Raw genomic sequence first — 1080833 nt, 5'->3', positions numbered from 1 at the left:
AAGACAGTGTGGCTAGTGCTGTGCAGGCCGCATAGCCGTGCAGATCACTGGTTTCTTAGCGCATTCGCTTGGGTATGAGATCATCAATCCCTGCCAGGACGCGTGGCGCAAACAAGTGGCGCAGCAATTTCCACACGGTGGACTATGAAAGGCAGGAACGTCGCATAGTGATTGCCGATATCCGCAATGTTTTGGATTTTTCTTGACTGCTGAAATCTTGCCCCAGTGAACCGGTGATGATGAGGATGATGCGTTGGCCTGAGCGCGTTGGAGCGACAGCAGGTTTCTTTGAACGAGCAAAGGACCGACCTGGATGGAGGGCTTTGACGTGCGACGTGGCTATGTGCTTTTTCGGGTGTCGGTTTTGCAGCAGTCACTCCTACCTTGTCCGCTACATCGTGAAGGCCCGAACAGACGACGCCAAGTCCTCTCCGCAGCAGCAACGTAATCATCCGCTATCTCGGGAACAGCCGTGAACTTAAAACCAGTCACCGCTCGTTTTGTAAGGCCAGAACAAAGGATATCCTGGACACTGAGTAGTCTCTCCAGTCGTTGTCCTTCAACTAGTGGGCCGTTGTGTAGGGCTGCGCTGGCACCAAGCCACCGAATTACGTAGGGCGTGTGCATCGTCTCTTTAAGAGTCACCGATCTAATAGCCTTCTTACTATGGGACTGAACTGTAAAACCTGTATTTCGGCTATGCTTCACAAAGAAATTCGATGTCCATGTTTTTGTTGAGAACGGATGCTTACTGGCAAGTAGTCACTCGTAGCACCCATTCGAAACTGCGTAACGCAGGAATGCCGTAGATACGCATATGAGGATACGATACCAAATGCAAAGGAGCCTGATGAATATTCTTTGCTAGTCCAAGAGGAAGATTGGTTGCTTGCGATGCTGAACCAGAAGTAGTACCGTGAGACGGATACCTAGGTATTTGGTTAGCATAACTCCCACATCTCTCTATCAAAACGAGTACGTGTTAGCATCGTGCGTTGGTTTATGTGCGAGTTCGTAAGCTGAGTTCTTACAACAGTGATGAGTCTTCCTTCTTCGCTCTTCACTGAACGTCGGTAGAGATTCGTAATCCACATGTGACATCCCAATACAGTAGTTTCCAGGCCCCAAAATAACCCAAATCCGCTCTTCATCTGACTTAAATCTTCCCAAATACCCTTAGATAGGCAAAATGGTTTCAGCTGACATCTATCCCAAAATACATCCGTGCTACTGCAGGTCCAGCCAATGAGCTAGCTCGGCTCGACAGCTACGCGGAAATACCTAATCGGGTGAATGCGCTGACATGACGGCTCAGTCAGCCCTACAAGCGGTTGTCGCGCTTGTTTGAAGAGTGCAGGAGTGCAAGATCGGTATGATTTGAAGTCCTATTTTTGGGGGGCTGTGTAGGTGGAAGCGAATCTGTAAATATTCTTGTATTCAAGAATCACGCCGAGTAAACATGTTGCGAGGTGGGCGCGTAGAGCTTCGTGTCGGCCATGTATGCGTCTTCATGTGAGAGAGGAAGGTCGGCGATATGTGCAATGTTGGTGCGGGTGTGTTGTATAGCCCTCTGTCGCCAATACTGCCAGTGTCGTCCTCCGATGTAACCTCACATGTTTCCGAGGCGTCCGCCAATCGTCTGGCTCGTTAATCGATAGCGATAAAGCACGCGTGCTGTACGATTGAGTATGCCTGCCATTCAGCCTTGTGCTTCGGTAAATCGCATTCATCGGCATCGGTGATCCATTCATCACCGGCACCCATTGCGCTGGGTACCGATCGTAATCGGAATCCATAGATAGTGCCAGGGGTTTGCGCTGCCGCTTTGCATCATACCTTCTTATCCACGTTGCCGGAATGCCGTGACGCATGCTCGCTCGTTTACATCCTTCCTGCTTCCGTCACGCGAGTGTGGCGCTTCTCCCGATGCCGAGTGGAACGGGAAGCCGAAAGAACGTGAGCGTCTATGCAAGTTGTATTGGCCAAGTCTTACATTTGTTGCTTTCAAACGGTATGGAATCTGTCCTGATAGGACGTACCAGTATACGGATAAGGCTGATTGAGGCTTGGTCAAGCTTCTGGACGTCTTCGGGCATGTCGCTGTCCGAATGCTGAGTTGATATGATTTGCAGTGTATACTGTCTGTGCGGGAGAAGAGTGAAGGTTGACGGAAATTCGGATCAGCCAGTCGCGATAACAACCAAGAAGGAACTAGTCGCATGGCCGCCGCTCACTCGTTGCTTCACAGCCCTGCACCAACCCTCGTCTTCAGCCCACGTACCGCATTGCGCGAACTCTGTTCCTGCATCGACGTATACCATCTCGGAGGCGTTTCCGACCAAGTTGGTGTGTGGCAGCGGCAGCTAAACCACTCCAAGGCTCAACAACTGCGTGTTATCGCAACAAGGGCCTTGGAGTGCATCCAGCTGGACCTTGTGCGCTGAAAGTAGGGGTACCGGAAGACTCATACTCTGTCATGATCGGGCTGCACACGTCGGCGACTGCCGCGTACACAATGCTCCAAACCTAGCATCATTTCCAGCTTCCAGGCACCAACGGTCGGGCATGGGTGTAGAGTTCCCCCGCGCGACGTAGCAGGCATATGGGCGGGTAAGGCTCAAACGCACTGCCCTGCACTGTATCCCCCGGTGGGCTCGAAACAGCATCTTGGCCACCTGAGCAGCCCTATTCGCTGCTTCAGACGACCCAAGCCCACGGGGCGGCCTCCAAATGTGGAACAGCAGGTTGCAACGCTGCCCAGAAGGAGTTTGCGCTCGCACATGGCTTGCAGGCATTCGTGTTACACGCCCAGCATTGCCCTCACTGGCGGTCCACGGAAAATGGCCCCGTCCAAGCGAGATGCAGCACAGCAATCGTCGGGGGATCGCGATGGATGAGTAACAGTGTGACGAGCACGATAATTGACTCGAAACTGCAAGTCGCCCGAATGCGCGACCGACGGGAAACGATGAATTGCCTCGAAGAGGTTCTTGCGACCTGGTGTGAGTGCACTGCGTAGGTACGCAGTCTGGCGTAGGGAAAGATGCTTGTCGGTGATGATGTTGTATGACTGTGTCGTGCGTTACAGCAGCAGGCCAATGGCAAAACGACCCGCGCTTGTCGAGAAAGTACCTTGGCGTGTGCTGCAAGCATCCAGATTGTACCTAACGGCGTGGGGTGGTGTTGGTGGTGGTGGTGGTGGTGAAGAAGAAGACACATGTATCCTGATGGAAGGGGTGTATAAGCTAGGCAGACATGCGTCGTCAATGCCGAAACACACCTTCTTCGTCATAGCACGATGCACGAGGACTGAAATTCCCTCTGCTTTGCAATCGCATTCCCATAAAGTCACCAATGAACACTTATGTCGCACAGTTTCCGCATGGTTCCATGTAATCAGCAGCAGGGATGCCATCAGCCGCGCACGCTGCTGCACGCCCATCTTATCCACCTGGCGCGTGCGCTGCATTGCGGCTCCAGTTTCCCACCCGCGAGCACAGGTCCCCCTCTCACTGCCACGCACCCACTCACAGACCCTGAAACTTATTCCTGTCTACCCAAGCAGACGGCTTCGCGTGCTGCGCAGTCGTCCGGCGAGTAAGAGGAAATGATGACTAGATGCCTTGTTCGTGGCTTGAACCAGGGTCCGTCCGCCACCAGTTCCCGCCGTTCTGGTTGGTGGTGTAGGGGGGAACAGGTAGGTGAACTGTGCGGTATAAAGACGGTTTGGATGCCTGGACCATGGGAAAGCAGGCAAGCAGAGCAAGTAACAGTTTCCGATCCGTCCCAGTCACCATACCCGAGCGCCCTTTTCTTCCCTCGTCCTTTCCTAGTCCGCTTTCCTGCATTTTCTGGTGTCTTTGTCGGCCTCTTGTTTCATATAAGTCGAGTCGCTTCTTCCCTTTGAGTCAAAAGTTTCACTCATTCAGCATCCTTCCACACCATCTTCTTCCGTCTTCGACTATTGTTCCATTGTTTCATCCGCGTCTTCCTTCTATATACCCCACGCACAGTGTCTTCGTCAGGAACAGCATTGTTTCACTCCGAGACTACACATCTACCACTACACCATTTTCAAGACACTACCCGATGGGTCGCGGCGGTTACAACTAAGGCCTCTGCATTCATCCCAACACCAAAGACCTGGCTCTTTGTTCATCAAGTCCGCACGTCGACCAACTTCAAAGTCGAACAAACAAACATATCAATCACAATGTCACCACCAAACACTCAGGAAGAATCGGCCAACATGGGTCGCGGAGGCTACAACTAAGCACAACGGCTGCTCCCGCAATCCCGCAATCCGAAACATCCATCAGCACCATTGCGGCGTGGTTCACCATGGCTACGCCTCACACCATCACACTCCACTTCCCGCCACTTCCCGTCACCCGAACACTCCGCAAGAGACGCCTCGAACGATGGAGGCCGTCTCTGACTTCTTAGGCCTCGGCCATCTACTTCTTCCTTCAGCTTCATATCTCTTTCGTCTCTGTATCATCACACATTCTTATCTTGTATCAACATCTCCTCTTTCTTTCCTTTATCTTCATCTTCATCTTCATCCTCATTTTCTTGTTTTGAATCGGCATTAGCGAGCGTTGGAGTCTTTGGACCTGGACACAGGCTATGAACTATGGGTTACGGAATCATGGAAATTGTATGTCACGGCATTTTGAGGCGTTTGGAAAGGCTGGGATAAGCTCTTCATTGAGCGATGGGTAACGGACCTGGGTACTGTTCTAGACACGGAGTTATTCGGCGTTGGGCGTACTGTTTTCGAGTTTGCTTTGGGTTTCTCTGCTTTTCTCCTCAATCAAGATCTCCTTTTCCCCGATACCACTGTTTACGGCGTTTTTGCATTTTAAATGACCAGCAGGTCTGGTAGTAGAGCTTCATCACTTCTGCTTGACTAGAATAGACAATTGATACCTTGACGGTATCCTCTTCCCACATTATAGATCGTCCTTGCAAACTGTGATTTGAAGCACCGCCAGTACCGCGACTTCGTTCGCTATTTTCCAACACAGAATCTGTAAGAAGGTTGACGTCAGCAAACGTTCGTCACGTGTTCTTTCGTGGCCGCAGCTGAGCGTAAGCCGGCAAGCATCATGGGGAAAGAGTTCGGTTATCCAGACGCCCTATGCAGCAATCGATACTGCACAGACACATTCTGCTATTACCATTGTGGCTTTCCCCAGCAACGCCCGCTTGGCCCCCTCTCGGATGCAACCGTCTGACTCAAATGGGGGCCAAAGTGTAGAACGCCTTGCCAAAGATTCCAGAACGTTACACGACATGAGGGCACGAGATACAGGCTAGAGTCACTTACTTTTCGAAAACGACCCCCAACACTTCTTCCACATCGCCGCTGTCACCCCGGCCTGTGATGCGGGCCAATGCGTCGGCGGCGGAGCGAAGGCACTCTGCAGCGACCACAATATCGACCTCGTCGGCCTCGCCTGGTAGTTCCTCACCGGTTCTGGTTGTATCGGCCGAGGGCTCGGTTACGGTTGTGAGGAAGGCGGAAAGGTGGCTGAGACATTCGGAGAGAAGAAGACGTTGACGCTCGGTTGCGCCTAATGACTCCTGCCAAATGCTTGGATCGGGATCCGAGTCAGGAACTAACGCGGCTGTCATAGACTTGAAGGTATCCTGCAAGATGGTGAGAAATTCTGGGATGTTGTCGCTTTTCGGATAAGGTATCGACCCTGTGAGCGGCTTGCAAGTAATGAAGCATAGGCGGTCTTTCGGGATGCCCAGCGCGGAGTGGATCTTTTCTTCCCATTTCTCCCGCGAGATATCGAACGTGTAAAGTTGATCGCGCTTGTTGAGAGCAACGATGACCTCGATGCCGACATCAGCACACTGCTTTGCCGTGGCCATAACCTCAGGATCCATCTCGGCTGTGGCGTCTTGAACGACAATCAGCACGTCTGACTCGAGTGCCCGTTGCTTCGCGCGCTTGATGCCTTCTTGTTCAACAGCCCCAACGACGGTCGCACCTGCGACACCAGCCTGGCGAAGGCCGGCCATGTCTCCAATCTTGACAAGCCACCCGCCCAGATCCAATCCTATCTCAACCACGTCGCGCGTTGTGCCAGCTTCCTCAGAGACGATGGCGGCATCTCTTCCAACAATGCGATTCAGCAGACTGCTCTTGCCTGCGTTGGGTGCACCGAGAAGCGCAACGCTAATGCCATTGCGCAGCATCTCTCCACGAACGGCATTGGCAACGTGCGCCTCCATCTGCACCTGCAAGGCACGGACTTGAGATGCGACGGAGGCACACAGGACAGCCGGTGATTCGTCAAAGTGTTGGTCTTCGGAGAAATCGATCAAGGCCTCCAATTCGCCCCGGGCCTGCAGCAACAGCATACGCCAGTGCTCGTAACGTGTTGCCAGTGAGGAGGTCGTCCCCTTTACTGAAATCTTGCGTTGCTGTTCAGTCGAAGCAGACAGTGTCTCTCCTAGCGACTCGATCTGGGGAAGATCCATGCGGTTGTTGGCGAAAGCGCGCCGTGTGAACTCTCCAGGCTCAGCATAGCGGATCTCCTTGCGCTTCGACTTGCGAATTTCTGGTATGTTCGCGCATTCAGGTATGGCTGACAGTACTGCGCGTACAATAGCTGGACCGCCATGCACGTGCAGTTCGAGCACGTCTTCTCCGGTCACGGTATTGGGCGCGGGAAAGTAGAGTACGAGGGCGCCAGAGTCGAGTATCGTTGCGGGCGAAGGGGGCACATGCGGGGTATATAGCTTGCGTAGGGTTACCTGGCGAGGCTTAGGAAATGCTGTAGAGGGACATAGCCCTTCGTATATCTACAAAACGTAAGGAAGGGAATCGATCATGGGTTGGGGGATACAGACCTGCCTACATGCCGGACCCGAGGCACGAATGACAGCTATTGCTGCCCTTCCACTAGCAGTAGAAAGCGCATATATCGTGGGTTCATTGCTATCTGTATGGTACAGACGCGGCCGGGACGTCGTCAAGGCGCGCTGCACATGGAGCTGGAGGGGTTCATGGTGGAGCGATGCGATTCGAGCGATACGGGTCGGATGGAGTACGGCGCGGATTGGAGAACAAGGCGCTCTCAATTGATTAGAAGGATTGCGACGGAGAGATGAGACGACAGCTCTCATTCCGCTAGTTGAGGTTTACATTGTTGTTGCACCTGGAATTGATGGTGGCTCCGCTGCACCTCCGCAATGGCCCGTGCACGCGCTAAGATAATAATTTCTTGAGATCGTCGCATGTCTACCTTCTCACTACAACACCTGTTCCCTTCGCGCCAGAACGTCGCCACGATAACCCGAAGGACCCTCTGTTCGCCGGTCGCTGCGTTGAAACACCGTCATTAAAGCGCTCCTATCCCCGTATTCACAAGAGTCCGACGAAGGACTTGATTGCCGCCATGGCTTCGGACGATCTTGTATGGTCCGTCATTGGCACCGACTTCTGCAGCTTCAGTGTGTGAACCTCTGTATATATGCATATAAGACAATGCTGACATTATCTACTCAGAACTCAAAACCACAAAAGACCAAACTTTCTGCAGAAACGAACACAACGTATCAGGTTACTGCTCCAAGCAGTCGTGCCCGCTCGCCAACTCACGCTATGCCACGATTCGCTCAGATCCCGCGACCGGCGACTTGTACTTATACATCAAAGCCATCGAACGCGCACATCTTCCGTCGCAATGGTGGGAAAAGATAAAGCTTCCCAAGAACTATGGCCAAGCGCTGGAGATGGTCGACCAGCACCTCGCATACTTTCCCAAGTTTCTCAAGCACAAGAACAAGCAGCGCTTGACTCGTCTTACTCAAGTCAACATAAGGATACGGAAACTGGCCAAGGAAGAAGAGCGCCTAGGAGAGCGCCTAGTTCCTAGACTGGCACCCAAGGTCCGCCGACGAGAGGAAGGCCGTGAGCGTAAAGCTCTCGCAGCCGCCAAGGTCGAGCGCGCCATCGAGCGAGTGCTCATCGACCGTCTGCGCAGTGGCGCATACGGTGATCGACCGTACGTTCATCCCCCTCTCCCTACTGCTGCCATGATTATTCGCTTTTTAACCCTGAGATCCTTCGATGAGGATCAAAAACAACAACAACACTCTAATTTTTTAATGAGCACCGTCACACTGTCAAGCATTTACTCGGTTCGTGTTTGAGTTTGAGGCTAACTGCAAGACAGGATCAACGTTGAGCCAAATGTCTGGAAGCGTGTCATGCGCGGCCTGCAGAAAGAGGGCCAGCTCAAGGGCGACGAAGATCTGGACGAAGGTATCGAGGAGGAAGACGAGAACGAATACGAACACGAGATGGAGAACGGTGTCGGTGAAGTCGAATACGTCAGCGACATTGAGGGTGAATCCGACGATGAGATGGAGGACTTTGAGGACTGGATAGGTGGACAGAGTCCTGATGAAGGCTCAGGTGACGAAGACGACGAGAGCGGTAGCGGTAGCGAAGAAGACGAGGAGGATGAGTCTGCAGATGAGGACACAGAGGCTCTCAAGAAGACGCTGGCAAATCTCAAGCGCAAGCGCCCTGCTGGTCCGCCACCCAAGCCCAAGAAGAAGCCATCGAAGGATTCAAAGGGGCCCAGACGCGAGATCGAATACGAGATGGAGAGAGAGCCCGCGGCGAGAGAAGCCATGCGCGTATGATACCTCTAGCATTGTCACACTATTGGCGTTCAGCGATGGGATGTGGAGTTCACGTCTTAATGACCCAGGAAAAGCATTTCGTCATCGCGCCAGAGGCGCATGCTGCAGCGATGCTCTGTTTGATACCATCTCTTCACACAATGCCTCAATCCTTTATATATTCACTCTGGAACGTCATGAGCTACGACACGTTTAGTATTCACAATGGTCAGCAAAGTGAATGAATATCACAACACCCAAGCAGGCGCTTCCTCCCCGTTTCGAAGAATCGAAACCTCCAATCAATCAACCATATAACCCATACAAATACCATATCGTCAAATCAAGTCGATTCTTCAATGGGCATTTCGCGAAATCTGGACGCGGCGAATGAAGCTGAATCTGTCCAGAACGCCTGGGAAGATGGTTGCGCACTTGCCGGTCCCAGGATAAGTCCGTCTTCTGTTTCAGGGACAGTCCTGCCCCCAACGAATGAATCTCCTCATCGGCCAGGTACTCCCCAGTCCAAGCCGACTAAGCTAAACGACGAAGACTTCGGCGACTTTGTAACAGCGTCCACTGATCCTTTGAAGCGACCCATCTACGATACAACTGAGAATGAGGGCGAAACACAGGGGCTCTTGAACTCTTTCTCCGCGCCTGTATGGGAGGCTGATACTTATATCGGCAAGGGCCTTGTCGAGCCTGTCATCGCTGGCATAGGTATGTTCAAACGAACGGTTTTACCGGCAAGGAATCTGGCTACCTGGAAACTGAACAAAAGCCGAGCGCAGGTGATTATGGAAGAACACAAGAAGAGGCGACTGCAAAAGCCTGTCATCTCTGCGACTCCTACACCTGCTCCATCTCCTACCAAGAAGGGCGCAACGGGGGTCGCTACTAGTTCATTCGGGGCTGAATACAACCAGTATCTAGATACGCACAGTGAAAGTATTTCAGTGTCGGACCTGAACGGGGTGATGCGACCAGTGAGTTTCACAGAGCCGATCGATGCGTTGATGGAGACGGAGCGTAGGGCTTGGGGGCCTTAAGTATGGAAGCACTGGCCAGACCACTTCATAGATATAACAACTAGTCATCCCAGGTAAATAATGGACCTTAAATGACTCTGAACACCTTCGTATCGAAGTATGCATGTGCGTTCGAATCCGGAATTGCTTGCATCATCGCACCAGTTAGACGCGTGTGAAAGGGATGCAGATTGCCATGCTAGCGGCATCTGATAGAAAACGCAACGGGTGTTGAAACAAGATCGAGATGTCGCATGGGTACTCGCGGTGAACATTACTCCAAAAATGCAGTGGGCCACCTGGGCAGCATGGAAAGGACTCACGTGCAAGTTTTAGTACACCCACAGTGCAACTCCAACAGCGCGTTCTCCACAAAGAAGCCTCCCCCAAGCCATCGGCTCCACAGCCTTAATCCGAACCGAAAAAAAACTTGGTGCTGTCGCGTGGTTGACGCACCCTGTCCCTGATGATCGTAAATCCCGCAAGCTGGATACTTCAACCGGCACACCTACCGTAGAACCAAACACCTCCCCGAAGCCTTGGGTTTGACAACACCCGTCCCTTCGAAACGAGGACATTTTTAGGCATTTCCCAGGTTATTCCCACAAGTGCTGACGTGCGGGACTACGCTTTTTGGCAAGCCGCCCAAGCAATTTCTTAGACGAGCCGAAGCATCGGACTAGGCCGGAGCTTTTGGCGCCTTCGCGATGCTTAGCCACCAAGCACCAAAGCGGCGCGAAACACCGTCTTGGTGTGCCCGTGTCGCGAACTTTCACCCTGTTAGCGACATCATAATGCGCCGGGAGTACCTATTGCGGCAATTCCGGTGGGCGACTGCGAGCTGACTGGTGAAGTGCGACGAATCACACAGGGCGACCCTGGCATCCCCGTGCGATCGGGTAGTGTGTCTTTCTCCGCACGCCAAACTCCACGGGGTTGGGATCACCAGCGGCTCCAGACCAAACGTCATCGTCGAGAGCAAACTGTGGGGATGACGCCGGTAGACAGGGCGGTTCGGCGTTATTGCTGGGTTGGCGGCGTGAGGACGGACTCTACTGTTACATTGGTCGCAGAGAGTCGCGGTTGCCCTTTCACATTTTCTTAAGAGAGGGTCGTCGCGCCTGCTGTCGTACCTCATCATCGCACTTCGCACGATCTGGAAGCGAGCTGGCCTCTTGTGTTGTTTTGTTGCGACGCTTTTCTTACTTTGTTGTTTGGCACAACACATATTGATCGTTGGTATTACTAAACAAGATGGGCAAGTTCTATGGCCTCAAGGGCACTAAGCTCAACATTGCTATTGCTGTGATAGCAGGCACGGATTTCGCGCTCTTTGGTTATGGTAAGAACACAAGCCATCATGCAAGACATCGCCTCTAACACTGCATAGATCAAGGTGTAATGGGCGGTTTGCTCACGCTGGGCTCTTTTATCAAATACTTTCCCGAAATCGACAGCAACAACCCACCCCCAGGGAGCTCGAAAAGCCATGCCGCCACTATCCAAGCCATCACAGGTAAGCTCGCTCAGCATCTAAACCCAACGTCGCTAATGTCCGTCTAGTCGGTGCCTACACACTGGGCTGCTTCTTCGGCGCCGTAGCAACCATCTGGCTCGGAAACATGCTCGGACGCAAGAAGACCATCTTCATCGGCAGTGCTATCATGATAGTCGGAGCCATCCTCCAAACAGCATCGTACGGTCTCGCTCAGCTCATCATCGGACGTTGGATCACCGGTTTCGGCAACGGCATGAACACAAGTACAGTCCCAACATGGCAGTCCGAGACGTCGAAACCACATCGCAGAGGGCAGATGGTCATGATTGAAGGCTCAATGATTGTCTTCGGTGTCATGCTTAGCTACTGGCTCGATCTCGGTTTCTCCTTCCTTGAACCCAGCAGCATCGCCTGGCGCTTCCCCATCGCTTTCCAGATCATCTTGGCCCTATTCATTCTCGTTATGATTCCTGGTCTTCCCGAGAGTCCGCGTTGGCTGGTACTTAAGGGGCGCGAGGAAGAGGCTCTGGAAGTTTTGGCCGCGTTGAGCGACCTTCCTATTGACGACAAGAAGGTCGAGGCGGAGTTCCAGGCTGTGAAGGATGTAACTGAGGAGATGTCGCGCGGTGGCTTCCGAGACTGCTTCAAGAGGAACAAGAACCGCAACTTCCACCGCACTGTGTTGGCGTATGTCAACCAGATGTTCCAACAGGTAAGTTTCGCTATCACTACAGGGCAAGAGACAGTAACTAACAATACTCCAGATCTCTGGAATCAACCTTGTTACTTACTATGCTGCCACCATTTTCGAAAACTCCATCGGTCTCTCGCCCTTCCTCAGTCGCCTTCTATCCGCCTGCAACGGCACCGAATACTGGATGGCAAGTTGGATCGCCATCTTCACAATCGAGAAGTTCGGACGCCGCTCTTTGATGATGTTCGGTGCGGCTGGCATGTCCATGTCCATGGCCGTGCTAGCAGGCGCAACCAGCAACATCGGCAATACGAGCCTGGGTCTTCTCGCCACCGTCTTCCTCTTCGTATTCAACTCCTTCTTCGCCATCGGCTGGCTAGGCATGACATGGTTGTACCCCGCAGAAATCACACCACTATCCATCCGCGCGCCCGCCAACGCTATTTCCACCACAGCCAACTGGATCTTCAACTTCCTCGTCGTAATGATCACACCCCCTGCTTTCGCAAACATCGGCTACCAGACCTACATCATCTTCGCCGTTATCAACGCCGCAATGGTACCCTCGGTATATTTCTTCTTCCCCGAAACCGCATACCGGTCTCTCGAGGAAATGGATGAGATCTTCCACGCGGCAAGCGGTCCGTTTGATGTCGTTGGTATTGCGCACAACTTGCCGCATCGCTATGGAAAGAAGGGCGAGCTGCTGGTTGACTATGCGGATACGGAACAGGCGCACGAGGCGGAGCGGAGACGGAGCTCGGTTGTGGCCACGCAGTCGAATGGGGGTGTGTTGGCGAAGGACAATGAGAAGGAGCTTAGGGAGCATGTTGATAATGCGGGGAAGTAGATGGTGGCTGATGGGTTGACGATGATGAATACATTGTATTCTTCGAATGTGACTGTTCTGTCCAGATGTGTGCAGTTGTCTTCTTGACGTGACACTCATATTTGCTAAGTGAATCACCTCCTTTTTTTTGTTCTAGGCATGAACGTATTTGCGTCCTCCATTTCGTGTGCCTAATAGACTGATAGATAACGTTTGGTGTAAGCAAACGTCTCTCGCACCATTTTCTCAACTTCTCATTCCATCCCGATCGTTGGCCTGGCCCTCATCTTTCCCATCATACTTCACCCTTCTCGGCTCCTTCTCCAGCCCATCCCACATTTCCTTACTATAATACCCAAAGCAAACATCGCAGTTCCCACACTTGCCACAGCCTTTGGGCTCCCTACGACCCGTATACACATTGAAGACCCAATTTGCTGGTCTCTCACCCCACGGACCGCTCTTGAGGTCGTACTTATCCGGCGCCTCAGGAAACTGAATCTGATGGCGCGGCTTGGTGCGATTCGTAAGCGTATGCAGATCCCTGCCCCTCTTCCTCGCTACTTCAATCGCGCGACGGAACCAGACCTTGCTCTTTTCGTTCGGTGAGGGTTCTCCTCCGCGCCCAGGACTAAAAGTAGTTATGGGCCCACTGCTTTTCTCCACGTTCTCCAGATACACAGCTTTTGGCGCTACGATTTCTGGCCCTGGGACTCCGAACAGAGACTGTATATTATACTTGCGATTTCTCTCATTCGTGGGAGTATCTTTTCCTCTAGGTCGTCCTCCGATCAGAGAAATGATGGCATCTTCGAAGCCTTGTTCCTCGTTCGGTTCCCATTTGATGTAAGATTCGCTGAGCGATCCCCACAGAACTAGGGCTTCGTAATTCCATACACTCTCCAGGAAGCAGCGTTCCAAATACGCTCCATCGCTCTCCCACTCTTCTGCGCTGTCGTCTCTGTTGTAGTAGGCCTCGAGCTCAATGTCTTGGATGTCCATGCAGAGGTGCTTTAATTTCCCCATGTTGTTGAGTTCTTCTGGGCGGAAGGCTGCGCAGCGATAGCCGTGAATATTATGAGGATTGTCATGATAGTCATAGAACATCAGACTTTCCAGGGTATTCCCTTGGTACGTGCCGAGATTGCGAACGAGTTCGTCCGCGTCTTCGAGTCGAGGAGCATCGCCGGCGCGGAATGAGGCTGTGATGAGTCCTGATGGGACGGCAGTAAGAGCAGTGAGGAACTCTTGCCCAAATTCCCCACAACTGTCCAAGAAGAGATGTTTGACAGGGGAGGTTCCAGCAGGTAGAAGATTCTTCCACGGCGTCTCGTCTTGGAAATCACCTACGCAATTTCTAAAGTAAATCTTTTCGAGGCTTGGGAGGCGGAGGAACTGGACAAGAAATCCCGTGTTGCAAGGCCAAGTATTGGGATGGTAGGCCGAATCCATCCAAGTTCCGGTGGGCAGACCAACAGCGACTGAACGAAGATTTTGGAGGCCGGGTCCCCAAGAAGTTTTCTTGTTGTGAGAGTCGTTGATAAAAATTTGAAGCCAGTCGAGACATGACCTCGATACCGTCCCATCGCGCGCCGTCATGACGAACTTGACGTCTCGAAGCCTAGGACAATTTGCAACGAGGAGAGCCTTCAGGTAAATGTCATAGCCATCGATAATCTGTGTACGTGCCTCCTCAGCGCGTGCACCGGGGATAAGATCACTCTGTGCTTGATCTAATGGCTCCATATAGTCGTCGATTTCACCAGGTATGAACTCCCAGGTTGTTGGCGACCGTGAGCTCTGATCGATCGGAACATCGAAGTCAAGCGTCTTCCATGCATCCCATCCTGTGCGATCATACCAAACCTCCAGACTTCGAACGTGCCAGGCTGGGATTGGGTCACCATATCCGAAAGCGCTTCGGAGGAGTGTGGGAACAGTTGTTGGGTCAATATCAGACGAGACACAATAATTTGTATGAGCGTCGCGATGGCGTTTGAGAACGTCTGCAGAGCATGCGAATAAATGCTTGCAGGTATATGCGAAGTCGATCTGAGATGCGGGAGGTATGTAGTCGATGATATGATGAACGAGTTCAGTCGCAAGATTTGTGATGATGCACGAGCTGTCGGTATTGACTGCAGAAACGTCGCTTAAGTCAGATGGGTGGGAAGGCAAAGAGGCGGTGAAGCTGAAATTGAAAAGGGCTCCTTTCCATTCATCCATGTTGTGTTTTGGGGAACTATGAAGCGGACGCCTGATTGAGAGGATTAACCGACTTTATACTTATCGTGAGAAGCCAATTCAAAGCATGAGACTTTGTCTCGGCGTGGTGCAAGCGGTTTGGTGTTTTAGGCATCCTTCTGCTGCCTTCGGCTAATAGAGTGCCAGTTTTGCCGACGCTTCCATCTCCAATTGTAGCCCGTACACGAGTAGCACAACCAATTATGCGCATTTCTGGAGACAGTCGAGAGTTGTGGTCAATCTGGCTCGGACGTCGACGTGTCAACGTGTAGCGCACGCCACCACAAGATGATATGTCTGGTACGATGGATGGTGGTGATGAGGTATGCGGTGTCGCGTGAGCAAAGGTATCTAGTTTGAGCCTCGTGAGGATGACATGAGCGCGAAGGTAGCTATGCGCTGTAGGAGCTGATAAAGTACTGCTGTGATGTCAGTCTGATGAGCGAGGGTGTGAAGAGTGCAACGTACTGTCAGGACCGACTCGTCGTCGCCATTATCGTTGGGTAGGTAAACATAGAGGATGAGTGCATGCTCATGACAGAAGCCTTGAAGATGTCAGCATGTTGGCAGATTTGAAGTTCGTACGACTTACAAGCGATAACTCGTCCCCCCAGCCTACCCACACTCATGACCTTACCCCAGTCACGCCCATCGATCCTCACTGTAGCCCAGCCTTCTTCACTACGCCCGTCCGCCGTGCCCAGCTGCTTCATACGCGTGCTTGGGTGTTCAGCTACGCCATCCTCTCCACCAGCGACGTGGCCAGGGTCGAGTTCTGGATTGCTAAGATCGGTCCAGATGGAGGATATGTTCATGGCGTCGGATCGGATCCTCATCCTCAGGCAGCCGTGCATGTTGGCGGCAACCTCTAGTCGTGTCCTTGATGCCGTCGTCGCGGTGCTTGCCTTGGTGTCTGCCAGCGCGAGCTTGGTGAACCTGTCGCTGATGCTCTTCAGCTGCATCAGAGGAGGCAGTATGATGTGTACGTCTGGCTCTCTACAGACGGGCTCATGCAGATGCGCTACAGTGTCTGGCGCAAGCACCCGCACGGGTATCTCCTGCGTGACAATGGTCTCGCGGTTTCCTCCACCGAATTCGTTGTCAAAGGCAGCGTCGAAGCCATCATCGTTGTTGGCTGTGGCCGCAGGGAAGGCGCTATACGTATTCGAGGAGGTCGTGGTGACGATGGTGAGGGCAAGCATGGGCAGGTTGTCCTTCTTGGTGAGGCGTATCTGGGCCGACGTGGCATTGAGGGCCGACTTGAGGGCGCGGTTCAGCGACGTGAGCGGAACTTCGAGGTTGATGACGTTGTTCGCTGCTGACTGCACGCTGATGGTCTCGAATATGGAGTCCTGCGCGGCGCATTAACATCGAGCCAGTCACAGATGAGATGGTATGCTTACAATAGAGAGGACACTGCATGCGGTTAGAACGAGAGACACCGAGGTATGAGGCGTCTACTCACGCCCATACTTGAGTGCCCTGCTCTGGTATGATGGTGAAGCATACTTGCTCCTCGCTGAGCTTCACCCACGCGAGCGGGCCGAGCGAATTGAGCGACGCCGTGAGCTCTGGATGAGGTTAGTCGCAGATTGAAGTATCGGCTTATGCACCTACTCGTAAAGGTATTAATGTTCTGTATCGACGCCTTGAAGCGCATCTTGCCGGTGTTGTCGCACGATGCAGGTGGGAAGTCGCGACGCGTCGAGAAATGTGGAGGGGAGGCCAAGCGAACGTCATCGCCTGCGCGTTACTCACCACATCATCACCAGTGGCCTTCACCAACTCTCCCGGTCATCGTCGCGCATTCAATCTGTCTTATTGCACGCGTTTTCCATATGTGAAATTTCGACGATACAGCGAGATAGCCCAAGCTTATCTATTCTCGACTAACTACGACGAGGCAGCGACTTCCCAAATCGTGTTCCGAACATGAGCAACACTATCGCAACCTTCTTTCTACGCCTGTCTCTGCACAGAAATACCAGTGTTCGATACCGTTGTCTTCGAGTACATCTAACCAGATATTAGTAGGGTCGGGTGGTACGCCATGTACAACTAACCTGTCCACTGGTTCCTTGTATCTCATATCGACCTGCGCCGGAGAGCGGGACATTCGCGCCGCTCTTAGTAGTTGCCGAAACTGCAGTAAACGATACTGTTCCAAAATTCGGTGTAGCTACAAGCTGGCCTGGGATCACCTGGTATGCCTGCACGAACCAGTTTGCCGCCAGCGCAGTCAGAGAGGACGGATCCACGCCATTCGGAGCTGCGAGTGTTTGTGTTGTCCTCTTGTTCTGCGTCTTGTTCTCAATCGTCACAGTACCCCCTGCAGTAGCCACGCTGACTGTCACGGTGATAGAATTACCGTTGGCAACAGGAACCGTCGAAGTGGTATCTGTCACCGGACCGGGGAAGTATGCAGAGAAGCTTCTGAGCGTACTGTTGTACACGATGCCACCACCGAGTACGTTCTCCTGTTCAAGTGTGTCCCCTATGCCGACCCAGATCGAGAGTCGGTTGCTACCCGATAAGTTCGGTACTGTGAACTGTATATGCAGTTAGTACTCATATCACATGCAGCACGAGAGTCACTCACAGTGCCTGTTACGCTGGCAAACGAGTCGCCTTGAGGCGCTTTGAGTACTGCACCCCCACGATTCAAGTCGAAGGCGGCAGATGCAGCTGACACCCAGCACGCGAGAATAGTACTGGTTTTCATGGTTGACTTTGATGTAACCAGTAAAGAGAAGAAATGCCGTGCGACAAGACGTCCAATGAGAAGAGATGCAAAAGCTTCCGGGTTTGAAGAGCGGAAGTGGTTGACGTTCCAGAAGGATATTTGAGATTCTGGAGTCTATACCTGACAGCACCACATGGACTATATTGCTTCCATGGGATCGTACCCGGTTGATAAGGGCTCGTTCCTTGCGATCAGATCCCACTCTCTTCAACAGCCTATTCTCTCGGCCCACTGCACGCTTCAACAATCCGATCAGCACGTGACTACAACCCTTTGGCCTCCGTCGCTATCCAGCTGGGCACCTTATGATCGGCCAATGACAAACGCGAAATTCTTTTGTACCATGCCAGCGTATCCGTACGAATGGCACGCGTTGATGAGGAACGGGGTTGGACAATATAAACAAATGGTAAGGATTGGTACCCCACAACTTGGCGCGACGGCAAAGTAGAATAGATTGAGGCTCACGCAACCTTGTCCCAACGTCCGCGAACATCATCCTATCCGAAAATCGGATCAGCCACTCACGGGTCTTTGGTGACCTGAGTTCTCGTTGTACAAGTGGGGCGTTATACGCTCCGCCGCTCACATGCGTGCAACTGCCGACGGCATGACAAGACTTCTAATACTTGTGGAATATGGAAGAGTAGCATCACTGGACTAACTCGGGCTCGAGGAATAGCTTTGCCAATCACAGCGGTGCTTTCGCCGACCGAAGACGGCCAGCTCAGCATCGTCATGAGATGGTGCTAAATGGCCAAGCCGACGATGAAGTATCTGTAACTCGATCAGCAGCACTGTGGATGCCATGAGCGCCCGATACGATAGGTCATGTTAATGTAAGTGGATGAAGAGCGGTTGACATCGTAATCCAGGAGCGTTGATGTGGAGGCTACCCACTCATGCGACGACATCGTGCATCCACGTTCATCTTTCGAGTCCCAAAGCGCATTAGCTATCATCCAGCGCAAGATGCTGCCTGTTGCTATCTTGACCAAGACCGAGTTTTGCCTCTGCGACACGACATACCCGCTCGGCATTACCACCCTTGATCCCGGCGGTGTTGCGTGCATGCTTCACACTGTTGTATAAAACACTGAACATCAAGCATACCTCTCACCGCCTCCATCTTCTCCTTTCAAGCAGGACATCACCAGCCTTGTAAAATGAAGGTTTTCAGTGCTACCGCCCTCGCACTTGTTGCACCCACAACGGCGCTTCTGCGCTTTCCATGCGCTCAGTTAGTCATCGACAGGCTAGACCCTCTGGTGACACCAGGCCAGGCTCCCTCGCCGCATTTACATCAAATTCTTGGAGGTAACTCCTTCAATGTCACCATGGATCCAGAGAAGGACATGCCGGGAGAGTCAACATGCACGTCGTGCCAGTTCAGCGAGGACTTCTCCGTATGTTGAACCAACCACCTGTCAACTGAACGACATTGCTAATGATTCTGCAGAACTACTGGACAGCCGTTCTATACTTCAAAGCCAGAAACGGTACATACAAGCGCGTTCCCCAGATCCCGAACTCGGGCTTCAACGGCGTAAACGGAGGCATGACAGTGTATTACATGCAAGACGGCCTCTACAACTTCCAGCAAACTTCCAAAGTCCAGGCTTTCCAACCCGGCTTCCGCATGTTCATCGGCGACGTCAACGCACGCACCAAAGACGAAGCAGAACGCTTCCGCCAGCTAACATTCACTTGCTTGGACACCATCAACACTCGTGACCCGCAGACTCTCGACTTCCCCACCCAGCCGTGTAAGACGGGTATCATGACTGCTGTTCGCTTTCCTACGTACGTACCCTCCCCCATCTCCTCTCAGGAATGGAGCATGGCAGTCTACTAACATACCCAGCTGCTGGGATGGTGTCAACTTGGACTCTCCAGACCATATGGCACACATGTCCTACCCAGAATACGGGTCTTTCGAATCCGGCGGCCCCTGCCCCGCGAGCCACCCCGTGCGCATGGGCCAGCTCTTCTACGAAGTCATTTGGGATACGAGCAAGTTCAACAACAAGGCTGATTGGCCTGAAGATGGCAGTCAGCCGTTTGTTTGGAGTTTCGGAGATGGGTGAGTCAAGAACTGTTGTACTAGATGGTGTTGTTGCTAATGAGTTTTTTCAGTACGGGTTATGCGAATCATGGCGATTACCTCTTCGGCTGGCAAGGCGACGCACTTCAACGCGCTCTTGACTCGCCTTGTTACCAGAACTGTCCCACGCTCAAGACGCAGGATGCTGCTGCGATGAACAAATGCACTGTTCCCCGTGTTGTCAAGGAAGAGATTGATGCATGGGTGAGTGAGTTGCCTGGTGGCCACCAAGCACAGTATGTCAAGAAGCGGTGGACTGAGTAGAAGTGCACTCATTCATAGTATCAACTCAAGATTAATTCGTATTGAGATAAAGAAATTATGACTACGGACTCTAGTAGCTACTGAGTAGGTAATGCTAAGTGAGATGCATCTTTGCATCTCATCTTGCTAGTAATACATGAGATGTTCTGAAAAGAAACTTTCTAATGATGGTATATGACTCCGGCCGAAATATGGCACTGCGGTTTGCGACGAAATGTTATGCGCAAGGAAAGACCGCTATCGAACAGAAAGGAAAATTTGCGTTGTTGCGCTGTTATCCACGTGCAAGCCACTCGCGGGAGCGTATGCGCGGGAGAGGTTTGTGAAGACTGCACTTCGCTGTCCCACGTATGCGGATCACGGTGATCTCGCTCGAGTCTGCTTCGCTTTGTAGTGCAGAGTCACCTGCATCGCCGTTCCGCACTCGTGGTGCTGGGCATGTGCATAGGACTCCCGCACTGTCGACGGCGTCTTCATCATCTTCCAGGTATATTGTGGGCGCGACGGAACTGCCTCCGTCTTCGCTTTTTTCTTCGAAGAGACCGATCTCTTTGTCCCAGATTTCGTGACTGCTTTGCCTCTTCAATCCTAGGCTCTTGACAATCTCTTCGAGCTCCGCTGCACTAATCCTGGCTCTTCCGCTCATCGCTTTTTCGAATTCGGCATCGGAGTCTTTGGGTGGGGAGTATGTAAAGCCGCTGAGTTGTGACCAGTCGCTCACTCTGCGCGTGCTGACGGTAGATACGGAGAAGCGCGAAGATGGTCCTGGTTTTGTGACCCTACGGGGGCTAGATCGGGTTGAGGGTGCTTCGATGTCGAAGTCAAGATTAGATTCGTCGTCGTGAAAGCGTGTTAGGCTGTTGTTATTATGACCGTGAGAGGGGAAGTATGCTGTGTCAGGGCGATAAATGACTGTTTGGCCAGAATAGCGGGAATTATAGGAGTTGTAGGAGTCATCCATCTCCGGTTCATAAGACTCGGAGTAGCTGGGAACGAGATCGTCGACATCGCCGTGAATGAGGTGAACGGTGCTGCCGGCGATGGGGCCAGAGATGGCGGCCACACGCGGGGCTTTGCGGGGTGTATCGAGGGGATCGCGGATCGCTCTACCAAGAGGCACCAAAGTACTGAGGTTGACGGCTATCATGGCAGCTAGAAATTCGATCATACCCCAGGTAGTGAAATTCAAGTCGAAGTTGTTGCGATGGCCAACCTGACCCCAAGAGGTGTATACCGTTCGGGTTCTGATGATGGCTACAGCGCATACACTGCAAATGTGTTAGCGGCTAATACTATAGGACCACCTTTGTGAACTATGAGAACATACAAGAGACCCAATAATAGAACTGCGAGGATGTGTAGCTTGGCCCCAAGATTAGAAGGAGTACCGATGGCGATGGGCAAAACGAAGACGACCATTAGCACGTTGGACGCTGTGTTGATCGCTAGACGAATGAGTCAGATCTGTTTGTTGGAGCCAAGAGTGTTATACTTACAGTAATTCGCCATGGCCCAAATCTCGGACTCACTTTGCGACATACATAATGCCGTATTATCGCGCGAGAGATCCCAGGCCGCCACGAGCGGCACACACTGAGCAAGAAGCGATGTGAACCATTCAATTGTGTGCCAGAACACGAGTACTAGGTCTGTCAGCTTTTGCTCCTGAAAGCTAGGTTGATTTAGACCTACGGATGAGGCAGATGAGAAGGAAAGTGCGTCCCATTTGTAGATACGACTGGCGTCTAGCACTCGTAAGAGGTAGGAGAGTGAAAGCAGCCGACAGCTTCACAAGACCAAGCCCAAAGATGATGAATGAGTTCAACGCCCACATCCACGGGCCCATTTGGACGGTCTTGCTGGCGGGTAAGACATAGTCGTCTCGTTGCTGTCCCAGACCGAGCTCTACGACTCCAGTGAACGTGATGAAGATTCCTATTGTGCATAACTATTCTGTGTCAGCAAATATGAGCCGTGTCATTGAAATGCACTGAACTTACAGCGGCCAGAACCATTAGTCCATCATCGATGCCGAAGGAGCGAAGGAGCTTTCCACGAGTGAAGGCTCTGAGAGAGTAAACCAACAGCGCGGTCAAGACCAGCGTAACGACAATGGCAAGATGAAGGGGCCCCTTGTCGTGGACTAGCCAGGGCAGCGGAGTTTCTGTTGTTGGGACTGCGCTGGCATCGACACCCATTGTGTGAACTGACGGTAGCAGTGTCCTGTTTGCTCCGTGTATTCATGCAGAGTTGTCGACCAGGCGAAGGTGAGGTGATTGAAACGATTGAATGTCTGATGAGAAGTACACGGGTGAAACGACTGTATGGCAGGAAGAAAGGACTGTGGTCGAGAGGAATAGAGGGGCACGGGATGTTTAGAGGAGAGCGTCTTGTACGACGAATTGGACATGGCGTTTCAGCCCGGGGTACCACCGCAGACACAGGCGCGTGGTTCACGGCTCCTCGCCGACGTCGCTATAGAGATAGCAAAGCTGCGCATGCACAGTGGGGAGCCAATCGAGTTGTCATGGTCTGCAAGGTACGCGAGCGGGGTGTTTTGTTTTCCCGTTGCGCCTTTGGATTAGTCCTCCACTGCAGGGCTTTTAGTGCCTTCCATGGTACAGCCCGGTCGCTCTAGTAATGCTATCGGGCGCCTGGGGGACGGGATTATCAGGTACCGCTTCGGAAGGCTCCAGGACACGACTGCTTTTCTCAAGATTGACCCTCTTTGCTAGGGGCCAGTTCAGGGCTCTGGAGGGTCTTCCTCAGGGTCAATAGGGTGGGCGTCCCCTCCCGCATGCCAGCTTAAGCTACCAAGTTCGCACCAAGCACAGCAGGTAGCATATAAGTCCTCTGAAAACGAGATCTCGTTCCGATGGGAGATTGCATCATCGTGAGAGAGTAGATGCGCCTCTGTCTCCACACCATGCAGCCCGAAACAGCAGTAGTGAAGATTGTGGCTTGGAATCGAAGCAGTAGCAATGCAGCATTGCAGTACAGCCCCAAAAGAACAAACAGGAAAAACGAAGTCCGAAGTCTAATGCCCTCCAAGGATGTATTTGTGAGATGGGTTCGTGTGGATGGGTGGAGAATGGCGCATTCTCTCCTGCATGCGACTGGTGGATCGTCGCGTTGCTTTTGCTCGTGATCTTCAGATTGACGAACGGGTATTGCGAATTCCAGCGCCACAACGATATGCGAGATGCAGGAGACCTTGCAAGCACGAGGTATCATCGATGGAAGGTCTGAGACGGGCTGGACTGCGGAGGTCGCACTGAGCCACGCGAGGAGGCGCATTACAACACCAATGTCTTCAACGGGATAGACTCGTGGCTCACTGGCTACCTAGGCATCGGTGGTGCATCTCACTTCAGATCTGGTGGACATGATGAAACGCGATCCTAGAAAAAGCATCGATGCGTTGGTGTGCGATGGGCTCATAGAGTTGAGGGGGTATTGGAGGTGGTTAGAATGGTAGCGAAGGTGTCGCTCCAGTGGCATCGAGGATGGTGGCTTGCGCTTTGTCGGTTTAGGAGCTGGCGGCGGGGAAGGAAATCTCCACGAGCCGGCCTTGGCACGCTAACTCGACCCAACAACTGGCGTAGACAAGTGACGCCCTGAAGCTATCCATCATTCCTACACTGGCGTATACGCACAGCACAGCGTCTGCCGCAACCCGACCCAAATGTCTCCTTCCGGTCCCGCAGACTATCAACACACAGTCCCGGCAACCCCTCCGAGGGGCCTCGAGCGCTGCGACTAGTTACAGACGAGGATCACTGAGCCTTTCGAGAGACGCATCAAACTTCCATCTACCGCACAGGCGCTCGATCTTCGCCCTACACCTAAAAAGCCCTTGAGGGGGTTCTATTTTGATGCGAGAAGGCCTCGATGGTGTGACTGTGGAGAAACACGCTGGTTGTACGAATCCCGGAAGTCAGTCGCCGCATATACAGAACCGGAGCGATGTGCACGCTGTCTGGTCAAAATCATGTAGACCGGTTGTTTGTATGAGCTTCGGTGAAGTATTTGACGGGCTAAGACTAATGTGGTTCTTCGCACTTGTCCGTTATTCCTTAATTTACTGAATATCAGCCTTTCATCTCAGTACCCTGCGACAACAACTGCGATTGCGACTACCGTTGCCACCTGTCCAGCTATCACCCAAGACCTGCGCGTACCGGTGCTCTCCAGGATATCCCATGGCTCTTCTTCTTCGGGTTCTCGGCTACCCTCAGCCACATGGTCGGGTGTGACGCATACAACGTGTGTCTCTGTCGTGCCGTCGGCAAGGTAAGCCGCAAATACGGATGGTACAGGCCGTTTGACGGAAACGTCATACGATTCGAAGCTGCCGGCGTCACGGTCCCGTTGGTTATATTTAATTCCATAAGTACCCATGAGCCTTGTGTGGTATCGCTCGGGAACATGTTCTCCTGGTGGCGGTTTATCATCACATGTCTGGTTCGAGAAGCCGAGAACTGGGGCTGCGTTGATACATTAGCAATCAGTGCTATCAGAAGGAAAGATGCAAACACTCACACCTCACAATTATCGGGGCCAGGATTTCGATGGGACAAGCACCTGGAATTCGACTGGTATCGATGTCCTCACATTCCATGTCGTCCATGGAGACCCCGGAAGTCACAGGTGGAAAAGAGATTTCGCGCAATACATCCATGCACTCGGCGCTCAGCACACCTTCACAACCGTTGTCGCCTGTTCCCGTAGCTGTAGCATTGATGCCTTTGAACCGATAGAAGCAACCCATAGTTACGCTTGTCAACTCAGGATGGCTGATATAATAAGTAGTAGTCGAACTGTAAGGGATCCCTCGGCGGTCATTCACGGCGAGCGATATATACCAGTCTTCCTCGGATCTGATCTGAAACCCGGTCTGACCGGAGGAGTTGTACGTAGGCGCTGTAACAGGACACCATGGTGTGTTATCGTTGAGCTGGGCGAAACAGGACTGTAAGAGAGTGATTACTATGAGTAAATAGGCGGGTAGGAAGTTTGAAGTAGCCATCGTATTTGGCAAGAGGTCGTAGCTGCGGAAAAGAACGTATCAAAGTAAGCAAGATGGCCATACTATATAGAGGACATGTTAGCCATGATGTACTCCGGAGTGGTTGGCTATGCTGCACAAGAGTCACAGTTGCCCGCCTGAAGTGGTCAGGACTAGGTTGATTGGAAGCAGTATACCCGGCAGCGATTACTGCGCCGTACCCCACGTTCATTGTTTATCGTACACTAGAAGCGAACAGGCAGAGATCCGTGGTTGAAGAATAAGGCAAGCAACACGCCGCGCCGGATGGCTGCCGGCTTGGCGCAGCTGCCCTGAAAACCTGCGGATAAGAGACAGAACAGCGCTTGAACATGTTATCATGGTGGTGGCTGTGCTAGAGTATGGGCTTTAATGACGTCAATCTTGTGGATTCGGTGTGACTGGAGTCGCATACAAATCTACCTCGCTGGGTAACGCGCGCGACTGAGAAGCTCAATTCCACTACATACATACCAAGCCCTTGGAGCTGTTGGATATCCAGATACCACAACATGGATACGACCGCTCTTCTTGCCCCAAATGGATAGCCCGTTAGGTACCTTACGACAGCGAAAAGCACTGGGTGCACATGTCTTCCGCAGAGACCTGACCGCGCTCTTGCTATCGGAAGTCAGTGCGAGCTGCACGACGCGGGCAGCTTGATCTAAATAGTGCCCTGTGCCATCGATGGTCTTCAACTAGTCGCTCTCCGCGCCTTACAGAACTGGCACGGCCGCATCTTGCTCGCCCGGTATCTGAGAGGTTAGACAGATCACTTCGGAGACGTGAAATGTCGGCAAGAGTATGGATTTCAATGCCGCTTCACGCATCTCCTCAAAAGTGTGAATGGAGCGTCGCAAACGCCAATGTTCTCAAATATTGGTGAGAAGCCTGGAAGAATTGCAGATATGAAGCGAAACTTGATACTACAACACCTCACTACCTACGCCTTGAATTCCTTACGATAAGCCACTTATTCGATTGGCATGCCGACGAGAGGGCAAAGAACTGCCCAGAGCTTTTTCATGGGACCAAACAGAATGGTTACCATACCATGGGAGTATTTTGGAATCATTCATGGCCCACGTCCAAGATACTTTGCCTTGCAGGATCAGAGTCTGAAGCTCGGTCGATTTCGGCGTAGTCGTAGGTACCAGCTCCAACGATTGTACGGACACGGGGTTCATTGACGAACGCAAAAGACATCCGAAGCCATGTTGCCAAATCTGTAGTTGCCAACTAAACCACGCAGGTAGAGACAATTGCAGACGTGCTCAGGTAATGAAAATGGTGTTCCTGACAGGGTCAGTCGACATGCCCCACCACCGAATCCCCTCACTAGAGAAAAGTTTGCCGCAACACTGCCCCACCAGACCACCTCTTGCAAACCAACAAACTTCAAGCCTCGTAATATGTCAACGTTTGCCTTCATATACGATCATAAACAAGGTCTTTCCATCATTACTAAGCAACAACTGGCCTAATGGCCCAATGGCAAGGCGCTTGACTACGACTTCGTTCGATATCAAGAGATTCCAGGTTGTAAGTAGCTCTCAGAAGCCTCCTATTCGAATCGCAAATCTGACAACCCCGCTGCGACCCCTGGTTAGGTCACATTCACAGTTCCGCTGTCTTAGCATCCATCTTTTCGCATCGGTGGTTTAGTGGTAAAATTAGCCGTTGCCATCCTTCACAGGACAGTTTCGGCTAGCCCCGGGTTCGATTCCCGGCCGATGCATTCTTTTTGATGTTCTAGCCGTCGTGGTGCTGTGGTGGGAGGATGGTGGTTGTGGTGGAGGAGAAGGAGTTTTTTGAGGTTTGGTCGATCACAACGCCAAACCCGTATAAGACTACAGCACGACATCCGCGCAGAACCTAGAATTCATTTTTAGGTCTATTACCTTGCTGCGCAACAAGTGTACTGCAAATAAGTTATCTTTTGGCTGCCTTAGATGTCGGCTCTGCGACTACGCACACCTCTTCACTAACTCTTGAGCTACGAAGGATATCTGGCCATTCCTTACCATCATACCCGTCGAATCACTCAGAGCATCTCTGTGCAATGCTTTGTACTTCTACAAAACGCACCAGCCACTCTTTGCGAAGTCACTATCTTAAACCTCACTACGCACAACATCACCGCGGCTGCAATGATAAGTGCCACTACTGCAGCTGCAGACAATTTCGAAATGTCGCCGTTGATCAGAGTGCATGGAATATTCACTATTCCTAGCCCACGGTGTTCACAGAGCGGTTGGTGAAGAAGGTAAGAGAGACTTGGGTACACCGCTCCTGCAACCACTCGGCGAGTACTCGGGAAGCTTCAGATATCCTCAGTAAGAGCGCCCCAACGCTTTGCCTTTTCTATATCTTTTACATCGAACCGGCATACGGTTGCCCGCCTAAGTTGTTACCAAAACCACAACTATCGCCCAAGGACTGCGCGTAATCACCATGAACCCGAACAACAATCTGCCATCGCGCCAGCCAGCAACAGCGAAAGGAACAAACCAAGTGAGTGACGACCAACTGCAGGCCCTCGGTATTCTACTGACTATGCTAGGCGCTAAAAGACCTGGGCTTTACAAACCCACTGCGAACAGTCAGCACCAACGCCAAAGATGACGGCGAGCTCATATCATCCAAGACACCGACCGATGCCAATATCGGCCATGCGAAAGGATTTGGAGAAAGCATCGCCGAGGCGATGTCAACCGCCATGCAGCTCCCCATGGCAACTGCCAATTACCAGTTGAAGCAGGAAGTCAAGCGCTCGGCATCCAGTGAGCTCCTGAAGATCGACGATCTCAACATCTACCAAAGCGCATGCGCTGCGTACAAATTGGGATTGGAAAGAGGTTGGAGCAAGGAGAGGCTGCTGGAGTCGGTCGAGGAGTGGAAGGTGTTTGAGGCAAACTCGAAGCGTTCGTAGGACGCGTGCTTGGGAGACATGGCTTGCGAGGCGCTTGAGAAGAGACATTTAGATTTGGGTAATTGATGCAGACCTTTAGCACGCTAATGATAATGGCAATAAAAGTTTCGATTGTCGGGAATGCGTTGTCTCGTACTTTGAGGTCTTACTGCCGTTGTCAAAAAACTAATGCCAGTACTCGAGTGTTTGAAGGAGCCTGTATTGGCTTTGAGTCGGCTTGGAGGTATCATAGCCCTCACGTTCGCACTGCTGGCGCTACGCTGGACCATATGATTTCTAGACGCGTTCTTCAGCATGACCGGCTCGTTTTGGGGCAGGTCTACGAAATTGGGGTTGGCAAGCATGTATCGTAGATCGCATCGGTAATACGAGGATACTGTCTGATCACAGTTGGATTTGAGAGATGGGATGCGACTAGAACTTGTCGTATCTGTCTTCTACATATGCTGGAAAGCTACAGAAGATAGCCTGCCTTCTCCATCCACTCGATACACGAGAAACATAATTTCGGTCGTGTAGCCAGCTTCTCTTCAACGCATCATTGCGTCGTCCTCCACTCATCATCCAGGCTCCAAAGGCAGATAACATGCGATGAATGCATAGCTACTACAAGCCAAGTCGGTATGCATGTTTCCATCCTACAGCTTTGTTCATCTTCGGTAGCCAATCTTTTGATTTGTAAGCCTTATATTCGCCAGCCTTCGCCTGTGCCTTGAAGTGCGCCTTGACCATCTCTCTAACAACATCCATGACACCAGCCATATGTTCGGCCTTGATGGACAATCCGGACGGATGGTTGTAGCGCTCGCCTATGTACTTCAAAGTCGCGTGGATCTTTTCCTTGATGTCAGAGTCAAAGATCTGCTCGCGGTCATAAAGATTCATAGTGTCGTTGAACAACTTGTGGCAGAATTTGGAAGCTTCGATGTCGTCCGTTATCTGATCGAGGGTGGTGGCACCGTTGCGCTCTCCAGATACGAATTGAGGCTCACGTGGGAGGTGGAAGAGGAAGACATCTTTATGGATCGGACAGGTGTTGTTGTCTGCCAAGTAGTCAAGGAGACATTCCTCGCAGTAGACTGCGTGACATGTATGCACCTCGTTCTGTATGCGGCAGGCCGTGTCTTGTGCTAAAATAGTCGTATCAGCAATCGGAGAGCGGGAAGAGGAGCGCTATCTGTCTTTACCTATGAGATCGTTGCATATCTCACACACTAGATACATGTCGATACCCTGGTCGAGGAAAGTATCGCGGTCTTTCAATGGCGTGCCCATCTTGTTGCGCGTGTGAGTTCGGAAGGTGTAAGTGATCAAAATGGCAAGAAGCAGACGTTGTTTGGAGCTGCAAAGTCTTGGCAAACGTGGTCTCATCGGCAAGGAAGGCGCGATGGTTTTGTGGTAAGCGTGGAGTTGACCCAACGCGGTAAGAGCGCGCAGATGGCTCTGCTCGGCGCCAGTCTGCTGAGAAGCGGCAGGAGCAGTATAGTACATTGTTATAAGACTCGGATACAGAAAATTTCGGGAAATAGTAACGCCGCATGTACGACTACAATTATCGGACGTCTTCGACTTGCAAATAAGAAAGAGTACTCGGTTTTGTTACAGAGCGCGCAAAGCAGGTGAAAGAGCTGACCGAAAGTTTCCTGGACGTTTTACTCCGCCGACTCTGCCATCAACATATCATCATCACCACCTTCCTCATCTGACGCTTCTTCATCCGTCGATTCAGAGCCTTCAAGCTGCCATTGTAGCGGGCCCTCCACACTGTACAAATAACCTCTAAGCGGCATTCCTATGAGCGGAACAAAGCTTCCATTTCGATAGTGTTCTTGCACCATGTCTTTAGCCATGTACCCAATTGTGGGCCAATGACCACTGAATATATAGAGACCCTGAATGCTATTGTAGCGCGCGGGGGGGCCAGCCAGCGCGTCGGTGATCGCCTCTTCAATATCAGAGTCGTAGATGATCTGATCGCGTTCGTAGAACTTGTACATGGCACGCCAAATAGTTTTGACGAACTTCTTGGCATCGTCCCAGGTCTGGATCTGGTGGGTCATTGTGAGATCTTGGCGTTCGCGTCGTGCTCCTTCGACAAATTCAGGCTTGTCGATTTCAGAGAATAGCTGTTCTCTGCAGAGAGGGCAGGTGTTGTAGTTGTCCTGGCCGGATTCTATCCATTGTTTCAGACATTCTATCCCAAATGTGTGTTGGCAATTTGTTGTCTTGATGGATGCTGGATGATGTTCCGCATCAAATGGCTCTGTACAGATAGCACATTGATCGTGGACGACGAGGTTGTCCCTGAGAAATCTGCGGCGCGAAGGTATTTTTGTGGTTCGTGGTGTCATCATGTCGCCGTGTGGAGATACACTATCGTTGGGAGCGGATGTAGTGCGATGGAAGTTTTGTGGATTGAGAACAATACACAAGCCGACTCATAGACGGCAGTGCCGACGGGAGCATAAATGTTGAATGAGTGCGGGGGACACTAAGCCGGATGAACGTTGGTGTGGCACTAGTAATGACTTTGCACATTACCCACCAGGTCTCTGTTTTGGGTTGTTCATCTTGTAATTCAATGAGTGTGTAGTGGTAGCGAAGGCAGCTGAACCATGCGTGCGAATCCCGTGATGCATGTTGCCCAAATTACCACCGCTACTTCGTTCAACTGACGTTCACATGACATGGACGACATCATGATAAGCATGGCAGCTGCTGGTTCGAACAGCTGAAGCTCCGGTGAACGAGGGTTTCAGCGGCGAAGGTCATCTTCCGGCGGGAGCTTAGGCGGAAAAGAGAAGACAGTCTTCAGTTCCCTATGTTCAAGAATATCGATCGAAGGGCGTGATGGATGTAAAAGCGACGAGCCTTTCCTTGCCGGCATAGCAGGCCGGAGAGTCGCAGAGTCGACTGAAACATCCCACCCATGTGTCCCTCTGAACACTGGAGCAGCGTGTATGGGAGTAATATCAGCCACAGGCTTGACATCGGGCGATGATGGATGCAACAGCGTCGACTGCTTCCGCGGCTTACGCCTGTCTCCTTGGCTACGAGGTGATATTGATCTGGCGCCGGTAGCCATTGCGCTGCTTCTCCTTCGCACAGAGGTGACTCCACGCTCTGAGTCAAGCCATATCGTGTCTTTCAACGGAGCGATTATAGAGTCGATCGAAGCCCGCCGTAGAAACTCTTGCTTGAGATTCGGATTCCAGCTCGATCTGCGCTTCAGCGACGTGCGATGACGCACATGGCCACGTTTGCGTTCCGCGAGGTGTTTCGTTTGCGCTTTTGGTGGTACTGTCGTTTTGGGCGATAGTGGTGGCGAGGGAGGGTATGCGTCGAGATTGGGTTCTTCATCCTCTCTGTTGAATGTCGCGCCTTGGAAGTACGAGGCTTCGGTGTCTTGCTCGTGGCGGGTAGGTGTTATGGATGGGCTACCTTCTCCGCGCTTGGCTATTCCTCCTCTTCGTCCATTTGGTCTGGACGCGCTAATTTCTCGGGAAAGGGTCTGGTGAACGAGGTCGTCGTTGCACATTTTGGCAACTGTAGAGCTTTATGTCGTAAAAATATGTTGCGCCTGGTTAAATTAGGTAGCAAAGCGTCGGGTGGTTGCGCCAAAGATATTTACGTCTTCAGTGTCTGGTGTAAAGTATGCGTTTGGGGCTGACAAGTACAGGGAGTCCAAGAAGGCGGTGCAGAGGCGGTGACTCGAGTATTCTATATAATGACATGGTTGGAGCACGGTTGTTGTTGTGAAGCGCGGGCTTTCGCCCATGGTTGGTGCACTGTATGTACAACCGTTGGTACAGTCAATTACCGACACGCACGCACTCCAAACTTTGAATACCGAAAAACAAAAACTTGTTCGACTAAGAAGACGACCTTTTTCGTTAAGACGGCTTTAGTAGGATTAATCAAATCTCTTATCCGGTTCAAGAGGGAAATGAAGCCTTCAAAGGTTGCCTGTGTTGCCTGGATGGTATATTTACTCGTGCGCGGGTACGTCAACCGAGTCAAACCCATGGTCGGGGCATGACGTTGCTTCTGTAGGGCTGACCGGTTGGTAGACCCTGCTTGCAATATTGACGCTCTGTGCGGGTCTGGAACGGACCGATAAATGCGCCCGATCATTGTGCCCTGCATGTTTTGTTCTCTCAGCGGTTCTCGTGGTGACAGCCTCTGTAATGAGGCGTTCAAAATACGTCCATCTCCTGAGTGACGCGCTTCCCGAACCAGTCAACCAGTTCGTCCCCGCCAGCTTCATTCTTGCCGCTGAAGAAGTCTGTCATGCGCATGTCGTTGCCGTCATCTTCAGCAGGCCAGTCGATAGCGACATCCGCTTTTTTCCCTTCCAGTAGCTCTTTCGCAGTCCCCCACGAAAAGCGCGTCTCGCTACCCCAACCAAAGAAAGGGTCCATATTCTGCTTCAGCCAGGTCGTTGTCCGCGCGTCTGATGGGTACCCAGAGCCCCAAGCCACCTTGACTTCGGCATCTTCGTTCGCCGCTGTGTTGCGCTTCTGGTAGGGTTCGTAACACACATCTAGGGCCGCGTCACGGGTGACTTTGGCGCATACTGATGCTGCACTGACGACGGGGTATAGGCTATCAGCCTTCTTCGCGACTGTGATCTGTATTGTAGGCCAGATCCTTTCCAACTTCTTCTGGTAGATTTCCGGTCTGCCAATTGTGTCGATGTAGATCTCCTTGACGTTGACGCCTTGTGCCAGCACCCCTTTGATCAAGTCGATGGTCGCATCCATAGCCTGCGCATTGAGATTGTACACATTTGGGGACAGCATGTGCGCTGAGATGTCTTGCGCAGACATTACGCGTGTTGCCCATCCACCAGCTTCGTAGAGATCTGAGCCTTGGGTGCACAGTTTGCGCATCAGGTTCGAGCGAACTTCGGGAGTCAGGACTTTGGAGTCGTCAAAGTGGTGCGTTTCGGCAAGGAGCGAATGGTGAAGTTCAATTGGTAGGTAGAAGAGGGCGTACACCATAGGGCCTGCATGTGTTAGTGACTGAGAAGGCTATCGCAAGGAGACCAGTACCTAAGACGGGACCTCGCCCAGCTTCATCAACACCCAGCACGACTTCTCCAGACATGTCGTCTGCAATCTGCTTGGGAATGGGCGAGAAGTGCGAGTATGACTTCCCGCCAAGAATGCCTGATTTGGATATTGAAGGTGCCATGAAGACATCTGAAGGTGGTGTTTCGAGCTCAATGCCTTGGGTATCCATCTGAACATCTTCTTGTAGTTCTGCCATGTTTGCGATTGTATGTTCCTGTGGCTATGGTCGTATGCGCGATGTTGTGTGTCGTCGTAGTAAAGTGGTTGATTGAGTGAGACGCGACGCGTTTCCTCGGCGGTTTCCACGCGACCCACCGATACGCTAGCGATGTGAATGGCACCGGCGCACCTGCACCACGGCAAAGCCCACACACACCTTATGCGTAGGGCACGGCACAGTGCATGCAGTTTTCTACGCTTTTCTCCCAAACCTACTGTATAGGGTTGGTTCGCACCGGCAAGTCATGTTCGTACCACCACACAAAGCGTTTCGCTGCATGAGTGCCGCCGAGGCCAGCACATTTCTTCCCGGGGGCCGCATGGAGTGTGCCCAGGTGTGATGGGCGGTACTTCGTAGCACAGCACGCTAAAGTTGCGAATTCTCACACACGGTATCACATTGAACCTATTTAACACTACTGTAGATGGTCTTGCTCACGCCGCTTCTGATACTCTCCTGTACCCAATTCGGTAGTCCTCTCAGCATGCTGACCTTGCCTATACCGCTTGGCAAGATGACCTGGCCACCGCTGCAGCTCATTATTTGCCCTACAATCGCATCGGCAACGGCAGTGGGCTCGAGAATAGGAGATCCTCGCCTCTTGAGTTCCTGCTCTACGGGCTCAAGCAGAGGTGTGCGGACCCAATTGGGGTGTACGGAAGTCGTGAGAACGTTTGGGCTGTTGTAGTGGTGCTTGAGTTCCTGGTTGAGCGCTATCGTGGGTCAGCATGCTGCAAGTAAGAAATGGACAAGGAAGTTACCTTCGTGGAAGCTCAGAATAGCTGCCTTCGTCGCTGTATAATCTGCCAGGCCAGCGACACCGATGAAACTGGCGGTGCTTGCGATCGTCACGATATGGCCCTTGTTGTGCCGGAGCATGTCTGGTAGGAAAGCTTTGGTAGTGTACCAGTTGCTGAGGACGTTTACGTCGAAAATCTTTCGGAGGTACGCGTCGGATGTGGTGAGGATGGTATGGGATGCCAGGAGCCCTGCGTTGTTGATGAGGATTGTAGGTGCCCCCATTGTTTCCTTGACTTTCTCGGCGACTGAGTAGACTTCAGAGGAGTCGGTGATGTCGCATTTGAAGAACTTAAGGCCGGCGTCTGTCGTCTTCGTTAGTACCAGGCGGTCTAGCGTAATGAGTATCAGACTGTCTTACAGCCTTGCAGACTTGGGGGCAACTGCTGAATGTCTAGGACAGCCACTCTTATTCCCTTGTTGATCAACCTCTTCACGACCAGCTCTCCAATACCGCTGCAGCCTCCTGTGATGACTGCGACCTCCCGGCTCCAGTTCCATCTCGCCTTTTCACTTCGCAATCTGCCTGCGTTCAGGGCAACATGGTTAAGCTGCTTGTTGACGACTCTTGCTGATCCTGCTATCAGACACCACTTCAAAGCCTTCACGAGCTGCGCATATCGAAACGGGTCCCGAAGAGCTTTGATCCGAGTTGTAAGTTGGCTGCGAAGTTGTGTAGGTCCTTTCGTCAATACCCAAAGCAGAGCGGCTGTGACTAGAGGGTTGAGTGTGATGTGACCAGCAGTTGTTCCAGCGATATTAAATATGTGATGTAGTAATTTCGACATATTTACGTTCGCATCCAAAGTGTAAAGGTCAGAGTGCGCAACCTGAGCATTCCATCGGAAATGTCACTTATGCATGATCTCCAGGTCTATATAGCGCGCTGCGGGTCCGATCGCGTCAAAAGAGGGGACCATACGCCGCCAAATGTGTCTAACTGAGCGGACTTGGAGCCGACGACGTCGCAGCCTCGGCTTCGCATTCTCTTCTGCTTGTGCACGTAGACATTGAAAGAAGGTTTCGACCGAATAGACGGATATCCAGTAAGCTCTAGGGAAAAGATTGCAGAGCCCTGCAGCTGTAGGCAGCCTCAAAGGCACTTGCATGGAAGTGTATACCTAGGTAAGTGCTTCGATATGAAGGCATGCGTACCAGCACAGGCACCAAGATTGCTAAACCAAACTGCGCCCAATCTGTGTGAACATGATATGCCTAGTTCATTATTTTCTTTTCTTCGCAATCTGTACAATCGCTTGAGGAACGCAGCCACTTCGGTGACAATGCACATCCCATTGTGCAATCACTGCCGCCCTGCATCAGTCTCCGAGGCTATTCTGCAGGAATGCTGTGGAGGGTGGCAAATAGGAATGGCAGGCGCAGCTGTGCATTGCTTCTCGGGTGCAGAGGTCCGATGGCGTGGCTACCGGATTGGTCGATAGCACACGTGTTGCTGCTTCCTCCAGGGCTGCTCCAACAAACTTTATGAGGAAGTCGCAAGCAAAAGCCTGCCAACCAGACATGAATTGCGCGATGCCTCTGGATGCGTTACTTCCTCTGGCCATGTTACATACAGGAGCACCGCTTTGGCCTGCTTTTAGCCGGTTCCACGAAGCCCACCCTGACTCCTCTGCTGATTGGCGGCTGCAAGGTGCGTGCGGGGAAATGCCTGGTTCTCTATTCTGAAACGAGAGCGGTCAGGCCCATCTAACCGCATCGGCTGCATGGGAGAACGAGGCGCCTCATTTACAAAGATCGCCATTGTCGCAAAGAGATGGGCATTTGGTGAGATGCAAAGCCAGGGAATCGAAGAAGGGTCGGTTGATGTCGCCTACTGGCAAATAAACCAAACTTTCGGTAGCAGAAAACAGTCAGAGACAGACTCAGTCCTCCTGCACGACATGTCTACCAGAATGGCGCGGCACGCGTAGCGGCATACGTCGGTGTTTGAGACGATCGATGCCCCGCCAGTCCTTCGGCCGTGGAAGCTACACTGCCCCTCCTAGTACTTATTGCGGTACTACTAGATGCTGCAAGCCTGACTGGCTGGGGGACTTTTGGGCGAAGAGCTGCCGGATGACGTGAGGGCATTGCGCACCGCCCGCCGGCATCTCCATCCCACTCCAGGGGCCTGGAACGCGCTGTAGAGAAGCATTCAGAACCACGTTTGCCGCGCATATCGAGTTAGAGTGGGCCGCGTTGGATAGCGGAAGGCTGTGACAGCTGCGCGGAGCTGCACAAAGGCTGGGACGACACGCATAAGTTGAAGCCATGACTACAACGTATGTTTAATCCTGGGGATGCGATGCGCGTTTGCGTGCTAGATAGCCTCTACAGTAGCTGCGCATGTACAGTAGACAGCTGCGGGAGAACAGGAGGGTCCAAAACCTCAATTGGGCAGAGTACGCGACCAGCAGATGGGCAATATGTGCGGAATCCCACCCAGCACTAGTTGGAGCGCCACATCGTCCCCTGATCAGTGATGGACCCTGAGCTTTCGAGTCCAACGCTCCACTCCCGCTCCATCTATAGACTTGGACTTGCTCTTTCGGCGCCTGAAGTTGAACTGTTGGCCAACCCTTCCAGACTTGCTCCGACTGTCCTTACCCACGACTCGTGCTGTGCATAGGCCATCGAGTGCGCGCTGCTGCGACCCGCACCACATCGACTTCCGTTCCTGCCTACGTACCGAGCCTCCAACCACGCTTCCGTCCCGACTCTGTACGACCACGAACAGCGAGCAGCGAGGGCAGCAAGGGCATTTGCCCCGTGTACGAATTATCTGTATGTAAATGCGCCTTCCGTGTCTGCAGTGAAGCGGTCGCGGCTGCCATGTGAACTTCACACCGCCCGCCAATCCCCCACACCAGCTCCCAGGGCAGTCGCGCTGACGTGACGGCAGTGTATTTCTAGTATTCTAGCCAGTATGGCCTACCAAGGCATGGGAGGAGGCAACGGCCTCAGATCCCCGCGCGAAGAGCAGTCGTTCCTTTCCCTGAATCGCGCCGCCCAGAACGGCGATGGCCGCGCGACCCTGCAGCGCCGCTTCACGACCAACAACATTCCGACCATGAGCACGCCTCTGTCGCCAATCGGACAACAACGTAGACAAGCGGCTGAGCCGACCGAGTTTACTACAGCGGTATGTGGCCACTCTCGTACACGTAAGAGGCGGATGTTCAGTGTTGGGGCTCCGCGGCGCTTTGCATGTCGGTACTCAGCAGCTACCGCAGCCATGTCGGATATACTTGAAACGACATAGTATGGCTGCGCTGGTAGAGCTGCTGTCCGTTAGCTATTATACACACGCGGTGACCAAGAGTTTGGGCTAACGACCAATCCCAACAGACGTACCACAAGCTCCAAGTTGTAAGTCTACTTCACTGCGTCTTTCTGCGTGTCTCTCACTTGTCACCCCACAAATCCTACTGGAAGTAAGATTGCAGTCGTTGCCAAGGCTACCTGTCCAGGCGACGCCCATATTGACCAACAATTGTCTTTTGCCTTTGTCTCTCCTACACCACAAAAGTCCCACTCTTCAAAAGCTAGCTTTGCTATCATTACTCCTGTACATTTCTCTGTCTCATTTGAGACTCTATTCCCTATCTATATCCTCATCTCTTCCCATCTGCATCGTCTTACGTCACGAGCGACGCTGTTGCCTCACGACAAACGCGCTCAAACGCACTCGCCGGTCTGTGTGACCAGCTAACAGCTTGCTAGCTTGAGAGAAAACGGATCGAACACGAGTATCTCAAAGAAGCAAAACGGCGATTCGACGCTGAGATGGAGCTCCTCAACTTGCAAGCACAGCACGGCGAGAGTGACATCAACCGATTCTCGGCTGATGCTCACTACGGTGGACCTGCGCATAGCCAGCCCACTACCCCGCCCGAGTACAACGAGAGCAACGGGTTCCCGTCTGCTTTGTCGCGTCCGAACCGTTTCAGCATGTCCAGTATCAACCCGGGTATGACCACACGCGGTAGCCGTGCCAACTCTCAAGTCACTTCCCCTCCCGCCAACTTCCAGGGCAACGGCAACTTGCCTTCGCACTCAATGCCAGGATCTCGTCGCAACTCTGAGGAGGACCACGACGACTTTGAGAACGACGACTTTACTCCTCTGAGTCCGGCGGCGCGCAAGTAAGTTGGCCCATCACAACATCACCTCAAACACTGCTAACCCAAATAGAAACAACCGTATGTCCATGCCCGTTACTAGAACGGACTACGGTGGCCGCGGAAACCTTCCAGATGTGGGCTCGCTTCTTGGTCATATTGATACTGCCGGCTTCTTGTTTGGTGATGACGCATCAGCTGCCACTCAAGACCAGAAGGCTTTCCTCCAGATGGGTAATACCAAGGACGACTTCCCAGTCTTGGTCCGCCGCGATGGTGCTGGTAATGGTACGAACTTCTCTGCCTCTTCCGCTGCACTTGATTTGGCCCTTTCACAGTCCCCTGGCCCGGATGCTCAGTCCACTGGTTGGAACGGACACCGTCATCGTCAGGCTCAACAGTCCCTTCCTGCTAACACTTTCCGTAAAGCTTCTCAGATGGATGACTATGAGTCTGGTCGATCCAACGGCGCCGAGACCACTCCCAAGAACAACCGTCGCTCGGTCGAGTTCAGCTTCAGCCCCAAGAACAACGAGTCCAAGCGCGCTAGCTACGGCGGCCCGACCAACGGCATGCCCAAGTTGACTCAGTCGTACTCCACGAACGATGTTCCGACTCTGAAGAATGGAGCGAACGGCGCCAATAGTATCGGTTTCACGCACTCGCAGCAATTCCACAACCACAACGCTAGCCTTGGTCGCATTCCGTCAAATGTCTTGTCCAACCGCAACAGCCGCGATCTCTCACTCGGTAACCGCGAGGCTGAGTACCGATCTCCACAGTCTGGCTTGCACGCCAGCGCTGCACCTTTCGGTCCTGGTATGACTTCAGCTGCCAACGGCAACGGCGTAGTCTCGTCGACTGTCGGTTCACCAGCCATGTCGCAGTACTCGAGTGTTTCCGCTGCCAACCCAGGATACTATGGATACGGTATGAACATGCTCAACGGTGCTATGAATGGTCTCAACCTTGGAGGTGGGCCCGGTCCTCAGTATGGTGGACCTACTGCTTACGCTCCCAACGGCATGTACGGTAATGGACCGTCGCAGTACAACCCATACGCTACCTATGGCCCAGGTGGTCGCGTACAGGACAGCCAGGCTCGCGTCATCCAGAGCCGTCGTCTGCAGAACGACGCCAACAAGTACATGAACTACGATCTGAAGACCATGCCCCGTCACGAGATCTACAGTTTGTGCAAAGATCAGCATGGTTGTCGGTTCCTGCAGAAGAAGCTTGAGGAGCGCAACGCGGAGAACATCCAGATCATCTTTGATGAGACTGCCCCTCATGTCGTTGAACTCATGACTGATCCTTTCGGCAACTACCTCTGCCAGAAGTTACTGGAGTACTGCAATGATGAGCAGCGCAACACTCTTGTCCGCAACGCTTCCCCTGCGATGGTTCAGATCGCGTTCAACCAGCACGGCACTCGCGCTTTGCAGAAGATGATCGAGTTCATCTCCACCGATGATCAGGTATGTTACGACCCCCGGTATTCTCCCATCTCCGAGCTAATCCGTACCCAGACTCAGATGATCATTCACGCATTGTCTGGACAGGTCGTCGATCTCATCCAGGATCTGAACGGCAACCACGTCATTCAGAAGTGCCTGAACCACCTCAAGTCTGTGGAGGCCCAGTTCATCTTCGATGCTGTAGGCGAGAACTGTATCACTGTTGGTACTCACCGCCATGGTTGCTGTGTTCTTCAGCGTTGCATTGACCACGCCGTCGGTTTCCAGAAGGTCGATTTGATCCGCAAGATCACTGCCCACAGCTTCCACCTTGTGCAGGATCCATTTGGCAACTACGTGGTTCAGTACATCCTCGACCTCAACGATGCGGCCTTCACGACCCCCATGTGCCAGGGTTTCCAGACCAAGATATGTGAGTTGTCCAAGCAGAAGTTCAGCTCCAACGTCATCGAGAAGTGCATCCGCTGCGCCGAACCGCACGTCAAGGGCATGATGATTGAGGAGTTGCTTGACGTCGAGCAGCTTGAGCAGCTCATGCGCGACTCTTACGGCAACTACGTTATCCAGACTGCGCTTGAGTTTGCTCCCGCCGAGCTGTGCGTGCACCTGATCGAGGCGATGCGTCCGATCCTGCCATCCATCCGCCAGACTCCTTACGGTCGTCGCATCATGAGCAAGGTTAGCGAGCGCGAGAGCCGTCTGGCTGCCTACACTGGCCGTACTTCATCTGGTCAAGGCTCGCCCGGTGCTGGCCCAGGTTCTGAGTCGAGCTCGGTCTTCAACCAGGCCCAGCCCCAGTACCAACCTCCCAACGGTTCCTCTGGCTACCAGACACCCATGTACACTGCAACCGCAAACTATGGTCCGAGCATCATTTCACCTCAACCTCACCGCCAGCCGCACCGCCTGAGCAACCCGCACCACATGCACAACCCTGTTCAGGACAACCGTCAGGGCTACGCTGGCTACCAGCAGCAACACCAGTACGGCATCCCTCAGACCAACGGCGGCAACGGCAGCTGGTTCTAGAAGAGCCAAGCGGTCAACGAGGTTATGATTTGACGAGCTACGGATTGTCCAAAAGCACATCAAGACGCAACATGGTTACCAGTAGAGTACACTGGTGTTGGCGTTGTCATTTTGGTGGTTTGATCTTCTTCCATGTATCGGTCCTGTCTGTCTGATTGGGCGGATCGATCTTGTATAGTACGACTACACGAGCATCATCGCGCGGCCTCGGCAGCATTCGGCATATTCGGCGTACGGATCTGGGCTACACGGCGTTCTTCCCTTCCCCCTTCATTGATTGTATTCTATCCCTTCATTTCCCCCAGCGATCACTTGTCTTCACGATACGGCACCTTGGTGCACCAAAAGGAACGTTTCAGCATGAGCACGAAAACGAACAGCACGAGCACTGTCGCCGTATAGGCAGCCTCTTGATTTTCACCTACACCTTGCAATGGCACTTGCCGTGAGCCTGGAGCTAGGTGGCAAGTCTATGTAAATGAATAAAGGATCATATTCCAAACTTGATATGCACTTGCGTGATGTTGTACTATGGTCGAGGTGAATGGAAACAACAAAGACATGGCAGTGACGATGTTGCAATGGATTGTGGCCAAGGTTGCATTGATGTGACGAGGGGTCCAGCGGAGCGACTGCCGTGTGACATGTGAGGCGATGACGCGCTTTGAACTTCGGCTCGGGACCAGCCATTTGAAACATGCACCTGCCCAGTTGCTCCTAGACACTTACAAACCACGCCGAGCACCACCAGTAAACCTCTCGCGACGTCCAAAAGCACTTAAACACGATAAGACAGCCGCCTGACGCTCTCACTCTTCTTAAACGTCTTCCGGCACCGCAACCACAGCTCCGAGACGCCCAAGACATAATGCGCTTCGCCATCTTCTCCTTCCTGGTTGCGCTCCTCGCTGCCTTCGTCATGGCCAGCGCACCCCACCGCTCCGTCATCATCAGCTGGCCCAACGACACACCCGACGACATTGTCGAGCAGAGCAAGGAGGCGATCCGACAGGCCAAGGGTGAGAGACATGCGACATGGACATTTGTGAAGGACTTATGCTAACAAGACTCTAGGTGTCATTACCCACGAGTACAACATCATCAAGGGCTTCGCTGCCACCGCCCCCGCTGCCGCTCTCGACATGGTGTCGACGTTGAGCGACGTGTACAAGTGTGAGATTGAAGAGGATGGCATCGTTACTACACAGAACAACAAGGAGTAGCTGGATGGGGAAGGAAGAGGGCAACAAATTGGAAGGAACGGCCCTTTAATTCAATGTGCTTATGATTATACGTCTGGAGTCTGGAGTCTACTAAGGATCGGACTGGGCGGAGTTGGATGAGAATGTCAACTAGACAATACATTAGGCTTCTGATTTATGTAGAACATACTAAGTCCATCCTCGATATTGACTGTGGGCAACACCAACATATTCCATGGCCATGCGTATCGCTACTGCAGATTGTTGCTACGCCAGAGTGCTGTGATCACCGTAGGGTAAGACGGTGGAACCCTGCAGCGGCTCTTTCCCCGCGGGTGGCTGCCCGTGCACGTCGTCTCAGAACAGCGGCGGCTTTATGCGCGTCATGTTCCGTCTGTCAAAAGGCAATTAGGGAATCTCAGGCTGATGCCCCTCACTCGACGCATATCGCACGACTCTACGCCTCGCTACACACCGATTGACGACGTCGCCGCGGGAATGTGCTGCATTCCGGCTTAGCGTTCGGGCTCCCAACCTCACCGACGCGCGCGACACGTCCTCGAGCAAGGACTCAGCCTGTGCATGGTGGAGCACGTACACTTCACCGCAAAACCACAGACACCGAGATGCATGACTGTTATTCACTCGACTCCGACCGCATAACAGCATTGACAGACCGACACGCGGGTACCAGGCCCCGCGACACTCCACCATGGACGACTTCAAGCCCGAGCTGCTCAAGGCTCTCCTCGACTGGGTACGTCTCCACGTGCCGCCTACTACACGTCCGAGTGGACTAGCTGACATTCGCGTCTAGGTCAACACTTTCGACCTCCCCCACAGAATCACGTCGCTGAGCCAGCTCGAAGACGGCCAGATACTGTGGCAGATCCTCGCCGACATCGACGCCGACTACTTCAACGAGTCCCTCCCAAATTTCGAAGAGAACCACCGCCGCCAATCAGACAATTGGATACCGCGATGGCAGAACCTCAAATATATCGAGCGCACAACCTCGACCTACATACGCGAAGAATGCGAGCAGCTGCCCGTCCTCACCAAGCGCATGATACCAGACCTCAAGGCAGGCGCGAGGGATGGATCAACAATGCTCGTTGCAAAGCTCACCATGGCTGTGCTACTGGCGGCATGCTTCTCGCCGCGCAGCAACCAGCGCATGCTGCAGGTCATGCCCAAGCTGGGCCAGAAGACGGCCGAGACGATTGCCGAAGCCATACAAGAGATGCAGGCCTTGGACCAACGCATGTCGGAACTAGGCGTCGATGCCGAGCTGACCTCAGAGCCAGTTCTCTCAGGGTATAGAACACCCACACGAGCAATATCTGGCCAGCCACCCCCGGCAGGCAACGAGTTGGAGCAGGAGGCACAGCTGTTCGAGGCAAACAAGGACAGGCAAGCACTCAAGGCGCAGGTTGGAAAGCTACTTGAGGAGCTCAAGACTTCACGAGAACGCATATCCAAGCTCGAAGAAGAAGTCGCAGAAGCGACTGCCTATCTCGACGTTCGGGCCGGCCAGGCACAACGCGCCCAATCCGACGATGTCGAAAACCTACGCAACGACTTACTGCGTGACAGACAGTACATCGACCAGCTCGAACAAGACCTCGCGCATACGAGAGAGATTATGGAAAGCCAGAAGCGACGTCTCGATCGGCTAGAGGGCGAGGAAGGATCCAAACAAGACTTGCGAGATCAGCTGCAAGTCGTCAAGGCAGAACGCGACGAGCTGAGCCAGAAGGCCAAGGCAAACGAGAATCTGAAGAAGAAGATCGAGTCTCTCACCAAGGAAACCAAACAACTGGAGACGCTGCGTGAAGACTACCAACAAGCCCGTGAGCGATTAGCTCAGCTTGAAGGCGTCGAGGAGCGTATCGATATCCTGCAGAACATCATCAAGGAGAACGGTCAAACGCTTGCCAACGGAGAGCAGGCTATCTTTGAAGAAAAGGGCAAACGCACCCGAATCGAGCATGAGAACCTCCTCCTTATGAAGCAGTTGGAACAGACTCGCGAACTACAGTACAAAGCAGAAGATGCCAAACAAGAGCTTGAAGAACGGATACGAGAACTAGAATCATCCAATCATGCTGACCGTGGAGGAAGCCTGGAAGACGAGCTTGAACAGGACGAGAACGCGAATCAGGACACCGACACGAAGCCTACATCTGATGGACGAGTGAGCGCAGATGCGATTGCTCTACAGCAACGGGTCGATATCTTGAATGTGCGTTTGAAGTCGCTAGAAAGCGAGACACTCAAGCAGATGCAAGAGAATCTGGGTCTACGGTCTGATATGATGGCGGAGAAGGATGAGAACAGCCAGAAGTAGGTGACAGCTCCATGTGGATTGGACGTTGCTAATTTCCTGTCTGCAGACCATTTCTGGAACAGAACGAAAAGCTACAGACTGCTCAAACCGAGCTGGAAGAACTTCGTCGCCGGTTACGAGAACAAGACCTGCAAATGGCAGAACTTCGCAACGAACTCAACAGGAGTATGTACACCGATTCATCCACGTGATTGTGCTAACTCTGCTAGAATCCGACATCGACGACGATACGCGCACAGCTGCTGTCCAAAAGGAACACGAGCGCCTACTGGTACTGCAAGAGAGGACCAACGACAGACTACGGGAGCTCGAAGTTGCGAATGCGGAGAAGCAGGGTCTCTTACGAGCAGCGCTGCTCGATCGCCAAAACCTACCGCCAGAGCTTCTTGAGCTCAAGAGGGTCGAAACGATACGGGAGATGCGTGAACGGATAGAGTCTGTCATCAAAGCCCCCGCAGAAGTACAACCGCAAGTGCTAGATACCACGAGTTCGGAGATCGCCGAGACTGTGCTATCCTCCGAAGCAGCTCTGGACAAAGCAAAGAAGGTAAGTAACAAACAGATCTCTCATAGCAAGTCGCCTTCCTCCGCGTTCGACGCAGCGGTTTCGGCAATGAAGAAACATCAGCTTGAACCTTCGTTCACTGCGGCTACTCTTGTCTCGCCGGCTTCGCCACATCGGACCCATCTCGGAAAGGATAAGTCGCTATCGGACATGTCTACTTCAACAGCTGGGACGGGGCAAACTACATGGGGCCGCATGGCGCAGCTAGTCTCGCCAAAGCGGAGGACCAAGTCGACCATGTGCGGCACCGAGTACTACACGATGCAATCGTCCAATGACTGTGTGGCAAGTTTGTCCCTGGCCTGGCTGCCAGAGTATACTTATCCAACCGACTTCATCCCCCTTTCATACCCTCCACTCATCTCGCCGCGCCCATGCTAACCCCCAACCGCAGGACCTGCAAGACCAACTCACAACTAACAGCACACTTCGCGAGCAACTCGAGCTCGCAAAGAAGGAGACGTCAGAGAAGGGCTCGGTATGTCGCGTTCCCTCCCTCTCCAGAACAGCGACGTGGCAACCTTGGATATGGTAGTAACAAGTGCTCCAACAAACAGGTGGAACTCCAACAAGAAGTCGAAAACCTGCGCCGCGAAAACGCCCTGGTCAAGTCCATGTGGTACGACATGAACCAGCGCCTCCTCAGCAACACCGTCATCCTGCAAAGACGCAGCGAAGCACCCAAAGGCTGGCTCGGAAAACAAAGAGCCGCTGTCGGCGGCTCCAGCGTCTTAGTACGTTAGCTCCCCTCTTCCTGTAAACACGCTGTTTGTGTATGTATTTCCAAGGGCTGACTGGGTACAGGGCCGGAGGTAGCAGGAGCTGTAACCGCATCGCCTTCTCTGCGGCCGACGCCCTCGTCGGTGGGCAACGGCTACGCTGCTGCTGGCTCGTCGGATGGCGTGCTCGTTTCTTTTCTCTTCATTACGCATTTTGTAGGGCCGCGGAATCGGGTTTGGTTCAGCATAGCGCAGGTTTGGTGGCATTTGTATTGCGTGAGGATGTATAGACGTATTGTCTTTTGTCACTTATACCCCCTTTTATTCCTTTGCAGTAGTTTGTAGAGAATCAAATATACTACATCAAGTGGACAGCAGAGCTTTTGGGTGGTGTTGTTTAGATATCGGGTAGCAAGCGTTTTGTTATGAGGAAATAGATACATGTACATTGGTATTAAGAATGAAAAAGGTTTGAGCAACATGTAAAATGAGTGCACTTGGTGGGTGATGATGTCGAATTAGATTGTGAAGACGTTATCCGACAGAAGTGACATAACTAGGTACACACAACACACAGATAACTGTTAGACTGTAACGTTGCATTAGCTTCCTCCTTCCGCTTCGTCACTACGCTAATCTTCCGTCCACATTCCCCATCCTCACACATCAGATTCTCCGCACCATCATATCCATTCCATCCTCCTACCACCCCAATCCAAAGTCAACTCAGCACACTCAGTACTCAGCCAACCTCAGCCTCCTCCCAATATTCCTGCGTATAACGTCGCGCTCGACGGGTTCGTTCTGCGCTCGATTCGCATTGAGTGCCTGACGAAGCATTCCCGCATCGAAGAAGCCATCTAGAAAGGGGGGAAAGTAAGAATCAGCGATCAATGAAACAGAGGGAAACAAGGTAGTATGCTGGTGGCGGGTGAAGGTGATGATGAAGTCTCGTGTGCGCATGCCGCTTGTGCCGCTCAATCCCATCAATAATGTTGGAAAGCAAAGGGGAAAAAGTCTCTAATGAGGAAAGAGAGAACATGTAAAATACTAAGAAGAGTAAAAAATCGGTTTCCTCGCCGCAACAGGCGCTTTCCTCGCCTTAACCGTCTTAACAACCGGAATGGGTTTACGCGGCGAGCTCTGCAAAACAGGCGTCATGGGTTTGAAAGGCGGAGAATGAGGAGGCGTAGGCGGTAAACCACCCACAGCAGGAAAAGGCTGCGAAGAAGACGGCAAAGAGGAACAAGAAGCATGGCTTGAGACTTCATCGAGGGAAAGAAGGGAAGGAGGGGAAGGGGGAGTCCTACATCCACCGAGACCATCGTCGTCGTCATCATCTACTATACTCTCTGCAGGCGTCTGTTGTTTTCCGCCATCTCCTAGGATGATTCTGCCTCTGCTTTTGAGACGGGTGGCGAGGGGTCTGTCTTCCGCTTCGCGGGCGCGGGTCGCGGTTTTATCGGCGGATGTTCCGCGGCGCTTGATTTGGCGGAGGAGTTTGCGTATCTCCAAGAAGTAGGATTCCAGCGCGTCGATGTAGCGTGAGGTTTGGCGGTGCTTGGAGGACGCGCAGATGGATATGCTGCCGTCTTTTATGATGTAGCCTATGCCGAAGCCGTCGGCGGACGTGGGACCGAAACCGAATTGACGGAGCGAGGGGTTGCCGCAGTTGGAGGTCGAGAGGATGGTTTGGTTGATCTTGTCCCAGCCGCTGTCGGCGAAGAGGGCGGGCATCGAGTGCTGCATTGGTGCTGGGGGTGGCGAGCTCGAGATGGAGTCGTTCTCTGAGAGGACAGAATTGCGGTTCGGTGAGCCGACACCTGATGCGTCGGCGCTGGATGGCCGTGTGGAGTCCCAGCCGTCACTACTGGCTGTGTCATTTGACTCGTCAATGGCTCGCTGCCAGATGCAGTACAAGGCGTAGAGATGGCGGTCAGGGCCTTGGGCTTTGGAGCAGATCTTTGTGTTTTCCGTGTGCTTCTGGCACGCCTTTCGGAGTGCTTCGATCTTCTGCGAGGCTGGGTTCTCGCCCCAGAACGTCGTCAGGAAGTCAACCGACTCTTCTGTTACCGAACGGATGGCTTCCGTACGTCCGTGGTAGTAGATCTTGGTCATAGCGGGTTCGTATACGCATTCTATCCGTCCATATAGACCGTAGTACGCTGCCTGGAAAGCCATTTGAACAAAGGCATCGGGCGAAAATCCCATCGAAGTCATGAAGTTCTTGCCATAGTGAGGAAATTCTAGAGTCGCGAACTCATTCTGCTGAATGAGGTCTGCCAGGCGTGTCTCGGCAAAACGAAGTGCTGTGCTGAGTTCAGGAAGCATGTCCCACTCAAGCTTGTGAGGTGTTGTTTGTACATCGCCGAAGCTGTCTGGGTCGCGCTTGGCAGGGTCGGGACTTGATGAAGCCCAAAGACTCGGCGCACTGCCGTTGATGGTTCTCGCGAATCGGAGAATGGTGTCGGTGTATACGTCGGAAGCGAATCTGAGCACAGTATGGCCATCAACACCAGTGTGCTCAAAGTTGATACCTGCACTTCCGTTCTTGCAAACGATGATTTGCAGCTTGTCGTACCAGCGGTTCGTGCATGTTCCCACCTGGACACCGCGCTCAATCTTGCTTGTACCGCAAAGCATGTTCATGCACAGATCGGCACCTGTCTGCGGTTCGGTGTAGTCCAGGCAGAGGATGAATAATGCTGAGTCAACAATGTTGAGGCAGTCAGAGTTGTTCGAACCCTCTTCCCTGTGCAGCACGTCACGGAGACCAGCCCAGACCTTTCGGTTCTCTGTACTCAGCACACCCAGTGCTCCTTTGGCGGCATCTTGAATCGGTACCTCCTGCGCGTCATCGACAATGACTTGCAGATTGAGAGCAATGTCCTTCTCCGTCATGATCAGATCGTGGTTGTCATCCAGAACGTCGAACCAGTAGAACTGGCCATAGCACATGACGACCACGTGCTTCGAAGTCGGGTCTTGACCGATCTGACATCCATGCTCAGTGGGTATTCTGGCAGTACCGAACAGTCTTGAGTACTGGTACATGCACAGTGGCTGACCACGGATGGTGTCAGGCGGTAGTTCCTCGCGACGGACAGCTCTAACAAACGACAGTGCCGAGACGACTAATGAGGCGGCGCGAGTGACTTGGTTATTGCGAGCCGGGGTGGGATCATCCTCCAGTAAGAAGAATGGATTTAAATTAAGTACCACCGGGTTATCGAAGTTCAGATATGAATCATACCCTAGCGACAGGTCAGCCTATGATACATGAATATGGATCACTTTCCACTGTCGATCTTGAAATGCCTCAAAAATAGCTCATTTTGCCAACTGAGAGGGTACTTACAGAACTGCTCGATGTAGTTGTTCTTCCCACTAGCGTACTTCTTCAGCTTCTCCTGCAGCACAGGTCCATCAGTCTTGAGGAAGTCCTCTACCGAATGGACTGTGTCGCTGTGTTCCTTTGGAGACTGCAAGGGTTTGAGAGCGGCAATGTATTTCTTGCACGAACTGTCGAGCTCTGGGATAGGAAGCTTTGGTAGACTATCCTCGTGTGCGAAGGTAATGCCCGGTCTTGAGTTCGGGTTGGTATGGCTTGCTAACGGTGCTTGTGCCTCTGAGGAGTAGGACTGAGTACTCTGCTTTGCGGACTCCGCCGAGCGGGTCGTGCCGTTGCCTTCTGAGCCAGACATCTTGGATGCCTTATCAAGTGTATCCTCAAGGGACGACGGTTGGGTGAAAGTGCGGACTGCCATGGCAAGGGTGTCAGTTAGGCGTATAGGGGTGAGATGGAGGTGGCAATGTTGAGATGCCGCAGAGCACTGCGATAGAAGTAGTGACAGTCCTGAAGACAGTAGGCCGGCATGGGTACTCAAAGTTCGCAAAGAGCATCAAGGTACTTGGGGAAGGCAAGACTCTTATAAGAGTCAAGACGAACGGGGAAAGTAGAATTAGGGCGGGTCCACATGGCGACTTCGCATGTGAAACGCGCGATAGGCTTCGTAATAAAAGAGACAGGCGATGCAAGATGCCGCTCAGGTAGCCGACCGCTGACCCGGAACGTGACCCGGAGCATGGCAGACCAGAGAGGTGAATGACCCGATGTTCTAAGCCAACGAAACGCCCATGCAAGGAGAATGCAACTTACACAGTAGCGTCGAGCTCTAAATGAGCTGCGGATAAGTCTGGCGGAATTTGTCCAGATCTGGAGAGTAATCGAAACTGCTGTAGTCAAAGTACCTCTGTTGCGCAACGACTTACTGTACTCCAATGGGCCTCTCGCGCTCTCGACGATGCAGCAGGACCAGGGTAAAGGACCGGAAAAGGTGTGCCGCGGATCGAAGCACAGCAAATGTCAGAGAGACTCGGTCGTGAGGATACGGTAGGCGCGTAAGGCTGCCCCGAGGTGTACTAGTGGGCCTGTTAGAAATCAGCTATCTACGTTACGGACGAGTGGAAGCGTCGGCGGTAGCGCGAACTTATAAAGGGCACGCACCGTCGCGTAGGCAGTCCGGTTAATCGGAGAAAATGTACCTGGTCAGCTTTAGAAGAGGTACGGCAATGGGTGCAGGCACAATAGTAGGATGTAACTATGGTCTATGGCTACTTGGATCACACTGCGCTCTACTCTACGTACGGCAACCTGAGGAGTCGATGTCTGGGCTCCGTCTTGGGCGGACTGGGATTGGAGAGTGGCTGAGGTATGCCAACGTGTGGAGAAGCGGGGGATCCAGGTGTGACGTAGGTCACGGACCATAGGAGAAACGGAACCCCCACCACGCTGTCGTGTATGGACTAGTCGGCTAGCGGCCAAGAGCTTCTCGAACCGTCGCGAGCAGCTTTCATCACGCGTCAGTCATCCCGTCCGCCTCCAACGCTCCGCCCGCCGTGACATTTGACCGAAAAGGCGAGTCCGGAACGAGAGTCGCGCGTGCCATCCGCAGAGCCGCGCAAATGCGACACCTCTCTGGCCCATGACGGATCTGCTGCAGGTGCTGCCTGACTTTGACGCGAAACCCTACACCCACCTGCTGCCCTCGCTCGACAAGGCCCTCATCACCGCCAATGACCTGCTCACCCTCGACGCCGCCGATGTTGCTAAACGCGCCCAGCTGCCCGCCGGTGAGCTGAGGAAGCTCGCTGATGCCGTGATAGCTGCTCTGCATCTCCAGCTTGGCTTCGGCGGAGAGGAAGCTGCCGTCGGCAATTCCTTCCTTTCCGCTTCCGGTATCCCGGATGCCTCGAATGATGGTTGGACTTGTATAAGCACCTTGGATGAAGAGTTGGACGCCGCCTTGGGTGGAGGCATACCGCGCGGCTATCTGGTAGAGATTACCGGGGAGAGGTGCGGCAGTCCTGGAAATTGCTCCTGAACAATGTACTGACTACTTTCAGTGGTGCCGGTAAAACACAATTCCTCCTAAGCCTGCTGCTGGCTTCACAATTGCCGCCTCCCAAAGGGCTCGCCAAATCGGCAGTTTACATATCTACCGAGGCAACACTATCTACGAAACGTCTCGCCCAGCTGCTATCCTCCCACCCGACCCTCGCTTCACTACCTGCCGACGAAAAGCCCTCACTGTCGCGTGTGCTGAGCATACAGACCCCAGATCTCGAGTCCCAAGAGCACATACTACGCTACCAGCTACCCGTAGCGATTAGAAAGCATGGCATCGGCCTTGTCATCCTGGACTCCGTCGCTGCAAACTACCGCGCCGAGTTCGAGAAGCAAGGCGCCGGCAATGGAGCTGCGGCCATGGCAAGAAGAGGAACCCAGCTTGTACAGCTAGGCGCCCTACTCCGGGAACTCGCTCGCACAGAAGGTATAACCGTTGTTGTAGCCAACCAAGTCGCCGACCGCTTCACGAAAGCGCCGTCTGCGCCGTCCTCCAACGCAGCATCGCGGACAACATCTACAAACAGCCAAGGCAATCAGAGCGCAAGTCAGGGAACAGACCACGACCATGCCACTAATCCAGCCTCACAGCCAGCCGAAAGCATCGTTCTCTCCGCAGACCCCCTCGCTCTCGACCACCAACAACGCTGGTTCACCGGCTGGGGCGACTCGCAATACGAACAGGCGCACGTCCAAAAGACGCCTTCTTTGGGACTTGTCTGGACGAACCAACTCGCGTGCCGCATTGCCCTGAAGAAGATACCCGTCCTTTCTGGTAGTAGACCACTCATACACACTGTCAACGGCCAAGACCAATGGAATGAGCAAGAGGAGAGCCACATCTCAAAGTGGCGACGCTGGTTCAAGGTCGTATTTGCGCCGTGGGCTCCGCCGTCAGAGGGGAGGGGCGTCGAGTTTGAGATAGCAGAGAGTGGGATAAGACATGTAGTTAAGCCAGAGAAGAAATGAAAAACACAATATACACACACATCATGAGCCTTTTTGAGATGCTATTTAAAGACGTGACAGGGCAGAGTCAGATTACATCATGACATTGATTTTCTTCCAGATAGATTCTAAACTTTATACCGCCCCTAGGAACACCTTCGCTAGCCCGGTCGTGAAGAAACCCCTAATGCATGCGTCCGCCTGGTATCCGTGATCCCTAGATACCCCAAAGTTTATAGAAAGAAGAATGTTGTTACAAAAAGACCCAAACGTCCTTCTGCCCTAACAAAGAAAGTCTCATTGCCGTTGAGCACAAGGAGAGAAGAATCATAGGGTGAAGGAGCTTAGTCGGTGATCCTCCAGCTGTCGAACCACTTGAGGTGTTTCCACTGGCTGCTGGGTCCGACCATGCCGAATGAGATGGCACGGAAGAGTACGTACAGGCCGATGATGATGGCATACAGAACGGCGAAGATGGCCCATTGTACCTGCTTGCTGAGCTTTCTTGTGGTGAAGTCGAGGCAGAAGCCCATGACGATGATGGCGAACCACAACGCGGGGTAGTAGTGGTGCACGTAGGTGACACGACCCATGGCGACGAACGGTGCGTAGTGAAGGGCCCAGCCGATGATGGGGTAGATACCGGCGTAGTGGATCTGGTCGATCTCTGATTGCTTGAGATCGTTGTACCCACGTTGCCAGCGCACCAGGTAGAAGACGACGAGGAGACCGAAGATGCCTAGCGAAGCGGTGCTGCCCCAGTAGACGAAGGGGTTACCGAGGAGGAAGTACTTGACGACTGTGATTTTGTGAGTGGGATTTCTGAAGTGGAACAAGAGAAGTGCTTACTGTCGTCGTTCCAGCCGCACATGCGGAGACCGACGTGCAGGATTGGCCATTGCCAGAAGCTGGATGCGAGGTCGTCTTGCTTGTCAGGGTCGGGAACAAGCGCGTTGTTGGATGTCATCATGGCAACGTTGAGATGAATAAAGTCCTGCAAGAAGGGTGACTTGTAGTCGCCAGGGTTGCCCGGGGGTAGTCTCTCGTTGGTGTGGCTCTCGATGTTCCAGTGCGTGTAGACATCACGAGGATTGTTCTTCTTGACGCAAGTTGTCTCGATCTGCTTGAATCCCCATTGAGGAAGGTTGACATTGCCAGCGCGGAGGTAGCAGCCCAGATCCTTGTGTTTCAGACGGAAGGCGGTAGTGAGTGTCCGGAGCTTGGAGTAATCCCTTGAAGCAGCGTCGCGAACAACTTCAACAACCCAGTGGTCCTTGGTATCACCAACGGTAGTGTTGCCGTAGCAGGAAACTTCCCAATCACTCTTTGTAACGGGGGCGGCGACTTGGTGCGAGTGGAGGTTACGGCCGGTCTGGGCGTGGATGAGACGGATAACGTCACCGTTTCCAGGGTAGCGGAGCTCCTCATCGGGCTTGTAATCGACTTCGTGGCGGTTAGGGTAGAAGAACCAGTCGTTGTTGGCATCCTTGTGGTGGTAGCAAGTGATCTGTTGCTGTTGGGAGCCTTCAGGGTAGGTCTGCACGTGAGAGTGAAGCAGTCCACCTCCGTATCCCATGTTCTTCAGAGTCGTGCGAGAGCCGTATGCGATCTCAAGAGGGCTGTTCTTGCCAACTTCGGTTCCTCGCAGATTGGCCTGGAACAGGGAGCTCATTTGTGCGTCGCCGGGGCCGCTGTTTTCGAGGATTATGAAGTGGAGGTAGAAGGAGAACATGTAGACGGCGAGGGGAATGAGAATCAAGCCGAAGACTCGAAAAGCGACGTGGGTGACTAGCTCAACCTGTATACGTTAGTTTAATTTGCTGTGACAGGGCAATTTCACGTACCTTGGGCATCTTCAGGTCTCCAAACTTGTGCCATAGGTCCTCAATGGTGTACAGTCCAACCAACGCTGTGACGAAGAATCCAACCCACTTGACGCTGCATACGCAACCAATGGAAACTCCGGTGAGCATAAGCCAGAGACCCCACTCAGGAGAGAACGGGTCATGTTGCTGACGATGGAACTTGGACCAGCAGAAGACGGTGGTGAAGGTGAAGCAGAGGAGCATAGAGTCGAGAAGGATGAAACGGCTGATGGTGGTGTACGAGTTCTCGCAGAGGACAGCCAACGTGACGAACCATACAACCGGACGGCGGAAGTTCAGCTCCTTAGCGGTAAAGTATGCCAGCGGAACGCAGACAGCGCCAAAAGCAGAGTTGAAGAGACGCATGAAGGTGTAGTCCAGCTCTGGGGGATATGTCTCCCCAGACTTGAATTCGAACGAACCATTGTATCCAGCGAGGTATCCAGACAGACCAACGAGCATCTTTCCGAGCGGTGGGTGGACATCGAAGTAGAACTCGCGCTTGAGGTAGTGTGAACCGAACTTGCCAAAGCTGCACCAAGTCAGAACTAGCCATGTACGTCTTGGATTTGGTATACTTACTGGGCTTCATCCCAGGTGACGATTGGCGAGAGGCCAATCTTGTACATGCGCGTGAAGAAGGCGAAGAAGGTGAAAATCAGAGGGGCCCAAATGAACTCGTATTCATCGAGGAAGGAGATGATGTTGAAAGGCTGAGGTGTGGTTAGCGAAAGGTCCCTGCAGCCACCAGAATATTGACAGCTCTGATGCCACTTGTGCAAGCCGGCGTACCTTGTCCTTGGATTTCTCCTTCTCTTGTACTTGTGCAGCGACTGGCGCGGAGGCCTGTGATTGTGCGGCTACATTTCTCCTCCGCAGCTCTTCCGCCTGTGCATCGGCGCCCGTGGTGCGCGCAGTTGATGCCATGGTGATGGAAGTCGGCGCTCTGGTCGACCTCAGATGTTGTTCGCGGAGTTGTCCAGAAGGGTGGAAGGGATTCGTGGCTTGAGGCTGGATTTGGTGGTGAACGGGTAGTCGGTACCGCGGAGCTTGCGCGACTACGCGGTGCAGTCGTGTCTAATGCGACTCGAGAGAAAGGTAATCAATTAAAAGTGGCCGTGGGCCGTAGAAGAAAACCCCAAACAAGTGAGAGCATAGGAAGGGAGCTCACGGGGAAGGAGCAATGCAAGAAAGTCGTGCGCTGCGGGATCGAGGAGGTGGGCTACCTGTTCCCGAATTAGACTTACGAGCAAAGGAAGCTAGAGCCCGGCCGCCGCATCAGGGCACGGAGAAGCGACACCTGTTCACATCTATCACGTGAAACCCACAATTCCATTCACCTGGCCCCAATCGTTCCGTCGCACTGGTAATCCGATGTGCAGCCGGCTAGGACGGGGAGGGGCACTAGGTCGATGCACGTCACCAAACCTTCACCACGGTAGCTTTCTGCACAAAAGATAATGGTTCCGTCTTCCTCGGAAGACGTATTTCTCTAGCCTACTCAACACATGTAACAAACGCCTCAAAAAATGCTACGCGCACTCTATCAACCCAAGAATGACGCTCGATAAGCCATTGGCTCGCAATATTGGAACATGCGCATCGCTTGTCGAGATGACGCAGATATATGGAGAAAATGCGGAATTGTCGATGTGTACACCGCGTGTACTCTAGTCCTCGTCCTGTCCAACTTGCTTGTACTTTCCGCTCGTACTGTCACCCTCGCCGTTGCCCTTTGTCCTCTTAACCATGTTGCTGATCCAGCCACCGATGCCTTCGCCGTTCTCAGTGTCAGCCTTGGCCATGTCCTTGTTGCCGCTCTCGATGTCAGGAGGGTCGATGTTGAGTCCGGGAATGGCCTCGTCTTGCCCGCGGCGTCCGCCTCGGATATCGAGCGATGGTACAGGAGAGCCGCGGCCTTCTCCGCTGAAAAGCGATTCGGCTTGCGCCAGGGTCTCCGGAGTGGGCATGACCGAGGTAGCGTCTCCGAACAGGGAGTTCATGTCTTCCAGGCGAACGTTGGCAGTCTCTGGGTAAATGAAATATACTAAGTCTTGTTAGTAGAATGCTCAACCCAAGTGTCAGCCAAAACCTACCGATAACGAAACTGGCAGCGCAGAAGAATGCGTGGATGAGGTACAATCGCCACTGGATGTGCTCCTGCAGTATCGGAGTCATCTCACCAACCAGCCAGTTGAAAGCCCAGTTGGTCGCGGTACTCAGACTGGCACCCTTTGCACGAATGCTGAGGGGCAGAATCTCCGGTGGGTACAACCACGGAATAGGACCCCATGAGTATCCGAATGCGGCGTTGTAAATCATGACGAATATGACGACCATGTTGGGTGTCCAAGAAGCTTGCAGGAACTGGAAGTAGGAAATGGCGGAGAGAGAGATCAGCATCATGAGGGCTCCAGAGAGCAGAATCTTCCGACGACCCAGCGAATCCACAATGTACCATGGTGGAATAGTGGAAAGCAGGTATGTGATGGCGTTGATACCAGTCATGAGAATAGCTTGGCGACCGTACCAGCCAGCCTCTTCGAAGACGAGCGGTGCATAGTACGAGATGACGTTGATGCCGTTGAGTTGCGCGAGGGCTTGGGCGGACATGGCAATGAAGACGCGTTTGGAGTATCGCGTGAACATGTCTTTGTATGATCGTTCACCTTCTTGACGCTGGAGCAGAACGTTCATCTTGATCTCTCGGTATTCATCTCGTGCTTTGGGGTTGTGAATATCGCCCTTTCCGTACAAATTGGCAATAACTACAATACCCTCTTCGTCGTGATCGTTGTCCAAGAGCCATCTGCATGTGTTAGTGAGATGCTTGGATTAGGAGTGTATAGCAAACCTTGGAGATTCGCAGATAAGCAAGCTTCCTGCGGCCAGAAGAAGACCCATGATGCACTGCATGAAGAGCGGAACTCTCCACGACCAGTCGTTCTTGATGTATGTGCAGAAGTAGTCGACCCACACACTGACTGCATAGCCTGTAATGTTGCCAGTGAATTCGATGCAGCCCATCTTTCCTCGGTTGTGGGGCGGCGAGATTTCGGACTGATATACGGGTACGATGGTAGATAGCGATCCGACTCCCAGACCGGCGATGACTCTGCCGAGAAGCATCATGGGGATACCGGTAGCGAAAGTCTGGAGAGCACCGCCGACGACGAAGATGAGGGAGCCGTACAAGATGGTCTTGCGTCTTCCGATCACATCACCGATACGGCCAACGACCAGCGAGGAAATAAAGGCACCAACTTCCAAGATAGCCACCATCGTACCGAGCTCGGCGGCGGAAGGCTGGTTGAAGTAGTCTTTGAAGTAGATACCGCTGTGATGCTATTAGACATGGCCAAGTACAGAGGGTGCGTAAGGGCGTACGTGATGATACCGGACATAACTCCCTGATCATAGCCGAACAGGAACACGCCTAACGAGACAAAGACACTGGTGAAGTAGCTGCTGCTGTTAGCTCTGAGCTTCCTGTCGTGGTATCCGCTCTACTCACATCAGCTTCTTTCCGTGTAACCCGTGAATACGGGAGGGCCCATCGTTGGGTGCCATGATGGAAGCGAGTATCTTCTCAGCCTTTGAGATTGTGCGTGGCCCAGGGTCGGGTATCTCGATGTCTTCGAGCCGGAGTTGGTGGGCGCCCTTTTCGTGGAGGTCTTGGGATGCAAAGCGCGCTCGCTTTTGCTTTTGGCGTGGCCGCGACGGGTTGCCGGCTTCGAGGTTGATGCGGAGGGGATCTTCTCGGTCAGCTAGCTGGTCGACAAGGTCACCAGTATCGCTCCAGACGGAGAGGTCCGAGTCGGACGATGGGGTGTCGAAGGAGGAGCGCGCGCTGTCCTTATCGTGGTCGTCGAGCAGATAAGCAGAGTCGTGGTCTCGGGGACGGGCCGAGCTCGAGAGGTTGTGGAGGGGGATGTTGGCAGGCCTCCTGGTGCTGTTGGAGTGGGACGGAATGGTGAAGGTCACAGGCTGTTGGGAGACAGCCCTCTTCTCCGAGAGATGGTGGTAGGAAGAACGAACGAGGCCACACGCGGCTGCTGGGGCACGTCACAGGGTCAAGCAGCCGAGACGAGGGATCTGGTAAGGCTAGCGCAAAGGCGGTGAGAACTCGGTCGCATTGGGCTACAATGGGGAAAAAGACAGTCACGACGATAGCGCCTGGTTGAGATCAGACGTCCACAGGTGCATGCGAACGTGTGAGCTCCCTGTTCGGGCTGCCTTGCCGTCATTTCTTGGCACCCATGTACACTCCTTCGCTGCTCGGTCCGACCATGTTGCGTATGGAGCCTGCTGGCGAGCGCGGCGTCTTCTGCACGATGATGTACACGCGCAGCAGAGGCTTTGTTTTTATCGCGGCTGCATCGCAATCGAGTGACAGCCATATGTCAGATCGCCATGTTCTCGCTACCACAATCTGGTGCCGTTGACCGGAGGCTTGAGACGGAGGCTTGATACCGGACATTAGATCCCGCGATGCAGCACACGACGTAGCCACGAGCTCTATACTACACCTACACTAGAGGTGCACCACCAACTTTACGCCATGTACGGGGCGGTGGAGGCGGGTCCCGAGGTCACGTTGGGGTCGTGGTGTCGACGATTGGAGCCCCGCGGGGAGACTGACTGCAAAGCGGAAAGATAGCCGCGATCAACTTCGATGTTGCACAACTCATGCGGTGTAGAAAAGAACACCGCCTAGTGGTAAAAACTTCATACAGATCACGAGACTCGATGCTATATAAGGAAAGAGACGCAGGGCCACATGGCAGTTTTCGTGCGGAGAAGCAACGTCGGCGGGCTTAGACGCGTTCTGTTCTTGCATCTTTCGCTTCGCACGTGAACGTGACAGCCCTGAAGTCTGCAGTGACTGGACGAGGTGAACACCAAGCAAAGAAACCGTCATTGCTTTACTGGAGACGCGAGTTAGCCGTATGACAGATCTCGACACGCTCTTATATATACCCAACGCGTTCGAGTGTTTGCAATCTCCCCAAAACGCTGTGGTGAAGCGACTATAATGCTAGCGTTAAACAAACATCAGTCAAATCCATCCTCGACGATACAGTAGACGCCGGAGACCCTCCTGACGTTTGCAAGCTGGGGCCTCGCTTCGAGTGCGAAACACCTAACTTTTACGGCCCCAGGCACATACCGCTGACCGCTGGTAGGCAAAGGAGGTTCGCAGGTCGACCGTGCTGCCGTAGAGTTGAACAACCGCAGGAACGTCCTCGTCGCCAAAGTCAAGCCATCAACTCAATAGATGAGCGCCCTTGTACCACCGGTAGAGTTGGGAGTTCTGCGTCATGCTGGGTATGACACGCCCAAGGCCCATGGCTTGCTCTGCCGCCAGATGCTCCGTGATCTGCGGCCCCTCGCTGCAAGGGGAAAGGCGCCGTGGGACTGATTGGCTGTGCAGACTCCAGTTTTGATTACCTGCCCAGATGTTTGTGTGGCAGCGTTCCTGTTTCTTGCTTCTGACAGAGGCCTAAGAAGGTGTTTAACTCAATTGCCAGGCATCCCTTCGCAGTAATCGACGTCGGATAACTCAATTGAAATTCAGCCTGCAGGGGGTTGGTTTAGCGCAGCACGCCCGCCCTGGTAACCAAACATTGAAAGCTCGCGGTCGGACCTGGCACTCGCTCGGCGCGCCTGATTGGATTTGGCTGAAGACCTGCTTGGCTTCGTGCATTGTTTCGAGGAAGCTTCCCAGCGGCCCCAGCCACAGCGCATCATTACACCTCTCACCACCACGACCACGACTACGACCGCTCCACGATTCGCTTTCACGTCGCTTGCCTATCCGCGCCGAACGCCCTCTCTTATCTGTCGCAGTGCGCACAACCCGATAACGAGCGCTCCACATAAAACCGCAAGGCTGAGGCTCACCTGCAGCTGTTGCTGCCGAAACGAAAAGCATGTCTAGATACGGAAAGGTATGCTGAGGACGACTGCACGCGGCGAGAAGGAAACTGACCATCTAGTTTGACGATTTCTGCCGCGACACAGGCTCAAACTGGAGCACATTACCTGTCTGCTATGTATGTTGCGTCCTACCACCCCTTTGCCCGTCCACCGCCCGCGAACGCGCCGCTAACCCCATGTTGCACAGCTCTTCAACCCAGCTTCGACAATAGACGATAATGGATGGCAAGATGGCTGCACTCTACAGGGCTTTCCCGTTGGTGGTGGTGAAAGACTGCACAATCTGGGTACGAGGCACATGCGCGCTTCAACGACATTCCGCTTACACACCTAGGCTCCATATTAATCTGCGGCATCGCAATCCTCGCCTCGCTGTTCTTGCTATGGAGATCGCAAAGAAAGAAGGCTGCTGTTGGGCGCAGAGAAATGCAGCTCTTCCTCCTCGGATACATCGTCATCTCCATCTGCGAGATCTTCACCATTGGCGGATTCCCCCTCAATTCCACTGTGCGCATTGTACGTACGCGATTCCAAGTATCCACCTGTAGTGTCTAATCTTCGTACAGGTATTTGTCGCTATCCACATCGCCGCAATCACTGCTACATCCTGGATCCTCATGCTCAACGGCGCCGTGGGCTACCAACTCCTTGACGATGGCACGGCAGTATCTATCGGTCTGCTCTTGATTTCGTCGATCGTAATCTTTATCGGTACCGGCTACATTGCTCTCGACACTGGACTCAGCTGGACAGGTTACTGGGACGAGACGCGCTTTTTGCCCAACCAGGCCTATGCGCTATACACCCTCTACCAGCTCGTCCCGTTGGTCTTCATCGTCATCTTCTTCCTCCTGGAAGCTTTCCTGGTGCTGCGCGTACTCGGCGAGCGCAAGCCAATGCGTAAGGAATCGTCAACATTCTGTACAAAGCACCCACTAACTTCCTCTCAGTCTACCTCCTCGCAGCAGGCCTTCTATTCGCCATCGGTCAAATCTTCCAATACGTCATCAGCGTCCACATCTGCAACGGCACCGACGGCAAGATCAACGGAGGTCTATTCTCGACCCTCTTCACCCTCCTATCGGTAGTAATGATTTGGGTGTTCTGGTCGAGCATCACCGAAGATGACTGGCCCATGCCAACTGTCGCTGGCTCGGGCGCATATAATTAGGAACGAAGTGGTAATCTCGGGGGTGTACAGGCAACGGCGTAATGTTCTTATGATGGCTTTTGCCCGGCATAGCGTATACCATTTTGGGGCTCTTTGGACGCATTTGATGCGTCATGCTGATCAGTGCTACGATATACATAATGTTTGCTGAATGGAATTATTTGATGTTCAGAAATTGTCTCCAAATGCGAAAACGTGAGAGCTGGACGAACTGACTGGGTATATTGATAATCTATCGCTCGTCGCAAGATATATACACATCTAAGCATCTACCACAGAACTACTTCATCCAGTCATTTCAGTATCCCCATTGCTCGCGTCAGCCGCCGCAACACCAGGATCTAATCTACCCAAGCAGCCCGGACAATTATGTAGCACCATATGCGCAAAGACATCGCAATCGATACAAAAGTGACTCTCACAAGTCCGACATTCATACCTCCCACTCTCACTAGCCTTTTGCGCTTCACTGTCTTCCTCGTCCCTCTTCGTGCCATTGACCTCGCCGTTTTGTTCAGCCTCAGTCCTCTGTCTGTTACTACTCGGTGGACTGCTAAAAGAGACCAGACAGCCCACACATTGCGTGCTACCCTTCTCTCGGGCGCGCGACCAGGAGACTGTGGACCAGTTGCGGAGAGGAAAAAGGTGGTGGTAAGACCGCGCGAGATGGGTGGACAGAAGGAGAGTGAGCTGGCATGACGGACATGTGATGGGTAAAGAGCAGACTTTTGCGCTGCAGCGAGAACACGTGTAGCCGCCCATGGTGAGATTGCCGTGACAGGCGCACATTGTTAGTTCGTCTTCTATGACTCGCGACGGGAAGCCCATCATCATGAGCGCTGCTGCGGACTCGGGGGCTTGTGGTGCTGCTGCTTCAACGGCGGGTGCCGAAGTACGGATTACGGGTGGTGTTGTGGTGGCGAGGAGGAGCTCTTTAAGCATTTCCTGGTCGGTTGCGATGGTGTATTCGGAGTCGTCGCCGGCGTTTGTCCGTGTTACGATTTCTGTGCAGATTTTAAGACGTGCGCCCATGCCGATGACGCTGACGCGAATTTTGTCTCGTACGCAGGCTTTGACTGTTTGGTGTATGTCTCCAGGGTCTAGACTCAACAAGCTGCCAAAGACGACGATGACCTCTCGTGTACCGTGACTTGGTGTGTGGTATAGCGTCGCTCTTGCCAGCTCCAGCGCATTCTGCAGACTGGGTGCGCCCTTGGGTTCTTTGCCATCGTCTTTACTCCTCAAGCCTTGTATCGCTGCGACGTGTTCGGCCGGGTTGCCTGAGAGCTCCGAGACTCGTATGCAGACGCCGTCGTGCATGCCGAGGACGCTCATCTGCGATATGGGGTTTTGCTCGAAGAATTCGCGGATATAGTCTTGCGTGTAGTTGATCATCGTGATGAAGCGGTTCGGTCGCATATCCTTTTCCATCATTGCCTCCGAGAGGTCAAGCACCAAGACGACATGACGGATGATTCCTCGCTGGAAGGGCTTCGTGTCTTTCCGGAGCCGCTTTCGTTTCCTCTCTTCTTCTCGTTCTTGCACGCTTAGTCCCATTGTATCGTCCTCTGCCAGTTGCGTCGTTTTTGCGACCGTCCGCGAGTCCTCTGTCTCCCATGCTTGCCGCTTTGGTGGTTCCTTTGCAGGCACCTCCGCTTTCCGCCTCTTGCCAGGTGCTGTGGATTGCGCGCGTGTGGTGGAGGGACCGCTCCTTGTGCCAATGTACTCGTCATCGGAGCCCTCCCCCTCGAAATCGTAGTCTGAATCGGCCATCGTATGCGCGTGAAATTGAGGTACGTCGAGGAGCCGTGGTGGGCGATGAATGTATGTGGCTGTATGGATGTGTGGAGTTCAGGTGGATGATGCGCGTGCATAGGCGGAAGCGTGTCTCACCCGTGATAGGCTAAACGCGCTCTCACGTTTTCTTCGCAAGGAAGCCGCGTATGGTTTACCCATATCATCTTGCCTTTTGTGTGGCAATTGTAGCATCTCAAACAAGTGTTCAGTCTCGTGACAGATCACGACCAAGCAGAGTGGTTTAGGGTCTGTTATTGCAGTCTTCACAAAAGATTCCTAGATCGCGCTCCAGGAGACGGATATCTCCACATGGAAATGCCGAAGACGACCCCGCGACCGACGCGAACGTGGGGCAAAGTCCCGACTCCACAATGCGCCATCTTGCATCAACACTCGCTGACGGCTTTATAAGCTTTGCTAGATCCCTGACTCCATGTTCGTACGTTCCTTCATACGCTGCACACGCACCGTTACTACTACCTCCAGGCCAGTTCTTGCTCTCAGACCACAGTCATTGTTACCTCCACTTCTCCGAATCAACTGCTTCAGCACAACAGTAAGGGCGATGTCGGCGTTTGAGCGATTAATCCGATTCGAGGATAAGGAGGGAATGACGCTGTATGGAAACTTAGAGAAAGAGGTGCCCACTAGGGAGCTTGAAGGAAGCAGTGTAGAGGTTTTGTCTGGGGACATCAAGAGTGGATTCAAGAAGACGGGAGAGAAAGCTACAGTGGGAAAGGTATACAATCCGTATTCAGAAGAGGTACACAAAGCAGGAAGAACTGACATCTAATAGCTCCTCAGCCCCGTCCCAACAACAAACATAATCCTCTGCGTGGGCCTGAACTACCGGCGCCATGCCGAAGAATGCAACCTTGCCATCCCCTCCAACCCAGCCATCTTCACCAAGCCCAGCGATGCCCTCGCGGGGCCCTTGGAAACCATTCCCGTTCATCCAGACTGCCAATCGCAACTCGACTATGAAGGCGAACTCACCCTAGTCATCTCAAAGGATTGCAAGAACATCGCCGCAAAAGACTATGCTGACTACCTCCTTGGCTATACCATCTCCAACGACGTTTCCGCCCGAAACTACCAACTCCCTGCTGGCGTATCAGGCGGCCAATTCGGCTACGCGAAATCGTTTGACAAGTTCGCTCCCGTAGGCCCGTGTATCGTGTCACCTAGCTTGATCCCTGATCCTCACAAGCTAAGGTACTGGACCAAGGTCAATGGCGAGAAGAGGCAGGAAACCGGGACGGATGATATGATCTTCAGTGTAGGCCAGATTCTGGAGCATCTGAGTCGCGGGACTACGTTGAGAGCTGGAACGGTGATTCTAACAGGTACACCGAGTGGTGTTGGGCTGTTCATGGATCCGAAGGGATTCTTGAAAGATGGGGATGAAGTTGAGGTGTATGTGGAGGGAATTGGGAGTATCGTCAATAAGATGAAATTTGAGTAACTGGAGAAGACGGAGTAAACGACTGTTCAATACAGGGGCTCATGGGCATAAATTCAAGAAGATTACGGATCTCTAGTTTGATTAAAGCATGCGTAGGCATAGTGTCAATACCCGTCTGCCTAAGATCGCGATCAGGGTCCAACAGACACACGTACCGTACGACTGCGAACTTACTCAGCCTCATCTGAAGCTCCCCACACCCTCCACCTCCTTCTAGACTGGTCAGGCAGCTCCAATTCATACCATGCAGGCGTACCAGGAACGTGTTCCTCCAACTGCCATCCCAGTATCTCTGCCACGCGCCGCAACCATATCTCGCGAATTATTCCGTACCGCGGTCCACCATCCGCTGGCTGCACAAGCTCAGCAGGTGCTGTCCCTACCTGTTCCGTGATCATCTCCTTGGCGAGTTCCCGCAGGCGATTCAGATGATAAGGTTCTATGTGGAAGACACTGAAAGTGTCATCCACAGCATACCAACCAACCTTGTGAATTTGGGCATCGATTTCTGCATCGTAGATAACAGCTTTGTGAATTAGCTCACTCATAGCGTTCCACATAAAATGTACGATAGCTTGCGACCATATTGTGTCTATGAACATGTCGAGCGTAAAATGACGTGGCACGTCTGGGCGCGATCCTGGATGGAAGACTGGCAGGGATGATTCCAAGAACAGGGTGCGTCGACATTTAGGGCACGTATTTGAGTGCGAATGGTTTGTGTCGATCCACTTTTTGAGACAGGTAAGACCGAAGATGTGCTGACAGGGCGTGCGTGTGGCTTTGTGCTCTTCATTGAATGCTTCATGGCAGATATCGCAGGCTTCTATGATGTCGAGATCCCTGAAGAACTTTTTTTTTGTCGGAAGTGGGGATCGTGGTGGGGTTGAGGTCATGATTTGGTGGTTCACTGGAGGTGTGGGCGAGGCCCGGGTTGAAGTTGAGGCGGGCTAGCTGGTGGCAGATGTTCTTAGCTAGCAACTGGTTGCTGTTTTACGTAGTCAAAAATGATAACGTGATATCTCCTGTAAGTTTTCATTCTATCCCTCCACGCATCAGCAGCAGCAGCACATGATTGTGGCGTACTTTAGTTGCTGGGATGGGATTTTATTGAGAACCACGAGTGTACTGAACACGGAACAGCTTCACTGCTCATCTATGATTGATAATGATTCAGGACTGATGTTTGAGTTCAACTGAGAGCTTCTAATGAGCAGCGTACTGCTCAACCTCACAAGTACTCTTATACAGAGCTGACAGCTGTCATCATAAGCATGCTCCCTTACGATGATCTACAGAAGAAGTCGCGTGTCTCCCGCGGATTTCGGAAGTGATTCAGCTATCTGATAGTAAGCTTCGGGATTTGAAGACCTGTGGAAGACGGTAGTGACCTAAAATTTCCCTTTGTGAAGTTGCGATGTCGGCTTGTCTATAGCAGGCAGTCGCTTCCATAATGTGTCCATGGAAACAAAACGGAGAGAGATGTCAGAAGCGTAAATTGAGAGCTCCAGGTAACGGTACCAAAGCTGTGTTCTGTCAACCTCACCTAGATGAGATTTGCGTGGTACTGACAGGTGAGGGGTGCGTCATGGCCACGAGACGCTAGTGCCCACGCTAATTTCGAAGTTACGTTGAGGGCAGGCGACCATGTACCCGAACCATCAACTTTGAAACAGCACAACAAAAGAACGCAAATACATCTCCCATTTCAGAGACGCGACTTACGTGTAGAATTCATCTGAATCATCAACGCAACCAAAACAAATCACAACAATGGCCTCGGAAGTAGTCAACAAGCTGCAGAACCTGGTCACAGGAGAGTCGAAGAGCGCCCGCAAGAAGAAGGGCAAGCAAGAGGGAGCTACCGCATTGCCCGCTGCGCCTGAGAAGACGTCATCCGAGGCTGGCGCAGGTGGATCCAACCCTGCCGGCAAGGCCAATGGAACCGAAAGCGACAACTCGTACCTCCGTGAGGTTCAGAAGTAAGTTGCAACCGCATTGTGGTTCAGGGACCGCATGCACGATTAGCAGGACTCACTTACTAAGACGCGTCTGTGCAGGAACATCCGCAACATCAACAAGAAACTGGTAAGCTAACAATCTCCCTCACCCCTCGAACCCCTGCTTACATGACATCTCCAGAGCGCAACTCAAAAGGTCGACTCCATAATCGCAGCGAATCCCGGCGTATCTCTCGACGACCTCCTCGCCTCCAAGAAGATCAATGCCGACCAGAAAGCTCAAGCTGAGAGGAAACCCGGTCTTCAGGCTCAGCTTGCGCAGTACGAGGAGCAATACACCAACTACAAGAAGTACGGCGATGAGCTCGAGGCCAAGTTCGCAAAGGAGAAGGAGGTCCTGTCCAAGTCACACTCGTCCGAGCTGGAGACATTGAGGGGAACGATCAAGGCCGAGGCAGCGCTGGAGCAGCAGAAGATTGTCAAAGAGAAGTTGTTGACACTGTCTCGCTTCTTGAGGGCCGCGGCTGCTCGTCGTCAACTTGAGGATGACGACTCCGACCTGACAAAGGCTTTTGAGGGCGCTCTGCTTCAGGTCTATGGAGGAGACGCCGGCGCTGTCATGGCTGCAGAGAAGTTGATTGAGGGTGCGGAAGAGGGAGTACCATCCACCGAGGGAGTGGTACTCAGCGTCACCTGTAGGCTCACCATTATATTGAATGCGTCGCCTTAGACTGACTTTCTACAGATTCCCAGGTCAAGCAAGCAGCACTCGACGAAGCCCCGTTCGCCGCTGAAGAAGCTTGGGTTGACGACGTCGCGCAGTCTCAAGCAGCTGCTCCCGAGGCACAGGCTGGCTCCGACCCAACCATCACCAACGCTGGTCTTACTGAGATCGACGCTGGCGCAAAGCCTGTTACCGAAACCACCGAGACCGCATCAGCTGCCCCGGCGGCTTCTGGCATTGGAATGGAGTCAGCAAACGCTGCTGCAGAGGCACAATGGGACAAGCAACCGACCGGCGCTGATGACCCATTGACTGAGTCCTTCGAGATGGTACCGCGAGACCCCGCCGAGACCGAGACACCACACGTCGCTGCTGCCGTAACCAGCACCCAGAGCTGGGCCGACGATACCCCCGAGCCGAGCGCGGCACCCACCGCTCCTGCGTCCGGTAACGATGGCTTCTCCGAGGTTCACCACAACCGTGGCGGCCGGGGACGTGGTGGTCACCCAGGTGGTGAGCGAGGCGGATACCGTGGCAGGGGCCGAGGCGGTCCCAGGGGAGAGTTCCGCGGTCGTGGACGTGGCGGCCGTGGAGACTTCAGGGGTGGGCGTGGCGGTTTCCGCGGCGCTCCTCGTGGAGAATCCTCGTAAAGTCGATGAACCATTCCTGCAAAACGACTCGCACATTTGGGGAAGACTAGTTGCGTGAGCAGCTTTGATACCTTGTTTGGAGCATCTGAGCAGATGAAATAACGAAAGAGCTGGGAAGACAAACGTACAGCCCATTGTGTTTAGTAGCATAGCATCGGTGCATAGGATCAACATTTTCTCGGGTATGGGACGGCTGTACTATATTCTGGGTTATGATCTGGCGCTTAACGAATGGCCTGTACAATATGATTTCTTGCTTCAAGTGACTGTCATCGTCCTTTGTCGATTCTGTGATTTCAAGTTTGTAGTCATGTAGCTGGAGGTTGTTTGTTGGATCTGAACTAGGATAGGGTACTTGATGACACCCCTGATAGTAGCGGCCGCCGATCCGGAGAATTTCCATGGGGGGCGCGCTGGCTCGTCAGGTTTTCCGATTGGCGAGTGTTGGGTAGTACGAAGTGCCGGTGTGGAGTTGCAGCGCTCGCACTATGTGATGCACATCCCGTGCAAAAGTTCAAACATCATCTCATAGCTCGCACCGTCAGATTTGTGCATTGAGGGATGGTTTTCATCACAGCATCTAGATTGTTGCTTCCCCTTCAGAGTTAATACACAGAAGTCTTCAGGACCTGATGGCAGCACCCATCACCTCCTCTATGCAGAAAAGAGCCACCGCATAGTAAATCTAGCATAGTTTCGAGTAGATTCAATTTTAACAAAGTTGTGAAGGCATCCGGAGTTTACTATCGCAGTGAGCTGCCAACAACCGGCACCGCATGGTAAAGTCAGACAACAGTGACAAACTGCACTGCAACTGTGCAGTATATAGGCCTAGAAACAGGATGAGTACACAAGAAAGCTCTTCTCGAACCGCGGCAGCCGTATTGACTTATCGTGTTGTCGGTGAGGCGCGGCTCTATTCTTGCACATGGCGGCGTGATGCACGAACTAGCGGGTCACTGCAGCCGTTGAGACAGGTGCCAGTCAGAAAAGCTTAACCCCACAGATCCAGGAACCACGTTTCACGTCCGATCTAGTTGTAAATGTATCGTGTCTTTTCTGTGGTAGACTGGACGTCGAAGAGAAGCACAATCAGCCTTCCGAGAGGGTTGAAAATCGAGAACAGCCATCAGCATGCCCATGTGAGTTGGGTGAGTGTATCTGGCACTGCGGTGGTGTGTGGCTATCACATGGTGAACAGATGGAAAATATGGGGATCTGATAAGATGAGATCTGTAGATGTGGCCCTTGGATGACGTGCATGCCAGTCACCGCGCACCATACTTGGCGCGCTTTGCGCAGAGCAGTTGAATGACAACAACTTACAGCACACGCGATCCCTTTATGTAGATCAGGCTTTGTGTACCGCTTGAGGTGTCAGAATACATGCAGCTCTTCTGACGCTTTACCGGGGTGCTGTTGTCGCAAACTGCCCATCGTCAGGCGATAAGTGGCAGGGGTTGTTGCGCTTAACGCCTAGCGCAGACCCACGACCTGCAACCTCCTCATTCTCGCCTTCGCACCTCCCTCAGCATCATCCAGCGACTACGCCCCCCAGCACTTGCGATAACGCTTATCAACGACTCTGCAAGCTTCGCACGCCCACTGCGCTTGCTGCAAAATTGTTGCGGTACTAATACATCGACGCGCGCCCGCCCCGGCGGAGAAGCGACGCATGGCAGCAGCTCCACAGCCCCTCTGAGACATTCACGACTCGACAACTACTACCTTCACCATGGAGGCGCCCCCAGATGTCGTGCCTTCCGTTGAGGCGCCGCCCGCGACGCACGATGACTCCACCACGAAGCCAGCGCTGACGCCGCCTACGAGCGAAGACAACGACAAGCGATTCGAGAGGATGTCGTCCGAACTCTCTGAGCTAGACAGCGACGACGGCGAAGACATCGAACCAGACCATTACTTCGAGGGAGGAAAGATACCTGTGTTCAAGCCAGTAAGTAATCAAGTGCAGATAAACAACCCACGTAGGACGAGGAGCACACGCGCGCATGTTGTTATGACTATGACGCGCGGGCATAAACTACACAAGATACTAATTACCATCTGTACAGACAATGGACCAGTTTCGCAATTTCAAGCGCTTCATCGACAAGATCGACAAGCATGGAATGAAGTCGGGTATCGTTAAGGTTATTCCACCAGCGGAATGGTAAGTCTCGATTATGCGCCTGTTGTATGGCCTCCCAACTTAACTCATGACAGGCGCCAATCGCTCCCTGACCTTACCGAAGCCGTCAAGAGCATCAAAGTCAAAAACCCGATCACCCAAGAGTTTGCTGGACAGCACGGCATCTACACACAAGCCAACATCGAGAAACAACGATCGTACAACCTGCCGGAATGGAAAGCCGTGACGGACGAGCCACATCATCAGCCGCCAGCCAAGCGAGGCGAGCGCCGAAAGGCTGCTGCCGAACCCCCGTCTCGTACCCGCTCGTCGCGCGCCGCCCCTACAAATCGCGATGCCTCGCCTGCACCCAAGCGCGGACCTGGTCGCCCTTCTCGAAGGCGTCAGGTGAAGAAGGAGCCAGTCGAAGACGATGAAGACGAAGACAGCTCTCCCGAGGTCCCTCCCACACCCACATCACCCGGAAAGGAAGAGAAGAAGACACCAGCAACGAGGATCAAGAAGGAAGCGCGCGACACACCACCTGCTAGGGCACGCGGTCGGCAAGCCAAGACAGCCGACGAGAAGAAATCCGTCTCTTCTCGGCGTCTGAACAACCGCGGCGCAGTGGCCGATTACATCGACGAGGCTGCGTTTGAGGACTTCGACTACCACCTGGATGGCCTTGATGAGTACACCGTCGAGCGATGCAAAGAGCTAGAGGACAACTACTGGAAGACGATCAACTATGGCTCGCCTATGTATGGAGCCGACATGCCGGGTTCTCTGTTCGACGACTCCACCACCTCCTGGAACGTCGCGAAGCTACCCAACCTTCTGGATGTTCTTGGAACCAAGGTCCCTGGTGTCAACACGGCGTACCTCTACCTAGGCATGTGGAAAGCCACTTTTGCCTGGCACTTGGAGGACGTGGACCTTTACAGCATCAACTATATTCACTTTGGTGCCCCCAAGCAGTGGTACAGTATATCGCAAGAAGATGCTCGCCGCTTCGAAGCTGCCATGAAGACCATCTGGCCAAACGACGCAAAGCATTGCTCGCAATTCCTTCGCCATAAGACCTACCTAATCTCGCCTCAGCGACTGGAGAGGGACTTCAACATCAAGGTCAACCGCCTCGTCCACTATGAGGGCGAATTCGTCATCACATATCCTTATGGCTACCACTCCGGGTACAACATTGGCTACAACTGCGCAGAATCGGTCAACTTCGCAAACGAATCTTGGTTGAGCTATGGTCGGATCGCAAAGAAATGTCTCTGCGAATCTGACAGCGTTTGGGTTGACGTTAACGAGATCGAGCGCAAGCTACGAGGAGAGCCAACACCAGAGTACTATGAGGAGACTGATGACGAAGAAGACGACGATGACGGCGCTGATCGTCTGCCCAGTCCTCCAGCCAGTGTCGCTGGCAAAACCAAAGGAAAGCCAGGCCGTAAGCCAGCCGGCAACAAGAGGAAGCGCGGCAAAGAGGATCCCAAAGAGACGTCTCGACCAAAGAAGCTCAAGCGCATTCGTATCCGTATCAGGATTCCAGGTCGAGGTATGCCCTGCATTCTCTGCCCTAACGATGTGGAGTACGACGATCTGCTGCCGACCGACAATGGCATGAAGGCTCACCGAATCTGCGCGGACTATACGCCTGAGACTTACATTGTCAACAAGGGCGATGTCGAGACCGTGTGCAATGTGGCCAACATCGGCAAGGACCGCTTGGAGCTCAAGTGCAACTACTGCCGATCTAAGCGCGGCGCCGTCTTCCAGTGTTCGCAGAAGAAGTGTACTAGGGCCTTCCATGCTACCTGTGCGGTGGCTGCAGGTGTCCAGGTTGACCTTGGTCCTATGCCTACCTTCGACGAAGAAGGCACAGAATACTTCTACGATGGCTACGACTTCCGATGCCGTTTCCATCGGCCAAAGAAGCGCAACAACAAGACCGTCGATGTTGAAGCACTGGAGAAGGACAAGTTTGTCTTGGCCTATGGCAAGACTCTCAAACCCAAGGATGTCATCCAGTTCCAGTACGTGGGTGGCGAAATGTACCAGATCTACGGTGCACAGGTCGTGGAAAACAGACCTGGTGAGCAGGCTGTCCTGGTAGATGTATTGCCTGATGGTGATAGAGTTGAAGTCGAGTGGAAGTACATACTCAAGCTTCATCCGGACGAATCGCAGCGACTGAAGCCTTCGGCAAATGCTAAGCCACTTCCTGAGCATCTCAAGGAGAGCGATGCATCCCTTGACATCACGAACCGCACTGACGGTGTACCTGAGATGGGCGATCCTTTCCACGACCCCAACTCTGAGCACAAGTGGGCTGAATGGTATACTGCTCCTGAGGTTACTCGGAGAGTGGCTAGAGTCGATCTGAGCAAGGAGGATCGGCTTTGGTACTACCTTGGAAAGCCTTCAACCGAGGCTAGGCCACAGTACACTGAGGACCCTGCAAAGCCTAGGAACAACCCCAGGAGCAACTTCCTCGAAACCGTCAAGCCTCCTCCCCCGCCAGTACCAACCTTCCATCGTACTTCGTACCCAGCCTCCTATCCAATCAAACCGGCACCCATCGCAGTACCTCCGCGCACACCAATGCAATATCAAACACCAGATGGTCGGCCGTACAATTACAAGCCGAAGGAGTTGGCGATGTCGTCTTACAGGTCGCCGGTCTACAACCCTGATACTCGCAAGAATCCCAACTCGCCAGTGGCGCATCAACCCAATGTCAGCTATGATCATCGCTTGCCCGCAGGACAACAAGGACAGCAGCCATACCAAGGCTACCACACTCATCGGTCACCGCACCCTTCACAACAGCAACAGCAGTATCAGCCATATGTGCCACCACAGAGCTACTCTAATGCGTCCTGGAAAACACAGTCGGCAACGCCTTTGCTCAATGGAATTGACAAGTATGCGCAACCGACACAGAATAGCGCCCTACCGCCATACCCATACTCTCAGAGTCCTCGTCAGTTGCCACCTTCACCATACTCACCAGGCGCGGGACATATTGCTGCTTCACCTTATGGCCCACTAAGCCATCAAAGTCAGGCACCACCACACGGTCGCGCGTCGATCTCAAACATGCTGAGCAACCCTACTGGGACTCCCAAACCTCCAATGTACGCCGTCACACCCTCCTCTGAAATCATCTATGCTGCCCAATCCCCCACTGAGTATTTATCTTACGTCATGAATTATCCCTACCTCAGAAATTGTTATTTGCGGAGGACAAAAACTTACATATCACCCTATAGTCTGGACGGTGGAATTGCACCCGAATGGATGCCAAAGCAGGCTACGCCGAGAACCAGTGGTACACCTACTTCCATCGCACCAAGGCCTATCGCGTCACACGGAGCCGCGCCTTCTCCAGGATACTACGGACCGCCACCGCCAACGGGCCTCCCTGCACCAAGGCCATCCGCACAGTTCCAGTCTTCAGATGCTTTTCAACGGGAAATGGCAAGGACGACGCAGACTCCCGAGGCGCCAAAGTGGGAACAGATGCTTAAGCAGCTCGCTACATCGACAGGCCCTACGGGTACGCCATCCATGACTGCGCACTCGCCACAGGCACCTCAACCTCGCTACCCTCCCTCGGGGCCCCGCTCCAGTCTATCGTACGACCTTCCTAGGAGCATGCAAGCTTCGCAAATTCAAACCCCACCAGGACCGCCACCACGCGAGCCACAACGACCGACACCTAGCCCTATCAGTGACGACGGCAAAGGCGGTCTTGTAGCTGTATCAAGGGACCAGAAGCCAGTGCTCCCGCCTCTGCAGCCTACGACGAATGTCCACGGAGCTGAGACATGGCGCTACTCGTCTTAACGGTATGTGGACGATGTATTGGGGCGTTCGGTGGAACTAGTGTATTGTAACGACATGTATGACTAGAGGGTGACTTTCGGCGTTTTCAATGGGTCATAGCATGGATTGCCTGTGCAAACCTTCCATACGGCATTACCATCGGATGAGAATACAGTGATGGTTTTTATCTGTTCAACAGTTTTAATCTTGGATCTCGATGTGTGCAAAAATGTTGTTTAGCAAACGCTGTGCATAGGCGTGTTACATGCTTCACACCTTGACAGATGAACACCGGGTCTCCGGTAGGAAGCGAGCCTTGGCCAGCTGTACCGTCGCTTTAGCCGTTGCTTGTTTTCGGTTGCCGGCTGCTAAAGTTTCTTGGCCCGAAATGAAGGCCCGTGTGGCATGGAAGCGACATTGAAACGCATAGAGAGCAGAGACCCACCCGGACAACATAAAACACCAGTGGAGTTTCTCCGGGCGGCATTGATTGAGGCGCAGAAACAGGTACTGACGTTCAGGCACCTATGGAGGCAGGATTCTGTCGCGAAGTTGGTTGCGATGCAGTGTCATCTGCCAAGGGTGTGTAGGAGGGTTCGGTGGAGTATTCAGGTCTCAGTACCTGGTCTCGATCGAAAGAGCAAATACGGTGCACACCGTAGTTCGTATGAATCAAGACGTTGGTACCAAGCGCCTGGAACTGTCATGCCTAGTGGAGGCGCGCGCTGTCCTTGACCCACTTTCAGGGGGGCATGGCATGAAACGATGAAAGTCGGAAGCGACCATACGGAGATAAGGGCGCTGAGGCTACGATCGGACCTACGGATGTATAGCTCGGTTTGCTGCAGATTAATGAATGTGAGGAGTAGAGCGCGGTCTGCCGGTTTGCCGTGGTTGCGTTTATGCCGCTGGGTGGTGGGAGATTTGGTGACGCGTAGATGTCGTTCCTGAGGCGCTGGGTCTAAGCGAGTCGAGATGGTTCTAGTGTGCAGCGGGCGGGAAGAGTCGTTGATTCTCGGCGCCCAAGCTCTTTGCACCATCATCAAGTACACAACATGGTATCACAACTAAAGAATGAAGAGTTATTGTAAGAGCATAATGCGCGTACGGGAATTCGGCCGCAGAGATTGTACAGCCACTGCATCCAAACACCGGTGCAATGACGTGCTAGCTGTATCTGGCGTCTATTCAATGTTCAACCCCTCTTGCGTTTCGCTTTGACATGTTCCTTGCGTCGATCAGGAACACCTGGCCGGGGACTGCTCAGTATACTCTGTTTACCGCCAGGATCAGAAGCCACACCATGAAACAAGCACCGCCATGACAAGTGACAAGCCCACCTTGCGAACATCGAGCACCCCAGCTCCACAGCCCTGAAGCATTGTACGCGGAAACGGTTCCCTTTCTGTCAGCTCCACTCCTTTCATTTGACACATGCACAGCGATGCGCTATTTCCGACATGGCAGCATCTGAGTATAAGAGTACCTCTCGCCCAGCGTGTAGAGATTCCTCACCACCACAGTCATTCAGTCAGTCGACATTCGCTCTCTTCACCTTCGTTCACTTTTTCACGCTTGAAGCGCCTCACATTCTTTACTATCTTCGTTGATCTCGAAGTACCTTTTTGAACACCAACCCTTTCGTCCAAACCAGACTTTCCAACACCCAACACTACAATGCCTTCCAAGATTCAAGCCGCTGCCATCCTTGGCGCCTTTGCTGCCTCCGTCAGCGCCCACGGTCACCTTTCTGCCATCAAGGTTGACGGCAAGGACTTCACTGCCTACGACCCGTCTTTCCAGTACCAGACCCCCTCCCCCGAAGTCATTGAGTGGTCCTGCCCGGAGTGCCTCGACAACGGTTTCGTCGACCCGTCCATGTACGACGATGCCACCAAGATTGCCTGCCACAAGGACGCCACTGCTGGCGCAAAGGTTGCTACTGTCGCCGCTGGTGGCAAGCTCGACATCTCGTGGACCACCTGGCCCGAGTCCCACGTCGGCCCCGTCATCGACTACCTTGCCAAGGTTGACGATGCCACCAAGGCCAAGTCTACCGACCTTGAGTTCTTCAAGATCGATGCCGCTGGCTTCGAGGACGGCAAGTGGGCTTCTGACAAGCTCATCGCCAACAACAACACCTGGACCGTGACCGTCCCCGACAGCATTGCCCCTGGTCAATACGTCCTCCGTCACGAGATCATTGCTCTCCACTCCGCTGCCCAGGAGAACGGTGCCCAGAACTACCCCAAGTGCATCAACATCGAGGTTACCGGCTCCGGTACCGCTACCCCCAAGGGTACTCCGGCTAACAAGCTCTACACTGCCACCGACCCTGGCATCAAGGTCAGCGTCTACGGCGGTGACATGTCCAGCTACGAGATGCCCGGTCCCGCTCTATTCGACGGTGCCAGCTCCGGCTCCGGCTCTGACAACGCCTCCGCGCCCAAGCCTTCTGCCTCTGCTCCTGCATCGGCTTCTCCTGCTGCCTCGTCTGCCCCTGCTGCTACCAGCTCGGCTGCTGCCGCCGCTGTCTCTACTCCTGCTGCCTCTGCTCCCGCCCCTGCCCAGACCGGCAGCGCCAGCCTCGACAAGGAGTTCACCCTCGACACCTTCATCTCCTGGCTCGAGGAGAAGGCTGGCTCTTCCAGCCAGAAGGTTCGCCGCCACCCCCGCGCTTTCCGCGTCTAAGTTCGTGGTGCGATGACAATTGGAGGAAACGTGATGGAGAAATCCTGGAAGATGGATGATGGAAAGTAACACTTTGGTGTTCTTCACTTCTTGTACCTACTTGCTTTGAATCGCTTTGGTTCATTGCTTCTTTGACTGAATGATATGTGTTGCACATTCGACTACTATTCTCTTTGCGTGCAAATACTTCCAGTGCGTATGGTTTTGAGAGCGTTGGTGATCATCTCGTCCCTGGTACTAATGTTAGCCGACAAGGCGATCTTGATGCTACATTCGCGGAAGCAACAACAACAAAGCGAATTATTGCTTGTATACTGAATGGGAGCGTAAGGGGCACTTGAATGTGTCTGAGATGTGAGCCGGCGTTACCCCGCCTGCTAGCATCTCTTCACTTGAAGCCGCCCCACTTGTACATTTGCAAAACGCCCGTCCGGAGGCGTGCCATGTGACACAAAACACATGAGATCTCAGATTTGAGGATTTGTCATCAAACAGATTATCCGGTATAGTCCATCGGCTAGGATATCTCGCTTTCACCGAGAAGAGCCGGGTTCGGTAAGCTAAACTCACAACACCACAGTTCGAGTCCCTATACTAACAATCGACGAGATTCCCGGTACCGGAATGGGTTAAAGCCTTTATTTTTGCCATATATTCAGTGTAATGCGGCAGGAATAGATGTTTCAGCTGTGTTGAAGCTTTTTTGTTTTTTTAACTTGCAAACTTCAGTCGTGTCTGACTTCCGTATTTTGGAGCATCTACTCGCGCTGCATGCAAAGGTGAATACACTAGGCTTGTTAGTGCATACTCTATTACTCTTCTTCTGCATTCGTTGGTGTGGTACCTGCTCTCTTGTTTGGCTCTTCTTTGTTGCGAGGCGCGAAGTATGGCCTCCGCCCTGATACAGATTGTACGTGCTTCTGACGCTCAGTACAAGTAAGATCAATATTATCTCAGCACTGGAGTGAGGTCGGATTAAGAGCGCATAAATTGCACTCGCAACAAGATATTCTAGTATTGACATCTGTGGGTCTTCTCGTATCGTCAGCCCTTTTTGTCACTGTGTCGCGCGATAGCCTACCACTTCGTGTGGGTCTACTTTAGTAGAGTTATCTGCAGTGCGACAGCAAGAAGACGTGAATCTAGGTCACATTAGACGTCTACAAAGATGAATGTCTTGACCGATCATATTACATAGCCTAGGTTGAGGTATACGTTGACTTTTATGCGGAGAGACTACACATGTGTAGCATTGCGAACACCTCCAGGGTGATTATTTTCTGTCATACTTATCAAAGGCGGGTATACATACACATGCTAAATCCTGCTACTGAACATGAGTATTAAGTGTTCTTCTAGTTCTGCTCGTCTTCCGCTTTCTTCTGATTCTCAGCCTGCTGCAAGTCAAACGCCTTGACCTTGACCTTCTGGGCCTGAGTCCACTTGGCCTGCTGCTCCCTCTGCTTTCTCTTGCTCTCATGGCCGTTGGATCCCCTTGTGCGATCTTCAGATCGCGGAGGGCTCTCGACCGGCGCCCTGACTCTAGGGACTTGCTCGGTGCCTTCTTCGTAGTCGACTTCTTGTTCTTGTCGACCGCATCGTTGGATGGTTTCTTCTCATCCATGGCATCGACCTTCGCCTTCTGTGCGGCGTGCCAATCACGACTTGTCTGGCGTTTCTTCTCTAGCCTCTCTTTGGCCATGTCGTCATCAGTGGCGAGCTTCGTCTGGAACACCTTGTAGATCTGGCGATCGTACCCTTCCTTGGATAGGCCGGCCTTGACGCCCGTCACTTTGGTCCTCTTCCTTGGAGGTCCCTCTTCTTCGTCGTCGTCGTCTTCTTCGATCAGCGCGGTCTTGTCCCACATACGCTCCATCGCCTTTTCAAACGTAGCTGCCCTTGGCCCATACTGCGCAACCATCTCGGCGCTCTGGAAGAATTTCCGACAATATTTACCGGCGACGGTGTGCACCTTGTAGATGAGCGCGATCTTCGAAATCTCTGCAACGGTAGATGACCGACCTTGAAGCCAGTCGCGGAGGCACTCGAAGCCAGATGGAGTTCGTGGCCACGTCAGCGCTGTCCTCAGCTCTGTCTCGTCGCCATCACCGTCGAGGAAGTCGGCAAAGACGCGCAGTGGAACGAGCTGTCCAGTCGAGTGCTGGTGCCATGTCTGCGTGGTGGACAGAAAGGCGGGGAGAGAGACCGGCCGACCAAAGTAGACCATTGTCAGGTCCACAAGGCGCTCTCGGAGGGCTTGCCGATGTTGGGCCTTCGTGGTAACGTGGGCTCGATACCTCTTGAAGCACTCCGGGTGGTTGATGTAGAGGACGATGCGGCTTAGCTTCCCGTGAACGTCGCGTTCTAGCCATGCGATCCGTCATATGCCTACGAGTTTGACCTCGGTCGCATTGATATTGTTGAGCTTGATATATTGGTCGTACAATACTTGTGGGAATCTACCGGACACGAGGACCACTCTCGCTGTAGACAACGATATGGGCCTATGTGGTGACATATGCGCGATACCTCTTCATTAGCTCTGGATGTGGGAGCATAGCATCTCATGAAAGATTTTTTTTGAATGGGTCTGGAGACTACATCGAGATGATAATATGCAAAGTGTGTGACCCAAAGTCGATGTAGGCTCCAGGCTGTTTAGTGTTTTTTCTTGATTGACGTAGTAGCGGAAATGCGATGCGACATAGTTCGCCGTCTGTGTTATTCGCCAGTCATACCATGCGACCTGACACGGCTTAACATGGTTTGCTGCGCGCTGGTCTAACCAGAGGGGCGGGTGTTTTATGTACGGAGCTTGCTCAACGGCATCCGGAAACCAGCGATCCATAGCAGGGTCGGTCCTCGGCCAAGTCTTCGTCTCGCTGTCGTCACAATGCCCATGGATGGTAAAGGGTGTCACGGGCTCCGCCTTGGCCGTCTGAAGCAACTCGGCAATCTCAGGATGGTGAGGAGAGAGGCGAGGCAACAGCTCATCGATGTCGTCAATTACGTTCTGTGTGGTCGCTGCAGTATGAAGTCAGTATACATGTCTCATGCACTTCGCGCAGCCAGAACTTACCGTATGGGTTGAAGAGTCTCGCCTCTGATATCTTGACATCAGTCTTTTCCAGCTTCTTGAGCTCTTGCGCGTGGCGTTTCCCTGCGAATGCCATTGTGATGGCGGGGTGGGGGACGAGGTTCTGATGGCGGAGAGAGGGATGCTGATGGCGGCAGGGTGCTGAGAGCGGCCGCGGTGTTTCGATGGCGGCAATACTGGTGACAAGCAAACTGAAGGGATTGAGCGAGCTACCCAGGTCAGATCTGAAATCCCAGTGTGCGAGACGCGAAGCTTACCACGTTTGGGTTGTTGTTGACTCGCTTCGAGGAAGGGGAAGGAGCAGCCCACCACCACCCCGCGCGACAGACCATCCAGAAGGCCGTATAATGCACATGGAACAGATCATGTATCCCGATCAGAGCGAGTGTGGCATGGAAGTGGTTGTACGTCGTCAACGCCATGAGCAGCGTGTCCTAGTAGGGCATGGCCATCTACTCCAACCTCCTCAAATCGTCCTTCTGCAGAGCCGCCACAATGTCCACCTTCTTCTTGGGGATGGGCCGTGGAAGCCCACGTGAGCGATACTCATCACGAACCATGTCTCGGGACTGACCTGCGTATGCATCTTCTGTCTCTTCATGGCCGCGGCCTTCTTCCTCCATCTCTGTGCGTCGACCGTCTTCCTCAATCTCTGTGCGTCGGCTATCTTCCTCAACATCTGCTGGTCGACCATCTTCCTCAGCCCCCTTCTCTGCCTCTTTCTCTTGCTCTGCGAAATAGCATAGGTGGTACTCGTCGTACGATTGCGATCGCGAAGAAAACATGAAGCCAACAAGACTATGCTACGCAGAGTTAGTGCGTGGCTTGTACAGACGGCGAATACAACATACCTCCAAGTTCTCGCGCAACACATGGTCCAGGGTAGCCATGGTCTTTTCTCGGGCCTTCCACCGGCTGCAATGGTAGTCGCACATGAGCCAGCCACTGCTTGGGGTGTCGTGCTGGATCAGAACAGCTTTGCATCGAGGAAGGGTTGTCAATAGCGCGAGCGCAGACTTGAACTCTTTCGTACCCGACATTGCTGACTGAGAAGGTATCGCCATCGGCTGCGGCTGCGGCGCCTTGATGTACCTGGTAGAAAAAAGCGGTTCTCGGGACCTTGAGGCATAGTGTGGTGATGTGGTCGCTCCACCGCTCGAACTTTGCAAGTGACACTGCGCGCGCAGGAAAGTTGGCGTCAAGCTACGGAAACAGAGTCAGCATATGCTTGTGTCCCCCCTCCATCTGGGACTCACCTGGAGGGAAGCGGTAGTCGGATCGACAACGTTGTAGAAGCTGTCTTTGCATCTGCCCACGAGCTCCTTTTTACACGTCTGCCGGAGTGAGCGAGTGTCGCAGCATGCAAGGTGGCGTAGAATTATGCCGAATGTCTCGACTATAACTCCCGCCAGACATGCACGAGGAGCCGACTGTGCTTTCTTCTGAGGTGGCTGGCGACGGTCGCGGCGGTGGAGGTTACGCGAGATCATTATGTCTAACCTACACATGCGAGCCTGCAGCATGGCAGTGATGCTGCTGGTGCTGTGCTTGTTGATATGCGTTAACATCCCAGTGACCAGCTTGCGCGCCCCGCCGACGAGGCGTTGTAGCAGGAAGTTCAGAATGCCTGCGCTAAGGGCAAAGAGCGTGGGAACGATCTCAAAGACGCGACAGGAGTTGGCGACGCGGAAGCCTGGAAGACCGCGCAGGATTGCAACGAGCCAGTTGCAATATCCCCTGTATATGCAGGCAACGACGAATAGGAGGCGCTTGTTGTTATCGTTCGCGGTCGTGAGGAGGGTCGCGATCTGCTGGTCGTGATCAACGAGAGACGTGATGGAGGTCGTGCGTGAACTTCCATCGTGGCTAAATCTATGTCTCATATGTGGCGCCAGCTTGACGGGAAGCCGTATACAAGCCATCCATTGTTCACGACAAGGCTATACAGGCTCGCTATAGCGTCGGTTCCTCTCGTCTATGGCTTCTTCGCTTCCCGGCAATGGCGGGCTCATAAGAAAGGCAGGCGTGACCGGCGTCGGTAACTCCGTCAAGTATATGTTGGTCATCTTTGTTCCAACGAACGTAGTCCTCGCGGTGCTCGGAGTTACTGGCTCGAAGCCCTTCCACAACTTGGCTTGCCTGTACTGCTTTACTGGTGGTGAACGGCGAAGTCTCCATGCGCGGTGGAGTAAGAGTACTGTAATGAGCACAAGTATGGTGCAGACGATACCAATACCGACGCCAATTCCGATGGCAGCTGGTGTAGAGAGCGAGCGGTCGTTTTCCGAATGGTACATTGCCGATGATGTTGAGGATTCTCGAGCGCTGTCAAGGCTTAGTGAAGGTGTGTAGGCGGCTGGGCTCGTAACGACTTTTCGGATAGTCATAACTGCGTTGATTGTACTCAGTCTGACAGGCGCAGTAAAGGTACACAGGATGAAGTCATTGAAAGAATTACCTAGATAGCCTCACCCAGCGTTTGCAAACAATGAGCGGTTATGATTCTCTCACGTCTCCATTCGGAAGGCTGAGCACTAAGTTCTTTTCATATGCAACTAAGCGCCTCCTAGTGGATCTTAGATGATCACAGCCTTCGTAGCCTACATGTGGACGTCGAATGTGACTTGGTAGAACCACATGAACCTTTGACCCTAGATATGAGATACAGCAAATGCTTTCGAGGGTGCTCGCATACGAACCATCGCACTTGCTTAGAGTTCAGCGATTGTTCCGGAAGGTGTCACATCGGTCCATCACTGTAGCTGCACACATCCTAAGAAAACTGATGGGGTCGAAAGTGCTCTAGAGATGCAAATAAGAGGCGTCGTGCAGGAGTCCTAATGTGGTAGCGTTTAGACGAAAAGGGTAGGGACGAGCGAGAAGAGCACCCATCAAAGACGAGATGTGAGCCTGTTCTGTTCCCAAGGGCGCTTGAGGCGAAACGCGCAATGCCCATTCGATGTCGGTGTGATGCGCTGTCACACGTGCTGTTGGTGTTCAGCCTCAGCGGCTACGAGGACACCATCAGCACTGTCAGGCACTCCACGCATGGAGAGAAGAGCGATTTGGCGATTTTCTAGCTGAACATCATGAAGGGGAGAATACGGCGACTGAACAAAGACGGAAATGGACGTAGTATGGAGCGCGTGGTGTGGTGGTGTGATCATCGGTCAAGTCCAGCCGGGAATATTCTTCGTGGGGTAAAGCCGCCGAATGGGAACGTCGTGCGCTAAGCCGCGATGCGCATAGCCTTCCCATTCGCCGGCAGCACGTCTACATAGTAAGCTTGACGACGAAATGACAGCTGTAGGTCGGTCTAGCATTCTCACGAAGACTGCGGCAGCTGTCAGCTTAGCGGCTGCAACGCTTCAGATCAACCGCGCCTGTAGAAATACAGCAAATGCACATGCATTGATATGTGCCCCGTACTCTGAGTACAATGCAGTAGAGCGTCTCCATGCAAGAGAGCTCCACGTGTTCCCTGGATGCACAATCTCGTGGCATGCAACCTGCTAAGGCATTTCTGATTTCAAGAAGCAAGCCTCGTGGGGGCCAAGAAAGTGCTTTTAATTATGATGCAAAGAGCGGCAGAGGTGTCGACGTCTGGTGGGAAATTGCAGAGTGAGTCGACTCGGGACATGACTGAGACTTGAATCACGATGAACGAACACAAGTGACATCAAGAACGCGCGTCGGGAATAGGAGAGGACGATCAGAGATCAAGATGTTGGTGCAGAATGCCATGGCACGGGAGAGAATCCTGTGGGCTAGACTCACGGCAAAATCGGGCTTGGCGATATCCGCGACAGGGGACCCGAGTAAGGCTGCCAGGTACACCACCAATCTTGGTCAACGTCGCCAGCTAACGTCTGTCGAGCCACAATCCACCCAAGATTGCTCTTCGTCATGGTTCCAAGCTCGGTCTTCTTATTGACGTTCGCCCGGTTTCGGTGGAGCGGTTTGCGTCTCAGAAACTGCTTGCCTCGGCGTCCACGACGAAGCCGAGAATGACGACATGCATGTCTCATCACCTTCTTGGTACACAGAACATGCACCGAACTCCGGCCCCCAAACAACGCGTGGCGGGTTGCCTTGACAGCAGGTGGACCCGCGTGTACACTTACCTTGGTTCAAAATGCTGGAAGACGGGAGTTGGCAGCGTCGAGCTAGAGGAAGCGTGGTGCTGGTTGCTATAGCGGTCGCTGGTCGCACGCCGGTGAGCACCTGCATTTCAGGGTCATCAAGCTCGACGCTTCACTCGCGTCGCTGTAGCAGTAAGAAAGCTTGGCCAGACGACAAGTGCTGACTTGTTTCAGAGTGAATTGAGCACTGTAACGCTGGAAATAGCACCTGGCACGCCTTGCCATAGCCCGAATCGTCCCACGGGCAGCTGCAGAGACATGCATGGCTCCGCTGTCGATGAGACGGGGCGTTGCAGGCTGTGGCTTGGATGCAACGCCTCTGGCCCCAGTTAATCTCGTTACACGGCGGACAAATGTTCGTCAACAGACGTCATAGGCTCAAACACGCAGAGGCGGCCCCGGATCAAGCTTCACTCGAAAAAGCAGGAACGGCTGCCGATGACTGGGATGGGCTGCGATGGCTTTGCCGCATCTGGGCAAGGACACGGACAGTGCGCTCCTGTGTGGCGTCACTTGCCTCACTGGCCAGTTAATTGCGTGCATTACGTGGCTAAAAAAATGTGGAGGAGGCGCAAGCGAGCAAGGGCGGTGGCCGCTGTGTTTGTTGCTGGCTGCTGGGGCTATGGCGACATGCAAGCGCGCTAGTTGTTATGCACTCACCTGGTATAAGAGCTCCCCTCTCGCCCTGCCTTCTACTCCCCATCTACAGCTCAAACAATCTCCACATCAAACCAACTACACTCAACTCTTTACCCACCACCCAACCAACTCATTCACCCAAACCATCAACATGCGTTTCTCCACCATTGCCACCGCTGTCATCGCCGCCGGCGTTGCCAACGCCCAGGTCGACTCCATCATCTCCCAGATCACCTCTGCTGTAGGCGGCGTCCCTTCTGACCTCGCCTCCGTCGGTTCATCCATCGGCTCTGAGATCACTTCCGCCGCTGCCTCCATTACCAGCGCGGGCGGCTCTGCTGCTGCCTCCGGTGCTTCTTCCATCCAGAGCGCTGCCGACTCTGCCATCAGCAGCATCGCCTCCGAAGCCGAGAGCGCTACTGGCTCCGCTGCCAGCGCGGCCTCCTCTATCACCCAGTCGCTCGGATCTGCTGCCAGCTCTGCCGCCAGCGCTGCCGAGAGCGCCACCGGTACCGGTGCTGCCGACTCCAACAACGTCCCTGCTATGGGCGCTGTTGCTGGTGGTCTCCTTGCTCTTGCCGGTCTGTTGTAAGCGGGTCGACACTCAACCGCTTCCTTCCAACATCGTCACAAAACGTCTCCTTTGACAGTTTCTTCGATCGGTTAGCGACATCAGCCATGAGCTGACATCGCTTCGTCTCTCGTGAGACAGGTGTGGGACCAGAATGATTCACAGCGACACTTGGGATTTACCAATCGGTATACTTATAATAAGTCATTTCAATGAAACATTCAGAATACCTCAAAGCTTCTCTCTCTCTTCCATACGCTGCTCATCATTGTCGTGACATTTGTTCTACTGTCAAAATCTCAACCCACTGGTTTTTCTGACTGTCTGTTTTGGGGCTGCTGCTTCGATCGTGTTCTATTGTTAGGTTTCAGCATCGCAGCTGAGTTGATGATGTGAGGTTCTCGCTTATGACGTAAAGCCGCGCGTTCAATTCGGTGGCGTTTTCCGAAACCCAATAACGCGGCTGCGGTTAGCGGCGTCCCGTATGCACTCCGCATTCTCGCATGCGCATTCTTTATTCAACCCCTTCCAGATCACCTTCTCACCGCTGATCAGACAGGAGATGCGACGAATTGGTCGTACACAATCCTTCATCGCGCGCATTAGAAGGCTGACAGCATGATCGAGATGCACCGGCTCATTCGAGAGATTAACAGGTGGGAAATGTACCTGCAACGCGCCGTGCAACTGACACAGTGGCTGGCCGCCTGGCTTGCGGCACAGCCACGGAATGATCCCCGACATGCATTTGGCCGGGTGATCTGCATCGCGACACATGCCTCCCGTTATGTTTTTCGGCGCGCCTCCGGGGACACCTGGTTGATCTTATCAACAAGAACAAACACGGAGAAAGTTCCTGGATATGCGGAACGCACACCACTTCGCTTCAAGGGCGCTGCGATGACGAGCAAGTGCCTGCTTGGCCTTGGCTCAAACAGGAAAGCTGAAGGCTGACGATCAGCGGAATTGCTTTTCCTTGGACCTTTGCAGCATCGAGTACTACGTCTTTTGCAGGCTGCAGGACTAGCTGCATCGCGCCTTGGACATACATGCTGAATCATATTCCACAAGACGTTAGTGCACAAGAGAGCGCATTCCTCAAGGCTGCCATGTACTCTGAGGCATCCCTAAGAAGCAACGAGCTTCTTCGTCCTTGCACAATGTTGATGCTGCGTCCCAAGCGCGGTATGTACAGAAAGCGGATCCACGACATTATTCACCGACATGACTATTCAACTACACAACATAACAGCTACTTCATCCGAAATTACAACAAATCTTCGCAGTCTCTCATCATCTCACCAACCGGACAAGGAAATTAACGCACTCCACGCGGTCTTCTAATCTTCGTACCATCCTGACTAACGCTGCATATGCACCAACCTGTTACGAAGTCCATACGCATAGCGACTATGTCAATCCTATCTGGCTCTACCTGGCTCCAAAACGCCAAGGCCAAGCGTGACTCACCGTCACCAATCCTCATTCCCGACCACCGTCCCCTTATCATCGGTCTGGCTGTCGCCGGCGCAGCGACAAGTATAGTCGTAATCTACACAGTCTTCTTCTTTATTCTCAAATGGCGCAAATCTCGTGCGGCTAAACAAAGCAAGGATATCGAATCTGAAGGTAAGATCGAGCTCCAAGATAATGACCCCTCCCCGTATGTGGGCGACGGCCACCAAGGTGGGGATCTAGGTGATAGTCGCAGTGCGCGCGCATCTTCAGAACTGTCTGTGCATTATAGTGGTGTGAGGAAGGAGGATGGGAAGTTGGATTTTGTGGAGGTTGATTTGGGTGAGGAGAAGAAGAGGGAATGATGTGAGTATGGTGAGTAGGCATGACTTGGAAGGTAAAGTTAAGCGTTGACGAAAGTATTTCGTTGTATCAATTTCATGGCTTGAGCGAGGCGAAGCGATGACTAGCAATGCCTCTGCATGCCGAATTCGTAAGATCCGAACGATGGGCAATACATTTATCTCGCACTACCTATATTGATCAAGGTTGTTCAAGAAGAAAACGTAAGATGGTGAATCTTTCATAAAGCTACATGTATTGGAATAACGCTTACGGAGAGACTAGGTCATTCCGGCTCCCCAAGTTTTCACCCTCTGCGGTCTCCTCATCCTTCTTTCCTGTCCATGTAAGAAACGTGTATCGCCCCTCAACAGGCTCTCTAGCAGTAACTAACGTCTCCAGCTCCTCAACTGTACGAGCCTGTCCAATCAAGCCCCCTTGAACGTCCGGGATGAAGCCAGACTTGATCGCCGTCTGCATCCACTCAAACACACCGTCAAAGAAGCCGGATGCGTTAAGTACAACCACCGGCTTCCCGTGAATGCCTAGCTGGCTCCATGTCGTCATCTCGAGTAACTCCTCGAGCATCCCGAAACCACCAGGCAGCGCCACAAAGGCATCAGCCTCCTCAGCCATCATCCGCTTACGCTCATGCATGTTGTCCACCACCGTTGTACGCCCGAAATTCTCCGGCGCGGGCGGCGGCCCGCCTAGTAGAAGAGCACGTGGAATGATGCCGTGTACCGCGTCGGATCCCTGCGATGCCACTACGTTGCCAGCAAGTATGCCCATCAACCCCATGGTCCCGCCTCCGTACACTAGCGACCACGATCTCTTCGCCATGATGTCCGCTAGCGCTTTGGCGGCATCGCGGAATCTGGGATCTTTACCCTCACTAGACCCTGCCATTCATCAGTTATATTCACTCTTGGGTACTCGTGGGGACGTACCACAGAAGACACACAATGTGAATGGTTTCGACTTCGTTCCATTCAGTGGCTTTGTGGGTACCTGCTTTGCGGCGCCCATGATTGATCAAATGGAGTTTGAGTAATTGCGAGCTGAACAAGAAGAGCAGTGGCTGAGCCGTCAGATAATCAAGTTATGGTATCGTCTATTGGAGCTCATCACCACGATTTATACATCGGAGTCAGCTCAGCATGCTACCGCGAAGCCTGTTGCGCCATACGGTCGTTGTAAGCTTTTCTATTTAGCCTGAACTACACATCGCTAACAGTAGCTTGTATCTTGTTTCAGAGCCACGAGGTAGAGTGTTACTATGTATGTACTCGGGCCAAAAGAATAATGACCCGGTCCCTGGGTAGCCCAGATTCTGGCCAATCAGAGGACTAGTGCTGTGTCCGACACTTGGACCACTCGGGTTATTACCTTTTTAGTCGGGTACCTAGGTACACAACGCTCTTCGCATTCGCTAAGAGGGTTTCACATGCCTTCTGTCCTCTCGGCCTTGTAAGTGACGTAGAATCTATTACCTAGGTACAACTTCAATGACGAGCCTAAACGAAATCCAGGGCGCCCTACTCAGAGTTAACGGCAGATTCTCCGATGTCTTCTTCGTTGAGACGTCGCTAAGAGTTAGCAGTCTATCCACAATCAAGCGACATGAGTTTTAACTTTGTCCTGAATACGAGTCACCGGAAATTTTGTAGGTTACATGAGTCTACAATTCTTTGCTGATGCATCTTCCTGGCCGGATCTGTTACATCATTTTTGCGCCGGCTTGTCGCACCGGCTTATGGGCGAGCAGGAAGAATGAGGTTTCAGGGAATCGACCATGTCATAGCTAAAGTGTATTCTGGAGAAAGTTGGTCGACGAAGGAAGCCTGGACTTTGTGAGCAGCAACTCCTCTGTTCATAAAGCCACGCTGTGGCGCACTGTCTTTCTAACTCACTCACAACTATCACATCTTCTCTCCCTGCGAAGTTTACGACACATATCTCACCTGTTTTCTCTTCGTTCAAATCACTACACAATGGGACGCCAATCTATCATTGCGATCATCGGTCCGACCGGCGTTGGAAAGACCAAGCTTGGTATCGCACTCGCCAAAGCCATCAACGGCGAAGTCATCTCAGTGGACAGTCTCCAGATCTACCAATGTGGAGGCATCATAACAGCGCAGCCTACCACGAAGGAAATGGATGGTGTCAAGCACCATCTGATAGACTATCTGCAGCCCGACCAGGAACCGACCACCTTTGTCGACAACGCTATCTCGAGCATCCAGCAAATACACGACGACGGCAAGACCCCTCTGCTAGTCGGTGGATCCATCTCGTTGACCGAGCCACTCCTCTCGCACCCCTTCGTCCAGCAATGCGACCTGTCCGTCATCTTCCTCGACTCCAAGCTCTCACACCTGAAGCCCCGGCTCGACAAGCGTGTAGACCAAATGATCGACGAAGGCCTCATCGAAGAAGTACGCCTACTCTACGAGCTCGAGCAAAGACTGCTGGGCTGCCCAGACTTCTCCAAGGGCATCTGGAAGGCCATCGGATACCCCGAGCTGCGACCCGCCGTCGAGAGCTGGAGCGAAGGCAGGAAGAACCAACAACACCTAGACGAGGGAATCACAGAGATGAAGAAGAATACAGTCTCGTATGCTGAGGAACAGCTCAATAGGATACGCGGCAAGCTCATCCCGGGAGTGCACCAGTGGGCCAACAACTACATGGTCCTTGTTGTGCAAGACGCTGCGACATTTGAGGAACGCGTTGTTCAGCCTTCCATCTCAGCGTGTCGGGGTTGGCTCTCGGAGGAGATTCGCCAGCGCATGATGGAGACGAAGCGTCGCAGTAGGCCGAACGTGCTAAGGGTGGACAGTTTCTCGAGGCAGACTGTGAAGATGGCGGAGAACTAGCGCATGGTGGATGGGAAAATGTATCTCTCTTGCTGGTCGTGGGAGATTTGGTAGTCTACAAAATTTGCTGTATGTTAATGAAATCAACGATTCCCTTGTCACTTCCGTCGAGCCTATAACAGTAGTTGATAAGCTATCGCCTTTTGAATTATTCTATAATCTTCATCAATATGAGCCGTCTACTCTAAACACCCCGATATCCCTTCTGCAGTCTCCCCGCTGTCCTCTCCTGCAGCGGAAGCGGAACCTGCTGCTGCTGCTGCTGTGGCTGATGACTCACCGGCCGCGCAGGACGATAAGCTCTATAGCCACCTACAGGCTGAAGAGCATCAGGATGTGGATACGTGTCCTCTGACCGGGAAGGTAAGCGCGACGGACCCTTTTCTGCATCATCGTCATCGTCGCGTTTGCCGAAACAGCCACCGAAACAATCGCAAACGTTGATACCGCGATATGCAGCGAACAGTGCGTAGATTGTCAAGCCGAGGAGGATGAAGCCGAATACAGAGCCCACGACTATTCCGGTAATTTTACCTCTGCTTAGCCAGGGGCTGGGGTCGACATCTGGGTGAGGGGTTTGGGTTGGAGATGCGGTGGGAGATGTTGCGGATGTTTCTGTGGACCTTGTTATAGCCCCAGTAGAAGTTGTAGAAGTGCTAGTAGTAGCGATAGTCGTTGTAGACTGGCGTTCGGTACTTGTCGGCGTTTCCGTCGTACTTGGCGGGGCTGGTGGAGGTGGTGGCGGCTCAGAGGAGGTATCTGGACTACGCGATGGCACAATAACCGTATTAGACGGCTCGGCAGTAACGAAAGCTATCGAGGTAAGGAACGTGATGGACGTGACAAAGGGTGGCGGCTTTGTGTCATCTTGACGAGCCACTAGAGCCGTGATAGAGGCTGGCGACGACACGGCGTTTGTTGCGCGGTTTGAAGAACCTGACTGAGAGGCAACGAGAAAGCCTGCTGCGGCGATAGTGGTGGTAATCGGAAGGCGCATTATGGACGAAAAAGGTTTGGTGTTGTAGCAAGAGAAGAAAAACACATACCACTTCTATGGCGTCAAGTCTGATCTTGGCCATTGTGTGTTCACGTATTGCATAGTTACGAACAATCACTTTCGATGAAGAGAATGCTGGCGTGATGGAATGCCACGTATGACAGAGTGAAGCGGTGGCCGTCACCAGATCGCGACACGTTGTCAATTGACAGTGTTAATACTTTGGTGTCTCTAGGTTTGCCCGATCGTCGCTTGCTACAGCTCACCACCACCACCTAGCAGTGCTGTAGGCTCGTTCAAAACGACTGGGCAAACATCGAGCCCCACACCATAGGTCTCAAATGTCATGTTTCCATCCTCGTCGACCTCAATCCACCTGCGATTAAGTAGATCGCCATCCTGCGCCCTGTCGAAGAAGTTTTGCGGAGCGAATACAATACTAGAATAAGCCTCCGTATACAAGGTCACAGGTACATCTTCGCTCCTAGTGTAGTGATGCATGCCAAGGTTGAACCAAATGACAAGATCTTCACCTTCGATGGATTCGCCGTCAAAGAACTTGCTGAAGTCTTGCTGCGGTGTGAAGGGGAGATTGATGTTCTGAACGCTATTGGCAAATGGCTCGTTGTCGTGCTGCCTCGTAACGGCTAGATGTGATTTGGCGAATTCGGAGTTCTTGCGTGACCATGGAGAGTTGAGGGTTGAGAGGTGAATATCGGAACGGCCGGGTACGAGGCGATAGCCGCGTTTCTCACCCCAGGCATTGGTAGCGTTCGGGTTCAATACGACGTACATAGCCTGGTTGTTGGGTGCCCAGTTAAATTGCTGCTCTTCGGCCATGTATGTAATGTTCATCTCCATCTGTTCAAATTCGCCAAGCTCAGGGAACCACGGTTGAGTTTGGTTCACAACTACCAACTCCGAAACTTGAAGCGAGTTGGCCGCACCGACGATGTCGAAGTCTGCCTTGTACGTAACAATGTGATCGTGAAGTGAGCCTTGGGTGGCTTGTTGGATTCTCGGTCCGAATTTTGCTTGCGCCGGATAGTAGAAGCTAGATTGCAGATACCCAGATGCTCGTACAATGACTTCTAGCGAGCCGTCCATGTGAAAGGAGTAGTCAAACATGTAGTCATAGTTGCCAACTGTGGCGATTGCGCGGAGGATTAGTCCAGCGCCCTTGACACTACCGAGGTTGCTGAAGCCGTATTCGTTGGATGCGCCCGTGCGATGACGTGAGAGTGGGAAGTTCATGTCGGTTTCGAAGATGCAGATTGCGTTTTTGTTGACTGCCGTTTTGTTGTAAGATGGGTAGGTAATATTCCAGAAAGTCGATCCCCACGGGCAGTCGAAGCCTTCCACCAAGCTGCCCATCTCTGTACCAAGCTGATAGTAGGTATCGTGGTATACTGTATTGGCGGCCTTCGGTTGGTTACCACCTTGTAGTAATTAGCTCTTGTCCAGTAAGAGACAGAAGAAACACTCACCATATTGCGCAGTAGCCTCTTGCATCGACAACTCGTAGAGAATACGTTCACCTTTGAACTTGATGTCATAGAACATGATGCCAAGCGTCCTCGAGAATGACATGTAAAATGACCAACCCATATACTCAACATACTGGTTCTCTTTGTCAAGCTTGTATCGCTTTCCTCCAATTTCCAGAGTGCTTGGCGCGAGCCGCTCCTCCAGATCCCGCACGCCTAGCTCGGGCTTGTAGTCGACTAGCGCCCAGCTCGCGTCGAGAGTCTGGTCGAACTCCATAGCAAGATCGCCTGACTCGAATGCGCTCCGTAGGTCTGCGATGGTAGGGTAAAACTTTTCATTTGTGACGAATCCTTTCAGTGAGTAGAGAGAAGGATCAGTGCCGCTACAGTCGATTAGGAGATAAAAGTCTAGCGGTGTCATGTAAGTTGCTGGACCTGGAAAGCGGAACATGATGTTACGAAAAGCGCTAGAGCCATCGAAAGAGATAGGCGTGCCAGTCGTCGAGGAGAGATTGGTTCTTTCGTCGGCCGATCCGAAGTAAACACCTCCTTGGAAGAGAGCTGCTGTAATGTCTGAGATGTTCGACATGATGGATGTGATGAGCGGCTCAGTTGCCGTCGTCCTTGGGCCGTCGAAGTATCTAGCGTTGTATGGCACGGAACCACCGGAACCGCCGTTGTAGATGTAATCCAGCTTCTCGATCGTGGTTTCTGCAGATACGGGGAGTGGGCCGATCATGTACTCTTGGGAGTCTGGCTCAGCGTTCCCACCTTGGAAGATGATGGCTCGGGCGTATTTGGCGGGCATTGCTGCACCCTCGTCCATGTACTTCAGGACATCGGTCTTATTGCTGTGCAATGCGTCAAGCCAGAATCTGGTACCTGTCAGCCGCGTAATCTTCTCCTCAAACACCACTTCGAGCATAACGTACACGTAGTTGTCCGTAAGCACAGCTTTCGTGGGATCAGTAAGATTGAGACCGGAGGATGGCGAATGGAGCATTGTCCAGACAGCGAGATTTTCATCCGGTGTCAAAGGAGCCCATGGATTAGTCTTTGGCGCTACTGTTGTGGTAGCAGCCTCAGTCAAGCAAGAGTATGCCGTTCCATTGTCGGTACGTTTGTCAAAGTAGTCTCGCGCTACTCTTCTATCATATCCAAGGAAAGGGATGGTGGAAGAGCTCGCTATACCGAGAAGAACAGTCGAGATCAGAGCCGAGCAACGCATACTGATTGACGGTATTAGCAAGGGATGCTGTGGACAGTTCGCGACGCTTCGAGTCTTCTTTATACATCGTCGCGAGCGCTGCGGTCCCAGATAAGGCTCGTGTGACTTGCGACGATGACAACGAGGAAAGATGGTATCTCAGGCTCGAACAACGATAAGAAGAGGAATCAGAGGTCGTAAGGGCCTGCAAGGAACAGTCTCCACTCAGCCTGACCACTTCCGGGGAAGGGCGCAGCACGGACATCACCGCGTCTTGCAGTCCATATCTTCGTACACTCTGTCTCGAACTTGACCCTATGTCTGGTATCTGTTATCATCTTGTTCGCAACCAACAGAGCATATTTTCTGCTGCTATCCGATGTGTCAGGGTCCTATCCAGTGTTTTTATCAGGCTGAAACATCCAAATCTTGTGGGAAACCGACCGTAACATTATGATTGCTTCGTATCCGCGACGCATGAGACTATTGCTGTATAGGAAGTCGTAGCCTTGATGCCTCGTTAACCCACCTGGAGGGAAGGTGGGGTTACATGCTGTGGTGTATCTTATCGCTGCGAGATAGTGTCTTTGCATGTGCCAAGCCGTCCCCCGCTTCTGTCATTGGGAGCAACGACGGATGCCAAGGTCGAGGCACTAGTACCGCCGAAGGAATGAGTGGTGGTTGAACTATCGGTTAGGTAAAGAGGAGAACTTGTTATGGCACGCCTCGACTTCGGCGTTCGTCCAAAACTCCGAGTGTCTTTCGGCATATCGGGCGCCAGCGATCGGCATAACGTCTTTAGACAGTCAGAAGTGTGAGTCGGCTGTGTGGAGGCACTATCGCATGGTTAAATGTTAAAGATCCGGTAACATGAAAGATACAGCTGCGGCCTTGACATGACGAAGACCCGAAGGATCCATGGATAGATCGATATCCACAATGGGCAGCGCAAGTTGAGCGCTACATGGCCACGAACGAGGCCTCAATTCCCCTACGAGCCAATATGTTGAGACGATTGATATCTCCTAAGGGCGATGTATAATATTGAACAGCGGTTGCCGAATGCGTAGAGCCCGGATGTCGGAAAAATGTGATGATACTCTCTCGAGAAAGGCGACCGAATACGGGCTACGCGACGCGACGGGGATCGGCCGTGAGGTTAAAGTCGGCCGAAATGTTAAGAGTCCGAGATCGGGTTGGAGCTTGCGCATAAGCGATAACAAGACCAGGATATGAGATTGTATGCATAAGGTGCTGGGCTGGAGGACGCGCCGCGACGCGTGAAGCTAATCTTGCCAAGACAGAACGGCGTTGACGTCATCGGGGTGTGCTCTTCCCGGGACCGCCAACCGACCTTAAAACCCCTAAAGCTCAGAACGACGGTTGCGCATCACGATGAGGTTATCGCCGATGGGAGAGAGAATTCTAGCATGGTTCAGAATGGCGATTCACTAATCCCAGCGTCCGTCAATGCTGAAGATGGGTATTTTTTGAAACTCCTGAACATTGCCATGCACTAGCAAGCTTGTTCTTTCTTTGCTTTACCCTAGAAAGTAGGGCATACGATCATAAAGGACATATATTAGAGGAACAGGCTGCTCCGTAGACAGAGAAAGAAAGGGTACGCGGTAAATGCGAGGAGATGAGCAGGGTGATATAGTGTAAAGACATGGCATTGACGAAGACAATGGTTTTGATTGAGTTGTACGCTAGACAAAACAGCTATCTGAAGAATGCATTGTCGCTAGGTTTGAGCTTCTATAAGCAAAAAGCTTCGTGAATACCTCAGAGGTTCGACTCTTGGCGTATAGAGGCTCAAAATTAGCGACGATGTATCCTTGGAGATTCTTCATACAGGTTATTTAATGAAGCTCGAAAATTAGGTCGTCGTCCCTATAGCCTATCTTAGAGACCTTCCATCAAAAGGTCGTGCCTTTACCCTTCTTCCTTTGGTTCTTCGACTTCTTTGCGGCTTTCTGCGCCTTCGAACTTTGCCCATGCTTCTTTTGCTCAAGTGTCTCTTGCTCTAGCAGCAGCTCTATCAAGATTTCCCGTTGCCTTCGACGCTCATCCTCTGCCCGCGCCACAAAATTCCTGTGCTTCGCATCCGAGAAGTCGGCGCATGTAGTCGAGTGAAGACTTTTCTGTATCTTTTTATCCCAGCCACGGTACAAGTTGCTGACATTCATCGGCCCCAGCTGTTTGTAGAAGATGCCTGGATAGTGTACACCTTGTTGAGACGTCTGCCCCATCGTCGAAGCAATACAAAAATCGCCGCCCATGATCTGACCATACATCGTGGAGACCGAAGGCGCTTTTATCGTCTCCTGCAACGTGGAAGCGGCGGTTCGAATGCCGGCCCCGAAGGCCTGCCAGGCGTCCTTAAGCTCCATGTTCTGTGTGGCATTGTATGCTTCCACGGTCTCGAGAAGTATCTGCTCAACAAGTTTCACTCGCGATTCAGGAGTCATCCGATACTTGTCCGGATCAAATGTCAGAGAGCCTTTGTGACTGCTGAGCTTAGAGTACATTCTCAGCCATAGAAGAGCGCATGTGTTGTGCAGAGACAGCCAGTCAAAGTGCAAATCGATAGCATCCGCCTCTAGACACGGGAGCAATCGAGTGAGGATCCCATCTGGTTTGTTGTTCTTGGCTTGCTCCTGTAGTGATCGTAAAGCAGTAGAGTATTCCGATGGATCGACATTTCTTTGCCGAAGGAGACGCTTCATGCCTTCTTCACTCCTCATCAGTGTCGCCCACCTGGATACTACAGAATCGATTTCTTTGTTATCGCTCACTTGATGGTCGAAGCGGTCCATGAACACGTCGGTCAACATACTAGGATCTGTGATGTGTAGCGATGTGAGGGGCATGACAGTCGCCTGTTTGAAGCAGGTGAAGATCGTTCGATAGTCCGTTGGCCTTTCATTGCCATAGAACAGCCGCTGAGGGTCCTGACGCTGAATGAGTAATTCCATGTCAGGCCATGTCGGAGAATCTTTACATAGCAACCGAGTGGCTGCATAGAGGTATATCATAGGTCGGATACAGTCCGTAGCCAACTCAAGCTGAAGACCATACTCATGCAAATCCTCGAACATGTTGTACTGGAGTACCCCGCAACCTAGTGGATGTCGACGTAGTAGTACGTGGTTCTCCTTCTTGAATTTCGACAGATATGGATGTGGGCTTCCTCTCAGACTCAGGGTGAATAGATCCTTTGTAAACCACGCCTCAAGTATAGATTGCTTCCGTTTCAGGTCATCGATAATCTTGAGGTATCCCGTTCGAAACCTGGTATTCTTTTCATACTTTTCCAACTGGGAGTTGCCACTCAGAAAGTTGGCCAGGGTTCGGTTGAAAGTCTGTAGGTATACCTGAAGTTCTTTCAACGGTGTATCTAGACGATCTCCTAGCACATCTTGTATGTCGATATAAGTCTGGGCAGCAAATTGCACCCAAATTGGAATCTCTTTGTGTTTGACCATGTGGCGAACCGCTCTTGAGATCTCGTCTTCGGCAATCGTGTCGAATTTGCCTTGCGATACTTGGAACAACTTCGCCGAGGCTTGCCACTGCATCATGTGGCACATCTCGACAACCCTTGGCAGATGCGGGTGCCACTTCTCACCGGGTTGCTTGAACCATGCAGGGTCTTGTTGATGGAAACCTTCTTGGTGAGTAGGAGCGCAAAGATACCATTTGAGCCCTGTTAAGACCGAAAAGAATGCGAAGTCGCTCTGGTCCTCAGTATCGGTGGGAAACAGCTTGATTGGTGTCAGAGCTGCAATTTCCTCATGTGTAAATTTTTGCAGCGCAGGAGTTCGCTTGTGCAACAACAATGACGGCAGCGTCCATACAGGGAAGATATCAGCAGGAAATCGTTTAGGCCGCTTGACTAGTTGATCCAATTCCTTCTCAGCTAGACGGACGACGTCTATCGCTGTATTCGTAAATAATGAACAAACGTTGTTTTCCAGTGCGGATGCCTTGTATGTAGCCCAAATGTGCTGTACATATTGACGAACGAAGAACAAGTCTTCCAGAAACACGTCGATGGCCAAGAAGAACTCGTCCTCAACTTCTATATCATCAAAGTCGATGTGTACGGGTGTAAGGTTGTTGAAGGACTCTTCACCAATAGTGTCGGCTTCGTCAGTGTCAGATGTCGACAAAGAAGCAAGCCTGTCGCTGAGTGACGGTATGGTATCTGTCTGGAGTCCGAGTGCAGAAGGCTGACCGGTTGGTCGCAGTACGTCTCGAACCTTGCCCAGAATCCTCTCTGTGAAATGGGTATGGGTGCTGTCTTCGAGTTGACTTCGTTTACTTTTAGCGCCAAACGACATAACGTATCGGGTCTCTCTGCGGCGTAGTCTGATAGCTCGGGAAATTGTGGCTAACACATCTTCCGGGATCGTAGGTTGGGGTTTGTGCGCCGCGATGGCCTCAGCCATGGGAATGAACTCAGACGTCTTGATGAGATATTCGGCTTTCTTTCCGTTACAAGATTCTACGCTTGGTGATGCGGTGCTGGCGGCATATCCGCAGTTCAAAGCGGTCTGGCGAAGCCATGCCGCTACGTTCCGGGTGTCTTCCGTATACCGCTTAACCCGGGATCTAAAGGTAGGCGGAGAGGGTGGCCTCGGAGCCGACTCCATGATGGAACAAGGTCCTGTATGACAAGTAACACGTTGAAATGATGGTGAAGCACAGGGGGGTAGGAGATGCGATCGCGCGGGGATAGACGACAGAATCACAAAGCGGCGTGGTTGAACTAAGCTGCTAACATACTAGCGCGAGATACTCGACGCGCACGCGTCTTTGCAGTCACACTGAAGCTCCCCATCTTTCGCTTTCAACAATCCTTGCCAGCTTCGCATCGCAGTCTTTATCGCGTAAAATCCTTCTCATCGAAATCCGGCCCGTGCCATTATTCTACGCTGGCTAGGAATTCCCTCATCATGCCTTTCGCCCAGCGCCTCCAATGATCGACTCGGACCGTTGGACCGCGTTCTCCATCTCTTTCGCCTTTTGCGCGCGGACCGCTGCGTTTATGTTGCCCTGAGAAGACGTGCAGGGCTCGTTAGCTGGAAGCCGCCGGGCAGCTTCGTGACGAGCTGCAGGCTGATTGTTGGCCAGTGCTGGACGAGCATCACCGTCATCATCAGACTCACTCCCGACCAAAGTTTCAGCTTCAGAATCATACTCAACTTCTTCGTGTGCGGGTCGTGCACGAGGTACACCTGTGGCCTTGGAAGCCTGAGCTTCGCGAGCAGTTGAAGCAGCATGAGCAGTCATGTTGAGGGGTATTCGTCGCGCGTTGGTGGGAGAACAGTTAAGGTTGCACTCACACTGGAGGCCTAGACGCGGCAATTATATGTCTAAGATCTTGATTTGACCAACACAGAGAACCGGCCAGATGACGAACGACGAAACGAAAGCGATGTCCAAACGTAATACATACCTGCTACGATAGCACCCACACCCCGATCAGCCGCGCCAAACGGAAACACCACAGCATATACCTCATCCAGTATCGTGTGGCCACCGGTCTCTTTACAACACACTGTATGATGAAATCACACATACGTGTAGGGCTGGGGCGCCTTCATTTGCTTCTAGCTCAAGTTCACTTAGCTTACGGCGCATGCATTCATCTCTCCCGGGCGGACGATGCATTTGCAGCCTCTTACAGGGTAAAACAATATCTCCACCAAACGGAACAATGCAAAATCAGAGTTACACGGGTCGTCTATCCCCGGAGCTTGATATACCAACGGGCCTTTCCTCGCCCCCACCCACGTTGTGCTGCCAGCAGTCACTCAAGAATGACTTCATCAATTCCACCAGCCTCCAGCACGATGCTTCGCTAAGTTCAGCATTTGCTCGGCTTTCTCCACTGGCACAGGAGCGAAGTCAGCGTATGCTTTACATGAATACGTGGTGGTCACTTACCTTTCTTCTCGCATTCCTCGAACTTCTTCTTGGCTTCCTCGTACTTTTCCTTTGCCTTCTCAAACTCGGTCTGGGCCTCAACATGTGATCGCGTCGCCTGTTCGACAGAGCCCGGCACGTCGTAGTATGGAGTATCAAAGCCGGTATCCCACGCTGGATACCCTCCTAGACCACCCATACCACCATGACCGCCAAAACCTCCTAGATCGAAAGCTGGCCATTGGTATCCCCGCATGCCATGTCGTTTATGCCGTTTGAAGGGAGCCATTTCGTACATTGCGTTGATGCTATCGCCACTGGTAGAAACGATGCCTGTTGCAAAACCAAGCGACGAATAAGGGTATAACGATGTGCGGAATTTTGTGAGAAGATGACGGATGAGCATGAGCTGATCTTATACCATGACAGAGCACGCCTGAGGCAGACAGAATGGTCCACGTGTGCCAAAAGCAGGATTAGTTATTACATCGGGAGTTGAGTTGGCTCCAGGGTCACCAGTGCCACTCAAACGTTTCGCATCGTGAGTCTTGGCCTAGGGCGACAATAGACTATGTGGGGTCTACCAATAAGGACCATTGTGTTGTCATTGCGGGAGCGGTCTATCATCGGAAGCTATTCTTCGTTCACTCAAGCTTCCGGACAGAGGCAAAAGCTCAGCCACGTCTTTTCTTCTAGCCGACCGCTAGCAAAGTTGAGCAAACAACGCGACCGCGTCGATCGCACAAGAACGAACGCGCTTCTAGACAGACGACTGTGTCGAGGTGCAGTGAGGCAGCGCCTGGAGAGACTCGAAGTCATATGCTAAATACTAGACGTAATGTGGCCAGCTTTCACCACTGCTTTTGTCGGCTGCGACCTCTTTCATTGCTGGCAGAGATATAGCAAACCCGACATTGACGTGCGCAAACGTTATCGGGATATCCGATCGGTCGTTACCCAAGACGTGGGGTATCATAAAGAAAACCATTGTACGCCCTGTTCGTCTGTCTTACGTAGCCGAGGGTTTCACGATGGGAATCTAAGCGATCTGCATGCTACCAAAGAGGGGCTGGTGTTTGGCATACGGAGGAATTGTCCGCTATTTGTCATCTCACTGCCACCAGAGCATCGCCGATATTCCATGTTGCCGCTTCATTCATCATATCGTTCTATTGCGAATCATCAATGTCGGCCTCTCACCAACGAACGCCGGCCAAGTTACTCCCAGTTACCTCATAGGCATTTCTTACCACCCGGCTTGACCGTTGTTCAGTCGACTGGCTACCACGGGCCGATTCCCGACATTCCTACCTGCGTGGAACAATCGTAGCTTGTACGACCAATGTATGGCCATTCCGGATGTGCTATACTATTCAGCACTGCGCGATTGTCTTGGCGATTGCCGTCTTTATTACTGAACTCATGACTTATACGTCGATCACCGCTTCCTAGGCATGTCCTGACTATCTGCAAGCGCATAGCATATACCTGGCTTGCCATTCCCTATGACACCGCAGCCTATAAGTGACAAAGGACCTCAAATGAAGGCATGTCGATACATGCCGTTATGTAAGCTCCTGGTGCACGCCCACACTGGTCAATACTGCGCGTTCGAGGGGTAGCTAACTTTGCTCAGATCTGTGATACCGAAATCTGACTGGCGGTTGGTCCCGGGTTTTCACATGTATTCCATGCTAAACTCGGCTAGGTATTGAAGACTATCATCCTACCACTGCAACGCTTAGTGGTAGCCCCATATCCATCGCGAAATTGCACAATAAACTATACAACGCATGCACTCTTCCCAACACACGCCTTTTTCATCTCCAGACAACTATTGTTGACATCATTATGGGACGCCTCACGTCATCCTCTCGCTGCATTGGCCCGCACCGCCTCCGTGGATTGTCTCGCGCATCTTCTCTCTCTCTTCTTGCCACTGCTTTCTCCTTGTCCGCATGTCCTCCATCATCGCTCGCATGTCGTTGTGAAGGATGTCGCTCATATACATCCAATCGTAGGGATTGTGCATCGGCGCTCGCGAAGATGGGCTTCGCGCATATCGCTGCTGGTAGGGTTGAGGGTCAAGCGGAAGATAGTAGGGTGATGCGCTGGATCTCTGGTAGGAAGACATGACTGCTATGTAGCGAACTTTTCGCGATGAACGATGAATGGGGATTTAGTAATGGTATTGCTAACAGGCTACAGATAAAGAGTGTTGTGTTGCTACAGCAAGTACACACGTAGATGACAACGCGTCGTCATGGAAAGCGACAAACAAATGAGCGAATGGCTACGCCAGCGATATGACAACCAGAAAATCTACCAAGATCCTTGGAAAAACGAAAGTCACAAGCCAAGTGCGTCCACCTCAACTCTAAGACCTGTAACAGAATTCGTACAGCCGCTGAAGCCTATCCCTGAATGCTGCCATATCCTGCTCGATCCTTCTACTCTCACTAAAGGCATCGGCCCACATCTCAAACAGGAGGTCGCGTTCCATGGGAGGAGTCATGTCCCTATCCAATGGGCGTGGCGGTGCAAACGAGATTCGTTCGTCCTGTCTTCCGTTGGGAGGACGCATGATCGGCACAGACTGACTAGGAAAGAAGTCGCAGGGCATGCCTTCAACAACCCGACTGTATCTTCCTGGTGCCGAGGCCCTTAGATAACGTTCTTCGAAGGGTTCGCCGTGAAAAGGAAGCGCCAATCGACGATGCCTTCGATGATTTTGATCACGTCGTTCAATCGCTTCGAGAACGCCTCTACCAAAGCTACGTGCAGGGCGAGCTTGCGGCACATTTGGGCCGTCCATGAAAGCGGAGTCCGCAGCATTTGGAAAGATGTTAGTTGGAGGTGGAGCTACAGGAACTGCGTTGTGCTGAAGCGGATCTTGTGGACGTTCAGGTGGGTAACTGACGGTACGGTAGTTTACCCGGAATTGCGATGGAGGCTCATTTCCGTTGTTACGCAGATATAGGATCTGGCCGTGAGACTCTTGCTCGTGCTCGTCTGGAGTGGACTGTGAGTCTTCAGAAGAGTCATCGTTTCCATTCTCATTTTCGTCCTCGTTAAGATCTTTGTTATCCAGTGCGTCGTAGGCCGCCCAATACCCCTTGATGAACTCTTGACTGAGCCCTTCGAACGCATCATCACCTTGGGAAGCGGTGTCGTCCTCCGCGAACGGTGCTGGAGGGTGTTGCTCCCCAGCCTTCTTCATGGTTTTGCGAGGGCTCATCGTGCTCAAGAGTTTCGAGGTATCAGCGATTCGAAATGTGGGTGATGGAGCGTCAACCAGATGAGTGTTGTAGATTTCGGATGAGCTGTACTTATGTCAAGAGGCTTCCTCGTTATCAATTGCGTTTGGAACGACAGCTGGTGTAGTAGCGGACGAACGATGAGACGACTGGGTTTGATTGATAAGCAGCGGAAGACCGATCGCAGTTTGTTGTTGCTATCGCGAACACATAGCAGTCGTTGGTGAAGTCTCGCACGTGTGATCAAACAAGCAATATGCGAGCGACTGCACGATCACCTACAGCAATGTCGCATGTACTGGCTATGAGCAAAACCACATAGACTTATTTGCCGATACTGACAACGTTGACAAGCCGCCGCGGTGCTGCATCCATAAATGATGGTATACTTCACAATCTAATTCACACTAGAGATGGAGAACTGCATACACGTGCCAAAGATGTACGGATGATGTTTTATTGGGTACAATACGAAAGCAACAACACTTCTAGTCAGTCTTCTTTCACCCTGGGTCTTCCAGAGCAGTCCGCCGCTGCTGTCGGCCTAGGTACTAAGGGTAGTAATATTGGCTGCGTGTATTCCTCCGCCGCTCCATGTCCAAACCATCCTCTGTCTCTTCCAAGCTTAATTGAAGCACCCTTTTTTCCATCTCGAGCCTGTCAATACGTGTATAAAGCTCATTGAGTACATTCGAGACCTTGTCAATCACAGCTTGTGGCTGAGGATTAGTCGTAGTAGAGTAGATGTACGCTATCACGTTCGAAAATACTCCGAGATTGTCACCTTCATGCGAGTGAATGCGCATGAGATTGAATTGACGCTGTACGAGCGCTGGGGGTGTGCGAATTTTCCCAGCGGGAGTCTCTCCGGGCCAGGTTATAATTTGTTCCTGCGGTACCAATGGTGGCGGGAGCGGAGGGTTGATAACGGCGTCTCGGTTACGATCGAAGTCATAGCAGGATTGATAGAAGCGCAAGTTCTCCTGGACGTGGTAGTTTGTCATGCTTGTACCTAGGTATGGAGTCAGATTGGATCAGAACGGGGGCACTGATGGTTGCAGGAATGATGAACCTGATTCGTAGTTTCGACCCCTACTTATACATTTGCACTTGTACGAAAGAGGGACCATTGCTATTACATGTGTGCTCAGTCACACGGTCACACCCAGCGACTGATGACACCGGACCATGGCGCCATCGAGATGCAAACGGAGAACAGCAAACCAAGGACTAGACCACCTGATCCCATCGTCGTACAGCAGTGAACCTTGCCGTTTGCATCAAGCAAATCCCCTATCGATCTCTTTCTTTATCTCCTCCTGGAGAGATTCGATGCGACGTCTCATTTGCTCGGTGAAATCTCTCAAGACCTTGTATCCGTCCTGCGACATCGGAACGCTCTCCACAGTAACTAGTAAGCTGCTCAATTCCCCCATCTCCTCAAGCCAGTCTATGTGTTTGCGGCGCAATTCGGAGGATTTCAGGTCTTCGCCAGCGGGCTGATCTGCGTTCGCGCTCTGCTGGTGTGGTGATTGCGCTGGATCTTGCTCAGATTGATTGGTTCCGCGTCGACGAAGCAGCTCACGGATACTTGGAGGGGCCATGGGTTGGGGTTGGTGTTCGGTTAGAGCTTGAATATATGTGGCGGAGGTAGCTGACAGGTAGGAGATCTGGTGTGATGACACATGTGAGCGAGGATAAATAACCAAATCTAGCAGGTTTGTCATACACAAACACCTCTGTACCGAAGAGTGTGGAACGAACAAGAACAGATAGGAAAGGAAACGAACAAATTAGAACAGCCTGGCAGATCTGTAGCCATTTGCATATGACCGCAGTGTGTGATGAAGTTTATCTAGCTATCACACCTAGGTAACATCTTACACCCGACCCGATCATCAGTATACTCCCGCCCTGCGGCCAATCCCCTGTCTCAGATCCACCAGTAAGCTTCGCAACCTGACTATTGCAGCCTGTATTTCTGCCGGCTGAAGGCCATTCAATCCGTCGAGAAGACCCTCGGCATCAAAAATACGTGCCTGCCAACTATCAAATACCGACTGATCGATTGTGACAAGAGAGGCGAGTCGCGCATCAGGTTCACTTGCATTATGACTAGCTCTCGTGCGTGGATTTGTACGTGCGGCAAGTGGAGTACGGTTACTTTGGTGACCCACAGGGCCAGTCAGACGACCATGAGGGTCGAATCCGTAGTAACCCCAGGGCTTGTGTTGAGATTTTATACCATACAAGGCATAAAACTCACCGCCAGGCCAGAGACTCATGATGATGTTTGTCTTATGACGGATATGAAGTAGGATTTTGGGATGATAGAAGGAGGGTGTATTGCGACTGAACATGCGGTGATACATATAGAGTAAGTCGACATCGGAATGCTGGCGGTACTAGATGACATGTCAAATAGATACGACAACCAACTGGTTGACAATAATAGAAAATGACACAGGTATGTAGATAGTGGAACTGTTATTGTCAACTGCCAGCATAACTTAAGTGAAGATGATACCACCGTCAATGACGATAGTCTGCCCCGTCATGTAATCGCTGTCCTTACTGCACAGGAAGCTCACCGTGCTGCTCACATCCTCTGGTACACTAGTTCGGCCTAACGCGATCAACTCGTCTGTGTATTTCTTGATCGTGTCGCCCTTCTTTGCTCCTGTCTTCTCACCCAGCTTTTCGTCAATCAGATCCCACATGGCTGTACCGACGATACCAGGCGCATAGGCATTCACAGTGATCTTGTGTTCAGCCATTTCCATGGCAAAGGCTTGGGTAAGGCCGCGGACGGCCCATTTGGATGCGCTGTAGTGGGACAGAAGCGCGAAGGGTTTGAATGCTACGATTGACGCCGCGCCGAGGATTTTGCCGCCGTTGCCTTGCGAGATCATCTGCTTAGCAGCTGTGGAGTAGCAGTTGTAGACGCCGTATACTGTAAACCTATCAGCTAGTTCTCGTTAAGCAGTACGAAAACAGGCTGACCGTTGACTTCGAACATGCGCTTGAGATCCTGTTCGGTAAGATCGAGAAGTGCCTTGACTTGCGCGATACCAGCATTAGCTACCATGGTGTTTAAATGTCCTAGTTCGGAAACCGATGCTTTCACCAAGCCTTGGACCTCGCTCAGATTGGACACGTCGGCGGTATATGCGAAAGACTTTCGCCCTAGACCTTGTATCTCTTTCACGACTTCATCAGCTCCAGATTTGTTAGCTTCGATGTCGTTGATGCAGACATCGTATCCGTCATTAGCTAGTCGGAGAGCAATGGCCTTGCCGCTGTCGCAGATTAGTCGGCTCTGCGTATTGATACAGGGTCTGTGTCTTACATTCCGCGAGCGGAGCCCGTTACGATGGCTGTTCTGTTCTGGTCCGAAGTAACTGCGTAGCTGCGCGCCCATCGTGGTGCTCGGGAAGCCGCTCGAGGTATACTCGTGAGTCTCGGGACAGATTGATACACTGTTCCTGCTGGTAGACGAAACGACATGGTGGTTATTATTCTGTTGTAATGGCAAGATGAGAAGTCGACGTGAAGAAGAGACCGGAATGTACCAAGGACTGCGAAGCAATCGAGCATGCACACCAGCGGCTACATATGCATATACTTTACCCCAGATCTCCTCATCCACAATGCCGGGAAGCTGATATGGGCTACCCGGGCATACGGAACAGGCGTAGCGTGTGCATAACCCCTCTCGTACCATGGGCATGTCGGTTGCATGGCGCAAACCTACGCATCCTCATCGGGTTTAATAGGTCCGGGAATGACGTTGACAAGCTTGTCAGTATAGTGCGCTTGCAGCAAACACACGAGTCGAGCGGTACGGTTCCGCACGCTCGTTTGGGCGACTATGATTCGAGTTTGAGAAAAGCATCGTGACGCGGATGCGTGATGGGGAGAGCTAGGGTTGGGTGAAAGTGCGGGGAACTTCGGGGGTGCCAAGGAATCGCGAGTCTTCGTCACGAACACGACAAAGCGCGTCAGGCACCGACCGCGCATACCATCGCGACACGCGAAATACACCATGTCGCGCATGAGTATGGCGCCGCAGCGCAATCTGTCGCTGACAGAGGAACTGGAGAAGCTGGAGCAGTCCATCACTCTCACACTGCAAGGTAAACACAGCGTCGAGCACCCCACTATCGCGACTGACCCAAGCAGAAATCGACCAAAACTTCAGCCGCGCGCATCGCATCGTCACAACCGGGATTCTGCCGATCGTCGAACAATACGGAAAGCATTCAGAAGCTGTCTGGGAGGGCTCCAAGTTCTGGAAACAGTTCTTCGAGGCGAGCGCCAATGTCTCACTTTCGGGCTACGAAGCCCCCGAGCAAGACGAATCAGCTGTACAAGACGAGACTGAACAGTCACAAACGTACGATGACGAGACGGTCGAGGACGAGGATACCGTGACTGGCACGACCACAACACCACCACGACCCTTGTCTGCCCACGAAGACGCCGAATCGACTCTCGCTTTCGACTCACCCTCGCTCGGTCACAGCACACCGCGAGCTCGACCTTCCACCACAGGAGGCAAACACCATGAGGATGAAGAAGAAAGCGAATATGAGGAGCAGCCTCAGTTCGCTGGCATGTCTTCGCCTTACGAGGCATTGAAGTCCGAATTCAGACCCAACATTGGCGGCACGAAGACGCCGAAGCTGGAACCCGTCACGCCTGGCAAGTCGCAAGCTCTTCCAGACATGAGCGGCTTTGAGTCCTCGCCGTTCATGCAGCCTACAGCCACGAAACAGTCCTACGTCAATAACGACCCGCTACTTCATCGCGTTCTCGACAAGACGTACCGCGTACAAGCTACACCACTTATCAGCCCGAGAAAGTACAAACCAACGGGTGCTTTCACCCCTCGCACCGGCGGCCAGCGCGGAGCACCTACACCACGAAGCGCAGCTACCAAGTTGCTAGACTTCGACTCTTCACCTCCCTCTTCACCAGCCCCACAACTACGCGCCGACATCTTCTCGCCCATGAAGACGCCACGAACACCTGGTATAAGTATACAGACGCCTGCCAAAGGCAAACAACCCATGAGCGTCCACCGGACTGGCGGCACAATCTTCGATGACAGCGACGAAGAGGACGACGATGTCGACTTCAGTCCTCCGAAGACGATACAATTCCACATCCCACAAAGCAAGCTGATGCAGACGCCTGGTAAGACCCCTCCTTCTCATATGTCAGGCATATGCTAACATACGGAACAGCCCGAGAAGCTAGCAAGCGTATTGTGGATGACTTGCTCATGACAGCTGGCGGCGATATTACAGACTCAACGGGTGGTATGGACGAGGACAGTCCGAGTGTGGTAAGACGGCAAGTGGATCTTGACGACAGCTTCTAGATGATGTATCGATGCCGCGAATACTTGCGTAGTTCTTTGATCGTACTGCAGATAGACTTCGATACCCCACAGCATATAGATGTTTGGTCGATCTAGAATCAGATGCATAGTGTGGGCGTCTTGCATGTGATGATCCACAGCGGAACACTAGCGCGTCAGACCCCTGCAGCAGCTGTGTCCGCGGTCGTCATTTCACCATAATCGCAGGCACCAAGTCACGAACAGCAAACTCCGACCGACCTTGATTCCTTCGCTCTCCCAAAACTACAATGCCAAAATCAAAACGACCGCCGACTTCGGGTTATGCCCGAATAGCCCAAGCAGAGGAGGAAGAAGACGACTCCGGCAGCGACTTCGAGGGCGACCACCACCAGAATCCCCTGTCCAACGCGCAATATGCACCAATACAACCGCAGCGGAACTCGAATATGCGTATGAATGGCTCAGGCCCAAGTTCACCGAATCATAAGAAAGGCCCGCCAGGACGACGGCAGCGTGCCAATTCCGGCGTGGACATAAAGGCCATCAATGCGCGATTTGAGCGATGGGCCGACGAGATTGCGCAAAAGTTCAAGATCAAGAAGCAGAAAGACTCGGCAGACGACGAGACGCTCGAGATCCATCACTCAGTCTTCCAGGCGCCAGACTGGGTGCGACCGGCAACGGCAGAGTCGCTCACATTCGACTACGACGTGCCCTCCGACCGCTTGACGAAGCTCGAATTCGACGATATTGTAGAAAGCGTCAGGACGGCCATCGAGATGGATGTACATCCCTTGCTGATTACACAGGGCAGCTCAGGCAGCTACTTTGCGCGCACTACACAGGGCAAGGTAGTGGGTGTGTTTAAGCCTAAAGACGAAGAGCCCTACGCGTCGCGCAACCCCAAATGGACCAAGTGGATCCATCGCAACCTATTCCCATTCTTCTTCGGTCGCGCCTGCCTCATTCCCAATCTCTCCTACATCTCCGAAGCCGCCGCGTACGTCCTCGATACCCAGCTGCGCACCAACCTCGTACCCTACACCGACGTCGTCGGTCTGTCCTCAAAATCTTTCCATTACGACTTCTGGGATCGGCGCGCATACTATAGGAAAAGGAAGCCCTTTCCTGAGAAGCTTGGGAGTTTTCAGGTGTTCCTAAAGGGCTTCAAAGACGCGAACATCTTCCTCAAGGAGAACCCGTGGCCAGATCAGCACAACACAGCCCAAAATGCGGACAGGACGGCACGGAAGAAGAAGCGGAGATGGGCTGAGGACTGCAGGCCGAATGGCTCGCAGTCAGACGGCGAGGACGAGGACGAACAATCTGGTAATGGGGACGCGCACAACCAGCGGAGAGGCTTCTGGACACCTGCGATCCAGCAGTCATTCAGAGAGCAACTGGAGAAATTGGTCATTCTCGACTACATCATGCGGAACACTGACAGAGGCCTGGATAACTGGATGATCAAGATTGACCAGAAGACGCAGCAGGCTTCCATCATCGCAGAACCACCGAAGATGGAACGCGACGACGACGACGACCACCAACCGAGTTCCTACACGAGGCAATCGATGGAGGAATCTGACCCGTACGGGCGAAGGGAACCTATGACCACGACTAGCCGGTCAAACACCCCCATGCAGAGTGGGCCGACACCCACAGTGACCATCGGTGCCATTGACAACAGTTTGTCGTGGCCCTGGAAACACCCTGATGCTGTAAGATCCTTCTTGAACTTCCCCAAGGCTTTACTAACATGACTACAGTGGCGCAGCTATCCCTTCGGGTGGCTTTTCCTACCCGTCTCGCTCATCGGCCAGCCCTTCTCCGAAGCCACCCGCCGCCACTTCCTTCCCCTCCTCACCTCGAAACAATGGTGGAGCGACACGCAATCGGCACTCCGAAAGTGCTTCTCACAAGATGCCGATTTCAAGGAGCGCATGTATGCGAAACAGATCGCGGTCATGAAGGGACAAGCATGGAATGTGGTAGAGACACTGAAGACACCGGATCTTGGGCCGCTTGAGCTCACAAGAAGGGCACGTGTATGTGTGTGGGATGACATTGTCGAGATACCCATCGCTGTGCCGCTGAGGGCTCCGTCTGCGGAGATGCGGAGGAAACAGCCACTAGGCAGACAACCAAGGGTGGAGGAAGAGCATGAAGAGATGGATATTACAGCTGTCTCAACGCCGCCACAGAAGCCTCAGAAAGACCTCCTCATGAACTCGCCACCCCTCGAGTCTGCACACGAGAATCGCTTCAACCTTACGCGCGGCTCTTCTTCTCTCGACGTTCGACGTCCTGATCAAGGCCCAGAATCGCCAGCGACTGTTAGCGACGTGTACTGGGGTTCGCGTAATTTGAACAGTCACTCAAATGGCCGGCCGCCGCATCAGTCGCGCATGAGTTACGATGCGCCTCGCCGAAACACGCGCGACTCACGACACCACAGGCGACACTCCTTGACCCATAGGAGGGACCTTGATGATTATGGCTTTGACGACGATGGCGATCTAGGATACGCTGCAAACGAAGATATGGAAGGGAACAGGAAAAAGGTTATCGTAGAACGTTTGGAGATGGTCAAGGGCCGGAACCCGGTGTTTACCTGGTGCTGAGCAGATCATCGCCCAGTTTGAGGCATTTTTTTTTACATTATGAGATTGTGCGTGAGAGAGTTGTCTTGCATCACAGGCGCAAGGTTACCGTACCATAGCATAGTCATCTGGTTGGGCAGCATGGGAGGCGTTTTGACGTACAGAATCTACGGATAGCAACATGTGTGTAGTAGCGGGACAGCTCCGCTATCCTGCTGGTGCACCCACACCTTCGCGTACGCTGCGCAACCCCCACACCCTTTAATAACCTGAGTGATACATGCGCGTCGTCCGCGAGCTGATGAGACTCTTGCTTGCTTCTCTTGTGCAATCTTTATCGGTTCCCCCCGACAATCGCGGGCAGCGACCCTTTGCCGATGTCCCGTGAATTATCGAGAGGGTCATCTGACACTCCTGCTAGCCCTTCTCAGCCACACGCGATGACTTCCCACGATCAACAGGAAAGGCAACAGCGCCATTTCACCCACGCACCACGGTACAAATGAATGACTCTTTGTTCATCTGAACCCGTAACCGACCGCATTGTTGCCTGGCAAACCTGCAGTCGCTGAACCGCGAAACCATACGTTTACCTTCACTTACCCGACGACCGGGTATACTAAGCGACTAAACGCCATCATCTCAACATTCGAGCCTCGGAACTTCGCGCCCTGCATCGACCGCAACCAGACTTCAGAGGATTCGCAGCATTCCTGGGGGCTCTCTGAGCGCATCGAAACACCCTGAGAACGCGTGATTTGTGGCGATCAAAAAGATCAGGGCTTGGCATTCGGACTATCAGATGCGCTTCGGCATCAACATCGTTGGAAGGGCTGGAAGAGCTTGGAAGCGCTGAGGGATCTGCCAGAATTACCTGAAGCTCTCTCACCTGTAGAGTCCTGGTGACTTTGATTGCAAGCCCATCATGGACAAGTTTAATCCCGCCCTATTACTTGACCCGAGGAGGGCACGTAGAACAGGTATATCTTCAATCTTTCTCTTTCTCCTCACCTTCTTCCACCTCTTTACCCAAAATTGCCTACTCGCCCCGATATCAGTCCTGGTGTTGAGGACTTCCACGCATCTTCGTCATCGCTCCTTCCCTTTGGCCACCACGCCTATCACAGCCAAGCATGGAGACTATGGGAGGCAGTCCAGCATCTGACTCCTCTGCGAGATCGGAGCTGGCCATATACGAGCCTGCTGTATACGAGTCAGCCGGCTATGAACCTGCTGTTCCTGAAACCGAGCCTGCTGCCTACGAACCCATTGTCACACCCTCACCCGTTGATTCGCTGCCGGATGCACCTGCCTTCACAAGTCACCCAGGCGCCGACGTAGAAGCAGAACCACACCCAGAACTAACCACGCACGTGCCAGGCGACCACACGACCCACCACAACCACACCCAGAACAACAGCAACAACGGAACGCCTGCAGCACACATTCCGCAATTCGACCCGCGCGCGCTTCTCAATCCGACCTCGTCGACTCCCAAGCGCCCTGCATCATCCGGTAACGACACTGACCGCGGCCGTACTGACCCCACTATTGCTGGCCAAGTCTCGCTCGTCGAACGCCTACACAACGTTCAAGAGCGTACCTCATCACCTGCCAAGCGCATCAAGACTGAGCGGAAGAACGGCAATCAGCCCAACTTCGCTGGTGGAAGTGCACTTGAGCTTCAAAACGGACAATCACCTGCCCCACCGCCGCAACAGGGACCGGCAATCGACTTGACCATGAGCGACGACGAAGACGAGATCCAGGTCGTTCACGACAACAGCAACGATGATATCTGCATTGGCAAGCTCAAGCAGACCTACATTCAGGCTCACGTGGTCCCTTTCCCCGACCCTAAGAAGTTCTCTGGGAACCATGGTGGCCAAAGCAGAATTAAGGTATCCTTCCGCAGGGGTGGCGGCCACAAGGGAAACCAAATCATCATGGTAAGATTGCAATTCAAGATACATGTGTCACATGAACTAACCAATATCCAGGTGCTTGACGGTATGGGTAAAGAGTTCGGCAGGGTCGACATGAAGACTGCACAAGGTCTCACACCACTGATCGATAGCGCACAAACCAACGGTCTGAAGTGGCTGGCCTGGACTGAACCACGCCGGAAGCTTCCCAACGAAGGACCGCCTGGCAGTCAGATCTCTGCACTTGTCGGTATGACCTTACAGCTGTACTGTCCACGTAAGTCTGCGGATCACCTTGGAAGGTATCTCAGGAGTAAGAATCTTATTCTTGAGAATCCTGTCTTCGAACTCGCGCGCCATGATTACTACAATCCACAGTCCAAGGAGGGGTTCCAGAAAAATCAAGTAGGACAACCCGATTTCCAGCCGTCCACCCAGTACGCCGTTGGCGCTGCCACAAACACCTACGTCCTTCGCAGTGTCGACGAGATCCGCGCTGATGTCGAAGACGTCTTCGATACGGTTGTCAGTGGCTCGGAGGAAGTTCCGCTTCGAGAGCCTTCAACGCTCATCAAAACCGAGCTGTACCCTCATCAAAAGCAGGCGCTTCACTTCATGGTCGACCACGAACAAGAACATCCGCCAGACGTCTACGATAAACGCAAGGACTCCTTATGGGCCCCGAAGTATCGGGATAACGGACGCAAGTACTACATGCATATCATCACGGGCGAACAGACGGAAGATCAGCCTAGACCTAGTCTTGGTGGTATCCTGGCTGACGAGATGGGATTGGGTAAGACGCTCAGCATCCTATCACTCATCTGCGACGATGCCTCGATCGCATCCGCCAAAAACTTCTGCCAGAAGCGGCCACCCCCGAGGCCCTACCAAGCCATGATTCAGCCCACCATTAACAGTCGAGCAACACTTCTTGTTTGTCCTCTCAGTACTATGACGAACTGGAAGGAGCAGATCAAGGAGCACTTTCCACAGGGCAAAAGCACCCTGAAGTGGACGCGGTACCACGGCTCAGAGCGGTTCAGCATGACACCGGAGCTCCTTGCAGATCACGACATAATCTTAACGACGTACCACATCATCGCGAAAGACCTCCAAGACAAGAAGCGAGCTTTGCCATACATCAACTGGTTCCGCATTGTTCTGGACGAAGCACATACTATTCGTAACCCAACCAATCAGTCGAAAGCAGCATGTACGATGATGGGTCAACGCCGTTGGGCTGTGACAGGTACGCCTGTTCAGAATCGACTTGAAGATTTGGGTGCTCTCTTCAACTTCATCAAGTTGAAGCCTTTCGATACTCCCAGTGGCTTCAACCAGTTCATTCTCGGACCTTTCAAAAATGCTGACCCCGAGGTTGTAACGAAGCTTCAGCTGCTTGTCAGCACCGTTACCATTCGTCGTACTAAGGAGATCATCAAGGACGAGGTCCCCAAGAAGCTTGACTACGTTGTCAGATTGCAGTTCTCTAAGGAAGAGCAGCAGTTACATGACTGGTTCGAGAGGGATACTCAACGCAAGGTGAATGCCGTCACCCAGGGCGATAAGATGGGTGGACGATCATATGCCAAGATTTTGACCGCCATCCTCAATCTTCGATTGATCTGCGCTCATGGTCGTGATCTGCTCAGTGAAGAAGCGCTCAAGACCACCGATGGCATGACCTACGAGAAGCCCATGGAGATAGACGAGGAGGAGAGCGATAGGCCACAGCTCGTAAGTATCATCCGCATACAAACTATTGTGAGACATTTACTGACTTGATTCATCGATATTTAGACACGTCAACAAGCCTACGAGATGCTCACTCTCCTCGACTCGACGAGTGCAGCGGACTGCCTGTACTGCCCAGACAAGAAGTCTATATTGGAGGATGATTCCGACGACGACGAAGACGAAGATGGTAACGTTCAGGAGGAGATTGGCTACATGACCACATGCTACCACCTCGTCTGCCCACGTCACATCAAGAAGTTGAAGGATCAGTGGAAGAATAACCTCATGGCGGATGGATTAGTCCGTTGCCACGTTTGTGACGACGTCAACAGGCCCACGGTCCTCAAGCTCGAACGCACGGACTACTACAACTACATCGAGGAGCAGAATCAGATCCGAAAAGACCCAAAACTGGCGAAGAAGATCGGAAGCTACACCGGCCCGCATACAAAGACCCAAGCTCTACTCAACGATCTGCAAGAGTTCCGTGTATGGAGCGAGCAACATCCGGATGAGAGGCCGATCAAAAGGTGAGTTGATACCTACATTACCACACCGAGGTGTGCTTTACTGACTTTCACAGCATTGTATTCTCCTCATGGACCACACACCTCGACCTCATCGAGATTGCTCTCAAGAATGCCGGCCACTCTCTCGTCCGCCTCGATGGCCGCATGTCGCGCGAAAACCGCGACAAGTCTATGCAAGCACTGCGCGAAAACCCTGCAGTCCGCGTCATGCTTGTATCTATTGGCGCAGGAGGTCTGGGTCTTAATCTTACAACAGCCAACAAAGTGTTCATGATGGAGCCGCAGTTCAATCCGGCAGCTGAGGCGCAAGCTGTTGATCGTGTTCATCGGCTTGGTCAAGATAGGGAGGTTACTATTAAGCGCTTTATCATGCAGAACAGCTTTGAAGAGAAGATGCTACTACTTCAGGACAAGAAGAAGGCTCTAGCTAATTTGACGATGGCAAAGGAGCGCAAGGGCAAGGAGGAGGCTACGAAGCAGAGACTGGAGGAGCTCAGGAGTCTTTTTAGGTAGATCACGTGGGTCTTCCATGTATTCGGTGGGGAAAATGGCTTTCGGTGCGGGCTGCTCCAGGAATGGGCAGAAAAGGCGGCATCTTGCATGGAATCTTGTGGTATCCGGACGGATACATCTGCGCGAATAGTGACTTCTGGGGAGTTCTCAGTCTTACGTAGCCTCCAGGCTTCGGCCCAATATTCTTGATACACTGTATCTCATCTCATGCCCTGCAGCCTACGTTGGTATGAAAATGAAAAACTGACAACATCCTAACGCAATGTAGACATCTGGGTCATCTACATCTACAATGTACAAGCAAGAACCTGAGCAGTTTTTAGTGGACTCTGTAGCCTACAACAGCACGAAGTATCAGACTACAGAACATTTGAGAGCAATGTAGACGTCTGGGCGTTTGTATTTACACTAGCCTCACTGCCTCTCCTTCAACTTGACCAACAAATCCTCCATACTAGATGCATACAAATCGAACTCGCCGAAGACATCCGTACACGGATCATGCTCCTCAAAGTCCAAATATGCCGTCTTGAACCCAGCCTTCCTTGCCGCAATCAGATCCCACGCATGTGCCGCAACAAACCACCTCTCCCCGTCTCCCTTCGCCAACCCCCTGTCGGTCAGATGCCTATCCGCATTCTCATACACCCTAACGTCTGGTTTCGCAATCTTGATAGCATCACAACTAAGCAAATGCTCTGCATCCAGCTCAATCCCCGCATTGTGATAATACGCCAAACTCGTCTCCGACCCCCCATTCGTAACACCATAAACATCCCACCCCGCCTCTCTCAACCCATCAAAACACTTCTTCAACCCATCACGCGGCCCCATGGCTTTAAACGCTTTCATAACTTCCTCAACATCCTCGTCGGTGATGGCGTCGAGGGGTAGGTCCACAACAGCGCATGCGCGGCGGAAAGTCGACTTGAGGACTTGCGCAATGGGCACGTAGGAGCCGCTCATGGAGACATATGTGAAGTCGCGCTGCGCGGCGTAGAACCAGCTGAAGAAGAGGGTCTTGGGATCTACGGCTGCGGTGGTGAGTTTGGGGCCGAGGCGCGATTGGATGGTGGTGATGGGGGCGGAGAAGGCGAAGCAGGTGCCTATTACGTCGAAGGAGGCGGATTTCGTCATATTGAATTGTTTGGGGATTGGAAGTGATACTGGGGGAGTAGGGGGTTGCTGCTGGGAATTGAGACGGCGTGGGGTGTGTAAGCCGAGGATGCTGCCGAATTGGCTTGGAGACCCTGTGACGTCAGCCTTCCCGGGGATGAGGCCGAACGGCTCTCCCCAGCGCTACGACTTGCATCTCATACCAGCGATATGCTCTCGGCGAAAGAGGAACTTAGGCTCGGTGGTGTGGTATGCCTGGAGGTCCTTCAACAGCCCACGTGCTCCGCGCGCGCATCGAGGGACGAATTTTTACTGGGGCTGAACAGAGGCGCCTTACCTGTTACGACCCCTGCAAGCCTTGCTCAGCCGTACCTCTAGGTATCAACGTGAGATATAAGCTCAGCCTTTCCTGCATTTTCCATCTATCTTTTCTTCTCGTTTTATTGCGTTTCAGCTTCCGAAATGCCTAGCATAGCGAAGACCGTGTACTGGGCCCTCGTCGTAGCGTGGGGCGCGTCGCTCTACCAGATCTACCTGAAAGACCTTTTTGCGATTACCTTTGGTGTTGGGCGCATGATACAGAGTATCGATGAATTCCCAGAGTTTAGCTGTCGCCGTCTTGTGCATCCTAGGCTGGAGGCGTGCGAGGATATTTGGCTGGACAATGAGGGAAGAAAGCTGTATGCGGCGTGCGCAGGTACGGCACCTAGATTGGCTTGGAATCAAGCGTACGTTATCTCACAGCTTTATCATTAAGAATGAACGCGGTTTCGCGCCCTGGACTACTGACGGGCACAGCATGAACGACCTAAACGTAACTGGACGGCGGCCCGGCGGCTCAGAACTCCTAGCTTTGGACATCGACGAGCCTGGTGAAGACGGTCTCTACAATCTTCGCAGTATCAAGCCAATAGGCAATTACAAGGGAGCGGATGGAAGCTCTGACCTCGATCTTCTGGGCTTCGATGTTCAAGTCTTAGATGATAACACTATTCGCTTCTACTTTGTCAACCAACGACCACCGGTCGATGCGTCCAACAAGATTGTTGATGCTTCTGAAAGCGGCGCGAACTCGACGGTCGAGATCTTTGAGATGAGCAAGGGACAGGAACAAATGCGACATGCGCGCACCGTATTTTCCGAGGAGATTTGGACGCCAAACCGTGTCGCAGCGCTTGGCGATGGCTCTGGTGGGTTTTTGGTTACGAACGACCACTCGGTCAAGGTTGGAATGGTACGTGACATTCAAAACCAAGTTATAGACACAGTAGCTAACACACGTCAGCGTCGTGAACTCGACTACTTCATCGGCGGAGGAAACGTCGCCTACTGCGATGGAGCCGGGAACTGCCACGCGGCCTACGACGGCAGCGAGGAGCGTCAGTTCACCCAATCAAACACAGCCAGTGAGCCAAAGTACAAGGCCTACCTCAACAAGGCGCTCGGCTACCTTCCCAAAACGAAGCTCAAATTCTCCAACGGACTGGCGCTCGGCCGAGACGGCCTCTTCTACGTCCCCAGCACCATCGACGGTAAAATCCGCGTTCTAGCACTTCAGCCCGACAAGACCCTCAGCCTGGTCGATATCATTCACGTCGGCATGCCGCTCGACAACATCTCACCGGATGCGAACGGCGATATGTATGTCGCAGGTTTCCCGAATCTCTACCAAGCTGGTAAAGGCTTTGACGACCCCTACAATGACATTTCACCCGTGACTATCTGGCGTATCAGAAAGACGGTGGATATTGGCAAGACTGGGGTGAGAAGCGTGGACTATAGAGTCGAGAAGGTCATTGAGGATAGGGATGGGAAGGTGTTGAGTGGGAGTACCACGGTGAGGCACGATGTTAAAACCGGCAGGCTGTTTGTTAGCGGTAAGTCGGTGACGATGATGTCGGATGGAGATCGTGCTAACATGTAATAGCTGCGGTGCACCCATTCCTTGTGGTCTGCGAACCTACGAAATGAACAGTGATGCCGAGGGCGCAATCACACCACATCCAAGGAAAGACCAAACACCTACCTAAATCTGCCAGCCTAGAAGTCCACATGAGCTTGGGAATTTGAGTTTGTCCAGTTCGACGCTGATGTAGACTGCAGCGTACCTGTTTAGTTTCTCCTGTGTTTAGGTGCCCTTAGCTTTTTCAAAGTTTTCTGCCCGAAGTTTCATGTTATTTGGCATTTCAATGCATTATTTTCAAGGAGCTTATAAGCGATAGTTTCGAAGTGAATATTAGACTTCTAGTCTGTTTCTGCTGCCACTTTTGCTTTCGGGACAGGATCTTTGGTCAAGCCGTCATCTTTCTGCTTCTTCGGAGAAGACATCGACAAAGCAGAGCGCACTTTTGGTGGGTTGTGCAAGGATACGGCTGCTCAAAAGCATGGGTAGATGACGGAGTACTTTAGGAAAGCAACGGAAGACCGCAGTCATGTACACAATTCTGTTGCGATTTTGATGATCGAACTGTTCAAGATAATTCAAAAGAGAAGCAGAAGAGAAGGAGCTTGTATACGTTTCTCAAGAGTCTGCAAAACCTGCCACTAGCTCTCCAAAAGACGAAAGCATGTGATGCCATGGTAATTAGTTTTGGAAAAGCTGCGACACTTTTCGGTACCGCAGATTTCGTATAAACATTTCTCAACTCATCATTATGAGTGATGAGCTCGCTACTTCGAAAGCGGAACCCAGGACAGACATGCCAGGGAAGCCGTCGAGTTTTAGTGGACTGGGCTCGGGAAACATGGGTAGTTAAGCTATCGCTTTTGGAATTACACTGATCCCGATGGCATGAATAGACAAAGAGAATGAGGCGTGACAGGAGACTTTATACAGCTCGAAAGAAGTGTACGATTATAAGCTGTGAGACCTCAAACCATACTGGTACGGTGTCATGGAATTACACTGGTTCGATTTCGGGGAAGCTTTTCGTAGGAGTGTCCGGTTACATCTGCAGATTTTCCACAGCTTGAGACTTTTGGCAACTCTAGCCATCCGTTTCTAGCTGTATACATCTACGTCAATCAGATCTTTTGGAACAGTCAAAACGTGAGCTGCTGCATACACCATGTTTCTGGAGTTTTGGAATCTCATGTAGCGTGCAGCGAATACTCTCAAGCCAGATCATCGTTGATCTCGGAAGAGGTTTTAGATATAATGTAGGGTCGACACGGAGGAACTCATTTGAACCGCATGTGTTGATTTTGGAGATTCCAGTGAAGGAGTGTTGATGAGAGAAGATACGCGCACGCCCGATACTTATATACCCCTTCTCCTCTACCCTAGCCCCCCATCCGCTCTAGCCTCATTCTCCACCTCAGACCGGAACAACAAGGCCCCTCGCGTCTCTGCGCCACCTCACCAGTGCCACCAGATTCGCACACGGAGCGCACTGCACCCATGCATGTGTCAAGTTGCAGACCACCTCATCTACCATCCTCTTGTCCCCGTCATCGAGCCCATCAGTGAAGTCCTCCCAGTCTTTGGCTGTAATGTTGTCGTTGATTTGAGCTTCGCTGAAAATACGGTAGATCGCCATGGTGACGTCGTTGTCGACTTCTGCGAGGATTTGTTCGCAGCGGTTGTTGGACATTGTTGTCTGTGGCTTGGGTGGGTTTCGCAATAGTTTGGGGTGTTGTGGCTTTGTTGTAGTTGGCAAAAGTAGATGATGTGTTGATTCAGGGTAAGTACCTAGGTAGGATATCGATTTGGGAAAGAAGCGTGGGCGAGGTGCCGGGTTATATACGAAGTGGTAGCCGGCGTACATGCATGGAAGCCCAAACATTGAATGAGGTCTCATCAATTGACCCTTCACATGCTGACCAATTGACAAGGCCCAATATCATCCTGCTCTTGTAACAAACTCAAAAGCAGACGAGGCGCAAACATAGCTTCCTGTGAACGTCGTTTTGGAGACATAGACACTGCTATGGTATGAATAAGACATACAGCTCGAAAGAAGAGATATGTTGAGCTCCACCGTCGTCTTCTGTATTGAATCAGCCGCCAAGGGCGGGTGCGGACATTTTATGGTCCAATCGTACTTTGAACCCGCAAACATGGGCTTGCTGGTACAGGTTTTCGAAATTTTCTATTATTACATGGGGTAAAGATGATATAGAAGAGAAGAGGTCATTTGCTTGAAAACCGACGTATTTGTATGCGAACTGCGAGAGTTGATCCCGCGATCATGGGCCGTCATCCTTGAATTTTTGGACATGAGCAGAGGCGACTCGTCTACTAAGACATGTGCCGTGCCATCGCAGATTTAAATTCATCGTGAGATCGAAAGAAGGCGCTCATTAAGTAAGCCTGGGCGTAATTTTGTAGTTTACTTGCAAGAAAGTTGTCTTGCCGCGACCATGGGTCATATCCCGTCATTCTTTTTAGTCTTCTTTCTTCAAAGAAGATTGTGAAGAGGAGATTGTGCAGTAAAGCCCATGATTCAAATAGAGAAGGAGGGTCGAGGCGCTAATACGACAGCATCAAATAGTAGTTGCTGGTTTTGGAACAGTCCAGACAACCCAGAGGTCAGACATCCGGAGTGTATCCAAATGGTTTTGGAGTAGGTAAACAGCTTCCAGGAAACAGGGACATCGAGTGACCCTCGGGGTTTTTGGTGTAGAAGGAATGCTCCAGGAGGAGAAGACATGCACCAAACGATGACCTTTTTTGGTATCTTCACGGGAAAGATGGGTGAAGAAGAAAGGTAGGCCCCAGGAAGATTTTATACCCGGGCGAGCGGGCGTTCGCTCAAGCTACCAACATATACTCTGATGTACAATCTTTTAATGACGCACTGATCTGATGCCGCAAGCATGAGGCCTCTGGGGTATTGTTTTGTTTTCATGCCTGGCACCGCAGTCGGCAGGCACAGACATGAGAATCCTGTTTCGACGTTTTTTGATTCTGTGCAGTCTTTCTTGCACACCACAAGCATGTCGACGAACATCTCCATTTTCAATTTTCGAAGGAGCTTTCCCAGAGCCGCCAGCCATGGTTGTGAGCTATTGCCTTTTTGAGTTGTCCGATAGTGCAAGACAGGACTTTCATCAGAAGGTCCAAATATGTTTTGGACTAGATAGCGAAAGAAGGTGCAGAAGCGCACATGAACAACAATTTTGCAGGTTTTGGAAAGAGGAGAGCAGCAGCCATGTGTCGGTATCCTAGCCCTTTTGTTAAAGAATACGGGAAGAGACGTATAGAAAGAAAGGACCGGGAGTCGAGCGGACATCTTTATATAGCCATTCAAGAACAGTGTGCACGGGAGTCTGAGTGGAGCGGGCTACCAAAAGGCGCACCTGCGGAACGATGGGATACGAGCGAAACAGGTCGCATACCCCAATGCAGCACAACAGATCAACGCACAACAGCGACTGAGCAGAGAAATGATCAATTCTTCGTACCAAAATTAGTCTACCCCCAAAATACTATATGCACCTCTATATCCCACTAGTCCTCCATCTACCGCTTAACCAACCCGGCAGCAGCAGCCTTCATCTCCGCCTCCTCATTCTTCTTCCTCTGAGCCTCAATCTCAGCCCTTGCTTTCCTCTTCTCCTCCTGTTGCAACTGATCCGGTCTTCGCTCCGCAATATCCTTTGGCTTGTTATCCGAGAAGAAGAACTTCAGACCCTTCTCAATGATGTAGCAGGCAACGAAGTCAAATGCCATGATGCTGGTGATCATGATCTTGAAGTCGGTGGTGAAGGGGACGAGCTTGAGCTTCTCGTTGAGTTCGGGGATGAACTCGGTGGCGCAGGAGAAGGCGACACCGGAGACGGAGACGAGACCCCAGTACATGCCCTTGTTCTCGCGGATGGACTCGCGGAAAGGTCGGCCTTGGTAGTTAATGGCGAAGGTGGAGATTTGTTGGATGAGTTGCAGGAGGTAAATTGCAGAGTTGAGCAGAGATGGCTCAAAGTCCTTCTCTAGATCTGGGTTGGGGTCCTTGGGCTCAACGCGCTGGACGTATTGGCTGACGTAGATGAGGGTAATGATGTGAATCGCAAACTGTCCGAGTACGGAGCCGATGATGTATGTGTTGAAGATGTTGTGCTGAGGACGTTCTTTCGATAACGTCTCGACAGTCTTTGCGCGCGAGATGGACAGGAAGCAAACACTCATCATCATACCGGAGATGGTGACCTGACCGTCGCCGAACTTGATACCATCAAGGTAGAGGACTGACAGACTGTAGGCGGAGATCAAGCAGTTGAGAGCAAGAATCTTGTACATCTGGATTGTAGCGACGAGTGTGCAACGGCCTTGGCGGATAATATTGGGAATGGCAACGACGTTGGCAAGCTTAGAGGTGAAGGGCGCAGCGACGGAGGCGTCACCAAGCTTGATGGTCGGGGGCTCACCGGCCAATTCTTCCATTTCCTGTGCCATCATCTTCTCTTGCATTTGCTGAGCGAAGTTGGCAGCGGCCTGAGGAGGCTGAACTTGGCCAGGCTGCTGTTGAACGAGAGTACCGGTAGATGCCGATCCATTTGCGACGCCGTTGGCTCCGGGGAGTAGACCCTTCCTCTTCGCTTGATTCTCCATGGCTTTCTCGTAGTGAGGGTTGGTCGGACCAGGTGGGTAGAGATGCGCGATCATGATGGGAACAGGTGGCTGAGGCTGGTTGAAGCGTGTCATCAGGTTGCACTGCTTCTCGTATACATTCTTCATCTGGGTGTTGCGGAAGTGCTCGCCGATCTTGTCAAGATCCTCACGGGTACCGTTGAGTAGAGCAACACCAATATGAGCCTGCTTCAGCGCACCAACGTCGTTGGTACCGTCACCAGCCATGAGTGTAGTGTAACCGCAGTCCTTAAGACCGAGAAGGATTTCCTCCTTCTGCTTTGGTGAGACACGAGCGTAGACCCAGGTATATCGCAGAATCTGTTTCCATCCAGGCTGGCCAGCGAACTTCGAAAGGGCGTATCCAGTAAGACAGATATCCTTGGACTTCAAGATCTCGGCGTCCAGAGGCTTGGTAGGGTCGACGGGAATGCTGACCTTGTCGTCAACGCTGCGCCAGACAAGCTTCTCGCCCGATTCGTCATTCTCAGGTGCGTCGAGAATGTAGCAGTCGCGGTCGACGATCTCGACCTGCTTGGCGACATGGACAGCAGTCAACGGGTTGTCACCAGTAATCATGACAACACGATGGCTGGACTCGTTAAGGGAGCGAACAGCCTCGACAGCGTCAGGCTTGAGAGGGCACTGGAGGACGAGGAAACCGGCAAAGTGCAAGTCAGACTCTACTTGCTCACGCTTGAGATCGTTGATGCGGTTCTGACCCCACTCTCCCTCTTCGGAGATGAACTTGTATGCGAGAGCGAGGACACGGCCACCGTTGCGGGTGAAGTGCTTGAACGTCTCCTCGTAGTTTGGCGGGGTGTTGACCAACATCTTGCGAATAGTCTCGGGCGCGCCCTTGACTGCAGCGATTGTGCTCTTGACCTTGCGGCCAGTCTTCGTATTATTGACGATGACGGTAGCGACGGAGCTCTGGCGTTTCAGAGCGGACGAGAATTGGAAGCGGCGGCGGATGTGTACGAGTTCGGCTTGGGATTTGGGGGTAGTCATGGTGGCTTGAAGCGTGTCCTTCGCTCCGAGTTTCCAGCCGAGAGACTGGAGGGTTGCCTTCTCCATAGGCTCTCCAACAGTCTCACCATCGTCGAGTTTGACCAGGGCGTGAGCGGCGGCGAGCACCAGCGTCGTCTCAGTAGCGACGTCCGTAACCTTTGCGAGATCAGTGTGCGCGCCGTCTGCTGCAACCGTAGCTCCATCCTGTCCCAATGATAGTCCAGCAATGCCGTCCACGACCAAGTCTTCACCAGTCAAAGTACCGGTCTTATCGAAGCAGGCAACATCGACCTGCCCAGCGAAGGGAATGCGGAAGGGCTCGGTACAGAAGATGGCGTACTTGCTCAGAGCAGCGAGGGAAGTGTTGACGGCCAAGCTGAGCTCCATGGGAAGCTCGGGAGGGACGACGCTGGTGACGATGAGGACGCAGTCGAGGAGCAGCTTGTTACGCTGGCGGTCGAGCCTGACACCCTCCTGCCAGACGTACCACGAGGCAGCGACGGCGAAGACGGTAAGGAAGAGAATGAAGAAGAGGGCTTCGACGTTGTTGGCGGAGACGCGCTCAGTAGCGAATATCATAGTCCTGACGAGGCTGCCCTGGTTCGTCTCGAAGCCAGTCTTGATAACAACAGCAACAGCGCCCTTGTCCGGTGGCGGGGGGACACCAGACGAAAGCCTGGTGACGTTGCCGCCATCCTCCTCAGCGTCGCTACCGTGCGAGACCTGGAGCACCTTGGTGCCACCCCATAGGAATGAGTTCTTGTCCAGACCCTCAGGCTCAATGCGCGCATCGCCAGGTCGCAGTTGTACGGATTCCTTGAGCACCGGTGTGCTCTCTCCCGAAAGCATAGCCTCGTTGACAATCGCGGAGCCCTCGAGTAGGAGCATGTCGCATGCCACACCAGAGTCCTCCTTGGTCCGGCCTGCGCTGACGACATCGCCGGGGAGCAGCTTGTCGCTCATGATCTCCTGCCACTTCTTCTGCCTGTATACCAGAATCTCGTAGGGCTTGATGCTCATGCCGCGGAATTCGTTCAGAGTCCTCTGCCTCTGCCACACGACGGTGCTCTCAAAAGCGACCAGCATGAACAGCGTGAACAGCGAGTAGTACCAGTATTCGTCCAGCATCCACAGTCCAACGCAGAAGATCTGGAAGACGAAGAAGGGCGCGACGGCGTGTTCCTTGAACAGCTCGGTGAAGGTCGGGACGGGGATATCGAACGCGTTGTCGCCATAGTGCTGGGTGAGGCGCTCAATCTCAGCGGGCGAGGTGAGGCCCTGCGTCTGCTGGAACGTCTTGAGCTGGGGCTTGGGTTCGATATCGAGGGGGTAGGACAGCGGGGCGAAGGAGCCTTTCTCGGCATCGTAGAGGAAACGGCGCTTCTGGAAGAGGAAGGAAAGGTTCGACTTTCCGCCCACGTTATCGCGCACCAATGGCACAATCTCAGCGGCACCCGCGTTCTTGACGGGCTGCACTTTGATAAGCGATGCCGAGCGCACGTCGCTGGCTGAGGTGGTGGTGAAGGCGCTCTTGAGGTTGACGTTCCAGTGCGTCATGAGCCAGAAGAGCGACTGGAAGGTGGTGATGCTGGCGACCCAGACAAAGGTCCATTCCGACGACTGGATGTACTGCTCATAGCGTTGCGGCGAAAAGTAGATGGCGGAGAAGGCTGGCCACACGATTAGGAAGGGCCAGATGTACGTGTGCAGCTGCAGCGGCAGCGGGTTGTGCAGGCTGGCCTGCTTGATCTGGGGGTTGTCGACAAGCGGGGCCATGGTTGTGGTTGTCGTGTCCAGACGAACGTCAGTCCTCGAAGATTATTAAGACCCTTTGCCTTCGCGCCCGCCGCCGTCGGCGCTACTTTGCCCGATGCACGTGGCGGGCCATTCACGAACATGGATTGAAAGCGGATTAGCGTCCGCCGTGATTGGTCCGTCTTCTAAACTTCCCAATCTCAAACATTCTGTTTTCATTGTGAAAGGCCCAGTTCACTCTCTTTGTTATACATCATCTATCGAACAATGAAGGCTCCACAATAGTCGCAAGATAGTACGCCAGCGATCCCCTGCAAAGCGCCTGTCCTCGCAGCCGCATCACCTCTGCCCAGATAGCATCCATCCGATCTTCGAAAAACGTACCCGTCCATGCGACATGCCGCATTTCGTGCTGGAGATGCTGTCTGCTTCTAATCTGCATCGCCCCACACACCTCTGATAGCTGCGCGTTCCACCACCCGCGCTCTTCGCCTGTTGCCACACAACACGCAACGACCAGAACCCAAACCAACATGTTGAGATTTTTCTCTCGTCTCCATGTTCCCAGTAACAGTGCATTCGGTCTATCCAAAGCGCCACGTAACCGAGAAAGAAGGATAGTGAAGATCTTCGTGTTCAGTGGTAGCGCACGAAGTACTGCGTACACGAAGATGAGGGCTGCTGCAAGTAGGGCCTCAACCACACTCGCTGCATCCGCTCTAGCCTTGAGATGATCGTAGTAGTCGCCTTGTTCATCATGATTCCTCTGGTCAAAGTGCAAGAAGTTATGTGAGTGATCAGGTACTGAGAGGATCGTGAACTGCGTTTCGTAGAGGAGATTGCTAAGAGTGAGGCGCTCCACACGATCAGCCCAGTGCGACGATACAGCTAGTGCGAGTCGATGAAGTCGATGGAATGTTTTGAAGCAGTCGACCGCGGCCCAAGAAAGATGGAGCAGTGACGTTGGCGACGTTTGTGCCGCCTCTTCTAGGAGCTCGTCTGGCAAAGGAGGCGTATCCGGGTCCAAATTAATATGTGGGAAAGATGGCTGCGCGCGAGAAACTGCTGCAGCGTGAAAGTCCATCCTGTCAGATGGTTCAGCGATGAAATTGCGCGATGGGTGGCATTCGGCTTACCATATGATGCCACGCAGCAAGCCATCATTGTGTCCAAAGGCAAACAGCCCACCTCGCACTTTCACCATACATTTCAGTGCTGTGATGTGAAGCTGGGCTGCTTCATAGTCTCCAAGAAGGTTCTGGCATAGTTAGCATGGGTCATTTCATGGAAGACGTGCTCATACCTCCAGATTTGCCAAAGTCAACACAGTGCCGACCACCTCATCAGATATATATCCCCCTGATGTCGCAAGCTTGCAGTTGACGGCCTTGATCGCTTCATTTTTGTGCTTGAGTTTGCAAACTCTCAAGCTAGTGAGTTCATTGGCCAGCATGCCGTATAGTGCCCAGCTTGCCAGAGTCGCGTGCAGCAAACCAGCATCATTCGAGATGAGTGACTGCCACGTGTGCTGGGCATCGATGGCGACTGCATTATTCTTGGGTGCACTTTTGTCTGTCTTAGGTGTCAGCTGATGGGCCCTTGGCTTCAGAACTCGCCCTTATATTTGGAAAATGTGAGTCGACTGTACGTACACAATTGGGATGGTGCACCCAGCTCTGGAGTTTCAGGTATGGGTAAAGCTTTGAAAAGATCTATCCGATCATTATCCAGGCCGCACTCCAGCACTGACATTGCTTCTAGTGTTTCAACCGTGTTTTCTGTCTTGTCTTTGCCATCTTCCCCAGCTTTCGAAGATGTCGTTGGTCCCGACCTGCCTCGCAGATCTTTCGGCCTTGCTGCACCCTTCTCTTTTGATCTCTGTACATTCTCCCTCTCTCTGCTATTGGTCTTTTCTTTCTTGATTCGAGGCTCGGATATCCGGAACCGGTTCTTAAGCTTCTTCTTCGCCATGGCTGTGCTGATCGAAGAGTGTTGAGACGGGTTAATCTGCGGTCCAGCAATCTTCATATCGAAGTGATTGCGCATCACCAGCCGCCGGATCATGCATCGTTCCGCACCAGCTGGGTTATATGGCTTATTCGTCGTGACAAAGAATTCGTACTCGCGCTCCATGATTGACGTGAGCCTTGTCGGTAGATCTTAGGGGAGGGGTACGTCCGTAATTCAGAATTACAGCTATACAGACAACAAATAATGGCTTGCGGCAAAATTAAGAGACTATGGCTGGGGCGTTTGATATATCTCCTGTATATCCAATGTGATACTTCGGCCTCCAACTACCACACCTCGTCATGTGCAACGATAAGCCACCTCATCGGCCGAAGCAGCGACCTATGCCCGGAGATCAGCTCGCGTAAGTGCAATCGAGTGTATGGGAAGTCATCTTGGCTGGCTTATATAAGACCTATGCTGATTACGGCAGCGGGGTCGACATGCGAGGCACCGTACCATTGGACAACAGCAACATAAGACGTGCGCCTCCTACACGATAAGCCTCGGGCTTTCCGCCGATGTTTGAGGCGACTGAAAAGGAAGCGCGGGGGGCCAAAACTCGTATCCTGGTAGCGACACGCATGGGCGAATGATTCATGCAGCCCTACAGCGCGTCGGGAATCACGACTGCTGCATTTCGGGAATATCTCTACTCTACACAACAACGCCTCTACAACCCCGAGTTGAATGCCACACCTTCAACGCCAACAGATTACCCGAGAGTCGTTTCCATATCTATTTGCCCTTATCTTCTCTCAGACTAACGATCTGGTTGAGCACAATCTTGTCTTCCGTAGAATCGATATCCACGCAGAAATAAGCAGTGCGCAGGGCCTGGAAGCGCACAAGAGCGTCAGAAGACCCACTCAGATCCAGCGAAGTCTCACTGATGAGGTCCTTGATACCCCGCTCGATGACAGCCTTGTCGTGAATGATTTCTGAGTTGGGGTTGAGATCGTCAGCCCAACCGCCCGTCTTCCAGTCTAGTGTGTTGGGCGATTCGGTCTTGAAGAGCGAGTTGTACAGACGTGCTGTGACGGGAACGGCTGTAGCAACGTCCACCCATTGAATGTAGGCCTTGGGCTTTTCGGCACCTGGCACCTTGACAGCCTTGATCTCAGACACGTTGCCGTTCTCGTCCTTGGAGAAGGACGTCGCGCGAATCGCGAATGGGACGTTGTATAGACCCACGGCCTTGTTTGGCGCAAGACGGAAGTAGTCGGCGCTGTCTTCCTCTCTGAAGTCGCTGCGGTCTATGTAGACCGCGCTACCAATCTTCACCCTGCGCTCACCAGGTATGGTGCCCTTGGGGTCATAAGGGACTGTTATCTCTTGTTCGTCTTCCGTGGCAAAGTCTTCGATGACTACTTTGATAGGGTCGAGCACCATCATCTGGCGTGGTACGGTTCGCTCGAGGTGTTTGCGGATTGAGGATTCGAAACGTGGAGGCTCAATCTCAGAAAGCGCGTCCGTGACGCCGAGCTCGTCCACGAAGTTGAGCATGGCCTTGGCTGGGATGCCGCGACGGCGCAGCGCAACCATGGTGAAAAGTCGGGGATCGTCCCATCCTCGTACTACGCCAGGTATCTTCTTCGTCTCGACTGTGCCGTCCGCGTTCTTCTTCTCGACGGTCGTGCCTTCGACGAGCTGGAGGATGCGCCGCTTCGAGAGGATGGTGCCGCCAACGCTTAGACGTCCGAATCTGCGCAATGTTAGTCTGATGGAGTTCCAGGTGGGAGACCGTCACTTACTCTCGCTGCATCGGGCCCTTCTCCTCCGACTTTGGCACTTTCATGTCCAACTGCTCCAGCAGCCAGTCGTACGAGATACGTGACTGGCGAAACTCGACTGTACATAGCGAATGGCTGATTCCCTCAAGCGCATCGCAAATGCAGTGGGTAAAGTCGTAGGTAGGGTAGATTCTCCACTTGTCGCCAGTCCGGTGGTGGTGGTTCTCTTTGACAACGCGGTAGGCGGGCAGATCCCACATCTGGGGATTGCCCTCATCCGGGTCCGTCAACTTCTGCTTCATGCGCAAGAACGCCTCTCCAGCCTGGTATTTGCCATCGCGCATCGCCCGGAATTCGGTGAGGGACTCTTCGATTGGCCGCGTGCGGTGCGCGCAGCCATAGCGCTTGCCTCTGTTGTCGGGTCCTCCGCGCTGGTTGTTGATCTCCTCGCCTGTGCCAGAGTTAGTATTGCGCAGATGCACATAGCTATGCAGACTTACGTGAGCAGTGGCACACATAGGCGCCATCCTTCTTGATAAGCTGCTCTGCAAGCTCGTACAGCTTGTCAAAGTTGTCGCTGCTGTATGTGATCTTCCACGGCTCGAAGCCTAGCCACTTGACGATATCCAGGATGGCCGTGAAGTAGATCTCGTCCTCCTTCTCCGGGTTGGTGTCGTCGTAACGCAGGTAGCACTTGCCATTGTGATGCTTTGCGAAGCCAAAGTCGACGGCGATGGCCTTGGCGTGACCGATGTGGAGGAAGCCGTTTGGTTCGGGAGGGAATCGGGTTCTGACTTCTGACACGGGCTTCTCTTCGTAGATGCGCTTCAGCCAGCCCTCGGAGAAGATGCTCGTCGGTTCGCTCTTTGTGCTAGGTTTGGCCTGCTCTTTGGGTCGGAGGGCATGCTCGGCCTTCTTGGCCTTTGCTGCGGCTTTCTTCGCGGCCTTCTCGAGCGCACGCTTCGAAGGGCCCTTCTCCTCCTCAGCGGCAGGCGGAGTGGGTGCTGTAGGTTCCGCCATATCTGCGCGACGTCAGTACATGTGATTTGGAAGGTATGTTGTGCAGGATGTACATGTGACTTTGCAGGAGAAAGAAGACGCGTCGAGTTCGTTACTTACCAGGAAAGTGTCGATGTTGCGGAGCTCGTGTGCTGCGGGAGGGGCTCTATCAATAACTTTGGAGGGGCATTGACTCAAACGCGCTACACCAGCCACACCCCTGACGCCACACTACCACGGCATCCCAACTTTCCCCGCCTGCTGCCCTTCCATCACACACGCTGGACCACATAATCCCCAGATCGTGATCGGATGCGCTTCAATCAAATTCCTAGTCTACACGGCTGTCGGCGCCCGCAAAAGCTTTATTTGGCGCGCATCGGGAGCCTGATACCTTCACGACACCGTCTTTACAACCAGGCTTATCAACCATCTAGCAGTCGAGGATGTCAAAAGCACAACGAACGTGATATGATTGTCTCATAATGATACGGTTGCAGTTACGCTACGGCCTTGAATCGTTGAGACATGGAATGCACTGCGAAACCAGACCTTGGAAACAACACAAAGCAGATTCAGAGCTCGGACACGAATCCGGCAACATGATATCCAGGGTTGAAATAAAGATACTCTAGTGGTAACTATGGATTCGATTCGTGTACGACTAACTTCATCTCCGATAGTGTTTCCAGCTTCAACATGCAGTTTCGCCCCTTCCAAAGCATCGTCAACTCTGCAGGTCGGGAATGCCGTCCTTCGGTATTGACACGAGGCATGGAAGGTGCACTTGGAGCTATGTCAACTTCAATCTCAAGACGTGAAACCTGTAAAACAGCAAAGCTCAGCGACCAACATGCCACTCTTGGTGAACACCCTATCCTCAACTATTTCTCACGACAGATGCTCAACGCGCGCCAATCTTTATATCGCTCCTTATTTCGCACACGCTTTCTTACCCAACGAATAACATCAAAATTTCCATCGATGGTGACCACCAGAAACAAAAACTATACCTACGACAACGCTCCCCATGAACGGAGTGGACTGGCGGCAGCAACAGAGTCACTCGATGATCGGCGAGCAAGGCAGGCGCATCTTCTCCTGTCGAAACACTATGAGCCCGTCATCTCTGAGGTACTCAACGAAGAGATACCTAAGTACAAGAATGGCACTACCATCAGTGCAACAGACCGTGTGAAGTATATACGAGAATGCGCACGAATACTCGCTTCAGAACCGCCCATACTGCTAGCGGCAGTCGACGGCGACTTGGTGCGCCGCATGCGGACTGATCCTGATTTGAAGCGAGAATACGACCTCATCTGCAAGAACGCAGCAAAGCAGCCGTCTATATACATACACCAATTCGCAGACCTGAATGGTATTCCGCCTACTCCTAATCAAATGCTTATCATCTGCAATTGGATAGCCGACTACATAGCCAACACCCTGGCAGAAGGCAAAGCTTCCGAGCACTTCTGGCAGATAGACAATGTCTCACCGGGTAGACCGCTGGTTAGCCAACAAAAGTCAGCCAAAGGCCTCCGTAAGTATCTGTACACGACCCATTCCAGTCGATCAAAGAAGCGTGTCGGTACTCTCGAACTTTTCTGCCAAGGTACCCAGAAACGTTGGCAGGAGACGCCAGCATCACTACGCGATACACCCCTTCGATATCCTCTTGGGGAGTGTGGATATTCTGAGAACTCGGTAAATCGTCTGAAAGAGCACCGCCAACGGAAGTCATCCAACTACGTCATGAACCTAGTCGAGGACATATCCACCCACCTCCACAACATCGGCATGTTTGAACAACACTTCACAATGCACCAGTATATTGTCTATCTCATCGACCGACGGGAACAAGTAGAGATCGCGGAGATCTTTTGCTCCGCACTACTTCGAGTGTGGGTAAGTAGTGGCGGTGGTTTCAACTCGTATCCTGCTGGCCTTAGCGTCAACTCTTCGAAGAAGGTCAGCAGTATCGACTGGGCCTCGTACGAGATGAACACCACCTTGCACTCCCCCATTACCGAAAACATGAGGATGCAGCAGCTCAGAGCAGATGAATACCGACAAGCACTGGAGTGGACGAATGACAACACTGTAGACCCGGAGATGAGAGAGTCAGCAAGCCAGGAAGAAGAGTGCATGTAAGTTGAAATATTGAAGGGTCCAGATCAGGTACTGACGTAGCGATTCTAGTGCCCATCTCTCACAGCTGTCGATGTAAATCTACTACCTTGGCCATGACTGCTATATCCTAATATAATTCTCATTACTAAACCTTGCTAAGCTGTGTGAATTTGATTTGATTCTCACTCCAGACATCACGATGCCAATTCTGTTGTGCCGCAAGTGATGTTCCGAGGCCGCCCCCCTTGAGCCCCATAACCACACATCATAGTGCTCTGTATGGCCACCCTTTCCGATCAAACCAGAAAGAGCGGTTCTCGCTACCAAAGATATGAGCAGGTGCAATGCAGGCAAATCTGCAACGTCGCTTCTCGAATGCCACTATTGCAACCTCCTGCATTAACTCGAGTGAATGTCATAGCATCGCCACATTACCGATCATCAACCATGTCTATGTAAGTCACCAAGTTTACCTTTGCGGAAGACAGGAGATTTTTTCGGTCTATCTCGAAGACGTAGGGCACCGCGAAGGTGTTCACGATATCTTAAATAGCAAAATTCGATTTACCAAACTCTAGACGCTACAATCATCCGTTTATCTAGAGCAACTCTGTATCGCGCATCAGATAGTAACTAACAATGAACAGAACATTCGAACACCCCCGCTCCTACCCAGCCGCCCTGCTCAAGAAGCGCCACACCCTCCCCTCCCATCTCCACATCTTCGTTGAGCGACCAAGCCGACACGCAATATGCTCATCGCGAGACTTCAACTACGATGCCCTCAATAAGTCCAGCATCGAAGCCCATTTCCAGCGCAACGTCGCATCGAGCTTTATCTCACTGTACGAGAGCAAAGCCACTGCCTCGAGGAAACGCCCTCATACAGACAAAGTGGGACAAAAGCCACGGTCATTCCATGCCGCTGAAATGACCATCGACACGAGTGGGCTGACAGCGGCATGGGTGACTGTAGACAAAGACGTCCGTCTTCCAGTATGGTTTGACAAGGACAGGCAGGAGTCCGATAACGCAGACGACGAAGAGGTATTGTGGTTTTGCCTTCAAGAGCTGAAAGCAGTACTACAAGTCAACGAGAAGCTTGGAGAGAAGGACGAGTGGCTCGCCTGCGGGTTTATTCCCGAAAGTAGAGTTGTCACTCGTCACGCTTCATCGAATGAAGAATACCCAGATGGGGTAGTCAACGACAAGGAAATAGAAGAGGCTTATAGACAAGCTCGCCGCGACCGCCAACGCATCGAAGGGGAGAGGCTTCAAGTCGACGTGCGGGAATCCGAGCACAGACTCAAGAAGACGCTGTCTTCGGGCTTCTTGAAAGCCCCTCAGATCCCCAGCCGGAAAAGCTCTCTTGCCTCGCTGAATGGCAAGGTTGTGAGCCAGTCTAAGAAGACGGCTACCCGGGCTTCAAAGCTTCGCGTGGAGACGCGCGACGTGTCGGTCTCGCTGACGGGTGCGGATCCACGGCGTGCAGCGTCGCTGATGAAATATGCGTTGTTGCTGGCGCATGAAAAGAGGTTTGAAGCAGAAGAGTCGTGGCTTTCGGAGACGACTCGTTTGGCTGGGGGTGTAGATCGGGGTGACAGTACGAGGACAATCGATGATGTGGGTCGTAGAGAGAGGCGAAGCGGGTTTGTAGAGCGTCATGATGAGGCCTACTTGACGCCGCCGCAATCACCAATTACCTCATCTGGACGAAGGGGCATGCATGAGCGAAGGGGTCGTAATGGTGCTGATAACCCAGTCAAACGATACGAAATCACTCGACAAGATGATGAACAATCAGTCCAGGAAAGAGGAAGACGTATGCGTCGCTCTGCCGCTCCATCGCCCTCGCAGTCTTTGCTAGGACATCATCTTGAAGGAGGCAACGCGTCTTCGCTTCGACCGCGTCTTTCACGCCGTGAGCTCCTCTTGGAGCTGCAATCAGACGAAGACTCTGTTCTACGAGAGTACGCAAGAGTCAGTCTGCAGGACCCCTCTGCCCACCACCATGTCCGCCATGGTACGCCTAACGGCGCAAGGTCAACATCGACGGTCCCTGGAACCCAGCCACCACCCAATCACACCGCCTACGGTGCAGCCAACGATGAATTTAGCCCACCAGATGAATCGGTCTACTCCGTCATGTCGTCTCTCTCCTCCCTGTCCGACTTGGCGCATGCTACCATCGAGGAGGCCACGTTTGCTACCGTCCATCCCGGCTCTGATGTTAGGGAGATCGAGATACGGCGTAGGAATCCGGGGTCGTCGTCTGCGGAGGCGAAGTCAAGCGAGGAGGAGGAGAGGGGAAGGAGTAGGAATGGTTGGCGACGGCGACGACTCTCGGAAGGAAGGGTTTCGGGAGTAGCCGCAGAAGCACCAGCGGAAGAGGATGTAGAGCCTTTTCCTACTTTTGATCCGCAAGTACCGGGTCACGTACAGCTTTCACGATCTGGAAGCACTGTTTCTGCGTTTGCTGATGTTCCTTCGGCATCGACACCGATACCTCCACCAGTGGTCTTGAAACCCGAATCTTTCTTTGCCAGGAGTAAAAAACGGTTTGAGAAGGGCAAAGACGTTTCTGAGCGTTTAGCAGAAGTACGGGAAAGTCCGGCTGCTGCGAAACCGAAGACCGTGAAGGACTTTTTGGAGTTGACGGGGTGGAGGTCTGGCGATAAGAAAGATGGAGCGAGGTGAATAGGGATGAGAAATGACTTGATGGAAAGGTAAGTTCGTGACGAGGCGAGCGGTTTTTGGAGTTCGCTAACAGGTACACAGATCAGCGAAAGATGGAAGTGCAGGTCGAGGAACAGAAGAACGTCTCGCCATCGCCAAACCACAACATCCAAGAAATCATCTATGCACACTTGCCCCTGGAATATCATCTTACCAAAACATCGTGGTGGTGAGGCGCCCTTCCCCAGTTTTCCCGCATATTTCCCCTCGGACAACCCAACCGCCACCAACGAAACCACCACTCTACCCGCCTATCCGGCATTCTACGATCCCCAACCCACATCCCCACCCCACAACAATTCGCACCCTTACCCACCCCTGATCCTACACCCGCGCATCGCCTCTGCATCCGTGCTAGCTTGTCCCCATCCCATTCCCAATACAAACCCCTGCCCTACCCGATTTACCCGGAAGCAGTAAAACGCACGGATCCGCACGACCCAATCGAGCAATGACGTGCCGAAAGCAGTGCTGGCGAAAGTTGGCAGCGAGGCATTGGACGCGCACGTTCGGCGCCGGGGGCAATGCAGAGAAAAGTTGGCACTGTGTTCAATGGTGGACTTGTGAGTTACTGGATTAGGCATCTAGAGAAGATGACGACGGGGATGACGGTGGTTGTGACGTTGGAGGTGTCGTGACGCCGAGGGAAATTATAAATGTGGTGGACAATGCGTGCGAGAGATGGTGCAGGTTGATGAGGGCGGAAGGCTTGCGCGGTTGGCTGATTGGGTGTGGTGCAACATTAAAATACCATCATCGATGTATTTGCAACATCGAGAATGCCATATCGCGATGTTGGTTCATTGTTCGTGAAGTTACAAGTGCACTGGTGATGGATTGCTTATTCACATGTTGCTTCGTGTATTACTATGGATGCGTGAGACGTGGTGCTCACAATAGGCCCGACCTTGCCTGCCTGAATTCCCCAAAGGACCGTCTTCGTGTGAAGACACCCCATCGCTGCTGCCTACGCATGTACTGTACTTGCGCCTCTACGCGCGGCTTTGTAGGCAGCTGTTTAAGCTCTAGCCGCGATCTCTGGTGTGCGACAATGACAGATTCTAGCCCCAGTGAGGTGCATCATGGTGGCTCCTGCGTTTTTGGTTGTCTAGATGATCGGACCGTGGCGGGGGCTTTGAGAAATCGATATTGTGACCATGCCCTATAACGGGACTGGTTATTGTTCGGAAGTATACTCCCTCGGAGCTGCTCATCCAGGTTGTGGGCTAGTCAAGCCACCCTGGTATGCACTGGCGAAGTCTAGTTGTCCCAGTTGGCCATTTATCTGATCAATCTCTTTGTTCAGGTCTTCCACATTCTGCGCCAAACTGGATACTTCGTCGAATCTTCGGTGTTTGGTGGCATCAGCGACCATTTCAGAGACTATGAATTTCTGTTCCTCAAGTACGATCAGTCGTTCTTTGAGTTCTTTCTCTTCTGATTCCATTGCGGACACCTCGCTACTGCTTACGATACTACCAGTGGAGCGGTCGTTATACTTGATAGAGGCGAGGGCGCCGACTCCGTTTGGTCGACCTTGCGGGGCTGCATGCTTGAGAATCTTTGGTAACGCTCTGAGCGGTAGCATGTGTAAGCTCAAGAAGCTGTACGCTTGCTGATATACCGCTCTTTGTAACTTCTGTTGTGTCGGCGAGTCGGTGGGAAGGTCTCGTATCCGTTTCGCGGCTACATCGAACTGTGCAAAACCGTCCATTAATCTCTTGCGCACCTTGGTCGCGTCAGTCAATTGCTGGGGCGTGGGTGACTTGTCTGGGTCTTGCAAGGCCTGCAGCAACTTGTGGAATCGTGGGAGGAGTAATCGGATGCCACGTTCGAATTGCGCAAGGTTCTCGTATGCACGCTGGTCCTTTGGCTTGTCGGCTAGCTCGCGCTCAAAGTCGCCTCTAGCGAACAACGTGTGCTGGCAGTCTTTGCACATGCGCACATCCACACTCATCTGCGCAGCATCTTTCTCGGTGGTCTGTGTGCTAGCGACGTTGAGACCTATCTCCGAGGAGCAGCCAGTCTTTGGGTCGCTGCAGACGACGCGACCGCACATACGACAGTGTGATCTTCTAAATGTGTATGTCGAGAACTCCTGCTGACAGAAAGGGCAGTTGGGGACCTTGGCGTCCTCCTCCCATGTGATGATTGATTGCTCCAGAGCCTTGCGTTGATTCTTGACACCCGGCAGCGAAAACCAGCTTCCTGTAGTCTGCGTTTCTTCTATTGGGGGCGGGTTTGCGAGAAGCTGCGTCAACTTGGTCAGGCGCTTCTCGAGCCGGCTGACTTCCATGCGCTCTCTGTCTACCCGTTTCCGTCTGATCTTGGCGAACTCGTCAAAGTGGTCGCGCTCGAAGCCGTGGTGATCGTTGTACCCGTCTCTCGACTTGTAGCATGTCTCGCACACGCGACACCAGACGCCTCGGACAGGATCGTGCTTAGCTTGCCGCGATAGCTTCATCTGGTACATGGTGTGCTCCTCGCAGAACAGCCTTCCACACTGTCTGCAGTTGACTGCCGGCTGACTTCCGCCTAGCGCCATTTGTGATGCTGTGACGGGCCTCGCGCACATGGGGTCTGAGCAGACATCGCGGTAGCCAGGCCTCTGCCAATGTGATCGCGTGACTTCCTCCTCGGGGTCTCGGCGGACGGGGGCGGGTTCGTGGGCAACGTGGGCGGTTGAACTGCTCGCGGAGTGGGAGATTTGGGGTGGCGTCGGGACATCGTTGGATTCGAAGACGTCGAGTCCCTTCAGCTTCTGGTTGAGCACGGCGAGCGGCTGGAACTTCTTGGCCTTGTGCATCTGGGCCTCGAACCAGTTCTTGACCTCATCCTGCTCCTCCACGACCAGGTTCTGGTGGTTGTCGTCGAGATGTCTACTACTGGTCAGGGCTAACATGCTGGGCGGATATGAGGCGGCGCTACCTGTTGAGTTGTAGTAATGTTACCTGCTACGTCAGACGACTGTTCTTGCTGCAGCAGGTGCTATGAACCCACCATTTCCTCATTGCATATCGGGCACACGAGTCTGCTGGAGGCACTCGCCGCGGCATTCTCGCTCGGGCCCACCAGGACCTTGCTGCCGATGTCCTCGCGCGTCTCTGCGGTGCTGGCGGGGCTGTTGGAAGCCTGCGAGTTGAGCGAGACGGAGCTCTCAGAGGGCGAGAGCAGGCTCGCGTTGCGGCGGTGGGCGGCTGCAGGCTGCGGAGGTGCAGCGGCGGGCGACAGGTTCCTCCCGCTGCCGAGTACGCGGCCGCCGCCCAGAGACCTGCGCGAGGTCATATTCGGGAGTGTCTGCTGGAGTCGTGAAGGTACATGGGCCGGCATGGGTAGGCTAGGGCGTGGGTCTTGGGCGCGCCGTTGCAAGGGCCGCTAGGGATGTGCTGCAGACCCCATGCCGGCATCTTGGAAACGCGTCCCCGTCCCGCAGTCGCACCATCCATGGAGACATGGCTAGTGGCAGCGAGGGAACCATTATTGCGTGATTGCGAGATGCATGCGATAAGAAAACTCTACAGCCCAGCCAGCCCGGCCGACGTCCTCAGCACGGCCTTGGCAATGACGCGGAATCGAGACATGGCTATCTCCGCGCTGCATGCTCCATCTCCGCAACACTCTCCGCACCATGAAAGGCCCCTACCCCGAGATCCAAGGCGGCGGCTCTCTGATTCTCGCATGGCAGATCCGCAATAAGCGCGTCCTGGTCGTCGGCGGCGGCGAGGTACGTCCACACCCCCAGGCCCCTGACAAAGTATTGACGGTTGACAAAAGTCTAGGTCGCCGCTGGTCGCATCGTCAACGTGCTCAATGCCGACGCCAAAATCACCGTCGTCTCCCCGCGCGACGGCCTCAACGAAGAAGTCGCCTACCGGATAGAACAGGGCCAGGTCGACTACGTCGATCGCAAGTTTGAGCCCCAAGACCTCGATGGCGTCGACATGGTCCTGACGGCCGTCGACGATCCCGAGGCCTCGTCGCAGATCTACAAGCTATGCAAGGAGAGGCGGATAGCAGCCAACATCGCCGACGTCCCGCCCGAGTGCGACTTCTACTTTGGCAGCGTGCATCGCGATGGGCCGCTCCAGATCATGGTCAGCACAAACGGCAACGGCCCCAAGCTGGCCAATATCGTTAGGAGGCAGATAGCAGCTGGGCTCCCATACAACATCGGCAACGCCGTGCAAAGAGTCGGCATGCTACGGAGGAAGCTTCGAAAGGTCGCGCCCAATATTGAGGAGGGCCCAAAGCGGATGCAATGGTATGTTCCCGACATCGCACCCTGAAGCCGCCCGCTGACTCAGCCAATCCAGGATGTCCAAGGTGTGCGAACAATACTCGCTCGACGACCTCTGCTCCATGACCGAGGAGGACATGGAGATGCTCCTCGGTTTCTACAGACCGGGAACCGTGCCGACGCTCGAAGAAGTACGACTGCAGGAAGCTGATGGAGCGTACGACGGGCCTTTCTTGATCTAATTGCATATGGATTCGGCGTTGGGTAGACAGCATACAGTAGGTATGAGCGGGAGTTGCGGCGACGCTATCAAATTCTTGTATATCAATTGTACACTCTCCTACGCTCTCACCTACCTCCTGGAGGTTTACATTGCCTTGGGATTTCGTAAAATCTGCTTTTTGTACTCAAGCAGGCGGCAGCGCATCTGTTGGGTTTCCAGCTGGCCCAAGGTGCCCAGTGGCTCCTTCCTCGTCCCATCTCCTCCGGTCCTGTCAGCCAATCAGGATGAGCTGGTCCAAGCGTCAACATCCCGGCACTTGCCTGTTGATAGCCTCCCTCACCACATCGTGCAGACTACATCACATCAACACTGCCGTTTCTGCGCTCCATCACCTAGATGTCGGCGTCAGAGAACAATATGGATCTTGCGCAGCGACCACCTTACGACACCGTCGATTTCAAGGCCCTCACCAAGAGCGACAAGGTATTCAAACAACTATGGCAGCGAACGTCTGGAAAATTGGATTTCCAAGACCCTGAGACTGCCCAGGTCCTATCAAAAGCTATCCTGAGAGTCAACTTTGGCCTCCAACTAGACGTGCCAGATGATCGCTTGTGCCCGCCAATTCCCAATCGCTGGAACTACGTAGCCTGGCTGCATGGCCTGATTGACTCGACATCACCAGACTATTCCGGCAAGTACGACCCAAATCGTCAAGTTCAAGGCCTGGACATTGGTACCGGGGCTTCCGCCATATACACTTTGTTGTGTCTGAGATCACGTCCAAGCTGGTCAATGTGCGCTACGGATATCGACAAGAAGAGCTTCGATTCCGCAGCTCGCAACCTCGCGCTCAACAACTTCATGACACGTACCAAGCTACTCCAAACCACCGAGTTGAACCCAGTGATACCACTGGCAGCCCTTGGCGTAGACCGTCTTGACTTCACCATCTGCAACCCACCCTTCTTCACCGACGTGTCCGACATGCAGTCCAGCTTGAAGGGTGAAGGAAAGAGCTGGAAACCCAACGCCGTATGCACTGGCTCAGAAAACGAAATGGTCTGTCTCGGTGGCGATCTAGGCTTCGTCACGAAGATGGTCAATGAGAGTCTTGTTTTGAAGGACAAGGTACAGTGGTATACCAGCATGTTGGGCAAGATGGACAGCGCCAAGGCTATCATTAATCTTCTGAAGAAGCACGGCATCACCAATTGGGCAGTTGGCGCTATAGAGGTTGGATCAAGCACCAAGCGATGGATCGTTGCGTGGAGCTTCGGCGACCTCAGACCAAGAAACAGCCACGCGCGTATAGAGCGAATGGCCAACGAGTACCTCCCGTTCCCAACATCGTATCCCATCGCTCTGCCACCTGCAGTCGAACCTCAGGCTGCCAAAGATGCTATCAACACCCAACTCGAATCGCTTGACCTAACATGGGCCTGGGATCCTCTTACATCTACCGGTATCGGCGAAGCTAGTCAGAACGTATGGAGTCGCTCCTATCGCCGCGCATACGAACGCAAACAGAAGGAAGGACTCGTCGATATGAAGGAGGACTCCGCACGAAAGATCGAGCTAGCCTTTCGTATTCGGGTTGTAGATCTGGCGCGGGAAGTCGTTGTTGAGTGGCTGAGAGGCACAGACCAAGTGTTGTGGGAGAGTTTGTGCGGCTTGATACACCGTCACTTCAAGAAGTCCTGAGCGCCAGGAGAGACTTTTGCTGCATGCACTATCGAATGTTCACAAATGAGTAGGTTCCGAGTTGATGTAGCTTTAAGAATGCTTTTTGAGAATACGACACAGGGTGTAGCGTTGCAGTTAGGGAACCTTCTTGTCAGACTGCTGCTGTGGCATCGCATCAGCATATGTCAGCTTATCCTTGGCGTCACGGTGCTTCCTACCACTCTGGAACCTTTTCGCTCAAGCCATCCAAACGTATTGATATTACGTACTATAACGCCCGGCCATGCGGTGTCATACGCCTCCAACACACATACTACGCCTTTTCGAAACCCGTGCCTCAATATCAGCACATTTTGCCGGCGTAAGGAACGCCCCTCTCAACTCCCCATCGTCCAGCCTTTATCATCTTGAAGATCTTCTTTCTTTCCTCATTTCCAGACTGCTCATTATCCCTTACCCATTGAACCGCCATCCGAAAGCCTCCTGTGCAATCAAAGCTAATCAGCGAAAATGCACGTTCCTGTCGTAACACTATTTCTCACTGCCCTCATACTCATTACGACAACTTCCGCGGCCGTCATAGTGGAGTGTGGAGCTGTCGCCCCTATGAGCACTTGTTTGCAATCATGCCCTGGAAAGTGCGTCCAGCAGAGCAGTTATGTGTGGTGCAAATGTCCCTGGGCCCAGGGCGGAGGTGGAGGTGGAAGTGCGTAAGTGGTATGTTGATCTTCAATTCAAATAAACGGACCACGTCATCTGATGCGTATGCAGGTTAAATTAAGGCAATTGGAGTGTAATGAGGAGGAAGACAGCGGTGGAGGTTGGGCTTGCCAAAGACGGGGGATGGTAGGTTTCCTAATCGAGCCTGGAAGATGTTAGAACCAGAAGGAGTGTGTTTCCCGCTGGCACGACAAAGGAATTCGTCGCTGCATGCGTGTAAAGATGACAACCTAATGCATACATGTGTCATGAAAACACATCCCTCGCATCACTTTCCCTTTCACCTCCTTACATGTTAACATCCTCCCTCATCAACCTCATAGCTCACCTTCTTAAACCCGAGCACACTAACAGATAAATACTGCATCAGTCCCCTCAGCCTCCGTTGCCTTGCAATCCAACCTTTTTATTCTCACATCGACACTACCAACTACCAACTATGCATCTACACCACCTCTTCATCATCATGCTCCCAACGATCGCCATCGCTATCGCTCTACCTCAAAGCGGTGGAATATACCAAGGTGGTGCATGCGGCGAGGTTGCCATCACCGGTTACTGCCATGCAAACTGTGTGCACGGCCGCTGCGTTGCTTCCGGTACGACTCTGAACTCGGGGTTGTCGATCTGTGTCTGTCGCTAGAAAAGACATTTAGAGGGCAGTGGTTGATACGATTGGGGAAGAGTAGTAAGCCTTCCGATCTTTCGGGCGCATCGGTCGTTAATGCTGTAAACATCAGATGATATGCCGGCGATGCGAATAAAAAGGCGAGATGATCTCAGCGGATATTAGAGGCAGTGTACAGCGAGAAAAATGTTCAGCTCTCGGAGACCACGGCTAATAGGAATATTCTGATGGCGTGATGTATGGGCGGCAGTGGGCAAAACAACTAGAAACAGTAGTATGGTCAGATAGTCAGAAACAATGACGTGAGACGTGAATCAAAGCTCCGACCCTAGCAATCCCTTACATTGCACTCCATAAAGAACACTCTTTTCCATTATTCACCTCTTAAGCCATCTGCAGAAGGAGAACTACCACTCTCAACCATCAACATTAACCACCAAAATCAAGATGCATTTCCAACCCATTCTCCTCGCCCTTTTTACTCCTGCTTTTGGCCTCGCAGCCGCCTCTTCTACCACCGCAGACGTAAAATGCGGTTCCTTAATCTCAGCATCTGCATGCCGGGCTAGCTGTCCTGCGACATGCGTGCAGAAGGGCGAGATGGCGAATACAGTCATGACATGTAAATGCTAGGAGATTGACAACAGAGAAAGAATGGTAGGAATAGAAAGAGGTGAGTTTGGAACAAAAGGAGCTGATGTGAATGTTGCTGACAGGAAAGAAAGTGGAAGCTAGTTTGATGACTGGAGAGAGTGATGAGAGTGAGGAAGTAGTTGAGCGGGACTAGTACTATACTTGGACGAGATGATGTGAGATCAAACCATGTTAGCAAGTTACCGCATCTATCGTCTTACATGCAAGTAAGCTGTGGGACAATCTGGGTATATGCTGTATGTGCTATGGTATCACCACTCGTCAGCTGAGAAAACTCCTTGTTTCAGTTGCGCATGAACGCAGAACACTCGTCGCGTGAATTTTCTAGCTTTAGATGTTTATAATATCTGGTAACTCCTGCTTTTTACTGTACACAACCTCAGTCTATCGTACCCAAAAGCTCTTACTCTGATCATACTCCTGTGGTTCCACCAACATGTATCTTATAGCTATCCTCCTACCGGCTATCGCCCTCTTCATGGGAGTGAAGGCCATCGCTCTCCCATGCGACTCAGGCAATCGAGCTATCTGCAATCAAAGCGTCGCTCTTGCAACTTGCGTAGCTCAATGCCCTGGGCGGTGTGTTGTTGGCAGTTCACCGACGATGGCGACATGCAAATGTACGCCCATCTGCTGAGGTGTTTGTGGAAGTAACACGGGAGGAATGAAAGGTAAGTTGGGTTGCTGAAGAAGGAAGAGAATCTGAAGAGATGCTGACTGCTCATAGGGATAAGAAGCCGAGACGAATGATGTAAGGTTGAGAGCTAGAAAGCTGGTCCAGATGATGACGGGTATCGTCGACACAAGTAGATGCGATTAATGCTTTGTGTGCAGATGGATTGGCTCTAGGTGAGCCGTAGAATGTCTTGATTAGACCATGGTATTCCTCAAATTCCTTTGTAGAGGTACCTACGATATCGTAACGGTCAGAAGCTTAAGAGCCCCCCTCATCAGCGACGCTGAGGCACACGTGAAACCCCACATACCACCATTCCACTCCCTCAGCACATTCCCATCTCCCCTAGACGATCGGTCCATCCCAGAACATACTCTTATCCATCTCCTCCGCCATACCCTTCGCCATGGGCGGGCAATCATAATCCGGCTTCCTACCCGCACACAGACCTTCCATCATCCCATCATCCCTACCACCACGTCCCACACCACCACCTCTACCACCCCTAGGCGCGCCACGACCGCCCCTATCTCCACCTCTACCCGCATAGCCACCTCCAAAGCCTCTCCTACCACCGCCGTTCATACCGCCGCCACCCTGCGCACCTGCAGCCGCCCTGTTCTCGCGATGCAACTGTCCGCCATGCAAATCGCCCTTGAGCTCTTCGCGCTCGTTGACTTCTTCGGTGGTGTATTGGAATGTGTTCCAGGCGTGGACTTGGCTTTCGAGACCGCGGGGTGCTCGGCCGGCGCGTGCGAGGACGGGGCCTTGGGCGTGGAGGGCGAAGTCGCGGTCGCCGACTGCGGCGGTGTCTTGGTCGAAGCGCGTGATGCCTAGGTCGAAGAGCTCGACGGAGTTGTGGTAGAAGGTGGGTTTTTCAGCGGTGCCGTTGCCATTGGCGTTGCTGTTGCTGTTGCCGTGGTTATTACCATTGCTGACAGCGGCGGCGTTGTTGGAGTTGGACATCTTGGGTTGGAGAATCAGGACGTTTTTCTCGGGCTGCTGAGTTTCGGGTGTGGGTGTCGTCGTGGAGTTTGGTGTACTTGTGACGGCCGAAATGATTTCTGGGCTTTGAATATGGTGTCAGTGTGTTACCCGCGGTGAAGCGCAGGTGAGGGAAGACTCACTCAAACCACGAGAGCAGGTATCTCAACGTATTCATTGTGGAACTGGGGCGAAAGATGCATATCGTTTTGTTGCCCGGCAGAGGGCCAGGTAAGCGAGCCAATGGTGAATAATCACTATCTGGTGATGGTGAGGAAGTCGCGTCCAGAGTCGGAGACAGTGACGTTCACCCTCACCACTTGGCTAAGTGCAACACATCCACATGCTACTACAACGACTGTAATATCAAAACAGCGCCTTTGGAATGAGTGCGGTAAATGGTCATAAATGTATTAATTACGATGAGATCCTTGTAGAGCAAGCTTGACTGCACACGACTGCCGGACTGCGCAACGCAGGAAGTAGGCGCTTTGCGCCCAATGCGCATCAAAGGAAAGGTTGTCGATGCAGTGTACTGCGAATGATAGGGCATGAGATCAAGATTGATACGCAGCTTTGATCATTGCAGCCTTCCGCTTTTCGGAAACAAAGACCGTCGGAAATGGAAGGCTAGCAGCGCCGAAGTTCATGTGTACAATTACAGAATACATATAGTGAGCGAGCTACCTTGAACGCGATGAAAACAAGCCTTAGGCGAAACACATCTCGACTAAACCGTCGCCCGGCGCGACCAAATGACCCCTAATAGATTACCCGACCCCCGGGCCAAGACAACGGCGGAAATGTACGAACGGAGGTCTCACGAGAGCCGAAGTACGAGCTGCGTTAGGGGCTCGTACTAACGAAGCGGAGGATAATTACTAACTCTTTTTTTGTTAATTCTACTGCTTTATGCAGTGTGTTGAAGAAGAGAGCTACGCGGGATGGTGTCAAGACAGCCATTCGAGCTGGAAGATTCAATGACGTGGTGGTGCTTGATCTGGCGTGGTAGGCGCTTGTAGACCATGAGTCGGAGTTCTTTGGGGAAACTGAGGAACTGGAAGGGTGCTGGTGTAGCCATGCTCACAAAGTTGACAGCAATAGCGGTTCGGACTTGATTCGGTTGATGGACGTCGATGGTAGAGCTGGTCGTGTAGAGTCGTAGGCTAAGCGCTTGTAACACAGAAAGCGTAGGCCCACGTGTCTGTCGCCCGTGCTTTGGGCGTTAGTGAGCGCAAAAATGGCTCGCGCGGTTTCCAGATTGCTGCCACGACCTCACCCACCGCCTTTCAGAGTACTCGCCGGCAGTAGCGACTGCAGTCACCCGTCAACATGGCGATGGCGTCAAATGCAGCGACTCCGAAACCTTTCCGTTTCCTCGATCTTCCAAAGGATATTCGCTTGATGGTATATGAACGACTCACGCGCTCCACCGATCGGTTGACGGTCGGCGTTGCCTGTTGTGAAGAACGGCTCACACTGATCTCGCACTCCGTGTCAACCGCCATCCTCAGAACATGTCATGAGGTTCACCAGGAAGCGCTTCCTCTTGTCAACAAAGCCATACGTGAATGGGTTCGGAACGGAGGTGTCAAGATCATTTGTCCGTCAGAATATCACGGCTTGGGTGCGCTGCAGGAACTTCTGAAGGTGCTCTGCTATATTTGGGAGACCAGGGTGTGTTGGACGGATCAGATGTTGTCGATATTAACCTTGACTGACAACCTTAGCTTTCCAAGTCGCAGTTGACGCACTCCGCGACAGCCCTAGACGATGATACAAAGTCAGATATTCGGACAAATATCTGTAATCTGGGATATCTGTGGGGAAACGATATGGATCGCCTTTGTGCTTGGGTTGCGAAATCGGCCTTGATTATGGATCGGCAGCAGAGAGCTATGGGTGCTGCACTGCCTTCAGTCGACATTCTACTCAGCCCTAAAGCTCCACACCCCCTGAAACCGATTCGAGACGAGCGACATGCATACATACAGTTCATGAGACTCGTCCAGCGCGACCTTGTGTACTACGATGTAGGCCTCAACATTGTAGGCTTTATCAGTCCTGAACATCTGGAGCTGGACTGCTCAATCCCTTATCTGTGCGACTGGCAGCGAACCTGGTCTGATGACCCTATAATCACTACGGAGGAGTGGTATAGGATTTGGAAGTGAACTGGCTGTTGAGGAGACGCAAAGTTCCAGTACTTGGCGCACGCATCGAAGCAGTGGGGTGAGATTGCGACGGGTTTGTGGTGGTATCAGCCTATCCAGCATGTTCAGATCACCGCGAGGCTGCTATAGGACGGACGATAATGCAAACAAACTCTGAACATCGTGTACAAGACTGTTCCTCTGGCCCGAAGCGTGCATGATGTTGTTGCGATATCACCGCTCCGCACCGATGGAAGTATAAAGTTCTTGAAAGTTGACCCAGCCAGATCAGAAATGGAGACGCGACATGGCAAGAGCTGTGAGAGATCGACAGGGCGCTGAGATCGACAACAAGTACGGGCGATCGGCTGTTCAAATTTAAGAGGCGTTGGGCTTTGTCGCTCTGGAAGCAGACGATCTGCAAGGCCATCTTAGCCATTACATCTGGTTCAAATGGGTAGACAAAGTGAGTCCTCCACATGGATGAATCAATTCGATTATTCCCATACGCGAGACCGTTGGGCACCTCAGGCATAGCATTCAGATCTAGGTTTCACATGCTGCCTAGGTGCTTGGGGCGTTGACCCTCGGATCGAGACACATGGGCGTGGCGCGCTTAAGCGATGTCGTTCGTGCTTTCGGGACTACCCGTTTGCTGGTATTGAATGAAACTCTGCGTACGAAAGCTGTTCAGGTGGTGATGCGGCAGGATGACGATGGTGCAGTCTTCCCAGAAGGCTATCGCATACGAGTAAGCTTAGTTCATGAACAGGATGTGATGCTTTAGAGCTGGCGTGCTTATCGTTTGAAGCTTGAGGGATGGTGGTGAACATGGCGGAATCAAGTGTCGCAGGTGTTTTCGATGCCTAGGCAGAGTTTGAGCGGGTAGAGCACAGGCTAGACGAGATCAACTGCTCCGAGCGTTCTGACTTGTCGGCAATCTGACGGTTGAAGATCCCCACGTTAATCCTGCGTCGAAGAACGATGGCTAACGGACGTCAGCCAACTTTGTTTCCTGCATTCTGATGCGACTGGATGGCAAAGCTGCCCTTTTTCAGCTCGAGTGGGGTGGGACAAAAGACCCCGGATCGGCGTGAGTGATGAGGTAATCACCTAGGACCCTGATCTCACCGTCTGCCCCTGTCTGGGCCTTCACAACAAACTGCGCCTTCGTTGGGCATGTGCGGGTGAGGCTGCTGTACCGTTCGACTAGACTCCTTAATCACACACTACGCTACCTCTTCCCGCAATTACATTGAGGCTAGCGCATTCTGCCGACTTACGATGTTGGAAGCAATCCCCAAGTCGACCATCATACGAGCGCCATGCACGGCGAGATGCGCTCCAGCTTCACGGAGAGTAAGCTTCCATTGCGTTCAGAACCAGTCAGTCCCATGGTCGTCCTACATTTCCATACAATTACCATGTGGCAAAGATGCGAATGGCCGAAAAGCGCCGTCAGATCGGCCGGACCAGCTTGTTCCCTGCTCAGTAGTAAAGAATTAGATTTCCGTGGGCGTTGCGCGATAGACCCAACTGCTACCGAACGAAAAGCCTGGCTCAAATGCCCACGTGCCGTGGGTAATCTCGAGTCAAGCCGCTGCTACGGCGCATTTTACAGCGCCATCACGGCGCTATGGTCCAACGGCCACACCGCTTGATTGGCTTCGACAGCGGGAGTACTACACTAAGCTCAAACACGCTTTGGAAGACGCCGACGATGGGGATTTCCCGAACATAGTTCGAGAGCGTTGGACTATGTCGCAACTCCAAAGTTTCTTTGCCATCTATCTTTGGTGAAATAGTCATCGGGACCGCCGACCCAACTCCAGGGTCAGCCTGTCTCACTACCTTCATCGATTACTATTCACAATATGCATCTTTTTGCGTTGTTGTCGGTCTTTTGTTTGGTCTTCACGCTTGGCCATGCCAGCGCGTCGGGTCAGGAACTGGATGCAAGGGCATTAGGCATTGCTGACATCCCCGCTTGTGGAGTACGTGCTCAGCTACATTGTCCGACATCACTGCTAACAAAACACAGCTTGTCTGCATGATTGCTATTATCCCCAAAAGTGGCTGCACCCTAGATGATACTGCATGTGTCTGCGGGAACGATCGGATTGCGGCAGACGTGCCAGCATGTATGCTTGCGAATTGTACTATGCAAGAAAGTCTGGACACTGCCAGAGTACAAGCCGTTCTTTGCGACATGTCCGATGAATCGAAACGCATCGACATGTTCATGTGGACTGGTGTCATCTACTCCATGGCCGTGGTCTTTGTCGTTCTACGAATCGTCGGCAAATTGGTAAATAAGAGGCTGGCGATGGATGACTACATTGTTGTATTTGCTCTGGTTTTGTGCGCAGTACCTGCAGGATGCACCTTGGCTAGTAAGTGCAAGAACGTACAAGCTACCATCGTCTGTAACTAACACAATCCAGTGACGGAACGTGGCTTCGGTGAGCACTTGTGGAACCTTGAAGACGGGGCCCTCTCGCCTATTCTCCGCTACTGTAAGATGCACTCATACCTTACGACATCGCCATCGGTATTCTAACACGAAGCAGTCTACATTTCTTGGTCGACCTATATCGCCGTGCTTGGCCTCATCAAACTTTCCCTCATCGCCTTCTACCTCGAGATCTTCCAAACCAAAAGCTTTCGGATCACCGCTTACATCTTCGGCGCCGGCATCATCATCAACTCGACCGTCATCGTCTTCCTGACGATATTCATATGCACTCCAGTTGAATCCTTTTGGAACCGAGACATCAAGGGGCAGTGCCTGGACATTCAGGCAGTACCAATGGCAAACTCTGTCAGCGCTATCGTGCAGGACATCCTCCTGCTGATCCTACCTTTGTTCTTCATCCGCAACTTGCAGATGAGGCGCTATAAGAAGGTTGCCGTGTGCGTTATGTTCGCCATTGGAACTTTCGGATGCATTGCGACTATCATCCGCCTTTTCGTCTTACTCACATTCAAGATCTCCGTGGATCCCACCTGGGACTACGTGAAGGTCACTGTCTGGACGGAGTTGGAACTTGCTGCAGGGTTCGCGTGCGTATCGCTACCATCCATTCGCATACTCGTGGTCAAGATGTTGCCTAAGAACGTTATTGAGTTCTTTACTCAAGTCACTCAGTCCTCAAAACAGAAGAACTCGGACCCAAAGAACATGCACGCACATGCGGCCCCAGTAGAGGAATCCGGCAAGAAAGAGTGGCGCAAGCCTCCGGGTTGGGACTGGGTCTCGCTAGGTGCTGAAGAGAGTGATTCCCCATTGGCCACTAGGAAGAGTATGGTCAGTGGTCGCTGGCCTTGGGTTGCTACATCACCCCTCACTTCACGCTTCTCGACACATCCGCGCGGCGGTTCTCGCCTCCTCAGCTCAGCAATGAGCAACCATAGCGACACCGACACTCGGATCCAGGCTTGGTCAGCACGGGAGGCTGAAGCTCAGAAAAACGCCATGGAACTACGCGAGGTACCTCAAAATGAGATTGAATTTGGAGACGTACGTGTGAACATTGCAAACGAAGTCACGGCGTTACCCAAGATTGGATGTCTACCCGAGCGATCGTACTCTCATGAGCATGAACGTACAAGAGGGTCCAAATGGTTGTTTAAGAAGCAGAAGCGGAGTCGGCACGAGCCTGTATGATCAGGACGATAGATGTTCTTCAAATCCAAACATTTTCTTGTTGCATTTGCAACAGAGTTTCACCTTTGCTCAACCCCATCTTCCATCGCCATTGTAACTCGTACGCTAAGCAAGAACCGACATTTCGTCCCTCTACACTATCAAAAGCGTAGTATTGACGGCATCCTCCTGCCTCTGTTTATCCGACCGGATCCACGCGACACCGAGTGCGAACAGGAGATCCATTCCCGGTGCGACATGCACAACGAAGTGGGCATACATATGCGCCCACTTCGCGTGCCGAGAAATGGTCATGACGGGATTGCCGTTAACAACGAGACCCTTCTCCTCTCCGGCGACGTTGCGTTCGAACTCGATTTTCTGGTTTTCGACGTACTTGTCGTGGACGGTGATGTCTAAGAGGGATGTGTGTTAGGCAATGGAATAGGTGGAGCATAGGCGGCCTCGAGGTCCAACAAGGAGAGAATGGAAAAGGAAGAAACTTACTATAGCTAGGCACCCTCCACCCGGCCTTCAACTCCAGATCCCACAACGGCTTCGCATCCGCGCTCCTCACCGCCTTGTACTCCGCACTGGGCCTTGCAAGTGTGTGTCTATGGGTATTAATTCGCATAGCCTCCTGCCCATCCATCGTCATGAACTTGATAATGTTCCTCTCCTCCTCTAATATCTTCAAGAACGGTTCTCCAGCTTTTTCGTCAGGCGTACAGTAGCTGACAAGGCTTTGGGCTTTCTTCGTGGGTACGCCTTCGGTCTTCAGGAGGAAGGATTCGTGTTTCTGAGCTGTCCAGTTGGGCACCATGATGAGGCCTGGAAGGGGCATTGGGGGGAGGGTTGGTGTCATTGTAGGGGGTTGGTGTGGTGAGAAGGCGGGAGATTTATCGAGCAAGTAGTAAGGTCTATGTACAGCTATTACATCTCACTCGTCCTGATACTGCTTCCCCTTATACCACGAAGCTGTCAGCTTGTGACGTCGTTCCGTCAGGCTCAGTGTAACGTAAGTAAACAACTCCCGCGCAGGTAACCGTTGGTCATTCCCGACCAATCAGCAGTCCCCGGGTGTTTTCTAAGCCATACAAGCTCACCGCCAAGGCGTTGTTCATTGTTGTCTGTCGGCCTTAAATCCTCTGATCACGCTGCAGTGCAGTAATATGCAGGTGAGCGGCGCAGCTGTTCGCGGCGTGATGAGGGAATTGGAGATCTTTCCCTGCGCCGGATGGCTGGGGCTCTGACCGCAGGAATGGTCTGGTCCTTCGAAATTTTGTTGTTATGTAAAGGTGCTACTGGGATTTTCACGATCTGCATAAGCGTCGTGTATAGAGGTTCATGCATGCTTATTACGGATCAGTCTATAGACTTCTAGCGAGCTATACGTCGACAAGAATCATGCCGAGTCAGACCATCAAAGCCAACAACATATGTGATGCTACCAAGGCCTACTCATACCGAATGACAGGCATCTTGAACGTCTTATGCCCACTGATGAACCAATGAGCCAAAGCCCCAATCACAACTGCACCAAATATGGGCCCCGCGTAGTTCATATTATCTCTCGTGACGGGCAAGATCTGAGGGAACGGCATCCAAATTACCACGAAGACTAGGTAGCATAGCGCAAACATGTTGACGGGTAGGCCCACGGGGCCCAGCTTGAACGGCCCGTAGGGTGGAGGCGGGCCGCGGAGTTTGCGCAGGAGGATGAAGAGAATCGGAAAAAAGTACGATACGTGCAACGCTAGGGCTTGGAGTGAGATGAGCGCATTGAAGGCAGTCGCGCTGGCGATGTAGATGAGAGATAGGCACGTCACGATTGTTCCAACGAGGAGAAGCGCGTTGACGGGGAGTTTGAGTGTGGGGTGCACCTGAGACCGTCAGCCAATGCATGCAAGAAGTGTAAAGGCGGCCTACGTAAGAGAAGGAGTCGGAGAAAGGCAGACCGTTGTCGCGTGCGAATACCCAAATGAGTCTCGAAACCGAAGCAAAGATGTTGAAGAGGGCAAAGAAGATAATGAGGGCTACAAGTGCGGTGAGAACATTGGCTGCTACTGAGGAACCGGTGATGTTGTAAATGACCCATAGGATTGGAAGCGGGGTGGCGATGATATCGTCGAGAGGACCCATGTAGAAGAGGAGGATGGTAGCGAAAACGATGAGCATCGCTGAGTTCGCGACACATGTGATCATGATACTGCGTGGTACGCGTGTGCGTACCTTCTTCACCTCGTCGCCTACGTATTATGTCAGTAGAGTAACGCAGTGCTAAGAGTAGCAGACTTACACATGTGTAGAACACTGTCTGCTCCAGTAACAGAGAACGTCATGCTCAAAAGCCCAAGACCCCAAGAAACACCCTTGTTGTTCCAACCCGATTCTTCCCATGTCAGTGTCTTGAAGACAAAGTCAGGGTCGCTGCGCGGTCCAAACGCGACGAACACGGCGACTACCACAATGAAGAGGCATACGTGAAGTATACCACCAGTAATTTCGAAAGCATCGAGAAGCTTGCGAAACCAAAGATTGGAGATAAAGGGTACTATCATGAGCGCGACCATGATGAGGCTTGTGTGCCATCGTTCAGGAACGTAGTTCTCGTTATTGAAGATTGCCAATGACGTGATGATGTTGGCGAGTATGGAAGGCGGTCCACTGCAAGCAAAGCACCAGGCACCGACCGTGATCCATCCTATTGGTGATGTGAGTTGTGGTTGCTCTCAGTGAGTACGTCGGCCTACCTTGCAGTAGGCCCCAGAAGCGAGGTGCAGCAGGAGCGAGATTGGCTGACCAGCGGTACTGAGCACCGACTGTTGGGTCTCTGTCGAGGTGTTAAAAAGGTTCCAGGATGGATGCCTGGTACGTACATAGAAGCCAACTCAGCCAGTGAGAAGCCAACGGCACAGGCGCCGATGCCAGCCAGAATAGAGCCATAGAAGATAGATGCGGGACCGCCGTTAGTCAGGGCGAACTGAAACGTCACCGCGAACGACTCCCAAGAAGCAAGAATGATCACAGCGAAGTTAATCACAGCCGAGAGGTTGATATAACGCTGCTCTAGTCAGTACGCTACTTTGCTGGAGCCGCTCAAGTGATGCTCACCTCGAGCTGATATGTTGATCGTCCCCCTCCCGAAGGCCCAGCCGGGGTATTTACCGCCGTCTTCTCGCCTTGACCGGATTCTTGCTCTAGAACATCGAGTTCAGCATCTGCCATATATGTATTGAGTTCCATAATGGCGCAATAGGTCCCAAAGCAGTGGGCGACGGGTGACGTGCGGGACGGCAAAGTGAAGGGAGTTCGTGAGACGCAGCGACCCTACCAGTCCCGTGGAGAAGTACGATACGACCAGGGAGCATCAGACTGCGCTGCGTGAAGAACTCTGGGGTCCGTAGCCCTCCTACCGGGTTGCCTGGCTAAATGAGTAATGGATAGCGCCCGATGCCATATACAGTGCATCTCTCAAGCGCTGCAAAGACCATTTCCGTATGCAAGGCCGTCTTCACAGCAGCCAAGGCTCATGCCACCGGAGTGTTCCACCGCATCCAAGTGGTTGGATCCGACACATCAATCGCCTCATGAGGGTACAAGCCTGTCGTTCATCGCATGGGGGATATTCTGATTTTCGCCCCAGCAAATAAGCTCGCGCTGTCCGGCACCGTCCGCATGGTACCCGGCGCAACTAACGGCAGTTTGTCGTCGTTACGCGTAACGTGAGGCGGGGTTTGAGCTCGAAACTACCGGCTCGGCTTTTTTTGAATAAGCGATCGCAGCAGGATTGAACGAACCATTTCGTTTCCTTGATGTCCGTCGAGGCCATGAGAGTGCGGAACCCACGTTTGTTTCGGCACGGGCCTTCGTTGTTCACCGATCAGGCTACCATCGTCCAACGAGACGACACGTCGCATTTTGGGACATGGTACGAGCTGACTCCAATACAGCAGACGATGCAACGAGATGCAGCTTAAAGAGGTATAGCGGATGAACATGAATATTACGGGAAACGGACTAGCAACCAGGTGTGTGCACAGTAAGCATGCGGCAATCAAGAACGTGAAAACACACGAATGGGATCCTGATATGCTTTGGAGTCCCAAGCTTGGACCACAGTTGGGTTGTTGGCCCCAGATGCGTACCCAAGACGAGACGTATCTGAGGGCATAGGCGAGAGTCGGTGCGATGAGCGTAAGGCCGAGCCGTGCGGATTGATGCTTCAATGTCCAGCATAAGCCGCACGCTTCCTTATCGTCGACCTCACCCGAGTTTCCTTTGTTTCTGTGTACTTTTGCTTATTTCAGTTTTGTACAATGATACCCGCAGGTTCGGATGAAAGTCGTCGCAACGGTGTGCCAACAAGGAGCGGCTTTGCCCTCGTCTCCACTTACTCGTGGGCGATCATAACGGTCGGCGTGCTGGTCGGACGATTTGCGCAGGGTTACAGCCATAAAATCCAACTCGGTCTTGACGATGTAGCGATCGTAGCAGCGACTGTATGTGACCTGCTTACAAAGATGCAAGCGATGCTAATATTTTCATAGGTCGTATATCTGGGTGCGACCGTCGGCTGGCAATACACTATCAGTGGCGGACTGGGGAAGGACGTATATGACCTGAGCGATAACGATCTGGTCCTGTTCTCTAAGGTCAACAGGCTCGTTTCCACTCGGTGGCTAAAGCTAATCGATAGCTACAGGCAATCTACGCTGCCGGAATTGTTAGTATCCTCGCAATGGCGCTGGCAAAACTTTCCTCGGCTTTACTTATTGAGCGCATATTCCCTCAATCTCGAAGGGCGAAGATAGTCTTGTTCGGAAGTATTGCTGTCTTCGCTATCTTCTCAACCTTCGAAGTGGCTTTCCAATGCGGTATCCCGCGGTGGGCGGTCCACGGACTCAAATGTGGAAACGGTGGCCTCATAATCACGGCCATCGCAACCAATATTACTACGGACATTCTCCTGGCTCTTTGGCTGATACCAGCTTTCTGGGAGATGTCTCTGGACAAGGAGAAAAGCATTGCAGCCGCAATGCTCTTCGGTGTTCGAGCAGTGTATGTGCCGCGCCACATTGTCCGTACATCAGGATCCTGACTTTGTAGTGTACCCTTTGTGGCTGGAGGTCAGATATGGGCAACGTTAAAGATGGTTTCCAGTACCAACCCCACACGTAAGGAGCGACCTTGACGGACACCGAGCAGCGGAAGGCTAATGGCGTGCAGGCGATGCAGTTGAGCTTGTCGTTTTCACCCAGTACGTTCGACCAGGTGGATGTATTCCGGAAGCTGACCAGTTTAAGATCTGTATCCAGCTTGTCCTTGATATTAGCAAGCGTTCCACGTATCAAGCGCCTCCTTGGCGTCGGCGGCAGCGGTATCGTTTACCCAGAAATACAAGAGACAGAGCTTTCCGACGCTCGAAGGTCTCTAAGCCGGCAGGAGACAGGCAGTACAGAACCGAAGTTGGTGCCTCCTGACACCGGATATAGCACGGTGACCGTGTCATCGGAAGGAGCGAGGGAGAAGAAGAAGAAGACGTGCCGGCACTCCGACTGGCAGACGTTCACTATGAGGATTCCCACCGACGACCATGCAAGCACGTCGAGCTTAGTTGACGGGAACAAACAAGACGGTGTGATGATGCAACGAGACGTGATCGTGTCCGTGGAGGATCAGAAGTCTCCGAACACGCGAGAATCGATGACGTAGCGCCGCTGCTCGGAACTTGGAGACATGACCGAAGCATGCTGCTGAGAGCACCAAACATGCTAGATCGAGCCGAACAGTTGGATTGACCATGTTGAGGAAGTAGTTGCGCGACTGAGCGCAGGGTGATGTCGCGTTGGTGGTTGGTGGTGTCGTGTAGACAGGACCGCGACTGAGACGCGTACCGGATGGCACATTCCTCTTCACCCTACCGGGACGCCCCACACCCCCACAACGCGATACCGAGATTCTCACCAGCCACACTTCTCAGCATCGCTGTACAATCAAGATGGGTTCGCGTTCGAGTCGCGCAACCCACTATGGAACTACACCGGCTTCTCATCTCAAACACGATCGCTTACTTTCCCCACAAGCAAATCTCCTCTGTCCTCTAAGAAGCGTTATGTCCTAGTATCCGAGAAACAGCCATTCATGGTACATATGGACATGACATGGTCACAAGAATAAACTCCGTACAGAAGTCGACGAGATTTGGAATGTTTGCACGAATCTTTGGACTCAGGGAAAAGATACAGAATGGCGAGCATAGACAGCCGCCGCATCATCTCACAAAGTAAATTCTATCCAAGAATGACCCCGGTCAATACCTCAAGCCAAGCTTTATCTGGTAGCAATCTGGTCCATAAATGTAGCTAGCGGTTATTGATTCCTTCATTCCGCCCACAGGACACGAAGTGGTGCCTCGTGGGGGGTAGAGGGTGAAGGATGTCCTACCACAATCAATGGTTTTCAATGTTGCTTGATTGGGTAACGTCTGGCTGGAGATGAGACGATATAGAATATATTCAGCAGTCCCATCGAAGCGCGTCAATGATGAAGTGCCGGGCGCTCTCTTCTCCCAACCTTGCTTCGCGATGTAGAAGTTGACGAATCACCAGAGGTGAGACTTGGAATTACGTTAATACATATGCAAGGTAGTGACGAACAACCATGTAGAGAAGCGTAAGAGTTGATTTTGGCATGCTAAGGTACAGATCAAAGTTCAAACACCAGAACTAAACCCAGTCCAGTCCAGAATCCGTAGCTCACGTCATTATTGTTGTACACACTCATAAATCTATTGTAGAATTTATGGGTTCTGCTTGACCCACTCAACACCCTTCTTGATGTTCTTGGCGAGGTCAGCGACGCAGGCGTCGAGGAGCTTCTGCTCGTGGTCGGTGATCTTGCCAACGGGGTGGATCTTCTCAACACCGTTGGGGCCGAGCTCGACGTTGGTGGAGAAGTACTCGCAGCCCTGGTCCTTGAAGAGAGGAGAGTCGACGAATGTGGGCTCGATGACGTTCTTCTGGCCCTGAGCGGCCTTGAGGAGCGACTCGGCGAAACGGGCACCGGCCATGGCCATGGAGAGAGTGGCAGAGCCAGCTCCATCCTTGGCCTGGACAACCTCGTCACCACCGAACTGGACGCGCTTGATGTACTCGGCGAGCTGCTCGCCCTCGAGGTTGTAGCCAGACTGGGAGAGGAGGGGAACGATGGTAGCGCCAGAGTGGCCACCGATGACGGTGATGTTCTCGGTGGCGGGGTCGGTGTTCTTGAGCTGGGAGATGAAGCGCGAGGCACGGACAACGTCGAGGGTGGTAACACCGAAGAGGCGCTTGGGGTTGTAGACGCCCTTGGACTTGAAGACCTCGGCGGTGATGGGGACGGTGGAGTTGACCTGAAATGTCAGATTCTGCCTTACTTAATTGTGATTGAGTTAACGTACGGGGTTGGAGATGATCAAGATGTTGGCCTCGGGGGCGTGGTCGGCGCAGGCCTTGGCCAAGTCGCGGACAATGGAGGCGTTGGTGTTGAACAAGTCTGCCGGTGTTAGACGTGTCGGCAGTATCAATGACATGTCTGCTCACCATCACGGGTCATGCCGGGCTTGCGGGGAACACCAGCGGGGATGACGACGATCTCAGCACCCTTGAGGGCGTCGGCGAGACCTGAGGGAGTGGCCTCATGACCGGTAACCTTGTCGAGTATCAGTAGACGGTTCGCGTATGGCTTCGGAGGGTTGGCGTACCTCGCTCTTGGTGTTGATGTGGCCAATGTCGGCAGCGACACCTTTATGAAGTCAGAATCGAATATCGTGTATGCAATGGAGTGAGCTTACCGGGAGCTAGACGGATGTCGTAGAGGGAAAGCTTGCTAACCCTGGGGTTGAGCTTGAGCAGCAGAGACAATGGCTGACCAATACCACCAGCGGCGCCGAGGACGGTGACCTTGGAGTTCTACAGTGCATGCAGTTAGCATCTTGTGCTTGCATTGTCCCAATGGCGTTGCATTGAAGCATTGAAGCGCCCCACCACAAAACATCGCGGGTTCCGGGAATAGGCCTACCTGGCGGGCCGAGGCCGAGAAGCAGCGGCGCTGGGCCTGGAAGAAAGCTTGCCTGGCAGCGAACATGATGTCTGTGAGAGGCGTTGAGGAGATGTCGACTGGAGTGGACTGGTGGAGAGGTGGTGGTGCAGGAATGCTGCGGAGGTTTTGCGAATCTTGACGGTCAGTGCTTCTTCGGCTGGGCGTCGGAGCTACGGCTGACAGCCGCTCGCAGACCTCTCTCCTCCCGCGATGCTTAATCCCAAGTCTACCACAATTGCATTCACATGCGCTAACACGATGTGCATTCTCATTTGTGCTCGTTCACTCGTTTAGACAGACCGACAGCTGCGTCTATGTGCCCGGACCATTTCATCGCCCACAGCCACTTGCCGTATCGCTTCGCTTCAGCTTCACTCCAATCGTAGTACATCGCAGGTCCTCCGGGACACTATACACTGTCGCTGTATGCCTTACCACGCTACCAGACCAATAGCATTCCGTAGCGGTGAGTCGAAGAAGCTAAAAGTGATGTGTCGTAGAGAAGTCCCGAATTAAAGCCACGCCTTGACTCACTGTGGCAGTGCATGTAGTAGGTACACTATATACTGTTTCCTGAGGACCTCGACTTCAAGCACCATCAATCGGCACAGCATTGACACTCACGAGATAAACTGTCGTTACTTTTCCAGTAACCACAAGCACGGATCTACGAGCCATGATTGAAAACGCGATGGCTACCACAGAGCCAGCCGAATCTTCTGTTCCTGAACTTCAAGCAGCATTTGGTTCAATCCTCCTCGCCCGCCCAACACCAGCAGCGCCTACTCCTGCAGAGCCACCCTCCTACATCGTAGGGCGCGGTTGTTCTGGCAGAGGTATCCCCCCATGGTCTCTGGACAGGGTACGACTACCCAAGTGGACCGGCGCATTCAAGCTGTTCGATTTTCCACGCGAACTTCGCGACAGGATCTTCCATTACGTCGTCTACCGCCCTGAAGGCATATACTACAATGCGCACCGCAATCCAGATTTGAAGGATATCGGGCCGTGCGAAGACGCCATCAACCTTTTCCTTGTTTCCAGGCAGGTCTACCACGAGGCCATGCAGGCGTTCGGGCGGTCCAACACTATCGCGCTATCTGCCAAGTACAGCCCACGAGAAGGACTCCATAAGCCACTCAGCGGCTTACTTCGTCTATTCCCTGACCGTGCTGCTGCTACGGCAACGAAGATAAGGCACTTATACCATGATACGGTACCCCGACCGTACGGCAGGTACGGCATAGCGCCGAGCCATAACAGTCTGTTCGATGGCGGGGACGGTACAGGGCACTTCCGCAAGCGTCAGCAACCTGGAGAGACTTTCCTGGAGATTCTGCGGGATGCGCATACCCTCACGCAGCACTTCCCTACGCTCAGCACCTTCGAAGCGGCATGGGAGATCGGCCCCGGTTTCTATGAGTACCCAATACCAGAATGTGACGTGCGTAACATCGCGACATTGTTGTACAACGGCGGCAGTCATCAGCAGGCTGTGAACATGTGGTTGCACCTCATGAGGGGCTGGATGCAGGGGGCCAACGTAGTCCCGCTGGCATGCATCTGGTTTGAGTGTCGAGGATTCGGTGCTGATGGGTTCGGTGAGGACTTGGATTACGCTGCGAATGAAGCTTATCAGAAGGTCGTGAAGGAGCTGCAGAATCGGGAGGATATCGAGGCTAGTGGGGCGCTGTGGCTAGAAGAGATGGAAGAAGCGAGTAGGGGTAGGAGGAAGAAGGGAAAGGGAAAGGGAAAGGGAGCGCGGAAGTAATTACCGTCATTGCAGGCATGACACCGGCTCACTGAAACCAGTTGCTAGAACCCGTAGAGCACAACATATCTGCTATCGATTTCACAGTGACATCAGCAGATTCAGGAAGCAACAAGCGATGTCGTTCGGATCCCTTCATCCAAATCACTTATCAACAACCTCCACTCCTGTAGAGGACATGCTGTTCTCTACTCCACGTACGCTAGGGTAAATCGGCATCGAGCGAGCAGCACAATGAGGGGAAGCGAGCGCTTTTGTACTCTTGCGTGAATTATGCGACTCCTTCAATAGTCGAATCTTAACCCACCGCCACTGATAGGAGTATGACCTCTGGCGAGTGGGACCTTCTGCTTGAGGAAAGCATGTTCCGGTCAGCTGTAGGCGCTATGATGGTCGCACAGCATGCTTGCCCCATCTCTCGCCAATACCGCCTCTTTAGTGGCTGATACCACACTCCTTCATGTACCAAAAGCGGACGCAGGAATAGCGGTGTTCTTGGGGGTGTGAGCTGTTTAGTGCGGAGACGGGCCGGGGAACTTCGAATGTGGCTTCTGGGGGCGCACCTCAATTCAAGTACACAAATCTGGGGATTCAGGAACGCGCAATAAGCCCGAGGAAAGTCCCTTTCCTCCGAAGTCATCGCGAACGATTGCCGTAGACCCCTATTTGCATGGCGCCAGCGGATCGTTTTCCGTCGGGGAGAGCGAAAAAGGGCTTCCGGGAAAGATCGCAGGCTAGCACCTAATATCGCCTAGAGCAGTCTCGTCCGACATCACAGTGCAGCTTCAGGCCCTTCCATTCACGCTTCTCCGCACTACAGAGTCTGACGGATCCGCCAGAACCGACTCACCTCACACACTTCGCACCAGCGGTTTCGCGGGTCCACTTCCCACCCGGCGAACATTCTACCGCCAGCATAAGAACGCTCGTGCTCCCCCGAGATTCCCCAAAGAAAGCCGCGAGTCAATTTTCGACATTCTTAGCCCATGCACGTTTTGAGCTCAGACTACGAAAATTTCCCAGTGGATTGCGATTTCTTGACAACACGAATCAAAGCTATTACCGCTTCTTTTACTCAACGTTTTTCCCCATCATCATATGCGTAAAGTATATATGTAAACCCGACTGGCCTAGCGACATTACTCTTTCCTGAGCGACAAACTTCCACAGCGACACTTTTCTTCTCTTGATCATTGACAAGCTTCATTCCATAGCGACACTTCCTGAGCGACTTCTTTGCCCAGCGACTCTACTTCCTGAGCGACACTCCACTGCGACATACCGACCACTTCCCAAGCAATTCCATCGCCAAACTCAACATTCACCAAGATGTCTTGCACCCAAGCAACCCAACCATTTCGCTTCCTGGACCTGCCCGGAGAAATCAGAAACAACATCTACGACCTACTGCTATGCTCCTGGGAAGATGTACTCGAGCAAGACCCCAGCATGAGCAGCAAGCTGAGCCGCCGCAGCCCAAGCAACCCATCACCATCGCTCCTCCGCGCCAACAAGCAGATCTACGCCGAAGCGTCAGACTACATGATCAAGCGCAACCAATTCGTCCGCATCACATGCCGAGGTCTGGACTCCCGCAACCTGTTCCTCGGCGAAGGCATCCCCGTCATAACAACCGATGCCCGCAAAGTAAGCGTATTCGACGGCCACGTCATGCACATCACGCTATCCAAGCCCGCATTCACGCCATCGCCATTCCAGTTCTCCGAGTTCGAGATCATGATGCTCCGATCAGATCTGCCGAAATTATGCGAGCAGTTGGACATCGAAACCGTAATGGCGGATGCCAACTCAACCACCACAGAACACGCCTCCATCAACGCCACCATCCGGCTCAACTACGCGCAAACCCGTTTCTTCACCCCGAAGATCCAGGAGCGCCTGCTAGAGCCCATTGCCACATGTCTGCGCGGCATCCCCAACATGCGCATCTCCGGATTCGTCGATCCCGCCCTCGCAGACAGCGTGCGCACGCAAGTCGCGCAACCCCGCTGGACAGACCCCGAGTCCACAATCGAAGAAATCGGCACCGGCGTCGACGTCGGGAAGCGCCAATGGCAACAATCCAATTTCTACGCTGCCTCTGAATCCTGGGCCTACGCCATGCGCACTCTTGAGCGCATGCGCCACTCCTCCTCGTGGGCGGGGCTGCAAGCCGCCGGCGGCGAAGATTTCGTTAATAAAACCGCTGATCTATATTTCACGCTCAACCTCTTCCACGCACAATTCTTGCAAGTCGATATGGCAAATGACGCGTCTCAAGGGCCCCTTGTGCAGCGCAATGGCCGTGTTGCGATTGGCCATTTGCGCAAGTGCGAGACGGCTGCTGCGCGGTTTGCGCAGCATGCGGGTGCGACGTGGACGCCGAGTAATGCGCAGAGCGCTAAGATGCTGTACAGGCATGCGAGGTGTTTGAGGTTGATGCGTGATGAGAAGAGCAGTGTCAGGGCGGTTACGTTAATTGAGGAGGCGGCTGCGCTGCAGCCGACGGATTTGGCGATTAGGGATGAAAAGGATGCTGTGCTTACTTGGGAGGCTGAGCTGGAAGAGGCCCGTCGCGTTCTTGCGGAGCAGACCGAACAAGCGCAGCAGCAGATTGAGAGGAGGGGTGTTTGGTCCTCCATCTGGGGCGCAGTTGCAGAGCTGGCCTCATGAGTTTGGTACAGCCTTTTTTGTTTAGTTTTGATACCCAATCTCTATTCGTTCTTTGCTGGGCGGGTTTGCCGCCAGCTGCACATAACTTCACGTATGCCTTCCATTATGCGTGTCTGATCGCCGGTAATCCAAGAGTTGGGATCTGCGTTCGATGTCGTGTGAGTGCTGGTCAGCAGTCGTGGTATCGGACCGCTGTCAGCTGGAAAGCTGGTATATCGCTCATCGGAACATCGAGGTGGAAGACTGGAGTCCAGTCGAACACACGGGGAAAGACGCTACAGGAAGAGCGATGACGTCGACGTCAAACGCATACATAGGCGCGAGCTGACCGGACTTTGAGAACAGGAGTACATTGGCACTAACCGCAGTGGACGACTAGCTTGCGGTCAGAGGACGTATAAATACCTCCTCTGAGTGCTCGGTTTTTGTTTCTCCTCATCCACAACTTGAGCTTTTTGTTTTCAAAAGTGTGAGGCGATCCGCTCCATGAGAAAGAAGAACTCCAAAAACCTAACGATGATGCCGGGATGTCCGCCGCTCTTCCGCCGTTTTGAAAAACTACGATAAACCTTCCATTGATTATCATGGCTGGACTTCGACTCTGCTCTTCCCACCAAAAATCCCAAGAGATCGCGAACATGTCCTGAGAGCAGACCACAAAAGCTTTATGATTGTTGGACTCTTCGCTTTCCTCCTTCTACACACGTCTGAAACGACTGAACCTCACAAAAGTTTCAAAATATACTCAAGATCAACTCATGATTCTACCCATCATGGAACAAGATACACGGGTTCTCCTCTGAAATAATATTATCAAGATGCCATGACGGAGATCTTCTGCGGCTTTCCAGCTACCCAAAAGAGGCATTCCTGCGAGCTATGTTGTCGCGCTGGGTCGGTGTATAAAGCCATCATCTGTTACCCGTGGAGTTGTTCCATTCCGTCCTCAAGCTTCATATGGCCTTATCTTAAAAACTACCAAGGAGACTTCATGTTGTCTCCTGTTGCTGATGGAGCCTGCTCAAACTCAACACATACATCTCTATGTGTCCAGCATCAGAAGATCTTCCAATCGAAGTGTTCCTAATAAAAAGTACAGTTCGTCATGTGGATGTGCGACAAAAATCTGAAGTCAACATTACATGTGCGAGCTGAGCTCCTCGTCGTTCAAAAGATCCAGAGCTCTCTTGCCATGGGAAGATAGCGAGTTCGATTTTGTATATCCCGATATGGCTACGGATCATCCGTGAGGTCTCAAAATCCTCACTGCAGTAGGCATGTGTGGAGAGCACGACTGGCTTCGTCGATGGTCTCTTCTTCTGTTTCAGATCTTTTGCGCGCAACGATCACGAGCTCTTCAGCTACCACCAAACTTTCGCGCTACTGGAATTCTGGAGTATATAATCTCCTGGTTCTCCTTCTTCCTCCAAACAATCTTACCGTCCATTATTTTTACCAAAACAAATCCTCGATCTGCAAATGTTGTGCTGGGACTGAGCGTCTCGAAAACATCCTACTCCACGGCCCATGATTGCTGCCACCTGCTTTGTCGAAAATAAAACTGCATCAGGACTTGTTTATGTGCGAGAAGGTTTTGCCTCTTACACTCTCAAAAATGCCCGTCCAAAGAGTGATGGCTGCGGCATGGAGTCGGTATAAAACCTCGGCTTATCGTACCTTCTTGCTCTTCCACTTCACAATATCTAGGTTTCGGCCTCCAAAATCGTCGATCCGTTTTGGACATGGGAGTGTCCCTGCGGAAAGCGAAGCAAGATGCTACCGGAAACAGAAACGTCTGCGGTCGTCTGGCCGTTCAAAAACTCCACTAGGGTGTTCAATGTGTGCTTCTCGAGAGCACATTGATCTCTACCCCATCGCCCAAAGTGCAAAGACAAAGACGGCATGATTGAGAGTTCCAGCAAAGCTCCTGGCATCCAGCTTCCATTTTCCGAACGGTAGCTCCGTTTTACATGAACGCCTTTTCCGGAAGCACAGCAGAAACAACTGCAGATCCCAATCATGTGTGCGCTGTTCTTTCGGGCTAAGAGCAATTTATAAATTTCTGAGACTTCCTGCGGGTCTTCCTTGATACACTCACTCCGTAAAGTTACACCAAAATCTCTCAATACCTTCAACATGTCTGCTGGTGCGAGTCGAGGAATCCAAAAGTATATTTCGACTGTCCCATGATCGAACGTGGTCCTGCTCTGATCATGTCTTGCTCTGAACTCTTGACCCCTTAGCATTGCGGGATCGCCACTTGGCTGCCGCGGTGTAGTCAGTACAAATACTCCAGCTTCCGTATTTCTCTTGCTCTCTTCCTTGACAACTTCTCCTCGTTGGCTTCCAAAAAAACACTCGTCCTCATCCCATGGTGTTTTCTGGGAGAAGCAAACCAAAATGCGACAAAGATGACTCATGTCTGTGGAGGTCCGGATATGCAACACATCAAATCGACATATCTGCTTCTCGAGAGTAACATGCTCTTTCAAATCTTTTCGTCCAAATTGAAGAAAGTACATGTGATATTCGGGGTCGCTGAGAATTCGCAAAAGTTCAGTATTAAAGAGCTGTTACCTGCTTCACATGGTATTTGGTTATCGGAGGACGACTAGAAAGTGGGCTCGTCAGCTTGCATGAGTGGGACTCCTTTTCGGACTAAGAGCATGTGGATATATAAATCTCTGGGATTTCTTCAATGTGTTCTTCCCTACGCTCGATTTGCGATGTGATACCAAAACTTACATGGAGGCTTGGCTATGTCTGTGGGGACGGGTCGAGAGGAACCAAAACGATGTTCACCAATTGCATGTTGGAAAGTTGTCCTGTTCTGGTGTGTGCGTTGGTCCGATCTGACTGATGTCTGCTTGCCTCGACCTCAAACTGGCGGATCGCAAAGACCTTCAAGATTGTTTGAAGCTGGTGCCATGTCCTCGTATCTGCACTTGTGACCCCTCACCTTCGCGGGGTCGCCACTTTCCTGTGGTGATGATGCTCAGCAGCAGCTGTAGGCGCCAGATGCAGCCACCTCGACGGCGTATCCAAACTGTGGAGCCAATACGGTGATGGCGCAGGATCGTTAGCCTCTCGTGAAGTCGGGTGCTAGCGGGCAGATCCTGATTGCTGGCTCAAGCTTCCGTTACCACGCTATGTCCCACCACGATGCGAGTTGCATAATGTCGTTCATGCGTGCATGTAAATGTTGACGTTGTAGACATGATAGCTACCCAGCGGATTGCATCATGAATGATAGAAAGCAGCTGGTAAGGATTCAATCCATATCGGCTATCCGGCTGTGGCGCGTAAGCGACCGTAGTCTGTCCCGAAGCAGCCAGCAGCAACGTACGACGATGTGGTTTTGCTGTAGCCATAACAACAACAGGAAGATGCAGACAGGACCACTGCATACATGCGGCATTTCCAGGTCTTATCGCACATCCGGATGAGCTAGGATGGCGTGCATCGACGGCGATTTGCAGCGAACCCCGGTAAAGCGTCGTCATTGTTTCGTTGCACTGGCCTCAACCCTGTCGCCAGCCTCGCGACCCGCCAACGCCTCCAAAGATTCTGCATCAACACCAGCATGCCAATGTTCAGATAAGGACGGCGCGTCGTCCTAGTACCCCTCCCATCCTTGGACTACCTGTCTCGCCACTTGAAAGGTTGCCGATCATCCGAGTAAGTCGGATGCGGCGTTGGGTCGCGGTGAGGGCCCTGCGGTGATCCCGTCGCTCGTTACTTCACGATTTACGACTAGACTCGGTTCTCCTTGGCAGCTTGCGACGCCCTTTCCTCAAACACCCAAGCACGCCCGCCGTGCATTTTCTGCACTCAACAAGTCGACGTCGTTTCCATGGGCTCCTACTGCGCTAGCATCGCATTCCAGCGCCATACCTGAGCCCATTGAGCCCCCACTGTCGCTTCAGACGCTTCCGGAAATTTGCCGACTCATATACTCGCCGAGGAAGGTGCGCTCGACGCTGCACTCCTCTAATACCAACACGGCAGGCACGACTCTCGTTGTACTGCGACGTCCACCCATAGATGCGACTGCGCTCCTCCCCAGACCGAAGCCCCGAGCATAACCATCCCGAATCGACTGCCGACAATTCACCCGCACCACTTCCGGAACATGTGGATAGACTCGACGCTCAGACTGAAGGATTGCTAGTGAATGCGCAGGGCGGGGTGAAAGACAACAGGCCTAGGAACCACACAGACGTGCCTTCACAACGAATGGCGGCCGACCCTCTCGCTATATCCGATTCTCTCACCACCGCACGACCACACATGGCGCACCCAAAAGCAGACTCCACCATGGGCGCTTTAGTGAAAGACAGCCCACCGCACACTATGGTCGCGGATCACAACAAGAAACGGCGCCACCGGCTTCGCTCTCCGTGGGCATGTTCGCCCTGCACCCTCTTGACGACATTGGCGGCCTTTGTTGCCATGTTTCTCATGGCCCAGTCATTCCTGACGCGGCAATTAGACGTCAAAGGCTGCGGCATGTCCTACATGCGGCCCAGCTATAAGAGATACAACGATTTCGACACCGAACACACGCGCTTCGCAAGCAAATACTCGCTATACCTATACCGGGAAGGTAGCTTGGATGAGGATACCAGGGCATGTGCTTCGTCTCGCGCGAAGTGAGAAATGCTGACATCATATAGGTCAAGGGCGTGCCAGTACTCTTTGTCCCTGGAAACGCTGGAAGCTACAAACAAGTACGCTCCCTCGCCGCCGAAGCCGCATACCACTACCACAACACCGTCCAACACGATGCCGATGCCGGCAAGGCAGGGAAGAGGCCACTCGACTTCTTCTCGGTCGACTTCAACGAAGATATCACGGCGTTCCACGGCCAAACTTTGCTCGACCAGGCCGAATACCTCAACGATGCCATCACATACATATTATCCCTGTACCACACTCCGGGCAAGTTTTTGCGCGACTCTAGCCTGCCAGATCCCACTTCGGTCATCGTAGTCGGACATTCTATGGGTGGTGTGGTTGCGCGTACCATGCTTACCATGCCCAACTACCAGGCCAACTCGATCAACACCATCATAACGCTCGCCGCGCCGCACGCCCGGCCGCCAGTGTCTTTTGACGGAGACATTGTTCGCACCTACAAAGGCGTCAACGAGTACTGGCGAAACGCATACTCGCAGAAATGGGCCATCGATAATCCGCTTTGGCACGTCACGCTCATCTCCATCGCGGGAGGAAGCTTGGATACCATGATCTCTTCAGATTACGCCAGTATCGAGTCACTGGTACCTGAAACCCACGGATTCACCGTCTTCTCTACATCGATGCCAAATGTTTGGACTGGCATTGATCACCTGGCGATCACCTGGTGTGACCAGCATAGGAAGGCTGTTGTACGCGCTCTGTACGAGGTCATCGATGTGTCACGCGCGACGCAGACTGTACCACGGGCTGAGCGCATGCGCGGGTTCAAGAGGTGGTTCTTGACAGGACTGGAGGACATTGCTGAGAAGACTCTTCCTCAGAAAGAAGCCAAAACACTTCTCACGCTCGAGGAGAACAGCGCCATTATCGCAGAAGGTGAAAAGCTGGTGCTTAGAAGCCTTGGAAAGTCCAAGCAACGGCCGAATGCACACCTCATCCCGGTGCCGCCCCAAGCTGCAGGAAGAAAGTTCACGCTTCTCACCAACGAACAACTCGACCATCCTGGTGATCACGGCTTGCTCGAGGTGCTCTTTTGCAGCGTGTTTCCATCGCAGCCTGGCCAGTCGACAACACTTTTCTCGATGAACATGGATCTCTCGGGCGATAGTGTCGGTGCCACACGACTTGCTTGCAAGAATGCTGCGTCGGATGTGATCGCCCTCCCTGCGTCGACGCGTCACTCCACCTATCCCTTCAAGATGGACGAACGACCATTCTCGTACCTGCAATACGACATCGAAGATCTCGCGGAGCATCAATTTGTGGCCGTGGTTGACAAGGCTGGAGAGCGCAGTACAGGCTGGGTAGTTGCCGAATTCAGCGCTGCCTCTGAATCTCAGATCACCGTTGATATGGGCTTGCAGCACCTTTTGACAACTGGGCTGTCTCTCAGACTTCCAGCACAACGTCCATTGGTGACAGACATCAAGATCCCGGCTCTGCATTCTGCACTTTTAGCCTACAACATCCACATCGGCAAGCAATCGTGCGACGCGGGAGAACTCTTTGCCCCTCTATTGCGACAGTACGTTACCGATATCTACGAGAGCAAGTTCTTTGTCAACGTCAGAGATGCCAGCATCAACCTCCATGGTGTGTCGCCATACATGCCACCTGCTCTTCACGCGAAACAGCCATCCAACGGGCTATCACTGCAGATATGGTCGGACCCGACTTGCGACAGCAGTGTGGAGATCAACCTGAATGTAGACATTCTGGGCAGTTTCGGAAAGCTGTGGATGCGCTACCGCATTGTCTTCGCCGCATTCCCACTACTGGTTGTTGCTTTGGTTCTGCGCCAACAGTTCAGAACGTACGACAACACTGGCGTCTTCATGAGCTTCACGCAGGGACTAAACGAATGTCTGAAGAGCTCGCTGCCATTAGCCCTGTCCGCGCTTACCTTTCTGTCGATTACTCTAGCAGGAGCCCAACACCAATCGAAACAATGGTCCCTGGGTGGTAAGACCACTAACACGACATCACTGCTGCACACTGCAAGCAACGAATTGCTTCTCGGCTCGGACGACACCTTCTTCTGGTTCCTTGTTCCACTGTTCGGTCTGATGTGCATCGGCGTTTGTGTGGCAATCAACTACATTGTACTTTTGTTGGAACTCCTGTTCGCCTTCTTGTACTCTGTTGTCATATCTGCCAGACTTCGAAGAGATGAAGCAAAGAGATCGCCATCAGCCTTTGCCGTGACATCAAATCGACAGCGCGTAGTCACCACGTTGATCCTGCTGTCACTGGTCTCGACAGTGATACCGTATCACTTTGCTTACGTTGTGCTCTGCCTGGTGCAGCTCGCAACTAGCGTCCGCGCTTTCCGACTAGCGACAGAATCCAGTCTCGACTCGAATTACAACTTCTACAACTACACCCACTCCATCTTCATCTTGATGCTCTGGATACTGCCCATCAACCTGCCGGTATTGGTAGTCTGGATACGCAACTTGGCCGTACACTGGATGACACCCTTCTCATCGCACCACAACATCCTCTCAATCATGCCCTTCATCCTGCTCGTCGAAACACTCAGCACCGGCCGCATGGTCCCCCGCGCCGAGTTCCGCGTCTCAATCCTCACAAACATCCTGCTCTTCTCCATCGGCGCATACGCCGCTGTCTATGGCGTCACGTACGCATACGTGCTACACCACCTAGCCAACATACTATGTGCCTGGCTCGTCGCCATCCACTTCGACCCATCAACATGGTCATCAAGAAGAACAAGCACCCCCATAGAAAGCAGGACCCCCGACAGCGAGACGAAGAAACGACCATGACAGTAGCGATAGTCGCAAATTTCAATTCTCCCTCCTAATTCTTTTTCGGCGTTCAATACCCCACTTTTCTTCTTCTTCGTTCTCTCTCTCTCTCACATTGCATGTCCGGGTTGCTACTCCAGCTGGCGTTTTATATCTCACGGCATCAGCATTTTCCGCAAGAAGCGTCAATAGCTCTTGTTTTGGTTTTCTTTCTACTAGATGATTGCGTTGCATATGGGCGGCGCATATTGACTTGTTTCTGAATGGCATTGGGTTGTTTGTCCGATGGTGCCGCATTAGAAGAGGATGTTGGCGGGAAGATGGTCAGCGCAACATAGGGTGGTCGTATAGCATTGTGCACATGTAGGCAGGATAGTTAATCTGGTGAAGCGATGGGGCTTCGGAGACTATATTGTGTAATGGCGGATGCTACAATAAGATGACGTCTCACCAGATTGCACTGTTGACATGACTATATCCATAATACATGAATGCATGCATCAAATAAGATTCCCATCGCATAGAAACGAGCAGACATGAGCGTACGAGCAAAGTAATCTTTTTGAACTACAGTATCAGATCTAAACGCCACGAAAATGCTACACCACCACCATCTTCTCTACCATCCCCCAATCCATCTACCTCCTCCTCTTCCCCCCACCCCCTTCATCCCCCCCAGAATGACTCCTCTTCTTCCCCTCCCTCGCCCAATACTCCTGCTTCTCCCTCTTCTCGCGCTCCGCCCTCTTCTCCGCATTCTCGGCGACCTTCTTCTTATACGGATCCTTGCGCTCCTCCTGCTTCTTGCGCCTCTTCTCCACCTTGTCATTCCTAATCGCAACAACCTGATCCATCAACCTCCTCGCCTTCTTCTCCTCGCCGCCCACCACAACAGCGCGTTTCTGCATGTACGTCTGTTTCTTCTGCGGCTTGACCGTCGCGATCTGCGACTTAAATGGCAGGTCCGCGGCGAGTTTGCGGGGGACGCGCAGGGGGTTGAAGACGCGGGTGGGGCGTTCGATGGGGCGGTAGGCCGAGTTCTTTTCGGACGGCGTTTCGATGCCGTTTTCGTAGCGGACGAGGCCGGTTAGGCGCATGCCGGTCCAGGATGTGGACTCGCCTTCTTGGCCGGGCAGGGCGGGGTTGAGCAGGTTGGTCACGGTGTTGTAGAAGCGGCGGGGCTTGATGGGGTACCACGCCCTGAGGAACACGATGTCGCTCATGAGGATCTTGTCTTCAAACGTAGCGCGGAAATTTCCATCGGGTTTGGAGAGGGCGCGCTTGATCTGCCCGCGGACACCCGACACAGTGCGTATGCTTGCGCCTTCGAACTTTGCGATTTCGAGACTGGATTTGAACATGTCTTTTATGAAAGCGGTGTTTTTGAAGATTTTGTAGGGATGACCTGTGAGTTTGAGTTTCTTGACGATCTCGGTGGATTCGTCGACGTTGAGGACGACGCCCGTGGCTGCGATGCGGAAACCGGGGGTTTTGTTGGAGAGGGATTGGATGCAGACGAAGCCGGTGTTTGGGGCGACGAGGGGGCCGTAGAAGGTGCCGAAACAATGCATGTGCTCGGGTGTGTACTTTAGCATGCGGTTCCTCGTTCGTGAATCGGAGATGCTGTAGATGGGTGTCGTCTGGAATCGCCTCCAGCCTAGCGAGAAGATGAGGGGGTCGTTCGTCTTGAGGATCTTTTTATGCCATCTGTGGCGCTTGATGCGGATCTGGACGAAGCCAAAGCGCTCCTCAGTTGGCGTCAGGCCACCGATGAGAACGGGGAATCGGGGGTTGAAGTGTGCGGAGAACTCGTAGGGTACGTTTTCGAGCACTATGCGAGCGTATGTTCCCGCCTTGTGGCCTTCAACCTGAACACGAGATATCTCATCCAGTTGATCGAATTCGGCGCGGTTGATGTCGAGTTGCTTTTGGATCATGGCCTTTTGTGCGTCGTACCAGTCGTCTTCACCAAACTCATCTTCACCACCACCCTCTTTTCTTGCATCAGCCTTGTCGTTCATGAAACCTTCGCGGTCTTCCTCTTCAAACCGAAGCTTCAGCTCCTCCTTTCGCCGAGCGTTCTTTTCGCGCTCTGCCTCGATGTCGTTTGTTTCGGCTTCAGCCCCAGTGTTCTCAGTCTCACCACCATGTTTCTCGCCAGTCTCCAGATCCTCAAACTCGCCGTCACCCTCGTCGTCTTCGTCGAAGGCTTCAAAGTCGTCATTATCTTCGTCGTCGTCGCCGCCTTTGCCATTCATATGACCAGTAGCAAAGCGACCCATGAGAGCTTCGACGTTGTCTTCGTCTTCCCATTTCTCGGCCAATTCTTCGTAGTTGAATTTCGGAATGTAACGGTCTTCAGCGTTGGCAGCGTCGTCGGCTGTTCTCTTGTTGAAGAAGCCATCGTCCTCGTCACCCTCCTCCTCAATATCTTCTTCCTCTTCATCACATCTCCACTTCTTGAGGACCTCTCCCGGCGCCAAGTCCATATTGTACATCATCTTCGCAAGGTCTGTGACGCGGTACGGTCGTTTCCGTCCATGTAGTTTCGCGGCATTCTCTCGGAGATTCGCCTTCCATCGTGCGCCATCTTCAGCTTCATCAGAGTCCGAGTCTTGAGAATCAAGATCGCCCTCTTCGAGCTCCTCCAGATCATGTTCATCGCCAGATATTGAGCCGAGATCGGAGTCACTGTCTGCGAACGCTACGTCCTCGGCAGTATCCGCCTCCTTCTCTTTGCGCGAGACCTTGAGCTTGCCGTTGGGTGGGCCGTTGGTATCCAAGAATCCAGTATCGTCTTCATCGTCGTCAGCATCGCTGTGGTCCTGCTGCAGTTCCCCGTCGTCGCTGTCGATACCATCTAGATCCTCATCGTCGACCTCTTCAGCGTCTGCTGCCCTAGCCGTGCGCTGAGACCGTCGACCCGTATCCGCAGTATCGTCCTCGAGGGTCTTGTTGTCAACGACGTTGCCATCCTTGAACAGCCTAAAGTTGCCGTCGTCTTCACCAAGCAGCTTCCGTCCACCCTGCAGTCCAATCATCATCTGCTCGCCCAAACCCTTCTCAGAGTAATCCGCCTCGGGATCGAACGTGGCAGTCTTGACGTCGATGTAGACAGCGTCTTTGTCGACGAGCACACCACCAACATCTGACATAGGCGCATACAAAATCTTCTGCTTCTCGCCCAATCTTGTGCGCTTCTTCTTCCCCGAAGCCTTCTCCACTGCCTTCTCCGCAAACGGTGTCGGACACGGGTCGGGTAACGCTTCCGTCGCAGTAACTGTAAGATCTCCAACACCCGGTATGTGTACTCTTGACGATCCAGCAGGGAAGTTGGTGCCGCGCAAATATCCGTATAGCGCAATCGTGCGATCGCATTTGGGGTTCTGCTCGATATCGGTCGGAGGCGTGATATCCAGAAACCTATCCGCCAAGCAGTACGGATGAGAATTCCTCCACACCAACGGTCTGGGATTCTTCATGACACTCAGAAACCTCGACAGGTTCATAATCTCCCTATCTGGGTATCGTCCATTCACCACACCACTGAGGTAGAAGAGTTTGGCGCCCTGGTACAATTCGCTCCAGAACCTGTGCTTGAGCCTCTTCTTCTGCAGCTTGAGCGTTTCCTGTTTCCGGAACAGATCCAAATGTGTGAGGATACCGAAGACGTTTCCGGGCATACCGCTTGCGCTCAGGACGTTCAAGAACTCCATGGTCTCCATCTCGAAGCCGTAGTTGCCGTCGATCATCAGCAGCACTATGTCCACCACCTTTGCGATGTCGATCATGCTGGCGAGCGAGTCGGCGGGACATTCTAGGAACGTGAGGCGGCGGCGCTTCGAGGTGACGACTGTGAGGGGGCCCGTGGGCGTGGAGAGGGTCTGCTTGGTGTACCGTCTGATTAAACTCTTGATGAGAGTGGTTTTGCCGACACCGGGAGGGCCGACGACGCCGACGATGATGGGAGGTGCTTCTTCAGGAAGACGGTCGACGAGCGGGACGTGGAGGCGCTTTTCTTTGACCTGAAAATGTTAGCCAAGGTAGCACACAGCTTCTGATCCTGCGTACTTCAGTAGATCGCGCAGCATTTCTCTTCAATTTGCCAGGCGCTGAGAATGCGAAAGCCTTGGGGTTCTTGTCTCCCGTATGCGGCTTCTTCTCCTTCTTCGGCCGATGCGGCCTATTACTTTGTGCGTCCGCCATATCTGCTGGTATTCGTATCTCACTCTCAGACTCCAGTGGAAGTCGTCCGAGTGGCGTGTTGGGTCTCGACTCGTCGCGCGCAAAGATCAAAGTTCAAGCGGCAAGCAAGTTCGCGATCCCAACTTTTTCGGCGCTAGTCCAGCCGCTAAGGCCGCAGCTGCAGGGATGGGCTTATCGATAAGAGCGCGCGCCTCCCACGTACGGGTGGTGGGGCAGGCTGTCTCACATGGCGCTGAGGGTGGGCATAGTCTGGACAGCGCACGTCATCGTCAGACGCCGCCTATCCAAGGCTCTAGACTGCTTGTTGACAGGGTCCGAGGGAGAGATAGCTGAGGTATATAAGCCACGGACACGCTTTGACCTTGCTGCATCAACACCACAACACTGCAACTTCAATCTTCCAAGTCTCACTGAACTACCCCTCAACCTAAACCAGCAAACCTCACTACCAACTCTCAACATGCCTGCTTTCATGGTGCGTCCTCCCAAACACACTATAGTCTGTATCATGCTAACGAGTCCAAGGTCACCCTCAAGGACTCCGCTCCCAAGGAGGAGCTCGACAAGGCAAAGCAGCACGTCACCGACCAGGGCGGCAAGATCACCAACGAGTTCACTCTGATCAAGGGCTTCAGGTACGCGTCTTAACGCCCAAACTTCCCCGCAGTAATACTGACACACCACAGCGCCGAGATCCCCGACGACGTCGTCACCACCCTCTCATCCAACGAGCACGTCAACGTCGAGGCGGACGGAGAGGTGAAGACACAATAGAGCCACTACACGACTGCCGCTGATGGGTGCACAAAGATCAAGATGTAAGCCGATGGGCGGAAGCATAGGGGCATGATGCGTGAGCATATGATTTCATGGGTATATAACGATAATCAACGGCTTTACCAACAACATGACGTCGTCTCGCTGTGATTCCTTCATCTCTGCCTCCTTGCGTCTTCCCTAGCCTCCTGTACGGTGTCAACTCTGCCCACTCCTCTTAAGCTAAGGTACACGTCAGTACCCCACCCCCAGAGACTCTGTACCGCGATACCACCGCCAAAGTATTCCGCGTAGGCTCTTCCCAACGGCAGTCCATATCCCAGCCCCGCTAGACTGTTCACTCCATCACCTCCTGCCCCCGAGAAGGCGTTCAACGCGTCCATACCAGTGGCCGAATTGCTACCACCAGAGAGGGTGGAGGTTGCCTGCGCGTCGTTGAAGGTTGTGAAGCTATAGTCCCAGATGTGTGAGAGGTTATCGGGGGAAATGCCGCCGCCACGGTCGCGTATTCGTATCGTTACGCCGGGCGTGCTGTGCTTGAGCGGGAGGATGTTCGAGTCGGAGGGTGGAGACGTAGGCGAGCTGTTACCTGTAAAGCGCTGCGAGACCTGATCTACGTTGCCCTGATCCTCATTGTCAACCTTCTTGTTGCGGATGTCTTCTGAGTTCTCGCTGTTTGCGTCTTCAGGCAGGAGTTCTGGAAGCGGGGCAATGGTGACTTCGATGGGTTCGCGTTCCATGCCGCTTTCCACCGTCGCGCGGAACGCGTTCTTGAGCAACTCCGTGATGATGTATTCAAGATGAACGGGTATATGCGCGAATTCGTAGTCGGGTTCGCCGTTGATGACGATGGTCGGTCGGACGCCGTATTTCAGCTCGCAGATCTCGCCCACCACATTCGCGCAGTGGTCTACTATCCTCGCCGGCCTGAGTCTTGTGTCGATGACGCCGATATATCCTGGGCTCTCGTCCACTTCATGCATCATCTCGCAATGCGGCTGACTGGAGAAGTGCAGCGACAGATGCTGCTCCGCAATCAATCTTGTGCCTATCCGCGCGCGCAGATGCTCGTCCAGAAACCGCGTCACATCCTTTGGGCTGATGTACTTTCTAGCCTCCAGAAAGCCTCTCGCCAGTATGCTGATTGTGTTCGCATGTGTTTGTACCAGGTCCGCCATGACCTCTGTGAACTTGACTTCCTCCTCCAGCGTCTTTATCTCCTGCTCAGCCCATGGTAGCAGCGTCGACAGACTGTGCATGTAATTCGAGTGGATCTTCGAGACATGAGGATTGGAAACGACGATGAACGGGAGGTTGCGGAGCGATTGTATGCGGTGCGCGAGGCGGGCGGGGAGGATGGAGAGGGTGAAGTTGGCCGATGTGAGGAGTTGTTGGGTCGTCAGCGGTGGTCTTCCGTGTCTGTTGCGCACGCGACAGCGTTAGTCAGGGTCCTCGGCAGATGCATTGGGAAAGACAGGTCTGACAACACTCACTTGACGAGGTCGGCGAGTGTCAACGGGTGTAACGGTAAGCTCGCCAAATGCGAAATGTCGTTGTCGGTAACCGTCTTGGTGTGCAGCTTTCGGTAGTAACTTCCTCTTGCGAACAGCGCGCTGCTTGTTCTCCTCACTGTGCGCGGGCAGCATAGTCGTATCATCTGCGACTGTATGATGAGCGGTCGCTGAACTTGCGCCATGGTACTGTATGGCAGGACTCTGCTACAGGGTCCGCGCCGGCTGGTGCTGAAATGACTCCTCGATCGTGTGAAGAGCTGAATGTGTGACTGCTAATTGAATAGAGTCATGGACATTTCTAGTGGGAAGGTACGAAGGCTAAAATCGGGTCGGCATTATGGAATGCGGCTGCCGTCTGAAGTAGGCTCGGACGCGCAATATTCCATTGCAGCGGGAGCAATTGAGTTGTGGGGGAAGCTTCACCAAGCTCACCTGGGCGTGCGGGATCCGAGCTAGCGGTGTGAGGCTGATGTCATTCGTGCATATCCCACGCTCGACACATTTCCTTCATAGCAGAATTAGCACAAGACATTTAGTGAAGAAGATGCAATATTGATTGGTATATCAAGAGATCTATATCGACCCTCCTAGAACCCCCATCTCCAACCCCCATCTACAATTTCGCCTTCGCCGCATCAAGAGTAGGCAGCATGATATCCCTCATATCACCCGCCGCCTCATTGAGGTAAAAGCTCATCTTCTCCTGTTCGTTGTTAGCTCCCATCCCCTCATGATTCATCTCAACATGACAACTTACCGAACCAAGCCCCTTGGAGCAAACATTAAACTGAATGCTATTCTCGTTAATCATATACGCAATACCCCACCCATCATCGATAACCTGGCTCCACCCATAGCCATTAAAGTACTCGCTCGACAGCTGAGAACTCGAAATGAACCATGTGGAGCTGTAAGTGTAGGCTGGGTCTTGGTACAGAGCAGGCACCTCCTCACCCTCTTTGAGGCATTTCTTCAGGCCGAAGAGATGGCGGTCTACACCGCGGCCGTCGCTGGCGTCGGAAATGTACTTGACGTGTGCGTCGAGGGCTGCGCGGAGCTTCTTCTGGCACTCGTCGGGTGTAGCGTCAGCGTCGGCCATGGCGTTGCAGAAGGCGACGGATTCGTCGGAGACGGTTCTGCAGGTTTCTGTTCGGCCTTGTTGGAAGCGGCGGGTGGCGGCGGACTCGTAGGTGGGACGGTTCTTGCCGTAGAACTTGTGATAGGCGAGTTGGATGATCATTTGGACGTAGGCGTCGGGGCTGCACTTGAACTTCTTGATCAGGCCCTTGCCGTAGCCTTGGTAGGCTTGCACTCTGAGCTCGTGTGCGCCGATTTGGCGGGAGAAGTGTGCTTGGGCGTCGGCGATGTCTTGCTGGAGCTCCGCGTTGATTTCGAAGCGGAGGGGTTTCGGGTTGGGCAGGTCGGAGCGGACGTTGGGATCGTCGAAGGGGAGGGCGTTGGTGAAGATTTGCTGGTTCGCGTAGTCGTTGAGGCGGTGCGTGGGTGTGCCATCCATCATCGAGTGCTCGCCCATGAAGCCAGATGTACCGTTCTCGTTGACGATGAACTGAAGGGGCTTGTCGAACCAGCGGTTTGCGCCGTCGCCATGCCAGTACTGGTGTGCGCGCTCTTCGAGAGTGACGGGAGATGCGTCGTCGAGGCAAACGACAAAGGAGGCGGCTTCAATGGCTTCAAGGGATGCGGCGTTGTTGGCAGAGGCAGCCTTGAGCTTGGGGTAGACATCTGACCAGACATCACGGTTCTGGGACGTGAGAATGCCGACGGCGGGCGCCTTCTCGGCCTTTTCGTATACGCGCTGGAACTGGAGCTCGAGCTCGCTGGTGTTGAGCTGCTTTCCGTTGATCTCGTGGGGGATCTTCCAGAACTGGTTCTTCCTTATCGCGATGATGTGCGGGTTCTCCTTGTAAGGGTACTTTGTGCTCGTGTCGGATGGCTTCTTGGGTACACGGCAGCAGTTGAACATGTGCTCGTAGGAGCTCATGGCCATGGGGAGCTTCTTCATGTACTCAGGCTCCAGGCTGCACTCATCAACCATCTTCTTGAACTCGAGCACAGCTGTCGAGAGAGCTGCCGCGCGCTTTGCTGGGTTCCGTCTTTTCCTGTCATCGCGGTGCGAGTAGAAGTAGCTGACGTATGGCACGACGGGGTCGCGGTAGGCCATGTACGCAGCATCGTTCCACCACTCGTAGATCCAGTTCCTGTGCTTGGGGTCCTCTCTCCGCTCCACCAAGCGTTTTTGGAGCTTCTCTCCAGGCCCGCCAGGAGCCACAAACTCATTGACAGCCTTTGTAGTCGCGTCGAACTCGTTTTGGGAGAGGAGCGGGTGGACGGACTTGAGGTATCGCTTGGCGGTCTCCTCTAGGGTGGGGACGGGGAGTCGGGGAAGGGAGTCTTCAAAGCGCAGCATGGCGCCTTTGCTGTGATCCTCCTTGTAGCCTGCGCAGACCTCGTGGTTAGTTTTGAACCATCCCAAGCATGTGAAAGAAGCGCTGCACTTACCCGCTGGCAAACTCGACTGTTTCCGTGCTGGAGCCATTGGGACAATCTACACGCGCCAGATGTCAGCATCTCCTCCCCACCAAGACTCTATCCTCCACGCGACAACATACTCTAGGCTTCGCAAAAGCGGGCTGGTTCAAAAGTGGTCTGCGAAGTATCGAGGCGGAGGCGGGTACTCGCGCGCGTGCAGCTCTGCTGAACATCACAAAGAAAGATGGGTGAAGTAACCAGGGAAGAAATTACAGGAGATGATATCAGAAGTCCTAGCTTTCAGTAGATCCGAGGCCAAATGAGCACGCGCTGGCTGCGATGACCGGGGTGGAGCTGTGAATGGAACAAGCCGAGGTTGTCGGACTAAGGTTTCGCTGATGCCGGTGACGTGACCTTGCTTGCTGTCTGACGGCCGCTTGCCCGGATGGATGCAACGAGCGACTATCTTATATGCTCTGCTAATTCGTCCCAAGAACACCAAGACTGCAGCTTCCTTCCTTCTTAGCCTGTTTGCGAAATGCCATGTTTCCGACGTGTACACATCGCGATTCTGGGGTGCCCCGCGGCAATGTCCCCACTAAACACGGACGCGACGAGCCGGCAATTTCACACCCACAGCCCAGGAGCCGAGGAAGGGATTCCTCGACCGAGCTTGCAAGCGCGCAAGGCTATGAAGAGCCTCATTTGGTCATGTGATGGGTGAGGCTCGGTCTAGGCACTGGGCCACGGAGCCACAGTTCGTACGAAGACGTCGGTGTCTCCATCTCGCTCCTTGGCGTTGACGCTGGAGGCGCCTCGGGGTAGTCGTCAGAGGAACGATCATGATTAAGTTGGATAGAAGAACATTCGTCTGAGCCGCATACTGGGGAAAGTCAGTCCTCCGCATGATGAAGCAGCGCAAGGTGCTTCGAGCAGTCCATGAAGGGCACGACATCGTCATCATCTGCACAGCTTACCCTAAGTCGCTGATGACACAGGTACTGTTCAGGCCGATCATGCAGTAAAATGCTGATTCGACCCTTATGTCATATATTGGATAGCCCGAAAGTAAAGCCCCACGGTTCGCCAGACACACGTTTTGGGGGTTACAAAACGATAGTGCAACGGCAAAGGAAACGGCGTCTCCCTACACTTCATCCTGAGCAGCGTGTTGAACAGCCAGTTGAGAATAATGTCGAGCCACGATCGTAAGCGGCACATCAAGGACTGGGCCATGGAATCCGGTATTCTGTATATGAGTCTTTTACAGCATACTTTAATGGATGACATCTTTTTGCTATGCTTGCTCCAACATAGGTAGAGACTTGTTTTGCACGCGCTGTGAAACATGCAGAAAAGGTCTTCGGTGCTGGCAGTGGGTGATCTCCTAGAGGTAATGAGAACCGTAGTGAAGGGATGGGAGACATTTCTACACATTCTATCCGCTTACGTCTGAGTATAGGGCTATGAGATTTGAGGAGGCCTTGACGGTTTTTTGGCAAGATTGGAAGGGGGTGCTGGTGGAGAAGCAGGCGTTTGGCGATGAGGTGCACCCGTTGCTGGAGGATAGAAGGAGCGCAACTGCGATGGGAAGAACATTATTGTGTTATCATGGGAGGGGGTTGGTATTGGGGAGGGAGGCATAGCAGATGAGGGATATGCTCATGGGATGGTTGGGGGGAAGTGAGAGGTGGGCTCAGGATGGATATGATATGATGGTAATGACGTATTTTCATTTTTGTCTTCAAAAGTAACATCTCTTTCTGTCTTTGCCTATCACAAAGATAAGTTGATCTCTCTTCCTAAGAGCGATGCAGAGCAGAACAACCCCAACACCAACGCTTCCCAAATGAAGAAGACCCTGCATTTGCCCGTCTATCCAGACACCGGCATTGCCCCAAGCGAAGAAACCGGAAAGACTCCAGACCGAGAAGTATATGGTAAATATAAACATAAGAAACGTCGCAGTGACGACTGGGTATAAGATTCGACACGTTGTATCGGAAAGATGTTTGGCAATGCGATTAGACTTTCGCATCGCATCGCAGGAAAGTCCGGACATTCGGACACCGACCGGGGGATTGTGTCGCTCGGTGTGTACGCGTCCGGGGTGTCAGATGTTTGACGATTCGGTGGGGTGGTCTTCCGTGCTGTCGCGTTTCATGTCGTGTATCGGTGTCCGATCGGACTTTACACAACACGCCCTCTTGCAGTACAGCATGATGCCATCGAGAATGTCATTGCTTAGTACTCCGACCAATGGCACTGCTCGCCAACCTTCTCAAACTCCAAGCTCCTGTTCACACGACGCCTTGCGCGCTCTTCGCGGCCGAGACAGCAGAATAGGCGTGCGAGACCGCTGCGCTTCCGTGGCTCGAGACCCTCGTAGGGGTTCTCTTTGGAGTGCGAGGCTGTTGTCGATGCTGGGCTGAGAGGGATGGTAGCGTCGGCGAAGATGTCACGAGGTTTGCGCGGATTCTTTTCTGAAGTGCTTGAGTAAGGCGAGTTTGTTTGCGATGAGTTGGTTGAGAAGGATGTGTCGAGTGGAGAAAGCATTTGCATTTGACGGTTTGCTCGGGGGGAGCTGGGGAGGCCGCTAGGCGAGAGTGGTGGATAGGACATTTTGTATGGACGAAGAACGGTTGTTGTAAGGCGTGTGTGTGACGGAGATGGTAGTCTCGATTCAAGAACGAAAGGAAGCGTGTGAATGATTATATGCGATGACGACCGGTGGTTAATAGATATCAGTTAAGAAGCGAATAAAGCCGTTATATGAGAGAAACAATGTTTGTATGACAAGAAGAAGGCACCAAGGGGACGCAGAGGCGTATATGTTTATGCCGATCCATCATCCTGCCGTGACCGCAATCATACGTTACCCAGGGGGGAGGCACTGCAAGGTCTCTCCACGCCAAGGGTCCGACGCCGTAAGATGATGGCCAGGGGCACCACGCGGTCGCAGCGCAGCGCGGGGCACCGAAAGTCCGCCACCAAAAGTATCCCCCGGTCTGTCACTGCCGCAAAACAGGACATTTGCAGCAAAGCGTAAGTTTGTCCGCAGTTTCACAGGGCGACGATTTGTGTTTTCCATGTTGGATTTTCGCGGCTCTTGTCCAACCACAACAATCCGCGTCGCGCAAGACCAACCAACAGCGCGCAGCAAGTGCGGCGTAAGGCGCAGCTCGCTGCATGAAGGTCTGAAACCACGCCGTCTTCATGCGGAAAGGCTAGACCAAACGTTGCCAGAAAGCCTGAGGCCCGCGCTCCCAAAGAGTCAGCGAACCTGTTGTTCCTGCGAAAACGAGCGTAGGCAAGGCTGTTTGTTGGGTCTGGCTGCGTTTGTTTTTGCGATGACGACCCCTGCTGAACTCCTTGAAACGGTCTCAACGTCGCACGTCTGTTGGAAACAAACGATGGATCGCTCGTCACCTCCCGCGCCGCGTATGTTGTTAATAGTTGGCTATTTCCCATGTTCATGCGGAGGATGGGAGGAGCGAGTTTCGTTACATGTCGTCCCGCGATTGCGCCGATGGAGAATCCACCGGGTGAAGTCGTGCTGTCAGCACTTGACTTCGGGCCGCGTGGTGTTGGATGAGCTACCAACGTGGATAGTGGCATACATAGTACGCGTGTTGTCTGCAGTTGGAGCCAACTTTCCCCACTAGTTTCTTCGAGCGACCCGTCAAGTGACGGACAGTTGACGACATGTGGATATATCTACGCGAGCTGGTCGGCTTGTGCATGATAGTTGTTGGTTTATCACCGGCATTGCGTGCGGCACAGCACCGTTAGCACTTCCCCGGGATCCTGCAATCCTCCGTGAAGCTTATCTGGATTGATGCAGTTCATGCGAGAGATGGAGATTCCTTGGCTGACTTGCTGTGGAATGTGACCAGACTCATCGTTCCCAAAGACGAGTATGACTGAGCGCTGTCACAAGTCGTTGGTTGCGGAAGAAGCTACCGTGTTCGTGAGCAAGAGCCGTATGCATGCAACGCGTCAAGACTGCCTCGCCAGATATACGTGCGCATCTTGACGCGAATGCGGCGTGGTTGCTTCGCCGCAGTTAGCGTTGTGCGGCACAGCTACAACATACGCTTATCCAGCTTTTTTGATGAGTATGATGCGTAGAGCCTGCGGGCGGAGGTATAAGGACACTACTGGAAAGTAAAATGAGCGAAAGCCATAAGGCCTTCCATATCAATAGGCTCATGCTATGATGTCAGCGCTACTTGCAGACTGCATTTTCAGGCCATGAGGCAGGAGCGCAATGCCACTACAGTAATGAAATACCATACCTGAACTCATATCAGGAAGAGGATGAGTAGGCATAATGGACTGGAGTGGAGAAGATTGTTTGCAATGCGTTGCCGCGTCATGTTCGCTGTTCCCGAGGTCAGTGAAAGAACGAAGAGAAAGACGCGCTAACCCAAAATGGATGAAGCGACTCCACATTCAACTACCGTGACCACGACCGATCATCCCACTTTCACCACCAGCTTCTATTCTTCTTCGCTCGGGACCTTTTCCGGGCGTACGCACATATCCTGCCGACCACGTTCACTAGTGTCAAAGTAAGCTGACTTCCATACGAGTAGTCCCGAGGTGGTCGCGAGAAGATCGAGATGTCATTTCAAATAAACTTTCCCATTCTGTGCACTAACTACGACCATGACGGGAAAGGGGGTATAGAACGCCGTTGCACATGCTATTGCTGACCACGAGGCTCAGCTCGTTGCTATCCTGAAACCCAAACGCCTTGTGCATGAATACAAACTCAAATGCACCTCCTTTCCTGGACACCAAGATACCAAGTGACGCCTGCAATGCTCTGGACGGCGGCGATGTTGTGACTTCAAAGATACATGTCTTCGGTAAGTCGTACCTTCGGTACCCTCATCTCGCTCCGGAAGAGGTTTGTAGATGTCGGAACGTATGCATCATACCTTGCGAGACTTACGGGGTGGAGGGGGGTGAGCCGTGCGCCACGTGACCTTGAAGTCGTTGCTGGCTTCCACGTCGGCATTCTCAGCGAGGGGTGCAGGTACGGGGAGCCTGCACTGCTGAATGTACTCATCGACCTGGCTTAGCATGACACCCCAATGGTGATTGGCTTCTGCATGCTCGATGGCGATGGTGAGACGACCACGATGCTGACCTTGAGGAGCGCGGCCCTCAGCAAGTTCGTGGCGAAGTCGAAGTAGTTATACATCTGCCATCAGATTTTGTACGCCACCGGTGAAAATACTAGGGGCAGGGACCCAAGAGGAGGCAGACTTATCGGCAACGAGAGGTCCGTAGTCCTCTCGACTCATCTTGGTCAAGGTACTACGGAGCCTGTCGGCTTTCGTCGCAATGTCAGGATCATCGTCAAGGCCTCGGGCCCAAAGCTTAACTAATTAGCATGCTGAATCTGCCTGCTGAAGATTGGATGCCACTTACCATCATTCTCGCAATGACTATGAGGTCTCCGCTAGCGCGAGCGCGAGACATGAAACCATACCATCGATATCCTAACGGAATGTACTACATGATTGAACGTTAGTAAGAGCGGAGCAAGACTTCGGGTGATGACGAAAACTGACAGTAGCCATCTCCATGATAGTGATATGGAAAGAGAGCAGGTTGAAGTTGAGGCTTGGGGGTGGCGCCTTGAGGTACAGAGTCTTGTTGGGACCGTTCAAGGCTCCATTACCATTTCCAAGGTTAGCGTTATCAGATATATCCAGCGGAGTGACGGGGAGGAGGGTTGAGATTCGATGACGATGAGACTTGTGGAACCGCAAGAACAGAGACTGAGAGAACAGGAACCGGAGGTAGTACGGCGACTGATGACGCGATCGCACCGTGTTGGGCCGAATGAGCCGCTCGATTTGTCGCAGCTGTACTGGCCGGTCCAGAAGTAGATGGGCCGCCGGCAGCGTTGTTCGAACGGACCAAGTGTGCGTAGAACGATTGGGCAGACGGCTGATGTAGAACCTGGGCAGTGCGGCGGCGAGGAACGCATCGATAATAAGTACCGCTGCGGCTGAGAGCGACTAGTGCTGCTGCAATGTTCAGATGAAGCAGTTCGGCCTCCAATTCAGCAAGCAAGCCATGTTCGCGGAATTCCTGCTGGATGCGATCAAATTGCGCCGTGTTGTTGTTGCTGAAATGCATTCGCAGCTGACTCTTGAGCTCCTTGTACTTCTTGATGTACGCGTTGTGTGAGTCGGTATCTGGAGTTGCTGCGTTAGAGATCTGTAGCTCTTGGACAATGGACAAGTGTGCTCGGGGTTCTTACTGTGGCTGTCCATGTCGACATCATCGGATTGCTCGCTGTCGCCGTCGCCGCCGCCATCGTTACCCGCCTGACCGTTGTCCTTGACTTGTACATCACTGCCAGCGTTGCCATCGGGGTGGCCGTACTCCTTGTTGATATCTGGAGTGACGCACTTGGTCTGGGCCTTGTTGCTGTCGTCGGCGGCCATCGTACCGGAATGCAGGGGATATGTGAGAGCGAGAAGGTGTAGCCTTGCAGCTTAATTCCAATTGCGACGTTCAGAGAGCGAGAGAGCGGGCGTTGGCGTTGGTGGGGAAGCTGATATAGGCAGGAGGAGTCGGAGCTCTCGCTTGGCCTCAGCGTCCTCTGTCCCTTCACTGACTTCCAAGTCAACGAAAAGAAGCACCAGTACCGCTCGCAAGACGGCTGCGGCTTGATATCGACGACGAGGAGCCTCTGGTATTGCTCATACACCCCTTCAACACGCTCAAGCCAGCCCATCTCACGGCCAAGCGTCCCCTTGCCGGCCTCCTCCAGGTCGCGGTAGTGCACCACCACCTCCGCAAGCCCCGACACGACTGACGTCGACGAGCTCACGCACATCCGATAGCGAACAAAAGCAGGAGCTGCCGGTCATCCCAAGGATGTCGCAGGCGTAGCGACTGCATGCCAGCTCGTCGTTGAGCTGTACAAGGTGAGGATACAGCTCCCATCGGACCCCTGGATGCACACCACTGACGAGGCACCCTAGCAGAGACCAGGCTGCGGAGGCCATCAAGCTACCTCGACAGTCGCTCGCGGCATCGACGACTCGCTAATCCAGCCGATTCGTGATCTCAACTCAATCAGCCTGTCCCGCATAACCGCAGCCCTGCTCGGTCCGGCAAACCCCCAGGACACGACGACCCCGACGAAACAAAAGGTCTAGACGGGCGAAACCCTCGTATTCGAAAATGGTCAAGCGAGCCTCCCATTGCCGCTGAGCAGGGGTTTCGATAGCCTATGTGCGGATCGAATGCGAGACCAAGCTCCAAGGATGCACGGAGGGCATCAAGGAGAAGCATCCTCGCATCGACATTGTCTATGGGCAACCCGCGTTGGGGCTTCCGAATACCCGTCGAAGGGGCGCTTCTTCGGTTGAGTGCAGACACGCTGGTGCGCTCAAGAGGCTTGGCCTCATTCCCTTGCAAACAAGCAAGGCTGGAGATCAAGAGCATATGCAACGAAAGGGCTAGGGCGCTTTCATAAGATCCTGGACCATGCTGGGATTTTGGAAGGATAGTAGACCAGATGCGCGTGCCAAGTGCAAATCGATCATCTCTGACACATGGGACGACGGGTCTCCAGGCGCCGGGAAACGTTCAGCTAGTGCTTAGAGGAGGGCGCCGCCAAGAGCTTGGGTTGGTCATACCGATGCGCAATGCAGTTAGGCTTTCTGAAGCTGCATGGTGTCTTCCTCGAAAGACATGACAATTGCCTCCTTGCTCCCCGCGATTTGGTAGCGGTAACCAAATGGATCAGACGATAACCGTTATGTGCCATACATCACAAACGTCTCTGATCGGTACCACTCGTTGTCGTGAACAAAGACCGACCGCGAAGTTTGTACAGAACTAAGCGGACTGGATTGTGATGACGTCATTGTCTCACCCCTATTGAGCTGAGATCGGATGGCCTCTATGACCGTCTACTGGGAAGCATGCCAGTCGAGATCGTGACCATGTAAATCAGCTGCAACAGAGCAGTCTCTACCGAGTGGCCGTCGGTGGGCGCCTTCGGGGAGCTGAGCAGATGTACCCGTAGGTGATCCGTTTCATGCGATCTTGAGATTTGATGTTACCGTCCAAGAGAACGTCGCTTGCGACAGCGAAGTGGAATATTTCAAAGGTCCGAGAGGATGGCATTGCAGCCTCTTCATACTCTTGACACGATTCGGTAGACGAATCAAGCCGTTCTCAATGTGGATTCGCCAGCGTATATGCGTGGACATCGCGAAGTCTTCGCAAGACAGCTCATGAGGCGAGTGTCAAGGTCTTCCGTAGCGAGTGGGGTGTCCAGAAGGGAGAGAGTCCTGGAGTTTGCAGATTCCCAAGTCATAGCCCTTGGAACAAGGCTATGACGAAGGGTCTCTAGCGATGTCGAGCCACGTGCGAGCATGCGATGCTTCGACCATCGGACTTAAATGCGAAGATGTCAGAGAAGCCCTCCGAACCAGTGTTTACCCCACGGGGCTTTGAAACCCCAGATCCAAGCTCTTTCTATGCCAATGTGGTCTGGTGTTCTGAAAGACATTTTTTGCAACGGTGCGCTTGCGTGGTACTGTAGCGTTTGCCGAGAATTGCTGTGAGATATTGCAAGGCTGCGGGAGTAAGGACGGGTATATGACGCGCCCCAGGGACGCGAGAAGCTAATCGTCAACCATGTTCTATCTGGAAAGCCTGATCTGCTGCCGTGATATGGGAACGCTGGGAAGACGACGTCGCTATGGTTAGAGTCATGTGTGGCTCAGCGAAGACTAGTGCCGTACGCATGCGCGCGAGCGCGTCGCTAGTCCGCTGTGGCAGCCATCACCGTCAGCTCGCTGTATGGAGTCGCCAGAGAAGACAGCGTTTCACGCGCATCACTTTTGTGCATCTCTGTTGATGCGTGTTGCGTAGTCGGCTGAAGGGTAAGGAGGCGTCGAAGAAGGAAGCGTGGCCTGGCGAAGGAAGCGGCCCCGCTGGCCGCCGAGGATGCTTCCGGAGATGGCTCGGGCTCGGCAGCTGCGCCAATGTCATCATCCCCCTTCGCGTCTTTGTTCTTCTTCCATCCTCGCCGTCATCGCGTATCCATTTCTACCCCCGCGTGTGGCATTTGATGACTTGACGACGATATCGAGTCAGCCGTTGAGCTGTAGTGGGGATGAGGTTTACTCGTTGCGGCAGGCTCGCGCGGCTGCGGCTCACGTTCTCGGTGGGCTACGAAGGTCGAGGGACGTGGAATGCGATACGATAGTAAGCTCAAGGCTCGTGGTGCGATGGAGCGATCGTGTTTGCGCATGCGGCAGTTAATATTGACATGCTGAGAAAGAGTTCGCGACGGGAGTCCGTTCGTGGTCCGCCATGAATGTCGACCACGGGGCAGAGGCAGTAAGGGCGACCTATGTGATGTCGAGGGGTCCTCAGATGATCGCATTGATGGTCAGTCCTATCGAGGGTAAGGTGTGTACAGGTTCACGATCTCAGGATTGTCAAAGAAGGTCAGTGCTCCCCGGTGAGTCGTCAGGGGCGGATGTTCACGGCATTTGCCACATCAAACGCGTTAAATGTTTGATGTAAAATCAGATGGGCAGACTTTAGCAGACTTCTCGATTCACAGGTCGTGGCATGCCTCTTTCGGCTCGCAGCAATGTTATCAGCACCCAATCACCTCGAGAGTCACATCATAGCACAGCAATATCTTTGGACGTCGCAAGTGCGCGTAGCAGGCTACGCATCCGATCTCACATACCATCCATGTTAACTAGGATACCTGTGTCTACCACATAAATTTCTGGTACTGTTAATGCTACGTGGATGGGTGCATTATCTTCCCTACCTGAAGCCAAGCTTCAGCGTCAACCACATCCCAACCCGTTGTCCGCACCGCCCTCACAGTTCGTGATTAAGCTACGCGACTATTGGCTCTCCATACTCTCCTGGCTGTCTTCTCTACTTCATGTTCTCCTCCTCTTGATCTTCGGTGTTCTCCAGCCTTCGCCGCGAAGGGGACCCTGTCGATCGTTCCGGGCCCTGTGACCTCGAAGACGGTTGCGCGGGCGATCTTGTAGACTCTTGACCTGGCTGCTGATGGGAAGAAGGTCGGGCTGGGGTTTGGAAATGCGCAGGATGTGGGCCAGCAGGTCTTCGGCGAGGACGAGGGAGATCCGGTTCGGGTAATGCCTCCTGGCGCGCGACTCGCCGCTCGAAAGCTGCCTGGTTCGCTTGCCGGTGAAAAGGAGTCATAGCCGCCATCGAGGACCCAAATTCGTCAGAGCCAGAGTTGTCACCAATCGTCTGCGTCGTCTCAGGAGGCAGTTGCGGAAAGGAGCCGACACCGTAACCGAACGGGTTTGATGGGGGAATGCCCAGCTGCTGAACAGCGTTTCTACGCAGCACTGGTGTGAATAGACCTCGAGGCGGAATTTGGCCACCAGCGCCGAACCTGTTGCCGACTCCAGCTTGAGCCCGAGCGACCGCAGACGACGTCTCTGCATTCTTGTGCGCCGCATGGTCCTCTTGAGCGTCGGAACGGCGCCTGAGATACTCGTTCCTGGTCTGATCTCGCAAGACTTCGCCAGCGCAAGCCAAGTCGCCTTCGAGGCCTCGAGATGTACCGCGTGGTGGTGTTTGCGGATCTTGTGGGCGAGAAGGTGTTTGCACTTGGGGTGCTCGGAGCGGCGTTGGTGGATCGTCCACTCGTCGGCGATACCTGAGTACAGCTTCTGGAGCGGTGGTCATGTCGCTCTCGCTTTCTTCGTCGCCTTCATACCCGCTGGTCGCCTCGCGGTCCTCTTCAAGCATGTCTTCGGGCTCGTGTCTGCTGCTTGAAGGCACGCGCGAAGCACTCGGCGGGCTATCTACGTTCTTGGTATTTTGAGGACGCATCGCAGAGTTTGTTGCAGGTAAAAGCGCAATGAAAATGTCGTCGGGATATTGGGTTGAAGGAATTTGAAGAAGATTGGAGAAAGTGATGCGGTGATCCAGCGCCGTGGTTGAGCGAAGCCTCAACGTGGGGTAATGGAAAGTGAATATATACGCGAGTTTCAAACACGTCGGTCATCTCAAGTCAGGCCAGATTCTCTGTGCTCTGGTGACCCAAGTCTACCGAGTCAGCCCCTTAGCGGTTTTTTAGAGACCTCTACGTGGCGCCAGACCTACGAGAGACGTCAATAACATCCTCGCGACCTCGCGTCGGGGGCTGCCATGCACTTATACCCTCAATCGAGGAGGGAGATGACGGAACGGACTGGAAGATGCTGATATTAAGTACGATCGCTTGATTGTTGGTTTTAACCAGAAGATGCTAACAAACTATCTGGTGTCAAGCAAGAAGCGTGCAGCGCCTGTACATCATCCTTCCCGATACAAACTTCAACGCCACATCTCGGACTTCTGCCAACATCGTGTTGGACACAATGCGACCAAGAACTCAATACTCGTCCTGGCTCCCGAAACCGTGCCCCATACTCTTTATGTTCTCTGGGCCAATAAGACCTCCTCCTACTTGTTCCTGGTGGACCGCCTCGGCTTTCTACGTACCGTCGACGGTTCAGGCTCTTTGTCTCCGTCTGCAGGCTTCGGCATATGCTCGCGGAGATACTCGTTATAGTCCCTTCGCGCCTTCATCGCCTCCTCTAGGCTCACCACCTCCGCTTCTTTGTTGCCAAGTTTCGGTAGCCCTTTGTTATAAAGTGGAAGCGCTGTCTCGTATTCTTCTCTAGTGTCGAAAGAGAAAGAACGCCAAAGACTGTCTCTGGAGTGTTTGATCAGATGCGAGTGGAGCTTTTCGAGGTCTTCGCGATACATCTGTAGTGCAAGGTCTTCGTCAGGCGCTGACATGTCGCTCAGGATGGAGGTGTCTTCGAGATCATGGCTAGGATTGCCTTCGGGGTTAGCCTGGGTAGCGTCTTCGATATCGTCTTCAACATCGCCTTCAGCACTGTCCTGAACACCGTCCTCAGCACCGTGTTCATCGTCATCCTCGAAAATGTCTCGAGGTTCGATGTTAAGATCGTCACTGGCTTCGTCTTCAAGGTCGTCTTCCAGAACATCTCCGAGATGATCTTCGAAATCGTCTCCATCAACATCTACGAGCCCCTCTTCAAACCCTTCAGCAGAATTTTCGTCAACTTGCATCAGCCATGCATCCTCCGCGACTAGTGAGAAGTAGTCGTCTCCAGCGCCCCTTGGCGCTGCGGGGCCCTCGTCAACCCCAGGAAGTTCCGTCTTCGTTTCAGAGCGGTTGCTTGCAGGCCTCTCGACGGATTGATACTGGTGGTCATGCGGGGCCTGAAGACGGTGGACCTTGCGATCGGGGCGTGCAGGAGGCTGAGGACGTTGTGGCCCTGTCGTGTTGGGTGTTCGACTGAGCGTCTCGAGCCAATTACTTCGCGGCTTTGGTGGTCTGGTATACCAGTGTGATGGACCGCCGAGGTCAGCAGTCGGCTCGTCAGGGAGCACTTGCCAGCTGCTAGCCGGCTTGAAGTTTCCGTCGTTGCCTCTCACAAGTGGCGTCACTTCCTTGATATCCACAAACGTCTTCACCCTCGGCTTTCCTGTACCACGCTCGTAATGATTGCGCGTCCGTTCGTCGTCCAACTCGTCGGGGTATCGATCGTAGTAGGCCAGCGCCCACGGCGAAAGCGACCATCCATCGTGGCCGATGCCAGCGCGGTCTAAGTCATGCAGCCAAAGCCCCGGTTTGTCTTCCCGATAGTCGAACTCGGCTACTGTGACTCCCCAGCGCTGAGCGAGACCCTCGTAGTAGCTTTTGGTAAAGAGACCGTCGTCGGAAGGCGGCGGAGAGGGAGCGCGGCGGACATCTGGCGTTTCGCGCGCAGCAGTCGGAGGGGCTGTAGTGTTCTAGATTCGTTGTCAGTGTCTGCAAAAGGTCTCCGGCCATCTACACGATACCTTGATTGAGGGAGCGTCCGGCGTAGGGACTTGGGCTGGGAGATACGATGACTGCCTTGTACCCGCCATTGTTGCGACTGACATGAGATGTTGTTCTTCAGTGCGAGTGGAGGGGTAAGTATGTGGGCAGTATATTTGGGGTCCGTGTGGTCTCTGCTAATCTTCTCGACAGTGAAATACAACGTTTCGGCTGCTGACTGCTCTCCCCTGGAGACGAGTATGAAATTTGGCACATGGCGGAATACCCTCTCAGTCTCCGAGTCCAGCGTCTCGGATCACATGCGTACTGCACGCTACGTGAAGCACGAGGATACGCGAGTTGGACGGTCTTGCGGCCCCACTGTCTGCGAAGTATGCATGTGTATGAGGCTCTCAACTCGTCCATCCATCAACGTCTCGGCCCTTATGGCCATCGCAATGATCTAGATCGCCATTTGGATGTACAGCGCCCACAAGCATCCTGTCTAGCAACCCATGTTCATCAATTCGAGACGATGCATGAATTTCTGGTTTGATTACGACGAGCTCTTAAGAGACAAAGGAAGTACATTGTAGTTTCGGATCATCCTTGTCCCATTAGCAGCTAAAGGAACAGTGACGTTGTGTAGAGGCTGTTGCGGGTAGTCTGCCTCCTGGGAAAGACAAGCGAGTCGCGAAGTTTATAGCACGATTTGGCAAACTTCAGCACGGCACACGTCCTTATCATCACGTTCCTTGTTCACTGGGGGTTGGCTTTGACAGTTCGGCAGCTCGCGTAAGGACTGATAGGATGAGAAACTCTGTCAAAGGCCCAACTATACATCAAATCGCTATGAACTTTTACGCTTTTGCGTTACGCCCATGGACCAAGTTGTTGTTACACAAGCAAAGACGTACAAGTCCCTAGTCATGTATGGAAACCGAGGCGAAAGCTTTGAGCCTCTTCGGTTCTCGCGACTGAGGGCGCCATGACGGTGCGTACACAGTCTCTTCACCACCGTCGAGCTTCCGCTTGGTGCGTGGCCCACGCAAGTTCTCGAGAGCCTCTCGATCGTCCTCGACCAACCCCTCGAACATCTTCCTGCTCTTCTCATCTCCGAGGTTCAGAGAACCTCCAATCGCCGAGCATGCATTGGCAAGGGCTGCGAGATCGTTCATGGAGACGTAGCGGGCAAGGAGTGTCTGAACTGTGGAGAGCCGCATCGCGGAGACAAAGCCGATTTTGCCGTTGGCTAGACCCCGGACTATTGTTGTGTCGAAGCTCGGAGAAGGCTTCACACTGTCCTTCTTCTCGTCTTGTAGGCGTTTGATGCATTCGTCGATGAAGGGGGCATGCTGGAGCTCTTTTGTCTCGGCCGGGCGGGGGGTGTGCAACAGTGGCGATGTTGATGCAGGTGGAGAAGACGCATTAACGCTATGCGCGGCGAGGAAGTCGGGGTGTGTAGCCTTTGGCGAGGACTTGGTGTTGGGGCCCGTCACTTCTGGAGATTGTTAGAAATGTAGGGCGGACAAGTATGAAGGCTTTATGTCATACCGGGTGGACTTGCTGTGCTGCGAGTCGGCGCTTGATCCATGTTGATAATAAGCCTTGAATAGCCGTTGGATGTAGACGTAATGCTTTGCATTTTGGTTGCCGAATTCAAAAAGGCGAGTCGGTTGCGAACACCGTTGTACGAAGTATGAATTGTTACAGTTGGCTTGCCTGTGCAGTCTTTCAGGTGGTAAGGAGAGAAGAGCATATTCGTTACCAACCTTCGGTGGCTTATCAATCGAAGCATGACCCGGTGACGCTGTCTGTGCTCCAAAGCCGCCTCGAGACCAAACAATTGCCTAGCGCACTCTCGGAACGGCTGGAAAAGATAGCCTGTTATGTGAAACGCAAGCGACCAATCGGCGGCCACGTAGGTGCGGAAGATGTCTTCACGTATGCGAAGTTTAGATGCCCAGCCATTGCTGGTCAAGTGAGTACACTGCGTGTGACACTGGAAGGTATGAGATGACGAGCACAGTGGAAATGTACCTCATCAAAATCAGGAGATATAGCTTATTAGTAGTCATGTCCTATATACACCTGCCCCATTCAACGGAGCGAACGATGTGACTAGAACACGGATACCCGAGTTCCATCAAGCACAGGATCTTGACCGCATATGCGAGGAACTTTCCTTATGGTACAGCATCGCTCAGCCAAAGAAGAGACACCCGATAAAGAAGCCTTGGTATCGTGCTCGTGAACACGTTCGAGAGGCTGGACGTGGTGACGACGCATTGGCTCAGCGGGCCTACCTACCGATCTCGGAGGAGGTGCCAAGCATTCTTAGCTACGATGTGTTTCAGTAAAGCGCTGTCTTCGTATAGGCGACCTCTTGTTGAGCTGCATACCGCCTGTACGTATACATTTCACTACGAGGAGGGGTTGTTTGGGGGCACAGACCTCGACTGAGCGTCCAGCCATGTCTTTTACTTTGCAACTCACAACATCCTAACCAGACCCCGCTACGCCCCCTTTGGTTCGTTTCAAGATCTCTACAGCCGCGAACAAATCCTTGCATGAGAATCGCACCGATTATACGAGTGTAGCGCAGTGTCATTGCGACTAACACCGCTCGAACGAACGGCGAACTGCCCAGAGACGGATCTTGATACAACAAGAATTGTATGCGCTACGATTCGCGAGAATAGGAACTCAGAGGCTAACAGTCGCGGCAGACATGGCTCCTATCTCATCGCTGAAACAACTTTAGTGTGATCCGATGGCTTTCCACACAAACGCCTTGACTGGCTTCATCGCCGAGACTCCCACCTCGAGGATGAAGCCGATACTCACGAGAGCCATGATCGAAGCCGACGACTTTTGCATGAACCACCAGAGCATCGCACCGCTCTTAGCATGCATCTGGAAGTACAGCCCCAGTCATGTTTCTTCGACACCCACAGCAGTCGAAATGGCTGCCGGCCACCGTTACTGGCTGCCATGCGGATGCCTAGCGGAGGAATGGATAACCTTCTTCACCTTCGCCGACGGATGGCTCGACTTAGCGCCGCCTGGAGTGAGGTCGGCCTACGAGGACGACCTGGTCGATAACTTTGGGGTTTGGCCGAGCTTCGCGAGGATCATGCAGGATGAGACCAGTCTGTCCACCCATTATGATTGGTTTCTGCCAGGAGAGTTATCTGATCAACTTGCTCCCAGTGGCTCGCATTCTCATCACATGACCCACTCACAGACCCCACGAGTTGCCGAAAAGACCTCATACCCCAAGGTCGCCAGAGACCCTTCAAACGCGACTGCGCTCAAAGATGGATATGGTCAGCCTAACTCGGCGCGCCGTAACATCACAGAAACAACCGGGCTGAGGAGAGGTCTGCTTCTGGGACAACTATCAGGGACCAGTCCTCGTGCGCTCCGCCAGTCGTCTGCGGCTCCGGTAGGCCTGTCGGTTCAACCACTTCCGTTCCCGGCCGTTGTCGCCCCCCAGCGCTTGTCGTCCGCTCATCCTACACAGCATATACCTCAAGCACGCCCACTGTTAGCACCGGCCCAGTCCGCAAAACAGGCGTCTCAGGGAAACATGCAGCCAGCATCGGCTCTAGTTCCAGGCCCTCATCAAGGTCAGCACTCTGTCGCCCAAGTCCCTGTGTTTCCTTTGCGGTCTATACGCAGCGGTGCGGCTGCTTTCGAGCAAAATCCGGCGGCTCCGCCCGTTTTCCACCAGCTGCTTCAAGCAAAGGGGATTACCACTGCGGGCTTCCGACCAGGAAGTGTGCTTCCACCGGGCAACAATAACATCGCCTGGAGCGCTGAGCGCATCCGAGCATTCGTGGAGATCGAGGGTAAAAGCATCCAACGACTACCTTCTCTTGCATTTTCAGTAAATGGCACTGAGATGACCAACTTCCGGACACCAGCATCCGTCGACATGCGCTGCTGTCCTTTTGAGGTGTCGCTCGAGGAGATGTTTACGGCAAGTGCAACATCCGTGTGATTTGAGCACATTAGCAAATCACTAACAACAGGGCAGTTCTTTCCAAACAGCTGTACGTCCACTCGCGAGACATGTGTCCGGGCGATGCAACATTGGACCCCCATGGACATATCCCGCTACATTGTGAGTGTGGCTTCAAATCTTGGATCTTGACAGAAGACTAAGCTAATGCCATTCTTACCAGAACTACGCACATGATACTCAGACACCGGGAATCTGTAGTCGTTCGAAGATCTCGTATCATTTTAAGGCCGCGGAGGAGTGGCAAAAGGAGTATCCAGACTTCGTTCCCACCGCCTCCCTTCGCAACGTCAGCAGAGACAGCCTCTTGAAAGGCGAGAACAGGATACTGCACGACTTCTTCCTCTACAACATGGGTGATGGTGTGGCCCATCCACCTGCTCGACGTCAAGCGCAAATGTTGACGCGTGTCATCGAGCACGTTCGAAGGGTCACCGGGGACCGCCACATTCGTCTGAGTCAAGCTGCGGAGTACGCGAGGCGGTACAACATTACAGTACCGGTTAATGAGCAGATGAACTTCATGAATCTAGCCGTGGAGGACCAGTTGCCGTCGCCCGCGAGGCTTTTGGCGATGAAGGCCGACTACTGGAACAAATTCGGTGACCATCCGTAGTTTGGAGTCGCTGATGAGACAGACGAGCGGGGAGTCGTTGGCGCAAGAGCCGCGCAAACAGGTTTCGATACCCAGGTCCTAGTCGATGCGTCTTTTGTTGGGTGTGCCTTCAGGCGTTCAGTAGAAGGTCGTCAGCGTTGGAAGCGGGGCAGCGAAGTTTGCCACCAAGAATACCCCTGTCCATAATCAGTTTAGTGTGGAATGCGCCTCAAGTGCTTCCAGATGTCCAGCCGAATAGCTGCAACCACCTCATCTTTGCTCATCCAGCATGCGACCACCATCACTCGCAACAATCTTTATCAGACCATGGCGCTCATTACCTCTTGTGAGATATGTTGCGGTGCTCAAGCGATCAAAGCGTAGTAGGTAATCAGGAATCAAGGTTCCAAGGTTTGCGACGGCTCATGGTAGTATGAGCAAGAATCTGTGACTCCATGGTTAACACCCATATCAAGTCTTACCCTCGTCTCAAGCTTGCGTCCATTCATCACGTACCGACTGAAACTTTGAAGCCATTTCTTTCTCCGCACATTCTTTGCTATCGCGTATAGCCTCACTATGCCGGCAAGCACCAAGCCTTCGTGTAGGCTCCACGACACGGTCATGTGTCCATTCAAGTTTCTGTATTTTCGCCACCTGTCGATTGTGCTCGAGCATGCGACTCACAGTCACTTCCCGAAATGGATTAGAGCGTTCTGGCGTTGCGCGGACGACCTCTCTCCCCCACCAAGAGCAGATGGCCTATGGGCTCATGCGAACGCCGAACTCTCGACCAACTCAACCCGGTTGACAAAGCTCTCTACTCATCTCTCCTTTGCATAGCGCTTTTAGCCTCGGCTCAAACATTTCTCATCTTCTTACGAACTTTTGTGTAGCATGGATACACCGGATAGTTTTACGAGGAGTAACGGAGCCCGATGTAAGCTTCCGAATCGCGATTTTTATTCCTACTGACACCCACTCCAGGCCTTCCAGGCAATGACATGATGTCTCACGCATATGGAAATCGACCTGTAGCGTCCATGTCGGCCCCGCGCGGCGTCATGTCGCAGATGGGGAACGAGGTCGACCATGGCGCCCAGCGAGAACAACCACCTTCTCCCGCAGACCTTCCTTGGAATGATCCCGCCGTGACGTACACACCCGCACACTACACGCGTCGAAATCTCCTGCAGGACCGGCTTTTGCAGAGCAACGAATATCATCGCCGGCGAGTCAGGGCAGTCATTGAGTTCTCCAGCGACTTATTGATGCAGCTTGGACAGAACCTGGACGATGACGACCTGATACTATACATGGTGTCCAAAGATCGTCTTCACGACGCATGGATTGATATCTTCCTTACGACGCCTGACTGCTATCTGCAGATGGCACCGGCTGAGATACAAGAAGTATATCATCAGCAGATTACATCAATGTCAAATGGGGTGAAGATCAACGAGGAGCATACCTTGGGTCGATCGAGAAAGCGAAAAGCTTCCGAAACTGAGAACGGGGTCCAAGTACTCCGCACAGCTAATGCAGTCAACAATGCAGAAGGACAAGTGCATGAGTCTGGTAAGCGACCCCACCACGAGATCCCCCCACTAGCAGATAAATCACAGTCTCAGCGTCACTCGTCGCTGCCCTATGAGACTCTACTTTCAGCTTCCTCATCGCAGGAGCTGGACCGCATCTTAGACATGTTCATGCCAACTCTAAGTGCTCAAGTCGCTATCCCCACACATGACCCGATAGCTTCTGCGCCAGAGCCGGTGCTGAACGCGATGGCGGTCGCACCAGCAGTGGTAGTAGCACCTCCAAGTCAGCCCGTGATCCCGGTAGCTACTCCTCCAACAGGCGTGGCCCCCCAGCCTGGCTTAGCGGACCCCATTGCTGCTTACATGGCTGGCAACCCCTCCAGGAACACACAAGATATCGCCGGCCAGGGATGTGCAGGCATCGCAATGTCCCGTGGTCAGATCCGTGCCTTTGTCGAGATCCAAGGCAGACCATTGGCAAGCCTTCCACCCGCGGCCAACTGCAACTCTCGTCATGAGCTGAGGGGTGTGGCTCCACCAAAAACGGTTGATCCTACTTTGATCAACTGTGTCACGACTGCGCAGGAGATCCTCACTGTAAGTCTACTGCTCCGATCTGAAAAGCCCTCACTGATACTTGTTCAGTTTCTTCCATTTCAGACCGTGAACTACGAGCTATGGGATCGCATTCGGACGTCCTGGACCCCGAAGGCGGTCGCTGATTTCATAGTGAGTCGTTGGATCTCTTTTCATAAGTTACATATACAAGCTTATACTTTAACAGGCCTATGTTCGTCAGCTACGCTCAGGCAAGAGCTTCCACCGGACAACCTTCCACCACTATCGCGATCACCGACCGGAAGACATACCCGAGCATACTTTTACCACGAACGTACCTTCAAACATGTCATCGAGAGGGAAAATGGACAAAGAGGCCCGCACCTGGCCTCTTCACGACTACTTCCTTTACCATCTGGGGGACGGAGTAGTGCATTACCCCGCTGGTCGCAACGCACAACTCATGACGCGTTGCGTTTGGCATGTGCGGAACGTATCCCACGATATGGACGTCAAGATGTCGGAGATTGTCCAGTATGCAGCAAAGCACGGCATATCCGTTCCCGCTGCGGATCTGATTCAGCCGGACACAAACGTGGTATTGGAAGACACGCCTTCGCCGGCCTTCCTCGCTATGATTCATAACCATTTTGTGAACAAGTATGGTAAAAGTTCTGGCGGCATCTAGGAGACTCTACCAGATATCGGAGACGCGGTTTCATGGCCAGGACGCAGATGCTTAATTTCCCTCACCCCTGACCTTTCCTTTGGATACAGAGCTATGGAGATGCTACACAGGAGCTGTTTTCGCAAACTGTGACGCGAAGAGTGATGGTTGGACAGCAATATTCGACATATCAAGTAAAACTCATGGTGCATTTTACCTTGCTGCCTGCGTAATCTCGTATGGTGATACAATTACTCTCTTTGACCCTAGCTACTGACAAACGCTGGACCCAAGCGCGTGTGCACGTGCTTCATCTATTCACGTGTGGGTGGGGTTATATACTAGAACCATATGACCGACAGACCCTCTTGACACTACCACAGCTTCAACATCGCCCAAACAAGAGTAAGCGACATTATGAATGAGAATAACGGTAAGTTGCCTCAGCCGAATCTCCATTTAGCTCGCTTGGGGTTTAACGTACTAATTACGGCCATCACAGATCTCGCGAATAGTGCGGCGTCTCCTTCAGGTGGCTCGGGCTACACGCTGAATCATATCGTCAGTCACGGCGGTGATGATAACCCTGCTCAAGTCCAAGACTATCAAGCGTCAGATGAACTGACTCGCAACGGACTGCGCGCTGAGGCAGCGTTCAATACAACCACGGTCCAGCTGATCATCAAGGACTTCTGCGACTTGAGCGAGCGACTTGAGCAGATCGGGGCCATGGCTCCCAAACAGAGTGGCCTACAGTACTGGGTTCGCGACTCCGCCGACGGAAGGGGTATTGTCGTTGCCGAGTGTGTCTGCCTCTTGAGGTATGCGCCCGGATACACCGTGCGCGTTCCGCGGGACGTGCGATTAGCATTCGAAGCCCTCAACACCCTCGAACTCGTAAATCAAGCTATGTATCACAGCCTCTCGGGGTATCTACAACACATCGCAGCCCAACAGCCAGCGCAGGCTCTCCAAGCTTACCAACCACCACCACCGCGTATTCTACTTATACGCCAGAACCAGATCGTTGTACCGCAAGGACCTAGAACATCCGGCGTCCGTTCTAGTGGTTCCGCTGGTATCCATCGGTACGAGTGGCCAGAGTCTCGTAAACTTGCCTGGCTTTGCATCACCCCACGTATGGTTCTACCTGAGAAGGCTTTAGAATCCTCATACTGTTCCTTCAACAGCGTAGCGCTATGGGATCATGTTGATGTCCGACTGATTGGACCCAACATCGAGGTTACTCTTGTGGAGATCGCAGCGGTAGGCTACTCAATTTATCCCCCATGCGCGCAAAATGAACTGACGAAGGATGCAGTTCTTTCCTCGAGCAGCCTCATGTTGGAGGGCTCTCTGGAAGCGCTTCGAGGCGAGCGGATGGAATCTTCATAGGCTTCGCGAGCTCATCGTCAGTACTCACTGCTTCTGTCTTGGAGAACCTTGCTAATGGATCTCAAAGTTCTACTCCCGCCAGCTTAGTGTAGCCGATTTACGGGCCCACTCCGCCGGTAGCATGAAGAAGCATCAACGAGATGCTCGTAAGCACTTGTGCGCCGCCGCCGGTCTTACGCTCTCTGCGATTGATACCGATCGCGTGAACTCCACTACTGAGTTCTGCGATCTTCGCGACTGCTTCCTTGTCAGCTTGGGCGACGGACTAGTATACTGGCCTGGAGGAGCTGATCAGGGGGTGCTGACCCTTGCTGTCTGGCACGCTCGTCGACACGGCCATAATAACGTACGACTATCTCAACTTGAGCGTTACGTCGAACAAGTAGAAGAGGATATGGTTGAACTATATGGTCCCCTTCCGCAGCCCAGTGCCCTTAGTCCCATTCAGACTGACTGGTATGCGCTGGAGCGGATCTTTCCGCAGCAGACTTACGATGCGACTCGGACTCATGATCCAACGTACGATGTCGTCCGGAAGTGGTGGGCAGCGGGACGGTATTTTCACCACGACTAAGGAAGTCATGACCGCAAATGCGCTTCAGGAAGATGTACGTAGCCCATCAACAGATCGTTGTATGCATGGCAAATTGATAGTCATAACTGGCAAAGGGTCATGTTAGATATTCAGAGCTGTGGACGTATCTTACACTGTGTTCTCGGCGCGACATCAACTGTCCTGTATCTTCCTAATAAAGGCCCATCGTATCAGTGTCGCTCATGCTGAGGATGTGCACATTCTTACCCGTTCCAGACAGCATTGACGATGTTGAGATTAAATTGAGACTAACCTCGTTGTATGCAGACCTTCACTACACACCTTATCGAGTTCATTCTCGTACTAGTGTATTTCTTCCAGCGCCTTTTCTGGTCTGTGTGATACCCAAGGCAAGATTTTGGCGTGCATCCCACCTGTTCTCCAACTGTTCAGACTTCTGCAAGGCCCTATACGGCGGAGAGAGATGCGTAAGTTGCCACCCTGTGTCTCAAGGCCATGTACCGCGTCAATCTACACAGCGCCTGCACAATAGTAACAAAGGTCACCACAGACTAACCCAAAATCCACAGGGCCTCCCAGAGACCCTTATGACGGCTCTCTGGACCCCTTTCAGCGCACAATGCTCGGTACACCTAGCACAACAACGCCGGAGGACTGCTACGTGAACGCAATTGCACCTACGGAGGAGCCCATGGGGCATCTGAACGAAAGCACCACAAACCTGGATGTACAAGGACCAATACTACGCCCAGAAAAGTACGATACCCGCTTTGGCGATACGAACACTCTGGGAATTGAAGAAGAGAACGTTGGCTTCGAGAGATGGAAGACAAGGTCCGGCGTCTCCGCCATCGTCAACAGTCCACAGTACGACTCGAAATACAATCTTCGATTCCCGCGCACGACGAACAATCAGGCGAAGATCAGCTCTAGCACTAAAACTGGTGGGTTGATCCAGTCAAGCTATGTGGCCTTGTATCGCTGATACACATTCTAGCCTTTCCAATATATGACTTCGATTATGCCATAGCGTATCCGCATATCGTGCACGAATTCCAAAACGCTACACCGTCCTTCCCATACTCGCAGTCGCTTGCAGAAGACAACACGAACGTCGGCTGTAGAAGCATTCATCAGCAAATACACAGACCTTCGCAGTATGGCTTTGAGGAGAGAAGCTACGGACAGTTCGGATTCAGGTCCTCTTCTCGTCTTCAGAAGCCTCAGAATAACAGTGCACCTACGGGACTCACTATTCCGCAGGATGCAGTCAGTACGTTTCTCTCTTTGGAGCCGCTCCGCAGCGCACAGCCTCCTCTTCTTCCCGACTCGAAGGGCGCAAGGGTACCAGGTACAAATCTACTCAGACTTAGCCACGCCTGCTTTCTGGGGACTATACCTCTTCCAGATATGGCATTTCATGCGCCTGGTGTGGCCATATCTGCAAAGACTGAGGAAGTGCTTCGACGACCTGTACCAGAGTACAAGGCTGTGGCCACTTCGGTGGTGGATGTATCTATGTCATCTGGTATGTTGGCCGTCCAGCCCTCTCTTACTGCTCTTTGGCTTTTGGTCACTGCCAATAGTCCGTATCGATGCATGTCCTCCTCCCATCTAATTAGAATCTGTAGGAGATAATCCTCGGAGTGGACATGATCTCTTTGATGAGGTCTCGTCCCCTATTTAAATAGATCGAGAACTTCACCGCTTCGAGAGAAGAACACTGCGAAGAAGGACTATAGTCGGATAATGGCGAAGGAAACCTGGTTGTCGTTGCGGTGTCATACAAGCATTGAATTCACCGATTCGGTGAGCGCCGCGCACTTTATGTAGCTGAGTATATTGAAGACTGCTTTGTATAGCACCCAACACATTGGATCAATCAGACAAAGTGTATCTGACCCGGAAATTGATCTTTTGAAGTTTGGTAGCAAACCCGGTGTATTGGAAACCGAACACGATCGAGTACATTAAGATGATATCAGAGCTGCGCGAGCATAACACATCGCGTACTCGACGCCTTGCAATATATGGCGACGAAGCTGCGGTGTTTGGAGCTTACCCGTCAAGGCTACTTCTACCGCTCGTATCATTGTCTTTTAAGTGTCTCTTAGCATTGCGATAAGCCTTTTCAGATCTTCCGACCCATCACAATGTTCCGTAAAAGACAGTATATTAGAAAGCAGATGGTGGCTGTGAAGGCATCATAGAGGCTAGCGTAGCCCCTTGGCCGCAACAACCGAACGCGGACGTTGTACCCTCGTCGACCCTTTCTTTCGCCAATCTCAACATCCAATCGCTACTTCGCGCCCTGCTTAACTCGACATACACACAGCAGCCATATGTCACCAAGCTCGCTAGTATACCCATCCAGTGCAACCCTTGACAAAGACATCTGGTAAGGCTCGCATGGCGCGCTGAGCCCATCGTCCACTGACTTGCCCGCCTTGCTACAGATACTATACTCCTCAAACTGATCGATCGTCTTCGAGATCCTTGCCGCAACCATCAGCGCACCGCAAATTACTCCGCTACGCTTACTGCCATCTCTGCCGGAGAAGCCACGAATGTCGCCGCAGCAATACCCCAGTAATCGGGTGCGACACGAAAGCCACTCATCTACGGAGCGAATTCATGACAGCCAAGAGCCCTCTCGTACACCGCAGTCCCATTCTATCGGCGCGATGTGGTCCACCGGCGCAAATGAATTCGTCTTCGGCGCCACCCTCGGCGTGGATGAAGCGCACCAGTCCGCGAATGGCCATCAACAGTTTCCTGGCGCTATATACCATGTATTGGAAGATGAACAGCCAGCGTCGCCGTTTCTGTCGCAGTCTATGCGTAATCTAGAGACTACGTCGCCGGCGAGTGGCCTTTCCGCGCACGCTTTCGCCCCTCATGAGCCTTTCTCTACGCCTAGAGACAACATATACCCCACGATGCGACACTCGCCATATCACGCTCCATCTACAAGCATACCTGCTCTACCTCAGGTCCGTATCGCGTCCAAGAAAGGACCCAAGAAGACTACGATGGGAGCGCCCAGCAAGGCCAACGGAGTGGCCAAGTCTTACCAACATACACCCAGTATAAACGTCAAGGCCATCGCTAATTATGACTTTGGAAATGGGGATCTCCATCGGTCACTGTCTGCTAGCCCGTTGCACAGCGATATATCACCGCAACTCGCCCTTCCACCGTCGAGTTCCCTCGAACCGCGAAGTGACGCGCTGGACCTGGCAGCAGCAAGCTTGGACGCCGAGAAAGATAGTCGTCATGACATTCCAACACCGCATGTTGAAGCCGACGGCGGAATCTCCGCAGCGATACGCCTTCGAACGCCGAGCGAGACTCAAGGAGGCAAGAACCTTGCTCGAGCATTGGGCTTCCTTGGAGGTAGGCCCAGCCCGATCGGCCCCGGTGTCTCAGGCTTTGACTTCATATTCGCCAACCTTGTCGACGCAATGCGAGAACATCCTGGCCAAGTCATCATACATCGAAATGCGCTTCTTGATTCTGAAGACTATAACTCAGCATTCGAAGAAGACGCACGGTTGAGCCGAGACCTCTGCAATCAAGCCATTCTAGCATCCCCTCCTGATGCGTTACCGGCAGACGCCTACCTTCTCGATCTTGGGGGTGGCTTCCAGGTCACAGTCCCGCTTGATCCAATAACTGAAGCTACGTTCAAGCAAGGCGGTCAAGGAATCATACCACCCGAGGGTCTCGTACGTATCGCCACGGAGATGAACATCGACATGAAAGACTACCGTGTCGATGGTAAACCGCACCCTGTATACAGTATGGGCGCCCCAAAGCAGGTCGACATCCGGTACATGGGCTCGATACCTATAACCATAGTGGAGATGGCTATCGTGAGTATATATCGGTCGCTCAAACGAAGACACAGCAGCTGATGTATCGTATAGTGGTTTCCTGCGCATGGCTCACTCTGGCCGGACTGGACACAGCGATTTGCCCGAAGTGGCTGGACGCAAAACAACATCGCTGACTTGATTGTGAGTTCATTCTCCCTTGCCGAACCGTATCTTGCGTGAGCTAATGTGACCAAGAACCGAGCTTACAACACCGACGCCGTCGAAGGTATCGGCCCATCGACAATCAGTCAGCAGACGAATAAACATGGTCGTGAAATTCGTGAACTCTTGGAATCTTCCGGCCAGGAACAACAGCAGGTCACTGAAAGCGCGGTCCTTCCAGTAACGTCCTTTTCATGCGAGAGCTGGACACCGCCTGGCAACGAATACCGGCTAGTCGACTATTACGTCCGCGATCTTGCGAACGGTGTTGATCGCGAAAACTTTCCTTCCGGTTCAGACAGGGGCTTTCTGACTCAATTGATTGAGTATGTCCTCGACAATCTGGACGAGTGGGCTGATCTCAAGCTCAGCGATGTCCAGTTCATCGAAGATTCTGGTGGCTTCTTCCAGACAACAAACCCGGCTTTCGGGCCTGGGATGGAGAATCCAGACGAGGAGGCGTTTCACCGTCACAAGCTACACTTGAAACGGTATCGCAAGACGATGGCAGATTATCGCATCCAACAAAAGAAGGCCAAAGCAAAAGTCGCGATGGAGAGCCAAGAGCAGGCTCAGTGATCAGTGAGGTTGAGCTGTAGACATACCAGTCATTCCAGCTACCGCTAGCTCCCTTCATAACACTTAACGGACATGTGCGATGGATAGACCCGAAAGCTGTCACACGGAGGTCTCGAAGCCATCACCCAACTTTCGGTGCTGCGATATTCTTCACAAGAGACGACCATTTCGCCATCGCGTTCTCATGACACGACTCAACCATATGAGGAAAACGGTCTCAGGTATTCAGCGATATTGGCGAGAATCTCAGCAAAGCGTCTCGATGAGGAGTCGTCGGCGCGTCGTCCTGGAGCAATGGAAGAAGGGCTGTCGGGAAAGTTCGTCAGTGAAAACACAATTGCGGTTGGATGCGAACTAAGCCGAAAACTGTAGCATTGCTCCTCGTGTTTTGTGCGAGGCCGCCTGGTCACAACGTTGATCCATCGAGAAGCTTTCTTTCATCTCGAAAACCAACCAGGTACCACTCCAACACAGTTCCTCACTTCCTGCTCAGTTATGTCCTATCCTGGAGAATTTGCGGATGTGAGCCATATGAGGAAAGATCTTCGATCTTCTGATTAGTTGATCAATGGTCAGTTCCTACTGTCGCGATTCTTGTCAGTTGTCCTTGCAGAATGCGTCACACAAGATCAGCCACGACAAGAGAAGGAACGAGTCAAAGGACTGATGGATTTATTTATCTACACACAACTCAAGAGTCGACCAGAAAGACCGCAAGTACCGAATTCTAGATGTGGTGGCGAACGACCCAGGCCTATACGTGTGTTGAGCAAGGTCTGGTCCGGGAAAGAGGCAGTGTATTGTGTGAGCTTTTTGGGACTCAAGAAAGCTTCATTATCCTACTCTCTCACGCACTCCTTATACATATTTCCGTGTCACTTCATCAAGAGTGATTATGGGCACCAAAGTTTGAATGATGTGATGCTATACTTCAGCGCCTCTGTCGCGTGGATTTCTGAAGTACATGAGAAGAGACAACCAAGCCAGTGGAAGACAACTGTAGGAGTAGCTGGTCAGGGTATTACGAACGTTGCATTGAAATAAGACATATAGGAAGACAAGGAAAGAATTGAATAATAGATCTCGCAATTATCTAAATAACTTAGTATATAATTTTCTGCGTGTTGCTATAACTCTAAGTATTACAATGTCTCTTATTTAATAAAAAGTACTTTTACGTATATAGTAGTTATATAATTTAGAAATTATAAGTAGCTTATTTTACTTTATATTATTATAGTACTATAGATAGAATAGAAAAAAACTAAAATATTAAATTATATATACTATTTATTAGTAAACTAATAATTCTATAGCCTATAAACTAGTTCTAAAAAAGTAAAATCTATTACTAGTATACTAAAGAATATACAACTAAAGGTTTTAGTACTTTAGAAGTAAATAAACTAAAGCTTAGAGCTTTAGCGCTACTACTTCTAAAGTAGTTAAAGCTTCTAAATTTAGGCTAGCTATAAAGCTATTTTAATACTAAAGTACTCTATAAAAGAATTATAATATAATTATACGCGCTTATTAGCTTATAACTAATAGAGTAATATAATTTAAAAGTTTATAGTTAGAATATATATAATAAAATCTTAGTAAAAGTATACTTCTTTTATTCTATAAGTTACTCTTAGAAATCTAAAAATATATTAAAGTAGCTTAAATCTAATACTAAATAGTACTTTAAACTATTTATAAGTCTTCTAGGTAATTATAAGTATAAAAATAATTTTTTACTAGTTATATTACTTTACTTACTAGAGCTCTACTAAGTTACTTTATTATTATTTAATTACTTTTCTCTAAATTATATTACCTTTACTATATTTATAAACTCTCTTAAAATTATTATAAAAGATAGTATTATAGTAAATTTTATAACTTTCTTTATTATTTTTATAACTACTACTATTATACGCGCTATTAAAGCCTACTTTACTAATAATATAGTATCTACTAGAACTATTAATAGTTATTATTTTATAAGCGTTCTATAAAAGTATATAAAATAAGTAGATTTTACTATTATTTTTTACTAGAACTTTACTTTTAATAATCTTATTAATAAGATATAGCGCTTTTTTTATAACCTAGATCTAGATATTATAAATTACTTAGTAGCTAGAGCTTTATATATTACTAAAATTCTAGAGAATTCTATTAATATACTAATAATTAAGTACTTTTTACTAAGTATAAACACTATTTATATACACCTTACTACGTATATAATTAGAATAGAGTTAGAGCTATATTTTAGCTATATAATATAGAGTTATATTTACTTATAATAGTATACTTTAGAGAAGATTCTTAAAAAAAGTAATAAAAAATAAAATAATAAAAATAAAGCGTTTATAAGTTATCTTTAGTAGGTAAATATTATTATATAGATAGTAGTAGTATTAAAGTTTTACTAAAGCTAGTAAAAGTATAACCATAGAATAGTTATTATATTATAGTTATTAGTAGATAGAAATAATATTATAGTTATAGTTAATAGAGAATAAATATAGTAAGTTTTATTAGTAGTATATCTATTACTATATATTATATTATTTCTAGTTATTTCTAGTTATAGTATAAACTAGAAAGTTATATAAGTAAGTGTAGAGTTAGTTTATATAGTAATAACTTTATTACTATAGTAATATCTAAATTAATATTAAAATTATTCTAGTAGTTCTAAAAGAGACTAGCTTAAAGTTTTTTAACACCTTTTAATATCTTTTAATATCTTTTTACTATAAAGATAACTCTAAATTAGGCTTAAAGTACTAATTATATATACTATAGTAAGTTAATAGTTAAAAAATATATAATATATACTTTAGTATTTTTATTACTTTTATAACTTATATAACTATAGCTACTAATATTTTTTTTATTAATATTATAGGCGTTAAATATAGCTTTTAAAAAATACTTATACTTATTAATAATATTTTAGCTACTTATACTTTTTTTAATTTACTTAGTATTAATAAAGTAGCTAGCGTTTTATAAGCTAACTTTTTTACTTTACTTATTAGCTTTAGTATTACTTTACTTATTATTTTTATTATTACTTTACTTACTACTCTACTTATTAGTTAAAATACTACTTATTAGTAAAAAAATAGTATATACTTTTTTTAAGTATAAAATATATAAAAGTACTATTAACTTAAAATTTAGCTAACTATATAAGTAAGACTTATATAGTATAACTATAAGTAAACTTTAAAAAATAAGTAATAAATAATTTACTTTACTATTTTTTATAAGCTAGCTTTATACTAATACTATAAAAGACTAAGTACTTTAATAGTACTTTATTTTAGCTTAATATATAATAAATATATATTAATAATATTATTTATAGCTATAGCTTAAAAGTATAAATAAAAGTAATACTACTACCTACTATAAAACAAGGTGTTTAGGAAATACACTTGCATTATAATTATATACTATGTTACTTAACCGCGTTGTGCCTGCATTTCTGCACTAGCACATTTAACAAAGTAATAAATAAAAGTAAAGTAAAAGTTTAAAAATAGTAGTAGCTATTAAGTAATAGAATCTATATTTAAGTAAATATATATTTTATATGTGTTTTATATAGGCTAAATGTAAAGAAACAACTGCGTGTTGCTACGACTTTAGTTTATGCGATAGGTAATCTCTAACATAGTTAAACAGTCTGCAGATGCGACATTCCCTGAAATGACAAAATTTATCACATGTTGGTAAAGCGCAAAAGGTTCACGTGATGATGGAGACGGGTGTTTAGACACGACGCAGTAGCTTTGAGCAATGTGGTGTTGATCTCAGACAGCATCACGCACGACATCACATCCGCGAACATTCCCAACGAGACCCCTTTTTTCCCGTCAACTGGAACAATTCGCATATTACTCTTATTTATTGGCAAGTCTATGACTGTATCACTGAAAGAGCCTCGCTTCCAAGCTACGAAAGGCAGTCTAGACATCTACAAGCCTCTTTTCCATTTATCTGCCAGTATAACATCCTCACACTTGAACACCACCACGACACATCGCTCAAGCCTCAGTCCTCCCACCTATAGCCGTGAGCCTCAACGTCCTTCCTAACCATAGCCCGATATTCCTCATGCAACGCCACACACCTCTTCAGAAACCCCACATCGCTGTAGCCGGCCTGAAGATTTCGATCGATGAGCCAATACGCAATGAAAGCATCGAGATCAGCCAGCAGAAGCCTCGAGCAATTCATGACCTGCGCTTGGAAGAGGGCTTCAGTGAAGGGACCGCGGTCAAGACCCTGGGGGAAATTGCACGGATGAACACCCTCAGCGCAATCGATAAGCGCGTATGGTGTCTTGGCGATGTCGAAGCCCGTGTGTCGGTTGACACCGGGTGTGAACGTGTAGTGACCGGTCGTGTGGATGATCGACTGCGGTGGCTGCGGTGCAGCTCCTTTGACAGGCTTTGTCACTCCCTTCTTCTTCTTCCAGTCTTTCACCCAGGTGCGTGCGTCCATACCGAAGAGACAGTCCAGACCTTGGAGAAGGTGCTGACGATTCTTCGCGATGAAATGTTAGCCCAGTACAATAACGCGCGTTCGGTAAAGCATAGAAGAAGACTCACAATGATCCAAGCCTGGAATCTGGGGTTGATTCCGCTCTGTGCGAAACGGGCTTGTACTTCGGGAATCTGCGCATGTAAGAGAAAGAACTTTAAGCGGGTTAGCGGTATCTCGAGAGACTGTAACGAGATTCATACCGTAAGAATCTCCAACGCGGTCAGCGGGATAGTGAAGACGGATAGATCGAATTGTGAGGGGGTCACAACACTGTGCAGTGGATGGAAAGGCCTCTGAAGCACATCGCGGGGCGGCATCTGGTTGTACAGTCCGGTATGGATGAGTCGATGCAATACGGACGGCGAGTATAGGTCCGTGAACCCAGGTCCAAAGTAACGCATGCTCTTGTTGCCTTCTTTGAAGTACCCGTTTTCGTCGAAGGTAGTGCGGCCTTTTTTGACTTTGACGTCGTGCTCTGAATCGAAGTCGTCATCATCGTCTTCGTCGGCGAGGGCGGAAGTCGGTCCAGATCTCGAGCGCTTTCGGGTGTGCACCCGTGGGGTAGCGCCGCTAGGCGCACGCGCACGTTGCTGGTTCTCCCTGCGGTTAACGTCGGGGTTGTTGTTAGGTGTCTTCCGGGGCGCTTTGGAGGCAGTACCGCGCTGGCGGCCGGTGGTGGGACTGCTCATGACCGTGATCGAGACGGGAGACGAGAGACGAAGAGGCTTGATACCATTAAAAGATTGGGTGTGTAGAAGAGGCGTGTTTTATTTGCCAATACTCCCTCACTCTAGGAGATAAGCGAGCACCCTAGAACCGGCTTTGACGTCAGATTTTCATATTTGCTTGTCGAATCCTAGTGAAATCTCCATCTCTTCGGGGTATTCCACGTAAGAAAGCGTGCAGCTCCTCAACGCGACAAATCTGGGGGCGGAGGAGAGAGCGTAGCGCTAGTAGACCGGACCACGGAATTCTAGCAAGTGGATCAATTGGCTGCCTAGTAGCAGAGCAGCAATGAATGGGAACAGGCTACGATTTTGACTCGGACTGGGGCTTCGTCTTGGTTCGAGCTAGCCATTAAGAACATACTTCGATAGGCAATATGATTGTGATAGCTTTGAGGAGCAATGAAAGAATTGGGCAGCCTTGAATACCAGTCATCAGAATTGATGAGTACCTTGAATATACCTACACGTGCATCTCGTCCTGATCGGACAAGCTCCAGAAACGCTGCACAACCGCATCAGGAAGCGCAGGCAGGTGGGTCTTCATTGGGCGTACCACCAGCTCCTCACCCTTTCCCAGGCAGAGAAGCACAGCAGACCCGTTGCTTGTCTTCTCTTTAACCGTCGTCTTCAACTCTCCCAACAACCACACAAGCTTACGAAGGGCTCCTTGTCGCTTGCTGTCATCCTCGTAGTTCTTCCTTATGTCCTCTGGGGTGAAGGTCTTCTCGGTGGAAGAGAAGACGCCATCCTTGTTTGTTCCAAGAGACCACCGCGAAGTCCTACCGACCCAGATCTGATCGAGGGGCTTACTCTGGTTGTTGCTCTTCAGTTCCATTGTCTTGCTGTGCGAAATCAACTTTCCTGCCAGTAGCACAACGGTCGAGTCAGAGCTTTCGGGTCGGATGGTAGTGCTCGCAATCTCGGGCTCGGGATGCGATGTCGATTTCGCCAACATTTCCTCGATTTCGTTCCGGGAGGGCTGCTCATCGGGCATGTATGCGTCTGTCTCTGCCCTTACCACGATGTTGAGGCCACCGAAATCGTACTGTATGGTATGGTGATGTCCTTCCGCATCTTGAAGATCTGGTTCTAGTTGCGTCGTCCAGGCAGCCTCGAAGTTACGCCCGTACGATCCGTTGGTAGAGCCAGCCATGCCGGATCGAAGCCGTCGCCCCACAATCAAAGTGTTGCCAACGACGTGGAGAGTCAGTGCGAACGGCTGGCATGATACGTCCTTGACGTATGTAATGAGCGCGGTCATTGATCCGCGAGCGACGAGGACATCAATGTCGTCGAAACGCTTGCTTGGCTTCATAACAGTAAGAGCCTGGAAGAGTGGCTCGAACTGAAACCGCGGTACCTTGGCTACATGTTGGTCGATGTAGTAGCGTCCTGTGTCCGGCTCCAGTTTCAACGGGTTAGGTGGCTTCGTGAACATCGGCGGAGTACCAGGAACGTAGATCGTAGGGGTATCGGTGTACGACTTGAAGCTGTAGCTGCAAAGAAGCTCATAGCCCTTGTCCGACACATGGTTTGGCGACTCGGGTATCGTCTTGGCCAACATGCTGAAGATGATCTCGTTGCTCGTATTGGCGTTCATCCAAGGATCATCCCGTCTGCGCTTCAGATACCTCTTCCACCAAGCCACGACAGACTTCCACGTACTGCCTTCTACGTAGACACGGTCAAGGGCGATGATGGTAACCGAGTAAACAGCTAGTGCAGCCAAACCCTGCCACTTGCTCCATGACTTGGCAATCTCCATATCGGCAGGTACCAGGTCTGACTCGTATAATGCAGTCGAAATTGAGCTCAACAGCGTGAAGCAAGTGAGAAGTCAGAAGTGTCTTGTGCTGCGGTCTTGCTTTGGTAGTTGATCCAGGGGGCGATGACTGTCAGGTTGAGCGATGGTGACCTTCCGGATGGTTGATCAGTCGAACTGGGCGGTGGAATGGTGGAAATCGTATATATCGGTGAGCAATAAGGCGAATATACGGCAGGAGAGGGGCGAGACTACACTCATAGGCTGCAGCCAATAGATGGCAATAATGCAGGGAACGAACAGCATCTGCCATGAGTACGTGCTTCATTGCGCCGACCCCGATAGGGTTCAGTGAATCCACGGCGAGAGAGCCGCAAATCGCGGTCGGTAATCGCTGCCTTCGAGTCTATAACTCGAGATTGGCGAGCCTAGTGATTGCCATCAAAACCAGCAAACCATCGCGCCCACAAGCAGGATGCTGTGGTTTGCTACAGCTTGACCGCTCCTCTGTGACCGCATGTCTTAATTGTAGAAGGCAGAAGGGCGTTTGTCAGGCTCCCATACCGAAAGCGCAGTACAGTCCAATAGGCTCAGTCCAGAGTGGCCGAGCCATCCAAGCGTTTGTCTCGGTGTAAAGCGTGGCGACGATATGGATGAAGATATCGAATCATCGAGTCGTCTCGCTGACGATCGTCGGCGGAGAAAGTGCGACCCTCAAGGTGAGTACACTCTCGATTAGTTTCGCATTATCGCGTTAGTGCGCGAGTGATGAATTAGCATGGCGAGCATGTGCGTAGGGGAACGTTGTCGGGTGAGGTTTAACAGCTCGATGGCCGAAGTTCGAGGGCAAGAGCGCGACGCGTGTGCCATCGTTCGCTGACGTAATGACGCGATCCCCAAAACGCGCTACGTCTGCGCTAACCCGAGCGAGCTAATCACGTGTACCTTGCGAAGCGCATCATCGCCGCAAAGTAGATGTCAAGTAACCACGCGACTTCATTTGCGCTATGCTAACATACAGCCTACTCGACATCCGATCTTACTACCGTGGCGTGGATGTGGGCAAAGTTCCCACCCCTCCCCCGTTCGGCACGACATCGTTCGGATGACCCAGACTCATTTCCGCACTCGAACCCCTATTCCCTTTTATGCCGACAAGCTCCGGCAAAGACGATAGATCGAATGGTATCCGCTTCTTTGTACTAGTGCCAGTATGTTTTCGCTGCTTCCGCCGATGAAGGATCCAAACAGGCGCGCACATGGCCATTAACAAGAGGATAGCGAAGCCGACCGCGATGCCGGCGATGGCGCCTTTTGGTAGTGGCGATTTGCTTGATGAGTCGGGGTCGGAAGGAGTCGTTTCTGGCGCCGGCGATGGAAGAGCTTCGATCGAACATGAAGATGAACCGTCTGGTGCCGTAGAACACTCCGATGTAGGCAAGATGAACTGGATTTGCTTGCCGAGGACATGGTTCTCCCATGTATACTCAGACTCAGATCGAGTCGTAGTAGCACCCACAGAGCCTTTGCCTTCAATGCACAAGATCTCGGCTTGTGTGCTAACGTCATCGTCGGGATAGCTCATGCAGAGGAATTCCTGTGTCGCGCCTTGGTACGATGTGTAAGAACTATTCTGGTAGGTCAATCGACTGAATCAGTCGCGGTATGGATAAATGAGCAAAACTTACGAAGGACAGCACGCGACTTTGGTATAAGTAGAAGGACTGCTGAAGGTACTCCTTCCTACGTCTACCCAGCCTCCTGGACATTGTGCCGCGGGAGAGTACAAGATGGCTAAGTGAGAGGTAAGGTAGGGGCCGATCCAGTGTGTACCCGGCGGAAAACATTCGCTTGCTACAGTAGCTATGCCGTCAGAACCGCATGTTCGATCTCGCATCCACCATGCGCAATTTGTGCTTTCTGAGTTACAATTTCGGACGGCACGAGAACAGTAAGCTGGTGCGGTGAACGGCGTAATTAGCGACCCGTACGGGGCTGTGGAGTCTGGTGTTGTTACGGGCGACGAAGACGTGCGGGAAGTGGTGTCTATGTCGCTGGACAGGGAGGACGATGTTGCTTGTTCGCTAACAGAAGACGACAACGAAGACGTGATGGGAGAGTCAGCCATCTTGCGGATGTGAGAGGATGATTTTGGCTAAGAGAAGACGACGACGAACATACGGGGATCGAAGGCACCCGTGCATTCATATGCAACGCATGGCACCGAGAACATTATAATGCGGCGCATGACATCGTCGGCTAATGAGAGGACGGTCAACGGTGTGACGAGATTCACAAGTGTTGCTTGAGTTCCGCGCCGTATGCTGCGCCGCACATCTGCCCATGCGTCAAAGCGGGTGAGAGATTGACCCTTGGCAACCAACCTTGCCGGAAATCTTATGTTATGTATATGACGATGATTGGCACAAGGGATGATCAAACGGAGCTGCGGATGCGCAGTGAGATCCCGCGCTCGGCATGACCGACCCGCGCACGTCAATGGACTCAAGAGGGCGGAATCGAGCAAAAGCCCGATCGCAAAGGATCCTGAATACGAGAGTGGAAAGGTTTAGTCGGCCTCGAACGACCGAGTGGTAAAAATGCATAGCTCTTTGCTAAACAGTATGGGTATCAATATAGTAACAAACGAAGAAAAGATCCACGCCATCAAAACCCATCAACGCCCTGGTGTGAGCGCTGTTTCCAATCTCGGCGACCTAACCTCCGGCTGTGGATGAAACAAACCATTCGAACTCGCCATCTGTGTAGGCGGAGAAATCATGCCATGGTTTCCCACAAACTCAGGTAACGCGTCGTGCTCTCCACTTGGGCTAGCCTTCGGTATCGGCGCGTGGTGATGCTGATTTTGGCGACGACGCCATAGGAAGAAAAGTCCGCCGGCGAGTGCCAGTGCGGCGACCGCGCCTACGGCGATGCCAACGATGGGGCCAGTACCCAGACGACGTGATTTGGGTTCTGGGGAATCGGCAGGTGGCGGGTTGTACATTGGGGGACCAAAATCTAATGTTGGTTCGCTAAGGGGGGTAAAGGTTGCCTCTGAAGAAGAGGTAGTGGTGAGAATTGCCTCAATTCTTGCGGCCCAAGCGAGTGTACTGTCGGCTGAATATTCGCTGGTAAACCATTCATAAACCGAGCTTCCATCTGTCTGGCAGGCGAAGACAGAAGTCGAGTTGGCAGTCCAGGAGATCGAACTGGTACAACTCGAATAATAATAATGCGCTGAGTAACCGCTGGTAAACAACGTCAGTGACTGCCAAATATGCTGGCCAGAGCCTACTCACGATGGACAGCATACTGCGGTGGTCCGGCTTGACGGATCTATAATCTGACTTTGCGTTGCCCATTCATAAGGACATCCTGTAGCTGGGGAGTATGTCAAGCCCGAGTATGGGTATGGACTGCCTGGAAAGCATTCGCTAGCACGGGTGGGTCGTCCGTTTGAACCGCAGGTCTGATCGCGCTCAACGAACCCACAACTTATGGTAGGTGTGCCAGTTGAAGTTCCACTAGACGGTGTCTCAAGAAAACATGACGACTTGACAACGTTGTTGCAATAAGACGGCGCTGTAAAAGGGGTCATAATCGAATAGGCGGGTATCGTTCGCGTCGAATAGGAACTGAAGGAAGTCGTCATGGAGGCGGTTGGGAAATCGGCCATGGTTGAGGTCGGAGAGGCGATAGAATCGCGTACCACTGCGAACAAGACGAGACCAGCAGCGAGCATTTGTAGTACTCACAAGGGATGGGAAGGATGAGGTCAAAGCGCAGCCCTGCTCCGCCGCCCCCATGCTCCCGTTGTGTGAGACCATGCAAGCCTCGCGAATGGCTTTCCTCTCTCCAATGAGGGTGTGGGTCTATTAACAGGCGCGTGCAGACAGCCTGCATTCCGCGGTGCGCCTTAAGCCACTTTAGGCTCATTGGGTCTTGCTAGGATCTTGAGCGAGATTTCAATAAGGACATGGCGTTGAGTCGCTCGCCTGGTTTGTTTTCGGCGTGTTGAGGACAAAGCATCCAGGCAACCTACGACGGCATCGTGGTTGACGTCTGTAGTACGAACGATGAATTAAGAGTATGACTGTGAAAATACTACGCGACGTATGCAGGGCTGACCACCCTTACCTTTTGACAGCGCGATTTGCGTTTAGACTTGCCTTGTGGGATGCGGTGTGCGGGCAGTGATGGCGTTTGGGGGCCAAATTTCCTTTGACAGCATAACAACTAGGTGGCACAGTTACCAAAAGATTGGGTCTCGATGCTGGCTGTGGAGGCTGTGTCGCTCATGCGCTCCAACCCAGGCGATAACATATCGCCTATCAAGCGATAGCGATAGGAACATTGTGGATGTTATAGGCAACGCGATTTGGAAGACCGGCGTGTTTTCTGCGCGTCGTCATTTTGCCAAGGAATCGTGACGGGACATTCGGGGCAATTGGGCAATGACGCGAAGCATAGGTCGCAAACGCGTGCGCATGTGTGCGAAAGTTCGCCATGACTGGAATGAGATGGGAGAGAGATTGTGTGTCGTTCAGCAGCGGTTGAGTTGAGGTGAGGTTGGGGTTGTGTAGTGCAAGGCTAAAGGCTCAGGCAGCGTGGCGGCGAATTGCGGGGAAGGCGCGATCAATACTGCAGCCCCCGACATCTGTGGATAAGCAAACCTCGATACATCTGATCTTTGGATTCTGGCTTACGAGAACATGGGCTGATTAGTATACTCAACATTTGTTGTTGAGTGAGCAAAAAGGCCCGGCCTGGCATGAGGGCAATTGCCGAGAGAACGTGACCTGGCGATATGTGGCTCCGAGATCCTCGGCCCAGCCGTCGCGACCATTTTGCCCCACAAGTTAAGTTAAGAGCTGTCTCCGCCTCCGCATTCACTCACCATCTCCCCTAAACATCGCCTTCGTCTCTCACAAACCTCAATTGACCACTCCTCTCTACCTTCACAATGACCGACCGCCTCAAGTCCATCGTTTCGCACATGACGCCCTTGGCCAGCGGCATCTCGGCCCTGTAAGCTCCACCCGGACAGATATGACACGTGAAGAACGCGCGGCGGATGATAAGGGAAGAATGCAGCGCTGACAGCCATCAACAGTACCACCAAGAACCCCGACGACGTTGTCATCACCCTCGCCTTCCGCACTCCCCTCACCAAGGCGCACAAGGGCGGCTTCAAGGACACGACCCTTGACGGCATCCTCGTCAAGACGCTCAAGCAAGTCGTCGCAAAGTCGAACCTCGATCCCGCCGTAGTAGAGGACATCTGCGTCGGCAACGTCTCAGATGCCAAGGCTGCCTACTATGTCCGCGCCGCCATGCTCGCCGCTGGCTTCCCCAACACCACATCCGGCTCGTCGCTGAACCGCTTCTGCTCTTCGGGACTGAAGGCCGTACAAGACATTGCCAACCAGATCGCCGTCGGCAGCATCGAGTGCGGTCTCGCCATGGGCGCTGAGAGCATGACAGCAGGCGGTGACAGGCTCGAGAGGCCGTTCGTCGACGAGGTGCTCGAGAACCAGGAGGCGAAAGACTGCATGCAGCCCATGGGCCAGACCTCAGAAAACGTCGGCAAGGACTTCAACATCTCGCGCGAGCGCCAGGACAAGTACGCTGCTGAGTCATACCGGAGAGCCGAGGTTGCGCAGAAGGCGGGCTGGTTCGACGACGAGATTGCGCCCATCACCACCCAAATCAAGGACCCCAAGACAGGCGAGGTCAAGACCGTCACCCTGACTAAGGACGAGGGCATCCGCGCCGGCACCACATTCGAGAGCCTGCAGAAGGTCAAGCCTGCCTTCCTTCCCCACGGCGACAGGTCGCACGCCGGAAACTCGTCGCAACTCACAGATGGTGCCGCTGCTATCCTCATGATGAAGCGCTCCACTGCCGAGAAGCTCGGCCAGCCCATCCTCGCCAAGTACGTTGGTGCCACCGTCGCTGGTCTGCCACCCAGGATCATGGGTATCGGCCCATCCGTCGCCATCCCCAAGCTGCTCTCCAAGTTCAACATCACCCTCGAAGACGTTGACCTTATCGAGCTCAACGAGGCTTTCGCCTCTATGGCTGTATACTGTCTCGAGACACTCAAGATCGACCACCAGAAGCTCAACCCAAGGGGAGGTGCTATTGCGCTGGGTCACCCACTTGGCTGCACTGGTGCGCGTCAAATCGTCACTGGTCTGAGCGAGTGCAGGAGGCAAAAGAAGAAGGTTCTCCTCACCAGTATGTGCATTGGTACTGGTATGGGCATGGCCGGTCTGTTCATCAACGAGCAGAACGTCTAAGATATTTATTTTGGTATATAGCGTTGTATATGAAGCCATTTTCTATCTTCTATATCAGTCTTCACTCATCTTCCCCGGTCCATGCTCAATCAAATTCTTCTTTGGCGTTCTGCCTGCATCACCCCGCCCAAGCCAGGTACACTTACCCATCAAGTCACGGTTCGATCTTTCCGTTGGCTCATACGCGACTTCCTAGCAAGAACAGGAAATGTGTTTTCCTTTCCGAGAAGCGACTACGTGTAAGTCTACACCTCATTTCTCCTGTTTGTTTATAACCACAGGAATCGCGCATCCGCTCCAAAGGCCATCTCGATTTCGGCAAGCCCAGCATCACAGATTATCTTCCGGCACATCAACGTCAAGCCGCAAGTCCCCAGAACCATGGTACGTCAGGAAGCTGGGATTTTAAAACCTGTTTCATCAAGGAGTCCCTCTGCATACCATCATATTAGGCCTACCTGCACCTCACAAAAGCTTCCGATGTATCACCTGCACATCATCTGCGCGCGCACACACATCCCCTCCTCTAAACACACCCAACAAGATCTTGAGAGACACTATCAAGACATGTCGGACAACAGCAAAGACACCGTAAAAAGCCCTAGTGCGACGGCGAGCGTTCCGAGACGCGCGATCCCCGAAACAATGTACGACCGCGTAAAGCACCTCCCCGAGTACAAGGCCTGGGTGGCTGGTGGGGGTTTGGCGCGATTCGCCAACGAACAAAATCTGGAAACAGATTTTGTAGATCACATATTCCGCACCAGCCCCCAGGTCCAGATTGCGTACGATAGAATCCTCCGAACAATGCCCAGCCTATTGCAGGAGATGACCCGGGATATGAGGCCAGAGCCGACGACCTACAGCCAGCAAACCGCACTCCAGGCGATGAACGAGTACGAACAAGGCAGCAGTTCGGCTGTAACTTCGGATGATGAGGATGGCAGTGGCGAGAAGACGAGCAACCCAGAGCACACAAGCGAGAAGGAACACACAAGCAAGCAAGTTAGCAACGCTGTGAGTCGCAAGACGCGGCAGTTCTAGATACACCTTGATACCAAGACTAATACCGGGTATTTCATAGGATGACCACGAGGACTGAAGTTGGAGCGCGTTCATGACAGAAAACCGTCCCAATTCCTCACCCTTCAGTTGCAGGAGAGCGCGCAACCTTCAATGGAGCAGCCCAACAAAGAGGTGTTCCGCCTCGGTGGAGGGTAGCCCCGCGAAGAGACTGAAGCGAGAATGATCGTTACGAGCGACGTTGTGGGTCGAAAGACTCGGTAGCCCTAGATACATCTTGGTACCAACCTTGGAAGACTCAGAAACGATGTACGACCGGGACCGGGTGCAACACCTTCCTGAATACAAGACCTAGGTGGCTAGTGGGAACCTGGGACAATTTGCAGAAGAACATGTGTCTTCATGACCATTACAATCCTCATGTTCGGCAGTCGTTCAATGACGTAACCGTTACCACTTCATACATCACAGCGACATACCTAGGTATACACCAACTCTACAAATACCACACCCAAAACATACCAAAAATCCCGTAAACACATCCCAACCATCCAATCCACCGCCAAAATGCCACACCCAAGCCTCGAATACACCACCGTCCAACCCCCGTTATCCACCTACCCCAACGGCGCCACCCGCAACAACACCAACGGAACCGACGCCTCCGTCCTCGACCGCCTCAAGATCCGCGAAATCTGCGAAGGCTGGGGCATGTACCGCGACGCCGCTGAGTGGCAAAACTACTCTTCCATGTTCCACCCCGGCGCCTACATCACAACATCATGGACGCAAGGCCGCCTCGATGACTTTATCGCGTCCTCTAAAGAGGGGTTTGAGAAACAGACTCCGCATGGCCCGTTCCCGTACATCCTACATAGGATTTGTGGTCAGACAGTCGATGTACAAGGCGACCGGGCGATAAGTAAAATGAAAGTCACGATTACGTGTCGCATCATGCTTGACGACATCGAAATGGACAATGAAGCTGATACCCGCTTCTTCTTCTTCCTATCAAAAAATGAGGCTGGGAAATGGGGTGTCAATTTCATGACTTTGTTGTTCGACAAGGACAAGATGGTGCCTGTGGTGCCGGGCAAGGCGTTCGAAGTACCTGAAGAAGAGATCAAGCAGTATCCGAGTGGGTATCGGTATTTGGCTTGGGCGGAGAGCAAGGCGGGCAGACCGCCGAAGATGGATTTGAATGCGCATGGGCCGGAGAGGGATGTGTTGTACGGGAAGTGTAAGATTTGGTTGGATGGAGGAGATGTTAGGCCGAATCTTACGGGGGAGGATTTGGGGGAGTGGTAGATTGTGGAGTGAAGACGATGGACGGGGTGATGGTCACGAAGTAGTCGATGGCCTTTTGAAGAGCAGAAGGACTATAGATAAAGACTTGTATAGCATGACATCGGTACTTGACAAGCAAAAACAATAGCTGTTAACTCCCATGAGAGTCGAACTCATAACCTTCACGGTTCAAGCGGGCCTTCCATCCCGGAGTGCGTCCACTCTCAAAGATGTAGGCGACGCTTGAATAGAAGCGTGATGCGCTACCATTGCGCCAGAGAGTCTTCCTTTCACTTATGAGATATTCCAAATTCTTATGAGCTATGTATCAGGCGCCTTCCGTCCAGGTCAAACAAGGCCAGTCATGTGCAACGGCGTGGCCTCTACGCGACATCCTCGACCTTCACACCTTTCTGCTTCTTCTCCACCGGCTCTTCCTTGACCACTACCTCCTCTTGGCCAACCGGCTCCTGCGGCGTCTCATCCCGCTTCCTCTTCTTAGGCTTAGGCTTAGGCTTGGGCTTGGGCTTAGGTGTCGGCGTATCAGGCGTTTGCAGTCTATCATTCGGAGCAGCTACAGGCCTCGGTTGAGGCACCTCAGGAATGATGTTGTAATGCTGAAACATAGGTGTCTTGGGCATGAGCCGACGGGTAAGTTTGTCGTGGTATACCGCACCTGCTTCCCCAAAGATGGGAGAGTCGAAGTTATTGGTTTCTATAGCTTCGAAGATTTCATCGATGTCTGCCTGGGGCCGGGGGACGACTTGGACTGGTGGATGATTGACGGGCGTGGCGGTGGGTGTTGGACATTGTGCAGGAGTGCCTGGCGTTGGATGATGAGTTTGGTGCGACTCCTGCGGATGTTGATCACCTGTTGGTGATGCGGCCTCTGGAGAGGCTTGGCTAGCTGGCATTCGCTCCGTAGGTGCCTGCGGTGGAAACAACTGATCATACAGTGGCGGCGGGGAAGGCATACTTAGTGTAATCGTAGGTAGATTTGATAGAACACTAGTCGCACTTGCATCTTCCCCACTGTCCAGACGCGCTTCACCGTCTGCAGATGGTGCAGGCATCTGTGCGTCTGTCTGAGTATCGCGGACCTGAGGCGAAGAGTGAACAGTTTCGGAGACATGTTGCGAAGTCGCTACTGCTTCTTCTGGTGATCGCCTATCGGATTCGCGGGCGGTTTCCATCGGGTGTAAATACCTCTTACTGTAGAGTTGTAAAGTTATGGATTAGGGAAGTGAATCCCGTTGGCAAGCCAATATTTGAACAGGAAGGGAACGCGTTCACTAAGCCGGTGGCTGGGATGTGGACGAGCCTCGAGCCTTCACCAGGGTCAATGGTGATTCAGCGGCCAATTGAGAAAGTACTATTCACTTCCGCGTGAGTTGGAAGCGCTTTGAACGGGTCTTGTTTGCGCGTCTAGAAGGTAATAGGCACATCGAGTGGCCAGGAGAAGCTGCCACGGCTGCCCCATCTGGAAAGAACGGTGAATACGAAGAACGCCATCCCGGCCGACGTCGACTTTACGTGATCAAATACAACTGATCTATACGCACGTCATATATTGAAAATATCTGTTCGAAGACGAAGTTGATGCATGCTGACATGAGGTCGATGGGCGGGAAAAATGCTGCATCTGGTGGTGCGAGCTTTGCGCCATCACGGACCAGCTCAGCCGAAGACTTCCCTACACGACGGCAGGCCATGTAACGGCTTCAAATCATTCACTAAGGGCTGTGCTGCTCGGGAATGAAGATGACGGAGGGCGTTGAAAAGATCTGAAATGGGTTGTGATGAAACGATGTTAAGGTACGTGATTGACGATCGATGATGCGGCTAGATTTTGACCGGCCAATCAGCAGCGACTTGCCTCAAGACGAACTCATCGACGGCTTCGAGGGCCCCTACTTCTATCGCGTCTTCAGTGAGCACAGTGCGACGACTTACAGGCCCAGTTTTTCGGTCGGTGCAAGTTTGTTCCAGTCCAGGTGTGACTTTTCGTATGCTCATCTGAGTCCGGATTGCATAGAAGAACACCTTCGTCTTCGCGACTCACAAGCTAGTCCTTTCATAACGGTCTTTAGCGACTTCGGTAATCTTTGTCGTCTGACTGTATGACTTTCGTGCTAACTGGTAACAGCTGCGGCGTTATGTGAAGCGTTCGACCTCTATGTCCGAGGGCATGAAGCTATCCAGGTAGTTCAGATCCAGGCTTCAGGCCTGGTGACCGATCTCGTAAGCCCAGCCAGCAATCACAGTGCTCTGATACCGTCATGGCAAGGCACAAAAGGTCACAAAGACCGGTGGCTATGCATGGCTGATCTTGGACCAAACCTCGGTGTCAACCCCATATATATTCGCCCTTCAGAATGGCTGGCGTGTGGCTCAATATCCAAAGCTCGGTTCTCAGCGGCCTGGCCGATCATTGGAGAACGACTGTACTTCAACGAAGAAACGAGCGAGGATCTCGTAGATCTTTTCACGCACGTATGTGGACATGTGCCGGAACGTGTCCTAGGCCATGATACGTCCGAGCGATATGAATACGATTGGGATGATGGATGCTTTGTTGGAACTCGGCGTTGGAGCGATGCGAGCGCGTCTATCCAAGAAACGAGCGTGGCTGGCGCGGGACTGGGACTTGGGCTTGCTGTTTCACAATTTGCGCGGCCGACGCCATTCGGGTATGCCGGCTATCTGCGTGGAATGGTTGTGATGGACTGATGTATCACGTATCTTGTAAAAGTATTGTACGATGAGATGAGGTGACCTTGGAAGGAGATCTGCAGGGGGAAGGCAGCAATGGCACTAGGCTCAGATAGGACAAGCGGGCTACGCCGTTCCGTCGTGACATGTGGACCCATGTCAGCAACCCCTCTTCTCTACGACAACATTATCGGTACGGTCAATCGTTGCACACCAAAACTTTCGCGCCCAAGAGATCTCTTTGACAAAATGGACGCTGTGTAAGTAGTCATGATACCTCTCGAATCTGGCTCGAAACAGCACTAACATCAGCGTAGCACATTGCATAACCAGATTGAATCGCCCCTACTACGCCTGCCCGCAGAACTTCGCAATAGGATCTACGAACACGTCTTCCGCGTGGACTGTATCAATTTCTATGACATGCGCCCCTGGGATTACAACGCGAGCAAATATAAGAGGCCTGATTACAACCCCAATCCCGTGCGCGGGACAAAGCCAGCTTCACAATCCCTATCCTCGCTTCTCAAAAATCTACTAGTATGCCGCCAGTACTATGCGGAGACCAGGTTGCTGGTATTCAAGCTGAGTTCTCTCTGTGGACGTCCCGGAGATCTACTTTACGCTGTGGAAAAGATGCCCAGGGACGTGCGAGACGCCATTGCAGTGCTTCGCATCTACGAAAACGAAAACTGGACCAGACTTTACCGAGATTTTTACCTCCCGACAGATCTTCCTAACCTGCGAAAGGCCGAAGTGCATTCTTGGGCTCCTAAGGTCGTGGGAGATCCGCTCTTGTTTGCCCATGAATGGAACAAACGTCATGTTCCAGAGGACAACGAGGTTTTACGTTTGAGAGTTGAGAAATTTTTCAGAGATCTCAAATTTGAGGAAACTGAGGATGCGCTCATTGATGTTCAAAAACATGTCCGCGGTTGGTTTGAGGAGGGACTTGAAATTGCGTCGATCGATGCTGCGACTCCCTGTTATAAACACGTCATGGGGGAAAGGTGGGAGGTTATGTAGGATGAGACGAGGCATGCGGGAATCTTGTAGACCAGTATATTGTACTCACAAGTTCTCTGATTTGTTAGGATATCTTCTCGTCTAGGTCGTCGATGTTGCGGAAGTTGTGTGTGTAGTCCACCAAGGACTTCTACTATGATACCGCACTTTACGCATGTGTATAGTTTTAGAGAGCTCGTAGTCTTTGTATCATTGCAATTGCTATGATATATGCACCTTCGCCATACGCTTCAAATTCACAGCTTCCGTATGATCAAAACGCGCCCACCTCCAGCATCCTTCCGGTACTGGTGCAAGTCCGCCTCTACAATCTCAACCTTCTCCTCCTTCTCCAGTCTCTTCACTTCCTTCTCAAACCCCTTTTCCACCCAGAAGCTATCTAGCACAGTCGCGACGACAACCCCACCGTCCTTGACGATCCTTACGAATTCCTCCAGCGGTTTCGGTCCAAGATGACCATGCGTGAACGTACCACAGCATGTCAGCGCATCGAACTTTCCGTCCTCAAACTCCAACCTCTTCGTCAAATCCGCAGTCGTAAGGTCATCGTACACCGCGGTGTTCTTAGCAACAGCTAGCATGCCCTCGCTGATGTCGAGACCCAGGATATCCGTAGCGCCAAGCTTGGACAGCTCAATTCCGACAAGGCCGGTACCGCATCCTGCGTCCGCAATCTTGAGGCCGGCGAGAGGCTTGTCAGGTGAGATATGGTTCAACTTCAGGCCTCGGGCTACTGCTTCGGCGACAAGGCGTGGCGCGGTGAAGTCGTGCAGGGTCATATCTGAGTCGTAAGTCTTCGCCCATTCGTCGTATAACCCGCGCGACTCTTCGGTGGTTTTGGCGGCGAAGACGCGATCTAGCAGCGACTTCTCGTCTAATGTTGCCATGTTGAGAGTGTAACGTGTGTCGAGCGATACCGGTGTGACTGCGTGCTTTTAAGGCTCTATGAGAAGCAGTGCTAAAACGATTTGATGAAAACGGAGAATGCTTGATGACAATCTGGGTGGTTGTTCGTGATGAAGCGGTACCTAGGTGGAGGTCTACTGACAGGTGTTACGCGTGACGTCATCAGTCGCGATAAATGACACCGCGACAACACCATGATCGCACAACCAAACTACCTTGAAAACGAGCACCGTCCAGGTACTATGGCCTAGAAGCCTCGAACTTCTCCGCGGCACCCGCATATATGGCCATTCTCCTCCTAAGTTCTTGAGTCCTTTCCGACTCTATCTCTCTCTTCAAATTTATCACCAATACCTTCTCCCAGCTCGGAAATTTCCGCAATGCTTCCAGATTTTTGTCAAATTTACTCTCTTTGAGCCGTCTCAGTGATATATCATTGAACACCGACAAATTCTTAAAACATGCGACTACGTTAGCAGGCAACGCATCCGTGATAGATGCAAGTTCTCCAAAGCCAACATGAAGCGGGCTCAGCAAGAATGGCAAGAAGGCAGTTTCATGATGTATCTGTCGACAGACCATGGATGTGGAAAGGAGCCAATCTAAGGTCTCATATGGACGGGACTCGCGACAAGGACGATGAGCGACTCTGATTAGGAGATGATGTCGAGCGATGTGAAGGATGTCAATAAAGTAGCAAGTGAATATGTACCCATAGATCTGGTTACGCAGCTCTGGCGGAAGACGTAGCAAAGGAGAAGCTGCCTGATTCCGTTTTGTACTTCCAAAGTCAGTAGGGTCTTCAACATAATGACAATGTCGGTAGTGTTACCCACATCTCGTCTGCTTCCGATTTTGTCAAATTGCTGATGGAAATATGCTTGTCACGACGCAAGTATTCGCAGAGCGAACAGCTACACGTGGTGTATGCGCCATGAGATTGGTGTGACATGCCTTGGACTGATTGAGCGAAGAAGAATTATTGCTGCTGGTACACCAGATAAGGGAGATGATTGCTTCTACGGAGAGCCAGGGTTTTATACGGATGATGGGCTGTGTGGACACTGGCGCATCATGCGGACAAAGACCAAATTGCATCACAAACAATATGGGTCGCCAGGTGGTTCTCGTAGTATCGGCGTTTTGAACAAGCTGATCGCATGCTTGTCCATTCGATAGTCGATATAGCCACGTGTCGCGCACAGGCTTTGGTTGGGAGGGTAAGTAGCTAGACTTCGGTCGTCCTAGTGACGGCCACTCGGTATAGGCAATGAACAATGTGATGCAGTGATGTATATAGAGAATGTACAGTGTGTATTAGCGAAAAGAGATAACGCATGAGACGAAGACAGCGTATCCATGAACGAAGAATGGCTGGAAAGAGACGACGACGCTATGCTGAACCAACTGAACTTCCATGATATGCTCCAGCAAGCCTTAAACGGAGATTCAATCCGTTCACAACATAGCCAAGATGGCTGCCATCATTGCTACACCACCACTTCCAACCTCCATCTTGCCTGCGCTACCGGTGAAGTTGCTCATTCCTGCCATAGCACTGCCTGTTGGCATGACCATACCATCCGACATGGTCATACCACTCTTCATGACCATACCGTCGGACATGGTCATGCCACTCTCCATCGACATTCCCTTGGACATGGAAGACATCGCGGATTTCATGGCAGAGTTCATCGATGAAGCACCCGAAGAAAGGGCCGCTTCGCCTGTTGGGGCGGGCTTGTTATCCCAGGCCATTGTGACGGGAGGCGCGGAGGGAGACATCATCGGGACCATTGATGTGATGGTGGCGGAGCTTTGTGCGAGCGCGATGGGAGCGAAGGCCGCGACGGCACCGATGATCGTGGAGGAACGCATCGTGGGATATTTGGTTGTGCGAAGAGGTTGTAGAAGTAGAAGGAGGTCGTCGAGTGCGTTCGTGTCGGTTTGTAAGGAGTGTATTAGGTGAGTCCGGCTCGTGAATCTGGGGTATAGTTTTACGAAGGTTTGTAGAGAGCAAGAGCTTTGAACGGCGAATCGCTATGGGGCGCATCGCATCTAAATACCTTTCTACACATCACGCACTTGTTCGAAGAGCTTCCGTTGTTTCGCAACCTAAGAGCTGTCATCGCGTATATCATCTCCTGCGACAGTCAGCGCATCCGGATCTTCAGCCTCCGATCCACTGTGGCGTCTTGCAGCGTCGCGAACCAGACAAACTCTCGTGAAACAAGCGACTACAGGGACGATGGCTGTCGATCTCGGGGTGAGGAAGTTTGGACGGTGTTCGAAGTTGGTTTCGGTCGGAACATCGATCGACGCCAGTCCGTGCATTGCCGAAACGCCAAGGCTGAGGTTTGCAGACCGTCGAACCTCACCTCTTTGCTCCATCATCACTCACAGCTTTACTGACGGCGAATCCATCGAACGGTCATTGCCATTACTTTACATGTGACCTTTCGGATCTCTTCACTTATCAGCTACGGGTGAATGACCCCACTCTCTCGCCTGCGTTCGCTGCTGCCTTTTTGCACAATGCGGATACCGTGACATGACACGCTTATCACCATCCCTCAGCGAACTACCAGAATCAACCAAACCCCAGAATCCAACCACCTCCAGCTTCAAGGCGATCATATCCCTGCCAAACTAATCATCAATCATCGCCGCGAACTCATCCGACATCCAGTACCGATCAATCCGAATCTTCACGATGAGCTCCATGTGCTCTGGGCTTTCGTTCCAAGCGTCAGGGCGGTACGGGTAGCGGTAAAGCGTGTTCTGTTCGAATGCCCACCTCAGGTTCTCTGCCCAACCGCTTGCATCTGATGGGTCTGGTTGGTCGATACGGTACAGCGGTCGGTAAGGCGGCTTGTGACGGGGACCCCCGAAGGCGTATGGGCTGTATGGATCGGTCTCTCCTGCTTGACGTCCGAAGAAGAACGCCATGTTCATCGCGTCCCCATCTTGTGCATTTGCAAGTGCCGTCTCCCATGGCACAACTGAATCTTCTGGAGGCGCGGCATAACCTGTTCTCTCGAGCTCTCTGCTGGCGCTGGCCATGATATCGTCCTCCTCCTCCTCTTCTTCTTCCTCTTCAGCAGATTCCTCAACGGCAGGCTCATCGTCAAACCATACAGACTTTCCCGCCCTTCCTCTCAGCCCTTGCATCTCATGCTCAGTCTCTGACTCTGGCGTTATGCCCTTGGGTGGAGGGACTGTTTCTTTCTGTCTCCTAGATACTGGCAATTCTTCTGTTGTATCACTCTTCCTCTTTCTCTTAGCATCTTTCTTTTTCTTGTCTGGCACGAGCGGAGCGCTGGTTGACGCGTCTTGAGAAAGAGAAGGCTTTATACCAGCCCAACGTTTGGAAGCAGCGCCATCGCTATGTTCTTTTCGAACAGTAGCTGCGCCTCCCACAAGCTGCAATACCTTAGCATAGTCGCGAGGGTAGAACCACGGCTCGTGCGGATTCTGCACGCAGTACTCCACCATGCGAGTCAGATCCAGCGCATCATGGCCCTGTGGCATGCAGCTCAGGTCTATGGCTAGCTTCTTGAAGGGTATGTCTGTCGGAGGGCTTTCGATATTCCCACTAGGTGGTGAGAACCCTGTAACGTCGAGATCGGCATCGTCCCAGGTCGACTTTCTCTCTTCGTGGAAGCTACCATGCGTCTGGAGCCGCCAGTCCTTGTACCCACCTTGATCCATCGTCTTGTAGATGCTCTGCCGGCAGCTGGCCTGGGCCCACTCCTTTGGAAGCTTTCTGTGGGCGTTCACGATGGCGCTCACCGTGTTCGGAACCGCGCCGTTCGTAATCAGGCGGTACACCACGTCAGCGCAGTGTATGCTGTTCGGAAGGAATGCGAGGAGCTCTACGGCGGTAATGCTCGCGGACGCAGGAAACGGGAGGTATCTTGAAGGCGCGTCTGGTCCAAAGCCGTAGCCGAAGTACTCGATACGTGCTCTTGAGTTGGACTCTGATGCGTTCTCAGCCGGTCCTGGGGCTGACGCCGTTGACCTGCCGATAAGTTAGGAAAGTGTGCCTATTGTGAGACAACTGGCAGTCAGTACGGTCGCGGCGGATGATCCATGGTCAGAGGTGCATGTATGGTGTTTGCGGTGGTGATGGGAATCTGCACGTGGTTAGTAGAGTGTGCCTCGCGCTTCTGTTGTGGCTGTCGCTACATCAACGAGAAGGCCACTCTACCCGGTCCGAGCGTCCTTGGAGCAACTTTGCTCGACTCCGCCGTCACCTGCGTCTCCGAAGTGCCAGCTTCAGCCCACGACAAGGCTTGCAGGGTCTGCTTTCGCAGCCATTGGAGACATCACGCATCGATCACTAGAGACAAAGCGCAGCGAGACTTCGTATCGTCTTTGAAGACTCTCACACTTTCACTTTCCAGTAAGCTATCCTCTGCGCATTCGGCCACCCCTCGCAACTTCTGTAAAAGGCGATCTTGCAGGCTCGCCTGCGCATCTGCCGATCTCGTCCTGACCATCAGATCAGTCGATATGGCGGCCATTCCTAAGAACAACGCCTTTGGCTATCACAGCCCAAGCTGGAACCTCCCCTTCCCAAACGGCAATCTGACCGCCGCCGAAATCCTTGCCTACCTCCCGCATTGGCTCAAATCCATCGATGTTATCGACCGTTTCGTGACACACGGCGCGAAAGCTGGCCATCTCGCTGCTATGATCAACGAGTACAGAGACCAGCCGCTGGATCAGGATTTCCCACCGAATTCCGCCATGATCATGATACAGTACGCCATGCGACGCGCCGGCTACGACGATTGGAAATTCGGTATGCATTTGGAATACAACATTGGAATTCCGAGGCCTGAAGACAATCTCAACGTCCACGGTTTCCGTACACCTAACCGGACTCACCCTAAGGACGTGAGGACTGGTACACCTGGACAGGACAAGGTCAACTGGGACTCCTCGCCGTTGGAGTTCAAAGACCTTGCCCTCCATGTGAAAGAGCACCCGTGTGGCGATGACGCGCTGGACCTCACTCGCTGTGTGCAATACGCTATTGAGCACGAGGAAGAATCGTGGCTTTTCCCCACCGACTTTCCACGCCTCATCACTCACCTCGGAGGACCGGCCACAGTCACTCACAATCACTACGATAAGCAGGTGTTTGCCCGTCACAGCAACTACGCCTTTTCACCCGCCAAGTCTACACCCGGTAAAGGCCGCGCTCCTAGAACGCCCAAGACTCCCACATCATCCAAGCTCAACAACAAGGTCAAAGCTTCGCGCGGTAGCAAGAAGAAACTCTTCGACGACATCGAGCTGGTCGCCATGTCACGATCGGCGACACCACAGAAGCGTACAGTTGAGGGCCTGGGAAAGGTGCTGGATGGTAGCAAGAGGAGAAGCGGCAGGCTTGTCGGCAAGCAAATGAACTTTGCTGAAGAGCCTGAAGTTGACACTGAGGTAAGTCTCTCACCCATGTTCGACGACAGTCGATCCTGCGATGTCTCACATGGTAGCACTGCTGACACTGGTCTTAGGACAAAGACTACTTCGATTCACCCTACGCGACCCCCTCCAAGAAGCGCAAACTGTCCCGTCTACCGCCGACCCCCAACTCGTCCGCCGACGATGACGAGTTCGTAGAGGACGAGTCCGAGCCTGACGATGATATTCTAGAAGAAGACACAAGTGAGCCTGAGGAGGCGATTTCGCCAATCCATGCAGCACGCGGCCGGAAAGCGGCGCGCAAAGCTCGCTTGAACATCAAGGCTGCTTTTGTACCTGAGCGTCGCACTTTGAAGCTCAAAGTCCCCGGGTAAGTTAACTCTTCGCCTCTGATGTTATGTCTCGCGCTGACCGATGACAAGAATCGGACCGTCACCTCAGAAAGTTCGACAGCAGACGAAGGTGCCCTCGTACATGATGACCGAGTTCACCCCAGATGTCATGGACGCCGCCCGCGAATACCTCAAGCGCGAGCCCGTCTTCTTCCCCGCTCCCTTCCTCTCAGAAGACCGCCTCCGCATCGACAACTACAGCATCTACCTCTACTCGTCCCCTCCACACACTTCATTCCCCGAGATGTACGCGTCCGCCTACGATTATGCCCGCTTCAACGGTCCTCGCCGCCACGCTCCGTTCCGCGAGCTTCACCTATTGAGTCAGCCTCACCCGAAGGATACTAGTGACTGGGCTGAGAACATTCGTTGGGCTAAGCAGCAGTTCAACTTGTTTGGTAGTGTTTGGACGGAGTATGACTGGCATCTTGAGTGTATCACTGCGCATAGGTATGAGATTGGTTGGGTCAGTGAGGAGGTTGTTAGGGATGGTATGTGAGCTGACTGGGCGTTGGGCTCTGTTCCGGAAATACTTTTGGGTTGCGTTCTGGTCGTATTGATGCCTGCATCTGCCTCTGGATATTCTGGATATCATGGCAGTCTTGCGCTATAACACGAAGATGGTCATCGAATTAGGTACACAGGACTGATAATAATGCATTCTCGCAGTTCACCTTTGTTTCAAACCTTCATATCGTGTTCCTAGTTCTCGCGATCTTGTGAAACAGCACACATGGGGCGCACGTGAGTAGGCACTTTTGTTAATTTTATCATCTTCTATTATGTGACGTGAATTCGCTCAAAGCATACGACTAAATGAAAAGGGTATATCGTGCAGAATGTACAAGACGCCCGATTCCTCTCCAAGAAGTCCTACCAGAAACGCCATGCTACGCTCGCTAACCTTTTCCAATACCGCGCGAAACGCGCTCCAATCCCGATGCATGTTTGTCCAATATGCGCCAACCTCTCGAGAGACCCGATATGTGGTCTTGTTTGACCACACTAAGCTTCACGGGAGGAAGTATCATCAGCGGGGTGTTCGGCACTGCCGCCGTCGACGTCGTGGACCACGATGGAAGGGATGGAAGTCTCCTGGACAAGTCCATCATGGGCATCATCGTCCTGCAAATCGAGGTTGTGGTCTTCTGGGTTGTCCTGTGCGAGCTCCGCATCGTTTTGCTGGTCGACGAAGCCACCTAACTCACGGTTGATGCTGTCCAGAATCTCCGGATCGATGCTCTCCAGGATCTCCGGATCGATCATACTGAGATCGAGAGACGCGAATGAGCTAGTGTCGTCGTCAAGCTGTTCTTCGAACTGATTTGGGACGTGAGACTCGTTGTCGTTAGCGGCCATGTCGTTGTCCCAAGGGCCAGATGGAGATACAGCCCTGGCGTCGTGTGCAGCTGGTTCGATTAGGTCGGGAAGACTACGATGACCTAGAAGGGAGTTGTCTGGAGTGTCCGGGCCAGGTGTATGCTCCGCGCGGCGGTTAATGGGCACGATGCCGTTAGCGGCCAAGACGCTGACATACAACGCGTATAGTTGATCCTCTTGTATCGTAGCTAGGACATGTGACAAGTCGGCGGCAGTGTTGTTCATGATCCGACTAAGGATCAACGAGTTAATAGATGAAAGACCGCTGGCTGCAGCAGGAGCTTGTGCGCGAGAGGGGCCAGCGTGGTTTGTCATCCTCACAGGGCCGCGAGGCGCGGGGACGTGGGGCTGGACAGAAGGAGGCGGTCGGACAAACGTAAACGCCTGGACAACGGGGAACTGCTGAAGATGCTGCACGGTTGCCGTCCGCTGTGCTGCTGTGAATACGTGGTGCGTGAGGTTTGTCGCAGCCTGGACCGCCTCCGGCTCGGGCATCGTCTCCCACGCCACAGTCCTCCAACGATCAAACAGTGCACCATCTCGATGCGCAGGGAGTACCGTCCGGGGACCACCCAAGAGCTGAGTGAGCCAGTTAAAGTCTCGTGGAAACATCAGCGGTAGGTCGATATTGGCAACAGCGGCCTTGACACAGCGGGTTAGATCGAGCTCGTCGTCGCCAGATGGGTATACCCTAACGTCAGCTGCCAGTGACGCGAAATGGACGCTAGCAACGACCGGTTTATCGTGACGGCTGCCCGGGACTTGAATCTCGCAGTGGTTTTGGACGCCGGTAAGAGTCAGATTATCGTGGTTCCAAGCCTGGCCGACCTTTGGGTAAAGACCGGCCTTGTGGCGAGTCATAGTCCATTGATCGTCCTAAAGATAGTGTCGCATCGTCCCCTGGGCCAAGTGAATCACGGCATTGGTGGCGTCTTGCCGAGAATTGTTCTTCACCACGACTCGAAACCATTTGTGAATCCTAACGAGGGGGTAGGCATCGCCACCGTTCTGGACAAATCGAACAAGGACGCCGGGGCTACGAATCAGCGCGGGAAGAAACGTCATCAGTTCCGCACCGGTGATGTTGCCGGTTTGCGGGATGCGGAGATACCGGGTAACAGCGTTTGGACCGAAGATGTCAGTTGGGGAGGCGTGGATCGAGCCGTCCTTGTTCTTCGAACGTGCTTTGCTCATGGCGGCTGGTTTCTCAACCCTAGCCCCTTTGACCGGAGATGAGTTGGTTGAAGGAGTCTTCGGATTGCTCGCCATGATGCCTTTGATACAGGGATTAGTGTTTGGTAGAAGAAACGTTGTAGCAATCGGATGGAGGTTTGAGCGGTGCTTGAATTGCTTGCACTGTTGAGTATGGAACTTACTGGCCGAGAGTCTGCAACTCGGTTGATATAGAGTAAGACGGGTAATTCGACGAAGTTAGGTATGTAGAAGGTGTTGATAGATGCGAGCCTCGTCGACGATATATTGTTGCAATGCTTTGGTAGCTGCAGACGAAGAAATCTTTGTTTACGACTTTAGCAGATGCATGGAGAGGCGCTTTGGCTCAAAGCTAGAACAAGATGCAATCCAATTATCGCTTAAACAATGTGCTAGCGCTTTGGACATAAGGGCCTGCAAAATGTGAGCACGAAAGGCCGCATTGACGGAGCTGGACCAATTTGAACCCCACGATCAAGGATCTTGGAGGTGATTTTGAAACAATCCCCGCGTTCGCCAATCCAGGAGTGACCACATGAAGGGCGAGAACGGCTCATTTAGCCAACTTCGGAAGGCAGGTGACTCAATCTTGCCTGCGTTACTCTGGAAACAATCGTTCAGGGCGATATTGGGGGTTACTATTGCCGATAACTCCATCAAATGACGTCAAAGAGACTGGTTCTTTGCTCCGAGAGCGATGGCGACATCGGTATCGATTGGCAGGTGATAAGGACAGATCGAGTACTCGAACGTCTCTTCGGCCTCTCGTACTCGATGTTGAACATCGCTGATACATCCATACCTGGCGGAGGCTGGTTGCGGACGCACTAGGTTGGCCAGAGCGACTCGGTACGCGGCCGAGGACTAGATAGCACGGAAGGTATATCGACGCATACAAAGTCCTCGACCACGAGGCGCGAGGTCTTGCCGCTGGGTCCTTGTAGTTGCAGGGGATCGAAGACGATATCGCGTACGTAGGAGGTGGAGAGAGCTCGCGCACTTGATGTACTCATGCGCAGTCCGCTTGCTTTCCTCGTACTTACGGTACATTTTTCCATACGCATTGTGACAAGCACCGTAGACAGGTCAAGCGATGCCGCACGACAACATCTCTTTCATAATATTAGCAGTAGTTGTAAGGGATTTGCGCGGCAATCGGTGGAATCCAATACACTATACTTCCATGCTCATTCAACTCTTCTTTCTTGTATGAACGCTACCATGGCCTGGGCAGAGGCCTTGGTACAAGCTTGTAATGGTCTTAATCTTCTTAGTGCATCTGAAGACCTTATACTGAGACTTCGAGGGAACCGTCTGTAGTAGGTACGATGCCATGAGTATTGGTGCTAGACACACTGTAAAGGACACGGTGACACTGTCAAAACGCGTGGATCATAGCTTTACGAAACACATGGATGGTCTTGGATACGCGAATGGGGTCTGTCGGAATGCATCGTGGTTGAGCTTCGTGTGTGAAAGAGACGCGTTGACGCGTTGAAGCTTGCCGTCGGAGATGGGATGGGACAATTCGCCGATGTGGGGCTGCCTTGGTAGCTTGGTGTCACGTGAGCCATCTCTTACATTCCCTGACATACATGTCGATGCATAAGGAGCTTGCGAGTTCTAGGTACGATTTTTGTGCATAGGTTCTTCAACGACCCATAACAAAGATTTTAAATCTGCGAACGTCTAGATCCTGATCGTGACCTCTCCACATATGGCTTAGTGTAAGCGGTAGCAAATTCTGCCGCTTGTGCACCAGTGCCGAGGTCGAAGTAGTCCTCAACAACGCGCGACGCGACAGATACCAGAGGTGAGCAGAGCTCCTCCGACGTTTCTGCTATCATCGTGCGATCAACCAGGGGTAGTCGAAGATCATGGGCCGTGTCCCTTCTTCCATCACCTCATCATCCGTCTTTACCACCACGGTCCGCAACGCCTCAGTGCGCTCGTCAAGATTCTCCATGTAACGCGCGACATTCGCTCTGACTGCATGGCTGATTCTGCAATCCTCGTCATAGCAGCCGTAATCTCGACATTCTCTCCTCTGACGTCGACGTTCCGCTTTTCTTTTCGACTCTTCTGTTCCGATTTCTTGTTCGGCTTCTTCGTCCTCTTCGTCCGCGAAAGCTATCCGTTTCCTATTTGGCTCGACGTCATGCTCATGATTGTATTTGAACAGTTCGAAGTCCAATGCGTCATCTTCCCTTTGTCTTTTCCATTGACTGACCGCCAAACCAAGCCTTTGGTTTTCTTCGGCCTCCTCGTGGAACCTCAGAGTCTCTCGAACCCTTTGTTCACTTATGTCCGTTTCCTCACTGCAGCGCACAGTCACGTCACTCGAGGTTGTAACCGTGATCTGTATATTGGAAGTCTCTTCAGTCGCAGAGACGGTGGCAGTTCCCTCCTGTGGTCCACGGCTTGGAATGGGGTTCATTGGTGGAGAGGGATTGGACGATGATGACTTTGCTGATGCATTTTGGGTATTCAGTGATTTGTCCTTGGGTGGGCGACCGGGGCCTCGTTTCTCGGGCTGTCCTTGGATTTCCGTCGGAGTATCTGCACGCGCTCGTCTTGACGTTTTGGGCTTTTTGGGTACTGATGCTGCCGGCAACCCGTATTTGCGTGGTCGACCACGTGGGTTCTTTGCCGGGATCGGTTGGGTACCGATTTCGATATGTGGTGCTGTCGCTGTACGTGGTGGAGTCATGGTAAGATGGCTTTGATGCACGCTTGGAAAAAAGGTAGGTGGGAAGGAAGGAGAATGTCGTACTGTCCGATAATCGATATGGAGATATATAATCTTTCGTTGTGCTAGTGTTAGCTTGAGTTGGAACTCTGGTTTGTCTTCGTTGGATGAGTCTGTGGAAGTCGCTGAGGCTGATGTCCATCCATGGTACGCGTGTTGTGGCACCATGGCCGACACTACACCAACAAGAAGGACCAATGCCGTCCGTCGCAATGCACATGATCCCAGGGACGCAACCTTCCAGCTTTTACAGTCATCGCTTCTCTTGCAGGCGCGCTGGTCGTTTCCATTTCCCTTGCACCTATGCTGGCATCTGCACTGGCGATCACTAACAGTTGTGTCGCACCTTCTGCATACACACTGCAGAACTTTAACGAATAGATAGTTTTCATGTAGGTTAATCTTCCATGTACAAAAAAATTTCAACAGTATCTTTGTAAAATGCAACACATGTAGCAGCCACCCTTGGTACCTGCACCAATCCTCCTTCAGCGCTAGCCACCGCGAGCCACTCACAATGTCCGTGTTTGAAGGCGAGGAGCCTTCATCGAACAAGAGTCACGACTGCTACCACACAATGAAATACGGCGCAGAAACCGCTGCTACATTCCCAGAACCTCGATTAGATCTATTCGATCCCGGCATCTTTATAACAGCGTTTCCGGTTCAGCGCCGTTGAACGCGTCTAATGTCGACGAATTGAAGTATTGCTCCATAGCGCCATAGTCCACTGGTGCTGCGCTAAAGCCTGAGGGTATGGCATCCAGCCCAGAACCCCATGACACCATTGCATTCAGATCGGTGCGAAACCAGCCCTCTGGGTCGTAGTACTCGCCGTGCATATCTTCAACCCTTGCATTTGCTTCGGATACAAAAGGATGGGGATGTTCTCCTGGAACTTTGGTGTCGTTCCAGTAAGTCGCTGAGTTTGCATCGTAATGCATTTCCTCGCTCTGAATCACGCTCGGGAAAACGGCGTTGGTCAGCTGATCGGGCCACTGTGGGTCTCCGTCGAGGCCGTCCTTGCCCACGCCGAGGGCCTGGTCAAGTTCCAGGCGAGCGTTCTTCAGATGCTCGTTTCCCGTTTCAGGCTTCTCGTGAGAAACCTCATATTTGGGGATCTTTGTCCCGTCTGCATCGCTGATACGCTGTGAAGCCAGTCCTTTGATGGACTGGACGATGCCTTGTAGGGTCTGTGCTTTGAGTGAGGGCTTGCCCTCCTCCGCGTCTAGTAAGACCTGCCATTCTGGCAAGCCGAGACCATTCAGTGGTGGATAGTCCTCCTCGAACATCACGCGATAATAGTCCGTGAAGGCGCGAAAGCAGTCTTCCTCTTCTGTTGGGAAGACGCTTATCGCTGATGGAAGATTCTTGCTGAAGTACTCTATGATAGCTGGCACATCGGCCGCAATGTAGTCCTTCGTGTCCATGCCGAAGGATATATGCGCCAGCCGCGTTGCCATGGCAAGCTCAAACTCATCTGCCGTTGGAGGAGACGAGATGAGCATTTCGCTTCGGCTGACCAGCAGTTCCATTCCGTAGAAGTTGGTGCGCTGGATGATTTCCGCGACATGGGTGGGATGTGCTCGCCAGTTGACGCGTCTTTGCGCGTCGGACTGGGCGAAGCGAACACAACGAGCTAACTCTGAGTCGATGTGGGGTGGTGGTGCTGGCATCTCCCGGAAGAGTTCGGGCGCTTCTGCTCCATTCGGGACTACCCAGTCTAATCGCTGGTTCAGAGTCTCGATCTCCAACAGCTCGGGCATTGGGCGATACTCGCGCTCTCGTGGTCGCGGAACCGCAGGTCGATCGGTGAACTGGGCGAGGTAGTGCTTGAAGTTCTGTGGGTTTCCTGGGTCATAGCCTTCGCTGTAGGCTACGCCCGTTTTGATGATGGCGTGATCGTTCATGTCTATCAGAGAGGGAACTGTGGTCACAATCTTTGGAGCGAGCTGAGGTGCAGCAGCAACGATTTGTGGCGGTGTTTGGTAGATACCAAACCCCTCGCATGCATCTTTATTGACGATGGGGAATTTGTCACATTCTGGTGGCGGTGGTTTGTAGGTACCGAATCCTTTGAATGCGTCTTTCTCGACCGTGGGAGATGCAGCAGCAACAATTTGTGGCGGTGGCTGGCAAGTACCGAACCCTCCGAATGCATTACCCTCGCCGGCGGAGGACTTATCGTCTTGTGGTGGCGGTGTTTTGCAGGTACCGAACCCTTCGAATGCATTTGCTTCATGAGCGCGGGATTCAACCTCTGGTGCCATTCCCATCAAGATGGCATCTAAATCCAGAGATCTTGACTCTAGTTCATCCAGGGCTGGCTCATCGTTCCCCGGTACATGGTCTATGCTAGATGGGTTCAGGATGTAGTATATAGGAGACGACAATACCTCCTTGGATACGGGCTCGGAGCTCGGTGATGGCAGTTGTTGAGCTTCCACCTTTTCGAGCGCTGCATCGATTTCTTTCTGGAATTTATCCGGTTCTGCTGTGTTGACCACATCTTCCACAAGCTCGAAGGGTGGCGACGGTATGGATATAGTAAAGTACTTAGTCGCAAAGTCTTGGACTGGGTCGTGTCGGATCTTGCCATGGACCATCCACGGCAAAGGCTGTTGGCCATTAAGCTTCCTTAGCTTCTCTGCACCACTCTCTCGAAGATCGTCATTGGCTTTCCGCTTCAATGACTGTGTAACCTTTGGCTGAGCATCCTTGCTACTCTGTGTCGCTCCGCCAGTGGGCGCGTCAAGCTCAGCCGCGTCCTTGACAACTTCCTCAGTGGATACAACGACGCCCTGTGGAAAGTGAAAGTCCTTGAGATTAGGATGATAATAGTAATCAGCCTCTTGCGCTCGGAACTGAGGCTTATAGCCCGGTATACGGCGACATTTGTGTCGAGCTCCGGTGTCGGTGATTTCTTGCAGCAACTTTGCGGCGGCGGGTGTTGGATATTTAGGCTGAGACGGCTGCGGCTCGTCTTCCCAGACTTTGAACTTCTTCTTGCGGTCTCGACCTGGTGTCAGGGGGGTCTGCTTTATGGTGTCGATAATGGGCTTGGGTTGAGATAGCGTATCGTCGACGGGGAGGGCGGTGATCTTTTTGTGGGGAGGATCTCCGCCTGAGACGGGATCGATGCTTGATGGGTCCGTGGTTGAAGTGGGCTTTGCTCGCACTTCTTTCGGGTCGGATGGAAGGTGGGAGCCAGGGTTGTGAACGGGATTGAAATCGCCAGCGATACGTTGGCGCTTCACCCCACGGGCTTTCCTGTTCTGCTCATATATAGTGGTGTCTTCTGAGTGGCGCTGTGCGTGTGGAGTAGTTGGCGGATGGTTCTCATCGTTCGATGGGCCGGCGCCAGGACGGAGCGCAGCTTGACCTGGTGGAGTCGATGTCGAGCGGCGTCTCTTGTGGTGACGGTGTAGTGTGGGTGTAACCAAGGCGGCTACCTGGGTGAGCTGGTCGGCCATCGCGGCTGTCGTTGGAGTGTTGTCGGTGAGGATGGTAATGGCGAGAGTCTGCTGGTAATTGAACGGGATGATTCTCGATCGGAAGTGCGTGCGGCGGGTGTGTCGACTGTTGAAATGATGAGTGGTTCCTGTAACGAACGGCGCCTGTGGAGAAAAGGCGCACTCAGTCCCGTGATCTGGCGGCGAAACTAGTCCAAATTATCTGTAGCATTCACGCTGGTCATCGCCGGAATGCAGTCACGAGAAGCTTGCAAGAGGCTAGGTCGTATTTGTGAACTGATCATTGCTGAAGTTGAGTGCACCCTGGCGGCTACATGTCCCTCTCCAAGCTACTTCCATCACTTCACGCTACACCGTATACTTCAAAAGCTTCCGACGCAAGCGTTGTTCCAAGGCCTTCATGCTCGCACGATCAGGTCCAGGACATCGCACACGTTGCCTCACGGTCTCCTAGGCCCGATCCTTGGCCGCCTTTTCCTTCCTATCTCTCTCATAGCCCGCAAAGCGCTCGATATCCTTGGGCCACTGTCCAAAATAGTCCCAGTGATCCTTCGCATACACGATCGCAAGCGCAAGGTCGCAGTCGAGGTCCATGGGCATCACCCGGTTTGCGAGCAAACCCGTCAGATAGCGGTTGGGATACTCATCTTTCTTGGGGTCCAGCGGTGACAGCGCGTATACCTCGAGGATGTGGCGGTAGTTGGCGCTGGGGTCCTTGCGCAGAAACTCCCTTCGCGCATCGTCTTGCTCGCGCTTGAGCGCTGCGGCGGTTGCGGCATTGTAGATCTCCTGAGCGCGGGCTTTCTCGGCGTCGTGAGCTTGTTGCGCCCGAACGCGCTGCTCTGCGAGCTTAGCCTGCTGGATGCGACGGTCTCGGGCGATTTCATCGGGACTCATCCGGTTGACCGGTGCCGCAATCCCGTTGGCTGAGGCAACCGGTCCACCTCTCATGCGGTTGTATGGCCCTGGATTGAGAGGATCGTTGTTGTGGCCGGTGGGAGCGAACGGCGCAGCTGGAGGTGACATCGCATTTTGCATGGTGTTTTGTCTCTTGCCTGCATGCATGTCGCCTTCCGGAGCGTCTGTGGCCTGGCGCTTTTGGTTCATAGTGGCGGAATATGCTGGCCGTGTGGGTGAGGGTGGCAGCTTCATTTGTACATGCGAAGGGCTCTGTCTGGGTGGTGATTTCTGGTAGCGAGCGACGTCGTCCGTGGGTAGCATGCGCGGCTGATTCTGCGTAGAACCGAGAAAAGCGTTGTTCTGTTGATAATGTCGAATTTCGCTAGCGTTCGGTGCCTGCATCGAGCGTGGCACAATAGGAATATTGGAGACAGCACCCGGCGTCGTTATGTATTCGTTTCGCGTAGAGGATGCCGTCGTCGGTGCTCGCACTGCTGGCGCGGTGGTGACCGAGGTGGCTATCTTCGATGGTGCAGACAGTGGGCTTGAGGTATATGGCCTTACTCCGTTTATGCTATCGATAGAAGGGCTCCGGGCCGCATTCTGACCTTGGTGTCGACTGCTCTCACGCGGTACTTGTTGCTGCTGCTGTCCTTGTTGCTGGCTTCGTAACTGCTCGCTTTGCTGTCTAGAACGCTGTATTTCAAGGCGGAGCCATTGTTGCTGGTCTGGTGGCGCCTTGTTGAACCACTGTTGTCGCTGATCAGGGGTCGCCTTGCTGAGCCACTGTGCTCGCAACTGCTGGTCAGAGAGCCTGCTCATCTTGTCTGCGGTAGTAACGATCGACGATATGCGGGTGGGCAAGTTGATGATATGGGGAAGTTGTAATCGGTGGTTGAGAAAGAAAAGCCGTAGAGGATACGAAGGAGAGACCGGAGCGACAGGCAGCTGATCCAAGCTATTGTCTTCGGCTTGCAGAAAAGGAGGTTGGTGAAAGGCACCTTCACCTTCTGTATTTTGCTATTGTGATAGCCACGGTTCGCGTCGCTCAATAGGGTCGCAACGTTCCAAGGTTGAGCTGCCCTCCTCCCGCACCACTATCGGCGTCTTCAAATGCAATAATATCGCTTAATAAGAGAGGATACTCAGGACGGGTCAACTGGAAGATCGAGTACTACTTCTAGTGATGTTGGAAGATCGGGAAGGCGTTGCGTTCACCTTCACTTCCCAACCACCACTTATGACGACACTCTTTGGGACACTGGCAGCTATCACGTTTGCCAATTTTGAAGTCTTCAGGTGGCTGAATTTTCCTAAAAACAAGTGGGAGGAGCTAGGTACCTGGGTCGCGAGCAAGGTCTTGAGAGTGCTTCCGTGGTTTGTCATCTTTCTTGCAAACGTGTAAGTGTCATGAAGAGATCAGGGAGTATATAGCAAAACGGCCAGATAGAATGGTCGACGGCGACGCTGTCTACGCGACTCTGTTGACTTGAAGTTTGCAGTTGAGAAGGAAGCTCGCTTTACCCAGAGGTAAAACACACACAAAGGAAGCAATTGAGAGATCGATCAATCAACAGGAGCAATCCGGCATCTCACAACTTGTTGTCCTTCTTCTGGTCTCTGACCTCTTGCGCCATCCTGACCATCGCATACAAACTCTGCAGGCGCGGCATCTCATAGCCCCTCTCCCGCGCAATCCTCAATGGATTGCCGAGAATGACCTCAATCTCCATCTTCTTGCCCGCTTCCCAATCGATGGCCATGCTCGGCTTGCTACCGCTTGTATTCTTTTGTGTAGACCGAATAATCTGATCGGGAGTCGCGAACTCTTTGGGCATGGGCTCGCCAAGGATCTTGGGTGCGGTTTCGAGGATCTCGGTCATGACGCCTTTAAGATGGCGCTGCAGTTCTGGGTCGAGGGACATGACGTTGTTCGGGAGGCAGAGGGTGAGAACCGAGGTTGGGTTCATGGAGGCGTTGATGGCAATCTTGTGCCAGCGGACGAGTTGGAGTTTGGCATGGCTGTAGGCTTCGGCGTCTTTGATGCCTCCTTGCCTCAGCATCTCGATGAACGCGTCGTTCATCAAGATGACGCGTAAGTCGCTATCTTTTCTGCTCCCGGTATCTAGATGGGGCAGGTACGGTCCGCTGTTTATCCGCGTCCATCTGTTGTGCTTGATCTGGCCATGCTCAGGTTGCGCGCAGGTTGCTATCGTGACCGCCGAACATATCGCAGCCTGTGGGAATCGCTTCGCATACGGTTCTTCTACACCTAGGCCATTCTGTATCAGCACAATGGCTGTCTTATCGCTGACAAGCCCCTCAAGTATCGTCGAGTCATCGCTCACGTCGGGTAACGCTTTCGTGCTGACTACGATGAAGTCCCACTGTGTGCCGCTCGCTCTTGCTTCGTCTGGATTCGCAAAGGTGTTGGCCGGTACGAAGGTGTAATCGCCGTATTGCGGTGAGGTAACTTGGAAGCCATTCGCTTTCACGGCTTTGTAGTTGGAGCGGCAGATGACCGAGACGGAGGTACCGGGGACAAGGGCAAGACGAGAGGCATAGAAAGCTCCAATGGCGCCGGCACCAACGATGAGGACGTTTGCAGACATTGCGAGGATGATGAGTTGAGGGAGAGATGACGATATCGACCCAGAAGCTTCGCAATTGTGCCTTATCGATAAGCGGCGTTCTTGCCGAGGTTGCGATCCGCGTCGGCGCGTCCACGCTCCCTGTCCATGAACACCATCGCTGAGATCCGTCAGGAAAGTCACCCATTTGTAAGAATATTTGTATACCTTCTATTAACTCTAGAAACCTGTTTAACCAACGAGTCTACACCTCTGATCAGGTCTATATAAGCCCTTGAAGACAGACCTTACGATCCAAGCCGTAGCTGTACATCGAAACACGACACGTTGACGCGTCTTTGGCAATCTAAAACTTCGCCCACACGACATGCCGCCTCACAACATTCTTCTCGTATCCCACTCGCTTCATGACTACCGCCTCGTCAACGCGAGCCTTGCCGTTCGACCCATCCCCAATAGCGGCCCTCGCAGCTCCAGCCCTATTGTCGATCGTGAAAAGGAGACAGACGGCAACCATATGTGGATCATCTCCCTTGAAGATATTGATCTTTGAAACATATTTCCCGCCGAGCTGGGCTTTGTGCTGCGCCAGGAAGTACCCAACGGCTTGTCCATTCGGAGATCCTGCATTCACAGTCGAAGTCAATAATCCATGCCCAGAACGTCGAACCGAGATACGACTTACCGAGCAAAGCGAGATATTCCGGCTCATCTGACCCAAACTCGCAGCCCGACCAGCTCATCAGCTCACCCAAGTCGAGGCAGTTGTCTTGTAAGATTTTCGTAATTATCGCGACCGTCTCGTCATTTATAATAGGCGTACTAAGGATATACTTGATACCGCGCAGGTTGTTCGGACTCGCCAAGTTCCACAGTCCCCACATAATGTCGGAGCTCGATTTCAGTGCTGGAAGCTCATCGTTGGGCGGGGGGTTGGTGAGGCCCCAGAGGGTTTGGGCGCTGGTCGCGGGGCTCTGACGATTTGTCATTGCGATGAGGCCTGATGCTGCGTTCACGCCGATTGTGAACTCGGCGTTGGTGACCTACGGAGAGAAAATGTCGTCAGTAAAACATGGATGGACCGTCATCTTCTTTTACCTACACGATAGTATTTGTCGTTGGCTTTATACCACTGCTGCTTGACGGGTGGTAGATCTCCCTGGTTATCGCGCCGTACTGCCGGACCGTCCTTATGGTTGATAAAGTAACACCGATTAGGTCCACCCTGGTAGGTACTACGCGTATCGATCCTGAGGTCATCGAACATGCTCTTGAGCTTGTGGCTGTGCTCGAACTCGCACTCATCCCCATGACTTGCGCGGAATTGGGGGGTGCCATCGTCACTCTCGATTTTGTAGCCCCAAGTCTCAAGCTCCTGTTGGATGGGGTTGGTCCAGGGGCTATCGATCGGGTTGACAAAGGCGGCGGCGGCGTTATGCGGAGAGGTCGTTGCTGACAGCAGCTTTTGGCCCTTGCATGTTGCTTTGTGGTATATAATTTCTATATCGTCGACGCGAGCGACGAGGCTACGGGAGGGGCGGGAAGGAATATCGGGTCCTTGAAGAGGAGAAGCATCGACAGTCAGGCCCTTCACGAGAGCTACACACGTTATAAGACAGACGATCGCCAGGGCCCGCATACTTGATATTCGGTTTGTCCGTATGTGTAGCCAGTCAAGCAGTCAAGAGAAATCTGACCTCTGTTTTAAGTAACTGCACGGCTCGAGTGTTACCCACTTTGAGCGTCTTTCACTTAGCCATTATCTCATAACTCGGCCCCACCCAACCCTTACTTGGCAGAGGAGTCTGTTCGTAGACGGTAGCTCCATCTGTAAGCGCACTGCGAGCGTCGTACGTAGCCAGCACGGCGTTCTCATGTAGAGGGTTGATCGCATGGTGTTGTCGGTATAGCTTTGGAGACACAGAGAGGGTCAATAAGCAATCTTAAATGTCAGCATGATATGAAAGATAGCCATGGAATCTGCTCTAGTCTTTGTCGATATACCTGGTGTCCAAATTGCAGCTCGCAGTTACACCACACCTGCCATCAAGGTGCAGTGCACCATGGAGTTGAGCGCAGTCCGTGCGGTTGACAGTTGATATGGAAAGGGCGAAATAAGCACCAGGCATCTGGTTATGCAACGTTTTGGTGTATCATTGAGCATCTAACATAGCTGTGACGCGCTGGAGGGTTGTTTCGGGAAGGAACCACCAGCCAAATTTGGACTAGTGCCCCAAATGTCGTGACGCGAACTTCCAACGTCAAACCTCCTCGCATCATCACTCTCGCCCAACGGCAACCATCACCAGCTACTTGACGCGCGCTCGCAATAGTTCCACGCCCTCGTCATCAAGCCTGGAGCCTTCGCGACTGCATTCTGGCTGGTCTCGTACAACGCGCCCGTTGATCATAGGCCGGAGCGCACCTGGGCAGTCCAATGCCCGCCGCACGAGACTCGTCGGATTCGGCGGACATTGTACCTTAGGTGAAGACATGCATACATGCTGGCAGATCACAAAAAGAGGTGTCTCGCAGTAAACAGGAGTTTCTAGTCTGTTGTGTCCACCACCCTGTCTTGCAGGTCATTGTGTACCTACGTAGTTCTGTCTAGCATGTTTTCGCTCTTCTTCTTCCGTAATTTCTCTCACCTTCATTGAGATTCCTTATTCGTCTCACCGCTCAATACACCGCGGACGCTTTCAGGCCATTGAGTACCGGTTGCCACGTTTTGAAGCTGGAACCTCGTGAGCGCCTATCATGAAGGCATGACGTGGCTGCTTCCTTTGTGGCTCTATATATTCTGGTCTTTGCATCCTCTTCTCCTCTCTTCCTTCATCCTCATTATATCTCATCACTCGTCACGCAACTTGCTGCATCAAGACTACCATGCCCTTCACTACAACCATGCATGGGCGGTTCACGTTCATCAATACGATGAGAATAAACTCATCTGGTCGCTGCAAGAGCGGACACGCGCCGCACTGATCTCCTCGCGCCTGATCGTGAGTATGTCGTCTTCATGGTGAACTTATGTCGGTGAACTGACTCAATCAGGATGCGCAGCAAGTTTCACGTTCACCAGATCACAGTCCTCGGTGCTGTCTCTTGTTGTCTCATCTGGTGCCTGTAGCAGTGGGTGCGGGCTCTCCGCATCTGTGTGTATGTCGTCTTCACGGTGAAGTGATGAAGTCATATTAGTGAGCTGACTGAATCAGGAAATGCAGCAAATTTCATGTTCACCAGGCGACGGTCGTCGGTGCAGTCTCTTGTTGTTATGCCATATGGTGAGTGTCCGAGCGCCACAGAACAACAAACTCGGCTACAATTTTCTGACTATCCCATCCCAGACCACGCTACTCAGCACCATGGCTGAACACAACGAAAGCCCTCAGACTTTCATGCCGATCAGCCGGACCTCTAGCCGGACCTCTATGTTGCCTGCAGCAACATTTCCAAGCGCTAACATGCCATCCTATCTAGCAGCGTACTTCGAGGACGAGGTCGAGCCGCAGGTTCAGATGCCCAACTTCGCCTACGAACTCCAAGACTACACCAGCAGAGCTTCGAGCGTCAACAGTGCCTACCAAGGCAGCTCGCCACGCAAGTACAGCGTCGGGCGCCAGCTCCCTAGGTATGTTCACACCATGGTCACCGTTGACTTTGATGTTCCCATCACGCCTCCATTGTTTGGAGATCTGCCATGGCAACGGCATGTGGAAGAAAACAATGCTAACACTTCACTTTACAGCGAGTCGATGTTTCCGCCATTCGACCACATGAACCAGCCTCCTTTGGAGACGACTATGCCGCAGCAGGAGTTCGATGCCAGCATGGCGAACCCTTTCTACGACTACAATCCGCCAAGCAGTAAGTCTCCCCTATCCAAATCACCTCATGTATCCGCCAGGCTGACTGATTACCTTAGAATTGGGAGAGCTCCAGGGTCATGTCGACTCCAACATCAGGATCTGTGAAGTGGTCAACAGCCTCACTCTTCGCATGAACAAGGCCGAGTCGGAGGTCTCAGAGTTGCGAGAGACTGTTGTCCAGCTTGGCGTGGCAGCATTGTCAGCTCCACGCACCCCAAAGAAGCCCACTCCTGAACCGTCAAAGACCTTTGTATTCAACAACACTGGTCTTCAGGATGCACAGGTCTTCGAAACCAAGGTTGTCAGCGGCAACAAGGGTAGTGAGAAGAAGAAGACCACCAAGACTCAGGCCCGCAAAGACCTCCAGGTTAAGATCCCTGGCATCCCCACCATCGCCCCGCTGCCCACTGGTCAGCCAGATGTAAGTCCTACAAGTCCATGTCTCCACCATCGTGTACTAATAGCGAACAGTCTGGCTACCTTACCGGCGGCATGATGTCTATGTTCCCCATTACACCAACGTCTGGCGGAGGCTTCCCAAGCTCACCTCTCACCCCCGGTCGCGTCGGCCCGCCTACTCCTAGCAAGCGCGGTAACAGCGGCAATACGTCAATCGCCAAGCGCAAGGCCCACGTCGCACGAGGAAACATGGCGCCAGCGCTCGTCGTCGTTCCCCAAGTCCCTCTGACCGACACCGAGCTCATCGTGTACTTCTTCCAGTCTCTCGGTCGTCCTACCGTCGCGCTCCGCCTCTACTCCCGCAAGTGGGGCCCCGCGCAGATGGTTGAGACGCTGAACGCTCACCGCAACCTCGAGGGTGGTTACCTCCGCAACACCTGTTCGGTCAAGTGCATTACCGCTATCAACAAGGGCAAGGAGAAGTACGGCGTGAACTGGGCTGATCAGTTCCGCGCTGGCATCGAGAACGCTAACGACTTGATCGCCACTGACCTGATCCGTTATCCTCACGATGAACTGGAGGGTGTTCTGGACTACGACATCCGCTTTCTCAATAACGGACTCAAGAAGCACCCTGAGCAGGGCGTTGACGGCGGCATCTTCACCCGATGTGTCAAGTACTGCATCAAGTACAACGCCTCGTACGCCCTATCTAACGTCCATGAACTCGCCTGGGCCCTACAGACCGGTCAGCTGAGTGAGGAGGAGATACCCGAGGTACGCGAGGAAGTTGTCGCTGAGACCTAGCTTCATTGACGAGGCTGCCTAATACATGTTTGAGGCATATATAGGGTTGTTTGGAAGGAGAAGTTGTTTCAGGATGATGGGTTGTATACTCCAAAGTAAGATTCTGAGCGAAGTAATACATGACATGAAATGAAGAACTATAATGGCTACGCTGACTTTATGATTTGCAAACTTGAGTTTTTAAAGTGATGTAGACCTCAGGGCACCTCTCAATTTCCACTCTCATCCTCCTCATCCCCTACCAACCCAACTCAACCCATCAACTTCCTCAGCATATCGCCCTTGCCCTCCGACCCCCCATCTGCAACACCCTTGCCCGCATCCTTATCACCCTTATTCGGACCCACCGGACTCGTCGCGGCGAAGAACAGCACCTTGATCGCAATCGCAAACCCAGCATGTAGCACAAAAACCACAATAAGCAGGATCTTGCTCGTCTTCGCTTCGGTAGTGCTGAGCACAGGGTAAAGGTTGCGGAGGAGGAAAAACGCCGAGGCCGCGAGTCCAAGGGCCACGACCGTGAAGTTGAGGACTGTAGTTTCGTTAGTACGTCGTCTCCTGCTTCATATGAAGAAAGAAGGAAAAGGAAAAAAGGGACAAAACTCACTACCCCAAGGACTCCAAGCCACCAAAGACACGGCAATCCAAACCAAATTCGCATACCCATACAAACAAGCACACTCCATCAAATTCGCACTCTCACTCCCATACCACTTCAACACACCCCACAGCCCCACAGGCACAAAAGCCGTATACCCATACACCAGCCCCGCCGCTCCACTCAGCAACTTGAAGTCATACGCAAAATGCTCCTCGCCCTTCTGCGCCAAGTATTGGTTAATCGTTCCGGTCAAAAACAATATCACGATAACCGTTGTGGCGATCCATACGGGGCCGTATAAGTCTGGGTTTCCCTCGAGCACGTCGAGGAAATTGGCGCGCGGGTACAGGGTGGATGTGCAGCGGCGGAGGACTTCGGCGGTGTCGACGTCGAAGGCTTGGGCGTAGAAGTTTAGGGACCAGAGGTAGTGTTTGCGCGACGTGGGCGATGTGGAAGACGTGGAGGGGCCGGGGAGGAAGGAGCCGCTGGTGGAGTCGGGTTGGATTTTGGGGGCGCCGCGGCCGGTGGGTTGGGTGTCGAAGTCTGAGGGGTGGAGAGTCAGTTAATGCTTGAGTGTATGTGATAGAGAGGGGAAGCTTACTGGAGCTGTGGAATTCGAGGTCTTCTTGCAGGTCGGTATGGCCTAGGTCGCCCTGGGGTTTGGTAAGCTTGCCGTCTTGAGTTGGATGCTGGCGACGTATGCGCTTTTCTGCGCCGCATCCCAGGGGGTGCGTACCTCTTGATCAACGTCTACGACGACATCATAGCCTCGGTTCGCCATGATTGCTTGTTTGTGAGGGCTGTCGATATGTCGCGAGCTGGCGTCGAGCTGGCCAGATTGCGGTTGACGTACGTCGCGCGACGCGACCGTGCGCTAGGTTCATTCGGAGCAGGCGTTTCAGGGTCCAGTTCCGCTCGACCACGGCGATGTCAGAGAGCACATGCATCTTCACAGGACCACTAAGTTCCTCAGTCGTAACGAGTTTCTCATTGTCATCATAAATACAAGTCATCAGATCTAAGGGTCTAGCCTCGCAACCATCTAAGATCTACCACGAAACCACCTCCAGTCACAATCTATGGCGCAGGCTCGCTCTTGACCTGCAGCGGCTCGACGTTCCAGATAGCCTCCGCATACTCGTCGATACATCTGTCACTCGAGAAGAAGCCCATGCGCGCGACTGTGGTGATGGTCTTGGTTGTCCACTCCTCGGTGTTCTTGTAGCTTTCGTCGATAAGCTCCTGTGTCTTGATGTACGATGCGAAATCGTCAGAGACGAGGTAGTAGTCACCATGATCCACGATGCCGTTGATCAGAGCAGAGAACTGGTCCGCATCGCCAAACATGCCATTGTGAATCGCATCGAATACGTTGGCAAGCTGGGGGTCCAGCTGGTACTGAGAGTACATGTGGTTGTGACGGAGGTCCTCGACATCTTCGGCAAGGTTACCGAAGAGGAAGATGTTCTGTTCGCCAATCTCGCGAGTAATCTCGATGTTGGCTCCGTCGCAGGTCCCGATGATGAGACCGCCGTTCAGGCAGAATTTCATGTTGCTGGTACCAGACGCCTCAGTACCAGCGGTGGAGATGTGCTCGCTAATGTCACTAGCAGGGCAGATGATCTCTGCTTTACTGACGTTGTAGTCGGCCAAGTATACGACCTTGAGGGCATCGCCGACATCCTTGTCGTTGTTGACGACATCACCAACCTTGTTGACGAGATGAATGACCGTCTTGGCCATCCAGTAACCTGGTGCAGCCTTACCACCGAAGATGGACACGCGAGGAGCTAGCTTTTTGCGGTCTTCAGGAGACATGGCCTTGATCTGGAGGTAACGGTGGATCACACCGAAGATGTTGAGCTGCTGACGCTTGTACTCGTGAATGCGCTTGACTTGAACATCGAACAGCGCTGCTGGGTTGACCTTGACGCCGTTGTTCTCTAGGATGTATTGTGCGAGTCGCACCTTGTTGGCGTACTTGATGTCGCGGAACTCCTTGCGGAACTCCTTGTCGTCGACAAACGCCTCTAGCTTGTTCAGCAAGGTAAGGTCCTTCAGGAACTCGTGACTACCCAACTTTGACGCAATAAGCGCAGAGAGCTTGGGGTTGGCCTGGTGGAGCCATCTCCTCGGGGTGATACCATTGGTGACATTAGTGAACTTGTCCTGTCCGTAGATCTTGACGAAGTCCTTGAAGATGGTGGTCTTGATCAAGTCGGAATGTAGCTCGGCTACACCGTTGACCTTATGTGAGCCAATCAAAGCAAGGTATGCCATGCGGACCATCTTTGGGTTCGATTCTTCGATGATGGAGACACGACCCAGCATCTCGCGGTCTTTCGGGAAGTTACGCTCGACGAACTGGAGGAAGTGAAGGTTGATTTCGTAGATGATCTTCAAAAGTCAGCAAGGTCTCAAGAAATCAGGCGATTGAACATACCTGGAGGTGGCGCGGGAGGAGGTGCTGCATGAGCGGTACAGACCACTTCTCGAGCGCCTCAGGAAGCACGGTATGGTTAGTGTATCCAAATGTCTTCTGAACGACTGTATGCTGTTAGCATCCAGGACTGGCTATGGGGGGTAGATTCTGCCTACTGGCCCATGCCTCGTCCCACTCCAAGCCCTCGATATCGACCAATATCCTCTGAAGCTCGGGAATGGCCAATGTTGGGTGAGTGTCGTTGAGCTGAATCGCGACTTGGTTGGGGAATTCCTTCCAGGCGCGCTGGCTCTTCTTGAAACGTCGCACGATGTCGTAGAGCGAAGCTGCGCACCAGAAGTACTGTTGCTTCAGGCGAAGCTCTTTACCGCGGTCAAGGCTGTTGCTAGTCAGACACGATATCTCATAACCATAAAGCTACTCACTTGTCGTTGGGGTAGAGCACAGCGGAGATGGTCTCGGCGCGCTGCTGGTCAGCTACAGAGCTCTCGTATTCGCCAGAGTTGAACTTCTGGAAGTCAAACTCGCCGCTGGCTGCCTTGCTTCCCCAAAGGCGGAGGTTGTTGCAAGTGCCAGTCTTGTAGCCAGGAACTGTACTTGTCAGTGGAAAGGCGAGAAGTCATGGAAAGACTGCTTACCGGGAACGTCGAAAGCAACAGCCTGGACAATCTCGCCGCCCTCCCACGAGCACTGTTGCTTGCCCTCGTCGTCCTGCCAGCGATTAACGTTGCCGTAGAACTGGATGTCAACGACGATGTCGTGGCGCTGGAACTCCCATGGGTTGAAGTCCAGCCAGTAGTCTGGAACCTCGACCTGGTATCCATCGACGATCTCCTGCTTAAAGATACCATATCGGTACCGTAAGCCGTAGCCCCAGGCTGGGTAGTTAAGAGACGCCATCGAATCCAGGAAGCAGGCAGCAAGACGTCCGAGACCACCGTTTCCTAGGGCGGCATCATGCTCCTGGGATACAATGTCCTCCATGCGGAAGCCGAGATCGCTGAGACCCTCTGCATGTACATTAGAGAAGCAAACGCGAGGTCCTAGAGGTGGACTTACTGGAAGCGATATCCTTCTGCTCAACGTTGAGCATGGCATTGTCCAGAGCGCGGCCCATCAAGAACTCGAGGGAGAGGTCTAGATTTATTAGAGGTTGTTCTGCCAGCAAATTTCCCACTAGTCTCACAGTATACACGCTTCTGGTCAGCAAAGGTCTGACTCTGCTGCGTCTTGTTCCAGTCCAAGACCAAGCGATCCCTGAAGGCAAGGGCAGTTCCAGCATAGGCAGCAGACTCGTCGCAGTTGAAGAGGGAGCGCGCAAGTGTAGTCTCGATATGGCGAACAGCGTCTTTCGTAAAGTCGTCTGGCGTCGAGAAGGGCTTAGGCATCTATGCGCGTGTTAGTATTGAGGTGCAACTTTGTACTACGATTGAGAAGCCAATTGACATACAAACTTCCTCCATGCCTCGCGCTGAGGCTCTGGAATGCTCGCTTCCACGTTCTTGATCTCACTGGGGCCAAAGCCAGTCACCGTCCTCTTGTGTTTGGGACGGGTGAATGAAGGCCCAACGGGACCCTTGAGGTCACCGAGGGGAGCGCTGGTCGAGGGCTTGCGCTCGCGGGGAGAAGGGTTTGCGGCCATCTTGATAACTTCAATTGCAGAGAAGCGCGAGCTGCTTAGAGAGTGTCGATGAGAGAGAGGAGATGGCGGGGTAGAGGGGCGTATGGCTGCCGCTTGGAGGTAAGAGGCGCAACCGCAGGAGGGTCAGGGCGATGTGATAGGACGGATAAGAGCTGCAGGCTTATGAAGACGCCGCAGAAGTACCTCAGACGTCGTGTTTGCTACGCGCCAGACAGGAAAGAGGAGCGGCAGCAACGGCAATGGCGTGTTTACAGGACGTCCGGGTGGAGTAAGACGGGCGGAGATCAATTGAACATGGCAGCAAGGCCCCCAGGATTATATCAGGAGAGCAGGAGCGACTAGCTAGCGGATCGCGGGGAAGGAGCACTCCTGGCCAGGCTGACAGCGAGCAACAAGCTGTTGAGCTCTCCCACATGCAAGCTGTATGCAGCATCTCGCGAAGCCAGTACAAAGTGGGGTAGCCGACCCCACGATGCCGTCGCGGAGCAGTTAGCGGGGTCGTGATGGACGTGTTGTCCAATAAACTTGTGCATGCTGAGCCTTTAGTGCGTATTTTGCGCGTCGCAGCGTGATCTTCACAATGGCCAGAACCAGACGACGTGACGTCTTCAACCCCTCCTCACGAACAACACCATGCTGGCCTGGCAATCAACATCAACGAACGAAGTGTGCCACAAGCACAAACTTCAAGCTCTGGAATTGATAGACGGAAAGGAAATGTGCACCTTCAAGTTGCAGCCGGCGCGGATCTTGTCGGAACAGGGAAGACTATGCAGAGTTTAGTTGAGGTTGCAGCCCCGCCATCGTACGTTGATCATCTGTAAACAAAACCATCAGGATGTCGTGACATCTACGCACAATCTTCTCACACAATCTTATGAAAATATCACGCGATTGCGACGAGCATCACGTGCATAAGGTGCTCGATACGAAGTGCCAATGTAGATTAGATCCGTCTTTACATACCACGTCGGTAGGGATGAATGTCAAACAAGCTCAGTCCTCCAGCCTCCTAGCTGGTATTACACAAATAGCCTACTCAAACATGAAACGCTGACCATTGGCATCAGGCCACCAAACCCACTCAACTCCACCCTGAAACAAATATATACGAGGTGACAACAAGCCTGTTGTCTACACAGAGGATAGCCTGATCCATGCCGAAGAACGCCGAAAGATGCGCATCGCGAAAGATGCCAAAAGGATGTGGGTATCGTGAATGTACGCAGCAAAACGATTAAAAAGATTCGAATGAACGGAATTCGTTGCTCGTCCATGGAGACCGCCACTCTATGGGCTGGGCTCTGGGGTCTGAACGCCGTAGCTCCAAATGGCAGTACCCTGGAGGCTGATGGACAAGTTCCGTCGTTGCTTCATCACGGTCGTGGTGGGGGTTGATGCGGGTGCAGGAGCTGTGCTGGGTCGCTGCATGTTCTTCAGCCTCCACTGCACCATGTCGTTGGAGATGCGAGCGAGGCCGTAATCCATGTCCTGCAGGATAGCCCTCCTCGTGGCCTCGATCTCCTGCACGGTGAAAGCACCGTCGCTCTCCCTGATGCTCCAGTGCCGTGAGGAGCGCTGTCGGTCGACGAGGAAGCCATGCGCGAGCGAAAGAGCAGCCAAGACAATCACGTCTGGGCTAACATGCACGTTCTGACGCGAGTCTGTCATCATGAAGTTCTTCAGGTCGCGGGCATAGTCGCTCGGCGCAAGAGCATCCCGCCAAGTAGCTGCGAACCGGCTGCTCAACGCATCCAGCACGCATCCCGCAAATGCGACAATCTCATCCGGCAAGCCAGCACGGTCGAGGAATCCTTGAATGACCGATGCATGAGGACGGTGGGTGGAGACGTTGAGCGGAACGAGGTTGGCGAGGTGGGTTGCATATACTATAGATAGCAAGTCAGCGGACCGAAATCAAGGAAGTGGCAACGGCATTGATCTTGGGTGAAGGGGTGCTGGTTGATCGACAGGAACACGTCCGAAATGTGGAGATGCACTGTTGAGTTGGAAAAGGAGCATCTGGGATGAAGCATGACGAGGGCCAAGGCGCTGTATGCAGGGGAACGTCGCTCTGCCGCCCGGACCGACTCATACACACCAGCATCCACAAACCCGTAAACAGAGATTTGGTGTGTGTGAGGTAATAAATAGACTAACCTTTTGGTTGTGGAGGGCTGCTCGTGTCATATGACTGTGTCGATGTTTGGGCGGTTGGCGTTGATACTCGCGTGGGTGTGGGCTCCTTTGCTGGTGGAGGGGTTGGCAGGTTGGACAGCGGGACGCAGCTCGCAAAGTACTTGTCCAGCTCTTCGTCTGTCATGTCGCTGTTGATGGACAGGGCTGGCGAGTAGTCCATTTTGTCGTGTTTTGTTTTTCCAAGTTGAAATGTTGTGTTCTAACGGTAGTACAGCGGTGTCGGCGAAGTGTAAGCGAGAGAAGGTTGGAGAGTTGGTCGTGTGATGTTATAGTCGTGAGTCGAAGAACAATGAAGCGTCGTGAACCAAGCAGGCGAGCTGGAAATGTCGTCAGAGGGGAGAAGAGCCCCAAGAGTGAGGGCATTCACGAGTCTATATACACGCCCATGTTCCGACCAAGAAAACCGAGACGGTGAAAGCGGCGGATGGGTAGCGTAGCTCGCTAGCTGGCCCCCTGCACTTTCCCAAGACTCAGTAGCCGTCTCCCTGCCGTGCCACCTTCACAGGCGCGCACGCTCTCCCGCTCAGGCCAGCGCCAGCTACAACTTGGCCGTATGCGCCATCGCCAGGGCTACCGATGGCGTGTGCGGCTGCCCGAATGATGCCAGTGTGCAGCCGCCTGGTAACAACGCTCAAGGTTGTTCCGCGTGTGCTGTACATGCAATGTCGTGATGTTGAAACTATACGGCTGGGAAATCGAGGCCCAGATATACAGTGTGCCCATGTTGCGTGATCTATATTTCCAATCTAATCTGGTTTCTCCAGATCTTCATCCACTCCATCACGATCATCACTCTAACGACATCATCTGCGTATAGCGGGACAGCAGGGACACCTCATCTGGCAGTTGCAATACCGACACAACATAAACTTTGCCGTATACACAACCAATCTCGCAAACCGCCTTGCCGGAAAAGCTTATGCCCCGATCCCATCCACTCGTCAGATGCTTCCCAGCCCGGCGCCGAGTCGCCTGTGAGCACTACTGCGAGCATTATTGCCTATCCACAAGTTCAATCCACTGCGAAACAAACCATCACACTTTTCACCCGTAGTTCCGACCGCAGAATCTTTTGCACATGTCAAACTCTATCGATCGCATCGCCGCTGTCAATTGCCCTGCATTAGGATCTGTACCCTCGTCACGCCATCACGCCGCTGGAGGGCACCCGAGTACGTAGCCAGCACCTGTTCCCTCACCGCCATGTTCCGCACTCTCGAGCACGCACACTACACGATACGATGCGGGTGCTCGGAACCATCTTATCTCCGTCCCCAAGCTCGCAAAAAGGGGACAACGTAGACGAAAGCGCGCCGCGAACCCCACATCCAAGCTCTGGGGGCGCAGTCCTCCTAACCCGTCTTCAGCACCTCACCCGCTCGCCCTTGCGCACTTGACCCGTCAACACCAAATCTGCTCGCAGCACGAGTCGCCGTATCTGACTCCCCAGGCGAATACGTAGCAGCCCGCCCGGACGCCCTGACTTGCTGGCGGAATTTCGGCTTCGGCGCCTCGTATCAAGCGGTCCATCGCGTCTATTTTCCCCGATGCTATTACGGGGCCGGTGGAGCAAACCAATACTCGCGCACAGAGAAAAAAATCGCACAGTCGACAAATTCCATCTTTAGCATCCGTGGAGTCGTGAAACACCCTTTGCCCGGTAGCTCCAGCATCTTTACGAGCTGCGCCCGACTAATGCTATCGATTGCGCTAGCTTTGTACGAAGCAGCCACCGCCCGCCGCACTCCCAGGAACCCGTTGCTACGAGTCTGCAGACATTGTCGTCATGGCCGTAGCTTGCATCTCCGATCCTTGATGATGGAATCTTCCTCAACACTGTCCGTGGAGGGCCACGTACAGGCAATCAAGAAGCTTCGGAGTCTGGGCCTAGGTCCAAAGGCTCCACTCGCATCCTCTTTTCGCACTCAGCACCATGCACCCTTTTGCTTCTTGCTGCATGGTCGAGACACTTTCACAAGTCCGAGGATTGGCTCACGGACGCTGACAGATGTCATGGCTCACCGATGGACGCTACCGGCCTTCTCCTACGGCCGGCAAGCCACGACCAGTGACCATTTCTTCAAATCATCAACGCCGGAATCTTCTGAAACACAAGGGTTTAGACTATCTCTACACAATTCTTCTAGTCTGTGAACACCCGTTTGGTTCGACAGCGTCATCCTGTGGCGTAGGGTCCTCCCGAAGATTCTAGCTGTTCTCGATCTCCTTAGCTCGCCAGAGGACGACCGCGTCTAGATCCTCCACCACCGTCACACGGACGCGTGTGGGGGTTTTCATGACTATGGCAGCTGGTGCTGTACCTGCATGCTCAACACTATGGGCGCGGATTCCAAATGCTTCGGGTTGCAGTTGTGAGGACCGCTCAGACTGCACCTAGATCCAGCTACAGCAAGCCATGTAGTCATTCATCTGGACTCTATGACAGGCCGATGGACTATGCTCCTGCGCCTAGAATATACGCGAAGTGTTACTGAGAGCCGATCGGATTTCCTTGACTTGACAGCTGTCTTGTACACAGGTCACGCAAGCTTGATGGCCCGCCAGCTCGCGCAGTTCCTCATACTTTTACAACCTCATACCACATATTCGTAGACATGACAAGCGCATCTATCTGCATTACCCGCTGTACGGCATACTAATGACATGAATAGGACTCCGCCAAAACGATAATTCTGCCTGAGCCCATTTCCTGCGCTCGTCGAAGCACCTATAATGAATCCACCACGATGCACGTTTCCCTCCCGTCAACGGGCCGAAATCCGCAAAAAGCAAAAGCGCTTTCCGTTCTTCTCTCTGGGAGATCAGCCCGTATGATCTACGCCGTTAGACCTGCATCTCACACAAAGACTTTTTTCCGTAGCGCTCGTCAACACGCTCAGTAAGCAGACATAGCTCAAAGTAGAACCCGCGTAATCACTGAGGTTGTAAAAGTTCACATAACAATAATCACATCCACGCGCGCAACTACACGTCAACTAACCTATCCAAGCCATGACTCAACAATGCATTTCCTTCCTTCTTCAAAGTCTGGTTCCTTGGCATCGTTACCCTACTCCATCACGCCATATCCTAAAAGCTGGGACATAAGGTACTTCAACAACGGCTATACCGGCAGTCAGGCGGTGATATTTTCTTTTCCGCCCAAGGCTGACAACACATACATACATGTATACCAAGACGCTGGTACTGGATGGTGTCATACAATGACACAACAAGATGTGAGACAATACGGTGTATACTGGTAGATGACGGTGAGCAAATGGACAATATGACGGGTCTGCACGTACATGTGACACTGGGTGCGAGGTAAATCGGCTGGTAGGAGGGAGATCCGAGGACGATGACCGCTTGTAGCCATAGATCTATAGAGGTTGGTAGTTGGTATCGGGTGGACCATGTCGCTGTTTTCTCTTAATCGTATTGGATCTTTGCAAATCCAACCTCGCACTATCATTTACCAAAGGGTTGTCTTTTCCCCTACTCCACCAAACATGAATACCAACATCATCAACAACAACAACAACAACTCTGAATCTTAACTCGCACTGCGTTCTTCTTCTTCTGAGGAGCCCGCCCAACATACCTCCCAACTCAACGCACCACTCTATCCCATTCCTATAAACCGATTATCCCACAGACGCAAACTCCAAGACTGACATGTCTTTAGCATGGCACAGCTCCTGTTAAATGTGATTTTCAAAGGAAAGTAGAATGGAAGGGACGAGAGCATGCAACCCCTGCCTAACTTCTACAGACGACAATGATGGAAGTAGACACTGACTTATAAATCCTGGCTCACCTTTGGGTATCGTCAACATCACGTTTCCGTTAGCATACCAAAGTAGACTGCAGTGCATCTAGTCAATTATTCAATTATACAAAGCGACATTCCGATTGATAGACCTGGGGCGAGTAGAATGACTGTTGACAAGAACCGTATGGCTACAGGATTGATAAAAGATGCTCGAGCATCACAAACGAAGGACACATTAACATTACACCAATACGATGACAATAAATATGCTTCATGATCCCAGCCCGGTCAACACACCACGTCCAGCAAAGTCACATCCATTAACAAACACCAATAACGATAACGAACATTGATTTGTACTGCAATAGCGAACATGGAACCGACCAAAAACACCACGCTTCTCCATGAATACAAGGAGTAGTCAACCCTTCCTACCACTCAATCCACCACGATCACTTAATCTTCCAACTCATACTACTATCCTACTATCCTACCTACACTCCAGACTGAACCAGCCTCGCACATTTGGGATATCGTTAAACGACCAGATTCCACCTCACGCACTTTCCTTTTCTTTCATCGTCCACAAGCGACGCAAACATGTCTATTGTCTTCTTCGTCATGACTGCCTTACTGTCGTCAAGATTCGCACCATGATCCTCCAACACGTGTATTGTCGTGCGCTATTGGAGGCAGGCACATCGTTGCAAACAGAGCGAAACGCTTACTGAGCCTTCTTGGGGGCAGCTCCAGGCTGGCCACCAACGTACCTGCGGATGTCGGTGGCATCAGCAGCCTGGCGAACAATGTTCTTGAAGGTTCCCCAGCCCTGCTTGGCAGCGGGAGGAGTGCTCTGGTTGGCAAGCTGAGCGTCAATGCGGGCAGTGAGCTGGTTGATAGCCTCCTGGACAAAGCTGCTCTGCGCAACGCGAGCGCGGAAGAATACGGTGTAGACAGCGAGGAGGATCCAGGAGCCCTTCTGGAAGAGCATGGCAGAGCCGAGGACGCGGAACCACAGGAAGATCTCGAGCAGGGCGACAAGAGTCATGGAGCCATCGTAGTACTCCTTGACGAACTTGCCAATAGCCTCGGAGGCAGCGGAGCCTTGCGGCTTGGCGCCGGCCGCAGCCGCAGGTGGGGGCTGGATGGTGGGCAGAAGGTTGGAGCGCACGTAGGTAGCGACGTGAAAGACGGAGTATACGGAGAAGGGGAGTATGGCAAGGGGGATCTGGCGGGAGAAGAGCCACACAAGGCCCATGACTACCAGGCGGTTAGCACGTGCTGCGCGGAGACGAGGCGACAGCTCGCAGAAGACTTACTCAAGTATTGGACATTCTCATCGGTAGCGAGAGCGACGACACCACCCTGCTTGCCTGCCCTCATGCGTGCGCGGTAGGCCTTGTAGACGACAATGCCATATGTGACGCATGCCGACAGGAAGGCGGTGCGGTAGGAGAAGGACGCCCATCGCGAGTAGTAGTTGAAGGTGATGTACGACAAGCTGTATCGCAGGGTAGCGAGCAGCAGCGTAACGTGTCCGGCGAACCAAGCAAACTGCAGAGTCTGGGCGAGGGCAGCAAGGCGCTGGCCCAGAGGCATAGAGGCGGGCGGTGGAGGGGCCATTGTGTGTATTTTGGGTACTGTCGTGTGGGCTACGTAATGGGTAGCTTGGGACGTCAGCAAAGGTCGGAAAGATGATGGCAGCTCCCAATGTAGAGAGAGATGAATGACAGCAATGATCTGCTGCCCGTGGAAGGAAGTGGAGGTGCAATGTGTCCACAGCGGTGGCTGGGTGCTGCAACTGCTGGAACTGCCCAGCGTTCGGGCCCGCTCGTGATGTTCGCCGTGCCTGATAGGCGGGGTCGACTTACCGATGCAGATATCGGGTCCGGGACCTCAGTGACGGTGCTCAGTGCTTGCAGAGAGTAAAGACGCAGGGGAGTGAGAGCAGAGTAATGGTGGTTGTGTGTTCCTAGAGAGGTAGGAGTGCGGGCGGCAGTAAACCAGAATTCGGGCGTTTGGGGGGTGACGACATGGCAAGCTGCAATTCTGGGTAGGCACAAGCCCCACTGCACCTCTAGCGCAAACATAACCCTGACGATCTCTCAGCCGCCAGCAAGGCCTCCAGCTGCCGGCCTCTTCATACGCTCGCAAGTGTCTGGCCAGCAAGCACGATGTCGTCACCCGTGTTTCTTCGCAAAGTTTCGTTTGTTTGTTGGGAAACATCACTAGCAGTGCCTCGTTTCGCTTTTAGCCCACAAATGAAATTGCCTTATGATAGTCTGTAGAATACATGAAAAGAACCTGTCCGACACTCCTCGCTCCGAACTACATCTGCCGAATACTAAATAAGAGAAAATGCCGAAGTGAAGCAAGGGAATCAGAAAGGAGCGCAAAGACGTTGGTATCAATCAACAATCCGGACGACGGCACCAACAGGTAACACTGCTGTGCTTCGTCCCCAATGTTCCATCGTGGTGTATTATCCCTTTTACCGATAGCACCCAGTGGTATCGTCGGCCGCATTATATTAAACAAGGTCTGGTAAGAGGGTGTAGAGAACTGAGAAGAGGTAGCTGAGAGGCGCGTGTCGTCCGGAGCGGGAGGGGAAGGACGAGGGTGGCGCCAGGGTGTCGACTTAGCGGAGAGAGAAACCCTTTCTCTTGCCCTTCTCTTCGATCGGCCTGCCAGACTCGATGCGGGCCTTCTTCTCTTCGAGCTCTTGTCGTTGTCGGTCTAGCTGGTCCTTCATCTCCTTGTGACGGGCGTACAGCTCTTCTTCGCTCTGGCGCAGCTTGCTCTCCTTCTCCTGCACCTTTTGCTGGAACACCATCTTCATTTCCATCTCCATCTTCTGGAGCTTGGCCTCGTGCAACGAGCGCTCCTCCTCTTGCTTGACGGCAGGGTTGACCTCCTTGAACACGCTTGAGTCCTGTTGGATACCCATCTGTGCAAGCTTCTCGGAGCGGTAGTTCTCATACAGAGCGTTGTTAGTGTTCTCCTTGAGCTCCTCCATGTGGGTGCGGATGAGCATCTGGCGCAGCTTGACAAAGTCGCAGTGCTCCTCGTTGTCGACCTCGACGACACCCCAGGGCAGCGCACGCCCGCGGACCTTGCGGCCGTCAACAGTCGTGACCTCGGTGTTGGAACCGACAACGGCGAAGGGAACCTTGGCCATGATCTCCTGGTTCTCCGCAATGGTCTCCTCGTCGTCAAGCTCATACCGTGGGCCCTCGAAGATCTGGATCTTGTGGTAGGCGATATCTGCAAGAATCTGTAGTCGTTAGCAGTGTCCAAACGTGTAGATAGAGCGACGTACCCTCTTCTTGTAGTTATCAATTTCATCGTCAGTAACGGTGTCGGCCTTGGCAATGACGGGAATCAGGTTGACCTTGGTGTGGAGCTTCTTCATCACCTCAATGTCGATGGGCTTCAGGGAGTGGCCAGTGGGCTGGATAAAGTAGACAACGGCGTGGATGCGGTTGTCGACAATGTTCATGCGGTTGACCTTGTTCTCAGCATCCAAGTAGGCGTCGAAGCGCTGCTCAATGTTCTTGACAATGGGGTCCCAGGACTCATCGTTGTTGATGAAGTCGCCAAAGCCAGGTGTGTCGACTACTGTTAACCTCAGGCGGACACCGTTCTCCTCGATATCGGCGCTAATCGACTGGATCGATACGGTCTTGGAGATGTCGAGACTGGGGGGCTTGCGCTCCTTGGGCGGGTACAGCGAAGTGTTGAAGAGCGTGTTTACAAGGGTCGACTTTCCGAGTCCAGACTCGCCTGAAACGACACGTTAGCTCGGATAGACAATTCTGGGGCGGGGGTATACATACCGACAACCATGACGTTGAAGTTGAATCCCTTGCGCACACTCTTGCGGTGCCACTGGTTGGGCAGGTTCGCAAAACCAACGTAGCCTGTGAGCTTCCTGCGCACGATGTTCATGTCGTTTGCCATGGCAGCTGCGGCCTTGGGGTTCTTCGCCGTGATGGTGTGCACCGCTGGAGAGGAGCCGTTAGACATCGACATCGTTTGGTCCATGCCGTATCCGCTGGATGACGCTGGGGGCGATGGAGACGCACGGGTAGGCGGCGCGGGAGAAGTAGCACCGTTGGATTCTACAGTTGACTGTTAGCCAGGGGCCAGGGGAGAGAAATGATGGCCGTCGAGCGCGGCAGCAGCGACCAATGCCAAACAAGTTTGACCCTGCTTGGCGTTGTCCAAGGGCCACCGCGTGTGTGCCTGAGGTGCCAATGATGCCGCAGCTGAGGTGTAGTTGTTGATGTCGCGAGACGGGGGTCGGGGAGAGCTCCTTACCCATGGTGTAAATAGTGTAGTAGAAACGGACGATGGGTCGTCAAGTGAGGGACTTCTGCAGATGAGGAAGCGATGTCAGCGGATGTTCTCAATGCGTGCTGGTGCTGGCTGCGTGGCTGCTAAACAAATGTAACAACGCGACCAAGCCCAGATCGGGAGAAATAAAGTGAGACAGGCGTGAGGGAAGGGCGGCGTACCAGTCAGCGGTAGTTATGCTCTCGAGTGAGTGATGCACTCAAAGCAATGAATTGAAGGTGGTGCAGATGGCTGCGAAGGAAAATGGCGTGGTTGTCCGGAGGCTGCGACGTTGGAAAGGGAAGTCGTGGTGCCGTCCGTCGCTGGGTGGAGGAAAGGGGTCCGCACAGGGATGGGCGCGATTGGAGCAACGCCGAAGCAATGGGCACTAGACCAAAAATCCCCGCGTCACCACTAGCAGCAAGCCGGCGTCGAATACCGTTGGAAATAACACACACGAGTGGGAGCAGCGCGGGTGAGGGAGAGTGTAGGAGGGATGCAGTTGACACCTTTCACGTTGTTGAAGATTTTGTGCTCTTGTGCACTGCTGCAAGAGGCAGTCGCGAACCGTGCTTCCCAAAGAGGTAGCGTCACGTGTGGGTAATTAGAAGGCACGAGCAACGCGTTGACTAGACATTAAGCGGTCGTTGCTTCCTCACGACTATCTGCCTCAACCCTGACACCGCTGTCGCACCCCGAGGCTGCCACTCACGCTGCAGCAGCGTGGCACCACAGGACGCGGGATGCGAGACTCGACACCTATCCAATTACATCGCGTCCATCCCGACCATCGGCATACCCATATCCAGTTCATCGTCTTATCTATGCAAATCAAAGGGTATTTTGCGCATGTCCCAAGCAAACAACTCCAATCCAACGCCGCAGCATCTCGCTATGCAAAGCTCGCCAATGCCCTGTTCAACTCGGTCTTGTCGTACTTGACGTACTTGCCCTTCCCCTTGTCGATCTCCCGGTAGCGGTCGTAGAACCGGTTGTACAGGGGCTCGATGATGTTCTGTACCTCCTTGGAAAGCTGGTTCCGCACTTCGGGCTCCATTGCGTATGCCTTGTGTCGTGTGACGAGATCGTCGAAGCTTGTGTTGAAGTTCTTGAACTTCTCCTTGATTGCATCCTTGTCCTTGGAGCTGAGAGACTTTACGATAGCTGCCGAATCTGCACCGCCTGACGTTGGGCGTTCCTTGCTACGGTTCGTGTACTGCACATCCAGTAGGTACCCTGACGGCTCACGCCACGCTTCAAGATACATAGCCGTGCCTTGCTTTCGCCAGTCTGCCAGCTTCTTGGAGTAGCTGTCCATGAGCGGGGCGAGCTCTGAAGAGCGGATAATACGTGTGATGATGGCAATGTTGTTTGCCATGAAGACGCCTTGGAGGTTCTTGCCTTTCAGTAGTGTCTTTGCCTTGCCAATCAGGTTCTGCAGAAGTGTGTCGACAGTATCCGCCGCATATGACCCGAACAGCTTCACGCCGTCCGGGCCAACATCCAAAGTCGTGGATGAATTGTTGGCCGATCCTGAGTTCCACCCGCCCTCTCCCAAAGATGCCAATATCGATGCAAGAGGCTCGAGGTAGTTGGTCATCTCTTGCAAGCGTCGCATCGTCTGTGTTGTGATGTCCACCGGGCCGCCGTCGATAGGAAGCGCAATGAGACCTTGTGTTTTTGACCGTGTGTCTTCGAGCATCTTGCTCAGAGACGTTTTCGACGTCTCCCGAACCGGCTTCACACTGTCGTAGATCTGATCTTTTAGGGCGCCAGTCTGCTTCTGCAGCCGCATCGACAGAGTCCGGACCAACCCGCAAATCTCGTATCCAAGAAAGCAGTCCGTCAGCAGGTTCTTCTGAATATGCCCGTTCAGCTCACGCAGGGTCTTGCTAAAGTCCTGCAGCGGGACCTGGCACGTTGACTCGTAGACATCGCTCCATTCCTCTCTGTCAAAGACGTAGTTCAGGTTGTCGAACTCCGCAACGAAAAGACCCTCTATTGCTTGAACATATGTACCGATACCATTAGTACCCTTCTTGTACAGCGCATCTGCCTGCACCTTCCTGGCTGTGCTGATGGTCGCCTGCATGAGACTCCTCAGTGCACTTTCTAGGTATTCGCCCCGGACGTCTGCGTAAATTCTTCGTGTGGGGGTCTGCGACAGGTCGATCTGCGATAGCTGGGCGAAGGACTTGGAAATGTGCGAGTTGATGCTGCGCAAGCTCTGGAGCTTATCTTGGGGCATGCGAGGGAAGGGGTTTTCTATGCAGTGTCAGTATCTCCCTAGTCGTAGTACATGAGTGACATACGCTTCGCGACATATTCCAATGCCTGGACCTTTTCTCTCGCGCTATCCTGCAATATGCCACGGAACACATCCTCCAATTGCTTGTTGCCCAGCTTCAAGAGCCCGCTAAGCTCTGCGATGGCCTGTTCGTTGGAGCGGAGGTTGGTGCGCTTGAGGTCTGCGAGACTCATGTTGGTGCGGTCGAGCGAAGCAATGTAGCCGTCCAGGTCTCCTCGTCCAGGTCCAGCGCGGATGATCCTCTCTTCCTTTGCACTTTCCTCGCGCGGGGCTCGGAGGCGGTCGATTGCGTCTATTATACGGTCGACGTTGTTGTTTGCTATCTGCAGCTTTTGTGTGTTGCCGTAGATTGGGCCGATTGCTTCCTGGACTGCCTTTCCGCTCGCATCGAGCCTATTGACGGAGCCTTGGATCTTCTTGGTGAGGCTCTTCATCTTCTCCATATTGGCGAAGAGCACTTCAACTTCCGCGCTCTCCTCCAGGAGCGCGGCTTTCCGAGGGGCGACCATGGCGACTGCTGGATAGATGCGCAACTGCCTCGAGGGCTACGTGTACGCGCGTACGGCGGCGAGGACGACCTCGATTATATCAAACGGGTGGGTAATAATGAAGCGAACATGAAGTACAGCATATGTTTGTACAAACGAAAGAATAGAGCCAATTGGGGAATCCGATTCCCGGTGTAGGTTGATGTGGGAGGGGATGCTTGCGGAGAGCTGTCGCGGAGGCAACGCTAAGACGGCCAGGGTCCAGCGTAGATCATCTCGACACCTTTCACTTTGCGATAAGCCGCGCAGTCGAGTTACTCATCGTGGGTTCACGCAATGTATGTTTGTCACATGTAGCACTGCACGGCAGTCAATTTATCTGCGGGCTTTGATACCCCAGAATGACGTTTTTCACAGCGGGTACATGCGCTAATCAGCCTCGCCTGGCACCGGAAACCCGCTGTCTGTGTATCACGTATGTTTCGGCGACGCGTATGCGCCTTGCAGTTGGTACCACTGTGGCGCATTTGAGTCCAGAGTCATGTTTTACAAGGGTATACAATTGAGCATTAATTGAAAAAACTAGATACGCGAAAGCCATGTTGTCTGTCTATCCCGTACAAGTGAAATGCTCGCCAGTGCATTCGGCTGTGCTTCAAAGGATGAAGATGACGTAAAGATGGTTGCTTGTCCAGCTGGCAGACTTTTCAATTCATGAGAACGCGGAAAGAAAATAATATCGAATCAGTAATGGTGAAAGCAGAAAATGAAACCATGTGACGCATCGGATGCAATCCGCAAGTCAAGACAGAAAGCAGTTAACTATCACTGTCCAGGGCGACTGCCACCAAACCACTCGCGGAATTGAGTCCAACCTTCATTCTGCGAGATCGGTACGGAAGGGACCAGCGGATCGAGAGTAGATGGTGCGACCGGTGCCTCATCTTCCGTCTCCTCCCGCTTGATCTTCTTCTCAGTATGCTCCTCTTCTCCTCCGACAAATCGACTCTGAACATCTTCAAGGCTGATATCGAAATCATTAAGCAGCTTTCTCAACTCGCCACGAGCTTGCTTGTGCTCTTCAGTCACATATGCGGAGTTCATGAGAAGCTGTTCAGCAGTGTTTGAGAATCCCTCAACAAAGTCAACAGTGCTGGTGACGAAAGCCTCGCAATCGGTCTTCCACGCATCTCTCTGCTGAGTCTGGATTTTGTCCCCAATTTCCTGGAGAAGCGGACGCAACGCCTCACCGGGAGGACCATAGCCGTAGTTTCCATGGGTTGGGTTGCCGATGATCGAGTTCTGGAGTGCTTGTCGTTGTCTGTTGTAGATTCCTGGGCCAGCGCCAACCATGTTCCGATCCGAGGCTCGGTCGTAGGAGGCCTTCATTGCAGTTGCTATTGGACAGTAGATGTCGATCTCCGTGGTGAATCGCAGATGAGTTTCTCCAAGCGAGACGCGAAGACTAGTGAGCAGCATGTCATAGGCCGCCTGAATGCGTCGTATTACAAGGTCCAACTCTTCAGTAGCTCTTAGCTTCAGATCTGGATGCGCGGATGACTGTGTGATGGCCGATCGAGTGTCCTGCAACAGCTTTTGGAGCACCCTATCCAAACTCATAGCGAATTCCACGGTGCTGGCGTCCAAGTTGTTATACCAATTGTCCAGAAACCTTTTCATGGTACCAAGCAGCTCGTAGTTCATGTTATAGCCCTTGTATTTGCCGGAGACTGGTTTGCCGTTCTCCGCGAGCATCTTCGCAAAGCCCGGGTAGTAGATCAAGGGATGAACCCACGAGTTCTGCACCAGCTGCTGTATGCCACTTATGATACTCTGTTCCTCGTTTTGAGACCAAGGCTTTCCTACCAGAGACTGCAGAGGACTGTCAACGAGATTCTTCAAGTTGTATCGAAGTGGTTGGATCTGAGCCTTCAAGTCGCGTCGCATCTTAGCATAACTTTTGTCTTCTATGTGCTTCTCCAAAGGTCGTTCAGCTTGTCTTCGGAATGAAGGTAGCGTGGCGTAGACATGTTCGTAGAAATTTCCATAGTTCGTGGCTACCGGCAATTTAGCCAGGAAGTGCCTTAACGCGTAGATTCCAGCCGTGGTATCGTCAAGAATCGGAGTGTCTCTCTGAATGCGGCTTCTTGATGAGGTGTGAGCCAGTGCAGATACTGAGAAGACCTTGATTCTTTTGGGCTGCATCTGTCTCTGCACATTTGCTGTCTCATACTTTATGTAAGCAATCGTGGCCTCTCTCAGTAACTCATCTAGCATGTCGGAGATCACATCATCATCGGCATCCCCTTCTTCATAGAGTTTATCAATGGTCTCTAAGCGTGCGTTCAAAGCTGGGAAGGGTTGTTCGTTGATCTGTCGAATTTGTGTACCCATGTTGTCTTCGTTGATGAGTTCCTAGAAGATATGTCAGTCGGGCATTCCGATAGAGAGAAGGCGTCAACTGACATCGGCCTTGTTCATTACTAGTATAGTCTTGTTCGCTCCTTTGAGATGGATCGATCGATCAATATACTCTTCGTGCAAGACACTAGTCTGCAGTCGAGAACATGGCGCGACCACCATCTCGAAGTCAGCCTTCCAGCGAAAATTGTTGATCACGCCTTCACGCAGCTGACTCGTATCACCATAGCCTGTTTTCATTAGCTCAACGTCGTATGATAAGGAACCGGTGGCTTACCTGGTAAATCGAAGAGGCGTAAACCATGCCGCAAAAGTATGTGGCCGGTCGCAATGGTTACGACCTTCACAAATGGCCACAACTCCTTGACTCTGGCTGTTTTTCTGCCCAGTCTGTTGTCGGGAATATTCTTGAAGTGTGCAGTTCGGTTGTGAAGGTCCATTTCACTCATGTCTGTTGCAAGTTGCGCGAATCGATCATTGGCACGTTTGCAACAATCATTGAAGAAGTTTCCCTCTTTGATGTTCGTATGATATAGCATCCTCTCAAGCTCGACACCCGCCTGCTTATCTTTCTGTACGTTGAAGATGATCTCGAAAAATTCCTTAGCGGTGGTGATAGCACGCGACATGGTCTTGGAAGTCGTTTTACTTGGCGGCTGAGTAGCATTGTTGTCGTCAGGATCGTTCTCGTCTTCACCTTGGAGAGTTTGGCGATTCTTGTCGACGCCGGGATAGACCTCGACCCAGCGATCCATTTGTTCTTTGATAGAGTCCTTGATTTCCTTTTCGGTGAAGAACACAACTAGGAGATCGCTCAGAGTAGTGTGGTCGGGAGCGCCGAGCTTATACTCAAGCACCGTTGCGTACGCAGTGCATGCCTTCGAAGAACCCGATCGATCCAGCAGGCCTCGTTCGAATAATGCATTGATAAGAGAGCTCTTACCAATACCTTGCTCTCCAAGTACTGCCACACTGTAATATCTGATGTCAGGTAGTTTCCTTGCGATGTTTGCTGCATCGATCAGATCCTGGAAGCGTTGGTCGACGGACGAATACTTCTGCATCGCACTCGTGAGCTTGTCGCACAATTGTTCGACCAAGACCTTAACTTCCTCGTGCTTCAAGGCATACCAACGATCGTTGGCAAGTTCTTCGTCAATAGTCGCATTGTGCATGGCGGTAAGGTCCCGTTTCTGGGAAGGTGTCTGGCTACGACCAGGCGGTCTTGTCAATGCTCGAGGTGCCATCGTATCTTGGAGGCTATTGCACGATTTGGATCAGGGAGAACTTGCCCGATCGAGCCGAAAGAGTATTGGGTGTATATCAATGATTCAAGAGAAAGTGTGGTCGATGAGAGATGATTGTAGAGGAGAAGAAGAAGAAGAAGGCTTGAGTTGAGAGAACTTAAGTAGCGTCCCGAGGGATGAGATACAGCCCGATCTCAGGATGAGAGGTGAGAGAAGGGACGTGTTCCGACTCATGATACCCTTTACTTGTCATATTCGATATGCTCTGAGGTGCGTACAGGTGAGTGAGGGGATTGGGAATTCTCCGCACTCTCGCCGGAGAGTAAGGTTGGTCATACCAAGCGCGTCAGAATTGGTAGGAAACTGGAGAAAGCTGCAGTCTCAATGACTGTTGCATCGGTCGAAAATAAAAACATCTCTATGCTGGTAGCGAATGGGTGTTGAAGCATGTCTGTTTGCGAGCAGCCGGAGTGCCTGCGATACGAGACTGGAATAGTCCATGGACCTACCGCGTTCAAGGACCAAATTTGTGTAGCTCATGTAAGTCGCGAATAACGCGGGTGTCTTCGCAAGTGGATGGTGGAGTAGTTGGTTGATTGGCGGCAGGTTCAGCGTTCCTGCATGGCTTGGCAGACGTTGAGCGGGCAGTGATTCGGCTGGCGTCATGCCGAAACCAGTTCTGGCGGAATTTTGCGGGCTCAAAGCAGGTTACATGCTCCGTCATGCTTAACGCATTCCCATGGGGCCAGCTGGGCTTTGCGCATTTCCCCATGTGCCAGGCTCGCACGGCACCTCCATCCCACTCTCTTTGCCCTTTTCGACCCAATTGCGTGCATGGCCGGCTATAGGAACACGCGCAACCTGGGCCGCTTCTCGCTGCGGGGGACGCGTCGTGGGTAAGCCAGCACACCACCGATTGTATGCCCCTGCTAATAGGACAAGCCTGCACACGAAGCACCCGCTCTCCCAGCGATCCAAGGCTGCTACGCTCGGCCTGCGGTACGGCCCTCCATGTCTCCTCGCGACTGCTGCGACTGGCTATCTCTCTTCTGCGTCGTCGCCGTACCCACTCTTCCGTCCCATCCATCTGGACGCGCCTTCCCTCAAGCGATACTTCTTCGGCGGCAATGACAAACAAACCGAGACCACTTCGGTCGGAGATGCCGAGAGGCAGGTGAATGAGGAAGGCGAGCACAAGTCAGGTGAGCAGGAGGCACCATCGCAGACGCGTGTTGCCAAGGGCTACAGCGAAGAGGACGAGGAAGCCGGCCAGAGCAAGTCAGCCTGGCAGACCATCACGAGCAAGTTCCCCGCCTCCCCGTCACCTTCCAAGCTCGGCGACACCATCATCGACTACATCGTGCCGAATTGGGTCAAGGTCCTCCCTGGCTTCATCCGCAAACTCCAGGATGAGCTCTCCATGGCACCGGGCTCGCTCGCCGAAGAGATATGGTACGAAGCCAATGATCCCGAAATCAACCCCGAGATAATATGGGATGCCTCTGTGAGGGTCTCGGACGAGCTGTGTGAGGAAGAAAAGGCGTTTCTGAAGCAGAGGGCGCAGTTCACCAAGGCCGCACTTGCGCGATACCTCGACATCCCAGAAGCGCAGATACACCCCGATGACGTGCCCGTCATTGCCATGTGCGGCTCTGGTGGAGGGTTGCGTGCGCTCGTGGCAGGCACATCTTCATACCTCTCCTCGAAAGAACATGGTCTCTTCGACTGCGTCACCTACACGGCTGGTGTCAGTGGTAGCTGCTGGCTACAGACCCTCTACTACTCAGACCTCACGCAGCGCAGTCACGCTCGCATGATCAGACACCTCAAGAACCGCCTCGGTGTGCACATTGCCTTTCCGGCCGATGCGCTTGAACTACTCGTCAGCGCGCCCACCAACAAATACCTCCTGAGCGGACTTGTCGAGAAGGCAAAGGGCATCCCAGATGCCGACTTTGGACTGGTGGACATCTACGGCGCACTGCTCGCAGCCCGCCTGCTCGTACCCAAAGGCGAGCTTTCTGTCAGCGAATACGACTTCAAGGTCTCGAACCAGCGACGCTATACCGACAACGGAGCACATCCACTGCCCATCTACACTGCGGTACGGCACGAAATACCGCTCGCCGAGCAAGGAGACACAACAGATCGCATCGCAGCCGAAGCAAAGGCAAGAAAAGAGGCTTGGTTCCAATGGTTCGAATTCACGCCGTACGAGATGTGGTGCGAGGAGCTCTCTGCTGGCATACCCACCTGGGCAATGGGTCGTCAGTTCAAGAATGGACGCACAGTCTGGCGGGAGAATGGCCTGGCTCTGCCTGAAGTGCGCGTTCCGTTGCTCATGGGTATCTGGGGTTCTGCTTTCTGCGCGACACTCTCACACTACTACCGAGAGATTCGACCCCTCATGCGCAGTATCACAGGTCTCGGCAGCAGTATAGACTCCATGATCGCTGAGCGCGATGATGATCTTGTCAAAGTACATCCGATCGACCCCGCCGCCATGCCCAACTACGCTCTCGGTATGCGCGAGTTCCTTCCCCCATCATGTCCTGAAAGCATCTTCGAACAAAAGAACTTCCAGTTCATGGACGCCGGAATGTCCAACAACCTACCCATCTATCCTCTTCTCCGACCTGGACGCAACGTTGACATTCTCGTCGCGTTCGACGCTTCCGCCGATGTCAAGACTGACAACTGGCTGAAGGTCGCTGATGGCTACGCCCGCCAGCGCGGCATCAAGGGATGGCCCGTCGGCGCCGGCTGGCCACCAGACGATGAACCCATGGAAGACCTCCAAGAAGACCTCGAACGCGCACAAGCCAAGACTGAGCAACAAGCCCAAACTAAATTCGAAGAAGCCAAGGAAAAAGGTGCCGACGAAAACAAGGACAGCAAGAAGAGCAAAGACCTAGGCTACTGCAACATCTGGGTCGGCACCACCGAAGAACGCGAATCAGACACAAAGCACCCGATTTCGAAACAAGTGGACGAGGACTGGGAACTCATGCACCCAGCCTCTGGTATCACGGTCATTTACTTCCCCTTCCTCGCCAACCCAAAGGTTCCTGGTGTCGACCCCAAGGTCAGCGACTTCATGTCGACCTGGAATTTCGTCTACACATCCGAGCAAATCGATAGTGTCGTAAACCTCGCTCGCGCCAACTACAGTGAAGGCGCTGAACGTACAAAACGCACCGTCCGCGCTGTATACGAGCGCAAGAAAGCTCAACGGGAACAGCGGGAGAAGGACGAGCGGGAACGACGGTGGCGGTGGAAGTTGAGCCAAGGAAGGATAGCTGGGCGCCGTGTTGGAGGCGAGAGTGAGCATGGCGATCAGTTTAGCTGATGGGCAGTGTTGACAAGGAGTTCTGGAGGGAGGTTTTTGAAAACGATATAGATGACGGACGCATTATACCCACTTGGATCAAGAATGAAAACATTCACGCTTTAACACACATTTCTATGCACGGCGACGTGAGGTGTACAGAAACACGTCTGAATGCTGATGAATGATGGTATTGATAGCGAGACGTAACAATATGAGTGTTGGGCACCTCTAACAATACGCCTCCTCTTTCTATCCAAAACCCAGTCTAAACAACCGTCTCACATCATGTTACAGCAGCACATACGTCTACCTCCACCTATATTTGCACCGCCCTCTCCTTTCCTTTCTCACGGCCGTCCGCCGTCTTCCCCACCATCGATACACCTCCCTGCTCTTGCTCTTGCGCTGTCGCCGTTTGATCCATAAACGGACACGGTGGTAAGACGGCACCTTCATCAACCGAGGTGGCATCTGTTAATAGCGGCGTTTCCAACTCCATTCCAACATTCTTGCCTACGCTTTCATTCTGAGGCTGAATCTGCACCTGTACCAGTGCTTGGGGTTGGATCTGGACTTGAGCTTGTGCCTGCACCTGTGATGATGCCTGTGCCTGCGCTTCTGCCTGCGCCTTGAGCATATCCGTCACCTCTCTCGAGTGGACCAGACTGACCATACCGCCTCTACCCACCACTCTGCTTATCGGCGAGACGTTAGTCGCTTTGAGGGACTTGTCTTTTGTCTTGTATGGGCCGCGTTTCCTGGGTACGTGGGGTGTTGGTATGTATTGTGCTTGTAAATGATGTACCGGTGCCTGTTGCGTTTGTATATGTTGCGCCGGTATATGTTGCGCTGGTACCTGTTGCGCCAGTCCGTGTTGCTGTGGATGTTGTTGTTGTCCTTGCACAGGCACACCACGCAAACGTTCCGCATTCGGCCAAACAGGCCGGTCTGGTAGTGTATCCATATATTGTGATTGGAGCAGTGGGGACGGTGTGCTATAGCGCTCCCCCACATCTGAGAAACTGCTTTTCGCTGAAGCAGCTTTGGTAAAAGGACTCGGTGGAGGAGTTGGAAGTTGTCCGAAGCAATCTAGTAGGTACAATGGGTCTTTGGGGTCGGTGGACATGTATGGACTATGTTTGGAGGAATTTGCTTGCCGGGCGAGGCATGGATTTGAGTTTGGGTTGGCTTTCAATTGGAGGAAGTATTCGAGAAGTGGGGCGGCGTCCATGGGACCGGCGGCTGCAGTGGGTTAGGAGGGGTGGCTTTTGGTTGTGGGTTCTGGTTGCTCACGTTGATCGAGCGCTGCGTATTCAGCGTTGCCTTGTGCGCGGAGGGTGTCGACTTCTTGTTGGTGTTGCAGGACTTCTTGTCGGCGCGCAGGACACTTTTGATAGGGTCAGCTCAGTTCTCTCGCGAGCTTGACGAGGCTGGGATTACGGATCACTTACTTTATATACTCCCCTCTCGTCGAGTTCCAACAAGGTGTGACCTTTCTCCCCACATTTCTGGCATTGCTCTTGCCGCCGCTTCTCAGCTTTATCCTGTCTTCGTGCGGCTTCTCGAAGCTCTCGTCCTTCAGCACGTCTTAACAGCTTGCGGGTCTGTCTATGCGAAAGGTGGTTTTGGTGTTTACTTTTACGCTTTTGAGAACGACGAATCGGGTCAACTTCATCTATTGATTCTGCTACTTCATTATCTGAAGGTTGATCAAACGCCTAACGATCGTTACTACGTTGTCCCGTGGGAAGGTGAAACATGTGAGGGTGATGAAATACTTCAGGTCCCGGCAGTGCCTGCCACTCGCCGAGCAAACTAACAGGAAGCCTTTGCTGTCTCAAAAACCTGATCGCCCTCACTACTTCGCTCGGGGGAGGCTCGTCTGGGTCGATGATGGCCTGAGGGTATCGCTTTCTGTAGTCTTTGAAGTATTGTGGAATCTCAGCCTCGGTCTCCCATACTGCGGCGTTCTCCGCCATGATCGTATCCAGCTTCGCCTTGGAGAGGTTCAGGATGCAGCATACGGGGTAGAAGCGACTGATATAGGTGCCGGTAATGAAGTCGTCCTTTATCTGCTCGATGATAGTCTGGCGTAGTGATACCCATAGAGATTCGAATGTGACCTTCATTGTATGTTAGCCTTATGAAAACTTGCAGAGCCTACATCAAGATGAAAACTTGTAAAGTAGGCGACCTAACGCCAACGTAGGCTCCAGGGAATTCAATCTCCACGTACCTTAGAATCGACCATCTTAGGGTCCCAGCGACGCCTCAAGGCCGCATACCAGGGATCTTTACCCGCCTCGTATTTAATCTTGAAGTGGTCTTTGATGTGTTCCATGCGTGTCTCGTCCTTGGTCTCGATAGCCGCCATCAGCTCTCTCATACCATGACCCGAGAATTTCGGGTCAAACGGCGGTGATGGTTGAGCGTTGGCTGGTAGCGAAGGGAACGCCGCTGGCTTCTGAGGGACATGTGTGGGCTCAGGTTCGGGGTCGGAAGCTGCTGCGCGCTGAGAGGTCCTGCTAGGGCGCATGGCGAAGTCGCGTACTACTGGCGCTGCTTGGGGTTGCTGTCCGTCACCAGAGCTTTTCTTTACGTACTTGATGTTTGCCATTTTACGACTCTCTTGGGAGTTTGGTGGATTGCTTGCGCTTGTTGGCGGAGGGTGGTGGGGTGCGTTGGACATGAAGAGCGGCGAAAATGGGTGTGGTGTAAGATAAACGTCGTCGTTAGTGAAAGACGAAGAATTAAGTGAGTCTGGGTTCGGGGCCGGCGTATTTGTGCGCGAAGGTCCTTGGGAGCGGGTTTCCTCATCTTGGTCGCTCAGGTCTGTACCTTGGTCGCTAGAAGCTGGTTCTGGGGTAGCGGACTCTTCGTCAGTGGTGGACCTATAGCGTGCAGGCCGTTTCAATTTGGCTACATCTCGGAGGTTGTAAGGCATATCGTGGAATTTAGAATGATGTGAGCGATGATTGGGTATCGATGCGTTCTAGCCCGTTGTGAACGAAGAGGATGCGGGATATTGGTAAGTGGTGACCGTAGAGTTCACCGCATCCACCATATTTGGGCCTGTATGAGGTCGCATCGTGACTGCTATGCGTCTAGCGTGCAATAGCAGCCCCGTCAATTCAAAGTGAAAGTCAGCAGCCATCAGGGGAGCGGTACTGCCAGGGTCAAGCAATATTGCAAGAGCCACTACCAGGTGCGAACACAGTGACTCTTAAAGATAAGGCAGCCACCAGGCGCGGTAATGATTCGGTAACATCTTGGCCTGCGAGTGGAGAAGAGCAGGAACAGCCAATGATTTCTTCGGGAAATGATATTGGAGCGAGATGCTTCACCATGGAAGACATTCGTCTCTGCTGGTGCGTCTATGGTTGTCGCAAATGAACCTGCTTGCCCGAAGATTAACACTGGTTCAACTGGCGAGCCAAGGGAAGGTGCCGTACCTAGCTACCTGTTCGGGGTGTCAAGATGCAGACGCACAACGGACGATTGAACACTGTCTGATGTAGGAGGAGAGTCATGGATTGTGAGAGCGCAAAATGGCGGGAAGGCGCAAGGAACGGTGGGGTCTAAGAGAAATTTGGATCCGTTCGCGGTTGCTACCGAATACTACGGGCAACCTGAATGGAAGGAGCAACCAACCCCTGTGCCCGCTCATCTCATCAGAGCTCCAGAATTAACTACACACGTAACCAACCTTTCAGATGCATCGCCATATAACGCCTTGAGATATGCAGGGTATAATGCTACTGGAACGCCTGAATAACAAATCAATAGAATCGCCGAAGCTGGGGGCCTACACCTAGCGATCCTGGAAGGGAGTGACATCACGCCCTGCAAATCGTAGAGCGTCAGACTCGTCCATACCACTGTCCATGTCCGTGTCTTCATCGTGATCCTGCATATCTTGGACGCTACGCTTGTGTTTGAGTGACGGGACAGAAAGCGAGAGCGAGCCGGGCTGTGCGAAACCGTGGCCGAGACCATTTTGCTGGGTCGCTTGAGCATTTGACGTGGCGATAGAGCGTCGTGCACCGATGATATCCCAGTAAGCGCGCAGGATGTTCTTCAAGACGTCGTCGAAGTTGACGCAGAAGCGCTGCGCTTGGCAGACCTGCATAGCCTTGATGTAGTCAATGTCGTGGAGCGTCTGCATCAGGTAGGCTGCAACGACTGCAGCCGACTTCTCATTTCCCGATTCGCAAAAGACTAGGACTTTGCCCAGAGTGGCTTGCCCTGTGGTCTGCAAGCTATGTTGTCGTACTCGTGCGACATGTGAATTGATGAGCCTCGCTGCTTCCGGGAACTGTGGTGTGAGGCTGTAGAAGCTGGGCGCCTCAATGCTGCCCACCTCCATGCAGACCTGGGAAGCCGCTTGGGTCGCGCCCATCATGCTCTTGGCCTGCGCACGGATAGCCAGCACCATTGTGATGCCCTCGCGCTCGAGGAAGTCCTTATCCCTGGCTGCCACCATGGGTCCGAGATAGACCCAGGGCAAGATCATTTGCGCCTCTCTCCGCCGCTCATAGGCCCATTCCAGCAGTGTGTTCTTTTGTATGATGTCCTCGAGGTCCAGCTCATTCAAGAAGCTCATGTCAGCCTCCCCTCCAGATGCGCCACCGAGTGAGAGGCCGGGCATGTCGGTGGTGAGGGTAGGTGGGGGAACCACGATGCGCGGGGCTGTCGGGAGACGGTACGAGTACTCGTGTTGGCTGCGCAAGAGTCCATTGGGGGTGTCGGACAGGGTTCTTTCTTCACGAGCTGTCGCCATGGTCATCGTGTAGGATGGATCGAGAATCGTTGGTGGGGGTGCGTTGTAATTTTCGACGATGGGGCGGCAGATGTGTCGGTGGATGGAGCGCGACGAGAAGGTTCTGCGCGTCACGAGAATTGCTTCTGACACAGTTGGGCGTGAAAGGTGCCAGGGTACTGTGAGCTTATATCGCGCGTTGAGGCAGGCGCAGGCAGCAACGCGCTTAGCAGAGAAAGAACTTGGGATGAGACCAATGCTGCAATGTCTTACTCTTGACCCAGACGTTGCGGAAAGAGAGAGATGGGCGATTCGAGATTAGAAGAAGTACACTTCATAGCGAGCTGGGTCTGGCCGACTATGTTTCGCCCGTGGTGAGAGCGCGCCACCGCGCCTTCTCGTGCAACCGCGGCAATGCTAGCCAAAAGGAGGTGCACGACGTCGCTGACGTAATCTTCCCCGCTACCTACAGTTTCGTCTCCCAGCACCAAAACCTACAGTAATACACGAGGATGGCTTGAGTCAGATCCCTATGAACGCATTCGACAGCATCTAGTCATCCAGACACACACACATCCACACATCTAAACGAGTACTTGATAATATTACTGTATCATACAACAGCTCTTACTATATACATCTCAAACTGAAGCTCCATATCGCAACACTCTAGTTCCTCTGCGCCCACGCATCAACCAACCCCTCATAAACCGTCACATCACCAAACCTCACCTCCCCACCCTCCACAAAGAAACTAACATCCGTACTGTCCCCATACCAACTCCTCACCCAAGTACTAACCGCAAACCTATCATTCGCATGCACCTCAACAACACCACCGTCAACCACAATCGTCAAATCCAGCGTCTCAACCATGGTCTCATTTCCATGTCCGCCCGCAACATCGAATAGGCGGAACTTGCCAGACTCATTGTCCGTGGGGATACCGTCGGTAGTCTGCGCCGCGGCAGAAGAGTTTGAACGGTCGATGATCATGCTTTCGTTGCTGAATTGGTAGTAGATGTTTGTGGATTCTTGGGGTCCGGAGAGGATGGTGAAACCCGCACGTACGTCGTCAGAGCGAGAGGGGAAGGTGATGGAGGCAGTCATCATCCAGTGCTTTGACTTTGGGCTTTCGGTGAACTTCGTTACGTTTGCCATGGATCCGCCAGATTGGGTTATGACGTTCGTGGCGTTGTCTTTGAATGCGGCGTATGGTTCCCGGGCGATCTTCTGGTGGAGAGTCGCGAGCGTGACGGTGCCGTTGTCGTTTTCGCAATCTATCCTCCATGCACCTTGCTCGCGTGAGAGCTCGTTGTCGATGACGTTTAGGTGGCCGACGCTGAGTTCACGGGGAAGGAGTAAGGATCCTGTCCAGTTTTGCTGGGGAGTTGGGAACTCATCGGTCAAGGTACCGTAGAAGTCGCCTGTGAGCCAGAGGTATGTGATGAATCGATCTGGGGAACCACTGGCCTTGCTGGCTTGAGAGTCCGCAGGAAGGACTTTACCAGCAGCAGCGTACGCAGATCGCCCAGCATCGAGTCGCCCAGCCATCGTAGGTTCGAAAGTCAGTTTACCGTCGACGAGCTCCTGCTTTCCGGCAACCCAGAGCATCTCCCTGTTGTCTGAGACTTGGGGTACAATAGGCTCGTAACTCCATTCCGCACCTATGGTGACAAAGATCTCTCCTTCCGGATTCGCACCTTGCTCGTCCAAAGCAAAGCAGTTGGCGACTTCAAAGTTGTAGCCCCAGCGCCCCGCCCAACCCTCATCCGTCCAGGTCGAATTCGCCGCTTCATGCCACCACTCGCCCAAGTACTCCCAGGTCTGGAACAAATCTCTGTCTTCGTCATCGTATTGGGCATACAGGAAGAGGCTCGGTCCTTTTCCGTGCACACCACCTGAGATGACCGTATACCACGTCCCATCCCGCTTGCCCAACAAGCCATCAACCTGCGAGTTCTGGAACACAAACGGATCGCGGAAACCGGTGACGTTGACAGCAAATGGTGGGTCAGGGATGACAGGACCGAACTCTGATTTTGTGAAGTTGCGTCCACCATCCGTGGCAAAGGCGAGTGATTGCGTCTCGCTTCCTTTGGTATACCGGATCGTCCATTGGATTGGCAGGAAGCTGACACTGGTGTACAGCAATGTTGGTGTACCGTTGACTCCCTTTTCGATTACGCTGCCGTCGAAGACAGCAACGGGGTCGTTGATGCCGCCAGCGCGGATGAACGGCTCGGAGTTGGGGTTCAGGTCGTTGTATGTAACCAAGTCGTTTGTAGTTGCGCCTGATGCACCCAGATGCAGGTATCCCACGTGGAAGAGGCCGGTTTCAGGGTCGGTGTAGTGCATACACGGGTCTCCGATCTGTCCAAACGCTGGGAGAACGTGGGCCTTCGGTCGCCATGTGTCGAAAAGCGAGGCATTAGCTAGAGTGGAGAGGTTCGGTGGAGCAGCATTGTAATCAATGGACTCTTGACGAGGAATGATATGGCTTGCTGTTAGTGCTGCAAGAGACACCAAGACAGGAGATGAGCGCCTCATGGTTGTAGAAAGTTGAGATGACTGAGGTACTTCCGCACAATACCAACACGCGATGCCATTCTTATTGCTGCCGTCAGATCCAAGTTCCTTCGTTCCCCCGATTACCCGCACAATGACGACGATAGTAACAAAGCGCGCAAAAGCTCCCCCGCAAAAGCACCGGGAGATTACTCGGCTTAACTTGGTGGCCTGGTGATTGGTTGAAAACGTTCGGAGTCTCGCTAGCGAGTAATGTAGGAACCTGTCGGACCGAGAATCGGCTTGGTAGCACCGCGACGCGTCGTGACGCAGAGTTTACCACTCCAACAGACGCGTCAAAAGAGACTGGGCGGGATACGGGATACGAGTGTCCATTGATGCTTGGGCAGATTCGCCCTTACGAGGCAGCATGTTCCTGCTTCTGCTTCGGAAACATGAAGAGAATATCTCCACCTTCAACTCCGGCATTCTTGAGCGGGTTGCCCTCTCCTTCTGTGCAGTTTCCGATTATCTCATCATATCCACAGCGTAGGTAGAAGCGCTCGTTCCCTTTGCTAGCCACGACACTTGCATGGACGTCTTCTTCTCTTGCGCGGTCCAGCCCCCAGCTGACCAGTTCTCGCCCGAGCGATTTGCCAGCATAGTCCGGATGAACACCGAGGATGTCGAGATACCAGTTGTTTCTGCGGTCGCCATCCCAGTGGTGCTTGAAGTAGGGCATAGTTTCCTCCAAGATGTTGCGCTTGGTGGGGTCAAGAGCCCGATTCGTTGTTGAGGAGAGAGGTTGAAAAGCATCCGGTCCTGTACATGTGTTAGCAGACTAGTTGATTCAAGAGTCGGAAATACACACCGACATCAACCCACTCGCTCTCCACCCTGCGCTTCCCCTCGTCATCACCCTGTCTATTCCAGATAGCTGCGCCAGCAATCTTTTCTTCTCCATCTACCGTCGTTGTTGCAACAAGAAGCCTCTCGCTGGGTGTCTTCCAGTGCTCCCGCAGGTACTCGGACCAGAAAATCTTGACATCGTCTGGATATTGGCCGCGGTGAGGATGCAGAGTCTGGCCAAAAAGCGATTCATCAAAGAATGCCTTCGCCAGGAGAAATGCCATGGCGGGCTCATCGGCCGGTGTTGCTGGGCGAATGGTCATTGTGTGAGGGGTACTCAGGTATGATTAAGTAGGTACATAAGGGTGATAAAGCATGTAGAGTACTTCTAAACAAGTAAAATTTACAAGAAAATAGGCCCTCTACCTACCTATAGTAATAAATGCTTAGTAATAGTCTTAGGCTAAAAAGCTTAGGTAGAAGCTATAAATAAAAATCTCTTTAAATTTATTAGAAGGTACCTCTATATAATAAGTACTAGTGCCTTATGCCTAATTTTGCAGACTCTGTTTAGTAAAAAGACGTTAAAAGACGCCTAGCTTTTGTTCTAGGACCGCTAGGAGATTTTAAAATTTTAATATATTTAGTGTATATTGCTATTAGTACTAAGGCTTCTAACTAATAATATATTACTTTTAAGGCCTCGCTAAGAAGAGAAACTTTTTAACGCCTTACTATATTTAATCTTTAGCTATTAATATAACACAACTTAAGCTAATAAAGATAACTACTCTCTTAGTTCTTAAGAGCAACTATAATAGTAGAACGCTAATATAGCTGCTATCTATTTAATAGTATTATTACACTAGAAGTAGGCCTTAAACGCTTTATTCTCTTTAGTTTATTTATTACTACTTTAGCTAAGAATTTTAATAAACGCCTTACGCTAGTATATAATAGCTACCTTTATCTCTATAGGTAGAGCTATCTATAGCCTAAGCTTATATATAAAGTTATAGGTATAAATAGTATAAATAATTAATAGATTACTCTAAGTAAAAAAAGTAACGCTAGTAATATAATAACTATCTTATTACTCTTTTTAAAGTAAGTATAGCCTATAAAAAAACTTCTATATATTACTAGTAAGTTGCTTAAAGGCTTAGCTATAATAGAGAACTATAGAAAGTCTTAGTCTATATATTAAAAGTCTTTATAGTAGTAGTATAATAATCTTAATAGTATTAATAGTATTAATAGTAGTAATAGTTTTAGTAGTTTTAAAATATAATATAAAATAAGTAAAGTAGGCTTTAAGAGCTCTAATAATAGCCTCTATAATAGCCTTAATAATAGTTTATATAATAATTACTAGAATAGCCTAACTAAGAGCTTTCTTTTTAGTAGTAGTCTTAGAGTAGTCTATAAAAGCTTTAATAAGCAACGTAGTATAAGAATATAATTAATATAAGTATAAAAAGAGATAATATAACTAGTAATAAGATTAGCTTTAAACTTACTAACGCTAGAAAAACTTATAAAAGAGTAGTAACGTAGTTAAGAGCTTATTTAGTATACGTATTAGTATAGCTTTTAGTATTAGATTTAAGCTACTATTTATATCTTTAATAAGTCTTTAGATCTCTAATTTTACTATAAGCTATAAAATAAGAATAGAGGTAGAGAATAGAGGGTATATATACAGAAGCACAATTTTGTAAGCTAAGATTTTAGTATTTTATTACTTTATAATCTATAGCTTAGTTAGTTATAAGCTATTAAGAATATATAATTATATTATAATTCTCTCTACTATAGTATAGGTAGATATTAGTATTTATAGAATAGTTACCTTACTACTCTAAATTTTAAAAGCTTTAACTACGCTAAAAGTAGTAGCGCTAAGAACCTAAGCTTTAGCCTACCTAACGCCTACACCTCTAAATATAAGATTTTAACCTTTTTAGAAATATATCTTTTTATATACTAGTAATAGACTTTACTCTTTTTAGACTAGTTTACGCTATAGAATTAGTTTACTAATAAAAATATAATAAGTACTATAAAACTCTATAAGCTCTTTTAGGTATAAAGAAATAACTAAAGTTATAAAGTATAGTTATAGTAGTAAAAGAAAGCTTTAGACGCATATAATTCTACTCTAATTCTTCTCTTTTTTCTCTTTTATACTATATTACCTAGAATACTAAGTATATACTATTAGTTATTACTACTACTTTTACTAACTTAAAAGCTTTAAAAATATTTTCTACATTTAGCTACTACGCTTTAGTAGCTCTACTTACTTCTATAAAGCTTAAAAACTCTATACTTATAATACTATAATAAACTAGTATTAACACTTTTACGCTATAGATTATTAAGATAATCTAAATACTACGCAGCTTTCTTAAGCTTAAGCCTAATATTTAAGTAGCTACTTTTACTTTTATATACTTTAGTAGTAAGAAAAAAGTTTAAAATATTAATAGTAAAGCTATAAAGTTACTAATAAAAGAAGAAGTCTATCTAGTTATAAATATAGAATAGTAAGTTTTTCTAGATACTATAAAGGTTAATAAACTTAACTTTATAATAGTAATATACTACTTAGAATACTAAATATAAGCTATAGAGAAGCTAAAGTTAAAGATTAACTTTAATATTATTATAAATAAAAATAAGGCAGCGTTTATAAAGTTATTATTAGATACTAAGAATATTATATAGGTTAGCTTAGTATTAAGGTACCTTAGCGTCTAAGAATGCTTTATAGTAGCGTATAGTATATAGAAAGAATGCTAAAATAGGTATAATTACTAAAATTTAATAAAATTAGAATAAGTAGTTAATTAACAAACTCTAATACTAAAGTACTAACTAAAACGCGACCGGTACTTAGGTATAGTGGGGAAAGCGCGAGCAGCAGATAGAAGGCACCTTCTCAGATGTAGAAACTCACGAAGCACTGCGCCACGAACTTGCGAATAGTGCGGGTTGCCTTGAAAACGTATAAGGAAGAAGAGTGTCTTGTTAGAGAGGTCGCGAAGTGCTCAGCTACGCAGGTCCTAGGATATAGTTTATTAGTCGAGCCCGAAGCAACGGTTCTCAAAGTCATTGGTGGCAGAACGTGGTAACAATCAACCCAGTCTAAGATCAAGTTTTTGCTTGTGATGTGCGGCAACAACGCTGTATTCTCTATTCTATGCATGCAAAAAAGGGAAGAGGTTCAAGCTGAAGTCCATCGCGAACGCAAAAAAAGAAGTGATGGGTCTTACCGCGACTCGAACGCGGGGCCTCTCGCAAGCTGTGCTTGGGTTTACCCCTAGGATTTGTTAGGATTTGAAGGCAGCGAATTATGTCTAGATTGACTTACTAAGCGAGAATCATACCACTAGACTGGTATTTGTTAGCTGGTGTTGATGCTGAATGGATGTGGTGATGTCTGACCCATAAGACCGCGTAACACGTGATTTGATGGCAACTTGAGGAATTGAATACAATATAATGTGATTGAGAAAACAGCTGGGAGAGGGCGGAAGTGCTGGTGAGGTTAGGGCGCTCACGATGGTCCACCATTAGCGAACCCTCGAGAAAATGGGTCCCACTTCGAACTCCGAGAGTGGAGAACACGCCTGGGCTAGTAAGGCTAGATTTGCGCCCTTCAAGAGCAACATCTCGAAGGCAGCCTCGTATTTAAAGTGAGCAGAGACGTGTTGCAATCAAGCTTGGTACCAGTGGACATCCACTACGCCTGCGATCCTCGCGGCATCTTCAAAAGCCTCATTATCCCTCCGCAGCACAAGGACTCACTTACACCGACATGTCCGAGCTTCCAAACATACGAATTCGCGACGCCGAGTTCCCCGTCGACAAGCAGGTGGTGGGGCAGCTGTTCAAGGCGTACGCGGAGTCATTGCCCATCAGCCTCGACTTTCAGAATTTTGACCACGAATTGGCGGAACTACCTGCCAAATACGCAACTGAGAAGGGAGGGGCTGTTTGGCTGCTGGTCTCCTCGGCAGCAGACGGGGAAAGCCACGAAAGTACCGCCGGCTTCAGCACCACAAGAGAGAACGAGCGAGCCATAGGGTGCATAGCCATCCGACCCTTCTTCGCGACGCCCACCACGGCTGAATCTGCAGCACTGCTAGCACAATCGACATCACCACCCACCAAGACATGCGAACTTAAGCGCTTGTTTCTCGCGCCAGAAACGCGGGGAATGCGTCTCAGCAAACCATTGATGGAAATTGCGCTCTCGCATGCGAAGAAGCTAGGTTATAAAGAGATGCTGCTCGACACACTACGCAGCATGAAGACTGCAAGAAAGCTGTATGAGGGATACGGTTTTGAGGAGATTGACAGCTATTACGAGAACCCAGAGGACGCAGTGTTCTATCGATTAAAGCTCTAAGGTCGCGTTGGCTGGACTGTAGTCGCGTCGCGGGACGGGTGGACAAAAGTAATTAAAGTTCAGGCGTGATCGCGCGTCGAGAACATCGTCATCGATTTTCCACTTAGCGCGTCCCCTTCATCGCGACCGCGTTCCACTGCATGCGGTCATCACCACATACCCCTGGCGCTAGATACAATACCATCGTTTCCATTGATCCTGTTTTAAAACAATCTTTCTCATCGCACGCGACATGACCGTTTCCCCTGTTACCAGCGCAATGTCTGGATCGCACTCTACACCCGCTTCATCGCCACCACCAGCCGACATGGATTCAGAGAGTGTACCGCAGTCGATGCAGCAGGAGGAGAAGCGCATGAGAACGCAACGCGAAAAGGATGACGCGAAACGCGAAGCACAACTAGAGAAGGAGAGGCAAGAAGACATCAAGAGTGGCAGGGAGGTACTCGACAAGAAGTTCCAGCAATTGGAGTTCTTGATGAACAAGAGCAAGGTCAGTTCATCTCTGAGACAGTGCGTCTTATTGCTCTGAATGATTGCTAACGTATAGCAGCTGTATGCATCGGTTATGCTTGCGCAGATGCAGCAGCAAGAAGAACAGGAGCACGAGCAAGACGAGAAGACGAACGGACAGACTTCGAAGCGCGAAAAAATTGCCGATACAACAGCAGCAGCATCGCAGCGACGGGCTACGCGCGGATCCACGGCCAACGGCGCGATAACGGCGAAGCAGGAAGAAGAGGATGCGACACCAAAGAAACGCGCGGGCAGACCAAAGAAGACAGACACCAAGGGCCGTGGTAGACCCAAGAAGCAGACTTCGGACATAGCGAGCTACTTCAGCAAGGCTGATTTAGAAAAGAAGGCAGGCAATCAGGACATGGGAGAGGCCTTGAAAGAAGCAGCAGAGGACGACAAGGACCATGTGAAGACGGGTGACATCGGCATGACAGACCTCAAATCTGCGCGGCAGCCGAAATTGGTCACTGGAGGAACCATGCGATCATATCAACTCGAGGGCCTTGAGTGGATGGTGTCACTCTACAACAACGGCATCAATGGCATTCTGGCAGACGAAATGGGCCTCGGCAAGACCATTCAGACAATCGCCATGCTCGCACATCTATGGGAGAACAAGTCGTACGGGCCATTCCTGATCGCCGCGCCGCTCAGCACCACAAGCAATTGGGTCGCAGAGTTTGAGAAATGGACACCAAGCATGCCGGTCATGCTATACCATGGTGATAAGAAGGAACGCGAAAGGCTGCGCAAGACTAGGCTACGGAACCCCGGTACCGCTGACTTCCCTATCATGGTCACCAGCTACGAGATTTGCATGAACGATCGCAAGTACCTTACAAGTTTCGGCTGGCAGTTCATCATCATCGACGAAGGACATCGCATCAAGAACCTTGACTGCCGACTGATTCGCGAATTGCAACAGTTCCAGTCCGCAAACCGTCTCCTCATCACCGGTACGCCATTGCAGAACAATCTTGTGGAGCTGTGGTCACTGTTGCATTTCCTACTGCCAACGGTATTCGACAAGTTATCTACGTTTGAGAGCTGGTTCGACTTCTCTGGGCTGAAGGACAAATCGAGTTTCGAACAGCTGCTATCCGAGGAGCGACAGCAGTATCTGGTGAAGTCACTACATGCTGTTTTAAAGCCATTCTTGCTGCGACGAGTCAAGACAGACGTCGAAAGTTTGATGCCTAAGAAACGCGAGTACGTTTTGTACGCACCGTTGACCTCCATGCAACGCGAGCTGTATCAGGCCATTCTAGATGGCACCAGCCGATCCTACCTGGAAGAAAAGGCCGTTGAACGGTTGAGCATTGGGCTCAGCAGCCGAGCAGGCACACCATTGAGCATCCGCAGCAACAACGGCAGTCTGAAGCGTAAAGCTATGAGCAGCAGAGAAACACCAAGCAAGAGCGCGAAGACATCTCGTGCAGGTACACCCGCGTCCGTCGCCTCAACAAGAAGCCGAGGCCGACCAAAGAAGAACTACGAAGAAGTGAGTGATGATGAGTACTTCGATGGACTGGACAAGCCAGAATCGGAGGAAGAAGAAGAGGACCTGAGTTCTGATGCTGAAGAGGAGAGAACGCGAGCCGCGACTTTCGAAATCGCAAAGCGTCAGCTCATGCAGAAGAAGCTTGGTAACCCCATCATGCAACTCCGGCTGTGCTGTAACTCACCATACAGCTTCTTCAACCCTTTCATAAGAGCGGACACCGACGGAGCCGAAACATTCGCATCAGAGACAGAGCCGGATGAAACCATCGTGTCAACATCTGGCAAGATGCTTCTCCTCGATGCACTTCTCCCCGAACTAATCCGTCGCGGCCACAAGGTCCTCATCTTTTCTCAATTCACCACCACTCTCGACCTACTAGGCCATTACCTCGACCTACGCTCCTGGAACTACGCCCGCATCGATGGATCTGTCGCACAAACAGACCGTCAAGACCAGATCCTAGCCTTCAACAAGCCATCTACCACAAAGGAGGCTGCGGACATCTTCATCCTATCCACCCGCGCCGGTGGCCAAGGCATCAACCTCGCAGCAGCAGATACGGTCATCCTCTTCGACAGCGACTGGAACCCTCAGCAAGATCTCCAAGCCATGGACCGCGCCCATCGCATCGGCCAAACCCGCAACGTCATCGTCTACCGCTTCGCAACACGCAACACAGTCGAGCAGAAACTGCTTGAATCTGCAGAAGCGAAGCGTCGGTTGGAAAAGCTTGTCATTAGGAAAGGTGGCGTACGGAATGACCGGGGCGGCACGCGGGGTAATGAGAAGGAGCAAGAGGTTGAGGAATTACAGAAGCTGCTTAGGAGAAGCGATGGAGAGAAGTTTGATGTCGAGGCTACGGAAAGTGGGAAGGTGTTGGGGAAGAAGGAGTTGGAGATCTTGTTGGATAGGAGTGATGAGGCGTATGAGAGGGCGGAGAAGGGATTGGATATTGGTGGCGAGGGTGCTGTCTTCCAGGCTGTGGGGAAGAGAGAGGAAGGTGCTCTTATGGAGGGACTGAGAGCGTAGTTTAGTTGGTGAGCTTTGGATTTTTTTGAATACCCAGTATGTTTACAACAAATGCCGGCTTATTATCGCGTGGTGCTGTAACTTGGATGGTTGATCGAAAGTGGCTCGACGCCCCATTTGAAGCCTCCTAGGCATATTCGGGCGCGCATCGCCAAGGGCTCAAAGCGGTTATACATTGTCTCATGGACCTAGTGTGCATGTCTCCATGCCACGGGTAGAGATGCCTCCAGATGGGTCTGATGCCCGTATACGACTTCAATGGTGGATCCTCGGGTGGCTGGGTGGCTGCTTCCTCCCTTGCAGGTCAACGCGTCATGGGCGCGTTGCGATTCCCCGCTTTGCAACCCTTCTGTTGTCCTCACACCAAACGTCGGATTGACTACTGAGATCGAACGATGGTTTTTGTGTGCCGTACGCGCGCCATGGATGCCCGATGCATTGCGCCTCATTAAAGCTGATCAACAGACAGCCTCGCGCGACGCGGATTACAGCGGCTAATACATGCTTTCGGAACAGGCCAACTTACCCGGTAACGCAACCCCATCATGGATGGTACCTTGCATCGAACTTACTCTCCAGATGTCAGAAAACCTTCAAATATGACGTTCCGGCATTACCATGTCATCGCTACTATCAAATTTCGGTATCGTCAGCATCTTGCATTTAGCCTTTTTCAACACGCGAACGTTCATAAATCTACGAGGCACACGTGGGCATGTGCCGGGAAAAGTATCAGATGCCCCACAACACCGCTCGGTTGGTTGCATGTAGCATCCACCATGCTTCTTTGCGGCTACGAGTACGACCATACTGGACGACGCGATAACAGCGGATCCATGAATCAGGCTGTGACGCCTGGAAAGCAAGTAGAATACGCTCTTTGATCTCAATGGCCTCTACAACCTCTCAAACCCGTCAAAAGAGCCTTTTCGTATGTCTTCCCACACATGCGCAACCGCAACAGGCCCCACAAAGATACCCATCGGTTGGCCTCTATATTAGCAATAACGTGGATACCCATAAACACTTGCACGACCATCAAAGCTTACAGTTTCAATTTACAAGACGAGTTTGGCACTGTCTTTTCATTGGTCTATGGCTGGTTTTCAGACTTGAAGGAGCCTCACATGCACTTGGCCAAGTACTCAGTAAACACGTTTGCTATATTGTATGAGTAGGTCATTCATTGTCGCCTGGATGTCTCTCCCTAGCTTCCGTGAGGCCATGTGAAAATGCGATTAATACCTGGGTTTGCTCACTGAAAACGTCTGGTTTACCTGGTATCTCAGCAACCTTTCCAGGAAGCCTACCATGTACTGGACATTAATCGGCCTGGCAGGAGCCTTGAGTTTCTCAGGCGTCTCAGCTCTAGTTGACCAATCGATCAAGACTACACTCGTTGTGCATCCACGAGGACCGCTACACGCATCAGAAAGCATCTATTACACCATTTCGCAAAATCTCCAGAAACGCAATACTACGACACCGAACCTCTACTCTCGCTCTCTTCACTACTTGTTCCCTCGACAAGCGGCGGGACGCTGTGGTGCCGATTTCAGTAACCAGAGATGCGGTGGTAACCAGTGCTGCTCAAGTTATGGCTACTGTGGGACTGAGTTCGAGGTATGCACAATCCCAACATCTCGATTTCACGCAAGCTTACGGGGGGTCTCTTTAGTTCTGCGGCGTCATAGTTGGGTGTCAGCCTGACTTCGGAAGGTGTGGTGATGCAGCACCAGAGCCCACCACAACACCTACGCCCATACCGACTCCCACCCCTCTACCGCCTACAAGCTCAGTCCCTGTCCCCTCGAGCTCATCTGCTCTCCCACCACTCCCATCCGGCACGCTCATCCCATCGACGAATGGGCAATGCGGAAACGCGACCACATGTGCCGGCTCCGCCTTCGGAAGCTGCTGCTCGGAGTACTACTATTGTGGTAACTCCGTAGACTTCTGCGGCACTGGATGTCGTCTTGGCTTTGGAACTTGTGGCGTGGCACCACCACCAGGCTCTTCCTCTGTGCCAGCCCCTGCCCCCAGCAGCTCCTCAACCAGACCGTCGCCCATGCCAACTACTACTTCTACACCAGGACCAATACCAACAACCAGTCAGACCTCCTCTGCGGCGCCCGTTCCGACCAACGTTAGCACTGGCGGACGGTGTGGAGCAGATGGGAATGGCCAGACCTGTACGGGTAGTACTTTCGGGAGATGCTGTTCAAGCTATGGGTGGTGTGGCAATGATGAACTTGACTACTGTAGACTGTCGTGGGGTTGTCAGCCGCAGTTCGGAACGTGTACTTAGTCACAGCCTTATCAACGGTGCAGAAAAGTCGGTCAAGCTCTTTGATGAGTGCAGTAACGGCCTTGGTGAGCCACAAGACAGTATACACGGGAGCAAAGAGTTGTCCATAGATTGTGTTAGCATGTTCACCTCATCCATACATAACAGCTGGTATTCGAAGATTATGCGTGGGTCTTTGCGCCCCTATGTGAAGTTTCCTCCCGAACGGTTGAGAGCCACCGGAGAGTGCCGGATATACAAACTTGAGCCTCGTCACATACATTGGCAGCGGAGAATGCCATACTACGTGTGATGGAGAAACAACACTAGCATCAATGAAAAGTGTTACCAAGATCACGAAGTATTGCACTGTTGACAGGGCAGCTCTGATGCCTCCGCCAAACCCAATCGTACATCCTACATTCATCGTGCAAGGCCTAGACACAATTTCTATGTCTTCAAGTGGATACTATGATACCTTGAACCTGTTCAGCATTGGCCTTTACCGGCAGCATGGTGCTCTATTCTGGTAGTCGGCTGTGAGGAACCAACCTGAAGATTGTGATTGGCCATGTCCTTGTGCTTGATCAAAGCGCACGCTACGGTGTGACAACTACCACCTCCTATTCTCATAGTGTGTCCCAGTAATCGCACGTGTACCGGCGATGTTGGTGTTATGACACTCCTGACGGAAAATATCGGCTGCAGTAGACCTAGCGAAAGCGAAAGATTCACCTAGGTACGTAGCGCCAGGGTGAACGACAGGTACTAGTGTGTCTAGATCTTGAGATCGAAAAAGAAAAGTCCGGGGAAAATGCCCTGCGCAAACAAATTTTGGTAGCGGAGATGGGAGCAGTGGTCGAAGGACTCCATGCCGATCTCTGCCGGTAACATCGCGTGCCTCCACACCTAGGCATCTCCTCGGTTTTGTGCAAAATGCTACACTTCACAGCCACATGCGTCCGCAGCAGCGCCTTCATCCACAACCCAAGAAAACTAGTATACAGTTGGCACGCTGCAAGATCGATCAAGTGCGTCTGTGACGTACGATCTTGGCAGCCTAGGAGAGCAGAGAGTTTACCATCAACTTCGCCGTCATTGGCCCAAGGCGCTTTGACCGAGGCAACTTTCCAAACATTTTACTGCCCGTCTTTTGACAAATTTCCTCCAGGGGTGTCTAAGTTGCATCGGAAGTAGCGTTGTGCAGATCTCACGATGCTTTGGTAAACGGGAAGCTGACCGTTCCCCATAATTGGGTACGAGCTTTGATCCTGTTGGTTCGGGCACGCTAACATCCGGAGGGTACCCCTGGTAAGTGCCGCCAACTACCGCATCGTGCATACCAACTTCAGCCAGGTCTTAGACCTTTGAGGACGGCTAGTATCATAACTCTCGCAGGTGCCTCCTGTTCGGCGCGGGTGGCGGTTGCTTGACATTGGCCACAACCCACTTGCGCCCCATCTGACCTTTCTTCCTCGGGCACTACCCCGGATCCATAGGTAATAGTCTGGCGCCTAAGGTTCCGATCGAGAGCAGTTCACGAATCACAGGCGGGTGGTTGTCATCTCCACCTGCTCCCGTGCAGCCCAAAGCGTCTCTGGAGATGGCCGTCGCCCGTTGTGTACTATCGACCAAGAGATCGACAGCGGGGTCTTTGTTGAACGACCAGGTCAACCGCGGCCATACTCACGTCGCCGATGCGCGTCATGCAGACTATGGGTGACAGCAAACGTGATGGCGATGTTGGGTACGTACCTGCAGATTGGTATATAGCATGCCCGACCCATCTGGTCTATATTTCATTGCCAGCATCAAGTCTTCTCATCAATCACAAACATGCACTTCTCTTCTCTTCAATTAGCTTTAATCGCCGCGGCGCCTCTTGCCAGCGCTTGGCCAACCGCCATCTTGGACGCTGCTGGTCATGATCCCGAGCTCCTAAAGCGCGCCGAGGAGGCCGCGAGACTGGTGAAGTTGCAAGGCCGTCAAGGTGGCGCAGGTGCTGCGACAGCAATCTTTGAGCCAGTGCCTAAATTCGACGCAAAGGCCCAGTACATCAACATCTCCAAGGGTAGCGGCCACGAGTACGTTGCTCCAGGAGCGGATGACCTCCGAGGACCTTGCCCTGGTCTTAACGCTTTCGCCAACCACGTAAGTCCTCCACTGTGTCCTACTTAGTTGACGATACTAACACGTTAAAGAACTACCTACCCCACAATGGATACGCCACTGTTGCACAATACATCGAAGCCACCCAAAAGGTGGTAGGCATGGGCCCCGTCCTGTCGACCTTCCTCTCAGTTCTTGGTGGCGCCCTCGACGGTGACCTTCTTAGCTGGTCCATGGGTGGCACGCCATCCATCGCGCAAGCAGGCGTCACAGGTACCCTGGGCAATGGGCTGAGCGGCTCCCACAACAAGTACGAAGCCGATGCTTCGCCAACAAGGCCCGACCTTTACCAGGCTGGCAACAATTACAAGACTGTTGCTAGCCAGTTCCAAGAGCTGATTGACTACTCACCCGGTGGTGTCGTCACCTTGGACAGCTTGACTGAGTTCCGAAGCCACCGCTTCGATGTGCAGAAGCAGACTAACCCCTACTTCTTCAACGGACCATTCTCCGGTGTGTTGGTGCAACCTGCTGCGTACACCTTCATCTTCCGCTTCATGGCCAACCACACTGCTCAAGACCCCACTGGTATCCTCCCATACGACGTCCTCAAGTCGTGGTTCGGTATTGAGGGAAACAACGGTAACTACAGGGCTGTCCAGGGCGGAGAGAAGATCCCAGAGAACTGGTACCGTCGTGCTCTTGAGTACCCTTACGAGACCACCTACTTCCTTGCGGATGCTGTCAACGCTGCTCTTCTCCACCCCAAGTTCCTCGACATTGGCGGGTACGTTCATCCTCCTCTGAAATTGCGTAAAACTCTTACTAACACACTTTCAGAAACACTGGTACTCCCAACTCTTTCGTCGGTGTTGATGTTGCCGACTTGACTGGCGGTGTCTTCAACGGCGCTTCTCTCCTCGAGGGCAACAACCTTGGCTGCTTCGTCTACCAGGCATCAGCCCAAGGCAAGGCCGACATTCTTCTCGGACCCCTCAACGCCCTCACCAGTGCCATCGGAAGCCTGATCGGACCTCTTGGCTGCCCAGAGTTGATGACGCTCGACAAGAACTTGCTCAAGCAGTTCCCCGGCTACACCAAGTCGCCCGTCTACGGTTAGAACAGGTGGAAAAGGAAAGGAATAATGTATATAGTTAGTAAGATGTCAGGTGTAAAGACGTCCTGACAGTAGTATAACGAAATGAACATAATGATACGACTTCACAACCTCTGACCTCTCCTTGCGATGCTTTCAATTGTGTGTTGCCCCTTGCTAAAGCAAAAGTGTTGAGGAGTATTATGGTTCATGACTTTTGCTTTTCGCCGTCAATGAAGTCACGAATGGTCTGTTCGAGCCCAATGTCTTCACTAAACCCTAGATCTCTCGCTCTCGCCGTATCGTACTTCGCCGGCCAGCTCAATACGATCCTCTGCGTAGTCTCATCTCTCTTCTCTTTCACCAAAGCTCTCGTCTCCTTTCCAGCGACCTTTTCCAAAGCGTCCAAGATTTCTCCGCTCGTAGCTGTGTAACCGGGTAACAGCACTTGGCGGAAGTGCCCAAACTTTTCCGCCGGAACTTTAATGGCGTGCACGAGGTTGGTCGCCAGTGCGCGCGGTGAAGTAAGCCATATGCCAATGCTCGGGTCGACCGGTAGCTCTGATTCCTTTCCATGGATCGGCTCGCGTACAATGCCAGAGACGAAAGACGAAGCCGCAGCAGTCGGTGCGCCTGCTCTTACGAAGACAGTTGGCAGGCGCACGACTCGTCCGTCAATAAGCCCACGCCGCGAATAGTCGTTGAGAAGGAACTCAATCATGAGTTTCTGTGTGCCATAGCTCGACTCTGGCATGGGAACAATGTCCGTCTCTGTTGCTACGTTTTCTACTGCCTTCCGGCCAAACACTGCGCAGGAAGACGTGAAGACTACTTTGATCCCTGGTCGCTTGGTCCGGATGGTATCTAGTAACTGGCGTACAGATTCGAAGTTGACTTTAAGACCAAGCTCAAGGTTCGCTTCGCTACCACTCGACATGATGCCATGTAGAATATACACGGCATCCGGCGATTGGGCGATGAGGTCTTCGCATGCGGAAAGCGAGGTGAGATCTGCCGACGTGCATTGCACGTTCTGCGACGATGTTGGATTGGGAGGCGGGTTAACGTCGGCTAAAATGAGTGCATCTGCGGTGTTTGTCTCGATGAGTTTCTTTGCCAGAATCTGGCCGACAAAGCCGCCGGCCCCGGTGATTAAGACCTTCATGTTGATCTCTGAACGACGGATGTGAATTTGAAGTAGGACTTGAAGTAAGGCTTGGAGTCATGTTTCTTAATGCTGCTGAATGATGCCGTACTTAACATTGTCGACGGTTCGGTGACGATACCGATGTACAAAGTGGGGAAGTGTGGGGACGGCGCCTGCCCCGGATCATTGTCGGCCGAGTTTGTTCCTACTGCCTCTTCATAACGAAGGATTCTCAACCATTACGCCATGCATGAGCGTTTCCATACATTCTCATTGAACGCAAATATATCTCAGTGTCGCACATCTCATACTTCCAAGGTTCATCCATTCCAGGTCAATATAACCACGATGTCAGCATCCAAGAGCCTAGTGAAAAACCTGCTCGTAATTTCGTCGGTTAAAGACCCCGATGGGGTGCATGCAGCTATAACATGACTAGTGACGACGTTGATCCGTGATAATCTGGGGTACTAGAAAAGGTACAAATAACCATGATGGGGTAACGCCAATCCCTACCTCCGCAGTCTACGCATTCATCAACCATGGCGCTCGCTGCAGCACTCCTCCTCGGACTCAGTCAACTTCAGCTAGTGACTGCTGTCAGCTCTCTGCATATCGACACATCTTCTGGACCGGTTGAAGGCTTTACAGATGACATCACACCAAACGTCGCACAGTACTTGGGTATACCCTTTGCCGAACAGCCTGTGGGAGCCCGACGCTGGTTGCCACCGGCTCCAAAGTGCAGAGCGAACGAGACGCTCAAAGCAACCAACCTCGGCCCTTCTTGCCCCCAGTTCGAGGGCGATGCACCTAATGTCTGGCTGACGGACGCGCCCGAATTCATCATCTCGCCACGCGACTACCAGTCAGAGGAATGTCTGAACCTCAACGTCTGGGCTCCTTTGTCCACCTGTGAGACCGATAAAGATGAGTCGGAGCCGTTACCGGTCCTGGTCTGGATTCATGGTGGAGGTTTCGTGACGGGCGGACCAACGGTGCCCTACCAGGTTCCAGCCAGATGGGTGGAACGAACAGGAAAGCACATTGTCGTTGGGATCAAGTAAGTCTAGCTCAATTCATATGGACCCATCCCATGTCTTACCAACACCACAGCTACCGTTTGAACATCTTTGGCTTTCCCAATGCCAAAGCCCTTGCCGATGGCGAACAGAATCTGGCCTTCCTAGATCAGCGTCTCGCTCTAGAGTGGATGTAAGTGTGCATACATGAACTTGTAATGGATCAGTTTATCGTACCCATCTCTTCTTCTTGGATCTATAGCTTCTTAAAGTCATGGATCAGAAACTTACTTATCTTGCAGCCGCGACAACATAGCCAACTTCGGTGGTGATCCAGATCGTATTACGCTCTGGGGCCAGTCTGCAGGTGCCATCTCTGTCGATTACTACAACTTCGCTTATCCCGAAGACCCTATCGTCTCGGGCCTGATCATGAACTCTGGATCGTCTTTCCTATCCATCGCAACCGCTGATACCCAGCAAACGAACTTCACCTTCGTCGCTCAACACTTCGGATGTAACGAGACCGACGCCGATGCCGAAATCGACTGCCTGCGCAAGATCGAATCGAGTGACATTGAAAGCTTCTTGAAGGAATACTCTGACAATGGTACTTCGCCGGGTGTGAGATTCGTCCCAGTGATCGACAATGTCACGGTTTTCTCCAACTACACGGAACGCGCTCAGGCCGGAAACTTCACGCTCAAACCGGCGATCATTGGCACAACAGATAACGAGGGTAGCGCCTTCCCCGCATACAACGCGACATACGGGCCACCCCAGGCTGAGGCCGACGCTGCAACTGCTTCAAACTTCCTCTGCCCAATTGTGAAGACGACCTACGATCGCATGGCAGCCAACACGACTACCTTCCGCTACCTGTATGCCGGAAACTTTAGCAACATTGCACCTCGGTTCTGGCAGGGTGCATTCCATTCGTCTGATCTTCCGCTATACTTCGGTACTTACGGTATTGCAAGAGGCAACGGTACCGATTTCGAAAGGCAGGTAAGCGAGCAAGCGCAAGACTACTACCTTGCTTTCGCGGAGGATCCAGTCAACGGGCTACCCAAACTGGGATGGGAAGCCTACAAGTCCAGTGGTGAGGGAGTGTTACTTGGTTATGATGGAGAGGTTACGCAAAGCATCGCGGCAAGCGAACTAGAGAGTGCGTGTGATGGACTGGAGCCGAATGGCAACCCCCTGCCGCCGTTGTGAAAGAACACGACTCGGGCTTCTTGTAGGATTGCGGCGTAGCGAGAGCGTCGTGGAAGACCAAGAGCTTGTTATTCCAGTTATTCCGCATGAATCCCACAATATGATACATTTTCGAGATCTCCTGCGCCGCTTCATTCATTTACATGCAAGAGATCGATCGCACCACGTCGGCTCAAGAACCGTTTCCCCGCCTTCCTTCGCTTATCTCTCATCTTGCGTATCGAGCTCGGTAGAAGGTCCAAATGTAGTCTCAGGCATAAGCCTACAGACATGGATATACGCAACAGATGCTCAGTAACCGTAACGAGATTTGAGAAAGTTCGGCTACAGCACCCCATGCCGACCTCCATATATAGCTCAAGCCACCCGGTATACCAGGCGTTCTCGTAATATAGCACGGCTCCATGAAACCGAAGACCCTGGACCCTTGTCATCTCTGATCTGACAGCGGCCCGTAAAAGCAACTCGGCTTCTCATGCACGTCGTTCACACATGGACAGCCACCAAAAGACGGCTCGGTGTAACCGATATGAGATATTCACAGGGGTTCACGGTTGCTTCTGGGCGATTAGCGACTGCGCCATCGATGTATCTGCGGGACTAGGTGCGTGATGCGACGATCGCCGATTGCGACGTGATAGCTGGGGGAGCGTGCATGGAGGGTGAAAAGCAAAGTGTGGCGTAGTCGTGGCGTATTGGGACATGCGAACAACCCTACACATGCATTTGAGATGCAAACAACCCAAGCACCGGAAACGGTTAGACGTATTCACAGTCAAGTAACGGGAATTGCTGATCTAAGGTATGCATGAAGTTGACAGTGGCTGGTGCGCGAGCGCAAAGCGTGACACGTGTCTGTGGCTTCGACGTGTGGCTTTCACTGCCACTGCGGGGTTCAACCTTTGCACTTGCCGCATAGCGTGTTTGAGAAGTGACGTCAACCTGGAGCTTCCAAGATCAGGTAGCAACAAACAGGAACGACACGTGGTGTAGCGTTCCAATTGACGAGCTTCAAAACTGGTTGACAGTCCTTTAACCAAACTCTCTACTTTACGAATCCCCTAACCCCTTGAACACGCACTGCCCGCTAAGAGCTACTAGACCTACCAGCTCGACAGCTACTAGCAAACCGAATACAAAGACGGATATTCTCATTGCACATCATGGCTAACCAGGCGCCCGCATCTCTCGTGGAAGCGTTGACAGCCTCTGGTGGTGCTGAGCCAGCTGGTAAATGCCACTTCCAAGCCTTCGTCCGCCGAATGTCGATGTGATCAATGATCAATGCCGCGATGGACGCACGCTCGCTCATTGATACCGACTTTGGGCACGAAACATGCTAACTCGCATGTACCAGGCTTCCTCAACGACATTGTCAAGAACCTCTGGCCGAACATCTGCGTCGCAGGCTCCAACATCATTAAAGACACCGTCGAACCTATTCTCGCCTCGACACTACCTGGCCCTCTGAAGAACCTGAAGTTTGTCAAAATCGATTTTGGTCATATCCCCATCGGCTTCTCCAACGTCGATGTCCACAAGACCAAGAATGACGGCATCAAGCTCGATATGGACATGACCTGGGAGGGTGTGTGTGACTTTGAGCTTGATGGTAGCATGGTGCCTAAAGTGGTATGTTTTGGGCGTAATGGAAGAAGTCGCTCAGCTTAGCTAACATGGTATGCAGGGTGTTGAGAAGGTCCACATGAAGGGCCGAATCAGCGTGCTGCTATGCCCTCTAGTAAACATCATCCCACTGGTAAGCCCTTACACCGTCTCGCGTGGCAACGAGTTCTATACTAAAGAAATCTCCAGATCGGCGCAGCACAAGTCGCCTTCCTCAACACCCCAAGCCTCAAGCTCGACTTCACCGACGCCGCCAACATTGCCGACTTCTCTGTTATCGACAGCACCGTCCGCAAGACCATCCTCGGCATCATCGATAGCATGGCCGTGCTCCCCAACCGCTTCCTCGTCAAGATGATGAACGACGTCGATTACTTCAAGTGCCACCAGCCCCACCACGGTATCATCCGCATCACAGTCGCCCGCGCAACTGGGATTAGTGCTCCCAAGAAGGGCGAGAAGAAGAGTACCATGAGGAAGCTTCTTTCCAAGGTCAAGCTCGAGGACGTACCAGATTGCTACGTCAAGGTCAAAGTAGGCGCGGAAGAAGAGTGGAAGACGAGCGTTGTGGATAACAACCACGAGCCAGAGTGGAACGAGACCCATGACTTCTTGGTCTCAGACTTCGAGCAGGATATCACCGTAGACATCCAGGACGATGACTTGGCGGGTGATGACGACATCGGTATTGGCTCCACCAGTGTCAAGGAGATTCTTCTCAAGGGCGGTTCGCAAGATTTGGAGCTCTCGCACAAGGGCGATGCTACTCAAGCGCGTCTCCTGATCCACGCCAAATTCTTCAACTTCGTCAACGACGCACAGGTTCTTTCTTCCGCCAACGCACAGGGCCAGGCTGAAGGCCAAGTCTGCGGTCTAGCCACCGTCCTCATTGCCAGCGCTGGTGGCCTCCAGGGCAACCGCGACGAGCTCAACCCCAGCGTCAAGGTTACCTGGGGCGACAAGACGTTCCAGACCGCAGTCAAGACCTACACTCCCGGCACTGACATCTTCAACCCTTCGTTCGACCAGGCGTTCCGCATTCCACTCACTGCAGCTATGCTTGCGAACCCTGGTGCTTTCAAGATTGCGCTACTGAACAAGGACGTAGAGTTTGGAAGTGCGCAGGTGGGCTTCCAGGATGTTATGGGTGCGGAGGGTATGGCTGTGCACGACACTTTTGATGTCGGAAATGGCGCAACTATTAGGGCTGCGGTTATCTTGAATGGTGCTAAGTTGGCTGAGTAGGGTGCCAGTCGACGATGAGAGAACGGTTTGATGGGGACTATACATAGCATGATGAACCTGCGAGCTGCATATCAATAGCAATGAAGACATGAATAACGGCATCTTTAATGTATGTAAATTGATCGAAACGCCTTGCTGAGATAGTCGCGCTTTGTCGTAATGGCACACACACACACACACACACACACACACACTCACTCACTCACGTCTTACGCGGCGCGCAATCACATCGTCGCCCCCGCCGCCGTCTCCCCATCAACATCCAAAATCGCACATTCCTCATCATCCTTCGGCTTCACCAACTTGATGCTGACTTCAGGATCCTGACTATACACCCTCAAACCCAACACGCAGACTGCATTCCACGGCTTGGGCTGTTGCGTTTGAGGAACGTCTTGTGGAGGTGGAGCTCCGCCGTAAACATGGTTCCCCCGGGGATGGGGATATCTGCGGAAGTCTGGCGGTGGTTGGGAGTGGAAGCGTTGTGGGGGTGGGAATTGTTGGTTGGGGCTGTGGGGTCGCGGGGATTGGGATGGACTGAAGTAGGGGTCGTTGGGGAAGGTTTCGGAGGTGGGTGTGTGGTCTCCGCCGCTGTTGTTGCTTGGGTCGTGTGGTTCGAGTGCGGGCTCTGTCTTGTCTGGGGTGTCTTTTATTTGGATTGTGAGGTTGGCTGGGGCGTTTGGCTTGTCGTCTGTGTCCGATGAGGTGGGTGGATCAATGTCATGGCCAGTATTATCAGGCGCATCCGTCGCAGTAGTTTGCTCCGGGGGCGAATCTTTGTCTTCCGTTGCTTCCTCAGACTTGCCCACCTTCCCAGCGTTTTCTTTTGTCTCGTGCTCGTTCTTCTCTTTCTTCCAGGCCTCGTACTCGGCTTTCTTTTCCTTCTGCCACGCTTCAAATTCCGACTTTTCCTTTCTCCAAGCTTCGAATTCTGCCTTCTCTTTCTCTTTCGCCTCCTTTTTCTTCATCTTCTTCTCAGCCGCCTCTTTCTTTCTCTGTTCCTTCTTCTTCTGCTCTTCCTCGGATAGCTCGAAGATACCTTTGGCATTTGCGATATCGTAGTTGAGACCAATCTGCCTGAGCTTCTGCGGATTGCGTTCCGCCAGCTTAGTGACAACCTCCGGAACGTCTGGAGCATCTTTGTTTCTCGATGCTTCGATCTTTGGCAAGACTTCGTATACTCCGGCTTCAAGGTCAACTTCGGCGGAAATGCTACGATTGCCGAACCAAGCACCCCGAGCACGTATAATGTAGTCGCCTGCTGCAGAACCCTGCTCTTGCAATATGAAGTGCAAGTCGAAGTCGTACTTGCCTTCTAGACCCTTGAAGTAGCGCTCATCCAGCTTTTCAGGGTCAGTATATCTCATTATAAAGGATGCTTTACGACTTACCTGACATAACACGAAGACGGTCGGCCCTGATGTCTTGATCTCGACCGAGAACTTCGTGTTCACATAACCGGTAACCCATGCTACCGGTACGCTCGTCCAGCGCTGCACTACAGTCCAATCCTCATTGAAGAGCCGCGTGCGGTCAAGAAGATCAAACCTTTTCAGCAGATCTTCGTAAGACATCCAGAACAGGCCATCGTCTCCAAATTTGTGGCCCAACTTATCTATCCAATACGCCGTCCATTCCCGAGAGCCGTCAGACCAGGGACCAGTCCACTCGCCCATGCCAGCATGGACTCGTTTGCCCCAAGGATTACGTATCAACACAAGTTGATATTTGGTACCGTCCTCATCCTCAGCATCGACTGCCTTCAATATTGAATAAGCGTGGCTCAGGGCAAGCCCCCTTCGAGCGTCTGAGTCATCCCCATCCATGCCAGGTGAGGAGGCTGAGAAGAGGAATTCCTTGCCAGCTTGAAGCAATTCTGCCCACAGTCGTTTCTTACTCAGGACGCGATCCGTAAGAATCTTCGTTGTGACGCCTCCTGTCAGGTCTTCCACCGCTTCGCCACTGCAACCACCAGCAATAGCATCATAGTCTCCGTGCACTGTAAGCTGGTTAGCAATCTCAAACATACTCCAAACGACCGCGGCTGACAGGAAACGCGCATACCTTTAGCGTAAGCCTTCTCTAACAGCGGTAGCCATGTCTCATTCTCGTCAACACAAGATGCGAAATAAAGCGCTTCGGATCCAGTCTGGTTGTTCTTCTTGTATTTCTTCTCCTTGGCGTTGGCCGGGTCATACTGATCACCAAAAGCGGTGTCAAAATCGCTGCATTCGAGGTACAGGTTGTCGTCAATGACTGTCCAGATCCACTCGCCATCTCTATAGAAGACGAAGCCATAAACGCCACACTCCTCGTCTCTAGCAACACAGATCTTGTTCATTAGAACGGGATTGCTGCATATAGTCGCAACAGCAGCAATGAACCAGCAGTCGCCATTTGAGCCTTGTCTGAGGTCAGAGCTGGAGAAGCCATCGAGTTCGAATTGCGGGTTTTCGAAGATCCAATCGACGCGATGCACAGAATTGGGACCATCTTTACTGCTGTTCGGCCTGTTGGTGAGGAGCTTGGCTGTAGCTGTAAAATCGAACACCGCGCCATCAGACATGACTACCCCACTTTGGACCAGCGTGGAGAGAGCGTTGCCCAGCCGCACGGGGCTAATTTGTGGATTTGTTGATTTTGCTGGCTCCTCTTTGAACCAACTCATAAGGCCTTGTAAACAGTTCTTTGACGACGAATCTTCAATGTCAAAGTCGGCATCGGTAAATTTCTCATTTGTACGATGGCATTCTTTGACGACACGGGCAACGCGAGCGCGACATTGCGCAGCGGCCGCTTCATAGGATTCAGCTGCATTCTTTCCTGTGACGGTCCCCTCTTTACGCTGCGTAGGCAGTAGATGCGCGTACAGACTCGGTGGGAAGATCTTGGTCACCTTCTCGGGTCGCTTCGTGATGAGATTGTCCCAGAATTCGTTGATGACCTCCTGAGGTGCGCCGGTTTGTGTATCCTCGCATCTCTCAGAGGCCATGGTTGCTTTTTCTCTGCGGGGCCCGGGCATCTGTAACGCTGTGGCTGAACTGTTTTGCTCGAAAGCAATTATGACTGTTTAATCAGGGGACGATAGCGGAGACCTGCTTGAAAGCGAATGCGAACACAGAGGGAAAGGGGAGGAGATGAACATGTGTTGAAGGTCCGTCTGCACTGGCACGTCGACTATAATGTGTCTTGTCGGTTTGGGGGCCGTATCGTCAGATCTGCAGTATTGGCTGCTTACGGCTGCCTGCGGCTGAACATAACGTCCATCTGGCTCCAATAGCATCTCTGGCGCATGCCAATGCGTCGTGCGAATGAAAGCTTGTCATCCCATGGCGATTGTGCTGCTGCTGCAAGTTCCGCAACGCACGACAAGGCTGTCGCTCTCTGCGCAAGGCAGCATCGCAGGCAGTGACAGCGGCGACCGAGAACGGGTGGGATGTGAAGCGTGAGGCCTAACGCAGAGTAAGCGGTCCAGTTGTTGGTCAAAGTTTGTATGCAGAGTGTGTTCTAGCGCAGGCCACGAGATGGGCCGGGGCGCTGTGGCTGGAAGGCGCGGGGCAGGCTGGGCAAAAGGGGTGGCAGGAGCGAGTTTCGCGTCCCCCAACCCTTTTGGGCACTTGTCGCAGAACACCAACTTCAGATCTTATGATCCCATCGACGTCCTTATTCCACTGGCCATATATGCACGACATGCGTCCTGCAGGCGCATGATTATATATCGACTGAGTGACAGGTCGCCGCCTGTGATGCGATTGGTAGGGTCGTCTTCCGAGATCTCTCGGTGCGCCTTCGGAACCTTGCGATGTTGCGAAAAGCGATGCTGAAATATGGTCTGATAAGTTAGCTCCCCTGTCGGTACTGGCAGATACGCAACATGCGATGCTCCAAGCTGATGAAGACTTGCGTTGTCCATCTATCTCTTGCCGGCGGCAATCGTGTCGCTCTTCATCAAGCAGGCCCGAATAGGGCAATCGTATCCACCACCTTGTCTTCCAACTTTTCTGCGAGACGAGAAGACGGCTCGCAAGAACTACGGCTCTTGGGCTCTGCGATGCGCGCTGAAACTACAACTGTTGGACCCTTGGACAGCACGTCCATGCCCAGATGTCTTGCGTAGTCGATCGGGAATTGTGGGTCTTTAAAGACAGAGCAATCGGTACCAGGCGTGTTTGGCGACAACATCGCGCTAAGTGTCTAACTCATCGCTTGGCTCACAGCTGTCTGGAAAGTCATGTTTGGTAACAGTATGCTAGTCATATGTCACTTACTAACAAAGGATTGCACTGCGCATACCAACCTTGGAACCCGATGAGATGCGCGGCACCGAGACGAGGCGGAATCCTACGGCGGTGCCGTTAATACGATGAGCTAATTTCAATGTGAGAACACGACGATTGCCGCAGCTCTTGCCGCAAACTGCAGAAGATGGACGGGCCGGTGTATTCGATCTGGTTATGATATGAAGTAGTCTACTAAGCCGCCAAGGCATGCCGCCTCATGGGTATGTGAAACAGCAACCCCACCCATAGGCGTCTAGATGTACATGTAGCTAGAAGAGAGAGACGAGATAACAATCCTGGACTCCCAATAGTACCGAATAGTGTGTGAAGAATTGAGGACATTATGACTTGCTGGTTTGCACCGGTCGTTGTACTGTAAAGCGACAAAAGGGACAAGAAGCCGTGTGTGGATGTCGGCCGTGGTATAGTTGAAGAAAGCCTGGTATCGTAGGATCTGACAGACGGGTCACAACGGCAATCGCCATCGGCCTTGCTGTGCAGGCCCTGGCGAGTCTGAAACCCTTGCAAAGCGGGTACCCCTTTGCTTCTGTCTAGCGAGTCGTAAAATCCATTCCTGCAAGGAAGCCTGCCGTTTCGAGATATAGTCGCCAGCGACGGCGACGTGAAAAGTAGAGATGCCTGAACGCCATGCTGAGGTAATAAGGCTGACGTGAAAAATGATGATGAAAACCGTAGCGGAGATGGGTGGTGTGTGATGATGTGGGAGGGTCGTCAGCCGCCAATGACAGCTCGCGTGCATCTGGGAACCGGGATCTCGGGTGCTTTGGATCGTAGTTGGCGATCTGTGCATTCCATCTGCAGTCAACGAGTCAGCACCTACATACATGTTGCATCTTACGAATGATCCCTCGCAACACCTTGGCACGTGCCGTAAGTCCAAGGTGGCATTCCTAGCGGAGGGAGAACCTGATGGAAGGGATTGTTGGACTTACCTATGCTTTGGCGGCGCAAGGCCGACACGTCTTGAGCTTGCATTGCTCGCACTCATAGATGTGAAATAGTCCAGGCGTGTGACATAGTTGGCAGTTCCAGACGACGAGAGTAGTGTCGGACTTGATCAACTTGAAGTTGTGTGTGCAGGTTGCGGGGCGGGCCATGGTAGTGAAAGAGTATTGGTGGGAAGCGTGGGATCAACGGGAACGACTGTCTGGCTGGTAGTGTGAGATACAGATACTGGGGCACGAAGGCTAGATATAGAGAGCGAGGTGAAGTACTCACCTGTATGCTTGCGGCAGGATACCGGTTGAGGCTAAGGTAGGATCGGACTCGAAAGCGAGGGTGTTCAGGGTAAGTCGATTCGTGGCTGGCAAAAGCAAGCAAGGCTTGGAATGAGACCGACGTCGGGTGAGGGTTGTTTACTGGAGAAGGAACGATTTCAGGGTTTGCTTGTTGCTACTGTGAGGACGCTAATGACGCGGATCTGTAGTCCGTCTTATACTGACTCTCAGAGATGCTGGCCCAATGGAGAATAAACTTTAGCTACAGGAAGAGCTGAGTGCATGTCCACCAGGCGCGGCAGTGTGCAACACGCAGCAGCGTGTAGCCGTCTCGAGGTTCTGCTCTCCTGGACAGAGAGAATCCAAAGCGGATGGCTGCTGCACCGATGGAGCAAAAGACGTACTCGATGGTAGCACAGGCAGGCCGGCTGGGGATCTGCTCCCTCTCCTCCAATATGAGGCCCTCTCAAAGAGACGGGCGTGGTGGGGTTGGTCAAACGCGGGCTGGCCGTTCCGCAGCCGCGGCCATGGTAGCATCTTGACGTCGCGAAGCCCCTGGTGCCGTAGCAGGGAAGGGCGCGATGTGAATGTTCCGAGATGCTTCGAGGATAGCGTTGCCGAATTCTATGTGTCACACCAAACCGTGCCTGCATGCCGCAATTCTCTCATGGCACCTGTGCAGTCTGCTGCATCGAGAGATGCTGGCTGCGGTCCAACTAGGGTCCCTTTTCGGCGTCCAATCCGGCGCCTCTCTGTGCACTGGAATGCGGAAGGAGCTTAGGGCGCATGGCGTCGGCAAATTTAGCTTCGCGCCTGCCATGGCTCAGGCTGCTCCTTCCCCAACGACGTGCCCGGCCTCGTCACGAAGTTTTTGTTTTTCGCCAGCTCCTCGTGAACCCCGGAGAATAGACGCACGCCAATCACATACCTAAGTTCGCTATCCTGTCCGACACCATGAACGATGCGTCCGGCACCATCGTGAGCCGCATGGGCTGTCCAGCGTCCCAGACACCAGCTGCCCAAAACGTCGTCCTGCATGCGCCTCCACCCCGTTTCTTGTCCGCTCCACCTGTCTTCTTTCTTTCACCGTGCCGTCATGACATACAGCCCTCCACTGCAACGTCTTCCTGAGCCAGCGCCTAGTGTCTGCTGCGATACACGAACTTGGACCATCTCCTCTCCGGTATGCGTCCGCTCTCTGCATTGAGAAGTGCCGTCGGCACTGTCGCCGGCCTTGCCCTACGCAGAATACGCGCAGCAACTGATGCAGGTCGGTGCATTTGGTCTTGTCTCTGCCTGCTGCGTCAAGTCGACCTCCAGCCAGGTTCAGCTCGTCCGCACGGCTACATGCAGCCTTACATTGCGTTTCCTGCTGTGGCGCGCAGATCCACTCATGGCCGGCAAATAGGTCTGCGTCGATGTCGAGATTCTGCATGCCATGTCGAGGGCATACTTGGACCAAAGCAGCAAGCACCATACAGGTGGCTTGCGGGAGATCCACTATCAGCTCTATCGACATTGCTTGCTTCTGCGACGCGCACTCATGACGTTCCGTTCTAGCATGTAATCTCGTCCCTCGAGTATCGGAACTTAGAGTCATGTAGCAGTAACATCAGCATTGTAATCACTCGCAATTGTCAGAGACACCCCTGACTGGCTTCCATATCTGAGGCCTTTATATCCGTATCGGATGCCTTGATATGCGTATCGGATGTATCTGTCAGGAGAAGCTCGGTCATGGCTTGCTGGTTTGCGATCCTACCTGTCAGGGGGCATCTGCGCAACGACTTGAACCCCACCAACGCGCTGTTCGTGGTCCTGTTGTTCCTTTTCACATCGACTACAACACCGTCTTCCCTTTGATGACATGACATGATCTGATTCATTGCTGGCAGATCTCATCATTTGCTAAAAGCATTTCCGAGGTCGGGACGTGGCGTTCCAGCGGCCTACCCGGCCACAGGCAGATGATCAGAGCTAGGTCCGGCGCATCACACCCTCCTCTGTGTACCACATAAGCCTTGATGGTACCTGACTGGACATCACGACGGGAACTACGTTTTGGAGGCGGTGGTGGGAGCTCTACACTCGCTTGGACCCATTGGTTACACCGGATCGGAGTGAACCTGGCGCTCGGTGCCACAATGCAAGATCGCGACAACCATCACGTCCGCCTGTGATCATGGCGCCCGTGTGGCGTCCTGCGTGTGGACGAATGCGCGTGAGCTCCAGACGGGGTGACTTCCCCTTCTCGCTAGCTCCATCGCCCACCGCAAGCACGCCAAGCACGCTTGGCTCACACCCACGCGACCTCTCAAATTCTACCACGGCAAGCGCTTGCGGGGGCTTTCGCTAGCTGCTCAAAAAGCCGCGTTCGCAGCGAGCCTCCAGGTTTGTGGCTTGACACCATGCATCATGGCACTCAGACACTCCTGTAACGCGACCTAATTTCTCAACCATGCAGCTTCCTGTGTAGACCCATATGGTCGCCGAGGTCTCATTGTCGGCTTGCCAATGTTTCTCCTAGGTGCCGCTCATTCAGACAAGGATCCGAAGGATATGCTCCTGCGTTGAGTAGTTCGGAATCGGCGATTCAACCGACATCTGGAGATGATACGTGATCACACCACTTTCCACGCTCGAGTACCAACAAATCCGGGCACGCGTCAGACGAAGCACAACGTCTCACCCGCTCTTAAGCTTTATCACGACCTCGAACCAGGCTCTTGGAAACGCGTCTCTCCCGCTGCAGCCTCTATTGGCTGGCCAGCCGCTCTACATTGCTGTTGTGTACGCCGTTTTCTGTCAATGTAAACGCGTCCCACGCACAGCAACATCGAGGGACATGCCAGCCATTGCACCATACCTGAGACCCGGCGTTCGGAGGCGGACCGTGCCAACTAGTGTCCGCATACTGTGTGCTGGACAGCCAATCGGGGTGTTTATTTTCAGCCTTACGGCTCATCACACTATCTGAGGATCACGAAAATAGAGGGGATTGCGATGATCCGGCTCCTCACCAAATGAAGCGCTGGTGTTCTTCTTTGGGTGTACGCCATGGTGGGACAAAAAGGGCTTCCGCTCGATGCAGGCGGATGAGGCGCCGTTTCTCCAGTGTTGCGCACCATCACGCTCTTCCATTTACCACATTTGCACGTAGTTGGCTAATTTCCCTAATACAGACTCATGGTACGTACCTAACATGGTGACACCAGCTCACCGCCTATGTCCGATATTATTCTTATAGCACTATGGAAAGGATGCAGACGCCCAAAGCACCCACTATTTACCTAGAAGGCTTCTACGAACTGCCGCCAAACCGACCCTAGCGGATCGACCTCCACGAATGGCTATGTGGATGCCTCGGGAGGAGCCTTTGTAATCTATGTCTCTCGCATCCGCCTATCTACGCCGCAAATGCGAATATCATGGCTACTGTGGACCAGCGTTGCCAATGGCAACGGTTGTCTGCAGCTCGCGCGATTAGAACAAAGGTCAACGTGCGCCTCCATAGCTACACCGACGCTTCTGAACCGGTTCAAAGGGTATGTATGAAGCCGGGAAGGGAACTATAACGGCTACGATAAAGATGGTCGCGAATCGGTTGAGTTCCGGTGTGGGGATTGATTCAGGTTGAGCAACGTTCAGCACCGGGGCCACAGGAGCACAAAGCAAGCGGTGAGCTTGTACGACCTCTTTTGCTTAAGGGCGAGGCTGTCTAGAATGCATAACTACAGACCATGTGGAGATATAGTTGTTGAGTGGATGCCTGAGGGTACCTAGTAGTATAGCCTTTGAAAGTACGACGTCTTGTTGGGGTCGACTTTGTGCTTGCTTGATCATTCACGTCATTGAAGACACGGTCGTAGCCCCATCCGCGGCAAGCTTGATGGTTGCGATCTCTTCCATGACGCTTTGGAGGCCCGATATACTTGCGCAAAACCTCAACAACGACCAGGCCTATCCAATCGCACACTACAGTGACACAGCATTGTCCTTGATTGAGAGCTCTCCACGTCAGAGGCAGACACTCAATATGAATGCTGCGGCCCAACTCTCGACTTTATATCTCATCACCACGTACTAAAGCCCAACGACATGTTGAGAGGCGGAGTCGAATGCATTGCGTGTACAAAGGCGACTAAGTGCATCGTGCGCGCACCGTTGGCCAGGAAGCAATGTGATGTGGTCGCGTGACAGGGCTGCAGCAACTTGTAAGACGCCTAGTTGATGCACACCTCTGCATAAAGGCAGATAACGATCTTGTTGCTCCTGCCTGGTCTCCCGCTCCCGTAGTTCCCTTGGTCGTTAATAAGTTATCCAGCCGTCTGCTCGTTGCTGTTCGCGAGTCAGGCACACGTAGCTGGTTGGGGTATCTGCATCGGGTCATTAAAGTGGGACCGGGCTAAACCCCTCCCGGGCGGATATCTGAGCTAGCATGTCGAACAATTTTGACAGACACGACCGTTACCGGCGCCCTCACCAGCCCTCACCTCAGTTTGCCCACTACGAGAACGTCACTCTCCTCGGCCCGCCCACCATGAGGGGCGCACTCGTCTTTGGCGGGTCTTCGCACCCCAAGCTCGTTGACGGCATCTGCGACAGGCTGGGCACGAAGCCTGGCTCTGCGACGCTGGGCAAGTTCAAGAACGGAGAGACTTCCGTCACCATTCGTATGTTGGCTAGCACTCTCGCCGCCTTCACGTGCTAAGCGTCTCCAGATACGTCGATCCGGAACAAAGATGTCTTCATCGTCCAGAGTGGAAGCGAGAAGTGAGCAGCCCAGCCTTGGTATGCGTCAACGGCTAATGGGTCAGAATCAACGACTCGATCATGGAGCTGCTGATTATGATCTCGGCCTGCAAAGGCGGCTCAGCCAAGTCGGTCACAGGTACTTGGCCTCTGTAACACTCGCTGCCAGCTGCTGACATCGCCAGCGGTCATGCCCTACTTCCCATACTCGCGCCAGTCCAAGAAGAAGCAGCACCGCGGGGCCATCACCGCCCGCATGGTCGCAAACCTTCTTCACATCGCTGGTGTGAACCACGTTATGACCATCGACCTCCATGCCTCCCAGATGCAGGGCTTCTTCAAGTGCCCTGTCGACAACCTCGTCGCCGAACCCCTCCTCGCCCGCTGGATACGCGTCAACGTGCCGAATTGGAGGGAAGCCGTCGTTGTTAGCAAGAACCCTGGTGGCACCAAGCGCGTCACGTCTCTGGCAGACGCGTTGAAGCTCAGTTTTGGTATTGTCACAACCGACAGGCGGAGGGCAGGCACGGCGGTGCACTGGAACGAGAGCGCCATGTTCGAGCAACTTAGGCTGGATGGCTCATACGAGACTCCCGACGACTTGGTCGAGGCTGCGCTGGATGCCGACGCGGAGATCACACCCATCTCCAAAATGACGGTAGACGCAAAGGCAGAACCAGGCAAGTCAAGTCTGAAGCGCGTACCGTCAAACCCCCTGCAAAGGCGAGCCAACGGATGGTCAGAGCCGACCGGGAGCCACCCGCTGTCTAAGAGTATGCGCGCAGGCTCTATTGTCGAGCCCGAGGTACCGCTGGAGCCCATTCGAACAGATGTCGAGAAGAACAGGGAAGAACCCGAGGAGCAGAGTGCAGATGAGAGCGGCGCCGAGGAATACACTGACGAGGTATGTTCCCTTGAAAGGGTCTGTCGAATACAGCTAACGTCTGCAGCGTGCGAGGAACGTCATCCACGGACGACTAGTACAAGGCCATATCGTCGACGATACGCATCCCTCTCCCTCCATGTCCGCGACATCGACCAACACCTGGCGCAACCGCCCTCCGTCCGAAGGCGAAAACGACGATATACCCTCGCACATGATGTCCTCTTTCATCTCGACTACCTCCTCCACCCGCAACAGGGACACCGAACACTCGCATGCCCTCGGTGGCACATACGACGCCGCAGCATCATCTGAAGACGAGGAAGAGGATCTCAAGAACCCCGAGCTCGAGACCATGGTCACTCTTGTCGGCAACGTCAAGGATCGCCCTGTCTTCATCGTTGACGACATGATGGACAAATCTGCGTCATGGATTGCGGCCGCCGAGACTGTTGTCAAGCGCGGTGGTGCGACAAAGGTCTACTGCTTCGCTACCCATGGTATCTTTGGCGGCGACTGTCTTGAGGAGATGAGCAACTGCGATGTCATCGACAAGATCGTCATCACGAACGCATTTCCGATCCCCGACCACAAGCTTGCGCAGGCGAGCCCTGATAAGCTTGTGGTCATCAACGTCGACAATCTCCTAGCAGAGGCGATTCGAAGGAACCACCATGGAGAGAGCATGAGCCAGCTTTTCCTCCACTACGACTAGCACACGGGCTCATCAAACACGGGAATGGTTGTAGGGTTTGGGAAAACGGTTAGCAAGGCGTATTGGTACCGGCCACATGGCTTTGAAGGTCGACACGGCGTTATGGTCAGGCACCTAAAAGCCCATATTGTGGCATGAATAACGATGAAGAAGATACCTTATCAGGCTTATAGCCACACATGCAGTAAGTTGCAAACATCAAAGACATTATTGATACCAGACTCGTCATTGATGATAATCCTCTTTTTCTTCTTTCTCCTTTCTCACGTAATCTTTGTCCGCGCTTACAGCAGGACAATGTGAAAACCCCGCAGCTATCAATGGTCTACCTGGACCACAAAATACAAACACCAACGATGCAGGCCTTGAGCCTGCAGGAGTCCCGTAATGTGATACGGCGTACTCTTAACGGAACGTTGGAAGAGTAAATACCAGCTAGAGCGCTTCTGGAAATGCCTGGCGCCTCATACCATGGGGGGTCAGGCGCGAGAGGGCTCTTGTACATGAGATTTGTGATATTCTGACTGCCTATGCTGTTGTTTGATGGGGTAGTTAGTATACACGTGCACCCTCTACTGCCTACAAATCCCAGCTTTAAACTTCCATCAACACCCCTTCGTTCTTGTCGAGAATAAAGTGCTATTTCATGTGCCTCGCTCTGCATCCACGATATATACATGAAACCAACGCAACTGTACCCCAGACATATAACCCGTTGGCTATCCTCCATATCTAGCCAGGGAACTACGAAAATACTCCACATCGTTACTTTTTCCGTTCACCGGACACCGGAATCTTCACCCCACACTAAAGGGTGGTGGCAACCCCACTTGGGGTTCTGCAAGTCAAGGACTGGTCTCGTCCTCACCGCTTGTTACACGAGTTGCTTAGTGCGCATCTCCCGCAGCTGCCGCCGCTATCATGGTGTATTCCAGAGTCAAGTGTGGCAAGATCCAGGGTATGGGATGCACTTGTGGAGGGTGGAGTGCGCGACAATGTTGGTTAAGGTGGGTGTGGTTACGTAGGTACGGAGAATTGCCTCGTAGGATGCGATGGATCTTGCTGCTGCATGGGCGAGATGGGTGTGGTTTGCCTTGGCATGAGATCTCTGGGCAGGTACTAGTTTTCTTCAATGGCATCATTCTCTAAGGACGAGTTGTGAGCTGTACTCGTGTAGCTTCTTCTGAACACTTCTGGGCCTGCCACAGTCATCGTCATCCACATCCATTAGCAATAGGACAGACCAGCCCTAGCCAGATCTTGACAGCTATACGCGGACTACAGTTGCGTGTCCTAACAACGGCGTATGCACGACACCATGTCTGAGCGTAGTGCTTGCCGTTCGACTCCGGTTGGCCTGCCGTACACGCCATCAGGGCATAAGTCGAGATAAGGCGACCGTTGGACTCGCAAGCTGGATCTGTGAACCCTCCAATGGCCATCCCTTCTAGTACACCCCAGTCTTTCGCACACTGACGATCATTGTAAGTTGTAGAATATGCTACCAGAGGTGCAGAGGCGCTGCACGTCTCGGCACAAACCCGGTGGAATAAATGGTTAAACTGCCAGGCAAGCAGTGGTTGAATACAGGAGGCGTAGTAGCGTTATCTCCTGCCTGAATCGTGTAGATGTCACATTGAGAAGGTCTGGAGCTTTGGAGGCGTGGTGGTGCAGGCAGATATGGAATACATGCGGGCGACTACATGGACTGTCGCAGGTCGCTTAGTAGGGAAAAACGGAGATAAGGTAGCAGATAGCGTCACCCGAGACCGAAGGAAGCCTCGGAAGATTTTCGACTGTCAGCTCCGCCAGCAGCCCGCGCATCTTTTCTTCATCACACCATGGCGTCAGCGACGACTCCCTCGTTCCTACGCAACCAGGCTATCTTCGGCTTACCCTCACTGAAGACACATACAGGGGCGCGGATCCGCCTGCGGCCTGTCCTCACCCCCGCATGATGCGAGGCACGCGCCTCACCACCGGCTAGATTCCCCAGGAACGTTCATCGAAAAGCAAATTAGTACCACATGGCACTGGCATTGGCGTTGAGTGAGCGCGGCCTTGTTATGCAAGGCCAATTGTGTACTCAGCATGAGCAGAAAAAACTGGCCCTATAGCATAACGTGCTTCTGCGACGTGTAGGGGTCGCGTCATCCCCTTACTCCATGCGGCGTTGGCTTGGTCAGAAACATCCCACGAGATCTAACCAGAGAGCATTCTAGCTACACCAACGTGGTGGGTTTTGCTAACTCTCGCTCCACTCATCTCAGCATCTAGCGCTTGCGCACCGACTGACTTGTGAGGACCCGCATGTCGTCCGGCTTGCAAAGAGCGGGTATGCATGCTGAGATTTCGTATCCCAGTTTTCTACAGCTATGCACGGCTCTAAGAGGTTGAACTTGCTTCACGCGCCTCTTCGCGTCGCTTCTATCTCGGATTACTTATTCCTAGTCGGACTGGTCAGGCCTGCTGAGTGCCCTTGGACCGAGGCGCGTCGTCCTTGCCGAAAGGCTATACCTTCCCTTCTTAAGTCCAAAAGAATTCAGTCTGGCTCCATCTGTTTCTCCTTCCGCTACGAATCGCTGAATTCTCCACCCTGCCGCGTCAAACAGCATAACCTTTTGCCAAGTTATCTTGATAGTCGCCCAAGAGGTCGAAAACGTAGAGACTGCCAAGCCGACTTGACCTGTCTCAACATCCCTAAAACCTTTCTGGAACCAAAACACACAGACCTCTCCATCTACGGAGACCCCAGATCCACGAGCAGCCCGTTCCCACTGGCGGACAAGAATTGCCAAGTACATTTGAACCCACAATCAGCCTCAAATTGCGTCGATCATACACGTACCATTGTACACGCAGCTGGACGCTTACGCACGCGAAACAAGTGTCTACTGCAGTCTTATCAATCCACGGACGAACCGCGCCATCTAAAGCGGAACATCATTAGTGCACCGGACCCATACGATCGCCAGGGTCAATTACAGCTCCACGGCCAAGACCCAGCGCGGAAGCATCTGCAACATCCCGCGCTGCAACCCCAGGCTTCCTCTCGATTTTGGGCTCCAGCTCTTACATGCTAGACGAAGCTAGACACGTTTAAACTACGCACTAGGCAGGATACACCGGAGACTCAAGCGCGTCGGACCTTTACTTTTGGCAGATCATCAAAACGCTCCAGCCAGTTACAGAGGTCACTTGACACACGCGAGCCCCCGGCGGAACTTGCTTGGCAGCGCTACCCACGGTACCCACGCACAACACCGAACTTGAGAACTTTCACAATTGATAATCTCTCGGGCAACATATAAGAAGTGCCGACCGCCTTCTGCCATCCTCCAGAACACCAACATTACCTCTCCATAAATCAACTCTTTCCAACCAACATCATCACCTCTAACCAACGCCTTACCATCCACCTACCACAACCAACACCCAACCTGGCGCAATGTCTTCCACTAGCTCAACCTACCACATTCCCTTCCCGAAAAACTTTCTCACTGTCAACACTCCCGTCAAGAAGGCAGCCGGCCCCGGTATTCAATCTCCCACCGAGCCCGTCGTGCCTGCTCACGGGTTTCTATCCAACCGCCCCGCGCGCCACCAGTCTATCTCCTCCGTCTCCAGCATCACCAGCAGCGTTGCCGCCCCACCCTCCGAGACTAGTACTATCAGCGCGCCATCTTCTCCCGCCACAAAGGCTGCCGATTCACCAGTACTTGGCCCGAAGATTTTCGCTCCTCTGGCGGTTAACGCAAAGCATGCGCTTCCGCCGACCTCTTCCTCGGAGATGAGTGCCGCTGAGAGGCAGAGGCGCATGAGCTTCGAGAAGCACACTTTCTTGTCCAACAAGCACTGAGTTTGTGGACGATTACCTCTATCTGACGGAGTTGCACGGAGCAACACCCTATACGCCTTTGACAGCGATTCAGCATCATGGAACAGCGACAGGAGTTCTGGTTGGGCGTTAACGATGTCATGATTTTCCTTTTTTTTTCCTCATACAAAAGTCGATATACCACAAAAGATCCCTCACGGCCGTTTAGGGTATGGATGGGGGCGGGCATGGGCAGGCGTTTACTTTTTGGGGGGTTGACTAGCCGCCGGGAACAGGCAGGCAGTACAGTACATTGAACAGTACAAGTCACATTACAATGAATCCAAACATCATCACAACTTGCACTTGCTTCCCATGCTATTCTTTCGCAACGTGGTATCGTGGTAATGTCGAAGGCTGGGGATACCTCATACGGTAAAGCGGTTTCACGATAATAGCTGTAAGAACAACCACGACTATTTCCCCACACCTCTTACCCTAAACCTGCGTATTGAATGGCAGCTCACAACTTATATCTCGTAATAACGTCTTCTTCCCCCCACCAACCACTCATGTTTTCGCATGTCATTTCCTGAAGCGGACAATACATCACATGCGCAAACTAGCTTGTCATTTTGAGTTTCCGCCCCGCCCCCTCGCCCGCTGACACGACGGAGCTTGTGTTCGGTGGATGCGATTATTTCTGATGCACCGTAAAAGTACCTAGAGAGCAGAGCGTTGCGGGAAGGAGGAGGGAAGGAAGCACGTGAGCGCTTGATTGGTCGAGAGTGGTTGGCAACGACCACGTTTCATCATTTGTGATGAGTATTCCTAATGCTTGTACAACTCGCTTCCTTCTCTGTGTGAGACGTCGAGCTCTGCATACCTGTGAGAGAGAAAAGCTGTATCAACTTCTCTCAGTTAAACAACGCCATCGAAACATAGAAATATCAAGCCAAACATCTTCCCAGCACCGCCAAACAATCACATGATTCCAAGCAACCTCCCCCATCCCTTCCCCAACCAAACCGCCCACTCACACCCCAGGCTAGACTTCCCACCGTTGCACAACGATCCCACCTACCAGAACCACACCCACTGTCCGACCATTTGACTTTCTTTGTGAAGCTAATTCCACTACTTTACACTTTTGCGCAAATGCGCAGTTACAAAGAGAGTGACGCGCGGTTTTCGGCACGTTGCGGCGCGACTATCTCGGGTTATATTGATTACAATGTGATGATGCGGATTTGACGAACAGGGTGTAAGGTTGGTTTGGGTTGGTTTTGTTGCGCGCGAAGAAAGGAAGGGAGGATAAAGCCACCAATCAACGTTTTTGCGATATCCGAGGTCGGTATCGGGGGTCCTTTTTCAAGGCTGGGATTTGTTGATGTTAGACGTGGAAGATGTGAGTTGGGTGTTGGTAGCAAGTGTTCACGCGCTTGTATTGTTGCTTCAGTTCATGGCGAGTGCGAAGACAGGATAAATTATAGTTTGTCATAGGCAGTTCAATATCATCTGTATTGGTATTCGAAAATGGTGGCGTACATTATATCTGCACGAACGCTATATCAGGGGGAGCCATGAAGAAACCGTACCGTCGCACAAGCGGCCGTCGTAGTTATGAGTCGATAAGTCTGTCGAGAGTTCCTCCTCCGTGATTTGACCATGACGCGAGAGACAGAGAAAAGTATAAAAAGATGTGATCGAATAAGACACAAATAAAAGGCATATCGTAAAAGAGAGACTATATAGCATACAAGTCCTCTCTCCTCGCGGGCGAAACCCCGTTACTGATGGGGAGGGGAATTCGGAATGGGGGTGCGCATTCAACTTTTTTCCTCTCTGGCCTTCTCCTCCGGCTTATCTCTCTCAGTCCATAGTGACATATTGGGAAAAAGGGAAAAAGAACAGCGAGATATCGGGGGAGGTAAAAAGGCAACCAAGGTTCAGCAATCGAAGAAATCCGACCCCGCAGAGAGAAGTTATGTTCCGATGAAAACAGGCCCATTATCCAAGACAAGAAGGAAGGAGCAGGTCCCAGGGAATCTTTAAACGCCAAAAACACCAATGCTGCGCTCTTTGTATGATAGCTAGAGGCAATGATATCTCCCAAAGTTCCCGTTTCGTGACCGAGGATGTGCATCATGAATGGCACGATCGGGAGTAATGATCGTAAAGGGCTCGTGTATTATGTAAATGTATGGGTATGGCGGAAGGAGGAAGCTGAGCATGTCGGAGCACTCATAGTTCGTATGCGTGGCCGTCAAGAGTTGGGGTCGGTGCTGCGTAGACGATCATAGTATGCCGGAGTCCTTTAGCGCGTTCTGCAGTATTGTTTCCTTGACAGCGGCAAAGACGAGCCGGATGTTGGATGTATCGGTGGCTTGCGTTAGGCTAATAAGGTCAGCATGCGTGAGGGGTCCGTGAGGGGAAGGTTCTTACTGAGGGTATAGGTTCAGGTGTGCTCGGTTGACCTGGTTGAACCTCCACAATAGGTACTTGGCGGCGCGATTGACATCATTCCCACCAGAGTAATCTGGAAAGTAATTGCCAAGTGGAGATCGCGCAAGTTTCGCTTTGAACAGATCGACCTTGTTGAGGAACAGGATAATACTGGTTCTCATGAACCACCGGCTATTGACTACCGAGTCGAAGAGCACTAAGCTCTCCATCATTCGGTTCTGCAGGCACGAGTCAGTAGGAGACAAGAAGCTCGACGTAATGACATACCTGTGAGCTTTCTTCTAACAGGACTTGATCGTATTCGCTCAATGCCACGCAGAAGATGATTGATGTGACGTTTTCGAAACAGTGTATCCATTTCTTGCGCTCGCTCCGTTGGCCCCCTACGTCGAACATACTGTTTCATGTTAGCCTGACAAGCACAGCACGGTTTGAAGGGGCGCACATACTGTATGCTGAGCTGGCCCATTGTAAATCGTGTTTCGTATATACCGGTGGTCTTGGTACGCGCTCGTAGGACGTCGGATTCAATGGGTACATAGTTGGGGTCGGATATCCGTTCTACCTCATCAAAGAAGCTGCAAACGTTAGTGACAAACGGGGAGATGATGCGCAAACATACTATGGCGCAGAGTCCATGAGGTAGAACTCGCTCGAGTGCTCCAGGACCTTGCCGACGCATGGGTCGCTCCACATGGATGTGATGGCCTGGCCTACCCGTACATCGAGGGGCTTCTCAGGGTCGGGGTCGACTGTGTAGTCGAGCAGGTAGTCGCATAGTTGCGCGTTGCCTGGCTTCTCGGGGCTAACGTCGAATTGTCGCATGGCGCCAATGAGGGCTTTTGCGCAGTCGATGACGTTTTTGTATATCGTCAGGCGGTACATGGCAAGCTCTTCCTGCGTGTAGCCGTTCTGATGTATGATCTTCATCTGCTTGACGATGGTCGACTTTCCGCTCTCTCCGGAGCCTGTAGGGTGTTAATGATTGCGTTGGCACGCAGGCTGGAGCTACTCACCCAGCAGCAGGATCTTGCATTCCCGCCGTAACCGTCGCGAGTCCTCCTCGAGCTTGCGGTCAATGGCCTGGCTGCGCTTCTTCTGCTCGACATCGTCGTTGTTGGTGCTCATGCAGATGCCCATAATGCCGGCGTGTGGTGCGGCTCGCGGCCGCGGGCGTTGGGGGGGAGTCGGGCGCGGGATAATGATGGAGCACGAGGCTCAGCGCGTCGCAGAACCGTCAGTGTGGAATGTGGGCGGCGATGCGAGCGAGGCTCTGGTCCGGATGGCGGCGTGACGGCTGGCGCGTTGCTGGAGCTGTGGTGACGCTTGGTCGGCTTAATCCGACACGCAGCTCCGTCAAAGGGGGCCTCGCGAGGTGAGCGGGCGCGGCAGCGTCGTCGCCAGCGTGAATGGCGGCAACAATGGGAGCGGGGTCGGGCTGGCGCGCGAGGACGGGCTGGGGTTTGGAATGCGACGGTGGTGGTGGTGTTGTATGGTTGGTAGGGTCGTCTTGGTGAGCTAGATCGGAGACTCCAGGGCTGCCAGTGGCTCGTGCGGAGGTGCCTTCCCCAGTAAGTTGATGAGGAAGGCGCGGGATCTGGAGAAGGTGCAACCAACAACAACGTCGCCCGGCGCCGACGCAAGGCCTGGGGGTATTGATTGCGGGAGGTGCGCGTGGCAAGAGGCGTGATGCAGATGCGTTGGCCCTTCTTCTCGCAGCGCAGAGCGTGAATCACGAATGGGTGATGGATGTGAAGGCAATGATGGCAGCAGGCGCGATGCTGCTAAGCCTCATCCAATCGTGGATGCTAGGGCAGCGATCAGGGTAAATGGCACGAGCCAAGCAGCGGAACAAGACGCGTTGAAGCGAGGCAGAATGTAATAGTGCTGGCAGATACTGGCAGTGGGGATGCGCTGCGCTGCGATGCAAGGCAATGGAGGTGTTGGTGCCCTAACAACGCTCGAGGCCGTGTGCTACCTAGGTCCGCCGTCGTGCCATGGAGCGTGGCTGCCAGATCCGACGTGCCTCTATCATTGGCAGATTGGCCTTGTGCTTCAAGAGCTCGGCTTACGACCCGCGCCTTTCCAACACTGCCTTCACAGCGGCCCCTTGATACAACGGCCCCTGCACTACGCGCTGCAGCTGTGCCTCCAAACGTCTATATACAGTACCTGCAGTCTGCACTCTGCGGTGCTACACCTCTGTTGGCTTCACGATGTCTCCCCCGTCCAATCGACCCACCGCCCCGATCAGCTCAGCCCCCAATCTTGGAGCGTCTCAATCTGGAACGCCTCCACGATAGAGTTTACCTCGTCGCCCAGCCAGCGCCAACTCCACCTGAATGACATGCAACGGCGTTTTCAAGTTAGACATGTCCGTGGGGCTGGTCCCCCCAATGTAAAGGCTTCTAATTTAAGCCGGGTACTTTTATCAAATGCCCTGACTGAAGTTGAATGTGAACCTCCTGCCACACGGTGGCTGCTGGTTACTGGCCAGCTGTGAAGGGCGCTAGCTGAAGCTGACAGATACGAATTTATGCGGACAAAAAATCATTAGCCCCGCAGGGGGTAATGATTTTTTGTCCGATTAGGAATGACAGCCTCGGCACCCCACCCCACCATCACACCCATAACAAACATCAACACCGCAACACATCAACACCGCAACCACCACTGTATCGTCCTATACCCTACAATAACAACTAACTCCTGCAACATGTGCGACAACAGCAAAATACTTCTTTCCCCCCCATCTCGCGCGAGAGATCTACTTCGGCTTCTCCTCAACGCCGCCGCCGCGCTTATCACCGCCATCAACAGCAGCCAAGATTAATTAATCAACATCTACAACCAGAAAAACAAACGTCGCATCCATCCGCGAATTTCTCGCAAAGCAGCTGTTGAAGCAATTTGGATACCTGATACATCTTGCGCCAGGTGTATACACAAGGTGGGCCAATACCGCAACCAAGTAAACTTTGCTGCCGCCGCCGCCGCCGCCGCCCCTCTTATACTCCAATGTCGCGCATCACCCTTCTTTAAGTCCCTCGTTAATAACTGTCAGCCAGTGATACCACAGTCTTATCCTCTTATCCTCCAACCACGCGCTCCTGCCACACCCATCGTATCGCATCTATCTCACGCTTCGCCGAGACCAACAAACCTATGTACATTCAGGCTCAGAGTGCACGAGGGACAACAAGAGAGAAGACAGCAAGGAGCTGTCAGATAAGCAGCGTCAAAGCAGAATTATTGCTTAGGCCACAGCTATAACAGCACATACACAGGCCTTTGTGGACGAGGATAGCAACTGGAGACATGCAAACAGAAACAACCACACAAGCTACCGTAGCCTTAGAATCACCAACCGCCTAGAGGGCAATCGTCTCAACTGCGACTTGGCGTGTCGGCCCATGGTCACAATCACTTCCTAGGTAGACATAGGAAGGAGCCACACTGTCCCGCCGCACCCCGAGAGAAAACGACACGAACGCCTATTCGGCCCATTTTTGGGATCGCTCGCACTTACCACCTCTTGGCAACGAAAGCGGTCTCTTCTCAGTTGTTAGTGCTAGACTTGCTGGCGCTGAGGGTCTTGTGGACAGTATCTCGTATGTAGGTAGTCTGGATTTGGACAAAGAGAGAGTGCGGCACTTGACCAGCGTGTACGACCACGACTTGTTAGTTTTAGGAATTAATACAACATCAACGACAACGTCTTTATAGTAAACTTAGGACTAGCACGTCGCAAACAGTATGCACGTGTAGTGTACTTGAAGTCTCTCATTCGACAAAGTCGTTCTTACTATACATCCAACAGAGCACCAGTACAACTGCTTGCAAAAGGACCCAGACGATGCCAAAGCGCATGTCTCCGCGGACCAGTGCATTGCGCTGCCGCCGCCGCGGCGGGTGATGCCATGCGAGGGGGGGTGAGGGTGTGCCTAGTAGCGTTAGTCTTGCGCCTGCCAGTTGTTGTTTGTTAAGGGTGGTGTTCCTAGGAGTGACGTTGGTGTCGCTGTCCTTGACAGCTTTGGCCTTGCACTTGCGCGGTGTCGCAATCTTTCTAGGTGCCCGGATGTGACCTCAGCGCCCGTTGCCCTCCTTATCCTTAGCCTTGCGCTTGCGCGGTGTTGTGTTGTAGAGGCAAAAAGATAGCCAGGGCTGCATGGTGCGTGTGTGGAAGATAGGATGGAAGGGGGTCGAACTTGTTACGTACACAACGACAATAGCAAAAAAAAGATAGATACGCGTACAGGGCCTCAGAACTAAACCTTATCGTCAGAAGGTAACATAGTTGCCATCAGCAACGCGAGCTAGGAACTCGATGATTCTTTGCAGACTTGCAAAGATTAAATGTTGTCATCTCTGGCCGTTGCACCGTAAGTCCGGACGATAGAAATCAGCGCAGTTGTATAGATTATGTAGCCAAGGTATCCTTTGTCTCTTTCCTTGTGGCGGCGGGCGATTGTGGGTAAGATTCAGGGCCACCAGGAAGGGAAGGCGCGAAGATCCAGGAATTCTACGGCGAGTTTGGGGCCACCAGGGAGGGAAGGCGCTGGGATTAGTATAGCAAGTTTGTACGAGCTAGATTTGTATAAGAGCGGACTCGCATAGCAAACTTAAAGCTCTTGAACGGCAAACTAGAGAGTGTAAGCTAGGAATTATAATTAAATATAGCTAAAAACTTAACAATTTTGTGTATTGTAAGAAGTAAAAGAGCTGTATTGTTAGATAAGTAAGGTGTGTAGAGTAGAGAAAGGGGTTGTGCAGGCTTGTTTGTACACATATTTGTAAGTATACAGGAACGCATATATGTGTTGGAGTAAAGCGTTAAGTAAATAGAAAGAAATGTACAGCTGCTGAAGGTAGGTAGGTTGAGATAGAAGATTTCGACGGGGATTTGAAGTTGAGCTGCCAAGACGTGTCACGTGTACCCACGGACCAGCTATCTTCCAACAAAAGATTTTATGCACCGCACCACCCTGCGTCTCAAACTCTACTGTACGCATAAATTGCAAACATGCCTCCGAAGAGGCCTTCCGAGGACAGCAACAGCAGTAAATATCCTACGAAGCGCGTAAGGGACTGTACCTCCTATGCCAATCCCACGAGTCAGTCTACTGCAGTAGCTGCCGCGGAAGCTAACCCGCATGCCGATCAGCCTTAAGGTCTACAACACAACAAGCGCTAAGTTTACGTCTTAACAACTAACACACGCAGAACACAACGCGCCGCCCTCGCGTTAAGCCTCTACCTCCCCGCGCCCAAACCTATTAACCCCAACTCTATACATACCTACTTCATACTAGCCGCTGCGCGAGCATGCAGCAAGTTTAGACTAGAACGCCTCGCTAACGCCTACGCCTGCGCCTGTACGCTTCTCTTATACTTCTACGCATAGATAAATAGCGCAAGTAGCAGACACGCTACAAACAGCTACCGCCCGTACTGCGTATACTTATTAGTCTGCACACAGCTAACTTGTTGCTCCTACGCCCGCTAATCTGCAGCAGTTAAGGCCTACGTTGCTTTAGGTGCTAGCCTTAGGCCAGAGACGCTTAGACGCCTATACACAACAGCGCAGCACTCGCCTAGCCTTTTGTACTGCTTAGCTTGCTATTTACAGAACTAGAGGCGTTAAGGCCGAGTTTCGCCCAGACCTAGACGATGCTACGTACATCGCCGATCAATCCACAACAACAACAGAAGATAAGCAGAAGGAAGAAGATGAGCAGGAGGAGGAAGATAAGCAGGAGGAAGAAGATAAGCAGGAGGAAGAAGATAAGCAGGAGGAAGAAGACGCAGAACACAATAAACTAGATACCGAAGATGCACGGCTCGCGGTAGATAGCGAATCCTTAAACTAGACATTAGGCATGTAGCTAGAGGCTCGCAACAACTAGCGTGCTGTTAACCTTAAGGCTGACAGCGACCCCGCCTTATTGTTATCTGTAGAGTTTGTAAGTGCGCGTTGTGTGCTTTGGCTGCTGCTGCGGTTAATGCAGACGTCTATGTTTCGATTTATGTGGCTGCTAGGCGATGTGGACTCTAGATCTGATGCAGACCTAGATAGTGCGCAATAGTAGTATACGTGGCCTAAGTACCCTATAATCTGTGCACCCTAAATATAGGCTAGAAGAAATGAAATTTATTATGTCGCTACCGCATCCGAGCATTCTAGGCATCTCGTCCGTTAGTTCCAGCCGTCAGCTCCAGCAGTCAGCTCCAGCAGTCAGCTCCAGCACTAGGCTAACTAGTCGGCTCTCCAAAGAGTCTCTATCCTGTCTTCTAAAGAGACAAAAGATAGCTAACACTCGTAAACAGCCTACGCTCTGGGAATAATAATAGTACTAAAGGTAATGTAATTTAGCAATGATGTAAAATCCTACAAGACTTGTATAGGAAAGAACTAGAGCTACTCTCTACTCCTATATCCCTGCTGCATTAAAGGCTCGCTAACAGAAAGTCTGTCCCTGGTAATTAGATGCTTCGTATGCCTGCCTATTGTACATCTCTCTAATATGCCTGCGACCCTCTTAGCCTTGTTAGCCGGCTCTTAGCTTGTTTTAGTGTCGCTATCGCTTGATAAGTAGCTAAACAAGCTAACTATATTGCAATCTCGCTCGACGTCTTCTTCTAGTATCTCGTACACAACCTAGATATATTAGCTGTAGTTCCTATACGTGTCTCGACGTGTGCGGCAATGCAGCGCTTGCGCTTACCCTTATCTTGAACAACGTCACCCCTTTGTCCTTCATGTCGTGAAGAGCAACCCAGAACTTCATGTCGCTGTTAACTGCGACCCCCTCGCAGCTGTAATGTAATCTTCATAGACTATATTTCACTTTTCTGGTCTGACTCGACGACTTGGAGTAACGGGTAAGTCTCTACTATGCTTCTGCGTCTTTCTTGGTGTAAGTGTCTGTGAAGTTGCCTTTCTCTTCTTGTTTGGTGTATCGCTGCTCTGGCTGTCGGGCAAAGCTGAGGGCATCTTCAACCTGTTAGCAAAGAATTCATCATAGATACAAACACATACGGTTTCTTTTGGGAATGCGTAGAGATTATATCTCCACTCACCCCGGGTGTTCATTGCGATGATGGCTGATTGGAACGTTTCGTCGTCGTATATGACATCAAGTCTATCCTCGTCTTTGATTTCATAGCAGATTCCCAATTCGTCGATGTATGCTGATGCATCTTGGCCTTTGTCGCGGATGGCTTTGAACTTGCCGAGTTTCAGCTTCAGCAACTGGAAAGATATATCTTCCAGGTTCATGTCTGTCGGTGTAGGCTTGGTGTCTGTGTCGTATCCGTTCATTAAGGTTCGGAGACTGAAATCCCTAAGTCGAGTACTGGCGGCAGGATTGGCGTCATCATTTCGGTACCATAGAGTCACAGCCCAGTGTTGGAACTGGTAATATCCATCGAATTTGGGATATGAATAGTCTTTCTCGAGCACAAGTCGAACGTCGGTATAAGCGTTCACAAGAGAGTGATAGTCTGATCCAACAGCCATGTTAGGTTGCTTCAGAAGACTGTCAGTCCACCACTTTTGCGCATATCCAAACAAACCGAGAAGCATTTGCCTGCTCCAAGCGACAGGTATATGCATCTTAGATGCGAGCACATCATGTGTCATCATGTCTTTCATAGCCTGATCCAGGTTAAGGGCTCCTCCATATCCGGTCAGGTCGGTGTGGAGTAGGTCATGTTCGTGGAGAAGCCCAATTGCGCGGTCGCGGAGTTTGTAAAACTCTCCTTGTACTATGTCAAATCCGCGTAGGAAGGTTGCAACTGCGAAAGTTGGGGTGGATGGGACGCCCTTCTTTGTTGCGTTTCGGTAAAAGCTGTTGTCCGGCGGAGCGGCGCCAGAGCGGGGGATCCAGTAGCTGGGGTTGCGCTGGTCGTATGGGGATAGACTTGGTACGGACTTCGCTGGAGGGCTTTGCCTAGGACGCCGTCAGTGGGACATTCAAAATGTCGGTTTGTGCACTTACGGATTCTCAAAGTCAGACATTCTGATGCTGAAAGGTTGACAGGATGTAGCGCTACAGCGTCGTATCTGCCCGTGAATGTTGTCGCCGGTAAAGTTGTAGGGATGCGTTCGAGCTCTAGACGGTGCTGGAATTAGTTTAGTTGCCAGTATATCGGAATGGCGTTTTTTCATACCGGTAGCACTCAGTCTGTAAAGCAATGGTATCAGGATCCGTCTAGTAGTCGAGATGTCGCGTTCAAAGGAGGGTAACGTAAAGAGTTGAAGAGTAGTTTAGGAAGGATGCGGGAAGTGGTATAGGTTGCGTGCGTTGTTGACTTCCAAGTCAAATTTGACCGTCGTAAGATTGTCGCGGTGAGTGGAGGTGAAGGACAGTTTGAGAAATTGTGCAGCGCGTTGTGCAAATTGGATGAGAGGAGAGACGCGAGTTGGAGGTGAAGGGAACAGGACAGAAAGTGGCCGAAGTCGGTGTCTGCTTGGGATTCATCGATCACTTCAGCGATTGGTTTGAAGTTGACGCGCTTGGATAAAATTGCATTGATACCGGGTGGCCGAGCGCTTCTTCGGTGACATCACCTGAGCACAATAATACTCGCGAGCGCAACCATCAATATTATCGTCAGCGGTAATGCAAGTTGGGCGGAACGACACGGATGCCGGCGAGGCGGAGGATGCGGTGGGAGACTGGGGTAAGACGAAGCCGACGGAAAGGTAGTTCTGCTCATGAGCTGATTGAATCAGTGAACAACAGACGGTATAGACTGGTTAGAGACGGCGCCATCCAGCAGCTGCAGCTGTTTATAGCAAGTCTCCTATTAGCGTTTTGCAATCCTGCACTTGAGCGACACTGGATCTCTTCAGAGCCTGGAGAGCCTGCAGCGTATACGTCTCTATCTTTATCTGACAGCCTAAGCCTTGCAGACCTGCTCTGCCCGGAGGACAATTAGTTCTAGCTTCCTCGCGACGAAGCACGTCTTGTCGCCGTTCTTGATTACGCGGCCATTGCAGGAGAAGACAAGGCCGATCGCAAGAACAGGAAGTCTTGTAAGGCTTGTGAAGAAGGCACACAAGACAGGACCAATCTTCTCCACGGCTGCCGTCAGCCGAGAACTCTAGAGCGGCCCCGGGGTCTGTCTAGATGTACCAACTGCGTCCTTAAAGGGCGCCTGTGCAGTCTTACACGCTGTAAGTACCTGTTGTCTACGAGTCCCTTTGTCGCTAACTTGCTAGGATAGGAGCTGCTGTTTGTAGCGCGCTTTCTGACCTAGATAGCAGCTGTGCAGAAGATCTTGGGGGAAGATAGATAGGTCTCGAAAGCCTGGCGAAGTGCGCGTTAGAGCACGCATAGCAAAGTGCAAGATCGTAGTCTCTAGGCTACGGGGCTGAGCGAGCCTTATTAATGTATGTGCAAAGTATTAAGTCGACTACTCTATGCTAACTGTCTTAAAGCGACTACTCTGCCTGCCTGCCGTCTATCCTATGGTCTGCTCTAGGCATCCTCCGATGACGCTGTGACACGCTAGACTTCTGTCTCTTAACTAGACATCCCCCGCGATCCCGTTCCGCATACAAATCCTAGGTCTCCCTGACAAGAAAGTAAAGCGACTATAGCAGACGAGTATTGTGCAGAAGAGGGGGGAGTGGAAATGGCGAATAGTGTTAGCGGTGCCGGCGCGCAGGGACATAACAGCAGCCTTTAAGACCCTGCCCTTTGTATAGAGACAACTACTAGCCTCCTACCTATTGCACTGATAGATAGAGAAGGCGAATTAGGTCTCTTTGCTGCGGCAGCATGTCTGGCTACAGACACGACAACTGGGGTACTAGAAACAGGAAGTTCTAACGAGGCGACGACTGCGCTAGGCTCTAAGAGCTAGCCAAGCATTAGATCTAAGGATGGCGATAGGTGTATAATAGGGGAGCTTGGTGGATGCATGCTGGATGAGATCGCGGCGGCAAGCGGCGATGGCGAGCACTCCCTACAGCTAGGCGATGACGAAGCAATACGCACCGATGCTAGCTTGTCGTATTCTGAGTCTCTAGCATTACCTGAGACTTCTGCTACACGTTAGGTTCTGCGACTAGTTGCGCCGCTAGGTCCTAGTGGCCTTTGGATTGCATGGATTACGGGGGCCTGTGGGCCTATGCTAACAATGCTAATGGCGAATAAGTAAATGCGTCGGTAGGGGTGTGTAAAGCTACAGGTAAAAGAGATGGGGTGGGAGGCTGGCGGGTGAGAGACAACGTTGGGATACTGCGCATCTTACCGCTATGGGCATGCTTAGACGACGTAGGAATATAAGCCTTTCTATCTATTACCCCTCTTCTACCTTGTCTACTGCTGCATTGTCTAGCTCTATTATCACCCAGCGTCTGCTGCTATTACGTTGAATAGATTGAGCATGTAAGAATTGAATGACGAGACACCTGGGCATGTGTAGTTTTACTAACAAGAACAGAGCAGGCGTTAACTATTCGGAACAAACGAAGTATAAACAATACAGCAAGTATCTAGAGCAACAAGGATACACCTATCTATTGTCTTCTACTAGAGATTGCCCTTATAGCCTTTAGGTACCTTGAATCCTCTGATGTGTGTAGCGTAAGATTAGTGTCGCGATAGATGCGAGACAGCGCAAGCCCTGGTTTTAGCGCCCTCTTCTACTACCTGCATATCTTGTTTACCTGCAGTAGGCTTGAGAGGCTAGAGGCTATTTGCGCAGACGAAGATATACGAAAAAGCATCTTGCTTATCTAATTTACGCTACTAACGCCTATACTTACCTACGAGTTTAAAGCTGTGGTTTCTAGTCGCGGTTAGAGCACTGCTGTACGACATGCGCTAGAGAACATTAAAGTGGCAGGAAAGATAGCCGTAGCAGGTGCTGGGCCTATAGAGAGCCTTGTCTCTGAGCTGCATACGTTAATGTCTATCTACGCTATAATGTAGAACGGCGAGGCGGTCTTTATGTTGGTCTTGTGCTTTTAGCGAACTCCCTAGCTGGAGGAGCTGCAGTTGCACAAGGGGGGCACACTCGCTAACTGCATCTATACGGCGAGCACAGCCTACGGCATTAGCTTACTCTTGTCTCTAGCCGCTGCTATCTTTACGGCTTTGGTGCATGCAAGGGTCTAGTTGAAGACATTCCGCATGATCTACGACGGCTACTACGCCTACCCTTACGGTATCTCTCTTTTCGATCTACATCTTTGCATGCCTAAGATGGGAGAGCATCTTCGCCTGCTGGACATTTCTATTACTGCGCCTGTTTCTGGTACGTACACTGGAAGAGCATTTTATTACCTGTAGTCTAACTTAGTGGCAGACATTGTCGCAAGCTTAGTACACCTTATAGCGAAGATTACTGTGCATCTTACGAATATTAGCTATCTTACCCTTCGCTTCGCCTGGCCACAGCTCGGCTCTATCCTACTCAATTTTATATTGCAGGCACCTATCGGCTGTCTTTGATTATTGCATCTGTACAATACCTGGGTAGAGCTACGCTACGTCCTAGATTTTCTGCGCACAAATGCAGGCCTGCACGAGCTAAATCTTGTTAGCATTGAGGTGCATGTCTAGAGAGAGCTGCGCGATCTTTGCTCTTATGTTGCGACATCTAGGCAGATGACGGAGTTTAGGCTGCGGGACGTACGAGTTGAAGGTCTAAGCAGTATACATAGGCTGCCGGTCCGGCATGTTTTGCGCCTGCTTGCCTAGCAGTCTGAGACGCTTGCATTGAACTATAAGGCAGGCTAGGGTGGAGGAGATCTAGCGGTAGCGGGGCTAGGTGTAGGGCTGGCACAGAAACTTGTGGTATTGCTCTAATTGCAGACGAGGATGGCTATGCAGCAGACAATCTACAGGAAGATAGGGAAGGATATATTATTGAGCAATCTAGCGGATCTATAATACTATATAGCTAGCACATATGCACACATATTAATATTAAGATATAAGAATGCATAGAAAGAAGACGTTGTTGGGAAGATCTAAACTGGTATATATAGCTGAGCCTGTGACTACTAGCTCTAGGTACTTGAGCTACTACTCTACAAGAGTATATTAAATGTAACCTGAAGACCTAGGCATATAGTAGTAATAGCAGACACTGCGCAGATCTGTTCTTTGGGCCTAACCTCGCGCATTACAAAGCTTAGCCTCTAGAGATTAGAGAAAGATCGCAACGCCTTAAACGTGTCCGCAGTCTATCCTTAAAAATATCCACTGAACCAGTATACGAGATTAATGTACCGTACCTAGCTAACATCTTCGTTCTGCTTCTGTGAGCGAACCTAATTGTCTATAGACTTAACATCTGTAAACTCTACCTAGCAGTTGACTCTAAATTGCTTCTACCCTTCTACTATGCATTTAGATTGTATGCCTCGCGAGATATAGAGTAGCAGACGTAGTCCGCGCAGGCTATGTCCTGCTTGTAGCGATGTGATAGTAAAGCGGTCTTGCTCGAATTGCGCTACTTCTTTGTAGGGGTGATCTGCGTACTTAATAAAGACATGCTATTGCTTCTACCTGTAGCTGAGGACATATCTTTGGTGCTCTTTGCTAGGGCTGCAGACCTGGCCGTAGATGCATGTTCTAATTTTAGCTGGTAAGCTGTACAATAACCTGAAGCCGCCGATAATGTTGACTAGATTGCCGTTTGACCTCCTGCTAGCAGGGTTGCTGGTAGCCTTGCTTCTGTTGTCTAGAAGTTCTATGCTTGCTTGTCTCCTAGGCGTAGAAGGCGTAGAAGGCGTAGAAGGCGTGGAAGGCGTAGAAGGCGTAGAAGGCGTAGAAGGCGTTGTATATTGATTAGCTTTCTTTTTTTTCTGATGGCGAGCGCGTTGTCGCTTTGCAGATTCATAAGCTGTGATGCGCTAGCGCAGAGACAGATAATGTTAGGGTTGAGAGCTGAACATAACAATATTAGCGGCGCAGGACGGTATTGGATAGAGTTCGCTGCGATAATAGACACTGTTACTGACTGTACAGCCGCATAGGGACTTGGTTGTTGAGTTGATAGGTATTCTAGAGAGTTGTTGTTGTTGTTGAATACAGCCCTGCCTAGGTGACGTTAACAGGTTACGTGCGCCCTACTGTTTAACGCACTAGGGCAACTTTGAGATCGACCTTACTACAACCTTGTTGTCCTTTTTATCTTAATCTCTGCTTATGCTATATCTTTTTAATATATAAGTTAAGAATGTTGTAGGGAGTGTGTTGTAGCGGACGCGCAGTTATTTCTAAGTCTTGCAACCTACTTAGCAGCCTAAACACTACTGTGGTGGCTCTGGTAGCACTACGATGTGCGCGCATCTAATGGCTATAGTATTGGTAGGCGCGACTGCCTGCGCTGTCTTATCTTGCCGCCCGTAGTTGCGTCGCTGCTCTTGCCTGATGGATCTTTGGGCGCGACTTCTACGACTAGCGACTAGGCGGGGCTCTATGGCCGCGATGGTGACACCTTGAACCCTTGAACACACCCTACTAAATAGGTTCTTGACGTCTTTACCTTAGTGATTGTCCTTAAGACATACTGATACAACATGGCGGACATTGATTTAGATGATTAAGACTTTAGATAAGCACCTGCCCTACGATTTGAATATGCTAGCAAGCGAAGCTTACAATTAATGCTCGAAACTGCTACTGACGATTGGATGTTATTGAAGAGGATAGTAAAGCGCCTCTAACTTATATGCAGGAGCGCGGTGACAGAGAGAGCTATACAGATGTGGTATAATTGACTGCTGGCGTTTTGGAGGGACAGCCTAGGAGTAACTAAGTGCGTTGTTTGCGCTTTTAGGAAGGCGCTACGGCCTGCTAACATTATTATTTAGTGCCGACAAGAAGCTACCTATACTATAAGATATAGAAAGATTTATCGCAACTATTGTTAGCTATGTGAAGCTGTGCGGAGGAAAGGCTGTTAGCACGGGAACTGTACAGAAAGCAGTCTGCTGTATTATTAACGCGTTAATCTTTTATTATTAAGACTTTAAGACTACTCTTTACGACAGAAAGAGACTTAATTCTCTAATCTAAACTATGGTGTTGGACGGAAGGTTAACGAACGATCTAAAGCGAGAGAAGCGTTAGGTGGGGACACGAATAGTTGCGAGAATGGTACAGGCTCTCTACTAGGACGCCTTGTTTAACGGAACTAAAAGCTAGGATATTACCCTTGTCTAGGTGCAATCCCTACTGCTACACACGGCCCTAGCCTGTTGTGTTGGCGACATCTTGTCTAGCCCTCTAGACCGCCACGCTCTCCCGTTCCTTACCTACGGCGATATTACGATGAAGCTAAGCGGTGGGCGTAAGGTAGACTATTTAACGATGTCTATTTGAATCCGCAACGCGAAGGGCTGTAAGTAAGTACCTGCTAAGGCTAAAACTACTTAGTTTAGGCCCTCTGATTGCTGACTTTGCTGTTGTTCAGGGACTAACTGTTAAGGAACACAACTAAAGTCTTAAACGCTGTTAACGAGAGTAAGCTCTAACTACTGTGCCCTGTGAAGATTGTGCTAGCAGTAGCACTTCGCCTAGGATTTGTTAAGAGTGCACGCACATTAGAAGAGGCGACAAAACTCGCAGCGGATCGCGGAGACAAGACGATTGAGTGGATGAACTCTGTTTAGCTAGTGCTTCCTGCATTGCGCAAAGGTGGTAGTAGCCTAGACTTGTTAAACAGCGCATCTACAGCACAGTTTGGGAGATTCCTGTTAACGATAGCTGGCCTTACAAAGCTTTCGTTCTATATTAAACCTTATGATATCTGCCGTGGCGCTGCGCAAGACTTTGCGAGGTCGGGACATTGAGGCTTTAACGAAACTGACGGAGCTGTGAGAGGGCTACTAGGGCATTTGTACTGCGCTATGCATACGGGAGTTACGCAGAGATACATGGGCGAGTAGCAGGACAATCTCTTTCGCGCCTGACTGCATCTTAAGCACACTGTTGACAGCGTAGAAGCCCCCCTCCTAGACCTGAACGCACCTATCCTAGTTAAGACGAAACAAGGCACGAAAGACGAGAACCTTAAGTCACTAGTTAACCTCGACTACGAGTCCACCTTTAGGCTTAGCTCCGAAGAGCAGAGGGTAATGGAGGTAGCAAGGCTAGAGAGCGTGGGCATGGCGAGACGAGTGGAAGGTGTTACGCCAACGGGTGCGCATGACAGACCGCCAATTACCGAGGTCGACAAGGAGATAGCACAAGCTAAACATAGTAGGAGCTAGCAGACTCTGGTCGTTGATAAGGAGGAGAGTAACAGAGACGACCTAACAGCAGGCCTCTAAGTGGAGTTAATATTAGTTGCATTCGGCCTCCTAGCTAACGATGGCGACGACGACGGCGATGGAGACGTTAATAAGGAAGAGTACAACGATGCTGTGTTGGAATTATTGTTTGAAGATTTCGCACTGCTGAGTACGACGCCTAACGAGGCATTAACGGCGCCCTCGCAACCTGGCTAGCTAACTATGACGCAACTTACTGAGATAACTCCCGCGTTCTTCCTCTACGAACTTGCGTTGATAAACATTATTAGCAACTAAACTATAGCCTAAAAGAATGAAACAGAGCAGGCAGCACAATTAGAGACCCTTAACAGTAACAGCAGGAATTTAGCAACTATGTTTTAGTATTACTGCCCGCGTTGCAATGAACACTCTTGCATTTACTCCACACTAAATTGAAAGAATCTGGACATCTATTAACGTAGCTGCACAGCACTAGCAGCTACGCTAGTAGACACTCTTAAGACTACTACGACGAAGCAGAACTTCCTGTGTCCGAAATGCAAGAAAGCCTACGCTACTTAGAGCAACCTTATGAGACATCTACGAGCACACGATTGGGAGAACAGCATTTGTCCTTATGGGTGCGATCCAAATCGGGTTTACATTTCTAGAGAATCGTTCCAGAGACACATGCGTGATCAGCACCCAACTTAGAATAAAGTCTACTACATAGAATAAGTACTTCGGAGATCTAGTTAATAAACTATACTAGGTAGCGTATACTAAGTTCTACGGCGCCGCCACTAGCTACTAAGAAAAGCAAGTTTATTGTTCTAGACAAGCGAGAAAGAGTATTATTATAAAAGAGAACTATAAGTGCATAGACGTAAAAGAAAGATATTTTTATAATTCTTAATACTAATAAGTAAATAAGGTTATATAAAATTAATATCTATATGACATGTTTTCATGTCGTGCATTATCATTGTGTCTGTTCGGGAACGTCAAACAGACAGATTCACCAGGGCCACATGTCAGCAATCGCTTGCTGTTTCGTGTGGTAGTGACCCTGTTCCGTGATAGCCGCAGCATACCATTCACACACGGTCGGCGCGAGCCGCAAACGAAGCATTACGCAATGCCATATCAGGGATGCCACGAGGGCTGGCAATCGGCCCTTGTGCCAGGTACCGCCGTGGATAGTGAAAAGTCCAAAGACGTTTGTGTTCTGGCCTGCATCCACGGCATCGCGGCATCACGGCATCGACGTATCAAGACATCCGCGTATTCAACGTGTTGACGTGCACGCGACGTATACCATAGCGGATGTTCAACAAAGCCGTGTCTCTCATTGTGGCCTACCTTCCTCATGATGCGATCAGTAATAGGTAGATATGATATCAGCAGGGAGACCCAGCGCAGGTTCTACACCCAGGGAAGGTCTAGCTGCCCAGACATGGTGTCTGCCCGTACCGTGTCAGAAGCAGCAGGTAAGACAGCTGCATGTCACCGTTCAGGGCATCCAACGTAATGCACGGGCCACCTCCACGTGAAAGGAGGGGTGAATGGCAGTGAACACGGAAAGAGCTTCGAGGTGGTAGTGGGGTACATGGACGAGATAGCAGACGTCGTGGTGATGGCGCGTCGCAATCTTCAGCGTGTCCAGTAGAACCCGGTAAATGCGTGCGCTAGGTGTGAAGCACAGGCTGCAATGGAAAACTCGAAAATCCATCGTGACGTCACCAGAAGAAGCCGAAACCTGTGTGAGCGACACTTGTGCGCGGGCCATGTGCATGTGTCCCTCTATCGCATTTGGTGCCTGCCCCTCGTTGTCTTCTTACCTTCACCTCTTCCTTTCCGCACTGATCTGCATCCTCGCCACGCCCTCGAGCCTCATCCTTGTGTTGCACATAGTCTGAGGTCATCCCGTCGGTGCCTCGATTCTCTCCGCCGACCCGCTTACTGTCAACATTGGTCTCCAAGCGGCACTCAGCAAACCCCAGCGTGTTCCAGCCGTCGACGCTCGCGACATCCCTGGTGCAAACTCTGAAGCCTTCGAAAAGGATTCCTCGGAGCTGTTGTCGCGCAAGCCCTTCATTGCCGGACCCAGCCACCGAGCCCAATAGAACCCGCCCTGATCTAGCAGCGTCAACGTGCAACTAGAGCCCCGACGTATTCGCGACTACCCCACGGCTTCCTACTCGCCCTCTTCCACCACCACCACCCCAATTTTCGACAAAGACCCGTCCTCGCGCCTGTCGCATCAGCATAATCTCCTTCCTTCACCATGGCGGAATTCGTACGCGCCCAGATTTTTGGCACCACTTTCGAGATTACCAGCAGGTGCGGACATACCCCACATTGCGTTTTCTGGCACAACTGACACCGACCAGGTACACCGACCTGCAGCCCGTGGGCATGGGCGCCTTTGGTCTCGTCTGGTACGACATCCACACCACCAGACTCGAATTGATTGTTGACTCCGGCGCAGCTCAGCCAAGGACCAGCTCACTAGCCAGGCGGTGGCCATCAAGAAGATCATGAAGCCCTTCAGCACTCCGGTCCTGTCGAAGCGGACATACCGCGAGCTGAAGCTTCTGAAGCATCTTCGACACGAGAATGTGGGCAATGCAGCGAACAGTCCCCAGCGAAAACTCTAACACCCACCAGATCATCAGCCTGAGCGACATCTTCATCTCTCCCCTCGAGGACATGTAGGCAGCCACATCACCGCCAGCCCAAGCAAGTACTAATCCGCCCAGCTACTTCGTCACCGAGCTCCTCGGAACCGATCTCCACCGCCTGCTCACCTCCAGACCGCTGGAGAAGCAGTTCATCCAATACTTCCTGTACCAGATTTTGGTGTGTGGCAAAATTCCAATCATGCAAGATAATGCGCTGACCTGAAAAGCGTGGTCTGAAATACGTCCACTCCGCTGGTGTCGTGCACCGCGACCTGAAGCCCAGCAACATCCTCGTCAACGAGAACTGCGATCTCAAGATTTGCGACTTCGGTCTCGCCCGTATACAGGACCCTCAGATGACGGGTTACGTCTCTACCCGATACTACCGAGCGCCCGAGATCATGCTCACATGGCAAAAGTACGACGTCGAAGTTGATATCTGGAGTGCAGGCTGCATCTTCGCTGAGATGCTCGAGGGCAAGCCGCTCTTCCCCGGCAAGGACCACGTGAACCAGTTCTCCATCATCACCGAGCTTCTGGGTACACCCCCAGACGACGTGATCCAGACCATTTGCAGTGAAAACGTAAGTCGATGCATGAAACCTTCAAAGCAATTTCGCTGACTTCCCCAGACACTGCGATTCGTCCAGTCACTCCCCAAGCGCGAACGACAACCCCTCTCCAACAAGTTCAAGAACGCCGAGCCTCAAGGTCAGTTTGCATCTCCAATAGAAAGAGCGTGGACTGACATAATCTAGCCGTTGATCTCCTAGAGAACATGTTGGTGTTTGACCCGAAGAAGCGTGTGCGAGCGGAGCAGGCCCTCGCCCACCCATACCTCGCTCCATACCACGACCCGACTGATGAGCCAGTCGCGGAGGAGAAGTTCGACTGGTCGTTCAACGATGCAGACCTACCCGTCGACACCTGGAAAATCATGATGTTTGTGTACCCCAATACGTGACGTAGACGGAGCTAACACAACACAGGTACTCTGAAATTCTGGACTACCACAACGTGGATGCGGCGGCACAGGAGGAGAACAACGGCAGCTAAATACACATAATGTCTACCAATCTCGAGCTACAACAATTTTCAGTCTCCAAGACAACGAAGTATGCAGTTGCCGAGGCTCGACGTATCATCTGCCTGGCGCAGGCGGAGTTGCTGTTCCCAATGATTCCCAAGGTCTCGTCTGTTGGACCTATGTGACATGAAGGTGCGCGGTAGATGGGGCATGGGCTTGTCTTTGTCATTTGGATCACCATGGCTGGTACACGAAAGGAATGTTATGGAGGAATTGAAGGCTATGGTCGACCTAGGTAGGAATGTGAAATCATATTATCAAACATACGTTATTTTTCACTTTGACATCATGAACATGTCTAATTATTATTGCGCTTCAATGCGATGACAGCATTCGTCGCTAACGGGCATAGCATCGCAGGTACTCACGATAAAGACTGCATGATGTACAGGGGAGAACAGAAAGCTCTCCAGATCTGCTCTGGTATCCGTGGCGGAGGATCTCGGGCGTAATCCCCAACCTGGGAACGGGTGGAGATCGCCGAGGCTTTGACTAGCGCCATAAGGCTGTGAGGGACCGCCGATGTTTCGTCACCGCTCTGAGCGCGTCCGCAACGACTCGAGGACGCGAGCCTGGCCCCTATGGCCCTACAACCTTTGTTTGTATTTAAACTGAATGCTATGCGATAGCACTTCCATCGCACGACAATGGCGACTCTCAACCCACTTGTCTGCGTCGTGGACTTCCACCATGCGCGGTAAGCTTCTCCTTTACCAGTAGAGTTGTGAGTACAGAAACAGACGGAGGAAGGATACTGGGCAACTCACGATAAATTACTGGCTATCTGATGCGAATGAATCGCTGACTATTTAACGCAGAGGCCCAGAAGTGGAAACATGGCTCGGGGCAGAAGAGGGAACCGACCCAGCAGTAGACAACGATTGGTCGCTGCTGCCCTTCATGGCCCTCAGCGATGGCGCGCATGCCTCTGCCGAAGATTACTCGTACTTCACCCTCCGCCGCGCCCAGACATCGACCTCACCCGCTACCTCCCTCTTCGGTATATCGTGTACGCGACAACTCGACGCAAGCAAGCTTATCGATCGGCCGGCTGAAGTTACAAGGAGCACGGTGCAAAAGGCTGTCGTTGTCATCAGCGACAGCCCGCAGCACTTTGGGGCCATAAAAGCGCAGCTGGGCGTTGTCACCCAGCTGTGGTTCAATCAGAAGTACGTCGGGCTCTCATAGTGGAAGTCGAGGGCGACGTGAAACTCACACTTCTTCAGAGACTTCACCGATATCGAGATATTGGAGCGCTTCACAGAAAGTCTGCCCCAACTGCTTAAGAATCAGGAGGGGCAGCAGGACCATTACTTCGGCATCTCTCTGCGCGAGTTAATCCACGAGTTCAAATGGCAGACTTTGGTTCTTTTCAAATGCGCGCTGCTTCAGCCGAAGGTACGTTTCATCCTCTTAAAGTTGGAGTATCGTGCCACGAACATGAAGGAATACTGACATAATGCAGGTCCTCTTCTTCGGCTCCCATTGCGAACGATTATGCATGATGCAATTTGCTCTTATTTCACTGATACCCGGCCTGATTCGCCACCTACAAGATGCTGCTGATCCCAAGTTCAATTCGTGTGAGGAAAAGTGTGTCATGCCCACTTCATTAAAGACATCGGAGCGCGCTTCCTGTCAGTGCATGTTCTCACCAGTACAAGCGATATGCTAACAAGATTCAGTGTTGGCATACATGGGTCTCCCGCTCCAACTCTTCGGTACAGGCTCGCTGTTCGGACCATACACACCACTTCAGCAGCTTGATATACTTGCAGACCAAGACACCAAGTCCTACATCGTCGGCTCTACGAACTCACTGCTGCTTCAGCAACGAGATCGATACAGCGACATTCTCATCAACCTCGATGACCACACAGTAAACATCACCTCAGCTGCACTCCGACAAGCATCGATCTTGTCAACGCCGGACCGGAGATGGATGGACTTCTTGACGCAGACGGTAAACGATACCTGGGATGAAGCAGACCCAGCGCGACCCAAGGACCACGGATATGCCGGCAGCGAGGAGTTCATTCGCATGCAATTCGAAGAGTACCTGCTCGCCATGCTCAGCTCCGTCAAGTACAAGCTTTACATGGAAAAGAACGCACACAAGGAGAATTTGATATCTGAAGTAGAAGGAGACCCAGCGAGCGAGTTCTCAAATGAGTGGGTACACGCCTGGATGCAGACTGAGAACTTCCGCATCTGGAACAAATTTACTGATTCTCACCTTTTCGATATCGTTGATCCCAAACACCCCTGCTCTGGCGGTCTCTCAATGGAGGACGTTCAACGCCGACTAGCACAGTACGTTCCCGCATTCTTTCCATATCCCCACCAGCCCGACTAAAGCACTCACTTAGTCTGTTCTCCAACACAACCTTCCAAGCCGTATCTCTTGGCGTATGTGTGCTGATGCTCGCTTGGCGATTAGGCAGGTAGCAGAAATGCATCTCGACGAACGACTAGAAAAGTCTCGGGAAGTCTTGGGTAAACAGCTTGCTGTGGGCCAACAGAAGGTTAGCTCTGCGTATAACCGTCTGTGGGCGGAGATGGAAGCCATGCGCGAGGCGCAGAGGAAGAGAGCCGAGGAAGCGCGATTGCAAGCTGAGAAAGAAGGGAGGCCCATCGATGATGCAAAGAAGTGTAAGTCAGACATTTCGCTTTGCACACACACCAATGCTAATGACCAGATAGGGAAAGCACCTCAAGCCCCCGACCTCACGAACGCAAAAGCCAGCGCGGGCGCCTACTTCTCCAGCTGGGGCACATGGGCGAGCGAGAAGAGGAAAGGATGGGGCACAAAGACACCCGTGTCTTCACCTCCGCCGGGTGATCTCAAGAGAGCGGAAGACTTCAAGAGAGATAAAGAGGCGGTTGTTGGTGATACCCCGGCTAGTCCGCCGCCGCCGGATGTCAAGAGGAGAAGCTTGTTCTTTGATGCCGACGCAGAGAACGGTAAGGAGGGTGTTGGGAAGGAATGAAAGAGTAACGACTATGGCAAGGAATAGAGGATACTAGTGTTTGCACAGTTATGAGAGCGGCAATTTGATGCAGCGATCTATAGCGTTCGTTTCAACGAAGTAAATATATGGTATCTAACTTGTTCTGGTGTGCATCTGAACGGATGGGCTAATTCTTGGACCTTGAGACTCTGTTTACATCGTACACTATATTCAGAGGTACCTGATTTGAAAGAAGACAGATGCATTAGCTGTGTATCTGTTGTACGTGCCCATCGTTGGTGGAGAAGGGCAGTTTAGTCATTAGCGCCTTGGCCATCTCGTGCCTCGTCAGACGTCTGATTGACACCACTCTTTCTTCTCCTCCAACCTGTATTCTGTCGCTGCAATAGTAATCGCCCATCACAATATTTCCAAATCCTTTCTCTTGTCTCGTCAGTCACTTGGCCATTCTCTCCGCACTCGGGAAGGAACTTATGATGCTATTGATCCTTCGGGCACGGAAGTTGTACATGCTGAAGATTAACATGCAGTTTGGCACAGTATGGCGGGCCCTAAAGGTAGGTGCATTCTTCACATATCATTCTTCTCGCGCCTTGGTTATCTTGCATTGCGTCTTCTTTTTCTCCCGTCCTTCTTCATCGAATGTTGTGCTTTGCGGGTTCCGGAGCGGATATTGTTCCATACCAGCAGGATGTGGCCAAGCCTGGCGAAGTAGATTAATCCTTTCGACTGCCCATTTCCAAGCAGGCTATTCATGTGTACCATGTTACTGGCTTGCATCCCGAGGATACGCGTTGAGGACATGCGGTGTGTGCGTTTGTTCTTGCTCCGGCTTCGGTGGCCACTTCGACCATACATGCCGTGGCGGCTACGAAGCAAGATTGCGATGCGCCCAACTGCAAGTGCAGTACTCGATGCAACCTTTTCCTGCCACGGTCGTGTCGCAATTGGCGGAAGCGTTCATACTGCTCACCATCTCACTTCCCTCCAAAACCATGGCAACGCCGCAGTGTGTTTGGGCAACGCCGGCATCGCATCCAAACGTAAACAGCTACCGATACGTTCTGCGACACTTTTGGTGTTCTCGCTTGCCAACATACCCGTCCTCTCGCTCCCGGTGAACCCCGATTCGGCCTCTGGACTGCGTTCACCGCCCGCGCTCCCGCTCCTCACCACGCGTCTCTTGTTTTGATAAACGCCTCTCACGTTCACCTGTGTCAACAAAGCTGCCTGGAGCACGCGAGACGCGTCTTAGGCCCGAGCTTAAGCTGCTGAAATCTCTGCTATATAAAGGCTTGCTCCCCGCGTCTCCCTCTACCTCCTCACCCCACCCCACTCTTGAGTTGACACTTCGTCTACTTTGATCAAAGCTTTGCCTTTGACAGCTTTCATCTTCCTTGCTCCTACCCATACCTTGAGATACCTTGCATCACGATGTCCGGCACATCAACATCTCTGTTCGGGGGTGGTGCGCCATCTGTCCCCGCGAACAACGACGTCGCGTCGTCTGTCAAGATGCCCAGCGGCGCAGATGCTCCCCTTCCCGATGTTGATTCGTTCGCTTCCGAGCTCGGTAACCTAGTATTGGCCGTACAAGCCGTTGCCGATACTGCTAGAGTTGCGCACGACGCAGATCTAGTAGCCGGCAGAGCTGCGCAGGCCGCTAGAGTCGAAGCCATCATCGCTAGGAAGGCCAAAGAGGCTGTAGCAGCGCTCTTCACTAGCCAGCTCAAAGGCAAGTCCGAGTCACATTCAACAGTCTTCATAACATGCTAACAGCTTCAGCTTTCGTTGAGAGTTTCCAGGAGGAACTCAAGAAGCACGGATTGTCCATTGACCGTCAGATCTCATACATATCAGATGCCCCCGACGTATGCTGACATGTACAGACCTCGGCATCAACCCTTGCACTTGGCTCGCTACCATGTCGCTCCCCTCTAATGATGAAAAGGCCGCCAATACCGCTGATGCTGCCGCTGCCATCGAAGTGAGTTCATCAGTTTTTTCTTCATCTTCTTTTCCTTCTCCTACCATCTTCAATTCTCTCTTGTTCATCCATTCGTACCCTCCCTCGTCTATCCGATGAATTTGAATTCACCACAAATTTAGGGTGTCTTGAGCCTCCCCTTTGAGGTGTTTGGCGAGATCGGTATCCATCTCAGCGTCACGGACCTCAACGCGATGCGTCTTGTCAACAAGCGCATGAAGGAGGCTGTGGCATTCCCATACGGTAAGAAAATTCTTGTTACTGAGGACATCGTTATCTTTCCTACATTTGCAAGCGTTTCAGCGTTTTTGATTGGGCTTGGGTTGGATGGTGCGTATCCTGGGACGGTTCGAACAATCACCTTGATTGGCGAGGGACCGGCAGCCCCGGAGTTCGGCTACGACTACTCTTGGAACAATCTCCGCATTCTCAAGTTCCCCGGCATGCCGGAGCCAACCGAAGACGAGTTGTACGAAGATGAACAGATCTTGGACTTCGCCGACGATGAGCACAAACACTGGAGCCGGATCAACGAGTCGTTCTGTCACACTGGCGCATACCGTACCATGCTCAGTAAGTCTCTTCCCATCTAACCTGCTGCAAAGTGTACCAGGACTACGCAAGAACGATACAGCTAAACTCTGAATAGGCCTTGTACTCGCCAAGCTGCCCAACTTGAAGACGATTCAGGTTCGCAAGCTGTACCCCGGCGAGCACATCCCTGGTTGGGCCGGGCCAGAGGCTCTGAAGAAGTTGTCGTCGTACCATCCATGGACTCCAGTCAACGAGATATACTATGGCGATTGGAAGTACGATGAGGTACACAAGCGTGTCACGATGTGGATTGACGAGTACGGTGAAGAGATGGAGGAGGACGATGCGGGCCCTCAGGCGGGTTTCGAGCAGGATCTGTACGCTGCTATGGCGATGTCTGGCACTCAGGCTCAGGTCTTCGAGATGCACAAGGAGTTGGTCTGATTTCAGATGGATATGGATGACTGGTTGTAACGAGTTGAGATGATACGGATATGACTGCTAGATCTACCTAATAGCTGGTCTGGATGGCAAAATATGATGAAATTTGCCCAAAATACCTAACGTTTGAGTGATCTATGATGGCTACATCACATCAACAGAGTTTGTACAGAACCCTGATGAACAGGCCAGGTGTACTTCAGTATCTCGTGACCTCAATGGCCATAACAGCAGATCGGGCTGAATACCTCCCCGCCTGCTCATGGAAATCTATACAACACTGAAAAATGTATTGAAGTACATCAGCCCTCCCCGAAAACAAAAGCCTTCCAATTGCTCCCCAGCCTCTTCACACCCTCCTCCAGCCCCCATCCTTTGATCCCACATATCCTCCGTATGATATCTTCCAACCTTCTATCCATTTCATCCCCCGCAGTATGCAAATCACTCTCAACTAACAACATATGATCCGGTACCATCTTAATAATGTCCTGAAAAGCCTGCGGCGTCTCCTCCTCATCCAACGCATCAGACAGATTAATCGCCGTACTAAACGAAGCAAAGATCTTACAAGGAATCTCCGGACGCAAGTACTGAGCAAAATTCGACGGAGAACCAGAATATGAATGTAGACATATGCGCGGCGGGTACGGTTTAGGACTGTCGTCCTTCGCACCAGCACCGTCACCACCATCGCCATCGCCCGCCTCATCAGCCTCCAACGCCGCCTCGGCACCCGGATGATCCCTCCCCCTCTTCTTCCTCTCCCTCTTACTCAAAACCAACCTCTCGCACCCCTTCCACGTCTCAGCCAGCACCTCCAACACCAGCCCATGAGCCTGCACCCCATGCACACTAACCGCCCTCCCCATCTCCGCCGCAAGATCAAGCTGTTTTCTAAAAATGCTCTTCTGGTGCGCAGGACTACATCTAAAAGGCGTAAGTCGCCTTCCTTCGCGGCCACCAGGCGTGAGACTGCTATTGCGCTTCGCCCACAGATCGGGGTTGCCGGTCCAGGACTCCGGGATGCGGAAGGAGCGGTCGAGGCCGATTTCGCCGATTAGTGCGAAGGGGTGCTGGAGGAGGTGTTGGCGTGTGAGGGCGAGGAAGGAGGAGAAGGGTGTGGGGTCGGGGAGGGAGGCGTAGGTTTGGAGGTCTTCTGGGCTGGGGTGCGGGCGGTGGGGTTGGAGGACGGATTGGTAGTGGGAGATTTTGGCTTGGCCTGTTAGGGGGGCTTGATCTTGCTCTTCTCCTTTGGAGTCGGGCTCGGTGATGTACATCTGGTAGGAGAACCAGGGGTGCCAGCCGAAGCAGGGGACGATGCATTCTTCTTTTGTCCATTGGGATGGGTTGGCCGATCGGATGCTGTGCTTGTTTGCGGCGGATAAGACGAGTTCTTGATCTTCGGCTCTCGTCGCCATGACGGTGAGGATGCGCGCTTTCATGTTTTGGATGGTTTCGATGCTCGACATGGTGTCTGTGGGGTGGCAGTGTGCGTCGTAGACTCCGAGGTGCCAGGGGAAAGGCTCATCTTTGTTGGGTTGTGTTGACATCTTGTATCGGATATCTGTGTGTTCCCAATATAAGATGTATAGAAAATCGGGTTGCGAGTATGTTGTGTTGTCGCGTGAAGCAAATCTACATCATGACGTGCATGTGAGGCTACTCGGATGAACCCTGTCGCGCGACGCGCTTTCCGAATTACCCCACGACGACCCCACCATCCATTCCCGCATCCCAGCTTCCGACAGCTCTACATTCACATGACCGTCGCTAGCACAGCTCATTGCAGCATACAATCTAGGCCTCTGACCTACCCTGAGTCGTATCCTGCCTTGCCTACCCTATTCTAGGACCTCGGCTCACGAGCACTGGCGAAGGGGCCTAAAGCTTGCCATTTGCTACTTGCGGATACATGCGCATGCATATATGCATAGTACAAAGGACCCTTCCTCTGGGTCCATCAGGCAGACGACTATCCACTCTTTACATGAAGATGTCAGCCCAATAGCGACCACCACATTCCGCCCTTCTTCATACGCGACCCTTGCGCGGAGTGCATTGAGGTGTCACTTACGCCCCAGAACACGATGGACGCAGAATCAGGTGCCTTACCTCAATCGAATTCCACTGAGACCCACCGGTGAAGGATTTACAGCAGCATGTCTGCCTGATCTTATTCAATGACCGAGGATATGCTTTCTCCGCATTAGTTAACCCCTCACTAGATACGCCCGTTCGCTTGATACCTAGGTAGTCACTTGGACAGTCTAGTACATGTACTCGTCTTACTGTCACTTCGACTTCACTTCTAGTTGTCACTATCCGTCTAACTCTTCTTCTTCCTATCTAATTCAAGTCTCTTCCTCTTATCACAACACACCGGTCCATCCCACAGCAAACACAGATAACCAAAACTGGCGTCAACTACCAACCTCACCCCAACTTCAAACACATCTACCACAACTCTCTCCACAATGCCACCCCGCCTACACAACAAAATCGCCGTGATAACCGGCTCCTCCTCGGGCATCGGCCGCGCCACAGCCCTAGCCTTCGCCTCAGAAGGCGCCTCCCTAATCTGCTCCGACATCACCGAAACGCCGCGTTCAGAATACGCCACAGACACGTCCCCCAGCAGCACCACCGTCGCCGCCGCCCACGCCCTCGGCGCAAAAGCCCTCTTCGTAAAATGCGACACCACCTCCTCGACCGACATCCAAGCCCTGATCCAGACCGCAGTAAAAGAGTACGGCAGAATCGACATTATGGTGAATAACGCGGGTATCAGCATGGAGACGAGTGAGCATGGCAGTCGGCCTGTGTGGGAATACGAAGAAGCGGCTTTCGAGCGCACGGTCGATGTTAATATCAAGGGTGTTTTCTTGGGGACGAAGTATGCGAGTAAGCAGATGGTGGGGCAGGAACCGGGGGAGAGGGGGGATAGAGGGTGGATTATTAATTTGAGTAGTGTTTATGGGTTGAGGGGGACTTCGGGGATTTGTAAGTTCTTTTGTTCCATTTTTATCCTTTGTTGAACATGCGACGTTGAGGCTATGGGTAGACGGGACGCTGACGTTCTACTAGCGGGCTACGCGACGTCCAAACACGCCGTTATGGGTCTCACAAAGTCTGCTGCGCTGGACTGCGCGCCCTACCGTATCCATGTCAACGCTCTTTGTCCGGGTTATACAGCTACTGCCTTCATCTCCTCGCTACTTACACCCGAAGCAGTGGATATGAAGAAAGAGGTCGAGACGAGACATCCGTTTGGTGGACTGGGTACGCCGCAGGATATCGCAAGGGCGGCGGTCTTCTTGGCTAGTGAGGATGCGGCGTGGGTGACTGGTATTGGGCTGCCGGTTGATGGGGGGTTTAGCTGTATGTGAGGGTGCTGTGGGTAGGAAAATGGAGGGTCTGCTGGACTGGTATATGGCGATTTGATGCGTTCTGCTCAGAATGGCATGGTGGCTGAATTAAACATGGTCCAGAAGGAAGATCTCGGCTGGAGAGCATGATAGCCAGGGGCCTGCAATCTTGTGGGGAACATACGACCTTCCATCACAAGTATGATATCTTCTGCAAATGAGTGTTTGACCTGTTTCATTGATTTTGTGGATTATACTAATCACTCTGTACTATGCTATTGCCTCTAGGCCGTCCCAAGCCCTCAAAACAACACCCTATGTACACCCAGTCAACGTAAAGTGACACACGAAGAAAGCCCCAAAGTGTATAAGAAAAAAGAAAATAACAACTGGTTTGGGGAAATCGTCGATTGAGGGAAAATGCAGGGACAATGAAACCCAAAACGCCGCAGCTATGCATAGCTTTCAAGAGTAAAAGGACCTAACGGAGGGGGTGCGAGAACGGAGTCGGCTAGGAAAACGGAGAGAGTGCGAATGGAGAGGGTATCGCCGCCGGGGGGACAAGGCCGACATGTGTAAGAGGTGGTCGTGCTCCTTGGTACTATGCAAAAGGTGGATCAGTCAAGCTGAAGGGTCGGAATGTAGTGTAGGGATATAGGTGGCGTGGTGGAAGGGCCGAGAGAGTGTGGGAGAATGTATGGAGGTGTTTGAGGCACTACCTCGCTACACGGTGGATCAACCTGTGGTGTGTTAGTAAAGAATGCAGCCATGTCGTTGCTCGAGTAGACTTACCTCAGCGTGCTGATGGAAAAGGTGGCAATCCATGCGAGCAGCGCAATCAACAAAGTCGCTGTCAAGCCCTTCTGCCTCTCACAAATGCTCTGTCGATATGGACAAGCATTCGTCCTGTCCGACTCAACGCATGCCCACTTGTCGTCTGTCAGGGCCTGGAAAGCCAAACTAAGGTTCGCCGACTCGAAGACGATGAAGGCCAGATCGAGAAAGATGAGCGACATTTTGGCATTGGGCGAGCGTAAGCCGAGGGGCTTGGAAGTGTATTCGTCGTAGGTAATGTAGATGGTGTATAGGACGGCTACGATGTCGACGAGTATGGCCATCCAGGTAGACGAGTTGTTGCTGCAGCCGTTGTTGTCCGAGTGGCGGTAGATGGAGCATGCGAGGGAGAGGGCGAGGATGGAGAAGACGAGGACAATGGCGCGGACCAAGGCGGGAACCATGGGGTGGTTCATGATGGTGTTGTGGAAGCGCATCAGGCGGCGCTTTCTCTTCTCCGAAGTGAAGAGCCAGAAGCCCTTGATGTGCTCGTCGCCGAGGCCGTTGTCGATGGGCTCCCACTTCTGCTCGAGATCGGGCATGTTCTCCTTGAGCCAGTCATCGTCGACGATCTGGCCGCGCGAGGAGATGGGGCGGTCGTGGTTGGAGGCCTGGGTGAACTGCTTCCACTTGGGCGCGCTGTCACTGACGGGCGTCGAGAGGGTCACGGGGGCGCCCTCGCGAGCATGGTCGAACTTGCGGCCTGGCACGCTTGACTTGGGCGTCGGGCAGAAGTTGTGGTTGGCATGGCGGACGTTGGTGGGCGTCCGTGGTAGGAGGAGCGAGGAGGCGTCTACATTCTCGTCTTCGTCGTCGGCGGACTGGACCCAGGGCGGGAGTGAGCGGACGGCACGCTGCCTCTCCCTGTTCTCCGCGCTCGCGGTTATGCTCCGGTTAGAGGACGCCAGCGTGCGTGGAGTGCTGGATATCGACTGCGAGTGGCTCTTGCGGACGGGGGGCAGGCCGTCGTGACTGTCCTTGGAGTTGCCGGAGACGGCGCTGACTCGCGACTGGGGGCGCTGGGTCGAGGTGAGGGACGAGGCGGTCGGGGGCGGAATGGGCGAGGGCAGCAGGCGGTTGCTGTTGGAGTGGGACGAGTTCAGCGTCGAGGCCTGCGAGGTCTGGCTGCTCCCCTGGGCGGCGGCGTCGGGGCGGAGGTGCACATTGCTGCTGGTGGTACCATGGCCCGGGTCGCTCTTTCGGGGCTCAACCATGGGCGTGCTGGTCATTCTCGACGGGAGATGTGAGGGGCTTCCTCGTCGCACCACCAAGCACCAGCCGGTGTGTCGCGCCTGCCTGGACGCAGCAAGCTTCGAGGGCTTGGCAGTGAATCAGCACCGGGGGAGATTACGTGGGAGCAAAGTAGACGAGTCGCAGCGACACCATGTCCGGCCTAGGAAGGGACGGGTAAACAAGACAAGGAAACAGCGAACGACGAGAAGGTTAGCAGGTTAGAGTTTGGTGGTGCGCCTGGGGGTGGTGGAGCGTTGGGTGTGTGCGCGTGTTGGCGTCGTAGGGGAGATTGCTTGTTCGTCGATCAGGGAAACAGGGATTGCGCGCTGGCAGCATGCTTAGCCAGCAAGTTGGCCTGGGGTGAGGTCATGGGTCCGCAGTAGCTTGTTGTCAAATTCGGACGACACGATAGCCAGCTAACGATTTCGGTGCCTTGGTCTCTACGCGACTCGACCTGCGTCATGTCTCGCACACCTGCCGCGAGAGTTTGTTAAATCGCGATTAAATACGCGCAGCATTGCGCTTACCTAACCACCAAGACCATCTGCCCCACGACCCACGGTCCTCATCCTACGACCCCAAGATGCGTCTCTTCCTGCTGCCCATATCCACGCGTCGCTCCCTCATCTACTGCGAGAAGCTGCACGAGAAAGCCCCCAAGGACCGCTCCTACTATGACAAGATCACCATAAAAGCCAATGAGACGTGGGTCGCCTGGGAAAAGGACGAGAAGGCCATTTGGGACTGGAAGAAGAAAGTCACCTTCTACGGCAACCACGCCCTGAAGCGCATACCCTACGAGGAATGGGGGCTCAAGACCATACCCGCCCTCACGGCGAAACGGAGGCAGGACATTGTAGACGGCAAGGCAAAATATGAGGTCCTGTTCCCTGGAAAGTACCTGCCGGAAGAGAGAGTGTCGGGGCTGCTGGAGAAGCTGGCAAAAGAGAGGCAGAACATGCACCGGACGAAACTGATCTGGAGCGTCGTCATCATGCCCTTCACCGCGCCCTTCATGCTCGTCCCCGTCATTCCCAATCTGCCCTTCTTCTACGTCCTCTACCGGGCATGGAGCCATTGGAAAGCTTTCAGCGGCTCCAAGCACCTCGAATTCCTCCTCAAGCACAACCTCCCTACCCCCGCTCCATCGGGCACGCTCGACCAAGTCTACACAGCCGGCCTCATGTACCCCACCCGCGCACTCTCGCGTGCCGCTCCCGACCCGACCCCACAACAAGCCCAGCAGGTAGCCAATGTCGTGCACCAGCAGACCAACAACGAGACTGAAGACGTCATGGTCTTGCAACGGTGGAACGGAAAGCTCATCGCCGAGAAGTTTGACCTACCAGACATGGAGGTTGAGATTGAGCGCGCTGTCGAACAGGTCGAGAACGCCATCAAGTCGAAAGAGAAGAGGATAGAGGAGAAGCTAGAGCAGGAGAAGGCTGCTGGAGGTAACGGCACAAGGGCGAAAGACGCATTACCTGAGGATATCCTGGAGAAGATACACGACAAAGCTGAAGATGTCGCGGAAGAGGGCAAGAAGGAGGCGAAACAAGCTGCCAAGTCATGATCCCATTTCACGTCCCAACGAAGTACGATATCATGGTTCAAGATTCATAAACAGCATGGGCGTTGGAGGCTATTTATGTACTATACCACATAGAGTGTCAGCATCTGTATGGTTGGATGCTTATGAAAATAACGATATACGATCAGCGTCTTCGTTAACAGACTAGTGATGCGATAGCCGGGATGTCTTCAGCACACCAACTGCCACGAGAAAGCTCTCAACAATACACTAGGAGTCTCCGGGCTACATCATCATTCGTCGCTCTGGATCCATTGAACGACTCGTCATCGTCCAAGCGCCTTCCAACTCCTCACAGCGCAGTCCATCCATCCCCTTAGTCTCACAACTCCCCCCTCTCCCCCCTACAAAACCTCTCCAGCCTCTCCCTCCCCCACGTAACAGGCCCTCCTTCCCCATACAACGGATCCCTCTCCAACCACGCCACGTCCTTCACCTTCTCCGCCATCCCCTCCTCCCCCTCCTTCCCATAACACATATCCCACCCACACCCCTCGGGATAACTTCCCACCATCATAAACCCACCCTCCTTATCCTCCACCAACCTATGCCCCACCCCCGCCGGCACAACCACCGCGTCTCCAGCTTTCACCTCTGTTTCCACCTTGCCGGGGTTGGATTCGCCGCCGAAGAGGAGGAGAGCGCGGCCGGAGTAGATGCAGAGGATCTCGTGGGTTGTGCTGTGGTAGTGCGTTGTGGTGTACATTGTGTAGCGCCATTGGGGGGTGAGGTTGTTGGCAAGGAGGTGGGATTCGAGGGTTGAGGGTGGAGTAGAGGGCGGGAAGGTGGAGTGGTAGATGTAGAGGGGGTGGTTGTGGGGGGTTGTGTTGGGGATGAGGGAGTGGGTGGGGATGTAGTGGGTTGATAGGCGTAGGGAGATGAGAGGTGTTAGGTTTAGAGATGGCATTTTGGTAGTATATTTGAGCTGCGTGATGCGTATGTTGGATTAGTACGCTGCCCAGGTGATATGGAGTCGGGAGGTGATGAAATAAGCCTGAGAAGATGTTCGAGTGATTTAGACTGATATGTTGAGCTACGCATCAGTATGTGTTTCTTTGAGAATGGGAAAGACTGCGACTCCAGCTTTTGATATAAGATGGTAACTGATGATCCTACCAATACGTCATCGATCAAAAACCCTGAACGAATTGTGAGGAACGTCTATTGCTCTACCGTTCTAGTTTCGGTGTTCCATTCTGAGCATGTACTTGTGTCTTCATAGTCGCAGTCCCAAGTCCGTGGCTGAAGATCCTAGAGTGATTATCACCATTATTTGCCACCAGTATTCCTATGTTTCAAGGCTCCCCACAATGGACGAGCGCAGACAAAATCACATGGGAAGCCAACTAAAAAGTCTTTTGAGGTATCTCCCCATGTGAAATGAAATCTTGCGAGATGTCCACTGAGCCCAAATCAAAAGAAAATGGGGTTGAGCGGTACTGCAGCAGTGTAAGATGCATCGCCATATCCTTATGAAACCGTCACTGCCACAACAGACAGCACGATTCGCTGATCTCATATGAATGAGGAATAGTAAGCCAAAGAACCGTAATGCTGGCATGCTTCGCTGTCAATGATTCTGCTGCCTTCGCGTTGAGCACTGTGGAGGCTAGTGCAAGGCTGCGTGAACGGGACCCTTGTAAAACGCCAAGACCCAAGCTCGGTGCTGCCTGAACTGTATGAACCGACAACGACGTGACTCTAAACGTCGCCGCCTTGCTCGTCCGGCACCTTCACTTTTCTCTCCTCCCTCTTCTCCGTGTGTCGCCTAACTTGACGGCGCATACCCAAATCCGCGGAAATCGACCGCTCGGTACCTCTTAAGCCCTCCCCGCCCGCTACCATTACTCCCCACCACTTCACCGCGCCCTCCACCGAACCCGCCTTTATCACCATCCGCCCTTGTGAAAGGACACCAAACAAGCGCGCTGTCCGGTGTTGCTTGACAATCCGCTTGTCTGTGACACAGCGGTTCCGACAATAAAGTTCCTCACGCGCAAGAAGTCGCCTCAGAAAAGTGCCCAAGAGCACGCGACGACACAACTCACCATGTCTTCCAGTATGCCACCCGTCCCGGCCAAGGACGATGTCAACGCCACGTAAGTTATTCTCTATCACTCCTAGCATCTTCTTCTGTCTAGCGCTGCAACCTGCGGAGTTCTGGATGGGTTGCAGTGACGTCTCGAATGGCGGGTCTGGTGTCCGCCGCGTTCAGCTTCTGAGAAAGCTGCGCCGCTATGGTGAGCGCAGGCGGAGACAGGCAGGCCAGGACAAGCTAAACTAAAGCAACCCCAACCCGAAGATGACGTAGAGCTCGACCAGATGCTAACAGCTCACAGATGGAAGTACCTCGAAGCCGGTGTCGACAAGATCATGACGAACCTGCGCGAAGGTGTCGACATGAAGACGTACATGGGTCTCTACACCGCCATCCACAACTTCTGTACCGCCCAAAAAGCCGTCGCCGGCTCGTCGTTCCACGCCGCCAACAACCGTGGAGGTGCCCATCTCCTCGGAGAGGACCTCTACCAGCACCTGATCGAATACCTGAAGGCGCATCTTTCCGAAGTGCAGGCGGCTTCGCGGCAACATGTCGACGAGGCGCTCCTTCACTTCTACATCAAGGAGTGGAACCGCTACACGACAGCTGGCCAGTACAACAACCATCTCTTCCGGTACTTGAACCGTCATTGGGTCAAGCGTGAGATGGACGAGGGAAAGAAGCACATCTACGACATCTACACACTGCACCTGGTGCGCTGGAAGGAGGACATGTTCACGGGCAGCCAGGAGAGCGTCATGCGCTCGGTCCTGAAGCTAGTGGAGAAGCAGCGAAATGGCGAGACTATTGAGCAGTCGCAGATCAAGTCGGTCGTCGACTCTTTCGTATCGCTGGGTCTGGACGAGGCCGACAGCTCCAAGTCCACCCTGGATGTCTACAAGGAATACTTCGAGAAGCCCTTCCTAGAGGCCACCGCGCAATACTATGACAACGAGTCCAAGCAGTTTCTGGCAGAAAACAGCGTGGTTGAATACATGAAGAAGGCAGAGATTCGTCTGGAAGAGGAGAAGGAGCGCGTCCCACTCTACCTGCTCAACGAGATTATGTCACCTCTGATGCGGACATGCGAACAGTCGCTCATCACAAGCCACTCGCAAGCACTTCGCGAGGAGTTCCAGATCCTTCTCGACCACGACAAGGAGGAGGACCTAGGCCGCATGTACAAGCTGCTTGCCCGCATTCCTGAGGGTCTCGATCCTCTGCGTCTTCGGTTCGAGAACCACGTCCGCAAGGCGGGTTTGGCTGCAGTTGACAAGATCGCGCAAGATGGAGACAGCCTGGAGCCAAAGGTGTACGTCGAGGCCCTTCTTGAGGTCCACACCCAGTACCAGGCGCTCGTCAACAAGGCGTTCAACGGAGAGTCAGAGTTCGTTCGCTCGTTAGATAATGCCTGCCGCGAGTTCGTCAACAGAAACAAGATCTGCAAATCTGGCTCCAACAAGTCGCCTGAGCTCCTCGCAAAGTACACCGATACTCTGCTGAAGCGCTCCAACGCCAAGATGAGCGAAGAGGACGACATGGAGAAGCTTCTGACACAGATCATGACCGTCTTCAAGTACATCGAAGACAAGGACGTGTTCCAGAAGTTCTACTCGCGTATGTTGGCCAAGCGTCTAGTCCAGACTACTTCTGCATCAGACGACGCCGAGACCAGCATGATCTCGAAGCTGAAGGAGGCCTGTGGTTTCGAATACACCAACAAGCTACAACGCATGTTCCAGGATATGCAGATTTCCAAGGATCTCAACACCGCGTTCAAGGAATGGCAGTCAAACAACTTGGACGAGTCAGACATGAAGACCAACGTCGATGCTTCATACCACATTCTCGGTACCGGTTTCTGGCCTCTGAACCCACCCACCACACCGTTTACCCCACCGCAACTTATCGTGCAGACCTACGACCGCTTCTCTCGCTTCTACAACCACAAGCACCAAGGTCGTAAGCTTACCTGGTTATGGCAGCTGTGCAAGGGTGAGGTCAAGGCCAACTACTGCAAGGTTGCGAACCTGAAGACTTCACCAACCTTCCAGGTCTCGACCTACCAGATGGCCATCATGTTGCTGTTCAACGACAGTGACACCGTCACCTACGACGACATTGCTGAGTCCACCAAGCTGAACAAGGAGACTCTCGACCCCAGTTTGGGTGTCTTCATCAAGGCTAAGGTTCTGCTCGCCCAACCCGAGGGCGCAAAGCCTGAGTCCGGTACTTCCTACAAGCTCAACACCGCCTTCAAGACCAAGAAGGTGAAGATGAACTTGAACATCGGTATCAAGTCTGAGCAAAAGGCCGAGGCGGAGGATACGCACAAGACGATCGAGGAGGACCGCAAGCTACTCATTCAGGTATGTATTCATCCCTTCTATGTTCCCACATTACAGCATGCTAACATATCAACAGTCCGCTATCGTGCGTATCATGAAGTCCCGCAAGAAGATGAAGCACCAGCAGCTCGTCTCAGAGACCATCCAGCAGATCAAGACCCGCTTCATGCCCCGCGTCCCCGACATCAAGAAGTGCATAGACATCCTGCTGGAGAAGGAATACCTGGAGCGTCTGGAGGCAGACGAGCTCGGTTACCTGGCCTAGCCGGTTAGTCCCGATTCGATACGTAGCTTCCGGTGGATATCTTGAGTAATGATTAATGGGTTTTCATCATCATGGGTTGGGTTTTCGTCTTACATCATCGTACCCCCATTTCTTCGATGTGTATCGTTTGGGCGTTTTCCTGGCATGGCCAGCTGGAGTTAGGGAAACTACTGTGTGGGAAATGGCGAATGGGATGATGAGACTTTTGGGAAGGGAGATGTTACGCGCTGATGGGGTGCGTTAGGTATCTATCCCTTTTCTTGAATGATAGATGGGAGTATAAAAGCCAGACATGGTTTATTAAAAGGAGATTGTGATCTTGATGTCTACTTGGTGTGTGTGCGTGCTTGGTGACATGTTCGAGGCCGTGTTCAATTTGATTTGGACTACTACCCTTGCCTTGTTGTCTCCTCTACCTCTTATTCTAGACTCTGAAAAGCAACTGTCTGCACATCAGACTGCTTCACTGCCATCTCCGCCATTCCTCCCATGTCTCAATTTACTATACATCCATACACCTAGCACGATTGGACTGTGTATCAACAAAGGTGACCATCCTGATCGCTCAGACTGGCCTGAGTTGTGCGCAGAATGTGTACTGCTTCGAGCGCTGGAAGTTGTTCCGTAGTTTTGGTTTGCATTTGACGATGTAGCTCTTGAAGATGTGGCGATGAGCGGCGACTCGCTGTTTGCCGTACATGGCCGCTGAGAGGCAACAGTAGCTGGGGCGCTTAGCTCTTGCGACTGAGTCATCGTTGCCGAACTGCCATCATTTATCGCAGCTGCGTTCTCGTCCCGCGAAGATGCGGTCGCGGTAGCCGGTAGCGTGGAAGTGCTTGGATCCTGAGTGGTGTTCTCATCAGCATTGCTGTTCGTGGTTGTCGTTGCTGTTGCACCTGTGATAGGGTTGATCTCTGATTTCTTCTTACTGATAATCCAAGACTTGATCGTATACCATGCCTGCGCATATGTCTTTATCTCGATGCTCAAGAGCAACATGAGCGGCCATGCTAACATTAGCCATACAAATGGCAGTATGCGGATATTGACGTAGCCAGATGCTTGGAATTTGAAGAGACCGCACATATTCCCCCTTGCCTCATCAGGGAGTGTATCGGTATACGTTGGGTTGTCATGGTCTTCCGCGCTTGCGATGCTCCAGGCGTCGAATTGAGCTCTTGCGAGCGATGTTTTGAATAGATGCTCGGCTTCCAATTGCCAGTGATTGTCAGCCAGTGGTATGGATCGAGACTGGCCGACGCGCTGTTGTGCTAGCAGACCGCTACCGAGACGAAGTTTTATGGCGTCGTAGGTGTTCGAGCTTTTCAACGCGTACTTCAAGAACCAGTAGGACGATGTATTGAGACTGCCAGCTGGTATCGGGTCGTTGGCATGCCAGCATGGAGATCCCGATGGTGCACAGAAGATGGTCTCGTCTATGCAGGCAAATGCTCGTGCTTTTGGCTGTGAGTTGTAGTAGTAATACCCTTTGTCTCCAGGGTACTGGAAAGCTTTGTCGGCGGGGAAGACGGGGTCGTTACTGCGCTTGGTGTATAGAATGCGCAGAGCTGTAACGAAGATGAGACTCAAAGTCTTGGTTCGATGAGGCAATAGCCCTGGGGCTTGCAGATCTGGTGAAGGCTGGTAGAAATCGCATGTCGGGTCCAGCAGTGAGGTGGCGTAAGTACTAAGAACTCATTAGTCACAGCGGACAGTGGTCTGTGAAATCTTCTGGAAACTCACTTGACCTTGTACACGGGTGCTTGCCAGTCAAATGGGTGGCCCGTTATACGCATAGTGTATTCCGAGAGCACAGTTGGAGGAGCATGCACTTCGTCCGAGCAGTTCCTCGTGTCGTAGAGCGATCCATAAAAGTACTTGTATCCGGATTCGCCCGTCCCGCTGTTAGTGAAGTGTTGGACAAAAGGTCGCTCTGCGCTTAGTGGCGCACATGTTGTTTTTCGTCGGAATTTGTGCATGAATGCCTCGTTGATACCTAGTATTCCTGAATCGACCCAGTTGGTATCAAACGTAATAGCTGAGCCGGACTGATAGCCATCAACGCATATGTCGGTCCTGTCAAAGGGACATTTATCTTCCTGCACTCCATACCCGATGGTTGAGTTATAGAAGAAGTCGCAATTCGTGGCTTTGACGTTCGTATCGGAATCGTGGTTATAGCACTCCTGCGCATAGAATGCTGCACGTCGTTCTCTGCCCACCATGAGCATATCTGCTTTTGAAGCTTCCTCTTCGCCGGCTTTCTCGTTGTCGTATTCGTAAAGGCCACATGTATCCGATTTCAGCAAGGCAGATCTGCTTCTTGCGACGTTGTCGGTCAGAACTATCCCCACAATGGATTGATACAGTACCAGCAAAAACGATGCAAGGAGAAAGGAGCCAAAGAATCGATGTCGAGCTTCCCAGCAAGGGTCTTGGGCGACAAGACTAAACACCCAATACCTCAATCCTCCTGTCTTACCCTTTGTAGTGCTCAAAGTCCTCGGTGGAACAAGGTGGCGGGCGGATTCATCGTCGCGGTCGTTTGGCGTCTTCGCTGGGGCAAGGTAATGCTTGACACATGTGATTGTACTGAGGACGATTCGTAGTACGTAGGGCGAGGCAAGAGTGAGACTGATAGCAATGCCGACTTTGAACCACTGTGCTTCTCGCCAAGAATCGTGTTGCAACGTTTGCAAGCCTAGTAGCTTGTGAATATGCGGTCGTCAAATCGAACGTATACTTACGATGGTTCTCGCTATGATCCCTCCACCGTCCCGTCTGTGGCGTGCTCAGAAGTGACATCAGTGAATACGCAATACAACCGTCGGACTTGTGATGTCAAAACCACTCGACAATGCGCCGAGACTCAGAGGTGTAAGATCTCAGGATAAGAGACGACGAGGAATGGCACGCTTTATCAGAGTAACTGATCCAGTGAACGAAGATGTACCATGGATGATGGATAATCCATGGAATGTTCGCTTCATTCGAGTCGCGTTGTCTCTTAGGTCGCTTCGTGTTGAGCTTGTTGCAGACTATCCTATCCTTGCGAAAGATTGACCTTGACACGCACTGGTAGTGTATGTCTGAAACACGCGAGAAGGTGATGAATGCCTAGGTAGCAGTAAGGCTGAATGCTTACAGCACTACTCGATGTGCATCCTGGCCAGGCCACGCTAATCGCCATGGTTGGCTCAGACGTGCATGAAGAGGCGTTTTTCTACGAATGAGATACGCCCTCTCGTATCGGCAAAACGGGACAGCGCTCTCGTGCCAGGCATTAAGAAGACCGCATGACACATGCGCTTCGAAAGTGCGGCAGCATATTCCAGGTTGACCGGTTTGTGGAATAGGTGGGTAGCTGTGTAAAGTAAGCCAGCCAACTACTCCTCGGGTCGCAACGGATAGACGTACCTCATTTGTATGATGCCGTACACCAGATAAAGCGCGAATCACAATCTCTCAGCCTTGGATCGTTTACAAGCGCGATTGCCTTTCGCCACGTGAGCTGCGACCCCCGCCAGGTGATATAACGGGGCGCACCCCGTGTAACGCTCCGCTACTTTGCGATGGGATCCAAGATGCCCCGGATATCCTGGGAGTGGTCGGATTCAGACAGGCGATTCTATAAGCGCGACGCGTCTGGTCAGCTCGTACGGACCAGAATCAGGAAGGCTGAAGATAGAGGGACCAAACATCCTTCCGGCGAAGGTTGGACATATTCCACATACTATAACCGTTGGTATAAGTACGAGTATGGCACCGACGGCACGGTTCTCGAAACTCTGTGGGGTTATCCGGGTCCACCGCTGGACGTCGATGCGGACATGAGGACATGGACCCGCTGCTCAGAATGGACGCGATCGGACCACTATAATAGCGATTACAGGATAATCTGGGGAATGAACGAAGACGTTGTTTTGAAAACAATCTGGAGAGTGCCTTCAACGAGAGAAGCGGAGATGCTCATCAATAGCGCAAGGAAAGCTGTACACTTCGCATCCCACCTTACTGGATACGCCACAACCAGTCATTACATACCAGTCTCGTGAGTAATTAGTATCGATGCCCGAACGAGATACTGAGACAAAACCCAGGTACCGCATGTCAGACAATGACAGAGACCGACAGCGGGACGATCGGAACGATCGCAACCGACATGAAAGAAGCGGTCACCGCGATGGCTATCCTCCGGGCGATGACCAATATCCTGACAACGGAGATCAACTAGATGACGGCGACGAAACGCAACTGAGTCCCCAGAGGATCCTTCTTCAATGGCCCGCGCATACTTCCAGTCATTACCCTGCACCTGCCTATGCAAATTATCCTACGGATCAATATCCGACGGCCCATTATTCAACAGCTCAGTATCCAGGAGCTCAGTATCCAGCAGCACAGTATCCAGTAGCTCAATCTGCAGCGACTCAGTATCCAGCGGCTCAGTATTCAGTAGCTCAATCTGCGGCGACTCAGTATCCAACGGCACAACATCCAGTGGTTCGGTAGTAACCCAAGAGTGACAGAAAGGCGATTAAATAGTTTTCGAATGCAGGTTCTAGGGAAGATAGCGTCGCGTCCAACATTTTTCCCTGCGCCTGAGGTGCGTTGATCGATGGCTTGCGGGTTCTGTCGCGGTATGATGAGGGTGGAGCGCGGCTTACGGGACCGAGTCCATCGCTTCATCAAGCCCCGAATGATGCTGGTGCTTTTCGTGATTATGGGACGATGGCAGGAGATCGCATTGTGCGCATGCAGGAGGAAGACGGCAGTGGTGCGCACGGTGTGACTTCCACCGATGCCGAACGCTGCTGACGCGCAAACTTCATTACGTCATCATCTTGACGCGTCAACGTGGCCAGCACGAGCAACACGCTCTAACCTTCTCCATTTGTTTATAAACGCGACCTTTTAGAATTGTAATTACCAATTAGCGCGTTTACCAGCTGATTCTATTAGTGTTGATCACGCTTTGAAAACCCCAGAAGCCTCAAAAAACGCGTGTATTGCTCAAAGCCCCTCGCAAGCATATCTTTTGCTCTGGTCAAGCATAAAAGTATATCTTGAAACTTATATGGTCAGGCGCTCAGACGCTCCTCAACACATTGCACACGTCGATTTGATTCATCCGACATCTAAACACATACCCATGGCATAAGGCGATCTGGCAGAGCTTGCGAGCCCCGCAAAGTGCACCATGACGACGAGTACAACCCCAGGAAACCCACCTCGTCAGCACTCTCGGGACCTTGATGATGGGCTGCCGAGGCGATTTTGGTTGCCTGTCAGGCCGCCTGCTGCGCCCTTCTCAAGGTTTACGATTTTCGGCCTAGCGTTCCCCGTTTCGGAAACACAAGACTTCCGCATGCGAGGCTTCGAAGTAGGGCCTTATAGAGGAATTTCTCTTAGATATGGAAAAGCCGACTCATCTGTAATGCTGCTTGCAATTGGTGCTGCGCAATCTGCATTTCGACAACTCCAGGCCTACGCTCTAGAAGATGACTGCCGTGACCACGACCTTGGTCGAAGACGATCGGAGTGTTGCTAGTAAGTACTCCGAGCACTGGATGCTCATACGAGATTGCTAACCATCCCGACACAGACACCTCCTCGCTGGTGCACGTTGAGCCCACCGCTGAGAATGCCGACCTCTACACCATGGACCTCCCGGAGTACACTCAACAAGTTGCGGGAGGAGAAATCTCGGTAGATGCAGAGTCGACGCAAAACGAAAAGCAACGCAATCAAGACCAGTCACCGGCATACGATCCACTTCCAAGCTCAGAACCGCGGAGTCTTCAAGAACAGCACGAGTTTGACATACAACAAGATGATAGCGAACAAGGAAACCCATCGCATAGACATTCATCGGACCCTCCAGCCTTGACACATGACTCCACAGAAGCTGATGCAACGGCTAGCCTTGCTAGCGTACGAGCATGTAGCATCCTTCACGATAGACCGGCAGTATGGCTAGTGAAGCGGAAGAGCCTGGCCCTGTCGCCGCTCGCGGCTGCGGTGCTTACTAAAGAGGGTCTTCTTCAACCCAAAGACTTGCATCTGTAGGTAGTCTTGCCATGCAGCAAGCGTCGCCTACCACTGACACCCACTACAGCATATCTCAATACTCAGACATGAAGCACGACCCCACCGACCCGGTATCTGCTGCATTTCTCACTACCTACGACGTGGTAAGCGGAATCATGCTGGGTCTCATAGCAGGACCCATCGAACTGGGCAAACAAACAACACCAATGCTACTACAGCGCGAGATAAGACGCAAAGAGAAGCGGGACGGGACTGCTACACCGTCACCTCCTCTCGACACCAAAGACTCACCACATGTGGCACGCCAAGTAGCCCTCGGTACCGCAAAAGGATTCGGACGCATCATCACCACCAGTCTGAAGAGTCCGGCGATTGTCATGCATGGTATTACTCGAGGTTTCCATAACCTTCCGAAAGCGTATGGTGAAGAGGTGCGGCAGTATGAGAATGTGACTGGGTTGAGGAGTGGGCTGCTGGTCAGCTTCAAGAGCTTCGGTTATGGACTCAGTGATGGTATAAGGGATCTTATCATCAAACCCATCGATGGCGCCGAGAAGAATGGTGTCCTGGGTTTTGCTGCTGGATGTGCGACTGGCGTTATGAATGCGGCCTTCAAGCCTGCTGCTGGTAAGTGGCCCTTTATCATACATGACGACTGGTTGGCTGACTGAATGTAGGCGCATGCGGGCTTGTGGGGTACTCGTCGGTGGGGGTTTACAAATCGATCCGCAACATCGGTTCGGTAAAGAAGGAGGATCCGATACATATGGTGCAGAGACTGGGCGAAATCGAATATCAACAGGCGAGCGATGCGGATAGGCTGTATGTAGTACGTCTCTGGTGTCAAACGCAGATGCGCGTGCGCATAGGTTAGCTTCTCGAACACACCGTCTCGGTTTGGCGATGCTGTTGATTCATGGGTCAAGTGATGTATTGCGTGAGAACAAGCTTCGCTCGGATCGAAGACACTATCGCTGAACCAATGCGTTGGCTGATGTAGCGCTTCCAGCCTTTAGCTCGATGCGGAGGCCTTGCTTTCCGGTATGCCATACGCCCTCTTCATCAAGTAGTGACTGAGTTGCCATTTCTGGGTTTCGTCAGTAACCCAAAGTTTCACGAAGCCTGATCATCAACCTACCACTACTTGCTGGCTCTCGAAGTAGTCCTTCCATTCCCTGTCTTCCGCGAGATCGACCACCACGTCCCATGGCCACTGCTCAGACTCTAGCTCGACTAGAGTGAAGAATTTGTGTAGCTCTTTCTTGTCTTTGGTCTCGAACTTCCCGCCTTGCATCGTTGTTGCGTTGTCGATCTCGAAGAGGCGGAACCGCAGTACGTCTGGTGAGCTAGAGATTGTGGGGCCGACGACTTCTCTGTAGTATTTCATGACTTCCTCTTCCTTATCGGCTGGCACGCTCCACTCCATTGCCGCCACGCTTGCAACGTATTCGATGTCTATCGACATTAGTCCGTCATCGCCGGCTTTATCCGCACCCGTGTTCTTACCACCACCGTCACCAGACCAGTCGTCTTGTTTCCAACTCTTGATTTCCCGATAGGACCGAAGATCAAGAAGTAGGCCTTTAAGCGAAGCCTGCAAATCGGCATTTGGTGGATGGTATTGTGCGTCGTACATGTCTTTGTTGGCTTGGTCGACACTCTTTATCTCCCATACGGTCATGTAAGGCCATGGCGCGTCCAATCTTCCCACTGGCTCATTTTCCATACCGCTGGCAGTAACTTCGCAATGTAGAGCATGCTTGGCATTGTGCGGATTCAGTGAAGGTAGGTGTTCGTTCTCGTACCACTCTTCGCGTCCCTCTGGGATGTTCGCCCATACGCAAGCTATGCCAGCCATATTGTTCCGATCTCGCAGCGAGATTTGTCGCAAGTTCAGTAGCTAAAATTCCTCTGGTTCCAGGGGTCCAAAGTGTTAAATGCAGGTGTTTGTGCCGAGCTGTCAGTCAACGTTTGCAACGGGGAAAAGATGGAGGGACAGCTAGTCTGCAACGTGACGCGGCTGTCGCCATATTATGGCAGACCCTGAATCACAGCTGTGTATGATAGTCCCTACGAGACGGTCCGACCGCATTTTGCTCGACCAGTCCACCCTGTTTCGGAGGTCGATAAAGCGGTATATACGCCGTCGCTTAACCAATGGACACTGGTGCGAGCGGTCGTGATTGGCTATTGATACCTGAGACGTAAGGCGGTAAATTCTTTCAGGACGTGGGCTAATGTGCATGTGTCGTAGGCGATCGACGTTCCCCACAACCTGCCACGAATGCCTGAAGTCGGAGAATTCGAAGCGCGGGTAGCGCCGAAAGGATCAGTGATGTGCGAGCATCAGCCGATTGATTGATGCCAAATCCACGGCTTCACCGGTTACTCGAGGAGGAATTTCTTATCTGAATATTTGAAGGTATAGGAAGGGCATTGTGCATGTCAGGAGCGACACTAAGGTTGGGCCTTCTTGCGGTCCGCTACGACCCTAGCGCCGGCAGCACAACGGCGTTACCCCCGCTTAGGGGCCTTGGACGCCTGTCCTTACAAGACACATGCCTGTCGACACCTCGTGAGCCAACCTTGGACCAAGTCACGATGCTTCTGTTTCTTTCAAACATTCCGAAATTCTGCGACCTCTTCACGGGCCGAATCGTAAAAGTTGCCCTCGCTCGGCGACTGACGTGTATGTGTTTTTGATCATCTGACCAGATAGATGAATGGCCGGGTATATACCTAGGTAGAGCCGCTTGCAGGCGCACGTGAAAGCGAGCTCGGTTTTTACCAGGACACCTTGGACGGACTACCAGTCGATCGGTCGTAGGCAGATCGACGCGCAAGGAGATCTCGCTGTTCGTGCCCGTGCTTAGGAAGGTGCTTTTTCTCACAGACATGGTTCGCTGGACCCATGGCAGTATAGTAAACTTGGACTTTGCCCCAGGCCCCTGGACGAGTGCGCCATAGTGATCTACTCTCGCCGCACTATGTACCCACATCTGTGCCGTACCTCAAAAGCCACAGCTCTGAAGAAGGCAACATTCGCGATGCCTTCAGCTACAGCCCAAGAAACAGACGCCTCAACAAATCTCTCGGTCTTCAATCTGGTACCACACTTGGGGCCAATGGTAGCCAGCGTTCAATCAAGATCGAAGTCGAAGTCTGGCTCGTGGCTTACCGGCTCTATGGGTGTCGGAGGAAGGGCTGCCCTGTACGGAAGACAGCCCGTACTCTCGCGGTCCAGAAACGATAGTAATCAATCGTGACCGCACGGATGGGGTTAGAATGATCATCAACAGCGTTCTTCCAGGCGTGTAACAAGGGAGCGAGGAGCGACTACACCACAGGTGCACCATGAGCATGCGCAGGAATAGGCCACAACGAACAGAATAACTCGAAGATCCTGAAGTGGCGCTTGTGTATTTGCCGACAGTCGCTAGATCGTATAGCCGTCTGCTTTAGCAAGCCATACCGACAGCTTCTATGAACAGCAGCGCTTCAGCGCTTCTCAACAGACAGCGGAAGAACATCGTCGGTAGATGAGCACCAACATGCTTCCCGTGTGGGCAATCAAGTACCTAGGAATATCAGAGATCTGTTAAGTTCTCCTGCCAGATCGTGCAGATATCGGAAGCAGGGACGCGGTGGATGCCATGGCGTACGGAATTTTAGAGAAAGTCAGACCGGAAGGCATAGTCGACTCCGCGTATATATAAGCTTCACATTCCATCGATCATAAGCTCATCCTCATAGCCTTGTCTCAGGCTGCGTCATACAGTCTTCTTCCTTTACCGTATCATACGTCAAACTTAAGATGCATATCTTCATTCTCTCCGCTGTCACGTCGTCCCTCTTCGCACTTGCCTACGGCGCTAGAAGTGCCGTCCAAGGCACCGGATCGACCACTCGTCAATGGTCTTGCTGCAAGAACTCCTGCTCTTGGCCCGGCAAAGCTCTTGTGGATAAGCCAGTTCTAACTTGCGACGCAAGCGACAATCTGCTCGACAATTACAACAGGCGCGACGGCTGCGAAAGCGGCGGTGGCTCATATGCCTGCTCGGACCTCAGTCCGTGGGCTGCAAGTAACGATCTGGCGTATGGCTTCGCCGCAGTCAATCTCGCTGCTTCAAACGAATCTGCGTGGTGTTGCTCTTGCTACTCGTATGTTCCTTTAATTTGATGCCCGAGCAGTGACTGACCGACTCTAGTCTGACGTTTACTTCCGGCCCAGTCAACGGAAAGAAGATGATCGTCCAGGTCACGAATACCGGATCTGACTTAGGTGAAGATCAGTTCAACATTGCCATCCCTGGTGGTGGCGAAGGTTCCACCCAAGGATGCACGAAGCAATATGGCGGCGCCGACGTCTGGGGTCAAGACTATGGAGGCGTAGCGCATCGCGACGACTGCGACGCCCTCCCTTCTGCGCTGCAAGCCGGCTGCTACTGGCGTTTTGACTGGTTTCGGGGAGCTGATAACCCGTCTGTCAATTGGGAGAAGGTCAAGTGCCCTGAAGCTTTGTCCGGCGTATCTGGATGCCGCCGTAATGATGACCCGATTCCAGGCCAGAATACTCCATCGCCGACGCCTACGACTTCTGCCCCAATATCGTCTGGTACTGTGCAACCGGGTGGTCAATGTGGCGGGAAGTCTTACAAAGGCCCCACCCGATGCGTAGGGGGCACCGTCTGTACCTACGTCGACGAGAATTCGTACTATTGTCTTGCGGACCCAGCTAACACAAGAACAACTCCAACGACTACAACCCCTGCTAGTGCCGCACCTACCATCGGTCTACCGTATGACCAATGCGGCGGGAATGGTTGGACTGGTCCCAGGACATGCAAGGACTCGGTGTGCGTGAGAGTCGATGAATGTGAGTCGCGCTGTTTCGATCATGTCATGCATGCCACACCGAATCTCGTACTGACCTATTGAAGATTACTCGCAATGTCAGCCACCGGTCTCATCTCAAAGATCCACCAGCACGCGAACTCAGACAACTGCTAGACCTACATCCACTACAGCTGCTCAACCAGCACCACCATTCACTCGCACCAGGCGCACGACCACGACCAGACCCGCGCCACCAGCTGCTACGGGCCCAGTACAACTCTATGATCAGTGCGGTGGGCAGACATGGCAAGGCTCGACAATTTGCAACCAGGGGCTGGTCTGTTTCAAGGTCGACGAGTACTATTCGCAGTGTCAGAAACCAACCTAGAGAAGTGGAAGTAAACAACATTAGTGTGATGGATCAAAGGCGTTTGTGTTGTTGCTGATAGAGAAGTATCTTCGATCGTACATGTAAGAATTGGTTGGATGTGGAAGTCATAGCAAGCCGGAATACAATGCGATTTTGTCGGACATCAGAAGCGTATCACCCTCGTCCTCCTTGCTCTTGAACTAACTCATAGCTTCGCCTTAACCCCAAAACTCTTCTGCACAGCCTCAACCCCCCTCTTCGCAACATCCTCATCCTGGCTCGGCAGTCCCGTACTACACCCCACAGCCCCAACAACAACCCCATCCTTCACAATCGGGACACCACCCGCAATCGTCATGAATCTGCCCCCATTGCTGTGGTTGATGCCATACGCCGGCCCACCAGGATACACATTGTCTTTGTAAACAGAGGTAGGCGCGCGATGACCTGCAGCTGTGAAAGCCTTGTCGATGGCGATGTTGATGGATGTGAGTTTTGCGCCTTCCATGCGGGCGAATGCTAAGAGATGGCATGCGTTGTCCATGATGGCGATGTTCATTGGTACGTTGATTTCTTTGGAGCGCTGCTCGGCGGCGGCGAGGGCGATGCGCGCGCCATCGAGGGTTAGCGTTGGGATGGATTTTGTGCTCATGATGAATATTGGTAGAGAGGTTTGATAGTCTGATGGTAGCAACGCGCTGCTGGACGCGATGTTATGGTGCTGATGATGGACCTCGGATATTGCAGGATAATGACGTAGGGGTGCTTTGATTGGCCCGTGTTGCGGAAGCGCTTGCTTTCGCGCGGGTCCGCTTCAGAGAAGACAACATCAGCTCACAATGTTCATTAATCATACCTGCTCTCGCATTTATCCTTTGACAGGCCTCCGATACCTTTGCGACTGATGTCATCAGGTTCTATCGCACAACCTGGACTGGTGTTGAGACCACCGAATTCCACACGACAAGCCTCGGAGAAATGAGCAATGCCGAATTCGGGAGCATGCTATCACGGTGACCTGCGAAGACGATAGCCCCATCAACGAGCTTGCTCGGACTATCTTATTCAGAAAATATTCGTCGATGGGTGAAATTTAAGGCTGCCCGGCCATATCTCGTTGTCCTTTTGTTCTGTCATCTGCTCACATCTCGCGGTTCCCTATATCCAAATACTTCATTCTCGTTTCTTTCAAGGATTTCTGGAAGCAGGAACAGACATCCTTTCATTTTCTCATGTCTTGGCAAAAAAATTGTAGGAGTTCAGGGTAGCATCAGTGTCGCCAATGCGAAATTCAACATTGAACGCGTACCTCTACGGGGCGCCATTGATAGGGTGTATTCTCGCCCTCGAAAATGCGTTGGAAAGTCAACCTGGTAGTTTTCAGACACGGACTACGCATTGCTATGGCTTCCTTTCACTCAATGGCGATGGGCAGCATCGGTCCTAGGCGGCCACTGGGCGACATTCACGTGTCTTTTCCACCTTCACTTATCAAACTGCCTAATACGCGAATATGGGTCCGTGTTTACCAGTGCGTCATGTGATACTCACGACACGATTTGCAGTGCCTTTCTTCTCGACTCACCCAACTCTTGCCTCGTTTCACGGACGTCAATCCAGCGTCACGATACCGCGACAGCAACGGAAAAGTTTGCGACCTACTTCGCTATCACCACCATGAAGGAAGAAGATATCCTCGCGCGCCAATCCCGTCCGCAGAAGCACTCGATCTGGGTCCCCAAAAACCGCGACTGGCGATATGCAACCGGCGTTTTCCAACACGATGACAACGGAAACGCGCCCAACAATCGGTCGGCGTGGGATGAAATGGACTATGACTATCAGGTCGCCGAGCCGGGCAAGAGTAGAAGCCGGAGTGGTAGTGGTCCAAGCGATGGCAACGTCAAAGCAGTCGACGTAAACGCCGCGGTATCGGTTACCCCAAAAAGCGCAAGGAAGAGAGCCCTATCGAACATCCCGAAAGCGACCGTAAAGGTCCGAGCATTCAAGAGGAAGTCAAAAACTGCGAGGAAGAACGTATGGATGTCAGTAGCAAGGCGCCAGCGGATCAACCATGATGATGCAGAGGGCGAAAAGCCAGACTACCAGACCTATAGCTTGACCGTCAGGCTGCGCTTTTCAGGCAGGCTCATCATAGAAGATGCGCTTCCGACTGTATCAACACCAGGCCCACTGCATCTCCAACAGATACCAGACACACCTGCGAACTTCAGCATGCCCTTCGATCCTCATACCCCTGCCACAGCTCGTACCGCAGCCTCGCTCTACACACCGCACATGTCGCATTCGGGCGAATCCGTACACACATATCCTCCCTTCCAGCGTCCATGGGTAGACGAAACGAAAGACTTCAACATGCGGGCAGTCCGTGGCGTTCTACAAAAGCCTGGGTTGGTTGGAAAAGACCTCGGAGTTCACTACACATGGTACAACGACGCAGTCCCCGTAGACGCTTTGCTCCCCCCAGGAGTACCCTTATCCGCGAAAGAAATCATGGCCTACTACCCCCATCACGTGCGCTGGAAAAGCATGATGGTCCGACTAGCGAACAATGACTATCGCGGCGCGGATATCGTTGGTATGCAGGTATGTCTTCGTCTGTCTGATTGCCATGAGATAGTTTATAGCTGACAACGCACAGGCATTTTTCCGTGGCCCCCCAACAACGGACATCACAGCCGCAGTCATGAACCAGTTCCAACGCGACTCAGTCAAGAAGATCATCGAGGGTTTCAAGACGGACACTATCAATGGGAAGCACGATGCCAACCTACATACCGACCAGCTGGAGCCAGGCAGATACATCGCGGACAGACGCAGCGGCTATGTGTTGCCGACTTTCGGTGATCTCCTTGGTGGACTGAACCATCTACCGTCTGGGCTTGATGCACGCAGCCTGACAGAGTGTCTGAGCTGGTATCTCCATGTCCGTGACTCTTTTACACCGAAACTAGAGTTCAACGTATTGCATACCCAAGCTTTGATCCGTGCGCTTCGCATCCCGCTCAAGCGTTATGGACCGCAGAATCTGGACTGTAATGCACTCAAAGAGTGGAAAGAGAAGGGGAGATTTGAGGAGCGGAAGGTGTACTACGAGCCGGCCAGACCTACGTCGAGAGAAACAGGAGATACCGCGCAGAAGAGGTCGCAACTGCACATGAACCTAGACAACCACGAAGTCAAGCTCGAGTATCAACTCCAGATCCGCCACGTCCTCACATCCCCTTTCCTCGCCCTTCACCGCGTCATGGGCGAAGCGCTCAAGCTGGGTATCGAGAAAGCCGAGAACCGGATGACTGAGCGGGTGACCGCAGAGGGGAAGAAGATGTTGGAAGCCAAGTGGGCTGCCAGAGTAGCTGCCGATGCGGATCCGGAAAAACAGTCGGAGAACCTGGAAGTGCAACAACCACTTGTGATGGCGGAGAAGGCCGAACCGATCGTTCGAGGAGAAGAGAGCACTGAAAAGCCACATCGCGTTCCCCGAACGAGCCTTACGGCTGAAGCACTGCGTACTCTCGCTCCGGCACCGAGGAGAACATCTGCTTCGCAGCCACCCAATGGTGGGCCACTTGGTCACCATGCACCAACGGTACCATCAACGCAAGCATTTGGTAGACAGCCTCACGGAACGCCCGGACCCGTATACTTCGACCGGGCTTGGGGTACACCATCACCTTCTTCCGCATATGCGCCTCGCTCAGTGTATGGAAGGAGGGAATATGAGTCGCCCAGGCAGACAGATCAAAGGAATGTGATGCACCGTGGTGGATGGGGAGATAATCGTGGTGGATCATATCATCCGAGAGATCGGTAGGGCAACGCACTTGTAGGCGGGCGGGCGGGGATGGGATGAGGACGTCGTAGTCATATAATGATACCGAAATCCATATTAACATGACTTTCAGCAAATCTGTGCTAGAATTTCGGGTTCAGAAAGCGATTGAAAACTTTGAATAGTTGTCAGGAGAGTATAGAGTGAGGTAGGCGTACCCCGCACGTCTGAACGTAGGCAGCAGCCATTACTGTGCCGCTTTACATCGCGACTAATCATCATCTCCAGCCTTCAGATACGATGCACTTACTCTTCACCCACCGGAGTATCGTTGATTCGATTAATCGGGCGACATGTTCAAAATATTGTCTGTCATCGCTGGTGTAATAGCAATCCGGCTTGCCATCTCTTACGCCCAGGCCATCGCAGTTGAGCTCCGGGAAAAGCCCACGTCAAAGTTGCCAGTAGTCGGTATTTCGCTTACTGCAAATCATGCGACAGCAGCAGTTCGATGGCCGGACGGAAGTTTTGAGAACCTGGGTCGAGTAGAGGCATCGAAGGCATATGTGAAGATGATGCGACGTCTCTCCTTGCCTTCTTCGACGCATCTAACGTGGGTCACGGCGTTCCTGTACTTATGCATACAAGTACTGACCATGTATATAATAGCGAACCATACGGCAGCATGGAAGACTTGTGGAATGACGCCCCACGAAGAGCCTGGCGAAGTGCACGAAAGAAGCTCGGTCTGGCCGCCTCTGCCGACGTAGCAGTATTAGCCAAGATGCTAAAAGCAACGGCGAGAATGGCGGAAAGTGAACTTGGATCTCCCGTATCGGCGATACAGAGCTTCCCTGCTTTGCTTGCTTTATACCAGAAGACATCAAGGATGCCGCGGAGCACGCAGGTTTGCGTATGCTGACGACTGATTCCGGGCTACAATTAAACCAGCTCATCGCTGCGTATGCCGGCCATGGGATGGGCCTCTCTGAGAGCGGTTCCGAATGTCAAACATCAGCCGGATTCCCTGGGTGCCACACAGTCATCGTGGAATATACCGAGGATGCTATCTTACTCGATGGTCGACCGCTGGATCGCGCTCACGATATCGCGAACTACGAAGATGATATACGAACAAGTTTCGATCTTGGCAGCCGAAGCTCGGCAACGGAGGAGCAAGTACGCGATTTCGTTCTAGAGTATCTGCGTAAACTGTACATTGGTTACACGAAGAGGCCCTGGGTCTTTCCTGAAGAAATCACTGTCATAATGACGGGAAGTCGAGATAGCGTCGGTCGTGAAGAGATTCGGATGGCAATCGCAGATGCTTTCAGCTTATTTGGAACGCGGGCCAAGATGCTGTATTCTGACCCTGAATACGTAGCAGCGAGGGGCGCGGCTGAGATCGCATGGCGAGCGTTGCTAGAAGCGGGGAAAAAGAAAGAGAAGATAGAATTGTGAATGGATACGTGCGACGACATGCAATCGTTCTTGTAAACCTACAGCCTCACAGTCAGCGAGTCACGAATTCTCCTTTTCGCACCATGCATGCGAATACGTCTGTGCCACCAAGTTGTCAAGATCGTGCTGACCAGGAAGACCCTCGTAGTACGCAACGCCACTTAGCAGATCACCCGAGACCGGAATCAACAGTTTTGCGAAAGAGTTGCCGGAATGGGTAGGTTGGGATCTGAAACTGCACGTTTTGGCGAGTTGGTGATCTCTTCGCTTGGATGAATCGGAACCAAAAAACTGTGTTGTGGGACCGGAACCTGGCATGTAAGACTGGGAACACGTGGATTAATGATAATCAGTAGTCAATTGGTGAACGGATAAGTGTGTAGAGATCATCTGCTGCGCGGAATGCCTCGAGTCAGAAGAGCTGCGGTTGCTTTTTCTGAGATGTTGTCGAATCGTGGGTTGTCTTGGAGAAGACGCTAAGGCGTGTCGGAAACGTGGAGAGCTTACTTCTTGGTACCCCGCTGGCTCATTCGAAGCCTATCTGGAATACTGGAATGATTATCGCGTGTCTGCGAATACTGTTGTTGGTCTAGCGATGTGAGGAGATCTGTAATAGTGATCTGCACAGGGGGTTCGGGCTGGGCACCTCAACGATGACGAAGGCTAGGATGCCGTCGCCAATTCGGCCCTCGCCCGCGCCTGCTTTCCTAGTCGCACGCCCGCCACGCGCTCGTGGCTGCCTCTCCTTATGCAAAGTAGTCGCGACTCTTACTAGCTTCTTAACTTAATGTATGTTGTTTAGTGGTTTATGTATTTACTCCCACCCGACTGTGACTTGAAGGAGCGCACCTCCGCGGCCAGAACGAGATAGGAGAGGTCCAATGCCCGACCAGCAGCGCCGCTCATGGCACCAGCCTGACGTTACTAATCTGCCCCCCAACTCGTACACTGCCCAGAGACTGGTATGCATGGCTGCAGACTATCGTACGCATGTCGCAAGCTAAGAGGAGTAGGAACATGCCACGCCCGAACATCTGCATCTCACGACGAGACGCTACTTCATCGGTCCTATCCCCACGGCATGGCTGACCAAGCACCGTTCCGATTGGTAAGACATATATCTGCAGGAACTGCCTATGCGACATGTACTGACTTCGTACTTTCAGGTACAAGCACCACCTACGAATCAATTACTCGACGCGTACGGCGACCTTCTCCTCAGACCCGCGTGAGGCGCGCCAACGACGACTGAGCGGCCTCGAAGGCCCCAGCTCCTCTGCCCTCTTCCAGCACAGCTTCCCCCAGCCCGAAGAACTTCAAGCAGAGGATGAGGAAGGAGCGCAAGAGCTCGAGGCTAGCGGGGCCAATGGCGCGGCGGATGCGACTGCAGCGACTCCACCCGCCTTGCAAGTCCCGCGCGCTTCAGACCACAAGAGCGATGTCATGGACGATGACGAAAACGACGAGTTCGTAGATGCGCCCTCGGAGCCGGAAGACGACGACATCGAACGCGTTCCCACCAACGAACGGACAGTCCGCCGATCGAGTACGGACAAGACGTATATTACCGCGTCCTCGATACCCGCAGACGAAGATGATGGCGAAGACAAACAAGGATCGGACGAAAGGCCGCTGCAGGAGCAACAACAGCACGCACAGGCAAGTGGCTTACAAGTTCCTTCAGGCCAAGGGTGGGCAGGATCGACGTCACTAGGCAAACGCCCACTGTCGAATGTAGAGAGCCTTGGGAGTCCTGCATCAGCTACCGGAGCAGCCTCTGTAGATGCAAACTCCACATCGTCTTTGCTGCGTAAGGCTGACATGAACAAGGCACCGGCCTCGGCTGATGTCGATTCGAAACCGCCTGCGAAGGGTATAATGGCAAGAGTCAGGAGAAGATCAGGCATGATGTCTTCTTCCGAGCAGCCCCAAGAGACAGATCCTGCCACGGGAGATTTGACGCGCAAGAAGTCGAATCTGCGGAACCTTGTGAAATTCGACATCCCGGAGGACTCCCGACGTGCCACGATCCAGCTCAAGGCGAAGAAGGCGCAAATGACTGTTCAGCGAGCTGGGACCAAGATAAGACGACAGAAGATCAAAGATGGGCTGGTCGTCAAGATGGAACGCATGCTTGTGCGAGTGGATGCCGCCGCAGAAGTTCCCGAAGACTTTGATGAAAACGTCAACCAAAGGGTCGTCTCCCGCGTTAAGGATAAATGGCGGGAGTACATGGTCGTCTGTCGCCACAGCCATACCAATGACGCAGAATTTCTGCTGCAGCTCTACCAGACCCGGGTACGTTTCTCCCGCGATTTCATGTGCGTCAAGCTACTAACTTCGTTCCCAGGTCATCCCGGAAATTGAGAATGCAGGAGCAAGCAAGAAGGCCGCCTACGAAGTTCCGCTAGGGAGGAAGACCTGCAAGGTCAATCTTTACTCATCGTTGGACAAGTCAATGGTCGTATCCTCACCAGGTTCACGCGAGACACTCATCTTTATCATGCAAGCCAGAACTGCGTCCAATGCAGTAGAGTGGTATACCTTTCTCCGGAACGTCCTTGGATGGCAGCGTGCTTCTGAGCTCCAAATCAGCATACCGGACATGAGCTTGAGCATACGGATCGCCAACCCATTCGAGAAATTAGAGGCATCGCAAAACAAAGTCCAAGATGCAGAGAACACCGAGGAGGCTCTGCTGAGGACTATGCAAGAGGAACAAGCGGTTGCTCAAGATCTGATCAGGCGCTGCTTGGATCAACTGCAGGATGCACCGGAGTGGGCTGACGTGCTGGAATCGTGGATCAAGGACCAGCGCATAGGTCTCGCCTGGAAGCGCTATGATCGACTTGAGTGGATACATGGAGCAAACGAGCGGAAGATGTACGGCACGATAGCTATGCTGAAGTCGCACGAACTGGAACTGAGGCCCAAGACACACTATCCTACAACTGCAGTGACAAGGAAGAAGCACAAGACCTTGACCGAGCCGGTTCCAGTCGAAGGCTTCCTCATCAGACTGACAGGGCAGCGAGGACGAGCAAAGCGACTAGGCCTCATGTACCACAAGCAACTCTACTTCGCCAGCCACGACCAGTATCTCGTCTTTTCACGGCCAACGAAAGTCACCCCACCTCCGCCTCCGAGACTACCTGCGTCCGGGAACGCCAACGTACCGACAGCGCAAGCGGTCAAAGACGCGGTGCCAGAGAGCTGGGCTGTCAACCCTTATGGCCTCCAAGATGGGCAGATTGAGTGGCTGATGGAGGGTCACTCAGGCACGACGGAAGCTAGGCGGTTGCATGATGAAGATGCAGCAGATGAAGCTGCCCGCAAAGAGCAGAACCTGCTCAACTGCGACGGCTACATCAGTCTGGCAGACGTCGTCAAAGTCCGCAAAGCCCAGTTGGGCGCCAGTCCCGCTGATGAAGACCTGGAAGAAGGCTCGGATGTGGACTTTGACGAGGAGGTCGACGACTCTATGCGCAATGACGGAGCGACGACTGATCTCGACATCGATCGCACTCTCGAGCTGGTCATGAAGAATGGCCTCATCATCCGCTTACAGGTTGGTATCCTTCCACGCATGTTTGAACCTTTAACTGACACAACGTCCAGGCCGCAGACAAGGCTCATCGGAAAGAGTGGACACAACACCTCCGCGCTCTCGCCAAGTACTGGAAACATCGCACCGCATCCGATATTGCCCTCTATAAAGCCACACGTAGTCGCAACCTCAGCGCCCTTAAGATTGACGAAGAGGCAGAAGCACACGTTGGGCAGTTTGCGAGGAAATGGGAGGTAACCCAATCATTTGCTTCACCAGAGCTCTATAACATGTGTGGTATCGCTTGTTGTCGCAGCGTTCATATGAGCGGAATGTTGTATCGCAAACCGCGCATACATGCGCCCTTCACACGATGTAGCGTTCTGCTGACTGCCGGTACACTGCTCATCTTCCGCGATGTCTTGCGAAGTAGGGTCGGCAAACAACTGGCGCACATCCACCACGAGCGCATCGCGAATCTCGATCTCAAGGACTGCTATGTCTACTCTGGTCTCCTCACAGAAAACGACCTCCTCTACCAGAACCAAACTTTCGATGCGAACAAACCAGGTCACCACGCCCTCCCACGCATATACCTCGAAGACGGCTGGACATCCACAGATGAGGACGTCATGACTACGTTTGTTATCTGGCATGGCAAAGCAAAGAGCTGGTTCCGCGCTGAGGAGGGTGCAGGCGGCGGGGAACAAGTCCGCAAAGAGGGCAAGCGCACGAAGCTCAAGAGGGTAGCTAAGCTTGGAAGTAAAGGCCGTAGCGTGGTCTTTAGGGCGCGATCGCGTGCAGAGCGGGACCATTGGGTACTCGCAATACAAAACGAGATCGAGCGAATCCAAGGCGATAACGCGGACTTCAGGCTCGAAGAGAGTGCTGAGAATGGGACGGCGAATGGGAACGCTACTCGGAGTAATACTAATACATAAGAGGTGGATGGTCAGCGTGCTTATGGAGGTCTGTGTTATACATTGGCGTATTGCTCGACAGGTGTACTGAGTCTTCAGCATTCAGGACCTAGCACGGCGGTGGAGGGTTTGAGCATGTACATCATCGCATGCTTGCTGTTGACAATTGACGACAGCCTTTGAGCTATATACATAGGTGCTCATAATGTAATACTATCGAAGTGTCCAAACTACCTATTTTGCCACACCCTTCTGACATATGGTGGTTCTTCATTCTTGGTTTGCACTATCTCACCTACACTGACGCCACCACCCGGTCGCGTGGTGTCGCTACGCCAACGCGATGGGTAAGTTCCCACGCGAACGCTTTCACATTCACACCCAAGGACAGCGGACGCGTTGCCTCTGCCTAATCGCCTCACCCGCACTGCAGCCTTGGCGCTATCAAAACACGCTCGGCCCACTCCCCACACAAACAAACGCCCGCCTCCGTAGATAAATAGAGCGATACCCCGCCCTCACCTTCTTCTAACCCATCGCTTCTACTCTACACTCGTTTAAAGCAACTCAATCTCTACTCCACCGCCCTTTCGAAGCTCCTCAAGCACTCTCTTCGATCTTCTTACCCACACTCACTTACGCCAAACACCAAATACCAAAAACTGCAATGGCTATCTTCAAGAACTTTCTCGCGGCCACCGCGCTCTTCAACGTCGCTCTCTCGAGCACCGACTTCTCTTCGAACGTCGGATCTGTCGTCACGTCCATCCAGCTCGTGACGTCAGTCACCTTCGTCGACCCGGTCCCGACTTCGTCTAGCACTCACTGCAACACCTTGACTGTTACTGCGTCTGGCCCTCCTAGCACTGTCACGGTCACTGCGCCTCCTGTTGTCAGCGGTACCGGAGTCAAGACGGCGACCGAGTCTTCTTCTACCAAGGACATGACTATCCAGACGTCTATTCCTTCGTCATTGTCCTCAAAGACCGAGACACCTCTCCCGTCTGAGAGCTGCATCAGCGACGTCCACACTGTCACCCATGGCGGCACTCACACCACGACCATCACTGGCTGCATGACGTCCTCAGGCTTTGCCATTGTAAGTACCCCACTCTCTTGATCTGGCCATCACCCAACAGTCAGCTAACACATGGAAAACAGCCTCCTCCCACTTTGACCAAGAGCATGACTTCCACCAAGTCAGTGATCGAGACCGTCGTCGTGCCCTCATCCAGCGCCGCTACCCCCGAGATCAGTGTGCCCATGATCACCGAATCTTCAGCCAAGCCCTCTGAGCACTCCCGCCACGTTCCGTCTGGCTTCTCCACGCCCTCGCACTCATTCCACTACAACAACACCATGACTGCGACCGCGACCGGAACTGGTCGTCCTAGTGCTTCCATGACCAAGCCCGTCCTTCCTCCCTTCACTGACGCTGCTGATGCTAGCAATGTGGGCGCTGCCCTCCTGGCTGGTGGTGTCTTGATGGCTCTCTTTGGCGCTTAAGCGTTTCATTGTTTCACTGATTGGGGTTTGGAGTTTTCGGACTGGGAATCGGTGGGATTGATGATGGATATGCTTTGAGCTAGGCGCATGGCCTGTGATTGATATACATGTTCCGTCTTTGGAATTTAGATGACCGGGGACTACGTGTTTCTCGTCAATAAAATTCATGACCTGATGCTCTTGTTTCTGCTATGTGATTTGTTTGACTTGTTGTTCTCTTATACTTCAACAAGATTGTAATATACTGGCGCGGACGCCTTTACATGCTTTCTGATTATATGACTTTCTCTAAATGTGTCTACGCATGCTCACATTGTAATTATCATACTTACCTGTTTTGCAGGTTTGCTCCAGCGTGAGATCTTTTCTTCTTTAGTACGACGCAAGAAAGTCGAACTACGTTCTCGTGCTGGGATCGCGGGTGTGTGGATGTGGTGAGGTCGGTCGTGGCAGGCGGAACAGCGATGGCGCGTCGCCGAAAGGGGAATGGCGTGCGTTGCCCCACGGCGGCGGGCGATCTCACACAGTGAGTGGGCAAATCTTTGAGTCACTACGAGCCAAACTACTTTGACGCTTCCACTCGGTCCAAGCCCAGCACACCGACGCTTATCCACTCTGCGCAGCAAGAACTTCTTCTCGCTCACCACTACACTCGACTTCTGGAAACTACACCCCAAAAGGAAAGAACAGTCCCAAACACGACCCCACCTCGCGACAGTCGAGCGACGTTATCCAAAACCACACAGGAGAAGAGCAGGAGCACATATCCAACATGTCTCTAACGAATTGCCGATTCTACGAGGAGAAGTATCCGGAGGTGGAGAGCTTCGTCATGGTCAACGTGAAGCAGATCGCCGAGATGGGCGCATACGTCAAGCTGCTAGAATATGGTGGGTTCAGGATATGTTGAAAGCATAGGCGGTAAGGCTAACGACTCAGACAACATCGACGGCATGATTCTGCTTTCCGAACTCTCGCGAAGACGTATTCGATCCATCCAGAAGCTGATCCGAGTTGGCCGCAACGAAGTCGTCGTCGTACTCCGTGTAGACAAGGACAAGGGTTACATTGATCTGTCGAAGCGCCGAGTGTCGCCTGAGGACATTGTCAAGTGCGAGGAGCGATACAACAAGTCAAAGATGGTCCACAGCATCATGCGCCACGTTGCCGAGAAGACGCAAACACCCATCGAGGAGATCTACCAGACCATCGGCTGGCCGCTGAACAAGAAGTACGGACACTCGATCGATGCCTTCAAGCTCAGCATTACGAACCCCGAGGTCTGGAACGATGTCACATTCCCCAACGACGTTGTCAAGGAGGAGTTGCAGAGCTACATTGGCAAGAGGCTGACACCGCAGCCAACCAAGGTCCGGTCAGACATTGAGGGTATGTTGGAGGAGCACAAGTAATTTGGGCGTCTTTGCTAACGTCTATAGTCACCTGCTTCGGATACGAGGGTATCGACGCCGTCAAGACCGCCCTGCGATGCGCCGAGGCGAAGAACACCCCCGAGAACCAGGTTAAGGTCAAGCTCGTATCGCCGCCTCTTTACGGTATGTGATCGCGCTGCATGCATCCCCGTTCTCAACTAACCCTTGCAGTCCTCACCTCGCAATGTCTCGATAAGAGCGCCGGTATCGCATGCCTCGAACAAGCCATCGTCGACATCAAGGAGAACATTTCAAAGGCCGGAGGCGACTGCCAGGTCAAGATGGCACCCAAGGCCGTCACCGAGAATGACGACGCCGAGCTGGCTGCGCTCATGGAGAAGCGTGAGCGCGAGAACCAGGAAGTCAGCGGTGACGAGGACGAGAGCACGAGCGATGAGGGCGGTGTTGCTGAGGCCGATTAAGCGGTTGGGAGAATTTTTGCATACGAGCAACGATGATAATGAAGACCAAGGGTATCTGCAAAAAGTGGGCATGGGCGTTTGAGGCGTCGATATGGTGGTTCACGAGCATGCATCTAAAGGCGTCTCGACATGTACAGCACCTTGTCTTCAGCCACATGCATATATGCGTTTGCGCATAGAGGGTGTGTTAGAACAAGCGGACTCAACAGCAAATCAACAATGAATATGCACTCAAGTCCTCTTTCTATCAAGGTCTCGGGTGCGACGGCTTGGGATTAATTCGGCAGCAGGAGAGAGCTTGGGCCATTGGCAGGGTGGAGCGGGATGACGCTGGCTGGACTGGTGGAGCGCGCCCAGCGTTGTCAGCCAGGTTTTAGCCAACATTAGCCTCGAGAACCCGGTCTATCGTGGGTCCTGCTGCTTTGTTGTCGCGCTGTCACCGCAGCTTCTTCTCTGCTCAGGTCCTTTGCTGAGTGTGCATCTTGTTGTGTTGCGCAGTTTTGCTTTTCCAAGCCTGACGCTACCTCGGTACTTCGCTGCTGGGCCCTTCCAGAGCTCGACATAGCTCTCGTGAAGCTTGACTGACCTGCACGAGACATAGCGCTTACGCATATACACCGCGATCATGGTGCGGTGGAATGAGCTATTCAATGGGGATGGCGATAGGCGACACAGAGTGCAGGATGAGATGAGCGCGCGTACGTTCTCTTATCGTTCTTATCAATCCCAGTACTAACACCTCCCAGTTCTTCCCACGTCGCGTCGCGAACACCTTCCTCCTCCGCCTATCGATCCCAAAGACGTTACCATTGTTGCTCTGCGATTGAAGCACCAGATCGAGCAAGTCGTACCGTGCGAGCTCGAAGAGGAGCAGATCACCAAGGCGCATAGCAGCATCATCACCGACAAGGTGCTCGAGACGGCTAAGCAAGCAGGAGCTCCTGAACACAATGCCTGTGTAGTCTTCTGCCTGTTGCAGGTAAAGAAGTGGTTTAAGAAACAAGCGACCGCAGAGCTATGGGATGCCGACCTCCATGAAGTCCGCGCCGTGGCGGCAGAGATCATGGCCAAGCGCCTGATCGAGGCCGAAGAGGATACCACATACCTGTTCGAGGAAGTGCTACTCAAGCGCTACTCGACACTCATCGACGGAGAGCCAACCACCCCTGCCAACGCCGTAGAGAAGGCTGTCGATCTCCACGCCGTAACGGTCATCGGATCGTCCGGCTACCAAAAGTGCATCAACTACCTGTGGCGCGGCTGGGTAGTCCAAGACGACGAGGACCCCAGTCGCTTCGTCACATACGAGAACAAGACCAACACTAGCTACTGGGCCCATCTCGACCCCGATCGCATGCGCGTCCCCAAGTACCAAAACTGGGTGCAGATTGCCGTGTCCATCATCTTCTTGGGTCTCTACACCGGTGCTATCAACACCATCAATCCCTCTGGTGACCTGGATGTCGTCGAAGGTCTGCTGTACCTCTTCACTCTGGGATTCATCTGCGACGAGGCGAACAAGTTCTGGAAGGTCGGACGCTTTTACATCTCCTTCTGGAACATGTTTAACAGCACCCTGTACTCGCTTCTCACGGTCAGCTTCGTCTTGCGCATGGTGGCTCTTGGACACCCTATCAGTGACGAGAAGGACACACGACGCGAGTATCTGAACAAGATGAGCTACGACTTCCTCGCTTTCACTGCGCCTATGTTCTGGATGCGTCTGTTGCTGTATCTCGACACCTTCCGCTTTTTCGGTGCGATGCTTGTTGTGCTCAAGGTGATGATGCGCGAGTCGCTCATCTTCTTCATGCTACTACTTGTTGTCATGATTGGTTTCTTCCAGGCCTTCATCGGTCTAGACATCGCGGACGATCAGCTTGCTAACGACACTGTCTTCGTGTTCCAAGCCATGTTGAACGCTGTCATGCAATCGCCTGAGTTTGAAGGCTTCGACAACTTCTCGGTATGTCACATCCTACAGTACTAAACTCAAGCTCGAGCTAACAGATAACAGCCCCCCTTCGGTATTATTCTCTACTACATCTTTACCTTCGTCGTCATGGTCATCCTGCTTAACGTCCTCATCGCTCTCTACAACTCTGCCTACGAAGACATCACACAGAACGCTATCGACGAGTACATGGCTCTCTTCTCGCAGAAGACGATGCAGTTTGTTCGCGCTCCCGACGAGAACGTCTTCATCGCTCCTTTCAACCTCATTGAGATGTTCTTCTTGATCCTTCCATTCGAGTGGTGGATGGATGAGAAGCGCTACGACAAGCTCAACGATATGGTATGTGAATCTCACTCGCACAGGCCCTCCCGCTGTTTATATGATGATTTCTATGTATTTGCTACTTCAGAGCTTCGGCTATGAGACAATTATCACCTAGTACTGATCACAGCACCTTCCACATCGCATTTTCAAGTCGCTCTACATCCGCAGAAAGCTGACACCACACAGGTCATGGCAGTAATCTACTCACCCCTCCTCGTCATCACCGCCATGTTCGAACAACAAGAAGCCTGGGTCGTCCGAGACAACCGCCGCCGCGGCGAAGACGACGAAGACACAACCATGGAGTGGGAACAAGTCCTTGATGGCTGTGACTTTGAAGCCGACGGCTGGGAGAAGAAGGTCCAGGCTTCGCGTCCCAATGTCGAGTTCGACACTGCGGTGTTGGAAGTCAGGCAGCTGAGGAAAGAAGTCAGCGAACTCAAGGACATGATGAAGATGCTTATCGAGGGCAAGAAGGAAGGTTGGGGCGGAGACACACTCGGCGAGAGTGGGCTGGCGAAGCTGGACGCAAGCAAATTGGGTATGCAAGGCGAGAGCAGCGAAAACGGGGGTGGAAGGGATGAGTAAGTGCGATTTGCTTTGTGTCTCGCTGTCACCAGTGCTCTTTCTGTTGCCGCTGTTTCCATTTTGTTCGAGTGCTGGTGTGTTGACTTTTTGGTTGTGTAGGCGCTATAGGAGCGAGTTTGGAGAGAGCCAGGCGAGTGATTGGCACTCTGATTGAGAGTGTAACGTCGCTCTTCTGCTCCTCTTCTTCTTGTTCGAGTACATATTACGGAATGTTACGCGATACGATACGATACGATGAACGACATACGACACTGTGCGACGCGATGCGATACTTTGGTTATATACCCCTCCTTTACAACAAAATGCCATGTCTACTTTATGCACGAATATACTCATTCCTCAATGTTCTTGGATCGTCTTACTACACGCTGTTGAGAAATGATCATTTGCTTGTTGTCTTCTGAAATGAAGTTGCTGGCTTGTGCCATTGTCGGTGCTGACAGGACGCGTGGCTCCACCAATCAGCAACGCCTCGGCATCTCCCCCCTTTCGATCTAGCCCACACATGTGTTATCTGCTACGTAGGTACCCGCTTTCCCGGTTCCAGGTTCTCTCCTGCTCCTTTAAGGGACGCTTGGTGGTTCATTATGCCGTTCCGCCCGGTGCGGTTGCACTGCCACAAGGCTTATGTACCTGTCAAGGGGGTCTGGACGGGCCCGAGCCACAGGGTCCCTTTAAGTACCGTGGGAGCTCGCTGTTTCTGTTTGGGGACTTGACACGATAGCGACTTTGTGGGATTATTTGATTTGACCGAACGACAGGTGTGGACTGAGGTCTTTGCTTTAATTGCGAGCAGACGCAAGAGGTGGACATAAGAGTACAAGGATGCGCATCGCCCTCGTTGACGGTTCCTCATTTACGCCTTTCTTGTCTCCTTTCTCTTTATCTCCTTGATCAACCCGGTGGACTCCAGGAAGAGAACCCCTCCAGCAACATCCTCAGCACCCCCAATCCCCCGCCAAAATGTCAACAACCTACCTAACCCCCCTCACAACAAACACGCCAACCAAACGCTCCGCCTCCGCGCCCCCGCCAAGCCGCACACTCTACACCTTCCAAGAAGTCCACCCTTGGCAACGCGACAACGAGTACCTCAAGAACCATTATCGTTGCACCACCAATTCCTACCGCGAATGTCTGAAGAGCTTGTCGTATCTGCACAACCAGACTGGGAATATCTACACGCATCTCATCGGCGCTGTATTCATCCTCTTTTATGCCATCTACGCCTACAGCAATATTAGCAGCCGTTACGAAACTGCTGATATAAACGATTTACTTGCGTTTGGGGTTTTCGTGGGGAGTGCCGTGGTGTGTTTTGGCGTTAGTGCTACGTTTCACATGTTTGGGAATCACAGCAGTAAAGTGTATCATACATGGTTGCAGTTGGACCTTTACGGCATCTTCGTGTTGATCGTAGGCACGGTGTATTCTGGGACGTATTATGGGTTTTATTGTCAGAAACAATACTGGGTGTTGTATTCGGCTGGGATTACTTCGATCGTCACGGGTGCAGCGACGCTTTGTTCGATTCCTCGGTTCCGCACGCCGAAATGGAGGTGGGCGAGGGCGACGCTGTTTTGTGCGATTGGCTGGTCGGGTGCGGTGCCGATGACGCATGCGGCTCAGGCGTTTGGCAAGGAGCAGGCGGATAGGCAGATGGGGTGGCGGTTGATGATTTTTGAGGGGCTGTTTTATATTACGGGGGCTTTTATCTATGCGGTATGTCTTTCGGGAATACATTCGGGTAGAGTGAACATTACTGACATTTTGCACAGATCCGCTTCCCGGAGAGATTTCGGCCGGGACTTTTCGATATCTGGGGTTGCTCGCATCAGATCTTTCATCTTTGTGCTGTTGGGGGTGCGGCGCTGCATTTGGTGGCGCTGTTGAAGGCGTTTGATTATAATCATGACCCGGCGACGCGGATATGCTGAGGGTAGCCCCTTTGGAGCTATCGAGCAAACGACTACTTTACCCTTGCACACTGCATGTTCAAGACTCCATCTTCTCATCCATTCCCCATGCTCGATCTGAATAACGACTTCTGTCGCCCTCTCAGCTTGTCTGTCGCTCAGGGTCTCTAAGCTACCCATTGTCAGCCCACGTGCACTGATTTCAAGACCCAGGGGCCAGCAGAGTTCATCGACCCCGCCCTTGACCCCACCGGCGGAGACATTCCTGGAAGATCGAGCATCGTCTCAACACCCTCGTTCACCTCCAGCGAGGTGACGATATGTCCGCGGAGAACAAGACCACCGTCATCGTAGGCGCGGGATCCATTGGTCTGTGGACTGCCTATCACCTCGCGCACGCAAATCGTCAAGCCGGTCTCTCGAGCAGCAATACCGTCATCGTCATAGAAGCATCAGCGAGCGCATTCGGAGAGACATCCAAGACCTGTACAGGATGCATTCACTACAAATTCAACGATGAGATCATGGACGAATTTGGGAAGTACAACTTTGCAGCCTGGCGTGATTTGGCAGAGAGCAACGACCTCTGTGATACTGCTGGACTCCGCTTCAATTCCATTTTCGGGTTGACCAAGAATGATGGGGTTAATCAAAAGCTTTTGCCGGATTGGCTTCGAACGAGCGCTGAGTGGGGGGTGGACACCAAGTTCTTGGGGGCGGACAACGCAATGATGTAAGCATGTTTTACATGCATCAACTTTCTATGCTGATCAAGTTCGTTGCAGCAACCCAGTATGCCTCGGCAAATGGCTTGAAAGAGCATGTATTGAAATGAATGTTCGCATTGAGACCTCTACAAGAGTCACTGTCGTCGAGTTAGACGAAGAAAATCGAGCCACTGCAGTAACCGTCATTCGAGAAGACTCATCCAAAGTCAAAATTCAATGCGACAACTTCGTTCTAGCCGGGGGCCCATGGACGCCGGTGGTCTACAAAACGCTCTTCCCCTCGTCCCCAATCCAGATCGACGCAGCAACAGAGGCAGGCGACTGGATCATCTTCCGAAATCAGAATCCTGTCGCGAAGAACTTGGTGGCTTTCGTGGGCCTGAATGACATAGTTGGAGAGAAGTTGGAGTTCGCAGGTCGCAACGACGGCACGATCTGGGTTTGCGGAGCAAAAGATCACAAGGGCACGCTACCTCCATTAGGCTCGAGAGGTCCACCAGATGCGGCAGGAATTGCGGAGCTCACAGGTCGAGCCTATCGTTTTCTTCGCGTTCACAACGCGGATGATTCGGACACGTTCGAGAAGTTGGAGGTCGTTGCGCTTGGAAGGGCATTTCGACCCGTTACGCTTTCGGGGCGCCCGATGATGGCTATGGTCGAGTCTGACAAACTCTCGCATCATAATGGCCTTTATCCAGAGGGCAGAGTTGGTAATGTATTTTTGTGCTGGGGGCATGGGTCTTGGGGGCTGACACTTGGACCGGGCACAGGGAAGTTGATGAGTCAATTGATCCTGGGTGAACCGACTGATCTTGATCTTTCGCCATTTCGGATTCCAGAGACTACGTAAAATACGATTTGCATAAACATATCCCACGTCATTGGTCCCAATAGATCATCCAAGAGCGATAAGCCTCTTCCGTGCCGGTTGTGCGATGCTCGCTGTACTCGTGCGGCACGATGTGTTGGTAACATCGCAGACATGGCATCTTGGGCAGACGATTGGGCGCATTCCATGTTTCAAGTAAAAGTATTACAAAGTAGGGTTTCTGTGCCACGGTATAGCCCCAAGTCGTAGCCCCATTTTCCGCCGAACTTGGCTGACATCTCCATCTTCTCCGAGTTTTGATAGATCTTGACAGCATGATGACCTGGGTGCCTGTAGGTATTCGGCCCCTATATGGCGGCACGTACAGCATCCTTTACTTCAAAGTGCTTCGCCCTTCGCTTTTCGCCCCTTGCTAGCTTGCTGCTTCCTACAAAATGAGACATGCAGACATGGTGGGATGTTGCCAAGTCATTCCGCTTCTACCATCTCGCTAGAATCTGCAGACTGTGTGGCTAAACAGATTTCTCACGATCGTGCCCATACTTGTTGTTTTATATGCAGCTGCATGCAGCACATACAATGTCTCATTGGAATCCGCCAGCATTGCGATCATGCGCTGTGTTTTTGGACCACGCTGTGCACCCATCTCTGCACTGGCACGTTCATCAAATCGATGTATCTTATATATGCCGAAACGTCTGAGTGTGTGTAATCGATTGCACAGTTCATTGAAGTCTACCCCAATCCAAGGGGGAGCGGAATGGCAAGAAGGCCTGCAGCGGCTCTTACAGCGGTGCCTAATCTCACGATTGCAACCCTTCACTGAACTTCAATGCTCGCCATGCTAGCTCAGCTGCGCCTCTTGCAGCTTTGAAGCTAGGGTTCTCTTCTAACATCTCAGCTTTTGCGCCTAGCGCCTCGATGACACGTTTCGTAACCCTCCGAGCTTTCCCATCGCTGAGACTTTCGGGACTACCCGTCATCATCACAGTAATTGAGTCGGGAGGATGAGGCGTCGGGTAGTAATACTGGTGATACAAGAAACTTAGGACAAAATCTTGTATGTCCAGTTCGTCGGGCTCACCACCACTGCCCAAGTCGAATGAGGTTGCAAGATCCATATATAGGTACGATGTCTCGATGGGTTCGCGAAGGATGTTATGGTGTAGAAGAAGCGCGGACTCAGTGTGTTCGACCAGTAGCGTATGGCGAGACGTGAAATTCTTCCCCTCTTCACGGCATTTCTCTTCGTTGTGGTAGTCTTTACAGAGACCTAGACCGTTTCCTGCGTATGCGGCGACGTCCTCGTGCGGATGTGTTGCCTCTAGCCACGGACCCAACTTCGCGAGGCCGACATAGTCCGCTGCGTCCCTGATGTCTTCCTGATAGAGGCCTGGCAGTGCGGGAAAGCTAATTAGGGCCGAAATTGGTGAGTCTACATACGTCTTGACTACCTCAACGATCTCTTCGAGGACCTTCGCGATGACTGCTACTTCTGGTGACGCTGGGAGACCCTTTTCTTTCCGCGCGGTTCGCTTCTCTTGTCGGGGCCAGTCATCGAATAGGTCCTTAAGAGAATGATACGGGGGGCTGGTGAAACTATGAGTGTCTGCTCAAAGAGGTGTTTATGGTGTTCGTCGTACCTTGGGTGTTCAGACGACGGATCAGAGAAGTTTCGCATGAGTTCAACATACTCTTCGCATGCATTCAACTCTACTATATCTTCCGTCAAGAGATCGCTGTAACGAACAGAGACAACAGCGCGGTCTACAGTCAGGGCGAAGCCGACCGTCACTGAATTCGATGCTGTCCTGTCGGGAGATATTACAGTCTGCATGCAGACAGCGATGATCGAGAACAAGACGGGTGCGATGATCAGATGCATCTTCTCTGTGGGATGGTTTCTGTTGCACTTCAAGGGTGACAGCGATGACCGGGTATTAAGGAAGATCTTCTTGCAACGCAGATGCGCCTATGTGGCGCTGTGCTGCCGGATGAGCGCGATATTTGAATAGCGGGGGCGGGCTTATGTTGCGCTGCACGCTCTATCATCGGGGACCCATGGACGGCTGGCAGCTTGGTGATGCAGAGTGTGAGCTGCGCACCGATCTTGTCTTGATCTCTCGATCGCTTTTCGTTTTGCGGCGCGGAACACACCACAGTTGTGTGGGTGCACTGAGACACATTCAGAGCGCGGTTGTGGCGTGGCGGCTGCCTAGAGCTTCCCGCCCCAATGCGAAACCTACCCAGGTACCTGCATCATGATTAGCAGTTGACACCTTGTTTTCGATAGACCCCAGCATTTTTAGAGAATCCTGTACTGACGGCGACCCTTTGAAGGTTGGTACTGTTCCACGGCCACGTACGTCAGTTATCCCGTGGCGTGAACCCAATCCCAGCACCGGATACTCTCACTCTTAGGGGCCCATCCTTCACGACACACCTGGGCAGTCACTTCAGAGAGACCCCGAGAAATAAATGACAGACGCGGTATGTGACATAACGATGAATATACCCATTGGTTCAACGGGCACCCGTATCTACGCGTAATCACGAATCTTTTTGTCCGCGCAGTATCGTGAACGACCACAAGGATTACCCCCAGCATGCTAGTCGCTATGCGGCACTGTAGATATGTTGTAAGACGGAGAGGCTTATGAGTGTGAACCACACCCATGATGACGAATGTGCTGACGCGAAAACCTTCCAGTAGCTCGAGTCTGACCTGCCCCAGATTGAGGCAATTCTCACACAGAACCTGGTGCTTCCTTTTGCACCCCGGCACAGTGAACTACGTCCAGACGACGAAGCGATGAGGATGTACTGGCCCCCCATACGCCACTCTCATACATACCAGCCTGGGGGTCACAAGTTGCTACCTGGTCGGTGACGCTGTGTCCAAATTATGACTAATGCAGTATTATCGCTACATGATGGCTTTTGTGAACGGAGGAGAAATAGCCTTGAGTAAGCATATACGACAGCACTCTTTAGCAAAGTAAACGAATTCACGTTACGAGCGATAGGTTGGGAGGGCAGTTCACTCGACAAAACTCCACTGACGCAATCATATAAGACGCAAGCAGAAGATAATCTGTTTGAAAACTTCTGCACGCCTGATGCCCGCATATCAGGTCGTTTCATTTAACGCGTTCAGACTGTACAACCCGACATACCTCATTGCGCGGCGTGGCGATGTCAGTCTTTGTCAGATGATGCATCACTCAAGCAAGAGGTCGGCCTCTTACTCGAACTACGCCATACTCCTACAGATCTGCTGAGAAGTGAATGTCCTGCGAATGTGTCCTTCTGAGGTACGATGGTGTACTTAAGAATTCGGACTGTCGAGTCTTTCCAATGTACGCACTCTCATTCTCTATCATTCTACTACAAGCATTGCCATAACATCAATCGACATCGCAACATGTTCTTTCAGCTATTGATCGTCACAGCAATGGTGGGCAGAGGTCTTTCTGCAGCCCTGTCATTGTCTAGGGTTATCCCACGGGATACTTTCCGAGTGGACCGGTATGCACATCTCGGAGATTCATTCGCGGCGGGACCAGGAGCTGGTAAGAAGTACTTCGATGACATCTGTCATCGATCTCACCAATCCTGGGGAATACGAGTAGCCGAGGACGTACGACTGAGAGGCGAAAGAGATCATATCGACATATTCCAATTCGAGGCCTGTTCCGGCGCTGTGACGAGAAACATCTACGAAGAAGGGCAGCTCCTCAAAAGAGATGGACCTGATTCATTCCCGCCCAAACCTCATCCGCAAGCACAAGTGCTAGCAGCATCACAACCGAATCTTGTAACCATGTCGATTGGTGGCAACGATGTTGGTTTTAGCGACTTGCTTGATCGTGTGAGTGAAAATTGGAATTACTTTGTCGTATAGATCACTCGCTGACACAGACAGTGCATCTATGGATTTCACACCGCTGGTTGTCAGGGGTGTCGTGGTGGTGATCTTGACTGTTCGATTGACTGCGACGAAGCCATGAGTCAACTTGGTTCCAACATCGACCGGGGTGCCTTCGCAGACAGATACAAGCTGACGATAAATGCCATTTTCCAGAACGCCCCAAACACCAATCTGTTCATAACAGGATATCCTCGGTTCTTCAATGAGCTCACTGATCAATGCGACACCACGAGCTTCAAGTTATTCTGCAACCTTAACGGCGTACTCCCACTGACCAAAGACCGCCGTAGAAAGATGAACGAGCTCACAATCAGACTCAACAACAAGATCAAGGCTTTCGTTAACGACAACGCCCCGCAGTCCGGCTCAATCACTTTCGTAGATACAGACCCGTATTTCGAAGGCCATCGCTTCTGCGAGGAAGGCGTTGTTGAACCAAGTTACCGGAACAAGAATATATGGTTTTTTCCACTGGAATTTACTGCACCCGAGGGAGCCACCTTCAATGTTAGCGATAGTACACCTTCTGGAAATTGCCAAGCTAGCTTGGATGCAAGCGGGGATGCTGGACAGTACTACACATGCCTGATCGCAAACTCTATACCCCAAGGAACAACTATCGATTTGCATGAGCAGCCTAACAGCGTCGCAACCAATGACGAAGACGAACCGGATGTCTTGGACTACCCAGTATGGCTCCTGCGAACATTTCATCCAACGATACAAGGTCACGAGGCATATCGAGAAGCGTTCTTCGCTGCGTACTTGGCGCTCAACAGTCCCGCATTTACATCCGAGCTTTCTTGCAATGACCCAGAGAACAAGTACGTTGCGAAAGACGCGCTCCTCGATCTTATCGACAACACCTACTGTCCCAAGCTGGAAGGCGCTACTGGCTCTATCGGTACAGGGCATTATTTCCCAAGCAGCCCCGAGGCAGTCGAAATCGGCGTCACCAGCAGACTCACCGCCGGGCCTGTACCTACCGTGGAGGAATGTAAGACAAATCTTCACAAGATCTTAGACGAGTGCAACAACGACCGATGGAAAAACCCAGTGGGCTGGCAAGCTGGTGGAGAGTTCGAGATCAACGGCTGGAGATTCACCATCACACCCACGGGCCAGCGGCCTTCCACACCGAAAGCATGGTGTAAGATCGAGAACTGCCAAAACGGAGAGAAGTGCACCGCATCTATCTGGGGTGCGGGATGGCTCAGGAACGACTATGGCGAAAAGCTGCGCAGCGCCTTCGCAGCCCAACAAGCCGTATACAGCGAATTGAGATACGAAAATTCATTGGGCGACAGCAAAGGCATCGATATGAGTCACTGGAATTTCAAGTACGAAGCTTTGGATGAGCACGAGTGGCATGCGAGTCTCTTCTTGGATCTAGGTCTTCGCTTGCCATACAAGAAAACCGTTACGGATGCTTTGCATTCTGCCGCTGGTGACGGTCTTGAGATCGGGAATGGCGGCGAATGCGAGTCAGAGGTTAACTACTAAGTGGATGCTTGCTCTTGAGGGGTTTCTTTGCGCATACAGTATTCTTCTGTCGCTTCCAACGTCATATTTCCTTGGTTACTGGGTCCACGTCACGTGTTTCTCCGGTCGCAGGCGGCCGATGTCTTCACTGAACGCTCCACGAGGCTACGCGCTCACTTCGTGTTTCTTTCATTTCCAAGATTTGACGATGTAACATTTCCATATCTCAGTATTACAAGATATCATCACAACTTGCTCGGTCGATCACTCCGTCCCGTGACTGCAGTATCCTGCCACACCTCCGCATGTTCGAGATCGCCGAAAAGGCTCAACAAGAGCGCCTTCATCTCATCCTTGACACTGCAGGGGCTCAGTAAAGCTTTTCTCAACTGTATGGAAAGTTCTTACAATTCGCGGTACTTGAGCTCACCCGAATATAGTGCCGACGAGCAGAGGTTGAACCTTCTATGGAGAAGTCAGCTGAGCTCGACTGAACATGGTATGCTGCTTCAGTGAGACTTACATGCAATACAAAGCGTTCCTGTCTTCGAAGTCTTCTTTGGGTTCTGAAGCCGGGTAGTGCTTGAGATATTCGGCTATATGGACTCCACTGATCTTGTGGCGCTTGAGTCGCCATGGAGCTAGCTCGTCTAATATGCCGTCACCACAGTCAGTGTCTGCCAAATCGAAAACTCATGATACTTACACTCGTGATGCGCAAACGAAGAGCACGCATCAAAGATCACCGGCTTCCCGGTATTTCTGTCAACTCCGGTATTGCCATCCCAAAGATCTCCATGCACCAAGCATGCTGAAATACTCCTTCCTTTGGTCTCTAGAGGCCTCAGCAACCGCGGTATTGCTTTGTTCACGATCAATGTGCGCAGCTGTACCATGTCTTCGTCATGGCCATGCTGTAATTCTTCGAGGTCGAACATCCGCTGTATGCCACGTGTAAAGCTCTCTTCCCAAGTATCGCAAAAAGTGGTGTCTTGAGGAAGTCTACCCCCGTATGTCGTGACGGGAAAGCCAAATCTTCCTGTTGGGGAAAGCACGGTTTTGTGCAGGCGGGCGATCTGGCCAGTGAAGTCGCTAATGCGTTGAAGCTCTTTACTTGATCTACTGTGAGATTCTTCACTGCGATCGACTGCGGTGGATGCCTCGCCAGGTACTTCTCCAGTCATCTCGCGGAATGCGCATATGAAGAAGTAAGTGTTAGCATCTTTTGCGTAGGTACCCCAACCGATTGGCTGCGGGACGAGATCTGGCATGTTTTCGTAAAGAGCTGACATTGAAGTGAACTCTCCAAGCATCATACCCTTACCAACATCACCACAAGAGACCTGGACGGCTGTTGAGCTTAGCAAAGGTGACTATTCATGAGCTTACTGACCTTCAGGAAGTACGACACTTCTTCGCCGACGTCGTTGAGTGTAAGGATTCGAGCAGTTTGATTCCAATTTGAGAAGCCATGAGGTGTGATTCCTTCAATCTTGGACTCAGTAGGAAGTACTGATACTTGTATTAGCAACGCTAAAGAGGTAAAACGCCAAGTCAACTCACATGCTGCAACGCTTGGATCAACGTGTGAGATCACCGTGCGGGGCACGACGGTCTTGATGCGCACAACCTCTGTATCAGCCATCACCCAAACGACAATGCGCATGCGAAACCCTTGATGGCCAGTAATAAACACAGATGAAAAGAGGCAGTTCAAGTGTACAAGGTGTGGCGAGTTCCAACACGGGAGTCATTGTTGGTGTGGCATCCAACAGCGAGCTTGACCCTTGCTTATCACAGTGCCACGTGAGTGCATGAACCTAGCGATGCGGCACTCTAGCCGACCACACCACCACTTTCCAATCTTGAACGTTAGCATGACGACAACAAAAACACGCGTCAAGATGTCCGAAGCGGATACAGTATCAGCGCCACCGTTCACCGTCTTCACTAGCCGTCAGCGCACTTACTTCACCTTCCTCCTCGGCTACTTGACGCTCGCTTCATCTTTGACAGCTACAATCTACCTACCGCTGATTGAGAGCCTAAGCAAGCAGTACAATGCGTCTGTACTTGCAATCGATTTGACCATCACGGTCTATCTCGTCTTCCAGGCAATTTCGCCAGCTTTTTTCGGCCCATTGTCGGATACACTTGGTCGCCGCCCAGTCTTCTTGATGACCTTTGCGATATACCTCGGGGCAAGTCTGGGCCTGGCTTTCAATGAGAACAGCTACGCCGCACTACTAGTCCTTCGGTCCTTGCAGAGCATTGGAGGTTCGGCAGTGATGTCGCTGGCTTATGCGGTCGTCGCCGATATCTCTTTGCCTGCAGAGCGAGGCAGAATCCTCGGACCCATGCTTGCCGCTACGAACTTTGGACCATGTTTCGGACCTATCATCGGTGGCGGTATCGTCTTAGCTACGGGGCAAACGCAGTGGGCTTTCTGGACGCTGGTCATCTTTGGCGCATCTTCTTTGATGCTGATCGGATGGACTATGCCCGAAACCGGAAGAAACATCGTTGGCAGCGGAGAGGTTTGTCCTCGCGCCTTGTGGGAAACATGGTGGTCTGTCATCAGGTCCAGCGGCAGACGAGAAAGACAGGACGACTACGAGTGCTCCAGTAACGTATACTCCGAGAAGAGTGGTAAAGGAGTTTGGAGCTTCCCAAATCCTTTCTCCTCGGTGCGTCTCATTTTCTACACTGACACGTTCCTCATCCTCTGGTCAGCAGGTTCCCCGTACGCTGTGTGGTACTGTATCCAGGCCTCCATACCACTGATCTACGGTCAACGATACGGTTACAACCCATTAGCCGTCAGTCTATGCTTCTTATCCGGAGGCGCAGGAGTCATCGTAGGCGGCTTCGTTGCTGGTCGTCTCATGGATTTCAACTACAAGAAGACGGCCGAACCATATGGTCTCCCAGTAGACCGTGTATCTGGGGACGATATTCGAAATTTCCCCATTGAGGTCGCTCGTTCCCGTGGCTCGTATACGTTGCATGTACTTTCCGTCGGCACTCTCGTTGGCTATGGCTGGGCTATTGAACGTGGCGTTCATGCTAGCATACCACTTATATTGCAATTCTTCATTGGTGCTAGATGTACCATCGTATTGCAGCTGTACAGCGCTTTGATGGTGTACATCTTTCCTGACAAAGCCGGTACTGCGGCGGCCTCGAACAACATCGTCCGGTGTACCCTGTCGGCCGTCGCAGTCGCGATACTCCAGCCACTCAGAGATACCATAGGAGACGGCTGGATGTTTACCTCGATTGGGCTCGTCGATGGCGCACTCGGCGTGTTTGCAGTCGCAGTGTTGAGGAAATGGGGGTGGAATTGGAGGCGAGCAAGAACAGGTCACGACTGATGTAATTTGTTTGCTGATAGCATGGTACTGTCATTCGGATCATGCGATCGGATGAAAGAGGCGGTTGGTAATTCCGTGACGCGTCTGCACGTGTGCCATGACGCGCTAGAAGCTAGTGGATGAAGAAGGCCCGACTGGCCACGCAGCACCATCTCATGTGGAAGGCATCATCGGGAACTGAACAGCAACACTTGATACACAGAGGTTGAAACTGCGCGATACCGGCTTTTGAACACCTTATCAGCCACTATATATGTACCCAAGTACCAGATTAACGTGTGAGGACCACGAGACGTCTCTTGGACTCCCAAACAGCGTTAATCAAATCAATGCAAACTCCTGGGCTTCATCTTCTTTCCAGTTCACTGCCCCTGTATTCCACGGACCCATCCAGTCTTCCAGATAGCAAATGCTGACAACCTCATAAGCGTCTTTCGTAGGTATGTGTCGAAGGGCTACTGGATGCGAGCAGCCATGCAGAATGCAGATCAAGTCGCCTCTTTGAAGCCCGCTTCCTGTCGCGAGATGTCCATCTTGTGTAATATGCAACTGTCGCCCTTGCATGACAGTCTTGATATATTCAGTTACGGTACGCTTTTCCACGTTGTGATCCTGGACCCAAGATTTGTATTCGGCAGGATATGTCGGATTTTTCACTCTGCTCGTTGCAAACCACCAGTATTTGATCTGGAGTTGGCTGGCAAATACAGCGGTATCCTCCGGCTCGTACGTGCAGGGTCCACAATGCCCTTCCGCAAGAAGCGCCGGTAGTATGGACTCAAGCGCTGGTAAAGGTACGTCTGGATCATAATATCGAGAAGTCGTCCAGGCGGTTCTTATTCGCAGCAGCAAAGGAAGGTACGCTGTGTCGATGTCTTCTTCCGACGTTGAGATTCTGTGGTCAACTTCTACGTCTACAGTAGCAACGACCCGACCATGTACCCACAGAGTACGCTCGTCGCATTTACCGTTCCATGAATACATTTCAGTTTGTGCGTTGGAGCTACGTAGCGCATGTAACGGCAAGAAAGGCACGACGAGACGGTGTGCGGTAAAGTTGGGAACCCAAGAGGGTATAGTCTTCGTTGTGGATGATCGTGGCAGAGTCTCGAAGATATCCAGGCTTTTGGTACCCTCGATGATGGAGCGTGCGGTTGCGACCAGGGCGGCCTGCAAAGAAGTCTCATAGGACGGTTTCAGACAAATCCGGTCATCTTGATTCATTCCAAAGAAAGCATAGAGTTGATCATGAACGCTGGAAGTCTTTGCTTCGGCACTCAACGTAGACAGCACCTGGTCTAATGGAATCGGAGATTTGTTTGATGGCTTATGTCTCTCTGCCCACCGATCATGCATCTCTTTCAATACCCCATAACCGGACGGCGTAGACAGGTTGGGCGTTTCCAACTTCCATGCAGTCTTACACAGTTCCCAGAGAGTGGGGAGTACAACCGTTACCCTATTGAAGGGTGGGGTCATGGAGTCTTGTAGGATGAATGTCGACTTTCGTGGCAGAACCACTTCTTGAAATACCCAAGCTCGAGAGAACCACGGGCTCTTCAGGATATTACCGCACAACCCCAAAAGGTCCTTTTGTTTACGCTTGCAATCGACCATATCACTGATAGTATGGTCGGCGTGCTGTTTACTCCAACTGACCCACATGTAGTAGCTCGAGGGTGCATAGTCGAGAGGAACTGAGACTACACTGTCCAACGACGAGCATTGGGCCGCGATGCCGGATTTCAGTCCTTGAACCAGTCCCAGCCACACTAGAACGCGTGAGCAGTTAGAATATATGCTGCCCATGATTGAGACTTGTTGCGCTCTTTCGGACAAATCGTCTTGATTGATGCATATTTGATCGACCCAAAGGTAGCCTGTGGAGCAGGTCATAGCGATGTACGGCAAGGCTTGCTTTAGGCTTTTTGTGATCCGAAGTAACGTGCCGTCCGACAATTCAAGCGCTTCTTTACGGCTAGGAGTACCCCAGACGTACGACAACGCCTCGTACTCTGGAGCATGCTTGGTATTGGTGTTTGACAGCGAGAACTGCCACTGTATTGTACTGTCATGTACCTTCGATGATACAATTTGTAAGAGCCGTATGCTGTGCGCTGTCTACAAGGACTCGTAACGGTAGGCTTCTTTGTCAGAGTGATGTGGGTGCTTCGGCATAGCTGTGCCTTCGTGACAAATGCCAGCTTTGGATCAGCGACAGTGATGCTGCGAGAGGGTTATGAGCAGATCGAGAAGAGACGAAAGTGATTGGCGATGGGAAGAGCTAATGTTCTCAAGGATACGATGCTTTCAGAAGCTTCGAGAGCGATGGTGACGACCTCGCTGTAGCGAGGCGCGTAGCATGTGCCAAGGCAATGACAACCTTGCACCGCGGCATCGCTTCTGCGAGGCTGAGGTGGGGCAGTGTTCAATGGGCGCGCGACAAGTAGATAGCTGCAAATATCACGTATTTCGAATCAGCGCTGCGCATTTCGAACATCGCGACCATTAGAGGTGTGGCCCTGCGGTCAGTGAACCTAGAGTGAGTATTTGCTTAGAGCCTGCTGGCGAATGTGAGCTATTGTGCTAGTGTCGTGTTCCACAACCAGTGGATGTTATTGCGCGTTTCGTGAATATTTGAATTGCATTACAAGATTCGCTAGTCGTCAAATTATGTGTACGTACAGGGTATCGCTTTTGATCGTAAAAGGACTAAGATGCCGGACTCGGACTGCTGCGAGCTGGCGAAAGGAAATTCGAAGAAAGCGCAATCCGATACTTGGGGATGCGGTCAGGAGTAGGAGTAGAGGTCTTCTTGACGCCAATCACAGGTGGATCAGCGATCTCTGCCTTTGCACTGTCGGGGGTGATCTTCGTCGGTGTGCTCTCCGTCTCGATCGTGGAGTCTTTTCTGCGCTGTTGCGGTGTCGGGGTGTCTGGCGTCAACGGCGGGCTGTCTTTCGAGGCCTGCGGTGTAACGCGCTCGCCATTTGTCCCACCCTCTAGAACAAGATTCAGATTCGCTGGCGTGCTCGCTGTAGATGACGCAGCAACGAGGTCATCAGAAGAGCGTTTCGTCTGCGAGAAGGATGGCGACGTGATGATGTGAGCGTGTGGGAAGCCAAAGCCCTCGAGCTTAGCTACCATTGCTTGGTTGTATTCTTGCAGATTGTTGGTCTCGGTGGCCGTTGTGGAGGGGATGCTGAAATCGTCATGGGTCTCATGAATGGTAGTTATTCGCGAATTGCCATTCGCGACAGCTTCGTGCGACACTGTCGGGCCCTTCCATTCGGGATGGGGTATGCGCCCGATGACATTCAACCTTCCTGTCCCAAGTTTCGCCCATTCCCAGATGCCTCGACGAGTCGGTGATCGCTGTGGTGGCTGCACCGGTCCTCCCTCTAGCTCCCTCAATGCTTGGTCTTCAAGCTGGCTATTCTGGGGTGGGTGAGACGCGTCGTCTGAGCTTCGGCGGCGCTCTTCTAGGACTGGGCGTGACCTCTGTATCTCCGTTCCACTGCTTTGAGCCCGCTCCAGGCGTCTTCTCTCCGGTGGCGTCACTTTGCGCAGCTTTTCCCTGTCCTTCTCCCTCTCGCGAATCGCGTCGAGATTGGGTGCTTGACTGGCGACTGCCATCTCGGTCGATGTGCCAACCGTCGAGCTCGCCGGACTTGTCAGGCGACGGCGGAGAGGACCGGCGCTTCCTTCTTGTGGGCGAGCTTGCAGGGGATGAGGCGGGCGAGGCGTCTTCGGGGGAGGAGGGCGGGGAGGGCGGTTGTGCTGGTCGGAGCTTATGTAGGGGACTGGTTTGGCGGATGACAGGCCGGCTTTCTTCTTTGCTGGTTAATGGACGTTATTACGCGTTTTTGACAGCAGTGATATGGCTGATAGGGTGCTGAGAGTGGGCTTGGGAGAGGGCGGAGTCACACACCTTGCTTCCCTTTGCCCTTGCCCTTTGTGTGGCAGTTCGGGCCAGCTTCGTGGTCATGGTATTCGCACTCATGACCCTCATCCGTTGGATCGTCGAACAACATGCCGCCAGTGCCTGACCTGATTGCCTTGACCAAATCGATGGCGAAGTCGGGGTTGTTTTCGAAGCACTCGCGATAAGTCTCGACGTCGCGCTCACTACCAGGATCCATAATCTGGCGGGCCGCGATGCGCGTCATGAGCGTGCGGAAGGGCGACCCTGTCGGACTCTTGCGATAGATGTCATCAATCTCGTCAGCGTCAGGTACTAGCTCGGCCTCATTTAGGCCTTTCCTGTACTGATCCATCGCGACGTTCTTCAGTTGAAGCATGTCAAAGCGATCGCACAGCAGATAGAGTCTGTGACAGCTCACAGCATACTCATACTTCTGGTTGGCGTCGGCCATATCAGAGACATCGTCGAGGCTGCCCTGGTACAGCCACTTGACCAGCAGCTCGAAGCCAGCCGGGTTGTGATCGGGAAGATCGAGGCGATCTTTCCTAGTGTGGCCGTCGGCATCGCCTAGCAGCTCGTTCTCGAGGGTTTCGGAGTGGTGGCATAGCAGATTGCGATGCAGCGACCAGTGGCGCTTGGACTCGCCTACGTAGATGTCGATCATAGGGCCGGAGAGAAGTCTATCGCGTTGCAGCTTAGCTTTGGCCCGCACATGGAGGCGATGAGAGTAGAGACGGTGGGTGAGAGCCGGGCGCACCGCGATGCATCGCGACGGCGCTTCGGGTCTTTGCGCCAGCGCCAATTGCGGTGCATCGGCAGGCGGCGCATTCTCCATGAAGTCATCCTCCTTTTCCAGCGATGTCTGCGACTGCGATGCACCCGCCTCGTCACCGTGGTCGAAGAAAGGATCGTCTACGTACTCAGCAAAAGTCGCGGCAGGCACGTCGCCAATGCTGCCAGAAGCCATCCGTGACCGTTTGGAACCCGGTATGGCGAAATCACGATGGTATTGTCGCAGAGTCTGCCACATGCAGCGCGGAGATAGCGCTCATGGATGCGCGATGGCTTATATGGGGGATAGTACGTGTCGCGATGCGGTTAGGGCTGTGAGGTGTCGTGGTGAGGTGTACCGTCCGTGTAGACGTGCTGGAGTGGAGACATCAAGGATGGCTGGGTGGCTCCTGCCCTGACGTCGTTGGCCCGCCCGGGGTAGCTTCCGCGCATTGTCTAGGCCCAGATCATCGCCGTCACTTCGGACCTGCATTTAACAATCACCAACCCGAGATCTGGAATCTGCTTCCTCAACACCGCATCATGGTAACATCAAGTCTTGTTATTGCGCACGATGGCTGTGCGGAAGCTCATTTTGCGTACTCTCGACATCGCCGCGCTAAGCACATGTGACGTTGCCTTTTTACCATAGCTCCCTATGCTAAAGCGGGCTCGTTAAACAGGGGATGCCCTCCTTGCCGCAGAACCGCTGTTTCCGGCGACGGCAAAGTTCTGCTAATCTGAGCCTGCAATTTGGCTTTTACATATCGGTAAACAATCCGGAGAGTACATATACAAATCGACCCATTGGTACCCTCGGCACAGACGCCACAGCCCCTCATCTTCTGCAAGACAGACCCGTGGTTCATCGCTCCAAGTTCCAAACATCAACATTATCTATTCCTTAGCAATCCACAGATATCTCAATTTCTAACTCGACTTTTCTGCCCCACCAACGTACACGTCAATCGCATCCTATCACACCATGCCACCCATGATCAGAGACAAAACATCGTTCGACGCGATCGTCGACCCTACCTCTTCTCAGAACACCCTTTCACTCAAGCGAATCTGGAGGAAAGCCATGCCACGCGCAAATCCTTCGGCGAAGCGGTCGCCTGATGGGATTTCCAAAAAGCGAAAGCTTGCATTGTACTTGTTGCCGCGGCCTCCGATCAAGTATCTCGTCACGGACCTTGTCACCGACCCCAGGAACAGGATAGCGAAGTAACTCCAATACTGTTAAGGTCGGCTCGCGATCTTCGAAGGATCATCTGAGCCAATGAGAGACACACTGCACATGCCAAGAACAGCAGCCGAGACTGCTGCCTGTTCATGTCTTCTCACATCACAACCACATGCGCTCTATTCCAACCCGACGACATCGAACTCAATGGCCAGTTTGCAGTCATTAGAGCCCTCGTTTGGCTGGGAACCTTCTGATCATTTCCTTCTAGTACGTCGGATTGCACTATACGCGTTCTAGTCAACACAGCGAGCGCGACCAAGCTCTATCGGATGCGGCTGATCTAGAGCAAAAGGAGAAATGGGATCCAGATTCATCTCTACACCAAGACGAGCAAGAACGGAACCTTATCAAAGCCTGGATCCACCTCGGTGAGCGTGGCCGTTCGGTAGGATCTAGCTATCCCATTTCGTGGTTACGTCGAAGTCCAATCACTGACGCGCGTCTTAATCAGCTTTACCACGAGCGATGCGACGATATAGCTCTTCCTCGACACATCCCTTCAACTCTGTCGGTCTTCGAGAAGCGCCGCAAAGTGACAGATTCAGGCGAGTGGAATCGTGCTGCTGGTGCTATATGGATCCGTACATGGTATGGCAATGAAGCATATCTGGGGGACGGATCAGGCGAAGACATTGTCACTCGTGCAAGTGCCGACGAGGCATATCTTCGACTGTGGCGGAAAGCTCTGCATCCTTATCCGTACCATTACCGATTCGATGCGGATATGTTTGGGCCTTTCATCTTCGACGACAACAATACCGCGTATGGAGTGGCGGCACGAGACGCAGACGATGAAGTGGAGCTGATGGATGATATACCCTCTTTCATCTTAAGCGCCCTAATGCGATGCCCTGACGCAATGGAAGGAAGTAGTGAGCAAAAGATGATGGAAGAGGACGATCACACAGAATTGGCACAAAGCTTACTTGTCGTGGTTGCAGACCGCGAGGCATGCGAAGAGGGATGGGTACTGCTGATTGCCCTGAACCATAGAGGGCAGGCGTTGCACTTGCGTGTACGGTGCAAGGCTTACCTGGTTTGGGAGCAGGTCAATCATTTCAGAGATGGAGGCGAGCCGTTGGATATTACGGAGAGCAAAGAGAATCTCATGGACTACCTGGATGGCAATCGATCAGGTGATGGATGGGATGAGGATGAACCCCAGAATTAGCCAATACACACACCGGAGCTTCGAGCTCGTCTTTTGCGCTTACTGGCCGCCAGATACTATGCACTTTTACTCTATATTGAGATGAAGAAGGAGCGCCCTTGATGAAACTGTGGAGGGCAGACTCAGTGGCTGCGGGGCAGCAGAGGACGGAATGTGGACAGGGAGGATGTTGGTGGCCGTGCTTCAGCTACGTCAGACTTGTTACCCGTGGATATGGATTACTACCCCACTACTACGCTGTCACTGGTGACTGTAGTCTAGTATATCATTATACAGCAGCGCTTTTACGTCCTCGATCAACCTGATCATCAGACTCGGTGCCCTTCTTCTAGCAGGCGGCCTTGGGAAACTGGTGCCACCATGCTCACGCCTCTTTCTAACCAAGCTAAGGAAGCACTACCCACAGATTCCCCAAACAGGACAGAAGTTGTTTGGATACCTAAGCCAACGACACAGACAGCGGGTCAAGCTATCGAAGTGGACGAAGCCGTTCTTGGGGGTGAGCCCGCTCTTGAACGCAGTTTAATGCGGCGTTCAGGCTAACCATTCAAAAGCTCTACCCCACGGATGCAGGGAAATCGCAGCAAGACTACATGGCGCCAGTTTCTGGACACAGACCGCGCGTATTGATGTCCAACTAGCCGATGGGACTCCGCAAGCATATTTTCTCAAGACCGCCAGTGGCGAACTTGGCATGAGCATGCTGAGAGGAGAGTACTATGGATGCAAAACATTGCATGCATATACACCTGGCAAGTATTCTCGCCTACCCGATATCAGAAAGAAGCTGACTTTGTACACCACTTAGAAGAAATACCTCGCCCCATCGATTGGGGAACATACAAGTCAGATCCCAACAAACACTTCTACCTAGCCGAGTTCATGGAGATGACCGCAGACCTCCCTGATATCCGCGCATTCTCTGCCATGCTGGCTAAACTGCATCACGACAGCATGACAGACCCAAAATCGCCCAAGAAATTTGGATACGAGGTTATGACGCACTAAGGCAGCATGTACCAGGACACAACGTGGAGCAAAACATGGGAAGAACTGTACAGCCGGCGCTTTCAGTCATTCGTCGACCAAGAGTTAGCATCGCAGGGCCCGAGCGAAGAGATCGAGAAGCTGATGCTTGGTCTGAAAGACAAGGTCATTCCGCGACTGCTTCGGCCTCTAGGAACGCACGGTCGCAAACTGAGACCGGTTGCGCTCCATGGAGATATCTGGTGCGGTAATATAGGTACCAATGCGGTTACTGGTGAGCCGGTGTACTTTGACCCGGCTGTGTTTTGGGGGCATAATGAGTGTAAGTGACAGTGTAATAGAACACTTGGATCGAGGCTGATGTGGTGATTTCGTTTGTAAAGACGACATCGGTAGCATGGCCACTCCTCGTTACAAGCTCGGTCGAGAGTGGATGCAGGAGTATCACAAGTTCTTCCCTATATCAGCACCAGAGTGCGATTATGAAGACCGAAACGTGCTCTATGCGATGTAAGTTAGGTTTCTGTGGCTCATCTTTTTACTGCTGACTCTGCGAAGAAGCGGACACTTTTGCGCTTCCGCGTTATATCCTGAGAAGAGCGACTTTCGCAGAATGTACGCTAAGGGGTTCCTAGTAATGCAAATTCACTGACGTATACTAGGGCTATTGCGGATATGCAGCGACTCCTGCATAAGTATCCAGATGGGTATCAGGGAGAGTGAGGAATTTGTACCGGAGTATCCAAATTCACCATGTATCTCTTCTACTTCACCGTCAATTCGATTTTGACGAGTACAGACTTTCTTGCGTTTTTAATCACTCTTGGCTTGTACATTGACGTCTTGTTGTGAGCTGGCAAAAAGAATTACGAAAGTGCGCCTGTCTGAACAGGGACTGCTCATGGAGAACGGACGCCGAAATTGAAGTCGCATGATCCAAAGCCCTGCCGCATGCTAAACATCTAGCGAAAGTTCGTCCGCTTACCTATGCTGTGGTGTTGCTTGGCATGTGATTTGAAATCCGAGCCTTGGCCCTCGTCTGTAAGTACCTCGACTGCTGCTCAGCAAGCGTGTGGTTTATGTGTTTTCGCGACTTCCCTTAGACGATAATTAGCGTACATCTTACCTAGATAAGACTTGTACGCTGTACTAGCAGTCGCAACCGCGAACACCTCAACACGGAAAGTTGATCACCACAACTCTAACCTGACTCTTCTCCGGTCCTCTACCCTCGCCATGTCTTCACAAACACCTCACGAGATTGTGATTGTCGGCGGCAACTTTGGCGGCGTCAATGTCGCTCACTATCTTTTGCGCAATACCCTCCCGGCCCTCAAGAAAGCCCAGGCAGAATTCACCTATCACATAACCCTGGTCACACCAAATACGCACTTCTTCTTCAAAGTCGCGTCCCCACGCGCCATCGTGAACCAAACTCAAGCTTCACACGACAAGATTTTCAAGTCGCTCGCCGCAGCATTCGAGCAGTACGAGCATGGCGTCTTCACCCTTGTCCAAGGCAAAGCCACCGCCGTGAGGGAATCCGAGAAAAGCGTGGCGGTGCAGACTGACGACGCAACAAAAGACGTCAAATACGACTCGCTCATCATCGCATCTGGGACAACATCCGCCTCCCCTATCTGGACCCTCCACGATGACCACAAGAAAAGTGAGGCAGCCATCACTGCCCTGCACGCCTCTCTCGCGACCGCGACAACTGTCTTGATCGCCGGTGCAGGCCCCGTGGGCGTCGAGACAGCCGGCGAAATCGCCGTCGCACACCCGAAGACTGAAATCACCATCCTCGCACCCGGCACAAGTCTGCTCCTCAGTCTTCCACCCGCGATGGGCACCAAAGCGCAAAAAGCCCTCGAGAAACTGGGCGTCAACATCCGACCCAACACGCGCCTTGAGACAGAAACGAACGGCGTCGTGAAGCTAAGTGATGGCTCCACTGAATCACCAGACGTCTTCATCAACGCCACCGGCCCGCGCATCATCAACACGTCCTGGCTCCCCGAGACCTGGCTCGACGGCAAATCACACGTCGCGACGCGCGACGCCTACTTCCGCGTCTCGAATGCCTCAAACGTATACGTGATCGGCGACGTCGTGTCCGGGAGCCACAAAACGGCCATTGAACTCGACGCCATGACGCCCACCGTTGCATCTAGCGTTGGCGTCGACATTGCCAAGGGCCTCGGAATTACTGAGCCACAGCCTGGGTTTCTGGGTGCCTTGAATCCGTTCGCGGCGGCCTCGCCTCTAAGCCAGAAGGAATACAAGCCGATGAAAGACACGATTGTCATTCCGGTGGGCCCGGGAGGTGGAGTGGGACAGGTTATGGGCTTTGCGATGCCGAGTTTTGTGGTGAAGAAGGGGAAGGCGGAGAACTTTTTGATGGAGTTGATTGAGCCGAGTGTGAGTGGGGAGAAGTGGAAAGGAAAATGATCTTCTTGACAAGTATCCAGATGGGTACCAAGGGGAGTAGTATTTGATACTCTATTCCTAGTGGCAATTTACAAAATTGTATCTTCAACGGCGTTGACTGCCCCACCGTGACAAGCACGCCCTGAACATTATTTGTATATCTTGGGTTGCGCGTACAGGCCATGAATCCTCAACAGAGGTGAAAGGTCCGGATATCGACACCCCTATACTTCAGAGCCTTGGGAGACAATCGCGGATCAAATTCGGGAAGAGCAGTCTGGTCACGCCACTCAAACTCCGCCGATAATGGTCCTAGACGTGGGTCATCCATAACTGCGTCATCCGAGTCTTTCTTGAAGTTTTGAAACATGATGCCTTGATGGCTGCGATAGGCTTGTGCTCGCCAGCCACATGGAAGTCGCCCAAGGATTGCTTCGCCGTTCATTAGACCATGTACATAAGCCTCTCCAATAATTGCATGGTGGCCATTCGCCTTGGGGCGGAGGACCACTGGTGCGTCAAAGCCTAACAATATCGCAATGATGTCGCCTTTCGCTGTTAGTTGGGTCTTCAAGTGTTTTCCAGTGAACGCATCTTACCTTTTGCTATCGATTGGGAGCCGAATCCGATGTAATCCTGGCTCTTGAAGAAGCGTCGCCCATGGGTGAAGTCCTGTACACTACTCTGAAAAGCGTCGAAGCCAGTTTCCGTTCTTCTCAGTCCTCCCCCATCTGCTGACTCCAGGGTTCTTCTGCACTGCGATACGGTCGGCCAATAGATGTGGGATGGGTACATTTCACGAACGCGGTTTCCGCATAGAGTAGCGACGAAAGCATCAAGCTGGACATTGCTCGACTCGTCAAATTTCTCGTCAAACCGTATCACCTCTTTCGAAATGCGCCTCCAATATTCCCACGTTCCATGCCCTTCTCGTTGTTCTGATTCCTCTACCCATGAGATCGCGCCGCAGTGCACCCCAACGACTTCAAGAATCTTGTCGTCGATGATTCGTGCACCTCCAGCACAGCTTTGACCCGAGGCGAAACGGCTGAAGGTCATTGGTTCTCGCGGCAGTGCTTTCGACCAGTCCGGCACCCACGATGGCCCGTTGCAGCCACCTTTTGGCATATCGCAGAATTCGAGGAAGCTTAGCCTATCATATGCCTCAAGCCAGGTTTGACAGGCTCTCTGGTATGTCGCCGCTGGAGTGATGTTGTAATCCGGGTTCACCAGCATGGAGAAGCGCGGCTCTAAAAGCCCCAGAACGGCATAGATCCTGTCGCGACTGTCAAAGCACTGAGCGCGTCGCGTCGCCCAGAGCATCTTTAGCGAAGGCGTGCTTCTGTTATAGAAGACCAGGTTGCTGACTTTAGCAAGTAACGGTAGAGGTAGAAGGGCGTTGAGGTTCTGTTTAACGTCCAGAGCGAGAACCGCTCGGCGAAAGTGATACCAGGAGATTGAATCGCGCCCGCAATACAGTCGAGCTGATTCATTCGCTAACTGAACCTCTTGTGTAATCCAAAGCCTTGAGAACCATGGTCGCTCGAGTAGAAGCCGAATAGCAGTAGCTTCCTGGTCTGCGAGCGGTATCTCCACATCGGGGCGAAACCATCCCTTCTCTTTGGCGGACGGGGCTTCGAGATAGCTTTGATCCTTAGAATACTCGACCTGAGCTCCAATGTAGCCAAGCATTTCCATAGCTCGCCCGCTGTCCTCCTCTTTTGACTCAGGGCCCAACCAGACGTTCACTTGCTTCGCGAACCGATAAATCTGATCCATGCGCTTCACTTGTCTTCCCCGCTCTTGGAGATTACTTTGGTCGATACAGATTGCGTCTATCCAGAGCACCCTTTCCCTATCGGTGTAGCGGAGGTGTTGCAGCGCCGTTGCAAGGTTCGGACGAACTAGAAGGTCTCCGGTTGTTCCAAGGGCGACATCGACAATGTGTATCGGCGTGGTCTCGGTGTCGTTCCCCCATGTGTAGGACAGTGCTTCGAAGGCATACTCCAGGTTGACGTTGTTCCGGCTGCGAGTGTACGTGCCTCTCGGGACGCTATCATCTGGGTGAGTCCAAGAACAGCAGTCGTGGACAGTATTTTCAAACAGGTAATGGCCCTCTAGAGTTTCGTATACTGTCCAGCCGGGAGGCAAAGTTTCCAGTACTTGTGTCAAAGCGCTTGGCATCGGACCAATCTTCAGGCTGTCGCACAAAGGAACGTGCTGTATGTGAAGTTCGATGCCCTCTCCCCGAGACGCAGGCTGCAGTCTGAGCAGGCGCAGCTCTCCTTTGGTCTCATCGAGTGGCCGATACTGATATGGGCCCATGATAGATGCCTCAATGATGAATCGCGTTGACTTGCGGGGTTGTCGGCATGGGCGAGGGCAAGAGACTGATAAGTACCGCAGTAGCGCAGCCTTGTGAGTACGGTCGGCGCATGGCTGAGTGGCGTTATAAGGCTGCCAATGAGTAGTAGATGTATGTCTCTTCGGATGATGGACTTGACGGCACACTGACCAGTCATACACGATATACATACACCACCGAAGTACCGGCCCCCAACATCAAACGCCTCACCATGCAGGCGAGCCACGTGACGCTGCTGCCTGAAAATACTGCGTTATACGCTATATTCATAGTGAAAAGCGCTCGGAGGTGTGTGGAAAGGCGAATGAAGCAGTCGCGGCAGGGCTTGCTGAATGCGCGGCTTCCGTTCCAAGGCTTCGTGATAGAAGCCAAAGATGAGCACGAGATAAGGCGTGGTATCGGGGGAGCGGAACGATCATTCGAAATAAACTCGCACCTAATAGTTGTTCGTTTGCTATAAGAGCTCTGGGTGAGCGCGTGCAAGTAGGATTTCTGTTGTCGATGGGAAACCTTCAGGCGCGTCGTGGGAGAACGAGGACCTTTCAAGCTTGCAGGTCCGGGATCGAGGTGGAAGCCCCACACGGCCACACCGTCGCTACCCACCCGGGCTTCAGCCTTCTCAATAGCACCACACGACACTTTCTGCGACCTGGTTTTACATGGCGTTGGTGGAGCAGGCCAGATGACAGTGTGATCGCATCGAACAAGCGGCCGACTGACCCATATGATATGCACTCCGCAAGAACATAAGCAGAGTCACCAGAGTACTCTGCTCTCCGGTTCGATCCCCAGCGTGGAAGCCGAGACGGCTAAGATGACAACCTTGGTGGGTTCTGATTTTGTGTTCGCATTGTGCCGTGCGATGGACACTAGATGTAAAACTCGAGTGTCATCGGCATCAGGCCTCCCAACTCCTACTGCCACGCGTAGTGCTCGTTGTTCAGCCACAAGGGCCTCTCGTCACTGACACCACCATCTGCATCGTACCAAATAAGGCTAGCAATACTGTCGTTCTTCCGTTCTACAACCTCGAAATCAAGCCCACTTTGAGCAAGTATGTCTAGAACCAAGGGTGTAGGATCCCAGAGCTTGACGACATCGAGTTTCCATTCTTTGGCTTCGGCCTGGGCTGCCTGCAAAACCGCCCGAAGGTATACTGCCTGCTGCTCGTACATGGTAGGCTCAGGCAGTTTCGCTGCATCGGAAGATAGCCTTGTCGCAGTCTCATCGACCTCGACCACTAGCCGAAGTATGTATAGCACGTTGCGTGACGTGCTTGCGTCAGGATGACTGTAGTATCGATGCGTCCAAACTGCCCAGACTTGGCTGCCGGGCGGGCCAGCTATCGCTCCTTTCGCATTAGGTATCCGGTCAAAGAGGTGTTTCGTCGCAAACACCTCTTTGGATATGTGCCAGAGCATATGGTCAAGATCTGGGATGATCGTAAAACGAGTTTTCGCCTCTTGCGTAGGTATTGCCATGCGAGACCGAGCCAAGTCTTCATCCCGCTTGCACAAATCTCCTATCTCTTCCTCGATAACTGATGTAGCCGGCGAAGGCCACGCGATGGCGCAGGGTTGCAGCTCGATGTGCGAATTGGTGGAGGTTGGGAGCCAGCCTAGTTTCGCATAGAATTCTTTCCCAATGTCGGAGTACAGCGTGCTTCCTACACATGGATATCCTTCTGCTTGCCACGTATGCATGGTCTTCGCCAATTCACGCATCATGTGCGCCGCATACCCTCGGCCGCGGTACTCGCTCGGGGAGAAGACGCTGGCCACGCCATGCACAATGTTCTCGCTGATAGCGCCGCTCATATCGCTCGTGAGTGAGCGTTTGGAGAAACTCTCGCAAGAGCATAGTATCTGACGCTCGCCTGGAGCTTTATCCTGGTGAACCAAGATCCATGTTGTCATGCCTCCATCGCGGGCTAAAGGGACCGTGGCGAGCCATTGACCTTCTTTCAAGTATTGTGCGAGTGAAAGCGAGTCTTTCCACTCGATGGAGGTATTGATCGAGATCGTCGTGCACTCTTCTTCGGTAGGGTGCCGAAGGACGAGGTGGGGGCTATTGGAAGGCGGCAGGTCTTCTCTCGAGAGGTCGGCCATGGTAGTGGCTCGTTCGTGCGCGGTGTGAAATATGCAGTCAGGTAGCTTAGTATGGTATACTGGACATGCGCTTGCGATGCAGGCGGGATGCCTTGAGTGAAGGGGTTCCAGCTACGCCCATGTCCAAGGCCATACTTATGGCTGAGAGCGACAGACCCCGGGATGGCCGAATGATTGAATCGGCTCAAGTCAAGTGTTCCATTCCGAAGCAGCACCTAGTTTCGCAGCATGGAGCGTGACTGTAACATTGGGTGTGCGTATGGAGCTCGTCTCGAGAGCGGACCTCGGGGGGTGTTGAGACGCGTGATTGACGCGCTAAGTAAGCACGTGATCATCGTCACTTCCAGGGTCTTGCACGTGTCTCCTGTCGCGTGCGGCACGGCCACCCACGAGTGCGATCTTCTTCTCAACGACACACTCCCTTCCTAAGCACCACAGCATGCATTTAACATACGCGTTGCCTGTATAGTACTCAGACAGCATTGCTCACGTCAAGACGCCATTACCTAGCACCTTTGTATAGGAAGCACACATCGGCGCGCAAGACTGCGCAACGACAACGTTCGCAGCGACAGAGGTCTTGGGACGATTAGACGCATTAGAGACATGTCCCGCATCATGCATGCTAACGTGTAGCATCTAGTCAACCCTGCCGTCCTCTTCACTTGCGAGTCGGTCCCTCTTATACCTGCACCCCCAACCCACGACCGCAGTATACCCAGTTCAAGGGCTCCTCAACGCAATAGCACGCCACCAGTTACCCACACCAGCAAAACAACCCGGCGCGAGCCAGTACAATATCCTAGACCTTTGCTCTCGTCCACGACCCTTCGTTCTATCGATCTCAGCCTGTTGCAGCGCGGTTAAATACACTTCAAGTGCCCCAACTTGCACATACGACCATAGGATCTTGACCCCAGCGCTTCCCGTTCGCTCAGCGGTACTTAAGCAAGATACCGGCCCGCTAGTAGCTTCGTGGGTGACCAGAAGCGAATCCCGGCTGTTGTATGTTTTTGCCAGCGCCATCTTCTTTTTTGCCCATTTTTTCGTACCCGACACGTTATCGATCCAACGATCGCAGAGTGCGATAGCAGCGATCAAAAGTGTACAAGCCTCTATCACATTGCCAATCGCGCATGCCCAAGATGTATCAGGCAGAAGATGTGAAGACTCTTTTTGATACCGCGATCCACAACCACGAACTAGAGCTATTCGAGCAGGTCAGGATCAACGCCCAAGGCAACGCGAAGAGACGCGACGATGAACGAGTCGTAGCCATTGCGATAAAGAAGAACTCGATACCAGCTCTTCGCTATCTTATCAAACACGGCGTCAGCATCAAGCACATCGACATCTCTGGTAAAGAGGTTGAAATTGCAACTCTGGAAGTCTTGCTTGCTCATGGCTGGGACATCAACTGGGCAGGAGAACCTCGATCTTGGCATCATCCGTTCGTGTGGTCTTGTATCCATGACCGCGAAAAGCTCGTATGGTGCTTAAAGCATGGCGCAAAACTTACTACGCCTGGAGAACTACTGTACAAGAGGCCTATACTGCAAAAGGTCGCGGAGACGGGCGACATCGCAACGTTTGAGTTTTTGCGTGCCAAAAGAGCTCCCTTGGGACCCTGTACACTTCATAGGGCGGTTCTCATGGCAGCGTTGGGTCATGATGGGTCGGATGACCCCGAAAAAGACGAGGAATGGCAACGGCGGAGCAGGGCGCGTTACGTCCAACGTATGGCAATGGTGCGCCATCTAGTTGATACCGTGGGCTTGGATGTGAACAAGCTGGACTTTCCGCGCGATACGAAATGGTTGCAAGGAGAAATGGGGACGCCACTAGAATACATCGTTGGCGTTGGCAGACCAGACACAGATGCACGCGAGCTGACATGGTTTCTACTCGACCGAGGCGCGGATCCGGATGCTGCACTCGCTGAAGCGAGAAAATATGACCATCCAACCTTTATAGAGTGGGTGGAGGGTTGGGAGGCACAAGGAGGTCGTGAGGAGTTGGAGCGATTCAAGGAGAAGAAGAGAAACCAGCACCGGTGCTCTGTTCAATGAGTGTTGTAATCCAGGTAATACCATGAACCGATCTTTGATCGCATCGATTAGCTGCGCATCTACTCTCATCCAGAATACCTTACTATCTTAAAATGAACAAATGCAAGCTGATCTCGCACCAAACATCTATCTCAGTGGCTCGGCTCGACGAAGCGTACGCGCCGTCACCGGCCTGCTGGCCCTAATTCTCTGCACCCTGTTACGCCATCGCACTGCAGTCAGTGCAATGATACTGGCAGCTTTCAACTCCCGAGCCTTCTCTATCTTGATGAAATCAATTTCTGCCTGTTGCACGTTGTACTCTTTGCGTATCCTGTCTACCCAGTCCTTGCGAGGTACGGGCTGCTTGTCCACAATCATCATGTCTGCCGGTGTAGTGCGCCACGCCTCCCAGTCAAAGGGCGGTAATAACAGCATCTTGTGATTCTTGTTACAAATGAGAGGGTGCAGGTCGTCGTCCAGAAGTTTCTTGTAACATCCCTGGCATAGCTGGACGTCGAGACAGTGCTTGCACACCCAGCAGTCGGCTATCATGTCTGTCCATTCCGTCCCGCAGCCTCCGTCGCAACTATTTCCTGTGAGGTACGCCTTCGTCGCAGTCGTAGTTGATGGAGATTCTGCTGGACCGTCTTCCAAGTTCTTGTCAGAAGTCACCGGCACACCGTCCGTGTTGGATAGCTCAGATATTGGCTGCGGAAGCTCTCCAGCACCTGGCCCGTTTGCTTTCGCATTCGTCGTGCTCGACGGTTGGTAGGGTCCGATCGCCTGCCACGCTGCAACGGCATCAGCATCTTTATCGAGGACAGTCAAAGTCTGAGCGAGGTTTGAGAACCTTATGGCGAGTGACGCATCGTCAGTAGCCTCAGGCCACTTGTCAAAGACACTGTAAAGCCGAGCCTGCGCCTGCGCGGAGGCTGATGTATGGTTCTGTTTGACGCAATATAATCGAGCCAAACAGAGACGAGGGTCGAAACAACCTTGACGTAGGTAACAGATTATCTTCGTATTTTGATTGACGAGATTCTCCAATCGGATCGTGAAATCTTCGGAACAGCTCGAAGGAGCTTCTTCGAGTTTCGCAACTGCCACGTCAAGAAGAGCCAGAGCTAGCTTGCGAGCCGCATTCCCTGCTGTCACATACGACGCTGGGTTGTCATCAGATCGTAGGACAATGTCTTCCCAGAATTGTATACTCCGGAGGTGATCGTTGTTGGACCCGCTTCCATGGAATATGAGGTCGGCTTGGAAGTACTGCAGTTGTGTGGTTGCTTCGGCAGAAAGGTCCATCCCTGGCTCGCCATCGACAGCAGGTTTATCCAGCGGGTTGTAATCGATGGCCTGCTGGTACAGAGAGATGATCTCTTCTGCGGCACCAACTTGCTTTGCAGCCACAATGATGTATCTATGAAGGGCATGTTCGCGTGATGCTTTTCGCAGCCAGTAGGTCGGTCCACGACCCTTGGATGTCGCATCTTTCCAGCCGCGAATGAGATCAATGATAGATTGAAAGCTCTTCGTTTTGCTCCAGGTTTCAAAGAGCCCCAAAAGTGCGTGTAAGTGGAGCCTGCTCCCAGCGGATGCTTCACTAACATCCTGGCTCAAAAGTTCCTGGTAAGATTGCACGGCCATGTCGTAGTCATCGCACTCCCGATAGCAGTCTCCTTCCCTCTTGAGCGTATCCCAGTAGGCCTCCTTGTACGAATTGTTCGTCTCAAGGAACATCTTGCTGAGCGATTTGAAGTTCTGTATGTATCCAAGTGCCATGCGGTAGTCCTTTTGGTTCTCATGGGCCCTTGCTAGATTGAAAAACAGTCCCCAATTCGTCGGAGAGTGTTGCTCCGCCTTTTCCAACGCAACAATGGCCTCCTTGTAGTGCTGGAAGACGATGTATGTAGCTCCCACGCGGTAATCCCAGGTGGAGCTATCGATGTCGACATTCTTGTGATCTTTTACCCAGCAGATGTACTCCTCAACGTCGGCATTTGAAGGCGGATTCCATTCTTCAAAAGGTCCGTCCGGTTTGAATATCTGGTTTTTGTCATCAGCCAAGCTTTACCATAGTTCAGAGACACTTGCCTTAGCTACAATTCCCCATGAGATCCAAAGATAATCTTCGTTTGACGTTCCAATTGAGCGGCTAAACCAATGTGTGGCTAGCCGCGCTGCGATGCGCTCGAGAACGGAGTAGTTGCTCGCTGCGTCTGAAGTTACAGACTTGACCCACTCACTCTTCTGCTCATCTTTCGAATAGCCTTTGGCCACTTGCGAATGTTGCAACAGCGTCACCAAGGGGTCGATGAACTCGTCCTTATAGAGGAAATCGTACTTCATCGAGACCAAATTCTTGTTGGTGAACCATGTATCGATCATGTTGGAATCGTAAAGCAAGTCGATCAGCTTGCTTCCAATACTGGTCATGAACTCCCTTCTCGGCTCGAATTCATCGAGCACCTTGACTAGGGTATTGACGTATTCATAGAACCACATCGAAGCATACTCGCGCATTGCTTCGAGATTCTTGTCTTTCCGACCGTCGAGCAAAACATTGACGCACATGTCAATGATGGTGACATTCACGGCATTCTCGTCGTCGAGGTGAATGTGTACCTTTTTTGCCATGGCTTCAAAGAATTCATCAAACCCGAACCTGTCGTAATCCACTGTAGCACAGACATTCTTGATGAACCGGCGACAAAGACCGACTTCGCCTTCACTGATTGTTTCGCCACGTAACTGGAAGAGTGCAGATTCGGCTCCTGAGGAAGCGCTCGTCGATAAGATCTCCCTGAGCCCGTCCTTAAATCTCACTCTATTCTCCTCGTCAATCATGAGCACAGGGGAGTAGGTAGTGGTGATCTGATCGGCGAGGAGAAAATCCTCGCCAATGGTAAAGAAGAGAATGCTCTTGAGCAGCTCGATCGATGGTGGGTAGATGCACCCTGCAACCCACACCAGAAGCTCATTGAGTACCCGAGCCTGACGTGAAGTCAGAAGATCGTCTAGAGTCTTGATCCTGTTTCTTTGGACGGCGTTCATGTCAGCGCCCGTGTTATTGATAACTTCCTGGACATTTCCTTTCGTGTCGCAAGCTTTGATCTCCGTGATCTTGGCCTCCAGGTTCCTGTAATTTCCGCGGATGCCTTCGAGCAGAAGCTCGATGTTCGAGTCATCAAGAACAGCCTTCAGGCCGGGTTTATTCTTGCAAACCTCCTCAATCCTAGCTCTTGTGACAGCTCTCAAATCGCTCGCGTTTGGCAGCAAGTCTGAAGCTATGTCTGTGTCGCTGCCTGCACGTCTCATGGATTCTTCAGGGCCTCCACGTTTCCCAAGAAGGATAACGTCGACACCTTTGCTTGCTGGTGAGACGTCAGATAGCGCATCCTCGTTTCCTGATATGAAGAGACGTAGAGAAACCCCATTTGACTTGGCTGAAGAGGAAGCCTGACCTGCGATAGCGGATATCATCATCTCTGCAGTGTCCAGTTGACCACGGCTATCGAAGCCGTCCATGCATATGAAGTACGTCCCTTTCATGACACGCTGCAATCCCCAAACCAGTTTGTTCCATCGATCTTCAGCTCGCGCAACGCTTGCGAGCTGCGCGCATTCCGCTACTACGGTTTGAGCATATGCAACATCCGCAAATGCAAACTGATAGATGATGGATCCAATGCATCGTTCGAGGGAGTCGTCCTTGTCATCTCCGTAGTAATAGTACGCGAGAAAAGCCTGGTCGGGACCACGTGCAGCCCGGCGGTTCTTTTCGAGATGCGAAACGACATGATTGAAGAGATGTGTCTTGCCGAAGCCGGAGTCAGCCTTCAGGAAGAGAACGGTTTTGTCATGCCTGCCTAGATCAGCCCACTGCACGAATGCGGGTTGTTCTTGACTGAGCCATTCTCCCGTCCCCGGTACATGCGTCTTGCAGAGCTCGCTATGTCGCTTGTTCCAAGTCTCCCACTCTCCAGGCTTCTTCAAACCCAGATACTTTGCGATCTTTTCCAGATTCTTTTCTTGCTGATCCTGGCTAGCCCGACCATCCAAAGTCGTCTTCATCTGCTGAGTAACGGTTAGGATCTGATCGCTGACTTTGTACACCGTCTGAAAATGGTCGTTTATCTCATCATGATAGCGAGCTCTCTCCTCATCCGATGCGACAAGGTGCTTTGCAAGCCCTTTGACGTCAAACAGTATATCATCGACCTCGGCTTTAGTGAACTCCTGGATTTGATCCTCCATCAGTTTGAGCGATTCTGCCATATCGTCGGAGTTGAAAAGAACGATTCCAGCCCATCTGTTCCACCGCTCTTTCTTGCTGGTAGCTAGCTTGTATGAAGAACGAAGCACGCTCAAGAACTGAGAGAGAATGTTGTATGCTGGCCTTCGCAGAACACGTGGTAGGTGGGACCCACCTTCGCCGACCTTCTGCTCCATGAAATTCACCAGGCGACGAATAAAAGCCGATGAGCGTTCCATCAGAATGACGAACCCGTCCATCATACCGCTAATGCTCCGAGCTGCTTGAACGACGAAACTGATAGCATTCCAGCATTGCGCAGCGGGCCCGAAGACCACACCCGCCACTTGTGCGACCATGCAACCAAACTGTTCAAGACAATTCCCGATATTGTTCAAAACGATTCTGGCGTTTTGATGGCTTTTCGTCGAAGACTCTCTTATATCGGCGTCAATCTGTAGCTGGAAGCTGTTGAAGGTCGTGTTTGCATCCAGCTTCCTTTTGGTGGTATCCTCATACTGTCGCACAACTTGTGGCCAAACTTCGCTGAGATCTTCATCTTCATCGAAGACCGGATCTGGAGGGGCCGGCTCGTCTTTCTTGTGCCCGAATTTCATGTTGTAGTATACACAAAATCGGTCGGAAGTCTCAGAATGTTGACGCTAAGTCCTTAGGAGGTGCATCGCAAGGGTTGAGCAGGGCATCCGCCAGTTTTATCGTCGCATAGGCGCTCTCACGGCTGTTACTACCGCGCATATCCTGAGAGCAGGATTACCATGCCGGCCCCAAAAACTCAGCCGTGCCCTGTCACACCTCGTGTGCTTGATTGGCTTGTAAGAGCCATTTTCTCATCCCGATCCATGTATGTTGACCGGTCCGGACAGCTTTGCTCTGCTCGTGATACTACTGGACACGCGCAGCTGCATGATATAGGGTGTTGCATGACTACAGCATTGTGGCTGCTGGTGTTGCCTCCGCGGTTTTTGCAGCTGAATGGCGTCCCATCGCACGGTGTGTCAAGATCGAAGGGTGCACGTAGGATCCAGGGCATCGCAGGTATCGAGCGCGAGATGGAGTTGCGGTGGATATACAATGAGATGCGATGCTAGAATGCTATAAGGATCAGTGGGCGCGACTTTACTCCAGAGGCGCGCAATAGGTAGCGTGAGCCGAGGCGCGCCCGCGGGCGATTGCTGACTCAGCTCTGGCCCCACCCATCACTCCTTAGACCAATTCCTCACCACTGTCAGGCACTTCAACATTGAAACCCTCTCAATGTGCTTACCTTTATGCCGCATATGGTGTCATGCCGCGCAAGACTATCTAATGACACCACTGTGTGTTCATCCTGCCTACCAATCAAGTTCTCTTTCGTTGACACGGGGTCCTCTTGGACAACGCGCTGCGTTGTCATCTAACGCGTCAAGCTCGTCTACCTCACTTTCATGCTGGACTGTTCCTGTTGCAATGAGCGCGCAAGGCTGTGCTACCTTCACTGAATGGCACGCGGCGTAGCGGGGTGCTCACCAGATGTCCAGCTTGGTAACGTAACTGATTTCATTGTATCTGTCGTTCATTTTGTCTCGTCTTCATACCTAACCTAATCCTGCAATCCAGTCAAGCGTGATGATGGTGAGCACTCGTCTGTGTTGGCGATGGAATTGTTGTGAGTGCCATGGTGACAACAGTGTGGATAGTGACATCGGGTGTGCATACTGCAAATGTCGTTGAGGATGCCACGATTGCAGGGTCTGCGATAACAACTGTAGGGCAAGAAATACTACCTAGGTACCGGATGCTTCATGCCGATGGCAGCACAGTTACTATCAACAGTTCCGAGGTCGTCGTCCGCATGGCTGATCAGGTCGTGCCTTCCTCGTCGTAGGCCTACCCCACCCACAAGCTTCCTCTCAACGCCCAGCACACAATCGCAACTGTCTCTCCTCTTTCACTCCTTTGCGCAAGGATACCGCCTGTTTGACCGACCTGCCTCTGGGCCCAGACCGTTCGCTGAACTCCTCCTTCACCTCCAGTATACCCAACTCACTCGTGCGGTTTCGAATCACTTTTCGCCATGGATACCTGTTCTTCTATATTGTTGCCTTATGGCCTTAGCAGTCAGTATCAAGACATATTGAGAGGGAGGAAAGATACGTCGGTGCGATGTGGACTGCCGCAATACCGCACTGCAACGCTGCTAGAAATTTCGAGGCTGAATCCGTTTGATCCGCACCAGTCTCTACCCTCCCTCGGTCGTACACCCAACCCCCGTCAAACCATTCGACAGCGCAAGCCTGAATATTCTAGTCAGAAGGAGGATAATATGGGGTTCCAGCGCAACATTAAGAAAATCAACATGGGCCCGGCAACAGGCAAAGAAAAACGCGGTCGGGCGAAGCGAAAACCTCAAATTTCGGTGCGCAAGCTCCCCAAAGCTGGCTCCAAGTTTAGTCCCGGCTTCCGAGTGGGCGCATCGCAGGACTTGCCAATCACGCTCGATAGCGACGATGACGCGCCGACAAGCACTCCCCAGCGGTAATTCAAGACAAACAGCTCTCAAAATACGCCTGTTCAACGCTAACATCAGTAGTCTTGACCCTCGTCGAACACATGTCTCACTCGCCGAGCCCAACCTACGAGGTTTCCGCTACGATGGCACGAGCGAGAGCACGCGCGCGTTACCGAATACGTCGCATGCACCCATAGGCTTCGTCCTACGACGCTCCTCAACAACATCTATCGGGCCCGCAAAGGATCAATTGCATGCTGTACCCCAAGAAACACTACTACGAGATTCTGATGGCGATGAAGAAGCGGCACCGATCCGTAAGCCTGCCAAACGGACCCGCCAACCTCACGCGCTCAATGGATGCCGGAAAGAGAGAAAGCCTGGGACTATCAACATGAGTCTTATGGATATCGACGACTTCGGTCTGAGAAGTAAGGTCGCTCAGCTAATGGCTGTAGCACCCGCGTTACCCATTGTGGACCTCTATCACCTCATCATGGACAGCGAAGGCGATCTACCATTGGCGAAGAAACAAGCCATCAGGATGAGTGAAGCCCCACTGGCACAGTATCAACCAGGCCTGGATGCAGACGGTGGGGAGGTCATGGTCAAGATAGACCCAAATGATCCCGCTTTTGAGTGGGATGACGATGAACCGCAGCCGGAGTCAGCCGCTACAAACGCATCGCGACCACAATCCAAGCCGAAAATCAAAGCGACAAAGTCAAAGAGTCTACACCATCATGCAAAGCCTTCCAAAAGCGCAAAGTCAGGTGCAAAAAACTGCTCAAACACGAGCGCCAAACGAACGAAGTTCTCTTCAATGAACCCTACACACGCAAGAGAGACCAGCAGCGACCGCGAGTTCATCGTCCCCGATAATACTGTCCATTACGATCTCAATTCTGATATCTCTAATCGCTCCGAAGAGTTTCTTGGTGTTGAGGTACGCAGTAGACGTGCAGACAGCGACGTTGAGATGTTGGATGGCGAGGATCCATTAGATCTGGATATAGACATGCAGCCGCGCTTTGCATACAACGCCAGACTATTGGGGAAATGTGCTAGAAATTAAAACATGTAAAGAGTGGTTGGATCGTATTTAACGACGTGTAGATCGAGCGGTATCAATACCCGGCGTTTGGTGTATGTGGAAGAAATGACGGGTCGATTTTGGTTTGCTACATCATTCAGTCAATGCATGCACGCTTCCGCGCATCGACGTAATTTTATAGCACTGCAGCCATCTGGTAGCTACGTGATATTCAATCATACTTTGTGGGATAAGCGCCCTGTCCTGCGATTGCTCGATATGATGCCTCCCCTGTTCGCTCTTTCTTTTACCTTTCAAACGGGCGCTGAGACATTGAAGTCTTACAGGTAAGACAACGAACAACGAAAGCATCTTTAGCACAAACAACATAGATAAACGCCATGCTCTCTCACCTTTGGCAGCGCGCTCTCAGTCACGTCGGTTTTTGAAGTGAGATTGACAGTATATCATCCTTCCCATCCATCACATCTCCGTCCTCTACCCTATCATCCTTCTCACTTCAAGTTCCCGTCATGGCGGTCGACTGCCCTCGATTTTCGTATACGAAACCGAAACGTCTTCCAAAGCAACGGTGCCGCCCCTCCAATGCCGCTTTCCGGGTTGCAGCAGCGCAACTCGACCTGATCAATAGCAAAGCTGGAGGGATCCGTATACCTGCCATCGTAGATTTGAGTGATGAAGAGCCCACCCCAGAGGTAGAATACGAAATGGTGGAATATGCCGTGCAGTAAGTCGAAGGCGTGGGAATGACTAGTCACAGTGCCTAACGAATACACATAGGAAAGCACTGGCAAAAGAACGTGGTCTCCCGAGTGGCAGCACGTTCGAGCCCAAGACCCCAATATCTACAAGTAGTTCCAAGTCACCAATCTCGCAACGAAAGCGACGCTTCATCGTCGACTCGGATGACGAGGATAGCAGTAAGTTACTATGCTTCATGTTCACGCCCATTTTCTGACCTTGCCTAGCATCTTCAACGTCGTCCCCATCATCTAGCCAGAAACATCACCAGAAAGAGCGATCTATCCGTTCCGTTAGTCGCGACACAAAGCGACGAAGAGACAGCTTTCTATCTGACTCCGACGCTCCCGGCGATCAACCGGTCAGAAAGGCGAAGAAGCCGCGACAAGACTTGGCGGCCGAGCTGGACGATCTGGACATCGAGATGGAAGGATGGAGCGCGGCTGAAGAAAAGCCTAGGAGACAGCGGTGTAGAAGATAGCCGCTGAGGTACACGCCCGGGTATCGAGCGTGAGGTACGCTAACTTGCGTGCGGTCAGGAGAGACACTGCAAGATTCTCAGTCTTCACAAACGAGATACACTTGACGCAAAACCAGCACGAGAGCAGGGAATGATAAAGGCATGCAATAGTCTTCTCATCTATCCAACATCTAATTAGATAGATCTATCCCATCATTTAACAACCAAGAAACACCCATCACATCTACATTCTCATCCCAGCGCCTCCACATGTGACACAACTAACCCACCATCATCCGCACTCAATGATGGCACATCTTCACAACAATAAATCCCAGAATAAGCATACCCACAAGAATACCACCGATAATGCCGACTACAGCGATCGTCGACAAACCGCCTTCAGCTCCAGAGCTACTGGACTTCACTTTGAGGTCAAGAGTGGAAGTAGGCTCAGCAGTGATATCTGCTTTGGAGATCTCGTGGAGGATATCTGAGATACTAGACGGAGAGGCCATGGGTGTGTAGGGCGTCGTCGGGGTGACGATGGTCGCTAGCGTGGAGAGCTGGGTGACAAGCGGCATAGCGGGGATGGAGTAGGCGGATGCGGGCTCCGAGTAAAGGGCGTGAATAATGGAAGGGGCTAATGGGGCCATGGTGTTGCGTCTGTTCGTTGAGATTGGGAGATGTGTTGGAAGTCCGGCTTCGAGACTATCGTGAGATGCGATGATGTAGATGGAGCTTGGTGTTGGAAGGTAGTAAGCAGATATGGAAGGTCTTTTGTAGAACGAGTGGCGATGTGGTGTGAATGATAGTGAGACATGATGCTTTCACAATAGCTGTTTAGAGTTTTCTGGTAGAATGTCGTAAGTTGACAATGTTGCGAATTGTGATAATACTGTGGACTACTTACTGCTGGTCTTTCCGAGCCGAAGCAGATGGATGGCACGTGATCATGCTTGTCATCCTGCGACCATCTCCATGATACTCATGTGGAATCCTTCCAGATGACATTCATATGTATGCAGGGTGCCTCATTGCTCTTGGTGGTGCGCGAATGTTCGCGTTGTTCACGCTCGACCCAATGAACTGCTGCATCTGCGTCTCCACCTCTTTAGCAGCTAAGCGCTCTTGCTCTTGTTGCGCCGCCAGAAGCTTCTTGTTCTTGTACCGCGTCACCGTTTGTTGATAGAATACCCAGCATATGAACGAGAGGAAGAAAGGCGCAAAGACACACATGGGGATGAACCATGGTAAAGGAATGGGACCGATCATGCGCTGTTCGGCGTTGATGGGTTCGGCGCGGTGTGAGAACTTTAGTGCAGGCATGTTGTGCGATGAACAGGGGAAAGACTGTATGTATGTTATTTGGATCGGAAAGTTGCGATCGAAAGAATGTAGGTGAGTTGTTGAATGAGTGTGTAGGTAAAGAACGAATGCGCAGGTAAGAATGGCAGGTGGGGACGGGACCTTCACGATAGTTAAACCACAACGGCGGCACAGCCCCCGCCAAATGAAAGAAGTGAAACCAACCCAAAATAACCCCGAAAACCAACGATGTTGCCGGCGCAGAACCAATCTCACTGTATCAGGTAACGAGTCTCGGAATTAAAAAAGCAAAATTGCAGGATACCTATGCGAAACTCTAAACTCCACTAGCTGGAAACGCGTCTGACAGCTGTACCTGTTTGATCTTCAACAACCACACCACATCTTCGCTGTCAATCGCAACATCTACCTGCGATGCTCGCGATGCATTGTGGGCGAATGTAGCGGTGATACGTCGCTGTAATCTCGCATGCGGTTATAATCGTGAGGTGGGCCGTTTGCACTCAACGGCGAGACTGGCTGACCGGCTGGGTACTCCGGATTACGGGCGAGCGCCGGCAGTTCGGTCACAGGATGGGACTTTGGATGCGACCTGCGCGTTGGTATAAAGCTGGGTAATTGCAGCCGATATTCAGCATTATCACCAGTTCCATGCGTTGCGACTGACTGGAAGTTATCAGCGGATGTCCTTCGATCTACGTGATCTCGTGTCGCATACACACCTTTTTCGTCGAAGCCGTCTTGCCAATTCTGGGCGCGAGCAAGATCTACCGGATCCATACCATATCCCTCCGAAATTGGCATGTCAGCATGCTGAGTGCTTTGAGGTGATCCATCACGGCGGCGTCGTCGTCGTCGTTCATGGACGACTTCTTCATAATGTGGATAGCGACGGCGGCTGTCACCCTTTTCCGGATCATGGATCGTGGGAATTAGACCCCTACAGTACTTGATCGCTAGAAAGCATACAAAGACGGCGCCGAGGACCAGTATGATGACGCCGATGATGTGGCCTGGGTTTTTCGCGAAGCGGGGACTGTCTCGCTTGGCGAAGGCTGATAGGGGATCAGACGATGCATCTGCTATTGGCATTATGGAATCGGCCATCTCGAAGGGTGTGCCGCGATCGAAAGCGACTCCGGTGGCTTTGGGCATCAGGGTGGACACCGTGCCGTAATCGACGTAGGATGGTGACGCATCAATCGGCGGTGCTACATTTGGGTTCCAAGGATTGTTCGAGACTGCTTTTGGGAAGGAAGATGCACTGGTGTAAGCACTGGGGGTCGAGGTCGTCTTCGTACAAGCTGTGCATTGATGGCAGCCGATGCTAGAGACGGGAACGTCCGAAGAGAAATATGTGCCTCCATCGGATGCAGTGGAAGTAGACGTAGGGATAACCGACGAGTAGAAGGTACCAGGATCTACTGCTGTTGTAGTACTTGTAGCGGTAACAGTAGTCGTAGAGACGTCCGAAGAGAAGAACGCTCCTCCGTCTGAAGCAGTAGACGTCGATGCAGCGACATCCGATGAGTAGAACACACCAGAATCGACTACAGTCGAAGTGGTAACAGCAGACGAAGTCATCGTACCCGAAGTAGCAGTTGCTTGTGCAGCGTTAGGCCAAGTAAAGGCAGCCATACCGCCGTCTTGTGACATATTGAAATTGAAACAGAAACAGATAATGCGGGTGGTGTTATTTGTTTCGTCTGGTCGCCTTTTAGCTAGTAGTTGGGATGAACGGGACCTGGGAAGATTGCGGGAGATCACTTGTAAACAGTAGCTCTAATCGCGGTGTCCGCACAGATTCAGCACCATATGGTGACTATCACGGAACATAAGGCCTGTGAGCTCACAGTGCCAAGTTCGATGACGCTGAGCGCTAGTCACATCAACGGCGACATTCTAAAAGGTAAACTCCAACACATTGTAGGCTTTCGAATGCATGAGATCGTGAAGGTTCAGCAAACCTGGCGCACAATGCCCGACGAAGCAGAGTCTAGAGTCTGTTCCTCTCCTACTCCAAGTATCAGCACACTGCTAAAAAAGCACACGAACATAGTAGCAACCTTCTCATACCTCAGCGCAGATCAACTTCAGACATGGCGTCTCCTTACACTGTTCCTTACTCCAGCGGCCTCACCGTTGCGGCTACTAACACCACCGATGGTTCGCCACTACAAAACAACATCACCTCCATTTATCCCAGGCCTCTACACCCACCAAACACTTCAAGCGCAGAATACCGTATCTGGCTCGGCTTCTTCATCTTCGGCGCCGTTTCCGCTGCGATCATGGTCATAATGATGCTCTGGCTGTGTGCGCTATCATCTGGTGTCGGTCGTTTGGTTCGTAGAAAGAGCGAAGAGAAAGATGAGCAGAAAAGCTTAGCAAGTGAATATGAGATGCATGAGAGGGTTCGGGAGCCGGAACGTGTTTTCCGGAGGGGTAGATAAGATGGAGGTAGAGAAATGAGGAATGAAGCAGAACAATTCCATCATGTGGTCATGCTGCTGAGATCGAGTTTAGAATATTGGAGTGCATGGTGTAATTCATGGACGATTGTTTTGCTGTGCCGTGACATGTGACAAGCACTCGGTTCGAGACATTCCGTTGCGCCGAGTGATATCGATCTGAGGATCGAGTGAATGTCGCCTCTTCCCAAGTGAAGGTCAGTCATGAGGTTTTCAGATATATCACCAGTCATTAGTTTAGCGTTAACCGAGGGTGCATGAGAATGCAGGGCAGTTGCGGGTGGGATGGCATGACGGAGGCGGAATGGACCGGTTTGGCGCACGAAGACATCCCGCGGCCGGTGGAGCTTTCTTTTTCTGTATCCGAGCTTTGCGCAACCCTCCCGCCGCGACCACCCACCTCGACGACCTGCTACCACCACCGTGTAGCTCCAATTGGGTCGTGACAACATTGAAATACCCTCAACATGTTGGCTGCTCGCTCCTTCGCCGCCCCTGCGCGGCAATGCATGCGCCAGGCTACCCGCGCACGATGGGCGCCCGCGCTGTCCCAGGTGAGCTTCCCGCGGGACACTCGATTCTTGCGCCTCAAGAAGATGTTCGCAGAGGAAGATAAAAAATAGCCTGGAACTCTACTAACACAAATAGATCTCCGCCCGCACATACGCCTCGGAGGTCGCCAAGTTCCACGGAAAGAAGGGCAGCGACGGCAAGTACTCCGTCACTCTAATCGAGGGTGATGGTATCGGCCCCGAGATTGCGCAGTCCGTCAAGGACATCTACTCGGCCGCCAACGTCCCAATCAAGTGGGAGTCGGTCGACGTCACCCCGCGCCTGAACGAGGACGGCAAGACGGTCATCCCCGACGAGTCCATCGCCAGCGTCAAGAAGAACTTGGTCGCTCTCAAGGGTCCCCTCGCGACGCCCATCGGCAAGGGCCACGTCTCGCTCAACCTTACTCTCCGCCGTACCTTCAACCTCTTCGCCAACGTCCGCCCCTGCAGATCCATCGCCGGCTACAAGACGCCCTACGACGACGTCGACACTGTCCTGATCCGCGAGAACACCGAGGGAGAATACTCTGGCATCGAGCACATTGTCGTAGATGGCGTTGTCCAGAGCATCAAGCTCATCACCCGCGAGGCCTCTGAGCGCGTCCTGCGATACGCCTTCCAGCACGCCCGCGACATTGGCAGGAAGAAGGTCCGCGCTGTGCACAAGGCCACCATCATGAAGATGTCCGACGGTCTCTTCCTCAGCACCGCCCGCGAGATCTCCAAGGAGTTCCCCGACATTGAGTTCGACGCCGAGTTGCTGGACAACACCTGCTTGAAGATGGTTACCGACCCTGTCCCCTACAACGACAAGGTCCTCGTCATGCCCAACTTGTACGGAGACATTCTCTCCGACATGTGCGCTGGTCTCATCGGTGGTCTCGGTCTTACTCCCTCCGGCAACATTGGTGACAACTGCTCCATCTTCGAGGCTGTCCACGGTTCCGCGCCCGACATTGCTGGCAAGCAGCTCGCTAACCCCACCGCGCTTCTTCTCAGCTCCATCATGATGCTGCGACACATGGGTCTCACCCAGGAGGCCGCCAACATTGAGCAGGCCATCTTCAAGGTTCTTGCTGAGGGCAAGGTAAGACACGGACACTTTCTTTGTATATGAATACATACTAACGATATTACAGACCATTACCGGTGACCTTGGTGGCAAGGCCAAGACTTTCGAGTACGCCGACGCCGTCATCAAGGCCCTGAAGTAGATTAGGTTATGGATTGACGAGCATTGAACGACCGAATGGTAGCGATTGCGTACTGTGGATATGCATTAGGCCTTGTACTATAGCTGCCATCTAGCTAGATATACCTCTTGAACTTTGCACGTTATGATCGATTCACTATTGCCGGAACTTACGCAAGTACTGGGAACGGTCATTTTAATACGTTGTTTGATATCAGCGCCGCCTGAGCTCGTAGTGACATTAGATGTGTGCCATAGATGCGGTCTTGCAGAAGCGTGGCAGCACCTCCAACGTCCCACGGCGCAACGCGGGCAAGTATTGCCGAGCAACATCGCGTTACCTTGACCAAGACCCGATCACAACCCTAATCTCCCAATGCCACCCAAACCTCCCATCCGGCTTCCTGCGAAACCTCCTACTGCACCGAAAGCGTTCGCGAAGCCCTCACTACCGGTTCGACCCGCAAATCCAGCCCCGCGCACTCCGCATCCATCAAAGCCCGCCCCAGCAACACCATCTCGCACCGCTCCCCCACCACCACCACCCCGATGGCATGAAACCGCACGCGCTCGCACAGGCGGCCGCTACCTAAAATGGGGCACAAACGGCATCGTAGCCATCTGCGCGCTCCTCTGGATCCGCGACCACTTCATTGAAATCCAGCATGTGCGCGGCTCCTCCATGGCACCCACGCTCAGTCCCGATGCGCACGAGACGGGTCGTGAAGATTATGTCATTGTGCGGCCGTATCAGGAGCGGAGAGATGGCAAGAAACGGGCTGTGAAAGGGAAGAAGGGTGAAGATGGAAAGGACGGCGCTATTTTCTGGGGCCTAAAACGAGGCGACGTAGTAACCTTCTGGAAACCGCATAAACCAGGGGAGATGGGGATAAAACGCGTTGTGGCGGTGGAAGGGGATACCGTATATCCTACACGGGGCTACGCGCTTGACCCGCAGTCCTTCCAAAACAGACTGAAGGGTGTACCAGACGGACTACCCTATCACGACGAGGACAGCGTTGTGGGTAGAGATGGGGAGGAGGTGGGCAAGGTTGTTGTGCCGTATGGACATGTGTGGATTGAAGGGGATAATTGGCGGAAGAGTCTCGACAGCAATGATTTTGGGCCGATTAGCAAGGCGTTGATTCAGGGGAAGGCGGTGAGGGTTTGGAGGGATTGGCTGGGGTTGAGGGAGGTGGGGGATGAGAGGGTGAGGGGGGAGAGGGGGAACAGGAGTAGGGTTGTTGAGGGGAGGAGTGAGATTCCGGGGGTATTTTTGGATGGGTGATCGTGAGAGAGGATGGGATGGACGGATACCCAATGAGGATGGGAAGACTGTTGCGGTGGTGGTAGGTTTGTACATGTATATCTACCCCATTCAGTCCCTCTTGAAAAGCGTCTCAATCTCCTTACAGACCGCATCGGTCACACCCTTCGTATTCTCACTCCCACCCAGATCCTTCGTCTTAACCCCCCTCTCCGTAACATTCTCAATCGCCTTCATCAACCCATCAGCCGCCTTCTCCTCCCCAACCCATCTCACCATCTCCGCCGCACTCCAGAACGCGCCCACAGGATTCGCAATGCCCTTCCCCGCGATATCTGGCGCAGATCCATGAATAGGCTCAAACATACTCGGATTCTTCCTCGTCGGATCGAGATTCGACGACGGCGCAATACCAATCGAGCCACTCAGCGCAGCCGCAAGGTCAGACAAGATATCCGCGTGTAGATTTGTCGCAACGATAGTGTCTAGTGAGGAGGGATGCAGCGTCATGCGCACCGTCATGGCATCAACGAGCATCTTGTCTATCTCCACGTCCTCGTACTCTTTTGCGACTTCGTAGAAGACTTTATCCCAGAGGACCATGCCGTGGCGCTGTGCGTTGCTCTTGGTCACCATGGTGAGCTTCTTGCGTGGTCGTGAGCGCGCGGTCTCGAATGCATACCGCATTACGCGCTCGATGCCGACGCGGGTGAAGATGCTGACTTCAGTGGCGATGGTGTGCGGGCTGTCTTCGTGAGATGTGCCACCTTGGCCGGAGTATTCGCCCTCGCTGTTCTCTCGGATGATCATCCAGTCGAGATCGCTGGGTTTACAATTTGACAATGGTGATGTGGTGCCAGGGAGGATGCGCGTAGGACGGACATTGACGTATTGGTTCAGCGACTTTCGGATTGGCAAGATGAGTGACCAGAGGGATATATGGTCTGGCACGTTGGGCCAGCCGACGGCACCGAAGTAGATTGCATCATAGGCTTTCAGTTGCTCGAGACCGTCCGGTGGCATGTACCATCCTCGCTCGAGATAGTTCTTGCTGCTCCAGTCAAAGGTTGTGAAGTCGAATTCGAAGCCGCCGATGGTTTTTGAGAGGACGTTGAGGACTTGTATGGCGGCTTCTGTTATGTCGACACCGATGCCGTCGCCGGGGATGCAGGCTATGCGGTGTATGTTGGTTACAGAGTGGATATGCGATGGCATCTTAGTGGTTGTAGTTGCGGTAGATTCGGAGATGTGTTCAAGCAAGGATCAGAAGGTCCGATTGACAGAGATCGGGATGGCGATATATTACCCTGCAGGTGGTGGTGTTCTCTCGCGATCTGACGACGATAGCAGGCTCATGATATCTTATATTGCAGGCAGGTCACGACTACCGGAGATTCTTTCTCCGCGCAGGACAAACTACTTCCGGACATAATTCTGCGTCCCGACGTCGCTCCCCAAGACAGATGCAGCGCCCATGTGCGCCGTGAGCTAGCCGCTCGCAGTTCCCCTCTCGAGACCCTGTGCGTCGCGCCTTCCCCGCGCTAGCTCACTGCAGCCGCATGCCCCACCAAAGCCACGCGTGTCGAACGCACCAGAGCTCACCGCTTGGGCCGAGACCACCTTTGCCATAACAAACGTCTTTCTGCCTTTCTCGCATCTGAACCTCAATTGCTTTTTCCAACACTACAACAAAACACACCACATATTACCCCACAATGGCTGCTGCGTACCCTCCCGGCGGAACCTTCTTCGAGACGGTCAAGAAGAGCTTCGTGGACGTGCCTGTCGATGAGTCCAAGGACAATGCTATCTCGACGAACGAGTTCCTAGAGGCGGCTGAGAGCACGACTACCCTGTTCGATGTCTTGGGCTCCGTGGCGTTCAAGCCTGTCAAGAACGACATGAGCGGCAACATCAAGGTGAGGACTTGGAATGATGCTGCAGGAACAGCTGTACTAATGCGAGACAGAAAATCCGCGACAGACAGCTCGCAGCACCCGCCCAGTCAGAATCACTCCAAGAGCTTGCCCTGAACGAGCTCAAGGAGAAGAAGCACACCGCCACCGAGGGTCTCGTATGGCTGAACCGGTAAGTCATGCCCTTAAAAGCCTAACGTCCTGTCACTGACTTCTGTACAGTGGCCTCGACTTCACTGCCCAAGCCCTCCGCCACAACATCTCGAACCCCTCCAAGGAGCTCGCCGACTCCTTCCGCGATGCCTACGGCAACACACTTAAGCCCCACCACTCCTTCATGGTCAAGCCCATCTTCAGTGCTGCCATGAGCGCCACACCCTACCGTAAGGACTTCTACGGAAAGTTGGGCGATGACGAAAGCAAGGTACAGGCTGAGCTTGAGAAGTGGCTCGCGGCCTTGGAGAAGCTTGTTGCTATCCTAAACACATTCTTGGCGAAGAAGGAGGCCAAGTGGTAGATGGGGAAAACTGAGCGAATATAGGTACTGGCATGTCCTACGCTATGAATGATGAATATGATCAGCTACATAATGCTGTATGACACAAGCTCTATACTTGGTAGCTGTGACATCTATGCCTTCCTGTCTCCATGCCACCCTCCTACTTCCTCCTCTCAAACACAAACAGCGCCTCGTCCTTGCCCGCAAAACTCGGCAACGGCATTCTTAGCACCAACTCAAACTGCTTAAGATTCTTCTCCACCCACTCATCAACCACCATATCCTGAAACCCCGTAAACCCATTCCCGTTCTGCGTCCCCGCAACCACAATCCTATCTCCAGCGAACGCCTTAAGCAGCGGGCCCGTGAAACCCCCTGTTGCCTGCGGATAAACAAGCAACAATACGCATCCCTTCCCGCCATCATGCCGTTTGAGATACTCCTTCCCATCCATAATAACCGTATCTTTAATCCACGTCACCCGATACTCACTAACCTGATTATCAATAGCCCGTACATCAAGTCCCTTCTCCGTACCAATATGCGAAACAGGGAAGTTGCGGAGCATATACGTCCAATACCCATTTCCACTCCCTACATCCAGGATAGGCAACACATCTTCCTTTGCCGGCCGCGCCGGCTGAGCCAGTTTAGCCAAAACGTGCAAAGCGGCGTAAGACGGGACGACGCAGCCGAAGTGGTGATAGAAGATTGGGAGAATGTGATGCGATATCCGCGTGTTTGTTGTTGATGGTAGAGGACCCGCCCATTCTAGTTCTTCGCAGGAGTAGGCCCACAGATCGAGGTAGGGGTTTTTGTGTTGGCGGGGTGCTTTTTTGGGGTCTCTTCTCGCTGGGAGCAGGGTTTGGGTCGAGGTGTTGAGGAAGCGGGTTGTTAGGTGGTTTCCTATGCGTTTGCGCAATGTGTCGGCTTTTGCGGATTTGGTGAAGTTGTTTAGGGCTGTGGGGAGGTTGTTTTGGGGTGAGAAGAGGGTGGTGTAGGCTTGGATTTCTTCTGGCGTTGGGTATTGGGGCGGGTCGAAGGCCTTTCCTTCGTCGTCATGATACCATCCATGGAGACCATGGGCTCGCTTCGCTTCGATGGCTCTTTGGGTCGCGTGGAGGGTTGTTTCGGCTTGGGCGCGGTAGATGTATTTGTCGGTTGGGGGGATGCCGAAAGATTCTCCTATACATTGTGCTAATGGCTTGTTGCTGTGGGTTGGAGAGTATTCTTCCTCTGTCCAGGCCTCGAAGAATGCATCGGGATTGAAGTTGGTCAATGCCATGGTTGATTTACGGGTAGATGCCGATCCGCGATTACACTTGCAAACCTGCACAACCACCAGTACAGTTGGTAATCCGCACTTCCAACTCTTCCTCGTGTCGGTACGTTAACTCAGAACGGTAGTAAGTAAACAACGCGCGAATCGCAATAGTTTGGTCGTAGTGCTGTGATCGGACCTGTTCCGCAACGCTTTCGGCAAGCGTCCAATGAGGGCTAGCTGAGAAAGAAGCAGGGGTGATTCCGTCATCCATCGGTAATCCGCCTGGTCAGCAAGCGTCTTCTCTCTTCCCCACAAGACGCTGTTACTAACCTGACCGTGCCTTAGTCACTCATTGCAAATGCGATGCGCGAAGTCAATGAAGCTTCGACATGATGCGCGAACTAACCCTCCCCCTACTAACACCTATAAAGAGGCCTCGACGCTCTCGATGCCAGGATTCTTCCTTTCGTGATGACAGACACACCTGGTGAACATCGCTCTACTACAACAGACACATCGTACTCGACAACCACAAAGACACTTACAGTAGTCATTGGTCTTTTCGCAATCATCCTGGCTTTCTCAAGCACTTTCCGCAGTATCTGGTTCCCTGCTGTTCTTACTAAACCCACCACACGCGCAATGTCGACCGCAGGCCCAACCTCAATGAAGCTCACCAAGCGCGGTTGGTCGCAACGCGGACATGCCGACCACGACTGGCTGTACACATACCACACTTTCTCCTTCGCCTCGTACTATGACCCCAGACACGAGAGCTTCGGCCCGCTGAGGGTCATCAACGAAGACAGAGTAAAGGCCGGCACCGGTTTCGGTACGACACGCCATTCCCTATTCACGTTGTAGTCATTTCTAACACTACCAAACAGGAACGCACAGCCACGCCGAGTTCCTCATCTTCAGCTACATCGTCAACGGCGTCCTCGAACACAAAGACAGCATGGGCAACCTCGAAAACCTCAAGCGCGGCGAAGTCCAATTCACCTCCGCCGGCACGGGCATCCGCCACTCGGAATACAACCGCAACACCGACTCCGAAGTCCACTTCCTCCAGATCTGGGCCAAGCCCAACAAGCGCGGTCTGAAGCCGCATTACGAGACGAAGAAGTTTACCGACGAGGAGAAGACGGATAACTTGGTTAGGATAATGGAGTCTACGGATCGGTTGGAGAAGAGCAAAGGCGCAATTGGGCTGCAGGCTGATCTTAGCATGGATGCGTCGATTTTGAGCCCGGGCAAGAAGGTTGTTCATGAGCTTGTTGCTGAGGGGCCGAGGAAGCTGTTTGCTCATGTTGTTATGGGTGGACGGTCGCAGCCTAAGCAGGGTGGAGCGCAGATCAAGATTGGGGATCAGGTGTTTGGGGAGGGCGATGGCGCGTATATTGAGGGTGTGAGCGGGCCTGGCAAGATTGAGATTGAGAGTGTGGGCGAGAAACCCGCTGAGTTTTTGTTGTTTGATATGGGGCCTCAGGATGCGTAGATAGGTTTGATTTCATTCTAGCGACTGACACTTCTCATAGTAATGCGAATGTACATTCTCAATAAAGTCTTGCATCTCATTCCCATGCCGCTGTCCATCCAAATTACTCCGCATCCGACATTTCGCCTGGCGCTCTGACTTCGACCACAGGGGGTCCACATATCACTATTCTCAACTTCTCCAGGATCGTATCAAGCACACTGCTATTTCGCCAGCCGAAAATCTGTGGTGTATTGAAAGTCGCTAGAGGGACTTCGGATATCGTAGCCACGCTGCAGGTGACGGCGACCATGTATATTCCGATGCTGGTAGCATGCGCTCCAATCGACGGCGGTAACACCAGTGGAATATACATTCCGGCGAGATCCTCGTGTGGCTCGAGTTTCATGGTGCTTTCGTGCATGTTGGCCGTTTCACTTGAGTGAGGGTGGGATGGAGGAGAAGTAATTGTTATATACATGATTTTAATTTATCGTTCGGTAGGATGATGGTCTTCTAGCTAACACTAGTAAAACATTTTGTTTTTTTAGAGACTATGCGATCACTCAGCCTCCTGTTCGATGGCTGATCAAACGCCAGAGACAAGATTTCACACAAACGACACAAACGCATCGGCGTACTCCTCTGATCGCCAGCTCATGACCTGCGCACCACCAACGCCTCCAGACACAAACGCTAGAAATCTCATCATTCCCTTGTTCAGTGCCCAGCATCCGACCACCTCACAGGTGTCGCCGCTTTATAATCCGGCTCGATCAACACACGCTGTGTCGATGAAGCGTCACTGCCAATCGACCCGCTTTCGTCATCAGCGTAATACCCCGATGAGCCTTCCGAAGGCGTTCTCCTGAGACCAGGTGTTCTATCTCGTGCAAGGACGACGCCACAGCCATATATTACACAACACAGTGCTGCGATGAGGATGCCTATCAAGACACCTATCGCGAAGTAGGGAAAGTATGGGGGTAAGGTTGGAGGGTGTTGGTTTGGGTTTTAAATTATACCTGCCATGATTCGTGGTCGGGCGAGTGGATGGATGGTGGTTATTTTGTGACTGACTAGAGTTATTGGAAGGGCTAATGTAGCGTAGTAGCAGGGGATTATATATACTTATTCCAGCTTGCCCAGGATATCATGTGGCTGCGTCAGCTTGCCAGATCCGCATAATACGCGCATCTAAGTCCTCCCCCCAGCGTTTGTTTCCCTTATCAGCTTTGCCTTAACGACCTCAAGGCTTTTTATCCCATAGGTCTTCTAGTACATCTTTCCTTTTCGTCTTATTCACCACGTCGTTCGTAAAAGGATTTCCACAGTCATACCTCAAGTCACTGTGCAATACTCGCGCTTCACTACCCTTACTGACAGCATCTACTTCGTGGCTGGGGCTCGGAGACATGTCGTAATGGGACGACGAATTGCTGATGTCTGATCGGACACTGTATCTAGAGCTCGATGGATACGCTGGCCCTGGTACAGTAAGGCGTTGTGCGTCACGATGCGATGGTGGCTGCACTTCTTCCTGTATAGATGTGGCTTGAGGCACATTAGATATATTGCGCAGACCATGCTCTTCATCTCTTCCATGAGATCGGTGGTGGAGGGATAGAAGTAGCCTAAAGGTGAATATGATTTGGATGATGAGGACGAGGAGAATGACTAGGCAAATTACTGCTATGCTTTCGATCTCCATGTCGCTGTTGTTGAAGGATGAGTGATGGGCATGAGATTCAGACGAAGGAATGAGTGAGAGATGTATCTATCGTGAGCACACGTACGCGCTACGCGTTGTTATGATGATATTGACAGCAGATCAGCCAACGCAGGACGAGACGTCTGGAAAGGAAGTCTATTCCAAATCCAAATGTAAATCACACAATGACGTCTCAAGCGCATAGAGTTGACCAATTCTTCATGTTCCCTAACTCCGCGACTTCCTTCCTTTCTTTCTCTCAGCGCCAACACTTCTCACTGCATACGTCCGTGACACACAGGTCCCAACCACCTCGCTCTTCCTATCAGAAACCACCGAAACCATCAAACCCGTTGCTAACCGTAATACACCACCCCCGGATGCGCATTTTCCGCCGTCTGCGTCGGTCTCGGCCGCGTCGTTCTATAATCGTAGTATAAGTCTGACTGAGGATCTTTTTTCTTAGGTCCAGCGTGGTAGTTGCGCGTCCTGATCTTCATGCGTCGAAGCCACTCTTTGAAGAGAATCCAACGCCATATGAGGGGGGTTGGGGAGTTGGGCATATCCAGTAGGTGAGACTTTACTGCTAGGTTGTGGTACCGCGAGCTTGAAAGGTTTTTGGGTGGTGCACAAGATGTGGGGAAGACGATGTCGCGAGAGATATGCAAAGAGATAGATGGTATAACAGGATTAGTGAAGTCATTAGTAGATGACACTTATCGTCACGACTGGTGGGGTGCATGTGTCACTCATCAGACACTTCACATCGTGAGGACGCCCACGTCCACGTTCATGATCATGAAGTAGAATAGAAGAAGAGAGTGACGAATAGACATTCAGTTCCAGGTACACGACCAACTATCTTTTTCGGTGGCATCATTGATAGCTTGAATGCCCGTGTTACTCGGTACACTTGATCGTCTTGTTCCTTCCAACGAGTTGATTGTATGGCATCTTGTGCACAACCGCGGTATGAAATGGGCACGTGTCCCTTGCACGATGGTTATCCTCAGCTGCGCACTGGCATTGGCTCCTTGACGGTGATAAAGATTAGATAAGATACGAACGGGACGGCGAGGCAAAGGCCGAACAGCATGAGGATTTCGTATAACTGATTCATTGCAGGCGCGGATAATGTTCTGGGTGTGCTTGATCGAGATACGCTTACGCGTTGGGTATTTGGTACAGTGTATGAGGTTTTGCGGAAAGAATAGAAGACTAGGTCAGGTAGTTTCCCATCGTGTAAATACCACAGTCGTCCAACCATCACCACCGCTGCCAGCGCATCGCGCCTTCTGGTACCGCAAAGCGCTAGCCACACCACTCCTCCGCATAGTCTTGTGTCACTCTCCGTCCTACCTCTTCCCAGGCCACCGCTCACCCAAGACATAACTATATCGCCCCCTCTTCTCAATCCGCGCATCCTCGTCACACAATTCCCCTTCATCGAACCGCTCATACCGTGGTAAAGCCGAGACTTCACTGCTTCTTCTCGTCACTGCTCGTGATGGCCTCTGCAACCTTATTGCGCCGCCTTCTAAATCAATTCTTGTTGATCCTTGTATCAAATCGGCGAATTCATGTTCACCATCTCGCTGGACCCGTCGATCATGCATTTTCATGCAGACTTTGTAGATGATGCGAAGGACGATTAGACCCGCACTGATGATGACCATAACCCATAGTGCTTTGGCGTTGGGCCAAGTGAAGTCGGAGGCTGAGGTATCGTAGTTGCTGTCTGGGGTTGTCATGGCTGTGACGATGAAGAAGGTAGTATACAGGAGTTTCTAGAAGACATCGTGAATGACAAAAGGGCACATTGCACTTGAAGAACGGTAGAGATAGTTTGAAGATATCCGAACAGCAAGCTGCTTCGCTGGCGAGGAACCGGAAGCCGTGCTGGCAAACGCGCAAACGCAGTTTAAGCGTGGGGAACGACACCTAGCGACACTTTGTCGTGACAACATCTTCACGTTTCTCGGTTCGAGAAGCAAACACTAATTTCTAACTTTGCCATACATTGCATGTAACCATATCGACGTTACATCTCACTATACTAGATCAACCCTCCTTCTCATCAGCATCCGGCTGATCCTCGTCGTGATAATCATTGACTCTCGGTCCCTCAGGTCCTTCAAGCGATTCGTCTACTTCGCGAAAAGCATCTACAAAATCTATTCGCGCTAGGACGATGTCCAGATAGAGTGAGAGAGCAAGAAAGCCTGCGATGAGCCAGGTAGAGGTTTCTGTCATGGTTAGGTGCAAGACGTTGTATTGAGATGTGTTTTGAGAAATCTTTTTGAGAGCGTAAGAAGTGAGATGATGGGGAATAAAACAGCAGGAGTAGGAATAAAGACATACAACCAGTACAGAGGAGGACGGGGAGTACTAGCCAAACGGCCGTACCAGAAACCGAACTCTGATGAGCAAACACCCGAATCGGGTAAGTGACCAAGGCGTCTACGTGTGTTCCAAACATCCTTCATTGCGAACGGGGTACTAGCTTCATCTATCCTAGTAATGTACAATGTCAAGTGTAGGTACTCAAGACAGTGCTCTACACTAGCGTCATTATCAATGACTAGATAGAACACGTCCACGAAAGTGCAGACTTTGTTGACCTTCATAGACATGTTCTATCCAGTCATTGATAACAACGCTGATATAGAGCAACTCACGTAATGATACCTGTGTCTTATGGTCCTTCTTTATCATGTCATCTCCATTTTCCGTTCCCATCATCTCTTGCTGTCCTTCAGATACGCATTCCAATCAGTCTTCTCGCCCTGGACATCAACTCCCGTCACGCCGTCCCCCTCTGTCCAACCCTGCCACTTCTCCAAGCCAAACAGATGACGCATAGTAGGCCGACCATGGGGGCAAGCCCACGGCTTGTCCATACTGCCCATGTGTCGAACAATCTCCCGCATGCGTGGCGTCTGAAGGGTCTTACCAATCATCGCCGAACTTCTGCACGCGCGGCTTGCGAGTAACTTCCTGACCTTGGAGGGGCGTGGTATATGCGACGATGTGGACATGAACGAAGACTGCGGGCTTTCTATGATGAGCGCCAGTAGTTCCTCTAGATCTGTAGGTGTAAAGGTGACTTCTTTTGACATTGGTAATGAGACCAACTGCGCATGGTTATCTGCGCCAGTTTCGTCCTCGGTGTCTAGATCGACAACAAAGCCGTTTGCGGTGAGTGAGGGTTTGTTCGCGCGGATGACTTCCTTCTCCACGGCAGTCAGCTCGAGAGGGTGTGGGTGGACTAGTCGTTGTGGCACTAGCGTTGTCGTGGCCGCGAGACGCTCAAAATTGTACTTCTCGTCACTCGCATGCTGGTCGATGATGAAGAGGTCCGACGTGGGTGATGTGGATGTAGGCGGCCGTACAGCGATGATGAAGCCAAGATTGAATTGACCAATGATGCGCATTTCATTGAAGTCGGCTTTCGTTACTGTAAGGCTGAGACGTTCTTCCGGGTCTTCCTGATTCAACTGGGTGCTTGTCGGTAGCGCAGTCGCCTCATCGATCTCCGCCACCGACGCCTCGATGGATGCCTGCACATTTTGCAGGTGCCTAGCAATAGCATCTACATCTGTCTCGACGACACGCTCAAGATTAATGGTCCAATACTTCTTCTGGGTGACCTTGAACAGTTTGTTGGCCCGCTTCAGGTTCATTTCAGTGGGCCGGGCTGCAGCTTCTTCAGCGTCAGCAATGAGCTGCGCAATCTTCGCTTCTTCTCTCTCTTTCTTTTCGGAATCTTCTATATACTCATCATCATCCGTGATCTCGGCTTCAGCTTCAGCTTGAGGCTGTGCTTCACCATCAGATGAGGATTCCTCTTCTGGAGCTTCTTCGGTAATAACTGTTGCGCGCGGCGGTGGAGCGCTGGATGAGGCAGCGATATCGTCCGTCCGCGGTTCCTCAAAGCCGCGGGACGGCAGGCGCTTATGCGGAGATGGAGAGCGTACAGGTGCATCAGACATAAGACTGTCTTGCACGACTTCAGTCTCGTCCTCCCTCTCGTCCTCGTCATCCTCCTCCTCCTCACTACTTTCAGCTTGGGTACCCGGTGCTGCAAAGCCGCTTAAACCCTTTTTGAATAGACTCCTCTTTGGCGTCTGATTCAGCGGCTTACCAGAGAGAGAGAACTTGGGTGTGTGTATCCTAGAGCGTTTGGCAGCCATCGATTGACTCCCCGTACCGATTGTGGAAACCGTCGTCGTGTCACCAACAGTTATAGTAGCTTGTTGGATTGGCGTCCGCATTGGACGCATGCGATCAAAGGCGTTTTGGATAGTACTTTGTGACCAGGACTTCTGCGGCGTTTGTACTATGGCCGGGATTGGCTGTTGTCCATCGTCATCGTCATCAGTGGGTTCTATCTGCTTTGACGAAATGAGTGGCTCCCGCGTGTGAGGACTCTGAGATGCTATGCGGGCATTGAAATCTTGTACGATTTTCGAAGGTTGTGAAAGCCTGACCGGAACCCCTGCTGCTTCGTCTTCTGGTACAAACAATGGTGACTGTGACCTTGAGCGCGCTAGCTCGACCTGATCCTTCTTCTCAGGTGGAGGGCTGCGTGGAGGGAAATGTGAATCGGACATGGGCTCTTCGGGTGACCCTCTGTTCTTGGGGGAACTGGCTCTTCTAGGTTTTACCATCGGACGGACCGTTCGTTCTTCGGAATCCCTGCCAGCAAAGCGCTCAATGAGACTTGCCTTTACGAAGCCTGGACGGACATTCATATCGGGCGTGTCTTGAGGAGATGGCAATTCACCTCTTTTTGGAGTCCTTTGGGAAGGCTCAACAGCATCTTCCGATTCATTTCGGTCGCCTGCAAATGTCGAGGTAGTGCTTTCCTGGGGTTGTATTGTTGGCGGCTTGAAGGCGGATGTGGGTGTCTTCTTGCCCAAGAGTTGAGCTTGGGGTACACTCTGATCATGGCCCTCAAATAACTCTAGAAGAGCGTCCTTGAGGTTCTCCAATAGGGTAGTCTGGTCGTGGAGCATGATGGTCCGCTTGTCTGGACTCACATTGACATCGTAGGCATTTGTGTCGAGCTGGATGTCTGCAAACACAAAAGCCGACTGCGTGATGTTATAGGATTTGTAGACCTCATTGATCGCCTTGGCAACTTGCGGCAGAGCACAAGGCCGCGAATTCACAAAGAACATCTGTCGGTCTGATGTCTGGCGACCTTCACCTACAACAGGGCGGGAGATATGGCCCACTATCTTGACTGTTTTTGAACCTGTTTCCTCTTGTGTGCTCCAGTTCTTCGCACTCTGTGTGGCACCCGGCCGGCTCGAAGGGTCCATGACGAATTCGAGACTCAGAGGAATCAGGGCAGCAACCGTCTTTGCGCCGTAGACATTAGAGATGTTGTCTCGCGTACTCGCATTCGCGTTGGTCGAAAAGGCCACCGTCTTCTTTCTTGACAGAGTCAGCACGATGGATGGGTGGAGGGTATTGGATCTGCGCTCACGCTTTCGGTATCTGATTGCTCACAGAGAACTTGACGCCTACGCTTATGCAAGCGTATGCGTTCAGCAGCTGCAGCACTTTGTTGTATTCCCGCTTGATGTTCCTCTCGAGCTCCTTCCGCCGTACAGGTAGGTTGTAGAACAGTGTCTCAACCACGACCGTTGTACCCTGCTTGGCTGCTACCACCGACGTCCCCTTCAGCTTCCCCGACTGCTCGAATTCCAGCTTTGTACCCTTTGGACCATCGGAAGGCCGGGCTGTAATGATGTGAAAGTTGGAGAGCGCGCATAGCGACGACAGTGCCTCACCACGGAAGCCGAATGTCTGGAGGGACGAGAGGTCGTCGTAGGTAGCGAGTTTGGAGGTATAGTGCTTGAGTGCGATGGTTTCGTAGTCGTCTGGCGAAATGCCAGAGCCGTTGTCTTGTACTTCTATGGCATCCAGGCCGTAGTTCTTGAAGCGCACCTCTGCGTTCGTTATCAGTCATCGCACGTCACCCAGAAACCGTGGGGCAAACACATACCAACTGATGTGGCGCCTGCATCGATGCTGTTCTCGACAAGCTCTTTGCAGACAGACTCCAGACCAACAATGACCTGACCTGACTGGATCTGATGCACAGAGCGGCCCTCGATGGCCTTGATGGTGGCCATGTCAACCCATGCCGAGGTGACGTCCTGGAGACGATGGAATGCGGACGGCGTGACTACGCGACGCGTTTCGGGCTAGCCAATGGACGTGACGCGCTAAATGTGGGGGTCAACCGGTCGCACTCCGCACTGATGAGCTTCACCCTGCACGTTTCAGACTTGAAAATAAATCGAGTGCGCCTTTGACACATTTCAAACTTCGGGCTTCAGACTTCAAATTTCCTCCCTCTTCGCATGCAAGATGAATGATCCAAATGAGCTTGAACAGCTCCAAGCGGTTGTCCGTCGGATGGCCGTGCAATCGCAATTCGAACAAGATCTGTGAGTGCCAGAAATAACCGCGTCCGTGCCGTAGGCGTCGCATGTCCTAGCTATGACAGGCTTGCACAACGACTCGCACCATTCATTCGAGTAGCTGACGTTCCCGCAGAATCATTAAAAAGAAGCTCGAGCTTGAACAGACCAACAAGGCAGCACGTGCCAATGATGTTGTGTATCAGAAGTATCTACGCTACTACGCAATGAAGGACTGCCTGCGGCTCATGAATCTGATGCATCAAAAGCTCCCCGTAGAGCTGCGCGACTTGGTGTACGAGTTCCTCTGCGTTGAACCTGACCGTCCGATCCCGGTTGGCCCATACTATCACTTCCGCAAATACGATAAGCCTTTTCACGATCCATTACAGAGAGAACATTACCACGGCCTCGTGGGACCAACAATTTCGTTCGGGGGGCCACCACCAGCTCCTTACCGCGCTATCGCTGGCAACAATTCGAACGCCGATGTGAAGACAGGGAAAGCCCATGATAGCAACGATGTGCAATTGAGCCTGGATCTTACAGAGCGCATCGCGAACTTGGAGTTAATCCATCGGGATTATGAACTGAATTTGGTCGACGACGATAATATTACTGTCCTCCCTGACGGCCGAGTCAGAGAAGAACACACACACAAGCCACCGAGGGATATGCCACTTCCATCCAGCCATTTTCTGGACCCCAGATACGTTGGTGCGGAAGCTGCGTATGAGATACAGAAGACATACTACGCGCTTAATACGTTTTCCATATGCAGCGTTGAGCGAGCTATATTCGGCTTTTCCGAGAACCACTCCGGCCAAAACATTGTGGGATACGTTGACGAAGATGGTACCCCCTGGGATGTACCGGAGGCCGTTCAGACCAAACCACTGTTGTACCCCAGGAACCACATTAGAAATCTCCAGGTTCGCGTCAAATTCGAACAGTTCAACGAAGTTATGCACAGAGATCATTTCACGGAGCTTGATAAATACTCCTACGAACGACGCTTCCTCCGCTTCACTGAGCAAAACTTGCAAGGTCTCAGCCAATTTCTGAGAGAGCGATCCAAGCACGATATCAACATCGAATTTGTTGTTATGACTGAACTCCCAGAATTCACAGATCCCGACTTTGGATTGAGCGCTAAATGCAACTACGTGAATTTCCTGCAATCTATCAGGAACTGGGTTTATATCATGAAGTATGACTGTGACAACATCTCTGTCAAGGTCACGCATGATGACCCAGTCGTGTCGGTTTTTCCGCGTGACATCACAGGGATATTCGGATTGACCCAAAAGCAATGGGAGCAAGTAAGTATAGCAATCGCCAACGTCAGGCTAAGTGTCCAAGATTGAGCTAACGGTAATACAGGAGAAAGCCATTCATCAAGATGAAAACACCTGGGTGGCACAATTTTACCTTGCAATCCCATTTATGGATCCGGACGACGTTTCGTTTGGCTATCCCGCTATTGAGGTAGACCTTATGCTTCGCGAGCGATGGGGCATGGACTCGATTACAGCTACCGAGGCCACACTGCCCATCACAGAAGGCAGATATTGGCCCAGTTCCATCAACGCGGTGCCTCTTGATCGCAGGTGGGACTAGAGGGAATGGAGAAAAGTGAATACCCTATAGCTTACATTAACGTGGGATCTTCTATCCTATATCTTCTGTTCCGGTGTAGTCTTCAGATTTGTTCGGGGTTCCCTTGTATGAGGTGCCATCAATAGTACCGACGCTTTCATGTTCATAGATGACGACTACTACTGTCAAACCAGGTATGGCCTTGTCGCTGTTTGACGTTGCAGCGACACTCCCTACCGCGACCTTGGGAACATTGATGTTGGTAGCATGTAATTGGTTGACCCGAATATTAATACGATAGAATGGGCATACTTCACGGGTGGCGTGCTGGACATGCGATGCGCAGGCTCGAATTGGATGCCGTGCTTGCGGCGCGGACGAAGATGCCGATTGGCCGCGTGCCTGAAAACCAGGGCAAGAACTGTATGGGGCGGTCCCCGTGGTCCCTCGATCTCGAGATCTGAGACCTACAGTGGATTTCTAAGACAACGCACGACTTAGGCTTAGTCTCCGAACAACGTTACTGCATGTGCCGACGACACGCATGCGTCGTATGGTCGTATCCGCCGACCACAGATGCCGCGCTCTATACGGCAGCATCATCCATGGGCGTCCACTCGTCGCGCGCCCGGATGTGCTAAATCCGACTCGCCGGGCAGCGCCAGGCCTATAACGCACTAGAGTCCGAAAGTCGATGTGATTGACATGGCTCCTTTTGCAGTGGCCACCGCTCGCGCCAAGCCCTGCAATTAAACAATCAGAGATCCTCTTTTCGGCTTCGTCCTCGCGCGGGAATATAATACGGCGTCGATTGACTCCCCTTGGGTTCTCTACATCTTCCCCTCCGCGACCCTCGCGCCTGCCCCCGTACACAACACAGCGCGGCGCGATCCTAATCTCTTCGATATGGCGGTCAACGCGAGTTTCGTCTCGCCCACGGCGGATGCAAAAGTTGCGCATGTCCTCCAGCAATTCGATACCAACGGTCTCCTATCCTCCGTCTTCTCCGGCTTCAATGCCTGGAAGCTCGCTCTGACGCTTATCATAACGGCGGTGGCGTACGACCAGTGTAGGCATTACATGTGCTACGTTTGCGCCGGACATTGCTGACACTCGCGCAGTCAAATACATCTGGAACAAGGGCTCAATCGTCGGTCCCTCGTGGAAGATACCCTTCATCGGTCCATTCCTCGAGTCTGTCAACCCCGATTTCAAGAAGTACCACGAAAAATGGATGTCCGGTCCTCTCAGCTGCGTATCCGTCTTCCACAAGTACGCCGCCCTGTCACCTGCCATCAGTCTTTGCCTATACTAACCGCTCTCAGATTCGTCGTCATTGCCTCCACCCGCGACATGGCCCGCAAGATCTTCAACTCCCCCGCCTTCGTTAAGCCCTGCGTCGTCGATGTCGCGCAGAAGCTCCTCCGCCCTGAGAACTGGGTCTTCCTCGACGGCCGTGCCCACGTCGACTACCGCAAGGGTCTCAACAGCTTGTTTACTCGTCAAGCGCTCGAACAGTACCTACCGGGTCAGGAGGAAGTCTACAACACATACTTCAAGCGCTTTGTGGAGCTTTCGCAAGTAGAGAACAAGGGCAAGCACATTCCCTGGATGCAAGAGTTCCGCCTCATGATCACTGCGTTGAGCTGCCGTACCTTCGTCGGTCACTACTGCTCTGACGAGGCCGTCAAGAAGATCGCCGACGACTACTACCTGATCACTGCTGCGCTCGAGCTTGTCAACTTCCCTATCATTATCCCCTTCACCAAGACCTGGTACGGAAAGAAGTGCGCTGACATGGTCCTGGATGAGTTCTCCAAGTGTGCCGCAAAGAGCAAGGTCCGCATGGCTGCTGGTGGCAAGAAGGAGTGCATTCTCGACTTCTGGGTAGACAACATGATCGAGTCTGAGAAGTACCGCAAGAGGGTGGAAGCTGGCGAGAAGGTCGATGACTCCGAGAAGCCCGCGACTGTCATTCGCTGGTTCAGCGACCTTGAGATCTCCATGACCATCTTCACCTTCCTCTTCGCTTCCCAGGACGCTACCTCTTCTGCCGCCACATGGCTATTCCAGATCATGGCTGACCGCCCGGAGTACCTCGACAAGATCCGCGAGGAGAACATCAAGGCCAGAAACGGCGATGTCCACGGTACCCTTTCGCTTGACGCCATCGAGAAGTTGCAATGGACCCGCGCTATTGTCAAGGAGACCCTCCGCTACCGTCCCCCAGTCATCATGGTTCCTTACTTGGCCAAGAAGGACTTCCCTGTAACACCTGAATACACCGTTCCCAAGGGCTCCATGGTCATTCCTACCACATACCCGGCACTCCACGATCCTGAAGCATACCCCAACCCAGACTCGTTCGAGCCTGAGCGATGGATCACCGGTAACGCTGATCAACAAACCAAGAACTGGCTCGTATTCGGCACAGGTCCCCACTACTGCCTGGGCCAGACATACGCGCAAGCCAACCTCATGTTGATGATTGGCAAGGCGAGCATGTTGCTTGACTGGGACCACAAGGTCACCGATCAGAGTGAGGTGATCAAGGTGTTTGCCACCATTTTCCCTATGGTAAGTCCTATTGCGCACCATGCACATCTCTTCAGATCATTAGCTAACCGTCTCCAGGATGACTGCCTTCTTACATTCAAGGACCGAACAGCGGCATAAACAGTCAATGTTCTATTCAGCTACGTGATGCGCACATTGAGCGATCTTTTCTTGCATCTGCGTCCGTAGATTTCTGTGTTGAAAATTTGGTTCGTCCAAGGCAGAGGTACACTTGTACTCTGGTCTTGCATCTTTAGACATTAATGATTACGGCCCTTGGCGCTTCTTGAGAAGTAGCCCGTTGGCTTCATGAGTACAGTGTAAGCTGGGATGAATTAATACTGGGACGAGGAGAGGATAAGCTGGGGAGGAGACGGTCTTCTATAGGACGGCAATAATGGCATGGAGAAAGTATGAAGTCAAGAACAATCTTCGCGTGCTGTTGCAAAACGTGGTGGGTGGATTACAAGTTCAATGGTCCACATGTCTACCGCGGGCAAGGACTAAAGCTATGACCATGACCCTTGGAGTCCACTCCACATGCCGATTGTCTTCGTGTTTCCACCGCCTGCTTGCCCGCAGCCACATCTGCCCAGTCGCAGGATCTTCCCACGAATTGTCGTTTGTCGCTTCAACGCCATCATAACAGCGCGGTAGAGGTGAATGCCTGACCGATTGCGCACAGTCACGCTGCTTTCAACCGACACCCCAATACCAACAGTCGCAACGACGCAAGACGTCCAGCACGGATTCTGAGCAAAAGCGCACGTCATGGCGCCCACCGCCTCTCCCTCGGAGCGCGATCCTGAGCGCGTCGGACCACACCCGTCCTACATCGAGATCGCGAAGCCCTACATCCTGCAGTCGCGCATGCAGAAATGTCTCGCAGAGATCCATATGAGCGATGCCAAGGAAGATGCCGTGCGCTTGCAAGGCGTCGCCTGGATAGATCAAGTCCGGCGCGCGCTGCAGCTGCCTATCCGTACCTTCAACACAGCTGTGATCTACTACCATAAGTTCAGGCTATTACACGCGGACAATGAGTACAACTGGGCAGACGCGGCAGCTGCTGCACTCTTCACAGCCTGCAAGATTGAAGATACGTTAAAGAAGAGTAGGGAGATTCTTTGCGCCCATTGGAACCTCAAGGTTGGGCCTGGTGAGAGCCTAAGCAGCGATGATCCGGTATGCACCTACTGTGAGCGAGAGTAATCGCGAGTCCAAAGTTAACACATCAATAGCGCTTCGATAACCACTCCAAGCTTATCATCGGTCTCGAACGACTCATGCTCGAAAGCGCCGGCTTCGATTTCCGCAACCGATACCCCCAAAAGGTCATGGTCAAACTCGCTAGAGCTCTGCGTTTCGACGCGAAAGACGAGGCCAAGACGACCTGGAACCTGAGCATCGATTCATACAGGACCTTCGCGCCGCTGAAGCAGTCTACGCCGACCTTGGCCATTGCATGCTTAGAGCTTGCCGCACGATTGCACGGGAAGGATACCACCAAGTTCGTGGATGCGGGACCTGTGAGATACCACAAGTGGGCTACCAGCCGGGCAGAGGTTATGGAGACGCTCCTCGATATGCTCGATCTGTACACCCATCACCGCAGCGCCACTTCGGTTGGACCATCCTACACACTAGAACACTTCATCAATATCCGCATTGGGCTCAACCAGGAGGCTTCAGCAGCGCACATTCCACGTTATTCGCAGTACAAATCCGAGCAAGTTGCCGACTCAGAAGGCACAGCCAACGGCGCCAAGCCTCGCAATGGCATCGATCCTACAAGTCCACTTACCCCAGCTACTCCAGTCGCACTCTCGCCTGGCGCGGATCAAGCACCTAAGTCTGCAATCGGCATTCGTGGACAAAACGGCACGGTCAGGTTCATGTTGGACGCTGCCCGTGCGCACGGTGAGCGCGCCGAAGTTGAGAAGTTTCACAAGGTCGAAGAGGAGGAGTATGAGGTGGAGGTGCCGAACGATTCTAGGACAGATGAGCGGGAGAGAGATAGGGCAAGAGTCGGAAGAGTGCGTTGAGTATAAACATGGATTTTTGCGTGTGGATTTTGCTGTTTCTATTCTTTGCGCATCGTATTGCGCACGATAGAGGCGAAGCTAAATAATACTGATAGGACTCTATCGGCAGTCCCGATGACTGGTACAGTATTCCAGCCACAGTTGGTGATGCGAGGGATGGTGCGGGCAGTGAACGCGAAGGAGGGTATTGGGAAAGATTTCGCCAACGCTCGGAAGAGGCATCACTCGCTCAGTCGGCTGCTCACGTGGAAGAGAACGTGCATCCATCGAGAAGGGCCGCCAACTTCGACGACATTGACAGAGGCACCATACAACAAACGACCAATGACGATGCCATGACTGAATTCGACGACAGGAAGTCAGAAGACGGAGCACATAGCAAACGATCACGGAAACGCCCTCATGCACAGAAGCGGAAAAAGCTGGCCAAGCGGGGTGATGTCAGTGGTGATGAAGATACTCATCGGATGGAGACAAGCTACGAGAGTCATCCGCGAAAGCCGTCAGATTTATCCCACGACGAAGCAGATCATGAGCGAGGCTTTGACCAGACCGATCGGTTCACACCTCCGCATGACCCCCGAGATGGTCGCCTAAATTTCAGCCACCGAAGCCGCGATGGCACACGCGGAGGCAAGCGCCGCGAAAAGGGAGAACACTACCATGAGGCAGGTTATGGCAGCCGCAACCGGAAAGATCCGACACCTCCCTTTCAAGACCGATACCAGAAGCGCTCCTACTGGAGTGAAGCGCAAGTCGCTGAAGCACAAGGCAATGACGATACGTCACCGCAGAAAACTGTGATGCGCAACACGTCCGAAGAGCGAAATGAACCAGAACGACTAGCACCATTCATTCATCCGGACCGTATGGCGCAAGTCTCGCCAGAACCAGAGCATAGTCGAATTACGAGGCCCCAAGCACGTCATGAAACGCTTCCTACAGTAGATGCTAAGAAGAAGCAGCCGGCTAGCACGGATATGGCACTCTCCGCGAATGATGGGCATCAGTGGGCAGGTACCGGCAACGAGAACAGCAATGCCAGAGGACGAGGAAGAGTGAGGGGCAGAGGCAGAGGCAGAGGCAGAGGTGGAAGGGGTGGCTATCGTGGAGGTAGAAGCAGAGGCAGAGGCGGCAGCTCGGAGGAATGAGTCCACAGCTTGCTTGCTCCTTGTCTTTGTGGTGAAGAGAGATGTCAGGGGCGACGTCCTTGTTCTGGTTACTGGAGATTCTGGTCATGTAGGATAGGCTTTTGGATAGGAAAGCGAATGTACTTCGGCTTTCCAACTGGAGACAATGGTTTCGCTGTCAACACACCTCGTACTTTACTGGTGTTCCAAAACGTTTTTTTGTAGTTCCCTGAGAAAATGAGACGTGACTATGCAGTGGGCCCAAAGGGCTGCGGAATTACCGGGGATAAGCCCAACGTGGTAGCAGCCTCATGAACGTACGCCTCTCGACTGGATTTCAAAGCGTCATCTTGTGAATCGCCTGATTTGGACCCAGTAGATATTTGGCAAAAAAGAGAGAGTCATGATATTGCAGTTCCCTAAGGGCGGGAGGGCACCGAAATTGCTCGATTAGATTGCTGAGGTCATCTATTTCCGGACGGATTCCAGGCAAGGTGCCTCTGAAACATATGCCATGGCGCTGTTGACAAGGAAATCACGAAAGATGGTAATCAGTGTACCAGTGCGTTATGATTCTGGGCTTTGCAAGGCGTAGACTTGCCACAGATACCCAACTGGGGCACATGCAGCCATGCATTTTTCCGCTGCAAGGCCAAATCTAGTAGGTGAAATTACAAGTGACGATATTTCCCCCCGATCATGACCCACACCAGTCGCGGCGCTACCCAATGGTATGTATTGGGCCGCCGCGTTGTAATCCCCAGACGAGTGACTGGCAGTACCAGGAGAGATCAGTGGAGTCATGGCCTCGATTCTGGGGAAATCACAGAATTCAGCACATCGAGTTGTGCGGTACGAAAGCGAAAGGGCGCCGCAGCATGGCCAGTTTGGGCATTACAGGCTACTTCGCGCCACTGGTGGGCCGTGCTTTAGCGAGGAAAGCGCGACTGACCCCACCACTAGCTCTACTAAAAACCTTCGCTCCCCCTCGCAGAACTCTTCTCACCAGACGCACGCCCGCCTCTACGGCTTATAATCAACTCCCGTCTGTCTGACTCTGGTCGACTGCATCGCCAGAGACATCAGCTCAACCCGCGACCTATACACCGAATCCGCGCGCTCAAAGCGGGGTATTCGTCAACTCCCCTCCACTGAATTTTCGTAAAAGAAGAACAGTACCAACACCGCAAAGATGGTCAAGTAAGTTGCCGACGCCATTCACATCTCCCTTTCAGGCTCGGACTTTTCGTCTCTTGTCTGCGGGAACAATTGGACAATCGCTAACATGACGCCAGCTTCACCGTCGAGGAGGTACGTTCCGCGCACACATCACCCCGCACCACACGTCGATATTGGCAACACCGGAAGGATGAATACTGACTGCGCGGCTAGATCCGTGGTCTCATGGACGACCCTAAGAACATTAGGAACATGTCCGTCATTGCCCACGGTAAGCGCTCTCGTGGCAACCCCGCAGCATCGGGCTGGACAGAAAGCTAACATACCCCACCACAGTCGATCACGGAAAGTCCACCCTCACCGACTCGCTCGTCCAGCGTGCCGGTATTATCTCGGCTGCCAAGGCTGGTGAGGCTCGTTTCACTGACACCCGAGCTGACGAGCAGGAGCGTGGTGTCACTATCAAGTCGACTGCCATCTCCCTGTACGCCACCCTCAAGGACGAGGACGACCTCAAGGACATCCCCGTTCCTACCACCAAGAACGACTTCTTGATCAACTTGATCGACTCGCCCGGTCACGTTGACTTCTCATCTGAAGTCACTGCTGCTCTCCGTGTCACCGATGGTGCGCTCGTTGTCGTCGACACCATCGAGGGTGTCTGCGTCCAGACCGAGACTGTCCTTCGTCAGGCTCTTGGTGAGCGTATCAAGCCTGTCGTCATCATCAACAAGGTCGACCGTGCTCTTCTCGAGCTCCAGCTCAGCAAGGAGGACCTGTACCAGAACTTCTCCCGTGTCATCGAGTCCGTCAACGTCGTCATCGCCACCTACTACGACAAGGCCCTCGGTGATGTCCAGGTCTACCCCGAGAAGGGTACCATCGCCTTCGGTTCCGGTCTCCACGGCTGGGCTTTCACCATCCGCCAGTTCGCTTCCAGGTACGCCAAGAAGTTCGGTGTCGACAAGAACAAGATGATGGAGCGTCTCTGGGGTGACTCCTTCTTCAACCCCAAGACCAAGAAGTGGACCAAGGTTGGCACACACGAGGGTCAGCCCCTCGAGCGTGCTTTCAACCAGTTCATCTTGGACCCCATCTTCCGCATCTTCCAGGCGGTCATGAACTTCAAGACCGACGAGATCCCCACTCTCCTCGAGAAGCTCGAGATCAAGCTCACTTCCGATGAGAAGGATCTCGAGGGCAAGCAGCTCCTCAAGGTTGTCATGAGGAAGTTCCTTCCCGCCGCTGACGCTCTCCTCGAGATGATGATTCTCCATCTTCCTTCTCCCGTCACCGCTCAGAAGTACCGTATGGAGACTCTCTACGAGGGTCCCCACGACGATGTCAACGCCATCGGTATCCGGGACTGTGACCACAACGGCCCTCTCATGCTGTACGTCTCCAAGATGGTGCCCACTTCCGACAAGGGTCGTTTCTACGCTTTCGGTCGTGTCTTCTCCGGTACCGTCCGCTCTGGTCTTAAGGTCCGCATTCAGGGACCCAACTACACCCCCGGAAAGAAGGAGGACCTGTTTATTAAGGCCATTCAGCGTACCATCCTCATGATGGGTCGTTTCATCGAGCCCATTGACAACGTCCCCGCCGGTAACATTCTCGGTCTTGTCGGTGTTGACCAGTTCTTGCTCAAGTCTGGTACCCTCACCACCAACGAGACTGCCCACAACCTCAAGGTTATGAAGTTCTCCGTCTCTCCCGTTGTGCAGCGTTCCGTTGAGGTCAAGAACGCCCAGGATCTGCCTAAGCTCGTCGAGGGTCTTAAGCGTCTCTCCAAGTCCGACCCCTGCGTTTTGACCTACATCTCGCCATCTGGTGAGCACGTTGTCGCCGGTGCCGGTGAGTTGCACTTGGAGATCTGCTTGAAGGATCTCGAGGAGGACCACGCCGGTGTTCCTCTCCGTATCTCCGACCCCGTCGTGCAGTACCGTGAGACCGTCAACGCCACTTCCAGCATCACCGCGCTGTCCAAGTCGCCCAACAAGCACAACCGTCTCTACCTCACTGCTCAGCCTTTGGACGAGGAGGTGTCCCGCGCTATCGAGACGGGTGTCATCGCTCCTCGTGATGATATCAAGTCGCGTGCCCGTATCCTTGCTGACGAGCACGGCTGGGACGTCACCGATGCCCGTAAGATTTGGTGCTTCGGTCCCGACACCACCGGTGCCAACTTGCTCGTTGACCAGACCAAGGCCGTCCAGTACCTGAGTGAAATCAAGGACTCCGTCGTCTCTGGTTTCCAGTGGGCTACCAAGGAAGGTCCCATTGCTGAGGAGCCCATGCGCTCCATCCGCTTCAACATCATGGATGTTACCCTCCACGCTGATGCCATTCACCGTGGTGGTGGTCAGATCATCCCCACTGCGCGCCGTGTCCTCTACGCCGCCACTCTCCTTGCCGAGCCCACTCTTCTCGAGCCCGTCTACCTCTGCGAGATCCAGGTTCCCGAGCAGGCTATGGGTGGTATCTACGGTGTCCTCACCCGCAGGAGAGGTCACGTCTTCGAGGAGGCCCAGCGTGTTGGTACCCCTCTCTTCAACGTCAAGGCGTACCTTCCCGTCAACGAGTCCTTCGGTTTCACCGCCGATCTCCGTGCCGCCACTGGTGGACAGGCCTTCCCACAACAAGTCTTCGACCATTGGCAACATCTCACTGGTGGCTCGGCACTTGACCCCTCCACCCTCACCGGAAAGATCGTCTTCGACATGCGCAAGCGCAAGGGTATCAAGACTGAAGTGCCCGACGTTTCCAACGTAAGTTTCCTCCCGCATGGTATTAAAACAACATATGCTAACAAATCTTGCAGTACTACGACAAGCTATAAGGGAATGCTCGCAAAAGCGTTAGATTTCCTTTATTCGCGATTCTGGGTCATCCGACAGTCATGGGCAAGCTCGTGGCCGCTGGTCGATGTATGACGCAAACAGCTCCCCCATGGGACAACCAGAGCTAGTAAATGTCGGTCCGGGCGGTTTCGCCCTTGATATTAGTCAGGTTTTTTGGGGCTTTGCACGAAAGATACGGATGATGACCCTTTTCCTTACATGTTCTCAGTGTAGTATAGTTGGAGAAAATCAAGCTATATCGCACAAATATCTATGCATTCTTCAAGATGTGATATGCTCAGTGAAGATGGCTTAGCTGTGAGTGAATGCATCCAATGTCCAGGCCCTTGTTGGTGCGATTCCTCTCGTCTTGGAACAAGCATAGTTCGAGATGGTGAATGTAGCGGGGCATTGACGTCACGTGCTCACGGGTAAGAGAGCTATGACATTGCCGTCGCGCTAGTAGCAACGCGAAAGATGTACGCTCGGCGCAATCCAAGTCCCACCAGAAACACCACAGCGCAGTACCAGACTGCAACTCGACATTAACGCGATCGCGCAACCTGGCTATGAACGCAATTTGCTCCTAGAATTCGCCATGTTACTCGAGGAGAGAGATCATGCCGTGTTCAAGAGTTGGTTGCTACCGAATGTGGAGAACATGTAAGTCGGAGCTACACATTGCTCTCACCAAAGCTGTCGCGCAGGCGCATACTGATCTGCTCCCTAGCTCCGGTGTGGAAGGCGGAGTGCTCGCTGACTATGTAGCCGCCCTCGTTACCGTCGACGACACGGATGCAAACGTGCAGCGTACTTTGATCGAGTCACTGCAAGACTTTCTTGGCCCGGAAAGTAAGCGCATGCGAAGTCTACGTAAAACTTCGTCGCTAATGGCCCAAAGACACCGAGCCCTTCGCAAAAGACGTTATTGCAGCACTCAAAGCTAAGAGCTATCTTCCGAAGCCGAAAGCGAATGACGCGAAACCACAAGCATCGTCGCAAGCCTCACAATCCGCACCCATACAGTCCATAGTTGGCAGCACCAACTTCGAATACGAACCGCATCCGTCGAACGTCCCATTTGGGGCCCCAAAAGGTCCTGCTGCGAATAGGAACTCAGCATCACAACACCTCCTACCCGACCGACCGACCGCTCAGGGCTTATATCAGGATGGTTCGAATCAGTCGAGGAAGCGCAAGGTGTTGGAGAGGGACAACAGCCAGTTGCAAGAGGGCCAGGATCCACATTATACCCGCAGCGGCGCAGGAGTTAATAGGCCGTTGAAGCAGACAGCTCGCAGAGGCGGCAGGAGTGCCGGGACTGGAGATGCGCGGACACAGAACGGGTTCACGAGTTTTGGCGGTATGCCGAATTTCGCGAATCTTCCGCCGCCGCCGCCAGGCCCTTTACCGTTCGATACCTCAGATCCCATGGCTTTCTTTGCCATGGCAGCAGCGTTCGGGGCGAATCTGCCGGGCATGCCCCAGCTTCCTTTCTCCAATGCGCAGGACGGTGGCTCAAAGCAAGGACAACCCAAGACAAAGTGTGCTGATTACTACGAAAAGGGCTTTTGCGCGCTGGGTAACCTTTGTCCACACGAGCATAGCGACGCCGCCATAGCTGTTTCGCCCGACGAAATCCCCGAGTACGATCCGGAGCAGTCGTTCCTTGCTGTACAGCCATCTAGAGGATTCAACAAGCAAGGAGCGTCCGGTGGCCAGCCTCGTGCAACTAAGGGTAGAAAGGCGCGCGCATCGTTCTCTTTGCCGGGCTACTCGCGCGACAAGACAAATAGGACACTTGTCGTCGAACAGATCCCAGCGGAGCATTTCAACGAGGACAGCATACGGACCTACTTCTCAGAGTTTGGCGATATCGATGAGCTTGAGCTACACTCTAGGAGGCAGTTGGCAGTGATCAAGTTTGCTGATCGCCAGACCGCTAGGCGTGCTTATCATAGTCCCAAAGCCGTCTTTGAGAACCGATTCGTGAAGGTCTACTGGTACGCACCAGAGACAAAGGAAAAGCTGGCCCAAGAGAAGCAAGAAGACGAAGAAGAGAAGCTCGACCTAGAGGCGATCGCAATTAGGCAGGCTGAAGCACAGAAGGCGTTTGAAGAGCGTCGTCGTAAGGCTGCGGAAGCAGACGCGAGAGCTGCAGACATCGAGAGACAGCTGGAAGAAAAGAACAAAGAGATAGAAGAGATTAAGCGACAACTTGCTGAACTATCAGGGGACCCGAACGATGACTTCGCTCAGACTCTTGCAACGCTACAAGCCGAAGCAGCGGAACTTTTCGATCAACACGGTCCTAGCGAACCAGCGACTCATGGCCGTGGCGCCTTCAATCCAGCTTACCGAGGTCGAGGATACGCTCCCTTTGCACGGGGTAGGGGCTTTGCACCTTATCGGGGCGCGTACAGAGGCCGTGCAGGTGGCTTTGCTGGTCGAAGTGTGGTGAATAAGAAGCTCGACAACCGGCCTAGGCGTCTGGCAGTCACGATGATCAAGCCAGATACACCGAGGGATGAGTCTCTGCGGCAACACCTTCTTGTGAGTAGAACTCAACCGTGTATTCAATCATTTCCGCTAACGATATGTACAGAATATACCCGAATGCACAAATATTGAGCGTCACCCCGAGCAAGCCGACACCCTCATCCTAACCTTCAAAGAGCGCTACCAGGCAGAAACCTTCCTCGACCAATCCCTCAATATACCCGACGTTGGCAAACTCGATCTCGCATGGGTTCCAAACGACGCCTTTGGTGGTCTCAAATCCGTGACGACGACAAATGACGCTCCTACAGCTCCTCACGACGATGATGGCGATGACTCTTCCGCTACTATCGGAGAGCAGGAGATCAAGGTCGAAGAAGAAGAGGATCGGCAGATGGGAGGTGTGGATGCGGATATGGATGTTGCGGATGATGTGGATGAGTGGCTGTAAGTGATACCCTTGGCATGTGATGTGCAGTGACAGACTCTGCAATGTCTTTCTATTCTCCTTTATCACTATCATACATCAGCGTGGCGTCATGCTTTTAGGTCCAGGAGCATGGTGTGTTCTCGAGATAGTCTCTTCGCACGAATGCAATGCATCAATATACTATATCTTAAGTCTCACAGCATCACCTTGGCGCAGACATTCAAAAGGCCTCCACGCCCCATCTCATGTTTAATATTACACTCCAGCTCTCCTATTCAATCATTACCAGTTGAGCCTGCCCATATCCCTCCAACTCCGTACACCAGCTCCAACAACATATTCACTTGCCACGTCGTTCCGTACAACATCCTCCCTTGTTCCCAAACTTCTTCCTCCAGGTCTTACAAACCCCACACACTCTTTACAACATAGCCTGAAACCTCTTGACCTCATCCCCCTTCACACCGTCAAACCAACTCACTCTATCCTTAACAAACAGCTCGCGCGTCGGCTTCAACTTCGTCTCGACCAGATTGAAATCATCCACGGTCCCAAGCCGCAAGATGGAACAATCCGGGAAAGCAGCGCCAACGCGGTACATGAGCGTCCCGCACGTCTTGCAAAAGTAGTTGGTCATAGTATGGCCTGAAGCTATCGTCGAGGCCTGACCGTACGACGACAAGTTTACACGGCCACGGAGGTGGCGCAGGTGTCTATTGCATCTCTTGTCAGTCACTGCACTGCCATCTCCCCCACACCCCTGAAGTTCATGGAGACAGGAACAAGAAAGACTTACGAATCCCTAACCGTAAAATTGCTAGCAAACATGCTTGCTGTAATCTTCCTGCAATCCGCACAATTACACACAAACGTCGATACCAAGCCCGGGCCCTCGACCGGAAAAGCGAGTTGAACCGCGCCGCAGAAACACGTCGCAGTCGCTTCTTCCGTGTTGGAGAATCCGTCTTTGGCCTGCCCCGCGAGCGGGAAGTAAGGCAGGGATTTATCGGATGTGCTGACGGACATGGCCATGGATGAGGCTATTGGCGCGGGGTCCTTTGGTGAGGGTATTGCTGGTATGACGGGCGTGGGGGTCTGGGTGGTTCGAGTTGATGTTCTGGTAGACGTGCGCGTTGAGGGTTGCCTTGAGGTTTGCGTGGAAGGCTGTGTTGTTGTTCGCGAGGAGTTCTGCGTCGACGGTCGCGGTGTTGAAAGCGGGGATGATAGTGCGTAGGCGTTTCCTGGGGCTCGTACTGGCGTTCTTGGTAGCGGCGGGGGAAGACTAGTTGTTGATGTTGTTGCCTCGGTAGGCGTGCCGGTGCTTTGAACTGGTGTGTCTCCCCAGTTTGCGAAATCTTGGATGTTAGACCCGCGGCCTAGGAACATGGAACTTGCTTTCTTGCGCAGCGAGGAGTGCGAGGGCGGCGTGGAGAGTTCTTTCCGTTTCTCCGTTACTAGTAGTGTTGTTGAACTCTTTGACTTGCGCAGCACGGCGGGCGGTGGATTGTCGGTGCCGGGGATGTGTAAGTCGGGGTTCAGGCGCTGGGCGATTTGCTTGATGAACTTCATGGCTGCGACTGGCTTTCCTTCTCTTTTTTATGTTCCTCTCCCCTTGCTTGCCTCGCGATATGTTGTGTACCCCAGGATTTGTAATGGTGAGCACTAAAACCTGCGCGGGAGCTGCTAAGTTGGCTGACAGATCAGATAAAGCAGGTCGTGTTTTCCCTTCCGTTCGTTCAGTGGCTATATCGGCTATTGTTGTGGTTGTTGTTATCGACAGTTGCTCAGTAAGCCAATATATCATTTCGTCATCGATGTATTACACACATGGAAAAACGTCGATTTAACCCCGACTCCGCATTTCCTACACTTCCAGCCCCACAAGGTAAGGATTGCAAGAAACAACGACCCCCGGTTCTGGGATCGAATGGATCGAAACAAACGACGAAAGGGGAGGGTTCGTTGCTACGGACTTGTTTTGGTCTTCCAAGCCAGCAAAAACAATTATGGCACGCGTCGCGTACTTTCCGTTGGGACGGCTTCACGCTTGAGGCCTGATCTGCGGTGTTAGTGGCCGATTGGTGGTTCCTGACGATATGCAGGGATCGGTTGCATGCGATTTGGACGGTTTCGGTGATTTGGTAAGCATGTCCGTTGGGTCGTGTTCATGAAAAATGCATAAGCTTTACTGTTCACCCTCGCTTTTGTTGAGCAGGTGCGACATCAAGCTAGGATACCAATGAACCTTGTGTCTGAGACAGTACTGTAAAGTGAACTTTCCCCATGTTACAGCCATGGTAGTTGTTCATTTTCCCAGTTCTCGTTTTCAATAGCTACTCCATGATCTCACTCTGCCTCGCTCCTTCCACTCCATGGACCCAACTGACCCTGTCCTTGACGTAAACCTCTCGCTTGGGTCTCAGTAAGCCCTCCATCAAATTCAGATCGTCGACGGTGCCTGCTGCATTTAGTACACACTTTGCTTGATCGAAGGACATCACATACCAAGTCTCATTATGCTAAATTCGGGATGCCGCTCACTCAGCCGGTACATGAGCGTCCCACATGTATCGCAGAAGTAGTTCGTCATCGCCTGGCCAGAAGCAGTCGTCTGAGACTGTGAGAACTTCTTCAGATTGTCCTGGCCGCGTATGTGCTTGACAGCTGAAGCCGCGACAATGAAAGCTGAAGTAAAAGCCGACGCTGTGATCTTTCGGCAATCGGTGCAGTGGCAGACGAAGATGTCTACGAGGCCTGGGGCGGTGGTTGGCTGCGTGGAGCATTAGATCTGTGTGATAGAGGAAGACTGGAGCTACTGGACCGCGAACTTACGAATGCTAGTTGTACAGCTCCGCAATAGCATGTAGCTGTCGCCTCGCCTTCTTTGGAGTAACCATCCTGCTTTAGACTGTTATGGGGTATATACGGTTTGTCCTTATCCGAGTCTCGTGTAGACATGGTCGTGATATCCTTGCTTGACTATGACGTGACCGTTACAGAAGAGGAGTGAATCTGGATGAAGCAAGAAGAAGATTTTTGGGGGCTCAAAAGCGATGCTATGTAGTCATGCTTATCTGTGTAACCCAACCTCTAACTCCGATGTATTGCCGGAGGGAGTGCATGTCCGACCCTCCTCTCACTCACTCCGCTCACTCCGTTAGTTTCATACAGGCCCGGACAAAGAAACACGGGCGGTCCATATGCGCTCGTCGGGCGCCAGCATAATCCTCATGGTAGCTTTACTGAGATGTAAAGTGTGGCATTCTCGGACAAAAACTTAGGTATCTGAAGAGAGACGCATCGAAGTAACCGATAGACCCTACAACTTACTCGCCTTACCCTGTCCCAGTGTAACAACCAACTTACCAAACTGACTCGCACTCTTCATATCCTCAAACAGGGTATCAATCTTCTCCACATCCAAACCATGCACACTGCGACTAACCACAGGCTTCATCTTCTTCTCCTTGACAAAGCGCACCATATCAGCAAACTCCTTCCTCGAACCCATGGTGGAGCCGCGGACTTCGATGTTGCGCAGCACGGCGGACATAAGGAAGTCCATCTTGGGAGAGACGGTCATGCCGTATATGGAGATGACGCCGCCGGCCTATATGCACAGGTTAGATCGTTATAGGGAGAAATGGAGAGAGGCAGGAAGAAACGAACCTTGAGTATCTTACTCCCCACTTTAACAACATCACCGCCCGCGCCATCAACAATAGCATCGAGATACTTCCTCTCCTTGGGCAGCATAGCCTGAAGTTTCTTATCCCAATCCTTCTCCTTGTAGATAACACCTCCCTTCGCACCCAACTTGACCGCCTTGTCAATCTTCTCCTGGTTCCCGCTTGTCACGTAGACATTGCAACCTTGAGCGACAGCAAACAGCAACACCATAAGCGCAACACCGCCCCCGATACCCGTGACGAGGATATTCCGTCCTGGCATCGCATTCCCGCTCTTGACCCAGAACGCGCGCCACGCCGTCAGCCCGGTAAGGGGCAGCGCAGCAGCCTCCTCGTCGTTGAGATGGTGGGGACATTCCTCCAGCTCACCGGCGTCAAGCGCGCAGACATCTTGTAGTGTGCCCACGGGATTGCTCTTCGTGCCGCCCATTATCGCATACCCCTTGGGATGTTCGGGGCCGTCCATGCTGTCCTTCCAGCCCGTACCGGGGTTCAGCAAGACGCGCTTGTTGAGCCATGATTGTGCGGAGGGGGATGCGCCGGCGGAGGTGACGATGCCGACGCCGTCTGCGAGGAGGGGCACGCCGAAGGTTGTGCCGGGGTAGAGGTGTTGGCGGATGAAGAGGTCGCGGTGGTTGAGCGCGGCGGCGGTGAGGGTTATGAGGGCCTGGGTCATGGGTTAGATTGTGCGCGAGTATCGGGTGGTGGTAGAGGGAGCTTACTTCATCTTCTTTCGGCTTGGGCTCGGGGACGGTTATCTTTTCGAGCGGGTAGTAGACTTGGCCTGGCTTGCCTTCGACATGTCTGATGACGATGGCTGAAGGCATTGTTGCTGATGGCGATTGAGACGTGATGTGGTGACGCGTAGCAATTCAATCAGGTACAAGTAGGCTAGGGAGGATGCGTGATTAGATATGTGCAGCTCAGATGCGCGGAGCGATGACCCGAATAGCTCATCATGGTTGTCGTGCTCGGATGCATGACGAAAGAGTCCCTGGACCGAGGTCGCGTTCGGGCGGTGGGTATGCTTATCGATCGATGCGGGGAATCCGGATGACGGGCATTACTCGGTCTTTGCGATACAACACACATTGGGATTCATCAGGAGCATCTTGTACTGCAGTTGGTATTTCTTCATACAAGAGTCATGGTATTCGTCTCGTATAATACATTAGTGATGCAGGTCCCTTTAGGGTCTCCACCTGAACGACGGATGCCGCCAATCCAGATCCTCGATTTCACCCTGCGACTTGCCAGCCAGCTCCTGGTCAACATCAATGGCATCACGCTGCTTGTTGCTCCTGTTGATCCAGAGCAACAAAAGGATACTCGATATCAAGATCGTACTGCTGGTCGCCAGGTTGAGCCCATTGCCAATGGGATAATTAGGCGCATCTGTGGGGAGGAAACTCCATGTCGAGATCAGGCCGCCTACGTTACCGAACATAACAACAGTACCTAACATTCAGTCAGACTTTGCTTTGATTATGACGTACAGATTCTGGTACTTACCGATAGCGGATGCGCGCGCCGTGTCAGACACAACGTTGGCGGAGCCTTGCGCGTTGCACAGCGCGCCAAACGAGAATGCTCCCGATGCGATGAGGAAGGTAGCACCATATCGAACTTGCCCATCTGTACTGGTTAAGAACATGATATATCCGATCATCATGAGTGGTGCTCCCAGGATGAAGAAAATCATGCGCCTGTCGAATCTCCAGCTCAGGAATGGTAGGAGAAGTGTAAAGAAGGCGCCCACGATGTATGGTGGCACGGTGTGAAGTTGCTGCGAAACAACAGTATCGTTTGGGTATATCGTCTTGACAATCGTGGGCGCGAAGAAAGCCAGACCCTGCACCGTGATGTTGTCGAGAAGAAAGATGAATGAAGTCGCCAGTACCACAGGATTGAAGATACCGCGAAGCGTCTTCTTCTTGTCTAGCTTATCCAGGACCTCGTTCTGGCCGACACGCTCCGACTGGGTCAAAAGTCAGTAGTTGTACTATACATACCGGGTTGTCTAGCCGAATCCACGCTTTACTGTGCTATCTATTTTCCAGAGGAGATGGTGACATACCTTGACACGAGCAATCGCCAAATCTTTCTCTTCTTGCGTCAACCAGCGCGCAGTCTCCGGGCGATCTGTGAGCGTAATGAAGGAGATAAGGGCTAAGCAGCATGTGACAATGCCCTCTATAGCGAAGATCATCCTCCAGCGTGTGAGCGAGCCGAAGGAATCGAGCGTGAGAATCGCTGAAGCCAACAAACCTCCGAAAGCGCCAGCTAGGGGAGACATGACAATGTACAGCGATAGTCTGAACGCGAGCTCAGAGCGTCTATACCATCGAGACATGTAGTATGCAATACCTGGTAGCATACCAGCTTCAAAGATACCCAGCAGAAAGCGTACGCCACAAATGGCATGAATGTTGTGAACAAAAGCCGTGCCAATCGATACGATACCGAAGCATAGTGAGATGATAGGGATGAACCATCCCGGGCCGAGCCATTTACAGCAGATATTGGACGGGATCTCGAAGACAATGTAGCTGACGTAGAACACGGAGAGAACGGTATTGTAGTCGTAACCACTGAGTCCAAGGTCCTTTTCGAGGCCCGCTAGACGAGCGTTTCCGATGTTGGCACGGTCGATGAAGCAGAACAGATAGAGAAGGGCCACTGTCGGGATGATGTACAAATCGATCTTCAGGCGGAGACGAGATTCCGCCTTTTTGTCAAAGTGCATCAAAGCATGGCCGTAGCTGTCGACATTGTCAGCAAAGAAGATCGAGGAGAGTGGCTAGACTCGCATGTCGGTAGCAGTATGGCCGTGTCCCGCAATCTGGTGCGCGTCCTCTGGCTTGAAGTCTTCATGTTGGCTGCTCGGCGTGTCTTTTTCAGCCGCGCAATCCGTCTGGGCTTGGACCATGGTGAAGCGGCGTCCTGAGCGCGTTCAGGTACAGAGAGAAAGAAGGAAGGAACGACCTTTTTCTTAACAACGGCAGGTCGTAACGTCGCAGCCGCACCTCAGCTTTATTTGTACTCCACACCCCCCGGAAGATTCTCCTTCACGCCGGATCGCAGCTGGGTCTGGCCGGTGTCCTTGTCAGCGCCGTTTTTGATGGAGCGCGCGCGCGCCAAGGTAGCTGGCTGTCATTACTAGCTCTCGAAGTGGTGAAGCGCCTGGGGCACGGTCGCCAGCGGAGCCTTTCGGCGTGGAGGCGGCTCTTCCCCGGACTCCACGATGATCGCCGACCCATCTATCTGAAGGCAAACAGCCGTCGCAGTCCTTTCATGTGCCGTCGGGTGTCAGCGTCGGTATATGGCCGTTCTTCGGTAGTAGATAGGGCGTAGGGCTCACTTGCTTGCATCGTCATGGCAGAGACCTCTTCCCGGGTACCCCGCTACGCCACGACTGTTGCCACGACTCTTGGGAGACTGGGACCGATCAAACATTACCATGTGTCAAGCGGCTGATAGGCTGACGGGCCATTGCATGTCCGAAATCGACGGGAGAGTAAGGGGACGTGTGGGTTTTGCGCAAACGTAAAACGAGTCAACGAATTGCACCTGCACGGCCCTTACTAAGCTTTGGGACGCTTGTGGAAGAGCGTTCAACCACTCCATTAGTACGTTCAACTCCCATCAGGCTTCTGATAGGAACAGATGCTATGCACTTTGTAGAAGGCGATGACCAAACTTTTCGATCTTTTCACCGGTCTACAAGTGCTTGTAGACTCTTGACGTGATGTAAAGCTTATCGCCTAATCTCGATTTTCGGAGAGATAGCGTACCAGGGTACCATGTGGTGGAAATGATTGCTCTTAATTGGACGCAAATACGCCATACGCTGCCGATCCTGATAGATATCATACATATAGCGGCCCTTAGAGTAAGCGGTGTATACTCGAGGTTTTAACTTTCAGTCCACACGCTTCTGTATCAAAGTCACCGCCGCAGCCAGCGCACCGATAATGTTACATCCTTACCCTGACTGAACATGCAACGCACTACTGGCATTGCTCAAACTCTCTGTTCATCTTCAATCTGACCTTCTGCCCCTATTGAACTTCTGATTCTTCTTCCATCCAGGGTAGAGCATATCGCACCTTCCAACGACGCAACAGTAGCTCACGGAAACCTTCCATGTCAGCAAGGGCTGCTACAGGAACACAATGGTACAATGCAGCATGCGGATGCCCGAAGTAGCCTGTCTCCCTGGCTCGCGCTTCAATTTGATCCTTTTCCTTCTACAAGTCAGCCTTGATCCTTATCACTGTCGCGTATGTACGTACAGTGCGCCACTCTTCTGCGTCTAGGACAAAGCGAGATGTAATGTCCCACGTTTGAGGCCCCCGAGCCACTTCGTTATAGTCGAGATTGCTCAAAATGACCGTGACACGGACGCCAGAGTCTATCAGATCGCACACAGTTTGCCGAATGCTCTCCATGATATTGACGAAGTGACGCTCGGATTGTTGCACATCAGGGCCGTGCTTGGCGAACGTGGTATGTATCTCGATCTCGATGTGAAGCTCTTCTCGACCTTTCAATCGAGTGAGAGGATAAACCTGAGCCTCTTGTTTCCACACGGTAGCCTGCGCGAATGTGGAGTCGTCATCGAGACCGTATGCTGGTTTGTAGTAGTCACTCATCTTGTCTAGCCCGTAGCGCGTTTCAGATTCCCAATGTTCGCATGCCAGTTCTATCTTCAGATGACGAATTCTCTGCCACGGGCGTACAAACACCCTCCAAAACGGTTTGTCACTAGGCACTGTTCCGTGCAACAGAAATGTGCCCAAACTGTCATCTCGCATGCCAGTACATAAACCGACTGTGATCACGAAACGGTTCTTCGACCAATATGTCTCGGACAGCTCGGTAGGTACGATCTCCGAATTTGACAGGTAGGACACATCCATTAGTTGGCCACCCGATCCAACAACCGACGGGTCTGTCCGAGAACCAGGCTGTCCAGGAAGAGCAACCTGAATGGTGTCTGGATGGACGCAGACATACTCATAGACAAGGTCACGTAACTCTCGAGGCAGCCGAGTGAGGAAAGGCTCCATGAGAGCCGGCGCTTCTTTCAGGATGATGTGTGTCGACGTAGCATCCATTTCCCTAGTGATGTCACTATTGATCCCGGTTGGTAGTTTCGCGCAAGGTTCCTGGGATTAGGAACAACCTCATCATACCTTTCCAAGTTCCCTACTTCTCTCTTGATGGCGTCTTGCTTTTTCTTTAGCTCTTTCATCTCTTGACTGAGCCTCTGCAAATCATCTGAATGAGTTCTCTACACAAGAAACATATGGGTTTAGCGACTACACAATCCAACGTCTGCATGTTTGCGTGCTTACCAGCTTTGCATGGGTCTGGCGCAGGGTAGACCACATTGCCTCGGTGTCAGACGCGTCGGTAGAGCGGCCATTCTGGCCGCTGGGCGACATCACGGCTTCCGGAGGTCTTTGCGATGGTTTGTTGGGTGTTTGAGCGTGTTGGGGAGTAGATGCGGTTGCCTAAAGGTTACGTGAGGCATTTGGAGCTAAGCCACGCTAGCGCGCATGTTTCATCTCGACATGGGAGGAACGTCCTAGACAAAGGCATCGTGCGGATCGCAAATCCGTCTCGTTTTCATTCTCTTCTTCAAACCTTAGTTATTTATCATAAAGAGAGTCGTGTACTTTGATATTGCCTTTCTGATGAAGGTGGATTACCAGGCTGTTACATTTGATCAGACCGCTGTATCGAACGTTAGCCCAAGCGCATGGAGGAAAAGAGTAAAGAGACGAAGATCTTCATTTTGAGACTTCAAACATGCATGACTGCTATTATTAGGTCAAAAGCGCCCCAATGCCTACTCAGTAACGACCGAAATACCATGGTTCTCCACCGCCATCTCCTCAAGCACCTCGTCAACCCTCTTCTCAGCAGCCAGGACTTCCTTCTTCTCTCCGCCCTCCGCAAGCTCCATCATGGGCTTCGTAAGAGCATGAAACCCTGCTTCTCCATATTCCATCTCCACAAATTTGCCCAACGCGCTATACACTAACTCTCCATGACGCTCTTTATCTGCCATCAACACACCCACAGAACGAGCAACAACATCGGCCGACTGCACGTTGCTATCGCCTAGCGCAGCGATCATGGCACGGGGCACAATCGCTGTATCGGTCCAGGATGGGGCGACGGCGTTGATGCGGATGGGGAGTTTGGGATGAAGTTGGGGCTGTAGAGCGCGTAGAAGACCGAGAACGCCGTGTTTGGCTGTGGCTTTGGGATGTGTCAGCACTCAATCTTGAAATGGGTTGACGAGGCGTACTGTAGTCTTCAGCCGGGAGCCGCGCGAAGCTTGAACCCGATGCTGTCATGACGATGCTGCCACCGCTGGGGTTCTTCTTGAGGTAGTGTATGGCCAGCTTCACGGTATACATTACACCGACTAAGTTGACGTTGATCGTGTTCATCTTCGGCGGTAACAAGTCGCCATTCTCGTCCACGTCTTCTTCTAGGAAGCTTGTTGATTTTCCTATTCCTGCGTTTGCAAAGACATGGTCGATCTTCCCGTACTTCTGTTCTGCTGCTTTGAAGACGTCGAGTTGCTCTTTCCAGGACGTGACGTCGGCTTTCAAGAAGGGGACGGACGATGCTTCGGGCTCGGGAAGGGGAGTGAGGTCGCTAGCAAAGACCTTGCCGCCGTGCTTGATGATCCTTCGGAGTGTCGCAAGTCCTATGCCCGATGATGCTCCTGGTGCGAGTGAGTAGTCGGTAAATGACAGCCGTTTATGTTATCCTACCAATGATGATAGCTACCTGATCCTCCAATCCATCAAGTTGGCCATCCGAGATAGTGAAGCTCGTCATTGTGTTGAGTGGGACAGTGTATTTGTGGTGGAATTCAAAGTACTGAGATTGGAAAGGGCGACTTGAATACAAGTAGACAAGCAAGGTCTTGGCAGATGCAGGATTGCGTGAACAGAACAGTGAAAGAACAGAACAACTTCTTGAGGGACTTGGAAGGAGGCATATCAGGGAGGCGCACGTGTACTATAATTAGCGCAGATGGAGAGTCGCCAAAGCAGACGCCTACGCCGCATTGTAGCTCGGGACCACGGCAGACCCCGCATCAACGTACGACTACGCTAATCACCAAGGTGTTCGGTACCTAGGTAACTTGTGTCACTGGGAGGCACAGAGATAAAACCAACAGTTATGTGCCCATTATAACAAGGGTTCCTTTTGGCTAATTTGCTGGCGCCTATTCGTGTTAGGCGGCTAACTTTGGAAATGTGCCCCAGACAGCGGGCGTTCTGTTGTGCTCACCTCGCAGAGGAGCCTCAGATGCTCAGTATGAACGTACGACCGGTCCGGGAGGGTTGCGCTACTCTTGCGAAGGTCGACACTTGGGTAGGTTATGCCCCGATGCAGCCTTCAAAGAAGCCTGTCCAACGTGACAGTCTGCAGTAGTGCTCTTTCGCTCCTCTGTATTCTTGCTTCATAGTCAACGACCGCACATGAACCCGCCAAGATTTTTACAAGCGACGCGCGCGCTGACTGCCGTTGCATTTGGGTATATGTCCGCCTCTCAAGCACCACCGCCGCCTCCTCCTCTTCCACGACCGCGTCCTCGGCCCCTCATGCCTCTGCCTCCACCACGATCGCCCCGGTGGTCTCCTCGTCCATGCATGCCTCCTCCTCGGCCGCCCCGGTTCGCTTGGTCCTTGGCTTGCTGTTCCTTTACAACGTCGACGATCTCGTCCGGCACCCGAAGGTACTTTATCTGGATACTGGTCAGTAGAGTGTATCGTGAGGGACAAGATGATCGCCTACTGTGCTTCCGCGAACGTAAATCTCTGGTAATCTCATGAACTTGTCACCGTCGGCGCTCGTTTGCACAACCTCCTTCAGTGTAAGGTTCATCCATGTGTCGCAGTTGACGAGCAGTCCGTTTAGGGTTTCGCCGCTCTTCAGTTCGACGAGCATGGGGTGGCCGGTCGCGGCGGTCAGGAGGCCCAATGGCAGCTGTGTCGAGAGTCAGTTGAAAGGCGTGAGCTGCTGGTGAGTGAGGTGACGTACCATATTGGCGACCGGTGGGGGCTCGCAGATAGACTGAGTTCTACGTATCGAATATTGTAGATTCGACGGGAATGTCGCGACGCAGTTGGAGAGGTTCCTAGGATTGCGTGGAATCGAGGGCGGGATATGCAGTCGGGTTAGTGATGATCTCCCTCATTGCATCGCAGGTCGCGAGAGCTCGGACCATCTTGCCTTGGCGAGCCAGCCCTACGAGATGCGACCGAACACCATCCCTCTACTCCGTATATCCACTCCTCTAGGACACAACCAATGTAGTCGACTTACTTCCGAGGCCACCAGTAACAGATGGCCGGTCCGAATGGGTTTGCACCATCTACTCACCGAGACCTCTAACTTGCACGTGCACGTATGGCAGCTGTGCGTAGACTATGCATGTTCTTCAACTGCTTTGATTATCATGATACCAGAGACATGTAATACACTGATAGAGCGAATTCGTAAGGCAAGAGATTGTCATGGGCGCAAGTCAGCAGGTGCGCAGTCGCATGGACGAGAACCGCACCAATGATGCTGCCACATGGCCTCAGCGATCATGGATTTCATCGCAACCACATTTGCATTTACAAAACTACACACTTTTGCATCCTCCCGTATCCCAGTGTTTCATCACACTGCATTATGCATAGTGCTGCCAGCTGAATCGTGAGCCGACGTCTAAGCCACGCTCACGCTGACGGCAGCCACTAGCAGCTCTGCGCCTTTATTATTATACACCGAAACGCCCTTCGACTGGTGCCTGATCGAACCCTGGGAACATCTGTCCCATAACCCGCCAAACCTCGCTCTCTTTGCGGGTCGGTGTTCGTGTGCGCTGTTTGCACACTCGCTCTGCTGTACAACTCGTGTTCTTTTTTGCTTTCAATATGCGTTCCTTCAAGTCCAAACTGCTGTCAGCCTGCGCCTGGGCGGCACCTGTACTCGCCGGCGTCATACCTCACCACGAGCGTCACGCTGCTCGCGCCGACGGAAATCTTTTGCAGCTAGGTACGCGCCCCTCTTATACTATTCCACATTCGCCATTCGTAGGCAGCTGCTGAACTTTTGCTAGACCTTCAACAGAACTACGCGCAAGCTACCTTCAGCGTCCCCTGCACTGGCTGTCTTGGCCGCGATCACACGGACCAGGATGACGAGTCTTTGGTAAGGCCCACCCTCAGGCACCTAAATACCATGCCACCTGCTCACCATCCCTAGACCTTGAGCTTCACCAGTCATGCCCAGGATCAAGCTTGTGGTTCTTCTAACATTACCCTGAACGGACTTCATCTTCCCCAAGAGTGGAACGGCGACTTCGCATCTGGTTCCGGTTCCTACCAAGGCGTTACCGACCTCACACAGAATGAATGGTTTCTGCAGCACGACTTGGATCTCGAATGGCAGACAGCCTGTCTTCGTGATAACTTGGAAACGGAAGAAGCAGCCCAAGTAGTAACGGTCAACATCAAGGCCATCGACGGCAAGCAAGTCACCAAACCTGCCGGTTTTACGATTTCGTTCAAACCGCAGACATCACCGCCTTCTCTACTCAGGCTTGAGTCTGTCCCCAACCCCTCGGCAAGCAACAAAGACGTAGCTGAATCCTGGCGCAAACCTCCTCGGTTATTGCGTCTGGCCTTCCACAACGTCACTGAAACTTCAAAAGCGAAGGGCAGAATCCCGTCTCTCAAGGACGACATCCGCGAGTTGAAAGTTCTTCAGAGGGAACTCAAAGAGCTCGAATCCCTTATCGCCGAGAAGAAGAAGCAGATTCATTCAGTCCTAAGACAAGAAGCGAAGGATCTATCGAAAGAATTGGGTGAATGTGACGGCGTTTCGTGCATCGTACAGACTATCGCCCATGAAGCAAAGTGTGCTTGGGAAATCGTATCCTTCCACTTCAAACCCGACCAACGATCGAAAGAGATGGATAGCCCCGAGCAAGTATTCGCACAGGCACATGGTCATGCTGCACAGGTGGCACAGATGTCTGGAAGTCACCTTAAAACCGTGACTTCAATACCCCAGGTATACGAGGCTCAAGCAGTACGTGTCTATGTTTAACACCGCACCAATGGAGCAAAGACTCTAATGCTGACCTCAAATAGAACGAGCTTCCACCTCGTCCACCTAAACCATCTCCCTACCTTCTCGCACTCGAGATCACACTAGGAGTTCTCTGCTGCGGCTGCCTCGTCGCCGTCATCCGCCACAAGTGCAGCAGCCTGCGAACGAGGACCGAGCGAGCTGCAGCCCGAGAAGAACGACTCAACGCCCGTGCTTATCGCCGAGCAGCCCGTCAACACGCATGGCGCAGCTGGTGGCGCGGTAACTGGGCACGGCGCGACAACCAACGCATCGCCGACTACGAAGAGAAACGGGCGCTGATCTCAGAGCAGGAAGGCGTGCTCGAAGACGCGATGCAAGAAGAGATCAGGCAGCTAAGGGATGCTCATGACGTCGTCAGCGACCTAGTCCGAGACGCCGAGGAAGGCAGAGCAATCAACCACACCCCCTGCGATTGCCAACGTCAACGGCCCCGCGCACCGTACTCGCCTCTCTCTACAGCATCGACCTACCCCCCAACCTCCCTCCCGGAGATCCCCTCAAGGCCGCTTTCCCGAACGGACAGTTTACCAAGTTATCGTTCAGAGCCCACCGAGCCTCCAAGCTATGAATCTGATCTCGAAGCTTCGGAGGTAGTAGCGAACGGCTTCAGGCAATACACCACGGCGTCTACTACGTCTGAACGGAGTTCGCATTGGACGCCCGACAGTAGCGTTGTTGATGTGAGCCCCAGGCCGAGCGCGGAGACGCTCAGGTATCCTGTTAGTATATTGACGCTTGATGAAGAGTCGGATGCAGACTGAGCGCCTGCCTCTTTGTGTCTGAGAAGACACATCATTCCGTCTTTGGCTACTAATACCCGGTACTCACCACGTAAAGGTTTCGATCCTTTACATCCACATACCCCCGTCCGCGCACTTTGGAGATCACATCTGCTACGCCTGCAGTACATCCGGCGCGAGCACATACTGCACAGCCGCCCCAGGCTTCCACACCATCTCTGTTTTCATCGTCGGATCTTCTGCGACTTGTAAACGTATTCTTCGTCCGTTATCCTTCCACGCATGCAGGTTTTCTGTTAGTTTGGAGTAAGGAGCTACACTGAGTTGTCTATACCAGCTTCATTCCTAGCGATGTTGATACATGGCAATGACCTGATCAGCTGGTGGTCAGAGGACACCACCCACTAATACCTCTACGTCCTCATGTATAATAACAAGCATACACAAGCGCGAGACGCGATTCTTGTATTTCGGAGTTATGGTCCGAGACTTGCATTACTAGCAAGCCCATAATACCAATCCAACAAACACATCAAGTCATCATGCTTGCAAAAACGTAAATCATGTTATACAATTGCAATTCTCCGCGTTAAGCGATCCATCTACATAATGTACAAACACATCACCCTCTACCGATTCCGCAGGTACCAGTTAAACGCCAACTGTCCCGTCTCAATATGGAACGGTGTAGGCACCTCTGCCAACCCTTGTCTCGCAACGGGATGCCTTAGATAGACAGCCGCGCAGATATTCTGATTAACCTCCAGGTACCGCGGTATAAACGCAAACGCACTCATATAGTCCCTCGGCCGCCAGGGCGTCGCATACGGCGCCCTCGCATCGCGCCTGTTCCACGCAGACGTATGCTCGGTCTCTAGCCGTAGTTTCTCGAACGCGGACCGCAGACGCGCCTGGTCTTCTTCTGAGATGAGGGGTTCGGCGGCGGAAGCGTCTTTGGGGGAGGAGGGGGTCGTGGCAGCAGCGCGCTCGGCGATTTGCGTCTTGAGGAAGTCGAATTGCGTGTCGAGGGTCGAGATGGTCTCTGGGTTTGCGGTGCGCCAGAGACTTATGGCTTTCTTGACGGATTGGCGGAAGGAGCGGAACTTCTGCTTGTCTTTTGCTTTGACGTCTTCGGCTAGGACGCCGTCGACTTGCTCCATTAGGTCTTGGAGTTGTTTCTTCAGCTCGGTGGGTGTGGGCTCTTCGCGTGTGGATGGGGTGATTACGAAGTCGTCTTGCTTTGGTTGCTTGGGTGTTTGCCCGCCGTTTTGCTCCCGCTCTGCGGCGCGGGCGGCCGCCTTTTCTTTGGCAATGCGACGGGCGGTTGATGAGCGTTCTTTCGGCGCGCCGGTTGCGAACATGACGGATGAGGGGTCGACTTGGAACATGTCGCCTGGGTTGAGTGCGTAGCCGGGGTAGACCATCTGGTTCAGTCAGTGGTGTTCACGTGCAGTATGCATAAATTGACGTACCTTCTTGCCATTGACCTTCACCAGGCCGTGGACAACGAATTGCCTCGCCTGTCGGACACTACTCGCGAATAATGCCCGGAAGATGGCTGTGTCCAGTCTCCTTTCCAACGGGTAGTATGCCATCTGCATGTACGGTGTCATTGGCCCTGTCCGGGCTTTTTCCTGTGTATCTGCACCCTGTCCTCGACCAGCTGCCTGCTCTGACCCATCGTGCTGGGCGAGATATCTATGGTCCATGGCCACTACGGCTGGCAGGTTCCGCCGGAACATGTGCTTCCACTTCTTCTCCCGTATGTGTTCGCCATGGTATGCTCGCGTCGACGCCTTGGCAGTCCATTTCTGCTGGAAGTATGTTCGAGTGGTGACGTTGGGTGCCTTGAGCTGTGATAGGGCGTATAATGACCACCGCGACCAATTCTGGCGGACATTCTGCAGCGTGTCAGCCTACGGCCATTGTCCGCCTATTCAAACAATAGCAAGCATACCAGCTTCTTCAGCGAATGGAACCTCGGCTTCTTCCTCGGCATGGTGAAGGCGGATCAGAATTGGTGATATTGTTACAATAGCGGCCCACGCGGCGAACGTAAATCTGGATAGCGGTCCGTGCCCGCCTGCATCGAAAATTCCCCACTAAGAACCATAGCTATCTCTCACCTTTGAGCCTTTTCTCTTCAACACCCGCCAACCTCTTTGTCGCAGCCTCAAATCCGCCTTTTGCAGCTTCTACACACTTACGCGACTCAAGCTGCACACATATTGACCATGGCAGACTCACAGACCACCGCTGCGCCTGCCGCAAACCCCGCTGAAGTCTCCAAGACTCAGAACTCCGTCGACGCCAACACGACTGAGTCAAAGACTGAGTCTACCCCCTCCAAGTCCGAGGACAAGGCCGCCAAGCCCGACGGCGAGGAGAAGTGGGAAATCAACGGCAAGTCCGACAGCAAGAACGACCGTCGCAACGATCGCGAAGACCGCGGTGACCGTCGCAATGATCGTCGCGATGGCGGTCGCGGAGGTCGAGGCGGTCGTGGTGGCCGCGGAGGAGCTCGAGGCGGATTCCACAACAAGAAGTGCGCTCACATCTTGAAGTTTGCCCTTGTCAGTACTAACTTTGCGCAGGACCAACAACAAGGACACATTCGAGGACCTCCCAGACTCCGACGACCCGAATGAGATCCGCCAACAGGTATGACTCGCACTTTCAGAACCATAGCCCACATTACTAACAGCCCCAAGGTCGAGTTTTACTTCTCTACCCAAAATTTGGCCACCGATGAGCACATGTTTAAGTCTCTTGAGGGCCCCAAGAATACCCCCGTTTCTATTCACCACGTCTGCACTTTCAAGCGCATGCGTCGCTTCAAGCCATACAGCGCCGTTGTAGCAGCACTTCGCGAGAGCAAGGACCTCGACGTCGTCGATGATGGCGAGTACAGCAAGGCCGGCAGCGAAGCTGTCAAGCGCAAGGAGCCCATTACCGTTCCCGCCAAGGAGGGTGACGACAAGAACCCGCCTACCACAGAAGACCTGTTCTACCGCCTGAAAAACAACTCCTCCAACAACATGGACATGAGCGCCTACGTCAAGGGCTTCGGTAACGAGGAGGATGCCGGCCAGATCGCCTTGGAGAAGTTCTTCCGCCCCTACGGCGCAGTCATGATCCGCAAGCGTCGCGAGGATGACGGCGCCTGGAAGGGCAGCGTCTTTGTCGAGTTCGATTCCGAGGACTCCCGCAAGCAGTTCCTCGAGCTTGACCCCGCCCCCAAGTACAACGGCAACGAGCTCACCGTTATGGGCAAGAAGGAGTACATTGAGATGAAGTGCAAGGAGAAGGGTATCAAGCCCGACTGGGAGTTGACCGACCAGGAGAAGTACGAGCAGCGCAAGAGGCTCCGCGGCACCAACGGAGACGGCGGCCGTGGCCGAGGTCGTGGTGGAGGCCGTGGTCAGGGCCGCGGTGGACGTGGCAACGACCGTCGCGACAACCGCCGTGACGGCAACCGTAACCGTTCTCGCTCTCCCCGTGGACGTCGCGACCGCAGCGGCTCTGTCGACAGCAACGACTGGAACAAGCGTCGCGATCGCTTCAGGGACGGCAAAGACGACCGCTCCAGCCGCAAGGAGGAGAAGAAGGAGATTGAGCGCGACGCCCACGGCGTTCCCGTCATCAAGGATTCTAGCAACGACAACGCCTCCAACAAGCGCAAGGCCGACGACGGCGAGCGCACCGAGAGCCCCAAGAAGAACAAGCTTGAGATCAAGCAGGATGAGTAGGGACCTGTCCTCTCATATCTCATATTTTCAGGACATTTTCGTCGCTCACCCGAGTTGACTTAACCACACACCTTACGGAATGTTATTGCATACTATGGCGTTGAAGGATTACCACATTTCTACGGTCATCGCTATGATACCTATCCATGTTCCGGGCTTTATTGGGTTTGCGGGCAAAAGTTTCTCTTCTCATATCTGATGGATGGACAAATGCATCCGCCTGTATATGGTATTCCCGTATACAGTGTCTTCACTGTGCATACATGTAGCTTCACGACGCATGAGTTCGGTAGCATGAACGATGAATGGAGATACTATCACTGAAACGAGTCTCATGCTTGCTGTCTGCTACATAGATAAACATGTTTATTGACTAAACGAGATGACAGCCTAGGTAATATACTCGATCCCTCAATCAAAAAATCTTCAAGCCAGCCCCATAATCTTCCCCCCTCCCCCCGGCAACTTAACCCTCAGAACCGCCCCCGGAAAAACCCTCCCATCAACCCCCTCATTCCAATTCGGCTGCCTTGGCAATTGATTAATATTCACATACAAATACCCATCCTCGCCCACACTCGCTCCATCAGGCCAAATTATCCTTGGGTCCCTCACAAAAGGCTCCGTCATCTTCGTCCGTGGATCATACACGTAAATCGCATTATGCTCAGGCATACACTGATACACCAAACCATTGCTATCGCCCTCGAACCCATTTGCATTTCCGCCGCGCTGACCGAGATTAGTCACGTTGTTCGCGGCTGTGAGTTCGGCGAGGGGGTTCGAGGGAGGAGTTAGGAGGTTCGCGGTGGGGATTGAATACAAGTAGTCAGACGTGAGCGGACTGTAATATATCGTCTCCCCATCCGGAGATATCTGGATCCCATCCAACCCCTCCCTCAGCGTCTGGATCGGCTGGCCGATCGTGCGTTGGTAGAACGGGACGCCTTGGTAGGACGGTACGTCGCGGTCTACACGTAAAGTGGAGGGGTGCTGGGTTAGTCGCCGCCAACTCTCGCCCGTGCCCAGGTCCAGGACGATGAAGCCGGGCCGGCCCTCGTCGCTGCTGTCGACGATGTATGCGACGCCGCCCCCGGAGGAGGTGGTGGTGGGGCGCAGGTCGAACCGGATGTCGTTCATGTAGGAGTCTGGGAAGTGGACGGAGGCGGGGAAGGTGTAGGTTGCGTAGATGGTGTCGTTGGAGAGGTTGATACCGAGGATTTTGGGTCCGCCGGGTTGCGCGTATGGCATACTGGGTGCGCCGCTGTTGTCGGTGATGGTAGGTCGGCCGGTATCTACAACCCAGAGGGTTTCTGGTCTGTGGGCATTTTCAGGTGTGATGTAGAGGGCTTGGACGCTGATTAGACCTGTGCTGTTGTTGCTGCCGAATGGGATTCCGTTCCAGCTTGTGTTTAGTTGGGAGACGGGCAGGTTCAGAGACGCGGATGGGTATGGGATTTCAGCTGTTTTGTTGACGACTTCGCCGAGGGTGTAGGCGTAGGAGCCGCGGGTATAGGTTGCGAAGAAACGGCCTGTGGAGGAAATGGCGAGCCCGATGGGCCATTGTGTGTAGTAGTAGTGGTACTCTTCTATTTCGGGGCCGTAGGTTCCGGGGTCTGTTTGCAGGATCGTGGTGCTGCTGTTTTGGAAGGTGATTTGCGCTGCGGCACCCGCTGTCAACGCGACGGTTGATAGAAGTGAGGACCGCATTTCGATTGTAACGGCCCAAGGGTGGCTTGAATGGTTGTTTCGATGAGTGGACCTAAGGCGTCTTTAATAAACGTTGCAGCTTCCTCCCGCTTCTGCATCGTGATGTCAGTCGTCAACAAACGTCATACCCTTACACGTTCCTTACGTGCATGTTGTGTGGTACATGCTACCAGCAACGGCAGTTAGCTTCCATGACGTTCAGTATTTCCGGGTTTAAGCTTCCCTGGTCGTACCTGCATGAAGCGGCTCTGTCGATCACGTTGATCTCGCGAACTACTATCACTAGTACCAAGACACCATAAAAACGACTCGTAATCTATGTATTCTTCTCTAACCGTCTTGCTCAAAAGGGAAGTCATAGAAAGTATCGATAAGATGATGCAGATTTTGACATCGTACTACTGTACAAAACAACCGAGCTTCGCGCCCACAAACGCCTTCTGGAGACTTCCAGACCTTAGTGGCAATGCTTTAGATCCAAAAGAAGAACAGAAAGGTGCTGAGCTGACAAGTTGACATGGCTTGCCGAATCAGACCTGAAGAAAAAAAATACGAGTCAGCAGGTGCTGAGCCAGGAAACCTTGAATGGAGATGTGGGACAGAGAATCACTCTACCGTCCACCTTTGCTGACTCTCCTTTGGGATGGGCTTCCCACGAAGCTACCCCGTGGACTCCGACTGATGGCCGGCATGAGTGGCACCTTCTCCATGCCCAGCTTCGTCTCAAAGATGCGCCCGACGAGCGCCTGTACGCTTCTCTGCACATCGGGTGCCATCTCCGTGCCGAGAAGTCCAACAACAAGCGGCGCAAAGAGGTCCACGTTCTTTTCGAAATCCGTGGTGGGCAGGCCAGTGTATCCATCCAATACGGTCACGACGACAGGACGCCAAGTAACAATGTTGCGTTGTTGCGTCTCTTCGTCGAGATCGACGTATGAGGCAATAATGTCTTCGCACAGTGGGATCAGGGCAGCTTCGGTATCGGCGCGTGATGCGGCGCGGTCGTTGGATGTGTCGTGGTACATTCGGAATAGGATGCTGACGTACACCGACGCAGATCCGCTTTCCTGCTTCAACAGGTTTGGTGGCTGCTTCATGAAGCCTTCCCTGAATAGGCGTGACCTCAAGTCACGGTTGGCATTGAAGCGCTTGGCGAAGTGGTATGACTTCTTGAGTACAGCCATGAGGCGGAGCAGTTCGCCAGAAGGTATCTTCTCGTAAACGGCTTCGTTTGTGAAGAGCTCTTGAACCGTCTCGATCATGAGGAGTTGTAGAACACACTTGGTGATGATCTGGTTGAAGAAACGACGACGAGCAGCAGTTACGACAACAGGTGGTTGCTGAAGATCCTGATTCTCGGGACGGTAGTCTTCTAGCTCTTGTGTCTGACGCTTTGGTAGCGGGGATGGCATACGCTGTTCGACTCCGCCACTAATGCTAGCGGAGTCCGAGGTCACCAGCGACGGTCGCCTTGCGCCTGAAAGACCATTGATACCGAGCGCATTGTCCAACTTTGGTTCCTCAGCAGGTGTTTGAAGCGACAATTCGCCGGGAGGCCCTTCTCCTGTAGGCGTCGTCAAGTCTGATGAGTTGCCGGTACCGTTCGTCGAAGTACTCTGTGCCGAAGAGCCGCTCGTCGCAGCAGAGAATAGTGCTGTTGCTTCGGTCCTTTGGAAGAGATCGACGAATGCCTTGACAATCTGACTCCAGTGATCTGCCTGAAACTTCTGGACGTTCTGCAGAATCAACTGCTGTAGACAATTACTGCCGATGCGTGCTAGGGTGTCGTTCTCTTGACATATGCAGAGGGCGAGGAGATCTAGGAACCGGTCGAGCATGTACTCTAGCGAATCGAAGAAGTGGGTGAAGAGTTTGATCATGTTCCGCAGAGCCTGGATCATCGTTGTCGATAGCCAAACGGAAAGCTCTTCGTGGTTCAAAACCTTGGTCATCTCAGACTTTGACTTCAAAACCATGAAGATGGGATACAGAAGCTGTCGCCAAAGCATGTCCCAGAAATCCCTCGGGAAATCGCCTCCATAGCTGATCAGGGTATCAAAGAGATAGCTCAAGGCTCTTGATCGAACCTCCAGATCCTCCCCAGTCATGAGGACGTCGTGGAAGGCGAATAGGACTGGGAACCAGAATTGCTCTTCTTGAGTTTGTCGGCTGGGCTGCTTCGGTATCGAAGAGCCCTTTTCGGAATCCTTTAGGTACCCAGCACGGGCGGATAAAGAGCACTCGGGCGTCCGTAACATCTTGGGTACAGATGACTTGAGCAGTTCTATTGCTTGTAGCGACTTCTTTTGGAACTTGAAGTTCTTCGAGAATTCAGTCAGACAGACAATGAGATCTGCAAATGCGCCTTGGGAAATGACTACACCGAAACGGGTATTGTATACTTGGGTGACGTTCTCAAACGCAAGGTTGACGATGCCCTCTGCTGCTTATTAGTAATTGTACAAGTGGACTCCAGAAAAGGCATACCATAGGGCTCTCTGGCGGCCACAGTGAAAACACCAAACATGGTTTTCCAGCCAGACCGAATGTTCTCGCCGCGCGCTTGGATCATCTGAATTAAGCAGCGTAGCACCATGTCCTTGACCGAGACAACATTGGTGTTGTTGATAATGTGCTCAAAGGGTTTGAGGAAGTCCTTCTGGAACTTGAAACCGGGCAGTTCCTCAATCTCCATGAACTTCATAGACAGTTGCCGTAAGGAGTTGAGAGCGAAAAATACGACATTAGTGTTGGTGTGACATCCGACCTCGTTGAAGTGAGCGCCAAGCACCTGCCAGATGTTGGTCCACTCAAAGCGCACACGCGTCATGTTGTAGCCACTGATTTCTACGAGCTTCTGCAGACTGTAGGTACGCGGAGACTCGCTCTGTCCAGAGGACTGAATCTCTTGCCAGCTGACCTGAACAAGGGCTTTGACAAAGTCTACGATGGCTTCACCAGATAGGTTCGCACTGTTGGTAAAGATGCGGTCTACTCCTCGGACAATGTCAGTAGATCGGCTCTCCTCGGCTACTTCGGATTGGAAGCTCATAGTGCTGGACTGTGATGTTGGCCTTCGCCGGTTGGCTGGAATATTCAGATTCTTACGCGACTGCGTAGTGCCTGAACTTGACTTGAGTACATCCGGCACGGCGCGTTCATCGATGCCGGCTGAGATGAGTTGGAAACGATCCAACTGAGAAACACATGTGAGGACCTCGCGCCAGGATTCTCGTAGAAGATTTCCTTCCGTCTGTGCAATCTCGATCAGGGCTTTCAATGCCTCCATGTTCCGAGCCTTCATCTCGCTCACGTTGTAAAGGTTTGTGAAGCGCGAGAGGAAAGCTACGAAAGCCTGTCGCGAGCTGTCTAGATCAAACAAGCACGATATCCGAATTGCTAGTTTGATGCCCTCGATACACAGGCGAACAATCTCAATGTTGTGATCTTGAGCTTGGCCAGAGAGAGCAGTCAGAATTGGCATCCAGCTGACTTCGAACATGGGTCCGACGTGCTTGGATGAGGATGCAGGGATGAACTTGGAAACTGGAAGAGCTGTTGCTGTTCTTCGTTGAGCTCGGAGGAGCTGCTTGTACAATTGCTCGGTCTTATTAGCCATTGCTTCCGACGCTTGTACGATTGCTTCTCGCTGTAGGTCGCGAGCACCACCCGTGAGTACCTGTCCTATACTAGACAGTCCTCCTGTGGGTTGTTGATTGAGCAGACCCTTGTCCGCAGCGGCTTCTTGCTCTGTGTTCAACACGATCTCATTCTGTGAGATCTCATCGTATATACCTTGTAGGTACTCATCCGGCAGATCGGCGTTGTCGTTGATGCCGCGGTTGTTCTTGATGAAGTCTTGTGGCGTCATACGTGGGCCCTTCATCTTTTTGCTATGTTGATCGACGTTCAACATGATGACGGAATATGACAGAACGTATGCAGTGTCGGCGTTGGCGTATGCGTTGGGATTGCCGGTGATGTATCGTTCAGCAAACTTGAGCATGAAACGATCGATCTTCTGCGCCTCACCAGGCAGTCGAAAGCTTTGGAGGAAGCGCCGCAGGGCGTCCGTAAAGCGAGTCTTGGTAAAGTCCATCAAATCCACGAATGCATGCATGATGGCAATGTTCTCGGGATCTCCCTCACCGAGGAACTCTCCCAGTGCCGTCTTGTCGATCTGATCATTGTCGAGAAAGAAGCGAGCGATGTCCTCAGGTTTATTTGAGGGGATGAAGCCTTCTGCGATCAAGGTCTTGAGTCCACGCTTCGGCTTGTAGTTGAACTGACGCAACGCGTTTGTGAGGGCCGTTTTCCTCTGCTTTGCTTTCTCGAGCTGACTGTAATCGTCTTCGGCAAGCGGCGTGACGGTTCCAGAATCTGCTCCGACCATTGGTGACTCTGAAGCAAGCCTAGTGTCGGTTGATACGCGGAGATCGTCGAGCGACGGTCGTAGGTCAGGGTGGTTCGGTTTGTTGTTGTCAGGCAGGGCTTGTTGAGCCCAGTTGACGAGAGATCGGAGGATTTCGACCAAAGCCTCGAGAGACTCCTGCTTCATTGCATATTCTTGAGGGTAGCCATGTTCCGTGTCGTGTGACGAGTTCATGGAGACGGTCGTCAGTGATGGTGGTAATGTGCCTCGACTCTGCCAATCCATCTGTCTTGATTGCTTCTCTCGTTGATCCTGGTACGCTTGCTGCTGCACAGGTGTGATGGTGACGGGGTTGCTGGAGATCTTGGACAGGTGTTCAACGACGCGTTGGAACATGTTGTCAAGTGCGGTGCGATCGCAATCATAGTTGAGATAGATCTCTACTAGTGCTCGGGGGTCTGCAGCCAGCCTTCCGAATATTGTCAAAATGTATTGCTTCTGGAATGCAGGAGCACTCCGCTTGTCTAGAGTTGCAAGGTAGATTTCCTTTAGGAACACCTCGACTTCCTTCTTGAGTGATATGCGCAGGTATTTAAGCATCTGCCAGAAAATCTCGCAGGCGACTTCAAAGACGTGCTTCACGGAACTTGCACCGTTCCGACTCAGGCTCAAACAAAGATACTGCTTGACTGCCTGTATGAAGCTCGTTGGCTCGTCGCTGCCACTGCGGATAGTGGCATATGGCGACACGAATACAGCAATATTATTGAAAAGTATAGTGTGAATCATGTGCAGGGAGAGAAGCTTTGAGCGCATGCCTTGGGACTTCACATCGTGGGCATGGTCCACTGACAGACCTTTTGTGCTCAGACGGCACATGGCTCTGAAGACGAGGTACGCGTCTTTGACAAATATCTCGTCTTCCTCCTCTTCTTCGGTGTTGACATGAGGCGAACCCTCTTGACCGGACACATGTCGTGACCCAGCTTTGCCTTTGATGCGAGTCACCAGCGTTGGTGCGTTGTCGTGTATCCGGTCGTCGTTGAAGCTCATGTTGTTTTCGAAGCTTTGCAGCGTGATCTTGGGGCCAGTGTGTCGGTCGACTGCCTTGTCGCTCGGTTCGGCGTTGTCGGCATCGTGCTCATCCTCTGCATCGTCGCCGTTGGCCTCGGATCCGGTGATATCTTCTGCGCTGCCCTCCTCGGGATGTACACTCTCACTTGATTGCCCCTTGTCATTCAGAGATGACCGCGACAGGTTCATCCGAGCTTCCTTGATAGAAAGTCTTGTCTTGACCCTTTCGAAAACAGTGCCAACCATCTGTGTCAGCGCACCCTGTGCTACTTGCTGGTTTGCGCTTGACTTGGAAAGGAGGAAGATGTTGTACGTGAGTCGCACAGCCTTCAACAATCCTGCTCCGTGTACAACGATCTTGTCGTTCAAGATGGCTGCCAGCAGCGACTTGACGATTTGGAGTTGGACTTCGGGCGCAGTGGCCTCGCCTTGGAAGCAATCGCATATCGTGTCTATGGCTCGTTCGATCAGAGGAGGGGCCTCGCTGTTGTCGGCTCGCGGCTCGGCCGGCACGGAGAAGTAGGAGTAGCTGATGAGCTTGCCGATGCAGTCGAGCGCGGTGATGGACACGGGGACGTTGGGCGCCTCGGAGGCAAGTTGGAGGGGCTCGAAGAGGACCTCGGGGTTGATGCGCGCCGGGTCGCCCTCGTTCTTGATTGCCGACAAGGCGGCATTGGTGCTGTCGCCAAGTTTCTTGTTCTTCCTGGCATCTTTGGAAGCTGCGATTGTCTCGAGCGCGGTGACGACGAAGACGAGGGAGCTTTTTGTGGATGGTCGCGTGGCCGTAGTGGCTGCCGTGGACTGCGAGTCGGTTCGCGGGCGGTTCTCGATAGGCAGGCGATGGTCGAAGATCTGCTCGGATGATCGCGGCGCGTCTCCTCCGTTAGGGACGTGGAGGACTGGTGTTCCGGGCGCAGGTGTCGATGTTTCCGCCTCTTCCCGTGGAGCTTCGGGCGCTGGGGACGACGTATCCTCGGCGTGCTCTGATGCCTGCTCTGACGCCTGCTCCGACTCGGCGTCTGATGAGTCGCTCTCGTCCTCTTCTTCTTGTTCTCGTGTGTCTGCGGCAGGTGCATCTTGTTCCTCCATGTCGGGCTTCTCCATGTCCTCTCGGGGCGCTGGCGGGGGTTCGGTGTCGGCCATAGTTGTTCACGTCCGGGATGTTTGTAGGAATGTCACTTCCTCAGCAACCATGGCGGAGAAGGAGCGATTGAAAAAAGGTGAGGGCGCGGCAGTGGTGACTGGAACTGGCGCAATGCAGTGCAGAGCAGCGGACAGCGGGCGAGTCTGTGCAGGCGTTGAGCGAGTCGTGCTCTGAGATGACACTTTGTGTCTTTGCTCCTGGCTAGTTACGTACCTGGGACCAGCCGCGCGGTAGGCTAGGGTACTGTGGCGCCACACTTGCACCTGCTTCAGCCACAGCCTGTCGCCACACTTTGCGTCCTGCCGGGAAATGTCGCATCCAGCATAGACCCTCATCGGGAGAGAACGCTAGTCGCCGGGTCTCCAACCAGCTGCACTAAACTTTTCGTTGAACAGTCTTCCATCTCCTCCAGCCCTGACCGCTAAGCGCCTGAGCCTCCAGCTCGCTCACCTCTGTCTGCCTGTCGCCCTCGCCCGACAAGCTCGCCTTCCCCCATTTCACGTCGCTTGGAGTAAAATCTCAGCGCCCGGCATCCCAACACAATGCCCGCAACCACAACTCTGCTGTCCCGGGCTGGGAGCCAATTGAGCTCGCGGGGGTCAATTGCCCTGCGCGGCGCCCTGCCCACCTCGAGATGCTCCGCGTACGTTAGCTTCGCTCCTGCCTGGCATTGATTGCCCACAATCCTCCAACGAGCACAGCTGACACGCCGTATACAGACGCACACCAGCCCTGTCCGCGCTCGCACGCTACTATGCCTCCAAGTGTGAGCACTCCACCGCGTCCCTCGCGACGAGATACTCCGCTGGCCATCGCATTGCTAACGCAGCCCGCAGCCTACCCCTCGCACAGCGTTATTAGCATGCCCGCCCTCTCCCCAACCATGACTGCCGGAAACATTGGCGCATGGCAGAAGAAGGTCGGCGACTCAATAGCGCCCGGTGACGTCCTCGTCGAGATCGAGACGGACAAGGCACAGATGGACTTTGAGTTCCAGGAGGAGGGCACCATCGCCAAGATCCTCCGCGACGCTGGCGAGAAGGACGTCGCTGTTGGAAGCGTAAGTCGAGGTACGCAAGCTTTCGAGGATACCATGCTGACTTCCGCAGCCCATCGCTGTTATGGTTGAGGAGGGCGAGGACGTCTCCGCATTCGAGAGCTTCTCCATCGAGGACGCCGGTGGTGACAAGAAGGCCGACACTCCCTCCAAGGAGGGCAACGCCGCCGAAGCCAGCGAGCCCCCGAACACTGGCTCCAAGACCGCTCCCCCCGCCAAGGAGGAGTCTGCGCCCGCCTCCATCGAGTCTGAGTCCACCGGTGACCGCCTAGAGACTGCTCTCCAGCGCCAGCCCGCCGTCTCCCCCGCCGCGAAGAAGCTCGCGCTCGAGAAGGGCGTCCCGATCGGTTCCATCAAGGGCACTGGCAAGGGCGGCCAGGTCACCAAGGAGGACATTGAGAAGTACAAGCCTGCTGCCGGTGCTGCTCCCGCTGCTGGCGCCTCCGCTGCCGCGTACGAGGACGTCGAGGCTACCAGCATGCGCAAGGTCATTGCTACCCGTCTCCGCGAGAGCATGCAGCAGAACCCCCACTACTTCGTCGCCTCCAACATCTCCGTCTCTAAGCTCCTCAAGCTCCGCGAAGCTCTTAACGCCTCAGCTAACGGCGAGTACAAGCTCTCGGTCAACGACTTGCTTGTCAAGGCTCTCGCTGTTGCCGCCCGCAAGGTCCCCGCTGCCAACTCATCCTGGCGCGAGGATGGCGGTAAGGTCATTATCCGCCAGCACAACACTGTCGACGTCTCCGTCGCCGTCTCTACCCCCGTCGGTCTCATGACCCCCATTGTCAAGAACGTCAACGGACTCGGCCTCCAATCCATCTCATCCCAGATCAAGGACCTTGGCAAGCGCGCACGCGACGGCAAGCTTAAGCCCGAGGAATACCAGGGCGGAACCATCACCATCTCCAACATGGGAATGAACCCCGCTGTTGAGCGATTCACCGCCGTCATCAACCCCCCACAAGCTTGCATCGTCGCAATCGGCACAACAAGGAAGGTCGCAGTACCTGGTCAGGCTGAGGATGGCACAGCGAGCGTTGAGTGGGACGACCAGATTGTCATCACCGGCAGCTTCGACCACAAGGTTGTCGACGGTGCCGTCGGTGGCGAGTTCATGCGCGAGCTCAAGAAGGCCATTGAGAGCCCTCTCGAGCTTATGCTATAATCTGATTCTATTTTCGGTGCATTTGGGACGACTGTGTAACTTTACTATTGGGCTAGATGAGATTGGATCTCAGGGACAGACGATCTTATGTACAGCGGATGGCGCGTTTTCTATCCCCCATGACCATTTGTCCAACTGTCGTATTGCATGATAACCCTTGTATGAAAAGATATCTCCCTTCTTTGAGTCGTTCTGCCTCTTTTGTTGCGTAGTTGATCACCCTGCACGCCCGGGCTAATGGTAAATCTAGACCGGGATTCGCGCCTGCAACTCTCTCTGCGAACCGGGACGGTGGTAAGCTATATAGCCGGCAAGTATATGCAGGACAATAGGTGAACACCACAGCTCAGTCATCCCACACCTGCGAAGACCACATGCTCGTATAGCCCCACAGTCGAGGCATTGAAGGGGTGTGTGGGGAGCAAACAGGCTGGCTTTGCGGTGAGTGAGAGCGATAAGGGTATCTGTATATCGTCGTGATGGTGGTGGTTTCCTATATTGAGTCCGTTCGCGCTTGCCTGCAACAACTCTACGTCCTTCCCTCAATACAGTGGCACCCACAACTCCACGAAGATGCTCTATACTACTCTCTTTTTCTTCCTCTTTTCGGCGGCAGCAACTGCTTTCAACTTTGATTGGGAGCGTGATCAGCTCACCGACGAGGATGTAGCTCGCGATGACGCAGTGCGCTTTGGTAGTGCATCACAAGCTGCGGCGTCTGCTAACTGCAAGATCGTTCCGGGTGACGCTGAGTGGCCGGGTGAGGATGTCTGGACCTCTTTTAACGATACGCTCGGTGGTGTGCTACTAAGGCCTAGACCGCTCGCCAGCGTCTGCTATACTGGTGACGGCTACAATGCAGCGAGATGCGAACAGTACAAGAGTAACTGGGCGGGCATGAACCTACAGTGAGCTCACTGGTAACGAAACGACGCTCTTTGTGTGATTCTAACTACGACAGTACCGACGATCCGACTAGCATCATGTCCCAGTGGGCATCCGGGAACGCATGCACACCAACCTCACAGCCAAACTCAAACTGCTCACAAGGAGGTTGGCCAGAGTACGTCGTCAGAGCCACTACGTTGAGGCACATTCAACTCGCAGTCAACTTTGCTAGAAACCAGAACATCCGCCTTGTGATCAAAAACTCGGGTCATGACTTCAACGGGAAATCTATCGGTGGTTACTCCCTCAGTGTGTGGACACACAACCTCAAAGGCATGACATATGATCCGAACTACACCTCACCTACTGGTTCGTATACAGGAAAAGCTGTTGCTTATTCCGCCGGTACCCAAGCTTCTGAGGGGTCTACACTAATGCGGCAGAAGAATATGCTCATGATTGTTGCAGGCGGTTCAACTGTAGGTATCGCAGGCGGCTTTCTTCAAGGTGGTGGACACAGCGCCTATACCAGCTACTATGGTCTGGCGGCAGACCAAGTGCTCGCCATCACTGCTGTTACAGCTGATGGGAGGGTGGTCGAAGCACATGAAGAAGAGAATGCAGACCTGTTCTGGGCTTTCAGAGGAGGAGGTGGAGGTAATTATTCCCAGCGAACAAGGAATCCGACTGTCACTGACCCAAGATCAGGCACATTCGGCATCATCACATCCGTTGTCGTCAAAGCATTCCCAGCCACTTCGATTACGTCAGGCAGTGTTCATTTCTCAACGACACCAGACCGCGGATCAAGTGCGCCTCCAATCTCTGCAGAAACCTTCTGGGCCGGCATGCGCGCGTACTGGGAGTTCTCGATCGCCATCTGTGACGCAGGCGGCTTAGGTTACAGCTTCATCTACCCAAGCAGTAGTAGCACAGGTCTTACCTTTACTGTCAGTATCTCGGTTCCCAACAAAACTACCACCGAATATCGGCGATTTGTCCGCCCATTGCTTCAGAAGCTCAATGATCTCGGTATCCAGCAACCTATGCCGACACTCAAACGCTCTCTCACGCCAGCCTTCTCATACGAAGACGACTCCACAAACGAACCATCGCCTCTTTCCAAAAGAGTAACAGGCGAAACAACAGGCCACACCCTAATAGCATCCCGCTTCTTCCCCCGCACCACCTTCTCCACCCCCTCCACACTAGAAACCTCCCACCTCGCCATCCGCCACGTCGTCGAAAACGGCTCCCTAACCTTCCACGGCATGAACTACGCGCCCACACTCTCCGTCTCCGGAAACCCAAACAACAGCGTAAACCCGGCGTTCCGCACCACAGTCCTCCACGCACAGGCCTATGAGCCCAACGCGCACTGGGACGGCAAAGCACCCATCCTGTCGCACGATGCGCTGACAGAAAGACATCAGAGACTGCAGGCGTATATGCAGGGTTGGCGGGATGTTACGCCCGGGAGTGGAAGTTATATCAATGAAGGGGATGCGCAGGATTGGGAGTGGAAGGATGCGTTTTTTGGGAGTAATTATGAGAGGCTGGCTAGGGTGAAGAGGGAATATGATCCTCAAGGTGTGTTTTGGGCGATTGGAGGCGTGGGGAGTGATGAGTGGGAGGTTAGGGATTTGGATGGGGGGAAGAGGGAGGGGATTGTTATGCAGGATGGGAGGTTGTGTAGGGTGGATTGATGGTCAGGAGGGGAAAGGTCCATGTCTGTGGGAGGGCATGATCTTCAGCTGTCCTATCTCGGTAGATGGTGGTTAGAACTGCCAAAAGCCATTTTATTCAAGACTACCTACAACTCAGTCATCATTAAGCGTCAAGTAAAGCTCATTGTCGCTCCCCGGAGGATGTCGTACCGCTACATCGGAGTCTCGGTGCCTTCGCGCCTCCGCAGTCTTACACCCGGGACGCCTTAACAACGGAAAACACTAGCGAATCATACGCATTATGGGAATGCACAAGAACTCTTTTGGAACCACAAGGGATAAATCGGAAACTCAAGAATAGGAGCAATAGATAAATGGACGGCAATACACCATATGACCCACGCGCCACATCCACCTTCCAACTCTTCGGCCCCAATCCTCCAACTCCTGTTTTTCTACGCTTCCTCCCTTAATCCCCTCTGTTGCCCCTCCAAATCCGCGTAATAATGTCGCCTACCCCATATCTCTCATCAAAAGTCGTCCTCATAACCGGCGCAAACAGCGGCATAGGAAAAGCCACCGCCCTCTCCCTCGCCACCTTGAACCCAGCACAATTCTGGATCGCGGCTCGCAACGTCGCAAGCGGTCATGCTGCTGTTGCTGAAATCAAAGCCGCAGCACCGACCGTCGACGTTCGATTTGTAGAATGCGATTTAGCGAGTTTCGACTCGGTAGCAAGAGCGGCGAGGGAAGTGGTGGAGGGTTGTGGAGGGCGATTGGATGTTTTGATGCTGAATGCGGGGATTGTATGTCCTAACTCTTTCTCCCTGAGGCGTTTCTTAGCTCTTTTTGTTCGGTTTACTTTGTGCACATGTGTCGATGTGTGCGATAACTGACCTTTGTTTTTTGCGACGATAGATGGGCGGCCACCCTGGCACAACACCTCAAGGCCACGAACTGCAATTCGGGACGAACCACGTCGGTCACGCACTCCTGCTTAAACTACTCACACCGACCTTGCTTTCCACTGCGGAGTCCACGGGCTCAACACCCCGCGTCATTTCCGTCAGCTCGCGGGGCCACGCTCACACCGCCGCTCTACCAGCCGGTGGCATCGCGTTCGACACGTTGAAATCTTCACAACCAGACTTGTCAGGCGTGAACAAGTACACGCAGTCCAAACTCGCCAACGTTGTCTACGCGCGCCAGTATGCATTGCACTACCCGCAGATCCTTAGTGTGGCGATCCACCCTGGTGATGTTTTGACGGAGATCTTCAACAAAGGCGCTGAAGGAGGTGATGAGCAGATCAAGTATCTGGCGCGGGAGGTGGCGCCGAAGAGGTGTGGGTCGCTGGAAGAAGGAATCAAGAACGGGGTTTGGGCGGCGACTGCGGACGGCGTGCTGAGTGGACGGTATTATGAACCTGTTGGTGTGTTGGGTATGGGTAGTGAGTTGTCCAAGGATAGAGTATTGGGTGAGAGGTTGTGGGCCTGGACTCAGCGGGAGATGGAAGGGTGGGAGATCTAGCGAGGAAGCAGTGGGTGCGCTGGAATGATGGTTTTGATTTTGCATGCGATGTTCTTGAGCTGTATTGGTCCCCTTCAGGTATAAGAATGTCTTTCTTTGTCGGTGTTGCGTCTGGGTTTGGGATTGGCGTGGAAGGTAATGATCTCTGGACTACCGTCGAGTTGCCGTCTTTTGCATGTGACGACGACTTCGTTCGTGAGGTCTCCTCTTGTCGTTGCTTCCACATTGTGGAACATGTTATGCTCCGGCATCAAACACCAGCTATACGAATCTTCCAAATTGGGTATTTCTGAGAGAGAGAAGCCGTCTCCAGCGTTATCCCCATAGCAAGTATCTTGCTCTTCAAGCTCCATAACCGTTTCCGCGATATTAGCTGCCGTGAAGGAATCCCACGTTCCTTCCTTCAGCGGAATCACCCGCAGGAGCCGAATAGCATGGAGGCGGATGCGATGGTATCGACACTTGATAGCCGTGTAATACAAAGGCGCAATAAAGCCGTATTCACCAATCGAATCGTGGAGGTTGACGTTGTCGGGTATAGACTTTGCCAAAGAGTACTCTTCGAAGATGTGTATGGCATGTACAAGTATCGTGAGAAACGTTTGTGTATACGCTTCGTAGTGCTGCTCAGAGTGTACTTGCAGACAGCCGCACATTATGCCCGCCATGGCATGATACATGAGTAGCAATTTGAGGACTGATGGTTCGCGGCTTTTCGGAAGCTTTGTTGGTGGCGTCTTTCCGCCGAACGCCAATGGTTCATTTGGTTTCTTTCCGGCAGCTGCGGCTAGTTTGTCGACCGAGGCAAGTGTAGCCAGGTACGTTTCGTACCACATCGCAAGATAGTTCGCGATCTCTCCTTGTCCTGCTGTAACCGCAGCGATTTCGTCTTTAGTACCTGGCCCAATCTTTCGATACCGTTGCGTTATGAGAACAATGCCATGCAGCAGCACATCAAGGGCGTCCTTGGCTTCCTCGATAGTCGTAAAAGTAGGGTATGGTATGGTGTTGTCTATCGGCTGAAGAAAAACATCGAGATCTTCTAGACTGGAACCGAACAGATTACTTTGCATATGTAGGGTCGCGAAGCTGCGCACGATGCCTTTGTCGATACTCTTTTCATATGAAGACGGCTTGATTACAAGGACACCATCATGTAAGCAATCCTTCTCCGTGGTCATGTTGATCAGAACCTTTAGACCGTTCCGTAGGTGTGATTCGGCAAGTTGATATTGCCCACGGAGGTACTCAAGCAAGGTGAATAACTGACAGGTGACCAGAATGACAGTAACCGAGGCTTTGTCTCCACGTCGCAACAGCGGCTGTAGCGACTGGATTGCTTTGCCATATTGCTGAAGCATGAACTTCTCCCGCGCATCCGGAGCTTGTGCCGCATCGAAACTGCATCTGTGCGCAGCGCTCAACGCAACAGCAGCATGAAGAACAGCCGGTTCCGACGATGCTGCTGGTAGCACAATCGAGTTCCAGAACTTGGAAGCAAACCAACCGGAAGTCGTGTGAACAATCCGGATCTTGTACAACTGTAGATACCTGAGTTCCTCGACATCCAGGACTTTGGTTGGAGGCTTCTGAATCGACGTTGACACTCGGCCGTATCGTTCAACGTAGGTGTTCCCTCCGCCACCCCACAGTCCGTAGCCGTCGCATGTTCGGCCGGTGGAGCGACAACGAGAGCACACAGGCTTGTTTTCGTCGCACTTGACTCTTCGTGCTCTAGTCGATGTCGGTAAGTGTTCACAGGCATAGATCTCCGAGTACCCCAGATCGCTGCAAAACAAACAGCCAATCGGTTGAGTACGCATCATTGGACAAGGGAGTCCACTTACCTGCAGGTTCCGCACCCTGATTTAGACTTCCTCCGTACAATACATCTTACGGATTGGTACGCAGCTTCTGCAGTCATGTGTTGATTCGGTGTGTTGGCTTCTGGCTGCATACCGAGAGCGATGTCCAACTAGAGTGACGGACATGAAGACGTCGCTCCACTGAGTTTTGCGAAGATCGTTAGCGGCTTAAGACGCATGTTTCAAGAGAGACGACAGAAGACGACGCGAGACAGTCTGAGGATGGACGGACAGCCTGTCAGCCCTAACCTCGCTAAACTTCGGGAAGGTGAGCCGGACCCCTGCACACGTCACGCCCCTCTCATTCGCTCGCTCGGTACAGCTGAATATTGATTGCTCAGCCCCGATGATGGTGGAGAAGGGACGCAACACCTGCACTCGCTTGCCCAGGTGACGGTTGCGGGCTAACACCTATTTTGAACTGCACAGGAGCGCGTTTCAAAACGCGTAATCATTCGGTGTTCGAAATTTGGCGTAAGACCGTGCCAGACGTCGAAGAAGATCACCCCCAGTCACGGTATGGGCGGTTCATGGTCACTACCATCAAAGCCATCACAATCATACCGTAACCCAAAGTACCATCTCAATGCCCAGCCCAAACCAGGCTCAGAGCGCAGTCTGAGTCAAAGGCGCACTCTATTTGTTCATGATCACTACGAACACTTTCGGGAAGATGCGACGATGTTGGAAGCGTGGTGCTGGAGTCGGTCTTCGCAACATCGTTGGACTAGCAACCTTGAAGGAGGCTAGCGTTTTCTCGAAACCACCGACGGAATGCGAAGAGCGTACTCGATCAGATTACATCGTATCTATCTCGAGATACAGATCTGTTTATTACAGTGCGAGTAAGAACAGCCCACAGAAATATCGACCCGACTTCGATAGCGAGCAACACCAACGAAGACTCTCTACGACTCAGCGAGATTCCAAGCAGACTCCCATTGAATATCATTGTAGCGAACAAGCAAAACCAAAGCATGATCCTGACAGCCGGATGCAGGAACTCGAACATGTTGCCCAAGAATACGACGACAGGAGACATCAGCCTCTCGATAATAGTCGCGATAAAAACATAGACAGGGACTAGAGAACCGAACAAGAATCCTAGGCCGTTGGATATGGCGCCTGGAAACCATCGAATAAACTGTGCGGGCAGACGAATGTAGGTATTATCGTGCTGCCACATCGGCGTTCGACTGTTCAAGTTCAGACCGACGAGAGGTCTTTGTTCGTTGTTCTCAACGTTCTCGGGACGGACTGCTGGGACGCCAAAAAATCTACCGTTTGACGAATGGTCGACGTCGTGCGTAGATTTGTCTAGCGACGAAGCGCCTAGGAGCCGTCGAATAAATTGTGCTGGTAGCCGAATGCAGCGGTTGTCGTGCTGCCACATTGGAGTCCGACCGTTTAAATCTATACCAACGAGCGGTTTTTGTTCGTTGTTCTCAACATTGCCAGGGCGAAATACTGGGGAGCGGAGGGAATCCTTGATCGGCAACTGATTTGCGACATGCTGGGAGGGTAGATGTGGCAACGATCGCTGAGATGCAGAGTTGTGAGTAGATTTTTGGGGAGGCATTGATCTAATCCTGATCAGCTTGATCGAAGCGTCTGCTATGTAAAGGCTAACGCACCCGTTGTTTCCAGCTCGTGGACGTTTAATTCTCTTCCCTGTGTCGTGCAGCTTCGCAATATACTAATCAGACAGCTTCACTAGAAGGGCTCGTGATACTGTCTCAGCTATAGCCTTGTAGCCCCGCTGGACGATCCTTCGAAGGATTACTCGGACAACGGTCGAAGCGCATGCAACTTGCACTGCAACCACCTTCTTGATAGATATGTCTGCGATCGATATGGCGACTATTTTGTTACGAATACTGGGAAAGATAGTTCTCGACTCTCATCGAATAGCTTCGAGTAAGTATCCATCTATGCGGTCCCAACGCGCTGTTTCCGCCCCCAAGTACTCCGCCTCGTTAAGCGCTCAACCCTGGCATCATCCAATCAGGATGGCAGCGACTGCAGGCTTGGTGGGGCTATGTTGTCGCTCAGCTTCTTAACAACATCACTCCTCACCAGCTCGCACCCGCAGGAGCTCGAAGCTCCCTCTTAAGTCGATAATGGCCGAGGCGCTCGCTATTCTCGGGCTTGTATCTAACATCTTATCGTTCATCGACTTCGGCATCAGATTCGCCTCTGGGACTCGGAACGTACGCGATTCCCTTCACGGCACCTCTGCAGAAACTCGAGAACTTGAACTCATTGTAGAAGACGTCGTAAGATACCATGGACAAGTTAAGAAACAACAGTCTTCTGGTCAAAAGCTATCCGTGCACGAAAGACGCATCTTGGACATGGTACAACAGTGCCGTGAGATAGCCGAAGAGTTGCATAAGGTTATTGACCGCCTACACATGCGCGAAGGCCGTTCGAAGACCATCGAAAGTAGCCGCGTCTTCTTCCAAGGTTTCTGGAAACAGCGCGACATCGTTTCCCTACGAACAAGGCTTGAAGCGTTAGACAGCCGAATCCGATTGAATGTCGAGTTCATCATCAAAAGGCATGTTGACATAGAGCGTCGGGACCTTCGAGAGCTGACTTCCTTTTCGTTCAGCGATCATCATTCTGCGTTGTCAGCGAAACTCGATGGCCTAAAGAAGACTCAGGATACGTTGGCAATCAACTATGACGCCAAGCTAGACCAGATGCGAACCGATATCCTAAGTCTGGTACGGCAGGATCGTGTCAAAGAAGAAGGCATGCAGATGGCGCAATTAGCCAGTTTGAAGACGAAGCTTGACGCACTTGGGAAGGAGCACATGGCATGCATCAATCAGAACGCTGTCATAAGGAGTCTCTACTTCCCAGTATTACACAGGCGATGGGGTCAAATCCCAAATGCCGACAAAACTTCGAACACGTGGATCTTCGATGCATCTTTGACCTCCTTCACGGCCTGGTTGGCCAGCGCGGATGAAGACGATGGACTATTCTGTATCACAGGTCGGGTAAATAGAACCTCTTTACTAGAATTTGTTGTGTCTAGACTCATGCTGACAAAGCCAATATAGGCAGGCAGTGGTAAATCCACTCTGATGAAATTCGTATCTGAAAACCCTCGCACCCTCGAATATCTTCAAGAGTGGACCGGTACGACCAAGCTCTGCACGGCAAGCTACTACTTCTGGAATCAAGGTTACGAAATGCAAAAGAGCCAAGAAGGGCTCTTCCAATCACTTCTATACGAAATACTCAAATCTGTGCCCAGACTCGTCGAGATAGTGTGTCCAAGTCGTCTGGAGCATGAAGAATGGCGTTTGGAGGAACTGAAAGCTACCTTCGCCCGCATCGCTACGCAGGAGGATTTAGAGGTCAAGTTCTGCTTCTTCATCGATGGTTTGGACGAGTACAACGGAGCTGAGGAGGACGTTGTTAGTGCTTTGAAGTTCCTCTCCGCATCCAAAGACATCAAGATCTGCGCTTCGACGCGGCCTCGCTCGGTATTCGAGAAGTTCTTCAGTAATCGTTCCCGCACATTCGACATCAAGGGCTTTACCAAAGAAGATATGGGACGCCATGTCCAGCGCGAGCTCGCAGAAAATGACAACTTCCAAAATTTGGAGGATGCCGATTCCACCAGCGCATCGATAATGAAGGTGATTGCAGAACGCGCGCAGGGTGTATGGCTATGGGTCTTTCTCATCACTCGTGACCTTGTCTATGCCGTAAATCGGCATGAGGGTGTCGACATGCTGTGGAACATCGTCAATCTTTTCCCAGCAGACCTGGAAGAGTACTTCGAGGTCATTCTCAAGAGAGTTAAACCAGAGTATCTTGAGCAGATGTCGCAGATCTTCTTGATAACTGTGGATGAACTCCAACCTCTCCCATTGTACGCCTTCTCACTGCTGGAAAGCGAACGCAAGAACGCTGCATATGCTATCGACGCACCCATACGACCCCTTCGCGACCGGGATGTGGAAAGCCAATATCCCGAGTTAAAGTGGCGCATCCAGAACAGATGCAGTGACCTACTTGTTGTCAATGACGAAGAGTAAGTGGAGCTCCTGGTTCTGTCAAGCAGATCAACGCTTGTTTGGTACTGTCACTAATCGCATTATCGCTCCAGACATCCCCTCTTCCTGAGTCATCCGGTCGACTTCCTTCATCGAACTGTTCGTGATTTCTTGGAGGATAACTACTACTCACAACTACAAGCCAACCTGAAGGGCAAGTTCAGCTCTACGTCTACCTTATGCAAGATGTGCCTTGTAATGCTCAAATCACTCCCGGACATCGACCTCAAGGCACCACTCTCGATCAACAAAGTCATCGGGCTAACGGACGAGCTACTCTATTACGCGTATGAAACCGAGAGAGCCGATCAAAGTCCTACATCGTCTCTGGTAGAGGTACTTGATGCCGTGGATAGCGTCAATACTCACCACGCACGCGGTGTTCGAAACCACTGGACGCACGCCCGCGACCCTGTTGGGGAACGAGGGCTTGACGTCTATCGAGAGGGCGACAAGTACAATTTCCTAGCCTTGGCTGTGCAAGCTCGTCTCGTGAAATACGTTCGTGCAAAGTTAGACGCCAATTCAAACAACATGCGAAAAGGCGGGCGGCCACTACTCGACTACGCGCTCCGCCCACGTCGCATCACACCTATCAGCATGCGATACCACTCCAAGCGCGATGACCCGAGCGTGAATGTGGACATGGTACGGCTCCTCCTCGATCGCGGAGCGGATCCAAATCAGCAAGTTCATCTGAACGACGGCAAGTCAGTCTGGCTGCTCTTTTTACTTTCGATACATGAGACCGTATTGCGTGCGCACAAGGGTGGCACAAAGCCTTCAGGGAGTCTCACTAGCGCTTGGTACCAATGTTGCCAATTGCTCATCCAACATGGTGCCCAGAGGAATTCGTATCTCCCTAAAACGGAATCGGTGTCAGCCGTTGGTAGTGTCTTGAGGGATCTCTTTGGGTCTGCGAAAACAGATGCTCTAGAAGAGCTTCTAGACAAGAAGGAGCAAGAGGAGCAGCAGTCGAAGGGCTCGTGTATGATCATGTGATATTGTCCTAGCACCCCGTTCAGGAAAGAACGCCTAGATCCAAATGAAGGAAGCAGCGGAACATATCATTGTAGTTCCAAAACTGGATATCGTGTTCGTTCGTCTATGGACTAGTCTATCATAAGCATCGCATTACCATGATCGTCATCACAGAGAAAACAGGAAGAAAAGTCGAACAGAGAAAACTTTCCCCTCGGCGCCAAACGTAGCCCTTTAGTATACCACGCCGACCAAATGCTTTTCACTTTGCCGTTACGCCATCGCAGATGCCTCTCTGCTTAAGAAGCCTCCTCAACGCCGTCAGGCTTTTGTGCTTCGGCGTCTGTCATCTCCGCGTCTTTTGGCTCTTCCGCCGGCGGCGCCTCAGCCTGCTTCTTGGACTCGGCTTCCCGCTTTGCGCGCTCAAGCTCGGCTTGCTTGGCGGCGTGCTCCTTTTGGTGCTTCTCCATGGCCGCTTGTCGCTCGCCCTCGATCTTGTCGTTGTAGCGCTGAATGATGGGGCCGGCGATGGAGCGGATGTCCTCCTTCTTGGAGACGTACTGTGCCTTTGACGCGTCGTCACCCTCGTCGTATAACCATTCCTGTGTAGGTGTCAGCGCGGTTTATACATCGTACTATTGATGGGACTTACCTCGATGGTCTCGAGCTTGGTGTTGAGCTTAGCCTTCTCTTCGTCGCTGGCGAATTCAGCGTAGACGTCGAGAATCTTGTCCTTGAGCTCGTAGATGAAGCTCTCGAGGTTGTTCTTCTCGTTCTCGGTGTCTTGGACGAGCTTGTCCTCCATGATCATGGAGTTCTCCTTCTCGGCCAGGGTCTGCTTGCTCTCTTCGTCAAGCGAAGCAGTGCCTGCGGATAGTGGCAGGTCACCCTTACGCTGCTGCTTCTTGACCTTGCGCATCTTCGGTGGCTCCTTGGCGGCGTCCTTGTCAACGTCCATTGCCTGCGCATAATTTGTTAGCTCATTTGTTGCGTGCGCAGAAGTAGGACGCGCAAGTACAGGATCAGCGTCAGGCTTGTGTCGTTTCGCGGCAGGCTCGGGCGGGCTTTGCCGCCCGTTACTAGGATCAGAAGGAAATTCGGAACGTACATCACCCTCTTTCTTCTCTGCTGACGGAGACTCGGGAATTGGCTCCTCAACTTCAGTTTCCTCAACGTAGTATCCAGACTCGACGTTAAGCACACCGTGCACGTTGAGACGTGCCTTGAGCTTGCAGATCATGAAGTCGCCCTTGGGGTCCTCCTTGACACCCTTGACGGAGAAGCGGCCGATCCAGGGGTTCATCTTTCCTGGTAGTTGCTCGGGCTTGGCGTACCTGGCTTCGAGGTCGAATGGGTGTTTCCGGTAGAATGTGAGGATCTTGGTAGATGGCATAACGTTGCCCTTGTTGAAGACGGTCAGGTTGGTGTCCTCATCCGGGATGTCCTCCGACTTCTCCCAGGTGAATTCAACGGGGTAGTTGACCATGTCGTGAACGGAGAAATCACGGACACGGAATACTGGCGAGAGAATGGCGCAGCAGAAAGCGCAACCACGAGCGACAGCCTCATCCTGGTTGAGAGTGAAGGAGAGAGGCTTGCCGAAGTAGTCCTGGATCTTGGCCTTGAGGACGGGCACACGTGTGCAGCCACCAACCATCTCGATGGCGTCGATGTCGGCAGTGGTGAGCTTGGCCTCGACGAGAGCCTGCTCGATAGGGGCGGTAGCACGGTCGATGAGGGGCTTGATCAGCTCCTCAAGCTCCTCGCGCTTGAGCATACCGCGGACATCGACGTCGTTCATGATGGACTCGACGTTGATGGGGGCCTGGTTGTTTGCGGAAAGGACCTTCTTCAACTTCTCTACACCGGCCGACAGACGGAGGCGGGCCTTGCCGTTCTCCATGACGTCGATCTTGTACTTCTCCTTGAACTCCTTGGCGAAGTGCTCGACAAGGGCCTTGTCGATGTAGCGTCCACCGTAGTGGCGGTCCCAGGCGCTCGACTTGACGGCGAGCTCGCCCTTCTTGAACTCAACGACGGTAGCGGTGTAGTTGCTGTGGCCGATGTTGACGAAGACAACTCTCCGTGGCTTCTCCTCGGGCGCTGGGAGGTCCAGCTTTGTGATTCCCCAGCCGAGAGCGACTGCGGTGTTGTCGTTGATGAGCCTCAGGCACTTGAGGCCAGCGATGTCGGCCGCGTCGAGGATAGCGCGGCGCTGGGAGTCGGTGTACCAGACGGGGCAGCTGAGGACGACGTCGTTGACGGGGAGTTTGAGTTCGGCAGATGCTGTGGCGCGCATCTTGGTGAGGAACATGGCGGTGATCTGGGTGGCAGTGAACTGCTCCTTCTTGCCCAGATATGTCACCTCAGCGCCGACCTGGCCGCCCATGTCGATGAGCGGCGCGGATATGAAGTCTTGCTCGACCTGGACATCGGGGTCTGTGAGGTTGCGGCCGGCGAGGCGGACGAAGGAGGAGACGGTGTTCTTGAGGTTGGAGATTTCCTGGTTCTTGGCCGTCTCGCCGACGTATCTGCTCTTGGGGCCGAAGCCTACTAGCGACCTGCGAAATTGTTAGTATGTGCTGCGTTGTGTGCGCTGGGGATCTACTTACGGTGTCGCGCGGTTGGAAACCTCATTTGCAATCTACTGGCGTCAGTATTTTGGTATACGGTATACGACCGGGGCTACTCACCACATCGACACCGCGATTCCGCGCAACAGCAATGACGCTGTTGAGCGTTCCCAAATCAACACCTACTACAGACATGTTTATCTCTGATGGCGGGGTATGTGTGGGCAAACGTGGAGGGAGTGTGTGCGGTGAAAGTCGTGTTTGGAGGAGTCGTGTAAAAGATAGACAGACACGGGATCGCAAATTTCAAGTGACCGCTGCGTGATGACTTGCTGGCAATACGTCGAAGAAAAGAGAACCTTCTCGACAGGCCCTGTTTTAGCGGGGTCACTAAAGAAAGTGTTGCGGAAGGCACGGACCACGCAAATCGTCCAACAACACGCTGCGTCATATCCGCTCGCACTCGCTCCTGCTGTCTCCGCCGACGCGTCTCGATGCCGCCAGCGTCTTCCAACGCAACGCCCATGGACGCCTGCACGCCCGCCTCTGAGCACCCGCACGCGTCGACCCTCCGCGCGATAAGATAGCTGACATCAGCATGGCCCAAATCCCCCCGTACCCACTCTACAACCGCACGTACAACCTGTACCGCCTGTCCCCGCTCCACTGCCACGACACTCCCCTCCTAGTCGACGCCTCACTCCGCACCCATGCCAAGCGCCTCAAGGAACAGCTCAAGGGCGACAACGTGCGCGGCGTGCAGGTCGACTTTGCCGCTGCCGACGACACTGCGAAACTGGGCCCATTGGACGAGTGCACCTGGGAGCTGATTGGCGACGAGGATGCCTGGATTGACCGACATCGCCAGTCGATGGACCCCGATGCGTCACAGCTATCCGCCGTCTTCCAGCTCACTCCAGAGCGGGCGCGTGGACTAGAAGTGAGCCTCGAGTACGAGAAGCAGTCGTACAATGCGCTCCTGCTGCGCGACCCGGGTGTCACTTCCTCGCAAACGGGCTTCACGTCGCTGCCCCTACTATTCGTGAAGATGCCGGGCCCAATACGCGACATTTTCCTCAACTACCTCCGAACCACCTTCGATACCCACGTTGCGCCCCTGAAGCTGCCCTCGCCTTTCATCACCTCGAGTCTCGAGACCTACTTCAAGCACCTCGCAGCGAGGTACTCGACCCAGTCCATACAAGACATTATAAGGCAGCTACATATTCAATTGGCATTCCCCAATACCACAACTCTCCTCAAACACGTAGAGATCACAGTCGCAGGCGGCGACATCTCCGGTTTCGTCGAAAGAGGCAGGCTGCTCCAAGCTACCCAGGACAAGCCCTTTACAGCTGCCCTGGCCGCATATCTGCAACAGCACCTCGCTCTCGACATATCCCACCCCAAAGTCCAGATATCCCGAATCACTTGTAACAGCTTCCACCTCGGCACCGAACGCCTCAAACTCGTCGCACCCGACCCGCTAGCGGACACGTCCTTCTCCGATGAAGGCAGCGCATCACAAGACGCAAGTGCAAGCGAACTCGCCGTACAAGAGCTCTATACATCTTTAGTGCGAGAGGCTGCTGGCAGTGGGAAATTCCTGACGGAAGATGTGACCAGTGCATCGAGAGAAGAAACGCCGTCCTCCATCGCAAGCGCTAAAGCGGGGCGCAGGAAGAGAGCCATCAGCAGCACTGCTGTCACCGATGGCAACAACAAGAAGACCAAAGGCAGAGGGAAGGAGAATAACCGGAAGCTCAATGGCAATGCCGGCATGGCCGATATCTAGGCACACCCAATCGCGGGAAGCAGTACGTTGTTTTGAAGCGCGTTGAATATTTCTTAAGATACCCATTATCAAGTTCCCAGCAATGAAACCAGCGCATCTCACCCCATCTTCTTTGCGCCTCAAGTTGACACGTGCCACGCTTCCATGCCACGTCTCTCTCACTGCGATGTCGCCACTAGATTATACTCGGCTACCTGAGGGCTTGCACTGTCAAACTTCTGTCGGTCTACTTCCAAGACTCCCAGTTCCCCGCCACGGCAAGATGAAGTCTTTTCCCATGATACTAGTCCGCGAATTCAACGGACGAGAGACCACCTACCGTGTTGCGGCCCGTCGAGCTCGCAACTACTGGGTATGTCGTCCCAGTTACTGATCTAGCATGCGCCGTATCTTACTTCCACATATGCCTTCGACATGGGCACTTGATCAGCGCCATCACATGCTAAAGCTCACAGGAATTCCTCGCGAATGTGCACAACATCTTCGTCAAGCCGTGGGAACGCTACAACGCGCATCTTCATTTCGACGGTCATGCTTGCGACGACCGGATAAGCCCCAGCGAATGGGATGCTGGAGGCTACTTCGATCCCGAATTCGTAGTGGACGGCAAACTGGTACTATATGTACACTTCGAACAGGTGGAACCACCACCAGAATCTAGCATGGACGCACACAATCCTTTTGAAGCGGAGGGAGAGGATAAGCTATGGTACCGGGGAACATATGGCGATCAGGGACTTCGAACGAAGGTAAATTCGCGAGGCGCTTGTTGAGAACTTGGTTGACACGATGCAGAGAAAGTTCACGGAAGACATCGAAGATTACCTCGGAGAATCGAAGAAAGATTCGTCTAAGCCCTTTCCAAAGGGATTGCCACACAAACCTTTCAATACAGAACCGGTCCTCAAGTCAACCTATACACTCAAGAGCACACTCGCGTTACCGGTTGCTGCCAATGAGGTGGTGACCGTAGATGACTCGAGCAGCAGTCATCATCTCGACACTGGCGTCGTGATTGGGCGCGCCCTCCCACAAAGCTGTCTCGATCCTAATGTTCGCCCTGTCGTTCGCGCCGTGATCAGCAAAGTCGGCGCTGTAGTCGCTTACATTCCCGCGAGATACTCAAAACGGAGCGCAATCAAAGGAGACATACAGATCGCGATGACGCACGTGGAATATACACCCGAGCTGGTCAAGTTTACCTTCGGCGAAGAGAGAACGCGAGCCATAAAAGCTATGGTCGAAGAGCGAAATGCACCTCACGACACGAGTACACCTCCAGATTCTGATCTCTCTACCGTGAGTCCGTCACTGCCGATCGTCCCTGAAGCTACCGCATCTGAGGTGTCATTCATCATCATCGATGATACGAAGCACCCAATCCTGCGCAAAGAAGGAGTCGTCATCGGCCATGCGAAGGAACACTGGTGTCTTACACCACACAAACGTCCTGCTGTTCGTGCAATGCTGAATAAGAAGAACAACGTCATTGCGTATATTCCCGCACGACACACTGGACATACGGACAGGAACGGTGAGATACAGATTCCGTTAAAGGACGTAAATCTCTCAAAGTCGCTCGTAGCATTGCCGCTGGGGAAGCTCTCTGACGCGATCAGAGCAATGATCAGGACGAAGAGGGAGACAAACGAGAAGTCTGTGGTGCATGGGTCAGGTGATCAAGAGAGAGACATGATGAAAAGGAGGAGAGCAGCAGAGACCAAGCAAGCTATCGCGACTGCCGCGAACGATGACGAAACAGACTCTTTTTCAGATTCTACAGACGTTCCCGAAGGCGGTGTTCAACACTGAGCGAAAGCCGCTTGACCGCATTTGGCCGCTGGATATATACAAAAGTCCTTCATTGCTAGGTACACAATCAAGTCACGAGCTTCTGATGTCATTCTACCCCCTCTCTTTCCCGTTTGTCGTTGCCTTTGCGTCCGTGTGACTTCCACTAGCAATCGCTACACGCACGCGCACAATATATATCTCTCAAAGAAATTCCAACTGCCTGCGCTATCTCTCCTTCGTAACTCAGCTCCTTATATATCCTCACCCACGTTCAATCACTCACCCCAATACTCACCACCGCGATTCGAGATGTCGGCCACCAGCCCTACCTTGATCGAAGTCAGAGACTTCGCCATTGGTCCAGACTTATACCGCCGACGCGCGTCTGACTTGAGCGACTGGGACAACCTCATTGAGTACACGTTTCACGCCTTCAACCGTGATGAACGCTATTTCAGACTACATTTCCATTTCTCTCGAGAAACACATTGTGTGGAGGACGAACTGTTGACGAAGGAGGACTGGAATGACGGTATCTATTTCGTCGGCGCCAACAGACTATTCTTTGCCCATTTCGTCACGAGGGCTCGACATGAACCTCGAGGTTACTACAAGAGGAAGGAACCTTCACCTTCACCAGTCAGCCCCACATCTGAGCCTGGATCGCCAGTAGTACCTTGGACTATGCCGCCGCTGCCTCCAATGAACGAGCAAGGAGTTTACGAGTACCCTCCGGCGAACGATCCACCCACTACACCTGCTCCCGCGCCTACGCGTCGTCCAGCGATACGTCCTGGAGGTGGACCTCGACGTGGACTTGCACGTGGACGCGGACGTGGACGCGCAACACAACCCGCTCAACGTCCACCACCTCGGCCAGTACCACCGCCGGCTCAACCTGTTCCAGCCGTCCGTCGACCAGCATCTCAGCGACCGAACACCAACTCGACCAATGTATACACCATTGGTCCACCAATACCGGCTGACCGATACCCAAATTCAAGGTACTTCTCCTCACCTTTCACCTTCATTCCCCTGCAGCCTGCTCCACCTCGACCACGAACACATGCTCAACAGTACAGGGCCCCACTTCCAAGTTTAGACATACCGGTACTCAGACCTGCGGCTGCGACATACACTCCGGCAGTACCCGTTCGCGCTCCTGTCGCGCCAATGTTGCCTCCCCGACCAGCTGTTCGCCAACCGGCTGGTAGGTCTCCTGCTCGTCAGCCGACTACAGGCAGCTCAAGCCATCAACCAATCGAGATATCATCTGCAGAGTCATCGTCAAGCTATGAATCTAGCATGGATGTAGACTCTGATGCGCACCTGAATGCTGCTGAACCCATTGCTCCACTACCACCACCGCCGTCGCCGCCGCAGGACGACGATAAAATGGAACTCTCCGACGACCCCATATCCGACTCGGACGCGCAAAACACTCCCCTGCCCCCACCAACATTCGATGAGGACGATGGCCTGCTGTCCCCCGTCGTCTGGCCGTCACCACAACCGCGACATGAAGGGCAAACAGAGGATGAGGAAGAAGACCTCACCCTCCAGTCCCCACTCTACCCAATTCCGGAATTTGAAGAGAGGCCAGATGATGAGCATGAAGATCTCACACTTCAATCTCCCCTATACCCAGGTCCAGAATTCGAAGAGAGGCCAATTAATGAGTACGAAGACCTTACCCTCCAATCTCCACTCTACTCCAACTCAGAGTTCGACCACCCACCAAACGATCAAGTCGAAGACGAGCAAATGTCCGTCGCCCCCACATCACCGGGATCAGGCGGCCTGTTCGTGCGAGACGAGACAGAAGCACAGAACTTTGAGGCGGCGCTGGCGTGGGAGGACGATGGTACGCAGCAGTCCGTCGTTGAGTCTGAGCTTGGGCAAGAGGAAAGGCCGAACAGTGAAGAGGGCGATGCGATGACATTTATAGCATCTCCTTCTGCTGCGCCTTCGTCGGCTGTACCTACTTCGGCGGGTACAGGGCTGTTTGTCTCTGACGGGAGTGAGACGAGGAATTTTGCCGGGGCTTTGGAGTGGGAAGAAGAGGGTGATGATGACGACGATGAGGAGATGACGGATGAAGGAGAGGGTGATGTGGAGGTTAGGAGGCGATAGAGGGTTGAAGAGGTTACGTTTGGTGTTTGAAGAAGTCAGTTGGGGACTACAAAAGATGTTTGCTTGTACAATTGGAATATTACACTGGGCCTTCGGGACTTCATCTACTCGTTATCGTTTCCTGTGTTTTTGTGTATTGAGTTGACGATCTCCGCGGTAATGTGAGTCGGCTACTACGAGTTTGTTGCCACTTGTGTATTCTTCATTGGGGTTTTCTCTTGTCGCCGTGTCATCGCATGTGCTGCACAGGAAAGAAGACATATCGCCGTTCCATAAGAAGAAGAAGCATAAATTCAGGTCATAAAGACGTCGAGGATACGTAATAGGGAATCATAAAGAAAACACAACCGAATCGAACGATACACCGATGCGACTCGTCCAATCGCCCAGCGCCAACAGCCAGCCACCTCTTCCTACCACCTCTTCCCACCACCATGTATCCACCTCAAGTATACACACTCTCAGTAAAAGAGTTAACCTGCAGCCCCCTCTCAGCCATATCCGCATTCTCCAAAAACTTCAACTGCATCCACACCAAATGCCCCTTGACACGGTCCAACTCCGCTCTAATCTCCTTAACAGGCCTAACCATGTCATACAAATGACCCTGCTTATGTTCCTTGTCTCCAGACGGGTTCGGCGTAAACTTGTCGTAGTCCTCAAACGTGAGGATATTGTCATCGGGATCAGCGTGAAACAGCGATCTGAACACCTCAGTGTTGGTAGTCGCGCGCTCGGTCCATTCGTCCCAGAGTTTGGGTGACAGAGGGTCAGAGACAAAGTCTGCTTCGGGGCCGGGCATGGGGTCGTTTGGCGAGTTCTCGCCAGGGGGCTGCGCGTTAGGGTCGTCGGCGGCGTTGAGGGCTTGAGGTGGGAGGAGGCCGAGATGTTCGCGCCATAAACTGCTGCGGAGTTCGTGGGCGAGTTTTGCGGCTTTGTAGGGCTTTCCGTCCATCTCAGTGTCGATTTCTGCGGTGTCTTGTAGGACGATGGAGAGTTCGGAGTCATGGAAGCCCAATTGGGAGCGGTCGTTGATGTTGGAGGATCCGCAGATTACGGTTTTGTCGTCGACGATGCAGATTTTGGCGTGGATGTAAAGCTCCTCTTGGAAGAAGTGCTCTTTCTCCTCTTCTTCTTCGCCCTCCCAAGCTTCCTCACTGGGCTTCTTTTCTGTAAGCATCGCGTCATCGGCAATCGAGTCTGGGTCAATAACACCACCCTGGTCACCCTTGCCCACATCTTCCTCCTCATCCATGTACGCTTTCCTCATCTCAGCGGCTTTGCGTCGTGCCTCGTCACCTCCCTCTTCCGGTGGCGCTTCCAGCTCGTCAATCTCAGCTGCTTCCAGATCCATGTACGACTTCCCGGACTTCTTCTCGCGCTCCTTAAGCGTGGGGGTGACATTAATACGGTCGTATGAACGAAGGTTGAAGAAGAAAATGTACTTTTTTGGATCGACACCAGCCTTTTTGATCTGTCCGAAGATGCTTTCTTCTCCTCGGCAGATACTCTTGAATTGATAGTCCATGATAGCTCGTGTTCCAGCAGCGGCCTGATCTCGCAGATCTCCCGCAAACCCCGGGATCGCTGGAATGACAATGACGATCTTGAAGTTGCGCTGCTCTTTAGCTGCTGAAACGATAGCGTCGACCATTGCAGCTCCGATCTGATTGTGGACAGGGCTCTGGTCGTGTTTACCCGTTGCCGTAATGAAAAACTGATTCTCAATGTAGACGTAGTGTTGCGCGTTACGGATGATCTCGCAGTATGCGTTCTGGATACTCTGCTCATGAGGATCAATGCCCATACTCCAGTCGCCACTACTTCTGACTAATTGCGCGTGTACAGTTCCACGGTTGTCGAGGTTCTTGCTGTTCAGCTGTGTGAGAGGATGGTGTACATATTGGCCAACAGGGAACTTGGGCCGTTGCACTCCGATCAGATCTTCGTCGGCGCCTTCACGTCCTTCCATGGTGAGCCAATCGTATCTTTCATCACGCTTGTATTTTTCTCGCTTCACGAAGTTCCATCGCAAGACGAAATGCTCAGCGATGTCGTAAACCGCTGGGCCAATGACACCCATTGCGACATCGTGCCACGGCATGCGACCGAATTCGAGCTTGTTCAGCTTGTTCGATTTCCAGTCATCAACGCTCTCAAAGTCCATGATACGGTTGTTGTTGTAGTCCTGACCCGGGAAGATTTGGTTTTGAACACCAGACGGGTGGGCATCGGCAAGCGGGTGCTGCTTGTCGTCCCATCGGCCGTAACACAAGTCCAGTCCACCGATAAAGGCCATGGCATAGTCGATGACGATGAACTTCTCGTGATGCGCCCAGTAGAACGTCATATCCGAAGCATTCTCGAAGACATTGTGGTCAGGATGTCTCATCACCTTGATGTTTCCGTACCCAGGTTCGCCTTCTTCAAACAGGCCCATGAGTGCCTTCTTGGTATGCTGACTGTTGCATGTGAGAGCCGCAGAAACCTGAGTAAGTATAAGCTGCTGTTTATTTGACGCAGATTGATGACCTCACCTCCTTGTACACAGAAATATAGATTTTCACACCAGCAGCTGCACGGCGCTTGAGCACTTGATCCAGTCGAAATTGCTGGTTATAGTAGGGAGGTCGCTTTAGGAAGAGCTCAGGGCTGAGCCACCAGTCCGCAATGTAGATGGTCTCTTTCGCCTGCTCCAATGCCTCGGCAACGGCCCAGAAGTAATCCCTACCATCGACATACCACTTCACCAAGTTGTTGTCGCGCTCTGGTGCGAAGCTATGGAAGCGGTGGTTCTCCGCGATCTTGCTCCTCTTGGCGTCCGTCTCCTTCTCATGCTCCTCGTCGTGGCGATGGTTGGCATTGAAGAGGTTGGTGAACTTGCCGATCTTATGCTTGATGTGCACAGCCTTAATATGCGCACCTCGTAACTTGGTGTGCTCGAGCTTTTGCTCAATCTCCTCAATCTTTTCAGAAGCGCGATGGTTGAAGGGGTGAAAGAGCTTCTTGAGGCCCTTTTCTTGGGAGGGCATGTTGACGACCGTGCGCAGCGATCAGCAATCGCGCGGGGTAGCGATGGTAGAGATGCTGAGGCTGGTGATGGAGGCTGAGGAGTGAGGCGTAGGCGACGGAGAGGCGATCGGTCGCGTGCACTGGTCTTGTACTGACCCACAGGGATGGAATAACCTGTATTCACTGTGCTGCACTTGGCAGGTAAATAGGCATGGCGCGATCTCAGCGGCCGGAGGAACCGATTGGTGACGTCATTGGCGGCTAGCCTTTCCGAGCAATAGCCATCATGCACCTCCCTCAAGCGTCCATCGCAGCTGAGGCTACCATCAGCCCGGGGGCTGGGAATAACGACCCGACAGCGATCCAGCACCGGGTTCCTGATGCCACTACCATAGCACTACAAGAAGCTTATCTCCTCGGTAAAACCAATTCATCAGATTCAGCATGCGCGACATCATGACCGTGGAAGTTATTTTTACCCCGCGTAATCGGCCCTCCGGCTGCTTCATCCCACCACTTCCGAAACTAAGCGCGTCCGCGCGGCAGAAAAGACTAGTATGCAGCGCATCAGCTGAGAGAAAAGTCTGATGGACTGGGAGCTTTGACAGGAACCGAAAGAAAAGGTTGTACTACAATACATATTGTCAGAAAGTGTGGGATTCGATGGTACTACATATGAATATCTACGATAAAGAGTCATGGCAACATTCAGAGCCATGATACAGCAGTAATCGCGTCAGTTCGCCGAAAGCCTCCGACAAACCACATCTTACATCAATGCTCATCCAGCATTGCTTCCAGTACAGTCTTAGTCGTGAAGTCGTGAGTCGTAAATCGTGAATCGTGAGCCTCAGGATGGCCATCCCAAAGACCGTTCTCGAGACGCTGCACTCCAAGTAATCAAGAAACCAGAAAGAAATTAGGCGATGGCTGTTGCAGAACGCCCATCACTCAGCAGGAACAACGACCGGCCAACCATCTTGCCAATCAACGTAGTTGTATCCAAAGTAGAAATGCTCAGCGTCATAGCTGATACTCGGGCGAACTGCATCAACGTTAGCTTGATCCAAACACATCATTACCAGGTTTTTACTTACCATAGTGATAGTACATCACAGTCCTCCCGTTCTCAGGGTTGACCATAACACCCTGTCCACCAGGCGCATAGACATCGCCATGGCTAGCGAGAATCGTCGTACCGCCATTCTCCTCGAGACAACTCTTTCCTTCCTGATCATAGAAAGGCCCAGTAGGAACTTCCGAGCGACAGACAACAACGTGATAGACCTGACCCTCAGGAGCAAGACCTCCTGGAGTTTCTGGCGTATTGCAACACATGCCCACGCTGTAGAACATGTAGTAAAAGTCCTTTTCTTTCCACATGATAGCGCCCTCAGCAACCGTAGCCCCGTAAGTACTATTCCGCACCATATTATTGATGCGGTTATTCTGCTCGGCCCACCCGCCAAAAGCCATGAGGTCGTCGTGCGGGTAAAGCTCGACTTGGAAGATGTCGTCCCAGAAGGAGCCGAAGGTGAAGTAGATGGGGTCTTTGGGCGTCTCTTGGAAGACAAAGGGGTCGATGAGGTTGTACTTGTCGGATAGGGGGAGGCCGATATCCCCGTGGTCTTGCCAGCTACCGGGTTCGAGGGACCGCGATGTTGCGACGCCGATGGAGGAGTTTTGGAGGCCGATTCGGGAGACGGAGTAGTGGCAGTAGAAGGTGTCGCCTCGTTTCATTACTGAAGGTGCCTGTTTTCGAAAGTTAGAAAGATCCTTGATAGATCAAGATTCAGTACATGGATAAAGTGGACTTACCCAGATGTCTTGATCCGGATGAACCTGGATGCTGGTACCGTTGTGTAACAACGCGCCTTCATATTGCCAAGGCCCTCCCAGGGATGGTGCACTGGCAATGGCGATGTTGCCGCTAGTCGAGAAGCGCCAGTATTTATCCTTCTCAAATATGACACTAGGGTCGTGAATCCAAGAGCAGTTGCCCTTACATGGCTCGGGGTCGGGATAGTAACCATCAGTTGTAGGACTGCCAGCTTGAGGGTCCTGAGGTTTAGGATTTGGATATGGATTTGGATTTGGTTCAGGGCGCGGTACAGGAACTGGATTTGCGGTTGCGCTCTGTGTGAGGAACGGAATGAATGTAGCGCTGGTGATCAGGAGCGCAGTAAGGAGTGCAGTCGTAAATCTTGCCGGTCCCGAGTCTCGGATGGTGTTTCCAAAGCGCCTCATGATCGAAGATGGATAGTAGTAACAAGTATTGAATGCTCTGGGTGTCGAAGAAATAGAAACTCAATCGCAGACTTTATACGAAAAAGGTGAAGTACGTCAGGGGTCACGAACCGACACTTGGAGTTGAAGGCAGCTTCGTTTGCAACCACAATAGAGGGCTGCTGGAGCTGCCTGTTTCTGACGCTCACGATGTAAACGGCGGTGGGATTGGCTTCGAAAGGTGTAGTTCTCGTGACCAGGGTACATGTAAAGGTTGTATAATGTGAGCGGGGATTGGTCGGCGGAAGTCTGGTGCGAGCCCCCGCGACCACCTTTCATTGTGTGAAGAGCGCATAATTCCATCATGGGACGCATTTTCTCGAACTAGGAAAGTCAGATGTGCTCTTCAAGCCCCCGAGCTTCGGCCTCGTATATACAGCGGTGAGGGAGTGGTGGCAAGCAAAGCCTAGGCCGGTAGCAGTACCCCGTCCGCGATGGAGCGCATGAAGAGAGTCGTGTGACATCGTCGAGTGTGCTTTCTTTCGAGCATCGTGGACCTATGGTCTGTAAGCACGCAATACTTGGAGGTCGTGTACGTATTCGGATGCGTGAAGTGCCGATACTGTCACGATCTCTGCGACACCGTTGGCCGATGTACCGCTTGAGTAGTACAAGTGATGTCAGGGGCTGTTCCCTCTCTTGGTTTTGTGCGCTGGAGATGCGATCTTTGCGGACTAGTTTCGATTCGTTGCCTTATTTGGTACCGGAATTTGAGTGGAACGTTGCTCCACCAGATCCAGTGGCCGCCATTGCAGCCGAACGATCGCCAAACGTTTCATTTGCTCCGCGATGCTGGTATTGCCACATGGAAGTCCTTAGTTCTCGATAATGACACCACTGATCGTCATTAGTATGCTATGTGGTCGTATTGACACGTACCGGACTTGAGTCAAACCTTCTGGTCGGGCGCAACGTGGCAACATCCACAACATCGTCGCCGTGTGACGATACATCTTCTTGCAGCCAATCCTTTCCATCCTGCATTCCGAAGTAAACATATCGAGGTATACTTCTGTTGTTACATATTGTAGCATCGAGGGTATCAGTATTAGTGGAAGGTAGACATCCTTACTGCAGTATCATTGAGCAAGACATATATATCGAAATGCAGATCTGCAAGTGCAGTGTAGTGTTGGAACGAATCCTGTTATTCGGCATTGGTCGTGCAAAGGCTCTACACGAGAACCACACATTTGTCTACTTGCCTCTTTCGGGTTTGCGTTCTTGTTCTACCTGCTCCTTTCCGGTACCTAGTTGGGCGCCTTGTAGCCTTCGACGTCGGTGCTGTTACTCCATTTCTCAAACTTCTTGACACTTTCGTTGTAAGTTTCAAGCTTCTTGTTGAGAAGGCTGTACGCGTCGGTCCCAACAACGCATCGGATAGGCGGGTCGTCCATGACGGCCAAGTCGTAGAACACCTTGGCAGCCTTAGCCGGGTCTATGAGGAGATTGTTAGCAGTCGTCCGGTGTGTAACAGTTTGACCATGACGTACCTCCTGCTTGAGAGCCATGGCGCCCTTCGGCCTGCTTCTTGGGATCGACGTGTGAGTAGGCTGGGTTCGATACTTCGCCGAAGTCCATACTGCGGCCTGACCAGTCGGTTCGGAAACCACCGGGCTCGATGCAGGTGAACTTGATTCCCCACTCGGGCTTCACTTCTTTCGAAATGGCCTCTGTGAATCCTTCAACGGCCCATTTGCTGGCACAGTAGATGGAGAAATTAGGAACACCTAGTGACAATCAGCAGTGAACACAAGAATGGAACACATTCAAGCTCACCAATCTGACCGCCGATTGACGTCACTTGCTGGATGACACCTCCAGACTTCAAGTCTCGCATAGTCTCCATAGCCTTTCTCGTTACGTCAATCAGGCCAAAGAAGTTGATCTCCATCTGTTGTCTGATTTGCTTTTCCGACAAGGTCTCAAAGGGCCCGTTCAGGCCGTATCCGGCATTGTTGCAAACCACGTCGATCTTCTTGAACTTCTTGATAGCCGCATCGAACGCATTGTCGATGGATTCTTTCTTGGTCACGTCAAGATCCACGAGCAGACTGTTGGAATCGTTGGCACCCTCGAAAGATAGCTTGGAAGAGTTGCGTGCGGTAGCGACAACGTAGTCGCCCTTTTGCAAAACAACCTTGACGAATTCCTCGCCAAAGCCAGTGGAGCAGCCGGTGATGAGGAAAACGCGGGGCGCCATAGTGATAGTGCTTAGATGAGACTTTAAGAAGTGGGTGTTCAAAATGATATGAAAACGTTGCGATACGCCTCTCTGTCGTTGCAGTGGCTCTTCATATACCTTAAGGATAGACGACGTCAAGTGCCGCCAGTATCATTACGTCAGAAACCATCAAAGGTAAGCGTACGGTGTTAGCGGAGTTGGACCGGCAGCGACTAAGGACGAGCGAGTCGCTCTAGATCTGCCATATACCATGTTGGCGACATCTGCAGACCCGCGACGGTAGCTTGTTCGGGATCATGGTGGGTGACGTCGGCCTACAGGGCAATGGTATCTCCGGCTAGGACCGTTGTGCATCTGCTCCACATGCCGTATTCATGATGCTTCGAGATAGCATTGCTGGGAGAATGTATTCAAAGCGTTGAGAAGCGCTGAAGATACTTCGCCGAGATGAAGCGTTGAATCGATGTGAAGCTGTTGTTGCCACGACCGCACCTTCTCGTTACGGGGGTTTGGAAGGCTGCTCACAGAAGATGGCAGAACGTGCCCAATCAGTAAAGTGAATGCAATAACAAAGACGCGGAGAAAACAAGCCATGCAGAACTGCAAGCACTTGCGCGTAGAGGGTGGAAACGACTGATTGATGGCAGGCTGAAAGAGGATGGTTAATGGGAAGGAACGCGTGACGGAAAGAGACTAGCGTCGACGCGAATTGGTGTCGCGCGCGAAACTGGTGCCCCTCGAAGCCCTCACCGCAGCAACAGCGCCAAACAATACACCCTTCATATACCCACTTCGAATACCCCCGCTTACGCTGCATAAACGTTCTTTTTGCAGCGATTGGTCACTCTCGGGACAGAGAGTCACATAATATACCATGGCCGAGGTCATCAGAGACGAGGAGGTGCGCAGGCGCGTGCGTCTTGCGCAAGAGTTCCTCGACCCAGGTATGCCAGGCAGACTCTTGAAACGATCCCAATACTAATTATGGTACAGATGATGTCTCCAGACGAAGGTATGCAGCAGCCATCTATCCCATAGAGCGCGCACTGACCGCTCCAGCTACCGCGCAGACATTCTGGTGATGCTCAATCGAGGACTACGAAGACTTACAGTAGGTGTTGTATACTATAAGCGTTTACACATACTTACTGTATCCAGGTCAGTATAGACGAGATACGCTCACATAACCGCGAACTCGCCGATGGCCTCCTCAACTCACCCTTCGAATTCACAGAAGCCTTCGACCGCGCCCTCAAAGACGTCGTCCGCACATTCACCGACCGACCCAAGTCCGAGACAAGCGACGATGTGGTATACTACTGCGCGTATATCGGCAGCTTCGGCGAGTACTCGTGCAACCCGCGTACTCTGGGCTCAAACCAGCTGAACCACATGGTGTCGCTCGAGGGAATCGTCACAAAGACGTCTCTTGTGCGGCCCAAGGTTGTCAAGAGCGTGCACTACAACGAGAACAAGCAAAAGTTCCATTCGCGAGAGTACAGAGATCAGACCATGACCACGGGCGCTGCGAGTACGAGCGTCTACCCGACCGACGACGGCGAGGGCAACCCACTCGTCACCGAGTACGGCTACTGCATCTACCGTGACCACCAGACCATTTCCATCCAAGAAATGCCTGAGCGTGCCCCTGCTGGTCAGCTACCGCGCTCCGTCGATGTCATCTTGGACGATGACTTGGTAGATCGTGTGAAGCCGGGAGACCGCATACAGATGGTCGGCATATACCGCTCACTCGGTAATCGCAACGCTGGTGCTGGGAGCTCGACTTTCCGCACCCTGATCCTAGCGAACAACGTTATCCTCCTCTCTTCCAAGTCCGGCGGTGGCATTGCCCAGGTTTCTATCACCGATACCGATATCCGCAACATCAACAAAATATCAAAGAACAGGCGCGTCTTCGAACTCCTGTCGCAATCACTGGCCCCGTCCATCTACGGACACGACTACATCAAGAAGGCAATTCTGCTGCTTCTTTTGGGAGGACAAGAGAAGAACCTCGAGAACGGTACCCATTTGAGGGGAGACATCAACATTCTCATGGTCGGTGATCCCTCGACGGCCAAGTCGCAACTGTTGCGTTTCGTTCTGAATACCGCCCCACTTGCCATTGCCACGACTGGTCGTGGTTCGTCTGGTGTCGGTCTCACGGCAGCCGTTACATCAGACAAGGAGACGGGCGAGCGGCGTCTCGAGGCTGGTGCCATGGTTCTCGCTGACCGTGGTGTCGTCTGTATCGATGAATTCGACAAGATGTCCGATGTCGATCGTGTAGCTATCCACGAAGTTATGGAGCAACAGACCGTTACTATCGCCAAAGCCGGTATTCACACATCGCTCAATGCTCGTTGCAGTGTCATCGCAGCTGCCAACCCCATCTTCGGCCAATACGATATCCACAAGGACCCGCATCGCAACATCGCTCTTCCAGATTCTCTGCTATCGCGTTTCGATTTGCTGTTCGTTGTAACAGACGACATCGAAGATGCACGCGACCGTCAAATCTCTGAGCATGTCCTACGCATGCACCGTTACCGCCAGCCTGGTACTGAGGAGGGCGCACCGGTCCGTGAGGAGGGATCTCAGCTGCTTGGTGTCGGTCTTGAGACTGACGCTGATGCCAACCGACCCACGGAAGTCTACGAGAAGTTCAACCCCATGTTGCACTCCGGCGTTACAATCACCGTTGGACGTGGCTCAAACCGAAGGACTGAAGTCCTCAGCATACCCTTCATCAAGAAGTACATTCAATATGCTAAGCGCGAGAAGCCAATCCTCACTAAAGGTGCTGCGGATCATATCGTGGCAACATACTCTGCACTACGAAACGACGAGCTAGACGCGGGTACCCGCCGTACTTCCCCCATCACCGCACGTACTCTCGAAACACTCATCCGTCTTTCCACCGCCCACGCAAAGGCTCGTTTGTCGAAGCGGGTAGAGCAGAAGGATGCAGACGTCGCAGAACAGATCCTCCGTTTCGCGCTATTCAAAGAGGTTGTCGAGGACGACCGCCGCAAGCGAAGACGGACGGTCCGCGATCCAGACGCTATGTCTACAGACGGAGAATCGTCCGGTGGCGACGACGAGGACGGTGACGAGCAAGAAGCCACGCAATCTCGCCGCACTGGTGGGCCATCGACCCGTAGCCAACGTACAGAGACCACGCGCACTCCTGCAGCCGAAGAGGAAGGCGGCGAAGAAGAAGACAACGAGGACCTTTACAATGTCACGCCGAGGACCCAACGCACGACTAACCGTACACAATCCTCCCGTGCCGGTCAATCGTCACAAGTCAGCGCTGCCTCTTCACAACCCGAATCGCAACTACCCGCGACACAAACCGAGTCGCAGGAATCGCAAGGCATCACACCGGCACGTCTGCAGGTGTTCCAAACAGCACTTGGCCAGCTCATCGACGGTCCGCTATTTGCCAACGATGCTGCGGATGTGGAGCCGCTTGTTGCCGCTGTGAACGCAAGACTCGGTGGTGGTAACGGACGTGAAGCCTTTGACGAAGACGAGGCTGAGAAGGCACTTGAAGCTCTTAGCGAGAGGAACAAGATCATGTACTCTGGAGGTATTGTGTATAAGATTTAGGAAGCTTGGCTTGAGATTGGATACACGATCGAATGTGGACATGATGCGATGATTATCGATTTTGCGGTCTGCCAGAATTCCCACGGCGTTTTATTAGGACTCAGATTAACAAGCGCGATATAACGATTCTTGACTGCAATCTCTGAGAATCCTTCCATATAAGCCCCATCAAGCGTTGAGATCCGAGTCTCGTCCGTAACCCCTGATCATTTCTCTTCACGACATTTTCCGCCGGTTAGGCAAGACACATTTATGGACTAGAACGCCCGGCGGCCGACAACAACGACAAGGGTTCTAGCAAATAGATGCCGAACGAGAGATGCCGAAATAACATTAGGCATCCCAGCACCAGGCACCCTGGATACAAAGGGAGACTGTATGTCGGTCCTTTAAAGTCTGGCTTGACCTCTGTGCTTGTAGGCTGATGAATTTTGAACAACTCCGCAAATTAACGTATTACCAGCCATGCGCCTCATCATCCCTTTCTTCATTTTGTTCACATCCGTCACCACACACGCCGAACCTGACACACGCGTATGCTACGACTCATCCAACTCAATCGCACCAAACCACCACCCCTGCATCTCACCAACAACACAATCCATCTCGCACTGCTGCTCAACCACCGACACCTGCCTCGGCGACACCCTCTGCCTGAGCCAATTCGGCACTCTCTACGTGGGCAGCTGCACGATCAAAGACTGGAAGGACGGCGCGAACGGAAAAGGGTCGTGTCCTAAATACTGCGCCAATGAGGGAAACGACATCGGTCTGTGCAGTTGGAACAAAGGCTGGGAATTTTGCTGCGGTTTGCTAGGGAAAGGGAGTGAGGAGTGTTGTAAGGGGGAGAGGTTCAAGTTGGATGGGAATACGACGAATGAGTTTGTGGTTCAGAGACCTTGGAGTGTGGATGCTGTGTCTGAGGGAAGCGCTTCTTCATCTTCGACTCCGAATCCGACTGCATCGGAGGTTTCGTCGCAATGCCCTACTCTCCCCGCCAACGCAACCGATCACGGCAGTAGCGAAGATGACAAGATTCCCGTCTCCCAGATTGGTCTTGGTGTTGGCCTCGGCATACCTCTGCTCATTGCGCTTGGTCTGCTGTTTTGGGAGAACAGGAAAAGAGGGCTTGCGGAAGCGAGGTTGGAGATGTCTCGAGGCGATTTGCTGGTCGGGCATGCGGGGTATGCAGCTTCGAATGAAGGCAAGCATGACGAGTATGTGGGTGTTGAGAGCCACGAGGTCGATGGGCTGGGACAAAAGAATGAGCTGTCGTCTGAAAGACCACTGTATGAGTTAGCGCATGGTGGCAGATAGCTTTCATGATACATAATGTATGATGCCTACGGCAAGGGTGGATATGCAACGAAAAGAAGGTTGTCAATGTTTATTTCATTCATTGGTCATATCCTCATCTCTTTGTACATGCCAGCATGCCCTGTTCCTTTATACAGCAGAGTCCTGCTTAGCGAACTGCCTCGCAAGCGCCTCGATGCTATCCACAATCCTCTTGAACTCATCCTTCTGCTCTCCAGCAAGTTCTCCGCCATCCATAGCGGCATCGTCGTCCTGGTTACCCCACTGAATCTCCATTGTGTTGAAGTCGACCTTGGTGTCTAGGCCGTAGACGTCCTTGCTGGGGTGCGAAGGGAAACCGCGGAGTGTAGAGATGAGAGACATGAGCTCCTTGACGTCGTCTCTGCCATGGAGTTAGTAAAGGGACTTTGGTATGAAGGGGGCTGTGAAGAGCGTACTGTGGTACATCGCCCTTCTTCTCTGATGACTTGGAGTTGCCGTTGTAGTTGGACATGCGGATGCTGGCTGGGCGGTTGGGCTCGCCGATGACCTCGATCATGTGTGTGGGTGCACCTGTGCATCATGTCAGTACGAAAGCTGTGTTCATTGCACATCAACAAACTTACCGGAGAAGGGCTTGCTGAGGACAACCTGGAATTCTCCAGAAGGCGGGGGTGCGACCATGCGAGGCATTTTGATATGTAGTTTGTGTAGTCTGGTCTAAGAGGTATCGAGAAATTTGAAGCTTTCGAGTTACAAAGTGCGTAACTTGATAATTGTTTCAATTGGAGGTGGTAGATGAAGTTTCAAGCGGGGTACAAAAGCGTGGTGAGGGGAGGTTTTGTAGCAAATGCCATATGCCATCATCGCATGCAGGTACCCACACTAGTTTCGTTCTTGATGTCATGATGAATCGCGGCTGCCGATGTGGACCGCGAAAGTTTCCCTTTCTTTTCTCCACCTTTTGCGATGAGCCGTCTGAATGGCGATGCAACGGGAATGTTGGTGCTCAGATTCTGCAGGCGGTTTTGCTCGAGATCGTGTGTTGTCGCGTCGTCGCTTGACGCGTGAACACGAGGTATGACATCACCAGCCCTTCGCATGTCTCTACCCAACTTCGACACGCATTGGCTCGTTTCAATGCCTCTTTCTCGGAGGCACCGTCTCGACATCATGCAGGAGCAACTTCCCAAGCCTGTTCTAGCTGCATCAAAGAAGCTCGGTCCGACGAATCTCTACAGCCTCTCCACATTGAACGACTGCTTTACCATCTCGATCAAATATCCCGGGCTCGTTTGGCTGACCTTGACTGGACAGCACAAGCTTCAAGATCATATCAGCCAGCTCTTTCGGAAGTTTCTTACCCACAGCTAGATACACGTTGAGCTTCGTCTCAGTGTACGCATGTCTCTGTAGAAAATCAAGTACCACCGCAGTATTAACACGAACACATCCTCTGCCTCTTCCTATTCGAGCGCTTTCTCTAGACGTGGAAACGTGATCGCAGAGATGATAATGATTGCAGAAGCGGCGAATAGACTGGCAAAGATAGGCCGCGTCGGGCTGTCGTGCTTGCGCGTCACCATTGTCTCTGCGAGGAGCTTTGCGCTGTCGTTTTGTCGACTGCAGAATGTTTCTCAGTATTTTATCGATTTGACGATTCGCGTTCTGGTGGGCCTCATTGGAGAAGAATGGAGAAGATCCATGCAGGCAGTCGAGTTTGGCATAGACGCAAAGGTCCAGTGCTGGTAGCTCGCCGTCCTCAGCGACAGTAATGTGTTCAATCACGGCCAGCATTCGCGGAAAGAAGACGGTTCTGAATACGTGCTGATGTCTCTCCAAGCGCTCATTCTGAGAGTAGATTTTCGAACGATGCAACGCCGTGCGCATTCTGTCTTTAAGATAGCCAGCACATACTTTGGCATTCCGTGGTGGATGTGCCTGAAGTAGCTCTGAGAAATCTTCATGCATGATGTCTGTAATTGAGCGCAAAGAGTAAGCAGAGAATTGTTTGCGCAAAGAAGCATCACACTCACCAACGGAAAATGGATCTTCGTTAGACCGGCCATCGCAAGGCGACAGCAGCAGTTGTTCGAGCGTTGGAGCATCGAGGGAGGCAGTGCCACGTAACTGTCTAAAAGGCTGCCATAGTTTGAGTTTGAAAGCACGATAGGCAACGGTCTTTCGAAAGGTGTAAGGAATTCGCTGCTCGCTGACGTCTAGCTCTTTTTGCGTCGGGCCCCAGGTTGGCGTCATCGTCCCGACTAGCTGTTCGTTTATGGGTATGTAAACACCCATCATTTTCGGGCGCGTGTTACATCGAGACCTTGACCAAAGTGTGTGCAGCCAAGTATGAGTGGTGGTGAGATTTTAGCACGACCCTTGATCGTTGGCGTCGACCGTGCCGCAATGCTGCACAGGGCAACTAAGCTGATTTGAGACTCCTTGATATTTCACCTCGCAAAGTCTTAAGTTTGCTGCAACGTCTTGTTGCAGGCCTGTTAGTGTTATGTTGAGAGCAGTGCCGCGTTGTCGATACAAACAGCGGGGTATGGGCTGTCGTGAAGCGCGCTAGCTTGAATGGCAGCCAGTAAAGTTAACATTACCAGACCATGAATACATGCGCAACTCGGTGTTCCTAGACCAAGCGATAGACTTTGTGACCGCTCCAAGCCACTCAATGTTATGACTAAATTACGGAACTGGTAGTCGTTGACCATTGGGTATATTGAATTTGAACTGGACCTGTCTCACACTCGTGGCTTCCACCTTACCACCAACCTACGGCCAATCATAGTGAGCTTATCTCAAATGATTTTCGCCTTGCCAGTTGACGGTTCATCTTCCTGTGCTATCGCACCTTCATTCCCATCGCCCTCGACCTTTCCTGGCTTCGCAAAGGCAGCACCAAGCAGATGAACCGGGTTGTTCATCCTTGTCATCATAAGGTAGAGCAGAGTAAGTCCTGTGACAACGACTTCGTCTCTCAGAGCCTCCGTAACCTCCTCTTCTGTCTTCTCAAAGTAGAAGTTTCCGACTTGCTTCATCGCCCACAAATTGACACTGAACTTGGCGATAGATTCCTGGGTCGCGGAGTTTATGCACACGAAATCCCAGACTTTCATGGTGGAGTTGGCTGTCCAGGTGATAGGGACGCCATCAAGCGCTTGCGAGAGGTAGTTGTACTTGGTCTTCCAGCGTTTCAGTGGCTTCAGGATGACTTCTTGGCCATGAATGATGCAATCGCCGCTGATAGAGAAACTGTCTAAACGTGGGAGTACTGAGTCAGTGTGCCTCTTAAATCTAATATAGTCAGACTTACGAATGGTGCCTTTGGCGATGATGGCCTGATCTGACGCGCGCTCGAAGCGCAACTGCGGCTTTGCAGGGCGGAAATGCTGCACGTAGAGCGGTGTGAGCTGTTGACCAGCGCCTTTTGAAGCTACTATGTTGCGGAACTTCGACCAGGCAAAGTCGACTTGGAGAGTGAGACCGCTTGGGGAAAGAGGGCTTATGGGCTCAACGGGCTCAACGGGCTCTTGCGCTGCCCTTTCTGACGATGGTGACATGTTGGGAGGGAGTTCAGTATGGGTGAAGATGATGTGCTAGTAGATGCGTACTCGTTCGATGTTGGAATATGGAAGACAAGCCGTAAAACGGAAATTTTCGTTATATGAATCGATAACTATCAAAGCGCGGTAGCCCGGGGGTGGTCAAACGGTGAGGTGAAGGTGAAGACGCGCACTTTCGAAAAGGGAAATGCAAACACGCACTAGATGTGATTTCGACGTGCGTGATATATGTATTCGAGCGTAGTGTCAGAATCGTGCGGTCGTATGCCTTGCTTAGCCACTCTTCTGGCCTTGGACGCCTTACCATGCCTCAATATTTCCTGGGACGGAATAGTGCTTAGCAGCACATGACGAAGTAATACAGCGCAGCACATCTTCAATGCCGACAAGAGTATATGAACATTCTTATAAATGCTCAGCTGAGTCAACGCAGAATGTCTATGGCTGATCTGGTTGTCAATAAAACCTATGTGGATGGACAGCTGGTGGAAAGAGGTTGGGAGTGCAGCTATACAGTGCAAGTGGGCCCCACTTAGGCGAGATGTCGTCATAGCTCACGGCCACCACTCCGTTGACATCCACACCCCACTCAGCATGTCAGCATCTCCACGCTCGCAACAAAAAGAATGATTCTCAGTGTGCTGTATGGCAGGCTGTGAAAGAGTTATGAAGATCTCGGGGTGCCTATCAGCCGTAACACATACGGCCGGTCGAAGCAGCCCAAGCGCGGGATGCACCGCAGACGGGAATTACACTCCCCACTCCCCCAGCATTCTCGGCCGGCTACCAACCAGTACAGCACAATGACCTGCTCGCAGGTATCGCATCGGTTTCAATACACTTCGGGATCCTTCGTAGCAAGAAAGGAGCTTGTCGACCATCCTGCATGACACCGCCTCTTCCAGACTTCGACCGGCGTCATTACTCCACGCGAGGAAGATCTTCAGCAGGTATCGTGAGTAACTTAGTGGGATGTCTTCCCCCGACGGCTCAGACAGCAGTTTCGAGGCGGCTTCGAAGCGGCTCGCTTCTAACGCTGCGCTGTTTGAGTGATTCGGCAATACGGCAACAGATGCCCTCTCGCAGTGCGAACCACAATTCTCGATCACTAAAACACACCAAACGATCGTGGTCTCACAGATTAATCAATGATGTTAGAGTACTTGGCTGTATCGCCGGGCGCACTGAGCCTCCATCCCGCTCGCGTCAAGGCATTGTTACCCGCATGATGTGCAGCGCGGCAACAAAGAGACCCAAGTATCGCCCAGTTCTGCCAACAAAGATGAGTGCTTCTTTTAGCTGGGCCTATCGCGCGTCCAGAGAAAATCAAAATGCTGGGCGATACTCATAATCTCCCACGCCTACAATGGGTGACGATTACTGATGATGCTCGTGCGGACGCGTCCCCAAGCCAAGTGTCGATCGGGATGCCACAGCTGCAGGACAAAGATCTACAAAGGAGGCTCTGCTGTTGCGTTGTCGCAATGCACAACATCACTACTGGATGTCGCTTCATTGCCTAGCCAGGGTTTGTTCTGTATTTGGCACAGCGGACTTGGCGGACTTGGCAGGGAAACTCTGTGCAGGGCCACTCATCTCCGCCAAATCGAGAAGCCCGTCGGCAATGTCATGTTGAGACGCTTGCCGAGCCGCAATGCTCACAGCCGGACAAAAGAACCTGCGCCGTTCTGTGTTCCTCATTTGCGCCAATCACTACGAACAAGGTCAACCTGTCTCAACAGCTCCTGTGTCTCAACCTTGAATGTTTCCCCGACGTCCACAGGTGTAACATGACAGGGTCAAAGGGAGCCTTAAGGCGGAAAGTCCCACACGTCGCGTTCGAAGCTAGCGCTACAGGAGAGCTTGGCACCATCCGCCGTAGTCCATTCACCGCTTGGCTCCGGTCGTAAGCCTCCTAATGGCGGGAGTGGCTGCTAAGCCAAGAATGTCCTGGCGGCTGCTGTTTCAAGTCAACGAAGTGCATTGTGTCCGTGACGCGTGTAAAGATATGAAGTAACAAGGCTCAGCACCCAAGAACTTGGAAATCGAGGCTGGCATTCCCTATCACTGCGCTCGCAATTCTCTCCGACCCAGTCCGGGAAATCCCTCGTTCTCCATCTTTTTGCACTTGCTTATATTGGTTTTAATCGACTTGTAAATACGGCTGGTCTGCTATTTACAGTTACTCGCTCCCGCTGGTCGTCTTCATTCCACACCCTTTTTTTCTCAACCCTTACTGTTGTTCCTTCCGCGCATGAATCCTTGAAAACACTCCTTCCGTCTTTTCCGGTCTTCCCCTACAGGGCTCTTCACCATGCCTTCCCTCGATGTTAGCGAGCTGAACATCGTCATCGCCGTCCTAGGTACGTTCGACAGGCTAAAATCGAAAGGCAGACACTGACGTTTGACTGCAGGCGCGTTCATCGTTCTATACGGCTTCATTTCAGTCAAGATCAAGCAAGTGTGGTATCTTGGTGAAGCTTGTAAGTACATAACCGCCCGACGCAGCGCCGTCATTCCTTGAAACCAGTGAACTCATTCTTCTTAGTACCTGCCGTTCTTATCGGTGTCATCCTAGGACCGATAGCTGCCAGATTCCTAGATGCGGAGAAATGGGGCTCTGCTGCCGAGGGGCAGCAAGAAGCCATCACGCTGGTGAGCGCGAATTCACAAAACTCCAATATTGAACCCTGCTGAGCATCGCATAGGGCATGTGCCGAATCGTCATTGGTGTGCAGCTGGTCATCGCTGGATTCCAACTCCCTGCCAAGTACCAACAAGCCCGGTGGAAGGAGATGGCGATCTGCCTCCTCCCTGTGATGACAATCATGTGGATCTGCACTAGCTTGTGCATTCTCGTCACAGTTCCCAAGCTTACCTTCTTGGCTGCGCTTGTTATCGGATCTTGCGTTACTTGCACTGACCCCATCTTGTCGCAAGCCGTGGCCAAGGGTCCCTTTGCTGACAAGTTCGTTCCTCGCGCGCTGCGAGAAATCATCTCGTCGGAAGCTGGTGCCAACGATGGTTTCGGTTTCCCTTTCCTGCTGTAAGTCCCACAAACGCTTGACACAAGAAGCTTCTCTGACAAGTCGAACAGTTTGGCTACGTACCTCATTCGTCATGCCGAACTCGATGGCGTCGAGTTCAAGACCGGCATAGAAGGTGCCAAGGAAATCGCCCATCGGGCAGTCAACATGCTCTCCAAGCGTAGCGAAGAAGGAGTTGGTCGTCTCGGAGGCGGTGTCCCCATGGCCATGGAACAGTGGATTGTTGAGGGATGGCTATACATCATCCTCATGTCCGTTGTAATCGGCGTGGTTCTCGGCGTCGCCAGCATGTTCGCCATCAAATTCGCCCTGCGCAAGAAGTGGATCGACTCTGAGAGTCTTCTGCTCTGGCCCATGGCCCTCGGCCTGTTCACGATTGGCGTTTGCGGTGCGCTCGGTACGGACGACCTCCTCGCTTGCTTCGTTGCCGGCAACGTCATGAACTGGAACGGAATTTACCTTGAGGAAACCGAGAAGCGCCACGACGAGGTCAACAGCTGTTTCGATGTCATCCTCAACTTCGGAGGTTTCATGTACATTGGAACCATCATCCCATGGGCCGAGTTCCAGATGCCAGACGTCACTGGTATCACCCTTGGAAGGCTCATGATCCTCGGCTTCCTCATCCTCGCTTTCCGTCGTATTCCGGCTATTTTCCTGATGTACAAGATCATGCCCGACGTCGTCAAGGACTGGAAGGAGGCGCTGTTCATGGGATATTTCGGACCCATTGGTAAGTTGCTCAGACTTCTCCAGAGGATGACACAAACTAACGCTTGCCAGGTATCGGAGCTGTCTTCTACGTCGAACACACCCGCCACCTCTTCCCCAAGCCAGGCGAGGCCGAGACTGAGGAAGAAGAAAACCTTGTTGCAGCCATGATCCCAGTCGTCTACTTCCTCGTCATCTTTTCCATTGTCGTTCACGGCCTTTCCATCCCCGCACTCGATGCATTCTACCGTTACAAGAAGATCCCAGCGATTGAAGAGTCTGAGCCCGCGGAGATTCGCGTCCGATCCATCCACGAGGCCCTTCCCAAGAACACCAGAATGGACTCCAAGCGCGGCTCGGTCTACCAGCACAACCGCTTCTCTCGTCCAGTTTCTATGGGTCCTGGTCCAGAGCTGTACAGGTGGAACAACCAAGTCAGGGATAGCGACGCTACGTTCAGGTCAAACTCCCAGGTGGAAGCCGTGGATTACGCACAGAAACTCCAAAGCATCCGCTTCCAGGAAGACTATGCTCATGAGAAAGCAAACTTGGGCCGGTAGATTGGTGTGAGCTGAGGCATTCGACATGTCGCTCTGCCGAGTGGCTAACCCTATCTTTGGTGGAAGGCCTGTCAAGGGGCAATTAGAGAATTCGGTACGCGCCAAGGGTCAAGCAGAGGATGTGCACAGAAGGGAGGGGTGCCATTGGGTTGATGTATTGGATGGACCGCTCATTTTAGGCTTGGATAACAATAAGGGTCGCTCCCTATCATCTGCATTTACCATGCTTTTTGTCACTCGTTTAGACCTGTACAACATAGACTGACGTTAGAATTACGCGTATTTATCCGCACGCCAGTCTGAAAGCTACGTCCCTGTTCACCGACTCCCAAGTGCAGACTTTCAAGTCATCTTTCACCCACGATCTTCGAGATACCATCGCCACAGGAACCCGACGAGAACCTCAACTCCGAAACCCAGAGACCCAGTTCCCCAGACCCCGATGTCATTGTATTCCCCTGTCGTTCACTGCCCAATCCGAAACAAGCCAAGAACGCCGCGGTGGAATCGCCAAGCCGTCATTGCCGTGTTACCCGTGCCGGTTTTCCGCTGTCCCTGTCACTTTCCTCCCCTTAACGCCTGCCGCCCCGGAAAGTCTATTCATACAGTTTGAGTATCAGGACTTCATTCTCAAACGTCTTGGAAGACTCAGTCTTTGTTCCCGATGAAAGAGGAGGTAATAACATGGAGATTATGTATAGTTGCTAGATTGGGTATGGCGTGCGCTGCGCTCTTTTCGGTCCGACTCCACGTTTCCGCTCCGCGACGAGTGTGCGGAGGTGGTGGGTGTGAAGGGGGGGTTAGGGAAGGCTTTCGGAGTGAATTGGGGATGAGTTGGAAGATGGTAGGCCGATGGGACACTTTGTCTCGCCATATTCATTTCTTTCCCATGTCTGGAACCTCGAGCTGCAGGGCTCGCTGATGTTGTGCTTTTCCAGCCAATGGCGACGAATGGCGATCTTTACCGCAATGGTCGGTGTCGCTTTATCATCACTGGGTTTGTCAGCTCTATCACCAACCATCGGATGGACAAGTCCTCTGTGCCAGAGCATGCGAGTATGATGTATGGCGACATATCTCTAGATTCAATTTTGTCAGCTTTCGTCATGTTGGGGAGTTTGTCTCCATTGCAATTGGCACGTTGCATTGGTAAATCATGTAAGGCATCCAAGGTGTATCGGCTATGGTACTATGGCCATCGTACTGAGAGTGTATGGGCAATACGAGATTGATCGTGAAGTCGGCTTCGGCTATATGTGAGAGGTATACAGCACATTGGTGTAGTCCGCGGAAACTCCAACAAAGCCATTCAGTTTGACTCAACATGTCACCAATCCGCATTGCTCTCGCTGGTCTATCTTCATCTGCAAAGGTCACCTGGGCCGCAGACGCTCATCTTCCATACCTCCTCTCTCCTCGTGGCAAGAAGCACTACCAGCTTGTCGCTCTCCTCAACTCCTCTACTCAAGCCGCAGAAGCAGCAAAGAAGACCTTCGCACTTCCCGAAGACGTAAAAGCATATGGCGACCCTCACACTCTCGCAGAAGACCCAGACATCGACCTCCTCGTCGTCTGCACCCGCGTCGATGTACATTTCTCTGTCGCCGGACCGAGCCTCAAAGCAGGGAAAGCAGTGTACATTGAATGGCCAGTGACGCAAGACCTTGCCAGCACAGTCAACCTTGCGGAACTTGTGCACGAACCGCGGAATAGTATCGTCGGCCTCCAAGGACGGGTCGCCCCAATCACCCTTCGACTCAAAGACTTGCTAGCCGCAAATACCATAGGGAAAGTACTCAGCAGCCAAGTCCGCGCTTTCGGCAACTTGTTGCAGCGGGGCGCTCTCCCCGAGTCTCTGGAGTATTTCGCGGATAGGAAGGTGGGAGGACATCCGATCAATATTCATTATGGCCATATGATCGACTATGTACACGAGGTACTTGGTGGATGGGAAAAGGTCCATACAAAGATGCAAATCCAGCGACCGGAGCTGAGACTTCTAGGAGCTGACGGGAGTGTCAACAGGGCCGTAAAGACTGATGTACCCGATCTGATATCTGCACACGGTACCCTCAATACTGAGAAAGGCGTCACAGTACCCGGCGCCACACTTACAGCTTCTTTCCGCCTTGGCCAGCCGTTTAAAGGCGAACCTGGGTTCGTGTGGCACATCGCTGGTGAGACGGGCGAATTGCGTGTCACTGCGCCAGGGCCTTATCTCATGTCTGGTGACTCTTATGATGGCCCTATTTCGATTCAGCACCACGATTACGCGACTGATGAGGTGCGCGATTTGGGCTGGGACTGGCCAGAACGGCAGAAAGAGTTGGGTCTTCGCGCGAGGAGCGTGGCGGAGGTGTACGAAAGGTACGCGCAATGGGTTGAAGGTGGAATGGGGAGTGTGGTCGAAGGGAAAGAGTGGCCAAGCATAATGGATGGAGTGGCGTTGATGAAGGAGTTTGATGAGATTTATAGAGAGTTTGATAGTGTGAGGTAGGGTAGATCTTCAGACTATACCATTGTGATGATTAGAACATGGCGTCAGTTCTTGTATTTAGGTATGTCGCGACATTTTGCAACCAACTTTCATCGTTAGTGTCGGGCCTGTGGGGTTTGGTGCTGTCTGGTACTGCACTGAGCGATCTTGCCTGCACGAGCAACAAAAACGAGACTGGTTGACTGATAGTAATATATCATACAGGTCTGCGTAGGATCGTAGGTTCAAGACAAAATCGTAATATTATATACGCTCCTCCTCTTTTGCGCCCACTAATTCATTTGAAATATGGTTGCTATCTGTTGTATATCGTGCCAGCTGGTAGCTCTACCGGTGCCCTATCGGCAGGCACTTCCGATACAGGACTGACCGCATATCCGTATTTCTCAGTTGCCGGTCCCTGGGTATACGTCTGATTTGAGTCCATCTCACCAGGAGAACCGGCTGGGTACGTAGGCGCGGTATGCGAATTGGCGGGCTCATACGGATTTCGCTTGCCATTCTTCTTTCTGCGCCAGAACAGAAACCCAGCCAGACCGAGTAGAGCGAGTCCACCGACTATTCCACCGACCAGGCCGCCTATCGCGCCACCTGAGAGACCCGACGCGTTGTCCTCTGTCGCGATCGGTGAAGGGGGCGAGGCAGCCGTTGCCTGTGCTCCTCCAGAAGGCGAGGTGGTAGCGATGGGTTGTCCTCCGGATACGCTCGGGGTTGCTGACGACGCAGCCGCGGTGGTCGACGAAAGTGCTTGTAGAGCAGACAAGCTGATCGCGTACGTAGGGGCCGAAGGGCGAGCGGATATGAGAGACTGCGCTGTTTCGTTTACGGCGGTCGCGTTGAGGGAAATGAGGGGGTTGTCCAGTTTACTCCAGCAGATGTTCGTCTGGTCTGCTGTTTCTGTGCACGTCTCGCTAGGCCTTGTCAGCTACATGCGCAACGTTGAGTATTGCGGCGTTGATAGGTTTGCTCACCTTGACTTTAAGCAGCAAAAGGCATTGATACCAGTCGAGCAACCTTGTTGACTGCCCGAGGGCGTTCTCTTGTCTCCTCCATCGCAGTCTGAACTAGGTCCCCAGCATACCGCATCTGGACTCCCTGGTATGCAGCAATAATACTTCTCTGTCCGATCATCGAAGGCGCAGACCGATGGCGCGTCACATCCGAATGAAGACTTAGGACATGCCTTCAAATCGCCAATTCCTCCGTTGCCTGCAAAGAAAAACTCGGTGAAGGCGCCACGCACTGGAAGCGTGGCTGCAAGGAGCAGACAGACTGTCGACAACATCTCCCCGCCTGTTGGATCGAGCAAGTGTTGAGTATGGGAGTGATTTGTGGAGTGCGACCGCAGGCGTGGAAGTGATCGTCTACAGCATTATGGGAGAACGGTGAGCCCTTCGGCGAATTTCCTTCGCTGTGGAGAGGTTAGGCCACCCATCATCACAGTCGTGCCATAGCCACGATATGCCGTGCCCAAGAAGCCGGGGGCTGGCATCCAGACACGAATCACGTTGTGTTGGTGCCTTGGGTCGGCGACGTGAGAGGCAGTGTCGGCGTTATAGCCATAGCGCGACTTTACTGCTTATCGTTGCTGCATGTGGTCCATAGCTAGCTTTGAAGGCCCGGATCGCAAAATTTTACACGTAGAAGGAGAGACAAGGCGCATGCTTGGAGGTCGATGATCGAAAGAAAGTATCAGTGACTGATTGGCAAAGAAGCTCACGTCGAGGATGTGTAGCTCGTGGAAGCCGGCGGTTGCGACGAAAAGGCGTCCAAAGTACGGCGCGTGCGTACCGCGTGGTAATCTCGGCATCTTCCGAGTCATCCCACCTGGGTCGCGAGCGCGCATCCCCCATCTCTTTCCCCACGTACCACTACAAACTTTGCCCACGAGCCACGTTCCGAAGGCCCAAATGTCAGAAAATAATGGGTTAGGCCTTGTACATAAAAAAATTTCTTTACTGTAGGTTTGCAGCCAGAAATCACAAATCTTGGGCTGCCTTGGGAAGTCGCACATGTGCCCACCACCTCTGGTGTCATGTTTAGACCCTCGCATGGTTCATACTAAGTTTCAAAGACCAGAAACTTAAGAGAGTAGAGGTGGAACGCAGCGCCTTGATCATTGAGCACAACCCGCGTGCTTGTCGGTTGGAACAGGTACCTAGGTACTCCAGGGCGGTGCCACATCGCCGATACGTCACTCATGGCATTTCGCAATTTCAATATTCGCATGATGTCAACTTTGGGATTGTAACGCAAACAGAGTGCGCAGCAAAGATAATGCCGTGCTACCTAGGTATCGAGCCACCATTTGTGGGAGGTCTCACAAGCCAGACTCCCGAAGTCTTGTGCGTGAACAGGTGCCGCCTACCCGTACGAATATCTCGCGGTTGTGCCAGCGCTGTGCCCCTATCAAGAAGTATTAAGAGGCGATCATGTAAACACGACAAGGACTTTTCTTCCAGCAGCGTAGCCTGTGTGGAGTAGTCGCTACCAGAATGTACTACAGTTTCGCATTAGTTGGGGAAATAAAGGGCAATATCCGACCAAGCGGACCTCCGCGGAGCGGTTGGCTGAGGTCACCAGAACGAGAATTGCCCAGGTAACTCGATCGTCATACTGTCCCAAAAAGCCAGCATATCTGGATTCTTCTATGGGTAGTCTTTTAATATTGATTTCATGTTGAGCCCTTCTCGTGAGGGCCTATTGACCATCTCAAGTCTGTATATACTGCCATGCGTGACTCAAAAAATATGTGGTCATTAGAGTGGGGAATCGAAAGCCTTGATAGCGAACCGCGCAAGGCACCAAAGACAAAGATTAGCAAAACGTCGGTAGGTAGTGGCGTTGCTTTTGAACGATGTGGTCAGTGTCAAAGTGGTCGAGTGCTGAGCAGGTTGCTCCTAAATTGATTGTCCACACTGCAGTACTTCCAGACCGATACAAAATGGAGATAAGCATCAGTATGTCATTGCTCCGCCTCGCGCCACTGTGGCCTCGAAGAGTAATAAGAAGTCGTCTATCATCGCTGGACTTCTCCCGAGTATGACTGGGGCAAGACCTGCGCCTGTTCGGGGGAAATTCTCCAATATGTTAGTCAGATCAGACGCTACTTTGCGTGTGACGGTCAAGATTTTCTCTTCTTTGTGGTCGTTTGGCCACGCCGCAGGAGAGGATGGAAGGGCTGAGCGTGCAGTATCGATGAGTACGACACATCCATGGATCCAATTCGGACGTCCATGCCGAGGAACGGCGCGACAGTGACCTTTCCTGGCCTTTCGCATCCGTTTTTGGACAGGCCGGTATGATATCCGATGCGAACCAGAAAGCCGATTTAAAGAACAGAGCCGATTGTGTTACCATGCGGCATAGACCCCACTGGGTGCCGGATCAGAATCTCGGCATTGAAGTGAGAATTCTTCTGAACGAGCGCAGTCGCCGCGAAGGCGAGAAACACACTATTGCCATCGTCTAGACACAAGCCGACACTGGGTACTATGGCTGAGGATTGAGATACCTGGTCAGTGTTGGACCTCGGGGCCGGATGCATAGCCGATTCTGCTGGTTGATTGGCAGGTTTCGAAGAGAGCTACTTGCATGATGTGGCTCGAAGACGGAGTGGCTCACCGATATCACGTTACTGATGTATTCAGATGGCGGAATGTTCGATCTCTTGAACAATTTCGATGCCAAAACGCGCTAGCACGCCGACACGTGCTCGCGCTGCAGAGGATCGAAGATCCCAACGCGGCAAATGATTGGCGGGACGGCAATAGCGCCGAAGTGGCGCCACGAAACCTCGATACGAAATTCCCCTTCGAGCCTTCCTCCACCCGTCAGATGCCAACTACTCACGCTTCTTTCTGTGGCACTTTTCTGATACGCGTTTTTCACAGAGTCATGCAGCGGTCTATATAGACCGGAGCCTTGCAGTTGATCTTGCAGTAACAACGCGGCTGACGTCACGGTCTCAAAGGAATGGACCAAGGAGCTTCACGAAGTCCACCACCACTGCGTTCACTCCTACCTGCACCCGCCGGTGGAGTTCGCAGAGAATCTGGGGAGAGGCAAAAGGCTACACGTGTCAACGCTTGCGAGGCTTGCCGAGTTCGTAAGTCAAGAGCAAGTAAACACATGCTACTTTCTGGTACTTTGACTGACCTAGGAACAGTGCGACGGATTGAAGCCTAAGTGCACTGCATGCGTGACGCGAGAGACTGAATGTCGTCATGGCGAGACCGAGTCACGCCAGTTCAAGCGTAGATATCAGCAGCTCAAAGAGAAACGTACTGCCCAAGAAGAACTATTCGACATGCTACAAAACCTCCCGGAGGTGGATGCAGCCAGTGTCTTCCGCCGTATTCGAGCCGGTGCAAACGCAGAGGCCGTCGTGAAGCACATACAAGAAGGGAAGATGGTTGCTGAGGCTTCCAACATTCTCCAAACGTCGTCGCGTTTTCGTTCTCCATATCTGGATGAGATTCCACCAAGCCTTCGAGAGAGCGCTTACTTTCAATCACTGGTATCGGAAGCAATCCAAGCATCCGATAACGACACAGACACTTCCCAGACTCATTTTGCTTTCCAGAAGAGCAATTACGAGAGGCCTTTTTCCTCGGCCAAGTTGGTTGACCCTCAACTTGAGGATGCGCAACCGTCGCACTGGACTAGTGTTAGCTCCAACGATGAATTGCTGCGCAACATTCTTGAGAGTTACTTTGTCAGTCAATATCCAAGACAGTTCTTCTTCGTCAAGAATTGTTTTCTAGAAGACATGGTATCCAGAAGAGCTGAGTTCTGCTCTCCTCTACTCGTCAATGCACTTTTGGCCAAATCTTGTGTGAGTAAGTGTACATCTTTGTCATGGATGGGGGTTCACTAACGTATCATAGGCTAGTTCTCGACTGTTTGCCAACCAGACCAAGTTCTGGAATCCAGATAGTCTGCCATATCGATTCTTGGCTGAAGCAAAACGACTATGGGAACTAGAAGAGGGGCAGCCCAAGCTTACAACGATCCAAGCTGGCTGCCTCATCAACGCCACGATGAATGACTTTGGTCATGATAGGGTCGGGTTCTCTTACATGCTCAAAGCGCTCAGCATGGCACAGCGAATGAGTCTTTTCACGCCTCGGTCATACGACAATAAACTCGAACACGCTAAATCGTTCACTGCTTGGGCCCTTTCCGCGTGGCTATCGTAAGTATACTTGCCTAGTATCATTCCTCAGCTAACTTCTGTCAGATTACAGAGCTACTACTATTTCAAGCCACCGTGTCTCTTGGATATCCCTGCAGATCCGCTTCCTGACGCCGATGGCAGATCGGAGTGGTACGGCCAGATATCGCTGCGTTATTTACCGGACGAGCACACCTACTCAATCGAATTCGCCCGCGGTATGAAAGCGCTTTGCGAGTTGCGGGTCATCCAGAATGAGATCGGTGTCATGTGCTTTAGCCGCTCCAAAGAGTCTAGGAAGATGCCTTGGGGTGCAGCTCTGCATATACAGGCAAAGTTGGAAGCCTGGTCTGGAGGTTTGCCTGTTCAACTGCAGCCTCGCTCGATCGTGTACCCTGCCCATCTGATGCTACAGTAAGTGGCCATGCCAAATATTCAAGATATAAAAGCTAAAAGATCTGCAGCTGCGAATACTATGGGGCTCTGATAACTTTGTTTCGGACGCAGATCTCGTCTGGAGATGATGGCGTCCAGCTGTTGACGCAGCATCAGCGCAACACAGCAGAGCATATCGTTACCCAGGCCAGCGTTCAACTCGAAAGCATCTTGCGCATCTACTACCTGCGTCATAGCTTCGAGGCCTACGACTCTACACTCACGATCTTCCTGGCCCAGCTCGCCAACCTAACCCTGGAGCCTCTTGAACAGCTCGAACAAGACCCAGGGAACGCTCCCCCGGAAGTCAGCAAATCCCTCTTATCTACACTGGTCTTATGCTTCAATGGCCTATATGAGCAATCGAAAAGCGCCTTCATCGCCGGTGTCATGCTCATGGTCATGAAGAAAAGATTGAGTGCCGACATTCGCAACGCTGTCGGGCGTTACGTCGCGATCGAAGAGACGGATATCGATACTGACCCAATGGAGGAAACGGACCTGAAGTTTTCACATCCAATCCTTTCAGAGCTCATACTTCCGGGCACAAGCCTCAGCGACGATCCAAAATCGTGGAGATTGAAGAATTTGGTGGATGATCCTGGGAGGTATTCGGGGTAGCAATAGGATGGGATGCGATTAACGCGATAATATCGATATGCAGATATAATAGACGAGTGAGGAACGAAGCAGGCACTCTTGACGCGTTGTTCGACCTTATAACCACATTGTTCGCAGCAAAGCTTGACCTAAAGGCTGACCTCGGGAGTATCCAGCCCTCTGACCACGTGATGTCTGTCTGGGGGTTCTTCGGTCTTGCACTTCAGGTAGAGCGCGCGATCAATGTTGTTGAAAAGATTCGACGCGTCGAGACTGCAGAGCAGCAAAAGCAAATGCCAGCCACACGGCCAGATCGAAAGGATCGATGACCCTTTCATTTCTCATGCCAGGAGACTACCGTGTCTTCATAGTATATCGATATTGTGGCGCTGCGCTGACTAGAGGTTCAAACTCTCGTTCATGATAAGCAACACTACGGTATGATCTCCGGATGTTAAAGCGCCGTCGCGTCGCAGATGATGCACGCGCCGCCGAAAGAAGGTAAGGGAGGTGCTGACACGGCAACTCCTCGCCTCAACCTTGAGGTAGGCGATTTGAAGAATGCGAGTCGTGTTGTGCAATGCCTGCAAATGTCTCTCTTCGCAAGATTTGTTGGAATCCTTCGCTGTGTACTCCTAGGACTCGATGCAGCCCTGGAGGCGTTCCAGACGCGGGACAGAGAAGGCTGCCAAGCCACTAACTAGTCAAGCGGGCCGCTGACGTGGTGAGACGCTCACGAGAAAACGACAGCTCGTCGACACGGCGATAGCCATACCTACCGGACGAATTGTAAGTTGCCACCACGTCAAAAAACGGAGATCAGATGAAAGCGATGGAGCTACATCCTCGCTCGTGCAGATGTCACAACGAACGGCCCACCACCTCGTTGGTTCGGCAGAGCCCCGCATCCGCGGTTCCATCTGCATCACGCGCACAGACATTCGATAGAACCCAAAATCAGGAGGCGGTGGAGAGTTTCAACGCGCGTCAAAAGCGCGAAGTTCCCGCCCCTCTTCCCGTTGCATTCCCGTTGGACCCACGACTTCCATTCAGGTACCAACGCGCACGAACCGTGAAGAAGACAGCACTTGCAGCTTTGAACCTGTCCAGACAGCATCATGCCAGTAGACGAGTGGACTCCTAGTAGAATCAGGCACGACCCACCCGAGAAAGGTCGCTTGGGGTATTCCGATCCTGTAGAGTGAGCATCTTGCGAGTAGTTACAGGAGGTCTCCAGCTGATCTCTTCCTATAGATACTATGACGTGAACGAACAGCAACAACCACACGTTTCCGCAAAGCGCGCTCGCGACATGGAGGACGACTCACCTCCAATGGCGAAACGACGTGGCGACATCTTCACAAAATTCCTCCGACCTCTCCCAAAATCATCAACCGCGAACAGCACACAGGTGCCGTCGCCCACCACGGGCGCTCGAACAAATAAGAACAAGTCCAAGAACAATCCTCGAAAATCATCCTCCGGTAACTCGAAGCCGCGGTCGGCTTCTACCACCAAGCAGCGAGAGGTCGTAGACCTTACCGGGGATGTAGACATGGAAAGCGTTGACGGTCGTGTACCAGAGAGCGTTGACGGCGGTGTTGCATTAAGCACTGTAAGCGTTGATGGAGGCGTTCCACTTACCCCTCCTGAAGCCGCTGCGGAAATGTCATCTCCTGGATCTTCGCGTGCAGCAATTCAGTCCGGAGCCTCGCATACTGCACCTTCGGAAACACCACTACAATCGAGAGCGGACAAAGGCAAGGCCAAGGCTACTGAGTTGGCTTCAGCTGCACGTTTGCCTACACCAAATCCTGAGTCAAATGAAGAAACACAATTCGGAGATGTACAATCTGAGGTCCACGCTACCGACGAGGATGTCAATCGTTTCATCCGCCAAGGCGAGACGGGGCCAAATGAGGAAGATGAGGAAATTGATCTCAGAAAGTGGAAAATACCTCAGAGATATCGACCCGAAGACAAGCCTCTGCTTTATGCTGGTTGGAAGTTCGGCGATCTCCCTTTGAACTTCCTGAAATATCTTTCGTATGAGCTTTCACAAGGGAGACTGCTTGAGGGAGACTGGGCGCCTCTGGCAAAAGCTTTTAAGCTCTTCTACCCTGACATGCTACCCGGTCCCCAGCTAAGGGCGCGGATGCAAAGAGAACAAGCTGAAGAAGCCGCACAAGCCACACAGTCGGCACAACCAACACAATCGACACAAACCCCACAAGAGCACGCAGGACCTTCTCAACAGCGAGGCTCCCGTGCCGAACGCAATGCTGAACGCAATGCTCGTCTAAGGGAGGCTTTCAGTCTGGACACGAAAAGCTTTTCATTCAAGGAAAACTCTCCTTGGCCGCATAAGAGGATCGACCAGCTACAAGAAGGAGAGCGCAAGAGATTGGTAAGGATGTGGGGGAATGGATCGCTGCGTAGGAGACTGGATCCAGAGGATTTTAGCTGGTGCACAGATGCGATGAGACACTTCAGCTTGATCAATTAGGAAGTTCGTAGTATGAATCGAACCGACGCAAGACATGTGATGGTTTTACCTACCCATCTACTCGCTTAGAGTCATGACGCTATCCAGTCAATGTTCGTAACGTCACCTTCCTCGCCGAGAAACCCTCCTGAACAATCCACATCTGGGACCGATCGAGGATCGGAGACCATCATAAAAAAGCGAAGTCAACTCATCCCGCTTTTGGCTAACCGAGCTTGCGATCACAACTTATATTGTCGACCAAGCGTTATCTATCGGCATCAGGATACCGCTGATCGTCTTTGCAGCATCAGACGCAAGGAATGCAATGCCCTGTGCGATATCGTTCGGGCCCACTGATCCGTATGGAAGATCGTCTCTTTTGAGACCTTGGCATAACATCTGCACGGGGCTGCTAGCTCGTCAGCGATGACAGGGTACCAAGGGCTGTAAACCCTTACTTGTACATTTCCATTGCAGCCTGATCGACGTCCTCTTTCACCACCGACGAGCGGATGTTGGTCGGCACGGCTGAAACTCTTGTTAAAACAACATCTTCTGGGTTCAAGAACGAGACGTGGTACTCACCACCTGGGAGTACGGCATTACACCTGATACCGTCTTTACGAAAGCGCCACGCGACGTTCTTGGTCGCACCGACAAGCCCATGCTTACTGGCTGTGTATGCGATGCCTGCCACTGCACCGGAAAGACTTGCATAACTACCAACATTGACGATGGCACCACTTTTCTGGTCTTTCATGCTGGGCAACACAGCTGCCATCATTCTGACCGGTACTGTGAGGTTGATGGTTAGGACGCGCTCCCACTCCGAGTCCTTGACTGTATCGGCGCTGCCAAAACCGTCCATGATGCCTGCAACATTAGCCAGCACGTCGATCCTCGGTCCGTACTTTGCGATGCAAGCAGCGATGGCCTCTTCTGCTGAGCCGGGCTCGCAAAGGTCGGTTTTGTGGAAGGTGAATAACGCTTTCTGGGTGACATCAAGGGCTTGGTCGAACGGCGACATATCGATGCCGAAGACTCGGGCTTTCTGTGATAGGAAGAGGAGGGTCGTCGCGAGGCCAATGCCGCTGCTGCAACCCGTGATGATGACAGTTTTGTGGTCGAAAGATGTCATGGCGACGAATTATGATCTCCACCTGGAGGTAGGTACCATGTAAACCGCTCATGACTACTCGTCTTTTATACATGCCTAACACTTGTCTTTGTGGCCTTCGCGGATACGTACACACCGTTTGAGTAGCTTGTCTTTATCCACATGTCCCGCAATCTAGATGCACACGATGTCGAATCGGGCTATTTGCGCGACCCAGCTGAACAATTGGCCAACCAGAAGCTTGACCATCCGTGAACGCTGAAAGCAGATAACACCTCCGAACCTGAAGGGTAACCTATGGGGTCTTTCTGATCGGTGTGATTGTTGCGCTCACACAACGACGGTCAAGACACCGAATGGGTACCTGTACCTAGGTATGCTTGAGGAAGAGGACGATGGCCCGTTAGTTTTCGGCTGGAACCGCGAGCGCATCCAAGAGCTCATCTGCATGTACATGATTCGAGAAGATAGAAATGACTCATGAAGTTCTTGAAATCTGCGGTAAAAGCGAGTATGAATTATGCTATGTCGACCGTGGGTGCGTTGACTGCGCCGCTGGGATTGTGGCCAGAAGAAGGGCCGACGCCAAGCTTCCCGAGGTTGCCCCGATGGCTGCGCGTCTGCGCGTGCGAAACCACGTCGCCTCTACAGGGCTACATTCCATCCATCCTGCAACATTTTTCAAAACTATGGGCAACCTAGATAACTATAAATTCACGTTTGAATTCCCAGTGGGCCCATACGTTGACGAAGGACAGCGTTTTCGGGATTGGACGTTGTATGACGTCTTCTCGGAAGGTTTGTGAACACCTCCCAATGTCTGCATCGTACTGACAACCGACCCAAGACATGCCCGAAGAGGTGTTCAAGGCTCTAACAGATCTGCGCCGTCCCGTCGACCCAGAAGTTTTCGAACTCGTAGTCTACGATAGGTTCAGGACCACGTTATCCTTCCTCAAAGTGAGGTGGGATCGCGGTAACACCTGGGACAAGCGGCACCTTAACGGACCCATAGAGAATTATCGAGTGGGAAGATACTTCCGCCGGATTTTTTTACCACGACTGCTCCACATGTTGCAGCACTTGGCCAATGAAGCTGTCGGTTGCTTGGGCATAGCAGTCGACTGGTATACAATCACGAAAACGGAGCTGTTACACAGGGACGAAGCGTTCTTCGGTTGTTCTGCTAATCAGGAGCTCGATAATTTCTTGCTTCGAACATTCTACGGCTGGAAAAAAAGAAAGACCCCCACACATGGCGAGGAATTCTATTGCAAGCCTATACCATTTGTCGAGGCCGCTGAGGCATGTAGAGAGATCCGAGAATGGGCAAGAGATATGCTTGCATGTCCTATACATCATGAGTGGGAGGTCCTCGACGAGAACTACGACGGATGTGATGGGTTCGACAGAGACGGCTGCGTCCAAATGGACTTCGTGGCAGCCTACAACATCTTTGAACGCCAGGCTTATGCCGAAATCAAAAGAAACGTATATCACATCGTAGGACTCAGGTTGCCGAGAGAGCTTACAGACATGGTGTTTGATTATGCGCTTATAGTCGAGGACATACCCAAGGATCTCACGACGTATAGTGAGTTTCAACCTGATTTCGAAGTATGCGGAGGAGATCAGTATATACACATGTCTAGCCGGCAAAACAGCTGCCCTCGCTATCGCCGAACAGACTCATCGAACTAAGAGTTGAACAACCCATAACAGACACCTGGTAGCAGGCAAAGAATGGGACCCCAGAGAGCGAATCCAGTAGAGAGAATCGGCGACGTCATTAGGAGATTCTTCGGCATTAAGTCGTCAAGTAAAGAGGTTATATCTCGATGCTGACTGATGCTTACTCTGGAACAAGATCTGCGCTCCGCCATATCGAATGACAGGCTGCGATGCCTCCTTACCGTCAGTTGATATGCTACACACCTCCAAGCCGCCCGGGCATGCCGAAGGTTCACCAGCGCATGCTCCCGAATAAGATGTCCTGAACAAAAAGAGAAAGGCTGGATCTGACAAAACGTCATCGTCGTCCAGATTCCGCTCGAAACGTAAGCTGCACCGAGATTTGGGCGGGGAGTGGAGCAGTATATCGCACAACAGCTGCCAGAACTGGCAGATCACATGCTGAAGTATTTGTAAGTACCTGGTGCTCGGCGAACAAGAGAAGTGAATTTTCAAGATGACGTCCCTGACGCTAATAGACGGTGCCCTGCGTAATCGGGCCTTTTCCATTGCAGCTACCCCGCATGTCGTCATATTAACAAGGTACTCTCCAGTGGAAAGCTATCGAACTTTTCATAAAAGGTTTAAGGACAACGACTCTACACACCAAATCACCAAATCAAACACATCATACCTTCAAAATGTCCAAGCCAAACATTCTCTTCGTCCTCACCTCGCACAATAAGCTCGGCGACACCGGCAAGCCCACCGGCTGGTACCTCCCCGAGCTCGCCCACCCCTACCACGTCCTCCACAGCAAAGCCAACATCACGGTAGCATCGCCCAAGGGTGGTGAATCACCTCTCGACCCCGCATCCGTCGAAGCCGCGAAAGACGATGTATCCGTCAACTTCCACAAGAACAACGAGCAGGTCTGGAAGACAACCCAGAAGCTGAGCGACTTCAAGGGCAAGGCGAAGGACTTCGACGCCATCTTCTACGTTGGCGGTCACGGACCCATGTTCGATCTCGTCGACGACGCGACCTCGCAACAACTCATCAGGGAATTCTGGGAGGCGGACAAGATCGTTTCGGCTGTGTGCCATGCGCCCGCTGTCTTCTACGATGCTAAGCTAAGCGACGGAAGTCTGCTCGTCGCTGGCAAGGAGGTTACCGCATTCACAAACGCAGAGGAGGAGCAGGTTGGCCTTTCCAAGGTCGTACCCTTCCTGCCCGAGGATGCGCTGAACAAGGCGAGTGGAGGCAAGTTCGTCAAGGCAGCTGAGCCTTGGGGAGAGAAGGTCGCCATCTCTGGTCGCTTGATCACTGGTCAGAACCCTGCCAGTGCCACAGCAGTTGGAGAGGCCATCGCAAAGGCATTGGGCATCTAAGGAGGAATCATCAAATGTAAATAAGGGCCATATAGAACAAATTCTATCATGATTATACGAATGTTTTTCATTTGCGAATGGTAATATATACATCCAATCTAACATATTTCTCGTGATCCTCGCATCAAAGTACTTCTCCTAATTTGAGCCAGTTTATACGTACATGTACGTAACTTCGGTGACAGTCTCGTAGACGGTGGCTGGTGGGCAAGCAGCAGCGGGAGCGGAGTGCTCTGGTGCCATGGTGGTGACGGGAGCGGGAGCGTGCGACACCTCAACAGGCGCGTGCGACGGCTCGACAGGCAGGTATGCAGTCTCGTAGGGCTTCTCAGAGCTCATAGGGGTGCTGGAAGCATGCATGGTAGAGTTGCCGTACGGGACGGTGGTGTTGAGGTGCTTGTGAGGAATGGTGATGGGGTAGGCGGTAGCCGCCTCGGAGGTTGCGGTGGAAGTAGCGTTCGCAGTGGTGGCAGGGATGTATGAAGAGATCATAGTGGACGGCTTCATCATGGTGGTGGTAACAGCTTCCTTGCTGACAGTCAAGGCCTCGGAGGAGGCTGGTGCCACGACTGCGCTTGAGGTCTCAACCGGTGCGACGGTTGAAGAGACCTCAGGGGTAGGGGTTGGGGTAGCCGAACTGACAGGTGCGGCCGATGAGGGCTTGACCAGGAGAGGTGTGAGCTTGCTCACGATCCAGTTTGATGCCTCCTCGGTGTAGAGCTCGAAGTAGTTCAGATGTTGAGCTACATCGTTTCCACCAGCGCAGACTGGGTCACCACCAGCACAGTACGACCTCAAGACGGAGGAGTAAGTGTTCAAACGCTCAAGGTTAGAGCCGGTACGGCCCCAGGCTTGCTTGTCTGCTCCGTCGAGGACGTTGTAGACCTGGTTTGCAGTGTGCTTGACGTCACCCCAGAGAAGGGCTGCCTTGACTGCCTGACCAGCTTGAGAGTTGGCATCGAGGCCGGTAGTCTTGGTGTCAACGTCGCAGGCGTCGGCGCCTCCGCCACTCAGAGTAGCACCGGCAACCATGGCACCTTGCGAGTAACCGTTGACGACGATCAAAGTATCCGGACATTGAGCGTTGTACTCGGTGATTTGCCTGACGCCGTTGACGGCACCGTCCTGGATAGTAGGGCAGAACTCCACGCCGAGAGTGGCATCGAAGACGAGATCCATGTAATCGCAAGAGTTTCCCTGAGCCTCGAATTTTGCGCAGACGGTATCTCTGAAACCTGAGGTGCGGCCATCGCTGTAAGGTGCGTCATTGCCGCGGGCCATGAAGATAGCGACATCGTTACAGGCTGCGGTGAGCTTGGGAGGAGTGGTGCCTTGGGCACGGGCAGCCAAAGGAAGAGATGCAAGAACAGCAGTGGCGAGGCCCTGCTTCATGATGGTCGTGGAAGGCATATCGAAGTTCGTGAATAAGGCGTTGCTTGTTCGCTGTGACTCGCAGACTTTGGTAGGCGAGTGGTATTAGAGATCGATAGATCTAGTAGCGAAGGTCGTGAGAGTGTGGAGTATTAATTATTAGAGAAGATGTTATAGCATTGACTATATCCCTTTGATCTGGTGTGTGGAGCGAGTGTCGATGGCCGAGCGAACGGACAAGTATTACACAAAGAGTAGAGCGTGATGGAGAGCGTGAAGAAAAGGCCTCAATCAACAGGAACATGCGACATGATATGCCGAACTGACTGTGGAGCCCCCCGTATCGAGAACCACCATCAGAGGCTCTGTGTAAGACCTTGGGGCGAACAGCCTCGTCGTGCAGGAGCGCATGCTTGCAAGCGCATTCATTTTGGAGGCTTCAATCGAACTGTCTGCGGCCCTAGCAACTTGGACTATTGTGTATCCACAGATCTCGTGTTCATTCCAGGTTAGCAGGGCGCCGCTAGCACAGGAGAGGCAATACAGTTCGCTCGCTATGACTCGTGCGGCATAGTCGGCATTACAACCACCGGCATTATCTCGTATCAGGTGTGAGAGATAGGATAAGGCTGCAACCGTTGACACCTCGTGTGCTGCAGATGTTATCCGGAGTGGAGAGTATGCAGTCGCTGAAGGTCTCATGTCCAACGCGCCCCTCTCTCGGGATCGTTGTGGCTGAGGAGAGAAAATTTGCATAGCTCAATGTTGAGAAACTATGTCATGTTAGCTTTTGTGGTGGTCAGATCGTTGTCCGTAGTGCGCGAAATCACAGGGTTCAATCGAGACTACAATGATCTGAGACCCTGGCCTCTGCCAGCTGCGCGCTATCATGCTCCTGAACCAGAGAACCGTTCTTCTGCCAACGTGCTGTTTCTGAACCGCCAAACCGGGTAGCCCCGGTTCTTTGGAACGCTGACAGGTGCGTCTACATCTCTCGGGCCTTCCAACAGAACAGAGACGTGTGCTGTCTGTCTGACTGTGCTTGGGCGATGAGACCAAACGTTAAAGATTGAAGGATGACTTTTCTTTTTGCTCGGCGACGGATCGGCTTGAGAATCCGAGCTCTGAGGCCACGAGACGTGTTGGTCATGGTTTACTGTGGGTTGCTGTATCGGTGGCGGAGGTGGAGATATGCCATGTGTATTTTGGGACGCTTGCACCTTCGCCGTGGGTCGAGATTCTCCCGAAAGTCGTGGATCGAGGAACTCGCTACTTGCGTTCGGCCTAGCGCCCGCTATTTTCAGCGATCCCACGCCTTGCAATGACGAAATGCGGCAGGGATGGCCGCGATGCAAGGTTCTGCGGAGCAAAAGTGATTTTCATGGCCGATGTGCCGCCCGTGTCGCGGTATCGTGGTTATCAGTGATGGAGGAGACTGGAGGGGCTCATTCAACGTCACGTGCCCGTCGGCCGAGAGGCTTCTTGGCTTCTTGGACACTTGAGGAACCTTGGCTCTAGCGAGACAGCGAAAGCCGGACACAAGCTGGTAAGTAGCCCTCTACCTCGACTACACCGCTTCTGATTAAGAGTCCAAAAACACAGTTCTACTCGCAGCTTTGCAGAGTCTACTTTGTGTTGTTCTTAGAATTTATTTGCAACGTTGTAGTACAGAAGGGTGGTGTTGCGTCAAACCCCCAGGTATTTCCAGGCTTCCGCTGTCCTCGGGCTGCGAGAGCTTGGAAATATCTCAGTACCCGCAGCTGCCACTTGCGCAATAAAATTACTCATCTTAACAATGGCATTGCTGTCACTCATTTACCCCAGATCGTACACCGGAGTACCGTAGCGCGCCACATAGGGTAGAGGAGAGAGTGCTACCAGCCAATCAAGGACGAGACGGTGTAAGCACGATGTTAAAAGCGTAATGTAGTTTCCAAACAGTGTTGGGTTAGTGTCTGTGCTCTGTTGTAGCTTCCAACACCATCTCGTCCTTGATTACTTAGGCATTTGGTAGCAATTCCTCTTCTACCCTCGTTTGGGCGGTGAGTAAGGGCGTACAGCCCTCAGAAGTACCTAGGTAGCCTGATGACCTTTTAAACAGTGACTTAATTGCATGGCGCGGCCCTCTACGCCTACATTCCACCGTCGCCCATTTCGGGTCGAACCTTATTCTGCTGTCCGCCCATTCCGCCCCGAACTCTATTGTGCTATTAGCTTGGCCGTCCAACGACGTAGGCGTATACCCAAGATCATCCTCGTTGTTGATGATTGCATGGTCATCTTCACTCCGCATGGAAGTATTGGTTTAAGAAAATCATCAGAATCGAGTTGAGGGGGCCAAAATCGCTACAGCCCGCGTAGATGGGTGCACACAGCGACTTGAAACGGGTGATTGGGCACGTCGTGGCTCGCGAACCATATAAATAAGGTCGAAGATGAGCGTGTATGAGCTGGAGAAAGAGTCGGTGAAGTATTGGACGACCTCAGGCCGGTGAGCCCTAGCCACCACTACCTCACCGTCGGCGAAGACCACGAAAGCAAGAAGGCAGTGACACACCGAGTAATCAAAGTGAAGCTGAAAGTAAGTTCAGCGATTTGAGTATATAAATCCCTTCTTCCGCTGGTAATCTTGTATCATCCACCAACTCGAACAGTTCCTTCAACCGCATCTACTATCTTCAAGACTACCTTCTCACTCCGCAAACTTCCACTCTCATCCAAAATGCGTTTCTCCATCGCCTCCACCACTGCCATCATGGCCGCCCTCGCTGCCAGTGGAACCGCCTTCGTCATCGATACCTTCGGTGATCGCAACTGCGGCGGCAATAGTTTCCAGCAAACTGTCAACATCTGGGACGACACCTGTGCAGCCTGGCCACAAGGCTTTGGATCCTTCAGGATCACGACCTGGGGAGGAAACCACCAATTCGCATACTTCTTCGCGCCCGACAGCTGCGGCAACCCTTCCGGAGCCATCGGATCGGGCTACGTAGACTCCACGACGTTCGATTACGCCCAGGGAAGGTGCTACAATTTCAACGGGGCTAGTGCCAATGCGATTGCTTCGTACTACAAGGTCTAGAGAGATGTACACGATAGTAAGTTTCCAAAATATAAGCGCTAAAGTAGGGCTGACTAACTCGCGACAGTATGGAAAGTGATGAGAAATGGTAGAAAGATCAGCTCTCTTGTTCTCAAGCAGATGTTAGACTCTCATCCACTCTTTGAACAAGCTTTTGTGTGTGTGTGTGTGTGTTGAATAGAGTCCATCATGTAATAGCGATGTAATCAATCTCGATCCTATTACCTCTCCAAAATGTGCTCTACACTTTGCATGACATCAGCTACCAACATATCAGCGTTACATCGCATGAACCAGACAAAATACAGTGTACATACCATACCTAATATCCCTCACCACAGTGAAAGTCTCTCTACCCAAACTCGTCGCCCAACAACCCAGAAAACTTACACCTCACTCGCACCCACAGTCGGCACCACAACCGCCGTATTGCAATACTTCTGATCACAGAACAAACTCGTTGGTCCAGCCAAAAGGACTGGAGAGCCACATGATAACCAGAAGGTGCAGTCTGAGCCGGTTGTGCAGCATTGAGCCAAGGTGTGAGAGTTTGAGAAGGTGGCTGAGTATTCGCAGAAGCGGAGGTCAGAGACTGCATTGTAGTTGAGTTAGTGGTGTCGGGTTACTGGATGAGGAAGAGGCGAAGCTTACACTGTCCATCCGTCGCGTCGATCCAACCAACTAGCGCCGGATCACTCCCGGATGATATCTGCTGGGCCGGGAGCTTCGGGTGTGGGGTAATAAGTGGATTCGGCGGGTTCGTAAACGCTGCCACGAGGAAGTTGATGGCCATTGCCGTGATTGTTTTCATGTTGAATGCGTGCATATTGTTGGGCTTGGGCTGGACACTCGATGTTTATGTGATTGAAGGCGCAGCGGCACATGAGGCGAACGCGGTGTTGGATACATCGGCACAGATGAAGCCACTCAATAGGGTCCGCCAAAAGGGTTGTAGACATCCAGGGAGTGAGGTGGCGACACCCGAATTACCCGAATTGGGGTTGAGAAGGGGACAGAAACGGTAAGAACGGTAAGATGGTAAGCGGGTAAATAATGGTATCTCGATTACAGAACAAGAAGCAGAAAGACAAACAACAAGAGCTGGAATATACATGAAGAAAAGAGGACGAGTCTGCAGAGCCGTACCCAATTGCAAAACGTACAGTCGCAGAACGGGCAAGACATTCGGCAAGATCGATGTGTTGCCGAATCACCCGAGCGGTGCAGCACGGCATCATCAGGCGCACTCGCCTCAATCCCGTTTCTCCGTTGCAACAGGCACATCCTGATGACTCTCAGACCCGCTCGCGACTTGCGATGCCGCTCGACCCGGAGTCGTAGGGCCATATCCAGTCAGAACCTCCATATCCCCATCTGCATCGCTGAAATACTTGTAGTCCAAACCCCTCAGCTCATCATCCTCAGTCGCGCGGATATGGCAACCAGGAATCCTGTTGATGATGAATAGCAAAATGATCGAGACGACAAAAGACCATGCGGCGCATGTAGTCGCAGCAGCCAGCTGGTAACCCATCTGTTTCCAGTTCCGGGCCCACCAGCCGCCTTCGTAGGTGTTGCTTACGCCGTCCATGGCGGGTACGTAGGGTGCGGCGAAGAAACCGGTCATGATGTCGCCGACGTAACCGCCGACGCCGTGGATGGCGAAGATGTCGAGACCCTCGTCGATGCCGAGGAGGTATTTGTAGCGGACTGTGAAGAAGGATGCGCAGGAGGTGAGGGCTCCGATCAGGGCTGCGGTCTGCACAGGCACGAATCCACAGGCTGGTGTGATACCGACGAGACCGGAGATGATTCCAGAACAAAATCCGATGATAGAGAATCTGCGCGTAAACATGTATTCAAGGAGTACCCAGGCTATGCCGCCACCGGAGGCTGCGAGGTTGGTGTTGCAGACGATGTAGATGGAGCGTAGGGAGAGGTTGGCCGTCGAGGCGCCTATAAATTGTCAGTACACTGCTTCAATCTCTCGGCATATAGCCTTCACACACCATTGAAAGCAAACCATCCAAACCAGATCAATATCGTGCCAAGTCCAACAAGAAACGGAGAGTGAGGCTTGAAGTGCGGTATCCTAGGGTGATGCGACTCTTTATGCGGATCAACGCGTGGCCCCAGCATGATTGCCCAAGCCAGAGCAGAAAAACCAGACGCAATGTGCACAGGACCAGAGCCGGCGAAGTCAAGAACACCAAGCTGGTAGAGCCAGCCACTAGGGTTCCACTCCGCGTGTGCTAGCACGTAGTATACAAACGTAGTCCAGCAAAGCAGGAAGAGCATCGAAGGAAACAAGCGTCCTCGCTCAAGCATTGCTCCTGCCAAGATCATCGCGGTGCAGGTAACGAAAGTGAACCCAAACGCAGCATAGAGTAAATCAGGAATATCGGCGTTCGCGAGCGACGGTGAAGCGAGTGTGTTGTGTAGACCTGCTTTTGACAAATCTCCCAGGAAAGGGTTGGTCGTATGCGACTGGTAGAGAGAGTAGCCGTATACCCAGAATTGGATGCCGACGGCGCAGGCGCAGAAGAGAGATTGAAAGATCATGGTCAGAGCTGCCTTTCGGCGATGCATGCCTGCGTAGAGGAAGCCGATGGCGGGTGTGATTTGCCTGATTGCAATCAGTATGTTTCGTTTCAAACGAATGTGGAAGTGTTGCATACCAACATAGAACTGTGCTGACCAGCATCCAACACAGATCGCCCTTGTCATAGAGGGCATTGAGATCAGTTGTCATGACATCTCCTCCATTGGGATCGACAGCGTAGTCTGGCCATTCTGTGATGGGTGTCGGGGCTGGAATAGCCGCCATATTGACGATATGTTTGTACAGTAAAGTACCAAAAGTCGTATACTCGGAGCAATTCACAGTACCGAATCCTCGGGGATCTACCACGTTTATATCCAGCGATCTCTTCCCTACACACATCTCGGTTGCACGAGCGCGCCATCTTTTTCCCAGGATAACATGATATGCAACGCGTTCTTTCCAGCCAACCAAAACCCCGCTAGCAGAACCACTGCCATGGGAAGGAATTATTCGCCGTGATTGGTATAGTGAGAGACATTCAGAGTTCCTTATCGTTCCACTTCCCCAGGACACTAGGGAGGAGTGGAGATGGCCAAGGAGGCGGAAAGCGGAAGCCAGCCATGTGTATCGCTTGGCGGGAGATAACGGGACGTGGGGTACCGCGCACGTGGAACCAGTCTCAACTCACCCATCGCAAGTGCCTCGCGACACCATCATCAGAGGCTTTCGGAAACGAGGTCCCAGCACTTGCGCATTCCCGTAGACAAGGTCTCGTTGTCCATGGCTTTGCTGTCTACCCACTTGCGGGTGGGCGGGCCCTTGCATGTAAGCTCGATATCTCCGGTCTTATCGGCGTCGATCCTGTACTGATAGGTATGCATGGTAAGCCTTAAATGGCTGAAGACATGGACCAATGGCGGAAAACTGGCAATATAACGCGCTTTGCTCATGTCAGCGGCGCCGGCATCAAGATCAGAAATGTATTGCTGCGCTGACGTTTTGCGCTGCTGGGGCGTCTTTTGTGATGCAGTCAGCGTGTTCTGCGGGAATTGCCTGTGCCACAGTCAGCGTACGCCCCTGTGCTAGATAAGAAGAGCCGAGCAATGGGCCTATCATGAGACATGATATGATGCTGCACGACAATGCGCGTTGGGCAGTACCCGAGAAGCTATCCAGCAGTGGCGCGATGATAGCTTGCGTTTATTACGTACCACAGTGATGCGAGGAGACCTTCACGCGATCGTCAGCAGTGTCTTAGCATCGTAGTGCAAAGCTTACCTTTAGCGGGCCTCTGCTCGATCAGCCATTTACTGCTGCCGTCTTCCGAGCGCAACTCTACCATACACACCACACAGTCTTCTTCGGCAGCCTTCTTCTTCGCCACTTTCTTCGGGAATAGTGAGCAGTACGTGGATATCGACTTGGACTCTCCAGTAGGTGCCGGTAGCTTCCGCTTCTTGGAATCCTCGACGGGTGGGCTATCCAGATCCTCATCATCGTCTTCCGTTTCTACGTTTGACTTTGGCGTTCCAACGGCGAAGTACTGCGAGATAGTGTTGGTTTGTTTTGTAGCGGCCTTTCTCTTCTTGTTCGCTCGTGGCGGCTCATCGTTCGCTGCGTCTTCAGAAACTGCAACCAAGTCTTCGGTATCCAACGGCGCACAAAGAGAGCAAGCATCCTCAATGTCAGGCACTACAACCGCTGACTGGCGCTTGTCAGATAACGCCTTTCCTTCGCTATAAGCCCTGCATGTCGACTGGATAGGACACTCGTCACACCTGGGTCGCGGTGTACACAAAGTGGATCCGAGTTCCATAAGCGCTTGATTCCACAACCCGGGCACCTCACTCGTCCGTGTTTCCGGAAAGTTTGAAGCGTGTTTGATTAGTCGGTCGGCCATATCCCAAAGAACATCTGTGGCCTTCTTGTCTTTGACATCCATGTACAAACCCAGCTGTCGACTGAGTACGCGCGCCACGTTCCCGTCGAGGACGGGCTCTGCTTCACCGAATGCGATACTGGACACTGCGCCTGCAGTATATCTTCCAATGCCGGGAAATTCCTGTAGCTCCGTAGCACCACTGGGAAGAGCACATGAGGCACCAGCAGATTTGGCAATCATAGCTTTTGCACCTTCATGTAGACGCGTTGCACGCGAGTAGTAACCCAGGCCTTTCCATACGGAAAGCACATCATCATGGTTCGCTTCGGCAAGGTCTTGAACGGTGGGCCACTTCTCGACCCAGTTGTTGAAATACGGTATTACTGTCGACACGCGAGTCTGTTGGAGCACTATTCAATCATCAGCCAACGTTTCCTCGAGCCTCCAGTAGAAGACGCGATTGGGAACAGAGCACGTGACACCGCGTTCACGTGTCTCATCACCAAAACTCCAGGGCTCAACCACAAGGAAGCATATACTCACTAACTTCCGAAACCCAAACCTCATACGCCCTCTTCGACAAAACGCGTCCCAGCTCCTCCTTATCTTCATACTCTTCGGGGTCGATCCATTTCTTCCTCCACGGCATACTACGCGTCTCCGCAACGCCGTGGAACCAACTCAACAACGCGTCGCAACCTGATCGACCGTCCAAAAGAAGCGGGTAATGGTAAGACGCATCATGTGCGCGTGCAGGTGGTAGTGCTGGTGCCAATGGTGATGCAGGAGGTGCAATGACGGATTTGGTGGGTTTGGCGGGTTTGCTACTGGGTTTGGCAGCTGTGGTAGCCTTTTTGCGCGGAGCCATGACGCGTTGAATGTGTGTGCGGATAATGTTTAGAGGTTTGATGGTCCAACGGTAGATCGATGTTGCTGGTAACAATGCTTCGTGATGCAGATTAGGTGTAAGGGGAGGGATTTGTGGAGATGCGATCGCGCTAAGCTTTGCTAGTGCTGCGATCGAGCTTACTGCTTCATCTCCTGAGCGCAACATCACGCATATTTAAGACTTCTCACCCTGCACTCGGAGTCGTTTGCTTGGAAGATAGGTAACTAGATGGCACCATCTTTGTATATGTGCGTAGTGGAGTCCATCATACTTCTAGGGGTGCTGATTCTGTGGTCAGGCGAAAGAAACATCCGTGAGATGCTTGGTGAAATCTGTGTTCAGAACACGTTCAAATTCAGTGTGAATGAACAGGATGGAGACAACAGGTGGATAGTATTCGGCTCCGTCACGGTGCCATGCAAGTCATCCCAACGCCCAAGAAAATGCTGTTCCAGAAAGCGACAGAAGCTATCTACTTCGCGCGCATATGATGAAGGTTGCCAGATAAGCTAGTTAAACATCCATAAATATCCAATCCAAATCAATATGGGGTATAGGAACAAAGAAGAAGAACAACAACAACGAACGTACGTGCTCGCTAAATCCAAGGGTCCCTTGGCGTATGCCGACAGAGTCTAACCCAGATATGTGTAATGCTCGCCGCAAAGAAACAAAGCTATACCGGCGGTCTAAATGAATGATAAAGTTGATCGCTAAGCGCGCGGAGGTGGTTCGTGTTCCAACCAAATGTCGCCGCCTTCTCCCTTCTCCCATTTCCTCCATGCTATCTCATAAGCATCTTCCAAGTCTCTGACCCAGCGTCTGGTGTCGAAAAGCGGGCTTGACCATCGTGATTCGTAAAGCATGCGGCGAAGCTCACTCAAACGGCCTTGCGCTCGGTAGCCGTTATACGTGCAGTTGCGTGCGAGACGGACGGCCATGGATTCGTACTCATCGTCGTTGCCCGCGATAAGCTCCTTCGCAGCTTGAGCACCTGCTGGTGTCTTGGGTAACGCGCCCTTGAGGATTGAAGCTGCCATGCGAGAGCACATCTTGTACTTGTAGCGAGGTAACGTCAGTAATGGTGTTCCAGACCAGAGGACGTCGGCGGCGGTCGTGTGTGCATTGCACTCCGGTGTATCGAGGAACAGATCGCAGACGCGAGCCCTAGAAATGTGCTGATGCTTCTGTGCAACATCGGTGAACATAATGCGGCTTGCTACATCTGCACCTGCCCAGGCAAGAGCTGTCTGCTTGAGGTTGGTCTCGCCGAGATCGGGGAAACGCAAGAGCCAGAGAACGGCATTGGGAACCTTTTCAAGAATGCGTAACCAGGTACGGAATGTCGTGGGCTCGATCTGATGATAGGGTTAGTGATCAAACACATGGAAGAGGCAAATTGAACTTACTTTGTACAGCTGGTTGAAGTTTGCAAGGATGATCGCATTATCCGAAAGATTTGGAAAGATCTCTTTACGCATGGCCCACCTCCGCTGTTGCTCTTCTTCCCAGTTGGGCTGTCGTCCCTGCGAATCTGGAGCACTTTGCCGGTGGTCACAGCAGAAGAAAGTGTCCCGGCAGAAGACAATGTTCTCTCCGTAGATCCATTCTTCGTCTGAACCACCGCTGTTGTCGTCTACAAGTGCGTCTTCCAGGTCAATGTTACGGCGCCATTGTCGGAGTGTATCTGGAGGAACGGCGGTGTCGTCGGCAAGAAGATAGTCGCACCACTCGGCGCCAAGAGTACCTGCGAAACCCATAAACGCCATCTGGATAGGGGCCGGACGGGCAGCGAAGACTTCATTTCGCGCACCTCTAGTGTAGCCGTTCAAGTTGACAAGAACATGGATGCCATCTGAAGTTATCTGGTGAACAAGTCGTTCCGCTGACCAGCTGCTGGCATCGTAGAAGACAGGCGATTCCCTCTCGATCTGCTTGCGGTGCTCTGATCCGTCACTCGCTGTGGTGGCATAACAGTATGCCCTCACTCTGCCTGGATTGTGGAAACCAAATACTGACTGCATTAAATGGGCCAATGGGTGGTTGTTGAAATCCGATGATACATAGCCGACCTTCAAGAATGGTTTCGGTGGCGGAGGAGGCTGGTAGACTGTCGCAGGTAACCAAGGAACTCTTAATGTCGAGGTCGAGATGCGGAGGCCATTGCGTTGCGAGATAAGACGTATCTGTTTAGCCGACATGGGGCAGGTGAATGTATGGAATGGTAGAACAGTAGGCGCCGCAGGTACCGTCAAAGCTGCTGGCAATTGAGGTCTCTTGTACGAGATCGGGGGTCGCTGTGTTCCAGTGACGTAGCGATCCTGGTACCATTGCCAAGTCATCCATCGTATAGCTCGCTCAACAAGTCGTACGATGCGCGCACCCTCCCACTTCTGACCCTTCCATTGCTGTAGCACTGACAGCATGCTGGTTTCCTTCTCTTTCACATTTTGCGCGCCTCCCGTGAGAGCTAGGGGACGGATGACGTCTTGTATGAATTGTTCGTTCATCATGCCTCGACCCCAGTCCTCACCATCGGCAAGCTGTTTCTCGACCAACTTCACGACTTTGTGAATCCAACCTGAGCTCGACGCACCAGGTATCTTGGCGTCTAGAAGCATGCCACTATCATTGACATGCCAGCGGTCTCTTGATCCGCCGTGCTCGGCAATGCCACCTCTGCCAGCCCAGTTGCAAACAGAGTTAAGGGCATTAGCAAGCCCACAGACAGCTTCGGCAAAGTCCGGACTGGACTTTACTGCTTTCCTGTAGTAGTAAATGGCATCGGCTATCCGGCCTTTATCTTTGACGGCGTTGGCGAGGTTAGCGAGAGCAATGTCAAAGTTCGGATCACACTTGACTGCCCGTGTGTACATGTCTATAGCCGAGTCTAGTTGGCCAATATCTTTCAAGAGGCTTCCAAGGTTTGTATAGAGATGCGCATGGGATGAGTCGAGTTGAAGTCCGTAATGGTAGTACGCAAGCGCAAGAGCTACTCCACTACCGGGCATCAGCCCAGGGATGTGGGGTCCGGCAAACGCATGCGACATTGGATTGGCCTTGGAAGGGGCAGATTGCTGTACGCTAGCGAGAAGAATGCCTACGTTGTTGGCTGTCGATGGGCTGGGCTGCAGGGAAAGCGACAGGTAATATAGAGCCAAAATCTCTCGTACACCATAGTTGCTTTGATAAACGGTACTTTTGGGTGAATTGGTTGCCATTCCGTCCTGGAAAATCTTCGCTAACGACAGCAGAGAGTTGCTTGTGGTCGAGATAGCCGCCTTCCTGGAGAGACCTTCGCTAGGAACGTATTTGAGGCCCGGAAGTTGGCCGTGTGGCGTGAAGCAGAGCAAAGCCGTTCTGGTCGCGGCATCTGGCGGTAACAGTATAGGATCAGACGATGGGGGCATACGACGACCTCCTGGAGAGCGTTCCGCTACGTTGTATCCAACCACGCCAAGAATACGCCGGATGAGGCCATCAATGCCATTAGGATGAGGTCCAGATGCGATGAGGACCGCGTTCTCGAAAGCTCTGGCGGCACCGGCATTGTCGCCGAGTGCGTATAGCATGTTGCCCTTAGCATGCACCAGAGCTAGAACACGACCGTTGTCGCAACCAGCGATGGCATATCCGCTTGAACCAAAGCCTGGCTGGTCCGAGCCGGGGAGCTCATCTAGATCCTTGAAGACGGCTTCGTCCTCTCCCTCGAACTCAAACACGGGCCGATCAGATGCTTCCGACAAACTTGACTCGCTTATTTCAGAGGCAGAACGTTCGCTTTCTACTTCGAGGCTCCGAAGAGCATCGGCCCTCTTGGCAAACCTCAAATGGCGTTCAACTTCTTCGATGACCTGGACAGCTTCACGACCTTTGTGATCACTGCAGAGTAAGCCGATTAGGTGCTCGACAGCTTCGAAGTAACTGGGTCGAAGTTTCACTGCGCGTCTCCAGTGGTTTTCGGCTTCACGCTTCTGCTGAAGAGCAAGCATTGTAGCTGCAAGGTTCGAGATAGCTTCGACATGACTAGTGTGCGTTAGTACGACTCGAAGATAGAAAGTGGGGTACTCACTCTTTGTCCAAGGTAAGGATGTGTTTGTACCAGTCCTGAGCTTTTTGATAGTCACCTAGTGCATATGCGAGACAACCACCCAAAAGTATGCCATCTATCCAGCTCCATTTGCTCTCTTCGCAATGCTTCGTGATCGCTTCAAGCGCTGAGGCAGCGGTCATACTCGGAGGCAGGCCCTGACGGAGATTCTGATGGGCGCTGGCGACTGAGCCGGAGGTTCGCCGCAGGGTACGTGGTGGCTCCATGCCTGGCACTGGAGGAAGCATGGATTGTTGCGGTGGCATGCCTTGCCATGATTGGCCATTTGCATCCGAGCTGCCTACTGACCACGCGGACAAGGAGCGCGAGTGCGGCATGGCAGGTCTCCTGGATCCAAAATCTGCTCTTGAGTGAGAAGCATACTGCGCAGGAATAGGATATGAGACACGTCGCTCTAGGGATGGGACGCCGGTATTGGAGGAACTCGACAGATTGAGTCCAGGCTGCCGTGGCGGCTTGGGGTAGATATGCGGTCTGTGATGAGTACGGCCGTGTGCGTTTTGCGAATTTGCTTTACGTGTTGATTGGAGGTACTTGAGTAGGTCGACATATACTGCGTGAGCCCAAGCAAACACCTTTTCTCTACTTTGCCCGTTGGGTGACTCTGGCCCGTACTCGTCGGTCGGCATGGTAGGGGTGTACTCCGCGACTGGCGTCGTCTGACCAGAGTGCAGATAATCTTGAGGACGTTGTGTGAGAGGTGGAGGTAGCGATTGATTCTGATAGTCTAACGCGATATGGTTTTGAGGCTGTGCATAGGGAGATAAGTCTATTGACGGCCTCGCTGGATGATTGTAGGCGCCTTGGGTATAATCCAGGTGGACGGTATTTTGCGGATAATGAGCATAGTTGGGCACGACATTGTAAGGGTGACCGATAAAGGCATTACTATGCGGGTGACTCCAATTGTGACTCGGATGATGTAGGAATCGAGGATCCCGCATGGCAGCAGGCCGATATGGGATGTAAGTGCCGTCGTGCCAATAGGGTCCAAATGGTCCTTGGTCGTTGGAAACAGTCGGATTCAACGGGGCCTGAAAGGGCGGGCCCATAGGTCCGCAGAAGGGATGGCCATACATCTGATATGGAAGAAGAGGTTGTAATGTGGGTATTTGATTCAGCATGGAATCAATCTGGGGTAGGTGCTGGCCGGTAAGACCCGACCCGGTCTCGAAGTAGCGACTGGGACTCCATTCTGGCGTATTCTGTTGACCATGTCCGAAACCACTGTTGACACCTGGCGAGCGAAGAGGGAGATCCTGCTTGACACCGTATGGTGGTTTTGATTCAGCTGTCACGGGGAGCAGAATGTGCTTGGTTGCATGCGGCTCTCCGTTCTTTTCGACAGATGTGCCATCGTACGCAGCTGCCAGAATTCCGTTGGGCGTCTTGCGGCGAAGCATGTGTTCTGCGGGTTTGGGTGTCCGGCCAGACTCGGAGGGCTGGGAGCCGTACGAGTTGTGTCTGGACAGCGGGTGGGCGTACTGCTGCGGCCTCGCTTGCTGGGCGAGACTGTGTCCCTCGAGGTTGGCGGCATTGCGGAGGAAGGGGGCGTGGGCGGGGGCAGGAGCGATGTTGTTGTATGCCACGGAGGAGGGAAGCTGCGACGGCGGCTGCGGGGGGTACTGCCGAACCATAGTCATGGTGAGATATCAGACAAGTCGTGGGACAGGAGTGGTGTTCAGAGGGTCCAGGGTAACGACACAGCCTCACCAGGAGCGACTGGTGCCGATGCCTTCGCGAAATCGTCGCCTGTCTGCTACGACTGACATGTCTCTTGGGGCGTGGCTCGGATTCCTCAGCACCGGGCGTCCCCGTACTGGCACGTCACCAGCAGAGACCCCGGCAGTAGCGGGAGAACAGGTGGTCGCAGATGCTGTCGGCAGCAGGAAGGCGTATATTTACGGCGCCGGTAATGACGGGCGTGTCGCGGGGTTGGATGGGAGCGGAGTGTGGCGGTGGCCCCAGGCGTCAGCGCGCGGTAGATGAGGATATGCGGCGAGGAGCGGTGGCCGGTGGTGTAGGTATGTAAGGGCGGGTCCCTAGACGTGTCTGTCTGGAATGTACCCACTCGCATGCACCAGAGCTGCCAGTCTGGCTGCGCACTCGCGGGCGGATAGTTTGCGCGTTCGTGGGACGCGGTCGGGCGTCGTGTCGCGGAACGGGAGTCGTCTGCGCGGAGGGCGCACAGCAGCAGGCTTGGGGCACAGGATAAGCGTGGTACGGGCGGCGACCTGGGGCGCAGCAGCGGTCCGTCACGTCGTCTCTGCCTGGCTGCGTGTCTGCAGCAGTCCAGCGCCCGAGTCGGAGGGCGAGAATGTCAGCGCTCAGCAGATGCGGCGATGCCTGCTTTTTCTCACTGTCGGCGGATAGGCGGGCGCGAGAGATGACGAGGTGTGGTGCGGCGGAGACCAAGCAGCGGCAGGCCTATCCACTTCCGTATGCACTCAGTCGTTCGAGTGGTGGCTTGGAGCGATCCCTGCTGCAACACGACAGGCCGTCTGGGGGTTTCCGGTGATGATCGATGATCGATGATCGCGCTTTACGCAAGACGTGTCAGGAGGATGACGGGCCTTGTACATGCCAGAAGCTACACGTGAAGACTGAATGCCGCTCGCTGCTACACCGACTCGATGAAAAGAAAAGTCGGTCCTGATGCTCTCCGCATCGCGCGTCGCCAACTCCACCTGGGCGGGCTGCAGAGCCATCAAGCCGCCGTCTCTGGCGGCTTACCAGGGCCCTAGTCCCATCCAACGTTCACGGCGATCTCCAGCGCCAATCAGCCTTCTAATCCACCAGCGCGTCCATCAATGCAGGTGCCGCAATATCCACTGGGCCACCACCATGCATCCATCGTCCAACAGCCCGCCGTGCCCGTTCTTTGTCACCTAGTCAGGCCGGCCCTTTTGCTCGAGCTCTGATGATGTAGGCTGGGGCGCCCGAAACGCCCTTTGTATTTAGGCGAGACTACCGCCGCATATACGGTTGCAGCTGCAGCTGCTTGTCTGACTGAGACGACTGCATATCTGTCTTCACATGTCGAACCACGATTATAGTAACTCATCACTGATGCCATGTTTCATGTGCCAGGTGCATGTCGATCCGCATAGCGTACCAAGAATGCGGCAACGGACGGAGCGGAAGCTGTGTATTTGACAGCACATGATCATGAGCAGGAACTCAATGTGTATGTATGTTGACCTCGAAAAAGGACCACTGGAGCCAAACCAAAAGGCAAGACAACGCGGTGAGTAATGGGTCATTTTCTCTTCTTCACACCAAAATAGGCCTATACAGTAAGGGAAGTAAGGGCCAGAGTGTTGGTGAAGTGAACATCACGAGCATAGTGTCGCTGCCAGAACCATGCCAGCATACATGGTTCGGGGCAAGTCCAGGCAGCGACGTAGTGAGCTGGCTTGATTCTGATATCCAAGTTTGCTTGTCGGGACTATGCGTGGAAGCACTGCATGCGCCCAGGCGACACGAAGCGGCGCTGTTCCAGGCGAGCTTCAACGCCCTGCCGCCATGGCCAGACGTGCGCCTAATAGCCAAAGGCGTAGAGTAGACGCAGGTACTCATGAGGGAGCTGTAGTTAGTATGAGATGTAGTTCGATACGTCCCCGACTGTGTACTGTGCGCCCAGCCACTGCTCGTTGGCAGGTTTGCATGTGAATGCAATAGAGACAGCGACTGCGAGTGGCAGACAGTAGAATGCAGACCAGTGCGTGCAGTCGTAAACGCGACGATAAAATAATGTGGTAGAAAATGGTGTTTGCGGTGTTGTAAAGCAGAGTTGCAGCTCGCAGAGATTTTATTCTATCGGAGGTGGCTTAGTCATGCCGCGCTCGGCCCTACCATTCGCAATGTGGCATCATTACGAATGTTCCACGGTGGTCAGACACTGAGCCTACATTCATTCCACCGGACGCCCTCCACACCAAAGGATTCCCGCACAGGCACTCCTGCACTCACTTCACCGAACGTCACGAGTCTCCCTTTCACTATGGAAGAGCAAGGTCCCCCACCGCAGCAGGGTCCCCCTCAAGGCGGGCCACCACCAGGCTCATTTTCTATTCCCATTCCCCTCGGACCCAATGGCGAAAAGCCTACACCAGAGCAAATACAGCAGATCAAGATGCAATTAGAAGCCGAGGCAGCGAAACACGGTATCACGGTGCAAGAATACGTCGGACGATTGCGCCAGCAGGCCATGGCCCAGCAACAGGCGCAAATGCAGGCGCAACAGCGTGCTCAGCAGCAGCAACAACAGCCCATCCAGCCCGGTCCTCCCAAGCCAGAAGCCATTGCTGTCGCGAACTGGCTGAAGTCGCAGGACTTGAAGCCTAGGACAGTCGTACACGACGAGAAAAGGAAGGACATGTTCAAAGGTAGGCATTGCATACACCTCAGTTATAGACGTCATACTCACACCCAACAGTCAAGCGAGCAATCCGTGCCCTCCAGTCCCCCGCATATCAAAATGCCCGCGCAAAGAACCCTCTCCTCCCCGAAGTCATCGACCGTGCCTCCGCCGAGAACTGCTTCAAGCTGCTACCCCTCTCTCTTCTCGCCCTACGAGTCACAAAGGTCGACGACCATGCGCACGATGGCCACAACCACGCCAAGCCCAAGCGCGTCAAGGGTCTGTGGACAGTCAAGATTGAGCAGCACCAAGATGCGAACGACGACAACTACTACATCTGGCTGTACGAGGGGTCGCAATGGAAGCAGAAGCTGTACGCTGTTGGCGCACTGCTTCTCGTCATTACGATAGTGCTCTTCCCTCTATGGCCGCTTTTCTTGCGACAGGGCGTGTGGTATTTGAGTATGGGCATGCTCGGTCTTATCGGATTGTTCTTCGCCATGGCGATTGTTCGGCTCATTATCTTCATCATCACCGTTTTCGCGATACCACCTGGCTTCTGGCTGTACCCTAATCTGTTTGAGGATGTTGGTTTCTTCGACTCGTTCCGGCCTGTCTACGCATGGCAAGAGGTATGTTTCCTTTGCTGGAGCCTGTAGACTCAAAGCTAACATTTCCAGACTCCCGAAGATATCAAAGCGAAGAAGGCTGCAAAGAAGGAGAAGAAGGCTGCCAAACTCGCCGCAAAGGCCGCCGGGGGAAAGCCCAAGAAGGGTGCCATCGACGCTGCTCCCGCTCAAGCTGCACCAGCGCCCGCTGCTGCCCCCGCCTCAGAACCTGTCAACTCCGCACCACAGCCCACCGGCTCAGAAGCCGCACCAGAGGGCGCCGTCACACAACGGGCGCCGCGCGCAACGGTGGAGGAGGTAGAGGAGGAGTAGGACTCGTCCTTGGAAGAGTACCGCACGTACTCGGAATAGGAAGCAGAGGACGAGTTGGACTCGGACTCGGAAGACTACCGCACGTACTCGGAATAGGAAGAAGAGGACGCACGACTGAGCGGTTTGACACTTTGCATGGGTTAGCTGGACGGAGTAATCGGCGTTTACGAGAACGGTTCACATCCATCCACATCTATGCACGCAGCAGAGATTCTGGAGGCGGGATTTAGGGTTTGGGGTGTCTGTGGATACCATGATTACTGTACAGTTTTATTGTAGCGACCCTTCTTTGCAACATGCTCCAATTCCATCACTCGACATATTTTCAACTTGTATACCTGATACCCACGGGACGTATACCGGGTAACACCATGCTGAATACCTACTCAGCCACTTTTCAACCTGTTACACTTTATTGCCCCGACAACTTTCTAACAACTGTCCACCAACGAACCAGAAAACTCTGCTTGAGCACTGTCCCGTCACCAACAAGCCCTCTATCCAAGCACCCTCTCCCAACCACCAACAAAGCCACGTACACAACGCGGGGTACTTGTCCAATCAATCCGAAGTGGGGTTCCCTGTCATGTCAACTCATTTTTTCTTGACTCTACCCGCTATCGATTGATTGCGCGCGGGCGTAAAGGTAAACGCTTAATGTACATCAAACAAGGTCGATTCATGTCCCGCGAAAAACGAAAAACTCTACAAGTGGGTGATTACGGTATGTTCGCTTACGCCGAGGTGGGGAAGGGCGGGATGAACGGTTGTTGCATGCGGTTCGGGGGTTGGTGCTGGGATGGCCTTGGTGCTGGGATGGGTCTGGTAATGTGGGTGGAGGGGATTCGTACGAGGTACGAGGATGGTGTGGTGGCAGGGTAGTATGGTGGGATCAATCGAATGGTATGAAAATAATCATGCTGGCATGGTGGGTTTCGTGCATTCAAATCGTGGGAGCAAATCGTGGGTAGGTCTGGAGACTAAGCTGAAAAGGACGTGGAATATTGCGGTTTCATGCGTGCAAATGAAGAAACAAGTCAGTTTAATAGGTATTGAACCTCGATTCTGACTACATTCAGCGACTTCGCTGGTAAGGGACTCGTCTTTCTCATATTGGAGAATTATCCTAAACTCCGTTTAACCATGCAGCATAATCATTTTTTCCTGCGCCAGCACGCTTCATCGATGTCGTTAGAGGAGGCGCCCGAACCAAACGCCCTTGAAACACAGTCTAGCGAGAATTCCTACTCTGCCGACGCAGGTGGCTGAGCGCCCTCGCTACCCGGGTCTGTGCTTTCGTGAGTCGAGGTAGGAGCGAGGCCGGAGTGGACGGTGGGGGAGTGGGTGACTTGGCTGGTGGGGTTTTGGTCTGCTAGTTGGCGCTCTAAGGGTTCATGTCAGCACAGCACTTGAAGTTGTATCGGAGATGGCATACCAAGTTCTCTTATCCTCAGCTTCAACATCTGGTTCTCCCGGGTCAGGTTCTGGGTTTCGGCCTGGTAGAAAGCACTCTCGTCTCTCGAAGTCGCTGGACTGGGAAGCATATCGTGTGGGTCGTAGGGTCCTGCTTGGCCTGATATAGGACGCAAAGCTGGAGATCCGGCATGGCTGCTGTGTCGTGAACGGTCGGCAAAGGATGACTGGCGGCTGATGGTACCGAAGCCGAATGGAGAGCGAGATCGAGGGTGAGTTGCAGATGGCAAGGGTGAGACGATAGGTGGAGAGATGTGTGTGGATTGTGTGAGCGAGGGAGGTATAGACATGGAGCGCTCCGAGGTTGGGGTGCTGTCATCGACGGCGGAAGCAGAGGGCTGCTGCTGGTTTGCTTGGAGGGTGTTGATCTGGGCTTGTTGGGAACGAATCATGTTGAGTAGGCGGTTCTAAAGATGTCAGTATAAATATGGTTGCCAAATAGAATAGCAGTTAAAGCGGTAGTTTGCTCTATACTCTCTGCCATCATAATAAAACTCACCACCTGTCCTTCCTGCTCATACTCCAGCTCTTGATGCAGCTCGCCCAAACTAGGCGCACGCTCATGGTGCGGGCTATGCGGCCATGGACCCCTGCTACGGGAGGATGGGCTCTGCTGCATCTCTCCAGGTGCCGGGATAGCTGGGTCGTTCAAGTTGAGGTTCATGCGAATGCTGGACCGGCGACGCGCACGCTCGACATCCCTGCGCATACTACCCGAAGAAGGTCGGCGCGTCTCTTCGTTGTGAATACCTGCATTCATAGCGGCAGTGGCAGCAAGTGAGTGCGGTGAAGTAGCCATGGTGCGTGAGTTTGTGGGTGACTGGTTGCGGGGAGAGGGAGATGCATGGGGAGAGGCGGGCAGGGTGTTCAGATCGGGCGCCATGGTACTTAGGACCTCTTAGGTGGTGGTGTGATGTGCCGTCCTAAGAATGAGGCGCGGGCATAGGATGAAGTCACCAGCGACGCGTGACCTCGTGCTGAGCTACCGTTCGATGAGGTTGGTGGGGTGAGCGGGGCTAAGCGTGACACCTGGGCGGCCCTGGGCACGGCCAGCGCTACTGCAAGGTACACCTGCGCCCACGCCGCATCCTCCCCAGGTCAGCCTCATTTCCTTTTCCTGTCTGTTTCCTCGCTCCAGCCCTGCGAAATCTCGCGCCGCAATAAGATTCGCACTATTCCCACTATGCATGCCACCCTTGTGCACCTGAGGGCATCTTCGCTCGATAATCGATAGGTGCATGCACCTCGCCGTCTGCGTCACACCTGAGACGACCTCACCACTATGCAAAACGCCCCGAGTTGTGTCGCTCTACATAACGCACTCCCCGGGTACTTCTGCCGCAGTGCCAGCGCTGCTTTTTCGCGCCCTCACCACATGTTCTCAGATTCGTGTTTGGCGGGAAGGGGCCATGGGTTCCGCAATAAGGAATATCGAGCTTGCGAACCCCATCCAATATCTCCGAGTATTGACTGTCGGCGATCATTCATGCCGACGTGTCGTAGATCGTGCAGGCCTCGACTCCAGTCACGACGCGGTGCAATCAAATCTCCACGTTGGGCCAGCACGCCAGCAAGCTTCAGCGACGGCCTTGGGCACAGTGGCCCAAGGCTGCCGCTGAAACAGCGTGGCTGCATGTCGACAATCTTCATCGTCGTCGGCGCCTGATGAGATCCCGCTGCGTCCGGGCAACACACCTTCGCCGCAGCTGGCGTCGAGTCTATTATGTAGCTTGCGAGCACTGTCAAAAGACGTTGTGCCGACACTTCACCGGCTAGCCAGGTCAAACACGCCAATTTTGGCCAGGCGAGCGCTAGCGTGCGGCGCCATCGCATCCCTCCCAACTTTCTTCTGAATATGACCGTAAAGGGGCCTTCCTGCAGCCCCTGCGTCCTCGCATCACACACGACGGAACCTGGGAACAGCTCCCCCTGTACGCTACCATGATTAGGGAGCATTCATCTGCGGCAACTAACGCTTGCCACTTTTCCTCTCCACGACTCAACTCAACGTTGACAAGTCGTTTCAGTCCCGTCTGCTTTCCTCTGCTTCCGTCATATCTGCAGCTCGTTCTGCTTCTCTAGGGGCTCATGTCCTGTCCTCTCGTTTGATCTCTCCCTCTCCTAGTATTATAGTCCTGCCACCTATACCACGCTCCTTCAACCCCCAACCTGGCAATCTCCACACTCTCTACCGGCGCACTGATCTCGCCATACTGCAGCCCTACACTATTACTCCCACGACAAACTACTTTCTACTGACTCCATACTTTGACTCGGTCCGACGGTTTGCTTACGCTGAATGCAAGCCTACCCTGTCAGGGTCTCGAGGAACGCTTGGATTGCCCGTGCAACCAATTTGCACGACCTGGATTGCCCGCCCACATCTACCGTTTGAGCCAACGTTGCTCTGGTATCGACCGTACTTCGCCGGCTTCAAAAGCCAAGGTCGCCCACCATGTCCGCTCTGTCTGGCCAAATCTATGCTGCTTCGTCCAATCCTGCCGGCAACATGCGGAACAAGACTCACAACTCGTCGATGTCGTCTCGATGGCGCTTCAATCGATCCACCGCGACTCTGCAGGAAACGGCACGGTCACCATCAGCCGCATCACAAACGCCGTCGATAGCGCCTCCAAAGAAACAGGCCCCGTTGCCAGCACCTCCTAAGAAAGTGGAACGCGTAGCCTCCAAGATGTCGTTGTTCAGCCTTTTCAGTAAACCCAAAGTAGAGAAGGCTCGTGGGCACACCGAAGTTGGCCTCGCGGTACCAATGCGACCGCAGACGCCACCCAAACCCACCCCACCGATCTCCATACCGAAGTCTTCTCTCCGACAGAACCCTTCTCCGCCCGCCCAGCAGACGATTCGCGCACGCTCAAGCCAAATCTTCCGACCCGTTTCGATGCGACCAGCTGTACTACACCACGAGTTCGGCAACTGGGATCCACCTCCGCTGTTCCAGGCTTTCCCGCAATCTTTGAAGCACGCCACCGTACAGGCGTGTGTATTCGCACCGGAACTCCTGATGAGGACACAAAGTCAGAGACGACAGGCTGAATCGCTACGCGAGAAGTTGGACATCCAGCGCGACTTGTCTACCATCGCAGAGAACGGCGCAGAGACTAAGAAACTAGAGAAGAACCACAAGCGCCTCATGTCAAACTCGGTGCTGAACCCACAGCCTCCGGAGCTTGTCAACAAGATCTACATTCTGGTCACGGCCGGCTTTGTGCTACAGTATGCCGGCGATGGCGCGTTCGATCGCTTGCCTGAAAAGGTGCTCAAACTCGGCAAGGAATCAGCGGCTTTTGCGTGCGATCTTATACCTGGCAAGCACTGGGTGCTACAGATATCCAGCCACGCAAGCGACGACGGAACATTCGAATCAGGACCAAAGAACTCTCTTCTCGCTCGGTTGCGAACACAAAATGCCACTATGCGCAAGACGGCCACAAGCTTTCTCCTCGTCCTCGAGAGTGCGGAAGAGATGGACGAATGGATGACCAGTGTGCGCAAGGAGATCGACAACCTCGGCGGCATGAAGGCAAAAGATGACTACGCGCGAGCGTCCTCTTCTATGGATGACTCCGCTGGCAAGAACTCCTCAGAAACGACTAGTCACCGGTACAGGGTCAACCGCGACCCAAATGCCGTCAGCAGGATCGTGTCCACAGAGCCGCAGCTTTCAACGTCACCGAAAATCGTGGCTTCTGAATGGGACGCCAGTGAAAAGGACCAGACCAAGATCAGCATCGACTCTTCTAGTGGACAGTCGGCTCGGTATAACAACAACAATAACAGCCGCGTCTCGATCGAAATGTCATCCGTTGCTTCGACGCCTGTCTCTCAGCATCAAGTACAGCTTGACCAACTTCGCGGACGGTCACGATACTCGTTCATGTCGACAGCAACGTCAGCTTCAGGCGCAGGCACCCGCAACACATCACGGGAGTCGTCCCCAGCACCACACTCCCCTCTCAAAGACGAGTTCACCACTGGAGAGAGTGAGCCCATGCGAAGTGCCATGTCGCTGCGGTCATTCCACATGAACCCCAGTAACTCTATGTCGTCTCGCCGCAGGTCAATGCAGCCCTTGCCAATCACCAACGAGCACTTGATTCAGACCGCGACTGTGCCCTCTACCATCAAGCGACACTCTTTGTACAGCCCGGCCTCTCCGACGGTGCCAGAACTAGGGAGGCCGTTCGTCGCGGGCCCGGTCGTGCCAGTAAAGGAGGAGGTAGCTCCAAGCACGGTCGACAACGCGCCAGCCCGCTCGTCTCCCTCTCAGCCCAAGATCGATACTTCCGTTCAGGCCGCTAGCGATGACGTTGTACCCACTCGTGAGGATAGCCCAGTACGGTTCAACGCGCACATCTACAGCGCTACACCTCGACGGGATACCATTTCACCTCCTCCCAAAGACCCTGCTCCTCTACCCCCGCCACCCGCCCAGCATCAGTCAATGATGGGCCCAGCACCAATGTATGCTTCTACTGCCAGTACTGGTGATAGCAAGACTCGTCGCCGGATCTCGCCAAAGCCCTTCTTACGCCCATTTCCAGTTCGTCCTCAAGCACAGCATGGCGACTCGTCCACGATCCTGCCAAGGCGGCAGTCTTCTCTCACGCCTTCGCCAACACCTTCGCCACTGCCATCTGGTATGGTCATGAACCGATCGGTCACTGCCCCTGTAAGGCCGCCGTCGGCGGCTTCGAACATGACGCCCACCACCAACCCACACAGTCTGCATTCCGCGCAAGCATCGCAACAACTGCGCCGTCCTGCTTCGGTACAAGTACGCTCAGCCGACCACGCACCTTTCCTGTCAAACCGCCCAATCCGCGCCATCGCATCCACACCGTCCTTTGTTCCCGGCCGAAGAATGTCCAACGCACTTGCTCCATCATCAGACACCAGAACTCACAAGCCAACACCTAGTGTCGAAGCACTCCGACAGCAAGCTTTCGCGCAGCAAAAGACCATTACACCCCGACGAAGCCTTGCATCCATGGGCCTACCACCACCCGCCCCACCGCCAACCATGCCACTACCGACACTGCCGACTCCACCACGCAACCTAACTTCACCCACACCACCACCCAACATGCCGCTCCCTCCACCACCACCATCGAGCATGGGTCTCCCCGCTCCACCACCCACCATGCCACTGCCTCCCACACCACCCGAGGCCGCGTTACGTGCTTCGGCAGTCTAAAACAAATCTGTTACAAACCCGATATTGATATTGTCTATACCCGCTGGCGTTTGGATCACAAGCGACCAGGATGCGGTCGTTACGTCGTCATGTCTTTTCTTACGTCCCTGTTATGCCGACCGATACAAAATCTTGTTTTTGCTTGTCGCGCGATACCAGTCTGCTATTTACCGTCGTCGTTGCTATCAACACTTTCCTTGTCCTCTCAATGTTCGCTTCGTTGTGTATCTTTAAAATCTTACGCTTCATGTATTTTGCCCTTACACCACTCCTTCATCTTCTTCGATTCGTTTCCTTCGGGAAGGTGGGCTGTGCCCGTTTTAGTGCTTTGGGCCGCTTTTTTCTTTTCGTGGTAATGAATTAGGGCTTGGGTGGCTGCTCTCTTTTTGGTTTTCTATACCATCTTTGGATTGGGAGGATGTGGGATATAAGGGACACGAACACAGACTGGAAGTTCGTTCATCGGCGCTTTTTTTGCTTGGATGGGGAAAAGCGTTGGTGTGGTTTTATAGTATGGTTAAGACAGAATGATATATTCTACATACTACTATCGTTCCTCTTGCGTGCGTGATGAACGTGTTGAAACTGCTTGACATCAGTGCTGTGCAGGATGCCGAATAAGAGCATTGATCGAGACCTGTAGGACCTGCATCTTGTTCTTTAGAGCCCATTAACGAGAGCAAGTGCTGCATTGCGTTATAATACGACACCATGGCGGCCGTGGTGTATGCTACGCCTAGCAACAAATTACCCAACATTTGGCAAGAAACGTGCCCAAGTATCAATATACAACCTTTGATCCTGCTTCCTGAAAGCCGCAAAGGCTAGAACGAGCAAAACAAGGCGAGCTACAACATAGATCGAACCAGAAAACAACGTGAAAATCGAGGACAGCCTCTCCACCCATTTCTCAATGAACTCCCAGTCATTCTCAAGTCTCTCTGTCGTTCCGTTCAAGTTGTTGATAGTCTCCAGTATGAGCGACATAGTCGTGTCTGATATAGCTGATCTCTGGAGAGATGCTCCGTTGAAGTTGATCAAGCGGACGAAATTTGAATCATCTCGTGGGGCTTCGTCGAGCTTGTAAAGATATTTTGTGTTGCACAGTTGTTTCCAGCAGTAGTGGTTGTTTCTGCACCATGATATTGATGCTCGACCTTTACTCACGCCGGTTTGGAGTTCAAGTAGAGCCTCTATACAGGGAAGAAGGTAGAAGCCTGGCTAGGAAAGCGTTAGTCGTACGTTGGATCTCAGGCTTAAATAAAGAGGAGCTCATGTACTTACTCCGGGTTCGGGAGGCTCCGCAATAGAGAGGGTGTTAGCTATCCAGGAGAGCCTGACGTATCTCGAGTCTCTGCACTGTTCCGGCTCGGGGGTTATTTTGTGAGGCCTGTCAACAAGAGACTTCATGATAAACTCGGTAGTCGATACGGCCTCGTTGGCTTTCTTGCCCAGCACTTTGAATAGAACAGTTATAACAAGTAAGTTGGCGATGGGCAACGTCGACGAAAGCACACTTGCGACTTGCCAGAGAGTTCTCTCAGTCCGACTCGGGAAGTAATTCTGCCAGGCAGCACAATGGATGCCTCCGAAACACATTGTGGACAAGGCCAACGCGTACGTCAATGTGAAATATTGTGCAGATTGCGCCTGGGGTCTGAACATGTCGTTTGTAATGCGCCAGGATGTCGTCGCTCTATAATTCAATTTGGCCAACCTCGGCTGGGACGGACGAAGAGTGCGTTGGAAAAAGGATTCTCCGTGCAATGCCCCCAGCATGCAGTCGCCCTTTTTCGGCGTGACACCTTTCGGCAATTCGATCGGAACCTCAACATCTTTGGGTTTCGCCCAATTGGCAGCGTAGGTAGCTATGGCAATAGTCGCAAAAGCAACGGTGCAGACCTCCAGCAGACTAATTGGCAGGTTGTACATCTTTCGTGTAATGACAGAGACGACCAACCACAGAATTTGAAGCGTCGCAGCAGTCTTGAAGAGACTATCTACTTTTGACTTGTCGAAGATTTCTTCCTTGGTAAGATACTCATCGTCGAAAGGACTGTGCCCGTTCGGCACACAGCATTTGACCAAGGCGTGTGCTGTTACTGGGAAGTGCTCTACCTGGATACCTCGCATGGATATGTTGCCAATAGTTCCACCCATGTTCGCCAGATAACAGTGTGTCAAAGTCCATGTTCTGGAAGGGTTTGTGTTACTGGGTGCCAGGCGTTGGGTGTGCGCAGTGACTGGTAGAGGTCTGGACCACGAGAACTCATGGAATAGCCAATAGAGTAGTTGGCATCCGCGGTCGTACTCGACGTTCCACCCAAAGTTCACTTCTTGCTCTTTAAGTCCATGTAGGTCTTGAATCGCCATTTGTAGTTCGCAAACTGCTTTCGCAAACGCGAACTCCGGAAAGACAACGGTGATTCCCATCCATTTGGTCTTCCGCCAGAATCTCTTCCACTGACTATCGAGAGGGTCGGGAACGTTGAGATGGAGGATAGTCCATGTACATGCAAATACGGTGGTCAGACAGCTCCAAAGTATCGTCATAGTGCCGCGCTCGGCAGGACCGTTATGCCATCCAGTATAACTTGTAGTCTCGTTGGGTGCGATCTCAGCGCCATACGAGATTTCGATCAAAGAGATGAATGAAACGAGTGCGCAAATGATGCGCAGAGCTGGGAAGGATGCGGCCCCCATTTGCATGCGTCGTGAAAAGTAAACAGCTCCACGAGGAAGGAAGTGCTATGCACTACCACGAATACGAAGGTGTCAAGAAGTTTGACGCCAGTAAGCAAGAAAACATTGTAGGGCTATAGGCAGAAATTGTTCGTCATACTGCTGGGGTCCCGGCAGAACTGAAAGATCCATGGATCCCTCTTGGACGAACTCAGCCTCGTCATCCCTTGCTGGGATACCTACCTAGGTAGATAGACGGTGTTCACTATGGTAGTTTCGATAGTATACCGAACCGCGACGGTGTGCGATAAATGTATAGAAGCGCAACTCAGTAGCGAGTCGACTCTCTTTCGCGTTTCGAGATGTACCAGCGAAGCCGATGTTCTGTATCTAAGATGTGTGGGGAGGGACAGAGCGGCTTCCAATACCCCGCTTCATTACTAAAGGCTAACAGAGTTTGTCTTGCTTGCCGCCTCCACAGCTATGTACCCTTGCGAGATGAATCATACGTCGCTGTGAACTCCCCTGAAATGTAGCCTATATGTACATAATATTTTTCAATTTTGGCATAACCAAGCACGACTTCGATCTGAAGTATTCTCCCCGTAGCTCAGTTGGTTTAGAGCGTCTGACTGTAATATCTGCTGTTATCAGAAGGTCCCTTGTTCGACTCATGGTGGGGAGATCAGACATCTTTTTTTTGCTCCTTTGTGGGCATCTTCGCGTTGCGAGTTCTGCCACCTAGTGTCACGAAAGCCCGGCTTACGTCACTAGCTTGACTCGCAAACCTGGGCTTCAATACGGCACACCTCAGATTGCCAGAACGTGAAGCATCATGTGGCCCAAACGCCCTGGGCCATGCATTCGAAATGGCTTCAAAAGCCCCACGCCGAACTACCGCTCGCGAACTTTTTTGTCCCTCCTTGCCAGCTGAGGTGTGGATCAACGTCTTTCGCTATCACACCGACCTCGCGCACCTCTGGAATGTCGTGCGACGCGTCTCTCCCACACTCCGCGCATGCGTCGAGCATGCTTTCGGCGAGCACTTTCTCAAAGACATACACATAGACTTTCAGCTCGAGAAGTACAACCTGGGCGGGAAGAGCAAGAGGCCAGAGGTGTCCACGCGGCTCGCGCGACGCGGCAAAGGCAAAGACAAGCTCACAGCCTGGTTCAAAGATGAGCGACCAGACCCCGGCTCAGACAAAGCATCGGGGAAGAAGGAACGCGAGCACTACCACAAAGTAACGCGCCGCTGGGAAGAAAACGTCAAGAACTGGAAAGCCGAGATGCCCAACTACACAATCAGCATCGGCGACCTCGTAAACGACACCGAACTGCCCGACCTCAGCATCGACGTCGCAGCGCGCGAAATAAACTTCAACTGGAAGAACATGCTCCAACTCTTCTTCCGCGAACAAGAACGCCTCCGCATCCTCAAAGACGAATGGCACATCAAGACCGCCAAGAAGATCCAAGCCAACAACGCGCGCCTGAAAAAGAGCGAGAAGCTCATGCCCTCGGATTACCCGCCGCCGTGGTCGACCGCCGAAGCCGAGATAAGGAAGGATATCAGGCGAGCGAGGTTGAAGGAACATTATCGCGACGACGAGCAGATGGTGTGGGCGATCGACTCGTTGAAGCATTTTGAACAATACGGGGCGGCGGCTGGGAGTGCTAAGGCGCTTAAGCTTAACCCTGACCTGCCGGGTGCTGGGCTGGGTGAGAAGTGGTTTGGTAGTGTCAATCTGGTGCAGGAACTCTATCTCGATGAGTGGAGTTGTATGCATCGGATTGATACCAAGGTCGAACATATCCGGAATGGGACATGAGGGACGGCGATACAGTCTCCTTGTGAGGAGCATCGGTATATCGGGTTGGAACGAGCAACAGCTCGAACACCGTCATCTGAGGCAGCCGAAACTGGCGTCACTGTTACGATACGATTGAGGCACTCGCGAGTCCGCAGGATGTTCGGGGTGTTGTGACATGACTGACGCTATAGTTCTCAATGAATTTGGTCAAATACACGATACTTTCATTGAGAACTATCGCGTCCGTCATGTCACAACACCCCGGACATCCTGCGGATATCTACAAGTTCACGCATGCACCGGCATGGTATACTCGACAAAGATGCAATACTACGTTGGCACAGTGTCTTCGCGACTGAAGACTTCTCTACGCCCGATGTGAATGGCAAGTCCGCCGACTGTTCACACAGCTACTAGAGAGCCGCACCTAGAGGCCCGTACACATACGTGTTTCCACCCACAGTAGCCTTTGTAAACTTTTGGATATAAGCTTTAGAAGTGTCGAAAAAGGTTATCTAGATGATTTACTAAGCCTATAACCTCTTTCAACCTCAAAGCAAATCATCTAAAGAAGGTTCTTTTGATAATCACACGAGCAATTTTTTGACAGGCAAGCGTATTCGTGGTCTACGATTACTGTGACATGAGTTTTATATAACAGATTGAAATCGACAAACGCCAGCCATGGCGCCTTGCCGCTCCTCGACTGCGCCCAGCATTCCAAAATCCCAAAAATACAAGACCGCCACACACTTCAACGCCCACAGCTCAAGGGCACCGCCTTTACAAAGCCGTCACCTCGGAGACTCGCTACGATCTATAATCCGTCAGCAAACACTCGCACCGCATCCCAAGACCAAGCACATACATACCAATCCGCCCATTCTACTTCGCCTCAGCATCCGCATGCGCATCCGCGCCAACACTAGTCACAGAAACAGTAGGAACAACAGTAGCAGTAGCAGTAGCGCTACCCTTAGCCAGCAACGACGCCCTGATACTCTCCATGGCCTGTGCGCGCTTACAAAAAGGAGCGCCACAGTTAGGGTCCGGCGCACCGCCTTCTCCGGCCATGGTGAGGGAGGCGAGGGCGCCTAGGGTGATGAGGAAGGTGGTGGTGATGTGCATTGTTTTGCTTCGTGGGGCTGTGAAGTTCGAGGTAGTGATATGGGTTGGCTGTGAGGTCCGAGGTAGCGGGGATTGGGTAACTGTCTTAGGTTGGTCAGATGGAGTTGATTATAGGGGGTTGGATGTGTTGGGGTTATTCTGCAGGTGTAGAGTTGTGGAAGAGAGAAGAGGCCAGGGGAGGTTTTGTGCATATATATATAACGAGTGCGTGACGATGGGAAGGCGGATTTAGCTGCGTCATTGAGTGAGTTGCGGCCTGTGATGCGTACAGCACCCCATCTATTCGTAGCTATGGGCAGTCGCAGCTGCGGTGGAGGTTCGCTGCGTGGCAAATTGGAAGCATCTGCCCCACGAAGCCATGAACGTGATGTGCCGTGACGCATAACTTGCTCAGCTCCTTTTTGACTAGGTCTCATAGCTCACTATAACTCGCTGACATCGCAATGAAATGCAAAGAGGCATATGACGTGCTTTCGTTCGAGTGGGTGAGAAGGCATGACGAGTATGGGGGTCGGGCGCTTCGACAGGCTGGTCGGAGTGAGCGTTTGCTGCGAGTACGTAGCCCATCACGTTGACAGACTCGACAGTGAGAGACCGAAAGCTCTGATGATTACTGTTATGGCTATTGCTTACGTCGAATGCGACAAACAAAACGCATATGATGTACTACTAATGGATAAAGCTCTCCCAATCCATCTCTTTCGGCTCGTCGTCTGAATCCGGCGCGGGAACTCTAGTGTTGCGAGGCTCAATGGACCGCACAGGCTGGTCCATTTCTATGTCGGTGCTTACTTCGCTCGATCCTACGCTCGGGGTCGGTTTCTTATTGTCTTCAATAGACTGCGCCGGCCGTTGCGACTCCGAATCACTGCTATCACTCGAATCATCGCTTGATTCTGATGTAGGAACTTCCACCCTAGTATCGTCGATGGGGGGTTGAGGTAGACCGTGGTCTTGTGCATTGTCATCACTCGTATCATCGTCTTGGGAGCTCGATTCGCTTGGAGACCCAACGGGCTTTGAGCTTTGACCTTGTAACGCAGCATAGGCATGGGTGCCGCGGGTCTGTAGCTCGACCGTTTGCTGAATGGACGGCTTGCTCTGATGCCTCGGCTTTTGCGTTGGTGCGTCGGTCTCATCGTCGGAGCTAGACTCGGCAGTGTCTGAGCTGTGCCCTTGAAGGATGGGTGGCACATCAAGAGGCTTCTGGTTTGCAAGAAAGGCAGTTTCAGATGGTAGAGTGTCAAATTCCTCCCATTCGGTACGCCAGGGTGTCCAGGAGCGCCAACCGTCGGGAAATGTTGTAACCTTTTCGCCTTCTTCTGAATCTTCCTCATCGCTCTCTCCGCTGATGTTGACTTCTTCAAGTTTGACGGTTGGCTCAAGACCAAGCAAATCCCAAAGGGCGTGCTCCTCCCTTCGACTCGTCTCTCGATCGAACTCACCCAGGGTCAACTTGCGGGGTCCAGGCTTCTCAGGTACCATGTTGGGAGTTGGACTTGTGGGTTGATTCGCAACATCTCTCGACTGAGACGTGCTTCGGGAAGGAGGTTCGCTTTCTCCCACAAGTGATTCTTCATCTGAATCTGACAGGGCGAGTTGATCAAAGGGAAGTGGGGTTCCGCTCCGCTTGGCTCTTGCACCGAAATCGGGAGTCTCATTGCCAGATGTTTCTGCATCTGTCGTTTGAGGCTCAGGCTCCGCTGGGGCCATGATTTGCTCGACCTCATCCCAAGGCACCTCTCGTTTGGTATTGTTGCGTCGATAACGGGACCATTTGCCGTCGTATACTCTCAGCGCACATCGTCGGGCTACCCCCTTCCATCTTTCTTGACCATTCTGCTGCATACCCACGACATCGATGGCGGTCAGAACATCCCTCTTCTTTACTAGAGGAATACCGCCTTTCACACGGTGCCTTTGTGATCGGAGCCGTGAAGTAGCCTGTATGAGAGCGGTCTGAACGAGTCGCTTGGTGACGGAGACAACAAGTGTGTGCAAGTCGTTGAAGGCGGTCCGGTAGATGCTTGGTTCTCGAGCCAGCTCCGAGGTGTATTCGGACCAATGTGGCCAAGGGGATGGTATCGTAGGCGAGCGGTTCATGAAGACGGTCTTGGAGAGAGTGAGCATGACCTGTGGATCTAATAGGGTGGCTTCTGGTATATCCTCGAGGATGCCGCGCTTTCTCTTGGCCGGCTTCTTGTCAGACCGATCGCCTGCCTCTGGTTCGAGAGATTGTTCGGGATATATGCATTCACCCGTATTTCGTCGTACGCAGTTGGCGCATGGTGTTGCTCGATCGCACTTTTGCTTGAACTTTTTGCATGAGACACATGCTCTGTGATACGTCAGCATGCTGTTACTTAATTTGGTAGGCCTTGCATACCCTACGACGACTCTTCCACCTCTCCGTGACGGTTCTGGCTCGCTGGTAGGCGGTGATGTGGTCGCTCGGTCACGGCCAGTGTCGTGCGCGCTCTCGATCTTGTCAGCCACAGCAGGCGTGATCAGCCAGTAGTCGCCGAATTTTTCTCGCTCCTGGCTGGCCTCAAAGACCTCCTGCATCCACGCCAGGGCTTCACCCGCAAGATCCAGCTGCTCGTTGCACTCGTCGCCTACGTCGATGGCAGCAGGGACGTCGCGGAGTGTCACCTTGGCGTCACACTGTCTAGTGGCCGCATCGTGAAGCAATAGTAGCAGCTCCTGCGTCTCTGGTATGCTCTTGGTCCCAATCGCTCTTGCTATGCCAGCCACGTCGTCCCTTCCCAATCGCTCAAGAGCCGCGAAGAAAACAGCCTGTTCCCGTGCTGACCAATGCGAAGCGCCTATTTGTGTGTTGTAGTACTGGAAGCTTTCGGCATCCGTCTCAAAGCGCGCAGCAGCCCGACTCACGTCCTCGTTGAAGAGCACGCGGTAGGCGTCGTTGTACTTTCCCTCGAGGTAGTATTTGCGTACGCGGGCAGGATCGATCGACTCTAGACGACGTCGCTTGCGCGGTGTGTGCGACGTAGGCGACTGGCGGCGCGATGTTGGTCGTGTAGGCGGTCGTGGACTTTCATCGCTGGAATCTTCTGACGGTTCGGAATGCTTGTAGTCGGATGCGGAACTCATGGCGGATGTGAGAGAGCAGGCGCGACCTCAGTATCTCCGTGGAAGATATGCTGGGTCACGTCATGTGGTTGTGCGCGTATGGTGGCCATGGTGGGCGGTGATGGCAGCGTTGTCCCAAGGTTGGTGAAGAGCGCGGAAACATTTTGGTGGGGCCAGGCCTCGGCGTACCGCGTCTTGTGGCATGGACCTGCGTCATGCATCGTGACTTGGCGACATCTTCGCTGCCCTTCCATCCCGGCACGTGTCTTGATGTTCCGCTTCGCCCAGCATGCGTTGAGAAACTGCACGCGAATGGGCTCCCAGCCTGTTCGCGCAACCACGAGATATGCTTCAAGAAGGGCCAAGAGCCCCAAGGCCGTGGTCCCCAGTCCGCCCCCAGCTCCTCCGCCTCCCCCGCCGCTGAAGATCCAGCTGCGCGAGTACCAGGAGGATTGCATACAAGCTGTGCTGTCCTACCTCGATGCCGGCCACAAACGCCTCGGTGTCTCTCTGGCGACGGGTTCCGGCAAGACTGTCATTTTCACCCACCTCATCGACCGCATAGCCGCCACTGGCGACGCTTCCCAGACGCTCATCCTCGCCCATCGCCGCGAACTCGTCGAACAGGCTGCGCGCCACTGCAGCCTTGCGTACCCCGATAAACATGTAGACATCGAGATGGGCAACAATCAGGCCTCTGGTGCTGCCGACATAACCGTCGCCTCCATACAGAGCATCACGTCGGGTGGACGATTGGACAAGTTTGACCCTTCGCGCTATAAGCTCGTACTGGTGGACGAGGCACATCACATCGTCAGCCAGACATATCTCGACGTCTTGGAGCATTTCGGACTAAGACATGCGACCGACTGGACCAAGTCAAACGCTCCTGCCCTCGTCGGCGTCTCGGCCACCTTTTCGCGCTTCGACGGAAGGAAGCTGGGAGCTGTCATTGACCACATCGTCTATCACCGGTATGACATCAGCTTTACCGAGTATAGACCCAGACTGACATACGTAGTGACTATGTAGATATGATCGATGAGAACTGGCTTTCCGATGTCATCTTTACAACAGTCGAGATCAAGGCCGATTTGACCAAAGTGGGCACTGGCGCTGGTGGCGACTTCCAAACCGGCGCCCTCTCTACAGTCATCAACACTGCTGAGACGAACGAGCTCGTCGTCAAGACCTGGCTAGCAAAGGCAAGGGACCGACACTCGACCCTCATATTCTGCGTCGACCTCAGCCATGTCACCGACTTGACCGCTAGGTTCCGCACGTCCGGCATCGATGCCCAATATGTCACCGGTGACACACCTCCAAAGATCCGCAGTGCACGTATAGACGCTTTCAGAAACGGCGATTTCCCGGTGCTGCTGAACTGCGGTGTCTTCACTGAAGGGACCGATATTCCAAATATCGACTGCGTGCTACTAGCTCGCCCCACCAAGTCTCGTAATCTGCTCGTTCAGATGATCGGACGTGGTATGCGGTTACATAAGGACAAGCAGAACTGTCACATCATCGACATGGTCTCGGCACTTAGCACCGGAGTAGTGTCAACGCCTACGTTGTTTGGCCTCGATCCGGGCGAGATCGTCGACCAAGCAGACACTAAAAGCTTGACGAAGCTTAAAGAAAAGAAGCTTTCCGACAAGCAACGCGAAGAGGAAGCTTCCGAGCTTAGGAAGAAAACTGTCGCTAAAAAGTTACCCGGAACCGTCTCCTTCACTGAATACGACTCTGTGCATGATCTAATAGCCGATACTTCCGCCGATCAATACATACGCAATATTAGCCAGAACGCTTGGGTTGGCGTTGGCGACGGAAAGTACGTTCTCAGTGGTAATACTGGCAACTACTTAGTAATCGAACCATCCGGAGATGTCGAAGGTCATTTTATGGCCAAGTACCACTGGAAGTTGCCGGCTGATAAAATCGTCAACAGTCCCTGGGGTAGAGCGCGTGTCATTGCCGAAGGCGACTCATTCGATCATGTTGTTCATGCGGCAGACACATATGCGATTGATGCCTTCCAACACTTCTACATCTCAAAGCATCAATCATGGCGTAAGGGTCGTGCGTCGCAAGCTCAGGTCGACTTTCTGAACAAATTCCGCCCCAAAGAAGATCACTTGAAACCGGAAGATGTGAGCAAGGGCAAGGCGGGTGACATGATCACTCGCCTCAAACATGGAATTAAAAGTCGATATGACAAAGCGGGCGTGAAAGAAAGGACTGAGCAGCGCAAGAAAGCTCGCGCGGAGACCATGGAGCAACGACTCCAAGGACAAGTACGAGTCGGGCCTTTGGAGCAAGGCTCAACACTCAAAGAGAAGCTGCTTGAATAAGGCATCGCGATCTTTGCATATATCTCGCATGAGAATCTCTTCGCAGACACGATCTAGTGTCGCGGAAATAATGTTGGCTTGCAGCTCCCAGCGATAACCTCGCACTACGCTGAGTCGCTAGCCTCGGCAAGTGCGCAGCCGCGGAGAAATACAAATTCGAGCACGAAGACCTACCAGACCATTCATGGTATCTCCGACGCGTGGTTTCCTGCTCGTTTTGTGACTTATCCCTCATAAGCTGGAAAACAAGCAGGAAACCACGCGTCAGAGATACTATGAGTGGTCTGGTGTACTATGGTTGTTGAGTTGAGAAACACTGCAGCCAAGGCTTACTTCGGACGCGTGATTTCCAGCTTAGAGCTATAGTCAGAGTGTGCTGTTGCAAGGCTGAGAAGAAAGATTCAATGATTTAAAAACTAAAATCGTTGAATCTTTCTTCTCAGCCATGCAATAGCGCACTCTAGCTATGGCTCTAAGCCAGAAAACAAGCAGGAATATGTCGCGTCTATTTCGCATGCGACGAAATATCAACCGGGTCTTTTTCGATACATTCGACTCTGCAGAAGAGTGACAAATGTCATGTCTGCAGACCACAATCTGTTCGCAATAGTCCCAATACCAGAATTGTTACACGCGATTTCGCCCTGTGAGCACTAGGAAGTTTCAAAAATTCGCGCAATATTGGCAACTACCGTGCATCAAACAAGATCAAAGAATGCGCCAGTCTAGCATCTCTAGAGCGACCGATCATCCGCTCAAGTATGGCATCTCCGCTGGATGGATGTTGGATCCACATCAAGAGCCGAGCCCCCACACCAAGTTCAGCCTTCTCGGTCCGGCTACGAACAGACTTTAGCGGCATCAAGGCCCGCTAACGCCATCGCGTACACAAATCACGCGCTATCCCCAATCTGAGCGTTAAAGATAAGCTCGCATATCAGAGCGTATCTGGTATGGTAATTCGAGATGACCGAAGCCTGGCGTTCGATGCTAGCTAGGATGATGACGGAATGCTGGATGCGATTGTTCCCCACAGATCGAAGTCGAGTTTCCGCGGTATTGCTGTGCAGCAGCTGACGTTGACCACACCGTTGACGTATCCAACTAGCTGGTTGAAGGGTGCCACTACGTTCTTAGAACACTCCGGGTTTAACATAGTATCACCAACTCCAAACAACTTCGATTGCCCCGTCTGCCTTTTGTCCGGTCTAGTCTGGTCTGGTATCTCAGCATCGTCATCTTGCCTATACGTCGCTTTGCGCATATCCTTTCCGCTCCATCGGCATAATTTCATGAATATTTCCAAACCTGTTTGATCACAGTGGCCGTCACGTATAGCACAAGCCCTATACCGATCCTACTGAATCTTCCCCAAGTCTCGGTACCCCATCTCCTAGTCACGCATCATGAGCGTGGCAACTCAAAACCCGGCGGGAGTGCCCGTCCCTCCTGCCCATGAACATCAGCCACAGCCACATGCCGCATCGAAATCGATACAATTGCCGCCATCACCACCAGAGACCGTGAACGGAGACGACACCAAGTCTACCACTTCGACATCAGAACCAGACTTTCCGCTTCCACCGCCAGCAAATACTCCACCACAAGTTCTGGACGTTGATAAACCCACCCCGGACGCGCATGTACCAAGAGACCCAAGACTAATCCGGCTAACGGGTGTTCATCCTTTCAATACCGAAGCACCGTTGACGGACTTATTCAACGAGGGTTTCTTGACTAGCCCAGAGCTGTTCTATGTGCGAAACCATGGCGCGGTACCTGATGTACAAGATGCAGAGTGTCTTGATTGGGAGTTCTCGGTTGAAGGGTATGTTGCGCTATAAAGAGATGATGTCTAGATGCTAAACATCCATTAGTCTAGTAGCCAACCCCCTCAAAATCACCCTGCGACAGTTGCTTGAGGAATACGAGAATGTTACATATCCCGTAACTCTAGTCTGCGCTGGTAACAGGCGGAAAGAGCAAAATGTCGTGAGGAAGAGCAAGGGATTTTCTTGGGGCCCAGCCGGCGTTTCAACAGCGCTATTCACTGGCGTAGTCATGAAAGACATCATTGAGCGCGCGAAGCCATTACGGAAAGCGAAATACGTGTGCATGGAAGGTGCTGACAAACTGGTAAGTCGCATTTCTGTGGACAATGTACAAGGTCTAATACTATGCGTAGCCCAACGGATACTACGGTACATCGGTGAAACTCAACTGGGTTATGGACCCAAACCGGGGCATCATGTTGGCGCACAAGATGAATGGCGAGATGCTGAGACCTGATCACGGCAAGCCGTTAAGAGCCGTGATACCGGGACAGATTGGTGGCCGAAGCGTGAAGTGGTTGAAGAAGTTGATCGTCACGGCTGAGCCAAGCGACAACTGGTACCACATCTACGACAACCGAGTGCTACCGTATGTGCCTTGGACTCGGAAATGAAATCAAGACTAACATTTTCCAGTACCACTGTCGACCCAGATGAGGCAGCGAAGAACGCGAAATGGTGGATGGACGATCGCTACGCCATCTATGATCTCTCACCCAATTCGGCTATTGCATGCCCCGCCCACGAAGAGAAGCTGGCCTTATCTTCAAGTCCTGAATCGTACAACATTCGGGGTTACGCCTACAGTGGTGGTGGACGACGTGTGACAAGATGCGAACTATCGCTCGACAAAGGAAAGACATGGCGACTTGCGAAGATCGATTACGCAGAAGACAAGTACCGGGCCTTTGAAGACCGACAATTATACGGCGCAAGATTGGACATGGACTGGCGCGAAACGAGCTTCTGCTGGTGCTTCTGGAATCTGGAGATTAGCACTGCCGAGCTGAAAGAGGCCGACGATATCGTGGTGCGGGTGATGGACGAAGCGATGTGCGTTCAGCCAAGAGACATGTACTGGAGTGTGTTGGGCATGATGAACAACCCATGGTTCCGAATAGTTATTCACAAGGAAGACAACATACTCCGATTTGAGCATCCGACGCAACCCGCTTTAATGCCTGGTGGTTGGATGGAGCGCGTCAAAAAGGCCGGTGGGAATCTCACGAACGGATACTGGGGCGAGAAGATTGGAGGTGAAGAGCCAGAACATGCTGCCATCGAGGAGGCGAAAGAGATCAAAACGACGAAAGACGGGGTTGACAAGGTCATCGAGATCGATGAGCTGCGGCAGCACGACAAGGCTGAGAACCCATGGTTCGTGGTCAACGGTGAAGTATACGACGGCACTCCTTTCCTGGATGGCCACCCGGGCGGTGCGCAGAGCATCATAAGCGCAGCGGCCCAGGATGCCACAGATGAGTTCATGGCGATTCGTGAGTTCCACATCACCGAAACAAACGGCACAACCCCGGCTAACAATAAGCAGACAGCGAAACAGCCAAAGCCATGATGCCAGACTACCACATCGGCACCCTCTCAGAAGCCTCCCGCAAACTCCTTTCAGAACCCGAACATATCCCCGAATCCACCACTCCGCGCCCCATCTTCCTCGACCCCCGCAACTGGCGCAAAACCCTCCTCCACTCCAAGACAAAAGTCTCCTGGGACACACGCATTTTCCGCTTCAAGCTCGACCACCCAGACCAAGCGCTCGGCCTACCCACTGGCCAACACCTGATGATCCGTCTCCGCGATCCCGTCACACGCGAAGCCATAATCCGCTCCTACACACCCATAAGCCAAACCACGCAAACCGGCTACTGCGACGTCCTCATCAAAGTCTACGCCGACACACCCCACCGCGCCGGCGGCAAAATGACAAAAGCCCTCGACTCCATCCCCACAGGCCACTGGGTCGATTTCAAAGGCCCCATCGGCAAATTCGAATACCTAGGCCGCGGTCTCTGTGCCGTCAACGGCAAAGAGCGGAAAGTAAAACGTTTCTTCATGATCTGCGGCGGCAGTGGCATCACGCCCATTTTCCAGGTTCTACGCGCTGTCATGCAGGATAAAGAGGATGCTACGCATTGTACTGTTCTCAACGGCAACCGGCTAGTGGAAGATATACTGTGCAGAGAGGATTTGGATGCTTTTGCTAGGGATAACGCGGAGAGGTGTAAGTTGTTGTATACGTTGACGCAAGGGCCGGAGGATTGGCAGGGGCTGAGGGGGCGGATTGGCAAGGAGTTGTTGGGGGAGCATTGTGTTAGGGATGGAGGCGAGAGTTTGGTGTTGATCTGTGGGCCTGAGGCGTTGGAGAAGGCGGCGCATAAGGCGTTAAATGAGCAGGGTTGGAAGGATGAGGAGTTGATGTTCTTCTAGTGTCGATGTTGTTGTTTGAGGAGTTTGGAGGCATTGGAGGGGTTGGGATATATATCATTTCGGTCCATTCACTGTATATAAAGTCGCGTTTCTCGAATTACATGCACTGCATTTGCTTGAAGAGCCAAAGTATGCCATACTACAAGCATGCCTTCAACAATTCTATCACCAAGTCCTTTACTCGCTCCCATCACGTGGAAGGTCAAGACCAGTTTCTCCATGACGTCGCACTTTACCCGCCCATCTCGATCACCCTTCATGCCATCACCCTCCAAGCCAAACCACACATGTACAATGACATCCCCCGGAGACCATCAACCACAAAACCGCATCTCCGTCCTCTGCCCTCCTGATAACGAAGCGAGACACCCCCTGTCGCCAAGCCGCCTAGCTCGCGATAAGGAACACCCAACCACCCGACGCGTCTCCACATCACACATGTCTTGAAATCTCCACGGAGAACGCGTCTCCATCGCCCCCCAGTAACGTTAATGAGCAATGTCAATTGCTTGACTGGACGCGCACACGGTATCCTTGTCGTTCATTACTGCCGCAGGACGGGAGCTAGGATGCTGTACAGACAGTTGCAGGGGGAAGGAGCAACCCCGCTGCGTTACGATGCATTTCCGCGACCACCGCGGGGCATGCGTGATTGGGAGATGGGATGATTGAGCTATCTATCCTTCGTATGTGGCGGAGGGGTTGGCGCGGGAGGGCAAAGCGCGCGTTGGGTCGACGCGCGGGAGATGTTCGTGCCACGGAGTTGTTGGTTGCGGCTATTGAGGTATCTTTGATCTACTGATTCTACTCGTTGAAGTCATCTTTTGCCTTTGCCATCTTTTCTTCTCCCAGACTTCTGTGTTTTACTCTCCTTGGAGTGAGTGTTGCAGTTTGAGCTTACGCATACGCATTGTGGTATCTTGTGCCCTCTTGGCTGAGTGTACTAGTTCGACTACTTGCTTCAGAGGTATATTCACATACCAGGGGCTTTGATAGCCTTTACACACATCATGGCGGAGACGGAGCCAATCGTCACACAAGGCATCGAGCCTTCATCTGGCGAATCACACTCTCCGCCTGGCGACCGCCATATCACAGCGACATGGGGGTCGAAAGACGGCAACATATCGAATGCGGAGTGGAACGATGCGGAAGCTAACAAGCTGCCTGAGAAGGTAGCTGATCTGGAGAAGAAGGGCGAGATCAACGATCAGCATCCACGGAAGAAGATTGTGGTTGTTGGATTGGGTATGGTGGGCATTGCATTTATGTAAGTCGACAAGCCTTTTGAGATGAAAGAGTAACAGCTAACTCGTCCAAGCGAGAAACTCATGAAGTACGATGTGAAGCGGAGAGACTACGACGTGGTTGTCATTGGTGAAGAACCACATCTTGCATACAACCGCGTCGGCTTGACGAGCTTTTTCCAACATCGGAAAGTCGAGAATCTATATCTCAACCCCAAGGAATGGGTAGGTTCAGCATCAAGCAAGGACGAAGTGTGGGCGGCTAACTTCATCCCAGTATGCATCAATGCCGGAAGGCTCGTTGAACTACCATCTCAACACCCTCGTCACCGAAATAAACTCCACCGAGAAGAACGTCAAGACCTCATCCGGCGAAACGGTACCATACGATATCTTGGTCCTGGCAACAGGATCCGATGCGCTCCTCCCACGACATACACCAGGCCATGACGCGAATGGCGTATTCGTATACCGCACAATCGAAGATCTACAAAGACTCATCGAATTTTCTGCGACAAGGAAAGGCACAACAGGCGCTGTAGTCGGTGGTGGTCTGCTAGGTCTGGAAGCCGCACACGCGATGATGGACCTTGAAGATTTCGCGAAAGTGAAGCTCATTGAGCGGAATCGATGGGTGCTATCGAGACAACTGGATGGCGATGCAGGCGGTATGGTCGTCGAACAGGTCCGCGCTTTGGGCTTGGATGTCATGCTAAGCAAGAGGGTGGGCAAGATCTTGACAACCGAGGACAACTTCGTCAAGGGTGTAGTGTTTGAGGATGGTGATGAGATGGAGTGCTCGTGCATTTGCTTCGCGGTGAGTGATGTTGAACTGCGTAACAACGACAAAGACTGACTTTAGCAGATCGGTATCAAATCAAGAGACGAGCTCGCCCGGAAAGCAGGTATCAAATGCGCCGATCGAGGAGGTGGTATCGTGGTCGGCCCTGACCTAGCGACTTCACAACCGGACATCTACGCCGTAGGCGAATGCGCCAGCTGGGAGAACCAAACATTTGGTCTCATCGCTCCTGGTGTCGAGATGGCAGATGTCCTCGCCTTCAACCTCACACAAGCGAAAGCACACGCGCCGCGCAAGTTCAAAGCACCTGATCTAAGCACTAAACTCAAGCTGCTGGGTGTCGAAGTCGCGAGCTTCGGCGACTTTTTCGCGGATCGCGACGGTCCTAAGAACATGCCTGGACGGCCACGAGCTGAGAAGAAAGATGCCACTGGAGCGACGCCGAGAGATCGAGTTAAGAACTTGACTGATGGGCCAGCGCCACCACCGGTCAAGGCCCTGACATACAAGGATCCATTCCAACAAGTGTACAAGAAGTATCTGTTTACCATGGACGGAAAGTACCTGTTGGGTGGCATGATGATCGGCGACACGAAAGACTACATCAAGCTGGTGCCCATGGTGAAGAACCAGAAGCAGTTGGAGATGGCGCCAAGTGAGCTTATCGTTGGTGCGCAGAAGGGCGACGACGATGGTTCAGATCTGTAGGTTGTACTGCGCTCATACAAGAACGTTGTACTAACATCACATAGATCCGGCGACACTCAGATCTGCTCATGTCACAACGTTACGAAGGACGATGTGGTCAATGCCACCAAGGACGGAACATGCAAGAGCATCGGCGACGTCAAGTCTTGCACCAAAGCCGGCACCGGATGCGGAGGCTGCATGCCGCTCGTACAAACCATCTTCAACAAGACCATGGCTTCCATGGGCAACGAAGTCAAGAATCACCTCTGCCCACATTTTGAATACTCGCGCGCCGATCTCTTCAACATCATCTACGTTAAGGGCCTGAAGGACTTTGCTGCCGTCATGAAAGAGGCTGGAAAAGATCCAAACTCTTTGGGTTGCGAAGCCTGCAAGCCGACCATTGGAAACATCGTCGCTTCGCTGTACAACAAGCATCTACTGGAAGTCAACAACAGGGGTCTCCAAGATACTAATGACAGATTTCTGGCCAACATTCAGCGCAACGGCACGTTTTCAGTCGTTCCACGAGTCTCAGGTGGTGAGATTACCCCGGAGAAGCTGATCGTCATCGGTACCGTCGCGAAGAAGTACAACCTCTACACCAAGATCACCGGTGGTCAACGTATCGACATGTTCGGCGCACGGAAACAAGACCTCCCTGACATCTGGCAAGAGCTCATCGATGGCGGTATGGAGTCTGGCCATGCATACGCAAAGTCACTACGAACAGTCAAGTCATGTGTCGGTACTACATGGTGCCGATTCGGCATTGGTGACAGTGTGGGCATGGCGGTGCGTCTGGAAGAGCGCTACAAGTCCATCCGCGGACCCCACAAGATCAAGGGTGGTGTGTCCGGCTGCGTACGCGAGTGCGCTGAAGCACAGAACAAGGACTTTGGTCTCATCGCGACAGAGAAGGGCTTCAACATCTTCGTTGGCGGCAACGGTGGCGCGAAACCACGACACTCGGAGCTACTCGCCAAGGACGTGCCACCAGACGACGTAGTTCCCATCCTCGACCGCTACCTATCCTTCTACATCCGCACTGCCGACAAGCTCCAAAGAACAGCACGCTGGATGGAGAATCTCCCCGGAGGTATCAAATACCTCCAAGAAGTCATCCTCGAAGACAAGCTAGGCATCTGCGCAGATCTCGAGAAGCAGATGGAAGACCTCGTCGGCACTTTCTTCTGCGAATGGACCGAAGTACTCAAAGACCCCAAGAAGCGTTCTTGGTTCTCTCAATTCGCAAACACATCCGAAACCATTGTCGACACCATCGAACCGACCCAAGAGCGCGGTCAAGAACGGCCCTCATACTGGCCCAAAGACTCCATCACAGAAGACTTCCGCGGCACAAAATGGACAGAACTATCCTGGCAGCCCCTCGTCAAAGCCGAAGAGTTCAAAGACGCAGACACAGGCGACAGCAAAGCCATCAAGCGCGGCGACACGCAACTCGCCGTCTTCAAGGTCCGCGGCAAATACTACTGCACCCAGCAAATGTGTCCGCACAAGCGCGCCTTCGTCCTCTCCGACGGCCTCATCGGCGACGACCTCGCCAACAACAAACTCTGGGTCAGCTGCCCGTACCACAAGCGCAACTACGAACTCTCCGGCGACAACGCGGGCAAATGCGCAAACGACGAGAGCGTGAACATTGCTGTTTTCCCTATCGAGGAACGCGGTGATGGGTGGTTGTATGTCAAGCTGCCCAGTGTGGAGGAACTGGATAGTGTGCTTGGTACGAGTAAGTTTAAGATCAAGAAGAGTGAGACGGAAGATCCGTTTGTGGCGCTGGATAAGAAGTTGCAGAGGATGCAGTTGAAGGGGAGGAAAGGCATGCAGGTTTCGCATCTTGAGGGTGGGTTGGGGGAGAAGGCGAAGGCCGCGCAGATACTTGCTGGTGGGGAGAGGGGGGCTGGGGGCTTGGACTGGTAGTGTACGCGTGCGATTTGAGCATATCTAGGATGGCGTCGTGGTGTTTGTTTGTATATATGATTCCCATCATTGGATTTGTACAAGAATAGATACATCACTCTTGCGTTCAATCGTTTCCACCTTCATTGCTGGCTATGAGATTGACTTGTGCAGTCCTGTGATCGCCTCAGCCTCTGCATGCTTGCTCCCAGTTCTTTGGTACAATAGCGCTATGGGTTAGGGATCTCTTGACCCGCCGATGGGTGTTCGATTATGCATCATTATTCAAGCTCGATGCTTCAGCCCTGTTCATAGTGTTGGGTTGTACGTGGCACCTATCGGTGGCTTTCAGTATCGATGTAGCTGCTGGTCCTGAGCTATTTTCCCAGCTGTATGGTTGTTGACATGGTGATATCTTCACTAGAATAGCTCCGCGCGTTGTTGCCGATCGGATGGTGAGCGTTCCACCCGCAGTCATGTGGCACGAGTATGAACGTAGTGGTTGACATGTGATAGTGGTACATGCTCGCAGTCGGTTTCTGAAAACTCACTGCTGTTCGTTCCAAAGTGGTTGCATACCAGTTGCTCCATTCCGCCCGGATTCGAAATCCGAAGTGCACTGGGCGTTTAACATAGTGTTGTATCTTCCCCGCATGGAGTCGCCGTAGCTGTCTACACGTGGAGATGATGAACCTGAATCAACGGTGACGCTGTCGTGATCAGACTAGGCAAGCTGTCATAGCAAGCTGACGGTGTAGTACATGATGCTCATCGGCTGACTAACAAAATGGGGAATGACCATAGGTTCCCCTTTCGAGTATTGTGCATATGTACCTTGCCTAGTCGTGCAGCGCAGCTGTGATGTCCGGAACATTAGTTGCAGGTGTCGTGTTTACGGTCGGGCTGGTACGGTGCGATCCGGTACACAAAGGACTAACCTGAATCTTGACTAGATAGAACGTGGTTGGGAGGATGAGGCTAAAGTCTGACAGGGAGTCTTTGTGAGATCAGTTGATCAAATTCCCATTATGCTCTTCGTCGTACAAAGAGTATCGCATGACTCCCTCAGTGTAGAAGGCCCCGATAATCGCCAGTACCTTTTTACATTTCCCCCATACCACCCAGGCACCCGGTAGCAGTGGCAGCCCCGGAATTGATCATATGGGTACAGTGACCGTTGACTAGTCATATCCTGGCCTCACGTTTGACACAGGTAATCCGTAAGAGTGTCTGCCCATAATCGTATCAAAGTTTGCTCCGATGTAGGCGTCTCTTCGCATGTAGCTCAGCCCACGCTGACCGCCAGGGCTCTCAGCCTTGGATACCGCCTTGACCTAGGAATGCCAACGCGGCATTCAAGTAGCTTGTTTGGGCATAGAGTAGTGGCTGGGGCTGTTGAGAAAACTCCCAAGCGCAGTTAACTGCGTACTTCTCAGTTTTCGCATGTGAACTAAGCTTTTGTTGAGATCCTGCACTCATCCTAGCCGATCAGATTAAATCGATCAACATGAACGGCTTTCTATTAAGTGGACTTAGCTTCGATTTCACAAGTAAAGAAAGAGCCCGATAGAGCCGACAGGCTCACTGTCGGTCCATTACAGTGATATACGGTGTCGCATCAGGGCGTAGCATAATGCACACCGCTGGAGGGATGATGAAGACAGGGCGCACGACATGCTCGATTGGATTTCCGTGGACTGGAACAAACCTCCGGTACCAAACGACTGACGTGTCTCTGTTACCGTTACACTGTACCGAGAAGCAAGGGGCTCGTGTGGTCTTACTGGCTACTTTCGTCGTCATTGGAAGCAAACACCTCCACAGTCTTGTGACACCCAGAAGGTCCGTGAATGTGGTCACTTGGCTTGCGAGGCAATGCCACTCTCACCGGTACTTGATGGGTATATAGAGACTGGCTTCTGTATCAGGTACCGTAAATGGCCCAGTCAACCTTATTCTCAGCCAACAGTCAAAACCTCCTTTTCAGTTCCCCAGCAACATCTCTTTAACACGCATCGGCGTTATCCACATACCAGCATTCAAAACATGAGGATACAATTTAGCAGGCACCGTTCCATCTCCGTGGATCGTCAGACGTTTTCTGCTTGGTTTCCTCAGTTATCGAGCATGCAGAATGTCGACGGAGACGACCTTGTGGACAATCTCGAAGCCCGTTTCACACTTCGCTACGGCATAACGAGGCTGAATATCGAGAATACCCTCACGGAGCTGTTCACGAGACTTGGGCAGCACTCATACATTGACCAAGGGCAAAAGCAAATGCGCCTTGTTCAGGTCCTGGCCACTCAATCGTTCATGGATGCCAAAAGCCGTTATCATTCCAAAGGTCTTCGAAGAGTGCGGCAGATGTTCATTATACTGTCGTATCTAGCAGCTGAACATGGGTCTTTTTTGCTCGCTGAAGCACTCACTTACTTCTGGGTGAATAACGAACCTGTGCTATCGCAAGAGTCGTCGAAATATCATGGAGACTGGTGGAGGGCTTTGGCGAAGGTACAAGAGGCACTGGAAGAACCTACGACGAGGGAACTCGAGCCCTTCGCCATTATGCCATACGCTGGTTTTCACCGTGGTCGCGCTCCCCGAGCCTTGCCGTGGCCCAGTCACAGAGCGCGATCATTGCCTGTCATACGGCGTCGTCACAGTCCCGATATGCGCGTCGCCATCCCAACGTATCCGAGCTCTGGTTGGGCATCGCCAATAATGTCGTCCGTAGGATATCCGAGAGGCGATTACTTTGACGAGCTTCAGAACCTTCAGTGGCAGCAAAGCGAAATGGACATGAAGTTGGACAGTGTTGATGGGAAACTGGATGCCCTGCTTGATGGATATGGTTATGGTTACTACTGAGCAAGAGTCTCGCTTCTCTGGTCTCGACTAGAGGTTGCATTGATCTGCCGTTCTGTGATAGCCCGTATGAAGGACCATCGGGTTGACGAAAAGGCGAACGTTCGACTGTCGACATTGACGATCCGATCTGTACCATACGCGAGAGTTGGGCTGATTCAAGAAGTGTAGCGAAACTGAGATGGAGCATGGAGATGGTTTTTGGCAGGCAGGCTCTACGTGTCGTGGGGTACTCTAGCGAGATGTTGCATTTACGGCCTGTTTTCCAAATTACGTAGCTTTTAGATAGTGAGGTGGAAGCCTTGTCTGGCATCTCAGGCATATTCTGCCATTCTCTCAGCAGCCTGTCAGCCAGAGAGTCCAGGGAGAAAATGGATCACGTATCCCGAAATCATATCAAATGATGCACCATGCGTTTGATGTTGCTTCCCGTATCACAGATGGAACCTGCTTTTCGTAAATGCGTGCACGAAAAGGCGTACATCGATTCGTACTGTCGTAAGGCGATGGTACTGTAAGCCAGATCATAGCGTAAGCAGTAATTGGCTATGATAGTATGAGGCGGCCACGCGCGTTGTCGAAGCAAACTTGTGCGACTGTTCAACGTATTCGTCTGTCTGTCAATCGATCGGAAGGGCTGACGGCAGACCTAGTGCTCAAGGCTGTTGAGCATATAATGAAACCAGCGGCCTGCCGAGCGAAATTTCTTCGGTCTTTTGTACCACCATCCTTTCCTCCCAACACATCATCGATATCGTTCGCGCGATACTGTCTCGTGTCCGAAAAAGAGACTGTAGATCCATGTGGGATACTGTCACGATCAGACTCGCTACCAATGTAGTCCTCCACCCCAGTCTGGACGGATTGCGGAAGTGGCTTCCAGATGTCGCTCACAACCTGGGATTTGCCAGAACATTCGACAGCCGGCGCCTGATATCACAGATGGCTGAGGCTTTCTCCAAGGACCTGCAGTATCCCATCACATCCGACACTATCGTTACAACTCTTGAGCAGTTCATCGGGGTTCTTGCGCCAAAGTCCAATTTTGCTGCTTCAACCCGAACACGCCTATATGAGCATATGAAGGACTGTCTCAAGAAAGACTTGGGCGTCATGGAAATCTCGGGCCTTCGCCGCAGCAGGCACCGCTTTCTGACATTTTGCCTAGTCGCCCAGACCACTCGATCGCATGCATTGGCCGCGTCCATGGCGGGTTTCCTGCAAGGTCACCTACACGAAGTCGTGTACAATGAACAACCTGGAATGCGGAGGGAGTGGTACATGGGCCTCAGTGCATTGGAAGGCTTGGTATCAGAGCGAACCCTGGAGCAGCTGTTACGCTGTTTCCCGAGTACTGTCGGCCGATCATACGAGATCAGGCGGCAACCAGCATACTACGACCCACGCGCTGAGTTCATGGTGAAGCGGCAGCACTATCCGTTTTTCGGCCATCAAGGCGGGAGAATACCACTGATGCTCGAAGACCCAAGAGATAAATGGCTACCTGTTGATGGTCTTCATCGGCACCGAAATCGTCATCACTATCCTCGAGTCGCATACCCATGGATTCAGCGGAATGGACATTGTGATGATGTCGGAAAGCTACAGTATCAGCAGGAAAGGATATACTCTAAGCTCAATCATATTGGTCAAAAGCTCGACGGCTTGTCGTGAAGCTCGGGTAAATTTGTTGCTGTATGCCGCCGCTCGGTGACCTACGGCCGCAGACCGTGATGAGTTTCATGGCCTTTCAAGAGGGTTGCCTGCCTCGTACGACCAACGGCGCTCAGGTGTAGCGTAGCGACTTGCTTTGTATTCCCGGGAAAGACGGGTCGCAGGTGATTCATAGTTGGCAGGGAAGATGGACTTTGACGAGCGATTCGACGTTGTGGCCGAACTGTGCACACATGCTTGATCATTGTTCTGTTATCGGATTGTATCAGATTTACTGATTCGTACCTGGAACGATTAGTTGGCATAGAAGTAGCATGAGGTTCCTCACAAACTTACTGCTACATCCTTATGTTGCGCAGAACATCACACCCACTCTCCTGTGATTATACACTATGCTCCATGCGCCTCGCTAAATCAAATCATGTCCCCTGAACGTCTAGAATACCGTCCTACCCACGATCCCATCACTGGAGCTATGCCATCACCTCAAATAGTGAATGACCAGCCAGCAGAACAGAAAGAAGACGACAACTCCACCCCAAAATATCCACTTGTCTTGCTTCGCTCTCCTCTCAACCATGCGTATCGTGTCGCCACTGATACCCAGGGTGTTCGCAACAGTGTATAGCCGCCTCTGTGTCCCTTTAAGCATTTCCCTCTGCTGTCCCAGATCGCCGAGAACCGTCCGCCCTCTGTCTAGGAACTCATCCAACTGCTCTGACGTCTTGTTGAAAAAGGTGTTTTCCCTCAGCACATGGCCCTCGCGGTCGTAGTCGCCACCCGCTGGAGCGCCAGCAGAATAGGGGTTCGGTCGGTAGGGAGCGTTGGGGTTGTAGGGTTGGGAAGGTGCGAACGCCGAATGTTGGGCAGAGAGATTAGGCTGTGCGTATGGATTTTCGGGGGTGGCTGTGTTGTGTGGGCGACGGCCGAGCAGTTCTGTACGCGCCTCTGTGGTTTGCTGTTCCTAGTCAGCAATTGCGCTCGCAATGCCAAAACGAGAGTCTTAGCGTCAGTTCGAAACGTACGATCTCTTCGTTTACACTTTTTATGCGCTTGAAATTTGTCCGGTACTCTTCGAGCTCAGCCCGGAAGTTCTTTAACCTCTCGTGTGCCTTTTCTGCTTTGGTTTGCACAGGCTCTTGCTTTGCAAGCTTGCCATAGTCGTCGATGGTACGCGCAAATGTGGCTAGAGACGCGTTCAGTTGGGCTTGGAGATGTGGCGATGGCGAGGCTGAGTCGGCAAACTGGTCCAAGTCTTTTCGTATCGATGTCGATTGCCGTAAGGCGTTGTTGAAGAGCGCGTTCTGTTTGCGACGTAAGTTTGTGTTGAGCAATGAGAGTTGATGAGGCGTACCATTGCGGAATATCAGGTTTGCGTCGGTTTTAAGTGATAGTGTTACTTCAGTATAGACTGGATATGTAGTGTGAGGTTTGCTACGGTGAACGTTATACTGCAGCCTTGTAGGCAGACTTTCGCGACTTGACACATTGCATCATCGCGAAGTCCGATTGCTGGACCCTCGAATGCCAAGCTTCTAGCGCGTTAGCGCTAGTGGCATTCGTAGAGCTCCCTCCAGTTCGCTCTCCATCGTTCGACATCTGGGTACTCTACCACAATGCATATAAACTTGTATCTTGACCTCACAGCTCCATGCGAAGCTGCCAGTACTCGTGTCCGATGCAGACAGCGGATCTCGGCCAGAGTATGAAACCCCTGGACCACGGTGCACCCGCCCCTCGATTCCTGGACGACGTCGCGATTACTGGTATCAAATGTGGACTCACAGGGGCTGGAGATCCGACGTCCTTTGGCTTCTACTCTGATAAGTAATCGCAGTTCACTTGTTACCCAGCTGCGCGTGCAGCTGTGATAATACCTCCGCACAAGCCACAGTCGTCAGTCCCGCCTAGTGGTCATTCTCCGTTCTACCCTTAGTCATTGCACTGCGCCCTCCTCCTTATCGGCGTTCATCTGGCCTTGTCAAGCCTTCAATCATCCGTGGTTGACGTCGTTCTTCCTTCTCCACCTGCCTAATTCGGTAATCTCCTACCCTGTCGGCAAGTAGCAGGGCTGGGTATTTACGCTTGCCGAGCCGCGGGACAGGTGCATCTCGAGAAGAGATCGCAGAAGATGATGATGGGCACCCACTGTAGACCCAGTGTGCTAACTGGCATGGGAAGTTCGTTGTAGACCACTTCCGATATGCGGATCCATGCCAAAATGTGCCGTCTTGCACGTTGGGCGACGGCGCATCTCAATTTTCGATATAAGAAGCCATTCTGCGCGCGCTGTGTAGGATGGCCATCTCTTCATCGCAGTCATTATGTTTCTCAGATCAGCACTATTCGGAAGTGCGCTGCTCTCGAGCGCCTACGCGCACGAGGTTCTTTTCGGTCGCGATCTCCCGCTACCCGTGGCAGCCAACGCGGAATCATATACCGACTGTGCCAACGCAGCATGGCCTCCGTCCAACGTCGGCACGGAGCTAATCCCGCAAGCACCAGACGATGAGATGCGAGCTATTGTGAATGAAATCAGTTCAGCAAACATCGAGGCCACGATCACCAAACTGGTATCGTTCGGAACCCGCCATACCCTCGCCACATACAACAGCTCGACGCGAGGAGTGGATGCAGCGAGAGATTGGGTAGCCTCCGAGATGCGAAAATATGCTGCGGACAGCAACGGAACGATGACAGTCGAGGTGCAAAGCTATTTGCAGGGAGTAGCCAGCAGAATCCCCTTTCCCGTGTACATCTCGAATGTGCTCGCGACAGCCAAGGGAAGCGAGAATCCTGACAGAGTATATGTCATGACCGGACATATTGACAGTCGGGTCACTGACGTGCTCAACTACGATGCCGACTCTCCCGGTGCCAACGACGACGCGAGTGGAGTTGCTAGTATGTGTATTCCGAAAGGGTTATTACAGGATCGAAGCTGACTTATACAAGTTGCGATGGAGATTGCGCGTGTTCTTGCCAAGCATCAGCCCAAGTCAACAATAATCCTTGGTGCTGTATCTGGCGAAGAGCAGGGTCTATATGGCTCCACCTATCTGGCACAAACACTCAAGAACTCTAGCACGAATGTCGAAGGCATGCTGAACTGCGACATTGTCGGTTCCTCAACTGGAGATCGCGGTCAGAAAGACCCCTACACCATTCGCGCTTTCGCTCAAGGTGTTCCGCCTCTTTCAGCCGAAAACAACATCACAGCAGCGCGACGACTCCAAATCGGTGGCGAGAACGATAGCCCTGCACGAGAGCTTGCGCGCTTTTCAGCTGAAGTCGCTGCCAACAATGCCACCGGTATGAACGTAGCCATCATCTACCGCCTGGACCGCTTTTTGCGTGGAGGTGACCACACTGGATTCCTTCAAGCGGGTTACCCTGCTATCCGCTACACCGAGCCTAACGAGAACTTCGCTCATCAGCATCAAGACTTGCGCACCGAGAACGGCACCGTCTATGGCGACCTAATTGAGTTCGTCGACTTTGACTTCACAGCACGTGTTGGCAAGGTCAATCTCGCCACGCTTTGGTCCCTCTCACAGGCTCCTGGCATGCCACGCAACGTCACCATCGACACGACAGTTCTGGACAACGACTCGCGCATCAAGTGGATCGTTTCCAATAGCACAGATGTCGCGAGCTACGAAATCGTGTGGCGAGCCACTACAGCGAGCCTGTGGACTCGCATGCTTGATGTCGGCAAAGTTGGATCAGTTGTGCTTCCACTTAGCAAGGATAATGTCATCTTCGGCGTGAGGGCCGTCGGTACGAATGGGTACAAGAGCCCGGCTGTCTATCCTTTCCCTGGATGAAGCATTGTCCCACGGAATGACGCAGGCCCGGGTTCTCTGACGAACCAGAACTGCCAGATTTACAGTATACATAACTTGTTGTACGTATCAATATATGCATCTAGCGAGTCTACGAAGACTTGGGTTCTCTACATATGACGGTATTCCCACACAGGTCCTCGCAAGCATTCCCGCTTTCGGTATGGTAGCGCCAAGCGTGACTGGGCGTTACAATATAGTGGCTGGTTCCGGGTGCAAGACACAGGCGCCGTACGAAAACTATACGAAACTTCTTATATTTGTTCACCGTTCGTCAGAAATCGAACTTCATTGTTCTGCGCGGCTCGTGTTTTGCTCGGTGTTCGTAGCCATGTCGTCTACTCACACCATAACTCAGACAGATACAAGCACCAATCGACTCCCAAGTAATGCGCTACAGGCGAGTATCGAATTTCAACATGTAGCACCAGCGAAGTTACGCGACCAAAGATGTGAACACGATGACCGAAGAAGCAGCGGCATCGAACCAGCCGCATTCCTTCCCCAACCATCAACGACGGTATCAGTAGCTGAGCGTTGGAACCACCCGAAGGCCAATGTATTCCGCACACTCGCTGTTCTCTTTGCGTTCACTATCATGGGCGCAAATGATGCCGCATACGGAGTAAGCAATACAATCCCTTGGTATATATGGTCACTATTGACGGTGACAGGCTATTATTCCTTACCTCGAGGAGTACTACGATCTAACATATGTTATCGTCTCGCTAGTTTTCCTGTCTCCGATGGGTGGATACATCAGTGCTGCACTCCTCAACGACTGGCTGCACATTCACTTTGGTCAACGGGGCATTGCTTTCCTTGGACCTGCTTGCCATCTAGTGGCGTACGTAGGCATTGTCCTTCATCCGTCATACCCCGTTCTGGTGATCTTGTTCATTTTCTCGGGATTTGGAAATGGCATTGAAGACGCAGCCTGGAACGCGTGGGCAGGTAGTTTGGCCAATGCGAACGAGGTTTTGGGGTTTGTGCATGGGATATATGGGCTGGGGGCTTTGCTTAGTCCGCTAGCTGCTACTAGCTTGATTGCGAAGCGTGGATGGCAATGGTATCAGTTTTACTACATCATGGTCAGTCGCCTCGGATGTTCGATGGATTGTTGCTAACCCTGACCAGCTTGGTGGCGCCTGCATTGAGCTTGCGACATCGCTTTGGGCATTCCGATCGTGTTCAGGCCATTTGTATCGCGAACAATCACTCCGCGTGAATGCAGAAGGTGAAAGCCGTCTTAAGCAGGCACTCAAGAGTCGCGTCACCTGGATAGCCGCTATCTTCCTCTTCGGGTATGTCGGAGCCGGCGGAGCGCTTGGAGGTTGGATCGTTACCTTCATGCGTCGGGAACGAGCAGGTGGAGATTTCGAGTCTGGCATTGTTGCGACCGGATTCTGGACTGGCATCGCTGCCGGCCGCCTTGTCTTGAGCTTCATCACACCAAAGCTTGGCGAGAAGCTCGCTGTTCTGGTACGGTCAAGATCGGATTGCAACCTGCACAAGCTAATTTCACGACAGATATACATTGTTGTCGCCACCATGTGTCAACTTATGTTCTGGCTCGTTCCTTCCTTCCACGTATCGGCCGTTTTCGTCGCACTACAAGGCTTCTCCCTCGGTCCGCTCTTTCCCGCTGTCATCGTCGCAGCGACCAAAGCTCTTCCGCCACATCTTCATGTCTCTGCGATAGGCTTTGCTGCTGCGATAGGTGTTGGCGGAGGTGCTGCGCTACCCTTTGCTATCGGATCGCTTGCTCAAGCGAAAGGCCTTGGTGTCCTACAGCCCATCATTCTGGCTGTTCTCGCAGCTCTCTTGGTTCTGTGGCTGTGCTTTCCGAAAATGGAAAAGAGAAAGACGGAAAGAGAGGTGCCACCGCTATCGCCGGAAGAGCGAAGGAAGCGGTGGCTCAACGTTGATATTGATCTTGTCGAGACCGTCAGACGCATCGTGATGAGGGCTTCGGGTGGCCAGATGGTCGCAACTGCCTAGGAACGTTAGCACATGGTGCTCATACCTCAGCCCTGGAGGGCTCTTTCCACTCCCACCCGCGCTAGTTTCATTTAGGTGTCAACAAACCGACCCTCACCCTGCCTTCTCTCACTACCTTCGACTTTCTGTCATCGCAGTCGACATCATGTCCTCAAACCCACCCGAGGCTTCATCATGCTCCATCACAGAGACATTGCGCTCTCTGAGGGCTGAAGTGGATGAGCTCGCTAAGACCCTCGCTTCCGATTCGGACTCGTCCACAGAGACGCTTGTCGGAGATACACCATCAACACAGAGTGCGGACACTTCCCCGGGAGCTGAGACAAAGTCGAGTACGCCATCGACATCAACGAACGACGCCAACCAGAACGAAACTCGCGAAGGACACCCATCCAATTCTGACGACACCGATATCGTGTATCATCCCCATCTTCGCGACGTGAACAGCATCCCCGACCTTGGTTTCACCTTGACGGAACTGGTAGATATACCCAACGACATCATCAAACAGTACTACGGCGATCGCATCCACTTCTCGAAATGGTACGCTGGCCAGCCCTATACAATGGCCTGGTGCATCAAAGCGGATGATGTACTCAATCCTATCGCTATTGTCATTCGATGGCCCAACGACTTAAGTCTTGATATCGTAAAAAAGGACGACGACGGCGACAGCATTGCCCACGTGTCAAGACACCAAGAACGGACTAACACCCTGGCGACGGCAGCCGCCAATATTCGTCTGAAATTCGGATGTGATCGAATTGGCTTCTACGACGGTGTGCGTCTGATTCTGTTCGGATTCACCGAGGATCCCGGGGGTGTCAACCTATTCGTGGGATGGTCGGATGAAATTCGCTCCAAGCTCATTGGGTTCCTAGGAGAGGCGATCAGAAACACAAACGTGCAGATGTTGAAACCGCTTACTGGATACACGCTTGAAGACTCGAATCTGGAGGCCGCAGCTCTGGGGCCTCCGCCGCAACGTTTCCTACATGACAGACATATCGACAATAGCGAGGTAAGTAGCGCGCTACTCACGTTCGGCGCCCAGTACGGTGGCTGTGCATTCAGAATCTACACAACCCCTGATGGCAAGCTCGTCAAAGCGGAAGACAGCCCACTCCCTACAGTCGACGATTCTGCGATCGCCACACCGGAAGGCGTCCTCAAATCCTCACAACACACTTTGGTCGAGTTTCTGGTCATTGCCGGTAAGGATCACTCTCCAGCCCTTAAACACAGCTACGATATTGTTCCCGACGCCATCACCTGGTATGTGCGTAAGACCGGCGAACGCAACGCGAAGGAGCTCGTTGGTATAGTTCAGTTTGCTCCTGCCGGCACAATTGTACCCGGCGATTGGGGTCTCAGGAAGCCGGACCTTACGTTCACAAATGGCGAAGGTATCGTGCGCACGGCGAAGCCCCTTCTGGAAGCCATGTTATCATTTGGACAGAAGCGGGAGTGTTATTGCTTGGCATTGTTCGATTATCACAACGTCGTCTTTGTGACGCGCTGTAAGGGAACGAAGTTGAATGGAAGCATAGCGTTGATTGGTGGGGAGAGGATTCGCAGCGGGTTCCTGCAGTGGCTGATACGAGCAGTGCAAATTGCAGTATATCATTGCGACGCAGTCGAGTGAGTCAGGCTTTTTAACACCGAGATGGATGCGCTGAATAGCTTATATTACGGAATTCTAAACCTGTACGTGTCGCATGAAAAGATTTAAGTTTTAATAAGTGAGTCGTGACTAAGACGAGGTATATTGCAACTTGGATATCATTCGAAGAATGCGACACGAACTCTACCCATCCCAGGCGTCGAGATACGTTCAGGTCTTATTCTAATTCATCGAATTACGTATATTGACCGTTCGTCAAACCTTCGTAAAACCTCCAGGAAGTTCAGCCAACCCTGGATCGAGTGATTAGTCAAACAAGATTTGTGAAGCGATACCTTTTAACTTACAACCATCAACATCCTCATCAACAGTCCGCGGAATAGTACACTTCATCGCTTCTTCAGTTGTCTGCGAGTCCAACACCGAACAAACATCACCCGTACAACGCGCATTCATAGCACGCTGAAGCGAGTCATCCTTCCAGCCAAAGACATAGTCTCCATGCTGCGAGAACCCATTCCTGTATCGGCAATACTGTCAGCTACTCATTGTTTCTCAAGTGAAAAGAGGAGACTTCGACTCACCTATCCCCCGTACTGAGCACAAAAGGTTGACTCCCATCCTCTGGCCACAACTCCGCATCGTTGAACTCCCTTGTATCCCACATAACCTCATACATAACCTGCGGTATAGCCACAGGATGTGACTCAGGACACGTCCCCGTAGGCCCGACATCGTAATCCCCCGCCCCATCCGCATAAGCCACATGACTCTGATGATCCGGGGAATCCAAATTAACGCCATCCCAACACGTGGGGAAAGTAATAACAGAGCGTATACCACCAGGACAGAAACCCGTAGGAAGTGTTTGCGCATCCGGTGCCGCACAGTTAAGGTGCATGTTGTCACCCGTTTCCGGCATACATCTATAACACACTTTCCGTGCCTCCGATTTCGCTGTCGCCGTCGCATCACCAACCAACATGCGAAACCCGGGTCGAAAAGCCGTAACACCAGTCTGGTTCTTTGTATCAGGCGTATAATACACCGTAATCCCCCCTTCTCCTTTCAGCCCCTCACTAACAAACTGCGGCACCCTTTTATACGTGCCATTGCGAGCGCGGAAGTACAAGACGGCGGTCCAGTAGTTTGAGAAGTCTTCTGAGAAAGTGCAGCTGGTGCATGTGGAGGCGGTGACGAGGTCGTGGGACTGCGGCATGGAGGCTGTGAAGGAGTTTCCGCCGACGATCTGGTGGAGGTGGGGGGAGGGAATGAGGGAGGGGAAGACGAGGGGGTCGAGGCGCTCGACGACGAGTTGCGAGCATTGGAAGCGGAGCATTGGGGGGATGGTTATGTTGAAGAAGGGGGGTTGGGCGGAGACATGGTGGGCGAGGAGGAGGATGGGGAGGAAGGTTGGCCGCATGTTTGTGGTTGTGGGAGGTGGTGTTGGAAATGAGGATAAGAATAGTGGGATGTCCAGAATTTAAACGGCGCGAACACTAATAAAATGTCAACTTCAAATACTTGCTGTCCGTCTTTGTCTGCCGTCTCTCACATCTGATCCACGATCACATGTTGTTGAGTAAACAGCCAATATCGGTGTGATGGCTGCGGGGCCCGGGAGTCACTCCCTCGGGTCCTATCCGAACGTCGTACGACTTCATTTTAGCCTTTGAGAACGCTGGCAGTATCATACTCGACGATCACTGCGATAGGCATGTGGGGCGTTGTCCGTATATGAAAAGTAAATTGTTATCGCTGCAAACCCATGTAGCCAGCTGCATGCCAAGGACATCCTCCAAATCCTTTTCGCTGATCTCGAGGTCTGAGAAAGACTCAGGAAAGAGTTGACATGTGAAAGGAGATATGTTATGGTCAGTTTAGAACATACATAGCTACAAAACCTTGAATTAAAAGCTGCTGGATGATAGCAAGGAAGTATTCGGTACCTTCGAGACGGCTAGCTGTTCATCGTCCGCGTCGACGTATACAACACGTGGTATCGTTTCCTCCTCCACAGGCAGCTACTTGTGATCATGTATTCGTTATATCCTCCAAGTCGAACAAGACGCCAAATGAAGTGTGTGACGGGCGTTCTTCGTATCGAGAAAGCGTCACGATGGACTCTTGAGCGAGAGAGGTGGTTAGTTTTGTCGGTTTCGTATGTACGCTCGCGCGAGATGATGCGTTAGTCGCTTTCGGGGTATCTAACGTCGTTATCATATTCAGCGCGGCATGATTTGTAGTCTAGGTGGATCGAAGAATCGAACTCTGGTCTTCTTATAGAGCCGAGATGAAGCGGGCTTCGGGAAAGAAGCGTATGCCGTGGAGTTGATTCATTTGCCAGCCTCCTTCATCGTGATAGCCAGACCGGAAGCAGTACTTGACATGCTGCTACCACTACCACTTTTCCTTCTGTTATGTTGTTTGGCGGATTCAGAGCCGGCGCTACCACGCCGACTATTTGAGGTGGGCTGTACAGGGAAGTAACCAGATTCGTCTTCGAGGGCAAAGCGTACTGGTGTTCTTGCCCTGCTCTGCACCGGGCTCATGCGAAACGCGTCTGATCCAGCACTCCACCTCTGGCCCGGGCTTGCACCTCCTGTCAAACTCCGCGCATGCCTCCGAGTAGGCGTCTCGGCAGGCAATTGGAGCCTTGAGTTGATGCCCATCCACAGCGCCTCCTCGTCATCGTCACCCGGGACTCTCCACCCTCCCACGCCCTCAAAGTCGCGCGTCAATTCGCTTGTACCAATGAGCGCCGTGAGAGAGTTATTTTTATGTTTCAGGAGACGTGACGTATGCGCCGAGTGTAGTCCTGCATCTTGTGAGGATGTCGTGCTAGCCGTGCTTGCGCGACGATGGCGCTGCCCGGTCGGGGAGTGCCGGGCGGACGAAGGTATAGGAGGGGCACGAAGTGGGACTGGCTTCGAAGCTGATGGGGATAGCCATGCGCCTATGATTGCAATGGCGAGACGGCAATATACGGTTAATGCGCGGAAGGAGAGGAGCGATACGGCGATTGAGGTGGTGACGACGGCGAAGAAGGCGAGCGGGATGGAGACGGAGAGCAGGATAAAGGGCGTGACGGCATACACGGGGTTCCACAGACTGAGCTCAAGGCTGGATGAGCCCAGCCGAAGAAACATGATGGCGATCCGTGGTGGAGAAGGAAGGAACGATGACGGGTGTTCGCATGTGAAAGTTGCGGGGAAGCGCCAAGGTCAACCAGACGCGTCCTCTCCACCCGTTCTCTGCGGAGCATCGACAGCGAGCCTCTCCGCTCAATTCCCGCCGAATCGCCTTGCTGTCGTCCGCGCAGGTGTAATACCAATTCCGATGAGCACGGCACTGAGCGATGTACCCTTGAAGATGCTCTCGTACTGCTCGATCTTGAGACGGGTCGAGTAGGGCTGACGCTTGATGCGAAGAAATGTCGCGCCCGTGACGGCCAGCCAGGCGCCGAAGAGGATTTCGTAACGGTACTTCTCCACCGCGGTTTCCGAGGCGTTACCAGACATGATACTGATGCGATCGGTCAAAAGCAAAGGTGGAAGGAGCGATGAAGGTTGCGGGATCGGGCGGCAGAGGCCTTGATAATATGGACGATTTCATGACGTCGTTGGTTGGCTCACCATCACGCGCTCGCCACCGCTACTTGCATCCATCACACCACGCCTCAGACCGCTGCCATACGACGGGAAAACATCGTGAACAGTCTTGTCCACTCGTTCTCCATCATTGTTTTTGCGCATAGGTCTCTACCACCCAACCATTGTAAACTTACTAGCGCCTAGACACTGATTGGATTGCTTTGTCCATGCACGACTTCCTCTTTGTCTCGACCTTATCACGGAATCGCTCACCGCATTTTCATTCTAGATAGTACATCACCCAATATCTCAGCCTCATTCCAGGCTCACAATCTACCGAGACTGAAGCGCGTATCATGTCGACGCGAAATGTTTGGAAGATCGAGCGCAGGTCCTTGATTTATGTTCCGCTTACCGTTGCCGCGATTCTCGTCATTGCATTCCTATGTTCACGAAAGCTAATACGAACCCTTTTCGGTCGTTCCAAGAAATCGATACTTCCGTTAACTAACACACCGCCACGCAAGACAACTTTCCAGCACCATCTCCAGGCTTTGCGCAAGTGGTGGAAGCCTGCAGTCTCTTCTGCCACTAGCTCGCCTCAGCCTCACGACCGCCTCACTCATCAAGGATGGTTCCAGCGTTACAACGCGCAGAAATCCCTCCTCGAGAAAGAGCGCCGCAAGGAGATGCAAAGAGAATGCAGGCCGAGAGTTTTCACTCAAGGTTACAGAGAACACTGGGGACGGATTGCTGAAGAGCAGAAGAACGTCCGACGAACACAGTGGGAAAAACTCAAAGACAAAGTAGGACTTTAAGTATGTATCGATGCAATAAGCCATCACTTCTCATCATGACATCTCGCCATTAGTACTTTCATACATCGTCTTTGTATGCAATGTGATTTGCGGTGGTACAACTGGGCGAAGCACACTGACGGCTTTGTCTTCTGCAATTTCTTTCAACAAAGATGACACTCGGCTGTGCTCTCGGCTGTTATAGAATCCTGCTCTACTCTCGAAAACTATGATCACAATTTTAAATGTCACCTGCTTTACGAAAAGATGGCTACATCAAGTTTCACCTCACGTATCCACAGGGTCGATTTGGCTGATGCATCCGCTGAAGCGTCAGTCGAAGACTTGCAGCCCCAAGGCATCTCCGAACAAACAATCATCATCATCGTTTCCATACTAGGCTCTGCAACGATCTTAGCCATTGTCGTCGGAATCATAAGCTACTTCCGACATCGACGTCGGAGAAAGGCCAACGAAGAACGCCAACAGGAGATCGAACGGAGTTTGCAACGAGCTCGACGGCCCGTCCTCACGTTAGACACAGACTTACCAATCGCAACTCAGTACAGAATTTCGACTGCTCGAGCCGGCTAGCGGACATTCTCCTACCAGGTTCCCTACGAGCTCGCAATGTGACCAAGGTTCAAGCACTGTGCGACTACATGTCCGGACATTTAACACACGGTCGCTCCAGCTTATCAAGATAGTTCCTGTCTCAATACTTCATCTCAGCCCACTAATACCCCTCGAGCTATCAGATCACACGCGCTAGCTGGTCCAGACACTCATGGCATTAACCCACAATCAAATCGGTGCCATAGTGTCCAGCTGCGCAGGCGCTGTCTTGATAACCGTCTTCGTAATTCTTATTTTCGTCCACCCGGTCCGACTTTACACTTTCTCGCGACGCAAGTCTCCTCGTTCCAACCCAGCATTCACTACCGCGGACGAAGAATCCCAACGTCTCTCCATACCCGACACTCGCTTCTCGGTCCTCAGCCATTTCGAAACCATCGGCAACCTCGTCATACCTCCAAACCATCGTCCTCTTCCCTCTGCACTAGACATTATCAACCGTGTAGCCATAGCTATTGCTCTACCTGCGGGGGCAAAGCCGGCGGACTTGAAACGTGTAACGGACGACGGAGTCACAGAAAAGGTGTCATGGACGACTGTTGAGCGGCAGGACTCGCTTGTTATGCGTGAGAGTGCTGCTCAAGAAAGGAAGACGATGTCTGCGAATCATATGGAGCAGTTGGACAAGCTGCAGAATATGTTTGTTATTGGTGATGGAGAAGAGGATGAGGATGAGGAATGGGATCAGGATGATGCTGATTCAGCCGATAGTGTTGTGGATGGGAATTTTGGATCGGGCAAGGGTATGCGTGCGCTGTATCATGCGAGGCAAGATGAGTGATATGACATCAAGTACCAGCTGCTGTTACATTAATGCGAGATCACTCTATTCCATGCCATAAGTCGCAAAAAGATTTCAGGAGTCATTATAGGAAATTATTGTGCGTCTGGTAAGGAGTGTGAGCTCTATAGCACGTTGAGTATAAATCAAACCCCAGCCCATGCTTTGTTATTACGCCCAAGTCCCCCAGCTCCGGACCATGGCGGAGACGCTCTTCTATTATCTTCACCAAGCCGGAGTAGAGCAGGCGAAGTCCTTGATCTCCTTCGTCGCAGTCGTGACCTTTGTTGCTCCGACCTTGGCATCATTACAAGTAGCGGTAGCAGTCGCGTCAGGAGGGGTAGTGCTGCAGTAGACTGTGCTTGTCTCATAGATTGTCTTGACGTAAACAGCCTGTTCGAATGTATTAGCATGTAGCACCTTGCTTGCGAGAGAAGATACGTGCCGAAGTCTTGACTTCCTCGTACTTCGTAACCTGCACACACTGGCACTCGGTCTTGAAGACGAAGTACTTTGCGCAGTTTCCGGAGTTCTTAGGATCGATGCAGTCTCCGTCTGCGTAGCCAGTCTCGCTGGCTGATCCTGTCTTGGGAATGAAGGCGGCATGGATACCGATGTACAGGTCCAAGCCACACGCCCGCCAAGTGTCAAGGATGGGGATGGTGCAGGTGCCAGATTTTGTGCAGTAGCCATTGTCGAGCTTGTATGGCCACTGACCGGGGGCTGTGACTGAGGGCTTGGTTGGCTGAACGATGACGTGGAGATCTCCATAGCTTCCCCCGACCGAGGAAAGGTCAGGGTAGGTAACGGTTAGGGAGTCGCCGGAAAATGATACGCAGACGTCACCCACTGGATCGCGCTTGGCTCCGTAAACAAAAGGTTTACATAGTTTGCCGGATAGATCACGGGCTAGTAGGCCACTTAAGGAGCGAGTGTCGAGCCCGGAGAATGGCGATGCTTGGACAGAGGTGATGGCCACGGCGGCCGTCAGCAGAGTGGAGGTGAAAGTGAAGAGAGACATCTTGCTTCGGAGTTGACTGATCTTGGTGGTTGAAGAGTGTGAGTTGAAGTTGAAGCTGAAGCTGATAGAGATGTATGCCGGTGATCTGAGTCCTTCTTATACAGTTCTGTATTTCAAATGCTGGGGGTAATATCCAATGTCTCTCATGTGCAGCCTGCTAGGGTCTACGAGGTCCGACAGTAGGCTCTCCAGTGAGAAGCAAGACGTGCATACCAACAGTGAAGCCACGATGTTGCGGCTCAGGCCGTGGCGTCGTCCAGACCGATATGCTGCATGGAGCTGAGCCAAGCTTTTCTGGAAAAGATTGTCTTAACTTAAGCCACTCGTTCCATGGCTTGATAGTTACGTTATGGAGCCGAAGGTTTGCGAAGCATTCTGAATACCTTTCCCGACGTGATAGAGAGACTGAAAGACTCAATGAGTACCTGGCTGATCTATGGAGAGGCGACTGAGTCTGCAGACATCGAAGATTTCCTCGGGACTTTCGTTGGACCTATGACGGCATCATGGACGGCATCATTGCCCTTCGACTTATGTTGATTATTTGCATTTCTTCCACGTCATCCGTCCACATTTCACTGCCGCTCTTGGCAAAGTTTTCCCCAGAAGCTGAGCCAAGAATGGTAGCGAACGATGGCCACAAGCGATGCCTCATACCCTGTGAGGAACACCAGCATGGCAAGTACCGTCAGTGCTTGGCCAAAGCTCTGGCCCACTCGGACACCGCACACCGTCCAGCAGTAGACTCCTAGTTTGAAAGTCGACAGTGGCGAGGATGATATGTGGACGAGTGAAGCTTTCAAGAAGTGAGCCACCTCATACAAGAAAAAAACTGAACAGGTCTGCAGGCTACATTAAGCCAAAGCCTTGCAGAGTAGGTGACCCAACGTCAACGTAGGCTCCAGGCTGTTCAGTTTTTTCCTAGGTTGGCGTGGAGCTGAGATGTGAAGTAAGCTTGGCAATAGTCATGGCCCGCGTTGATTTTTGGGAGAGGGCGGGGAAAAGGACCGCTACATTGGGTAGTGCATGCTTGTGTGGCGTTGACAGTTGCGGTAACTGTCGCGCTACAACTCCGCGGCGGGAAGGCAGATCACCCGCACTGAGGACTGTGGCCGTCTGCAGAGTACGAATCACAATCGTGCAGTGACAGATCAGACACAGAAGCGGCCGATGAGTATTGACAGAAAGGAAGTTGGGCCTAGAACAAACAAGCCATCTCTCCGGTTCGTGTACCCGCGCCAGAGACGTACAGTGGGCGGGGCGATCGAGAACGTGCCAAACAGCCAGGATCTTTGTGGAGAAGAGGTTTGTGGCGGATCGCAGGTGTACTGCATCTCTGGGCAATAGAGGTGGCTGTCTATTTACGTATCGTGGGAAAGAAGCAGAACGTGGGAAAGCGCGCAGCGTCGGGGCGAAGATCAGCCGGCATGCGCTTAGTCAGCTGCCGCCCGACGCGTGACGCGTGACGCGTGTGCTCCTTCCATCTTCACACGTTCGGTCGACTTATCCATAACCTCTTTCAACCATCGCGTTTCCTAAATGAGCATCGTGATTGTGTCAGCCCCGTTCACTCTGAGAGTTCGAACGCTATAGACACTGATGATACTCCCAAACCTTACTCAGCCTGAGTAACATGACCGGGGAACTGTCAAGCACCTCCAGGGCTGCGGCTTCAGGAGAGCTGTCTGTACGTGTCACAGAGAACGCGGATTCGTCGCGCGTGCCACGAATGCAAATCTGGTCCTTCACATGCTCCACAGTCGCTAACCCACGAACGCAGCCTCAGCATCGGAGCTCGTGAAGGTATCCTGGACCGCAATGTTCCGTGGCACGCGCTTCTTGTCCTTCGACAACTACCATTCGCCAGCATTACAGGCATTGTTCGCACCTTGACTGGCCGGTTAAAATGTTCGTCACACAGCTTCGATGTTGTCCATGATCATTGGCCGATGTCTCATGTTTCAAGATCGTCGCATTACCGAACGGGCCGGTCGCGGGATGATCATGTCCACTAGGACAGCCCGGCAGAGAGGCAAAGCCCTCTGCAATGCTGTTTTATTGCTCCTTCAGCACCTTGTGCGACGTCGAGAGTTGGTCTCGGCCACAGTTGGGCTCTGCGATCATGCGGGCGGCTAGATGGCTTCGATTTGGAGAAATGTTTCTGACCTGTTCTACAGTGGGACTTCTTCATTGCGAGCAGCTCTCCATCCACAGCAATGCGATCCTCACGCGAGTGTCAGTATTACGGAGTAACAGGCCCCAGCGCATAATGCGTCTCTTCGATATGCTGCACGTACGACATGAAGTGGGCGTGTTTCTGATGTTTCTAGCGTTTCTAGTTCTACGTCTAGGATGTTTCAAGAACGGCACCCCGGACAGCATCACCATGTCCACTCTGCTCGACATATAGTATCGCTGTGGCTCTTGGCCGGGCGCCTACTCTTGGTTCCTGAGTGAGTGTTGTGGCAGGCCACCGCCATTGACACCTTCGCCTTCTGGTTCTTTCTTGCACATGTATTTGAGATACCCCACTACTTCCTTATAATAATGTTTGCGATTGCTTCTGAAAGGCCGGTCTGGCACCTACTGGCATGCTTTACGACCTTCTTTTTGCTTTACTCATCGGCTGCCTTTTGGTTCGGCTCACGGGGATCATTCGCTAGCGAACATTACCCAGACAGTCTCACAGCAATCTTCTCTACACAGACTATCGACGCGCTCAACCAAGATGTGAGGCTGCGTAGTGCGCTACTATCGCTCACAGAAGCTATCGCACAATCATCCAGTGATATTGGTGAGAGACTCCGCTTGGAAAGTCTCCAAAGCTTTGGCACCAATCTCACGGATGGTATCGAGAACGTTCGGTCGAAACAGGAATCCGAACTGAGGAGGCGGGATTTACAAGATGACATCAGTACAACTTTCCGAGATCTGACGGGTGCTGGTGGTATAGGCGGGTTCAATCTGACGGGTGGATTGGCCGGTGTACTGGGCAGCCTAGGAGACTTGATGGTTGGATCCCTTGGTACACCTGCTTTGTTTTTGGGTATAGGTCTAGGGTACGTAAGCGCACATCATGACGAACAGACTAACCATTAGTAGCATGGGTACAACGACTGCTCTCAACTTGACCGACATGGAGGAAGCCAACGCGATAGCTTCGAGTATCGCCACTGCCTACAACGCTTCAGCAAGTGGTGCGAACCTCGCCGCTCAGCAACTTGGAAACGGCATATCGAGGCAAATCACCCCTTCCTTGGATGGCAACAATTTCTCTCTCGCTCCTGCGGCCTTTGCCCTGGCATCTGGCATCGGAAACGCGACTGCAGTAGGGTTCGGTCTGACAGAGCAACGTTTCGCACCTTCATCCGATTCGAGCATTGAGGGTCTAGCTGGAAATTTTGGCCTTGGTGTTGCAATGCCGATTGTGTCCAACATTGATCTTCGAGCCACTATCAAGAGTTTGGGAAACAGCTCCGGTGTCTCGAGCTTCATGCAGAATCTTCCCAAGATCGCAGCAGCAGCAGGGCTGGGCCTAGGAGAAGGCGCAAGAAACGGCTTGGGCTTGACAACATCGCAGCTATCTGGATCTGAGAACCAGAAGCGACAATCGGTGGACCCTACAGCAGACACGATAGACTTTCCGAGAACCGTAAAGCATTTCGCCAGAGGTCTTAGCCAGTCATTCATCCAGGGCAGCAACTTTTCAAACCTAGACATCGGGTCTATGACGGGCTTCCCCAATATGACCGAGCTCCAAGCCATGTTCCGGCCTATGGCTGCGGGAGCTGGTGCGGGTATAGGCATGGGAATTGCTATCGGTTTGAACTTCAAGGCAGTGGACGCTCCGCCAATGATCGCTAGTAATATTGACGACGACAACGAACAAACGGCTTTGGCTGCGGAAGGCTTTACGCAAAACTTGTTCTCCAACCTGCTCATCAATAGTAGCGCCATTCAGCAAGCAAAATCGTTCATCGTGAACAACCCGCCTCAAGCATTACAGGGTCTCGACGGAGCCAAGGCAGCTGAAGGCTTCGCTAGAGGTACCATCGAAGGCGTTGTGAGCGCGATGTATTCTGTCGGAGGGGTCAAGAACTTGATCACTGGCGACCTTCCGGATACTGCATACGACAATGTGCCAGTTTTGGCTCCAACACAATTCAACGATACGTTGAACGGCTCGGCTGTTGGCTTTGCGCGAGGGCTTACAGGCAAAGCGACGATACTGGTTGCGGAGATCGTCAGAAACCTCACTCAGGGCATGTCAAAGTCTGATATGGCTCCTCCGTCACGTCGAAGCATTGTCGGAGAGTTCCACGAGGATTCCAGTGTAGGTAAGGAATTGCTGCTAGCTGAGTTTTTGCATATACTGACCCATCGCAGTAGCATCTAGTCCGATTATCGCCCGTCAATCTCAAGTCGGAACCAGCCAGTTCCCTATAGCTATCGACCCCATCACAGCGCAGAGAGGCGCACAGAAATTAGTCGATACTCTCACATGCCAGGGAATCGGCGGCATCGCGTCAGCAGCTTTCGGTGCCATGGCTGCAGCCAAAGCGAACGCTACTATGATGAACAAAGCGATGGCCCAGCTTGGTCAAACTCTCGATCCAACGGTGTTGCAAGCATTACCTCGAGGACCTATCACAGTATCATCAGAGGGAAACATGTTCGAGATTGTTATCGAAAGCCAGAGTGTGAAGATCAATGGCCTGGCGCTCGTCCCATTCGCAGTCATTACAGGACTACACGTCCTGTTCGCTGGTCTCGCATTTCTTACCTTTCTTCCATTATACCTTGTCCTAGGCGTAGTCTGGCGGTTTTCTGTCCTGACCGGCTTTCCAGTCGATGAAGCCAAGAACAGGAAATGGCGCATGGGCCTGTTGATTACGTTTGCCATTCTAGGCATCACTGGTATCGTCCTCGGCATGGTCGGTATGGGAAGCGCCAGTCATTTCCGCGACACACATGGCATTATGGGTCTCATCTGCCTCATATTCCTCTTCCCAGCAGTGGGATTCTCCATCGTTCGTCTTCGTACAGAGATCCCACATCCCTCACCCGCAGCATTCGCCGGCATCAAAGGTCCTATGGCGGTTGCGAAGACACCACAACGCATCTACCTCATCAGTGGTATCAGTACCCAACTACTATTGGGGCTAGGCCAATTCGCCTTCTTGCAAGGGTTCTCCACACTCCGAGCCATATCGCTTTGCGTCGCCGACGCAGTGCTAACCTCGACCAGTGTTGCTGGTCTCGTTAGCTTAGTCTTGATGATACAAATCAGTGCCACGGCATTAGTTGGTATCCGAGCCTGGTTGGAACAACACATCGCCAAGAAAGAAGCAGCTGGCATAACTCGAACAACGACTGTTGGGTCTAGTGACCTCAAACGAAGCGACACGATGGCCACGTTCGGTTTCGACAGGAAAGACCCGCTATCGGTTTCCAGATTGATCACCACCAAACCCAAACTCACACAACGAAAAACCGAAGAGCTCAAAGGCTCCGAAGACAACGGCATTAGCACTCCATTCAACTTCAGGAAAGAAGGGAGCATCAACGAGCAAGATACCCAAGACGACAACTTCCTCTCACCCGAGGAGCGGATCAACTACCAGGAGCGCGGCATCTACAACCCCAAAACTGGAGGCTACACATACCCTGTGCAGAGTATGGGCTATGGCGACGAGGAGTTCTATAACAGGTCGACTACATATGGAGAACGCCGCCCGTCTTCGGGTGTGTTTGATCCCTTGCTGTCTCCCCGGCCCCCAATGGCGGCCGCTACCGGACCGAGGATGACTGGCGTCACTGTTCAGGATCTATGGCCTCCACCAATGCCGCCAAGTTTGTACATGACGACGAGGACGCAGAAGACTGTTAGTAGTAGGTATAGTAGGCCGATAGATGGGAATGTGCCTGTGAGGGATAGCTTTATGGGGTTTGGGAACCGATAGGGAAGGGTACTTCGGGGGTTAGATAAACTGCATGTATACCACGGTGTATGATAGAGAGATAGAAATATATCCAAATGAAGTAAACTCTGGGAGACCATGCGCGTAGTGACCAAGCTCGGTGGTTATGCGGATGATCGTGGACCATGTGATTGATCACTCAAGGACACAAACGGAGACCCGGTAGTTCCCGCGACGCCGCTGTCGGCCGTCAGCAGAGTGTATAAATCTGTCTTTCGTACTCTGGTCATTCCTCATCATATACAATCTTCTGGGAATCTTCCAAAGTATAATCTCTACAAAATCATGTTTGCGGCCTTCCCGTCTGTTTCCAAAAAAAATCCCCAGAACCAGAGTCTCATGAGACTAAGCTCGGAAACACCTTCAACGATTACTTGTTACGATCGTCTCCCAAATCACAATGTTCTACTCTTTCTCGATACCCCAAAAAGAAGGTTACACCCGGACATGTCGGTCGCTGCCTCCACCTTGCTCCAAAATCAGATTCGTAGTCCATGACGATTCTTCTGAGCTCTGCTCTTCCAAAACTTTTATCAAACCAACGGATGCTTTGCGGCGCTGCCTCTCAAAGCAAACAGATGAGAAGCGCATGTCGGAAACTAAAAACCGTGTATTGTTCCTCTTATGTTCGTGGGCCTCGAGTATCCGACTCGCATCGGCTACATTCTATACTCCAAAAATTCTCCAAGGCATATCCATGCAGCCGGCTGCTGCAAGCGCGTATAAAATCGGCTCGGTCTTGCAAACATCTTCTCCTCTTCAACACACCGCGCGGTCTCAAGAAACTAAAACTCAATAAGAACCGAAAAAATGTCTTTTCCTGAGCTGTGTTTCCAAAAGAGGAGCCTCCATCCATAATGATTTGTGCGGAGGAAACGCAAAACAATGTACGACCAGTATATGAGAAGAGCACCTTGCGACAGCACATCGTCATGCATCTCTCCAGTTTGTGCGCCCTCTACCTCGTTTGTGGGCTGGTCGGCCTATATAAACTTTCAACGATGCCTGGAGAGGACTTCTGCACACCATCCTCTACCACATATTTCTAGAAAGGCGGTCTCAAACAACCCCATGTTGGCCTCTGCTTTTCCAAAATGACCCGGTCATGGACCGATGATTTGTCTCCCCGCCACGTGCACAAAAAGGCAAACATACTGACCGCTCTGAGAATGCATGACCCACGCCGATGTGCTCGATATAGAGGATATGGGCCCGATTCGTCGGCTTACACAGCAAATCAAAGTCGAAATCCATGTGTTCAGGTCATGACTTGATATTATCCAGGTCAAAGAGTCATTTGACTATGTACAACAAGAATGTTCCAAAAGAGTGCCAACTTCGATGGTACTGCGGTGACGCGACGCAGACGAGCGACTCACAACTTCCGAATTCCATATGTACCCATCCAATCAGATCCTCTCGAAAAAGGAGAAGTATCGTCAACACAAGAGCTTGCCAACTTCGTCTTCATGACTGACGTGAGAGGATCACAGAGCGTGTCCACATAGCAAGCATGCCTTTTCCTGGCTTTCTCATAACATGTGTTCATGCATCCAAGACTTTGAGCATCTCCTCCACGCTCTGGAACTTCTCCCTCTCCTTCCCTTTGCTCTTGCCCCTGGCCCGTTCAGCCTCGTCGATCTTCTTCCAGTCTGACCAACTTAGCGGTCTTGTACTAGTAACATCATCTTTGATGCCATCCCAACCAAGCCCCGTGCTCCTGTTGTCACCACTGGTATCGTTCAAAAACGGTACATCGGCCTCCCAGTCCTGCGCAATAATGTCTGCAGATGCGAAGGCGTCTTGCATGGTACTAGCGATGACGCCGGTCGGTCCACGCTTGACCCAGCCTGCACAGTATAATCCATGGACATGGCCAGCTGTCAGGCTGCCAGGCCCTGCCGATGGTGTGATGACACGACCGTGCATGTCATTTGGTATGATGCCGAGCTTCTCGTCAAAGGGTACGCCGATGTCGGAAAGACCAGGTAAACCCGTTGATTTGTATCCTACGGATCTAAACGCTAGCGACGCCTCCAGCGATGTCTCCTCGTTTGTGGGTGTGACGCGGGCTCGTTGGTCGAAGGGATCCGCATCGGCGACAAATTGTTGCTTTGTAAAGGCGATTGAGGATAGGTGACCAGCGTCTGCGTGCATAGACTTGGGCGCTTGCATAAATTCAAGGGCCCATGACCGCGGCGCTTCCTCTTTGGTAGCCTTGCTACCCTTGAGCAAGACTTCAGCTATCCGCTTTTGTACTCGGGGGAGCTTCTTGATCTCGGGTGGGTAGAGGGAGCGGTCGATTGGTTCGAAGGCGACGGAGGGGATGTTCATGAGCTCGCGAGCCTCTTTGACAGTGAAGGCAGCCTGGCTTCTGGTAAGCGAAATCTCGATGCATGCGTCTAGTAAGACGTACCTGTATTGGCCCACGCCGGCCAACGACCCTAACAGACCGCACCCGACTCTCTGATAGCGTCTGGATAGCCTGTTCCGAGATGTCGGTATGCCGTAGACTGTCAACAGGGCTGAGCAATATGCGCGCAACATCCAACGCCACATTTCCCTGCCCTATGACAACTGCCTGTTCACCAGCTTGGAGATTGGGTTCTAGGCTTCGAAACTGCGGCAGCGCGTTGTACCATCCGACGAAAGACCTGGCCGAGTATACTCCCGGCAGGTCTTCTCCTGGGACTCCCAATTGCCTATCTTCACTTGCGCCATATGAGAATAGTATCGCGTCGTAGTGGGGCTTCATCTTGGCCAATTCGATATCGTGGCCAACCCTCACATTGCCAATATAGTTGAAGCGCGGTGATTGCGCGACCTCCTCGAACGTGTCCTGGCAGTTCTTGACCTCTGGATGGTCCGGCGCAACACCGTAGCGGACAAGCCCATATGGCACGGGAAGTTGCTCGTACATGTCCACGACGGCATCTTGGTTCTTGTTCATCAACCGGTATGCCGTGTAGAAGCCTGCCGGTCCCGAACCGATGATTGCGACGCGAAGGCGCCCGCGCGCGCTTGCTGTCGTGCTGTAGGCATTGCGAAGTGGTCTTGGTGTTGCAGATGCGTTGTTGTATGGAGACGGCTTCGTTGTCCGATATCGTATCGTGCTGATCGCCCTCACATGCTTCAAGGTACCATGGTCGCGTATTATCGGAGCCGACGCGCTTGATATGCGTTGAGTGCAGCTAGCGCAGACATAGGGCGTTCTCTGTAGGTGCCGGACAAGGTGCATGGTGTGAAGGTCCTTGCATCTGATAGCGGCGATCGCCGCACGAGGAACTTCGGGATGACTAAGGCCACCAACTTGGAGGCTCCCGAGGTCAATGGCATCAATCCTACGACCTGGTCAACGCCGCGACCATCAGATCTACACTGGAATCGTGATGAGCAACAGGAAGTCCGACTCAATGCTTCATGTTTACTATGATATGACCATGGTGTTGTTGGGCCTCTCCTCCGCCCAACGTGCCGCTCAAACGACCGACAAAGCAAACCTGACCACAATTCCTTGCTGCAACTCATTGGGCCCCCACATGTTCCTGGCTAATACAGGTTTCAGCCGCTCGTGGCTGCGACTAGTCAATGCCTAAACCCGTCCCATCCGTGCTTCCTCACGTCATGAGCCGTTCTGGATCTACATTGGTCGATATTGATTGTTGTCATGACAACCCCATATTTACATACATATCACCCCAGGTCCCCGCGTGGGCCCATGTCAGCTATCAACCAGCATTTGCATCTCTTTGCTAATAAGCGAGAAGACGTCTCTCACCTTCTGTTCTGACGGTCGTGTGCAGCAGAACTTCCTTCCTTCGTTACTTCTCGCTCTACATCGCAACAATGGCAGGCCGCTGGCAGCCCCATATGTACGCAGCATCGAGGGATTCGATGATTGACACCGACCCCACCCGGTCGACGTTCAACCCAAAGGCCGTTACCATGGCTAGTCGCATGCCTCCTCCACCACCGAAGAAGAAGCAGGAAGGTCCTTATATCGACTTCAACAAGCACCCGGACAGCTACCTCATACTTCCGTATGGTAACACACACGCGAAGGAAATGAGCCCGAAGACGAAAGTCTTCATCGACATTGCGCGATGGATCCAGTTCAGTCTGAAGATTCTCACTCTGCTTGGCGCAATTGGCATAATGCTGTGCGGTATCTTCATTCGAGGAGCGCAAGACACAGAGGGCTATATTTTGAGGATACCGGTATGCACAACTCAGTCAATAATGAAGACTTCGCTAACACAAACAGCCCGGTGTGGACCTCATCGTTTGTCTATACGCCATATACCATCTAGTCCGTAATCCCAAGACGCGACCAGCCGGAAGCTCCGCCAGCTACCACTTCTTTGCTCTCGTTACCGACGCCGGCTTTATCCCGTTCTATGTCTTCACCGTCCTCATGGCTCGTCGCAACTCCGATATGGATGCCGGAACACTTGGGCGGTGGCGCACCATGTTCCCTACAGACAATGAGACGAACATAGTCCTGTTGACAACATGGATCACCGCAATTGCTACCGGCGGCCTCCACGTCCTCTCAACCGCCATTGATCTGTACTTGGCTATCCTCTTCAGGAAGATCTCAAAGCTGCCGCCGGACATGAACCCGCTTGAGGACAACCTGACTTCGCGCAGAAAGACCAAGCACAAGCACAAGAACTCATCAATCTCAGCCATTACACCTCTCACGTCAGACCAAGAGAAGAGGTTCAGTGACCAGAGCACCATTGCCGGAGACCGTCGCGATTCGAAGACTCCTTCCTACATTTACAGCGACATCCCAAGTCCCACCAAGAACCAAGTCGCATTCATGCACACGCGAACAGACTCGGAAACCACGTATTCGCCTCACACACCTGCTTCAGCTCGCCAATCCAGGGAGCGCTTCTCCATGTACTCTCAGCCTCCTTCAGCATACCAGTCCCGCAAAGAGCTCAACCACCGTGACGATCTACTCAACGACCAGGAAGACGACCAGACACTGGCCCAACGCAAGTCTATGCTCTCTCAACAAGCGAACATCAAACGACACTCTCGTGGCGGATCCCACGTTACCTCGTCCTCCTCGAAGGAATCCTTCCACACTCCTCCCGGAACCGCACGCTCTTCCAAACAAGAAGCGACCGGTGATCTCTCTCTCCAGCGCAACTCCCAGCAAAGCCTCAAGAATGACAACTGGTTCGTGCATCCTGACGAGGAAGACGAGCACCATGACCACTACCCGGCGCCCAAGCAGACAATGTTCCCCTCAAACGCGAACAACGGCTACAACACAGTCTCACCCTACGACGACGTATCTGACTACGAAGAAGAGTCCGAGGCACCCGAACCTCTACGCATGAACCCCCTCAGCCAGAACCCGCCATCTCCCCCCGCCACGGCGACCTTCTACGACCCTTACAAAGCCGCCTCCCCTCCCCCATCCAGCCTCCAGCGCACCAAGACCACAACCTCCATCTCCACCGAAAAGACATTCGACCGCTCGCACTCCCGCTCCGGCACCCCGAAATCGCGGTACTACGGCAACCTGCAAGCCGCGACCGAAGGCGTGCGCAGCGCCTCCAACTCTCCCTCCCCGACAAAAGGTTCCTTCCGCCAACAACCCAACCACTTCCCCAGCGCCACAAAGCAATATGCCGTCAACACTCCTCCACCCGTCCCCACGCACAACAACGTGACCAACTCGCCGTTCACGCTGCACAAGAAGAGTTACACGAGCATCAAGCGCACGGGCGAGGCGAACTACACACCCAAGCAGGGCCAGTCGCCGCGCGTCGTCAGCCGCTCCGGCGTCGATTACATCAACCCGTATGAGTTTGATGAGTCGGATCTGGGTACCCCGGGACGCAGGAGAGATGTTAGTGGGAAGATCGCTGAGGAGGGGAGAGGCGGTGGGTGGAGTGGGATGACGCAGAGGAAGGTTAGTGGTGTTGCTTATTAGGGTTCCGTGCTTTTCTATTAGGGAAGCGTTTGATGGTATCTAGGTTCAAGGGTTTTTCTTGTGACGATGTTCTATACACATGATGTGGGTTGGCCATTTTTCTTTGGGGGGAAACGATATTGGGTTGGGACTGGGGGGTGGGTTAGCATGACTACATAGCACGTTCTGGATGACTGGAAATGACGACATGGGATCTGTCTGCTGCATGAAAACGGTCTTTGCCCTCTTGGATTATACATTTGTGGTGTTTTGGTGCAACTGTTATGTGAATATGTGCAACTGTGCTAGCTATGCGGCGTCCAGCATGGCCGCTCACGCTGTACTATCAACATCATACTCGACATCCGTTCTAATAACATACTTCGCACCCTCAACAACCCCCGTGCCTTCATGAAGTAGCGCTCCTTGCGCCTCGCCGTGTGGAAATACCGCAACACTGCCCATGATAGGCTTGACCGGATAAGCGTTAATAACGCCCTCCTTAACACTAGGAACGAAGAAGGTCGTCTCACCACCCTTGAACTCATCGTTGAGGTAGATGAGAAAGGTGAAGAGAGAGGACTGGCGCGCGTCGGCTGGCGACGCATCGTACTTGTAAGCATCGGTGACTGGATCAATGCCTGAGGGTGGCCAAGCGCCATCTGCCAGAGTTAGCATAAGAATCATAATGGTTTGTTTAGAATCTACGAACCGATATGCATACGATACTCAGCACCAGGCACGTATCTGTACACTCTGAATCGTCGGTTGATACCGCGGACTTTCTTGCCAGCCACGCTGTCCGGTACGAACTCCTTTACTCTGTCCCAGAGCTTGTCGTGGAATGCTCGGTCGACGATCCAGTAAAAGTTGTGTGCCAGTACACTGGTGTCTTCACCTTGAGGACGCATTGGCGCATCTGGGATGAACTCTATAGTTTCTCCGGCTGCGATGATGGCGGAGCATTCCTCTGGAGAGAGTACGTGCTTGATCAGTCGGAGGTTGGGCACGATTGGGTGCTTGAAGCATTCTGTCTTGGGTCCTTTGCCGAGCAGCACAGCGTCGTCTTGGGAAGCGTAGAGGATTGCGGGATGAAGATTTGGTGGCTTGCGCTGCAGACCGGCAGTAGTTTCGATGATGCGGAAGCGGTCCTTGAGGCCGGGAGAGCATGAGTTGAAGATGCTCTTGTCCTCGACGCTTTTCCGTACTTGACGAGTGGGCTTGCTGGTGCCGCGTAGATCCCAGGTGTCTTGTAATGAGATGCCTGACGCGATATCTGTGCCGTGAGCTGTGGTGTCTGTCGGACCCGTAACTCGCAATATCGAATCCAGCACCCCGATCAGTTCGTCGTTTTGAGCGTTTGTACCGACCACTGTATGACTAGGGACCTGCACGTGGATGGACAGTCCGGAGACTACGTCCAGAGTACGCACCCACCGGCAAAGAGCACCCAGTGTTGGAGTGTCTTTTCTGATGCGCATCTCTGCCAACAGGATGAGGGCTTCTGTGTACTTGGCGTCTGTAAGCGCACCTGATATTCGCGCAGTAAGGTTACTGCCATCTATTCTTACGCTTAGTCTTTGATGTCGAGACCCAAGATATCAGACATACCAGCTGAGTTCAGGCCGGTAGTACATGCTTGACGGAAGTCGTATACAGCAGTCCTTAGGTCTTTGCACGCTTTTGACTTGATCAGTAGTGGATGTGCGGATAGCGTTTGTAATGTCTCAATTGCGACCTCAATCTCTTCAGATGAGATCACCGAATGTACGCTCGCTGGCTCTAGTGGATTCGCATCTTGTGGTGGACTTGGAATGCTGTTTGGATACTGCTTCTTTGCAGCCTGCAGTTGCGCATTCGCGCTGCGTTTCCGCTTGGCCATGTTCGATGATTAATTCTCTGGACCTGCAACTGGAGAGCGGAATAGTATCCACCAAGGATGTGTCAGCAATTACCGTGACGGATGTGAAGTATTCCGTTTTGTACGTGCATGCCGAGGTTTACGGCGGCGAACGTAGAAATTTTGTGGTCTGTGCTCTGGACTAGGCGGGGCAATGTTGTGCAGTACTAGTGCGGAAAGGCCCGCTCTCCGGTCTCACCACCTCAGGACACATGCAGGCGCGTTACACTTACATGTCTGAGCCTCAGACTCGAGGTCCCTTACGTTCAGCATAGACCTCGTTCGCTCGATGTCCGACCCGAGAGTTCTGACCTCATTCACTGCAAAAGGACTATGTATATCTCGATGCCTACTGTATCCACAGTGGTGCAGTAGACTAGAAGCCCTGAGCCCACACACTCGGCAGTTCAACGGCGCTATGCAGTCTACAGGGTCTGAGACACGATTATCGGGACGGGGTTAACGACAAACAATGGGCCGACGTACGTGTTATGCGCGGATCGAGGGGTACATTCCAGAATCCTGAGTACCCAGGTATATAGATAAACTCGGGCGATCGCCCTTTTCTTTTTCTTCAGACATTATACAAATTTTCGCTCATACATTTGTATACACCTTTACTCTAACACACACACCCCACTTCGACATACATACTCACCAACATGGCTTCCACCTCCTTCTACCAGGCCACCGTGCCCACCTTCAAAGGCATCGCCAACAGCGCTGTTGGCTTCCTCACAGTAGCCAAGGAAGAGCAGGCAAAGAACAGCTCACTGCCTTCCGACCAGGACCTTCTCAACGCCCAGCTCGGCGACATGCTTCCCCTCCGCATGCAACCCATCCTCGTCGGCAAGTTCCCGCTCGACGGAGTCACGACCCTGAAGCTCAACGGATCGGTCGCACCCCCTAACCTGGACCCCTCATCCTTCTCGTCCCTCGACGACATCATCAACTTCTTCAAGCAGTTCGCCGCTGTCTTTGACGCCGTTGACGAGAAGACTTACAACGAGAGCGCTGGAAAGAGCTTCGATGTAACTGTTGCGGGCAAGACTATGACTATGTCTAGCTTGGCCGAGTACTACAACGCCTTCGTCATTCCCAACAGTTAGTACTGCCCTTGATAGAACTGCATGTGAGATGTAGGCTGATTACTTACACTGCTATTTAGGCTACTTCCACCTCAACGCCATGTACATGCTATTGAGGAGTAAGGGATTCACTCTTGGCAAGGGCGTCTACGTCAAGCCTTTCTTCACCGAGCAGGCGAAGAAGGACTGGGCTCCATTGATGGGTTAGAGAGCGCCAAATATTGAGCTGCGCTTTGTCTATTTAGCGATAAGACCCGATGATCAAAGAGCACGCATTGGACAGAAATGAAATAAATGATATCACGACGATCTAGTCGATAAAGTATAATCAGGCTTGCTTTCACCTATTGATTTTCTTGCTCGCATGCGGGTGAGTGTCAAGTAGAGAAGTGGGTGTACAGAACGGAAGACATTGCCAGAATGCCCATCAGCCTGCAGTGCTGACGTTCATTGATTCTGTCTCGGCTATCTCATTTATCGAAAGCATCTCTCAGCTTCTCAAAGTGTGCCCTCATCTCCTCCCCAAGCTTTCCCTCAACATCTGCCAAAATCGTACACACCAAGCTATAGTTGTTACACAAGAATCTCTCCCTCTTCCGTGCATCGCTGATACCCTTGCTCAGCTTCGTGAGATAGGCTCCGTACTCGCTCCTCAACCTGCCCACGGATACGCTGACTGGTTCGTCGTCGCCTGCTTCCGAAGAGAGTGCCAGGATGCCTTGGAGGAGGTTTGCAAACTTTTGTGTGAGAGGTGTTGGCGCCGTGGAGGTAGCTGTGGAAGAGCTGGAGCTAAGTAACGCCGCACCGGTCGAAGGCCGGCCGGTTAAAGATGCAGTGACTTTCTGGAGCGAGGTGCAATGCATGTCCAGAACCTGCTGGAACCGTGGCCAGAGTAGCATGTTGGTTGCGTTGATGTAGCCTTCTACTGTTGGAACCTTTCTACGTTGCAGCTCAAATGCGAAGTGTTGGTTAAGTCGTACGCAGAGCAGTATACCGAGCGTGTCTGTTGTCGCTTCTACGAGCGACTTTGTAACCGCTTGGCCGACTGCTAGCGTAGGCTCGAAGATCGAGTTGAAGGTTCGTGAGATGGCGTGGAAGTTCTGTGATGGGGCAAAGTATGTAGAGATAAAGGTGTACTCGAAACATGCGTTGTCAACAAGTGCGAGGTTAAAGCTGCGGAAAGGGACCTCTAGGTAATGCGGCGACTTCTCGTCCTCGGCAACGTTCGCCGGTAAGGCATTGACAGAGGAGCTCTTGAGTGCATCGCGACGTCGTCCGAGTGAGAAAGCGTCGTATGTAACTGGTGCGTTTCGAGACTGACCGAGCAGAGTTCCAGCTCTTCTCGCACTGGGATCTTCGCCCAGAACATCGTACCTGTCCATAGCATGCACTTTAATCTTTTCGAGCGCGGTTCGGTATCGGCTGAAGTGGTTGAGGTAGTACCACCGCATGGTATATATGTATGCCTGCGCTATCTGTTGTGCAAGCTCTGCCTGGTGTTTGGCGAGGAAAGAATACAAGTCTTTGTATTTTAGAAATGCTTGCTGTTGGATGATCTGTGCATTGATGGAAGGTGAGCGGATGGCCTTGATCTGGGCGACTATGTAGTCTCGTATTCGTTCAACGGCGCGATTTATGAGATCGTCTAGCAGGGGCTTGACGTCCTTTATTGCCATCAAGTCTGGATGTTCTTTGGCTTTGTCGCTGACTGTCTTGGACCGTTTCTCGACTTCTGCAAGGGCACGCACGAAGCCGTCGTCGACCGGACCTTCAGCGATCTTGCGCACGACAGCTGGTGATATGCTGATATCTTCGACCGCCGGCCCCAGGAGCTTCTCCACCACTTTTCGATTTTCCAGCTTGGTGTTTAGAGCAATGGACCGGTTCTGGAGTGATTCTATCTCTGCAGACACGGCCTCGAGATCCGACTGGAAGTTTGTCAGGTTTGCTTCCACCGACTTGAGCACCTCATCGCACGCCAATATCGACTTGTGTAGATCCTCGAACTTGTCTTTGTCTTTGTCATCTGCAAGCACAATGAGCAAAGACCTGGGACTCTGAGCATGAAAACATACATTCTTCGACTGACTGCGCGCTATATGTATGTACAGAAGTGGGCTGCTGTTGCTCTGCGGTCTTCGCCGCTGCGAAATCGTGCAAGCTCAGGTCCCCGAAATCAATATCCTCCTCTACCACTTCAGGCTTCTCTGTTATACGCATCGAGTCTTCCCCGTTTGTGGCAGGCGAGTTGCGCGGTGGTCCTCCCATAATCGACTCTAGCACGTGTATGGGATCTGGCACGTTGGGCGGAACACCCCCTGTCTGGCGCCTACGTGGCCCGCCATTTGGTATGCGCGCGGATAGAGGCAGGCTCGCAGTCGAAGCATTGGGCGATATGAGGGGCGTCAGCGAAGACGATCGCGGATTCAGCCCCGGCCTCACGGGTTGCGCAGGCGCTGGATAGCCCCTTCGGGGAGCGGGCGAGTACGAGTCGCGTCGTGGAGGCGGCGTGCCGGTGGGCGTCGAGTACGAAGAAAGCCTATCTAGACCCCACATGATGTCTGCTGGATCGCATTCAGTTCAAGGGTGCATGCTAAGAATCAAACACGGATAGCGAGCTCTGAAGGTAGCTAGAGAACACCCTCGATTCACATGGCAGGCTCGGCGATTGTTTAATCCGCGAGCTAGACAGGGATCCACTAGCGCCACCTTCCCCTCCGCGCCTGCCCAATTTTGCCCACGCAAAAGACTTCTCTCTCCATCTCCATTTAAGGACACTGCCCACCCCACTGCCCTTCGCCCATCAGCCAGAACTCAGCCCTTCCTCCCCGTCGCATACAACTCTCATTCATCACCATGGCGGACAACAACGACGCGCAGGTACGTCCCTCGGAATCCAGCCCCGCATGTGCTCTTACCCCACCCTTCGGAGCACTGTCGCCAGCTGCGCTCCAGCTTCGCACCCTCTTGCGCCGCCCTCTCGCGCCCAGTACTGACGCCGCAAATTATAGCATGAGCACACCTTCGACTCCGCCGATGCGGGTGCCTCTACCACCTACCCCATGCAGTGCTCTGCCTTGAGGAAGAACGGTTTCGTCTGCATCAAGAACCGCCCCTGCAAGATCGTCGAGATGACCACCTCCAAGACCGGAAAGCACGGCCACGCCAAGGTCCATCTGGTCGCCATCGACATCTTCACCAGCAAGAAGCTCGAAGATCTCTGCCCCTCCACCCACAACATGGACGTTCCCAACGTCACCCGTCGCGAGTACCAGCTCGTAAGTCGCCCATGCCGCTCCAATGCGAAGCCTAGACTGACGTGTGAACTAGCTCGACGTTACTGACGACGGTTTCCTCTCCCTCATGTCCGACGACGGCACCACCAAGGACGACGTCAAGGTCCCCGATGGTGAAGTTGGTGACAAGATCAACAAGATGTTCACCGAGGACGGAAAGGACACTAGTAAGTTACACTCGGAATCGGCGATTTTTGGGTCATGCTGACATACCACTAGACGTCATTATCCTTACTGCCATGGGTGAGGAGGCCTGCATCGACGCCAAGGAGGCTCCCGTTTCCAAATAAGCGCATCGCTCAATACGTAGACTGTTTGGCAGGAAGCAAGGCGCGCACTGCAGACAGATTACAAACGGGGCTGCAACACTCTTTGCATATTGCGTGCAAAGTTGTAGCTCCGCGGCAAACGTAGCATTCTCCCGTGCGATTTGCACCAGGCGACCAATGCACGAGGTTCTTCGGACGGTTTTGGGTTCTTTGCATTGCCATGTCTGGGAAACGTATTACGATTCATTTCCCTTCCTAGATATATCCCTTACGCTTCTGGCAATGAATAAAAGGTGATGACTTTACGGCAAATGTCGCGTCCCTCATTGGTAGAAAATTCGTGTGACTGGTTGCCGGATCCGCGCTAGTCGCCCGCGAACTTCGATTTCGTGCATCCTGGACAACAACTATAACATGTGACGCAGCACTCAAACGCACTTGATCTTACTTGCAGCCTCGTTACCTTGAAATATCTGCATCCACCCTTTCCATATTCAAGTATACCGCCAAATCTATTCAAGCCTCGTTCATGTCGACTAAAGGCCCTGTTTGTGGCGTCGAAAACTGCCGGTCTAGACGCTACGAAGAGGGCGAAGACGGCTTCTTGTATTGTCAGAACGGCCACCAACAGGCTGGCTTGGTCCGCGGAGAAGATGACGATGACTACGTAGGGGCTTCCCGAACAGTCACGCGCAAGAAGAAAGAGACGGAAGATGACCCCAAATCCACCGGCAAAATCTACAAAGGCGCCCGAGGTTTTGATTTATACCTGAAGTGTCTACAGCTTGTCTTGCGACATCAACTCTGGTTCCTGGTCAAGGGCCGAGGACTGCCCGTGGAGCTTGAAGCAGTCACGCGCGATCTCTGGTCACTGCGCATTGCTCAGCTGGGAGACCGCATCGCGAGTCAGGATGAAGAGTCCACAGACTCTCAGACTCAACAACTTTTCAGCACCATGGAGAGCGAAGATGATGCCACAGATACTGAAAAGGGTCATCTCAGAGATACCAAGGGAAAGAGGAGCATGAGGCTGTCCGCCGCGCCCAATCTCAATGATTGTCTAGTCTTGTGCTACCTTGGTATCTTGACACTAAGGCTGCCGTTCACACCAGGCGATGTCTATGCGTGGGTCATTGATGGCAAACTAGCATATCGCAGGGCAATCAAGCTACTACCGCTCGCCATGAGAGATCGACTGTCTCCTGCCTACCGTGCTGTTCTCGATCCGAGCACATCGCTTACTTATACACGATTTTACAAGACGCTCATAGACCTACAAATGAGCTACAGCAAAGACCACGGTATCACTTGGCCAGCTCTGAACGTGCCGCTCCTTCTGTTTCGCTATCTGAAAGAGCTTGCCTTGCCACTGGAGCTGTATGATGCAACAAAACGACTGGGCGACTTGCTCGGCTATGACTTTGCTCCTCACTACGACGGTAAGAAGCGTCTGAGTATACGGCATCTCGCTGAGGCGCAACTAGTGAGCTCCCTTGTCATATGCATCAAGCTACTTTATCCTCTTGACGATGAGAAGCGTTACCCGAAATCATCGTCCGAACCAACAGCGGCGACGATGAACTGGGAAGTGTGGCGGGAGCAGATGAAGGCCGCTGAGGAAGCGAGGCGAGGAGGCAGGGGACGCTTCACCACCGAGGAGTTAACAAAGGTGCAGGAGAAGGATGTTCTCACGATGGGTCCTGAAGAGATGGATCAGTACTTGGACTTCTACGCCACCGAGTATCTGGATGATGCCGAAATTCAGCGCACGAGGGATGCTGATGACTTCCGACATGCGCTATACAACATGTTTCCTATCGACAGTACGACACATCATCCCCCACAGGAGGCATCCCATACTTTACCTCTGAACGAAAAATTGGAGGTAATAAAAGTGGTTCAGGGCGCAATGGAGACAGTCCCAGTGGTAACCGAGGAGAACACTGAAGTACTTAGAATAGGGCAGGCATACCCGATTTGGAAGACTGAAGAAAATATTCCTGATGTAGCAAAGGCGCTGTACAGAGAAGCTGCGAGAATTGCAGGGCTGTCGATGAACATGCTCATATTAGCAGTTGATGCCACGGAAGCAAGGGTTGAGCAGTGGAAGAAGGTGCAGAAGAGGCAAGCGTGAGGTCTCCACGTGTATATAACAATATCGAGCTAAAGCTTGAGAATCACGCAATAAAATGCCGTCTTCTTTGAAATTAATGTACGCTTGATGCGCCGGTTTGGAGTGATGCAAGGCGTCACACGTGAGGGGCGCTTGACGCGCGCTAACGCTTGCCGGCCTAGCATGGGTGTCTGTGCGCGCACACAGTGTGGAATTCGTCTACCACTTCCGCCCTCAACCTCGATACTGAGATCACGGAACACCGCAACACCGCCAAAGATGCAGATCTTCGTGAAGACCCTGACGGGCAAGACCATCACGCTCGAAGGTATATCTCGGATGCACGAATTGCAATGGGACCCGCGCTGACTTATTCGCAGTTGAGAGCAGTGACACCATCGGTACGCACACCCCCAATGCCACTCGACGGCAGTACTCCGCACCGCGCCGTATCGCATCGCATCGCCCGCGCTTGCAAAACATGTAGAAGAGGGAGGATAGAAGCTGACAGCGGGCAGACAACGTCAAGTCCAAGATCCAGGACAAGGAGGGCATTCCCCCGGACCAACAGCGCCTGATCTTCGCCGGAAAGCAGCTCGAGGATGGCCGCACTCTGTCCGACTACAACATCCAGAAGGAGTCCACCCTCCACTTGGTCCTCCGTCTCCGTGGTGGTATCATTGAGCCTTCGCTCAAGGCCCTTGCCTCCAAGTACAACTGCGACAAGATGATCTGCCGCAAGTGCTACGCACGCCTACCACCGAGGGCTGTCAACTGCGTACGTCATGACAAATAATTCGTTCCTTGAACTGGGAACGAACAGGACATCGGACTTGACTAACAACATTACAGCGCAAGAAGAAGTGCGGACACACCAACCAGCTCCGCCCCAAGAAGAAGTTGAAGTAAACTACTCGCCTCTATCGGCGTCTGGCGAAGAGAGCAACGGGGTCGGTGGAAACGAATTGCAACGATTGCATGCGATGGATATGAGGGCTAGGTCGCTACTACTTCTTCCACGGCACATGGCATCAATGGCGTGCTTGTCTTGTCTCGCATCTGAGACTTTATGAAGGGAATCAGGCATGTAGAGTGAATCGATCAAATTCAAACACCACCAGCTTCGACTCTATTGCTATCCATATTGCTACGTCGTATTGTGCATGTTCGATAGCCTTGCAACATGTCACGTGAGCTCGCGTCACGAGCGTATTGTATGACGTCATCAACCACACCGCACGGTGTTTAAAGACGGAACGCTTTGGAACGCACTGATGAATTTCAACTCTTGAATTGTGATGCTTCATGTCGTATGAGCCCTGAGATTTGGAACCGTGAGGCCATGGTCGTGTGTCACATATTCACATTAACAAGCGACAGTTTTTGGATTTTCGTTGGAATTGATCGTAGAAAACATCGGATATATAAGTACACAGTTTTTTTCTTGCTCGCATACTAAACACTCGTAGATATGAAATCGAACGTCTTCTCCACCATTGCTGATGATCGTCGCAATAAGTACCGTGATGCCGGGCCGTAGTGCCATTTCGACACGGTTCCACATTCGTCACTCTCACCCTAGACCAAGAGCGCCACCGAGAATATAGAGCAGACGCTGATCCAAGAAATGTCTCGTATCCAGCAGGCAAAAGGAAGTACATATCATCTCTTACTTGGAGAAGAGCGTACGCATAAACAAGAAAAGGGTAAAACTCGAAACTCCGAGATACAACGAGGAGCGTGAACATGGTATCGTAACGCCTCGCTATGCATATAAAAACAGGGTAGAATTCAAGAAGTATAGGTAGTGTACGCGCATTCGACGGAGGGCTCGGTGGCGGAGATGTGCTGTCTGGTGTGGTTGCGGCGGTGGTACAAACGCGGAAAGAAACGGGTATAATCGAAGGGAGTTTGCCATCCGGGGTGGCGTGGGTGATGCTAACAGGGAGATGCTTAGACACGAGGCTTCTTCCAGTAATATTGCTAGAAATGGTTAGCGATTGATCTTGAGGAAGACATTGATAATCAACGGTCATGGGGGTCGTGAGTGTGACGTACCTTGTGTGTCTTCCTTACAGATCGTAGTCCAGTGCTGCGTGTACCGGCGGTGATGGTTTCACGCCTCATCTGGTTGGTATCCATCTCGGGGACATAGTAGAACTCGTTCTCAAGCGGCTGGCCAGCGGCATCCTTGCCGGCACGGGGAATCTCACCAACACAAGGGGTGTCGTCTAGGATCCTCTTCAGTTCTTGTCTGGAGAGCTGAGGAAGGGGCGTCGATGCGCCGTTGCCATCTTCGTCCTTTCCGTCTGTACTCTTAACCGCACAGGCCTTCAACTCGGCGGGAAGGTTGCTGTGAATGGCAGACAGTGGCTGCGAGTGGATACGAGAGAATGCCAGCTGATTGATGACATGGTTCTTGATGGGCGACTCTTTGAATCGGATAGGCTCGGTAACTCGACGCTTGGGAGACGGTGATAGTAGTGGCCCGCGCATACGGGGGGCGTTGGACTGTGTTGGCGTAGCTGTGTTGAAAGAGGCCATGCCGTTGAGCAAGTTCTGACCGAAGGGTCCGAATGAGTGTACGACAGGGTCGTTCTCTTCGTCGTTGTCGGAGAAGTCGTCGGCGGCGAAGTTGATACTCTCCTTGGGGTCGATGACAGGACGAACTTCGTGACTAGACCTGGAGCTTGGGAGGGAGGGGCGGATAAAGGTCTGGTCTGCAGAGCCTGGAGTCTTGACGCTAGGGCTGTCTACACTTGCATCGGCATCTTCGAACACTTGAACAGGACCGGACTGGGCATTTGAGCTGAGGCCCGCGAAGACGGGAGGGCGGATAGGGCTTTGAGAGACAGGCGAGCGTGGAACGACAGGAGGACTAGAAGCCAGGTTCTCCTGGGTACGCGTACGAGTCGGGGTAGGCATGCCTTCCTCCTCGGATTCCCAGGAGAACTTTGATACAGGGATGGTCGGCCAGGCAATCATGACGCGGGTATCCTGTACATCCAGCATGATGGCCGTCTCGGGGTTCTCTGACATGTAGGTGTCTCCCTTGCTCAGCTCGAAGATGCGTCCCTTGCAGTGGATCTTCGCACCGTTCCATCCCAGACATTCAACCTCGATGTAGCCGTGCGGGTATGGCGGGCTTGGCGCGTGGTAGGCAGCTTGGACGTGGACGCGTGAGATGAGGCGGTTGGTGGAGAGCTGGTAGTCCGAGGTATTGGAGCTGCGGCCCATTCTCACGACCTCACCATCTGCGGGGAGGTCGACGGTGGGCACAGCACCGAGTGGGGTCCTCTCTGACAGGGCAGAGAAGGTTCGCTCGAAGCCCGGCCGGGCATGGCGGGGCGACGAGGAGAGAATGTTGGTCGACGACGTGGGCTGGGGAGTCGGGTAGTACTTCAGCTGCTTGGGGAAGGTGGGCGAGTCCTCTTCGAACTTGCGTTTCGAGGATGTTGGGCGCGGAAAGGGCGACGAAGAGAATGGCCCATCTTCGCCGAAGGCCGGAAGAAGCGTTGGGGTGGGCTTCCGAACATGGCCCGACTGCATCTCTGTCGACTCGATGAGGGAGTGCGGCATCGCCTTGCTGGGTGAAAAGTCCATTTCGTGTGGGGAGCTCCTAAGACGCGGTGCTGCTGGCGTGTCGAGGTCTATTGGGTAAGGTGGACGTGTCTCGAAGGAGACAGGCAGGCCGGCGGCTGCAGAAGGAGTGTTGGGAACGCGAAGATTGACACGAGGCGGTATGGGAAAAGAAAGACGTAGGTTAGGAGGAGGAGGCCATGAGGTCAATTGCGAAACTACGGGTCACGAACGCGATCATGGAAGACGTCGCGACACGCGGGTGTGGGTTGGCTAGCGTGATGAAGCTAGGACCGTCGTAAGAACCAGCACCCGAGTTCACCACGCATTCCGCCCTTGCAATACGTCTTTTGTAACATGCTTTCAGATACAAGATGCCCTGCGTGTCTCAGCTAGTCCGGTTGCATTCTTTTCCAGGCTTTTGCAGCGCTTCTTCGCTATACATATCCCGAAGTTCAGTCACGTCGGCCACATCCGTTCACCAGCCTCTGTGCACGAGCACAATTATTACGCCTATGACATACATTCTGCCCTCGGCTGCTACTTTAACTTGGTTTTCTCCGCTCTGCCAGCCCCTCTGCACTGCAGCCAATTCCACATTAATCTGCAATCATTGGTAATATCTACGCGCTGACACGAAATCTTTCACACCTCCTGCTGCCTTAATGGCATACAAGTTGGTTATAGTAAACCTCACAACGACGTGAAGTGAAGTGAATATTCCAAAAGCAATCTACACGCAGGCACTCAACGCGTACCGAGATCTTGATGTACTACGCGTTCTTGGGCAGCGATCGAATGGACCCACAGCCGTACGCCAATATCCAGATACAGGCAAACGTCACGCAGGTGAAAAGAAAAACTTTGTGCAGCAATCGATGCAGCTAACGCGAGAGCAAACACGTTCGTAACCAAAGTGGAGCGGTAGGGCCGACGGACGCGCGACAGTGGTATAGACGCGTCGTGAAAGATGGCCAGGCGAGCGCACGGTGATGGCGTTTCGGCTGGACCGTGTTCGGACTGGCTTCGATCAATCGATAACGAACACTTTTGTCTCGTGTAGGCACTCCAATATAGAGTTGATAACTGCTGCCGCGTCCACGAAACCTTAATTGGTCCAGTCTACGATGGTGTGAATATCTCGCATCCATTTTTCTGTGACGGGCCAAGATGATGGCAGCTTGTATATTGTACCCCTATACCTCATTAACGCGCTGCTCATGAAACAGCTGACGGCATGGGGACAAGGACTGAAATTGAAATCCATCGGCTGGTGACATTGCAAGGGTGAATAGCCTGTCGTGTGCTTGAGGATACTGCGACGCGACGATTGGCTCTGAGGAGCCCCGCATTCGACTTCGGGGCTTCGGAGAAACTGTGGCGCCGGCAAAAAGTTCGAAGGAAAGTTGGGACAAGGGTCTAGCCCAGAATTTCCAGCGACCAGCAACATCGCACCATATCACCGCAACAATGGCCAAATCCAAGACTCTTTCCAAGAAGGTTGAGAAGGCGACCGAGGCGCCGCTCACTACCAAAGCCACGAATGGCACGCCCTACCAGCTCGACCCGTCGCAAGTCGAGCGCGCGGCGAAGGCGCTCGTTGCGCACATGAAGAAACACGTCGAGGACAAGAAGGAGGACGCACCCAAGAAGAGCTTGGCGGCTGATGAGGACGAGGCGGAGGAGGTCGACGAACCCATCTTTCTCAGTCTGGCGACGAAGAAGCAGATTGGTAACACCAAGAGCATGAAGCCTCTGGCAATGTATGTTCGCGCATCGCAGCGCTTGCGCCACATCGCTAATATATATCAGCAAGCTACCCCATCCCATCATTGCAAGCGCTGTACGGATATGCATCTTCACCAAAGACCCGCAAAGAGCGTACAAGGACCTCGTCGCATCCGACGCTTTCCCGGCCACCCTTCGCGGAAAGGTGCAGCGTGTGCTCGGTGTAGACAAGCTAAAGAAGCGATACAAGGCATTCGAGCAGAAGCGCGCGCTTCTTGCCGAGTACGACGTTTTCATGGTCGACGATCGAATCATTAAGATTGTCGCAGAGTGCCTAGGCAAAGTCTTCTACAAGAGCAAGTCAAAGCGCCCAATTCCAATCCGCCTTACTGCTGGCGCATACATCGACAAGAGCGCAAAGAAGGACAAGGATGCGAAGGAGTCCCAGAATGTGGTCGGCACACCGCAAGGTGTAGCAAAGGAGATTGAGTCTGCTCTCAACTCGACCTACCTCAGCATGAGCCCCTCCGCCAACACATCTATCAAGGTCGCCAACCTCTCCATGACCCCTCAACAGATTACGGAGAACACTGCCGCTGTCGTGTCCGAAGTCGTTAATAAGCACGTCGGCCAGGGCTGGCGCAACATCCGCAGTCTGCACGTCAAAGGTCCCGCGACCAAGGCCCTGCCCATCTGGCTCGCAGACGAACTATGGACTGAGTCTGAGCAAATCCTTGAAGGACCGTACCACAAGGCCATCACAGAGGGCACACCAAAGGGCAAGTCTGCAGAGCGCAAGAGGAAGTGGGATGAGTGGGAGGAGGAGATGCTCGACGATGAAGAGCTCGCTGCGAAGCAGGCCAGGAGAGAGGCCAAGAAGGCCAAGAAGACAGAGAAGAAGAGCTCCATCAGCAAGGAGAAGCGGAAAGCAATGAAGCAAGAGGCACTCCAGTCGGTACAGACACCGTTGATTGCTGGCTAAACAATCCATTACAATCATCATTGCATGGCACGGCGCAATGTGTTGGCGTTCCGGCGTTCAAAAGATCTGTTTGACGATATGATAGTATACCACTGGTCGGCACATAGCTATACAGACTCTGTGCAACTGTTAGAATATACGTTTGCTTTCTATGAATCACCACGACATTGCCTTGATCATATTGTTTTTTTGCGTGGAGTAAAAGCTATGGAGAGCTATGACCATGTCCGGCTGTACCTGCCTCGGCTTGATGCCAACGTCATACAACGCCGCGTAGATCAATGCGCGTCTCATATGCTCCCAGCTTGCGCCTCTCGAACTTCCACCTTCTACTTTCATTCCGCCATCGCCAAAATGCTGCACTTACTTCCAATTTCGACGCTCTTACTCGTGACGCAGGTGATCGCGTCACCACTCGCACGCAGCGATATCAAGCCCCTCCCACTGCTCATCTGGCACGGCTTAGGCGACAACTATGCTGCGGACGGTCTGCACAGCGTAGGCGACCTCGCAAACGAGACGAACCCCGACACATACGTATACTACATCCGGCTTGATGAAGATGCTGGAAGCGATCGAACAGCCACATTCTTGGGCAATGTTACCGAGCAGATTGCGCAGGTCTGCGACGACATCGCAGAACACGCGGTTTTGAGCAAGGCCTCAGGCCTCAACGCGCTTGGCTTTTCGCAGGGCGGTCAGTTCCTCCGTGGAATGATAGAGCGCTGTGGCGACAGAATCAAAGTCAAGAACCTGGTCACATTTGGTAGTCAACACAACGGCATCGCAAAGTATCAGCTTTGTAAAGATGGAGACTGGCTTTGCAAGGGCTACATCGGGTTGCTCAAATCCAACACCTGGGGCGCATGGGTGCAGGGGCACCTGGTGCCGGCGCAGTACTTCAAGGCCACGAACGAAACGACTGGAGAACCCACCGAAGAGTATCTCGAATCCTCCAACTTCATTGCCGACATCAACAACGAGAGGGTGCTGAAGAATGTCACCTACGCAAAGAACCTTGCAGCGCTAGACAACTTCGTCATGTACGTGTTCGAGGACGACACCACTGTCATACCGAAGGAGTCTGGCTGGTTCGCGTACACCAACACTACCAGCAACGAGGTTACGGATCTGAGGGATCGCGACATCTACAAAGAGGATTGGATTGGGCTCAAGAAGCTTGACGATAAGGGTGGTCTACACTTCAAGACGACCAAGGGCGGACACATGGATCTTGGTGATAAGGTACTGAAAGATGTCTTCAAGACCTATTTCGCACCAGAGAAGACAGTATGGGATGGTCTGGTGGATGAGGTTCAAGAGATAATGGAGTTGTAGAATGGGAAATCATAGTGCTAGCCCCACTGACGGTAACATGGGCGAGGAGTTGGGTCGAATTTACATGTACGAATACACACGCAGGTACGACGAGCGATCATAATTCCACATTTCTGTCTCAGATCGTTTACTGAGCACCACACGCTGTGTCAACTAAGCATAGGACTAAAGGGCGATCATGTATCTAGCCGTGCCTGGATTGTATTGTTGTTTGGAATATTTATGTATCATATACGGTGGACAGCTCTACGAGGTGTCTTGAGGAAGGTATTTAGGTCGAAAACAACACGAAAAAGTAAGCTATCTCGTAGCCTTCTACAGCGGGTGATCGGGATCGGACATTTTCTACACGGCGTTGGAAACAACCACACAAACCAATAATCCTACGACTAGTCCTCCAATCATGGCGCATTCTTGCACGCACCTCCCCTCCCCCGACCGGGGTTTTGCGGCAGACGTCATGTTTGGGTGGGTCATCATGAGCATCAGCCCACAGCAACACTCCACGCCGACGCCGGTCGAAACGAGTCTAGTCTTGGCCTCTCCATGCTTTAAATACTCCAAGTCTCCCCAGAAACTTCAATTGACACGTCTTGCCCATCGCGGCTCCTCTCCACTCTGAATTCCTTATTCCACGCCTGCGCTGAGCTTGACGCTCCACGAACAGCTACAGGCTTATCGATAAGCTACTAATCCGATCACGATCGTCACGGCGGAAGAGAAGAACGGCAGGAATCAAACATGTCGGTCTCAGCAGCATTGAAGAGCCGGGTCAGGAGGCCAAGTTATCTCAAGAAGATTGCGAAAGCTGAGGATTTGCTTCATCACTTTCCCAATGGAGCATACATCGGCTGGAGTGGCTTCACGGGTGTTGGATATCCAAAGTAAGCATTTTCACTTCTCTCACGCTACTTTATCGGCCAAGCTATGAGGCTCTTCGGGTACTCAAGGTAGCCCTGACTACGGTGTACGATGTCGGACCTACTTGGTAGTTCGATCTTGGATCCCGAGGTGGAACGGAAGTTTGGCAAGTGACGAAAGCCGAGCTATCTCCGGCTCCACAATTCGCGCTGCGCATGGATCAGGTCAAGACGAGTACTCAAGAGCCTTGGCCATGACTCTCGTCACACATGCCTTAATTTGAATGGTCTTGTCTATTGCGTTGGTCACAGTTGTACACTAATGGCATGGCAGGAAGATCCCTACGGCTATGGCCGACCATGTCGAGAAGAACAATCTCCAAGGTCAGCTGAAGTACAATCTCTTCGTCGGTGCATCGTCAGGTGCAGAGACTGAGAACCGATGGGCACGTCTCAACATGATCGAGCGCCGGTCGCCGCATCAAGTCGGTAAGGAGATTGCCAAGGGTATCAACAACGGCAACATCAACTTCTTCGATAAACATCTGAGTATGTTTCCCGTCGACTTGATGTACGGGTATGTACAAACGCGCAGAACTCCACTAAGAGGAAATGATGCTGATGGCGAGTAGTTTCTACACATTGAACAAGCCCCACAACAAGCTTGATGTGACCATCGTGGAAGCGTCGGCCATTACCGAGGATGGTGGAATCATTCCAGGAGCCAGTGTTGGTGCATCACCTGAATTGATCCAAATGGCGGACAAAATCATCATCGAAGTCAACACCGCAGCTCCTTCCTTCGAAGGACTACACGACATCACTATGACTGATCTGCCGCCACGCCGAAAGCCTTACCTCATCATGTCCCCAGAAGATCGCATCGGTACACCGCACATTCCTGTTGACCCGGAGAAGGTTGTGGCTATCGTAGAGAGCGACTACCCCGATCAGACCCAGCCCAACGCCGCCGAGGATGAAACCTCAAGGGCTATCGCTGCGAACTTGATTGAGTTCTTGAAGCACGAGGTCAACCATGGTCGTCTGCCAGAAAACCTCCTACCTATTCAGTCTGGTATTGGAAACATTGCCAACGCAGTTGTTGGTGGACTTGCTGTATGTTCTCCCCTTTTAGAATGATTGATGCTTCATACTGACAGACACAGTCCGGCGGCGCAAACTTCAAGAACCTCAAGGTATGGACTGAAGTCCTCCAAGACTCCTTCCTGGACCTCTTCGACTCTGGCAACCTGGATTTCGCGACGGCAACTTCGATCCGTTTCTCTCCCGACGGCTTCCACCGCTTCTACGAGAACTGGGATCGCTACGCGCCTAAGCTGCTACTCCGCTCCCAGCAAGTCTCCAACTCTCCCGAGATCATTCGACGTCTCGGTGTCATTGGCATGAACACACCTGTTGAGGTCGACATCTACGCCCACGCCAACTCAACCTGTGTCATGGGTAGCCGTATGCTCAACGGTCTCGGTGGATCCGCCGACTTCCTTCGCTCTTCCAAGTATTCCATCATGCACACCCCCTCATCGCGTCCTACGAAGACCGACCCGACTGGTGTGTCTTGCATCGTGCCCATGTGCACGCACATCGACCAGACAGAGCACGATCTCGACGTCATCGTCACGGAGCAAGGTCTCGCTGATGTTCGTGGTCTTTCACCCAAGGAGCGTGCCCGCGTCATCATCAAGAAGTGCGCACACCCCGACTACGTACCTATCTTGGAGGACTACTTCAACAAGGCGGAGTTTGAGTGCCTGAGGAAGGGCTGGGGCCATGAGCCGCATCTGCTGTGGAACAGCTTCGATATGCACAGGCATCTGAATGACCATGGTACTATGAAGCTGCCCAAATGGGACTACAAGAGTTAGAAGAGGGGCGTGTAGAGTTGGAATATAGTTTTTGGATGTAGAGAATGTACGCAATCAAGTCACTCCAGTAGTAGTCCAAATGAAACATCACAACGTGGAAAAGCAGATCAGTCAGCTCATACATGACCAATAACAACTAAAACAGCATAAGTGCTTTTTATGATACTCGACACGTTGTAGACAGAGATGCTCTTTGCTACACTTTCAACCTCACCACTGCGACCATCAACGCTTTCATCGATCCTACACGACACCTCTCTTTCAACAACGACATGTCGCGTGTTTGGCTAGCGCGACCATGTTGCACTCGGCTCGACTATAGGATGGGGCGATGATGCAGGTAGATTGCCTCTTCTGCAAGTGGTACCACGGATGCCACCTCAGACGAGAGCATGACGTGGGCGTGGATGTTTGATGCAGGTGTCGAGCCAGAAAACTCTGCTCAGACCAGGCGTTTCCGTGCATATGGCATGGACGCGCTCTTGCCGCGAAGTCGGAATCGTTCGCTCGTTGGGAAGTGGATTGCCACCGCTAGAGCTACCCGTGGACGCGTCGGCTGGCACCATGTGACTGCGCGGCTCACAAGCGGCTTCAGGCTCTTGCAGACGAGCATGCGCCCGGCTCTGCCCTCTTCCACCACACCGAGACGCGACGAAAGAGCCTCACAGCATCCCTGACATCGCCTGCCATATCCTGCGCGCCCTTTGCGAGCTGTTTCCGCGATACCCAACAAGGAACTGTTCCCGCCCGTTCGCGCGTCTTCCCGCTATCTCGCGTGCTGCGCACGAACACGGTCCACGGTGCTGCTACGACACGTCTCCGACCTAACAACTCCCACCGAGACCCGCCATTGGGACGTTTGCTGCCCTGACATCCTTACCTGCATCGATATTTTTGGCGCAGCTGCTTCCACTTTGACTGTGAATTGCACTCACAGCGCGAGTCGCTAGTTGCCTACTACCCCGCCGCCACGCCCGCGAAACCATGATGCGTAAGTCGCGTTCCCCAAGCCGACTTAATTACCCCGGTACTCACGCTGCCATTGCACCAGCAGAACACGCCCAGGCCACCCATACAGCGTCTATTGCTACTGCAAACAACGCAGAGCCCCAGGGTTCGCAGGAATCAGTCCAGTCTGCTGTGTCTGGTACTTTCTCGGCGCCGGCACTACCCTCCTCGTCGAGCAACCTTTCCACGGCCACCACTACTGAGACCGACCTCACCACCCCGTCCTCGACCAATGCAGCGAGCCAAAGTAAACCTACCGAGGCCCCAATGCCGGAATCGTCAAGTCAGAGTACTGGTGGGCAGGTGCGAGCGGCACCACGCATCGACACCGCTGCTGCCAACGCGCTCCAGACTGGTGACACAGCAGCTGGTCCCACGCCACTAGAGTCTCCAGCAAAGAGCTCCAAGAGGACTGTAGATGGATCTCTCAAGAGCGCCGGGCTAGCGCCTGAAACTCCATCGGCGCCCACCCATTCACACAAGAGGAACAAGAGCATGGACACGCACTCAGGTCGCATTGGAGAGGTGCGTAGTATAGCTCCAGACCAAGCTTACAGTCTGCTGACGCGAACGCAGCTATCCGCACAGCTCAAGACGCGTCTTTCCTACGCCATGGTCAAAGTCCAGAACGGCTGGGAGAAGCAGTCGCTCGACGAGCTGGAAGAAAGCCAGTCACAGCGTGGTTCGCCCAACTCTGCTCCTGGGAGGACTGACCATCTAGCATTCGAATCACCTGCTACCATCGATCGCCAAAGAAGACCGAGCGGCGTCTCTGACATCTCAGACCAGATGATCATGTCCCCGGCTTCTGATCCGACCCGGTCACTTGCAGGGACTCCAGCCTGTTAGTCAACCCCCAAGTTTTGCTCTGATCATGCTAACGTTTGTCAGCCTACTGGCGACCAGGTACCCGCCCTGCCATGAATGCCGCAGCAAACCTCATATCCATCACTGGCGCACAGCACGGCTATGGCCTCGCGCCAGCGCCAACCTTCCAAAGTGGGCGAAGACGACGCTCCAGCGTCTCACATGTGCTCCCTCCGCTTCTCGGCGCCAGTCAAAGGAAACACTACAGCGATGTTGGAGCGGGCCCACGATCACCAGCCACTCCTCGAGCAGGCATCCTTCGCATGCCCAGCCAACAAGCCGAGAAGGACGCCGTCGACACACTCCTCTTCATGAGCAGTCCCAACAACTCGCAGCGCTTCCCAGCCGGTGGCCAACCAGCACCAAGTTCCCTTCGAGCCGAAGCACCTCAACGACGCGTCATGTTCGAAGCATACCCACCACAAGACAAACGCGCCATGTACCAGCCGTCGATGCCCGCACCGCCCCACCACCACCAACACGGACCGTACCCCGCGTATCCAGCGAGATAACGAGAGAAACTCTCAGTGAGAATCCACTCCACACCCTCTCTTCAACACTATTCTTACGGCTCGACGATCGCATTGCATGGCTGGCGTTGAGATACCCACTGCACGGATGCACACATTGTTACTGTCAGCCCACCAATCTCCACACCGAACGCACATGTTGTTCATGCCTCGGATGCTTTGGGAGGTTGTATTGATATCGCTTTGGCTCTTCTTCTTGTATGAGCTTTGCTCGATTACGCTTGTTTACTTTGGCTCTCTGGCTGTGGTTGTTGTGGGCCTTGAGTGACATTTGTATGTTGAGCGGGAGGATATGTTATGAATAGGTATTATGATTGTGTAACGAATAGATGATATATGTATATTTTGATGTGTGGGTTTGTGCGGGTGATGGTGATGGTGATGGTGATATGTTGAGATGGGTCGATGGCACTGTCCTTCCAAGAGAGAGTGGGGTAGTGAGGCGATTGATATGTGGACAACGTGCAATTGTGTGCAGTATATGTATGTATCATGTAATAGAGTCGCAGCAAAGATAACTTGCATGCACATTCCAAGTTATATCTAAGTTGAAGGGCTGGCGGAATTGGTGGGCGAAATATGTCTCATATTCGGTGTGGTCTTCATTTACACATACACTTGGTCCTGCACATTAACTTGTCCCAACCACTGATCTCCACTGCGCCTTAATTACACCACACCTGGGTATCTATACTTTGCCGCTCGCGTTCGCAACCGATAGCTGGATTCCAGTCGCTATACAGCCTAACAGTCCTACCTTTGCGTTGAGCTATTTGGCTTTCATCACTTGTACATTCTTTCATCCGGGAATAGCCAGGTCCACTGTCACTCGCGTCGTTTGTGTTGTGAGTATGTCGTACAAGCAAACTAAAGAGGTGCGCTGCAGACTAAATTAATGAAAGTCCAGCCGATGGCAGAAGCTTAATGCAAGTAGACTTCTGGGAGGCATGTTCTTGACTTATCTCTCGAACAGGATGCAGTAGTCGTACATATCTTATAGGCTGTTGTCCAATTTCAGGCATAGGTACTGCTACGTAACTGTCTTGACAGCGCAAATTGCGTAGACTCTGGCATACTGTTTCGAAAATTACATGCGAATCAAGGTCGCGTTATATCGACACTCCTCTTTGGTGTGGCGTAGGATGTTCGATTAATCCACAGTATCTAATTTACTCTTTGCTATATCTTCTCTTCATGACACTATCCACTTGTGTACTGTCCCTGTTGTTTGACGCGTCGTAGTCTATATGTGCATCACATTGTTCGTGAACTTGAGCCTGTAGCCTGCATTTACTGGTTCCAATTTGCAGACTACGTATTCGTGAATATTGGGGGGCATCAGCGAATTGAAAAGGTTTACCGACGACATGGTCTTTCTCATAACAGGGAGATTGCGCCCTATGACAATGTCATTTCCATAGTCAAACTTACACGACGTCTCACTGAACATTGACGCATTTATCTCCCTAATGTTTATGCAAAAGCCAGTCAGGTTGAACGAGCTTGTGATTAGCATGACTAATTGGGCGTCATGTATTTGAGTAAGAATGGAATCCAGCCGCCCAACGAGCCCAAGGATCATAGGGTACATGTTAGAGAGAAAAAAGTTTTATCTTCTAGTTAATACACACAGAAGAGGGCCTCGTTAGATAATTTTTTTGCCCTGGAAGTTTTAGTTGGGTGGATGATTTATCGTGTTTGGTCAAAAACGTGTTTACCACCATCATCACGTCAATCCCTCTTTTTGAGTATTATATTGGACAAAAAAATTCCAAAATGAAAGCTTGATTTTGAGGTACAGCTTGGTGTGCTGTTGTAGTGTTCCTATTGGGCTCCGTGGCCGTTGTGGGTCGATTAGTGCGGAAGTTCAAAAATGACCTTCACGGCCACCCCTCCAGCACCTGCTATCCAAGACTACTATTGACAACAGGACAGCAAAAAGAAAGCCCGACGTGGGGGTCGAACCCACAACCTTGAGATTTGAACAATCGTGTCTGTTAGGACGTGATAACTAAGAGTCTCACGCTCTACCGATTGAGCTAGCCGGGCTGATGTTGCTTTCGATGGGAATTTGAGCACATACAGCACATCTATAGCCAGAACCAAAACCTTTGAGGTGCCCTCCAGCCTTACAGAGCCCTCTGGTACGAAGTTTGGATCGAGATGGAAAATTTTGTTTGGGCATGCGGGTCGGGACTTATCAGATTTTGCCAATATCCGAAAACCCCGCCTTTGCCAACCAGCCACCCATCCAACCGGCACACGGAGAAGACAAGCTCTTTACTTGCTCACGCTATAGTCCGGGCGCGCTATCGTAGTGTGTGCGTTTCTGTTGAACCTAGCACCACAACTACTGCAATGGTCAGAAACAATATATTTGGCTCCAAAACCTTACAAGTCGTTTGCGCATCACTGTTCTGCCTTGTAAGGCATGTTTTTGCTGCCTAGTCAAAACATGCAAGTAATATGCACGACACCGCTCCAGCGGACACCCTTGTCAATCTCGTACGGCACAGATTCTAGAAGAAGAAGAGGTATGCCTCCCGCGTTACTGCATTGCGACAAGAGACGCGTGCTGACGGTGGCGAAGTACGAAGATGGTCTCATGGAGGCGCATATAAGCTCATCGTGCATGAGCTTGAGGGGTGTACACGAGCTTACTAAAGAACGTTGGACCAGCCTCCCTCGGTTGAGTATCATCCTCGATGCATGTAAGTTTGTGATGCACACACGTTCGGTGCTCAGTGCGTTGTAGTGTACTCAGGGGTCCGATCCGACGGGCAATATTTGAAACGTCGATAATATGCCGCTTAGTGGTCTGGATACGAGGCAGAATGGGAGGCTTTCTGGACCTGCATCGCATGGGCCGAGGATGATACAAGTAGATGGTTCGCTTTGGCCGAGAGACGGTCAGTATCCTCGGGTCGACCAAGGATTCGTTCCGATGTAGTTGCGATTGCGCCGATCGCTCGCGTGCAAGGGGTGAGCACGTGACGTCATCCCAACATCAAGCTCTCCCGCGCAACGCGTCAAGTCGAACCCAAACACTCCAACAACTCTGTGCCCAAAGTCTTATCGGTGAATTCGCTACTTGTGCCATCCTTGATAATTCGATGTTCGACCATGCCACGGACGCGAGGCGACGCAAGCAGTGGCGCTGATGCGGAACGCGATGCCAGTCAAGCTCAGGGGACACAGCCGCGAGACACTGCGTCTGGAGCGCAAACCGCTGAGTCTTCGACACAATCTGCCGGCCAGAAGAGGAAAGTGACATCTGAGAATGAAGCATCTGCGAAGCAACGCCGAACGAGCGAAAGACAGGGAGCAGCTACATCGGTACGGGCCGAAAAGAAGGGAGAGCGACCAAAGGAAGAAGAGCCGGAACAGCGGAAACCCCGCCTCACGACGACAGATCTGGAATATGAATACGATCGATCGAAGCTACGTGACCCGAGACCAACTCCGGGCCGCAGAGCCCGTCCTCGCTGGGACGACATCAGTGCGCCCCAAGAGATCAAAGGTTGGGTCAGCGAAAGCTTCTACATTCCCAAACCTACGAAGCCCCCTGGACGTTTAAACGCTGCTCTCAAGGATGCAATGTTCAGAGACGAATGCCGCTTAAACCCCTTCGAAGGCTTTCATGATCTGTACAAATGCCATGACAAGGGGCGAGAGGGCTCACCCACGTACGATAGAGGCGGCTTTGAGCTCGACTGGGAGAAAGTGGACCGTTGGATGAAGCCGCAAGCGTACAACAAGAACAAGATGGTGCGTGGCATGGAGAAAGCGGTCGAACGGGCAAGGACTGAGGAACAAACGATGTTTGATCTGTTCTTCTTGGCCAAATGGAACGATGACGAGGGTGTTAGCTCCATGGTGAAGGACTATGTCAAAGACCAGGTGTCAAAAGATATCGGCGTGCCGTGGCACCAAATCGGTCCGGAGCAGGTGCAGCAATGGCGTGACAGAGGCTTCCAGCCCGTCAACTTCTACAACTGGTGGCAAGAGCCCAACGAAGAGGAGAAGAAGAGAATGATGAACATGATGTCAGGAGCTAGTTTGAGAAAGGACTTGTAATTACATAACCACATCTGATGATGTTCCAGGCAAACATCACTTTGACAACACGCTAGTTTTTCCTCCGCCCATATGACCCAAGCTAATCTCAACACGTCCCATGCTGCCGCCGGAAGACTTTTACATATTAGGCCCTCCGAAGAACACATCAGGCCGTCCAAAGCGGACCGTCTCACGGTTAAGCGAAAAGCTTAACCTACAGATGCCACGCGTCTCAGCAATCCCGCTGGCTCTTGGTAAGGCAAACAGCGAGGCGGAGTCCCCGAAGTGTGGTCACCTGGGTCCCGCTGTATCATTTCACGTATTGTATTGTAATGTAACAGTGAGATGTAGCTCTCGGTACGTGGTTTTGGGGCATCTGGGGAACGTGCCGCGCAGTCCACCTATTCATAGTAATCTAGCTGCCTGAATTTTCTTCAGGGTATGTGGGGTGTGGGGTGTGGAGTTTCTGATACAGTGCTTGGAGAAGTGACGGAATGTGGAGACTTTCGCTCACTCCGTCTTGACAGCGGGTACGTGAGTGTAAGTCCGTTCTTGCTATCAAAATCGGATTGGCGACACTGTCAGGTGGTCTTCTCCGAAGAGCAAGGGGAGAGATTGTCACAGCAGCGAGCATCAGTCTCGTAGTATCAAGTGACGACCTGTAGACTACACTCGCCTAACGCGGGTATCGCCCTTGACGAGTCACGGAGGTAGACGCCTTTCCTTCGTGTAGAGTCTAGTGCCCTTGCGTCCCCATAGCGTCAACACGGCCACTCCGACCTCATCATGCATGCTAGCCCGGTGCCATCACCCACGCCAACACGTAGTCTTCATTCAAGCATCGCCGAATACTTCGACGGGCGATACCGAATGCAAGTCCGCCACACCAGCGGGTACTTGACATCATAAGTTTGACATCATATCATCCTTCCATCCACAGTGTTCATGTGCCCAAATATACAATCTTTCCATGCAGGAACGCGTACCCCTTCCTACGATACCAGGTCCAAGTATACGGCGGTGACGAGGCCTGCTCAAGGCAGCAACGTAGGAACATACCAATGGAATCCAGACCCAAAGTCCGGTCCGACAATGTGAAGAACAATGTATGCCGTGCATCGACGACACAGATCGACAGGGACGGGACGCCGTTCCACGGAGGTGGTTAACTTCAGGGTTCCATGCTAACGGTACCTACCACTGTGCGGCAAGCCATCATCAGGCGCACGGTGTATCGTGACAAAGCCGTTCAACACCAACAACGCCCAAGCGAAGCAGAATGGCATGACACCATCTGCAGGTGACAAACGCTGCAGGGACTCGCGTGTGTAAATGAGAGAAAGACGCACGCGTCGCGCCACGGATGAGGCAGGTAAAACAGCGGTCCAGGCGACGAGATCGTGCATCGTGCAGCGGACATGGACGCGGATCAGGACACTCTACATTAGCTGACGCTAGCTAGCATGTATGTGATCACTGGTGTATTGATGCGCGTGCTGGCCTGCAACGGCTCAGGCTGTCTTCAAGGCAGAGAAAAAGAAACAGCCCGGGCGTGGCCCGCCGCGCAACAACCCTGATTCGTGATAGTGGGGACGGTGCTATTTTGACTCGAATGGGCAACCGATCCTGTCTTTTTGTTCTTCTTCTTTTTTTCCGTAGATGCGCACTTTACTTGGTTGGGTAACTTTAACGCGATGGGGGTACGAGGCGTCCGACTTGTACTCGGGGTTGAGGCTGTGCTGGGTTTAGGCGGCCAATCAGGGGTCCTCACTTCCGGGTTTGTCACGTGGTTAGGCCCTTTCGCGTCTGGAGAAGCTATAGTAGTTGGCATCAAGGTTCGCAAGATGGTCTTTGAAACGCAATTGACACTCGGTGAAACGAAAGATGGGTCGAGGCTTTGTGGGCGGAGAATTATCTTTATTGCATATGTGTGACGAAACTCTCAGAACTCGACCTATGAAGTACTTGCCAGATCTGACATATTAAGTAACTGCCAAGCTATACCCTCTAACATGTTGCACAGCCTCACGACTGATAGTAAGGATGTTGTGAATGTCTGGGGTCACGGTACATTGCCGATGCGCTTTGATCGTAAACCCGCTGACCTGATGCAGTAGGTGGCGAGTAATTCGGCATCGTGGCATATGCTGCTCGCTCCGTGGAGGCTGTGTAAGCAATGTTGTGGGGCATTATTGGTTGCTGGGCGACCGGATATGGGCTGTAGCCATACACTGACGGGCTCGTGGGTGCACCGGTGTGCAGTGTTGGCGAGGGGTGATGTGCGTAGGGCGACGTTTGATCCCATGTGGGAGGCATGTTGGAGCCCAGTGGTGGCTGAGTGTATAGATACTGAGACGGAGTGACCGATGAATGGTGTGAAATCCGGTCGGCTGTAGCGGTAGGTGTGGCGTATGTTTGTGGAGATGACCATGTTGAGTATGCGTCGTTGTCGAAGCCTGACCAGGAATGGCGACTTGATCCGTGTGATGGTGTGGTCAGGAACGTATCGTACATGTGGGAGTTGGGGGAGAGGTAGTCATCGTCCTCGGCATAGTTCGACAGGGCCGGTGTACCAGAGTCGGATGGAGAACTTGGAGCATTGGGAAGGGTGATGCCCTGGTTCTGGTATCTTCGCACGAGGACCGTATATCTTGACAATATTAGGAAATAGTGCAACAAACAGTAGTGAAGAACGTACCTATTCTTGATATCATTCTTTGATCTTCCTGGAAAATGCTCACGTTGGATGTCTTTCCAGTGTCGTCCGAGTCGCTGGACTGCATCAATAAGTGTTGAGTCCTATACAGCACCTGTCAGCAAGCCGAAAATGGTTTCTGTCCGTGAGACTGCTGTCACTGACATCTAAGTCGCGCCATTCGCTTCGATCAAGATCCGGATCAAGTGACTGCTGCCACCGCTTCGCGCATTCTAAGGGATGGTCAGCAACGAAGTAGTAATACATCGTAGCACTTACGGTCTGCACTGCGACTTCCGACACAGCTTGCTACCACTGTCCATCTGTTGATAGTGGAGTCAGTACCAGTGTATGCTTCCGATTGCTGAGCCGTACTTTTGGCCGTATTGTTGTACCCCTCTTGAGAGCAACTGATCTTCGCTCTTCGACCACTGCCCCTTCTTGAGACCTCCTGCTACTGAGTTGTGCCACCGTTTTCGACAATCTTTGTTCGTTCGACCAGGGAGGCTATCGGCGATTCTGCACCTGCAGGCACTGTTAGTTGTTGACTTGAGTGGAGTCAAAGCAACATACCAATCCTTGACTTCTCCTTCTACGACTGATGATGCTTAGTTAGCTTGCTTAGGAAAGACTGATATGCAGAGACTGCTGCGTAGCTGCGGAGCATAGAATACCACATGGGCTGTGTCTCATGCAACTGGTGTAACTTACGTTGGGCCTCCACTTCTTCGCGGAGTTTCTGATCTTCCGCTAAAGACCACTTCCGAGGTTGGCGAATGGAATTGTCCATAGCGATCGGGAACAGGTGAAGATGCTGTACTCTAGGATATCTGGATATAACCAGAAGTCTATAGACGGCAGATAGGATAGTATGGTCAAGAGAGAGGACAAGAGTTGTTTGGGAATATTGCAATGAACTTGAGTTGTGTCAACCAGGTAGCAGTGACCCAAGGACTTAGTACAAGTAAAGTGTGCAAGACTATCAGCAATGTAGACATCGTGAAGAGACGACCTCGAGCGGAAAGCTAGCATAATAGTGTTCCAGCGCCTTGGCAAACCAGGTCCTTGGATTTTGCGGAGGGAGAGACGGCAAACAAGCTGTATGCCAAGCTGTAATGTTCGACGGTGGTACTCGGTTCGGCTAGTGGACGGCGCAACCTACAGCGTTTTCGAAACAGCCCAGTAACGAACATGTTCCATGCAGCTGGACGAGGCTTTGCAGGCCATGACGCGTGCGTGTATGGTTAGTGCATCGTCTGACGGGCCGTTGACCAGGTGGTGTGTACAGCCCCCAAAGGATTCCCGCACTGGCTAGGTCCCTGTAGGTAAGGCTGCATGGACCATACACCGCTAATCCCAAAGAACTTCAGAACTTAGCAGCCGGTTGGAATAAGCTTATTGCTCCACAGGATATGCCATGTAGTCGCTAGGAGCAGCAAGTTGCATAGCGTGCCCGATGTAACAGCCGCTCGTTGCCCAGAGACCTGCTTGTACCCTTTGTGGGCCTAATCTTCTAATGGTGGAAAGCTCGCTGGACTCGCATGGGTACGAGAATTCGGATATCTATTGTACGTCAAATTTCTGCGAAACATAAGTGTCTCAGACGCCAAAAGAGGAAGTCCACCCATTGATGATTTCGAGGTGGCTTCAAAAAAACGTGACAAGGTGGCTGTGCTCTAGTCCAATATGGGCCAACGCTGATCATCTCGGAAAAGCAGCCGAACAGATCTCTGGAACAGTCTAAGCCATCTGATAGCCGCATATAATCCGCGAAGGGATGGTTGCGACATGCGTGATAGTTGTCGCTGGTGTTGACATCTCGCCACCACTATCGTCTGAAGAGGGAGTTAATACCGCAATATTCTAGTGACAGTCTGCGCCATGCGCTCGAAGATCCGCTAAGTTCTCAGACGGAGAGTGTGTTGCTGTATGGTGTCGTGCCATTGGAACGAGCTCGTTCAGTTGGAGGCGAAGATTACTCCTGGCGGTCAGTCCGCAGTCTTGCTGGTACGACAGGACCAGGGAGGCGATTACAGCGGTGGCGAAGACGGAAATCGGCAGTCAGATCAACTGAACGCATTCCGGTGAAGTGGTGACTATTCGCGTCTTGTGTATGTTCACATAGGAGGTCGTGAGAGGTACATGTTAGGAAGTGAGAGCGAGGCTGGGAAGAGCGTTCACCCCTAGCGCGTGGATCGCGTTCCGTTCGGCAGGTACCGTCAGCCACTTTTGGCAGTCGCCGACTACTCCACGACACATCCAACGCAGCAACTCCGACTCGCATGGCGATCTGGCGTGTACTGATTAAGCAATGCGCTTTTATCGCTCGATCGCTCTAAGCTATCTCCGAGCCTACTGCTCCTCGTCAAAGGGCTGAGGGGTAGGGCTGAACATGTAACATCACACAACCGCATTGGTGCATGGTGACATCGAACGATGTAAGAAAGAATACAATGTACATAATTGATTCGTTGAGTCAATGGTGCTTTCTCGGTGAAGAAGCTGTGCACCTAACCCAGACTATCTGTGGCACCACTGCTTCGTCACAGTCTGGCCTATTGTATCTTGTGTAAATAAGCTGCTACCTTCTCTGAGCAAGCATGTCTGTGACGATGGCTAGATCGTAGCCACTCAGCATGCTTCCCGATTCATTGGCCAGTATAATGTTCGACCTGCGGAAAGTGCAAGATTTGCATTGTAACGAACGGGTCGAAACCGTGTTCGTTATAAAGCGGAGCGGTGTCTCCAGCACTGGAGTGAGTGCGTGGATATTGAGAAGAGCGCGCGCGCGCGTCGGCTAACGCAGACCTACTATCCCTTGGAGCTGAGGATAGTAGCGTCGCTATCGGATGACGATGCTTCAGGTCTTGCCCATGAGCCTCTGCGCTTTCGCAAGCAGGACTGTGCTCTCTCGACCCAGCTTCCTTTGGCCATTGGGTCCCCTAGCTTTGGCCATGGTCTTCCTGAAGCGCTCACGCTCAGCAATCTTCTTTGCGCGCTCCTTCTCCGCTTCCTCCCTGGCTTTCTGCCTCGCCTCTATCTCCTCTCTCTTCTTCCGCGCCACTTCTGTCTCTTTCAAGAATGGCTGTGGTCGAGCTCGCCGCTGTCGCCTCTCCCAAGTCTGTGTGAACTCCGGTTCGGGTGACTTCTCTTCCAGCATTGCGACGCGATCGGGATGTGGCTCCAACGTGGGCTCTTGAACGGGCTCAGCAGGCTCCTCATTCTCGTCTTCGTTGTCGTCGTTGGCAGATTCGCGGTCGTAGACAGACTTGCGCGGTGTTGTCTCTTCGTTCTCTTCGCGGGCTTTGAGTTTTGCGTATTGCTTCTTCAGCTTTGCTTTGGTGATAAGGCCTTTCTTGATCTTTTCGACTGAGTATCCAATTAGCAGTTGAACCATATATGCCATGCCAGCAAACGTCGGTATCGCGTAGCTGCCCAGTACTCGAAACTACTGCGATACGCCTGTCTGAGTCCCTCCTCTGCGAGAAATCTATGCATGGAGAATACGGTGGACAAAACCTACTCTTCCGTCTATGGGTGCCATCCGGTAAGTTTGCGGGACCGATGTCGAAGCGACCCTTCTGCTTCTGCTTCTTCACCGCTGACTTTGCGTCTCCTTCATGCGGTCGTTTGACTGCCATATCGAAGGCTATGGTTGTGTTGAGGAAGTTTTGAGGCACGGTATGGAGATTGTCGCAAGAACGCGAGCCGACTTTCTCAGCCTTGGCAAAGTGGGGCGCGATCTAGAGCCAGTCACATGGCCTTCACCACCGCGGCGGTCCTGAACTCACGCCTCAGCTTTGTGCACCATCGCAACTATGCACCAGGAAAGACGCATCCCGCGGGGACGTGCAGGAACACCCGGATGAGCAGTGTGTTCTTTTTCGTCGTGTGACATGCTGCGTCGGCCAATACCGGTCCGGCGGCATGGGCGACTTTATCAGCAGCGATTAGGAACTTTCCGTCTTGCAACAAAGATCACAGCGCGTCATCTGTCCCGGTCCCTGCGTCTCTCCTCTCCGCACCTTCAACTGGGGCGCTCCACGCTGTTTCGTCCTAAAACTGGGCAGTATGACTGTACAATGAAGCGCCCACTGGAGCCAGCGCACCCCGTTTAAACTGGAAACTCTTACTCATATCATTCGCCGGGCCAGCAGGTGCTCCAACCGCTTGACCTGACGTCTCCGCCATCCTTACGGCCTGCCATCTCAGTGCTCCACGTCTGTTGCGCTCGCAAACCCGCCACTATTCTCTGATACTTTGTCAAATCTTTGTACTCATGCTGTCTATCGCAACAATCTGTTACAACCATGCCCATCTTCCATGATCCCCATGACAGTCCGCCAACATCGTCATTCTTGCCTCAGGCCTTGGCCACCGGCTTTGAAATACCGCATACTCCGGGATTTGCTGTAGAAAGGAACATGGAACCCGACATGCAGCCAGAATCGCCGAAAGTCGACACGCTACAGGCTATGGATCCTGGGTCGCCCAGCCAAATGCGCAAGCCGTCCATGTTCGGACGGAAGGACTGGATGGAAAGGATCAAACGAACGAACAGTCCATCGTGGTTGCAGCGGCAAGGTGTGAGTAGCCGGGGAACTAGGAAACGTCCGCCATGGTGCTTGATAATCAATGTAAGGAATACTGATCATGTATCACAGGGCGATTCCGTAACTGAGCGCGACTCCTCAACCCGACCGACATCGCAAGACCGACCGACTACACCTCAATCTTCATCCGCCGAGCTACAAACCTCCCGAATCTCCACCCCGGAACATCTCCGTGACCCTGCAGCGGTAGGTCTGGATATCGAGCGTCCGCGATCGGCATTACACTCTGGAGATTTTAGAGAGAAGAGAGCGGGCACGGCCTCGGAGAATGACTCCTCATCTTCAGGCTTCCTAGCGACTTCCCCGGTGGTGCCTTGGAATCGCTCGTTCCCGTCTGCAGCTTATACTTCGAACCGCAACGACGTCTCGTACCCGGTACCACATCACCCAGATGCCCGAATACCTGCGCGAGCGCGAGCGATATCGCAGTCATCACAGTCACCGTTTAGTTCATTTGCTTTTCTACCGCCCACAAGCCCGCTTGTCCAGCAAGCAAACAACACAGACTTGGACTTTTCCTCTAGGCCAGGCTCGCGGCAAGGGTCTCGAAGTCCCGACAGAAATAGTCGCCGGCATACCTACTCACCTGCATCCTTTCATGATTACCAGTCCACCCAAATGGCGCGATCCGCCACTGGAACTCCGGCAGCTCGACACATTCGCCACAGTGGTTCAATGCCATACCAGGCGCACCAACCGCGACGATCAATGACGTTCAATCAGTCTGAGCCTCAATCTCAGTCGCAAACACCGTTCCTACACGCTCGGCGCCCATCCTTTTCCTCGGAAGCATCTCCGCTGCAACACGCCCCCATGGTCGGTTCATATGAGGAGTCTATACTTCGCGGGCGTATGTCTACTACGCCTTCGCGGCCTCTTGATTTCGTCGCCAAGATTGGTGTACTCGGCAAAGGGCAATGCAAGTCAAGTCTGAAGTGTCCACCCCACGTCACAGTCCCTTTTCCAGCCGTATTCTACAGCTACAACACCGGTAACGGTAGGATCTCAGATAATGAGCCGAGCCCTTACGTTGGGCACATTGACTTGGAAAATACTTTGCCACCACCAGATGAAAGCAGCGAAGCTAGTAAACGTAAGCGACGACATGTGGTGCCAGCCCCCGAACAAGACGATCTTGACTTCAAGCTTAATCTTGGTGAAGAGGAGAGTGGACAGAGCGTGAAAGGAGACCTTCGTCGTAAAGAAAAGAAAAAGCGACGATCTACGTCTCCCAAGGCACCTCCGGGGGGATGTTACCGGATACCGCCGCAGGGGCAGCTACAGATTGTGCTGAAGAACCCAAACAAAACCGCAGTGAAGCTCTTCCTCGTGCCATATGACATATCGGATATGGAGGCAGGTCAGAAGACCTTTATCAGACAGCGCAGCTACTCTGCTGGACCCATTATCGACATGCCTGCATCTTCACGGAAGAACCTCGGAACTGACCGCCCAGAGGCTGCCCTCAGCAACTCGGACGATCCGAACGACCGACCTATCTTGCGTTACCTCATACACTTGCACATATGCTGTCCTTCAAAGGGTCGGCATTACTTGTACAAAAGCATACGGGTCGTTTTTGCGAATCGTGTACCAGATGGTAAAGAAAAGCTAAGGAATGAAATCCAGCAACCTGAGCCTAGATACAGCACGTACAAGCCGACACGAGATGCATCATCGCTGCAAAAGACGCATCTACCGGGAGCTCAACCCGCTACGGACAAGGCTTTCCGTCGACGCAGCGCTGGATGGCCACTATCTCAATCTCAACAGGCGTACGATCAGCTCGATGGATTGAGGCAGCACACACCATTACCTCCTCCAGCCGTCAAGTTCACTGGTGGCACCACCAACTCCTCAGCATCAAGCGGCTTCAACTCGCCTATGCCGGAATTACAGCCCATACCTTTCACCATCGGTAGGCTCGCTGCAATCGAGTCACGGCCTATGTCTCGCGATCGCATGGACATTGATCCGAAGAGCCCCTTCAGAACACCCGTTACTTCGCCGCGAGCTGGCGTGAGTAGTCCGAAAAGTCAAAGCGATGGTACTTTTGAGAAGCTCAGTAAAGGCGACATTGGTTACGGCGGAAATGCGTTCTCGCCGCTCGGTAGCCCGTCCGCTCCGCCCAATGCCGGTCTATTATCACAGCGGTTGCGCGGCTTGGATGTTCAGCGCGACGAGGAGGAGTAAGCACTCTTCATCTACAGGAGTTCGGACAATCCCTATTGATCTGTTTTGTGTTGAATACCCCAATATCTGTTGTTCTTTTCCTGGCGTTATATACTGGCCCTATTGGATATGGCCCATGAATTATAGCGTCTCCCTTGTAAAATATGCTAGATACTACAAATCATACGAATACATGAATCTAGCCTGCTTCCGGAACCGTGCAGCCGAGGCGTGCGATGACGCCTGCCTAACTTGTTGCGCAGGGCTTAGCGTGGTTGCGCTCAAAGGTTCGCGAAGAGTGACGTCGGCGATAATCTGGCTAGAGCCGAGCTCTCGTCGGCGACTTGAACACTGAGTATTTATCTATCCGAACAACATCTTCGAGACTCTAGAGACGATAGTCGCCTTCTTAGTTCTTTCTGAATCGCAATACAATATCATCGCGACGCCAGTATCAACCATGGCCTCCAAGCGCGCAGCCCAACTGCTCGGCGTCCGTTCCAATGCCTCCGTCATCGGCCGCCAGCCTACACGATTGAGCTTCAACACCGCACGCGCTTTCAGCATCGCACCCAAGTCACAGAACACATATGTCTCGCAGAGCAGGAGATTGATTGTAGGAGGTGCTGCGAGACTACAAGCGTCACCAGCGCAAAAGAGATGGCATTCACAGGCCCCCAACGACTTGAAGCTGAACAAACTCTACCAATTCGACGACGTACGTCTTATCGTTCCTTTCTAACAACCCCTTAGTTCATTCACTATCTGTTCCTCGAGCCATCACGGACTTCCCCAAGCGCATCGCTAACTCATACAGGTTCTACACATCCTCGAAGCGCCCTCAGACTCACGTCTCCTCATCGACGTCCGCGAACCCCATGAATTCGACGCAAACACTATTCCCACCTCTATCAACATTCCCGTCACCTCACAACCCGATGCGCTACTACTAGACGAAGAGGAGTTCGAGGATAGGTTTGGTTTCCAGAAGCCACCCAAGGGAAAGGAAGTCGTCTTCTTTTGCAAGGCCGGAGTGAGGAGTTCAGCCGCTGCAGGAATCGCGAGACAAGCTGGGTAAGTCGGATCCTTCATTGGCACACGTCTAGGATTCGATAAGCGGGCAAAAGACACTTGCTGGAGAACATGAGCTAACCCGCACGGCAGATACACAAACATTGGCGAATACCGCGGCTCATGGCTCGACTGGCAGAAGCGCGGCGGACCGGGCACAAAATCACCACCGAAACCTGATGGCATGGGCGAACCCAAGGCCCCTACCACCGAGACGAAGCCTACAGCTAGGACGGGCGACAGCGGAGAAGAGGACCTCGGGCCTCAGGGACAGCCAAAGTACCCGCCAGGAGGAATTATGGGCCAGCAGTAGATCTGCGATGTTAAGTTCGCAAATGGGGGATGGCCTGCTCATAAACGATACATGGAGGGCGTACATAACAAGATGAGATTAAGATATGATCAATTCGGAACCGATATTGCGTTACTTCCAAGAACACTTAGAAGGGCAATAACACATTTCCATGCGATCGGAGTATAGTATCTAAAGAGGGTGATTGCAGCCAGCTACTCAAAATTACAAGTGTACCAAGAATGAGAAGATACTATTAAAAGAAGGTATTCCGCGAACGTAACGAATGCTGAAGTTAGTATCGTCCAGTACTACCGGTCCAAAGCTTGAGCCTGGCACTGTTTGAAAGTTAGCACATCTTAATTCGGAAAAGTAGATCAGATTCAAACTTACCATCTGCCAGTAAACACCCCGTTTCCTCAACAGCCCCTGGTGATCACCCCTCTCCAACACCATGCCACTACCCAGAACAAAGATGACGTCCGCCTTCTGAATCGTAGCAAGTCGATGCGCGACTGCAATCACAGTTCTTCCGCCCTCGCCAGCAGCACGCTCAATAGCATCCTGCACCAACTTCTCAGATTCAGAATCGAGAGACGACGTCGCCTCGTCCAGTAAGAGCAGTTTTGGTTTCCGCAGTAAGGCGCGAGCAAGACTGAGACGTTGTTTCTGACCACCAGACAGCGACATGCCCTTCGGTCCCAGGCGCTGGGCATATCCGTCGGGCAGGGATGTGATGAAGTCGTGGATCTGGGCGTCACGACATGCTTGTTCGATGTCTTCATCCGTGGCGGTGTCGACGGATAAAGCGGCGTTTTCGCGTATCGTGCCTTCGTACAGCGTGGGCTCTTGGCTGACGAGACTGATCTGCTTGCGGTACTCTGCGGGATCAAGAGTCGTGATGTCTTGTCCGTTGTAGAGAATGCGGCCGGATGTTGCGTCGTAGAAGCGCTCGAGGAGGGATATCGTGGTAGATTTGCCGCAGCCGGAAGCACCGACCAGTGCGGCGAACTGGCCTGGCTTAACTTGGATGTCGAGGTTGGATAGAACGGGCGCTTCGCGGGTTTTGTAGGCGAAAGACACATTCTGGAACTCGATGCCAACGCCTTCTTCTGGTTTGTTCAAAGGCGGGTATGTGGCTGTTGTAGTGGTCTTTGTTGGACGCATACTGAGAATGCGGTTTGCGGCGCCGGTCGCTTGGGCCATATTGGGGGCATACGAGAAGAACTGTCCTGCTGCAATGGCGCCTTGCACAATAGCTTGGTAGATGACGAAAAAGTTGACAGGGCTGTACTCGCGGGAAGCCAGGAGAGTACCACCGTACCAGAAGGTAAGAGCCATGCAAGCCAATTCGATGCTGTCACTTGCCGCAAAAACAAGAGTGCCATACTTGGCGCTTGAAAAGGCTTTTGTGACGTGACCCTTCAGCAAGGTCTCGTAGCGCTGACCGATCATATCTTCCATGATAAGACTCGACACTGTGCGGAAAGCACCGACAGCTTCTGAAGCAAACTGGCTGCTGTCCTCAAAAACCTTTGCGTTGGTCTTTTCAAACTCGAGTTCGAGGCGCACACGTAGATATCCAGCAGCCAAGATGAGTGGTAGCGCGGAAAACAGGGCAACAAGCGACAGTTTCCATCCGTAGATGAAAGAGATGATTACGGAGCCCACTACGTTGACTATAGCAACGAGCGCAATGGACATCTCCGTTGCCATCAGCTGCTGGATCTGTGTCGAGTCTGAGCTCAGCGTTGATGTTAGAGATCCTGGGCTATGTCCTTGATCGTCGAAGAAGGCAATGCGTTTGCGGATGAGGTTGTCCAGGTATTCTTGGCGATAGGTCCTTGTTACGGCGACAGAGATGAGGTGACAGGCCAAGCCCATAAAAAAGTAGGATAGAAAGGTACTCGCAGCTAGAACACCGAACATGCCTGCCCAGAAGTTACCTTGGCTGACGAGTTCGTTCATGGGAAGGGTGAAAACATTGACGACATGTGCGAAAATGTAGGCCTGGAGTGGGAAGACGACACCGGTAGCCAGTATACCCACAATAGCGACACTGTATAAGATCCAATGTCCCCGTTGTTCGTAGAGAAGACGCCCGAAGCTGCCAAAGAGACCCTGCTGTTTGTACTCTGGATCTTCGGCTACTTTGGAGACACCGGTGCTCTGCTTGTAGTCTTCGACTATTGCAGTGTCTGCGCTCTTCACCTTTTCGAGCGGGCTAGCATCAGCGTCCTGTTCCGCTTCCGCTGCGATCTCTTGGGCATGGACCAAGTTGTAGTAGACACCAGCTTCTAGCTTCAACAGCTCATCATGAGTACCTTGTTCCACGAGAGCGCCTTGACGTAAGACTACGATCTTGTCCGCACGCCTGATGGTAGAAAGACGGTGCGCGATGACGATAGTCGTCCGATTCTTCGATACGCGATCGAGAGCCTGTTGAACAATGCGTTCGGTGCGTACATCGATAGCACTCGTAGCCTCGTCGAGAATCAATATAGGTGGTTGTTTGATGATGCTCCGCGCGATCGCAACTCGTTGTCGCTGTCCACCGGAAAGCTTGATACCACTCTCGCCTACCAGAGTCTCGTAACCTTCAGGAAGTTTGGCGATGAACTCTTCGGCATAGGCTTCGCGACATGCCTCATCGATCATTGTCTTCTTCTCTTCTTTGGGCAAGTCTTCGTACTGAGTACCAATAAGACCGAACGCAATGTTGTTGTACAGGGTGTCGTTGAACAGGAAGGGCTCTTGCTGTACTAGACCAATCTGAGAGCGCCACCATTTTAAGTCGACATCTCGTAGGTTGGTATCTCCGATCCGAATAGCACCAGTGCAAGTGTTCGGGCCCAGATCAGGCTCCTCGTCCTTGCTCTTGCCATCTCCAGCTTTCTCTGCAGATGCTTGTTTGTCTCCGTCCTTCGGCACAGCTTTCTTCTTGAACCATCGAGACTTTTGTGGGCTGTCCTTCTCGTTGTCAAGCGCGTCCTCGTGAGGCGATGGGTCGGCCGCGTGATCGTCAGAGGTGGCCGTAGCTATTGTGCCCGAGAGCTCGTACCATCTCTGCAACAACCCCACGATAGTAGACTTTCCTAAAAGTTGAGGCAAGTGGTTAGTAACTAGCACATGAATTGCAGAGTAGAAACTGCTTACCACTCCCAGACGGACCAACAATAGCGGTAACTTTGCCTGCCTCAAACTCGAGGTCAAGACCTCCAAGGATCGGAACATTTGGTCGACTTGGGTATGAGAAGGCGACGTTCTGAAAGCTGATGTTTGCGTTGGCGGTAACATCCGGCTCTTTCAATCCAGTGGTATCGGGAACGGCTGCATCGATCGTGATGAATAATTCGGTAGCGGCAGAAGATGCCTTCGCAATGGCCATGATCGGGGCCACAACCCTACCGACGTTCGTTATTGCCATCATGACAGAGAATAGAACCACCACTATCGTTCCAACGTCGATGTTCCTGCCTTCCGAGTACTGTTTGATGCCGAACCAAAACGCAATCGCAAAGGTGCCATACTGTCCAATCATCATGGGTGACATCACGAGACCCATGAGAGGTGCAGCTCTGGCCTCGTTAGTCGCAGCTTTGTCCAACAAGGCCTCGTGCAACCTCGCCAATTTCGCCTCTGCACCAAATGCGGCGACAATGCGAATAGATGAGAACATCTCAAAAGCCATAGCAGAAGCATCTTCATGATGCTTCTCGGTAACTTTGTGGATTCGGATGAAAGGTGGTACTATGATACCAAACACGACGAGGATGAACGGAAGCGAAGCAGATGCGACTACAGTAAGCAGTGGGCCTTTGATGAAAGCCACCACATACGCTCCGATCACGAACGCAAGAACCTGGAAGAGCATGGCAATGTGCTGTGATATTGCGAGTTGGACCGTGTTGGAAGAGGTGGTAATTCGCGTGGACACCTTGCCGGGACTTATCGTGTCTATGACACTGATTGGCTGTGCGAACAAGGCTCGTAGATATGCTTGACGCAATGCAGCAGAGATCCTCAGGCCGCTGATTCGGATGGTAAGCTATACCAGCATTAGTATAATGGTAGCCTCTTCATGGCATGCGTGCATACCATTGATATATAAGACAACACAAACTTCGCGATGAAGAGGTAGACAAGAAACAGGGTAAGCCTGTTGATTTCGGCTTGAAACTCCCCGGCTGTCATGGTCGTTCCCGGGATGAAGTAATTGGTGAAAGATCCGACTAATTGACCTGGCTGCTGTCAGTATTCGGGGAGGATGCCAACGGATTCTGGAGTATCAGGTCATACCGAAGACGACGTTCATCAGAGGAAACGTAACGCCGGAGGCTATCGAGGTAACACAGCACATGAAAATGAGCCAGTAATCGAGAGTAGTTCCATGGGAGAAGACTCGCTGATCGTTTGTCAGCCAAGAGTAACATCCAAGGCGATTTACTCACGAAGTAATTCTTCATGCCCGCTTCAGGCACTTTCTTGGCTTGCGATGAAATACTTTCATCTTGCTCTGCATGTTCAATGACGCCGTTCTTTTCATCAGATCCTGTCTCTAAAACTTGAGCGGCGATCGCAGCGCTCTCCACCTCAACATCGATTGTTGGCCGAGGTGGCGATTGACCGTCAGTGACCTTGGAGTCCATGGCTGTGCGATGCAAAGGAGCGTAAGAAAGCAACAAAGTACGGCTTCGAGATAAATGGTTATTCGACGATAGAAGAGGCGATCATCTTAACCGAAGGACGAAAGTTGATGCCTGGTGATGTGAATGCCGTATAGATCGTATTCTTGTGTACACCGGACCAAGCCGTATCCGCGTTCCGATTTGACACGCACACCGTCAAAAGTCGGAGTGAGAGTGTAGCTTATAACAAGCTTATAACAATCGCTTGCACCGGGGCCAATGTTCGTCGCGCGCCAAGTGCTGTACGAAGTACGAAACTCAGCCAGGGAAGGCGCTAACCGCGCGACATCTCGCTTCACCATCATCCTTCCCAATCGAGCGACTTCCTGCGAGACGCATGGGTCAACGCGCGTCTGTTGTGACTCGACGTCTGGACCCAAGGCCAGTGCGAATAAGTCATGTCGGCTGCTGGGCACAGCCATGCAAATGCTCTTCGCAACAATAATTGATCGAGCGCGCAAACGTTGAAGTTTCCTAGAATGTTGGTGTTGTCCAGGTTCTCCTGGGTGAGAGAGTGAGTGAACGGACGTCGGTGCCTGAAAGTCCGACCCCACCCATCGACCGGCACTCATCAACCTTGGAAGCCTCTACCTTCCGCACAACCATTGCCCGTTCACAGACAAGCCTGTAGACTTCCCCTGAACTTTTTAGGATGACAGCAGACGCACTCATCGCAATTGCAGGCGACCGGGATGCTCATCGATCTGCTTTTCTGGCGGCCTCGTAGCTGGCATTGATACCTACCTACCTAGGTAGGTATTTATCACCCATCGTGCACGTGATTTTGCGAGCGGACCAGTCAGAATGCGCGAGCATACCGAATTCGGAAATAACCATGGCCAAGACATGTGCTAAGGATGGCTGCAAGGATGACAGGGTGACGAAACGTTGCTGCCTAAGGTCAGGGAGCCCCAGGAAGGTACGATATCCTGAGCTTGGAAGTGCGCTCACGAACGTGACTGCACATGCTTATCGAGCAATTCCTGGGGTTAGTAGAAACTTTGAACAAGCAGACTGATCCGTAGTGCAAGTTCAGACATCGTAGATAGGAAGACGAGCAGATGCGATCTTAAGCCACAGCATGGCTGTAAAAATGCTGGGTGGGTACGTGGAAGGTGGATACGCGGAGCATCATTGCCAGATCGTGAAATTCCCCGCTGGGTGTGTGAAGGAGGCTTTTGAGACGGGGTATGGTAGTAGACTGGAGAGCTTGGACATGCATATTCAATGTGTTCATGGGGAATTCTTCGGTAGGCTTGATCCAGGGGAGGGTTTTTGCTTACAGACGCCTTGATAAAGCCAGGGGAAGTGGTACTCAAGATGATAATAATGAATTAAGTGTACCATACCTACTGACCCCCAATGCTATCCTGCCGACTCCGCACACTCCTCCCACACTCCATCGCCCTCAAAGCCTCAACATCAGACCTCCGCCTCGCACCCTCCTTCCTCTTCTCCAGCCTAACGAGACTCTCAAGCAGCCGTTTCATAAGCCACTCGCTCTCACTAATACCAGACACCATGGGACTATCGTCTCCGATCCAATCCCAATTCACCAATCCCTCTTCGTTCTCATCTTCGGAAACCATGTTATCGTTGTCTACATTGCGGTCCAGACGCTCTGGACTTGTCAGGCGGATGAGCCGTGTAAATTCGACCCATTCTTCGTATGTGTAGCGCTTGTCGTCGGTCTTGAGGTCGAGAGATACTTTTTGGATAGAAAGGGCGAGGCGGCGGGTCAGCGAAGCCTGGGAGGGAGGGCTAGTGATGTCGGCTTCGGCTTCGGCGGCGAGGGCTGGGACGGTGGGGTGGAGAGTCAGTTCTATATCGGTTGCTGCTTCGCGATCTTCCGGGTCGTTAAAATTACTCTCTCTGTCTTGCGGGTCTGAAGGATCTACGATGCCATCGTCAGATCGTGGATCGGAGATGTCGAAACCCCTTGTCAATCGCTTCTTTCTAGCTCGCTGATCTGTCCATCGCTGTAGCCATCGCAGCAGCCAAGGGTGCTTGTCGAGAAAAGAACGCCAGATACCTGCCTTGGGCAGTACCGTGAAGTCCGCAAGCTCGTCACTCCATTTCTTGAAGTTGGCAACGACAGTGTCGCCTAGGTCTGAGACCAGGATTGTCATGGTCGGGACGGCGATCAAGCTCCAAATGACGAAGAAACAACGCCCGGAGTTGGACCTTGGTGCCAGATCACCGTAGCCGATTGTTAGTAGACTAACATAACAGAAGTAAAGCGATTGGAAGTACGTTAAGTGCTGTGTTTCTTGTTCGGTGATCCAGAAGACAACTGCGCCCACACACCAAAGGATCGAGAAAGTAGTGATGGACCAGAAGAGCGCCATCCACTGCTTGAACTTCTTCGAGTCGGCTTGGATCTTGCGCATAGCTTCGAAGCGATCTTTCTCTTCTTTCAACAACATGATCTTGGGCTTAGAGGATCCGATATGTAGGGCATCAGCGACACCCTGCATAGTAGATGTGTGCTGAACTGACTCGCCCATGGGCGTTCTGAAGGGCCGTGGTTGACTAGGTCCTGATATCTTTGGAATGCCAAGTTTGCGTTTCCGAACCAGATGGTGGGCTTCTCGTTCCCGGTGACGGAGGTCAAACGAGTTAGTAACTGTACGTTCTGCGACGCGCTCGCGCATGCGATCGACATGCTTCTGAACAATCTTCTCGTCGCCGAGCTCGCGAACTGCCGTGTAAAGCGAGGAGACGATGAGCGCTAGCGTAATCGTTCCGCCTACAGAGTACGGGAAGACAATACCCCTAGTAACATCGGTCGTAGGCACTAGGTCGCCAAATCCAACGGTTAGGATAGTAACGTCGCAAAAGTACAAGGCATCGGCAAACCTCCAACTATCTTCTCCAGCATCTTGCTCGAGTTTCGCAAAGACAGCGGCGCCACTGCCCAACCAGATGAAAAAGGCCATGGTCTGTAAGATAAGTGTCCTTTGACTGTCGCTCAAAGCGAAATTTTCGGGGTAGTGGCCAAGAAAGAAGCCCAGCATGTTGACCATGAGAAGCATAGAACAGATGGTGTAAAACGCCGCAGCCGCAATCGCGTACCAAAAGCCTTGTGTGTATCCTTGTTCCGGACGGATGGGTGGTTCGTAAGTGTTCATGCATATCGTTATCGCTATGAGGAAAACAGATGAAAGATACCACAAAACCACAGTGACGGGTAGGGCGATTATGTAACGGATCCTTTGCGTAAAGTTCAGGAGAAGGAAAAGATTGCCGAGGAAGCCGCAGATCAGTGATGCTACGTTGATCCAGTAGCACCATCTCGGGTCGCCGAAAGGTACGCCTTTGAAGTCCGAGATTCGTTCGCCGTTGATGATGTTTTGCTGTCTCCAGGGAGTTACGAGTGCGGCTATTGAGCTCACATTGGCTAGTGGGCCGAGAGTTGCGGCGAGTAGCTGGATCAATGTTAGCATCTGATCCATCGAGTAGCTTCGGGATCTGAGAGCCGTCTCAACCTCTCACGCCAACCCAGGAAAAGACTAAACACCCTGGAGCCAACGTTGACGTTGAGCCACCCACTTTGCAAGTCTTGTCTTAATGTAGTCCGCAGGCCTGTTTAGTTTTTCTCTTGTATAAGGTGCTCTTGTAACGACCCAGTGCTCGTCATCACTTACGGGTATCCCAGTGCTCGCGAACCACCAATCGCTATCCTGTCCCTCCCATTTCTTCCAGACATTGCACCATCTCTCCTTCTTACTGTCTTTCCGTGTCAACTGCTCTTTTCTTTGCTCTTCTTCGTCCTGGGCGTCATATCGTTCCGACGTGCTCGGCTGCCCCGGTTCTTCATGTTCACGCGCCATTATCGGAGCGATCCGGCATCAGACATCGTAACCCCAGACAGTGAGATGGGCCTTCGGTAAACCCAGAAATGATAATAATAGTTCAGAACGAGAAGGATCCTCAGGCTCGTTCTCTACTGCAAAACTCGAGAAGGTGCGAAACGGCGATCAATATGTCGGGCACGGATATACGCGTGTGACTAGTTGCTGAGAAACTGGCGCTAGAGCGGAAGCGGTGGCGCTGGGAATGTGAACGCGTCTACAGTTGAGAGGAGACACGGAAGAAAATACAGAACCCGGAACTCAGAGGCCGCCTTCAACAGCGAGTTCATGGCCGCGCGTTTTAGCAGGTCTCTAGCAAGATTGCCAGATTCGATGACTCGGCTATCGCGGCGTAGTGGAGACGAATGGTGGGTGCTGGCGTCGATCAGCCGTTGACGCACGCCAAGCTGCGAATGCCGGGGTTACTTGGAGATCAAAAGGTTAATACTTCACGTGCAGTTAGAGGTTCTTTGAAAAGCACAGGATGTGCTTGTGTGCTTTATGCCGCGATTTTTGATGATCTTGAGAAAGTACCGGGATGTCTCCTGGTAGTTGACTTCGTGGCAGTTGTGTTCCTTGTTTGGTCGATATATTGTTCAAACTATATACAACAGGTATCAATGCGCTCAATGCTTATTGCGACTTGAGCTTCTCGGTCAATTCTGGGACCTTTTCGAATAGATCTCCAACAAGACCAACATCCGCGACCTGGAAGATGGGTGCCTCGGCATCTTTGTTGATGGCTGCAATGACCTTGCTGTCCTTCATACCAGCCAGATGCTGAATAGCACCAGAGATACCAGCACACAGGTATAATTGCGGCGCAACGTTCTTTCCAGTCTGGCCCACTTGCAAGCTGTTGTCGGCAAAGCCACTGTCGACTGCTGCTCTTGATGCACCGATGGCGGCACCGAGCGCGTCTGCTAGCGGTAGCATGAGCTTGTCAAACTCCTCCTTTGATTTCAGACCACGGCCTCCGGAGACGACCTTCTCTGCAGAGCCGAGATCAGGACGGTCGGACTTCTGGAGGTCCTCAGATATCCACTCTGTTGAGCATTCGGCCTTGGGGTCGACACCCTCCTCTACTGTCGCGTTTCCGCCTTCGGTCTCAGGCGCGGGGAATGCGGTGCCTCGAACGGTGATGACTTTGGTGCTGTCGGACGATTGGACGGTCATGATGGCGTTACCGGCGTAGATTGGGCGAACGAATGCTGTAGTCTGGTCAGCAACCCCTCGCATACTTCAGACGGTGCCCACTCACTGTCCTCGCTCTCAATGCCGGTAATGTCTGATATTTGCTGTGTGTCCAGAAGTGCTGAGACACGCGGCATTATGTTCTTTCCGAACGCTGAGTGCCCGGCAACGACATGTGTGTATCCACCCTTCTTGATGTTCTCAACCAGGAGTGGCGCGTAGTTCTCGGGGAGACACTGCAAGATGTTGTCAGCCGCGTGTCGTTCCATATCCCTTTGGACTACTGACCCTGTCGTATGCTCCATTTTCGACGTAGATGACCTTCTCTACGCCCTTTGACTTGGCTGCCTCATCTGCGGCCGACTTGACCCCACTTCCAGCAATGAAGGCTGTTATTGAGCCTCCAAGCTTTGTCCCTGCTGTGATGGCGGCCAATGACTGTGATACGATCTTTCCTTCCTTCTGCTCGAGAATGGCAAACGTCGACGCTAACCGTGCGAAGGCGGAGTATTGGGGTACGGCCGTGGGTTGCGACTGCCGAAGCCGTGTGCGAGCTGTGCGGAGGGCAGAATGACGAGCGGCGGAGAACATGGTGGGCGGGAACAGTGCGATGCCTCTGGGAAATACAGACACGCAAAATTCAACAAGGTGGTGTAGAACGCCTCGTCGAGCAGTAGTGAAAGCAACCCAACGGCGCGGAGAACTATGACCTCGGTTTGGCCAGGTCAGTTATCCGGCACTAGCCTTGCATCTGCATCGCTCGGGGCTGCAGGCTGATCACGTGAGACTACTCCATGCTCCTTAGTGCTCTTTTTGCTTAGGCGTTCGAGAGCATCGCGAACTTCAGACGCGACTCCAACCCACCCATCGCAGCCCCCCATCCCCACCCTCATTCAGCAACGACCACGCGGCAGCACGTTGAAAAAGACACGTTGCGATCGCGCAATCGCTCCGAGTACTCGCGCCCGCGACTTCCCCTTTGCATTGCCGCATAGCGCCTTCCAGCTCCGTCGCATCGCACAACACTCCCCGAGCCATGGCCGACGACGCGACAGCAAGCGCAACTGCGCAGGACACAAGTCTCGCTGGAGAAGGTGCCACAGACACCAATGCGCTTGATCAAGGTAGGTCGCATCCTGATTCCAATCATCACCATACCCACCGCCAGTCGCGTCAACACCATGGACGACCTATTCCATGACGACGAGCTCCTGGGTGCACTGGATCTTGCCGACTTGGATCGCATGTTTCCATCACCAACACGGAAAACCCTCCAAGTCGATAGTCCGCTAAGTTCCGTAGATACCAGCATGCTCGAAGACGCACCCGGCAAGGAGTCTTCCAACGATCCTGCTACTGCCACGCCCACAGCTGCATCAGATAACCCTCTAGACGCACCCGATGGCCCAAGACCAGAAGCGGAAGACGCCGATGGCCAGGATGACGAAGAGATGGGCGGCGTCGACGATGCGAAAAAGGAGAACGGCGAGGGTGGTGAAGCTGCTGACCCAGAGGCGCAAGCAAAAGCCGATTTGCAGTCAGCAGCGCGTTCACACTTTGTTACTCAAACATATGCGACCATCATCCCGAGCTACGCAACCTGGTTCGACATGCGCTACATCGACTACCGCGAGCGCAAAGCCCTACCCGAATTCTTCAACGGTCGCAATCGCAGCAAGACACCGGCCGTCTACCGCGATTATCGCGATTTCATGATCAACACATACCGCCTGAACCCATCCGAGTACCTCACAGTTACCGCATGCCGAAGGAATCTTGCAGGAGATGTCTGTGCTATCATGCGTGTGCATGCTTTCCTCGAGCAGTGGGGATTGATCAACTACCAAGTAAATCTTGCCGCTATATGATTACATTGAGTCGTGATTAACATATCAACCAGGTCGACCCTCAAGAACGCCCATCGAACATTGGTCCTCCATTCACCGGCCATTTCCGTGTCACAGTCGATACCCCCCGCGGACTGCAACCTTTCCAACCAGGACCAGGCTCAAAAGTTACGGACGGAAAGCAGCTCACAGCCACCGACCGTGCTGCGAGCCAGCAACCGACTGCGAAGAGCGAGACCAAATCTTTGGCTGGACGAAACATCTACGAGGCCAATGGCAAAGAAGCATCCGTGGAGCCAAAAGCTGCCAACGGTGAAGGTGCCGCCAACGGCTCGGTAGACGTCAAGGATCTCGAAGCCGCCGCGAAGGAGCCAACCAAGGTCATCAACTGCTTCAGTTGCGGTGTCGAATGTACCCGTGTACATTTCCATGAAACGAAACCTTCCGAGCAGACTGGCCAGATCAAGGCTGCTGGTGGCTTGAAGCGCGACCTTTGCCCCAGATGTTTCGTGGAGGGTAACTTTCCACAAGGCACATCCTCGGCCGACTTCACAAAGATCTCCAACCCGGAGAACTCAGCAGCCGCGGAGACTGAAGAGAAGTGGACGGAAGAGGAGACTCTTTTGCTACTCGAGGGCTTAGAGGAGTTTGACGATGACTGGAACCGTGTCGCCGACCACGTCCAGACGAAGACACGCGAGCAGTGCGTGATGAAGTTCCTGCAGCTCGAGATTGAGGACAAGTACATCGAGGCGGATCTACCAGAGTCACAATCGGCAGCTCCTTCAACCAAGTTCTTGCGTGATCTGGAGTACCTCAGCGAAGGCCGTGTACCCATCCACCACGCCGACAACCCGATTCTCAGCGTCGTCAGCTTCCTTGCTGGTCTTGCTCCTGCAAACGTCACAGAGGCGGCGGTAGCGTCAGGGCGCAGTGTCGGCGAGATGAAGCGCATCCTTCAAGAGAAGATCAACAAAGCCCCGACCGCACCGTCAGAGAAGGGCAAAGAGAAGGAAGGCGAACAGTCCACACCCGCAGCAACCGCCTCAGACATGAAGCCAGAAGGCGGCGACGCTATGGACGTCGACCCCTCTGCCGAGTCCACCGCCGTAGCCACACGGGAATCCGACTCGTCTTCCAACCCCAACCCTCTAGCCACCCTTCCCTTCGCCCTTTCCGCCGCCCGTTCTTCAGCACTAGCCTCGCACGAAGAACGCCACATCACCCGTCTCGTCTCCGGCGCCGTAAACCTCCAACTCCAAAAGCTCCAGCTCAAGCTCGCTCACTTCAACGACTTCGAGAAGCTCCTCTCCGCCGAGCGCCGCGATCTGCAACGCCGCCGCCAGCAGCTCTTTATGGACCGTCTCAACTTCCAGAGGAGAGTCCGCGCACTCGAAGACGCTACCAAGCGCATCAGCAGCTCCATGGGTGGTCAGGGTCTCCCCGGCAGCATGAGCAACGAAGACGCCGTTCAGGCGCTCACAGAAGCTATGCGCATGTTCGGCGTAGGCAAGGGCGAGGACAGCATGGGCGTCAAGCGCGACAGCGTCGATGCTGGTGTCGCCCAGCCCCTTGCCGAGGGCGCAGAGGGCTACAGCAAAGTAGAGATTTAGAGACATCTTAGCGCGCGCGACGTGTTTAAGACGTGGTCCTCCGAATTGAGACCTGGGTGTGCGTATGAGACGCTTCCTTACTATCGCATTGGAACAAAGGAGGAACAGGAAAGTGCCATTGGTAGTGAGGACCTGGGACAGTGTAACTCACGTGTCGATTGTAAGCCTCACAACGGACACGGTGAAGACCACAAACGTCAGGATAGCATGATGCGCTGAATTGGATTAGGGGATACGTGGTTGTTGGTCTCAAAGGGGTGTTTTCTGGCGTACAATGAGTTGGTACCTACGCTATTCGGAACTAAGATTATGCTACAATGGCCCGATGTGTTCAAGTTTTCTTTTCTAGTAGGCTGGAGTGCCTGCTGTACAAGTAGTTTCTATTATTGAGAACGATTGCAATCCCATTTCTTAGAGCCAGAATCTTTGATGTGAACGTCGCCTGATATCTCAGCAGAACGTTCTTAGATGTGAATTTTGCAGGAATGTTTTGTTGAAACTATATATACTGTACATGATTTTCGTCAGTAGCAGAGAAGCGTTGAACACCATTGTCTAAATGCCCCCCTTGGTTCTTCAAACATGCTGTACACGTAACTATATAATACAATACCGTCATATCTCCACACGTCCCGCCTTCATCACACATCTCTCACAACCCCTCTACTTCCTCTCCAGCTTCCCTGTTCCTTTCTCACTAGCATCATGACTAGCCTTGGGCACCATACTCTCGCTCTCGCTAACAGGCTCCTGGCTCTTAACCTGCGCCCGCGCCTTGTTCGCCCTCTCGGTATCGCTGTCGCCCTTTGGCTTCTGCTTGCTCTTCTCCTTCTCCTTCTCGCTATCCAAGCTGCTCATATCTCCCCTTGCGTCGTTGACCGGGTTGTGTTTGGCGTTTGGCTTGTATTCTTCGGGGACTAGGCTGTTTTCTGGTGTGTGAGGTTTCGAGTTGCGTTCACCAGAGAACTTTCCCTTGGCTGAGGCGGCGTGGTCGTTGGTGGAGGGTTGTAATGAGGAGTCTTGTTGCGCGCTGGAGGGGCTGGATGGGGTTTCGGGCGAGGCGGTCATATCGTCTTCGTCATCGGCATCGGAGTCGAGCTCTGAGCCGTAGACTTCGGGGTATTCGCGGAAACAGTTTTGCATGTCCCTGCGTCGAGTTAGCTACTTGCTCAATTGCAAACTTCGCAGGCCTGTTGCGGCTCTACTGTGATGTAAACGTACTTGAACTTGTCGATGCAGTCCATGCCCTTGGGCTCCTCAGTGGAGTACACGAAGCAGCTGAACGCCGCCTTGAACTGCTCACCACAAGGGCCATGGGCCATGCCGCCCAGACATGGGCAATCCCAATTGATCTCGCCTGTTTCCGGGTTGAATGCGCCCTGTTGATCTGCCTCTTCCTCGAGTCCTTCTATGCCGCCCTGGCCATCCTCTGCAGGCTTCGCATTCTGTTGTGCGCGCTCAGCCTCTTTTTGCTTCTGAGCCTCTAGTTGTGCCTGTACTGCTTGTCGTCGCTTGCGCTCTTCGGAGATGGATTCGATGGTCGGGAGGTGCTCGGATTCAACTTCGGTTTCCGGGAGGGGTTGGACAAGTTCTGAGGCAGGATCAGCTACTGTGGTTCAATTCGTCCGTCCATTGGCGTCTGAACATACGTCTTGGCTCCTCTGCGAAAACATCCGTGGTGTTGTAATAGTATATTATTGCTCCGGCAACACCCAGCCTAGCAACCAAGCTCTTGAAACTTCTCGACTTTTGTGATGGTGGTGCGGTGCTCAAGTACCGCCTGGCCGGCGCGACAGACCGTAGTGGCGCGGCTCGCAGCGCTGGACGCGCAATTAACCGTGGGGCTGCACGGAACATGATGCTAAAAGATGTGAAACAGGAAAGAGATGCAAAGAGAGAGACGTGGCGGATGTCAACGGTACACGGAAGTGTCGTCACTACGTAAAAGTTATGGGACCTGCATTTCTAAGCGGAAGGAGCAGGGATCTGCGTGGCTGGAGATCTCGGATCACGTGGTGGAACTTCCGAGAATTCTGGGCATCGTCTCAAGTATATCCGATATGGTAATCAGGACGCCATCGCAAAATCGTTCAAGCATTGCATGCGTAACCTGTTTCACTTTGGTAAAGTCAAGATTGTGTTTGAACGGGTATATTGAACGTTGACCTCATATATACAGAAGTGGACTCATAAAAGCATCTCGCCTCAAGACCGGAACCGAGTAGAGAACCCCTTGCTTGCTATATGGTACCGCGGAAAAGCAAAAGACAACATAGCCAAACCGGCACTGTTCAGATGATCAAGATTTCAGCATGATTCTGTCGTACGAGGTGCTATCGAAGTGGAGTGCAAATTTGAACAAAGCGATTAGACAGCACGTCTATTTCGGGGGGTTGCGCTTGAAGAAGTACCTGTTGCGAATGTTAGCACACGTTCCATCAGAGCACTTCCTGCTGGGACAACATACTGGCTGACGTAGTAGTCGCCAACGCCGAACAGTCCAATGACAGCAGCCCAGGCCGCGACGACCTTGCCGGTCAGCTCGCCGCGGGCATACTGCCTGTATGCGCCAAACCCAACGATGCCACCAACAACGGCAAGACCAACTGCGTTGCTCAGCACGACCGGGTTGTCGGCGTTCTTCTTCATCTTGTCCTTGGCTGCCTCTTTCTTTGCTGCAGCGCGGTCCTTGATGTGCTTGGCCTCTTCCTTGATTTCCTCTTCACGCTCCATGCGCTCGGCTTGCGTGTCGGTCTTGACGGACTGCGACTCGTAGTCCGAGGGGACCGAGGAGATGTGCGGGCTGTCTACGTCGACAAGGGAGTGCACGCTGTCGTCGGAAGCGTGCTCGATCTCAGGTTGGGTGGGGGCGCGACTGCAATGCCACGTCAGAAAAGCTCATACAATTTCATGTCTCAGAGCGCAGTGCTCGTATTTTGATGAAGATGCAGTCGGCGTGCCGCGATACATCGTCAAAGGTGACGTCGGAGGGGTAAACTCCATCCAAACGAACGGGGTGACTTACGCCTGTCCTCAAGTTAGCATTGACACAGATTACAAGCGCTCTTCAATAACTCACCTCCTCGGGGCTCTGCTTGGGGCCCTTGGCGGCCATCTCTGCGTAAGACATGATGTATGAGGGGTAGTGGTGGTTGGATAGAGAAGTGAAAAAAGTGCTGTCGCAAGGGTTGATGTGAGGTTTGCAGATCAGTCGATGGGTACCGGGAAGCTGCGAAGTCAATGGGCGATCGTGTGAGACCGGAAACAGGCTCCCTCACATGCCTGTTCGCTTAGTGGGCGGTGACCGACGTCATCCTGAGCGCGTTAGCGGCGACGTAGCGAAAGCGCCAAGCACAGGAACAGCACATCTATGTGGAGCATCGCAACATGTGAATGATCTGGACCGGATGCATACAAGAACAACAGTCTCAACAATTCATTATATATCGCCGACTTCGCTTAGATGGTCAAGCAGAAAAGCCCCAAGGGTATAAACACAAACTCATCGTAGCCATCGATACATGCCTCACGGACCTCGATACAGATAGGATCCAAAACTGTATGCAGATTCGTATGATACACGAAGACAAGGACAAACAAGCTCTTGGAGATCGGGCCCGCAACGCCCGCTGTAGATACACATGTTGAAAAATGGAAACGATATAACAGAAGTTTTGGGCGCCTTCGATTGCCCTTGTGAGTTTTTGTGAGCGTTGCGCTCACTTTATTCATCACCGAATACTGTTTTGTAGTTTTCCAGAAGCGCTTGCACGGCGACACGCTGCTGTTGTACGTCGGTAAGTTCGCGCTGGATGTCCATAGGCCGCATGATAGTTGGCGCAAAAACGACGGCAACATTGAGTGGTGTCATCTGTTCACATATTAGTCATGGTATACGTTAAACATCTATCGTGTGGACGTACCAAATTGTCACTGGCGTGCTGTATGACCCGCGACAGATGGAACACGAGGAATTGCAAGGTATCACGATGAGCTTTGGGAATTTCGTTCACAGCGGCAGACAAAGCTCTAGACTGAGCAGTCGGCTCTTCCAGTTCTGTACAATCATTAGCACTTGATCTGTCGTCGGATGGTACGAACTTACGGCCAGCTTCAAGGAACTGATCATAGACATCGTATGTGATCAGCGGCACAGGGAGCCTGCGGAAATAGTTCTTCAGCGCAGAAGTGACGGAGTGAATGTCGAGATCTGGATCCGAGATGTCGTGTTCGGTGTCCGTCTCGAAGCCACTGCGCACTTGGTTCACCTGAGAGGTACCGCCGCTTTTACGGTAGATACCTTCCACATCCATGCCGCGAAGCTCAACCTCTTCGATACATCTGCTGACGATGCGTGGAATCATCTGCCGTTCGAATTCGCATCGTGCTGTCAGGTCAGACCCGAAGAGCACTGTACTGGCGTCGGCGGCAGCCAGATTAGTGGTGCTGTTGTTGATGTTCTGCATGGGCCTAAAGCCTTGCGGCGGGCCGCCTGGTCTAACGTTGCCAGGCTTTCCACCGAACCAGCCTCGCGGGGTCCCTTGGTCCATGGTATCCCGGCTTTTGATGGAGCTCGACATGGACATGGCTGCAATGTCAGGCCCGGAGTGCACGGAGCCGTAAGGAGTGCCAATGACCTTGACGTTGTAGTCCTCCTGCTTCTGCTCTGAACCGAATGCTCCCTTGAAGCCCTTGGTGACGTTCTTCGTAATGGCTTGTCCGCCCTTCTTCCAGGTAGAGAATTTGGTGGGTTTACCGGTCTTCCTGATGTTGACGACTTGCGGCTGCGCGACGGTCGCCTCGCCGTCATCGAGATTGGCATAGGAGTGATCATGCGGTATCGCTGGTGCATCCACGGATACTTCGGACTTGCCGCCCTTGTGCTGCGCGTTGTATATGCCAAGACCATTGGCAGCAACATCAAGGTTCTGTCCACTCTTCTTGTTGTTCTTGAGGTTGGTCTGGATGTTATCTACCAGGTCCCTGTTCATGGCGGAAAGTCTAGTGTTAGCGGCCGTGAGCGATTCGTACTCTTGGAAACCCTTGTCTTTCATCTGAATGAGGTTCGAGATCTCCTCCGTCAACTCCGATCTCTTCGTGATCAGGTCCTCTATTTGATTTCCCAAATTGTCTTTGAGCTTCTGCAACGAGTTTGCAAAGTCTTTGAGAATGTCTGACTTGAGTTGACCGATTTCAACGTTGCCCTGACCGCTCTTAGCGTGCTTGAGGTGTTCAGTCATGATTTCAAGCTCGCGAATCACCATCTCACGTTGCGTATCCAAGACAGCCATGGTGTTTCGCTTCTCTCGCAGAACCGTGTTTGCCTGTCTGATGTCGGCCGCACTATGCATCGATTCTTGTAGGCCATTCTTCTCGGCCTCCAGCTCAGCGATCCGCTGCTGGGCGCGGCGCAGCTCGTTGCGCAAGTTGACGCCTTCCTCTTTAGTGTCGGGCGAGGCAACTGTCGGGCTGCTAATGTCGATGGAGCCATTCGTAGGCCATTTCTTGTGACCTCGTGATGTGACTGAACCACGATCACTGAAACTGCGCCCATGCTTGGACACAGCGTTCGAAACTCTCCTGAAAACCCCGTTGTCTTTTTCGTCTCTTCCATCCTGACTTCCAAGCAAACGCGCGAAATCCTCATCCATGGAGAAATCGCCCTGAGCGCTGTATCGAGGAAGGCCACCAGCTCCATATGCATCTCGAGATGCTTCGCTCTGGGCACTGCTGATGGAATCGCTCGTCTTGTGTTGCTGAATGGCAGGTGGTTGCGGGGGTGCGCGTGGAGATGTGAAAGTGTCGGTCGAGGGCGGGGCTGGCCGTCCACCTGAACGTGCGGGGAGAACTGGAGGGTCTGATGGAGTTTTGGAGGCTGGCGAATCCGAAGGACTGAGTATGCCAAGTCCGGCGTTGAGATTCGCGCTGGCTGTGTTGGTGGATGATGTGCGCTCTGGATGGCTTAAAGTCGGTGTGGTGGGTGATGGGGCCCTCTCGTTTCGTGAGATTGGAGCTGAAGGCTTCAGAGTCGAAGCCTTGAGCGAATCACCACGCGCAGGTCGTTCTAGTGGAAGATTGGAGCCGAACGACGATTCTGAGGTTTGAGGTGAATCTTGGGAGCCAAGTGGTGGTGAGCTAGTGAAGGTTGGCTCGATGAGAGGACGACTCAGCCGCGCAGACATGATGTCGTTCTTGGAAGAAGACTGCTGCTGCTGTTGCTGCGGTTGCGGTGATGGCGTCTCGTCGGAGTCCTTGCGTTTGGCCTCCGCCTTCTTGTTCTTGGGTACATCCTGTAACTTGAAGGGTTCTGGACCTGAAGGGGCGGGAGAAGCGTGCTGACTCCTCGACCGAGGCTCAGCGGCAGGAGATTCGCTGGATGTGTCCTTCTTCTTCCTAAGTGTCTCGACCAGTGTGTCCGAAGGCTGCCTTCCTTTCTCCTGGAAGGCAATGTGCGGGCTCTGTGTTTGCGTCTGGCGTCTCTCTTTGGAGGCTTCTCGAGACCCGTTCTCCTTCAGCTTCTCGCGATGGTCGCCAGTGGGCCTACTAAAGTAATCGCGCCCGCTCTTGCTGTCACCGCTTCCGGTCGGTTTGGCTCCCAGTGTTCGGTCATTGAACCTGCTGATGGGTCGGCCGAGCGGTGATGGGCCGGGCGCAGGGTTGGGATCGAGAGCGAAGGGGAGGAGGATGCCGTCGTCGCCGTTGTCTACCAGCTCTGAACGCGCGCTGTCCTTGTTGTATGTTGTTGCTGGAAGTGTGGTATTGTCTGTAGTTGTGGCTAGGTTAGCTATGTGTGAGCATGATGTAGACCATGTGGATTCCATACCCCTTCGTGCAGCATCTCCAATTGGTGAAGCATCGCGCCTGAAGTTTGACGACGAATCACCCCGGCGCGGCTGAGGAGGTCTCGGGGATACGTCGGTCGTGGTGGGCTCCGAGAAGATGTCGGATGGCGTATCCAGGTCTGGGGTGAAGGTGGACTGGGATTGCTCGTGGGGAGGCAGAGCAGGCAGCGATTTGTCCACCTTGGGCGCCACTGAGGGCGGCTTTTTGGATTTCTTGCGCCGTCGAGCCATGAGCGACTCATGACACGACATGCAGAATATACCCTGCGAGGTGCGGGCATAGCGAAGGTTCTCGATCTTGCGCTTGCAATTCCTACACCGGAAGCAGTTGGCACAGAAGGCCTGGTCGCCGGTCAAGATGGCGAGATCCTCGATCTTGTTGCCGCAGTGGTTGCAGCTATATGTACAGTTGTTGCATATCAGGGAGCCGTCGCCGAGCAGCAGCAGGTTCGCATCCGAATCGAGGAGGGTGCCGCACGTGTTGCAGCGGAAGCAGTCGATATGCCATCGGTTTCCGGCTAGGCAATGTTAGCATGTACATCCTCGGCAGGTGGTTGGCATGGGCGGTGGGAGGAAGGCGCGATTGTGGTGGTGGTGCTGGCTCAGCGGGGAAGCATACCGAGCTCGAAGGCCTTGCCTTCCTCGAGGATCTAGACTGCTATGAGCGATTGCAGAGGGGAAGTTGTGGTAGCAGCGGCTCATACCTCTCCGCATCCCTTGCACGGATACACGACCTCGTCGTCGATCGGAGACTCTGGGTAGCCGGTCGGGCTCTCCATGGCGGGCTAGAAATATGCGTGTCGGTGAAGGAGCAGTAGCAATGCTGGCGGGCAGCGCGAGGGCGGGCGTGCAGTCGGCGCCGGAGCCGTGTCGTGCTCGGAGGGACAATTGGCAGCTGGCAGGGCGTGGGCGTGTTCAGTGGTTCGTCGTCTGGGCGATCCCCAAAGTTGCTAGCACCAGACTACAGCGCAGACTACAGTGCAAGGCGAGAGGAGGGCGTGGGTGCCAACGGCGCAAAAGCAAAGGCGACGACCAGCAGCGGCGTCGGTGCACAGGCGAACGGCTTCTGTGCGCGACTCGGGCCCAGGGCAGTTAGGTTGGTCGACGAGACAGGCGCACCTCGCAGCGGCGTCGTGGTGGTGTGGAGGTGCAGAGCCAATGGGCGGGCTAGTGCCTGGTCAGGGTCTGGAAAGATACGCGGCAGACAAATCCATGCGGCGGCCACGGCCAGGGGACCACGGGCGATGGATGTAAAGAGTGAAAGCCTAATCCAGCCTCTGCGCGTGTCCTCTGGCCCCGAGCTGCACTTTTGATAGACCTGCTAAGCGCCTCTACCACGGCTGCCAGCATGTGCCGCACATGGGAACACGACCATGGAATTCCAAACACTCGCACGGCGCAGGCCCAAGGTGGTCAGCTTTCGAGACCGGGCTGCGACTCCAGCTCCACCGCGCTATTACGACGTCTGCAGAGGCCCTGCCAAGCACACGCCATCGCAGATCGTGCGCTCCAGGGCCCCTTCCTCTGACAACGGCCTGTTCACTGCACAACTGACCACCCTAGGGCTATCATTTGCAAACGCCGGCACTCTTGAATCGTCTCTTGATTCAAGTAGTCTCTTTGGTACCAATCCTCAGCCCAGCACACACTGCGCGTGGCGCATATAGCTCTGAACCTCCTGTCTTTCTGACCACCTCCAAGACGCGACGTGGTCATCACCCGCATCACGAGCTCAATTAATAATATCGCTTCTCCCGCACTAATTGGAACTCATCCCTCGATCCTCCCAATCCTCAAAATAGCTGACGCAATCTGAGCCCTTTCCCCTGAAGCGCCTCCATCAGCACATGCCCGTCATCTGCGCTGCACACATGTCTAGCATTAGATCATGCAGGAACGCGGCCGCTTTCTTGACCTGCCAATACATTAACAATCTGTAGCCAGACAAACATTCGCACAGCTTACAATATCATCCGCTTGTTTCAGAGTCCAATGCCGGGTCAGCGCACCATCCTATCGGAAAGTGCGGTCGCCCTCGAGAGATTGAAGGACGCGTTCATTCCCCGCAAAACACCCGTGTCTCTATTTCGAACACTCTCGACGTCCAGCCGCTAGCGAGGCCCTATCATACCGCCTGTGCTCACCAGAACCAATGTTGCACAGGAACCACGCCGTCAACATCCCGTTCGTTGGACTCCTGAGCATTTCTACTCAGCCTTGATCCTCGCGTGCATACATCGCCGAGGTATCCAACTACTTTGCATCATCCTGTACACGTCGGAAAATACTTACCAATCGGCATTTGCTCCCCTCGGAATCCTTCTGCCACGATCCTGAAACAAACGGGAATAACGAGGCGCACACAGACGCGTTTCATCGATCCGAACCACCCTGCTGATCTGCCCGCCTCAAGAGTCAGCGCCCAACCGCGATTTGCGCTCGACCATTAACAACGCCTCTTCTACCCGTACGAGGCATACTTCCAGACAACACCAGGTACCACGTATCACGCATCCGAAGACAGTTGCCGCACATCTGTCTCATCAACGCCTGTCGCAACACCAAAGCTGTTTGACATGTCGTCGTGCCACCCAAACAGCCTTACCTCGGATGCTTGTACCGTCCGCTGCCGTCCGCCACTACGTTTGATCACCACCTGAAAACTCAGGCAATCAGGCTCTGCCTTGTCTCTGTGTTGACTCGAGTTCGGCTGCCGCTGCCCGCCTCAACCTTATCTACATCGCTGAGCGGGTCTCGATCAACCTTATTGAGTCAGTATTATAGTACCTTGCCTTTGGTACACGATTAAGTTTACCAGCCCGTTCGGCAGCATGGGTTACCATATGACTGGTTCCATAGAGAACTTATCGATTTGTTAACTTAGATATCCTGATATACTAAGGTTCGTCGGAAGTCCTATCGGAGCAAGTTGAAGACTGAAATAGATATACTTCCAGATCCCCTGCGGTATCTATTCCTGCTGTGCGATCATCAGACTTTCGCGCGTACGCTGCTTTATTGGCACATGTTCAAGAACTATCACTAGGAACGGTTGTGAAAGTATGATGTCGTGGTGGCGCCTTCCTGACTGAACGTCGTAATGCCAAGCCAGCTCGTCTTGAGCAACACCAACGCTAACAGGCAGGAACGACAACCTTGGAAGTCTCGCAACATTAGCCGGTGCCTTCCTCGAATCACACTCTATCGCGGTGATATTTCAATTACACGAGCATGTGTGGTCCTCAATTTTCCCGTCTGGTGGGTCGGTCCTTCTTGCTAATGATGTATTACTGCGCAGAGCTGCATCCCAATTAGGACTACTAATGCAGGACCCTGTCACCACATGCCGTTCTCACGAATAAAATACTCCGCGGTGCTGAACACATGGGTCCGGACGCGGTACAATACAGTGGGTCCTTCTGTATTCAAGCACTTCATATGCAGACAGCAAGAGCTACCCCGCCCCAACGGATGACTGAGGATATTCGTGGACGAGGTGGCGGGGCACGTTGGAATATTTAAACCTCCCTTTTTACCTGCCCCTCCTCTTTTCTTTTTCCTACAACAGTCTAACTGTCTTTGCAAAGTTCAAGTTATTCAGTATCCGTACTCATCCACTGCTTCAAGGTACTCAAGAACGATGGCTGACCATCATGCAGATACTCGTCCCGACCAAGTATGGCAACCACGATGCAGAACATGTTCCGCACGTGGGCGTTGTCCTCAAGTCACATAGGTACTTTTACAGCTAAGTATACTGCATGAACCGGTGTTCGTTTCCAGCAGTGTCCGTCTTCCATACTGTCGTAGTTCTCCTACTTAAGTGCGGTTGTCGGGCCCTGCTGGATTCGTTCTGAGATTATACGGTTTCGAACTTGATCAGGATAATACCTGCGAAAAGGATCATGCTCTGCTCTGTCTCTCCTGCGTGGAACAGACTTAACAATTCGCAGATTTCGACCCTTGAACCCCTTTCAACATGTCTCCCCCAGCCGCCATTTTCGAGACCCCCGTCGCTAGCAACGACATGGGCATCAAGAAGGACCTCGCTGTCAAGGCTGCCTTCAACGGACAGGCCAAGTCTGTCGCTGAGCTCGAGAACAAGTGGGAGAAATTCACCTTCGCCCCTATCCGCGAGTCGCAGGTGTCTCGTGCCATGACCCGCCGCTACTTCAACGACCTTGACACCTACGCTGAGTCGGACATTGTCATCGTCGGTGCGGGTTCATGCGGTCTGTCTGCCGCTTACACGCTCGCCACCAAGCGTCCCGACCTCAAGATCGCCATCGTCGAAGCTGGCGTTGCTCCTGGTGGCGGTGCCTGGCTCGGTGGTCAGCTCTTCAGCGCCATGGTCATGCGCAAGCCTGCGGAGCTCTTCTTGAACGAGATCGGCGTGCCCTACGAGGACGAAGGTGACTTTGTCGTCGTCAAGCATGCCGCGCTCTTCACATCCACCTTGTTGTCCAAGGTCCTGCAGTTCCCCAATGTCAAGCTGTTCAACGCCACGGCTGTCGAGGACCTCATCACCCGCCCGGCCCCTACCTCCAGCGACCCCAACGCCGTCCGAATCGCTGGTGTTGTCACCAACTGGACTCTTGTCTCTATGCATCACGATGGTACGCTGCAGTCTTGCTTTCTTTTTCTCGGCTCTTACTAATTGTTTACAGACCAGTCTTGCATGGACCCGAACACCATCAATGCACCGCTTGTCATCTCAACCACCGGCCACGACGGCCCATTCGGCGCTTTCTCCGTCAAGCGCCTCGTGTCTATGCAGCAGATTGAGAAGCTTGGTGGCATGCGCGGCCTCGACATGCGCACTGCCGAAGATGCCATCGTCAAGCGCACCCGCGAGGTCGTGCCTGGTCTGATCGTCGGTGGCATGGAACTCAGCGAGGTTGATGGCGCCAACCGCATGGGACCTACCTTTGGTGCGATGGCCCTCAGCGGTGTCAAGGCAGCTGAGGAGGCCGTCGGTGTCTGGGATGAAAGGAACGCTCAGAACAAGGACGCTTAGATGGCATGATCGGCTTCGTCGGACAAAGAGAAGGCTGTCATTACCTAAATCCGTAAAGATCATCTGTACAATGAAATAAATCGCTCGCTCACTATCTGTTGTTGTTTTGACCCGGCTCCTCTCGAAACGTTATTGCTCTTGTCTAGTGCAGCCCGCGCATCCGGCGCAACGGCCTATCACTTTGTCATGGCTGGCCCCGCTTGAGTGATTTACGGTGGTGTTGTCGCGCTTTATGACGTGGCAAAGAAGGAAGTTTCGGGCAGGCCATCTGATGTACAATGTGACGTGAAGATCAAAGCGGCCTTGCCATTCGAATAAGCGACACGTCCTGACCAGCTGTTCGCATTCATCTAGAAGTTTCGAGGGTGGATCGCCGTGCGCCCCTGGGGTAGCGGCAGTGCGGCAATGTAAAGCGCACGGTTGCTCGGACAGTGGTCTAGCGTGAACGGGGATGGCTGCCCGCCGTAAACAACTCTCATAACATATACAAACCACCCCGCCTCAACCGCTGCCGGATTATTTTGCGACAAAGGGCCAATTTGCGCCCACGATGGAGAAAGAGACGTCGGACCTGCTCAAGGCACTCCAGAAGCCGTCGACCGATGTCCAGTCGCGCCTGGCCCTGTTCAGCACGCTCAAGTCGAGCATCAAGCACAATCGGGTCCCTGAAAGTTGTCAGGCTCCTATCTTCGAGTGCATCCGCATCGCCTGCACCGCCGCCACCTCGGCCGCGCTCGTGTCCACGGGCTTCTCGACGCTGAGCCACTTCATCAAGCGCCTGCAACTGCAGAAGGAGACGTCGATTCTTACGTCACAGTCGCCCATACTATGTTCCATCCTCGCCGACAAGTTGGGCGATGGGCGCGAAAGCCACCGCAGCGCCGCCTCGCAGATTCTGGCCGACCTGCACTACCTGTGCTCCATGGAAATTGACGCGCTGATACACGATGCCATCAAGAGCACAAACCCGCGCGCCAAAGAATCCGCCATGTTGTGGGTGGTCAAGGTTGGTCCCCCGTAGCGCATCGGGCAGGCGCGAAAATGTGCTAACGCTTGGGTGACGACAGATGAACAAGAGCGAGGGGCTCCCTTTCAAGAGCTACTCCAACCAGCTCGTGGCAAACTGCGAAGACGCGGATGCCGGCGTGCGCGACACGGCGAAGAAGGCAGTTGTGGAGCTATTTGGGTACGTCCATTGGCGGATATGCTGCACCATGGTAGCAACTGACATCACGACAGACACGCCCCGGAACACGCCAAAGCCAACCTTAAGAAGCAGCTCGTGGCCCTGAATGTCCGGAAAGCCATTGCCACCTACATCACCTCCCACCTCGACGACGACGCCATGGCTAAGAGCGCGGATGTCGCGCCTGCCCAACCACCCGCCCCCGTCGCTCGACCCATCGTATCCAAACGCGCTCAGACGCTGCAACCCGACGTCGGCCTGGCAGAGAGCTTTGCGGATGAGCAGCCACCCCCAGTCGAGGTTGTCGTCATGGACCCCATCCACATCTACACACAGCGCGAGCTCGACGACGTTTTCCGCGACATGGCACCCTGCTACGAAGGCAAAGAGAGCGAGGGCAATTGGCTGGCTAGAGATAAGAACTGCACAAAGTTGAGACGTATACTCAAGGGCAACGCGCCCCATGAGTTTCACGCGACTTTCATCGCCGGCATCAAATCGCTCCTAGACGGTATCCTCAAAGTCGCCAACTCGCTCCGAACAACCATGTCCACCAACGGCTGCCTGCTGGTTCAGGAGCTCGCAAAGACACTCGGCTCTGCGATCGACCCCTGGGTTGAGATTCTCCTGCAATCTTTCATCAAGATGTGTGGTGCTACGAAGAACATCGCAGCGCAGAACGGAGCCGTTACAGTAGACACCATCTTCCAGAGCGTGTCGTACAACAGCCGCGTATTGCAGCACGTAGCCATGGCCTCGCAAGACAAGAACGTGCAGCCCCGAACCCACTCTGCGACCTGGGCAAAGACCCTGATCAAGAGGCACACCTCGCACATCGAACACTCAGGAGGGCTGGAAACATTGGACACCTTGATCCGGAGAGGTGTCACGGACGCTAACCCCAAGGTGCGCGAGGCATACCGAAGTGCCTACTGGACATACGCTTTGGTATGGCCTCAGAGGGCCGAGAAGTAAGTTTGATTATATGGAGGCATCATCAGTCACTAACACAGCTTTCAGGATGTTCGATACGCTCGACAAGCGAGAAAAGACCGCACTCGAAAAGGACCCCAACAACCCGAACGGCTCAGCCCCCTCGTCCACGACAAGCGCAGCTTCGTTTTCGAAATCAATAGGCCCTGGTGCCTCGCGGAGTGCCCTGAAGGAGAAGATTGCTGAACAGAGGAGAGCAAAGCTAGCGGCCGCGAAAGGTGTCCCCGAACGCCCCAACTCTGCTGCTGCTAGTTACACTCCTGTGCCAACATCGCAATCGGCCAAGTCTTTGGGCGCGAGAACAACGTCGAACCTTTCCACGGCTTCTTCGGGACCTGCGCGACCACCCTCGGCCATGTCTGGAGAGTCAACGAAGTCAGCGCTGAAGAACTCGACAGGTACCGGCTCCTTGATGTCGGGAACAGTACGTCGTCCGGTCCGCCGACCAGAGTTGAACCGACCAGCGACTGCGGATCCATATGCTGTTCGACGACCGGGAAAGAGTACGCCCAACATGACCCCAGAGAAGACACCTGCGCCCACGGCGACCAAGAAGCCTGCCGTACCGAAGAGCAGCTCAAGGCCGCGTGCGCAAACGCAGAACAGCCCGCAAGTTAGTCCAGCGCGGCCCAAATCAAGGATTGGCCAACCCATTGCCCATGGCAAGTCTCCTAGTGTGAGCTCTCGTCGCGAGAGTCCGGCTGTGAGCCCAGCAAAAGAGGAGGACCTATCGATGGTGAAGCCTTGGGTTCGATCACAAAGCCAGCATGACGCAGGTACCATACCATTTCGACAAAGGAATGGTCTGGGTGGAAGTGTAGCTGGAGACGATGAGGCTGTGGATGTGGGAGATGAAGACAACTTTACCATGGTCATTCCTAATCTTGCGAAACCAACGACACAATCCACACATGACACGCCACCGAAGCCGAGAAAGTCCATCGGTCGACTGCCAATACCCAGCCCTCGTGCTGCAGCGCTAAGAAGTCCAAAGTCTATGGGGCACCTAGACAGCGCTAGCCTACGGTCTTCGACACGCAGCCCACGCCTAAGGTCACCAGATCGACCAAGCACTCGCGGCACTGACGCCGGAGACGAAGTACAAGTGTTTGAGGATCCATTTGTTGGCGAGGAGCACACACGCGTCGAGAATGGATCAGAAAAGCCGGTCCTCGAGGAGCTTCCCATCAACGAGAAAAGCAACGAGCGCCGCCAAAGTACTGGAAGCATGACAAGCGATGTCATGATGGGTAACGATAACGAAGAGCGCCCTCGCGGCCACCACAAGACGAACAGTACGGGAAGTGTACTGCACACGCAAAGCTACGAGACAAACGATGCTGAAGTGCTGAAGAACCGACAGCTACTCACAAGCGGCATCAAAAAGATTGAAGGACGCACAGTCGAAGCCCACATGTTCCGCCGCATGCAGGATATGGTCAAGTCGAACCAAGAGATCTGGGGACCGAATGACGAGAACTTTGGCAGGCTATTATTGGCATGTCTGGATTTCCTTGAGGCACCCGTCCACGAGTTGAAGGCACCTCAAATGAAGGCTGTCAATCTAAAGGTGCAGGCTCTAGCAACGATTCGCGCGTTGCTATCCCTCTACCGCAAGGAAACCTCGAAGTACTACTCTCGCGTTCTTCGCACTATCTTGCAAACCAAGGCACAGTACGAAAGTACTTCACACATCGCCATCGACCTCGAAGCGACGGCAGATGAAATCGTCAAGTACGGCCAGACTCTGGACTGTCTCAACACCGTCCTTGCGATGATTGAGGACACACCCGCATCCACTCCAACATCGTCGCCAAACTCCAAATCCTCAGTTTCTTCCCAACCGGGCCAAGCGTCGACCCGCTCTACAACTATGGCCTTGACCACTCTCGCATCCCTCGTGCAGATGAGCGGCGCCAAGAACGTAACACTATCACCCGAGCAGACTGCTCGTCTAGGCAGACTAGCTGTACGCTGCATGGACGACCAAGACGCCGACGTACGCAAAGCAGACATCGAGTTCTGCATCGCCCTCCACGAACGCATCAACGGCTCCGACGGCGCAAAAGAAGATGGCGGCTTCTGGAAAGCCGTTGCCGGCGCGAGGGAACAGCACTTGAACCTCTTGACATACTACCTTGCCAAGAAGGCTAAGGCCTAGGTGGCTGTCCTTCCTTTGCGATTGAAGCATCTGGCTTGAATTGAGCCCGCACAGCCAGCTCTCTCTGTATTAGCACTTGGAATGTCTCGTTTGTTGGAATTGGTGGTTAGCGACCGCATCTCCTATGTCACTCATTTGGTCTGGCGTTTGACCTTTTGTGGCTTTTGTTTTCCTTGAAGGCGTTTTGAGAAAAGCGGGATCGCTCCGGTAGTCAGTCACTTTTCATCAACGTCTTGAATTCGTTACTTTCTAGCCTTGTTCTTTGTGGGGCAGTAGGGTCTAGGGCTGGGAATTGGTAGTTGAGATATGTAATTCTATGCAACTTTTTCTTCTTCTTGAATGCATATCTTCCTTGCGTACTGTTTGATGTAGGTATTGTTGAAACTGTAGAGTTTGAAGCCAATAACTTATCTACTGCTGCATTACAGCGAATATAAGGTGTTTAGGAAATACACTTACATTGAGATTACTATATAGAGTTACTCGACCGCGTTTTCTTGCCCTCCAGGGCTGCTCTGCATCAACATTCCACCGTAATAGAAGCCAATAACTCGTGAGATCAAAGGCAAGCGCGAAAGCTAAAAGAATTCGATGACATCGTGTGGGCAGCACCTGCCACCCCGATTTCCCCGGCTAGCGCGTGACGCGTACCCACTCAGAACGCGTCGAGCTCACCTGGGAAGGGACGCATCGTTACCCTCATCACCAGCACTGCACAACCAAATTTCAGCCTCCGCCATCCTGGATATACACAGCCCTGAAGCGTTTCCTATCGCGATAGCTTTTCTCGTCGGTACGGCAATCATCGCGGCGCCTAGGGAACACCGCCGAGACGCAACCGAAGCACAGGCTCCCAAGAGACCGACGTCCGCTCAGGCATGGAGATGACGAGGGAGTATCGATTATCAAGCCCTTACGGCATGATGCAGATGGCTCATCTTCGTGGTCTCGTGCTCGATATAGGCGCCAGTAACGCTAACGTCATTCTCTGGACGGTATGTGCCTAGGCCCTCCAGCGGTGCGTACTTTTCGCATAAATACAACATGTCGTTGTAAGCTCTGGAAATCGTAAGCTCGAGTCTACACTCCTTCAAATGAATACTCACGTAGCTCTCGAAATACTACCCGGATGGCCCGCGGAATCGTTCAAATATATATGGATACTGTAAAGTCGATTGCGGTCGTCCCACTCATCTACAGGCTCGGACGGTTCGATATGGCGCTGATACAATCGCATGTATATCGGAGAATTGAAGTGACAGGCCCAAGACGCTCTCCATGTGCCGAACTCCATCTCATTATGGGCATACACACATCCAGGGTCGAACAGGATTGTATCGCCGGTCTCCATGTCGATGCCAACATTCTGTTCCCACAAATCGCCGTGGATCAACACTGGCTCGATATTCCGGCCATCCGACTGGAGAGCACCTAGGAGTCTTGGAATAACGACGTTGATGACTTGATTGCAGGCAGCATCGAACTCTGGCCAAGGACCGTTGGTCTCGTTGTCATATTTGATCACATCGTTGAGCAAATTGGTAAAGCACGCCACCCAGGTCCTCTCCCATTTCGTCGTGCGTACAAACTTGCCGCACACTGTTGGTACGTGGAATCCGAACATGCCATTTGGAGATTTCCCTTCGATGTGCATTCTGGCAACTCTCTCCACCAGGCTTGCCGGTTCTGGGGCTGGCACCAGGTCCATGTCGTGGTGGTTCCCAAGGAAGAAATAGACCTGGGTGCTACCATCGAGATACTTTCCCCATCCTGTCGCTCGAGGAACCAGACCTGGAACTATCTTGTTGATAGCGCGTGCAGATTCGTACTCGCCTTCGACAAGAGCCTTTGAGCCCTGGCCGGTGGCGCACTGTGTGTTGCAACGATATGTCAGCAAATACAGATACCTTCTAATCTACCACGACATACTTTGAGGAAGTAGGTCTTTGAGCTTTGGTCCGGAAGTGTCACGTCAATCTTTGCTGTCTTCGTCCAGGCAGAAACACCGCAAGGCTCTGCAGATATGATCCTGGTACCGACAGGCATAGCTAATCCGTAGTGCTTAGTGTACGAAACCTGACGTCGGGGTTGTAGGAACGCCTACCTCTGGTCACAGCCCGGTGAATGCAGAACGTCCCTCCTATTTCGGTTTCCCATTCTAATAGATTCATCATGGCGAATATGAAAGACTAGCACGCGACTATGCGTGGGAGACCCGCCCTTATGATATGTCGGCTCTCGAATAGCAGAGGGAACAGCTGATGGAAGCCTTGTATGCGGGTACGTTATCTTCTGCTTACGTTGGATACTAAGATGGTGGCACAAGAACAGCTTCAGTGTTCACCGCACGCAAGATGATTCGCGGGTCGGCAGCCACGAGCGGGACGTCGCTCCCGCCCTTGATCACTATCGATAAATCCGCCTCCCTTCTGGTTCCAAGAGACGCCACATTACAGGCATCCATCAGAAGGACACCAGGACTGCGCCCCCAATTAACAGGGCTGCGCGACTATGATTAGCTGGGTTGAGACTCCCAGACGAACGAACACTACCCCGCATGCAGCCCCCAACTTGAACGGCGACTGAGATGCATGCCACATGCGACCGGTCAGCACTTTGAGGCTTAGATATCGCCACGCAATCAAAGTATCTCTAACCATGAATGTCGCGTGTCCAGAGACGGTCTCTCAGCACGTTCGTGAGAACCTTTCCCTAGTATGGTAAGTGCTACTGAGCAAATACACAGATCGCAGTCTTAATACTCCTTTAGGCTTCGAATACCTTGAATTTCTTAAGAGGTGCGAGCAGAAGAATTCGGCGAAGAGAAACAGGCGATGTCGACCCGTTGCTCCTTCCAGATCAGGGAGACGATGTTCGCTCCTCGAACACTCCTTCGCCATCTCAAACGTCCACATCTCCAACTCACATGGACCCTGGAGCTCTAGGACTAAACGTAGTATATACACCAGACAACGGACATAAAGCCGACATAGTCTTCATACATGGGCTTGGTGGAAGTAGCCGTATGACTTGGTCGAAACACAAAAGCCCTGGACTCTTCTGGCCCTTGACTTTCCTACCACTCGAGCCAGATATCTGCCTCGCGAGGATCCTGAGCTTTGGCTACGATGCAGATTTCACCAACGGCAGCAATGCCACCAACGTGATACTGGACTTCGCCAAAACTCTACTGTACAATCTCAAGTATTACACGGATGACAAGAGCGAAAATCTGAACATGGGTCAAGTGAGGCAATGTTATCGTTGGCTTTTGCGTTTGCTAAACCACATTTCAGGTACCTTTGCTGTTCGTAGTCCACAGCATGGGCGGTCTAATCGTCAAAGAGGTAACACCACTCATCAATTGCAAGTACCTTGCTCACACTTTCCAGGCCTACATGCAGGGTCAAAACGATCCAGAGTACGAAAACATAGTAAAAGCCATTTCAGCAATCATCTTCCTCTCGACCCCACATCGTGGCACTAATTTGGCCAACGTGCTCAACCGAATTTTACAGTCGACTCCCGTGACAAATTCCAAGCCTTTCATTTCTGAGCTGACGCGGAATTCCTCCACGTTACAGAAGCTGAATGAACAGTTTCGTCACATTGCACCAAAGCTAAAGATCGTTTCCTTCTACGAGACACAGCCAACTTCGATCGGGCCAAAGAGTGCACGAGCGCGAGTGGTGGGTGACCTAGTTGCACATGTACAACTTTAGCTTCACTGCTAACATGCAAAGATGGTGCTAGAAAGGGATTCGTCGCTGCTCGGATATCCTGGAGAGACATCCAACCCTCTGAACGCAGACCACCACGGTGTCTGCAAGTATGAGAGCCCTCACGACCCGAACTATATCACAGTGAGGAACGTTCTCAAGTCACTCGTCAGCAAGTCAATATCGAAGAGTCAATCTGGAAGCCAGAGCGCACCGAGAAGGAGACGATCAAGGGATCTCAAAGCCATATTAGCTATCGCCGAGTTCCCTAACACTGACTACATCTTCTTCCGGGACCAATGGGTGCAGGGTACTAACCAATGGATTCATGAAGAACAGCGCTTCGTGGATTGGCTCAATCCACACACATCCTCTCATCAGATACTGTGGCTAAAAGGAGCCACGGCAAGAGGAAAGTCGGTCCTAAGTTCGTTTATCATCAACTGCCTGATCGAGCGCGATCTCTGCTGTCAATACTTTTTCGTGCGGTTCGCAGACAGAAGAAAGCGCACTCTGAGCTTTCTCCTACGTTCCATCGCTTATCAGATTGCGCAACAATTACCTGAATTCCTGCAAAAGGTAGCGGAGATTGAAAGCGAAGCTGTCGACTTTGAGGCTGCAAACCCGAGGACAATCTGGGATCGGATATTCAGATCCATATTGTTCAAGCTCAGTCCTAGCAAAACACTTTACTGGGTCATCGATGGCCTTGACGAAGCCGATAATCCCAAAGCCCTGATAAGCCTGCTCTCTGACATTGCTGGTTCTGCGACACCTATCCGAGTCCTCTTGGTCAGTCGCGACACTACAGAGATAGCTGCTGGTCTGGAGCATACACCAGACACAATCTTCCAAGAGATGATGATCATCGAGGGCCATGTGGATGATTTACGTTGCTACGTTGACCGGGAACTCATCTTGCCAGGTAGCAAGAGCTTCAGGGATGATATTATTCAGCGTATCTTGCATGAAGCGCAGGACAACTTTCTCGTAAGTCAATCATCCAGTACCATGCTATGATGTTGCTAACCTCTCAGTGGGTACGACTCGCTGTAGAAAAGATCAATTCGTGTCATACGCACTCCGCCGTCGAGCAAGCTTTTCACGAGTTTCCCCGTGGAATGGAAGCAATCTACGACCGGATGGCTGTTACCATCGCCGAGCACCAATCAGCTGCCGACACCGCTCTAGCGTCAGTCGTCCTTCAGTGTGTCACATGTGCATTCCGCGCCCTCACAATAGAGGAGCTCTTGCAGGCACTAGAAGGTGACACACATGAGTTTCTAGACATTCAGGAGTCCATCAAGAATGTCTGTAGCGGCTTTGTGGTCATTGACAATGATGGCAACGTTGCAATGATTCATGAGACGGCTCGAGAGTATCTGCTTGGCGCTATCCGCCGGCCTTTCCAGGTAGATCGACGCCAAGCACATGGGCAGCTGTTCCTAAGCTGCATGCGATGTCTCATGTCTAGTGGCCTTCGATCAGAGGTTACTCATGATATACCGGACTTTGCAAGCTACAGCTCGAACTGGTGGTCATCTCATTTGGCAGCAGTGCCAGCCGGTAGTGAAGCCGTGGCTAGTGTCATAAACAAATTCCTGACAGGCGATTGTGTACTAACGTGGATACATATCCTAGCAAGTGAACTTCGGCTTCGCATACTCATTCAGGCGTCGAGAAACCTGCTCGGCTATGTCAGCAAGAGGAAATCCCAGCTTTCAGCCAATATCGGAAGGAGGGACGTAGTGGAGCTGGAGCAGGCCGAAGCCTGGGCAGTGGATTTCGTCAAGATAATTGGCAAGTTCGGCACCATCCTGCGACGCAACCCCCCTACGATACACAAAACTATTGCTCCTTTCTGTCCGCACAACTCAGCTATCTATCAGCAGTTTGGTAGAACAGAACAAAGGAATCTGATGGTTTCCGGAATTTCGACACAGACGTGGGATGACTCTCTCGCAAGATTATCATTCGGGTTTGGTACCTATGCATCCTTTGTAGCGACTGCGGGAAATCATGTCGCTGTACTGGCCGCCTCGGGAAAAGCGTCATTGTTCGACACTTCCCTCTTTGAGGAGACAGCGACGAGTCCCATCAGACACGGTGAACGTACGTACATGATGAAACTGAACTCTTCCGGGACCTTACTCGTCACATACGGCTACAGGACTACGAAGCTCTGGGTAATCTCTACGGGAGACTGTATAGCGACAATGGCGAACCCAGCGACACGACCGCGGCCACTTGTCATCGCCTTTGTGAACAACAACACAACGTTGTTAGTTGGATCAGACGACAAGAAGTTACGTTCGCTTGAGATTAACAAGCCATTGCCGACCTGGAATCTTGTCGCGACATTTGAGGAAGACGAACTCAAAGGCCACTTCTTGAACGCCGCAAGCTACATGGCACTTAGCGATGACGGCAGTTTGGTTGCAATTGCATACCGTGGTCATCCGCTATCCGCGTGGGAAGTAGAAGGCCCTTATCACGTTGGCCACTGCTGGCGTGCCCGGAAAGAAGTTGCAAGAGGCGAAGTCGCTGCAGCAAAGTGGCTCCCGCATTCTCCGCAAGTCCTGGGACTATACAATGACGGGGTAGTCTTTAGGTGGGATCCATATGGAGGCGAGCCCGAAGAGATCTTCACAGGCGCTTCAGTACTCACCGTTAGCGGAGACGGAAACTTATTCGCAACGGGTGATGTGCGGGGCGCGATCAAGATATATACCACCAGCACCTTTCACCTGATCTACCAACTTGCATCTCAAGACGCCATCCTCGGCTTAGCGTTCAGCGCCGATCACAGACGCATCTACGACGTGCGAGGCTACTACGGAAACACCTGGGAGCCTGCAGCATTGGTGCGATATGCGGAGAGTGCAATCAAAGGAACGGATACCGAAGGCGAGTCGGAAAGCTCATCGCAAGAGTCGATAACGCCTGTTCACACATCCCGGAGGATAGATGCCATCACCGTGCTCGCAGCTTCGCCAAACGGTCAGTACTACTGCTACGGGACTGAAAGCGGCCGCGTAATGCTATGCAACACCCAAGAAGTCGAGGCGACAGAATTGCATACCTCCAGAGGCTTTTTGAGCATCGAGCAGGCGGCCTGGAGTGACGATGGCCGTTACATATGTTTTGCCGACTCGGGCAAGAAGGTTTTCGTCATGGCTACGAGCAGGAATCCATCAGGCAGTGACGGTGTTGCGCAGCATCAATTCGAAGTCTCGCTCAAGACCCTTACGGATGGGTCTATACAGCAACTGCTGTTCCAGCCAAACTCGAGCCATTTGTTCGTAGCTACATCAGCCACGCTCTGCACGATCTCACTCGAGTCAGCCTCGGTAGTGCGCTCAATACCCGCGCCCGAACATGACCGCAAGTGGATTGTGCATCCTCAAGATCCAGCGCTGATTCTTGGCTTTGGTCAAAACTCAGTCGTGATGCTATCATGGGACTTGAACGATCGTGGCACGTATCATGTCGAGAGATCACTTGAGCCAGATACCCCAGCCCCACCAGCTCAAGCAGCTACGTCAAGAGCTGTGGAGCGCATACTCGTCACGTCAGACAAGCAACACATTCTCGTTCAGATGTCGCGAAGCAGCGAGTCCAAGTTCAAAGAGTTGCTCTACTTCACGACATCATCCCTATCAACAAGTACGAGCGTCGACACTCAACCAAAGGAAGCTAGCGAGCATCGACAAATTGTCGTTCCCATTTTCCTCCCAGAAGAAATGGCTTCTCAAATCGGTTTAGCGCTGTCTTTCCTCAAACGTGATCGATTACTCTTCTTGTCTCGGACCTTTTCGATCTGCTCCTGGGAGATTCCGTCGGAAGCTAGACTCGCGCAACCATCACAAGCCACGAATCAACAGACCCATGAGAAGAAAGGATTCAGCGAGATATTTGCATTACCAGCAGACTGGGTTAGTAAAGACTGTCTCGAGTTATGTATGATTTGGCTTCAAGAAAGATCTCTTTTGTGCCCGCGGAATGGAGAGGTCGCAGTGGTGAGATGCTCAAGCTTCAGTTGAGCATATAAGATTGATCATGTAAAGAGCACTACGAACTACATAGTTGCTTTTGTCGCCATGCAGTTCCTTTGTGGTAATCAACGAGAAACAAACATTGAGCAAGCAGGCATAATCCGCCCATGAAGGTGAATGTTCCGCCTACGCCCATCGAGTTTATCATTGGTTGCAGAAACGATACTGTGACTGCTGCTAAGGCGCAGCGGACTATATTGCTAGATGCTTGTGCGACTACCGGTGCTCGATTGTTCTTGTCTACGAGTAGCGTGTTATATATCTGCGAGATCTTCAGCTCTCAAACTCCATGTGAAGGATTCTCAGGAAGAAACTGACGCTGAAGTCGAGCTGCATACAGAACCCTGTTACAAACTGCAGGACGAGTGATACAGCCATTGGCTTCAGTGTTTGAGCATCAGTACAAGTAGACTTCGGAGACATGACACACCTGTTGGTAATGCAACACCCACCCATAGGTTACGATCGACGCAACAGTCATGAACATGGGTATCCAGATGACCTGCAGACGAGCCTTCTCGACAGAAAAGCTGTCCAAGTCATCTCCACCAACCTTATCGGTAGATAGACCTTGCGCAGTACGAGCTTTGCGCCATGCTCGATTTAAAAGCCGGCCAGACACGAAAGTAGATACAGCTCCGCCGATACCGAAGGGAAGGTAGATGAGTCCGGCTTGGAGCTGATTCAGGTGATATATGTCGACGAATAAGGTTGACAGTGATGCATTGATACAGGTGTGTACAACGTAAAGCAGTCCGCAAGCTAAGATGATAACCGCGTTGTCTAAACGTCGAAGTATCATGAGCGACTTGAGGGGATTAGGCATACGCCAAACTCGTGCAAGCTCAACATCACTGACATTCCAGTGGCGCATCATGAGCGGAGGTGGTAGCAGAGGCTTCGTCGGCCGAACTGATCCATTGCCCACAATGTTTCGCGACGTCTCCGGTAGGCACAGCAACATAGCTGCAAGGCATGATCCCGATACGATGCACAGGAACCAAAAGATCCAAGGCCAGCCAGCCACCGAGGTGAGGCTTCCGCCGAGAACTGGCCCAATGCTAGGTGCTGTTGTCACACTGGCGACTATGAGCATTTTTGTGTCTTAATAGCGGAAGAATAGACGAACGCGAAGGATACCAGTGCGGCGAAAGAGCCTCTTTCCGCCGGAGACGCAATGTCAACGACAACGCCATACGCTATCGAGAACGTACCTGACAACGTTAAGAGGCAGACTCAACGACTGCAATAATACATACCAGAAATCGCCAAAGCCTGCAACGCGCGAAGAGCAAGAAGCGCCGGATATGTCTTCGACAAAGCGATAGCAAGATTCGCGATGAAATATACTGCTAAAGTAACAGCATACACCGGTCGCCGTCCCAGAATTTCTGCCGCATCAGCCACCAGCATGGGAGAGAAAGTTGCGACCGCCATGTACGTCGTCACGGTCAAGTCGATGTTATTGACAGAAACTCCTAGTTCTCTCGATAACGTCGGAATGGCGGGGAAGTATACAAAACTGCTCAGCGTGGAAAACCAGGCTGCGTAAGATGCTAGCGCGACGATGCACCATTTTTCGGCTTTGGTGAAGACGGAGTAGCGCTCGGTAGATTCCGTGGTGATTTCGCGATTGCTATCGATCGTAACCTTTTCGCTGGACATGTCTTCTTGGTGGAGCGAGATGTTGAGAGGCATCAACTGCGCTTCTGGTATTGGGGCTGGCGCTCAAGATTGGGGTACGAGGCGTTCTGACGTAGCGACAGGCGGCGTGGCACACATGCGTTTACCCCTCGCCTCGATCGCTGCCAATGAGATAGCATTCCAGTACACAGAGTGTGATCTTTGTATCACTGACGTAGTCTGGTAATGTTTTCTGCTAGAGCATTGCTCGTTGCGATTCGAAGCTGGCTATCTGCCGCTAGCACTGTTCACTTCTACTCCACGGTACCCATATCATCTAGTACAACGGCTCTAGACGCATTCGATGTAATCTCACGATCACCTTGCATGCTTTTATCTTGATGTAGGCTGCAGACCTGTTCAGGTTTTTCGGGATACGAGGAGGTGCAGCGACGATCTTGCGCATCCGTATGTAGTGTTCAGTAGTCGTACCTGCCGCTACACAAAGCTACAGTGCTAAAAGTCGCGTAGGGCTTTGAAATCGAAGAAAGAGCAAAACAGGTTGCGCCCATCGTGGAACTGCAGTGGTAGGTGAGAAAACTGCGCGTCATGGCCTAGCCGGCCCCGGACCAGGGTGGCGGGGCAGTGCTAGACAGCCATCACCAAGAAGGAAGCCTGGCACTGCCACACTTGCAAATCATTCACTTTGGGAACATGTTACGCCGATTGCTCCTTCTGGCTTTCATACTGCCAACGCTCATTTACCACACTAATGACTGATCACCAGGCTCTATAGCCGCTCATCTTATCGCACAGCCACTGTGTCTCGCACCATCTGTTGAAGGTTACCTCGATCATAGGCGTAGCCTGATAACACTCGACATGCCTGTCGCGCAAAGCTTCCGAAATTTGACCAAGTGAGCGATGAGTTTGCTATCACGAAACGACGAATAATTGTTTACTAACGCCGGAGTGATTAGCTATGGGCGCGATGCACTGGCTGATTTGATCGATGCCCCAAGGAGACTGACGGCCAAGCGAAAAGGGCGCTGCTCTCCTAGTCCGGAACCCCCCGAATCTCAAGAAGCAACACGAGCCACTCACGACTCCCTTAATACATCACCACCACATCAGCAAAGACACTCTTTCGATAGGATAGATCGCATTCATCAAACTCAAGAGGCAACCAATGCACCCACGCGAACGTACCGATACCGGAAACTCAGCGGAGCTAATTCAATCAGATTACTTCGTTTTCTGCCTGACTCCAGTGATGAAGACATCCGCTGTACAATCAAGGAGTACGACGTTAAGTCAGAAAGTATCCCTTACATAGCGCTCTCCTACGTCTGGGGAGATGCTACGATCAGGCACCCGATTTTTCTGGATGGCAGAATTGCACACGTCACGGCAAATCTCAGAGAAGCTTTGACACATCTAAGAAACGCATTCCCGCATTCTGACTTCTGGATTGATGCAATCTGCATCGATCAAGATAACCCAAAGGAGAGAATTCACCAAGTAGGGCAGATGAGAACTATCTACGGCAATGCAGCTCAGGTGGTAATGTGGCTGGGTCGAGGAAACCGAGACATCGAGAAATTGAGCTTGCTGATAGAGTCTCACTGGGATCACTGTCTCTCTCCGAACAACCTGAAAAATGACTGTTGGATCATTATAGGTTCCAGCATCGTCGACGCAGTGGTATATCTCATGCAGAACCCATACTGGTGTCGGGTGTGGATTATCCAGGAAGTCACCGCTGCCAAGAAACCCACGATCATGTGTGGTACTACATCCCTAGAGTGGGCCCGTTTGGGGCGATTTTTGGAGAGACTACGGTCCAATCACTTTGGTCATCCGGCGGGAATGGAATTCCACCACTTCGACGGTATGTTACCTATGATTCGTCTATACAACTGGAACCACAGTGTCACGCATCTGGCGGCCGCCTTATACTGGTCTTCAACGAGTTTTGCGACCGACGACCGCGACAAGGTGTATGCAATTCTCGGGTTAGTGGACAAAGGGGCTGGCCGGCTCCTCTCAGCCGACTACTCGCTTTCGCCATGCAACGTATATTGTCTTGCCATTCGCGCTATAGCGATGGATTGCAAGACAGGGGCTTGCTATCCCGATTTGTGTTATTATATGAATAGAGTAGCAAAGACATGCTTAGATGACGCCCTTGAACGAGACCGAACGACAGCAGGCAAAGAGGTATGTCAATCCTGCAGCGGTCCGGAGAGTTGCCTGTTAATACCATTCTAGAGTTCAGTTGAGCGCGGAACCATTATCAATACAGGATGTGATGGGAGATTATGTTCAAGTCATTCCAGAATGAAGCAACTTGCAGCTTGGCACAGTCCCCATAGATATGGGTTGAAGGTGAACGATAACAATGCGCCGTTGGTATACCATCCGGATGATGTGGAAGATGCACCTTTGCACGCATTCTTCATAGAGTAAAACACGGCTTAGTTTCTGTCATAACGTGCCAGTGTTGCGAGCAAGAGAGCCCTCTGGGAAACAACTGCTGAGTCCATAATTGTTGCTGAATTGCAGCCTAGTGCAGTTGAATTGTTGCTTTGTAGCTCAGCATTTGTCCCAACTTAGAAGCTTTCCTCTGGAAGCTGCATCACTCCAGCACATCATAAATACCCTCTCCAGCCCACCCATTCAACACCCTTCTTCAACACAACTCCAACAACCCACGACTCAACCACACTCAAACCCCCCACCACAACCGCCGATGCCACCGCTCCCATACCTTCCCAACCCATCTTCCCAAACAAACACTGCAAATCGAGAACCACCGGTGCATGAACCAAGAAAGCCGCATAACTATACTTCGCCACATCCACGCTACCAACCATCCACCGCTTGCTCAGAAACGCCAAACGCGGGTTGTGAAAAGCTTTCAAAAGAAGCGAAGCGAGGGTCAAGCCAGCGAACTCGTTGAAGAAGGCGTAGAGGAAGGCGAGTTGGTTTGGGCCGCCGAAGATGAGAGGGACGACTTCGCGGAAAGACATGCCGGTGTCGAGTAGCGATTTGATGTGGAATAGACTGAGAGAGGCGATGGAGGCGGTCATAGTGCCGACAATTCGTAATGTCGAGGTAGAGATGGCGTTCTGAAGTGAGCGGCCAGAGCGGTGGATGTATATGCCAGCGGTGTAGTAAACGACGTATTGGGACACGTACGCCAGCTGGATGAACAGGGGCCAGAAGGCTCGACCAACGGGGTAGTAGAGGCGGATGAAGAAGGATGATGTCGATATTAGACCCAGGGTAGCCAGCACGTGAGTCGTCCGGAAGGGCTTCGGTTCCTCTGGGGCGTTGGTAACTTCCATTTGGGATGGAGTCTTCGTCGACGGCACGCTGGTCTTAATATCGCTAGAGGCAGAACCGGCGTCCGCTTTCTCGCCCTGCGGCACCGGCTCCTGACGAGCAAAGCACCCCGGCAACACCCCAGCAAACACCGCATCAAAAACCAAAAGCGTAGCACAATACCAGACCGGCCCCCCAACCCCCCTCACACTCTTAACCCCCTCCCAAAATTCCCTCCCCACAACGCCCCATCCTTCCCCCCTCAACCTCCCCGCCAAAATCCCCCTTCCAAATCCCACTTTCATCAGGGAATACAGCAGTGTCGGAACACCCAGCCTCCTCCATTTCTCGCGCAGAAACTGCAATCTCGTCTTCTTCTTCGCAGCGATAGAGGAAAAGTACGCGGAGACAAGGAAGAAGGAGCCCATGAAGAAGGTTTGGTTTGTGACGTTGAAGAGGACAAGAGCGGGGGAGCTATTGGGGTAATAGCGGGGTGATGTATAGGACCAGGAGCCTGCGCCGCCGTAGGGGGTGGAGGCGTGGTGAAGGATTACGAGGGCTGTTAGGCTCGTGCGCAAGTTGTCTAGGGTGTAGGTGCGTGGACTGGCCATTTTGTAATGATAAATGTTGGGGGGTGATGGAATATTGAAGCAAGTCACTCTAGGAGGCGATTGCCGTTTCTTTTATCTTGTTCCGTTCCATGTATGTGGTCCTCGTTTTGGTGATGGGTGTAAGCAGCGGAGTATACACGCGTGAAGAAAAGTGGGGCTGCTGCCTTGTCGTGTAAGACGGAATAAACGACGGAATGGTTATGACACGGAGTGATGACAGGCCCTCGCCCAAGGCTATCTTGGCTCTTATCTTTCTATCATTAAGCGAAGTAGCTGTTCATCTCCATTGCGACAACCAGTCGTTCCATTTGGTTCTCTTCTGCAGTGCCTCTTCCTTTGCCGTAACCCTGTTTGCCTGTCAGGCCTCGGCACACACTTAGGAACACCCGGATTTTTCCTCTGAGCTTTGCGTAAAGACCTTTAACACTTTCTTCAGTTTGTTGCGTGCTCGTATTCTGCATCTTCGCGAAGAGAAGAATGTGGTCGAAGATCTCTTCTACAAGCGCCATGATCTTGCGTTGTCGCTTCCGCAGCAAAAGCGCAAACAAGATGCTGTCCAGGCATCTTTCGTGTGAATCGCGCAAGGATGCAACACCTTCCGTGACACGCACTCCGAGCTCGCCGGCTGCGTCTTCCTCATCCAACCTGGTCTCGACTGTCCGAACCAAGGTGTCAAAGTCGTCCCACGGCTCTGCAATGCCGGTCTGGAAGACGTAGTTGGTGAGCGTTATCACGAAGTGATACGCCTCGGTCCTGAAGTAGCGAGCGTTGCTATCTGCATACTCGCGTGGTAGATGCGAGACGACGAACAGCATGCGCAGAAGCCGCAGCAGGAATTTGAAGATGTAGTCGTACTTGTCTAGAGAGGTACTCGTGATCACAAGATTTAGCGGGGCTGGCGCCACGTATTGTAACCGCAGGAAGTCGAGAGCATGTAACGCATCAGGGTCCATAACCTTCTCCTGTTCCGCTTCGGTGAGGTTGCGAATAGCAAAGTTGAGCTGTCCGGGAAGCTCATCGTTATCCCTGTTGTTGAGAAGCGCGGTAGGCGCAGCTACAACCTCATCGCCCTGTGTTGACTGGTAGAGCGTCGAGGAATAGTAGCTCTCGCTGAGAACGCCTCGCAATGCCAATCGAAGCTCAGAACTCGCTGGTGGCCATGACGTTCGGGACCCTAGTTGCAACCCCATATGTACTCCACTACGCATCTTTCCTTTGTGACGCTCGGCACTCTCACGGTCGGGGTCAAATAGGGCGGTTGCCAGTAAGGATGAGAAGACGCCATCACCTAGAAGGTGGTACTGCCGCTGCAAAGACAAGTGAAGTCGCAGTTGATGTGAACGAAAGAACAAGCGGATCGTGGCTGCGTTGACCAGTTTCGCTTGCGCGGTGATGAGTGGGCGAAACGACAGAGTAGATGCTAAAGACATGGGTGGCGAGAACGTGTTGGAGATGGCCTCGCCATCATCATTTGTCCTCTCTAACGTTTTCTCTATGAGAAGCTGCAGCTCGTCTGGTAGCGCTCGAGACGACCAATTCGGTGTGTCATCCATGCGCCGGATAGAGTCTTCAAAGTATCGATCCAGGTCTTGAGGGTTAGTCGGGACCTCAGTCGCAAACTCTGGTGCTGATTGAGTATATAGAGCTCCTGTCTCGTCATGTGATCCTGTGCTGAAAGCGAGCAATGCTTGTCGGAGCCTCTCTTCGTACGCTTTTGCCTTTGACGCTAATATCTCGATATCTTGCCATTGAAAGCCCCAGTCCATGTCCGGAGGCTGAACTGCTAACCCATCAAGGCGAGCCAGGGGATGATAGGGATGCTGTAACTTCAAGAAGCGAAGACTGTGACCTGTCTCGAATATCGTGTTGCCGTCTTCTGGGGAAATGAACCTTGGCATCATTTCGGACCTGTACGTGAAGTCCAGTGTGAGGGTATCGCCAGTGGTGTCTTCAACAGTCACAAAGCTGTTGCGTTGCCAAATAGGCGCAGACACTTGCTCTTTCCTTATTCCCATCCATTCACCGAGAAGCTCCAAGCTTGGTCTGGACACCTGACTGAGCACCTGGCATGATAGCTGTCGAAGCTGTTCATCCCCCTCTTCCAGTTCAAGCAGGCGGTGGTGTAATATGGACGACAGTTGCTCGTTGGTTTTGGCGTGCTTGACAGCATCTGCCATACGGGCAACGTGGACAAGAATATTGCGAGGCTTGGCGAACTGGTGCTGGAGCTGAATGAGCGAGCGGATCTTGGTAGATTGCTTTCCCAGGGTGTCTTCCAGGCTTGAAAGGACACTCGATATCGATGTGGCCAGAGCGACTCTTGCGGGGATCGATGCGGCCGAGGCAAAGGTGCGCTCTGCGAAAGAGCGTAGATAGAGGAATGTGTTGCCGATGAATGTAAAGTGCACAATCAAGCTCTGCGCTGCTTGTAGGCTCAGTCCCGAAGCTCGTCCATCCGGTATGGCGGGCTGGAACGTCTTCAGCTTCGGGTTGAACTGGAAGAGTATAGAGGACCGGCCTAGACCAAGGTTCCAGAGCGATTGTAACAGCACATCTCCTTTCAGTATCCGACCAGCGTTCTTGCCCTCGTCTCGGACCAGCGTCGCATCGAAGGTCTCGGGACCATGCTCGGTTATATATGGCGTTTGGCTTTCGACGTGCCTTCCCTTTTCGAACGACTCCCAGGTATAGAACAGGACATCCTTATTCGCAGGTCCCAGGTCAAGGGCTATCTTCCAGACGTCTTCTTCGGGCTCTAAGGGCGGTGTCTCGATAGGAATGCTGTCGTCGTCGAAGCTGTCGAGCTCGGGTAGGGGTCCGAATTCGAACGTGTCCAGATCAGGCAGTCGCAATTCGCGTTCGAGGTCATGTTTGGGCGCGTAAGGATGGTCGAATCTGATTGAAGAGACTGTGGCTGGTCAGCAACGCGTTCACATGCTCGGATGAAAAGACGCGACGACCCACTGTCTAGCTCGAGGGGAGCAAAGAGCGACGACTCTTGAGAATCATCGTCAAAAAAGGAAGGCTGCCTCCACAGATGCTCGGTACTGAAGACGTCGTGAATCGAATCACGCGCATCCATGGCGGCGGATGTGGAGTAGTCGAGGGTGAGGGAGGGGTATGACGCGCCATGGTTTTGGCGACTCAGCCCTACGCGGACCCTTGCGCCTTCCGTCACTGTACCTGCAGCTCGCGACTGCGCGTTTCCTTCACTCACTTCCCTTCACTCCCACCCCCAAACATCCACAACATGCCGCCCCGAAAGAAGGCAAAGGCGAGTGCAGCTTCAACGCCCCTGCGCGACACTCAGCCCCAAACACCGCAAGATTCTGGCGTCGTGCAGTCGCAAGATGAGCTGCTCAGCGATCCCTGGGCCGACGAGCAGGAGACACAGCTATTGAAAAGCATGATGAAGTGGAAGCCTACCGGTACGACATAGTGAACTCTATTATCAGACACGTGATTGACATACTCAGGTATGCACAAGCACTTCCGCATGATTTCCATCCACACCGACATGCGCTCGCATGGCTTCGCGAGTGACGACGCTCCTCACACGCGCATTCCCGGTGTCTGGAAGAAGCTGTCGCAGCTATACGACCTGGACGCCCTCGATACGCGCGAGAACGAGTTCGCTTTCTCCGAAGACCCCGACCCGCTAGACCCCGACGACGCCAACAACATGCCCGAGTTCGAGCTGCCAGAAGACGAGTATGGCAAGCTCATGTGGCTCCAGCGCTTCCATCGTGAATCTTCTGCCGCCGGCTCGTCGCCACCCATGACGCCCATCCAAAAATACAAAGATCTTTACGCGCCAGGCATCGGCCTACTGAAAGACCTCCCCGATGGCGTGCACTCGCAAAAGGCTGAGAGTGTAACCGAAGCCACTCCCGTACCCAAGAACGCAAAGAACACAAGGACAGGCAAGGCTGTAAAGAGCGGCAAGGGTACCAAGGCTGGAGCAAATGCTGCAAAGAACAGTAAGGCTCAGAGCACCGTATCTGAATCCGCAGAAGAAGAGGACGAAGATGATGACGATGAAGAATCTAGTGCCGAGTCTGAAGAAGACAGTGCGCCAACTACTCGCCGAACGAATCGCGCGAAACCAAAGCCAGCGCCTAAGAAAACGAGAAGAAGGTAGATGACCAGAATTTGGGCTTGGGCAAGGCGTTTGGATTTATTGATACCCGGGTTTCGTGTGTTCTGTCGCGATAACATTGCAGTATGCGGGGCCGGAGCGTTTGATCGTCCTCGAATGTACACATCACATGTCATTGGTACCACCTCGGGCGATTGATCGGTCGAGTTTCACAGCATTGGGCGGTTGCATATTCACATCAGTACCTTGTCCACAGGCGCCACACTCTCCGTGATGTATGCATCGTTTGCATCGTCACAGGTAGCAGTCTGACGAACGCGCAAATCTTTGCTATAAAACTGTGCGCTCTTCCTCTCCTGGTCCTCTCAATCAATAGAACAGGTTTCTACTACGGCCGACCATGGAGAAATTACCACAAGAAATACTCGACGATGTGTTCGCACATCTCACCCATACAGAATCGGCGCCCCTTATCGAGCGATTTGACGGACTTTGCAAGCTCTCCGTCCGCACAGTACTCAATTGTCGGCTCGTCGCGCGTCGCTGGTTCGAATCGGATGTTTTGATACGCGATTTTGTCGATATAGTTTCCCGGACACCTCTCGTGTGGTACAACCATCGACTCCCAGTACTTGAAGAGATCACTGAAATTCCAAAATACACTCGTTGGTTTAATCAGACAATCACAATCTGTGGCATGGACATGGGCCTCGTTACCCTCGGAGAGTACGACCGCTCGGGTCCTGGGCGTGACGAGCTCGACAAGCAGAATCCAGTGACGCAGTACCTAGTACATCTGTTGCGCAAGATTAGTTCGATGGAGCACTTTCGATACTACCCCATACACCCAAATTGCCTCGATGGAACCTGGCCTAAGTGGAAAGTATCGGAACAGGACCGCGTCTCATTTGAGACTTGCTTCCAAGGAGGACCAGAACGCGCCAGGTACGGATATCCAGCACTGAAAGAAGGCGAATACTCTTGGTGGGGCGTTCAATTGGAGAGCGGATGGATCTTCCCCAAGATAATGGAGGCTTTTCAGGCGTCCCAACTCTGGTTGAAAAGTGTCGAGAGTCCATTACTCGGCAACAAGGCATCGTATTGCGCAATCTCAGGAAGGCGCGATCCTTTTCACAGCAACTTTTTTCGGAACAGCGATCCATTCCAGTGGTTCCCGAAAACGCTGACGCGCGTCGCTATCAATATCACCCGTCCCATGGCTGCGCCATTGCTGAATTTAGGTGGCCTTGAAGAGCTGGTAAATCTAGAATACTTGGAGATAACACTCTCGAAGACTCCTGAGTCATCGATCGGTGACGGCGGACCGTTTGGTGCACCCTTTGAGTTAAGCTCATGGTCCTCAGACCTATGGTATGAACTCGAAAACCTGAAAGAGTTTCGATTGATGTCGGACTACCAGTCCTCGTTCAGTGAATTCGATATCCTAAACCTCCTCAACTTCTTTCCGAACCTCGAGCGCCTTGCATTTGGACATATTCTTCTCACGAGCAGTCATGGGAATTGGTGTGATCTGCTACAGAAGCTAGCGGACCTCAACCTGAAGGAGCTATGGTTGCTAGATCCTTGTCACATCGTCTATGTCGGTCCCCAACACCACCACCAGCCTCATGTGGACAACGATCCTGATCTCGCGATCGAAGGAACCCACAATACAGACTACCACGTGGTCAAGTACGTGTCAGACGAGCACGTGTTGGACGCAGCAGAGGATGTGTGCGTGATCGACACAGGAATGGAATGGCCCGCCGAGGGTTGTGCATATCCACGGTTGAGTAGAGATTTCCAGTATCGCGGCTTTATCTTCTTCGAACAGCTTAGAGATAGCGATCCATCGTGGTGGCATGCTGAGCGTTTCAAGAGGTTCGTTCTCGAGGCGTCGGGAGAACTATCGTCAACAGAAGAGCTCGAGGAGTCGGATTCCTGATACGGACAAGATGGCTTCTGCTGACTTACACCAAACATCGAGATATGTCCTGAATGGTTTCGACATGTTTTTCACGGATTCGTACGTTACAAGGTCGCGACAAAGGGCTTTTCTTTTAGCACTTGCTGCTTGCACGGAGTACCCCAACAGTACGGCAACTATGTAGCCACGCCAACCTAGGTGCAGCATACACAGAGAGAATCTCGGGAGTCGCCTTGGGGTTGTGCATGGTGGTCACGGCTATTGAGTGTACATTGGATACGAATGAACCAATTTAACTGCTAATGCGACTTTTCCATAAGACCTATCTGTCTTTGTAATCGCGAAGACCTAGATGACAGCTCAAAGCTTACCCTTCGGCACAACCCACTCTCCCTTCTCTACCCTCTCACATATCTCCTTGATAGTCTTAGCAGCCCACTCAAAGTCCGCCATTTCCAAGTACACCTGCCCACTCAACCTCGTCCACCAAACACCCGCATACCACTTCATCATAATGAAGGTACCATACTCTTCACTACTCAGCCTCTCCATGAAGTCCCTGATCATGTTGCCGACTTCTTCCTTGTCGATGCCGTTCTTACTCGCGATGTCTTGGGCCAGAGACGGCGATATCGGCAGGCGAACATTAGACAAACAACACTGTCCCAGCGTACCAGTGCTGTTCTCCATGACTTCAGTGCCAAGAACGCTGGCGACGTGTTTTCCGGCTTCACGGGCGAGCGTTTGGCAATAGTCCATGATGACAGTCTCGCCTCCGAGAGTTTCGCGCCACTTCAAGGCCGCGGGCACGCACAAGTAGGGACTATTGTCGATGGTACCCACGAACTCGAAGTTGCTAACGAAGGGCGATTTATTCAGGTCGACGAAAGCCGACTTTGGTAAAGGCGAATCGACCTTTTCGCCCTTTGGTGTGAAGCCGTGGGATGTGGGTAGCGTGCTGCGCATGATGTCTTGGTTTCGGTGGGCGACGTGGAAGATTGCGCAGCCGCGGGGAACGTGGAGCCATCTATGCTAGATGAGTATGCTTGATGTACAATGATGAGAAGAAGGGCTGACTTGTGACAGTTGCTCACGAAGAAATCTGGGTCCAATGCCCCCAAGTCGATGTCCAAGTGGCCCACCCCATGGGCTCCATCGATGCAGCTCATGACACCAAGCTCTTTGCACTTTTGCGTCAAGCGCTCGAATGGCATCCGGACGCCAGGCGCACTAACCACAGTATCGAAGACTGCGATTCGCACTTTCCCACCTTTGCTCTCTACCTCTTTGACCTTCTTTTCGAACTCGGTCAGTAGCCAGTCATCCTCTATGGGATACGTGTACACAATCTTCACACTCTTTGCGGGAGTGGTCTCTGTTATGTATGAGACAGTCTTCTCACAAGCTCCGTATATGGTGCTGAAGATGAGGATGTGCTCGCCAGGTTCGAAGACAATGTTGCGAAGAACAGTGTTGACGCCGGTGCTGGCGTTGGGTACGAACACCAGGGTTGAAGAAGGTGTGTTGAGCAGCTATAGCATCGTCAGTAAGAGCAATTGAAGGCTGCATAGGTAGCTATATGTGTCACAGATCTCCTATACTGATATCACTGTGAGTAACGTACTTTCGCCATGGCTTCCCTAGCTTCATCGAGGATAACAGGGTATTTGTATCTGATGAAGGGGTCTGGACGACCTTCGCATTCGTCCTGGAAATCGCGCATGGTGTCGCGAATAGCACGAGGGATGGTCCCAAAGGAGCCTGATTCCGGTCAGCCTAACGTTTAGAGCACATATCTCGCCAGACATATCTGAGCAAACATGCCCATGAAACTATAGGGTGATGCTGCTGATGTGTGGGAGATAGAAAGACCCATGAACATACCATGATTCAAGTTCAGAAACCCGTTCGAAAAGCAGAACTCCTTCTCCCTTAGCTCCTTTCCAAACTTAACTCCATCTTTCGTCTTGACCTCCAGGGCGGCGTTGCTTGAGCTTGACGTCATGACTCAAACTGTTCGGACAATGTTGTTTGTACCATCAAAAGTTGCATCAGGCACGTATAGTTATATACACATACAAGATGTGACTCAATGTTGTTGTGACTGTTTCCCTGATATCGCTTGGCGAACGAGTCCGTACTGGGCCTCGCAGGGCGCATGTAACAAAGCGTCACCGAGGAGCCATTGACCAATCAGAGTCGCTAGCAGATAGAAGCGGCGGGGATGTGGGGTAAGCACATACGAGGCAGAACATCATGACTGTTGAGTCCCGTGCAGGTCGCGTCCTCTGCATAACTTTCGCCAACAGCGGCTGCGATGTTAAGTATCTCCGTCAGCCGGTACTTGAGGAGGAATTGGATAGCATGCCGCGAGTCATAGTACCAGGCCCAAGGGCGAACAGCTCCGTGCCACGACACCTGATGTTCGAAAGGCAGCATTAGCATGCTGCGTGATGTGCGACCTACATCTCGAGATACAATATACATGCGTGCAAGTAGCCTCTTCGGAGATAGAGCGCTGCTCCTCGGCCATATTTCCGTCCTATGACCGCTCGCGACGACTCAACACGCGGGCCGCGCTCGTTGGCTGCGTAGCCATCCCGCGCCACCTAGATATTCCGGGGCAACATTTATGGATTCCTCATGTCCCAAGTACCAGATCCTGTTGAGACGTTTAATACTAGTCTAACAATCGATATTCTCCGAATTTCGCGGCTATGAGACAACTCACATCATTCCCAACCATCGACGTCCTAGTAATAGGCGGAGGAAATGCGGGCTTCTCCGCAGCAACAGCGGCCGCAGAAGCAGGAGCACGCCGCGTCGTTCTCATCGAAAAGGCACCTGAAGAATGGGCCGGAGGTAACAGCTACTTCACAGCAGGCGCCTTCCGCACCGTGCACAGCGGTACCAGCGACCTCCTACCCATCGTCAACAACGTCGATACCGAAACAGCAAAACTCATAGACATGGAACCATACACCAAAGATGATTTCCAGAAAGACATGGATCGAGTATGTCTAGGTCGTTCAGATCCAGCCCTAAGCAAAGCGCTCATCTCAGAATCCAACGAAGCCGTAAAATGGCTTGCAAGCAACGGCATCAGATACCAACTCTCCTTCAACCGCCAAGCCTACAAAGTAAACGGCCGCTACAAGTTCTGGGGCGGCATGGCCCTCAAGACGCAGGACGGCGGAAAAGGCCTCATGCTAGACCACCAAGCTTGCGCCCGCAGACACGGAATCGAAGTGTACTACTCCACGCCTGCCAAACGCCTTGTATCCTCTCCCTCCGGCGCTATCACCGGCGTTGTTGTAGACCACAAAGGCATCTCCACCCACATCCCCACCAAAGCCGTCATCCTCGCCGCGGGAGGCTTCGAAGCAAACCCACGCATGCGCGCCCAATACCTGGGTCCATCCTGGGATCTCGCCCGCGTCCGCGGCACGCCCTTCAACACCGGCGAAGTCCTCGAGTATGCTATCCGCGACGTGGATGCGAAGCAAGCCGGGAACTGGTCTGGGTGCCATTCTACCTGCTGGGATGCCAATGCACCAGCTAACAGCGGCGACCGGCTTATCTCGAACGAATTTACTAAGTCGGGGTATCCACTCGGCTTGATGGTTAACACGGAGGGAAAAAGGTTTGTAGACGAGGGTATCGATATGCGGAATTACACGTACGCGAAGTTTGGGCGGGCGATACATGGGCAGCCTGATAGGGTGGCGTGGCAGGTTTGGGATCAGAGGGTTTTGGGGTGGTTGAGGGAGGAAGAGTATAGGGATGAGAGGGTGGAGAAGGTTTGGGGGAAGACTGTTGAGGAGTTGGCGGGGAAGTTGGCGAGGGAAGGGGGGTTGAATAAGCCGGAGAGGTTTGTGGAGACGGTGAAGGAGTATAATGAGGCGGTTTATGCGGCGATGGCTGAAAATCCGAAGAGGAAGTGGGATCCGGCGGTGAAGGATGGGCTTACTACGCAGTCATCGAAGAAGAAGCTGGAACTGACGAAGTCGAATTGGGCGTTGCCGCTTGATAAGGGCCCGTTTATGGCTGTCAAAGTATGCTGCGGCGTTACTTTCACGTTCGGGGGCTTGGCTGTCAACCCGGAAACTACAGCTGTTGTATCGAACTCTGGAAAAGAGGTTACGGGGCTGTTTTGTGTTGGCGAGATGTTGGGTGGTTTGTTCTATGGCAATTATCCTGGAGGAAGCGGCTTGACTTCCGGGGCGGTCTTTGGGAGGAGAGCAGGAACGGCAGCGGCGAGATTAGCTGCTATTGGGGATACTTCCATGTCTTCGAAGCGGCCGGCGATTCTGTCACTTTTATAACAGGAAATGAGAAGTACGATTGTGATTGGGATGCTCAGACTGAATGCCAATATAACATTTCTATTGGCTACACCTCATACAAGAAAAAAACTGAACAGGTCTGCAGACTACATTAACCTAAAACCTTGAGAAGTAGGTGACCTAACGTTAATGTAGGCTCTAGGCTGTTCAATCTTTTCCTCATTCTATATCTCACGACTGATCTCGGCGCGGACCAGGAGGGCCAAGGTGTCGTACAACAGTCCGCCACCTAGATGTATCGCGATTTCTCAGGGCACTTGTCGAAATCGCCACCGCAGTCCTTGCACTAATCGCATCAAGTCAGCATCGTTCACTCCACCTCAACTACAGCAAGATGCGAAGACTTACCTCATGGCCCTGGTAGCGGTATACATGGCACACATGCTCAACGCAGGTCTGTTTGCAACCGGTCTGTCCTTCAGTATGGCCATTCTACCACCTCGTCAGTCTGGATTGCACAAAGACTGCCACCATGACCTTTCGCTTACCTTGAGGCAGAATTCGTAGCGCTCCAAGCAGAAGTCGCAGTTGGCGTCGCGTGTGACGAGCGTGGTGCCTTCGTCTGCGGTGGATGTGGCGGAGACGATGGTGGCGGCGAGCGCGAGGAGGATAGCGAAGGTCTTCATGTTGCTCCGATATCTGGATGTATACCGAGGGCTTCCGAGTGGTCCAAATGGGCGTGTATTGAGGGCGTAGTTGAATGAGCGTGAGGTCTGAGAAGAAGAATACTGTCGCGCAACGGGCTAAAGAGTGTAAAGTGCGTGCTAATAGCGACTGTTCGACTTGATCGGTGGGTGTCAGCAATTGAAGAGACAAGTGTTTACTCGTTGGTCCGGTGAAGGCGCTTTGCGCTGGACCCGAGTGGCGGCGCGTGGCAACGATGCAAACGGTACTGTTTCGAGCTCGACGACTTCCGCTTCAATTCCAAGACTTTCTTGAAGATGGATTCAAGGTATGGGTAAGAGAAGATGCCTGCGATAGTCATCCGCATGTATAACAATGCGGCGTAGCAATTGAAGTTGGGTTTTCGTGAATGAATGTCGGCGTGGTGGCTAAGGCCAAGATACAGCCAAAATCACTGCAGCAAATTAGTCTGAATCTAGCTCTATCATGATCTTACAGGGAGAGAATTCTCGCATTCGCCGAGTCTCGTATTGTAGGGCGCTTGCAGTATCGTCAAAAGCCACTGCTGATCCGAGCCACTTACCTCTCAAAGCGGATTGGGACCTACCAAAACCGGAAAACACCTCGATTAGGCTGGGTTGCAAGACCGCGAGACAAAAGAAAGAGGCGACCAAGCCAGCGTTGACTAGAGGCAGTCTCTGATGATCTAGACGGGAGCGCGTGCGTACTGTGTACGACTTAACTAACGGTTACGACCGTGAACTCGATGATAATTGGAGTGAAGGACATGACAGGATACGGGTAACGCGGAAGCAAAGAGATGTTCGACAATACTGAGTTTTCCATTGTTTTACTTGCTTGAATGTGCTTTTCTATCGCGTTGCTGAGAACATGTAGGGACTCATCGCCGGGATGCTGCTGGGAAGATGGTGGGAGGAGCTAGCTCCATCGCCACCAGAATTATGTACAAGGTGTAAAAGGGAAGGGGTATAGCAGCGAACGTAATCTTCATAGTAGCCTAAACTTCCGATACTAGCTCTTAGAAATAGCGAAGCAACGAACAGAGACACCAAGTCGGGTATTAGATGGTGCGGACGCCACGTGCCAACTCGGCGCGTACACGCCTCCTGTATTGGTCACGGTATTGGATGCGACCGTATGTTCCGAATCCAACGGCAAGGAAGAAGAAGAGCGCCCATACGGATGTGACAACCAGACCGATTGGGAAGAAAGCCAAGGCAGTTCCGGGGATGATGAACGGTGCGGCAGAGGAGACGGCAGCGGATGCAGATGCTGCGGCTTGGGGGTCTGCGTTGGTGGGAGCGTTGCCTGCCTTGGAGAAGATACCATTGACGAATGATGCCTCCTGGGAAGAGAGAGTGGTTTCGACGTCCTGGCCGGTTGCAGGGTTTCGCGCAGCGAGGTCGATTTGCGGGATGAGAAGGGGCTGGAGGGATTCTCTGCAGATATGTTAGAGACAGGAGTATAAACGAAGAAGAGGGATACGCACTGGGTCATGGCCGAGCCCATCAGGTTCTCATTAATCCTTCCAACATACATGAGGACCTTCAGTTCCGTCATGGTGTTGATGTCCTGCCTCTCAACCAGCATGCCCTCACTGACTGGCCAGCTGAGGTCTCGCTTGGTAAAGTTGCCTTGCATGTTCTGCACAGTCGCACCGAGGTACGAAAGTGTCATGCTGACATCGGCCGCGGTAACGCCAACCCATGGGTTGATGGGAGCTGATACATTATACATTCGGAGCTCCGCCTGGAAGACACCCGTCTTGTTGTCAAGGAAAGGTAGGTTGTAGCACACGGCGATTCCACTCGGGTTCGACGCTTGGCCGTTGAGATTGCTGAGCGTGCTCATGCATGCTTCCTTTGTCTGTTGCTCCCACTTCGCTTGATCGACACCCGACGCATCACCAGTCGCGGGTGTCAGCGATGCTAGCGGTGCTGTATCGGCAGAGTTGGCATCTTGTCTTTGCGTAAGGGTTGCCATGAGCTCTGCGTCCCTCCGAAGTACCTCCTCCACGTCCTGGCCTGGCTCGAGAAGCGCGTTCACTTGGGGGCCCTTGAAGGCAGTTGCGTGTCCAGCAGCAAGCAGAGTGCCTACGAAAGCGCTCTTGAAAAACATGGTCGAGGTAGTATTAGTCGACGCCGGAAAATTAAAGTCGGTAGTGCGAAGGTGGCCGGGCTGCCCAGCAGCTTACGAGAAAGAAAGTGGCGAGCGAAGAAAGAACGACGAAGCAAAAGCTAATCACTGCTGAAAAGAAACGGGCATTAGAAGTGTCATTAGCAAAAGCGAATTAGAAAAGTCGAACACGCGAGCATGAAGAAACGCGGTGTGCGAATCACGGCAATGGGTGGATCGGACGAGAACGGCTCGCAAATGGCGTGACTCAGGTCGGGCACCAGACTCGAAAAGCAGCACCAAGACTGGCTTGAGGCTCCATAACAGAGTTGAGACGGACTCTGCTTGAGGCTGTGACGGGTGGCACAAGACATATCTATGCGTTGATCCCGAGGCGACTAAGAAGAAGCTTAATTTAGCATAGTAGAGCCGCATTTGGTGGGAGCCAACCAAGCTGTGGCCTGGAGATCGAACCGTTCGGGAGTGGGGGCGCACTGGGCATGACGATGCTGGGCCCCTTGAGACAATTGGTGTTGAGGTCTGGAGTCGGGGAACGATGCTAAAACTAGGGGCGCTTCAGGTGTGCGCTAGCAGGACACGTGATATTGTCCTCCGAGCCAATAGCATCGTCGTGTGCCGCCTCTCCCGGCTTCTCGGTTTCACCCTTGAGCCGTGCAGAAGCCGATGTCCTGAGTTTCCCATCGCACCAGCCTCCGCTGCGCCATCGGTGCATCGCAAAATCTCCTGCGGTGTGGCTTCCGGCGCGTGCTTCCTCAGAAACGGGCAATGTTGACACGGGTAGCGGCCGCTGTCATCTTGGACCTGCGACACTCGCGCTGATACAGGCGGGTCGCCGGGGCGCAACACCTGGACAGCTGTACAACATCGACCGCATCTTCAATACCGCCCAACGGACCCAGCCGCCTTGCTGCTGTCGAAGCACGTCACTCCCGAAGCCACACGGACATTAGTTGTTCCCGGTGCGTGTGCCGAGAAGAGACGGTGAGCTGTGAAACCTCGTGTCCCAACCTCCACACGGCCAATACCCGAACGCGCATATCCGCGGTATCTCCCTTTATGCCAATAGTTATTCACTGTGTACCAGAGCACAGAGGTCCTGCGTCCTGCGTCCGTTGCTCGTCGTGTGGTCTTAGTCCTGCAGCAACTTAGCGGCCTTGTCGCGCAACGCACGCATAGTCAGGCACACTGCCGACCACACTTACTGGGTACGGGACGGATCGCGCGCTCCATATCAGACTGCTCGATGATCTGGCACCATACGGGAAAGTATGGGCTGCGAACATATGCACACGATACGCCTTTGACGATGAAGGCGACTCTGAGGTGGCCACGTTCGCCTGCATACAACTAATCCACATGGGTGCGCTTGTGCCCAGCGTGCATTCGCCCAACACATACACCCACTGCCTATGCCCATATATTGTCATCCTCCACTAATGTGTTGCAAAATGCGGGCACTAACTGCCAGCACATCAAAAGCCTCTAGACCTCTACTTGGAGCAGCCTTATTTGGGCTTGTCACAGTGTAAGCGGTCGACTCTGCCCGAAGGGTCCCGCTGTACTTCATCTGCAGACCAGGGCACCTGGACCCAAGTCGTCCTTCAAGGCTCTCACGTTTCTCGCTCTGTTACGCTCATTCTCTTTGTTTGTTTTTTGCACATCGTCACGAGCCCACACGAGTCAAGTCCACAGTCGCTGCAAACATCTAACATTCCTCGACGACGCTCTTCGTTGGTCACGCGCCGACAACCTGTACGCAATGCAGCACGCCTCGAACTCGCCGTGGCGGACGCCTGCGATGCAATATCCCAAACCCCAATACAGTCTCCAGCACACCATATCCATGGTCAACCTTCGGGACGATGATCAATCGTGGTACAACAACCGCGAGACCGCATCTCCAACAGTCTCATCCGCCTCGTCAGCCACCAGCCGAAGTACAACGCCCACAACAACGAACAACAACCCGTGGTCGAACGTAATGGTCAGCCCAGCTTCGACATATTCCAACAAGTCGTCCGACTCATCGTCGCCCAAGGGCAGCCCAAAACATACCCCGCAATACACCAGCCGATCGACAACGCCCCAGCCCATCGCCCCCCAGCCAATAAGGGTCATTAATCCGGTAGCAGGATTTGCGCCCATGTCACCGCCACCCTCAGCTTCTGGTGAGTCGTTCAGAAATGGCGATTACCCGGGTTCACCCATGAACCCGTACCGACAACCTGCTGCTCCCCTTGTTCCGTTGGTAAACGGATACATCAACACATCAATCTTGTCTTCACAGGGCCAGTCTCTTTCCGGGTGGTTCTACGAGCTCGTGCGAAAGCAGGGATGGGATGCTGGCCTAGTCAAGAAGATATGGCAGTGGACGTTGTCGAACCCTAGGCTCGCAATCCTCTTGTTCGTTTGCGACGATGTTGCCTCGTGGCGTCAAGCATCTTTCTTCGACCTTCGGGACGAAAGCTTGCCATTCCCGGAGGACCGTCTTCAAGGCATCGTGGGAAACGCGCGCAAGGTTGTCGACGAACAATGGCGTGCCACATCCAAGGAATTACCATTGACGGGAGCACATGTCGACTACACCGCACGTGAAACAGTGCCACTACAGCACGTCAGTCTCATCCGATCATCGCGTAATTCTGAAAAGAGTGTCGACTGGGTCAAGATGCAAGGTAGCAGCGAGGATCGTGTGCTCGTGCGAAAGCGCTTTGTCACTGCTCGCTCCGCCCAAAAGGCTGCGCTGTTGGACCAGATCAACAAGTTCAAGCAATATGAGCATAAGAACATTGCGAAGTTGCTTTGCTCTTATGCCCAGCCCAGTCATGTTGGCATCATCACGGAGAAAGCACAATACACTCTGGACGACTTCCTTGCGCTCCCTGGAAGCGACCCAAACCGCTCGAAGTTGCTGGTGGACTGGATGGGTGACTTGTCGTCTGCTCTTGAATATCTCCATTCGCAGTCCATCTGCCATCGAAGCATCCGACCTCGCAAGATCTTGATTGATGGGGCTCGCATTCTACTTGCTCCATTTGATATTGGGCAGAGCATCGACACATTCAGTCCGACGATGGCGAACTCCCAACGCCTGGACCAGCTACACACATACTTCCAAGATCAATCCTACGTCTACGCTGCACCTGAGGCTATTGTCTCACGCGGTAAGAGAATGGCAGACGTTTTCTCGCTGGGCTGCGTTTTCTTGTCGATGATGACAGTCGCACAAGGCCAGTCACTATCAGTGTTTGCACAGTACCGGGCTGCGAACACCCAGGACGCCTCATACCATGCACACCTCGACCGGGTGGCAAGCTGGCGAAACCGGCTCCACGCCGCCACCACCTCGAACCTCCGAAACGGGCTCATCGGATCTGGAAGGAAGCTGAGGCAGCTGAAAGCGGAAGCCGACTGGCTGACTATCATTGAGAAGATGCTTCTACCGGGACCGAAAGAGAGGATCAAGATGCGTTTTGTGCTAGCCAGCCTAAACAGCGGCAAAGCTACCGGCGGAAGACGACGTAGCTTAGACGGCGGCGGATACAGTGGGCAGGCGGCAGCATCGCTCGGCGTCAACGGTGCAACAACCGCGACGCTGGTCGACATTTCGGAGCACCACGCGCCACGCAAACCAGAGCTAAGCGTCTTCGATGGCTATTTCCAGACGCAGACCCGCAGGTTAGAACCAGCGGGTGGTTGGTAATTGGAAACCTCAGACTTCCAACAGCATGTCAAACGTGAAGCTCGCGCTAGGGTGATACTTGGCGAAACATGTTAGACATCGACTCTTGATGGTTGTCGGGTCATTTGGCATGCCGAAGCCGACGTTGAGTGTGAAACTTGACAGCTCGGAACGAGACAGAGCCCTACGACGCCTCAGACACGACATCGACGAGAATACGCGGAGGATGTGTGTATGGTGGCCACAGGCAGGGAGGCCTTTTTTACTTTCTTCATATCTTGTCCGTACTGGGTTTGGGTCGGACCTTTGATACCCCTTCTTGCGACCCTATTTGGATGATTATCTTGGTTCCTTCTTTCTTTTCGTTTGCTTCCCGTTTCGTAGCATCTTTATTAGCGACGCGGCATCCAGCGAGCATTTAGAGCAATGATCATAAGTTACTTCTTAGCTAAGAGGAGGCCATTCACGCAACTGTTGAACGCTAGTAATGCGTCTTTCTCTGACTCTGTCAATCACTCACATGTCCCCAGAATTTCCAATGAAGTTGTGTCCTCGGCTATCAGCTTGGCCCCATATTCAGGCGCAAAACAGATCAGTCGTTTGCGATCGTGATAGACGAACAAGATGCTCAAGAGAGAACCTCTCAATTCTGGAGAGGTGTTCTAGTGTTACATGGCGCTACACCGGTTGCAGTCTAGAGTCATTGTCTCTCACTTTATCAACCGCATCGACACCGACACCGACACAACAATATCAAAATCCAATACCCAAACCAACTCCAACCTCAATCTACTCACGATCGCAATGGCAGACCGCACACCTGCACCCCGAAAGCGCGCCACTCCCAAGTCTACCGGCGCTGAAGACGCACAAGGTCGGCTTCTAGTCAGCATGTTGTTCCAAGTGAGTCTTCCAGGAGCATAAACACATGTGACTAACTTTGATAGGTCTATCTATCTCACGAGGAGGATAGTTTTACAAAGTGGAACGAGTTCATGGACGCAGTGAGGGAGGCCGAAGGCGCCGAGGTCTTGTTTGTTGCGACCACCGAACCATTTTTCAGGTACCAACCACACAAGAATGACGTGGCTTTACGGCTGACAAGTCCATAGCTACAAGGTTGAAGCTGGCTACCCAGATCCGTTGAAGGAGCTTGTCGACTTCGACACCTTTGTCGACTTTGGAGAGTACAAGGAATACAAGGAGACTGCGGAGCCGACCGTACCGGCGCTTGAGTAGAGCTATGATATCATCTAGATAAGACTTGAATGAAGCCTGAGTGAGGCTTGTACCCAGGGCTTGCTCAGGCCCCGCTCGGGTCTTGTTCAGGTCTCACCTAGGCATCCAATCAGGAGATCGAAGCAGGATAAGCAAGGACGGCGGAATTGAGGGACATCGAAGACAGAGAACACATCAATTGAGTGCAACAAAAGGTTTCAACAACTAAACAATGTAACTTGGTGTGAATATTGAAGTAGAGTGCTCGATGGCACTTGCCTCGTCTACATCATCGTCGTCAATTCCTTCCCTCCAGGTCGTGCGAACATCTGACGATCAGGGAAAGAGCAGATGGACGGGCAAAATGCGCTCGGCTCTTAGATGGACGCATATACTCGAACATTCTGACGATGTGGATGTATGCACGGAAGTGCCTTCCAGTGAGCGCGCACTGGAACGCTGTGGTTGACACGGAGAAGATCCTTGTGCGTCGATGGAGGTCAGACCGTGGCTCCTTCCTCAGGATACAGACGCGACATCCGTATAGAACCTGACATCATCGACGCGTCGGTAAACAATGGTCACCCACCAAGGCCGCAGTAAGCACTCGGGTACATCAGAAGTCCCCCGTACCTTTCCTCCTCACTTCCACTCACATCTACCCACACCACAATCAAGAGACGTTCCCGTTTCCACTGCGTCGCTTTACATCCTGCTTCCTTTCAACTTCATTCAATCTCGCTCATCTTTGCTTGGCTTCGCTCGTCTCCGCTCTTCTTTCCAATGTCGTCGTCTCGCCATGCCGTACAATCCAAGGCCAACCTTGCCATCGCTGCCGGCGTCATGACACGGGCAGCAGCTGAGTCACTCGTGCCCCTTCAAGAAGACTTCATCAAACGATTCGTGGACCGCCTGGATAAGCCGCCGATCTTTCACAGCGAAACCACACTCTCGATTGCGGCTCTACGTTACTTCGCAATGTCACTCTTCGAGGACACACACGCTGCGATCTCCAACGTCGCTGAGACTGACCTGACTACGGCGATGGGTTGGTTCGTTGGCAATTGCGTCAAGAATATGCTGAGTACTGGCGCCATCTCTTGCAGCGGTCCTCGGTCTGGAGACATCACAGAAGAGCCTGCCGCTGGTGGTACAATGGTACCGTCGGTGAAGCGGCCAACTGCTCCTGTCCCCGTTGACAACTCACGTTCAACGAAGCGTTCTCGTATCGACCATACCAATGAAGAGAAGCTCGGCACCACTACTGTTACCGTTTCACATAGCCTCAGAGCTTCACACGTCCGTGTCTATGTCACCGAGGAGGAGACACGCATGATCGACGCGAGTACCCAGTCGGCGCCTGCCACCCAAGATGAAGAAGACGACCCACTCATTCTGTCGGATGACTTAGGTGAGTAACAAATGTTCTCTTCTGGTGTATCCTCATTAACATGCTCAGGTGGTAACAAAACAAAGCTATTTGAAGTAGTAGATACGTTTGTCCAGGCGTACGCCCCTTATGCCGCCGAGAACGAACCGGAGCAAGACCTCTCGTCTCATCTGGGCTGCTTCCTGACGAAATGGTGCCGCCACATGGACTTTGACGACGACTGGGAGGACGACAACTACGAGCGACTGAAAATGGTGATCAAAGCCTTATACTCATGATGTCCGCTCGTGCTGGTGTGACAATGTCCTCACCAGTTGGGACTACTGGCGAAGCAATGCCTCCGCTGATCGGAAGAGTTTCGGATTTTGGCCTCGAGTATCTTCATTGACACTGGTGGACAACTTCGCATGACCTGTCGGTGCGGTGGAGTGGGTGTTGATGCAGGTCAGCATGACGCTATCAAGCATGCCATGACATGATCTTATCGTACTTCTCTTCCATGATCATGTTGTACTCGCTATATGTGAATGTGGCTACCAATGAAACTTGCTATTGCCAAAGTCTTTGCCGTAGACATGCCACTGTTGATAATCATATTGTAGAGCTGACGGTACATCCGGAAGGATACAATGCCAAGTACCTGTCCAGACGTTGCCGTGGATAACGTCGACTACCTCCAGGCTGATAGTTCAGGATCTGAAAAGACTGCGAGTATCTCAACACGTGATAATACTAGTGATACTGTAGAAACGATACTCCGAACGAGGAAGACGATCGGTATTCCGCTAATATCTTGACGGCTGGGATTCGAGTTCGTCTGAATCATCTTCCTCCTCTTGCGACTCTTCTTCTGACTCTTCCTCTTCCGAGTCCGACTCGGTCCAATCCTCCTCACCCGTTGACGAGTCCCACGGCTCAGGCGACGCAGAAGAGCGACTTTCTTCCGCATCAGTGGCGCCCTCGCCATCTTCTTCCTCGGTGCTCAGCTCCAGCTCTGAACTGTTAATATCGCCATCTTCGTATTTCCGCCTCAACTTCAGTCGCCTCTGATTCTTCTTTACCCGAAGCCTCTGATCTTCCCTCTCTTGTTCCCGTGCTTTCTCTTCTTCTTTCTCTCGTCTCCTCATTGCTTCCGCTTGTCTGACCCGAAATTCTTCATCCTCCCTCCTCCTACGGGCCATGAACGCTTTCTGTTCACGCTCCTTGTGTTCCTTCGTGTTTTGTATCGCATTCCAAGTCACTCTTTTCGCTTGCCCATTTGCGAGCTCCTCTACAGAACCCATATCGCATTGCATCCTCATGTACCCGTTTCCTGCGAACCACATCTTGATCCACCGACACCGACTCGTTGTTTGTACGACAATGGGCTCGAGCGAAGCCTCCTGTGGCCAGTCAAACGGTTTGAAATCTCCTTTGATTTGTCTGGGTCCAACGATAGTGCCATAAGTTTCCGGGCGCCCACAGTGGCAGTCCATGAAATCCACTTCTGCGTCAGGATCATGAAACTCAATCCATTGATCCACGCAAAATTGTTTGAACTCCATGTTGTCTATATTCCAGAGCAGGAATTCCGTGAAGACTTCGCTTGAGAAAAGACTCCACTTGCCGTGCTTGACGTAAGGGTTGTAGATGCCCGGCGCGGGCTTGCCTTCTTCCAACGTCTTTTTGAGCGACGCGAACGCTGCACTGACTTGGGCGTCGCGCTCCATTACTTCTTTGATATGATGGACGTTTAGTTCGCGAATGATGTTTTCGGGGTCGCCGCGAGGAACACCACCGATTTTCCAATGCACCTCAAGTCGACGGCGGAGTGGCACTCGTTCCATTGCTTCAATGTACCTGGTAATCTCGGCTCTGGCTTCTCTCAAGCCGTCGGGTACGGGATCAGGCGGCGGGTCTTCGGGTTCAATTCTGATCTTCTTGTGCGCTCGTACGGAGGTCTCGGTGGACCTCTCGAGACGAGCAGTTGCCGTGCGCTTTGGTGGCATGTTTGATGGCGGATTTTAATATTGTCAGAGGAGGGTTTCCTACTTCTCCGCAAGCAACGTGGAAGTATTGGGCCTTTTTTGTGCCGCGCGAGAGCAGTTGCAAGGATGCGCGCCTCCACCGACCCAGCAAACCTTGAAGTGCCTGGATAGCCGCTATCTAACAGGACTGAGACTACTCCGGAATGCGAGATATATTGTAGGGAAGCTGGATTGTGGACTCTGTTGCTCTCGTCACGCAGGTCCTGTGACGATGCAATTGCGGCTACATTGAGTTGAACGTCGCCAACGTAGGGTAAGTTGCATACGTCACGGTCGCCACTATGATGTCTCATGATCCGTGCTCCTCCTTCCAAAAAGCATAGTTTGAGCTGAAGTATTCCTGGGCGAAAGTCACAGATCATCACATTCCAGCCCTGAATCACAACCGGCAAATCAAGTAATGGGTATTGTGATGCAACGGTTCGTTTATATTGTACACATTGCGGATCATCATGGTATCCTCATGTCACATATGATACATGCGCAGTGCTCCCCGGGTGCGCAAACTTGAACCCTCGACGTAGCAAAACGTGGGGTAAGTCTTCCCCTCCTCTCCGGCCTTCTTCCGACACAGCCCCTTTTCCTGTTCCCTGCGCTATCATGAATCTGTACAAGCGAAGAGTATGCCGTCCGTCCATGCCATGCATGCCCAAAGTAGATCCCCTACAACTCCAAAAGTGTGGTTGATGCCGCGTATCTTACACAATGACCTCTCCGTGGTCGACGTGGTTTGGCCGCCACTTGCTCGTATCCAACTCGCCCTCCATGCTGCTCGGGACGGTGACCTCGACCGGCTTGTATAGGTACCATGCCTTCAATGCTGCTGCCGCTGCTCTTGTCTTGGCCTCATCTAATGAACTGCCTGATCCCTCTCCTAGCTTGTCCTTTCCGCTGTATACCCCAACCACGAAGACAGGATGTCTGCTCAAGCGACCAGTTTCTGAGATCAATCGGGCAACCGGTGGCTCGAAGCCTTCTCGTGCGCATAACCGTGAGAGATCGCGTGTCGGCATTCGGAAATCGAAAATTGTGCTGATATCGAGATGTCGACTGAGGAAGTGGTCGCGGAAGAAGCGCTTGACGAGTGGGGAGCCAAGGTGGACGTGCAATGCGCCGATGAGGGCCCGGACGAAGGATTGGGCTGCCTCTTCCAGTGGTACTGGCGTGCTTTGTAGCGCGTGCGGGCTGGGTGCGGCATTGTCGGAGCCAAATTCGTCTGTCTTCATGATTTTGTGTGTGGTGGTAATATTCCACTTCCAGGGTGCTTGCCGCCTCAACTCCGCTGGGAGGGCATCGCCCGACTGTATCCTCTTGAATTGTAATAAGCCAGGGTCGACTTCACCACCCGGCTCCGCCGCCGCCTCAATACCCCATTCGCTTGCGATTGTGGTCAACGCTCTCGGTCCGATGTATGCCTCTGTTGCGGCGAAGACGACGTCCATTGGCAGGCGTGGGTAGTTGCATAGAAGCCACTCGGAAGTGTAGTAGCCCAGCAGCTGGCGTCCGAGTATTGATAGCGAGGCATTATTGAAGGCGGGGTTTGGGTCGGCGGAGGGGTGGATGAGGGTTCGTGCGAGAACCGGGAGGGGGAAGCGAGGTGGGAGAGATAATCGACTCCGGAGGGCGTATAATTTTGTCGAACGTTCGGCGGCGCTGGGATGTGGAGATGGGAGGCTCTCGAGCGGGAGCCGCCTTCTTGGTCTGGGTGTTGACGTTGACGGTGTGGCAGAGTTTGCGGCAATCTCGAGTTCCAATTCACCGTCGTCCGGAATTGCTACTGTGCTCTGGAGCCGAGCCTGTATCCGGTGGCTATGAGGTATGATGCTTCTCCGCACGTTCTTTGCCGCTGTGTATGGGCACGAGGGCCGGCGTGGCGAGGGCGCACCCAGCAATTGCGAGGCGCATCTTGATATGGGTATCCGCTTCATTAAGACAAGACGTAAGAGAAGACGGCGGCAGGATCAGGAGCGGCGGAGTCGGCAGCAGCAGCAATTGGCCGGTCGTGTGTTCACACAGGTCATGATCGCGACTGCCAAAGAATTTCCGCCAAGCTTCGGGGTCCGTGCTAGCCCTCCCATGCGACAGCGACCTCAGGGCAGCTCCGCAACAGCAACCCCACGAACCCGCACAACCACCTTTACAATGGGCGGAGGAGGAAAGATCCCGTATGAATTGCCCGCCAATCGCTTGCCAGTGCAGAGTTGACGTCGATTAGATACCCCAAGCACGTCTGGTCGCCGGCCGGTGGTTGGTACGCCCAACCCGCCAACTGGAAAGCCAACACGGCCGTCGTAGGCCTCGCCCTCGGCAGCATCGTCGGCATGGCCTGGATGCTTAGCGCAAACCGCGAATACCGCGACAAGATGCCCGAACGCCACCGATTCTTCCCCAGCCGATAGTACGACATACATGGATATCCTCAGATCAGACTTGGAAGCTAACAACAGACAGCTGGACCAAACAGATTCGGGAACACGAGCGGAAACAAGATCAGAGCATCATCGAGAAGACTCTTGAGGGTTAGATTGGTTATGAGTGGGGAGGAGGAAACAGCGACCGCGACTATGGCTGTACATAACTAGCCAGGCGCTGCTTGAAATCTGAAAGCCTATCTTCGACACGAACCCCGTTCCACGTCTCCCCGTCTGCTGATTCTGAAAGAGTGGGCATACCGACTTGCTCAATGGCGAAGCTCGCCGAAATGGATCCCCAAATCGCAGCCTCCTCGAGATGCCCTGGTACCCGAACCAGGCCGACCGCCAGTCCGCCGAGAAAGCTGTTACCTCCTCCTGTAGGATCTTCCACCTTTTCTGCTGACTGGTGGTACGCAGGCATCCATTTGCGTAGCCCTGCACCCAGCCCTTTGCGCATCACCAGGCAACCGTCTTTTCCACAACGCACGACGACCCCACCATTGCCATTACCCACACCACTGTCTAGCCACTGACCGCATAGCTCTTCGATTGTCCGGAAATCCACGTGATCCGTTCCATCTGTGTTCTTGCCGAAGAAGCCGCCAAGTTCCCCGTGATTTGGACTGACAATGTCGACATGTTTCAGCGCTTTTAGGCAATTATCGTACTCCTCAGTCGTGCACAGGTCAGGAACAGGCTCCCAGATGAATATTGGGCGAGGAATATGAGCCGAGTTAGGGTGTTGCTTGCGCAATGCGATGATGTTCTCAACCAGGTCGATGCAACGCAACGGGGAACAGATCAGATGAAACGACTTGGACCACAAGAGGTCTGTATTCCTCAGATCCTCATGGTTCACCCGCAGCTTCGGCGTCAAGTATCGAAAGGCTTCATCAGAGTGATTAGATATGCCACCACTCACTGATGAATCATATGCACTCACCTCGATGCTCATTCTCACCAGTATATCCGTTCCAACCTCGTGTGGTCAGCCGATTAGGCGTCTCACGTATCAGTGCACCAGTCTTCCATTGTGCGATAAAGTCGCGCAGCTCAGGCGGAAAGTCAGATCCGCAGTCTACAATCCAACCCACCGACTCTGATTGTGGCGGCGGAGAGAAGATGCGTGCGCCTAATGCGGAGTATGATCCAGCTCCACCGACAATGTCTTTGACTGCCGGCTTTGGTGGGGGAAACTCAATCTCATCTTGACAGTTTCAGTGGCTTGAATGTGTTGATTGAGACTTGCTGCATACCGATGATGAACATGCCCAGCGTGCAAAAATCAATCTTGCCATAGTTGTCGTTTTCTGCGCCAGCCATGTTGGATGTTTCCAAGTCGCCTTGTGTAGATCGCAAGGTTGATAGTCTGCCGCTGACGTGCATGTCTCGAACGGACCAGGCTTGGCTGCAGATGGTTAGCGCAACGTGGGCAGCCGTGGCCATGCGCCGGGGAGAGCTGACCCAGTGAGGTTCTGCCTGCAATTGTGCTTTTCAAACTAAATCTCCGACAGTCCTCATATTCATATCATCGAGAGTCTGGGTTGTTGGATCACGGCCTCTCTCTACTCCGAACCAACCAACGCGTCGCACGAGCTGCAGCGTGCCGCGGCCGCCCCTTCCCCGAGCATTCAAGATACCTGTCCTACCTTGCAAACGCTGCGACGTGCCTTCTCCACATGGCGAACAACATGAATAACCTGACGACGCTGATCAAGCGGTAAGTACCTTCCGTCCGTGACTATCACCTACTAGCACCCAAACCTATCATCCTACAACACTCCGCGCATCTCACACACTCTATGAGACGACCCCACGATGGCTTCCAGGCCCGAACAAGCACACATCCTCGGCCGCCAGGGGCAAATCCACCTCGCAGCAGACAATGTACTGACGTCTATGGTCCGTAGGCTCGAAGCTGCCACCTCGCGTCTCGAAGACATCGCGAGCACCTCCCTACCCAGCAGCGGCGATGGAGCTGCCAGCCTCAATGGGGCGTCTACCGAGGCTACTCCAGGCGTCACCGCCGCGAACACAAGTGCCAGCACCCCCAAACTCGTCGCTGAGAGCGCACCACCAGCGATCGAGGCATTCGATGAGCTGGTCAGCTCAGACCTGAAGAACTGGCTGGACCTGAGCGGAAAGCTGGGAAGCGTCATTGAGGGCCAGTCCAAAGCAGTCGAGGGTGCCTTCGCCGCCCAACGCCAGTTCCTCTTCATCGCGAACAAGGCCAAGAAGCCCGATGACCGCACTCTCATGGAGCTGCTCAAGGACCTCCAGGCGAGCATGGAGAAGACGGACGAGTTCCGACAGAGCAACCGCGACCCTGCGCTCAAGGACTCCGTCTCCATGGTCGCCGATGGTGTTGGCTCGCTTGGATGGGTGACAATTGGCCAGGGCGGAGGCATGAAGCCCCATGAGCACATCAACGAGCTGTTCGGCGGAGCTCAGATGTACGGCAACAAAGTGCTTAAGGAGTACCGGGACAAGTAAGACTTTCTGCCATTCTACGCGAGCAAGCACTAACAGATTCAGGCCCGACGGTGAAGTGCATGTCAAGTGGGTGCAAGCCTACTACAAGCTGTTCAAAGCTCTCGCCGAATACGCAAAGAAGCACCACGCGACAGGTGTAGCCTGGAACAGCAACGGCATCGAAGCCAAAGATGCCGCAAAGGAAATCTCAACGGCACCTCTCTCTGGTGCATCCAACATTCCTTCACCACCACCCGCTCCTCCAGCCGGAGGCGTCCCAGCACCACCTGGTCCTCCTCCACCACCAGGCCCACCGCCGCCACCAGGTGCCGCACCAGTGGCCAAGAAGGCCGCGCCCGACATGAATGCTGTCTTTGGCGATCTCAACAAGGGCTCAGATGTCACAAAGGGCCTGAAGAAGGTCGACCCAAGCCAGATGACGCATAAGAACCCATCATTGCGAGCGGGCGCATCCGTCCCTACACGAAGCGACAGCAACAGCAGTCTCAGGAGTAAGAGTCCTGCGCCGCCCAAGGCGAAGAAGCCGGAGAGCATGCGGACGAAGAAGCCACCGAAGAAGGAGCTGGACGGGAACAAGTGGATAATAGTATGTATTCTTGCTGAAGAAGGAAGACTTGTTACTAACACCCGCAGGATAACTTCGACTCCCCAGGCGAGACACTCGAAATCGACGCCGAAATCAACCACTCCATCCTCATTTCGCGCTGCAAAAACACCACCATCCGCATCAACGGCAAAGCCAACGCCCTCTCGCTCGACAACTCCTCCCGCACATCCCTCATCATCGACTCGCTAGTCAGCTCGGTCGATGTGATCAAGTGCCCCAACTTTGCGCTGCAAGTCCTCGGCACCCTCCCCACCATCCTCCTCGACCAAGTCGACGGCGCCACCGTATACCTCTCCAAGGACTCGCTAGCAACGGAGGTCTTCACAAGCAAGTGCAGTAGTATCAACATCAACCTGCCGACCGAAGACGACTACGCTGAGAACCCGTTGCCGGAGCAGATCAGGAGCTACGTCAAGGATGGTAAGCTTGTTAGTGAGATCGTGGAACATGCTGGGTAGATGGTGTCTTCTAGCGTTCTGTGCTTTCGCGAATAGGCATTTTGGATATCCGCTGCGTTGCGTGGATGTGACTGCTACGCGATTTGCATAGCTAGCTTAGCCGGTGCGGACGGAGTGGGTAGCTTCGCATCTGTAGGATAGATCTGTATAGACCGTTATTACTACACACGCAAGTGGCCTTTTCCCACGATGAGCTTGAGTGCAGGAACTTCTTCCCTGGTGATAGTGGTTACCTCGACACAATTTCCTGAAAACATGGCCGTAACACCTGGCACCACATTAGCTTGAACTATCAGCCTGGAGGTAGTCGGTAGCGTCTTCCGTGCCGCTTCTACATATTCGTGGATGGTGCAGTGAGGCGGTGCAGAGTAGGCCATGGTTCGCATACCATGTCTCACTGTCCACTGACCCCTCTGCAGACGGATACAATAATGTGAACAGTACGATTTGTTTTCGAAGTAGATCCGATTTCCGTGTCGAGTTAAGGCACGTACGTGCGGCCATGTGCCCGCTGTTACGCCGCCTTCTCTCACCTTCAGGTAAAGGTAGCAGGCCTGATCGACGGGTATATACTCAACCTCGTTACTGACCTATCTCCGAGTCTTCTCTCCTCCACTTCGGAATCTTTTGCAACTCAACACGAACTCAAAGTACAAGATCAAGATGGTTGGTGTCGATATACCTACCATGATGGAGATCCAGTGCGAGGTCGCTCCGTCTACGCTTTTCGATGATCTAGCTGAACAAGAACAACGTGGTAAGCTTGTCAAGTGTCACCGCTCATGTTACGAATACTGATCGTCTGTTCGCAGTAACCGCAAAGACCCCTGGCAGTGGCATCAACATCGGCATTCCGAGCACGACCGTCACCATGGCTGAAGCGACTAAGGTTGGACGTGTCATGGCCGCCTACTTCGGCACTGTGCCAAGAGGCAGATTGGCGAACGTTGTCGGCCTGCACGCCGCGGTGCCAGCCCAAGAATTGGCAGCCAAAACCTTCCGCGCGGTCATTTACAAGATCCAAAGCGAGAAGTTCGGTCGAGATTCGTTCATCCAGAAGTTTGTTCGCGGTAAGGTGAGCACTTCCAACTTCCATACCCAACAGAACAATCTTGCCATCGACGCGCGCATCTGTGAGTTTCCAGTCGCGAACGAAACTCAAACCGACATCGATCTTCGCGCCACCAATCGTCAAGCATACCTCGCTGCAATGGCAGCGAGTGAACAGCTCTGGATCAATACGTACACTGTCGGATTTGATGAGGCCAAGGTTGCGCATGGTAAAGCGAAGGGTGCGAAGAAGGTTCGTTTGGCACGAACACGCGAGCTCTATCGCGTCATGAAGGAAGCACCACCGCGCTGCAATGTCAACCTTGCGACCCTTCTGAGCAAAGCTCAAGCTGAAAAGGAAAGGATGATTCCGTTATCACTCCGTGCGTTCGACGACCGATTCGAATTCTGGTTCGAAAACGCTCAACGAAAGGACGTTATAGCCTCGCACTTTGAAGCTAGTATACTGGCTGGTGTGGATATCCGGTAAGTACTGTTTTTACCAATCCATGCATACCATTCTTGCAACTCACTGACTTTTTTTTACAGTCGCATGGCCACCGACGCAGCCCCCGTATCTGGAGAAGCTCCCATTCCTCCCTTTTACACAATTGTCGCAAACCTTTTCGGACACGCTTGCGACCTTCTCCACGAGCATATCGTGGGGCCGTTGGAGCTGAAGCGTAATGAGCTCCTGCGGAACAATCGTTCTCGTACCACGGTCTCGTACGACATGCCAGTTGCTAGATACAGTGCTTGCTACTATTCCATCGACCGTCTACAATATGATTTTGGACTCAATGATGTTACGACTGAGTATGGAGGCTGGACCGACATTCCGGTCTTGGTCCCAGAAACTCGAGGCGAGAAGCGCTCGGCGCCCCAAGAAGATGGAAGGGATGTCAGACAGATGGATAAAAGACCCTGTGTCGCTGCCGTATAGAGACGTGGGAGAAATGATGAGAGGCAAGGGGATAGTTAGGAGTTTGGTGGCTTAGCGAGGGATGGATGACGTCACAGGATGGCCACGGATGGCCTGTGCTGCGGTAGATACGCGTGTCGCGTCTCACGAGTTAGGAAACCACGCGCCATCCTGGCGTCTACATCAATACATTATCACAAGAGTTTCAGGTCTTTAGAGCGTTGTAGTCGTCCAGGCTACAGATGTATCTTCGCAGTGCTCTGGTAAACCCTGCTGTAGTAGGCAAAGTTGGGAGTCTGCCGAGAAGAACCCAGCTCTTTCCTTGCTCAGTGTAGCTCCGCTGTCGCTGCTGCTGCTGCTTGCTCACACCACTCACGGCCTCATGGAGAAGCGGGTGAGCTCACTCACTCGACGCCCACAGTATTCGCGATCCTACTGTAATGCGAGGCAACGACACCTCCTCCTGCGAGCGATCGGCCTCGATGCGGAAGGCGAAGGGAACCAAACTGAACGTTGGACGTACGCATTGGCGGTGCTCAAATTACCGGTGAAGATCAGGTCGCCCCGGCTCAATTGTACGCGATGTCAACCGTGAGATTGGTCAAGCTCATGTAGAAGCTGACGAGCAGCTTTGGACAACCGCCTACGATCATATCTTCCCAGGGCCAAGGTTGACCTGCTGCTCCACAAGGAACAGTCTACCTATAACCGATGATCAAGCCAGACATTTCGACACTGTGCCCATAGTATTGGGGTAAGAGAAGCACGTGGCGTCGTGGCTGACCCAATCCGCAACTCCGCTTCCTCCTGTCCTCAGGTAAAGGCAGTGGGCTGGGTGGGGGGTATATACTTCAGTTCTGCTGCTGACTTGACTTCCAGTCTTCTACACTCTCTTCTTTACAGTACCCTATCACAATACTTCCTTGGTATCGACACACTCCGTACCACAAACTCCTTCGCCACCATGGCAACAGTATCCTTGGATGTACCTCCGGCGATCCATGTCGAGATTCCGGCACATACTCTATGGGCTGAGCTCGTTGATCAGCCACAGCGCGGTAAATTTGACCGCATCACTGTGTATCGTACAATGCTGACTATGTATCTTCTGCAGTAACGGCAAGGTCTCCGCAGAGTGGCTTCGACGTGGATGACCCAGTCTGGACCGTCACGCAAGACATCGCAACCGAGAGAGCACGAATCATGGGCGCATATTACGGCACGATCCCCTAACATGTCTCACGCTATCGTTGGTACGCCTGGGGACGGAGCAGGGCTCAAGCTCGCCAAGATCGTCTTCAACAGGGCCCGAGATACTGTGCAGACTGAGCGTTACGGTCCCAGGTCGTTCATACAGAGTGACATCCGCGGGAAGCTCAGTGAAAGTACTGATCACGAACTGGATGCTGGATGCATGTATCTGTCAATTTGAGGTCGAAGGCGAAGGTGAAGCAAGAATTGCTAATCGAGACGCAACCCGCGCGGTGTATGAACAAGGCATCGCAGATCTTCAGCAGTCATGGGAACATGAGTACATTCATGCTTCGGAGTCGGCTGATTCAGCTGCTGCTGGTGCCCGCGGTCTGGACAAGAAGCGGTTGGAGCGCGCTCGCGAACTCTATCGGGTGATGGAAGACGCGCCCCCGGTCTTTGACATTGACCCACCCAATGGTGGCCCGTACTGGGAGTCAGCAGCCGAGTACCAACAGGAGAAGCTGGTCCCGTTCATGAACCGGGCCAAGGTTGATCGTCTGAGGACGTACGAGGGGTACTTCACAAAAGACATGGTCGCATCTCATTACAGCACTGTCATGGACATCGTGGACATTTGGCAAGTGTTCGATGCCGGTTCAGCATGTGGCATTAATCAGTTTAACTAACATCTCTCAGCCGGCTTGCCGAGAACGCCAACATCAACGGCGTCCCCCAATTCTGGTCGATGATCGTCAATCAATGGTCACACACTTGCGATCTTGTACTCAGACACGTAACGGACTCTCAGCTCGGCATTCGTAGGGAATTGTTGATGATAGATCCATCACTCCGCGCGGCCGCCTACCACCACTGGTCAGACCGAAGCCTTGAGTGCTTCCAGCACATCCGCCGACTCTTCAACCGCCTCGGGTACAATGTCGGCTATGGTGAATGGAAAGATATCCCTATTCCGAGCGTGGGTCATCGAGGCAGGAAGCGAGCGAGGACCGACGAGTGAAAGGCACGTCGCAAAGCGCCGTTTAAATTGACAGGTGAGGGTTTAATGTACGGAGTGGGAATGGACTGAGACGACGACATTGTGTCGGGCCAATGCCACGGTATTTTCCTTTATTGCGCGCGAATACTACGACGGAGTTAGCCCCGATGAGACGAGCGAGTGATTTATTTGACTTTGGATGCGACGATCCTTCCCGAGCCATCGGAGTCTTCGCCCATGCACAACCATCAATCCCCATCAATTCGCATCGAATGACCTTCGACCAATCTTTGATGCATATCAACATCGCGCTATCGTTCAGCGAATACATTATATGCGGAGGCGAAACACCTAAGTGCAAACGAGGCCGTTCAGCTTGCGACGAGCCACCAACCATCGACGGCGATATCGCGGCGGGAGTCGTAAGCCGGAACTCACCCCGACGAGACGAAATGATGTCCGAGCTGTGACACGCGCTTCAAGTCACCCACAGGATCGGTCGACCACGTTGCAGTATGAGCTCTGGGTGGTGTGCGTTGCTCCATCTACCTGCTTCTCGCAAATGCACCACCCACGACATCTTCATCCCGGTGGGCTGTGCAGCTCATTATCAGTACCATCATTTCTGCCCACTGGCATATGGCGGCGAGTACGCAGCACTATGCAACCACGACTCCAGAAACTTGTACACACAGCGCAACCTCTAACAGCCACTATGTAGGAGGCCCTGAGATCCACGACGGTCGCTCTTCGTGGACCTTCAAGCAAGTTCGAGTCCTACCATCGCCCGATTCACCACACGGCGCCCACCGGCTCGAGGTTGCATACGACAACTGAACAACGCGCATCAACAGCTGTAGGCCACCGGGGTCTGATCATGTTCACCAAGACAGCAGTCGGAATCGATGGAGATGCTGCGGACATGTTGAGACTATACTTTGCCAACAAGTCTAGTCCTACAGTCACGAAGCAATACATGCGTGGTAGATACTTCATCTTCGTTCGGAGAAACGTATACTAACATATTTCTTTACAGCCATTTGCCCATCTAGCCGATGTAGTAGCTGTCATTGGCGAGGTCTAGCTTTCTACGCTTTGGGACGCTACTGCTCACTTTGCGCGCTCATCGCCTGTACGTGTCCTGCGTGTCATTGGCTGCGTGTCATACTCTGACACCGATAACACGCCTCATGGTCGTACCGTGTAGGTAAGATCAAATCGGCTATAACGTCGTACTCTACCATGTCATATCAGTGCAGCAAGACTGGTATCACTCGACAGTAGCAGACACTGGGAATATATGCACGGGGATTGTAGGTCACGCCACATCAGAAAGAGCGGGGATACATTCAAACAACTATCACTCGACGCACAACTTTCTCAAATCGCTCGAATACCTCCAGGATGGCTCATGACCAATCACACTCATATCACAGAGACCAATGTATACGTCCAGACGCCGGTTTTTTTTGATCACTGATCAGATTGTTTTCATCCGTATCTACATTATGAGGAAAAAGATATACTAAAGGAATCATCCAGGTTACTCGCGCCACCAACTCTTCTACCCTCCCACGTCCCTCGTGGTGCCTCCAAAGGGTGCAAGGTCCGTCTAGTTGTTCTGCTTGTTCTTGCCGCCGGCACCTCCAGCCTTTCCTCCCTTGCCCTTGTGGTGAGGCTCAGGCATAGCCTCACGGTTGTTGAGCTTGACCTTGCCGCCAGCGCCGCCAGCACCTCCGGCCTTGCCTCCCTTGCCTTTGTGATGCGGCTCAGGCTCGCGTCCGAAGAGCTTTGCCAAACCGCCAGCACCGGCACCTCCAGCACCACCAGCGGCACCACCAGCCTTACCTCCCTTGCCCTTGTGATGGGGTTCGGGGACAGCCTCGCGGTTGTTGAGCTTGGCCTTTCCACCAGCACCACCAGCCTTGCCTCCCTTGCCCTTGTGGTGTGGCTCAGGCTCACGTCCGAAGAGCTTGGCCAAACCGCCAGCACCGGCTCCGCCAGCACCTCCAGCCTTGCCTCCCTTACCCTTGTGATGGGGCTCGGGCACGGCTTCGCGGTTATTGACCTTTCGGCCACCAGCTCCACCCGCAGCCTTGCCGCCTTTGCCCTTGTGGTGGGGAGAGCGAGTGTGGAGGTCGGCCCAGTGAGCGTCGTCCTCCTCCTGGGTCAGCTCTTCGGCCTCGCGGTTGTTGAGCTTGCCCCGGCCACCGGCACCACCTGCACCTCCAGCAGCTTTTCCGCCCTTGCCCTTGTGGTGAGGAGAGCGAGTGTGGAGGTCGGCCCAGTGAGCGTCGTCCTCTTCTTGGGTCAACTCTTCAGCGTCACGGCCGAAAAGCTTGGCCAAGCCGCCAGCGCCACCGGCACCGGCACCAGCACCACCAGCCTTTCCACCCTTGCCCTTGTGATGAGGAGAGCGAGTGTGGAGGTCGGCCCAATGAGCATCGTCCTCTTCTTGAGTCAACTCTTCAGCATCACGGCCGAAGAGCTTGGCTAAGCCACCAGCGCCGGCGCCACCGGCACCAGCACCAGCACCGCCAGCCTTTCCGCCTTTGCCCTTGTGGTGACGAGCCTCGACTCCACGGTCTGCAAGGGCAGCAACGAGGTTGGATGTGTGGACAGGTCCGCTTCCCTGGAGAACTGTAAGTAAATGACATGCCAAGGATCGTCGAATAACTTACTGGCATGCGTGCCTTGACAGCGTTGTCAACGGCTTGCTTGTTGTTTGGCACAACGTAGGCAGAGGTTGAGGCACCCAGGGCCAAAAGAGTAAGTGCGGTAAATCTCATATTGAATAAAGTTTAACTGAGTCTGGAATCGGTTGAAAGAATGGATCTGCCAGCAGAGAAGAATAGATGAAACAGAACTGAGCAGGATGTGAGAAGGAATGAGCACGTTCAACGTTGATGCCTTTTACTTCTGGAGCTTCGAGATGCTTTATAAGTCAACTCGACTCCTGGTAGGCACGGCGGTTGCATGCTTGCTCGCTCTCGCCTTCAACTCCTGAGACATGTTGCATTGCCTACGGCACAGAAGCGGAGGTGGCACCCCACCTGCCGCCTGCAGGAAGCCACTGTGCTCGCTTCGATGCGATGGCGATGGAAGGCGTTTGCATGGGAAGCCAAACACAGAAAGTCTTGACGGCCTGGCGTCTCCACCAACGACACCGCCAGCCGTCGACAAGGCCTGTCGGTGTCTCGAGAACACGGTCATGTCCAACCCAGCCGCCAGGCTACGAGGTCCTGCCTCAGGCTCCGCGACAACACCCACCGGGTACCTTTCGCGCATCGCCAATGCGATCTGGAGCTTGCTTTGATAGAGACTGTTGGTCCTCGGGAACTGACCACTCATTTGGTCGAGACTAGTCCCGAAAGGGTTTAACCTCGGAAACCATTGGCGCGCAGCCGCGGTTCTGTTGTTCCAGCCCTGGCAACTTTTGACGTTATTTCCGTTGTTCTGTCATCATGCAGTTGGGACGTTTGTTCCATGTGCGTGTCATGTCAGTGTAAGAATCTCGTTTTGGCTGGCGCGCCAAGCTGAAACGATGGTGCCGAATTATGAACATCCAGTCTTGGCTAAGTGTCCACTTCGAAACCCATGCAACAGTTGAACCAACGAAAAAGCGGCGACGATCCCGCCTTCTGCGTCTCAGAAGGCTTGGTAAAAGCTTGATGCCTTGGAGCAAGGCTATTGTTGCCTGGGCAGATGGAACAAGACGCCTTGGAGAAAGCGGCCTGCACGGCATAGCGGCACCCTTTGAGATGTTCCGTGTTTCGGTGACCTACCCATGGCGATACCGAGAACGTATCGGGGGTCGATGTTGGCAGGTCTACCATAGTCTTCGCGCCAACGTCTCCCACTTACTCGCTCGCTGGTCTTCCATCTCTATTCATCTTCGTCCTATTCAAGCGTTGAGCGCAGCATTCTATTCTCTATCGCAGGTCGACTAATATTTCTCCTTTCAACATCACTTTATTGTGCTTTCATCTCATTCATTGTATTCTTCGCGCAATCGAAAAACATCATGGAAAAGTACACAGATTCCAGCTCATCGCAAGGCGACGCCGAGACTACCGCTTTTATTACAACACCCTACCAAAGCGATGACAGGCAACGGCGGAGAAGCTACATCTATCTCACACTGTTCAACTTGTTCCTTTTCACAGTGTCAATGCTGTCGTTGTTATGCTCGGTCATGTCGCAAAAAGACTACTCGGGCCACTCGGCGGCTAAGCTAATGGATCAGTTCGACATCTTCTGTAAGTACTCAGATCCTAATCGTACCCCTAATGAATACTGGCTGATATGACCTAGCGCCTGCAAAGCACGTTGTCGAGTACAGTCACACAAAATTTGAACTACCCAACCCTTTGAACTCTTCGAAGTATGTCGGCATTACGGATGATGTAGAGAACGCATGGATGGACGTTGCATATCGTAAGTCATCATCTCTACTCCCTTATACCCGCGCCCTCTCCACCCAAACCCCATCACTAACACATCACAGTGCCCGACCAAATGGTCTCCATGGAAGACTTCCCCAAGCTACAAAAGCCCGCCGACGCCCTGCAAGTCACCGACCCCAAGACAGGCGAAACAGGCTACCGAGTCGGACTAGAAGTCTTCCATCAACTGCACTGCCTCAACCTCCTCCGCATGTCAACCTACCCCGACTACTACCCCAAGCTCTGGTGGAGCGACACCAACGACAAGCCTGAAAAGGTCAGGGCGCATCTAGACCACTGCATCGAGATCCTCCGCATGAACCTCATGTGTCTTTCTGACGTCAACGTCTTTACTTTCCACCCACAGGAGGGTAAGGAGGGATACTGGCCTGACTACGAGAGTCACCATGTTTGCAGGAACTTTGACAAGATCAAGGATTGGGCTAACGACAATGCGATGCCGGACCTTGATGTGTAGGCTTAGCTTTCTTGCCGGTTGGAGACGGCGCGTGTAAATAGAATAATAGTATCGACAATGCATCTATAGCGGATGAGCAGCATGATCACGTAACGTATCCGATGCTTATGATGAGTGATCGAACACCCTTTTTGTCATTGTTGCATGTTGCATGCTGTTCACTCAGATTCCTCTTCCCCATATGAAACTTGCTGTTTCAGTTTCGCGTCACAGTCCGTATGTTTCGCCCCGCTTATGCACCTTTGTTATGCAACATCATGCTTTGCTCTTCCAACTGCTTGGGCAGAGGGCACATGAATCGCTGTTGAATTGCTCCAGTTGGTGGCTGCAACGATGACACCCTTGCTCAGGTGGGCAAGGTTACGAGAGCGAATAAGTATGCGGGTGCAAGGCAACCTGCGACGCCGGCTCATGTTTGCACTCATGTCATGGTAGACCGGCTGAGTGAACATTGTGATGTTACAAAATGCAAGCTTTTGTGAGTCTATATTGGTATGTAACGACGCCACCAACCCAGGCAAAATATAAACTCTCTAGCGAAATAGTTGAGTAGGAAACCCCAGTATGAATGCAGATAATGGACATCTAGCAATGTCAAGAGTGGGGTATATGTCAGTGAGAAGCAGAATAGCCGCCGAAGCAGTCCCCCGTCTTCTAAACGCCGGAAACCATGTCTTCCTCCCTGATGACGTCTCTTACAGGTCTAGATCCGGCATTTGTAGATCGTCGCCTGGCTCCATAAGATTCATGAGATAGCGTGAGCCTGAGAACCATTCCTGCATGGGATTGGAATTTCCCTGAGACGCTCCAAAACCGAAGCCTGACGAACCAACGGCCTCCATGTTATTCATCGCCTCGCCTTGCCCAAACGCGGTCGTTGTTGATGCAGTCGAAGCGTTGGGATATGTCGTGGGCCATGCGGTATCAGGCATCAAACCAAGTGCGTTAAGATATGGGTCGAACTGAGCCATGGCGCTGAGGTCCAGCTGTGTGCCATCAACGGTCGTGTAGTATCCTGACTGGTTAGTCTGCATGACACCTCGTGATCTCGACGCAGCGTCCTGCTTCTTAGCCGTGACGTAGAGTCTGGCGACTCGTAGAAAGAGGTGGCACATCTTGTAGAGCTTGTCTGCACCTTCGGAAATCGTGCGGCAAGATTCGAGGCTTGCGACGAAGTCGGCAAGAGAGTTCAGGTCTGGTTCAACGTCCAACGTATCTGCCTTTTGAATGGAGTGGCAGAAAATTACGATGAAACTGTAGGTATGAATTAGCTGCGGTCATGTGCGGGACGGGATGAGGTGACTTACGGGGTGAAGGGTGCCTGGAGCACCGACCAGTGTACGTATCCCGACCACAAGTCCTCTTGGCCCTTCTTGTTGAACTGTGTGCTAGCCCTCATATGCGCTACAAGAGCCGCTCTCGAAGATTCGAGGCACTCCTGATTGAAGCTCATATTGTTTGGGCTGACCGCGCGCTGTATGAGTGCGCATGTTGAGTAGTGCATGACGACATCGGAGTGGAAGAAGATGTCCTGGACTCGTTCGAAAGAACCTTCAACCAAGACGGTCAGTGGGATTCGGATGTCGCAGACGGTAAAACTTACCCTGGACGTATTCATTAACTTCAGATCCTACACCCTTGGACCTGTGAACGTAGCGCTTATATTGAGATGGAAGCGGTGTCTCATTCGGACTGTGGCCTATCTTGTTCGATCGTTGCGCACCGATATGGTACGTATTGCCTTGTTGCGCAAAATCAACGATCGACGCATCCCCACGCTCATACCAGGCTTGGTTTAGGCTGTTGACAAGTTCGATTGCGATTCGAGTTCGCTCTTCCGGTGACTTCTGAAAGGCGGCAGGGCAGAATAGCTTCTCGTATGTCAAGCCCTGGACCCGCGCAACCTTGATCCAGTATGACAAGAAGGCGCTTGATTCGGCGTGCTTGTCGTTAGGGTCGCTGGATACTACAAACGGCAGCGATATGTCCCAGTCCTGGAGGATACTGGAGCGGCCCAAACGTAGGGAAAGCGTCTTGTCAAACATGTAAATCATCCAAAAGATATGGATCTTCGTCTGCCTATCTTCGGGGTTGTCGTCTATCATGGTGTTGATACGATGCTAAGCGTAGGAGGTCAGTGTATGTCTCACACGCAGTTCGTATACGGATGCTTACATAGCCCAAGCTTTGACACAAGCCGGCAGCGCTAGATATCATGATCCAGCACAGAGATGGTTTGCACATCTCAACCGCCTGTGCAGCGCCAAGAACCAAGGCCATGATGTTTTCGTAGCTTGCTGGTAAAAATATAGCCAGCTGCGACAACGCTACCTCTGTTTGCCGCCGACATATGGTGGCGTACGTTTGGTAATTGGTGATATCCATGTTGGCTAGTGGTAAAGTCCGGAATTCATTGAAGACATTCTCCAAAACGCCGAAGGTGAGTACACGGCGAGCGGCGCTACAAGTTTCTGGGTTGTGATAGACATCGTAGAAGATTTCCTTGAGATTGGCCATTCTCAGAAACGGAAACACTACTGCGAAGGCCATCGTCGGATATTCTGGTCGTGTCAGCTCGACGTGAGGGGTACGAAGTCGATAGACCTACCACTAGCTTTCTCCAAAGCATAGCACGCGGTTTCCCAAGGCGGCCGTTCAAGCTTCGATGGATCAATATCGGAAAGTGAGTGGTTGATCAACCAGTTGGAAGACGTTGGGTTTTGACCGTGCTGGGAGACCATCTCCGAGAGTGCAGTAAGTGCTAACTTGACTTCTTCATTTTGCCCGATGGAGGGCGTGCTGCCAATAGCTTGTGCCAGCATTTCGCGAGCATAGTCTGACTGACTGTTGATAGAGCTTTCGCCTTCAAATGGCGCAGGCGTGGGTGCTTCTACCAGGGCACTTCCGGGACTCCTTGTAGGGCCAATTCGACTCGACCGCGACTGGCTGCTGGATTCCTGCGAATCTTTCTGTATGTCCAGAGAGCCAAGTTTCGTTGCGAGACTGGCAAGAACATTCTCAATACCCGCTAGACGGTCTTCAATCCTATCAATCTTCTTCTCGCTAAATGGGGTCAGCTCGAACAAGATTACTCAACGCCAGATCAGCAGAATTCGATTGCTTGGCCGGGTGACCAAAAACACCCGACGGGTAAGGCTGACGCCACAAGCAGCGAGATCCACTTTGGAAGCGGTTTAGACGTACTATTCTTCGGATATGTGAACTCTTTGTCGTTGCGCTTTTTGTTGAGGAGGAGCTGTTTTGCAAGCTGCACGAATCAGCGGCAGCTTCGAAGTCGAGCCAAGCAGAACGTACTCAATTTGCTTGCTTTGCAGTTCGAGCATGGCACGCCTCTGTCGCAACGTATCTTGCGTGTCCGACAGGCATCGCACTAGATGTGGGTCGTCAATTCGGGCGCTGCCCTGAGTGGTTGTCTCATGCGACTTACCGCACGCTTGGACATGGGTCCATCAAGCGACGCATCCATATCGTCGTCTTCCATAGTGCCGGTTACACAATCCGAGCCGCGGAATGCTACGCGTGGTGTGCAAGAGCGGCTTGTGATGTGGACTTTATCGGAGAGCGGGCTTCTCGGGATCCGGAGCTGTGGAAACTATCAACGATGTCATTACTCACGACAGAAATCTCGCACCGACAGGCAGCAGTCCAAGATCTCACCAACCAAATCCTCCAGAGTGTCGAAGTTACAGGGCCTTGAAGTCTAGATGCAGAATCCGGCCTCATCAGGCATCACTGTGAAGAACGCGCGATCTCGTGACTGTGCCAAGGCCCGGCAGTTGCCGATTGGCTCGCATTGCTCGTATCTCGCGCCATGGGGGAAATCTTCAGCCGCTTGCGACGCGCTCTCTGGTCGCCCAGTTCACCGCGGGTCCGGACTTTGCAAAGTCCGGCAACCATGGGCTATACGCTCGACTTCGACGAGATGGCTTTAGATATCAATGCAGTGCGCTGCTGTCCAATCGACAACAGACTGCGATACTCACACCAAATATGTCGACAAGTAAAGAGATGTTCGACACGCCCGAGCAGCGCGCCAGCGATGACGTCAAGACAAGTAAGGCGCCGACAGTCAAGAGCGATGTCGCGTCTGAAGAACCAAAGGGTGGCATGGGCGGCTATGTGGTGAGTATGTTGAATAAACACGAAGAAACACAATGCTAACGATGTTTCAGCGCATCTTCAAGTATGCAGATCGTACAAGCTGGGCGCTCAACATTGTTGCATTCATTGCAGCCATCGCCGCTGGAACGCTACTTCCGTTGATGTAAGAAATCTTCAAAAGCTTTTGTTCCATATAATAAAATATGCACTAACTTACATGTTCTATCACAGGGATCTAGTGTTTGGCAAATTCATCTCGACATTTACCGGATTTGCGACTGGCTCGATCACGCCAGCGCAATATCGTTCTGAGGTCAACAAATATACACTGTACTTCATCTACCTCTTCGTTGCGAAGTTTGCCCTCGTCTACATTCACTCGGTACGTGGCTAACAAGCTAAACCCCTGAAATTATGCTCACGTTCACAGGCATTTGTATCCATCGCAGCGATTCGCACCACCAAGGCTTTGCGACTAGACTTTATCAAAAGCATTCTCCGGCAGAATATCGCATACTTCGACTCGGATGAAGCCGCTTCGGTCACGACACAGGCTACGACGAACGGAAACAATGTCAACAACGGTATATCGGAGAAGCTCACGTTGACCGTCCAAGGTGTATCGACTTTCGTCTCGGCATTTATCATTGCCTTCATCGTCCAATGGAAGCTTACCCTGATCACAATAAGCATTGTTCCAACAATCATGATCGTTGTCGGTGTCTCCATCGGCATTGACACCAAGAACGAGAACCAATTGCTACCAATTTACTCCAAAGCCGGACAGCTGGCGGAAGAAGTGTTTTCCACAGTACGCACAGTCCATGCATTCTGGCTTCATCCATTACTGTCTCGCAAGTATGACAAGCTTCTTGGCGATGCCCAGGAGGTTGGTATGAAGAAGTCTCCGAACTATGCCGTCATGTTCTCAGTCGAGTTCTTCTGCATCTATGCAGGCTATGGCTTGGCCTTCTGGCAAGGTATTCGGATGTGGGCCAGGGGCGAAGTCAAAGAGAGTGGTATGTAAAGCACTTACTTGAATCGGAATAATACTCCGATCTGCCCGTCCAGTAACATTATGTACTAATCAATCGATAGGTGACGTGTTCACTGTCATTCTTGCCGTCATTGTCGCTGCGACAGCCATGACGACAATAGCACCTCAGATTATCTCTCTGACGAAAGCCGCTTCCTCTGCCGACGAGTTGTTCAAAACGATCGATCGGAAGTCCGAAATTGATCCCCTGAGCGATGATGGCAAGGTGCCCAGCGTGTGCGAAGGTGTTGTCGAGATTCGAGACGTCAGCTTTGCCTATCCAGCTAGACCTGACATCACGGTCCTGAAGAGCTTGACGCTATCTGCACCTGCTGGGAAGACCACAGCCCTTGTAGGAGCATCGGGGAGCGGCAAATCGACGATCATCGGCTTGATCGAGCGTTGGTATGATCAGGCCAGCGGTGCCATATACCTCGATGGTACTGACATACGAGAGCTCAACCTCACCTGGCTACGTACGAACATCCGATTGGTACAGCAAGAGCCCGTGTTGTTCTCTGGTACTGTGTACGAGAACGTCGCGTTCGGCTTGTTCGGCACTGACAAGGCCAACTTGCCTGAGAGCGAGCAGCGGGCGCTCGTGGAGAAGGCCTGTAAGAACGCTTATGCTGAAGAGTTCATCGAGCGGCTACCGAAGGTTGGTCATATCGCTTTTCACTGACTCGTCGTGCGGATCGCTAACGTTTGTAGGGTTACGAGACACAGCTGGGTGAGCGTGCTATGAACCTTTCAGGTGGTCAGAAGCAACGATTGGCCATCGCGCGCAGTATCGTCTCTGAGCCGACTGTTCTCTTGTTGGATGAAGCCACTAGTGCTTTGGACCCAAAGGCAGAGAAGATCGTACAACAAGCACTCGAGCGTGTCTCCCAAGGTCGCACAACCATCGTCATCGCTCACAAGCTTTCCACCATTCGCAATGCCGACAACATCGCAGTCATGGCTGCTGGAATTGTCGTTGAACAGGGTTCACACGACGAGCTTCTCGCTGCTGGCGGTGCGTACGCTCGTCTCGTCAGAGCCCAGGATCTCGGCCAGGCAGAGGGTGAAGAGCAGGAAGACCAGGATTTTGCCGCAGAGAAGATCGATCTGGTACGGACGCAGACCCAGGCATCCGCCCTTGGCCAGGAATTGAAGACGTCAGACAAGGGTGGCATTGATTACAACCTGGTGAAGTGTGCCTGGATAGTCCTCAGGGAACAGGGTGCTCTTTGGAGGTGTTTTCTCATCTTGGGAATTGCAACAATAGCTGGAGGTAAGTCGCCGACTCGTTTCTTGTTCGACTATTACTGACCCATTGCAGGAGCGACGTACCCAGCACAAGCCATCCTGTTCTCTCGCGTCGTCGAGGCCTTTCAATTGTCCTCCAAGAGGGCAGTAGAACAGGGCGATTTTTACTCCTTGATGTTCTTCATTGTCGCCATTGGCAACCTTGTTGTCTATGGCGCTGTGGGCTGGGCCAGCAACGTTGTCGCACAGGTTGTCGCCAGGGTATACAGACGGGAGATTTTCGACCTCGTCCTCAGGCAAGACATGGCATTCTTCGACGACCAAGACAATGCGAGCGGCGCGCTCGCCTCGAAACTCGGAGCCTACCCTGACGCCCTTCGGGATCTTATGGGCTTTAACCTGATGCTCATATTCATCAACATCGTCAACATCGTTTCTTCCTCGATTCTTGCCATCGTTGTTGGCTGGAAGCTTGGCCTTGTAGTTGTCTTCGGAGGTTAGTATCACTTCTCAGTTGTTTCCAGTAATCGACACTGACTTGGCGCAGCTATGCCTCCAATCGTGTTTTCTGGGTACCTCAGGATTCGACTTGAGTTCAAGCTAGAGGACCTCACGGGCAAACGTTTCGCCAGCAGCGCTGCTCTCGCATCTGAAGCAGTATCCGCCATTCGCACAGTCTCCAGTCTCGCACTCGAAAGACACATCCTCGCCCGGTACGAAGATCGACTACGAGGTGTCGCAAGAGACGGCATCAAAGCTTTAGTGTGGACCATGTTTTGGTACGCACTGACGCAGTCCATCTCATTCCTGGCAATGGCCCTGGGCTTTTGGTACGGCGGCCGACTGATCAGCACGGGAGAGTACACGACTACCCAATTCTTCACGGTCTTCATCGGTGTCATTTTCTCCGGAGAAGCAGCTGCAGCCTTCTTCTCCTACACTACAAGTCTCACAAAGTCGGCCACTGCGGCTAACTACATCTTTCGGTTGCGGGCAATGAAGCCTGCAGTGCAGGAAAACGCATCAAAGCCGCCATTTGACGACGAGAAGGACAAGAGCCCAGCGCATATTGAGGTGCAGGACCTTGCTTTTGCGTACAAGTCTCGGCCCCATGCCAAGGTGCTGGAAGGTATCGATATCGATGTGCGACCTGGTCAATTCATTGCTCTCGTCGGCGCTTCGGGCTGTGGAAAGTCAACAATGGTTTCGCTCTTGGAGAGGTTCTATGATCCCGTTGCAGGGCGCATCACCTGTGACGACACTCCGTTGATGGACCTCTGTCCACGCAAGTACCGCCGAGATGTGTCTTTGGTCCAGCAAGAGCCAGTCCTATATCAAGGCTCGGTCCGGGACAACATCGCCATGGGTGTTGAAGTCGACGTGACTGATGCTCAGGTCGAAGCCGCAGCCAAGCAGTCGAACATATCCGACTTCGTTGCATCTTTGCCAAACGGCTTTGCGACGATGTGCGGTAGCAGAGGCACGCAGCTATCGGGTGGGCAGCGCCAGCGTATTGCCATCGCCAGGGCACTCATCCGCGAGCCACGACTACTCCTTCTTGACGAAGCTACTTCCGCACTAGATACTGAATCCGAGAGGGTAGTCCAAGCGGCGCTCGAGGAAGCGCAGAGTGGACGTACAACTGTCGCGGTGGCGCATCGTCTCAGTACTATCAAGGATGCGGACATGATCATGGTGTTCGCGAGGGGAAAGATTGTGGAAAGTGGCACACATCAAGAACTGCTTGACAGGAAAGGTGTGTACTATGAGATGTGCTTGGGCCAAAGTATGGATCGGACGGTCCCGACATGAAGCTCGAAGCACGGCTCATTGTTTTCTCGTCGTCTGCACTACGATCGTGAATAGAACCATTGATAGACTGTACGAAAAGTAATATACCCATCTTCATTTCTCGACTCGATAGCTGTCCGCGTCTATCATGAAAACGTGCATCGTGCGGTCGCCTGAGCAGGAAATCCAGTTTGCGGACAGTTCGCCCGACGAAACCATGACGTACCTAGTGAGTGGCTCCGGTTCCACCTGGTGCCACAAGGCAAGTGAGCACACGACAGTAGATGATGCGCGAAATGGCCTGAGGAGACGAACGAGTTGATGCAGAAGTTCAGCGGAGAAGTGGTGGCCCGCGGCCGGATCATGCTAATGCCTCGCTTATCGACCAGGGTCTTGCGCCACTCTCGGGGGCATCGTTCCTTCTTCCTCACCTCCCGAGGTCAGCCGTTGTACGTGCCTCACCACCCCCGAGCATTGCGATACCGACCGCTGAAGTACCTGACGCGACTTTTCTTTGCTGTTCTTCGTTGGTGGGTTTAGATTTATCCCACCGTTGGATGAAAGTCCGATGTACGCGTCTTTAGACAGCTCTGACGCGCGCTGGGCCCACGAAGCGCGTCATGGCTTTACTCTCGAGAACCACCGCCTTAACCCGCAAATTGCACGAAAAGGCCGGCGTGTGGCTCTAACGACCCATATGCCGTCGCCGCGCGTGTGGAGGTGCCTGAAGCACAACGCGATCCATCATCGTCAGGTCAAACCGCCAAGACGTCTCACGAATTCCCCGGGACCAATCGCAACCCGCGCAACCAAAGCTTCCTGCCCAGAGCATGTCTTAGCATCGCTCGTGTCAACAGTTTCATACCATTTTCCTGACGATCGCACACTGTATACTGTGGCAGTAGGTGAGCCTTAGTTTCAAGGACAACAACGTTGGCCCAATAACAGAACAGCCGTTTCAATGGCATACTCCGCACCGCGCTGGGGATCAAGGTAGCTCCGAGCTGACCCACTGATTCGCGCTTTGGAGACGTTATGCGACTGAGGGTAATGACCCTGACGGCAGCCCCCCAAGCCGTCATCCCACATTGATAGCATTGGCGTCTCCATCTCCATTGCTTCACTTTCCTCTTCCACTTCTTGACTGATGCGGATCATCGTTCCTTAGGAAGTCAGGTACTATTTTCATTTCTCCGTCGACCGGATACATTCATTTTCGGTTCTTAGTCCTGGGGACATTGATTACTTTGTTATAGTTTGTTGATATTACTTGCGCAAGCGCAGTTCAGCGTACATTTACTTAATACCCTTCATCATATCTACCATGGCTCGCTATCAACTTCGAAGACCATCGCCGGTCAAGATCTTTCCAAGACGCGTTCGTCGCGACGATCCTATCGCGAGTACGATGCCTGTCCCTGCGGGCGAGGCGGAGGAGGAGGAGGAAGGCCCAGAGAGTCCAGACTCACCATTCAGCAGCCCATCCACAGTCGGCGGTGACATATCGGAGAGCGAGGACTCAGAATCCGAAGACGAGGAGGAGCCAACTTCACCAGTACAGAGTGGTGCTACAGCGACATCTACAGGAAGGCCCGTCCAAACCCTCGGACCCGATCCAACTGCCGCCCCATCGATGCCAACATCATCAGGAGAGAGTGATACTGCGACTACATCTGTACCTTCTTTCACCTTCGGCCCCCCTTCTGGTGGCAACAACGCAGCACAACCTCAGATCACTGGCGAAACCACCTTGTCTACCGCCGTTCGCCCTACGATAACGTCAACAATCGTCAAGGAAGTCATGCCAACGGGGAACCCAGAGCGATCTTCGATGCCTCCGATATCTCTTACCCCGCCGCCTCAAAACACAGCTGAGCCAGAACTTGACGGAAACGCCGGTCCCCAGAGGCTGCCACAACGAGAACAAGAGCCTATCATGACCAAAGAGGCCATGACTGCAGCAATTGTCCTTGGTGTACTTGGTCAGTCATCGTCATTGTCGCTGCTATAGATCGTTGCTAATTGTTGAATAGGTGCATTAGCGCTGTTAGTTGCCGGCTTCGTCTTCATCAAGCGCCGGAAGCGGAGGCACAGTTACATTGACAAGGGTCCGCCGTTCGAGACGTTCAATCCATACGCAAACGATCACGTCCCACCCCCGGAAACTGCACATGTAGGCGACGCGTCTTCGATCTTCGCACGCCTCAATGGCGGGAACGCCGGCGGAGCAACCGCTCATCTCACCCGCTCTACCGATCGCAGCAACACCCTCTTCGGCCCAGGTCCATACTCTCGCCCCGAAACCGTGTCCACAGAACGCTCTACCCGTGTACCACCAACGCCAAATCCCTTCGCCGATCCACCTCTCAACAAAGCGTACGATGTGTTGAACAATAGACCCAGGAGTACAACGCTCACAGATCGGGGAAGCTGGCAACAAAACCCCTTCAAGAACCCGGAGAGCGAGCGATTTGATCCGTTCGGAGAGTTGAAGGAGAAGGCTAGGAGGGAGAGGTTACGGTACGTGGAAGACGCGAGACGAGAAGCCGAGTTGAGGAAGCAGATGGAGCAGAAAGAAGCTATGGGACTTAGGCCGGATGGTATACCGTGGAGCGGTGAGGCTGGGTATAGGTGATCGCTGGGATGAGTGGATTTGCACTTGATCGACTTTGAGATTTAACTTTAGCGAAGGCGAATCGTTTTCGCGACAACAATGGCACCTGTCAGATACCTCCCGCGTATACCTGGACGCCTTTGTACCATAGTCTGTCTTCGATCTAATAGCGTCCGATCGGTAATAATATCAAACAATATATTCAACTCGAAGTCAACTATGTGAAGGGTGGCATGCAGGTGCAAGAGGAAGAAAGCCACATTGGCCTGCCGCTAGAACTAACCTTGAGCAAAGAAGAGGTTGCGTAAGGGCCGCAGGAACGAGATGATCCAAACTAAAACAGCAGATAAACATGATCTACGCATCCTATGCACTTCACGCAAGAAAACAAATCTGATAAGATGTGCAGACTACACAAGGATGAAGTGAGTAAACCAGTAAAGCTTATGATCATGCAGACTCCAAGGTGTTCAGTCCCCTTCTAGGTTGATCATGTATGAGTCTCAAGCCATCAATCCACCACCACTACCATCCATCTACTTCCCACCCGCCACATCAGAAGGGCCATCAAACTTCGGATCCCTCGCATTCAACCCCTCATCATACTCAATCTCGACCTCCCGCTCAATCCCATCTTCATCAACCATCAACGCGCAATTCCTCTTGATCAAATTCCACTCCTTCTCATCATACGTCGTAGGCTCGGACGCGATAATCGTGTGCTTGCCCATCGCACCAGCCTCACCGATTTCGCCCGCCGCATCCGCACTCCCGCCATCCTTACTATCCGGGTCACCAGGGAACTTTGTATTGAGCGTGCGGCCCGCAAACTCAGACCAGTAGAGACTAGGCGGCTGCTGCGAGACGTGGTTGCGGAAGCGGATGGCGAGCATTTTCGTGCCGTCCGTGGTGCAGAAGTTGAGGGAGTTGGGTGTGTTGGCTTCACCCAGTGTGCGTTTTTGCAAAGTGAGGATTTGGACGACGGTTTTCTGCATGGCTTCGAGCATCTTCTTGAGGGGGTAGGGTTTCTCCCAGGCTTCTTTGGTGCCGCTGTTGGTTAGGTTGGTCATGTAGAGGGCGGCGGCGTGCTCGGAGTCTGTGCTGCCGAGGACGTTGCAGTAGGCGTCGAAGGAGAGGAGGGATGTCATGTCGCGCCGGATGGACGAGAAGTTTGAGATGACGCCGTTGTGCATGAAGACGTGGCGGCCGAATACGAAGGGGTGGCTGTTTACTTGCGTTACGACGGACCCGCTTGTGGCGCGGATGTGGGCGAAGACGCATTGCGATTCTGTGTTGTGGCACAGGGATTTGAAGTTGAAGTCGTTGATGGGTGGGGATTGGGACTTGTAGAGCGCGGGGCGGGGGCCTGTGACGTGCTTAACGTAGGATGAGGTCGCAGTGGTGTACCCTGGGTGCATGTGAGCAGTTGTCAACTGACTGGTTGCATCATGTGTTTCGCATTGGAACCCTCGAAGTCCCTGTATCTCATGTATAGGACGGGTGCACTCGAACTAATGGAAAAAGTGAACATGTTCCCGAAGTCTACATTGCCCTAAAAACTTGAGGTTCGTGCATTGCTTAGGCAGCGTGGTCATCTAAGACCTTTTTGAAATGAAACAAAAATGAAAATTATGCTTCACGGAGATAGGAGCTTAGTTCTTCCCTTGAATGGGGTGGGTGGATGACCGCTGTGAACATCGGTGCCGTGCCGCCATGCGGCTGAGAACGTGTACGATGATCTAAGAAGGTATTGTAGTACGTACAAGCAATGCCAAGCCCATCCATATTCAGTAATGAGTTGCGCATACGCATCAGCTCATCTGGGGAGTCATCCAGATCCTTATCCTCGCCATGTGGTAGTAATTTCGGGAGATAGTGCTCAGAGCATTGCTTGCTGATGCTGTTGTCTGGCGTGATGAGGACGTCCGAGAGAAGGCATGGCTCCGTTGGTGATATATATGCGAACCACCGACACATGATATTTAGTGCTCTCTGGTGCGATCAATGTTGGTGTTTGTTGATATCAGAAAGTGGTAGGATCGATGTAGGCTTTATAGGTGCGCAAGACTGGTGTGAAGAACTACCCAAAGTGTTCGTTCTGAGATCGATGCAAGATGGGTCGCACAGCAGTCTTCGAGGCGCAATATAGGTGACGTGGAGCTTTGTTGTAGGTGCGATTTGTAATAAGAGCGCTCGGAGGCTTGTGAGGGCACGTATCACAGCTGTGCGACGCGAGTTGGAGAGGGATCTTGGAGGAAGGAGATGCTCGGTGATAATGAGTACAAGTTGAGTGTGCAGGAATGTGGAGGAAAGTGCGCGTGATACCAGATCCATGCATAAATTAGACTTAGGATACTGTTCAGGCTGCAGGAGGGACCTCGTGGCTGAGCTCGTGAGGCTGAGGTTCGTAAAGTGCAGGCGCAGCCAACGTATCATGGAGGGGCAGGAGGCAGGCGGCAGGAGCGGGGCAGATCGCGACTAAGCACCAGCTCAAGCTGCAACTACTTGTATCGCGAAGCAGCTCTTGACTCATCACGTTGCCCATTGTCGCTTTGAGCACCTGGAAATGAAGGCCAAAGATGATCGAGCTTGGGTATTGGTAACGCGACCGCGTTGCTTGCGAAAAAGACAAGTATCCATACTGCGACAAAATGAGTTTGGGATGTTAGTATGCTAGAGTGAGATGGCCTCTCCCACGGGAACTCTGACAAGATCGTGAAGGCGTTAGTCATAGGCATTGCCTAGTACTTCGCGTGCCAGGACGCATCCATAAGCCTGATTGTAGAGCCCTCTGTTTATAGCAGACGACACACCAGAAGTCAAAAGCTCACTACCGCAAGAATTCCAGGGCCGTAACGTGTAATGAAGAAAGTTCCCGCACTTGATTCGAAAAATGGGTGACCAGGCAGGTCCGCTTACTTCGACAGACAAAGGTCCGAGGATGTTCGATTGATGACTGGGATCATGTAAAAGCCGCACATCCTTCGGTTCCTGCGTTCCATCCCAGGGTCCGTCCAGAAGCATCGCGGAACGGCGGGAGTGAGAGTGGGTCTGGGTCGAGGATGGAGACCTTTTGTCTCCACCAGCGGCAACCCGATAAGAAATGACTACGACCAAGGGGTTTTGTTCCGAAGCGTGACTCGCTCCAAATGGTGTAGGCGCAGAGGATTGAACAGCACAATGATCGAGAAATGTGTGTTATAATGCCGCGGAAAAGCTGTGATCGTCAGGACGGTGTCGCGGCACACCACCTAAAAGCGGCGGTAGTAATCTAGATGTGTGCATCGTAAGGCTTAGCGAAGAAGGAAAATGTACATGCAGCGGCACACAGCCTCGACCTGTCGGCCACAGCGAGCCTGCGATCTGGAAGTGAATCGTCGATGGAGATATCTCTGTAACAGTAAGCAGATCGTGTCGATAAGTTGTATGCTCTAGAGGCCAAGAGATCCGTCGCTAGACAATCCCAGCGTAAGTTCGTACTTCTGATGCGATAGATGCCTTCTTCCAAGGTCGTGTTCTCTGCGCACTAGTCGAGAGACACACGAGAATACGTTGTCCTGCTCAGTGTATGCCTGTGAAGATGTGTTGTGCGCCGTCGCTGCTTCTTTGGAGATCTGGCAGGAAAGGCAGGAGCGACGAACCGACGACGAACCGGCGCCGGAGTCGGAGAGAAGATTACCAAGCTGCTATCGTGACTTCCATTCTTCTCTTCACCTCCTGTTCACCGAAACCACCACAAGATTATTATTTCGCATCTTAAACGACTTGGGCTTCAATACAAACACGACGCGATTGCCGCTCAGCCGACAATGGGGCAATGCCGAGAAGCCATCGCTTTTAGGCAGACAGCGACCGTACGCTGATGCGAGAGGCTGAGCGCTATCACCTTCGAGGCTTGAGCAGTGAGAGTGTTCCACAGAATATCTCCTGGGATTCGCTACTGCTGCGGATCTTCGAAGCTGCGCATGAGGCAACTTATCTGTAGGCAGATTTCACATTCCGACCCCAAGGCGCCGCGCTCTTTGCGACCCCATTCAGACGACCAGCGCAAAATGCCGAAGCAAACCCCCAAGATGGCTATCAGTTTCATGTCGCACACGACTTCCATGGCAGACTGAGAAGGACCGACGTATGCCGCGATGCCGCCTATTGTGCATTCAGAACTGTGTGCCGGCTGCAGTGCCCAGGGCACCCACGAGGGCCACCGGTACTTCTCACGCGCGATGCCGTCATTTGATTTGTACATGGCTCGGCTTCCCGCAATGCCAATCTCTCAACGTATCTAAGGCGGCGAACACGAATCAAGCACCGTGGCGTTCTTTCCTTGTTATCAGCCGAGAGCCGGTCCAGAGGCTTCGTTATGCGGCTCCCATGCTTGGAGCTGGCGGCATCAGACGACCTGTTTCTCACAAAAGATGCGAGCTGTCAGCCGCAAAGCGCCACGCCAGAAGCAATCGCGCCCGACCCCAGAAACCCACGAGCTTGGTGTGACAAATCGTCCGTTGCCTGTTGCTCGCATCTGTATCCTCGCATGCAGCCACTCGCCAGCACCGGAGGCCCGCCACGCTGGATTACGTTCCCTTAACTGTCTTTGAACGGCGGAGGACCTGGGCCCTGGTCGCCCACCCCAGTGCTTAACCCAGGCGCGCTTGCCCATGGGCGAACAAGGTGTTTCCGCTGCGTCGCTGAGCCAGGCTTGGCCAGGCCGGCGCAGTAGGGTGGTGCCGTCGACGCCGCTACTGAGGCAAGGCGCATCCCCATTCGCGTGCGACAAAACGAGCGGGGTCGCTACGCAGCTGTGCAGCCGGGGTGGGTTGAAAACTCTGTACCGTCGAATCCCATGCCCAGAATTGCGGTACATGGACTACGCCCCAGTGCGTTAGTCGTCGCCGGTCGCCTAGCGCCCCACCAAACCTCTTTGGACTCGTAGTGGCATCGCAGCGCTCACCACCGAGAGGATCCACAGACAAGGCACACTGGGTGTGCCGCGCCTGTCCTCCGTATAAGTACCGCGCCCTTCACCCCCAGGGTCCTGGTTCCGACCAAGGGCAATCTCACTTCCTCTACCAAGTTGTAGCCTTCCTTCCGTTCACTGGCCTCCAGTGCAACTCATTTTGTCGTAGCTTTTGCTGCTCCCCCACGCGACTGATAGTCGATCCCTCCCCCAAGCGTCGACTCCAGAGCGACAAACCCCATACCAAAGCGACTTTCCATACGCGACAATACTCCCTTGCGACAATTCCCTTTTTGCCTAAAGCGACAATCCCCCATTGCAACCATGGCCGAAGAGAAGAAGTATTCTGGAGAGTACGTCCGCGAGGCGTATCCTGGTGACGATATCCAACATGGCCAGATGACCGACAACTCCGACGACCTGCAGCGCCACCTTGGTAACCGCCAAATTCAGCTCATCGCTATTGGTGGTTCCATTGGTACTGCTCTGTTTGTGTCAATCGGTGGTGCTCTCAACAAGGGCGGTCCCCTCGGTCTACTCCTCGCATACACTGGATACTCTTGCATCATCGCTCTCGTGAACAACGCCATGGCCGAGATGGCCAGTTTCATGCCTGTATCCGGAGGCTTCATCCGAATGGCTGGAAAATGGGTTGATGAGTCCCTAGGCTTCATGGCTGGCTGGAACTTCTTCTTCTACGAGGCCCTGCTGATCCCTTTTGAGATCACGGCCCTTAACATTGTGCTGCGCTTCTGGAGAGATGACATTCCAGTCGCTGCCGTCTGTGCGGGTGTCATTGTCCTATACGCGTAAGACCCACCAGTTTGCCCTAAGGGTAGTATCCTATGTAAAGAACAAGAACTAATCGCTTTTAGTGCTTGCAACATCTTAGCTGTAAAGGCGTATGGTGAAGCTGAATTCTGGCTCTCTGGAGGCAAGGTTCTGCTGATCCTCATCCTCTACTGCTTCACCTTCATCACCATGGTCGGAGGTAACCCCCAGAAGGATGCTTACGGTTTCCGACACTGGCGCGACCCGGGCCCAATGCCCGGCGGCAGCGACCTCGATCGTTTCGAAGGCTTCCTCGGCTCCCTTTGGGCTGCCTCCTTCTGCATTGTTGGTCCTGAGTACATCTCTATGGTCTCCGGTGAAGCCAAGCGCCCACGTGCCTACATCAAGACTGCATTCAAGACGGTTTACTTCCGATTCGGTGCCTTCTTCATCCTCGGTGCTCTTTGCGTTGGCGTTGTTCTAGCCTACAACGACCCAGAGCTCGTCAGTGTCTTGGAGGCAGGAGAGAGCAGCGCAGCCGCGTCTCCCTACGTCATCGCCATGAAGAACCTCAACATTGGTGGCCTTCCCCATCTCGTCAATGCCCTCTTGATCACGAGTATCTTCTCTGCCGGAAACACGTACACGTACTGTGCGACTCGCAGTCTGTACTCGCTCGCGATCGAGGGCCGCGCTCCTAAGTTCCTGCGCAAGTGCACCAAGAACGGTGTTCCCATCTACTGCTTTGTGGTAGTCATGATCTTCCCGTTCCTGTCCTTCCTCCAGCTGTCTTCCGACTCCGCCAAGGTCCTGACCTGGCTCGTCAACATCATCACCGCCGGAGGTATCATAAACTACATCGTCATGTGCGGCACCTACCTCGCATTCTACAAGGCTTGCAAGGTCCAGGGTCTCGACCGTAAGACCCTCCCTTACTGCGGTTACTTCCAGCCCTACGGTACCTGGTTCGCGCTATGCTTCGAGATCTGCGTTGTATTCGTGTACGGTTACAGCACCTTTGTGGGAGAATTCTCCATCGATTCTTTCTTCACATACTACACCATGGTTGGTGTTGCTCCGATCCTGTTCGTGTTCTGGAAGCTCTTCAAGAGGACGAAGTGGCTGAAGCCGCATGAGGTTGACCTTGTCTGGGATGCTCCTCTCATCGACGCCTACGAGGCCTCCTTCATCACACCGCCTGTCGGCTTCTGGACCGAGATGCTTCAGCTCATCGGACTGAAGCGCAACGTCCCCGTGGACAAGCGTGCTGTTTGAATTGCTTTAAGCGAATCAGCGAAACCTGTATAGCAGAGATGTTCTGCCATGATCTAACGTCATTGGATAGATTTTCTATCGCCAGAAGCCCATGAGCACTGGCTGCGCGTTTACATAAATCAATACCCATTCATTCTGCGAATCTCGAGCAATAGCGACTTGCGAATGATGTCCGACCTCCGCTATACCCATGCGACAAACAGCGAGGCAGAGAAAGATACCCAAGCGACAACATACATTGAGCTTCAACTGTGATGTCTTAATTGTGGCATCCGCTGCAATAGCCTAAGCGACACTGCTAAGACGACTATCCAATGCGACACACCCTTACGAGGCCTCCCACGCGACACTACTATTATTGGCAACGCCGGCGGTACATTCATTGTCACGCGCAGGCTTACCTAGCATCATACGGTCCGAGACGGTAGATGCTTTGTCTCACTAAGGCACGGTCGCAATTACTTCTCAACGTCGATCGACATTTCGCCTGCATGGAGTCAATGGAGCAAGATATCTGCAGCTTGCACTCCATCTACCAGGCTTCGGCAGAGTCGCCCGAATTCATACGCGTGCATCTTCTCCAACATATTAAAGTGCTTGGCAATGCTTTCCGAAAGTTTCTCCGCTATCGTCGCGATGCGCCATGTCTGCCTCGATGCGCCTCGCGTCAGCCCCCGTGTACGCCACTATCAAACCGTATCAGTTCACCCACGCCTATGCATGCAGTTGCCGGCCTTCAATGTTGGTCAAGGTTTACGATTGCACCTGGACGCCCTGCGATCCAAGAACACGGTCGTGAGGTGCGCACGATGTCTTACATGTCTTATCGCCAGGCTTTCGGCGCTGCTGCAGACATCCTTGACAAAGGACCGCGGGAAAACCTGAGTTCTCGAGACAGACAGCCGACCATTCGCTCGGCTCATAGATCCTATGCGCATCTACGCGACCGTGCCTCAAATGCCTCAACACCATTAAGCTTATCTCAGACACTCGACTAAGGGCAGACGACATCTCAGGCCATCGCATGTTTGCGTCGGTGCGCGATATATACCATCGCTCTTTACATCCCAAAACGTTCAACTGATCCCGTCGCCAGCATCCCGGTACCGCTGGTGGCGCACCGCGATCCCGCCTACACCACGCCTCCGGGTCGACGCATTGGAGCCTCCCACTGCCGTGAACACACTATTCATGCTGGTTCACGTCGTTTTGGCTCGATGTCCGTACCTTGCAGGACCTTCTCCGCAATTGATAACGTGTGGATTGTCTAACCGGGATTGCCAGACGGCTCCATCTTTCCCCGCATTGTTCACATCGTGGACTGATCATGTTATTGGAGTTACGGAAAATGGATGGCTGAAGACCAAGCTTCATCTAAGACTGCGGAACCGCGATACAGCTCTTGGGCGCTCTATCTCTTGGTATCAACGTGGGATACAGGATCACATCGCAGAAAGAGGTAATATAGAGCAGTTGTCGCGTACTGACCATCGCAGCTGATAGACTGAACAACGCGGTCCTTCCCCGTCGGAAAACACATTCCTTGTGAAAGCGCAATACCCAGACATGCTTTACTTGGCGGAGAAACGCCCAATATGGAATTGTCACATGTGATCATCGCTAGGCACGCGCTATCCATCATTACCCCCGAGACCGTGGTACGGTACACGTTTTTGACGTTGCGCGGTCGCGAGCCAGACGCCCGTCATGTGGAAGGGTACCACTGGAGTCTTACGGTACGCTACCGCGGGTCGTATGCGGTACGCTTGCGGCTCGAGATATCTCCGTCAGCGATCTGACGTATGATGGTTTGTCTAGATGCACCGGTGCTGTCATCCCCCGCTTGAAGATGGGTGAACAGTAGTAGTAGCGTACCTGTGAGTATAGTGACCCTGTGATCTTTGACCCGGCGTTGGATGCGAAGCATGCCAGATTGTGTAATTCGGGCTGAATCAGATGCTTCTCTATAGATTGATAGCTCGTTCGGTCTCGCCGTATAGCATTGATGAAGCAATGTGCGATCAAGTCCGCAGAAATCTTGCAGACATTCTTCATCGATTCTGGGATGAATGATTGGATTGTCTTCAAAATCAGTTCCGTACATTGCATAAGAATCAGAAATCTAGCTTGATAACAATGTTTCTACCAACCATACGTCTACCATCTTACGCCTTGCCTGGAGCACAGATATCTTTGACTACGAGCAAGTGATGCTACACTCTCGCTTGACATTCCGTGCGATTCCAGTTTCAAAGCCACGCCTCCGACAATTAACATCTCCCAGCCTCGTCAGAAAGACACAAGCATCACACTGCTATCTCTCCGAAGGTCTATCGCTTGCATACCACAACACCATCCCCATTTCCTCAGCCTCACCACGTGCAACCAACCGCGCTAACACCCCATCCGGCCCGTCAGCCCACTCGGCCCTTCATCCAACTTCGCCCCCCGAAAATCGGGCCGAACACCTCCACGCACACCAGCTTCGCTAGTGCCCACGTGCACTCTCGCCAAGAACATTGGCTGGATGCCCAACGAAGCCACGACCTTTCCCACTTGTCGCAATTCCTTGTGCGACGTAAACAATAAGGCCGAGTCTGGGGTAGATGAACGGGACAAGAAAGTCGATTTCGGCATGACATCATGCGGAGAGAAATGTCGTAGGGTATGGGTGAGACTGCTGCTGCTGCGGCGTGGCGTGGGACCGGAGTTGGGCCGAAGTATATCCTGGGGTACGTACTCGTAAGACGAACGAGAGACCGGGCGTTGAGGCGTTTATCTTTCGCCGCGGACTGTATGTAGATTGCTGGTGAAACTCCGGGGTGCTCGTTGCAGTATGGTGTTGACGTCCGGGCTTCGATATGTCCGTTGGTGTTTTCTGGAAGTCGCATGCCCGTACCTCCACTATCTTTCCGTACTAGCCAATCCTACTGTGATGTCTTACTTCGACATACGGCCCATCATCGAAACCCATACAGCTGCCCGATAGCTTCCTGCATGTCCACATTATTCAGCGTAATCCGCGGTCTGGGATCCTTGATGCGCGTGAAGATATCGAAAACGAAGTGCGAACCCAGTGTAAGAAGTAGACAAGGTATGACGAGGCGGCTGAGTATACGACCCCACGATATCCGTTCTTCTTGTGCCTTCTTTTCTTTCAGGTACTCCTTTTCTTCCGTGGTACTAGTTGTTTCTAAAGGTATCGATGTCGCTTCTAGAATGGTTCTGTAACTCAGCCGACCGAGCCAGATGTGCCATCCTAGTAGCATAGTCGCAGCGGCGGCGATGCTCATCCATGAGGTTGTCACATACGGTGACTGCGCTCTTCGTCCTAGTAGTTCGTATATCTCGTCTAGGCCTTGTACCGCGCGGTGCATGGTAAGTGGAACGAAGAGCATAGCTGCTGCGAGCGCGACGACTTCCAGGCCGCGCATGCTGAGGCGTTTGAGGAATGTGGTTTCGGCCTTGCGGACGTGCCAATGCGAAAGTAGAGATAGGAACTCATTTGTGCGCGGGTATGTGGTTGACATTGTTAAGAGCATGGCGATGGGTTTGGTCGTGTCTTTTGGTGAAAGTCTGGCGGGCGCGGTGATGAGGTTTAAAGATAAGAATAATTTTGGGTGGCGGCAGCAATGGCGATATGATGTTGCAGATTCCTAGCCACGAGCAAGTTTCGTGAGAAGCTTCGATATGGTGGATCGACGGTGTCCTGCGGGATTCGCGTCGTTGTCGTCGTTGTTGCTGTCTTTGTCCGGGGCTTCCCTTCCAAGGTTCCTCTTCGTTTGTACGTGCCTTGACGCAGCGCTGTGTCGCAATGGAAGTAACCACTCCTACTTCTTTCCCTTCACGTCTTTTGGATCCCTTCAATCGCTACTTCAATGTCAATTCGAATCGCCTCCGCCCCTTTCTGTCGCGTCCTTCGCCCGAGTATGACGACTTTCCCACGCTCTTGGCTCTGCGATCCGCACACCAGGCGCAGCAAGAATCACAACGATGCGCAACTTCCTCGACTCAATTGAAACTTCCTGCTCAGTCTGTCTGTCGTCGCCAGCGAAGTTCCCTTGCGTTAAACCACAGGACGCGAAAACCACGTTGCGCGATCAACCTCGGCACTTCGCGTCGTATCCTCGTAAACCCGCTGAACGTAAAATCGGTGCCAAGCCCCTTTTTCGCACAGTCCCTTACCGCTCTTCCTTACTGCAAATCTTATGCCGTGCCGTCCGCAACAAAGATTCTCGCACTTGCAAGCGCTCGTACAACAATGACGGTTCCGCGTACAGACGTTGTGTAACAGGGGAAGAAGGAATAGAGTTGGATGATGATGCTTACAACCACGTAGCCGTCCTCGGGAGTCTTACCAAGTCTACGCCTTGTGATCCGCACTGCGCCGCAGCCAGCAGCAAGTAGGCTGCCTTGCTGAGGGGCGAGGTAAGCGTTAAGGGTTGCCCCGCATCTGCAGCCTTGCGTCGCTAGCTTTTTAGCCTTGTGTTGTGATTGGTGCCCGGGCAGAAAGCGTGCCTGTGGCTGGTTTAAAACATGAGATGTGGAGATTGGGGGCACGATGCGAGAGGAAGGTGAGTACCTAATGGAATGAGATGATTCGTGTGGTGCGATGGACAATTTGGGCAATTGAGCTGCTATAATGTAATAGCCATTCCAGAACTATTGCTTCTTCCTAACGCGGAAGTGTGCTGGCTTTGTGAGATACATGACTGCGATGAAATAAAAGATCTAAAAGTAACGGGCGACTACAATCTACGCTTTCTACGAGACAAACGACTATAGGAAGCCACGCTGCGGTATGAGAAGTCGCAAAGCGCTGCAACTAGATCTCCAAGAGTACAGAACACCGACAAAATGCACGCTAAACTATCAATCCATCCACCACATATGCCGTGTCAATAGAGATGATCAAGCGCCAGGCCCATGATCCTCAAAGCTAACAGCCCTTGCACGCATCGGTTGCTGCAACCCAGCATCACCATACCCCCTTCCTTCATAATCATTTTCAGTCATAACGCCCAAGCTCTTCCAAGTAGCCTTTTCTCGCACATCACCGTCCTGGTGATTGTTACCGTACAGGCTGGGTGTACTGGCTCGCTGAACCGTGATACCAATGCCTAGCCCTTGGTTCCTGGGTAAAGCACTGGTGGGCGTGTTTTCGTACGAGAAGTCAGCTGTGTTGGCCCTGCCGCGGCCATGTCCTGCGTGCTGTCCTTCGTCTTGGAGTGTGGCTTCATTGTCAACCGCTGGGCCAGGACTGTGACTTAGCATCCTAGCCTTGCCGTTTGATGGACCTGTGACAAAGTCGCGGGGCTGAGGCGGCGAGTCTGTGAATGGCGTGTACGCGGTTTGAACTCTGTTCAAGGGAGGTGTTGGTGTGTGGCTTCGGCTGCGAGGCGCACGTTTGGGTGTGCCGCTGGGGCTTGGTGCGCGGCTGGGGTATCTTGATATGAGACCACCAGTTTCGTTATCGTCGCTGTCGTTGTTCAGGGTCCTGTTACCCCATGAGATATCGCGATTGTGCGAGTGACGTGGATGGCGGCTGGTGTATTGTGCGACAACAAGTAGGATGTTGTCAAAGAACAGTACTGGCAAAGAAGTCAGCATATGGTCTCAGTCTCCCGATAACAAATGTAGAGGACACTTACCTGCAGCAAAGAACAGCACCACTATGGGAATCATCCAATGACTCCCCTTGAACTTGAAACCACTGGTGGTTTTGTCTGCAATGACGACAGTGATTCCCAGGATAATAAGCGTAAAGCCGACAACAACTCTGTTGATGATCTCGCCAAACTCATACTTCGTCTTGTGGATCTTGTTGAACCAGTACATGATCGCGAGCACCAACAACAGACAGCCTGCGCCGATGAAGAACTGCATGGTAGTGGTGTTGAAGACATCAGAAACGGCGTCAAGCTTGTTTCGCGGACTAGCTGTAGTCGAGGTAACGGCGTTAAGCTTCGCCAGAGAGTCATAATGTGCCTCGTACACGAAGACTTGCGCCCTGTCGAACATATGACGAGTGACGTCACCGGTTCGATTGTTCCATTCGTCTGACTTGAAGCCGTATGTTGCAGTGTAATTCTCGATAGCAGTGAAGTTCGTGTTCCAGTTGTAAGTGGTGTTCCAAAGTTTGCTCTTGAATCTCCCGTTGATAGCGTTCATGCTCTGATTAAGGTAGTCGATATAGCTGTCGGCGTCGGAGTAGCCATTGGCTGAGTCGGAGTAATTCTCAGGCTTGATAGACCATATCCACTTGAGAGCTTGCACGGCTGAGTTCCACACGATGAGAGAGGTGTTGCCTTCGACGCACAGGAGAATTGCTGAATGCAATGGATAGTGTAGTAGAGCCCATACTTGCTGACGCACGGTTCCGAAACGATCATGGGAAAGCTGATCGAAGTACAGCATCCAGAGAAGATACTAAAGGTCCAATTAGCGCTGTCTTTGAGTTTTTAGGTTCTTGTCTGCATACTAAGAGAAGAATGGCCGCGATGACGGTTCCAATTTCACTCATGTTGTTGCTCGTTTGGCCTTTGGTAATACATGCCACGCTCTTGACCATTCCGATGATACCCTCCCCAATAATGATGAGCGTAAGGAGTTGCAGCCGCTCCGCTAGATGAGTGTATTTGAAACTGATGATGCGCCATATCATGGCGATGAGAAAGATGAGAAGACCTTCAATGATTGATATCATGACCCTACGCATTCTGTTAGTCTAGAAACCGAACGCGGAGTGCACTACATACCATGCGAGTTGTTCTTCAAGACCAACACGGCCCTTGGGAAATACAACCATGGTAACGGCATAGCATATCGCAGCAGCAGCATGTACACCTGCACTGAGCCCTAACGGGATCAATGTTTGACGGAACATGCGACCTTGCCACATAACCACAGCGTATTGAACAGCGATTGCGATTCTGCCGATGACGAGCACGATAGCAAAGTTTCGGTACGATTTCTCGACACCACTGGTGCTGTACTTGTCGAAGACCGGTCCAGCATACACAAAGCCCGTGAAAATGCCGAATTGTATGGCTTTGTGAAAGCGGTTCCATACGCAGTCGATGCTGAAGCGCACGTCAAAAAGTGTGACGCTTAGCCAGGTAAACCACATCAGTGTGAAGAGCTTGATGTAGTTGATGAGTGCTAGTAGTCTGTTAGCTAGTGCATCCAAGTTTTTAGAGCTGTACATACACTCTGCGTCGGTATGCTGATGCATAGCTGTAAAGTACGCAAGATTCGCAACGAAGAAGAGATCATAGAAGAGCTCTATCGTACTGGCTTCAGTATGTTGCTTGTAAATGATGATATTTCCGCGACTTGTTCTGCCATTCCCAGCAAACGTAGTGGCGTCATTCGAACCGTCGAGTGTGCTTGTATGGGTGTTGACCTTCTCCAAATCTGAAGAGTTACCCGACACTACTTCGAGGACATCTTCGTTGATGGGACTTGCAAGTAGGGGCAGATAAGTCCTATCCTTTCCATGCGCTGGGTGAGTACTGTTGTGACTGCCGGTAGTCTTCCGTCGTAAACTGAAATAACGTGCAAGATCCATGATGAAACAAATGGAAGAAACTGATGATCGTGGGTGGTGGTATGACTGGATTGATGAGAGAGCTGAGCAACAAGGCAGCTACAATACCTGAACATATATACAAGACGCCAGCTACGAGGATGTTGCTTCGTGACGGTGAAACATCTGGTCAGATCGCGTCGGTCCGTAATCGACGACGGGTAGCAATAAGGCCATCGCTGTATGTGATAAGCCTTCGCCCCATAACATGGCCATTTTAAGAGTAGCATGGCTGTGGTAGAAAGCTTGAGTGAGCCATCTGTACCGAACGATCGTTCAGATCTGTGTATCTGGGGGGCCGTTAGGTCCTAGTGTCACGCTTCTAGAAACAATACCAGTGAGGCGCAGGCAATGAAAACCGCGTTATGTCAACGGAGAGGCTTGCATAAGAGCGACTGCATGCCAGGAGAGGTTGTGTGATCCGAAGTGTATTCTTGAAGCTTGCGCTACGGAGGCGTCGTTAGCTGTTGGCAAGGAAGCGCCGTCTGCCGTGAGCCTTGCAGATCTGCTGCATGGCGGTTGTTACACGATACAATTCTGTGTATCCGAGATCGGTAAAGCCAACCATGGCGTCGGTGTGAGCGGTGCAAGAGCATTGAGCCGTGCCGACCTGCCAGGATGACTGCCAATGTCGGACGTACCAGCATGCGCCGCCAAGCTTTCAAATAAGCTCAGCGTGCACAAGTCTTCGGTCTCGCAAGATGCTGCGGACCAGGCTGAGCATTCGTTCATTCGCCGAACACTGTCCCTACTTCGAGCCTGCTGACGTTTGCCAAGATAGTGCACAGGTTGCTGTAGCATGCCAAGCCCTTCAGCTGGCTGGCGAGGTCTCAATTTGGAAGACTATGCCAGCGCAAGTGCCGGGAAGAGCGAATGAGATGCGAACAGCGAACCACGCCCTTCCAGACTAGTACATGCACACGCGCCTATCGTTCCATGTGGTTACACAGATGGCAGTAAAGGTTGTATAGGTTAATGCTATTCGGTTCGGCGATTATTAGCAAGCCGCGTCTCAAAATGTCTGCATAGTTTCAGCACGTTTGAATCATTGGATTTCTTTTCCCCAAAGATATGCATATTCGCAGCTCAGTGACCGAAAGAGGAGCTTTGCCACTGAGTTGGCTATTTCGAGAAGATGATCGACAGGCGTTCGTGATCGAATTTAAGACGTCGCGAAGCCCTTGCTGGAGATATTTTGGCGTCCACGGTTGCTATCTTCGTGACGATTCAACGTATTCACTGGCTCCCTCCTCAAAGTCCTCATCTGATGAGCTTTCATCGTCGTCTTCGTCTTCGTCTTCGTCTTGGGCGGCCTCGTAATCGTCGTCTAGCTCGTCATCGTCATCATCCGGAATGGGTGCACTTGGAGGTGGTTGCCTGGACCGTAACACCCGACCGGTGCTGTTGGCTGCAGCATCAAGTCTGTTCACTTTGGCTCTCACTCTGCCCTGTCTGCCTTCCCCTTCAAAATCAAGGGTCCATTCCAGCTCGAGAGCCTGCTGCCTGGTGCCAGCATTATCGATAATCCAATTATACGGCTGCTTGAGTACGATCTCGGTACGAATGACAAAGGTTCCCCAGCCTCGAGCTTCGAATTCATAAGGTGGCTTTCGGAAGATGACGTGGGATCGTCGGAATGTTGGATGCTATCATGTGTTAGCTCTGCAGCGATAGGAAGTGGTCGGCGCGCAGGCGTTTCGAATTGCACGCCTCCATGATCTTCTTGGACTCCTATGGGGCTATCATCTGCAGCGAGCGATCGTGTATCGAGCCTCCCTTTGGCAGAGGCGAAGCCGAAACTGAGAACATACCAGATGAATATGCACCTCCTTAATCAAATCAGGCCTCGACGTGCGCACAAAGAACGTCCAGTCATGCTCATTAGCATCTCCAGCATTCCTAATAAGGCTATGCTTATTTCCTATGAGCATCATGACGCCCTCAAAGCCATCACGGCCAATACGCGACCCTCTCTCCTCTTCCTCTTCCACGCGCCTGTCGGCATACGTGATAGGATATTTTAGTTCCAACTGTCTTGCCAGCGCGTTATCCGGAGTCGCACTAGTACGCGTCCTGCACATCGGACAGTTGCACTCGAGGTCGTACGTCGGATCGTAGTTCGCATCGAAATCTGCGAGGTTCACATCCCAGCTGGTATGCTCGATGCGGTTCGTGTTGGAGGCGTCGGACCATTGTGCCATGCAGGACGCGCATAGCAGGTGGTTGCACTGGGTTTTCACAGGCGTGAAGAGGAGGAGCTGACATATCTGGGGTATATTAGTCAAGATACGCGTATTCGCGTGTGATGCTTACGGGACAGAGGTCATCGTCCGCGACTTGTTCCGAGTTCGATGGTGTTGCTGCTTCGGCCATGATGATGCGACGAGGGGAGGAAGAAGAAGAGGAACGTCAAGTGATTCCAGTAGGAGGGCAGACTTTAGCTGCCGTCCCTTGGTGCATTGGCGGCATGGCTCGCGTCGTGGTGTTGTTATCGTTATTGGTTAAGGCGTCCTCCAGGCATCAGTCCGCGCCGCACGAATTAAGGCGGGGAGGTACGTCACGTGATAGCGCGTCAAAACCTCTGCCCTCAGGGACAGCATAAAACCTGCATCTCACGAAACAGATGAAGGACTTCATTAAACGATCCTCGCCGCGATACCCTCCCCCTCTAATGAGATGTACTTTCCCAACATAAACCCCGCTCCGACCCTCCTATACCTCCTCTCGCCCCTCCCCGTCGTCCCCTGCGTCGCTGTGACAAGCAAGACGTAATATCGCCTCAGCAAATTCGAGCTGCCGCCCTTCATTTTCGCGACAATGACACACTGAGTGACTTGGCCATCGCTCGCGCTTGTCCTCTCAGCATCATACGTTATCTTAACCTCCTCTGGCAATCGCCCCGCGACTTTGAAGTCGCGAACCCGAGCTATGATGGCGATCTCGTCCTCCTGTGGACTGGTGTCTGTCGTGGAGTGTTTGCTTCCGCCACGCGTCCAAGGCGGGATTATCTCGGTGCGCTCCCAGTCTGCTTGGTCGAAAGGCGGATCGATGTAGTCTATGCCACCTCGATACGCCATCCAGGACCAACTTGGGACTTTCACCTTGCGCGCTGGTGGAAACTCAATCGTGGGCATGTTCGGAAGATCCCCGTTTTCTTCGCCGCGTTGCCACAAGAGACTCCGATGGAAGAGTCCGCCGTCTTCTTTGTCGCCATCGTCAAAGATGCCAAACGCTCCCCTTGTGTTGAAAGCACTTTGTAGACGCTTCTCGAGACCCGCAATGGCAAAAGGACGGTCGGAGTAGCGGGTGAAGTCGAGACGAGAGTATTGCTTGTAGAGGCCTTGAAAGTAAGCAATCTTCCGTGCGCGGTTGGCTCGCATGGCCTTGTTCGGGAAGTTTGGGTCACCGAGGAAATCGGCCATATTGCTGGGCTTTGGGTCAATGATGATCAAACAAGCAGAGGGTGTCATGACTCACTTGTGCAGTTTAGCCAAGGTTTCGCATCGAACGCCTTGGCCGCACTCGAAGTATGTCTGGTTCTCCGTGAAGTAGATGGTCCGTCGTGCCAGCGCGCGCTCTTGCAACACCCAACCTCTCTGGTTCAAAGACCCCTCGATAACATCTTTACTGAAGTTATCGATAGTCTTGCAGACAAAGAAGGGCTTTTCGTTGTCTCGCTGAATGGTGATGTACTCACGCTGCGGTCTGGGATCAAGGAAGCCATCACGTTGATTGCTCGCTCGGCTTGCAGCAAGTACACAATACGCTCCACTAAAGACTGCCTCCATGTTTTTAGACTCATCGTTGAAGTCTCCGTATTCACCTTGGATGATGCAGAGAGAATCTACCCACAGATAGCGGATGCCAATCTTCCGTGTGCAGTTGACAGCGTCATGAAAGGTTGCTGGAAGATCGCCTTCGGGAATGGCCTGAAGATAGTCTTCTAAATTCTCTGGCAGGGTACAAAACGGTGTGTACTTGGTGGTATCTCCCCAGGGGTGCGACAGCGCGATGTACTGTTTGCTCGGGATCTGCTCTCGCTTCGTCTCGACAAGGCGCAGCATAGGCGTACCGAGAGTACCCACGTCGAGGAGTCTTGTCGGCAGGCTATGGTATAACCCCTCACATCCTGTGTGATTCGTATCGCAATCTTTGAGCCAAAGCTTTACGATGCTGAAGAACGCGTCTGACCCAGCTTCTGGGAGCTCCGGGAAGCCAATTTGGATTGGACACGGAAGGTCCGTTTCTGGACTTCTGATTAGAGAAAGAACAGGATATGAGTCGCCCGTCAAAACAATGTTCGACTGGTCTCGGTGGAATACCGCCGGATCTCCTTTGGGCTCTTCGGCTTGGTTGTGGATTTCGTACAGCATTCTGCACAAATCGCATTCCGGTGCACGGTCTTCCAACGTTGACACCCGCTCTTCGATGCTGAAACCGCCTTGTAGGAAGTCTCGCGCCGAGCATGCGGCACAAAGTCGATGAGCGATGTGTGTTTGCGGGATAAATTCCTGCCCATCGACAGTTGCGACAACTTTATGAGCGAAATCATTATCGATATTGAACTCCCAGTCTTTGAGAGGTGGAAGGGTGTAGTCAGCACCAATAGGTTGGCCGAGAACTCCACTCCTGAGCGGTCCTGGAGGCGGTAGGCTGCTCAGTGGAAGATTAGCACTGTTCGGCGATAGCATTGGGGCCGTGAAGGTTGGCGTTCTGACGTTGGTGCGGTCTTTGCCAGTGAACATGTAAGTGGGCATGTGTCGATTCCTCAATATAATGTCAAGTTCGTCCCGAAACTGCGCAGCCGTAGCTCGATACCTTGTGACAGATTGACCGAGTGCTGGGGGTTGAAGAGGTCGACCACTCAGAGTATCACTCTTCCTGTTGGGAGGAAGATTGACGACTAGTAACATCTCGCGTACGATCTTGAGCAAATCTTTGGTCGCTGAGGTTCGCCCTGGTGAACATTCCGGATCTTTGTTCTGAATGTGCTCCATCCACTTCAAGACCACAGGGTGAACTCTAGCACTTTCCGGTTCGCTCGCGTCCAAGACTTCGTAGTACTGGCAAATCTGTTGTGCATTCCCCTCGATTTGTTTGTAGAAGTTGTTCAATTCGTCATTGCCGTATAAGATCCAGATGATGAACTCGAACGTAATGCATCCCATCGACCAGATGTCATAGAGTCGGGAGCGTGCATTTCGACCAGTAACAGTTTCAGGCGCTTCGTACCGTCGGGTACCGTATCTGGTACTTGTAGGCTTCGGTCTGTACTGCGTAGCCACCACATGCCGTTTAGCCAGGCCCATGTCTGCGATCTTCAGGGTCCCCAGGCCAGACTTAGATCCATTGGTGAGAAATCTGAGGATATTCTCCGGCTTCAAATCACCATGCCTGATGGACTCCGCATTGTCCGCATTCTTGTACTCATCCACTTCGTTGTCAAGCCCGTTATCGCTACCGGCATCACTTCCGCCGCTCGGATACGATTCCGCAGCGTTCGGGTCGCCCACCCGTATCGTCAAGCCATCGGCTCCGCTATGCTGTTCTGGCCGCCCGCTGTTGAAATTATGTAGTTGGTCCAATGCATCAACGATACCTCTAAGTTGAACGATGGTGTGTTCGATGATACAAGCATTTGGGGCCTCTCGTGGCGTGTGGTCCCAAAAATCACGCAAGCTGTCCCCGTCGGCCCAGGGAAACATGAAGTAGCGGCTGTGGCCTCTTCGGATAGCTGCTATACACTTCACGATATGGGTATGGTTGAGCTTCCTGATGGCTTCGAGAGCGGTAGCTTCAAAGTTCCAGGCCCGGTCGGTTCCAGCAGCTTCCTTTTCTCCTTGTGGTACTTTAAGCTCCTTGAGCGCCACCTGTTTAAGAGTTCAGCGATAAAGATCCAATATATACTTCTGCTGACGTACCTGCCGTATCTCTGGATATTCATGATGGTCCTTGTGTATCGTGACCCGATATACCGAACTGAAAGCACCGTCCTTTGGTTGTGCCCCATCTGAAGTGAACGGAAATATGCATTGCGCTTTCAGATCATAGCCATACTTCTGCTGTATGAACACTGGAGCTAAACACTTCCACTGGTTCTCTCGGAAGTTGACGATTTTGAGTTGATTCCAGATCTGTGGAAGAAAGATTTGTTGACTTGGCGGTTTGTCATCGATTGGTAGTTTCTCATCAGTGAACGCCCATTTTTGGAATATAGCCATAGCTAAGAGCAGAAGAGATGGTTCGAAGTCGCATTGGATAGTGATAGCGAATACCTTGGGGGCCTTGGTACGGATCCATGTCGCGAGCTGAGACCGACGTTCACGATCCCACTTAGCGGTCTGCTCTATTGGAGACTTCTCAATCTTAGCCAGCTCCTGCTCAATCGCTGTCTGGACGATCACCTCCTTGATCGCGTTTTCCGGCAGGTAAAGGCGGTTTGGATCGTGGAAAGTTGCTGCTGCTAGACGACCGAGTATAGTCTCGACTAGATTGGAGCATAAGGTCTTGGGCGTAATGAGACCTTCTAATTCTTCATCGCTCAATCCGGGCGCTAGAGTGGGTGCTTCGGAGCGTTCCTCCTTGTTGTTGGCTAGGTTCTCGGGTCGGGTCGGCTGGATCGCGCGCGCTCTGATTCCCCACACCAGGCAGCCAATGACGACGAAGAGTATCAGAGACAGGGCAGTAGGGGCAAACATCGCGCTGGTTAGATCCACGTGTTTCCCTCCAGGTTCGACACGAATATTCGCAAACAGTGTATGCTAAATCTTGAGAAGTTGTTATTCAGGACGAAGTCGCGGTCTCCCTACGGATCGGCAAAGCCAGGTTTCACGGACACATGTAACACCTTATGACATGCGGTTAATCTGCAGAGCCGCTTGCAAGCTGAAGTCCGATTTGTGATGGATGTGCGCCACATCATTATGATGATCGAATCAGAGTAAAAGTCCCGGGATGCTCATGCCGTGGGTAACGCTCAGCCTCGCAAGTGATGCTCAGCTCAGCTGCGAAAGACGGGAACATGACCCAAAGCGTTCAGAGGACGCAGTAAATATTGGACCCCACAGGCTAGGTGCAGGTGGACCCCACCTGTTCCTTGAAGCGCATGAACGCCTACGTGGGAGAGGGCAAAAAAGCAATTATGCACACCGCTCGTAATTACAAACACAGTGATCAGCGGGCTCATCGCCGTCGCGTAGCCTCGCGACAGGGACCGCGCAGATCTGGGGATTCTCAGTACCTGCCAAAGCCTGCATGATGCGCACCCGTCCCAGATCGCTATAGCAAGGAACTTCAAAGCACAGCGCACTTTCAGAATACTCCAAAGCCTCCAGAGCTTGTCCTGAGGGGAAAACGCTCGTTCAGACATGTGGCTCATAGCCTGCTTTTCGCTCATCGACCGGCACAGTACAGCCATCGTCTCAATCACTCCATCCGAGGTTATGCGAGTAAAGGAGACTTGAGTTTGGGTATACGGCTCAAGCGTCTTCTTCTCGATGCGATCGGTTGTACTGCTGGAGCTTCTGAATTTGGACTTGGTGGATCGTCTTGCATGGCCTCCGCCGATGCTGACGTGACGTATTGCTCAACGAATGAAGCAGTACGCCTCATGTTGCACCAAGGGTTGCTCATCGTCGCATAATCCGCATTGCGACGACATCTGTCGTATAGGGCGTCTAGCGAATGCCACACATCCATGCAAGACTTGCGCTCCATCGAGTCGACTACCAGCATGTCAAACTGAATCAAGTTCAGTACCTCGTGCAAGTAAAGAGTACAGTTTGGGTGTCGATGTAGCTCATCGATGAACTATCTCATATTGTTAGCGGTGTGTCATGTCGTTGAAGAATGTAACGTACGGCAGTGACTCTCGGATTGACCTTGGCCCGTATTCCAGGAAGTTCAGGGTCCTTCTCCACTTCATAGAATGTATCAATAGTCGTAAATCGAAGAAAGTAGTCGGTCATTGACCTTGACCGCTTGAATCTTTTCACGAGCTCACGGCCCCCTAGCAACCACGTTACGAACTCAAGGTAAACGCAGCCTAAACACCAGATATCGTAAGACTGTCGCATGTACGCATCAGGCAAATCGCATTCGGGGGGTCGGTATGTCATCGTGTTGGGCCTTTCTCGACGATCAGTCTTGCTCTGCAGTGAATGTATCTCTGCTTGTCCGAAGTCAGTGATTTTAAGCGTCCCCTGCAATGTGCAACCATCGTCATCGCTATCGCCGTCGTCATACCAAAGGATGTTGCTGGGGTTAATGTCCCCATGGCGGCCGTATACTTTCTTTCGTGCATTGCTAAAGTCGTTGAGTTGATGGCTAAGCGACGGCAGGCTGTGGTCGCCAAATTCGTAGTGGGATCTGAGTGGACTCGTCGGACGCTCTTTTACACCATTTGAAAGGATTGACGAGCCTGTGTCGACACGATCAATCATCGGCGCAAACCTCACACTCTTTTCCAACGGAGCTGAAATACTCTCGTTAATGTCTGCAATATGTTAACTCAATAAAGGGCACTGTTAAGTGAAGCAATGCCCACGCAGTGGCAACAAAGTAGTTGCCTTCGGCTCTTCGCTTTAATCGAGGTGACGTACCATATGAGTATTCTACTTGCTCCTCCTCGATTTTAAACTGAGGTTTGGTGAACGATAGTAGTTTGTGAAGTTTCGACAGGCCCTCGACAAGCCCGCTACACTGCTTGGCAAACCAGTTGACATTGCTGTGATGGAGGACCGGGTATGGTTTGAGCTTCTTCCAATAGTCGAATAAATCGCCTTCCGCGCGGTAGAAGATCAGATTAAATCTGTTGAACTGCTCATACGTTGCAAGCAGGGAGACTATGTGTGGATGACTTCGCCCGCCACTGAATTTCATCAGTATCTCAATCTCTCTTTTATAAGCGTCGCGATTCTCGTCGTGAACTTGTTGTTTGACGGCGAAACCGCGCTCGCAGAGCCGCGTATCACTGAAATTATGGTGATCGGAGGGTATCTTCACCATGATTACCTTTCCGTAGCCACCAGTCTTGTCAATAGACTGACTCAAAGCATTTCCTGGGGTGAGGAAAGGAAGGATGTGCTGGTCTTGGAGTTTGTAGTTCTTTACTACTCCGTCGTCATCGGGTGGCGAGAAGTATGTGGCAAGTAGCCACCACTGATAGCGTTGAAAGTTCTCAAGCTTCAAGGGTGACCATTCCTTGAAGCAACCACGAGGAACACAGATTTGACCACCTTTGCGATACAATTCGCCGGCTCCGTCATGCTTCACGAGGGGTAAATCTTGATCCGTGACTCCCTCTCTCACGAAGTCCACGATCGAAGAAACAGCTTCGATTAGCACTAAGAGTGCAAATATTTTGCGGAACGTCGTGATTTTGGTCGTTCCCTTTTGCCTTTCATCCTCCGCTTCTGTGCAAACTATCCTTGCGTAGGACTGGATTTTTTCGGATGAAAGCTGCACTGTGGACTGTGTCGCAGTCCTAGTCAGTTCTCGCGTCACAGAGTCGACCGTTATCACATGACGCAATTTGGCCTTGGAAACGAATGTCTCGACCTGGCCCTCGTTGTCTCGTGTACTCAGACGCGCATCCATGATCTCCTGTTGTAGCTCATACCTGTCGCCTAGGGGTGGCAAAGAGGCCAATGACTGCGCTAGGTCTTCGTCGAACGAGACTTCTGGGGGCCGAAGATTGCGTTCTTCATGCAATTGCTGCTGATCACCAGCGTCTGATATATTTGTGACGCTTAGTTTCGGTGAAATCAAAAGGTTCCGACATGCCGGAGGGCCTAGTGACGACGTGTAGGCGCGCACAGGATCCCATGACTCCTCTGAGAACGAGCGGGAATGGCCGAGTGAGGCAGGCTGAAGGGACTCTGATTAGACAAGCTCAGCTAGAATCTCTCATGATGAAGCATACCTCGTCGCTTTCCCATTGTGTGTCCTCTGCTCCAGCTTCTGTGTCATGGCCAGGCAAGGAACCCCCTGTTGGATGGTGGTCGATCCATGTTATGGATGATGCTGGTGAGCCACGATAATGCGCAGTCGGCCACGCGATTCTGTCTGCGTGCGAGTCGATGGCATCCGAGTCACAATCTGGTGACTGTGACTTACGCAAGGACCGGGGGCTGTCGTCATCATGTACGCTACCGTCCGATGACCTATGGAAAGAGTCACGACGTGGCGCGGTGTATGAGGCTATTGGATGCTGATTTGGTCTAAGACCAGCGTCGCTCAGGCAGTGAGCGCTTGAATCGGGTCGATTGGCAGGTGGTGGCGAGATGTGCTCGGATCTCAGAACGGGAAGCCGCGAACCAGGTACCAACACGTCAGACTGATTTGGTATGGATACTCCCTCTCTTGCTTCATTCGGCGGTTGCGAGTTGTGGGTTTCGGGTTGAGCCGTACGTTGTTCTGTGCCCCGTAGGCTTAGAGGGGCGGGGCCTTTGACCGGACTCCGACGCGCCTTGTTTGGTGGGGCATCTGCCCTGAACACGCGCATGTCGAACGAGGGAGGCATTGTCCACTGCACAAAGACAATTGTCTGAGTTTCGAGACAGCCCCTACGGCGTATCGCATTGTTATATGTGGATGCCTCATGGAGGACCTTGAGCCGCACAAGGCTGAGCGGTCAGTCCTTTGTGGTAATCGCCCGTCCTCGAGTCCAGTGCCTGAGGTTGTAAGATGTGGCTGCTTCACTGCCGACCTAATTTAGACGGATGCATTGGATTGGTTCCACAGTGTCTCAGCCGGTGAGCTGTATGGGGTCACATCCCGAAGTGCATGGCGCAGCACTGGCGAACCGACGTTTGCTGCCTATGAGAGCTCGTTGAAGTTTTTGGGCGCATGCACAGCCGCAGCTGAATTGAGGTAATGCACGCGCCCTTCAGCCTGCTCGCTACCTCACGATATGTGTGTAAATACCCTGGTGACGTCCTGCGCAAGGTGAAGAAGAGAAAGACAACAGCTTTCTTCAAGACTCCTCTCTTACCACTGAAAAGAGTAACAAAGCGACATCAATGTCAACATCCAAACCAATCGCATACGTCAAGGTATCAAGGCCTTCGATAAGAGATTATGACGAGGACGATGATCTGTCGGACTTTGAAGATGCGCAATCGATATCGGGGAGTAACATCGACCCTGCGAAGTTGGCAGCACTTCTGAGGATCAAATTCGGGGCAGGAACCTATGATATACATGTGAGTAGTACCAATCTCGCGGTATTTGGAAACCTTTTAATCAAGAACTGACGAGCATCGTAGATAATGCAGAACTCTTACTGTATCATCGCGCCACGAAAACTTTCAACCGTAAGTCAAAAGTTTGGTCGGAAACACTCGGGTGTCTAACGCGCAACAGGGAGAGATAGCTAGATGCCAAAGAAGAAGATAAGGACGATGAATGGCTGCCCAAGTGTCGCATAGAAGGACATGATGGGATGAACCGCTTGCCTGTTTGGGTAAATGTGAGAGCAAAGCCCGGTAGGACGCACGGAAGGTGCCATGATAACGGAAACACGGGTACTTCGACAATGAGGTATGAAGACTCAGGCTGGCGCTCATGGCGATTCGTATCTTGCAGCTGCATGTCGATGGACGTTTGGGGAGAAGACATCATAGTTTGACGAACACTGTATCGATAGATCCACCGAACCTTTTGACAAAACCGCTAGGACCACCACGATGCCACCTTCCTGATGCCTGACTCATTGATGATCACGTGATCATGTTTCGGCCTGAGAAGAAAACACCCTTTGTCCATAGCTGCATCTGCCACCTTATGTATGCCTTTGAGCCGGATCGACTGCGAGTGCCACGGCGGCATTACGCATCGCGCCGGGAACTCCACATATTTCAACGGTCATCCACGTTGATGATGCGTGTATGTATAGCGATCAGCGGCGCTACCTAAATATAATATTGGCTTTCCTTTCGTCTGAGCTGACACCAAACGGACACGAGAACAAGGCTGAGGCGCTGCATGCACCGCCCACTTCATACGATCACTTCTGAAAGACCCCGGCCGCGAGTCACCCCCAGATCTGTCCAGCGCTTCGGGTATCGAGTTTGCAACGGCGATGGATACAGCACACAACCCCAAGACCTTTAAATTTCCCGTGCCGATCCCTTTCAAATGATGCGCAAACCAGGCGAAACTGTGATAGGTTTTAAAACTGGCGCCAGGTTGCAAGCGCCGATCTCCCGCGCCAGTGTCTCACATAGCAACGTCTGGCGCGTCGCCATTGGCCGGAGCTTGGATTACGCGGATGTGGCTATGCCGGTTTCACTGCGAAGCTTGATACATCACTCCCCTTTCCTGCTGCGCGCCACCAACACCCACCGCAACCGCACCGCCGACCTACTTTTGCCCAGCGTTCCTTCTCACCACCTGCGCTCCCCATACGTCGTTGGGAGATAGCGATAACCGATTCTCACGACCTCACATTCGTTTTGCGCTTGGACCCTGGACGCGCAGCAGTTACGCCCCAACCTGGCCTCCTAACACGGCGACTCCTCCGCGGGAATCCGCCAGCACATTCTAACCCTCCGCGATGTGGTTCCGCAAACGTGAAAGCGACATTGAAATGTCAGGCATGATGGACGAAGCACCAAAGAAAAAGAAGTCGCAAGGCCCGCCAGAAGAAACAGAGTACCAGAAGTTCGACTGGAAAAGGTTCTTCCTCGCCCCCAAATACATCCGTAAGACCACGCCGCCGCCTATGCGACCACGGAACATTTTTGGCTGACTCAGCATATAGCATGGCACATATTGTTCATTGTTATCGGTATTTTGACCGTTATCATCACGATAAAACACGACGCCGTCGTTGAGGTGAGTCTTCGGTGTTTTGCTTTGGGGCCGACGAACACGTGGCTAACGGTGTCTGTGCAGAAATTACGGCCGTGGTCCGAGAAAGTGCGAGACCTACCAGCAGGATGGCTAATCCCCATTGCTATTCTTATCATTATTTCTTTCCCTCCTTTATTCGGTCATGAGATCATTGCGCTGCTGTGTGGTGTCGTCTATGGTCTGTGGATCGGGTTCGCCATTGTTGCAGCAGGCACATTCATTGGCGAAGGTAAGCCTTACCATGTCATTACAAGTCCATGCAAGACATACTAACAACCTAATCAGTCGGCACATGGTACGCTTTCAAATACGCCTTCCGCTCCAAGGCTCTCAAACTGGAGCGCACCAATCTAAACTACGGTGCCATGGCCCGTCTAACGCGTGATGGTGGTTTCACCATCGTGCTCGTCATCCGTCTGTCCGCCATTCCAGCGCATTTTTCCACCGCCGTATTTTCAACCTGCGACGTCAAGTTCTGGCATTTCGTCGTCGCTACTTTCCTTTCTCTGCCCAAGCAAATTTTCCTCGTCTACCTCGGTGTACTGCTCCTACAGGAGAGCAACGACGACGTAATCAAGACGGTCATGTTCGGCGCTATCTTTGTCATCACTATCGCCATGGGTATCTGGATCTACATGAAGATGCGCGTGGTGAAGAAGACACTCTTGGAGGAGCAAGAGCTCAGAAGGGTCAAGAAGGCCGAAGCCGTCGAGCTGGTACCAAATGTTGAACGTGCGTTCGATACGCAATACGACGAGGGGCCCCCGATCTGGTCATCTATGCAACCAACCCAAGTCAACCGACCAACGGAGAGGAGATACGACGAGGACCCTCCGGAGTGGGCCATGCAGCCTACGCAACCCACCAGAATGCTCTGAGCGTAATTGTTGATTGTATCATACATAGACTGTTATATTCTTAATGCCATAATGAAGTTATGACCCGCATGGGTTTAGTATGCACAAGACACTCAAGGTCAGATCTGACAGTCACTGCGGACTACTAACCCAACTTCTAGGTGGTATATCGAAACCACGGCACGTTATCGGCAAGCTCCCGTTCCAGCAGCTTCTGTTCCTCGGTCAACTCATGCGCCCCAGCTTCCAGTGCAATCTTATCGCGTCTCGCGTTCTCCATCCGACACCACGTCGACATGAAGAACGTTAGGAAAAACGCCATGCTACCACATGTTAGCTCCGCATCACCGACACCATGCGGCAGTACGATAACTCACCTTACAAACCCAATCAAAATGCTATGCCCAACAACAAACCTCGGCCCATCACGCGACAAATAGACATAACTTGCGATAATACCTCCACAGTTCCCACCCATCACCTGCATAGCAATACCCGTCCCCCTCTTCAAGCTGCCCCCAATATTCCCACTATTCCACGCCATTCCCAGCGGAATCTGCGGATAAATCCCAATAGCCGCCAGCACCGTACCCGCATACTGTATACTGGGCCTCCCCGTCGCAGCAAGCATAGCAAAGCCCGCAATAGCCACGACCTGAAACCCCATCAAGAAGACACCGCGTTTCTTCACGCGATCCGCATACCAGCTCGCAGCGATAGTGAAGAAGCACGCGCAGACGTATGGCGGGACGGACATGAGTTGCGCGTCATTGGCAGTATAGCCCATGTTCTTGATAATGGTAGGGAGGAATAAGGCGAAAGAGTAAATGGGACAGAAGCCCGCCATGCAGATTAGCATGAAGATGTATATCTTCCAGTCTGTGAGGGCTTGGTAGACGTATTTCATATCGAAGTCGTTGGAGAGGTGGCCGTGGTCTACGTGGAGGCGGCGTTGGACTTCTGTGCGTTCTTTGGGGGTGAGGAAGCGGGCGCTGCGTGCGGGGTTAGATGGGTGGGAAGTGAGGAAAGGGGTGGGAACGGACGTTTCTGGGTAGTCGTATATACACCAGTATGCTATTGTTGAGACGAGGATGCTGAGGAGGCCCTCTAGGATGAATATCCTTTAGTGGTGTTAGGAAGGTGGTTCTTTGATCTTTTTGTAAGTGAGGGTTTACCATGCCCACGCTGCTTTTCCACCAACACCGGACATCTCGGCGATGCCACGGGCTAGAACCCCACCAAAGGCTCCGGCGAGCGTTGCAGCGGAGAAGAAGAGAGCCATGCGGAAGCCGCATTCGTCTCTAACATACCTTTGGCAAGTTAGCATAGGGACAAGACCTCGGCTACTAACTTTCCAGAGTGAGACTCACCATTGCGAGATGTAGTAGTTGACACCTGGAAACAATCCTCCTTCAAACACCCCCAGAAAGACTCGTGTAGCCATTAGCCCCGAATAGTTCTGCACGAAGCCTTGCAGTATCATCGCTAGTGACCAGAAGAACATGATGAATGTCAGCCAGATAGACGGCCGGGTTCGTTTCATCATGATGTTCGATGGTATCTCGGCGGCGATGTAGAAGGGGAATAGGACGGCGAGACAGTCGTTGTACTGTAGGCCGTGTAGCTTGAGATCCTGTTCGAGGTGGTCGAGACGAGCATTGCCGATGTTGGTGCGGTCTAAAAAGCACAAGCTATACAGCGATCAGTGGATGGTACGGCAATGATCTGTCGGAGAAGAAGCCTACAGGTAAATGAGCGACATGAATGGTATGAGATGCCAGTCCAGTTTACGGAGGAGCTTCTTGGTAGCGACTGCATCGAAGCCGTTGGGTTCGACATCTTCGTATGAGGTATCCGATGGTATGGGAGCCACTAAAGAAGCGTCTGTTTTCTTTTCTATCATCTTGTATCGTGTGATGATTTTAAGAACTGCAGATAATGTAGATGTCCCCCGAGCTGCCCTTCATACATGTACTCTCCACATCTCGTGCTGACCATGAATTCGGCGAAGTAGTGAAGCCTCCTACCGTATCGATGCAGCCACGACGTTCCAGACCCCAACGCGCTCTCTGAAAGGTTCCTTTATTGTAGTACGCGCCTCATGCGTCTTCCTGTATTCGTCCTCATGCCCCGAGACCGATAGCATCGTGTAACATTAACCCCCCTCTCAGTGGGTGTGAATTACAGATCAAGCGGTGAGATCCAAGAGAATGGTAGCTTGGCTGCAGTAGCTATGAGCTGTCCCGAAGACTTGTCTCGCCGAGGTTTGGTAGTTGATGTGGGCTCTGCGCGATTTCGGACTCGACTGGCTGGGCAAAGAGGCTTGTGTATGCGGGCTGACATGCATTCAAGAACTTGGCGCGTGCGATAAGAAACCCTGGGTCTGGACTTTTTGGAGTTAACCGGGTCGCTTTTAGGCAACTGGGGCAAGGCACTCGGTGGTCGCATGATGATACCTGGGTAGCCTTGCAATGTCGCGCGGCTTCTTTGAGACCGGGAGGCCGGGGCTTGAAGTGATGCCTCATCCTCTTACCGGATGTGCTGCGCAGAGGACTTGAAAGCTGCCGCCTCACATAAGCACACAAGCTGTGAGCCTGTTCCACCGCGCTGGGTCGTCATATGCACTCTTTTTCCCTCTCTCGTAACGCAATGCCGTGCCTGCTCAGCCTCGCCAGGCACCCAACACAGTGCGGTGACGAAATCTCCTTTTTCCACAGCCTCGGGCATATCCTACTTTCCTTTGGCTCTTCCGGTACTGATATTCGGTTCTCATTGCTTATCAACGGATGGTGATGACAGGGCAGAAGCAGTGTCTCTGATTTGGAGGGATGGCAACGGTATGAATAGTGGAAGAGAAGACACATAGCGAATAAACCTCGTTCTGGAAGCCGGTCTGAGTGTTTATGAGATTCAATCAGGACCTATATTGCAAGATAGTGAGGATAAAAATGGCGTAACTCTGACGAAAAGATACACCGACGGAAACCTATCACTTTATGCATCACGATCGCGAAGCTTTCTCACTGATTCCGCTTCCATGCTTCTTTGTTGCGGCTGAGATGTGATCTCCTCAAGATCTTCACGAGTTCGGGCGCATGGCCTTGGAACGGGGTCACGATGTTCGCCTCCTCCGTTCGTTCATCGTAGCTACCGTGGCCCTGGAACGAGCAGTCGCACAACCGTGAAGGATGCAGACATGTCATTGGTCTCGGACGAAAATCCCATCCACACTGTGAGTGGCATTTCGCGCAATCGATAGTTCCAAACGGGCGTTCATCGTACGTTGCGCAAACACCACCCGTCTTCCACGCTGATAGGGTGCGTTTGCTGCCCGGGAGGCTGGCAAAGCTTCGGGAGACTGCGTTCCGTCCTTCACGGGTCAGTGACACGCGCGTGCAACGATGCTAGTGGTACCAGGCGCGGCTTGTACGACCGTTCGTTTATACGAGCAAACAACGTTGATCTCTGGCTTCGGTGATGGGAAGATCTGGCGACAACGCGGATTAGTAATGAAGTGATCCTTTCAAACGAACCGATAAACTCGCAGAGTAAAGTCCAGTTCGGACATTTGCATTATTTGGCTAAGCGCCCGGCGGTGTGATTCATTCGCTCCAACGCCATCGACCACAGCAGACGCTCTGTTTCTTGAAGATGCTGCGATGCCATTTTTTTCAAACAGCGGTGGACACAGCCTCGCAAAAGCAACTAATATCTGGGCCTTCGGCGATGCACTGGGTAGTAATCTTCGTAATCACTTTCATCGTCTTCGTCGTCCTCATCGTCATATTCTTCATATCGCCTGTTATGACCATGCATCCAGCGGGGTGTATGTCGACTTTGGTAGGGCGAACGCCTGAATTGTCCCAAGCCCCCTCCTCTTCGCCGCCTCGGATAATTGTATGTCGAGGACGTATCATAATCGCTCTCATCGTCATCCTCGTCGTCATCGTAAAAGCTTCTTACGAAAGGGCTGCGACGGGACTGTGGCCATGATGATTGGACGTTCTGGCGATGGCGGTTCGTAAACATTGGGTGTGATTGATGTGAATGGCCTAGTCCGAATGGCGAAGGCTGCCGATAGCCCATCGTTGAACCGCCTAGGAAGTGCGGCCGACCCGGAAACCCCATACTTCCGCCTCTGCCAATTCCCATGCCTCCTCCCATGCCTCCTCCCATTCCCAGCCCCATTCCCGCTCCCATGCCCGTTCCAAAGCCCATGCCACCCATGCGACCTCCACCCATACCCATACCAAGAGGCGAAGGAATGCCGAACTGCGCATAGGGTCCCATCATAGGACTGGCTCTCTCGCGATTCGAAAAAGGCGATTGGAAACCCCCCATGTTCATGGGTGACGATTGCTGGTCCTGGAACCTGTGTAGATATGCTTGTCTTTGGAAGTCTGCAAACCTCCTCCGTTGATCGCGTGGGTCCCGTCTAAAACTGCCGCTGTCGCTACTATATGATTCTTCGTAGGATTGGTTTGGACGGAAACCCCGAGCAGGAAAGCCCATTAATCCAGCCATCTAAACCCAGTCACTGTCCTTCGGCCACGGAAGGCAGCTTTGAGCGCTGTTTCGACGCAGCTTTTGTTGGCAATGATTCGGGCTACTTTGTGTGTACGGTTCTGTTTGGGAGTTTACGGTGTATATCGGTGGCCCTTTGGAAAGGCAGGTGACTGAGGCGCAATGATGTGAGGTGAGTTGTTTGACGACCTTTTGTGTTACATAGAAGGCGAAAGAAATCCCGAAACCTGGCCGGGCTGCATAGCTATCTTTGTAGTAAAGCAAATGTGCCGCTAGCTGGGTCAAGGTACCTGTGACGGTCGCGAGCTGTCCGTCAACTAGTCATCTACGGATGGTTGGAGGCACATAACGCAATGCAGTCACTAGGAATCCAGGTGAGGCCAGCACAAAAGTTGTCGCTGGCAAGGCGATTCTCCGGCCGTAGCAGGCCTGTATGACACAAGGTCAGCAGTGATTGGCGTTTTGGTGTCACTATGGTGTACGAGCAGAGTCCGAGCAAACACCTCGCTTATCGGAAAGAGAGCAAACCATATTCCTCTGGTGATGCGAGTCGACGGAACGGACTCCAGCAATACGGTTGGAAGCCAAATGGAAGCTGCAATGCAGAGGTCCAAATATGTCAGATAAGGACGAAGAGATAGCAGAGAGTCTAAGGATTACGATCTCTCTCATTTGATGAGGAGTACCTTTTGCGTATGTGGTGGTTATGTATTTCGGCAGTCATGAGTGGCTCGTCTCGCTCTGTGTCATCGCAGTACCATGGATGGAATGGAAGAACCGAACTTTGGGATGAGATAGCAGAGAATCTCGTTCCAAAGTTGAAGAGGAGATGCCGACTGCATGGAGGGCGGCAATGATGCGAAACGCTCCTTAGCGAGAAGAACAGCAAACAGTCGGGGAACGAGTCGTTATGGGTAGTTGTCAAGGCTGATGAAGCCGGCCTTGGAGAATGCCGCGGCGAGTGCCAGGCCGATGCGACGGAGCGAGATGACACATCGCACCTTCCCCTTCCTCACAAGGGCATGTCTTGGGTATGTGGATCGAGGCGTGCCTGCCGTGTTTGCAGCAGGTTGATTTGGAGATTTGGAGATCGAAGAACATGAAGGCACTGTGGGAGTAATCACACGTAGACATGGATGCGATATCCGAATAAGACGTCATTAGTCCATTAGATTCGGCAGGCGCGACGCGTGGACGCGTTGTGGCGGGAACGAAGAAGAAAAACCCAGTCCCCATAATACGACGAGGTCACGTGCGCCCATCTCGGCTCCAGCCAACCTCAAATGTTGGCCGATGGTTGAAGCTCTTCTTCTGTCGCCGCAATACGACTACATCTCCCACCCGAACTACGCCACGACGAACTGTGCCAATACTACCCGACGCACCTAGCACCAAACCGCTGCAAGCCTGACATCATCTCGACTGCACCTGCCTCCACCACTCGCCTGCCACAATCCCCACACTAAATCTTTTGGCCTCGACACCACGCTTTCGTCTCATAGCCGCTTCCGCAACCACTACGACACCACCACACAATGGCGCCTACTTCTTTTGCTTCGGCAGCTGCAGGAAACAGTGCGAATCCAGCGCGTCCCGACTCCGGCGCTGACTGGTAAGTCTGCCCTACTGCACCCCATGTGAACACCACTCCCGCGCTACATACGGCACATTGTTACGTCAAATCGCTAGGCACGACATATAATAATTTTTCCTCATTTATTACATCCTTCGTTACCATCATGGCTCCCCCACTAATCCCGAATGCCAGGGCTCGACGTACCAACGGTGCCACGCAAACATTCCGCCGACCTTCACACGCGACAAGCCTCTCCGGCTCAACGAACCACTCATCCTCGCGAGACCCTGCCGCGCCACAGAACTCGTCAACCAGCGCCGGCGTATATGTCCCGCCCCACGCACAGCCTGGCCGCAATGGCAGCTCATTCGAGGGTCGCTACTCGCGGGATCAACTGACGCAGCTGTTCCGGATACAGCAAGCGTCGAGCGACCTCAACGATGGACTGTCTAGTTTGTACATGGGTGGATGGGAGCCTCATGCTACGAATGGTGCTTCGAGTGCTTCCTGGGGCCGCAAAGACGACCATGGCCGGGAGAGGGAGGCGCCGAGCGGGGTCGACCAGTGCTGGGACAGAGATGGTAGTGTATTGCCACTCAGCCTGACCGACATGACCGACGATGAGAGAGAAGTAGGAACCCACCCCAGCGCACCTTCCTGGCATACACTAACGCGCGCTTCTTCGCTTAGATCTTCCATTCGTCTGTCAACTCGCCGCTCAAACCACCCACGCAGAACAAAGACGGCACCCCCAAGGAAGGCCTTTCGCTGCGGAAGACGTCTGTGTCGCAAGGCCCAGGCACGCCCTACGGAATCTCCTCGCCCACGAGCGCGCGCCCAGGCACCCGCCGCCGCGATACCAGCGACGCGTATCCGTTCCCCTCGTCGCCTGCCACCTCACGATTCGCGCGCGAAGAAGGCAGCGCCGTCACACCGCCGCCCGCTCTGGTACGCCGTCGGACAGACTATAAGGAACCTGTAGAAGGTCGCCCCGGTGAGGAGCGTGAAAAAGAAAAAGGTGGGGCCGACGGCGCTGGTGCATTTGGCTCTGCAAAGCGCACAACTACCGCGCCCTTCAGCCCAGGCGGTGGTACCTCGCCCTGGTCCGCGACTCCTGGTGGTGGGTTTGGCGCTTTTGGAAGCTTTGCAGCGCCGCAGTCAGAGAAAAAGCCCGGCTACGGAAGTCTGCGTGGTGAAAGTCGATTTAAGGGATTGATGGGCAAGCCGAGCATTGAGGACTTCGGGAACGGGCCGAAAGAGAAAGCTTCCATGAGCAACTTGGGCAGGCTAAGCGAGGCAGAGTCCTCAAAGGCAGGCGGTTCGTGGATGGAATCTCGCACCAACAGGCCAATGAGTAACGACACAGATCCGTTCCCCGAAGACGACCACCCAACTGGCAGTGCTGCGTTGCGCGGCGAAGACGTTAGCCCGCCCCGGCCACAAGGCTTCGGCAATTTCGCAACGCCCCACCGCCCCGACCACCGCGACGATTCTGGATTATCCGCATTTGGGATGACGACTGCCGACACTGGTCTTCGCGACATGTACAACAGGAATAACTTCACGGATCAGTCGCCCCAACGAGGCAACGAGCCAATGAGCCCGACGGACACGAATCCATACCAGAGCCCACACCACGCACGAGATCAGCACAATGACGACTCGGACGATTCCGGCGACCAAAATGCACACTTCCCCGGTATGAGTAGCTTCCATATCGACCAGTCTGTTCACTCGAGCATTCACAACGCGTTTGGTGGGCTCGGAGGTCTGGGCAAAGTGTCTGCACCATTTGAAACCGCAGCTAGTGACCGCAGTCAAACCTCCAGTGTTGGTCCCGCTCGGGGATTTCCGACTCTGCCCGGGCTCGGTGGCCTGCCCGGTCTAGGAGGGTCTGCAGCCTGGCCTACTGGGCACCACACTATGGGCACTCCGACTCGCGAACGCGGTGGCTTGGGTGGCTTTGACAGCGCTTTCGGAAATGTTGGCGAGGCTCAGTCGCCCTCTCTGGCTGGTCTGGGAAGCAGCTCGCTGTTCGGTCATGCCACAGTCGGCCGTTCCAGTAGACTTGGCTCTCTGTTCCCGCCCTCGATGCAAGAGCAGATGCGATCCAATGACCCGAACAGAGCGCACGCTGACGACAACTCCTCGCATGGTGACCGGCAACATAGCATGACAGGTACCTTTGGCAGGAACGCGTTTGGTGGACAGGCACCAGCGCGTGACACTGAAAGCCCGTTCCGCGCAAACCGCAATTTGTTTGAAGATTTCTCCAATGCCCACCATGACGACCATACCTCGTCCGGACAGCCTCCGAATATGGCTACCACTTCACTCTCTATGGCCGCTCTTAACCCGACTAGGACCGCACAGCCATCGACCCCAGGCGTTGGAAGCCCAGCTTCTAGTCAACCACCTGTGCCTCAGCAGCGGATGATGGTTATGCCCGACAGGATGAGGTGGATCTATCGCGACCCTTCCGGCAACGTTCAAGGACCGTTCTCCGGCCTGGAGATGCACGACTGGTACAAGGCCGGCTTCTTCTCGCCTGAGCTGCTGGTGAAGAAGGCTGAAGAGCCCGATTATGAACCCCTGGCCCAGCTCATCCGGCGAATCGGTAACTCCCGCGAGCCCTTCCTGGTCCCTCAGATCGGTATTCCGCATGGCCCTGCAACGTCTCAGCCAGGCAATTCTTGGGCAGGTGCTGGCCCTAGTACTGCTACCGCTCCAGGCGCTCAGCCTCCTTTCGCGAATAGTTTTCCAAGCTTTGGGACCACCCTTACTGCCGAACAACAGAATGCCCTCGAGCGCAGAAAGCAAGAGGAGCAGTATCTCATGGCTCGCCAGAAAGAGCACCTGGCTCAGCAGCAACAAGCGCTTGCTCGTCAGGTTCAGATGGGAGGAGTCTTGCCCAATCAACTCAACCACCACTCTAGCGCGCAGAGCCTACATAGCCAACCAAGCTTCGGCAGTATCACATCTCCAGGTGGATATCAGCCATCGCCTACCCATGGCACCACGGTAGGAGCGTCTGTTCCAGGGCTTATGGACAACACTTTCAGATCTGGTCCCGGTCCTGTCCCCGGTCTGGGTCCTATCGGCCCCGGTATGGACATGATGAACAACAGGAGAGAGCAAGACATGCCCGGCATGATGGACCGTCTCAACCTCGGACGCAACAACCAGCCTCCATTTGCCTTCGGACAGCAGCAAGATTCTGATGCGCATGCACAATACATGGCTTCTGTGATTGGGGACCGTGCTCGACTCAAGCGTGAGCAAGCTGAGCATGACGCCGCGATTCGCCCCGGTGGCCCTGAAGATATGCAACAGGCCCGCAACTTTGCCGACCGTTTCGCGGAATTCAACGACTTGCGAGTCCAAACGGACATGGAACAATCATCCAAGGCAGCTCCTCCACCAGAAGGTGTTATTGGAAAGCCTTCGGGTTCATCTGCCCAGCAATCGCAGGAACAATCCGAGCCTGCCTCTCCCGAGGAACGCGAAGCACAAGATCATCAAGCCGAGCATCACAACGAGGGACATGCTGCTGGTCAAGAGACCCTGTCACTTACTGAACAGGTTCAGAAAGCTGCTTCCGCGAAGCATTCCCCTCAACCGGCAGCCGCATGGAACAAGGTCGAGCCCGCCATCTTCCCGTTCCCGCCTCCGCCATCGCAGTCTCCACTTCCCGCCCCAGCTGCTCAGAGGAAGCCCATCGTTGCTGAAAACCTCAACACCGAGTCCCGTTCTGGTGCGGCAACTCCCGCTGCCGACACTCCCAGTGTATCCATTGCGCCTTGGGCGAAGGAACCTGTTGACGCATCTCGTGGACCCTCATTGAGGGAGATCCAAGAGATGGAAGCCAAGAAGGCTGCAGAGCGCGAGGCTGCCGCAGCAGCAGCTCGCCGCGAGGCCTTTGAGAAGGAGATGCAAGCTCAGAACCAGTCACCCGCAGTCCAACCTGGCCTGCCTTCAAGCTCGACCTGGGCGAGCGGTGCGTCACCTGTAACGCCCAGTGCGACCAACGCATCTGTTTGGACAAAGCCTGCTGCCACCAAGGTCGCCGCACAGCCAACAGCTAGTTCCAAGAAGACCCTACAGCAGATCCAGAAGGAAGAGGAAGCTCGAAAGCAACGAGCTACTGCACAGGCTGTTGCAGCTGCGAACGCCTTCGGTGCCGCCGCTCCAGCTGCATCGGGTGGTAAGCGATATGCTGACTTGGCAAGCAAGAGCACCCCTGTGCTGGCTGCTGCTATGCCTGCTGGCAGCACTGCATGGACCACTGTTGGTGCAAGTGGTAAGGTGAAGACACCAGGAGGCACTACCACTCCTGTGCCTGCCGCCGTTCGCTCCGCTAGCTCAACCATTGTACCCTCGCTTGCCAAGAAGCCCGCTGTTACGCGTAGTGCCACGATGGGAGGACAATCTGGAAAGCTTAACGCTGAAGAGGAGTTCCGAAAGTGGGCTGTCGACGAGCTCCGTCATGACCTCAATAAGGGTATCAATGGTAAGTACCCGTTATAACAATGCTTCGTACAGCACACTAACTCTCAATAGCCGAGGACTTTGTCTCCTCTCTCCTCAGTTTCCCAGCCGACGCCGAGCTGATCACAGAATCCGTACACTCCGCCTCTAACACGCTCGACTCGCGCCACTTCGCTGAAGAGTTCCTCCGCCGCCGCAAGCTTGCCGACAAGGGCATCATCGACGAACGCAACACTGCTTCTCCTGCCGGGAACAAGGCCGCAGGTAGTGGCTGGTCAGAGGTCGCCAAGAAGGGCGGCGCCAGCACCGTCCAGCAACAACAGGCGCAGCAACCTCTCGACTCGAGCAACTTCAAGGTCGTCGCTGCCAAGAAGAAGACCAAGCGGTAGAATAGTTTTGATCCTCTGAAGGAGCTCAACAAGTAGTGCGTAGTATGACTTGGACGTGTACTATTTTATCTGTTTGTCGGAAATGTACTGTATCACACGATGCTACCTATAGCTCGACGTATGATGGCGGAAACACTACTCAGTGACGGACGAAGACGAGGATAGTTGATAGTTTCACTACAGAAGGCTTTGTACCTTAGATACCATCCAAATCGGTCCAAGTGACCAAGAAAAACACTCAAGAATGTCTGATTGTGTATTGTGCATTGCGCATCGTGTATTATGCCTAATTCTCCTCGAACAGCGGAGAGTTGTCATGTAGTTCATGGGACCCTTACGTCATCAACAGCTATACCACACCATGCTCATATAGCAAATGTGATCATGCGGTTGGAAACATCGCCTCATGAGTCTCTCTCGGCTACTACATCGCTATGATGTTAAAAGTAGCGGGACTGTACCTGGGCTTGCTGGACATCCCATCAGCTTACCTCTGAAACTCGTTGTGCCTGTTTCCTCACATTGAGCCATCTCTCATCGACCTTGCCACCTGTCTTTTCTTCGAAGAATGCGTGGATAGTTTTTTTTTCCAATGTTCATGCGCATGCTCGTTGTTGGGAGAATGAATGTTGATGTTGCATGGGTGAAGCATGCTCACCTCCAGCGGAATATGAATATCACATTACACGAAACGAGGTCAAATATGAAGGGGTGTAAATGTGCCTTTCGTTCATCTATCATGTATCCTCCCATCTCCAGCATGCCCATGTTCTTCAACAAGGAGAGTGGAGAGAAAAGAGAGAGCAAATAGGAGGAAATACGCTCGTTACACTGAGCCAGCACACCTCAACCCCCTGTGTTTTATACCAAAAGACCCAAATGTTCTACCCATACACCATATCGTTAGCCCACCAGTCGTGCCCGTCTCACGACGGCCGGCTGGCAGGCAGTGCCGGCGGCGGGGGGGTATCATCATCCCATCGTATATCCCTTCCTCCTTCTCATCTCACAGCAGTGGTGAGCGCACAAACGAACGAACGAACAAAAACGCAACAAATCCACAAAAGCAGCAAATTGGTATATATTCTTTTTGCGCCGTAATTTGGGGAATCATTCAGCAAAAGCAAAGCAAAAGGGAGAAAACGCCCGTAAACAAGCAAAAAGACAAGCGTAATACAGAAAACGCAAACAGCAACAACAACAACAACCAGCCAGGCTAGGCTTTTGACGTGGGATATTTCGCCGTAGAGTAGGAGGGGGTATAATTCTTTTGTCGTCGCACACGTACAAGAGACAATGAACGCGTAGCGGGGTATTCGTCGTTAAAGGCCGGTTACAGTAGTGGTATCAAATAAATGGTTCGAGATTGGTGTATCACTTAACGAGGAGGCCCAATAGGGGCCGGGTATCCAGATGCAGAATGAGAAGTACTGGGGCGCCCGCTGTCCACGGAGCCCCGCGGGTCGTACCTAGGGGTCACGTCCCCAGGCGCCGCCGAAGAGGAACCAAAAGGAAACTTGGACTCAAAACGAGGTGCTGGCATGGGCCAGCCGTTGTTGTGGTGCTCGTCGTCCGCGAGGTTGATGCCGCTGTCGTTCCACGGGTTGCGGTAGCTACCGGTGGATTCCAGACTGGCAAGGGATGCCTTGGAAGCATTGCTCGAAGCGTGCTTGAAAAGGGATCCTGGTGAGTTGTTGTTTTTACGTCCGTTGAAAATGGACGTGAAGGACGACATGCTGCCTGGCTTGCGGAGGCGGTCGAGCATACCACGAGGCTCATCATCACCAAAGTGAGAGCGGGTAGGTGAGTCGGTACTGTCGACAGCGGGCTCTGCGCGCTGGAGCAGCTTGGACTCAAAGAACGGCAGAGAGTCTTCGAAAGAGTCCGACTTGGGACGTGGAAGAGCCCCACGAACAGTGTTAGTGTCAAGACCATGCATGACTAGGTGGTTAAGCAAGAAATCGATGGCATCCTTGAGTCCACCGGCATTGTTTCTGGTGAAGACAATGTGGAAGGCTTCAATCGTCTCTTCTTTACCGTCGACAGTTTCAGTCTGCGCTTGCTGAAGCTGGGCATCGACCTCGTGCTGAGTCTTGAGCTTGTCAAGTATTTCAGCCTTGAACTCGGCTGAGCGGATGTGCTCGCTGAGTTCCGTGGTAGATGGGAAGGCGAGATCATGGGATTCTGGAACCATGCCCAAGAACTCGTCAACTGCAAAAGGTACCTGATACTCAGGTCCGGACACTGTAACAATGTCGCTGGCTTCCTCGGTGCTAGGGAATGTAATCTTGCAGTTGAACTTCTTCTCTAGCTCATCGATCTTGTCTAGACGAGCAATAAGCTCCCGATGGTACAGACGGTTGATGTTGATGGTCTCGGACACAAATTCGGCGTCGGCCTTCTCAACCATGTCCATGATCTCTTGCTTGACCAAGTCGAGGTTCTGAGCATTACGCGCAGGGGTGCGACAGATGACGTTGTCGACCTTGATGTCATCTTCCTCCTTACCAAAGCCGCCACGGTCCATGGCGTTGGAGAACTTGACGAAGACAGAGTACTTCTTCATGATGCGCTGGATGTGCTGACCACCGATACCGATAATGCGCTTGTGGTACTGATCAGGGACATGGAAGGAGATGGAAGCAGGCATCTCCTGTTCGACAAGGTCTAGACCGTTCTTTGTAGCCTCATACTGGGCACCACGGACTACGATGTAGAAGTTGTACTCGTTGAAGCCATCGAAGACGATCTGCACACTGCTGTGGCTCATGATCTTGTTGATCTTGCCGTTCTTCTTACCACTGACGAACTCTTTGTGCTCATTGGCCAGCTCAATTTTGACGCTCATGTTGTACTGCGACTTCTTCACGAATGGGATGTTGCTGATGACCATTAGTGCAGCTCTGACAGCATCGTCGGATCCATAGATGTGGAAGTTGAGCTTCTCGAAGCTGACTTCAGCGCCAGAGTTGATGCAGATATCGGAGAGCATGGCGCGAACGTCGGCAGGTGTGGGTGGGCGCTGTGTGGGGTCGGGGTGGGTAATGAACCACGAGGCACTGTAGAATTGACCGGCCTGGGGATTGTTAGTATAGATCCAAGATGAAGAATATGCCGAACTTACAAGCTGCATCAGTTCGCGCACAGTTCGCTCGACATGCAAGACGTCAGTGCCCTGAACACGCACAACACCACGCTGAACACCAAGAGGGGGCAGTAGGATGTACGAGCCGTTGTTCTCGATGATCTTGCGCACCTTGTCCAGACGCTCGAGCAAGATGGCATCGAGCTTGGTATCAGTGACCATGACAGGCTTCACAAAGACCTTGGTGGACATGACTAGATCGTGCAGACGCTGCTTGGCGCGCAGTATATTCTCCGAGTTCTCACCCGTAATGTATACTAGGTCATCAGGCCTTCGCTGAGCACCGGCCGGCGTGTATCCGAACAGGCGAGGGAAGGGCGGGGGAAAATAGATGGCGGTGCCCGTGGCAGACTCGATCATCTTGATGTTCTTGCGCCCGCGTCCGCATATCAGCGTATGCATGGTGAGCTCGAGCTTCATGGTATCGACGGTTCGCTTGAGCTGTGACGGCATCGAATTAGCATGGTGCGCTAGCGGGCATCTGTGGGGCGCTGAGAACTCACGATCTGGTCGATCATAATCAGCACACGCGTCTTCGCGTGCTCCATGGTCTCGAGGTCGCCATAGATGGCACAGCGCAGGCGCGGGTCCATGCCCGTGTCGATGTTGCCATGGAAGCTGGCCGTCTCGATGTCGGGCTGCTTGGGCATGAGCAGGAAGATGTCGGCCTTGGTGGCCTTGGAGATGAGGTCGAGCTGGTTGAGCACGGCGCCTCTGACGTTCTGTGTGGGCGGGTCGATGATGAGCTGCGAGTCAATATCGACAAAAGACGATCGCTGTGCCAAGACGTCAGCATGTGGCCTACAGGCGGAGTGCGCAGCATTCGCAGCCTACCAGAGAGATGGGCGTCGAGTTGAGGATGCGGCAGCGCATCGAGTTGACGATCTCGAGCTCGCCCGACAGGCACACGTTGGTGACGAGCGCCCGCAGCGGGCCCCGCTGCAGGCCGGGCAGCGGCTTGGACTCGGCCGACGTCACGTTGGCCGAGACGCGTCCATCGGTCTGCTCGCTCACTTCTCTGCACAGGTTCCGCAGGTTGTCGACGTTCTGGGCGTGGACGGGCAGCTTGTGGGTGGGCGTCTGGTCTGCCGTGCCTTCCGGATGGGTCCAGCGCGCCTTTGCCCCCGGGCTCGCCCACATGATGTCGTCTGGGTCGGGGCCGGCGAGGTTCGAGGAAAAGGGCACGTTGAAGGACATGTTGACCTGGGAGCCGGGCGCGATGACGGGCGGGGCGGACGTGGCCGTCGAGGGACGCTTGATCGGGGCGGAGACGGGCATTTCGTGGTTGGACCGCGAGAAGGAGAAGGCCGTCGACGGGGCCATTTTCTCCCAGCCGTGGCGGGCCTGTGCCGGGAAGTTTGATAGTTTGTGCATGGTGGGTGAGGAGACGCCCTAGGTGTTGGCGGGCGGGAGGTGGTGGGAGGAGAGAAGGTGGACGAGGAACCTTGGAAGACCGGAGAGGGAAGCAGCTGTCGAGCGAGGCGGTGCGCGCCGCTGATTGGCCGAGGGGCTGCCTAGTGGGTCTCTCATGGTGCAACTCGAAAAAGAAGCCATTCACCCCTTCGCACTCACCACACGCCCGCGAGATTGGTCCCTTGAATCTGCACCTGCGCTGCTTTTTGCTTCTGGTCGTGTGTCGTGCGCTGTCGCCTCAGGCAATGCGTGCTGCGCTGTATGCAGCGAGTGTGCTGCGTCGTGTGGTGGTCGCAAGCGCCCACGGGCCTATCGCTAAACGAGCATAGCTGACGCTTCGACAAGGCTGGCTATTACACCATCTGTCATGCCATGTCCGAGTAAGAATAGAAGTCTAGAATACACCTCCCCGTCGTCGCTCATCGCCCTCCACGCAACCCTCCCCACACGCATCAAACAGGCTCCGTTGCGGGAGAAACAGTCCGTGTGACGAAATCGCCCAAACACTTCCTCGAGAGCTTGCCTCTGCACATCTCTTGGTATCAGAGCCCAGAGCGTGGTTACGTCTCCCCTGCAGTGCGATGACGGCTGCCCGCTCGCCAGACTCAATCAGGCAAATCTCACCCTCTAGTCGGCACCACAGCCGAGAGGCGTCCTGCGCGGATGCGGCACTGAGACACCGCTGCATCGAGTCACTGGACTGCACATTTTTGTCGCTTCTGATGTTCTGATACTATCGAATTGCATGAAGTGAATACACTGGGTCAACAGTGCCTAGTCAATGCTACAGACTATTACAACTCTCTACAAGACTAACTCTCTCTTTGTCTCAAACACTAACCAAAGTATCCTACAGCTACACTTCCACCATGCTAATAGCGCATGTACGTGCGACGCGGCTCGCCCACAAACGGCTCCGAAGCAACCTCCATGGGTCCTTCTTCAACATACCGCCTGCTCTGAGGTGCGCCAACATAACGACGCTCATCGAAAGGCTCCTGCATCACACTGACCTCACGGAATCGAGGCTGTGAGGCACGAACAGCGGACGGCTGGATGCTCTCGTGTCGGACGTAGCCTTCCGGCACTTCTCGACGAACGACTTCTGGCCGCATACTGTACGATCGCGCTGAAGCATACTCTCGTGGCGGACCCATCTCCTCGTACTGTGGCGCAGCGCGATATTCCACCTCTACAGGTCGGCGAGAGGGTTCTCTTTGCCTATACGGGCTCTCAATCATTTCAGGTTCAGAGGCCTCAACATAACGTCGAGGAGGCGGGGGCATTCTCTGAACAGCGTCTTCTTCGTACATTTCTGGTCGTGCCGGTGCACGCATCGTGGGCTCCCGCGTCACAGCCCGCTCGTAGTATGGCTCAACCTCCACTCGCCTGCTAGGTGGTGCCATCGACTCTCGCGCATCCACTGGTGCCGCATAGTACTTTTGTCCATACTGATCCACCACAATTCTGCGTGGCGGTGGAGCCATGAGCGGCTGAGAGGGCATGTATTCATGTATAGGTGATCGCGAACGTTCGCGTACGTATCTGGGTGCGGCTGATGGGCGGGCTGAGGCTTCGCGGAAAACGGGCGCTTCGGCGCGTTCGACGAATGCATGCGATGCTGCGCGAATCTGTCGAGGCTCGGGCGCTGCGTACATCTCGTTGACACCACCTGGCGAGTAGGGGCGTCGAGCATATTGCAGGCTTGCGACCCGCCTAAGGTCCTGTTCGTCGCGCAACGATTTCCGCTGCGGCGTGCGTATGACAGTCGGGGACAAGGGCTCGTCGTACTCTCGGTAAGATCGTGCCATGGGTTCCGGATCGCGGTAGTAGACAGGCTGTGTTCTGGGGCTGCCTTGTGCAGAAACAAGCTCTATTTCGTCGGGATGAGGCTGTAGCGCACGACGCTTACTCGGTTGTGAGTCGGGATAAGCTGTGAAAGGGGGTGGTGACTGCGGCTCTTCCTTGATGTACGGTTCTGGCGAGTTGATGACGCGTTTGTTGGCCTGTTGCTGACGCTTTTTCTCGTCGCGCTCGCGTTTCTCTTCCCGTCTCCGCTTGCGAGGGTTGTGAACTGGTGCTGCTGGACCGGTCGGACTTTGACGGCGTGATCTGCGAAACGTTAGCATGATTACAGGAAGGAGAAGAGAAGGAAGACAGGGAAACGGAATAGAGAGATGCAAGGACAGCTATGACTGATCTCAAGGCAGCAGAGATGGTGAGCCATAATACAGCGACGCTCGCTACCAAAGTCAGGGTCATGCCCCAATCTGGATGGACGAAGCTGTCGCAAAGCAGATCTTTGACTCAATGCGCGAGAAGAAAACGGAAGTGAGAAGAAGAGGAATCTTATGGTATCATACCCGTTCGTGCCGCCATGGCGGTTGCGCTGCCGACCTCTCAAGGGCTCGCTTGGACCAATCTCGGCTGGAGGTGGAGAGTAGTCTTCCTCTTCCTCGCCTTCCTCGTGCAGCTGTGCAGGCTCAGGCTCATAGATTTCTATGTCATCGGCCGGCTCATAGGCCTCTTCGTCGAGGTCGATCACAGTGGGCTCGGCTGGGCGAGAGTGGACATTCACTTGCTGAGCTGTAGGCTGCGCCTGTGATGTCAGTGGAGCTGCATCAGCATGCGTGTGGTCAGCGTGATCAACATCCTCTGAGGACCAACTGTTCGCCTTGCTAGAGTAGTACGAGTTTTCGTCAAATGACTCAACGTCGTCGCTGTTGTTAGTCGCAGACGGTAAGCCAGATACAGGCGGGACCAGTTGGTGGGCCTTGATCAAACACTGCTCGACGTCGATGAGAGCTTCTCGCTCGTCTGCATCGTTGCCACGGCCCTTTTTATCGAACTGGTCCTTCAGTGCGCGTTCTATCTGCTGCCGCTTGAGCTGCTGTTCCGCCTTGACCAGGTGTTCGGATTTTGTGAGCAAGATGGGATCGATGCTCGAAGAGGAAGACTTGGCCGAGTAGGGTCGTTGTGTAGGGGGTATAGGAGACGTAGGAGGGCGTGCTGAAGATGCTGGACGCGGAGGAAATAGTTGCGATGAAGATCCGTTGGGTGTGCCGTTGGTGGTGGGTCTGCTAGAGGCAGTCTGCGGAAGACGCGGTGCAACCTGTTCAATTACTTTGGGTGGAAGATGAATACGCGGGTGTTGGCTAGCAAGCACTTGGTCGCGTATCTGCAAAATCTTCTGGAGGAACTCGGCCTCGCGAAGCACCTCTGCAGACACTGCACTGGCACCGTTCAGATGCGACGGCACTGCGGCTGTCGACATGGAAGCGATTGGCGCTGCCATCACAACAGACGCGAACTGACTTTAGTACTGAGCACCAACAAGCGAGCGCAAGACTGGCGATTATACAAATACAGGCGAAACCCGCAGCTGCGCGGGGTGAGAAGATGATGAAGGGGAATGAGTGTATGGAGAGCAACACGCCAGCGAGTGGGCAATGAATGTCGGAGCCACGGCGCGTTTTGGTTTTCAGCAGGTGCACGCGCCAGCGCCAGCACTAGGCCCGAAGGGGATGGTGACTTCTCCATGTACCCATCACGCCTTCTACAACTGTGAATGCAGCAGTCGCATCCATTCGAGAAGAACATTGAAGATTGGCTTTCTTTTGGTCTGTGATACTGCGACAAGGTATGACGCCAACACTATATCATATGCGTCATAACTCGAAACTTACACTAAGCAGACAACCTTTGGAATCTTCCAGCGCCACTTACCCAGACAACCCATATCCCGCCTTTGCGATATCCAAGATCAATCATCATCTCGAGTGTTTGTATAGTACCAAAAGAGCCGAAACCATGTCGTTCAACACAGCAGCACCGCCAGAGACCATGGAGTACCGGTCACAACCTCAGCATGACTCAACAGCAAACAACAGCGCCGAGATCGACGAGAACGAGAAACCAGTCTTCTTCTTCGACATTGACAACTGCCTCTATCCCAAGAGCCTTGACATCCACCGCATGATGGCTGAGCTGATCGATCAATTCTTCCAGAATCACCTCAGCTTGTCACAAGAAGACGCCAATGAACTCCACTACCGCTATTACCGCGAGTATGGTCTCGCGATTGAAGGGCTCGTCCGACACCACAAAGTCAATGCACTGGAGTACAACAGCAAAGTCGACGACGCGTTACCACTGGAAGATGTCATCAAGCCCAACCCCGAACTGCGCAAGCTGATCGAGGACATCGACACCAGCAAGTGCCGCTTGTGGCTCTTCACGAATGCGTATATCACCCATGGCAAGCGCGTCGTCAAGCTTCTGCAGATTGATGATCTGTTCGAGGGTATCACTTTCTGCGACTACAGCTCGGACAAGTTCTACTGCAAACCACATGTGGAGATGTATGACAAGGCGATGGCAGAGGCTGGTATCAAGTCGAATGAGAAGTGCTACTTCGTCGGTGAGTGCTCATAAAATCTCATATTATTGTGGCCTACTAATGTATTGATACAGACGACTCGTACATCAACTGCAAGGCAGCAGAGGCACGTGGGTGGAAGACCGCGCATCTACTTGACGAGAAAGATCCCGCACCCGCTCAGCCGGCCAGCAAGTACCAGATCAGGAGCTTACAGGAGCTACGGAAGATCTTCCCAGAGGTGTTCAAAAGTTCGTGAGAAGATGCATAGACTCATATGATGGGAATAAGCGATAGACTGGAGTCCGCGCGGGCACACCATGCGTACTTGCAGATCTACGACAACGATGACTACGACTAGACGATAGACTAGATTCGAAGAAAGATAGAAGGTCAGGACATCTAGACGAAGTGTTTGGTATCAGAAGAATAAGGCCTTGCCGTTACCATGGCTCGGCATCTTATCGTTCGCCGAGGACCAGTGCTCTTGCGTACCATAGCACCACCTCTAGGCAGCAACAACCCTCCAGCTCTTCCTCTATAAAAATAAACCCCTTCATGTCTTCCACTGCAATAATCAATGAAGACACCAAAGCAATACCAGACCATGTCATCAACCACCCCAACGTCCTCCACCCCGCCCGCCCCGCAATCCTCCGCATTACCCCCAACCCACCCCTTCAACACAACCACTACCAACGCAACCACGCTCGCCGATCCCGCAACCCAACTCCCACTCGTCACCGACGCCGTAACCCCAACGCGAAAACCCTTACTCCGCCTCGAACTGCGCGACCTCTCCTCCAATGGCACCCGCGCCTTCCTGCGCCTCACACACGCGTCGCACGCGCTCGAACACGCCGTCGCAACAGTCCTCACACACCTCTACAGCGGGCTCCCCAAAACATGCATCCCAGGCACGCGTTCCGTAACCCTTGTCCTCCGCGAAATGGACGGAGTCGCATACACAACAGGTCTCGATCTCGACGACGACCACAAGGAAATCCACCTAAACACGTCTTACATCTCGCACGTGCCCGAGTCGCGGCAGAAAGAAGAGATACTGGGTGTACTCGTGCATGAAATGGTGCATTGCTGGCAGCATAGTGGGTTTGGGAGTGCACCGACGGGGTTAACGGAGGGAGTCGCGGATTGGGTGAGGTTGAAGGCGGGGTTTGCGCCGCCGCATTGGAAGAGGCATGGGGATTGTGAGTGGGATGCTGGGTATGAGCGGACGGGCTATTTTCTGGAGTGGTTGGAGAAGGAGCATGGGGAGGATGTTGTTAGGAGGTTGAATGATGGGATGAGGGAGAAGAAGTATGATGGGGAGGTGTTGTGGAAGGGATGTTGTGGGAAGGGGGTTGAGGAGTTGTGGGAGGAGTATAAGAAGAGTTTGGAGGGGTGTGAGTAGCATTGGGGAGTTGTAAGAGTTGGTGGGAGTGTGGCTTAGGCGTGGAGTACTTTACACATGGAGGTTCGGAGGATAGAAAGACGCGCGCTACATCGTGGACGAATTTACATACGACCAATACATCGTCGCTACAGCATCTACCGAACACTCTTGATATACCATCTACCTCCGCTTTCTGGCAGGAGCAGCGTTTCTAGCTGGAGCAGGCTTCCTAGCTGGAGCAGCATTCCCTGGACCTGTAGGCCTGGACGCGGCCGCTGGTTTCGGAGCACTCTTCGCAGCGTTCCTCTTCGCCTCCCACTTTCCATGCTGTTTATCAAGTTTTTCCCTGAATGCGGCGTCATTCACCAACTCTGACTTTGCAGCTTTCTCTTTCCTTTGCTGCTCAGCTTTAGTCCTCTCTTGTTCTGCTTTCCGGCGAGCTGCGTCGGCTGCTGCACGCTTCTCCTTCTCTTTCCTCTCCAGGTTAGCCTTCTCGATTTGTGTCCCTTTGGCTTTTCTATTTTCTTCCTTTCGAAGTGCTGCCTCGAAGTCGTCGTCTTCCTTCTTCTTGCGCTTCTCTTCCTTTTCTTTCTCATTCTTCTGTTCCTTTGCGGCTACACCTTTCGCTTGGTCTGCCAGATGTTGAGCTCTGCTGAACTCATCATCCTCTTTTTTCTGGCGTTTCTCTTCTTCTTCCTTTTGTTTGTGCTGTTTCTTTAAAGCTTCGACCTTCTCGTCCTCCACAGCTTTAAGCTTCTTCTTCTCTTCCTTCTGGATTGCTGCTAGTCTATCCTTCTCTGCCTTTTCAGCTTTGTCTTTCTCTTTCTTCTCGGCTTGAAGCTTCTCTTTTTCTTCTTTAAGCTTCGCCTGCTCTCCTTTCCGACGCTCTGCTTGAGCGCGGGCGTCCTCCTTCTTCTTGCGTTTCTCTTCCTCTTCCTTTGCCTTCCGCTCTTTCTTGGCGGCTTCATCTTGCGCTTTCTTTTCGTATTTGACTAGACTTTGCTCTTGCTTCGGCTGATCATGGCCCTTCTTTCCAAATAAGACGAGACTTTGCTCTTGTTTCGGCTGGTCATGCTCTCTCTTTCCTAACTTGACCAAACTCTGCTCCTGATTCGGCTGCTCAATCATCAGCCGGGCTTCTCTCCTCCGCTTACGTTCCTCTTCCTTTTCTTCCGCTCTTCGTGCGGCGGCTCCTTGTTTAGTGGTGGCCAGCGTTGTGACTATGAGCTTCTGTTCCTTCGCTTCGGCTTGCATTATCAGCTTCTGTCCCTTTGCGGCTTCTTCGGCTGCTGTCTTCAGCCTCCGTTGCTCCGCCTTCTCGGCCGCTTTGGTATCGGTGGCCTCGAGTTTCGCACTCGATCTGAATAAGCCAATGTGTCGATGTTCAGAGCTCTGTGTATGGCTTTCATGCGAACGGAATTCACTCGCGCTGGATTTGTGATCGAACTTCTGCTCCTCCTCATGTGGCCTGTTGTCGATTGCGAGATGCTTAGCTCCGGGCTTCTTGTCTTTGGCCGCTTCTTTGGCTACGAGCTTCAGTCTTTGCTTCTCTGCCTCGGCTGCTTTCTTGGTATCAGAGGACTCATGCTTTACGAGAGACTTCAGTTTCGACTTCTCCTTGTCTTGGGCCTTCTTCTCAGATGCGAGTCGTTTAGCTTCGAGCTTCTCCCGGGCCTCTTCCGCTTTCTGAGCCTCTTTCTTAGCTTTCGCAGCACTTGGGTCCCCAGACTTATCGGCATGCATGTTGGTAAATGGAACAACTTCCTTACCAACCTTCTCACCCCTCTTGTTTTCGCTCTTCTCATCAGCTTTCTCAGCCTTGTGCACTGGTTTCAGTTTCGAGGCTGCTTCCTTCGCTTCGGCTTTCTTCTTTGCATCCGCCTCCTTCTTGTTGGCGGCTTTGGAGTCTGCGTCTGTACTGTCTGACTTCGCTCCACCGTTCTTACTCTCCTTAAGTTCAGCGTCCTCATGTTCAGCATCCTTGCGTTCAGAACCCTTGTTTTCAGAATCCTTGTGTTCAGAATCCTTATGATCAGCGTCCTTCTCTTTCTTAGCCTTTCGTTCGGTCCTCTTCTTTGCGATGATATCTCTCTTCGAGGGTCCTTTGTCGGTCTTGGCGTTCGTAACATGTTCGTTGTTGATCGTTCGGTTGGTAATCGTCTGATTGGTGATTGTCTGGTTGTTGACCGTCTTGTTGGTGATCGTGTGGTTGGCAATCTTCTGATTAGTCTTTGCGCTGTCTTCTGCGCTCTGCTTTCCCTTGGCTGGACCATCTGCGCTCTTCTGATCTTTAGTCGTATCGTCATGTTTGGTACCCGAGGCAGCAGCTTCTTTCTGGGCGTTAGCTTCTTTCTTCGCTGCTTTCTTGACTTGATTCGCTTTCTTCCTCTCCTCCCGCGCTTCCTTTATCTCAGCCTCCGTACGCGCGGGTTGTTTAGCAGCATTTTCTTCTGTGTCGTTTGTGCCTTCCTTAACCGGTTCACCTGCGCTCTCTTGTTGAGAATTGGCGTCATTCCCCGCAGCCTTATTCAACCTCTTTGCCTCTTTCCTGTCCTTTCTTCCCTGCAAGACCAAGTCTCGATTCATCACAGGTTTCTGCTTGGCACCGTTCGCATTCGCGCCGTTTCCGTTGCTGATGCCTTTGCCTTGAGCGTTGGGGCTGGTAGGGCTCTGCGCAGCCTCCAAGTTTGCCTCCTGCGCTTCTCGCCCCGCCTGTGCGTGTTGCCTTGGTCCTGGTACGCCGTGCAGACCCAGGTGTAGTTCATCACCACGTCTATGACTGGCGGGATCCATGTGATTCTCACCTTGGTGATCACGATCTCTAGGATCGCCGCGCTGCATATATGGGTGTCTTTCTTGACGTAGTCCGTTACCATGACCTTCTTCGGCGTGATCCGGATAATTTCCGCCCGGGTAACCATGACCTCTAGAATCGCCATGTCGTGTATCTGGGTATCTTCCCTGTTGGTGGCCATGGTTACCGTCCCAATGGCGACCGTCTTGTTGACCCTGTTGTCCAGGTTGTCTTGCGTGATCTTGATGATTTCCGCCTCGGTGATTAGGACCACTAGGGTCGCCATGCTGCGTATCTGAGTGTCTACCCTGTTGGTGGTCATGATCTTCGTCCGAATGACTGCCACGTTGTTGATCATGATGTCCTTGGGTTTCATCATGCCCTCCAGCTGCCCTGTTTCCATCGGCTTGCGGTCTCCCCGCAGCATTACCAGCCTCCATCCGCCGCTCGTCCTCCTCTTCCTGCATACACTGCCTCTCCTCTTGTTGGTGAGTCTTCTTTTCCTGATCAGCGGTCTTCTTGTGCGCTCGCTCTTCGTCTTCGCTCTCCTTTCTCAATCTTTTCTCCTCAGCTTCAGTGGCTCGTCGAGCCTTCTTATCTTCTAGTTCGGCCTGGCGTCTTTGGACCTCAATTTCCCGCTCGGCACGCTTTGCTTCTTGCTCCATGGCATGCTCTGCCATACTATGGGTAGCTTGAGCAGCCTTTTCTTCCATCGTGCTTTGCTTTTCAGCCAAATGCATCTGCCTCTGGGCTTCTCGCTCCGCCTTTCTGGCCTCTTGTGTCATGGAGCGTTCCTCAATACGTTGAGATGCTTCTTCTGCTCTGAGTTCGGCTTGCTCCTGAGCTCGTTGAGTCTTTTCGGCCGCATCGAGTTCTCTTTGAGTCTTGCGGGCTTCTCTATCGATTTCCTGTTGCTGTTGTCGTTGAACGGCATCCTCGGCCTTACGTTCCCGCATCTCCTCTGCCCGTGCCCTTTTCATCTCTATATCATTCGCCCGCTTAGCCTTCTGGGCTTCACGGTCCATCTCGCGCTGTTCTTTCCGCCGTTCGTCCTCCTCGGCCTTTCGTTCGCGTTTGGCCTCCTGCTCTTCCACTCGACGAGTCTCACGTTCCTCTCGATCAGCCTCTTTCTGTTCATCCTTTCGCTCCTTCTCTTCCGCTTTCTTTTCATCCTTGCGCTCCTTCTCTTGCGCTTTCTTTTCATCTTTTATTGCCTTCTCCTCCGCCTTCTTCGCTTCTTTTTCTTGCTTTGCAAACTGGCGAGCTTCGTCTGCTGCTTGCTTTCGAGCAGCTTTATCTGCAACTTCCTGGGCTTTTTGTTGTTCTCGCAACTGTTGCTGTTGGTGCTGTGCCTGCTGTTGCGCCTGATACTCTTCATCGTCTTGGGCTTTTTGTTGTTCTTGCCACTGTTGCTGCTGTTGGAAGGCCCGCTGCTGTGCCTCGGCCTTTGCAGCTTCCTGATCAGCCCAATCTGCCTCTTCCCTGGCGGCGAGTTCATCATCCGCATGCTTCTGCTGCGCTCGTTGCATCTGAAGTGCTTGTTGACGTTGTTCATATTCGAACTTTCTCTGAGCAGTCTCGTGGGCCGCAGCTTCTGCAGCTTCTTGCTGTGCTGCGAGCTCGTCTTCCTCGTCTTGCTCTTCCTGCGCTTGTTGCTGCGCTAGATGTCTCTGTTGCATGGCAGCTTGCATGTTCTCTTGGCGTTTCCTGTCGATTTCTTGTCTTTGAGCTTGTATCTGGCGTCGCTGTGCTTGATAATGCGCTTCTTCCGCCGCGGCTTTGGCCGCTTCCTGTTCTTGCGTCATTCGCTCGTCTGAAGCCTTCTTTGCCAGTGCAGCTCTGATTTGCTCTTGACGTTGACGCTCCATTACCTGATCTTGAGAAGGCATCTGGATTTGACGTCCTGCTGACTCGTATGACTGTCTTTGAACAATCGGTCCCCGCTCTGGATTGTCATAGTCGTCGGTGCCTTCTACCTCCTCTTCTGCTTCTTCCATATATTCTTCATATCCGTCTTCCGCTTCCTCCTCTTGTATTGAACGCTGGTAGGGCTGCTGCCATAACGGCAGACTTGTTCGGGAGGGTTGCACAGGTTGCGGAGGAAACGGAGCAACGTCTTGGAAGTGCTGGTGTTGGATAGGGATATCCTGGCGCCGATCTGCTTGTCGTAATTCAGAAGGCGTATATGGATGCACTGGAGGCTTTGAACCAGAATCTTGGCGATGCTGCGGAGGCATTACCCGCGAATCATGGCCATTCGGTCCTGGCCTCAGTGCTTCTGGAACCACGGAAGCTTGTTGAGGGTAGCCAACAGGCGGTATCTGAACATTGCTAGCTGACTTATGGTGTGGCAAACCGCCGTCTTCAGGTTCGCTATCGCTCTCAGATGTCCCATCGTCTGAAGCTCGTTCATAGTCACTGCTGTCAACGTCGCTGTCATCCAAGTGCTCATCTTCGTCGACCCCTGTACCTTCCACGTCACTATCGTCTTCTGGTTTGTCTCTAATATCTTCATCGCTGACTTCGCTGCGATACGACTCATCATCAGTATCGTATTCATCAGCAGGAGGTCCTTGGGCGCGTGGATCAACAGCGACACGAATAGCGATGGCCGGATGTGCGACTGCCATGATATCTGATATTGCTGTTATGTAACTCGGTATGTTTAACTGGAAAGTGTGTGAAATCAGGCCTGCCTGTATGATGTGTTAAGTTGGTGTCTATTCTGGGAAATGTAGTCAAGAAAATGGCCTTAGAACATTGGCCACGTCTAGGACTTTATACCTGGCATAGGAGATATTCCAAAACAAGATTGTGAAGCTTTCGTTGAATTTGCGGTATTGATGTCGAACTCGGGTGCGTGAAGAGGCCCAGACCATCACCAGATCAGCACCTGGAGGCCTGCGTTCGTCATACCCTCATGTGTAGTCTTGAAGTCTGAGAACGTTGACTGACCAGTTCTTCTGAATTCTTTTCAAGGGCACTTCAATATCTACATTCTTACTGAATTCCTATTCGAGTAATAAGCATAATGACCCCACGATCAAGCTTTCAAGTAAAGAGCATCGCACGTGCTCGTTGTGATGTAGCAGTTCTTCAACAGTGAGAGAGTGAAGTTTAGCCTGCCAGTGAATTGTTTATTACGAGCACGCTGACCATAAATTTAGCTCTCTGGGAGTATGCAGATATAATCAGACTTAACCACTGCGCCTACACCCATCGCCTAGGATTAAACCAAACAGCCGGGAACTGTACAGAAGCTCTACCAAATCCGAAATTCCCAGCTTTACCGCCAAATAAGCTTCGCAGAAGCCACCTTAACACCGGACCAACAAGCGATCGCCCGCTACTTCATCATACCTCGCCTCTACCAACCATGTGCATCGGCGTCAACAGCGAAGCCTGCCCCGACTGCGGGCAATGCGGCAAAGGCCACGACCCCTACCTCCAAGGCGGTACAAAATGGATCCGATGTCCAGCCTTCATCAACTCAATAACAGAAAAGGAACCCTCAAGGCCTAAATGCGAATCCATCATGCGCGATCAGATTGGAAAGAAAGGGGACTGTGCAGTCTGTAGATCGCGGAAGACATTTGAACAGAGGAAGGCAGAAGGGAAAATGACGCCGAACGAACTGAGACTGGAAAGAATGAGGCTGGCGAAGGAGAGGTTTGACAAGGATGTGAAGACCAAGAGGAAGGAGTTGTGGGGAGATCAGAAGGGCGGGATTGGTGATGGAAATGCCGGTGCTGCTTGACTTGCGGAAGGGCTACATGTGTATTGTGATGTTGCGATTTCATTTAGTAGTTCTTCAAGCATAGGGATGTGAATTCCAGCGTACCTGTAAGATATAAACCGCTCTCGAGTCCCATGAATATCCACTTCCTCATATATACAGAACTACCGATCAAGAAAGCATTATACTAAATTACTCCAACTAAACACATCGATTTGACATCGACCACGTACCTAGCCACCCTACTTCCAACAAGCTCAACACCCCACCTATACCCCAGTTCAGCAGTATCAAAGCCGGGTGTCCACCAAACCCACGAACCAGCACATCTACCCACCATAATCCACACATGTGTACAGGCATCCGCGTCCAAACCTGTCCCGATTGCAGGCAATGTGGGCCAGACCACGCACCGTACCTCCAAGAACATGTACAAATAATTCCATGTGCAGCGTCTAGCGTACCAATATCGGGAATAACTCGCGTCGCCACCAAATGTCCCGGACTAATTTTCAGAGACGATCACACACTGTCGCGGGGGCCTTGTGCAGACTGTTTGTTGAGAGCACACCAGATGGCCGTGAGAGAGGCAGAATATAAGCAGCAGCAGAATAGGAGAAGTGAATCGAAGAAAACTCTCAACGCGGCCGAATACAAGCAGCAGCAGAACCAGAAGAGTGAAGCGAAGAAAAATCTCAAGGCGGCTAAGAGTGCGTGGAAGGCTACTGATCCTACTAAGGCACCTACCAAGAAGGTGGCCAAGGATACTGCTAAGAAGACTCCGAAGAGGACCCGGGGGGCCGTGGATAAGAAGACCCCGAAGAGGACGACTAAGGATATGACTGACCAGGCTGCTGCGGAGGTGTTGATGAACATGTCTAATTATCAGCATCAGAAATAGGCTGCTTGACCTAGTGCTGAGGGCGGAACCGCAGTATGGGAGGCTCGTGATCGGTAGATGCGGAAGTCTACATGTGAATGTGTCTGATTACTTTACATTTGTATTAGTTCAAGGTTGAGAATCGGGGTTAGCGATAAATGAGAAACATTAGTAACACTCTCTGTACGACTTGATGAACAACGATTGCAACCCCATCTGACCATCAACCTCCCACGGATCTACCTCCACACCCGCAATCCGCTCGAACCGTCTCCTCTGTTTACCCTCCATCGTTGTCCAGGTGAACAACAACTACGAGGGCCGCGCCCTGAACTCGAAGGTGCAACCCACTTAGACCTCTTCTGCACCGACCACGGATCTACCTCCACACCCACACCCGCAATCCGCTCGAACCGTCTCCTCTCCTCTATATATACCTCGTTCTTCCAGCTTGTCTCCCAAGCCTTGCGCAAATATGCCCTTGTTTCCTTGATGAATTGCTTCCGGGTCTGACGTCTTGGGAATCTCGCATCCGCATTCACATCCGCATTTTCCAGGACGATGCGTCCAGCCGACGCGAGTAGGTAGTATGACTCCTGGCACGGAAAACAGCAGGGTCGGTACGAGAAGTCGGGAAACCAATGAACTCCGGGTGCTCTGCCGTGTCTGTGGAATTCGCCTTGCACGATGTATTGGAGGATGTGGAACACATCTGCGTAGATGGTAGATAGCTCCTCAAATAGCTCCTCTGAACTCCTTCGACGGGCATTTTCTGAAAGGGAGAGCTGGTTGAGCTGAGTGAGTAGGCAGCGGGCGATGGTGATGTGGAAGTGATAGGAATATTCTTTTACTTCGTCCAAAACGGCGCTGATGTAGGTAGGGAGTCGTCGTTCAACGAAACGCGTATATAGATTGGATAGACGGTCGATTACGCTGATACCTTTTGTGCAGGCGGCTACGCAAGACAGGTCATTCTTGGCATGCTCAGCGTCGTTGGCGCGTTCTCTGTGTATCGAAAGCTCAGTGAGGAGAGCATGAGCATCGGGCCAGTGTGGTTGATTGACGATTTGTATCGTGTCTTGTAGAAGATCCTCATGAGTGCAGCCTTCAATCGTGAGACGGGCGCAGCCACGGATGCCATCTCGTATGGGTTGTAATAGCTGTTCTTGTATACGCCGTGAAGGAACCTCGCAATTTCCTTCCTCATCAGTGTTCGTACCTGCGTTCAGTGTGGCGTGTAACTTTACCCCCCTATCTGGTATTTTCATGTGGCCATGGTACATCCTTTCAGTCTCCAATCTCTTGCAGAACTCGCTCAGGTCCGACAACAGCATCACTATCCTGGTTGTTAAGGAGCGACGCAATCGAAGAAACTGGTCGAGCTGAAAGACGAGGTCCATCTCACAATGCGGGAAGACATTTGGTTCTTCTTCGCTCAAACTGGGGTGTGGCTCTGGTATGCAGCCACCAGTGTGGCTGATGGAAAAGATGTGGATCGGTTGGCAGGGCCCGTGGAACCAGTCTTGTATATTGGCAGTCCGAACCTCGACGCGCACGAAAGGGTTTCGGTTTAACAGGAGAGGCTTTGCTTCGTTATATATCTGCTTGTTTGCGAGGAGTATACTAGTACTAAGGTTGCATTGCATTAGTACTCTAGTATTAGAGTAATGTTGTCTATATTTATTTTAATTTTAATTAAATTTAATAATTTATTTTTTTAGTTTCTTATAGTAATATATAATATAAAATTATGCCTAGTAAAGCTTTTTTTATTATTATTATTTACTACTACTACTATTTTTAATTCTATACACGCTTAACTATTAAGACTAAAGTAATTTTACTTAATACTTTTAATATTTAAGTAAAGTTTTTATTACTAAATAGTATATTTATAAATACTTTTTTACTTACTTATATCTTAATATTAAACTTAACTTTTTTTTATATTTTTATAATTATATTAATTTATTAACTAATATATAGCTTTACTAGTATAATATTACTATTATTAATTTTAATTATATTTTAAAGTTTTATAAGAGCTACTATTAAAAAATAAAAAGCTTTTAAGTAGTTAACTTTAGTCTAGAATATTTTACTATTAGTAAATATAATAGTATTAATTATACTTACTAGTATAACTTCTACTACTAAATTACTATTTAGCTTAACTATATAAAAAAAGCTTAGCTTATAAAGCTTTTTATTAACAAAGTTAGCTAAGTAATTAATACTATTTATTAGTATAGTTTTAAAACTACTAAAAGTATTAGTAAAAAAATAAATTTAGTAAATATTATTAAATATAGTTATTTTAAAGCTTTAAAGTTAGTAAAAGTAGTAAAATAAAAAAAAGTATTAATTTAGAGTTCTAAGTAATAAAGTATAAAAGAAAAAAGTAAAGATTAAAATAGTATTTTAACTTAAAGTATATCTATAAATTTTTTTCTTACTATTATAACTAAATTTTATAGCTTTAGCTATATCTTTAAACTTAAAAAAGCTTATAAAGTTTTATAGTTTTTATTATAGAAGTATCTTCTAATAATTTATTAAAATTTTTTTTATTTATAGCTTATCTTTAAGTCTTTTAGCCTAAAACTATTAGTTAAGCTTTTTATAACTTATAGATAGGTAGAGAGTCTATTTTTTTGTAAATTTATTTATAGAAAAAAGTGTTAAAAGCTAGAATTATTTGTGTATTGCAAAAAATTTATATTAGTGCTAAGACGTCGCTGCTTTACTATGGGTGCCTCCGCATGCAGGTTTGAGTATTCGTGGATAGTATAGGGAGCTGTTTGAAAGCTATCGAAGCCCAGCGCAAATTCGTAGACATTGTCTCGTAGCTCGCGTGGTAGATCAAGAAGGCGGAAAGGCTGTTCGGTGAGGTGAGTGTTCATGATGTCTGGCAGGAATTGTGGTGTAGGAAGGTAGGAGCGTTCAAGGAGCTGACGTTTGCTCGTACACGGCTGGCAGTAGCGGCTCGCTTCCACTGCATGTGTCTAGCGCATCGAGACAGAGTCATTCCACTTAGCTCAGACTGCTGCCTGGGCTTACGCAATCGCCAACAACGATAAGGCGTAAAAGTCGTAAAGTATTATAGTATTGACAAGGGCGTTACGCAAACTCGTGGCATTCGCCTCTCGGACCGAATCCAGATAATACGCCAATAGGATAACCGCACTGAAGCGCTACAATACATGCCTAGGCAAGCAGGTTTATAACCGTCTCATCCTGATACCCCTCAACGCCAGAATGTCCGCTCGCCGGCATGACCATCAGTGTGTGACGCAAATTCCAGATCCATTGTTGGCCAAACCAACGGCATGTGTCAATTGTTGACAATTCTTACTCAACGCCCTCGACTTTCCTCAGAAATTCCCTGACACGGCCAACCTCCACACCCTCGCCTTCTTCGCTGTCCAGAGCCGCCACCAGGCCTTCGAGACACTCTTCAATCCTGTTCTCTTCTACCTTTGTACAAAGACTGACGACCTTGCGGTACATCATCTCAAGCTGCCCGTCCTTCTCTTTCAGCATCTTACTTCGTTTGAGTAGTGCACCGTTCGCGTTCGTGTAGGTGTGAAGTCGTTGTTGGAGGACGGAGGCGGCGGGGAGTTGCTGGACTGCATAGGCCTGATATTGTGGCTGATGCGATACCTGTTTGAGCGTTGCGGGATCCAGTGGAATGGTTGTCGACAGATAGGGGGCTCCATCTGATGCGCGGCAATCCAGATGGTCGCCTGCTTGGCGGAGCTCGTAAGGCAAGTCGTCTTCCTTGATGAGCATGCCTGCACCTTCCGCATCGGCGTATCCTATCCTCTTCTTCTCATGCAAATCGATGTCCCCTGCATTGACGGAGAGCATGTGCCGTTGCGGCTCAAGCCAACGCTTCAGATTCGATATCCGCTTAGCGCGATCTTGTCGTAAACGTAACCTAGCACGTAGTGACTCCAGCCTTTGTTGCTCCTGCTTCTGTTGAGCAGATAGTTGGGTGATCAGCTCATTTGTTTGATCTATGGTGTCTTGTTTCAGACGCGCTTCTTGCGTGAACTGCATTGAAGCTGACTGGAGAATGCCATTCATCACTGTGACCATATTAGCGGATTTCTTGTAATAGATACGAGTGTCAACTTACAGGGTTGTATCTCTCGGCTAGTCTCTTCGACCTTGCTCAAGGGCGCCTTGCCCTTGCTGGGGCTATTTGCCGCAATTATGACTTCGCCGTCGCCGAGATCGCTGCCAACACCAAAGTCGATCGGTCTCGTGCCTTTGTGATTGGGTATGGTCGGGTCCGCCTGAACTTCCATGAGCTGAGAGATGATGTTGCGATTGCCTATCCTCGCTGCGAGGTTGAGAGCTGTATTGCCGGCTTTGTCGCGTGCATTTACCATCTCTTGCATAAACCTCATCAATCCTATTGGTTTCGGGTAGTTGCTGGTGTCGTGGAAAGAAGGCACCTGGTTGGCGCCAATGTTGCTGCGTACGAGATACTCAAGAAGTGCTTCGAGGTAGTACTTGCTGGAGGCCGCGCGCCCTTTTATGGCACAGGTCACCGCGATGTGATGCAGTATCGTCCGTCCCTGCGAGTCGCGGAGCTCGATAAGTGGCGCCAAGATCTCGAGTGTTTCCGGGAAGCAGCTGTGGTCCAGGCTGTTGTTGACAGAGACTGCACTCATGAGTGGTGTTTGACCTGAGGCATTTCCTCTGAACATGTTGGCTCCTTTGGAAACTAACAGCCTCATCAAGGACACTCGTGCCAGTGTCGCGGCCCAATGTAGAGCTGTATTTGAGGTGTTGTCAATTGGCATGTCCAGATCTGCGCCAGAGAGGTGAAGTATGGCTGGATGGTTCGTGAAGTCTGTCCTAGTCTGATCCGCGAATAGATCCGTAAGCATGGCTTGCTTCTCTTCGTTGTGCTTGGTGTCGGGGTGCGGTAGAGGTGGCAGGGCCGAGGGAACCTCGCCGTCGGGAAGTGCAATGCGCTGTCCAGTCTGATGTTGGTAGAAGCTCTCGCTTGGTTCTGTCGGCGAGCCAAGATCGCGCATAGACATGTCTGCGCCGTTGGGTTGTGAGTAGGATTCATCTTGGGACGTTCGCATGCGCTTCCTTGGCGGCTCTTGCGGGTCTTCAAGGCCTGTGCCATATGCTGAGTCGGTGTGTCCGTTCTGCCCGCTGAAACTACGCTCCGATGCTACGCTTTGCTGGCTGCTGGTGCGGAACGATTCTTGGCTGGCGAGGGGTCCTTGTGACGGCCGTGCCATGCTTCTCCGGCCCTGCGAGGAGGAAGCGGGTCGCGGTGCGGGTGAGTTGAGTCGCGCGACCTTGTTCATGGCGGCAAGTGCGCTGGTGGCTGTCGAGGAGATGTTGCTGAAAAAGGTACCGCCGACACTCTGGCTAGTAGTGCGGCCGTCCATGCTCTGGGTGTAGAAGCGCTTCCTGTTTGCTGCCATGGCCTGCTCTTTCGTGGGCGTCTCGATGCCCTGGCCCTGTCCCTGGTTACCATCGACGCTGACATCGTAGTCCAGCAGCGGTCGCAAGACATCCTCGACACCGTACTGGCGACAAAACTCTCTGCCGCGGCGGTAGCAGATCCATGTGCCCTGGTACTTGCCGTAGCCGCCCTGGACCTTTTCGTGTTCGCCGTTGAGTATCTCCTTCTCGAGGACCTTGGTGCGCTTTCCTTTGTCAACGCCAGCCACCTTGAGGATCTGGGTGGCATTGAGCCAGCCGTCAGAGCGTCGGCGCATAACAGCGACCCGATTGACTTCCATTTCGTAGACAGAGACGCCCGAGTAAACAGCCTAGATTGTCAGCGACTTGGTGCGACTGCGCAGATGCGGTGGTGGTGGTGCATACGGTGTATATCTGGGGCTTCTCCATGGCGTGCTGCTGGTAGCCGTTCATGTCGGAAAAGGACCGGTTGAAGCCAGCGGGCGCAGCCATGAGTCCCTGGCTGTGGGGAGAGTTCGCGTACATGGCCGACTGGGGCGGCGAACCTGCGGGAAAGGATAGCGACGTGCGCGCGACTTGCATTATGTCAGCGCAGTGCTGGCGGGCGTGGTGATAGTATGGTGACTGTACGGGTCAAACGATCATGGGGGCAGGCGCGGACAGAGGCTGGGCGCAGCGTGGGCAGGTGCAGTCGGGGTGCGCAGCCGTGGGCCGTAAGCGGAAGCCTCGGTGAAAGGTGCGATATGCGATAGGCGATATGCGCCGTATCAGGACTCGATGTTGATATGCGGGTGGGCGGGGGGTGAATGTGCCGTCGCTCGTCGAGACTCTAGAGGAGTGGAGATTCCAGAGGTCGCGTCTACGCGTCGCGGCCAATCAGCCGCCGCCCGAGTTTCCTCGCCCAGAGCACGGCCACGACTCGTCTGCTACCTTCCGGCTTGTCTCCCGCATGCCTACGCCGTTCCAGCAGAGCGCGTCACGTCTGCGGCCAGTCCATCTGCTGCGCGCCCTGCTGCGTGAGGCTTCGTACCTGCCCGATGCGACAGCCCGCACCTACTTCCGCCGCTACATCGTCAGCCGATTCAAGGCCTATCAGCCCAAGCAAAATGCGACGGCGTCCTTCGACGTCCAGGCCGTCGAGAAGTACAAGCACAGGAGCTTCAAGAGGCGGCAGATAGCGGTTATCAATGAGCGCACACGACCAATGCTCAGGAAAGGGCAGAAGGGTCTGAACTTCCTGCGCCGGGCCAACCTGGGCGAGATACCATGTCTGCAAAAGGTGCTCTTCTTCGCCTATGGGCGCATGGGAAGGAGGAAGTACCTCTTGCTGGAGAGGTTGCTGACGCCAGACCACATCATGGACGGCGGCGCACTCGCAACGCCCGTCGAGCCAGGGCAGGCACCGCTGCAGAAGCTCTATTACAGCAACAAGCGCTATCTGCAGTATTTCGATGCGCCCAAAGCCGCCTCCAAGACCGAGTATACCATCAACATCTCTAGCCGCTACTCCCGATTGCGCGCCGTCCTCAAGTCGCAGTGCCAGAAGGGCATCTCCATACACCGAGGGATCAAGCGTCCAGCCATGAAGACGCCTATCAACAATGTTTGGGAGCGGCCCATGCCGATCAAGCGCGCGGTCAACAATGTCCGACGCTGGTATGCCGAGACTATGACGAGATTACTTCCTCCATTACCGACCGAAGAGTGGGACAATATACATGCCATGGTTGTTGGGGACCGAAAGATCGATTTGGTCAGACGGAGAGGCCGCGCTTCAGTGTTGAGTGCTGAGCCAGCCGCAGAAGACGAGTCCTTCGCCCGCACAATAGAAGAAGGTATCGCTTTAGACAAGCCCAGCAGAGCAGATATGCCTGCAGGCGTGCAGCGACCGCATACCATCAACCCTAGGTTCATGAAACGCATGTATACAAAGCTCCTCATACTCTGCTGCAAGGTCGAGTACGACGACGAGCAGAAGCGATGGAAAGCAGTCTGGGGCGAACCTATGAAGTACATCAAACCCAGCCTCTACAACGTCCCTACAGATGAAACGCTCTTTGCGGGTGTTGATGCTACAGGCAAGATCCCGAAGACGCCCAAGAAGCATCTGCTGGAGAAATCACAGCATGTCCAGCCACGGAATGCCGAGGGCGAATATATGCGTTTTCCCTTCTTTGCCGAACGGCTTCCAGAAGATCACCCAATACGCAGGGAATTGGATGAGTGGAAGAGGAAACGTGCTGCTGCGAGAGGACAAAAGCGGGAAGTGTCGTAGCCTGGAGGCGGGGCACTACCCCACAAACTTGGAACGCGATTTGTAGGGCGCGTCTTACATGTACATAAAGTAGGCAGCACTCAGCACCGTACTTTGACCGTCACAGTGCATCGAGCAACGTTTTGACAAGCACAATGGCATCTTCAAGCGCAACAATTCGCCACGCGACCCGTGAAGGTAGAGTTTCCCCAGCCTACAGTAAAAGCCTACTAACAGCCTGTGCAGATGTTCCTACCATACTAGCCCTTATCAAGGAACTCGCGCTCTACGAAAACGCCAGTGACAAGGTTGACTCAACTGAAGAAATCCTCACGCGCACCCTCGCACACTACGACCCTTCCACCTCGACCTTCTCTGAAGGCTTCGCCCGTACACTCCTCCTCAGCGACCCCGACGGCACAGTAGCAGGCATGGCTCTATATTTCTACAACTACAGCACATGGACAGGCGTGCCAGGCATCTACTTGGAAGACCTGTTCGTCAAGGAGAGCTACAGGAAGAAGGGCTATGGCAAGCGACTTCTCAAGGAACTCGCTGGAGAGGTGCTCAAGGTCGGGGGCAGGAGGCTCGAATGGAGCTGCCTGGACTGGAATGAGCCTAGTCTGAAGTTCTACGAGAGCGAGATCATAGGTGCGCAGAGAAAGACGGCATGGGTGGGCTTGCGCGTAGATGGAGACGCTTTAGAGAAGCTTGCGAAGTCGTAGTCTCGAAGGATAAGGATTCATCTCATGCTTGCTGAGATTTGGCCCTGGTTCTCGTTCACTCTTGCATGATTGAGGAGCCGCCACGTGAACACGCGCAAGTAGGTCCGTGCGCCATAATCGTCATTCCGTCTTACATCTGCGACCGCACCTGCACTCCTGACCTCTCAGGCCTCAATCAAGTCAAATTCTGGCTACGTGGACATTACAATTTGCAACACCGCCATGGCCTACCCGCCTTTCATGGTCAAATCAGCTGAGATCGAAAGCTGCTGGGAGCAGCTGCGCAAGTGAGTATCATGAGTGTAATGCAGTTTGGTAGCAGTACTAACAAAACACAGGTTACTACAGCACGAGTACGAACAAACTGCGCTCGATCAGTGCCAACAATCCGTCAGTCTTCATAAAGGCCTTCAGGATATGCTTCGTCTCACCACCGACGTGGATGGTTTCCCGCCCCCTAGTATCGATTGTATCAAATCAAATCTGGGCGTTGAGCGCGATTTCAGCAAGGATATCGAGGAAGCCACAGAAGCATACAATGTCGCTGTCTGCCGCACTATTGGACCTGCCATGTACGGAAAGTTACCACGGGAATTGCGCGACATGATCTACGAGTATTTGACTACGAGCACACTGCATCTGACTCCTATCGCTGCATACTTTGCCTCGGAGGATTCCGACAAAGACGACCTTTGCCCAGAGCGCTACTGGCGAGCCGGTGTCATCGGTCCTGAAGTAGTGCATGAGCTCAGAGAATCTTGGTACCGGAACACCACGTTCCATGTAGATGGCGATCAGTCCATCAAGACGCTACTCGACAGAGATCGTTTTGATGCAGGATTGCAACCCCGCGAGCTCATCAACAAAGTCACACGTCAAATCGGGGTCGTGACAGGGACGACAGAAGAAGGAAACATGCAGACCGTGCTACATCTCTACGAACTGTTTCTATTGAGAACGCTGACACAACTACAAGTCAATGTATACATGTCCCATGTCAGGACTGGGGAAAGGGACAAGATGTTCAGGTCAATTCTGCGGCTCATACGTTCAACAATCATACGTCTGAGAGAATCAGGATATCAGTGTACAGTCACATTGGACGAACGATGTTCGGACTGTGTTGATCCAGAGACTATCACGGAGTGGGACGACGACATTGCAGCGGAGATTGATAGGCGGACAACCCCGCGCTGAGTGGGGTCTACAGAAGGAAGAAGGTAGACGACTTGTGGCGACAAGAAGAGGGCAGGGTATGTGTCTAATTGCTTCTTGATATCCCCAGGCTTCACGAGACTCTCCACAAGGAGAGTGGGTGCGCTCATTTGGAAAAATATCGCGATTGTACACTAGATGATTATGCCCGATGTGGTGGCGTTCAGCGTGCTGCTTCGTTTCAGCATTGACTTTGACTTCTGACTTTACAACAGCATCCACATCCTCGTTTAGTATACACTTCATCAATATCCAAGAAGCTACACTATTCATCTCGCTTCTTCCTCGCCTGCGCTAAGCCGCCGACTTGCCAAAAATAGCTCAACTTACGTCAACCCCAGGTCTACTTCGTCAGCAACAATCGACAGCAAACTCCCTCATTAACAGTCGTGAACGTCCAACTAAGTTGCTTCGGTTTTCGGAATCGATCATTGACCGGTCCGAGATGAATGGAGGTTTCGGGGGACTCGGAAGTCTTGGGCCGAAGAAGGACCGAGCCGTCAGCATCGATCAAGATGAGTACGCGTGGACCATGACGGCAATCCGAAGGAACAACAGTGTGCGAATGCAATTCTATGAGTCGGAATCTGACGGGCTGGCGAGAAATAAAATGTTTCCCCTAAAAAGGAAGACGCGGGAGTAGATAAAGTACAAGTGCGCGCTAATTTCAACATGACGGACACATTGACTGTTAGAAGGATCTTCATTCTACGACCATATTCACGAGATACCATAGCCAAAGTAGCAGCCACTGCCTATTCATAAACAGCAAGGAACAAGGCAGCGGATATCTGTACCTAGGGTGTTCGGCATGATACCCAATCTACGAGTTCCCTCGTGGTAGCCAGCCGGAATTTGCCCCGCCACCATCGTACGACATGGAGTTGATTACTTTAAGACTTTCCCATTCGAGCCGATGACAAAGGAAGAGGCGGCTTAGAAGGCATGTCGGGTTCCACAAAATTCAGCCACGAGCTGACAACTCCAGAAACCACAAGGATTTGGGGTACACACTCCGCTTCGGAAACATCGCCCGTCCGAAGCCGACGAAATGTAGATTACCATGGAACTTGCCTACCTATCTTGGGCATAGCAGATCGAACGGAATGTAGAAGCTTCGCTATTGAAACAAGTTGGCTATGCTGACCACTTACTTGATTGCGCGGTCCTTGCGAATAACCTATTGCGGACATGCTTCTTGTCAGGCAGGACCTTGTGTGCTAGCAAGGTAACACACGGCGGCTGAGCATGTACTGACAGTCAGAAGGTAACGGCCCTTCTGGTCGGATTCGGACGCTGACATACTTCCACGGCTGGGATTCAGGCCTCATGGATAGTTCTAAGGTCACCTGAACGCGTAGGCATGGAGCAGTCAGTATATATGAGCAAGCTGCTCATCGATGTTAGGCATCATCAGCAAATATCTCGGCTTCTCATCCATCTCCACCACAATCGTTACCGCCAGTATGCATTCTCAGTTCATTTCTTCCCGGATCGGGAAGAGCGCCATGCTCCTCCTGCTCTCCTCTTATCTTTCGAGCTACGCAGTTGCCACAGCGGTCCCCGAATCCGTCGATGTTGCCGTGATAGGTGCTGGACTTTCCGGACTTACCGCAGCGCGAGACCTTCTTCACGGCGGCAAATCGGTTATCGTTCTTGAAGCCAGGGACCGCGTCGGCGGCAAAGTCTACAACCATCCACTGAAGAACGGGGGTGTTACCGAAGTAGGCGCCGAGTTCGTTGGTCCAACGCAAGACAAAGTGCTGGAGATGATTTCCGAGCTGGGACTGCAGACATTCGACACCTACAGCGAAGGGAAGTCCATCTTGTGGAGGAACGGCACTCGAACAGTTTACACTCCTGATCCGGCACTTGGTGGTTCACCACCAGTGGACATGAAGTCTCTCCCTCTGGTTGCCAGTGCGCAGAAGCAACTGGACGACTGGGCAGCTGAAGTCAATACGAGTGCACCCTGGACGCATCCCAAGGCTAAGGAACTCGACAGCATGACGTTCCAGCAGTACATCGATCAGGCAGCACCCCATGCAGACGCCGACCTCGTCTTGACCACAGCCAGCAAGGCCATCTGGGCTGCGGAACCCCGAGAACTCTCTGTACTCTACGTGGTCTCCTACATCGCAGCAGGCGGAAACGAGACCAACGTCGGAACACTGGCTCGACTGATTGGCATCCAAGGCGGAGCTCAAGAGAAGCGAGTCGTAGGCGGGACAGGACTCATCCCAGAGCGACTCGCCGAGAAGGTCGGACACGAACACATCGTCATGAACGCCGCCGTATCAACCATCACCAAGACATCCAACGGCTACAAAGTAGTATCCCGAGCAGGCACTGTCCACGCAAAGCAGGTCGTCCTCGCCATGGCGCCTCCCCTCCTCCGTCAAATCACCTTCTCACCCGCCCTCCCCACCGCCCGCCAACAGCTCAACTCAGCAATGAAGATGCCATCCATCGGCAAAGGCATCCCCATCTACCCCACGCCCTTCTGGCGCAAGACCGAAGGCCTAAACGCCCAAGTCCTCTCCGACAACGGTTCCACACGCGTAACCTTCGACTCCACACCCGAAGACAGCAAATTCGGCGCCCTCCTCGGCTTCCTGCTCGGCGACGAGATGCGCGCGCTCGACGCCCTCAGCCCCGCTGAATGCGAAGAGAAGATCCTGTCAGACTACGTGCGGTATTTCGGCGAGGAAGCAAAGACCAACACGGAGTTTGTGTTGCAGCGCTGGGACTTGGAGGAGTGGTCCAGAGGAGGACCTGTGGCGGTTGCTCCGCCTAATGTGCTCACGAAGTATGGTCAGGCGCTGACGATGAGGGCTGAGGGGTTGCATTTTGCGGGTACGGAGACGAGTCCGTATTGGACTGGGTATATGGACGGAGCTATCCGGAGTGGAGAGCGTGTTGCTAAGGAGATTATGGGAATGGGGTACTGAGACTTGCGAGAATCGGGGTAGTAGTCACGGTGGTGGAAGTGGTAGTGGAGGGGTTACATCGTGATTTCGCTGTTCAAATCTGTAATTAGAAAAACGTACTTCTGTCTCCGGATCATCTTCAGTAAAGTAAATGGGATACTCTTTCCAGCAAGACAAGGTCGTATCATACTTTGGGTCGCCGGAACGCAGGAGTTCTAGGTTCTTAGTTCCCAGCGCCATATCCGGGGAAGGGTGTTCGTGATCGACAGGCCCGCGCGGAATATACTTTCAGTAGCTGGGGTTGCTAACCTGCGAATTGCTTACTTTGACGCCAGATCGACATGTCACGGTGAGCCTCGGCTCCACCGTACACCATGGGGTTTGTGTATAATAGGAAGCTGGAGGATGTGGTATTTGCTTTTTTTTATCATCTCAGCATCATTCTGACTCGTGTTTTGCTCTTACCATCTCATACCCGCTTTAGACCATTGGTTCAATCGCAAGATATTCACCGACATCATGCACTTCTCACTTCCCCTCCTTCTCCTCCCCGCCATCGCTTTCTGTGCGCCTGTTGCGGAAATCTTGCCTACGGCGCAGGATGTGATTCAGTCGGTGTTCAACATCCACAGCGCTGTTCTCGAGCTCGATCAGAAAGTACAAGCCTTTCAGGGTGGCTCCTTCGAGACCGCCTTTGTCGAAGGCAAAGAAGTGCTCGCGGGCGTAGCGAAGATCCACGAAGTCAACCGCGAAGGGTTCCGACGAGCAACCCTGGCTCTGCCGCCATTCTCCATCAAGGATACTACCGATCTGATCAACACGGTCGTAGCGACTGGTGAGTTATCACGGTCCTTCCAGCACAGACAAAATGCTAACACTCGCTGCGAATAGTCAACGTCAGCATCCCGAACGCGACTAAACACCTCCAAGAGAAAGAGCCCGTGTTCAAGGCGAACGGCTTTTCAGCCATCGTTATCGCTAGTCTGGCGCTGTTGGAATTCGACCACGATACGTTCAGCGCGGCAGCAGCGAAGAACTTCAACTTCGCTACCCCGAAGCCGAAGTTGGACGAGGGCATCGCGGCGGCGGCGAACATCCACAAGGTTATCCAGGATACGATTGTGTTCTACACTGTAAACGTGGTCGCTTAAAGGGAAGGACTGTATCCGAATGTGGTTACAGCGGTGTAATGTCCGTTTATGATAGGTGCCACGCGTGCGCCTTCTATAGGAAGTCGCGTCCGTATCAATACAAACACGTGCCCCATGTATCCGCCTGCGTCTGCACCTGCACCTGCACCTGCACCTGCACATGCGGAGAAAAGTAAACATGCCACCGATGACGTATCAGAGTGATCGCCCGCCAACCTTGTTTCTCCTCCACGCTCCACAGTCTAGATGCCGCTAGCTCTCCCGTAGCGCTCCATGCCATCATCCATTGTCAGCCTCAGCCCCAACTTTTCGGGCTTTGTGATCTCCAGACTTCCCTGTTGCACATCACCCCTCTTGTTGTTCCTGCCAAAGTAACAACACCACCACAGTACACTCGCTACACAACAACCCCCGCAGCGAAATTCCTCACAATGGGCATCTGCGGCAGCAAAGAGAAAGGCGGCGAGTCAACCGAAATGGCACGACCCTCGCAATCCCAAAACGCAGCCTCAATCGCGCAAACCCAACAAAACATCCCCGTCGCCAACGAAGGCCCCACCGTAAAACCGCGCCGCTCCCCGGACAACCCCATCGTATACTTCGATATTGCAATCGGCGGCAAGCCAGCCGGCCGCGTGCAAATGGAATTGTTCCTCGACGTTGTACCCGCGACATCAGAGAACTTCCGCCAGTTCTGCACGGGCGAGGCGAAGCGCGGCGGCGGGTACAAGGGGAGTACGTTCCACCGCGTTATTCCCAACTTTATGATTCAGGGAGGCGATTTCATGAATGGGGATGGGACGGGGAGTGCGAGTATCTTTGGGGGCGACTCGTTTGATGATGAGAATTTTGAGTTGAGGCATACGCATCCTGGGCTGTTGAGTATGGCGAACTCTGGGTAGGTTACTTCTCATGTCGACTGTTTAGAGGGGGGTTGCTAATTGTGGAATAGGCCCAACACCAACGGATCGCAGTTCTTCATTCTGACTGCTGCGACACCGCATCTTGATCGCAAGCATGTCGTATTCGGGGAGGTGCTCGATGGTATGGATGTTATAAGGAAGATCGAGGCGACGAGGACTGGTCCGGGTGATAAGCCGTTGAGCGATGTCGTTATCGCTGGATCTGGGCAGCTGTCGGGCGCAAAGCCATTGGCTTGAGAGAAGATGAATGTGTGGAGGTAATAAAAGCAGGTCGATTCGCGGTACATAGGTCTCCAGGTCATGGAACCGTAATGATAATGTAATACATCTTTGCAAGGCAGTGCAACTTCAGTTCACCTAAACTCTACATTGCTTCAGGGTGTTATTATTCGTTCTTATACTAATATAGACTGCAGCGCACCTGTTCAGTTCTTTCCTTGTACACAACACTCCTGCTATTGTACCACTTCGCCCAACTCCGCCATCTGTATCCGCATAACTTCCTCCTCCCAGAACTCTGCCAGCTGCTCAGCTCCCCTCCTACCACCCCACTGTCGCCCGCCTTGGTCCATATCGCCTTCAACTCCGTCCATGAGACGCCGAAAGCAGCTCTTAAACTTGGGATCGTTGAAGTGGTGGTAGGGGTGGTCCGGATTGAGCCATGCTGAACAGATATAGCAGAAATGTGTTTGGCATTGCGCGCAGGTCTGCAGAGTAATTAAGTCAGTATATGTGTCATATGCATGTTATGAGATCAGTACTTACCATGTGGTTGCAGCCGTAACCTTTCTGGCAGGGCACAGAGCAGTACGGGCATGGTGTGGTGTTCTTCATGATGAAGTTGAGCGATGCTTGGTCGTCCTCGGTGAGCTCTGTGACATTGCGTGGCTCGCAGCGTACGAAGTCTCCGTGCCACGATGCTAGGCAGATGACACAGAAAGCGAGAGTACAATCTTCGCAGACTTGTAACCGCTCCATGCCTCGTACGCCCACTCCACGCTTTTCCGGCCCGGGTTCTTTCTCAGTCTCCTGTGGTTGAGCTGGGCCCTCGTCGTCTGCTTCAGAGTCCGAATCGTCCATTTGCGTTACGTCCGTAATCTTAGGGTACTTGTCTGATCGCATAGCGCCTTGACACCATTTGCGCGGACAATATACGATGTTCGGGTCGGATTCGATCTTCTTCTTCCGCTTGATCTTGGCGTATCGCTCAACCTGGTCGCGCGATATAGGGATTTGTAGCAGCTCCTTGGGTGACAGTAATCGGTCCTTCTTCTTCCCGCTACTACCGCACTCCGTAGACATGCATTTGATGTTGTTGACGTTCCCCTCTGTTATACAGCTGTCGTAGTAGTCTTGAAGGCAGTTGATGCAGAAGACATGGCTACAGCGGGCCATGCGATAGCACGCGGATCCCTTCTTCGGCTCGAGACAGACTCCACAATCGAATGTGTCTTTGTCAAACAGTTCCTTCTTCATCCGCCGACTATAGGCAACCAACTCCTCCTGCATGGACGAGGGTAGCGTGAGGTCTTCCAAGCCAAAGGCGTTCTCGGCCTGTTCTTGGAGAGAGCTGATGTACGAGAAGAGTATCGAACCCCCTCCATACTCCTCCCAGAGTGTCTTGGCTTCGGTTGTCAGTCGGGCCTGTAGATCCTCGCGGATCCATGAAGGCGAAGTCGACAGACGAATTACAGGCGGTAGATGTTCGGGATATTCGGCAGGCAGTATGATTTCGAGACGTAGGGGAGGTAGGTATGGGAGTCGCTCGACATCTTGCTGTGGCTCAAAGGTGATGGGTAGAGGCTTGGCGGGTGCGACGAGCAGTTCGAGAGTGGCCGAGTACGGATCGCTATCGTTGATGACCAACTCCGGATAGATGGACTGCAGCGTGCTGAGCTCTTCGGCGCGCTCATCTTCCAGGTTGAACTCGGTCATAGCGGCAGATGGTAGGAATGCCGCGTTTCTATCGGCGAGTGGGTTGTATATGGAAGTAGTGGCGGCGGAGAGAGGGCGGAGATAAGTCGAATGCGGTCGGACAGTGTGAAAAGGGCGTGGCGACTCTCTTTTATCGATAGCGCATAAAGGCGAAAGTCCCTTTGAAGAGGCCCATGGTGAGTCAGGCGCCGATTGCAATCACTGCGATTCCATCGAAGCTTTCCAGAGCCAGGCGGTTGCAGCAGATGCGAGAATGCATGTAGCACGATCCCGTCACCGAGGTATCTCGCATGCCAAGGCCGACAGGGTAACGCCGGGGATGCGCCGTCATGGACACGGCAGGTGCACCCTTCACTCTTGACACGCTTCACCTCCCACGTGAAGTTGCTATGGAGGCCCCTCCGCTTGCGTCGCTATCGCTGACGCATGTCCACTATGTTGGTCTCATCTACTGACAGCCAGAGCTGCTGCTAATCCGCCCAGAATCCCGCCGACCGCGTCTCCTACCTCTGCGCATGGCTTGCGCTGGTGCCCCAGGGACTATGCGTCGTCTATGCGACGCTGATATGGTCAAATCGCGAAATTGAGATATTCCTCATGTTCGCAGGCCAAATGGCGTGTGAAGCGCTCAACTGGGTTCTGAAGAGATACATCAAGGAAGAGCGGCCGCGGGGTAAGGTTGCCAAAGTATATCATGTGAATGTAGTACTGATAATTCTACAGAAATGCATGGAAAGGGCTACGGAATGCCCTCCTCGCATGCCCAGTTCGTCTCCTTCTTCTCCGTCACCCTAGGCCTGTTTCTCCTCTTTCGACACGTCCCACACCCGACCGAAACCCACACCCCCTTCTCTTTCGGCGGCCGCGTCCTCCTTTCGCTTCTAGCAATGGTTTGCGCAGGAGCTGTAGCAGCAAGCAGGATATACTTGAGCTACCATACACCAAAGCAAGTTGTCGTCGGATGTGCCGCCGGCGCCCTCTTCGCACTAGCTTGGTTCGGCTTCACAACCTTCCTGCGGAAGGCCGGTTGGATAAACTGGGCTCTCGAGACATGGGTTTTGAGGTCGTTGCGCGTGCGAGATCTCGTAGTACAAGAAGATCTCGTTGATTCTGGCTGGGCACGCTGGGAAGACCGAAGGAAACGGCAAATCTTCCAAGTCCAGGGTAAGAAAAGCAGGTGAGATCTAAAATCTCTGTATATATTACTACGGTACGAGGCTGTCATGCTCGTATCGGCTTGTCAATACTCAAATAGATGTGTAGCGCAACACAAAACAAGATTGGCGACTAGGCCGGCTTTCAAGCCTCTCGACATTCTTAGCTCCCGTGCGCCGTCGAGAACTCCAGAGCTTCTTTCCGCGGAGTCAATTTCGTTCGTTCAACATCTCAGCCTCCAGACAAGCATGTCCGTAGTACCAATCACAGATCATCGTCATGACATCTGTAACAGCCACCAACGTCAGGCTGTGGTGGCTTCAGCCGTGTGCAACGGCATGTTCTTGCCCTACAAGCACCTCAAATCCTATCATCCTCCGTGCTGCCTTAACAAAATACACATCTCCAGTCAGCTGTGGCTGCAGTTCGCCGTTCACAAGCGATGATCTCCATATTTAGTGGTTCAGACTATATGTGGACCCTTGACGCGCATCTTCCGTCACAATCGTAATCGTCATGCTTCCATCGCTATGCCGTTGGCTATGACAAACCCGTCGACCGGAAATATTGACCGCTATGGTATAACGGCGGCCGTTAATTACTTTTAGGTCGTCTTTTAGTTTGGGCTTCCCCAGCTTGGGCGTCCATCTAGTATCTGCTGTCCCTCATCACCGTGTTGCATACTCTGTTCTGCGAATACCTTTATCGATACACCCATTCACTTTCTCAAATAATCTCTAGTTCAACATCTTGAACCGACAATGCCTCGCATGAACACCTACCGCGAGCCTAAACCCCCACCACACCGTTCCCGAAGCCGCCAGAGCCGCCCGAGCCAAAGCGAAACCAGCAGTCCTCTTCCACGTAATGAATCGGATTACGACGTGCCCGCTCCCCAACCCAAGAAACACCTCAGCAGTTTAGAAGGGCACCTCGTCGCAGCGAGTGGAGAGTTTGTCGGCACATTCATGTTTCTCTACTTTGCTTTTGCCGGTCAGCTCATGATCATCAACCAAGCAAGTGACCGGTCAATTCTGAATGGGTTTGCGAGCAGTCAGCAGAATATCTTCATTGCTTTGGTGTATGGATTCAGTTTGCTGGTCAATGTCTGGGCGTTCTTTCGCATTAGCGGGGGGTTGTTCAATCCAGCGGTATGTACCCTCCTAGTATCCTCCAGGATACGCGTTAGATTGTCGAGCGATACTAACATCACCCCCAGGTTACCGTTGGCATGGTAGTTGCTGGTCAACTCCCCTTCATTCGATCCCTCTTTCTCGTTCCCGCCCAGCTACTCGCATGCATGTGCGCGGGTGGAGTCGTCCAGGCTATGTTTCCGGGAGACATTAGCGCTGTCAATACCTCGCTGTCGCAGGACACGTCTATCGCCCAGGGTGTTTTCATCGAAATGTTCATGACCGCCGAGCTCGTCTTCGTCGTGCTCATGTTGGCTGCGGAGAAGAGCAAATCAACATTTCTTGCACCCATAGGCATCGGACTGGCGCTATTTGTAGCCATGATGGGCGGTACGTTCTCCGTTTCGCTTTTGGTGTACTGAGCTGACAAGTACTAGGTGTATACTTCACTGGCGGATCGCTCAACCCCGCGCGCAGTTTCGGTCCAGCTGTTGCTTCAGCATCGTTCGTCGGATACCACTGGATCTACTGGGTTGGTCCTATGCTTGGTGCGCTCCTTGCTTCGGCGTACTACCGCTTCGTCAAGCACTTCAATTACGAGCAGGCGAACCCGGGACAGGACTCTTCGGGTGGTCACTTCTCAGCATAAGTGTCTAAAGAGCGGGCAGTTTCAGGGATTCTCGGCAAATTCGGACATACAGCGTGGAGTTATAGGAGTATTCCATCGATGTAGTATAGTCACAGAAGCGTTTGAGTATTTTGTTGCTTATGGAAGATCAGTCTGATCGTTGCCCTTTCGTACAACTAGGCAAAGACGTAAGATGGTTTCGGTGCTCACTTATGCAGTGTTGAACTGATCGAAAACGGGTTCACATCTCTGTTAAACTTTTACGTAGTTTACTGTGGTCATTTGTTATCCAACAGCTATAAAGACGGCAACGAGAGAGTGCACAATGTGCACGATATCCGGACACTATAATGACAGCAATGCGGGAGTGCAGGATATGTACGATGGCTCAACCCTGAGCACGATATCCAGAACACTAGACTCCATGTAAATGCAAGCACAAAGACGCAGTGTTGATGCAGACGCAAGGCAACGATATGCAGGGAATCAAACGAAAAGGGGCCAGTTGTTACGGAAAGAAACAAGAGCTGGATACGAACATGAATCAAACAGGGGACTCCTGTAAAGGCTGTCCGCGATCAGGGAAAAGGAATGAAACAGCATAAGCCGCGAAGGAAGTGCAAGGAGGGATGGCGGTAACAAGCCCACCCTGTATCGAAGCCTTCTGCACGAGCGCGACAACGCAGAGACATATCCCGGCGAACACCAACGTGATCAGTATATATCTAGTTGTTGTCAGTATACTCCTTACTAACTCATCAATTGATACCTACAGGCTGTCATGCTTCACTCGACGAGTCTGATAGCGAAGGTACATCATCATTGCGATGGACCAAACGCCAAAGATACTGTCCGACAACATCAGTACGATTCAATGGAGATAGAATGGTAGATACTTACGTCCAAGCGAAGCTAGGTCGGACCGCCGCGTCGTTACGCATGATGAACCATAGTACGCTTGTTACGCCCATCAATGAACCCAACATTTGACTTGCCATGGCCAACAAATACCCAGCAGCGACAAAAGTCGTCGTGCCTATGGTAGCCAAAGGTACTCGCATAGGGAAACGAGGAGGCGGGTTCGCGGCGAAAGCCCCGTAGGCGTTCTGTACCGGGTACGGTGCCAGTGCCATCTGATTGTCCATCGCTGCCACTGGAGCGACCAAGCTCGTGACAAAGAGGAAGATGGCTAAAGGAACAAGTATTGTTTTGATCAATGGTCGGAGTCTTTGGAAAAGCAAAGATGTTGAAGCCTCGCTAAATGGAGTACGAAGTGCGGTCGTTTCGCGCAATTGTTGTATCGCTGCAGCAGCGTCACCGCAAGGCGGATCCGGATAAGACTCCGTGCTAGAAGGAGCCATGGTCGTACGGTTCCGAGTGATGCTAGAGCCTTTGGATTGCATTGCGCCGAAGTCGTTGCTCAATTGCATTTCGATGCTGTTGTTATTAGTATCTAGGAAAGGCCAGCAAATATAGGCAGAGAAAGTAAAGGGCCAACTTACAGACGTCAATCTTGGAGAACGATACCGTCAATCAAGAAGCAACTGCAAGAAAAGTTTTGGGGGGGACAGGTCAAGAAAAGGCCGCGCACATGTTCATTGCGCAAACTAGCACCGGTCACAGAAGACAAGGCGAGAAGTATAGTGGCTGTGTTTTTGAGCTCAGCCCGTGTTTAAGACTCGGCATGCAGACAATGAGGCAGAATCGCGACTGCGTGGCCTTTTGCTGTTCGCTGGACACGGTGGAGGACGCAGAGCAAGCTTACACCGGCATATCGGAGTAGTGTCACGAGAACAAAAGATACACTGTGTGGTAGACTCCGCCACGTATCTGTGACGTCGCAGAAGGAATTTGGTATATGTACTACCGTGGTGCAGCCGCGATTCGCTGATGATGATGGTGAAGGACTCGACCAGCGCACACCGGTGGCTGGCTTGCGCCTCAGCCTGATGCATCAAACTCGTAACAGGGCAACAAAGCCCCGCCTTGTCTGTCAGCCTAGCTGGTTTCTGACGTTTACTCGCATAGGGATCTTATATACCTCCCGCATGCCTTTCCTGCCTTTTTGTTCTTGCAATACCATCAGACTGAATCTACCAATACCTCCAACCTATTTTACTGCTACAACAGTCGACCCGACTCACAACCTCGCGATGGCGGGGCACCCTGTGGTTCATAACTCTCCTACATCGGCAACCCACCTATACGGCCCTATCCTCACTATGAGACTACCACGATGGTCGTACTGCAAATGCGGAGACGCCACAACGCAATGCACCGCATGGCTCCACCAATTCCTACTACATGCCATACTTGTACTGAGCTTCATTGTCGATGCAATAGCAGCGTTTGATCTCGGTCAACACAAATGGCAATGTTTTTCACTGGAGGCAATAAGCCCCTCTAGCGCCAACCACACGACTGTGTCGACCATCGCATTCTTCACCGCATCTACCATCATCTATCGGACCAACGCCCACGATCAATGGCAAGATCATTTCCTCCTCGCAGGGATAACGTCTGGTGCCGCCTCCGGCCTTCTTCTCAAAGGAGGATTACAAGAAGCCATTCTCGAATTCATGCCATGGACCGTTGTGCTGTCTTTATTGTTCAGCACCATACATCACCGAACGGTTCAGTTCGCCCGTTGTAAAAGTCCCGTGTTAGAAGAGAAAGTCCCTTTGCTGCCTTGAAAGCGCTCGCACAGGAGCTCTGAAGGAACAGTGGCAGTGCTCAGAATCCGATGTTCACATCGTCGATCTCTTTCCTATGTCAACTCGCAGGTCAACCCATAACTGGGTTGTGTCGTTTTGGCGTTGGCGATCTTGCTTTGGCGTTATCAATTACTTTTTGTATACAAGTCTGCACAGTATAAGTACTGGAATGGATGTTAAAATTTGGGTATCATACCTTGCGCCTAGCGTCACTCAGTTATCAAGATGTCTCCCAATGCCCAGTGACTGAGTGTCGCGCTCTCCTTATTTGCTCAGTCTGACTCCAACGTAGACACATCCTTGTGACGATTGCTATAGCCAGTGTGTTCATGATCTCATTGCAATGATTCAGAAGTCGTCAGTGCAAGGCGGCCTAGTGACAGCGATATTGACCTGTAGTTCTTCCTCGGATTCGTTGCGCATATCGCTTCCCATACGCATATAGACAAGAGTCATGTTTCACTTGCCTCTCTCCGCAATTCATCATCGTTGGGCATCCGACAATTAGGCTGTCGACGGAGAGGAAGCTCAGTGTACTTCGTATCAGTGAAGTAGCTCAAGTCAAACTGCGGTTCCAGTCGCTGCTTCTCGGTAACCTCTGCAACCTTTTCCTCTGCATCTTTCGTCTTCGTGTGCGCGCTTCGAAAGAGACGATCCGCATCTTCGCGTGGTGAAGATGGCGGCACAGCTTTGCCAAGCCAGGATGTCCCACGGCCGCGCCAGCAGAGTACGGATCGGGCGTTGCCTTGTCCAACAACTTCGAACCCATCTTCGGTCGCATTATCTCCAGTGGCATCAGGCTGCTCCCGCCATATCTCAACGCCGTCGAATATGTCCAGGTTTCGTGCGCGCTGCGCTACGCGAAGCGCTTGCTCCATGTCTGCGACCTCGAATAGGACGACTTTGGCTTCTACGTCTCTGGCGATCTGGAGCAGCCGCGGATAGAAGCGATCGCCTGGCTCTTTATCTGTGTGCTTAATCTTTCGTGGAGGTACCAGCGCGAGCTTTGGCTCGAAACCACGTACCGAACGCGTTGTCGTGTGCCAAAAGGCAGCTGGCGAGATGTACGGTGGGTTGGAGATGAGAATGTCCCAAAAGGACGGTTGTCCCGCCCAATTGAGCGCAGCCGTCAGCGACAGGACGCCTTCGGTCTGGTCGTCAAAGGGATTGATCAAGACGTCCGCCTGTATGAAGTCCAATTTGCCAGTGTCTTGGAGTTGTCGCGTCTTGCGTAGTTTTTGGAGATTGTATCTCGCGAGATCAAGAGCCTTGTCGGAGATGTCGACACCGAGAAGACGCAGGTCTACTTTGTTCGAGGCGGAGGACAATTCGTGGTGGAAGAGGAGGGGTATGCAGCCGGTGCCGGTGCAGAGGTCGAGTACGCGTACTTCAGAGGGGAGTTCTTTCGCATGTCGTAGGAGACCGGCGAGGTGTGTAATTGAAGCGGCTGTGTCTGCTCTGTTCGCGTCGTTAGCCATGAGCCGGAGAGAAGCCATAGTTCTAAATACCTCGGGATTAAGACACCAGGCCTACAGCGTATCTCCAGGTCGCCAAAGTACTCTGTACCTAATAAATACTGCAATGGCTTCCCGGCGGCTCTATCTTTGACTAGTTGTTGCAGCAAAGAAGCCTTAGCTATCGTGTCACCTTTTGCGCGACGCGCTTTCGCGACTTTCTCGACATGTTCGCGGAGCCATCGCAGCTCGTTCTGGGCGGCCTGCAGTTCGCGACAGGGCCCAAGAAGAGCAGGCAGGTAGGGATCGATTGCGCGCGCCTTGCGGATGAGCGACGTTGGTATCCGTGGCATGTTGAAGGTGACGCGGTAGGGTGGAGTTGCGGTCGCCTCACTAGCGTCGGCTTCATGTCGTCTGGCCGCTGCAGCATTGCGGCGTTTTGTCCAAAACTTCGACAGGGCAATGACATATCCTGACGTTGCTTTCCACGAAATGGAAAATATAGGAATTCATCACGATACTTCAGTAGGTGCCTGTTGGTAGAAACCTAGCTAGTATATTAGCAGCACGTGCTCAGTAAACCTCACGACCGCCCCTGCCTCATTGCTTTTTCGGCAGCCTGCAAGTCTGCCCTCACACCAGACTCAAGCTTTTGGGTCTAACCATGAGGACGTCTACATCCAAAGCAATACTGAATTCTGCGCATGGCATCCAACATGCCGTATAGCTAAGCTTTAATTTCCCCGCGCGACGCCCGTTCGACCCACCATCCCCAACATCACGCCCGTACCCCATACTTTCCTAGTTCACATTCATCCAATTGCTCTGCGTAGCGCGCATTACTAAATCAAACGTATCCACCTGCGTAACGGTGCTGTGATACCGAGTCTCATCATCATGAACAGTCGTGGTCTCTTGGCCCAGCCACAGGCGGATGAATATTTCCAGCCCTGGGGCCTTCCAAAATACTCAGTGCTACGTACTGAACAATCCACCACTACAGTATACTCTTCAACGCTTTGAGTACATCCGAGAGCATGCACCCATATCACCAGTAATCTACCACAAGTTACATCCGCCATGCACATCACCAGGCACAGAAACAATCCAGTCCACACAACACCTTCCCCACATCCACCCAAGCGCAAAGTGCCAAGTCTTCTCCGCCATTGGTCCTACAAGAGCGGAGAGGCCATCTGACTTGTGGGGTCAAACAACCGCATGCGTCTCTGCATAGAGAACTTGGCAATAACGTTGACTCGGCAGATGGGTAAAGTCGCTGGATTGGCACTGCATCCGACCCAGTCTGGGCAAGATGATCTTCAAAGTATAAGGTAGGATTCCTAGCCTTTAACTTCAGATCTAGCTTCTCAAACGACTGCAATCCTTCCAGTGGGGTTCTTTTGACATGTCAGACAACAACGGATACACATGGCGCGACCATTCGCGCTTGTTCCTTGCATGCGGTGTTGTTATCTTGAGTCCGTTTCAGTATGGGTTTGATTTTGGTATGATTGGAGGACTGCAGGCTATGGTGGGGTTTTTGAAGGTACGGAACATTTGCGTCGCTCTTTCTCCTTCAAGGTTGATGGCGAACTGACTGTGCATACCAGATCTTTGGCTATCAAACCGACAAGTCACCCTTAGGATGGAACCTCACTACCGAGCGACAGCAGCTCATCTCCTCGCTCATGACGCTGGGCGCTTTCATCAGCTCCGCGACTGCTGGTTTACCATCCACCCGGTTCGGGCGGCGCATGTGTCTGGTCGCGGCATGTGTGACATGCTTCGTGGCCAACATCATGATGATGGCAACAGAGAATATCGGAGCGCTCTACGCCGGCCGCCTGATTATCGGTTTTGCGAACGGCTACTTCATGACCTTCTCGCAACTCTACCTGCAGGAGAGTAGTACGGCAGAGCTTCGTGGCATCTTCCTCACAGGCTTCAACTTTTTCGTTTCCTTCGGAACTTTGATTGGCACGATTGTCGATTGGGCCACTGCGAAACGACCAGACAAGTCTGCCTACCTCATCCCACTGGGACTCATCTACGTGTTTCCTCTCATCATCATCTGCACGATATGGTTCATACCCGAGAGTCCCCGCTGGCTCATCCTCCAAGGCCGTTTCGAAGAAGGCGTAAAAGCACTAGAATGGCTCCGTCCCGCCCGTCACGACTCCCGCGCCGAAGCCACCGCTATCCTCGCAGCCATCGAGAAGGAAAAAGAATCCAGCTCCGGCATAGGCTGGCTAGACATGTTCAGCAACCCCGTCGATCGACGCCGTACTTTCCTCGCCGTCTTCGCTGTCCTACTCCAAGCAGCTTCAGGATCCATGTTCATCATCGGTAAGCCCCCCACCACCTAGAACCCTCAAAACGTCCTCTTAACACCCCCCAAGCATACAAAGCCTACTTCCTCTCCATGGCCAAAGTAACCGACCCCTTCGCCATGTCCAACGTCCTCTCCGCCATAAGCATAATCGCCTTCATCGCAAACTCCTTCATAGTAGTCCGCTACGGCAACCGCCGCGTCCTCCTCATGACCGGCCTCCTCGTCTGCGGCATCCTCCAACTCATCATCGCAACCGTATACCACCAAGCCCCCAACGCAAAGTCGACAGGAAAAGTCACCGTCGGTCTCACTGCTATCTACATGTTCTCTTACAACGGCATGATATCCACATACGCCTGGCTCTCCGGCGGCGAACTCCCCACGCAGAGACTACGCAGCCATACATTTGGCCTTGCGGCCAGTGCGGGGTTTGTAGGCGCGTGGCTGACGACGTTTACGGCGCCGTATTTTATTAATCCGCAGAGTATGAATTGGGGACCGCGGTACGGGTTTATCTGGGCGCCGAGCTGTGCGGTTGCGGCGACGTGGGTGTTCTTCTTTTTGCCGGAGGTTAAGAATAGGACGTTGGAGGAGATTGATGAGATGTTTGAGGCTGGGCTGTCGGCGAGGCAGTTTGGGAGTTACAAGTGTGTGGGGGCGGCGAGGGGGGATGATGAGGGGAAGGTGGGGAGGAGTAGTGTGGAGAAGGAGAAGGAGGTTACGGTGCTGGCGAGTGAGAAGGTGGCGGCTGAGACGAGTGTGTCGAGGGATTAGGAGGTATGGGGAGTGGAATGGTCACTGTGACCCGGGATGTGATAGAGATCTAGGTGGGTAACGGCTTGTGGGGTATCTCATAATATATTGCTATGTTCCCTCGCGGTTCGCTCTATAGGCATAAACATCTTTCTTGCTCAAGGTGTATGCAACGCCTCAAACGACTCTCAACCAAGTATTCGCTCGATAACATATCTTCCGCCAGGCTCTTTCCTTTGTACCACCTTTCTAACTCCAAGACCCCATCCTTGACTACCCTTCTCACCCATGAGGCTCATCTCGACCTCGCACTCCCGCTTATCTTTAGAGAGGTCTACGATCTTGCCCTTTGGCTTACTCGCTTGTAGTAATGGTGTATTGAGCGCAATGTTGATAATCTGCGGCCTCGTAACGGGAGTGAGAGGATGCATGCGCGTCTTCGGCGTTCGGCTTCCAGTGATTGTAGATGATGCGGCCCGCTGGAGGTGCGAGTAGATGATGTATCCCGGCATCTTTGCTGGCGGTGTGCGTGCGAGTATAGAAGAAGGGTGTAGGAAGACGTATTTCGAGTGTGGGTCGTCCGAACGCTCTGATTGTGACGAGAACAGAGTAACGTATGGCACATCGATCGCGGTCTTGGGCTTTCTCGGGAGCTCGGGAGGCACAGGTGCAAGGTCGGCGCGCATGGCAATCTGATCGATGAAGCCTGCAGCACAGATTTGGGTAAGCAGATTGATGTTTCGCTCCGAAGGTGCTGGGAGCTTTGCATTGTATGCTCCGATAGCGGTGGGTCGATGTGCCCGGACAATGTTGGTGAGCTGGTGGCGGAGCTGACTGGCCTCGTTCATGGACTTGGGATTGAGGAACATGTCTTCGCAAAACCGGTGCGAGTCAGGCTCGTACGCGTAGGCACAGATGGCGTTGCTGAGCTTGATGCAATCACTCTGCTTCGCGTTGATGCTCATTTTGGCCTGTGCGGCATTGTAGGCTTTGCGCAGCCGGGAGCGCTCTTCAGCTTCGATGTTGTCCTGCTCGGTGCGGATGGCGTCCGGGTCTTTGATGGGCTCACGTAGTCCGAGATTGTTCTCTGGGACGATGAGTTCCGGTACAGATAGAGCAGCCACCAATGCGATGGTTTCAGCTGCGAGATTTTGTGCGACACCCATCGCAACCATGCGGGCGAATCGCGGATTGAGAGGATATAACGAAAGTTCGTGGCCGAGTTTTGTGACCTTCCCATCCAGAGACAGTGCCCCAAGGTATGAAAGCAAATTCTCGGCCTTCTGCAGACTTTCCCTATCCGGTGATGTAGGGAAGGGGAAGTTGACGACTGGAGCGCCCATACTTTTCAACTGCAGCACCACGCCCTCCAACGGTGTTCGTGAGATCTCCGGAGCTGCATACTCTTCGAAGTCCCGCTCGAAAACGGCCGACGAGTACAGGCGATAACAGTGACCAGGTCCAGTACGACCCGCACGACCGGATCGCTGATTGGCGCTAGCTTTACTGATCCAGCTGACTTCGAAGCTCTGGACTCCAGTAATGAGATCGTATTTCTTCTCCTTGGCTCTTCCGCAGTCGAAAACGTAGCGGATACCGGGTATTGTCAAACTGGTTTCAGCGACGTTCGTCGCAAGGACAATAAGACGAGAACCATCAGGAGGTGGGTCAAACACCCGCAGCTGCTGATTTGTGGGCAGTTGTGAGTAAAGAGGCAGAACATGTACGTTCATGACAGTGTCCTCGGCCTTTTCGTCCTCGATCTCGAATTCTTTGTCGTCTTCGTCATCCAGTCCCATGATCACGGAGCCTTCTGAATCAGAACCATCGTCGTCTAGGTAGTTCTGATCTTCAGCCTCTCCGCCCAGCTCGATATCCTCGGCCTCTAGTGGCGTCTCCGCTGGAGAAACCACGACTTTGCCGTGCTTCACTTCGCGTCCTTGCGTGGAGGGGAAGGCTTCCTTCAGCCGCTTCGCCAGCTGTGAGATCTCGCTCTGTCCAGTGAGGAAGACAAGCATACCACCCTTGGGCAGCTTTCGATGTCCTCTGCACACCTTACGATACATCTCTTCGACATAGTCTCGCTGGGTGCGGCGTGCGAAGTGGTTTACAACGGTGTATTGTCGACCTTCTGCCTTGATCAGTGGCGGAGGCTCACTCCTGAACAAGCGTTTGTTCTCTGTGAAGTCGGATATCCGCAAAGTAGCAGACATGATGATCAGTTTGAGAGGCTTGTTCTTCGGGTCTTCTTTGACCATCTGAGCACGAAGATCCACTATCCTGCTAAGCATGCCAATAAGAATGTCTGTGTTCACACTGCGCTCGTGAGCCTCATCGATGACAATGGCAGAGTACTTTGTCAAGACAAAGTCTTGGGTAATCTCTCGTAACAGCACACCGTCAGTCATGAATTTGATGGCAGTTTTTGGACTCGTTGTCGTGTCAAATCGGATTTGATATGCCACTTTCGTACTTTGGTCGCCGAGTTCATCGCCGACACGTTTCGCCATACTGACAGCGGCTACACGTCGCGGTTGCGTGACGCCAATCATGCCTGGCGTAGGCCCGTCTGGCGCTCCGTATCCAGATTCTAGGAGAAACTGAGGCACCTGCGTGGTCTTACCACTACCAGTGGCACCCCAAACTACTACCACATCGTTATTGTGTATGGCCTCCATGATCTTCTGCTCTTCCGCTACGATAGGAAGCTGCAGTCTTGACTCTTGTATCTCTGGTGACCGTTCGACGTTCACGCTGAAGGCTTTCCGTGTCGCATCGGTCGCCGTTTTCGTCTCAAGTTCTGGGGGCAAAGGATCTTGCTCGGGAGCTCGAGGTTTGAAGTTCGCCGGAATCGGTGCGTAGGAGAGTTGGTTTGTCGGGGTGAAACCCACTTGCTCGTTTCTCTGCTGCGTTGCCCAAGCCTTGAAAGCCGACGTTCTTTCCTTCTTCGCAATCTTGTTCTCTTCGTCAGGACTGGTATCGCTATCCTCGTCGCTGTCATCTTCGGAGTCTCCAGACTCTCCAGACCCGTCTGAGGCTTCGGATCCGGAAGTTGATGCCTCCTCCGAATTCGAACCAGCGTCGTCGGAGTCGGCAACAGATGCTTCAGACTCATCCCCACTGTCCTCATCGTTGTTCTCGCTGCCCGAGCTGAAGCCCTCCCATGCGACCTCTTCTTCAACCACGACAGGTTTATTGGTCTGACCTTTCCGGCGCTTTCGCACTTGTATAACGGGTTTGCCCGACTCGTCCACCTCTAGAGGCCTCTTCAGTCCGCTTCCAAAGAGTCCACCAGTCTGCCGTGGCGCCGCGACGGGTTGCGAGGTTGGCTGCGAGGCTTCGATTTCGGGCTCGGAGGGTGACGGGGATGGCGCTCGTTCTCGTGAGGAGCCGTTGGTTTGCGCTGCTTGCGAGGAAATCTGTCGTGCGTTTGGTTTCGAAGTGGGCATCGGCGCTTCTTCTTCGTCTGAACTTTCGTCTCCGACCTCGCGCTTCTCAAGTATCAGGCCTTCGTTCTTTTCCACATCTATGCCGGCTCTACTCTCAGCCAGTGCGCGCCTCATTGCCTCCCTCTTGGTGTCCGCTCCTCGACCGAGCTTCTTCGAGCTTTGGAACAAGCTAGTGTCGACTTTCTGGGTCGCAAGCTTCTTGAGCAGTTCGAGATTCTCTTCTTTCTTGAGTTTTGTATCCTGCAGATGTTAGCCTTGAAGTTCTTCGCGGTGCAATCCTAGCGCAAATTGACGAAGAAAGGCGTCGGCAGTCTTGTATGCCGTATCTCCACGTACAATGTATTTGTCGAGGCGCTTCTTCTTCTTGCCGCTCATCTTGCCCTGGGACTCTCGGGTGAGCTCATCCTTGAGCGCCGCCTTCTTCTGGGCGCGCTCCTGCTCATCCTGGGGCAAGATCTCGGTCGCATTGGTGTCGGCGGCGGCTTCGTGCGTCTGCGTCTTCTGACGGGCCAGAACCTTGTGTTTTCGCTGTCGCGGCACGAACTTGGGCATTTTGGTGGTTGCGGCGTCGAGGACTGCTCGCAGCGCCCGAAAGTTTTTGGTGGGGATCTGACGCTAGTGGGAACTCCGCAGCACTTCCGCCGGGTGCGAGTCGAGTGGGCTGTTGATCTGGATTCAACACCACGCACCGCCAGACACGAACGCGAAAGTCGCATCAGCACTCTACTGCGCGCCTAACTACTTTCACTATACCAAGATACCGAATCAACTCGCTCGCCTTTCGTCGCATTGCTCGTCGCATATCAGCCACTCCTCAGCAATAGCGATCGCATCGCACGGACAACACCATGGCAGCACCCACAAATTCAGACGGCTACGTCGTGACGCCCGCCCCATATCCAGCGCGTACCAGTACGGCAACTTCGGCGATCAAGAGTATAGAAACTACAGCAACGGCGGTCAACTTTGCGGACAAGATTCTCATCACCGTGACACAGAACGGACGGTTAGCGCACTGGGTGTGTGAATATGTTTGTTTGTATGTAGTATCTTCTGCTAACACCATTAGGTACATGTACCCCTTGATATTTCCGCGACAGATGGCTCAATGACCTCGAATGCCTACCTCGAACGCGACGAAGAAGACCCCAACTCAGACCTCCTTCCTATGCACCATCTCACGGCTACAACTATACTTGGCGGTACCATGGCAGAGCTCGACACTCTGGGCTCAACACTCGCGACACAGATTGCCAGTGTCATCAAGCAACGCGACGACAGGGAAACCAGGATGGTCGTACTAGGTATGGGGCTGGACAAAAGCATGATTGGAAGAGAAGCATTCAGCGAGCTGGTTGGACTTGTGCTGGGAGTCATATGAGATCGAATTCGTATTGCGTTAATCTATGCAATGCTCGACGTTATAACCGTGGGAGTTTGTGCCCGAACGTTACTCCATCGAATCCTGGGTATGTCATCCATCCGTCCTCTAAGGTCAACTTTTGTCCCTCTATGCGCCGTCCCATACTAATCAGTCAAGTACCGTAACGCCGACCCAATGCAATCCATAACCGGTTCCTTTATACGCTCTCACGGAGCTTGTTGATCAGAACATCGACCGACTCCATGTCGTTGGCATCCAGCTTTTGTTCCGGCTTGAACTCGGCGGGCACATGCTCTACAGCGGCATCGAGCGCAGCCTGGAAGTTACGGACGGAGGACGACAGGGCGAAGACTGCCTTCTTGCGGACCTTCTTCTCGGTGTCTGAGGTGGCCATACGGACGAGAGTGGGGATAGCGCCGACTACGAGGAGCTGGGAACTGTTAGTATCGTACATGAGTGTGCGCAAAACCGAGGGTGCTTACCCGTTCCTGTGTCCGGATGTTGTTCTGGACAGCAGTACCGCAACACCATGCAGCGTAATACCGGAGTTCAGACTCTTTGTTCTCTAACTGTTCGACAAGGGGCACCCATAGTCCCAGACTCTCGATGTTGTTTGCGTTGTCGAGGTTCTCGATGAGTTGCTCGAAGTTGTCGAAGGCGGTCGTCCGGTGCTCCAGCTCGGCCTCTTCGTTTTGAATGACCTGCATGCTCTCCTGCATCAATTGCGCATCCGAAGGTCCTGACATTCCCGTCATGAGCTGTTGCAGCGCCGTGGCGTCGATTTGAGGCGGCGGTTGGTTGGCGGCAGCGGCATCAGTGCGCGAGGCCTCGGAGTTCTGGATACCCCATTTGAGGAGATTGTTTAGTCCTGGGTCGTTCATGGTGTTGAATAGGTGTGTGATGTTTGGTGTGTTGTGTGGAGGGTGTGTGTAATCGCGGGGTGTAAAGCCATTGAATAATTTTGGCGGGCCTTATGACGCCGACGCTCGCGAGGGGACCAGCAGCTTCGCGGACCTTCCATGGGAGATCGTGCCCAACACAGCTGTCAACACCATCAACCACATGGCGGGAAACGAACAAACACGACAAACATGGCGCGGTGCAAAAGCTGGTCGATGTCGGCTCTCAATGACATAATCACGACATGTTGGCATCGAGGATAGCATTCTTGCTGCGAATGCTCGTTTGGCTAGGTGCACTGCTGCTGCCCCTCCGCACACGTGACCTTCGTATTCGGAATGGGCGGGGATGGCGAGTTGGCGGTGAGCGAAGCCGCGGATGGCTGGGGGACTGACTTGTGCTCGACGCTGACTTGTGCATTCACAGCGCACCGGCGAGAACACGTAGGTGCTAGTGGAGTGTCGATGATTGCTATACGCCAAGGATCAAACACCGCTGCCTGGCGGTCTGGTAGAGTTGACGTGCGCCGACAGCAGCTTCCTCGATGCTGTGGCGGGGAGCTTGCGTACTCTCCCAGTACGTACCACCGGGATAGATAGAGTCCATTCTAGGCTGCACAATTTGGGCAGCACGTATAAGATGCCCAACACCGTTATCGTCGTGAAGCCAGATCGCCAACGCTGAAATTATACACAATCCCCTTTAGGAGCCGCCCGTTCGTGCAAAGCCTCCTTCGCGCCTGCGCTCCTGCCACCCCGCTAAATCTGGGCAAGGCCGACCCGCTTATTTAGCACACCCAGTTCTTGCCTCTGCGCACAAGAACCTCAACCTCAACACCGCCGCCGAACTTGTAAGCTCCCCGAACACCTCCGTACCCTTTTTACTTTTTCACCGCTAGCTGCATCTCTGAGCCTTCCCACTGACGCTCAATTGCTCCAGCGCTCTTACATCGACACCCATCTACAACTCCACGTCTACTCTAATCTCACCCTAATCAATCAACATGGAGGGTAAGCAGCTCCACCCCGACCGCCCCGTGTCCTGACCATCGCCGTCCACCATGCCCTCTATCTCAATGAGCTCTGCTAACCTCGATTGCCCACTACAGAGGAAGTCGCAGCCCTCGTCATCGACAATGGGTGAGTTGGCACCCCCCGAAGCCCAACACCGCCATCCCTGCCGTGGAGGGGCTGTCCGCGCCTGAGCCTTATCTGAGCCGCGACGACATCCTCCACGGCAGCGCGCCATGTCGGGAGATGAAATGAGCTTGAGCTGACAATCCCCAGTTCGGGTATGTGCAAGGCCGGTTTCGCCGGTGACGATGCGCCCCGAGCAGTCTTCCGTAAGTACCTCCAGATCCGCCTCCCAGCTGCGGCGGGATCGAACGCCATCTCGAGAGCACTTCTGACAGCTTTGCAGCTTCCATCGTTGGCCGACCGCGTCACCATGGGTACGATGAACCCCCCGTAGTCCCCACGCTCCCCGCCGTCTAACAACAAACAGTATCATGATTGGTATGGGCCAGAAGGACTCCTACGTCGGTGATGAGGCACAGTCGAAGCGTGGTATCCTGACCCTGCGATACCCCATTGAGCACGGTGTCGTTACCAACTGGGACGACATGGAGAAGATCTGGCATCACACTTTCTACAACGAGCTGCGTGTTGCCCCCGAGGAGCACCCCGTCCTGCTTACCGAGGCTCCCATCAACCCCAAGTCCAACCGTGAGAAGATGACACAGATTGTCTTCGAGACCTTCAACGCTCCCGCCTTCTACGTCTCCATCCAGGCCGTCCTGTCTCTGTACGCCTCCGGACGTACCACCGGTATCGTGCTCGACTCCGGTGACGGTGTCACTCACGTTGTCCCCATTTACGAGGGTTTCGCTCTTCCCCACGCCATCTCCCGTGTCGACATGGCTGGTCGTGATCTGACTGACTACCTCATGAAGATCTTGGCTGAGCGCGGTTACACCTTCTCCACCACTGCCGAGCGCGAAATCGTCCGTGACATCAAGGAGAAGCTCTGCTACGTCGCTCTCGACTTCGAGCAGGAGATCCAGACTGCCAGCCAGTCCTCCAGCTTGGAGAAGTCCTACGAGCTTCCCGACGGTCAAGTCATCACCATTGGCAACGAGCGTTTCCGTGCTCCTGAGGCTCTCTTCCAGCCTTCCGTCTTGGGTCTTGAGAGCGGTGGTATCCACGTCACCACTTTCAACTCCATCATGAAGTGCGATGTCGACGTCAGGAAAGACCTGTACGGCAACATTGTCATGGTACGTTGAACGCTATAATCTCGCAAACACAGCTAACAGCAGCCAGTCTGGTGGAACCACCATGTACCCCGGTATCTCCGACCGTATGCAGAAGGAAATCACCGCGCTCGCCCCATCCTCGATGAAGGTCAAGATCATCGCTCCCCCGGAGCGCAAGTACTCCGTCTGGATCGGTGGTTCCATTCTCGCCTCGCTCTCCACCTTCCAGCAGATGTGGATCTCAAAGCAGGAGTACGACGAGAGCGGTCCCTCCATCGTCCACCGCAAGTGCTTCTAAGGTACTGGAAGTCATGTGTCTACGCGATCCATCGACTGACGGTTTTCTTCCTAGCGTGTTCTTGCGTACGGTTCTCGAGATCATGACAAGCCTAGTAGCGGGGGCATCCTTGTATTGGTGCCTTGTTATCCCGGGGTTTTACACATGTCGATTGTCCACAAAATAGCACAGCGGGCCAATGGTTGGGTGTTTGAGTTATGGAGGAGCTTGAGCTCACATGGGGGTGTAGGATCTTAAGATTGTAGCTTAGAGCCTATGGACACTTTCATATCCCTTACGATCTTTGGCTGTCTCTGTGTGATGAGTGATGATGTGATAACGCAATCTGCAGCTGCAAGCTTATGTGTATCTCAAAACCTCGACCGGGCACGTATTCACCTGAACGTATGACAGTCAAACACGCGCGACGCGTCACAAACGTGCCTGCCTTTCGATCAAAGTAACGACGTGTAGAACTGGGACGAGTGGTTGGACATCCCTGCTAGCGCGGAAGTGAGTCCTCCGCGGGAAGGCACGAAGCGACGCGTTCCTCTGCAAAATGCTTACTTGCAACCTTCCATCTCACGCATGAATCAGCATGATATGACTCAAATTCTTATCTAGGTCCTCCTCATCATACCTAGCTGTTGCATCGTTCATTCTACTATTTATTGTTGGTACCGCGACGCTGGTCGCACTGGGGCAATTTCCTCCGAACTCACACCGGTCACGCGACTTGCGCATCTACAGTCGCCCGAGCGGCCTCTATCCAGTCAACATGTCTACATCATCTAGCAAACCCGCTGATGAGAACACACCTCTCCTAACCCAAGTAGACCCAACACCGATAACAGAGGATCAATCGATCGACCCTTCATCTCAGCAAGATGAAATCGAAGAAGAAGACCAGGATAAGCCACTGCCCAAAGCTCAGATCTTTCTCCTGTGCTTTACGGTATGCGTGGCGCCGATTTCTTTCTTCTCCATCTTCCCTTATATCAATTTTATGATTGAGAGGGTGGGGAATGTGGATAAGGAGGATGTTGGGTTTTACTCGGGCTTGATTGAGAGCTTGTTTAGTGCGACGCAGATGTGTGTTATGATTCTTTGGGGGAAGGTGAGTAACTTCCAGAGAGTTGGTTACGGGACAGCCGTGTATCAACTCTTTTTATCACGCTACGGAGAAAAGAGCAATGCTGACATGGCAACTAGGCATCCGACAGATACGGGAGAAAACCGGTGCTCGTCATATCCTTGTTGGGATTGACTGTCGCTACGACTCTCTTTGGAATGAGCCAGACCCTGTGGCAGATGGCACTGTTCAGATGTCTGGGTGGTGTCTTTGCTGGAACGGTTGTCACCGTCCGAGCCATGATCTCTGAGAATAGCACCAAGCACACTCAAGCACGAGCTTTCAGCTTCTTTGCTTTCGCCAGCAACATGGGTATCTTCCTCGGTCCCCTCATCGGTACGTATCTTGCAACTGTCATAAGTCGACTGTGAGCTAAGTACAAATCTACAGGTGGCGCACTCGAACGCCCAGCAGACAAGTTCACATCGACATTCGGCAAAGTGCAATTCTGGCATGACTATCCTTATGCGCTTCCTAACATCGTCGTCTCGGCTATCGCCATATCTGCAGCAATCACGACGATGCTTTTCGTCAAAGAAACTCTGCACGTCAAAGGCGACGGCAAGAAGACCGCAAAGTCTACCATGTCTACCTGGGAGCTGATCAACCGTCCCGGCGTCATGCGAGTGCTCGTCGTGTACAACTACGTGATGCTCATGGCATTCACATTCACAGCCGTCTTTCCCGTCGCCCAGTACACACCCGTCAAACTGGGTGGCCTCGGCTTCACTGCAGAGCTTATCGCTGCATGCACAGCGCTGAACGGAGTTTCTCAGGCAGCCTGGCTACTCATTGTATTCCCTGCGCTACACAAACGCGTAGGTACTGGCTATGTGCTCTATCTATGCGCATCGGTCTGGCCACTTCTGTTCATCATCGGTCCGGTATACAATTTCCTACTCCAGCATGGGCATACTACCATCTTCTGGGCTACTGGGCCACCTCTTCTAGTCCTTGCAAGCGGAGTGTCGATGGCCTTTAGTAAGTCTCCAGAGACACCTGTATCTTGCTTCGCTAACGTACATGACAGCCAGCGTCCAGCTCGCGCTCAACGATATATCTCCGTCACACGAAACCCTCGGGACGCTCAACGCTGTCGCACTTGCGGCGCAGAGTGGCATTCGATCCGTAGCACCGGCTCTTGCGACTAGTATATATGCTATTGGCGTCAAGTATCATATTCTGGGTGGTCAGCTCTTCTGGCTTTGCCAGCTCGTTCTGTCATTCGGCTTGTTTGGGCTGTTGAAGCTGCTTCCTGCGAAGGCCAGGGGAGACGTGAAACCGAAGCTGTTCAACGGCAGTGCTTGATGTATGGTTCTGTATAAATGGAAACACTACTCGTAGGCATGTGATGACGCCAACTGATATCGAAATAAAGCAGGGGACTCATCCAAGAATATACTGTTAATTGAGGGGGTGTTTCTAGGGCCGGTGGTAACGTCGCTTGAGTGTACGAAAGCACATTGCCCATAGTGAAGCATCACAGAAAGACTTGAGAAGAGAAGAACATCGTAGGCTTGCAAAGAGGTAGGTACAAGCCTTACTCTAGACAACAGACGGAGGAACTTCGCAAGCGCTGTAAGGATCGCATATTCAGCTCAAGTCAATATCTCACTTGGGGCTAACTACAGTAAGGTTTGCACCTGCCTTTTCTGGAGCCTGCGGGAGCCTTCAACCTCCGATAGGCGAAGATAGTCTGCTGGAGATCTTCATATGGTCTAATATGCGCATATACTCTGACTGTGTCATCTAGATCACAGCCGATGGTTTGGGGGCTCAGTTTAGCTTATGGGGGCGCAGCTGCCAAGCCTGCGTAGGCTGACACTACCTGGGTGTGGCTCATCCCCAACCTCAGCACTCGCTTCCTGCTCTACGAACTCTTCACCACCTTCTCTCAATCATGAAACTCATCGATGTCACAACGCAGAAGCTAGAGGACTTTACAGGTCGTCCAACCCCCAAATACGCTATCCTGTCTCACACATGGGGTGAGGAGGAGATCACCTTCAGTGAGATGAAGTCTCAGCAGCCTGATAAGAACAAGGCTGGTTGGAAAAAGATTGCACGATCCTGCAACCAAGCTCGGATCGACGGATATCGCTACGTTTGGTGCGATACCTGCTGCATCGACAAAAGCAACAGCGCTGAGTTGTCGGAGTCCATTAACTCTATGTTTCGCTGGTACCAGGAAGCCGAAATATGCTACGCTTTCCTCGAAGATATTCAAGAAGTCGACGAAATTGCAAAATCCCGGTGGTTCAGGCGAGGCTGGACTCTTCAAGAACTCATTGCGCCCAAAAGCTTCGTGTTCTTTAATAGCACATGGCAAGACATTGGTACCCGAGAGAAATTGGCAGACGAGATCGCGGAAACGACTAAGATCCATAAGTCTTTTCTAAGCGGTTCTGTCAGCAAAATTCATGAAGCGAGCTTTGCCAAACGAGTCGCTTGGGCAGCGAATCGCAAGACGACAAGGGTTGAAGATATCGCATATTGCCTCATGGGTCTCCTCGATGTCAACATGCCACTGCTTTACGGTGAAGGAGGTATCAAAGCTTTCAGAAGATTACAAGAAGAATACCTCAAAGTCCATCCGGATCAGTCGTTTCTCGCGTGGCTTCTTCCTCCAGGGAATGGAGGGCCAAGGGCTTCAGATGGCGACCTTTTCGCCAGTCATCCCAAGGACTTCAGAGGCTGCAATGGGATATCACTGGCAAGTGACGACGCTGTTCCCTTCACTCTGAACAACAAAGGGCTCCAAATCCGCCTACCACTATTCCAGAACAAGATTGTCGATGTCAGACGAAGCCCAAAGTATTTCGCCATTCTCGCTTGTCATACGGACGCGCAACCTGAGTATCGTATCCGCATTCCCCTGCATGCTGTGGAAAGGTCTGCCAAAACCTTTGCTTTCTTGCCAAGTCACGAGCACCATCCCGTCTCGGCAGACGAATTTGAGGATGCACGTTTGACGGAATGCTTTATACTCAGAACACCACCCCCTTTGACACCCCGCTTACTGTCAGTCAACGACCTACCCAAATTGATCTCGTGGAAACCAAAGATCGTCTATCTCAATCCATCGACCTGGACTTGGGATTGTCTGAGCAAGCCTGGAGATCTGGATCCGAGTATACTGCGCCCCGAACTAAGCTCACGATTTCCGCCGATCCGAGTGCCCGGCCAACGAGAGACTGCCAGCTATGGGGTCCTTCTTCATCCTCCGTCTCTATACACGGACACCACAAGCAGCGGCTGGGAGGACATACCGCGTTTGAAGGTTCTGGTTCGAGTAGACGTTGGATTCCAGAAGCGATATGAAGTCAATGTGCGCATCCAAGTATTCCACGTTGCTAGGAACGAATTCTCGACAAAGTGGGAGAATTTCCCGAGTGCATCGTCCACAGAGATGCCGTCGAATTCGCGCTCTCGAATCGTTCCCATACCCACTCAAACACCAGAAACAATCCATGCATCGGCCTCGTGGAAGCGTAGTTCGAACCAGGATGAACTGTCTTTGAAGATCGATATAGCAGCAGTCGATAGGCATCGTGCGGATGGACTGGATGCGTCTTCGATCGATGCATTCAAGTTACTTCTCAGTAAAGACCCATTGGTGCATGCTCTCTATGCAACGATAGCAATGCTGACCTTCCTTATCTTGGGATTGTGGGATATAAACCCATACGCATTGATCGCGTTGGGAATATCCCAAGTAGTACTATATGGTATGCGTTGGAAAAAGAAGCTATTACGACGAAAAGATATGGAAGTGTATATTTTTCTACTATTCGTTCTGTGTCTTCTGTTTGTCGGGTTTTCAAGATTCTCCGAGTACAAGGATGGATCTATCCCAAGCGAAGATTGGATAGCGGTGAGTATTTCCGCACTGCTTGTGCTATCTGCTTTCACAGGGCACACAGGCTATGAATCTACAAACAAGGAAGAGCTATCAGCGGAGGAATTAGACCCCAGCACTGGACTTGAAAGTCTGTTGTTAGATGACACAATATGATGGGCAACGGAAGGAACTAGGAAATGGTACTGTACTGTGCAGTCGATTAGTTAAAATTTACGCAAACCTTCACAAAAGAGTAGTCTTTGTGGATATGGGATGTAGAAGTCTTGCTTCATCTGGAACGGAGCAGCTTTTGCAAGTGTTCATCTAAACATATGCTGCAGACCCATTCAGTTTCTTCCTGGTATGAGGCGAGAACGCGTAACTTTCCATCACTCGTATCCAGGGCTACCTTCCAGCACCCAAGCCACCAAGACTGTCGCAAATTCCCGAGCCACAATGATGTACAACACCACTGCAACCCTCCACGTCATCCCCAAGAAGCAAAGTAGCACCTCTAACGGCCCGTCTCGGCGTCATCGACCCGCGCCGACAGCAGCACCACAACCACCCGAGCCATGACGTCCTCCAACCCACGGAAGCTGAAACACGTGCAGTCACGATAAGGCTACACAAGCAAGCAAGCATTGCTTTGCACCAAGTCCCAGCCCCCCAGCCATCGCTTATCTGCGCTTCCCCGTCGCAGCTCGTGCAGCCAGAACATCGGCGTGATGACATCGAAGGCGGGATGATCATACAACACCCAACCACCCCCCAGCCAGAAACACGCAATTCTCTGCCCAGCCAGACAGCGTGTCCAAAACCCGCCCGCGGACACACACCCCGTGCGATCGACATTGCGTCCTGCGACGCAAAAAGTTGCGGCTAAACAGCTGTCGTGCACGGCTTGCGATACGTATCGTGAGGAAAAACGTCGACTCCGCACTGCGGCGATCAAACGTCATGCATCGTGATAAGTGAGCATGAGTCGGGGCTGTCGCACAGTCATGCAGTTCGCGATTCAAGTTTCCTTTTTGCACATCCTCCGTGTTCGCGTCGGGAGAACGCTGCGCGGGCGTGTTTTTATTGAAACGTGTATCAATACAAACAGCATCCATGTTAGGAGTAAAAAGGTAAGGCTTGCTAAGATGTGGGCGACGAAACACTCCGCGTCTTGGCCCGGGCAGAAAACGCGTGACAAGCAATTGGCAAGCCTTTTCCTCCATTGTCACAGCGCCTCAGGATCGGGAGACTCGATCAAGGCGCGACGCGTTGTGCAGCCGATGCGAAGAAGATGCGACAAGCGTCACAATGGCATCAGCCATCGTCGTCGTGAACGATCCGATGCGACGCGCTGCAATGGCATGGGGGGCTTGTCCACGGGTATGTCACTTTGCCCAGACAGGCGCACGCGAAAAGGTTTAGCTCCAACCGTCACGGAGGCTCGGCACGCTATTAAGGCCACCCAATATAACCAATACACCACTGGATCGCGACGAAAACGTTGGCTGGAATGCGCATCACCATCTAGCCCCATGCTCTTTTTGAAGTAGTTTCTTCGGGGTTACTATTAGTTCGTAGGCTTTACGTGGCATGCTTGGAATATTGCGATGCGATACGGAAAAGGAGTACAGCGACTGTGTCTCGATCTCTCTCCATCCCATTGGGTGGGTGAGCAAGATAGCTAATGTCGTTCTAAGCAATCAATTGCTTCACCGTGCATGCGTGTCACGTTCGCCTAAGCATTATATGCCTTGCGCGAGCTGCTGCACAAAGTATGTCATGTTCGCGATAGCTTGCATGGGCTTGCCCAGCCGTTGGTTGGTGCATTAGTAGAGGGAGGCGATGGCGTGCAGCTGTCTGCTTTACCCCGCTTGGGAACTGCCAGAGAGGGAGAGCTACCATGAGCTACCTACCCCGCGTGCTGTTATGGTTTGCTCCGCGCAGAAGTCGTAGGTGGCTTGACTTGGGTATGCATGCTGTGTGACCACCAGCTGTCGTTCTTATCGGTGTTGTGTCGACGGAACGTAAGGCGGGTGACTAGCGGCAATTGGAAAGCCGTGAATCTTTCCGATCTACTAGCGACGCGGGACTTCGCGTGAAGTTTATTAGACAGATGTGATTGGGGGAACTCAGTGAAGCTCAAGATGGAATTGGAGACAGTACGTAGAGCAGAAGAATTTGGCTCACGTCAAGCAGAGGGTCACAGTGATGATTGCAATTGGGGTATTAATTTGAGACAATGAAATTATGCTTCTTGGTATACATGAGAAGACTAGCAAGACAGTGATGAAAAATTAACCTTGCTTCAGGTGGGTTCATCAATCCCGTACAAATATCCAAATACACATCGCGTCATGTTTGAGTAGCGACCCTAATTTACTCGTCATCCTCCTCCTCAACAGCGCGGGGAGCAAGGACGTAGCGGGTTGTGCCGTGCTTGTCCTTGCCGTGCTCGAGAGACAGCTTGCTGAGGGCAGCAATCATGTTCTCAATGGCAGGGTTCTTGCGGCTGCGGTCCTTGCGACCGAGGGTGTCGAGCCATGCGATGCGGTTGAGCATGTAGTAGACAATGGCGATGATGATGGTGACACCAATGGAGTAGGCCCAGACGACAACGACGGTGACAATGTCGACCCATCCGTCGTCACGGAACCTGCTGTTGATGGTGGGAGGGTTGGTCTGGTAAGGAGCACCGGACATCCAGCCGAAGAGGGTGAAGATGGTCGCGAGAGCGTCGACACCGAGAATAGCGATAATCAGCTGGAATGAGGGGAAGGTCTTGCCACCACGGGTAACGAAGATCAACCAGTTCTCAGTAAGAGCAACCTCAAGGAAGAGAATGGGCTGGATAGCACCGAAGTTCTGGATGATACCTCCGCTGGGGATGAAGAGAGTACCACGGACGATCCAGGTACCGAGAGCGAGGAGGAGACCGAGAATGACGGAGATGAACCAGATCTTGGGCAGTTGCCATTCGACGGGACGTTGCTCAGAGTGGGCATTGTCGTAGGCGACAGCGACGGTGGCCAAATCAGCGAAGAGGGCAAGGAAGACAATAAGCTCAGCGCGGATGGTCTCGTTGAGGATGATCATGGAGGTGACGAGGTAGACTTCCAAGTGCAGGCAGAGAGCGATACGGTACTGGATGTAGGCCTTCATACGCTGGAAAATTTGGCGAGAAGTCTTGATGGCGAGGACAATGGTGGAGAGACCGGGGGCAAGGAAGACGATATCAGCGGCAGCCTGAGCAGCCTCGGTGGAACCCTCGACGGCAATACCACAGTCAGACTTCTTGAGAGAAGGAGCATCGTTGACACCGTCACCAGTCATGGCGGTCAAGTGACCACGCTGTTGGAGCATCTCGACGACCTGGTACTTGTGCTCAGGGAAGACTTCAGCGAAACCGTCGGCGCGCTCAACGAGGTCGTGCTGGGTAGTACCAGTGAGACCACCGCCGATGAGCTTGGAAGAGTTGTAAACCTTGGTACCGAGAGCAAGCATCTTGCAGGTCTCCTTGGCGATGGCAATAGCGTCACCAGTCAACATCTTGACGGGAACACCGAGCTGCTGAGCCTCAATGATGGTCTGGGCGGTATCCTCACGAGGGGGGTCGAACATGGACAAGAGACCGAGAAGAATCCAGTCACCGTCGTTCTTCTGGTAAGCGACACCGAGAGATCGGAAACCACGGCGAGCGAACTCAGCGGCCTTCTCCTTGTAGAGGGTAGCAGTGACCTCATCGCAGTTGGCAAGGTTGACAATGGCCTTGGGGGCACCCTTGGCGCAGACGTACTTGTCGCCGCCCATGTGGCAGACAGCAGTGATACGCTTGGAGACGGGGTCGAAGGGAGTGAACTTCTCAGTCTTCCAGCCCATGTTGAGGATCTCGCGGGCCTTGGGGTAGCGGCGGATGGTAAGAATGGTAACCTTGTCAATGGGGTCGAGCGACTTGAGGTTGTGGGAAGAGGCAAGAGCAGCGACAGCCATCATCCAGTTGACGTCCTGGCCCTCAGCGACGTAAGGCTCACGGAGAGAGAGCTGGTTGGCGGTGAGAGTACCGGTCTTGTCAGAGCAGAGAACATCGACACCGGCAAGCGACTCGATAGCAGTGAGCTTCTGGACGATAGCCTTCTGCTCAGCGAGGTAGGCAGCACCGACAGCGAGGGTGGTAGTGGTGACGACGGGAAGACCGACGGGGACACCGACGATGAACATGATGAGGGCGTAGTGGAGAAGGGTGACGGACTTGTCGGTTCCCTCACGGGCCTTGGCAATGGGAATGTGACGGAAGAAACCACCAATCCAGGCGAGGAGGATGAAGAACATGACGAGGACGAGAAGCGCCGTTCCGATGGAGTTCATGATAGCCTTGAAGTGACCCTGGTCCTGAGCGCCCTGAACGAGGGTAGCAGTGCGACCGACGAAAGAGTGCTTAGCAGTGGTGATGACGATACCGTAGGCCTTGCCGCGCTTGCAACCAGTGGTGTAGTAGGCAACCTCTCCCATGTACTTGTCGACAGCGAGAGACTCTCCGGTGATGGACGATTGATCGCAAGCAACGAGAGGGTGGCCCTGGGTGATAGGGTTCTCCTCGTCGAACTTCTCCTCATCGACTTCGTCATCCTTCTCGTCCTCGGGGTCAGCGTCGTGGAACTTGTCCTCAGCCTTGAGCTTCATGTACAAGTCGAAGTCCTCAGGGTGGTCGTAGCCGCAGATAAGACGGGCGTCACCGGGGACGGACTGGCCCTCCTCAATAACGACGATGTCACCGGGAACAAGCTCGCGAGCGAGAATGGTCTGTTGCTGGTTGTCACGAACGACGGTGGCCTTCATGGCGATATCACCCTTGAGCGAAGCGACGACATCGGCAGCCTGCTTCTCCTGGTACCAACCGACGATGGCGTTGAGCAACAGGATACCGCAGATGACACCGAAATCGACCCAATCCTGAAGACCAGCGGCGAGAAGAGCAGCGAGCTCCATGACTATCATGGGTTAGTTTTGCGCTAGGCGAAATTGTGCAGGGATGCTTACCGTATAGAATGGGACCAGTGAAGTAACCGATGAATTGCTTGAGAAGGTTGGTCTTCTCGGAAGAGATCTCGTTGAAGCCATAGCGCTTGCGACGCTGCTCGACATCGGCGGATGTCAAACCAGTGCGGAGCTCAGTGTTGAGGTCTGCGATGCGATGTTAGCAAATTTGTTTCCTCATCGTGTTGCTCATCTCGCATGCTGCAGAAGCGGGTAGTTTGGTGGAGCCGGTCTGCATGATTGGCTCCACCAAAGAGGCCGCTATCGCGTCGCTAGCAGGGAGCAGCTTGAGCGCGGACCAGGCCCGCGCCAGCCACCAGATGTCGGCCCTCGAGCTCAACAAAGGATGAATTGGCGAGGCAGGTGACGCGCCGCGGCGCATTGCTGCAAACGGATGCTGTGAGGGAGAGAGTGGTAAAACTTACAGTCGTCAGGGACAGCGCCGGCGTCCTGGATGGGAGTGGCGGCGGTGGGAGAACCCGACTTCCAGAACTGCCACCAGGCCTTCTTCTTCTGGGTCTGCTCGGCGTGCGGGTTGGTTCGGGTGTCGCGGTAGAAGAGGATGTACTTCTGGAGCGCCGTGTACTCGTCCATGCCCTCGAACTCGGTCATGGAGACAATGGACTTTTGCCGCTCAGCGGCGCTGGAGGCGCGGGGGCGCTCAACATCGTCGTTGGGCGCCATCTTGTCGAATTAAGGAATGCTGTTGCTCGTATGTATTATTATATCCGGTAACTCTAGGCACAGAGAAGGCTTTCCGAGGCGACTTGACGGTGAGGTTGAGTGTCAGGTCGAATGTGCTGTGCAAATGGGTAACTGCAAGCAGGGCCTTCTCTGTGAAGAAAGTGCAGTGGGAGCGGGAGAGGCTCTGGTTAAGTAGCGCGGCAGAAACTCACCCACGTATCAACCCAGGGAAAAACTCAGCAAGGACCGACCTTTGGCCGCTATGAGGGATTTATGATTGTCATAAAGCTAACCGCGGATGGAGCTTAGCTCGAGCCGAGAGTCCCGGGGGTGAATTTGTTGTGAGCGGCCCGTGCGCCAGCCGCTACATCATCGGCGCGCGACATGGCGCAGAGATTGGCCGTCGCAGCGCCCGGCCGAGCGTGATGCGCTGATGACGGAGTGCTTACTACGGCTTCGACTGTGGTTGCGGTCTGCGCAGACTCTGGTACCTCGACGGGCACCAGCCGACAGCAATTGGGATGTCAGCAGCCGGCGTCGCGATTCGCAGCGCGGTTCATTGCTTCTCCACCAGCGGCAGCAGAGATTAAGCTGGAGATAGCGCGACAGTCCGCGACAAGCGTGCAGCGCTGCAGGGATCAGCTCCCATGACGTTTGGCAAGAGCGACCGGCAAACAGCTCCTCCACGCACCTTGCTCACTCCGGACGCACCAAGCTTCAGCACTCATACGCAGGAAAGCTTGAGTGCTTGGCGCCATCTCAGCCAGAGTGCGAGGCATTTTCCCCCCGTACGAGAGAGCCGCGTATCCAGACGGCCTCCCCACGCTGGCTGCGCGACTTTCCGACTTTCGCATTTGCACAATTTTCTTCTAGCGGCCTTCCAGACCCACGAACCAAGATATGCCACTTATCCCAACTGCCTCAACTGCAGCCGTCGCGCCATAATATCCGACTCCCCCCATGCAGCGCGCGCGACCAGCATGCCCAGATGAAGCAATTGTTTTCTGCCCCCCGCGTAATCGACCGCCGCCGCTTCTGCACAAAGCACCGCACTCCATGATTAAGCACGTGCCAAGCGGCTAAGGGGCGTCTCGGGGCCTGCCTCGAATCAGCCTTAGCTGTCTGCCACCCGACCATATCGGCCGAATCAGAGGCCCCCAGCCGCCCAGCGTCGCCTGGCCAACGGCTCCCAATTACCACCCATGTTATGGTCATACAATACATGCTATCTGCGACTCCACACGTCCCATGGCGCCGTTGCGATGCTACGCTCACACGACGTTGCGCAGGGTCCTGTCTGTTGAATTTGGATCGCGACCGAGATGACTTGGCTGTCGTGAGGCTGCAGGCATGGATGCGCCAACGCGCCCCAGTTCTTTCCAGACCGAGGAAGGCCTTCCCAACGAGGAAGCCGCGTCGACGCGCCACGTGACGTCCTGCCTGTGGCTCGCTCTCGCCTCCCTTGGCTGCGCGACTGCCGATGCTTCGCCGGTACACCAGTGAGCCTCACCGCATTGCCTCAGCCTCCAGAACGAGTGCGGGAATAATCTTCGCACCCACAAATATCACCCTCCGTCGCCGCTGCCGACACCAACCTCTCCATGTCTGCCCCGAGCCCTGAATCGCCAACCCCCACCGCCAATACCGCTGTCGGTCCGCGACCGTCACGCGCATTGCAACGCCATGGGCGTGTCATGTCGCCTGAAGACTTACCGGTCGAGATATGGCACATTATCATCATGTATATAGACGATCACTGTTTCGCATGGTTCGTGCTGCGCCAGATATCTCCCTTTCTGGCTCATGTCGCGCAAGATGTCTTCGCGCGCATCGTCTCGCGTACCTGCAGTCTTCGCTTCGCTGGACAGACGCTATGGAACTTGCTGTAAGCCGCGTTTCACCCTGCGCTGCTCGGGAAACTTTCACTCACCATGCCAGTCCTCCTGATCTTCGCTGTGATACACAATCCCCATATCACACCTTCCGCGTGCAGTTGCCGTCGTTTCGCTTCCAGCCCTCGTCTTTTGTCCCCGCTAGCTCCAAGGCCAGACTTGTTCTGAAACTATCTTCACCGGCAACTGTGAACGACACGCCATCCTTGCGCCGCCCATATGCAGGGACGGTAGACCTGACGAGCCGCCTCACTCAGGTTTTCTTCCATCCCGGCGCTGTCGCAGACGCCGAACGCAACCGTTTGCTTAACCAAGCCCACTTTGTGCTTTTTAATGACCAATTAAAGAGCGTCCGCCTGCCTTCACCAGCCATCGATGTTACCGCCCAGGAACTATCGCTTGACTGGCGCCAGCTCTGCGAGACCTTGATGCGCGACCAGTTCAAGTGTCGCTTTGGCTCCGGTGCGTCGGTCCCCTGGTGGAGAGAGTTTCCGTGACCGGTCCTGTATCACGTACCAAGAGCTACCTCACCACCGTCACGAGGCCATAACATGTTCTCCCGTCTGGGCAAGCGCACAAGTAATCTATGCTCGTTGCACCCCCAGATGGGTTTGATGGCCCGCCAAGTAGCAGATCAATTTTGCGTCAGCAACGGATCTGTGTAGATCGCCCTTGGCACTGGGAACACACACCTCCGACGATCCAATGTGTCCGCCGTGCGCCTCTCCTCCTTCTCCGCCTGGGCATATTCCTTCATGCCCGGGTCATTATCGTTCACCATCCGCACCTTACTTTAGACAAAGTATGCCCAGCTTCTCCAAGTGTTGCACTTGGGTGCGGCATTTCTGACATTGCCTTGGCTTCCCTCGCGGGACTATCCGAGCCGCGGACGTCCAAATTGGTCTTCCACGATGTGATGCAGCTCAACCTCAATATCGTTCTTGATGAACACATACAACCGTTCGCTCCGGCTACCATCCTTTACAATTTCACTATAATGGCCACGTCGACATCGTCATGGTGTCAGCGCGAGCCATCACCAGCAGATTTCCGTGACTAGCAGTCAGTTACCCCAGAGTATACACAGTCCACCTCCGTGGGGAAGCCAAGCGTTCAGTAGTACATGTGTTCCTTCTCCTCTCCCAACAGTGTGTCAGCAGATTACATGTCTCTGTCCTCCGCTGCCAAGTAGCTCTGTGCGGACACACCAGCCTCGGCGGAGACCGTGTACCACACAGCAGATATCTCCTGTCTGTGCAACCTCTTGGCCACTTTGTCTTGTTACTTTTCTTAATTGGACTACATCATGTGTTACTTTGCGCTACTCTACTTCACATCTCTTTATACTCTTGCGTGCGTTAGGTTTCATTTGCGACTAGTGTATAATCCTTCACTGTAGGATGCTATGTTGTCACTGACGAACTTGGCTCAGCAGCAAATTATCGAGTGCCTGCTGTCTTCAGTAAAGGCGTGCATGGAAAAATGGGGTTTCGACTTGGCTCTGCCATGATTGTGGCTTCTGGGACAAGACCATGTGTCAATCACAAGCATTGTGCCGTCTTATCCGCTATGGATGCCAAGCATATCCGCTGACCTGTTCGATCTCTTAACGGTCGGACTATAGGGAAGTTCACAATGCAATATAATGATGTAACATGTCTCTTCCGTTTCTCGGCTATATCTCGATATGCTGTTCTGTGTTGTGTTGTGCCATGCTATACCATACCTCGCAGGACCCACCCCCACGACAAAGTTAATATCAGTTCTGAAAATTCTGAAAAGGGCATCAAGTGCATGGCGGATTGGAACATCCACATGCGAAACATGCCGGTTCATCCGCGTTGTGTTGGGACATGCTGTTGGGTCAGTTGTGTTGTTGGTAGCTCCGCTATAATCACATTTTACTTTGCATCAGCAAACAGAACATTAATTCACCACACCACCATTATTTGTTTAAAATGCAGCCAAACGTTCGGAAATCATCGAGTAAGCAGTAAAAATGGAATCGCTGCCATTTCCGAGACCACCGATATCGCTGAACCGGGTAAAATTAGGTAGGGCTGAGATACACTTTGGTGTCAGCAGCTACCGGGTGCATCCTTCTTCGGCACAGAAAAGGTTCACAACGGCGTGGCAAAATCACAACGTCAAAATGAAATCCGCCCGAAAGACAGAGGTTATTAATATGGTTCAATGACATGCTGTCAGTCCAAGCAAAATATACGTTACGCCAATTTACCGCATCGCCACCTCTACTACACGACACCCGTCCTCATCGCCGCCATCGCACTCTTCATAGCCGTAACAACATGATTCGCAACAGGCGCATGAGCGTTCTGTCGGAATAGAAAGATATATCGCACCATCACACTCGCCTCATCGGTAATGACATGGATCCCAGTAGTAACGCTGTTTCCCTGCCCAACGACCTCGCACCCAAGGATAACACGCATATTAGCCAGCGCACTGTTCTTCCACGTCGAGTAGACAGGCGCATAACTAAACGACGTCGCGGGGTCTTCCGCCATATAAATTCCCCTTCCATACACAGCGCCCGTGCGTTGGAGTGTCGTACCCGAGCAGACAATAAGTCCTTTAGCGAGGATCGCTGGGAGGCGATCCAGTGATGTACCGTGGAACAGTACTGTAGTCTGCGTAGAAGGCCTCGGGAACTTTGCCATATACGCCGTTTCCAACGCCGGACTCGCATTCGCCAGGACAAACTGATGCGTCCCCGTCGGGAGATTCTTGATCTTACACAGCCCGCTTGCTGTAGCTATGTAGCCGCGATAGTGCGTACATGCCCATGAGATGAGCTTCTCGGCGTCGACGTGGTATTTCGACAGGACGGTGGAGATGTGGACTGCGTCGCGGATGACGGACAGTTTGGGTAGACTATCGAGGATGGTTTTGACGGTGCTGATGGGGTGGATGGGACAGTTGGGGAGGAGCTCGGCTTTGTTGGCCATGGCGGCGCTGTAGACGGAGCTGAGGAGCATGTCGACGGCGAAGATGTCGGTGCGGATTTCGGGGATGCGGACGTCGAGGGGGAGGGCGTACCTGTGTTGGGGGTGGTTAGTGATTGTACTATCAACGCTTTCTGTTCGGTGATGGCTTACCATAGCAGTTGACATGCGACAGTCCAACACGGTGTAGATCTCCGCAGTTGCGTGTTGTTCCTTTTGTGGCGACAGCCGCAGGAGATGCATCTTTGCCCCATTTCTCCGATCATAGTCTGGACGAGGCCGTACAGCCCCTTTAACGATACGTTCCCCGCACGAAGGTACCGATGGATATGCCTGTTCATCTGCCATACGAAGACTGTTTGCTTCGAGAAACACACATTACCGTGTGGTGCATTGGAGGTTGCAACACAGATCCACGGGAAATGTTGGTCAGTCTCTATACCCTTGTCACTGTCGTAGTGCACACAGAACGCGGGTGGCTTGGTCCCATACCGATCAATGGTTAGCCGTAAGAGAAGGTTGTTCGCTGTGCTCGGTACGCCCATTGCGCTTCGTTGTAGCTCAGTGTAGGAAGCGAGTGTGAAGCTCATCTCGATCTCGTCATCATCGATCAATTCGACTAGATCGATGATGCCGGGAGGCAATTCTTGTATTTCATCTTCCAGTAGATTGCTATCGGGTATATTGTACTCTTCGATCAGCAAGGCTGTCTGCAAGGGGTCTTTCGCTTTCAGTGTCCTCTTCAGCCCTTCGAGGCGTTCGGCTTCTCGCATGATCTCTGCTTCGATACCATTCCAGAATTCTGTCGCTTTCGAGAGCTCGCCTTTGGGGATATCCCGCTTGTACACTTCCAAGTTGAGCAGACGAGCTAGGCATTCGATGACGGTCTTCGTCTCTGGTGCTACGTCGTCGTCTTGGATCCAACCAGCAACCATGACCTCAGTGACAGCTAATGGGACGTCATATCTTCGCTTGGCAATTGTTTGGAGAGGTCTCTTCGCCTTTGACGTCAATGGGTCTGGTTGCATCATGATCTTGTACTGTTCAGACGCGTCGTCGTAGTAGACAACATCTCTTGAGACGATCCGAGATAGACCAGCTTGCTCGTGAGTAGGTAGTCCAGGTATGTCCAGAAAACCACATTTCGCATCCCAAATCTCGTTACATGCTTCTATAGCCTCATATGGCGCGTCCAGTAGTTTGGATAAACACTCAATGACCTCGCGCATATCTGATCTTCGACCGGATATCCAAAGGACAATGTTTTGCATGACTGCTTCCGCTGAATTTCCTTCCGCTTTTTTGAGATGCGAAAGTATGGCGAGATTCTCTTTCCTTCGTGGTTCGGTACCATAGAATAACATGTGACGTACTGCGGATGGACTCTCGGATACTTCTTCGAGCTTCGTCAAGGTGGGCCCGAACTTTGCTACTTCTGATACCCAAGTCAAAATCTGGGGCCGCAGTAGAGACGGTAACTCGTGTTTGTTGGTGTTATCGGCAATAGTGTCGGCGAAGATCGTCTCCAGTGATTGCATGAAGGAGAGCCATGTCGCAGGGTCCATGGTTTGGACCAAGTGGTCGATGATGGCAGTGCCCCATCGCGCTTCTTGCTTCTCATTTTGGTTCAGCCATCTTAGTAAGACCCCTCTCCAACATTTTTTGCAACCTTCCCGTGCTGCCAGGGTGTTCGTCAAAGCAATGATGGCTTGCCGTGTGTCCGTCTCCTGCACACGAACGATACGCACCATGTCTCGGACAAAAGAAGAAGATCGCCCCAAGCTAAGATCTACTGCGAGCTCATAGATGCATTCGCACTTGTGCCCAGAAGGATTGTCGATATCTCTTGAAACCAGTATAGCTAGCATGCGCCGGTCGACATCATCCACACCTTCTCCGGTATTCTCCCAGACTTCAAGGATATCACGCAATATCTGCTCGGTAGTGTCGCAAGATACTTCGGCAGTGAGCAGGTGGTCGACACAGTGTTTCTCGATGATCTGTTCAAGTGCGTGTCGTGATTTCTGATCTTTCGTATCGGATGCTAATGAGGGGGACTCGGTCGAGGCATCAGGATCGACCCAGACGAACGAGTGCTTTTTCTGCACTTCGTTTTGATGTAAATTCTGGGCGGCGACGTATATCTCCTTGATCGATGCCATTCGTTTAGCGCTGGGCCATGCGCCGACATCCGCTCGGACAGTAGGCTTCAGTCGCGGGAATACATGTTTAGATGCTTTCACAGCCATGCAAAATGTGTGCAGCTCTACTAGAAGGCGTAACCAAGCCGAAGTCTTCATCTGATTCCTTACGACAAATTGGCACTCTCGAAAGCACTCTCCAACCCCCTCGAATAGCCAATCTTGGAGGAAAAGCTCGCGAAAAGTCGTCGCTTCTGGTGCGTCGAGGAGACAGAGGAGTTGTTGAAGAGCGTGGACATGGAGTCCGCCGATTCGCTCTTTCTCGCACCATAGCTCGCGAATGAAAGCATGATTGTCTTTCTCCGGTGTGCATGCAATCTCTAACGAAGCGTCGAAAAGATCCAGGTTGCTCTTCGTAATCGTTCCGCCGATGGTCAATGCTCGAAACAGATTGAAGAGGCTTTCGCCCTGGGGCAGCGAAGTGGAGACAGCATCCAACCTTATCACGAGTCTTTCTAGGATGGTCGCCAAACATGCTTTTGTGTGCTCAGGGACCTCGATGATCAGGCCCCGGTAGTGTAACCAGTTCCTTTGTTCGCTATAGCCCGCTATCAAACCCTGACGTAAGGTATGCTTAGTACCAGTGATCATATCAGGTCCTTCCAAAGCCATGACGTCGAGGATAGTCGACATATGGATGGTGTTTATTCTAGAGAGACGCGTGATACGATCAACATCCGGTCTCCAAGAGGCCCACATTCTCCAGGCTGGGAAGTGGTGGCGATCGAAGACAGTTTCTATATTGATACAAGGTGGATCCGAAGACGGCGACAAGTCTAGTTCTGTCATCCAGTCTACTGCTTTCTTAGCTGCTACCCAATCACATGTCAATCGGAGGCCATTCAGGTGCTCCGCATAATCTTTTATAGCTCGTCGTAAAAGTACCGCGAAGTTGTGAAGATCGACATCCGGATTATGGGTTTTGTGATTCTGCAAGGCTCGCTTTACGCCCTTCAGATAGTAGCCGGCGGCATTGGCGCCAGTAGTCGCATAGGGTAAGAGCGTGCGTGCCCATTCTGCTTGCAGACGTGTAACTAAGGCAGGATTTCCTTCATGCGCAGCTATCACGCTCTGCAGCCAAGTGTCGAGGCCCCAATAGCTTCCACACATAACGTTCGTTTCAGCTCGCAGTAATTGGCCCAGGCTCTCCGCGGACATAGCATGCGCTACGGAAGCTATGGCGACATCTCTTGCCGGATGTGTCTGAACCAACATCGAAAGCCTCCTATCCGCCTCTTCTTGGCTGATCTTTCCTTTCTTCTTGAGATAGGTATCGGTGTGGTTCCGGATGAAGCCCCATGGAAATCGACGGTGTGAGGGGTGTAGTACCCCAGCAGTGGCCTCCACCTCCGCATGCCATTCTTGACTGTGATCGGTCTTCTTGAAGATAGTTGTGCTTTTCAACGGTATGGCTCTTTTGGCCCATGAAATATGGGAGCGTTTGCTGGTATCCTGTTCGACTGCAGTAGGAGGCATGACGGCGGTGGCCATGCTTGTCACACGTTTGTGAGGAATGACCCTGCGTCAAGGGTGAGATGATTAAATGGATACAGAGAGGACGTCTAGTTCGAGTCGCGCTACGAACGGTCGGTATCAAGAGAATCGTGGCTATCGGTTACCGGCAACAAAGCACGAGACCTTTCGAGCAAATTGTTAGGATTGAATTTGGTACAATGGGGATTCGTACCAGAACCGCGATTCGGATAGTGGGACCCAGAGTAGCATAGGTTTGGTAGTGTCCAAAGAGGTGCGGCCAATGGACCGTCGGCTGATGAGGGAGGAGGAACATCAAATTTTGGAGGCCCATACTGGATATTACGGCAAAGATACATGGCCAGCCTCGTATAGCTTACATGTGATGGGAGGCCTTTTACTGCGAGACTGAGACTTTGGGGCTGCGCGCAAGGCTAAATAGGGTGGCTTGTACCGAAAACACATTGACCGGCCCCCAGAACGGCTAGTGCGATGGCGACCGTGTAGGCTAACCATGGCATTAGACAGCGGTAAGCGAAGCGACGAAGATGGCAGTTCAAAGGAAGGAATGGTCGACGAAAGATGTCTGGCAAAGTTGATCGAGCGATCGGGGTATGAAAATGCCTTGTGTACATGATCCAAGGGTCTGTGACTGCGCCGCCCGGAACCAACCTCATGTAGCCGCAAATGTGCCTTATCGCAGCAAACGTCAGTGCAACGAATTGAACCCGTCAGGAACACTGACAGCTTCGACAACGCAATGAACCGCTACTGCGAAACGCATAAACATTCCCGATTTGAGCTTATGAAGCTACCACAGGCTGTCACATAATCGAACAATTACCTTCGTCGGTGTCAGGAGCGACACCACGGTTCTTCCGCAAATGCGCAGCGGCTTGCTGAATGAAGTCGCCTGTCTTGTGAAAACACACAAGGTTTCCTTTCGCATCCTTCACTGCTTCGCCGATAGACCAGTCATAAGACTGTCCAGTGTGAGAGTCTTTGGCAGGACACTTGAGACCTTCGATCGCTTTTTGCTCAAGATCTGGCACTGCTCAACCGTTAGCTTGCTGGTCGTCATTGTGCCGAATCAAGACCTACGTGTTGCAACGTATAGAAGAAACTCGTCTACTGCTCTGCGGCTAGGAAGTGTATCGCTACTTTGATCTGCTAGCAAGATCGCTGAGAGCTTCTCCATTTGTACGATTGTTTCCGTCCGCACACCCTTCGACATCTCGCGCTGCTCAACTCTTAGAGCTGCGAGAGACTTGCCTGTTGGGTGTAGAAGAATTCCCTTGACATCTTTAGGAGTGAACATTTCCCTACTCAGCGGGTTTCGAAGTACGCCACCGTTTGCCTGTATAGCCTGGACAAGTTCTAAAATTGGTCACAAAGTTAGTAAGGCTCTCATCCGAAAGTTGTGTATGAAAGCCACATACCATCCATCGACCACGCATAGTTGTCCTCGGTCACATAGAAGTCCTCTCTGGCGATGTCTTTAATGGCATCTCCAAGCATGGTCTCGTCATTGACGTAGTTCCTTTCGAGATGCTCATGTTCGACGTGCATGAAGCCAAGCTCGCAATGAAATTTGAGCGCATCAGGGAGCGTCGAATCGATGGCTCTTCGGCGTTTGACCAGAGTATCACGAATGGTGTCGATACTTGCGCCCGAGGGCGTTCCATATGGCGCGCGCACCCATTCGATCATGGCTTCCAGATCTGCGATGACTAGGTTCGTGGCCTCCTTCGGTTTGTCTCGGATGTTTCGCGCCACAGAACGAGCACTTGCTGGTGGGCGCATTCCACTGTACACGGCCCCGTTACTTCCGTCCGCCATAAGATGGATTTTAGCCAGGTTCTTCGATTGGGGCATGTCGGCCTTCTTCTGGAGGGTCTGTAGACGCAGCAGATTCGCGAATACATGTGTTGCTTTGGCACGTATATCACGATACCCAGTAACCAGGTTTCGTTGTTCGTCGTTTAGATCATCTACTGATTCGCCTAAGATGAAGTCCGACCGCTTGGATCCACGTTTCGATATTGGTTTCGCCGTGAATTGATAGTTCTTCAAGGGTTCGCCTCCGGACTGCGTGGAAGATGCGTGTATTGACTTGACTGCCTTCTTCTGAGGCGCTGGAGGCTCTGGCACTTTTTCGAGAATCTTTAAGAACCTAACAACGTCTAGGTCTGTGGGAGCTAAAGCCTGGAGCTTCTTGGCCTCATCTAATGCACCTTCCAGCCATTCATTACCGACTGCGATGTAATGTTCGATAAGCAGCTTCCTGGCTTCTACACCTGGCGGGCTACGAGATATGCTTTCGTAAAGCTCTCCGATATAGATCATGTCAGGACCTCCTACATATGCAGCAGTGCCTGATGTCGCGGCCATGGCTGCTGAAGCACCGGTTGGATGAGGATACCGTGATTCCGGACGTCAATGGTGGGCTGGATGTGAGTGCTGTGGGTGCGAGGCTGAGCCCGGTCGGGCCTGCTTGTCACAAGTCGAAGCAACTTTGGAATGTGTGAAATGCTTGTGATGACCTGTGCCCTGCTGGTCAGTGGACATAGTTAGTCGCATGGAGAGATCAAAAGCTGGAAGCCACAAGGCTGAACCAGAGTGAAATGCGGCCCCCACCGCATGTGGTGACCGGTGATTGTCAAAGGCAGGGCTCGAGGTTGGCTGGCACTGCAGGAACACCAGTGGCTTAGCGCGACGCTAGTGCCCGCTACCCGCGGCACTGCCCAGGTGCCTCGTGAATGCAGGTGAGATAATTACCCCACGAGCGGATATTTCTAAATGTTTGTATTCAAGACAAGACCAGCGATGCAGTAGCCTCGCGGTTCTGAGATCCAAATCTAGGGTATCAAGCTCTCCTAGGCCCAGTCACATCGAACCCAAATCAGTACAGCAAATCCGCGAACTCTCCCAAAACACCCTCCTTGCCGCCATCAAAGAACTCGTGCATACCGTCCATAGCCGCAAAGTGCTCGGCCACCTTCAAGCCCCTTAAGCGCTCTGCCTCTATAACGTCCCAGTTCCAGTCCTTCGCCTCTACAGCCTTGGGCAGGACATCGTCATTCGGCCCTTGTTCTTCGGTTGCAGCCTCTTGGTAGACCCAGCCTTCTGGCTTTGCGGGGACCATATCGGCATCGACCAGTACATGCTCCGGTGGCACTGTAATCCTGCCCCGCTTGACGACATACTTTGCAATCGCAGTGGCATATATCGCGCCCTTGAGCTTTTCTGTATCAACATCCTTGGCTGGCTTAGACTTCTTCCAAGGCTGCAATGTCCAGCTCTCGGGTTGTGCGACGCCAGGCTTGACCATGTGTGTGACGAGATAGAACCACTTCTTGTCCCAACACAGAAGTCTTGTCCACATCTCGTACTTCTTGTACGGGAGTATCTCCTTCTTGAACAGACAGCTTATGCCTCCTAGCGCAATGTAATGCTTTCCCCGTGTGCCCTCAGTTGCCCCTATTGCTCCTGCTACAGCGCTCTTCTTGGCACCACCTAGACGACTGTTCTTTCTTATACCGTTGCGAATGAGCGCGGTAAAGAGGTGTGTACGTGATATGTCCATGTCGCTAAAGTATGTGCTGTTGGACTTGTGCATGTTGTAATCTGTCTCGAGGAACGTGGTACGCGTCGAGGTAATGATCGGTTGGAAGAGCGCATGCGGAGGGATCGGAGTCGGTTGGAAATACAGTTGGTAGAATAAGGCGCGGATGAAGCGTAGCTATGGATATCGTCAGCTCGAAGTCGCGTGTCCTGCCGCTCTGCCTGATACGTACATGCCAGACGAATGGCAGATTCTTGAGGTTCGCCAATGCGAGAAGAATCGTAGCTATCCTCCACAGACCGCCAGGCGCGTTGTAGCCTGTCCATCTGGCCAGCGTAGCCATCAGGTTGCCTCTCATAGTAGGTTGCGACACGAGTGCTGCCATTGACGCGCCCGCAACGACGATGCTAGCCGTCTGCGCCATTGTGACCATACCAGAAGATGGCTATCGATCTAATGAGCGACAGCAAGGGATGGGCACGTTATTATACAATCAGCGTCAGCATACGCCGCCCTGCCCCTTCGCGAAGGTTCAGGTGCCCTTCCTAATCGCGAGCCGAGGCTCGGAATGTTCCGCACTTAGGAACATGTGGATAGCTGCGCAGATCCGCATCCTCGATTCGCAACTTTGACCTACTTGAGGATACTCACCACATCGCCGGTATAGCTCAGCGAGTTAAACTCTGCCTTCTCGGCAGAAGGTGTCTAGCACGTACAGCGCATTTGACCGAGCCCGAACCGCTATGACGCTTTACGACCACGAATTCCATAGACGCACACGTTCAGAAAATTTCCCAGAATACTAGATCCATCCTGCCGACAGCCATCAGCATGAGGGACTTGTGTCTTGGTCTTGGGTAGTAGAGATGCGCGACGTATGTGGCTGCGGCTCAGCCTCGATGCAGCAGCAAGCGCGCTTGTGTCCAGGCTGACAACTCAGCCCTGGACTGTCTCCTGGTCTCCGCTTCTCAACTATCTCCATGGCCGTATCTTTGCTTCAAACACCAATTCATCCCGAAAAGGCAGTTGCTATACGGCCAATTCCCTCCGTCTGTTCAACGATCGATCTTGATCGCGAAACAGACACGTTACGTCAAAGCCGATCTCAGCCTTGTCGGCACATGCGACATCCAAGCCATGCGACTGCTTAACGTCAATACCCGGCAACTGGAAGAGTTCTTCGGTTTTTCGATCCCTCCATACGCCATCCTCTCGCATACCTGGGGAAAAGAAGAGGTCACACTACAAGATCTGTTAAGAGAAGGGCACCAGCAGAAGCAAGGCTACGCCAAGATTGAAGGATGTTGTCAGCAGGCGATCAAGGATGACTTATCATGGGTATGGGTCGACACATGCTGCATCGATAAGACGAGCAGCGCAGAGCTCTCCGAAGCCATAAACTCTATGTTTCGCTGGTACCAGCATTCTAAGGTGTGCTATGCATATTTGCAGGATGTACCGTCGGGAACAGATATTTACGCGCAGGATTCTGCTTTCCGAAAGAGTCGATGGTTTACTAGAGGCTGGACATTACAGGAGCTACTTGCTCCCGGACGAATCGAGTTCTACGACACCAATTGGACGCCCATCCTTTCTTGCGACACCACCGACACCACCTGGAGGAGTTCGTCATTCAATAGTAGGAGGAGCAGTAGTCAGGTTCCAATCGGCCTTCTCAGCGATATTACCTCCATCGACACAAGTATGTTCCGCCACATTTCAATGGCTCCTGCAGCATGCATCTTCTCGTGGATGGCGAGACGGAGCACTACGCGTGTGGAGGACGAGGCATATTGCCTGCTTGGTCTGCTGAACATCAACATGCCGTTGCTGTATGGAGAGGGTAACAAGGCTTTCAGACGACTTCAAGAGGCTGTTTTGAGCAGTTCCGATGATATCAGTCCTCTTGCTTGGGGATACAACTGTCCTGGTATGGGTGAACAGTCATATCTTGCAAGATCACCGGCCGAATTTCTTGGTTATCCGAAAGAGGGTACTAGTTTCAGCCGGCGAATACCGAGGACCCATACTACTGTCACTGGACGTGGCTTGCACATCGAGCTTCTCATGATCCTCATTCATGCACGAAGCAAGGTCTGGTTAGGCATTGTACAAGAAGAAACAAGCGATCGTCCAGGAATTGCCATTGTTCTACAGCAATTGAAAAGAAACCTGTTCACGAGAGTCAGCAGCTGCCCGCCCGTTCGCATTCGAAAGAAGCATCTGTCCCGACGCACGTATTGGACCGTCAGGAGCAAGCAGATATATATATCGCACGAGTCTAACATGCCCATGCATCTCACCAGTATTGCCCCTAGTACAATCCTGGGACGACTCTTGTCTTATGTTCCATCAAGGACGTTTGCTTCTGAAGACATAGACGAAATTGTTGAGTGTGAAGTAGAGATGTTTACCATTATCGACACTGGGTACTCGTTGTCGAGCTCATGGCCACCGGTTTACCACTTCTGGTATTCCGGAAAAATGAGCTTTCTTGATTGTGGGCCATCCAGCAACATGTTCTACATGATCTTTTCCAATGAGAAGACACAGGACAGGTTTGCAATAAGAATCCATTTGGAACGTGGCAAACACCTGGCAAAAGTCACGGAAACGGCATTCTGTGTACTTACCGGTCAACCTGTCCACACAGCTCTGGAGCATTGCTGTGGAACGAAGTTCGGCTTAAAAGTCCCGCAGTTCGCCAAAGATACGCACTGGGGCCCCTACTTCACCACGAAAAACCTGACTACAAATGATATCGGTCACCTGTACGCAAGCAGCGATATGGATTATGAGGGAAGGACGAAGCTCTTTGGTTGTAATGTTATGTGGAAGAAGGGTCCCTACCCAGAAGAAAAGTCATCGGCAGTGACAGAGCGAAGTAGAACACCGGAAGGATGCACACCAACGGAGACCACAGTATAGAAGGTGGAATACAACCTCTTGGATATATCGCAGCAACATCTTCGGTCACATACATGTGCTATAGAGCCTCCACTTACAGCCAGAAATCCAAACATACAACGCGCATAGGAGAGAATGTGTCAACACACGATCACATGCTTCTCAAGACGTCCACATTCAATACTTGTGTAAATTTATGTATACAGTCCTACTACATATGCTGTTGCATATCCATCTCCATAACAAAGAGAAATCGCAAATGGGTATATAAATGAGGGCCGAATCGGCCCAATGCCTGTCAGCATGTACAAAAACGCCTTTTGTTCCAATATGCCGCTCGTCATTAACTCAATCCCGCAATAGCGAGCCCCAGGCTCCTTTCTATCACTACCCCAAACCCGTGGGGCTTCTCGTGGGGCCATGCCTGTCCGCTGTGCACAACCACCCTGGGGTGTGCAAGGATGGCTCGTTGCGTGGGGCGCGAGGCGTGCTCGTGCAGCGCATGGGTAGGGGTATATGTGTCCGTAGATGCGCCGACCGTAGTAACGCCTGCCCGTTCGTGATTACTGATGTGTCGTTCGTTGTTGATCGTGTTGAGTGTGCGAGAATCGCTTGTAGACTCAGCCTGGCGGCGGTGGTCGACGAGGAGACTCGCTCGTTCGTCGGGGAGTTGAGACACTATCTCGCTGCATGTCTCTCATCGCCTCGGCATAGTCCTTCTCCGCAGCCATGTCTCTGCTGTTTCTATTGACCATGTCGTCAATAAACTGATGCTGTTTCTTCTGCACGGGTTGTGCATCTGCTCCTGTAGGGCCATCGCCCAACATGCTGGGTACGATATCTTCTGGATCCAGCCCAGCGTTGGAGTCTCGGTAGTCCGGCTGGTTGGGGAACATGACGGAGTCTTTTTGAGGCCTTCGCGCACGTTTTGGCTTCAACGGGAAGTTGCTGGGATGGATATAGTCGCCGTCTGGGCTGCGCACGTTCTGGAGCGCATTCGCTTCCCTCTCCATCTCTTCCCAGGTGGCGACGAGGTTGTTGTCGTTACGACTCCGGCTGTCGCTTGGGTCGCCCGAGAAGCTGCCTAGTCGGCTGATGCGGAAAGCTCGCAGGCGGTCGAGCGCCACCTTGAAATCGTCGAGAACGACGGAATCTGTCAGGCACTTGAAGACGAATGCAAACTTCCAGAAGGGGTTGATGCCTGTAGCTCCTGGGAGTTTGATAGCCTCGGTGACTGTAGAGATGTCCAAGACGATGAAGATTATGCTGAGCAACATGGACAACAACATGATACCAAAGCGCGGCGAGATGCGTATGATTTCCTTGAGACTCAGTTCGTATTGCGTCTTGATGACCCAGAAAAGGTAGATGGTGGTGAGGATCCACCAGGGATCGCGGCACAGCGCCTCATATGGTCGTGTGTGCAGGAATGTCTTGTTGACGCCATGAAAGTAGGCGAAGTTGGCGTATATTTCCACGATCCAGTACGGTTGAACAAGCACTACACTGCCGATGAAGACATAGCTGACAGGTTTCGAGAGGAACGGCTTGATCTTCATCCATGCAATGACATTATGCAGAGACCACGAGGCGTTTAGGAAGATGGCGGCGACGGAGAGCCACCAGGCGTGGACTGGGCTGGGGAAGAATAACCAAAATCCTTGCCAGATACCAAGGATGAGCTGGACTTGATCAGTATGGATGTAAGCAGAAGCGTAAATGTGGACTCACTTCAAGTAAAATCAACTAGATGGTTGTCAGCGGTGGTCACTGCTTAAAGAGGGTTCTTACTAACCTTGTGCAACAGGACGCCGCGCCTCATGTTTGCCAACGTGATGAAGGCCATAATGATGAGCGAACCCACGAGATAACCTTGCGCCCATGCTTCCAGGATGAGTTCCTCAGGGTTACTGGGCTTCGGTACGACCTCACCCTTTCTCCATGGGCGTTGGGTATCGGGTATGGGACTCATGGTGTTGGCAGAATTTTCGAAGGTCGGTTCCGAAAGCCGGGGCAGATGCCGAGGAAGCGTGCTGTGATGTCACAACGCGAAAAGCTTCAAATTCGATCTCAACACTTTTACCATGGCAGGCGTGAGTGGGAGCGACAACGATGGGTTTATGAGGAGAGACGGGGAATGAGTACAAGAACGAACGGGCGCAGCTGGGCGTTTCTCGTGGCGCGTCAGTTCTCCGCATCTCGCCTTGACATTTACGGACGATGACCATCCTGGAGGCTCCGGGGGCCGAGTCCATGCGTAATGGTGCTTTGCCCAAGGGAGGCATAGTGCGATTGAATCATGGCGGTGGCGCCCAGTCGGCAATTGGAACCACGCGGGCCAAGAGGTGTTTGGTGAAGCTGTGAATAAGCCAGCCGTTGTCGACTTTGCACCGAGGCCTAGAGCCATTGGCCGGGCCGGCATGTCTTTCGCTGACGCGCCGCCGCCACGAACGACTGCAGTGTTTGCACCATGACTGCCGCAATGGAATACTGAGGCATGGATTGGATGCGCACATTTGCGCGAGAACCAGCTGTTGCGCCGATGCGGTCAATGTCAGCACGGAACAGTGTACCGTGCAACGGCCGCATGCGTTCTGGTGCCTGGACGGCTAAAAATTGAAGTTTAGCACGCCTTGACCGGAAGCGGCTACCGTCGTCGTCGATTGCTGCCAGCTGCATGGATGCTGCGGCGGGTGAGCGACATGGGACCCAACAGGCTGGGCCAGTGTCCTGGAATCTGGGATCGAAGTCTATCTACGCTGTTCATCTCCCTGCGGTTTTGGTGTGTGTTTCATGTGCGAGGCTGTCTACCTTTGGTGGCAGCGCGACTAGATGGTAGATGACGGTATGGCAGTATCTCAGAGGTGGTGTTTCAGATGGGACAATGTTTCAGAAGGGGCAATGGACGGCTCTGAGTTGGCCACAGAATCTTGATTCAACTCTCTGTAACGTGACAGTATAACCACCGCAAGAGGGAAAACATTGCGCTTCAGCTTGCGAGAGGGCTATGGAGTCCTCGACGTGAGCTGATATTATCCGGAGGCTGTGAACAGCTTGTTATGGTGCGAAGACGCGTCCCGCCGATGCAGCTGACGCAGTACCAGGCGTAAAGGGGACAATGGTCTGTAAACAATGAGGCATGGCATGTTATCGTCACTGACGCCTTCCGGCTTACCAAGTACAGCAGAAGGTCGATTGCCAGCTAGACAGCCTCTAGATTTCAGGATCGACAGGTGAGGCAGCACGCGCCAGCCGATGTGGTTAATTTCGCAGGTGTCATCAGAAGCCCAACCATGGAAAAAGTAGCTTCGGGTCCCAAATGCTATACTGGCGGCTACAACTGCCTAGCTGGCGACAGAAGTTTAAAGTGACGACCGGGTCTGTGGGCCATCCGTGGACATTGGATGCATGATCAACACAGACTTTCATTTCATGGACCAGGGCGAGAACATGAAGAAACACAGCGGCACATATGACGAAGTCTGTCGCAAAGGTAGTACTGCGTAGTCAGCATGAGGATGTTCGACTCATAGTGATGCTGCCGTTCGAGGCACATGGCAAGGGCATGGCAAGGCTGGGGAAACGCGCTAGCTGCCCCGCTGAAGTCATAGAGAATCGCCGCGTCAAACATTGTTTGCGGCCAGCGCGCAGAGCTCCAGCCTCGTCCACGACATCCAACAGCTGCCGCAGAAGCATTCGCGTTCAACATGTTCAAAAAGAAACCCACTGTAGGTTGCAATCTCGCACATACGCAGCACTGACTAACGCCCCTTAGATCAAGCCCCTCTCCCCCCTCAAGTCGAGCGACCGCCGCAGGACTGCCGACCAGATCATCGCCGACTTTGGCATAGACATTCCCGTAGATGCCGACGCGAACCCGGACGATAAGGCAGCTTCTTCGACCGCCGGCCTCACAGCACTGCGCAAGTCGCTGCTCCCCGAGAATGCCCTGTCCGCGCGCTTCACCACCACCGCGGGGCCAGACCTCAAGCAGGTGTCGGGCACAATATACGTAGGCAGCCATGAGGGCACTAGCGGGGAGCAGAGGGTGTTGTGGGTGAAGGTTGGTGACAAGATGTACCCTACCGTCTATACTCTCTGGCACAACCCACGGATAGTCCCATTGCTGTATACGCCACTCGTCGTGGTCGAGAAGATGCAGGGTGGTGCCGACCTAATGACACCTGGCCTGCAACGAGGCCCGCCTTTCCCCAAGAAAGCGACCAAAGGCGCCATAGTTGCAATTGCAAGCCTCGAGGCGCCGACCGTTCCCATGGCTGTTGGCGAGTGCGTCATCGACGTAAGCGCGTTGGGCAAAGTCCAAGGTACCAAGGGTATGGCTGTGTCAACGTTCCACTGGGCAGGCGATGAACTATGGTCTTGGAGCTCGACAGGTAAGGCAGGCACTGAGCCTCCTGATGTCCTCCAGGGCTGGGATGACGACAATGGCGAAGAGGCGAGTCTCGCTGAACGCACGGCAGCCGTCGATCTAGATGACGAAGAAGGCGGTATCACTCTCGATGCTACCCCTACTGAACGGTCAGAGGCGGAGAAGGCACAGGGCGTACAAGGCGAAGATGCGCCATCCAACAACGACTTCATCGATGTCCTTGAAGACAAAGAGCTTACGACCAAGGGTATGCTTCCTACACTTAACCACACAAACCATCAGCTGACAAACTTAGAAATCGACGAAGCCTTCAAGAATGCGTTCTTGTACGGTGTCCGATACCACATGGACCACAACAAGGGCCATCCCTCCTACGGCCTCGACTTCCCGATCTCTCAGACAAACGTCATGTCCACGCTCGTCCTACCCTTCCTCCCCACCTACACACCCGCGCGGACCGCGTCACTACAAATCAAAAAAACAAGTTGGAAGAACCTGAGAAAGTTTGTCCGGTACCTAGACAAGCAACAGATTCTCAAGTGCAAAGACCGTGATGGGAATGAGGTCGTAGTCCTTGACATCGACTTCAAGGACCGCCAGATCGAATCATTCGTCCCCTACCGGCTACCGAAGAAAGATGCGCCAACCGCAGCGAGTGTAAACGGCAAGCCAGCCGCACCTCTCTCCGCCGAGTCCTCCGTAGGCCAAAAACTGAAGCTCGTCTCCGTACTCCGACCCAAAGAGAAACTCGCACCGATTCTGAGCGCCTCCAAAGCCGACCCCCGCGGCCTCTACACCCCATCAGAGCTAAAACAACTCCTCATCGCCTATATAGAAGCCGAGAACCTGATCGACCCCAAGAACAAGCGCCTCATACGCATAAACCCGCAACTTGCAGACGCCCTCCTAGGGTCCTCGGCCGCCGACAACGCCGCCCTCTCCTCAGGAGCCATGCCACGCGACGCCCTAGCCGAGCGCATGGTCGCCGCCTCCTCCCCCTTCCACGCCATTATCCGCAACGACGCTGACATCTCCGACGCGAAGCCCAAAGCCGGTGCACCGCCTAAAATCCAAATCACGCTTGAGACGCGCAGCGGCAATAAGACTGTGACGAAAGTGCATGGACTGGAACCATATTACATCTCGCCGCAGCCGCTTGCGGATGAGCTGAGGAAGACGTGTGCCGGTAGTACGAGTGTAGATAAACTGCAGGGCTCTAGTCCCAAAGCACCGGTTATGGAGGTTATGGTGCAGGGGCCACAGAAAGACGCTATTATGAAGGCGTTGGAGAAGAGGGGGGTGCAGAGGAATTGGGTCGATGTTGTGGATAAGACGAAGGGGAAGAAGAAGTAGATGTATATATACGATAGGTTTGCAAGCAGTTGAATGATACCCAGCTTGTTTTCTCCAAGTTCTGTCTTTTGATGAGGGGGTAGTGAGTGGAAAATGTCTTTAGGGTGATCCATCGTTTTTATTAAACATGTTGGATGGTTTACTACTATCAGAGGGTATCAAATTACCGGACAAGGCAGTGAAAATGCCATCTTGAGATCGTGTCTGGTATGGAGACGTGACTTGACCTAGTCTCGTCAGACACGCCAGACTTCATACGACTTCCGTGAAAGAATCTGTTGAGCTTTCTCCCACCATTCCTCAATCGTCACTGGAACATGTTTAGCATCGCGCGTAGGTTCCTAGCCCGTGCGCGCCGCGTCACCGTCCTTGTCCGCTCCCTTCTCGCCCACATCCCCGGCCATTACGTCCTCGAAGAAATTGAACATGCTATCCGGCCCACTCTTCTTAAACTCCTTGATACACTGCTCAGGTGTGATGACTTCAGCAATAGTCTGGATCTCCTGCTTCCACTCCTTCACATACGATGCGGTTGGTTCGGTGTGCACGACGTAGAAGTGGCGGTAGTCGCGGCGCATATCGACCTGCAGTCCGGCGTAGTAGCGGATCATGTTCAGATTTGCGGCTTGCTGGCTCCGTTTGAGCGTGTTGAAGTAGTCGACGGGTTCGCATTCTGCGATCGCACGGCGCTCGGAGAGGATGGGGTGTTTATCGACTTTTAGGCTGAGTGGGGCTTCGGGGCTGTCTTGCTCGATGAAGTTGGGGTTTGTGAGGAGAGAGTAGAGCTTTGCGGCACTGTACCAAGGTTAGCGATAAATACAATTGTTCGGCACGCAGTGAACGAACCTTTGTACATCAGGATCTCCTGCTTGGAGCTCTGTTGCTTGGTCTTCACAGTAGGCAAACAGATGTTCCATCAGTTCCGGACGGACACACAGACGCCAGAGCAAGCTGTTCTCGACGATCTCTGGCCACTGAGCTGATGGACCTGCGAGTTCCTTGAGCTTCTTGATTTTCGCCAAGAAGAGCTTGATGATACACAGCGCATATCTTGGCATCGTTTCGAAGACTTCGTCCGTGATGTAGATGAATCCTCCGACTGGAAAGATCTCTATGCGATCATGCCTGAGCACAGGAGTCTCATCTGAAGCATAGTCGTATTCGATACCTGGCTGAAGCCCGACTGACCAGAGACGCACTCCTCTACGGAGAACCTGGCCGAATCCGGGTATACTTGTGAAGTACTCAAAGTCGGGATGTGCCTGGTCTACTTAGTATCCGTTCGTTCCACGGAGTGTATGATACGTACGATGATGATACCCGTGCCTCCTTTCAGGATTTGTTGCTGGAAATCTGCCCATCCGCCTGCATAGCTCGCACTGCTGACTTGGACATGATGCATCAAAAGCCATCGAGTGATGATTTCAAACTCAACAAAGTGATCCTCAGGGTGAAAGAACAAGAAAGCCCTCCTTTCTACCGGATCAATGGTTGTTTCACCATCGTTGGTCGCGAACATGTCTTCGAAATCGAGCTTACTGACTGAGCTTATTCTCTCTTGCAGCTCTGTACATCTGATATCGACAGGAGGCATGGGTGGGGGAGGAGGAGGTGGCGGCTGGAACGGTTGCCGTGGTTGTTCGAGTGCCATGGGAGAAGGGGAGCGTGTTACTTCATCGGCAACGTCCGGCTGAGCAACATCATCGATGTCCATATCGACAGACGCATCAGATTCATCAGACCCATCCGCCGGTCGAACAGGCTTCTGACGAGAATCATGTGGCGCATCGGCGACGATACCAGTATCATAATGTTGGAAGGCACAATCCTGGTCGGAATTACGACATTTAGTGTTTTTCCAGTACCAGCATGTAAGTTGGTTCGGTGCCAACGCCTTCTTGGTGAACTTGTCTCCAGGCTGACTTTCTCCACCATCGAACTCCGGCCGCTTCTCAGGATCGATTCGCACATCAGGGACTTTAGGATCGGCGTGCTTCATCCACCCAGTGTTGTAGTGAGCGTAATTACACTGTTCGGCAGACTTCTTGCAGCCCCGTTCATGGTTCAGCCAAAAGGGACAGGTGAGTGGTGGCCTGCGATATTTACCAGGTATGAACCCTTGCATATCCCCCAAGGGATAGTCACGGCCATTCTCATCCTTATGTCTATGCATGAAGCGACATTCTTTCGGACCTCTTGGGCAATCGTTGCTAAGCCTCCAGGAATAGCACACTAATGGGACCTTGTGGGATTCCCAGTCTTCCAAAGGTAGGTTAACGTCAGTAGATTGTCGTCTTGGAAGAACGTCGCTGTTGGAGTCTTCTGTGGGTCGCCTATGGCTAGGCTCACGACGACCGTATAGATCATCGCGAGGTGCGCGCGGGAGCGAGATAGCGGTACCGGGTGGTGCATTAACAATTTGTAAGGCCGAAGGATCAGGTGTACCCTCCCTGGCAGACTTCTTATTCGCCGCCCCTCGTCGTTGAAGGTTGCGGAAATGGGTCTTGTTCAATTCAGAGATCTGACGAGGTGGAGGTTTCGGTTGGTTCGTGAACTTGATGGCGCCATTCTTTCCTGTATCGGACGTGACATTACTAGGACTGACCTGCGTAGTAAATGAGACTGATCTCTTTGCAGTACCAGGATTTGCGCTGGCCGGAGTTATAGTGGCAGAACCTGTAGCGGCGCTTGCAAGCTCACTGGTGGTACTCGCCCTCCGTTGCGTGGGGACCGGGTCGACATGTCCGGTTCGAGAATGTGGATTTGATCCCGCTGGCGAAGGCTTAGCTGGGCTCGGCTTAGTAGCTGACTTCCGCTTCGGAGTGATTGTAGGACGTTTCAGTGCTGTACTGGGTGACAGAGCTGACAGAGCTGACTTTCGACGTGGTCGGCCCTCAGTACCAGCGCCGTCTGCACCAATTGACTTGGGCTTTGTCTTCTTTGAGGTCGTCGTAATCTCATCCAGTAACGAGTCATCCGTCAACTCTGCTTCTTCAGAAGAAGACAAAGATGAGTCCGACTGCACTACAGGGGCCTTGCGCGCTCTTGGAGGCTGTCTTCTAGGACTTTCCATGAACAAGTTGTTGAGTTGGCTGGAGTCTACAGCTTCTCTTTCTGCCAGTGTAACTTCGAGGGGCGGCACACCCTCATCTGCCGCTGCTCGAACTGCTGCCTCGAATCTGCTTATGTTTTGGTCGCATAGCTTCCGGAATTCAATCCCGCTCATTTTCGATTTCTTCAGGTTCCATAGTTCCAGAGCGGTGGGAGCTGGGGGTCCTGGGGGAAGTTCGGGGTCCGTTGGATCATCATTAACATTTTCAAAATTTGATGCTGGTTCCCAAGTACCTACATAACGTTAGGAAGATGCGATGAATGTTCAACTTTGTGGAACGCTTGGCGAGTATAGGTCGGTGTAGTGTCCCAGGCAATACCAAAGAACTGCAAAAGACAGGATTAAATGCTTACTTCTTCATAGCGGGTTAGCTTGGCTCAACGATCATTCAGCATAGACTTACTCGGAAAGTGGATAGCCCTCCCACTTGGTCAAGTACTTTATGCCCTTCCCGAAGGGCGCGACGTCCCATTCATTTTGCCACTTTTCTGCTATGATACATTCCACGTCAAAAGTACCCGCCACTTCCTCATTATCTTCGACAGGGCGTGATGACATTCTGGCGAAAGCCGTAGAGATGAATGAGGATGCAAGGTCCTGATTGGTTGAGAGCAGCGGGATAATGCTGATACAACGCGCAAGTCGAATTTTCCGATACGCGCCCGATCGCTGTGCTCGCTCAACACGCGATAAGAAGAGACTGAGTGATTGCCGCTATTTGGCGAAAGGCGACTTGTTTGCGGTGGTGCAAGCAACCACGGGCGTGAGGGTGCAGGTGAGGACGCGGAGAGTAGCGTCTCGCTTACCTAATGCGGCATGGGCTCGTTCGCCCTGAGTGCTGGCTGGTGCTTTGTTGGTGGAGCAGCGACTCCTCGAGGCAGCGAGATAGCGCACCTGGACACTACCACCGCCACGACGACCGTACTCTGCCTTTCTGCTTGCCCTGATACCCCAACGCTATCCAGGCCCTGCCCCCGAGACTCTCGCCGAATTAGCGACTGAGACGTGCACCCGCCGCCCACCTGCCACTCTTCCCCACCTGCCTACCGCAACAATGGCGAACGACGAATATGACGTGAGTCCCCGTACGCCAGCAGCTGTGGGCTCTGCATACTGACCATGGTGCCTGTAGTTTCTCTTCAAGGGTACCGCATCTCCCCCCGCCTTACTCGTCCTGGTCTCGTCGCCCGCTAACCCCCGCAGTGGTGCTCATCGGAGACTCAGGTGTCGGTAAATCCAACCTGTTGAGTCGATTCACGCGCAACGAGTTCAACCTCGACTCCAAGTCGACCATCGGCGTCGAATTCGCTACCCGCTCCATCCAAGTCGACGCAAAGACCATCAAGGCCCAGATCTGGGACACCGCAGGCCAGGAGCGGTACCGCGCCATCACCTCCGCATACTACCGTGGCGCAGTCGGCGCTCTGCTTGTCTACGACATCAGCAAGCACCAGACATACGAGAACGTGACGAGGTGGCTGAAGGAGCTGCGCGACCATGCCGACTCCAACATCGTCATCATGCTCGTCGGTAACAAGAGCGATTTGAGGCATCTGCGGGCAGTGCCAACGGAGGAGGCCAAGCAGTTTGCAAGTACGTGCCCTTTTCTATGACACTGGCAGTTGTCCAGACAGTCTCTCAAAGACGACGTAAGCTGACACTCTCCAGGCGACAACAACCTTTCCTTCATCGAGACGTCCGCCTTGGACGCCAGCAACGTCGAGCTTGCTTTCCAGAACATTCTCACAGGTACGCCCGTCTCACCAAATAATACCCCGCAGTAGATACAGTGGTCGGCGCAAAGTTTGGCGTCACAGTCCATAGGCTGCGTAGACGTGTGCTTACACCGCCACTTTTGTCGTGCCCTCAACGCCGAGTCACCAGTACGAACTGCTGCTAACACTACCCAGAAATCTACCGCATCGTCTCAAGCAAAGCCCTCGATCAGGGCGAAGGCAGCGGCCCAGTCCTCGGCAACGACCGCAAGGTGCTCGAGATCAGCAAGTCGGCCGACGCGGAGCAGAAGAAGGGATGCTGCTAGACGACGACGAAATCCACAAATACCCTTCACCTACAAACTGTTTGCGCCGGGTTACAACGCATGTTTTTGGCGGGAGCAGCGAAGGGAGAAAGCTCGGATATAGCGAGCAGGACTACGATACAAATGTGCCTTACGTTTAACGCGCGGGAAACAACATGAGATGATGCAAATGCCCAAACTCGGCGTCCAGGAAGTCGCTCACTTTACGTCTGCTTTGTGTCTGTTCGGCTACAGGTGTCGGGGTCTCTGCTTGGTTTTGCATGCTGCGAGAAGCATCTCTTTTGTTCGGTTCGGGACTGGAGGCGATAATGCGAATAGTGGCTGTATGTATGGCGTGATTGCAATGTCAGCTCATGTTTAGATTATCTCGTGTAGCCACCATGGTCGTTGATTGTACAATCGGAATGCCACGACGGGCTGACGCGTCAGCAGACTCCTGGAGCGGCCATTGTGTCACATGTGACGAAGTAGATCCACGGCTTAGTATCCTCTGTCGGTCGTCTCGGCAAATCGAGATTTGACCAGTGACACTCGACACGTAGATCGGTCCTTTGCGCATCTCCATCACCGTACCGAGCATCTCTTCCGGGCCACTCATCAAGACAATACATCACTCGGATCTTGACCCAAAAGTTCATCTGAAAACAACAAATAGATTCGTGAATGCTCATGAAACGCCTATCCCCCTTCTACCATTCATATCGTTGGGCCGCCAAGTATCCTCCGCCTTCGTCCCAGGAGGCAAGTACTGCGAGCCCTGCTCAGAAGTCCTGCGATAGCTCGAACTGCCCGAATCATCATGTCTCTTCTCATCTCGTGACTCGTGAATACCCGGCATGGAGTACGTCCCTGGATCCTGCATGGACGACGGACTAGCCGTGAAAACAGGTCGTGACTTGACATCTGTCGCCAAGGGAAGCAATGAGCCGCTGTTCTTGGATTGCAGCGCCTTTGCGCGTTTATCAGCTTTGGCGGCGTCGTGCGTGCGGTCGTAGAGATATAGACCCACGAATGTGAGGACGAAGCCGAAGGCTTGCACTTTGGTCATGGGCTTGCCGAACCAGACGACTGCGAAGACGATGACGAAGACGCGCTTGATCAGGCTGGCGACGGAGTAGGTGACGGGTGAGACCATGGATAGTAGCACGAAAGCTACAATGTTCTGCCCGAAATGGAAGGTGCCGTTGAAAAGGAATTCCAGAATCAGCCGCCCGTGGTCCAGAGCTTCAGGGTGGTCTGACAGCTCGATGGAGGCATCGTGCAAAAAGTCGAAGATCAGGGTGAATCCTTCGGACCAGAGCCAGAGTGGGAGCGTGAAGAGGAAGGCTAGACCGGAGGAGTAGCAGAGGAGGTTTAGTTTGTCTGGCTTGGTGAACTTGTTGGGCGGGAGACCGTCTTTCTCAGCGGCTGCGGCATCGTTGAAGATCTGTTTGGAGACAATGTTCTGTACAACGAAAAGGATGGCGCTGGCGAATGCGGACATCAGGCCAATCAAGTTCGCGTTGAAATCTGCCGAGCATGCCAGTATGACTCCGAGAGTGAGTGGTATAAGGGACAGGTATGTCGGTAGCGAGTATTGGATCTTGAAGAAGATGCTGTAGGCCATGACCGTCAGGAGCGGGGAGAGTCCCTTGATGGTGTGCACCAGCGACACGGGTATCCTCGACGTAGCATCGGCGCTGAGAATGTGTCCGCCAATCTGAAAGAGCGTCAGGGGCAGCGTAGCCATGATCAGTTCCCTGGATGGGCTGCGAATGCCGTACTTGAGGAAAGGCATCGTCTGCTTCAACCGCGGAAATTTCCTAGCGAACATGGCCATTATCAAGCACCAGCCAGATACGAAGGCGAATTGAACGGTCGTGAGGGTGATGGGCTTCGGTAGGGCGGTCAGGATGGCTTTGGAGGACATGTTGGTGAAGATGGAGGTCATGTACCACACGCCGCAGAGCACCTGCGTCTGTTAGCCATGGACCATGCAGAGACGTGCATGGCGCGACATACGATGAGCTTGGGCGACAGCGGTGCCTTGAGCGCATCCGCAAGTTCATGCGCATTCTGGCTGACACTGCCCTTTCGCGTCCGTATTGTCCTGAAGGCCTCGGAAAGGCTCTTCTGTCGCCCGTGTCTGTTCGAAGAGCCCGACGAGGAGCCATTCATGCCGCCGAACCTAGCCTCTTTGCGCGGATGCCACCTATCCCCTGGTATCGCACTGCCGTTCGTCTGCGCTGCATGGCTGGGGCTGGCGGACCGCGACGAGCTGAGGCCGTAGATGTTGTCTTCCTCGGGCGTGGGGAGCAGATCGGGCTGGAAGGCGGGAAACTTGAAGGTAGCGTTGGGACTCGGGTCCCGCGCCAACGGAGGCGTCATGGCGACTGCGGGATGGAAGGAGGTTGGGGTGTCGTCGAACTATTCGTTACGCCATGGGGGTGGGAGAAGCGATGTTGCAGGCGACTTGGTACTATATGCGCGGAACAGTGGCGCACTCCTTTGCTACACGCAAGAGCACGAGGGCGGCACAATCAGCGGTAGCGGTGGTGGGGTACCGTGGATCGTCGAGAAGGATTATTCCACGAAGCGTGGTGTTGAAGGCAAGCGTCGCAATAGATCCGTAATTAGCGGAGAATTGTCTGGTTAGTGACATACGCGTTCCGGGCGTCGTGCAGCCGACAGGGATAGCAAATCACCAGCCCTCGTCAGCCAAGGTCCGTTGATGATTTCGGGACCTACCATGTCTTCCGCACCTGCTATGTCGGGCAGAGATCTTCTGCAGCGATAACGACGTTCTTTTCAAAACCACCTCTTTCGCTCTTCATCATGTGTCGAGGCTTCGTGCAACCCCGAGTATGTCTGTTCCGATGAACCGGCCGTCGCTGCCGTATTTATTCTGTACTATCCTCCTCCTGCTGCAATTGGGTCATGCTGCGGAACATGGGCCGGTCGTCGCCCCACTACACCTAGTGAGCCGGCAGGAGAGTGCCTCCTTGATTTCCTTCAACGACACATGGCACGTCTTAGGGCCATTTCAAGTAGGAACAAGAGGTACGTCATTGACCGTGGTGACGCGGAAACAACATGCCAACATCATGTAGAAGCCACGTGGGGTGCCGATCCACTCGAGTACTACGGCGGCTTCAGAAACCTCCAATATGACCACAATGCGACGTTTCGAAGCTCGTTGCCTACCAACGGGACCGCATCATGGAACGTCACCCAGGCCGTACAGACTTTGAACGATGCTACATCGGCCAACGCTTCCTTGAGCGTGGCGTACTCCAACGTTGACTGGGACTTCCTGAAGGTCGTATACGGGTGGGCTGCTGTCCAATACCAGGCCTGGGCTCGCGGCGAACTCATCGTTAGCGGCAATGAGACTCAACATCTAATCTTGCACACGGACGCTATCTTGGAATACTGGGTGGATGACCAGCACTACTTTGGAGGAGACTACTACAGCTACCGGAACGCACCTCCTGTTCTGCATCTTAAGCCTGGCTCACACAGAATCGATCTTCGCCTAGCCCGCGATGTCAGGGCTTTTGGAGGTATTCTGGAGCCCACCATTGATGTGGTCGTTGATGTGCAGAAGGTCACAGGGTCTCTAGAATTGGCAAAACCTGGTATTCTGGTAGCCGATGTCATCGACGGACAGCTTGCCTCGTCAATTGGATCGGTATACTTGAGGAACACTGGGGAAGAGGATATCGAGATCCTGAGCATTCAGCCCTCAGATGTGAGCTCGCACGTCTCTTTCGCCGGGTGGACAACGGGCGCTCAGTCATTGTTACGCGAAGATACTGATATTGCTGACCAGGGCGACTCTGATACGTACGAAGGCTCGCGCATGTCCATCACTATTGTTTCAGGTCAAACGAGGCCCATCGTCTTTGAAGTATCTCTCTCTACCAACAACGCCTCATCCTTGGATTACGACATCACGTACCAGTCCGTTGGTGGAACGTATCAGAACACCCTACGTGTATCCCAAAAGCTGAATCATGTCGATATCTACAGGCCCCACAAGGTCACTTATCTACACCCGGGCGGCATAGCTTCATATGCTATGCTTCGGCCTCCAGCAAGGAACGCAACATGCCCACCGGGACAATCGAAGCTGCCTTTGCTGCTGCAACTGCATGGAGCTGGTCTTGAAGCGGAAAATCCACAAGTTACTGGTGCTCTGGATCCTGTCTCTGATCTGTGTGCATGGGTCCTGTTCCCAACAGGTGTCACGCCATGGTCCGGCGATGACTGGCACAACTGGGGCTTCGCCGACGTTGAAGCCGCAGTAGCTGCGATTCCAACCTGGATCGCGGACAATTACTGGACCGGATACGGTATCGACACAGACCGCTGGATAGTCTCAGGGCACTCCAATGGTGGGCAGGGTACTTGGTATGCCCTCACTCACCGACCAGACAAGGTACTCGCAGCAGCACCGGTTTCAGGCTACGCCAGTATTCAGGTGTACGTGCCATACCATCTATGGCAGCCTGCAGATCCAGGACGTACAGCAGTCGTCAGTGCCTCGTTAAATAATTATCGGCATGAAATGCTCATGCCTAACGCGCATGGAATTCCTGTTCAACAGCAGCACGGTGAGGTTGATGACAACGTTCCCGCTTACAATGGCCGCCTACTTGCGGAGCAGCTGTATCGCACAGGAGTCAGTTCAGGAGTTACAGGAGCCAAAGCTAGTTACAACGAAGTAGCGGGCGCAAACCACTGGTTCGACGGGGTCATGACAACACCGGAATTGGTAGACTTCTACTACACCCAAGCTAAGAACAGAGATGATCTGCCCCGGAAAATGGAGCATTTTCTTATCATGGTCGGCGATCCTGGGGACATGGGGAGTAAGAACGGCATCCAAGTCAAACAACTAGACGACCCGGGACGCTATGGCAAGGTCGGTGTTCGGGGGCACGTCATCAAAACGTCCAACGTACGAGAGCTTGAGTTCAATACTGCCCTCTGGAAGGAGTCTGTGACTATCGATGGGCATCAATTGCAACTAGCAGAGGCAACATCTACGACCGACTCTGTCATTCGTGTTCACAAGATAGACGAAGGCTGGAAGATCGGCTCACGTACTGCAGATTCTGCGCAACATGAGAGAAGTGGCCGACAACTGGGCTCCATGACGGCTATTCTTCGCACCCATGGGCCGTTCACTATCAGGCACCCAGGCTCTGCCAATTCGTCGTACATTGCACTGCAGACTTCACGCAATCTACACCAGTACTTCCAAGCAGATGCCAACATCGTCTCTTCTACAGCAGACTCTGCCAACTCCAAATACACCAATAACATTATCACTCTAGCTGTCGGCGCAAGTCTCAAAGAAAGTGAAAGCAACTTCCCGATTCAGTTTGGCGACTCTGAAATTACCATCCGCGACTATCGTGGGCAAGACCAGACATACGGGGAGGAAGCTAGAGGTGCAGCGTTTCTACGACCACTACCAGACGAGCGCCTCGAGCTCGTCCTGTGGGGTGCTGATGATGAGGGGTTGCGACAGGCATCCCGTATCGTTCCCCTGTTGACAGGCGTCGGTCAACCCGATTTCGTTGTCTTTGGTGAGAGCGCGAAATGGAAGGGTATTGAAGGCGTCTTAGCTATGGGCTTCTTTGATTCTGACTGGGAGGTCACTCCCAGCAGCGTCATAGAAAGTGGGTAAGTGGTGCGCAGGTCCAAGCTCGAAGATGTGGTAGGTAGCTGCGGATACCGAAGGCTCAATATGTCTCATCAACTTTCAGTGCGGGAGTGAGGCTATACGAGCTTTGACATGAATGCAACGAGTGGAGATATAGGGCGGACCGATCTTAGTAACTGTATCCTTGATTTCTCTTTCTACAATAATCTTTCCGTTTGCTGAGGTGAAGACGAGTGCGACGCGTCCCGACGCGACGCGCCTTCCACCTGGGCACCTACTCGCGCTCACCTCGTCTCTTTCGGCAGCTTCTATTGTCATCACCCCGCTTCTCCCGCTTTCTTTACTCACCCTCTCCTCGATCTCTTCCTTCTTCCCACAACTGTCGTCCTTTCCTTGCGACAACGCCCTCTGCGACCTACTGATTTATGTACATTTGAGCTGTTTCCTCGTCGCTTCTGCATCTACATTGGCCATTTACGTCGCCAAACGAGCTGCACCGAGTCTCCGTTCTGCATATTATCTGCCCATTTGCCCAATAACCCCAGATTTGTTTCCAGCCGCCTTCAGAACCGCACTCTTCACCATATAGCCTTGACACGTCGGTCGCCTCTCGGATCTAAGTCATCTACCCACTCTTCCAAGCTCCGCTACTATGAGCTCCAACATAACTTCCGACGGCTCCCCCACACCCCGCAAGGGCCCCAATCGATTCTCCAAGGCCGGCGATCTCAGGATTGACACCTCGCCAGAGGTGCTGGGTCAGGCGGTAGGCAGCATGAGCCTGCACCAATACCCATATGCCTTCCAACGTGCGTTTGGCTCATCGTTGACTTGCAATACACAGGGCATGAAGCGACCACTCGGTTCTTCTACCCTGGGCAATCAAGCGCCTATGCTGCAGCAGCACGACTCATTCGACGGCTATAAGGTCAGTACAATCCAAAGTTTGCTGCAGGCTCACCGCCGCCACCTCTCACATCGACCAAGCTGACCTACCCAGAAGCCCAAGATGGGTGCTCACGAGGAGTCAGCCGTCATGGACTCGCTCTTGCAGCGCCTGAATGGACGCTCCCCTCCGCACGACCCGTATAGCTCCTCCAACGGATCGATCCCCATCACACCGGCCACCGACGACTTCGCATCTACCCCGTCGACGGAGTTGGACGGCTCGATCATCCTCGTCGAGGCGTGCGAGCTGCAAAAGCTTAAGCTAGAACTACAAGAAGCCCGCAACGAAGTCAACCGCGTCAATCAGGAGATGCACAGCCATCATGTGGCCCGGTCGACCATGGAGCACCTGAGCCAATCGTCAGAGGCTGACTACAACTATCCTGGTGATGTCACTGAGCAGACTCTCACCAGCTTGCAGAACAAGTTCAATGCTTCAACTCGAAGCAACTACGGTTGGGGCAATGAGCCTGCTCGCCCAGCCTATACCAGCAACAACAGCTTCGGCAACTCATACCAGCCCCAGGTGCAGCCCCAGCCCCAGCCTCAGGCCCGTCCACAACCTGCTCAGTCAGGCTATCGTCGCAATGGCTTCCTGAACGAGCCTACTCACTTCCCTCTCGACCAGAGCTTCCGCAGTAGCGGGATGTCCAACGGCTTCAACGCCGGTATGGGTAATGGCATGCCTAACCCCATGAACAACAACTTCAACGGTATGAACATGGGCATGGGAAATGGACTGAGTAATCCACCTAGCCGCCCTAGTTCGGCTTTCGATCCGAGTTACAATCAGTACGCTATGCCGCCCATGTATCCGATAGGCCATCCGGCTCCGATTGGTACCATGGCGAGCAGATTGTCGCCAGATGCGAACGAGTTCAACGTAGCAAATGGCATGGGACCGTCCCCATGGAACTCTCAGGTAAGACGCCACTACTGCATGCAGAACCTCGAATCTTACTGACAAGACATAGGCTCCGAGTGAGGCGGGTACTTCTCAGTACGTGCCCCCTGTCGAGCCCATGAACTATCGTCGCCTGTTGGACCGAAACATGAGCTGCAACTGGAAGTACATCGTCGATAAGATCATCTGCAACAACGACCAGCAGGCTTCCATATTCCTTCAGCAGAAGCTCAAGGTAGGCACACCAGAGCAGAAGTATGAGATTGTGGAGGCAATCATCTCCCAAGCTTATGCATTGATGGTCAACCGCTTCGGCAACTTCCTCGTACAGCGTTGCTTCGAGCATGGTACGCACGATCAAGTCATTGCAATCGCACAAGCCATTCGTGGCAATACTCTCGCGTTGAGCATGGATGCATTTGGCTGCCATGTTATCCAGAAGGCCTTCGACTGCGTCCCGGAAGAGTACAAAGCGACTATGGTGCACGAGCTGCTTCGTCGCATCCCAGAGACTGTCATCCACCGCTACGCTTGCCACGTCTGGCAGAAGCTCTTTGAACTTCGTTGGAGCGACTCTCCACCCCAGATCATGCGCTACGTCAACGAAGCTTTACGAGGCATGTGGCACGAAGTCGCATTGGGCGAGACGGGCAGCCTGGTCGTACAGAACATCTTCGAGAACTGCCTTGAGGAAGACAAGGTATGCGGAGACTCCACCGATCAATTCTCAATCCATACTAACTGGCATTAGCGTCCCTGCATCAACGAGGTGCTCGCTAGCATAGATGTCATCGCCCACGGTCAATTCGGCAACTGGTGCATCCAGCATATCTGCGAGCATGGTGCGCCCGCTGATCGTAGCCGCGCTATCGATCACATCCTCCGCTTCAGTACAGAGTACAGCATGGACCAGTATGCTTCCAAGGTCATCGAGAAGTGCCTGAAGATTGGTGGCAACGAGTTCCTAGACCGTTACTTGGACCGCGTATGCGAAGCTCGCCCCGATCGCCCACGCATGCCTCTTATTGATAGTAAGTCCAAAGCATCCCTGATCCGTGGGCTATAGCTAACCTTGTCAAAGTCGCTGGTGATCAGTTCGGCAACTATCTCATCCAGTATGTCTTGACCAACAGTGGTACCCAGCATCGCGAGCTCATTGGCGGCCACATTCGTAAGCACATGGTCTCTCTCCGCGGTTCCAAGTACGGCTCGCGCGTCGCCATGCTCTGCTGCAACCCTGCCCTTGCGACACGCCCAGGACCTCCGGCAGGCATGCTTCCCCGCTATGGCAACCCCGCACCGCGCCCCAGTTTTGGCGCATTCCGTTAAAGACGTATTTGCGCGTGTACATGTCTTTGTCCACATACGTATCGTTGGGTATTATCAGCCAGTGCACCGCTCGCTCGATCTCGAAGAAGGTATCGTGGATATGCCCAAAAGCTAAGATCAATGTCGAACAAATTGTCGAAGACCATTGGCTTAAAACGAAAGTACGCATTTCCTACAGTCAGTTGGAAAAGCATCGATTCCTGGACACGCCTTATCACGGACATGTTCTTTCTTGTTTATCCCAACACTTTCATCGGCCCTGAGATACTTAGTAGGATTATGGAGGCAAAAGCTGGAGAAGACGATATGGTGAACAATGAACTGGATTGTACCTACATACTTATCCTTCTTTCGGAAGCAGACTAATCACGAGGTAATACGGTTACGATAATGCTGTCATCGGATGTATGTATTCTTCGATGGAAATAAGAAACATGATGACCTATTGCATGTATCACTGCTTTTGATGTGTTGGGAAGAGTTCGTGGCTTTACCGCAGTGATGGGAACTGATGAGTGAACATAAGAGACAGACGTTGCTACCCGTCTTGTCGTGGATGTCAACGTGCGGAGCCGCTCGGTGAATCCTGGAGTTTGTACGGGCTTCGGTGGCAACTCGGGCATGGCCGGGAAAGAGCTTGCACATGCCGGGAAGACGACAATCAGGGTTGGTGAAAACTTCAAGCTGTTTCATCGAGAATCACGTTCTGAGGGACTCGCATAGCCTCATGTAGAAGAGAGGGAAGGTTGGCCGCATATCTGCTGAGTCTGAACAGTGCGAGCGGCGAGCGGCAACTAAGAGATGCCGCTTCGGCACAGAATCCGAAGAGCATGCGACACGCGAGAACTTGCCGAGCAGGAACAAACCGGGGATGCATTGCTCACAAGCTTACAGAGCCTTACTTAGCGGCTGCCTGCATGTAGGTGTCAGGGTAGTGAATGCGCATGGGTGATGCATTTCTGATGGAATTGCTGCGAGGCAGAGCATCTTGAGGAGGGAGTCATGGTTCGCTGGGAGCGCATCCCAAAACGTGTTAAATGTTCCTACATCCAACGTAGACTTGCAAGAAATGAACAGCAAAAGAAGTCCTCTCGAGGTATACTCACTCGATCATGCATCGGTGACCTGATCTCTCAGCGCACGATAATCGGCCCAGCCCTGGAGGGACGTAGAGCTAGGCAGGGCCTGCCGAAAGGGCCTTACCTCATCACTGCCCGCACATGTCAACGTGGGTCTAGCGGCGCCGGAAGTTCGGCGACGTCACCATGAGTTTTGAGCATTGCGTTATCTTTTAATAAGTCGCCGCGTGCGCCGTCATATTTTATATACCCATTCAACTCCATACACCTACTCGTCCAAACATCCAACACTAAGCGTATACCTGACGCACAACTCTCGACAACCGCCACACCCCTACGAACATCCACCATACGCCCAAATTCCGAATCGGAGCAGTTTCTACATAAAACAAGATGAAGGTTCTTACCAAAGAAGAGGAGGCAGCGCATTACAAGTGAGTTTCGTCCTCGAATGGCAACAGGAACTTTGTATTGACAGCTTCAAGTGCCACAATCAAGGGCGGTTCAATAGGCGGTGCCATTGGTACGGCGGTAGGTGCTGCAGCTGTCATGGCCGCGAGCAGAAGATACCACTCTTTCCGAGCCCTCACAGTTCCGTTCCGAGCCTTCCTTGTCGCCTCAACAGGAACATTCGTCGGTACGTTCTGGCCCACTGCAAAGGTCCGAAGCTCAACTGCTAACAATGCTACCCCACAGCCGTCATTGCCGCCGACCGAGCCTCCGCAGCATACGACATCGAACACACACCCGAGAAGAAGCGTCAAGTCGAGCGAGAGAAGGAGCGCGAAGCCCTCTACGAACAAAATAAGACCGTCGTCGAGCGCGCCAAAGAATGGGCAACCAACAACCGATACCCGCTTCTCTTTGGTTTCTGGGTCGTCTCCATGGCGGGATCATGGCACATGGTCAACCGCAACCCCTACCTGAGCGGATCACAAAAGCTAGTGCAGGCGCGTATGTACGCACAGGGTGGCACACTGGCAGCGCTGCTAGGCAGTTTTGCGATTGAAGGTGCGGACGCGGCCAAGGGCAAGGGAAGGTGGGAGACAATCCGGGTTATCGACCCGAATGATCCCGAACATAAGCATGTTATCGAGAAGAAGATTCACCACGAGAGATATGCTGGAGAGGACCAGTGGAGAGGTATGTGCAGAACTATCAGTTATGTATGGGGAACAGCTAGCTAACTTATTGATACAGAAATGGTAGAGGCTGAGGAGCAACGCGAGAAGGAGCGCAAGGCTGCTGCTGCGGAAAAGAAGCATGAGGCTAAGCAGCATGCTGATGCTGCTAACAAGAAGGAGAAGAAGGCTGAGAAGGAGGAAGAGCAGAACAAGAACAAGGCTTAAGCGTGGGTTGAGCTGATATTCCCCTACTACGACTTCGAATACCTTCAACCCAACTTCCAACCTCTCGATTCGCGCTCGATACGGCCTCCTCGTTGTCCTTCCACAATCTTCGTCCTCATTTTCCGGCGTTTGGATGCAAAATACTACAACCCTGACCTTGTACCTGTTATATCTGTACGACTAGGTTGTGTTTAGGCAGTTGGATCATAATGCGTTGTATGCACACATGAGCGCGGTTTAGCGCATCTACGAAAATCACATTCTTATACTACATCATTCGTTCACTGCATTGTGCTATTTGATGCTACATTTACATCTCAAAACTATAGCGAATTCCTTTTGCGAACCCTTCAGCCCTGCACGTGTCGGCTGTATGATTCTCAGGGTCCATCATGACGTCTGCGTTCCTGAGTTGGTGCATCAAGCACGTCACATGCTTTCGCGACGAGGCTAGCTGGCGCATACATGTTGTGAGACTTTCTGTTTTATGATGGTGTCTTCGAGTTTGATTACAACCGAGATCACAATATCGTCTCTTCACCATCGCGTCTTGGCCAGACTTGAGAAATCATCTCTTCGCGTGCAACCAACACCAGCAGCTTCGATTCTACTAAGCAAAACGAAGAAATGAGTCAATTCAACGTGTCACGAACTCTGGAAACGATATCACAGAAGCTCATACCCAACACCAATCTCGTCCACCCACCCAAGAAAGCGCAGGACGCACAACTCACGGCGACAATCGCAGACCTACATGTCCACCCGACCATCGAAGCACTGCTACATATCCTCAACCATGACTTGGAGTCTGCGCACTTTCTAGTCCGGCACATGCAGGCCCCACCAGCTGTGGAGGGAATGCTGCTACACGGTATCTTGCACCGCGCGGAGGGCGACTTCAACAACGCAAGAGCCTGGATAAGCGACGTCGCAGACGCATGTGAAGGTTATCAACCCAAACATAAAGAAGATGGTCAGAAACTTGATGATGAAGTTGCAAAACAAGTTGGCAGCAACTCTTCCATCTCTTCCTCGCTGATCGAGTTTGTCTATGGCGATGATGAGCCCAAGAGTCTGATCGATGCTGTTGAGCAATTTCGAAGCAAGAAGAAGAGTGAAAGGACGGATGATGAAGAGGGCATCGAGAAGAGGATAAGAGACGAGGCGGAGAAGGTGCTGGCGTGGTGCAAGAACAAGTTTGGGGACGGAGTGTTCGAGGATGCGACAAAGGCTTGGGTCAAGAATAGCGAGGAAATTAGCAAGATCAGTGGGGATATGGTTAGTGGTGGTAAGGGACATAGGGATTTCTGAGACTAGAGATGGTGTTGGCGGTGTCATAGCACGCGTAGTGGGGGTTGAATTATTCTTGTTGCTAGAACGCCCGCGCTGTTGAGCGAAGACATCTAGAGCGATCCTTACGGCGATCTCCCAGATTTCGGTAGCTTATCGGCACCTGTTCTAAGGACACGTTTATCTTCAGGAACGTCCTGTCAAGCGACCCAGTGATAGTACCGTGAAAGCGATGCCAAGCCGTGATGATTTGTTCCTGCCCACGATCGTAACGTGCATCCCCACTGCCGCGCTCAACCATGGTTCAGATCGCCGTCCTCGGGGCAACAGCACGTGAGAGAGGCAGCAGGAATGAGTGTCTCAAAGCCTGTATACAAACAGAGGGCATGATGCAGGCGACCGTCATCCGTACGGCAGCAACCACCGCCTGGGCTTAAGCGAGGATCAGGGCCAGGGTGCAGCGGCGAATGGGCGTCGACGCTCCAGAAGCGGTCGGCCTGTGACATCAACGGCCAGCTTTCACCCCTAACAACGCCATTATTCTTCCCGCACCACGTGCAGCTCTCGGCTGGACTGTACACCAAGCAACCATGGCCGACGATTCCCTCAAAGTGAATGGCCAGGGCCGTCCCAGCAACGTCAAACACCACACGTCCCCCTCGCTCATGATGAACGCCCACTTTGCCGGCGTCGGCGACAATGTCGACAAAAGTGCCTACGAACATGGCATCCAGGTCATCGACGAGGACAAGATGTTCAAGTATGTCTTCTCCGCGTGCAGGCAATTGGGCAGAGGGGCAGCAGGCTAATGGGTTCTCGCCATGTAGCACAAACGTCTCTACATATCTCAACATCGAGAAGGTTATCCCCGCCGGCTTCAACTACCACCTCATATCCGTCTTTGGCTCGCAGTCTACCGGAAAGTCGACGCTGCTCAACTACCTCTTCGGCACCCAGTTCGGCGTCATGTCCGAGCAGGAGCGCCGCCAGACAACAAAGGGAATCTGGATGAGCAAGAACAAGCGCGAGGAGGGCGGCTCCAACATGGCCGAGAACATCCTCGTAATGGACGTTGAGGGTACCGACGGCAGAGAGCGAGGCGAGGACCAGGACTTTGAGCGCAAGAGCGCCCTGTTCGCGCTTGCCACGAGCGAGGTCCTCATCGTCAACATCTGGGAACACCAGGTTGGATTGTACCAGGGTGCCAATATGGGCCTGCTCAAGACTGTGTTCGAAGTCAACCTACAGCTCTTCGTCAAGGACAGCCAGTAAGTGTTACGACTATCCTGGACCTTCGCATGCTGACAATTCCTTAGATCAACCCCCAGATCCCTCTTATTCTTCGTCATCCGCGACCACCTCGGCACGACACCCCTCAAGAACCTACAGAACACCTTAATACAAGACCTCTCCAAACTATGGTCGACCATCTCAAAACCCAACGGCCTCGAGAACTCGCGGATAGAAGACTACTTCGACTTCGCCTTTGTCGCCCTCCCACACAAGATCCTACAACCAGAGAAGTTTGAGGAGGCAGTCACACAGCTTAGCAGGCGGTTCAAGGAAGGATACAATGACCCGAGGAAAAGCGGACTCATCGACGAGGCATCGGCGCCCATCTTCCTGCCCCAATACCACCGACGGATTCCCGCAGACGGTTTCTCGGCATACGCGGAGGGTGTATGGGATCAAATTGTCAACAACAAGGACTTGGATCTGCCTACGCAGCAAGAGCTGTTGGCCCAGTTCCGCTGTGACGAGATCTCGCGGGAGGTCCTCGTTGCTTTCGACGAGAAGATCACACCACTGGAGGACCAACAAGCCGAGCATGCTCGGACAGGCCAGCTTTCTGTCATTGCCGACCTCGGCCCTGCGATGAGCGCTGCACGAACAAAGGTCTTCAAAGACTTCGACACGAACGCGAGCCGATACCACAAGGGCGTCTACAAGCGGAAGCAGGCAGAACTCGAGGGCAAGGTGGACACTCGGTTGAAGGCACTGTTTCAGAAGCAACTCACGGCTGCTCACAAGTCTGGAGTGGAGTCCTTCAGCGAAGCCGTCAGCGCGGCGGTGAAGAGCGGTCAGAAGAAGGGCACATACGACTTCGCACAGATTGTTGCTTCAGAAAAGAAGCAGGCGCTTGCCAAATTTGAAGAAGATGCGAAGGCCATGGCCATCGAAGGCGCGGCCTGGAGCAGTCACGAGAACGAGTTGAAGATCTACAAGAAGGACCTTGATGACGTCTCTGGCCGTCTGCGCAAGGAGGAGATGAGGCGTCTGGCCACACGAATCGAGCGCTGGGTACGATCAAGACTAGATGAGTCTGTCGGCCTGGAATTCAACAAGCTCGGATCCGGTCGAGGCGGTTCTGGCGCGCCCGAGCATGGCGAGCGACCACCAACAGAGAAAGATCTCTGGGACCGTGTCTGGACTATCTTCACTGAAACTGTCTCGAGCGCCGAGAAGCGATTCACTGACCGCGCATCCAGCTTCGATGCTAGCCCCGAAGAAGTTGAGGTCGGTCTGTGGAGGCTACGACGGAAGTCGTGGGCTGTGCTCCGCGCAAAGATTGACGAGGAGGTCATGGAGGGCAACATTCTGTTGAAACTGAGAGAGAACTTTGAAGACAAGTTCCGCTATGACGAGCATGGCGTTCCAAGAATATGGCGACCTACAGACGACATCGAGGGTATCTACACCAAAGCCCGCGAGTCGACGATCACCGTCATCCCACTCCTTGCCCGTTTCAAGCTGGCGAAAACATCAAGTCCTCCGCCGCTCGACGCCTGGATCGGCGAGGCTCCTGCGTCGGCGACCGCTGCGGATGAAGACGATCTGACACCCATCGGTGGCTTAGACGACGAGGAGGGCAAGACGCTGGAAGAAGAGATGACCATCCTCTCTGACGCCAAGCAAGCCGATCTCCTGATCCGCTTCAAGAAGACCGCAGATGGTGTGTACGTGGAAGCTAAGCGTAGCGCGATTGGCGGTATCACGCAAGTTCCGTTGTACTTCTACGGTCTCCTCCTTGCGCTAGGTTGGAACGAGATCGTAGCCGGTAAGTCTCAAAGTCGTCTCTGCTTTCCGTTACCTATATACTGACCTTTCTCAGTCCTCCGCAACCCAGTATACTTCATCTTCCTCATCCTTCTCGCCGTCGGCGCCTACGTAACCTACACCCTCAACCTATGGGGCCCCATGGCACGCATGGCCAACGCCGCCTCCACACAAGGTCTTGAAGTCGGCAAGGAGCGTCTTCGCGCTTTCCTCGAGAGCTCGGATACTGGCCGCCAAGCCATGGCCATGAGCGGCGGTATGAATGAGACTAGGAGGCACGAGGATGTCAGGATGGACAGGCTGAATGGCGATGGCAAGAAGAGCAGGGCTGAGGAAGAGGACCTCGATGATATTTGAGTGAGTGTCGTTGTGACTCGTTGGCTCCTTTGGGTAGATGCTGGATAGCGTAGGATACGGAAAAGGGATTGTATGGCTTTGATAAGTGTGTTTGAGCACTCTGTTGATAGAATCCTAGTTGTTGGGACGGCTTCGTCGGAATGCGAAGCTGGATAAATGAGTCGAATGGTCCATGTCGATGCGCGCGATTGGGTATGTGAATGCTGCGTTGGTGGTGATGATGATGGTCAGCAGTACAAGCGGTTCCGCGGTTCAAAGCCCGCGCTACTGGTGTATATAAACCAGCTTTCTGGCCATGCTCTCTTGTCCTCATACTCTCTCAAAGTTTCCATCTTTTCTTACCAAAAAATCGCCAGTGGCGCTTATGTGGACTTGAAGACCATCGCTGGTTTTTTTCTCTAAAAACGACGTCAACAATATCTCATGGCTTCTCTTGCCCAACCTTCCGAGCACTCTCCATCACAAAAGAAATCCAGCTTCGAGTGCCTCATGTTCTCGAGCCCGGTCTCAAAGACACTATTATTCAAATATTGCCTGTGGCTACATATGTGTTTGGCCTTCCCTTCTCCAGCGAGAGCGACATGTCTTCCTGAATACACCATCGCCGCTAACTTGTCGACTTTGGCCTGCGCCATCCCAAACATACATTCAAGCCGGAAATTTCGAAGCTACGAAACATCGACACAATGACCCCATGTGTCGGCGTTAGCGTTTGGGTGTTTGAACTCAAAATTTTAAGGCATCGAGACATGAGCGACGAGTAACGGGTCCTACGGTCTTCATCACCCTCCTCTCGCGGACTAGTGCAACGAGTACTTAAACGCTTCCGACGACTGCTGGAGTTAGTTGATTACTCCTCCATCCACTTTCCTGAAACGAAACCTCGGGGTCACAACGATACGTTGGAATCCACGGCCGCGATGTTATCGCATCGGGCCAAATACAAGTCCATGTCTCCATATGGGTGCTGTCGCCTCGCCTCGCCTAGGTCAAATACCAAAACATGTTTAATATGTGGTTGATGGAATCGAGCGAGCGAACGAAAAAAAAACTACTCGAAGGGTGTCATCAGTCACAAAATCTACCAAAAATACTGGCACCAACATGCATGTCGGCGACACGTTAACAACTACGTTACTGATTCAAGATGCAAGACTTTGGCGGCACATCCGGCACTCAGACGATAACTGGTACCAATATAAATACACCTCTTTTATTGACAGAGTTACAAAAAACATTTCCTCTCTTTTCCAACTTAAAAGTGTACATGGAGGTCATGATGGAGAGGTGTTGCCTGGATTCAAACACCCAACAACAACGATCATGGGTCGCTTCAAACGATCCTGATTCATGCGCTATAAATCAAAATCTGATGAAAGCAAAGTCATGTGTTGTCTCTCCGGTCAGCCAAGAAGCAGGTCTTAGAAACGACAGGAGTACTCATGCATGTCGTGGGAGTCTGCTTCTCCCTTCTCCTAGAGTTGCGAGAAAAACGACTGAGCGATCAACTTCGACATCTGCGCAGTATTTCTAAGATCCTAAAGATATTTTTGAGAGCCGTATGCAGTAGTTGGCTAGCTTGTGCTTTTGATGCCTATAAAGTCGTCTCCTATCTTAGTATACTCGTCTTTACGATAACAACAACGTCTATTCTAGAACTCTAAAACGATATTTGTTCGCTCGTATAAGCACGAAAGAGGTGTCTAGAATTAAGATACAGGAGTACTATAGCCCTCGCCTGGGATTTCGGCGAGAATACTTGAAAGATGGACTTGGACGGCAAATGACTTTGCCGTCGTCGAAAAGAATTCGAAGCCTATAACATGAGAGACTTCTCAAAGTACGGGACTCTAAGTGAGCGCCGTTCGAACCAAAATACGCCAAGTGGAAACACATGGTGACACGAACAACATCGAGCATCTATCTATGATTCTCTCCTTTGGACTTCTGCATCTGCTATCCATCTACTCCAGATGACGCAAAAGAAACATATCCAAAACATAGGCCATGATTCTATTGGCCTTATAAAGATACTCTCGCCTTTGAACTTACACCTATTCTTTGCAAATACTTCATCAAACAATTTTACCAAATCAAAAGATGGATGACCTATGGAAGAGGAGAGAAGCACGAAAAGGCGGAAGAGACCCTGCATGATCTTGCGGCCGCGCTGGTCTCACAAAGCAAATTATGTGCGGTTTTGGTCTCATCAGACTACCTAGGTACCTACCCAGCTACGTTGACGTCTTTTCGTAAAGCGACACATAAATGCGGGAAACAAGTAATGGGGTTCTGGATGTTGGCTGCTGGAGATGGACAAAAGAATCATCTAAACACCGAGTTATGCTGAGCTCTGGTTTTCCACAAGTTACGACACGCAAGAGTTACCTGTCCTCTACCGCATGGTCTTTAGCCGATCTTCCGGCCTGGAAATCTACTATATAAAGGCTGCAGACTTTGATACCTTTCACTCATCAGTATCTTTCGCCTGATACCTCTTTCTAAAATCGGACATTAAAGCAATGCATGTTCTGGCTGTCTTACGAAAGCGATATCAGCCTTGTGTATGTTCCTGTCGAGACTTAGTTCCATCAAACGCGTGGTAGATCAGAGCCATACCGCCTCACTCATGGTTTCGACTCAGCACAGTACAACGATACCAGTCTACGTTGTGCAATTACTCCAAAACAGTGGGATCCGCTTCTCATGAGTTTGAGAATTCGCTGCGGGCGTTACTATAAAGTTGTCGATTCTGTTTCTCGACCTACTCTCCATCTTACTCCTCTCTTCCGGAAGTCTACAAAACAGATCATACCACACTACATGGCCTTTCCTCCGACCTCAAAAAGAAAACAATGGAAACTATGACTGAGTGGTTGGGGAAACTATCAGTATCAGTATGTGCAGACTATCCGATTATCCCGATCCTAATCCAAAAGTTTGAGCCGCTCAACCCATGTTTTGGCCAGCCGATTGCGAACCGAAAATGATATTTCGAGGATTGCCTGAGCTTTATCAGCCACTCGTCTCCATCTACAGATCCACTAGTAGACTGTTGGATCTATAAAACCTCTCCTCTGCGCACTTCTCAACATCCAGCACCATACTCCTATGTCCAACCTAAAAACGCTAAAAAGCGAAGTAAACAACAAATGAGATTGTTTCTGCTTCGCCAGTCCTCCTCAAAAGAACAGATAGACCAGACATGGCGTTCGGTTGAAAGAGAGCCCCTGTCGGGTTAAACTCTACATCAACCAAGACATGTTCCACTGTGAGAGCAGTTGCGAAAACAATATTGGCATCAACACATGTTGTTGGGCATCTGAAAATCGAGGTTATTCAACGCATGTGCGAGGTGGCTACCAGGAACACAAACACGCGCTTACTATGTTGTTGATGTGGATAGCCCTGGTCTCTAACGTATAAATATCTGTTCTCCTACATGAACAACTTCTTTTCTAACATATTAAATTGAACGTTCCACTCAAAACTGAAGGAGAGAATGGGCATGGCGTGGGCTGGGGCACAAGAGACTATAATGAAAGAGCCATGGACTGGGTGTGAACGCTACCGGCTACGAAAATTCTCACGAAGAGAACACTATGTCGCGCAGACGACAGGAACCGATGTGTATGCCTAAGCAGAGAGGGTATTCTTGAAAGACGTGAGAGCGTAAAAAGTAGATTCCATCACCAAAACAAGACACCTCCAGTGTCCATGGCGGCTCGGCCGACTGAAGGACATCATCATAGCTTCGATCACTCAAACTAGATCCTACCCAACCCACGCCATCTAAACCCCAAACTTCCTCGGATCCAAACTCCCAATCTGCGCACTCTTCCCCTCCCCCTCAAACACAAACTCACTCAATAGCTTCCCCGTCGCAGGCCCATTCTGAATCCCCCAACAAGTATGCCCGGCCCCCATCAGCAAGCCCTTCACGCTCGTCTTGCCAATAAGCGGTCCACTCCCCCTATTAACATTAGGCAAATAACACGCTTGTCTCGCCGTAACCTCTCCATCCCTCAGCTCCTCAGAAATAGCAGAGACCTGATCGAAAATCTCCTGACACTTACTCTCATCACATTGCACGAGATCTGTAGATGTGGGTAAGGGAACGAGGTGGTCTCCCTCGCCGCAGGCGTAGACTTCTTGGTTGGGCCGGGCGTAGATTTCTGGTGTTACGGTTTCACCGCGTTTGTTGTTGCCGCGGGGCATGTCTATTGAGGTGAAGAGGGCGTAGGCGGAGACGGGGCGCGAGGGGCGGATGGTGACGCTGTGAGCGCGTAGGGCGGAGATGGGTGATGGCTTCCAGACTGTTTTTGTCCAGGGGCCTGCTGTGAGGATGACGGTGTCGGCGGGGAGCTTGTGTTCTTCGCCTGAGTCTTTGCTCTTGTAGGAGACGGATTTAACGGCGCCGGCTTCTTGTTTGATGTTCGTGGCAGAGCCGTAGACGATTTTGACACCCTTTTCTTCGGCGAGCTGCGCCATGCTTGTGGTGAAGTGGTATGGATGTACTTGCGCCGTTGTGAGTGGCGTGCCCATCTCTTCATAAGACTTGATGCCATCCGCTGCCACCCAATCGAGATCTTTCGGTACACCAGCAGCGCGAAGTAGCCCAATCGCTCTCTGAGTGCGCTTCTGCAGACTGACCGAGTCATCTTTGCTCTTGCCGTTCGCACCGTCTTTGCCACCCTTGTTCTTGGCTAGAACACCGTACGTATCGACCTGACCACAGTGCACGGCTCGGTAACCCCAACGCTCAGCGCCACCATGCTTCTCAGCTAGCTCCTGATGCAGTTTGTAACTTAACGGTACGATGCAGTTGGGGTATGCCCATAATGCGAGAAGACCACCTGCTTTCCCTGAAGCACCACCAGCAATCTTAGTAGCCTCTAAAAGCGTGATGCTGTTTCTCTCTTTGTTAAAGCTTGGGTGGTGCGACAGGAAGTATGCTGTAGTTGAGCCAATGATGCCGCCACCTGAAGTTGTTAGTAAGAAAAGTCATTGAAAATAGAAAACTTTCGGCCAGTCTTACCGATAATGACAATGTTACGCTTCTGCTGTTCGGCTGCCATGATGTTTGTTAGGCGCGAAGTTGCTCTTAGCATGAAGGTGTTGTCGGGTTGCGAGAGTGGCGTTGTTGGTGTTGCACTTTTCGGTCAGATTTAAACCGACCACTGAGGTACGTCATAGTTCACATGTGCGCGAATGTTCCCAGAATCATCCTTAGAGGTGTGCACTTGAGCTAAGACGAAGATATTATTCTGCTATCAGAGCAGAGGAAGCGTGACCTTAGTATCTATACAAGTAAGGAAAATCGTGAGACTATTAGGATGAGACTGCGTCGCTTTAAAAGTCGCCGCCCATGTCGCCCATGTCATCACCACCGCCCATATCTCCTCCACCCATATCATCATCACCGTAGTTGTTCTCGACGTAGGTGTCACCACCGTCTCCTGCCATCGCTGATCCGATGAGCCCACCTGCGAGCAGACCTCCTCCGGCTCCAAGGGCCATGCCTCCCATGCCGCCGCCTCCCGGACGCCTGCCGCCACCCATGCCACCTCCCATAGGCATACCGCCGCCCATGGGCCGACCGTAACCTCCTCCTCCATAGCCGCCTCCGTATCCTGCGTGACCGTATGCTGGCTGGCCGTAGCCATGCTGTTGTGGTGGGTAGCCGTGCGATGACGATGAATGTGATGAGCCAGTGGCCTTTCCGAGGATCTTGCCTAGCAGTCCTTTGCCCTTGCTCCCTTTGTCTTGTGTACTCGAGTCGTGATGTTGCTCTTGCGGGTACGAGCTGGTGGTCTGCTGGCCATAGCCGCCGTACTGTGGTGGTTGCGACTGGCCAGGCTGCTGGTAGTAGTCGTTCGCATGTCCGCGCGTGTCGCTCGGGTGTCCGTTGGCGCGCGCTTGTTCTTCTTCTTGCAGCCTCCTGGCAAGCGCCTCATCCTCGCTCGTGTTCGCGTATGGGTTGTTGCTGCCAAAGCCTCCCTTCTCGCTGGGGTAGCCGCCTACCGCGCCACTTGCTGGAGGTGCATATCCGGGGGGTGCGCCGGCGGGCGGGGCTTCGCCGGGGGGATAGACGGCCTCGGTTGGCTTGTCCCATTGCGACTGCTTTGTGTAGGTGTTGACGTAGAACCACTCGTTGTATTGCGGGTTCCAGACGGCCTTCCAGCCTTCGGGTACCTTTGGCGGGGGAGGGCCCTGTGATTACTGTTAGCGACGCCATGCGACACCACAGTTGCGATTGCGATGTACATACTGGTGGTGGTGCGAAGTCTGCCATGATGTGTGATCGGTGTGAAAGGGTTGAGAGTCGAATGTGTAGGTAGGTGAGTAAAGGTAAAGAGATCTAATGTAAATCACGTATAACAGGTAATGTCGCAATGTGAGCTGCGGGGTGGTGGGCTAATAACCCAGGGCATTACGTGCGCGAACGGGAGCTCCAGTTGAGTGCGCGTCATCGTGGCGAACGAATAAAGCGCCACGTGCCTGCTGAGCCACATTGCGCCACGGAATCAGTAGTTCCCTTGGAAGACATGCCGTGGTTCCGTAGATAGTGCGCAACGATTTGGTCACGGATGGTGGATATTGGACGGCGTTCTGTGAGAGTGATGTCATTGGAGATCTGGAATGCGAACAGACTTGAAGCGGGCTAGTCCCAAATTGGTATTGCTTGTGATGCCCAAACACCCTCACGCAACCATCACCTTTCAACGCCGGAATACATAGGACCTTGAAATACCGTAAGCTGTTTGTGTGATCCTCGCCTCTCTTCTCGTAGCTTCTTCATGTGCTTCTTGACTAGCCCACTTTTCACGAGTCCGTTTGTTCTACCACCATGCAGATGCCTGCGTCCTTGTACAGCTTGCCGAAGTCTTTCTGGACCATCTTCTCCATTTCTGGCAGAGTTTCCCACGTAGTACTCGCAGCCAGCCCTCCTACGGGACCACCGAAACTGGCCATGGCCGCGGAGAAATATGACGATGCCACAGCACTGGTAAAGTTGAAGGTTGCTTTGTTGAGGTTCGGCAATACGCCTTGCATCTTCAACACGGCCAGTTGCTCTATGACAGCCTTATCCTGAAGGTAGCCATTCAGATAGCGGAGAGTGATGTGTTTCAGGGTAGCCGGAAGCTGGTCTTTGAGGATATCGTAGATGATCTCAGGGTCTTGCTCGTCGTATGGGATATTCAGGACATCCACAAGAGGTACTTCCAATCTTTCGAGCTTTTCGAAGACTTTGAAGAAGACATTTTCAAGCCTCTCTTGAGAAGGAAAGAGGGTAAGCGCTTCCAGCGAGTATTTGGAGTCTGTGAACAATGCCAGGAGCTGTGGCAGAGAGAGGTCAGACCCTGTGATCTCTTCAACCTGGGCTTGACCTGGACGATAGGCGATAGTCTGTATTCGTTGACCGAGCATGATCTTGCGGAAGAGACGAGCGTTCACTCCACATTCTACAAGGACAACACTTTGGAGCTTGCTTGAAGGGAGCGCTCTAAGCGTAAAACTGTGACCACCGGCGGCAAGAGCGAGCAGGCGAATCTGCAGTAAGTTGGGCGTAATGTCGAGAAACTGTAAACTGTTTTTGACGACTGGCTCTTTCGAGTTGGTATTCGAGCCGATAATATGCAGCCCGGAAAGCTTCCGAAGTGCTGTACTGGAACGAGACAGGAAGTGATGCCTGCATATTGGTGCAACAAGTTAACACACGTCTCAAACCAACATTACGACGGACAGCCTACCAATCAAGGAGCGGAAAGGGGCTCAGTCCATCAATACGGAGGACCTCCATGTTGGGTAGCAGAGCCAGCATCAGCACAAGCTGCGCATCCTCCACACCCCGTCCCAGAAGTCGCAGAAAGTCGCCGTCCTCCTTCAGTGTTGTGTACCATACGATGCTCGCCTTCAGCGCCGATACGGAAAGCGATGTAGGCTCCGAGACTATACCGGCCTTGACTGCAGCTCCGACAAACAACTTGAATCTCGCTGCAGCTGAATCTCGCACACTCTTCTCTGTGCTTGTGAACGATGGGCCACTCTTCTCGATCTGGTCGACGTCCCTGACTTCAGTCACGCCCCGCCATGCAGCTCCTGTCGCAACCTCATACTCGGAACGCCAGCCGCGAATGTCGACGCGCTTCACCTTCGCCGCAAGGTCAGGTCGCTCGCATACCGTGCGGAGGAAGAGATGAAAGGGTGCTTTCGCCGGCGCTGTACGATTGAGGTAAGTCTTGTAGAGGGTGTCGATGGCGGAGACATTCGCCTTCTTTGACGTCAAGGCGAGTGCACGAAGAGCCGATCGAGGAAGGAGGCTGGCAATCTGGTCGAGCAGCTCGGTTGGTAGCTTCAGGAAGCTGGCGGTGCCGGTAGTCTGCGCGCTCGCCATGCTGAATGTGGGTGTTGATGTTGGCAGTGTCGTCATCAGGTATTTGTCTTACTCAGGGAAGAGCGACTGCTCGCTACCCAGAACTCGTGGTAGTGTCAGGAGCTAACTCTTCGCGAGTTGACCTCAATTACAAGCAAATAATGGATGTGTGTGCGGACGACCAGTGTCCGCCAATGGGACTTCTCGCGACAAACGCTCGTGTCGCAGTTATCACGTGGTTCTGTTGCCAGGCCGCCCGACTATACGAGCGCGATGCTACGCAAGTCTATCTTTTTCATTACGATACTGGCTCAATTCGCTGTTGACCTCAAAGACTCAAGATTGGAGTTCCAACTGTCCAATGTTCCTCGCTATCGTCTTGTTCGTTGCGTCGCCCAGGTACACGTGCCCACAGAGCCGCGCTCACCTTCACTTTTGCAGAAACTTCTACCCTTGTCTCAGACCTTCTATTGTGACGCGCTTTTCATATTTTTGCTGCCGCCTACAGCGCACAGGCTCTTGGCTTGGCGCCCACACACGGCGTATATTGAGTTTCTTCCAGCCTTGTTCTCCACCTCCCTCTTCCTCCACCACCACGCAGGTAAGTGCTCGCTCCAGACTCCCGCTTGCTCACTATCCCCGCGAGGGTAGCATTCCCTCCCTACGAACTGGATCCTCTTTAGCCTGTCAGTATCCTCCTGGTCTTTGCCCCCAGTTAACACTGCCAGCGATTTGCTTGAGCTCGTGTCTCTTGGGTACTAACGCTGGGTCCGTGACTCTCTGTTGTAGGGAGGGGCTTAGCCACACTGTCTTGCACCCGCAGTTCGACAGTGCAGCTTCCCCCGCTCATCCCGGTGTTATGGACTGGCCCCGGCGTCAATACCTCTGTGACGGCATGCTATGGACCGCATGAATCCAGAGCGTCGGGTAGAGCGCATACCACCGGGTGAGAAGAGAGCCGCAGATATGGAGTCGCCTTCGGGCTTCCTGACAGACCAAATGGTCCTGGCCTGATCCCCATGATGGCTCTGGCAGCTTAGCACGCCCAAATAGAAGTAAGCGGGGTTTGCCAGACATCATTTGTGCAGAGAGTTATCCCAGCCCTTGGTCCAACAGGTACCCACTGGGGTAGGCACACCCACTTGGGGTAGCACATCACCGAGATGGAGGACGACATACATATGAATACGTATCGACCGGCGACATCCACCGGCGATACCGACCAACGACACCCACCGGCAACATCGACAACCGACGCGGCTATGAATTCACAAGCTTCGGCTTGCTAAACTTTCTTCCCATCATTCGGCACTCATCCAAGTGGTGAGGATCGATAGGAACCTTCTTTTTTTCATTGAGTCTTCGCCCTGGTGGCGTTGCTTGAGGAAGAAAACTTTGCTTTGTGATACTGGAGAGAAGTGATCGGGGCGACATTGCAGCTTGCAGCGCATCGCACCCGCCATTATGACAAGCAATGATAGGGAGAATAGCAGGTGGGTGTTGCGCGAAGCTGAGTGTTTGATAAGAAGAGATGATGGGTAGAATGAATGAACGGTCAAGTGCCAGAACGCAGACACGAAATCAGGGCGAGGATATGGTGAAGACAGTATGCGACAGCGCGATAACGACATGCTCCTGCAATGCGTCAAGTAGCGTAGGTACGAGCTGAGGTTCCTAGTCGTGTCGTTGAGAAAGTGACATCTGAATCTCCAACATTCACAACCGTTGGACAAGACTGAGAGGCATTCTGATCGCACAAGTGAGCTGATCGTTATGCGGACGAGGTTGGTGATCTTTGACAGTCAAGAGCAGTAAGAGAGGGTAGCGAACAGTAAGTGCGAAGCAGTGCAGTTATTGGTGATGGTGTGCGTCGGGGTAAGTCGCGTTACTGCTCCACCGTACTCACACCGATCGCTCATCTCACCCGCGCTTCTACGAACGGCGAGGTAGAGGACGACGTCCATCCATGACCCTCCAGTGAGCGTCTCGGAAGAGCTAAGCCCCGAGGCTATTTTGAGAAGAGCACCGAGCTCTCGAAGTGCCTTTGAAGCGTAGTCACGTATCCGCAGTCTTTCCATAATCTTACCTGTCTAGAAGCCAACACGGCGAGGCTTCCTCTAAGATGGGCCCAAGATCCACTCTCGTATATCCCAGAGCGGTATGCCGGTACCAGTCCCACTACATCATCGTGAGCTTGCGCTTGTTGATTCCTGGTGCAACATCCAGCAGGCGTTTCGTGCACAGTAGTTCTATTGGTACATGTGTCCTACGATTGGACTCTCTCCGGTAGTCGTCGGTGTGCTTCATGTATGGCTTCGTGAACGACGTACCGGCATGGCGAGTGCCGCGCTAAAGAATATTGCGGAGCCCCACGCGCCAGCCTCGAGCAGGTTGCATTGGAATGGAATTCCACGGCCTCGATGCGCCATCCGATCCACAATTGCATTCCTGCAGGATAAGCTGACTCGGGCTTCCATTCGATCATACCAAGCGTGGTGAGGCCGTTACAAGCTCGCCAATCTTCAGGATGTCCGTACGTCATAAGTGGCCATCGTATCAAGCATAGGAGAGCCAGCCAAGAGCAACAAACTCCATGGCATGGTGTACTTGTCAGCCTCATCCAATTGTTGGGACGCGTCCCACCGTGCCGCTCGGAGGGCGATGGACCAGAAGTGGCGCCCGAGATGTTCCGGTGGCAGGCTCGCTTGTATGCATCTCAGCCATACGCCTCGGTAATGGCTACTGGAGACGGGATATCGACATCAATGTGGCATAGCGTTTAGGTAGTAAACAGCGCATTTCGGTGAGTGTGGAGATGCTTGGCAGGACTTCGGTATCTAGACTCAGCGGTCCGACAGGATTGTGTCGTGCTTGGTTTGCTTGGGCTGGATATCGGCTCCATATGTGGTCTTCGGAAGTGCGTAACACTGCGTCTTGTTAGCTTTGAAGCGCGATTTTTGGGTTCTTGTCCGTGCGAGAGTCTATGCAAGACGCGTCCTAGATGGAAGCTTGATGTAATGGCCAAACCTAACGCGTTGCTTATTGTCTGGACATCCGGAATTACGCAAGGTGCGGTGCTAGGCGTCGGCCGGGAGACTCACAGCCAGGAACAAGGAACGGCTGCGGGATATTCGGCGGGCGCGAGGCATTTTGGCAGTATTGGGAAAGTCGAGATATAAGAGTGGAGTAATCGTCCCAACTGAGTGGAGATGGAAGGTGGCTGAGTCGAGATTGCCAGGCGACTAATCGAGTGTCGCGTGACGGCAAGCCGGGAACCTGCTTGGCGCTGAACACCACCAAGGGCTTATCAGCTGGCCAATCCCCATGTCTCGGTGCCATCCACGGCCTTCGATTCCAATGCAGGGCAAACCTTCTCCAAGATGATGATCCAGGACGAAGACTACTTCATCCCGCCCAAGAGCGGCCGGTACCGCTGGTACAATGAACCCCGCCAAACCTCCATCAGGTCGATAAGAATGACTGACGACAACACTGCAATGAACGATTCGAGCCCCTTGCTGCAACTGCCGCGAGAACTGCGCGATGAGATCTGGGAGCTGGCTTTCAACTCGACGAGGCTGACGTTCGGCCTGCGATACACACCCCGCTATGGCGAGAGGTATCTCAAGCCTGCCCCACATTCCCTCGCGCTATTGCGCGTGTCCCGCCAGATACACATCGAAACACGCGACATATGGCTTCAGCGTGTTACGTTCAACTTTGAGGACCCTCAGACTATGCTAAACAGACTCTCCGAATTGCCTGAATCTACCGTGTCCAAAATCCGCCACCTTCGGCTCATCGGCTCCCCAATGATGCGATATCTCAAAGGCTTCGACGACCTCATGTACCGTCACGAATCGATCTTTCAGCTTCTCCCTGCGCTCCGACTGGACTGCTTGACCGTATTTGCAGTAGCTGCTGCTGCACCGGAGTATGACGCTATTACGAACTTGATCAACCGCGGGAACGGTTGGAAGGAGCTTCGATATGTCACTCGAAGCTCGCGCATGCTCGGCTTCAGCCCCTCCAGGAGCCACGGATCTCGCGAGACCGGTGACATATGCCGCCAGCCTCAGCCGAGGTTTTGGAACAAGAGACTGTGGAACAGGGACGGGGAGGGTTCCGGGTCAATCGTCCAGGTCTTCAGATCAACAGAGGAAAATGACTGCACGTCTGTCCTTGACCCAAACAGACGAGAGTCTTTCGAGCAGAACCCAGAAGAGCATGAACTCCAGGGATTCGGCAGGGTGGACGATGAGGACCTTACAAAGGGTGCTGGCGCCCGAAAGGCGCTGCTTGTCTTGGTGAAGCGCGGCGAAAATGTGGATGTCACCCAGAAGTCGCCTGGGTACGGAAAAGAGAGGGACATGAAGGCGAGGTTTCATAAGAGGAGTTGGAGGGTGCGAAAGAAAGTCATCGTTTGGACGCCACTTGATGCGGAGAAAGACGACGATGATGTTGGCAATGGTTGGGCGAGGCCTCAGATCCGGCGTCCACCATACGGCTTTGACGACTACTACGATATCGACGACATATGAGAAGAAGCAGATGAGTCAAGACTGGACTTCTTGGCATGGCATGAGTGCACCACTCATACCATCATTGTGCTACATTCAACATGATGCCCCTAACGTTCATATTTACCGAGAATTATCGATCGCGACTAACAACATGTCGTACATTCTGTCTTCATCATGAAGACAGCAAGGCCATCGAATTACATATCTCGTGTTATTCCTTCTCCTCCAGGACGCTATCGAGACGGCGAGGCGGAGGACTACGAACAGTACATGGCTAATGACTTTCGATGGTCATGATGGGGACAGCTTCTCCAAAACGATGCTGGGGTTGATGAAGCGAGACTTCCGACCTCGACACTGCAAGCTCGGCGCAACCACCACCACAAAAGCAATCGATCGGTGATCATCATAACGGGCTGCCGCATTTACATTTTGGACTTATAGAATAGGGTATTTCTTAGTGACATGAATGTCAATGGCGTGCTAACGGCAAAGGTAGTGATAGTACAACGTTTCGGTACATGTTCAGAAATCTTTGAGCAGGCTCAGGTAGATAGACATCGGAACAACTACTTGTCTCGTAACAAAATGCCTAAACTATGAGCTTCGGGTGTACATGAGCGCTCTTGTCGTGTGTGTGTGTATGAAGTAGATACCTGCCTAGTCAGACATCATAGTCACCATCTATGCCCCCCAGGTCTTGGCACCCACCAACTCCTGCACGACCTCAAGTCACGAATCCAGCCAAGTATGTAAACGATATCCAAACATCCATATCAAGAGGTGACGTTCAAAATCACGTTACTTCCCTCCGAGCGAGTACCGTGATACGCAACCCCGGACAGACTGTCCAACAAGGTACTACCTCACACCAACCAACCCACGCAGAACTTCTGAACCTCGCCAATTCGCGCCACACACAAAACCGAAAATCTCTTGCCCAGAATTTCTACTGCTCTTTCGCAAGTACCTCACCTTATCGAACGAAAGAACGAAACTGCCAACATGTCGCACGAATCGGTTTGGTACTCGCGCCCGCGCAAGTACGGTAAAGCATCTATTGGATGGTATGTCTCCGTCGAAATCCGAGGCCTCGAAATGAGGGAAGAAGGAAGATGGGACATACTGTGCTAATACGAAGACAGTGTCGTTACTGGTGACAAGAAGAAGGCTGGTATCATCCGCAAGTACGGAATCAACATGAGCCGTCAGGCTTTCCGGGAGAAGGCACAGGATATTGGATTCGTCAAGGTATGTGAAGATGCGCTTACGTCAATGCTCTTTAGTGTGACAAGAAGGAAGAGAAAGAAGGAGCGGGAACGATGAGATGATGGCTGACTAGGAGACAGTATCGCTAAGCGCAGCCGCTACGGGCGCAGAAATGTAATGAGAGAGTGTCAAATGAACGATACATGAGAGTACTACATCTGGGCACCAAGACCACGATCACGCGGATAGAGATGGAAAGACGGAAGGACGAGATTATGCATCGGTTTCCTAGTATGTAGCTACCATGCTACTACACTTTTCCCATTTTCCCCAATGAGCGAAACCGATAACTCATTCCACACCCCTCCTTCCGCCCAATCGTGCATACCGCATCAACCAGACCTTGCGCCCTGGCCATCAAATACATCACAAGTCTAGAACTCAGCGATATGATACCCCTCCAACGTCTCCTCAACCTCCGCCACAGACTCAGGCACCAGATACGGCCCCTGCAGATTCATCACCTCAATCCCGCTCCCAAACCCCCCATACACAACCACCACCTCACTCCCCACACCCTCCCCCTCCCCACCTTCCTCCAACTCGCCCACCGACCTAACCGCCCCAAACCCCCCATACACCCCACTATTCTCCTCATACATCTGAAAATACGGGAACCCATGCGCCGCATAAAACTCATGGCTGAGAGGACGCGTAAGCGGCCTCCGCCCCGTAACAGTCTCGTACAGCGCGGCATTCAGGATCTGCGCGTTGAACACGGTGACTTTGGCGACGTCCCAGTTGGGACGCAGGGTGTCGCGGTGGATGACTTGGTGGATGAGGCCGCCGGCTGCGAGGTTCATCTGCGCGATTGGGGGGCCGGCGCCGCGCAGGCGGAGGACCATGTGGATGGTGGATTCTTTGTAGATGCGGTAGTCGGCGAAGTCGCGGGTGTCTGGTGGGAGGGTTAGTGTTTGTTGGAGGTAGGTGGGTATGTGTGGGGAGGGAGGTGGGGGGCTGGCTTACCTTCGAGTTGCTTCCCGGCGTAGATCAGACGCATGTCTTGCGTGGGTATACCTGTAACTTCACGGATACGCAGCTTGAAGTTGGAGATGGGCTCCAAGTGAGTGACGTCGAACGTCTTGGTCGTGCCGTTGAGCTGCTTGAGGAAGATCTGCATGGGCTCACCGGGAAAGGCTCGTGGACCGGGGAGTTTGTAAGGCGTGATTTCGATCTGGATACCGGCTGTGGCTTCTTGTCCTGTGATCTGCGCTTCGACTGAAGCCCCGCTGTTGCTGGGCATAGCGACAAACTGCCGCACTGTGCCGTCTCCATGGGCGATGCCATCGATCCACTTCTGTTGTGGGACGACGATGTAGTCTTGCAGGGGAGATGTAGTTTCGGCGTTTGCAGGAGCCTTTCCTAGGCGGACTTGTCGACGGATTTGGTTGGCCTTGGTCTCGATGGCAGGCTCGGCGGAGATGACGTTCACGCCGCCGACGTATATCTTGATCTTGTAGGGATGCATTTGCTCTTGGACAGGGCTGAAGTTGATCCACATTGCCTCGGATTCTGCACGCTTGTCAGTTGGACGTTCGAGTTTCTAATTAGTTTTGTTGGTACTCACGGTACATGGGGAAGAAAACGCCGCTCTTGACAACCATCGCCTTGGGCAGTTTGGCGCTGTGCCGTGACACCGCATCGAGTGGGAAGGCGCCGAGGTTAGGGGGGAGGTAGTTCGACTCGGACGTGTCTGGCACGCGGACTGTTCGTCGGAATGAGATTTTGAGGTCGTCATTCACGGTGATGGTGTCGTCTCTCAGCGTGCACGACATTCCGTACCCGGGAGCAGACATGACTGCGATTGTTCAGCTAAACAGGTTAGCAGTGCGAGCTGATTATATCTGCGCGCACAAAAACCCAGAGTCTTATGTGAGTGTGAGTGTGAGAGCGGCCGGGTAATAAAGTAAATGATGATCAAGGTAAGTGTAGCAGACCCAAGGTACGGAGTCAGGAGCGCCGAGGTCGCCCTGACTGACGAAATTGAGGGTCTATTTCGTTATTAAATTCGATAAAATTAGGTTCGGTTCGTCGGTTGTGCGATGGCATTACCAGGTTCCCCATTTGACTGTCCCATTACATATTCTTCTGCTCAGTGGCTAACCGAAGTAGGGCTCATACCAGACCCTTCCGGCTCTCCTCAACCACCTGCAAACTCTTTTGACAGTCCCCGCAGTACCCTTTGACCCAGTCCTCTACCTGCTTCTCTTTGCCCTTCTTGGCTGCGCTTTCTAGGAGCTTCCCAACCTTGCTGCATTTATGTGTCTCATCCAGCAGCCAGTTCTCGTATTCCGCTTCCACCACTTCCTTCTCAATGCGATTGACTACGCGTAAAGCAACGAGTAAATCGTGACGGTGCGAGCCGAGGCTTTGTCGGGTGCGGTGGAGGCGCTGGGTACTATGCGTAGAGGGTTTGAAGAAAGACTGGGTGGAGACGGTAGATGAGGGATCGTGGAGGAGGGTTGTGAACGTCTGGTGGCTATATACAGTTAGCTGAGTTGGCATCTCTAGGTGAAGAAGCGTACCATTTGTTATCAGTGCTCGCCGCGACTGGCACTGAAAGCTCAAGACTGGTGTTGTTCCGGTTCAGGAACGACTCCTCGATGTCGCGAATGTAGATCGAGCGGGTCATCGTGGTCGATGGCTTGACACCCAATCGCGACATGTAGTTAGCGGCATTTCGTTCGTGCCACCAGCTCCAACCGTCCCTCGAAGTATAGAAGAAGTTGGCTCCACCGCTGACTAGAAGAAGACCAAAGAGCAATGTATGCGCCGAAATGACTTTGCCGAGACCGGCCACTATCGCCAGGATCCAGCTCATGACTGTTGATACCACACTGATAACAATGTTCCCTATGTATTGCGCGACAAAAGACGCGGTCGTCTGCGGTCGTAATTTGAACTTCCGAGGTCGATTCGGTGGTGGTATGTCCTGCGCGTCGAGCTGTACAGCTTGTGTTTGGGAACCGATCTGGCCAAAGATATTCGTGACCTTGTTCGTGCTTCTGTTGTGGCCGAGCCTGGCGACTTGATCATTTACGACATCAACAAGATCTTGCGCCTCAAGCTCCAGGTCTTGCAGGGCTTGGCGTTCAATGAGTTTCCTCGCAAAACGTGGGTTGCGCTTCCAGTCCACCTTTGTGTGGATAGCAAGCTTACATCGTGCTTTTGATACATGTGTAATGACCGTCTTGCTGAGAAGTACAAACCGATCGTGGCCTGGCAGGTACCAGGGTGTCTTGCGATCTGAGACCACGTAACAAAGATGGTCGTTGAGAACTTCGATGACCTGGTAGTCGTTTATGACAACAGCTCCGTTCTTACCAGGCTGTGCAATTTCGTACTCGAAATCTCGTCGTTGGAGGTTTTTATCGCTCGTGATCCACGGCCCTTGGACGATGCGGGATGCTCTCCGTTCCCGATAAAGTAGCTGGAACACCGCACTCTTGTCACCGAAGAGTATGTGGAATAGGCCTTTTGCGCTGATGTCGTACTCCTTCTCCACAGCAACCTGCGTCATGCCAGCTGGAGCAAAGACTACAGCTTGCGACGGTAGTTTGAACTTGGTTGCGTTCTTTGCGGCACTTGCGCCAGATGGTCCAAACAGATTACCATCAATGCGCAGGCTGGTCTTGATGTTCTTCCCGCCATAGCCTGTATCAACAGGGGTGTCTGGAGAGATTTCCTCCCAACCCTCCTCACCAGGAGCATTGAGGCTTTCATCCGTCTCCATCCTGATCATTCTCTTCATCGTTTCTTCGAGATTGTGCTCTCCAGAGGCAGTATTGCGTACGAGGAAATTCAGTCGACGCAAGAGCAATTTCAGAGGCTCGAGGAATGTCTTCACAGTGAGCCTAGTGGCGCCATCCTCTCTTGCGCCTGACTTGAAATGGAGGAAAAGGAAGTCGCAGTCCTTGCCGGGAGCAGCAGTGACTTCATCAATAGAAGACATGCTTATTCCCGTGATAAGTACAAGACCAAGGTGATTGCTGTAAAAGTAGATGTTCTTAGTTGTGACGTATACACGCCCGGGGAACTCCTGTTGGTCTGTTGGATTCCATACGGCTCGGAACACCAGCACGACTTTCTCCGAGCGTGGCACGGTAGGGAACAATATCCGGAACTGAGCGTCTTGCATCCGGAGAGCAAGGGGGTAGTAATTAGGGAAGTCAACCTCGTCATTGGTGGTCTTGGTGAGTATCGGAATGGGTCCGCCCATACTGCTCGACTTGCGATGAACAGCGCCAGTAGGAACAGGAGGTGTTCCATTCTTCTCATCGCTGGGTCCAAGGACGGGAGACGGGTTGATAGGACTCGGAGGTCCAGATTGACTGCGGTCGCGCGTGTTGGTCTCATCTTCGCGTCCAAGGACATTGACATATCCCCAGTTGACCGAGCCCCAGAGGTTAGCCATGAGCCCACCAGGCATGTTACCTGAGCGACCTGTGCCGAGACCTCGCTCTCCGCTGACGGCGACAGCGGCTTTGCTAAGGTTGGTCGGGGCCGGCGGGCTCGCAAGAGTGGAAGGCGCAAGACTGGTATATGGAAGTGTCTGGCCCATGACAAGCCGAGTATCAGGGAGGCCAGGCGCAGGCGCAGCAATCTGTCCGACCTGTACAATGTTATGACTAGCTGAAGCAAGACTTGCGGAGATAAGACTAGCAATGCCACCGCTGGCGGAAGAGGGGTTGCTTCCACTCAGCTGAGGGCTTACTGTTGATTTCCTTGTCAAGTCGAGCTTCTCCATGATTCTGGCAGTGTGATCACGGCGGCTGCTATCGCCTTCAGTCGTAGTGCCACGTCGAGCCGACACGTCGAAACTACCGCGGGTCGCATTGCTATCAGCACCAGGAACGCCGAGCGTTTCGGTACGGTCCATGCTGACGGTGTCTTCACCAGGCTGGCCGGCTTGTCCCTCGGAGGTCTTTGCAGCGAACTCAGGGGCCACAGGAGGGCTTATAGAGAAAGCGGCGTCGACAGAAGCAGCTCCCGACAGATCCTTTGACGTATCTTCCAGTGCCTTGCGCTTGGCGACCTCAAAAGAAGAGATCCACTCAGTGATATCGTTCTGCGTTTCGGCCTGTAGAAGGATTGTGGTGTCTTTCGTCTTGACTTCGAAACAGAAGCGTCGCTCTTCAGCGAAGGCTGGTCGAATACCGCAGAGCAGGACACCAATCTTCTCTGATTCTTCCACAGCGCCGGACCGCGTGCCCTGTGTCAGCCAGCCAAAGATGCCGTTCTTGACGAAGAACCAGCGTCTGACCCAGTAGGTCCTGGCCGGCTTACCGGTGATTGTGCGCTGGAACAGCCAGCCCTGCTTTTCAGCCTTGTCGCTGCCAAACTCAGGCTTCGCTGGGGATTGTAGGTTCGCGGATGAAGGTGCGGCACCGAGGTATGGGACGGTCGAAGCGGCGTAGGTGTCTAGCTCTCGCGATGGTCTTGCGCTGACTTCGGCTGCACCCTCGATCTGCTGCCGTGCGAGATGGAGCTCCCTCTTGAAGACACGCTCGCCGTTCTCCATCTCCTTGCTCCAGCCCCGCACGCGCTCGACGTCGGAGGTCCACATGTTGAAGCCTTTGTTCGACGCATCTGTGGCCGCCTTCATGTCGCGCCACTGCTCGTTGACCACCTTGACGAGTATCTTGTCCAGTGTCAGGCGCACTTGGGGTGCCATGACACAGAAGTTCATGCTGGCCTGGAGGTATGCCCGTCGCGCCTCGTGCAATTGGAAGGCGTCTTCTCTCAGCGACGACGCCTCCTTTGTCTTGACCTGGCCGGCATATCGCGCAATGGCTCCGTCGAAGGTGCGCTGTGTCGAGTCGAGGTTCTTGCGCGCCTCCTTCAGCATGCGCAGGTCGTTGGACACAAACGCCCGCATGGGTTCGCACATGGTCGCCTCGGCCCTCTTCATGCTGCGCAGCGTGCCGTTCCAGAACTCGCGGGCGCCCTCGCCGAATCGCTTCAGGGCCAGGACGGTGTAGTCATGGTCGACGACGGCTTCGGAGAGCTGCAGCGGCGGGTGCGATGTCTGTATGTACGTGTCCACGAGGCCCTGCATCTTGTTGCACTCTGCGGCAAGCGTCGAGGTTGCGCTGATGAAGGAGTGGAGCCATCGCTCTATCAGTTCGATCTGGTCGCCGTAGTGGACAGCAGTCGCGCGGAAGGTGGGCGAGTCGAGGGCGGCTTCTTTGATGACGACGGGTCTGTATGCAATTGTCAGCGTGCCCGTGTATTCGGTCGTATCGTCTCGGCCTACATCAGATCCAGCGGCCGGGACACGGGCTCTATGCTGAGCTGCGGCGGCTTCTCCTCCGCCATGCTGCCGACTCTCGCAAACAGAGGCTATAGGAATGGGTATCTCAGAAGCAAGCAGAAAGAGACTAGACAGGCAGGCTATTATACATGGTCGGCGGCGTGGGTGGGCGTGTCGCGTGGTGCACCTCCTCGCCCATGCGCCGCTCGATTGGTGTTGCGGCGGGTCCATCGTCACCGCCGCGGCGAACGTCAGTTCACGCGCTAGCGCCTACTCCACCAAAATTTTGTGAAGGCCCGGCGCGAGACGCTCCTGCACAACCTCAACCTCAACATCCACCATGGCAGGCACCAAGGAGAAGAAGCGCAGCAGCGGAGTCAAGCGCGACCTCAACGCTGCCAACGAGCCCCCCGCGAAAAAGGCGAAACTGCTCGACAACACCGACGATGAAGGCTCCGACAGCGACGGCGGCGGAGTCTCGCTCAAGGTCAACGAGGAATACGCCCGCAAGTTCGAGCACAACAAGAAGCGCGCCGAGCAGTTCCGATGTAGGCTTATCCAGGGCATAGTCACGTTTAGTACTAACTTTGTGCAGTAGAGGAAAAGTACGGCAAGGACAAGGCGTTCCAAAACGGCGGCGACGAGTCGGAAGACTCCGAAGAGGGCGTAGAGGAGGACGATGCAGCTGAGCTACTCGACGAGGATCTCGACGAACAGGTCAATGCCACCCTCCAGGCTCTGCGCGCAAAGGACCCTCGCATCTACAACAAGGAAGTCAAGTTCTACCGCGAACTCGAAGAGGGCGAAAACGGCACAGACGAGAAGAAGAAGGAGCCATCCATGACACTGCGAGACTACCACACCAAGAACCTGCTCGAGGGGAAGTACACGGGCGATGACGAGGACGAGGACGAGGATGCGCCGCCCAAGACATATGCGCAAGAACAGGAAGACGCTAGGCAAGATCTCGTCAAGGCGCTCAAGGATGCCGACGAGGAGGAAGACGACGACTTCATCGTCGCAAAGGAGAAGCCGCAGAAGTCCAAGAGCGACAAACCCAAGATCACCGCCGAGGATGTCGAAAAGGCCGACCAGGACCCCGAGACTTTCCTGTCCAACTTCATGGCATCTCGCGCTTGGGTGCCCACACAATCTGCCCGCTTCCAACCCCTCCTCTCCGATGACGAAGAAGAAGATGCTGCCGCAGACGAGTGGGAAAACTCGTACAACCTATACTTCGAGGACACAACTGGCGCAAATGAGAAGATCATGACATACGCGCGTGATGCTGTCGCAAGCACTACAGTCCGAAGAGATGACAAGAGCGGTCGACGCAAGGCCCGTGAAGCCGCGAGACAGAAGAGAGAAGCCGAGCGACGGGAGAAGGAGCAGGAGCTTGCACGTCTCCGAAAGCTCAAGGTGGAAGACATGGAGAACAAGGTCAAGCAGATCCGCAAGATCGGAGGTCTGAGCGGCAGGGACTTCAACATCGACGAGTGGAAAGATGTGTTGGAAGCCGACTGGTCAGACGAGCAATGGGACGCCGAAATGCAGAAGCGCTTCGGTGATGCCTACTACGGAGACACTGTCGAGGACGAGGAAGAAGGGGGCAAGAAGAGCAAGAAGCCTAAGAAGCCAAAGTTCGACGATGATATCGATATCAAGGATCTCGTCCCTGACTTCAAGGACGACTCTGAAGAAGAGCGACCCGACCTCTCATCCGACGAGGAAATGCCCAACGCCGAAGCAGAGGACGATGACGAAGAAGCCGGTGCATCCTCCAAGAAGTCCTCCAAGCAGCGCAAACAAGAACGCGCAGAAGCCAAATCCACCGCACGTCGCGACCGCCGCCTGATAGAAAACCTCGTCAACCAGAACCTCGAATACGAAGCCGCTCTCGCTGCCAAGCCCTCCAAAGCCGCCTCCCGCTTCCGCTACCGCGAAACATCTCCCACAAGTTTCGGTCTGACTGCGCGTGATATCCTGCTGGCAGACGACAAAGCCCTGAACGACTTCGCGGGCCTGAAGAAACTCGCCGCGTTCAGAGATCCCATCAAGAAGAAGAAGGACAAGAAGTTTCTTAGCAAGAAGGCTCGCATCAGGCAGTGGAGGAAAGACACCTTTGGCGATCCTGACGGACCCAAGGGTGGATTCGAGACTCTGCTTGGCGAAGAAGAGGCCGCGCCACCCAGGCGCGACAATCGTAACGACAGCAACAACGACAGCAACATTGTCGAAGGCGAGAAGAAAAAGAAGAAGAGGAGTCGCAAGAGGAAGGCTACTGCCGTCGAAGCGTAATCAGTTCTCCCGTTTACCTGAATACCACTGTTCTGCGGAATTGATACCTTTGCGTCGTTTATCTAGCCATGTCTTCACATCCACCTCTTTACTACTCCGATCCACCACCTGTGATTTTCCAGAACTGTTCCACCACACCACACCTACAACAACCCTCCAACACCCCCCGAATCAAACTCACGATCCCTTCATGCAGCCAGCCAGCCAGCATCACCCATCCCTTCGCCACCACAAGTCGCGTCCACGTCACAGCACATCATCGCATCTCCACGGCCGGCCAAAAGCAACAAAGATAAAAAACCGACCAAGCGGATGTAAACCCTAGATAAGAAAAGCGGAAGCGGGATCCAGAGCGAACGATCAACGCAAGGGAGCGGGCCGTCAGGGGACGGACAACAAAAATAACTACCATGCTACATGCTACACACAACGACCCAACGCCAACAGCTAAAAACAACTCTCGCGACTCGCAGAACCGACGCGGCAGTTTAGGCCGCGGAAGAAAAAGGAGATGTCGTGAACGAGGGGTCTAGGTATGTAGACACAGATGGCATAGTAGGCGACTTTTTTCTTTTTGGCGAAATCCAAGAAACAAAGGGGTGGGTCAGACGAGTGAGGCTGTGCATTTCCTCTTTCGCCCCCTTCACCTTGGTATACCTTTCCGGGACCAGCTTGGAGCCAGGGTTCTCGTGTAGCTTTTTTTTCTTTCTATTTTATCTTTGCGGTTCACCGTTTCGGGGTGCCGGTGCGTTTTTCGGGTAGAACGTGAGTAATGGTAGTAGTGTTGGGGTACGGTAGTCAGTCAGTCAATGGGCATGTCAGTTCGGCGTTATACTACATGTCGTGTTGCAATTCAATAACGTGGAATGGGATGGGTGATTTATTGATGAGCTATTACTTTCGCCCAGCAGGCATACGCCGGTCCATCTACTACCCAGAAACCAGCAGGTCCAGCTTCTACGCGTGCCGCATGCGGAAGGTATCATGTTATCGTCATGGTAAGCAGTGGGACTAGTCGGAATGTTCCTTTCCGTATTCCCAAGTAACTGCACTGAGCCGTGTCATGGGAGTGGACTCGAGATAGTATTCGTCCAATTTCGGGATGGTTGTCGTGCGATTGTAACGGTGATATCAGACGGAGGAGGGTCGACATCGGGTATGGTGAGGTCGCACAGTGATCGCACAGAACTCGAGGTCCCTCTACTGGTCGTCGGCATCGTCGGGTTGGTCGAACAGGAAGTTCGCGGCCAGCTCCTCGTTCTTGTCGCATGCAAAGTATGCTTGGATAACGAGATCGCGCTCGAACCCAAGGCGACACAGGCGCTCGATAGCCTCGCGCTCCTCCTCGGTTACAGAGATGGCCTGAGCACCGGGTGGCAGCGGCGCGTCCTCGTCTGCGTCCTCTGCCAGGAGCTGCAGGAACTGCTCTGGGTTGTTTGCGATCATCTGCGCCAATTGCGGGTTGCCCGCGCCGACCTGCTGTAGGATGGGCTCAAGCATTTGTGGCTGCTGTTGTACAACCTGTCGTAGCTGCTGGAACTGTGGGTTGTTGCGCAGGAACTCGAGAGAGTTGGCATTGAGCGCACCGGCCGCGGCACCACCGCCAGTACCACCGGAGCGGGCACCGCCAGCACCTCCACGATTTTGAGCAGCCTGAGCGGCGGCCTCGAATAGGTTCATCGGCTCGTCACCTCCGGATGGTGCGTTTCCGGCAGGCGCAGGTGTCGCACCTGTGTCGCCGCCAGCAGCGGGCGTGGGAGAGGTCGGGGCACGGGCTTGTGCTTGTTGCTGTTGCTCTTGGAGCGCGCTCTCCGGAATACCCTAGAATGATGTCAGCACGTGTGTCGAGACCAAAGTGATCACTTGTCCTACCGTCAGAAGATACTCAACCGCGCGGTCGGGGTTGAAGTAGGCGGCGCGCATGGCCCGGTCAATATCAGCGCGTGCGAAACCCATGCTCTCCATATTGGCAATGGCGGCCTCGCGCTCTCCACCCATAGTCAGAGCCGAGGGGTCATTGAAGCGCTCGCCGGATGCCTGGGCTGGCGCAGGAGAAGGTGTAGCGGGGGCGTTTTGTGTGTTGGAGGAAGGTGCGGGCGCGGCAGGAGCTGCGGGCGTCTGGGCTGCTGCTGGAGCGGGTGTTGAGGGCGCTGCTTTACTTGACGATGCGGCGGCGGCCTTTGGCTTGGAGACCATGCAGACGATGAAGCCCTTCTCCTCGATGTTGTACGACTCGACTGTGTTGGCATCTTGCAGGATCTTGCCTATTGTCTTGTGTCAGCGACTGTGCTGAGCAGCCATGTCACCTCGCCAGCTTACCGGAGTAGATGAGCTTCTGCTGGGGAACTTCCCAGCCCTTCTCGGCCTGGATCTTCGACTTGAGGGTGCCAATCTAGTGTGTCTGTCAGCAGGGTGGTTGCGATAATTTTCTGGATGTGGCGGGTCTGCGCACCGTTTCCGAAGGCTCGGCCTCGATGACGAACTTGTTTTGCTTGAGGTCCTGCAGAGGTTAGCAGGCTATAATGTGTCTAACAAGGCAGTCGGTGTCTACCTTGAATGTGATCTTCATCTTGGCGGTTGCTGGGTGTGAGGTTGAAGATGGAGCTGGGTGGGCGGGGTGTCGGAGTCGGTGTTGGAGGTGAGGTAGTGGGGATGATGAGGCAGTTCTTGGCGGGGGTTTAGTAGTACCGCGTAGTGAGAAAGAAGGTAAAAGTAAAAGCAAGAGCAATGTGAGTTCGATCGCAGCCTTTATTCTCACAAAGCGAGCGTCGTTTGCTCAGAAGTTCATGGAAACACGGTGCACTAGGTTAGGCTGTCGTCAACCACAGTACACATTACCACACATCACACTGCCACTCACGCTGGAGCTATACGCCACAGTTCTGCCAGGCCGACGCCACATGTGGCGCACCTCCAGGCTTCACTCTTCAGGCGCATCCTGCATCGTTGATCGTGAATCCTGATCGCTAATCCTGGGCGCAAAAGAGACCCCTAGACCTATTCCTCGGTATTGATGTACCCACCACACATACCAGGTGTTACTGGCCACGAGAGTTACTTTTTACGCGGCTGCTGACATCCAGCTCAGGGCTCGAATATCGGTTGCAGGGCCCCAACGGCCAGAACACGGCCAGTGACGCAACAGCAGATCGCCCAGCCGCAGCTTCATCTCCTCCCCGGCTAGTGTGCTGACATCGCATCGACACACGGCACGCTTCCACATGCCGCGCATCGCCAACTCCAAAATCTTGACAAGGTTGCAGGTGCTGTCATCGTGGTCGCCCAGCCGGATGCTGCTCATCGCTCGGCCCTTTGTTTCAATCCCCGCCCTAGAGCCGCCATGAGTCGCTGGCCATGAGGCGACGAGACCGTTTCACCGCCTTGCCAAACTCTGGCTAGGACACGCCGACTGTATGACTGTCGCCTATTGATATGCTGTGCTCTCCGCACTGCAGAAGGGGACTATCGTCGGTCGCACCTCCGTAATGCCTCTCCAGCGCTTACCAGCCGTGGCAGATCGAGCGAGTATCCACAGCTCATCAGGCGTGGAAATTGTCCGATCGCGTTCGCTCCAGGTTGTTTGTTGTGTCTACCGAACGCATAGTCAAAACAACGCGTCAGGAAATGAAGGGCTAAACTTACCGCAGCTCCACACCATAAACTTTGACAGGTAGGCCCTTGAGCTGTTTCCGGCTCTCGACGCCTGACCCGGTCTCGCTCGCGATTGGCCGCTTTGGCTCGTGTTTCGAAAAGACAAACTGTTTTCCTTCTTTTGCATCAGATTCCAGCGCATCCGGCCTACTGCCACCACGCTGAATCGTAGGCTTGCCATCATACTCTCAGCTCTGCGGCCGTGCTACTGCATTCTGCTGTGCCAATGTCGCATCGCCATGCCCTTAGGACTCGGTACCCATGCGCTGAGGTCGTGCAGCGCCATGCTCGAATGATGCTTGCGTGCATCCCAGCAGACTAGTAGGGGTTTCCCCGTTTGTCCTACGTGTATTGCAGGCCAGTCCACGAAACAATGGGCACACATCAGCCTTCTCGACTTCACCCAAATTTATTATTACTACTCGTCCCTCCCCACATGCTCTCCCGTCTTCACGCCGCTGTCCAGTCCCTTTTTCGTTCCTCCGTCGCTCGTCATCCACTCGTCACTCATCGTCGAACAACGCTCGCTTCACAAAACCCATCGTATTCCTTAGTCGTTCCACCGAAGATCAGCCAGCTATACCGTACATACTATAACCGGACTAGACCCGCATCAGCCACGCCCCGTAACGGCTTGCTCGACTATAGTAGCTGCAGCTATACAGCCGCATTATTTCCTGCGACGCGTCCGACTCGCGCCTGTTCGGTCTCGCGCCTCTCCACAGCAACAATACTGGGGCTCCATCTTGCATTTCAACCGATAGTTCACCCACTTCTCTGCAGCATCCTCTTCGGTGTCCTTCAACCAAAACCAATTATCGACAATCCCCCCTGGAACCCCCTGGTACTATAATACGACTATACCTCCCGTCTGTATCGGTACCTCGACGTACTCCAGGCTGACTGTCGCCTTCCACCAAGAGTACTCAGGCCGGGGTTTGAGCTGACCAACAACCTTACGCCTCTCGTCCATCATGTTTCAATCTCGAAAATTCTACCTTTCCCTTGTTGGCGTTGTTGCATGGTCAAGCACAGCCGCCGATACCGTCTTGTCTATCTTGGAAACAGCATCTCTTTCTTCGTCTCAATCCTCCCTCGTCAGCATCGCTGCTGTAGCAAGCACTTTCGACGTCGTTTCGCTCTGCTGTGTCGGGTTCTACATATTTCACAATGTGGGAAACGTCCGCGGAGCCCTAGAGCGATCAGGTCGGGCAAGAAAGACTCTGGTGACCGTCAGCGTCCTCATTTCTGGCGCTGCGTTGGTACTGTCTCTCGTTTCGATCATCATGATCAAGTCAAGATGGGCAGAGGTTACAGCCGACCCTGCTGTTGCGCCGGTCTCGAATTGGGACAGCCATGTTTCGGGACAGATCGCAGCCTGGGTCATATCATGTCTCAGTCAGGCCATCCTGTACACCTCATCGCTATGGAACCGCAAAGCACCAAAAGTTCAAACTGTCATCACATCAGGTCCTCGTGACTCCGTCATGAGTGAACTGCGGACTTCGCGCCCAGCCCACCTCAACTTCGCAGAGCACACCCAGCTTGCGACTCCCATGGCCATTCACCAGCAACCCGAGGTTCTTGGAGCCCTGCCCTCGCCCACCTTCTCTACTCGCTCATCACAGTCGCTCAGATCTTTCCGAGAGTCTCTGCGTCATGTAGTCCGCCCAGTCAACTCGCGCACTACCCTCATCAGCCAGAAGTCCTTCACCAGAGACGCCCCAGCCAGCATCTATTCGAACCGACAGTCGATTGATACTGTCTCTCACTCCGATGGGTTCGATAGCTGGGACACAAGCAGTGTCAGCCTCCCTGCACGCGATGTTGTCCTGCAGCAAGCAGCACCTACAAGAGGCACCACCTTAGAGCCCATCCCTGGCAGCCGCCCTCACTCGCCCGCTCGCGCGTTGGACGGTCCGTTTCTCTCAGAACTTCCAGAAGAAGATGATGAGGATCTGCCCCCGCCCCCAAAGATGATGCCAGACATTTCACGTCCGCCGAGTCCAGCATGCAGCGAGGCTCACATCCACCCCTTGTTCAGGTCAGAGAGCCCATCAGGTCTACCGCCTCCAACAATGACTCCTGGTACGAGCATCATCGCCAGCCCTTACTCCAACCAAGCCATTGCATGCCCACCACGATCATTCAGTCGGATGAGGTCGAACAGCAATCTTAGTCAAACCGCCATGGGCCCTCCCTCTCTCCACCAAGCCAGAAGCTTCACCCGTGAACGCTCAGCAAGCCTTCAATCAAAGTCCAGGAGCCCATCTCCGCCCAGCCGCGAAATGACACCTCCCATCCCCGACTTCGTGCTCAACTCCTCCCCCCGAAGCAGCATGAGCGGCTCCCGCCGCGTCGCCCTTCAGTACTCTCCTGATCGATGATAGATCATCAAGAGGATTACCACCTCTACTCCCTTCATGTCACGCATATAATGTGAAAGATGTAATGTCTCTTACGTTTGTACGATACGATTTCCCTTACACTGTTCATACCTTTTCGGTATACCCATTCATGTTACACATTTCCATTCTGTCACTAGCTCTCGCCCTTACGGGGGTTCGATCGAGCGTTGAGCGTTTTAGCATCGCGCCTCTTTTCCCATCAGGTCTGGGCTCCAGCATACAGGGCTGTTTGAGCGGACAAATCATCATCTCGTTATGTATAGTCGTAGTATCTTATTGTTTCCATATGCAACTATTTGCTGGTCAACTAGTTCAGGCGCACTATCAAGACGGAAAGCTAGAAAAGTCCGGACAAGAACGGACGGGAAGGAAAAGAAGAACATTAGGCCGCAAGGCCGCAAATCACTATACCCAAAATCAATACAACAAAACCACCACCATCCGTAATCTACAAGCATCTTCTTTCCTTGATACTTCTGTCCAGCAAACCATAATCCGCATTCTTGTGAAGAAACTTTCTTTCTCTGCCGGAGCCGGAACCCCTCAGCCTCACCTGTCGTATGCCAACAGTTCCCTTCCCGCAACGACGCTACATGACTGACAACCACTGCCCTTCCCTTACCACACAACATGCATGATGCCAGCATGACCCCCCTCCACAACATGAAGTATCTACCCTGCCCCACTCGAGCCAGTCAGAGTCGACCGTTAGCCGAACTTCCCATTCTACGAGGGAGATCCCCGCTAACCATGGTGCGTATACGGCCGCCTCATTTCATTTAAACCTACCGGCCGAATGTTCTTCGTTGTTGGCGAGCATGCGGGGAGATTGAACCTTAAGTGATGACGAGTTCGGGCGTGATTGCCCTGAATGAGAGGGCGTGCACTCGCGCGGCTTTCCGGAGTTTGCGGATAAGGGTGTGTGGGTGTGGGTGCACGGGCGGACGGGTGGGAGCCCGAGATGGAGCTGGGATGGAGGGACGTGGTGATGAGTAAGAGCGGGAGCGGGAGGTGGTGTTGAGGGGAGTCCATCGTGTGGTTAGGTTCGGGGTGAGATGGCTCGTTTATATGGTTTGTTGGGTTGGGGGACTATTGGATGGGTGCAGTGGTGTTGAAGACATGGGGCGTGGTACTTGGGGTATCTTGTCGGAGAATTATTCTCGTTTGGTGATCTTGTGGAGAGTACGGATTCGTCAAGATCGTCGTTGTATTGGAACTTTACGAAGTCGCTTTGACTTGCATTATGGTGTGCGCAATGGTGTACTGCAATTCCCACGTTGTATTTTGGCTTCGTACTTTGGCGTGTTAGCCTTGCGATGAGACAACATCAACTGATGCGACTTATGTCCATCACAATGTAATCGTTCTCAAAGAGGACAGACAGTTGACCACACCAAACTAAATCAACTACACTAACTCGATGCGTCATTGGTTGTTGTAGCGAAAGCGAAGCGTCGAGAGTTTGGGCGAGACAATTGGCGAACAGTTGGTATTAGTTAAGTTGATGTCGTGGAAGCAAATGAATGAGCATTCGGAGATTTTTCAACAACTTTCAACCCAAGGAAATCACAGGTATCATGAGGAAGACGAGATGTGCCGGCGTGTGAGTTGTAACGCGTTTGATGGTTGCTCATGTGTTGTGGCGCGCTCTACGCTGACCGCCGATCCGCTTGTCCTTTCGGTCACACGCGACATCAACGCCTCTCCAGGGCTGGCTCCTCTCGGTGAAGAGGAGAGTGCGCGATCTAGTGTCTGCATTCGAACAGTACAAACACTGCGTTCGCAGTGCAAGCGTCCAGGACAGGAAACGAAGTCCAGAACAGCCTGTCTTGAAACCCCCTTACCTGTTCAAAGTCCTATTCTCAAGCCATGCATACGACGCAACGGATGCATGCATGCTGCGCCGCACCCTTCACCACAAAGTATCGGCTCCTAGAGACGCTGTTAGAGAACAGTAGCAAGAGGCGAGAGTATACGTCTTTTTGACCTCAAGTACACCTCATGTTCGTTTTTGCGTTGCAAATTTCAAGTGAAGGGGCAGGGGCAATGGTGACGATTCGGGAGGATCGTCCCGTCTAGCGCTGCGGCTAATGACGTGCGACGTGAAACCTGGATGAAGCAACTTGAAAGCTTCCAGAAAGTACGCCGAATGCTTCGTGGAAATCCCATAAGAGCGGCGCTGTGATGGCCGTTGCAACAGGCAGATGCGATGACTTGAAGTGGCGGGACACGGTGGCGGCAGGGACGATGGGTGATGCACGTAATTTGGGTCATTGCCCTCTTCGGCTGGCGTGCTGCATCAGAAGGCTCGAGGCGCAGAACCAACAGCGCCGTCAATAGTGGCCAGCAGCCATGGTAATTACAGTAGAGTAGCACTTGAATCCGAGTCGCATAGCGACTGCGTGAATGTATGCATCTTATTGTACGGTACGCGTTGCGATTGTTGCAGGTGAAGAGCTCGTGGGCGCTGTCATTCGTGGACTCAGATCCCAATCGGGCAAGGCGCCAGGCCTGACCAAGGATCTCACAAGAGCTTCATCTTCATGCGCCGGATCAACACGATTTCCAACACCCTCGCCAACCTCTTGTTGCTGCTTCACACGTGCGCTTTCAGCGCTATCTCCTTATACTGACATTTCTCAGCACCTAGTCATCTCAGCGCTTCCGCTCGACTGTGCCACACGGAGCATTCCTTCTGCAGGGTTATTTCTGTCTTGCGAGCACCCGCAACCTCGACTTCTACAAGCAAATCGCGTGTAAAGACATCGAAACGGCTGTGGACTACCTCAAGATTAACCCATGAGTCTACGGATTCTTGACTCGGACTTCGCGTCACGCTGTCAAGCAAGTCACCGCGCTCACTAAGGCGACTGGTCATAGTAAGTACTTCACACCCAGCACTCACGTCGCGCAAAACCACCGCGTAAATTCCAACGATCTACGGGTTCAGCAGTTCAGGGAGCGAAGGAATCGCCCACTTGCTTTCTGCTATTGACATCGCGACGACCATATGCTGACACGTCTTGCTTACAGCACCACCACCACTCTGCCTACCCCACAAGAAGGTGAAAAGATCATAAACCCACCCAAAACCATATCTTGGACCTGTAAGTACCCAATCGCATACCCGAAGTTCGGTTCGAGTTTCCGCCACCCTCTCATCATGTTATGATTCCAGGCTAACGGCTGCTTCGTCCAGGTCTCTGCTTACGGGTCTCACATAACAACAATGCCGCCGAAACGAAAGTTCAAAGGCACAAAGGTCATCTCTAACAGCCCTCTGAAGGCACCGCGTAAGTCCGCAAGCCTACTACAATTGCCTCTTCATGCTCCCTATAGGGTTATGCTAACCTTGGCATAGCCGCTAGCGCATTGTCTAATAAGCGAAGTAGTCTTCAGGGTTCGAAGACATCTCGCCTTGCTCCTTCAGTACCGTTCCAAATGACAACGCGTCGCGGTGCAAAAGGCACGTCTAACCACACGAGCTCGGCTGGCCCATCTAGCGCAAGCTCTGGCAGCCGTCGTAGTTCTCTGGATGAAAACGCGCAAAACGAGGATGCAACTCCCGAGCATGAGGATGCGCGACCAGCCAAGCGCAGCCGAACATCGTCCGATTCTGGTTCGCCGCAGAGATCCAATGGCTCATTCGACAACAACACACCCATGAATGGCACCCAAACTCCAGAGCTTCAGAAACCTGCATCTAGTGCGACTTCAACGGCACCAAAAACAGCAGGAAAGAAGAGACGCGCATCAGACGATTCATCACAGTCCAGCAAAACACGTCCAAACGGAGTTCTCACCCGAACCCAAAGCGATGTCTCCGAACAACAACCGCGCAAAAAGCGCAAAATAAAAGAATCGCAAACCGACACCGCCGCCGACCAACCTCCTGAGTTAACTGATGCTAGCACCGCACCCAACTCACCTGAGCAGGTTCCAGATGTTGACGGCAGTCAAAGCCTTCAGAACGTTCTGCCGACCAATGGCGATGCCCCTGCAAAGTCCGGCAGGCGTTTGCCCGGTCGTCGGCGCCAACCGCATCCGGACATCAATGTGGAGACTGATTTGCGCCGACAGCTCAATCTTAAGATGAGCTACCGCAGTCTTGCAAAGGTTCAAAAGGCTCTATTAGAAGAGTTGGCAAACCGTACTACGAAGAATCTTGAAGATGACCCCCAGTATCACAAGAAATGTCCGGAGTACGAAGCCGTCATGGCCCAGCTGGACCAACGCCGCGACTCCCGTCTGGACCAGATCAATTCTCTGCGCACATACCGACTCGAGGAATTAGAGCGCGTCCGCATCGCCGAGGAGCATATTCAGCGAGAGCAATACGTCAATCGATTCCGGGAACTTCAGGATGACTTTATGCTCCAGATATTCTTCCGCGCGAAGCAGCTGGAGCGGGAGATGAAGAGCCAACACGCCGATGCCACAGACGACGAAGATAACATCCTCCCGCCAACATTCAGTGACGAGCCACATCATGCCGACGATTATCGCATCGGCTCAAAGTTTGCCTCACGGAGCAGGGCTTACGTTGAGGCGGACAAGGAACTCGAGAACGACTCTGTGCGACGAAAGTTTACTGCAGCACGGGTTGCCTTTGTTGAGAACGATGAAGAGGCTGATGATTCGATTGAGGATGTAGCTGGTGGCTTTGCCAAGTTTGACGGCCCAGATCGTACCGAAGCTGTTGCACATTACAACATTGCGAGCCTCGCTGATGCTGCCATCGAAGTCGAAAGGACGCCAACACCACAACCAGAACCAAAGGCGATCGAGGTCATTCCAAATGAGCATGCTGCTCTGCTCATGATGCTTGCAGATCTATCAGCACATCAGCCGCGTACCACTGCCGCACCAAAACCTCAATACCACTACCCAGATCCGCGTCAACAGCCCCCACCGCCGCCACGAGCGACAACACCTGTTATCAAGCAGGAGTTTGTGCGAGAAAAGTCGCCGGACTTCGCACAGCCAGCTGTACCACTAGGGTTGCCGTCGCAAGCTGCGCATAGCAGTCCTCCCAAGGGTACCCAGGTCGCTGTGGATCTTACTCAAAATGCTTCCCGCTCGGAACCCAATGCTGCACCGTCAACGAAAGAGACTGATGCCCCTGCAAAGACGACACCCAGGTTATCCACACATAGAATCATGGACATTCTCAATGACGATCAAGAAGTCCCAGTCTCCAGGACAAGGGAATCACAGTCCTCAACTCAGCAGCCCAGCACACCATCAATGCGGGAATCTTCCACACATCCCCAGACGCCATCAAGAAGCGACGCGCTCAGAGTAGACGCTGTCATGAATAAGGAAGAGCCACCTATTGATCAGGCACTGATGGACGCATTGAGTGGTCCGCCTCAGAGCAACCCGCCGTCGTCACCGCCATCGAACACTCAATCATGGCAACACCCCAGTGTGCCACCGCAGACACGAGAATCTGACGAGTCATTACGTCGTAGGGATCCTTTGCAAAAGATCAGGGAACTTCTGGATCGGAAGGCACGCGAGCTTGGCCGAGAACCTCCAGACCGTTCTCACTACAGACAGGCTCCTGCTCACTGGAGGAACTCAATGCTTCCAAGCATAAACACCCAAGACCGAGGGGAAGTCGCGGCATATGATCCGACCAGGCCATCTACTGGGCTGTATGATGCATTACCAGGTAATTATCCATCGCGTCGGCAATCCCATGAACAAGCTCCTCAGCCATGGGAACAGCATGGCAGGAGGACGAGTGGCCATCAAGTGTCCCAACAATCGGCAGCATCGCCATATCAGGCCCATGCTCCCCAGCCTCACTACGGGGAACATAAGCAAGGCCCAACTCCACCAACACATCAAAGCCCGTATGCACCGCCGTCAGGATCGTTGCCACTCCCTCCAAAGCCACCTGGTCCACTGCCATCAGCGCCGCCGATCAACTTCCGTTTCGCGCATTATGATCCTGCGCCGCCACGCCAACCGTATCCACCGCAATCACCAAGCTACCCACCCACCTCACATCCGCCACAGGGTCCACCACAACCGTCATACCAACCAGCATACGGCGGTGCTCCATCCTACCAAGGCGGTTACATACCACCCCCAGGATCTTTCCAAGCACCGCCGCCACCGCCCTCCTCCATGGCCCCGTACCAACCACTCAAGATCCACCAGTACGGCGGCCAACCCATACTCCCCGCAAACATGGCACCACCCCCACATAGCGGACCGCCGCCTCTACCCTTCATCGGCCAATCTGGACCACCGCAACAACAAGGGCCTCCTCCTCAGCACCAACAACAGCAGCAGCAGCAACAGGCCTACTCTCCAACGCATCCCCATCCCCCATCGATGCAATACGAGCAACGCGAACCGCACTCTCAAAGCAACGGTGAACGGTCTTCAGATCCACAATCAAGGCCTAGACGGCAGTACAGAAGCTATCACGCCCCCGGCACGCAATTCCGCAGCTACCAAGGTCCCGGAGAACAGCGTAGGAGAGGCGGCTGAATGACCCACCACTAATTGTACATTACGATCCCACATGCCCTTCGCTACTAGTCTCATCTTTCCTTTACCTTCTCCTTCTCCTTTTCTGTCCATCTGTACAGGGAAAAGGGTTGCATAAAGCGGGGAACCTTTTTGTTTCTTGGATAAACGGGTATTTGCATGTTCTTAGCTGCATTGGCGTTGTACTATCTTGTTATACGTGTGTTTTCCTTGTCTTTTTGCATAGCAGCTTCCTTCCTTGTTGTTTTTAGCATCTTTTTCCAATTGGATACCCTGGGCGGTTTGCGCAGGATCTTGCGTGTGGGTGCGTTTGTTGAGGTAGAAATGGTTTATTTAACTGGTTACATGCATGGTTTCGTCGTCTTTGAGTGTGACTTGCACTGTAGAGGGATGTGATGATGCTAACTTAAAGATATTCATCCTTCATTTGAAACAAGGTATACGTAAAAATTGGGTATCACTAATACTACACTACATCCCGCTCACGGTATCTGCACGAGCACTTCGCACAAATCCGGTCCCCCACTCTACGCCCTCCTCTTCACCCTAGGCGTAGGCGTCCACTCCCTCCCCAACCCCGATCCTCTCCCCTCGCCACCAAATCCAGCAGTCCCCCCACCCCTCGGCGTCGCCCCACCCATCCTCTCAAACAGCCGCTGAGCAGCCGGCGTCAAATCGCCCTTCGCCTTCCTCCCTGGCGTCATACCCCCAACAGCAGCCGCCCCGCCCCTCCTTGGCGTCGGCGCACTCAAAAACCTCGGCGTCTCACTCGTAAAGATGCCCAAGCCCGATCCCGTTGGCTTCACCTGAGCGTGTGGATTCGATCGTTTCGCGCCGATTTTGTCGACCATCCTGTGATGCATCTTCTCGCGCGAGGAGGAGTCGTTGATGGTGAAGGGCGTGGCTGTACTAGAGCTGTCTAGACCGTAGCGCTCTAGGAGGTCGGTCGGCGCGTCGTCGTCGTCTGAGGAGGGGGAAGGCGGTTGTGCGTCTACGAAGGCGTAGCCGTTTACTCGCGGTGTTTCGCTGCCTGTGTATCCTCCCTCGCTGGGATTGAGACGCGGACGTCCTGCGACGGCGTCACGGACGGCGGAGAGAGTGGGGCTGGACGGGCGAGGAGGCTCGGCTTCGGGGGCGGGGAGGCGCGTGTTGTTGTAGAGGACTTTCTTTGGGGGCGCGAGGGACGAGTTTTCGGCTTCTTGGGCGCGCGTCGGTGCCCATTGTTCTACGCTGTCCGGGCCGAACATGAAGCTGTTCAAAGCGGTGTGGCGGTGGCCGGTGGGCGCCGCGGGTCGCTCGTCGAGGTTCTGGCTCGGCCTTGTGCTGAGGACGAGTTCCTTGCCTTCGGATGCGGCGGCGCGGGCTTCGAGGACTTTCTGTTGTGCTATGCGCTGTTTGCTTGCGTGCATGTTTCCTTCGCGGAGCCAGACGTTCTTGTCGAATCGCGCCTTGTTCTGCTTGTCGATGATCTGACTGAAACTCTCCTGGTCTTCGCTCGTGTACTTTGCTTGGAACGCGCCTAGGCTCATGTTCAGGTCGACATTGTCCAGTTTGCCTAGACCTTCATCGTCGTCTTCGACTTCCGTTCCAGCGACCGCGACGGGCGTGTCCGCGCCCCATACACTTGGAGTCTTGTCGCCAGCGCCGCCTGCCTTGTCGAACCTCGTTCTCGCTGCCGCCTTTCTTTGCCCGCTCGGCACCGGTGTCATGACCTGTGTGAGCTTCTTGCCAGCCTCTCTAATCCATGACCGATCTTTGCTCTCCACAGCATTCAGATACTCTCGTTGTGCGTCGGCCTCCGCGAGCCCTGGGAAGAAGTCGCGGCGAATGATGTGCGAAACGGCGGAAACATAGGTATCCTCGTCCAGGACTACGGAGGGGCGTTTTATGCGTTTCGGTGCGGGAGGCGGTGGCATAAGCGCATTCGACGCGCTACGCTTTGTGAGCGCTGTTGAGTTGGGGTTGGACATGATGTGGCCGGGGTGGGGTTGGATTTGCAGGGCGAATGGAGGTTTTCTAGTGGAAAGTGGCGGCTATGCAAACGACGACGAGGTTTGGATGCCCCTTAACGATGGAGGGTAGGTTTCTGTAAGTGTTGTGCACCCACGTGGGCTGGTGAAAGAGCGTTGGCGCAAAGCGAGTTTCGTGGACGATGATGTCTTAGCGCGGCAGAAAGTCTCCACCGCCTCCAGCCCTACAAAAGGTTGCGGGTGAAGGTACCTGCATAAGTACCAACAACAGTCACACAGGACACTCAATTAGCCGCATGATTTCAAATCTCCGTTGTTTGAGCAAAGTGAAACCACTCCACTAGGACAAAACGTAGCGTTAATCTTAGCATTGTTTCCCTAGCATATCTGCATTGAATCTACGTGCGGTCGCATCGCGGTACCCTATCATGAGAAACTCCAGGCACTCAGATAGTCTGGTACCAACGAAACGGTACTTTTGCGCCTGTGCTCTTCTGCGATAACATCATATCCAATATCCCGACCCTATACAGGGCGAGTGCCTCGTGACACTTCATAACTCGGGGCCAAATCGTGATTCTTTCAGCAGCGCACTGGGCTTAATGGCGAGTGTAGTACGACATAAAATCCTAACCAAGAACCGTGATCTAGTAGAAGGACTCGACCATGGCGTCCTTGTGTGTAGTGTTGATGTTGGAAGGACCGTTGCCCTCCCCGAGCCTGAAGACTGACTCGACGACGGAGAGCTCGGTCGCTGTGGTGTCCAGACCTAGATATTGAATTAGTCCACGCTGGTCTTGACGTTCTGAAGATTTTGTACGTACCAGTGACGGCCATCCAGTCATTGACGACCATACCCGCACCAACGACAGCGCTACCGCGGTTCACACTACCAGCTACAAGCGGCACCTGGAGCAAACTCGACAGCTCGTCTTGATCCTGAATGCTTGTCTTTGGGTGCACGATACCACCCTGATTGCTCAGAGCCATGTAGCTTCCTGTGAGCACGTTGTCCGCGATGGTTTGCCTGAACACCTCCACACCCAGCACATCGGCTATGATCTCCTCTGTTTCGCGTTCTATATCCGGGTGTACGAGAGCGACGTGGTCGTTGCAACATATTACGTTGCCGAGGGCTGATAGTCGCTCTTCTATCCTCTGGATCTTGACTTCGTCGGGTATGGAATTTCGGAGATGCTGGAGTTCTTGGTCTGTGGTTGTGGTGGGGACGAGGAGGCCTTTCTTGTTACTGTGGACTTGTTAGATGTTTGTCTTGAGGTATGTGTCGCATAGCGCGAGCTGTCGCAATATTGTAAACGTACCCAGCGGTCAGTCTGCCGATAATCCTGGTTCCTGCGATGGTGGCGTGGCAGATGGGAATGACATCTTGGAGTTCGGCTTCGAAAACACTGTTGCGCCACCGTCAGTACTGATTTCTCGCAGTGTTTGCTGGCCACAGTCGCATAGCAAGTCGTCATACTGTAACAACCCGCGAAGAGTTATAGAGCTATGCGCACCTGTAAAAGTTCTCGCTCGCGCCGACTGCGACGATCGCATACGCGTTGGTGAGTGTAGCGAAGACACCGACTTCGTTTGAGTTTTCGAACTGGGCGCGGACAGCCATGATGATTGAGTTGAAAGTCGAGTATGTGTGTGAGGTTCTGTGGGGAGTGGAGAAGAAAAAGAAGGGTCTTTAGTACGTGGATAGTGAGCTTGTGAGTGAAGTCTGCAGAAACTGTGAAGGCGGGACTATTTTGTAAAGAGCGACATCATAAGCCCCGCTACTGGATTGGGCCTAGCGCCTTCGACTCATCTTGAGTGAACCGAACCCTGCATATCTGGCAGGGCCCACCGACCCTTCGCCACTGCATCTGGATCTTGGTGCTGCAACGGCTGTGACTGTGAAAGTCAAGAGTCATCACTTGGCGACTGCGTCAGATGAGATGAAATGAGATGCGATGTTCGTCTCGGCGTGATGCGACTCAGACCCGTCACCGTGCGCGCTTTCGACGTGTCGCTGGGATCGCACGTCCATGATCGTGAAGCAAGCCACATCCCTTCACTTTGCCATATGGCTGTGCACTCGCCCATTCTGTAGCCTCGCCCGACTTGCAGCCTCATGGCAACCGGACGCCGAGCGTAGCAACGTTCACGAAACCTTGTGATAGACTTTCGGAGGTTTACTCAAAGGCGACTCAAGTCCATCGGTGTGGTCGATACTTGATCAGAGCACCGGCTTTGCTCAAGTGCACGGTGCGAAGCTCCACATGACACATGTCATAACGCTCCCGTAGTATTCCGGCTGATCGCAGTGATGCGCCCAACTTCCTCAGGTTCAACCTTGCGATGATCAAAGGAAGAAGCGATAGCATGGAGAAGGTATTCGTTATATTGACGTCTCATCGTACAGTTGACGTAGCACGCATGACTATAATTACAAGATCATATAGTTCGTCAAGCTCGAACCACAGCGAGATTATCCAGGAGCAGCGCACGGTTGGCCGCTATGCTTCAGATCCCCAGCCACCGCGACAGGCACCCTTGCCTCACATCAAACTTCCAAGACGAACTGACAGGTGACAAGCAACAGGTATGGAACATGGAGATAATGGTATTGTAAAGTGGCTGATGGCGCCAAACTGAGCAAAGCAAATGGGTAATACGCTTTCGGTCACACTAGAACAAGCAGCAAAAAGAGAACGCCCGCTAAACTGCAGCATGCCGTGCACAATACGCGTGGAGAATCGAAAAGTGAAAAATGTACAATAGCGGCTGCGCCTAGACAGTAGACCCAAAACGAGATCGAAGTAGATATCGAGGAGAGCGTTCATGTCGTGTGCCGGAGCCAGAAAAACATTAACACTTGCGTGATGGCATGATTATGATCGTAAATGGTTCGTTATGCAAATGCATCGCGTGCAAATGTCGGTTGTAAATTGTGGGATTCGGCCTAGAGAGGACGGTCGGAGAGGTTCGCTGGACTGTAGAGTGGGTGTCACTCATTACATGCGCGATGCAAGAATGGCCAGCGCGACGATGACACCGATCAGAAGCGTGCCAACTCCGGACATGACACGGTTGAGGTTGCGCCACCAAGTTGCTTTCTGGAAGGATTTGTCGTCGGCGGGCCCCATGGCTTGGGCGAATTGCTGTTCCAGGTCGGCCTGGCTGGCAGTTGGGGTACCAACAGCGTTCGGGTCGAGGGGTAGAGGAAGGAACGAGGCAATTATCCAAGCTGGGTTTCTGGTTAGTACATGTCTTCATTCATACGGCGGTATATCGTGGGTTAAGACTTACCAGGTGGGAACAGAAATCCTATACAGAAAAGCAGGATCTGTCTGTTTTGGCGCCCGAAGAGTGTGACATGAACGTCGTCGTCCAGTGATGGTGCGTTCCAAGCGCTGTACAATTGTCCTCTCCGATCGGTCCGGAGGTGCGGTGTTGAGTAACCGCTGAGCGGGTACATGTGAGGTCCGACTGCGTATACTGCTCCGTCAATCGAGTGAACGTCGTCTGCTAGTGAGACAGTATCGGCGTGTGAAGCGCGGTTCCTTGAATTGTTCCTCGGTCGGTTCCGTGGTCGGTAGATGCTGAGTGGGAAGTTGCTCTCTGAAGGTGTGCGCGATCGTCCGCTGTGGGCGGTTCCCAGCCGTACGCTCTCAGAAGACTCGGATTCCGGGGCTCCAACTGAGATGCGTTCTCCCTTTTGGTAGTAAACCCTTGCCCAAGCTGGAATGTTGTCTGCAATGAATCTGGACATATGCGACTGAGAGGATCCAGGTCGCTCGTCGCTCATCGATACTGCATCGGTACTATTGGCTCTGTTGCGCAAGTACCCCGAGTTCTTCATGCGCAGAGGGATCGATGTAGGCAGCGGCGAGATCGTGTCCATGTGTTCACTGTTATCATCGGATGAAGATCTTGTCGTAGGAGAGAAGAGCGGCCGGGGCACTGGCACTGCAGAGAACTCGGTGTGACCTTCCGACGATACATTGTCCGACGACGACTGTGCGCTCCCAATCGTCTGTCCCCTCCGGCGTGGAATCGCTGTTCGACCGTTGCCCGCATAGCTTTCTTGTGAATGTGATCTGGCGCCGAGCGACCGGGAGTTTCGTGCGAGGGATCGCGAATCGCGTTCGGAGACGGAGGCAATTGTTGACAGCTGGGAGCTCCAGTGGTGTACCAACGACGGGTCTTGCATTCGGGATGCGATGTTGGGCGCGTCCTGGGATTCGGCACGCGAGCTATTGCCGGACGGCGCGCGTACGACGGGGTAATTAATTCGGATTCCGCTCGCGAAGGATGCTGTGCTGGCTTCATGAAGAGATGGCGATGGCTGCGACGAGGCTAGTGTATGTGTTGGTTCGATGCTGGTGTAGGAAATATCAGAAAACGTGAACGACTCTGTACTTTGTTGAGGATGCAATACAGGTTGTCGATAGTCAGTGTCACAAGTGAGAACAGGCCCCCTAGCTTGACGTTCGGTTGCCGCTGGGCCTTGGGGAATTTCTGGTAACGGTCGACCGAAACTGACACTTGACGAGTTTCCGGCATTACTATTTGGGTGTGGTGTGGTGGTAGGAGCAGGTGAAGCAAAAGATGCAGCAGAGGCCTTGGGCGTTAATGCACGATCGGAATCTCCACCAGAAGAAGAGGGAGGAACAGCCCGGATAGTTGGCCTTGCAGATTGCGAGGAAACCACCTCCTCAAGTACCTCGAGGCCCTTTGGTTCATCTTCTAATTCCGGTGGGGGTGAGGATGGGGCAGTGCTCCCCTGGGAAAATCTTAAAGACGATGGCGTAAAAGAGGATGCTACGAGGGTATCTTCCTCTGACATGCTAGTGGAGGCCGAATGTCTGAAACCCTTCTTGCGTGACAGGATAGGCTGTGGTGTTCGCGCTCGGCTCGCCTCGAACTTTGCGATGGTACTGGCGACCTGGCTGCTATTTGAAACACGAGATCCCGGCCTTTCAAAGCCATAACCCGGCGCATGACGGGGTGGGGGCAGGATTTGCGAGGGTTCGCTGGGTACGGGATATTTCTGATAGATGTCATGTCCGGGATCTTGAACAATGCGGATGGTTGACCCAGAGTCGCGGTTAGTTTGCGAGTTTGAGCGTTCGTGAAGCGGCTTGCGGACAGGAGACGTGTTTGTTGACTGCGACTGCGGTGGCGAAAATCGAGGACCTTGTGCGAGTGTTTTTTCGAGTGCGTTTTGTGAGTCTGCGCGACTGTTGCGTTGTTGTGAGGACATGCTGTGGTGGTGGTGTGGGCCGAGGATGCCGAAATGTGGATTGGTTGTAAACGCGGGCGGAGAAGTCGAAACCGATCATTAATGACGGGGTGTTGGTAAAAAGACAGTAAGAATAGGACGTAAAGACAGTATGTGAAGGTAGTCAAAGAGTGACAAAAATGCTAAAACATATCAAAAAGAATGGCGGCCCGCAGGCATTAACAGTATGAGGAATGGAGGGAGGGAGGACGAGGAGTGGTGGTGAGGTGAGGACGGCGGGCGTCTGGCAGCAGCTCGGCCTAAAGAGGGTTCGTGGCTGTATGCAGAAGCAGGTTCGCGCTGCAGGAGCGATCCAATTGACAGCTCAGCCCCGGCCAGTCTGGAGCACGACCCGCGACTTATGATGACTTGTACAGAGATGGACCCAATTCGCACAATATGACTTTCCTCTAGCCTATACCGGTCGACAAGATGATATGAGGTGCTGGATGCGCGGTCCACCTGGGAGTGCGATCACTGCGACGCGCCTGGGGAACCCTCGTCGAACAGCCTTCCTAGTCAATCGGGAGAAGCGCGTCGCGGTTGAACGTTTAAAATGAAATTATATTTTGGGACGGGCCAGTGACGACGCGCAGCGTGGCGGACTAGCCGTTGAATGGCAGAGAGGCTGGCCAGTGGGCCTTTGGTTGTGCGTGCTGCAGGGGTAACGCGGGAGGGCGTGCTAAGACGTCGTGGGCGGTGATGGCGCGAGTCGCAGGAGCCGAGACGAGGGAACGGACGATCGGAGCACGTGATCCAGCGTGACCGATGGGGCTTGGCGGGGTATCGAAGGTGAATGGCTGCGCTGCGCCAACAAGATGTACGCGACAACGCGGGGGGATCTCACGCAGCTATAAACAACGCCCATGATTCTTTTCCTGCCTCTCCTGTAGCGCGTTTGACGTGCGGCTGCTTTTTTGCAACACCTCGCTATGCCTCCACCCCTCAACGGCTGGCGCGACAAGCTCAGTGCGCTCGAAGACTTGTACCAGCGACATGTCAAGGGCGGTAAGTTGGCGCTCCTCCACCTCAAACCCTCCTAAACGCCTGCGCGACCCACATCGGACGAACTCTGCTGCGCATTCTCGTCGAAACATCGCCATGAGGTCTAACGTGGTGCCAGTTCCCAAACCGCCTGTTCTTTCGTCGAGAGTTGCGGCGCTTCTGTCGGTACGTTTCAAGTTTGCTCCCCACCACCATTGCCATTGTTCTCACCCAATGGCACCGCACGCGCCAAACATGCTGAAGTAGCTAACACCCACGCCTGCAGGCCGCCTATGTCTTTATCTACGTAATCCCCTTCTACCTGTCGCCCGCCACGCGACCATCTCCGACTCTCACGCGCGATGCGCCGTCGTCGATACGCGCCCGGGTGCGCGCAGTGACCTTTTCCACCGTCCTATGCTCCGTCCTCACCATCGTCGTACTGTACCAACATGACGCATCGGCCATGGAGATCATCCGTTTGCTTGGCATCTGGCCTGTTTCACTTGTAGATACCTTCCGGACCATGCTTCTGGTGACTATCCTCTTCGCGGGTCCCATCTTCGAGCATGGCATTGTAGACGGTGACTGGAAAGACTGGATCAAACTAAAGGGCGTCCACGAGACCCTGAGCAGCTGGATCGGATACAGGAACTACATAGTCGTACGTCATCTACTTCAGTCCACCCAATGCTATGCTAACTGCCCAGGGCCCCGTTAGTGAAGAAGTCGTCTGGCGCTCGTTAATCATCCCCCTCCATGTCCTCGCGCAGTTCTCCGGCAAGCAGATCGTCTTCCTCACGCCACTGTACTTCGGCATCGCGCATCTCCACCACCTCTACGAGTTCCGCATAACCCACTCTGAAGTTCCGTTCTTCGTCGCCGTGCTCCGCTCACTCTTCCAGTTCACATACACGTCGCTCTTCGGTTTCTTCGCTGCCTTTGTCTTCATAAGAACCGGAAATGTCTACACGTGCATGATAGCGCATACCTTTTGCAACTGGATGGGCCTTCCACGGTTCTACGGTCGTGTGGGTGTCGAAGCCGGCAGTCCCATCGGACCACCAGACGTTGACAAGAAGGACGATGAGCAGAAGAGCGTTCCACTGTATCAGGGCAGGGGTGTTGGATGGACCGTGGCCTACTATATTGTGCTTGTAGCAGGCGCTCTGGGCTTCTACTACCAGCTCTTTCCGCTGACCGAAAGCAGTCACGCTCTGCCTGTAGACTTGACGAAGGCGTAAGATCACCATGCACAGTTGGAACACACCAGGCTGCAAGCAGTAGACCATACTGAGATGTGCTGCACGTTCATGTATGAGGTATAGCACAAGTAATTGCCATCGAGATGCTCATCTGAGTCTCGCAATAGCCCACCAATTATCCTTCTCATACCCCGACTCCAATACAACCCCACCAGCCTGCTCAATATCCCCCTCCAGCTCCCCTTTCCGATACAAATGATAGTATCTCAAGAACGTCTTATCACCATCCGGCTTCGGCGCCTCTTCCTCGTCAGCCTTGCTCTCGTCTTTCTTCTTCTTCCGCCCCTTCTCCTTCTCTTTCTTCTGCTTCAAGACCCACGGCACCATGACGTCCTGCTCGTGACCTTCGTCCCAGCCTCTTCTACTGTCTTTTTGTTCAAGTGCCCAGACATATATGAGTGCTCTGCCACCGCCTAGGCCAGCATCTCCGGTCTGACTCGATGGTGATGAAGGGCGCAGTAAATCCAAGACACACTTCACAGCTTCCACCCTCCGTGCCGGTGTCGACAAATGGTGGATGACCGCTATCGAAATAGCGAAATCAAACACTCCGTTTGGATGAGGCAGAGAGAGATTGTCTGCTACAACTACATCGTGCGGTTCATGTTGTTTCGCGATCTTGACAAGGTTTGTAGATCTGTATCGACGTTAACTTTCAGAGACAACAGCCAGCATTAGTCATAGGATAGTCAATTTGATGAACAAACAGTTAGAACATACCGATCACTACCCACAATCCACACTTTCTTGTTAACCGCCAAATACTTCCCATTCCCACACCCGACATCTGCACCTACAGCGCCATCATGTTGTTCTTTTAGGAAACGCTCGACTATGGGCCAGGGCTAGCATTCGCGTTAGTCATGCATGCGATTTTGGAATATTTGTGACGGGCGGACGCACACCTTGTAGCGAGTGGAAGAAAAGTGGGATGCAATCTCTTCATAAACAGAGTGTACGTGTTCGGCTTCGTAGGATGCGCCTTGGGTTTCTGAGGTTGCCATGGTGGTTATTGCACCGATGGGCGAGTGAAGATGTGACTGCAGGGAGGGCTGATGTGCGTGGTGTGGTCCACGGGTGGTGGATGGGGGAAGGGCCAATGGGGGGTGGAGGGGGTGCCAAGACGCTATTGGGGTGTGCGAGTGTGCGTCTGTCGCACTGCGTCTTTCGGGCTCTACACTGACATCCTCTCACGATGTCACGAGAACGTCGTGTGTGAAGACACGGCGTTGAGATAATCCCTAAATACTTGACAGATATCGAAACCTGACCACTACGTCTGGCAAAGTAGCAAACACCTGCCCCAGAACGCGATGATGCTGAAGCTTACATTATATGCATCCCTTTCCTTCTCCGCCCTGATTGAGCCACGACCTCGCTCATCAAACTACGAATCTCTCTGCTCAAGATGTTATAGCCTAAGGCTTTGAGCGTCCTGATGGCTTTGCTTATCATGGATCTTCATGAAGGCTGCGTGTATGCTACTCAAGTTATCGAGATCTGGGCTATGAGCTGTATTCGGTCTTATCTCCATTCTACTGGATGCACAACTTCGAATTGCGGTAGTTACAGGGTATGTCACATCGCATTCACCGTGCCCGCTTCCGCCTTTCTTTGGGTGCATGTCAAACGATGGCAAGAGGACAATGGCGGTTGACATCGCATCCATTGTTCCTTTGTGGCGGTCATCCTGTGGCTTTAAAACTCGCAATTTCCCGTTATCGATGCCAGTACTTTGTGAACACTACCATCTTCTTTTCCAAACATCGGATCAATTTAGCAATTCTTACAGAAAGTCCACGTCCGAGATGGCCACTCCTAGGGTATATAGGGCCCCATCAGGCAGTCGACGAAGCGCCCGTATCCCGGCGGCTATAACCGGTACTCCAGCTAACGCGCGTGTTAGCTTACGTTCGGACTTGCAGGAGAATCGAGACCGCATAGTATGTTCGTTCCCGAGCTATATTGTTCTTACTGATCATCTCTTAGGCAGCACGTATAAGTAAGAGATGGCTTATGCGTGGGCGTGCTAGGCCACAGAGAAGCAAAGGCTTCGCAACTGGTACGAACTGGTGCTACATCAACGCCGCGCTCCAGGCCCTGATGCATCAGCCCCAGTTACTGAACTGGCTTCAAAATCATGATCGCCCGGTCAGACGAGGCACTGGTGGCAGTAACATACGTAATGCCTGTCGTGCAAATCCTCCACCGTATTGGGGAGCAGCTACCAGTAATGCGGTGCCAGATTGTACTGGATGCATGATGAGAGAGCTGGTCAACACTTATTGGGCTAACACTCCCAACGCCACAGTCGCCCCCGACATGCCAAGAATACAAGGAATCGCATTGGCTGGTGATGTCGCGCAGTTGGCCGCCAACGGCCAGGATCTAGTTCAGCTGGACTCCAACGACTTTTATCAGGTGATTCTGCAACGCTTGCAAGTCGCCAGTGCGTGAGTAAACGTCCCTTCGTACTTTGCCAACATACAAACTTACTAGTTCTAGGACACAAGAGTGGGAAGAGGACTTCCGCGCACTATTCCAGCTCGACAGAGAAGAGCACGGCCGTTGTATAAGATGTGGCCACGAAAGACTCATCGCGCGGATTCCGGAAACAGGCATCCTTCTAAATGTGCCCACGGCCACAACAACTTTCAACGCAGCGTTGTCGAGATTCTTCCAAGAGCGTAGAACGTTTCACTGTGCCATATGTGTAGCTGATACTACCCATCTGGTCACAACCAGTATTCAAGCTGGTCCCCAAATCCTGAAGATCAAACTTGCCATCTTCCAAATGAAAAAGTCGGAAAAGAAAGACAAAAACGGCAATCCGCAGCCTGCTACAGAACACAAGATCAACCACCGCATGGCTCACCCCAACATACTCGACCTAACTCAATATCAAGAGAATGCTCATCTTCCCCTCCGCTACCGGCTATCTAGTGTCATCTCTCACTCTGGCGAAGGAACAGAGACCGCAGGCGGACACTACATCGCGAGTGTTCGCGGTCCAGGCGACCGCATCACTTGCCTCTCTGATTCCGTGAGGCAGACTTTTACACAGGCTCAATTCGAGGCAAGCCCACAGGTGGCGGGAATATCCCCCCCAGCAAAGCAGGTTTATGTACTTACCTACCTGAGGGATGAAGGGAGGTTGCAACGGGAGATAAAAAATCTGGAGTCGACGTTGAATTGAATGGGTGTGGTAAGTTTGGATTGGCAGTTTCCCTCTTTGTTAGGTATGCATGTATTGTAGTCACTGCATTTAATCACGTATGCCGTTATATCCTCGCTATTTTGCGAATAATTTAGTAGTCGCGACATCGAGAGCATCATTTCCAGTGCGATTGCTTGCAAAAGTGGCACCTGCGCGCCCCGTGTTGAATGACGTCTTTGATTCCGGAGCTAGAACTGTGAAATTGGTCTCTCATCGTCAGTACCAAAAGCACGGCACATGCAGAAAGTTTGTCACTTCCGACTCTGAGGAAGGCGCGTTCTGGCCAGGAGGTGGATGCTGCAAATGAGATGGCTGGAGCCTTGAGGGGCCAAAGACACGCTAAAATGCGGCATGAGCTCGCGCGACGCGTCAAGCTTCCGACACTGCGCGATGTGCCAGCAACACGTGGAATATGAGTTTATCTCTATTGTGCCTGAAGCTGACAAGAACAACGATGGCAGTGATGAAGTAAGGGCAGCGATTTAGTAAGTATCGAAACGTATCACGACCAGCGAATCCTGTCATCACACTTACCGTGAATGCCGACAAGTGTCAAACGAAACAAGACATCCGCTAGATCCTCGATATTCAGATATTCGCACCTGTATAGACACCCAGAACGGAAGAGCAACGAGAAACCTTCATCGTCCATCGGCGCTGTCGCACTTCCGTTTCCAAATATGGGTGTTTAACCGGCGGCGCATCACTGGACGATGGCACTGCACGATTAGATGGAACTTCATCAACCCATATTGCGCCGCGTACTGAACCGCAGATTCTCGGTAGAAGAAGCCCTCTGCCGCGTGGCGCTCGCGCTTCCTACAAGATTCAGATCGTCTGCAAAGAATCCTAGACGCTTGGCTATCCGCATCTCACAGCACTTCACACCCAAGTTGCTGCAACGCATACCAAAGTTTCACACCGCCCACAATGTACATCTCAACGCTCATCACGACCATACTCTTCGCTACCGCTGCTCTCGCGACTCCATACCCATGGGCTGCACCACAGGCCAGCATTGTCCCTGCACCCAGCGGAACGCGCAAGCACAACCGCACGCATAGACACCACAAAGAACCGACACCGACATTCAAAGAGCCATGCAAATGCGCTATGCCGGTTGTGCCGATGAACCTGCTCAGCACGAATGAGAAGTGCTTGATGAAGCATGCTGCTGAGATGGGCTGCTACATGAGCTCCAATGGTGGATGCCCGTCGCCGGCGCCTGCTGTAAGTATGAAGATAGAGAGGAAGGAGGTTTGCTGACGAGGTGTAGTGTGGACTTGGGCCGCTGCCGGGTATTCCGATGCAGTAGACAGCGATGCAAAGGGATGATCTAAAATTTTGATTGGATACTGTTCGGGAAGCGACTGAGTCGATTGCAATACGTATCACGCCTTGCCGATGATGCACGGAATTTACACATGCATATACTTCCCAAAAGACTTCCATAAGCCCTACCATCCCCAAGTCCTTCGCAGCACATCTTGCTGTCATACGAGGTTCCTGGTGACACTACTCAGCCCTCCTTCTCTTTCCTTGAGTCCCACCAATACTACCATCCAATGCCCTCTTGCTAACACCCGCATCTCTAACCACCCTCAGTCTGTCCTTCTTCAATGCCCCAGCATGTCTACCTGCGACTTCTTTGTCTGGACAGCCATTCTCGCCAGGCTCGATCAGCGGCTCAATGTTTGCCTCCTTCAGCAGCGCAGGAATTTCGCTAAGCATGGCTTTGTACCGACCTTTCTCTCGGCACCAAAGTATGAGTGCGGTCAGCGGACCGGCATCCACACCTGTAGGCAACGACTGCAAGCCATGGGCGAGGGCAAGAAGCGGGTAGTCGATTTTCTCCCATACATCGTAGATCCATCCTTCAGCAGTATAGCTCGAAGTCAAGTCGATGACCGTGGAATCGACGACCGGAGCGGGTGTAGGTGATGGTGTATCCTTCCCGACTTCATCAATGTCCATCTCTTCGACCTTAACGCAATCCCTCTTCTTGGCAAGCTTAGCTGCACAGGCAATACTGTGTCCCATCTTGATCTCGTCGCCCTGAAGCCCTCGTGTCATGATGATGAAATCTCGTATTTGAGTTCCGGTCACGCCCGCCTTTGTCAAACGCTCAGCTGCATGACCCCAGTAGTAGTGCTGTGGAAAGTAGGACAATAACTCCATGATCGTGAACTCGGTGTCGCCAAGGAAGGTTATGTCCGCCGTGACGGATGTTGCAACACTCTTGAATGGACAAAACAAATTCTTATCCTTGACTCCATCATCTTGGTTCTGAAGCAACACAATATGCTTGTTCTCTGATGTAGTCGGGTCAGGCATGGCAAGCATCATCAGCTCGGGGATAGGTAACTTGAGCTTGCGCGTGGAGCGTATTGCGCCGGTTCCTCGCCAGTTCATGCCAGGTGTGGGGATGAAGTCAGCGTCAGGGTTGGTCTCCTTGAATGATAGCCAGCGCCACGCATCGCAGATGTCGAAAACCTTGTCTGGACAGTCGCGGGTTTCACTCCATGGAAAGCTGATGACAGGCGCAAAAGTGTCGGAGGCGACAGGACTGGTAAGCTCATAGCTCCCGAGCTGTTCGTTCGGAGCATTGGAGGGGGCGTGGAAGTCAATCTGCCCCTTCCAGGGCAAGACCCAATCAACACCGTCGAAGTTGAATACGTCGGTATCGCTTCCATCGCTGAGTTTGAGCATCTCGGGTACCAGTCCGTACTCAGGGTGTAGTTCACCACCTGGTACATACTTGTGCAAGCCTTGTTGGTGAAGTTCTTCGCATGTAAGCGGCATGGGCCCAACCGGTGTGAGCTTGAATGCTTGACGATATGGATCGAAGGCGATGGGTAAGAGACCAGACCATGACACATGCTTCCATCCCATAGGAAGGACAAGCTTCTGAACCAAGGTGAAGTCGGGTAAGCCGCCAATGATCGGGACGAAGGCTTGATGGAAAAGAAGGCGTGGGTCCATAGAAGGATATGGGTAGGAAGGGTGTGTGCTTCCTCCGGGCGGATATTGTAACTGCCAAGATAGCGAATGAATAGTGGGTAGTCCATCGAACGGTACGGGATCGGCCTTGATAGGCTCGGTGCTGAAGCTGAACTCCGAGTGCGCTGCAGCCTCCGGTGCTTTCGTTGCCGGAAGTAGTTTACGAAGAGTTCTGGGCGCTGCGACTGGTACTTGGATAGTATCTGTTGAAGAAAATGGTCAGCAAATGCGCTGATAGCATTGAGAGAGGAGGCACTTACATATCGGCTTTGGTTGCTTGCGCAGTCGGGTACTTCGGCGAGTAGACGTTGGACTGAGAGTCTGCTCCAGCTCACGAGCAAGCATCGCGTCATCGTGTGTAGAATCATCCATTGACGGCGAAGATATGGGCTTGGCGTCATCAATACCGCCGCCATCTGTATCGATACGACTCTGCTCCAGGACAGGGGCTTGATCGACAACGAACTTGGCTTGAGAAGGAGAAGTTTGCCAGACTAGCTCGGGCTGCAAAGAGCCTGTTGAAGTTGCAGTGCCTGCATCGCGATGAAAGGTTGGTGTCTCTGGCGAAGGTAGTCCATGCCAAAGGATCGGCAAGGGCTTCTTCTTGGGCGTGCATGGTGCGTCGGGCTGCGCTACTTCTGTTTCGTCATCGTTGTTGGCGATAGCGGTCTGACTGTATGGCATCTGGTCGCCCGAGTCGCTCTTGCCATCAAAGACATTGTAGAGTCGTGACAATGCTGCGTCGCGGCGTCGGCTATACTTTGCAGTCTCTACCGCCGCAATAGCGGAAGCGCGACCGTCAACGCGTTGCTGGTAGCTTGCATGCTCGTAAGGAAGATCGTCGTGAACTTCAGGTACAACCTGCGGCGAGTTCACGTTGCCTGTCTACGTGTTAGTGTTCGACTCGTGCCCGATCCATCTAGCAGATAAACTTACTGGAGCTGATGTAGGCCTCCCTGGTGGGAGAGGGCGTACGCCAAGTATGTCCCATGGCTTTCGGCGATTGCGTACTTGCAGTAGTGAAGTGCGGATCGGTGGAAGAAAGCATGCTGGGCGAGTTGAAGTCAAAAGACCTTGTCTAGCGCTGCAGCGAGGATGAGGAACGGTGATAAGAGCGATGATATCAATATGACAAATGGGGAAGATGAGGATGACGAGAGGTGCTGGCTTCACCTTCACTTCTTGCGCACGGACGCTTCATTGTGAGCGCTAGCCGCGTGGAGTGTAGGTGACGGCGACAAGACATGAGAGGAAAAACGCTCTTCCGGTCGATTGAGAGGATGCATGGAATAGAGTGTGAGATAGTATATCAAGATGTGAGCAGGGGACTTGAATATAAAGAGGAATGTAGACTTGACAGACGACAATGTCATCTTCATTTGCTATTACGAGTCAATGTTGATAGACAGCGGTTTATACCAGCTGGGCTAAACCCTACATGTGTCTACCATGTAGTGCCTAATGCGCCAATCGCTGGGCCTTCGCCATCGAAGAACTCTTCATCCAACAGACTGAGCAATACCTGCTGGCCCACCCACTGTTCCTCAGCTGCAGGCCTGATCCTCTCCGGAGGCAAGACGAAACCAAAGTCACCAGTATCGGGCAGTTCAATGGTCATGGAGAACTTGGCGCGACCGATGGTGTACACATGGTCGATAGACGCGCCTGTTGTCGGATACAGGGTTGCGCCACTAGGGCCGTAGGTGTAGGTAGTCGCATTGGTTGAGTAGTAGGCAATGTTTTCGCTCATCAAGGCAGCGGCCTTGGTCCACATGCCAAGTTCTGGCGCGTAGAGAGTCTCCTTGTGGCCGAATGGGTACAGGATCAACTGAGAGTAGCTGTGCCAGTCAATGTATAGCTTGATGCCTTGCTCATCGCGAATCTTGCGGATCAGGTTGTCCATTCCCTGGTTCTCAGGCGTGTCGCGGGGCGCTTCTCCCCTGTATGTCTGCGAGCATGGGTCTGTTGAGGCTCCGCGTGGGTCAGCATCCCAGTTCCTGAGATTGCATGTCAGTGTATGCCATACGCATAGGGCAGCATATTTGCTCACGTCTCCCAGTTCCGGTTCACATCGCGACCATAGCAAGTCTGGTTGGCAGCGTTCTCTGGCGGTGGCATGCGGTTCTTGCGCCATAGGCGGTCGTTTGTTTGAGAAAAGACGAAACCTATCCTGTATTAGCAACAACCAGTGGATCTATCCTTGGTGATGTGACGTACCATCGGGGTTGACAAAGGGAAACATGTAGATATCGTAGTTATCCAGAATGGCTTGCGTGTAGTTGTTTCCTGCCTTGTACTCGTAGGTGAGCGCCTTCGCGATGTACTCAATGGTCATAGCAGTGATCCATTCACGAGCATGAACAGTTCCGTGGTAGATGACCGCGGGCTTTCCTGGACCGTCTTTTCCGTAGAGGTGAACACCGAACATGTCGCGTCCCTCAAAAGACGTTCCAGTGCTTGTCCAATTCGAATTGTCTGGGAACGATTCCTGTAGATCGCGCCACCATGTAATGTGCTAACGATGATCAATTAGCTCTGGATCGAATAGCCGTGACACATAACCTACGTCTTCATACGGGTGGTAGCTATCAAACCACGCATCTTCTGAACCGTTGGTTTGTCTCTTCCAGTCCCTCTTGACGTGTGACTCTCGGGCGATAGAGTGGGCCAGGTTCTCATGCAAAGTTCGGGACTTGAGCCCCAAAGCATTGAAGGCGTCCAACTGCTCGGGTGCAATAAGGACATCCAGGTTTCCACGGATTTCGTTCAAAGTCTCGTGGGGAACAGCAGCAAGAGCTCGCTTTGCTGCAGCATATTGGGATCCAGTAGCTCGGACGCGATGGACTTGGTAGCCATCGTATGTACGGGGCTGCGGGCTGCGGATAGTCGCACCTGCAACGAGGGATAGCCAGGCAAGGCTGAGTACGAACTTCATGATGTTGTTCCGCCACGGAAACGATCAATTGACGAGCGTGAGGTATTCAAGTTTGTAGAAATTGAGCCTTATATAGCTAACCATCTTCCTCACCTGGGCGCATCTTAGTCTGCTGGCACCATGATAAGCACAAAGCGTGTTCTTCCAAGCCATGACCATGGACATTGGCAGCTCAAAGTGTGCACGGTGACATGATTGATGTTGCCCAAGAGCCCGGTTAATCATGGATGAGGTGTAATCGGGACGTTTCCCCAAGATATGGTGGCCTTGACCTGCCAGTTCTGCACTAGACCTGCCATGGCATTTCTGGGCGAGGGGTAACAACGTCATCTGCGGGCTTACTTTGTTCGTGAGTGAATACGTTATTTCGGTGGAAGTAAGCCGAGCAGATTTTGTCGCGTTGCAATTACATGCATAGGTTGTGGCGTAGCAGGCTGGGCGGAGCCGCTGTCCAGGTGGGCTCCAAGGCTGCTTCCGCAATTGCCTCAGTACGACAACGTGAGGCCCAGGAACAGCATCGTGGAATCGGAGAATATCCAGACCATCATTGTTTACTGAACGACCCTACGAACTGGTTGTAATGCACCGACCCGAGTGCCGCAAGGAAATGAGGGGAAGTCGCGGATAGAGTGGGATGATTTCCGGACGGAAGCGACACTAGTACGCAACCAGATTAGCGGTTTCCCCGACGAATGGGCCTACCGCTGCCGACCCCGACCGTGACCCCATCCATCTCATCACATCATCAGCGACTGCAGCATCGATCAGGATACGAATGCCATGGGAACTGCAACTATTGTTGTTTTAAGGTCGTTCGTTTGCCGACCGATATGGCCACCGCATGCTACATCCAGACCTTGCGAAAACATGTGCCATCCAGCAATCTGAAGTCTTCCGTAGACGTTCAAGTACCGACTTTACTAGCAGATGAGCACGACGCAGTCATGTCTTTCATTGAGTTGTTACATCGGACACACAGCGCGAGAGCCAATACCTCAGGTCAAACCGTCTACATCATTGGCGCTGGAGATTTTGCTCCAAACTACGCGACGATGAGAAGCAATCGACAGGCGGGGATATATACGTTGAGCCTATGCAATGTCGATTTTCGGGTTGCATTCGTTACATCAACAGAATCAGTATGTCTTGAGTCTTCTCACGAGCTTCGAAACAAAGAGTCGAACAATGTTCGACTCGACGTCCTTTGTTTCCTTGTCGCCTCGGCCTCCACATGCTCCTCTAGACGTGCGGTCCTCCTCTTGTATACACAGTGCCTTTAGTACATAGAACGGCGAGTGAAAACAATACTGGCTAGCAATTGCTGAACTTTCACCCTACCACGGTAGACTCCCCTTCTTTCGATTTGATATTGTCTCACGAATCTCGACCTTGGTGAGCACAACTCAACTGTCTCACCCCTGACCAGCCGAACCAACTCTCTCACGCTATACTCACGCTGTATTGAAACCATGTCTTCAATCACATTCACGCGAGACGAAGTCCAGGACATGCTCGACGCAGCACAATTAAATGCCGGCCATCTCTTCGCAAACCTTCCAGACGTGCGCGAACTGCTTCAAACGCAGCATCGAGAGAGCCTGATGGAATGCAACTCCCGGGGTATTGATCAAATGAAGGTGCTTCAGCAATCATTGCGCGAGGAGAGCAAGATCATCGATGGCCACAACAAACACCGCCTTGGGAAGGCGAGAACCGCCTTCAATGATCGCGTTATCGACCCAATGATTGCTGTAGAATACAGGGAAGAAGAAAATATCCCTGCAGACCTCCACTGGTATCCACTACACACTGAGGTTGCAATCCACGATGGGTACGCCACGGCTCATCTCTTTGATCAGCCTGAAAGTGACGAAGAAGACAACCAAAAGTATCCAGATGACCAACCTGCCTTCATTGGAAATGGAAACGAAATCCCAATACCTGTCGCTCATCAAGACATTGCTTCCAGTAAGATTGTCAAAAGGAAACCGATTCCCAAAGGAAGGAAATCCACTGGCCCGGGTACCCCATACTATGATAAACTGAAGAATGCGCCTTCGGCTTGGCTGAGTCTTCCCCATGGCAATCTAACTTTGGCAGAAACACTTGCTTTCATTCCGCATGCCATCAAATCCTTCGACATCATGGACCGTTTTCTCCACAATGGCGCCCTATCGGGGACCTTCGCAGACATGATTAACCATTACCGGGACATGCCGTACGGTCCGATCACAAACAATACGATATATCGGATGATGAAGGGGCCAATGCTACATCGCGCGAAGACTGATCCGACTTACGAGGACTGGACAGTTGCCAGACATACGACTTTACCGAGACCTGCTGGATTTGATCCCACCAGTGTCAGCGTAGCAGGCTTTGCCGCACCCTACAACTTCAACTCCCGTGAAAGGACTGTAGCAGCGAATCAACCCCCTCCTAGCATTCCATTTCGCGATATGGCAAACGGAGTCAAGATCATGCCGTCAGGACAAGATGCACTAGATCTTACACGATGTGTCCAATATTGCGTGAAACACAACGATTCGAGCTGGCTATATCCTCAAGATTTCCAGAACCTGGTCGCTCGACTCGGGGGTGCTTCTACTGTGCACCCATATCATCATGACGATGCTGCAATTCGGAGACACACTTCCGAAAAGAAGCGGAACAATGCGAAGCGAGCCGGTGCACGACAGCGTGATAGGAATGGGCGCCTCATGAAACAGTCGAAGGACTTTGTGGTTGACTCAGATGAAGAAGAGCCACTGGATGAAGAGTCTGGAGAGGAGTCTGAAGCAGATCTAGATAACTTCGATTTTGATGCTTTGGACATTGACGACGACGAGCCAGTCACTACCAACAAGAAGGGTTCGAGGCGTAAGAATGTCGTGGAAGATGACACGTCGGACGAAGATGAGATCACGCCGCGTACCCGTAACTCATCGAAACGGAAGCGTACTTTCATGAAAGACGAAGAAGACACCCCACCTAGGCAAAAGTCCAAGCGCAGCAAGAAGACGTCGCGAGGGACGCCTGCATGGCGCTCACCGAGAACCCGGTCGTCATCACGCCTTAGCAAGGAGGTGCTGCCTGAAGCGGTCGACTCTGACTCTGATTTTGACGCTTATGCCGGACCCAAGAAGCGGACCAAGAAGCCCAAGGTTAGCACTCGATCTTCACCTCGCGGCCAGCGCTTCGGTGGCTCATATAACTTCAAGAACGCCCTAGACGGCGAGGAAGAAGAAGATGACGAAGAGAATGAGAGTGAAATGGAACACGCTCCGGCTTCGAACAGGCGGATCCTCACTCCGGCGGAGATGCGTATGGTGGGCCGCACGGGAAATACGGGTGTAAACAACGTTGTCGAGGATGACGAAAGCGAGATAGGAGAAGGCGCCTCTGAAGATGACGAGGACTTTGGTTTGTGAGCTGAGCGCAATCCATGTCGGCGATCGTTACAATGGGATGTAACGTGTTTTTTCATCGCGACAGTGTATCCTTCTTGGCCTGTCTCCTGTAGTGGCGTCATATGGCCTATATACATAGATTGAATAAGGCTATGTTTATACGAATTGCGCTTGTCTTTGTCGAATGAATGTTGTTCTCCTCATCAACGCACTATTCATAGTGGCTAATCACGGTGAAAGCGTAGTATCGTCTTCGAGCACGAACATATCCTATAACCTCACCGCCTTTCCCGAATGTGCCATTCTGACCACTCCCACTTTCCAAATACGGTAGCGCAGCAACTGATTGCTGGGACGGTGAGAATGCGCGCGCCAAGTCGTTGCCTTGGCGATACTGAGCTCCACGCTCACTTTTGTCCAAACCACAAAGCCGTATTAAGTCCTCACACTACAGTCACACTCAATCCTCTCGGCCACTTCAATCCACCTCTCCTTGCAAGCAGACAACACCATTACGGAAGTACCGGCGACGAGCTGTCGGCATCATGGCTTACGGTTCGGTCGCCACGCTCAGTACCGTCGAGACAAGGACCGGCAGCAACGAACCTGCCGTACCGTCTTCGAGACAGCACAACAGGCTTCATGGCTATGGCCAACTTGTTGGCGTTTCTAGCGTTCCACTCATCGGTTCAGAGAGTCCGAATGCTCCAGGTAAACTCCCCTCGAATCTGAAGCGATCTTGCACTAACTCCGCACAGTTACGACCATGCTTCCTCCCGCTGTCAACGTTCCGCAGTCTCCGCGTCCAGTAACTACACCAGCTGATGAGTATGCCAGACTTACTCGCAGGCAGCGCCGCGACGCCAGAGAAAAGAAGCGTATCCAGAAGGCTGCGCGTGCCGCCAGGGACGAGCTGTACAGGGCCCGACAGGTTGTCAAGGACGCGCAAGAAGTAGCTCGAGCAGCCAGGGAACATGCTTCTCGATACTCTCATATTCCGGCCCCCAAAAACACTAGAGCTATCTCTTCAACTCCGCGTGTCATCAAAACCAAGAAGTCTAAGAGCAAGTCCGCTGACTCAGTTCATTCGGATCCTGTGGATATGGACGAGACTTGGTCGTGGATCAAGGAGAGTTCGTCAGCAGCCTCTCAGAATGGTAGTGCGCGTGATCGTCACTGATCTTCTTGGATACGGCGGAAACTGGATCTCGCCATGGCTACAAGGGTGTTTTCTCTGTGAAGGCTGTGAACCGTTTTAGCTGCACCACATACACCGAGTGAGTCTACAATCGGGAGGTGAGGGTATAAGGATTGGGTAATTTCTGCGAAGTGTCAGTGGCCTGTGGGCTTTGTCTAGCAAGTTACCCATGCGAGGGCACTTCCGCGTCTTTGCCCCCCGAGATGGACAAGCAATTTACAGCCTCGTCTCACATCTTAGAAAAGCAAAAATGTGAAACACACCACTGAACCGAAGATCTTGTGGGGCGAAAATAATACATTGTGAAGGCTAGCCTTGGTTCGTAGCTCGCCTCCCGTCCACTTATGCAGCCGCGATGTGAATTGCGCCTGCTGTCCCCGCGCCCGCGCCCGCCACCCCCGCTTACTAACCCCAACCTGACCCCCAATATCAGCTGCCTTGCGGTTTTCTTCCTGCTTCCTTCCTCTCATGTTGCGCTCTTATAACCGTGTTTCTCGCTTGTGATGCGCGTTTTATTTTGCGGCGGTAGGCACGGCGCTGCCGACGATGCCCGGGCCCGCTTTCGGCGATAGCGCCTATCTGATTGCCCGAAGAGCAAGTCACCACCCACGGCCGCTACTGTGAACCATGGAAACAGTCGATCAACACGCGCGTTTAGAAGGTCCTTACAGGGATACAAACCCTTTCTCCCTGGGTAACATCACACTTTTACTCCTACGTCGTCGCACAATGGGGCAACTCTCTCGTTTGTCTCTCACGCCCACCACTGCCTATTGAGGTCACTCTCACCATGGTGAAAACGGAGGATGTGAGAGGACCATCGTATAGCTCGGCGTACAATAGCTTTGTGGCTTTACATCACCACCCCGAGGGCTCAAGACCTCAATGCGATCCTTGGATTACAACTCAACCAGACAGTCAAAAGCTACACTCCGACAACGCCCACGACACCTACGACACTACACATTGCGCAAAAGAGCCACTATCACCAACCTCCCGGCCGCCTCACTATGGCTCCAGCTCGTTTACACCTACAGCGCGTTGGGAACCCACACAAGTACGGTTTCCGCAAGTCGAAGAGAACAGAAGACGCACACGCAGTGCCCAGCTACCAGCAGAAGACTCACTTCCACGGCTACTTTCACGGCACCCCGCCACCCGATCCACCTCATATAGCGCCGATCATTCCTACACAACAAAGACGAATTCCGCTGGCGCCCTACTTTCATGAGAATGTTGCGACGAGTGCGCAGGCTGCGGCGTACGAAGATGCTATCACCACTAGAGCCTGGCGCAACGAGTGGGACGTCGCGCCAGATGATTTTGGCCCATCTAAACCCCTGCTCCTCCTCAATCGGCCTGCGAACGTCGACCTAATGAATCACACGTGGGAAACCGAATTAGTCCATTTGTGTCACTGGGATCAATACCACGAGCCAGAAGGTGTGCTTTCTCAACGCTTGGCAAAAGAGAGAAGGAGAACGAAAAAGAAGCTGCTCTTGGGAAACAGCAGGTTCGAGCAAGATAAGATACGCAAGAAGGTGAAGCTGGCAGCTGCGACTGCGGAGGTTGTCGACTTGACTCAAGATGAAACTGTTGAAGGTGGAAACTTCCCAAGTTATGCTGGCATCGAGGAAGCTTGGAACTATCCGCCGGGATATTTTCCCATCACAAGGGGGATTTGAGGCTGCTAGTACTCTGAGCCTAGCATTGATACGGCTTTAATCATGGCACATCCAGAAACTCTTGGAGATATTGTGCGAGATCAGCATGCAAGCCAGACAATATTCACTTCGTTCAGAATGCCCTCATTCTTCAATCTTCCCAAGGCGACGACTTTCGGCGCGGAAATGAAAATCCCTTATCGAAAATACTAAGGGATACGAACACATGGTAGAATAGGCTTCACCGCAACGGTCAGTGAAGGCTACTTTACTCTTTTCGAATTCACTCTGCTTGCTGCTGCGTCTCAAGTATATCAACCTCTCTACTCTGTCCTTGGCACAGACCCACCACCTCGCAACTTACCACCACTCTCGCTAGAATCTACTAGAATTGACTGTAACTATCCCGAAGATAGTATGAGTTTCACGGAGCCTAATACAGGCTACACGCCATCACTACACGGAAACACAATGCGAGCGGGTTCAGGAGAATTGCCTGCGCCACATCAACTCCCTGGGAAAAAGGGTGATGACACAGCAGTGCCGAAAGCTCCATCAAGAGGGAAGCCCCGCGCTCAATTCCTGCTTGACATTCCGGCCCACGAGTACAAGCTGCCTTGCGACGGACCAATCAATGCAACTCTCGTAGATCTGATCGTAATACTCCCACAATGGTTCCGCAATCCTGCTGTCGCATATCGCATGTTGAACAACGGTATCAGTGCCGCAGTTCACTTTGCAATCTTGGACAAGCACCGCCACCTCGGCTTGACCAGTTCAGAAGAAGCGGAGCGCGCCCGCGACCATATCTCGGACACGTATCGAAAGAAGATGCGCAACACATGGCCAAACTGGACCAAAGCGAAGCATCCCGTGCCGTGTGATTGGAATAAGACGGCGATGTCCATCGCCAATTTCTTTCCCGAAGCTGCAAACAGAGATGACTATGTCCCACCGCCGTCGATACCATTCAAGAACTTGGCGATCGGTCTGAAGAGTTTACCCCAGGATGACGATGTGGGCGACCTTACTCGCGCATTGGACTTCGCGCTGCGGTACCAGAAGCTTGATGAGCACGACCATCCGACGGACTTCATGTTCCCGGATGATGTCCAGCTCATTCTCAGATGCATTGGTCCCACTGAAATTACCCAAGACCGTTACGATGAGGCTGTCATAAGTCGGTACTCCGAAGCGGTTCGAGTGGCAGAAAGTGAGCGTCGAAAGCAACTAAATGAACAGCGGCGCCAGCAACGGGCTGCCGAGGAGGCAGCTGCTCAGCCTGTTCCCTATTTCTACCCTGATCAGCCTTCGTCGCTTGGAGGCTTTCCGATGGATCTACTGGCTCAGCAGCAAATGCAGCCGGCGGTTGACTTCTCGTATCCGAATCAAGGATACCACGGTATGCCTCCGACGGGGATGGGCGTTTTAATGCCCAATGCTGAACAGCATCCACCAGGAACGGAAGCCAACTCACAAGATTTACTCCAGTGGCCTCCGCAGATGCAGTCACAGCCTCAAGAGTACAACGAATCGAACTTTGCCGAGCACAGCTATAGCCACCCACTCCGACTGCACCCAGTACGATCGAGATCGCAAGAGGCCGCTGCAGCAGTAGCATCAGAGCTCGTATACCAGGCTTCTCAGCCAGCCCCTGTGAACTTGCCCGCCATCCCCGATATCTGCATACCCGAAGGCTATGTACAAGACGACAACGCTTTCCCAGACTCTTGGCTATATCTCAATCCCCAGGAAGCAGCAGGGCAAATGGATGCACTCATGGCAGCAAACCAGACGTTTGACTTCAGCGACGTGGAACGATTGGCGTGGCCGTCGCTGCAACCCCGATTTAATTATAGTCCTGACACGCCTTTGCTGGATTGTCCGGAGGCGCAGGATTCGCATGATTGGGGCGAGCTCGCTCGTGCGGCGCGATGGGCACGGTCCCATACGCATCCTTGTGGCCGTGCATTCACGGTCGGAGATATCGATGCTGTGTTAGCTTTCTTTGAAGGCCCGGGGGCGCAGTTTGAGCAAGACAGGAGTTGATCTGCTTATCGGGATTTGACGTGTCTATGATCTGAGATGACACGTAGTTACCGTATCGTTAAGAATTCATGTAAAGGCGGAGATAGTCGAGATGTAAATTCATCATGGGCTCCCAAAGTTGCGCAAAACGTACCAAAAAAAGTAGAAAAAAGAAGAAAATCTAGATGGTTTCGTAGAAACTGGGTGTCTAGCTAGATGCTACATTCTCAAAATGCTGTACCTCTGTATCAAAAGATAGTGTGCTACTTCTTCCGTTCAATCACCTGCGTACTTTACAGTGATAAGCCCTACTTTGCCGTTTATCTACCGAATGCCGCCAGAAGAGGGTTTGAGGGGTTGAAGAGTTGTCTGACGGTGGAATGTACCAACTGGCTGAAGCATGCATACCGCTATGATGTCGCCCAGAGTTTAAGTGGAGAATGGTTGGCGTTGGGAAGTGCTGATCCAGTCCTCGATACGCGGTGGAGCCTTGAGCAAAACTGTGTCCCGAGATAAAATGCCAATACACGGTTGAAATGAGATCCATCAGTTCTGCAACACAACCTTATTCGGCCTAGTATAATATGCAGTGATTCTGTCGTTGTCTAGCATAGGCGCGTTTTGCGCATGAGTCTCTAGGGCTGACACGCATCTTGCGAGACGTCGGCTAGTACCCCTCCTTTCCTCTCACGTCAGACTCAGTATAAAGCTGCAGGATTAGCATGTACATCCGACTATGAACTTACAATTGCTTTCGTGCAATCCATTCACTTGTCTTTAATCGATACTCAACCACGAGATTGAACCACCTCAGACAGTTTCGTCCAACCCATTCGAACCACCGATATGCGGGCTCTTCGCTACCATGGTGCTGAGGATATGCGTCTGGAACACGACGTTCCAGAGCCGGTATGTGCAGCCCATCAAGTAAAGATTCAACCTTCCTTTTGTGGAATCTGCGGGTCCGACTTGCACTTCTACTGCATACCGGACGCTCTTCCTTTCAAAGACACGCCTCATCCAATCACCGGCGAGACATGGCCTGTAACTCTCGGGCATGAGTTTTCTGGGGACATCGTCGAGGTCGGAGCGCAGGTGCACAAAGGTCTCAAGATTGGAGACAGAGTGGCCGTCCAGCCTACCATTTGCTGCCAGCAATGCGTTTCGTGCAAAGGCGGCTTAACCAATTGTTGCGATTCGTTTGGGTTCGTGGGAATCATGGGTTGGGGAGGTGGGCTATCGGATCGGGTGTGTGTGGATGCGCAGTTCGTATTCAAACTGCCGGAGAAGATAACGTCAGAAATCGGAGGTAAGACAGTCGGAAAGCTCACTTGAGGTAGGGAAGGATACTGACACAGTGGCATAGCTTTGGTCGAACCGCTTGCAGTTGCTTGGCATGCTGTCGAACAGTCGGCCGCCAAAGCAGGAGACAACATCTTGGTTATCGGCGCCGGCCCGATTGGTTTGGCCATTCTCCAATGCCTGAAAGCCTTGGATACTGCCCAGGTGATAGTTGCCGAAGTTGCTCAGAATCGAAGGGACTTGGCTCTACAGTTCGGAGCTACGGCGGCGATCGATCCGACGGACGAAGACATGGTCTCCAGATGCAAGATGCTGTGCAATGGCCAAGGCCCTGACGTTGCCTTCGACTGCGCTGGAGTAGCTGCCAGTATCAAATCAGCGTGTTTATCAGTTCGAAGCAGGGGAACCGTGGTGAATGTTGCCCAGTGGGGCAAGGAGATCCCCTTCAACCCGGACAATCTGTTGGTTGGAGAAAAGAGGCTGATTACAGGTAAGCCATCACGCGAAACCACTGGGATGATTCGGAGCCTTGCTGACTTATTCCGAGCGCTGAGTTACACCAGTGAGGATTTCGAGCGAGTTATTGACGCGCTGGATAAAGGAACGATCAATGCGGAGAAGATGATCACGCGTACAATTTCGATGGACAGAGTGGTGGAAGATGGTATACTCGCGCTGCTACACGAGAAGGATAAACACATCAAGATACTTGTTGATGTCAGAAAGTAGGGGTACTGCTAAGGTTGATGGCATGAAGGCAGGAACGTCCGACGCGTGAATGACGCGCGACAAGAAAGCGGGGACGGGTGGCGAGCACGGGCCACGATAGCGCCAAGATCTTCACACTGGTCGCTTCCTCCCGACGTTATCTACTTTTCCTTGCAAAAGCTGATCTCTTCTGAATCTATGAGAATCTATGTGTATGGCCACTTATTTTAGCCTTGTTCTCAGCATGTTCACATAGGATCTGGGCAACCGACGTCAACCGTTGGATCGACCTTTGCGACTGTCTCCAGACTCAAGTTCGCACTACCTACTGGCAAGAAGGCTTGTGACTTTAGCAAGGGATAGCGGTGGATAACGGGACTCGTTTATAATTATTCCTCAGGTCGTGTGATCATTACTAGGATCTAAGAGAGCCAACAGCTCAAGTAGCTATACCGATGTTTCCCCGATGTCTATGAAGAGACTCCTGATCTCCTTCGCTTGCATCTCCTGTTATAGTTTCCTGCAGATCCGATTCATCAGCGCGATGCTGCAGCCCCATCGGTTTGAGCCACAGGTGACTCGTATCATCGTCTAGCCGCTCGAACCCGTCGTCGCTGACTGCTTTCGGCCCACTGGACTTGGACTCAGCATTCGAGGACTTCTTTTTCCCCGACGCGTGAGGTGTTGCTGCGGAGCGACCAAGAAGTGGATGCATCAGAGGCACGCATGCGAGGACTACGGCGAGGCATGGCTCCAGGCCACTGAAGATATTGGCTTTGGGGATCGTATAGGTGATATCGGTAAAGTCCATGCTGGATAGGACGGAGATGCGGAAGGCGCTGACGATACAGGTACTGCCTTGGTTAGAACAGAGCTGACGACAGGATCTCATTTCGACTCACAATGTACCCAAGCCGAAGACGGCGACGAGAGTCACTCTTTTGTACGTCGCCATCTGCAGTTGATACAACGGACGCATGGGCAGAAGAAGCACCATGACGTCCGTGACCAAGTTGATAACTCCAGTAATCGTGAATGAGGTGACTTGGTCGCCACAGCTTCCTCCAGGAATCGATTTATCCCAATTGTAGGCGAAAGGCCGGCAAATCAGACAGCCAGCGAGGATGGTTGCGATTGTCCAAGCAACGATGATGGACATGGTCACGTAGGAGCTCCAGACCACCCATCGGATCGGAAAGATCAAGATATAGAGAGATAGAATCGAGATCTTGGTACAGCTGAGACTCAGAACCCACAGAAACTGCAGGGGTATAATGAGCTGCGATAGCTTGGTGATAGGTTCGAGGCCGTACGCTACTACAATGTTCTGGACGTGATCGTAGCCAATGCCGGCATGGAAGACTCCGGTGATACTCATAGACTGCAGGCCAATAGCGAAAATCTGCAAACTGTTAGATGTGTTGTCGATATTCGGAGCTTGATTTCTTACACAGGCGGCAATGATGAAGTAGTCGGCAATTGTCCATCTTTTGTGGGCGATCGCGTGAGCGATCAGTCGTAGGGTAACGGCCAGTGCAGCAAGAATTGAGAAGCTGAATGCAACACCCAGTACTGCTCTCTGGTCATGAGTTCGAATAGGAAATGTGGTGGTCATGTTGTGGTGCAGATCCTGATGCGATAGTCTGGTGTGCGACTCACGCGACGACGTCTACCGTCTGTATCGCAAAATCACTCGCAGGCTCGGAGGTGTATAAACAAGCTGGTCCACTGCGGGAAGATCGCTCTTGGGGAGGAGGTGGGCACATGAGCTGCCGACCTCCCCGTGCGAAGCCTCGCATTTCTGTTTGCGCACCCCATGTCTTTTCCCGCGCTGATCAAGATACCCCTTGGCTTAGGATTCCAACAAAGAATCCTTCGCAGGCCTGAAGAGCCGTTCCTCACCCGACGTGCCGGCTCAGGCGTTCACCCCAACTAGTCCCACGGCCCTAAAAGCGTGACAGCGGCCCCATCCGGCTAGGCTTCATGGCATGTTCTGTGCGGTGTCGCATTCTCGTTGCTGATAGGACGCGTAACCTGCCTTTTGTCTTGTACGAGACCTGCGCACGCAGATTCTCCCACCCGAGCCTGTCCACTACGCTTCAGGCCCGGGGGAGGGCGGGCTATCGTGTAAATACCGGATAAAGCGTGTGCCGCGACGCGAAGGGTTTCGTCATGCGTGGCCTGAACAGATCTATATCAGAGCCCACGCGCGCACGCAGAACGTAGCCAATGTGTAATGCGATGCTGTCCGGGAACGTTTCGGGTCTTCCGATTTTGATCACGTCAGTTATGGCTGCACCTGCAATGGGAGTCCAGTCGCGAGAGGAAGAGCCCATCATGCGCAATACGAGGGCATGGCGCCGAGACACTGCCGTCCAGATCCGAGCAAGTTGTTATCACGATTTCGGGGCTTCATGCGCGAAAGGTGGCCGTTGCTGCCAAGTGCCGGCTGGGCTAACCCGTTTTGGGCATGGTTCCAGGAACGATGGCCTCAGTAATGCCGTGCATGCAGGTATCCGCCATTCTGGTCTTCCTACAAGTGGTTGTGTCGCCCACAGCTGTCCTGGGTTGCTCCTCCAGCCATGTCCAGCCTTGTCGTGACCGTCCTTTTGGCCGTGAGTGCCCTGACCGCACTTTACCTTTACACCAACAAGAGCAAAGATGCATCCGAGAAGCCGCTCCTCAAGCTGCCCCTCATTGGTGATCTCCACAGCTCGCCAATCGAGAAACCACTGGTAAACTGGAGCGCCTGGTCGAAACAACACGGCCCGATTACAGTTCCCAAGCTGTTTGGAATTGTGCCCATTGTCGTGCTCAACTCGTACGAGGCCGTTACTGAACTCTTCAGTCGTCGTAGCCAATGGTACAGCAACCGACCAGCCTCAGTAAGCATGGAAATGATTACTGGGGCTGGGCCAGGGCGTTCTCGATTCACGCTGATGCACGACTATGACGATCACCTAAAACTGCACCACCGCATCCTTTCACCAAGTCTCGGTGCGCCGGCGGCAAGCAAGTATCAGCCGCTTATGGAACTCGAAGCTAAGCAACTGCTCTTCGATCTCATCACTGCCTTGGAAAAGTTCAAAGATGGTTCCACAATCACCACGAAGACGATATATCCTCTGCTCGAGCGGACCCAGTCCAGTGTCATCCTTGCCCTCCATTACGGTCTCCGCATACCCAAATTCGAAGAGCCAATCCTGCATGAAGTCATTGCAATCCAAGCGAAGGTCACACATCTGGCCGCGAATCCGCAGCTCCCGGATCTTATGCCAGTCCTTCGTCACTTGCCCACTTTCATCTCCCCATGGCAGCAGTATGCTGACAAGCTTTACGCGTCTCAGGTCAAGCTCTACATGCGCCTCTTTCGCCATGGCAGAGATGCGCCAGGCTGGAACGCGACAAAGCAAGCAATCGCATCCGCACCGAAATATGCTCCCACCGACTCGCCGGTATCCGATCTTGACCTTGCCTTCACACTCGCGACATCTATTCAGGGTGGTATGGAAACGTCCCCTCGTCAAATTCTCTGGCTCTTCGTCGCAGCAATGCACAACCCTGAGATCATGACCCGTGCGCATGAAGTACTAGACAAAGTCGTTGGCAGAGAGCGTCTACCTACATTCTCGGACCGGCACAACCTCGCCTACGTTGACGCTATAGCACATGAATTATTCAGATGGCGGCCTATCTCTCCTGGTTCTATTCCGCGCCGTGCTGATCGCGCGGATGAGTTCGCTGGCGTGAACATCGCCAAGGGTGTGACCATCATGGCGAACGCGTGGGCCATCGGCCGTGACGAGGCAGTCTTCGATCCTTCGCTTGGTGATGCGCAGGATTTTGTGCCTGAGCGCTGGCTCCGTGATGGGAAGGTTCGTGGTGATCTGCCACTCCCTGTGTTTGGCCAAGGTCGAAGAATATGTCAAGGAAAGCGTGTCGCTACTGACGGAACATTCATGAACATCGCACATCTGCTATGGGCGTTTGATGTGGAAGCTGTACCGGGAGAAGAGGTGGATCCATGGCAAATGATAGTCGTTGGCTTTATGACTGAGCCAAGGCCGTTCAAGTTCCGTCTGAAGCCTCGAGGGCCATGGGTGTTGGACGCTGTGAGGAGGGAGTGGGAAAGCACCGAGAAAAGCTTAGAAGGAGTGATGGGCCCCGCGAACGACGTCGAAACATAGCGTCCATGCCTGATTAGTCTGCCTCGTTCATACTTGATCACTATACTGAAGTCGAACGTCGTCGGATCAGAGCAGTCGGAGCTTACAGGGCCGAACACCATGCTTGCAGTGGCTCAGCTTCCCCGATAGACTCGCTATTGAATGCCGGCGAATTAGCGTATCTGCTGGTCCGACATTTCTTGGACCCTGGATCATGGATAGACGTTCGCTTTAGATAGCTCAGTACAGTATATGCAGAGGTTACATCCACTGGAACCACACTTCCCCTTTATCCTGAGACCCATCATAGGCTAGAGTTTGCGCGGCGCCGTACTCTTGTTATTGGATGCAAGGTGTTGCGAAGATTTTCTTCAATATCCGCGCGCCGCTGACCGGTGCCATCCCATGATCGTCTTTGGCCAGAGAGGTCTCGACTGCTGAGTCGTGGTTACGGCCCGATCCCGTTCCTCGCCAATCACGACCTTGCGGTGAGACAAGGAAAGGATAATCAGCCTAGCCATGTCATGCGGGTGGGTGCGCGAGCAAAACTTGCGTGCGGGACACCTTGGCGAATTGAGTGAGGCCTGAAGATATCGGGTTGCAGCAAATGGAGCCCTCGGGTTTGATGGGCATTGCTAGTGTGCGTTGTGGCCGTGCAAACGCACATTACTCATGTGCATGCTGTGACCTACCTCGTGGCAGGGCTTTTGAGTAAGTTACCTAGCATACAATGGCGGCTTCGCAGAGATGTTACCGAGGGCGGCATTGCGCTCTTGCGATATCCACTGTGTATTGAAACGTTATCATATTGATTTGGAAAAGTACCAACGGAGAGAAACCGAGCCGTTCCGTGACGGAAGACCTAGTGAATGGCGTAACGACCTGGTGCGTCGTAGCTGGCTTGCGAAGCACCTAGCAGCTTTAGCAAAACTCAAAGTAATAGGCCTCCATTGATACACGACTATCAGAGGCGGTGAATCTACAGCGATGAATACCTAAGTAGGTGTCCAACCCGCGACAGCTCTGGACGGCCTTTGAACACATTGCATCTCGGCATCTAGTGCAATGTGGTGTTCTGGATTCAATGCAGATCGTACTCGTATGTTGGCCTTGCATGCGAACTCCGTTCTCGGTCTCTTGAGGCTGTGGGAGGAAATTTACTGTAAGCAGCGGCTCCGCTGCGCTGGGCCACAGTAAATTGATCGATGACGACGAGGTCACGTGAGATGACCCTAGCGTGTTCTGCACCTGCCTAGGTACCGTCGCTGCAACATCGACTGTCCAAGTCTGCCCATTGACCCCTCCTGCATCCTTGCTTGCACCATATTGAATGCCTGTTCTATTGTACACGACAATAGTCTAACCTCGCCTCGCACGATCTGGGAGCCTCGGTTGTTATGTTGAGCCCACGTACGCGTTGCTGGGCGTGCAGATCCCGACGCGTCGCAAAGTTTCGTCAAGCGCATTCGTGGTGTCTCGTTGAGGTAACCGAACAACTAGTCGTCGACAACCTTAGAAGTGCAGGGAACGTAGCTCATTTGCAACTCCCTGCTTTCGAAATTGATAGTCATTCTCTATCAGACTGCAACTGTCTATGGTATCGCATATGCCTCTCGTTCGGCATCCCAATTGTCGTGCACATTCTCCACGTAGATGGCACAAACAGGAACATTGTGCGGTCTCGGTTTCGATGATTTCCCATGCTTTTGGAGGACCGTTTGCTCCTCAGACGCCACCCGGTAGCGTTTGTCCTCTTGCCAGTCGATCTACCCTATTATTTCGATGTCAGTGTATCTGCATGCAATATCGTCGCGAAGACGTACCTCGGACTGTATCGCCTCCATTGGCGCCCTCCAGCACGTTTCCGCCTCAGATGAAAAGATTGTCTCCAGCCGTCAGTATTACTCGGGTCTTCTCCGGTATCGCAATAGTTTCCTCGTCCTCTTTTATTCGCTGTCCACCGGGGCCGTTCATAACGGACAGACACTGCTGGATGTGCAGCTCATCCCGGAACACCATCTCTCCTACTGCGTCCCAATCCATATCCTGAGGAGACCCGACAAGTACAACTGGCGCATCTGGATCCGCTTTTGCTCTGCTTGATGTGACAGCGCCCAGTCGGTCTCCGGCCCCAGTCTTGACGCGTACTACGTAGCGCAACTTGTAAGACTGCGGGGGATGCATCTCGAAGACCTCCTTGATCAAAGGCAGATGGGTTTCCTCCATGTACGACTGGAAATGCTCTGGGGTGATTTCTGGGCGACGGGTATAGAAACAAAGGACTGATACTGTCATGGTGTCGTTTTGGAGTGTCGGCAGCAAATCTTTGCTTTTCGATCTAAGGATTATGACAAAAAGAGGGTGAGGTGCGTGTGGTAGTAGAATGCTGTGGACAATAGAAAAGCTGAGGTTTGTGGCAGAGAAGAAGCGGCTTGGGGCTTGTCCGGGTCAACAAATCACACACGGCTTCTCAGGAGCTAGATGAGATCTGCTTATCTTCAATGGACAACGATGCCCTATGGGTGGGACTACAACACACATTGACCGTGTCGAAGCCTTGCACGGATAACAAGACGAATTCGGCGATTGCGACAACGTTGCGCCCTGTTGGGAAGGGTGGGTTGTGGGTCTGTGGACAACGTTTCGCGCCGGAGGCATTTCCGGCAGCAGGGTCCCGTCCTCATTCGCGTTGCGATGTTCCCCTTACTTTCGACTTCCCATGCTGAAGTGTGCCTGTTGATATACGTGCAGCTTTCACACTGTGCCGCGTAGGCAATAGGTATACCAAGGAAGTGCGCGGCATGCCACACTGGTGAAACGCCCTCCCGTCACCTCAGTGGCTGGCTGTTGATGCGGGGCGTCCGACTACCCCTTCACGTGAACTACAACACCCCTTGCAGAAGGTATCGTCGGAACTGTCTTTTTGAGTCTGCACACGAATCAGTAGGGGAAACTATACCGACGCGCACTGTTCATGGGCATGCTCAGGTGATGGTCACGAAAGTGCCGTGTAAGCGCTGCACGACTGCGGCCTCCTGAGTCCTTATAGCTGAAATGGGCAAAAGCTTCATGACCCTTGTATGTTCGAGAATTCGGCTAACAACAGAATCGGTGTTCACTCGGAACCAGTTCTCTGAGGCTATCGCCTTTTGCGAGCGGGATTTTGATTTTCGCATAGCAATGTTGATCATTGCAGCGTCTCGAGCGGTACCCCGCAGCGCAAGGAGCGTCGGGCAATCTGACACCGAAGTGTCCGTCCATACAGTACCGTACGCTCCAAGCAAACGCCCACGGGACGGACCGCATATCCGAACGCCAATATGGTTCTTGGTAGCATGGGACGATTGAGAGAAGAACATCAGACGTCAATCACGACAGCATCGTCGAACTGTCCTATACTTTGTCGTGAGCACCTACATTCGAAGACGACGCGAACATGAAGTTTCGTGATGGTATGAGCCTCGCAGCCTGTGAAATGTTGCCGCTAATGATCGTACAGGCATGTGGCTGGTCAATGACCAGTTCACAGTTCAGCATGCCGAAGAAGTCTATACTGTCACGCCTCGGGAAGACAACAAGGCGGTCACCCTATTATGTCCAAGCAGGAAGATCTTCACTAGAGGCGATACCTTGAATCTAAGCACCATCTCCGTGGAGATCGAAGCCCAGTTCGACGGCGTCATCTCACTCGAAGCTACGCATTTCGCTGGTGCTAGACGAATGGGACCAGACTTTGACTTGTATCCGGCAGGCAAGCCGGAGTGCAAAGGCGAGATCTTGAAGCAGAAGAACGGGACCACAGTAACTTCAGGGGGACTAAGCGCGACCATCAGTTCTGATGAGCATACCTTCGACATCAAATTCCATGCCACTGACGGATCGAAAACATTGACTTCTCTTCTCCACCGGAGCGTCGGACTAGCGTACTCACCCGCCCTCAGCACGCCCAAGAGTGTGGAGGATCTGGCTGCACATAAACATTACATGTTTACCCAGACTGAACTCAGTGTCGGCGAGACTATCCACGGTTTAGGTGAACGTTTTGGTGCATGGAACAAGATTGGTCAGAACGTTGAAGTTTGGAACGAAGATGGTGGCACGTCTAGCGAGCAAGCTTACAAGAACGTATCGTTCTGGCTCAGCTCGAGGGGTTACGGCGTCTTTATCGACACACCAGATAAGATTGATATGGAAATTGGCAGCGAACGATGCTCGAGATTGCAGACTACAGTTGAAGGGCAACGCTTGAAATGGTGAGCATCGCGAGTAACTCGATTGATCTCCAGGCTAACTTCCAAGGTATCTCATCTATGGACCAAGCCCTAAAGAAGTGTTGACCAAGTACTCTATTCTCACTGGCAAGTCGAATAGGGTTCCGGCATGGTCATACGGCCTCTGGCTCAGCACATCATTTACGACTTCCTACGATGAGCAGACCGTCCGCCACTTCGTTGAAAAGATGTCAGATTCCAAGATACCAGTCGAAGTATTCCATTTCGACTGCTTTTGGCTGCGCGCTTTTCACTGGTGCGACTTTATCTGGGATCCAGAGAGCTTCTCCGATCCTGCTGGCCAGATCAAACGCATGAAAGACGATGGGCTCATCAACAAAGTCAGTGTCTGGACGAACCCTTACATCGGCCAAGCAAGCCCTGTGTTCAAGTATGCGGCCGATAGAGGTTACTTGCTCAAGAAAACGAACGGTGATGTATGGCAGTGGGACCTTTGGCAAACTGGCATGGGTATCGTGGACTTTACAAACCCCGAAGCTTGCGACTGGTTCCGCGAGTGCATGGAGAAGCTCTTCGACGTGGGTGTCAACTCCATCAAAACGGACTTTGGTGAACGGATACCAACGAAGAACGTCCAATGGCACGACAAGAGCGTAGACCCAAGCCGCATGCACAACTACTACGCCTTCATCTACAACAAACTTGTCTACGAGGCAGTACAAAAGCGGGAGGGTGAGCATGAAGCCATACTGTTCGCGCGCACAGCATGTGCAGGATCGCAACGCTTTCCACTTCATTGGGGCGGCGACTGCGAGTCAACACCCGCTGCGCTCTCCGAGTCAGTGCGTGGTGGCCTGAGTCTTGGGCTTGCATCCTTCGCGTTCTGGACGAGCGACATTGGTGGCTTCGAGGGCAAACCGCCACCTTGGATCTATAAGCGCTGGGTCGCATTTGGACTGCTCAACTCGCATAGTCGACTTCATGGCTCGAATTCGTATCGCGTGCCATGGTTGGTCGACGATTCATCGGAGGAACCCGAAAACTGCACTGAGGTCCTCCGACACTGGGTGCAGCTCAAGCGCAGCCTCATGCCATATCTGTTCGCGCAGGCGGAAGAGAGCGTCGCTAATGGCTGGCCTACCAGCGTTCGCGCCACGGCTCTCGAGTTTCCAGATGACCCAACATCCTGGTATGTGGACCGCCAATTCTTTGTTGGCAGTCAGATCCTCGCTGCCCCGGTCTTCGAGGAAGACGGTAGCGTTGATTACTACCTACCACCAGGTCGTTGGTTCAGCTTCTGGGACGGTAAAGAAATGCAGGGCGGTCGATGGATCAAAGAGAAGTATAGCTTCCTCCAATTACCGTTGTTTGTTAGGGAAGGCACTGTCTTGGTGCTCGGGCAAGCAGAGGGCGAAGGCGGCTTTGGATATGACTGGCTCGCTACCGGTGGTGAGGTTAGACTTTATGGCGTGAAGGAAGGTGACAAAGCGACTTTGGTGGATACCAAGGGCGTCCAGAAGGGTGTCTTAGAGGTCAGCGCCGATGGTGAGCTCAAAGGTATGGATGTTCTGGGCGGAGAGTGGAAGGTCTCGAAGCTAGGATAGGCTGGCATTCCGGCCATCATGAGGGGTCATGTATCCCGCACTTGTCCTTAGCAAGTCTCAACGGCCATGAGCGTAAAGCAGAGCCGCTGCAACGGTCCTACGTCAGCGAAGCGAGCTAGTGGGGGCGTCATTCATTGGCGGAAATTCAACATGCCTCCCCGCACGCTACTGTACCCCAACATGCTCCCACTTATTCCCCGGGTTTTATGACTGCAAGATCAGCAAATAGTTTTCCGCCAGCAGACATGTTCAAAGTCTATGCAGGATCGCACCGTGGAAACTAGGCGCGAACTTCCGGTTAAATGCTTGTTACGCGAGGCTGGTCTGAAGGTGTAACATGACCAGCATGCGTCGATGGCGCGGGCACCCAGTTGCTCGGGGCAATATATACCTGCAGCGACAGCGCGTTGAAAAGGACTGTCACTCACAAGTTCTAGTCTTCCGTGCGAGCATCGCTGATCTGATCGGCCAAGGTAGCAACCATGGGTCTTATCTTCAACATTGCCCTTGCCGTCTTCGCTGGCACGGGCAGCTTCCTCTTCGGATATGACTCTGGAGTAATGACCATTGTCATCCAATCACCCAACTTCCTCGCCTTCTTTGACACAGAGAAGACATCGCCGATTATAGGAGCCATCAATGCGACGTTTTCGGGTGGAGCGTTTTTCGGTTCGCTGATGTACGTGGATGCCTCTTGAGTAGAGAAGCTGGCATGTACTGACGAATACTAGGGGAGGATTTACGATGGACAGATTCGGTCGCAGGAAGACGATCATGATCGGAGCCCTGATAAACCTGATCGGAGCTATACTCCAATGCGCCGCCCAGGACCTCGCTATGATACTCGTCGGACGAATCTTGGCTGGATGGGCAGTAGGTCTAATGTCCATGTCCGTACCCATCTACCAAACCGAATGCGCCCACCCCAAAACGCGAGGTCAGTACTTCCAAATCAACCCAAACTTCCCATACTAACAAAACCCAGGTCTAATCACCGGACTCACACAGCAAATGATCGGCGTGGGTTTCATCGTTTCCACCTGGGTCGGTTACGGCGCCTCGAAAGTACCCGCAACAAACTCCTTCTCCTGGCGCTTCCCCCTCGCTTTCCAATGCTTACCCTGCTTGATCATCATATGCGGTATGCTCTTCTTCCCTGAATCGCCGCGTTACCTCGTCGAGATCGACCGCGCAGACGACGCGCTGAAGGTGCTTCGCAAGTTGCACTATAACGGCACCAATGACGAGTGGATCCAAACCGAGTTCAACGAGATCAAGTTGACGATTGATGCGGAGAAAGCGATTACTGCGCCTGGATGGAAGGTCATGTTTACGGTTCCGGTGTGGCGGAAGAGACTCATGCATGCTACGCTTGTTCAGGTGTTTACGCAGATGACTGGGTACGTTCTCTGTCAGTTCGGTGATCTGGTCATACTAACGTGATTCCAGTATCAACGTTATCGGCTACTACTCCACCATTCTCTACGAGAACCTCGGTATTGTCGGCGACCGCAACCTCCTCGTTACCAGCATCTACAACATCGTCGGCCCCGTGTTCAACCTCTTCTTCATCGTCTTCCTCCTCGATCGCGTTGGTCGCAAGAAGCCCCTCCTCTTGGGTACGATCGGTATCTCCATTGCCCTCATCTGCGAGGCGATCATCGGATCTCAGGTCGAGGGCGCAACAGGATCCCGGAGAGACTCACTATCTGCCGCTGGTGTATTCTTCTTGTTCCTGGTATCTTGCATCTTCTCCATGTCGTTCGGTCCAATTTCTTGGGTATACGCCAGTGAGATCCTTCCGCTGAGTATCCGTGGACGCGGTTCTGCTTTCGCAACTGGATTCGGTAACTGGCTTGTGGGAACAGTGTGGAGTCAGGTGTCGCCGATCGGGCTGGGTGAGATTACTTACAAGTTTTACTTCATATTTGTGGCTTTCAATCTCTGTGTTACGTTCCCGACTATCTGGTTCGTGTTCAAGGTACGTATTTCCCCAGCAGAATTTGACAGGAGAATTCACGCTGACCAATCTTGTAGGAAACGAAGCAGCTCACACTTGAGGAGATCGACCTGCTGTTCGGCGATCGTGCGCTTGGCACGCTTCCTGACGACTTGGACGACAAGCAGCGGGTAATAGAACTGGAGAGGATTGATGCTGCGAAGAAGAAGCTCGCCGGCAACCAGGTCACGGCTGTGCATTAGATGCAGGCGCCTGGAAAAGTCGGAGTCTCGGGGCTTGCCATGCTGATCGCATGGATGAGCTGAACGCTAACTGGGTTGCTTGAGCTTGCCGAATACAAATATATTATCGTCGTCCATCGGTGACGAATTCCTGCACCCGCGCTACAACATAAAGCTAAAGTCCCCTCATGATATCGTCAATAGTGACAGGTTTTCGTACCGCGTTCGAGAAGCCTTCGTGGAAGGATACCCATATCCTCCCTACATCGCCCTGCATCTCCCCACTGTCTTGTTTCCTCTTCGCTTCCTTCCTACTCTTATCTGTTTCTACGATAACCCTGCCAAAGAAGTCACGTTTCACGGCCTTCTTGCTGGCTTCAGCAGCCTTCTCCTCCGTCGTCTTCTCTTCCTTCTTGCTAGCCTCGACCTCTTCCTCGTTTTCATCCATACCACCGCGACGCTTGCGATTGGCATGTTCACGAAGAGCGGATTCTTTGCGCCATTCTTGTTCCAAGACGCTGCGAACTGCGTAGCGCCCTTTGTCGTCTTTCCTGCCGGCAAGTGTTTCAAAAGTCGCTAGAACGTCCAACGCGGGTTCCATACGCCAAACGAAGCCAGCATTCCTGTTCGCCACGTCTTCAGTCTCGATGCGTGACTTTTCGAATCGGATGCCAGTAGCTGTCATTGCTTCTACAGCCTTCTTGACAAGCTCTTTCTCTGAAGCCTTACGCACAGAAGCGGTAGCGAAAGACTTCGATCCTGATGCGCCAGTATTGACGAGTACGGGTTTCACGTCCGGTGACAGCATACGCAAGACGTATGGTATTAGTTCCATGGCCATCTCCTCTGGACTTCGGAACATACGCGTCAACGGTAGACTTAGAGTTGTTTGCAGCGCCATCAACTGACTCCTGCTCGCCTTCGTCTGCTCCAAAGCCGCAAAGCTTGCACCAGGTCCTGAAAAAGGTGCTAGTTGCGCATCTGGATCTGCTACGGGGTTTGCAGATGATCGGATGGGCGAAGCGAAGAGGTTGTGGAAGGCGAGAACAGAGTTCGAGAGGTATGGTGCCAGTTCCCATTCCTGAGAGCCGTGAACCGCCGAGTTGAGTGTGTCATGGAAGTATAACCATTCGTATGCAGCAGATGGCTTGCTTAGGAGAGTATCGTCTTGAAACGGTTTCTCGGGATAGGCAGTGAAGCAGTCTGTTCAGTGTTAGTATTGGATTACGCCGTAAGATGAGGTGAGATATACCTGTCACGATGCGATCGCAATCCCCGCTCGTATCGACCATCTCCCTAAGACGATCCATAGCTCGCCGTTTGCCTGCTTCAGCAACTCCGATGACACCGCTCTTTGCCCTCGAGGCTGCAGATTTCGCATCGGTCGTTTCAGCTTGCTTCGGGAAGCCAGCACCCTCACGGAATACGCGGTCGACAACGTCCTTCGCACCACCTCTTCCTAAACTTCGAGCGGCTCCGCCACCATGTCGCAAGTCACCGATGAGGTTATCTTCTATCCACTTCCGCGATAGATGGGGCCTCTCCTTGGACTTCACATCGTGTGATGATCGTAACCGAGCTGCTATCCATTCGGCCACTACCATAACCCCACGAATGTCTCCTTCGCCAGTGCCACTACCAGTCCCGCCCTCTTTCTTTGTGCTGACACCCCAGGTAGCTTCGCAGAGACGGCGCACGCCATCCGAATCGCATTGGATGCCTTCCTTGCCAAAGATCTCCTGCATGCGCGAGACGACCATGTTGAGGGCGGGTTTTCGGATGTGCACGATCTCAGCCATCGAGGACTGTCGCAGTGGCCGCAGCGAAGGGTGGTAGAGGTCGTTGCAGATGAGGATGAGTGGGCGCAAGAGTCTGAAGTTGTCACCCTTCTTCTTCTTGGTGCCGGCTGTTGACTGCTGCTGACCGAGTGCCTTTGTGTTTCGCTCGTCCAGATTTATCAAGTCGATAAGTGCCTTGACGAAGCCACCTTCGCCTGAGCCTCCGCTGCCAACGACACCATCTACTTCATCGACCACGACGCATACTGGCTTTCCAGCCTTTCGCACCTTGCCATTCACAGTGCTGGTATTCACACCACGCACGTTCTCAGTCCCAACCATATCGCGAATGCGGCCTTTAACGACAGCACCGCTACGCTCGTCCGAAGCGTTGATTTCCTGCACTTCATAGCCTGCTTGTCGTGCGCAGACATGAGCCAAGGTTGTCTTTCCGAGCCCGGGAGGCCCAGTCAGTAGCAAAATCTTGCGGTGTCTCTGTTCGTCTTCTTGGAACCCGTCCTTTGCTTTCTTGGGCTTCGCTTTGCCAGAGCCAGGGAATACAATAGGGTCCCACGCCTTCAGCCACCGCAACACGGATCGATGTGTGCGTTCGTCTCCCACTAAGTCTGTGAACTTCTTCGCTCGGTACTTCTCAGTCCACATGAGTGTACGGTTGGTCTTTCCATTCTTGGCCACCGGCTGCTCGATCGACGGTTGTGCTGCTAGGTCAAGATTCTTCAGAGACGCATTCATGGCCTTCTCTTGATCAAGCGCCTTGGCCTCGTCCATGAGCTGATGGATGTTGAGACCATAATAGCTCGTCCTCGCCTTCCCTTCCACGGGTTCGGATCGAGCCGCAATGATCTCTTCGTACGTTTGGGTCTCGCGTTGGGCCTTCTTGCCTATGTGAAAGGCCTTCCCCGACGCGTTACGGGCCAGGACACCTGGTATAGACTGTGCTGAAGTTGGCTGATATGACGTTTGCGGTCGCTTTACCGGCGACTGTGATTGTGACTTGAAGCTGTAGTTGTCTAGGTCGTCCACTGGTATCGATTCGGGGTCTGCAAACTCATCCTGGCTCGCAGGGGGTGTGTAGTCTGCTAAGCCTTCCGGAACAGCTGGGAGGTCTTTGATGCTGCTAACAGCCCTCCGCTTCAATGTGTGCTCCTTCAGCGCCGCAATATCCTCTTCATCGTCAGAGTCGTCCAGAAAGCCTCCAATCTTGCGTGTGGCATTGTTGTTTGGCACATCTTTGAGTGGCTCTCGTGCGTCTTCTGGGCGCTTCCTCTTCTTCGGTGAGGGCGGCTGGGGCATTGACGAGCTTGGCGGGTATGCGATGGGCGACGAGATGAGAGGCATTGCGAAAGTCGGAGGCGACGAAGGGAATGTCGTGGTTTCTATCGAAGGTTCAGTCGGCAAGCGCTTGACTGGTGACTGCTTCTGGCGCTTCGCAGGCGTGTCTGGCGGGATTAGTACCAGTTCAGCGCGTGTGCACGCTGGTAGTACCGGTTGGTCCTTCGCCTTCACTCCTGAATATATCGGCCACGTTCCAAGCGCGATGCTGTATGACGATGCCGGCACTGTTCTTCTTTGCCGTGTCTTCGGCGATGCAGTCGTGCAATGCGTCTAATTCGTCGGAATGGGAGGACGGAGCGGGCGCGTTGTCGAGGAATTCGAATTCGGAATGTAGTAGCGCGGGATCAAAAGAGGACGGAATGCCAGGGGAGTAGCTACTCATTGGTTCCGGCAGGTGTCATGGTTGGAGTTGGAGGAGACGCGGGTGACGGGGTGGAGATCTAAAGTGCGTGGGACGCGTCGCGTTGGAGCGCGTTTTGCCGCTAACCACATTCGCTTTCGTCCCATGCAATCGATTGACTTGCCCACCATGCTTCACACATCAATTTTAGCACTCAGCAGCGTGTTAATCGACCACGCCATGCTTTCTTACGGTCAGGCTTTGACGTCTGTCAAGAGCTGAATTCCAATTTCGTTACTTTTTCTGTGTTCGTCTTTTCGCACACCCTGCATCCTCATAAGAGCTTAAATCTGCCCCTTACACAATGCACTACGCTCCACATCCTTAGCGCTTTCTACGCGTACAAGACACCTGAGCAGTTTGGAAGTAAAATTTGTACTCTTCAGTATTCGCAAGGAGTCGAAATCGGAGTCATACCCCGCCCCACCTTTGTCACCTTGCTGAATGGATCAGCCCAACTTTCAACTACCCTTTTTCTTACCAACGTTGAAATATTGTTCCAACAAGAGGTCAGAACGGGCTGTAATAGAAGCAGTAGCAGTCATAGGTCTATTAGTTCACAAAATTCACATCAACCAGCAACCACCAAAAGCTGCTTGGCGCAGCGGAAGCGCGCCGGGCTCATAACCCGGAGGACCTCGGATCGAAACCGAGAGCAGCTACACGTTGTGCATATTTATTTTATTTTTGCTAGACCTTTGCCCAGGTAGTTGATCACCTACGTGTCTAGGCCGGGGTTAAGCAACTCCTTTTTGCTACCCCCTTCGTCCCCAGTCCCAATATAAACTGCTTTCATTACGGTCATGATATTCAGACTTGTGCAGGGGGAAGCGTCTTACTTGTGAGATTATGGGCTGTGTATTATGCAACTGCTACGTCCTATAGCCATTCTATAGCGACCTCGCTTTCTTTCAATGCAACACCTAACCTACTTTGACACGCTGTAGGCATAGGCCACTATCTGAGTCCAGGTAGGACAGGGAACTAGAAAGACAGAAGATCAAAAGGACAAATCACTCTTGACTTCTGATTTTGCTCCGACCAGCTCCATCAGCACTACATCAAGTCCTAACAGTGTCCCAAGTACATCCACCATCCTCCTCCCATCCCCTCCAAACCCTCTCACATTGCACCTTCCACTCCTTCTCCCCAAGCTGCCTTTCCACAAACTCGACAAGGCTCATCCGTTTTTCCATCCACTCCCAATATCCCCCTTCGACCCCTTCCTCCCCACCACAACTCGCCAGCCAGGCTCCAGTCTTTGCACCCTCATCCGTATCCACAGCGACATACCTTTCTGTCGTCTTGAGTACCGCGAAAAGAGGATTGCTGAGCCATGTCTTCCAGGAGACGGCGAACTTGCCGAAGATAGGCGTAGATGTAAAACCAGGACTGAAGGAGTGCGCCGAGCGTTGGTTGTGTGGGGTGGAGTCGAAGCGGCGCTGGAGGAGAGCGGCGAAGAGGACTTGATGTGCTTTCGAGAGCGCGTATGATTGAAGGGTAGTTGTTCCTATACCAAGATAGGCCTTTGTCTTTCCCATAAGCCTTCGCATAACGCCGCCATCATCACCAGTGGTCTTTACTGTCATGCTGTCCAGATTCGGGCGCATCAGAGTTTCCGCCGCAGCATAGTGTCCAGTACTGCTCGTAAAAACGACTCTTGCCTTCTCGCCTAGATACCCTTCGAGCAGATTCGTCATCAAGAAGCTGCCCAGAAAGTTCGTGACAAGAACCACGTCGCGGCCTTTCTCATCCTTAGTCCTCGAGCCTTCAGGAGGCCCCGCTATCCCAGCATTATGGCAAAGCATATCAATCTTCGTGCCATCCTCTTTCCACCTCTCACAGAACGCACGTACACTCTCTAGATCCCCAACATCGAGTTTCCAGCAAAATAACCTTTTGTTAGCCTCGGACCCGAGTTGCGAAACGATGGAAGCCAAGGCTGCATCGCCTTTTTCGAGATTGCGGCAGGCGAGATACACGGTTGCGCCTTGTTTTGCGAGTGAAGTCGCGATCGAGAGACCGATGCCGCTATTTGCACCTGTTACTATGGCAGTTTGGCCTTGCAGGTCGCGACTGGAAGGGCGTTGTGGTGTGTAAAGGCGTGCGAAGATGATTGTAAACATAGCCTTTGCCATGGAGGTGTAGAAGTTGAGGTAGTCGGATAGCGACGCCATGTTGGAGTTTCACGATCCAAAACTATCTCTGTGTCGTCGGAAGCTTGAGCTGATGCGAGGGCGGATCTCAGGAGGTAGACTCTGGCGCATGTTACCTGCTTTGAGCATATGTACAGCCGGAGTGCAGCACCGCCAAGGTCACGTCTCCAGGTTATGACGCGTACATTGGCTACGAGGCAGTCGCAACTTCCTGCCTAAAGCACGTTGGGAAGTATTGTACCAGCACGATGGCTTCGCCTTGGATGGTCGAGGGACGAGACGCATGGTATGACGCATTGTGGATGGATCGTACGAGAGGCACAAGTGGGGTTGCGTTGCTGAAAGCGGCTAGCTTTGCGCACGCTTCCCGTCGCTGCAAGAACGCTGACAGCTTGGAAGACGGCTACACCAAAACAGCGAATATTCTCGCATCATAAGACTGTTCGCAGAAGTTCACATGCAACGTAGTACCGTAGCGTAAAGAGTTGGAAAGCTAGGATGTACCTCGCTCAGCCGTTGGCCAAGCGTGTTGTTTGCTAGGTGAACTGGCTGAAGTCGACTGCGCCTGCGTAGAAGCAACAACGCGACGAACTATGGATATTACACATTTACAGCTGACGATGTGCTGTCAAAATGTGACGCAGAATCGAATGACCGCGTTGGCGCGGCGGAATGTGAGGACACCATTGACGTACGGTGTTTGCGTCTTGAAGAGGGGTGCATCATAGCTCGCTAATTGAAGACGCGGGAATTGAGGTATTGAGGATAAGTAAACAGAATCAGAGTGACGTTGCAAGCAAAAAGGACGCACGATAACACTCCTAACTTTCAGCTCGCCCTGCTCTCCCCTTCTTTTAAATAATCGCTCATATGACCGAGAGCAAGACCCCAGAAACACGCTGCCCAGCGCCGCAAGCAAAGACCACAGAAGCGACGTTGTGCCAAACAAACTCCTCAGCCGCAGTCAGTCCGACGATTTCCTCCAAAGACCTCGATTCAGAGATATCCAAAGCCGCACATCAAGTCCAGCTCATCGAGTTTCTCGGTGCGCATCAACGATCTATCAAATACGCATCATATGCAGTCGAACAGGCCCTTCGTGGAAAGCAATCGAACCGGATGAGCAGCGAAGATGTTGCTAGGAGATGGCTTCATACTGCGAAGGAAGAGATTGAGAATTGGTCAAAGCAGACGAAGCACATGGTGGATGAAGTGGAGGAAGCTGGCAGCACTAGGAGTAGCTAGACCTTGTGGGGCACCTTGATGCATACAAACTACCAAAATCTGAATAACAAGGCCGCTCCCAAGATCATGTAGCTACGTCCTCAGCGTTGACGCGGCAAGGTTCCAGCAAACCAATTTCGTAAAGTCTTCGCGGGAGCGATCTTGAGACGGTAATGAGTGTCTTTATGGTGGAAATTAAGGATGTCTTTCTTCTCGTTGGCTTGTGCGGCTTTTACTGTTCTTCTGGCTTTACTAATTCCTCTGAAGATATCGGAGCACTGAACGTGGTATTCCAATCATATGTGTGTCTCCATATGGACGAGCAGTTGCTACAGCCGAAGCACAACGCAGTTTCGGCGGAGGGGAAAGGCGCCTTTGGCTCAGACTGGAGCTCGGCCATGGTTCGGGCGGGCCAGTGTGGATAGAGTGAGAAAGCGGCTCATTATGTATAAGAACGTAATGCGCGTTCGTAGTCGACAAGACGATGAAGCCACGACTGTGTGAAGACGTCAAGACGGTGCGCGTGGTAGCTGCATCTTTGGGCTTCTGTCGCGGTGGACTGTGCTGGCCAATCAGAGCGACTCTCTCAACGCGACTGCTTACGTCATGATTTCTGCGTTAGTGCGATGAGAGAACGCGTGCTCTCCTAATGTCTCAGTTGCTTTCCAAGATGCCAAATTGCACGATGATGAGGTGCCACACCTTTGATGCTTGGGTTGAAGTGTCGAGAGCAAGTCAAAAGCATAAAAATCTTGGCGCATGGCTCTTGCGCAACAGCCTGTTGCTACCTTCCGACGTCCACGAGAACAGTCCATCGTGACTAGAGCGACGCATGCGCTACATCATGCTGTCTCCTAATTTTCTACACGACGCCAACAATGCTATTTACAAGGTGTGTTGCGGCTGTCATCGAAGTCTAACGTTGTTGCCGAATACCCGTCCGATCCGAACTCCCAAACGAACGGCGCCATCAGTGCGGGTCGGTGGGTATCGTCCTGTTTCAGCGCCTGTAACGGAAACGACACGATTGGACGTTCACTTCGAAGGAACCTGACAGCGGAACCCACATCCTGTCAACGCACGACAAGCCTTGGTTCAATCACGGAGTGGAACCTGCGAAATTGGGTGGCAGTCTCGATTTATTAAATGGACATCCTCCCATGCCGTTGTGCCATATTGTTGTGTGTCTAACTACGATATATCTTTCTTCCTTGTTGTTGTTCCTTTTGCTTTGCAGCTGCGCTGCGTCCTCTCATTACAATGCTTTCCAACTTCACCGACAACGCGCTAGTCGCTCGTCACATTCAAAATGACGCCGATGTCGAATATACCATCGACTATTGGGGTTATGCGGTTCGGAACTTCCCGTGCACCAATGATCCTGGGTCTTGCGAATATCTTGATTCTGTTTACGGCAATCACCAAACATCGATGATCTTTACCTTCATCTTCTGGGCTGTCCTTGGTGCGATCCTACTTGCGATTCTCATATCTCGACTTGTTCGACCACGAAGAAAAGATGGTGCCAGACAGAGCCTGTTGTATCGCCTCGTTAGGCTCACATCTTCCATTGTACGACGACATCTCATGCCTGAATGCTCCAAGGTATTCAGATACACTACGAGGCTGCAAGTCCTGATCCTGGCGCTGCTCTGCGTCTATCTGACAGTCTTTTCGTAAGTCAGAATACCCTCACGGCATGACATAACTGACGTCCAAAGATTCACCGGGATCACCTACAAGACATGGATTACACCAATCAAAGGCACCAACTTACACAACACCCGCAGCGGCATTGGTGGCTTTGCCGATCGCATTGGTGCTTTCGCCTTTGCTTTGACTCCCCTGACCATCGCTCTGTGTAGCCGCGACTCTATGCTCAGCATGGTAACAGGTATCCCATATCAAAGCTTCAACTTCTTGCACCGCTGGACAGGTCGCATCATCCTTGTTCAATCTTTCGTACATGCTATCATGTGGACGATCGTCGAAGCAAAGCTCTACCAACCGCAACCAACAACGTACAGAGAATTCATCAGTCAGAAGTATATGGTCTGGGGCTGTATCGCGCAAGCCTTCATCACCTTCTTGTTTATATTCAGTCTTAGGCCAGTAATCCGCTGGACGGGTTACGAATTCTTCCGCAAGTCGCATCTCATCGTCGCTGGCCTCTATCTAGGAGCCTGCTGGGGCCACTGGGAGAAACTTTCGTGCTGGATGATTGCATCACTAGCCATCATGGGCTTCGATTTGGTCGCCCGCAGCGTTCGCACTTGGCTCATCCACACCGGATACAAGGACGGAAGTCTCGGTCTCGGTTTCCGCTCCATCCCAACAACCATGGAGACGCTCAAAGACCCAACCGGTACCATCATCCGCATGACATTCGCTCACAGCCACAAAGCCTGGGAGATCGGCCAGCATTACTACCTGACCTTCCCTGCTCTCAACATCTGGCAATCACACCCCTTCACTCCGGCTTCCAACCCTACAAGCTCTTCGCCAGTACAGAGTCACACATACATCATCCGCGCCTGCAAGGGCGAGACTGCCAAGCTCGCTGCTCTCGCTGAACAAGCCGCCATGTGCTACCCGCGGCGCGATGCTTCCACGCCAGTCATAATGATGGGACCATACGGCAGCGCCATCACGAACGACGAAGTCTCGAACGTTCTCGCAGTCTCTGGCGGTACTGGCATCACCTACACCCTTCCCGTCATCATGCACGCATTAAGCGACGCCTCCCCTGCGCGCAACATCGAACTTGTCTGGACAGTGCGACATCTGGAAAACCTTGCCTGGATTGCGCCTGAGCTTGCCTATCTGAAGTCTCAACTTGATGGTGCCGGTGCAGGTCGACACTATACCGAGGACAAGCTAGAGAAGGCACCAATAGTATCGGTGGAGGCGAAGAAACGCTTCAGGATCCGCATCTTTGTGACTCGACCCGATACGACGAAGTACCAAAGGCCATCTCACCAACTCCATGATGACAAAGATAAGGACTTTGGTGACGGTGGCTCATTGTCGCAAACCTCTTCCATTGACTCCATGTCTCTCGACCGCAAAGTTGAGGAGCTCAGCCGCCAATACCCTAACTTCACCATTACATGGCTGAACAATGCACGACCGAATATTCCCTCCTTGGTCGACACTTTCATGACCGAGACGGTCGAGAAGGGTAGGACGCAGGTTATCGGCTCCGGTCCGCCTGAGCTAGGTACCCAGCTTAGGGCTGCTGTTGCGGCGAAGAACGTACCTGGGAACGTTTGGCGGGGTGATGAGGCGAGTGATGTTGAGTGCGTCTGGGACGATCGCATGGGATAGGACGATAGATGGACATTCCTTGATTACTTTCGCTGTAGATATTTGAAGCAAAATGTGCATACAAAGAGACATCGGTCTCGCAGTTCATCACACTGGGCTTTACTTCCACGCATGATTATCAACTGTCTGCGCACCACGCCAGCCTAAGAAAAAAACTGAACAGCCTGGAGCCTACATTGGCGCTGGGTCGCCGCCTTTGCAAGGGTTTGGCTTAATGTAGCCTGCAGACCTGTTCAGTGTTTTTCTTGTATGCGGTGGCACGGTCAAGACAGCTCTGCCCTCGGCCTCTCCACTGGCACATCATGCAACTCGCTCATCTGCGCCATATGTCCTCCAGATGCACCGCCATCAGTCTTCAGGGCAGGAACCTTTTCTGCTTCTGCGTGTACAAATTGCGGTTCCGATGCGGCTTTGCTCCGCTTGCGCTTGCGCAGTATGCAACACGTTCCAAGCAGGATGAGAGTTATCCCAACGACCCCACATACAGATCCTATCGCTATCTTTGCGCCTATGGGCAGATCAGAGTTCGTGTTCTGGGGTGGCGAGGGAGAGGCTGTTGCGCTTGGGCTCGTTCCGCTGCTAGTGAGAACTGGAGTTGAGCTGGTAGCAGCGCTAGAGGTTGACGAGGACGTAACGAGGGCGGTACTGTATTGCGACCATGCTGTCAGCGGAATGCATTTCATGGAGGAACTGTAACGGCAACGGGTAGTGGTGTAACTGACCTGCTGATCGTCGAACTCGATGAAGACGACAAGGCTCCCGCATCCTCGATCGCGAATCGCCCATTGAAGGTGTAGGTGCAGTCGTTCACGCCTGCATCACAGATTGCCATGAAATAGTTGTCTTTGCCTACAAGCACACCGGATGGTATCCAAGTGTAGCTTCCGTTGTTAAGCGTTTCACCTAGAGCTATCAGCATTTGTCTCAACACTTCTTGCGTCACTGGAGTCCTGAGATCAGAGGAGGCTTACTTGTTATTAGCACCGCGGTTGTATCAGCGAAGCGAAGATCAATCGACACGGGACCTGGGGTACCATTGGACCATGAAATCAGGTACGGTTCCTCGGCTTCGATGACTTCGCCCGCTGCAGGGCTGCTCATAAAATTGTTTCCATCACTGTACGCGACGGTGAGAAAGTAGAAAACAGCGAACAGCTGTTGAAAGAGTATCATGACTGATGCAATGATGTATCGCTGGGGTAGGAAACTTCTGGTCTACGCGTCGCGCGCCATGCCCCGGTATGTGTACCTACCTACTAGGTGTGCGAAGCCCCCGAAAGGACCCCCATTGCCACAACGGGCAAGTTCGAGTTGGTACGGCTGAGGATCGTCTGTGGGGGTGGTATTAAAATTGTTAGGCGGAACCAATACGCAGTAAGGTTGTGTAGTGCAAAGGCGCAGTGGCTGTACCTAGGCGTTCATCCTGCTGACTCAAATTAGTATCGCGCACGGCTCAATACAGTGACTATTGGAAAGAAGCGGTAGCTGATCTCATAACAAAAAGATGTTCAATTTGATTGGCTCATGTTGCGTATTCAGTACGACAAGCTAGAGGATGGCATTTCGTGGCTGGTTTCAGCCTTGCGGCATGAAGTCAGCTCTCTCTGCGGGAGCACCCGGAAGCCTCGCAAAGCATTTCTGCCTCGCTTTCCCATCACCGTTCACGCGTAACATGATTCTCATGCCACAGTTGTTCTATCCATGTTCAACTCTTCTCTTCGCACGGTCTACAGCCTCTTCGTGTTCGGTGGAATAATCGAGTGAGCGTGTGCATCAACAACGCCAGCACACTGACGAAATTGACATGGAAGAAGTCTTCACCAAAGGCGATTCCACAGCCCAACGGACTACAGGCAGAAAGCTGACATCGCTGGCGCAACATGTTTCCCCGCCGTGGATGGCTCCGCTACCAATAGTGAGGGTCGTTCAGCGCGATGGCCGTGCAATGGCGCCTCTGTCCAGTATGTGTAGCCATTATATTTGTGCTTATGTAGGTGTTCGCTGGGATAGGGAGCACCCTATTCAAAGGAAAACCCGAACACGCTAGAGCCTACATCAAGATGAAATCCTGCGAAGTTGGTGGCCTAACGGCGACGTAGGCTCCTGGGTGTTCAGTTTTTCCCTTGTATGAGGTGGGAGGGCGCGATCGCCAACTTCGAGACGCTGAGACGTGGTATAGGCATGCTTGAGGGGGGCCGTAATGCGAGAATACATGCGAAGGATATCGAACTTAATTGACGTTAGTGGTAGACAACAACGAGTTCAATGGGAAGACGTACCAGAACAACGCGACAACGGATGGTATGTTGATCGAAGCTAACAGAGTTCCACACGTCGCCATTTGTGACTACCTTGTATCATTCTCGAACAAGCCTCTATTGTAAATGCAGCTCAGCAGCAGGTAGTAGCATTGTAAAGTTTAGAGGGTTAGTTGTAATATCGCGTCTAGCGAACTGGATGACGCAGACACTCCTAATGGTCTCTTCTTTCCAAAGTCCGTGTGCGAACACGGCGAAGCGGCTTTGGTTTCTCGAGTGGCAATTACCGTAATGGTCTTATTCGATGAGCGAGAAGACATGTCCGGGATCCAGTTTAACTGAAGCTTGAGTCGGCGATTTCGCACGCGCGGCCCTAGAGGATGCTGACACGCTGTCGTGATATGCGTACAAACGGATTGCGCTCGACATGTTCGATGTTTGCGCAAAGTCAGTGATAGGACAATTGGTAGGCAGGGAGTCAATAGAGCCTGGGCTGGAAGAGTCGATGGTTAACCATGATGCTCGCCCGAGGATCTGGTGTTCAGGGCATGCAGGGCCTTGCCGCTAGCGCACCCGACGCGCCAACGCCCGCGGTCCCCGCCCAAAACACTGACACGTGACTGAGCGCGTTGGGTCTCAACGGTCAGTCAATTCTCTCGGCTTCCTGCTTTAGAAAACGAAATTGAATGAGCGGCTTTTCATGAGACCCTCTGATTCTATCATGCGTGACTACAGTAACTCAGTCTACCTGCGAACAACGAAATGAGCCCAACGAAGCCTCGCGATACCCCCCAGCACCGGCTGCCGCTGCGAAGCCCAGAACACGACCAAACGAATTACATTCCAGGTAGCGCGTGCTACCTCGAGGAAGCGAGAGTACCGAGCAGTTCAAGAGCTAGCTCTCGCCTCCACGTCACCAACCCATCGCTCGCGAACAGTTCTTCATCGTCAAAGCACGTCCACGCCTCGAACCTCGCATCGGTGTCCTCTTCTATCGAATCATCGACATCGATTAAGATTGTGCAGGCGACAGTGCTCTGGTCTTCGGTACCCGTTCTTCCAGGTCCACCACCGTCATCGTGATCTCCAACGACTGAGGCTCATGACGCATGGCTCTCCTTCCCAAGGTTCCCGCTGCGCCTCACGGAAAGGCGATATTTCCTTGCCACGTTCTCATCTGAAGGTGAGAGAACGGATTTGTACACGTCATATGCTTGATCGCGCGATGCAGTCCGTGCGTCCTGGGATGGTCGAAGGTCTACTATATAACAGCACTCTTCCTCATACCTACACCAACAATCAATCCACTCGGTGCCACCGACGCTCTCCACGGCAGGACGATCGCGCCGGCTATGACCTCACTTCATAGTGAGGTCAATATCGATGTGCTTGCGGCGGAGTAGGAGCACTATGATACCAAGCTTCTCGCACAGCGCCGCGACGTGTAGCGGTGCTCGGCCGTGAGCGTCTCTATGATTGACATGCACCATGAGGTGAGTGTGACTCTCGTGCGTTGGATCATCTTCAGGTAAGAGCATTGTTGAACTGAGGCTGCCGTTACGAGCGGCTCGATGCCAGATGTTCTTTTTTCTGGGCTTGAGCAAATGCTAATTCGAGTAGCCCTCTTTCCACGGTATCGGCGCACATTCCGGACGGCTTTGTCGCAACAATCGAGCTTTGACGGGTCGCATACAAGAATACCTTGATCAAGTCCAACAGCATCTGTACCAGACCCCAGTGTCCTTCCGAGAGCCCCTCGAACAGCAGCGAAGTCCAGCTATCCCTCACGTCACCCCGATCGGCCTGGCCATGTTCCAGTGATACGCGCAGCATCTTGAGACTGCCGTCCTGCGCCGCCGCATGCCGCAGCCCATCTTCGAAGGACCGAAGGGTCGATTGACATCGACATCCTGTCGATGTGGCAAGAGCGCTACCGCCTCTGTGTATCCATCAGGAACAGCGGCCTGCAGTGGCATCATCTGGAGGCCAGATAGGTCCGGACATCGACATCGAGTTCTTGGTCGTCGAAGGCTTTGCGCATCAGCGGTATGACATCCACGTACCCTCTAGGGCCTGCAAGATGCAAGGTAAGTGAACTCATGTATCTCACTTGGTGTTCTCTGCTGACGATTACTACAAGATGCTGGATTAGTGTATCCACGACATTGAGATGTTCCTTCGATGTCGCAATCCCCAGAGCCGATATTCGTGGGTGGTGCCTGCCATTCCAGAGGCTTGGCTGAACTCAACAACTACCATCGCACCTGCCCGCCTCAGGTATGTCAGACAAGCATCACGTCATGTCCTTCGTTCTTTCTTCTCCGCTCATCTCACTTCTGAATTTCTTCAACCCTTCTCGAGCGGCATCATGGCTTCTCAAGCCTACTCCACGATTGCTGACCTAGCTTTCGAAGTCCTCTCCTGCGACCGATCCGCCTCTCGACTCGCCCGGAACATGTTCCACAACCGCGCATCTATCTCCGAAGCCTTCGACTATTTTGCGGTTCTGTTTCCGACATCTTTGCTCGCAATTCTGCAAAGTTCCGTGCCGCCTTCTCCAGATTCTCTCTTGGCCTGTTCGCTTCCTCTCGACATTATCTCCTCTTCTACGTGGATTGTCTATCTTCACTTCATGGAGAAGGATGGCGAGCTGTTCATCAACGTCTACTGTGGATCCGGGACCGCTGACTCTGGCGCGATCACACGGATCAAGCAATACGAAAGTTACTTTGCCGGCCGTGCTAATGGTGCTCAAATTCCAACGTGCATCAAAGACCTGGTTGCAGAAGGTTACGTTCTGAAAGGAACGTCATGTCTGGCCGCAAGCACGATTTTCAGTGACGCGGCTGACTTCAACTTCGAGCGAGCACTGATCCTACTCCTGGAATCAACATTCACAACGAAGCTCTGGTTCTTTAAGTCAGCAACCTTTGGCTCAGTCACTCCTTTGTCACTCTGGCCACAAGCAACACTTCCGTATCGCGGTCTGTGTGGCACGTCCGCAGTTCGGGAAATTGCCCCGCCAAAAGTTTTCGACGTGCTTAGTGTTAAAGATGAGAGCACTTACAAAGAGAGGGAGCAGGATAGGAAAGAGAGGCAGAAGGTGTACAGCGCAAAGCGGCGATCGGTTACGTTTTATTGCGAAAACTGCCCAAATGGATTCAAAACAGTCTACAAGAGCAGCATGATATATCACAAGACAATATGTGGACTTCCCAGAAAATCCAGGGGAAGGCGCAGGTCAATGAAGCAGATTGCACTCGACAAGGCTGCAGCAGAAGACAGAGCGGAGGCAGATCGAGTGGAGTTGGCGTCAGCAAGTCATGCGGCTTTGTCCGATGACGAGTGGATAGGAGATTAGGAGGGCCAACAGACAAGGTGTGAGCTTAATTGTAGCGTTTCAAGGTCTCATAATGTTTCGAGGATGAATGTTTTCGATGATATAATACAATAGTCATTACCGAATACTTCATGATCGAGATCCCATTTCCATTGCTATCTTCATCTTTTGCAAGAAAAATACGCAACACCCTGGAGTCTACGTCAGGTATTCGAGCAAAAGGTTGACGAAACGTTGACACAATGTAGGCTTCTGGGATGCCTCAACCACCTGCATCGAAGGTAGAACCTTGAGATACCCTGCTGTCTACATCGATATTAAGATAGTAAGTTGGCAAACCTTGAACGCAATGTAGGCTTCAAAGGACATCATGACCCTGTTCGTTCAGGACAAACCTGAATACAATGTGGAGTCTACATCAACGCCAGATATTCAAATATGCTTTTTTATTTCCAGTATAGTCTTCAAACCTGTGTGGCCATTCACATGCGTTCAGGAGACAACTGCTTTATTATGAAACCAAAAGGCTTCCGTTCTACATGGTCTATCCCCAAACCAAACCAAACCGCCAACCCATCAAAGGAGCTTCTCCAGGGAGAGAGATAGAAAGTAAAATTGCACCCATCTCAGCTACAGAGGCTGAAAGCTTGTCCTATCCTGATGTTCCCGTGATGTGTTCCAGTAAAGTACTGAGCTCGCGCACCAAGCTCATCTCGAACCAGCACAAAACCACCGAACAATTGCCAAGCATCAGAAAGTCAGGAAGGATAGATCGAAGGCAACCCCTAGATGCTGCACAAGAAGGAAGAAACATCATCGTTCATAGTAGAGAACGAGCCGTGAGAGCGGATGTCAGCGACCTCACCACTGGTAGCAATCTCGCCGTTTCCATTGCGGCAACCGGTATCGCTACGAGACAGTGAGCTTATGCAATCCCAGACCCAAATTCTGCGACCACTTACTTGTAGAAGATGCAGTTATGGCCGTTCGCCTTGAGCGAGCTGACCTTGTCGTTCAGCCTTCCGGCACCCTCTGCTGGATGTTAGCTACCAAGTTGTAGAGATTGGAGGTGTTGGGAAGCACTTGCCGCAGATGCCAAAGTGGAAGTTCACATTGAGGCAATCGTTGAAGTCCTTGTTGGAGCAGAGCTGGACGCTGGGGTTGAGCTGCCTCTGCTGGATGGAGGCGGCGAAGGCAGCCGAGGAGGCGAAAAGGGCGAGGATGATGGTTTTGGAGAACATTTTGTTGGGTTGGGATGAGTCGATGGAGGACTGGGAGTGGTGAAGTGTGATGGTTGAGTGTTTGAAAGTGATGATTGTAGATGATGAGAGATATCTGTTTCTGCGGGAGTTGTTCAGTTCTTATAGCTTTTGCAACGCATTCAACCCAACCCTCTTTCATGTCTAACACATCTTCCGGCACTGTCTTCGACCCCCAAAAGTCATAGCCATGAGCAAGTATTGGCGGTCTCTCATCGCTGAGCCCTGAATACGGCCGTGACTGATTCGAGCAAATGAAGCCAAGTACGCTGAGATGTTGTGTAAAGGGCCTACACCTCACCGACAAGTAATCGCTTAATGCAGACCAAGTGTAGCAAATCATCTCTTGAGCATACCATGATGGACGCAAGACGTGAAGTTCGAAGTAACAAGCTTGGCAGCCGTTGATTAGTATACACCGGGGAACTACCAAGACCGTGCTCGGACCGGTCTGAACAGTCGAGCGGATCCAGAAAGACGGACCGATCCAGGTAGTCGCAAGACCCTGAACGACCCTGAATCGTAGGGCTGACATGGTGGAGACGGTCCTAATGCAGGTGATAAGTCTAGATTTGTGCCTGGATTTGGACCGAGTGGGAATAGCGAGGCAATCCTGATGACTGATACTCAGCGGTGAAGAGAGCTAAGATACGTTTTCGGCTAGCGACCCAAGTCCTTGGAACTCACAATGTTACTGCATTTGGCAGTGACTGTACTTCTGGTAATTTCGTATCAGTGCTGGGCGTGCTGCTTCTGTCAGTGAATAGACCCGATGTCAGCGAAAGCGCGAGCAGTCCAAGTCTTTAGGGCTGATTCGAATACGGCCTCAGTAACAATCGTATGCTTGGTAGTTTGTCACCGTCGCGGTACTTTCTGCTTCGGCGCGAATGCAGCGGATGTCGATGAGGATGTGAGCGGAGAGCCAGCAGTCGTTGCATCCGTATCCGACGCCGGATGTAGTGTCTCAGTAATCGGGTATCGAGGCGATGTATGTTGAACGAAGCTGTAGAAGTTATAAGACCCGGAGGAAAGGCTTTCTTTCAGCATCAGCTCAGTACTTCACTATTCTTCCTGCATCCTCACCTCAAATCCTTCACCTTCTCATTCCTATACCACAGCCTTCATCAGCTACCCTACCTTACCATGACTGCCTCATTCATCAAGCTATCCCTCCTTGCTACCGCCAGCATGGCCGCAGCCGCCAGCATCAATGCGACGGCCAACATCGACATCGACGTTTCTTTGGGAGCAATCCCCATCGAGGTCATCGCCGAGAAGGTCCACGTTCCCACGAAGGCCATGGTCGACCTCCTCAACACCGTCGACTATGTCACGATGACCGTGGAAGACTGGTGCCCCCTCCTGCAGCAACCCGTCGAAGCCGTCCAGGCCTGGCCAGACCACGTCAAAGAATACGTCTTCACTGAACTCTCGCTCGAGGTCTCGGCCCTGGTCGCCCCGGAAGCCGCACGCGTCGACGCAGTGTCGGAAGTCAAGAGCAACAAGCTTGCCGCTCGCAACGACTCGGTCCGTCGCATGGAGCGTCAGGCGCTTGCCCTTCACGACGCGCGTATCAAGTCAGGCCGAAGCGGCTGCTTCCAGAACTGGGCGTGTGGCTCTTGCGTCGTTGCTGCTGGGCTCGCAGGCGCTTCCGGTATCGCTGGGTGCACTGGCGCTGCTTTGGCCGCGGTTGAAGGCACCGCTGGCTTTGCTCTCGCCGCAGTTTATGCTGCCTATGTTGAGTGCACTACCAAAGTTGGTGGTGCTACTACCGCCGCCATTGGTGTTTGCCACGCTGGCCTCTAGTTCGACAATTGTCGGGTGATTTGCGGCTGATGTAGCAGGGTAAGTCGTCTGTTTTCTATTCGTGTTTTTGTAGATCTTCAGACTAATCTTATCGCAGAAGTTATATCGAGGCGTCACTTCTGCTAATGTGTTAGGCAATCTCGAGATGGAAGCAAGGGGTTACTGTGGCAAGACTTGGTGGCTCTGCGCCGTAGCCACCATGTCTATTTTTGGTCTATTTTTGATTAATGTAATGTTTGCTACTGTAATGGGAGAAAGTAGTTAATTGTTTGGTGGTATCTAGTCGATGAATCAACAGATTCATTACTCACCCGCGTCCCGTGTTCCGAGTATCACCACGCCTAACGCGCGGTGACATGCATGTGCACGTCTCTTCTCCGCTTAAAGACCTCGACCGCCGCATTCCCGCCTATGGAACCAAACCAACTCCACACCTTGCATGTCAGCGATCAGCGCAAACCCTTGCGGCTCGTCGAAATCGCCATGAGCTGCACGAGTAGCTGCCGTATGCGGCTAGAGGGCCCCGCAAGTCTGGACCCTGAAAAGACGTCACCCGCCAAGATATGATGGCATAGCATCAGCCGCTATTGCTCAAATACATGGCAGTCGCTTAGGACCGATGTGAACGAACAATTACGATTCTTTTTGCTGCACACCTGCATACCAAAGACCCTGAACTTTCGGTGCGGTCCTTCTACGGCCTCTAGGAACTACCCAGCTGACTGATAGACAGGGACCAGTACCCTCCAATCACACTATTCGACACGGCACCGCCTAGGCCCTAATAGTAGTCTACAGACTTCACGTACGTTTACGCTCCAAGGATACCCAAGATGTATGAGGGTCTATGCTAAGACTTCACAGCACACACCCTCTCCACCATGAGTTCACGACCATCTCTCATGCCGCCCACCGAGGGCTCCTTCCTTTCCTCGGGCGCCTTCACTCCTTCCGGCCTCACACCCAACACACGCTCCCAAGCCGAAGCCGCCTTCACCTCCAACAGCACTTCGCAAACCGATGCGGCCGCCCCCGACCCAAACCTTCTGCCCCTAATGGGTGCCGGTGGAGGAAACGAGACAACAACAGACAAAGGCCCAACTGAAGCTGTCCGGGCTTACACTGGCTACCGCCGCCCTGGCATGGCTCGAGCAAGCTCAGCAAACTACGAGAACGCACTGAAGCGAGCGCAGCAAGCATCCGTCTCGTCCGACTTCTCTGCCGACTCTGAAGTACCCGACAACGTCACTACGGGCCAAACAGTCGCGTCGCCTACAGGCTCCACTCCATTCCCTCCTCCCGGCCAAGGTGTAGTGCCCCTCAACTACGGCTCTACTCCCGTTGGCGCCGCTCAAGGCGAAGCAGTCAAGAAGACTCGTTCGCGTGGCTTGAGTCTCAGTGGCCTTGCCCAGCAGCAGGGCTGGAGCGAGCAGGATTACAAGCGCGTATATAGCGCCGATTTGCTTGCCGAAGATCCGAAGAACAGCGCTGGTTATGGCTCAGGCCCGAAATAGGAGGCGAGCATGACATCACGGTGCGTGCCGCCGTTCAGCCAAAGGGATTACAGCGGCCATGATCAGGACCGCCGACTTGCTACAACTGCTATTACACTTTACCATATCATGAGCTACACGCAAGGCGTTGGGTGGAGTTCTGCCAAAACATCGAGGTCGCAGGCCGACGATACTTTTTAATACATCGATTATGATCTAATGCGGAGTCGCCATCATCGTTGACGTGAAATCTCCAATAACATTGCGCATCGTCGAATGAGTATAATGAAGGTCGACATATAGCAACTACTAATAGCGCAGCATCATGTTACCGTCATCCATCATCTTCCTATATTTCTCGCATCTCAGTCTGTTGTTGCACCTGTATGCCTCTCCACCCTCTCTACACTGCTCTGGTCCTACGCAGCATGTCATATCTCTACATTCGGTCCAGCAAGTCCTTCGCCCGCATGTTTCCTCACATCGCTCCCTGAACCCTTCATTTTCACCATGAAGCCTTTCGCACTTCCTTTCGCACTTCAGATGAGCACTACCCATGTCACAGGTCTCCAGACATGTGTCGCGAAAGGCATTGCAAACCCGAGAAGAGGACTCGGATTCAACCGATGCATACTTGAGTAATGGTGAGGTCGAGTTCTGCGTCCCCAAAGAACGAAAGGGTAAGACACAAGAGCCAGTCTGGCAATACGTTGGGGTACTAGCCCGACAAGACTCCACACAATCTCCATCCGGTGCAAGCGAAGCGTTGATCTCCTGCCATGTTTGTTGCTGGCATTGCGTATGGTTCTTGAAGCAATTGGGCCAGCGTAAACTGTCCGCAAGACCATCGAGTGTAGGGGGAATACACCTGTCGTGTATGCATCTAACCCAGGACTTCAAACAGTCTTTGCATTCCATCGTATGAGCCGGTTCGAGAAGGCCAGCACGATCAGCGAGGTCTTTGCAGATCTCGCGCTCGCACGCCCCGTTGACGCCGCAGTGTAAGGGACCGGCTGTGCAGAGCTGGAGCTCGCATTGTAGAGTTCGCTGGTGGTCTGTTGTGTGGAGAGGGTAGGGCGGGGCGAATCCATGCCACGGGGGACTGTATGCCATTTTGCGTTCGTGAGGTCTCTCGCAGTTATTCAGGTATAGCTGACAGTCCGCACACGTTGTCGCTTTCTCCTCGCCTGCGCTCATTCTCGCTTCAGCATTCGCCATCCTATTGAGCTCTACATTTTGCAGAGACAGGATAGGAAAACGACCAGTGAGACTGACGTCGCAAAACGCACACTCGGAGCATTCGTGATCGCTGCAGAGATCGTCGGCGGTGTTTCTATACGATGATGTCATTGCAAGTACGAGGTCTTCGGCAGCGTCGCCCATAAGAGAGCGGTAGTCGGCGTAGCATGAAGGGTCGCATGTTTGCTGTTCCGACCCTCGAACACCGAATAAGGAGGAGAAAGAAAGTGCGCGTACAGTGAACGGAAGAGATAGGATAATGGAGGCTTTTGATAGTAGCATGGCGGCGAATGGGGTGGGTTGGTGTCGGTTGATTGTGACGAAACGAACCTTAAAGCGGGGGCCAGAACTTTGAACATGAGAGGAATATCGTTTTAGGAAGTGCGTCGTGGGAAGTTTCACTAAGAGAAAAAGCTAAGAGTGAACTGACCACCTAGGTATTCCCAGCGAGCTCGCGCGAGTCACGTGACTAGTACTCACCGAGAATGACGGGCTTGTATTCCGTTTTCTGCATTCCCGCATCTCGGCACTCAGACAAACCATGAAATCCGACGTAAATTCTCAATATGATATTATGAAACCTAAAAAGAGCAATAGCCCATCGAAACTGTTGGTCGAGCCTGCCCGATCGAGTCGCTTGAATGAGGGTACAAACACTGAGAGCGGAGAAGGCTTGGCTGGATGCGTTGAGGGCCTAGAATATTGCATTGTATGCTATCTGATAGGCTATTAGTTGACCGACAGCGCAAATGTTCTAGAATGAGTTCAGCTACTCGCTCATTCGGGCGTTCGTCAGTATCGGGGTAGCTCTTTCCCTCACTATCGACCTATCACCTGCTTCAGACCATGAGGCAGCCGTTACCTCTACACCGCTCGTGCTTCTAGCTTGGCCCCCTTTTGTACATCGATGTGCTTTGCAGACCGACTTCCTTCACTCCTTCCTTCCTTCCTGTACCCTCAACTTCAATTCTCTCCTCCTACCACTACATTTCACTACCACCTCATCCTACACGCTCATTGAAGATGCGATTCAATAAGATCTTCATGGCTCTGGCCATGGTACTACCTGCGGTGTTCTCTGCCAGTATTCCATCCTCAAAGCAATTCTGCGAGCCAGGCACTCGAAAGTGCGACTACAACGACGTGGTGATCTGCAATGACCAAGGCACTGAATACTGGCTGGATCAGTCATGTAGCCAGACCGCAATTTGTACCATCGACACCAACAACCCCAATGATCACGGCCATTGTATCGAGACGTGCGAAATCCCCGGTGAAGAGCGCTGCCTCGGCAATGAGTGGCGTGTCGCATGCAACAACGAGCACCGATGGAAAGCCATTGAAGCATGCCCTACACCCGGACTATGTAACACACTCATGAACAAGACTTCCTGCGCGACTGCAAACTTGCCACCAGCGCCTCCCCCTGGCACGCCACCGCAACCTGAGCCTTGCAAAACAGAGACCGAGACGCGATGCTCAAACTGGTCCAACGGTCTTTACCGCGTCGAGATGTGCAACTATGATCAATTCTGGATTGCCTATGAGACCTGCGGACCTGAACAATTCTGCATGCACTGGGTGCCTGGTCAATCCGTCAGGCAAGGCCTTACAAAATGCGTCTACGACCCTGAAATCCTGTCCACTGCTCCTCCTCCCAAATCCCTTGACTCGCGCTCATGGATGTCGCAAGGAACCCCTGATGCTCATGAGTATTGCGACACTGGCACATCTCGCTGCTCGGGCAACAAGCGTCAGGAGTGTGTGGATAACGTCTGGAAATCTACCATGTGTCCTAAGTCTTCCGAATGCGTCAAGCATGACGATGTCGTACAGTGCTGGATGAAGCCGCCGACTCTGCCGACCGTACCAGAGCCATGCACGCCAGGAGATCGAAAGTGCGACTCTGATGCATACGCCCTCATGCTATGCGGAGACAACGAGATGTGGCGTACCGAGAAGAAATGCACCACCTATGGAGACTGCATCATTGACAGCCCAGGCCAAGCGCATTGCGAAACTGGTGGTGTAGGTCCGCTGAGCCTCAAACGTCAAACCAAAAGCACTGAATGCGCCTACGGAGATTGGGCCTGCGACAGCCACCAGCGCTTCATGTACAAATGCAACAAAAACGGTACCTGGTCGGTGCCGTACCAGTGCAGCAGGGCCGGTGGCTGCCAATCCGAGGGACCTACAGATGCCTTTCCCAAGGGAAGGATGACCTGCGCGGGCTTTCCGAAGTACCTGTACCCTTACCCCGACAACAGGGTCTGTGAGACGGTCAAGAGCTGCGAGTACATGCTGTATTTGTACCCTACTGCTGTAAGTATCCACCTCCCCTCTCCGTCTCTTCTAATACGACGATACACCTGGGCTTTGCGAACGATGACTAATGCGCGATAGGGCTCACCTGATGCTGAGACTAAGGAGAAGTACCGCAAGAGCATGTGCGCGGATGAGGCTGTAAGTGAACTATTGTCAAGGTTAGAAGGAATGGGCTGACTTTCTTGCAGTGCATGGACTGCGATCGTTGCACTTACAAGCTTGGACACGGAGAGGTGCTACAACCTGACCTGCGCACCCTTATCCATGGATCGCCGGTGCCTGACAATTTTGACTAGTAGTCATGACAGAGTGGGATGAGGTACCATGTCGGCTTGAGTATAACGAAGGCACTTGGTGATGGGGTTGATGTGTGGTGGAAACTACGCACGGCCTAAGAGGGATGTCAATATGTCTCCGATATGGCGAACATTCTGACCTTGGGTAACCCTATGTATAATCACCTGCAGTCCTCTACCAGAATGAATGGCTTACCAGCTGAATCACAAGCTTGCAAGCCGGTGACACTCCAAGTCGATATGGTTCTCTCTTTCTATTCACTATCCACCTCGATGTCATAACATCTTTCACAACGCCGACGCGACTGATCAATTCTCTCACCCACCTCTTTTACCCAACACTCAGTTACCACTCATCCCTCCCCCAACACACGAACCAGACAACCAACACAACCACCGCGCAAACATGCACCCCACCCTCTTCTTCCTACCCATCCTCTCCATAATGACTCTCGCCTTCGCCGCAACACCAACCACAAACACCCGCACCACAACCTACGCATATATCCCCAAGCCCGCAACCCTACTATCCGAGATCCCCGGATCGGGTGTTTGTGACCGAGAGATTGAGTATTGCATGAAGGTACGTATCCGGCACTGAGCCGAGAGAAAGAAGATTTGAAAGAGAGGAGGAGAAAGAGAGAGCAAGAGAAAAGGATCGGTTGCTGGAGTTGAGCTGACAGGTTTGATAGACCAAGATGGGTTTGACGCGACAGCTGCAGATGCAGCAGTGTAAGCTGTGGGCTTGTGCGTTTCATGATACGGTAAGTTGGGTTGGAGAAGGATGGGGATGTGGGATTGGCTGGCTGGCTAACGTGGTTGTAGTGTCCTGGGACTAGGTATTGCGATGTTGAGTATACTCTCTAGTGACATTGTTCAAGGTCGCCGCGGGGAAAACATAAGCTGGTCGGGAATAGAGAAAGAGACATCGGTGTAGATGGTGGTAGAAGGAAGCAGGTAAAGATGTTGTCACCTGGGATAGACTGGATGATTGACAGGTCATCAATGTGGAATACCTCTATATGAGCCAAACGACTCTTCAAACTTTTGTACCTCTTCCTGCGCCGAGCTATGCTTGAAACCACTTTTGTTGTAACCGCAACTCCTGATGCGCCTTTTATGCTGGGCCCCCGAGAAACCTCATCAGGTACCCTCCCAATGGTCCAAACAGCGGGAATCCCGTGCTGTGACCTCCGTTCCTACCAAGCCACAGGGAATAGGCACCCACTACCATGGCAAGACCAACAGCTCCGTACCGGCGGTGGTACCAAACTCGCAGTTTGATATACTGGATTGTCTTGACGGCCTGTCTCAGAGTCTGCGCGCGGCGGAGGTCCTGCTCCTGCTGCAAAAACAGCATCTCGCCATCTTCCAAAGTAAGATGACGCAGACTGTTGCTTGTCGCAGACGTTTTGAGTACGCTGGAGGACGAGATGCGCCACCACTCCCAGCTGTTGAGCGATGTAGGAGGTAATTTCTCGTACAGCTCAACGGTCCGAGCGATGTGGAACTCGACGTCGAAGGGTTCTGGGAGCTTCCCTAGCATGACGTAGAGTATGTCCTCGTCCTCCTTCTCGTATTCCAGCAGCTCCTCCCTCTTGGATAGCACCACAGCTGCGAAGAGGTATATGGGCATAACAGCATGTCGCGCCAAGAAGAAGTCAAACAGCCTCGTAATATCCTTGTAGTCTTGTATGTTGTGGGCGAACATGGTGATTGTTCCGGCGAGCGCGAACGACGGCTGGCTTTTGGGAAGGTGCTCATACAGGACGGGATCGGCGGCGCGGAGGATCGGTCGCAGCAATTCGAGCTGGGCGAGGGCTGGATCGAGCGACGACAGCATGAAGTCGCGAATGCGGAGCAGGCTTAGTCGGGCAACTGCAGCGGGGGCATGTTCGGGGCCGAGAACGAGTAGGAAGACCTGGACGATATCGTGGTAGCCCTGGAAGTAGCAGAGCGTGGGGTGATGGCGCAGGACGTCGAGAATGACATCGGAGAGCTGCTCTTTTCGACGATTGAGCTGCTTCTCAGATTCTGGTCCTATTAGTATGAAACACAAGGTGGTTCGCTTGTATGCAACAAACCATTCCTGGGGTAGTAGACAAATGCGCGGTTGACATCCAAGCCAACCTGATGCTCATCCTTGTGCTCGGAGAGATGTTTCCATGGCGCCTTCTCTGAATCCTTGTCAGAGCATCCCAGCAAGAGAGGCCCTATAGCTGTCAGCCTAGTGTAGAGATGCGTGCAATGGGAAGCCTACAAGCAGTGCAACGCAAGCTATCGCTGACGAGGCCAGAGGGACTGGTCGCGAGGTCTACCAGGGCTGTGACGTCGCCATTGTCGATTGCGGCGCGCACCAGAGACTCCTTCTCCTTCTCGGCAGGCGTGAGGTGGGGGACGGGGGTGGCGTGTCGCGTGGGCAAGCTGCCAGAGCTCACTGAGCGCGACACGGAGCCAGAGGGAGTGCGTGATGCCATGACAGTGCCCGCATCTCGAGACGTGCCCTCAGTACGCGGCAGCGGCAGGAAGGAGCTGGACCTGGGACGCGATGACGTGGCCAACGTGGGCCCTCGTGTGCGCAGAAGAGCGCAGGGAAAAGATGCAAGAGGGTGGCAAGATGTTTGTTGGAGGAGCTACATGCTGTTGCGCGTAGGCGTTCCAGCTGCCAGGTTGACGTGACGGGTCGCGCCTTCCTCCTTGTCCAACCGAGGCGCTTGGCACCCCACCAAGTTGTGAAGGTCAACTACCGGCACTTGCCGCCTCCTATCCCATCGCCATCATCTTTTATCCGCTGTCTGCGCGGGGGTGACGACCGTGTAACCCGACAACACCACTCGCGCCTACCCTGGGACCTGTTCGCCCGCGGCCACCAAGGCCCGAGACGCTGCCGTGCCGCCAAATCTTCCGTGTCGGCGCACTTGTCTGCATGCTCGACACCTTCACGCCGACCAACCATTGCTGGAAGACCTCCCGCACCCTAGTCAACTACTGCGCCGCACCACCGGACTTGCAACCAACTCACATAGCCATCGCGATCCGACTAAGATCGTACTCCCTGCTGCACGATCATCTGGTGATCTAGATCGGTACCCCATTCCGATACTTGAAGCGCACTCCACGAGCCTTTCCGCGCTCCACACGTGCTGCGTACTAGTAGTAGGTGCAGCCAGTAACTCGATCACTGAAAAGGTGTCCAGGGTGCTACAGTGGCCTGTTAGCTGCCGGCTTGAGTTGGTCAAGGCATCCCGGTTCCAGTTGCCTTAGGTCGCTGCTGCTATTCCACTCACCACCACTAACCGTCCAATCCAGCCCTTGCCACATCCGACAGGCTTTCTGTTGCATCAATTGATCCCAGTACCTATTGCTGAACTTCCTTGCCTCATCAGCGTGTCTGACAAGCCTGTCGCGACAGGCAGCAACATGTCATCCGTTTCAGCTTTGAACAGTGTGCCTTCGTTGCTCTTACCTACACTGGTCTGATCTCATCCTGTGTTGTGCGCCGGGTCTGTCATCATCGATTTCGGTCTTCAAGCTATACTTTGTCTCCAGCCTTCCGAATAGGCCTTAATCAAACATCATGGCCCAAGCCCACGGCCTCAGCCTCGTCGACGGTGAGTGGGTTTCCAGACCGCTCGACCCTTATCAGATCATGGCCAACGCGCCTCAAGATGACGTTGAGATGCGGGATGCAACGCCTAAGCCAACAAGCCAAGTGCCTGAATACGGCATACTGTCGCAGACTGTTTTCGAGACACCGCTCAGCAAACTCATCCTCCCGGCGAGTATACGTCACAAAGATCTGATTGACGTTGTCATGGTCGGCGAGGACTTCATACGTCTCAAAGAGATCCGTGACTATGGCCAGATCCGCCATGTAGCTTCCAAGACTGACTTCAACGGCGGCCGCATCATCACCGCCAAAGTCTTTGGCGATCCTCGTGAAGTTCCCGCAACCACAGGTGGCAGTCCTTCGCTACACCAAAATTACATGAAGCACAGGACTAGAAAGTCGACTACGGAACATGGAGACGACGCCTTACCTCCGGAAGTCATCGTGCTTACTCTATCAAACCGATCGTTGATGTTCTTGTGGGCTCAACACGCTACGGCAGGTACTGCCACATTCATCCAGAAGACCATCAAGCTTCCTGCAGGGAGTTCCCGCTTGGATCGTTTTGGTACCTTCCTCGCTATAGATCCCAAATGCCGAGCAATGGCAGTCGCAGCGCACGAAGGGCGCTTTATCCTCTACAAGACGAAACCGATGGAAAAATGGAAAAGGGATTCTAGGATGAGCAATGAGATTTCTGCGCCTATCGAAGATGAGCGAATCATGTCTGTTGAAGGTCAGATCATGCACATGGATTTCCTATCATCAGGAGGTGGACAGGACGATTACCACGTTGTTTTGCTGTTCGTTGTCGTCCTCCAGGGAAGGACCAGGCTCACCTGTTTCGATTGGGATTGCAGGCAGGATCTCAGTAAAGCAACCCCGCGGACGGAGCGATACCTTGTCCAGCCTGGTAAGTGTGTAGACGTACTAAGCAATATATCAGCGTTACTGACCTGTCCAGAGGATACGATACCTTCTCTACTCATACCCCTCCGCCGGAGTCCGGATTTCCTTCTAGTTTCCGACGACCACATCTCGGTTTACAAGAATATCCTCTCTGGAGATCCAACGCAAACCACAGTGCCGATTGACAAGACAGTACTTCAATCAATACTACCAGGCGATGGCAAGTACACCCCCAAGTGGACCGCTTGGGATAAGGCGCCGCGCAACTCCGATTACCAAAAGGAGGTGTTCTACATTGCAAGAGAGGATGGCCGTATTATGTATGTGGTGCGAGGATCAGCGGGCACTCTAGAGATCGACGAGGCTGGTGATTGGCAACACCGGATCGACACCTCCTTCTCATGCTTGAGTATCGACAACTCCGAAATGTCGCAGCAATACCCAGATCTTCTGATTGCCGGCGGGGCAAGCAACGATGGGTTGCTTTGCAAAGTCGGTGCCTGGCCCGCTGAGTACTCTTATGCGGTGCAATATCCAAGCACAAATCAATTCTCCTTCGTTGACCTCATACCGAACTGGACGCCTCTTACAGACCTTGCAGTAACCAAACTTTCTAGCCCGCGCGCGCCAGACGAACGTCAACGGTCTTCTATCTTCGTCGCAAACAGCAACAGTCCACATGGAGAGATCTCGGAGCTGCGACGTGGCATACAAGCTGTTGTTGACGATAGTTTCAGTGGCATAAACGGCTGCGCTGGGATCTGGGTGGTTGACCATGGAAGTCACATGGCAGACATCGAAGGCACGATGAAAAGACAGCATTATGCCATATTTTCGATAACGCTTCCGCCAGAGACCTTGGTAATTCGTATCGTCCGCACACAACCGGAGAGCCGCGCAGACTTTACTGGAGCATGGGAGGATGGCTTCTGGGATAAGTTCCAGACACCCAGCGACGATGACCCACTCGAAGACGATCTAATGCGAGAAGAAGAGACCATCTCGGCATGTCCCTGGTCTGACACAATATCGATCCAGATCACCAGGCGAGAAGCCCGCACTCTTCTTCGGCCAACATTGAGACAAATCGAGTCTTTGAAGTTTGACTCTCCGTTGCTGTTGGCTGTCGCCCATACTGCATGCCCTTTCATCGCGCTTACGTCTCGACAGAGCGGCTGTGCGCTATTAGAGATCATATCAGTCTCAAAGGGCGGCAACTTCGACCGATCGAATTCATTTCAATACCAGCTAGCTCATGATCCCACATGTGTAGAGACACTGGAAATCAACGGCTTTCCATATGTGTTCGTCAGTACATTCGATTCGAAGGTCTTCCTCTTCCAGTACTCATATGATGAGACCTCGTTGGTGTTGGAAGACTCCTGGAAAGACCAAGATACCCTCAACGGTTCGCAGAAGCTCTGTGAGAGTGTTGCAGTTCTGCGCAAGGACGGCAAGAATGTTCTGGTGTGTGCAATGCGGGATGGTACTCTTCTGAGTTCGCGAATCCACGTAGAGCACGGTGGTAAGTTTGAGCAGACCCTAATACGAAACACTTCTCACATCGTACAGTCATATTGCCCCTATCCTGGAGCTCTACTCATATGGGCGCAGCTTCAGCCAAGATTACCCGCAGCGAAACAGATGTATCTGCAGCATTTGTTTCTTGTGGATCAGATTTCTGCCGAGTGCGCCCCTCTTCAAGTGAATTCTCCTGTCTCGACATTGATTCCATATGGTTTACCGACCGCGGCCACCCCGAGTACAATCAATCGCCAGTATCGGCAATCTATCAACTTCCATTTCTTCCAAAACTGGACGCTGTTGGGAGAAATCTCGGTGGATTCCTATTTGCAGTCGCCGGAGATCGTCTACTCTTCTCGCAGCTCGATGCAGACGTGAAATGGTCAAGTCAGGACATGCCTTCTACGTTTCTGCACGACTCCAAAATCGTTCCCAGGAAACTCAGCACGGGTGCTAAGCCAACCAATATACTGTACATGCAGAAGCTACGCCGAGTACTAGTATCGACTACGGAAGCGAAAGAGCGACGAGGGCCACCATGTGGAGAGAGAATCCTACACTCGTCAATCAAGTTATTGAGAGTGCGCGACGACAGACCGACTGATGAAGTCGAGATCAAACAAGAGGTGGAAGCGCCGGTAGAGCGGCTAGTCGTCGCCCAAGCTCCTTTGATGAACGCCGAGAGGGTCTATTCCATCGTTGAATGGCAATTTTTGAACAAAGACAGCAAGAGATATAATCTCATCATCGTTGGTACCGGAATTCAGACCGGCTCCTCGCAGCATAGCGGAAGGCGACTGATCTTCAACACTGGCAAATCGGGCTCCAAGCTGGATTTGCAGAAACAGTCAACATATAATGATCCAGTCTATGGTATAGCGCTGTGGGATAATCAGACGACAGTCAGCATCGTCGGGAAATCTTTATGCATCGATCGCTTTGACGAGGAAGCCGGCCGGTGGTTTCAGCGTGGTAAAACAGATCTGCACTCTCCAGGTATCCACGTGTCTGTCATTCAGCCATTTGTCTACGTTTCGACGCTCCAGCACTCACATCTTTGCTTCAAAGTTGTGGAATCAGCACGACCCGATACTTTTGAGTTCGTGCGGGAGTTCTCTGATAGTGGTATGCGCAACTGCGCGCGACATCTGGTCATGGATTTGCCAGACAAGGAGGGTAGTAGCAACGATCGATTCGTCTTGCTCACCGATAAGAAGAGCAGCTCGGTAACCGGTCTCTACCAGCCACCTCTTCGGACCCACAGTAACGCTTCACCGACGTTGTTTGAAGCATGTCTCCCCCGATCTGTGATTCGTCTCGACCGCGGCGATATCCGCCCGCCTTGGCGCCGTCCAAATCCTGCAGGAAAGATCACTGGAGTCCTTGTCGACGATATCATCGGCGCTTGTACAGATGGCACGATCTTCTCTTTCTCCATTCTCTCTTCATCCGCCCGTCTACTACTCCGCCTGGTACAAAACCTGATAGAGGTTAAGACCAATCGTTCCGGCGCCCACAAACACGACACGGTCAAACCTCGTAGTGGCGACATCTTCAACGTTCTCATGAACAACGCCCCTGGCAATCAACATGGTGAGATCTTGGTTAGGGATGTAGATCCACGTTATCTGGGGCAGAGTCTTCAGCGAGGTGCCAAGCACAAGCACGTCGAAGGCGACTTCCTAAAGAACTGGCTACATGAGGATGGCGACTTGGAGAGTTTGGTATGGAGTAACGCAGACGAAGAGGTCGGAAAGCTCTTCCAGAAGCTGGCGCTGGATGTCGAGGGAAGATGGGGAACGAAGAATACTGGGGAGGCCAATGGGCAAGAGAGGCAGCAGTTGTGCGAACACGTGAAGAGATGGATGAGCGAGGTACTCATGCCTGTGCTATAAGAACGGAGGCTATACTAGGGCTGTGTACAATGCATATCGCATTCTGAACAAAAGTTCTTCGAGTTTGAAGCATACTTCGCCTTCGAGAGTACTTCCTTCTTCCAAATCAACAGTGTGCGTCCGAACAAGAATGTCCTCCCTCACCCACACCCCTAGTAAGACATCCCATCCCATGTCGCACACTGTTCGTCCACAACCACGCAACTCAATGATGAGACAACACTGTCTTTCAAGCATCGTGTTAACAGAAACGTGATTACCAAGACCAGTACTTAAACTCACCAGACGTAACGTTACGAGCCATCTTGCCATACTGACATACTATACACGGCCATACTGCTATGCCACCATGCCCACAATGAATCTCTTCTGCCTCACCCTCGCCATCAACAAGCCAAAGAAGAAGGAATCGTCTTTCAACTTCATCCGCCTTCATCCTAAACAACATATCGAGCCCCTCGTCACGCCTCCTGCTTCCCCATTAGTCCACGCTCCTGCTGCTACTGATGCTGCCGCTTCTCCGCCGCCACCAAAGCGATGCGAGTCTCCGGCCGAGAAGCTGGAAGCTGGGGCATCGAAGTTTACGGAAAGGCTGGAACTTCCACCAAGCTTTTATGAGACATCGTTTTCGGAGTCGACAAGGGAGTTGGTCCCGCAGCCGTTGGGATCACAGCAGGAGAAGGAGACTTCTCAGGCGCAGGATAGAGATGCAGTGAGTACTTGTCACTAGATGGGTGCTAGTAGGGAGTAACAAGTATAGATACATCCTTATCTAAGGGCTTCAGTTTATTGGGCTGTTGATAGTGCGCAACGCGATCGAAGCGTAGATTGATGGGCAGTCTAATGGAAACATAAGGATTGGGGGCTTTTTGAGGGGTTTGGTGAGGGTGAGATGGGATATGATGGGAAGCAGTAGAGTTAGGTCAAGGTCATGCGAAAACGTTCGCGTTATGCGAATGTGAACAGAGGATAGTTGCAACATTTCACGAGTCGCATCTTGTTCTCCTCTCTAGTCAAGTTGTATCTTGCTCACTGCAGTCCTTAACATAGCTGAAGTATTTTATTTCGTCGACTAAATGAGCAAGGAAAGAGTGAGACAAGCACTTCCTCCAGATGTATTCGCAGGGTCATGTGAAATACACAAAGCTGGTGACAGCATAATGCACCTTGGGCCTGTTTGATTGTCGAGCCTCAAAGTCAGCCTTGCTCTCAGCCTTCTCTTCTCACTGCTAAAGCATCCACGAATAAGCAAGGCTGAGCGTCATCGGTGGCCTAGTGCTTCGGCATAGCCGTGTGACGTGTCGAAGGGCGCAGTATGTTATATTTGCGACTTCTCTAATTTGTGAGAGTATCTTGTCGTCCAGGTTGTCGATGTTGTCGATGTTGCGGAAGCTATGAGTGGCTCGTTTTGCTCTGCGTTATCGCAGTACCAATATCGAAGGGCACAGTGTTGTTTCACATGATGTCAGAGCAAACTTTATTTTGATGGTCGATTGGTCAGATCGTTACTGCTCGCCTGCATATCCAATGTCGTGGTGCATCGAAGGGCACAGTGGCGTTTTGCACTAGCCGGATTGGTGTAAGGTCCTTCACAGCGTCACTATTGCGAAGGAGTGTCTCCCGGTGTTGCCTCCCTCGCGCATCGGGATCACCTCTCGCTCGCGAAGCTCAATCGTCTCCTGAGAACATCATACGAACAAACGATCTTGCGGCACGCCTTTCTTCCATCAACTTCTGAATTCATTGATTTCCCTTCACCTTGTTCATCGGTCCGTTACACCTACCCACAGTTCAATATAAACAGTCTACTGTTTCTGAACCTCTACAACGACCATTCGATATGCCTTCCAATTCGCTCTTCGGGCATACACGTCATGAACGCTTCGATCAGGCTCTTTCGGGTCAACATCCTGTGGCTAGCGAGGCTAGCCCCGGGTAAGTTTTTTTTTAGACCCCGCTGAGTATATAATGCCCTCCAAAGATCCCCCTCGCTTGCCGCCGTTTGGTATAATGGTCACCAGTATCCCTACACTACGGTGGTCAGCCCTACTTTAGCTGAAGATGCCCGAGCCGTGCTGAGCGGTGACGCCGACTGCCTCCTGGGTAATGATGAAGTACTCAGCGACGTCGATGGCCCGTATGATATGGAACAGGGTAATGTCAACGCCGTAGCCCGACAGGCCATCAACATACCCGTCGCTCCACTAGCCAACGTCCATCCCCAAGTCCTTGCCGCATCCGTGGTCCCGCCAGTCAACAACCAGGTCCAGCATCTCGCTGCCACAGGTCCTCTTCTGTGTCCCCATGGATGCACCGGTGCCTTTGGTCGCCGAGAGGAGTTCCGCCGTCATATGAAGAAACATACTGGGCCCTTCTTCTACTGCACTCATCTTCATTGTGGTATGATGTTTTATCGTCGGGATAAGCTGCGCGATCATCTTGCCAAAGGCCATTAGATAGGGTGATCTGTACGTGATCTACACCTTCATCATCGCCGGGGGGAAGCCTGATCAATCCCAATGGCGTGGTCAGACAATGAGGTTATAATGAGTGCTGAGCAGGTCAAATTGGCGGAGGATTTCATTCGTATTTTTGTATTTCTTGTCTTTGAGCTCGCATGTATATCTATCTGCTACACAGCAAATATGAAATCACATTAACGTGTTACGATACTTTATCGCCCCCTTAATATCTGAAACGAAGTGATTGCGCATGTGAAGTATGAGATTTCTGCCGCCAGAACGGCGTGTTAACAGTCTTGAGGGTCGAGGACCAATGGTATCGCGTACGTTCAATGAGAACAATGGGCCACCAAACTCATCATAGACGTTTCCTTGATCCCGTAGGCGAGCCGCAAACATCGAGTCAGCCTCGCCGTTCAACGAGAAGACTTGAGCATCAGCCGGACAGCCCGCCATCGCTACGCTTACCACTGTGGAAGCATCATCTGCGGCCTTTTTAGTCCAAAGTAAGACGCTGAAAAGATTCCGTATCTTCGTCAGATGCCGTTGGAGCGACATAGCCGATGATCTCACAATCTGCACGTCATCCTCTGCAGCCCCTTCGCACATCTCCTGGATCAGAGGCTCGTCGATGAAGCTGAGAAACATGACGCATAGCCAACCCTTACGGGCTTCAGACTTGACGGCATGTAAAGGTTGGAGAGCTCTGCATATATGCCCGAAAGTGGGTTCAAGTAGTAAAGGGTCTACTAAGTCAAGTGAAAGCCTTCGGATGATGTCTGGTACGCGATGACAGTAGGCCAAGCCTTCGGGAAAGTCAAAGTCGCGGGTCTCGCGTAGGTGATTAGAGGCTGACTCCAGGACCTGTGAGAGTGGCAGTACCTCCGTAACGCGCCCGAGTTGTATCGCATCGAGAGCAAGTTCTTTAGACCGTATAACGGCGTTATGCTTCTTGTTGGGCCTCAGACGATCTTCAAGGCGAGTCAGGACAAAAGGGCCCATTTCTCCGTCTCGAAGTTGCATAGGAACTTCAAGAGATGGTGGAACAGCATACAGCCAGCTCATCCGGCCTTCTTGCACCAGCGCATTCATAATCACATCGAGTGCTTCGTTGGCACTATGTGCTGGGTTGGGCTCCACATTCTTGAGCAGCAACATGCCACACAAGGCGTAGTACTTGTCTGAAGGTACCGTCGCGCTAAGCGTGGAAGCTAGCTGCAATACGTTCGCGTCGCATAGCTCATACGTCTGAGTTTCATCGTAGTTCTGCCTGAGATACCACAATCTGCGGCACCAGGACGCAAACTCATCGAGCCATGTCTCTTCCAAATTCCGACGGAACAAGAGCGCGGCAACTACGGCGGTGTCGGCGAGAGAAAGCCAGTTGCCACTATCATCCCAGTTTAGGAGGTAGTTTTGGCTGAGAAGTATCTCTTGCAAAATCCAAGCTCTCTCACGCCACGTAGCGTGGCACAGTATCTTCAGCGCATTGAGGGCTGACGCCTCGAGCTCTGAGTCAATCTCAGGCAGCGATGTGCATGATTGACACAGAAGACAATTGTGCGGAACCATTTGCGCAATGTCTCTGAGCCTCAGTGGGCCAGACAATGGGCAATGCATGCGCCTCTTAACTACCAGCACTGGGCTTAGATCCAGCCCAGGTACCCGCAGGAGCAGGATCGTGCATCGCGCCTCATAGTATATCTCATCCATGCGCGGTATCCAATATGTTTTATCCTCACTCGATTCCTGATCGATGCACATGCAATCAAGCCAACAGCGAGTTGCCTTCCCCGTGATAGCTTTCATGCCGGGAGAGGCACGCTCGCCCAGAAGAGACGTGAGCCGCTTCTGGAGCGCTGCCCAGCTCGGAAGCTTATCCGACGCATTATCTCGCCATTCGCTCCATACGTATGATATCGCGACGTGGGTACGGAAACCGCTGGTGAGGTACGCGTGGCGGTCTATCTGGCGGTGGAATAAGGACGTGCTTGGGTCTATGAGGGCAAAGGCGGATCGGGTCGACGAGAGATGCGATTTCGGGAGTTTCTCCGCCATTCAGACATGGTCATAGTCGGGAAGACGGCGCTTTTGGTGCGGTTGGGATGTGAACGTTGGAAGAGTGAGTAGATGGAATGCGCGTGTGCTAGGGAAGCATCGTCTTCGGGACCAGCTAGAGCGATGAAGCGACTATACCTATCTGGGTTTAGCCACCTACCTCTCTCCAGCGCGTCTTCTGGAACGCGTCGAAACCTACTGAGGAAACGTCAAATACATCTAAAACTCGGTGCTATCTAAAGTCTTAAATTACCATTCAGTCTTATTCGACCTACCATCTTGTCATCATACGTGATGCTATCCCAAGTGTTCCATCGTCCGAACAGTGATGTGACCAATTCCTAGGCACAGCCGCATCGCCCAGTCAATGGTCAATGGCATCTCTGCAGGCGTTTGCCAATGATCTTTAGCTACCTTGAGTCATTCCAAGATATAGCTTCATAATGCCCGACGGCAACGTGACAGACGTGCGATGTAAGGTGTCAGAGATAGGCGAGGCTGGTGGAGGCATCTCAAGATCGCGACCCCCGATGACGATAACGCGATGACGTCGTCTGAAACCGCAACAGCCCAAAACACGTCTGACATGTGAAGGACCGGTAGCACAGACACGCTACACCGACTATCTCCCGTCTCGAGGCCGTTGGAAGGAAAACTTCGCTTTCCATCTGTCCGAGCCAGTAATCGCTCTATCTCGAGCATCAAAAACTTGTCAAGCGTGTCTCAGCTTGCATTCGACCGGTCAACAGAAACCCTTTTCCGAAGCCGGAAAACACACTCTAGCCGATATCGAATGCACGATGGCGAGCCTCTTGCTCGCGGCCCTGAAAATCTCAGCCGCACTAACGGCTAACAGTGGGCCCGCACGCGTTATCATCACTCCACTTAGCGCGTGAGGCGAGCGTGGCGCATCATCTTGATGTCGTTCGACGCAAATTCTCGAAACGGTTCCGGGACAAGTCGGGATGGTGCTTGTTGCGCACGATTTTTGCTCGCCAATTTTTCGCTGGTGACTGGATTCAGGGTCATGTTGGGAAGGCGCGGCGAAGGCGGAGGTGTATAAGAGGGATTGTGGCTCTGGGGTTTTGGCTTCTCGTCCACATCTGCATCTCCTCCATCTCATATTAGACGAAGATAATATACGTCATACCTCAGTAACTCAATCTCAATCAACTTTCCATAAAAAACTAACATCAAAATGCCTTCCTTCAAGGGTATGTTCTCCCATTTACCGATGCTTTATTCCATGCTAACAACGTCTTCAGACTCCGTCTCTTCCACTCCCGCCGGTGCCTCTGGTGCCCCAACCCCGGCCTCCACCAGCGCACCCACATCAACCCGCGAGACTCTCCACGCCGCATCTGCCGCACTTGGTCTGACCTCCCAGGGTCTTGACCTCTGCCCTCACTGCTTCCGTGAGATGTCGCACTGCAACGAGCGTTTCGAGTTCGCTTAAGCGCACTACAACTCAAACTCCACTGTCGACATTCAAACACACTCGGCATTGTACTTTATCAGAACTCTCCTTCAACCGGCAGCAAGAATCGGCATGCTAGGATGCAGGGGCTACGACTTTCACATTTTTTTTTGGCATGGCATTGGGTGTTGGATGGATGGCATAAGCGGCGTTTAATCTGGATTGGTGGAAACTTACAGGAAACGGCATACCCTACTTTGAGCGATTGTGTATCATCACGAGCATAGAATCTTCGTATCGCATCTCAATCGATTTTACACATTATTCTATTATGCTTCAACATCAGTGAATTTCTGTGCCCTAGTTTCCTTTGGTTGTGGAATGACATTGCCCATTGTGATATGCAGGTGGTGCGATCACGTTGCGATACTGCGATATCTGCTTGCACAGTCTGTTGTAATGTGTTTACACAGACGTTATCCATAGCCTTGAAGCAGAGGAATGTACAATGCGAAAAAGATGTTCATAGTGGCAAGAGTGTAGACAGGCTGACGTCATCGCAAGCTTTTGCATCCTGCTGTTCACATCTCACTGCAGCGTCCCAATTCTGCAATTAGCAATTCATGTGGGCTCAATGCGCTCAGCAAAGGTCGACGCGATATAGTCGGTGTGGGTAGTCTGGAGATACGCGCAGACGCTACCCCGCCGATACCCGGACGCAGCTTCCACAGAGCGTTAGTCAACAACCTGCACATCACGATAAGACTTTTCTTCAACACCAAGCTTTTTCCTCTCATCCCCATGCAAGACCTTCAGCATGGCTATCGCCCAAGAATTCCGACGTCCTTCGACCATTCCAGAGGAGGAGACCACACCCCTCCTACCGCGCGATGAGCCGAAACCAAGAGAAGAAAAAGCGGCCGTACCGGTGTTATTCCGCGCTCTAATATGCGCGTTCCTTGTGTCGTTGACATTCAGTATCACACAGGCTCCTATGCTATACGCTTTCCGGATCTTGACCTGCGATGCGTATTACGAACATCATGAGCCGGATCCGAACGCTGCGGATAGATGTGCGAGGCGCGAAATTGACGCTGGAGCGGCCAGGGCTTTTGCGCTTCTTGCATCATCAACGACGATATTCGGTCTTGTCAATTTGCTGGTTGCTGCATGGACTATCAAGCGCCTGGGCGTCAAGTTGGCTTTGATCATCCAGATCTTTTGGCCTGCGGTCCGCCTGTTGATCCAGAACATCGGTATCATGCATGGCGGCAACGTTGGCATCATGATCGTGCAATGCTCGCAAGTCATCACAGTAGTTGGCGGCCCGAATGGCTATGTCTTGTGCCTCAATTCCTTGGTGGCGGACGTCGTCGAGCATGAGAGGCGCACAGGTGCATTGGGCAGACTCCAAGGCTGTATGTACTTCGGAAGCGCCATTGGGTTCTTGATTGGAGGTGTCGTCGGCGACTACTTTGGCATACTTGCGCCCTTCCGCATGACTCTGGTGCTGTTCTTGCTCTGCTGCGTATATGTAGCAATATCGCTACCTGCCATGCCACCGCCGGAGGACGATAAGGATGCGAAACCTCGCGAAACCACTGGCATCGCGCGTTTCTTTGGCCCTCTCCGCATCTTTGCACCGCAAAAGTGGGAACTACCTAATGGACGTACTCGCCTGCAGTTTGGAGCACTCACCCTCGGTATTGGCGTATTCTTGGGTATCCTTGCGACTGGCTACATCCCGATCCTACTCCAGATGTATGCCACCGTTGAGTTCAACTTTGGTCCCAAGGAGAACGGAGCACTCATCTTCTTATACTCAGCATTGAGAGGTGGTTTCCTCTCTCTCGTCTTTCCCATCATCGTCGCTGCAGGGCGAAAGTGGATGGGCGACGGCGTGAAGAGCAACTTGGCGGAGGACGAAGAAAGAGAACCGACAGTGCAGGTTCATATCATACCACCAACTCCGGCAGTAACAGAAACTGTCGACCCTCTGGAGAGCGAAGAGCCGCCCAACCCCGAACCAACGAACGAGCAGGAGACGTTTGCATTCGATCTGTTCTATGCGCGCTTCAGCCTTTTGCTTGATGGCATACTTACTGGTCTTGCCGTATTCGTATCACAAGGTTGGCAAATGTACATCGTTGCTGTGATGCTGCCATTTGCTGCAGGTACCGGCGCCGCGTCCAAGGGATCGATCCTGCAAATGTTACCCAACAGCGAGCGCGTCGATGCGCTAAGCGGCATTACGCTTGTCGAAAACATCGCGCGTCTTTCGACGTCGGCAGTCTTTGGAGTGGTCTTCGCTGCGCTTGCCGAGGCTGGCCAAAGTCATCTCACTTTCATCTGTAACGCCGCTGTTGCATTGCTTGGCTTTTTTGTCTTACTTCTCTCGCGCTTTCCACCCAAAGGTAGTCGTCGGATCGAGATATAATATAGATCTTTTGAAGGAGCGCGCGCGCAAGGTCAACAGACTATGAGATTGTGGTCTGGACCATTGCAGCCCTCACGCGCTGGAAGCCTGGAGGCGCGACAGACACGCGACTCATTCGCTGTTGAGCCTCCGAAGTCGCTTACGCCCGCCAGGCACAAGAACTTGAACAAAGCCATCTCTATCTTGTCCCGCGACTCGTTAGCAAGCTTGTCAAGCTTCTAGTTAGATCCCTTCCTTTACTCATCAAACTGCTTGAAAATGCCTTGGCAGCTGCCTACTGGGCTGCGACCCTGATCTTGGGAATGCAATAAGTTGCGACTCATGCGCCCATTAAATAATGGAAGGGATGAGAAAGAGGTCATGCGCCCATCGTCGTGTCGACGCATCCCAGGCTGCACCCCACATGATCGTACCGCATCGCATCGCATCGCATAGCGGCAGAGTAGTAACTAGGAGCCTTCTGATCGCGTCGCTTTTTGGGAGCGCGATCAACGCGCAATATAAACTCACGTATTCACACTTGATGGATCCAGTGGAACCGACTCTTACCTTCATATCGTCCGACGACACTGCCACTACCTACGAGAAGAAGTGTCCTGAAGCAACGACTCCAACTCCTATACCTTCGTCGACGTACCTATGTATGTCACGTGAAAACGTTCTTTGCTAGAACCACCGCTGACCCCTACTCAACAGCTCCAGCCGAAAGATCGGCACGAGAAGCGTCTCTCGACAGCATGATATCCCGGGCGCTGTCATTCTACAAAACCGCCGTACTAATAGAGACACCAGAAGCAGAAATCGACGGTTGCATTCCTTTCACCATGCTTCAAGGCCCCGAGACATGGGAATACCACATGACCATGCCGAGTGCGATAACCAGGAACGGTGCTTGTTCATGGACGGGTGTGCTAACCGAGGTCCCCGTTACGTGCGACGCCGATTATTACGATGAGAAATATTCTATACTCAGTGGAACACCGACGGTTTTTTTCGCAATCGGGATTGAGAGCGTTGACAGAGCTGAAGTTTGCTATGGCTACTATCGTAGGCGGTACGTCCACACCCACACCGGCAAGCACGGGTGACGCGAGTGGGGCTGAGGAAACTGGGGTAGAGGCTTCGGACAGCGAAGGACAGGCGCCGGGTATGCCGCTGCCGACTGGCGCGATGCTGATGGTCGGTGGAGCAGCAGCGTTTGGTGGAGTGGCTTGGGGATTCTAAGATCGGAGTTGGCCGCGTTTCAAGGCGATAGATTCACACATCGGGAACAGCTGCAGCGCGGCGAACCATAAGCTTCGGACACGTGATACTATAAGCTTCAGCCACATTGTCGCAATGCATCCATCGTCTTTGATGGCCATGCTTTTAGTGTCGGAGAGACTGATGAATGGTCGGCTGTGAAGTCCGTAATAAGATGAATGCATCGCAGCATCGCATCTTGTCGGATCGAAAATCGCGAGTAGAGTTATGCACATCGAATGCGACGTGAGGCTTCCCGTCCCTTCATACCGAGAACCGCATCGTACAGTAGAGTGAAAAGTCTTTCCTGAGAGGTTACATGTGAGTTGACACATAGCGTTGCATACGTTACGATGGATCAAGCATGACCGTGGAGGGACGGCACGGCACGGCTCAAAGAACCGCAGTCACGATCATGCCAGCTCAGCCCCGATCGACAAGATACACCGAAAGTAGAAGCGAGGGGGGTTTGGATAATCGGCATTATAACAGTCAGCCGACTGGGTTGGAAAGGCGTTCAGCAGCTCAGTGGCTGTGTAGGAACTGTTGAACAAATGGTATGTATGATTGGACTTCGGATTGTATATGTGAATAAAAAAGCCAGGTAGGCTTCCAACGTGGCCTGAGAAACAAATACTTTCAAGCGTCATGGGCGAAGAAAGGCAAAACCGGAGAATGGAAGTGCAATGGGCAAGTCTGGCGCAATGGAGGTGATCTTGAGATCAACGCATGAGGGCTGTCATATTTGGGCTGGGCGCTTGGGTAATCGTTGCAATGGGCCGGATCATTCATACGCACATCCACCAGAATCAGATGCCGCTGCATATACCACTCACTTCTTATCCTCCACTTTGTCAGAGTCGTAAGCTGGCGGCACTGACAAGCCGGCTTCGTACTCTTGCCCAGGCGCAACACCACCCACAATGTTTGTGTCGTCCTTTCCGAGTACCGTCTGGGGCGCGTATTGTCTGTTTCCTTCCTCGCGGCGTTCTGGAGGTACGAAGACATTAAGGCTCTTGGGGATGATGAAGCCGACAAGGACGACTAAGACGATCAGATGGGCGACTATGAAACCGAAGATCTGTAGGGGGTCGCCGCGTATGGCGTAGAACGTGGGGTAGGCGAAGCAGAAGATGATCGAGAGCACGGGTGCGGCGAAGTATCGAAGGATGGGTGCCCAGAAGACGGGTAGTCGCCACTGCTTGCCCACACACACGACATAGTTGAGGTCGCGCGCAAGTTGATGTCCCTATATAGTGTAAGTAGCTGCATATGTCATTGAAGGAGGGTGTACTTACTGAGTAGAGGCCGACCCACCAGACGCGGTTCAAGATCTTGTTACGGCCCCAAAATTTGGGAGCTGGAACTGTGGGATCTTTGGCGACGAGAATAGCAAAGATTGTGCCAATGATGTAGAGACCAAAGCCAACACCAGCACCGATCTTGTCGGAAACTGTATGTGCGATGGCATTGCCGATGATCTGCGCACCAATGTACGAGCATTGGTACAGCCAGAAGGATGGTGCGCCAACCTGACCTATGACGTCGACGAAGCGGTAGAACGAAGTAGCGCATACGCACTCAGCCCATACGACGAAGATGAGTGAAATGTTGCTGATCTGTGCGTCAACAGCATTGGTAGCTTCATAACCGAATCCCGTTGAATAGAACAATGATACCAGGGCCGAGATAACGGTGATGATCGTAGCGATGGTCGAGTGCTTGTACTTCCTTCCCCAGTGAGTGTCGCAGATGGTAGTGATCATAGCATCGAGCAGCGCGTACGATGAACTGATACCAAGTAGGAACAGAGTCAGAAAGAACAGAACAGACCAGAATGGAGCACCAGGCATTTCCTGGATGGCGCTGGGGAGGGTGTAGAAGCCGAGCGTATATGTTCCGACCGGATCACCAACACCAGGCTGCAGGCCCAAGTAACCGACAACACCGAAGACAGCAAAGGCCGCGAACGACTCAAACAGCGCATTCGCACTGCAGATCATCATGGCGTCTTGGACAGCATCGGAGAACTTGGAGTTGTACGAGGCATAGGCAGAGTAATAGCCAAAACCGACACCGGTAGAGTAGAAGACCTGACTGGTTGCAGCTTGCCAAATCTTGCCTGCGGCAAGCTGATCGGCGTTGAACTCCCCAAAGTATAGTTTGATACCTCGGCCAGCGTTGGGCAGAGACGCACCACGGCCAACAAGGATGACGGTCATGATAATAGGCAAGACGATGGTAATGTAGACGACGCGAGCGGTAATGGCGATACCTTTGTACAAACAGATCCAAACGATGAACCAAGAAAAGAGTACCCAGCCGACAAGCTCGCCATCGAGGTTCACACCAGGATATGAAGCATACTGAAGGACTCGACTGCCATCATCGCTGTAGACCGCGGGAATGGCGGGGACTTCGTTGACGACATGACTGAAGTACTCCTGTGGGTTGTCTTTCCAGGGGAAGTCGTTTGCGGACCGGAATGAACTGCGGAAGTACACCATGACCCAGGATAGAATGGGAATATAGTAGATGGCCACAGCGTAACCAACGCAGACCATTCCGAATCCAACGCCGGTAAAGCGTCGATCAAGACCGTTGTAACCGATGACACAGCCGCTGCGGTAGGCCTGTCCAATAGCCACTTCCAGGATAAGCACCGGGATCGCGAGGAGGCAGACAGCCATGAGGTAGGGTATGAACCATTGAATGCCGTTGTTGTTGAAGACCTGGGAAGGGAAACGTAATAAATTTCCGAATCCCATCGCTCCGCCCATGGAAGCAAGCACATATGGTGTTCGAGAGGGCCATTCCGCGCGACCGTCAGGCGCCACGCGAGGCGGAGGGAACATCGCCCGCACGGCTTTGCGGATGAAGTTCATAGTGGGCAAATGGTATCGATGCGCTCAGTGAGACGAGGTGGAGGAGTAAAGCGATATGAGAGGCTGCTTGGAAAGGGCAAAGAGACAAGCCCGGCAGAGGTGCAGTGAGAGAACCCAGCCTGGGCACAACTTTCTCTTCTAATGATGTCGTCGCACACCCCTGCGGTCCTGATCTTAGATCAGAGTCGCGGCGCGCGTCACCACGCAGCCACGGCCAGCGACGACTCGACGCCTCAATGATAACATGTCGCGTGCCAGGGTAGCACTACGGGCATGATACCCGTCTGCAGCTACTGATACCAACATTCAGGCCCGTGGGAGGCGTTTGCGCAGGAACTTGGTAGGTGGAGATGTCCCATGGGTGCGGAGGCGCGCCTTGGCAGCCAAGGTATGTTCGGGTGGAACGGCACCTCCACGTCTTGGAAGGGAGTCATGCTCGGCCTGGTTGGGCTCGCAATGTGCATATCAATGTGGGCGTGAGATAAGAGGGGATTGATATGCAAACATGTCTCTTGTGTCGGCCTCCAGCTGGTCCATCGCCGTGGCGTAGGGTTTTGAGGGTGTCGTCGCGCCTCATCTCTCGTGCAGAGCGGCCAAGGGAAATCCAGTTCGAGGTCCTGCACAGCCGAAGCAACGTTGCACCAGAGGTTTAGCGCCATGTGCCGACTGTTCCTCGTCTCCAAGATTCGGACATGCCGTGATAAGAGCGACAGGCCTTCGAAATGGCAAATGCATGACCGACGAAAGTCCGGCAAGAGATCCGTGAGGTCTTCGTAGTCATGGTGCTAGGTAATCGGAACCGATTGCAGTAGTCGAAGTGGGATGTAACGCGTACGTGATTCGGGCTGACAGTAGCAGAGGGAAGAGTGGCTTGGGCGCTGGTTATACATATCACCTCGTTGCACGCCCTATTGTCAAAGTTCAAACGCGCCCTGCCAGCCACCTGCAGCACGCCTACGTCATCCTACGCGCTAAGCTACCTTTGTCCTTAGCGTGCTATCCCGCCAGCACCCGTGGACGCGTCTGCCCTCCAGACCAAAACATCGACATTTCACGCATCCACGTGTTCTTCGTAATGACCGATCATGCACATGTCTCCCCGATGATAGCGACAGAACCATTAACATTAGTGAGCAAAGGGATAAATACGCCAAAGTCAGTCTTTGCGCCGACCACGCGCCATCGCCAATATACCTAGCCCTGCCGATACACGATGCGTTATCTAACACTTCTATGCAGGGGATTAATCCTTCGACAAGACACATCGCAAAACCTCTCAAGACTTATCTAAAGCTACCTGATCCAGCCACTTGGGCCACCCCACAGACCCTTCACGTGATATCGATCATAAACCCAAGGAAAGAAGTCTTTCTTCAGATGGTAGAATGCGCGTCTCGGAACAGCTTGGTCAACACCAAACCATGTATTGAACGTCTCTTTCGGTATACCACCGTATTTGAACTCCGCAAGAAGCACCTTCTTGTCACCGGTCAGAAGCGGGCATGAAGTATAGCCATCGTATTCGGACTCTGGCTCCTTGCCATCCATAGTACGCAACAGATTTTGTGTGAGAATTGGCGCTTGGGATGTGATTGCAGCCACCGTTTTTGACGTCGGCAGACTCGCCGCATCGCCGAGCGACCACACGTTCTTGAACTTCTTGTGCCGGAGAGAGTGCTGATCCACGTCTACGAATCCCGCGTCGTTGCCCAACCCGCTCTCTTTCACAAAAGCGTGCGGTACATTTCGGGGCGCAACATGAAGGAAGTCAAAATGTCGCTGTACGGGCTGTTCGCCGTTCGGTCGTTCGAATGTCGCAGTATTCCCATTGATCTCGATGAGGTTATGTTCGAAGAGGCCTGTGACTCCTCTCTCTTCTCGCATTTCGTTCAGTCTGACGCTGTACTTCGGTACGCCAAACATAGTGGACAGACCAGTCGCGAAAGTCATTTTGATAGTACTTTCCTCGGGATCGTTGCTGTAGAGACCTGCGCGTCTCCAATGATCCATTGCGAGCCACATGATCTTTTGAGGTGCGCCTGCGCATTTCACTACACCGGAAGGCTGGGTGAAGATGGCCGAGCCCTTCTTGAGACGCTGAATGTTTCCAAACACTTTGTCGCAGTGGTCGTAGCTGTATATTGACGCTACAAGGCTATCTGGGTTGGCCATTGCTTCGCTAAGGCCTTTGATGCCGTCGTAATCGACTTTGATGCCTGGGGCGATGACGAGATGGTCATACTGGACTTTGTCACCGTCTCCCAGCGATAGATAGTTGTCTTGCGGGTGAATGGCGGTGACATGGTCATTGTAGAACGTGGTTCCTGACGCGACGAGCTCGCTCATCGGCCTCTTGAACTTTTGTTTATTGCTCAAACCACCGCCCACCAATGTCCAGCCTGGTTGATAATGATGCCAAGTGCTCGGATCGACAACCGCAATATCGTCCTTTTTGAAGCGTCCTACTCGTAACAGTTGATGGCTGACTGCGACACCAGCTGAACCGTTTCCAATGACGACGACCTTGTGGTGTTTTGATGTACTGATCGCAGGTGAGACAGTCGCGAGGCCTCGAACAGCTGGCCGAATTTGTGTGATGAGCGCACTTCTGAGCGACGTCGATGTGAAGCGATGGTACGATGAATACATTCCGGCCAAGTAGACTGCTAATTTTTAGCTGCTGATGGTCGTGTGGAGGTATTGGTTAACGGTAAGTCGAGGAAGCAATATGAAGGACCCTTATTTTCGCTCGTATAACTGTAGGTTTGTCGAAATGTGATTCCTTGCGATTTTTCGGTTTGTGGACGGTGGACGAAATGAATCTTCAAGAGCTTCGAAAACAGTAAGGGAGTAGATTGTTCATCCCAAAGGCCATTGTCGGGTCGGCGATCAAAAGTGTGTCATGTCGGGGATCAAGACGTGTCATGTCGGGGATCAAAAGCGTCGTCGTGGGATAGACGCCGAACCCTGCATGAAGGCGGCACCACCTGGGCACAGTCAGCTTCCCGAGATGGATATATTTAAGACGAAGCGGAGGAGATAATGAAAAAGTGGCCGCTGCTACACGGATAATATTGACTATCCCATCCTAGGGCATGAAGAATTTACGCTCATCTGGACGCATCCAGGCGCTTTGGCGACTGCCGAACTCGTCTCACCACACCCCCAAGGTCCGCATTTGTAGGCAGCAGCAACGATCGATGGCTCAAATGACTCCTACGATACCTCAATGCATCGCACGAGGAACAGTCAGCTTGCCACATTCACCGAACTATGCGAGGCGGGCAGGCCGTATCGTCGCCAACCTGACCAATCCAACTTTACAGATCCCGCGGAAAGCCCGAAACCGATCAAGTTACAGCACTCACACCATAAGGTCCCACGAGCCCGCAATCCACAGCTTGTTTGAAGACAAGACAGGGACATGGCAATACGTGGTAGCAGACGCTTCGTCCAAGAAAGCTGTCATTATCGATCCTGTGCTCGACTATGACGCGCCTACCCAGACGATCAGTACTCAGACAGCTGATAATCTATTGGCCACGGTCTTGGAAAGAGGGTACTACATCGAGAGGATATTGGAGACGCACGCTCATGCTGATCACCTGACAGCAGCTTCTTACCTCCAGCAGCGTCTCTCATCATGGCAAGGTTTCAAATCACCTGTTTGCATCGGAAAACGATTTCAGGAGGTCCAAAAGCGTTTTGCTTTGAGATATGGTATTCCAGCTGTTGAGTACGAAAACGCGTTCGATCATCTTTTCGAAGATGATGAGATGTTCGAGGTTGGAAGTTTAAGAGTGAAGGTTGTTCATCTTCCAGGTCATACCCCAGATCATATTGGTTACCAGGTCGGCAGTAAGTATTCGCTGTAGCGATCTGTACTTGAGCTCAACACTAACACTTTGTAAGGCAACGTGTTCTGCGGCGACTCAATATTTTATGCTGACATCGGCACGGCACGCTGTGACTTCCCAGGCGGTAGTGCAAAAAGCTTGTATGCTTCGGCACAAAAGCTCTTGAGTTTGCCAGGCGAAACCAAGATTTGGACAGGGCACGACTATCCAGCGTGTCCGCAACGATGCGAAGCCGTGCCGTGGATGACTGTACGGGATCACAAGGAGAAGAACAGACATCTCGCGAACCTTGCAGAGGACGAGTTCCGAATCCTGCGAGAAGAACGTGATGCGAGTCTGAACGCGCCGAAGCTGCTGCACCCGTCCTTGCAGATGAACATTCGCGCTGGTAGACTCCCATTACCGACACCAAATGGCGAGCTTTTGATGCATCTTCCGATCAAGGTGAAGGAAGGGTCATGGGAGACGGGGATTGAGCGGCGATGAGCACCTCTAGGCAGGTCTAAGCGCTATGTCGGCGGGGAAGATGCTAGAGAGTATGTACACAGCACAACAATCTTTTCCAATTCGGTTCGCGCAGATGAAACAATTGTTGCGTCCTTGCATTTCGACCGAAGGGTTGAAGCAGACCTTGAAGGCCTAACCGGGCCTATCATATACCTAACGTATTGTTATCAAGGCCCACAAGTCCGTACAAATCCTGGAGATCGAAGTCGGGGAAAGCATCGTTATCGATTGATGTGGCTGGAGGAGCCACTATGCTGGAAGGTGAATCGACAGACGAACTACGGAATACTGCGGATGCTACCTTCTTCAAGGTGCGTAACACAATTCCAGCAGCCGACCATTGACGACTCATTGACTTGAGTACCCCGAGTAACAGCTTGACTCGATCAGCGTGCTGGTCCAAGCAACGCCGAGGGCTTTTGTCGTGCATCGCGCCAATGGAAAGCTGAACGACAGCAGCGAGAGCCAGTGGATACACAAACAACGGTGTGTGCTTTTGAGTGGGAGTACGCAGCGCCGCTAACATAGCTATGGTCTTGGAGGCTTCGATGGCTTTGACGGAGTGGATATGTTGTCGATTGCAGGGACAAAGGAGCTTGGTACAATTGGCTCCAAGTACGTCTTGTGTTAATAGGTCAGAAGATATCAGATCGCCTCTGGGATAATGCACGAGAATGGTGCTCCATTGGATGATAGTATGCGCTTGGAACATGAGTTCGTCCAGATCACCGAAGGTGTTTGAGATCTCCGCTTCGCTTTTGGAGCGTGGTAAGTGATATAGGAATGCAGCAAGCGCATTGTCAACGGCCTGTACCAGATCTCGATCCACTCCATGCTTTCCAGTGATAGTTAAGACTCGTCCGAGAAGACGTACGGCTTCTATGCGGTAGCAGAAGGAAGAAAATACCTTTTCCTCTTCGGCAAAGACGTTGCCGTGAAATTCGGCCATAGTTGCTGGCATAAAGCACATTCCGGCTTCGTAAGTAAAGTCGTCGCATGGTAAAAGCACGTCGGCGTTTACTGTGTTGGTTTTGAATGTCGATTTTCGCTGCAATGCCGCGATGCAGCCGTCGATCACGTACAATTCGTACCAGGTTCTCCGCATGCTTTCTTCCAGCACAGTCAGATCACCAGCATGCGTGGAAGCAAAGCTCCGCTGGTGCATGCCGAGTCGTAAAGCTAGTTCGATCGTGGAATCAAGCATCTTTTGCCCTTGATCCGTAGCGTTCTCCGCGAACAGGGTGATAGTGTTGAGCAGTCCTGCTTGTACCATCTCGACTGTGTTTTCTTCGCTTCGAGCAAACTCTCGTGCCACGTTCTCGCGCAAGTCATCCATCGAGACAGCATGTGAATAGCGACCACCGATGAGATGAATGACCGCTTTCAGATAACGAGGGTATCCTTGCTGCCAATACATGTCCCTTGGTAGAAGGATTGGGTGACTCGCATGGAAATTCAGATAGTAAAGGTTCACCAGTTGCTCATCGTCAGCCCACTCGGCATTCTGATCTAGCGGAGTGGTTGGTGTTCTACGTTGCAGTAGGGCCGAGTTTGGTGGAGCGGCTGCATCGTCGAGAGGGAGCCATTGCGCTGCAGAGGACGTACAGGAGAGCGCCTGTGCACCAGCGGGTTGCGCATCCGGGCCAGAAGAAACGGGTGCGGTGTGAGACAGGGTCGGCTGCTCATCAGTATCTGCGCGCGTTACGCCACGTCGGCGACCTCGTCCAGAGCGCTTGTAGGTGCATGCGAAACCACGAGTCTGGCAACGACCGCAGATGGGTTGCGTTCCGTCGCACTTGAGGTGGGTACGCCGACACTCTAGACATGCGAGTGAGGCGGGTCGAGCATGGTTTCGCAACTCAGAAGAAGGCATCCAATTCGGCGGCAATGTGTTGTGAATTGAGAAGGTGTCCAAGTTGCTGCGTGAAAGCGACGCGTTTGAAGATCCCCGAAGACGCTAAGAACGCGTCACGCGCTAGCCTTTCTTGGTTGGCGCAGGGGCACCTGCCTTCTAATCACCCCTCCAGAGCTCAGTCTCGCTATTACACAGCACCGACGGCCTCGACTGCCAACACGACTTTCGAAACATTGTCTCGCTGCAGCTCCTTGGGTTTCTGACCGATGAGTATGAGCAGCTAGACTCCACACGTGCGACACGGTTGCAGATGCCAGATCACAGCATATTTGCCTACCAATGATCTCTCCGATGGCAGATTGCCTGCATCGTAAGGCCTGGCTATATCTACCTGTCAGCACAAAAGGCATAATTCATATGCTTTCGGCAGTGCGGTATTCACCGTAAGACAAAATGTATCGCTGCTTACTGTACGCCCAGCCGTCTGCCAATGACGAGCGCTGGGTCGCAAGCTGCTTAATCAATACTGCAGCATCGGTACGCGACATCGTCTTTACAGCGAGGCGCAGGTATTGAGTTCATTGAGCTGCCATATACATATGCAGGGCGTAAGTCGACTAGGATACAACCGCATCAACTCACAGGCATAAGAACACGTTTGTTTACGCACGAGATGGGGACTTGCTACTTCCCTCTGCCTCATATCTCCATCAGAGATCTTTAACGTGATGATGTCCAACAAATTCGCAGAGGCACATATCGGAGAGCCTCAAGATGTGTTTAACGATCGAAGCCGGGATTACAACGTCGCCGAGAAGGATACAACCACAGCGGACGCCCATGACATGCATCGCATGGGAAAGACGCAGGAAACCCGGCGAAACTTCCGTTCTATCACCATTCTAGGATTCTGTATAGTTCTTCTTTCGACTTGGGAGACTATCCTTGCCACATCCGTCTTTGCCCTTGCCAATGGCGGAACAGCAGGGCTTATCTGGGGATACTTCATCGTCATGATTGGGTTCGGCTTCGTTGTCGCTTCGCTGGCTGAGATGGCGTCGATGTGGGTACAGCTTAATGACCTCCAATGATACTTACTCACTTTTACAGGGCACCAACGGCTGGCGCACAGTACCACTGGGTATCAGAGTTCGCACCACCAAGCTGCCAGAAGTTTCTCAGCTATCTGGTAGGTTGGCTCGGGATTCTGGGCTGGCAGACCGGTGTAGCAACCGTTTCATATCTTTCCGGCAAACAGATCCAGGGCCTCATCATCTTGAACAATCCGTCGTACATTCCGAAGGCGTGGCACGGAACGCTTCTCATCTGGGCTGTCCTAGCCGTGTGCTTGGTGTTCAACACATACCTCTCTCGACATCTACCATTAATAGAAGGAGGCATCGTCATACTCCATGTGGCTGGGTTCTTCGCTGTCGTAATTCCACTCTGGGTCATGAGCGATAGAAGCCACTCTTCCAGCGATGTCTTCACCGTCTTCGAGGACAATATGATGTGGGGGAATATTCCGCTCGCGGTCATTCTTGGCCTTACGAGCGCTACCAGCTCCTTCGTTGGCGTTGAAGCGGGAGCACACATGGCGGAAGAGGTACGCGATGCTGCCCATGTGATCCCGCGCGCTATGATGTGGACGTGGCTCGGGAACGGGTTGCTCGGCTGGATCATGGCAATCACCTTTTGCTTCTGCGTCACCGATACAGTCTCTGTACTTACGACCCCACTTGGCACACCTTTCATTCAAGTTTTCGTCGACACGACCAGGTCCGTAGGTGGCGCGACTGCGCTGACGGTTTTGATGTTGGTTGTTTCAATTTTCGCTTGTGTTGCTATCATGGCAACAAGTTCACGCCAGGTATTTGCCTTCGCTCGTGATAATGGCGTCCCATTTGCGCATGTCTTCAGCAAGGTTCGTCAAAAGCAGACTTTGCCATGGCTATTACTTCAACCTAGAACTGACAGCGAGTAGGTATCAACGAAGCGCCAAGTACCGATCAACTCGACCTACATAACGGTTGTCTTCGTCGTAATTCTGTCATGTATCAACCTTGGCTCCACCGTCGCGTTCATGCAGGTCATTTCACTTGGTTTAGCTTCGATGCTGACCTCGTACTTGATCACGATCTCGTGCGTTGCTTTGAAGCGCATAAGAGGTGAACCGCTTCTGCCGTCCAAGTTCGACCTGGGAAGATTTGGGTTACCGATCAACATTATCGCTGTACTTTTCCTGCTGTTTGCTTGGGTCTTCTGTTTCTTCCCTGTTGGGCCTCGACCAACCGTTACAGATATGAACTGGGCAGTCCTGGGGTATGGAATCGTCGTTCTCTTTGCTGTACTGTACTACGTTCTTCGTGGCCGACACGCGTACGTTGGGCCGGTCAAATACGTTCGGATGGCATGAACGAAGTTTGTTCTTGCCCCGAAGACATACGCTCAAGTTTATAGTCTCAACATGGTTATCGCAGATCTGTTATGAGGAGCTCTGTAAGGACAAGTATGTGGCGCGTGTACCCACCGACACGCCTTCGGCGTGAGACGAATCCGCACATCACTACTAAATATTTACTATACGAGAAGGTCATACATTAGCGCGAAAGCTCATCTCGTCGAAGCGTATACTTCGTCGATGATGAACCGCCTGCGCCACGACATGCCATCAACTATCTACGTATCACTGCCAGTGCCAACCTCAGCGATGTCATCTCACAACGCACCCTATGCACTGACAACACCATACCCCTACTAACTGAAAAGATTCAAGCGCAGCCCTAGAGCAGATCCTTCAAGGCGCGAAGTAACCATTGCTTTCAGCGAACCACAGGGTGCCGGTCACACAGAACAGCAAACATACGATCAGAATCTTCACAGTTCGCTGGATCGAACGTCACAGTAGTGAGAATCTCGGTAGTAGTTGCAGATAAACCTTTTAGATGTTTGCATCTGCGACAGGTATGTTATTACCCTTTCTCACTTTCGCTCTTATGAGCGTATCGGTTGTCTCCGCAGCGCCTGTTCGCCCTTCTCTGTCCATCATGGAGCCAACGAAAGTTACGGTAATGGCCGCATCCATAATCGCAGGTACAGCATCCGCATCAGATAGCGATAACGACCTTCAGGCACGTCAGTGGGAGTGGACGCCCTCAGCGCCAGCATGGACTGAACCCGCGTGGACCGAACCCGTATGGACCGAACCTGCGTGGACCGAACCCGCATGGACCGAACCTGCCTGGTCCGATCCAGCCATCGCACCCGTACCAACAGCCTCACTTTGGACCCCTTCTCCATCAAATCCGTACATCGAAGCTACCGTGCCTGCATCCACGCCGACGTACTCATATGATGAAACCCATCGCCCCGACCCCAACGACGCTAAGACAAACGGTATAATCGCTGGGTGCGTCATCGGCGCTTTGATCGGCATACCCATCCTCATATGGATTGTTACCACTGTGAGGCAGTGCTGCCACAGGCGTGGTCTCGCGGCATCTGAAAAGGATGGAATTGATGTCGAAGCCGACGCCAACCACCAACGTGCTTCGCAGGCGCTGACTCCTAGTACGCCCCGCACAGCAATTACCAGCGATCATACGCGGAGTAATGACAGTTTTATTCCGGCACCGACTCAAGGTTGTGACATCGTCGATGCGCCGCGTCTAGCTGAATCGCCTGATGATTTGATCTATAAGCCTCGTCGCCCCTCTCCAGTTTATCGAAACAATATTCCTCCTCAGGAAACGCATTGGCCGGTTGAGGAGATGGAGCAGGACTTCACGTCGACGCGCAGAGTCTGGTATCGGGAAGTTTAGTAATTGAGAGTCGGACGTGACGCTTTACCCATTGAGTGCGCTCATGCATGATACCGATGGTGTGGTGTAACAAAGCGCAATGGATGATTAGAAACTCTTTTTAGCATTCGAGACGACTGTTTATAGATCGCAATTTGGAACTCTTGATCTAACACTGGCTCGACCGCGTCGTATGAAAACTCCCTAGAAATACACTGGCTTTGAGTATCGGCCTCAATCTTACAATCGTCGCTGTCGAGTCTTTGCCGCCCTAGCTCTACATCGCCTCTTAGACCAGTCAACAACTATAGCTACCAAAGTCGGCAAAGTCAAGATATTAACCAAAGTGATGACCACCACCACAATACTCCCCACTAACAATACAGGGTCTCGACTAAACTTCTCATCGCCAGTCGAGCGCCAGAAAAGCAACACCATAAGTCCGATATTCCAGGTAATTACAATGAGAACGTTCCGCATTACTAGCGCGATGATATGGAAACTCTGAACGCTGCCGTTGACATACCAGTCAGGATGTTGCATGACGCATTGGATTTCCTCGCGGATAGACAAGCATGGCAAGTCGAGTATGTAACGCTCGAAGATGTGGAACCACACCGAGCCAACACAAGAATCGACCAAAGTGCGAACCATGGAGCTCTCATGGGCAGGGCGATGGGGGAGAAGATGGTTCCAGTATGGGCATCTGTCGGGCTGTCGTTTCATCCACTCATACAAGCACTTGTCTCCCACAATGTGACCACACGGTGTGATCTGGAGGGGCCGACAGTCGTCGATGGAGAAGGGCTCGCGGCAGATGTAGCATACATCGTCTTCTTCGACGGAAACTATGTTGAATTTGTAATCGGGGATCAGTGGGACGGCCATGAGTGGCTGGAGGAAGTGCGGCATGGTTTGTGGAGGGAATGTTATGGTGACTGTGTATTGTAGTGATTGTTTCTGCGGGAGGTCGGTCGTAGTGCGAGTTATAGTAGAGGCGAATTGCTGATGGAAAGAGTCTTGGCTGGCTTCGACTGCAATCTATATCTTCCGCGGAAGTGACTGAGCATCACCCTGTGCAAGCACACACAGCTGAAGTACTCTGAACAAATTTGTCGGTGAATGGCTTGGGGAGAAGTTAGTCAGCGACCAGATCAAGGGACAGCGCGGAATCCAAAGAGCAAGACACGACTGAGCGTGTATGTCATTCAATTGATGAGAATCGATATGGCTAGTTCATGACTCGTATCCAGGGTATAAGCCTCCCATGCCCAACGACCAAACGCCCAGTATGCCCAAATCACAACGTGTACTGACATAAGCCGACAGAAAACCCATAACCTGCGCCGTCATTATCGCATTATTTTGTGATGATCTCATAGCTCAGGCTTCGCCTTGTCCTCCTTGACGTCATCTTTCTCAACCACCACAAAGTCATCATCGGTGTCGGTGGTCTTTTGCTTCTTCGGAGATGGCTGTTGAGCATCGTCGGTATCTTTAGGGTCGGCTGTCGGGGCGTCTGGAAGTTGCGATGCGAGTTCGGAGGGTTCGGTGGACTGTTCGTCTTGCGCCTTGGGGTCGGAGTCGACCGATGGGAAGTAGTCACTAGGTAGTCGTTAGTATATGAAGTGAGACTCATGACAGCTGAGACTTACGGGATATTCTTGAAGTACGCGTCCTCGTCTTTCTGGAGGAAATTGCAGAATATGACGCGGTCAAGCTTGTCCGCCTTGCCCTCTTCTTCGAGGAACTTCCGCACAGTCTCGAGCGCAACTGTGCTGGCCTCACCGCTGGGGTAGCCGTAGACGCCAGTGCTCAACGCTGAGAATGCGATGCTCTTGCAGCCATTCTCGACTGCTAGCTCCAAGCTCGTGCGGTAGCAGCCTGATAGTAGTTCTGCTGAGCGCGAGCCCTCCTTCCAGTATATCGGCCCAACGGCGTGGATAACCTTCTTGCTAGGCAGTTCGTAGCCATCTGTGATCTTGGCACTGCCTGTCTGACAGCCGTCCAGCGTCTCACACTCTTCTAACAAGCCGGGCCCAGCTGCGCGATGGATCGCGCCATCCACGCCTCCACCACCCAGAAGGGAAGTATTCGCGGCGTTGACGATGGCATCGATGGCTAGCGTTGTGATGTCTTGTCGGATGACGCTGATCTTGTCGTTGAGGGTAGCGGACGCGTTGTATGTGGACTGGCCCTTGTCGTCGCTTGGCACGATCTTCTTTAGCTTGTAGAGCAAGGTGAGGGTGGGGATCTCGTCGAGAGATAGTGTGTCGGCCATTTTGGGTGACGCGCTTCGTGATCGGGAGGACAAAGGTCTTGCGAGATAATATGCGCTCGTCATGAGTGGTCGGAGTGGTCGTAACGCGCGTGTGGCAGGTGTTATTAGCATGAAGGGAAGCGCCGTGGGAGAGTACCTGGAGAGCTGGTGGGCGCGGCAGGAGCTTGGGCCCAGGCCCCCTCTCGCAGCTACCCCGCTTACTAACTAGCCTTTCCCTATTAGTGCGAACTATGCAGCCCATGCTCTTCGTGATTTATCACCTTTCACCACAATTTCCTATCATAGCTATCACTTAACGGACTGGTCTTCAAGGCGTAGGGCATTATATCAGAAATCAATTCTAGTTCCTGTCGTGATCTCGTAGATGCGATCCAATGTACGGCCTCAGTCTTGCATCGAATGCCCCTGCATTTAACGACACTCAGATACGGGTCTTTAATACATGCTTCTACCAGAGAATTATCCCAATCGCCCCAGAGGTTGCTAGTAATCTTCTTGCTTTGAAGCTAACGCCCCTAGTGAATCCTCAAGAAGAGGTCAACACTGATGAAGTAGTCGCTGGTACTTCTTTTTTTGCCTCAATTTCGAATTCCTCCTTCCATCTGTCCAGAACCTGGGTGTATGCTGTCTCAGTAGTTACACGATCAAAAGTAACAAGTAAATCATATCCAGCCCGCTTAAGTCGCCATAAACTGGGATGAACGTAATGTAGCCAATGTTGTAGTGCATGTGCTGTTGTCTCTTCTTCCAGAAACCGGCCCGCGTGAGGGAGCCTGAGACGAAGATGAATTTTCGCTCCTTGTTTGAGCAGAGCTAGGTTGTCTAAGCCAGTCAAGATGCTTCCAAAATAATCGTCGGCGGCTGGAAGGTCGAGAACGACAACTATGTTGCGTAATAGTTGCTCGGGCTTGAGGCCAAGCCCAAAGCGATCATACCACAGCATACGAGGGAGGTGATCGAGAACGATCGCGGGACGGCAATACTGACGAAGATTTCTTGGAACGTAGAGATAAGGGGTAGAGTTGTGATCCCACTCACGAGTGCCTCTTGGAAACTCGAGATGGAAGGTAGCGTTGTGATACCAGGACTCGGTCAGTTCCTTCTGTACTTGATATCCGAGCACGCCAATACGCCAGTAATGCGCCCCACATAACCTGTCCTTGAAGGTACAGGGAGAGGGGGAATACCAGCGCTCTGATAAGAAGTGCAGCGGTGACGACATAGACGGGATAGTCGGGTAGGCTGTGGCGGCAAGCGCAGGTTCTGTACAAACGGTAACTTCCTCCGAGGTGATGTGCTCGTACACCATGTCTCTCAGTTCCCTTGGAAACTTGTAGTGCATGGCTGCGCAGACGTTGCGGGAGTGAAATGAGTTATAGGCGTCGCACTCTGACCTGAGACTCCACTGGACTCTAAGGAGCTGGCGGATAATACGTCTTAATGACTTTCGATATGCTCCATGATGGGGGTGAGGACGCTTCGGGGATTGACATCGATTTTTCTCGTCGATGAGCGTTCGCTCCTGGCTAACGAGTCCATATAACCTCATTACGAGATTCGACTCGGGTCGTTCTGTACCGGCGTATCTCCGGATAGATTCCTGAAAGGCCAGAGATCCGTAAGTGTTCGTCAACATAGCGGCTTAGGTAGCTACTTCGTGCAGTCTGCTGGTATTGGGTATGTAGGTGTTGTTTTCGATATGCAAATTCCAGTGGGTCGCGGCTCCAACTTTGTATGCGCATTTTGCGCGCCAGCATTTGGTCGAACCATGGTTCGTTGACAACCTGAGTCACAACTGTTTTCTGGGACTTCCACGCTTTGCACGATTCGCATGGAGGAACCTGTAGTTAGGCTTGATTCTTAATGCTGTAGTTGTGAGTAGTTCATACGATCTAGAACCCTGTTCAACTGAACTTTGGTGGCGCGTAGTTTCACAACTACTGCCTTAGTCGTCTCCGCGAAGCCTAATCCAATACTTCTCCATCTATGGTCTTGACGTGCGCTAGAACTGGCTCAGAGGACGTCGATATCCCCCAGAATGACAAGCTAGACGCGAACGCCGCACTATCACGTCGCCACTCCGTATGCAATGTCGCATGCATCTCATTGGCATAACAAACATCGCCTTTGCGAGACGTCAGTTACGTTGTCGGCCGCGGTCTTACCCTAGCGTAGTCCAAGTCAACATGCCAATACTCTTGTAAGGTGTAGAACATGATATAGCCAGCCAAACACATTGTTGCTGCTGACAGTAGCGAGCTAAGCGACTTGCCGCCGTGCCCAGGTGCGATGGACCGTCCCGCAATTTTATCGTATACGGCGGCTCCGTCATCTTGTGCATGTCAAGAGAGGCTGTGCCAGGGCTTGGTGTCTTGGGGCGGAAATATTCATCCTGCCACGTGCCAGCGGAGCGCGAGCATGCCCAGGTGTGGTCTGATAATCTGCAGCTGTTATGCGGCATTCGGCCGTTGTCCGTAGAGACGGATGTTGCATATCGCGATTCCATGGTTCGATCTTACATGCGGGCCATTTCCAGACAGCAAACATATTTACTGCTAGAGTTGTTCCATGGTAGTTTGGTTGAGGTGAAGGTACTAGGTTACCAGATGCAAGATCGAAAACGGCATGGAGTTCCACCACGGGCATAGATTTTCCCCCGACCCGCTCTTTACCCCGCACACGCTACCGGCGCCCACTGTTCTGTCAAGCTTCACCACCCATACCGTCGATAACGGTCGGCCGCCAAGTGCCTTATGTGCATCCCCCATGCGGCTTTCTACCTATAACATATCGCGACCCCAGATGCCAACCAAAGGGTAAGGCTTGACCTTGTCGGCTGCCAAGTGGACCCTTCCCCAGATTCGCTACGATGATCCGAGAAATAGCTTGGAACAGCAGGTGTTGCGGCAAACATGGGACGATGCTAGTCCTCATGCATTTTCCCCGCGGGGTATGGCTGTAGTGATGGCGAGGTAGCATCATGAAGGATGGCTCGGCAATGAAAGCCTGCAAAGCGAGGCAGCGGGCATAAGAGCACAACGCCCTTCGCTCGGAATGCTCATAATCAGGCTAGAAACCATACTCTATCCATTAATCTTACGATCAATCTCACTCAATCTTAAATCAACATATGGGTTGCTTTAACACTCATGCATCCGGTACTCTGGACCCGCCAGAGGTCCGCAATTGGCGGATCCACCTCATCGCACTCATCGCCTCGATGTCTGCGCTAGCTAGTAAGTATGACGAGAACTGTTGAAGTCTGAAATCTAACGTGGAAACAGTGGGTTACGATACAGCTGTTATTGGCGGGACTATGGCACTCGAATCCTTCATTCGTGACTTTGGCATGAACGACATTGCAAAGAGCAATCGTGACACAATTCAAGGCAACATCGTTTCTACATTCCAGGTAGGTTTCCGGAAACGAGCTGCTGCCAAGTCGTCGCGGACTGACAATGAATAGGCAGGATGCTTCTTCGGAGCGCTTATCGCTTTCCCCTTCGCGGAACGCATTGGGCGAAAAAAGACTATGATTTTTGCGTCCGCGGTATTCCTGCTTGGCGGCACACTCATGACTGCCTCTCAAGGAAGTCTCAACATGATATACGGCGGTCGAGCAGTAGCAGGCCTAGGCATCGGCGCATCAAGTATGGTCGTGCCTGTCTACATCTCTGAAACAGCTCCACCTTCTATTCGTGGCAGATTGGTCGGTATCTTCGAAATCGCTTCTCAAGGTGGAGGTATGCTGGGCTTCTGGATCAACTATGCTTGTGACCAGACCATTAGCGTCGAAGGCCAGACGCAGTGGATCGTCCCTCTTGCGATCCAGCTCATCCCCGGTCTGCTCTTGCTTCTCGGTGTCGCATGGTGCCCTGAGTCGCCTCGATACCTCGCAAAGAAGGACAACTTCGAAGGGGCAGAACGCATCTTGTGTAAGATTCGGTGCCTCGACGAGTCACATGCGTACATCCAGCACGAAATGAGCGAGATCCGCGCGCAAGTCGAACGGCGTAGCGCCAATCGACAGAGCAAGAAGCAACAGTTCATGAAGCTATTCCAGAAGGGTGTGCGCAACCGCATGGCCATTGGTCTTGCACTCATGTTCCTGCAGTCCTTCACTGGTGTAAGTATATACCATCTGCACGGCATGATAGAGGCTAATCTGTCAGGTCAACATCATCACTTACTACGCACCTCGCATCTTCGAAACACTCGGTATCTCGGGAACGTCGCTGAAGCTCTTCTCCACTGGATTTTACGGTATCGCAAAGACACTCGGCATGTTCACCTTTACCTTCATCGTTGTCGAGAAGGTTGGTCGTCGCAAGGGCCTTATCTGGGGAGCTGCACTCGGCTGCATACCCATGTGGTACATCGGCGGCTATGTCATGAAGGCTGATCCAGCTGGTGCTGCTTTGAGAGGCGATGTCACACGCAACGGCTGGGGCTACCTTGCGATGGTCTGCGTCTACGTCAACGCCTTCATCATCTGCGCTACGTGGCAGGGAATCACGTGGACTTACGCTTCCGAGATCTTCCCACTCGACATCCGTATGCTTTGCGTCTCGCTCACTACAGCGGACACTTGGCTGGGTTCCTTCATCATTGCCCGCAGCACCCCGTACATGATCTCAGATCTGGGCTATGGGGCTTACTTCTTCTTCGCTACCATCTTAGTCGCAATGGGTATCTGGAGTTTCTTCTTCGTACCCGAGACGAAAGGTATCAGTCTTGAGGAGATGGACGCCCTCTTCCTAAGGCCGATGCATCAGGCTGTTTGGGCGCAGCTTCGCGGCAGGCCGATTTTGACCGAGGAAGAAGTCATTGCAAGGAATAAGGGTATGGAAAATGAGAAGGATGTTGGTATTGAGACGATTGAAACAGTAAAGAGATAAGACGAATGAAGGCGACGAGGGTGTGCGATCGATGATGGCCGAGAACTCGGCGTCATTCCCCTTGTCGCCAAAGAAGGCGGGCGGACGCGCTTGGACCTCTTCAAGGTTCCTGCGGCATTCAATCAACAACTCCGTCTTCATACTCTTGAATCCTCCTGGCGCTTGTGACAGATGATGAACTGATATTCTGATATTGACTCACATTGCTCATCTTCATCGATGCTGCAATACTAACTCAACGTGCCTAGCCCTACAGCTTTCCGGGTAGGGGGTAGTGGCTTAGGTAATCATGGCTTGGCACAGATCGCGTTCCTCCTCACTGGAAAGCTGGCCTCCTGCATTATCGCTCTGACAACCCAACCTTACGAATTAGAACAGACCGCAGACTTTCTCCGACGACGTATATCGCACGATGGATCACTGCTCGACATGGACACCAGAGCTGCAAGCGGTCCCATCGCCCCGGTAGAACACGACGAGCTCTGGCGCCCGCATTCAATAGCGACTTTCCACGCGACAGCACGACCACCGAAAATCCTGTGAGACGGACGAGATGTGGAGAAGTAATTGCATTTGGTGTCTGACAGCCACGGTCGCGTCAGTACCTCGATGACGGTCGATGCCTGCAAAGATTGCCGAGGTACCCATGTGCGATGATTGGCTGAAAGAGCGGATGATCTACGGCGAAAGGGGAGCTTGCGCAGTGCCGAGGCATCGTCAACGAGCTGATTGGTGGTCGGACTATAAGAGGAACTCACCGGAAGCGATTTGTAGACCGCATCCAGATCTGTTGCAGGGGAAATGGACTCTTGCATCTGGCCGTGCGCGCTATTTGTCGATCACCTGGAGCCACGACTCCGGATGCTGGGGCATAGGCTGTCGTTCTCGCTTTCGCTTGAGCCGTGGACCGCTCTTCCTACCACGATCATAGGCTACATCATGCCCCCGAAGACGCTTAAACCCTGGGGTAGCCTCCACTACCGCTCAGGCTAAACGAAGACCGCCGATGATCTGCACACAACACCGACAAAACTTACACTATCAACATCGTGCTGACAGACTAGCATCTAAATCAAATCGCCCTAGCGTGCTGTCAACTTGACTTATAACAGGCGTTCCCCAACATGGAAGTAAATGATCCGAGAGTCTTGCGTGACTTCCAACTCTATACTCTCAGTCATCCCCTACCTCCACGATGGCATTGCACATCGCTTCGTCCGTGGGCAAAGCGCTTTTGCTATGCTCTTTTGCGTCAACAGTCCTGTCAGCGCCTGTTGAAAACGGGCCAACTGTCACCCTTGCCTCTGGTGTCATCATAGGAACCACGACCAAGCCCTCAAACCAGCCTTCATTGGCAGCCTCAGCGAACGCCTACTTGGGAGTTCCTTTTGCCAAGTCACCTCCGCTTCGATTCGCGCCACCCGAAGCAGCAGTACCTTGGTCTAGTCCTCTTCAGGCCCAAAACGTCAAACCATCATGTATTCAGCAGTTTTCCGGCACTGGCGGTGTCCGCGATAGAACCATAGAGTACTTCAATGACCCTACCTTTCCACCGCCAGAGGAGAGTGAAGACTGCCTGTATCTCAATGTCTACACACCACCGGATGTAACATCTTCAAGCAAGAAGGCTGTCATGTTTTGGCTCTTTGGAGTATGCATCTACTGCCGATTTACTCAGACTCGACAGTATGCTAACACATGCAGGGTAACTTAGCTTTCGGAACTGGGGGACTAAAGTACTACGACGGAAGCTCTCTAGCAATCAACGAAGATGTCGTTGTAGTCACCATCAACTACCGCACAAACAGTGAGTGTCTCTGTCATTCCAAGTCCAGAAGTTCTGTGACTAACATGCCAAACTTAGTCTTTGGCTTCTCGAACTCGCCCGAAATACCCTTCGGCTCCCAGAACGCTGGCTTCTTGGACCAGAGATTCGCATTGCAGTGGGTACAGGATAACATTGCGCAATTCGGAGGCGATCCTTCCCGCGTCATGATCTTCGGCGAATCCGCAGGCGGGGAGTCAGTGAAGCAACTGTTGGCCAACCCACCCAGCCCACTTCCGTTCTCATCGGCCATCCTTGAGTCTCAGAACGCGGTACTTCCCGGAAACGGCCTCGTCAACTACAAGCAAGTGTTGCTGCATTTCGGCTGCACGGACATTGCGTGTCTTCGCAAGGTACCTGCCGTGGACATCAAAGCATACATTGAGCCGAACTCACTCGCATTCCCACCTGTCAACAACGACGGTACATCAGTCCCCGACGTTAGGCTCAGCATCTCCACCGGAAAGTTCGCCAACGTACCAACAATGCTAGGAACGAACCTAAACGAAGCACGTGCTTTTTTGGCAGTAGCCGGTGTAACGGACGGCAAAACGGCCTTGAACAACTTCTTCGACCAGTACAACATCACTTCGCAGGCCGTTCGTGACTCCATAATCGCAGCGTATGCTGCACAGGGTATCACAGACTTTTACGAGCTATCCGATAGGCTCGGCACAGATTTAGTCTTCACATGCACCACCGCCAGACTAGCGAACTACCTCGCCATCTCTGGTCGCACAACCTATCGATACCAGTTCACACCCGTATTCCCTTCGGTCGGGATTTTCCCCAACCCAGGCGCCTACCACACTGCCGAGATTCCTGAGGTGTTTGGCACATATCCACTTTCGAGTCAGTTCGGTACTGCGACGCAGCAGCAGATTGAACTGAGTGCTTTCATGCAGAAGACTTGGGCGAACTTTGCGAAGAACCCCGCTGGTGGCGTTGGATGGCCCAAAGTGGGCAGTGCGCTTGGCAAAGAGTTGGGTGTGTTGGGCAAAGACGGAAGTAGTGGTGTGACTGTTCGGCCGCTGCTGGAGGCAGACTATGCTTGCCCACTATATGCAGGCGTTGAAGATCTTCTGGGCTTGTCTTTCAAGTAGACGAGATTGTTACGCCCCGCAAACAGCTATGTAAAATACTATAAAGAGTTATTCGTGCTTAAGATGTTATGAGCATCTACGCTTGATACACCAAGCTTACAACGAACAAGGTGATTACAACAGTTGCTAATACCCCTGCGAAGATGCTGAACCCAATTGTCCTTCTACTACTTAACCTCCCCGTAGCAAAATCCTCCTTTAAGTCCTTTTTGACTAAAGGTATCGAGAAAAGGAACCCAATACCAGCCAGCCAATAACCAATAGGGATAATGATCGCCAAGCACAATCGTGTCACCCTCCTGTAGCTTTCACTCGTCGTCTCCTCATCCATCAACGACAGGCCAATGATCTGAGGCCCTGAAGAATAAATGAGAACTTGCACACTACCCCAGATAGCAAGACCAAATGTCTTGTAGCGCGGTGGAAGAAGCAGCGCGATGAGCGCGAAGAGACAGCCCAGCCAAAGTTCCGCTGTGACGTAAGCAAGACTCATGACGCCGTAGAGAATCTTGATGCCTTGGTCTTCTGAGCCATTGGCGACGTCGCGAGAGAAGACCATGAGGAGAACGAATAGGGAGCTTATCATGCCTCCGATACCAGTCAGATAAACAGGCGTTAGTTTCGTACGTGGCCATAACACCGAGGTCAGGATGCCACCACTTAGCACCGCGACTGACCCAACGACACCAACGATGATGCCGTAACGCGAGAAGATTTCGGTATGCGAGGGATACGTATCGCCGAGATAGCTGGGCATGTAGTATCCGAAGACGTTGCCGCTCAGTTGACGGAAGCCGGCGGAGAGAACGAGGAGCCAGAAGGAGTTCATGCGGAGGATGTAGGTGAACGTAGCATGCAGATCAGACTTTGCTGCTTTCAACCTCGATGTACCTTGGATGTGCGGTGGTATATCGGCGAAATCCTCGTCTATGCTGTTGCTGTGATGGCGTGCGTGCATTTGAACCAGACTTTCTCTTCTCTTTGGTTCCCACAGGACGAGTCTCAATAGCACTGCTACAACACATCCCGTGATACCGATGGCTCGTAGAGCTATGCGCCAACTCGTGCCGGTTTCCGTGAACGCAGTAGCGATCTGGCCACTGATGGCTTCGCCAATGTATACTCCAACATAGAGCACACTCTCTCCGATGAACACGTTCCTCCATCCCACCAAGTCGCTAATGAGACTGATGGATAGTGCCTCAACACTTGCCTGTCCGATGCCCATCCCAAGTCTTGCACAGAATAACTGTCCGAAGTTGTTTGCTAGAGACTGGAAGATGACGCATAAGCTCCACCATGCCGCTGTAACGCACAGAACCCATACGCGAGCTGAAGTATAGTCCGACAGGAAAGCGATGGGAAGAGCGAGTATGGCGTAGACAATGCCAGTTGCGTAACCAGAGAGAAGGCCATATTGTGTCGAGCTTAGTGAAAGATCTGCTAAGACAGAGGTTTGGAAGTATGATAGGATAAATTTGTCGTACTGTGCAATGAAGTAGTTGACAAATAAAAGTGCAATACAGAGGTATGCGTAGGCGTTGTGAAGAAGCGATTGCTTAGAAGTAGGTGCATGCGTGGTCGGTATCACCTCGTCTTGGTATGGTCGTTTCCTTCCCTCGCCATAGGGACGTTTCATATCCATTCTTGAGCGATCTCGTTTGTAGTGAGATGTGAACCTCGGGGATTCCAGGATAAGCTGTGTCTAGACTCGTTGGATACCAAGCGGTGGCGTAAAGTCGATGACGTAGCGACCACCACACCCCCGCAGCCGAGATACCCGTTGCGGCATGAGGTTAGGCGTTGCTGCGATCTGTAGTTCACAGGCAAATCCATTCTCCACAATGCCTAAGCCAGAACCGCAACTTCCCCTGGGCAGCTCTTCGACACTGCGCGGGTTTGCCGAAAGCTTCTCGTTCCACAACTCGCCAGAGGCATTCATCACATCGCGCATCATCGATTTCCAAAGACAGCACCCGGAGGCTGTAGAAAATAGAGCTATCGTTCGGGCAAAGGTGCTGAATCGCAATGTCGCAATTGTCTCCTCGCATGCGCAAATCCATCAAGTCCTGGCCCAGGATGCGGCAGGTTACGAAGCCAGTGGCGCATATGCTGAACTGATGGCACCGTTCTTTCCATCACCGAACTTGTTACTGACGGATGGTGACGAACATGCATATATGCGTCAAACATGGGAAGCGAGAATGGAGTCTCTCAAGAAAGTGCTAGCTCCTGCAGTATCTGAGCGGGTCAATCAACATTTCTCTGAGCCGTCAACGTCAGAGATAGACATGTATGAGTCTCTGAAAAGGCTTTCATGGAAGATACTGCTCGGAACATTCCTGGGTCTCGACCGCGACAACAGTCTCTTCGATACGTTGGAGAGCCTACAGGAAGACCTGCTTCGAGGCCAATTCTCGCTGTTCCCGGTGACAGTGAACACAGGTTTCTGGCACTCGCCTCGAAAGAAGGGTAAAGAGGCAAACAAGAAGCTGCAAGACAAAATTCTGCGTCATATGAAGGAAGAAATAAAAGCATGTCCATTTGTTGTTGCGGACCAAGGCGAAAGAGAGGACGTTGCAAAGCATTCAGTCCTCTTCACCAGCAGTCTCGCGGTCAAAGCGCTAGCATCTCTTTTGACAGCCTTCCTGTCAAACCTATTCTTGTATCGGACGAAGGACGGTCGATCGCTGGCCGATACTTTGGCCGGTGAAACTGAACCAGGGAGGCTTTCGCTACGCTTACGCGCTATACTATTGGAGACTGAACGACTTAGCCCGCCCATTGTAGGCGTCATGAGACGGTCAACAAGAGATAACGTCATTTCGTCGCCGGGGGAGCAGCCTGACATCAGAATACCAAAGGACTGGGACTGTTGGTTGTACTTCGTGGGCGGTGGCCGTGATCCATCGACTTACGGGTCGACTTGGGATGTGTTCGACCCAGATCGATATCTTGACAAGGGTCTGGCGCCCGGTGTAGCCTACGGAGCGGGTCCGAAGACTTGTTTGGGTCGCGATGCGATTCGCGAGATCGCGCTGGCTGTGGCAGAGACATTTTTGCGCCTCGGAATCCAGATCGATGGCAAGATTAAACCGCGTGGAGTACGCGGTTGGCTGGGGTGGGAACCGAACGATTCGGTGATGCCTGAGGATTGGGCTCGAGATATGAAGCAGTTGCCGACTCAGAGACCGTCAGACCCAATCATGATACGTGTGTCGCGTAGCTATCTATAGCAATATTTCAATGTATTCGTCGTTTGATGTTCCTCTTCGCTATGTTGAAAGCCAGCATGGTCCACCAGATAGCGTTCAGCCCAACCAGCATAGCGGTTCCGATCTGACATCGTTTCCTGAGCATCGCATATGCTTGGTACGGACCAAGGCCATGATGCTGGCCGTATTTCGTCAATATCCAGTAAACGACACCGAATCTTGAAGCGGCGAATATTGCCAAGAAGGCCATATCTAGAGCGGTGTTCGATGCTCCTGTGCGCTGTCGGTTCCACCATCGCACATGCATCAGTGGTGTACTGCCGTTCATCAATAAGAACGCGGTGATCACCCACATCCCCTTTTCTTTGCCGGCTGCAATGTACGCTTGTAACACGAGTAACGCGGATGAGAGCAGCACGTGATGAACGAGAGTGATGGGTGAGTCTCGGGCCACAACGCGTAAGGCAGCGCGAACTGCTGACTGGTCCTTCTCGCGGCGTGCATGAATCATCGCATAACTGTCGTACAGGAGGTAAGCGGTCTCCCATGCAGTCAGCGCGTTAGCCAACTTATTGTGACCGTTGATCGTAGGATTCCGCGAATCGTCTAGGTGGTGCCTCTGCTCGTGAGTGTCTTGAGGGGCTGATCCTGGTGACGGGTGAATCGGCCATGACGAGTATCGCAGTAACAAAAATGCAATGATCGAAGATGTTGTGGCATGCGCTGCTGAGACGGCCTTGTTGAACCTGATTGGTTCCGCTGACATTGCCAAGGTTTGATATCGCGAAACGCTGCGTTTCAGAGCGATGGAAGTGCCATGCGGATAGCGTGTTGATGAGAAGCGATGCAATGGTTGCAGTGGCTTCTTGGGCGCTCCTCGGCTCACTGGCACTCATGGTCCGTGCGGTATGCACGTCATCGACCCCTTCATCGCAGCCACCGAGTTGAATCCGATCCGCAATCACCATCATCACGTTATTCTCAATTCAAGCGATTCGCAGGAATGTCTCGTACACTTTACATCTTATACAATGCCGACGCATCTATCATGGGCAAATTGAGGTACGGTTATCGAAAGATTTGCCATTCTTCAGAGGAGAACCCAGCTTGTGCAGCCTGTACGCTTCCCTCGACAAATTCATTCGTCTGATAATGTGATCAAGTATGCTGATCCCCGCAGGTGATATTACACATGGCGGATTATCGTTGAAGGAAACACCAGCTTGGGTAGAAGCGAAGAAAGCAATAGAAGCCGAGTCCGGATACCACATCGTGCAGTGGCATAGAGACGAGCTGTCTGTAGAGGTTCGTGGCTACCGTGAGATCTTCAGAGTAATAGGGTCTAGGAACTGACCAGTTGTAGGTGAAGAACTTCGTCGAATCCAACAACATCCGTTATCCGACCATACTGTCGAGCGGAAGCGGTGGTAGTCTCGCAGAGACAATGAACAATTCGGAGCTTGCGGCTTGTAAAGGCAATGCACAAAGTGTCATCTCGAGGCTTCGAGAGAAAGGCATCATGCAGCAGAAAGCGGTCTCTCCTTCTCTGTAGCGAGTTCCATTGGATACAAGTTAGCTCAGCGCCTGTACGAGCCAATTTGTCCTTTGAGCAATGCCTAAGCATACTAAAAGGGCCATTGTCCATGAGAGATGTTGCAGATAGGAAGGAAACATGAGCATGGCTGTGAAGAAAGCCGCGCTTTCCGTCCCTTCGATAAGTGCTGGTCGCATTGCCACGTTGGTCAGCTCTTTAACCCTGTTTCCATCTTTTCCGCTGCCCTTGCGCTTCTCGAGAATGGCGCCAGTGTAGAACAAGACGAAGTTGTTGACGTGAAATGATGATTCTAACACAGCCACTGAGAGCCAGATGCTCTTTGCATTGGGCTCATCATTACGTGCTAAAGCGCAGGATATAGGAATGGCCGAATAGACGATGAAGTCGCCCAAGAGGTCGAAAAAGCCGCCAACATCCGAGGACTGGTTGCGTTTGCGGGCGACAGCGCCGTCGAGACAATCCAGTACCCTGTTTAATGCCCAGAATATGATACTCGCTAAAGTATTGTTGGATGCAGCGTAAATACAGGAGATCACACCCGAGGAAAAGGCCAGAAACGTGATAACTAGTGGCGAGCAAATGGAGGGGACGAGCGGCGTGATAGAATCGAAGAGCGTGTCTTTAATCGGTCGAAGCTGGATGTCTAACATGACTGCGGTAGATGTCGGCTGGATAGCGAATGATGGTGATGGGTAAGATGCAATTTCGAGATAGAATGCCTTCGGAACCGTTCCGATCGGATGACGTCAAGAGTTATGATAGCCCAGAGAGCGCCATAGGAAGGCAAATGCATGCGACTCAACACACCATGGACTTTCCTTCACGCAGAATCGCATGCAATCATGGTTTCGATGTATCGAGCTGCTCTAGGAACCCTGTTTCTCTCTTCCGTCGCCTTCCCAGACTTATACCAGCCTCTTCTCACACCTCTGTGGCAATGGCTGATACGAAACCCTCTATATCGTCTGTCAACCTTTGAGACGATATGGACAGTCCTTCTTTACGCAGTAATCGAGGTTTCTATGACGGTCGTATTCATGCGAAATCCGCAATGGAGATTTGCAGTCCAGCAGAACACGAAAGATGAGGACGCAGCTAGGAAGCCGCATGGGATGCGACGCCCTTCGCGGCGATGGGGCGAGGCTATCACGTACATGACGCCGCTACTACTCATGGATCTGACCATGATCAAGAAGTTTGCCGATGTTCCGCTTACTGCAATGCTAGAGTCGGGCAATTACCACGCGGCCGCGGCAGCAATCGCAGCAAACAACTCCACTACGGCGTATCACAGTACATTTCTGGTGCCAACACTGCACAACATGACGATGTCTTCGCCGCTGCAAACGCAACGCGCTCTTCCCGACCTTCCTCCTACGAGCCGCCGAATCGCCCTCGAGCTCGCGACGAGCTTTTTCCTCTACGATGCGCTCTTCTTCCTCTTCCACTACTCGCTTCACGTCATACCCGTGGTCAAGCGATGGCACGCACCGCACCATCGACACGCCGAGATACACCCCCAGATTACCAACCAGTTGCACATTCTCGAGCGACTGGGCCTGGTGCTGCTGGCCAACTTCAGCCTCAACATCATAAAGAGCCATGTCTTCACGCGGACTTTGTTTGTACCCATATTCGTATGGCTATTAGTCGAGCTGCATTCGGGGCTGGATCTACCGTGGGGTTATGACAAGATACTGCCCAAGGGTTGGGGAGGCGGAGCAAGAAAACACAGCCTCCATCATGCACGAGGCGGTGGAGGCTACGAGCCGTACTTTACATGGTGGGACAATTTGCTGGAACAAGCGGGCCAGATTCCGAAAGAACATGTCGAATAATTGCGCACGAGCCCCCTCGGTTGCAGATGCATCGTAGGACTACCAAAATGTCAACAAGCACAACGAAGGCGCGTCTACGAGCCACGTTTGTCTCTGGATAGCCAGAGAGCCACAGCAGTATAAATCATTCCACAGCACAGCTCTCTACAAAGCCTCACCGTCGTGCTGATCTTAAGGTGCGCTTTGAGCCTTTGCGGGAGCGGGAACTTGCGAGATACCGAGGTCGCTAAAGATCAGGCGCCAGCCCCTATTGAACGCCACAAGAGCTTGATCCACGATAGTATGGAAGGCCTCGCGACACGAAAATTCTTTATATAAGATTCTGGCTGGAGACAAGTTGTAGGTATCGCTCTTCGTCGCTCGTTCTTCGTACAGTCTTTTGCACAGTCGCTCGTTACAAAATTCTGTATTTCATCGACATTTCCACTCTTTCAAACTTCGTAATCTTCACAAGATCATTCCAGTCACCATGGCTTCAAAGTTCATCCTCGTCTCTTTCATCGGCCTAGTTGCTGCGCAACAAGACATCCCAGCAACTATGTCAGTCCCATGGATCGGCGACATCTTCGAAGGCTCAGTCTTGCCGAACATGGTCGGCTCCGTTGTCACCGCGAATCCCACCGCTACGACTCTTGCACTCGCCTGCGCTACCTCCATCGACTGTGGTCTCTTTCCAGCCGAAACCCTCGTCTTCGGTCCTTCGACTTGGAATCTCAACATGGGAGACCCAAGCCCAGAGTCCGACTTTACCGCTACAATGGACTGCGTGATCATGCCTGAAAGCGCGGTATGCAAAGAGATGGCTGGTGGAACCGAGGCAAACTTTCCCGGCAGCAGCACAGAGCCATACAGTGGCTCAGCTGTAGGCACGTTTGAACTGGTGATCACTGCCGGTGTGGAGAAACTCAGCCAGGCCATGGAAGCTACTACCACTGACGCTGCGACATCCACCGCTACTTTGTATAAATCACATCCGATGTCTGGATTCGTGGAAGAGATGAGTGCTAGCACAGGTGTTGTAGCAAATTCTGGGAGTGTGAGCCAAACTGCTAGTGCCGCTGCGGCAGATGCTACTGGTGCTGCCAATGCTAAGAGTGTGGTTGGTGGTGGTCTTCTTAGCGTCGCTGCTGGTGTAATCGGAGGCCTGTTGCTATGAAGCTTCATCAGCGTAATAATACTATGAACTTTAAGATGCTGTGCATTGCTTGATCCACAAAACCCTTGACACTTTCAACAAGCCGCGCACTGCGTCATTGCGCCTAAGGGAACATGCTTGGTCTCAAGACAGCGCACTCTATTCTCGGGGAGCAAAAGTTGCAGATCACCAAGATGCACTCAGCTTCACCTCTTGACGTAGCCAAGCTAAGCATTTCATGTTGCCAAGCTCGTCATCACATATGGCCAAGTGCTGTGCCGCAGCACTAACGGCTGGTTTCTAAATGCTCGCTTATATGTTGAAGTTGACACACTGTAACCAATGGCACTGTAGCAACAGTCATATGCTCCTGCTACACGCGAATTTGGTCGCACAACACTCAAAATCTACCGAAGTGCTGATGGACTCTCCTGCCAGTCTACCACAGGTGGTGAAGTTTCGTTTATCTTCAATAGTCCCAAGAACACCCCATAGTTAATAGATGATGGGCAATCTCATTAGTGATGGAGTCCAGGTAATGAGATCCTCTTAGAGCTGAGGTAGCTAGTGTAGCGCGATTTAGCCCATGTATGTAAGCATTGTTCCATCTTAACAGCTTGGCTATGTCGATGAAGTCTTGGCCCGTCCGGTTATTATGACTTCAAGTCCAAATCCGTATCGCCCCAAAGATCCTTCACTGTTATGAGCGCATTTTGGTTTAACCGTTACGTCGTGTATCGTCGATGAAGGCATGTAAATTTACGCCTTGCTGTAGAGTACTCGTTGCCCGGCTGCAAGCGCATCGCTGTTCATCGTCATTGGAATGTATGGTCGTCGAGATGAGAAGCGAGGTTCGCCTTGTTGCAAGGTACTGCTTGCACGCGCTGACTGTTTCTCGAACACCACCAGTCGTCGGCCATGATATTTCACGAGCCTGACTGTGAGGGAATTGGCACTTCTGGGCAAAAGACATCTGGATTTCAGAGGTTTGGAGTCCCCTAAGGAACAGCTTGGTATATAAAGTGTGAGACTGAGCCATCCTCACTCCCAACTCCATCGCAAATCTTCAGCATCTTTCAGAAAGCACATATTCGACGTTTCTTCGAGATGCATCTATTCCTTCCGTTGTTCGCCGGTTTTGTCGGTGTCGCCACTGCAGACTTCTTGATCTACACATTCGAAGACAGCAACTTTACGGGTGAACTTTACGTAAGACGTGTATTGTCCGTGGAATCAGAGTGTTACTAACGCAGCTCTAGTTGGGATGGAAGTTCTTCGATGGCCCCCCGGACTGCAACGCTATCTGTGACACATCCAACCTCGGTGGAACAGACGACGCAAGTGGTGGCGGCGTTCGTTGTGAGGGTAATGGTAATTATCTCCGTAAGAGCTGCATGCGATACAAACACTGACTTCGCACGTCTGCACTTAGACCCGGCAGGTGGCTGCTCTTATTATCCGGATGCTCTAATTACGGAACTCGAAGTACATGTAGAGGGCGTTATGCACTGGACTATCTATGGTGAGAACTCGTCGGTCTACCACCATGTCCCAAGCTAACAATCCGAGCAGAGGACAAAGGGTTCGACATGGAGGCCGCGGATGGCAGTGGCTCTCAGGGCGTGTGCACGCCTGATACCTCGGACGATTACGATTGCGCCAGCTGTGGTAGCCGTTCAGTAGGCCGTCGCGTCTTCTCCTGCAAGAGCAATTTTGTGGCGAAGGACTTCGGCTTGGAGACCAAATGAGGTAGCCGGGCTGTTGGTCTTTCCGCATATGCCTGTGTGGCGTCCTAGTCTTGGTTCGAATGTCTTCTCCTTGGCTCCTGCGAATTAGTGCGAGTATGCTCTGTCTTTACCGAATATGTTGCACATTCTGCCATGTAAAAATGATCGAATCCGGTTATTTGAACCCGTTAGAGGTTATCTGATCAGTTTGTGATGTTTTAGGAAAGCAACGAAGCATTGACAAGTGCGCGTAGGTAATTTCCAAAGCGCTGGCCTTTTCTGACTTCCCAATAGCTACTAAGAGGAACGCCCTGTCGTCGAGCATATCCGAGAGATGTTGGCACGTTGGTTTAAACGGGAATGGGTCATCCTCGGTTAGGTCGTCCTCAGGCTGAGCTCCCTTGGAAATACTCATCCGCGGATATAAGCCGGAAGCGGCTCCGTGGAATGCCTTGGCGGTCTTCTATCAGTGCATCCTGCACGGCAAACGACCCATTTTCTGCAAGGCCAATGCTGTGAGATGTACCATGGGCTTGGGTTCCCTGGTGTAAAATGAGAGAGCTCGAGATGGCGTATAATTGTGGGGCGAACCCAGCGTATATGATGGTCGTCGTGCTCGTTGCCCGCGCGGGCATCTCCTCGTCTATTTCACCCCCTTATCTTCATTAGTTTCGAAACGTCCGAAATACATATACCGAATGGTGGTATCTTATACGGCTAGGTTAAAAGTCGAAAGCGATGCATTCACCGGATGTGCTGGTGTGGACATGGTTTCTGTGAGGAGATGATGAAATGAGCTGCTTCGAAAGAGCAGGATCTGATGTGAGAATTCAAGACGTATGGAAACGTGCCAGAAGAGAGACTTTGAAGGAATCGCGAAAGAGGAGGTCTGACAGTGAAGGGAAACTGCTGGTGTCGAGCGCTAGAACGCGCTTTCCTCGCAGGAACCAGATGACGTCATCGCGTTCCTTCCCACGAACATTGCAACAGCAGTGATAATGCCACAGCTCTTCGACTCCATGCATTTCGAGGCGCATTCCTGCGAAATCGTGCAAATGCACCCCCATCGAAGTGTGATTTTCCAGATCGAAGTTCTGCGCCATCCATGATCGATGGCAATTCGGACGAGCGGCACAGTGGATGCGGCTAATGTGTGGCTGCACGTTCCAATGGAATTCCCGAGGTCGACGCGACAACTCTCAACACCAAGACTTCACCAACCCATGAGCACTTTGTTTACGGGACCGAAAAGCCTCCCCCGGAGAAGAGTAAGTATGGTTCTCACATGACCATCGCGCAAGGTGTTGGATCACTAGCCTCACTATTCCCTTTGCAAGCAAGACTGATTTGGAAACTGACCCATTCTCCTGGGCTAGAGTTTTGGAAGGACTGCTATACTACCGAACGCGCAGACGAATATCGAACAAACGAGTACACGATGCCACCATCAACGCTTAGGTGGTGTAGTAGAAGTCGGGCCGCACATCACCCATATCCTCAATCTCCTCCTCGGTCTTGCCCTGTACCCAGTGGTCGCGCTTGCCCGCCTTCCTCAGCTTGTTCTCACGCTTGAGCGCAATGTGCATGAAGAGAGTTCCACCGAATAGGAACAAGAACATGTAGGCGAGCACGATGCCGTGGCCGGTACGGTAGTGCGGCTTCTCCTTGCTCATGTAGATGTTGGACGAGACGACACCGTTCATGTTACCCCATCCGACCACGACACCAACCATAACACCGCGCTTCAATGAACCCTCGACGTTGTTGGAGGCCCAAGTCAACGTGTTGGAGACTGTGGGGTAGATACCCATGGCACCGAAGAATGTCGCAGCGTACTGGACTTTCGCGTTCGTGGTGGCAAGTAACATGGCGAACCCAACGCATCCAATCGCCGAGACTACGAGGTTGCAGATACCACGCTTCTTAGTCTTGTCGGCGATCCATCCGATAAACACCGTTAAGGCGGCAGCAGCAGCGTAAGGAGGGACAGACAGGAGCTGAGCCTTGGTACCTTTGTGGCCCATACCGAGTAGAATCGTAGGGAGGAAGAGCGAGAAAACGTACAAAGGGCACAGGCAACCCATGTAGATGACAGCATACCCCCAAGTTTTCCAGTCACGAAGGGCGGCCATCACATGTCGGCGGTCAATGCCTCCAACCTTGGCGCGGGCTTGTCCATCGGCCTTGAGGCGACGCTGAGCTCGTAGCTTCTCGTCGGCTGTGAGGAATCGGGCCGTGTCTGGGAAGTCGAAAACCATCCACCAACAGAAGATGCCGACGAAGACAGTCATCAGACCCTCAATAATGACTGCGCATGTTAGCTTGCATCATGTGGTTGGATCGTGAAGACTTACAGATCCATCGCCAACCGGAGTAATTACCCGCACCATCCATCTGGGTGATAGCGGCAGCCAAGAGACCGCCGAAAGAACCGGCAAGCGCGGCAGCGGAGAAGAACAAAGCAGCACGGAAACCAAGTTCCTGGCGTTTGTACCAGCAGCTTGATCATTGTCAGTGACGAACGTCCGTTCGAGAAGCAGGGTGCAACTTACGAAAGATAATAGTTGACACCTGGGAACAGGCCAGCCTCGGCAATACCCAGAAACCAACGGCATGCGAGAAGACCCGCCTTGTTCTGAACGAGACCCATGAGTGTCATGATGGTACCCCAGGCAAGGATAATTGCCGTGAAAAAGACACGAGGGGACCATTTCTTGATGGCGATGTTGGTCAGCGGCTCAAACCCGGCGTAAGAGATGAAGAATATGGTCAAAGCGTCGTTGTAGCCGCGGCCTTTGGGATCAATTCCGATCTCCTCCTCCATGTTCGCGACACGAGCATTGCCGATGTTGGTCCGGTCCAAGAAGGAAAGCAGGTACAATAGCGACAGCCATGGGATGAGCCACTTGTCCATCTTCCAGACCAATGCTTTGTCCTACCAGAAGTCAGCGAGTTACGGGACGAAGAAATCAGAGTGTGTCGTACAAGCGCGGCGCGTTCGGCATCAGATTTGCCTGCGTCTGGGTCGGGCAGGTCATCGACATCCCCAGGTGTGCTGATCCGAGAGCTGTCAATATCGTTGGCGTAGATATGCTGGCCCTTCTCGTTGGCCTCATGGACCTCGAGGCTGGAGTGTTGCTGTACGGCTGCCATGATGATTGGTGCCTGAGGGTGGACTGGAGTACAAGAGTCTGAGGAAACGTTCGCAAGAGGGGCAGCCAAGTGTCTCTATATGTACTCAGGCTCGCGAACGCCGTGGGTGTGTCGCTCGAAACGAGACGGACCCTGCTAGGGTTGATATGACCAGCTAACCTAGCGCAACCCGGGACCCCATGGGGCGGTTGGATGGGACAAGATTGTGGATCTGACTTAGCCCGTCTGCTGTTGCGTCCGAGCGTGGCGGTGGTAAGGGCGCCGAAGAGGGCGAAGACGCGATATCTTGACGCGCCTTCGCTTGGCGCTATCGGCTGCAGTACCACGTTGCCTCTGGCTTGTCAAATCTGTCACCAACCGACTCGCTGCGGAAGTCCACCCTCTCTCGCGCTTCACCGATCACCTTTCACGTCTACTCAGCGGATCCAAAGGAAGCGCGTATCCTTAGATTGGGTTTCAGCCTCCCAACTCCAATCCCTATCCTAGGAGTGCGGACCGATGCCACTGCGGCCCCTACGAAAGCAATTATTCCACCATATCGTTCTTTAGGCAGAGCCCCTCCTCGCTCCGGACCAAGCGCATGTATTGGGAACTTGCTGCGTTCCAGAACGACCGGGACTTGCGTTAAATGGCATCTCTGGGCACCGCCGACGAGGCCATTCGAAGCCTCGTAAAAACGCCCACCAAGACCTTGGCACAACGCCCTCACGCATGGAGCCGCGGATAAGGATTGGGCGACAGGGTGTTTCTTTTCAGCCGGCAGGACGAAGCTTTTCGCTGAGCTTCGCTCAGTAATGATAGTCACGTCGTGTCACAGCGCCTAAATTTCACACGATTCTCGCGGTCTGGTGTTGAGTTTCCAACACAGCGCGCATCAAACAGCGGACTCTTCCCCGCCATGCCCATCATCCGGGGGTTTTGTGGGGTGGCTTGGCAGCGCTAGAGTCGGCCGGACTCACATAGGCCGCCCCGCTCGCCAGGCATCGCGCACTCTGGTGCTCTCTGGAATTCCCGCTGTCCACTACTGGGATAAAGCTGACGAGAGCCCAGATGGCTGCATCGGATAAATGGAGCACTGGCCTCCTGCAATTCGCCAGTGCCGTCCAACGCCCACGGCGCGAGCGGAACAATGGAAGCTACTGGTTCTTGCATGGCAGCATCAAGCACCCTGCACCACCCTGCACCATGGATAGCGACAGCACTGGTATGAGGCTACTTGCGACGGTCTCTGAACCCGGGCTACCGTTAGCAAGCGATATCTGGGCACGGCATTTGCATTGACTTTTGGACTACCCGCACGTGGCCCACGGCGATACCGCAGGCAGTTTGTAATCGTTGCGCTGCCCCGGCGAATAGCCTACGAATCCAAACACCTGGATGGCGCACACGATGTCATGCCTAGAAACGCCAAACAACGCACCAAGCCGATCGTCCATGTGGTTGTCGCGTGGCCGTCCGTCAGATGGGATCCAAAAGATCAGCGAGCGTTGACTGAGCCCCTTGCCTGCTTCCACCCATCTCAACGTTCCGCAGCTCCTAATTGCGTGCTGCGCGATCATCTAGTTGCGTTGCTGCGGCACAGCTCGAATGCATGCCAGAATACGCCCACCTGCGACAGGGCTCCCTAGCTTGTTGTAACCAGCCGTCAGCATCGGGAACGTGCTCTCTCGTCTCTTCGTAAACATGGCAGAAGAGAGATTGGCCAACCACGCCGCAATGAAACATGGTATCAATACTGCGTACTGACATCTCAACACATGCAACATGTCTTCTGGCAGTATACGAAAGGTAAGTTCCAACACACAGTGATTGCTTTTTTCATCTTCAATTACGCGAGAGCATCTAGAATCAGGGTCTGGTTATCGCTTGATATTTATATGTCTGGATTATCAAACGCGGACATCGGCTATGCGCGTCTAGCAAACTATCGAAACGCATCGCCTAAGCGCAAACGTTCAGTCTCGCTACCGATGGGTCGTGGTCGCTGACTTGCGCATCATACTCCGGCCATGTATTAACATGAATGTGCTCAAAGTCTGCCCTGCTCTTCTTGGCCAAGGATGGCGAGACGAACATGTGGTCCAATTCCTGAGCGTTCATGTCGAAGAGATAGGTGTAGCGCTCGAGCTCGTCCTCGCGGACTACCTCGTCTAGATCTTTGAGCCCTGAGATCTTGGTGTACTCTTCGAGGGGTTGTACGAAGGCAAACTCGTTAAAGTCCCCTGCAGTCACGACACGGGCGTTCTTGTCCTTAGAAAGGATGTCCTGCAATTCAACGTCAGCCGTGTTCTCATCTACACTCCAACTTCATAGCTTTAGGGGCAAGAAAGGGCATTCCCTTCGTGCGAGCGTGGCGTTCTTGGTACCACCGAGGGACGAAGGTACGAGAAGCGTGCTGCAGCCACCCCTCTCCGCGCCGCCTTGCCGCATAGAGCCGCAACCGACATATCAACGTACCTTGACGAAATTTGCGGTGAGACGCGCCTGCTCGAGACGATCATCTAGAAGCATATCGTTAACGACTGTTGCACGAATCTACTCAGATTGATGAACTCACCTACGCCACCATTGACTGGTGGTCGAGCATCTCCATGCAAGCTGCTTGATCCTCCCTTTGAGCCAAAGTGCACATTGACCGTGAAGAACACGTTCGGCTTCTTCGCGCCGGCCTTTCCGATAACCTCCCACTGTGCAGCCAACGGCTTTCGGCTCGCTGTCCAGGCGTCATTTGCTGGCTCGATACGTCCAGGGTTGTACTTCAATGTCGGGCCAGCAAGCACTTCGTTGGCATCGAGCGGACCGCCCGGGTTGGGCTTGTAGAGGCGAATCAGGTTCGGCTTGTACAGGTAGGCGACGCGGATGTTACCACCTGGCTGGCCACCGTCTTGATCGTCAACAGGCACAATATCGGTGAATGTGTAGTTTGGGCCACCGGCTGCTGAGATGGCAGCTGTGAGTGTGCTGAGGGTAAGGTTTGCGGATACGACTAGACATGTCAGACGATTCTGTTCAACGCGGGCGACGCGGGAGAGGAGTGCGGCTCGTATGCGCCCCGTCGCCGGGTACGACATTCGGTCAAGGAAAACGGGAACGCTGTGAAAGCTCTCTGTAGCACTTACCTGCATCGTTGGTGGGACCATTGTCGTCCTGTACCTCCTGAATGAAGAGAATATCTGGGCTCTTCATGTAGTTCACGATGTGGTTGGCAAGGTCAGGGTGATGGTCAGATGTAGGCGCAAGGTTCTCAACATTGTAGTCGCCAAAGGTAATGCCATCGCACTTGCCGCTCGATACGAGCTTGGTCGCCGGAGGAAGAGCAGGCATCTGGCTCTTAGTGACCTTGATAGCGGTAGTTGGAAGGATGCGGTAGAAGCCAAAAGCGTAGCTGACGATACCAGTAATCTCCTCGACTGAATCGCCCATCTTGGTGCCAGTGGGGTTCTTGGTTCCGTCGAGAGGAGATCCGATAACGATGGCCTCTGGGTTGGCGTCCTTGTCGGTCAAGGTCAATCCACCCCGGTCATTGCGACCAGAAACCTTCCAGTCTCCAGCTACCCAGGTGTCGCCGTACTGATTGGGCTTGGTGAGCGCAGTAGGCTTCTTGACAGTGACCAATTCACCCGTCAAGCTCTCCCAGAAATCAAGACCGTACTTCTTGGGCTGCAGCTCCGGGTTTGCAACGCTGATCTGCGAGACGTTGTTCGGCACGGCGAAAACATCTCCGCCATCCAGACTGCTGTATTGCTCGTTCGGAGGGTCGCGTGTGTCCTTTCCGATGACCAGCGGCTTCACAGCAGCACCCGAGCTGAGTCGCCCCTGCAATACTGGTGTCGAGAGCTGGGTCAGGTAGATGTAGTCCTTGTTCGAGCGGTACTCGACCACCTTTCCTCCCACAACAATAGTATCGCCAACCGTCAAGTTCGCACCAAACGTGCGACCAAAAACGTATACGGACTCGGATGTCCGCTCGTCGCGGTCAGGCTGTGTCGATCGCAACCAAAGACCATCGGGTCCCTTCGCCGTAACAACACCAGTAACGTTCGAAACCGTCTGATCTCTGTACGGCGAGAGAAACTTATTCCCATTAATCTCCGCAATCGTCAGCGCAGTGGAAACCGCCACCGAAGCCGAAAGGGCGAGAAGTCGCGTCAAAGTCGCCATAACGAACGGTAAAAAACGAAGGTATGAACCGGAATAGCGTTTTCCAGTATTGAGGCTCCGGCCCTATCTTCTTATAAACCGCATGCTACCATGCTACCAAGTCAAAAAGCGCGTTCCAAGAACCCGGTCCCGCTGCTGTCTATCAATGACGATCGCGCTACACTCCACTTGACCTGTTCCTGACATTTATCGCCGCTGGCCGTCCGACCCACCCGTTACTAAACACCTCCCCACCTCACGTTCGACTAACTCATATTCGCGACTTGCCTATCACAGCCAGCGAACAACATGCCACCGGCCATGCGCGAGCTCCGATAGTCCTTGGCAATACCACTGATTCTCTTGACTTCTTGTGCGTGTTTCCGACGCGTGCAGCGACGCGCCTGGTCTGGTTGGTCGAAGTGCAGCGCTGGACCCTGGTTTGGCGCGGGCCGAGGCTGTAGCTCCTTTGGGAAGGTGGGACGGTGATTGGTTCGAAAGCGGGAGGTTGGGGAGATTGAGCGGCGACATCCGCTAGGCGTGGCGAAGGGCTGTCAATCAGGTGGGAGAGATAAGACACGTGTGGGGATGGCGCGATGGATGGGATTATGCGTGGTATAGGAGAAGCGGCTTGGGAGGTGTGGCGGTGGAGTAGGCATGAGAGGCGGGTGGATGGATCGTGGATCTTGGATGAGGAGAGGATGGGGGCGAATGGGAGGGATGCACGTGGGCTGGGCACTGATCTGGACGGCCTGCGAACGGGAACGCATGTACGGCTTGTGAGTATATAACCTGGTTCGACGCGATTGTTACGTTATGTGAAGGTGCGCTACTCCTACTGCGTCATTAACAGCTCAAACACATTATCGAAGGACAACGTTGATCATCCTGGGGCGTATATCAACATAAGAACATGCGAAGAAGGCGTCTCAACGTCAATGTAGACTATATGGTGTTCAGTTCGTCCCTCAAACAAGGTGTATTGATCTCGACAACGGAGTAAACACGTATGGGAACGAGGGAAGAGACCACACGCAAAACCACAATAATGCAGCATCAAGACCGCTGTAGAAGCAAAGTCCCTTTCCGAGCTTGATGGTGGTAATAATAATACCGATGCTCGCCGTCCTTTCACGGCCTTACAATGCGCAATACCACGACCTCACTGCCTGCACGATACCCAACCCTACCCAAAATAACAGTACCCCCCAGCTTCCAAATTGTCCCGTCTACGCTTCATTGTTAGAATCCTCAAGTCTTCTCGAATATTCTCTCCAGAATGCATCCTCATCGCGCTTTTGCTTTTCGTTCGATCGTCGCTCATCCCTCTTCCTGCATGCCTCTGCAAGCGCTGCTTGCATCTGCGGGCTCGGTGTAGGACACACCGGTCGCGCTGTGTTTCCTGTCTGATTGATTAGCGGGGTGGAATACTGGAGAAGATGTGTGAAATATAGACACACCTATTTCAACATTGGTATCGCGGCTCTCAACTTGCGCGGAGTGGGCGTTCCCGTCGCTTTCACTCCGGTTGGGTCGTTTGTTCGGGTTCGTTTCGCAATCGCTTGTAGCAGTCAATTCCTGGCTTGCCCGACGCTTCATGGTGTGAGGAGCAGAATTGACGTTGGTGGGCCTTGAAGCCAAAGACGGCGGGTCGAGAACCATCATGACGATAGGATGTGTCAAATGTCCTATGTCGGTGGCTCTGTAGTGACTTCTACCTCGTAAGGATTGACTACTCAGTGGCTTGTGTGAACGAGGTGAGGGTTTGGATTGGCTCTTTCCTGGCATTCTCCATTTACCTGGTAGCACAGATTCAGTATGCTGGTTTGCAGGGCTGGGATGCACATCACTTACCTGGACTGAGTAATTGCAGATTCTCCTGGAATTTAACACTAAGCCGACGCAGATCCTTGGGCGGGGATTTCTCATCCGGTGGTGGTAAAGACGTTTGCTCCTGGGAAAGACAGATGTCATCAGCCGGTGGTGAGTCTAGTGGAGCGGCTGCAGAAGATGTTGGCGGATTTTCCGTGCGAGATTCCAAAGCGGCGTCGAATCGCCACGGCATATGTCTTCGTTCCATTTCACTGATCGCTTCCACAGCCTGAATGAGCTCGCTGTTGTTCTCTGTATGGGTCGAATGAGCCATCAGGCGACGACATAGATCCGAGACAGGCTTCTTTTCAGTCTTGTCGCCATCTTCAACCTCCAAGATGAGCTTTTGCGTTGCATGTAGAATGGCCTCAAGCAGGACATCAGCCAATAGTCGCGACGCCCGAATTTCCATAGTGTGTTTTTCCAGAGCGGCGAGACACTCGATCTCTGGTGAACCACAGTCTACGATTTCAAGGTATTCCCTTCGAACTCTGACCGCCTCGCGGGAAAAATGCTCGCCTTCCAGGTACTCCTCAAGCAAATAGGGATGCTGCACCCAGCTCTTTAGGGGAACCCCCGACATCGACCAAGGTTTAGGTACAACGAGCGGCTCAGAATCGTGAATCTTCTCATAGGCGGTGCGATTGTCATAATCTCGCAGGTCTAGACAACGCTTCAAATCGCGAAGCTCTTGTGCGGCTATTTCCTGCTGCATATTGGCCTGGCGTTCCGCGGTGGCGGCATCGATCGCGTGCCAGGATGCTGATTTGAAGAAAGGAGGACTGGGCGGAGGCTCTGGAGTAGCGTGGAGTTCTGACTGCTCAGATTCTGTTGATCCGCTGACATTTGTGGAATGAGCTGTCGCTTGGTGTGCGGCCAGTGCACCGGCGAGCGATAAAGGAAGGTCCATTGCGTATAGATCCGCGTTCGAGCCCTCAAAGTCAGAAGAAGGCATCTCGACATCATTGGTCATATCGAGAGCGTGTGTCGCGTTGATGTGAATACGGATACGGCCTGGGGGGGTATGATGCGATTCCGGAGTCGATATCGTGTTCGTAAGGCGAGTGAGGAAGACTAATGATCTTACCAGGTCAGTAAACAGCGTGTCTCAGCGGGCGCTCACTTACTAATGCAACAGTGCTGTCGAAAAGATATCAATGTAAGAGTAAACAAGCCGATGCGTCGAAGGTGAAAGAGCTTTCGCGTTCAAGCTCCTGCTTAGGCGACAATGAAGCAATCACGATGCGCGCGTGGAATGAAGTCCTTCGTTCGCTACGTGGCAGGCGCAGTGGTAGACTGCGACGCGACGCCTTCACATGGTTGTTTACCCTATTTTGCAATTTGTGTCGCAAACCTAGACCGCTGCATACGCACTATTGTATCTATGCAAATAGATCGTATACCAGACAGTGTATACTTCTACTTACACCTGTTTGTGAAACGCAACATGATTTGTAGCCACCCATAGTGACACTACGCCCCAAAGGGCTTAGCGTCCTTCTTCCGTTCAAAGCATCGTCACAACTTTGGAAGCTGCGAAGGATGTCACATCAGCAATTACAACATTGCAACAGTGCATTCAGAAGCAAAAGGCTATAAATTATAAGAAGCTAAGAATACACGCCCAGGCATCCGCCTCCCCGTACAAGCGAGACAGCTTGCATCAGGAGAGTGAAAACGGAGGGTATATGCCCAAGTCGCTAGAAGAAGAGTAAGAAAGAGGATATCAAGAAACGACATGACAACATCAAAGGGTAGCCGTCCGAAAGTCCATCCCAGAAAAGCCAAGTCCAAAGTCCTACAATGCCCGGTCCCAGATCCTGTTTTCCGTTGTAAAACCAAGACATACAACTCCGCTAGCCATACCTCATAGACCCGTAACCCTACATAAGCTGAATAAGTGAAAGATGTTTAGAAGGCAACACCAACAGCCCCCGGACTCATGACCATTGCACTTGCCCTACCATTAACACCGACGTCCTTAGCACTAATCTCCATACCCTTGAGTAAGTCAAAGTTGGGGCTCATAGGAGGCTTGAAATTGATGACACCGCTCTTCCTTGTCGTCGCGCTCAAGAGACCAGCCTCAGCAGCGATCTCCTTCTCCTTGACGAGCGTCAGAGGAGCAGGTACGCGGCGGAGTTTGCGGGGCGGAGAGCAAGTAGCGACGGTGGAGGCGAGAGAGTGGGTCGTGGGCGTGGGTGAGGTAGAGCGGGTGGAGGCGTAAGACGTAGTAGAGAAGAGCGTCACGGTAGCTGTGCCGTTGCTTTCTTGGCTTTCTTGTCGGGTGTGTAGAGTGCGGGAGCCGGATGTTGAGGGGCGAGAGGTCGAGGTGGGGAGAGCGGGGTAGGGCGAGCATTGGTAGAAGAAGTCTGCTGTCTTTGGCGTCGCAGGTCGCGAGCTCGAGGCTAGGGTGGAGGTGGAGCGCTTGAGCCAGGCTCCTAGGCGGGCGATGGGTGTGGTGGGTGTAGCGGGCGGTGGCGGCGTGATGGGGTTCGAGGTCAAGGGGCCGGTGTGGGCGAAGGATGGTGGGGAGAGTGTAACGCCCATTGTTGCTCGTCGGGGCGCGGTAGCTTCTGGGGTGGTGGCGAGGGGCTTGAAGCCCAGAGGAGCTGAGAATGCAGAGCCGATATCTGAGAGAGTCTCAGAACGGACGTGCATACGCATGGACGGAGCGATGTAAGGGACGTGGTGAGATGGAGAGGGTGGAGGGCGATTGATGAGTGCGGGTGAGTGAGCATGCGAGCGGTAGGCGCTGGCACGGCGCTCCTCGATTATGGTGTTCAGTTCGCGGATGGCATCATCGACGTCGGTCTTCGTACGGCGAAGACTGCCAGGGCGAGAAGATGGTGCAGTGTTGGCACGATTGCGCGACGGCGATGGGAGACGTGAAAGCACACGAGCAGGCGATAAGGTACCGGACGTGCGCGATCGCTGGATGGTAGGCTTCTCAAGCATTTGATCAACGGCGATCGGCGAGTTCTCTGGCAAGTATGCAAGGGTGGGCGTGGCCATAGTACCCATGGTAGTTCCCGAGAGCCTCCTCTCGTGGGTGGCGGTGCTCTTCTGGCTCTGGACACTGCTCCTTCGCGAAGGCCCACCGACGGGTTTACGTTGGATGACGAAAGATGAGGCGGAAGGGTTTGAAGATACAGAGCTCGTACGTGAGTCTCTTACGCGGACATGGGCTTCAGCAGGACGCTCCAGCTGCGATGGTAGGCTAGCCCAGGCATCCTCACCGTCGAAGTCAGGCAGTGGAGACAGATGACCGCAACCGTCAGGAAGGTAGATTGATAGCTCAAGTGGACGGAAGCTACGACGGCGGCGAGTAGGCACGGAAGCATCATCTAGCATCGAAGGCATATCGTCAAGACCATCAAAGTGCCGAAAGTTAGTTGGGCGACTGATGCTGGGCCTTGAATGGGAGCGCCTTGGTCGCGCAAGGGTCGAGATGCTTGCACGAGACGAAGCACGGGTAGCGTACTCGCGACTGTTGGAAACCCATTGCGAGACATGGCGGCTCACCGAATGGCTTGTCGATGGGCGTTGAAGTGTTGGCTCCGCGCAAGGTTGGGGTACGGGACGCGGTTGCTCGTAGCATATGCGCATATCAGTCTCCCCTATGCATCAACACGTTAGCGTTATGTTGGATCGATCGGGGTTGCCCTATGCGGCTCCAACATATTGGATGTCCGTTGGAGCATCGCCCGGGTATAGTCGTGCATCAAGCAGATTAAGGAGAGCGTAAGCGAGTGGCATGGTGCATCTCAACAAGAACGTTGGAGTTGGGAACCAACGGGCAGCGGACTGTTATGGTCGACGCAGAAATTTGTAGAGACGATCGCAGGAAAGAGAGCGCAGGCTGAAGAAACAGACATGAGGCTGGAGAGTGAAGGTAGAGATCGAACTTACCAGCGGCCCTAAGCGCATTGCTCCCATCGTCCACGAGATCCTCTTTCGATGCACAGCATCCAAACTTGATGGCCAGCCATGGGGACCTGGGTTCCTTCTCTTGCACATTCCCGTAGTTCATCATCTTCTTTTCACGCTGTAAACCAGTACAGCTAATAACCCATCATCAAAATGATCCAAAGCAGTCGAACAAGAAGCGTGACAGAGAGTGTGGTGCCTGAAGCAGGCAAAAGCAAAGACTAACAGATACTAGAAGAGAGTAGTAGAAGAAGGTTGGAGGAAAGGGTAAGGATGAGAGAGGAAAGGCTGACTGCGCGAACCATTCGGATAAAGTCGCAGCCTGTCGACGAATGTGTTGTCCTGCAACGGATGGTTCGCTTCTAGAATGCGCAAATCCTGGAGGTCTGGCCGTCAGGAACAGCGAACCACTCGCACTTCACAGGACGACAGTGGCTCGCATGTTATAGATGAGGCCTGTCCCTGACCGGTTTGTACGCGCCCAATGGCAGCGCATCCCTACCATGGAGGTTGTCAACCTCGCAAGTTAGCTCGTGTGGAGGCTTGCGCGCATTGAGGCGAAATGGTAGGGTGCCGGGTGTGATTGGCTAGGAAAATAGAGTAAGCGCTCGAGGCAGAGCGGAGACTCGCAGTAACGTGGACCAGTGACGAGGCAATAGCGCTTGCGGCTTGAAACTGCCAGAGGCCTTGTCGGCATGTGGCGCGCTGGGATCCTTTTCGTTGGCAGATCTGGCATCAGGGCTGTTACTTCATATCGGCCATGTTCGAGCATGCGCACAGCTGTCGCGTCCTTGGGCAGATCACCGCGACAAGGCGGGGATACCTTGGAACACTGGCCTCTATCCGTGACGTTTGAAACATGCGCATCACAACGAGCGTCATTGTTTGAGACGCGTACAACCGGATTTCCGATATATGAGGGTAGTGTTGAGTTGATGGGTCCGTGATGCCTGGGTCTGGTGGAAGGTGCAAATCACGCGTGCGCCTGCCCCATCGGTTGCTGAGGCTCTCGCCAAGTCCGCTCCCGCACCGGCATGCATCCCAGGATGTGCGACAGCGAATCAGTCGTCTACTCACGACTTCTGGTATAAACCTTCATGCTAGCGGGTAGTTTGCAATTGGTGAGATGCATAATCCATGAAACAAGCACGCAAGAAATCAACAGTCAACCTATCCAATCAAAGACAAGAAATGGACTTCAGAGGCTACAGTGAAGATAGTCTACCCATCTTCACCGGTGCCAGCGCATTAAGAGACTTGGAGGCCTTACGAAAAAAGCTCGTCTTGTCCTGATTTGTGACCATTCTACAGAAGTGGAAGAGCAAATCTCCACCTCTACCCCGTTTGGGATGAAAGTTTGTGTTGTGCTAGCTTCATTGGCTGCATGATTTAGATGACAGCGGAAACGAATGCACAACGGACCGTACATTGCATGGTAGTCAGATGTATAGTAGATAAATTTCGCCGTAGTTATGCTAACTGAACAAGGATATCGCTGACATTCTAACGCCGCAGAAAAAATATCGCAAGGTGTAATATGTGGCTTAAGCTTGGGTATAAAACAGATCGATGGCCCAAAATCTGACAATGAATGCCTCCTTGAGATCGGGATCGGAATCGCGTCATCAGTCGGCATTCCAGGCGTTGCGCTCTTCTCTGAAACTGCCGTAGGACGGACTGGGGTGATCCTTGGCCTCTTCACTGGTCTTCTGGTTGCTGACATCGCGCGTTTCCCAGTGATTGGCTTCGCTAACAATGTGCGGCTTGATGTCGTGTTTCCGCTGTTCCTCTTCGCTTTGGTTCTCGGTAAACGCATAGTTCAGGTTGTGCTCAGCTTCTGGATTCTGCGGCTCAGGCTCATCGGGGTTGAAGCCTTCTCGAACCTCTTCTTCTTCGCCTGGCTCGTATGTCTTACTGCAGTTATTGTTAATTTCATACTTTGACTCAATTATGGAGGGACGACCTACACAAAGTGCTTGGAAGGAACCTCATTCCATCCTGGACCACCTTCCTTACGCGCTCTGACGCGGTCGACTTCTTCTGCTTGATGATCTTCGACAACAAGATCCACTAGCTGGCTCTTGTCCGATTTGGCTGAGCTGGATGACGAAGACTTCTGGCGTAGAAGGTTTCCAAAGGGCGCACGCGACTTGGAATGTGAGGATTTTGAGCGGGATGACTCTCCGTTGCTTGACTGGTCGCGTTGTTTGCCTTTGTCTACAGACTCTTGAAGATCCTGGATTTGACTTTTCCTTCTACGCTTGTTCTCCTTGGTGGGTTGCAGTAGGTTTCGGTTGGTCGATGCGGTCAGAATGTTGGGATCGGCGTACATGCTGTCTTCACGAGATGGACGGTGGGCTTCAATAACGGGGTACTGTAGCTGAGTCAGACAAGATGCGATTGCAGAAGGATGTGTACTTACGTTCCAGTCTCCGAACTCCAGCGTACGTGCGTTATCATATAAGCGCTCTTCCTCGGCGTCCAGATTGGGCTCTTCAACCACGTCGGGTGTACCGTACTTGGCACCTTCACCTTTGAGAGCCTTGTGCGGCCCTGGACTCATGGCTCTAGCGCGGCTCGATGTGACCTTGTTGAGGAGTGGTTCATGCTCCGATGCTTGACCAGGCTTGGGGATCCAGTACTTGCCCTTGCCTCCTCGCTCGTATCTCATGCCCTCGGCCATGCGTGCAGCACGCGATGATGACTCCTCGTGTGCCAGCACATTGTCGCGCGCGTCGAAGTAGCGATATTCATAGTGATTGCCGGCAAAGGTTTCTTTGGTGTCCTGGATGAGATCCAGGGGACCGAAGGCGTCGCGCAGGGCATATTTGACGGGCAAGCGGGCGGCGGATATGGTATCGTCTGCGTAGTCGTGCCAAGAGAAGGCATACCAGTGGGCGAGTGCAAACAGTGGCATCTCGAAGCAGATGAGAGCATCTTGTACCGCAGCAGCGAGATTGTCAGGGCTATAGCCAGGTACATCGTCCGGTATGGCACCCAGGAAGACGAGAATGGATAGGAAGAAGCCTTGCCAGTATGAGGCAAAGATGATGCCCTTGATGCACAGGAACTTGGGCATAGGCCGGAAGGGCTTGAGATCGGTGGACATGCACACCCAGAACATGGCAAGGGCGTACAGACTGATAGTGATACTGACGTTGTAGATCATGCCACTCCAGAAGTAACCGGACGTCAATCCTATGTATCCTTCCTTGTATGTGCCGGTAGCCTTCATGATGATGGTGGCCACGGACAGTAGCGGCTTGACCCATGTGTATTGCAGGATGCCGCGCTTGATGGCGAGGAACGTATGCGGGTCGGATATGTCGATCTTGGAGCAGACGAGGTTGAGAGGCCATGGGTGGGAGACGGGCGCACGACCGGTCATGAGGATGATGAGGGCGCGTTCGCCGCCGATGAAGTTGATAAGCAGCTGGAGGAAGGTGTAGATGGTGAATGCCTGGGAGGTTAGCAGGACACATGCGAGTGACATGATTGATATACCTCATAGACGTCTCTGAAGGGCTCTACATAGGACGCGGCCATGGTCGACACCAAACTAGCCCATGATGCGCCTGCGTAGATGGGGACCCTTGATAACGTGAGTGATAGCACACGACAGCTGGAGAGAGGGCTTACATGAGGAGGATGCGGACGACATATCGCTGGAGCACCGGCTTGCGGTAGTTCTTCCTATAACCTGTTCAATACATGTCTATGAGATTTTGGGGGTGTTCCTCACGTCTGTAACCAGACAGCACTACAGCTACGTCAGTTCGGGTAATGCAAGATGGAAGCTCTACTGCCTACACAAAAGTGACCAGACTCGCGACCAGAGCGCATACGCCGGCCACGATAATAATCGCACGTGCAAACCGGGCGCCGGTGCCGCCAGACGAGAAGTCGGCGGCCGTGAAGTCGGGTGGGAGGGTGCCTAGAGCCATGGCGAGGCGTGTGCCAGCGAGGGAACAGGAAAGAACTGAAGTCGCAGTTCCAGGACGGTATTTGCTAGAGGGAAAGGCGGTGGTATCAGCGATGGAGCGCGGCCATGGTGTGTGCTGTCGACTTGCGCCGGGCGTCGAGCGGGTGGTCTTGTGCACGTTTGCCCTCCACAGTGTGGTAGGTTTGCGGAGAGGCAGCACAGGCCCAAGCTCGCTTCCCTGCAACACGCCCATGACGCGCATCCTGCCAGCTGCCGGGCGCGCCTCGAACCTCAATCGGCCCTGGCCCAGTAGCGCCATCCTCCCTAGGCCATGCTCCAACATTTCCATGCCATTGTCGCCCTACCCGTCGCGAGATATCAAGTCCACGCGTGAATGCGCCATAGTGACCCGGGCGCTCCTTCCTCACTGCTCGTCCACAACAATGCGCGACTTCCCCCTCGAGCCATGAAGACACTCACCCTCCTACACACAACGCGCTGCAGTCATGGCGGGAAGAATTGTCGCGGAGCCTCTGGACCCGCGCGACGGCTTCAACTGGGTCTTCCTGGTTGAGCTGCTCATCTGCGGCATCCTGACCATCTTCTTCCTCTTCTACTTCAACCGCCTCTTCGCCACGCTCGTCTCCTACGGCATACGCGCCTACACCTGGCGCACCTTCGACGCCTACATCGACATCACCTCGCTGCAGATCTCCCTACTGGGCGGTCGCCTCTTCTTCAAGGACATACGGTACCATGGCCACAACGAGACGATACTGGTGCATGGCGGATACATCACCTGGAACTACTGGCTGCGCCGCGTCAAGGATGCAGGTGTATATACCGACGGCGACCCTGCCTCCGAGGTCGATAGCGAACGCACCCCAAGCACCCCGAGGAGCCGTTCTGGAAGTCGAAGCGGGAATCTAGACAAGGCCGAGAAGGGAGGCAAGCAGACACGGAAGGAGCTACCATGTCGCTTCTCCATCAAGATTTCAGGAATCGAAGCCTTTATGTATAATCGGAGCCCCGCATACGACGGTATCATCGACGCAGTTGAGAAGAAGGCAAAGGCCGCTGCTCAGGATGCAAAATCGCCCGAAGGGTCAGTGGCGGACTACGAAAAGACGGAGAAGGAAGAGCACCATCACGTCAAGCTGAGGAAGCCACACACCGACAGCGACAAGAATGTCAAACGAGCCGATACGGGTAGATCGACCTCGTCAAGCCCCAAGAAAGCCGATATTCCCGCATTCCTTCGACTCCTTCCCGTCCATGTCGACATCGTCAAGGGCGCCATCGTAGTGGGGAACGAGCATACGCTGGCCGTTATAACCGCGCAGTTCGAGAAAGCTACCGGCACCCTCGATGCTTCTACCTGCGGGCCACTGGACGTGTACCAGCAGCTGTTCAACTTCCAGGTCACCCATCCCGTCGTGCACATGAAGCCCAACCCCGACTACAAGATCGGACAACTCGAATCAGCTGTGCAGTATAAACAGGAAGCAGCAGGGGGTGTTCCGGAAGACTCCATCATCGAAAAGGAAGCCAGGCACAGGCGACATTGGCGATGGCTGAAGAGCATCCCTACCTGGGCCGGACTCTTTTCCCGCGATTCGGATTCTATCCACACGCACACCCGGTCAGGCACGGCTAACAACCCACCTTTGAATTCACAATGGCACTTTCCCGGTCGCGAACGCTGGAAGGGCCTGGCAAGATATCTGGACGATACTACCAATGACGGTCACGGCGAATGGGACGGCATCGAATACGCCAAGACATCCTTGATCGCCGACTGCCCTTGTGTCAACGTCTCCTTCTACTGGGACGTCCCTGGCCCGGTCCAGAACGATATTGACCAAAGCACGCAAATCGATCCTGCGCGGCCATACGACATCAACGGAAGCATCCCTCCTGATTATGGTATGGACATACAGATATTCGGTGGCACCATCAACTACGGGCCTTGGGCGGATCGCCATCGCGGCATCTTCCAGAACATGTTCTTCCCCGGCTCGCGTGTCGACGCTGTTCCCGCAACGCCTCTGAAGGCCGGTGAGCTCCGTGTCCAAACCGTGTTCAAACTTTACCTCAGTATCGACAAAGATACCGTTCTACGCATACCAATCCGAGAGCCTTCCAAAGATTGGAAGTGGAAAGGAAAAGCCCACACACTAGCCACACATGACAAGTCTGGGACTGACAAGAACAAGAGCAAGGCCAAATCTCGCATCAGGAGAGGGAAGCGTCGGGATGCTGGCGGTGCACAGAATGTCCGTCCGTTCGCATGGATCGATGTCAAGATAGCCGAGCAATCCACTGTCAATTATGTCATGGACATGTACGCCTCGAAGCAAGGATACCAGAGCAAGGTGGATGTCGATGTCGCAAGCACGGAGATCTCATCCAGCGTCAATCATGGCCTTCTGTGGCGTTCTGGCCCCATCGCTCTTGATTGTGACCTCTCAAATCCTCTTGGATGGAACACTTTGCGAAAATGGCTGTTCAACATCAAGTGTCAAGACCTGGAACTGTTCCTGCTGAGAGATCATATGTTCCTCATCATGGACCTCGTAGCTGACTGGGGCTCTGGACCGCCGCCCGATTACTTTCTTTTTGTACCCTTCCAGTACTTGCTCAACGTCGACTTTTCCAACTTCAAGTTGTATCTCAACACAAACGACGCTAACATAATAAATAACCCATCTGATCTAGAAGACAACAACTTTGTCATTCTGTCAGGCCAAAACTTACAAGGAGAAGTATTCATACCGCTAGACAAGTTCCGGCCACTTGAAAGTGTGATCAAGTTCGATGTCAAGGGCCAAAATTTGGGTCTCGAGGTTTTGATGCCTCAGAAGAACACATTGCGCACTTTCCTGCAGTCGCCCAAGGTGGCTCACCTAGGCGGACTTACTTTGACCGGCAGTCATACCTTGATGAACGAAACATCAACGATGCACACCGACAGGCTCTTCATGGACATTCAAGGTCATAAACTCAGCCTTGAACTGTACGGGTGGCTCATACATCACTTCATGAAGATCAAAGACAACTACTTCGGCGACGACATGCATTTCAAGACACTGGAAGAATTCCAGGGGCTACCAAGTGCGAGCCTAGCCGCAGATGGAGCCCAGCCGGACGCCCAACCAGCCAAACTCTCTAACGACCTGGACGTAATTCTTTGTATTTCCGCCGATGAATCATGTGCACTACTACCAGCCAATCTGTATGCAGCGGGGCGTGGCATTCGAGCCGACCTTCCATTCGTTTCAGCAGACCTCAGATTTACCAACTACTACATGGATCTGATGGTCAACTTCAGTCCCATCAGCGTCTCCCTTGGAGGGTTGGTACCAGACACCGAAATACCCAACGAATTCACAAGTGGGCCTACGGAGCTCTTTGTTGACTCCACTGTCATTTTTGGACATCGCCTTTTTGGTCTCCCTCCAATTGAGCCGACCTATGTGTGTAGCTGGGACTTTGATGTAGGCAGGATCTCGGGAGATTGCACATCCGAGTTCATTGAAACCGCGGCAGGAGCAGCACGCTCGTTTGCTTTCACTCTCGACGATGATGAAAACACCCTGCCCCTCACTGAAGTTCCGGTCATTCACGATGCGACGTACCTCAGACTGAGGACCGATGAGGTGAGTATTTGTGCACACATCACACATGAAGCACTGCTGTTCAAAACGAGCCCCATCAGCCTGGACTTCAATGATCTTGCTGGGAGTACGTTCTCGCAGCGGCTCAGCGTCTCAATACCAGACTTTACGATCATAGCTGTTCCATCCAAGTCCGTGTCGCATCACAGAGCGCGTCCCAAGGACAAAGAAGCGGTCACTACACAGGCCTATCTTCAAACTGCCTTGTCGCTAAATCTGCTGACGCGGAAGTTGGACTTCTCAGAGGAGCGCGCGCAGCAGCAGGCTCACATACGAATGCACGACAAGCGTACGAATCGTACTCGGTTTCTACTTGCCGACGAACGCGGTTCTTCCTCATATCAAGACGATGCCAATCGACAGTATGTGCGCACACCAGCAATGCAATATCCTGATGTGCCTCATCCTATCTTCCTCTTCCAACCACCTCATCATACCAGCTCATTCACGTCATCCAAACAATCCTCAAGTGCTTCATCATCCAAGGCAGCACGGCTGCGTGCGACTAGCAAGCGCTCGTCATCCTCAAAGTCAATCGCCAGCAGCATCCGGTCCGCGGTCAGACACAAGACAGCCAACAAGACTGCGGCTAGTAGTGAAAGTCGAACCCTGCTCAGTGGATCACCAAACCCAACAGGGGCCAGGTATCGATCTTACCCACCCTTCAAGGAGGATGAGCATGCCAAACCAGGCTGGGTGCCTTCTTCCGTTGCGTACTCCAGCAGCCTGGCTGTACCTCACTTTACCTTCGATAGGGTCGAGCCGGATTTGTCGAATGTTCCGACCTTCCCTGCCATACCTCCCACCAACTATATCCAGGGTGCGGATGATGTTGTCTTCAATGATGTGTCAACAAAGCATTTGGATGAGAGCTTCACACACAGCAGCATACTCATTAGCGCAGAGCCAGGCATACGCGTCTTTTGTACACCAGAGTTCGTTACATGTGTATCGAGTTTGATTGAACTACTGCAGCCGAAGCGTCCTGAGGACATGTTGGACGAGTTTCAGGTCGATGTGATGACCAAAATTCTCGAGAATCGCAACCGACTAGAGGGAAAGGGCAGTTCTGTGGAGTTCAATGTTCGCATCCCTTTCACACACGTTCGTTTCCAACACACATTCCAATCACACTCCATGAATGAGACCGGCCAGGACCAGTACGATCTCATTCTCAACAAGTTGACTTTGGCTGCAAGGATCAAGAAGTTTCCGGGAGAGCGAGCTGGCGAGAATTCTCTTTCATTGCATTCCACTCTCGGTTCGCTTGGTCTGTCGGTAACCGAACGCGACGTTCATGGCGATGGTGGAGCAGTTGCTGTACAGGCTGAAATCAGGGATGTTCTACTGTGGATGATGCAAAGCAAGGAAACATCGGTAAATGTTTCTTTTCGGTCTTTGGAGAACGCCGTCGCAAGCAAAAAGGTTGAGTACTTGGCCGCACTCATCCATCGCACAACGCTGTTATCGGAGAAATTGGTGACAAGATTTGCTGAGGTCGAGCAAAGACAGCAAGACCGACTGCGCTATCTGGCTTGGTACCTCACAAGCGTACAAGACCAACATCCGGACCCTGCTTTCCTCACCAAGGCGTCGTACGCCCTGCGAGCTGCTAGGGACCACTTGCGCAGTCACGACTCATGGAAGATCATCTCCCGTTTTCGATACACCTGGCAATGTCTTCCGCAATCGGAGAAGGATGCTATACTCGGTGACTGCTCGCAATCTGATGTGGCATGTCCTGAGGATGCGGAGCAGAAGATCATCGCAATGTGGGATCAGTGGCGCACGTGGGATTTGGCGCATGTGAAGAAGAGTCTCGCAATGAGATCACTCTTTGGCCATCTTGAGGATCCACTTCCGACTCCCGATTCTGCCCCCGTACATGTCGACATCAGGTCCGCTGAGATCAAGTTCATCATTGACCCCGGGCCAAGACAAAGCGAGGTGTCGTTAGGTTTGTTAACCCTGAACGTCGTCTTGCTACCTCCGACGGAACCTGCTGGGCTTATGCTGGTAGACGCCAGCATCCCGAAGAAATCCACCATCGTCCAAATCAGCTCGGGAGAGATGTCTCTACATGTTCAGTGGGAAATTTGTGAATTGGCAGAGTCCTTACTTGAATTGTTCCAAAAGGAAAATCTGAGGGCAGCGGAGAAGACCAAGCCTATTGGCCCGCCATCAGGGCACAATTCGAAGCCGACGTTCGACCATGATCTCCAAGTAGTATTCGCGACCGACAAAGTTCAAATCACGCTAGACACTATCAACCTTCGAAGCATCAACACAGGCAGCAGCATGCGATTCTCATTCCTTGACGCCGACAGCAGGGCATCGGGATACGGAGAAATCATATCAGCTCATCTGGATGTGGATGACGCTGTCGGCGAATTGTCATCCCACTCCCGGCTTTTGGCCAAAACGCAATTTGAACGACCGAGCATCTATTTCGCCATGGTAGAATCCGGACATGAAAGCAAATCGACCAACGAGATTAAGGTGGCAGCTGCAAGCCGCAGGATCGTCGTGAAGGTGCAAGAGGATGTTCTGGGTCTCATCGAAGTAGCCGATAACGTACTGAAAGACGAGGTTGCGTACTTCCATCGACAGTCCACAATCATACAACAAGTCGGGAGCAAGACCTCGGGCAACGACGAGCCTCGCAAGTCTGCCACCGAGTTGCCCAACATTTCGCTTGCGCTGTTCATGGACGCATATCAGATCGAGCTTGCTGTGCTCCAGCCACTCGGCTGGTCGATAACAGGGTCTTCTGGGCGTATAGCTGTCATTCCTACCCTCGGCAAACATGTCACTTTGCGTGTCGATTACGACCTCGAAGCTAATTTCCATCGGCTTTACAGCACCTCAAAAGACGGCTCTCATGTCATCAGCTCGCTTGAGCTGCCTCCTCTCAATGGAAGAGTTTCCATAACGCAATCTGAGAAAGAGACGAAAGTATTGGCGTCTGGCATCGTCGAGATGGTACACGTTCAGGCTTCAGAAATACAGTCTTTCATCGCAACTGTCAACAAGCCAGAAATGTCGCACATGTTCCAGGCCGTCCAGGACGACATTGGGGTACTAAAGACGCACATTGAGGAGCTGTTCCCAGCCTCAGCAGAATCGCCAGTAGTCAAAGCTCCGACCTCATCCCGAGACATTCTGTTCAGTGTGCAAATGACCTTGCATGGCATGCACATTTCAGCTAGTGCTCCTGGTCAACACCCAGACTCACCAACAGCTAATCTTGCATTCCGGCTGTCCACGGTGCAGCTAAAGGCTACGAACATTGACCTGGACCAGAGCATCATGTTGTATTCAGAAGCTGTGGTTCGAATACATGAAGTCACTATTGACATGAACCTGAAAGACGCGACTTCCTTCCGCCAATGCGGTAATCTTACGTTCGGTGCGGTTTTCCAGGCCACTACAGAGAAGGACTCTGAACCTGCCCGCAGGGTCTACCGCCTGCGAAGCTCAGGGCTGGAGGTCAATGTTTTCGCGGACACAGCGTCAGCGGTCGTGGATGTGATGAATCATCTTCAAGACAAGATCAAGGATCTGGATCTCTCCAAGGAGAAGAAATATCTGCGTCGCCTCCGGCATACGAAGAGCAGAATCTCTCATCGACGCGACCGTAGCGTCAAGAGCGATGCACATCAAGACTCTGACAGCATCAGTTCTGGAGCTCTCTTCACATCGACGTACTCCTTGGAACTATTGGACCTACAGGTCAGCTGGATTGTTGGAAATTCTGTGGCTCCCTTCCCCAGGAATGAGATCCATGATCTTGTGCTTTCTTTTGGAAAGATCGATCTTTCAACGCAGAAGGATGATGCCGCACGCTTGATGATCGAGGAGATGCGGTTACAGATGGTACCAGTATCGGCAAACAAAAAGGTGCGATCGCTCAACTCGGCGTTGTTACCGAAGATGGTGTTTAACGTAGCATATGCGTCCACCAAAGATACGCGCAAGCTGGCATTCTTTGCTGCTGGTAAATCGCTTGACCTCCAGCTTGATTCGCATTTCGTCTTGCCAGGCAATGTGATTGAGCGGTCTATCGCCCTTGCTGGTAAGAAGTTCCGGAAAGCTTCTGCAAACTGGAGCATGACTCCGACAACTACCGGTGCGCAGCGGAAGAATCCTTTTGGGAACAAACGCCTTGCATCTCTAACCGCCGACATCAACTTTGCCGGAGCTGTCGTGCACATTCACGGTAGCGATGCAGCGCCGGTTCAAGGTGCTTCCGGCCGAGCTCAGCAAAAGGGACGTTACAGCCAGTTTGTTGGTGACGAGTCGAAGAGCAGTCTGGCCTTACGCGCGCCCGGTGTGGCTGTACGCGTCGAATATATGGATGACGGAAGTGATCCTTCTCTCAACGCTGAGCTTCGTGTTGATGGATCGACCAATACGTTACTACCGACTGTCGTTCCAATCATCATTGACATATCGGATAGCATCAAGGCTGTAGTCCGCGAAAAAGACGAGGACGCAGCCGAATCACCTCCACAACCCCAAGATCAGTCTAAGCCGACGGCGAAGCTACTTGAAGAAGACAACATCATTACCGCGGACCCAACGACCATCTTGGGCAGAACCAGACTGAACCTAGGACTTCGAATATGCAAGCAGGAGTTTAGTCTCAGCTGTCAACCCATCGCTCGTGTTACGGCAATCGCCAAGGTTGAGGACATTTACATTACCGTCAACAGTGTCAAGTCTCAGGAGCATGGTCACTTCTTCGCTGCGTCAGCTACCTTCGAGAAGCTTGTAACAACTGTGCAGCATGTCTACTCCCGGGAGTCAACGTTCAGCTTGGATGTGGAATCGATCGTATTATCATTGATGAACAGCAAGCATCTTAGCGGTACTAGTGGCATATCAGCTATTCTTAAAATCAACCCGACGGCTTTGCAAATCAACGCTCGTCAACTGCAGGACTTCCTGTTGTTCCGAGAGATCTGGGTGCCACCGGAAATCCGCCGAGCTTCTAAGCCCACGTCACCTAGCGCCAACTCGGAGCCACAAGAGTACCTCATCCAACGCTATCAGCAAGTTGCTGCCGCTACTGCATTCCCTTGGAATGCCAATGTAGCCATCGCAGATGTGAAGGTCGACCTAGATCTAGGCCAATCTATCGGAAAGTCATGGCTTCACATCCACAACCTGTGGGCGTCGTCCAAGAAGACCACCACATCCGAACAGAACCTGTGTGTCGGAGTGGAAAAGATTGGCATAGAGAGTACAGGCCGCACTAGTGGCTTCATCGAACTGCATGAGATCAAAGTACGTACGTCCATTGGATGGCCGTTACAAGAGGTGGAAACTCGTCAAACACCACTCATCCAAGCATCAATCGCTTTCCGTCAGCTACGCGTCCGAACTGGGTTCGACTTCCAAGCTTTCGTTATGGCGGACATTGCGGAGTTCGGCTTCCTGATGTACAACGTTCGCCCAGAGGGTGAAGATGTACAAGATCGGTTGGTGGCTATACTCGATGGTGGCAAGGTACACGTCTTTTGTCATGCGACGAGTGCCGCACAGGGTCTTGCGCTATGGCAAGCGATTGAACGACTAATCCAAGAGAACCAACAAGCGTACAAGCAATCACTCAGGGATATCGAAAAATTCCTTCGTCGCAAATCATCAGTGCCGGAACCCTTTGAACGATCAGGATCAAACAGCCAGCTCACACCGAAGCCCGACGAAGACAATTTCAAAGCACCAATCTCACTACACACAGATGTTGTGGTCACGTTGCGGTCAATCAGGTTTGGTGTCTTCCCATCAACCTTCATAGACAATCAGGTCTTGATGCTCGAAGCTGGTGACATGCAAGCGCGCTTTGCCGTCGCACTGGAAAAGAAGACCAAGATCCACTCCAGTCTCGGGATGACATTGGGCCAACTTTCTGTCGCACTGGCTTCAGTGCCCACACCAAAGAAGAGCAAACCCGTGACCGAACTCACCGTTGAAGATGTGTCAGCGAGTGTCAGCTCCGCCCGCGGCGGCACCATTCTGCGCGTACCCAAGGTCATCGCTACAATGCATACCTGGCAAGTACCCAAGGGAACACACATCGACTACCTCTTCCGTAGCTCCCTAGAGGGTAAGGTAGATGTCGGCTGGAACTACTCGCGCATCTCCTACATCCGTACTATGTGGTCCAACCACTCTCGCACCCTCGCCTCCCGCCTTGGCAAACCCCTCCCCGAGTCCAACATCAAGATCAGCACATCCCAAACGCTGCAAGACGACCCCAACGCACCCGCACCCGACTCTCCCTCCACTACTTCAGACAAAACAACCGCCATGCCTTCGAACCGGCCCCGCGCCCCCTCCGTGTCACCAGACGGCCAAGAAAAGATCACAGCGGTGGTGAATGTGCCGCAGTCACGCTACGAGTACACGCCGCTCGAGCCGCCGTTGATAGAGACACCACAGTTGAGGGATATGGGTGAGGCGACGCCGCCGTTGGAGTGGATTGGGTTGCATCGGGATCGCTTGCCGAATGTCACGCATCAGATTGTCATCGTTACGCTGTTGGAGGTTGCGAGGGAGGTGGAGGAGGCTTATGAGAGGATTTTGGGGAGCAGTTGAGCGCATGAATAGGAATGGAGAAAGGGAACATGAGAGGCGAGATTGGAAGCAATGAGAGGCGGATGTGAATAGTGTGAGGATGTATATATGTCAGATGTGCTTTCGTCGGAGTTAGAGACATGGGCTTGGTGCATTGGGTATTTGGCGTTTTGTAGAGGCGTGTCCTGCTGTATAAGTATTCGGCATGATTTTAAACATGTGAAATAGTCCTGTCATTCAGTATCCTCCTGGCTGTTGCACGTAGCATGCTTAGCTCTCCCGCCTCCGCGAAAAGGCAATCGCGTCGCGTCGCGTCGCGTGGTGACGTCAGACGCCAGACCGCCAAGCCATCAACAAACCCTTGATCCACCAGCCACCACCTCTTTCCTCCACAATCCCTCGACAGCCTCTCAACCTTCTCACCCCTACCATATGCAGATGGTCGGACTTTGAGAATACTCTGGCAGCCACAATACACACTGCTTCTGCACGAGCTACGCTGATGAACTACCATCTTCCAGTATGGAGTTCACGGATCTTGTGCTACCCAGCGGCGGATCTTACGGTACCAAATAGAGCACAGCATGGAAAGCCTGTACTTCTGCCCAGGAGCCAACTTGAAGCCTCTTCTCGTCTCGAACAGCGGGCTGAGTCGCACCCGAGCTACAAGATCGCACCCTGTATGTCTTCCGTTGACTCCCTCTTAGCCACGTCCACGTCAGCCTCATTTCGAAGCCGTTGTTTGAAATCCCGCTGCGTGATGCACCTCATTTAGGACTACTCGAAGAAACCTCACGCGCAACTGACTTCTAGCTCTGTCGGCTCTTGACGTCCGAGACCAAAGAACAACACGCTCGGCAAAGCTCGGCAAGCGGTCGAAGAAACGCTACTCGTCATGCTTAGCTGTCCTGGCACAGAAGGGGCTCATGACACGCCCAACGACCTCTACCATATCTACGGGTCGTCGCCATAATGCGGAATATACGACAAATCATCTTGATGTTGCCAAGTCCGTTGATGAGGTTTCCGATAGCGCAATTCCACAACACTTGACTCCCCGCTACCGCGCACACCTTACAACCAGGAACTCTCAAGTTGTTCTCATCAGTTTTGAAAATGTGGTAAGAAGGACGATATTCTCACCGGCGACCTTGGGTGAGATATTGACACGCACTCGAAGAAGCTAGATGTAAAAGTCGGGTCACGGTAGGGCTTAGGCCAATGGATCTCGTGTCAGCGCTAAATTCCTATCCTCGAGTCCTTGTACTACATCTCTTGCCTTCCGCCTCCTCCGACTTTACGCGAAGGCCAACAGGATGACAATAAGTAGTCACGATGACCCACATTCGTGCGTACTATTTACGGCCAGACCGATCTAAAAGCCTTCGCTAACAAGTGCAGCCCTGCGGTTGTAAAGTAAGCAGCTCGAGCCACAACTTTTGGCAACCATAAGGCGACGAACCGCTCACGTTTGTAGATACCGATCCACCTAGCACTCCCCAGTCTACCTCGAGATCGCGGCTCTGCCCATGGTAGTACCTCAGGGTCTTGCTACGTTACCAACACTAAGACTCTTAGCTGCCAAAATGGCTGCAGACAAGGTAGTGCAGACGTGCTGACTTTGTAGGAGACCGCTGTAAGACCTCAATCTTTGGCTGTTTGCATCTACCAGGTCCACCACCTTTCTTACTTGGCAATACACGGACCGGCCAATGCAGGCTCCGATGGCGAGGTCTGAAATCAGCGGGCTCTGCATCGCAGACAGCAACCCAGAGTCAGGCTACGCCCAGCACCAAGCTTATACGTTCACCGGAAGTCGACCGGGTTCAACTATTGCTATAAAGTATTCCATCGCACCTTGGTATCCTCTCTGATCACACTTCATAGCCAACCTTGAGCGAAAGACGCCACATCCGACATTCGTTGACAAATGGACGCCGCCAAAATCCCAAGCCCATCGTTTCCATCGCACGCACCGAAACTCGACGATATCCACAATGGCGAGACCAACCTAAGCTCAGATCCTTTCAAATTCAGCCACGGTCTCGCTGGTGTTAATCAATCTGCCAACTACATGTTCGTCAACATCCTTATCGCGACGGCGCTGATACCGACGATACTTTCCTTCTGCCTTCGTATTATCGTCGCCGCCAGGAATGATCGACGACGAGTTTCAACTGTTGCTTCATGTAAAGGACAAGAATTCTGGGCCCGGGATCGCTACGCCTTCTGGGGAGCCCTCAAGCAGCACTTCCTTTATGCGCCAGCCAGATTGACCAAATGCCGGCAGCCAACGGGAGCCTCCACGGCTGGTACAACTTCGGTCACACTACCCACTCGCGCTCATGCGGTTGTGATCGCTCTCTATATCCTGAGCAATACAGCCTATTGCTTGGTAATATCCGTGCGCCCACGGGTCGAGATGGTAGCCGAGTTTCGTGGCCGCTGCGGGACTCTAGCCACCTTCAACCTCGTCTTCACGGTTCTCTTTGCTCTCCGGAACAACCCTCTAATCAACTTGCTCCAGGTCAGCTACGACACCTTCAACCTTTTCCATCGATGGACGGCAAGACTCGTCGTAGTGGAGACTATCGCCCACGTTTCTGCGTTCATATACAGCACGTACCAGGTGACCTATAATGGGCAAAGCGGCTGGCACAGTGTTGCTCGGCTTCTACAGCCATCACTGTCGTATCGAAGCGGCCTTGCAGCTTTCATCGCCTTCGTTTTTCTCATGATACATTCCGTTGGCCCCCTTAGACGCTCGTTCTACGAGACATTCCTCTCACTGCACCGCATCGGCATTGCAATAGCGATATCCGGCGTCTACTTTCATCTGGCGAAACATGCCCTACCTCAACTGCCTTGGATGTATTTGGTAGTCGTTCTGTTGCTGTTAGAGCCCCTAGCTCGCCTTTTCAGGATAGTACACCTCAACTTCTCCTGGAAAAGAAAGACATGGACTTCTGTCAAGCTGGAAACATTACCCGGAGAGGCGACGCGTGTCACGTTCACTCTGCCCCACTCGTGGGACGCGAGTCCTGGATCACACGTTCAGATCTACATGCCAAGAGTAGCACTGGTGGGGTCACACCCGTTCTCTGTGGCTTGGTTCCAGCAATGTGGGAACGCGAAGATCCCGGGGGAGGAGCTTTCCTCCACCATCGACGACTTGGAATTACAAGATGGACCTAGCACCGTCTCGTGCATCATCCGTTCGCGCCGAGGGATGACTTGTGCTCTTCACAGATTGGCAGCGAAATACGAAAACACTCAGGCGCACTTCTGGGGAGCTATAGAAGGACCTTATGGTGGCCATCACTCGCTTGACTCATACGGCACTGTCGTGCTTTTCGCAGGAGGGGTAGGAATTACACACCAATTGTCTTTTGTGCGACATCTGCTCAACGCACACAACAGCAATACAGCCGCTACAAGGAAGATTGTACTCGTCTGGTGCATGGCCAACCTTGATTCCGTGGAATGGGTGCGGCTCTGGCTGGACGAAATCGCGTCATTACCGCATTTTGGCGAAGTCGTGAGCATGCGGGTCTATGTGTCCAGAATGGGCTCATGCGAACTTGAAGGCCGTTGTGTGCCCGCGTACCTCGATGTAAGACTGCAGCGGTGCGATGTGCAGGGTGTCCTAGATGAGGAGGTGCTTGCACAGATCGGCGCCATGGCGGTCTCAGTGTGCGGACCAAGGAGCTTCAGTGACAGCGTTAGGGCAGCTGTCAGACGCAGGGTGGGTGTACGAAGCATTGACCTTTTCGAGGAGGCATTCTCGTACTAGTCGACCTTCGCGAGTAGCGTCTGCGGCATGGCAATTCTGTCCCTATGGCGATTTCAGCTAAGCACGTGTACCTGCAACCAGCATTCGGCATACTCTTCCGGATCAACAGGGACGAGGCAGCGTTTGGTTAGGACACGACTGTAAAGCTTATTGGCCTAAAACGACGCCACAGTGTCACCAGACTCGGCCGTGACCGACATGAGCGATGTTTACAATCGGAATTTGATGCCGCATGTAGCACAGTTTTCAAGCGGCCGAGTCGCCCCGTCAGGTCTTTCTGAAAGTCTTTCTATAGTTGCAAGCTCTTGTGTTAACAATACTTCTCTTTTTAAGAGAACCTAATTAGATAGATATATATAGATTTTAGAAGTTATAAGTTACTTATTTACTTTGCGTTACTATAGTACTATAAAATAAAATAAAAGAACTAAAGTATATATTACACTTTAAGTTAGAAAAAAGTAATATAAAATAGTTACTACTACTATATTTTTATTACTTATATAATATATATATAACTATAGTAGACTTTATTATTACTACTACTTTTCTAAACTTAAGTATTTAAATTAGCTACTATAGCTTTATAGTTATTACAGCTACCTAGCTATAGACTACTCTAGATCTCTCTAGACCTTTCTAGACTATACTAGCCTATATAAGTGTAGGCTCTACTAGTATAAGTACTTAGAGAGCTCTCTTATAAGTAGTAGCTCTACCTAGATTATTTAGTAGAAGTTTATATTTATATAATTCTATATTAACTTATCTTACTTTTATAATATAAATCTCTACTTATAACTATTAGTAATACTATAAATATAGTTTAGTTATAATTACGTAGTGCAGTAGAAAACGTAGTATTTTAGACTTAACTTAAGCTAGTTAATACTCTATTAGCTATAACTACTACTAAAAAAGAGCTATAAGCTCTAATACTTACTAAAAAAATACCTCTAGTTAAGAAAGAAGTACTTATTAAAAAACTAATACTACTAACTCTTTAGTAAAAACTTAAATAGAAAAAATAGCTTCTACTAGAAGTAAAATAGTATATAAAGATTACTACTTTATACGTCTAATATAAAGCTCTTAAAACTATAATTACTAGTAGTAACTTTTACGCTCTACCTCTACTTATACTAATACTAGCTCTAGTTACACCTACTAAGAGTAATCTATACCTAACTAAATCTCTTAAGATTCTACTTCTAAAGTCTAAACTTCTAACTTATTTTAAAGGTAAAAATAGAGTATAACTTAATAGCTAAGCTAGAGCTTATAAATACTTTTTTAAGAGTAACTCTACTTTATCTAACTTAGTTATATAGGTTAATTTTATAATTAGATAGCTTAGAAACTACTAACTTAATTACTAGAAAAGAATAGCTAGAGCTATTATAGTTAACTTAAAAGCGCTAGTTCTAACCTAAGCTACTCTAAAGTTAGCTATACTTAAATTTCTTAGTTTTCTCTTTAAACGTAAGTAGATAGCTAAAAAAAAAGATTAAAAATATAAAATAGCGCTATTATACTTCTACTAAGCTTCTTAACTATTTTAAGATATAATAAAAGAAGCTTAATACCTAGACTACTCTTAATAATACTAATAAAAACTATATTTATAACTTCTACTCTACTCTTAATCTAAAAATATATAAATAACTAAATAATATTAAGTAGAAATAGTATAGCCTAGTAGCGCTAGAGGCTAAAGCTAACTAGTAATATAGAGCTTTAAAATCTATACTCTAAGTTAAATAGACCTAGATAAGTATAGATAATACTAAAAGAGACTAGTTACTCTTTAAGTAGATATAGTATAACGTAGACTAGCGTAGTCTACTTAGTTAAGAGGTAAAGCTACGCGCTTTACTTAAGAGAAAGTTTACTATAACTCTAGTAGTTTAAATAAGTATAAAAAATATTAGCTAAGTTAAATACTATAACTACTACTATAAAAAACACTATAAGAGAAAATATTTTAACTCTACTAGTATCTAAAAAAGAAAAGTATACTTTTAGACTACTTAACTCTATAGTCTAAGAAACTTATTATATACTTTAAAAGTCTTATTACTACTATAAGTAGTAAACGTAAGACTAGACTAGAGATAGTAGACTTATCTCTAATTACTATAGAAGGTATAGTTCTATATAAATCTAGACCTATTTATATTTAGGCGCTTCTTAATAGTAGCGCTAAGGCTAACTTTATTAGCTAGAGTATAGCTAATAAAGCTAGATACGTTCTATACTATAATAGTATAACCTAGTTCTATAGCTTTAATAGCTAAGAACTAGCTATATTAAGTTAGGTAAATATAAGGTACACTATAACTAATAGCTATAATACTACCTAAGAAGAATAAGAAGAGTTCTACCTAGAGAATCTTAAGAGTTTTAATATAATTCTAAGTATACTATAGCTAGAATAATAGTAACTTACTCTAAACTTTATCTTAAAGTCTATATAATTTATAAAGTAGGCTAAATACTATAAAATTACTTTAGAAACCTCTAAGTAGTTTATAGCTACTCTTCTTAATAAGAATAATAATAGATTTCTACTAGTAGTAGGCTAAGTAAGTTTTAATAATAGTACTTTACTTTATTAGTACTATAGCGCCTAGGCTAAAGCTTTTTTTAAAGAAGATACTACTATTCTTACTAAATATAGACTCTATAAAATATCTATTAACCTAGAGAAAGAAAAGAACCTATCTTATAGACTACTCTATAGCTTATTAGTAACTAAAGCTAAAATATTACGTAAATATATTAATAAGAACCTTACTAAGAAGTAGATTAGGTAGTCTACCTCTAAGGTAAGAGCGCTAATTCTATTTATAAAAAAGAAGAATAGCTTACTCTAATTATATATAGACTACTATAGTCTTAACACTATTACTATAAAGAACTACTACTTACTACTACTTATAGAAGAGTCTTTTAATTAACTTAAATCTATATTAATCTATACTAAACTAGATCTAAGAGATACCTACTACTATATTTATATTAAGAAAGATAATAAATAGAAGATAGTCTTTTATATAAAGTATAGCTACTTTAAATACACTATAATACTATTTAGCTTTACTAATACTCTTATAGTATTTAAGAATTATATTAACTTAATTTTATTAGACCTACTAGATATCTACTATATTATCTACCTTAATAATATTCTTATCTACTTATAGAATAAAAAGAAGTACGTTAGCTAGGTCTAAGAGATACTATTTAGACTTATCTAGTATAGGCTGTATATAAAACTCTCTAAGTATAAGTTCTATACTTAGAAAGTAAACTACTTAGGTTTTATAGTTACTCTCTAAGAGGTAGAAATAGAGACTAATTATATTAATACTATTTAATTCTAGTCTATACTTACCTTAGTTAAAGATATTTAGATCTTTCTAAATTTTACTAACTACTACTAGCGCTTTATTAAAGAGTTCTTTAGAATAGTAGCTTCTTTTTACTAGATTATCTAAAGGCTACTTAAGGTAAGTAAAAGAGACTACTACTAATAATAGAAGAAATTATATTTAATTAAGCTAGAACCTAATACTATTAAAGCCTTTAAGATTCTTAAGAAAAGATTTACTATAGGCTCTATACTAGTCTATTTTAACTCTAGCCTACTTTATAAAGTAGAGACTAATACCTTAGACTTTATAATCTCTAGAATTCTAAACTAATCTAAACTAGAACTTAATAGTAAAGACTTATAGTATCTAATTATATATTATTTACGTAAGATAACCTCTACTAAGCGTAATTATAATATATATAATAGAAAACTTCTTATAGTAGTAAAGGCCTTTAAATACTAAAAATATTATCTAAAAAGTATAGCTTATAATATTACTCTCTATATAAACTACTATAACTTATAAAAGTTTATATCTACTAAAGTACTATTATATAGGTAGACTAGATAAGTAGAGTAGCTAGTAGCCTTTTACTTTACTATAGTCTACTACTTTAGGTAAACTAACTCTACTAATAGACTATCTAAACGCCTAGATTATAAATTAAGTAAGAATATAGTAGAGTTAGCTAGTAGTAATAAAAAGTTACTAGTAGAGCTCTAGCGTAAGCTATAGTTAACTAATAAAGATAGCTCTAAAAAGCGCGTAGTTACTCTAGAAAAAGTAAAAGAACTCTAGATTAAAGTAGTTATAGGCATAACTAGAGCTATAGCTCTAAGTTAACTATTATTACTTACTAACTAAACTAAGCTACTACACCTAATATATAACACTATTAAAGAAAGTATACTTAGTAATAAGTATATAGGCCTTACTAGAAAAGTACTATTAATACTAGATAACGCTTAACTATAGTAAGTAAACTATTAAAGTATAAAACTAAATAATATACTTCTATATAAAAGAAGACTATATATTCTAAAAGTAGTCTATATTAAAGTCTTATAAGCTTACTATAATAACTTTTTAGCTAGTTACTTTAGGTTTATCTAAATCTTAAATTTTATAGTAAGAGAATTCTAGTAGCTAGGCGTTAAATAGATAGTTAAGAACTACTACTAGTTCTATATAACTTACGCAAGAATAAAACCTACTAAATATACTAGATATAGTAAACTATAGTTACTATCTATACTAGCTAATATCTAGAAAGATATTATAATAGACTTTATTACTAAGTTACCTCTAAGTACTCTAGAGAGGTAAGAGTATAATAGTATACTTATAGTTATATACTACTTCTCTAAAATAGTATACTTTATACTATCTAAAAGTAACCTAAACGCGCTAGAACTAGCTAAAACTTTCTATTAAAAGGTTATACGCCTCTATAGTCTACTAAAGTTAGTAGTTACTAATAAAGAAGTACTATTTATATTAGTATACTAGAGTACCTTTACTTAATACCTAAAAACTAAATAACTACTATTAATAGCCTTTTACTTTTAGACTAATAGCTAGATAGAGTATATAAACTAAGTTCTAGAGTAGTACCTTAAAGCTTATATAAACTATAAGTAGAATAACTAAGTAACTCTACTAGCTAATATAGAATTTGCGTATAATAACTCTAAGTATAACTTAACTAGTATTACTTTTTTTAAACTAGTATATAGCTACATAATTCTATCTACACTAAGATTAACTAGCCTAGATCTAACTAGACTATCTAAGTATACTCTATAAAACTAGAAACTATATAAAAAAGTACGTAAGACTATATAATAGAACTTAGTAAAAGTCTAAGAATACTAATAAAAAGTATATAATAAAACTTATAAGCCTAAGAAGTTTAAAATTAGTAATTAAGTTATACTAAATATATATAATATCTAGATAATAAAGCTAAAAAAGAAACTAGACTATAAGTACTAGAGCCTACTTAAAGTAATAAAATAGATTAGAAAGTAAGCTTACTAACTAGACCTCTCTAAAGATAGTAGAATATACCTAGTCTTCTATATTAGCCTACTAGAAGACGCCTCTAATACTAATCTAGTCTAAAGAGACTAGAATCTACCTTATTATATTACTCTATAAGTAGGTAATAATATATATAAAGTAGATAGAATACTTAAAAAGTAAAGAGTAGAGAACTTCTAGATATACTTAGTTAAGTAGATAAGTTACTTAGACTCTAATAATTAGTAGTTACTTTTAAAGAAAATCTCTTTTAGTATAATAAAAGTATTTAAGAGGTTCTAAAAATACTCTAATAAAAAGTAAACGCGCTAAAGTAGGCCTAGAAAAAGCTAGATAAGCCTAGATTAACCTAGTCTAGTATTCTAAAAAGGTAGGCTATAAAGAGAATTAGATTATAAATTACTAATAAATTTTCTAAGTATAAAAAGATTCTAAAATTACTTAAATCTTAATTATAAGTATAGAGAAATTAATAATTATATTTCTAAGGCTAAAGCTAACCTATACTAATCTAGATCTATTAAGACTAAATAATACTTAAAAACTATATAAAAAATAAGATAAGATAGATTAGAACTAAAGAAGGCTCTAAAAAGCCTAACTTAGACTAATCTATACTAGAGTATACTAAACGCTAAACTCTATAACTAGATAACTCTAAACTAGAATAAAATAATCTAAGAAAACCTAGAGATAACTCTAGATAAACCTAGACTAGACTAGACTAATCTAGAAGAGAGTAGAATAATTATCTTTAAAGCTATTTCTAGTAGCCTATTATAAACTAGCTTTAGAGTTAGAATATACTAAGTATTAATAGAATATTATAAGGCTTAGAGCTTAAAAGGCTATATATAGAATTTAGAGGTTTATATAGTAAGTCTAGATATTACCTATACTTTCTCTATTCTAGCTTAGGCTTAGGTAAAGCCTAAGACTATTATATATCTCTAAACTTATCTCTACTATATTAGTCTAGAGAGTAGTATAGCGTTATAAAGAATACCTTTATATTAAGATTATAAACTTAATAAGTAACGCGTAGAGGTAGGTCTACGTATATAGAGTTTTTAAACTACACAAAAATTTTATCTATATAACTTCTACTATATCTATATATAGAGTTATAATAACTCTAAACTATATCTAGACTAGAGTTATATTATAATTTTTTATAATTATAATATAGCTCTATCTAAGACTTTACTTATACTCTAATATAACTTACTTTTATCTCTATCTACTCTAAATTCTTTACTTTATAACTTCTGCGCTAGCTTCTTTTAAATACTTATTAGTTCTAAACTATGTTTATACCTCTTACTATATAGTTCTATATTATTCTTACCTAGATTATAGCTCTAGTACTACTTACCTCTACTAGTTCTCTTAACGCGCGTAATAGTAGCACTAGTATTACTACTACTAGCGCCTTTAGTAGCTAAAATCTAAAAAAGCTAACTAGTTTATTTAGATATAGCTTCTTCTATAATACTAAAGTAAGAACTTTAATTAGGTCTAGACTATACTCTAACTAATATATAATAGAATAAGTATTACTATATAGACTAGTTTAAAGTAGAGAAAGATTCTAATAATTTAAAGTTTACTAAGCCTAACGCTAAGAAGCTTCTATATCTACTATATATTATACTACTTATAAAGTTTAGAGAGTATAAGTATAAGCTTAGTTCTAGTTTATTCTATTTAGGTTTCTATAAGAGTTTAGACTATAAGCTAACTTCTTTTAGATTTTTTTTATTTATTCTATAGCTACTATAAGGTAAAATATATAAAGTATACTCTAGAGTTCTTTATTAACTTTAAACTTTGCTACGTGTTCTATAACTAAAACTACTACGTCTAGTTATATACTAAACGCTAGAACACTTATATTATAGATTTAGAGATCTATAGTACTATACAGCTTATATTAGAAACTATATCTAAGTTTACTTTACACTTTTATATTCTTTATTATTACTTTAAATAAACTCTTACTATAGCTAAGTAGAGCTCTAGTCTAGCTATACTCTATAAGCTCTTTACGCAGTAAAAGTATAAAGCTTTATATTCTACTAATAACTAGCTCTCTCTCTTTAACTTCTTCTAAAGAAATATAGCTATCTCTATAGTATCTAGATATAGCTTTAATAATCTTAATAATCTAGTGTAATTTATTAATAGTGCTCTAAATATTATTAGTAGTTAGTTTTAGTAGTAGAAGAATATATTTAGTTAGATTATAGTATAGGTTCTAACTTTCTCTATACTATCTATATACTAACTTTTATTAAAACTAACTCTAGCCTACTACGCTCTTATAGTACTACTACTAAATTAATTATCTACCTTTAACTAGCTCTAGGTTCTAACACAAAGCGTACTAGATTAATAATTAGGCTAAGAATAAATATAATTTAGATAATAAGAAGTATAGAGTTACTACGCGCTATATTTACTACTACTTTAACCTTTCTTATAACTACTCTTAGACTACTAGAGATATTAATTACTAAGGCTACTATTATAGTAATATCTAACTTAGTACTATACTCTTTCTAAATCTTTATATATAAGCTTTCTCTACTATATATAAGTAGTATAGTACTTATAGATACTATACTCTTATACCTATTTCTATATAGAATTCTCTAGCGCCTTATATAGAAATAGTCTACTATAGCTCTAAAGTTTATAATATTATTAAGAAGGTCTAGAAAAAGCTAATAGAGAATATAGCTAAGTAGCTTAGTAGGTCTAGATTAGCTCTAGACTATACTCTAACTACTAACTTTTCTACTTCTAACTACTCTTAGTACACTATTATAATCTTCTTCTATAAGAATATATCTAAGTTTAATATAAGTAAGAATAGTAATATCTTCTTCTTCTAAATCTCTTCTAACTTACCTTTTTCTAAGAATAACGCTCTACTTAATAATAGCCTACTACCTCTATACTATAACTATTATACTAGTGCATAAGGTGTTCTTATATAAATTAGATCTTTAACAACCTAAGAATTACCTAAAGAGAGAATATCTTTTAATAAGAGCTTTTTAGAATTATCTTATTATTTACTATCTTATCTTTTACTTATACTTTTTAGTATTAGACTCTTATATAATACTTTAGAAAATAGAATCTCTTTATAATAGAACTTTTTTCTACTAAACTAATATTTATATACTTTCTTACTTATACTAACTACTTTACGTTCTTATAGTAATATATCTTTATACTCTCTAATACTTATACAAATAGTAAAGCTTATAGAAATATATTCTACTACGTAGTATAAGAAGTAGTTAGTATACGTTAATATAACGCAAATAGTAATAATAACTACTAAAAATACTATAAGTATAGACTTAGCTCTTTTCTTTAAGTTAGCTAGAACTATAATAGTAGTTATATTTAGACTAACTATATTCTTACTACTAAGTAATATTAGATAAGATAATTGCGCAGGTAAGGTAGCTACTTAGAAACACTAGAAAATAGTAATTTAACTAATACTTAGAATAGTAATATTAGAAGTATAATAAAATGCTATATTAACTAAGTTAGTATAATACTATAAGAGTATATTTAGAATATACACTAGTGTAGAACTATAGTTTAATAGAACTAATAATCTAATAGAGTATTATAGTAAGTAAAACGCTAAGCTATACTAACTATAAAGATATTTAGAAAGTATTCTCTACTATTAGGTAGAGAGTATTAAATACTAATAAGTATTTAGAACTTATCTTTTAATTACATAATCTTTATAGTATAATATCTATTTAGTATTTAGTCTATTAAGTAAAGAAGTATTAGCTTCTTTATAAGTTATTTAGAACTATAATAACTATTAAAGAAATAGAAAAAGAAGTGTAAGAAGTTAAGAGATCTAGCTATCTCTTTACCTAAGCTTTTATTTACTACTTTTTTAACTACTTTAATACTAAAGACACTAACTTCTAAAACTATCTCTAAAGTAGAGAGCGTATTATTATTTATAATAGTAACTAATAGTATAGTCTCTATAGTTTACTCTAGACACGCTACTCTAGTCTTTACTAGTAAAGATATTACTAAGTTTCTTAAAGACTATAACTAATAAGCTAATAATAAAAGTCTCTCTAATAAGATAAAAGTCTCTATTCTTCTAGATTATATTAGTAATAAAGATTACTCTATTACTTATATTATTAAGCTCTTTACTAGTTATAAGAAGAAGAACTAAGCTAAGCTTAAGGCGAATATAAAGAAATACTAAGTAAATAAGAATACTACTATTAAGATAGGTAAGCGCTTATACTTATAGACTTTTATCTATAAGTATATTATAGATCTATCTAGTCTTACTAAGTATTATACTTACTTCTACGTAATAGCTAAAGCCTATATTGCTAATAAGTAAGTTCTATAGAAGAAACTTAGCTTTCTCTTCTACTATAAACTTCTAAAGTATAATAAGTAGATAGTTACTTTTATAATACTTAACGCTTCTAAAAGTAATAATTAAGCTAAGTACTATATAGATAAGATCTACACCTTTCTTAAGAAATACTATAGAAAGGTAAGCACTATTAATAATATATATATCTAGAAACGCAGTAGTATAGATACTAAGATAAGACATATTATACTTACTAATAAGCGCGCTACCTTTAACTTAGAAAAAGTAAAGAGCGCTATTACTAATCTTAAGAAGTAATAGAAGAAGTAAGAATCTCTACTTTCTTCTAGTATAAATTCTAAAGTAAAAGACCTTATAACTTTACTAAATAGATTAAAGCTTAACGTAGATACGCTTTATTTCTTTATAGTCTACTTATTAGTTACTCTATACTTTAGAAACTTCTATAATACTCTATACTTTATAAACTATACTTCTAAGGTAGACTTTCTTATTAAGAGAAATAATAGTTTCTTTATTACTAAGGTACTTAGAAACATAGCTTCTAAGAGAGAAACTATTTAGTATAGAAAGGCTAAGTATACTAACACTTACTATATATATAATAAGAAAGAGTATAAAATTACTAATTATAAACTCTATAATAATCTCTATAACCTAGATTAGATTAGTTACTATTAAAATAATAAGCGTAAGTAAGAAATATACTATTTTAGCCTACTCTATAATTATTTTAATTAAATCTTTAGTACTTCTCTATTAATTTATAAGCTTAAATAGCTTAGGTCTAAGATTAAGAAGTATTTTAATGTTACTAATAATATAATAGAATAGCCTACGTCTAGTATTCTTTCTAAGAAGTTTAAGAGAGACTCTTACTCTAAGTATATTCTTAAGTAATTAAACGCAGCTAATATAATTACCTACTCTAACTATTATATTAATTATAAGAATACTTAATAGTAGTTTATTTAGTTTTAGAAAAGTATTAAGTACTCTAAGTAGTTCTAGCT

General features: G+C 52.4%; 345 protein-coding genes and 7 non-coding genes across 352 annotated transcripts; 179 read left to right on the top strand and 173 right to left on the bottom strand.

The window, feature by feature from the left end:
- Window positions 1–5328: 5328 nt before the first annotated feature.
- On the bottom strand, window positions 5329–6852 carry J4E93_003765 (uncharacterized protein; the record flags this gene model as incomplete). The annotated part of the gene is made up of 2 exons (XM_049341695.1): window positions 5329–6774; window positions 6832–6852. The coding sequence occupies 2 exons, from the start codon at window positions 6850–6852 to the stop codon at window positions 5329–5331; spliced, it is 1467 nt and encodes a 488-aa protein (XP_049201200.1).
- A 566-nt stretch (window positions 6853–7418) lies between these two features.
- Window positions 7419–9704, top strand: J4E93_003764 (uncharacterized protein; the record flags this gene model as incomplete). Its single annotated transcript, XM_049341694.1, has 4 exons — window positions 7419–7473; window positions 7529–8027; window positions 8199–8667; window positions 9063–9704. 4 exons carry the CDS (start codon window positions 7419–7421, stop codon window positions 9702–9704), a joined length of 1665 nt encoding a protein of 554 aa, XP_049201199.1.
- A 1233-nt stretch (window positions 9705–10937) lies between these two features.
- J4E93_003763 (uncharacterized protein) lies at window positions 10938–12725 on the top strand (the record flags this gene model as incomplete). The annotated part of the gene is made up of 4 exons (XM_049341693.1): window positions 10938–11025; window positions 11074–11199; window positions 11247–11893; window positions 11946–12725. 4 exons carry the CDS (start codon window positions 10938–10940, stop codon window positions 12723–12725), a joined length of 1641 nt encoding a protein of 546 aa, XP_049201198.1.
- Window positions 12726–12950: 225 nt separating this feature from the next.
- Window positions 12951–13730, bottom strand: J4E93_003762 (uncharacterized protein; the record flags this gene model as incomplete). Its single annotated transcript, XM_049341692.1, has 1 exon — window positions 12951–13730. One exon carries the CDS (start codon window positions 13728–13730, stop codon window positions 12951–12953), a length of 780 nt encoding a protein of 259 aa, XP_049201197.1.
- A 1610-nt stretch (window positions 13731–15340) lies between these two features.
- Window positions 15341–17670, bottom strand: J4E93_003761 (uncharacterized protein; the record flags this gene model as incomplete). The annotated part of the gene is made up of 9 exons (XM_049341691.1): window positions 15341–15370; window positions 15417–15493; window positions 15541–16300; window positions 16352–16364; window positions 16414–16519; window positions 16566–16691; window positions 16934–16964; window positions 17012–17497; window positions 17548–17670. 9 exons carry the CDS (start codon window positions 17668–17670, stop codon window positions 15341–15343), a joined length of 1752 nt encoding a protein of 583 aa, XP_049201196.1.
- A 1187-nt stretch (window positions 17671–18857) lies between these two features.
- On the top strand, window positions 18858–20059 carry J4E93_003760 (uncharacterized protein; the record flags this gene model as incomplete). Its single annotated transcript, XM_049341690.1, has 4 exons — window positions 18858–19097; window positions 19151–19494; window positions 19556–19774; window positions 19828–20059. The coding sequence occupies 4 exons, from the start codon at window positions 18858–18860 to the stop codon at window positions 20057–20059; spliced, it is 1035 nt and encodes a 344-aa protein (XP_049201195.1).
- A 274-nt stretch (window positions 20060–20333) lies between these two features.
- J4E93_003759 (uncharacterized protein) lies at window positions 20334–21602 on the bottom strand (the record flags this gene model as incomplete). Its single annotated transcript, XM_049341689.1, has 2 exons — window positions 20334–21272; window positions 21597–21602. 2 exons carry the CDS (start codon window positions 21600–21602, stop codon window positions 20334–20336), a joined length of 945 nt encoding a protein of 314 aa, XP_049201194.1.
- Window positions 21603–26583: 4981 nt separating this feature from the next.
- Window positions 26584–26720, top strand: J4E93_003758. The gene has a single exon. It is a non-coding gene; the product is annotated as a tRNA-Arg (tRNA).
- Window positions 26721–26756: 36 nt separating this feature from the next.
- J4E93_003757 lies at window positions 26757–26844 on the top strand. The gene has a single exon. It is a non-coding gene; the product is annotated as a tRNA-Gly (tRNA).
- A 716-nt stretch (window positions 26845–27560) lies between these two features.
- On the top strand, window positions 27561–28038 carry J4E93_003756 (uncharacterized protein; the record flags this gene model as incomplete). The annotated part of the gene is made up of 2 exons (XM_049341688.1): window positions 27561–27620; window positions 27670–28038. 2 exons carry the CDS (start codon window positions 27561–27563, stop codon window positions 28036–28038), a joined length of 429 nt encoding a protein of 142 aa, XP_049201193.1.
- A 606-nt stretch (window positions 28039–28644) lies between these two features.
- J4E93_003755 (uncharacterized protein) lies at window positions 28645–29313 on the bottom strand (the record flags this gene model as incomplete). Its single annotated transcript, XM_049341687.1, has 2 exons — window positions 28645–29168; window positions 29250–29313. The coding sequence occupies 2 exons, from the start codon at window positions 29311–29313 to the stop codon at window positions 28645–28647; spliced, it is 588 nt and encodes a 195-aa protein (XP_049201192.1).
- Window positions 29314–29690: 377 nt separating this feature from the next.
- On the bottom strand, window positions 29691–30480 carry J4E93_003754 (uncharacterized protein; the record flags this gene model as incomplete). The annotated part of the gene is made up of 2 exons (XM_049341686.1): window positions 29691–30232; window positions 30477–30480. The coding sequence occupies 2 exons, from the start codon at window positions 30478–30480 to the stop codon at window positions 29691–29693; spliced, it is 546 nt and encodes a 181-aa protein (XP_049201191.1).
- Window positions 30481–32234: 1754 nt separating this feature from the next.
- Window positions 32235–33309, bottom strand: J4E93_003753 (uncharacterized protein; the record flags this gene model as incomplete). Its single annotated transcript, XM_049341685.1, has 2 exons — window positions 32235–33046; window positions 33093–33309. The coding sequence occupies 2 exons, from the start codon at window positions 33307–33309 to the stop codon at window positions 32235–32237; spliced, it is 1029 nt and encodes a 342-aa protein (XP_049201190.1).
- A 429-nt stretch (window positions 33310–33738) lies between these two features.
- On the bottom strand, window positions 33739–34356 carry J4E93_003752 (uncharacterized protein; the record flags this gene model as incomplete). Its single annotated transcript, XM_049341684.1, has 2 exons — window positions 33739–34046; window positions 34095–34356. The coding sequence occupies 2 exons, from the start codon at window positions 34354–34356 to the stop codon at window positions 33739–33741; spliced, it is 570 nt and encodes a 189-aa protein (XP_049201189.1).
- A 2701-nt stretch (window positions 34357–37057) lies between these two features.
- Window positions 37058–40759, top strand: J4E93_003751 (uncharacterized protein; the record flags this gene model as incomplete). Its single annotated transcript, XM_049341683.1, has 5 exons — window positions 37058–37273; window positions 37480–37500; window positions 37855–38276; window positions 38326–39730; window positions 39782–40759. 5 exons carry the CDS (start codon window positions 37058–37060, stop codon window positions 40757–40759), a joined length of 3042 nt encoding a protein of 1013 aa, XP_049201188.1.
- An 868-nt stretch (window positions 40760–41627) lies between these two features.
- Window positions 41628–41982, top strand: J4E93_003750 (uncharacterized protein; the record flags this gene model as incomplete). Its single annotated transcript, XM_049341682.1, has 2 exons — window positions 41628–41778; window positions 41834–41982. The coding sequence occupies 2 exons, from the start codon at window positions 41628–41630 to the stop codon at window positions 41980–41982; spliced, it is 300 nt and encodes a 99-aa protein (XP_049201187.1).
- A 691-nt stretch (window positions 41983–42673) lies between these two features.
- On the top strand, window positions 42674–45692 carry J4E93_003749 (uncharacterized protein; the record flags this gene model as incomplete). Its single annotated transcript, XM_049341681.1, has 7 exons — window positions 42674–42718; window positions 42779–44307; window positions 44358–44476; window positions 44521–44858; window positions 45271–45354; window positions 45434–45610; window positions 45681–45692. The coding sequence occupies 7 exons, from the start codon at window positions 42674–42676 to the stop codon at window positions 45690–45692; spliced, it is 2304 nt and encodes a 767-aa protein (XP_049201186.1).
- A 638-nt stretch (window positions 45693–46330) lies between these two features.
- On the bottom strand, window positions 46331–49362 carry J4E93_003748 (uncharacterized protein; the record flags this gene model as incomplete). Its single annotated transcript, XM_049341680.1, has 3 exons — window positions 46331–46455; window positions 46906–48849; window positions 48954–49362. 3 exons carry the CDS (start codon window positions 49360–49362, stop codon window positions 46331–46333), a joined length of 2478 nt encoding a protein of 825 aa, XP_049201185.1.
- Window positions 49363–50580: 1218 nt separating this feature from the next.
- J4E93_003747 (uncharacterized protein) lies at window positions 50581–51971 on the top strand (the record flags this gene model as incomplete). The annotated part of the gene is made up of 2 exons (XM_049341679.1): window positions 50581–50951; window positions 51002–51971. 2 exons carry the CDS (start codon window positions 50581–50583, stop codon window positions 51969–51971), a joined length of 1341 nt encoding a protein of 446 aa, XP_049201184.1.
- Window positions 51972–52294: 323 nt separating this feature from the next.
- J4E93_003746 (uncharacterized protein) lies at window positions 52295–54742 on the bottom strand (the record flags this gene model as incomplete). Its single annotated transcript, XM_049341678.1, has 5 exons — window positions 52295–52749; window positions 52800–53748; window positions 53795–54347; window positions 54398–54528; window positions 54608–54742. 5 exons carry the CDS (start codon window positions 54740–54742, stop codon window positions 52295–52297), a joined length of 2223 nt encoding a protein of 740 aa, XP_049201183.1.
- A 743-nt stretch (window positions 54743–55485) lies between these two features.
- J4E93_003745 (uncharacterized protein) lies at window positions 55486–58021 on the bottom strand (the record flags this gene model as incomplete). Its single annotated transcript, XM_049341677.1, has 6 exons — window positions 55486–55862; window positions 55912–56624; window positions 56670–57152; window positions 57203–57280; window positions 57330–57761; window positions 58014–58021. 6 exons carry the CDS (start codon window positions 58019–58021, stop codon window positions 55486–55488), a joined length of 2091 nt encoding a protein of 696 aa, XP_049201182.1.
- Window positions 58022–59748: 1727 nt separating this feature from the next.
- Window positions 59749–60926, top strand: J4E93_003744 (uncharacterized protein; the record flags this gene model as incomplete). Its single annotated transcript, XM_049341676.1, has 6 exons — window positions 59749–59766; window positions 59815–59871; window positions 59943–60042; window positions 60090–60271; window positions 60322–60655; window positions 60706–60926. The coding sequence occupies 6 exons, from the start codon at window positions 59749–59751 to the stop codon at window positions 60924–60926; spliced, it is 912 nt and encodes a 303-aa protein (XP_049201181.1).
- A 285-nt stretch (window positions 60927–61211) lies between these two features.
- J4E93_003743 (uncharacterized protein) lies at window positions 61212–62699 on the bottom strand (the record flags this gene model as incomplete). The annotated part of the gene is made up of 1 exon (XM_049341675.1): window positions 61212–62699. One exon carries the CDS (start codon window positions 62697–62699, stop codon window positions 61212–61214), a length of 1488 nt encoding a protein of 495 aa, XP_049201180.1.
- A 589-nt stretch (window positions 62700–63288) lies between these two features.
- Window positions 63289–64188, top strand: J4E93_003742 (uncharacterized protein; the record flags this gene model as incomplete). The annotated part of the gene is made up of 2 exons (XM_049341674.1): window positions 63289–63462; window positions 63520–64188. The coding sequence occupies 2 exons, from the start codon at window positions 63289–63291 to the stop codon at window positions 64186–64188; spliced, it is 843 nt and encodes a 280-aa protein (XP_049201179.1).
- A 1773-nt stretch (window positions 64189–65961) lies between these two features.
- J4E93_003741 (uncharacterized protein) lies at window positions 65962–67523 on the top strand (the record flags this gene model as incomplete). Its single annotated transcript, XM_049341673.1, has 4 exons — window positions 65962–66170; window positions 66249–66276; window positions 66331–66844; window positions 66895–67523. 4 exons carry the CDS (start codon window positions 65962–65964, stop codon window positions 67521–67523), a joined length of 1380 nt encoding a protein of 459 aa, XP_049201178.1.
- A 1735-nt stretch (window positions 67524–69258) lies between these two features.
- Window positions 69259–73509, top strand: J4E93_003740 (uncharacterized protein; the record flags this gene model as incomplete). The annotated part of the gene is made up of 4 exons (XM_049341672.1): window positions 69259–69477; window positions 69596–69693; window positions 69747–72584; window positions 72933–73509. 4 exons carry the CDS (start codon window positions 69259–69261, stop codon window positions 73507–73509), a joined length of 3732 nt encoding a protein of 1243 aa, XP_049201177.1.
- Window positions 73510–75165: 1656 nt separating this feature from the next.
- J4E93_003739 (uncharacterized protein) lies at window positions 75166–76179 on the top strand (the record flags this gene model as incomplete). Its single annotated transcript, XM_049341671.1, has 1 exon — window positions 75166–76179. One exon carries the CDS (start codon window positions 75166–75168, stop codon window positions 76177–76179), a length of 1014 nt encoding a protein of 337 aa, XP_049201176.1.
- A 1327-nt stretch (window positions 76180–77506) lies between these two features.
- J4E93_003738 (uncharacterized protein) lies at window positions 77507–79352 on the bottom strand (the record flags this gene model as incomplete). The annotated part of the gene is made up of 3 exons (XM_049341670.1): window positions 77507–78518; window positions 78918–79203; window positions 79259–79352. The coding sequence occupies 3 exons, from the start codon at window positions 79350–79352 to the stop codon at window positions 77507–77509; spliced, it is 1392 nt and encodes a 463-aa protein (XP_049201175.1).
- Window positions 79353–79728: 376 nt separating this feature from the next.
- Window positions 79729–80316, bottom strand: J4E93_003737 (uncharacterized protein; the record flags this gene model as incomplete). Its single annotated transcript, XM_049341669.1, has 2 exons — window positions 79729–80079; window positions 80128–80316. 2 exons carry the CDS (start codon window positions 80314–80316, stop codon window positions 79729–79731), a joined length of 540 nt encoding a protein of 179 aa, XP_049201174.1.
- Window positions 80317–84208: 3892 nt separating this feature from the next.
- On the top strand, window positions 84209–84649 carry J4E93_003736 (uncharacterized protein; the record flags this gene model as incomplete). Its single annotated transcript, XM_049341668.1, has 1 exon — window positions 84209–84649. One exon carries the CDS (start codon window positions 84209–84211, stop codon window positions 84647–84649), a length of 441 nt encoding a protein of 146 aa, XP_049201173.1.
- Window positions 84650–88419: 3770 nt separating this feature from the next.
- J4E93_003735 (uncharacterized protein) lies at window positions 88420–89307 on the top strand (the record flags this gene model as incomplete). Its single annotated transcript, XM_049341667.1, has 1 exon — window positions 88420–89307. One exon carries the CDS (start codon window positions 88420–88422, stop codon window positions 89305–89307), a length of 888 nt encoding a protein of 295 aa, XP_049201172.1.
- Window positions 89308–90559: 1252 nt separating this feature from the next.
- On the bottom strand, window positions 90560–92794 carry J4E93_003734 (uncharacterized protein; the record flags this gene model as incomplete). Its single annotated transcript, XM_049341666.1, has 3 exons — window positions 90560–91743; window positions 91792–92666; window positions 92724–92794. The coding sequence occupies 3 exons, from the start codon at window positions 92792–92794 to the stop codon at window positions 90560–90562; spliced, it is 2130 nt and encodes a 709-aa protein (XP_049201171.1).
- A 2123-nt stretch (window positions 92795–94917) lies between these two features.
- On the bottom strand, window positions 94918–97656 carry J4E93_003733 (uncharacterized protein; the record flags this gene model as incomplete). The annotated part of the gene is made up of 1 exon (XM_049341665.1): window positions 94918–97656. The coding sequence occupies one exon, from the start codon at window positions 97654–97656 to the stop codon at window positions 94918–94920; it is 2739 nt and encodes a 912-aa protein (XP_049201170.1).
- A 1289-nt stretch (window positions 97657–98945) lies between these two features.
- Window positions 98946–99472, bottom strand: J4E93_003732 (uncharacterized protein; the record flags this gene model as incomplete). The annotated part of the gene is made up of 2 exons (XM_049341664.1): window positions 98946–99341; window positions 99464–99472. 2 exons carry the CDS (start codon window positions 99470–99472, stop codon window positions 98946–98948), a joined length of 405 nt encoding a protein of 134 aa, XP_049201169.1.
- A 2124-nt stretch (window positions 99473–101596) lies between these two features.
- On the bottom strand, window positions 101597–102152 carry J4E93_003731 (uncharacterized protein; the record flags this gene model as incomplete). Its single annotated transcript, XM_049341663.1, has 2 exons — window positions 101597–101683; window positions 101799–102152. 2 exons carry the CDS (start codon window positions 102150–102152, stop codon window positions 101597–101599), a joined length of 441 nt encoding a protein of 146 aa, XP_049201168.1.
- A 2547-nt stretch (window positions 102153–104699) lies between these two features.
- On the bottom strand, window positions 104700–105953 carry J4E93_003730 (uncharacterized protein; the record flags this gene model as incomplete). Its single annotated transcript, XM_049341662.1, has 4 exons — window positions 104700–105142; window positions 105193–105488; window positions 105539–105566; window positions 105911–105953. 4 exons carry the CDS (start codon window positions 105951–105953, stop codon window positions 104700–104702), a joined length of 810 nt encoding a protein of 269 aa, XP_049201167.1.
- Window positions 105954–106234: 281 nt separating this feature from the next.
- Window positions 106235–107575, top strand: J4E93_003729 (uncharacterized protein; the record flags this gene model as incomplete). The annotated part of the gene is made up of 3 exons (XM_049341661.1): window positions 106235–106325; window positions 106372–107388; window positions 107439–107575. 3 exons carry the CDS (start codon window positions 106235–106237, stop codon window positions 107573–107575), a joined length of 1245 nt encoding a protein of 414 aa, XP_049201166.1.
- A 269-nt stretch (window positions 107576–107844) lies between these two features.
- On the top strand, window positions 107845–110181 carry J4E93_003728 (uncharacterized protein; the record flags this gene model as incomplete). The annotated part of the gene is made up of 2 exons (XM_049341660.1): window positions 107845–109278; window positions 109327–110181. The coding sequence occupies 2 exons, from the start codon at window positions 107845–107847 to the stop codon at window positions 110179–110181; spliced, it is 2289 nt and encodes a 762-aa protein (XP_049201165.1).
- Window positions 110182–111293: 1112 nt separating this feature from the next.
- Window positions 111294–114868, top strand: J4E93_003727 (uncharacterized protein; the record flags this gene model as incomplete). The annotated part of the gene is made up of 4 exons (XM_049341659.1): window positions 111294–112109; window positions 112161–113825; window positions 113889–114355; window positions 114409–114868. The coding sequence occupies 4 exons, from the start codon at window positions 111294–111296 to the stop codon at window positions 114866–114868; spliced, it is 3408 nt and encodes a 1135-aa protein (XP_049201164.1).
- A 414-nt stretch (window positions 114869–115282) lies between these two features.
- J4E93_003726 (uncharacterized protein) lies at window positions 115283–116005 on the bottom strand (the record flags this gene model as incomplete). The annotated part of the gene is made up of 1 exon (XM_049341658.1): window positions 115283–116005. The coding sequence occupies one exon, from the start codon at window positions 116003–116005 to the stop codon at window positions 115283–115285; it is 723 nt and encodes a 240-aa protein (XP_049201163.1).
- A 441-nt stretch (window positions 116006–116446) lies between these two features.
- J4E93_003725 (uncharacterized protein) lies at window positions 116447–117955 on the top strand (the record flags this gene model as incomplete). The annotated part of the gene is made up of 4 exons (XM_049341657.1): window positions 116447–116712; window positions 116783–117218; window positions 117270–117861; window positions 117912–117955. 4 exons carry the CDS (start codon window positions 116447–116449, stop codon window positions 117953–117955), a joined length of 1338 nt encoding a protein of 445 aa, XP_049201162.1.
- Window positions 117956–121448: 3493 nt separating this feature from the next.
- On the bottom strand, window positions 121449–125339 carry J4E93_003724 (uncharacterized protein; the record flags this gene model as incomplete). The annotated part of the gene is made up of 1 exon (XM_049341656.1): window positions 121449–125339. One exon carries the CDS (start codon window positions 125337–125339, stop codon window positions 121449–121451), a length of 3891 nt encoding a protein of 1296 aa, XP_049201161.1.
- A 1276-nt stretch (window positions 125340–126615) lies between these two features.
- Window positions 126616–127451, bottom strand: J4E93_003723 (uncharacterized protein; the record flags this gene model as incomplete). The annotated part of the gene is made up of 2 exons (XM_049341655.1): window positions 126616–126890; window positions 126989–127451. 2 exons carry the CDS (start codon window positions 127449–127451, stop codon window positions 126616–126618), a joined length of 738 nt encoding a protein of 245 aa, XP_049201160.1.
- A 615-nt stretch (window positions 127452–128066) lies between these two features.
- J4E93_003722 (uncharacterized protein) lies at window positions 128067–130493 on the bottom strand (the record flags this gene model as incomplete). The annotated part of the gene is made up of 4 exons (XM_049341654.1): window positions 128067–129033; window positions 129083–129512; window positions 129562–130083; window positions 130403–130493. The coding sequence occupies 4 exons, from the start codon at window positions 130491–130493 to the stop codon at window positions 128067–128069; spliced, it is 2010 nt and encodes a 669-aa protein (XP_049201159.1).
- Window positions 130494–131044: 551 nt separating this feature from the next.
- Window positions 131045–132217, top strand: J4E93_003721 (uncharacterized protein; the record flags this gene model as incomplete). The annotated part of the gene is made up of 1 exon (XM_049341653.1): window positions 131045–132217. One exon carries the CDS (start codon window positions 131045–131047, stop codon window positions 132215–132217), a length of 1173 nt encoding a protein of 390 aa, XP_049201158.1.
- Window positions 132218–132643: 426 nt separating this feature from the next.
- On the top strand, window positions 132644–134893 carry J4E93_003720 (uncharacterized protein; the record flags this gene model as incomplete). Its single annotated transcript, XM_049341652.1, has 2 exons — window positions 132644–132651; window positions 132844–134893. 2 exons carry the CDS (start codon window positions 132644–132646, stop codon window positions 134891–134893), a joined length of 2058 nt encoding a protein of 685 aa, XP_049201157.1.
- Window positions 134894–136142: 1249 nt separating this feature from the next.
- J4E93_003719 (uncharacterized protein) lies at window positions 136143–138217 on the bottom strand (the record flags this gene model as incomplete). Its single annotated transcript, XM_049341651.1, has 3 exons — window positions 136143–137811; window positions 137861–137883; window positions 137933–138217. 3 exons carry the CDS (start codon window positions 138215–138217, stop codon window positions 136143–136145), a joined length of 1977 nt encoding a protein of 658 aa, XP_049201156.1.
- Window positions 138218–138560: 343 nt separating this feature from the next.
- Window positions 138561–139411, top strand: J4E93_003718 (uncharacterized protein; the record flags this gene model as incomplete). The annotated part of the gene is made up of 3 exons (XM_049341650.1): window positions 138561–138656; window positions 138712–139193; window positions 139246–139411. The coding sequence occupies 3 exons, from the start codon at window positions 138561–138563 to the stop codon at window positions 139409–139411; spliced, it is 744 nt and encodes a 247-aa protein (XP_049201155.1).
- A 377-nt stretch (window positions 139412–139788) lies between these two features.
- Window positions 139789–141096, top strand: J4E93_003717 (uncharacterized protein; the record flags this gene model as incomplete). The annotated part of the gene is made up of 1 exon (XM_049341649.1): window positions 139789–141096. The coding sequence occupies one exon, from the start codon at window positions 139789–139791 to the stop codon at window positions 141094–141096; it is 1308 nt and encodes a 435-aa protein (XP_049201154.1).
- Window positions 141097–144101: 3005 nt separating this feature from the next.
- J4E93_003716 (uncharacterized protein) lies at window positions 144102–144918 on the bottom strand (the record flags this gene model as incomplete). The annotated part of the gene is made up of 2 exons (XM_049341648.1): window positions 144102–144825; window positions 144884–144918. The coding sequence occupies 2 exons, from the start codon at window positions 144916–144918 to the stop codon at window positions 144102–144104; spliced, it is 759 nt and encodes a 252-aa protein (XP_049201153.1).
- A 4184-nt stretch (window positions 144919–149102) lies between these two features.
- J4E93_003715 (uncharacterized protein) lies at window positions 149103–150560 on the top strand (the record flags this gene model as incomplete). The annotated part of the gene is made up of 3 exons (XM_049341647.1): window positions 149103–149286; window positions 149338–149409; window positions 149464–150560. 3 exons carry the CDS (start codon window positions 149103–149105, stop codon window positions 150558–150560), a joined length of 1353 nt encoding a protein of 450 aa, XP_049201152.1.
- A 132-nt stretch (window positions 150561–150692) lies between these two features.
- Window positions 150693–151383, bottom strand: J4E93_003714 (uncharacterized protein; the record flags this gene model as incomplete). Its single annotated transcript, XM_049341646.1, has 2 exons — window positions 150693–150955; window positions 151047–151383. 2 exons carry the CDS (start codon window positions 151381–151383, stop codon window positions 150693–150695), a joined length of 600 nt encoding a protein of 199 aa, XP_049201151.1.
- A 613-nt stretch (window positions 151384–151996) lies between these two features.
- Window positions 151997–153785, bottom strand: J4E93_003713 (uncharacterized protein; the record flags this gene model as incomplete). The annotated part of the gene is made up of 6 exons (XM_049341645.1): window positions 151997–152422; window positions 152469–152788; window positions 152839–153243; window positions 153293–153372; window positions 153419–153603; window positions 153654–153785. The coding sequence occupies 6 exons, from the start codon at window positions 153783–153785 to the stop codon at window positions 151997–151999; spliced, it is 1548 nt and encodes a 515-aa protein (XP_049201150.1).
- A 3556-nt stretch (window positions 153786–157341) lies between these two features.
- On the bottom strand, window positions 157342–158666 carry MDH1 (Malate dehydrogenase, cytoplasmic; the record flags this gene model as incomplete). Its single annotated transcript, XM_049341644.1, has 6 exons — window positions 157342–157932; window positions 157981–158075; window positions 158123–158231; window positions 158284–158324; window positions 158374–158491; window positions 158601–158666. 6 exons carry the CDS (start codon window positions 158664–158666, stop codon window positions 157342–157344), a joined length of 1020 nt encoding a protein of 339 aa, XP_049201149.1.
- A 3055-nt stretch (window positions 158667–161721) lies between these two features.
- On the top strand, window positions 161722–163065 carry J4E93_003711 (uncharacterized protein; the record flags this gene model as incomplete). Its single annotated transcript, XM_049341643.1, has 1 exon — window positions 161722–163065. One exon carries the CDS (start codon window positions 161722–161724, stop codon window positions 163063–163065), a length of 1344 nt encoding a protein of 447 aa, XP_049201148.1.
- A 4044-nt stretch (window positions 163066–167109) lies between these two features.
- Window positions 167110–170555, top strand: BST1 (GPI inositol deacylase; the record flags this gene model as incomplete). Its single annotated transcript, XM_049341642.1, has 2 exons — window positions 167110–167694; window positions 167742–170555. 2 exons carry the CDS (start codon window positions 167110–167112, stop codon window positions 170553–170555), a joined length of 3399 nt encoding a protein of 1132 aa, XP_049201147.1.
- Window positions 170556–171175: 620 nt separating this feature from the next.
- Window positions 171176–174743, bottom strand: J4E93_003709 (uncharacterized protein; the record flags this gene model as incomplete). Its single annotated transcript, XM_049341641.1, has 2 exons — window positions 171176–174562; window positions 174609–174743. 2 exons carry the CDS (start codon window positions 174741–174743, stop codon window positions 171176–171178), a joined length of 3522 nt encoding a protein of 1173 aa, XP_049201146.1.
- Window positions 174744–175203: 460 nt separating this feature from the next.
- J4E93_003708 (uncharacterized protein) lies at window positions 175204–175517 on the top strand (the record flags this gene model as incomplete). Its single annotated transcript, XM_049341640.1, has 3 exons — window positions 175204–175218; window positions 175269–175378; window positions 175430–175517. 3 exons carry the CDS (start codon window positions 175204–175206, stop codon window positions 175515–175517), a joined length of 213 nt encoding a protein of 70 aa, XP_049201145.1.
- Window positions 175518–175675: 158 nt separating this feature from the next.
- J4E93_003707 (uncharacterized protein) lies at window positions 175676–177216 on the bottom strand (the record flags this gene model as incomplete). The annotated part of the gene is made up of 2 exons (XM_049341639.1): window positions 175676–176939; window positions 177014–177216. 2 exons carry the CDS (start codon window positions 177214–177216, stop codon window positions 175676–175678), a joined length of 1467 nt encoding a protein of 488 aa, XP_049201144.1.
- A 431-nt stretch (window positions 177217–177647) lies between these two features.
- On the bottom strand, window positions 177648–179591 carry J4E93_003706 (uncharacterized protein; the record flags this gene model as incomplete). The annotated part of the gene is made up of 3 exons (XM_049341638.1): window positions 177648–177737; window positions 177792–179491; window positions 179555–179591. 3 exons carry the CDS (start codon window positions 179589–179591, stop codon window positions 177648–177650), a joined length of 1827 nt encoding a protein of 608 aa, XP_049201143.1.
- A 2177-nt stretch (window positions 179592–181768) lies between these two features.
- On the bottom strand, window positions 181769–182146 carry J4E93_003705 (uncharacterized protein; the record flags this gene model as incomplete). The annotated part of the gene is made up of 1 exon (XM_049341637.1): window positions 181769–182146. The coding sequence occupies one exon, from the start codon at window positions 182144–182146 to the stop codon at window positions 181769–181771; it is 378 nt and encodes a 125-aa protein (XP_049201142.1).
- Window positions 182147–185239: 3093 nt separating this feature from the next.
- J4E93_003704 (uncharacterized protein) lies at window positions 185240–185994 on the bottom strand (the record flags this gene model as incomplete). The annotated part of the gene is made up of 2 exons (XM_049341636.1): window positions 185240–185742; window positions 185808–185994. The coding sequence occupies 2 exons, from the start codon at window positions 185992–185994 to the stop codon at window positions 185240–185242; spliced, it is 690 nt and encodes a 229-aa protein (XP_049201141.1).
- Window positions 185995–189475: 3481 nt separating this feature from the next.
- J4E93_003703 (uncharacterized protein) lies at window positions 189476–190411 on the bottom strand (the record flags this gene model as incomplete). The annotated part of the gene is made up of 1 exon (XM_049341635.1): window positions 189476–190411. The coding sequence occupies one exon, from the start codon at window positions 190409–190411 to the stop codon at window positions 189476–189478; it is 936 nt and encodes a 311-aa protein (XP_049201140.1).
- Window positions 190412–191026: 615 nt separating this feature from the next.
- On the bottom strand, window positions 191027–192508 carry J4E93_003702 (uncharacterized protein; the record flags this gene model as incomplete). Its single annotated transcript, XM_049341634.1, has 2 exons — window positions 191027–192388; window positions 192440–192508. The coding sequence occupies 2 exons, from the start codon at window positions 192506–192508 to the stop codon at window positions 191027–191029; spliced, it is 1431 nt and encodes a 476-aa protein (XP_049201139.1).
- An 813-nt stretch (window positions 192509–193321) lies between these two features.
- Window positions 193322–193992, bottom strand: J4E93_003701 (uncharacterized protein; the record flags this gene model as incomplete). The annotated part of the gene is made up of 2 exons (XM_049341633.1): window positions 193322–193899; window positions 193953–193992. 2 exons carry the CDS (start codon window positions 193990–193992, stop codon window positions 193322–193324), a joined length of 618 nt encoding a protein of 205 aa, XP_049201138.1.
- Window positions 193993–195252: 1260 nt separating this feature from the next.
- Window positions 195253–197041, top strand: J4E93_003700 (uncharacterized protein; the record flags this gene model as incomplete). Its single annotated transcript, XM_049341632.1, has 4 exons — window positions 195253–195846; window positions 196013–196050; window positions 196441–196456; window positions 196589–197041. 4 exons carry the CDS (start codon window positions 195253–195255, stop codon window positions 197039–197041), a joined length of 1101 nt encoding a protein of 366 aa, XP_049201137.1.
- Window positions 197042–198084: 1043 nt separating this feature from the next.
- Window positions 198085–199807, top strand: J4E93_003699 (uncharacterized protein; the record flags this gene model as incomplete). The annotated part of the gene is made up of 3 exons (XM_049341631.1): window positions 198085–199158; window positions 199222–199290; window positions 199346–199807. The coding sequence occupies 3 exons, from the start codon at window positions 198085–198087 to the stop codon at window positions 199805–199807; spliced, it is 1605 nt and encodes a 534-aa protein (XP_049201136.1).
- A 396-nt stretch (window positions 199808–200203) lies between these two features.
- On the top strand, window positions 200204–201181 carry J4E93_003698 (uncharacterized protein; the record flags this gene model as incomplete). Its single annotated transcript, XM_049341630.1, has 2 exons — window positions 200204–200219; window positions 200289–201181. 2 exons carry the CDS (start codon window positions 200204–200206, stop codon window positions 201179–201181), a joined length of 909 nt encoding a protein of 302 aa, XP_049201135.1.
- A 121-nt stretch (window positions 201182–201302) lies between these two features.
- On the top strand, window positions 201303–202722 carry J4E93_003697 (uncharacterized protein; the record flags this gene model as incomplete). The annotated part of the gene is made up of 2 exons (XM_049341629.1): window positions 201303–201736; window positions 202278–202722. 2 exons carry the CDS (start codon window positions 201303–201305, stop codon window positions 202720–202722), a joined length of 879 nt encoding a protein of 292 aa, XP_049201134.1.
- Window positions 202723–204574: 1852 nt separating this feature from the next.
- Window positions 204575–206356, top strand: J4E93_003696 (uncharacterized protein; the record flags this gene model as incomplete). The annotated part of the gene is made up of 2 exons (XM_049341628.1): window positions 204575–205612; window positions 205811–206356. 2 exons carry the CDS (start codon window positions 204575–204577, stop codon window positions 206354–206356), a joined length of 1584 nt encoding a protein of 527 aa, XP_049201133.1.
- A 4059-nt stretch (window positions 206357–210415) lies between these two features.
- Window positions 210416–211599, bottom strand: J4E93_003695 (uncharacterized protein; the record flags this gene model as incomplete). Its single annotated transcript, XM_049341627.1, has 3 exons — window positions 210416–210910; window positions 210976–211062; window positions 211111–211599. 3 exons carry the CDS (start codon window positions 211597–211599, stop codon window positions 210416–210418), a joined length of 1071 nt encoding a protein of 356 aa, XP_049201132.1.
- A 499-nt stretch (window positions 211600–212098) lies between these two features.
- On the bottom strand, window positions 212099–213403 carry J4E93_003694 (uncharacterized protein; the record flags this gene model as incomplete). The annotated part of the gene is made up of 1 exon (XM_049341626.1): window positions 212099–213403. The coding sequence occupies one exon, from the start codon at window positions 213401–213403 to the stop codon at window positions 212099–212101; it is 1305 nt and encodes a 434-aa protein (XP_049201131.1).
- A 4963-nt stretch (window positions 213404–218366) lies between these two features.
- On the top strand, window positions 218367–219705 carry J4E93_003693 (uncharacterized protein; the record flags this gene model as incomplete). Its single annotated transcript, XM_049341625.1, has 2 exons — window positions 218367–218431; window positions 218517–219705. 2 exons carry the CDS (start codon window positions 218367–218369, stop codon window positions 219703–219705), a joined length of 1254 nt encoding a protein of 417 aa, XP_049201130.1.
- A 567-nt stretch (window positions 219706–220272) lies between these two features.
- Window positions 220273–220749, top strand: J4E93_003692 (uncharacterized protein; the record flags this gene model as incomplete). Its single annotated transcript, XM_049341624.1, has 2 exons — window positions 220273–220399; window positions 220454–220749. 2 exons carry the CDS (start codon window positions 220273–220275, stop codon window positions 220747–220749), a joined length of 423 nt encoding a protein of 140 aa, XP_049201129.1.
- Window positions 220750–221295: 546 nt separating this feature from the next.
- Window positions 221296–222036, top strand: J4E93_003691 (uncharacterized protein; the record flags this gene model as incomplete). The annotated part of the gene is made up of 1 exon (XM_049341623.1): window positions 221296–222036. The coding sequence occupies one exon, from the start codon at window positions 221296–221298 to the stop codon at window positions 222034–222036; it is 741 nt and encodes a 246-aa protein (XP_049201128.1).
- Window positions 222037–222167: 131 nt separating this feature from the next.
- J4E93_003690 lies at window positions 222168–222299 on the bottom strand. The gene has a single exon. It is a non-coding gene; the product is annotated as a tRNA-Arg (tRNA).
- Window positions 222300–222398: 99 nt separating this feature from the next.
- On the bottom strand, window positions 222399–223039 carry J4E93_003689 (uncharacterized protein; the record flags this gene model as incomplete). The annotated part of the gene is made up of 2 exons (XM_049341622.1): window positions 222399–222944; window positions 223034–223039. 2 exons carry the CDS (start codon window positions 223037–223039, stop codon window positions 222399–222401), a joined length of 552 nt encoding a protein of 183 aa, XP_049201127.1.
- Window positions 223040–225989: 2950 nt separating this feature from the next.
- Window positions 225990–226640, bottom strand: J4E93_003688 (uncharacterized protein; the record flags this gene model as incomplete). The annotated part of the gene is made up of 1 exon (XM_049341621.1): window positions 225990–226640. One exon carries the CDS (start codon window positions 226638–226640, stop codon window positions 225990–225992), a length of 651 nt encoding a protein of 216 aa, XP_049201126.1.
- A 2668-nt stretch (window positions 226641–229308) lies between these two features.
- J4E93_003687 (uncharacterized protein) lies at window positions 229309–230753 on the bottom strand (the record flags this gene model as incomplete). The annotated part of the gene is made up of 2 exons (XM_049341620.1): window positions 229309–230680; window positions 230734–230753. The coding sequence occupies 2 exons, from the start codon at window positions 230751–230753 to the stop codon at window positions 229309–229311; spliced, it is 1392 nt and encodes a 463-aa protein (XP_049201125.1).
- Window positions 230754–231174: 421 nt separating this feature from the next.
- J4E93_003686 (uncharacterized protein) lies at window positions 231175–232983 on the top strand (the record flags this gene model as incomplete). The annotated part of the gene is made up of 3 exons (XM_049341619.1): window positions 231175–232107; window positions 232185–232462; window positions 232515–232983. The coding sequence occupies 3 exons, from the start codon at window positions 231175–231177 to the stop codon at window positions 232981–232983; spliced, it is 1680 nt and encodes a 559-aa protein (XP_049201124.1).
- A 506-nt stretch (window positions 232984–233489) lies between these two features.
- On the bottom strand, window positions 233490–235133 carry J4E93_003685 (uncharacterized protein; the record flags this gene model as incomplete). Its single annotated transcript, XM_049341618.1, has 2 exons — window positions 233490–234740; window positions 234783–235133. 2 exons carry the CDS (start codon window positions 235131–235133, stop codon window positions 233490–233492), a joined length of 1602 nt encoding a protein of 533 aa, XP_049201123.1.
- A 3339-nt stretch (window positions 235134–238472) lies between these two features.
- On the bottom strand, window positions 238473–241298 carry J4E93_003684 (uncharacterized protein; the record flags this gene model as incomplete). Its single annotated transcript, XM_049341617.1, has 1 exon — window positions 238473–241298. The coding sequence occupies one exon, from the start codon at window positions 241296–241298 to the stop codon at window positions 238473–238475; it is 2826 nt and encodes a 941-aa protein (XP_049201122.1).
- A 450-nt stretch (window positions 241299–241748) lies between these two features.
- On the bottom strand, window positions 241749–242519 carry J4E93_003683 (uncharacterized protein; the record flags this gene model as incomplete). The annotated part of the gene is made up of 1 exon (XM_049341616.1): window positions 241749–242519. One exon carries the CDS (start codon window positions 242517–242519, stop codon window positions 241749–241751), a length of 771 nt encoding a protein of 256 aa, XP_049201121.1.
- A 1271-nt stretch (window positions 242520–243790) lies between these two features.
- Window positions 243791–244810, bottom strand: J4E93_003682 (uncharacterized protein; the record flags this gene model as incomplete). Its single annotated transcript, XM_049341615.1, has 1 exon — window positions 243791–244810. One exon carries the CDS (start codon window positions 244808–244810, stop codon window positions 243791–243793), a length of 1020 nt encoding a protein of 339 aa, XP_049201120.1.
- A 325-nt stretch (window positions 244811–245135) lies between these two features.
- J4E93_003681 (uncharacterized protein) lies at window positions 245136–246428 on the bottom strand (the record flags this gene model as incomplete). The annotated part of the gene is made up of 3 exons (XM_049341614.1): window positions 245136–245413; window positions 245475–245832; window positions 245892–246428. The coding sequence occupies 3 exons, from the start codon at window positions 246426–246428 to the stop codon at window positions 245136–245138; spliced, it is 1173 nt and encodes a 390-aa protein (XP_049201119.1).
- A 1825-nt stretch (window positions 246429–248253) lies between these two features.
- J4E93_003680 (uncharacterized protein) lies at window positions 248254–249864 on the top strand (the record flags this gene model as incomplete). The annotated part of the gene is made up of 4 exons (XM_049341613.1): window positions 248254–248420; window positions 248538–248656; window positions 248715–249079; window positions 249130–249864. 4 exons carry the CDS (start codon window positions 248254–248256, stop codon window positions 249862–249864), a joined length of 1386 nt encoding a protein of 461 aa, XP_049201118.1.
- A 251-nt stretch (window positions 249865–250115) lies between these two features.
- J4E93_003679 (uncharacterized protein) lies at window positions 250116–251246 on the bottom strand (the record flags this gene model as incomplete). The annotated part of the gene is made up of 4 exons (XM_049341612.1): window positions 250116–250396; window positions 250472–251008; window positions 251067–251118; window positions 251202–251246. The coding sequence occupies 4 exons, from the start codon at window positions 251244–251246 to the stop codon at window positions 250116–250118; spliced, it is 915 nt and encodes a 304-aa protein (XP_049201117.1).
- A 4594-nt stretch (window positions 251247–255840) lies between these two features.
- Window positions 255841–256909, bottom strand: J4E93_003678 (uncharacterized protein; the record flags this gene model as incomplete). Its single annotated transcript, XM_049341611.1, has 2 exons — window positions 255841–256439; window positions 256711–256909. 2 exons carry the CDS (start codon window positions 256907–256909, stop codon window positions 255841–255843), a joined length of 798 nt encoding a protein of 265 aa, XP_049201116.1.
- Window positions 256910–261248: 4339 nt separating this feature from the next.
- J4E93_003677 (uncharacterized protein) lies at window positions 261249–262147 on the bottom strand (the record flags this gene model as incomplete). The annotated part of the gene is made up of 2 exons (XM_049341610.1): window positions 261249–261784; window positions 261844–262147. 2 exons carry the CDS (start codon window positions 262145–262147, stop codon window positions 261249–261251), a joined length of 840 nt encoding a protein of 279 aa, XP_049201115.1.
- Window positions 262148–263162: 1015 nt separating this feature from the next.
- On the bottom strand, window positions 263163–264848 carry J4E93_003676 (uncharacterized protein; the record flags this gene model as incomplete). The annotated part of the gene is made up of 4 exons (XM_049341609.1): window positions 263163–263798; window positions 263844–264307; window positions 264361–264645; window positions 264845–264848. 4 exons carry the CDS (start codon window positions 264846–264848, stop codon window positions 263163–263165), a joined length of 1389 nt encoding a protein of 462 aa, XP_049201114.1.
- Window positions 264849–265751: 903 nt separating this feature from the next.
- Window positions 265752–267676, bottom strand: J4E93_003675 (uncharacterized protein; the record flags this gene model as incomplete). Its single annotated transcript, XM_049341608.1, has 2 exons — window positions 265752–267124; window positions 267172–267676. 2 exons carry the CDS (start codon window positions 267674–267676, stop codon window positions 265752–265754), a joined length of 1878 nt encoding a protein of 625 aa, XP_049201113.1.
- Window positions 267677–268480: 804 nt separating this feature from the next.
- J4E93_003674 (uncharacterized protein) lies at window positions 268481–271251 on the bottom strand (the record flags this gene model as incomplete). Its single annotated transcript, XM_049341607.1, has 4 exons — window positions 268481–270070; window positions 270122–270159; window positions 270292–270306; window positions 270354–271251. 4 exons carry the CDS (start codon window positions 271249–271251, stop codon window positions 268481–268483), a joined length of 2541 nt encoding a protein of 846 aa, XP_049201112.1.
- A 906-nt stretch (window positions 271252–272157) lies between these two features.
- J4E93_003673 (uncharacterized protein) lies at window positions 272158–274672 on the top strand (the record flags this gene model as incomplete). The annotated part of the gene is made up of 2 exons (XM_049341606.1): window positions 272158–272219; window positions 272266–274672. 2 exons carry the CDS (start codon window positions 272158–272160, stop codon window positions 274670–274672), a joined length of 2469 nt encoding a protein of 822 aa, XP_049201111.1.
- A 1710-nt stretch (window positions 274673–276382) lies between these two features.
- Window positions 276383–277271, bottom strand: J4E93_003672 (uncharacterized protein; the record flags this gene model as incomplete). Its single annotated transcript, XM_049341605.1, has 3 exons — window positions 276383–276385; window positions 276433–276777; window positions 276891–277271. The coding sequence occupies 3 exons, from the start codon at window positions 277269–277271 to the stop codon at window positions 276383–276385; spliced, it is 729 nt and encodes a 242-aa protein (XP_049201110.1).
- Window positions 277272–278465: 1194 nt separating this feature from the next.
- On the bottom strand, window positions 278466–279751 carry J4E93_003671 (uncharacterized protein; the record flags this gene model as incomplete). Its single annotated transcript, XM_049341604.1, has 2 exons — window positions 278466–279537; window positions 279747–279751. The coding sequence occupies 2 exons, from the start codon at window positions 279749–279751 to the stop codon at window positions 278466–278468; spliced, it is 1077 nt and encodes a 358-aa protein (XP_049201109.1).
- Window positions 279752–280082: 331 nt separating this feature from the next.
- On the bottom strand, window positions 280083–281963 carry J4E93_003670 (uncharacterized protein; the record flags this gene model as incomplete). The annotated part of the gene is made up of 1 exon (XM_049341603.1): window positions 280083–281963. One exon carries the CDS (start codon window positions 281961–281963, stop codon window positions 280083–280085), a length of 1881 nt encoding a protein of 626 aa, XP_049201108.1.
- A 376-nt stretch (window positions 281964–282339) lies between these two features.
- J4E93_003669 (uncharacterized protein) lies at window positions 282340–283093 on the bottom strand (the record flags this gene model as incomplete). Its single annotated transcript, XM_049341602.1, has 2 exons — window positions 282340–282743; window positions 282793–283093. 2 exons carry the CDS (start codon window positions 283091–283093, stop codon window positions 282340–282342), a joined length of 705 nt encoding a protein of 234 aa, XP_049201107.1.
- Window positions 283094–286042: 2949 nt separating this feature from the next.
- Window positions 286043–286172, bottom strand: J4E93_003668. Its single transcript has one exon. It is a non-coding gene; the product is annotated as a tRNA-Thr (tRNA).
- A 421-nt stretch (window positions 286173–286593) lies between these two features.
- On the top strand, window positions 286594–287187 carry J4E93_003667 (uncharacterized protein; the record flags this gene model as incomplete). Its single annotated transcript, XM_049341601.1, has 1 exon — window positions 286594–287187. One exon carries the CDS (start codon window positions 286594–286596, stop codon window positions 287185–287187), a length of 594 nt encoding a protein of 197 aa, XP_049201106.1.
- Window positions 287188–287419: 232 nt separating this feature from the next.
- Window positions 287420–290239, top strand: J4E93_003666 (uncharacterized protein; the record flags this gene model as incomplete). Its single annotated transcript, XM_049341600.1, has 2 exons — window positions 287420–287680; window positions 287741–290239. The coding sequence occupies 2 exons, from the start codon at window positions 287420–287422 to the stop codon at window positions 290237–290239; spliced, it is 2760 nt and encodes a 919-aa protein (XP_049201105.1).
- Window positions 290240–294362: 4123 nt separating this feature from the next.
- On the top strand, window positions 294363–295755 carry J4E93_003665 (uncharacterized protein; the record flags this gene model as incomplete). The annotated part of the gene is made up of 3 exons (XM_049341599.1): window positions 294363–294677; window positions 294728–295422; window positions 295476–295755. The coding sequence occupies 3 exons, from the start codon at window positions 294363–294365 to the stop codon at window positions 295753–295755; spliced, it is 1290 nt and encodes a 429-aa protein (XP_049201104.1).
- Window positions 295756–295939: 184 nt separating this feature from the next.
- On the bottom strand, window positions 295940–296896 carry J4E93_003664 (uncharacterized protein; the record flags this gene model as incomplete). The annotated part of the gene is made up of 1 exon (XM_049341598.1): window positions 295940–296896. One exon carries the CDS (start codon window positions 296894–296896, stop codon window positions 295940–295942), a length of 957 nt encoding a protein of 318 aa, XP_049201103.1.
- A 524-nt stretch (window positions 296897–297420) lies between these two features.
- J4E93_003663 (uncharacterized protein) lies at window positions 297421–299118 on the top strand (the record flags this gene model as incomplete). Its single annotated transcript, XM_049341597.1, has 3 exons — window positions 297421–297941; window positions 297995–298093; window positions 298203–299118. The coding sequence occupies 3 exons, from the start codon at window positions 297421–297423 to the stop codon at window positions 299116–299118; spliced, it is 1536 nt and encodes a 511-aa protein (XP_049201102.1).
- A 1163-nt stretch (window positions 299119–300281) lies between these two features.
- On the top strand, window positions 300282–301989 carry J4E93_003662 (uncharacterized protein; the record flags this gene model as incomplete). The annotated part of the gene is made up of 4 exons (XM_049341596.1): window positions 300282–300348; window positions 300476–300750; window positions 300806–300877; window positions 300934–301989. The coding sequence occupies 4 exons, from the start codon at window positions 300282–300284 to the stop codon at window positions 301987–301989; spliced, it is 1470 nt and encodes a 489-aa protein (XP_049201101.1).
- A 224-nt stretch (window positions 301990–302213) lies between these two features.
- On the bottom strand, window positions 302214–304981 carry J4E93_003661 (uncharacterized protein; the record flags this gene model as incomplete). Its single annotated transcript, XM_049341595.1, has 3 exons — window positions 302214–303332; window positions 303381–303988; window positions 304054–304981. The coding sequence occupies 3 exons, from the start codon at window positions 304979–304981 to the stop codon at window positions 302214–302216; spliced, it is 2655 nt and encodes an 884-aa protein (XP_049201100.1).
- A 7066-nt stretch (window positions 304982–312047) lies between these two features.
- Window positions 312048–313857, top strand: J4E93_003660 (uncharacterized protein; the record flags this gene model as incomplete). Its single annotated transcript, XM_049341594.1, has 5 exons — window positions 312048–312180; window positions 312229–312280; window positions 312325–312398; window positions 312445–313163; window positions 313210–313857. The coding sequence occupies 5 exons, from the start codon at window positions 312048–312050 to the stop codon at window positions 313855–313857; spliced, it is 1626 nt and encodes a 541-aa protein (XP_049201099.1).
- A 3448-nt stretch (window positions 313858–317305) lies between these two features.
- J4E93_003659 (uncharacterized protein) lies at window positions 317306–317716 on the top strand (the record flags this gene model as incomplete). Its single annotated transcript, XM_049341593.1, has 1 exon — window positions 317306–317716. One exon carries the CDS (start codon window positions 317306–317308, stop codon window positions 317714–317716), a length of 411 nt encoding a protein of 136 aa, XP_049201098.1.
- A 2255-nt stretch (window positions 317717–319971) lies between these two features.
- GNA3 (G protein alpha subunit) lies at window positions 319972–321280 on the bottom strand (the record flags this gene model as incomplete). Its single annotated transcript, XM_049341592.1, has 6 exons — window positions 319972–320071; window positions 320120–320358; window positions 320408–320537; window positions 320590–320718; window positions 320763–321108; window positions 321157–321280. The coding sequence occupies 6 exons, from the start codon at window positions 321278–321280 to the stop codon at window positions 319972–319974; spliced, it is 1068 nt and encodes a 355-aa protein (XP_049201097.1).
- Window positions 321281–327033: 5753 nt separating this feature from the next.
- Window positions 327034–328160, bottom strand: J4E93_003657 (uncharacterized protein; the record flags this gene model as incomplete). Its single annotated transcript, XM_049341591.1, has 3 exons — window positions 327034–327134; window positions 327221–328092; window positions 328141–328160. The coding sequence occupies 3 exons, from the start codon at window positions 328158–328160 to the stop codon at window positions 327034–327036; spliced, it is 993 nt and encodes a 330-aa protein (XP_049201096.1).
- Window positions 328161–337671: 9511 nt separating this feature from the next.
- Window positions 337672–339124, top strand: HOG1 (MAPK protein hog1; the record flags this gene model as incomplete). The annotated part of the gene is made up of 9 exons (XM_049341590.1): window positions 337672–337727; window positions 337778–337825; window positions 337876–338005; window positions 338055–338098; window positions 338147–338246; window positions 338296–338652; window positions 338701–338779; window positions 338827–339010; window positions 339058–339124. The coding sequence occupies 9 exons, from the start codon at window positions 337672–337674 to the stop codon at window positions 339122–339124; spliced, it is 1065 nt and encodes a 354-aa protein (XP_049201095.1).
- A 678-nt stretch (window positions 339125–339802) lies between these two features.
- J4E93_003655 (uncharacterized protein) lies at window positions 339803–342145 on the top strand (the record flags this gene model as incomplete). The annotated part of the gene is made up of 7 exons (XM_049341589.1): window positions 339803–339852; window positions 339974–340324; window positions 340382–340553; window positions 340621–340792; window positions 340841–341468; window positions 341596–341807; window positions 341859–342145. 7 exons carry the CDS (start codon window positions 339803–339805, stop codon window positions 342143–342145), a joined length of 1872 nt encoding a protein of 623 aa, XP_049201094.1.
- Window positions 342146–343561: 1416 nt separating this feature from the next.
- J4E93_003654 (uncharacterized protein) lies at window positions 343562–345092 on the top strand (the record flags this gene model as incomplete). Its single annotated transcript, XM_049341588.1, has 5 exons — window positions 343562–343700; window positions 343913–343966; window positions 344017–344114; window positions 344237–344687; window positions 344764–345092. The coding sequence occupies 5 exons, from the start codon at window positions 343562–343564 to the stop codon at window positions 345090–345092; spliced, it is 1071 nt and encodes a 356-aa protein (XP_049201093.1).
- A 299-nt stretch (window positions 345093–345391) lies between these two features.
- On the bottom strand, window positions 345392–346561 carry J4E93_003653 (uncharacterized protein; the record flags this gene model as incomplete). The annotated part of the gene is made up of 1 exon (XM_049341587.1): window positions 345392–346561. One exon carries the CDS (start codon window positions 346559–346561, stop codon window positions 345392–345394), a length of 1170 nt encoding a protein of 389 aa, XP_049201092.1.
- A 1005-nt stretch (window positions 346562–347566) lies between these two features.
- Window positions 347567–348795, top strand: J4E93_003652 (uncharacterized protein; the record flags this gene model as incomplete). The annotated part of the gene is made up of 3 exons (XM_049341586.1): window positions 347567–348092; window positions 348177–348470; window positions 348746–348795. The coding sequence occupies 3 exons, from the start codon at window positions 347567–347569 to the stop codon at window positions 348793–348795; spliced, it is 870 nt and encodes a 289-aa protein (XP_049201091.1).
- Window positions 348796–349172: 377 nt separating this feature from the next.
- Window positions 349173–350520, bottom strand: J4E93_003651 (uncharacterized protein; the record flags this gene model as incomplete). The annotated part of the gene is made up of 2 exons (XM_049341585.1): window positions 349173–349197; window positions 349250–350520. 2 exons carry the CDS (start codon window positions 350518–350520, stop codon window positions 349173–349175), a joined length of 1296 nt encoding a protein of 431 aa, XP_049201090.1.
- Window positions 350521–351107: 587 nt separating this feature from the next.
- Window positions 351108–352097, top strand: J4E93_003650 (uncharacterized protein; the record flags this gene model as incomplete). Its single annotated transcript, XM_049341584.1, has 1 exon — window positions 351108–352097. The coding sequence occupies one exon, from the start codon at window positions 351108–351110 to the stop codon at window positions 352095–352097; it is 990 nt and encodes a 329-aa protein (XP_049201089.1).
- Window positions 352098–352437: 340 nt separating this feature from the next.
- Window positions 352438–353022, bottom strand: J4E93_003649 (uncharacterized protein; the record flags this gene model as incomplete). The annotated part of the gene is made up of 1 exon (XM_049341583.1): window positions 352438–353022. The coding sequence occupies one exon, from the start codon at window positions 353020–353022 to the stop codon at window positions 352438–352440; it is 585 nt and encodes a 194-aa protein (XP_049201088.1).
- Window positions 353023–357334: 4312 nt separating this feature from the next.
- Window positions 357335–358565, bottom strand: J4E93_003648 (uncharacterized protein; the record flags this gene model as incomplete). Its single annotated transcript, XM_049341582.1, has 3 exons — window positions 357335–357474; window positions 357666–358456; window positions 358513–358565. The coding sequence occupies 3 exons, from the start codon at window positions 358563–358565 to the stop codon at window positions 357335–357337; spliced, it is 984 nt and encodes a 327-aa protein (XP_049201087.1).
- A 3705-nt stretch (window positions 358566–362270) lies between these two features.
- Window positions 362271–363694, top strand: J4E93_003647 (uncharacterized protein; the record flags this gene model as incomplete). Its single annotated transcript, XM_049341581.1, has 4 exons — window positions 362271–362319; window positions 362375–362834; window positions 362888–363447; window positions 363498–363694. The coding sequence occupies 4 exons, from the start codon at window positions 362271–362273 to the stop codon at window positions 363692–363694; spliced, it is 1266 nt and encodes a 421-aa protein (XP_049201086.1).
- Window positions 363695–363949: 255 nt separating this feature from the next.
- Window positions 363950–364678, bottom strand: J4E93_003646 (uncharacterized protein; the record flags this gene model as incomplete). Its single annotated transcript, XM_049341580.1, has 1 exon — window positions 363950–364678. The coding sequence occupies one exon, from the start codon at window positions 364676–364678 to the stop codon at window positions 363950–363952; it is 729 nt and encodes a 242-aa protein (XP_049201085.1).
- A 1956-nt stretch (window positions 364679–366634) lies between these two features.
- On the top strand, window positions 366635–367830 carry J4E93_003645 (uncharacterized protein; the record flags this gene model as incomplete). Its single annotated transcript, XM_049341579.1, has 3 exons — window positions 366635–366981; window positions 367029–367676; window positions 367761–367830. 3 exons carry the CDS (start codon window positions 366635–366637, stop codon window positions 367828–367830), a joined length of 1065 nt encoding a protein of 354 aa, XP_049201084.1.
- Window positions 367831–368231: 401 nt separating this feature from the next.
- On the bottom strand, window positions 368232–368678 carry J4E93_003644 (uncharacterized protein; the record flags this gene model as incomplete). The annotated part of the gene is made up of 1 exon (XM_049341578.1): window positions 368232–368678. The coding sequence occupies one exon, from the start codon at window positions 368676–368678 to the stop codon at window positions 368232–368234; it is 447 nt and encodes a 148-aa protein (XP_049201083.1).
- Window positions 368679–369703: 1025 nt separating this feature from the next.
- J4E93_003643 (uncharacterized protein) lies at window positions 369704–371861 on the top strand (the record flags this gene model as incomplete). Its single annotated transcript, XM_049341577.1, has 2 exons — window positions 369704–370633; window positions 370689–371861. The coding sequence occupies 2 exons, from the start codon at window positions 369704–369706 to the stop codon at window positions 371859–371861; spliced, it is 2103 nt and encodes a 700-aa protein (XP_049201082.1).
- Window positions 371862–372504: 643 nt separating this feature from the next.
- Window positions 372505–373280, top strand: J4E93_003642 (uncharacterized protein; the record flags this gene model as incomplete). The annotated part of the gene is made up of 2 exons (XM_049341576.1): window positions 372505–372634; window positions 372697–373280. The coding sequence occupies 2 exons, from the start codon at window positions 372505–372507 to the stop codon at window positions 373278–373280; spliced, it is 714 nt and encodes a 237-aa protein (XP_049201081.1).
- Window positions 373281–374161: 881 nt separating this feature from the next.
- Window positions 374162–377768, top strand: J4E93_003641 (uncharacterized protein; the record flags this gene model as incomplete). Its single annotated transcript, XM_049341575.1, has 5 exons — window positions 374162–374242; window positions 374294–374388; window positions 374447–375578; window positions 375631–376848; window positions 376899–377768. 5 exons carry the CDS (start codon window positions 374162–374164, stop codon window positions 377766–377768), a joined length of 3396 nt encoding a protein of 1131 aa, XP_049201080.1.
- Window positions 377769–378414: 646 nt separating this feature from the next.
- Window positions 378415–379253, top strand: J4E93_003640 (uncharacterized protein; the record flags this gene model as incomplete). Its single annotated transcript, XM_049341574.1, has 2 exons — window positions 378415–378846; window positions 378909–379253. 2 exons carry the CDS (start codon window positions 378415–378417, stop codon window positions 379251–379253), a joined length of 777 nt encoding a protein of 258 aa, XP_049201079.1.
- A 772-nt stretch (window positions 379254–380025) lies between these two features.
- J4E93_003639 (uncharacterized protein) lies at window positions 380026–381108 on the top strand (the record flags this gene model as incomplete). Its single annotated transcript, XM_049341573.1, has 4 exons — window positions 380026–380143; window positions 380193–380642; window positions 380693–380809; window positions 380858–381108. The coding sequence occupies 4 exons, from the start codon at window positions 380026–380028 to the stop codon at window positions 381106–381108; spliced, it is 936 nt and encodes a 311-aa protein (XP_049201078.1).
- A 625-nt stretch (window positions 381109–381733) lies between these two features.
- Window positions 381734–383977, top strand: J4E93_003638 (uncharacterized protein; the record flags this gene model as incomplete). The annotated part of the gene is made up of 4 exons (XM_049341572.1): window positions 381734–381806; window positions 381855–383074; window positions 383126–383404; window positions 383576–383977. 4 exons carry the CDS (start codon window positions 381734–381736, stop codon window positions 383975–383977), a joined length of 1974 nt encoding a protein of 657 aa, XP_049201077.1.
- Window positions 383978–388253: 4276 nt separating this feature from the next.
- On the bottom strand, window positions 388254–389153 carry J4E93_003637 (uncharacterized protein; the record flags this gene model as incomplete). Its single annotated transcript, XM_049341571.1, has 2 exons — window positions 388254–389018; window positions 389145–389153. 2 exons carry the CDS (start codon window positions 389151–389153, stop codon window positions 388254–388256), a joined length of 774 nt encoding a protein of 257 aa, XP_049201076.1.
- Window positions 389154–391456: 2303 nt separating this feature from the next.
- On the top strand, window positions 391457–392884 carry J4E93_003636 (uncharacterized protein; the record flags this gene model as incomplete). Its single annotated transcript, XM_049341570.1, has 1 exon — window positions 391457–392884. The coding sequence occupies one exon, from the start codon at window positions 391457–391459 to the stop codon at window positions 392882–392884; it is 1428 nt and encodes a 475-aa protein (XP_049201075.1).
- Window positions 392885–394767: 1883 nt separating this feature from the next.
- On the top strand, window positions 394768–396237 carry J4E93_003635 (uncharacterized protein; the record flags this gene model as incomplete). The annotated part of the gene is made up of 1 exon (XM_049341569.1): window positions 394768–396237. One exon carries the CDS (start codon window positions 394768–394770, stop codon window positions 396235–396237), a length of 1470 nt encoding a protein of 489 aa, XP_049201074.1.
- A 2712-nt stretch (window positions 396238–398949) lies between these two features.
- On the bottom strand, window positions 398950–401192 carry J4E93_003634 (uncharacterized protein; the record flags this gene model as incomplete). The annotated part of the gene is made up of 2 exons (XM_049341568.1): window positions 398950–400076; window positions 400169–401192. 2 exons carry the CDS (start codon window positions 401190–401192, stop codon window positions 398950–398952), a joined length of 2151 nt encoding a protein of 716 aa, XP_049201073.1.
- A 726-nt stretch (window positions 401193–401918) lies between these two features.
- Window positions 401919–403353, top strand: J4E93_003633 (uncharacterized protein; the record flags this gene model as incomplete). The annotated part of the gene is made up of 2 exons (XM_049341567.1): window positions 401919–402085; window positions 402420–403353. The coding sequence occupies 2 exons, from the start codon at window positions 401919–401921 to the stop codon at window positions 403351–403353; spliced, it is 1101 nt and encodes a 366-aa protein (XP_049201072.1).
- A 2223-nt stretch (window positions 403354–405576) lies between these two features.
- J4E93_003632 (uncharacterized protein) lies at window positions 405577–406791 on the top strand (the record flags this gene model as incomplete). Its single annotated transcript, XM_049341566.1, has 1 exon — window positions 405577–406791. One exon carries the CDS (start codon window positions 405577–405579, stop codon window positions 406789–406791), a length of 1215 nt encoding a protein of 404 aa, XP_049201071.1.
- A 3258-nt stretch (window positions 406792–410049) lies between these two features.
- On the bottom strand, window positions 410050–411243 carry J4E93_003631 (uncharacterized protein; the record flags this gene model as incomplete). Its single annotated transcript, XM_049341565.1, has 1 exon — window positions 410050–411243. One exon carries the CDS (start codon window positions 411241–411243, stop codon window positions 410050–410052), a length of 1194 nt encoding a protein of 397 aa, XP_049201070.1.
- Window positions 411244–412379: 1136 nt separating this feature from the next.
- J4E93_003630 (uncharacterized protein) lies at window positions 412380–413312 on the top strand (the record flags this gene model as incomplete). Its single annotated transcript, XM_049341564.1, has 1 exon — window positions 412380–413312. The coding sequence occupies one exon, from the start codon at window positions 412380–412382 to the stop codon at window positions 413310–413312; it is 933 nt and encodes a 310-aa protein (XP_049201069.1).
- Window positions 413313–413438: 126 nt separating this feature from the next.
- Window positions 413439–418166, bottom strand: J4E93_003629 (uncharacterized protein; the record flags this gene model as incomplete). Its single annotated transcript, XM_049341563.1, has 2 exons — window positions 413439–415362; window positions 415456–418166. 2 exons carry the CDS (start codon window positions 418164–418166, stop codon window positions 413439–413441), a joined length of 4635 nt encoding a protein of 1544 aa, XP_049201068.1.
- A 1739-nt stretch (window positions 418167–419905) lies between these two features.
- Window positions 419906–421133, top strand: J4E93_003628 (uncharacterized protein; the record flags this gene model as incomplete). Its single annotated transcript, XM_049341562.1, has 2 exons — window positions 419906–420084; window positions 420137–421133. 2 exons carry the CDS (start codon window positions 419906–419908, stop codon window positions 421131–421133), a joined length of 1176 nt encoding a protein of 391 aa, XP_049201067.1.
- Window positions 421134–421819: 686 nt separating this feature from the next.
- On the top strand, window positions 421820–422334 carry J4E93_003627 (uncharacterized protein; the record flags this gene model as incomplete). The annotated part of the gene is made up of 3 exons (XM_049341561.1): window positions 421820–421839; window positions 421893–422032; window positions 422081–422334. The coding sequence occupies 3 exons, from the start codon at window positions 421820–421822 to the stop codon at window positions 422332–422334; spliced, it is 414 nt and encodes a 137-aa protein (XP_049201066.1).
- Window positions 422335–422615: 281 nt separating this feature from the next.
- Window positions 422616–422969, bottom strand: J4E93_003626 (uncharacterized protein; the record flags this gene model as incomplete). The annotated part of the gene is made up of 1 exon (XM_049341560.1): window positions 422616–422969. The coding sequence occupies one exon, from the start codon at window positions 422967–422969 to the stop codon at window positions 422616–422618; it is 354 nt and encodes a 117-aa protein (XP_049201065.1).
- Window positions 422970–426580: 3611 nt separating this feature from the next.
- IDH2 (NAD-dependent isocitrate dehydrogenase) lies at window positions 426581–427881 on the top strand (the record flags this gene model as incomplete). Its single annotated transcript, XM_049341559.1, has 3 exons — window positions 426581–426667; window positions 426762–427754; window positions 427807–427881. The coding sequence occupies 3 exons, from the start codon at window positions 426581–426583 to the stop codon at window positions 427879–427881; spliced, it is 1155 nt and encodes a 384-aa protein (XP_049201064.1).
- Window positions 427882–429237: 1356 nt separating this feature from the next.
- On the bottom strand, window positions 429238–430341 carry J4E93_003624 (uncharacterized protein; the record flags this gene model as incomplete). Its single annotated transcript, XM_049341558.1, has 1 exon — window positions 429238–430341. One exon carries the CDS (start codon window positions 430339–430341, stop codon window positions 429238–429240), a length of 1104 nt encoding a protein of 367 aa, XP_049201063.1.
- Window positions 430342–430841: 500 nt separating this feature from the next.
- On the top strand, window positions 430842–431559 carry J4E93_003623 (uncharacterized protein; the record flags this gene model as incomplete). Its single annotated transcript, XM_049341557.1, has 3 exons — window positions 430842–431045; window positions 431096–431214; window positions 431265–431559. The coding sequence occupies 3 exons, from the start codon at window positions 430842–430844 to the stop codon at window positions 431557–431559; spliced, it is 618 nt and encodes a 205-aa protein (XP_049201062.1).
- Window positions 431560–431701: 142 nt separating this feature from the next.
- J4E93_003622 (uncharacterized protein) lies at window positions 431702–432826 on the bottom strand (the record flags this gene model as incomplete). The annotated part of the gene is made up of 1 exon (XM_049341556.1): window positions 431702–432826. One exon carries the CDS (start codon window positions 432824–432826, stop codon window positions 431702–431704), a length of 1125 nt encoding a protein of 374 aa, XP_049201061.1.
- Window positions 432827–433471: 645 nt separating this feature from the next.
- Window positions 433472–434303, top strand: J4E93_003621 (uncharacterized protein; the record flags this gene model as incomplete). Its single annotated transcript, XM_049341555.1, has 2 exons — window positions 433472–433637; window positions 433693–434303. The coding sequence occupies 2 exons, from the start codon at window positions 433472–433474 to the stop codon at window positions 434301–434303; spliced, it is 777 nt and encodes a 258-aa protein (XP_049201060.1).
- A 4428-nt stretch (window positions 434304–438731) lies between these two features.
- J4E93_003620 (uncharacterized protein) lies at window positions 438732–442139 on the bottom strand (the record flags this gene model as incomplete). Its single annotated transcript, XM_049341554.1, has 3 exons — window positions 438732–441435; window positions 441488–441953; window positions 442010–442139. The coding sequence occupies 3 exons, from the start codon at window positions 442137–442139 to the stop codon at window positions 438732–438734; spliced, it is 3300 nt and encodes a 1099-aa protein (XP_049201059.1).
- A 286-nt stretch (window positions 442140–442425) lies between these two features.
- On the top strand, window positions 442426–444050 carry J4E93_003619 (uncharacterized protein; the record flags this gene model as incomplete). The annotated part of the gene is made up of 3 exons (XM_049341553.1): window positions 442426–442457; window positions 442567–443752; window positions 443814–444050. 3 exons carry the CDS (start codon window positions 442426–442428, stop codon window positions 444048–444050), a joined length of 1455 nt encoding a protein of 484 aa, XP_049201058.1.
- An 885-nt stretch (window positions 444051–444935) lies between these two features.
- J4E93_003618 (uncharacterized protein) lies at window positions 444936–446705 on the top strand (the record flags this gene model as incomplete). The annotated part of the gene is made up of 4 exons (XM_049341552.1): window positions 444936–445098; window positions 445151–445301; window positions 445355–446606; window positions 446664–446705. 4 exons carry the CDS (start codon window positions 444936–444938, stop codon window positions 446703–446705), a joined length of 1608 nt encoding a protein of 535 aa, XP_049201057.1.
- Window positions 446706–447356: 651 nt separating this feature from the next.
- On the top strand, window positions 447357–449781 carry J4E93_003617 (uncharacterized protein; the record flags this gene model as incomplete). Its single annotated transcript, XM_049341551.1, has 3 exons — window positions 447357–447770; window positions 447827–448621; window positions 448726–449781. The coding sequence occupies 3 exons, from the start codon at window positions 447357–447359 to the stop codon at window positions 449779–449781; spliced, it is 2265 nt and encodes a 754-aa protein (XP_049201056.1).
- A 1171-nt stretch (window positions 449782–450952) lies between these two features.
- On the top strand, window positions 450953–453778 carry COT3 (Elongation factor 2; the record flags this gene model as incomplete). The annotated part of the gene is made up of 5 exons (XM_049341550.1): window positions 450953–450960; window positions 451056–451071; window positions 451153–451210; window positions 451276–453707; window positions 453761–453778. 5 exons carry the CDS (start codon window positions 450953–450955, stop codon window positions 453776–453778), a joined length of 2532 nt encoding a protein of 843 aa, XP_049201055.1.
- Window positions 453779–454377: 599 nt separating this feature from the next.
- On the top strand, window positions 454378–456729 carry J4E93_003615 (uncharacterized protein; the record flags this gene model as incomplete). Its single annotated transcript, XM_049341549.1, has 4 exons — window positions 454378–454442; window positions 454510–454631; window positions 454681–456332; window positions 456385–456729. 4 exons carry the CDS (start codon window positions 454378–454380, stop codon window positions 456727–456729), a joined length of 2184 nt encoding a protein of 727 aa, XP_049201054.1.
- Window positions 456730–459041: 2312 nt separating this feature from the next.
- On the bottom strand, window positions 459042–459666 carry J4E93_003614 (uncharacterized protein; the record flags this gene model as incomplete). Its single annotated transcript, XM_049341548.1, has 3 exons — window positions 459042–459166; window positions 459250–459478; window positions 459541–459666. The coding sequence occupies 3 exons, from the start codon at window positions 459664–459666 to the stop codon at window positions 459042–459044; spliced, it is 480 nt and encodes a 159-aa protein (XP_049201053.1).
- A 361-nt stretch (window positions 459667–460027) lies between these two features.
- Window positions 460028–461224, bottom strand: J4E93_003613 (uncharacterized protein; the record flags this gene model as incomplete). The annotated part of the gene is made up of 3 exons (XM_049341547.1): window positions 460028–460318; window positions 460378–461064; window positions 461120–461224. The coding sequence occupies 3 exons, from the start codon at window positions 461222–461224 to the stop codon at window positions 460028–460030; spliced, it is 1083 nt and encodes a 360-aa protein (XP_049201052.1).
- A 362-nt stretch (window positions 461225–461586) lies between these two features.
- Window positions 461587–463326, bottom strand: J4E93_003612 (uncharacterized protein; the record flags this gene model as incomplete). Its single annotated transcript, XM_049341546.1, has 4 exons — window positions 461587–461855; window positions 461910–462375; window positions 462475–463159; window positions 463208–463326. The coding sequence occupies 4 exons, from the start codon at window positions 463324–463326 to the stop codon at window positions 461587–461589; spliced, it is 1539 nt and encodes a 512-aa protein (XP_049201051.1).
- A 1321-nt stretch (window positions 463327–464647) lies between these two features.
- J4E93_003611 (uncharacterized protein) lies at window positions 464648–465517 on the bottom strand (the record flags this gene model as incomplete). The annotated part of the gene is made up of 1 exon (XM_049341545.1): window positions 464648–465517. One exon carries the CDS (start codon window positions 465515–465517, stop codon window positions 464648–464650), a length of 870 nt encoding a protein of 289 aa, XP_049201050.1.
- Window positions 465518–466254: 737 nt separating this feature from the next.
- Window positions 466255–467261, bottom strand: J4E93_003610 (uncharacterized protein; the record flags this gene model as incomplete). The annotated part of the gene is made up of 3 exons (XM_049341544.1): window positions 466255–466670; window positions 466720–467145; window positions 467195–467261. The coding sequence occupies 3 exons, from the start codon at window positions 467259–467261 to the stop codon at window positions 466255–466257; spliced, it is 909 nt and encodes a 302-aa protein (XP_049201049.1).
- A 721-nt stretch (window positions 467262–467982) lies between these two features.
- Window positions 467983–468380, bottom strand: J4E93_003609 (uncharacterized protein; the record flags this gene model as incomplete). The annotated part of the gene is made up of 2 exons (XM_049341543.1): window positions 467983–468177; window positions 468228–468380. The coding sequence occupies 2 exons, from the start codon at window positions 468378–468380 to the stop codon at window positions 467983–467985; spliced, it is 348 nt and encodes a 115-aa protein (XP_049201048.1).
- A 977-nt stretch (window positions 468381–469357) lies between these two features.
- On the top strand, window positions 469358–471340 carry J4E93_003608 (uncharacterized protein; the record flags this gene model as incomplete). The annotated part of the gene is made up of 4 exons (XM_049341542.1): window positions 469358–469478; window positions 469543–469634; window positions 469689–470516; window positions 470579–471340. The coding sequence occupies 4 exons, from the start codon at window positions 469358–469360 to the stop codon at window positions 471338–471340; spliced, it is 1803 nt and encodes a 600-aa protein (XP_049201047.1).
- Window positions 471341–471948: 608 nt separating this feature from the next.
- Window positions 471949–473318, bottom strand: J4E93_003607 (uncharacterized protein; the record flags this gene model as incomplete). Its single annotated transcript, XM_049341541.1, has 3 exons — window positions 471949–472743; window positions 472792–473220; window positions 473277–473318. The coding sequence occupies 3 exons, from the start codon at window positions 473316–473318 to the stop codon at window positions 471949–471951; spliced, it is 1266 nt and encodes a 421-aa protein (XP_049201046.1).
- A 235-nt stretch (window positions 473319–473553) lies between these two features.
- J4E93_003606 (uncharacterized protein) lies at window positions 473554–475068 on the top strand (the record flags this gene model as incomplete). Its single annotated transcript, XM_049341540.1, has 3 exons — window positions 473554–473864; window positions 473914–473980; window positions 474031–475068. 3 exons carry the CDS (start codon window positions 473554–473556, stop codon window positions 475066–475068), a joined length of 1416 nt encoding a protein of 471 aa, XP_049201045.1.
- Window positions 475069–475494: 426 nt separating this feature from the next.
- J4E93_003605 (uncharacterized protein) lies at window positions 475495–476778 on the bottom strand (the record flags this gene model as incomplete). The annotated part of the gene is made up of 1 exon (XM_049341539.1): window positions 475495–476778. One exon carries the CDS (start codon window positions 476776–476778, stop codon window positions 475495–475497), a length of 1284 nt encoding a protein of 427 aa, XP_049201044.1.
- Window positions 476779–477389: 611 nt separating this feature from the next.
- Window positions 477390–483367, bottom strand: J4E93_003604 (uncharacterized protein; the record flags this gene model as incomplete). The annotated part of the gene is made up of 2 exons (XM_049341538.1): window positions 477390–479218; window positions 479266–483367. 2 exons carry the CDS (start codon window positions 483365–483367, stop codon window positions 477390–477392), a joined length of 5931 nt encoding a protein of 1976 aa, XP_049201043.1.
- Window positions 483368–483910: 543 nt separating this feature from the next.
- On the top strand, window positions 483911–485590 carry MRP3 (Component of pyruvate dehydrogenase complex, mitochondrial; the record flags this gene model as incomplete). The annotated part of the gene is made up of 4 exons (XM_049341537.1): window positions 483911–484011; window positions 484088–484134; window positions 484205–484428; window positions 484478–485590. The coding sequence occupies 4 exons, from the start codon at window positions 483911–483913 to the stop codon at window positions 485588–485590; spliced, it is 1485 nt and encodes a 494-aa protein (XP_049201042.1).
- Window positions 485591–486163: 573 nt separating this feature from the next.
- Window positions 486164–488184, top strand: J4E93_003602 (uncharacterized protein; the record flags this gene model as incomplete). The annotated part of the gene is made up of 3 exons (XM_049341536.1): window positions 486164–486498; window positions 486552–487135; window positions 487187–488184. The coding sequence occupies 3 exons, from the start codon at window positions 486164–486166 to the stop codon at window positions 488182–488184; spliced, it is 1917 nt and encodes a 638-aa protein (XP_049201041.1).
- A 467-nt stretch (window positions 488185–488651) lies between these two features.
- Window positions 488652–489675, top strand: J4E93_003601 (uncharacterized protein; the record flags this gene model as incomplete). The annotated part of the gene is made up of 2 exons (XM_049341535.1): window positions 488652–488837; window positions 489064–489675. The coding sequence occupies 2 exons, from the start codon at window positions 488652–488654 to the stop codon at window positions 489673–489675; spliced, it is 798 nt and encodes a 265-aa protein (XP_049201040.1).
- A 74-nt stretch (window positions 489676–489749) lies between these two features.
- Window positions 489750–491567, bottom strand: J4E93_003600 (uncharacterized protein; the record flags this gene model as incomplete). The annotated part of the gene is made up of 2 exons (XM_049341534.1): window positions 489750–491407; window positions 491561–491567. The coding sequence occupies 2 exons, from the start codon at window positions 491565–491567 to the stop codon at window positions 489750–489752; spliced, it is 1665 nt and encodes a 554-aa protein (XP_049201039.1).
- Window positions 491568–493894: 2327 nt separating this feature from the next.
- Window positions 493895–496618, top strand: J4E93_003599 (uncharacterized protein; the record flags this gene model as incomplete). Its single annotated transcript, XM_049341533.1, has 4 exons — window positions 493895–494055; window positions 494155–494548; window positions 494612–495594; window positions 495670–496618. The coding sequence occupies 4 exons, from the start codon at window positions 493895–493897 to the stop codon at window positions 496616–496618; spliced, it is 2487 nt and encodes an 828-aa protein (XP_049201038.1).
- Window positions 496619–496896: 278 nt separating this feature from the next.
- On the bottom strand, window positions 496897–499365 carry HSP88 (Heat shock protein hsp88; the record flags this gene model as incomplete). Its single annotated transcript, XM_049341532.1, has 5 exons — window positions 496897–497199; window positions 497250–497558; window positions 497616–499158; window positions 499210–499241; window positions 499291–499365. The coding sequence occupies 5 exons, from the start codon at window positions 499363–499365 to the stop codon at window positions 496897–496899; spliced, it is 2262 nt and encodes a 753-aa protein (XP_049201037.1).
- Window positions 499366–499768: 403 nt separating this feature from the next.
- On the top strand, window positions 499769–500965 carry J4E93_003597 (uncharacterized protein; the record flags this gene model as incomplete). The annotated part of the gene is made up of 1 exon (XM_049341531.1): window positions 499769–500965. One exon carries the CDS (start codon window positions 499769–499771, stop codon window positions 500963–500965), a length of 1197 nt encoding a protein of 398 aa, XP_049201036.1.
- Window positions 500966–501227: 262 nt separating this feature from the next.
- On the top strand, window positions 501228–502777 carry J4E93_003596 (uncharacterized protein; the record flags this gene model as incomplete). Its single annotated transcript, XM_049341530.1, is given in 3 exon segments — window positions 501228–501317; window positions 501421–501714; window positions 501728–502777. 3 exon segments carry the CDS (start codon window positions 501228–501230, stop codon window positions 502775–502777), a joined length of 1434 nt encoding a protein of 477 aa, XP_049201035.1.
- Window positions 502778–504064: 1287 nt separating this feature from the next.
- Window positions 504065–504892, top strand: J4E93_003595 (uncharacterized protein; the record flags this gene model as incomplete). Its single annotated transcript, XM_049341529.1, has 2 exons — window positions 504065–504070; window positions 504143–504892. 2 exons carry the CDS (start codon window positions 504065–504067, stop codon window positions 504890–504892), a joined length of 756 nt encoding a protein of 251 aa, XP_049201034.1.
- Window positions 504893–505337: 445 nt separating this feature from the next.
- J4E93_003594 (uncharacterized protein) lies at window positions 505338–507924 on the bottom strand (the record flags this gene model as incomplete). Its single annotated transcript, XM_049341528.1, has 2 exons — window positions 505338–507380; window positions 507430–507924. 2 exons carry the CDS (start codon window positions 507922–507924, stop codon window positions 505338–505340), a joined length of 2538 nt encoding a protein of 845 aa, XP_049201033.1.
- Window positions 507925–508851: 927 nt separating this feature from the next.
- J4E93_003593 (uncharacterized protein) lies at window positions 508852–510151 on the bottom strand (the record flags this gene model as incomplete). Its single annotated transcript, XM_049341527.1, has 4 exons — window positions 508852–508949; window positions 509002–509656; window positions 509723–509965; window positions 510017–510151. The coding sequence occupies 4 exons, from the start codon at window positions 510149–510151 to the stop codon at window positions 508852–508854; spliced, it is 1131 nt and encodes a 376-aa protein (XP_049201032.1).
- A 1289-nt stretch (window positions 510152–511440) lies between these two features.
- Window positions 511441–512393, bottom strand: J4E93_003592 (uncharacterized protein; the record flags this gene model as incomplete). The annotated part of the gene is made up of 3 exons (XM_049341526.1): window positions 511441–511628; window positions 511684–511920; window positions 511970–512393. The coding sequence occupies 3 exons, from the start codon at window positions 512391–512393 to the stop codon at window positions 511441–511443; spliced, it is 849 nt and encodes a 282-aa protein (XP_049201031.1).
- Window positions 512394–513249: 856 nt separating this feature from the next.
- J4E93_003591 (uncharacterized protein) lies at window positions 513250–515993 on the top strand (the record flags this gene model as incomplete). The annotated part of the gene is made up of 4 exons (XM_049341525.1): window positions 513250–513319; window positions 513369–513387; window positions 513435–513486; window positions 513534–515993. The coding sequence occupies 4 exons, from the start codon at window positions 513250–513252 to the stop codon at window positions 515991–515993; spliced, it is 2601 nt and encodes an 866-aa protein (XP_049201030.1).
- A 1446-nt stretch (window positions 515994–517439) lies between these two features.
- On the bottom strand, window positions 517440–517982 carry J4E93_003590 (uncharacterized protein; the record flags this gene model as incomplete). Its single annotated transcript, XM_049341524.1, has 3 exons — window positions 517440–517692; window positions 517748–517862; window positions 517916–517982. 3 exons carry the CDS (start codon window positions 517980–517982, stop codon window positions 517440–517442), a joined length of 435 nt encoding a protein of 144 aa, XP_049201029.1.
- A 2114-nt stretch (window positions 517983–520096) lies between these two features.
- On the bottom strand, window positions 520097–520858 carry J4E93_003589 (uncharacterized protein; the record flags this gene model as incomplete). The annotated part of the gene is made up of 2 exons (XM_049341523.1): window positions 520097–520554; window positions 520612–520858. The coding sequence occupies 2 exons, from the start codon at window positions 520856–520858 to the stop codon at window positions 520097–520099; spliced, it is 705 nt and encodes a 234-aa protein (XP_049201028.1).
- Window positions 520859–523175: 2317 nt separating this feature from the next.
- Window positions 523176–525179, top strand: J4E93_003588 (uncharacterized protein; the record flags this gene model as incomplete). Its single annotated transcript, XM_049341522.1, has 6 exons — window positions 523176–523224; window positions 523276–523344; window positions 523410–523516; window positions 523570–523907; window positions 523959–524641; window positions 524692–525179. The coding sequence occupies 6 exons, from the start codon at window positions 523176–523178 to the stop codon at window positions 525177–525179; spliced, it is 1734 nt and encodes a 577-aa protein (XP_049201027.1).
- A 2792-nt stretch (window positions 525180–527971) lies between these two features.
- On the bottom strand, window positions 527972–528762 carry J4E93_003587 (uncharacterized protein; the record flags this gene model as incomplete). Its single annotated transcript, XM_049341521.1, has 2 exons — window positions 527972–528587; window positions 528758–528762. 2 exons carry the CDS (start codon window positions 528760–528762, stop codon window positions 527972–527974), a joined length of 621 nt encoding a protein of 206 aa, XP_049201026.1.
- A 3728-nt stretch (window positions 528763–532490) lies between these two features.
- On the top strand, window positions 532491–533908 carry J4E93_003586 (uncharacterized protein; the record flags this gene model as incomplete). Its single annotated transcript, XM_049341520.1, has 4 exons — window positions 532491–532511; window positions 532566–532873; window positions 532919–533266; window positions 533317–533908. 4 exons carry the CDS (start codon window positions 532491–532493, stop codon window positions 533906–533908), a joined length of 1269 nt encoding a protein of 422 aa, XP_049201025.1.
- A 1097-nt stretch (window positions 533909–535005) lies between these two features.
- Window positions 535006–536393, top strand: J4E93_003585 (uncharacterized protein; the record flags this gene model as incomplete). The annotated part of the gene is made up of 2 exons (XM_049341519.1): window positions 535006–535011; window positions 535164–536393. 2 exons carry the CDS (start codon window positions 535006–535008, stop codon window positions 536391–536393), a joined length of 1236 nt encoding a protein of 411 aa, XP_049201024.1.
- Window positions 536394–536829: 436 nt separating this feature from the next.
- On the bottom strand, window positions 536830–537513 carry J4E93_003584 (uncharacterized protein; the record flags this gene model as incomplete). The annotated part of the gene is made up of 1 exon (XM_049341518.1): window positions 536830–537513. The coding sequence occupies one exon, from the start codon at window positions 537511–537513 to the stop codon at window positions 536830–536832; it is 684 nt and encodes a 227-aa protein (XP_049201023.1).
- A 2351-nt stretch (window positions 537514–539864) lies between these two features.
- On the top strand, window positions 539865–540554 carry J4E93_003583 (uncharacterized protein; the record flags this gene model as incomplete). Its single annotated transcript, XM_049341517.1, has 1 exon — window positions 539865–540554. The coding sequence occupies one exon, from the start codon at window positions 539865–539867 to the stop codon at window positions 540552–540554; it is 690 nt and encodes a 229-aa protein (XP_049201022.1).
- A 153-nt stretch (window positions 540555–540707) lies between these two features.
- J4E93_003582 (uncharacterized protein) lies at window positions 540708–541946 on the bottom strand (the record flags this gene model as incomplete). Its single annotated transcript, XM_049341516.1, has 1 exon — window positions 540708–541946. The coding sequence occupies one exon, from the start codon at window positions 541944–541946 to the stop codon at window positions 540708–540710; it is 1239 nt and encodes a 412-aa protein (XP_049201021.1).
- Window positions 541947–544680: 2734 nt separating this feature from the next.
- J4E93_003581 (uncharacterized protein) lies at window positions 544681–545086 on the top strand (the record flags this gene model as incomplete). The annotated part of the gene is made up of 3 exons (XM_049341515.1): window positions 544681–544949; window positions 545008–545023; window positions 545075–545086. The coding sequence occupies 3 exons, from the start codon at window positions 544681–544683 to the stop codon at window positions 545084–545086; spliced, it is 297 nt and encodes a 98-aa protein (XP_049201020.1).
- A 1173-nt stretch (window positions 545087–546259) lies between these two features.
- Window positions 546260–547834, bottom strand: J4E93_003580 (uncharacterized protein; the record flags this gene model as incomplete). The annotated part of the gene is made up of 3 exons (XM_049341514.1): window positions 546260–546963; window positions 547017–547633; window positions 547686–547834. The coding sequence occupies 3 exons, from the start codon at window positions 547832–547834 to the stop codon at window positions 546260–546262; spliced, it is 1470 nt and encodes a 489-aa protein (XP_049201019.1).
- A 434-nt stretch (window positions 547835–548268) lies between these two features.
- Window positions 548269–550083, bottom strand: J4E93_003579 (uncharacterized protein; the record flags this gene model as incomplete). The annotated part of the gene is made up of 4 exons (XM_049341513.1): window positions 548269–548605; window positions 548764–548782; window positions 548831–549844; window positions 549978–550083. 4 exons carry the CDS (start codon window positions 550081–550083, stop codon window positions 548269–548271), a joined length of 1476 nt encoding a protein of 491 aa, XP_049201018.1.
- Window positions 550084–551036: 953 nt separating this feature from the next.
- On the bottom strand, window positions 551037–556077 carry J4E93_003578 (uncharacterized protein; the record flags this gene model as incomplete). Its single annotated transcript, XM_049341512.1, has 3 exons — window positions 551037–551681; window positions 551733–554349; window positions 554396–556077. The coding sequence occupies 3 exons, from the start codon at window positions 556075–556077 to the stop codon at window positions 551037–551039; spliced, it is 4944 nt and encodes a 1647-aa protein (XP_049201017.1).
- Window positions 556078–558437: 2360 nt separating this feature from the next.
- Window positions 558438–559738, top strand: J4E93_003577 (uncharacterized protein; the record flags this gene model as incomplete). The annotated part of the gene is made up of 3 exons (XM_049341511.1): window positions 558438–558822; window positions 558873–559429; window positions 559478–559738. The coding sequence occupies 3 exons, from the start codon at window positions 558438–558440 to the stop codon at window positions 559736–559738; spliced, it is 1203 nt and encodes a 400-aa protein (XP_049201016.1).
- A 1244-nt stretch (window positions 559739–560982) lies between these two features.
- On the bottom strand, window positions 560983–562010 carry J4E93_003576 (uncharacterized protein; the record flags this gene model as incomplete). Its single annotated transcript, XM_049341510.1, has 3 exons — window positions 560983–561122; window positions 561174–561618; window positions 561711–562010. 3 exons carry the CDS (start codon window positions 562008–562010, stop codon window positions 560983–560985), a joined length of 885 nt encoding a protein of 294 aa, XP_049201015.1.
- A 1893-nt stretch (window positions 562011–563903) lies between these two features.
- J4E93_003575 (uncharacterized protein) lies at window positions 563904–566429 on the top strand (the record flags this gene model as incomplete). Its single annotated transcript, XM_049341509.1, is given in 2 exon segments — window positions 563904–563908; window positions 563927–566429. The coding sequence occupies 2 exon segments, from the start codon at window positions 563904–563906 to the stop codon at window positions 566427–566429; spliced, it is 2508 nt and encodes an 835-aa protein (XP_049201014.1).
- A 3281-nt stretch (window positions 566430–569710) lies between these two features.
- On the top strand, window positions 569711–569796 carry J4E93_003574. The gene has a single exon. It is a non-coding gene; the product is annotated as a tRNA-Tyr (tRNA).
- A 184-nt stretch (window positions 569797–569980) lies between these two features.
- J4E93_003573 (uncharacterized protein) lies at window positions 569981–570943 on the top strand (the record flags this gene model as incomplete). The annotated part of the gene is made up of 1 exon (XM_049341508.1): window positions 569981–570943. The coding sequence occupies one exon, from the start codon at window positions 569981–569983 to the stop codon at window positions 570941–570943; it is 963 nt and encodes a 320-aa protein (XP_049201013.1).
- A 1779-nt stretch (window positions 570944–572722) lies between these two features.
- J4E93_003572 (uncharacterized protein) lies at window positions 572723–575164 on the bottom strand (the record flags this gene model as incomplete). The annotated part of the gene is made up of 1 exon (XM_049341507.1): window positions 572723–575164. One exon carries the CDS (start codon window positions 575162–575164, stop codon window positions 572723–572725), a length of 2442 nt encoding a protein of 813 aa, XP_049201012.1.
- A 249-nt stretch (window positions 575165–575413) lies between these two features.
- J4E93_003571 (uncharacterized protein) lies at window positions 575414–577497 on the top strand (the record flags this gene model as incomplete). Its single annotated transcript, XM_049341506.1, has 2 exons — window positions 575414–576117; window positions 576165–577497. The coding sequence occupies 2 exons, from the start codon at window positions 575414–575416 to the stop codon at window positions 577495–577497; spliced, it is 2037 nt and encodes a 678-aa protein (XP_049201011.1).
- Window positions 577498–578903: 1406 nt separating this feature from the next.
- On the top strand, window positions 578904–581774 carry J4E93_003570 (uncharacterized protein; the record flags this gene model as incomplete). The annotated part of the gene is made up of 5 exons (XM_049341505.1): window positions 578904–579325; window positions 579375–579633; window positions 579683–579918; window positions 579966–580825; window positions 580879–581774. 5 exons carry the CDS (start codon window positions 578904–578906, stop codon window positions 581772–581774), a joined length of 2673 nt encoding a protein of 890 aa, XP_049201010.1.
- Window positions 581775–582784: 1010 nt separating this feature from the next.
- J4E93_003569 (uncharacterized protein) lies at window positions 582785–586457 on the top strand (the record flags this gene model as incomplete). Its single annotated transcript, XM_049341504.1, has 5 exons — window positions 582785–583044; window positions 583096–583246; window positions 583299–583838; window positions 583887–584527; window positions 584576–586457. The coding sequence occupies 5 exons, from the start codon at window positions 582785–582787 to the stop codon at window positions 586455–586457; spliced, it is 3474 nt and encodes a 1157-aa protein (XP_049201009.1).
- Window positions 586458–591459: 5002 nt separating this feature from the next.
- J4E93_003568 (uncharacterized protein) lies at window positions 591460–592335 on the bottom strand (the record flags this gene model as incomplete). Its single annotated transcript, XM_049341503.1, has 3 exons — window positions 591460–591936; window positions 592004–592282; window positions 592333–592335. The coding sequence occupies 3 exons, from the start codon at window positions 592333–592335 to the stop codon at window positions 591460–591462; spliced, it is 759 nt and encodes a 252-aa protein (XP_049201008.1).
- Window positions 592336–593302: 967 nt separating this feature from the next.
- Window positions 593303–594805, top strand: J4E93_003567 (uncharacterized protein; the record flags this gene model as incomplete). The annotated part of the gene is made up of 2 exons (XM_049341502.1): window positions 593303–593882; window positions 593934–594805. 2 exons carry the CDS (start codon window positions 593303–593305, stop codon window positions 594803–594805), a joined length of 1452 nt encoding a protein of 483 aa, XP_049201007.1.
- Window positions 594806–595883: 1078 nt separating this feature from the next.
- Window positions 595884–596824, top strand: J4E93_003566 (uncharacterized protein; the record flags this gene model as incomplete). Its single annotated transcript, XM_049341501.1, has 2 exons — window positions 595884–595892; window positions 595961–596824. 2 exons carry the CDS (start codon window positions 595884–595886, stop codon window positions 596822–596824), a joined length of 873 nt encoding a protein of 290 aa, XP_049201006.1.
- Window positions 596825–596969: 145 nt separating this feature from the next.
- J4E93_003565 (uncharacterized protein) lies at window positions 596970–598469 on the top strand (the record flags this gene model as incomplete). The annotated part of the gene is made up of 1 exon (XM_049341500.1): window positions 596970–598469. One exon carries the CDS (start codon window positions 596970–596972, stop codon window positions 598467–598469), a length of 1500 nt encoding a protein of 499 aa, XP_049201005.1.
- Window positions 598470–601732: 3263 nt separating this feature from the next.
- Window positions 601733–601969, bottom strand: J4E93_003564 (uncharacterized protein; the record flags this gene model as incomplete). The annotated part of the gene is made up of 1 exon (XM_049341499.1): window positions 601733–601969. One exon carries the CDS (start codon window positions 601967–601969, stop codon window positions 601733–601735), a length of 237 nt encoding a protein of 78 aa, XP_049201004.1.
- Window positions 601970–604661: 2692 nt separating this feature from the next.
- On the bottom strand, window positions 604662–605276 carry J4E93_003563 (uncharacterized protein; the record flags this gene model as incomplete). Its single annotated transcript, XM_049341498.1, has 1 exon — window positions 604662–605276. The coding sequence occupies one exon, from the start codon at window positions 605274–605276 to the stop codon at window positions 604662–604664; it is 615 nt and encodes a 204-aa protein (XP_049201003.1).
- Window positions 605277–607823: 2547 nt separating this feature from the next.
- J4E93_003562 (uncharacterized protein) lies at window positions 607824–611239 on the top strand (the record flags this gene model as incomplete). The annotated part of the gene is made up of 3 exons (XM_049341497.1): window positions 607824–608335; window positions 608379–609613; window positions 609663–611239. 3 exons carry the CDS (start codon window positions 607824–607826, stop codon window positions 611237–611239), a joined length of 3324 nt encoding a protein of 1107 aa, XP_049201002.1.
- A 1563-nt stretch (window positions 611240–612802) lies between these two features.
- J4E93_003561 (uncharacterized protein) lies at window positions 612803–614207 on the bottom strand (the record flags this gene model as incomplete). The annotated part of the gene is made up of 2 exons (XM_049341496.1): window positions 612803–613624; window positions 613674–614207. 2 exons carry the CDS (start codon window positions 614205–614207, stop codon window positions 612803–612805), a joined length of 1356 nt encoding a protein of 451 aa, XP_049201001.1.
- Window positions 614208–615103: 896 nt separating this feature from the next.
- Window positions 615104–617213, top strand: J4E93_003560 (uncharacterized protein; the record flags this gene model as incomplete). The annotated part of the gene is made up of 2 exons (XM_049341495.1): window positions 615104–615475; window positions 615522–617213. 2 exons carry the CDS (start codon window positions 615104–615106, stop codon window positions 617211–617213), a joined length of 2064 nt encoding a protein of 687 aa, XP_049201000.1.
- A 312-nt stretch (window positions 617214–617525) lies between these two features.
- J4E93_003559 (uncharacterized protein) lies at window positions 617526–619074 on the bottom strand (the record flags this gene model as incomplete). The annotated part of the gene is made up of 3 exons (XM_049341494.1): window positions 617526–617854; window positions 617905–618753; window positions 618804–619074. 3 exons carry the CDS (start codon window positions 619072–619074, stop codon window positions 617526–617528), a joined length of 1449 nt encoding a protein of 482 aa, XP_049200999.1.
- Window positions 619075–619754: 680 nt separating this feature from the next.
- Window positions 619755–620388, top strand: J4E93_003558 (uncharacterized protein; the record flags this gene model as incomplete). The annotated part of the gene is made up of 2 exons (XM_049341493.1): window positions 619755–620196; window positions 620261–620388. 2 exons carry the CDS (start codon window positions 619755–619757, stop codon window positions 620386–620388), a joined length of 570 nt encoding a protein of 189 aa, XP_049200998.1.
- A 262-nt stretch (window positions 620389–620650) lies between these two features.
- Window positions 620651–622448, bottom strand: J4E93_003557 (uncharacterized protein; the record flags this gene model as incomplete). The annotated part of the gene is made up of 2 exons (XM_049341492.1): window positions 620651–622206; window positions 622256–622448. 2 exons carry the CDS (start codon window positions 622446–622448, stop codon window positions 620651–620653), a joined length of 1749 nt encoding a protein of 582 aa, XP_049200997.1.
- A 794-nt stretch (window positions 622449–623242) lies between these two features.
- ANB1 (translation initiation factor eIF5A) lies at window positions 623243–623766 on the top strand (the record flags this gene model as incomplete). Its single annotated transcript, XM_049341491.1, has 3 exons — window positions 623243–623458; window positions 623511–623643; window positions 623696–623766. The coding sequence occupies 3 exons, from the start codon at window positions 623243–623245 to the stop codon at window positions 623764–623766; spliced, it is 420 nt and encodes a 139-aa protein (XP_049200996.1).
- Window positions 623767–624274: 508 nt separating this feature from the next.
- J4E93_003555 (uncharacterized protein) lies at window positions 624275–625879 on the top strand (the record flags this gene model as incomplete). The annotated part of the gene is made up of 1 exon (XM_049341490.1): window positions 624275–625879. One exon carries the CDS (start codon window positions 624275–624277, stop codon window positions 625877–625879), a length of 1605 nt encoding a protein of 534 aa, XP_049200995.1.
- A 1932-nt stretch (window positions 625880–627811) lies between these two features.
- On the bottom strand, window positions 627812–629461 carry J4E93_003554 (uncharacterized protein; the record flags this gene model as incomplete). Its single annotated transcript, XM_049341489.1, has 2 exons — window positions 627812–627841; window positions 627917–629461. The coding sequence occupies 2 exons, from the start codon at window positions 629459–629461 to the stop codon at window positions 627812–627814; spliced, it is 1575 nt and encodes a 524-aa protein (XP_049200994.1).
- A 1446-nt stretch (window positions 629462–630907) lies between these two features.
- On the top strand, window positions 630908–632147 carry J4E93_003553 (uncharacterized protein; the record flags this gene model as incomplete). Its single annotated transcript, XM_049341488.1, has 2 exons — window positions 630908–631200; window positions 631250–632147. The coding sequence occupies 2 exons, from the start codon at window positions 630908–630910 to the stop codon at window positions 632145–632147; spliced, it is 1191 nt and encodes a 396-aa protein (XP_049200993.1).
- Window positions 632148–632441: 294 nt separating this feature from the next.
- Window positions 632442–633485, top strand: J4E93_003552 (uncharacterized protein; the record flags this gene model as incomplete). The annotated part of the gene is made up of 1 exon (XM_049341487.1): window positions 632442–633485. One exon carries the CDS (start codon window positions 632442–632444, stop codon window positions 633483–633485), a length of 1044 nt encoding a protein of 347 aa, XP_049200992.1.
- A 741-nt stretch (window positions 633486–634226) lies between these two features.
- On the top strand, window positions 634227–636228 carry ACU8 (Acetyl-CoA hydrolase; the record flags this gene model as incomplete). Its single annotated transcript, XM_049341486.1, has 4 exons — window positions 634227–634369; window positions 634680–634922; window positions 634978–635461; window positions 635512–636228. The coding sequence occupies 4 exons, from the start codon at window positions 634227–634229 to the stop codon at window positions 636226–636228; spliced, it is 1587 nt and encodes a 528-aa protein (XP_049200991.1).
- A 984-nt stretch (window positions 636229–637212) lies between these two features.
- On the top strand, window positions 637213–638615 carry J4E93_003550 (uncharacterized protein; the record flags this gene model as incomplete). The annotated part of the gene is made up of 3 exons (XM_049341485.1): window positions 637213–637761; window positions 637813–638080; window positions 638128–638615. 3 exons carry the CDS (start codon window positions 637213–637215, stop codon window positions 638613–638615), a joined length of 1305 nt encoding a protein of 434 aa, XP_049200990.1.
- A 1962-nt stretch (window positions 638616–640577) lies between these two features.
- On the bottom strand, window positions 640578–640682 carry J4E93_003549. The gene has a single exon. It is a non-coding gene; the product is annotated as a tRNA-Lys (tRNA).
- A 1074-nt stretch (window positions 640683–641756) lies between these two features.
- On the top strand, window positions 641757–642710 carry J4E93_003548 (uncharacterized protein; the record flags this gene model as incomplete). The annotated part of the gene is made up of 1 exon (XM_049341484.1): window positions 641757–642710. One exon carries the CDS (start codon window positions 641757–641759, stop codon window positions 642708–642710), a length of 954 nt encoding a protein of 317 aa, XP_049200989.1.
- Window positions 642711–648247: 5537 nt separating this feature from the next.
- On the bottom strand, window positions 648248–649028 carry J4E93_003547 (uncharacterized protein; the record flags this gene model as incomplete). Its single annotated transcript, XM_049341483.1, has 2 exons — window positions 648248–648756; window positions 648911–649028. The coding sequence occupies 2 exons, from the start codon at window positions 649026–649028 to the stop codon at window positions 648248–648250; spliced, it is 627 nt and encodes a 208-aa protein (XP_049200988.1).
- A 1785-nt stretch (window positions 649029–650813) lies between these two features.
- On the top strand, window positions 650814–652193 carry J4E93_003546 (uncharacterized protein; the record flags this gene model as incomplete). Its single annotated transcript, XM_049341482.1, has 1 exon — window positions 650814–652193. The coding sequence occupies one exon, from the start codon at window positions 650814–650816 to the stop codon at window positions 652191–652193; it is 1380 nt and encodes a 459-aa protein (XP_049200987.1).
- Window positions 652194–652632: 439 nt separating this feature from the next.
- J4E93_003545 (uncharacterized protein) lies at window positions 652633–653556 on the top strand (the record flags this gene model as incomplete). The annotated part of the gene is made up of 3 exons (XM_049341481.1): window positions 652633–652890; window positions 652990–653246; window positions 653337–653556. The coding sequence occupies 3 exons, from the start codon at window positions 652633–652635 to the stop codon at window positions 653554–653556; spliced, it is 735 nt and encodes a 244-aa protein (XP_049200986.1).
- A 290-nt stretch (window positions 653557–653846) lies between these two features.
- Window positions 653847–658184, bottom strand: TR06 (ABC-type transporter tr06; the record flags this gene model as incomplete). The annotated part of the gene is made up of 6 exons (XM_049341480.1): window positions 653847–653873; window positions 653929–656630; window positions 656692–657583; window positions 657634–657776; window positions 657835–657940; window positions 657987–658184. 6 exons carry the CDS (start codon window positions 658182–658184, stop codon window positions 653847–653849), a joined length of 4068 nt encoding a protein of 1355 aa, XP_049200985.1.
- A 1388-nt stretch (window positions 658185–659572) lies between these two features.
- J4E93_003543 (uncharacterized protein) lies at window positions 659573–662056 on the bottom strand (the record flags this gene model as incomplete). The annotated part of the gene is made up of 2 exons (XM_049341479.1): window positions 659573–661651; window positions 661871–662056. 2 exons carry the CDS (start codon window positions 662054–662056, stop codon window positions 659573–659575), a joined length of 2265 nt encoding a protein of 754 aa, XP_049200984.1.
- Window positions 662057–662710: 654 nt separating this feature from the next.
- On the bottom strand, window positions 662711–663862 carry J4E93_003542 (uncharacterized protein; the record flags this gene model as incomplete). Its single annotated transcript, XM_049341478.1, has 3 exons — window positions 662711–663288; window positions 663339–663507; window positions 663560–663862. 3 exons carry the CDS (start codon window positions 663860–663862, stop codon window positions 662711–662713), a joined length of 1050 nt encoding a protein of 349 aa, XP_049200983.1.
- Window positions 663863–664307: 445 nt separating this feature from the next.
- Window positions 664308–666731, top strand: J4E93_003541 (uncharacterized protein; the record flags this gene model as incomplete). The annotated part of the gene is made up of 3 exons (XM_049341477.1): window positions 664308–664395; window positions 664574–665118; window positions 665172–666731. The coding sequence occupies 3 exons, from the start codon at window positions 664308–664310 to the stop codon at window positions 666729–666731; spliced, it is 2193 nt and encodes a 730-aa protein (XP_049200982.1).
- Window positions 666732–667394: 663 nt separating this feature from the next.
- Window positions 667395–668588, bottom strand: J4E93_003540 (uncharacterized protein; the record flags this gene model as incomplete). The annotated part of the gene is made up of 3 exons (XM_049341476.1): window positions 667395–667878; window positions 667953–668322; window positions 668381–668588. The coding sequence occupies 3 exons, from the start codon at window positions 668586–668588 to the stop codon at window positions 667395–667397; spliced, it is 1062 nt and encodes a 353-aa protein (XP_049200981.1).
- Window positions 668589–669111: 523 nt separating this feature from the next.
- Window positions 669112–669861, bottom strand: J4E93_003539 (uncharacterized protein; the record flags this gene model as incomplete). The annotated part of the gene is made up of 4 exons (XM_049341475.1): window positions 669112–669142; window positions 669199–669606; window positions 669757–669763; window positions 669807–669861. 4 exons carry the CDS (start codon window positions 669859–669861, stop codon window positions 669112–669114), a joined length of 501 nt encoding a protein of 166 aa, XP_049200980.1.
- Window positions 669862–670455: 594 nt separating this feature from the next.
- J4E93_003538 (uncharacterized protein) lies at window positions 670456–674352 on the bottom strand (the record flags this gene model as incomplete). The annotated part of the gene is made up of 6 exons (XM_049341474.1): window positions 670456–670602; window positions 670655–670788; window positions 670837–673494; window positions 673555–674091; window positions 674193–674223; window positions 674278–674352. The coding sequence occupies 6 exons, from the start codon at window positions 674350–674352 to the stop codon at window positions 670456–670458; spliced, it is 3582 nt and encodes a 1193-aa protein (XP_049200979.1).
- A 3200-nt stretch (window positions 674353–677552) lies between these two features.
- Window positions 677553–678590, top strand: J4E93_003537 (uncharacterized protein; the record flags this gene model as incomplete). The annotated part of the gene is made up of 2 exons (XM_049341473.1): window positions 677553–678189; window positions 678241–678590. 2 exons carry the CDS (start codon window positions 677553–677555, stop codon window positions 678588–678590), a joined length of 987 nt encoding a protein of 328 aa, XP_049200978.1.
- A 550-nt stretch (window positions 678591–679140) lies between these two features.
- STU1 (suppressor of tub2 mutation) lies at window positions 679141–682930 on the top strand (the record flags this gene model as incomplete). Its single annotated transcript, XM_049341472.1, has 4 exons — window positions 679141–679596; window positions 679658–679776; window positions 679830–680747; window positions 680797–682930. 4 exons carry the CDS (start codon window positions 679141–679143, stop codon window positions 682928–682930), a joined length of 3627 nt encoding a protein of 1208 aa, XP_049200977.1.
- A 2926-nt stretch (window positions 682931–685856) lies between these two features.
- Window positions 685857–690692, top strand: J4E93_003535 (uncharacterized protein; the record flags this gene model as incomplete). The annotated part of the gene is made up of 4 exons (XM_049341471.1): window positions 685857–686177; window positions 686227–686619; window positions 686674–687639; window positions 687687–690692. 4 exons carry the CDS (start codon window positions 685857–685859, stop codon window positions 690690–690692), a joined length of 4686 nt encoding a protein of 1561 aa, XP_049200976.1.
- A 5833-nt stretch (window positions 690693–696525) lies between these two features.
- J4E93_003534 (uncharacterized protein) lies at window positions 696526–699347 on the bottom strand (the record flags this gene model as incomplete). Its single annotated transcript, XM_049341470.1, has 2 exons — window positions 696526–699173; window positions 699230–699347. The coding sequence occupies 2 exons, from the start codon at window positions 699345–699347 to the stop codon at window positions 696526–696528; spliced, it is 2766 nt and encodes a 921-aa protein (XP_049200975.1).
- Window positions 699348–699515: 168 nt separating this feature from the next.
- On the top strand, window positions 699516–700406 carry J4E93_003533 (uncharacterized protein; the record flags this gene model as incomplete). Its single annotated transcript, XM_049341469.1, has 2 exons — window positions 699516–699693; window positions 699742–700406. The coding sequence occupies 2 exons, from the start codon at window positions 699516–699518 to the stop codon at window positions 700404–700406; spliced, it is 843 nt and encodes a 280-aa protein (XP_049200974.1).
- An 818-nt stretch (window positions 700407–701224) lies between these two features.
- On the top strand, window positions 701225–702309 carry J4E93_003532 (uncharacterized protein; the record flags this gene model as incomplete). The annotated part of the gene is made up of 2 exons (XM_049341468.1): window positions 701225–701309; window positions 701606–702309. 2 exons carry the CDS (start codon window positions 701225–701227, stop codon window positions 702307–702309), a joined length of 789 nt encoding a protein of 262 aa, XP_049200973.1.
- A 342-nt stretch (window positions 702310–702651) lies between these two features.
- On the bottom strand, window positions 702652–704014 carry J4E93_003531 (uncharacterized protein; the record flags this gene model as incomplete). The annotated part of the gene is made up of 3 exons (XM_049341467.1): window positions 702652–703318; window positions 703369–703823; window positions 703916–704014. 3 exons carry the CDS (start codon window positions 704012–704014, stop codon window positions 702652–702654), a joined length of 1221 nt encoding a protein of 406 aa, XP_049200972.1.
- Window positions 704015–705008: 994 nt separating this feature from the next.
- J4E93_003530 (uncharacterized protein) lies at window positions 705009–706616 on the top strand (the record flags this gene model as incomplete). The annotated part of the gene is made up of 1 exon (XM_049341466.1): window positions 705009–706616. The coding sequence occupies one exon, from the start codon at window positions 705009–705011 to the stop codon at window positions 706614–706616; it is 1608 nt and encodes a 535-aa protein (XP_049200971.1).
- Window positions 706617–706866: 250 nt separating this feature from the next.
- On the bottom strand, window positions 706867–707263 carry J4E93_003529 (uncharacterized protein; the record flags this gene model as incomplete). The annotated part of the gene is made up of 3 exons (XM_049341465.1): window positions 706867–706923; window positions 706986–707069; window positions 707126–707263. 3 exons carry the CDS (start codon window positions 707261–707263, stop codon window positions 706867–706869), a joined length of 279 nt encoding a protein of 92 aa, XP_049200970.1.
- Window positions 707264–708342: 1079 nt separating this feature from the next.
- Window positions 708343–709400, bottom strand: J4E93_003528 (uncharacterized protein; the record flags this gene model as incomplete). Its single annotated transcript, XM_049341464.1, has 2 exons — window positions 708343–708721; window positions 708772–709400. The coding sequence occupies 2 exons, from the start codon at window positions 709398–709400 to the stop codon at window positions 708343–708345; spliced, it is 1008 nt and encodes a 335-aa protein (XP_049200969.1).
- Window positions 709401–711177: 1777 nt separating this feature from the next.
- J4E93_003527 (uncharacterized protein) lies at window positions 711178–713121 on the top strand (the record flags this gene model as incomplete). Its single annotated transcript, XM_049341463.1, has 1 exon — window positions 711178–713121. The coding sequence occupies one exon, from the start codon at window positions 711178–711180 to the stop codon at window positions 713119–713121; it is 1944 nt and encodes a 647-aa protein (XP_049200968.1).
- A 783-nt stretch (window positions 713122–713904) lies between these two features.
- On the top strand, window positions 713905–714339 carry J4E93_003526 (uncharacterized protein; the record flags this gene model as incomplete). Its single annotated transcript, XM_049341462.1, has 3 exons — window positions 713905–714003; window positions 714048–714163; window positions 714213–714339. 3 exons carry the CDS (start codon window positions 713905–713907, stop codon window positions 714337–714339), a joined length of 342 nt encoding a protein of 113 aa, XP_049200967.1.
- A 762-nt stretch (window positions 714340–715101) lies between these two features.
- On the top strand, window positions 715102–715986 carry J4E93_003525 (uncharacterized protein; the record flags this gene model as incomplete). Its single annotated transcript, XM_049341461.1, has 2 exons — window positions 715102–715729; window positions 715778–715986. 2 exons carry the CDS (start codon window positions 715102–715104, stop codon window positions 715984–715986), a joined length of 837 nt encoding a protein of 278 aa, XP_049200966.1.
- A 507-nt stretch (window positions 715987–716493) lies between these two features.
- J4E93_003524 (uncharacterized protein) lies at window positions 716494–717696 on the bottom strand (the record flags this gene model as incomplete). The annotated part of the gene is made up of 1 exon (XM_049341460.1): window positions 716494–717696. The coding sequence occupies one exon, from the start codon at window positions 717694–717696 to the stop codon at window positions 716494–716496; it is 1203 nt and encodes a 400-aa protein (XP_049200965.1).
- Window positions 717697–718433: 737 nt separating this feature from the next.
- J4E93_003523 (uncharacterized protein) lies at window positions 718434–719177 on the bottom strand (the record flags this gene model as incomplete). The annotated part of the gene is made up of 1 exon (XM_049341459.1): window positions 718434–719177. The coding sequence occupies one exon, from the start codon at window positions 719175–719177 to the stop codon at window positions 718434–718436; it is 744 nt and encodes a 247-aa protein (XP_049200964.1).
- A 700-nt stretch (window positions 719178–719877) lies between these two features.
- J4E93_003522 (uncharacterized protein) lies at window positions 719878–720259 on the top strand (the record flags this gene model as incomplete). The annotated part of the gene is made up of 3 exons (XM_049341458.1): window positions 719878–719900; window positions 719951–720133; window positions 720187–720259. 3 exons carry the CDS (start codon window positions 719878–719880, stop codon window positions 720257–720259), a joined length of 279 nt encoding a protein of 92 aa, XP_049200963.1.
- Window positions 720260–720297: 38 nt separating this feature from the next.
- Window positions 720298–721472, bottom strand: J4E93_003521 (uncharacterized protein; the record flags this gene model as incomplete). Its single annotated transcript, XM_049341457.1, has 2 exons — window positions 720298–720797; window positions 721406–721472. 2 exons carry the CDS (start codon window positions 721470–721472, stop codon window positions 720298–720300), a joined length of 567 nt encoding a protein of 188 aa, XP_049200962.1.
- A 356-nt stretch (window positions 721473–721828) lies between these two features.
- J4E93_003520 (uncharacterized protein) lies at window positions 721829–723707 on the top strand (the record flags this gene model as incomplete). Its single annotated transcript, XM_049341456.1, has 4 exons — window positions 721829–721869; window positions 722060–722638; window positions 722685–723228; window positions 723276–723707. The coding sequence occupies 4 exons, from the start codon at window positions 721829–721831 to the stop codon at window positions 723705–723707; spliced, it is 1596 nt and encodes a 531-aa protein (XP_049200961.1).
- A 663-nt stretch (window positions 723708–724370) lies between these two features.
- On the top strand, window positions 724371–725700 carry J4E93_003519 (uncharacterized protein; the record flags this gene model as incomplete). Its single annotated transcript, XM_049341455.1, has 3 exons — window positions 724371–724377; window positions 724520–725243; window positions 725307–725700. The coding sequence occupies 3 exons, from the start codon at window positions 724371–724373 to the stop codon at window positions 725698–725700; spliced, it is 1125 nt and encodes a 374-aa protein (XP_049200960.1).
- A 1607-nt stretch (window positions 725701–727307) lies between these two features.
- J4E93_003518 (uncharacterized protein) lies at window positions 727308–727891 on the top strand (the record flags this gene model as incomplete). The annotated part of the gene is made up of 2 exons (XM_049341454.1): window positions 727308–727516; window positions 727570–727891. 2 exons carry the CDS (start codon window positions 727308–727310, stop codon window positions 727889–727891), a joined length of 531 nt encoding a protein of 176 aa, XP_049200959.1.
- Window positions 727892–729482: 1591 nt separating this feature from the next.
- Window positions 729483–730659, bottom strand: J4E93_003517 (uncharacterized protein; the record flags this gene model as incomplete). The annotated part of the gene is made up of 2 exons (XM_049341453.1): window positions 729483–730502; window positions 730552–730659. 2 exons carry the CDS (start codon window positions 730657–730659, stop codon window positions 729483–729485), a joined length of 1128 nt encoding a protein of 375 aa, XP_049200958.1.
- Window positions 730660–731894: 1235 nt separating this feature from the next.
- J4E93_003516 (uncharacterized protein) lies at window positions 731895–732793 on the top strand (the record flags this gene model as incomplete). The annotated part of the gene is made up of 3 exons (XM_049341452.1): window positions 731895–732129; window positions 732185–732307; window positions 732378–732793. 3 exons carry the CDS (start codon window positions 731895–731897, stop codon window positions 732791–732793), a joined length of 774 nt encoding a protein of 257 aa, XP_049200957.1.
- A 695-nt stretch (window positions 732794–733488) lies between these two features.
- Window positions 733489–735073, bottom strand: J4E93_003515 (uncharacterized protein; the record flags this gene model as incomplete). The annotated part of the gene is made up of 4 exons (XM_049341451.1): window positions 733489–734047; window positions 734101–734344; window positions 734397–734913; window positions 735065–735073. The coding sequence occupies 4 exons, from the start codon at window positions 735071–735073 to the stop codon at window positions 733489–733491; spliced, it is 1329 nt and encodes a 442-aa protein (XP_049200956.1).
- A 290-nt stretch (window positions 735074–735363) lies between these two features.
- J4E93_003514 (uncharacterized protein) lies at window positions 735364–736295 on the bottom strand (the record flags this gene model as incomplete). Its single annotated transcript, XM_049341450.1, has 3 exons — window positions 735364–735884; window positions 735998–736061; window positions 736242–736295. The coding sequence occupies 3 exons, from the start codon at window positions 736293–736295 to the stop codon at window positions 735364–735366; spliced, it is 639 nt and encodes a 212-aa protein (XP_049200955.1).
- A 509-nt stretch (window positions 736296–736804) lies between these two features.
- J4E93_003513 (uncharacterized protein) lies at window positions 736805–741011 on the top strand (the record flags this gene model as incomplete). Its single annotated transcript, XM_049341449.1, has 8 exons — window positions 736805–736936; window positions 736987–737078; window positions 737147–737297; window positions 737346–737934; window positions 738014–738609; window positions 738663–739224; window positions 739273–739695; window positions 739747–741011. 8 exons carry the CDS (start codon window positions 736805–736807, stop codon window positions 741009–741011), a joined length of 3810 nt encoding a protein of 1269 aa, XP_049200954.1.
- Window positions 741012–744140: 3129 nt separating this feature from the next.
- J4E93_003512 (uncharacterized protein) lies at window positions 744141–745581 on the bottom strand (the record flags this gene model as incomplete). The annotated part of the gene is made up of 2 exons (XM_049341448.1): window positions 744141–745012; window positions 745368–745581. The coding sequence occupies 2 exons, from the start codon at window positions 745579–745581 to the stop codon at window positions 744141–744143; spliced, it is 1086 nt and encodes a 361-aa protein (XP_049200953.1).
- Window positions 745582–748882: 3301 nt separating this feature from the next.
- Window positions 748883–750604, top strand: J4E93_003511 (uncharacterized protein; the record flags this gene model as incomplete). Its single annotated transcript, XM_049341447.1, has 2 exons — window positions 748883–749367; window positions 749434–750604. 2 exons carry the CDS (start codon window positions 748883–748885, stop codon window positions 750602–750604), a joined length of 1656 nt encoding a protein of 551 aa, XP_049200952.1.
- A 2960-nt stretch (window positions 750605–753564) lies between these two features.
- J4E93_003510 (uncharacterized protein) lies at window positions 753565–754146 on the bottom strand (the record flags this gene model as incomplete). Its single annotated transcript, XM_049341446.1, has 1 exon — window positions 753565–754146. One exon carries the CDS (start codon window positions 754144–754146, stop codon window positions 753565–753567), a length of 582 nt encoding a protein of 193 aa, XP_049200951.1.
- Window positions 754147–755515: 1369 nt separating this feature from the next.
- Window positions 755516–757021, bottom strand: J4E93_003509 (uncharacterized protein; the record flags this gene model as incomplete). The annotated part of the gene is made up of 2 exons (XM_049341445.1): window positions 755516–756195; window positions 756256–757021. 2 exons carry the CDS (start codon window positions 757019–757021, stop codon window positions 755516–755518), a joined length of 1446 nt encoding a protein of 481 aa, XP_049200950.1.
- A 310-nt stretch (window positions 757022–757331) lies between these two features.
- J4E93_003508 (uncharacterized protein) lies at window positions 757332–758174 on the bottom strand (the record flags this gene model as incomplete). Its single annotated transcript, XM_049341444.1, has 1 exon — window positions 757332–758174. The coding sequence occupies one exon, from the start codon at window positions 758172–758174 to the stop codon at window positions 757332–757334; it is 843 nt and encodes a 280-aa protein (XP_049200949.1).
- A 1229-nt stretch (window positions 758175–759403) lies between these two features.
- J4E93_003507 (uncharacterized protein) lies at window positions 759404–760565 on the bottom strand (the record flags this gene model as incomplete). The annotated part of the gene is made up of 3 exons (XM_049341443.1): window positions 759404–759838; window positions 760019–760459; window positions 760506–760565. The coding sequence occupies 3 exons, from the start codon at window positions 760563–760565 to the stop codon at window positions 759404–759406; spliced, it is 936 nt and encodes a 311-aa protein (XP_049200948.1).
- Window positions 760566–760828: 263 nt separating this feature from the next.
- J4E93_003506 (uncharacterized protein) lies at window positions 760829–761614 on the bottom strand (the record flags this gene model as incomplete). The annotated part of the gene is made up of 1 exon (XM_049341442.1): window positions 760829–761614. One exon carries the CDS (start codon window positions 761612–761614, stop codon window positions 760829–760831), a length of 786 nt encoding a protein of 261 aa, XP_049200947.1.
- Window positions 761615–761665: 51 nt separating this feature from the next.
- J4E93_003505 (uncharacterized protein) lies at window positions 761666–764890 on the bottom strand (the record flags this gene model as incomplete). Its single annotated transcript, XM_049341441.1, has 2 exons — window positions 761666–764062; window positions 764114–764890. 2 exons carry the CDS (start codon window positions 764888–764890, stop codon window positions 761666–761668), a joined length of 3174 nt encoding a protein of 1057 aa, XP_049200946.1.
- A 742-nt stretch (window positions 764891–765632) lies between these two features.
- Window positions 765633–768130, bottom strand: J4E93_003504 (uncharacterized protein; the record flags this gene model as incomplete). Its single annotated transcript, XM_049341440.1, has 4 exons — window positions 765633–766001; window positions 766052–766200; window positions 766793–767923; window positions 768115–768130. 4 exons carry the CDS (start codon window positions 768128–768130, stop codon window positions 765633–765635), a joined length of 1665 nt encoding a protein of 554 aa, XP_049200945.1.
- A 2618-nt stretch (window positions 768131–770748) lies between these two features.
- Window positions 770749–771925, top strand: TVP38 (Tlg2-vesicle protein; the record flags this gene model as incomplete). The annotated part of the gene is made up of 4 exons (XM_049341439.1): window positions 770749–770896; window positions 770956–771029; window positions 771090–771276; window positions 771333–771925. 4 exons carry the CDS (start codon window positions 770749–770751, stop codon window positions 771923–771925), a joined length of 1002 nt encoding a protein of 333 aa, XP_049200944.1.
- A 509-nt stretch (window positions 771926–772434) lies between these two features.
- Window positions 772435–773807, bottom strand: J4E93_003502 (uncharacterized protein; the record flags this gene model as incomplete). The annotated part of the gene is made up of 6 exons (XM_049341438.1): window positions 772435–772460; window positions 772511–772896; window positions 772948–773025; window positions 773080–773214; window positions 773275–773595; window positions 773650–773807. 6 exons carry the CDS (start codon window positions 773805–773807, stop codon window positions 772435–772437), a joined length of 1104 nt encoding a protein of 367 aa, XP_049200943.1.
- A 4156-nt stretch (window positions 773808–777963) lies between these two features.
- J4E93_003501 (uncharacterized protein) lies at window positions 777964–782881 on the top strand (the record flags this gene model as incomplete). Its single annotated transcript, XM_049341437.1, has 4 exons — window positions 777964–778040; window positions 778197–778635; window positions 778695–782514; window positions 782565–782881. The coding sequence occupies 4 exons, from the start codon at window positions 777964–777966 to the stop codon at window positions 782879–782881; spliced, it is 4653 nt and encodes a 1550-aa protein (XP_049200942.1).
- Window positions 782882–784259: 1378 nt separating this feature from the next.
- Window positions 784260–787400, bottom strand: J4E93_003500 (uncharacterized protein; the record flags this gene model as incomplete). The annotated part of the gene is made up of 4 exons (XM_049341436.1): window positions 784260–785957; window positions 786006–786467; window positions 786530–786802; window positions 786861–787400. The coding sequence occupies 4 exons, from the start codon at window positions 787398–787400 to the stop codon at window positions 784260–784262; spliced, it is 2973 nt and encodes a 990-aa protein (XP_049200941.1).
- A 911-nt stretch (window positions 787401–788311) lies between these two features.
- On the bottom strand, window positions 788312–790713 carry J4E93_003499 (uncharacterized protein; the record flags this gene model as incomplete). The annotated part of the gene is made up of 2 exons (XM_049341435.1): window positions 788312–789551; window positions 789803–790713. 2 exons carry the CDS (start codon window positions 790711–790713, stop codon window positions 788312–788314), a joined length of 2151 nt encoding a protein of 716 aa, XP_049200940.1.
- A 536-nt stretch (window positions 790714–791249) lies between these two features.
- J4E93_003498 (uncharacterized protein) lies at window positions 791250–792076 on the top strand (the record flags this gene model as incomplete). Its single annotated transcript, XM_049341434.1, has 2 exons — window positions 791250–791859; window positions 791913–792076. The coding sequence occupies 2 exons, from the start codon at window positions 791250–791252 to the stop codon at window positions 792074–792076; spliced, it is 774 nt and encodes a 257-aa protein (XP_049200939.1).
- A 348-nt stretch (window positions 792077–792424) lies between these two features.
- On the top strand, window positions 792425–793228 carry J4E93_003497 (uncharacterized protein; the record flags this gene model as incomplete). The annotated part of the gene is made up of 1 exon (XM_049341433.1): window positions 792425–793228. One exon carries the CDS (start codon window positions 792425–792427, stop codon window positions 793226–793228), a length of 804 nt encoding a protein of 267 aa, XP_049200938.1.
- A 162-nt stretch (window positions 793229–793390) lies between these two features.
- Window positions 793391–798634, bottom strand: J4E93_003496 (uncharacterized protein; the record flags this gene model as incomplete). Its single annotated transcript, XM_049341432.1, is given in 3 exon segments — window positions 793391–795922; window positions 796015–796418; window positions 796435–798634. The coding sequence occupies 3 exon segments, from the start codon at window positions 798632–798634 to the stop codon at window positions 793391–793393; spliced, it is 5136 nt and encodes a 1711-aa protein (XP_049200937.1).
- A 1680-nt stretch (window positions 798635–800314) lies between these two features.
- On the top strand, window positions 800315–800641 carry J4E93_003495 (uncharacterized protein; the record flags this gene model as incomplete). Its single annotated transcript, XM_049341431.1, has 2 exons — window positions 800315–800320; window positions 800351–800641. 2 exons carry the CDS (start codon window positions 800315–800317, stop codon window positions 800639–800641), a joined length of 297 nt encoding a protein of 98 aa, XP_049200936.1.
- A 3330-nt stretch (window positions 800642–803971) lies between these two features.
- Window positions 803972–806602, bottom strand: J4E93_003494 (uncharacterized protein; the record flags this gene model as incomplete). Its single annotated transcript, XM_049341430.1, has 3 exons — window positions 803972–804711; window positions 804762–806427; window positions 806483–806602. 3 exons carry the CDS (start codon window positions 806600–806602, stop codon window positions 803972–803974), a joined length of 2526 nt encoding a protein of 841 aa, XP_049200935.1.
- Window positions 806603–807026: 424 nt separating this feature from the next.
- On the top strand, window positions 807027–808352 carry J4E93_003493 (uncharacterized protein; the record flags this gene model as incomplete). The annotated part of the gene is made up of 1 exon (XM_049341429.1): window positions 807027–808352. The coding sequence occupies one exon, from the start codon at window positions 807027–807029 to the stop codon at window positions 808350–808352; it is 1326 nt and encodes a 441-aa protein (XP_049200934.1).
- Window positions 808353–808486: 134 nt separating this feature from the next.
- J4E93_003492 (uncharacterized protein) lies at window positions 808487–809056 on the top strand (the record flags this gene model as incomplete). Its single annotated transcript, XM_049341428.1, has 2 exons — window positions 808487–808529; window positions 808578–809056. The coding sequence occupies 2 exons, from the start codon at window positions 808487–808489 to the stop codon at window positions 809054–809056; spliced, it is 522 nt and encodes a 173-aa protein (XP_049200933.1).
- A 222-nt stretch (window positions 809057–809278) lies between these two features.
- Window positions 809279–810253, top strand: J4E93_003491 (uncharacterized protein; the record flags this gene model as incomplete). The annotated part of the gene is made up of 2 exons (XM_049341427.1): window positions 809279–809343; window positions 809395–810253. The coding sequence occupies 2 exons, from the start codon at window positions 809279–809281 to the stop codon at window positions 810251–810253; spliced, it is 924 nt and encodes a 307-aa protein (XP_049200932.1).
- A 1484-nt stretch (window positions 810254–811737) lies between these two features.
- Window positions 811738–813222, top strand: J4E93_003490 (uncharacterized protein; the record flags this gene model as incomplete). Its single annotated transcript, XM_049341426.1, has 1 exon — window positions 811738–813222. One exon carries the CDS (start codon window positions 811738–811740, stop codon window positions 813220–813222), a length of 1485 nt encoding a protein of 494 aa, XP_049200931.1.
- Window positions 813223–813720: 498 nt separating this feature from the next.
- Window positions 813721–814352, top strand: J4E93_003489 (uncharacterized protein; the record flags this gene model as incomplete). Its single annotated transcript, XM_049341425.1, has 2 exons — window positions 813721–814036; window positions 814093–814352. The coding sequence occupies 2 exons, from the start codon at window positions 813721–813723 to the stop codon at window positions 814350–814352; spliced, it is 576 nt and encodes a 191-aa protein (XP_049200930.1).
- A 431-nt stretch (window positions 814353–814783) lies between these two features.
- On the top strand, window positions 814784–815512 carry CYP3_1 (Peptidyl-prolyl cis-trans isomerase H; the record flags this gene model as incomplete). Its single annotated transcript, XM_049341424.1, has 2 exons — window positions 814784–815250; window positions 815305–815512. 2 exons carry the CDS (start codon window positions 814784–814786, stop codon window positions 815510–815512), a joined length of 675 nt encoding a protein of 224 aa, XP_049200929.1.
- Window positions 815513–815730: 218 nt separating this feature from the next.
- J4E93_003487 (uncharacterized protein) lies at window positions 815731–817210 on the bottom strand (the record flags this gene model as incomplete). Its single annotated transcript, XM_049341423.1, has 2 exons — window positions 815731–815982; window positions 816041–817210. 2 exons carry the CDS (start codon window positions 817208–817210, stop codon window positions 815731–815733), a joined length of 1422 nt encoding a protein of 473 aa, XP_049200928.1.
- A 389-nt stretch (window positions 817211–817599) lies between these two features.
- J4E93_003486 (uncharacterized protein) lies at window positions 817600–818391 on the top strand (the record flags this gene model as incomplete). The annotated part of the gene is made up of 3 exons (XM_049341422.1): window positions 817600–817647; window positions 817694–817883; window positions 817934–818391. The coding sequence occupies 3 exons, from the start codon at window positions 817600–817602 to the stop codon at window positions 818389–818391; spliced, it is 696 nt and encodes a 231-aa protein (XP_049200927.1).
- A 735-nt stretch (window positions 818392–819126) lies between these two features.
- Window positions 819127–820147, top strand: J4E93_003485 (uncharacterized protein; the record flags this gene model as incomplete). The annotated part of the gene is made up of 3 exons (XM_049341421.1): window positions 819127–819516; window positions 819585–819888; window positions 819936–820147. The coding sequence occupies 3 exons, from the start codon at window positions 819127–819129 to the stop codon at window positions 820145–820147; spliced, it is 906 nt and encodes a 301-aa protein (XP_049200926.1).
- Window positions 820148–823292: 3145 nt separating this feature from the next.
- J4E93_003484 (uncharacterized protein) lies at window positions 823293–824647 on the bottom strand (the record flags this gene model as incomplete). The annotated part of the gene is made up of 2 exons (XM_049341420.1): window positions 823293–824298; window positions 824349–824647. 2 exons carry the CDS (start codon window positions 824645–824647, stop codon window positions 823293–823295), a joined length of 1305 nt encoding a protein of 434 aa, XP_049200925.1.
- Window positions 824648–825702: 1055 nt separating this feature from the next.
- Window positions 825703–827403, top strand: J4E93_003483 (uncharacterized protein; the record flags this gene model as incomplete). Its single annotated transcript, XM_049341419.1, has 3 exons — window positions 825703–825843; window positions 825908–826643; window positions 826697–827403. The coding sequence occupies 3 exons, from the start codon at window positions 825703–825705 to the stop codon at window positions 827401–827403; spliced, it is 1584 nt and encodes a 527-aa protein (XP_049200924.1).
- Window positions 827404–827570: 167 nt separating this feature from the next.
- On the bottom strand, window positions 827571–831383 carry J4E93_003482 (uncharacterized protein; the record flags this gene model as incomplete). The annotated part of the gene is made up of 2 exons (XM_049341418.1): window positions 827571–831071; window positions 831168–831383. The coding sequence occupies 2 exons, from the start codon at window positions 831381–831383 to the stop codon at window positions 827571–827573; spliced, it is 3717 nt and encodes a 1238-aa protein (XP_049200923.1).
- Window positions 831384–831679: 296 nt separating this feature from the next.
- On the top strand, window positions 831680–832212 carry J4E93_003481 (uncharacterized protein; the record flags this gene model as incomplete). The annotated part of the gene is made up of 2 exons (XM_049341417.1): window positions 831680–831850; window positions 831901–832212. The coding sequence occupies 2 exons, from the start codon at window positions 831680–831682 to the stop codon at window positions 832210–832212; spliced, it is 483 nt and encodes a 160-aa protein (XP_049200922.1).
- Window positions 832213–832411: 199 nt separating this feature from the next.
- Window positions 832412–833096, bottom strand: FES1_2 (hsp70 nucleotide exchange factor fes1; the record flags this gene model as incomplete). The annotated part of the gene is made up of 2 exons (XM_049341416.1): window positions 832412–832645; window positions 832698–833096. The coding sequence occupies 2 exons, from the start codon at window positions 833094–833096 to the stop codon at window positions 832412–832414; spliced, it is 633 nt and encodes a 210-aa protein (XP_049200921.1).
- A 1022-nt stretch (window positions 833097–834118) lies between these two features.
- On the top strand, window positions 834119–835667 carry J4E93_003479 (actin; the record flags this gene model as incomplete). Its single annotated transcript, XM_049341415.1, has 6 exons — window positions 834119–834125; window positions 834224–834254; window positions 834402–834457; window positions 834535–834565; window positions 834619–835390; window positions 835437–835667. The coding sequence occupies 6 exons, from the start codon at window positions 834119–834121 to the stop codon at window positions 835665–835667; spliced, it is 1128 nt and encodes a 375-aa protein (XP_049200920.1).
- A 7328-nt stretch (window positions 835668–842995) lies between these two features.
- J4E93_003478 (uncharacterized protein) lies at window positions 842996–846334 on the bottom strand (the record flags this gene model as incomplete). The annotated part of the gene is made up of 3 exons (XM_049341414.1): window positions 842996–845604; window positions 845654–845797; window positions 846076–846334. The coding sequence occupies 3 exons, from the start codon at window positions 846332–846334 to the stop codon at window positions 842996–842998; spliced, it is 3012 nt and encodes a 1003-aa protein (XP_049200919.1).
- A 4487-nt stretch (window positions 846335–850821) lies between these two features.
- Window positions 850822–854026, bottom strand: J4E93_003477 (uncharacterized protein; the record flags this gene model as incomplete). The annotated part of the gene is made up of 4 exons (XM_049341413.1): window positions 850822–850877; window positions 851027–851286; window positions 851685–853461; window positions 853957–854026. The coding sequence occupies 4 exons, from the start codon at window positions 854024–854026 to the stop codon at window positions 850822–850824; spliced, it is 2163 nt and encodes a 720-aa protein (XP_049200918.1).
- A 1664-nt stretch (window positions 854027–855690) lies between these two features.
- On the bottom strand, window positions 855691–857257 carry J4E93_003476 (uncharacterized protein; the record flags this gene model as incomplete). Its single annotated transcript, XM_049341412.1, has 3 exons — window positions 855691–855917; window positions 855968–856243; window positions 856306–857257. The coding sequence occupies 3 exons, from the start codon at window positions 857255–857257 to the stop codon at window positions 855691–855693; spliced, it is 1455 nt and encodes a 484-aa protein (XP_049200917.1).
- A 511-nt stretch (window positions 857258–857768) lies between these two features.
- J4E93_003475 (uncharacterized protein) lies at window positions 857769–858816 on the bottom strand (the record flags this gene model as incomplete). Its single annotated transcript, XM_049341411.1, has 2 exons — window positions 857769–858608; window positions 858664–858816. 2 exons carry the CDS (start codon window positions 858814–858816, stop codon window positions 857769–857771), a joined length of 993 nt encoding a protein of 330 aa, XP_049200916.1.
- Window positions 858817–861958: 3142 nt separating this feature from the next.
- Window positions 861959–863310, bottom strand: J4E93_003474 (uncharacterized protein; the record flags this gene model as incomplete). The annotated part of the gene is made up of 2 exons (XM_049341410.1): window positions 861959–863020; window positions 863134–863310. The coding sequence occupies 2 exons, from the start codon at window positions 863308–863310 to the stop codon at window positions 861959–861961; spliced, it is 1239 nt and encodes a 412-aa protein (XP_049200915.1).
- A 1735-nt stretch (window positions 863311–865045) lies between these two features.
- J4E93_003473 (uncharacterized protein) lies at window positions 865046–867081 on the top strand (the record flags this gene model as incomplete). The annotated part of the gene is made up of 3 exons (XM_049341409.1): window positions 865046–865066; window positions 865114–865975; window positions 866024–867081. 3 exons carry the CDS (start codon window positions 865046–865048, stop codon window positions 867079–867081), a joined length of 1941 nt encoding a protein of 646 aa, XP_049200914.1.
- Window positions 867082–867422: 341 nt separating this feature from the next.
- J4E93_003472 (uncharacterized protein) lies at window positions 867423–870307 on the bottom strand (the record flags this gene model as incomplete). Its single annotated transcript, XM_049341408.1, has 3 exons — window positions 867423–867876; window positions 867928–868343; window positions 868391–870307. 3 exons carry the CDS (start codon window positions 870305–870307, stop codon window positions 867423–867425), a joined length of 2787 nt encoding a protein of 928 aa, XP_049200913.1.
- A 940-nt stretch (window positions 870308–871247) lies between these two features.
- Window positions 871248–872234, top strand: RAB11B (Ras- protein Rab-11B; the record flags this gene model as incomplete). Its single annotated transcript, XM_049341407.1, has 5 exons — window positions 871248–871268; window positions 871326–871338; window positions 871397–871786; window positions 871862–871942; window positions 872104–872234. The coding sequence occupies 5 exons, from the start codon at window positions 871248–871250 to the stop codon at window positions 872232–872234; spliced, it is 636 nt and encodes a 211-aa protein (XP_049200912.1).
- A 667-nt stretch (window positions 872235–872901) lies between these two features.
- J4E93_003470 (uncharacterized protein) lies at window positions 872902–874601 on the bottom strand (the record flags this gene model as incomplete). Its single annotated transcript, XM_049341406.1, has 2 exons — window positions 872902–874185; window positions 874236–874601. 2 exons carry the CDS (start codon window positions 874599–874601, stop codon window positions 872902–872904), a joined length of 1650 nt encoding a protein of 549 aa, XP_049200911.1.
- A 488-nt stretch (window positions 874602–875089) lies between these two features.
- On the top strand, window positions 875090–881068 carry J4E93_003469 (uncharacterized protein; the record flags this gene model as incomplete). Its single annotated transcript, XM_049341405.1, has 7 exons — window positions 875090–875273; window positions 875324–877907; window positions 878509–878815; window positions 878888–879757; window positions 879810–880439; window positions 880491–880770; window positions 880821–881068. The coding sequence occupies 7 exons, from the start codon at window positions 875090–875092 to the stop codon at window positions 881066–881068; spliced, it is 5103 nt and encodes a 1700-aa protein (XP_049200910.1).
- A 1472-nt stretch (window positions 881069–882540) lies between these two features.
- Window positions 882541–883496, top strand: J4E93_003468 (uncharacterized protein; the record flags this gene model as incomplete). Its single annotated transcript, XM_049341404.1, has 4 exons — window positions 882541–882581; window positions 882633–882784; window positions 882844–883290; window positions 883348–883496. 4 exons carry the CDS (start codon window positions 882541–882543, stop codon window positions 883494–883496), a joined length of 789 nt encoding a protein of 262 aa, XP_049200909.1.
- A 627-nt stretch (window positions 883497–884123) lies between these two features.
- Window positions 884124–884807, top strand: J4E93_003467 (uncharacterized protein; the record flags this gene model as incomplete). Its single annotated transcript, XM_049341403.1, has 1 exon — window positions 884124–884807. The coding sequence occupies one exon, from the start codon at window positions 884124–884126 to the stop codon at window positions 884805–884807; it is 684 nt and encodes a 227-aa protein (XP_049200908.1).
- A 569-nt stretch (window positions 884808–885376) lies between these two features.
- On the top strand, window positions 885377–888200 carry SEY1 (Dynamin-like GTPase that mediates homotypic ER fusion; the record flags this gene model as incomplete). The annotated part of the gene is made up of 4 exons (XM_049341402.1): window positions 885377–885546; window positions 885614–886054; window positions 886103–887844; window positions 887899–888200. 4 exons carry the CDS (start codon window positions 885377–885379, stop codon window positions 888198–888200), a joined length of 2655 nt encoding a protein of 884 aa, XP_049200907.1.
- Window positions 888201–891992: 3792 nt separating this feature from the next.
- Window positions 891993–893278, bottom strand: J4E93_003465 (uncharacterized protein; the record flags this gene model as incomplete). The annotated part of the gene is made up of 2 exons (XM_049341401.1): window positions 891993–893182; window positions 893239–893278. The coding sequence occupies 2 exons, from the start codon at window positions 893276–893278 to the stop codon at window positions 891993–891995; spliced, it is 1230 nt and encodes a 409-aa protein (XP_049200906.1).
- A 274-nt stretch (window positions 893279–893552) lies between these two features.
- On the bottom strand, window positions 893553–894495 carry J4E93_003464 (uncharacterized protein; the record flags this gene model as incomplete). The annotated part of the gene is made up of 2 exons (XM_049341400.1): window positions 893553–894413; window positions 894472–894495. The coding sequence occupies 2 exons, from the start codon at window positions 894493–894495 to the stop codon at window positions 893553–893555; spliced, it is 885 nt and encodes a 294-aa protein (XP_049200905.1).
- A 530-nt stretch (window positions 894496–895025) lies between these two features.
- Window positions 895026–896598, bottom strand: J4E93_003463 (uncharacterized protein; the record flags this gene model as incomplete). The annotated part of the gene is made up of 2 exons (XM_049341399.1): window positions 895026–895893; window positions 895955–896598. 2 exons carry the CDS (start codon window positions 896596–896598, stop codon window positions 895026–895028), a joined length of 1512 nt encoding a protein of 503 aa, XP_049200904.1.
- Window positions 896599–899957: 3359 nt separating this feature from the next.
- On the top strand, window positions 899958–901118 carry J4E93_003462 (uncharacterized protein; the record flags this gene model as incomplete). Its single annotated transcript, XM_049341398.1, has 1 exon — window positions 899958–901118. The coding sequence occupies one exon, from the start codon at window positions 899958–899960 to the stop codon at window positions 901116–901118; it is 1161 nt and encodes a 386-aa protein (XP_049200903.1).
- A 3366-nt stretch (window positions 901119–904484) lies between these two features.
- On the bottom strand, window positions 904485–908687 carry J4E93_003461 (uncharacterized protein; the record flags this gene model as incomplete). Its single annotated transcript, XM_049341397.1, has 3 exons — window positions 904485–904848; window positions 904895–908572; window positions 908626–908687. The coding sequence occupies 3 exons, from the start codon at window positions 908685–908687 to the stop codon at window positions 904485–904487; spliced, it is 4104 nt and encodes a 1367-aa protein (XP_049200902.1).
- Window positions 908688–908962: 275 nt separating this feature from the next.
- On the top strand, window positions 908963–910920 carry J4E93_003460 (uncharacterized protein; the record flags this gene model as incomplete). Its single annotated transcript, XM_049341396.1, has 2 exons — window positions 908963–909170; window positions 909218–910920. The coding sequence occupies 2 exons, from the start codon at window positions 908963–908965 to the stop codon at window positions 910918–910920; spliced, it is 1911 nt and encodes a 636-aa protein (XP_049200901.1).
- Window positions 910921–912120: 1200 nt separating this feature from the next.
- J4E93_003459 (uncharacterized protein) lies at window positions 912121–913489 on the bottom strand (the record flags this gene model as incomplete). Its single annotated transcript, XM_049341395.1, has 5 exons — window positions 912121–912741; window positions 912793–913184; window positions 913240–913312; window positions 913373–913420; window positions 913472–913489. The coding sequence occupies 5 exons, from the start codon at window positions 913487–913489 to the stop codon at window positions 912121–912123; spliced, it is 1152 nt and encodes a 383-aa protein (XP_049200900.1).
- A 2056-nt stretch (window positions 913490–915545) lies between these two features.
- J4E93_003458 (uncharacterized protein) lies at window positions 915546–916958 on the top strand (the record flags this gene model as incomplete). The annotated part of the gene is made up of 1 exon (XM_049341394.1): window positions 915546–916958. The coding sequence occupies one exon, from the start codon at window positions 915546–915548 to the stop codon at window positions 916956–916958; it is 1413 nt and encodes a 470-aa protein (XP_049200899.1).
- Window positions 916959–920208: 3250 nt separating this feature from the next.
- J4E93_003457 (uncharacterized protein) lies at window positions 920209–923486 on the top strand (the record flags this gene model as incomplete). The annotated part of the gene is made up of 2 exons (XM_049341393.1): window positions 920209–920272; window positions 920341–923486. 2 exons carry the CDS (start codon window positions 920209–920211, stop codon window positions 923484–923486), a joined length of 3210 nt encoding a protein of 1069 aa, XP_049200898.1.
- Window positions 923487–924013: 527 nt separating this feature from the next.
- Window positions 924014–925456, bottom strand: J4E93_003456 (uncharacterized protein; the record flags this gene model as incomplete). The annotated part of the gene is made up of 1 exon (XM_049341392.1): window positions 924014–925456. The coding sequence occupies one exon, from the start codon at window positions 925454–925456 to the stop codon at window positions 924014–924016; it is 1443 nt and encodes a 480-aa protein (XP_049200897.1).
- A 647-nt stretch (window positions 925457–926103) lies between these two features.
- TIF6 (Eukaryotic translation initiation factor 6) lies at window positions 926104–927080 on the bottom strand (the record flags this gene model as incomplete). Its single annotated transcript, XM_049341391.1, has 4 exons — window positions 926104–926225; window positions 926281–926705; window positions 926779–926865; window positions 926974–927080. 4 exons carry the CDS (start codon window positions 927078–927080, stop codon window positions 926104–926106), a joined length of 741 nt encoding a protein of 246 aa, XP_049200896.1.
- A 1378-nt stretch (window positions 927081–928458) lies between these two features.
- J4E93_003454 (uncharacterized protein) lies at window positions 928459–929348 on the bottom strand (the record flags this gene model as incomplete). The annotated part of the gene is made up of 2 exons (XM_049341390.1): window positions 928459–928691; window positions 928754–929348. 2 exons carry the CDS (start codon window positions 929346–929348, stop codon window positions 928459–928461), a joined length of 828 nt encoding a protein of 275 aa, XP_049200895.1.
- A 2312-nt stretch (window positions 929349–931660) lies between these two features.
- J4E93_003453 (uncharacterized protein) lies at window positions 931661–932956 on the top strand (the record flags this gene model as incomplete). The annotated part of the gene is made up of 4 exons (XM_049341389.1): window positions 931661–931736; window positions 931852–931898; window positions 931999–932376; window positions 932423–932956. 4 exons carry the CDS (start codon window positions 931661–931663, stop codon window positions 932954–932956), a joined length of 1035 nt encoding a protein of 344 aa, XP_049200894.1.
- Window positions 932957–933064: 108 nt separating this feature from the next.
- Window positions 933065–933981, bottom strand: J4E93_003452 (uncharacterized protein; the record flags this gene model as incomplete). The annotated part of the gene is made up of 3 exons (XM_049341388.1): window positions 933065–933614; window positions 933698–933822; window positions 933883–933981. The coding sequence occupies 3 exons, from the start codon at window positions 933979–933981 to the stop codon at window positions 933065–933067; spliced, it is 774 nt and encodes a 257-aa protein (XP_049200893.1).
- Window positions 933982–935299: 1318 nt separating this feature from the next.
- Window positions 935300–936173, top strand: J4E93_003451 (uncharacterized protein; the record flags this gene model as incomplete). Its single annotated transcript, XM_049341387.1, has 2 exons — window positions 935300–935430; window positions 935483–936173. 2 exons carry the CDS (start codon window positions 935300–935302, stop codon window positions 936171–936173), a joined length of 822 nt encoding a protein of 273 aa, XP_049200892.1.
- A 1536-nt stretch (window positions 936174–937709) lies between these two features.
- J4E93_003450 (uncharacterized protein) lies at window positions 937710–940185 on the bottom strand (the record flags this gene model as incomplete). The annotated part of the gene is made up of 3 exons (XM_049341386.1): window positions 937710–939397; window positions 939455–940075; window positions 940131–940185. 3 exons carry the CDS (start codon window positions 940183–940185, stop codon window positions 937710–937712), a joined length of 2364 nt encoding a protein of 787 aa, XP_049200891.1.
- Window positions 940186–940638: 453 nt separating this feature from the next.
- Window positions 940639–942129, bottom strand: J4E93_003449 (uncharacterized protein; the record flags this gene model as incomplete). The annotated part of the gene is made up of 4 exons (XM_049341385.1): window positions 940639–941191; window positions 941245–941359; window positions 941412–941709; window positions 941761–942129. The coding sequence occupies 4 exons, from the start codon at window positions 942127–942129 to the stop codon at window positions 940639–940641; spliced, it is 1335 nt and encodes a 444-aa protein (XP_049200890.1).
- A 1469-nt stretch (window positions 942130–943598) lies between these two features.
- Window positions 943599–945560, top strand: J4E93_003448 (uncharacterized protein; the record flags this gene model as incomplete). Its single annotated transcript, XM_049341384.1, has 1 exon — window positions 943599–945560. One exon carries the CDS (start codon window positions 943599–943601, stop codon window positions 945558–945560), a length of 1962 nt encoding a protein of 653 aa, XP_049200889.1.
- A 2187-nt stretch (window positions 945561–947747) lies between these two features.
- On the top strand, window positions 947748–948422 carry J4E93_003447 (uncharacterized protein; the record flags this gene model as incomplete). The annotated part of the gene is made up of 1 exon (XM_049341383.1): window positions 947748–948422. The coding sequence occupies one exon, from the start codon at window positions 947748–947750 to the stop codon at window positions 948420–948422; it is 675 nt and encodes a 224-aa protein (XP_049200888.1).
- Window positions 948423–948872: 450 nt separating this feature from the next.
- On the top strand, window positions 948873–950450 carry J4E93_003446 (uncharacterized protein; the record flags this gene model as incomplete). The annotated part of the gene is made up of 1 exon (XM_049341382.1): window positions 948873–950450. The coding sequence occupies one exon, from the start codon at window positions 948873–948875 to the stop codon at window positions 950448–950450; it is 1578 nt and encodes a 525-aa protein (XP_049200887.1).
- A 4571-nt stretch (window positions 950451–955021) lies between these two features.
- Window positions 955022–956626, top strand: J4E93_003445 (uncharacterized protein; the record flags this gene model as incomplete). Its single annotated transcript, XM_049341381.1, has 1 exon — window positions 955022–956626. One exon carries the CDS (start codon window positions 955022–955024, stop codon window positions 956624–956626), a length of 1605 nt encoding a protein of 534 aa, XP_049200886.1.
- Window positions 956627–958474: 1848 nt separating this feature from the next.
- Window positions 958475–958900, bottom strand: J4E93_003444 (uncharacterized protein; the record flags this gene model as incomplete). The annotated part of the gene is made up of 1 exon (XM_049341380.1): window positions 958475–958900. One exon carries the CDS (start codon window positions 958898–958900, stop codon window positions 958475–958477), a length of 426 nt encoding a protein of 141 aa, XP_049200885.1.
- Window positions 958901–960041: 1141 nt separating this feature from the next.
- Window positions 960042–962441, top strand: J4E93_003443 (uncharacterized protein; the record flags this gene model as incomplete). Its single annotated transcript, XM_049341379.1, has 3 exons — window positions 960042–960057; window positions 960105–960858; window positions 960905–962441. The coding sequence occupies 3 exons, from the start codon at window positions 960042–960044 to the stop codon at window positions 962439–962441; spliced, it is 2307 nt and encodes a 768-aa protein (XP_049200884.1).
- Window positions 962442–962923: 482 nt separating this feature from the next.
- Window positions 962924–964643, top strand: J4E93_003442 (uncharacterized protein; the record flags this gene model as incomplete). The annotated part of the gene is made up of 5 exons (XM_049341378.1): window positions 962924–963120; window positions 963173–963378; window positions 963427–963841; window positions 963891–964422; window positions 964479–964643. The coding sequence occupies 5 exons, from the start codon at window positions 962924–962926 to the stop codon at window positions 964641–964643; spliced, it is 1515 nt and encodes a 504-aa protein (XP_049200883.1).
- A 154-nt stretch (window positions 964644–964797) lies between these two features.
- Window positions 964798–968138, bottom strand: J4E93_003441 (uncharacterized protein; the record flags this gene model as incomplete). Its single annotated transcript, XM_049341377.1, has 3 exons — window positions 964798–965825; window positions 965875–967860; window positions 967907–968138. 3 exons carry the CDS (start codon window positions 968136–968138, stop codon window positions 964798–964800), a joined length of 3246 nt encoding a protein of 1081 aa, XP_049200882.1.
- Window positions 968139–968746: 608 nt separating this feature from the next.
- J4E93_003440 lies at window positions 968747–968818 on the top strand. The gene has a single exon. It is a non-coding gene; the product is annotated as a tRNA-Met (tRNA).
- Window positions 968819–973123: 4305 nt separating this feature from the next.
- Window positions 973124–974863, top strand: J4E93_003439 (uncharacterized protein; the record flags this gene model as incomplete). Its single annotated transcript, XM_049341376.1, has 2 exons — window positions 973124–973212; window positions 973258–974863. The coding sequence occupies 2 exons, from the start codon at window positions 973124–973126 to the stop codon at window positions 974861–974863; spliced, it is 1695 nt and encodes a 564-aa protein (XP_049200881.1).
- A 4626-nt stretch (window positions 974864–979489) lies between these two features.
- J4E93_003438 (uncharacterized protein) lies at window positions 979490–980482 on the top strand (the record flags this gene model as incomplete). The annotated part of the gene is made up of 1 exon (XM_049341375.1): window positions 979490–980482. The coding sequence occupies one exon, from the start codon at window positions 979490–979492 to the stop codon at window positions 980480–980482; it is 993 nt and encodes a 330-aa protein (XP_049200880.1).
- A 937-nt stretch (window positions 980483–981419) lies between these two features.
- Window positions 981420–981702, bottom strand: J4E93_003437 (uncharacterized protein; the record flags this gene model as incomplete). The annotated part of the gene is made up of 2 exons (XM_049341374.1): window positions 981420–981491; window positions 981574–981702. 2 exons carry the CDS (start codon window positions 981700–981702, stop codon window positions 981420–981422), a joined length of 201 nt encoding a protein of 66 aa, XP_049200879.1.
- A 1161-nt stretch (window positions 981703–982863) lies between these two features.
- J4E93_003436 (uncharacterized protein) lies at window positions 982864–983526 on the top strand (the record flags this gene model as incomplete). The annotated part of the gene is made up of 1 exon (XM_049341373.1): window positions 982864–983526. The coding sequence occupies one exon, from the start codon at window positions 982864–982866 to the stop codon at window positions 983524–983526; it is 663 nt and encodes a 220-aa protein (XP_049200878.1).
- Window positions 983527–984407: 881 nt separating this feature from the next.
- Window positions 984408–985040, top strand: J4E93_003435 (uncharacterized protein; the record flags this gene model as incomplete). Its single annotated transcript, XM_049341372.1, has 1 exon — window positions 984408–985040. The coding sequence occupies one exon, from the start codon at window positions 984408–984410 to the stop codon at window positions 985038–985040; it is 633 nt and encodes a 210-aa protein (XP_049200877.1).
- Window positions 985041–987302: 2262 nt separating this feature from the next.
- J4E93_003434 (uncharacterized protein) lies at window positions 987303–988879 on the top strand (the record flags this gene model as incomplete). The annotated part of the gene is made up of 3 exons (XM_049341371.1): window positions 987303–988580; window positions 988662–988721; window positions 988772–988879. The coding sequence occupies 3 exons, from the start codon at window positions 987303–987305 to the stop codon at window positions 988877–988879; spliced, it is 1446 nt and encodes a 481-aa protein (XP_049200876.1).
- A 1117-nt stretch (window positions 988880–989996) lies between these two features.
- J4E93_003433 (uncharacterized protein) lies at window positions 989997–991356 on the bottom strand (the record flags this gene model as incomplete). The annotated part of the gene is made up of 3 exons (XM_049341370.1): window positions 989997–990913; window positions 990964–991092; window positions 991140–991356. 3 exons carry the CDS (start codon window positions 991354–991356, stop codon window positions 989997–989999), a joined length of 1263 nt encoding a protein of 420 aa, XP_049200875.1.
- A 1100-nt stretch (window positions 991357–992456) lies between these two features.
- Window positions 992457–996817, top strand: J4E93_003432 (uncharacterized protein; the record flags this gene model as incomplete). Its single annotated transcript, XM_049341369.1, has 3 exons — window positions 992457–993402; window positions 993454–994923; window positions 994971–996817. The coding sequence occupies 3 exons, from the start codon at window positions 992457–992459 to the stop codon at window positions 996815–996817; spliced, it is 4263 nt and encodes a 1420-aa protein (XP_049200874.1).
- A 5718-nt stretch (window positions 996818–1002535) lies between these two features.
- J4E93_003431 (uncharacterized protein) lies at window positions 1002536–1002793 on the top strand (the record flags this gene model as incomplete). Its single annotated transcript, XM_049341368.1, has 2 exons — window positions 1002536–1002551; window positions 1002603–1002793. The coding sequence occupies 2 exons, from the start codon at window positions 1002536–1002538 to the stop codon at window positions 1002791–1002793; spliced, it is 207 nt and encodes a 68-aa protein (XP_049200873.1).
- A 778-nt stretch (window positions 1002794–1003571) lies between these two features.
- J4E93_003430 (uncharacterized protein) lies at window positions 1003572–1005191 on the top strand (the record flags this gene model as incomplete). The annotated part of the gene is made up of 1 exon (XM_049341367.1): window positions 1003572–1005191. One exon carries the CDS (start codon window positions 1003572–1003574, stop codon window positions 1005189–1005191), a length of 1620 nt encoding a protein of 539 aa, XP_049200872.1.
- A 2074-nt stretch (window positions 1005192–1007265) lies between these two features.
- Window positions 1007266–1009318, bottom strand: J4E93_003429 (uncharacterized protein; the record flags this gene model as incomplete). Its single annotated transcript, XM_049341366.1, has 2 exons — window positions 1007266–1007682; window positions 1007732–1009318. The coding sequence occupies 2 exons, from the start codon at window positions 1009316–1009318 to the stop codon at window positions 1007266–1007268; spliced, it is 2004 nt and encodes a 667-aa protein (XP_049200871.1).
- A 1293-nt stretch (window positions 1009319–1010611) lies between these two features.
- J4E93_003428 (uncharacterized protein) lies at window positions 1010612–1011967 on the bottom strand (the record flags this gene model as incomplete). The annotated part of the gene is made up of 1 exon (XM_049341365.1): window positions 1010612–1011967. The coding sequence occupies one exon, from the start codon at window positions 1011965–1011967 to the stop codon at window positions 1010612–1010614; it is 1356 nt and encodes a 451-aa protein (XP_049200870.1).
- A 4680-nt stretch (window positions 1011968–1016647) lies between these two features.
- Window positions 1016648–1017953, top strand: J4E93_003427 (uncharacterized protein; the record flags this gene model as incomplete). Its single annotated transcript, XM_049341364.1, has 2 exons — window positions 1016648–1017461; window positions 1017522–1017953. Coding segments are annotated over 2 exons (1246 nt in total), but the record flags the coding sequence as incomplete, so codon positions are not given.
- A 2760-nt stretch (window positions 1017954–1020713) lies between these two features.
- J4E93_003426 (uncharacterized protein) lies at window positions 1020714–1021618 on the bottom strand (the record flags this gene model as incomplete). The annotated part of the gene is made up of 2 exons (XM_049341363.1): window positions 1020714–1020942; window positions 1020993–1021618. The coding sequence occupies 2 exons, from the start codon at window positions 1021616–1021618 to the stop codon at window positions 1020714–1020716; spliced, it is 855 nt and encodes a 284-aa protein (XP_049200868.1).
- Window positions 1021619–1024748: 3130 nt separating this feature from the next.
- On the top strand, window positions 1024749–1026516 carry J4E93_003425 (uncharacterized protein; the record flags this gene model as incomplete). The annotated part of the gene is made up of 4 exons (XM_049341362.1): window positions 1024749–1024854; window positions 1024903–1025030; window positions 1025085–1025744; window positions 1025791–1026516. 4 exons carry the CDS (start codon window positions 1024749–1024751, stop codon window positions 1026514–1026516), a joined length of 1620 nt encoding a protein of 539 aa, XP_049200867.1.
- A 1195-nt stretch (window positions 1026517–1027711) lies between these two features.
- On the top strand, window positions 1027712–1029444 carry J4E93_003424 (uncharacterized protein; the record flags this gene model as incomplete). Its single annotated transcript, XM_049341361.1, has 3 exons — window positions 1027712–1028167; window positions 1028221–1028323; window positions 1028381–1029444. 3 exons carry the CDS (start codon window positions 1027712–1027714, stop codon window positions 1029442–1029444), a joined length of 1623 nt encoding a protein of 540 aa, XP_049200866.1.
- Window positions 1029445–1029520: 76 nt separating this feature from the next.
- On the bottom strand, window positions 1029521–1031089 carry J4E93_003423 (uncharacterized protein; the record flags this gene model as incomplete). Its single annotated transcript, XM_049341360.1, has 1 exon — window positions 1029521–1031089. One exon carries the CDS (start codon window positions 1031087–1031089, stop codon window positions 1029521–1029523), a length of 1569 nt encoding a protein of 522 aa, XP_049200865.1.
- Window positions 1031090–1031288: 199 nt separating this feature from the next.
- On the top strand, window positions 1031289–1032680 carry J4E93_003422 (uncharacterized protein; the record flags this gene model as incomplete). The annotated part of the gene is made up of 1 exon (XM_049341359.1): window positions 1031289–1032680. The coding sequence occupies one exon, from the start codon at window positions 1031289–1031291 to the stop codon at window positions 1032678–1032680; it is 1392 nt and encodes a 463-aa protein (XP_049200864.1).
- A 2376-nt stretch (window positions 1032681–1035056) lies between these two features.
- On the top strand, window positions 1035057–1036052 carry J4E93_003421 (uncharacterized protein; the record flags this gene model as incomplete). Its single annotated transcript, XM_049341358.1, has 1 exon — window positions 1035057–1036052. The coding sequence occupies one exon, from the start codon at window positions 1035057–1035059 to the stop codon at window positions 1036050–1036052; it is 996 nt and encodes a 331-aa protein (XP_049200863.1).
- A 469-nt stretch (window positions 1036053–1036521) lies between these two features.
- On the top strand, window positions 1036522–1037208 carry J4E93_003420 (uncharacterized protein; the record flags this gene model as incomplete). The annotated part of the gene is made up of 1 exon (XM_049341357.1): window positions 1036522–1037208. The coding sequence occupies one exon, from the start codon at window positions 1036522–1036524 to the stop codon at window positions 1037206–1037208; it is 687 nt and encodes a 228-aa protein (XP_049200862.1).
- A 3160-nt stretch (window positions 1037209–1040368) lies between these two features.
- On the bottom strand, window positions 1040369–1042067 carry J4E93_003419 (uncharacterized protein; the record flags this gene model as incomplete). Its single annotated transcript, XM_049341356.1, has 4 exons — window positions 1040369–1041222; window positions 1041269–1041414; window positions 1041467–1041849; window positions 1041900–1042067. The coding sequence occupies 4 exons, from the start codon at window positions 1042065–1042067 to the stop codon at window positions 1040369–1040371; spliced, it is 1551 nt and encodes a 516-aa protein (XP_049200861.1).
- A 1941-nt stretch (window positions 1042068–1044008) lies between these two features.
- On the bottom strand, window positions 1044009–1046228 carry J4E93_003418 (uncharacterized protein; the record flags this gene model as incomplete). Its single annotated transcript, XM_049341355.1, has 4 exons — window positions 1044009–1044332; window positions 1044525–1044568; window positions 1044625–1045053; window positions 1045187–1046228. The coding sequence occupies 4 exons, from the start codon at window positions 1046226–1046228 to the stop codon at window positions 1044009–1044011; spliced, it is 1839 nt and encodes a 612-aa protein (XP_049200860.1).
- A 1825-nt stretch (window positions 1046229–1048053) lies between these two features.
- On the bottom strand, window positions 1048054–1049052 carry J4E93_003417 (uncharacterized protein; the record flags this gene model as incomplete). Its single annotated transcript, XM_049341354.1, has 1 exon — window positions 1048054–1049052. The coding sequence occupies one exon, from the start codon at window positions 1049050–1049052 to the stop codon at window positions 1048054–1048056; it is 999 nt and encodes a 332-aa protein (XP_049200859.1).
- Window positions 1049053–1049990: 938 nt separating this feature from the next.
- On the bottom strand, window positions 1049991–1051442 carry J4E93_003416 (uncharacterized protein; the record flags this gene model as incomplete). Its single annotated transcript, XM_049341353.1, has 1 exon — window positions 1049991–1051442. One exon carries the CDS (start codon window positions 1051440–1051442, stop codon window positions 1049991–1049993), a length of 1452 nt encoding a protein of 483 aa, XP_049200858.1.
- Window positions 1051443–1053634: 2192 nt separating this feature from the next.
- J4E93_003415 (uncharacterized protein) lies at window positions 1053635–1055953 on the bottom strand (the record flags this gene model as incomplete). Its single annotated transcript, XM_049341352.1, has 7 exons — window positions 1053635–1053923; window positions 1053977–1054383; window positions 1054432–1055469; window positions 1055514–1055601; window positions 1055649–1055702; window positions 1055752–1055769; window positions 1055820–1055953. The coding sequence occupies 7 exons, from the start codon at window positions 1055951–1055953 to the stop codon at window positions 1053635–1053637; spliced, it is 2028 nt and encodes a 675-aa protein (XP_049200857.1).
- Window positions 1055954–1056437: 484 nt separating this feature from the next.
- J4E93_003414 (uncharacterized protein) lies at window positions 1056438–1066211 on the top strand (the record flags this gene model as incomplete). The annotated part of the gene is made up of 1 exon (XM_049341351.1): window positions 1056438–1066211. The coding sequence occupies one exon, from the start codon at window positions 1056438–1056440 to the stop codon at window positions 1066209–1066211; it is 9774 nt and encodes a 3257-aa protein (XP_049200856.1).
- Window positions 1066212–1080833: the final 14622 nt, after the last annotated feature.

Source organism: Alternaria ventricosa (assembly GCF_023758065.1).
Source record: "Alternaria ventricosa strain BMP 2768 chromosome Unknown scaffold_5, whole genome shotgun sequence".
Lineage (NCBI taxonomy): Eukaryota > Fungi > Ascomycota > Dothideomycetes > Pleosporales > Pleosporaceae > Alternaria > Alternaria ventricosa.
This window is presented reverse-complemented; position numbering and strand designations above follow the sequence as displayed.